Genomic DNA, 960,031 nt, shown 5'->3' on the forward strand with positions numbered 1-960,031 from the left:
GGGTCAGGAACCTTTTTGGCTGAGAGAGCCATAAACGCCACATATTTTAAAATGTAATTCCATGAGAGCCATACAATATGTTTAAAACTAAATACAAGTAAATGTGTGCATTTTATGTAAGATCACACTTTTAAAGTACAATAAGTCTCTGAAAATATTACACCAGGCCTTAAGACACCAATACATCTCCTATTAGGAAAACGGACCAAGTCAGGCTGCTATAGAGTCCTACACAGAAACTACACGCCAGCAGAAAACCTCACCTGAATCACGTGCTGTCCCTCACCTAACATAGAATAAAGAGACCAAAACGCATAACAAGAAGCATGCAGACAAAAACTGAATTGGAAACTGCAACAAGCCAGAGTCTCTGTATGCAGTGTAACAAAGGAAAAAAGAAACATCACACATCCTTATAAAACAAATCAAGAAATATAAAATCATCAGCAGTAAAACTGTACTAACAAAAAGAACATATTTCGAAACAGCTGATGAGTGGAATATCCAATAATTAAAAACTCATATAAAACATTTCCAGATACCAACAAAATATTTCAAAATAGCAGACACAAAGATCCAGTAATGAAAAATAATAAGGATACAAAAATTTTTTTGCTCTGCATACCTGGGAACGTTTGATATCCAGGTGTCCTGAGATTGTTCTGAATTAGCAGGAGGTGGGGTGGTTTGCTTGGAACTTTCTCCTCTCTGTCACATACCAGCGCTCTCTCTCACACTGGCTCTCAATGACACACCTATACACACATGCTCTCAGTCACTCACATATACAAATGTTTTTTCTCTCTCACTTATATAGGCTCTTAATTACACATTTACACACATGCTGTCTATCTTTTCACGCTTACACACACACAGGCTTTCAATCACATAAATACATGCTGTCTTTTTCTCTCACACACAGACTCTCATTCACATGCTTACAAACATGTCCTCTCTTTCTCTCATTTACACACAGGCTCTCAATCACATACTCACATGCTCCCTCACCTAAATCAGCTCTCAATCACACACAGACACACATGGTCTCTCTCTCTCATTTAAACACAGGCTCTCAATCACATACTCACATGCTCCATCACCTAAACCAGCTGTCAATCAGACACAGACACACATGATCTCTCTCTTACTTATACACACAGGCTCTTAATCATACATACACATGATCTCTCTCACACACAAAGGATCTCAATCATACACACATACTCTTTCAAACAAACAGGTTTTCAATTACAAACTTACACATACAGGTTCCCAATGGTAAACTTACATTCATGCTCTCTCTCTCACAGGCAGGATCTCAATCAAAGACATACTCTCTTTCACATATACAGGCTCTCAATCATTCACATACATGCAATCTCTCACTCACACACACAGGATCTCAAACACACATGCTTGCTCGCTCATTCACTCTCTCTCTCTCCCCCCCCCCCCCCCCCCCCCGGGGAACTCGCGGCAGCAGCAGCCACCTCCCAACGCTAACCTCCTTCATTTTCAGCCCTCGCGGAGGCGAAGGCGGAGTCCCATCGGCCGCGGTTGAAGATTTTCATTTTCCTCCGAGCCGCGCTGCAGTCTTCTTCCCGCGCAGGCACCCGATGCTCTCCACTTCCTCTTCCGGGCCGCGGGAAGAAGAGACCACACTAGCGTGGTCTCTTCTTCCGCGCAGGCACCCGATGCTCACCACTTCCTCTTCCGGGCCGCGGGGGGGAGGAGAAGAGAGCACGCCGGTGCCGCTGACTCCAGCTGTCCTGCCGCGTTCCGCCCGGGCTGACAGCATTTTAAGCCCGGGCGGCGGAGGACCGGGGAGCAGCTGGGTCAGCGGGGAACCGCGAAGTATGGCGACACGTGTCTGCGAGCCAGATGCAGCCCTCAAAAGAGCCATATCTGGCTCGCAAGCCATGGGTTCCCGACCCCTGCTTTATAGGCTCAATACTACACACTTGGAAAAATGTGTTATGCAGAATACCTATTTCCTCCATTCCTTTCCCACTGTCCCCTTTGTGGGGAAAACTCTGACCTACCGGCACACTTTACAAGGCAAAACTTCTCTTTTTGGCATGATCATGGGATTTGTATTATGGGGCAATTATTTGAGAAGGGCAAGTTTATGTTTCTTAGAGATTTTAATATAACTTGAAAGACAGCAAATACACCAATATTCCAATATTTGAACTGAAAGGGTTATTTACGAAAGCCACATTTAGGAATCGGGGGGTAGGAGTTGAATAGCCTTTGAAAACCTGACTACAGATACATTTTCTAGCAAGGGTCTAATTTCTAAAATATACCAATTGTTCATAGAAAGATTGGGGGACCCTCTGAAGATAGTTAAGTGCTTATAGGCAAAAGATATTGACCATGAGGCTCCTAATAACGATTAGTCTAAACTTTTTCTGCGAATAAGGGCAATTCCCTATGCATAACCACCCAAGATAATGGATACAATTGTTATTGCAGTGGTACTACACACATGATAGATTATCTAAAATGGGTTACCTTCTTCATGCAGGAGTGGTGCTTCCATTAGGAAAACTAGGCGGTTGCCTAGAGCACCAAAGTTTGGGGGGCAGCAAAATCCTACAGTTCAAGTGCCAGAACTAATACCGCCAAAAAAGGGAGAACTATTTTAGAGCCACTGTTGTCAGTAGGAGGGAATGCTGTGCTAGAGGTAAGTTGGGGGAGGGTGGCGCATGACCAAAGGTTCACCTAGGGCACCACTCTTGCACTGGCCCTCGCCTCATGATAGATATTGGCCAGATTATGGCGAGAAAGGTTAATTTCCTCAGCGTTTGGGCAGGTCAATCCCCAAAGTGGGTTATGGAGACGGAGCAAAAACTGAAGTCACGGCTATATAGTCCCACCCTGAGATGAGCCTGCCAGTATTCTTTGTCTCCAGCAGATGGTGTACATACATTTCCCTTCAGGGGATTGTCTGTAAGAAGAAGAAAAGTTGTAAAGAAGATATCAGAAAGATGAGACGTCTATATAGCACCGCTTGCCTCCTGAAGTGATACCGTGCGGTCCCTCCCTCCCTCATTAGAGTGCCTCAGTCCAAAGGCCTTGAGTGGTGTGGACCTAAATTTCAATAGCAAGTTGCAGGCTGAGAGGAGCTTGGTTATAAAGGCTTTAGCCCTCTCCTCCCTTAGCGAGAACCCATTCATGCTCTCAGCCAGGGAGGGCTGAGCTCAGGTAAAAGATTTTCTTCAAAAAAAAGAACAGAAAAGAAAAACAGCATTGAGATGAAAGTAAGCAGGAGAAAGGGTATGTTACCGTGGTGTTCGGCTGTCTCACTCATGTCTCTGGGGAGTTCTGTGAGTTGAGGAGAAAGTGCAGACATGGCAGGTTGAGCAGCCCTGTGGCTAGACCCCGCTCGCAGGCTTCTCCCTTTTTGGTGCTTGGTAGGGTACAAGATATTTTCATACGTTTTTTGCTTTGGGCCATTGGTGTGTGCCTGCGCAACCATTGGCGTGTCTGTTCTCGCCTGTGCGTCGTTTGGATGTTCTTCCTTCTGAACAGACATCCTGCTTAGGCGTCTTCCTTGATGTTGATATTGGGTGCCCAGTTTGGGCATCTAGTTGGACGAGCGTCCTAGGCACGTGTTCTTGAATGCATATTTTTTGTGCACGGCTTGTATGCACGGTTAATCAAGATGTAGGCCTGTACCAGTCTGCACACTTACAACTATGGCACCCGCAGCAAAGAAGCCTAAACGCTCGTCTATTTGTGCTGCATGCCACATCAAGGCCATTCAGCCAGAGCTTTCTTTAAGCTGTGTCAGAGCTGCCTGTATGCTTGGGGAGATTTTTCTCCTTCTTACATTGCCGGTGATGGTCCATCTCCTCAGTCTGAGGGGAGTGGTACCGAGGGAAACACGATGGGAGTGTCCCCTCTCTTGATTGATCCATAGGCTGAGTCGTCATGGGCCACTAGCTCTCAGGACATCAGGTTCAGGCCTATGGGGCCTGGAATGTACCCATCCTTTTCCTGGGTAGAATTCTTCCAGGGATTGCAGACATTTCCACAGGGCCGGTCTTCTGACTCGGCAGCGCCTACTAAGGTAGGGCTGTGTGCGCCAAGTGCTCCATGGTCAAGCACCATGGCGCAATGTGACCTGACAAAGCTCGAATACAGGTGGATCAGGATGATACCAATGATGATGGTGGTGGCTCTCCTGATGAGGAAGAGGATATTCCTCCACATTTGGAGCCATTTCAAACTCTTTTCCTTTTCTTTCATCGAGATGACTTGCTGAGCTTGATATGACCTTGATATGACCCTCGGAGTGGTTGGGATTGACTCCTTGGAGATGCAGAAGATCGATCCCATTTTGGTCACCTTATGAAATGCTTTTTACTTCTTTTCCCTCTTAGATGCAATCCAGGAGTTAATTGATCTAGAATGGAGTATGCTAAAGGCATCCTTTAAAAGAGGGCGCACCTTGGCGGGTTTATATTCCTTGGATCCGCAGGCCAAAAGATCTGTTGCGTTTCCCTAAGGTGGATGCCTTGGTGTGTTCTGTTACAAAACGTACCACCATCCCAGTAGAGGGAGATGTGGTGCTGAAGGATGTTCAGGATAGAAGGATTGAGGTTATCCTGAAGCAAGCCTTTGAGGAAGTGACAATGAACTTGCAACTGTTGCACCTTAGTAGCTCAGGCTACCATGCATCTTTGTCAAGAATCTGATAGCACTGTATCTGATCTTGGCTCTATGGTAGAACCAGGGGCCGCTTTCTTAGCTAATGCGGGCTGTGACTTTGTTTGCATGGCCGCCAGAGGAGCTGTTTTTTTTTTTATTGCGGCCAGACAGTACCTGTGCCTGCCCAACAGGTCAGCAGATACTATTTCAAAGTCCAATTTTAACAAACAACCCTTCAAGGGCTTGCTTTTGTTTGGCAGTGTATTGTAAAACATGGCAAGTAAATGGGGAGAGACTCAGGCCCCTTTATTGCCAAGAGACAAGAAACCCATTGACTGGGCTTTTTGGACATCGAGTCGCCCTTGAGACTATAAGCATTTTCGGCATTATTGGAGAGGTGCTTCCCAGAGGTACCACTCCTTCCTCAGGTCTCAGTCCTTGCACCCCAAGGGCTTCAAAAGAATGCAGGCTGTGGAGGTGGAGCCCCACGGTCTTCCCAATGAAGGTTTGCGGGCTCATCTGTTGGTGCAGGAGATAGGTGGTCGCTTATCCCATTTTTATCACAGTGGGTCCAGATTACTTCGGATCAATGGATTCTCGAAGTGGTTTGGGATGGGTATGCTCTGGAATTTCTTTGCATTCCTCTGGGTGCTTTCATGATTTCTCCATGCAACTCCCCTCAAAAAAGGATAGAAGTGGAAGTGACATTACAAAAGCTATTGAACCTGAAAGTGGTGATTCCCATTCCCAAATTGCAGTGAAATACAGGCCAATATTCCATTTATTTTGTTGTGTCCAAGAAGGAAGGGTCTTTACAGCCCATACTGGATCTCAAGGGCATCAACCGACATTTACAAGTCATGCATTTCAGGATGGGAATGGTACACTCTGTCATAATGGCAGTTCAAGCAGGGGAGTCCCTCATATTTCTGGATCTGATGGAGGTGTCTCTGCATATTCCCATCCATCGGGAGCATCAGCGGTTCTTCCAGGTTGCTATTTTGGATCGTTAACATTTTCAGGCCTTGCCTTTTGGGCAAGCCATGGAGCGCAGAACAATTTCAAAGGTCATGGTAGTAGTAACGGCAGCCCTCTGCAAGGGGGGCATTCTAGTTCACCCCTATCTGGACGACTGGTTGATTCAAGTCAAGAAGGGGGAAGAGAGTCTTTTGTGCTTCCCGCAAGGTGAAGTGAATCTGGTCAAGAGCAATTTTCAGCCATCTCAGACCCTGGAATATCTCAGGATTTGATTTGATAGAAGGCAGGGCAGAGTTTTGCTGCCGGAGTCTCGGATCCACACTTTGATGGTGTGAGTTAAATCCCTGCAGAACTCTGTTCATTTGACCATGTGGTCTTATCTGCAGGTCCTGGAGTTGATGGTGGCTGTCTTAGAAGTGGCTCCCTGGGCAAGGGTACACATGAGCCCTCTTCAGCACATGTTGCTCTCCCACTGGAGTCCGCATTCGCAGAACTATGCGGTAAGGCTGCTTCTGACATTAGAGGTGAGGTCCCAGTTGAACTGGTGTTTATAGGCGGATCATCTCAGGAAGGGAATTTCCCTTAAGATGCCAGATTGGGAGCGGCAATAGAACATCAACAGACTGGAGACACGAGCGGTTTGGTTAGTGTGCCTGTGGTTTGCTGAGCGGCTAGAGGCTCGGGTGGTCTGGATAATGTCTGACAATGCTACGACGGTAGCTTACATCAATTATCAGGGTGAAACCAAGAGACAGCAGGTGTCAAAGAAGATAGTTGCGTTCATGGTGTGAGCGGAGCAGCATCTCCTAAGCATACCCGCCTCTCACATTGCTGGAAAGGCCAATAGAGCCAATTTCCTCAGCAGGAGAATCTTGGACCCAGGCGAATGAGAGCTGGTGGACGAGGCTTTTCAGCTCCTGGTACACCACTGAGGCCTACTGGATCTAGACCTGTTGGCAACTATCAACGTGAAGGTTCCACGCTTCTTCAGTCGCAGGCGGGATCCAAAAGTGATGGGCATAGACACTCTCATTCAGGAGTGGCCACACAGTGCCCTGCTGTATGCATTTCTGCCCTGGCCTCTGTTAAGCAGGCTGGTCCAGAAGATTGCAGGTCAAACTAACATCATCCATTTAATGGTTCTGGATTGAGCTCAGAGGTCATGATATGCCGATCTCCAGAGACTTCTAGAGGGCAGACCCCTCAAGCTACCGCATGAACAGATGTTACATCAGAGGCCCATTCTGCACAAGGATCTGGGTCAATTCTGTCTTATGGTTTGACCATTGAGAGGGCTCAGTTGTTGCAGCAGGGCTATTCACCTGCTGAGATTTCCACTTTTTCGGGCCCAGAAATGTTCTACTTCTCTAGCCTATATTAGACTTTGGAGGGTCTTTGAAGCCTGGTGCTGCTTTTTCTGTAGCAGCACCTTCTCTCTGGAATACTCTACCAATAAAGCTTAGAATGAGTGACTGCTTAAAGAAGTTCAGAAATTTTCTGAAAAGTTTTCTGCTAAAACAGGCTTTTGGGTAAGGGCACTTGCAGTGTCTCCTCTTGTGCTATAAATCAACAATTCTTCAGCCCCTCATATGGTTTCAATGAACTATGCCTCCAGAAACTGACATGCTAGTGAACTTCCAAATTTTTTGTTGATTATGTTCCTAATTTTTTTGTATTTCTATTAGGGGTAGATTTTCAGAGCCCTGCTCGCCTAAATCCGCCCAAAACCGGGCGGATTTAGGCGAGCAGGGCCCTGCGCGCCGGGAAGCCTATTTTACATAGGCCTCCCGGCGCGCGCAGAGCCCCGGGACTCGCGTAAGTCCCGGGGTTCTCGGAGGGGGGGCGTGTCGGGGGCGTGTCGGGGGGCGGGCCCGGTCGTCGCGGCGTTCCGGGGGCGTGTCGGCAGCGTTTTGGGGGCGGGTACGGGGCGTGGCTACGGCCCGGGGGCGTGGCCGCGCCCTCCGTACCCGCCCCCAGGTCGCGGCCCGGCGCGCAGCAGGCCCGCTGGCGCGCGGGGATTTACGTCTCCCTCCGGGAGGCGTAAATCCCCCGACAAAGGTAAGGGGGGGGTGTAGACAGGGCCGGGCGGGTGGGTTAGGTAGGGGAAGGGAGGGGAAGGTGAGGGGAGGGCAAAGGAAAGTTCCCTCCAAGGCCGCTCCGATTTCGGAGCGGCCTTGGAGGGAACGGGGGGAGGTTAGCGCGGCTCGGCGCGCGCAGGCTATACAAAATCGATAGCCTTGCGCGCGCCGATCCAGGATTTTAGTGGATACGCGCGGCTCCGCGCGTATCTACTAAAATCCAGCGTACTTTTGTTTGCGCCTGGAGCGCAAACAAAAGTAGGCTGTTCGCGCTCGTTTGAAAATCTACCCCTATGTGAATATTTTATTTTGTACATCACTTAGGCCTTAAGTGTTAAGCGATAGATAAATTTGAATAAATGAAATGAAATTGTGCTCTAAGCTAAGTACTTAACCACTCAAGGTGGATATGCCTTTGATTATTGGAATTTATGCAGGATGGCTTGCTTAAGTGTTTGGCCCTTAACACCCTGAAGGTTCAACTTGCAGCCCTGGCTTTTTATAGGGAGAGAGTAAATGGAGGGCCTTTGTCTTCCCATCTGGATGATTCCCGTTTCTTGCAGGGAGGTAAGTATCTTCGTCCCATGTTGCAGTCGCTTACCTTGAAGATTGCTACCAGCATATCGGGTCTGTGAGCTGCAAGCTCTTTCCTGCCATGAGCCTTTTCTCCATATGACTCCAGGTGCAGTTCAACTTTGGACTGTGCTCTCCTTTTTGTCAAAAGTGGTTTCAGAGTTTTATTTGAATCAGTCCATTTACCTGCTGGCCTTGGACAGGAACAGAGATGAAGCTGAGTACCATCTTTTGCATTCCGGGGACATCAAGCATAATTTACTGCAGTACTTGGACATAACTAAAGCTGTTCAGAAGTCTGATTGCCTGTTTGTGTTCCATGGTGGAGGTAAACAGGGAGCATCGGTGACATGGGCAATGATAGTCCACTGGGTTAAGAAAGTCATTGCAGCAGCCTGTGTGGCTGCTGAGGCTGCCTTGCCAAAACATATTAGATCGTATTCCATGAAGGCACAGGCGGTATCGTGGGAGGAACTTCGTTTGTTGTCACCTGCTGAAATTTGCTGAGCGGTGATATGATCATCTTTGCACACCTTCACCAAGCATTACCGCTTGGATGTTAGGGCTAGGGAGGACGCCGCGTTTGGGCGGGTGGTATTGACTGGACTGCTGGCAGCCTCCCGCCGTTTTCGAGATTAACTTTGGTACATCCCACTCGTGGGGATTGACCTGCCAAAATGTTAAGGAAAAATTACTACTTACTAGGGATGTGAATCGTTTTTTGACGATTTAAAATATCGTCCGATATTTTTTAAATCGTCAAAAATAGTTAGAGTGAGATACAATAGAAATTCTCCCGATTTATTGTGAAAAATCGTTAATCGGGTTTGTGTCCACTAACGGGAGTTATTTGGGGGGAGGGCGGGAAAACCGGCACACCAAAACAACCCCTAAACCCACCCCGACCCTTTAAAACTAATCCCTTACCTTCCCCCATCCTCCTAAACCCCCCAAAACGTTTTAAAATCACCTGGTGGTCCAATGGAAGCCCCGGGACCGATCGCCCACTCTCGGGCCGTCGGCTGCCACTAATAAAAATGGTACTAATAAAAATGATTTAAAAAAAAACCCACCCCGACTCTTTAAAACTGACACCTTAGCCTCCCCCCCCCCCCCCCCAAAAAAACATTTTAAAATTACCTGGTGGTCCAGTGGGGGCGCCGGGAGCGATCTCCCGCTCTCGGGCCTTTGGCTGCCACTAATAAAAATGGCACCGATGGCCCTTTGCCCTTACCATGTGACAGGGTATCCATGCCATTGGCCGGCCCCTGTCACATGGTAGGAGCACTAGATGGCCTGTCCCAGCCTGTCCCAGTCTCCATCTCAAACCTGTTTGAAAGTAGAGAAATCATGCTTGCAATTTACACAGTGAGCCACCATAGGTGCTTCAAGTCTGGATCTTCTAAGGCAACTCTTATGTTCTAACATCTGAGTCCTGAGAGTATGTGTAGTTTTTCATATATTTATACACACACACACATGTGGACATGGACATATGATGGCATACACTACATAATCCATCGTGCAATGTTGTGAAATGTTTCAACTGATAATTCTTGCTGTCTTGTGGATTTTCAAATTCTGTGGTTTGAAAGGTATTGGCACAAATCAAGCAATTTCTACATTTGAAATGGCCTCATAAAGGAGAACAGTCAATGTGCCTACCACAGCCACATCAATAGGAGGAAGAAGAGCCAGACTGACATGTTCTTTTAAATTCTTTGATCTTGTGTAAGATCCCCGAATCCTAATATCTCGGAAGCAGTTGTGTAAATTTAAAATAGAGCTGTATTTCTTCATAATCTGGACAATTCTGGGCATCGAAGTAGAGTAGTGTGTGATAAATGTAAGCATGTCTTCATTCAAATATTTTCAATCATTCTTCTGTAACAAGTCTCTATTGCTGAAGAGTGCTCTCTTATATGTGTTTATAAAGATAACCTCTTTCCAAAAATTTCTCTGAAAAAAATACATGCATGGTACTTAAATGCACAATGTTTGTGCAATTACAACATTCTTAAAATTGTGAATATGGGAGACTGTTCTTAAGATGCTCAGGATGGAAACTTGAATACTGCAAAAATGAATTAGAATCAGTCAATTTGGTGAATAAAGTGATTTCTAAATCACAATTCTGGGTTGTTGGTTTTTTCTTATTTATTTTTTAACATCCAGAAAAGAAACTTTCTCAGAATAGTGGGTAAGCAAAAAATTGTACACTATCATCACAACTGTTTAGTCAGACATGAAATGATATTAAATCAGAAACAGACCCTTGCCACAGCATGAACTCATCATCTATAAAAAATTTGCTAATGAAGGTGCCATCATGGTACATAGCGGTGCCCGAGATTTGCTGGTAATTAACACCTTAAAAAATAAAAAATATTTTGGTAAGGCAAGTCTTGATAAAGATGGTAGTTACCTCATGTAGTCATCCTTTCACACAGTTTATTTCTAATGACTGCCAATAATGAATCTTATGGAATGGATGGATAGAGAGATTTTACATCAAGTGTAACTAGGTATACTGTGTTGCAATCTACTTTCAAATCTTGCAAAATATTGATGTATTGTGTTATATCTCTGATGTAAGAGCTGATCTTGTTCGCCGAAGGCTTGAGAAATGTATCAACAAAAATTGATAACATTTCCAAAATAGAATCCTTTGCCGAGATTATCAGTCTGCCTGGTGGATTTGAGAAAGCCTTATGTGTTTTGGGAAGTGAGTAAATCGTAGAACTTTAGGATGCTTCAAGTTCAAAGAAGTGTGTTTTGTACTGGTCAAGAAACCACTGTCTAATGCATGTTTGGTCACAATCCCTATTTCTATTTGCAAATTTTTGGTAGGATCAGATTTTACACGCTTGTATGTGGTACTATCATGAAGCAGACTCATACTTTGATTAACATACAGGTCTATCCAGTAAAGTGCGGCCGCGTTTACCCCGCTCCTAACCCGCGTTCTACTCACTTCCCGGCCGCGTTAGCCTTTCCTGCGATCCACAACCCCCTTTAACCTACTCCTACCGCGTCCTAAAATCCCCGGGCAACCCCTTCCGCACGCGGCATGTATATTGCATGCAAACGAGCGAATTAGCTATTCCCTACCATCCAGTAACGCGCGCCCCGACTATCGCTATTATACCCTGCCGTTTTGCCCCGCGTTTAACCTGCTAACTTACCGCCTACCCCTGCGTTAGAGGCAGGGGTAAGGGTAGGCGGAAAACTTTCCCCCAGCCCCCGCTCTCCTGCCCTGGCCGCGTCCATGGGTGCCGGTCCCCGGGGCAGCCCCAGTCCTCTCCCCTCCTCCCGAAGCCAAAAAAAAAAAAAACGAAAAAAAAAGTTGCAAGAGAGAGAGGGGAGAGGACGGGCAACCCTACCTTCGGGATTGCCAGTCCTCCGTCCCCTCCTCCCGAGGCAGGCGCGAAAAGCAGCCTTGCTCTGGGAGGAGGGGGGAGGGGACTGGCAGTATGAAGCGACTTACTTTTTGCAGCCCCCACTCCGGACATCGACGAGGACGGGATTGCCAGTCCCCCCTCCCCTCCTCCCGAAGCAGGGCGCGAAAAGCAGCCTTGCTCCGGGAGGAGGGGAGAGGGGACTGGCAGTATAAAGCGACTTACTTTTGCAGCCCCCCATCCGGACATCAGCGACCGCGGCTCCCCTCTCCTGCCTCCAGCTGCTCAGGAAGATGGACGTCACGTCTTGAGCGGCCATCAGCAGAAATGGATCGCGGCTCCCCTCCCCTGCCTCCCGGCAAAGATGGACGCCTTCACGGGGGAAAGTGGCCCCTGTGCGTGCAATTGGCCGCTCAAGACGTGACGTCACATGCCGTGACGCCAAACGTCGTGACGTCACGTCTTGAGCGGCCAATTGCACGCACAGGGGCCGCTTTCCCCCGTGCAGGCGTCCATCTTCGCCGGGAGGCAGGGGAGCCGCGATCCGTTTCTGCTGATGGCTGTCTCCTCCGGAGGGCTGCAAAAAAAAGTAAGTAGCTTGGTCGCTTCACACTGCCAATCCTCTCTCCCCTCCTGCTTTTCGCGCCTTGCCTCGGGAGGAGGGGAGAGGGACTGGCCATCCCGAGCTTAGGATTGCCCGTCCTCTCTCCCCTCTCTCTCTTGCAAGTTTTTTTTTTTTTCGATTTTTTCGCTTTTTTCGCTTTTGTTGCTTCGGGAGGAGGGGAGAGAGGGCTGACAATCCTGAGAATCGGAGAACTGTCCACTTCCTGGAAATGACATTTGAAATGACAGATACCAGCGCGTCCGTGAAGCCCGCTATAGTGCTCTATACAGTAAAACGGGTTGCGCGGGCCTAACGCTTCACGGACACTTCTAAGACACAGCTTGCATTAGCAAGCTATTTACATACAGGATCGAGCGGTAGGTGAGCTGCACTGTGCGTGCGGCAACCGCGGGTGCGCTGGGCACTAACGCAGCTCTTCCTACCGCTCGGTACTGGATTGACCTGATAGAGGGGTAGATTTTATACACGTAGCTGTGCATATCCATTAAAATCCGGGGTCGGCGCGCACAAGGCTGCCCAAAATTGGCAGCCTGTGCGCGCCGAGCCGCGCAGCCTGCCTCCATTCCCTCCGAGGCCGCTCCAAAATCGGAGCGGCCTCGGAGGAAACTTTCCTTCCACCCCCCGCACTTTCCCTTCCCTTCCCCTACCTAACCCACCCCCCCAGCCCTATCTAACCCCCCCTACCTTTGTTGCACAAGTTACGCCTGCTCGAGGCAGACGTAACTTACGCGCACCAGGCCGGCTGCCGGTGCACCATGGTCCGGTCCAGGGGCCGTGGCCACGCCCCCGGAATGCCCTTGATGATGCGCCGGCCGCGACACGCCCCCCCCCAGGAAAGCCCCAGGACTTACGTGCGTCCCGGGGCTTGCGCACACCACTGAGCCTACTCAACATAGGCTCGGCGCACGTATCTTACGCACGTACCCCTTTGAAAATCTGGCCCAGAGAGCACAATCTTGAATTACAATGGATGCTCAACTACTATGGTCTTGTCATTCTTGAGATTTTGCAAGGCTCTCCCTTCTTCACTGTTGATATTGCAAATTCCTTTAAAATATGTAATGGTGCTCCTTTCAAAACATTCAACTTCTTTTAATACTGATATTTAAAAAGTTTCCAAAATGGGATCACATGGGCCATAGGCCATGTGTAAATTATTATTGCCTGTATATATTATATGCTAGTTTAAGATTAGCATTTAATTGTAAATTTATAGTTGTGTTATTCTGGGAAAATAGACCTCTGATTAATTCTGTGAACTACTTTAAACTTGGCATCTGATTGCAAGTTTGCAATGGTCACTTACTTGATTTGAGAAGGTGAGAGTACTGGCTCCTGGGCAAATAGTCACTAGTTTGATTTCCACCCTACCAACAAAAGTCACTTTTTTATTATATATAGATTCATCTCCTCCCCCAATTAGGAGGAAAATCTTCAAAATAAGAGTCAGTTAGTGATTTAGACTAACATGCAATTAAATTTTAGTTCTATTGCTGGTCATGCACAAACTAACACTAGATACCTAGGGGTAGATTTTCAGACGAGCGCGAACAGCCTACTTTTGTTTGCGCTCCAGGCGCAAACAAAAGTACGCTGGATTTTAGTAGATACGCGCGTAGTCGCGCGTATCGGCTAAAATCCTGGATCGGCGCGCGCAAGGCTATCGATTTCGTATAGCCTGCGCGCGCCGAGCCGCGCAGCCTACCCCCGTTCCCTCCAAGGCCGCTCCGAAATCGGAGCGGCCTCGGAGGGAACTTTCCTTTGCCCTCCCCTCACCTTACCCTCCCTTCCCCTACCTAACCCACCCCCCCGGCCCTGTCTACACCCCCCCCTTACCTTTGTCGGGGGATTTACGCCTCCCGGAGGGAGACGTAAATCCCCGCGCGCCAGCGGGCCTGCTGCGCGCCGGGCCGCGACCTGGGGGCGGGTACGGAGGGCGCGGCCACGCCCCCGGGCCGTAGCCACGCCCCGTACCCGCCCCCAAAACGCTGCCGACACGCCCCCGCAACGCCGCGCGCTCCGGCCCCGCCCCCCGACACGCCCCCCTCCGAGAACCCCGGGACGTACGCGAGTCCCGGGGCTCTGCGCGCGCCGGGAGGCCTATGTAAAATAGGCTTCCCGGCGCGCAGGGCCCTGCTCGCCTAAATCCGCCCGGTTTTGGGCGGATTTAGGCGAGCAGGGCTCTGAAAATCTACCCCCTAGTGTTCATATTTAAAAGCCTTAAGATTTAAGAAACACTCAAATATAAAACCCCTAATTAAAATTCCGATTTAGAAAAGTACTTAATACCAAACTTAAGGACATAAGAAGTTGCCATACTGGGTGCTGCGACCGTCGCTGCCCGACGTCTCCACCCCCCGCCCTCCTTACCTCTGTGGCGACTCCCTCTTTGCTTGTTGGATGTTTGGCTGCCGCGGCGTCATCTTGCCACCCTCCTCCGGCGTCCCCGGACCGGCAAGACGCTGCACTCTGCCATGTTTTCCAGAAGCCTAAGGGCGCGCGCACAGCGTGGCCCCGACTCAAGTACCAGCAGTGGCGCGAACCTCAAGGGCATCCCCCTGAGATGACGTCATCTGCACGGGATATTTAAGGTCTCTGAATTCGCTAACTAATCAAGCTAGCAAGAAATGGAAAGGAAAGGTTTTCTTACGCTCCTAGCTACTCTGCCTCCTCGGACTTACCAGGGGTACCCACTCCTCGGGGGCCTCGTTTCTCTTTTGCCTTTCAGGTCGCAGTCTGGAACCGGTACTCGCTCCTCGAGGGCCCACGTTCTCAGACCTGCTTCAGAATACCACTTCTGCCAGGAAGTCATCGCTGCCTACAACACCAGTGAGTTACCATCTTTCTCTACAGCTCTCCATCCTGGGATCGTGTTCCAGTATCTGAGGGACTACAGCCCAGCTGGACGCTTCCAGCTCACTACTGCCACCTCTGGTGGTTCAATATACTGTTTAATAAAAAAACTAGTGTGTGTCTGTCTCCAAACTCTGAGCCTGACCGGTGGTCCCTCTCGGGATCTTCCCCCGAGGACGTGGTCATCTGCCACCGGCCCAGGAATCCACCCACAAACAATAACACTGGGTCAGAACGAAGGTCCATCAAGCCCAGCATTCTGTTTCCAACAGTGGCTAATTGAGGTTACAAGTACCTGGCAAGTACCCAAACATTAAATAGATCCCATGCTACTAATGCCAATAATAGCAGTGGCTATAACCTAAGTCAACTTGATTAATAGCAGTTAATGGACTTCTCCTCCAGGAACTTATCCAAACCTTTTTTTAAACCCAGCTACAACAAACCTAACCACTTCCTCTGGCAACAAATTCCAGAGCTTAATAATTTTCTCCAATTTGTTTTAAATGTGTTACCTGCTAACTTCATGGGGGCCCCCTAGTCCTATTATCTGAAAGAGTAAATAACCAATTCACATTAACCCATTCTAGTCCTCTCATCATTTTATAGACCTCTATCATATCCCTCCTCAGCCATCTCTTCTCCAAGCTGAACAACCCTAACCTCTTTGGCCTTTCCTCATAGAATAGCCTTTCCATCCCCTTTATCATTTTGGTCACCCTTCTCTGTACTTTCTCCAGTACAACCCTACACACAGTACTCAAGATGCAGTCTCACCAGAAAGTAAAACAGAGGAATTAAGAACATAAGAACATGCCATACAGGGTCAAACCAAGGGTCCATCAAGCCCAGCATCTTGTTTCCAACAGTGGCCAATCCAGGCCATAAGAACCTGGCAAGTACCCAAAAACTAAGTCTATTCCATGTTACTGTTGCTAGTAATAGCAGTAGCTATTTTCTAAGTCAACTTAATTAATAGCAGGTAATGGACTTCTCCTCAAGAACTTATCCAATCCTTTTTTAAACACAGCTACACCAGTGGCGTAGCCAGAATTGATTTTTTGGGTGGGCACAAGGTTAACATGGGTGGGCTGTAGGCATGCAGGTCTACTAGTTGTTTTTTTACTGATAAATAATGCCAAATTATGCAGCATAGCATTCACATCTACGCCTAAGTATGAGGTTTACTTAATGATACAAACATAATTCACGGTGATTTGTGGTACTTTAGCCTTCTTATTATTACGATTTTATACACGGCTCCTACCTGTCCATAAATTTTGAGAGAGCGGTTGTGTTGCTTATATTTAAATTGCTAACATCTCAAAATATAGATATATATTTTTACCTTTGTTGTCTGATCTTTGTATTTTTCTAATCAGTTGGTCCTGGTCTCTTTTTCCCATTTTTTCCCTTATAGCTCATTTCCTAATTCCTTTCAGTGTCTTTCTTCTATTACTGTCTTCTTCCCTTCCACACACACACACACACATATACACGCTTTCTCTCACAGACTCCCTCTCACACACTCAAGCTCTCACTCTCATATGCTCTCTCCCCCCCCCCCCCCCCCCCCACAAGCTCACATTCAAGTTCTCACTTTCTCACCCCTCCCCAGGCTTATATTCTTATGCACACACAGACGCACATCCAGGCACCCATTCTCACCCACACACATAAACCCAGACTCCCATTCTCACCCACAAACCCATGCTCCCAGTCTCACCCACACATATTCAAGCTCCCATTCTCATCCATACATATACACATTTAAGGTCCTATTCTCACCCACACACACACATTCAAGCACCCATTCTTATCCACATATTCAAGCTTCCATTCTCACCCACCCACACAAACCCAGGCTCTCATTCTCACCCATATATACACACATTCAAGCTCCCATTCTCAACCACACATACACACATTTGAGCTCCCATTCACCCACATATTCAAGCTTCCATTCTCACCCACATACACACCCAGGCTCCAGTTTTCACCCACACACACTCCCATTCTCATCCACACATACACATTCAAGCACGTGCACAGCTTCCGCTTTCTCCCCCAAAGCAGGAAGATCAGCTGCCTCTCCTGCTGCCACCGGACTCCTGCTATCTTCGGGCGTCCGAACTTCCTGTCGGGGGGGGGAGCGGAAGCGCAGCGCACAACGTCCGCTTCCTCCCCCCCCCCCCCCAAGCAGGAAGATCGGCGGGCAGTACGGCCCGACGCCCGAAGATAGCAGGAGTCCGGTGGCAGCAGGAGAGGCAGCTGATCTTCCTGCTTTGGGGGAGAAAGCGGAAGCTGTGCGCGGCGCTTCCGCTCCCCCAAACAGGAAGTTCGGCGGGCCGTTTGGTCCAAAGATAGCAGGAGAACGGGTGGCAGCAGGAGAGGCAGCTGATCTTCCTGCATTGGGGGGAGGAAGCGGAAGCTGCGCGCGGCGCTTCCGCCCCCCACCCCCGAACAGGAAGACCGCTTGGCCATGCGGCCGCAGCAGCACTTCCCCATGTGTGCCGTGATGGCGCGCGAGGCGTGGGTTTTCTTGTTCGCTGTCGCGGGGATGGGATCCCGCGACAGCCTTGCAGTTCCAGTGCCAGTTGGGTGGGCCTGGGTCTAAGTTGGGTGGGCACCTGCCCACCCAGGCCCACCCGTGGCTACGCCACTGAGCTACACTAACTGCACTAACCACGTCCTCTGGCAACAAATTCCAGTTTATCTGTGCGTTGAGTGAAAAAGAACTTTCTCCGATTAGTTTTAAATGTGCCACAGGCTAACTTCATGGAGTGCCCCCTAGTCTTTCTATTATCTGAAAGAGTAAATAACTGATTCACATTAACCTGTTCTACACCTCTCATGATTTTAAACACCTCTATCATATCCCCCCTCAGCCGTCTCTTCTCCAAGCTGAAAAGTCCTAACCTCTTTAGTCTTTCCTCATAAGGGAGCTGTTCCATTCCTTTATCATTTTGGTCACCCTTCTCTGTACCTTCTCCATCACAACTATATCTTTTTTGAGATGTGGCGATCAGATTTGTACACAGTATTCAAGGTGCGGTCTACCATGGCGTGATACAGAGGCATTATGACATTTTCCGTTTTATTAACCATTCCCTTTCTAATATTTCCCAACATTCTGTTTGCTTTTTTGACTGCCGCAGCACACTAAACCGATGATTTCAATGTGTTATCCACTATGATGCCTAGATCTCTTTCTTGGGTGGTAGCTCCTAATATGGAACCTAACATTGTGTAACTATAGCATGGGTTATTTTTCCCTATATGCATCACCTTGCACTTATCCACATTAAATTTCATCTGCCATTTGGATGCCCAATTTTCTAGTCTCAGAAGGTTTTCCTGCAATTATCACAATCTGCTTGTGATTTAACTACTCTGAACAATTTTGTATCATCTACAAATTTGATTAACTCACTTGTCATATTTCTTTCCAGATCATTTATAAATATATTGAAAAGTAAGGATCCCAATACAGATCCCTGAGGTACTCCACTGCCCACTCCCTTCCACTGAGAAAATTGTCCATTTAATCCTACTCTCTGTTTCCTGTCTTTTAGCCAGTTTGTAATCCACAAAAGGACATCGCCTCCTATCCCATGACTTTTTAGTTTTCTTAGAAGCCTCTCATGAGGGACTTTGTCAAATGCCTTCTGAAATCCAAATACACTACATCTACTGGTTCACCTTTATCCACATGTTTATTAACCCCTTCAAAAAAAAATTAAGCAGATTTGTTAGGCAAGACTTCCCATGAGTAAATCCATATTGACTGTGTTCCATTAAACCATGTCTTTCTATATGCTCTACGATTTTGATCTTTAGAATTGTTTCCACTATTTTTCATGACACTGAAGTCAGGCTCACTGGTCTATAGTTTCCAGGATCTCCCCTGGAGCCCTTTTTAAATATTGGGGTTACATTGGCAACTCTCCAGTCTTCAGGTACAATTGATGATTTTAATGATAGGATTCACATTTTTACTAATAGGTCTGAAATTTCATTTTTTAGTTCCTTCAGAACTCTGGGGTGTATACCATCCGGTCCAGGTGATTTACTACTCTTCAGTTTGTCAATCAGTCCTACCACATCTTCTAGGTTCACCGTGATTTGTTTCAGTCCATCTGAATCATTAACCATGAAAACCTTCTCCAGTACTGGTACCTCCCAAACATCCTGTTCAGTAAACAACAAAGCAAATAAATCATTTAATCTTTCCACGATGGCCTTATCTTCTCTAAGTGCCCCTTTAACCCCTCGATCATCTAACGGTCCAATTGACTCCCTCACAGGCTTTCTGCTTTGGATATATTTTTAAAAGTTTTTATTGTGAGTTTTTGCCTCTATGGCCAACTTCTTTTCAAATTCTCTCTTAGTCTGTCTTATCAATGTCTAACATTTAACTTGCCAACACTTATGCATTCTTATTTTCTTGTTGGATCCTTCTTCCAATTTTTGAATGAAGATCTTTTAGCTAAAATAGCTTCTTTCACCTCCCCTTTTAACCATGCCGGTAATCGTTTTGCCTTCTTTCCACCTTTTTTAATGTGTGGAATACATCTTGACTGTGCTTCTAGAATGGCATTTTTTAACAATGTCCATGCCTGTTCAACACTTTTAACCTTTGCAGCTGCACCTTTCAGTTTTTTTCTAAATATTTTCCTCATTTTATCAAAGTTTCCCTTTTGAAAATTTAGTGTTAGAGCTGTAGATTTACTTATTGTCCCCCTTCCAGATTAGTTTAAATTTGATCATGTTATGATCACTATTGCCAAGTGGCCCCACCACCATTACCTCTGTCACCAAATCCTGCGTTCCACTAAGAATTAAATCTAAAGTAGCTCCCTCTCTTGTTGGTTCCTGAACCAATTGCTCCATGAAGCAGTCATTTATTACATCAAGGAACTTTATGTCTCTAGCAAGTCCTGTTACATTTACCCAGTCAATATTTGGGTAATTAAAATCTCCCATTATTACTGCACTGCCAAATTGGTTAGCTTCCCTGATTTTTATTTATTATTTTTATATACTGACATTTGATCTCAATTGAGATCAAATGTCAGTATTTCCCACTCCACGAGTTGGTGGAGTGGGAAAAGTGCAAAGTGGAGATGCTGATAATTCAGCTAGTTTAGGAGTGTCCACCTTCTTAGAGGAATCAATTGATATAATCAATAATAGGACAACTATATTAGTTTCTTTTATGTTAGAGCAAGACAAGGAGCAAGTGTTTAGGTATTTTTTTTTTTTTACGAATAAGGATGCAAAATTTTGCAGCTAGAAAATTAAAATATACCCTGATGTCTCCAGGGCCATACAGGCCCATAAGAAACATTTTCTTTCCCTGAAGGGTAAAATTGTGGCAATTGGAGCCACTTTCTTTCTGAAACTTCCTTGTTTATTGCTATGTTACACTTCAGGCAAAGAAATTTATGTTCACAGATCCTTTACACCTGGAGACATTTTTGAGTGATAAAATTACTTTGAATGAAAATCTAACGTAGTTTTATTTGAGAAATAGACCAATAGGGGTAGATTTTCAGACGAGCGCGAACAGCCTACTTTTGTTTGCGCTCCAGGCGCAAACAAAAGTACGCTGGATTTTAGTAGATACGCGCGGAGCCGCGCGTATCCACTAAAATCCTGGATCGGCGCGCGCAAGGCTATGAATTTTGTATAGCCGGCGCGCGCCGAGCCGCGCAGCCTACCCCGTTCCCTCCGAGGCCGCTCCGAAATCGGAGCGGCCTCGGAGGGAACTTTCCTTTGCCCTCCCCTCACCTTCCCCTACCTAACCCACCCGCCCGGCCCTGTCTAAACCCCCCCCTTACCTTTGTCGGGGGATTTACGCCTCCCGGAGGGAGGCGTAAATCCCCGCGCGCCAGCGGGCCTCCTGTGCGCCGGGCCGCGACCTGGGGGCGGGTACGGAGGGCGCGGCCACGCCCCCGGGCCGTAGCCACGCCCCCATACCCGCCCCCAAAACGCTGCCGACACGCCCCCGAAACGCCACGACGACCGGGCCCGCCCCCAACACGCCCCCCTCGGAGAACCCCCGGGACTTACGCGAGTCCCGGGGCTCTGCGCGCACCGGGAGGCCTATGTAAAATAGGCTTCCCGGCGCGCAGGGCCCTGCTCGCGTAAATCCGCCCGGTTTTGGGCGGATTTACGCGAGCAGGGCTCTGAAAATCCGCCCCATAATAAATTATTCTGCTTCTCTTACATTTATTTTGTATAAGTGATTAGGTGTATATATACATATCTTTATATGTATATTTGCATAGACACTTTTTCCTTTCTAGATTATATGTACAAGTAATGCAGATTTATTGATTTTTCCTTGTATTAGAATGTATGGAATTGTGATTTCTTATGCTGCACTACTTGTTTGCCTTGTTTAAAATGTTTATACATTTAATAATTGAATAAAGAGAAAATTATATTTAAAAAAATGATCTGGAAAGGGATACGACGAGTGAATAATTTTGTCATTTGCAAATTTGATAACCTCAATAGTTAAATTACATGCAGATTGTGATAAATTGCAGGAGGACCTTACAAGGTTGGAAGATTGGGCGTCCAAATGGCAGATGAAATTTAATGTGGACAACTACAAGGTGATGCATATAGGGAAAAATAACCCATGTTATAATCACACAATGTTAGGTTCCATATTAGAAGCTACCACCCAAGAAAAAGATCTAAGTGCCATTGTAGACAATACATTGAAATCGGCTCAGTGTGCTGTGGTAGTCAAAAACAAAAAGCAAACAATGTTAGGAATTATTAGGAAAGGAATGGTGATTCAATTATTAGAAATGTAGATAGCAGGGTGGCTGGTGGACATGAGGACGTGCGAAGGTGGCAGACCTCAGGCGTCACCTAGATAGGATTATAGACAGTGCTGGGGAGGAGCCGGCTGTCATGGTACATGTGGGCACCAATAACATAGGAAAATGTTGTAGAGAGGTTCTGGAAGCCAAATTTAGTATTTTAAGTAGAAAGCTGAAATCCAGAACCTCCAGGGTGGCATTCTCTGAAATGCTTCCTGTTCCAAGTGCAGGTCCCCAGAGGCAGGCAGAGCTCCAGAGTTTCAATGCATGGATGAGATGATGGTGCAGGGAAGAGGGATTCCATTTTGTAAGGAACTGGGGGAAACTTTTGGGGAAGGGGGAGATTGCTCCGAAAGGATGGGCTCCTCCTTAACCAGAGTGGAACCAAGCTGCTGGCATTAACTTTTAAAAAGGAGATAGAGCAGCTTTTAAACTAGAACAAGGGGGAAAGCCGAAAGTCACTCGGCAGTGCATTGTTCGGAGAAATGTATCCTTGAAGGATACTAATGAAACAGGAGAGTTAGGGCATCCCAACAGCGAGGTTCCAATAAAAGCAAACGTAGTCCATGTGCCTATATGTAAAAAAATCACCTGAGCTAAAGATTTCCAAATTATCTCTAAGAACTGAAAAGCAGGTTGTTAATACAAAGAAAACACACACTTTGAAATGTCTATATGCCAATGCCAGAAGTCTAAGAAGTAAGATGGGAGAGTTAGAGTGTATAGCAGTAAATGATGAGATTGACATAATTGGCATCACAGAGACCTGGTGGAAGGAGGATTACCAATGGGACAGTGCTATATCAGGGTACAAATTATATCACAATGATAGGATCAACTCAGAGTCCAACAGGATCATACAAGAGACTAAATGCTCAGTAGAATCTATATGGGTAGAAATCCCATGTGTGTTGGGTAAGAGTAAAGTGATAGGAGTATACTACCGGCCACCTAGACAAAATGGTCAGACAGATGATGAAATGCTAAGAGCAAGAGGGGAGGAGGAATAGCCTAGTGGTTAGAGCAGTGGACTATGAACCAGGAGACCAGGGTTCAAGTCCTGCTGTTGCTCCTTGTGACCTTGGACAAGTCACTTTACTCTCTATTGCCTCAGGTACAAAAACTTAAATTGTAAGCCCTCTGGGGATAGAGAAATACCTACAGTACCTGAATGTAAACCAGTGTGATACTGGTTGCTTGAGAGAAGAGGTAGTTATCTTTGTCTTCCTTTCTTCCCCATACAGATACAGCCAAATAATCAACAACCAACTAGCCAAACAATACAAACAAATCCACGGTGGCAAGGTACCAACCTACTGCTGGTTTAAAGGGCCAGCAGCCACTCCCCTCCAAAGTTCCAGGCCACACCTCTGGGTCTCAATTGGCAGCAAGGCTGGGCTGTTCAGCCAGCCAGCTCAGATGAAAAAACACTCGCTCTGGAAGGGGACAGGGACACAGGGAGCTCCCCCTTTCCAGATCATTTATAAAATATATTAAAATGCAGCAGTCCAAATACAGATCCCTGAGGTACTCCACTACCTTTTTCCACTGAGAAAAATGACCATTTAATCCAGTTTCCTGTCTTTTAACTAGTTTGCAAGCCACAAAAGAATATCACCTCTATCCCATAATCTTTTCATTTTCTTAGAAGCCTCTCACGAGGGACTTTGTGAAAGGCCTTCTGAAAATCCAAATACACTACAGCTACCAGTTCCAAAATATACCTAAAATACCCCTTCAAAAAAATGAGGCAAGACTTCCCTTGGGTAAATCCATGTTGGCTATGCTCCATTAAACCATGTCTTTCTATATGTTCCATGATTTTTTATCGTTAGAATAGTTTCCACTATTTTTCCCGGCACTGAAGTCAGACTCACCAGTCTAGTTTCCCAGATCTCCCCTGGAGCCCTTTTTAAATATTGGGGGTTACACATTGGCCAACCTCCAGACTTCAGTACAATGGACAATTTTAATAATAGGTTACAAATTTTTTAGTTTGTTTAGATTGAACCCAATGAAGGTGATTTGTTACTCTAGGTTTGTCAATCTGACATCTTCCAGGTGCACTGTGATTTGGATCAGTTCATCCAAATAATCACCCTTGAATATATAGTCTCCGGAACTGGTATCTCCCCATCAGCCTCTTTAGTCAATACAGAAGAAAATAATTCATTTAGACTTTCTGCGATGGCCTTATCTTCCCTAAGAGCCTCTCCATCATCTAATGGTCCAATTGCCTCCCACACAGGTTTCTTGCTTCAGATATATTTTTTTAAAGTTTTTATTATGAGCTTTTGCCTCTACAGCCAACCATTTCAAATTCTCTCCAAGCCTGTCTCATCAATGTTTTACACTTAACTTGACAATGCTTATGCGTTTTTCTTCAGATGGATCCTTCTTCCAATTTTCTTTAATTAAAAAATACCCTTTCACCTCACCTGTTAACCATGCCAGTAATCATTTGGCCTTCCTTCACTTTTCTAAAATCCCTTAAACATACCTACTCTTTAAACAGCTTTAAAAACTACCCAAAATTAAGCAGCAGATTGAAGTCCAGAAGCACAATGGAGGCAAGCCAGTCTTTTGCACACAGTGCTGGATGCATGATTATCCAGCTATTGGTAAGAGATTTGTGAGTGCACCCAATGCAAAGAGCTCCTGCCTCTCCGAGAACAAGTTTGCTTTTTGGAGGCCAGAGTGGCAGAGCTGGATTTGCTGAGGCAAAGGCATATAGAGGACACCTTCAATGTCAAAGCAGAGCAGTCCTAACTTCAGTCTAGACACCCTCATGCTGCTTTGGAGAAGCAAGGTTACCTGGCAAGAAGTGTGATAATAAAATTTATTAGGGCCATCTGTTTAGTGTAAATTCACCAAAAGGGTTCCAGGGGGCACTACTGGTCTTGAAACAGTCTCTGAAGCTGTTTCACACTTAGATAACAGAAAAACATATGTATCACTTTGTAGTTTTAGGAAAAACAATGAAGAGTTATAAAATCTAGGTTAGTTTCCCAGGGCTCTATGGAATGTTAGAAGTAAGCAAATGTTTCCTTTTACCTTGTGACCCTAAATCAAAGGAATAGTGTTTTAATTACCAGGCAAAACTGTATTTAAGATTGACCAATTCAGCCACTAATCAAGTCAGTTTCTTAGGCTTACGAAGCTGACTTCCTTATGCGCATAAGAAATAAAGGCTTTTGTTCATGAGAAATACACTGTCTATTTTCCTGTTGTCCTTTGCTAAACATTTTTCATTACAGAAGCCACTACCTTTGGTGTGGCAGAAATGATCCCGTAACTAGGACCTGCCCTCTAGGTTAATGGTTCTTTACCTAGTCCTCAGATCATACCCAGCCAGTCAGTTTTTTAAATATTAAAAATAAAGATTGCCTCTACTGTATGGAAATGTATCTGATATTCATTGTGAATATTCTGAAAAACCTGACTAGCTAGGTATGTCTTGAGGACTGGATGAGAACCCCTGCTCTAAGTGATGTCTTACCCGCTTGCACCAAGATTGTGTCTGAAGAGACCTTTGCCATGGAGGGATGGGTTAGGACAGACATTACACTTCATTTGTTCATAAGGAATGTAGATAAGCTAGATGGCTGATAGGCCTGATGATCACTTGGTAACCTGCCTGCCTGGCATGAAGGTAGTGGACCTCATGCACAACCTAGGTGCAAAAGGGAGGTTCTGGAGGCTAAATTTAGGCTTTTAGGTAGGGAATTGAAATATTAGAACTTCTAAGGTTGTATTCTCGGAAATTCTGCCCCTTCCTTGCACAGGACCCCACAGGCAGGTTGAGCTCCAGTGACTCAAGGCATGGATGAGATAATGGTGCATGGAAGGGAGAGCCTATTCCAACAGGATAGACTCCACCTTAAACAGGGTGGAACCTGGCTGCTGGCATTAACATTTAAAAAGGAGATAGCGCAGCTTTTAAACTAGACCCTGAAGGAAAATAGTCCCACAGAAGGGCACGGCTTGGAGGGAAGCATCTTCCAAGGATAGTTGCAAAACAAGGAAATTGAATGGCACAGTTAAGGTCATGTTTAAGGCTAATAGCCCAGATGGATGTAGATAAAGAGCAGACAGGTAAGAATGACTTTATACTGCCTGCATCCTCTGCTAACAAGCAGGTTGTGAATACAAATAAAAACACTTTAAAATATCTATATACAAATAGCAGAAGTCTGATTAATAAGACTGGAGAGTTAGAATGCATTTATTTTATATTCCACTTTTTGCACTTTTCTCAGCACGTCAAAGTGGATTACATTCAGGTACTGTAGGTATTTCCCTATCCCCACAGGGCTTACAATCTAAGTTTGTACCTGAGGCAATGGAGGGTAAAGTGACTTGCCCAAGGTCACAAGGAGTGACAGCAGGACTCAAACCCTGGTCTCCTGGTTCAAAACATGGCATTATACAAGGATATAAACATTACATATACATGGTGGAAGGATAGCCAATGGGACACTGATAGAAGGGTATAAATTACGCTATGACAGCACAGATCAAATTTCCTGCAAGAAAAAATGCACTGTGGAATCCTTATGGACAGACATTCCATGTGTGATGGGTAAGAGCATAACAATGTGTATATATACATTCACTGGCCAAGATAAAGACAGATTGAGATACTAGCTGAAAATAGAAAAGCAAATAAATTTGGCAACACAATAATAATGGGAGATTTCAATTATCCCAGATTGATTTGGTCAATGTTTCATTGAGACATGCTAGAAAGGTTAAGTGTCTAGATGCCATAAATAACTGCTTCACTGTGCAGCTGGTCCTAGAGTGGAGGCTATTTTAGATGAGTCCTCAGTGGAAGCATGACCTGGTGCAAAGGGTTACTATGGGGTCTGCTAAGGAATAGCGATCATAAGTTTTTAAAAAAATTACTCAGGATATTTTAAGAATCAAAGATCAGCTACAGAGGGCCAAAGAAATTGGCTAAGAAACCTACTGTAGGTAATAGGGCAAACGTTTTTGCGACTCAGTCAATGTTAAATTTTTTAATTCACCAGTGTACACAGAAAAGCCTTTTATATTATAAATTTAAATTATTTCAGTTTGGGAATAAAGCAGACAATGTTGGCTAATTTGACAAAAAAATTGGTCGGGATCGAATTTTGTGAAAACCAAGAAAAAGGCCTCAGGGAGAGTTGTACATTCGAACAGTGTTCTGTTAAATTTTCCCAACAATATTATAACAAACTTAGACACAGAATTTGTTAATTCTAAGATGCCAAATATTTACAATCTATTCCACTCCCAAAGGTTTCAGAGGAACAACTGTCTTGTTAAATGTGCCTCTTAAGCTAGAGGAGGGGACATCCCCAGAGCCAGATCAACTACCAGGAGAATTCTATAAAATTTCGGGACATAAAATATACTTGCAACTGGGAAACATGTTTGAATGTGTAATAAAAAATGGGACGCTGTTAGGGACAACAATCTATCATTGTTCTCCCGAATCATATTGCCCTGTTTTATTGTTAAATCTTAATGTTAACTTACTAGCTAAAACGGCGGCAGATTGGCAAAAATACTTCCCAGTTTCAAATGTGCGCAGGGCAATCAATGGCTTCTCTAGAATATTGTACATGGGAAAAGATCTCCATGACTAGTTCATTTTGATGCAGAAAAGACATTTAATAGCAGATTGGTCATTCATGTGCGAAACAATTTGGTATTGTAGGTAATTTTGCTCAGTCTTTTGATCAAGTGATGTCAATGGCATTTTTTCAGGAAAAACTGAATTACAAAGGGGAACCAGGTACGGATGTCCCCTCATATCACTTTTGTTCATATTGTGTTTAGAGCTCCCTCCTTAAATTTCAGGAACTAAAATGGGCCAGGTCAGTTTACAATTGCAGCTTCTGCTGATATTCTCTCATTCACATTACAGATCCAATTGGTTCTCTAACATCCATTTTACAGGAATTTGAGATTTGGTGTGTTAGTGGGTCTTAGGTAAAATCCCTAAGTACTTAAATGGGTAGATTTAAGTACTTAGAGATTTTTCCCATTTGTTTTCTCTCACCATATCCCTGTTGCAACAGTGGGCGAGATTTCCTATTTCTTTGATTTGGAAGATTCATCTTTTACATATATTTCCTAAATGGTTGTGTCTCAGTTATTACCTATTCATTTGACTAAAAAAAGAACTTAGTATGATAAAGTAACAAGGAAGTTTTTATGGATGCTAGAATAGTCCTTAATATTTTTATGAAGCCCATAGAGCAAAGTGGACTTCGGTTACCAAATTTCAAGATGTACAATATGGCCTGCAACATGAGACATTTAGAGGACACGTCATTTAACACACCCTATTATACACGTATTGAGAGAGAACAGGGTCTAGCTAGTCCCTTGGAGTTGACATACATACTTCATGCGGTACCATCCCAGATTCACTTAAATCTTAGATCCATTATGATCCACCTGTTTTAACACTGTGGAAGGGCTATGTAATAAGTCTCAAGTGAATTACAAGATATCTCCATATCCACTAATAGGCAATAAAGTCTTGGCCACAGAAGGGGATTTTTCAGAAATGGCAAGGTAAAGATTTAATTTTATATTTGATGGATGTAGAAGGATAGATGTTGCCAACACAATAGAGGATGTAACATATCAAAAAAGGTAAACCACAAAAAGAAGAGGATGTGTCCAAACACTCAAGGTCATCTACAGACAAAATGTGTCTTCAATTCATAAAGTAAATTTTATTAATGTGTAATTCAGAATAGTCAGGCAGTCTTATCTATGAAACTTATTATTCACAAATTAAAGTAGCAACACTATCGGTTCCCCGACACGGGCCATGTTTCACAGTGGCTGCATCAGGAGGGACATAAAATGAGACCAAAGAGATCTTCAAGGCAACAATATACTGAATCTGAAATAAAACAAAACAAATGTAGATGAAATGTACATGGAAAAGCCCCAAAAGAAAACAAAATTTAAATATTTAAATAGAAATACACAAGAATATATATATAGTGACTATAAAATGTATACAGAAAATATAAAATGAAACATGTCAACCATCTGGCAGGAAACCCCATGAACACTTGATATTAAAGTAAACATGAAAACAAACACAGCAAAGCAGCAAACATAGGGGAACAGAACATATATACGTCTATATGTGAAACAAACCCTAAAAAACACCAGTGAAAAATACGATGCAGTAGTGAAAATTTAACAGTAAGCACACTAAAATACTATATATATTGAACCCCATAAACAATCTGAATAAGTAGACCAGCAAAAATAGTAGAGACATAGTATATATATATAAATATGGGTGATAACCATAAAATTTTTTAATGTCTAAAATTCTGTAGAATCTTTAAAGAGTTCATTGTGAGTGCAAAAAAATTAGTTTAAGAGTCAAAAGCTGTCGCAAGTCTCTGACTTTTTTCTTTTTATTTATGACGAGTCATACCCACCCTGATTGGCTCTCTTCATAGTGACGTTGCAGGTCCTGACAGTTTGTATGTGGGGCTTCCCTGTTTTTTGGCACGGTTTTTCAATGTATTTAAATAGACTGCTAGCATTACTTGCAGCAGTCTTAAGCGCTTATCGTGCCGTTTTGAAGGTATATTTTCTATGTTACCTCTCTGAATTCTTTTTCGGGTTTCTCCATATTTGTAAACCTAATTTTTTAAAATTTCTTCCAATCTTTTATTTTATAGTTTCAATTTTGTAACCATTTTTCATTCTCAGACGTTCATCCTGACGTAAGTAGAGACTTGCAACAGTGTGACTTTCTTAAACTAATTTTTTTGTACTCACAATGAACTCTTTAAAGATTCTATAGAATTTTAGGCCACTTAAAAATTGTTTTTATTATCACCCATATTTACATATATATACTATTTGTCTACTATTTTTGCCGGTCTTCTTACTCAGTTTGTTTATGGGGTTCAATATATATAGTATCTTAGGGGCGCTTACTGTGTTAAATTTTCACCACTGATTCATATTTTTCATTGATTTTTTTTAGGGTTTGTCACATATAGATGCATATATGTTCTGTTACCTTATGTTTGCTGCTTTGCTGTGTTTTTTCATAACATTTACTTTAATATCAGGCTGTTCATTTTTTCTATGAATCTTCTCCCATTTAATTTATATTCCACCTTTCAGACATGTCAAAGCAGAAACTTAGCAAAATTTGTGGAAAATTCAGGCTTTAAGCACCATACAGATCAGACAGCAGCATTTCCTCTGCAATAGTTAATCTTTAAAACTGCATCTCCTATGATGCACATTTCCAGCTGAAATAACCTCACTTCAAAAACCCATAGAGCAGGCCCTCTTGTGATTCCATGGCCACAAAATTCGACCCTTACTGTGGAATTCCAGGAAATGAGGGAGTGGCAGCTGGCCAGGTGCATGGGGTCGTCTTCCCCCACCAATCCTAGTGTCCTGCACAGTGAATCCACAAGTCTGGCCTGGCCAGAAGTACCATTCACCTCCTCTTGTTGGAGAGCAAGGAGGGAAATGGTATAGATAGAGGATGGGTGGTGAGGCTGCTTAAGGAGGCAAGGGGTGGAACAGAGATGCAGGACCAAAAGAGTCGAGTGAAGAAAACTAGAGGAGGGATCAAATAGAACAGAGGGAAGAAGACTGTCTGGGAAAAGAGAAAAGAATAATAGGTGGAAGCAGGTAAGAGAAAAGGCCTAGCTATAGCAACAGAAGATGTAAAAGAAGAAGATTGAAGAAAGTGGAAAAAAACAATGGAAAGTTAAAAAAAAAGGAAACGCAAATAGAAAAAAGAATGGAAAAACAACAAAATACACAAACAGGAAGACTAGAAAAATTATTTGTATAATGCAAAATAGTTTTAAATGTTAAATAAATTCTATGAAAGTCATACAAATGTGCCATAATTGCTACAGAATTTTTAAATCTTTGTCGCAGAATTAACTCCTGAGCTGGCTCAGGAAACTGGTGGCTCTGCCACAGTGAATAGGCAAAAGTTGTGTCCCTTCAGCATCACAATGTCCTAGACCATTGGGAAGAGACTGGCAACATCAGAAACTGGTCTTAAAAAAAAAAAAAAAAAAAGACCCCACAATACTTATTTCAGCACAGCCCTCAGTCTTAACATTATTAAAGAGAGGCTGTTCTATACTGCTATGTTCTGTTTACCTGAAAATTTCTGGGACATTTCAGGATCCACCGACAGACAGCATGAAAAGACCCATAAAATACAGGACATCTGCAGGAGAAAGGAGGGACACCACAATGCTTAGAGAGGAAAAGAAATACCATCCCTAGATTCATTTTACATATCAGATTAACTGTGTTCATGGTAACACTTTGCTGGCATCTCAGTCTTGGATATTCTCATCCCTGAAAGTGTCAGTTGGGTAAACGGCAAAGATACTCATCATTGCGCCAGCAAAGTGATCCCAGTAGTGCCAATATAGGGTCCTGTTGTCCAAAAGTTTTGTTTTTTTTTCAAATAAGACTGTCACTTTCTAATTTCATCCAAACTTTTCCACTATTTCCTGTTCTTGCACTAAAATATGATTATGGTATAGACAAGTTTACTGTACACATTAAGTGCTGTATTTAGCTTCCTGATGACAAATCTGTACAAACAATCTGAAAATCCAAAAAATATCCACACCTGGATTTGTCAATAGGTACACTAAACCTGTATGCCTAGGGCAGCAAAAATCTAGAGGGCAGCAAGTTGACTGAGTGATTTACTGCCTTCTCACCCCATTCCTGGTCCTCCTCCTCCCTTCCTACCCCTGAGATCTCCTTCCTGTACTGAAACTTGAGATTCCTTTTCCTCACCCAGTACAAAAAACAAATTATACAGATATGCAAGGTTTCTAATGTAATATCAGAGATTGAGAAATTACTACTCCTTGATAATTGCCTTTTCTTTAGTGAAGACAGGTTAATCCATACTAGTGAGTTATGCACCTCTACCAGCAGATGGAGACAGAGCAAAGCTGTTGTCACAGTATACATACCTCTGCACTGACATCAGCCAGCCAGTATTCTCTACAAAAGCCAACTGTGGACAGACTAAAATATTTGATTATAACTATCAACAGACAACCATTCAGATAACAGGGACCACGGAGCTCTGACAAAGAGTGTATCACCACCACTCTACGGACTGAAAACTGACACCATTTATCCCCGGAAACTCACCCACTAAGGACAATAAAACCACGGACCGGCAGCCAAGGGCAGAAAAGATGGATTAACCTGTCTTCACTAAAGAAAAGGAAATTATCAGGTAAGTAGTAATTTCTCATTTCTTAGCTTTCAAACAGGTTAATCCACAGCAGTGGGATGTATCAAAGCTACTCCCGAATAGGGAGGGAAGCTGCCTTTGGTCCAACCACACCTCAAGCCTATGTCCTCCCAGGTCTGCACATCCAGGCAGTAATACCTGAAAGGTATATAGTGGAGGTACATGTCACAGCTCAGCAAAACTCAACAGGAGACAACAATCAAAGCTCCGCCCATGACACTGCTCGAGCCCTAATCCATCTAGCTAACGGCTGCTCAGTATTCACAGTCACAACTGGGATAACTTCCTTAATCTAGCAGACTATGGTAGCCCGCAACACACACTCACCCTGTTTACTGTCATTGTGGAGAACAAACATGCGGTCAGTGTTGTTGAGGCGATCACCTTATGTAAGGCCTGAAGACACTTTCCCAGGTTCTTGGCCCGAATTAAGTAAGCCAGGTATGGGAGAACCAGAATTTCATCCTCTCTCACCCTGACCTTGGCAAAGGTTCTGGGTGCGGTGGCTAGACTGAAAGGCAGTGCTCAAAACTGATAATGCTACCCCAAAACGGTGAACTGCAGAAAACCGCTGATGCTCCAGCCAAATGGGCATATGTAGCTACGCCTCTGACAGATCCAGAAATGTAGAAATTCTTGATTGTATTGCCATTTTCACCAAAGCTAAGGTTTCCATAGGGAATCGAGTCACTCGTCAATGATGACTGACCCCCTTTTTGGGCCAGGTTGAGGCAAGAGGAACTTTCCTTCTCAGGAATTATCAAATAGAATAACCGCCCGTATCTTCTTGTGACTTGGGCCCTGGAATCACAGCCCATCAGTTTAGAAGCCTTGACAAACTCCACTGCCTTCCTCTTCTGCAGATACATGCCACAAACATCCCTGGGGGACACAGAGAAGGCTGCAGAGCATAGGCTTCCCTTATCACTCCAGAACACTTATCTCCTGCTGAGATGGTTCACAAACCTTTGCTGGGGGGGGGGGGGGGGGGGGGGGGGGGGGGGGGGGGGGGGGGGAAGCATCTCTCTATCCGAGCCTATGGTTCCAGGCCTGGAGGAATTTCCCCATCCTCCAGTGGATCCTAGTCGTCATCCGTGGTATCTGGGTCCCTTGTCAGGGATAGTTCTTTTTTGTTTGTAATCTGTTTTTTAATTGTCAAACCAGAAAAACAGTACAGTAAGCAGAGCTAATTCAAATGACAGGCCGCAACCAGTGTGCAGCAGTAATATCAGCAGCATGATAATTTAGCAATGCCAGAATGGTATTACTCAAGAGAAAACAGTTGTATTAATAGTTATAGAGCAGAGTAATAGCACAGTATCGCATAACAGAACTGAGCAAACCCAACCCACCCCCCTCCCCTCTCCCACCCCTACTGGAGTCCTCGTCTAAATACACATATAAAATTTACTTTGTACAAATTAGGGAGCAATGTCATTTAGGTGAGTAATAACTATGATATAGGTACAAGGCAGAGAATCTGCATAGGGAAAAAGATATAGCATCATAGCTTTAGGAGTAAGACCACAGGGAAACAGGTATACACAGGGCAAGCGTAACTGTAAAAGCTGTGACAATCAGGTGGAAGTTTGCGCTTCTAACCATTTCTGAAAGGGTTCCCATATGACCCGGAAGGACGTTAGGTGACTCCAATGTATAGCAGTGAGTCTACCTAACTGGTAATAGGAAAATAGCCGGTGTTGTACATCAGCTAGATTTGGTACTTTCACTTGTTTCCAGTGCAACGCTATCTCTGTCAGGGATAGTTTTGGTGAGGCGTGGTATGTCTTGCGGCCCGCAGGCAGGACCGGGAGACCGAGGCCCCCCAGTTGGGGTATAACCTGGGCAGGGACCAGAGCTGACTAGGCCTGAACAAAGGCTTGGAGGCCTTGAAAAAATTCCAAAAGTAGGCCACCGGATCCATATTTATCCCAGGGGGAACCAGGGTGGAGCCACTGAGCTGCCCTTTCCCAGGGAGGACGCCGCCCCGGAATTGCTCAGGTCCGGGAACCTATAGGATAAGGTCGTGGCTGACCCGTCCTCTGACTGGGATGGGCCAGATTTGGAAATTTTTTGAGAATCCAGCCCTCCCTCGGCCTCGTCACAGTGCTGACAGAGGCAGGATTCCAGGTCAGACAGTGCGGCTCTAATATGGCAGGCCGCGCAGAGAGTGTCGCCTGAGCTTCTTTGCTGCCGGGGCCAAAGGCCTGTGTGGTTTGTGCGTTTAGCCAGTTATTGCCTATCGGGTGTGCACAGACTCGCCTCAGCGCACATATGTCTAAGCGGTCAGTTGTGCGGGCAGCTATGTGCACATTAGGCACATAGAAGGCCGGCCTGCACCGCACGTACTGACAGCCGAAGGGGGAAAATGGCGCCACACCAAACCACTCGCAAGATGGCGCCACCGATCGCCACGTGGAGAGTCGACCGAGCTGAAAACGGGGCCTAGCCCATCGAGGGGGGGGGTCGCTCAACCCACTCAGAACCCCTTTACCTCGCCCGAATGGAGATCGGGAACTAAGTCGCTACGGTGTGCCAAGCAAGGAGACCGGAGGAAAGACTTACCGAAGCCCTTCAACATCTCTGGATCGGAGAGGTTCTTCTCTATTTACCTGGTCTCAGTGCTTACCGGCTGGGTGCAGAGACTGTCTCCGGCTACGGAGGGAGGACTTTGGCCTTCACCGCTGCGCTCAGCTTCTGCACCCGCTGCCTTTCAGCTACTTCAGCAGCTAAGTCCACGCCAGGAACTGGCTACCAGATCAAGGCACACCTCTGATGGAGCTCTGAAATCACCTCAGGAATTCTCAACTGGGGGAGGGACCCTTTGGTATCACCGCAGGAGAGCGGGGCTCAATCTTCCTTTAAAGTGAAGATAAAAATTTCTCTTTGGATTAGTGCTGCAATCCCGTTAACACCGTGCTAGTGTGGAGATAGCGCCCGCAACTGCTAGGACATGGAGAGATACTGAAGAGCTAAGGCCACTGCAGGGGTATATCTAGGGTGAAGTCAGCTTTGAAACCTGACTCCGGCTCCATCTGCTAGCAGAGGAACACAGAACCCACTGGTCCTGAGTCCATCTGGCCACATGGTAGGAAATAAAAGTTATCCTCCTATTCCTAATTGGGGGGGGGGGGTAATTTCTTCTGGTAGGGATGGTGGTGGGGTCATCATGAGTGTTGATTTTAATAATCAGGGGGCTGAAGGTTCACCTAGTATTTCCAATATCCTTGCACTGCCCTGGATGGCTGCTTGACCAGGAAGTCTGCCCAGCTCCAAGGACTTTTACTGAGAAATCATTTGCCCAATGAATCTCCCAGGCAAAACCAATGATGGCAAATATAACGTGTGCAGCTCGACAAAGATCTTCCTGAGTGATACCTAGTAATTATGAAAATATTGTGCTGGTATCTGTTTTGCTAAGAAAGTCAAAATTATATAGGTAGGGCTTCTGATTTTAGGTTTTAACCAACAAACACCCTGATGAAAAAAAGAAAAAGGTCTTTATTGGATAAATACCAGAAATGCACCACTTCCCCTAGTTCTCTCTCAACCCTTCCATTACCTGCCTTGGAGCCTCCACTCTTTTTGTGCCTTTTCCCATGCCGATTCCCTCCTCAGCTGTATAAACGTATATATTTAATTCAACCAGAAAAAGAAACCAGCAATACCTGCGCCGCAAAAATACCAACAATTTTTTTGTACTCACATAGAACCCTTAATTAGCTGGAAAATGAAAAACACAAATTGACAATTTATAAACACCTTTCATAAGCCCTAGTTATATGTGCTTATACCCATTAAGAAGGAAAATCTAATATATAAATACAGATACTTTGCTGGGAAAGGGGCGCTATACCCTAGCCATAGAGATGAGCCCTCTTACTCTAAATATGCAGCTGTGCAAATAGTTTTCTTTCATCCTCATAAAAACAAATTGAACCACCTTTATGATATTAAGCCTTTTAAATTAAGCTAAGGAAAGGCTTCAGGAGTAAGGCTTTGGTGAGTGATAGAAGGGAAGAGTATGTTAGAGGCCAGGGATTAAGCAAGTATGTCTAAGAAACAAAAAGCATTAAGCTGCTAAGATAAAACAGTTTGCAGGATTTTAATTCTGTCAAAATAAAAATTACAAGTTTCTCTTCTTATTCACCATTCCCTTTCTAATAATTCCCAACATTCTGTTTGTTTTTTTGACTGCCGCAGCACACTGAACCGACGATTTCAATGTGTTATCCACTATGACGCCTAGATCTCTTTCTTGGGTTGTAGCACCTAATATGGAACCCAACATTGTGTAATTATAGCATGGGTTATTTTTCCCTATATGCATCACCTTGCACTTATCCACATTAAATTTCATCTGCCATTTTGATGCCCAATTTTCCAGCCTCACAAGGTCTTCCTGCAATTTATCACAATCTGCTTGTGATTTAACTACTCTGAACAATTTTGTGTCATCTGCAAATCTGATTATCTCACTCGTCATATTTCTTTCCAGATTATTTATAAATATATTGAAAAGTAAGGGTCCCAATACAGATCCCTGAGGCACTCCACTGCCCACTCCCTTCCACTGAGAAAATTGTCCATTTAATCCTACTCTGTTTCCTGTCTTTTAGCCAGTTTGCAATCCACGAAAGGACATCGCCACCTATCCCATGACTTTTTACTTTTCCTAGAAGCCTCTCATGAGGAACTTTGTCAAATGCCTTCTGAAAATCCAAGTATACTACATCTACCGGTTCACCTTTATCCACATGTTTATTAACTCCTTCAAAAAAGTGAAGCAGATTTGTGAGGCAAGACTTGCCTTGGGTAAAGCCATTCTGATTTTGTTCCATTAAACCATGTCTTTCTATATGTTCTGTGATTTTGATGTTTAGAACACTTTCCACTATTTTTCCTGGCACTGAAGTCAGGCTAACCGGTCTGTAGTTTCCTGGATCGCCCCTGGAGCCCTTTTTAAATATTGGGGTTACATTAGCTATCCTCCAGTTTTCAGGTACAATGGATGATTTTAATGATAGGCTACAAATTTTTACTAATAGGTCTGAAATTTCATTTTTTAGTTCCTTCAGAACTCTGGGGTGTATACCATCCGGTCCAGGTGATTTACTACTCTTCAGTTTGTCACAGGTCTACCACATCTTCTAGGTTCACCGTGATTTGATTCAGTCCATCTGAATCATTACCCATGAAAACCTTCTCCATTACGGGTACCTCCCCAACATCCTCTTCAGTAAACACCGAAGCAAAGAAATCATTTAATCTTTCCGCAAAAGTGCCCCTTTAACCCCTCGATCAAACGGTCCAACTGACTCCCTCAAAGGCTTTCTGCTTCGGATATATTTAAAAATGTTTTTACTGAGAGTTTTTGCCTCTATGGCAAACTTCTTTTCAAATTCTCTCTTAGCTTGTCTTATATTTAACTTGCCAATGTTTATGCTTTATCCTATTTTCTTCTGTTGGATCCTTCTTCCAATTTTTGAAAGAAGATCTTTTGGCTAAAATAGCTTCTTTCACCTCCCCTTTTAACCATGCCGGTAATCGTTTTGCTCCATAAAGCTACCATTTATTCTATCCAGGAACTTTCTCTCTAGCGTGTCACGATGATACATTTACCCAATCAATATTGGAGTAATTGAAGTCTCCCATTATTACCGCACTACCAATTTGGTTATCTTCCCTAATTTCTCTTAGCATTTCATTGTCCGTCTCACCATCTTGACCAGGTGGACGGTAGTATACTCCTATCACTATAGTCTTCCCCAACACACAAGGGATTTCTACCCATAAAGATTCAATTTTGTATTTAGTCTCATGCAGGATGTTTATCCTGTTGGACTCTATGCCATCCTGGACATAAAGCGCCACATCTCCTCCCGGGTGCTCCTCTGTCTGCAATATAATTTGTACCCCGGTATAGCACTGTCCCATTGGTTATCCTCTTTCCACCATGTCTCTGAGATGCCAATTAAGTCTATGTCATCATTCACTGCTATACATTCTAATTCTCCCATCTTACTTCTTAAGACTTCTGGCATTAGCAGACAAACATTTCAAAGTTTGTTTTTTGTTTGTATTTTCATTCTGCTTTTTAATTGTTAGAGATAAGTTAGAATTTTTTAGCTCAGGTGAGTTTTTAGTTACAGGCACTTGGACTACTTTCTTATTGGAACCTCACTGTCGGGATGCCCTAATTCAAATGCATCATTAGTATCCATTGAAGATACCTCCCTCCAAACATGTGCTGCTGAGCGACTGTCTGGTTTCCCCTTTGTTCTAGTTTAAAAGCTGCTCTCTCTCCTTTTTAAAAGTTAGCGCCAGCAGTCTGGTTCCACCCTGGTTAAGGTGGAGCCCATCCCTTCCCCAAAAGGTTCCCCAGTTCCTAACAAAACTGAATCCCTCTTCCTTACACCATTGTCTCAGCCACGCATTGAGACTCCAGAGCTCTGCCTGCCTCTGGTGACCTGCGCATGGAACAGGGAGCATTTCAGAGAATGCTACCCTGGAGGTTCTGGATTTAAGCTTTCTACCTAGGAGCCTAAATTTGGCTTCCAGAACCTCCCACATTTTCCTATGTCGTTGGTGCCCACATGTACCATGACAGCCGGATCCTCCCCAGCACTGTCTAAAATCCTATCTAGGTGACGCGTGAGGTCCGCCACCTTTGCACCAGGTAGGCATGTTACCAGGCGATCCTCACGCCCACCAGCCACCCAGCTATCTACATTCCTAATAATTGAATCACCAACTATGACGGCCGACCTAACCCTTCCCTCCTGGGCAGTAGGCCTTGGGGAGATATCCTCAGTGTGAAAGGACAATGCATCACCTGGAGAGCAGGTCCTTGCTACAGGATCCTTTCCTGCTGCACCCGGTTGATGCTCTCCCATCATGAGACCTTCTTCCTCCAAGGCAGCACCAGGGCTGCCAGTCTGGGACTTGGCTATGTCCCTGAAGGTCTCATCTATATACCTCTGTCTGCCTCAACTCCTCCAGGTCTGCCACACTAGCCTCCAGAGATCAGACTCGTTCTCTGAGAGCCAGGAGCTCTTTGCAGTGCATGCACATGTACAACTTCTCACCGGTGGGTAAAAAAATCACACATGTGACACTCGATGCAAAAGACTGGGAAGCCCACCGCTTACTGCTGGACTGCTGCCTTCATCTCAATTTTGATCAGTTCCTAGTTAAGTTTTAAGTTGCTATGGGAGTAGGAATGTGTCTAACATCCTTTAAATGTATTAGTGAATTCACTATATGTCTGGTAGTGGCCTACTGGGGTCTTATCAAATTCTCAAAGTTTTTGTTGATTTTTTTTTTTTTTTTTGGTGAAAGTGGCACCTGCCTATAAATTAAGGGATGAGCTAGGGGTGGGTGGGTTGGGAAATCCAAACAGTAACTTCAGTTAGTCAGCCAGAGTGACTCACTGCTCTCTTGATTAACAAATGTTGGTCCCTATTCAAACCCAATCACACTACCTCAACATCTTTCCAAGGTGAGTAACTGAGCTGAACTTTTCAACCTTTTTACTTAGGTATCCACTGCTCCTAGCTTATTTCTAGCTTCTGGCTACTTTTTGGGGGTTTTTTGTGGTGTGGTGTTTTTTTTTTTTAAATACAAACACTCAGTTCTTTAAAAGTCTGTAGAACACTCAGTTCTGCAGACTTTTAAAAATAAACACACTACCTACTGCTTACTAGCTACCTTATTGACCGACTATTTAAAAATACAAACAGTCTAACTTGTTTATTCACTGCCTGACTATTAAAAGCACAAACATACAAACACACTAAATAATATTCCCAAATAGTTAACTTTGCCCCAATACTTTTAAAAAAAAGACAATGTCCCATGCAAAAACTTACAGATTCCTTTCAGCCACCAGCAAGGTGATCCTCTCCTCTCAGTGTTCCCATATTATGGTAGATTCTCATTGTGGGGTGCGGCTGGGGCCTGTGCCGGAGCCGGCTCCCCTCTTGTTGTGTTTGTTCCGAAAGGACTGGCCCCTGCCTGTGGGGTGAGGGGCTTGATATGTACTCTTGTAGGGTCTGAAACGCTGTGATCCTCTGCCCCTAGGTAATCGGGGAGAGGGGCGTGGCTTCATTTGTTCTGTCCTCTGGTAGCAGAGGTACTGGGGATTCGCCCCATTTGTCGGATAACTTCTCCAGTTCGTTTCTAAACAGGACGGCTCGTTTAAAGGGCATTCTCGTGAGTTGCGTCTTGGAAGTCGTGTTAGCTGACCAACCTCGGAGCCAGAGTTGCCTTCTGGCTACCACTACGGATGAGACGCCCCTGGCTGAGATGCCTACCAGGTCAGAGGTCGCATCCGTGAGGAAGGATACTGCTGGTTCTAGTGCTTCGACAGGCGTGGCGGCGTTCCTGGTCATGGATGTGCAGGCGCATGTTACCATGGCACAGCAGGCGGCAATCTGTAGTGACATAGCTGATACGTCGAATGACTGTTTAAGACGTCTGTCCTGGGCATCCTTGAGTACCGCTCCTCCCTCAACTGGGATGGTAGTGTGCTTTGTGACTGTGCAAACCATGGTGTCCACTTTGGGGAATGCCAGGAGATCTTTGGCTGAGGGTTCCAGTGGGTAGAGGGCTTCTAGGGCCCGTCCGCCCTTGAAACCGGCCTCCGGGGTATCCCATTCCAGGTCAATCAGCTGTTGTACGGCTTGCAGCAGAGGGAGATGGCGCAAGGCCTGACAGAGTCCCTCTAGGAGAGGGTTAGTCTTTGGTTCCCCTGTGGCACCAGTGCCCCGGATGGCAAGCTCCTTCAAGCTGTGAGCCACGAGGTCTGATAGCTCATCTTTGGAGAAGTAACGCCTCATGGTTCAGTAAGGTTCCATTCCTGGAGGGATTTCCCCTTCCTCCAGGGATTCTTGATCCTCGTTAGAGGTGTCCGTGTCCCCTATGGAGAGGCTTTTGACCGGTAGAGGAACATCTCTGGGGGAGACTGTGGTTGTGTCATCGGTGGTGCCGGTTGCATGTGGATGAAAGTGTGAAGACCCTGTTTGAGAGAGGTTCGCGCTGGGGGAGGGGGGGGGGGGGTGGAGAGGTCCGGTGTACTATCGGTGGATCCGGATTCCTGTACTGGCTGGGGAGGGCCTTGACTTGGTTCTCCCAGAGCCTCCTTGTACTGTTGGCAAATGGCCATGGCCTCTTTGTGCTGCGCAGCTCTTATGTGGCAGGCTGGGCAGAGGGCTTGTGCTTGGACCTTCTTGGCTGGTGGTGCCATGGTTTGTGCATGTAGGGTAGCAGAAAACCTCATATAATGCGCGCGCCAAGAGGCTTAGTTATGCGCTCCGGGTGCCCCAAAGATGTGCGCGCCGCTGTGCGCACAGGTTTAACTTATGCGCCTGGCACCACTGAGCATGTGGCTGTGCGCACAGCTCGGTTAAGCGGATAGGACAGCGATCGATGGGAAATGGTGCCAGCGACCACGCGAGCAATATGGCGACCACCTCAAAGGGTTCCCACATGGGAGGACCCTTGTATCGGATCGGGGTCTAGCCCGGACGGGGCTGATCAACCCGATAACACAGCCGCTGACTGTCAATCTGTGTGGCTTTACGAGCCTCTGAGACCGTAGATTTTTAGAAAGTTTGCTACCTTACTTTGTCTCAGCATTTCCCAGGTTTTGTTCCGGGCGGTCTCCGCCACGCTCAGTGTTGCACCCACTGCCTCTCAGCCTCTCCTGTTGCCAGGGGCTAAGTCTCGCCGGGAACCGGCTGCCGACCGAGGCCTACCTCTGAGGGATCTCAGAAATCACCTCAGGAATTCTCGACTGGGGGGAGGGACCCGTAGATATCACCGCAGGAGAGCAGGGTTCATCTGTAGAGGTAAGGTTTCTTCTTGTTTGGAATTTTCTTTGGTTTGAATACTCTAACGCTGTGCAAGCGTGTATAGAGTCCCGAACTGCTATGGAGATGGAAAATACTGAGGAGCAGAGCTTCCTGAGGGGTATATGTACTGGTGATGACGTCAGATTGAAATCTGACTGTCTCCAACTGCTATCAGGAGCACACTATACCCATTGGTCCTGAGTCCATCTGCTACACGCTAGGAAACTGAAATTAAATACATCAAAAAATGAAATATTACATCTCTCTATGATCCCATCACCACGTTGTCCTCCAAGTCATCTTCTAGTTGACTGTCCCATCCCAATTTCCACTAAGACCCATTACCTCGGTGTCTTACTTTATTCAGAATTATCAATGACTAGTAAAACATTCTTTTTACAAAATTCACCTTATAAAAAAAAAAAAAAATCTAAAACCTCTTATTTTACAGTAATTTCCAGCTAGTCTTTCAAACTCATTTTTTCTGGTTTCGATTATTGTAATGGACTTTTAGGCCTAACTGATTCCAGCTTTCACCCTTTACAATTAGCTGCAGCCCAAATTCTCTCCAGACAAAAAAATCTGTGATCACATTTCCCCTGTTCTATTTTCCTTACACTGGCTATTACTTTATGTATTCATTACAAAGTTCTGTCTTATTCATAGTTTAATCTACAATCCATCAGCTATTTGGCAACGCACTCTTCTCTGGCTCCATCAATCTTCAAGCCAATTATGATCCTCTAGCAAATGTTTACTCGAGTTACCAACTGTACATCTGGCTAGATTAGACCTTACCTGACGCCAAGCCTTTTCTGTTGCAGGCCCCTCATTGTAGAACTCTCTTCCCGACAATCTCAGACTATTTTCCAACCTTAAGGAATATAAGAAACAGTTAAAAACTCACCTATTTGTTCTTGCATATAAATTTCATCTTTCCTGCTTCCTTTTATATTTTTGTATATTTTTAATGTATTGTACCTATATTTTATAGTTTGTATTATACTATGTTTGATGTGTAAACTGCTTAGGCCTACCTACAAAAAGATTAAGCGGTATATAAAAGATTTAAAATAAAAACACAGTGAGACACCACAATGCTTTTTAGAGAGAAAACAAAGTCCAAACCAGAATCATTTTACACATCAGATTGCAGCTGTTCATAGTAACACTTTGCTGGTGTCTCAGACTTTGACATTCTCATCCCTTAAAGAGTCAGTTGGGTAAACGGCAAAGGTGTTCATCATTGCACCAGCAAAGTGATCATAGTATGCGCCAATATAGTCTTGTTATCCTCATTTCCCCAACCCCTCTGCCCCCCAACTTCTTTGAATAAAAGCAGCTTTGCCACTAATCCTATTTAAAAAGATTAAGGCTTTTTGCTTCTCCATTTATTCTTTAGTCTTGTTCCTGGTTGCTTTCATGTTACCATAGTTACCAATTTTATTGGAGAAATTACATACCTGATAGTTTCATTTCCTTAGTGTAGATATATGGACTCAGGACCAGTGAGTTATGTGCTCTTCTGCTAGCACATGGGAGACTGAGTCAGATTTCAAAGCTGACATCCCCCTAATTATACCCCTGCGGTGAGCTCAGCTCTTCAGTATTCTCTTCGAAAATCCATTGTGGATATATATTTGCTTAAATAACTTTATTAAAACTGATTAAACTAGATCTGATTCAATTGATTAAAAAAAACTGGAGACCGCCAGAGCACTCAACCAATTAACGCCAACACCGGACAAACTGCGGGTGTTTTGAACTAGGGATAGGCAACGGCTTACCCGTATTTGCTTAGTCTCGAGGTTCGCTTCCGAGGTCCTCCTTCTCTGGGCAGCCGTGGGCGGGATGCTGAGTCCATCTGTCTACACTAAGGAAAACAAAATTATCAGGTAAGTAATTTCTCCATTTCCTAGCATGTAGCCAGATGGACTCAGGACCAGTGGGATGTACAAAAGCTACTCCTGGACAGGGCGGGAGGCTGCCTGCGGCCCACTTAGTACTACCCTTTCGAAGGCTGCGTCTTCTCAGGCCTGAACATCCAGGCAGTAGAACCTGGAGAAGGTGTGTAAGGAGGACCACGTCGCCACCCGACAGATCTCGGCAGGCGACAGCAGCTTGGTTTCTGCCCAAGATACTGCCTGAACCCTAGTAGAATGAGCCTTAACCTGCAGTGGTAAGGGCTTTCCTGCCTCTATGTAGGCTGCCTTGATTATTTCCTTCATCCAGCAAGCTATGGTCGCCCGCGAGGCCGCTTCTCCTTGATCTTCCAGTTGTGGAGAACGAACAAACTATCCGTTTTGTGCATTGCTTCTTATCTTTCCAGGTATCGCACCAGGAGTCTGCGATATTTATATGGCGAAAAAGGTGTGAGTCTTCCGAGTCCTTATGTTCATCCGCAGATGGCTTGGTTCAAAGGAAACTCGGAAACCACTTTCGATAGGAAGGAAGGGACGGTGCGCAGCTGTATGGTTCCAGGAATGAACCTAAGGAATGGTTCCTGACAAGATAGAGGCTGTAGTTCGGAGATGCGACAAGCTGAACATATTGCCAGCAGGAATACCATCTTCAATGTTAAGAGGCATAGTGACAGACCGCGCGTTGGTCTGAAGGAAGCCCCTGCTAGGAAGTCTAATATCAGATTGAGATTCCATAGGGGCACTGGCCACTTTACGGGTGGCCGAAGTTGCTTAACCCCTTATAGGAAATGGGTCAAATCTGGATGAGCTGATAGACTGATTCCATTCACTTCGGCTCTGAAGCAGGAGAGGTCTGCTACTTGGACCTTGAGGGAGTTTAGTGACAACCCCTTCTTCATACCGTCCTGTAGGAACTCCAGAATCATGGGGATCTTGACCGTCCACAGGAGTATCCCGCAGTCCTCTCACCAGGCTTCGAATACTCTCCGGATCTGTATGTACGCCAGAGATGTTGAGAACTCACGGCCTTCGAGTAACTAAGCTTATTCAGGCGCGTCCTCTCAAGGGCCAGACCGTAAGAGAGAATAGAGATAGATCTTTTGTGAAGAATCGGGCCCTGCTGGAGAAGGTCCCTGTGTGGAGGTAGGCACAGAGGGCTCCCCGCAAGGAGTCTTTGCATGTCTGCATGGGCGTCTTGGCCAATCTGGGGCCACTAGTAGAACTAGTTCCCTGTGGTGTTCTATCTTATGGATGACCTTGCCCAGTAGTGGCCATAGGGGGAAGGCGTACAGTAAGTCTTCCTCTGGCCAGGTCTGGACGAGAGCGTCGATCCTTTGGGAGAGTGGCTCTTGTCTGTGGCTGAAGAACCTGAGGGGCACAGAGAGGTGGCCAGTAGGTTCATGCCCAGAAGGCCCCAGCAATTTACAATCAGTTGAAAAGCTGTGGTTGACAGCATCCATTCCCCCAGGTCCAGGCTCTCTCTGCTGAGGAAGTCTGAGACGTTGTCTTTCCCTGCGATGTGGGAGGCAGAGATCCCTTGTAGGTTTATCTCCATCCATCCATGAGAGGGTCTTTCTCCAGAGACACCTGCTGGCTCCTGGTTCCTCCCTGGCAGTTGATGTAGGCAACCGTTGTAGCATTGTCAGACATTACTCAAATCGCTTTGCCTCTGAGTCTGTGGCTGAATCGCAGGCACGCTAGTCCGACTGCTCGAGCTTCCAAGTGGTTTATGTTCCATCCCGCCTCTTCCTTGCTCCATTGTCCCTGGGCCAACAGTTCCTGACAATGGGCTCCCCACCCTCATAGGCTCACATCAGTGGTGAGCACGATCCAGTTCGGTGGGGATAGGCTTACTCCTCTGCTTAGCTGGTCTTCCTGTGGCCACCACTGAAGCTGAGAACCAACCTCTGCTGGTGGAGGCAAATTGACTAGTCCTGGGACAGTGGATTCCAGCATGACAGTAAGGAGCATTGGACTGGTCGCATGTGAACCCTTGTCCATGGAACAACCTCCAGGGTTGATGCCATGAGCCAGAGGACATGAAGATAGTCCCATAACTTGGGGCGTGCATTGGTCATCAATCGTCATAACTGTTCCATCAGTTTCCTTTTCCTGGGGGAGGGAAAAAGACTTTGTTCTGTTTGGTGTCGAAACAGGCCCCCAGGTACTCTGGAGACAGAGGGCTACAGACTGCTCTTGACCATTTTCACAACCCAACCGAGCTCCTGCAGTAGGTTCTTGACTCTGCTGGTCACCTGCCGGCTCTTCCAAAGACTTTGCCCTGATCAGCAAGTCATCCAAGTAAGGGTGTACCAAGATCCCTTCCTTCCTCAGTGTTGCTGCCACGACCACCATAATTTTGGAGAATGTTCTGGGGGGCAGTTGCTAGGCTGAAGGGTAGCACTCTGAGCTGGTATTGCAAAGCGTAGAAAAACACTGGTGATCTTGATGGACTGGAATGTGAAGGTAGGCTTCGGAGAGGTCCAGGGAGGTTAGGAACTCTGGTTGTATTGCCATTAGTACAGAGCGAAGAGTCTCCATGCGGACGTGTAGTATCTGCAGATGACGGTTGACGTTCTTGAGATCGAAGATGGGTCGGAATGATCCTTCTTTCTTGGGAACGATAAAATAGATGGAATAACACCCCGTATTTTGTTGGGGCGTAGGAAACGGAGTTATTGCCTTCAAACTGAGTAGTCTTGACAGAGTGGTTTCCACTGCCAGTCTCTTGGTGTGGGAGTGGCAGGGCGACATTGTAAATTTGTCCCGAGGGATGCTGTGGAACTCCAGAGAGTAATCTTCGAGTGATGTTTAGTACCCATTTGTCAGACGTGATCTCGACCCATTGTTGATAGAAGAGGGAAAGTCGACCCCCCTATTTCCTCCTGCTGTGGATGGGTCGTCCCATTCTCATTGGGGAGTACGGCCGGAGCCTGCCCCCAGGCCTGTTCCTCTCTTGGTTTGTTGGTTCCGATAAGGTTGAGACCTTCCTGAGGGACGAGGTGCCTGGAACTGCGAGTTCCTGTAGGGCAAAAGCATTGAGAGGCTCTGCCCCTAGTTCTTCTGGGGGAGGAGCGCTGGGATCTTTTACCCCTGTCCTCCGGTAGCCGAGGCACTGGAGATTCGCCCCACTCGCTGGCTAACTTCTCCAATTCATTTCCAAATAAGACAGATCCTTTAAATGGCATTCTTATGAATTCGCTTTAGAGGTCGCATCAGCAGACTAACACTGCAACCATAACTATCTTCCGGCCGCCACTACAGAGGTGGCTACTCTGGCTGAGGTAAGCACCAGATCTGAGCTTGCGTCCGTCAGAAAGGCTGCTGCCGGTTCAATCGATTCACCGGTATATGTTCCTGAGTTGTTTGCCTCTCTCGAGAGGAGCAAACAGGAACGTGCCACCAGTGCACAGCAGGAAGCAATCTACAGTGTCAAAGGCCTGCTTAAGGATGAATTCTAATAGCCTATCCTGATTATCCTTCAATGCAGCCCCTCCCTCAATGGGAATGGTTGTTCACTTTGAGACTGCACAGACCATGGCATCCACTTTCAGAAAACACAGGCGTTCCTTGGTTGCTGGTTCCAGAGGGTATAAGGCTTCCAAGGCCTCCAGGGCATCCCACTCCAGGTCAATCAGTTCCTGGATGGCTTCCATCATTGGGAAATAGCATGAGGATTTACAAAGGAACACCAAGATGGGGTGGTTCTTTGGTTCCGCCATAGGGTCTCTGTGCCTGGAATACCCAGAGTCTGGGAAACAAGAGCAGGTAATTCATCCCTGTGGAAAAAGTGAAGCATGGTTTGGTATGGTTCCAGGCCTGGAGGGATTTCTCCTTCTTCCAGGGAGCCGCCAGGGTCCCTGTCAGGGAAATTCTTGGTTAGGCGAGGCATATCTTAAGGCAGCCGAGCAGGGCCGTAAGGATCTTGTGCTTCCGACAGGGGCTGAACCCAGGTCGCAGCTGGGGCTGATTGCACCTGAACGCATGTTAAGCCCAGGGAGAGTCGCATGTTAAGCATGTTAAGCCCAGGGGGAGTCTGAGTAGGGGGCCCCTGAGGTGCCCTCTTGTGGTGAAGCCATTTCGGAGTTGCATAAGCCATTTTGGAGCTACTACATGCTATCGTATGTAGTAGCTCCCAACCCATCCTCAGACCCCCCTGGGCTTCTTTGCAATGACGACACAGGCAGGACTTCAGTTCAGGCTGTGCAGCTCTGATGTGGCAGGCTGTGCAAAGAGTGCCTTCTGGGCTTCTTGGACGCCGGTGCCACTGCCTCTATGTCTAGGCACACAGGTAATGTGCGTGTGTAGCTGTAAGCGTGGCTATGCGTGCATCTATACTGGATGCACACAAAATTTGGGCGCATCGGCCGTCCGGCCTGTCCCGTGTGTATCGCCGGTCGAGAAGGGAAGATGGCGCCAACGCCCCCTGCGCTTAAGGTGACGCTTTCGATGGTCTCCATATGTCTGTACCCCTGCACCGGATCGGGGCCTAGCCCAACCAAGGTTACTCAACCCGATCAGTGCTCCCTTTTTACCTTGCCGGAAGAAAAACCATTATCGGTAAGGCAATCCGAGCCCCGGAGACTAGAGACATGAATTTAAAGTTATCTGCTTACCAATCTCATGCCGGGACAGTCTCCAGCTGGGGGGGGGAGAGGGCTTTACCTTCACCATCGCGCTCGGTTGTGCACCCGCTGCCTTTTAGCCACTATGGGTGCTAAGTCCACGCTGGGAACTGGCTACCAAACCAAGGAACACCTCTGAGGAATATCGAAAATCACCTCAGGAATTCTCAACTGGGGGAGGGACCCTTAGGCATCACCACAGGAGAGCGGGGCTTGATCTTCTTTAAGGTAAAGATTTTTCTTTGTTGTAATTCTTAACACTATTCTAGTGTGTGGGATAGTGTCCGCATCTGCTAGGAGACTGAGAGATACTGAAGAGCTGAGCTCACCGCAGGGGTATATCTAGGGTGACGTCAGCTTTGAAATCTGACTCAGTCTCCCATCTGCTAGCAGAAGAGCAAATAACCCACTGGTCCCGAGTCCATCTGGCTACATGCTAGGAAATGTTAAATTTCTCCGAGTATATGCTCGCTTACACTTCCTTAAATATAGGATGGATCTCAGTTCCCCTCATTTCTTGGGCGTAAGGAAGCAGGGGAAGTAGAACCCCTGGTCATAGTGTTAAGGAGGAACGTCGTCAACTGCCCACTGTTCGAGATGACCCTACACTTCTAGCTGGAGTTGCATCAAGTGAGATAGATCCGGACTGAAGGCTGAGCAATGTGAAAGTTTGGTGATATTGCAGCACTTCTCCAGGTAGTGCTGGATTCTTCCCATTACTATCAAGGATGGGTGCTGGGTTTGAAAGTTGGTCAAAAATTTGGTCCAATTTTTGACCAATTATTGCATTGTTTTTGGTTAATGTTCATGCTGTCGAATGCAAGTCAGAAGTTGTTGCTATTACGGAAGGAGATGCCGCATCCGGTAATGTTGAAATTATTGGAAGGGGCATCTCAGCAAGTATGACCTTTCAAAAGCTTAGTAAAGGGCGCCTTTCAGAAGGCTACTGTTCTTGTCCTGTAAAGAGGAACTGGACTGCCACAGTCTGTTCCTTTGAGCAACCATTTCTCTAAGCTTTTCTCCAAAAAGGTAATCAATTAGGTATGAGAAATCTGCAGACTTTTTGTGGACATTGAGTAGGCTATGGGCTTTCAACCAAGTCATATGGCATGACCCGAAAATGGCAGTGTATACACTCTTCATCTAAAAATGGCTAAGGATATGCAATTCCACCTTCACCAAGTGAAAGAAAAAGCTCTCAGTTTTTGTATATGCTCATGTAAGTACTGAACCATATAGAATCATGCAATAAGCATGTAGCTTCAATAAATATTTTTGCCAAAGTTGTCCAACAGCCTGGGATGCTTCCCTGGTGGGGTATATATCCATGTTTTCTTTGCTCTTTAATGAGCAGATTCCACCATAACCAATTGGTGGGGTAACTGTACTATTCTAAACCCCGGAGATTTCTGTACTCTATATTTGAGGTCTAATTACTTCAGCACAGGAAACAGGATTTTCCCATTTTCTGGTTTGTAATTCTTGCAGGATACTATGGATTGAGAATGCTAACCACCAGTATTTCCAGACTTCTTGTCTCTGCACACTAACTCATGTTTTTCCCAGCTTGTCCAGAAATCTGGAGTAAGAAAGGTCTTCTGGTGGAGAAGAGTGTCTGGAGGGGCCAGAAAGGGGTCAGAAGGAATCCCAGTTGACCCCTCTTCAGAGACGAGAAAAGTGGGAACACTGATCCAGGAGCCCAATGATAAACAAGGTGACAGAGGAGAGGTCCTTGGTTGCCTCGGAGTGGTGTACTCCTTATGGACATCCTCTAATTGACTAAACTCCATTGCAAGCAAGTTTCTTGGACTAGAACCCCTGCATTGAAATTCTGATGGGCGTATCTACCCTACATCAGGGATACTGGGAATCCTCCTCGTGGGAGTAAACCTGATATCCTGAAAAGGAAGGTTGATGGTACCCTCCTTATCCTTAGCCACCAGAGAGAAGAATCTTTCACCAGATCCACTCTTTGGTCAAAGGGCTGACAAGTAGACAGTAGAACATCCTTTTCTAATACCAAAAAAAGAATCTTGCATATCACTTGGCTCCGCAAAATCTGATGGGTACCAGAGATTAAATGGGATTTGGAGTCTCCAGGCATAGTCCTTGCTCCATTAATTCTGTTGGTGTAAGGTGTCTGGTAATTGATGGGGGTAGTGGTATATCTCCTTCTACCCATCAAAATTCTATACAGGCCTGCATACAGTTGCATAGGAAGCACGAAGCATCAACAATGGAGCAACCTGCCCTGATGGTAAAGGTGTTGAGGACTGATGGATTTCACTTTCTGGGGTTACCAAGTCAAGTGTGCCGAGGATTTAGGATAGATGGTACCAATGTATTGTGCTTCAATGGCACCAGGACTTTGTACATTGACGGCACCAACACACCCAAGACTCTGTGCTTTCTGTGCAGCTTCTTCTATGCATGTCACTTACCCAACCCTGGGATTTGGCCTGCTCCACTGATCGGTGAGATACCTTTGGGAAATTCCTGCTCAACTCCAGAAGGACAGACTGCAGCTTTTAGGAAACTTGTGTAGCTTCTTCATTTTCCAAGCCCATGTTTTTTGAGTAGACAGAGACATTGGTCCACAATGCTAACAGTTGGCCTGATCATGGTCTGAAGCAGCAGAAGAATTCATGTTCATAAGTAATGGATTCTATCATAAATAGAGTCCTTGAACCCACTTACCATGGATTCTTCTTACTGAATATGAACAAAAAAGTTCTTAATCTTTTTTGGGAGTACTGAAAAGTGCTCTTTGAGGGCTGCTGAAGCAGCGAGGCAGCTTAAATTTTTTTTTCTTTGTGTGAGAAAGTAAAGAGACAGATAAGTTGATGAGGGACAAATAAAAAGACCGAGGGGGGCTCACAAGGCAATGCCAGAGCAAGAATTCCTGCAAAAGCTCTACTAGTTAAGAGGTCTGTTCAATGCCACTGGATGATGTCATCCACAAGTAATGGCTATTTCAGCCTTCTTATCGACAGAAAGATTCAGCAGAATGTTTATCCCGCTGAATATCTGGGACAAGCTATCCAGCTAACTTTAGCTGGATAACGTGTCCACTTGCTCGTTTACTGAATATGCCCCCAATAGTGCTGTAGCCAGTCAAATTGAGCTGAAGTCCAAAGGAGAAAAATCTTTTTACCCCAGCAGTTTTTCTTTAGTGCCCCAATAATACCAACCACACTAATAACAAGCAATAGTTCAATACTGCTATGCCCCACTTACCTAAAAAGCTCTGGGCCATATCAGGGACCACCGATAAAACAGCACGAAAAGACCCATCAAATGAAAGGACATCTGCAGGAGAAAGAGGGGGGGGGGGGGGGGAAGACACCACAATGCTTAAAAATGGGGGGAAAGAAATCTCTAGAACCATTTTACACATCAGACTTAATTTTGCTGGCGTCTCAGACTTGGACATTCTCATCCCTGAAAGAGTCAGTTGGGTAAACGGCAAAGATATTCATCATTGCGCCAGCAAAGCGATCTCAGTCAGTGCTTGATAAAATAGTTACTTCCAACCACCTCAATATATACTGAGGTGGTCGGAAGTAACCAACTCGCTGATACATGTGTGCTGAATGCCATGTACACAGAAGTGATTTCAGAGATCCAGCTCCTACATGTTATCCAGGAGTCAACGTTGATGAGGAAAGAGGAAGGGTGTTGATAGATGACAGTTATTCACAGAGATGATGGGTGAATAGGCAGATGGTGTGGGCCCCAAAGAAAGAAAACACGTGATTAAGGAGGAAGATGGAGTTGAAATCTGCAGGAGGGGGATAGGAAATTTAAACTAAATTTCAACTAATAACTGGAAGGGGGACAATAAGTAAATCTGCAGCCTTAACACTAAACTTTAAAAAGGGAAGCTTTGATAAAATGAGGAAAATAGTTAGAAAAAAACTGAAAGATGCAGCTGCAAAAGGTTAAGTGTTCAACAGGCTTGGACATTGTTTAAAAATACAATCCTAGAGGCGCAGTCCATATGTATTCCACACATTAAGAAAGGTGGAAGGAAGGCAAAACGATTACTGTCATGGTTAAAAGGTGAGGTGAAAGAGGCTATTTTAGCCAAAAAAACATCCTTCAAAAATTGGAAGAAGGATCCATCTGAAGAAAATAGGATAAAACATAAGCATTGTCAAGTGTAAAACACTGATAAGACAGGCGAAGAGAGAACAGAAATTTCATTTTTGAGTTCCTTCAGTACCCTAAGATGCATACCATCCGGTCCAGGTGATTTGCTACTCTTTAGTTTGTCAATCTGGCCTACTACATCTTCCAGGTTCACAGTGATTTCGTTCAGTTCGCCTGACTCATTACCCCTGAAAACCATCTCCGGAACTGGTATCTCCCCAACATCCTCATTAGTAAACACGGAAGCAAAGAATTAATTTAGTCTTTCTGCAATGGCCTTATCGTCCCTAAGAGCCCCTTTAACCCCTCTGTCATCTAATGGTCCAACCGACTCCCTCACAGGTTTCTTGCTTTGGATATATTTAAAAAAGTTTTATTATGAGTTTTTGCCTCTATGGCCAACTTAATTTCAAAATCTATTAGTTAAAATGTGTAACCTATCATTAAAATCATCCATTGTACCTGAAGATTGGAGGGTGGCCAATGTAACCCCAATATTTAAAAAAGGCTCCAGGGGCGATCCAGTTAACTATAGACCAGTGAGCCTTACTTCAGTGCCGGGAAAAATAGTGGAAACTATTCTGAAGATCAAAATCGTAGAGCATATAGAAGACATGATTTAATGGAACACAGTCAACATGGATTTACCCAAGGGAAGTCTTGCCTAACAAATCTGCTTCATTTTTTTGAAGGGGTTAATAAACATGTGGATAAAGGTGAATCGGTGGATGTAGTGTATTTGGATTTTCAAAAGGCGTTTGACAAAGTCCCTCATGAGAGGCTTCTACGAAAACTAAAGAGTCATGGGATAGGAGGTAATTTCCGCCAAGCCTTCCCGGACATTTAATGCTGCCTTGTCACGATGATAAACCCAGATTATGGGATACCTCACTGAGTTTTACTATTACGATTTTTTCAACTGCACTATGATTGAGTTCATACGTTCCTTGTATTTATACTGTATTTACACTATATTATAATATTACTATGTTTAATTGGTATTTTGTTCTATTGTTCTATGTAAAGCCCCTACTCTTTTTGGGCATTTCAATGTTGCATGTAAACCGGAGTGATTTGTAGTTTTTACAAGAACATCGGTATATAAAAATTAAAAATAAATAAATAAAATAAATATCCTTTCGTGGATTACAAACTGGTTAAAAGACAGGAAACAGAGGATTAAATGGTCAATTTTCTCAGTGGAAAAGAGTAAAACAGTGGAGTGACTCAGGGATCTGTACTTGGACCGGTGCTTTTCAATATATATAGATAAATGAACTGGAAAGGAACATGATGAGTGAGGTTATCAAATTTACGGATGATACAAAATTATTCATAGTTAAATCACAAGCAGACTGTGATACATTACAGGAGGATCTTGCAAGACTGGAAGATTGGGCATCCAAATGGCAGAGGAAATTTAATGTGGACAACTGCAAGGTGTTGCATATAGGGAAAAATAACCCTTGCTGTAGTTACACGATGTTAGGTTCCATATTAGGAGCTACTACCCAGGAAAAAGATCTAGGCATCATAGTGGATAATACAAGGGTGGTGGATGCCTGGAATGCCCTTCCAGAGGAAGTGAAGTCTAAAACTGTGAAGGACTTCAAAGGGGCGTGGGATAAACACTGTGGATCCATCAAGTCTAGTGGGCATAAATAGAGAGGAGGCAGCAAACACTGCACGGAGCGGCAGTTACCACGGAGGCATTCACGGAGCGGGATGCCAGTGGCTGGTGTTCCACCTTCACGGAGCGGAAGGATGGAGGGCTGCCATCTCAAAAAACAAAAAAACAAGCAAACAAAACAGGGGTGGGTAAGGGGCAGGGGTGTGCCCTGCTGGTTGCGGCAGTTGCTACCCCTGATTGAGCTGGATGTTCACTAGGATGGCGCTGCTCTCTGCATTGGTGGAGGGGTGGAAGAGAATTGTGGCAGAAGGGTGCTGGAAGCCAATAGAAAACGGGTGGGAGGGAGAAAAAAGGGGGAAAAAAATGGATAAACTGCGTAGCTTGCTGGGCAGACTGGATGGGCCGTTGGTCTTCTTCTGCCTATGTTTCTATGTTACTTTAAAATCGTCGGCTCAGTGTGCTGCAGCAGTCAAAAAAGCAAACAATGTTAGGAATTATTAGGAAGGGAATGGTTAAACAAACGGAAAATGTCATAATGCCTCTAATCGCTCCAGGGTGAGACCACACCTTGAATACTGTGTACAATTCTGGTCGCCGCATCTCAAAAAAGATTAGTTGCGATGGAGAAGGTACAGAGAAGGGCAACCAAAATGATAAAGGGGATGGAACAGCTCCCCTATGAGGAAAGGCTGAAGAGGTTAGGGCTGTTCAGCTTGGAGAAGAGACGGCTGAGGGGGGATATGATAGAAGTCTTTAAGATCATGAGAGGTCTTGAACGAGTAGATGTGACTCGGTTATTTACACTTTCGAATAATAGAAGGACTAGGGGGCATGCCATGAAGTTAGCAAGTAGCACATTTAAGACTAATCGGAGAAAATTCTTTCACTCAATGCACAATTAAGCTCTGGAATTTGTTGCTAGAGGATGTGGTTTTTGCAGTTAGTTTAGTTGGGTTCAAAAAAGGTTTGGATAAGTTCTTGGAGAAGTCCATTAAAGGAAAATTAGGACTTACCTGATAATTTTCATTCCTGTAGTACCAAGGATCAGTCCAGACTGCTGGGTTATGCCTCCCGTCCAGCAGATGGAGTCAGAGAGAAACTGAAAAGGCACCACTGATATACCCTGGTGCGTCCCCTGCGATCCTTCAGTATAATCCATAACAAAGCAGTATGAAAATTAGAAAACTATGGCAAACTCTGTGACTAGATCAAGATAAAGATGAAAAGTATGAACATGTGGAAAACGAGGAAACCATGCAGTCAACCATACAAAAAAGAACAAGTACCCGTAAAAACGGAACCCGAAAAAAAAGAACAGTTGCGGGACTTTATACTCTTCACTGATATGGGCGGGCGTCTGGACTGATCCTTGGTACTACAGGAATGAAAATTATCAGGTAAGTCCTAATTTTCCTTTCCCTGTACGTACCAGGATCAGTCCAGACTGCTGGGAAGTACCCAAGCTGCCCTAAACAGGGTGGGACCCTGACAGTCCCGCACGAAGCACACCACTGCCAAAGGAGTCCACCGTCTGAGCGCGCACGTCCAAACGGTAATGTCTCGCAAATGTGTGCAACGTCTTCCAAGTAGCCGCTCGGCAAATTTCCTGTGAGGAGATAAAACCACTCTCTGCCCAAGACGCCGCCTGGGAGCGCAGAGAATGAGCCTTAAGACCCTCCGGAACGGCGCGACCTTGGGAAATGTAAGTAGAAACAATCGCCTCTTTCAACCAGCGTGCTATCGTAGCTTTCGAAGCTTTATTCCCTTTCTTTGGACCACCCCACAAGACAAACAGATGATCAGACAACCGAAAAGGGTTGGTAACGTCCAAGTACCGCAAGAGCGTCCTTCGAACATCCAACTTGCGAAGTTCCGGTTGCCGCGACACCTCCGCTCCGTCAACCGCAAAAGCCGGTAGGTCCACCGTCTGGTTGACGTGAAAAGCGGAAACTACCTTAGGCAAAAACGAGGGAACGGTACGTAGAGAAACCCCCGAATTAGAAATACGGAGAAAAGGTTCCCTACAAGACAACGCCTGAAGTTCCGAGATTCGGCGAGCCGAACAAATAGCGACGAGAAAAACAGTTTTGAGAGTGAGATCCTTGAGAGTAGCCCTTCGTAGGGGTTCAAACGGAGAAGTACAAAGACCCCGGAGAACCAAATTTAAACTCCAAGAAGGACAGATAGGTCGTACCGGGGGTCGCAAATGCTTAACTCCTTTTAAAAATCGTGCAACGTCCGGATGCATGGCAATGGAAATTCCGTCAAGTTTACCGCGGTAACAGCCTAAGGCTGCCACCTGCACACGCAGAAAATTATAAGATAAACCCTTCTTTAGACCCTCTTGCAAAAAAGTCAGAATATGAGACACCGTAGCCTTCCGCGACGGCACCTCCAGACCCTGACACCAGGAGTCAAAAACTCTCCATACCCTGACATAAGCAACCGAGGTAGAGGGTTTACGAGCCTGCAGAAGAGTAGTAATGACCGACTCCGGATATCCTTTCTTTCTCAATTGCCGCCTCTCATAAGCCAAGCCGCTAGACAAAAGCGATCGGCCTGGTCGAAAAATACTGGACCCTGCCGAAGGAGCCGAGGCAGATGCCCGAGACGCAAGGGGCCGTCCACCGCTAGATTGATGAGGTCGGCGAACCACGGCCTCCTTGGCCACTCCGGGGCTACGAGAACGACGGGTCCCGCGTGGGATTCTATTCGCCGCAATATTTTCCCCACCAACGGCCACGGTAGAAACACATACAGAAGAACGTGCGTGGGCCAGGGAAGAACTAGCGCGTCCACGCCCTCCGACCCGTGTTCCCTTCTGCGACTGAAGAAGCGAGCTGCCTTGGCATTCAAACGAGTTGCCATGAGGTCCAACCGTGGAGTTCCCCACCGGCGGCAGATGAGTCTGAGTGCCTCGGGAGATAGTTCCCACTCTCCCGGATCTAGGCGTTGCCTGCTGAGATAGTCTGCTTGAATGTTGTCGACTCCTGCGATGTGAGACGCCGCAATCCGAGACAGGTGCTGCTCTGCCCCCACCATCAATTGGCTGGCTTCAGTTGCCACCGGTAGACTCCGTGTACCGCCTTGCCGATTTATATACGCTACCGTGGTTGCGTTGTCGGACAAAACCCGAACTGCTCTGTCCCGAATCAAAGGCAGAAAATGTTGTAGCGCTAGGCGAACCGCCCTTGTTTCCAAACGATTGATAGACCACTTGGTTTGAGAAGGCGTCCAACGTCCCTGAGCGGACTGAGACTGACAGACTGCTCCCCAGCCCGTCAGACTGGCATTGGTCGTGACAATAATCCATTGGGGTGGCTCCAAATTGGTACCTTGGAGCAAGTGGACCGGATCCAACCACCACTGCAGACTGGTCCGCGCTGGGGGTAAGAGTGGCAAAGGTATCTGAAACTCTTCCGATTTGGGGTCCCAACGAGACAGAAGGGCCCTCTGTAGCGGCCGCATATGCGCAAAAGACCACGGAACCAAATCCAGAGTGGACGCCATATATCCAAGGACCTGTAAGTAATCCCATACCACTGGCAAGGAAAGGGCGAGGAGACGGCGAACGTGCGCCATCAGCCGCTCCATCCTTGCCCGTGGCAGGAAAACCTTCCCCACTTCGGTATCGAACGAGGCGCCCAGAAATTCCAAATTCTGGGAGGGGATCAGATGGCTCTTGGGGTAATTGACTACCCACCCCAAGGAGTGGAGGCGATGGAGAACTGCCTGAATTGCGTCCTCGCAGAGACGGTGCGATTTCGCCCGAATGAGCCAGTCGTCCAAATAAGGGTGTACCAACACTCCGTCTCTCCGAAGACTCGCCGCCACGACCACCATTACCTTGGTGAACACTCTCGGAGCTGTCGCCAGACCGAACGGAAGAGCGCAGAACTGGAAATGAGATCCCAGGACCATAAAGCGCAGAAATCTTTGATGGAACTCTTGGATTCCTATGTGCAAGTAAGCCTCCATGAGATCTAAGGAAGCCAAATACTCGCCTTTGTGTACTGCGGCGATGACCGAGCGCAGGGTCTCCATCCGAAACCGCGGTATGCGCAAAGCCCTGTTGACCCGCTTGAGATCCAGAATCGGCCGGAACGTGCCCTTCTTTTTGGGAACGATGAAATAGATGGAATAACGGCCTGTGCGCTGTTCGGCGGGCGGCACTGGCACTATCGCTCCCAGCTCCTGTAACCGCTCCAGGGTCTGAGCAATTCGTTGTTGCTTTACTAGAGAACCGCTGGGAGAGATTAGAAACAAATCGCGCAGGGGTTTTGCAAAATCTAAGGCGTATCCGTGAGAGATAATGTCGAGGACCCATTGGTCCGTGGTAATTGTGGCCCATTCCTCCCGAAAGTAAGAGAGTCGTCCTCCGACCTCCGGGACGGAGGAATGGACCGGCGTCCCTTCATTGAGCCGCTTTAGAGGTGGCGAAGGTATGAGACGCCCCTGCGCGGGCCGGCCTTCTACCACGAAAGGAAGGAGTCCATGACTGGGAGCGCGTAGATGGCTGCCTTGTAGCAAAGGAGGAGCCCCTCCCCGATCGAAAACGTCGCTGCCCGCGAAATCGTCCGCGAAAAGTACCCGAAGGGCGAAAAAATCTAGGCCTGTCCTCTGGTAACTTGAACACCTTATTCTCCCCCAAAGACCGGATAAGGTCTTCTAACTCGGTGCCAAATAACAGTTTTCCCCGAAAGGGAAAGGAACCGAGTTGGGCCTTGGAGGAAGAATCTGCTGCCCAGTGACGCAGCCAGAGTAACCTCCGAGCCGACACTGCCGAAGACATAGACCGGGCCGAAGTGCGGAGGAGGTCATAGAAGGCATCTGCGGCGTAAGCCACCGCAGATTCTATGCGGTTTGCCTGCTCTGCTTCATCCGGAGGCAGATCCTGAGATGTCAACATCTGTTGTACCCAGCGAAGGGTAGCCCTTTGTACCATGCAACTGCAAACTGCCGCCCGTACTCCCAAGGCTGACACCTCAAAGATGCGTTTAAGCAACGTCTCCAACTTCCGATCTTGAAGATCCCTAAGGGCCGTACCCCCTGTTACGGGAATGGTGGTATGTTTTGCCATGGCAGTGACCGCCGAATCCACCCTTGGCACCCTAAGGAGCTCCAAGGATTCAGTAGGGAGGGTAAAGCTTATCCATAGCCCGGCTGACTAAGAGTTGCCTCCGGATTATCCCATTCCCGGGACACAAGCTGAAACAGTTTATTGTGAAAAGGAAAAGCATGCGCGGGAGTGCGGAGCCCATCCAATTCAAAATCCCCTGGCTGGGCATTTGAGTCTATCTGGGGTATTGGAATCTTTAGTTCCCTAAGGACATGAGTAATCAACGGATCCAATTCCTCCTTATGAAATAACCGGAGAATCTGAGGATCATCCCCCTCAACCGGGTCAACAGGGTCCATACCCCCCACGTCCGTATCAGGATCCGGAGGGGACGGAGCCTGTGAAAGGGGAACCGGAGCTGCAGGCTGTGGTTTTGGAGGGGGAGCCGGAGAAGCCTGCTGCGGGGGTTTAGGAGGAGCCGGAGCTGGATCTCCCAATCCAAAGAGACCTGTAGAAACTCTTCCCTGTTTAGCTGGGCCAGGATTACCCTGATCCCATTCCGTTTCGGCTTCCATATACGCCTTATGGAGCAAAAGAACAAATTGTGAGGTAAAGGGATGAGGTCTTTTCAAGGAACCTCCTTTTGCTCCCCCAGGTGGCAAATCTGGCCCGCGGGGGCTAAGGTCCGGCGGGGACAGAGGGGGGAGGTCCTCCCCTTCTTCGGAGGAAATCGCGTCGCCCTCGAGCTCATTTAAAATGGCCACCGAATTTTCCAAAATGGCCGCCGCCCCCGGAATCGGCAGCGAGGACTGCCCGACGCTGCCCGTGCACCAGTCCGAGGGGAAGGGGAGCCCCCGGCCGCGGCTGGCCCCCGCGAGGAGCCCTCACCCCCGGGAGCAAAGGCCCTCGCGGGAGAGCCGGCGGCCGTGATCCCCACACGCCGCACAAACAGTTCCTCGGGGCATTTTTTTTTTTTTTTAAGAAAATCCAAAAACGGCGCGAAAAACGGCGCGAACAATGGCTGGGTGACAAGCCACCCCTTCCGAAGACCACAGTGAGTACAGCAGGCTGGGACCAAATTACCTCGTTTTTTTGGTTTTTTTTTTTTTTTAATTGAGAGCGCTGCCACCGGCAGCTAAGTAAATTACCTCACAAACAATTTATTATTGGAGCCGGTAGGGGGTGTAGTGCACCCGGCTAAACTTTTTCTCCGAGGAATTAAACTTCTCAGGAGTCGGAAAGGGAGAGTGACCGGCCCACCGATTAATTCTCCCCTCCTCTCACTGGGTAGGGCTGAAAGAAACCCCGGGAAAAGGCTGTAGGGCAGTGCCCTGCTTTGCCTGCTACGGCTCCTATTAGCAATACCAAATTAGCAGTACCTCATTAGGTACAAAATATTACCTTGATCCAGTCACAGGATTTCTCCTATATACTAATCAAACCTGATAGGGAAACCCCTTCACAATTCAATTTACAGGAGATCAGGACCGCAAGGTTATGCTCTCTCATCTGCTGGAGTCAGAGATATACTGAAGGATCGCAGGGGGCGCACCAGGGTATATCAGTGGTGCCTTTTCAGTTTCTCTCTGACTCCATCTGCTGGACGGGAGGCATAACCCAGCAGTCTGGACTGATCCTGGTACGTACAGGGAACGGCTATTAATCAAGTTGACTTAGGGAATAGCCACTGCTATTAATTGCATCAGTAGCATGGGATCTTCTTAGTGTTTGGATAATTGCCAGGTTCTTGTGGCCTGGTTTGGCCTCTGTTGGAAACAGGATCCTAGGCTTGATGGACCCTTGGTCTGACCCAGCATGGCAATTTCTTATGTTCTTATGAGCAGTCCAACACCACCAGTGCAGCCTATCAAGCAAGAGCAACAACTAAAGCAGGGTCTTTAGGAAAAAGCTAGGTCTCAGTCAAAGCAAAAAGATGGACAGAATGATTAGAAGTCCCCTCTTAGTTAGGCTTTCCAATGTGAGTGAGTGTTAACAGATCTGTTAATGCCTTTCTTGTATTTATCCTCCCTTTTTTCCCTCCCTCAAGTTTTGAGGTTTAATTAGATACACCATATTTATGATGCATTTTCTTTCTTAATATTTCAATTGTGTATATGGTCTATCTACTGCAACAGCATTTAACTTTCAAAAAGGTGATTATGATAAAATGAGGAAAATGGTTAGGAAAAAAACTGAAAGGAATAACTGCAAAGGTTAAAAGTTTAGATCAGGCATGGATGTCGTTTAAAAATGCTAATCTTGGAAGCCCAGACCAGATGAATTCCATGCATTAGAAAAACATGGAAGGAAGTCTAAACGACTAGTTAAAAGGTGAGAGGCTATAATAGCTAAATAGAACATCCTTCAAAAAAATGGAAAAGGGGACTTTCAGTTATGCTGTGAGCTGTTGCGTGTCATGAAGCTGAACTCCCACTGAGATTCAGCTTTGCAGTGTTCATCAATCTCCAGACCAGATATGTCTGTCTATTTAAAGACAACACAAAACATTCTATACCAGAGATGTGAGTGGATTGAAGGGTCTAAGACCAAGAGGATTATCCCAAAAAAAAAAAAAGGTTGACGACCATGAGGAGCAGGCCCCTGATCCCAACCCAGAGGAGGAAGTGGAGACTTCAGAGCCTGAAATGCTGGGAGACACTAAATATCTGAAGTACTGGAAGCCTTTGCAGCAAAAAATTACTAAGAAGTTAGATACTTGTTTAAGAATTATTGTGGAGAAGGTTGCCCAACTCTGGAGGCAGTGAAAGACAATACTTGTAGGCTTGATGATATGGAACCTCTGGTATCAGATCTGGAAGACTTGCCGACAGGCATTCAAGCTAAGCTTGACAAAAATAGGCAGAACTCAAGACTCAGCCCTTGAGATGTCAGTCGATTTACAGAACTGATTATGCGGCAACAATATCTGCAGTTTGGGTCTGCTGGAAAGAACTGACATACATCCATCCATCAGTTGCTCCTTTATATTTAACACGTCTCTTATCTTCATAATCAGCCTTCTAAAAATGTATAATCTGCAGATGATCTTTTCTTGTCTGTCCCTTCGTTATAAAAATCCGACTGGTAAGAACTTTGTCTCGTGCATTCTTTATTACTGGACAAATTATGTGGAATGCACTACTTAAAGAGTTACACAATTGCAGATATGAAAATATATCTGAAGCAATTAAAAGGCTTATTTCAGGAAGCTTTTAAAATGATTTAGGGTTAATTTTTCAGTGATAACTAGTTAACTGCATTTTTCGTTAATTTTATGTCAGTCTCATTTAAATGCTGTATGTTTGAAAACCGCTTTCTACATTATGTTTGCTTAAGTAATATATAAAAAAAATTTAAAATACAGTTTTTGCAAAATAGCTGCAGGATGCCCTGTGTGTGAATACAACATGCATTATTAAAATATAGGGCGCACTGCGCTCTGGCACCAATGCCTGTGGATGGCATTGGCCATGCATTATCTTGAGTGCGCATGATTTATTTAAAAATATTTAAATTCTGCACCCTCCAATGTTCAGGGCAGGTTACAAAGGAACATACATAATTGTTAAAAGTAAATTAAAATATAAACAAATTAAAATACAACAAAAACTCATAATAAAATAGACTAGTCTTCAGCGGTAGACAAATCACAAAGATCTGGGAAAGCTAGTCTGAAGAGATGGTGTTTCAGTGCTTTCTTGAATTCTTTAGTGTTGGAGAGTAATCTAAGGCCAGGAGGTAAGGTGTTCCATAAAATTGGGCCTGCAATTGAGAAGGCACGCTCCGTGTCATGTTCAGTCTGGTTGACTTTGGAGAAAGGTCAAAAAATCAACTTCTACTGCAAATCCTGAGGTTTCTGCAAGGGGTGTAAAGATATAAAGTAGCAGATAGCCATGAATTGTGGTTATTATAAATAAGATTGTGTATTATTGTTAGGGTATGTATTGAATACGCCATCTGATTGGAAGCCAGTGTAGATGAAAAAGAGCTGGAGATATGTGGTTGTGTAGTTTATAATTGGAAAGAAGCCATGCTGCAGCGTTTTGTGCGAGTTGGAGGGGGCATAAAGCAGTTTGGGGTAGCGCTAAGTAGAGAGAGTTACTGTAGTCCAGCCCCATTAGAATCAGGGATTGAAGAACTGTATGGAAGAGATGGATTAAGTAATGGTTTGATGTGTTTGAGTAATCGAAGTTGTAAAACGAATATTTAATGGATTTGATATAGTTGGAGAGATTTAATTTTGGGTCTAAAAAGATGCCGAGATTATGGACTTGGTCAGAGACTTTGCTGATAAACAGCGATTGCTGAAGATGGCAAGAGAGATATATAATATCTTTGCTATAGAATCATGTTTTTCAAGATTTTTCTGCAAAATTGCAGAAGTGTCAGGAGTTCGTAAAAGTTAAAAAAGAATTATATTCCAAGTATATATGGTATGCACAGATGTACCCTGCCAAGCTACGAATGCAAAGCCATCATCTGTCCTGATGTGAAAACCATCAAAAAATTGATCTCAGATATCAAGAAGTCACTGGCTTGTGGGACTTCAGAGCGAGTCTTTCAGTTGATCATCTGAAGAGGACGAGAATACCATGGTAAGTGAGAATGGCTGTTACACTTAAATGTTGCTGGGAGCTGGAAGTCTGAGAGGCAATTTTTTTTGTTTTGTGGTTAGGATTTCTGTTGAACCTTCCTCATGCATCACGTGGGAGTCGTTTTTTCAAGTTTGGGCCAGCATCGCTGAAGCAGGTTACAACAGCCCATCATTTGGTTTGAAACATGCCTTGGAAGTCGCCAATCGTATGTTTGCTTTTGCCCAAATGGGGGAATTACTGCGCTAGAAAACTAGACAGGTGTGGGCCTTTATGAAGAGCTGTGTTCAGATATGCTATGCAATGGCCTTCACTTTTGGAGCAGAACTAACAGTGGAACATGGCAGGCAGGCAGTAATGGTGGGGACCAGGGTATTGCTCCTTCATCGACAAAGAGTAGCTAAGCATCACCAGCTTCTGCAGCTGGGGGGTGAAATGGTAAATATTTTTGGAATCTTAACACTTAATATCTACCAGTTCTTTTTTTGTAGCTACAGTTTTGTACCTCAGCTGTGGGAGAACTTAGTTTTCTTAGAGAGGCCAGAAACTCCCCCTGCCGCACCAACGAGATGACGGACAGCAGAGTTTCCATTCGGAAGCGAGGAATCCAGAGACATCTGTTGACCTGCTTGAGATCGAGAATAGGACGAAACGTTCCTTCCTTCTTGGGTACCAGAAAATAAATGGAGTATCGGCCCTGCCAGACCTCCCCCGGCGGCACCGGCACGATGGCCCCGAGGGCAAAAAGCTGTTGTATTGTTCCTCATATCACTGCGCATTTTGGGTCTTGACCACAGGGAGAAACTAGAAACCGCTGACGGGGCCCTGCGTGCAAAATCTAACGCGTAACCGTGTTTTATCACCGAAAGGACCTACTGGTCTGACCTGATTTTGGCCCACTCCTCGAAGTACAGAGTCAATCTGCCTCCCACCACTGGCCGCCCATCATTGTGAAGGCTTTCCACTTGGTACACTCTGTCCGGAACCAGGTCTTCCGTAACGCCTGCCTCGAAAGGACGAAGTGTAGGACTGCTGCCTGCTGGCATTGTGACGAAATGAAGAACCCGATCCATGAGAAGTCCGGGACCTCCGACCCCCGCGAAACCGATTCCTAGCAGAAAAAAAGTTCCTCTCGACTTCGGCTTATCCTCCGGCAGCCGATGAACCTTATTCTCGCCCCCAAGGACTGAATCAGGTCCTCTAGCTCCTTACCAAACAGCTTACCCTTGAATGGCAGGGACCCCAGGCACGCCTTGGAAGAGACATCCGCTGCCCAGTGGCGCAACCACAACAGCCAGCAGGTGTACACTGCCGAAACCATAGACCCGGCCGATGTGCGCAGCAAATCGTAAAAAGTGTCAGTGCTGTAGGCAATGACCGCTTCCAGGTGACCCGCCTGAAGAGCTTCCTCCTGGGACAACGACTCATTGGCTAGTAGTTGCTGTACCCAGCGTAGACTGGCCCTCAATGAAAAATTGCTACACATCACTGCCATTTCCCTAGGGCAGACACTTCAAAAATCTTTAAGCTGAACTTCCAGCTTACGATCTTGTAGGTCCTTAAGGGCCGTGCCCCCCGTAACCGGGATAGTGGTCTTCTTCGTGACCACCGCCACCGCAGAATCCACCGTAAGAACCCGTAAAAGCTCCAAAGCCACCTCGGGCAAGGGGTACAACTTGTCCATTGCCTTTGTCACCTTAAGACCCAAATCCGGAGTGTCCCACTCCTTAAACAGTAAATCTGTGGCTGAAAAATGAAAGGGAAAAGACGAAGGCGGCCCTCCTAAGCCTAGAACCACTGGGTCTGTAGTTCCTAGACGCAACTCTACCTGAGGCAGCTGAATCCCTAGTTCCCCCAAAATAGCTGGGATGAGAGGTCCCAACTCATCCCTGCGAAACAGGCGGACCACCTTTGGGTCATCCCTGTCCGCCCTGAGGAGTTTCGGTGTCCCCCTCCACCCCCTGTGGAGGTTGAGAAGGCAACTCCTGCTCGTCCGGGTCCTCTGATTCGGAGGCTCAGGGTCAGGTACCGGGGTCCTTAGGGTCTGCGGTCGGGCAGGGCCCCTGCATTAGGAGGGCCCCGAGTCCGCTTTGAAGGAATAGGCTGAGATTCCAGTGGAGGGAGTCTTCTCTTAGGAGGCCTTATGCATGAGCAGAACAAAATCAGACATAAAAGAAGACTCCGAAGAAGTATCGTCTGTCACCCTAGCAGCCGGATCCTGAACATTTAACGCGACCCTCGGTGCCGGTCTGCCCCTCGGGAGCTCCATGTTGAGGTGACAAACTCGGGGGAAGGTCCTCTCCTCCCCTGGGGCTGCCTGTGCTGTCGCGTCCCCCGCAGAGGACAAAATGGCGGCCGCCCCCGGAAGCGCCGACCCCGAGGGGTCCAAAATGGCGCCAGTTCCCGCGCTTGCCGGGAACGGGCTAGAAATCGCGGCAGGCAGCTTCCCAAATGTTCCCATGAGTGTTTGCACCTGCAGGACTACTCGTTTCTGTGGTACGGAGGGCCCATTCGTCTCCAGAAGCACAAAGCCCATCACGCGATAGGCGCGCTTGCGCCGCAGGCCCGACACGCGGCCGGTCTCGGCATGGTCGGGTTGGCCAACAAATGCACTCCCTAACTCCCCAAAAACGTGGCGAAAAAATGCCAAAGTACCCCCCACCCTCCAAACGGAAGGGCAAGGGGAGAAGAAATTTTTTTTTTTTTTTTTTTTTAAAGGTACCTGTCCAGCCGCCATGGGTCCTGAAGCCACTTGGAGGAGTGAGCCGGGCTCCCCACTATCACCTTCAGTGGTAGGGTGGATCAGAAAACGGGTCCTCAACCCCCAACACCCTGTGCCTCTGTAACCGGGAGGGATGGTCCCCTCAGGACCTGGCAACCCCCCGGGAGGCAAGAGACCCTGACCAGCAGGAACACACTGCGGTCAGTCTCCACTAACTTTAAGGTTTTTTGGGGGTTTTTTTTAGTAATTCCGTGAGGAAAATTCCTGTCAGGAATCTCTTCAGAGCTCCTTTACTGCAAGGCTACTGCTGCGCAGAAAAAAAGAAGACTGAAGGGGGACCCCTGCTGGCTGCAGGGTTAGTGCCATGCCCAGTAGGGGCCAGTCAAAGTTCTGGAAACTTTGACAGAAGTTTTCCGTGATTGGGCTCCATCCTGATGTCACCCATATGTGAGGACTACCATCTTGCTTGTCCTGTGAGAATGTGTGTACAGCTGACCAGAATACATTAGTCAGTAAAGTGGATATTTTGCCCTGCTCTCTTCTCTGTTCATATCCCATTTGGCTCTCCAAAGATCTGGCTGGGATTCATTCATGTTTGTATGTGAATTTTGAATACTTTCTTGCTAGGAGGCAAGATATTTAAAGAGCTGATTGCAGGTGTCATTGCTGAGTATGTGGAATTTCATCCTGAAGTGGAGTCCGATCCCATACTGAGATGGGAAGCTCTGAAAGTATGCTTGAGGGGGCAAATAACTGAATATTCTGGCAGTTTGCATAAAATGCATACGGCATTGCAGGAACTTTTGGAGGATAAAATTAAGGAATTGGAAGCCAAACATAAGCAAAATTGTTTGCCAAAAACCCTGAGAGAGCTGGAAAAGGTTTGAGCTGAGCTTGACTCTTGAGATTGGGAAAATTGAGAGGGCCAATAAATTTACATGGTTAAAATATTATGAGTATGGGAATAAGGCTGGAGCCTTTTTGGCGAGGGCAGTTAAGAAGCGGATGGGATGCGCTATTATAGCTTCTATCAGAGATGGCAGAGGCAGGATGAACACTTGAGGAAATTGAGCAGGTATTTGATCAGCATTTTGCTGCGTTATACTCTGCATCTGACCAAATATATTTAACAGCAGTTGGGTCCTTTCTTGATTCTCTCAAACTGCCTAAAATTCAAACTTCAAATTTCTTTAATAAATTCAGATATAAAGATAGTAGCAAAAAGCTTGCAAATACACATGGAAAAGTGCATGCCGATACTGGTACAAAAGGATCAAACTGGATTTAAGGGAAGGTTGTTCACAACAAATACACTAAGCCTTTTTCACATTCTGCAGACAGCAGGCACAATGGGCCTATCCCGGATGGAGATATCCTTGGATGCTGATAGAGCCTTCAATAAGGTACTTTAGCCATACTTATTTGCTACTTTAAAATACTTTGGGCTACCTGAGTGATTCATTGCTTAGATTCCAGTGCTCTACATTAAATCAAGAGCCAAGCTGCTCAGATGATCTTTTGTTGTCTGTCCCTCAAATGGGTCTTCCTTCTAATACTTATGTCCAGTAAGGGAGCCACAATTGCCCAAATGGAGGACATATTAAAAAGGTATCTTAAAAAAAAGAAAACCAAGAGGTAATGCTGTGTACTGCTGTATGGAAGAGACAGGTTCAGCTCCTGGACTGGGGATGCTGTGGAGGCAGCATTCATAGCCTCTGAAGCAGGAAGTGGGAGAGGGGCAGCTCATTCATCGTTCAAAGATAACACCTACTGGCCAGACACAAGGTCCATGCATGCAAAGCTGTCACTGAATGGCTAAATAGTGTGTGTGCTTTAGGGGTGGGGTAGAACACCAGATACTTGCAAATTAAGGCCCATGATACCAGATCCCAGGTCTCAAAAGTACAAAAAGCAGCTGGGTTAAAAAAAAAAAAAAAAAACCACAAAAAAACCCCCTTTAAATCCGTGTAGCCCAATTATTATTTGCTGAACAGGAAACTTGATATAAAGTTTCTGTTATATGGCAATACCCCAGAAGAAAAAGGGATTTCAGGAAATGTCTTTTATAAAGAAGTGTGTGATAACTGAGCAGGTTGGCACAGAAAAGATGCTTGCTATACAATGTCCACAAAATCTCTACCTGTACTTCGCAGGGAGTGGCAATCCTCGCTTGGACTCAGTTTGAACATTCATGATTTTAATATCCAACTTCACCCAATACCAATTTCAGCTTTACGGCACCAATGAGCTACAATTGACAGGAGACAAAAATACTTGGAATCATCTTTCTGCACAGAGTCCATGTATTAAACTTACTATGCTGCAACTCCCTAGAACAGTGGTTCTCAACCGGTGTGTCGCCAACACCACAGGTGTGTCGCCACACTTCCCGTTCCCCCACTGACCCAGCTGCTCCCCTCCTGAGCAAAATAAGTCCTCCGCCCGGGCTTAAAATGCTGATAGCCCAGACGGAAAGCAGCAGGACAGCTGGAGTCAGCAGCACCAGCATGCTCTCTTCTTCCCACCCCACCCCGCGGCCCAGAAGAGGAAATGGTGAGCAGCAGGTGCGTGAGCTGGAAGAAGAGACCATGCTAGTGCAGGCAGTGTCGGCCCAAAGAAAAGAAGAGAGGCGCAGCCTGAGGAATCAGCTGCGCGGCTTGGAGAAAAACAAAGAACGTCGTCAACCCCCGCAGCCGATGGGACTCCTCCACGAGGGCTGAAAATGAAGTAGGTTGCTGCTGCCTTTAGGGTTAGAAGTGGAGGAAGCTGCTGCTGCCACTAGTTCGGGGGAGGGGGCAGAGTGAGTGAATGAGCAAGTGTGTGTGTATGTATGTATGAGAATGAGTGAGAGCCTGTACATGTGAAAGACTAGAGTATGTGTGTGACAGAGCTGGTTTAGGTGAGGGAGCATGCGAGTATGTGACTGAGAGCCCGTGTGTAAATGAGAGAAAGAGAGAGAGAGCGCATGTATGTGAGAAAAAGTCAGCAAGTATGTGTGATTGAAAGCCTGAAAAGATACAGCATGTGTGTAAATGTGTAATTAAGAGCCTACATAAGTGAGAGAGAAAAAGCACGTGTATGTATGAGCGATTGAGCGAAAGAGCTAGAAAGCTGCAAGCAAACCATCCTTCCTCCTGCTAATTCAAAACAATCTCAGGGCACCTGGATATCAAACGTTCCCAAGTATGCAGAGCAAAAAATTGTTTGTATCATTTTTCATTACTGGGTCTTTGTGTCTGCTATTTTGAAATATTTTATTGGTATCTAGAAATTTTTGATGAGTTTTTAATTATTGGATATTCCATTCATCCGCTGTTTTGAAATAATCTGTTTTTTTTGTTAGTACTATTAAGTTCACTTAGAGAATAGCCACTGCCATTAGCAATGGTTACATGGAATAGACTTAGTTTTTGGGTACTTGCCAGGTTCTTATGGCCTGGATTGGCCACTGTTGGAAACAGGATGCTGGGCTTGATGGACCCTTGGTCTGACCCAGTATGGCATTTTCTTATGTTCTGCTGGGAGTTGGAAGCGGATTGAGTAATCCTGGGACAGTGGGTTCCAGTATGATAGTAAGGAGCACCTGAGAGGTCGCATGTGAGCTCTTGACCACGGAACGACCTCCAGGGTTGATGCCATGAGCCCAAGGACTTGAAGATAGTCCCATACCTTGAGACGTGTACTGGTCATCAATCATCTTAATTGTTTCATCAGCTTCCTCCTCCTCAGGGGAGGGAGGAAGACCTTGTTCTTTTGGTGTTGAAACAGGCCCCCAGGTACTCTAGAGACTGAGAGGGCTGTAGACTGCTCTTGGTCGTGTTCACGACCCAACCGAGTTCCTGCAGTAGGTTCATGACTCTGCTGGTCACCTGTCGACTTTCTTCCGAAGACTTCGCCCTGATCAGCCAAGTCCAAGTAAGGGTGTATCAAGATCCCTTCCTTCCTCAGTGTTGCCGCAATGATCACCATAATTTTGAAGAATGTTCTGAGGGCGGTTGCTAGTCCGAAGGGTAGTGCTCGGAACTGGTAATGGTGTCCCAGTACCGCAAAGCATAGAAAACACTGGTGATCTTGATGGACTGGACTGGAATGTGAAGGTAGGCGGGGGATAGGTACTCTTCTGGTTGTACTGCTATTATTACAGAGCGTAGAATCTTCATGCGGAAGTGTAGTATCCGTAGATGACGGTTGACGTTCATGGGATCCAAGATGGGTCAGAATGATAATTCTTTCTTGGGGATGATAAAATAGATGGAATAAAGCCCTGTATTTTGTTGGGGCGTAGGAACCAGTGGTGTTATTGCCTTCAGACTGAGTAGTCTTGTCAGATTGGCTTCCACTGCCAGTCTCTTGGTGAGGGAGTGGCAGGGTGATATCAAATTTGTCCCGAGGGATGCTGCAGAACTCCAGAGAACCTACTCGGATGATGTTTAGAACCCATTTGTCAGACGTGATCTCGACCCATTGTTGGTAGAAGAGGGAGAGTCGACCCCCTATTTCCTCTTCCTGTGGATGGGGGGGGGGGGGTGTGTCGGCCCATTCTTATTAGGGAGCACGGCTAAAGCATGCCCCCGGGCCGGTTCCTCTCTTGGTCTGTTGGTTCCCAAAGGGCTGGGACCTTCCTGAGGGACAAGGTGCCTGGAACTGCGAGTTCCTGTAGGGTCGAAAAGCGTTGAGAGCCTCTGCCCCTGGTTCTTCTGGGAGAGAGGCGCTGTCCTCCAGTAGCTGAGGCACTGGAGATTCGCCCCACTTGCTGGCTAACTTCTCCAATTTGCTTCCGAATAAGAGAGATCCTTTAAAGGGCATTCTTGTGAGATGTGCTTTAGAGGTGGCGTCAGCAGACCAATTCTGCAACCATAACTGTCTTCTGGCTGCCACTACCGAGCCTACTCCTCTGACTAAGGTATACCCCAGATCTGAGCCTGCATCCATCAGGAAAGCTGCTGCTGGTTCAATCGTTTAACCGGTATACGTTCCGGAGTTATTTCCCTCTCTCAAGAGGAGCAAGCAGGAACGTGCCACCAGTACGTAGCAGGAAGCAATCTGTAGTGTCAAAGGCCTGCTTAAGGAAGGATTCTAATAGTCTATGCTGAGTATCCTGCAATGCAGCCCCTCCCTCAACAGGGATGGTTGCTCGTTTTGAGACGGCACAGACCATGGCGTCCACTTTCGGGAAACACAGGCGTTCCTTTGTTCGCTGGTTCCAGAGGGTACAAGGCTTCCAAAGCCAGACCTCCTTTAAAGCTGGCCTCCAGGGCATCCCACTCCAAGTCAATCAGCTCCTTGATGGCTTCCATCATTGGGAAGTAGCATGAGGCCTTACGAAGGGACACCAAGATGGGGTTCTTCTTTTGTTCCGCCATAGGATCTGGGCCTGGGATCCCCAGTCTTCAGAGTCTGGGGAAACAAGTGCTTGTAATTCGTCCCTGTGGAAGAAGCAAAGCATGGTTCTGTACGGTTCAAGGCCTGGAGAGATTTCGCCTTCCAGAGAGCCACCTTCATCATCTGAGGTATCCCGATCCCTGTCAAGGAAATTCTTGGTTAGGCGAGGCATGTCTCGAGGGATCCAAGCAGGGCCAGGAGGATCTTGTGCTTCCGGCAGGGGTTGAACCTGGGTCGCAGCCAGAGCTGATTGTGCCTGAACGAAGGCTTGCAGCCCCTGGAAAAATTCTAACCAGGAAAAGGTCCCTGGGTCCATATTAGTCCCAGGGGGAATCTGAGTAGAGGCCCCTGAGGTGCCCTCTTGTGGAGATGCCATTACAGAGTTGCATAGATCCGGGGTGCTATCGTATGTAGTAGTTCTGGACCCATCCTCAGACAATGAGGGACCAGGCTTTGGTCCCCTCTGGGCTTCTTCGTAATGACTACACAGGCAGGACTCCAGTTCAGGCAGTGCAGCTCCGATGTGGCAGACTGTGCAAAGAGTGCCTTCTGGGCTTCTTGGATGCCGGTGCCATTGCCTCTAAGTCTAGGCGCACACGTATTGTGCTTCAATATGCACGCAGTTATACGTGAGCACAATGCACACGTGTAGTTGTGCGCACGGCTTGTTGAAGGCGCACAAGTTGGGCGCAATGACCGTCTGGCCTGCCCCGCCAGTCAAAAAGGGAAGATGGCGCCGACGCCCCCGCACATAAGATGGCACCCCCCCCGAGAGTCTCCATGTGTCCAGATCCCCTGCACCAGACCAGGGCCTAGCCCAACCAAGGCTGCTCAACCCGATCGGTGCTCCCTTTTTACCTCGGGTGGAATTCGAAATCAATACGGCAGTCCGAGCCCCAAAGACCGGAGACTTTAAAGTTTTCTGCTTACCTGGTCCCGGCCCTTACAGATCTCGCGTCGGAACGGTCTCCAGCTGCGGGGGGTGAGGGCTTTACCTTCACCGCCGTGCTCGGATGTGCACCCGCTGCCTTTCAGCAGCTCTAGAGGCTAAGTACACGCCGGGGTTACCGGCTACTGGACCAAGGCATGTCTGAGAGATCAAAAATCACCTCAGGAATTCTCAACTGGGGAAGGGACCCTTAGGTATCACCGCAGGAGAGCGGGGCTCCATCTTTTAAGGTAAGTTTTGGCTTCTTGCTGTAAATTTCCTAACACTGTGCTAGTGTGTGGGATAGTGTCCGCATCTGATAGGAGATAGAGAGATACTGAGGAGCTGAGGTCACTGCAGGGGTATATCTAGGGTGACATCAGCTTTGAAATCTGACTCAGTCTCCCATCTGCTAGCAGAAGAGCACATAACCCACTGTTCCTGAGTCCATCTGGCTACACGCTAGGAAAACTGAAGATATGGAAACTAGCAAACAAACTCCTAGAAATAAATGTTGAAGCTATACTACCTATTTCATCCTTATCGAAAGATACGGTCAGTGGATATGAAAGTTTGATATGAAAAGGAACTAAGAACTTTGTACCAAACATAGCAGGGAGAAGAATTTAAAATATTTCGAGATCTCCGAGCAGATTTTGGGATCCCCAACTAAATTCATGTCTATTTGCAGTTAAAAGAAGATGTGTTGAAATTTCCAAGAGCAGAAGCGGGGGTTAAGTCCTCGCACAGGATTGAAAACACTTCTCACACAATGTAAATTCCATATGAAGATGATATCCCAAGTTTATTTACACACACATATATAAAACCTGTTATATGGTATTTGTGACCCTGATACAGCATTAGAATCTAGCGCTCTCAAATTTAGATGAGGATTATTGATGAGATATTTGACAGAATACTCAAATTATCAAGGTGTGATAAGGTGAGGGAACTGATGTTTAAACTTTTCATCTTACCTATTGATATCTGATGTTCTTCTCCCAATTTAGTAATTAAGAGTTCATTGTGCTGGAGGGGGGTGGTATTGCAGCATCCTATTTTCACATGTGGTGGGATTGCTGGTTGGTCCAGACCTTTTGAGGAGAAGTTAAGAAAATAACAGAAGAAATAATTAATTAGTGTGACAGTTCCTTTTACAGCTCCTGTTTGTTAGGGAGATGGGGAGATTTGGCATTTACTGTTACATGAAACTGTTGATACAAATCTTACATGTCTCATGCATTATCATTGCCTATTACTGGAAAACCAAACCATTGCTTGTTCACTGGAAATCTATTTTAGCAGATGTTACATAACATAACCACCAAGATAAGAACATAAGAAATTGCCATGCTGGGTCAGACGAAGGGTCCATCAAGCCCAGCATCCTGTTTCCAACAGAGGCCATATATGTGGCAGTTATATCGATGGAGTCATTGTGGTGTAATGTCTGGATCATAGTTTGGGATACTCTTACCCATATTAGACTGGGGGTATTTTGTACACTGATTGGAGAATGTGCATTGTAATATCTCTCACCTTACCAAAGTGTTTTGTTTTTTCTCACTCTTATGTATTCTGGTTGTGACTTTAAATAAACAGTTCTAAAAAGAAATAAATACTTGGACTACAGTCCCAGCCTAGCCAGAGACCTGCATCCTGGTGCCCAGCACAGGCAGAGTGCAATTCTAGTCCGCCGAGTGAGCTATTTCATGAGGCTGCAACTCCAATTTAAAGAATTAGAAGCACATAAGAATATCCGGATTGCACCAGTTTTGACCTATCCAAAGTTTTATTGCCATGTCAGATTTTAAAGTCTCTTAAGTCTCTAAAGTAGTTGGGCAAAGAGCAAGTAAACATCAGCTGGATACAACGCTATACCAGCAAAGCAGCCAGTATTTCAGATATTCATATGTAAAAATGGAAGCTAAAACAAACCCGAGAAAATTAAAACATCTTATGCCACATCAGAGCAAAAATGTTGGGATTACTACCTGATAATCCCCTTTTCCTTAGTGTAGACAGATGGACTCAGCACAAATGGGATACTATCCCATTTGTGCTGAGTCCATCTGGCTACACGCCAGGAAACTATAATTTGTCTTTTGTTACAGCAGTTTTCTCCTACTTCTCTGGGCTTCATTTGCAAGTGTTTGGAACTATTTTTCACTATTTTTAAATCTTGCCCCGTTCCACAGAATCATCACACGGTCCTTGGCCAGAGGTCATAGATCATGCGATTCCTTCCTGAATCTGATTAAGTATGGACCCAAAGTCTCAGCAGTGTCGTCAGCCAGGGAACAGAACCCAGATCTTCCCCTGACAGCAAGCCAGCCTAAAACAAATACCTTAAAATTCAATCAAGAAGATATTGCTACAGCATCACATCATGTTTGTGGCAAGAGTTGTTAGTATGACTACAAAACAGTTTACAAAGCATTCCGAACTACAAAAGGTACTACTAGAATGTGGTAAAATGTGCTTCAAAAGCAGCATGGGAAACCCTTCTTCCTCAAGCAGAAGGGAGATGGGGATAATGTTCTCAAACAGTAATTTACAAATTGCTTAGCTTCCTTCAACCAGAGCTGACCCTCAGAAGTACAGAAGAGCTGAAAAATCCCAGTCTGTGGATCCCAAGCCCTGTCCATGAGCTAGGGATTCACCTACAGGTGGGACTTACTGGATTGCGATTATAGCTCAGAGTCATTCATTCCATGATTTTAAGGTTTCTTAGTGTGATCTGTGATTGTAACCTATTAAACCCTGCTTACATGCAAGTACAGGAATCATAGGCCCAGTACTACTGATCTTTAATGCTACAGCACAGAAATTGCTGGTGATGGGTATAGATGGCTCCTATGGAATGTCAAAGAAAAAAAAACCTTGGAGTATCCTTTCCATCTCTTTGCTGGAAATAAGACCACCTTTAGTTGGAGATATTTTCCTCGGGCCACACACAGCTATGCAATAACTGAGCCCAACTATCACTAAATCGGACAAATGTGCTTGAATGATACTAGCTTCTTTATGATCAAACAGGTCCAATATGTAAGCATCCATCTGAAAAACAAAATAAATAAACTTTAGACTAATTTGTGTCTAAAATGGAGAATAGTGTAAAAGCTTTGCTCACAAAGTGGCAGAAAGTCAATCCTCAACCTATGTTCTCCACTCAAAGGTATTGATTCTTCAGGGATATGATGCTTCTAATGAGTAGCTATTGCTAGTTTTTGTCTCTCTGGCTTTGACAGGAATGAAAGATGAGCTACGGTCAAAGGTTAGATGTACCACAGCTTGGAAGTATGGTCTCCGTATAAGCACAATGGCACATTTCCTGTAGGTTCAATTCAAGGTCACAAATCTCACCAAGATGGTGGCACCTCAGGGACCACTCAACTGAGACAGGAAAAAGTCTGCAAGGGCAGAGATTGCAGACAATTGCCAGCTTTGGTCCCCAGCTACAGAGAACAGTGAGCACAGGTAGGACCACTGGACAAATCTTGGACCATAATCTCCCCAAAGCAAAGGGGCAATTTATCATATGAATTAGGACACCCAGCTGCCGAACATGATTTATGAAGACACATCAAGCAGGAGTTAGATTCTTCAGTTGCTCAATTCATCATCTGGAATCCTCAGAGCACAGTAAATAAGTCCAAAAAATCAATTCTTAAACATGTTTTGGTTTTCAGAGATCTATTCAAAAACTCATGCAAAATAATTTACTTTTATAGTTCTACAAAACCAGTTTGTTTGTGCATGCCTTAGCAATTACTGCTCCAAGGTGTATTTAAATGGTTCATTACAAATAAATATAAACAAGAAAAACAGAAGTGTTTGATAATGGTTTTATTTTAACTAAGAAATGAATTATGAGCCTCCACTTTCTTTCCAATTAAATCTTTACACATTTTCCTCTGTGAGGATTGCAAAATTATTCTCTCTGAATTTTTGTACCATTGAATCATGAAAGAATGTGGCATCTTTTTACACAACCAGCATTTCCTTCTTACATCGATTAATAAATCATAACAAAACCACTAAAACAGTGGAAATAACTGCTTTCAGTTTTTAGATTGCAAGTTCAAGGTACACATCAGGCTTGATATCACTAGAGATCTTCACAATTATGATGATACAATAATTCTGATACACACAATGTATCACAGAAGTAGTGCATTACTACAAAACCCAGAACATTTCAATGCTGCTTCATTTAGCTGTGCTGCAGCTTATAGAAACAGGGGATAACATTTGGGAAGAGAAATGAGCAAAAAGGTGAAATTAAAGTAGATCTCATGATTTTGCATTTTCAAATGTGCTTTTAAATCCCATGTGTTCATGTTTACATTATCTCCCTACTGCAGGTGGCATGCCCAGATACCTTTACCCTTGCTAGCTTCCAAGGCTGGCAGAAAATCCCAGCATTACTGCCATAGTAGCAGCCACCTTCCTTCCTGGGCTCCAATGTGTCACCTCCACAGTACACCTGAGCCCTACCAGCCCCTGTTGTGGGCTTGAAAACAAATTTCCTGTGCCACTGCAACACTATGGCCTGAGGTGGCACCAACTGTTTTGACCTTAAACTATAATTCACAACAGTTTCTGGATTAGGTTAAGAGCAAAGAGGCCAATTTTCAGAAAAAGTGGAGCGTCTCATCTAGGATATCAAATTTGGCTGCTTAGGATTTAAGGGAATTTTCAGTCAAAAATCAGCTGAAAATTTGGCCACCTAGATTTACACACAGCATTGGCTGAAAATGGCCACCTAAAAGTGAAATTCAGCACCACCTCCCCCATCTGGAGCCTAAATTCCTTCTATCCCACTGCAATCACCCCCCCAAAAACCTTACCTAGGAGATCAGACACCGCTTGACCCCCAGAATCTTTACGAGGGCCTTCCTTCTTCACAGCAGAAGGGATGTGATCTCCCTCCTACCTGTGCCACTGAGCACCTCCACCTGTTGCTAGCAAATATCATTCAGCAGAGCTCAGCAGTGCTGGCAAGGGGAGATCACATTCCTCCTGCCATGAAGATGACCTTCTTTAGGATTCTGTAAGGGTGACAGGGATGGAAGGTACACTGCGATTCTTTATTATCAGGTCGATACTGTAAGGCCGCGTTAGAAAGAGTGCGGCAGTGCCGGGTGCGCCCACACCCTCGTTCCCCGCACGCACAGTTCTCTTTACATACCGCTCGATACTCTATGTAAATTGCTTGCAAATGCAAGCCACGTCTGCGAAGCGTTAGGGAAGCGTTAGGCCCGCGCAACCAATTTTACTGTATAGGTGCTTAATACAGTGCCTATACAGTATCCTGGGTGCGCTGGTACCTGTCATTTCAACTGACATTTGAAATGACAGGTACCAGGAAGTGGATGGTTCCCCCCCTCCCGAAGCAAGGCGCAGGGCGAAAATTAAAACAAAAGGGAATAAAGTGTAAAAAAAAAAGTAAACTTACTGGCGGGAACCGGCGGGCGCGCGTTCGATCCAGGCGGCGGCGGGAGCAGGCGGGCGGGTGGGCTCCCGTTCGATCCAGGCAGCGGCGGGAGCCGGCGGGCGCGCGTTCGATCCAGGCAGCGGCGGTATAAATACCTGTCACTTTCCGAATCCCCCATCTCCACACGGGCAGGCGTGCGGACATCGAGGCAGTGGCAGGAGCCGGCGGGCTGGTGCCCGTTCATCCAGGCGGCGGGAGCCGGCGGGCGCCCGTTCATCCAGGCGGCGGGAGCTGGCGGTGAAAGCGGCCTCCGGCAGCCCCCGCCGGCAATGAATGAATGCACGCCAGTGTACGCCTGTGCGATTTCAGCGCTCAAGGCGTGACATCACGACGCTTGAATTCATGGCACGTAACTGCCTTGAGAGCCCTCACTATGTCATGCGGGTCGAAGGTAGCGCTGGCGCCATTTTGAATATTGGCAATACGGCCCGCGTGCAGGAGGTTCCTCCCGGACCCCCGCTGGACTTTTGGCAAGTCTTGTGGGGGTCAGGAGGCCCCCCCAAGCTGGCCAAAAGTCCCTTGGGGTCCAGCGGGGGTCCGGGAGCGATCTCCTGCACGCGACATCAGGAGCCAGGAACCAAAATGGCGCCGGCGCTACCTTTGCCCTGTCATATGATAAGGGCAAAGGGCCACCGGCGCCATTTCTCTTAATGCAGCCGTGGCCAGAGAGCGGGAGATCGTGCTGGGCCCCCCCCCACACTGGACCCCAGGTAATTTAAAACGTTTTGGGGGGGTTCGGGAGGGTGGGGGGATTTGTTTTAAAGGTTCGGGTGGGTTTTAGGGTTTTTTTGGTGTGCCGGTTTTCCCGCCCTCCCCCGATTTACGATTTTTTGACGATAAAATCGGGGGAATTGTTATTGTATCGCGGCTCTAACGATTTTTGACGATTTAAAATATATCTGACGATTGTTTTAAATCGTCAAAAAAAGATTCACATCCCTATTAGCTAATAGCCTCATCTACATGGAATTTACATGTGATCAGCGCTATTAGCTACACAGCGATTTGGATGCAAGTTTTGGGCTAGTAGTTAGAGCAGCAGGCTACAACCTAGGGAAAACCAGGGTTCAAATCCCACTGTCACTCCTTGTGACCTTGGGCAAGTTACTTTACCCTCCGTTGCTTCAGGTACAAAATTAGATTGTAAGCCCTGCTGGGATAGGGAAATACGTATAATTTCTCACAGTAACAAGTCCGCTTTGATGTACAATTTGAAGTGCCAAAAAGCAGAAAATAAACATCTAAATAAGTCAATACCGCATTGGGGGTTATGGCGCGCGTCCAGCCACGTGCCAAGCCATGCACTAGCCGCCGCACAGGGTATTGCATCCGTCCCCATATCGCATCCTTCTGAACAAGCGCTGCCAGGCCGTTTCAGTCTTTTGCTGCCTTCATTTCGGTAACCAGTGACCCCCACCGAGTTTTCATATTGCTGGTTTACAGCTCAAGGACTTAAATCTGGCAAATATCTACTTGGGAACAGAGACCATTTGCCACCCCAAACGTAAAACACACTATTTCAATACCGGATCCTTTTTTCTTTTACAAATAATTCAGTTTGATACAAATAAAAGTTTGATACATTAAGTTAATATCCACCAACCCTAAAACGAAAAATAAAATCATACCTTAAATGAGGCCCAAGTCCTTTCAGCACGTAAGGCCGTCAGGAACAAATAAAATGAGAGGGGAGAAGACATAAGTTTGAGAACGGGAATTTATATCCTTGTCTAGCCGAAGCATAGAAAACCAGAGAGAAGACGAACTGGGTAAGCCGGATAGGAGCGGCTCCCTCTTGTGCCGCCATCTTCTAACAACCTCGCTAATTTACCGCGAGATTGGGCTTCTTTTCCTAGTCATTCGCGGGGTTTTTTTTTCCGATTCGCTGGTTGCTTTTAATTGGGCTATTTTTTCTGCCAGTCGAGGTTTTTTGGGCTTGTGGGGCGGGACTTGTGCTCTGATGTTACAGTGATTGGCTGCTGCTGCGATGAAGCCTGTCCATAGCAGGCACACCCTATCCCTATATTGCAGCAGTAAGCCAATCAGAGCAGGATTCAAATAGTGAGCTGCAAGCTTTATTGATACATACCTCACGAGCACATTTTTGTCGGCAGACCTGGAATGGGAAGGCTAGCAGTACGGCATTGGAGGGCAACAGCAAAGGAATCTTCAGACTGTGCAGCTACAGTCATGTATCAGGAGAGAAGGAATTAGTATGTTGGGAGGGGGGAATGAGAGTGTGGGGGGCCAGAGATGTGCTTGGAGGGGGTGGAGAGAGGGGCATGAGAGTGTGGGGGGCCAGAGATGTGCTTGGAGGGGGGGGGAGAGAGGGGCATGAGAGTGTGGGGGGCCAGAGATGTGCTTGGAGAGGGGCATGAGAGTGTGGGGGGCCAGAGATGTGCTTGGAGGGGGTGGAGAGAGGGGCATGAGAGTGTGGGGGGCCAGAGATGTGCTTGGAGGGGGTGGAGAGGGGGGCATGAGAGTGTGGGGGGCCAGAGATGTGCTTGGAGGGGGTGGAGAGGGGGGCATGAGAGTGTGGGGGGGGCCAGAGATGTGCTTGGAGGGGGGGCGGGAGTGTGTGTGCGTGTGGGGGGGCCAGAGATGTGCTTGGAGGGGGGCGGGAGTGTGTGTGTGTGTGTGCGGGCCAGAGATGTGCTTGGAGGGGGGCGGGAGTGTGTGTGTGCGTGTGGGGGGGGCAGAGATGTGCTTGGAGGGGGGCGGGAGTGTGTGTGTGTGTGTGCGCGCGCGTGTGGGGGGGGCCAGAGATGTGCTTGGAGGGGGGCGGGAGTGTGTGTGTGTGTGTGCGTGTGGGGGGGCCAGAGATGTGCTTGGAGGGGGGCGGGAGTGTGTGTGCGTGTGGGGGGGCCAGAGATGTGCTTGGAGGGGGGGCGGGAGTGTGTGTGTGTGTGCGTGTGGGGGGGCCAGAGATGTGCTTGGAGGGGGGGCGGGAGTGTGTGTGTGTGTGTGTGCGCGTGTGGGGGGGCCAGAGATGTGCTTGGAGGGGGGCGGGAGTGTGTGTGTGTGTGTGTGCGTGTGGGGGGGGCCAGAGATGTGCTTGGAGGGGGGCGGGAGTGTGTGTGTGTGGGGAGGGGGGCCAGAGATGTGCTTGGAGGGGGGCGGGAGTGTGTGTGTGTGTGTGTGTGCGTGTGGGGGGGCCAGAGATGTGCTTGGAGGGGGGTGGGAGTGTATGTGTGGGGGGGCCAGAGATGTGCTTGGAGGGGGGCTGGAGTGTGTGTGCGTGTGGGGGGGGGGCCAGAGATGTGCTTGGAGGGGGGCTGGAGTGTGTGTGCGTGCGGGGGGGCCAGAGATGTGCTTGGAGGGGGGCTGGAGTGTGTGTGTGTGCGGGGGCCAGAGATGTGCTTGGAGGGGGGGCGGGCGTGAGTGAGTGTGTGTGTGCGTGTGGGGGGGCCAGAGATGTGCTTGGAGGGGGGTGGGAGTGTGTGTGTGTGTGGGGGGGCCAGAGATGTGCTTGGAGGGGGGCTGGAGTGTGTGTGCGTGTGGGGGGGGCCAGAGATGTGCTTGGAGGGGGGCGGGAGTGTGTGTGTGCGTGCGGGGGGGGGCCAGAGATGTGCTTGGAGGGGGGCGGGAGTGTGTGTGTGTGTGCGGGGGGCCAGAGATGTGCTTGGAGGGGGGCGGGCGTGAGTGAGTGAGTGCGTGTGGGGGGGCCAGAGATGTGCTTGGAGGGGGGCTGGAGTGTGTGTGCGTGCGGGGGGGCCAGAGATGTGCTTGGAGGGGGGCGGGAGTGTGTGTGTGTGCGGGGGCCAGAGATGTGCTTGGAGGGGGAAGGGAGTGTGTGCGGGGGCCAGAGATGTGCTTGGAGGGGGCGGGTGTGTGTGTGCGCGTGTGGGGGGGCCAGAGATGTGCTTGGAGGGGGGGCGGGCATGAGTGTGTGTGCGTGTGGGGGGGCCAGAGATGTGCTTGGAGGGGGGCGGGAGTGAGTGTGCGTGCGTGTGGGGGGCCAGAGATGTGCTTGGAGGGGGGTGGGAGTGTGTGTGTGTGTGGGGGGGGGCCAGAGATGTGCTTGGAGGGGGGCTGGAGTGTGTGTGCGTGTGGGGGGGCCAGAGATGTGCTTGGAGGGGGGCTGGAGTGTGTGTGCGTGCGGGGGGGCCAGAGATGTGCTTGGAGGGGGGCGGGAGGGTGTGTGTGTGTGCGGGGGCCAGAGATGTGCTTGGAGGGGGAAGGGAGTGTGTGCGGGGGCCAGAGATGTGCTTGGAGGGGGCGGGTGTGTGTGTGCGCGTGTGGGGGGGCCAGAGATGTGCTTGGAGGGGGGCGGGCATGAGTGTGTGTGCGTGTGGGGGGGCCAGAGATGTGCTTGGAGGGGGGGCGGGAGTGAGTGTGCGTGCGTGTGGGGGGCCAGAGATGTGCTTGGAGGGGGGCGGGAGTGAGTGTGTGTGCGTGTGGGGGGGCCAGAGATGTGCTTGGAGGGGGGCGGGAGTGAGTGTGCGTGTGTGTGGGGGGCCAGAGATGTGCTTGGAGGGGGGCGGGCATGAGTGTGTGTGCGTGTGGGGGGGCCAGAGATGTGCTTGGAGGGGGGCGGGAGAGAGGGGCATGAGAGTGTGGGGGGCCAGAGATGTGCTTGGAGGGGGGCGGGAGTGAGTGTGTGTGCTTGTGGGGGGGGCCAGAGATGTGCTTGGAGGGGGGCTGGAGTGTGTGTGCGTGCGGGGGGGGCCAGAGATGTGCTTGGAGGGGGGCGGGAGTGTGTGTGTGTGTGTGTGCGGGGGCCAGAGATGTGCTTGGAGGGGGGCGTGAGTGTGTGTGTGTGCGGGGGCCAGAGATGTGCTTGGAGGGGGCGGGTGTGTGTGTGCGCGTGTGGGGGGGGGCCAGAGATGTGCTTGGAGGGGGGGCGGGCATGAGTGTGTGTGCGTGTGGGGGGGCCAGAGATGTGCTTGGAGGGGGGGGGGAGTGAGTGTGCGTGCGTGTGGGGGGCCAGAGATGTGCTTGGAGGGGGGCGGGAGTGAGTGTGCGTGCGTGTGGGGGGCCAGAGATGTGCTTAGAGGGGGGCATGAGTGTGTGGGGGGCGGGAGTGAGTGTGTGTGCGTGTGGGGGGGCCAGAGATGTGCTTGGAGGGGGGCGGGAGAGAGGGGCATGAGAGTGTGGGGGGCCAGAGATGTGCTTGGAGGGGGGTGGAGTGGGGGGCATGAGTGTGTGGGGGGCTAGAAATGTGCTTGGACAGATCACATATATTATTACTCAAGTACACCCCAAGATATTTAAGTTTGGTGGTCGCCCACCGGAACGCATGAGCTTGTTGTAAGTGGCCTACTATGTCGGGGGGGCAGGTGAGGTTCAAAATCTCGGACTTATCCCAGTTTATCTTGAAACCGGAAAGGGCACTAAAGTGAGCCAGTTCCGACTCCAGCACCGGGAGAGATCCCACTGGGTTACCAACTGTGAAAATGATGTCATCAGCAAAAAGCGACAGTTTGGGCTCACAAGTGTGTGCGGGGAAACCCTGTACCTTTGTATTGTTTCGGATAGAGATGGCCAAGGGTTCGAGAAAAATGGCAAAAAGTAAAGGCGACAAAGGGCATCCCTGCCTGGTACCCCTCTGTACTGGGAAGGGAGTAGTGTATCTGCCATTGATTTTGAGGCACGCTAAAGGGTTGTGATAGAGGGCAGAAATCCAGTTATGAAAAAAGGAACCAAACCCCATCTCCTGCAATGTTTGGAACAGGAAAGGCCAGTGGACCATGTCGAAGGCTTTCTCCGCGTCTATGGCCAAGAGTAGATGGGCATCCCGACTTTGCCTGGCCCCCCAGATGATATTGATAATTTTACGTACATTGTCACTAGCCATACGGCCTGGTATAAATCCAGCCTGATCTGGGTGTATAATATGCATAATGAAGTTATTAATCCTATCGGCCAAAATCTTCGCCAAGATTTTTAGATCCAGATTAATTAGTGAAATCGGCCGATAGGAGGCACACAAAGCTGGATCCCTGCCGGGCTTGGCTATAATAGTGATGCCCGCGGTATTAGAGTCTGGGTTTAGCTGTCCCCTGCCTCTTAGTTAGTTAAAGTGACTCTGTAGGTGTGGAGCCTTGGATAGAGTCTAAGGACTCACGCTTCAGACCTAGCAGGCAACGGCTCAACATCCACCGATAAAATATCACAAGAGGATTATTTTCCCTGATGAAAGGTCCTTGAACGGACCTGAAACGTGGCTACGTCGGTGACCCTTCAAACCATCAGATAAGTCAGGGTGTTGTATGAGCTTATTTTTTAAGCCATTAGAGACTGCCTATTATGCCTATCTAGGTTGTTTTATAAGCGCTTTAACAGTTCCACCTATACCCTTTGTCGGGATCATTTAATAAGGCTGCCGGGAGTGTCAATTTGAAACAAATTCACCGTGGGAGTGCTTTTATTCACCGTGATCAGCAAGACAAATATTTTACATAGACATAAAAAAAGTTTTTTGAAAAAAAATTTTTCACTTGAGTATTTTCACATGTCGATGGTTTACACAGGATGGAGGAGGTCCGTTTATGATTATATTTTACCATCATATCACCCCTGGTGGGGATCTATGATAATTGCATATGAAACGTTCCTCTCCTTCCACAAACATTTTTTTTGTAATATTAATATTTGTGAATTATTGTACTCTTTTTTTGAGTGTTGAAATTCAATAGAGTGAAGGGATAAATTTATTATGAAGGATTCATTTTGTGGTTTTTCATCATTCACTGCTATACATTCTAACTCTCCCATCTTACTTCTTAGACTTCTGGCATTAGCATACAAACATTTCAAAGTTTGTTTTTTGTTTGTATTTTCATTCTGCTTTTTAATTGATAGGGATAAATTGGAATCTTCTAGCTCAGGTGAGTTTCTAATTACAGGTAGAGATGTGAATCGGAAACGGAATCTGTTCCGGTTCCGATTCTCCCCCCCCCCCCAAAAAAACATTTTTAAATTACCTGGTGGTCCTGGGAGCGATCTCCCGCTCTCGAGCCGTTGGCTGCCACTAATAAAAATGGCGCCGATTGCCCTTACCATGTGACAGGGTATCTGTGCCATTGGCCAGCCCCTGTCACATGGTAGGAGCACTGGATGGCCTGCGCCATTTTTAAAGATGGCGCCAGCCATCCATTACGGCCACTGGACCACCAGGTAATTTTAAAACGTTTTGAGGGGGATCAGGAGGGTGGGGGAAGTTAAGGGGGCACTTTTTTAAAGGGTCGGGTGGGTTTAGGGGTTGTTTTAGTGTGCTGTTTTTCCTGCCCTCCTCCCAAAACGATAAAAGAACCCTACCAACAATTCCGTGGGGTTTTCCGATTGGTTGCGGGGAGCCCCCAATTTCTGACAACTTTGAAAATATCGTACGATATTTTCAATCGGCAGAAACACTGTTCACATCCCTAATTACAGGCAGTTGGACTACTTTTCTTATTAGTGAAAAACTGTTTTATTAAAGAGAAACGAGTTGAAAGACAACACGGAACCTGAGATGTGTGTTTTCTTATACATCCCTGGTTCTCAGTTACATCAAAACATACAGCTTGAATTCCCAACCTGCCCAACCCTCTCGTACTTTATGCCACCCAACTTCCTCATCCCACCCCACTCCCCCCACTTGATCCATTAGTAACAATTTCCCACTGTTGTCAAGTCCACCAGAAACAGAGCCCATGACCGATGTTCAGTCATTAAGTATCAAGCTTTGGGAGCGACGTGGCAATGCCAGCAAATAGTCCTCCCAAGTTCGTAAGAAGTTACGGCGATGTTGCAGCGAGGATATCGAGGCCAAATTTTCCATCTGCATCATCCGGTGAAGATGGATTCGCCAAGTCCAGAAAGAGGGTGGGTCCATCTCCCTCCAATATAGTAAAATAACCTTTTTCCCCACCACACAGGCTTTCCTAAGAAACAAGACAATGGCCCACCCCCAGAATAAGTGGCCGAGGAATGCAATCAAATAAAAGCATGTAAGGAGAGACGGGGAGGTGACAGCTAATAAGTCCTGCAAGTAATCCACAATCTTCCCCCAATATTTTTGAAGGAGAGGACAGGCCCAAAAAACATGAGACAAAGTCCTGGCCGATAGGTGACAGTGCAGACACAGCGCAGTGGAAGCCAGCTGAGCATGACAGGCAATTTTGGGGGCGACAAAAGCTCTCTGCAAAAATTTGAATTGCATTTCCCTAAAGTACGTATTACCGGTGACCTTAGTCATGTTCCGCATAAGGCTGAAAAAACCGCTAGAGGCACAGAGAAGTCCCCATCAAGCCCCCAACGCTCCACTGATGTAAGATACGTGGCCTTATAATTACCCTGTAGTAACCCTTTTTAATACACCCATAAGGAGGGGGGTTGCCGACCTTCAAGTTGAAAGAAAGCATCCAGGGCTAGAAAATGAGAAGGTTACTTGGTAGTGGGTGCCAGGGAATGAATATAGTGCCTAATTTGCAAATAGCCAAATAAGTGTACACCGGTCAGCCCATATATTTATTTCAACGTGTCGAAGGATAATATGTTGCCCTCAGCATCCAGCAGATGATCCAGATGCGTAATGCCCTTCTGCCCCCATCCTCGCAGGCCGGTGTAGTGAGAACCAGGCAAAACTCTAGGTTCCCCCTTATGGGCAAAAGATACGAGCAGACTCTGGGTAATCCTAGATGGTTAGTGAGAAAATTCCAAGCTTTCCGGAGGGGCATAATTAAGGGGTCCTGCGCCAGTACAGAGGACAGAGTCACCCGTGAGCCCATGAGAACAAATTTAAGGTCTAGGTGGGCTACCAGAGTGTGCTCTGCCATGATATTGACAAATACTGATTCCCCATTATACCTGAAGAGGTCCAGGGCGCCCATACCCCAAAAACCCCCACTTCAATTTTAACCGAGCAAGTGGGCACGAGCCTTTTTCCACCACCAGAAGAAGACTCGCATCATCCTATCGACCTTCCCCAAATCCCAGCAACTGAGCAAAAGTGGGAGATTTTGCAGCACAAATAGCCATTTAGGCAAGAGAACCAGTTTGAACAAGTTAATACGGCCCTCCAAAGATACAGGTAGGTCCCGCCAAGTGCACAGTTTAATCTGAGTGACTTTCAGCAACCCTGAAATGATAAGATCATACATGGTGGACAAATCAGTAGACACATATATCCCAAGGTATTTAATTGAGTTCCCCACCCAATGAAGGGGGAAAGGACCCCGCCAGCGTTCTTTGAGAGTATTTGGAAAGGCCAGGACCTCTGACTTTCCCCAGTTGATTTGCAAACCGGAGATCGTACCAAAAATGGAAAACAGCTCCAACAGAGCCGGCAGAGATTTCTGAGGATCTGTCAGAAATACTAATACATCATCAGCAAAGGCAGCGTACTTAAAGATCTCCTTCCGCCCCCCCCCCCCCCATGATGAAACTGTAGACCCCGTATGGTAGGAGATTCCTGTATAACTAATAACATAGCCTCTAAAGTGAGAAAGAACAACAAAGGGGACAATAGGCAACCCTGGCATGTGCCTCGCAACACCTGAAATGGTGGGGAATGCATCCCATTGACCAATATAGAGGCCGCTAGACAGTGATAAAGTAACTGAATGGCTTGATAGAAAAAAAACCCCAAACCCCATTAAGTGAAGCAAGTGAAACAGAAAACCCCATTCCACCCAATCAAAGGCCTTTTCGGGGTCTAGAGTGGCAATGAGATATGGAATATCAGTTCTATGACATAGCGCCATGGCCGCTGTCACCCGCTGGATGTTTGTGAGGGCATACCGCTTCTTAACAAAGCTCACCTGGCCTGGTTTAATCAAATATGGCAGTATCTCCCCCAGCCTATCTGCTAAAATTTTTGCCATAAGTTTATGGTACACATTTAACAAAGAAATGGGACGATACGAAGCAGGCTGTAAAGGATCTTTCCCCGGCTTGGGGATCAGAGTCACGTATGCTAGATTGCCATGAGCCAGGAATTTCCCCACAGTGACCAGAGAATTAAACACTAAAGGGAGACGTTTGGCAAGGGGGGTCGACCAGACATTTATAAAACTCCAAACTGTAGCTGTCTGGGCCTAGGGTCTTAAATTTCTGAGCTTTCTGAATAGCTAGGCTCACCTCCTCTTCTGTTATGGGGTAATTCAAACTCCTGTGTTGGGCAATAGTGATGGAAGGGAGATTGAAGCGCGCACAGAAATCATCCCAGTTAACCGAGCTCCAGCCCTCAGATGCATAGAGAGTGGAATAATATTCCTGAAAGGTATCCAAAATGGCTGGCGTTTCATTTACTACCCGACCCCCGGACGTCTGAATGGCTGGAATATGGCGAGACCCCTTGCTGATTTAAGCACGTTGGCCAGCATTTTCCCTGACTTATTCCCATAACAAATAATGGAATTGATAATATAACTGACTCTTCTTCGCCCCCTGGTGAAGGAGGGAATTGATCGCAGTTTGTAGAGACATATAGGATTCCCTATGAAGCTGGGAGTGAGAAGCAATCACGTCTCGCTTAGCTTTTTGGAGCTGCGCGCTCAGTTGCAGCAACCTTTTATCCAAGGTTCTTTTCCCCCCTTAAAACCACCTTGGCCGCATTACAAAATAGCACTGGGTCATCACTGTGCTGGGCATTTAAAGCTGCAAAATCTGCCCACCTCTCCCTGAGAGACTCCTGGAAGTGAATGTCGTCCGCAATAAAATAAGAATATCGCCAATGGCCAACAGACACCCCAGCAGGAACCAACTTCAACTCCAGCCAAATCGGAGCATGATCGGAAATGAGCACATCCCCAATCCCAGCTGCGGAAACCTTGGAAAACTGATGGGAGCCAACCAGAAAATAGTCCAATCTAGAGTGAGTCGCATGCACTCTGGAAATATGGGTAAAGTCTCTCTCAAATGGATGGAGCGTGCGCCAGGAGTCTACTAAATGCAAGGTGGATTCCAAAATACAGATGCCCTTACTGGGAACACCAGCGTTCTGAGCAGATGAGGATCTATCCCACCCCGGGTCGCGCAGCACGTTAAAATCCCCCCACCACCAGCACCACTTGTTCAATGTAAGGGAGAAGCATTTCTGTGCAGAGTCTGAAAAAAAGAAGCCTGGTAAATATTTAGGGCATAGACATTGTACAGCACCAGGGGGATATGATTAAATTCTGTGACTAGAATTAAATAGCGCCCCTGAGGGTCTTTAATTTCTTTTAGAACTGTAAGTGGGAGGGACTTCTAGACCAAAATAGCCACCCCTGCCAATCTCGAATTGGCGGACGCGTAATACACCGACCCAACCCAACCCTGACATAACTTTGTATGTTCCAAATCAGGTGGGTCTCCTGAAGGAAGGCCATATCAGCGGATTTCCTTTTCAGAGCCTGCAGGATCTTCAACCTTTTAATAGGAAAAGTAATACCACAAACATTCCACGAAAGGATACAAGTTTCTTGACTAGCCATCATCTGAAAAAAGCAGGTACCATGTATGTGACATCAGGCATATCTTAGAGAGGAGCGGCCGTCCCAGTATGAACCACCCCTCTGAGCCTTGATCTCCATCAGCTTGCAGGTGTGAAGGAAGCAAAAAATTGAGAAAGCACCTGGACCAAACCCTCCATCCTCCCCACCCACCCTTCCCCCCTTTATGTCCCCCTGCCCGACCTCCCCCCTCCCACCAGACCTTCCACATCTAATCCCCTCCAGTGCGATCACTATGGATACTAATGGCATCCCCGCCTCCCCCCTTCAGAGTAGGACAGAAGACAATTTTCAAACAGATAATTAAATGCAGGGATTAGAGATCAGGAAACAGCAGGTCAACATAATGCTCAATTAACACTAAAACCCCATTACACCAGATAAACAATACTGAAAGGAAGTCATACTGTTCAACTCAGGTGTACCTCCAAGGACACTGATTGAAAGTCCAGCAGGCATAAGCAGTCAAGTGCGGAGAGAATGACCAGGAAAACCAACAGCCCCCAATGTTGCTCGAGAAAGCAGGAAAGAAGAAAAATCAGAGTAAGTCCGTTGGTCTTCGACGGCTTCGCCCCACCTACCTCTCTCTACTTGCGGCTCCTCCCACTCACCTTGGACTGATGGCCGCGGCGGCGTCTGCTTGCCATTCTCTCCAGCGTCCCTGGACCGGCTTTGGTGCTGCCCGCCATTCTCCTTCAAGGTACCTCTAGGGCGCGCGCGCACGCCGCCCTCATCTTTAACTTCACGTTGGCGCGAACCTCAGGGGCGTCCCCCTGTTCTGACGTCACGACTTCAGGGTATATCTGCCTACAGTATTTGCTAGCTCGTTGAGTTAGCAACAGGATTCGTACAGATGGGATTTGCTCTCTGTTCCTAAGCTACTCTGCCACTCCAGCTCTATCTGGAACTCTTGCTACCCTGCGGGTTTGCTAACGGGGTACCCGCTCCTCGGGGGCCTCTCTGCTTCTTTCAGGTGCTATCAGGAAACCAGTACTCACTCCTCGAGGGCCCATGTTCCCTGTGTCGCTGCCTGCAACCTCTACCCTTCTACTTGGAAGAACTAACTTACAGTCACCTTCAGTGAGTACAGAAAACATCTCTCTCCACAGTACTGCTTACCCGGAATCAGGTACTCGCTCCTCGAGGGCCTGCTCTCTGCTCCAGTGCCAGACCTCTCGTCTAGTGAAATCTCTGCTACTGCTAGAGAGTACAACGCCACTGAGTCTCTCTGCTCCTCGAGGGCCTGCTCTCCCTGGCTTGGAGCTCTCCTATTTCTATTTGGGACTCTGAATGCTAATCTTATTGTGTGCTCATAATTCTCAGTCTCTTTCCACTATAGCACTGCTGTACAGAGGATCCGCTGTTCCAGCGTTCTGTGAGAGACGCGCCCAGCCGGGCTCTACAACCACTACTCACTACTGCCACCTCTGGTGGTTCCATAATCTGTTTAATAAAAGATTCAAATCTGTGTTTGTCCAGAGTTTAGCCTGACACTGTGGTCCCTCATGGGACTGCCCCCCCTCCCCCCCCATGGGCGTGGTCAGCTGCCACAGTGTCCAAGGATCCACCCAAACATCATTAACCATAACAATAAGTGAGCCAGCCATCAGGCCACGCGGACAGAGGATCCAAGAAATAAACAATCACTTCCCCTCGCAGTAGCTGCCTGCAACAAGCAGGAGTGAAAACGGAGCTCTTCAGCCTCCGAAAACCAGTGAGGCACACCGGGGGTAGTAACCCGCACCTTGGCTGGGTAGATAATAATGGCTCGTTGACCCAGATTATGCAATTGAGTACAGAGGGGAGAGAGTGCCCGATGCTGGGTGGAGAGCGCCACCGAGAAATCTTGGAAAATTAAAATCCTCGGACCTTCAAACATTAAGGCTTTCCCTCCCCTCACTGCCTGTAAAATGTCCACTTTGTGCGCAAAATTTAGCAGCTTCACAATGATCACTCAGGGCCAATCCTGCTGCGCACGCTTTGGGCCTAACCTGTGAGTTTTCTCGACCCGTAGCAGGCCCCACACCATGAAGATATTCAGCTACCGAGTCAGCCATTCTTCCAGGATTTTGGGGAGATCTCGTTCCTCCAGTGACTCGAGGAGCCCGACAAACCTGAGATTTGAGCGGCGGGACCTATTTTCCAGGTCCTCCAGCCACTCAGTATATTGCGCTAATGCCTTCTGTATAGTTGCCAGCTCAGACCGCGTGGACTGGAGGCCATCTTACGCCTCTGAAACCCGCTGCTCCAGGTCAGTAAAGCGCGTCTCATAGCCGGCAATTGAGGTGGTGAGGTCGACAGTTTGATTAGAGATTTTCTGAAACTCGGGCCCCAGAGCCTCAACTACTGCCACCTTAATATCCGCCCAATTCACCGGTATTGGGGACTCCACAGCTCCCAGGTTATCATCTGACATCACATCAGTAGGCCGCATTCGCTCCCAGTCCTTCTCCCTCTCCTTCTTGGCGGTCTGCGTGGACATTTCTCTATATGGACGATGTCCTGAGGGTTTATGAGCCAAATGCTGACCCCCAAATGCTGTAGAATAGCGAAAGCTGTCAAAGATGAGGCTGGATGTTTGTGCAAGGAGCCAGCAAGGGAGAGCTACATCCGCTCCCCTGCACAGTGTCATGTGATCTCTCTACTTTTCTTATTATTGGAACCTCACTGTTTGGATGCCCTAATTCTAATGTGTCATTAGTATCCTTTGAAGATATCTCCCTCTGAACTATGTGCTGCTGAGCGATTGTTGGCTTTCCCCTTTGTTTTAGTTTAAAAGCTGCTTTATCTCCTTTTTAAAGGTTAGTGCCAGCAGCCTGGTTCCACCCTGGTTAAGGTGAAGCCCATCCCTTTGGAAAAGACTCCCCCTTCCCCAAAAGGTTCCCCAGTTCCTTAAAAAATTGAATCCCTCTTCCTTGCACCATCGTCTCATCCACGCATTGAGACTCCGGGGCTCTGCCTGCCTCTGGGGACCTGCGTGTGGAACAGGGAGCATTTCAGAGAATGCTACCTTGGAGGTTCTGGATTTAAGCTTTCTACCTAAGAGCCTAAATTTGGCTTCCAGAACCTCCATCCCACATTTTCCTATGTTATTGCTGCCCACATGTACCATGACAGCCGGCTCCTTCCCAGCATTGTCTAAAATCCTATCTAGGTGGCGTGTGAGGTCCGTCACCTTCGCACCAGGTAAGCATGTTACCAGGCAATCCTCATGCTCACCAGCCACCCAGCTGTCTACATTCCTAATAATTGAATCACCAACTATGACGGCCGACCTAACCCTTCTCCTGGGAAGTAGCCCTGGGAGACACATCCTCTGTGCAAGAGGACAATGCACCACCTGGAGAGCAGGTCCTTGCTACAGGATACTTTCCTGCTGCACCAGGTTGATGCTCTCCGATCATGAGACCTTCTTCCTCCATGGCAGCACCAGGGCTACCAGTCTGAAGTTGGGACATGTTGTTCTTCCTCATTCAGTTAAGATCCCACTCATGCTGGACTTTTTGCAGGATGGGTTGAATAAAGGATTGGCCCTTAATTCCTTGAAGGTGCAAGTTGTAGCTTTTGCCTGTTCCAGAGGCCTGGTGAATGGCGATTCCTTGTCTCATCCTGATGTGGCCCATTTTTTGAAGGGAGTGAAGCATATTAGGCCTCCCTTGAGGTTACCGGTTCCCTTGGGAGTCTTAACTTGGTGCTGGATTTTTTGGCGGGCCTTAAGTTCTGACAACTGTGTAGCCTTTCCTTGTGGTTATTGATCTTGAAGACAGTGTTCCTGGTGGCTATATGTTCTGCGCGTAGAATTTCCGAGCTGCAGGCCTTGTCTTGCTGGAAGCCGTTCCTTCAGGTGTCTCCAGGGTCTTTGTAGCAGTTCCATCCTTCTTGCCTAAGGTGGGCTTGGCATTTCATTTGAATCAGTCCATTTCCTTGCCATCCCTGGATTAGGTCAGGTACGCGGAGGAGTATCACCTTCTGCATACCTTGGATGTCAAGAGACTTGTTGTGCAGATATCTGGAGGTTTCTGAACCTCTCTGGAAGACTGATCACCTATTTTGTCCTCCATGGTGGAAGGAACATAAGAACATAAGAAAATGCCATACTGGGTCAGACCAAGGGCCCATCAAGCCCAGCATCCTATTTCCAACAGTGGCCAATCCAGGCCATAAGAGCCTGGCAAGTACCCAAAAACTAAGTCTATTCCATGTAACCATTGCTAATGGCAGTGGCTATTCTCTAAGTGAACTTAATAGCAGGTAATGGACTTCTCCTCCAAGAACTTATCCAATCCTTTTTTAAACACAGCTATACTAACTGCACTAACCACATTCTCTGGCAACAAATTCCAGAGTTTAATTGTGCGTTGAGTAAAAAAGAACTTTCTCCGATTAGTTTTAAATGTGCCCCATGCTAACTTCATGGAGTTCCCCCTAGTCTTTCTACTATCCGAAAGAGTAAATAACCGATTCACATCTACCCGTTCTAGACCTCTCATGATTTTAAACACCTCTATCATATCCCCCCTCAGTCGTCTCTTCTCCAAGCTGAAAAGTCCTAACCTCTTTAGTCTTTCCTCATAGGGGAGTTGTTCCATTCCCCTTATCATTTTGGTAGCCCTTCTCTGTACCTTCTCCATCGCAATTATATCTTTTTTGAGATGCGGCGACCAGAATTGTACACAGTATTCAAGGTGCAGTCTCACCATGGAGCGATACAGAGGCATTATGACATTTTCCGTTTTATTCACCATTCCTTTTCTAATAATTCCCAACATTCTGTTTGCTTTTTTGACTGCCGCAGAACACTGCACCGACGATTTCAATGCGTTATCCACTATAACACATAGATCTCTTTCTTGGGTTGTAGCACCTAATATGGAACCCAACATTGTGTAATTATAGCATGGGTTATTTTTCCCTATATGCATCACCTTGCACTTATCCACATTAAATTTCATCTGCCATTTGGATGCCCAATTTTCCAGTCTCACAAGGTCTTCCTGCAATTTATCACAATCTGCTTGTGATTTAACCACTCTGAACAATTTTGTGTCATCTGCAAATTTGATTATCTCACTCGTCGTATTTCTTTCCAGATCATTTATAAATATATTGAACAGTAAGGGTCCCAATACAGATCCCTGAGGCACTCCACTGTCCACTCCCTTCCACTGAGAAAATTGCCCATTTAATCCTACTCTCTGTTTCCTGTCTTTTAGCCAGTTTGCAATCCATGAAAGGACATCGCCACCTATCCCATGACTTTTTACTTTTCATAGAAGCCTCTCATGAGGAACTTTGTCAAACGCCTTCTGAAAATCCAAGTATACTATATCTACCGGTTCACCTTTATCCACATGTTTATTAACTCCTTCAAAAAAGTGAAGCAGATTTGTGAGGCAAGACTTGCCCTGGGTAAAGCCATGCTGACTTTGTTCCATTAAACCATGTCTTTCTATATGTTCTGTGTGTACAAAAATTATGTACAATGTTTAGAACACTTTCCACTATTTTTCCTGGCACTGAAGTCAGGCTAACCGGACTGTAGTTTCCCGGATCGCCCCTGGAGCCCTTTTTAAATATTGGGGTTACATTTGCTATCTTCCAGTCTTCAGGTACAATGGATGATTTTAATGATAAGTTACAAATTTTGACTAATAGGTCTGAAATTTCATTTTTTAGTTCCTTCAGAACTCTGGGGTGTATACCATCCGGTCCAGGTGATTTACTACTCTTCAGTTTGTCATTCAGACCTACCACATCTTCTAGGTTCACCGTGATTTGATTCAGTCCATCTGAATCATTACCCATGAAAACCTTCTCCATTACGGGTACCTCCCCAACATCCTCTTCAGTAAACACCGAAGCAAAGAAATCATTTAATCTTTCCACGATGGCCTTATCTTCTCTAAGTGCCCCTTTAACCCCTCGATCATCTAACGGTCCAACTGACTCCCTCACAGGCTTTCTGCTTCGGATATATTTTAAAACGTTTTTACTGTGAGTTTTTGCCTCTACAGCCAACTTCTTTTCAAATTCTATCTTAGCCTGTCTTATCAATGTCTTACATTTAACTTGCCAATGTTTATGCTTTATCCTATTTTCTTCTGTTGGATCCTTCTTCCAATTTTTGAATGAAGATCTTTTGGCTAAAATAGCTTCTTTCACCTCCCCTTTTAACCATGCCAGTAATCGTTTTGCCTTCTTTCCACCTTTCTTAATGTGTGGAATACATCTGGACTGTGCTTCTAGAATGGTATTTTTTAACAATGACCACGCCTCTTGGACATTTTTTACTTTTGTAGCTGCTCCTTTCAGTTTTTTTCTAACAATTTTTCTCATTTTATCAAAGTTTCCCTTTTGAAAGTTTAGCACGAGAGCCTTGGATTTGCACACTGTTCCTTTTCCAGTCATTAAATCAAATTTGATCATATTATGATCACTATTGCCAAGCAGCCCCACCACCGTTACCTCTCTCACCAAGTCCTGTGCTCCACTGAGAATTAGATCTAAAATTGCTCCCTCTCACGTCGGTTCCTGAACCAATTGCTCCATAAAGCTATCATTTATTCCATCCAGGAACGTTATCTCTCTAGCGTGACCTGATGATACATTTACCCAGTCTATATTGGGGTAATTGAAGTCTCCCATTATTACTGCACTACCAATGCAGTGATCCTTCTCCACCCTGGTCTCTAATTCTCTCCATTCCCTCCATTCTGAAACCCGTTTCCCCCCCCCCCCCCCCCCCTCTGTCTTCTCCCCCTCCTGGATGGTAGAAGGAGAGTGGCTCTCTTCTTGGCTTTTCATCCTATGCTGTCCACACTTGTATTTCAGCCATTTCCCCATGTCCAAATGCTTTGTGCCCTATGCAGCTGCCTCTTTCGTCCACTCATAATTACAGCCCTGGCACTGACATTAAATCTGAAAGAAATTGTCCCTCCAGGGCAGGGCGAACTAGCTTCGTGGGCCACCATAGGTCGCTGGATTAAAGAGGTGGTCACGGCGGTGTATGTGGATGCTGAAAAGTCATTGCCTACTCAGGTTGGGGCTCATTCCACTAGGGCGCAGGCAGTGTCATGGGCGGAGGTTAGATTGTTGTCTCCCATTGATATCTGCTGGGCTACAACATGATCATCCTTACAAACGTTTTCCAGGTTTTATTGTCTGGATGTGCAGGCCCAGGAGGACGCGGCCTTTTCACGTGCGGTGTTGACTGGACCACAGGCAGCCTCCCAACCTGTTTGGGAGTAACTTGGTTACATCCCACTGGTCCTGAGTCCATCTATCTAAATGCTAGGAAATGGAGAAATTACTTACCTGATAATTTAGTTTTCCTTAGTGTAGACAGTCTCAGTTTGCTGCCCTCGGCTGCCAAAGGAGTTTGTCAATAGTCCTCCTATGGGGCTCTGGGTCCCAAGGGAATACTGGTAAGTGTTCATCCAGTCCCTAGATTGGGGTACCTAAGTTCTTACATGAGTTCAATGTTTCTTGTTGGTTGAGTACAGTTATGGTTGCCTGTTTTTAATCAAGTTTTTTGCTAGTCCACAGTTGCTTTTGAAGAGAATACTGGCAGGCTAGGGGGTCTCTGCAGGAGTTTATATATTGTGATGTCAGCATGCTCAGTCTCCAACTGCTAACAGGAGCACACTATACCCACTGGTCCTGAGTCCATCTACCTACACTAAGGGAAACAAAATTATCAGGTAAGTAATTTCTCCATTGGAAGAATGACATTTGAATTACATATATTGCTCACAGCTCCTTTTAATAAATAGGAGGTTTGCAATTCCTTTTATAAACGATTTATTGAACTCTATGGAAGATTAAGCCATCATAGAGAATATAGCACGGATCGATGGAACTGGGAGTTATGGCCCTTGCCAGATTGACAGCTATCAAAAGTCACCTCTGATTCCTGGTAAGAGGGAAACTGGTTCATGATAAAATATTCAGAAAATTGGTTGAAATATCATGTTTGAAAAACTTTGCTAATTAAACCTTTTTTTTTTGTACTGGTTAGAGGAAAAAATTGGGGGAGCAGCTCTTTCATTATTGGCTTTAAGACAAAGCCAAGATAGTCCTGGGAAGAACATGTTTACAATCACTTGTATTTCATGGACAAATTACTAAATTAGCACTCCCCTGAAAACATTTTAATGAACAGCAACTTCTCTTGTATATGAAACCCCTAAAAGAGTTATCCTTTGATTGATTTTGTTTCCTGTCTATAAGCTGTTGAGCTCATTGAGAGGCAGTGACACTTTTAGGCAACAGTAAAAAACAGTGCTACTGAAGCTCAAGCTTCTTATGTCCATCCACTCAAGTCCTATTTTTTCCGCTGGTGAGCACGTTTCAACTCTCATGCGTTAGTCTCAGCAAGACCCTGCAATGTGCAGGAGCCATCAGGGATGGTGGAAGCTCTAGGCTAGAGCATCATTTTGGGAGTGGCAACAGCAGGGCTGGACCAGGTCAGCATCAATTGGGGCTGTCTCTCATGGAGGCGGCTTTCAGATGCGCCACAACCTGGTTCATTTCAGGGTTGGTGGCAGTGCTGAAACAGCCGACTGCACTCCCAGGGCTTCAGCTCTGGCAGCAGATACTGGTGACAATGCTCCCCACCACTTTCTTAGCACATTGGATCCTAGGGCTGGGTGAGAGAGAGGGAGAGGAATGCTGTAGCTGTAAGGAGGAGGGCGAGAAGGAAAGGATTGCTCCTGGGGCTAGACTGGTCAGGAGTGGAAAAAGGAAGAAGAATGCTCTTGAGGCTGGGGGAGGGGACAGAGGGTGCATGGCTGAGGTTTTGCCTCCGACCATCCCTGTGGGTCATCCTTAAGCAATGGGCAGACTAAAGGATGTTACATGGTCTGGGCTTTCGCCAATTGCAGGTCTCAGGTCTGGTGGAATATCCCCATTTTGCTCTGTTAACCTTTGATGCCTTTGGTACTGGGGGTGATTTAAAGCCTTCCAGATGACCTATTACTCCTCTGTCTCTGCTCAGTCGCTCTAATACACATGCTAATCCCAGCAGCAAGATCTCCAAGTCACGACTGCCACATCTCCTCACAAGTAGTCACAGGTGTGATGTTTATTACTTCTCTTGTCATAAGGAAGTTCCTGTGCAACTTCAATATATTTTGTTTTTTTGCCATGATGTGACTATACCGATGGGGCCTGGTGTTATCTGTTTGCCGCTTTGTCAGTTTTGGTTCATCCCACTCTTTGCTGCTCCAGCAAGCATATATAAACTGTTGAGATTGGTTGGTTTAAGGTTCAAGCTAAATTGGATGCTTTATGTTCTTATTTGAGAAGGCTGCATATTTTGCTTCAAGGACCAAGAGCAGATGCCATTGAGCACATTAGCTTGCCGGCCAATTCATACTCTGCTTCCAAAGGAAAGACCTCAGTTTGATTATCAGTTTCTGCTACTGAGAACTCTGCTGCAGTCTCTTCTACAGTCCCTGAGGGAAGTACTGGGTCACAGCCTGCTCTTACCAAAGCAGCAGCTGCTGGTTGGACTACAAGCTAAAGTGAAAAAGCTCCAGAAAGAAGCACATTCGCTCTGCTGGCATCCAGGGATCTCTGCAGCCTAGTAACTTCTGAAACAGGAATGGGCGATTGTAATAGGAGGTGCAAATATGTGTGTGTGTCTTCTGTCCACTAGGCATTAGCAAGCACATCCAGGAAGTGAGGGAGGGGAGAGCCCTGCTCCTACTGCAGTGATCCTTCCCCACCCTGGTCTCTAATTCTCTCCATTCCCTCCTTTCTGAAACCCGTTTTTTCCCCCCTCCCCTTCCTGGATAGTAGAAGGAGAGTGGCTCTCTTCTTGGCTTTTCATCCTATGCTGTCCCACACTTGTATTTCAGTCATTTCCCCATGTCCAAATGCTCTGTGCCCTATGCAGCTGCCTCTCTCGTCCACTCATAATTACAGCCCTGGCACTGACATTAAATCTGAAAGAAATTGTCCCTCCAGTGCTCTCAGGGCAGGCAAGAACAGGAGCGGTTTGGCTTATTGTGAGCTGGGCATCGCACAGTGGGTCGGTCATCCAGGTGGTAATGATGCTGGGCAGTGCAGTGCAGGAGACAAGATACTCTAAGTCCGTTCCCTTAAAGATGCAAGGCTTCTTGGACAGGCAGCATTGTAATTGCTGCCAGCCCATGAGCCCCTGTGTTTTTAAGGGGGCAGACTTGAATGGAAGTCGCTGATGCTCATTCTGCACAATGAGCAAGTCTGGAGTTGCAGTAGCCAGTGTGGGCCACCAGATGAGAAGGCTGAAGCTGCAGGGCCAGCAATAAGGTGAAGGTGACAGGGAGGAAGAGAGAGAAGCTAGGTGTTAGGGGGAGGAGAGAAAGAGACCCTTCCTCCTCCTCTCTTTCCCCTCTGGGTTGATTTTTTTTTTTTTTTTAACTGTAATCTGCATCTGGATGAGGGTGCTTGAGTTCTCTGAGCATTGAAATTACCTCTCTGAACAGTATGGCGTACAAACAAGATATTGATCATGCCAGTCATAAGTCTCCTAAAAGGTTTCTTAACGCTTACTGAGGTTCACCACATTACCAGCTACTGACAGACTGAAACCAAGATCTTCATGAACAACATGATCAGTGCAAACTTGTGTAGAGAAGTCCATCATTAGAGCATTGGCCATGTCCAGCCAGTGAACATATCCAGTGAGCATTAACTGATAGTAGGAACCCGCTGAAGCTTGAGGCTGATGTCCTGGTTGAAAAAAAAAATAAAGCAAACATTAAAGCCAGTATTATTTAAAATCCTTTAAATTTCTTATTTCATGCTATTGTAAGGAGAGTGCCCTTGCTATGGAGAACCAGTAGAAAACTACACTCACCTTGTATTGTATGTGTTTGATATATTCTGCCTTTAATACACTTCAAAGCAGATTACATTCAAGTACTACAGATATTTCCCTGTCCACAGAGGGTTCATAATTTAAGTTTGTACCTGAGGCAATGGAGGGTAAAGTGACTTGCCCAAGGTCACAAGAAATGGTGGCAGGATTTGAACCCTGGCTTGCAGCCTGCTTCTCTCAACCACTAGGCTACTCCCCCACACTGGCAAACTAATTGAAGGGTGTATCATCAAAGGGGTTTGCTGAAATTAAATTGCATTTGAAGTACAAGATATATTGCAGGGGAAAAGCTCAGTAGGCCTCAGTCCTAAGGGAGTATTGAAAGTAGAAGATTTTGCCTTGTCAATAGAATTCTTTGCCTTTGGCTCAGGACTGGAATTTCTCTCCTTGTAGCCCTAGTCTCCCAGATTGGTTTGAAGCCTGACATACTGTCATAAATTTAAGGCTCCTTCCAGAATCTATAATAAATAGACTTCCCTCCAGAGAATAGTGCAGCCTTATCTAAACCAATTAACTGAAATTCCATGCAATGGCTATAGGAGAGTTTGGGGGTTATACTACTTTTCCAGTTTTTGGTCAAAAATAAGGCAAATATTAAGAAAACCCCCTACATTGGTGGTCCTCAGTCCAGCCTTTGGGGATCCTTCAACCAATCTGGTTTTCACAGTATCCATAATGAAAATGCATGAGCTAGATTTGCCTACATATTTGTTAATAGGTCTAAGAAATATATCAGATACCTTCAGTTAGTGCCGCCTGCTGCAGCTCAGTTTGTAACAGGCTTTTCCTATGCTGTCAGTATGTCTCCAGTTCTAGAAAAATTCATTGGTCACTGGTAGAACTCCATCTTCCACTGAAAACACTTTGCTGGGTGGGGAGGGGGAGGGAGTTCATATTCAGTAGAGCAGTTAGTGGACAAGTTATCTGGTTGAACTTAGCTGGATAACTTGTCCTGTATATTCAGCAGAATAAATGCCCTGCTGAATATACTTGCTTACATATAGCCGGATAACTTAAAAACCTAAGTGCTTAACTGGCTATGTTTGAATATAAATTCATATTGGCACTGCCAGGCCAAGCTACTGCAATCCCCACCCTCCAAACCCCCACGAACAAAGATGATGTGGTTTTTTGGGGGGAGGGCCCTGATCGCTCCCACCCCCTCCTTTCCTGTTTTTTCATGGATAAAAAATGCTTTTCTCCTGCCCCCTCCCCCCTGAAATTAAAATACTATAGGACCCCCAGAAACACTGCTGGGCAAGGTAACATCCTACGCGCGTCCAGTGATGATCGGATAAGATAAGTGCTGGAAGCAGAAGCTGCCTACAGCTTATCCGATCAGCCCTGGAAGAGCTGGCAGCAGGTAGGAGATTATCTCACTCTCGGCAGGGTTTCTGGGGGTCTTTGGGGGGTGGGTGGTACATAGTATTTTATCTCACTCTCACTCTCAGCATGGCTTTACCCAGGGCAAGTCTTGCCTCACAAATCTGCTTCACTTTTTTGAAGGAGTTAATAAACATGTGGATAAAGGAGAACCGGTAGATGTAATGTACTTGGACTTTCAGAAGGTGTTTGACAAAGTTCCTCATGAGAGGCTTCTAGGAAAAGTAAAAAGTCATGGGATAGGTGGCGATGTCCTTTCGTGGATTGCAGACTGGCTAAAAGACAGGAATCAGAGAGTAGGATTAAATGGACAATTTTCTCAGTGGAAGGGAGTGGACAGTGGAGTGCCTCAGGGATCTGTATTGGGACCCTTACTTTTCAATATATTTATAAATGATCTGGAAAGAAATACGACGAGTGAGATAATCAGATTTGCAGATGACACAAAATTGTTCAGATTAGTTAAATCACAAGCAGATTGTGATAAATTGCAGGAAGACCTTGTGAGACTGGAGAATTGGGCATCCAAATGGCAGATGAAATTTAATGTGGATAAGTGCAAGGTGATGCATATAGGAAAAAATAACCCATGCTATAATTACACAATGTTGGGTTCCATATTAGGTGCTACAACCCAAGAAAGAGATCTAGGTGTCATAGTGGATAACACATTGAAATCGTCGGTGCAGTGTGCTGCGGCAGTCAAAAAAGCAAGCAGAATGTTGGGAATTATTAGAAAAGGAATGATGAATAAAACGGAAAATGTCATAATGCCTCTGTATCGCTCCATGGTGAGACCGCACCTTGAATACTGTGTACAATTCTGGTCGCCGCATCTCAAAAAAGATATAATTGCGATGGAGAAGGTACAGAGAAGGGCTACCAAAATGATAAGGGGAATGGAACAACTCCCCTATGAGGAAAGACTAAAGAGGTTAGGACTTTTCAGCTTGGAGAAGAGACGACTGAGGGGGGATATGATAGAGGTGTTTAAAATCATGAGAGGTCTAGAACGGGTAGATGTGAATTGGTTATTTACTCTTTCGGATAGTAGAAAGACTAGGGGGCACTCCATGAAGTTAGCATGTGGCACATTTAAAACTAATCGGAGAAAGTTCTTTTTTACTCAACGCACAATTAAACTCTGGAATTTGTTGCCAGAGAATGTGGTTCGTGCAGTTAGTGTAGCTGGGTTTAAAAAAGGATTGGATAAGTTCTTGGGAGGAGAAGTCCATTATCTGCTATTAAGTTCACTTAGAGAATAGCCACTGCCATTAGCAATGGTAACATGGAATAGACTTAGTTTTTGGGTACTTGCCAGGTTCTTATGGACTGGATTGGCCACTGTTGGAAACAGGATGCTGGGCTTGATGGACCCTTGGTCTGACCCAGTATGGCATTTTCTTATGTTCTTATGTTCTTATTTTATCTCACTCTCGGCAGGGTTTCTGGGGGTCTTTGGGGGTGGGGGTACATAGTATTTTATCTCACTCTCGGCAGGGTTTCTGGGGGTGTTTGGGGGGGTGGGTGGTACATACTATTTTATCTCACTCGGCAGGGTTTCTGGGGGTCTTTGGGGGTGGGTGGTACATAGTATTTTATCTCACTCTCGGCAGGGTTTCTGGGGGTCTTTGGGGTGGGGGTACATAGTATTTTATCTCACTCTCGGCAGGGTTTCTGGGGGTCTTTGGGGGGGTGGGTACATAGTATTTTATCTCACTCTCGGCAGGGTTTTTGGGGGGGTGGGTACATAGTATTTTGATTGCAGGTGGGCAGAGACTGGGGAGGAGGGCTGACAGGAAAGCATTTTTTAACCATGCCAAAAAAGGAAAGGAGAGGGTGGGAACAATCAGCATTCCCCCTCTTCCCCCCCCCTCCAAAAAAAATAAAAAGTGCACTACCTTTGCTCATGGTGGCTTGGGGGGGTGGGGGGGCATTGCCGTAGCTTGATCCAGCAGGGCCAGTGTGAACATTTTGGGGTGGGTGCTTGAAACTGGACCACTGGCCCAAATAGGTTGAATTTTTTTTTTCTATTTAACATTGCTACTTAAAGATAACCAGGTAATTAGAAAGTTATCCAGCTAACCTAGCTAGTTATATGCAATATTTGGCTAAGTTAGCCAGATAACTAACCCCTCCCGGAATGCCCCTTTATATCCAACTAAATTATAGCTGCATAACTACTTGTAATTTAGCCAGGTAAGTGAATGAATATGCCAGATTTGCCATTTAGACAGATAACTTTTGTTGTCCATCTAAATGACTTTTGAATATGGACTTCTTGATGTTTAAATCTTTGCATTACTTTGATGCTGAATATCAAAGCAATCGGTTGGTACATTGTTTCCAAATGGTCATTGTGCTGTTTCCAGGCATCATTGCTGGCTGAACCCTTCTTTAACAGCCCACACACAGCTCAGCAGTACTAGAAAGCATGCTTCGTAGGATATCAGGCCTTTTCTGCTTACCTGGAGAGGTTCGTGCAATAATGCAGTACCTGACTTTGCTAAGGCTCCTCTTTTTGCGTAAGCAGGTAACTGATTTCAGTTGTGTTGGGTGGATCAGGGTCTTGCTCAGTATTGTTTTTGATTTGTATTATATTTTAAGTTTTCATGTTTTTTTATTGTGTATTTTCATTTTGATTGTCATGATTGTACTTGAAGAGCTTTTTATGTTTACTTTTTTGCTTCTTTTCCTCATTCTAGGGACGATTGTGCTAAAGGGCGAGTAAAAAAAAATGTGATAAATATATGCAACAGAGGTAGGGCATGCAAAACATATCGCATGCATTTTCAATATGAATCTCCTAAAAAACAGACTGGTTGGGAAACTCCAAGCATTGGGTTGAGGTCCAGTGTCCTACATCATTAAAATGGCTGCTGCCGCTTCACCGACTCTAGGAAAGTGTTACAAATCCATTTGTGTAGACACTTGAGTGCAGCATCAGTTGTGTACACATGACTATTTCAGAAAACTCTGCGAAAGGGGGTGGGATTTTATACCTGCTGGATGAATTGATGCAATGTATAGGTGGTGACTAAAGGTGTTTGCCCTGCAGTTCTTTGTACCTCTCTATCTTTCATCCCTCCATTGCTCACTTTCTTACCTTTCCTCCTTCCACCCTCCACCCTTCCACCATCTTTGTCTCCCTACCCACTGCTCCTTTCCCCACCTGTCATCTCTCTGAGCCCAAATATAGTCCAAGTGTAAGCTTTATTGGATTAGAGATGTGAATTCATACAAATGCCCGACTCAGGCCGAGTTTCGCCCCTATCGGGGCTGCTTCAGGGGCTAGAAACAATAAATACATATCAATAAAAATAAAACCACTATAGGACATATATAAATAGATTAAAAACAAGTCTTAGACTTATTTCATACAGGTATAAACATGGTGTTGACATTATATTTTGATTTTATTTTGACCCATTTTTACATTGTATTTATGTTGCTCATCTGTGTTTTGTAATCTGTGTTTCTGTTTTTATCAGTGGTACCTTGTTTTTTAAGTTTGTACTTCTTTAATTTTTGGTTTTAATCTATTTATACTAGACGTTAAGCCCGTAACAACGGGCTACATGAAAAAAAAATTTCGGTCCATTTCCTCCTCCCCCCCTTCTCCTCCCTCCCACCTCATTCTCCCCTCACCCTTTATTATCCCTCCCACCTCCCTCATTCTCCTCCCCCGCAGTCACTCCCTCCTCCTCTCTCCCCTCCCCTTCCAGATAGCACAAATGGAAGATCTTCGGGGGAGGTCCCTCGCGCGCGCGTGCCGCTACTGCGCCTTGCCGCCGCTACTCCCAGCGCCATTTTTGTTATGGGCAAGCTCTGGCCGACGTGCTCGCCCGCGCATGCGCGGTAGAGTTGCTCTCTACTGCACATTTGCGGCACGTCGGTCTGGGCTCCCTTATCTAGTAGATATGTCCTATAGTGGTTTTATTTTTATTGATATTATGTATTTATTGTTTCTAGCCCCTGAGGCAGCCCTAGTAGGGGCGAAACTCTGCCCGAGTCGGGCATTTGTATGAATTCACATCTCTAATCCAATAAAGCTTACACTTGGACTATATTTGGCGTCTAACCTACTTCGTTGCCCAAACGGCTTTTTTAGATAGCCTTCCCTCCTGCTTTATAAATCTCTCTGAGCCCTCCATGTTGCCCTTTGTCTTCTCGTTGTTTTCTCCATGTCCATTACCCAATCTCCCCGTTCCCATCTTTCCTCTCCCTTCCATCTCCTCCTCTGGTGCTCCCCATCATTTACTCCCTCTTCTTCTCCATAGTCCTGACTAGCTGGAGCTTCTGGACCTTAAGTGGCATGGGTAGCTTCCTCCTTCCTTGTCTGTGGGTCCTAATTCCATTTCTTATCATGTCCTCCTTCTCAGTTGGATATCTTTATTATAAAACTAGGATCAATTCAAATTAAAAACAGCTGGGCAAATAGGGCATAGGATTGTGTTTATTTTCTATGTAGTAGTAAGAAGTTTTTACAGTGCACAAATATAGCAGCGTTCAAAATTAACTTTGAATTGAGGTTTGTTATGTTTTATATTGTGCACTCAGAAGAAACACACATAAGAAAGATGAAAAAGAAGATAAAGATCAGGCAATCATATGGCCTACCCATTGCAGGCTCTGTGTATTTCTATTTTTCATGGTGTCCTTATGGCTTTACAGACTTTTGGTCACTTAGGGAGTTCACTGGCAAGCTTGCTGTAGGAAGGATGGTGGGTGAGCGCCTGGGCACTGTATGTTCAGCACATTTTTCCTCTGGTGCATCTGAACTTAGAAGTGGGCCTCATCTGTTGCCAGGAATGAGCCAGTTTTGGCCCCTAGAAGGACAATGGTTCTCTTTCGTTTCACTGAATGACTCTGATGTTCTCAGACCCACTGGCTCCCTCTGGGAAACAGTAACAAAGCGCCGAGTTGTAAGGGGAAGGAAAGTGAACCTAGAAGGCTGCGCTCCACCAACAGTATCCCCTCAACCCAAACCTCAGCTTGTCAGAATAGAGTTCACGCCTGAGCTGCAGAAATAGCCCCACAGCCTGTGCGGAGATACGCTTACCTAAGGTGGGGTTTAAAATATAGACCTCGAGACAATAATAGCATTTATAGTGCTGTGCAAGGGAAAGGTTAAAGTTACAAATCAGAGGAAAAAAAAATATCTCCTGACTGTATGACAGAGGACGAGGCCATGAACTTGACTACAAGTCAGTCCCCAAGCACTGCAGAGGTTTCCTGACATATTCTTTGGAAAACATGGCCAGATTAAAGTTCGCAATGACCCATGACATGAGTTTAATTACTGACTGAATTAGTGGGGGAGTGGGGCAAATGTGTTTTATAGTTTCCTACAAGAAAAATACATTTGTTTCTGTGCTCAGCCGCTGTGTGTCAACGACCCTTCTTGGGGGATACTCTTTTCCAAGGCCAGGAACCCTTGTGACACTCGGGAGCTAAATCTGTACCTGCTGTCATCCACTGAAAACACATTTAACAACTCCCCAGCACTTTATACAAATGAGCATCAGGCTTTATCCTTGTAAAATCAGAGCTGATATTCTGACTCCAAACCTAACAGGGCTGCAGTGTCCTCAGGAAGCCAACAGCACCTGTAGAAACTCATTTCTTTAATACTGTAATTTATGATGTGACTGTTTAAGAACTAATTAATTTGTTGAGCAGGAAAGTTAGTCAATGGATTATTGTTATGTTTCTTTGCTAAACTTTCATGGCACAGTGAGAATGGGTGTCCTTTTTACATATCTGGCAGGAAAGGGCAGAGCAAGGAGGCCAGACCTGCGGTGGGAACATAAGACGTGGCAGGAAATAGTAATAATATGATAAGAACAGATGTATGTAAAAGGTGGAAGGAATCTGCATACAATGTGCATGAACATACAGGGGAGTTCTCAAACAGCATACGGAGCTGCAAGCTATTGGGGCACTTTTTTGACATGTACTTTATGCAGATTTGCAAAGGGGAAAAAAACCCCCCCATTTTTCCTTTGAGAGTGAGTAGCTGCACAGTACGTCCCCTAAATGTATTCAGGCACTTTGCATCTGCTATTTGCGCCAATAGCACCCCCTACAAGTTGAAAATGATCTGTATACGTTCCATTTAATTCCTCAGGATTGCCTCTTTATGGCCCCATAGTTCCTCCTGTAAAGGTTGGCATGTGCCCTTGGTGCCGCAGTGTAGTTGACGCAACCTCATAGGTGGACCTACAAGGCCTATGCCAGCAGCTGGCAAATGCACCCTGTAGCGGGACAGGCTGGAGCTTCACCTATACCAGCTGCCTCCTCCACAGGTTGAGCCCTTGGATTCTGGTGGCCGGTAGGTCTTAGGCAAGACCCTAGGGCAGAGGCAAGAGCAAGTGTTCAATAGCACACCGAGGTCATGTCCAGGCAGAAAGTCAAGATGCAGAGAGTCAGGCCAAGGGAGGATGAAGACACACTGAAAACACTGGACAAGACGAACAAGAAAAAGCTGGAGAAGACAAGGAAGGTAGGACAAGGCAAGGTTGGATAAGACAAGGCTGAGGAAAACAAGGTAAGGCAAGGTAGGAGAAGACAAGCTGAAGTCACAGTAACTCAGGAATACTGGCAACACACATTGCAAAGCAGGAAACCCATTGCTGAGGCAATGGTGAGCTGTCCATGAAGCCCTTATATAGGAAAGCCTGTCTGAAGTCATCAGAGGGTGCTGCGGGGACTTAGGTTGGGAACTGCGCATGTGCATAAGAGGAAGCCGATTTGCGGTGTCATGTCGAGGGGGGATGTTGGATCCAGCGGCGTTCCTGCCGCACTGAAGTCGGGCCACGTATGGGCAGACAGGAGAGACAAGGTGGTGTGGGAGGCTGACTACGGCGGCTTTCAGTCGCGCCGAGACTGGCATTGAGGGTGAGTGCTGCAGCTTGCGGGGGCTACCTGTACCACAAATCTTAACACCACCTTTCTCCTTCCTCCAGCTCAGCTGGAACTAGTGCCAGGAAGGGGAACATAAGAACATAAAAAAATGCCATACTGGGTCATACCAAGGGTCCATCAAGCCCAGCATCCTGTTTCCAACAGTGGCCAATCCAGGCCATAAGAACCTGGCAAGTACCCAAAAACTAAGTCTATTCCATGTTACCATTGCTAATGGCAGCCTCTGCAGCACTTCCAGCCCTTCTGACCCAGGGGGCAGGGAGCCCTAATTCAAGGATCAAACCAGGGACTTTTCATGTGAGCCATCAAGCCGGCTTGGGAATGCCTCTTCTAAGGTGGCTAAACGTACGTGCACATTGAGAAGAGCAATTGTTTGTTTGGGCTATTTTACTTGGATAAATACCTGTTTACTTGGGTAAATGCCTTTAAATGTTGCCCTCATAATGACTATTGAAAACACTGCTGAAAACACTAATGCAGGGGTGGCCAACTCCAGTCCTCGAGAGCCACAAATAGACCTGGTTTTCAGGATATCCACAATGGACTGATTTGAGTGAACTCAACCAGTTTGTAACTCAGTCAACTTTGCGGGCCCACCCTAGACTGCTCAATTTATTTATGATCCTTCTATATGAAAATATGTTGTAAGCTTTACGAAAATACAAGTATAAGACATCTGATACATAGAAACATAGAAGTGACGGTAGAAGAAGACCAAACGGCCCATCCAGTCTGCCCAGCAAGCTTCACACTTATTTGTTTTCATACTTATCTGTTACTCTGACCGCTGAGGTCAGGGCCCTTATTGGTAACTTTTTGGTTCCAATTCCCTTCCACCCCCACCATCGGTGCAGACAGCAGTGCTGGAGCTGCATCTAAGTGAAGTATCTAGCTAATTGGTTTGGGGTAGTAACCGCCGTAATAAGCAAGCTACTCCCATTTGTTTACCCTGTCTGTGCAATTCAGTCCTTGTTGGTTGTCTGAATATAAATCCTCTTTACTTCATTCCCCCCTGTTGTTGAAGCAGTGAGCTGCGCTGGATATGTATTCCAAGTGAAGTATCATGCTTAATTGATTCGGGGTAGTAACCGCCGTAACAAGCAAGCTACACCCATGCTTATTTGTTTACCTAGACTATGTAATTCATTCCTTGTTGGTTGATGCTGAATATAAATCATCTTTTCTTCATTTTCCCTGCCTGATCTCATTCTTTGGTCACTCAAACAAAGAAATTGCTTATTTAATGTTTATAGTTTCTTTTATTGTAATTATGTTATCACAAAAAGCGGAATATAAATTATTAAATTAAAATAAATCATGTTTACTTGGCATGATCATGCTCTTGAAAGACAATACTGCCTTGGATCCTGCAAGCTGCTAGATTCAAGATACTTCTCTATCCTTCCCTTTAGTTGTAACTCTGTTTGTTTACCCACCACTGAGGTCAGACTGACTCCCTTGGCTACAAAAGCATTCTTCCCAATTTAATTGGGTCTCGTTGCAAATGGCGGAGTGGGGTCCTGCCTGCCACAAGTCCTGTCTTCAAAAAGTAGTACCGCCACCCGTGGTTCCTTTGGCTGTCACCTCCTCTGGTATAACCGCTCCTTACGCCGATTTCGAAGATGTGTTTTCCAAGCAAAAAGCAAACCTTCTTCCGCCTCTTTGGAGGTTCGATTGTCCAATTGATCTTCTTCCAGGGACCACGCTATAGCCTATTTCCAGACCCAGACCTCTGCATTGCCTATGATACAGCCTATCTTCACTTCGTCCGACTACGCTATTGACTATCTCCATGATCGGACATCAGCTTTGCTTGTCTACTCTATTGAGACCTTCTGGATTTCAAAGTCTATGAATATGCTATATATGTGAAAAATATAATTAATTGGTGTTAGAACAATCTGGATAAGCACTGGATTGGCATGGAAAAAAAGTAGCTTTATTGTGTAAAGACTTTCCAGAGATTCTATAGATCTCAAATAAATTCCATATAAATTGAATAGGGGACCACTCGGGGATTATGCCCAATCTGCAGATATTTATTTGGACATCAAGCAATAATAATGTGTAATAACATTAAAATAACAATAAAGCAGCAATATAAACAAAAATATGCAATCAATTATAAAGGCAGCGAAGAATAAAATAATACAGATAGCAGGAAGTTTGAAGCTCACCTCATTTCCTTCTCCATTAACCCTTCTCTTGAATAATCTGATTTCCCATTTTTCACTGCAAACATTTTTCCACGTGGCAGGAATTTTAAAGTAGGGCAATTATTTTGAGGGGAAGTTTATTCAGTTCAATTATTAGGAATATTTTTCCACATCAAACTATTCTCTTATCTGTAAATATTTGCAGTTGACATTTTTTTTTTTTTAAGAATGTAGCAAAAATGTGACAGAGATCTCATACACATTTGAGAAAATGATAATCTCTTGTTCCATTAACAAAGGTCTTGTGCCTAAATGGTACGGCTTATTGACTGAATAGGCCTTACCATTTACATATGCTGAGCCTTCGTGATATGCAAATTATGTCATGCATATCATTGGTGGATATCCTGAAAACCTGACTGGCTGTGGGGTTCCCAGGACAAGGTTTGGGAAACCCTGAGGTACACACATCCCTCATACATGTACGAATTGCCTCTGCAAATGCAGGGAATCCCAGGGCCAGTCGGGTTTTCAGGATATCCAAAATAAATATGCATGAGATAAATTTGCATGCACTTGAGAGTCATAATAAGCAAATGTATCCCATGCATGTTCATGGTGAATAATCCCGAAAACCCGCCTGGCTGGGGGAGCCCTGCCACCATGTGTGTGTCAGTATATAGGAAGCTATCCTATTGTGCTTGTCTCATTGTCATACCCAAGATGTAAGTACTGTAACATTCAAATGTTTTAACCTTTAAAAATCAGGTGGTGCCAAGGGAAAACAAATCGAGAAGACTGCACTGTAGGGAAAGATGCTCCAATCTCTCCACTGCTTTTATATTCCCAACGCAGAATGGCTAACTTCACTGTATAGGAGGTAGAGCCAGATGCCTGAGGCTTACAGAGCAACTGCCTCATGCATTGATTTGTTAAGAATGCTGCCGAAAATGAACACTGTTATCCCTTACAATTGGAAAATTTTGGTTTTGGAGCAGTGGCTGTTTTAAAACATAGTAACATAAGACTATAGAGGTCTATATTCATAGGGGTTTGTCTGGGCACATTGCGGGATTCAAACGTCTTCCTGTGCTGACCGCTGCTGATGTATCCAGTTAAGTTTTTAGCTGGATAAAATGTACCTGGATAAATTGGAGGTGCTCCAGTATGGGGCTGAATTTTCCAAATAAATTAGCTGGACAATGCCAATGTTCAGCGCATTCTGGAAAGTTGGGTTGTGCCAAAGAACAGTCCTAAAGCTATGCAGCTAATTTGGACTCTCTCCGGGTATATTCAGCAGAACATTTAACCAGATGCTTTCCACTGCATATAGGAGCACAACTGCCGCAGGCGGCTGACCTGGCTTATAACCCTTCAGAGGGGCCGGCTCAGGCCCTTAACCAGCATCACCGCAAGCCCCACTCCTGCTGCACGTAACTATAAGGTTTCTGCCTCTCTCTCTCCTCGCCAGTCATTCTTGCTTGCTAGCCACACAAAAACATTTATTTTTTTAGGTTTGTAACCATTCTTACATCTCTGCTTCACCTTTGAAACTTTGAGACAGAAAAAGGGAAATGTGGCACCACCTGAAAGCTTGTCTGGAGGTTTGACAGAACTTAGTCTACAGGTTTAGGGAGTTTGCTTGACACAGTCTCGTCTTAAATTGGACAGTTTGATATTTTATGCATTGGCATTTGATGTTCTGCTTTTTGCCATGAATTTGTGATGCAGCGTCCTCCCTTCAGTCTCACACAATACCCGATAACTGTCAGGCTGAGCTCCGCAGAGGCACAGAGCTGGAATCAGCTCATGCGTACAAATTCACACACACACTATGCATTTTTTTAAAGACCATTTTTGTGTTTCAACTTGCTCCTAGAGTCCCACCCAAGAGGTGCAGGTTTCAGGTCATCCGTATTGAATATACATGAATCTACTCGCACAGCGTAGGTTGCCAATGTATACAGATATAGCTCTTGCATATTCATTCTAAATATCCTGAAAAGCAGATTTGGTAGATGAGGCTTCAAGCTTGAGATGGAAATTGCTGAGCTGACAGTGTTCACACACAGCACCTCTGTCCAGACTTGGCACTATCTCTGCTCTCTTCTGAGCAGAAAGTGGCAAATAACCCACAGCGCATCACATTCTGTGCTACTGTGCTTTTAATAAAGAGACAGCCATCCACTAGAAAGGGAGGAGGTGGTTATGAGGCAGAAACCACAAAACTCATTTTATTAGTGACCAAAGCAATGCTTTTGTGGCAAGATCACATATGCCCTAGAATACTAGTGGGTCCTGTTACATGGATTACACCTGGGAACGGCTGCGCTCTTTTTCTTACAGGCATAGCTGTGTTGAGCAAAATTAACACTGCACGTATCGATATCTCTTTGGGAAGTGTGTTGGTTTGTGTCTAGCAGTCAGGCCTATTGACTGAGCTACAGCTGGCACAGAACTATGAGAAGTCGGCCACTGTGAAATGATAGCCACATGGATAAAGCGGTACTGATGTGCTCACCCATTACGTTAAGGTAAACTGGCATAAAACTCAAATAATGTGTTAGAGGAGAGTTTGAGCCTTTGCAAAGATGCCGTCAGAGGTGCACGCCATCTAGGAATACTCTCTCCCGTGTAACTTTGTCTGTTTACCTTCGACAGCAGTTCTCACCTAGAATGCTGCCTCCACTTCCTGCCCTATCCCTTCCCTCGCCCTGCGACGCCACGCTTTCAGGCTACATGTTCCTCTTTCATCAGCCCACTTCCTGCCATATCCCTTCCCTCGCCCCTTGCTGCCACGCTTTCAGTCTACATGTTCCTCTTTCTTCAGCCCTCTTCCTGCCATATCCCTTCCCTCTCCCCTCGCTGCCACGCTTTCAGTCTACATGTTCCTCTTTCATCAGCCCACTTCCTGCCCTATCCCTTCCCTCGCCCCTCGATGCCACGCTTTCAGTCTACATGTTCCTCTTTCATCGGCCCACTTCCTGCCCTATCCCTTCCCTCGCCCCTCGATGCCACGCTTTCAGTCTACATGTTCCTCTTTCTTCAGCCCTCTTCCTGCCATATCCCTTCCCTCTCCCCTCGCTGCCACGCTTTCAGTCTACATGTTCCTCTTTCATCAGCCCACTTCCTGCCCTATCCCTTCCCTCGCCCCTCGATGCCACGCTTTCAGTCTACATGTTCCTCTTTCATCAGCCCACTTCCTGCCCTATCCCTTCCCTCGCCCCTCACTTTCAGTCTACATGTTCCTCTTTCATCAGCCCACTTCCTGCCCTATCCCTTCCCTCGCCCCTCGGCGCCACGCTTTCAGTCTACATGTTCCTCTTTCATCAGCCCACTTCCTGCCCTATCCCTTCCCTCGCCGCCACGCTTTCAGTCTACATGTTCCTCTTTCATCAGCCCACTTCCTGCCCTATCCCTTCCCTCGCCCCTCACTTTCAGTCTACATGTTCCTCTTTCATCAGCCCACTTCCTGCCCTATCCCTTCCCTCGCCCCTCGCTGCCACGCTTTCAGTCTACATGTTCCTCTTTCTTCAGCCCACTTCCTGCCCTATCCCTTCCCTCTCCCCTCGCTGCCACGCTTTCAGTCTACATGTTCCTCTTTCATCAGCCCACTTCCTGCCCTATCCCTTCCCTCGCCGCCACGCTTTCAGTCTACATGTTCCTCTTTCATCAGCCCACTTCCTGCCCTATCCCTTCCCTCGCCCCTCGCTGCCACGCTTTCAGTCTACATGTTCCTCTTTCATCAGCCCACTTCCTGCCCTATCCCTTCCCTCTCCCCTCGCTGCCACGCTTTCAGTCTACATGTTCCTCTTTCATCGGCCCACTTCCTGCCCTATCCCCTCGCCCCTCGACGCCACGCTTTCAGTCTACATGTTCCTCTTTCATCGGCCCACTTCCTGCCATATCTCTTCCCTCGCCCCTCGACGCCACTCTTTCAGTCTACATGTTCCTCTTTCATCAGCCCACTTCCTGCCATATCTCTTCCCTCGCCCCTCGACGCCACGCTTTCAGTCTACATGTTCCTCTTTCATCAGCCCACTTCCTGCCCTATCCCTTCCCTCGCCGCCACGCTTTCAGTCTACATGTTCCTCTTTCTTCAGCCCACTTCCTGCCCTATCCCTTCTCTCTCCCCTCGCTGCCACGCTTTCAGTCTACATGTTCCTCTTTCATCAGCCCACTTCCTGCCCTATCCCTTCCCTCGCCGCCACGCTTTCAGTCTACATGTTCCTCTTTCATCAACCCACTTCCTGCCCTATCCCTTCCCTCGCCCCTCGCTGCCATGCTTTCAGTCTACATGTTCCTCTTTCATCAGCCCACTTCCTGCCCTATCCCTTCCCTCTCCCCTCGCTGCCACGCTTTCAGTCTACATGTTCCTCTTTCATCGGCCCACTTCCTGCCCTATCCCTTCCCTCGCCCCTCGATGCCACGCTTTCAGTCTACATGTTCCTCTTTCATCGGCCCACTTCCTGCCCTATCCCCTCGCCCCTCGACGCCACGCTTTCAGTCTACATGTTCCTCTTTCATCGGCCCACTTCCTGCCATATCTCTTCCCTCGCCCCTCGACGCCACACTTTCAGTCTACATGTTTCTCTTTCATCGGACCACTTCCTGCCATATCTCTTCCCTCGCCCCTCGCTGCCACGCTTTCAGTCTACATGTTTCTCTTTCATCGGACCACTTCCTGCCATATCTCTTCCCTCTCCCCTCGCTGCCACGCTTTCAGTTTACATATTCCTCTTTCATCAGCCCACTTCCTGCCCTATCCCTTCCCTCGCCCCTCAACCTAACGCTTTCAGTCTACATGTTCCTCTTTCATCAGCCCACTTCCTGCCATCTCTTCCCTCGCCCCTCGACGCCATGCTTTCAGTCTACATGTTTCTCTTTCATCGCACCACTTCCTGCCCTATCCCTTCCCTCGCCCCGCGACGCCACGCTTTCAGTCTACATGTTCCTCTTTCCCAGACTTTTCTTTGCCTTCCCTTCATCCTTCTTATTTCCCCCTTCTCCTCTTCCACATAGTCCCTCTCCCATCAAATCTAGTGCCTTCCCTTCGTTCCTCTCATCCCCTCCATAGGTCTTGCCTTTCCCTCCCCATCTAGTTTAAGGTTCTCATCTTGGTCTGTATATTTATTCATAAATGTGTTCTAGATTACCTTTACTGCCCCAGCACTAGACTACAATATCATATCTGATGATATTCCGTTAACATCCTCGGCTTTATCCTACTGCCTTAATTCTATACAGTTTATACTCAAAGCCTCTTATTTGTATTGTGGGTCTTGTCTGTCCATCTTGACTAGATTAAAACCTGCAGGGGGGGGGATATCTATTATGTGTACAGCTGCTCTGCACTCATTATTAATAATAATAATCTATACATGCATGTGTTTTCTCCCTTTCATGTATCGCTCCTTTCCCTCATAATCAGGGTGATCCAGTACCGAGCGGTAGGAAGAGCTGCGTTAGTGCCTACGGCACCCGCGGTTACCGCCCGCACAGTGCAGCTCACCTACCGCTCGATCCTGAAGCCTAATTATATGTAAATGAAAGCCGCGTCCGAAAAGCCTTAGGCCCGCGCAACCAGGATACTGGATAGAGCGCCTATACAGGATCCTGGGTGCGCGGGCCTAAGGCTTCACGCCACGCTGGTATCTGTCATTTCAATGAAGACGTGATGTCGTGACGTCACGTCTTCAGCGGCCAATTGCACGCTTTCCCCGTGCAGGCGGCCATCTTTGTCTTCATCGGGAGGAGCTACGATCGCATGTGTTGCTGATGATGGCTTCAGAAAAGTAAGTTGCTTCGCCGCTGTCAGTGTCCCCCCTCCTCTCGGAGCAAGGCGGCTTTTCGCGCCCTGCTCCGAGAGGAGGGGAGACACTGAAAAGTCGCTTCGCCGTTTCTCCGCCGCTGTCTTCTGGCTTCGCCGGTGTCCGGGCTGGGGGAAAGCTTCGTCGCTGTCAGTGTCCCCCCCTCCTCCCAGAGCAAGGCGGCTTTTCGCGCCCTGCTCCGAGAGGAGGGGGGACACTGACAAGTCGCTTTGCCGTTGCAGTCTCCGTGGCAGCCCCAGTCCGGACATCGGAGGGGGGCTGCAACGTTTTTTTCGCTTTTTTTTTTTTTTTGGCTTCGGGAGCAGGGGAGAGGCCTGGGGCTGCCATGGAGACCGGCACCCATGATCGCGGCGGGGGCAGGTGAGCGGGGGCTGGGGGAAAGCTTTCCACCTACCCTTACCCATGCCTCTACCGCCTGGGTCAGGGTAGGCGGTAAGTTTGCAGGTTAAACGCGCGACAAAACGGCAGGGAAAGGTAGCGTTAGTCGGGGCACGGGTTACGGGATGCTAGGTGAATAGCTAATTCGCTCGTTTGCATGCAATATCGCGCTAATTCGCTCGTTTGCATGCAATATGCATGCCGCGGGCGGAAGGGGTTGCCCAGGGAATTTAGGCCGCGGTAGGAGTAGGTTAAAGGGGATTCGGGATCGCAGGAAGGGCTAACGCGGCGGAAAACGAAGTTAAAAACGGCTTAGGAGCAGGGTAAACGCGGCCGCACTTTACAGGATAGGCCTGAGTGCTACACGTAGGGTTTGTTCTTTCACTTTCAGCCCGATCCAGTAAAGTCCGTGGGAGAGCGGACTAACGCCCGCTCTCCCGGCACGCGCACCGGCCCCTCGCCGGTGCGAGCGATCCAGTATTTAAATTAGGTGACGCGGTGCAAACGAGGAAAAGGAGGCGCTAGGGACACTAGCGCGTCCCTAGCGCCTCCTTTTGGCCTGGAGCGGCGGCTGTCAGCGGGTTTGACAGCCGACGCTCAATTTTGCCGGCGTCGGTTCTCGAGCCCGCTGACAGCCACGGGCTCGGAAACCGGACGCCGGCAAAATTGAGCGTCCGGTTTTCGGCCCGACAGCCGCGGGCCGAATTCAAAACTTTTTTTTTTTTTTTTTTTACTTTTTTTTACTTTTGGGGACCTCCGACTTAATATCGCTATGATATTAAGTCGGAGGGTGCACAGAAAAGCAGTTTTTACTGCTTTTCTGTGCACTTCCCTGGCACCGGAAGAAATTAGCGCCGACCTTTGGGCGGCGCTAATTTCTTAGAGTAAAATGTGCGGCTTGGCTGCACATTTTACTTACTAGATCGCTCGGGAATACCTAATAGGGCCCTCAACATGCATTTGCATGTTGAGGGCCCTATTAGGTGCCGCGGGTGGGCCGCGTGTTTTCCTCCCCTTACTGAATAAGGGGTAAGGGAAAACACGCGTCCAGAGCAGGGTGACAGTGCGCTCCGACGGAGCACACTTTACTGGATCGATCTGTAAAATAGGTTTGCACCTCTGCACTAAATTTACCTACTTTCATCCTGGCTCCACTTGATCTTAAAACATCACTGCTTTGCTTCAATCCTTGTGATGGCTTTTATTTCACAACAGCAGCAGACTGAATATGCAGGGTACAAACATATTGACTGCAAGTCACTATAAAGATCTCTTTTGCTGTTTGCTTACATTTAGTCTATAAGTAATACAGCCGTGCACATCCTCTATATAAACCAAAGACAAATGACCATGGTGTTAATATGAACAAAAGCAGAGGATGTATAAAGAAAACCTAAGGACTGATTCTACCCTGCTACTAAACTGAAACAAGTACCTATAATGATCTCATTTGCTGTTTGCTTACACATAGTCTAGAAGTAATACATCTGCCCTGTGGTTTCTTAATATGTTTGCAGTGGCATGCCTAGCTCAGTGCTAGGCTAGGAAACGGGATCAACGTCCTGGGTCTGACACTGTCCATGATGGATCGTTTGACTATTCTTTCATGCATTTAGTTTTGCACATGTTATGCACTGGACATGCATAACCAACCCGGCCTCTTAAACCCACCTAAGTCTATGAAGCACTAAGAAAACTCACTTATTCCTGCTGCTGTCTAAACAAGTTGCCATTGAAGTCTCGGACTGACACAAAGCCCAAAAACATGTTTTACTAGCTCTGAATGTCACATAACAATACTTACACGTGTACAAACATATATTATTGCTACACTTAATAGCCTAAAAGTAGATTTTTAAATATATATTTTGATAGACAACTTTTACTTTACAATGAACATACAATCAAAACCTGAAAAGAAAACATTTTGGAATTATTTCAGGAAGATACATTAATGGGTGCTTATGCAAATGGAGTTCTCCCAGTTACTGAAAGGAGCAGTCTCTTTCAGGTACAGCGCAGTATCCCTGCACCATTCATTCCTCCAAATTTTACCATCTTCCTTTGGCAGTTCTATCTCAGCTCGCTGTTTTTGGATTGTAGATGCCAAAGTCTTTTCTGAACATGAGAGCAGATTCAGTCCCCTTTTGCTCTGGCGTCACTAAGAATAGAGAGATATTTTTTTGCTTGTACATAAAATGATTACATCACTTCAGGGCCCACCTCAAACATTTTTTGTACTTTGAAAATGTTTGAATTGAGTGGGACCTTGGAAAAATCGAGTCTTTAGGTGACTCTTCAGCATTAAATAACTGACTTTTTGAGGACTTTTAAGAGATTAAGCCCTCTACTGGGCAATCTGACTGGCCAGTTCTGATCATCACCACCCCGCTATTTGTCGAAGCAGCCGAAGGGTTGTCCCTAGAACTGAAGTTTAATTCAGAATCACATTTCTATATTACAGGGCTATGTTGACTTGGGTAACCACTGCCATTCCCCCCCCCCCCCCCCCACCCACCCAACCATCTCCCACAAACAGCTATTTCAGCAACTTCTAACTTTAATATAATACAGCTAATATAATAAATATAAAAAGTGTTTCCTGCACTTTTTCTTTGAGGGAGACAGACTTCAGGATTGTGACTTTGTAGATGTTTCTCCTTGGTCGGGGTCTTCTGGCTGCTCTGACTGATTTAGGAACTGTCCTGTAGCCCCAATGTACAGCCTGGATCGCATCGGCCACTTCTATAAAGACAATAACCAAACGAGGTGCTGAGAGTTAGTGGTTGTGGGCGGAGCTTTGTAGGTGCTAGCAATTCTCAAATATACATTAATTCAACACTTTAAATATAGCTGGAATATGCTAGGATAGCAGAACAGCTTTGACACACACACACACACACAGAGTTACTAGCAAATTCTATATAGCGAACTTGTGGGTGGAAATTCACTTTGGAAATACTCAGTAAAGTGACTCTGTGCACAAGGTACATGCAGACTCTGCGAGCTGTTGAAAAAAGGATCTGCCCTTGCTTCAGAAGAACAATTCCAATATGTGTAGCAGTATGAAAACTTCATCTCTTAACAAGACATTCCACAATATCCAACATCGATTCCTCGTTCTCTCTCAACATTTTAAATATGATGTGACCCAACGTGACCTTTTGGAACACTGACGTTTTCATGGGCATAAATATTGACTTCCTGTATATAAACCAACAATGTAAACATGGTCACACTTCATAAACTGAAAAATAAACCACAGGATTAATATTGGAAGGTTAATGCACTGTGCTAACAAAATCTATGAAAAAGAAAATATAGGTATAAAAGTATGTTCTTTCTAAAGATAAGTTTCTATAAAATCCATAGCTAAGTCATAAGAACATAAAAAGTTACCATAATGGGTCAGACTGAGGGTCCATCAAGGCCAGCATCCTGTTTCCAACAGTGGCCAATCCAGGATATAAGTAACTGGCAAGTACTCAAACGCTGAATAGATCCCATGCTACTGATGCCAGTAATAGCAGAGGCCATTCCCTAAATCAACTTGATTAAGAGCAGTTTATGGACTTCTCCTCCAGGAGCTTGTCCACACCTTTTTTAATCCCAGCTATGCTAACTGCACTAATCACATCCTCTGGCAATGAATTTGAGAGCTTAACTGTGCATGGAGTGAAAAACAATTTTCTCTGATTTGCTAACTTCATGGAGTGGCCCCTAGTCCTTTTATTATCTGAAAAAGGAAATAAAGATTCAAATGTACTCGTTCTAGTTCTCTCATAATTTTATAGACCTCTATTACATTCCCCCTTCATTTAGTCCAATAAAAAGATGCTCCCATACTCTTAGGATAATTACAATGTAAACTTTACAGTGCAGTTAATATGTAGTATTAATTTCTTCCTTTTTACTGGTCACTGTTTATTGGAGCCAACAGCACTTGGAAAGTCTATTTTTACTGTATATCAGCATTTTAAGAGAAGACCAAGTATGTATTATTATGTAAATCGCCACAATCTCTTGGCGTGGGCGATCAACAAAATAATTTTAAATAAATACATTGCATAACAGACGCTAAGTAGCAGCTTTCCAAGGTTTCAGAAATTCTAAACAAGTTCTTCTTTTATGATATGTGATACAAAATGAATTTGTAATGGTAAACATTTCAAGCAATAAAAACCTGTACCGCCTGTGCACTTTCATGCCCGTGGCATGGCTTCTTTCCCAATTAGGAATTTGAGACAACTGAGATTATGCTGGATTATTTGGATGGCATATGAAAATAATGCATTGTGCTGTTCTAAGAGTTTCCCAGCAGATTCTAGTAATCATGGCAGAGCAGCCTCTGCTTCCCGATTCGTGCCCGAAGAGAGCAATTTAAATAACTGGACTATGCATAAACTTATCACAATCCCTCGCCACAAAGTCCTATGTTGGGAAGGGAGGGAGTGTGATCATTGGCTGTGAAGTGTATGCATCGACAGGGATGATGAATCCACCTTATAAAACAAATCATATGGAAGGGCCAGCACATCATACTGCTCTGATAAAGTGTGGAGCAAGCTAAACACCAAAAAAAAAAACCATGTTTTATTAACCATATCATAGGAGGGGCAGAGCCTCCTCTGCTCAAATTGACATTGCCAGCTCTAACCAACCTCTTTACAAAAGTGAGCAAAGTAGAGACTGTTGGAGCAGCACTACCGATCATGGCGGTTGAGGTATCTGTGTCGGATACGTACACTTGTAAACTTCAAACTGGTATACACACTAATAAAATTGTGCATTTACCCCCCCCCCCCCCCAAAAAACATTCAAGGCAATGTAATATCGGCACGCGTTAAATAGGTGCTCATGACTGAGCCCCCACTCTCTTAACCTGGGAGAGGGAGATTGCTGCAATCCTTCTCTCCCAGGTGCCCGATTTAATATTTAAATTGGCTGGCAGGGTAAAAAGGAGGAGGCATTAGGGAACATTTTATATCCCTAGTGCCTCCTCGGCATTGGGCCATTAGGAGAGGTGGCTGCCAGCGGGTTACGGAAATGGACGCTCAATTTTACAAGCGTCCATTAATTGAGAGTGCCTTTTCCTAGCCTGATATTGAGTCGGAGGAATTGAAAAAGAACTCTTAAAAAAAAGAAAATTTTTTTTTTTTAAAAAGCTGCTGTAAACCTTTTGGGCTCCTGAAGAATTAACGCCCTTTCTGGGGCAGGCATTAATTTTTGAGAGAAAAAATGTGCATATCGTGTGCACTTTTTTTTTTTTTTTTTGCATAGGGGGAAATAGCTAATAACCTCATCAACATGAATTTACATGTGATGAGCACTATCAGTTACGCGCTTGGTTGAATGCACGAACTCCTGTTTTGCGTCGGGGGTTATGGACGCGCTTCCAGGCGTGTGTTGAGCCATGCGCTGTGGCCAGTGCAATGGTTTTGCTCCGGCCTGATTGTGTGCCAGGGCTGGCCTGGCAGCTCGGTGATGGCGCTGCTCTGCAGAAGATCCCAAGCTCAATCCCTGAAGCAGGTCTTCTGCTCCCTGGGTTGGCTGAGGATGGGGCTGCTGTGGAAGCACTGCTTTCAGCCTGGGGGGGGGGGGACGGAGTATGACCACTGCTTCAAGGTGATACCCAGTGGCTAGACGCAGGTCCTGTGACTGCAGGGCTCCAGCAGAGCCCTGGTAATTAGCCCCTAGCCCAAATATCACTGCAATAACCAGACTAGCTATGTTGAGAGGGGATATACAATAGAGGAACAATCCCTGTGTGCTTGTGAAGGAAGATTATTGGTTTTATCTTGCCACAACCCAACCCTCGTTCGGACTGAGTTGAAAGTATAAAGGAGCAAGAGGAGAACTGCCAGGTCAAAAAAAAAAAGAAACGTGCCAATTCTTCCTATGGAAGTGGAGGCAAAAATAATAGAATTCAAGAAAGTAAGTAAGTGAGAAGCACAGAGGGTCCTCAGTGGCGAAGAAGTGAAGAATGATGCCAGAGATCAACTGGGGTCTCTGGCACTGCAGCCGGAACGGAGCTGGGTACAGAACAAGGGCCTTCCCAGTCCTCTGCCATCCTAGACTACCTCTGTCTGGAAGCAGAACCTCATGCACGCGACTGTGCTCTCTCTGTGCCTCCGAAGACAGTTCTCTCAGGATGTTCAGGCTGTGGGGAATAGCAATGGTCATTAACGGGAGAGATCTGGAAGCCATACGGGTTCGCCATTAATGCCCTCTGGGTTATTTAGGCCTCCAGCTTCAATGCAACTACCCGGTGTTACCCTCCCCCCCCCACCCCCTTTATTTTATATGCCCTGCCCCCCCCCAGCTCAGAAGGGTCCTCACAAGGAGACACAAGCTGTGGCTCCTTCTGGAAACCCGTTAATGGGGCCCCAGTGGCTTACCCGGCATTCCCAGCCCTGACTGGGCCAGACAGCAGAGATCCCGGTGTGGAACTGAAACCCGGGCCCTCCAAATGGCACTGCCCAGCACGGAGCCACCGGCCCTCCTGCTGCCTGCTCTGAGTTAAAGGCTCACCCCTTTCACCTCGCCCACCACGACTCCTGAATCCTTTAGCATCCTTCACCTTAGCCTAGGGGCCCCATTTCTCTGGACTTCATTGTAAGTATCTTCACCACTGCTTGTAAGGTGCCTCGGGCAGAGCACCATATAAAAGCTGAAAGGTACAGATGTGTGCGTATTACAGCCAGAGCAACCTCATCTCTACACAAACGTCCTGTACACGAGTCCTGCACATGCAAATCTATTATCTGCTGGCAAGCAGGGAGAGCCTTGGGAGGGAGGAGGCAGGTTTTCTATTTTACTTTGCCCAGCTTTCTCATATGATTATGGTTATTTACTCAAGATGGCGAATAATCTTATGTCAGACATTTTGCTGGTGTGAACTGGCTTTATGCGAACAGCTCACTCGAAAAATGACTAGAAGAACAGAAACATTTCTCCTGTAAGAATTGCACAACAGAATGAGGAAAACAGATATCAGAGGAAATGTTACTCTGTTTTACAAAGAGGTAGGTTTTAAAAGCCAAGCACGTCCATGCGTGCGCGGTTCCCGGTGCACACACACGGACAGGCCGATTTTTTAACATGCGCGCATCGCCAGGCACAGCGCTCGCAAGTGCGGGCAGGTCGCGATCCATGCATGAAAAAGGGGGTGATTTAAAAAAAAATAAAATACCTGTGACAACGCGATCGGGCCATTCCTAGTTCCCTCCCAGTCCGCTCCAATTAACAAACGGACTGGGAGGGAACTTTCCTACCCCCCTACCTACTCTTCCTCCTTTTTCCCCTCTCCTCCTCGACCCCTAAAACCCCTCTTCCTACCTTTATAAATTTTGTTTTAGAACTTACTTCATCTGAAGAGACGAAGAAAGCTCTGCGCGCCGGCCAGCTGCTGGTGCACGCTTCCCCGGGAGTGTGCCTAATGGCGCTGTCCCAGCCATCCCCTGCCCTGCCCCCAGCTCGCCCCTTTCACAGAGCCCGGCACTTCCGCATGTATCAGGAGATACAGGCATGGCCGGGCCATTTTCAAAATGCACTCAGCCCGCCCACGCACAGATCTCCCGGTTTTTGCGCACGCCGGGCTCTGAAAATCTACCTTCAAATGCATAGAAGCACCTCACAGTCTGAAGGATTTGTAATCCAGTGCTTAAACACCAGGAGAAAGTTTGGCCTTTGAGAATTTCCCTGATTTGCCTGCCCCTCCATGTACCAGGCCGTTCTTGACTCCTAATCACAGAACCGTACACCACTCTGAGGCCCTGTCGACGTAGAGCAATTTTTTAAAGGCAACATAATTATTAGTACTGAAAATTCTGCACAAGCAGGCTTTGCTTTCGCTAGAACAAACATGACATTGTGATCATCCAGCAAGTTTATTTATTTTTCCTTAATATTGTGCTTGGAAATGTTTTAGTTGTGAAATTCTTGGGCATTTCTGTAAATCAACACTCCTGAACCCCCCTCCCCCCGGGTGAGGGTAGCTGTCTCAAAGCTGTGAAAAGGTGATCGCTCTCACCGCTGGCTTGTCTCTACCCTTTAGCATTCTTAGAGAAATTAATGTTTTATTGTTTAAATACTGCAGTCTCTGAGCTCCACTGGTAAGTCTCCTACCGTGTGACCGAATTTGTCTACTGCCATGAGTAAGTTCAGGAAAGAGGTGGAATAGGTGGTTATTAATACAACTCCTGTATTCAAATAATCTTTATAGAATATACGTATGGCAAGTAGTTTCCAAACATATCAAGCAAAATGTACTCAGCATTTTCCCACAAACACAGAATGGGGGGAAACCCTTTAGTACATCTGGTCCATGGTTAGAGAGAATATGGACACGATAATAGAGATGAACTTCCGTTTGGAAGAATTTTCATTGGTGGCTGAATTCCAAACATTGTGGTTTTATATTTTGCAATAAGTATATTAGCTTGGATCTGCCAACTAAGGTAAAAGTTGTTCCTGTTGGGTTTAGCCCCAAAAGTCCAGCAGAAACACATAACGGAAACCCAAGTTTGATTCCTGAAACTGTTTTTTGCTCTCCAGGATGGAAGAGAGAGTTTTGCATGCACATTAATAGGAACAAAATAGAGAAAAATGAGATGAATAATTTAAGCCTTGCAAATGGATCTGGTTTTCAGAACTGATCTGAACAAGTAGCACGTATGGTCCAAATTAATAGATTTGTGATGTTAAAATATGTTTATAATAAAAAGTAACATATTCAGATTTTATATTCCTTAATAAAATTATACAAACAGGAAACAGGGGTGTCCCTATTATTCTGTCTTTCAAAAATGTAAGCGTAATCCTCAGCGCATTGGCAGAAATGACCCGTATGGACCAGGAGGAGGAGGAGACAGTGTGCTGCTCACGCCAGTCGGTATCAACACTTTAAGAGGTGGGAAGCCAGTTAGAGGCTGGTGGGGGCGCATTGGGATGATGGGGCAAAGGAGAGAGAGCTGGTATTTGGAGAGGAGGATGGTGCTGTGATCAGGGCTAGGGAGGGGGATGAGAAAGGGTAAAGAGTGAGCGAGTGTGTGTGTGTGTTCCCTACTTATCCATTTCAGTCTGAGTGAGGGGCTGGAAAGAGGAAATTCACCTCCCCCAACAATCTGAACTTTCTACCTTTCATTCTCTCCCCCCCCCCCACCCCGACAAAAAAAAAACAAAAAAAAACAGTCAAACTGCACCTATATCCCAACATTAAATATAAAACTGGAAATTTAATTTGCAATTTCACAACGTTTCATGTAATTCTTCTGTTTCTCCTAGGAACACGCACGAGACAGATTTGCATGCAAATCTTTCTCATGCATATTCATTGCGGATATCCTGGAAACCTGGCCTGTTTGTGGGGCAGGAGGACTGGAGTTCGCCATCCCTGCCCTAGAGGCTGACAAAGTTCATACTTTAAAACTTTTTTTTTTTTTTTTTAGACTTCAAGAGAAATTCTTTTTTGGGGAAAAGACTGAGTACATTTCCTGATGTAACTAAATTGACACAGTCTAGACAAAAACAATTTCCACAGAAAAGGCATAGAATCTGAGCTTTGGGTGCTACCTTTCAAATTAGATTTGCTTGTAAATGCCCTAGAAAATTGGTTGGTTCTGAACTGATTTTTATTAGATTCTGAACAACTTAAACAATTTCTCCAGGATAAGGAAAGCTATTCCATAGATTTGAATTAGGTCTGTATAATTGTTAGGGAACATTTTCTTGTAGCTAATTATGTTTTAAAGAGCTCCCCCAATAGTGGTCTATACAAGAAACATTACTGCTATTTTGCCTGTGATATTAGTTTTCCTACCTTGGTTTGTTGGAATGATTCTGTTTGATGGCAGTCCCAAATTTTGGGCCGGATTTTAAAAGGGTTACGTGCGACGGGCCTATTTTAAAAAGGCCCGGCGACGCGCATAATGCCCCGGGATGCGTGTAAGTCCCGGGGCTTTACAAAAGGGGCGGGGCAGGGGCGGGGCCAGAGGCCTCCAACAGAGCGGCCATTGCTGTGTCGGAGGATCGTGTACCGGCAGCCTGCCAGCGCGCGCAAAAAGTAAGACAAAGGACAGGGGGGGTTAGAGTAAGGGGTGGGAATGTCAGGTTAGGGGGAAGGGAGCGGGGAAGGCAGCGTGGCTCGGCACGCGCAAGGGGCACAATTGTGCACCCCCTTGCGCGCGCCGACCCCTAATTTTATAACCTGCGCATGCAAGTTATAAAATCGGGTGTACATGTGAGCGTGCCAGGTAGCGCGTGCACCTTTTTAAAATCTACCCCTTTATGTATTGTAGTACACTGGAAAAATACAATTTAAAAAATGCAATTAAGCATTTGTGTGGCATGGTCTGCCGCAGTGTTTACCTCTGTACTTTTCACGTGATACTGCAGAGCTAAAATATTTTCACCTTTTCATCATTTTTGTACAAAATAAAGCAAAGGTGCCTTATGCAGAGATCATGTTCGTCCATCTGCTTGTCTGTATCAGGAGACAAACAGCCAAACAGAATGAGCAGATATTTTACAGTTGGAGAGCACAGAAGAATTTAATATTAAGGACTGAAAACTTTCTGGGTAATGTTTGGGGTTTTTTCCCCTCTTTTTAAGGAGTTTCATTTGTCCGCCTTCCGGTAGCATTAGCGCACGCTTACTGGTTGTGACATGCGCGAATCAAGAATATCAATTCCACATGTGCACATCAGTGCGAGTGCACTCTTTAGACTTGTTTTATTCCTGGCTGTATACATGAAAGGTGTTGTGAAATCTTGAAATTTAAAATGCAATTTTAATTGTTACAGGATTAGTGGGTGAGGAAGCCTTGCCTGTCTAATGAGCAGTTTTTCCTCTCTGTATTCCACCATTACCCAGAAAGATCATTGTTTCATTGAGTAGTGTTATTCTGTTATTATCATTATATATCTTGGGCATTTTTGGTCAATTCACCTAAAAGATCTAGAAAACAGCGAGCACTTGAGAACAAACAGAAGTAATCAATGCAGAATTAAGTTTGCAAATAAACCCCAAACAGTCAGGATGGTGGTGCAGAAAGGTGCTTTCAGCCCAAGGCATCTTTCTGCCTGCACGACAACACACATTTTCTGTGCACAAAAAACTTATTGCCAATGAAGTGAGTAGTTTTGCATGCAGAAAATGCGTGTTTCTAAATGCAGATGATACAAAATGTTCAGAGTAGTTAAATCACAAGCAGATTGTGATAAATTGCAGGAAGACCTTGTGAGACTGGAAAATTGGGCATCAAAATGGCAGATGAAAGTTAATGTGGATAGGTGCAAGGTGATGCATACAGGGAAAAATAACCCATGCTGCAGATATTAGGAGCTACCACCCAAGAGAGAGATCTAGGCGTCATAGTGGATAATACATTGAAATCATCAGTTCAGTGTGCTGCGGCAGTCAAAAAAGCAAACAGAATGTTAGGAATTATTAGGAAGGGAATGGTGAATAAAACGGAAAATGTCATAATGTCTCTGTATCGCTCCATGGTGAGACCGCACCTTGAATACTGTGTATAGTTCTGGTCGCCGCATCTCAAAAAAGATATAATTGCGATGGAGAAGGTACAGAGAAGGGCAACCAAAATGATAAAGGGAATGGAACAGCTCCCTTATGAGGAAAGACTAAAGAGGTTAGGACTTTTCAGCTTGGAGAAGAGACGACTGAGGGGGGATATGATAGAGGTGTTTAAAATCATGAGAGGTCTAGAACGGGTAAATGTGAATCGGTTATTTACTCTTTCGGATAGTAGAAAGACTAGGGGGCACTCCATGAAGTTAGCATGGGGCACATTTAAAACTAATTGGAGAAAGTTCTTTTTCACTCAACGCACAATTAAACTCTGGAATTTGTTGCCAGGGGATGTGGTTAGTGCAGTTAGTGTAGCTGGGTTTAAAAAAGGATTGGATAAGTTCTTGGAGGAGAAGTCCATTACATGCTATTAATTAAGTTGACAATAGTCACTGCTATTACTAGCAATAGTAGCATGGGATAGACTTAGTTTTTTGGGTACTTGCCAGGTTCTTATGGCCTGGATTGGCCCTTGCTCTGACCCAGTATGGCATGTTCTTATGTTCTTATAAGCCTCTTAGCACCCTCGCATGGAAATCCCATACAAATGAGGGTATTAAGCTGTACTCCCTGATGAAAACTTTAACTCCAGCTCTGACAAGGGGTTAAGTTTCCAGCACTACATCACTGGCACTTAAAACCATTAAACAAAAAGGTGAAAAAAAAAGTCCAAAATACTGTGGGGGAAGGCATCCCTGACAGAAAAGCCCATGGCTCTGGCTCTCGCATGCAGTTCCATAAGCTTCAGCTCTTTAGGGCTTTATCCAGGTAAATGGTGGCAGATAAGTACAGAGAACCGGAGCTCAGAGCGGAGGGCTGAAAGGGAGTAACGAGGAATTAGCAAGATCCTGCTGCACACGCTTTCTTCGCTTTGCAAGGCATTTCAATACAAATGGCCGCAGTCATTACTGTCAGGATTGCTTCCCCCCACCATCCATACTTTATATTCCTTAAGAAATAAAATGATACAAACAGGAAACAGGGGTGTCCCTATTATTCTGTCTTTCAAAAATGTAAAGTGTAATCCTCAACGCATTGGCAGAGGCGACCCCTGTGGACCAGGAGGAGGAGGAGACAGTGTGTGCTCATGCCAGTCGGTATCAAAACACTTTAAGAGGTGGGAGGCCAGTTAGGGGCTGGTGGGGATCTGGCCTTGGGAAGGAAGAGAACACACATTTTAAAAGTTGCACGCATTTTGTTTTTAACTCCCCGTGCATTTGCATAGTATTAGCATCCTGCAATGGGAGTTAAAAAAAAATAAATAATAATCTGGGCATTAAGATCTGGGCGCACATAGCCAAAGAGGAGAGTGGGAAAGAGCCTGGTGGCCTCGTGGAAGTAAGATGACTGCAGAAAGTGGGAGGAGGAGGGAGATGAAGCACCGCCTTGGATGACTGTTCCAAGAGTCTTCTCAGAATGGTAAGAGAGAGGCCCAAGTGAAATCCCGGAAAGAACAGAATCAGCAAGGCCCACAGACGGAAGAGATGAGCCTACAGCCCATGTCTGCTTCCACCCACTTCTGTTAATGGCAACTCTTAAGGCTGGCACTGTGCATATCAAAATGCAAATACAACAAAAAACAGAGAGGGTCATTAACTGTGATGATAAAAAGTATTCATTTCAATATTTCAAGCAGGAGTCTGTCCCAGGAATTAAATGGATTCCTATAGTTCTAGTTTTATTTTTGGGATTTATATTCCGCTTTCTGGCACTTTAAAGCGGATTGTATTCAGGTACAAAATCAATGAAGCAAAAGAAAGAAAGGTAAAGGGGGGAGAGGGAGAGGAACATGAAGAGGATCAGGAGCCTGGTGAGGTGAGAGAGCGCCGCACCAGCGTTTGTGCAGCAGCCTGGCTCATTCTTGCCTCGCCTCCTCGCCATTTTTGCACTTTTCGCCTTTGCAAAAAAAAAAAAAAAAAATCCCTTCTGCATTCACTTTGCCTTTCTGGGTGCACATTATCTCCTGAGCCATCCTCACATGCAGCAGACACATTTCCAGGATAGGTTCATCTACATAAAAGCGAGAAAGTGTAATAATGACTTCCCAGAAAATTTACAGATCTAGCCCAAATCTGGAAAAAAAAATGTACTGGTGTGCATCGCTCTATTCAAACAGACACAGAGTGAGAAGCAGTGCCTGGCAAAATAGTTTGTTTCATTTTGGTTTAATTTTCATGAAATAATTAAAATAGGTCATTGTTAGTGCGCATGGTTTGAAAGCAGAGGGCAGTATAAATGGTAAAAGAAAAAAAACATTTGTGGAGGTTTTGTGTTTTTATTTTTTTTGTTAAAAATGTCATTTTGACATAGTCTGTGACATTTCAAACCGAAGAAGAACTTCCCTAGATCTAAGCACAGAGCAAAAGGAAAAGAGAGAGGGAGAGGCTCCGCCGTTTTACCTTGACCGGGTGCAGGTACCCGTCTCCCCGCAGGGCCCCCAGCACTTCAGGGCCGGGGCCGGGCTCACTCCTGGGGGCGCCCTCCTCCTGCAGGCTGCGGGTGAGGTGGGCGATGTAGGTGGTGGCCAGGATGAGCACGTCCAGCTTGGAGAGCTTGGTATCGGGCGGCACGGAGGGCAGCGTTTTCTGCAGCTCCAGGAAGGCCTGCCGCAGGGTCTGCACCCGGCTCCTCTCCCGGGCGGCGTTGGCAGCCGCCGGCCTTCCTCCTGGAGGCTCCGGGTGCCCAGGACTGCAGGCGGCTGCGACGGGATCGCTGGTCCTGCGGCCTGGGGAGCACAGAGGGTCCAGCTGGGAGCCACTGGAGTGGGCGCTCGGGCTGCAGGGCGTCTCCTCCAAGGTGGGTAGACGGCCGCCATCCAGCTGAGACTTCGCCTTTTCCACCATGGCGGCTTTACAGGGCCCCGGGCAGCCTAGGAAGAACCAGCAAAGGGCACACAATGAGGAAAAGTCTGCTGCATTCATGAAGGAGTTTTCTGCACTTTACACAGGTCGGACATTCCCCCCCCCCCCCCCCCCCCTTACCCTGTATGTACCCTCCAGTACCTGACACTCCTAAATAGGTGACGTTTAGGTAGGTCAAATGAGCGAGCAAAAAGGCAAGTGGCCTTGGCAGAAGGTGGGCAAGGGCCGTGCTACAAACGGTGAGATTTCTTACATTTTAGACATGGACTGAAACCCTGGGGGAGCAGGGCAGAGGGGCAGTAGTTTAAGCGGCTGAGCCGCCTCCGCTCTCTCCAATGTGCCCATCCTCCTGGGCTCCACTCACCAGCCTGCCCCCTCCCACACTGTGGGCACACTCATCTCCTGCACAGTGCTCCTGAATACCCGACTGGCTGAGGAGTCCCCAGGACAGGTTTGAGAAGCCCTGAAGCAAGGGCCTGGCCAATTCAAGTCGGGGAAGCTGTGCCCTGCATGCAACAGGGCATAAAAGAAAGGCAGACAAGAAAACATCCCCCCCCCCCCCCCCCGAGAAAAGGAAGACCGCCCACAGCTTGGTACACTCGGCTGCCCACCAAAAATGTGTGTGATCAGCATTGCACATGGGGACCGGGGAAAGGCACATGAAACATTTGTTGTTTTTTTTTACCCCGCTTATCACCCTGCGACTTCTCTTTGTGCTCCTATACAGGTCCGAGGACAGCCTTTTCTGGCTGGGTTTACAGAAGAAGTGTTCAGTAGAATCGGATCTGTTTTTGGGGGTCAGGATATGCTGAACCCTCTGTAGCCAGAAGAGTACATTTTCAAAGGCTCGGGCCTCTTTTACCTGCGCCAGGCAGTTGTATGCGGGGAAATGGATTTTCAGCAGCTTGAATATGGCAAGGACTGATTTAAGCGCGTAGCCTTGGTCGCGTCGACAAGAGGCCTGCTGAGGGTGTGCATTTATGTAGGAGCCTACCTTATGTTTTATAAAAGGCGCTGCGCTCACGTCCCAGGTTGTCACTGGGCGCATTTACCTGCGTAACCAGCAGACGTTTAAATGCCATTTTACCTTGTGTATGAAAAAGCTGTTTCCTGGGGCCTCTGACTTTGCAGCCGGGCAGGAGCCTGATCGGGAGGGCAGCCCAGAAAGCCTCGGCGGAGAATCTCGATTTTCAGTCACGTCCAATGTTCCTCATTGCTCCGCACAACCCTGATAAGAAATCCCCCAGGGCTCTCCCCCCCCCTCTCTGGAGCTTGACAAGGCAGAGCCCTGAACCTAGGTCCTCCCATGCTCCAGTGATCCCACCAAGAAGAAAGCAAAAGCAGCCACCACAAGTTACTCTCTCATTAGCGCTCAGTGCGGTTTTAGCCTAGACACTAATTTCAGAAACTCCCATGGCTCCTGCATAAGGGAACTCCGTGGAAACAAATCCAAGGACTAAAATGCAAGCGCAGCCTCCTTGGAAAGGCAGAAAACGCTTTTCTCTTACACGAGAGGGTGTTTGAACCTGGAAAGAGGGGGTGGAGGGGACTGTGTGCGCTCCTCCATCAAAAGGAAGTGGGAGAAATGAAAGTGAGCCTGGCCAGGGGGGGGGGGAGGGGGTGCCCCCGGGTACAGCCAGGTCCTTGGTGAGGGGGGGGGGAGGCCTGCGGAGACGAGCGATGGGTTCCACTGGGCAGAAACAGGCAGGACCGCTGGGGAGGGGCCCCGCGGCCCCTGGCCCCCAGTCGCGCCTTCCTCCAGCCGCAGGCTCCGCAGGAGACTGAGGACGCGCCCTACCCATCCACCCCGTGCTCTCGGCCCAGATTGGTCGAGGGTCAGCGAGCGACTTGTTCGCCGAAAGGAGGTTTATGTAAACAGAAGCAAGATGCGTCCTCCCCCCACCCCCCCTAAAAAGAAACAAAATGTTATCTGCTCCTGACAGGGGCCCCTTACAAACGCTGCTCCCCACCAGGGTAGCGCTGGTGGGAAGCAGGAGACCCCGAAATCAGAAAGCAAACAGGGGAGTCGCAGTGTTTTGGTGCCTTCGGAAGTGGGCGCCGAGGCCTAAATGCGACCCGGGCGCAACCCTGGTGTCATCTTCAGAAAGCGGCGCTGCAGCCTTTCAGTTCAGAAAATGCCTGCGAGTCATGTGCGCCCTCCTTTCCCTATTTCTAACAGTTTGAAAATTTTCCCCACACAATGCAATGCGATTACCTCTCCCACCTCCCAGCTTTCCGGGAGAGGGAGATTACTCTGATTTTACAAACTTCAGTTTGGACGCACATTATTTTTCCAAAGTTTCAGGGTTGCCCTACCAAAGCTGACCACATTCAGATAGTTTTGTCGGCTTCCCAACAACTTCCTTTGCCCCATCTAGCGAACCCCAGCTCCAGATCGACCTCTCTCTCACCCCTGGACTGGAAATGCTCTCCGCTATAGTGCAACACAGGGCAGGATAGCACTAGCACCTGTAGCGCTGCAGGGCAGGTGTAAAAAGCTGAGCGTTAAAACTGGGTATTCGCTAATGCACAAACTAATGGTATGGGGTATTCGCTAATGCACAAACTAATGGTATGCTAATGATGCGGGAGTTAAAAAATGTGCACGCAGAAGACATCCAGCCATAAAATTTTTGCGTTCTAGTTTAGTCCCACAGACACTCATATTCTGATATTTATTTTCATTACACAAAGTTATACATGGATTTGTATTCTTTCAGTTATAATGTTATATTGTAAAGCACTATGCTGAATTAATGTTTGAATGTAAACCGAGGTGATGTTACTTACCTGCCCCGGTATATAAAAAATCCGTAAATAAATAAATAAAATAAAATAATGAGCACAAAAAATGCTTACTGTGCCCGCAAAGGTTTGTCCAGGAGCCCTAGTTAAAGCTGCATTGGCTTGTTACGATTATCAAGACATTTTAACAGAGCAATTATGATATTTTTTTTAATCTAATTTTCGATTACCGTATAAGCATCCGCTGATTTAAACAGTTTAGCTGATTTTCAGGAGGCCTACACGAATTGCTTCTATTAACAAGGGTCTCTCCGATTTTGTTTTTCACTCTGCCCTACGCGTTCTGCATTAAGAGCAAGGTTCTGGATTTGAATCCGGAGTCGGAGCTCCTCTACGGAACAAATGCAGGATCTCTCTCTCTCCACTTCGACGTTAGCGGCAGAAAATAGACTGCCAAGAGCCAGCACAGGCAGGTATTTATTTACCTGTGCTTCTAAACTCCTGAAAAAAAAAGCGTCGTTTTACTAGAGAGGGGGATTTCTGTGTTCTCTCAATCCCACAGCCTAAAAGGTAGGAAGAGAAAGGGGGAAAAAAAAGTGAGAGTGAGCAAAGATACAAGAAGGGGGAACCAGAAGAGTTAGTGAGAAGAGGATTTCAGCTTCATTTTTTATTGCCTAATACTCGGGACACTCACAATTGTCTGGAAGATTTATGAACAAGAAACATCTGAAAAAAAAAAATCAAAAGTCTTTCCATTTCTTTGCACAATTTTTGTATCCTAATCTTAGTTTAGCTTGAAATCTTTTCATCAGGGATAGCGATTTTTTTATATGACCTTTTTACAATTTATAAACCCTGAAAGCCATAGTTTACAGGGACAGGTGAACTAGGATTTAAAAAAAATAATTATTATTATTATGTTGAAATGAGTGAAATGTTTCCGTTTCAAAATCGAAACTTTTACCTCTCGTTTAGTACTAAACCGAGACAGCGCCTTTCGCCGGGCATCCGGGAAGCGGCTTTGCTTTTGCCTCCCTCCTTAGAGAGAACCAGGAGATTTGAGAATTGTTTATTAATAACTCAGATTGGTTTTTTGGTTGTTTTTTTCCAGCGCAGTTGCCTGATTACCTGATTTGCAGTGCGGGTCCCGTTAGAGAGGTTCAGGAACCGAGAGAGGGTGCAAAATGTGTATTTCCCTTCGCGCTCCCTGTCTGACTGCTCACTGCCGGCGTCTCCGGTTAAATTCCACTTTTCATCCTAAGAACGAGAGAGAAATGGTGATGCAGCCGCTTTTCAACCCAATCTGTTTATTTTTTTTTTCTGCCAAGAGCTCAGAAATTTTTCATATAATCACTTTAGTGCATTGCGGTTCTGTATCCACTGTTAAACTTATTTATCTAAATACCGCAACCATGCCCTAAGACAATCCTAGACCTGCTGATTTCAGAGTTAGTAGTGAGTATACAAACATGCCCATTAGTACAAGTTTAGCCCCCTATCACTCAAAGTCGTTCGCAATCAATGTGCAATTTATAGCAGCATCTACACAGTCTTCCTGCTCTGAAAAGTGGCTTTCATCGTGATAGTACATGTCTAGTTAATGAACGGAAACCGCGTTATTCAATTAGGTTTTCCTTTTCTTTCTTTCTTTTTTTTTAAACAAGGATGCAGCCCACTAAAGCAGAGGAGTTCGATTAAAGGGGGTTTCAAACTGTATCTGGCAGTTGGTGTATGTAGAACTGGGGACTCCCAGGGATTTTTACCTGCTCTCTTGCGGTGGTAGCTGCCGGGCTCTTCGGCAGTGCGCAGCTCGGGACCCGGGAGTGTCGCCTCCTCTGCTGCCGCTGCTGTCTGACCGTCCCGAGCGCGCCTTGGAGTTGTGCGCGCTATGGCTGATGCGGTGCAGGGTTGTCTGTACTCTCTGTGCTCTGGCTGTGCTCTCCGCCTGCTGTAGAGGAATATGAGAGCCCCCTGCTCCTGTCTCGGGTGCAGACTCAATGCTCGTCGGCGCTAAGTTGGAGAAGCTGTGATTCTCCCCTTCCACTTTCCAACATCACTAATCACCGGGAGGGGTAACTGCGCATAATCGGTCCCAAGGCTGACAGCAAGAGGAGTGTTTATCTCCTCCCCCCCCCCCCCCCCCCCAATAAACATTGAGGCCAATGCAATAAGGTGCGGTCATGCTGAGTTTGCAGTTGAGCCAGCGTTTCTCCCGCATCAGATGCAATACTGTGTGCTCAGGCTGGCCCACAGGTTAACCTGTGGTTGAACATTTGTCCATAACCCCTGATGCAATAAGGGGATCAGCGCATCCAAAACCTGTGTCTAAACCAGGGCATAGCTAACAGCACTCATCACATGGAAATGCATGATGAGGCTATAAGCTATTGCCCCAGATGTAAAAAATAACCATGCACCCCATGTGCTCATTTTCAACTTCAAAAATTGAGGACAGCCCCAAAGGTGGCTTTAAGTTTTGAGGATCCCCAAAAATTAAACTAAAAAGCATAAAATATTGCTTTTCTGTGGTTCCTCCACCTTACAGGTGCGCGATTCAGAAAAAAAAATTATTCAAATTAGGGCCCGTGTGTGCCTAGCGCCTCTTTTTGGACAGGAGCGGCAGCTGTCAGCGAGTTTGACAGCTGACGCTCAATTTTTCAGGTGTTAGTTCTCAAATCCGCTGACAGCCACGGGTTCGGAAACCGGACACTGGCAAAATTGAGCATCTGGTTTTCAACCCACAAACCGCGGGCCGATTTAAAATTTATTTTTTTTTATTTTTGATTATTTTTTTTTAATTTTTGATTATTTTTAACTTTTGGGGCCTCCGACTTAATATCGCCATGATATTAAGTTGGAGGGTGAACAGAAAAGCAGTTTTTACTGCTTTTCTGTGCACTTTCCCAGTGCTGAGAGAAATTAACACCTACCTTTGGGTAGGCGCTAATTTCTGAAAGTAAAATGTGCGGCTTGGCTGCACATTTTACTTAGTGAATCGCGCGGGAATAACTGATAGGGCCATCAACATGCATTTGCATGTTGCAGGCACTGTTAGTTTCGGGGGGGTGGGGTGGGTGGATGCGCATTTTCGACGCGCTATTACCCCTTACTGAATAAGGGGTAAAGCTAGCGTGTCGAAAACGCGTGTCCAAATGTGGGTTAACAGTGCACTGCGCCGGAGCGCACTGTACTGTATCGGCCTGTTAATATTGTGGCAATATTAAATCAGAGGAGGAACCACTGAAAGCAGCAACGTGAAAACAAATGTCTGTATGGAGGTTAGGAAAACGGATACTCAATTTATGAGCGTCCATTTTCCCAATCTGTGGCTGTGCACGGGAGAGGTGGATGGGCGCGCGATAGGAAAGCGAGCACTCAATCAGGAGCTCCTGTTTTTCCCGCACGGATAATGCATTGGCCTGAAAATTAACCAGTGATGCAGCAAGGAGATTAGCACATCTAAAATGTGCACCCTAAAAAATGCCAACCAGATGGTGCCCAATGCATGCAAATTCAATGGAATTGAAGACATTAAGCTATCACAGCCCGATGCAGGAAAGTGCATCCAAACGTTGGACATCAAGCCCACAATTTTGTACCCATGAAAATTAACTCCAGGTCTGGAGGTGAATTAAAGTTTAGTCTCAGTCAAGGGCTCATGAGAAACATAAAAACTGTGGTCCTCTGTGTTATGATAAATGTGCCCATTGTAGGGTAGGATTATTTAGAGAGATTAGTAGTATAAGATTTAGTTATTTGGGGTTAGAACAAAAAAAAATGTAGTGAGTAGTAGAGCAGAGCATGATGACACCTTAAAAAGTCATGGGTGATTCCTTTCCTTTTGGTAAACAACAGGCTTTGCAGATTTCCACAACTTCATTTGTTAAGAACGCACAATTTAGATGTCCATTCACCTGATGCAATAAACGTTTGAGCGCCAGAAATGCTCATTTCTCCCTTCCCCTGCTGAAAAAGAAAGAAACAAAAAAAAAGTGTTGTACTCTGTGACAAAATGGATTCTGTCCTTGAAAGCTCCTGCCTCAATAAATCACAGGCCCATTCGGTAAAGTCCGCGGGAGAGCCGGCGCTCCGAGGCGAGTGCCCGCTCTCCCGACGCGCACCCAGGCCACTCTCCTGGGCGTGCGATTCTTTATTTAAATTAGGGTCCACGCGTCCCTAGCGCCTCCTTATTGGCGGAAGCAGCGGCTGTCAGTGGGGCCGACAACTGATGTTTAATTTTATCGGCGTCGGTTGTCAAACCCGCTGACAGCCACGGGTTCGGAAAACTGACGCCAGCAAAGTTGAGCGTCTGTTTTTCAACCCGCGGACCCTGGGCACTTTTTTTTTTAATTCTTGGGGCCTCTGACTTAATATTGCCATGATATTAAGTAGGAGGGTGTACAGAAAAGCAGTTTTTTCTGCTTTTCTGTACACTTGCCTGCTGCCGTCTGAAATTAACTCCTGCCTTTGGAGTATAAGGGGCAATAATAGCGCATCAAAAACGTGCGGCCAAACGGAGACTAAACGGTGCGCTTACTGCTCAGCTGAGCACATCGTTCTGTATCAGGCTGTCAGTTAGTCTAGAAGGTGCCGCCCACCTCATGTTATTTTTGCTACACAAGACTAACACAGCTATCCCTCTGAGAAGGAGAAGGTGCTGATAAAATACCAGACGAAAGGCAATCCTTTTAGCTTTAACCATTTCATATGACTAAACTGAGGCCATACTTAAATTATTCTCACTTTATAAAATATTTGGTAAAAGAAAGGACTAGGTTGCCTTCCACTTCCCTCTAATGTGTTTGGGATGGACCTGCCTGTTCCTGATTACCTTCCAGTCTGGATCCAAAGATGAAAGTACTGCTGCCAATAGCAGGTCTGCTCTGCCATCTCTTTCTTCCTTTCTCATCCAGAGTGCTTATTCTTCTTTCCTTACTCCTTTCTCTCTCTCTCTCTCTCTCCACTTCCTCTTGCTCACTGTCCCTCTGTCTCTCCCCATTGCTCACATTTTCAGCCCCTGCCTCCAGCTCCTCACTCTCCCCTTCTTTCCTTACCCCCATTGCTCACGTTCCTCCCCCGATACTCCTGGCCCGGTGAGCTACACGGCGCCCACAATCCTGTGCCTGCTAGTGATCATCGCAAGAACAGTGCCAGAGGGGCTCAGGGGACTATGTGTGACCATGTCGGGACTTGCATGTCACGTAGGTTTAGTTATTGATTAGTAGACAGAGGAGAAGGTTAGCCCTCCTAAACCAGAGTGCATTGAAAGAAAATAAATGAAGTTAGCCAGTAGAAGGAGCATCTTTACTAAGCTAATGCAAGTTTAAAAGTAAGGTTTCTTGGCAATGAAGATCCATCCATCAGGTAATATCAGGCCTTTGGCAAACCTGCATCTTTAAACATAGTAGCAAACTGAACAACTTTTGTTGAAACAAAACCAACAAAGTACTAGAGCATAAATGGGGGATTAATAACAGGACCCCCGATACGTGCAGGTCCTCAGTCACGAACTCCAGCAGAATACGTTTCTCCTGGGGCAGTGTCTCCAAAGGGGTTAATGTTGCACTGGTAAGCCGGGGTATGCGGAGGCTGAGCTCAGCCTCTCAAATTCACTGCTAATGATCTTTTTAATCCTCGCATGGTGCCAAAGCGAGCTTCCTTCTGGAGCTCAAAAGGAGTTCTGTGCACAGGTAGCTTGTCTAAATATTTCCGGAAGACCTTTTCCATCAGGCCAGTGGCAGCCAGTACAATGGGAACATTTTCTGCCACATTTTCTTGGTCTCCGATGGACTCATTTGGTACTTGAGGATCTTCTCGTTCTCCATGGGATCCACAGAATGGCTTTTTGGTACTGACACTTCTGTCAGCAATGCTGGTGGCGATGCTGCCTCTCCCATGCCATTGCGTTGGCTGCTGCTCTCTCCAGACCTGGCCAGTGTTGTGCTCTCTCCACTCCTCCAGCTTGTAGTCAGTATTGCTATTCTGCCTCACCAACCTGCAGCTGCCAGCACCAACCTGCAGCTGCAATCACCAACCTGCAGCTGCCAGCACCAACCTGCAGCTGCAATCACCAGCGTTGTGCTTTTCCCTCACCTCTCCTCCTGCAGCAGCTCATTGACTTGCCCCCAATTCATTTATCAAACGATTCTCGCCAGCTCTGCGTGACTTACTTTACTCTTATATAATAAGGTAACAAGTGGCTCCCAAGTGCACCTGGAAGGGCTCCCCCCACCCAGCCCTGCAGGCCCCCCACCATGCTGAGAACACTCCTGTGTTACAGGCAGGGTCAGATTTAAGATTTAAGGAGCTTAGACAGCTGGGATTTCACCAGTGGAGGTTGCTACAGTGGCGCATAGCCCTAAAGTAAGTGGGAGAAGGCTCCTTTTAGGTCGGGGTATTTGGGGCCTTCAAAATCGGCTGCCCTAGGCAGTTGCCTATGCTTGAAGCCGGTTACAGGGAAGATCTTGTAGTGCGGTGCCTCTCCAAATGATGCTCAAGATGGCTTGCAACATTATTAGAATTCAGATACAATATTCCCTTCCTAGAAGCACTTGCAGTCTAGGTGGGTACTTTGAGCAAGGGGAGATAGTGACTTGTCCACAGTCACAAGGAGTGTCAGCGGGGTTTGAGCCCTACTTCCCCTGGTTCTCAGCCTGTTGCTCTAACCTAAGTGAGAGATTGTGTGTGTCCTTACCCACATCACATTTTTGACAGGGGTGCTTTTTTTTTAATCCATGCATACCTGTTGACTGCAGACATGTGCCTGAACTCTGGAAAGGAGCTGAAACTTCTTGTTAACCAAAGCTGCTTCCAGTAATGGAGGTTCCCCGTAAGCAGCAGGATAAATCAGCCACATTAGGGGAGTGATGTCATCCAACAGCACTGAGACAGACCAGCATGCATGATAATTCTACTCCTGCACAGGTCCCCTCAGTTTAATATAACACCTTCAACCCTACAGGGAGGTAGGAGGGTTTGTGTGGCTGATTTCTCCTGCTCTTTACAGAGAATTCCATTACAGGTAAGCAACTTTTCTTTCTTGGACAACAAGCAGGATGGAAATAAACCATGGCAGAGAACTTCCACTAATGGAGACCCCCAAGCTGAGGCTTGCAAAGTCATATCCAATAATTTCAAGATAACCAAACAGGTAGAGAAGGTGACAGCAAAAGCCAGAAAGATCCTTGGGTACATAGGGAGAAGAATGATCAGCGGAAAAAAAGGACAAGTTATTGCCCCTGTGTAAGTCCTTGCTAAGACCTCATTTGGAGTACTGGATACAATTTTGGAGATTGTGTCTTCAAAAGGATATAAATTGAGTGGAGTCGGTCCAGAGGGCAGCTACTAAAATAGTTCGTGGTCTTCATTGTAAAGCAAATGGGGACAGATTTAAAGATCTGAACATGTATAGCTTAGAGGAAAGGAGGGAAAGGGAAGATACGATAGAGACATTTAAATACCTCCAAGGAAGATGGGCTTCCCTTAATTGAAAGGAGGCTCTGGAATGAGGGTTGATGGGAGAGAGTAAAAATGGGTAGATTCCGGAGTAAGATAAGGAAGTATTTCTTTACAGAAAGATTGGTGGATATTGGATACAGGAAGGCATGGATTATATCCATGCCTTCCTGTGGAGGCATGGATATAATATCAGAATTCAAGAAATCATGGGACAAGCACAGAGGATCTCTAAGGGAGAGGGAGGCCCTACCAGCTGAACAGGAGATATGGAAAATCTTTATCTGTCATCATATTCTATGTACCTATGGCAAGAAGGAAAAGGTGGTATTTTGAGATTTTCTTGCCATGTTTGACTTGTTTGCCATTTTACAATTCATCTGCTGACTTCTTCCATGCAGCCCATATAATTTCAATGAATTGTTGAGAGCTAAGCACTATCCAAATAAACCTTTTAGTATTGCTTGTCCCATATCACTGACTTTTCATGAGGCATTGCCCAAGCAGCAATGGGAAGTAAAAGTATATAGAGAGGACCATGTTGCGGCTCTGCAGATATAGACCAAATAAAGATGGGCTGCTGATGTTGCCATCGCTCTGACTTGATGTCTCTTGATTTTGTATTGTAGAACTAGGCTTGCTTGTGCATAGCAAAATTGAATGCAATCTGCTATCCAGTTAGAACCATTCTTTTCAATACAGATACAGCCAGTGGTTGAGTTCTCTTCATATAGTTTGCCAGTGCTCTGTGAAGAGCTTGCTCTCCCTTTGTGCATGTGGATTTGGGAAGGATATCAGTAAGACAATTGGTAGATTAAGATGAAAAGAGAATATTGCTTCTGGGAGAAACTTGGGATGAGTCCTATGGAGGATAAGTTACTAGTGCTTGCAGCTTGCTTACTCTGTTTACTGACATTAAGAAAATCATTTTCCATGTAAGATGGTTTAAGGATGCTGTCTCAAAGGTTCAAAAGGATCCTTCATAAGCTGTGTTAGAACTACATCTAGATGCCATGGAATCAGAGGATCTCTAATTGGAGTCTTTACATGTATTAGTCTCTTCATAAACTTTGAGACTGATGGTTAGAGATGGGCAATCCTTGTTGCTTGTCTGTTTTTGGCAGGTCTTCTGGAGCAGAAACATGGAACTTTCCTGTTGAGCGATGTTGCAAATAAGACTATTTGAGGAGTGCCCTACACCATGAAAATGCTCTTTTGCTACCTGGTTGTCTAGGGAGGGACCATTCATGGGATTCCACATGGCAATAGAGAGTGTCTAGATGGTTTTGCTCCCAGTGTCTAGATGGTTTTGCTATCAGGAATATTTTTTGTGAGATTGCCCAATCCCAAATCCTTGTTGCTTCCTTACATAATCTTGAGAATCCTGTTAACTCCCTGTTTGTTTATGCAATACATTGCTGCTTGATTGTCTGGATTAAAATTACTTTCTGGAATGTTTGTAAAGTGTTGAAAATCACTCTCAATCCCAGGGGCCTTAATGTGTAACTTTCTTTCTGCTAGTGACCAGATTCCTGGAGCACAGAGGCTCATCAGATGGGCTCCCCACTTTAAGTTTAAGGCATCCATTTAAAACTGAAGGTACTGAAAAGAATGTCCATTAAGTTCAAATTGTCTGCCACCACACGAGAGATGGAACCAGGGGTCTGTTACTTTGATCTGGGAGGATACTGGTTGAAGGTATTGATTCCACCCAGATTTCTCCATCCTTGTGGAGCTGAGCTAATGGATTCCATAAACCACTGTTGCCACATGACCTATCATCTTCATCATGCAATGAACTGTAACAAATTTATTTTTCTTCCCAATGGAAATCAAATTTCTTATCTCTGCCACCATCTGATGTGGTAGAAAAGCTTTTCTCAGGGTAGCATTCAGTGTTAGTCTATGTGGCTGAACCTGGAGTTTATGATTCGGAGTCCTGTTCTTGGGCTTTAGGTGCATAAAACATGTTTTAGGCACACAACTTTTATGTTCTTAATTCATGTTTGGTTTGTACATCTTTTAGGAGCACAGGTTTTATGTGCACATCATGGTTTTTTTGCATATTAACAATATGTTTTGTGCACACAAAACAATATGTACATAACCTTTTCTGTGCAAAAATCAGATTTTATGCACGTTAAGTTTGTATGTATGTACACATTTTTGGCTTGGCCTACTTTTTTAAAATCTCAATGTATTAGCATGTCATTAGCATACTGCATTGCGAGTTAACTCTTCTTTTAGCATGTGAGTGGACAAAATGTGAGCTTAAGTTCAGTGCACAGTTTAGACTCCTGCCTTATTGCATGTGGGCCATAGGTAGCCCCAGGAGTCCTTTTTATATAGCGCCTCTTATTACTGCTGCAACACTTTGACAGTAGGAAAAGCATTTTTTTTCCAGAAGATCTTAAGATCTTGACTCGCTGAGCCTTCCTTCTCTTCACTCCCACCCCATACCCATAGAAAGAGAGAGAGGCTTTGGTGAACCAGGCCTTAAATCAGGTTACTTGCTTTTGCAATTTTCTGAAGGCTCCCATGAGAGTGGTAATTTATTTCAGGATAGAGTTGCAGAACATAGAGGAGGGGGCAGCATGGCAGTAAATGAACCTCCGTCACCCTCCTACTGAAAACTGTGTGGGTGACATCTATTGTACCATATGTAGATGGGAAGAATGATAAAAATGCTTTAGGAATGACACAAAGGGAAGGTACATACTTTATAAATAATTAGTGCATTGAAATAAAGGTTAATAAACAGGTGATTCCTTTTATTGGACTAACAATACATTTCCCGACTAACTTTCAGGAGCGAATCCTCCCTCTCTCTGGTCCAAACAGATGACCAAAAGATGACATTGGCAGACAATACAAATGAATCATAAATACAAATGGACTAATAATCCAGCAACCACAGTACTGTAATATTTAGTGTAAAGACTGCAGTAAACATTTTCTTTCCTCTGCCTCTTAGATTTCCTTCTGGATTGCACCCCTGCTGGATGCAGACCCAAGATTGGCACCCACCTATCAGAAAAACATGGAAGGACGCTAGGAGTGGCTCAGTGCCATAAACTGGGCAGTGCTGTACCTTAATAGAGAAACAGCTTGTTACTTCTTTGTCAAAAAGGGACCACTGTCATTGCTTTTAGCACAAATTGAGGCTGGCACCTTTCAGGTTTCCTGCACCTTTCAGGTTTCCTGCACCTCCACTGTTTCTTGGACTTGGGGGATTTCTCCAGCCCTCCTAACTGTGCCTGAATAGCAAAACCAGAAACTCACTGGTCTATAACAGAAATCAAGATGAAGGTAGAAAGGTGTGATGGAGCTTTTCAATTCACAGCATTTAACATAGTGTACAATACCTTTTAATCTATAAGATTACAAATCATGTGTTCCTAGATGGGCAAGGGGCTTTATGACTCTCACATTCCTAGTAAGAGGTTTTCTCTCTTTCTAATTATGCTCAATTATTTTTATTTGTATTTAAATATAACATATTTAAACATATACATATAATATATGTATTTAAATATAACCTACAATGAGCAGATGATAAATACAACATAGAATATCAGTATTTACTCCTATAAGAATGAAAATGTATAAACGGTATGGAATTTAATTCCAACTATTATACTGTCCCCTTTTCTCTTCAGGTTCTAGCTCAATGAATACTAAAATTAGTTATGAATATATTAAGTTAAATTTAAGTCAATAAACTCCCTACTCAGTTCTCCCCTCCCTTTTCCAATAAAAAAAAATCAGTCCAGCTCTAAATCATTGAGTGAAAAATGTTGATTTTTATCATATCCTTTATATTGATAACGCTCAGTATTATTTGTGCCTTTAGTAAGGATTTTTCCTTATGTAACTACCACAAGCACAGACGGGAATTTATGCTTTTCTATGCATAAACTATTAATGAAAGATGATTTTTACTAGTTGGGTTTTTTTTTTTTAAATGATTATTTAAAATCTGGCATTCTTAATTCTTTTTCCGATTGTGCGAGTGAATGACACATTCGGAAAATGTCGGTCCTCAGCGTTGCTAAGATGATTTGGAAACAAATTCACAATTTCTAAAGCTCTTCAGCGAATTGGATCTTGATTTATCAAAGAATTTGAAAGCGAGGATAGAATAAAAAACCCAGAGAGGTCTAAAATAAATCTAAAATACCGTGAGAATGGATACGCAAAACCATCTGAATATAATCAGATGTGAAAGAGGAAATGGTTACAAGGACTACAAATTAATCACTTTGATATCAAAGTCTGTAAATCTAATGAATGGAATTATTATTCTGTAGGTGCCGAAAACCTTCTTCTAAATTCCCTATCTAAACATTGTTTTTGCTGGGTTACAATTTTGCTGCAGGGTAGTAATTTAAACCTTGAGCTCAGAGGTTGAGTAACCTTTTAGGAAGCAAGAGAGGTTTTTTTTTCCCCCCATGCAAGTCTGGGGTTTTTTCCTCTGATTTAGTAAAATATTTTCCCCAGCCCCCAACCCAAAAATCTTTCGTTCTGAATTGTTTTCCTTCTCCAAAGCGGTGAAATGCTTGAACAATAACAAAAGCACTTAACATTATTTTTAACCTCTTTCTAGAATTTAGAATGAACAAAAAGATTGTGAACTCCCAGTGCAAACGGTGCCTGTCCCATTCAATTACCAAGCAAATACGACCCAGTACAGGAATAACTGAGATCTCTATCAGCCGAGTGAATTCCCCCTTTCAGTCGGTTTGCAAGATTTAGTGAGCCGATCCTGTATTTTCAGTTTTCTCTCTGTTCGGTTTTTGTTTTCTTTATTTTCAAGTTTTGAAATTGTACCAGGAAAAAAACATCCTTACAGAAAATTCAAATTCTTATAAGGAAAAGAAACAAATATTCAGATATCACATTTTCATATCATTTTTATTACAGACATTTAAATTAAAATAAAAGAAAAACGGCAATTAGGGAGTTGAAGGAGCATATTTCATCATCATCATCTCTGTTCGTTTTAAATTATACTCAGATATGGGCCCTGGCTATGGAAGGATTAGAAAAATCTCAGAGATGCAAAGAAAAAAGTTTTTCTCTAACCTTCTCTCTCCCCAACTTCATTTTATTACAAAATTAAACCAAATCTACCAACCATCACATTATTTTTCGGGTTCAAGCTGACAGAGCCCAAGAAAGCATGGACGTGTGCACGCCTAGCAGGGGAGAATGATTAAGAACAGACGTTAAACATTTACACTGGAAGCCAATTAATTTATTTGGGGCTAAGAAAATTCGATTCGTTTGGCCAACGCTTAGATTTCTGGAGAAGGTGCAAACTCTGCTGGAGGGGAGGGGAAACCATTTTATCTTTTGCACAGTTCCGTCCAAACCTTCCTTCCATAAACCTTACCAAGAAAAATGTTTCAATGGACGGCAAAGGCCCTAAACTCCACCAAACCCTGGCTGTATTTTATTTTTTTCTGATCAGGGTGCTAGCAGGCCCTGGCAACAGAAATCAGAAATACCGGGGGGAAAAAAAATCCCTCCCGACCATCTGGAGAGGCTGCTGCTTCTGCTGCAGGACGTCCCTGACCGCACATCCAGCAGCTGAAAACCCTCCCAGAGCTGGGCTGCTTTAACCGAGCAAACAGATTTCAAATCATCTCCCCATGTGTTCGGTTTAATCCCGTCGGAGATTTGGAAAGAACTCCTTTTTCTCTACTAAGGACTGCATTTTATTTCTTGTGTGAGATGCTAAGCGCTATTCTAATGATTTTCTTAATCCACCTTTTCAGTCCTTGAAGATGATTCCGTTTGCATTTCGGCCGGAAGGGGAGCCGGGGGTCCGCACGAGACGATGCTTTCGGGAGAGATTCCACGTGGGGGGGGGGCTGCTGGGTCTGGATTGCGCTGGAAATTGGAACACGAGCTTACATTTTCTCCGGAAACTTATTTATTGCTCAAAAACGAAACGCATTATCTCTGAATTAGGAGGCGCAGGATTCCCCCCATCCTTTTAGCCCTTTTCTGGTTCTTTCGTTGCTTTTCCTGGAGTTGGAAACAGATTTTCCCATCTTTCCGAAACGCTGAACGGGGAAGGGGCAGGACGCATCTCTTCTCACGTTGTTGAGAGAGTTTATTTAATTACGAAAGGGGCACAGGCTTTGGGAAACGCCTTGATGCTTTGAGCAGGAGAAATGAGGCCACACATCCCCGACTCGTCTGAACGAAAGAACTTGCAGCGTCGTTTGGCCACAGGAAAAATGCTTTCGTTCACGATTTTTTTTTTTTGTTTAATTTTACACAAAGGAGATTTACGGATTCACATTTATCTTCAAGCGCTTGTTTTCTGAAAGGCTGTGACGGTAATTTTCCTTGCGTGGGGGAAAAATGTAGTTGAAACCTTTGCCTCCGTGCTTAAAGGCTCACTGAACTCTTTAGGGCAGTGACTCCTAATTTAGAACAAACAAGCTGTGAAACCTTGGAATAAAACGCACAAGGGTGAGGCTCCAACTTTTTATTTAATGACTCTCCTGCTCTGTTCTAAAGGCAATAATCTGTACACGTTAAAACATTTACAAAATAAAACAAAGCCACTGTAATTCGATACTTTACGGGCATTAAAGGTCAGGGAATCGGAGCCAAACCCTTGGCAGTAAGGGCTGAGATGTTTGGCCCTTTCTGCTTGCAAGGACAGAGGTGGGGATGTAACTGGAAGGCCAGCGAGGGTTTAGTGTGGCTCGGGCTAGCAAGCTCAGCTCTGCTACTTTAGGTCTCAGTGCCTCAGCATAGCCACAATCAGACAGCGCCCTCCCTTGGGAGACCACCACGCAGTCCGGGCACCAACACATTTGACTAACTGGCAATGCACCTACAGTCAGAAAAATCGAGGCAGGCAAAGAAAACAAACCCAAAGGGGAGGAAAAAAAAAAAAAAGATCAGTCCAATTCTACCCACCCAAGGAAAGCACTGGCCGAAGAAAGCCAAGGCAAGAACTGGACATATTCCGAACCCCTCCCATCAAATACACAGCTCACTTACAGGTCGATCCAGTAAAGTGTGCTCCGTCGGAGCGCACTGTCACCCTGCTCTGGACGCGTGTTTTCCCTTACCCCTTATTCAGTAAGGGGAGGAAAACACGCGGCCCACCCGCGGCACCTAATAGCGCCCTCAACATGCAAATGCATGTTGATGGCCCTATTAGGTATTCCTGAGCGATCCAGTAAGTAAAATGTGCAGCCAAGCCGCACATTTTACTCTAAGAAATTAGCGCCGCCCAAAGGTCGGCGCTAATTTCTTCCGGCGCCAGGGAAGTGCACAGAAAAGCAGTAAAAACTGCTTTTCTGTGCACCCTCCGACTTAATATCATAGCGATATTAAGTTGGAGGTCCCCAAAAGTAAAAAAAAAGTAAAAAAAAAAATAAAAAAATTTTGAATTCGGCCCGCGGCTGTCGGGCCGAAAACCGGACGCTCAATTTTGCCGGCGTCCGGTTTCCGAGCCCGTGGCTGTCAGCGGGCTCGAGAACCGACGCCGGCAAAATTGAGCGTCGGCTGTCAAACCCGCTGACAGCCGCCGCTCCAGGCCAAAAGGAGGCGCTAGGGACGCGCTAGTGTCCCTAGCGCCTCTTTTTCCTCGTTTGCACCGCGTCGCCTAATTTAAATACTGGATCGCGCGCACCGGCGAGGGGCCGGTGCGCGCGCCGGGAGAGCAGGCGTTAGTCCGCTCTCCCACGGACTTTACTGGATCGAGCTGTAAGGACATTACCTTGATTTCAACCCCTTAAATTGACAAAGGAAGTGTTTCCAAATTACCCAGCGCTGCCCGTTTTTAAACCTTGCTAAAAGAGAATCGGTTACAATAAATATATTCATGACGAGACTCCAACATTAAAAACCACATTTCATGTCAATCAGTCAGTATTGACTTGGTCGATAAATCTGGATGTTCGCCTCAACATTTCAATGCAATGAGTAAAAAGTTATATTTAATCAACTGTTCCCTCAGTTGCCTCTGTTTTAAAACAGAGTTTTGTCGAAAACATGTTTTAGGTTACACAGAATCGGTGAGATTTTTTCCTGCTTTACATTTAATTCCTAAGGAGATATTAGTAATTAAAGTTTTTGAAAGTTCCTTATTTAGCCTCTAGTGGTTCCCCAGGACAGGGTTGGGAATCACTGCTCTAGTGATTTCTGATGTAGATATTATTAACTTTTCATGAAGCTAGTGGAAAACCTTTACATTAAAAGTGGCTTCTCAGTGGCACCTATGGTTGGCCATGGAGAGGCCAATAGACTGTATGCTCTAATTCTCTCTCTTAAATTAGAGTTTCAATACTGGTGACTTCTGACAAGGTGAACAAAAAAAAGTTGATTGTTTTCAATCAATCATTATCCAAGTAAAATCTTAATTTATACAAAGGTGCACATTTACAGCTTCTATTTATATATAAAAAAAAAAATAACCATACTAAGTTCAGTAGGGATTACTTTCAAGCGGTAGTCTCCTTCTAAGCACTGGTTTATGAGCCTTGAAAGTGGAAAGATGACCTGGAAGGGATATATATATATGAAGAGGTCCATATTCAGCCACCCCGCTGTGCTAATTAACACCACCCCACTGAATATAACTAGCTATGAAGTTAGCCAAATAAAGTTAAACTGGCTTTGGACAGTCCTATGACCCAACCAGAGTTGGCTGAGTAATTCAGTCTGCAGACTCTGAATAGTGAGGTAGCTGGTTAACTTATCCGGCCAACTCCATTCCTACCTGATCTGCCCATTCCCCCACCCCTGACTTATCTAAGTGGTGCACATTGATCATACTCAGATATTCAGCAGCACCATTTAGCCAGATAAGTACTACTTATCTGCCTAAGTGCCATTCTGAATATCAGCCTCAAGGTTTAAGGAACAGTGAAAATTGCAGCATCTGGAAAATTGCAATGTGCTACAAGCATTGATGTAGATCATAGTCTCAGCAGGGTTTTCAGATAGTGCTTTTCAGTAGTTCCTTTGATCCCATTTATATTGACTTCTCTACTAATTTTGTACATTGGGAAAATTCAGTAAATTGGACTCTAAATGCATAAAAAGTCCAAACACTGGATTACTGAATAGCAAATAGCATGTATTTTGGAGGGGTAGATGACGTGAGATCATTAATTGTACTTTTTATTCATTACATGATAGTATACAATGACTAAAGACACATTTAAAAAGTTCATAATATTTTAAGCTCACATAATAGTGTCTGAACTCAAGCTTTCAAGTGCACGAAACCCTTGCTAACAGAGGTCAGACACTTTCTTACATGAAAACTGTATCATGAAAGAGGAAGACATTCACTGCAGAAGAAGTGGTAGTTAGGAATGAACAGCAATGAAAACCAGTGGAATCAACAGTCTGCTAGGGTCACTGTACCCAGCGATATGCTGCACCTAACATCTTAACACGTTCTAGGGCTGTTACTATGGTAATGGTTGAAATATAAAGCCATACATAATCATTGGAACATGATGGCATGTGCTTTACCTGGACATTTCAGCATAAGCAGAGTGTACTTCAGGCCACTGCTTCCAACCACTTGAGAAATGTTAAAATGATCACATCCACTAGTTTAGTACTATTAGAAAACCATTTTTAGTGTTTCATCAATACTTTTGGACTTGTGACAGATACATCATAGTGGAAGGATGAGGGACAGCTGCAGTGACCAAATGAAAAGAAACATTTGGTTTCAAATCTGCTGTAAAATAATCATCTCCTTCCTTACAAATCTTGGATGACTGTAGATGATAATGTCCTGCTTATGGTGATGGCGTTCCCACAAAACAGAGAAAATGGTCTGAATCTACTATCTGAAAACTTGAAAAGAGGGGGAAGGAATAAAGGGGCAGAGGTAAATTACAGCTTCTGAAATGTTACACATTCAATACTAGGTAACTTCAGAGTTGGTTCCTGTTTAGTCCTGTTCTTAGGATCCAGTAAACCCTGCAAAGAACAGAAAAATGCTATTGACTCCAATCTGCAGTCATTGAGCAACTTGACTGAGGAGGTGCGGCTCAAGTACCTCTTGTCTTGGCAGAGAATGCTGGGGATCTTTCAAAGTCAGCTGTCTGGGGCAAGAAAAGAAAGACAGGAGCATGTTAAAGAACAGCTTTAACGCGAATATGCAAATACATTAGAGTTCCAAACTTAGTTTCAGGCATTTTTATGGCAATGCACCTGTACGTCACGATGTTCACAAAGTTTATGGTTATGGCGTATAACATTTTACATTTAGTCTTGAAAACATTTTACAGTTCAAAATCAAACATTGTATTACCTTCCAGGCATTCAACTTAGAAGACCTTTTTGATTTCTACATGAATTGGTAGGGCTAGAGGTGCTGAATAACGTTACCCAAGGACCCAATTTGCTCTCTTCCTGGAACGGTGTGTTCTGTCTCTTGCCATGTAATATACTGGTGAATAGTGTCCTCACAGCTAATGACCTCATGGATATGGATAAGGAGGTGGGTTTTTCTCAATAGTGATGGGATTCCCTCTTCACTAACTACCGCTGCCAAGAGGTGCTGAACTAGCAGGGAGATTCACTTAGCACTCTCTTCAAGTGCACCAGGCCAGTGTTTCTCAACCATTTGTTGGCTAGGGACCAGCGCACTATCTTCCTTAAATTATATGCAAAGGTTGGAGGGGTCCCCCAGATAACGATGTTCAGATCATCATCCCTCTACGCGAATCTCTTGCTGCCACTATAAGCTATTGGGAGGACTGCCTCACATCCATCAACTCCCTCCTGACATCCCTGCAACTAGCCCTTAACTCGTCCAAAACTGAACTTATACTTATCCACAGCCACCAGACCCTCAAATCCATTCCCACAAATGACCCCATGGCCCTCTCTCTCACATCACAACCCGCAGTCCGGAACCTCGGTGTCCTAATTGACCCATTACTTAACCTAAAAAAGCACATCAGCTCAGTACTCAAAGGTGGCTTTTATAAGCTCAACATCATAAAAAAGCTCAAGCCGCTGCTCCATACGCATGACCTTAAAACCGTCATCCAAGCCACTATGTCATCCAAGTTAGACTACTGTAACTCGCTGTACCTTGGTCTCCCCTACTCTACCATTAAACCCTTAACAGATCCTTCAAAATGCCACTGCAAGGATAATCAACAACACTAAAAAAACAGACCACATAACACCTATCCTAAAAGACCTGCATTGGCTTCCCATCCCATCACGCATACTCTTCAAATCACTCACCATCATACATAAAGCGATATACAATGATAACTCCACGTGGCTCAGTGAACCCCTCCGTTTCACGCAATCCGCCCGCCCCACCAGAACAAACCATAAATTTACCCTACAAGTCCCACCCCTTAAAAGGGCCCGTCTAACGTCAACCAGGGACCGCGCCCTATCAATTGCAGGCCCAACCCAATGGAACGCACTGCCCTCAAACCTCCGCCAGGAATCATGCCCAAATAAATTCCGCAAAATGCTAAAAACCTGGCTTTTCCACCAAGCCTTTCCGGATTAGCAATCTTCCCCCTCCCTGCCCTGCCCCCCCTAAATTAATTAACTGCCCCCCTCCTTCCCCCTGTAAATAGCCACCCTCTATACCTCCCCCTACACCTTCCTGCACTTTGCAATTCTTCTGTTTCTCCTCCAAGATCTCCCCTGTTTAGCAGCCTTTCCTCCCCCTGCCCTCTCTTTTTTAAACAGCTGCCCCTTTTAAACAGTTGCCCCTCCCCCCCCCTGTAATTAGCAACCCAACCTACCTTCCCGCACCCCTTCTCTTTGTAAATATTTCCTCTTACCCTTCCCCCTTTTTATCTAATTTAACTAGTTTAACTTTTGCTTCTGGCTCCCCGTTAGAGCCACCTCTACTCTTGTTTGCTGGTTATCCACCCCCATATCCCCGTTCTATGTATTTTCTACCTGCTGTTACAATGTAAACCGACATGATGTGTATTTTAATGCCGGTATAGAAAAAACTGTTAAATAAATAAAAAATAAATAAATAACTAAAGCGCTGGGGAAGATTATACTCCCTTCCCCACCCTGCAGCTAGTCTGTGTCATTTTAAGAAGATAACTAGCCAGTTTCAGAACGTTGTTTTCTGGCGATGAGGCAGAATGCAGGGCAGTGTATGCAGCTGCAGGCCATGTCCTACTACTTCCTCTTCCTCCTGCAGTCAGCGTTGCTCTGCGAACAGGCAGAAAAGCTGCCGGGACTGGTGCCAGGCAATAGACTGGTGGTTGAGAAACACTCCACTAGGCTAACCACCACTCCCATGTTGGCAGTACTGTGTGGGATGAAACCAGCATTTCTGCAACTCATGCTTCCAGCTGCTTGGGGAACACCTGCAAGGTGCTACTCTCCTGCACCCCTCGTTGTGCTAGCATTATTTGAGCAATAGCTGTGTAAATGGAGACATGAGTCACTATACTAAGCAACAGTGTATGTACAACCCTTCTGCAGGGTTTTCTGTCAGCACAAAGCTTTGCTACATTGGCAGAGTGATGTTTTTAGAAATAAGAGTTCCCAATTAAAATAGAAACAGGAAATGACATGCATACCCAATGCACTGTACTACACATGTGAAACTAAATTTGATAAAACAGGCAAGACTCTGCATTCCAAATAGCTTGCCCAGAATTTTAAGAAAGGCTCTGGAGAATAAAGCTCCTGAATGTTATTCAAACATCAGTTAGGAGCATCAGCTAGGAATATAGCACCAAGGAAGTATTTGTGACAGGTGCTTTTGGATTCCAATTTTTCCAGTTCTTTCCAATATATTCTCCACCACTTTCACAGTTTACATTGATTCTAACTTTCCATATATAGAGGGCAATTTTCAAAAGCCATTAATCTGGGTAAATAGCAATTTGCTTGCGAGGAAGGGCTTTTTGAAAATTGCACACCCTCCCCATAGTTAAAAGTGCAAAAACTGTGGAACAACACTCAATCTTTTCCCTGCATTGTTTGGAGGCATTCTGGAGGGGAGGGGAGGGGGCAAGGTTAGATTGGGGGTGGCAACGATGGGTGTGATTTTTGCATGTTCTAAACCACCGGTCGAAGTACCTGCAGGAGAATCAGGAGCAAAATCGCTGTGGGTATCTTTTCCCAGGCCAGTTTTCAAAGAGAAAGCATGCTCGTGGAGCAAAACCCATGGGCTCCAGCAGTTGTCTGCCTGATGTATAACTGCACTCTGCATTGCTTCCTCCTGCTTTCACCATCCCTTCCATCCATAAATGGCAATTGCAGCACCGGAATCCTTTCGGAGACAAATTACGTTGCAAGGGGACATGCTGAAAGGGAAATACTTTGTAGCTGCAGGCTGTATTACTTGGCACATAAAGTAGGAACGTCCGGGCACGAAGACCCATTAGCACCGAGACTGAGCCTCGGCAGCACCGGGAAGGAAACTTGCGCAGGTTCAATTTCGGTATCAGGCAGGCCCCGCATCGCACATCCTACAGGAAACCTGATAAAAGCCTGTCTCTTTGAAGCAGCTTTCTGCACCAAGCAGTGACACAGCAGTATGAAATTGCCCACACAAGATGATATATAGACCACTTGCCAACAATGCTATTCAGCTACTCTAATCTCATGAGATGGCTTATTTGGATTTAACATGATGAGATATTATCTCCATAACCCTATTTGTAACATGCTCGCTCCAAACCAGTGGCTCTAAATTCTAAAGATAGTGTGAGGTCCAGATTCAGAGCTGGATAACTCATTCAACTAAATGCTGACTTTTTAATAATGGGAGCACTTACCTGGCTAAGCTTTTAGCTGGATATTTTATTATCCAGCTAAAATGTAGCTGCATACTGTAGCCAGCTAAGGGGGTCATTTTCTCCCATTCTGTGTCTATGGGAAAAATGCTTAATAAATGACCTCCTTAGTTAGCCAACTGAATGGATAACAGAATGATCCGGTAACTTGGATCCGGTAACTTGGATCATTCTGTAGCGCTGTCCTCAAGTTACCCGGATCGGCTTAGCCTGCTATTTTTAAGATAGCCAGCTATATTCAAAAGTGTGGCTGCACTACTGAATATCCCTCTAAGCTTAGCAGATGTTTATCCAGCTAACTTTGCAATCCAGCCAGTGAATGAATATGGACTTCTGTATACATAGCCCTTCAGCAATACTGCCTTACTCACGCCTACTGCACTATTAAATGATGCACTTTTCTTCACCAATGCTATTTAACCATTGTAACTCCCCAGGAATATTCACCTTCTGTTAACGTGTATCTTACACAAAACTGCTATGCTGTATTGCATTAATAATTCTAACTGTAACACGCCTTGAACTCTCTGGCTGGAACAATGATGATGAGGATGAGAATGCCAGTCGGAAGGGCCAAAATGTGACCCTACAAAAACTTGCACATATCTAAAAATGTATTTCTACCCTTAGAAATTTGGTTATAAAATTACAGTAGCAATTATCAGAAAACCATTCAACTAACCACTTGTATTAAGCATACTAGGTAATGAAATCAAGAATATCAAATACACTATTATCTCTTAAACACAAATTTAACATGCTACATACTATGCAACTTACTACATTTGTGACAAAAATCACAAGGGCAATATGTAAGTCACATTTTTCATTTAAAACAATTCAGACTGGATGTTCCAAAGGTGCGCACTGCCTAATATTCACAAGCATGCAATTACTGAACTGCACAGTAACTGTGCCCAGGGTGTATATTTTACATGCATTCATGCATTAGGGCTAGAGGAGTGCTCTGAAGTACCATAGCCATTGTCATGTCAGATCGCAGCCACTGCTCTCTAGCTTGTTAGAGGAGAATCAATAGATTATGACAATCATGGCTGTTGTACAAAGAATATAAGAGAAGTTAAATCTGAACTCCATTCCACACTATCAGCTTCTGTTGACAAGGCAAACCTTTCTAAAGACTGACCAAAACAACATTACAGTTCTAAATCACCATCCTAAACCCCACTCATTATGCAGGTACTTCCCTGGGGTAGGACTTTACCAATCCTGATCCAGAGCCACGAGAAAATAAGCTATGAAAAATCAGAGTAATGAAAGAACTGGAAGAATGGTTGGGGATTTACAACTGTGATCTAGAAAAGCAATTTTTTTTTTTTACTGACATTAACCACAGAATGATAAAAGTAACCTTTCTACCAGTGGATTTATCAGTTATCCCCATGGACAGTATTATGACAGCTCTGACAGACAGGAGACTGAAAGACTTGCTCATTTACAGCACTTTATTGTCAACGTTACAGGCCAGTTGGAGCCACTTCACTGGTCAGCCACCATCTGATTTAACTGAGATATTCTGAATTCATTTTTTCAAACAAATCCAGGAAATGATCAGAGCATGAACCTAATGCCAGTGTTCAGGTCTACAACTGGATTAATGTCCCACTAAATCCGAATGGCTGGCTGATATATATATATATATATATATATATATATATACCAGCAGATGGTTAACATCATCTTACTCATTTGGTCAAGCATTATAATTGCTCCTGTAATACAGTCCACGCTGCTCTGGGAAGCTCTTGAAGGGAAGTCCTTACAAGGAACAAAGTCAGACTGGCTGAATTCATAAGCAAGGAAATACAGGCTGTGAACAGTTAGGTGAAGAATACTAGGCAATTCCAGAATCTAGGAATAAAAAATGAACAGCACGCAGTCCACTGTATGGCATTAGGAATCTTCAAAATATTTTAAAGGCAAAATAAATACTCAGGATTACATTTTTCAGGGTGTGACATTTGTCTGAATACATATCTAAAGATATTGTAGTCTAATTAGAAATAGCAATCATTTCAGATTTACAAAAATATATATCATCTTTATTCATGCTGCTTACTTTTCAAGAAAATTATTTTACCAATAATGTAATAACCTAGCTATTTTATATTGTGCCAGCTATGGTGGATCTTCAGCGGACCTAACAGATGTGTTATCTGAATGACTTGTTACGAGGAAAAAGCTATGTCAACAATATTATACCCTAGAGAATACATCTCTCGGGATAGTTATTTATTTATTTGATTTATATTCTGCTTTTTCAGGCACTTCAAAGTGGTTTATATTCAGGTACTGCAGCAAGGACAGACAAAAATTCTTCCATATTTTAAAAGTATAAATTGAAGGGAGCAGCCTACCAAATGTCTTTATAACTTCAAATGTATTTATAACTTCCTACTCGTATACAAATGTTTCACATGCAAGTTAAGAATGGCAGAAAGACCAGAGAACATAGTTTAGGTGCTCAGCCGCCAAAGAAAAGGGAATATTAATTGTTCTTCAACTGCATGATTAATAATATATGTTAAGACAGGACAGGGAGTGCTTTACTTCCTCACTGCAACATGCAACAAGTTCAAAAAGTGTTACAAATGAGCAGAAATGTACCCCACGCGCGAAGGATTTAAAATCAGCCCCATACTTTTTAATGTCTACCTCAGGGTGGCTAATTCCAATCCTCAAGAGATAGAGATGTGATTTTCAGGATATCCACAATGAATATGCATGAGATATTTGCATGCACTGCCTCCAATGTATGGAAATGCATCTCATGCATATTCATTTTGAATATCCTGAAAACCGGACCTGTTTATGGCTCTTGTTGACTACTCCTGGTCCAGCTGATAGTTCCTGGGGGACAATCCCTTTTTCTGGGGTTATGACTGTTAGGAATAACTGCACAAAGGGATGTACTGTCTGGTTAGTACCAATCTTACAGATCCCCAATTTCTCCAAACCCCAGACCTTCCCACATGCAAAAAGCCAAGACTGTAAAATACATATCCCCAGAGCACTGAGAGATCAACAAGTTAAACAAACAAAATATGCAGCTGTCATTTCAAATCCTGCACCGAGAATACTTACATTGTGCTACACATACATGAAAAACAAAACTAAACTGTCAATGTTTAATGCCAGCATTTTGTCCAAGGGAGCCACACTGGCTACATATCAGCTGACTGGATATTGAATTTCTCCACGACTGTCACAATCAGACAAGTTAGAAAACTCAGCGTTACTAGGGAGATTTTATGCAATATATGGCACACATTAATGAAGAGGCACTGAAGCAGAAAATATATGTAGTCTTAAGAGAGCTAAAACCGTGGCTTTTGAAAGAAGAGATGCAGGGCTATGGAGAGAGATGGAAACAAGTGTACATGGGACAGGATTAACAGACTACTCAGTTGCATTGTGTGCATGTTTTCTTTAACATAACTGGCGTCTGAGAAAATAGTTTTGCTTCTTTTCTTTGGCTCAGCAAATTTCTCCTGCTCCTTTTGGCTTCCAACTTAATCAGAAGCCCATGAGCATTTCAGTCGCAACTAGCCCTGGTCTTTCCATATTTTCAAGCCTCTTCCCCGCTAATCTCGCCCAACCCAGTATACATGCACCCTGACTTAGGCCACTAGATGTTGGTCCTTGTGCACAGCCTGGGACACCACCCCACCTACCCTGGGGGTGTGAGTGCTACTTCTGTAGTGCCTCCATCTTCAAGGCAGATTTAGTACTCTTGGGCTCCAGCATTGCAGTGTGTGGCACACTGTCAACGATCCAGCAGGATAGCACTCAGTTTCTGCTTCTTCACGATAATCTAAACAGTGGGGTCATTTTCAAAACTTTTTGTGCATTTATGCAGGTGTTTACCCACATGAAAAGCTTATTCGAGGGCCAGCCTGGTGGCTCTGTGGCAAGTGCTGTGCACGTGGAAAGGCCCCCGGTCAGCCGCAGCTGGGGATGCTGCTGGTTGGGGGAGGGGGAGTTGTGGTCCTCAATAAGACATCACACGTGTGGAGAGGATTCCGGAAGGAACCCTGGGGCACAGCTTCTGGCCAGAGGACTGTCACTGCAATGACTAGGAACAGTGGGATGGTCTGTCAAAATAGGGGAAAATCTCCAGGCAGTTGTGCTTGAAGGCTCATGGCACCAGGTTCCCAGCACCGGTCCCAATTAACTAGAAGAAAAAGAAGAAAGGAGGAACTATCAAGCCAAAAACAGAAGAGCTTGTCCGAATATAGCAAATGTTGCTTACCTGTAACAGGTGTTCTCACAGGACAGCAGGATGTTAGTCCTCACATATGGGTGACATCATCAGGATGGAGCCCAATCACGGAAAACTTCTGTCAAAAGTTTCCAGAACTTTGACTGGCCCCTACTGGGCATGCCCAGCATGGCACTAACCCTGCAGCCAGCAGGGGTCCCCCTTCAGTCTTATTTGATAGCTACAGGCAGTGCTGAAAAAATAAAACAAGAAAACGTTACGAACCCAACACCGCGGGGCGGCGGGCGGGTTTCGTGAGGACTAACATCCTGCTGTCCTGTGAGAACACCTGTTACAGGTAAGCAACACTTGCTTTCTCATAGGACAAGCAGGATGGTAGTCCTCACATATGGGTGAGTACCGAGCTGAGGATGTCCGAACATGCACCAAATGTACCCAACGGCGTGCAACAGGCACAACAACTGGGATGGAATTTGCTAAAGGGCATCCTGAACCCCACCGGGCAGGCGGAAAGGGTATTGGTACGTCATGTTGCAAAAAGGTTGCGCAAGACAGACTGGCCGAAGATGGAATCTTGTCTTCCGGCTTTGTCCAAGCACTAGTGGGCTGCGAAGGTATGGAGAGAGCTCCAGGTGGCAGCCCTGCAAATGTCAGGAAGCACACCGTCGTAGGCGTGCTACTGAAGTCACCATGGCCCTCACAGAGTGTGCTTTAACACGGTCTTGAAAGGGAATGCCTGCTTGCTGGTAGCAAGAAGATATGCAGTCTGCCAACCAGGAGGAGAGAGTCTGCTTACCCACAGGTTGCCCTAATTTGTTGGGATGGAAAGAGACGAATAACTGAGTGCTCTTCCTGTGGGCAACTGTACAGTCTAGGTAGAACGCTAGAGCTCGTTTACAGTCAAGGGTATGCAGAGCCTGTTCCCCTGGATTGGAATGGGGCCTGGGAAAAAAAATAGGTAGTATAATGGATTGATTAATATGAAACTCCGAAACTACCTTGGGTAAAAACTTAGGGTGAGTGCGGAGTACGCCCAGTCCTGCAGGAGTTTAGTGTAAGGTGGATAGGTAACTCACTAACCCTGCGAGCTGAGGTGATAGCTAAAAGGAAAATCACTTTCCATGTGAGAAATTTTAGGTCACAGGAGTGAAGAGGCTCGAATGGTGGTTTCATGAACTGACCGAGAACCAGGTTAAGGTCCCAAGAAGGGGCCGGAGGACGTAAAGGTGGCTTGATATGGAGCAAGCCCTTTAAAAAACGTGTTACGAGGGGTTGTACTGATATAGGGACATCCCCGACACCTTTATGGAAGGCGGCTACCGCACTGACATGCATTCTGATTGAAGAGGTCTTTAAACCAGACTCCGACAAATGCCAGAGATAGTCCAAAAACCTTGGGATTGGACAGGAAAAGGGATCAAGGGAGTGCGAAGTGCACCATGATGTGTACCTTTTCCATTTATAGGAATAAGATTTTCTTGTGGAAGGCTTTCGGGAAGCAATCAGGACACGAGAAACCAAATCTGAAAGGTTAAGTGGTTGAAGGATTAACCTTTCAACATCCATGCCGTCAGAGATAAGGCCTGAAGATTGGGATGGTGTAGGCATCCGTCTTTTTGAGTGATCAGATGCGGGTCCGTTCCCAAGGGAATGTGCCTGCGGATGGAGAGATCCTGGAGTATAGGAAACCACACTTGGCGTGGCCAGTGAGGTGCTATCAAGATCATGGTACCCTTGTCCTGACGTAGCTTCACAAGAGTCTTTGAAAGAAGAGGTAGTGGAGGAAATGCATAGAGCAGACCGGTTGCCCACGAGAAGGAGAATGCATCTCTGGGCTGAGAATGCTCGCTCCGAATGAGGGAGCAGTAGTTGTCCACTTTGTGGTTCTGAGGGGACACAAAGAGGTCTGTCTGGGGGTATCCCCATTGGCGAAAGATTGATGTCGCTACCGAGGAGTTGAGAGACCACTCGTGTGGTTGGAAGACACGACTCAGTTTGTCTGCCAAGACATTGTCCACTCCCGGCAAGTAGGTGGCCCTGAGGTACATCGAGTGGGAGAGCGCTTCTGCCCAAATCTGTGCAGCTTCCTGACAAAGAAGGAAGGAGCCTGTGCCTCCCTGCTTGTTGATGTACCACATGGGCACCTGGCTGTCCGTCTGAATCAGGATGACGTGATTTGACAGACGTTCCTGAAAAGCCCGGAGAGCATATCGCATTGCTCGAAGTTCTAGGAAGTTTATTTGATGTTTGGCTTCCCCTGGAGACCAAGACCCTTGTGTCTGTAAATTGTCTACATGGGCTCCCCAGCCGAGGTTGAAAGCGTCGGTGGTGAGAATGAGTTGAGGATCTGGCACTTGAAAGGGCAGTCCCTGGAGGAGATTGTTGTGATCTTTCCACCAGGCGAGAGACAGATGGAGTGAGTCGGTGATGTGGACAATGGTCAACAGAGGCTGAACAGCTTGAGTCCATTGTGACCTCAGAGTCCAATGCATGAGCCTCATGGCCAGGCGGGTCATTGGTGTGACATGGACTGAGGACGCCATGTGTCCTAATAGGACGAGGAATTGGCGAGCCGTTGCTGTATGCTGAGACTGCAACTGGTGAGCGAGAGCCACGAGGGTTAGCACTCGTTGTTGAGGTAGAAAGGCTTTTGCTTGCAAGGTGTCCAAGTATGCCCCAATGAACGAAAAGTTTTGAGATGGGACTAAATAGGATTTATCGTAATTGACGAGAAATCCTAGAGAAATTAGAGTGTGTAGGGTCAAATTGAGGGACGACCGAGCGGCTTGCTGGGTTGGAGCCCTGATTAACCGGTCGTCCAGATAGGGGTAGATGTGAACACCTTCTTTCCTGAGAAAAGCTGCGACAACCACGAGTCATTTGGTAAAGACTCGTGGTGCCGATGCTAGGCCAAATGGAAGCACGTGGTATTGATAGTGCTTTGGGCCTACTAAAAACCGGAGGTACTTGCAATGAGCTGGAGCTATCGCAATGTGTGTGTATGCGTCCTGAAGGTCTAGAGAGCAGAGCCAGTCTCCTCTTTGCAGAAGAGGTAGAAGCGAGCCCAAGGTTACCATCTTGAACTTTTCTCGCTGTAGGTACTTGTTGAGAGCACGTAGGTCCAGAATTGGACGAACTTCACCGGATTTTTTGGGGATCAAAAAGTACCGGGAATAGAACCCTAGGCCTTGCTGTGAGAGAGGGACGGGTTCTATTGCTCTTAACTGGAGAAGAAGGGAAACCTCCTGCTCCAGAAGGACAGAATGGTCGGATACTCTCCATGCTTGCAGAGGTGATGAGTCCGGTGGAAGAGCAAGAAAGTTTAGGTGGTAACCCTGAGCAATGATTGTTAGCACCCATTGGTCGGTTATGATTGATTGCCACATGCCGTGAAAGTGGCACAATCAACCTCCCACTGGTATGCTTGGCAGTGGAATCAGGCTGCTGCTCTCCAAGTGAAAGTCAAAAACCTGAAGCAAGCCCCGGCTGGGGAGCTGCTTGCGGCTTTTGTTTCTGGGCCTGGCGAGGCTGAGGTTTTTGGAAAGGCCTCGTAGTTCGGGACCTTGCTGGTGGAGGATAGTACTTCCTTGGATGGAAGAATGACTTCTTACGAGTCCTTCCTAAAGGGCTGTCTTAAGGGGAAGTCGGAAGGTATCGATGAGAGCTGTTTAAGGGTCTCATGATGGTCCTTTAATTCAGCCACTATTTGTTGGATCTGTTCACCGAACAGATTGTCTTCTACACATGGTAGGTCAGATAGCCTGTCTTGCACTTCTGGCCGAAAATCAGAAAATTTGAGCCAGGCCCATCGTCTTGCCAAAATGGCAGCTGCAGACACTCTAGTAGAGGTGTTGAAGATATCGTAAGCTGTTCTTATCTCATGCTTTCCTGCCTCAAACCCTTTGTTGACAAGGATTTGAAGCTGTTGTTGGAATTGGTCAGGCAGGGTTTCAGAGAAGTCCTGTATCTGCTTGAAAATGACTCTATTGTATTGGGTCATATACAGCTGGTAAGCAGCAATTCTGGAGATGAGCATGGCCCCTTGGAGTACTCGTCGGCCAATATTGTCTAGGAACTTGTGTTCCTTAACAGGAGGGGTAGATGAGTGAGGCTTCATCCTTTTTGTTTTCTTTTGAGCCAATTCTACCATAACTGAGTGGTGGTCGAGCTGAGATTTTTGAAAGCCGAGGGCCGACTGTACTAAATAGGTAGTGTCAGCTTTTCTATGGACTGGAGCAATGGATCTTGGGTTTTCCCAGTTCTTTTTGAGGAGGTCAAGAAGAACTTGATGAACGAGAATAGAAGTGATCACTTTAGGGGCATCCAGGAATTGGAGGAGCTCCATCATCTGGTGCCTATCATCCTGCTCCGTTTGAAGCTGAAAAGGGACCAACTCAGACATTTCCTTCACAAAATTAATGAAAGAAAGGTCCTCTGGAGGAGAATGCTTTCTATTTTCAGTAGGAGAGGGAGGTGAAGGTAAGTCATCGGTGTCTGTGGAAGTATCATCACCCCAGGTGTCATAAGGATCAGCAGGCTGACCTGTAGGACGAGAAGGGGGTTGGATACCCGAAGGCCCCGGCTGAGGCTCCGAGAAAATCGAAGGAATCGCCGGGGGCACAGTGGACGGCCTGGAAGGCATCGTGCCGGTATCGAAGGCATCGATGGCGCCAATGTGCGTATCGCTCCCGATGAATGAATCGGTGGCGAGGGACGAATTGGCATCGATGGCTGAGGCAATACTCCCGAAGGAGGAATGCGGAATGGTGTTTCTCCTCCCGATGAAGCTGTCAACGGGAAGAGCACCGGAGCCATCGGAGACCTGGGAATCATCGGTGGAAGGGCGGTCATGAGCGCCTCCATCTGGGATAGCAGCGGTGCCAGCGCTGCTGTCATTGGGTCGGTGGCCGGTTCCACTCTCGGTGCCAGTGCCGGAGGAACCTGGAGCCGTTGCATCGCCTTGTTGATGGCCTCCTGGACCAGCCGATCCAGTTCTTCCCGGAGACCTGGAGCAAGCAGCCCCGGCTCCGTGACGGAAGAGGGAGGCGGAGGCACAGTCGGAGGAACCACCTTTACAGGCGGAATCGTGACTCCCAAACCCCGATCGGGTGAGGGTGGCCTCGATGTCCCGGTCGCAGGAATGGTCAGTGCCATTTCTGGACGGGGCTTCTTCGATGGTGGCTTGGACGGTGGTGAGGTCGATGATTTTGCTCCCTCGACGGTCCGAGACTTACGATGCCGATGTTTCTCCCTACGATCCCCTCGATCTTGAGGGGGAGTAACGGGAGTCGATGGCCGTGAAGACATCGATGGTGGACGGTCACTGGACGGAGGTCGATGCTGGTGCAACTTCGACGGTGCCGGTTCCGATGACGTCGATGCGATGAACGGCATCGGGGTGTGAGCACGGAAGAGGAGTCCCATCTTCTCCATTCTGGCTTTGCGACCTTTCGGTGTCATGAGGGCACATTTGGTGCAAGTCAGTACATCATGCTCACGGCCTAAACACATTACACAGACTCCATGAGGGTCTGTGATAGACATGGTATGGGTACAGTCCGGGCACCGACGAAACCCCGACGCCATGGCCATAGAAAAAAATCGAGCCGTGGTACGGTCGACGGCCAGTAGGCCGTGAGGGCCAAACTTGACGGTAATCGACGAAAGACGGTCAAAAACTTACCAGTACTGCGGCCTGAGAAAAGTTAGAGGAGGGACCTCTGTGGGGCAATTTAAGTTTAATTAACTCCGTGAGGAAAATTCCTGTCAGGAATCTCTTCAGAGCTCCTAAACCGCGAGGCTACTGCTGCGCGGAAAAAAGAAGACTGAAGGGGGACCCCTGCTGGCTGCATCCTGATGATGTCACCCATATGTGAGGACTACCATCCTTCTTGTCCTGTGAGAAAGCAAATGTTGCTTACCTGATGTAACAGGTGTTCTCACAGGACAGCAGGATGTTAGTCCTCACAAATGGGGTGACATCGAGGATGGAGCCCTGTACGGAAAACTTTTCTGTCAAAGTTTCAACAAGCTTTGACTGACACTGGCACACTGGGTGCACTGAGCATGCCCAGCCTGCAATTATCCCTGTGAGCCACAGGTGTCTCCCTCAGTCTCGTCTTATAGCTAAAAAGCGCAAGCGAAACTAAAATAAAAGTATACAGACCCAACTCCGCGGGGTGGCGGGCGGGTTTCGTGAGGACTAACATCCTGCTGTCCTGTGAGAACACCTGTTACATCAGGTAAGCAACATTTGCTTTCTCACAGGACAAGCAGGATGGTAGTCCTCACAAATGGGTGAGTACCGAGCTGAGGATGCCCGGGAATGCACCAGATACACCGCAGATGCGCAAAGGCGTAACGACTGAGGTGGAAATGGGAACGGAGGGCATCCGCAACACCATAATGGGTTCGTGGAAGGATGTTGGGTAGTGAATTGAAAAAAGTAAGAGTAGGCGGACTGGCCAAACATGGAGCATGCCGGCTAGTCAAATGTAAGCAATAATAGGCTGCGAAGGTATGGAGAGGACTCCAGGCTGCAACCTGATAAAAAAGTACAAGCAGCAGTAACCAAAGGGAAGCTGTTAAGGCTAAGACGGACACAACAGTATGTGGATACCCACAGTGTTGTAGTGAAATGTCTGCTTGTTGGTAGGAAAGGAAATATAGACCACTTAATCAGAAGGATTAGGTCTGTGTGGCCACTGGAAGTAGCAGCTTGACCCTTGCATGAAGGAAAGAGTCAAGTGGAATTCACATGGAATGCAGTGCAATGTAGATAGAATGTAAGCGCAGCATTACTGTCCAGGAATGTGGAAAACCCACTCTCTCCCTAGGGCGAGAGAGAGAGGTTAGGAAAAATTAATAGAGTATTTCCTGAGGAAAGGAGATACAACATCTACCTGAAAAGGATAGAAAGTTGAATGCGTAGAACTACTCAGTGGCAGAGGAACGGAGTCAGGTGAGTATGGAAAGAGTGCATAACTCACGGACCCTGCTGGCAGGAATGACATTAAGAGGGAAAGAAGTTCCCTTGCCAAACTGTGGAAGAGAGGAATGGAAAGGCTCAAACGTAGAATGTATGAGACTTATAAGGAGAATATATATGTTCATTCCGTGATTAGAGAAATAGAGGCGGCTTGATCAGTGGATAATCCATGGTAAGCCGACTCAGAGAGGATTACCGAAAACGGGAACCCAACTCCCAAAACGATACACCTCCTAAGAGAAAGGTGTATCTATGTGGAGGATGTCTGGAGAACAGAATCCGAGGGAGTAAGAAAAAATGGTGGAAAAGTAAAAGGGGTAATACCTCTTTTTTTTTTTTTTTTTTTTAGCGTCAGGAGGTAAAGCCTGCCATATTAAACGGCAAGATTTATGTTTAGAAGGGTTTGTGACGCTACCAGAACCTAAGAACATCAGTAAGTCTATGATTTGGGACTGACTGGTGAGAGAATAAAAGGTTACTGATATGATAGATTGAGAAGTATGGGAAAGCATACTGATCTCAGTCAGGGAGTGGGGAAAAGAATACTGAACCCCATCCCAGTTCAACATTAGAAGAATGCTGGCTACGAGAGGCAGCAGAAGAGATATATTGAAGAGGCCTTTGATGGAAGAAAAGGCATCTAAGGGAACGCATAGGAAACATGTGCAGGGAGCAGAACCTGTGCATCGTATGGAATGATGCAGACGCCGAGGAAAGTTTAGTTAAACTCAGCGTTAAAAGATTTGCCCTGTACACATGTAATTGAGACCATTCGAGAGGATAGAACCTACGTGGAGAAGGTCTGATAGAGCGTTCATTAAATCTCTTAGATATGTGGCCCAAGGACGCATGAAGTGAACATGGGCCAAGGGTAGAGCTGCGCAGCTGTCTAGCAGAGCAGCTAAGAGGAAATGCGTGCTTATGAGTTGGAAAGCACATTGTCCCTATGCTGTCTGTCTGTATGCACAAAGAATTGTTGCAAAAGCAGTATTGGAAGGCATAAGGGCATAACTCATGGGTGCAACGTCCAGGAAGTTTATGAGAAACTATGCTGGAGTGCAATAGATGCATAATGGGTTGACAGCTTTCAGGAGAAACTTTATAACCCTAAGGAATTGCGAGCATGAGTCGAAGGAGACTAGGTCCTAGTTCGAACTGGGATAAGAATCAGGGACGAAAGCAATGAAACCACTTAGGTCCATTGAGTATAGAATGTCACTGAATATAACCCATAGCAGTTTTGAATTATGAGAAAAATGCATAGTGGGAAGAAACCCCATAGCCCAACCATGAAAAGTTGAAAGGCTGAGGTTATGGAAAATATGCGCAGGGACATATAACAATGTATCAGAATGTCTGTGCGCATGCTGGACAAGAGGTTCTTAAGACTGTGGTGTCCAGAAGTGTTACAGAAGGGATTTATGGCAGTGACAGTAATCCCAGTTAGTAAATGTATAGTGAGTCCTGAAAAAAGTGAGAGCTCCTTGCATGTACTGAAAGTGGTTAGCAGTAGTCTATGCAAGGAAAGTGAATGATGTTACACTCCGCAGAGAAAACAGCATTCACCAACAGTGATGCAAGAGACAGTTCACTTACCGAAGCCGGTGCCAGCGGCAGAGCTTGGGGTTGTAATGTTGACTCACCATAAAGCACATAGAAACATTAAAATAATGTACTTACTGCAGTATGGAGTGATGGTAACCAAAGATACCATTGTACCTGTGACGTCTAAAGAAAGTTGGATTTTCTTAGGTCCAGGATGTGCGGAGAGTAACTATTTTCTGTTAAAAGAAAGAATAGTGCAATTAAAACTCCCCAACCCCCCTCCCTTCTCCCCTCTGCACTTCGTAGCGCCTGGGGGAGTGTACCGGGACTTTGGTACAAGGTGGGGTGGCCGCTCTGATATCTGACCAGATGGGAGACCAGGAGGTGTCCCAATGGAGGATATCATGTAGGCTCCTGCAGGTGTGTGAGCGGTAAGTGGTACCCGCATTTCTGTATGCTGTACAAGGAGACACTGAGACCTGTGGCCAGGCCTCAAGGTGGACTTGTACATGGGGCAATGGTTGCTGAATCTCATGTTTAGCAGATCAGCCAATGCAGCTGGACCTTGGTTGGGAGGGAACCAAGAGTCAGAGCATTGGTCGGCACAGGGACTTGTTACTGACAAGAGAAGAAGCCCTGCTGCAATCCCAAGAAGATAGAGGGGTTCTCCTGATATTGTGGCTAACATAGCTAACATAGCGATATGTGACACTAATACAGTTCTAAAAGGCACATGACCCAGAACTTTTCGAACCACGGTCCGAATGGGAGAACACAACTTTATGGGAATGCCGCCGAAGCGGGTACTTACCATCCGACGTGGATCGCCGCAAGACGAGCCGGTGAAGATTGTTGACTCCGACGGTCTCCGGAGTCCTCGAGGGTAAGGCCGGGGACGTAAACGTCCATCTCGCTCTGAAACCCGGTATGGTGGCACAGGTACAGAGGAGACAGGCCAGGCGTGAGTGGCGTTTAGACTGCTAAGTGTAACAGATGGCCATAGTCCCATACCACTTGACGGTGGGGCACGCCAGGAACAGAGGAGCCCTAACGGAACTCATGTTCCCTTCCCTCGTCCCAGCGGCTCGATGTGTCGTGACGCCAATGCAGAAGCTGTCGGACCTGGATCCGGAAGTTCTGGATCACCAAGGACTGCCAAAACTGTAGGAACAGTGCTGATGGCAGTGGTGATGTCGCTCTGCCCGAGCGTTGTCCAGCCTGGAGAAGGATGGCACCGATGTGCTGGATGGCGTCAGCGGCGGACGATCACGATGTCGGCGATGATGGGTGCCACGGTGCTCGGCCCGGTCTTTCCCCAGCGCCGAGATGGAAGCCCTCGTCGTCCTGGAAGGCGATCGATGACGAACTGTCAGCACGCCTGCTCTGCTCCTGACACAATGGAGTGTCTTAAGCTAATACGGGGCTTAAAAAAGAACCCAAAGCGTGGAGCAATGTGAGGAGGCGAGGGTATTATGTGGCGGTGCTATGTCGGTATTGACGATATTGAAGGCAACCTAAGGGGCTTCGAGGATATCATCAAAATGGGTATGAAAAATCGTCGATGACTGGCCAGGAGAATGATGACAGTGACGGGCACTGACAGCAGTGGCATAGGTATCTTTGAAACGATGTGGAATCGAATAATCGAAAAACATTGCCGTTATTGAAAAAGATACCGGCATCGACTGAGTCGAAGTCGAATCAATAGGGCGTCAAGGACACCGAAGGAAAACGGAGGTGTCGAGGGCATCGATGCATGGAGGCGGGCATTTATGCCGTTTGTGGCATGGCCACGGGCATCAACTATAGGGCTACAGACGTTGACGGTATCGATTTGGACAGACTCAGATTTCCAAGTGTACATGGCATCGGTGCCCCAGACACGTGTGTCGGTGGCATCGATATGGACACGTATGGAATCGATGGCATGGATCTCCCAGTCGATGAATTCCATCCCGGCATCAACGCCAGTCCTGGAATCGGCATGGGCATCGATGCCAGCCATAAGGCTGGCATTGGCATCAACGCCCATCCACGGAATCGAGCCGGCATGGATACCCACCGATGGGACCCACCTGGGCATCGAATTTCACCGATGGGAGCAGCCTGGCATCGACTGCCCTCGATGGATGCATTCTAACATAGATGCCCATGGATGAAACACCTGGGCATCGGTGTCCATCGATGCAAAAGGACCTGGCACCGATGCCATCGACGGACGGCCATCCGGCACCAATGCCATCGACGGACAAGCCATCCGGCACCGATGTCCATCGATGGGGACCATCCGGCACCGATGTCCACCGATGGGGACCATCCGGCATCGATGCCCACCGACGAATCGATGTGGCACCGATGCCCACCGATGGAAAAGGGCTGGACATCGGTGGGGAGGATGGGGCATCGATGGCATCCCCAAAAGGGGGGGTGGCATCAATGAAGTGACCCTGGGATCGTTAAAAAGTGTCTCGGGCAACGGTGGCGGCGACCCGAGTATGCATGGCAGTGACTAACAGCGTGTGCGTCAATGGCATGCATCCGGGTAGGGACGGCACCGAGGAAGCCCAAGGAAAAAAACAGTGCGTAGGAGGAAAAAGCCTGGTAGCACTGAAAAGCAAAAAACATGGATAAAGGCATCAGGGCACCGTGGGGGGAGGGACGCTGATGACATATAAAAGCCCAGGGCGGTTTAGGAGGGTCCCGGTGTAGCGATAGGGTATCGACTGCGTGAGGGTACCAGGGAACGAAGGACTTGAAGCTACAGAGGTCCTAAAGTTAAGGAAAAAATCCCTACCCCACTAGCATAAGCAAGCAGAGTGTCACAGAGATACTCGCAAGCTGTTTAAAGCTAACTGAAAAATGGGGGAAGGGAAGGCTTCAGTCAGTTAACAGCCTTAAGATAGTGACAGAAACCGACCGAAAAATAAGAATTAGTACTCACCGAGCGTCGTAAAAACGTACGCGGAGGGAGACCTGTGCAGGGAAAGTGTTTTTTGAAGTGAAAAGTTAAGTGTTTCCATGAGGTAATTAGTTAAAAAATCCTCACAGAGCTCCAACCGCTATGCTGACTGCAGAGCGGAAAAAAGAAGACTGAGGGAGACACCTGTGGCTCACAGGGATAATTGCAGGCTGGGCATGCTCAGTGCACCCAGTGTGCCAGTGTCAGTCAAAGCTTGTTGAAACTTTGACAGAAAAGTTTTCCGTACAGGGCTCCATCCTCGATGTCACCCCATTTGTGAGGACTACCATCCTGCTTGTCCTGTGAGAATGCCCCCAACCACTACAGGTAAAATACGTGCATTGTGAAGAGTTTGCATACTTTCACCCACAGGGAAAATGGGGTGGAGTTAGGTCAAGGGAGGGAAAATACGCACATGCATTTCATTTTGAAATCCCCACACTTCCATTAGTGTATGTGCTCTGCATTTGCTTCAAAATAGGTGCAAAGTACCTGCATTCCCCTGTTGACTCACATTTTCAAAAGGAAACTCCATGAGGAGTTTCCCTTTGAAAATGTTCTTGCAGGTCTGCAAGCACTACAATTACTTTCAAAATTGCCCCCAATGAAGTCAATAATCAAAACATTTTATGAAATAAACCTACGTTTCCCACAAAAACATAGATATTGATTGCTACTGCCCCTCCCCCTTAGTGCAGTTAAAAGAATATTTGCTGTTCGTAGTGAATGTATGTTTACCACACAAATAAAGGGGTAATAGGTCAGGGGAAGCAAAATATGTGCAGAGATACCATGATCAAATCTCTGTACATATTTTCTGGTGCATGCTTGCAACTGCTTCAATACAGGGCAAAGTATGCAGGTACCTTTGTACCCGCATTGTGTGCACAGTGGGATTTTCAAAGGGAAACCTCCAGATGCATCCTACAGGCCTGCAAAGTCAGTGGAGAGGTTCAGCATTACCCTTAATGGGGATAATATTCAGTCTCTAGCTGGATTGCAAAGTTAACAAGATACATTTATCTGGCTAAATTTGGAGGGCTATTCAGTAATGCAGCCATACTACTGATTATAGACAGTTATCTTAAAGATAACAGGATACGTTTATCTGGCTAACTTTAGGATAGCTCTGCAGCATGACCAGAGTAAGCTGGATAACTTAGTCAGCTAATAAAACTACTCCCAGAAATGCCCTACACTATCCAGCTAAGATTTAGTTGGATAAATGCCCAAAATATTCAAACACTGACATTCAGTCGGATTAACTTGTGAGTTATCCGGCTAAATGCTGCTGAATATGGATCCCAATATCTACAATCTTTTAATCATGCCATTGATACTATCCAGATTTCTCTTTCTTCATTTGCTACATTCCAGTAACTTTGCTCCCTGATGCATTATGTAATCTTTATTTTCTTTACAAATTACACAAATTCGAACATGCAAGGATTTCAATCTTTTGATTTGCAACTTCTGAAGGTTCCAAAATCAGCAGTCTGGATGATGACTGTGTAGCCACACAAACTCTTCTGAAGTTCCAAAGAGAAATCCTCCAAATACAACACAGACATGATAACATATTCCTAACAGCTCAAAGAAAACATTTTGGGTTTGACTCATCCAAACTTGTGAGAGGTAAATGTACAGCCACAAAGTATATATATCACATTTGGTGACTAAAAATCATTTCATTCTTTAGGAGAGATAACAACTCAAAGTGGGGAAATAGTAAAGATAGAAGGAGTGAATAGAGTTAGTGTGGTGGGACATCTTAAACATGTTCTTTTGTTCAGTTCATACAGAAGAAGGTAATGTGCTTACAGGCAGGGTAGATGGGCGTACATAAATGAAATGATCACAACATGTATGTCAGAATGGGGTGGGCCACAGGGCCATGACTCCACTAACTTTGGGCAGGTTATATCATGTAAAAAGCAGCTCCTGATTTCCACTGAAACTGCCAAGCAGAAGACAAGGCGATTGCTCCCTTGGGCCCCCTCCTGCCTGCCAGTGCTCTTTGAGAGAAGGCAACCTCCTTCCCCATTCCCCTCCTACTTACCAGTGCTCTGGACCTCCTGAGAAACCTCCCCTTTCTGTGCAGCTTGCTCCAGACTGAAGTTGTATGACTCCTAGCAAACTTCACAGAAGGGGAAGGATCACCATGTGCAGGTCTTCTTCAGCTTTGATGCTGCTGCTGCCGCCAAGGGGACCTGCTCAAATGTTTGCTGCTATGGGAACTGACCATCCCTGCTGCTGCTGCACTCTTCCCCTTCTCAGGAGAGGAGACATTGAGGTGAGCTGGATGTTGGCAGAGAATGGGGAACAGGGGGTGGGGACTGGAGGACAACAAATGGGAGAGGGGAGCAAGAAGGAGAGAGAGCAAGAGAAAGAGGGCGTGGAGGCAGGGGGGAGCGATAGCAAGAGGAGGGGAGAGAGAACAAGGGGTGACGGAGGCTGTGGGGCATGGGGAAACAGTAAGAGGAGGGGGAAGGAGGGGTGGAGGAAGGGAGAAATATCAAGAGGAAGAGTAAGGATTAAGGGGCTTCAGGGAGCGAGAGGAAGGGTGAAGGGGCTAAAGGCACAGGAGGGGGGAGAGGGAGAGAAAGGGGGCTTGGCCAGGAGAGGAGAACAAGGGTGGTGTGAGGAGAGATAAGGGAGGCTGAGGGCAAGAGCAAGAATGGGGGTCAGGGAAGACAGGGAGGGCTAATGGGAGAATAGGGAGATGAAGAGAGAGGTTGGGTGCTGAAGGGGCTGGAAGCAGGGCTAGAGCAAGAGGAAGGGGCTGGTGGCAGGGGAAAGTAGGGATCTAGGGGAAGGAAAGAGGAAGGGGCTGAAGGGAGAGAAGAAATGCCTTGCCATTGTTTTTGTAGAGTGTATTATGTTGGGACTACCGAGCTTTGTTTTTCTTGTTGAGGAGGAGGCCTTATGTTGGGGTAGCTGAATCTTCATCTTTTTTTATTTTTTTTTTTTTTGGGGGGGGGGGTGTTAGGTTGGAACTTTTGAACCCTTTGCATTATTCTTGTGAGGGAACATAACAGCCCTCACACCCCAAAAGAACAGATAGTGGAGATTGGAATAGCTTAAGCATGGGAGTAAATGTATTTCTGTTTCAGATTTTCCAGTTTTGTACTGCATATAGAGTCTGGACTTTTCATTTCCATTTTTGTCTGCATATTTGAAATTTGTGGTCAACTATTCTGTTTTTGGCCAAGGTCTGTCTGTGTTCTGTAAGCATGACCAAGTTGAGGTATTCTGCTAGGGTGTAGGGATCTGTAGCAGTCTTGTTTACTGTGTATTGGTGTTGTAGGGCTCACTGCAATATTTGCCTTTTCATAAGTAGGGTTATTAATGTTGGAATCCTATGAGTTAGTGTTGCTATGGTATGGCAGATTAGCTACCTATGTGCTGAGGGTTGGTTTTTTTTCAGGATTTCGTATTAAGTAGTGGAAGGAATCTGGTTTACTCTATCTTAGACTGCACCAGAATTTTTTATATGGTGAAGTGTATGGGAGAAATATCCTTCTGTGCCTCCATTGTTGGAGGTGTCTGTATATGTGTGGGGGGGGGGGAGGGGGTTCTGAGGATACAGAGTATATATTTACAGAACTGGAGGTTCAGGATTGACAAAAATGAACCTCACTCTTAAGGGCTGTAGGCATCCATAGTTGGAGTAAATGGATGAAGAATTTAAATTTTAAAAGGGAAGACCTTGACCCAGCTGGAAAGAACAAGTCATTCAGATAGGGAGTCTTTGAAATTATTGGTAAAGTGGATGAACTCCTACAATCTCTGAGTAGCTTCATTCCACTGGGATTTAAACTCCATTGGGCTTGTTGCATGTGGGGATATGTCCTGGGAAGAGAGATGTAACATTTCTGGAAAAGCAGAGTTGCTTACCCGTAACAGATGTTCTCCCAGGACAGCAGGATGTTAGTCCTCACAGATGGGTGACATCATCAGATGGAGCCCAGCACGGAATACTTTTGTCAAAGTGTCTAGAAATTTTGACTGACACACACTGTCCCCCTTCAGTCTCGTATCAAAGCATAAAAAGACAAGCGAAAAATAAAATAAAACGCAGACGAACCCAACTCCGTATGGTGGCGGGTGGGTCTTGTTGAGGACTAACATCCTGCTGTCCTGGAAGAACACCTGTTACAGGTAAGCAACTCTGCTTTCTCCCAGGACAAGCAGGATGGTAGAACTCACAGATGGTGAATACCAAGCTGCAGGCTGCCCCCAGAACAGACAGGGCCAACAGACACCCAATAACGTGCAACAGGCACAACAATAGGGGTGCTGTTTGCAACAACGGGAGGCAGCCTGAACCACATACTAGGTCCTAGGTAGGGAGAGTTGGGTTCTCCCACTTGGCTCAGTGTGCTGCAGCAGTTAAAAAAGCAAACAGAATGTTAGGAATTATTAGGAAGGGAATGGTTAATAAAACGGAAAATGTCATAATGCCTCTATATCACTCCATGGTGAGACCGCACCTTGAATACTGTGTACAATTCTGGTCGCCGCATCTCAAAAAAGATATAGTTGTGATGGAGAAGGTACAGAGAAGGGCAACCAAAATGATAAAGGGAATGGAACAGCTCCTCTACGAGGAAAGGCTGAAGAGGTTAGGGCTGTTCGGCCTGGAGAAGAGACAGCTGAGGGGGGATATGATAGAGGTCTTTAAGATCATGAGAGGTCTTGAATGAGTAGATGTGAATCGGTTATTTACACTTTCGGATAATAGGAGGACTAGGGGGCATTCCATGAAGTTAGCAAGTAGCACATTTAAGATTAATCGGAGAAAATTCTTTTTTACTCAATGCACAATTAAGGACTGGAATTTATTGCCAGAGGATGTGGTTAGTGCAGTTAGTGTAGCTGGGTTCAAAAGAGGCTTGGATAAATTCTTGGATGAGAAGCCCATTAACTGCTATTAATCAAGTTTACTTAGGTAATAGCCACTGCTATTAATTTCATCAGTAGCATGGAATTTTCTTGGTGTTTGGGTACTGGTTTGGCGTCTATTGGAAACAGGATGCTGGGCTTGATGGATCCTTGGTTTGACCCAGCTTGGCAATTTCTTATGTTCTTAGGACAGACTGGCTGAAGATACTGTCTTGTCGACCATCCTTGTCCAGACAGTAATGGGCTGCGAAGATGTGGAGGGAACTCCACGTTGCGGCTTTACAGATTTCAGCAATATGGACTGCCCAGAAGTGGGCTACTGACGCTGCTATGGTCCTCACTGAGTGCACTTTCACTCGACCTCTGAGCGGAAGGCCCACTTGCTCATAGCAGAAAGCGATGCAATCCTCCAACCAATTGGACAGTGTCTGCTTGCCCACTGCAACACCAAGTCTAGTCTTGTCAAAGGAGATGAAGAGTTGGGTGGACTGCCTGTGGGCTGCAATGCACTCCGGATAAAAAGCAAGAGCACGCTTGCAGTCCAAGGTGTGCAGAGCCCGCTCACCTTGGTGAGAGTGTGGCCTCGGGAAAAAGGTGGGTAATACGATAGGCTGATTCAGGTAGAAGTCAGTCACTACCTTAGGCAGGAACTTAGGGGGAGTGTGTAACACTACCCTGTTGTGGAAGAACCTCGTATAATGTGGTTACGTCATCAGTGCCTGCAGCTCACTGACTCTGCGAGCAGAAGTAATTGCCACCAGGGAGAGGACCTTTCAGGTGAGGTATTTCAATTCGCAGGAGTATAGAAGCTCAAATAGAGACCGTATGAGCGACACTAGCACTACACTGAGGTCCCAGCCCACAACAGGAGGACACAGTTGAGGCTTTAATTGAAGTAAGCCTCTCATGAAGCGCCCCACTAAGGGCTGCACCGAGATCGGAGAGTCGCCCACTAGGCAGTCGTAGGCACTGATGGCACTCAAGTATAACCCGAATAGAGGTAGTCTATAATCCAGACTCCGAGAGACACCAGAGGTAGTCCAAAAGCTTAGGTGTGGGACAAGTAAAAGAGTCAAACCCTGTTGCGCACACCAGAATGAGAACCTCCTCTACTTCGCTTGGTAGGACTTCCGCATGGAAGACTTACGAGAAGCTACCAGGATTTGTGAGACATTGTCCGAAAGGTTGAGGGTCCGCAGCACTAGCCTTTCAACATCTAGGCTGTCAGGGCCAACGACCGGAGGCTCAATTGGTGCAACCTGCCCTGATCCTGTGTGATGAGGTCAGGCGAGGTGCCCAGTTGGATGGACTCCTGGACCGGCAGGTCGCGGAGGATTGGAAACCAGACCTGTCGCAGCCAGTGCGGGGTGTTGCTTCGGAGGTGGACCCTTGGGCTGAGGTGGGGTTGACGCAACCTGTAGGTAAGGACCTACAGGTCCCCACCGTTGGCAGGTGAAGTGGGCTGAAAGACAGAGGCCACTAGAGCTTCACCTATACCAGCCCTCATTCCCCGCGGGTTGAGCCTTTGGGTGCCGGGGCCGGCAGGACTTAGGAGGGCCTCTGTGTATAGTCACAGGAAAAGAGGATTCAGCCCAGAGACAGCAGGTGAGGAAAGGTACAGTTCTACTTTGGAACGGATAATGTCCTAGAAACTCGGGTGCCAATGGAACGAAGGCAGAGGGTGCTCAAGAAAAGGTAGGCCGAAGCCTGATGAATCCACATCCAGGAAGAAGACAGAAGAGGCTTCCAAAGGTAGGCTTGAGTCAGGGTTGACAGCAATCCAGAGGCAATGGCAAGCAAGGCTGAGGTCTGATCACGGAGATGGTCAATAGCGTAGTCAAGCGAAGCTGAGGTCTGATCACGGAGATAGTTAATAGCATAGTCGGATGAAACGAAGGTCTGGGCTGGAGAAAGGCTGTATCGTAGTCAGGTAAAGCAGAGGTCTGGGTCTAGAGTTAGGCTGAAACTGACACAATGTACAAAGTACATGAAGTCCTCGATGTCCGCCAAAGGGGCCACCGGTGGGAATACCTCCTTTCCTGGGAGGGTTATGGACCCGAAGAAAATTCTTGGGAACCAGCTCAGAACATCCTGGACCGTATCATCTGTCTCATCACTTACAACTACATGTCTCACAATATAATACAATTCTAAAAAAACATTGGCCTGTTATGCAGCTTTTACCTGCTTTCAGGACAAAAAATTTAATGATCGCCAATAAACGAGAGAAGAATATAAAAGAATACGTATCTCCTTCTGTCCTCCCACGCAACATCTCTAAGGGGTAGATTTTTAAAGAAACGCGCACGGGGTACATTTGTGTGTGCTACCCGGCGCGCACAAATGTACACCCGATTTTATAACATGCGCGTGCTACCACGTGCATGTTATAAAATCTGGGGTCGGCACGGGCAATCGGAGCAGCCTCAGAGGGAACTTTCCTTCCGCTCCCCGCCACCTTCCCCTCCCTTCCTCTATCTAACCAACCCCCCAGCCTTACCTAAATCCCTGCCCTACCTCTGTTTCAGGAGTTACGCCTGCCAGAGCGTGCCGGCCAGCTGCCGGCGTGTCATCCCCCGGCATGGCCTCTGTACCGGAGGCCTCGGTCCCGCCCCCGGACCGCCCCTGGTCCGATGCCACGCCCCGCCCCTTTTTCAAAGCCCCAGGACATACGTGCGTCCTGGGGCTTGTGCACGCCGCCGAGCCTATGCAAAATAGGCTCGGTGCGCGCAGGAGGGTTTTTAAAGGGTTACGTGTGTATATTACGTGCGTAACCCTTTGAAAATCTACCCCTAAAGATATAAGACCTCCAGGACATCGCCCATGTGGACAATGCTCAGTGTGTAGTGTCAATTTGAGAACTAATACTGTACAAATACCTGGTCAGAACAGACAATTTAAACTTAAATCTTTCACTAATTGCAAGACTGCAGACTTGCAGCGATCTGCCCATGTCAAAAAAATGTACATTGGCAAAACAATAAAGCAATTCAACAAAAGAATAATAGAGCATAAGAGCAATATTAATCGTGGAGTAGAAACAAAACCATTGGTCACACATTCCCTTCAGGCGAAACATAAATTCAATGAATATAAATTCTTGGTACTTCAAAAACCAAAGGTGAATTGGAGAGGTGGAACTTAGATAAATTACTTTTACAATTAGAGCAAAAATTTATTTATGATTTTAATACGTTGTCCCCTCATGGTCTGAATCTTGATATAGAATATTCTGTGATTTTATAATCATCCTTCATTTTACAATGTTCTTATAACCATTGCTGAGTTTTTGTTTTAGATGTTTTTATAGTCACCTTATTGATTTTTCATTTAAGCTTTCAGTCATTTAAGTTTGTCTATTACCAGTTTTTACTGTCCGTCTGCTCAATTCCCATTGCCAGTGGTTTCATTTCATACCACATACCTTCATTCATGCGTTATTTGCAATTTTTTTTATAGGTTTTTAACATTTTAATATTATTCTATACAGCAGCTGATACCCCGATGGTTTTATCAAGGAAATAACTACAGACAATTCATCATTAGCACATAACCGGTTTTATTGTAAAATAGTAGGTACATTTTTATTAAAAATCATTTTTTAAACACTGTTTCCTCATCTGTACTTCACCTTATTAAACAATATTCTCATTCCAGTATCACCTCATATTGTACAGCTCATCCAATACTGTAAAACTGACAGTAAGAACAAAAATGTACACCACTCTCTACTTTTGGTCTTTTTCATACATTCTGCAGTCAGCTCATTCTAAGAATTACCATACACTTGTTGTTCACAATCTCATCCTACTTCATTAAGCTGTACATTAAGATCCATGCTGATTAATGCTCTTATTCTAATATCAGCTGTTCCAAGACATTGCATCCAATGACTCTGCAAATCTGATTGAAGAAAAAGGTATTTCATTTTTTCCATAAATTCTCCCCCTCTGGCTTACATATTTGTAAATATCTATACAGTACGTTCACTTTCAAGAGTGATCATATATTTATTCATTCACAGTGCCATCCTATTCCCTCAAGCTGAACAATATAATCCAGATAAAGTAAATAAAGGTAAAGCATCATTTTATAAGGATTTTTATAAATTTCATAATCAGTAAAGTTATTGCCTACCCTGACATCATTCATAAGATCTTTTAATCTATGCTGCCATCCAATATATTGTTTAATTTATTGCCAAAGTACACTCTGGGGCGGATTTTAAAAGGAGCGCGAATAGCCTACTTTTGTTTGCGCTCCAGGCGCAAACAAAAGTACGCTGGATTTTAGTAGATACGCGCGGAGCCGCGCGTATCTGCTAAAAACCTGGATCGGCGTGCGCAAGGCTATGGATTTTGTATAGCCGGCGCGCGCCGAGCCGCGCAGCCTACCCCCATTCCCTCCAAGGCCACTCCGAAATCGGAGCGGCCTCGGAGGGAACTTTCCTTTGCCCTCCCCTCACCTTCCCCTCCCTAACCCACCCGCCCGGCCCTGTCTAAACCCCCCCCCTTACCTTTGTCGGGGGATTTACGCCTCCCGGAGGGAGGCGTAAATCCCTGCGCGTCAGCGGGCCTCCTGCGCGCCGGGACGCGACCTGGGGGCGGGTCCGGAGGGCGCGGCCACGCCCCCGGGCAGCCCCGGGCCGTAGCCACGCCCCCGGGCCCGCCCCCGGAACGCTCCCGACACGCCCCGAAAACGCTGCGCGGTTCGGGCCCCCCCGACACGCCCCCTCCGAAAACCCCGGGACTTACGCGAGTCCCGGGGCTCTGCGCGCGCCGGTAGGCCTATGTAAAATAGGCTTACCGGCGCGCAGGGCCCTGCTCGCGTAAATCCGCCCGGTTTTGGGCGGATTTACGCGAGCAGGGCTCTGAAAATCCGCCCCTCTTTAGGGGCGGATTTTCAGAGCCCTGCTCGCGTAAATCCGCCCAAAACCGGGCGGATTTACGCGAGCAGGGCCCTGCGCGCCGGTAAGCCTATTTTACATAGGCCTACCGGCGCGCGCAGAGCCCCGGGACTCGCGTAAGTCCCGGGGTTTTCGGAGGGGGCGTGTCGGGGGGCGTGTCGGGGGCGGGCCCGAACCGCGCTGCGTTTTCGGGGCGTGTCGAGGGCGGGCCCGAACCGCGCTGCGTTTTCGGGGCGTGTCGGGAGCGTTCCGGGGGCGGGCCCGGGGGCGTGGCCGTGCCCTCCGGACCCGCCCCCAGGTCGCGTCCCGGCGCGCAGGAGGCCCGCTGACGCGCGGGGATTTACGCCTCCCTCTGGGAGGCGTAAATCCCCCGACAAAGGTAAGGGGGGGGTTTAGACAGGGCCGGGCGGGTGGGTTAGGTAGGGGAAGGGAGGGGAAGGTGAGGGGAGGGCAAAGGAAAGTTCCCTCCGAGGCCGCTCCGATTTCGGAGCGGCCTCGGAGGGAACGGGGGTAGGCTGCGCGGCTCGTCGCGTGCCGGCTATACAAAATCCATAGCCTTGCGCGCGCCGATCCAGGTTTTTAGCAGAATCTACTAAAATCCAGCGTACTTTTGTTTGCGCCTGGAGCGCAAACAAAAGTAGGCTATTCGCGCTCTTTTTAAAATCTGCCCCTATTTTTGGGCTAGAACTGCTAGACCCTTAACCTTAGATTTGTAATTTAAAATTTTATTCTTGTTTGACATTTCTGCATTACTACTTATATTTATTTTGATATTTATTTAACTCTTTACATTGTTATTATTGTTGTATTTTATTTGAATTATGTGTCTTTTTATATTTCTGTACACACACATCAAAATAAACAAAGAATCTGGTGTATCCATTAACATCAATATTGCTGTGGAACCACGCACAATTTTTGTTACGTTTGTAGGACCTCTGTGCTACATGGGTGTGTAACGTGTACAACCCATCTGTAGTTTACAGGTCCAAAATTACTTTATTTTACTTAAACCATACTCTTCCTTAGAGTTTTTAAACGATTTTTAGAGTTATTTTTCTTGTTTTGTATAAAACTATTCAAAGACCCCACTAATCAAGGTATCATAAGCATACCGTGCTATCAATATATGTGAAAGCAACAGCTCTTCACTAATCGTGTCGGGATGGGATGATGTTATGAGTGCGTCAGAAAATCATATTATAGATGAGTATCATGCTCCGACGAGTGGTCTGAATGTGTATTGGTAGTGAAGAGCTGTTGCTTTCACATATATTGATAGCACGGTATGCTTATGATACCTTGATTAGTGGGGTCTTTGAATAGTTTTATACAAAACAAGAAAAATAACTCTAAAAATCGTTTAAAAACTCTAAGGAAGAGTATGGTTTAAGTAAAATAAAGTAATTTTGGACCTGTAAACTACAGATGGGTTGTACACGTTACACACCCATGTAGCACAGAGGTCCTACAAACGTAACAAAAATTGTGCGTGGTTCCACAGCAATATTGATGTTAATGGATACACCAGATTCTTTGTTTATTTTGATGTGTGTGTACATTTGTATGAATCTGGAATAAGAGTGTTTTGGGCACATTTGTTGTGATAATTATCTTTTTATATTTCACCATGATATAAAGGGAAGTGATTATCCCCTTGTACAGGTCCTTGGTGAGGCCTCACCTGGAGTACTGTGTTCAGTTCTGGAGACCGTATCTACAAGGAGACAGAGACAAGATGGAAGCGGTACAGAGAAGGGCGACCAGAAAGGTGGAGGGTCTTCATCGAATGACTTATGAGGAGAGATTGAAGAATCTAAATATGTACACCCTGGAAGAAAGGAGGAGCAGGGGTGATATGATTCAAACTTTCAGATACTTGAAAGGTTTTAACGATCCAAAGACAACGACAAACCTTTTCCGTCAGAAAAAAATCAGCAGAACCAGGGGTCACGAGCTGAAGCTCCAGGGAGGAAGACTCAGAACCAATGTCAGGAAGTATTTCTTCACGGAGAGGGTGGTGGATGCCTGGAATGCCCTTCCGGAGGAAGTGGTGAAGACCAGAACTGTGAAGGACTTCAAAGGGGTGTGGGATAAACACTGTGGATCCATCAAGTCTAGAGGATGTGAATGAAGAGGGAGTGGCTCGCGGGAATGAAGGCTACTAACTGGAGATAATACCCTTATTAATATACATACACACGGTTAATGCGACTCCAACATTGCTCTAAGCTTCAATGGTAAGAGGAAATGTGGAAAAAAAAAAAGGATTTGCATTCACAAAAAAGCGGGGTGTAGCTTGTTTGTTACGGCTGTTACTACCCCCAAACCAAATAAGCCTGATACTTCACTTTCAACGCATATCCAGCATAGCTCTCTGCTTCAACGGCAGGGGAGAAAGTCTGATACTTCACTTCAACGCATAGCTCTCTGCTTCAATGGCAGGGGAGAAAATCTGTTACTTCACTTTCAACGCATAGCCAGCATAGCTCTCTGCTTCAACTGCAGGGGAGAAAGTCTGATACTTCACTTTCAACACATAGCCAGCATAGCTCTCTGCTTCAACGGCAGGGGAGAAAGTCTGTTACTTCACTTTCAACACATAGCTCTCTGCTTCAATGGCAGGGGAGAAAGTCTGTTACTTCACTTTCAATGCATAGCCAGCATAGCTCTCTGCTTCAATGGCAGGGGAGAAAGTCTGTTACTTCACTTTCAACGCATAGCCAGCATAGCTCTCTGCTTCAACGGCAGGGGAGAAAGTCTGTTGCTTCACTTTCAACGCATAGCCAGCATAGCTCTCTGCTTCAACGGCAGGGGAGAAAGTCTGTTACTTCATTTTCAAAGCATATCCAGCATAGCTCTCTGCTTCAACGGCAGGGGCAATGTAGAAAAGAGGATCTATATATAGACAACAACCAACAAGGACTGAATTACATAGTCAAGTAAACAAAAGCATGGGTGTAGCTTGCTACTAAGCTACATATTCAATTAGATGCAGTTCCAACACTGCTCTCTACATTAATGGTGGGGTGGAAGGGAAATAGAACTAAAAGGTACTAAGAGCCAAGCGTAACAAGTAAGAGGGGAAAAAAAGTGCATAGCTTGCTGGGCAGACTGGATGGGCCGTTTGGTCTTCTTCTGCCGTCATTTCTATGTTTCTATATGTTTCTATGATATGTGTTTTATATGATTTAGTCATTTTCTTTTTATATATATGTTCTTTTGTTATATATATGTTCATTTATTTATGTGTTTTATCAGTGCAATAATCATGTTAATTTAAACTATTTGCACGTTTCAGCCCCTGAAGCAGCTCGAAGACAGGAGTGAAACTCGGCCTGAGTCGGGCTTTTTAAATTTTTTTATTGTCTCCTTCGAAATAAATTTTAATTGACGGATGTCAGGCATCTATTTCTTTTTTACTTCCTAATGGATTCCACTAGGAAAGCAATGCCTTCTCTAGAGGACTCATATGAGCAAACACCCAAGGAACCAGCTCCAAAGTGGAAGCCATGGAACTGAGAACCTGCAGGTAATCCCAGACCCTTTGCACCACTCTCTCTCACAAATTGTGAAACTGCCTCTGCAATTTGCAAATGTGTTCCCTGGTGAGAAACACTTTTCCAATCCTGGTATTGAAACATGCCCCCAGGAACTCCAACATCTGAGTAGGAGTAAGATGACTCTTTGACAGATATACTACCCAACCCAGCAATCTCAACCTTTGCAGCACCATCACTACCTGTCTGCAAAGGGACTTTGCTCGAATAAGCCAATCGTCCAGATATGGATGAACTAGAATACCCTCCTTCCTGAGAGCCTCCACCACCATGACCATCACCTTGGTGAAAGTCCTCTGAGCAGTCACCAATCCAATTAGAAGGGCACAAAATTGAAAATGTGTCCCGAGGATCATGAACCGCAGGAACCTCTGATGGTCCAGTTGGATTGCTATGTGCAAGTGTTACACTCCTGCTCGCAGTCCCAGCTGCGATCAGGTTCTTACCTCCGAGGCACAGAGCTGTTGACGTTCTTCGTGGAAGGAGCCACAGCCAGCCCTTCTCCTTCACCGCGGAAGGAGCCGTGGACTTTGGTGTCCCTTTCCTGCATGGTGGGCCCTGTCGCCGTGCTCTAATGCAGCTGGAGCCGCCGCCACCGCCCTCTCCATCTTCGCGGCCCAGAGGCTGCAATCCCCGGTCTTTCCTGGTGGCCAGAGCCGCCCTTGGTGTCTTCTCTGCGGCAGGGAGCTGCCTCCAACGTCGGGGCCTGCTCCACGGCCCAGTTCTTACTTCAGCCCTGTACTCCAGCGACGCAGTGGCAGCATGGCCGCTGTCCATGGTCCTGCCCAGTTCCCCTAAAGGGCAGGACCGCGTCTTCTCTGCAGATTTAAAGGGCCAGCCCTCCTGGCCCCACCGGGACTCCTCCCTGGGCATCTTCTCATCTTCAGCCCTATTTAAGGGCCCTGCAGTCAGTCTAGCCTTGCCTTCGCAAGGGGTTAGTCCTCTCTAGGATTTCTCTTCTTCACTCTTGCTGACATTCCTTGTTCTTCGTCGGATCCCTCGTTGTTTCGTTCCTGGTCTCCATGATGAAGTCCTGATGTCCGTGTTCCAGTCTAGTTGTTCCATGATCCAGTTCCGATGCTCCTGATGTCCCGGATGTTCCATGATCCAGCTTTGATGTCCTGAACCCTTGGTTCCTCGTCCACCTTTCTTGGCGTGCCACCATCGTAGTCCGTGACCAGCCCATGGGGGGCTGTGTAGGGCGCTTCGTGGTACATGGTCTTCTTCTCATCTGCAGCACAAGCCTCCAGAGGGTCATCTTTCCCTATAGCAAGTCCCATCTTGGTCCTGTTCCTTGAGGCTCGTTCCAGCCCTCAGATTCACTTGTGTCTGCTTCCGTCTATGACCAAGACTCTGCCAAAACCTGCTCCGCTCCAGTGTGGTCCGTGACCAGCCATGGGTGGCTGTGTAGGGCGCGCACCGGTGCAGGCCTCTATTGAATCTTCGACATGTTCCAGTCTCAAGTTCCACTTCTACTCCTGGAGTCTGCTTCGCGTTCAAGTGTGGTCCATGACCAGTCCTGTGGGTGGGCTGTGTAGGGCGTGCTGCGTCGCAGCCTCAACCTAGTACTTGATCCTGAATCCTTGTTCAGAATCCTTCCAAGTCCTCGTCTGAGTCTTCCTAGAGCTCTGAGTCCTTCCAAGTTCCTCGTCTGAGTCTCCACATTCCAAGTTCCTCATCTGAGTCTTCATGTTCCAGAGTCTTCATCTGCCCTTGCCTCCTGCCCGGCCTGCCGCCTTTGCCATTCCAAGTGGCAGGTCTGAAAGGGCTTGGAGTGGTCGGAGGACCACTCAGAGACCAACCTTGCATGGTTGGCCTCACTGAGGATGGCTTCCTGGTCTCAGCCCAGGCTCGGACATGTCTCGCCTGCCTCGGTACCGCCCTAGAGTTCTCTGAGGTCGTACCATAGCCTAAGGGCACACAATCCCCTTGGAAATGGGACCGCTCTCCTAGCGCTCTCTAACAGCAAGTACACCTTGGTCAAATCCAGGGAAGCCAAGAACTCTTTGTGCGCCTCTGAATCTGAAACTGAGAAACTTTGAGAGCCATGTTTACTTTCTTTAAGTCCAAAATCGGGTGGAAGGTCCCCTCCTTTTTTTTCGAACCACAAAATAAATGGAATACCTTCCCATCCCTTATTCCTCTAGGGAGACAGGAACAATGATCTCCAGTACCTGTAAGCGGTTGATGGTTTCCTGTGCCACTCGTCTTTTGGTCATGGATGCACAAGGGAAGACCATGAACAAGTCCTTTAGTAGAAGAGCAAATTCTAAAGCATAACCTTGGCTTATCACGCTTAAGACCCACTGGTCTGATGTGATCTTGGCCCGTTCCTTGTAAAAAAAAAAAAAAAAAGAGTCAACTGACTTCCTATAACCAGAACCGAGAAGTAGACCGGCCTCGATTCATTGGGCGGACGTGGCTCCACCAGCAACCTGGCCGGAACCATCTCTGTTGGCTTTCGATCTCGAAAGGACTGGCTCCAGGACTGCTGTCTCCTAGTGTTTTGCCTCTGGGCTCCCCCTGAAGCCCTATTCTGCTGAAAATGCCAGATGTTTCATCAGCTCCTCCAAGTCCTCCCCAAAGAGCAGTTTTCCTTTAAAAGGCAATGCTCCAAATGTCCGCCAACAAGTTCTGCAACCAAAGAAGTCATCTGACCAAGAACGCTAACATCATCTTTCTGGAAGAAGTTCTAATGAGGTCATATAATGCATTGGCTTTATAGACCACCACAGCCTCTAGCCGATCCACTTGCTTTGCCTCTGATGCAGACATCGCTTTTTCCACCTGCAACTGCTGCCCCCAGTGCAGACCAGCCCGAATCATAAAGCTGTTGCACACCGCAGCATGTATGTCTAGGGTAAACATTTCAAAAGTCTTTTGAGATGGACTTCCAGCTTCTTGTCCTGCATATCATTCAGTGCTGCAGAACTGGCCACTGGAATGGTTGTCTTCTTCATGACGCAGACAGTGAGGCATCCACCTTTGGAAGCCTCAACAGCTCAAGTGTGCCCTCTGGCAATGAATATAAATTATCCATTGCTCTACCAACCTTCAAACTGGACTCTGGAGTATCCCACTAACTTCTTAACTGACTTATGGAAGGGAAAAGCCTTTCCTCTTAAGCCATACATCACTGGATCCACCTCTTCCTGATCAGATTCCTCTCACAGAACCTTTATCCTTAGCTCTTTAAGGACATACAGGATCAGGGGCCACAGCTCTTCCCTGTGGAAAAGATGAACCATCTTTGGATTGTCCCCCTCAACAGCCGGGGCTTGTCCCTGACCCTCTTCCGGATCCTGCCCTTCTGGAGAAGGATCCACCTCAGAAGGGTCCTCTTCTGATGGATCTCCGTCTTCTGAATCCTCAGAGACCTTGTTCACAGCGTTTGATTGTGTGAACATACCAAGGACTCGCTGAATTCTTGTCACAGCGCTAGCCCGCGAAACCCTGGACCTCTTCTTGGGCCGCGGGTCTACCGACCGCTCCTGCTTGGAAACTCGCTGCCCCATGGCTTTCCTTGCCAGATACTTTTTGTGCATCAAAAGGACAAAATCCAAGGAGAAGGCTGTAGAATCATCAGAATCCTCCCCCAGGAGGTCCTCATTCTCACCTGTCTGTGTCCCCGGGGCTCCCTGGCCCTCCACTGGGCTCCAAATAGCCGGGGACAGCCACAGAGGGAGATCCTCCTCCCCCCAGCAGTTTCTAAAGCAGCTGCGAGTGAAGACAAAATGACAATCGTTCCTGCACTAATTGGGAAGGGGCCCGCTGCTTCCCAATGCACCCGTGAGCCCCCCCAGGCCCTCGCTGCTTTCCTGACAATGCCGTGGTCATTCCCAAGCAGCCCTCTGCCCCCAGAGAGGCAGTGGGAATAAAAGCTTGCATGGGAAAGCTGTGGGCATCGCCGCACGCAGTGCACTTACTGCCACACGGCATGCTTTTGGCCTGTCCGGATCGCGTGTGCAGTCAGCCACCAGAGGATCCTAAGCAACATCTTGACAGCAGCTGCAGCCAAGCCCTGCCGCTGAGCCCCTGCTGGGCTTTTGCTCCAATCTTTTATCCACAGGCTAATTGGCAGTAAAAAGAAAACAAACTCCTTTTTTTTTAACTTTAAAACTTTAAGGAACAGACAAAGGCTACTTCCCTTGAAGGTGAAGAGTGGCAGCAGGCTCCACAAGTCCCCCTGGGGAAGAGGGAACTGGCCCCACCAGATGTCTACCCCTGGTAGTGAAAGGACCAAGCTATATAAGGGGCCCCAACCCCCTGCTTGTCCATCTCAGAACCAGGAGGGATGCTCCCACCAGGACCTGCCAACTTCCTGGGAGGAAATCTTCAAACAACCTGTTTCCTTATCTATATCTATTTCTATATCTATATACATATATCTATATCTATCTATATCTAGATATAGATGTACATATATAATTTTAAACCTAAACTCCAGACTGCAGGTTTTGCACCTCTACCATCTGCTGGAGACAGAAATACTGAGGGACTGCAGGTAGCACACCAGGTTATGTGGCAGTGTCAGCAAACCTTTCTCTATCTCCACCTGCTGGAAGGGAGGCAAAACCCAGCACACTGGACTGATCTGGGAATGTTCAGGGAATCTTAAGACAAGTTGGATTTTATTTTGAAAAATTAAAAAAAAATGTATTATTGAGCTATAAGGGTATGAAAGAATTATCAAGCTGGTAGAGTCTATTATGAGGTCTTCAAGAATTACATTTGGAGATAATACCAAGAATTCTTAAAGCCTGAAAGTAACTATTCTAATCTGAGATTCTCTTATATTAATAATTTAAGAATTCCATGAAAGAAAAGTAGTACATCAATGCAGACTTTAACATAGGTCTAATTCAAAGCTCACTATTAGATGTGAACAGTACAGACAGAGGTGAACAGTACAGACAGAGGAACACCACATCTGACCACTAAATAGAATTTAAAAAAACACTTCTGCATAGCAGTTGTGTAGAGGATATTCACCCTGCATGCATCCTACAGTGTATGCAGGCCCTTCATTTTCAGTTTTTATTCTATTTTGGGGAAATTTCAATGTTATAACAAAAAAAAAATCAGTGGAAAAACAACATTTATAAAGCAAATGTTGCTTACCTGTAACAGGTGTTCTCACAGGACAGCAGGATGTTAGTCCTCACATATGGGTGACATCATCAGGATGGAGCCCAATCACGGAAAACTTCTGTCAAAGTTTCCAGAACTTTGACTGGCCCCTACTGGGCATGCCCAGCATGGCACTAACCCTGCAGCCAGCAGGGGTCCCTCTTCAGTCTTATTTGAAAGCTACAGGCAGTGCCGAAAAATAAAATAACAAAATGTTATGAACCCAACACCATGGGGTGGCGGGCGGGTTTCGTGAGGACTAACATCCTGCTGTCCTGTGAGAACACCTGTTACAGGTAAGCAACATTTGCTTTCTTACAGGACAAGCAGGATGGTAGTTCTCACATATGGGTGAGTACCGAGCTGAGGATGTCCGAACATGCACCAAATGTACCCAAAGGCGTGCAACAGGCACAACAACTGGGGCGGAATTTGGTAGAGGGCATCCTGAACCCGACCGGGCAGGCGGAAAGGTATTGGTACGTCACGTTGTAAACAGGTTAAGAAGAACAGACTGGCCGAAGATGGAATCTTGTCTTCCGGCTTTGTCCAAGCAATAGTGAGCTGCAAAGGTGTGGAGAGAACTCCAGGTAGCAGCCCTGCAAATGTCAGGAAGCGGCACCGATCGTAGGTGTGCTACTGAAGTCGCCATGGCCCTCACAGAATGTGCTTTAACACGGTCTTGGAATGGAATACCCGCTTGCTGATAGCAGAAGGATATGCAGTCCGCCAACCAGGAGAAGAGAGTCTGCTTACCCACAGGCTTCCCTAACTTGTTAGGGTGGAAAGAGACGAACAATTGAGTGCTTTTCCTGTGGGCAGCTGTACGGTCTAGGTAAAACACTAGAGCCCGTTTACAGTCAAGGGTATGCAGAGCCTGTTTTCCTGGGTTGGCATGGGGCTTGGGAAAAAAGGTAGATAGTATAATGGATTGATTAATGTGAAACTCCAATACTACCTTACGCAAGAACTTAGGGTGAGTGCGGAGTACCGCCCGGTCCTGCAGAAGTTTAGTGTAAGGCGGATAGGTAACTAGAGCCTGCAATTCACTAACTCTGCAAGCTGAAGTGATAGCCAAAAGGAAAATCACTTTCCATGTGAGATATTGAAGGTCACAGGAGTGAAGAGGCTCGAACGGTGGTTTTATGAGCCAACCCAAAACCAGATTAAGGTCCCAAGAAGGGACCGGAGGAAGTAGTGGAGGCTTGATGTGGAGCAAGCCCTTCAAAAAGCGTGTTACCAGGGGTTGTACTGCTATAGAGACGTCTCCCTACACCTTTATGGAAGGCGGCTACCGCACTGACATGCATTCTGATGGAAGAAGTCTTTAGACCTGACTCAGATGCCAGAGATAGTCCAGAAACTTCGGGATTGGACAAGAAAAGGGGTCAAGGGACTGAGAAGAGCACCATGACGTGAACCTTTTCCATTTGTAAGAGTAAGATTTTTTCATGGAAGGCTTCCGTGAAGCAATCAAGACACAGGAAACTGATTCAGAAAGTTTAAGTGGTTGAAGGATTAACCTTTCAACATCCATGCCGTCAGGGATAAGGCTTGAAGATTGGGATGGCATAGGCTCCCGTCATTCTGAGTGATCAGAAGCGGGTCCTTTCCCAAGGGAATGTGCCTGCGGATGGAGAGATCCTGAAGTATTGGAACCCACACTTGGCATGATCAGTGAGGTGCTATCAGGATCATGTTTCCCTTGTCCTGACGTAACTTCACGAGAGTCTTTGAGAGAAGAGGAAGTGGAGGGAATGCATAGAGCAGACCGGTTGCTCACGAGAAGCAGAATGCGTCTCTTGGTCGAGAGTGTTTGCTGCGAATGAGAGAGCAGTAATTTCCACTTTACTGTTTTGTGGGGACGCAAAGAGGTCTAGTCGAGGATACCCCCATTGTTGAAAAATGGAGTTTGCTACCGAGGGGTTGAGAGACCACTCGGGTGGTTGAAATACGTGACTCAGCTTGTCTGCCTGCAATTGTCCACTCCCGGTAAGTAGGTGGCCCTGAGGTACATCGAATGGGAGAGAGCTTCCGCCCAGATCTGTGCAGCTTCCTGACACAGAAGGAAGGAGCCCGTACCTCCCTGCTTGTTGATGTACCACATGGCCACCTGGTTGTCCGTCTGAATCAGGATGACCTGATTTGAGAGGCGATCCTGAAAAGCCCTGAGAGCATATCTGATTGCTCGAAGTTCCAGGAAATTTATTTGGTGTTTGGCTTCCTCTGGAGACCAAGAGCCTTGTGTCTGCAGATCTGCTATGTGGGCTCCCCACCCGAGGTGGGAAGCGTCGGTGGTGAGAATGATTTGAGGATTTGGAACCTGGAAGGGCAATCCCTGGAGGAGATTGGTCTGATTTTTCCACTAAGCGAGAGACAGACGGAGTGAGTCGGTGACGTGGACAATGGTCGACAGAGGCTGAATAGCTTGAGTCCATTGAGACCTCAGAGTCCAGTGCATGAGTCTCATGGCCAAGCGGGCCATTGGTGTGACATGGACTGAGGACGCTATGTGTCCCAGAAGGACGAGAAATTGGCGTGCAGTCGCAGAGTGCTGAGACTGCAGCTGGTGAGCAAGAGATACAAGAGTCAGTGCTCGTTGTTGAGGCAGGAAAGCCTTTGCCTGTAAGGTGTCCAAGTCTGCCCCAATGAACGACAAGGTTTGAGATGGGACTAAGTAGGATTTGTCATAATTGACAAGAAATCCTAACGAAATTAGCATGTGTAAGGTTAGATTGAGGGACGACAGAGCAGCTTGCTGAGTGGGAGCCCTGATTAACCAGTCATCCAGATAGGGGTAGACGTGAACACCTTGTGTCCTGAGGAAGGCTGTGACGACTATGAGGCATTTTGTAAAGACTCGTGGTGCAGACTCTAGGCCAAATGGAAGCACTCGGTATTGATAGTGCTTGGGGCCTACTAGGAACCCCAGGTACTTGCGATGAGCTGGACTTATCGCAATGTGGGTGTATGCATCCTGGAGGTCCAGAGAGCAGAGCCAGTCTCCTCTTTGTAGAAGAGGTAGAAGCGATCCCAAGGTGACCATCTTGAACTTTTCTCGCTGTGAGGGCCCGTAGGTCCAGAATAGGACCGACGCCTCCCAATTTTTGGGGGATTAGGAAGTACCGAGAATAGGCCTTGCTGAGAGTATGGAACGAGTTCTAATGCTCTTGACAGGAGAAGGAGGGAAATCTCTTGATCCAGAAGAATGGAGTGTTCAGATGTTCTCCACGTCTGTAGAGGTGGGGAGTTCGGTGGCAGGGCGAGAAAGTTCAGATGGTAACCCTGAGCAATGATTGCCAATACCCATTGGTCGGATGCGATTGAATGCCACATGTTGTGGAAGTGGCACAATCGACCTCCCACTGGTATGTGCGACAGAGGAATCTGGCTGCTGCTCTCTAAGTGGAAGTCAAAAACCGGAAGCAGGCCTTGGTTGAGGAGCTGCTTGTGGTTTTTGTTTACGGGCTTGACGAGACTGCGGTTTTTGATAAGGTCTCGTGGCACGGGATCTGGTTGGTGGCGGGTAAGACTTCTTCGGGCGGAAGAAAGACTTCTTAGAGTCCTTTCTCAAGGGCTGTTTTGAAGAGAAGTCGGAAGGCATCAAAGAGAGCTGTCTTAGGATCTCATGATGGTCCTTTAATTCTGCCACCGTCCATTGAATCTGTTCGCCAAACAGATTATCTCCCACACAAGGCAGGTTGGATAACCGGTCTTGTACTTCTGGGCGAAGGTCAGAAGACTTGAGCCAGGCCCACCGTCTCGCCGAAATAGCAGCTGCAGACACTCTGGTAGAAGTGTAAAAAATGTCATAAGATGTTCTAATCTCATGCTTGCCTGCCTCAAAACCCTTGTTTACTAGGGTTTGTAATTGTTCTTGAAATTGCTGAGGCAGGGAGTCTGAAAAATCCTGTATCTGCTTAAAACTGACCCTGTTATATTGGATCATATAAAACTGTTAGGTGGCAAGTCGGGAGATGAGCATGGCTCCTTGGAATACTCGGCGACCAATGTTATCTAGGAACTTCTGTTCCTTTCCAGGAGGAACAGACGAGTGAGGCTTTGACCTTTTCGCCCTCTTTTGTGCAGACTCTACCACAACTGAGTGGTGATCAAGCTGTGATTTTTGAAAACCAGGGGCTCACTGTACGAAATAGGTAGTGTCAGCTTTCCTGTGTACTGCAGCAATTGATCCAGGATGTTCCCAGTTCTTCTTGAGGAGATCGAGAAGGACCTGATGGATGGGAATAGAGGTGATTAACTTGGGGGCATCCAGGAATTGGAGCAACTCCAATCATCTGGTGCCTATCATCCTGTTCCGTCTGTAATTGGAAGGGAACCAATTCAGACATTTCCTTCACAAAATTTATAAAGGAAAGGTCCACTGGGGAGAACATTTTCTACTCTCAGTGGGTGAAGGTGGTGAAGGTAAATCATCGGTGTCTGTTGAGGTATCATCACCCCAGGTATCATAAGGATCTGCACCCATCCCTCTAGGAACTAGAGGGGGACAGGGTGGTTGGATACCTGAAAGACCCGGTCTAGGCTCCGAAGGAATCGGAGGAATTATCGGAGGCACCGATGATGGCATCAAAGGCACCGGTGCAGGCATCAAAGGCATCGATGGATGACTCGGTGGCGAGGGACATATTGGCATCGATGGCTGAGGCAGAACTCCCAATGGAGGGATGCGGAACAGTGTTTCTCCTCCCGATGATGCTGTCAGTGGGGAGGGCATTGGAGACCCGGGATCCATCGGTGGAAAAGCAGCCATAAGCGCTTCCATCCTGGATAGCAGCGGTGCCAGGGCAGCCGGAATCGGGTCGATGATTGGTTCCACAGGCAGTGCCGGTGTCGGAGAAACCTGAAGACGTTGCATCACCTTGTCGATGGCCTCCTGAACCATCCGGTCCAGTTCTTCTCGGAGACCGGGAACAAGCAGCCCCGGCTCCAGAACAGAAGAAGGAGGCAGAGGCATAGCCGGAGGGACCACCGTTAAAGGCGGAGTCGCAGCTCCCAATCCACGATCGGGTGAGGGTTGCCTCGGTGACCCGGTCGCAGGAATGGTCGGTGCCTTTCCTGGATGGGGTTTCTTCGGCAGCGGCTCAGACAATGGCGAGGTCTATGATTTCGCTCCCTCGATGGTCCGAGTCTTACGGTGTCGATGGCGATGTTTCTCCCTGCGATCCCCTCGATCTTGAGGGGGAGTAGAGGGTGTCGATGGCCGAGAAGTCGTCGATGCCGGTCGGTCAGCAGTCGGCAGTCGATGTTGGCGCGAATTTGACGGGGCCGGTTCTGACAATGTCGATGTACTGGAGAGAGTCGGGGTTTGAGCATGGAAGAGAAGCTCCATCTTCTCCATTCTGGCCTTGCGACCCTTCAGTGTTATTAGGGCACACTTGGTGCAGGTCAAGACATCGTGCTTGCGTCCTAGACACATTACACAGACTTTATGGGGGTCTGTGATAGACATGTTGCGGGTACAGTCCGGGCACTGACGAAACCCCGACGCCATGGCCATGGAAAAAAATCGAGCCGCGGTATGGTCGACGGCCAGTAGGCTGCGAGGGCCAAACTCGACGGTAATCGACGGAAAACTGAGAAAAGTTAGAGGAGGGACCCCTGTGGGGCAATTTAACTTTTAGTAATTCCGTGAGGAAAATTCCTGTCAGGAATCTCTTCAGAGCTCCTTTACCGCGAGGCTACTGCTGCGCAGAAAAAAGAACACTGAAGAGGGATCCCTGCTGGCTGCAGGGTTTGTGCCATGCTGGGAATGCCCAGTAGGGCCAGTCAAAGTTCTGGAAACTTTGACAGAAGTTTTCCGTTATTGGGTTCCATCCTGATGATGTCACCCATATGTGAGGACTACCATCCTGCTTGTCCTGTGAGAATGAACAGGAGAAAAATCAGTGGAAAAGTTATTTTCCACTGATTTGCTTTTTGTTATAGCATTACATTTCCAAGGAAAAATAAAAAATAAAATAAAAGCTGTAAATGAAGGTCTCTACCTACATGCCTTGGCCAATATGGATTAAAATGGGTGTTGTGAGGGTTGGTGTGTATTATGCAGGGGCTACAATTCTAAAAGACAGCTAAGAAAGGAGTTCCACTTGGAACATTTAACCTTGTAGTATGGGAGTCAAAGGCTCTCAGGCACATACATTAAGCTTACCTGATTTCTTCAACAACATTAATGTTTCTCCTTCCCTGGGTTCTCGGAATACGCTCTCTCTTTGGAAATCCGGAGATCTCAGATTGAATGGCAGACTTTGATTTCTCTCTGCTTAGAATGAGTGGGTGAGGGTACTGCTCAGGTAGGAAAGGAAGACTTGATCCTATGTTACCTGGAGTGTAAAACAAGATCAAAATGTTTAGATTGCAAAGCTACTAAACTGTATCATGAACTCTATTCCTAAACTATGGTAGGCCCTAGCAGTATCTCCAGATGTTACTTGCACTTCTCCAGTTCAGAAGTAATGTTTTAAATGTTTGGTTTTTAATGATCTTAAAACCATTTCAAAGTGAAACATTTGTGTCACTCAATTTAGAGTAAAAAGGAGTTATACTGAGCACGTGTGCTGTTCAGGATTTAGAAGCTGGATGGTTTGTATATTATAGTCAGAGCCCCCAGTTTCCTGCTGAAGATTTTTCAAGATTCTATTGCAATCATTAGCAAATTCTGTGGCACAGAATTTAAGATTCAGGGGGTAATTATGTGACTAATTTGCATAATTTGCATATAGAACGTAGTTTTCTAAAACTCTTTTATAAAATCTTTTTCTGATATTTCTGTGTCCAGTTAATTGATGTGGTTATTTATTAGATGAAAAGGGATCTTATAGGGATTTGGAGACAGAGAGGAGAGAAGGGATCTCAGAATCGGAAAATGAAGAAGGGATCTCGGCAAGGGGGTTAGATAATAAAGGATGGAAGAGGATGGATACACAGAGGGAAGAAAAGATGGGGAAATCAGGAAGCAGAGAGCAAGGGGGAATGAGAATAAGAAAGTGAAAAGGGATCAAGAAGGGATCTAGGAAGGGGGATCTAGGGTCAGGAACGGCAAAAATGATTCACTCACATCACTCCCCCAGACACTGATCCTCTTGCTCATATCCCACACTCTTTTTACTCCCCAAACTCTCTCCCCACACTCCCTGCAGTCCTCATGCCCTGCCAATCTTCTCATTTACATAGCACAGTCCGTCTGATTCCCTCATACACACAGGCCCCTTATGTCCCCTTCAATCCCCTCACTCATTAGTCCTCCTGCATTCTCTCTGATTGCCTCACTCCCTCCCCTCTCATGCTTCTTCTCTGATCCCCTCACACATTCCCTTCCCTTTAATCCCCCCACATCCCTCACTCACACTCCTTGCAACACCTCAAATCCCCTAACTCACTTTTCCTCCACTCCCACCACTCTCCTCCCTATAATCCCTCAGATCCCCTCACTCTTGCCTCCCTGCCCCACTCCCTCTTCAATCACCCTCAGCATTCCTCAGTCAGCCTCCCTCTCCCCACATCCCCTGAGATCCCCTCACTCTTCCTCTCTCCATAATCCTTTTTCTAGTCAAGCTCTATATTCCTCCCTTACTCCCCCTCCCACAGAGCCAGCAGGAGGAGGAAGAGGAGCAAGAGCACCTTTTAGATTTGGGGGCAAGCGAATCAAGCTGTGCCCACCTCCTCGCTTCCTTTGCCCCTTGCCCCACTGATGTTTGTCTTTCTCTCTCTCTCTGTCCCTTGCCTTTCCCATGCAGGTTTCTCTCCCCCTCTGTCCAAACCCCCCCCCCCCCCATACTGGTCTCTCTCTCTCCAATTCCCCACCTCTCTATCTTTCCCTACCTTGAGAAAAACCAGGCACTAAAAGCAGCAGCATCTATCTGCCTTCCACTGCTGTTACAGTCTGAGAGGGGTTCAGCAGAAGCATTGGCTGCCATCTCCTGCTGTGGCCCACACCATTCTGATGCCTATGAAGAGGAGAGCAGCAGCAGCAGGTCAGGTGATGTCTTCTTCCTTCGCTTCTGAACCATGAGGCTGTGTTTCCTCATGATTCAAATCAGCAGTTGGACTCCAGGTAGCAGAGGAAGAAGACCTGACCCAGTGTCTTGCTGCTGCTGCTGCTGCTGCTCTCCTCAATCCGTGGAGCAAGGGGAAAAGCAGTTAAATAGCATGCAATCTGCAGGGCTAGGGGGGAGGGGGAGGAAGGAGTTAAAACAGCCAAGTGATTTCAGGGTAAGGTAGTAAAACAGATGCTAAACTACTTTTTTTTCCCCCTGATGCGCTCAGCCCTGTTCTCCTGCAGCAATTCTGTGGGAACTGGGCAATTCCACGGGAAGCGCTGGATTTTGCGGTCCTTCCCGTGGCTGTGACATCGTGGGAGACCACGGCCCTGATTATAGTGCTTCAAACATTACAACATGGCCTGCAACATGCGTCCTCTCACGTGCATCACTGACAGTATGCATCAGGGTTGCCAACTATCAGTAAATTTATTGACATTGAAAAAAAAATTGTCATGTCCATAAAAATAGTTTCATGTCATCAATGATAGGTCTGTCTCCAATGTGTGGGCTCAGGCTCTGGGAGGCTGAACTACTTGGGAGTTGAGGACTCTGGCTCTATACATAAAGGGGTGAAATTCAGCTTAGGAAGACCAGCTATGCACAAAATGGCAACAGTAAAATATGTATAAAAGTTAGGTTCTCAATACAAATCTGGCAGACTGTCAGTATAAACAATGTGAGTGAAACTATCCACACTCTCAAATATTATTACTCTAAAACATACATATGAATGCGAGAATACAAGCTTTATTATCAAAATTTACATCACAGTTACAATGAGACAAATATAAATGGCATGGGATCACTCACTCTTATACACATACACACTTATCCACATTCATTCCTCAATGTTTAAAATTATATTCTGATGCTTATTAATAATAAGCACTGTTAAACAAAAACGGCAAGCATAACCAAATCTATTCTCCTCTAACATTAGCAATTATGTTACACACCTCTATGGCTTTTGTGCCATTTACAACTTAATGGATCAAATGATTCAAAAAGAACTCTTGATCACTTCAATAGTTATATTATGTACCCTTATGGCTATAATGCCATTTACAACTTCTTAATAAAGAATATAAGCAAGAATTCTCCTAATCAATATTATCTTTGATGTTTACATGACAGTTGATTTCTCTCAAACTTCTATGTGTAAGTTATGTCCTTGTCCTGGGCCCGCTTCCGAACTCTGCTTACCTTTTCCTGTCTTGACCTTGCCCGGTTCCTGTACGCTGTTGTCTGTTGCCTGCCTGCCATGGGCTTGCTTCTGGACTACCTTGCTAACCCCCACTCTCACCTTGGGCCTGCTTCTGGACTATCTTGCTAACCCCCACTCTCACTTTGGGCCTGCTTTGGCCACCACCTCTGCGGCCCTACTCCAGCTTAAGTCCCAAGGGCCCGGATCCCTACGGGCTCCTCCCAAGGGGATTCTGGGTCCCGGGTGAAGCCTGTTGCCAGACCCATTGACTCCGCCTCCCGGTCTGACTTAGGAACCCTCCTGGCAGCCAGGCCCAAGGGTCCACTGTAACACCTCCGCAGTAACAATCAATGCTGTTTATCACATGATATCATGCAATATTTTGGCCTGAAACCTTCCTCTATTACAATAAGCTGCTTTGCATGAGACTTGCATGCATAAATTTTGCAAATCCATGCAAAGCAGCTCTTGCATAGTGAACCTATGCACATAAAAATACGCAGCTGACCACCAGAGCCTATTTTGGAGGGAAAAAAGAGGGAGGCCTCCCTAGGGCATAATTTTAGACAAGGGCGGGGTCTGGGAGTAAGAGGGCCTTGTTACTGGGGTCTCGAGGTAGGCAGAGGGGAATTTTTCAACAAAGGGGAGGAGTTAGGGAAGGGGGGGCAGGCCATTGTCATGCAATTTAAAATCTTTTTTTTTTTTAAACTTTTGAATTTGGCACTACTTCAAAGGGCAACAAGTCTTTAAAAAATAATTAAAAAAAATAAAGCGCCGGCAGTCGGGTGCAGGAGACAGACGCTCAGTTGACAAATATCCATTTCCTGAACCCCTGGCTCTGCACCCTTTAGGAAAACAGGCGCTGATAAATTTGGCGTCTGTTTTCCTAACCGGCGGATGGCTGACGCTTGCGGGCTCCCATTATCAAGGAGGTGCTAGGGGCATGCAAGCGACCCTAGCGCCTCCATGATAACACGACCCCTAATTTAAATATTGCATGGCGCCTCCAGGAGGGGCGCCTGGAGCGCATTAGGAAAGTGAGCGCTGACTGTTCAGCGCCTGCGTTCAGCGCACAAATATTGCATCAGCCCCATTGGAAGGTAAAAGCTAGATAGAGAGTACATTGTACAAATCAACTCCTCTTTTACCTTTCATCATTCCAATGACAGGAAATCTTCACTGATTACAATTTTGCTGTCCCTGCTTCTGACTGTCAGGCCGATACAGTAAAGCGCGTCCGCGCTACCGCGTCTTTTAACCCGCGTTTTAGGTGCAAAAGCCGGGCGCACGATTCAGTATCGTCTTTTACGCGTCCTTACCGCGTGCCAAAAAAGACGCGCTGCCATTAGAGCCCACTGCATGTATATGGTATGTTAATGATCGGATTAGCTATTCCCCTCGAAATAGTAACACACGCCCAAAGTAGAGCGTCTTTAACCAGTATTTTTACCGCGTCTTTAACCTCTATATTTACCGCCTACCCTGACCTTAGCGTTAGTTTGGTGTTGTGCTCTGTGACAGTCAGCATCGGACTGGACAGCATCATGGACAACATTTATATATTGGCTTTGGTGATCTTTTTCATTCGGATGAGAACCAGAATAAGAAATGCTCGGCGAGGGAATTGTAGACGGCCGATTAGAGACAACAGCCAACAGGAGAACCCAGCTGCAAGAACAGAGGAGGTATGTTTGTGTTCTATTTTGTGAGGATCCAACTGTACTCTGGGCGTCTCTGAGGCTCCGCGGGTCGAGTGGAGACATGGACGCCTCTACGGACGCCGGAGAGAAGGAAGCCGTGGAAGGCTTTCCTCCAGCGTCTAGAATTAGGCGTCTGTGCCGCTCCGCGGGTCCATTAGAGACATGGACGCCTGTACGGATGCATCTAGAACTAGGCATCCCTCCCTGAGCTCTGCTTCCAGGGTCCCATACTGAAGTGGCGCTTTTATTGTGGTACATAGCCATATTAATTCTTTTAATGCCTGTACAGTATGTTTAATCTTCTGTTGTTTTTATTTCAGGAGCTGTGATCTAGCCATCTTTTAAAAGCAACCTGATCCATCCATCAGAACCATTCCCAGCAAGCTTATCCCTCCATCAAACCATACCCCAGCAAGATGCAAACTTATAAATAATAGTGAAACAAATGAAAACTTGCTCAAATTTCTCCTTGTCTTCTCTGCGTTTTTCATGTTTTCATTTTTAATTCTTTAAGTATACTATCAATAAACTGTATGTAATCAATACATCGTGTTTATAAACTGTATGTAATCGATAGATAAAATGAATAAAATCAATAAACAGTATATTATCAATAAATAAAATGAAGTATAAAATCGCTAAACTGTGTCTACCGGTTTTATCATTAATTTATTGCTTTCTTTCCTTTTATTATATATGTTTTGTTATTTTGGCGTCCACGATGCTCCGGGAAGAAAGTTGCGGAGACATGGACGCCTGTACGGACGCCAGGGGAAGGAAGCCAGAAGGCCTTCCTCCGGCGTCTAGAATTAGGCATCCCTGCCGCTCCGCGGGTCCTTCGGACGCCGGGAGAAGGACACCGCGGAAGGCCTTCCTCCAGGGTCTAGAATTAGGCGACCCTGCCGCTCCGCGGGTCCATCGGACGCCGGGAGAAGGACACCGCGGAAGGCCTTCCTCCAGGGTCTAGAATTAGGCGTCCCTGCCGCTCCGCGGGTCCATCGGACGCCGGGAGGAGGACTCCGCGGAAGGCCTTCCTCTGGCATCTAGAATTAGGCGTCCCTGCCGCTCCGCAGGACTCTTGCACGCAGGACTCTTGCACGTGTAACGCCATCCCCATGTGGCCACGTTCGGACGGCCATTTTTTCTTTGATTATCAGGTCTCTGAAGATGCAGCGTAGAAGGCTGCCTAATTTCACTGAGGGGGACGTCCGGCTGCTGGCCACTTTAATCGTGGCAGACGAACACCATCTGTACTTTCGCCCTGGGCGTCCGCGGGACCAGGATTGGGCCGACGAGGCCTGGCGGGCGCTCAGAGCGGAATTCAACGCCCAGTCGTCCTTCCCGAGGGAGGTAAGTTCATAGGCCTCTGTTGTGGTTTGCCAAGTTCGGGTTTATGTTGCTTATAAGGAATGACACAGCTTATACTTCTTTGGTAACAGGGAAAAACCAAGTAAAATTTAATTTGGTCGTGTTCTGTATTGCTTGGGGTCAGAAAAGATAAACTGAGACTTGTTTGGTTAGAATAGCTTTTAGCCTGTAAAGCAAAGTCAAGGTTATATATTAACTTATCTTTCCTATTTGTGTTTTATTCTCACCAGGTTGAGGCATTGAAAAAGAGGGCAAGAAGGATTAGGCGGGAGGACGCTGGCTACCTGCGGGACCTGCAGGCCCACCACAGAGCGGAGGAAGGTATGTGCTGTCAGCAATTGAAATGTCATGGTTACTATGCAAGCGGTGAGGTGTTCTGTAATAACGGCTATAAGAAATGTATCATTTCTACCGTTGGATCTTTGCATGGGCAGCAGTGAAACTTTCCCATTTCTGTTTTCAGAGACGACGTCAGAATCTTCACAGAGCACAGAATCCGCTACCCTGACTTCCCCGCCACCAGGACAGCAAGGTGAGCCTATAATAGTTTCATCCTTGTAAAAATATATGGATATTTTATGATGTGTGGCACGCCACTCTCATTTGAATTTAAAATGTAAAGCTTACGATAATGCAAGAGGGGATGTCTTGTTTAAAATGGATATAAGCAAGTTCTTTTTACTACCGTTCTGTATCTTTGCATGTGCCATAGCAGTTAAGCTTTTGCTTTTTCTCATTTCAGATACGTCGGCTGAGCAGGAAGGTGATGAGCCGTCGCCGCTGAGTACACTACCACCCCTCTCTCTGTCCGCACCAGCCATGGGCGACCCAGCAGAAATGATTTTCCCACCCCCTGTCTCTCCTGCCCCCATTTCTCCTGCCCCACCAGCCATGGGGGCAAGGACGACATCATTATTGATGTTGTCAACCCTGTCTCTCCAGATCATCCAGGGGGGGCCAGCGCAGCAGCCAGGGAAGTGCCCCCTGCCCTTGAGGCACGCCTGGATGCTGTGCTGTCTCTCCAGGTCCGGGTGTCCCACACCCTGGATGATCTGGTGGGACTGACCATGCAGGCGGTGACCATCCTGCACGACTTGCGCCATGGCCAGCAGGAGATCATCGAGCTCCTGCACATGATGGCTGGAGCACAATCCTTGCTGGTCATGGTGCAGGCTCCTGCGGGACGGCCACCATCTGAGCAACATCAATGATGATGATCCTCCTCTTCCCCCATGGCATGGCCCCTTCCCTTCACTTTCCCATCCCATATGTAAATATAGCAAATGTTGCTTACCTGGTGTAACAGGTGTTCTCACAGGACAGCAGGATGTTAGTCCTCACAAATGGGTGACATCATCAGGATGGAGCCCTGTACGGAAAACTTTTCTGTCAAAGTTTCAACAAGCTTTGACTGACACTGGCACACTGGGTGCACTGAGCATGCCCAGCCTGCAATTATCCCTGTGAGCCACAGGTGTCTCCCTCAGTCTCGTCTTATAGCTAAAAAGCGCAAGCGAAACTAAAATAAAAGTATACAGACCCAACTCCGCGGGGTGGCGGGCGGGTTTCGTGAGGACTAACATCCTGCTGTCCTGTGAGAACACCTGTTACACCAGGTAAGCAACATTTGCTTTCTCACAGGACAAGCAGGATGGTAGTCCTCACAAATGGGTGAGTACCGAGCTGAGGATGCCCGAGAATGCACCAGATACACCGCAGACACGCGAAAGCGTAATGACGGAGGTGGAAATGGGAACGGAGGGCATCCGCAACACCATAATGGGTTCGTGGAAGGATGTTGGGTAGTGAATTGAAAAGGGTAAGAGTAGTCGGACTGGCCAAACATGGAGCATGCCGGCTAGTCAATGTAAGCAATAATAGGCTGCAAAGGTATGGAGAGGACTCCAGGCTGCAGCCTGATAAAAAATTACAAGCAGCAGTAACCAAAGGGAAGCTGTTAAGGCTAGGACGGAAACAACAGTATGTGGATACCCACAGTGTTGTAGTGAAGTGTCTGCTTGTTGGTAGCAAAGGAAATACAGACCACTTAGTCAGAAGGATTAGATCTGTGTGGCCACTGTAAGTCGCAGCTTGACTCTTGCATGGAGGAAAGAGTCAAGTGGAATTCACATGGAATGCAGTGCAATGTAGATAGAATGTAAGCGCAGCATTACTGTCCAGGAATGTGGAAAACCCACTCTCTCCCTAGGGCGAGAGAGAGAGGCTAGGAAAAATTGGCAGAGTATTTCCTGAGTAAAGAGAGATGCAACATCTACCTGAAAAGGATAGAAAGATGAATGCATAGAACCACTCAGTGACGGAGGAACGAGTCAGGTGAGTATGGAAAGAGTGCATAACTCACGGACCCTGCTGGCAGGAATGACATTAAGAGGGAAAGAAGTTCCCTTGCCAAACTGTGGAAGAGAGGAATGGAAAGGCTCAAACGTAGAATGTATGAGACTTATAAGGAAAATATATATGTTCATTCCGTGATTAGAGAAATAGAGGCGGCTTGATCAGTGGATAATCCATGGTAAGCCGACTGAGAGGTTTACCGTAAACGGGAACCCAACTCCCAAAACGATACACCTACTGAGAGAAAGGTGTAACTATGTGGAGGATGTCTGGAGAACAGAATCCGAGGGAGTAAGAAAAAATGGTGGAAAAGTAAAAGGAGTAATACCTCTCTTTTTTTTTTTTTTTTTTAAAGCGTCAGGAGGTAAAGCCTGCCATATTAAACGGCAAGATTTATGTTTAGAAGGTTTTGTGACGCTACCAGAACCTAAGAACATCAGTAAGTCTATGATTTGGGACTGACTGGTGAGAGAAGAATAGGTTACTGATATGATGGATTGAGAAGTATGGGAAGCATACTGATCTCAGTCAGGGAGTGGGGAAAAGAATACTGAACCCCATCCCAGTTCAACATTAGAAAAAATGCTGGCTACGAGAGGCAGCAGAAGAGATATATTGAAGAGGCCTTTGAGGGAAGAAAAGGCATCTAAGGGAACGCATAGGAAACATGTGTAGGGAGCAGAACCTGTGCATCGTATGGAATGATGCAGACGCAGAGGAAAGTTTAATTAACTCAGCGTGAAAAGATTTTCCCTGTACACATGTAATTGAGACCATTCGAGAGGATAGAACCTACGTGGAGAAGGTCTGATAGAGCGTTCATTAAATCTCTTAGATATGTGGCCCAAGGAGGCATGAAGTGAACAAGGGCCAAGGTAGAGCTGCGCAGCTGTCTAGCAGAGCAGCTAAGAGGTAATGCGTGCTTATGAGTTGGAAAGCACATTGTCCCTATGCTGTCTGTCTGTATGCACAAATAATTGTTGCAAAAGCAGTATTGGAAGGCATAAGGGCATAACTCATGGGTGCAACGTCCAGGACGTTTATGAGAAACTATGCTGGAGTGCAATAGACGCATAATGGGTTGAAAGCTTTCAGGAGAAACTTTATAACCCTAAGGAATTGCGAGCATGAGTCGAAGGAGACTAGGTCCTAGTTCGAACTGGGATAAGAATCAGGGACGAAAGCAATGAAACCCTTAGGTCCATTGAGTATAGAATGTCACTGAATATAACCCATAGCAGTTTTGAATTATGAGAAAAATGCATAGTGGGAAGAAACCCCATAGCCCAACCATGAAAAGTTGAAGGGCTGAGGTTATGGAAAATATGCACAGGGACATATACGAATGTATCAGAATGTCTGTGCGTATGCTGGACAAGAGGGTCTTAAGACTGTGGTGTCCAGAAGTGTTACAGAAGGGATTTATGGCAGTGACAGTAATCCCAGTTAGTAAATGTATAGTGAGTCATGAAAAAAGTGAGAGCTCATTGCATGTACTGAAAGTGGTTAGCAGTAGTCTATGCAAGGAAAGTGAATGATGTTACACTCCGCAGAGAAAACAGCATTCACCATGATGCAAGAGACAGTTCACTTACCGAAGCTGGTGCCAACGGCAGAGCTTGGGGTTGTAATGTTGACTCATCATAAAGCACATAGAAACATTAAAATAATGTACTTACTGCAGTATGGAGTGATGGTAACCAAAGATACCATTGTACCTGTGACGTCTAAAGAAAGTTGGATTTTCTTAGGTCCAGGATGTGCGGAGAGTAACTATTTTCTGTTAAAAGAAAGAATAGTGCAATTAAAACTCCCCAACCCCCCTCCCTTCTCCCCTCTGCACTTCGTAGCGCCTGGGGGAGTGTACCGGGACTTTGGTACAAGGTGGGGTGGCCGCTCTGATATCTGACCAGATGGGAGACCAGGAGGTGTCCCAATGGAGGATATCATGTAGGCTCCTGCAGGTGTGTGAGCAGTAAGTGGTACCCGCATTTCTGTATGCTGTACAAGGAGACACTGAGACCTGTGGCCAGGCCTCAAGGTGGACTTGTACATGGGGCAATGGTTGCTGAATCTCATGTTTAGCAGATCAGCCAATGCAGCTGGACCTTGGTTGGGAGGGAACCAAGAGTCAGAGCATTGGTCGGCACAGGGACTTGTTACTGACAAGAGAAGAAGCCCTGCTGCAATCCCAAGAAGATAGAGGGGTTCTCCTGATATTGTGGCTAACATAGCTAACATAGCAATATGTGACACTAATACAGTTCTAAAAGGCACATGACCCAGAACTTTTCGAACCACGGTCCGAATGGGAGAACACAACTCTATGGGAATGCCGCCGAAGCGGGTACTTACCATCCGACGTGGATCGCCGCAAGACGAGCCGGTGATGATTGTTGACTCCGACGGTCTCCGGAGTCCTCGAGGGTAAGGCCGGGGACGTAAACGTCCATCTCGCTCTGAAACCCGGTATGGTGGCACAGGTACAGAGGAGACAGGCCAGACGTGAGTGGCGTTTAGACTGCTAAGTGTAACAGATGGCCATAGTCCCACACCACTTGACGGTGGGGCACGCCAGGAACAGAGGAGCCCTAACGGAACTCATGTTCCCTTCCCTCGTCACAGCGGCTCGATGTGTCGTGACGCCAATGCAGAAGCTGTCGGACCTGGATCCGGAAGTTCTGGATCACCAAGGACTGCCAAAACTGTAGGAACAGTGCTGATGGCAGTGGTGATGTCGCTCTGCCCGAGCGTTGTCCAGCCTGGAGAAGGATGGCACCGATGTGCTGGATGGCGTCAGCGGCGGACGATCACGATGTCGGCGATGATGGGTGCCACGGTGCTCGGCCCGGTCTTTCCCCAGCGCCGAGATGGAAGCCCTCGTCGTCCTGGAAGGCGATCGATGACGAACTGTCAGCACGCCTGCTCTGCTCCTGACACAATGGAGTGTCTTAAGCTAATACGGGGCTTAAAAAAGAACCCAAAGCGTGGAGCAATGTGAGGAGGCGAGGGTATTATGTGGTGGTGCTATGTCGGTATTGACGATATTGAAGGCAACCTAAGGGGCTTCGAGGATATCATCAAAATGGGTATGAAAAATCGTCGATGACTGGCCAGGAGAATGATGACAGTGACGGGCACTGACAACAGTGGCATAGGTATCTTTGAAACGATGTGGAATCGAATAATCGAAAAACATTGCCGTTATTGAAAAAGATACCGGCATCGACTGAGTCGAAGTCGAATCAATAGGGCGTCAAGGACACCGAAGGAAAACGGAGGTGTCGAGGGCATCGATGCATGGAGGCGGGCATTTATGCCGTTTGTGGCATGGCCACGGGCATCAACTATAGGGCCACAGACGTTGACGGTATCGATTTGGACAGACTCAGATTTCCAAGTGTACATGGCATCGGTGCCCCAGACACGTGTGTCGGTGGCATCGATATGGACACGTATGGAATCGATGGCATGGATCTCCCAGTCGATGAATTCCATCCCGGCATCAACGCCAGTCCTGGAATCGGCATGGGCATCGATGCCAGCCATAAGGCTGGCATTGGCATCAACGCCCATCCACGGAATCGAGCCGGCATGGATACCCACCGATGGGACCCACCTGGGCATCGAATTTCACCGATGGGAGCAGCCTGGCATCGACTGCCCTCGATGGATGCATTCTAACATAGATGCCCATGGATGAAACACCTGGGCATCGGTGTCCATTGATGCAAAAGGACCTGGCACCGATGCCATCGACGGACGGCCATCCGGCACCAATGCCATCGACGGACAAGCCATCCGGCACCGATGTCCATCGATGGGGACCATCCGGCACCGATGTCCACCGATGGGGACCATCCGGCATCGATGCCCACCGACGAATCGATGTGGCACCGATGCCCACCGATGGAAAAGGGCTGGACATCGGTGGGGAGGATGGGGCATCGATGGCATCCCCAAAAGGGGGGGTGGCATCGATGAAGTGACCCTGGGATCGTTAAAAAGTGTCTCGGGCAGCGGTGGCGGCGACCCGAGTATGCATGGCAGTGACTAACAGCGTGTGCGTCAATGGCATGCATCCGGGTAAGGACGGCACCGAGGAAGCCCAAGGAAAAAAACAGTGCGTAGGAGGAAAAAGCCTGGTAGCACTGAAAAGCAAAAAACATGGATAAAGGCATCAGGGCACCGTGGGGGGAGGGGCGCTGATGACATATAAAAGCCCAGGGCGGTTTAGGAGGGTCCCGGTGTAGCGATAGGGTATCGACTGCGTGAGGGTACCAGGGAACGAAGGACTTGAAGCTACAGAGGTCCTAAAGTTAAGGAAAAAATCCCTACCCCACTAGCATAAGCAAGCAGAGTGTCACAGAGATACTCGCAAGCTGTTTAAAGCTAACTGAAAAATGGGGGAAGGGAAGGCTTCAGTCAGTTAACAGCCTTAAGATAGTGACAGAAACCGACCGAAAAATAAGAATTAGTACTCACCGAGCGTCGTAAAAACGTACGCGGAGGGAGACCTGTGCAGGGAAAAGTGTTTTTTGAAGTGAAAAGTTAAGTGTTTCCATGAGGTAATTAGTTAAAAAATCCTCACAGAGCTCCAACCGCTATGCTGACTGCAGAGCGGAAAAAAGAAGACTGAGGGAGACACCTGTGGCTCACAGGGATAATTGCAGGCTGGGCATGCTCAGTGCACCCAGTGTGCCAGTGTCAGTCAAAGCTTGTTGAAACTTTGACAGAAAAGTTTTCCGTACAGGGCTCCATCCTGATGATGTCACCCATTTGTGAGGACTACCATCCTGCTTGTCCTGTGAGAAATATATATATGTATATAAATGTAAAAAAAATTTTTTGCAATAGTTGTGCATAATACAGAAAACTGTTTTTGTAAATAGTTCGAAAATATATTTGTTTTGAATTTGAATATTGACTGAGTTTGCTTAATTTACATTTTTTGGAATAGTTTTTACATGAAATGAGGAGTGGGATGACACATTAAAATGATACATCAGGTAATGGACCAAACAAACTTTTATTTAAACAATTTAAGGCAGGTTAATGGAACAAAAGGCCAAGGCGACATCTCGAACTGCGTTGATCAATTCTGTCATCATTTCTCTAATCAAAATCGTTTGAGAAGCCATCCCAGCATTGATGTCAGCTCGCATCAACCTCATTTCCTGGAACATCTGTTCATTGTGTTTATCCTGTCGAGAGGTGATTCCACTCAAACTGCTCGCTTAGCCCGTCAATTTCCCCATGCCCTCCTATACAAAAATTGTATATAATTTTCAAACCTTTTGTAAATAGTTAAAATAGTTAAAAAATATATATTTATCTTTGAGTTAAAAAATTGGTACGAGTTTCATTTCAACAATTTATTGCATTAAACTTCTGTGGCGATAAACTTCTGTGGCGATAATCAAGAACAGAATGACCGCCAAGGATGAGGAGCACATGCAGAGCATACAGACAGAATACAACGGCAAAATCAACCAAACAGAAGAGGAGCACATAGAATACAAAGGGAAAATCAACCAAACAGAAGAGGAACACATGAAGAGCATACTTATGGAATAAAAAGGGAAAATCAACCAAACAGAAGAGGAGCATATGAAGAGCATAAAGATGGAATACAAAGGGAAAATCAACCAAACAGAAGAGGAGCACATGAAGAGCATACAGATGGAATACAAAGACAAAACCAAACAGAAGAGGAGCACATGGAATACAAAGGGAAAATCACCCAAACAGAAGAGGAGCACATGCAGAACTTACAGACATCCGTAAAGGCAGCGGGGCCTTTCAGTCATGGACGTCCAGAAAGAGGCAGGAACATCCATCAACGTCCATGAACGGAAGCCCCAACCTTGGACATCCGGCTGGGCACTCAAGGCAGCGGCCACAGACGTTGGAAGGCAGCGGGGCCTCCGATCATGGACGCCCGGCCCGGAAAGAGGCGGGAACGTCCATGAACGGAACCCTCAACCTTGGACATCCGCGCGGGAGCTCAAGGCAGCGGCCATGGATGTTGGAAGGCAGCATTCCCATCTCTTTCCGGGCATCCATGCTCGAAGGCCCCGACCTTCACAGACGCCCGGATGTCCTTGCACGTCCTTAAGCGCCCGGACGTGGAAGGTTGGAGGTCGCCTCCGAACAAGGACGTCCGGATGCTCAGGGCAACGGCCCCGGTGTCCATGCGGGGGTTTGTAGAAAAGAACCATCCACTTACCTGCTGGAATGACATTTGAAATGACATTTGAAATGACAGGTATGGCACCAGCGCACCCTGGATACTGTATAGGTGCTGTATACCACTCTATACAGTAAAATGGAATGAGAACGCCTACCGCTTCATAGGCACGCTTTGGACGCTCCATTGCCGCCGCTTGGATTTGCGTCTAATTTGAATACTGAATTGAGCAGCTTGCGAACCAAAATGTGCGCGCATCAAACGCGCAGGCGCCCGGCACTGCCGCACTTTTTTTTATGCGTCGGTACTGTATCGGCCTGTGTGTATGTAAAACTGCTTCCTAAAACCTACCCCACCCTCCAAAATTCACCCTGAGTTATAAGTGCCCCCTCTTACAGTGGTATAAATAGTAATCTTTCATTTGGGCCTCTGTAGAGGCAGTATCTCTCTCTCTTCTGAACCACATGCCCCTTTTTTTTATCGCGGGCACTATTTCCGCTATATTTATATCTTTTCGATGAATGTAGGCCTAAGTTTGAATATAATTGATTAGATTTTTAGTTATCTGGCCTTTTTTTGGCTGGATAACTAGCTATTTAACCAGACATCTTCAAAGATATTTGGTTAAGTAGTGCTGTCATAATTAAAAAAAAAAAAAAAAAAGATGTAAATAGCCCTGCAGCCCAATTCCCTCGCTCCCTCCCCAAATTTCAGATAAGGCCCATCAGGCTATGCACCCCCACCCCCTAATCCCCTTGAACATGGCAAATAATCTCCTGGGATCCGCATATTGGCCCACACATCATCCTTCTTGCTCTTGAAAATAAATATTAAATTTAGGGGCCCCATTGACACTCCAACCCACCCGAAGTGAAAGTCACAGGCTGTCTCCCCCCCCACTACCACCACCGAGAATGACTTATCTGGCTAAAATCTAGCCGAATAAGCAGATCTATATTCAAAATAGATAAGTTGCAAGTTATCTGACATTTAGATAGATAACTTGTGATTTATCCTTCTAAATGGCTTTGAATATTGACCTCAAAATGATTTAACATGGTTCATGATAAATCTCACAATTCATGTTAAGTCTCCAAAAGTTAACTACACCTTTGTAGTTAACTTTCTCCCAAAAGCAGTGAAAGGCTAACACGCCTGCTAATGCACTCAGCCCCTTAAACTTCCCACCATTTCCCTTGCCACTAGCTGGTACCAGGAATGGGGCATCAAATTCCAAAAAACATACATCTCCACTGCTGTATAAACCCCCTTCCATCCCCTCCCCTGCAGAGCCAAACCCTCCGGCACATACCCCTTCCCACATGGAGATCATCAGACCTCCTTCAGCAGAAACCCCCTGCCTTTGTGATAAAACTTACCCCCCACTTGTTTCCTCATGTCTGAAATCCCCCAGGCCCCCAGACTCCCCTTTGTCTCCAGACCCTTCCTTACTCAAGGGCAGCTTAAGGAACCCCAAGCAAAAGTTATGCCAAATCGTTCCTGGCCCGCTGGCACCAAATTTCAAAATGGCTGACCTGAGGCTCCCCTTGGCCCTTCAAGTGCAGGGCAAAGGCCATCCTCAGGTCAGTTTATACCATTTTGTATTTTAGTGCTGGCAGGGTACAAAAGACTAGGCATTACTCCTGCCAGGGGGATCTGAGGCTTCCCTTGGGCAAGGAATCAAGTCTTGGGATCAACTGGGGTTTGGAAAGCCAGGAGAGCATTCACATATTCACCCAGCTCTAGAATTTATATTTCCAGTTTCCCTAAGAAGAGCAGGACTATAAATCCAAAAATGATATAGGGTAAAACCAGGACGGACGCCAGTCTGTCTCTGCTGTGATGGAGCCAGCTTATAACCCCAGTTTAGACCAGAATAATAAGAAAAGAACCCACAAAATACTTTTTCTAATGTAGAAAGTGGTATTCTACAATTAGGCAATTGTGTTTGAACTTTGTTGTCAAACCAGGATACAATTTTCCCTGAACTAGGACTATCATTAAACTCTAAAGCCAATAATAATTCTGTATCTAAGTAGTATACGCACATAGATGTGGGTAGAGAAGCTGCTCATTTATCATACACTCTCCCTTCATTTTCTTCTTGGCATCTTTTGATGCTTTCCAGTTCACTAGGAATGTTCTTGCCATTTCTTTAATTTCTTTTCCATCAAGAATTTCTAGAGAAAACAAACAACCCATATAGTCAGTGGAATCAACCAATGCCTTAAGTTTAACTTTGTGTGGCAGATCAACCCGGTATGGTCACTCAATGCCTCTGTCCCTGTCTTTAACACCTTTTTCTTAGGAGCCATCCATACCCTTTAGTCCCTCCCACTTAGAGGTTCCGATTGGATGACTTAGTGCTATTTAGCCCAACCATTTTCAGACACCGTGGGTTCAGTTTCAGAGAGCAGAGAGTAAAGATGTATTTTTTTCCACTCTCTGGTAGGGCTTCCTGGCCTAGCCAAAAGGAGTTTTCTTTCAGAAGAGATACCTCATAGTGTAATCCCTGCCAGAGTGTCCTTCTTGTTTATAAGTTACAGAGAGAGAGATTTGTAAGTCTGATACCCTTTAGGGGCAAAAGGGCTCTCTCATCCAGGGGACCAAAGACCTGTGAGCCTATTCTAAACCCAAGGTAGGCAAGCACCAGTGATGGATCCAGCTGCTAGAGATAGTGGAGGCAGATAAGACACCCAATTTAAATTTTAAAGTATTTTTGGATTTTGAGTTAATTGGGGAGGTTTTTTGGATCCCCCTTTCCCACTGGGATTTCAGAGCTGTGTGAATGCCTGATCCTGCTGAATTTTCCCTAAACGAAGTCCCCCAGGAAACAATCAAGGTCAAAGTAACAACTGAACTAAAGGAAGGAAGAACATAAATCAGGAGATCCATCTGGATTTTCACACATCAAAGGGACCAGGACAGGCTGGGTGTCTGAGGAAGGAAGATGACTAAAGGTAAGATTTTTGCAATGCAGAGGGGACCCTATCACTATGACTCCAAGGGAACAGCCACTGGGAGAGTATGAACATTTAAAATGTCTGTAATAAGGACACCTACCTAAAATGCAGAAAATCCTGCATCACCAGTCAGATGTATACTCATTTTTTGGAAAATGGACTTTATTTAACTTCATGAATCAGTAATGAGAAATTACTACTTACCTGATAATTTCCTTTTCTTTAGAACAGTCAGATGAATCCAGAACAAGTGGGTTTTGCACCTCTACCAGCAGATGGAGTCAGAGCAAACTGACGTCACAGTACATATACCCCTGCAGTGTCATCAGCCTGCAGTATTCTCTTCAAAAGCAACTGTGGGCAGACTAGTAAAAAACTTGATTAAAAACAGATTACCATTTCAACACTAGGCCAACAGGTAACACTGAGCTCAGATAAGAATGTAATAACATTAGTCTATTACCTAGACCGACACTTATCAGTAATCCCTGTAACACATAGTCAAACAGGAGGACCATATTATAAACCTTCGGCAGCCAAGGGAGGGAAGCAAGATTCATCTGACTGTCCTAAAGAAAAGGAAATTATCAGGTAAGTAGTAATTTCTCATTTCTTAGCGTCCAGTCAGATGAATCTAGAAAAAATGGGATGTACCCAAGCTACTCCTGAATAGGGCAGGAAGCTGCCTGCGGTCCAGTCAAAACCTCATGTGCAAAGGCTATGTACTCCCGGGCCTGCACATCCAGATGATAAAACCTGGAAAAAGTGTGTAAGGAGGACCATGTCGCTGCTCGGCAAATATCAACAGGAGACAGCTAACTTCCGCCCATGACACTGCATGAGCCCTAGTGGACTGAGCCCTAACCTGACTAGGTAATGGCTTGCCAGCATCAATGTATGCTGCTGTGACTATCTCCTTATTCCAACGGGCTATTGTAGCCCGCGAGACCAGTTCTCCTTGTTTAGATCCGCCGTGAAGAACAAACAGGCGATCTGTTTTCCTCAAAGTCTCAGTAACCTCCAGATACTAGATGATATGTCTCTTGACATCCAAGGATTGCAACAGATGATTCACTTCTACATCTCTCTCTCTATCCAGAGATGGCAGGGAGATGGACTGATTCAAATGAAATTCAGTGACTATCTTTGATAGAAAAGAAGGAACGGTACACAGCTGTATCGCCCCTAGAGTCATCCGGAAGAAAGGCTCCCGGCAAGACAAGGCCTGCAGCTTGGAAACTCTCCATACAGAACAAATTGCCACAAGAAACCCCGTTTTCAAGGTCAGTAACCTCAAGGACACGCTACGCATCAATCTAAACGTAGGACCAGTTAAGAAATCCAAGACCAAATTTAGACTCCATAAGTATATTGGAAACCACAAGGGAGGACGAAGATGTTTCACTCCTTTCAGGAAACGGGCCACATCAGGATGAGCCGACAAAGAACCACCATTCACCTGACCCCTGAAAGAGGCAAGAGCCGTTACTTTACCTTCAAGGAATTAAGGGCCAAACCTTTACTCAAGCTATCCTCCAAAAATTCCAAAATGAGCGGAAACTTGGTCAAATGAGGAAGAGAACCTTGATCCTCACACTAGACCTCACTCTACAAGCTCATATATAGGCCAAGGAAGTGGAGAACTTTCTAGCCCTAAGCAAAGTGGAAATCACTGCCACCAAGTATCCATATTTCAGCAATCGAGCTCTATCAAGGGCCACACTATAAGACAAAACAGAGTCGGATCTTCGTGAAGAACTGGATCCTGACTTAGCAGGTTCCTGTCAACTGGAAGCTGAAGGGGAGAGTTCCCCCAGGAGCCACTGCAAATCTGCATTCCACGGTCTCCTGGGCCAATCTGGAGGAACCAAGGTCACCACCCCTCTGTGGCACTTGATCCTTTGGATCAATCTGCCCAACATGGCCCATGGGGGAAAAGGCATACAGCAACTTGTCTTCTGGCCACTCCTGCATTAGGGCATCAATCCCCAATTACTTTGGATCTCTCCTGCGACTGAAGAATTGTGAAACTTACACATTGCGAGAAGTCGCCAGGAGGTCTAGGAACGGGGGACCCCAGCGATTCAGAATCAGCTGAAACACCTCATCTGACAATGCCCATTCTCCTGGCTCCAGACTCTCCCTGCTGAGAAAGCCTTCTCTTACATTGTCTTTTCCTGTTATGTGTGAAGCTGAGATCATCTGGAGATGCACTTCTGCCCATTCCATAAATTGATATATTTTCTGTGACACTTGCTGGCTCTTGGTTCCTCCCTGCCGACTTGATGTAACCCACAGTGGTTGCATTATCCGACATTATTCGGACCGATCAACCCTGCAATCTGTCGCCGAACTGCAAACATGCCAACCGGACCGCCCTGGCTTCCAGACGATTGATGCTCCAGACAGACGCCTCTGTAAACGAGCGTCCTTGCACATCAGCTCCTAACAGTGAGCTCCCCAACTAAGGAGGCTTGCATCTGTTGTCAGTACTAGCCAGTTCGATGGCACTAGGGAACTCCCTTCCTTAGATGATCCACCTGCAGCCACCACTGCAGTTAGGAGGAGACTTCCATCGGCAGGAAGAGCCAAATCAAATAGTCCTGAGATTGTGGGTTCCACCGAGACAGCAGGGAGTGCTGAAGAGGATGCATATGTGCCCTTGCCCACGGGACCACTTCCAGGGTCACCGCCATTAAGCCAAGTACTTGCAGGTAGGACCATACGGTTGGGCGCAGAGTGTTTAATAATAGACGGAGCTGTGTCATCAACTTCTGAATGTGCGCTTCTGGCAGGAAACATTTGCCCTGCCTCATGTTGAACCAAACCCTGAGGTATTCCAACAACTGAGCAGGCTGAAGACTGCTGTTGGTCAGGTTTACCACCAATCAAGCTCCTGCAACAGGGAGATCACCTTGCAGCTCTCCTTCCAGTGACTTGGTTCGAATCAGCCAGTCCAAATACGGTGTACGAGGATCACATCTTTTCTCAATTCTGCCACAGGTCCTTGGGGCAGTGGCCAGACCAAAGGGCAGAACCCGAAACTTATAATGGCTGATGCTCTAGTCGGATGGGAATATGAAGGTACACCTTGGACAGATCCAAGAAGGTAGAAACTCTCCTGACTGCATGGCCATTACCACCGAACGCAATGTTTCCATGCGAAAATGCAGATAATGGTTGACACCTTTGAGATCCAGGATAGGAGGAAAGGAGCCCTCCTTCTTGGGCACAATGAAATAAATGGAATAATGACACCTATTTTCTTTAGAATTTGGCATTGGAACCAGAGCCCTCAGATTGAGGAGCCTTGCCAATGTAGTTTCCACTGCCTGCTTCTTCTGTGGTGAGTGGCAGGGAGACACCATGAACAATTCCAGAGGAACACTGTGAAACTCCAGTACATATCCTTCTCATATCACCTCCAGGACCCACTACCTGAACCTGCACCTCTCTTTAGCTGCTGTGGACGAAAGGACTGAGACTACCAAAAGGTTGAGTTCTTGATACACGTGCCGCCCGCAGCAGCCCCGCGGCGCGGCCCTCTCACCTTTTCAAACGGATTCCAGGGCCTGGCTCCTCTTCTCTGGTGGTGGTGGGCCACCAACTCCGACTTCAGGTTCCCTCCAGTGCCTCTGGTCCTGCCACGCTACCCAGTGTTTCCAGCCAAGATGTCCCTGCTCGTCAGGCCTCTCTGCGTGGCCCGTGGAGAGACGCCGCCATTAGCATCGCTCGCGCATCACTAGTTCTTTTAAAAGGCCCACGGCGGGAACCTGGCCGTAGACCTGGATGCTGGCCTCGCTCCATAGTGTTGCCTTTGTAACAGGTCTCCTTGTATTCCGAGTACTCGTTGCTGATTCCAGAATTTAGTCTTTGTGGTGTTCCTGTTTCCTTTGGTTACCGGTTCCTGTTCGTCTATGTGTTGGACTGACTCTTGGATTTGACCATTGCTACGCCTGACTACTCTTCAGCTTCTCTCCAGCCCCGGACCTCCGCTACACCTGATTACTCTTCAGCTTCTCTCCAGCCCTGGACCTTTTGCTACGCCTGACTACGCCTGCCTTCTCCGTGCCCTGACCTTTGTTTTGATTGACTACCCCTGCTTTCTCCGTGCCCTGACCCTTGCTTTGAATGACTATGCTACAGACTCCTCCGTGTCCAGAGTTCTAAACTGCCTGCCACAATTATCACTTGCCGCCGGCTCCGATCCTCGCCTGTCAGTGACGCCTCTCCTTGCCTATTCTCTGGACGTGGACTTACAAGGCTTAGGCCTTCCTTTGCTTGGGCACCTCCGCTACTTACTGTTCCTTTGGCGCCCGAGTTCCAGTACTGAATCCTGGCCAGGATAGGACTACGCCATCTACCAGCTAAGCTGAACCACCTTCCATCTCTATCTAACTCTGAGGCCCACCTAAGTCTTGCCGGCCCCGGCACCCAAAGGCTCAACTCAAGGGGAACGAGCTGGTATAGGTGAAGCTCCAGCATCCTCTAGCTTCAGCCCACTCCACCTGCTGACGGTGGGGACCCGTAGGTCCTTGCCTATGGGTTGCGTCAACCCTACCTCAGCCCAAGAGTCTACCTCCAATACAACAGTTCTCTGAAGGGTTGTTCTTCTATAGGGATGAAAACACCTGGATTCTCTAGTACGACCTCTCTTGTGAGTGTGGCATCTGCTCTTTATTCTCTAGCAAATGAAGAACCAGGGAGTCACTCGACTTACTATTGAAAAGTGGACCCTTGCATGAGACAAGGTTGGCGCTTCCTGCAGAAGAACCCCTGCAGGTCCTCGTTGTCAGCAGGTGGAACTGAGTGGTGCGGAGACCCAACTGGATCTTCACTAACACCAGCCCTCGTTCCCCGCAGGTTGAGGCCTTGGGAACTGGGCCCACTGGACTTAGGCACGAGTCTCCAGTGACAAGGAATCCCATGACGAGAGGAGAAGACAGAGTCTGATGGTCCACAGTCAAGGCAGGTGGCGGTCAAGCAGAGATCCAAAGATGTTCCAGAGGCTGGGGCAGGCAGAAGGCAAGCAGAGATCCAATACATGTACCGAGGTGAAAAGCCAGAAGTCAATCCAAGGGAGTGGAATCGGGAGCAAGGATGTAGGACCCAGAGTCAGGAACATGGAGTCAAGAGCAGCTCCAAAGGATTTCGACCTGTTGCTGAGGCATCTGAAGGTTGCAAGGGCTGGGGGCTAAATAGGCTCCCAGGTCTGACATCATCGGAGTGGGCTGCGTGCATTTTCCCGCCGCTGGCCCTTTAAATGTAGGAGAGCGGTGCATGTGCACACCTAAGTGGCAGGTTGGAGACTGCCTGCTGGGTGACGGCTCCACCGATGCGTGCAGGGGAATGTGGCGGGGCCAGAGCTGGTTAAAGGCAGCATGGATTGTTGCCGGGGATCCCCCGCCATGATGAGGGAGCCGGTAAGCGGGGTCGGACGGCTTTTCCAACTCACTCCCAAATTAAAGCAAGTCTTTAAAGTGCAATTTGGTAAGGTTATCCTTGGAGGTCGTATTAGCCAACCAATTTCTTAGCTATAATTGGCGTCTGACTGCTACAATGGAAGCCACTCTTCTGGCTGAAGAATGGACCAAATCACAGCCCACATTTGCCAAACAAGCAAAAACTGGCTCCATAACTGCCCTGGAGTTCACCCCAGAGTCATCGACTCCTGGGAGAGAAGTAAATAAGAGTGAGCCACCAGGAAACAACAAGAAGTGATCTGCAAGGTCATTGCCACTGCATCAAATGCTTTCTTAAGGATAGTCTCAATCCTATCATGAGCATCCTTCAAGGCCGCTCCTCCATCTATGGGAATAGTGGTCCATTTGGAGACTGCACACACAAGTGCATCTACCTTTGGAAAACACTCTCTTGCCACTGAATCCAAAGGGTACAGGCCTTCCAAAACCCAACCCCCTTTGAAATTAGCCTCTGGGGCGCCCCACTCAAGATGAATTAATTCTTGAATGGCGTCCATCATGAGGAAAAAACAAGAGGCCTCATACAAGAAAACCAAAATGGAACTTTTCATTGGCTCAGTCACAGTGTCTGCTCCAGAAATCCCAAGCATTTTCAAGGTTTGAGAAATAAGAGCTGGAAGCCCATCTTTATGAAAGAACCATACCATAGTTCTATACAGTTCTAATCCTGGAGAAATTTCACCATCCTCAAGGGAGTCCGGTTCGGCTTCATTATCCATGCTATCCGGACCTCCATTGTGAAGTCCCGCTGCCAAACTAGCAGTACTCCAGCGCTTAACAGTAGGTCTCGGCAAGGTTCCTAGAGATGACTCTGCTCTGGGAGTATTAGATATGTCTGAAGATTACGCCTGGGAGAAAGGATTGCAATTCCTGGAAAAAACTTTACCCACAAAAAGGTAGAAGCATCCAGCTACCATCCCCTGCTGAGGAACCAGTTAGGGGAGTTCCAAAATCAGGTGCCCCATCTGAGCCGTCTGTACCCAGGCCTATATCTGGCTGGGAAGAAGCAGGCTTAATGAAATCAGAAGAAGACTATTCTCCCTGAGCCACCAAACAGCGCTGGCAATAGTTAGCGGGCTCTCCTGGCTTTAGATGCCCGAATATGACAGGCAGTGCACAGAAAAAGGTGCTTAGGTTTCTTAGGCATAGGCACCATTATGGCCAACAGTGCACTTAAGCACCGGCTGAAGACATGTGTCTAGCTGGGGTTTTTTTGTATATCCAAAACACTAGGCATCCAACAATCAGGTGTCTAACACTTAGGCGTTTCACATATAGGCGTCCCAGTGCCTAGTCGTCCAAAAAACTTAGGCATCCAAAACTAAGCGCCATAAAAAACAATTTAAGTGCACAATGCAACTTAGGTGTTCAGGTAAGCGTGCGGCCACTTAAGGCACACTTAAGAAGTACAGAATACAAGGCCCAACAAAGCATCCAAAAACTGGATGCACAACCTGGATGCACAGCTAGACAAACATGCCAAACAGACAATCCTGTAGAGGGCAGCCTAAGAAAAGTGCATGAAATGACGTTGCACCCTACAACGCGGAACACAGCAAAAAAGCCTCAGAGCGGGGCCTAGCCTACAGAGGCTGCTCAACCCGCCAGGCGGCCCACATCCCTCGACCTCTCACCGAGTGGAATGAAAGTCGGAACGGCGCACCGAGCACAGAGACCGGAAAAAAGGAGGAAGCACTACTTTACAAAAGCCTCTCTGTTAATATATATACATTTTTATTTTAAAAATTACCTGAGCTCAGCCCTACCTGGTTGAGTTTAGATGGTCCCTGACTGCAGGGTGAGAGGGGGCATATGCCGTCACTGCTGTGCTTGGCTTCCTGTACCTGCTGCCTTTTAGCCACTTAAGCAGCTAAATCCATGCCAACTGAAAAACCAGCTACCAGACTAATGACCACAGACTAATGACCACAGAAATCACCTCAGGAATTCTCAACTGTGGTAAGGACCTTCTGGTATTACCGCAGGAGAGCAGGGCAATGTAATATCCTTAATTCTCCTTTTAAAAAAATGAAGCAATCCCCAGAAGGGAGATGCATATCCACCATCTGCTAGAGATGGAGAATACTGGCAGGCTGATGTCACTGCAGGGGTATATGTACTGTGACGTCAGTTTGCTCTGTCTCCATCTGCTGGTAGAGGTGAATAACCCACTTGTTCTGGATTCATCTGATTGGACGCTAAGAAAACTATTTTACACCCAGTCCTGGTCCTGTATAATTCTTACTGCATTGCATATCATGGGAAGCACTTACGCTTCAAAGATATACACTAGCAATATTTTTTCATTGTCCGGGCCATAAGCAAGAGCTTCCCCCCACAAAAAGAATTTAAAAATTCCATCCAGGGATTCAGAGTCAGCACGGGATGTGAAATGGTAGCGAGGGCAGCCCCAAATAGTTATGTGCCTTGAAGGGAGTTACTACTCCCTAAAAAAGAGGTTACACTTGATTAATTTTATGCACATCATTTATATTAATTACATTTCACTTGATTAGATTTTAGTTGATTTTATTATCTGGGTAAAAATCCAAGAGACTAACAGTAAAATCATAGGACCCTTATTTTTTTTTATAATACGTGGAGTAAGCAGTAATGTATTTTTACAACATCCAATATGGGACAAATAACACTACTCAATTTACAAAACAAAATATTGATATCTAACAGAAACCACATTATGGAAAGTGAATTGTTTTATAAATAGAAAACATATGGAACTAAGGAACACATGCCCAAATTTTCAAATGCTGGCAGATGTAAAATCGGAGCGGGTACGCACGTGGCTGGGCCTTGCGTGCGCCGAGCACATTTTAAAAGCGGTTTGGCCATGCTCGTATTTTCCAATACGCACAGAAGTGCCAGGCTCGATGAAAGGGCAGGGCCAGGGGGTGGAGCTTAGGCTGACCAGGACAGCGGCCATTAGGCCTGTCCTGGGAAGCCTGCGCCAGCAGCTGGTTGGCATGCACAACTTACGTCTGCAACTTGGGACACGTAAGTATTAAAACAAAACAATTTAGAGGAGTTAGGGTCAGTGTAGGGGTCGGGAAAGAGAGGGGAAAAGGGAGGAAAGTTAGGTAGGGGGATTGGAAAGTTCACTCCCAGTTCGCTGCGAGTTGTTTTTTAAAATTCCCCCCCCCCCCGCGTGCACGAGTTGCAACCCGCTCGCACATGCGCACGCGGGAAACATATTTTATAACATGCTCGTGGTGATGCTTGCATGTTATAAAATAGTTGCATCCATGTGCGTGGGTTTTAAAATCGACCTCATGCTGTACATCAAAATGGCTTACCTTCAATTTTTAGTAATGATCTTATAGTTAAAAATATAGGGCCAGATTTTCAAAGGGGTATGCGCGTAAGATACGCGCGTATCCCTCGAAAACCTGGCCCAAACTCCCCCTACGCGTGCCGAGCCTATGTTGAGTAGGCTCGGTGGCGCGCGCAAGCCCCGGGATGCACGTAAGTCCTGGGGCTTTCCTGGGGGGCGTTCCAGGGGGCGTGTCGGGGGCCATGTCGCAGTCGGTGCATCATCGGGGGCGTGGCCGTGGCCTCCGGACCGGACCCTGACACGCCGGCGGCTGGCCCAACGCGCGCAAGTTACGCTTGCTTCGAGCAGGCGTAACTTGTACAACAAAGGTAGGGGGGGGTTTAGATAGGGCCGGGGGGGGTGGGTTAGATAGGGGAAGGTGGGGGAGACCGAAGGAAAGTTCCCTCCGAGGCTGCTCAGATTTCGGAGCGGCCTCGGAGGAAACGGAGGCAGGCTGTGCGGCTCGGCGCGCACAGGCTGCCAATTTTGGGCAGCCTTGCGCACGCCGACCCCGGATTTTAATGGATACACGCGGCTACGCGCGTATCTATTGAAATCCCGTGTACTCTTGTTCGCACCTGGTACTTTAGGGGAATCTAGAGATAAATTCATTCACACATTTGGAAGCTGAAGTCTTCTTGCAAAGCAAGCTTCTTACTGTAAACAGTGTTTTCTGTAGCTAGCGGGATGAATTAGCTATAACACAAGGGTGATGTCATCTATATACGAAAGACACTCTTGAGCATTTAAAAATCTGTATGTCAACAATTAAAACTGAACTCTTCTCAAGTCATAGTAATCATTCTTCATTCTCACACTCATCAGTTAGCTTTGATAATCGTGTATTTTCCATCCAAAAATGTCTCAAAAATCTAGGGATGATGTTAGATAGCAATCTGTCATTTAATTTACATATTAAAATGGTCAATAGACTTGGCTTCTTTAAACCACGTGTTGTTTCTTTTTTCTCAATTTTTTCTTTATTGAATTTTCATTTAAAACTTTTAAACAAAAATATCAAAGAAGTAGTACAGATATAATCAGCTTACTACATATAATATCATTCCATAATCATACACATCTCTATTACATAACCCATAATGTTGGGAGAGCTAATTTATACAAACATTATACAAATAATCATAAACAGGAAAGAGAGAAAAGGATTTCTATTGGTCTTCTGTATTATTTCCTCCTGTTGTATCTTTATCTAAATAGTCTCTAATTGTAAAGGGTCAACAAAACTATATTTCTTTGTCTGCATATCGCAATATTTCTCTGAAGTATTTTTTTAGCATTTCACTAGGTGAAAGAAGCCTAGTTTGCGGGAAATTGATCAAACATAAGTTTTTATATCTCATCATGTTTTCAAGATTTTCTAACTCTCTATGAATAGAGAGACTATCTTTAATCTGGGCCACCCCAGTATTTTCTAACAATTTAACTTTAGATGTTACTTTTCCCATATCATCTTTCAAATTAACTATTTCCTTTCTTTGTTCTTCTATCTGTAATTTATTCAAATTAACTATACCTGACAATGATTCATTCATTTGTGAAACATTATTAGTAACAGTAGCCAATTTCCATATATTTTTTAGGGTTATGTTATCGGGGGGGGGGGGGGGGGGCAGAGGCCATTACTCTGGCCTCTTTTATTCCCCTTTAACTAACCCTGTCTCCAAAGTCAATAAATGATTACTTATCTGAGTTTCTCCAGAATTTACGCAGTCCCTTCCATTAGGTGGATCACCAAATTCTAGTTGTAGAAAATCTACAGGAATCGATGCTTTCGGTTGTGGAGGAAATGAAGGTCCTTCACCAGGACGAAGAGAAGCAGAAAACTGTTCCCCCAAAGTATCCTCTCTTGGTGATTCGATCCGTCTAACAACGTGGTCATCCATGGGGCCCCTTAGTGTTATTGGAGATATTGGGAAGCTTTTTACTTTCCTTTTCCTCCCCATAAGAACCTTGGGGAGTAATCAGGAAGATTTACCAACTTTTGTCCCAATTAACACTGAAGGAAGGGCGACTTCTCCGGACTAAGCCGCACGCCCCTTCGGAGGCGCGCGGCTTAGGAGGCGCGCCGGATACAGCGGGTGCGCCGTCTGCTGTTTGAATTTATACAGCAGATGCCGGATGATGACGTCAGATGCACCTCTCTCACGGGTCTCGTGAGTCTCAAGGTATTTTTCTCCGGGTCTCAGCGGTCACAGTTAAGTCCTTCCCACAATGGTGACTTTCAGACGGGGGCGTCTCTCTCTCCTTCCTTACGCTCCCCCTAAACCACATGTTGTTTCTAGCATTAAGAAAATGCTTCATAAATCAGATTTTCACACTTTTGTACAGTCTGGAGAAAAATGAGCAGGGGTGAAGAGTATGTGTATCACTGTTCTGACTGAGCATGGCCCCTACGCCGACATCAGAGACGTCGACCTCGACGATGAATGGCCGATGAAGGTCAGGATGGCATAAACAAGGTTTCTTGCCTCCTTAAGGGCTTGAAAAGCAGTGACAGCGTCCAGAGACCACTGTGAAGGGTTGGCTCCTTTTTTAGTCATGGCAGTAAGTGGCGCTGTCAAGGTCGAGTAATTTTTGATGAATGTGCGATAATAATTAGCAAAGCCGAGGAAGCGGCGGAGGGCTTTAATACCAGTAGGCTTAGGCCAGTCTTGTATGCTTCCTGTCTTCTGTGGGTCCATTTGGAAACCTTTGTTGGACACAATGTACCCTAAGAAGGGAACAGACTCCAGGTGGAAAGCACACTTCTCAAGCTTGGCATATAGATCATTCTCCCGCAGCCTCTGCAAGACTTTGATGACATCACTGGAAAAGATGAGGATGTCGTCTAGGTATACGACCACACATTGGTATAACAAATCTCGCAGGTTGTCATTCATCATATTTTGAAATACGGCCGGGGCGTTGCACAGGCCAAATGGCATCACTAAATACTCAAAGTGGCCATCGCGAATATTAAAGGCCGTTTTCCATTCGTCCCCTTGACAAATGCGGACAAGATTGTAAACGCCCTTTAGATCCAACTTTGTGAAGATCTTTGCACCTTGGAGCTGATCAAAACTCCGAAATTAGTGGTAAAGGATACCAATCCTTGATGGTAATTTCGTTCAGACCTCTGTAGTCAATGCAAGGGCGAAGGGATCCATCCTTCTTGCCAACAAAAAAGAATCCGGCTACTGTTGGTGACTTAAAAGGTCTAATGAATCCTTTCTGTAGATTTTCTTGAATATAGGCCGACATGGCCTCAGTCTCTGATAATGAGAGTGGATAAACTCTTCCTCTAGGTGGCTTGTGTCAGGTTTTAGATTGATTGCACAGTCAAATGATCTGTGTGGTGGAAGCACATCAGCTGCTTGTTTGGAAAATACATCTTGAAATGACGTGTACTGCGGCGGTAGACCAGGAGGGGCAGTAGTGGTGACCATACATGGCAATGGGGTTACTTTTTTTTAAGCATCTGTCATGGCAGGTTGTGATAACTCCATTGAAGACCAGTTGAACTGGGGAGAGTGATCTTGTAACCATGGTATGCTAAGCACAATAGGCTGAATAGCTTTCTCGAGGATCAGAAACGTGATAGTCTCAGTTTGCAGGAATCCAGTGCGTAGGCAAATGGGTTGTGTGGTGAGCGAGACTTCTCCTGGCAGTGGCTCTCCATGTATGGAAGAGAGAAGCAGCAGTTTGGGTACTGGTTCGGTAGGAATTCGTAGGTGCTCTACCAATCTTTTAAGAATAAAATTCCCACCTGCACCAGAGAGGCCCAAAGCTGATGGAGACCGGGACAATCAGTGGAGGAGATGGTGCAGTCAGACCTAGGAAGAGTCCTCCGGCGGATCCTAGGTCTGCGTGTTTCCCGGACAGATAGGACAGGTTTGGACTGCATGGCCAGTTTTCCCGCAATACATGCAGAGGCCCATCTTTTTGCGATAGCACCTCTCCTTGGCGGTTAGGTGGCTACGGCTTAATTGCATGGGTTCATCTTCTTCCTCAGGATTGGATAAAGACTGGACTGGAACTGAAGGCAAGGAGCGAGAGCAAGTTCGTCCGGAAGAGTGTTTCTTGAGAGGTTTTACCTCAGCAGATCGCTCTCGTATACGGCGGTCAATCCGTCCAGCGAGGTCAATAAGAGAACTTAACGTGTCAGGCAACTCACGTGCAGCAAGTTCATCTTTTATATGGGAGTTGAGGCCTTCTTAGAAGATAGCTCGTAAGCAACCTGAATCCCATAGGAGTTCAGAAGACAGGGTTTTAAATTCGATCACGTAGTCCGGGAGCGGCTTGGTTCCTTGTTGGAGGTGTAGGAGTACAGAACCGGCTATAGACTGGCAGGCGGGGTCATCAAATACTGACTTGAAGAGATCCAGAAACCCAGGCAAGTCATTCAGGACTGGATCATTGCGTTCCCAAAGAGGTGAAGACCAGGCCAGGGCTTTTCCATCCAACAAGGACAGGATATACATCGTCTTGGTAACAGCAGTAAGGAAGTATGACGGTTGTAAGGAGAAGTGCATATAGCACTGATTTAGAAAGTCCCTACATAACAGGGATTCTCCTGAGAAACGAGTAGGGGCAGGCAAAGGAACTGTAGTATGCCTGGTAACCACTGGGGGTGATGCATTCTGGTCAGTAGTAGAAGAAGTATTCAGTCTGGAGTTCAGCTGATTAAAGGCAGTAGCCAATGTCTCCAAAGTCCTCTGTTGCTCTGAAATCCGTTGGGCCGGGCCAGGCCAGGCCAGGGATGGTCTGTAAGGCTGAGAGCTGAGCCAGGTCCATGGAGTTAGCAATCTGTTATATTTGTGGGCCCTTGGGTCATGGTGAGAGCTGACTCCACCCACAGGGAGGAGCCCTGTGGAGATTCACCATGACAGGTAGGGTCTCAGTGATGGACACAAGAGACAAGAGGTTTTATTATACAGCAGAAGGTAACCCGAGGAGCAGGTTTGTAAACACAGTCCAGAGTAGAAAGACCTATAGATGGATTCTCCGGTAGTGGTCCGCAAAGCGGAGTAACCCAGGGAATACTTCCTCCTGGTAGTTCTTGTGCGTGGTATCTCCGGTAGTGATCCGCAGTGCAGGGTAGGCCGAAGGCTGGTGTTGGAAGTAGGCACAAGGCAGCGTGGATCTGGTAGTGGTCCGCAGAGCGGGGTAACCCGAGGATCCACACAACGTGAAGAAAGGAGGAGAGTAGAGCAGATCTTGTACTCACTCCGAAGTGTAGCAGAGGAGCTACTGTCGTAGTCGCAGTGGAGACCTGAAGCCCGGGAACACTAGAGGGTCGCCCGTAGTAGCAGCGAGAGGTGCTCACTTAGACTGGAGAATGTGAGACTCACAGAGAGGGCTCTCCGAGAAGCGGACAGCCCTGAGTACAGCAAGGCCCCCGAGGAGCGGAGCGGGTACCTGAGTCACTCAGTCTGGCACGCAGGAATAGCGAGGCGAAGTGTCTCTGAGTAGTGGAATTAAGCAAGACGGAATCCTTGCTAACTCGTTGGTTGGAAGGTCCAGTAGGTTTAAATACACGTAGGCAGGTGACGTCATGCAGAGGGGACGCCCCCGAGGTTCCCGCCATGACGTGGATAAGACGGGGCAGGCGCGAGTGTGCGTGCCCTAAGTTACACCAGATTCAAGATGGCGACCAGGATCATCCACGCCGTCCCAGGAATGCCAGGGAGGTCGGCTAGCCAAGGCAGTGGTGGCCATCTTTGCCAGAATCAGAGCTGCAGGGCAAAAAGAGGTGAGCAGCAAAGGTTGCAGCCACCTGCGACCGGGCACAAAACACTGGCTTCCTATACACCAGTGAATCAAATGTAAAATTGGAATGATTACATTTAAATTGATTAATCATGGTCCAACGCTCTTCTCAAATTATATCAACCATCTAGACAGTTAAGATCTTCACAGAGAGGTTTGCTTGACAATTCTTCAGTGAAATCTGCTCATCTCTATGTAACTAGAGACTGTGCCTTTTCTGTGGCGGCTCCAGTTCTGTGGAACTCCTTTCCACTAGACCTACAATTGTGCAATTGTTTGAAAACATTCAGAGAGTTGATAAAAACCTTCTTATTTAGGCAGGCATATATTTAAATCCTATACTTTTCAGCCTATAAATTTCCCCCAAAGGCTATTTATAAAACTTAAGCATAAGAAATATCTAAGAGTTGCAGGGTTCCTTCATGCTTACCTTAATTAGAAGATCAATTAAGCCTCAGGGTCTCCATTGTCCAGTGTTTGTTTTTAATTAATGGTGTATTGGTTAATCCTGAATTTAAATGTTTTTTACTGTACATAGCTTAGGCCATTTAGTGTTGTGATCAATAAATTTTAATAAATGTAAATGAAGCTTCCTTCGGATCCTAGTATGGATTTGCTTATTTTGGTTTCGAGTTTGGTTCCCAAAGGTCTTGAAAATAATTATATTACAGAGAAGGCAGACAAGTTTTTAGTTGAACCATATCCTGTGGAACCCAAGTTTTACATTTTACCAAAGATTTATAAGTCTATGACTGACCCCTTCTAGACATCAAATTGTCACTAGTATTGGCTCCATTTTGGAACCTTTGTCAATCTTTGTTGATAAATATGTTAGTTAGTGGGGGGTTAGGGGTAGGGGAGGAGAGGAGAGGGGAAAAGGGAGGAAAGGTAGGTAAGGGAAAAGGAAAGTTTCCTCCCAGGGAACTGGGCAAAGACCCGATCGCATCGCCACACATACTTTAAAAAAAATCCCCCCTCCTGCACGCATGAGTTGGACCCACCCCTACATGCGCGCACCAATATTAAAATCAGGCGCACATGTGTGTGTGGGTATCGTATTTTATAAAATCTACCCTAAAACGTTTAGGTTCCTAATTTTTGGAGTTAGGCTCCTAAATTGACCCTTTTGAAAATTTACTAGGGATGAGGGCCTAAATTTAGGCCCCTAATTTCAGAAGCCTAAAAGGTGGGTGGCTAAATGGGCTAAGTTAGGGCGGAGAAACAAAATTAGGAGCTTACCACTGATTTTCAGAACGAGGCACAAATTTAGTATCCTAAATCTAGGCAAATAAATAGTAGTCCTAAATTTAGGATCCTAGATCAAACTGGTTATTTTCTTCATGCGCACGTTTAAAATGTGCTCACTTGTATGTGTAAAAGCTGACAAGTCTTAAGGAAAGATAAGCTAATAATGTTCCTCACGTAACTCCTTAAAATTAGAACATATATGCACGCTAAGCTTATTTTAAATAGTACATGTGCACTCGGGTGGACAATTTAAAATTCTAGTGTATGTGTGATCATGCCCACATATGCACTTATGAGAGTGCATGCATGCTTTTTTTAAAGTTACCGTCCTACATATGCGTAATATGTTGTGTTGACGATGCCATTCCCTGGCATCATCATCACCACTTTCACCCTCCACTGCCTGGCATCATCACTTTCTCTTCCCTTCCCTCTCATTCTGCCTTTCTAGCATGAGCAGCACCTTCTTTTCCTCTCCCCTGACATCATCACCTTCTTCCTTTCCCTTTTCTCTCCCACCATCCCTTGGTATCACTAACTTCTACCTCCTCCCTCTGGAATCATCATCACTTTCTTTTCCCCTCCCTCTCCCTCCAACTCTTTGGCACCATCATCATCTTAATTTTCCCTGTACCCTGGAATCATCACTTTCTTCTCTTCCTTCTGCTCCCCCTGGTATTTCATCACCTTCTCTGTCCCTTTACCCAGTCCCTCTAGTCATAAGAACATAAGAAAATGCTATACTGGGTAAGATCAAGGATCCATCAAGCCCAGCATCCTGTTTCCAACAGTGGCCAATCCAGGCCATAAGAACCTGGCAAGTACCCAAAAAATAAGTCTATTCCATGTTACCATTGCTAATGGCAGTGGCTATTCTCTAAGTGAACTTAATAGCAGGTAATGGACTTCTCCTCCAAGAACTTATCCAATCCTTTTTTAAACACAGCTATACTAACTGCACTAACCACATCCTCTGGCAACAAATTCCAGAGTTTAATTGTGCGTTGAGTGAAAAAGAACTTTCTCCAATTAGTTTTAAATGTGCCACACGCTAACTTCATGGAGTGCCCCCTAGTCTTTCTATTATCCGAAAGAGAAAATAACCGATTCACATCTACCCGTTCTAGACCTCTCATGATTTTAAACACCTCTATCATATCCCCTCTCAGCCGTCTCTTCTCCAAGCTGAAAAGACTTAACCTATTTAGTCTTTCCTCATAGGGGAGCTGTTCCATTCTCCTTATCATTTTGGTAGCCCTTCTCTGTACCTTCTCCATCGCAATTATATCTTTTTTGAGATGCGGCAACCAGAATTGTACACAGTATTCAAGGTGCGGTCTCACCATGGAGCGATACAGAGGCATTATATTTTCCGTTTTATTCACCATTCCTTTTCTAATAATTCCCAACATTCTGTTTGCTTTTTTGACTGCCGCTGTTGCGGTCCCGACCGCCCCTCTCCTGATAGGGCCGAGCGGTCGCCGGATTCCGCCCGGTCCAGGTCCCAGTGGGCTCTCTGTCCGCGCGCTTCCCACATGGCGGACGCCATTACGGCCCTGTTCCTCTCCGGCCTCGCGCGCGCGTGAGGACGCCCTTCTTGTGCGCCCAGCTCCCGGAAGCCCGGAACCGCCCTCTCGGTTGACGTCACGCTCGGCTTCCGATATAATCGGCGTTCAGACTTTCCCTAGACGCCTTGCAACAAGGTTCCCAGCTATCTAGTTGCTTCCAGTTGCGTTCCTGTTGTCTTCCTGGTGCCTGCCTTGACTCCGGTTTGCTTCTGACTCCGCTACAGCTCGCTGCCTGCCTTGACTCCGGTTTGCTTCTGACTCCGCTACAGCTCGCTGCCTGCCTTGACTCCGGTTTGCTTCTGACTCTGCTACAGCTCGCTGCCCGCCTCGACTCCGGTTTGCCTCTGACTACAGTCCAGCCCGCAGCCTGCTCATCCCCAGTTTGCTTCTGACGTCGCCGCAGCCTGCGGCCTGCCCGATCTCCACTCTACCTTGCTGCAGCCTGCCGCCAACCCTACCCGAGTTACCACGAACTCATATCCCTGTCTGCCTGCGCTGATTCCAGCGTACCTTCTGGGCCAGTCCCCCTGACCTGGTCTTTCTCTGACTCTCTCTGGCAACACGTGAACCATCTCTGCTGCTGATAGGCCTCCTGCCTTCCTTCCGCCTCAGCCTTTCTGGACTTTCATAGCAGCGCCTGTCCCAAGGGCCCGGGCCCCTATGGGCTCCTCCCGGGGGGGTCCCAGGCTCCGGGTGAAGCCTTGCCAGATTGTGTCTCCGCCTCCCGGCCTGCCCTATCTTCTTCAGTAGGCCGGCTCAAGGGTCCACCATCTACTCTCGCAGCGTCAAGCCGCAACAGCCGCAGCACACTGAACCAACAATTTCAATGTGTTATCTGTTGCTATGCAAACTTTTTCTCTTCTGTTGGCAAACCACAGAGGCTGAAGGGCCTGCATCAGCACTCCTCACTGAAAGGCCTACATTAACACTGTTCGCTGAGTTTGCATAAACATTCTCAGCATTTTGCCTATCTCGTTCTGAACAGACACAAAGTCTGCATGTCTTAAGCTCTTACCCTCTGCCTTAGATACAGTATGATTGTAGCCATAGCTACGTAGGCATGCACGCAGGCAACATGTATCAGCACATAGGATGTATTAGCCAATCATATACTGTATAGTAGTTGCTGTGGAATTCTGTAACTCGATATAATAAAAACAACATCCTGAGTCTGGGATCAAAAAAATCATCAGAGGATGCTTGCTTCCCTAAGACTCCTGTCTGACGTGACTCTTCTTTCCCTGCGCCGCTACATTATCCACTATGATGCCTAGATCTCTTTCTTGGGTTGTAGCACCTGATATGGAACCCAACATTGTGTAATTATAGCATGGGTTATTTTTCCCTATATGCATCACCTTGCACTTATCCACATTAAATTTCATCTGCCATTTGGATGCCCAGTTTTCCAGTCTCACAAGGTCTTCCTGCAATTTATCACAATCTGCTTGTGATTTAACTAATCTGAACAATTTTGTGTCATCTGCAAATCTGATTATCTCACTCGTCGTATTTCTTTCCAGATCATTTATAAATATATTGAAAAGTAAGGGTCCCAATACAGATTCCTGAGGCACTCTACTGTCCACTCCCTTCCACTGAGAAAATTGTCCATTTAATCCTACTCTCTGATTCCTGTCTTTTAGCCAGTCTGCAATCCACGAAAGGACATCGCCACCTATCCCATGACTTTTTACTTTTCCTAGAAGCCTCTCATGAGGAACTTTGTCAAACACCTTCTGAAAGTCCAAGTATACTACATCTACTGGTTCACCTTTATCCACATGTTTATTAACTCCTTCAAAAAAGTGAAGCAAATTTGTGAGGCAAGACTTGCCTTGGGTAAAGCCAAGCTGACTTTGTTCCATTAAACCATGCCTTTCTATATGTTCTGTGATTTTGATGTTTAGAACACTTTCCACTATTTTTCCTGGAACTGAAGTCAGGCTAACTGGTCTGTAGTTTCCCGAATCGCTCCTGGAGCCCTTTTTAAATATTGGGGTTACATTTGCTATCCTCCAGTCTTCAGGTACAATGGATGATTTTAATGATAGGTTACAAATTTTTACTAATAGGTCTGGAATTTCATTTTTTAGTTCCTTCAGAACTCTGGGGTGTATACCATCCGGTCCAGGTGATTTACTACTCTTCAGTTTGTCAATCAGGTCTACCACATCTTCTAGGTTCACCGTGATTTGATTCAGTCCATCTGAATCATTACCCATGAAAACCTTCTCCATTACGGGTACCTCCCCAACATCCTCTTCAGTAAACACCGAAGCAAAGAAATCATTTAATCTTTCTGCGATGGCCTTATCTTCTTTAAGTGCCCCTTTAATCCCTCGATCATCTAACGGTCCAAATGACTCCCTCACAGGCTTTCTGCTTCAGATATATTTTAAAAAGTCCTTGTCATCATGACCTTCCCTCTTTTCCTCCCTCTAGGATCATCACCTTCCCTTCCCTCTCCCTCCGACACAATGTGGCACATTCATATCTCTCCCCCCCCCCCCCCCCCCCGGAACATTCAGCTGTTGCTTCTTCCTGTCCCTTCCCTCCCCAGAGCCAGCAGAAGTCTCAGCAGCACTTATCTACTGCTGCTTCCTCCTCTGCCAGCTTGCCTCTGCAATGATAACAGCACGAGGCCAACATATCCGGCAAGAGAGAGATAACAGAGTTAAGCAGCAGCAGCAGAAGCAGACAGGCGCTGCTCTCTGACCCCCCCTCTACTGGCAGGAGGACATTCTGAGGCAGGAACGAAAGAAACCACAAAGACTGCCAGCGGCTCAACTTTTCATACCTGGCTCTTCTTGCAGCACCCTGGTTGGGAAACACTGGCATAGACTAAGGGTGGGCACCTTTTTATCCTGGGCAATATGTGACCATTATGACTTTTTCTTTTTGCTTCCTATCATACTTCAATAGTAGTAGTCACCTAGCTGATATTTATTTAGATATTATGCAACAGGATCACCATGTGCAGGTACTTAGCAAGACTTGGTGAGAGACACTCCATTTACTCTATCTGATTTTTCTCTGATCACTAGACCCCCCTCCTGTGTGATATTACCTATGTTCTACTTTTGGAAGCTTTCTCAGCAAAATGCAATTATGACATTTAGGTCAATGAACTGCTGCTGATAAGACTAGCAAAAGTACCATCTCACTGAAAATGCATATTTCCTAATATAACTTTTCTAAGGACATTGTCTCAGACAGAGGTCCACGGTTCGTTGCTAGATATTGGCGTGCTCTTTGCCGCTAATTCGGTATTAATATCAGCCTAACAATTGCCTATCATCCCTAACTAATGGACAAGCCGAACAAATGAATCGCTCCTTGAAGGCCTTCCTGTGTGCAGGGGCGGATTGAGGGAAATAGTGGCCCGGGGGATTTTTCTCCATACTGGCCCATGGATACCCAATTACATATACAATATAATTTACATATATAATTTACATATATATGTACACACCCCTATATTTCGGCATGGTCCTCCCGCATCAACACAGTACTATTTGCCAAAACTCAAAGAATAACAACCCCACCTATGAAAAAGAATACCACAAATATTACACCAGAATCTAAAATATCAATACACCTCCTATCAGGAAAACAGAACAGGCCAAGCTACTACAGATCCCTACAGAGAAACCACATGCTAAAAGAATGCTTCATCTCAGTCTTTGCATGCAGAACACAAACTCTCACCAAATACAGAATAAAGCCACATAAAGTATAAATAGAAATGTGCAGACAAAAACTAAACTGTAAAACGTATCACGCCAGACTCTATACAGTGCAACAATGGAAAAACAAAAATGTCACCATTCCTCATGAAACAATCAATAAAATCAAGATATATAAATCATGAATGATAATTATAAAATCATACTAATAAAATAATTTCAAAACAGCTGATGAATAGAATGTCCAATAATTAAAGACTCAAGCAAATTTTGAAACCTTTACCAAACACCAATAAAATATTTCAAACAGCAGACACATCACATACTACCCAATAATTAAAATGGTAGTCAATCAAGAAAAATGAACTTAAAAGCCACCTTTATTTACCCTCTCCAGCAGTTCTCCTATTCCTTTCCCTTGCAGGCCACACCAGAAGCAGCAGTAGCAGCTGAAGCTGTCCTCACAGTCCTCTTCCTTAGGGACCACAACAGTCTCTTCTCTCTCTCTCTCACACACACACACCAGTCATACCCTCAAGACCAGTTTCTATCTCTCACACACCAATCATCTCCCCAACCAGTCTCTCTCTCTCTCTCACACACACACAAACACACACATACCAGTCATCTCCCTGATCAGTCTCACACATACACACGTCACCTCTCTGGCCAGTCTCTCTCAATCACACAATGCTCTCGCTCCCTCTTACACACAGGATTTCAATCACACACATGTTCTCTCTATTTCACTTACACACAAGCTCTCAATCACACACATGTTCCATCTCACTTACAAACAGGCTCAATCACACACATGCCTTCTCTCACAGCCACAAGCAAGTCAAAAACATGTTCCATCTCTCTTGCACACACACAAGCACCCTCCCTGACTCACATATGCACCACACACATACAGAAGCACCCTCCCTGTCTCACATACACATTACACTCTCACAGAATCACCTTGCTTTCAGACTTGCAGCATTTTTCACTTTTACTAAAAGTGAAAGTGATGATCCCAACCATTAAATAAGAAAACCACATTCCTATTAGAAGGCGAAATGACACCCTTCCTTCAGGTTCTGTCCTCCCAAGGGACAGCCACCCACACCGTACAGCTTCTCTTGTTTTACACTTTCAGGCAATAAAGCAAGTGTCTTTCTTCAAACTATCAGTCATATGATTATTCATGTGGGAGATATGGAACCAAAAGACATCCTTAGTCAACTTCCCTTTTAAATGGGAAGATTCCAGTCTTAGTCATTTAAAAATATACATTTTCTAAAGGCTTAAAAAAAAATAGCAAAACTGTTTCAGACTGGAACTATTCTAGTCTTCATGCTTAAATTATGCTTCAAAAAAAAAACCAAACCCCACCTGGCATCAGTATCTTAAATTTGTGATTTTGCTGAGATGAACATTTTAAATATTTTAATTTTTTTTTTCCTTTAGTATTTGTCTCTACCCACTTTGCTAAATTTTATTTTCCAAAAGAGGGATGCTTAAAATTCAGTAATTTCATCTTTCATCCAACTTTTCAAAAGTTGTGCTACCAGCACAAAAGTTGAGGTATATGTACTTAACCAGACTTTCTAGCCAGGGAGGAATTCAGGAGCCGAGCGATGTCGACTGTCAGCAGTTCTCTTGGCCTGGGAACTGGCCTGACATAAGCGTAGATTCGTCTGCTCCCATAAAGTCTTGATTTTAATTTCTTCGGCCCCCCCGACTTGGTCTCTGGCAGCAGCCGAAGATAGGGGAGCCGAAGATAGGGGGGGGCCGAAGAAATTAAAACGATGGCGCCCATCTTCTTTTCTTTGGCCTCCGCCGCCGCTGGCCTTGATTTTAATTTCTTCGGCCCCCGCCGGAGACCAAGCCGGGGGAGCTGAAGAAATTAAAATCGAGGTCGGCGGGGGCCAAAGAAGTGATCATGGCGGAGGCCGAAGAAAAGAAGATGGGCGCCGCCCAGCCAGCCCCCGCTTGAGGCTGGCTGGGAAGTGCCCATCTTCTTTTCTTCGGCCTCCGCTGCCACCGGCCTCAATTTTAATTTATTCGGCCCCCACCTGCTTGGTCTCCCATGGGGGCTGGCTGATCTTCTTTTCTTCGGCCTCCGTTGGCCTCGTTTTTTATTTCTTCGGCCCAGGCTGGCTGATCTTCTTTTCTTCGGCCTCGATTTTTATTTCTTCGGCCCCCGCTGGCTTGGTCTCAGGTGGGGGCTGGCTGGGAGGCACTGACGCTGGGCTGAGGAAGAGCCACGCGGTCGAGACCACGTGACCAGCTAGACCGGCCCACCGGGGAAAGCCCGATCCCCCGATAGGTCAATCCGCCCCTGCCTGCGTGCTTACATCAATGACCACCAAGACAATTGGGCCGAATTCTTATCCTGGGCGGAGTTTTCTCACAACTCCCATATTGCCACTGCTACAAACACATCACCATTCTCTATTGTCTATGGAAAACAATCACGACCACCACTGCCCGTACCTCTATCAGTGCCGCCCCTGTGTCACAGGCTACTGCGGATGCCCTCAAGACTTTATGGGAGCAGACGAATCTACGCTTACGTCAGGCCAGTTCCCGGGCCAAGAGAACTGCTGACAGTCGACATCGCTCGGCTCCTGAATTCCTCCCTGACTAGAAAGTCTGGTTAAGTACTCGGTATATCCAACTTCGAATAGCATCCAAAAGGTTCACTCCAAGGTATATTGGGTCTTTTATGGTCACCTGTGCATTGGACCCATTACATATCAGCTTCGGCTACCTCCTACGCTGGGAATACATAATACATTCCATTATTACGGATCTGAAGAAAATTTGTGAGAACCAGCTCAGAACATCCTGGACAAAAAACTCTCCTCCTGAATTATCATCATGCCCATCCGGGCAAACCCCGACCTCCAAGAGGGGGGCGTAAAGGGGGGGGGGGGGGTACTGTTACGCGTGCCGGCCATGACAGACCCGTGGCACGGCCCTCTCACTTTTTCTAAAAGATTCCAGCCTCTGGTTCCTCCTCGCTGGTGGCGGTGGGCCGCCAGCTCCGTCCTCAGGCCTCCCCTGGTGCCTCCGGTCCTGTTGCAGCTTCCAGCGTTCCCGGTCCTGATGCCACTACTCATCGGGCCTCTCCGCATGGCCCGCAGAGAGACACCACCACTCGCTCCACGCCCCTTATGAACCTCGCCGCGGCCCCGGATGATGACGTCAACCTCCGCATAGTACTTAAGCTCAGGCCCCACTCCATAGCGTTGCCTTTGCAACAGGTCTCCTCGCTACTCGAGTACTCGTTGCTGCTAGAGATTCGTCTCTACTCCTCATCGTTCCTGGTTCCTGTTTTTCTTGTTCCTGTCCTGCTTATGCTTCAGATTAAAGCATAAGCAGGACAGGACTACGCTACAGCCTATCTCCAGACCCAGACCTCTGCTTTGCCTGAACACATAATGCCTATCTCCAGACCCAGGCCTCCGCTTCAACCGACTATGCTATTGATTTCTCCATGATTTGACCTCTGCCTTGATTGACTACGCTACAGACTGTCTCCATGATCAGACATCAGCATTGCTTGCCACAACCCATGGACTGCCACCGGCCCTGACGCAAGCCTACCATTGGACGCCTGCCTACTCCCTGGACGTGGACTTACTAGGCTTCAGCCTGTCTTTGCTCGAGCGCCCCCAGTCTGCCTTTGTCTCATTGGCGCTCGAGTTTCCAGAACCTTACCCAGTCCAGAGTAGGACTACTCCATCCCTCGTCTGCTGTCTCTGGGCTGAACCAGCTTCTCTTACTATCCTACCTCGAGGCCCACCTAAGTCCTACCGACCCCGTACCCAAGAGGGCTGGTATAGGTGAAGCTCCAGTGGCCTCTGACTAACAGCCCACTCCACCTGCTGATGGTGGGGACCCGTAGGTCCTTGCCTATGGGTTGCATCAACCCCACCGGGCCCAAGGGTCCACCTCCGACGCAACAGAGCATGGGTAGGTTAAAGATGAGTTACCCACATTCTCATGCTGCAGGAGCCTTTGATTGTTGTGGAGTCACCAATTGAAGTGTGGATGGAATTCATATTTGAGGAAGAATAGGGCTCTCTGAGTTGCATTATTATAAGTGAACTCTATTGTAAACAGTAGAGTTATTCAGATATTTTGGTTAAAACTACAAAATCATCTTAGATACTGTTCCAGAATCTGGTTAGCATGAACATAAGAACATAAGAAATTGCCATGCCATGCAAGGGTCCATCAAGCCCAGCATCCTGTTTCCAACAGAGGCCAAACCAGGTCACAAGAACCTGGCAATTACCCAAACACTAAGAAGATCCCATGCTACTGATGCAATTAATAGCAGTGGCTATTCCCTAAGTAAACTTGATTAATAGCAGTTAATGGACTTCTCCTCCAAGAACTTATCCAAACCTTCTTTGAACCCAGCTACACTAACTGCACTAACCATATCCTCTGGCAACAAATTCCAGAGCTTTATTGTGCATTGAGTGAAAAAGAATTTTCTCTGATTAGTCTTAAATGTGCTACTTGCTAACTTCATGGAATGCCCCCCAGACCTTCTATTATTTGAAAGTGTAAATAACCGATTCACATCTACTCGTTCAAGACCTCTCATGATCTTAAAGACCTCTATCATATCCCCCTCAGCCATCTCTTCTCCAAGCTGAACAGCCCTAACCTCTTCAGCCTTTCCTCATAGGGGAGCTGTTCCATCCCCTTTATCATTTTGGTTGCCCTTCTCTGTACTTTCTCCATTGCAACTATATCTTTTTTTAGATGCAGCAACCAGAATTGTACACAGAATTCAAGGTGCGGTCTCACCATGGAGCGATACAGAGGTATTATGACATTTTCCGTTTTATTAACCATTCCCTTCCTAATAATTCCTACCATTCTGATTGTTTTTTTGACTGCTGCAGCACCCTGAGCTGACGATTTTAAAGTATTATCCACTATGATGCCTAGATCTTTTTCTTGGGTGATAGCTCCTAATATGGAACCTAACATCATGTAACTACAGCAAGAGTTATTTTTCCCTATATGCAACACCTTGCACTTGTCCACATTAATTTTCATCTGCCATTCGGATGCCCAATCTTCCAGTCTTGCAAGGTCCTCCTGTAATGTATCACAATCCGCTTGTGATTTAACTACTCTGAATAATTTTGTATCATCCACAAATTTGATAACCTCACTCGTCATATTCTGTTCCAGATCATTTATATATATATTGAAAAGCACCGGTCCAAGTACAGATCCCTGAGGCACTCCACTGTTTACCCTTTTCCACTGAGAAAATTGACCATTTAATCCTACTCTCTGTTTCCTGTCTTTTAACCAGTTTGTAATCCACGAAAGGTCGTCTCCTCCTAACCCATGCCTTTTTAGTTTTCTTAGAAGCTTCTCATGAGGGACTTTGTCAAAAGCCTTCTGAAAATCCAAATATACTACATCTACTGGTTCACCTTTATCCACATGTTTATTAATCCCATGCTTTGATGTCTGTTTCTGATTGGGAATTACCCACATTCTCCACCAGAAGTCCATGTAGTCATATCACTTCATGAACAGATTTTAATATTTATGAAAGGGAAATCCCATGGGCAGAACTAAGTGTGAGTAGATCCTTGTAATGGGAGTAATTCCACAGTGAAGTCCATTGAAACTGACTCTCAAGATTGAGAGAGAATTGATAACTGCATCAAACATCATTGGAATTTGGTTAGTGGCAAGCACAGATTTCACATCTGAGTCCAAGATTGGCCACTAGGATGAACGGTTGGTAAAACCTTCAGTTTATGTGTTTCAAAATAGCTAGCTAGTAAAGAATAGTGAGCCAGATACAGATCCTCCAGTCTTAAGGAACCATCAGGACATATAAACAGTCCATGTAGTGCAGGCACTTATCATGGCAAGACAGGTCTCTGTGTTGTTCAGAAATCTATGTCAAATCTTTGTTGAACCACAAAGGGATTTGACATAGATATCACTCCAATTGTATGGTCAACTCTGATGGCACCCATAGCAAATTTCTCAGGTTTGAGTACTAAGCTAAGAAAAGCAATATTCACTAGATCTTCATCCTTCTGAGATATATCCACCTTACTGTTTTGAGGGCCTGGGTACAAGACAAAATGACTGTAAATTAAGAAACGAACAAAGGGATTAAAAAATTCAGTTATTAAATGTTCTAGATATTCTAGTCTGTCAAAAGTTATATTAGACAAATAATCCAAGAAATTGTGCAGGATAAATTAAATGTCCACGCAAGACTCGATGGTGATCATTTATATTTACTTAATACGGCAACTCCACAGTATTTTCATAAAACAATCTTGTATACGAGTGGGTCCCTCAACACGGACCCATGTTTCGCCGCAAGGCTGCATCAGGAGGGACAAAGGAAACTTTATCGATTCTGAGAAAATAAATACCAAAAATTCTGCGTGGACTCAAATACAGATGGGAACAAAATATCTTAAACAACAACATAAAATAACATTAAAGCGTTCCTGTGATGTTTTCAACATGGAAGATAGGAGTGCAATGGTAACATGCATCAGATGTCCATTTAACATGACAAAATTGGCATGAAATTCAACAGCCAATCAAAAGAGGTAAGGACATGATGGACGTGAAAGAGAACTAATACAGAAATTGCAGGTAAGGGAACCTGAAAAAGAACTGTGCAAGGTTATGTGAAATAACGCCATTCAATTTCCTTGTTCAAACCCCCATTACACTCTACCTCTTGGAGGTCGTGGTTTGCCCGGATGGGCACGATGATAATTCAGGAGGAGAGTTTTGTCCAGGATGTTCTGAGCTGGTTCCCACGAATTTTCTTCAGGTCCGTAATCCTCCCAAGAAAGGATGTATTCCCACCAGCAGCCCCTACGGCGGACGTCGAGGACTTCGTGTACCTTGTACGTCATATCGGTTCAGGAGTCTTCCGGGCAGGCCAGGATAGGACCACAGGTTTTAAAAGTGATAATGGAATGTATTATGTATTCCCAGCATAGGAGGCAGCCGAAATGGATATATAATGGGTCCAATGCGTCAGGTGACCACAAAAGGCCCAATATACCTTGGAGTGATCCTTTGGGATGGTATTCAAAGTCGGATATACCGAGTACTTAACCAGACTTTCTGGCCAGGGAGGAATTCAGGAGACGAGCGATGTTGACTGTCAGCAGTTCTCTTGGCCCAGGAAGCGGCCTGACGTAAGCGTAGATTTGTCTGCTCCCATAAAGTCTTGAGGGCATCCGCAGTAGCTTGTGCCACAGGGGACGGCACTGATAGAGGTATGGGCAGCGTGGTCATGGTTGTTTTCCATAGACAATAGAGAACAGTGATGTGCTGATGTAAACAAGACCACTTCTGAAAGGCTTCTTTAAGACGGAGGAAGGCTGTGACGGCCTCCGAGTCCAATTTCGCGTATCTCGCCCTTTGCGAGTTAAGGCCGTCAAAGGTGCAGCCAGAGTCATGTAATGTGGGATGAAGTGACAATAGTAGTTAAGGAATCCCAGGAAATGCTGGAGAGCTTTAAGGCCCACGGGCTGGAACCAGTCCGGATTCCCTTTAAGTTGGCTGGGTCCATGAGGAACCCTCGTTGAGAAATAATATAACCGAGGAAAGGCAGGCTGGTTTTTTCAAACAAGCATTTGTCCAATTTTGCAAACAGCTGGTTCTCGCGAAGGCGTTGGAGGACGGTACGGACATCAGTGCAGTGGGTGTCCAGGTCTTTGGAAAAGACAAGGATATCGTCCAAGTAAGCCACTACTTTGGTATTCAGCAAATCTCTAAAAATTTTGTTCATCATTCGTTGGAATACTGCGGGCACATTACAGAGTCCGAAAGGTATCACCAGATATTCGTAGTGCCCGTCCTGGGTGTTAAAGGCGGTCTTCCAGATGTCATCGGGACAGATTCGTACCAGGTTATACGCTCCGTGTAGATCCAGCTTTGTAAATATGGATGCTCCCTGAAGACGATTGAATAGTTCGGAGATTAGTGGCAAGGGATACTTGTCCTTACGAGTGATGGCATTTAGGCTGCGGTGGTTAATACACGGCCTAAGTGACCCATCTTTCTTGGTCACAAAAAAGAATCCCGCCCAGGCAGGAGAAGTAGAGGGGCAGATGGATGTATTCCGTCATAGCCCTAGTCTCGGGCTGAGACAGAGTGTAGGTGCGTCCTTGAGGAGGCGTGGTCCCTGGAAGGAGATCAATAGGGCAACTGAACCTCCGAAGAGGTGGAAGAAGGTCTGCTTTTTGCTTGGAGAACACGTCCTCGAAGACTGATTAGGGGGCAAGTATGCCAGCCAAAGGAATTACGGATGGAGGTACCACTTTCTGAAGACAAGACTGGTGGCAGGTGGGACCCCACTCCACCAGTTGCAACGAACCCCAATTAAACTGGGGAGAGTGCTTCTGTAGCCAGGGGAGTCCAAGCACTACCGGGTGGATGGATTTCTCCAACACTAATGGTTCGAGTTCCTTGGTGTGTAGAGCGCCGGTGCGCAACTGGACGGGTTCCGTAGTCAGAGAGATTTGGCCAGGTAACGGCTCTCCATAAATTGATGCGATGCATAAGGAGGTCTCGCGTGAACGGGTCTTTATACCCAGGAGCTAGACAAGGTCCTTGAGAATAAAGTTACGTCTTGCTCCAAAATCTACCAGAGCAAGCACAGGAAAGGACCTGGAGTCCCAAATCAAGGTAATTGGTACAGATAGCTGGGGGGCCGGAGAGGTTGCGCACAAGTTCAGGACCCCTATTGAACTCGGGCCGGGAAGATTCCTGGACAGATAGGACAAGTCTGTAGATGGTGGCCAGGTGCTCCGCAATACAGACACAGACCAGTATGTCTCTTCGGGAGGCGTTCTTCCAGTGTCAGCCGCCCTCAACCCAACTGCATGGGTTCTTCCGTCTTAGCCACCAAAGTGTCCCTGCTTGGGGCAGGGTCGGTAGTTGGTGGCGAACGGGACCGAACCCGAGAAGGCTTCTTGGGCATCCAAATCTCCTGGTGACGCTCTTCGAGACGGTGGTCGATTCAGCCTGTCAAGTTTATAAAGTCCTCCAGAGAAAAAGGGAGCTCCCTTGCAGCCAGCTCATCCTTCAGCTGTGAGGAAAGTTCATCCAAGTAAATAGCTCGTAGGCAGTCTTTCTGCCAGGCGAGCTCCGTAGCCAAAGTCCTGAACTCGATGGTATAGTTGAAGAGACTTCTTTGACCTTGGCGGAAGTGTAGTAGGCTGGTGCTTGCCACGGCGTGCCACCTGGGATCATCGAAGGTCCGTCGAAACACAGTCACAAACTGAGACAGTTCCTTCAACAAGGAATCCGAGCGTTCCCACAGGGGGGAAGCCCAGGCCAGCATCTTCCCTTCGAGAAGGGATAGAATGAAGGTGACTTTGGTCAGTTCGTCCTGGAAGACGGAGGGATGCAGAGCGAATTGCATATAGCATTGGTTAATGAACCCTCTGCAGAGTCTGGAGTCACCGTTGAAACGCGGGGGTGCTGGTAGGGCCAACAAAGCTCAAGGCATCGATGGAGATGGCTGTGGATGAGGAGGAGTCGGAGTAGAAGCTGGATTATTAGAAAGGGCATCAAGCCAGGCATGAAGGCGATCCATGGAGGAGGCCAATGCCTCAAGAAACTGCTGCTGTTCTTGTACCTTGGATGCCAGAACTGGGATGGCCTGGAGGGCACGCGGTTTCACAGAGTCCATGGCCTTTGCAACATGTTGCGTCAGAGGTGGACCCTTGGGCCGAGGTGGGATTGATGCAACTATTGCGTCCGTTGATGCTAGACAGCTTCGCCCCGTTTACCTCACCTTATTCACAGCTCCTCCCGCTTACCTTGGAAAGATGGCTACTGCAGCGTCATCAAGCCGACCTCTCCAGCGTCCCCGAAACGGCTATGGTGCAGCCTCCCGCCATTGCTCCTCCCAGGTACTTACTAGGGTGCGCGCGCGCAACCCACGTCTTAGAACCACCCTTGGCACGAACCTAGAGGGCGTTCCCTCAAGCTGACATCATGCCATCTGGGTATATTACCTTCACTAATTTGCTAGCTCGTTGAGTTAGCAAGGACTCAAATTCATTCTTGTCTACGCTACTCATGATAAAATCAATACATACATAGTTAATGTTGTGGGTGTGGACCCTTGGACAAAGGGGGAGTTGACGCAATCTGCAGGGTGAAACCCTGCAGATTGCGTCAAGGGTGAAACCCAGCAGATCCCCATTGTCAGCTGGTGGAATCGGACTAGACAGAGGCCCATGTTCCCCTTAGGTTGAACTCTCGGGTGCCAAGGCTGGCAGGTCTTGGGTGGGGGCCTCTGCTGATAAAGAGGAGATCCATGGGTGATGCCAAGGCAGACTTGGGTCATAGCAGGCAACATGCAAGAGAAGTCAGCAGTCAGGCAGTGATCTGTGGCAGGCAGCATTCAAGAGAAGTCCAGTAAGAAAGCTGAGATCAATACTGGGAATCCGTTCAAGGGAAGGCGGGACGAATAGGCAGGTCAAGAAGATGAGGAACAACACAGGAGGTAAAGCACACTGAAGAACTTAAGACAGACCAAAAAAGCTGATGGATGAGATGAACACCACAAAGACCAGGGACAAGACACTGGAACAGAAAGCAGGACAGAAAACCAAGAACTGAAGACAGGAACGAAAACCAGGCCCTGAAGACAGGAACTCAGGAATGCTGACAGAAATACTATGGCAACTCACACTACAAAGGTTGTGGGAGACCTGTTGCTGAGGCATCGGATGGATGTTTGCCCTGGCCTTATCTAGGCCAGAGGAGATGACGTCATCTGGGGGCACTTGGCGGGATTTCCTACCGCTGCCCTTTAAAACTGGAGAAGCTGGCGCACGCACGCCCTAGGAGTAGCAGGGCTCAGTGGTGATGGCTACATTCTGCCGTGCTGTACTTCAGCAGTGTCCTGCCATGTTTGAAGGAGAGGCAGGCTTGCAGCAACCCGCCAAGGAGGAAGGCCCGACCCGAGGGTAAGTGCAGCAGTCTGAGGGAGGAGCCCCTGGACCACCAAATGCAAAAATTAATTTTTAGGGGTAGGGAGTTCCACAGTGTTGGACCAGAAATTGAAAAGGTCTGTTCTCTAGTGCAGTCAAGATGGGTGTGACGTGATGAAGGGATATCGAGTAAAGCAAACGTTGCTTACCTGTAACAGGTGTTCTCACAGGACAGCAGGATGTTAGTAATCACATATGGGTGACATCATAGGATGGAGCCCAATCACGGAACACTTTTGTCAAAGTTTCTAAAACTTTGACTGGCACCTACTGGGCATGCCCAGGATAGCACTAACCCTGCAACCAGCAGGGGTCCCCCTTCAGTCTTGTTTAAAAGCTATAGTAAGTGCCAAAAAATAAAATAAGAAAACGTAACGAACCCAACACCGCGGGGTGGCGGGCGGGTTTCATGAGGACTAACATCCTGCTGTCCTGTGAGAACACCTGTTACAGGTAAGCAACTTTTGCTTTCTCACAGGATAAGCAGGATGGTAGTCCTCACATATGGGTGAGTACCGAGTTGAGGATGCCTGAGAATGCACCTAATGTACCCAAAGACTTGCAACAGGCACAACAACTGGGGTGGAATTTGGTAGAGGGCATCCTGAACCCTAACGGGTAGGTGGAAGGGTGTTGGTACATCAAGTTGCAAATAGGTTGCGCAAGACAGATTGGCCGAAGATGGAATCTTATCTTCCAGCCTTGTCTAAACAATAGTGGGCTGTAAAGGTATGGAGAGAACTCCAGGTAGCAGCCCTACAAATATCAGGGAGTGGCACCGAGCATAGGTGCGCTACTGAAGTTGCCATGGCCCTGACAGAGTGTGCTTTAACTCGGTCCTGAAGTGGAATGCCTGCTTGCTGATAGCAAAAATATATGCAGTCCGCTAACCAGGAGGAGAGAGTCTGCTTTCCCACAGGTTGACCCAATCTAGTGGAATGGAAAGAAACAAACAGTTGAGTGCTTTTCATGTGGGCAGCTGTATGGTCTAGATAGCATGCTAGAGCCCGTTTACAGTCAAGAGTATGTAGAGCCTGTTCTCCTGGATTAGAATGGGGCCTGGGAAAGAAGGTGGGTAGTATAATGGATTGATTAATGTGAAACTCCGATACTACCTTAGGCAAGAACTTAGGGTGAGTGCGGAGTACTACCAGGTCGTGCAGAAGTTTAATGTAAGATGGATAGGTAACTAGGACCTGTAACTCACCAACTCTGCGAGCAGATGTGATTGCTAAAAGAAAAATCATTTTCCATGTGAGATAGCGAGGATCACAGGATTGGAGAGGCTCGAATGGTGGATTCATGAGCCGACCCAAAACCAAGTTGAGGGCCCAAGAAGGGGCTGGAGGGTGCAGTGGAGGTTTGAGGTGGAGCAAGCCCTTCAGAAAACATGTTACAAGGTGTTGTACTGAAATGGGAACATCTCCGACACCTTTATGGAAGGCAGCTACCGCACTGACATGCATTTTGATGGAAGACGTTTTTAGACCTGATTCTGACAAGTGCCAGAGATAGTCTAGAAACTTCGTGGTGGAACAAGTAAAAGGATCAAGGGACAGTGAGGAACACCAGGACTTAAACCTGTTCCATTTGTAAAAATAAGATTTTCTCGTGGAAGGCTTTTGCGAAGCAATCAGAACATGGGAAACTGGCTCCGAAAGGTTGAGAGGCTGAAGAATTAACCTTTCAACATCCAGGCAGTCTTGGACAAGGCCTGAAGATTGGGGTGGCGTGGGCACCCGTCGTTCTGAGTGATCAGAAGCAGGTCCTTCCGCAGTGGAATGTGCCTGCGAATGGAGAGGTCCTGAAGAATCGGAAACCACACTTGGCGTGGCCAGTGAGGTGCTATCAGGATCATGCTTCCCTTGCCCTGACGTAGCTTCACGAGAGTCTTCGAGAGAAGTGGAAATGGAGGGAATGCATATAGGAGACCGGTTGCCCATGAGAGGGAAAAAGCATCTCTTGGTTGTGGGTGTTGGATGCGAGTGAGGGAGCAAAAGTTCTCTACTTTGAGGTTTTGAGGTGACGCAAAGAGGTCTATGTGGGGATACCCCCAATGTTGGAATATGTTGTCCGCTACTGTGGGGTTGAGAGACCACTCGTGCGGCTGAAAGGTGCGACTCAGCTTGTCTGCCAACACACGTCTCCCGGCAAGTAGTTGGCCTTGAGGCACATCAAGTGGGAAAGGGCCTCCTCCCATATCGGTGCAGCTTCCTGACACAGGAGGCAGGAGCCCGTTCCTCCTTGTTTGTTGAGGTACTACATGGCTACCTGGTTGTCTGTCTGAATCAGGATGACCTGGTTGGAAAGGCGATCCTGAAACATCCTGAGAGCATATCTGATTGCTCGCAGCTCCAGGAAATTGATTTGGTGTTTGGCTTCCTCTGGAGACAAGGACCCTTGAGTTTGTAGATTGGCAACATGTGCTCCACAGCCGATGTTGGAGGCATCTGTTCTAAGGGTTATTTGAGGATCTGGAGCTTGGAAAAGAAGGCCTTGGAGGAGATTGGCTTGATTTTCCCACCAAGCCAGGGATAGACAAAGTGGGTTGGTGATGTGGACAATGGTTGACAGTGGTTGAGATGACTGAATCCACTGTCACCTTAGAGCCCACTGCATGACTCATGACAAGACGAGCCATGGGAGTGATATGTACTGAGGACACCATATGTCCTAGAAGAACTAGGAAGCGATGTGCAGTCGAGCTTTGTCGAGACTGTAGCTGATGGGCGAGAGAAGAGATAGTGAGGGCTCTTTCTTGAGGAAGAAATGCTTTTGCTTTGAGGGTGTCCAAGTCTGCTCCTATGAACCACAGGGTTTGTGATGGGACCAAGCTGGACTTTGGACAATTAATGAGAAACCCTAGGGAGATCTAGGGCAGCTTGCTTGGTAGGAGACCTGATCAACCAGTCGTTGAGGTAGGGGTAGATGTCGACACCTTGAGTCCTGATGAATGCTGCTACAACTACGAGGCACTTGGTGAAGACTCGTGGTGCAGATGCTAGGCCGAAAGGAAGCACTCGATATTGATAGTGCTTTGGGCCTACCAGGAATCGTAGAAATTTGTGATGAGATGGAGTTATTGCATTGTGAGTGTAGGCGTCCTGGAGATCTAGAGAGCAGAGCCAGTCTTCCCTTTGCAGAAGGGGAAGGAGGGAACCCAAGCTTACCATCTTGAACTTTTCTCTTTGTAGGTACTTGTTTAAGGCATGAAGGTCTAGTATCGGGCGAATGCCACCTAACATTTTTGGGATGAGAAAGTACCGGGAATAGAAGCCAGGGCCCTGTTGAGAGTAGGGCACTGGTTCTATTGCTCTGGACTGGAGGAGGAAGGAGACCTCCTGATCCAGGAGTGGTAAATGGTCAGCTGTTCCCCATGTCAGCCGAGGTGGGGAGTCCAGTGGAATGGCAAGAAAGTTCAGATGATAACCTTGAGTGATTATGGCTAGAACCCACTGGTCTGTGGTGACTGTGTGCCAGATGTCACTGAAGTGGCACAATTGACCTCCCACTGGTACATGCATTAGTGGAGGCTGAATGCTGCTCTCCAGAAAAGAGTCAAAAACCAGATGCTGGACCTGGTTGAGGAGTTGTTTGCGTCTTTTGCCTGCGAAGTTGTCTGGATTGGCCTTTCTGGTAAGGCTTAGTAGAGCGACCTTTGGACAGAGGAGGATAAGATTTCCTTTGGCGGTAAAAGGACTTTTTGGGCTCCTTCCTGAATGTTTGCTTAGCAGGATATTCAGAAGGCAAGAAGGAGAGTTGGCAAAGAGTCTCATGGTGATCCTTGAGCTGTGCCACTGCTTTTTGTATTTGCTCACCAAAAAGATTATCTTCAGTACAAGGCAAGTCAGATAGTCTGTCTTGGACCTCAGGCCGTAGGTCCGACGACTTTACCCAGGCCCACCTCCTCGCAGAAATGGCTGTTGCTGATACCCTGGAAGCAGTGTCAAAAATGTCATAGGAAGATCTTATTTCATGTTTGCCTGCTTCTAAACCCTTTTGAGCCAGAGGATGTAACTGTTCTTGAGACTGTTGAGGCAGGGACTCAGCACAGTCCTGTATTTGTTTAAACAGGATCCTGTTGTACTGGGTCATATAAGGTTGGTAAGAGGCAATGCGGGATATAAGCATTGACCCTTGAAAGGTACGCCGACCTATAGCATCCAGGAATTTCTGATCCTTTCCTGGAGGGAATGAAGAATGAGGCTTGGATTGTCGGGCTTTCTTTTGAGCTGACTCAACAACCACTGAATGGTGATCCAATTGGGATTTCTGGAAACCTGGAGTTGACTGGACTAGGTATGTAGTGTCCGCCTTTCGATTTACTGGTGCCACTGAACCAGGATGTTCCCAATTTCTTTTCAGAAGATCCAGGAGGACACCATGGATGGGGATAGATGTGATTTCTTTAGGAGCATCTAAAAATTGAAGAAGCTCCATCATCTGATGTCTATCATTTTGTTCTGACTGAAGTTTAAAGGGAACCACTTCAGACACTTCCTTCACAAAATTAATGAAGGACAAGTCCTCTGGCAGGGAACGCTTCCTGCTTTCAGCTGGAGAGGGTGGTGATGGTAAGTCATCGGTATCCTTGGATGAATCATCGGTCCATGTATCATTGGGATCATCTCCAGCACCCCCAGTATCCTTAGAGGGACGGAAAGTTGGTATCCCTGAAGGTCCCGGGCGAGGCACTGAAGGCGTCGAGGGGGTCTCCGGTGGCACCGATGGCAGCACCGAGGGCATTGATGGATGGATCGGTGGCACAGATGGAAACAAAGACACAATCGGTGAAATCAATGGCCTAGGCATTGGAAGGACTCCCAATGGAGGAAGTAACGGTGATTCTCCTTCTTCTGTTGATGAAAGAGGAATCGGAGAGGAGGGCACCAGGTCCATTGGTGTCGTCGGATGCATCGGAGGAAAAGCAGCGATCAGCGCTTCCATTCTCGTGAGTAGTGGTGCCAGCACTGCAGGAATGGTATCAGTTACCGGATTAGGCATCGGTACCGGCATCAAAGGAGTCTTGAAGCTTTGCATCGCTCTGCCGATGGCCTCCTGAATCATCTAATCCAGTTCCTCCCGGAAACCTGGAGCATGGAGCCCCGATGCCGGAGGAGGAGGAGGCATAGCCGGAGGGACCACCGTTGGAGGTGGAATCGCGGCTCCTATCACCGGTCCTGGTGAAGGTTGCCTCGGTGACCCTGAACCAGATAGGGACGGTGCCTTTTCTGGACGGGCTTTCTTCAACGGCGGCTCAGACGATGGCGACATCGAGGCCTTGCCTGCGTCAACGGTCTGAGATCTGCGGTGTCGATGCTTTTCTCGACGCTCTCCTCGGTCCTTTTCCTGAGGGGGATCAGAGGATGTCGATGGCCGTGGAGTCGTCGATGCTGGTCAGACACTGGCTGGTGCCCGATGCTGGTGCGATATCGGCTCGGACGACATCGATGCTATGGATGGCGTCGGGGTTTTTGACCAAAAGAGAAATTCCATTTTCTCCATTCTAGCCTTGCGACCTTTAGGTGTCATAAGAGCACATTTGGTGCAGGTAAGCACATCATGCTCGCTACCTAGACACATTACACATACCTTGTGAGGGTCGGTAATGGACATTGTGCGAGTACAGTCCGGGCATCGATGGAACCCCGACACCATGGCCTTTGAAAAATTTAGCCACGGTGCGGTCAATGGCCAGTAGGCCGCGAGGGCCGAACTCGACCGGAATCGAGTAAAAAACTTACTGGAGTACTGCGGAAGTAAACTTACTGGAGTACTGCGGAAGTATGAAGTAATTCCATGAGGAAAATTCCTGTCAGGAATCTCTGTAGAGCTCCTTAACCAGCGTGGCTATTGCTGAGGGAAAAAAGAAGACTGAAGGGGGTCCCCTGCTGGTTGCAGGGTTAGTGCCATCCTGGGCATGCCCAGTAGGTGCCAGTCAAAGTTCTAGAAACTTTGACAAAAGTGTTCCGTGATTGGGCTCCATCCTGTGATGTCACCCATATGTGAGGACTACCATCCTGCTTGTCCTGTGAGAACTGTTGTTGTGATGAACGTAGTGTTCTGCTGGGGATATATAACTTGAGTGTTGCTTGAGTTTGAAAACAAATCATAAATGATGGCAGCCTTTTTGGTTATGGATTGGCTTAAGATACTATTGTCAATTTTTCTGCTTGCCTTCCGAACTCTACAGCAGTGTCTGTTACCTTTGCCTCAGCTGTTACATACAGTAACAGATGATCTTCACCTTAGGTGAAGATCATTCTTGCTTTGTATAAGCATTTTTGAATTCTGTGGTATATTAATCTGAAGTACTTATAGATGCAAAAAGCAATTCAACAGCACTACCACTATATTATTTATCAGGGTAGATACAAATCAAAGTACTGGAAAGTGTGCTCTTCAAACAAGGTTCCACAGACATACAACTTCCTTTACCTAAGGATTCTGACATGATTATGAGTTTGTCTCGGTACTTTATTGTCTGGCAAACTGGATTTCCTCTAAGGTCCAACTTCCACAGTTTATTCCATTTGTTCAAGGGGAACTCCAGATCCTGTAATGCAGAGAAAACAAAAAAATTAAACTAACAATGCACTCATTCCAAGAATAAATAAATAAACAATGTGTTTTAAAGTATTTGTGTATGCATGTGTCAGTGCAAACAATGGAAAGGAGAAACTTAAGTCTAATGTTCTGAAACATTTTTCCAAAGAATATGCTAATTTCAATAGATCTTCTGGAGTACTGTCTATATAACATTGAATTTTATTTTGTTTTACTCTGTAAATTGCTTTGGGTGATTTTTAATCGGTAAAGTGATTAAGAAATCACTTTACAGATTAAAAATTTTTCTAACTCCAACTCCTAACTTTTTTTTTTTTTTTTTTATTTTCCTAACTCCAACTCCATCTAACTCCCTTCATTCAACACGCTCCGCTAGTATTAGCGTTAATAGCCACCTCTTACAATGTTATTTATACATATATATAACTATCTGATCTTCATTTCCCTTCTCATTCCAAGTTATTGTTTTCCTTGTTATATGTAACTGCTTTTCTGCACTATTGTTTAAATGGTAAAGTTTATTATAATTGCACCCCTGTTTCTTGTGAACCAGCATGATGGGACCACCGTCTTGAATGTTGGTATATAAAAAAGTTAAATAAAAATAAATAAATAAATAAGAAATGCTGGTAAATAGATTTTTTTTTTTATTAGATTGTAAACTCTACTGATCAGTGGCCTTCTCATATGGTTTTGTACAGCACTGTGTACTTCAAGTTGCACTATAGAAGTGATTATTCGTAGTAGTAGTAAAGCAAATGTTGCTTACCTGTAACAGGTGTTCTCACATGACAGCAGGGTGTTAATCCTCACATATGGGTGACATCACAGGATGGAGCCCAATCACGGAACACTTTTGTCAAAGTTTCTAGAACTTTGACTGGCACCTACTGGGCATGCCCAGGATGGCACTAACCCTGCAACCAGCAGGGGTCCCCCTTCAGTCTTGTTTGAAAGCTATATTAATAAGTGCCAAAAAATAAAATACCTCATTCGACGCTGGAGAATCGAACTGTCTTGTTGCTTGCTTGCCTGCTTGCCTGCATCTATTTGTGCTGCTTCTTGCTAACAGCCCGACTCTCCCCAGAGACTGAGACGCCCCCCCGCGAGCTGTCGACCTTCCCCGGCTGACGTCATCATCGGGCGCGGGGGCTGCTTAAATTGAAACACCTACTCAGTCGGAGGTTTTTAACCAGGGGATCGTAGTCCTACCTCATTCGACGCTGGAGAATCGAACTGTCTTGTTGCTTGCTTGCCTGCTTGCCTGCCTGCATCTATTTGCACTGCTTCTTGCTAACAGCCCGACTCTCCCCAGAGACTGAGACGCCCCCCGCGAGCTGTCGACCTTCCCTGGCTGACGTCATCATCGGGCGCGGGGGCTGCTTAAATTGAAACACCTACTCAGTTGGAGGTTTTTTACCCAGGGGATCGTAGTCCTACCTCATTCGACGCTGGAGAATCGAACTGTCTTGTTGCTTGCTTGCCTGCTTGCCTGCCTGCATCTATTTGCGCTGCTTCTTGCTAACAGCCCGACTCTCCCCAGAGACTGAGACGCCCCCCCGCGAGCTGTCGACCTTCCCCGGCTGACGTCATCATTGGGCGCGGGGGCTGCTTAAATTGAAACACCTACTCAGTCGGAGGTTTTTACCCATGGGATCGTAGTCCTACCTCATTCGACGCTGGAGAATCGAACTGTCTTGTTGCTTGCTTGCCTGCTTGCCTGCCTGCATTTATTTGCGCTGCTTCTTGCTAACAGCCCGACTCTCCCCAGAGACTGAGACGCCCCCCCGCGAGCTGTCGACCTTCCCCGGCTGACGTCATCATCGGGCGCGGGGGCTGCTTAAATTGAAACACCTACTCAGGCGTCGCACGCCTGCGTCGCGCACCAAAGGGGCGCGTCAAAGGGGGTCTCCCCTTTGTGCTTCCCCTTCGTGCCTTCTACGAGGGTTCGGTTGTTTTACCCTAGAGTTTTCTTCGGACTTTATTACATCTTTATCTTAACTGTAAGTTTACTAAGATGGAAGAATCATTAATTCCATGTGGAATTACTACCGTTCGTAAGAAAATCTTTAAGAGAGCAAGATCACCGTATAATCGTTGTCTTATTCCGATACATTGCATTTCTAAGACTAGATTAATGGCACTAACAGTTTTGTCTTTATCTTTATTTAATGCTCAGTCAATTTTAAAAAAAATCCCTATATTAATAGATCATCTTAGGGATGTACAACCTGATATCTGTGGTATTACGGAGACATGGCTTCGAACCACTGATAATGTGATTACTAATCAAATACTTAATTCATTATATGATGTTTTTTCTACACCTAGATCGTCTAATAAAAAAGGTGGAGGAACTATGTTAATAGCTCGGAAACACCTACACATGATACAACAAAATATTAGCATTTCTCCACAATATGAAGTTGCCGTCTTTAAATCTAATGAACTTCAGATCTATTTAGTATACACCCCTCCTGGTCTATTGGAGTTAAATTGCTCGCCGCTTATTGAATTAATTGCTACAACCTTAGATTCAGACAAACCGGCCTTAATTTTGGGTGATTTTAATTTGCACATGGATGTTTTTCCCCTTTCCGACACATGTGAACAGTTTTTAACAAGTTTAGAATCTCTTGGTTTTACTCAAATTGTTAATTCATCAACACATCAAGCAGGCCATTCTTTGGATTTAATATTTATAAATGAGTCTGTTAGCGTAAAATCTCTTATAAATTGTCAACCAGTACCATGGTCAGATCATTATTTGGTGACTACTTCTTTTTCGATTAAGTCACCAATGTTAAAGAACACACCCAATACTGCGTATGTTGAATTTAGGAAGTCTTGTACAATAGACGAGCTTACTAATGTTTTACCAGAAGCCTTGACTAAACTAGATTTGTCTTCTTCAACCACAGCAGTAAATTCCTGGGAAACCATAACGGCGGAAATAGCAAACGAACTTTGCCCTTTGATTAAAAAACAGATTACTTCCCATGATACTCAGGCAGTACCCTGGTTCACTAATCAATTAAAAACCCTAAAGCAAGCATTACGCCGTTCAGAAAGATCGTGGCGTAAATCACGTTGTCCAGATATCCGGACCAAATACAGAGAGTTGCTACAAAAATATAGAGCTGCTATAGATACAGCAAAACGTGATTTTTACGCTGAGAAAATTCATAAATTTCAATTTAATCCAAAAGTACTATTTTCTTATGTCTCTAATCTCATTAAACCAATAAGTATCTCAGCATCATTAGAAGATTTGCAAGATAAAACTAATAAACTTGCGAACTATTTCATTGAAAAAATTTCACTTATTTTAGACAAAGTATCTACAAAAAGCAAACAGGTTATTTCTCTCCCATTGAATCCATCTAATAGTTGGTCCAATTTTGAACTAGTATCTTCTATTGAAATAGTTAATTTGCTTAAGGGCATGAACCCAGCAGCTCACCCTCAAGATTTTTTAACTATTAAAACTTTACAATCAGTACCTGACGTTATAGCTCGGCCATTGGCAGATATTATAAACATCTCTTTAGAAGAAGGATGTTTTCCTGATTCTCTCAAATGTTCCGTGGTCAAGCCTTTAATCAAGAAACCAAATCTTGACCCAGAAAACCTAGCTAATTATCGTCCCATCTCGACTATACCTTTTCTTGCTAAGCTTTTAGAAAAAGTTGTGAATAAACAACTGGTGGAATACATTGAGAATCATCACCTGTTTTTTCCATCCCAATTTGGATTTAGGAAGTCACATAGTACAGAGACCCTACTTACTTCTCTCTCCGATACTATCCTGAGAGGGTTAGATCATGGAAATTCGTATCACTTAATTCTATTGGATATATCCGCGGCTTTCGATACTATAAATCATGAGTCCATGATTTGTAGACTCAAAGAAATTGGTCTCAGAGATACTACTCTTACTTGGTTTACATCTTATTTAACAGAGAGATCATTTAAAGTCAAAATAAATACAGTAGAATCTAAAGTGATGAGATTGACTACGGGAGTGCCGCAGGGGTCATCTCTTTCTCCCACGTTGTTTAATATATACATGGCACCGCTATGTAGATTATTAGCAGGTTTAGGACTGGTTTACTATATTTTTGCTGATGATGTCCAGATAATTCTTCCAATTAAAGATTCATTAAGGACTACTTTGAAATTATGGGACATTTATTACAATTCCATTAATCAGCTTCTTACTCAGATGTCTCTCTCTCTTAATAATACCAAAACAGAAATTTTATATATCTGTAACAAGGTTACAGAGAAAATTGAATTAGAAATCAATTCCATGCCGCCGGCTTTAAACATCAAGTATGACATTAGGAGTTTGGGAGTTATACTAGATAGCGAATTTCACCTAAAGGCATTTGTAAAAACCATAATAAAAGATGGTTTTTACAAACTTCGAATTCTAAGAAAACTAAAGCCTTTGCTACATTATAATGATTTTCGAATAGTGCTTCAGGCACTATTGTTGACAAAATTGGATTACTGCAATGCCCTTTTTTTGGGCCTTCCTTTGGTAACTATTCGCCCACTGCAACATTTGCAAAACGCGGCAGCGAGATTATTATCTAACTCTAACAAATTTGATCACATTACCCGTTTTAATGAACCTACATTGGCTTCCTATCAGCTATCGAATAAAATACAAATGCTTAACGCTGATCCATAAAGCCATATATGGCAATAACAATGAATGGCTGAATGCAGCTCTGCATATCCATACACCTTCTCGTAATCTACGGTCTTTAGGCAAGGCACTTCTTTCAGTTCCTTCAATAAAATCAGCACACCTCAACGCAGTTAGGGAAAGGGCCCTCTCAATAGCTGGCCCTAAACTGTGGAATTCTCTCCCACTTGAGCTACGTTTAGAGGAGAATATTCAGTTTTTCAAGAAGCAACTAAAAACATGGCTGTACACGCAAGCTTTTACTATAACAGCATGATTCTAATAGATTTTCCTGGGAATTAAAATATTAAAATATAACTACTAGATTTTATTTTATTTTATTTTAACCCTATTACTAGTTTGAAGATTGAATGATTGTATGTATTTTATTATTTTTTAACTGATTATTGTATAATTTAATGTTGTTATTTATAGGGTTTCATTTTAATTTTGTTTTATCGTTTATAATATTTTATTTGTTTTAAGACATGTCGTTAAAGACAGTCTGTTGTTTTATTGTAAACCGACTTGAAGTGTACACAATATGTTCGGTATACAAAAATATTTAAATAAATAAATAAATCACCATGTTCAGTCTGTAGTTGGAAGGGAACCATCTCAGACATTTCCTTCACAAAATTCCCTTGCAGGTGTATGATAATTACCAAAATGATAGATATATTTTTACAGATCCAGAACACCTACGTGTCTATTTAGACTCCCACTCCTGATTAATACTGCAAAGGGTGTTGGTTATTGTATTTATCTGTTGAGCAATACAGTGTTTCAGTATATATTGCTAAGATGAGAATAGATTCCTATGAATCCGCTTAAATAATGGTTCTCCCAATATTCTTATAAATTGGAATTTAAATATAATCTGTATAAATTATGTTATATTGATGGATATTTTCTTCCTTTTTTCTGTTTTGCATTGTTTTCAATGTAACTTAGATTGAAACTTCAATAAATAAAAAATTTTAAAAAACAAAAAAAAACCCGATTCACATCTACCCGTTCTAGACCTCTCATGATTTTAAACATCTCTATCATATCCCCCCTCAGCAGTCTCTTCTCCAAGCTGAAAAGTCCTAACTTCTTTAGTCTTTCCTCATAGGGGAGCTGTTCCATTCCCTTTATCATTTTGGTAGCCCTTCTCTGTACCTTCTCCATCGCAATTATATCTTTTTTGAGTTGCGGCGACCAGAATTGTACACAATATTCAAGGTGCGGTCTCACCATGGAGCGATACAGAGGCATTATGACAGTTTCCGTTTTATTCACCATTTCCTTTCTAATAGTTCCCAACATTCTGTTTGCTTTTTTGACTGCCGCAGCACACTGAACCAACGATTTCAATGTGTTATCCACTATGACGCCTAGATCTCTTTCTTGGGAAGTAGCACCTAATATGGAACCTAACATTGTGTAACTATAGCATGGGTTATTTTTCCCTATATGCATCACCTTGCACTTGTCCACATTAAATTTCATCTGCCATTTAGATGCCCAATTTTCCAGCCTCACAAGCTCTTCCTGCAATTTATCACAATCTGCTTGTGATTTAACTACTCTGAACAATTTTGTATCCTCTGCAAATTTGATTACCTCACTCGTCGTATTTCTTTCCAGATCATTTATAAATATATTGAAAAGTAAGGGTCCCAGTACAGATCCCTGAGGCACTCCACTGCCCACTCCCTTCCACTGAGAAAATTGTCCATTTAATCCTACTCTCTGTTTCCTGTCTTTTAGCCAGTTTGTAATCCATGAAAGACATCGCCACCTATCCCATAACTTTTTACTTTTCCTAGAAGCCTCTCATAAGGAACTTTGACAAATGCCTTCTGAAAATCCAAGTACACTACATCTACCGGTTCACCTTTATCCACATGTTTATTAACTCCTTCAAAAAAGTGAAGCAGATTTGTGAGGCAAGACTTGCCTTGGGTAAAGCCATACTGACTTTGTTCTATTAAACCATGTCTTCCTATATGTTCTGTGATTTTGATGTTTAGAACACTTTCCATTATTTTTCCTGGCACTGAAGTCAGGCCTACCGGTCTGTAATTTCCCGGATCTCCCCGGAGCCCTTTTTAAATGGGTGCAGTCAGGGCACCGACGGAAGCCCGACGCCATGGCGTTTGCAAAAATTGAGCCGTGGTGCGGTTGACGGCTAGTAGGCCGCAAGGGCCAAACTCAAAGGAAATCGACCGGAATCGGGTAAAAACGTACCGGAGTACCGTGGGAGTAAAACATTCAAGAGGGGGACCCCTGTGGGATATTAAAGTTTGAAGTAATTCCGTGAGGGAAATTCCTGTCTAAGAGCTCCTTAACCCACGTGGCTACTGCTGCGTGGAAAAAAGAAGACTGAAGGGGGACCCCTGCTGGTTGCAGGGTTAGTGCCATCCTGGGCATGCCCAGTAGGTGCCAGTCAAAATTTTAGAAACTTTGACAAAAGTGTTCCATGATTGGGCTTCATCCTGTTATATCACCCATATGTGAGGACTACCATCCTGCTTGTCCTGTGAGAAAATATATTTCTCAATTTGGTGGAAAATTTGCTATATACTGTTGCTCAGAGTGACAGCTATTCTATTTCATATGTATATTAATTCCAAAAGATAAATCTTAGCCACTAATTTAAAATAGATGAGAAGGCGGAGATGACTGCGGCGGTTGTGGCGGCCCTTACCCCAGAACTGAAAAAAATATCGGCGCAACTTGCTGAGCTTACCGCAGGTATGGCAGGGTTTGAGAACCGGTTTACTGAGGCAGAAGCGCGAATCTCCGCTAACCAAGATGGCCTCCACGTGGCCCAGGGGGAAATCCAGGCCCTTAAAGAGGCAGTGGCGAAACAAGCTGCAAAGCTTGAAGATTTGGAAAACCGCTCCCACCGCTCGAACTTGCGGTTTGTCGGCTTCTCGGAGGAAATTGAAGATAACAACCTAGCCCGGTTTTTAGAAAAGTGGCTGACCGAGAATCTGAAGCTGTCGGAGGTATCCGGCCCACTCCGCATGGAACGAGCCCATCGACTTGGCCCTCGGCGGGAAGGGAGCGCACGACCAAGGGTGATCATAGCAAAGATTTTAAACTTTGCTCATAAGGCGGCGATCCAGCGAGCAGCCAGGAGGGGTGAGCCCCTAACATACTCTGGGCAGAAGATTTTAATTTTCCAGGACTTTTCTGCGTCTTTGTCCGCACAGAGACGTGTTCTGGCCCCCTATTGTTCTCAGCTGATTCAAAAAGGGATGAGAGCAGTACTGATTTACCCGGCGAAACTACGAGTACAGACGTCGAATGGAGTGCACTGGTTCACGGATGGCTCAGCAGTGGAGCAATTCCTGCAAACCCGAGGGAACGCACAAGGTTCAGGTGCAAGCAGCCCCCGAAAGGGAGATCCATGAGGCTGGCGTGGAGCGACGTGGAGCTTGGCGGCCCAGAGTGGCGGGTTTGACTATATTGCAGTAGCAATAAAAATTAGGAATCTAGGAGTAATAATTGACCCTGAGCTAAACATGAAACAACACATCTCACAGAAAATAAAAGAAGGTTACGCAAAACTAATGATCCTGAGAAGACTAAAACCTCTAACGATTAACAATTTTCGCACAGTTCTACAAGCAATGATATTTGCAAGCACAGATTATTGTGTTGAGAAGGGGGGTGTTTAGTGTGCCCTTAGGCCTCAGCCCGACCCCAGACGAATCCAGGGCCGAACCGAGGGTTGACGGCATGTCCAGCATGGCAGAACACGGGCTTATCCTCTGCCGGGCCTGCAAGCTCTCAGAGCCAACAACAGATGATGTTGGTTGGGGAACGGTCCTCCGACTGTTCCGAGCCCTTTTGGACCTGCCGCTTGAATCAGCAAGGAGCAGCAGGCCGGCCTGAGGTTGAGGGCAGATGGGCCTTGACACGTAGACAGGACTATGGTCGATGCGAAGCCATTGCAGACAAGACACTTAGTTGATGCGACGGCATCACAGACGAAAACACTTGGTTGATGCGACGGCATCACTGACAAAGACACTTGGTTGATGCGACAGCATCACTGATGAAGACACTTGGAACTTGACAACAGCTGGGAGGAAGGATATTTGCACTGTCTCTCAGGGCGCCCTACTCAGGCCACCCGCGGGACTGAGTCGTGGACCACCCTGTCCCACTACGCGCCCTACACAGCCCTAAGGCTGGTCACGGACCACGAGGAGAGCAGGACAAGCGCAGGGAAAACCCAGGCAAGGAGGAACTCCAATGACGGAATCGATGTCACCCGAAGCTCCATCTATGGCTGGCGGGAACAGAGGCTCCGGAGCACAGGGACCAATACCACCTGCAGACTGCTCCATTCTCGGGCACACAACACCCTCTACAGGAACAGAAGGCTCAGGAGCACAAGACGAAGACACAGGGAAGAACATCCGGAAAGGCAGGTACATTAGGATGAGGAAGATCATGACGAGACATCAGAACATGGACCAGGACCTCAGGCAAGACATCAAGACACGAAGATGTGGTAGAAGGCAGACGAGACGAGGAGCTCCACGAAGAACAGAAGACCTTACAAGGCTCTGGCAGGCAGGAGCCTCCAGAGGGATGACACTCCAATGCAAGGCAACGACAGACTGAGAAGACAGCCCTTTTATAGGGCTCAAGCAGGAAGTCCACTCCCTAGGTGGGGCCAGAACACTTCCTGTGCCTGGCCCTTTAAATCTAGTGAAGAGGCGCACGCCGGCGCCTAAGGAACACCAGAAGCAGGGCTGTGCAGGACCGTGGACAGCGGCCTGCACAGCATTATCGTGTAGATGCAGGCTGGGCCTGAGGAGCAGGCCCTGACGTCGGCAGCGGCTCCAGCCGCGAAGATGCCGATGACGTCGGGGGCAGTCCCGGCCCCGCGGTGAGAGGCAGGAAGGCCGTGGCTCCAACCGCGGAGATGATGATCCGAGGCGGCCTCCGGGCTGCGTGAGGCAGGCGAGACCGCGGCTCCAGCTGCGCAGGAGGCCCGACGGCGGCGTCCCTGCCGCATCGGGTGAAGAAGGCAGCGTGGTAATTGAGTCTGCTCGCGGGGAAACCCGCGGGCAGCACAGTTCATAGCAGTGCCCCCTCCTCAAAGCCCCCCTCCTCAAACCTCCTATCAACAGTTCGAGGATAAGGGTATCAGTCCATACCAGATGGAGGTATTCGAGGGTCCAAAAAATGGAAGCTGGTAAATCCTGGGACAAAATGAACAAAACAAAGCAACAGGAAACCACAAAAACACAAGAGACACGACGAGAGACCAAGAGCACAAGACCAAGAGCAGACGAGACCGAGGGAACACGAGACCAAGCGAACATGAGACTGCGCGAGCGGCAACCGAGCGAGCGGTGACCGCGCGACCGATAATACAAAAAACACAAAAGAGGGAGCAAGGGAACGGAGAGCGAGGGAGCGGAGAGCAAGGGAGTGGAGAGCAAGAGAGCTCAAGGAGCAAAAGAGCAAGAGTAAGAGAGCGGAAAGAGAAGGAGCGAAGGGCGAAAGAGCGAAGAGCGAGGGAAGGGAAACGAGGGAATGGAACGCAGGAACGAGGACGGGGAACACACAAGCGGAAAACAACAAGCGGGAAACAAAACAAACAATGAACAAACAAAGAACAGGACAAACGAGCAACCAACAAAGAACAAGACACAACAAGCAACAAACAAGACCCAGACAAGAAGCACCACGAAACACCAAGAAGACCTGGGAGCGGGAACCCAGGGCGGGCAAAAAGAAAACCAGCAGCACCAGTAGGGGAGCAGGCGCCTCCTGCAGGTCGTAAAAACCCCAAACTGGTCAACAAGATAAAAAAGTCTGGATGCAGGCGCCTCCTGCAGGCCGTCATAAAAAAAGAAATCCAGACAGCTGGCGCCTCCAGCAGGTCGTAACATTGGCAAAAACTGGCACCTCAGCGGGTCACGAACACAAAGTCCTGAAAAACATTTTCCGGTCCCAAAAGAGTCCAGGAACATAGAAAAGACTTGAACAAGGCGATCCATAACTGAAACCACCGTTGGGCACATGGCCTTGCATTTTGTTGAGAAGGGGGGTGTTTAGTGTGCCCTTAGGCCTCAGCCCGACCCCAGACGAATCCAGGGCCGAACCAAGGGTTGACGGCGTGTCCAGCATGGCAGAACACGGGCTTACCCTTTGCCGGGCCTCAAGCTCCCAGAACCAACAACAGATGATGTTGGTAGGGGAACGGTCCTCCGACTGTTCCGAGCCCTTTCGGACCTGCCGCTTGAATCGGCAAGGAGGAGCAGGCCGGCCTGAGGTTGAGGGCAGACGGGCCTTGACACGTAGACAGGACTATGGTCAATGCAACGGCATTGCAGACAAGACACTTAGTTAATGCGACGGCATCACAGACGAAGACACTTGGTTGATGCGACGGCATCACTGACGAAGACACTTGGTTGATGCGATGGCATCACTGACGAAGACACTTGGTTGATGCGACGGCATCACTGACGAAGACATTTAGAACTTGACAACAGCTGGGAGGAAGGATATTTGCACTGTCTCTCAGGGCGCCCTACTCAGGCCACCCGCGGGACTGAGTCGCGGACCACCCTGTCCCACTACGCACCCTACACAGCCCTAAGGCTGATCATGGACCATGAGGAGAGCAGGACAAGCGCAGGGAAGACCCAGGCAAGGAGGAACTCCAATGACGGAATCGATGTCACCCGAAGCTCCATCTATGGCTGGCGGGAACAGAGGCTCCGGAGCACAGGGACCAATCCCACCTTCAGACTGCTCCATTCTCGGGCACACACCATCCGAGAACCACAGCTCTACAGGAACAGAAGGCTCAGGAGCACCAGACAAAGATGCAGGGAAGAACATCCGGAAAGGCAGGCACATTAGGATGAGGAAGATCATGACGAGACATCAGAACATGGACCGGAACCTCAGGCAAGACAACAAGACACGAAGACGTGGTAGAAGGCAGTCGAGACGAGGAGCTCCACGAAGAACAGAAGACCTTAAAAGGCTCTGGCAGGCAGGAGCCTCCAGAGGGATGACACTCCGATGCAAGGCAACGACAGACTGAGAAGACAGCCCTTTTATAGGGCTCAAGCAGGAAGTCCACTCCCTAGGTGGGGCTAGCGCACTTCCTGTGCCTGGCCCTTTAAATCTAGTGAAGAGGGGTGCGCCGGCGCCTAAGGAACAGCAGAAGCAGGGCTGTGCAGGACTGTGGACAGCGGCCTGCACAGCGTCATCGCGTAGACGCAGGCTGGGCCTGAGGAGCAGGCCCTGACGTCGGCAGTGGCTCCAGCCGCTGCGGGGAGCCCCGGGGGCGGCTCCAGCCGCCAGATGGAACTGGGGCTTGCGGCCTAGCGCCGCGAAGATGCCAGTGACGTCGGGGGCAGTCCCGGCCCCACGGTGAGAGGCAGGAAGGCCGTGGCTCCGACCGCGAAGGAAATGATGATCCGGGGCGGCCTCCAGGCCGCGTGGGGCAGGCGAGACCGCGGCTCCAGCCGCGCAGTAGGCCCGACGGCGGCGTCCCTGCCGCGTTGGGTGAAGAAGGCAGCGTGGTAAGTGAGTCTGCTCTCGGGGAAACCCGCAGGCAGCACAGTTCATAACATATTGTAACTCCCTGCTTTTAGGACTACCTCAATCTACAATTCGGCCTCTGCAAATATTGCAAAATTCCGCTGCCAGAGTTTTGACAGGCAAAAAAAAGAGTGGCCACATTACAGGAACACTTGCTGAACTCCACTGGCTTCCAATTGAACAAAGAATACAATATAAGGCACTTTGTATAATCCATAAACTAATCCACGATGAAAAAGACGACTGGCTTAACACGGCACTGTGCGTGCACATACCACAAAGAAACCTGAGATCTGCAAATAAAGCTCTACAACTGTCCCCTCTGTCAAATCAGCACATCTCACGCAAGTAAGGGAAAGAGCACTGTCACTGTCTGGTCCCGTACTATGGAACACCATGCCACTCGAAATAAGACTACAGAGAAATCTGAAATTATTCAAAACTAATCTGAAAACCTGGCTTTTTAAACAAGCATTTTATAAAGATAAAGAGAAGGGGAAAAATAATTGATAGATAAGGATGCACCAAGCTAGCAGTTATTAGTAACCTACCAAAGCATATTAATGTTAAAATCAAACCGCCTAATTTGTTCCTAATAATCAGGATTAACTTACACACTTAGTTTATTATTTTAAATTGTTACCATACTATGATGGCACATGATTAATTTGTAATCTATACCACCCATATTTCTCTTTATCGTGCCCTTCTGTAAACCATTGTGATGGTTATTTAACTTAACGAAGGTATAGAAAGTTTTTAAATAAATAAATAAATAATTTAGATGTGGATTTAACCCCAATTGTTTTAGGTGATTTTAACGCACAAGTTGATGTTGTTCCACTGATACCCATAGTTGTCACTTTATTGGACTGTATAGAAGCTTTGGGCTGGCACCAGATTATTAGGGTTCAACACATAGAGCAGGTCATACCATAGATCTAGTTTTTATTAGTAATCAGGCAATTAAGTGTAACCAAGGGAATACTGAGATACAAACAGTTCCCTGGTCATATCATAAATTGATAAAAATGAAATGTTTAATTTCAGGAAAGGAGGAATTACATGGAAGTCAAGCATTTTTTATGTAGGGATAAGATGAATATAGAGGAATTGAGGAGTAGGTTAATGGATATTCTTGAGCAGATTGAGTTTTCTCCATCCACTATCATTTTTGAAGAGTAGTTTGAGATGATTTTGTTGTTGGCGGATGAATTAACGCCAATTCGGCAGCACTTGATAAAATAGCAATGTTATGGTTATGAGGTGTTGGAGTGGATTCTTGGATACTGCGGTGATGGCCACTCCCACACGGAGGAGCCTCATGAAGAACCGTAATACTAGGCTAGACTCTATACACGCAGACACAGAGAAGTTGTATTTATTGTACAGCTCGATGGTACTGCCCGGGGAGCAGGCAGCAGTGAAGGTAACCCAGTGAAGTAGTTCAGGGGTCCTCAGCAGAGGACACCAGTCTCACACTCGAGTAAGTGATAGGCAACGCGGCGTAGCAGGGACAGGTCCCGGATGTAGACACAGAGCACTGAAGCAGAAGCTGTATGGTTGAAGGTCCTGGCAGGCAGGAGTTGTTCAGTGGCAGGCACCAGGTTAGGGAGAGCAGGCCCTCGAGGGGCGAGTACCCGGTATCCCAAGATAGGTACCTGAAATAGAGCAGAAGGGCCCCCGAGGCCAGGTTAGTGAAGAAATACCCTGAACTGCAGAGAGAGCTTTCTGCGGCAGCTAGGAAGTGGCAGAGCAGCTTATACCGGAGGCAATCCAATCCTTGCTAACTCAGTTTGTTAGCAAACAAAGGGCAGGATGTGATGACGTCACTCGGAGGGGATGCCCCCAAAGTTCCAGCCATGACGTGGATAAAGACGTGGGTGGCGTGCGTGCACCCTAGGAGTCCCTCAGGAAAATCATGGCGAACACCGTCGCCGATCCGGGGCCACCGGAGAGAGCGGCATGAAGACACAGCAGCAGCCATCTTCCCAAGGCTTGGGGAGAGAGAAGGAAGAAAGGTGAGGCACAGAGGTCGAAGCCGTCTGAGACCAACGGACGCAACAAGCACTCAATTAAGAAGAAACCGAGGTATTCCCAAGTACTCGGCGAGGAGAAACAAAAGCACCGTCGTTTAGAAAGGACAGGGTCGGAGGAACCACTAGGCAAGCTAGGCCTGTGCCTAGGGCGCCGAGACTTAGGGGGCGCTGCGGCAGGCGGCAGAATTTTTCCAGCCCCCAACTCGCCCTGCCTCCGCCCCCCCCCCCCCCAGTGCCACCCTCCTGATGCCCCTCTGGTGATCCAGCGGAGGGCCCAGGAGCGATCTGCGGGAGGGGCCTCGGCTGCCACTAACCAAAATGGTGCCGGTGACCTTTAGCCCCTACCAATGGCACCGGAAGCCCCTGTCACATGGGAGGGCATGAAGGCCACCGGCACCAGGGGCGGATTGGCCTATCAGGGGATCAGGCTTTCCCCGGTGGGCCGGTCTAGCTGATTACGTGGCTGAAGTCTCCGGCTGCGCCGATCTTCTTTCTGTGTGTGTGTGTTTCTGTGTGGGTGTATGTGGTGTATATGTGATGTGAGAAAGGAATGGAGTTCTGTGTGGGTGTATGTAGTGTGTATGTGGGAAAGGAATGGAGCTTCTGTGTGGGTGTATTTAGTGTGTATGTGGGAAAGGAATCTGCCAGTTTAAAAAAATGAAATGTGATAATATATCTGCCTCAACTTTTGTGCTGGTAGCGCAACTTTTGAAAAGTTGGATGAAAGATGAAATTACTGAATTTTAAGCATCCCTCTTCTGGAAATTAAAATTTAACTTAAAGTGGGTAGAGACAAATACTAAAGCAAAAAAAAAATTAAAGTATTTAAAATGTTCATCTCAGCAAAATCACAAATTTAAGATACTGATGCCAGGTGGGTGGGGTTTCGGGTTTTTTTTGTTTTTTTTAAGCATAAAGACTAGAATAGTTCCAATCTGCAATGGTTTTGCTGCTTTTTTTTTTAAGCCTTTAGAAAATGTATATTTTTAAATGACTAAGACTGGAATATTCCCATTTAAATGGGAAGCTGACTAAGGATGTCTTTCTGTTCCATATCTCCCACATGAATAATCATATGACTGATAGTTTGAAGAAAGACACTTGCTTTATTGCCTGAAAGCGTAAAACAAGAGAAGCTGTACGGTGTGAGTGACTGTCCCTTGGGAGGACAGATCCTGAAGGAAGGGGGTCATTTTGCCTTCTAATAGGAACGTGGTTTTCTTATTTAAGGGTTGGGAGCATCACTTTTACTTTTAGTAAAAGTGAAAAATCATGCAAGTCTGAAAGCAAGTTGCTTCTGTGAGAGTGTAATGTGTATGTGAGACACGGAGGGTGCTTCGTATATGTGAGACAGGGAGGGTGCTTCTATATATGTGTGTGGTGTATATGTGACTCAGGGAGGGTGCTTGTGTTAATGTTTGTGTGCGAGAGAGATGGAGCATGTTTTTGGCTGGCTTGTGGCTGTGAGAGAGGGCATGTGTGTGATTGAGCCTGTTTGTAAGTGAGATAGAACATGTGTGTGTGATTGAGAGCTTGTGTGTAAGTGAAATAGAGAGAACATGTTTGTGATTGAAAGCCTGTGTGTAAGTAAGAGAGAGCGAGAGCACTGTGTGATTGAGAGAGACTGGCCAGAGAGGTGACGTGTATATGTGTGAGAAAGAATGATCAGGGAGATGACTGGTATGTGTGTGCTTGTGTGTGTGAGAGAGAGAGACTGGTTGGGGAGATGACTGGTGTGTGAGAGACAGAAACTGGTCCTGAGGGTGTGACTGGTGTGTGTGTGTGTGTGTGTGTGTGAGAGAGAGAGAGAGAGAGAGAGAGAGAGAAGAGACTGGTTGTGGTCTCTAAGGAAGAGGACTGTGAGGACAGCTTCAGCAGCTACTGCTGCTTCTGATATGGCCTGCAAGGGAAAGGAATAGGAGAACTGCTGGAGAGGGTAAGTAAAGGTGGCTTTTTAAGTTCATTTTTCTTGATTGACTACCATTTTAATTATTGGGTAGTATGTGATGTGTCTGCTGTTTGAAATATTTTATTGGTGTTTGGTAAAGCTTTCAAAATTTGCATGAGTCTTTAATTATTGGATATTCTATTCATCAGCTTTGAAATTATTTTATTTGTATGATTTTATAATTATGATTAATGATTTATATAGAGGAGATCATGTGATGTGGTATTTGGGAAGCCGCATTTCTTCCTGGCTCCGGTCCCGCCTCATCTATCGCATACCATCTTAGTGTGCTTCAGCCGACAAACTTCAGCTGAATTACAGGGGAGCCGCGGCTTATGACCCGAGTTCATTTGCAGTACCCGCCAGCGCCCTCAATGACGTCTAAGCTTAGCAAAAATGAAAAAGAAAAACCGAGGGCTTCCGAACCCAAGATGGCGGCCGTCACAGAATGTGAGTCTTCCTCCCCCCCACTGCCGTTAACGCTCACGGACATTAAAGACGCAGTCTGGGAAGACCTGGATGAAAAATGGGCTGTGATCACCGCGTAATTAGGGGAGGTAAGAGACTATAGCAGCATTACCTCCTAGGCTTGATGCTGTTGAAGTGCGGATTTCAGCGCTGGAAGACACGGAGCTTGCTCCCGTTCCTAAAATGACAGCCCGAGACAAAACCTTGCAGGCCCTGCAGACTAAAGTGGATGAATTGGAAAACAAGGCCCGGCGGGACAGTTTAAGGTTTCTGGGCTTCCTGGAACATACTGAGGAGCGGTCACTCTGCTCACTTCTGGAAACCTGGCTCCCGGAGGCACTTGCGCTGCCCCACTTGCAAAGAAAGCAACTGGACCCCCACCGGACTTTTGGCAAGTCTTGTGGGGGTCAGGAGGCCCCCCCAAGCTGGCCAAAAGTCCCTGGGGGTCCAGCGGGGGTCCGGGAGCGATCTCCGGCGCTCGTGACGTTGGGGGACAGGAACCAAAATGGCGCCGGCGCTACCTTTGCCCTGTCATATGACAGGGCAAAGGTAGTGCCGGCGCCATTTCTATTAACGCAGCCGTGGCCCGAGAGTGGAAGATCACACCGGGACCTCCTCCCACTGGACCCCAGGTAATTTAAAACATTTTGGGGGGGTTCGGGAGGGTGGGGGATTTATTTTAAAGGGTCGGGGTGGGTTTTAGGGTTGTTTTAGTGTGCCAGTTTTCCCGCCCTCCCCCGATTTACGATTTTTGACGATAAATCGGGGGAATTCCTATTGTATTGCGCCTCTAACGATTTTTTACGATTTAAAATATATCGGACGATATTTTAAATCGTCAAAAAACGATTCACATCCCTATTGATTATATTGTGATCTCAGATCATGCCCCCATTTGGGTGGATTTTCTTTTCTCAGGCTGTTCGTCCACGGTTCATCATTGGCGATATCCTTACTTTTTGGTTCAGGATACGACATTTCAGGCATATTTGCAGTCCAAATGGGCTGAATATGAAGTGCTTAACCTTGCTCATAAGGATCAACCAAGCCTATTCTGGTACATGACAAAGGCGGTATTAAGGGGCGACATTATCTCCTACGTTTCCTACCGCCGTAAAGTTCTCAATCAGCGTATCCTGAAATTGAACACGCAATTGTCCAGGGCCCAGTTCCGTTTGAATGCCGCTGAAACCGATCAGGCCCATGATACTTATCATTCTCTACAAGTGGCCTTAAATTCCCTCCTACATCAAAGGGCAAAGAAAAGCTTTATGTACTACAAATTCCATCTTTATCAATATAGTAATAAAACGGGGCGGATGATGTCCAACTTGATTCGATCAGCCCGGCCTGCTCGGTTCATTCCAGCGCTGCACACTTCCCCAAATTTGGTGGCTCGCAATACTTCCTCTATCCTGCAGGGATTTCGGGACTTTTATTCGGTGTTGTAAACCTCAGAAGGGGGGAGTGAGGAGGCCTACACATGGTTCTGCTCCAAATTAGCTCTTCCATGTTTATCCAGTGACCAACAGGCTCTGCTGAATCAGCCCATCACGGAAGCAGAGGTCCGTCAGGTTATTCGCCGTGCTCGGAAGTTTAAGGCCCCAGGTCCCAATGATTATACCGCAGAATTTTTCAAACTTCTTGAGGATAACATAGCGGGCCCTTTGGCGTTGGGGTTTTCTGAATTGATAGCACAGGGTTCCTTTCCGAAAGGATGGGCTCCACCTTAACCAGAGTGGAACCAAGCTGCTGGCACTAACTTTCAAAAAGGAGATAGAGCAGCTTTTAAACTAGAACAAGGGGGAAGGCCGACAGTCACTCAGCAGTGCATGGTTCGGATAAATGTATCCTTGAAGGATACTAATGAAACAGGAGAGTTAGGGAATCCCAACAGAGAGGTTCCATTAAATGCAAACATAGTTCATATGCCTATATGTAAAAAATCACCAAAGCTAATGAGTTCCGAATTATCCCAAACAACTGAAAAGCAGGTTGTTAAAACAAGCAAAAACCACACTTTGAAATGTCTGTATACCAATGCCAGAAGTCTAAGAAGTAAGATGGGAGAGTTAGAGTGTATAGCAGCAAATGATGAGATTGACATAATTGGCATCACAGAGACTTGGTGGAAGGAGGATAACCAGTGGGACAGTGCTATATCAGGGTACAAATTATATCGCAATGATAGGGAGGATCAACTTGGTGGAGGTGTGGCACTTTATGCTAAGAGAAATCAGGGAAGCAAACCAATTTGGCAGTGCAATAATAATGGGAGATTTCAATTACCAAAAGTACATGGTGAGCAAACTCTGCACTATAGCAAAATCGCAGGATACATAGGTGCAGGCAGAAATTTAAGTCCTGATACAGTACTCACAATCAAGTGTATAAGTACAACTTTTTATTCTTCAATATGGCAACTCCTCTGATTCATACAGGCAGTAGGTTAATGGCGTCCCCCGACACGGTTCCCGTGTTTCGCCGCGGGCTGCATCGGGAGGGCGCGCCAACAGGGGTTCTAACAATAACTGTAAAACAGAAGTATACATCAGGACAACAGCGTGGGACTTATAGCCGAATAATGAGTATAAGACTTAGGATATAAAGCATTCCAACATACCTGACAGCAAAATGCCTTGAAAGTGACAGGGAGCGCACTGTCCTTGAACGCTGACAGGTATTTAAAGCTGATTAAGCGCGCCAAATCAGGAGGACAAACCACGTGGGAGCTCACGGCCCCGTTCATTGGTTGCCATTCCTGTATTACAGCGCTGCCGGACTCATCCGATCAAAATAAAGAACTCTGCACAACAGGCCACTTTAAGTAAACAAAAACCACTCAATATCGCGATTCAGACCCTTGGGGAATACTGAGTCTAAAGTGAAGATCCAGCGTTGTTCAACCCGACCCAGCTGTTCTGCATAGTTACCTCCTCGGGGGGGCCGTGGAAAAACCTCAAGAACACTGTAGGATAGATCTGAAAGCGTGTGTGATTTTTTTACCCAGTGATCCACGAGGGGTTCCTTTTCTCGCGAATGGCGGATATTTGAGCAGTGCTCTATAATTCGAGTTTTTACCATGCGAGAGGTTTTCCCAACGTAAATCAGCGGGCAGGGACAGGTGATAACATAAATGACTCCTGATGTGGTACAATCAGAGTACGACAATAACTTAAAAATTTTTTTAGAAACAGGGTGACTAAAGCTCGTGGATGGAGAAGTGTGAGAGCATGCAATGCATCGGCCACACGGATAATGGCCAATTGCATTGTCCATATTTCTGGAAATGGGGATATCAGTATGAATCAATTTATCACGTAGGTTTTTACCTCTACGAAAGGTAAATCTCAAGGGACCTGGGAACAAAGTATGTAAAGATAGAGCATCCCAATGTCTACGAATCATTGTTGTAATCTGCCGACTGAGGGTTGAAAAAGGCAGAATACAATTTGTAACTAACTGGTCATCCCGGGATGATGGTAAAAATAAAAGATCCCGATTCGTATGTAAGGCCCGCTTCATTGCTCTCTTGACAATATACCTCGGATACCCACGTGAGATAAATCGAGAGGACATAACTTGGGCTTGTTTGATAAACTCGCTCCTGGTGGTACACAGTCTACGAAGCCTGAAAAATTGCCCTGTAGGAATGTTCCTTCGTAGTGTGCGAGGGTGACAGCTGTTGAAAGCCAAGAGGGTATTCCTGTCAGTTTCCTTACGGTGGATGGTGGTCAAGAAGTGGCCACCGTCCACCGAGACAAGGACATCCAAGAAAGCTATCTGAGTCTGGTGTATACAAAAGTTAAACTGTAAATTGGGATCACAGGTATTGGCTCAATACCTGTAAATTGGGATCACAGGTATTGGCTCATGGTTTGTCCTCCTGATTTGGCGCGCTTAATCAGCTTTAAATACCTGTCAGCGTTCAAGGACAGTGCGCTCCCTGTCACTTTCAAGGCATTTTGCTGTCAGGTATGTTGGAATGCTTTATATCCTAAGTCTTATACTCATTATTCGGCTATAAGTCCCACGCTGTTGTCCTGATGTATACTTCTGTTTTACAGTTATTGTTAGAACCCCTGTTGGCGCGCCCTCCCGATGCAGCCCGCGGCGAAACACGGGAACCGTGTCGGGGGACGCCATTAACCTACTGCCTGTATGAATCAGAGGAGTTGCCATATTGAAGAATAAAAAGTTGTACTTATACACTTGATTGTGAGTACTGTATCAGGACTTAAATTTCTGCCTGCACCTATGTATCCTGAGATTTCAATTACCCCAATATTGACTGGGTAAATGTAACATCAGGACTTGCTAGAGACATAAAGTTCCTGGATGTAATAAATGATTACTTCATGGAGCAATTGGTTCAGGAACCAAAAAGAGAGGGAGCTATTTTAAATTTAATTCTTAGTGGAACGCAAGATTTGGTGAGAGAAGTAACGGCGGTGGGGCCACTTGGCAACAGTGATCATAACATGATCAAATTTAAACTAATAACTGGAAGGGGTACAATAAGTAAATCTGCAGCTCTAACACTACATTTTAAAAAAGGAAACTGATAAAATGAGGAAAATAGAAAAAACTGAAAGGTGCAGCTGCAAAGGTTAAAAGTATTCAACAGGCATGGACATTGTTTAAAATGCAATCCTAGAGGCGCAGTCCATATGTATTCCACGTATTAAGAAAGGTGGAAGGAAGGCAAAACAATTACCGTCATGGTTAAAAGGTGAGGTGAAAGAGGCTATTTTAGCCAAAAAAACATCCTTCAAAAATTGGAAGAAGGATCCACCTGAAGAAAATAGGATAAAACATAAGCATTCTCAAGCTAAGTGTAAAACATTGATAAGACAGGCGAAGAGAGAATTTGAAATGAAATTGGCCATAGAGGCAAAAACTCATAATAAAATTTTTTTTTTCTTGCCTAACAAATCTGCTTCATTTTTTTGAAGGGGTTAATAAACATGTGGATAAAGGTGAACCGGTAGATGTAGTGTATTTGGATTTTCAGAAGGCGTTTGACAAAGTCCCTCATGAGAGACTTCTATGAAAACTAAAAAGTCATGGGATAGGAGGCGATGTCCTTTCGTGGATTACAAGCTGGTTAAAAGACAGGAAACGGAGAGTAGGATTAAATGGTCAATTTTCTCAGTGGAAAAGGGTAAACAGTGGAGTGCCTCAGGGATCTGTACTTGGAACGGTGCTTTTCAACATATATATAAATGATCTGGAAAGGAATACAACAAGTGAGGTTATCAAATTTGCGGATGATACAAAATTATTCAGAGCAGTTAAATCACAAGCAGACTGTGATACATTACAGGAGGACCTTGCAAGACTTGAAGATTGGGCATCCAAATGGCAGATGAAATTTAATGTGGGCAAGTACAAGGTGTTGCATATAGGGAAAAATAACCATTGCTGTAGTTACACGATGTTAGGTTCCATATTAGGAGCTATCACCCAGGAAAAAGATCTAGGCATCATAGTGGATAATACTTTAAAATTGTTGGCTCAGTGTGCTGCAGCAGTCAAAAAAGCAAATAGAATGTTAGGAATTATTAAGAAGGGAATGGTTAATAGAACGGAAAATGTCATAATGCCTCTATATTGCTCCATGGTGAGACCACACCTTGAATACTGTGTACAATTCTGGTCGCCGCATCTAAAAAAAGATATAGTTGCGATGGAGAAGGTACAGAGAAGGGCAACCAAAATGATAAAGGGGATGGAACAGCTTCCCTATGAGAAAAGGCTGAAGAGGTTAGGGCTGTTCAACTTGGAGAAGAGACGGCTGAGGGGGGATATGATAGAGGTCTTTAAGATCATGAGAGGTCTTGAACGAGTAGATGTGACTCGGTTATTTTCACTTTCAAATAATAGAAGGACTGGGGGGCATTCCATGAAGTTAGCAAGTAGCACATTTAAGACTAATTGGAGAAAATTCTTTTTCACTCAATGCACAATAAAGCTCTGGAATTTGTTGCCAGAGGATGTGGTTAGTGCAGTTAGTGTAGCTGGGTTCAAAAAAGGTTTGGATAAGTTCTTGGAGGAGAAGTCCATTAATGGCTATTAATCAATTTTACTTAGGGAATAGCCACTGCTATTAACTGCATCAGTAGCATGGGATCTTCTTAGTGTTTGGGTAATTGCCAGGTTCTTGTGGCCTGGTTTTGGCCTCTGTTGGAAACAGGATGCTGAGCTTGATGGACCCTTGGTCTGACCCAGCATGGCAATTTCTTATGTTCTTATGTTCCTGATCATGATAATTTAGCTCTTATTATTCTTATACCTAAAGTGGGAAAGGTCCCTCTTTTACCCGAGTCCTATCGCCCGATTTCATTGCTAAACCAAGATCATAAGTTACTGGCGAAGATATTGGCGGATAGGTTGGCAGTAGTCCTCTCCTCCCTGGTGGGGGATCATCAGGTTGGGTTTGTTCGCCAGCGCTATGTCCTAGCTAACATTAGACGGGTATTGACTACCATGACCGTTTGTAGGCAAGTGGGAACTTCCTATCTGGCCATTAGTTTTGATGCCGAAAAGGCGTCTGATATGGTGGAGTGGCAGTAGCTCGTCTATATTCTGCAGAGGATGGGAATTACTGGTTTCTTTCTTCAGGCGGTACGGTTGCTTTATACAGATCCCAAGGCAGCTATTATAGCAAATGAGCCCAGTCTGTGCCGTTTGGGGTAACACGAGGAACACGCCAGGGGTGTCCACTATCACCCTACTGTATATTTTGCAGTTGGAACTCCTTATGTTTGCCATTCAATAGCAGATTGCTATTCGGGGAGTTCGTCTTGGGGCATGTATCTTTAAAAGTGTAGCTTTTGCAGATGATCTGCTAGTTTTTATCATGGATCCTCTGACCTCATTGCCGGCATTATGTGAGATCTGGGATTTTGAAGTCTTTTCTGAGTTGAAGCTAAATGAATCTAAATCCTTAGCGTTGCCCTATCCCTCTACTTTGATAGCTAGCTGGCCGGACGATTTCCCATTACAATGGGCGGCGGACCATCTTCGCTATTTGGGGGTAACTATCCCGGCAGATCCGGAGCAAATATATAAGGCCAATGTCCCTCAGCAGTTGAAACTCACCATTGACAGCCTGGCCAACTGGAGACATTTGCCTCTTTCTTTAAGTGGCCGCATTAATCTTTTTAAAATGATCATATTGCCAAGGTGGCTCTATCTTCTCATAAGAACATAAGAACATAAGAAAATGCCATACTGGGTCAGACCAAGGGTCCATCAAGCCCAGCATCCTGTTTCCAACAGTGGCCAATCCAGGCCATAAGAACCTGGCAAGTACCCAAAAACTAAGTCTATTCCATGTTACCATTGCTAATGGCAGTGGCTATTCTCTAAGTGAACTTAATAGCAGGTAATGGACTTCTCCTCCAAGAACTTATCCAATCCTTTTTTAAACACAGCTATACTAACTGCACTAACCACATCCTCTGGCAACATATTATAAGCTTCTACGACAGCGATCGGACATGAATGTATGCTTATATTTGGAAACTCGCTGGAACCGGGATGGGGACTTTGTTGTTACCCACTCAATTTTTAAAAAGTGCTTCTGATGTATAGCCAGGATCTCGAGCAACACATATTATCGAGAGCTACAATTTAAATTTTTGAGTCAGGCATATGTGTTCCCTCAAGTAGCTTTTCACTTGACTATAGCCTCATCGGCGGACTGTGCACATTGTGGTCGGGCCATGGGAACGTTGTCCCATGTTTTTTGGACATGTACTCCAGTGCAATGTTTCTGGCGCCGACTGGCAGAGTACATGGCTGACCTGTTGGACGTGGCTTTCCCAGTCACCCCATTCTGGCTGCTCTTTGGGTGCATTTCCCCGATTAGGATTCGAGATCCTGGCTCCCGTATGCTTCTGCATAAAGCTTGTCTTGTGGAAAAAAAGGTGATTCTTTCCGTTTGGAGATCTCCTGAGGCTCCGTCCTTCTAGGCCTGGCGAAATTGCTTTCATGCTATGATGAATATGGAGTGTTTGGCATCCCGGACTTCCCCACAAAGACGGCAGAGATTTCTTACTGTGTGGCAAGTGTACCTTCAATCTCTCCCACATAGGGCGTGAAGACTTATAGTTAATGATTAACTCATTCCATTGAGAGCAATGTATTGATGGACTTTTTCACATAGTTCAATGCTATTCACCAGTTGTATGTGGCGGGGTTTGTTTGGCAGGGGGAGGGGGTTGGGCATTATGTCAACGTTTCGTTCTGAAGGGGCTCAGGAACCCGCCTCTTCAGATTTGTGTTTTATAGTGATTGTTCAAAATCAATAAAAACGTTTATACATAATGATTTATATATCTTGATTTTATTGATTTGTTTCACGAGGAATGGTGACTTTTTGGTTTTCCATTGTTAAACTGTATAGAGTCTTGCGTGATGCATTTTACAGTTCAGTTCTTGTCTGCACATTTCTATTTATACTTTATGTGGCTTTATTCTGTATTTGGTGAGGGTTTGTGTTCTGCATACAAAGACTGAGATGAAGCATTCTTTTAGCATGTGGTTTCTCTGTAGGGATCTGTAGTAGCTTGGCCTGTTCTGTTTTCCTGATAGGAGGTGTGTCCCTGGTGGTCCAGCGGGGGTCCCGAGAGCGATCTCCCCCTCTCGGGCCGTCAGCTGCCACTAATCAAAATGGTGCCGATGGCCCTTTGCCCTTACCATGTGACAGGGGCTATCGGACGCTGAAGGATTGTGAGCGTCTTTATGATGTTCGGTGTGGTGAGTTTACTTATTTCTTTCAACTTCTTATACATAGTTTCTTAGACATTATTTTTGGATTGTGGTTAATGAAGGGTATGGATTGTGTTTCATTATTGCAGAAAAAGAAATTTTAAAAACCATGTGAGAATTGGAAACTTACTTTCTCTGTGGAGTTGTTTTGATAAACAGAAGTCAGGAATTGAGGTGTGTATTTTTATATGTGCGCCTATGGGATATTTGGCGCACATATAATTATTAAGAATTAAATTTTCTAAAAGAATTTTGAAGAATTATGTTATGTGAATTTGGTTGTCATTTAAATACATTATTATTGTAGAAAGGATATGCATGGGAATACTTGGGAAGATCGCATTGAAGAAAGGGGAGTAGCAGTGAATTGAATTATGCTCTCCTGAAGAAGCCTGTTGGAAGGCGAAACATGTTGGGAGTATTATAAAAACTGTGAAAAAAAGAAAGGAGTTCTTTTTGTAACAACGAAGAAAGAAATTTCACTACGAAAGAGAAGAAAAACAAGTGTGTTTGAAGTATGTGTGTGGATGGATGTATGGATGTTTTTTTAAACAATATATGTTAGTCTTAAACATGTATTCCTTTTGTGTATACAGAGTAAAAATGATTATGTGAAAAGATTTTTATTATAATACATTTTTGTATTTAAATAAAGGTTATTATAATAAATTATATGTCATTTCTAGCTGTACCTGGCCACGCGTTGCTGTGGCTCAGTCTGGTTTAATTTCACAATGCGCATTAGCTCTGCTCCGGCCGTCCCCCTTCCCCGGCGGTGGACGGACTGGCTCGGCGACTCTTCTACCCTTTCCTCCTCCTGTGTGTAACTGTCCGGCAGTCCCTACTCCCTCCCCCCTTCCCCAGCGGCGGAGGAACAGGCTGAGCCGTTTCTCGGAGCGGCGACTCATCTGCCCTTTCCTCCTCCCCTCTGTGACACCCAGCACGTAGCGCAGAGCGCTATGGTCTGCACATGTGCGGCCATCCCAACTCCCTCCCCCCCTTCCCCGGCGGTGGACGGACTGGCTCAGCGACTCTTCTACCCTTTCCTCCTCCTGTGTGTAACTGTCCGGCAGTCCCTACTCCCTCCCCCCTTCCCCAGTGGCGGAGGAACAGGCTGAGCCGTTTCTCGGAGCGGCAACTCGTCTGCCCTTTCCTCCTCCCCTCTGTGACACCCAGCACATAGCGCAGAGCTCTATGGTCTGCATATGCGTGGTAGAGCTGCTCTCTACTGCGCATTTGCGGTCCGTCGGTCAGAGCCCATTTATATTGTAGATAGCGTGTGTTGCTTTAATGTCCAACAGATGGCGCTGTTTTTCCAAAAAAACATGGTTTTACCTGTCACAGGTGTGACATCTATATAATATAGGTATATAAAAACACGTGCATATTCGAATGCAACGTTGTGTCAAAATTTCAAAGCAATCAGTGAAGAACATTCGGAGATTTAAGATTTTGAACAAACGAACATTTACATTTTTATTTATATAGATATGGTATATTTTGATTCACGGCTAATAGGGCAGCTAATTAACAGGACAGTTTTGATTTGATGTAAGTATTTCTTGAAAGACCAATAGCGAGCAAATATTACTAATGCAGTATTGAAACTCTACCAATTACAGTATGCAGGGGGTTTCCTTCTCATTTGACTGTGTGTTCTGTCATTTGGTGAGCAAATAAAGAGTCAAAACATCAAAGAGGCAATTTAAATAGCTCGCCTAGTTGCAAAGTATGTGCACACTTTAGTATGTGTGTACCTCATAGTGAATTTTCAAAGGGAAATTACCCATGCAGTTTCCATTTAAACAATTTAAACAATTCCCACCTTAAGGATACATGTACTTTGTGCCTATTTTGCGGGTGGAGGAACAGGGCAAAACAACACATGTACATTTGAAGGTGCAAGTGCATGGATACTATTTACTCCTTTGACCTAAACTCCTCTCCTCCCCAGGAACGCCTTGTTTCATCCCACTGAAAATATGCATGCATGAAAGCCATTCTGAGGTGGACAGTTTTTGAACCAAATTAACTCTATACTTACCGAGCTAAATCCTTATGTAAATGGTCTACTAAAAATCAACAAACAAAAATACACAAGAGCAGAGAACAGGCAACTAGGTTCTTGTGACCTGGACTGGCCACTGTTAGAAATAGGATACTAGGCTGAATGGCCTTTGGTCTGAACCAGTATGGCAATTCTTATGTTCTTAAGACCTCTACATGGGATAATAGTTAATTCTGGGACAATGGTTTACTCTTAAAGAACTGTGGAACTGGTGAAGGACAGAAGTTAAGTTTAGGAGTTGGTCTTCTACCACAATATAACCAAGCTCCTTTTGACTGGCATGCTGCCCCCACCCCAAGGAAAAGAAGTACTCATGGGAATGACTGCTCCCTTCTCCAGTCTAATCCAATTTATATCTATCTATAAGGAGAATGACTGGTCAGCTGAGATCTACCATTTTCTTAAGTGTTACACAGAGCAAATGGTGTGCTGCAGCAGTTTATAGTATCTGTCTGATATTAATACTCTAACAGACTAAAATGATCACACTTTTTGGCAACAAATATACTGTAACAAAATTAACTTCAGATGACCTTCTGAAACAAACCTGCTGTTTGGTTAGTATTATTTGTACACAAAAAGATCATTTTTAAATAAGAAACTACTTTGAGAGTAGGCTTCTTTTTTAAAAGGAGCTCTGACTAGATTTTACATTGTAAAAAGCAGTTTATTTTTGTGGGCTTGGGAGTTGAAACTAATCATCAAAGAAATAAGAAAACAGTACATTATTTGGTACAGCTAAACTTTGATGAATGTACTTCTTACTCCTGTAGATATTTGTTAACCATTACTCACTTGATAAATGACCCAGAACACGCTTCATCCAGCGTATGTTTATCTAAGAATATACTAATCCCGTGCTGAAATATGATTACCTCTTTGGATACGCTCTAGTTATGCATTGCCTTCCTGTCGCTAATAAAGTGTTCTCACTTTACAACCATTCAATAAGCAGCACTAGAGGGACCAGACACTTTTTAGGGGCAGTCTCGTTTGATAAATGATCATGTCATGCTATCACTTTGAGGCATGCTGCACAGAACAAAAGGGCAAATTATATTCCACATGCAGCACCTCAGTAGGAATCTGTTGCACTGGCAATAGCCTTATTCTCAATTAATGATGACCATTTATGAACCTGTAGTTGACCAATGCTCGCCAATATGTATTGGAAATGTCTAGCACAACTGCACTAACTACATCTACAGACAGCAATTTATCAGCAGCCTGACTGCCTGTCATAATCTATTTGAGAAAATCTATAATGTATCTCTTTGCTCCTGACTAAATGGTGAGAAGAATGAATTCATCTTTTTGGACACTCTCTTGCAGTAATCAATACTGGGCAGAGGTTGAATCAATCAAAATCTCAGAAAAAATGAAAGGCTGAGGACAGCAGCTCAGCTGCATTATCCAAATCAAAACAATGGGATTGCAAGGTTTTGTGTTCAATGCACAGTTAGCTATAACAACATGCTTTTATCACAGTAAAAAGATGAAATTTAAACTTACCTGTTAATTTTCTTTCCTTTATTCCTGCTACACCAGTTCAGAATTACTGGGTATGTTCCCCTTCTAGCAGATGGAAGCAGAGCACATAACTTTTTCTGTAACATTATCACAACTTACATGTGGTGCAGTGACAATTAAAGCCAGTATTCCCATGAAAAAGTAGATTTAGAACTACATAAATGTTATGTCTTAAGGTCTGTAATAAATAACTAACTTTTTTAGATGAAGATCCTCTTTAAAATTGTTACATTATAAGACTTAACAATATATCTATATATTTTTTTTAAATCTTCTCATATGTTATGAACTAGCGCTGCCCGCGGGTCCCCCCGTGAGCAGGCCACTTACCCTCACTGCTTCCCTTCGCCGATGCGGCAGGACGCCGTCGTCGGCCTGCCCACGCGGCCAGGAGGCCGCCCTGCTTCATCTTCGGCTCCGCAGCCGAAGCCAGGACCTTCCACGGGGCTGGGACCGCCCCCGACGTCATCCACTTCTTCGCGGTGCTAAGGCCGCAGCCCCGGGCTCGAGTAGCGGCTGGAGCTGCCTCCGGGGCCTCCTGCAGCGGCTGGAGCCGCTGCCGACGTTGGAGCCTGCTCTCAGGCTCAGCCCTGCCTCTCCTGGCGTCTGATGCACAGACGCTGTGCAGGCCGCTGGCCATCGTCCTGCACAGCCTTTGCTTCCTCTCCCTAGGCGCGCAGCCGCGTCTTTCTACAATATTTAAAGGGCCAGACACAGGAAGTGTCTGGGCCCCACCTTGGGACTATTTCCTGCCTCCAGCCCTATAAAGGGTTGCTCCGTTCTTCGTTCCAGTGCCTTGCATCGTCGTTGTCATGAGTCTTCGCTCTGGAGGCTCCGGCCTACCAAAGCTCATGTAAGGTCTTCTTCTCGTGGAGCTCCTCATCATGATGTCTTCTCGTTCTTCATGTCCATGTCTTCGTGCCTGAGGTCCATGACCAGTTATCTTCGTTTTCTACATCCTGATGTTCCTGCCTTCCCGGATGTGCTTCCCGATGCCACGTCTCGTCTTCGCTCTCGAGCCTTCTGGTACCAGTAGGCCGGGGGTCCCTCAGATGCAGTATTCCTGGGTGGACTGCCTGCCGGTGGACGGTTGTCCTGTGCTCCTGAGCCGTCATGTCCCGGATGTGTCTTCCTGTGCTGTCCCGCTCCCGTCGTGGTCCGTGACCAGCCTTGGGGAGGTGTAGGGCGCATAACGGACAGGGTGGTCCGTGACTCAGTCCCGCGGGTGGCCTGAGTAGAGCGCCCTGAGAGACAGTGCCAATGTCCATGCCTTGTGTTGCCTCCCTTGGATATCTTGCCATGGATGCCGTCGCATCAACCCTTGTCTGCCGTTGATTCAACCCTAGTCTTCGTGCCATGGATGCCGTCGCATCAACCCAAGTCTTCGTGCTATGTGATGCCGTTGCATCAATCTTCATGTCTTCATGTCAAGGCCCGTCTGCCCTCAACCTCAGGCCAGGCCTGCTGCTCCATGCTGCTCACAGCAGGTCCGAAAGGGCCCGGAATGGTTGGAGGACAATTCACCTTCCAACATCCTCGGATGTTTGGCCATGGGAGCTTGCCAGCCTGGCGGAGGGTAGACCGTCAGCCATGCGGGGCCACTGTCAACCCTTGGTTCGGCTCAGAAGGTCTGGGTCAGGCTGAGGCACATGGGCACACTAAAACACCGTTCTCAACAGAATGCAAGGCCTTTCGAGGCCAGACCACAACAGAATGCAAGGCCATGTGCCCGACAGTGTTTCGCTGATGGATCCGCCTTGTTTCCTTGAGTCTTGTTTCCATGTCCTGGACTGTGATGGACCGGAAAATTTTTTTCAGGATATATTTCTATGTGTACGACCTACTGGAGGCACCAGTTTGCCATAGTCACGACCTGCTGGAGGCGCCAGCTGTATGGAATTTTTTTTAACGACCTGTAGGAGGCGCCTGCTACAGACTTTTTTTTCCATCATGTTGCCAGAGTGGGGTTTTACGACCTGCAGGAGGCGCCTGCAACCCTACTGGTTATGCTGGTTTTCTTTTTCCCACCCTGGGTTCCCTCCCCCAGGTCTTCTTGGTGTCTCTTGGTGCTTCTTGTCTGGGTCTTGTTTGTTGCTTGTTGCTCATTTCTCTGTCTTGTATTGTCCGTGTTGTGTGGTTGGTTGCTTGTTTGTTTTTGTTTTCCTCTCGTTTTCTTTCCTGATTGTTGGGTTCCGCTTGTGTGTTCCCCGTCCTCGTTCCCGCATTCCCGTTCCCTCGCTTCCCTTCCTCGCTCTTCGCTCTTTCGCCCTTCGCTCTCGGCTCTTTCGCTCATTGAGCACCTTCGCTCTCTGCTCCCTTGCTCTCTGCTCCTTCGCTCTCCGCTCCCTTGCTCTCTGCTCCTTCGCTCTCTGCTCCTTCGCTCACTGCTCCTTCGTTCTCTGTTCCCTTGCTCACCGCTCCTTCGCTCCTTCGCTCTCTATTCCCTTGCTCCCTGCTCCCTCGCTCTCTGTTCCCTTGCTCTCCGCTCCCTCGCTCTCCGTTCCCTTGCTCCTTCTTTTGTGTTTTGTGTTGTCGGTCGCGCGGTCACCGTTCGCTCGGTCGCTGTTCGCGCGGTCACCGTTCGCTCGGTCGCTGCTCGCGCAGTCTCCGTTCGCTCGGTCGCTGCTCGCGCGGTCCCGTGTTCACTTCGTCCCGTGTTTCCTCGGTCTCGTCTGCCTCTCGGTCTCGTGCTCTTGGTCTCTCGTCGTGTCTCTTGTGTTTGTGTGCTGTGTTTTGTTTTGTCTTGTTCTTGTCTGGTTTTTTGTGGTTTGTCTTCTATGTTTCTGCTGCTTTGCCTTGGTTTGTTCATGCTGTCCCCGAGTTACCAGCTTCCATTTTTTGGGACCCTTGAATACCTCCATCCGGTATGGACTGATACCCTTATCCTTGAGCTGCTGACAGGAGGCTTGAGGAAGGGGGGCTTTGAGGAGGGGGTACTGTTATGAACTAGCACTGCCCGCGGGTCCCCCCGCAAGCAGGCCACTTACCCTCGCTGCTTCCCTTCGCCGACGGGGCAGCATGCCGTCGTCGGCCTGTCCACGCGGCCAGGAGGCCGCCCTGCTTCATCTTCGGCTCCGCAGCCAGAGCCGCGGCCTTCCACGGGGCTGGGACCGCCCCCGTCGTCATCCTCTTCTTCACGGCGCTAAGGCCTCAGCCCTGGGCTCGAGTAGCGGCTGAAGCCACCCCCGGGGCCTCCCGCAGCGACTGGAGCCGCTGCCGACGTTGGAGCCTGCTCTCAGGCTCAGCCCTGCCTCTCCTGGCGTCTGACACACAGACGCTGTGCAGGCCGCTGGCCATCGTCCTGCACAGCCTCTGCTTCCTCTCCCTAGGCGCGCGGCCGTGTCTTTCTACAATATTTAAAGGGCCAGACACAGGAAGTGTCTGGGCCCCACCTTGGGACTATTTCCTGCCTCCAGCCCTATAAAGGGCTGCTCCGTTCTTCGTTCCAGTGCCTTGCATCGTTGTTGTGTCTTCACTCTGGAGGCTCCTGCCTGGCAGAGCCCATGTAAGGTCTTCTTCTCTTCAAGGAGCTCCTTGTCTCGTCCAGTGTTCCATGTCTTCGTGCCTGAGGTCCATGTCCAGGTGTCTTCATTCTCTACGTCCTGGTGTTCCTGCCTTCCCGGATGTGCTTCCCGATGCCACGCCTCGTCTTCACTCTCGAGCCTTCTGGTACCGGTAGGCCGGGGGTCCCTCAGATGCAGTATTCCTGGGTGGACTGCCTGCCGGTGGACGGTTGTCCTGTGCTCCTGAGCTGTCATGTCCCGGATGTGTCTTCCTGTGCTGTCCCGCTCCCGTCGTGGTCCGTGACCAGCCTTGGGGAGGTGTAGGGCGCGTAACGGACAGGGTGGTCCGCGACTCAGTCCCGCGGGTGGCCTGAGTAGGGCGCCCTGAGAGACAGTGCCAATGGTCATGCCTTGTGTTGCCTCCCTTGAATGTCTTGTCAAGGATGCTGTTGCATCAGCCATTTGTCTTCATGCCATGGATGCCGTCGCATCAACCCTAGTCTTCGTGCCATGGATGCCGTCGCATCAACCCAAGTCTTCGTGCTATGTGATGCCGTTGCATCAATCTTCATGTCCTCATGTCAAGGCCCGTCTGCCCTCAACCTCAGGCCAGGCCTGCTGCTCCATGCTGCTCGCAGCAGGTCCAAAAGGGCCCGGAATGGTCGGAGGACCATTCACCTTCCAACATCCTCGGATGTTTGGCCATGGGAGCTTGCCAGCCTGGCGGAGGGTAGACCGTCAGCCATGCGGGGCCACCGTCAACCCTTGGTTCGGATCTGTATAGACGTTTTTTGTTAACCGTCTTGATTTCTTTTTTGAGGAAAGTCGGTATATAAAAACATGTAAATAAATAAATAAATAACATGGTCTGGGTCGGGCTGAGGCCCATGGGCACACTAAAACACCACTCACAACAGAATGCAAGGTCTTTCGAGGCCAGACCACAACATCATATACTGAAATACCTTTATCTTCTTTTATATATTTTAACTTCCTGGGTAGATTTCTAGACTGGTATAGCAGGAATAAAGAAAAAGAAATTAACAGATAAATTTAAATTTCTCCTTCTTTCTCATCCTGTTACACCAGTCCAGAATGATTGGGAAATACCAAAGCCCAATTATTATAGGAGGGTGGATGTTCTCACTAAAGCTGCGTCTTTTGTGAGAACATCCAATCTAAAATGCTTTATAAAAGAATGCAAAGTTGACTATGTGAGTTTTGCAAATATCTATAGGATGTACAGTCCGAGCCTCTGTCCATGAAGATTATACACTTGTGGAATGTGTATTAATAATGGGGCAGATTTTCAAAGGGATACGCGCATACCCCCTGAAAACCTGCCCCAAGTTCCCCTTGCGCGCGCTGAGCCTATGTTGAATAGGCTCGGCGGTGCACGCAAGCCCCGGGACGCAGTTAAGTCCCGGGGCTTTCCTGGGGGGGGCGTGTCGCTGCGGCGTGTCATTCGGGGGCCGGGCCGCGGGCGTGGTTCTGGCCCCAGGACATTTCGGGGCATGGCCGAGGCCTCCGAAACTACTCCCGGGCCGGGGCATCGCGCAGCCGGCGTGCACGAGTTACACCTGCCTCGGGCAGGCGTAACTCTTCAAACAAAGGTGGGGAGGGGTTAGATAGGGCTGGGGAGCTGGGTTAGGTAGGAGAAGGGAGGGGAATGTGCGGGGGGGGGGGGGGGTGGAAGGAAAGTTCCCTCCGAGGCCACTCGGGCATACTTTATTAAAATCTACCCCTATATCTGGAACCTTACTAACCCTCAATACATATGCTTTATTAATAATGTTCTTAATTTATTTTGCTAAAGTAGCTTTAGATGCCGCTTCACCTTTGTGTGGTCCTCCAAATACTACAAATAATGTATCTGCTTTCTAAAAGAATTTGTTACCTCTAAATATCTTAGATGAATATGTTGTAAGTCTAGATAAGATACTTCAAAGGCCTATTCTTTCCTTCACATTATTCTTTTGAGAAAATTGGTAATGTAATTATCTGATTTAAATGAAAACTCGAGTTTACCTTTGGTATAAATGATGGAACTGGACGAATAGTTACCATATTTGAAGCAAAGTTTAAGAAAGGGTCTCTACAAGATAGTGCCTGTATCTCAGAAATATGTCTTACTGATAAAATAGCAACTAAAAAAACCTGTCTTTAATGAAAGATCCTTATTTGTTGCATTTTTTAAAGATTCAAATGGAGGTTTTACTAAAGCCTTTAATACTAAATTTAGGTTCCATTGAGGAACAATCACTCAGGATGGGATGCTACTGTATTCCCTTTGAATCTACCTTTATAACAAGAAATTGCTGCTTTTTGGACTTTTAATGAAATGAATGCTCAACTTTTTTTCTCAAACTTTTTACATAAAATTTAAAATATTTGTCATTTCTGCTCGCAAGGGTGAGATTAATAGATCTTTGTAATACATCTCAAATAGATGCCACACGCATATGCTACAATGTTGCATTCTTTCTTGCTTTCAAAAGAGTAGAAACCAGAAGGAGAGTAGCCTTTTCTGCATAATCTTGACCTTTCAAGAGCCATGCTATAAGACAGAATGGAGACAGGTTCTCCATCAAACTTTGTCCCTGTTTCAGAAGGCCTTGGGATCCTAGAAATTGTAGTGGTTGATCAATTCATAACCTCCATTAGATCTGAATACCATGGCCTTCTTGGCCAATCTGGTGCTACTAGAATCACTCAAGCGTTTTCCTTTTCTAATTTTCTTATTGTACGTCCTATCAATGGCCATGGATGAAAAATATACTTCATCTCTCTTTTCAGCCATGTCTGAACTAATGCATCTATTACTTCACTTCCGTATTCTTTATGCCGGCTGGAAAATCCATGGATTTTGGCATTTTTGCAAGTCACCATTAGATCCATCTGAGGGGTTCCTCATTGTTTCACTACCTTATGAAATGCCTCTTGGCCGAGTTCCCACTCTTCCTGATCCATAGGATTTCTGCTGAGGAAATCGGCTCGAAGGTCTTGACCTGCAATATGTATTACAGAAATCTGCTGCAGATTTCTTTCTGCACAGGGAAACAAGATGTTTGTCTCTTTGGATATTCCCTGATTTTGCGTACTCCTCTGTTTATTCACATATGCTACTGCCATTCTCACAGCTTTTCCCTTTAATAATGAAAGATTTTAAGGGGAAACTATTCACAACAATTGATGAACCAATTGAACTGGAGGTCTATTAGGCAAGCATTAGGGTCCAATCAGCAATATTAATTGCAATTACCTGCTGTGAAGTCTTTTTGTCACATTAGATTGCAAAACAGAGTTTTCTCTTCTACAATCCCAAAATTTTGGAATGGGCTAGCTTTAAAAGTGAAAGAAGAGAGGGACTTGATGAAGTTCTGTAGGAAACTGAAGATATAGCTGATGGTTGGAAATAAATTGTGGGAGGCATGTTTACTGAGGCGCCAAAGGGTGGATATGGCTTGCTTCAGCATTCAGAATCTATTTGATAGGGTCCTTATGGTCCTTGATGGTGAGGTGGGTCAGAGGATGAATGATATATTGTGTTGTGCTGCTGTTTATTTTATGCATTGTATTTTATTTTTATGTACATCACTTTACATAATTTATTGAACTCTGTAAAGCAATTAATAAATATTTTAAATTAAAAAAAAAAAAAATATATATATATATATATATATATATATATATTGCTAATGTAATTGCTTTGGTTTCCAATCTGTTGATTGACCATGTGGCTTCTTTCTGAGACTAAATTCCTTATACTATTTGTTTTTGACAATGTGCTCTCCATCCTGTTAAACTTGTATCTGTGGTTACTAATGTCTACGATGGTGGTTCTAGATTTATACCTTTTTCTAGACTTCTCTTTACTGAATCAGGGAGGGGGAGACAACTCTTGTAATTTTATGTTTGCAATGGCCACCAAGATAGGAGGGATCTTTGTAGAGGTCTCATGTAAGCTCAGGGCCATGAAACTAAATCTATTTTTGCTCTCATTGTTCCTAATATTTGAAGAGAAGTCTTTGGTGATCTTTGTGATAAGAATTTCTTTATTTGTTTGTTAACCTTGATCATGCATTTTAATGTTAGAAATACACCTCCTTGGTATTGAAATGTATACCCAAATAGTCTAGAGACTGGGTTGGATGAAATTTACTTTTTGTAAAATTGATTATTCACACCAAACTTTCTAAAAATTGTACTTTTACTCTGTCAGTATCTCTGATTTCTTTTTGAAACGTTTTGGCCCTGATCAACCAATCATCTAAATATGGATGAACCATGATCCCTTCTTTTCTCAGAAAAGCTGCTACAACCATAATTACTTTGGTGAATGTTCTTGGAAAAGTAGCTAATGTTCCCCCAATATGCTGAATAAAGATATTTCTGATGGTCTTTTTTGATTGGAATTTGAAAATATGTCTCCAATAGGTCTAGTGATGATAGAAATTTGCCCAGATGTACTTATGACATGACTGATTATAGAGCCTCCATATGGAAATGTGGGATATGTAAACACTTGTTCTCTCCTTTTAGATAAAGAATTGGTCTGGATGAACCATCTTTTTATGGAATAGCAAAGTAGATGGAGTAACTTTTTCTCCTTGTTCCTGTCGTGGAACCGTATATATTGAGTGATATTCAAAACAGCACTCAGCCGGCTAAGTGGCGCCGTTTGGTCAGCAGGTACCACACAGCCACTTAAGTGGCTTAGCTGGCTAAGTTTTTAGCGGGACAAATCAAGAGCAGGGAATGGGCAGATAGGTGAGGGGTAGATTTAGCCAGATAAATTAACCAGCTAACTCAATATTCAGAGTTAGCCAGCTGATTTATCTGTACAACTCTGGTTGGGCCAACGGGCTGTCCTAAAGTTAGCTGGTTATACATAAGCTCATTATTTTCAGCAGTAGAAGTTTATTTAGTATAGTTTGTACCGCTGCTTTTATTTGTTAGAGACAAACATGTTGAAATCATAAAGGTCTTTAGTACCGGTCTAGCTAGCTATACTGCCTAACTGTTCTAAATGATATCCAGAACCCAGTGATCTGTATGGGTCCACTTCTGGTAAATAGCTGAAGGCGTATGCCTATTGGCTGTACCGCAAGACCTCGCTGGGTGGAATGAGCAGACCCAGATACTTCCACCAAGATCATCCAGATAAGCTAAGTCACGAGGCCACAGGAGGAGCCAATAGGGGGTGGGGGAAGATACTATCAGGATTGACAGGGCTTGAACCAGTTGCCCTAGAAGGTAGAGGCCGGGAGGCCACAGAAGAGCCACATGAGATACAGAGTCTGGGAAAGGCCAGAGTACCTTCCAGTTGCCAATTAGATATGCCCTCAGAAGGTCCCATTGGTTCAGCACAGGGTGTGTAAATGAGGAAGGAAAGGCAATAGATTCTTTGTATATTTTGATTTTATTATGTTATGTCTGTCATGATCATCCTGGTTATTAACGTTTATGTTTTCCTGTAATCCGCCTTGAATAGCATGTAGTTAAATGAGGCACAATATAAATTCTTACATAAATATATTAGTGACAGTCTGTAAGAAGAGCAACACAGACACATTTGCTGGTACAACAGACTCCAGGGATACATCCTCCAGAACCTTTGCTTGTCTGGCCTTGTTCCTGCTCTGCATCCAGCCTTGCAGTTCTGCTCCAGTGTTCCTGCCCTATGGCTCTCTCCTGAGTTCCTGACCCTAAGCCTACTCCAGTGTTACAGCTGCATGCCTAAATGTGTGCAAAGCTAGGTCTGGTTTTACTGGCCTTGGCTCAATATTCATCTGGCCATCCAGCCCTTTCAGGTATGCATTTCCCTACTGTACCATTTGCCATTGACACAATGGGAAGCACCCCTACCACAGTATTCTCTAAACTAGGATACTGTAGATGAATGAATATTACAGGAATAAATCTGAATTAGTATCAGGCATCAACTCCTAGTTTTAATGCAATTTATTAGATAGGCTTCTTAAGAGCAGAGAGCCAAGATGGCAGTGTGACATGAGCTGAGTGTGCTGATCTAGATTTCCTCTTTGATTTACTGCTATAATGCTGTCTAAGCACAAAGGAAAGTTTTCGGTGTTCCTGATACCCTCCTTCCTGGGCAGCAACTGATGCCATCTTACATACCCAGCGGGACAACTTCTGATGGGACTAAAGGAGCACCAGACTTGCCTGGAGAGGTATCACAAAGTCCCGAAGATCAGTGACACCCCCCCTGCAGACAGACTCTCCACTCCACTGCAACCGGAGGCGCGCTCCGATGACATTTCAATGGCGACTTCTCTGGTAGGGCTGTTAGTGAAGTGGTACTGGAGCAATTAGTATCAACTTCTTTGCTAAGTGAAGAGAGCTTAGTAGTCAGACTGTCTTCTTCCCTGGATTTGCTCAGGGAGAGCCTGTGCCTTCATTCGAGCCAGTGGTGTTGAGAAGTGCTGGGCCGATCTCTCAAGATCCCAGTGGTGAGTTCTCTCCTTTGGCCATCAAATTGGCAGATATGAGTGACTCTGGACACTATTTGGGACCTAATAGAGGGCTTAGGTATATCCCTAAAAGATTCTAATAAAAAGATTAACCTTTTAGCAGCCAAATTTGAAGTTTCCAAGAAGGACACTGACTCCCAAATTTGTTTTATTCAAGAAAGCTGGTTACGACTGAGCACACTATTAAAGATCTGCAGACCTTCAATGTGACTGCTATTAAGGATATCAATAGTTTGTCTCGACTAGTGGAGCTCCTGGAAAACCAAACCAGGCATTTAAACCTGAGATTCCTACATTTTCCCAAAGTATTGGGAGAGACATCAATTACCACTCTCAAAAAATATTTTGAGGAGATATTGCTTTTTGACTCTGCAAAAATTCCCTCAATAAAGCTGTTTTTCTTCCTGTTAATCATAGGGTGAATGCTCAGAATCTTCCACCTGTTTCCTCTTATTCCCAAAAATTTATCAGAATTTTTAGAAAGTTCTGGGGTTGTCGTAATCGAGCATTCGACCCTGTTCGTTTCTTTTATTTTCGAACACGATGTTAGTGAGGTTATTCAGAGATTCTTCAGGAATATATCCTCCCTTTTCTTAGGTCAGATGTCGTGTTTTTCCTGATTTTGCTCAATCTACGCAGGAAAGGAGGAAAAATTTCATTGCTTTAAGGTCTAAGGCTACCTTATTAGACTTTTCCTTTGTTTTATGATATCCCTGCAAGTGCAATGCTAGGGATCGTGAGAATTGTTATGTTTGTTTTCCTTCCAGAACATCTTAAGTCCTTTTTGGAGTCCAGAAGCATTCCATTAACATCTGCTGATATTTAGTGGGAGGAATGTTTTGATCTAGTATAATAAGGCATTGTGTTCACATTATGCTTATTTCTTTTCATTTTTTTTTCTTAGTCTCCCTAAATTATGGCTCTCCTTCCTCATTTCTTGATGGAGAAGAGAATATGGTATTGTTTGCTTTCCTTAAAATATGTTCTCTTTTTTCTTTAATGTATTAAATATATATTCTCTGGGTTTTTTCTGTATGCATTGCTTATGCTATGTATATTTGAAATGTAATAAATATATAGTAAAAAAAAATAGGCTTCTTAATTATTTTACATATCTTAAGGACAGTTTGACAGTAACCACTAAACCTAAGTTTATTGAATTTGATTTCTATTGAAAATAAATACATTTTCCATACTATACCTCTGTATCTTTGATTTGATTATCCACGGCCACAAGCTGTGTTATGTTTTCCAGAACTGCTAACTCTGTCAGTTCATCAATATTGTTATTACTGATTGTCAACACTGAGAGGGACTTCTGTAAAAAGAGAACAAAATAGACAAAACTTTCCAAGGAAGAAAAGAATCTTTCAGGATCCTTGCTTCATAGAGGTGAGGCATTTAGCCAGATAACTCACAACTTCTTAATATTTCTCCCACTTAGCTGGAGCCGGATATCTAATTATCTGGCTAAAATTTAGCCAGATAACTTACAGGCATTATAGGGGCATTCTACAAGAAGTTAGGTTATATGGCTAAGTTATACACATAATTGATATTTAGAGTTAGCTAGATATCATATACAGCTAACGCGAATCGTGCCATAGAGCTGTCCTAAAGTTAGCCAGATAAACTTAACCGGCTATTTTAAAATAGCCATCTATATATATTCAGTGCGGTTGTGCTACTGAATATCTCTCCAAAGTTAGAAAGATAGGTTTAGCTGGCTAACTTTGCAATTCAGCCAGTGACTGAATATATGGACCACATAGAGTTTCTCTGATTACATACTGAAGGCAAACATTGTTTAAAAATGTCTTAATATCTGCACATCTTTCAAACAAACAAGCAAATTGGAAAAAACTGTATCTCAATGAGAAAACAATCCTGTGCTAATGTGAAGTCTACCAATAAGAAGGCATACTGTAAAAAGGACTATCTGTCAATATCTCTTGCTTCTCCTCCATCATTCCTCTTTGATCATTTTTACTTGTAAATTGTGACAATACAATGCAATTATTTAATTTTACTGTATTCGACTTTAACCAGAAAAGCAAATTTGCTTACCGTAAATTGTGTTTTCCATAGATAGGAGGATGAATTAGCCATGCTATCTGGTGATCACCCCCTTGTGGCCTGAGGCGGGAATTTCTCTCAGAATGTTCAAAGTTGTGTTCCTGCCTGCCTGTATGGTACCTTCGTGCGCAACTGCCTGCATCACCTCAGTTTGTTAGAAAGCACAAAGAAGTGGTGTACCGCAAGGAAGAATAAGTGCAGGCAGAAGGATAGAAACTGTCCAGGGAGGAGGGTGGGGAACATGGCTAATTCATCCTGCTATCTAAGAAAAACACCTTTTACAGTAAACAAACTTGTTTTTTTCTGCCCACAGATAAGCAGGCTGAATTAGCCATGCTGTCTGGGAGTTCCCAGCTAGGGAATACAAAGAACAGTCTTAGGTTTCTCTAGAAATGTCATTGCATTTGTGGATATGTTAGCAACAGTCTGTTCGTCAGATCCATGTGAGTGGTGGACAGTCTAAAAAACCAATAGCATATTGCAGTATTTCCTGCCCCATAGATGCATCTGAACTGACATGATGTTGGCGGCAGTAGTGAGATGTTAAGGTATGCAGCAAAAACCAAGTAGCTGCTTTACATATGTCCTAGATTGGCACATTGTGCAGATGGGCAATAGATGTAGCTACAGCTCTCAGTTGATGTGCATTGATTGTTGACTCTAGGCGTTCCGATCTAGAGGAGTAGCAAAAGTGGATACATTGGGTAAGCCAACTGGCCAGCGTTCACTTGGTTACCAGTAACCCTGGAGCATTCGAGCTGAAGGAGAGGAAGAGATGTGAAGACCTGTTAGATGCTTGAGTCCTTTGTTTATAATATGCTGAAGCTCTCTTGCAATCCAGCATGTGTAGCAGATCTTCTCATTTGGAGGTATGCGGTCTGAGAAAGAAGGTTGGCAACGTTATTGTTTGATTCAGATGAAAAGATGAGACCACCTTCGGAAGGATGGATGAATGGGTCCTTAAAGTGATTCTGTCATGGTAGAATTGCAGATAAGGCGGGTAATGGACTAGCATTTGAATTTCACTGACTCACCTTGCTAAGGTGATTGCTACTGGGAACAATATTTTCCATGTGAGGAACTTCAGGGAAGAAAATTGCATTGGTTCGAAAGGCAGAAGCAGGAGCGAGTCTAAGATTAGGTTTATATCCCATGGAATGGCTGGCTGTAAAATCGAAGGGTGGAGCTTCAAGGCACCCCTCATGATATGAGATACTAAGGGGTGCCTGGATATGGAAGTCTCTTGAACTGAAGGATGGTATGCTGCTATGGCGCTGAGGTATATTCTGATTGATGAAACCACCAGGCCAGAGGCGTACAATAAATGCAGGTATTTAAGTAATTGTTCAGGAGAAGATCCGAAGAAGTCGAGTTTTACTGACGTGCACCAATGGAGGTATCTGTGCTATTTGCCCGCATAATTCTTTCTTGTAGACAGATTCCTTGAGGAAATAAGAATGTCCTGAATCTCCTTTGGAATAGGAAGATGATTCAGTACCTCTCTTTTACTCTCTATGCCGTCAAATGAAGCAAGTCCTGCATGGGATGAAGTAGTGTCCCATCTTCTTGAGACAGGAGGTCCCCCCTGTGTTGAAGAAGGACTGGAGATGCATGAGGTAGTTCATGTATGTCCTGGTGTAGTTCATAGAACTACACCAGGACATACAATCATTTAAATCTGAGATAGCTGCCTGGGCCACTCTGGTGCTACAAGGATGAGATCCGACTCCTCTGCAATGCACTTTTGAACTATATGATTTATTAACGGGATTGGGGGGGACGCGTACAGCAGGCTCCCCTTCCAGGTAAGTAGAAAGGAATCCTGAGCTGGAAGAGGAAGTGACGTCATTTCCCATGCTGGTCGCATAGAACGGGGCTCTCCATCCACCGGAGCTATTTTGCGGTTTTCAGAGCGACTACCTGAGCGATTTCGAGCCATAAATAGTGCAACTAGCGGCAGAAATACCCTGGAAGATGACCTCCAAAAAAAGTCGGTAGACTTTAAAAATTTTTCATACAGCAAAGGGAGGGAAGATCCCGAGGACGAAGGGCTCAAGATGGCGGCGGACGCGGAGCCTGAGGAAACGGAGAAGGGAGGCAGGGACCCGCAGGGAGCGGACTCTGGGCCCCCTTCTCGTGCTGAGATGCGCTCCTGGTTCATAGAACTACACCAGGACATACAATCATTTAAATCTGAGATAGCTGCTACCCTTCAGGAGATGCGTGATGATCACGCTGACATGGGCCGTAGAATTGACGAACTGGATACCCGCCTGGATGACCACGAGGAGAGGTGGACAAGTCAGCAAAAAGATATCACTTCCCTCAACACACACCAGGATGAACTTCAGATAAAGCAAAATTGCTTACCTTCTAATAGGTGTTATCCCAGGACAGTAGGATGTAGTCCTCACATATGGGTGACATCAGTAATGGAGCCCTATGTACGGAAAAACTTCTTTCAAAGTTTCTATGAAACTTCTGATTGGCACCAGAGTGCCTACTGAGCATGCCCAGCATGCCATGATATTCCCTGCCACAGGGGTCTCCCTTCAGTCTGTTTTGTAGCAATTAGCGTTAGACAAAAATAAAATAATAAAACGTATCGGACCCAACTCCGCGGCATGGCGGGTGGGTTTCGTGAGGACTACATCCTGCTGTCCTGGGATAACACCTATTACAAGGTAAGCAATTTTGCTTTATCCCAGGACAAGCAGGATGCTAGTCCTCACATATGGGTGATTAGCAAGCTAGAGGCTGAGTCATTTGAAGTGAAGCAACTTGCTGTCTTGTTGATGGAAATGAGTCAGCCAAAGATCACAGCAGGTTGGATGCAGAAGGAGTTGGGATTACACTGGAAACAAGTTCTTTAAGACAGATTGTCCATAGGCTGAATCTTGTCTTCCTTCCTTGTCTAAACAGTAGTGAGCTGCAAAGGTGTGAAGAGAACTCCATGTTGCTGCTTTACAAATGTCCAGAATAGGTACACAGCGAAAGTGTGCTACTGAGGTTGACATTGCTCTGACTGAATGTGCTTTTACTCGCCCTTGAAGATTAAGGCCTGCTTTTTCATAACAAAACTGTATGCAATCTGCTAGCCAGTTTGACAAGGTATGTTTTCCCACTGCTTTACCTGGTTTGTTTGGATCATAAGATACAAACAGTTGATTGGATTTCCTCTGGACTGTAGTGCGGTTTAAGTAGAAAGGCAGTGCACGTTTACAGTCCAAGGTATGTAAGGCTCTTTCTCCTTGGTGAGAGTGAGACCTTGGAAAGAATGTGGGTAAAACTATAGATTGATTGAGGTGGAATTCCGTGACTACCTTAGGAAGGAATTTGGGATGAGTACGGAGGACCACCCTGTCATGTAGGAACTTTGTAAAGGGTTCGTATGTGACAAGTGCTTGTAGTTCACTGACTCTCCTAGCTGATGTAATAGCTATGAGGAAGACAGTTTTCCATGTAAGAAATTTAATGTCACAGGTGTCTATGGGTTCAAATGGGGAACGCATGAGCCTGGTTAATACGACATTCAGGTCCCACTGAATGCTTGGGGAATGAAGTGGAGGTTTAAGGTGAGTTAAGCCTTTCATAAACTTACTGACGAGAGGCTGTGTAGAAATAGGTGTGTCTCCTAGCTTGTCATGATAAGCTGAGATTGCACTCAAGTGTACTCTTACAGATGAAGTCCTAAGACCAGAGTCTGAAAGATGGTATAGGTAATCTAGTAGTGAGGTAGTGGGGCAAGTGAAAGGATCTAAAGACTTCTGAGTGCACCACAAAGTAAACCTTTCTAGTGGAAGGTTTACGTGAAGCTATCAGCACTTGAGATATAGTGGTTGGAAGGTTGAGTGGCTGTAAGATCAAGCTTTCAACATCCATGCTGTCAGGGACAGGGATTGAAGGTTGGGATGGCGCAACTGACCCTGATCCTGAGTTATGAGATTGGGAGCTACTCCCAGGCGAATGGGATCCCTGACTGATAGATCTAAAAGTGTGGGAAACCATACTTGCCGAGGCCAATATGGGGCTATGAGTATCATGGTCCCTTTGTCCTGTTGCAGCTTCACTAGAGTTTTGGTTATGAGCGGTATCGGTGGATACGCATATAACAGGCCTGAGTTCCAATGGCGAGCAAAGGCGTCCTTTGGTAGGCTGTTCTCCTGTTGTAACAGGGAGCAGTAATTGTTCACTTTGTAGGTCAGGTGAGATGCAAAGAGGTCTATTGTTGGTTGACCCCAACGTTGGATCCAAGGACCACTCGTGTGGTTGGAACTGACGACTGAGGCGATCTGCTATTATGTTGCGGATGCCTGCCAGATAAGTGGCTCGTAGAAGAATTGAGTGTGCTATGGCCCAGTCCCAAATCTGAGCTGCTTCTTGGCAAAGGAGGTAGGAACTTGTTCCCCCTTGTTTGTTGATGTACCACATGGCTACTGTGTTGTCTGTCTGAATTAGTACAGTCTTGTGTGAAAGGCAGTCCTTGAAAGCATGCAGCGCATAACGTATAGCTCGAAGCTCCAGGAAGTTTATCTGAAAAGAAGCTTCGAGTTTTGTCCACTTGCCTTGAGTCTTCAGAAGACCAATGTGTGCTCCCCAGCCTAAGGTGGACGCATCTGTAGTTAAAGTCACTTGTGGAACTGGTTGCTGGAAAGGTAAACCTTTTAGCAAGTTGCTCATTGATGTCTACCAAAGAAAGGAGGAGCGCAGTTCCTGCGTTATCTGAATGTGAGTGGATAGTGGTTGAATGGCTTGAATCCATTGAGATTTGAGTGTCCATTGCATTAGGCGCATGGTCAGTCTGGCCATGGGAGTGACATGAACTGTGGAGGCCATGTGTCCGAGTAGGGTGAGGCACTGATGAGCTGTAACTTGAGATTGATTTCGAAAAGAATGTGCCAGAAGAATGAGTGCTTGAGCACGGTCTCTTGGGAGAAAAGCTTTCGCTATGATGGTGTTTAGATCTGCACCTATGAAGTGTAGAAGGTGAGATGGTGTGAATTGGGATTTTTGGTAGTTGATGAGAAATCCCAAGGAGTGAAGTAAGTTGACTGTGAGCTTGAGGGAATTGAGAGCTCCTTCTTGTGTCTGACTCTTGATGAGCCAATCGTCTAGGTACGGGAATACATGCACCTTCGTTTGTGGAGATGTGCCACAGCTACTGCCAGACACTTTGTGAACACTCGAGGTGCTGAGGCTAGGCCGAATGGTAGCACTCGGTATTGAAAATGTTGTCCTTCGACCAGAAATCGCAGGTACTGGCGATGAGGAGGAAAGATGGGAATGTGAGCGTAGGTGTCTTGAAGATCCAGAGAGCAGAGCCAATCTCCTTTTTGAAGAAGAGGTAGCATGGTGCCTAACGATACCTTCCTGAACTTTTCTTTCTTGAGAAATTTGTTGAGATTTCTGAGGTCTAGGATGGGACGAAGGCCTCTGGTTTTCTTTGGAATGAGGAAATACCGGGAGTAGAATCCTCTGCCCTGCTGAGGCCTGGGAACTGGTTCTATGGCCTTTGCTCTCAGAAGGGTGGACAATTCTGCTTTTAGAATTTTGGAGTGTTGATTCACTGTCCAAGATGAGAGAGGAGGATTTTCGTTTGGTACAGTGAGAAACTTCAATTGGTACCCCTGAGCTGTAATTGAGAGTACCCATTGGTCTGTTGTGATGGAGGTCCAGGTGTGATGGTAATAAGTTATGCAACCTCCGACTGGTAATTGTGGAAGATGATTTTGAAAGGGGCTTCTGCTCTCTGGTTGAATTTCAAAAGCCTGATGTAGATGCAGTCTGAGCAGGTGGTTGGGGCCTAGCAGGCCTTTGCCGAACCTGAGAACGCTGAGTGGGACGTGCTTGTCTGGCCCGGCTTGTTGGAGGGTAGTATCATCGTGGACGGTAGTAAGGTCTCCTAACTTCTCTTCTAGGAGGTCTCCTAGAAGGTTGATGTGTCTCCTGAGGAATCAGTGACAGCTGTTTGAGGGTTTCTGTGTGGTCCTTTATGGTCGCCACTGCTTCTTTGACATTGTCTCCAAATAGGTTTTCACCTAAACAGGGAAGGTCGGCTAACCTCTCCTGGACTTCTGGCCTGAGCTCAGAAGATTTTAGCCAAGCCCATCTATGAGCCGTGATACCTGAGGCTGATAGTCTAGAAGCCCTCAAAACTGTCATATGTGGCTCTCACTTCGTGCTTGCCTGCTTCTAGGCCTTTATGCACCAGACGCGAGAAACCCTCCTGAAATTGTTCTGGAAGATCTTGGGTAAGGCCTTCTACCTGTTTCCATAGATTGCGTTGGTATTGGTTCATGAATAATTGGTAAGAATTTATCCTTGAGACCAACATTGAACCCTGAAAAACTTTTCTTCCTAAACTGTCCAGGAACCGACTTCCTTCCCTGGAGGTGTGGAAGCGTGTGTCTTAAGCCTTTTAGCTTTATTCTGGGCTGACTCAACTACCACCAACTGGTGTAGTAGTTGAGATTTTTGAAAGACAGGTATGGGTTGGAGGAGATATGTAGCATCTGCCCATTTGTTAACTGATGCTACTGATCCAGGGTGCTCCCACAATCTGTACATGAGCTCTTGAAGGACTTCATGTACTGGTATAGCCAATATTTCCTTAGGTGGATCTACGAACTGTAGCACCTCTAATGTCTTCTGTCTGATATCTAGTTCCGAGAGAAATAAAAAGGGTATAGTTTCTGACATTTCTTTGATGAAATTGGAGAAAGAAAGATCTTCCGGAGGTGATTTTGTATCCTCTGGAGGTGAAGGTTGAGACAACATATCTTCATCTGAAGAGACATCTGCATCAGACTCAGTTCCAGTATCCACTGGGTGACCTGATGGACTGAATGGAATCTCAGGAATTTGTGGTGATTGTGGCCTCCGAGGAGGGAGAATGCCAGAAGGACCAGGTAGTGGCTCTGGAAGTATATCTTGATCCACATCCTGAGGTGTATGAGAAAAAACCTGGATTAAGGTGTCCAATTTGTCCATGAGGGGCTGGAAAATGGAGACTTCTTGAATCGGCATCGATGGTTTCATCGGTGCTGGCACCGGAATCGGCATCGATGGCATCGGCGTTGGAATGGCCGGAATCGGCATCGACGGCATCGATGGCCCTGGTGCTGGTATGGCCAGAATCGGCATCGAGGGTACCGGTGCCAGAACGGGCGGTGTCATCGTTATCGAGGGCGATATTCCCGTGGGAACCGGAATCGGTGTCGATGGTATCGCTGGCAGAGAAGGTTGAGGCCTCGGTATCGCCTCGAGGAATGCGTCCCGTACCGCTTGACGTATGTAAACATCAAGTTCCGCCTGCATGAATGGTGAGAACAGAGCACCCATGGGGGGAGGCGGTAGTGGCGATGCTGGTACCTCCTCAGAGCCCTGAGAAGGTACGGTTCCCTGCGCCGGAATCGGCGGGGGTCGCCCTGTCGACGGCTCCGAGGCCTGAACGTCGAGCCGAGGTTTCTTAGTTGTCAATTCAATTTCTGTCGATGGCACCCCGGGAATCGGGTCGGTGGTTGCCGTATGCGGCCTACGATGACGATGCCGATGCTTTTCTTTTTCCCGGGCTTTTTCGCTACCCAATGTCGATGCCTTTGACGATGGAGAGGGGGAGGAAAGAGGAGCATCTCCCGACTCACCTGAGACTCGTTTTTTCAACACCACCTTACGAATCGACCCAGCCAGAGACGATTGCGTTGAGGATGATGGTGCCGGTAAGAGCTGTATTTTGAACAGTTGTTCCATCTTCTCCAGCCGGAGACGACGTCCTTTCGATGTCATGGTGGCACACAAGGGGCAAGCCCTAACATCGTGGTTCTCACCAAGGCAGAGAACGCAGTCCTGGTGAGGGTCGGTAATTGACATGTTTCTAGTGCACTTAGGGCACTTTTTGAATCCCGAAGCCATTTTGGGCCGGACAGCCGTCGACGACCAATGACCAGGGACAAAAACTCGGTCAAAAAATGGAACGGAACCGCAAGAGAGTGTGAAAAACTTACCGCGATGGTATACTAAGGGGAGACCCTTGCGGCTGAAGTTTTTCTAAACTTTTTAAGTTTAAAGTTGTGGAGAATTCTCCACAGGACTCCTAGGAACCGGGAGGCTAACTGCTCCGCGGAAAAAAGAAGACTGAAGGGAGAACCCTGTGGCAGGGAATATCATGGCATGCTAGGCATGCTCAGTAGGCACTCTGGTGCCAGTCAAAAGTTTCATAGAAACTTTGAAAGAAGTTTTTCCGTACATAGGGCTCCATTACTGATGTCACCCATATGTGAGGACTAGCATCCTGCTTGTCCTGGGATAAACTGGAGGATATTGAGAACAGGGCCCGCCGCTGTAACTTACGCTTTAAAGGCGTACCAGAAAAAGAGGAATACACAGATTGTAAGCTAGTAATCCAAAAAATATGCTCTATGCTACTGGATGGGGCTGCGGTGGATGATGGTGTCCAGCCCAGTACTCAAATAGAACGGGCTCACAGGGCCCTGGGTCCCAACATGGGGAACAGACCCTGTGATATCGTGGTCTGCTTCCACTCTTATGCTTATAAAGAACAAATCGCCTCTGCAGCGAGTCGCCAACGATCCTGGCGTTGGGAAGAAAACGACATCGCTATCTATGCGGATCTCGCTACCACAACCCTGCGCAAAAGATTGGCCCTCAAACCATTTACCACTGTGCTGGCGGTAGCGAAGGTTCGCTATCGCTGGCTCTTCCCTTTCGGACTGTGGTTCCAGATGGAGGGTAAGTCATATCGGATTCGCACCTTAATTTATCTTATAGCCGATATACTTAAAGTAGACATGACTTATCACAACCACTAAGTAATATTTAATATGAAACTATGTTACAGTATTTGATGGCACCTGTTTAGTTAATATAATTCAACACATTTAAGTTTGAAATTATGTGCCTTATTGTGAACCGTTGTGACGGCAACTAGCTTAACGACGGTATAGAAAAGATTTTAAATAAAATAAAAATAAAATAAATAAGAAGCAGAGAGAGTCGCAAAGGAGGTTGGCTTGAAGGTGGAAATTCCTGCTCCCAACACCACTGCAGCTAAGGGACCTCGATCCGAGACTCCGCGATGGCAGCGCGCCCCAATAGGAGGTCGCCGACTCTGGAGGAACAACACTGAAGGACAAAGGGCTGACACACCTACTTGAACTTTTAAGCAGTAACTATATTCTTTTACTTTGTATAGGGATTTCCTTTACCAACACGAAGCGTTCAAGTAGTGGTCATACTGCGGTTCCTGCAGTTTATGGTATTTCTTTGCTGCATTCTAAGGGTTTCCCTAAGCAGTAAATATGTTTCAGTTGTTCTGGAGTTCAATCTTATGATATTCCGGGGACAGATGGCGCCGACCACCAGCATGGGATCCTCCTTCGTTAAATACTGGGATCGGGTAGATCCTTCCCAGCTGGCTTTTTGGGTAGGGGGGAGGGAGGGAGGTGGGGTATCTAGCCTCTATACATATATGTACGTATTAATCCTGATTTGGGATGGGTGTATCTTTCACAGTCTGAAGTGGTGTCTTCCGTAGCTGGATCCGATACGTCACTTTTATAATGTGAGGCCCGGGAACTTTAATGTGTATTTGGTTACGCAGCAAGTCTTGGCGGTGGCACACATTGAGCGTTCATGGGGAAGCTGTGCAGATTCCAAATGACTTCAGTCAAGTTTGTTTCCCTTAATGTTAAGGGACTAAACTCAGGTCGTAAACGACGGCTTCTTTTCCAAGAAATGGGCTGCATGAACACTGATGTGATCTACCTGCAAGAAACGCATCTTAGAAAACGATATGAAGGTCTTCTGAAATCTAATAAATACCCACACCAATACTGGGCAGCGGCGACGAAGGCTGCGAAATATACTGGGGTAGGAATCTTAATTCACAAAGATCTTCACTTCAAATTGTTAAATTCTCATATAGATACTCAGGGCCGGTATCTATTACTGAATGTGAAAATGGGGGGTGACATACTGACATTGCTTACTATCTACGGGCCAACGTCCCAAAAGGAGGCCTTTTATAGTGCCCTCCTTTCTATTATTGCTGACAAGGCAGAGGGGAGAGTGCTCCTTGGTGGAGATTTTAATGTAACCCTTAATCCCCACCTTGATAACTCGACGAGGCGTAGTGCAGACTCTACCCCCACTAGGAAGGCCCTTAAAAATATACTCACACTTATTTCTGGAATTGATATTTGACACTCTCGTTTTCCAAAGTCCAGAAGCTACTCCTTTTACTCCCACCCCCATAACTGTTACTCTAGAATAGATATGTTTCTGCTAGATAAGACATGTACCAACCAGGTCAGGGCTGTGGAAATTGAACCAATTGTATAGTCAGACCATGCACCCAACTGGTTCAGTATACAATTGCAAAACTACGATCGGGGCCTCCGGTATTGGCGTCTTAATGACTCTTTACTGGATGATAGTGAATTCCAGCGGCAGATAGCTAGGGAAATACAGGACTATCTCCATATTAACGATACGGGGAAAACAGACTCCGTGACCGTCTGGGAATGTTTGAAGAGTGTTCTATAGGGTACTTTGTCAAGAAACAGAGGGAGAGAGAACGACAGGGGTTGATGACTCGTCTTCACTGGCTAGAAACCGCCCACATGCGGGATACTAATCGGTCCCAGTTGCGAGAGGACATTTAAGAAACGCAAAATAAGATAGCAGCACTTGACGCAGCGCTTATTGCTCATCACTTAGACTTAGCGCAACAGAAATTCTTCAAGGGCGGGAATAAAGCCAGGAGATATTTAGCTCAAATGCTTAAACGAAAACAGGCACAAGCTTTTATTTCCAAGATTAAAACCTCGGGGGGTACTATACTAACTGACAACACATCAATTCGACAACGGTTTCTTCAATTTTATGCTCAGCTTTATAGTAGGGACCTGAATATCTCCGATGGTGATATCCTTCAATATCTGTCAAATATTCCCCTACCAGAACTGACTACATCCCAGCGGCAATTTTTAGATAAAGCCATTACCCTGGGGGAAATTCATGATGCTATTAAGTCTTTAAAACCTGGGAAATCGCCAGGCCTGGACGGTTACACACCCAGATTCTATAAACAATACACCACGGTGTTGGCTCCTGTGCCTCTCAATTTCTTTAATTCGCTGAGAACCGGGTCCCACCTTTCTCGATTTGCTAATACTGCAGGGATTACCATCTTAGCAAAGCCTGGTAGGGATCCCAGGCCCATATCTCTCCTGAATATAGATGTTAAAATACTAGCAGAAATTTTAGCAAACCGTTTTAACTGTTTTATCACACAACTGGTGCATTTGGACCAGGCAGGTTTCATCCCCGGGAGGACAACAGCGGATAATGTTCTTAAAATATGCGACAACATATGGTATGCGAAAAAACACTGCATACCCTCCATAGCTTTATCTATAGATGCCGAGAAGGCGTTTGATATGGTGCATTGGCCATATCTATTCGCTACCATGGAGAAAATGGACTTTGGAGTTCCCTTCTTACAATGGTTGCGTCAGTTGTATAGTGCTCCCCAGGCGTGCCTTAAGATTAACAGAGGCTACTCTTCTACATTCCTGGTGGGCAGGGGAACTAGACAAGGTTGTCCGCTATCGCCGTTATTGTTTGCTCTCTTTCTGGAACCTTTTGCAATTAAAATCAGGCGTCAAGACTGTATTACAGGGTTGACAGTGGGGGGTATTACTACTAAATTGTCTCAATATACCCTCCATAGCTTTATCTATAGATGCCGAGAAGGCTTTTGATATGGTGCATTGGCCATATCTATTCGCTACCATGGAGAAAATGGGTTTTGGAGTTCCCTTCTTACAATGGTTGCGTCAGTTGTATAGTGCTCCCCAGGCGTGCCTTAAGATTAACAGAGGCTACTCTTCTACATTCCTGGTGGGCAGGGGAACTAGACAAGGTTGTCCGCTATCGCCGTTATTGTTTGCTCTCTTTCTGGAACCTTTTGCAATTAAAATCAGGCGTCAAGACTCTATTACAGGGCTGACAGTGGGGGGAATTACTACTAAATTGTCTCTATATGCAGATGATATTTTACTTATGCTTACTAACCCCGAATTATCCCTCTCCACTCTCACACAAGAAATGGAGGCCTTCAGTGGGGTTTCGGGCTTTAAAGTCAACTGGGAGAAATCTGAGATACTGAATATTAATCTTCCACAAATAGAGACCCTACACTTGCAAGGGTTGTTTAAATTCCGGTGGGCCCTTTCCCAGATTAAATTCTTAGGGGTATACTTCAGCGCCTCTCAGGATTTATTCTCCATCAATTACACTTCTCTATGGGCTAAACTCTCTAAGGCTATGGAGGAATGGGGCCGATATCATATCTCCTGGTTGGGCCGAATTGCAGTTACCAAAATGACTATCCTACCAAAGCTATTGTATCTATACCAAACTTTGCCTTCCCTGATCCCTGCCTCTCAGTTACAGAAGTGACAGAGGAAACTTATGGTTTTTATATGGGCGGGGCGACGACCGAGGGTGGCCCAGTGGGTTCTTTTTAGGCCAAAAAGTCAGGGAGGATTTAGCGTTCCAGATTTATCTCGATACTACTGGGCAGCTCAGTTTAAGAAATTGGTGGATTGGCATAAAGTACATCAGCATAAACGGTGGGTACAAATCAACCAAGAAATAATTGGATACTCCCCGCTCAGTAGCCTAATTTGGCAACCAAAAGGAACCTGGCTTGTAGAGATAGGGACCACTTCTCCCCCATCAGTCCTCAATCTGCTAACACTGTGGCATAAACATGGCTCCAGACTTCTGGAGCAGAGGGAATATCACCTTAGCACCGGCCTATTCGCAAATAAGGCGTTTCGGCCCGGGTTTGAGAACCCAGCGTTTCAACTTTGGCGGTGCCAGGGTATAAGGATATGGGTACATGTATGGGGACCTCAGAGTCTACGCCCCTTTACTGATTTACAATGACAATTTGTATTACCGGCCTCGGCCGTTTTTCCTTACCTTCGATTAGCTCATTTTGCCCGTGCCATTATGATTGATACCCACCTGACATTGGGAGCCTCTGATTTTGAAAAAATATGTAGGAAACCAGACGTATCTCAGCAGACATTATCTGTGATATATCAATTATTATTGCCAGCTGATGAGCTTTCTTTATCATTTCAGAAAGCATGGGAAACAGACCTTCACTTAGATTGGTCATCCCGGGAATGGAAAAAGGTATTTCAGAAGATAGGAAGAGGTTATATTGCCTCTTCCTTGATAGAAAATTCTTACAAACTATTATATCGTTGGTATATATACCCTCAACGATTACACAAATTCCAACCATACATTTCAGATCTTTGCTGGCGGGCCTGTGCGATGACCAGCTCTTTCTTTCACATGTGGTGGGACTGTCCTGTCATACAGGAGCTATGGCAAGGGATAATCTCAGTGGCTGGGGGACATGATTTCGGTCTAGTTACGGTTACACCGGGCCAAGCCTTACTGGGTTTCAGTATCTCGGGCATCTCTGAGGAACATAATAAACTGGCTCACTATATTTTGACAGCTACTCGTTGTGAAATAGCAAAGGTCTGGAAGTCCTCGGGGGTGCCAACAAAAGCAGCCATACAACTTAAGGTAGACAAAATATATTTATTGTCAAAAATTACAGCTTATCAACATAAATGTGTTCCTAAATTTGAAAAGGTATGGCAAGTTTACATGACATGGAAATCTGCACAAGACTCTACATTTTCATCCTTAACAACTGATTGATTTGATGTTTTCTTTTGTTACCATCCCGGAAGCCTAGGGACACGGACTGACACCTAGTAATATCTTCTCATGAACTCTTACTCAGGCTATTACCCCATTCCATTCCATTGTATATGTATAGGAGGTGAGGGGGGGTTGGGGGAGGGTTGGGGATAGAAAATAACCCTAGGAATGTGGAATTGGTGACGAATCCCTACTTTACCTTATCCTACAGATATGTTGGGGGTAACTGTCACTTTGTCACAGTTCTATGTACTCGCATTATATGTCTGTACTATTTTCATGATGTCTATCTGTATGTCTATCTGTACCCTACGTTGAATGAGATTCAATGTTTATTGCGCTATGGTTAATAAAAATCTAAATATAAAAAAAAAAAGAAAGGAATCCTGAGCTACTCTTCAATTGCTTGGCTACAGAGAGCAAAACTCCAGCAGCAGAGTGCTGCATTTGGTTGTGAATAGATCTATATGGGGTATCCCCCCATCTCTTGAAGAGGGATTGCGCCAAATCCTGGTGAAGTTCCTGTTAGCGGTATGGACCCTTGAACCGGGATGAGGCGTAGAGCCACCACTGAGGGACAGCCCCCAGTGGTCCTTGTCTCAGAGAAGCGGTACTGGCGAAGAATACCCGGCTGGAGCTTCACCTATACCAGCCCATGTTCCACTCAGGTTGAGCCCTTGGGTGCCAGGGCCAGCAGGACTTAGGTGCGGGTCTTCTCTCTACAAGGGTCCAAGAAGCGAAGAGGCGGCGTCAGGAGGTCCGGGTCAAGGCAGGCGGAAGTCAGAGAATGCTGTGGACGGACCGGGAGACAGGGCAGGCAGTGAACCAGCAGTACGAGGAGATAAGCCAAAGGTCAGGATGGGCAGCGGACAAGCGGAGTCAGGAAGCCAAGCCAAGATCAGAACCAGGACAGTCCGAGGAGCAGGGGCTCGGGGTCAGGAACACACAGGAACTCGGGATCAGGAGAAGCAGGTACTCGGGTCAGGAACAAGCAGGAACTCTGGAACACAGCAAGAACACTCTCACGAGTAGGACCTGATGCCAAGGCAAGGTACAGGAAGCTGATGCGACCTTAAATAGCCCCGACCTGTGATGTCATCTTCGGGGGCCAGGCCAAGGTTTCCCACCGCGGCTCATTTAAGTAGGGGCAAGCGCCGCGCACGTGTGCCTAGGGGAGCACACGCTGAGAGGAAGTCGGAGGCGTCTAGGGCCACGTGGGAGAGACGCCGTTGCTGGATTCGGGACCCGGCCGCCCCAGGCCATCAAGGAGGGAGTCCGGGTCGGGTGCCTTCCAGTGTGGTTAAGGGGGACTGGTCGCAGGTTGCCGCAGCCTGGATTCCTAACAGTACCCCCCCTTTACGCCCCCTCACAGAAGGACCAGGCTTGCCAGGATGTGCCCGGTGGAACTGTTGGAGAAGGAATTTGTCCAGGATATTCGAGGCGGGTTCCCAGGTTTTCTCCTCTGGTCCAAATCCCTCCCAGGAAATCAGGTATTCCCAGCATCTGTGGTTGCGTCTCACATCCAATATGTCCTTGACCTGGTAGACCTGGTCTTCTTCTGAGGCAATGTCTGGGGATTCTGATGGCTTGCGGTGGAACGAGGAGAGCACCAGTGGCTTCAACAAGGAGACGTGGAATGCATTGTGTATTTTCAAACTAGAGGGCAGGCATAGACGGCAGGAGTCCGGGCCCAGGTGATCGCTTACTATAAACAGACCAATGTATTTAGGTGCCAACCTCATTGAGGGCACTCGAAGATGGATATGGCGAGTGCTCACCCATACTCGATCTCCCAGCTTAAAGAGGAGAACTGGGCGGCGGTGTTTGTCAGACCCTCTCTTGGCTTCATAAGCAACTCGCCGGAGATCAGCCTGGGTTGTGTCCCACAGTGAGTAGAGTTGCTGGGCAGTGAGCTGGGCCACAGGAGGGCACAGTTATTGCCATGGGTAGCAGTGGCACCGGTTGTCGTCCAATGACCAGTTGGAATGGAGAAGCTCCCATCACGGAAAGGATGTGCAGGTTATGGGAGAATTTTGCCCAGGGCAACAGGGCAGCCCAATCGTCCTGTCTGCTTCCGAGAAAAGAGCAGAGGAAGGCTTTCAGGGTCCGGTTGGTTCGTTCGGCCTGCCCGTTCCCCTGAGGGTGAAATGCCGATGTGAAATCCAGCTGTATCCCAAACTTTTTACACAGGGAGCACCAATACTTCGCCGTAAACTGGGGCCTGTGGTTGGAGGCTATGTGTTGCGGGAGACCATGGAGGCGAAAGATGTGCTGAGTAAATAGCTGGGCAAGCTTGGGCGCTGAGGGTAGCTTGGGAAAATCGACGAAGTGCGCCATTTTAGAAAGTCTATCGATGACCACCCAGATGACTTGGTTTTCACTAGATGAGGGCAGGTCCACCACGAAATCCGTGGAGATGTGGGTCCAAGGTTCTTTGGGCACCGGCAACGGTTGCAAGAGACCTCAGGGGTGTCCGGGCAGAGATTTCTGCTGGGCGCAGGTTGGGCAGGAGTCGACGTAGGCCCGAACGTCACATTCCACCTGTGGCCACCAGTAGTAGCGGGATAGAAGCTCCAGGGTACAAGCCCTGCCGGGATGACCGTGATGAGGGAGTCATGCGCCCACGCCAGGACCTTCCAACAAAGGCAAAGAGGAACTACTGTTTTCCCCAGGGACACCGTGTAGGTGGTAGTTAGAAGAACTTTGGCAGGATCCAAAATGTATTGGGGCACGACGGGTGCATTCTCTGTTTCATAGAGCCTGGAGAGGGCATCAGCTCTGACATTCTTAGTGGTTGGTCGGTACCGCAGAGAGAATTGAAATGGCTGAAGAACGGCAACTAGCGGGCCTGGCGGGGGTTCAGGCATTGAGCTTGGCTGAGGTACTCCAGGTTCTTATGATCGGTATAAACCGTGATGGGGTGCTGGGCTCCCTCGAGCCATCTTGATGGCCAAGAGCTCCTTGTCCTCGATGCCATAGTTCTTTTCCTCTGGCATGAACCTGTGGGAAAAATAGGGACATGGTAACAAGGCCCCGTTGCTGGAATACTGGCTAAGAACGGCCCCTACTGCAATATCAGAGGCTTCTACCTCCACCACGAATGGACGTGAGGGGTCGGGGTGATTGAGGCAGGGCTCGAGGAGAAAGACCTGTTTTAGTTCCTCAAATGCTTGGAGCGCCTCGTGAGGCGAATGTCTGGTGTTGGACCCTTCTTCGTGAGGGCAGTAAAGGGTGCTACTAGGTGCATGTAATGGGGAATAAAATGTCGGTAGAAGTTGGCGAAGGCAAGGAAACACTGGAGGGTGCGGACCCCCACAGGTCGTGGCCAGTCCCGAATACTTGCGACCTTCTCGGGGTCCATGTGGAATCCTGTAAGTGGAGACAATGAAGCCGAGGAAGGGGAGAGGCTCTCATTTGAAAAGGTTTTTTTCCAATTTCGCGAAAAGGCAATGTTCTCGCAAGTGTTGCACAAGACGGGAACCTCCAGGCGATGAGTGTGCAGGTCCTTTAAATAAATCAGTACGTCGTCCAGGTAGACAATGTCGTTGGTGTGGAGCATGTCACGGAAAACCTCATTCATGAGATTCTGGAAGACCGCCGGTACGTTACATATGCCAAATGGCATCACTAAGTATTCGTAGTGGCCATCATGCGTGTTTAAAGGCGGTCTTCCATTCGTCCCCAGGTCCAGAACTGAGTGCAAAGGGAGGGCTGTTGGCTCCACAGGGACGTCAAAGATTTTTAGTGTGCTGTGGACCTCTGCCCTAGGGTCTGGCAACTTTTTGGTTTCCAGTTTCAAGAAGGTTCCTACCATCTCAATCAACCTAGAATATCAGAGGTCCTCCGATGATGTTTCAGGCAGATCCACTGGGGGTTCTGAAGGTATTCCTGTCCAGGAACATGGAGAGGGAGGGGAGGAATACACCTGCTCATGGTCCACAATGGCCTCATCTTCTTCCGATATTTATGGGGGTGGAGAAGAAGGGATGTCCTCCAAGTCCTCCTCCAATGGGCTAGAAGGGGACTGTGGCCACTTACTCGACTCCAATGCATCAAAAAAGAATTGGAGGGTTCCGATGCTTTGCAACATAGCCTGCAAGGCCACACCCTACATGTGATGGGAGGTGGATGAAGATCTTTTCATCTTCTTGGTTGTGGAGAGGCTCCCCGGACTGCCTCTTGAGAGTGTGATTCTTTTGCTCCAGATGTAAGAATTTGTGGACTGATGATAAACTTGTCCAGATGTTTCAAATCCCTACTCTGAGATATAGCATGTTTGCCCAATGGGGCATTGGTCATTTTTGTCTTAAGGCCGTTCAGTACCCCGTATGTATACTGTTCTATATGTATACTGTTCTGTCTGAGACTGATGATGAACATCCTGAAATGTGCAGAATATCCATATCAGAAGATCCCGAGCCCTCTAATTCAGACTCTCGCAGATGCTGGGAGCTTTGGATGGTAGAATCCTGCGACACATGATGCTTTTGCATCAAGTGTGTCGACTCAGCCTTGTAAGTGCTTCACCCGTGACGCATGCTTCGGCGTCAATTGCATTGATTCGGCCGCGGCCAACGCTGGCTTTGGGTGCTTTTCTTGATGCGTCGTGTGGTTTGTGCCGTCCATGCATCGGTTACCCTGCCTTGATGCTGATCCGGTCGACACATTCTGCACAGGGATGCTCTTCTTCTACACAACAGCGCTCTACACACTAGGGCTTTGTCGAGGTTTGTCACCCACGCCCTTATCTCCCAACTCTTTGAGGTGCTTCATGCCCTGAGGCTTTTTGGAAGTCGGCTCAAGGAAGGTCGCATGCCTTTATTCCTCCGGTCTTCTGGCCTTCCTGCCTGGAGAGGAGAGTGCAGAGCATTGAGTGGGGGCAGATGAGCCCAAGAAGGCCCCTTCCAACTGCCGGAGCTTGGCTATTTTGACGTCCCGCTACCACTGGGCCCGCTGAGACATCTTACCACAATTCGGCAGGATGCCTGGTCATGGTCCAGTCCCAGGCACAGGTAGCGGTAATTATGTCACCTGTCACCTGTTACATGAAGGAATCAAAGTAATATTGTATGTCCATCTTCTAAAGTAGATAAACAATCAATGAAAACTTGTAAAAAATATCAAATAAATTTAATGGCACAAGTACAATGAAATCAAACTCATTACTTATATTATCTTCTAATACAACTTACTGTGAAAACAAACCTTCTAACATACCCATTCATACCCATACATTCATACTATGAAAGTATCTCCAACATACATTGTAAGGATTACAAAACACTATGAAGCACTTATATTCAACAAGTAACACACTACACAAAAATAGCAGAGTTGCTTATTTGTAACAGATGTTCTCATAGGACAGCAGGATGTTACTCCTCACATATGGGTGACATCATCAAGATGGAGCCCTTAAGGTACCTGGATAGCGCTGGGATGCTGAGAATAGTAACCTTACCTTTGGTCAGTTATCAGTGGCTACCTCTGTTGACATTCTACTGATCTGAATGCTATTCCTTTTTTGATAATTATTGATAACACGGAGGTTGATATTTCCCTACATAATGTTATGGCTAGGTTTTATATTTGTTATTAACATGACAATTGCACTGATACAGTTCTGTTGTATATATCTTATACTGTCTATTAGATGTTTGTATTACACTGATGAGGTTTGAGCTGAGGGGGGAGGGGGGTTGGAAGGGGACTAATAAACAGGGGATTATGGGGAAAAATGTTGGATGATGGGGTGGTCTTTAATGGACACAGCTGTATGAAGTATGAGGATATAAGGTTAAGATTCATAATAAATAATCCTCTCTTCACCCCGCGTCAGTAGGAGTCCCTCAGGGCTCATCCCTGTCTCCTACCTTGTTCAACATTTATCTGTTACCCTTATGTAAACTTCTCACCGACCTCAATCTCAAACACTTCCTCTATGCAGACGATATCCAGGTCTTGATCCCCATCGAAGAGTCACTCGCAAAAACTCTGTCTCACTGGGAAACCTGCCTCCAAAATATCAAACAGCTTCTCACAAGTCTCAACCTGATACTAAATTCATCAAAAACGGAACTTCTACTCATCACACCAGAAAACAGCTCCCTCACACTCACCCATCCTACCGTACCAAATACTACACAAGTAAGAGACCTAGGAGTTCTAATTGACAATCACCTAAACCTGAAAGCCAACATCAACAAAACCACCAGAGACTGCTTTTATAAGCTCCAAGTGCTGAAAAGAATACGACCTCTCTTCCACACACATGACTTTAGAACGATTCTACAATCAATCATTTTCGCAAAGCTGGACTATTGTAACACCATCATGCTAGGTCTCCCCTCATCACACACCAAACCATTGCAAATGGTCCAAAATGCCTCCGCCCGTATATTCACTAACACCAGGAGAAGAGAACACATAACCCCTATCCTGATGGACCTTCATTGGCTGCCCATACACTTCAGAATAATCTACAAGGCCATTCTCACCATTTTCAAAAACATCCATCAATTAGCTCCAATCGATCTCCATATCCCCCTCCGATTACACCACTCTACAAGACCGACAAGAGATGCTTACAAAGGTTCACTTCAAGTACCTCCAGCCAAAACTACCAGACACATCACGCTTAGAGATCGGGCATTCTCCACAGCCGGTCCAACTTTATGGAACTCCATTCCCCCGGATCTTAGAATGGAACCCAGCATCTCAACATTCAAGAAAAAACTCAAGACGTGGCTGTTCACGCAGGCATTTCCTAACTCCAACATTATTTAATCTCCCATCAATCAACACGCTTCGCTAGTAATAACGTTAATAAATGTTATTTATTCAATGCTATCTATACTTATATATAATTATCTGATCTTCATTTTCCTTCTCACTCCCAAGTTATTGATTTCCTTGTTATATGTAACTGCTTTTTCTGCACTATTGTTCAAATTGTAAAGTTTTATTATTATTACACCCCTGTTTCTTGTGAACCAGCATGATGGGACTATCGTCCTGAATGTTGGTATATAAAAAAACTTAAATAAATAAATAAAATAAATAAAGTAATACATGGCGTGTAAGTTATACATTATCCAATAAAAATGTTTAACACAAAAAAAAAAAAAGATGGAGCCCTATCACAGAACACTTTTGTCAAAGTTTCTAGAACTTTGACTTGGCACACTAAGCGTGCCCAGCATGCCACCAACCCTGCATCCAGCAGGGGTCCCCCTTCAGTCTCGTTTGCAGTAAAAGTACGAGCGAAAAATAAAATAAATCGCAAGCGAACCCAACTCCGCGGGGTGGCGGGCAGGTGTCGTGAGGACTAACATCCTGCTGTCCTGGGAGAACACCTGTTACAGATAAGCAACTCTTTTCTCACAGGACAAGCAGGATGGTAGTCCTCACATATGGGTGAATAGCGAGCTGAGGATGCCCGAGTAATGTAGCAAAAGCACCCAAGGACATGCAACAGGCACAACAACAAGGGTGGGTTTGGTTAACAGGGCAGCCTGAAATTCTCAGCGGGCCATTGGAAGGAAGTTGGGTTATTAAGCTGAGAATAAATTGCGCAGAACAGACTGGCCAAAGATAGAATCTTGTCTGCCAGCCTTCTCCAGACAATAATGAACTGCAAAGGTATGGAGAGAACTCCATGTGGCAGCCCTGCAGATGTCAGCAAGAGGTACAGAACGAAGGTGTGCTACCGACGTTGCCATTGCTCTAACAGAGTGTGCTTTAACGCGTCCCTGGAGTGGAAGGCCTGCTTGCTGGTAGCAGAAAGAAATACAGTCCGAGGGTGGGAGGGGGTATGGGGAGAGGGGGAAAACAAATGTGAACTGATGTTAATGTTACTCATCTGTTTAATGTATGCATTTAAAAATCAATAAAAAACAGTTTAAAAAAAAAAAGAAATACAGTCCGCCAGCCAGAAGGACAGGGTCTGCTTGCCCACCGGGATTCCCAGTTTAGTTTCATCAAAGGAGACAAATAACTGGGTGGACTTCCTATGGGCTGCAGTGCGTTTCAAATAAAAGGCTAGCGCATACTTGCAGTCCAAGAAATGCAGAGCTCGCTCACCTGGATGTGAGTGGGGTCTTGGAAAGAAAGTAGGTAGTATAATGGATTGATTTAAATGAAATTCAGATACCACCTTTGGTAAAAATTTAGGATGAGTGCAAAGCACCACACGATCATGGAGAAATTTTGTGTAAGGTGGGTATGTTACCAGCACCTGTAGCTCATTGACTCTGCGAGCTGACGTTATAGTGAGAAGAAAGAGCATTTTCCAAGTGAGAAGACATAGCTCGCAGGAGTGCAGGGGCTCAAACAGAGGTTTCATGAGCCGTGCTACATCACATTGAGGTCCCAAGCAGGGGTCCTCTCATGAAGCATGCTATGAGGAGTTGTGTTGAGATCAAAACATCCCCTATGGCTCTGTAGTAAGCAGCTATGGCACTGACATGGGCTCGAATGGAAGATGTTTGGAGACCAGACTCCAACAAGTTCCAGAGGTAGTCTAGGAACTTCGTTGTAGGGCAGGTAAAGGGATCTATTTCCTTAGACGTGCACCACGAGGAAAACCTTTTCCATTTGGAACGATAAGATTTTCTGGGAAGGCTTTCGTGAAGCTACGAGGACATGGGAAACATCGTCCGAGAGGTTTAGAGATTGTAAAATTAACCTTTCAACATCCAAGCTGTCAGGGACAAGGAGTGGAGGTTCGAGTGACGCAGTTGTCCGTTACGTGATATCAGAGATGGATCTGCCCCTAGGTGAATTTGTTGAGACTGAGAGGTCTCGAAGGATGGGGAACCACACCTGGCGCAGCCAGTAAGGGGCTATGAGGATCATGAAGCCCTTGTCCTGTCATAACTTCACGAGAATCTTGCTTATGAGTGGAAGTGGAGGATAGACATACAGAAGACTCCTTGACCATGAGAGGGCGAAGGCGTCTCTTGGTGGTCTTCTGTGACTGCAATGTAGTGAGCAGAAGTTCTCCACTTTGCGGTTGTGAATCAACGCAAAGAGGTCTATACTCGGATACCCCCACTGTTGGAATATTTTCTCTGCCACCGTGGGGTTCAGAGACCATTCGTTGGGATGAAACGTGCGACTGAGTTTGTCCGCAAGTACATTGTCCACATCCGCCAGGTAGGTCGCTCTCAGTAGTATGGAATGTGAGAGAGCTCAAGCCCAGATTTGTGCTACTTCCTGACACAGTGTTGCGTCCGGTCTCAGATGGCTTCGACCCTTGTGCCTCACCTTTTTCTCTGCTCTCCCCGCTAGCCTTGGGAAGATGGCTACAGCCGCGTCTGCAAGCCGTGTTCTCCGGCGTCCCCGGAACGGCTATGGCAAAGCCTCACTCCATGTTTCTCCTAAGGGCTTCCTAGGGTACACGCTCGCATGCCACCCGCGTCTTTATCCACGTCATGGCGGGAATCTCGAGGGCGTCCCCCTTGAGTGACATCACGCCATCCGGGTATTTAGCCTACGCTTGTTTGCTAGCTCGTTGAGTTAGCAAGGATTGGATTTGTCCGGTCTAAGCTACTCTGCCGCTTCCATGCTGCCGCTGGAAGCTCTCTCTGCCATTCGGGGTATTCTCTAACCTGCTCTAACCCGCTCCTCGGGGGCCTTTTGCTTTCTTTCAGGTGCCTTACTGGGATCAGGTACTCGCTCCTCGAGGACCTGCTCTCCCTGCATCGGTGTCTGTTACCATCGACTTCTGCCTGGTGGAATCATCAACCTTACAGCTACCATCTAGTGAGTAATCTAATTCTCAGTCTGTCTTATCCACAGCTCTGCCGTGCTGGGAAACCTACACTGGATATCCCTATACCATCTTGGTGAGACAGGTTCCCTCTGCCGAGGGTCCCTGGACTGCTACCTCTGAATCACCTCACTACTGCAACCTCTGGTGGTATACATCAGCTGTACAATAAAAGACAAAACTCTTTGTTTGTGCGTCCTGAGTCTAGCCCAGTACTGTGGCTCCCCATGGGGCTCCTCCCTGTGGACGTGGTCATCTGCCACAGTACCCAAAAATCCACTCAAACACCTCAAAACCATAACACACAGCAGGTAAGAGCTGGTTCCTCCCTGCTTGTTGATGTACCACACCGCTACCTGGTTGTCTGTTTGGAATAGGATTGTCTTGTTGGATAGACAATCTTTGAAGGCTATAAGGGCATACCTTATTGCCCTGAGCTCCAGAAAACGTATCTGATGTTGTGATTCTGCTGCAGACCAGGTTCCCTGAGTTTGTAGGTTGTTGACATGGGCTCCCCAACCTAGAATGGAAGCATCTGTTATCAGCATTATCTGAGGTTCTGGAGATTGGAAAGGTAGTCCTCTGACCAGATTGGACTCCTGAATCCACCAAGCCAGTGAGAGACGAAGCTGCCTGGTGACATGGACAATGTTGGATATTGGATGGTGGGCCTAAGACCATTGGGACTTTAAAGTCCACTGTGTTACTCTCATTGCAAGGCGAGCCATTGGTGTAACATGGACAGAGGACACCATGTGGCCCAACAAGATGAGAAGATGATGAGCCATTGTAGTTCGGCGAGTCTGCATAGTGTTTGCAAGGGCTGCAAGAGTATGTGCACAGTCCCTTGGAAGAAAAGCTTTTGCTTGAATGGTGTTGAGATTCGCTCCAATGAAGGAGAGGATTTGAGATGGAGTCAGATTGGATTTTTGATAATTTACTAGAAATTCCAATGACAGTAGTAGTCGCAAGGTCAGATGGAGGGAGTGAAGAACTGCCTCCACGGACGGGGCCCTCAGTAACCAGTCATCTAGATAAGGATAGATGTGAGTGCCCAGCCGCCTCAAGTATGCTGCTACTACTGCCAGGCATTTCATGAAGACACGAGGTGCTGATGCTAGACTGAATGGAAGCACACGGTACTGGAAGTGCCGGTGTCTGACGAAGAATCAAAGGTATTTTCTGTGAGTCGGGGTTATTGCTATATGCATATACGTGTCTTGGAGATCTAGAGAGCAATGCCAATCTCCCTGTTGGAGAAGAGGGAGTAGGGAGCCTAAGGTTACCATCCTGAACTTTTCCTTTTGTAGATGTTTGTTCAGGGTACGAAGATCTAATATGGGACGAATGCCTCCCAATTTTTTCGGTATTAAGAAATATCGGGAGTAGAAGCCCTTTCCCTTTTGTAGAGCAGGAACTTGTTCTGTGGCATTGGCTTGAAGGAGGGATTTTATTTCCTCCTGTAGAAGTGGAAAGTGGGCGGTTAAATTCCACCCCAGACGAGGTGGAGAGTCCGCCAGTATTGAAAGTTAACCTTGAGCCACCACCGACAGGACCCACTGATCCATGGTGACCATGTGCCATATGTTGGTGAAATGGCAGAGGCGGCCACCTACTGGCAGAGATGGCAAAGGAGGAAGTTGACAATTGCTCTCTAGTGGGGAGTCAAAATCCAGAGGAAGGACCAGGTTGTGGAGCTGGTTGCGCTTTCTGAGATCTGGCCTGGTGTGGAGGAGGGTAGTATCTATGGATTTAAAGGTGGTTCTCTTAGCCTCTCTTCTGAACAGCCGTTTAGAAGTCAAGGGAAAAATCAGAGTGTACCGCAGAGAGCTGTCGCAATGTCTCATGATGATCCTTGAGTTGTGTGACAGTCTCCTGAATCTTCTCGCCAAATAAGTTATCTCCTGTGCAGGGGAGTTCTGCTAACCTCTCCTGAACTTCTGGGCGTAGATCAGAGGACTTCAGCCATGCCCACCTCCTGGCACTTATACCAGCTGCTGGAAGCAGTGTCGAAAATGTCATAAGCTGCCCGGACTTCATGTTTACCAGCATCAAGACCTTTTTTGAGAATGGAGTTGAGCTGGTCTTGGAATTGCTCTGGAAAGGATTCAGAGAAATCCTGTAGCTGTTTAAAGAGGTTCCTTGAATATAGCGTCATATATAGTTGGTAGGCCGCAATACGGGAAATGAGCATGGAACGATGAAAGACCCTACATCCGAAGGCATCAAGGAATTTCTGATCCTTTCCAGGAGGTGTAGAGGAATGAGGTCGAGGCCTTCTTGCTTTCTTCTGGGCAGATTCGACCACTACCGAATGGTGAGATAGCTGAGTCTTCTGGAAGCCAGGTGCTGACTGCACTAAATAAGTTGCATCAGTCTTTCGGTTGACAGGTGGGACCGTACCTGGATGCTCCCAGGTGTGCTGGAGAAGTTCAAGGAGGACTTCATGAACTGGGATGGGCATAACCTCCTTGGGTGCATCGACAAATTAGAGGGCCTTAGCATCTTATGTCTGGAGTCCTCTTCAGTTTGGAGTTTAAAGGGAATGGTTTCTGACATTTCCTTTATAAAACTGATAAAAGAGAGGTCTTCCGGCGAGGACCTTCTTCTTTCTTCTGGAGGAGAAGGTTCAGATGGCATCTCATCAGAGTCTTGAGTGTCTGAGGAAACATCGGTCCAGGGCTGGTATGGTTGATCACCAGCATCTGACAGGCCCCCAGATGGAAAAAGGGGGCCTACTCCAACCAGAGCAGGCTGAGGCACCGATGGTATCGAAGGAGGCACCGGTGGCATCGGAGGCGGCACCAACAAGGGTCGATGAGGCATCGCAGGCAGGAGAGACACCAAAGGGCTCGGTGACCTCTGAGGACGCCTCGGTGGAAAAACTCCCGATGGCCCCGGAATCAGGTCTCGCAACAATGATCCTTCCTCCTCCGATGTTAGATGGATCAATGTCGATGAATGGTGAAGAATTGGTGTTTTCACCAGTGCTAATGGAAGAGTACCGATTAGGACATCCAGTCTGTCCAGCAATGGGGCAAGCATCGTAGGCATCGGATCCGGAGCTGTGCTTGGAGTTGGTGCCAGTGCCGATGGAGTCGGAACTCCTTGGAGGGCTTGCACCACCGCCTCTTGAACCATCCAGTTCAATTCCTCACGGAAAGCTGGTGTTTTTGAAGACCAGATCCGGAGTTGGAGGCTGGAAAGGCATCGCCAGAGGGTCCACAGCTATATGGGGAGTCTCGGCTCCCGGCACCATTGAAGGTGGGGAATGCCTCGGTGTTCCTGGCATGGAGGAGGTTGGGGGCTCCTCTGCACAGGCCTTCTTCTTTGGTGACTCCGTCGATGCTGAAGTGGAGGCCACCGGTGCGCCTGGATCCGATGACGGTGCTTGTCTCGGTGCTTGCCCTTGCCCGTGCCGAGGACGAAGAGGTAGATGTCTTTGATGCCGATCGAGAGTTATCCGTGTCCAATCGGTGCCGAGACGTGGAAGGCGATGGTGCTGAAGATGTGGAAGCTTTAGATGGCGTAAGCTGTTTTGTATGAAAAAGAAGTGCCATCTTTTCTAAGCAGGCCTGGCAGCCCTTAGGGGTCATTTGGGCACAGTTGGTACATGATTCCACATCGTGTGCAGGGCCCAAACAGAGCACACAGACCTGATGTGGGTCTGTGATAGACATTGTCCGAGGTCAGTCGGGGCACTTGTGAAAACCCGTCGCCATCGTAGTCGACAAAAATTTAAGCTGCAATGCAGTCAGTGACCGTCGGGCCTAAAAAGAGAACAGTTGATAACCAACCGAAAATAACGAGGTAAACCTTACCTTACGGTCGCGGGTATTGACGATCTACAGGGGGACACTGGATGGGGTGAAAAGTTTTGAAATTTTTTTTAAAAATTCCCTGAGGAAATATCCTGTCAGGAATCTGTGACAGAGCTCCTCAATCCGCGTGGCTATTGCTGCGCAGAAAAAAAAAAAAGAGACTGAAGGGGGACCCCTGCTGGATGCAGGGTTGGTGGCATGATGGGCATGCTCATTGTGCCAAGTCAAAGTTCTAGAAACTTTGACAAAAATGTTCCGTGATAGGGCTCCATCCTGATGATGTCACCCATATGTGAGGACTACCATCCTGTTTGTCCTGTGAGAAATACATGTTTCAATGAAAAGACATGATATTTTACTTCAATTAAAGCTAACAATGTTTCACTAAATATACAGTGTGACACAGAGTAAAGTGTTCGACAATATAACAAAATGTCAAATATAAAGCTCCAGATTCTGTTACAGTAGCATCTGGAGCTTTAAATTTGACATTTTGTTATATTGTCGAACAGTTTACTCTATGTCACACTGTCTATTCAGTGAAACATTGTTAGCTTTAATTGAAGTAAAATATGTCTTTTCATTGATATATGTATATTGCTGGGTAGTGTGTTATTTGTTGAATATAAGTGCTTCACAGTGTTTTGTAATCCTTATAATATATGTTGGAGATACTTTCATAGTATGAATGAATGGGTATGTTAGTAGGTTTGTTTTCACAGTAAGTTATATTAGAAGATAATATAAGTAATGAGTTTGATTTCATTATACTTGTGCCATTAAATCTTTTTGATACTTTTTACAAGTTTTCATTGATTATTTACTTTAGAAGATGGACATACAATATTACTTTGATTACCTAAGATATTTCATGCCAATCACAAACAAATACATCACATACTAAGTAACAATGATGCAGGAAGTCACCAAGTATCCATGGCACTGGCTACTTTAGGCTTCAAATAAAACTGACATGGACTTGAATTAAGATCCCAAAGTATGCCAGTGTTCCGGCATACGTATTGCCATTTATATACATTGTGTATAGTCTGTTAATCTAACACAGAGACACTGTTAATCGCAATGAATAATTTGGCCTGTCACACTGCCAAAGTTATCAAATTTGTCAGTGTTTTCAGCACCAGTAAACTTGTGCATCCAATTTTTTATTTCTGTTTCTGTGTTTAAAAGTCAGCAAAACTGGCCATTTGGAAAGATCCTTTTTTTTTTATTTTCCTTTGTTAACTAGAGCAGGGTCTTACTGATTTAAAAATACAGACAGACATCACTGGGAATGAGAATACACAATTATTTACTAATGAAAATTAAATAAAAGTGGCTAAAAGCTTTAAATATGTTACATTGAAGGTCACATTGTCACATTTGTATTCTGCAAAAATCAGTCATGTTCAATATATAGGCCCTCCCAGAAATATATCTTGAAATACTCAAAAAAGAGCTAAAATGAAATATTGGCAGAACTTTCTGGCATGTTCTTCCTAGTGATTTTAACAGTACATGAGCACTATTAAATTTCCTGTCAGGCAAACTTAGGGATGTGCTTACTGCTACGGATTGAAGAGTCCTTGGATCAAATAGGAGCTTTTCTCCAGGGTGAAGACGCTGACTATCAATATGTAATTCTCGGAGTTCTTCTAACCCTTCCAGTCCTTCTATGACTGTGATGTAATTACCACTCAGATACCTGAGGAAAATAATGCATACAGGTTGTGAGTGAAACAAGTCTTAAACATCAAATAGCTCCTTTAACTAAACTGTTGCTATATTAACAATCAACCTCAGAGAAGGCACAATATCAAACAAATCTTAGAAAGGCGATCCAAGTGAACACTAGGAGTTAATAGAATCAAGAATTGGGGTGTCAGCAATCTGGGTACAAGTGTAAGACCTCCCTTAAAAAGGGAGATTGCCCTGTCAACTCAATCATCCATCCCCGGCCCACAAAGGTGCCGTGAAACAAGGATAGGCACATTAGTAGTTTTTAAGCATTGTTTTGTTTGATACTGTACCTTCTCTGTGGTTGATTTCAGTTTCAGGACAGTTTTTGAGGTTTTGTATTTTTTTCAGATTATGCTACATTAATAATGACAGAGAAAGAAAAAAATACCATGTGATAAGTGTCAGGGTGCAACAACACTTGTGTTGTAGTGTCAGAGTTCTTTCCCCATAAGCATCCATTTTGTGAGATGGTTTGGGAAGACAGGGAACAATCTTATAATGATCCATTACTTGAAATATATGGAGGGCTTCTGATTTTAGGTTTTAACCAATAAAAACTGATAAAATATCCAATGCAAAAAAAAAGCAGGTGTTTACTGAATAAACCTTGGAAAAACATCACTTCCTCTAGTATTTTCTCATCCCAATCCTTGCCTGTCTTGGATCCTCATCGGTTTTTGTGACTTTTCCATCCTGAATCCTCAGCTGTACAAACGTATGTATTTAATTCAACCAGAAAAGCTTCCAGCATTAGTAGCTGCATTGCAAAAACACAGATTTTTGTACTCTTAAAGAACCCCTAATTAGATGAAAATAAATACCTACATTTTCAATTTATAAACACCTAGGAATAGAAGCTCTAAGTATATTCTGATTCCAGCTGCCCAATGGAAGTTGGTGGTGAGTACATATCTTTACTTCAGCATGAATAGTAGTGTGCAAATAAAGACCAAATGGCCCATCTAGTCTGCCCAGTTGAGATTCATTCTCTTTTGGCAGATGAGCACATAAAATTCCCAAATGCAACCCAAAACAAACTCCCCCTTTGTGGCTTCCACCCAATCTCTCAACGCTTCTATCATATCTATCCCAAGCATGGCCAAGTTCATCACAGTCATCACACTGATTGCTTCCCAAAGTTTTTTTTTTGAGCTTGATGCAGTCATACCACTGCTGATTTTGGGTTGTAACTGCTGCTCCATGCGTGTTACCCACTTGAAAATCATACCACTGCTATTTTTGGGTTGTTTAAATGAATGACAATCCAAACCAAGAAAGGCCATTTTTGGTTCATTCCAAAATGTCTTGCACAAAAACACCAAAACCTTTTCAGGTATTTTCATTTCATTAAAAAAAAAAAAAGGCCTCCCTGAAGTTCTCCAAACCCCCCACCCCCACCCAAGAGAGTTGCAGGGGCTGGGCCTACCCCGCTGGGCTCAGCCAAACCTAGATGGGGACTGCGTGCTATGGTAGTGTACCCAGTTAGAATTTGAGTGTCAGCTCCTGAAGACCCGCGCTGGCTCATGGATGTAGTGGAGATCCAGAACTATACCAATACGCTGGATGGGCCCTCGGCAAGCTATCATGAGGAAGATGGAGACCGCAGCAGATGAAAGTGTGCTGGAGGCCCTTGGTAAACTTGGATACACTGCAGCGGGGAGGAGGCTGCGATCCCTACAGTTTCTTGATTCTTGCCAATTATTTTTTTTTCTGAGCTACTGCACTGTTTATGGGCGCCATCACCAGATTTTGTTGTACTGTTGGGAACATGTACTTAACTGACTGCACCAATTTTGTGATTTTTTTTGTGATTGAGAGGCTAGCTTTGCGCACTGTAAGAGGGGATCGCTTTGTGGGTTGTTGATTAGTCTGGTTACGTATTAATGGGTTGTTGTTTTTTTTTATATACCTGTTCTGTGTTTCGCTGATGGATGGGGTTGGATGGACGGAGTGGGAACTGGTTGCATCTTAGTGTTCTCAGTTATTGGGATTGAGAGGGGATGATGGGGGTGGGGGTAGTTGTTGGGCTTTTTGTGAGTAGGCTGTGTGTGTGCTCCTTATCTGTCATTGTATTGGCTGATGCTGAACAGATTAGATTTGGGAGGCGGTCTTTGCTGAGAGGACCTCGACTCTTTATTATGCTTATGAACCATCAGTTAAAGCACCCCTTGACTTCTTCTGATGTTAGCCGAGGTACCCACGTTTTTTCCTGGAACGTCTGTGGCATTAATTCCCATATCAAACGGTCCAAGATACTTCATGTTACGCCTGTCGGTCACAGATGGCTGCGACCTCTCATGCTCACCTCTTTTTTCCCCGCTCCATCAACTCTGGGAAGAATGGCAGTCTCTGCCAATCCCCGCCAACCTCTCTGGCGTTCTCGGGACAGCGTGGGCGCTGCCGACTGCCATCTTGGACCTAGAATTACCTAGGCGCATGAGCGTAAGGGCCTCCTTTGAAGACATCATAGGAACCTCGGGGGCGTCCCCTCCCGATGACGTCAACCCGCTTGTATATTTAATCCGACCAGCCCTTGCCTTCTTGGAGTTAGCAAGGAGTTCCGTCTTGCTGAATTTTCCTCTTCCAAGGAATTCCTGCTCTTGACTTGGTCTTGGCATCTAAACACTGAGTACCCACTCCTCGGAGGCTCCCCTGTGTTCCCGGCTATCCGCTCCTCGGAGGGCCTACCTGCCTGTCTGCTACTAGACCTGCTTCTCAGGTCTCTCTCTCTCTATCCAGGAACCATCTATTTGTGAGTACCTCTACTGACTTCTACTATACGAACTGCATTGAGGATTCCATTCAGTGTACCCCGAACCCCGGGCCACTTCCGCCTTCCTTCAGTAGAAACCATTCAGCTTTCCTGCACTACAGAATATCTACACACCAACTACGGGAGCCACTTCCGGGTTACGGCATCTCTACCAGTTCTTCAACATCTACTGCACAGACTTTCTCGGCATACCCCACTCCATGGGCCACTACCGGATCTGTATTCCTGAGGTGCCTGCACTCGTCAGAGGGATCCCTGGTGTACCCTGCTCCGGGGTCACTACCGGATTCTCTTATCTGTGGCCTCGCTCTGGGTATTCCCCGTTGCTCAGGGCTGTGCTATTACATCTCCAACTCTGTGGACATTACTTTTTCCTTCCTTCATAATAAAGTCTCTACTTCTAGCTGTGTCCCACGCCACTGAGACTATGCCTGCTGACAGTGAGGCTCACAGGGCTCCTCCCTGTGGGTGGAGACACCTCTCATCTCAGCCCAGGGTTCACATTCTTACAAAAACATAACAGATTGCTAACTCCATGGACCCGGCTCAGGTCTCAGCCATCCAAGCCATCCCTGGCTTGGGCCAGTGTCTGGCTGAACAGCAAAGGACATTAGAGACTCTGGCTAACGCCTTCAATCAGCTAAGTTCTCGACTGAACGCTGCATCTCTGCCTGACAAGGCTACCGCCTCTTCACCTGCTGGACCTGTAAGACTTTCTGTACCCTTGCCTGCACCCATTCGTTCTACAGGTGATCCCCTATTATGCAGAGGCTTCCTGAACCAGTACTGTATGCACTTCTGCTTACAGCCTACCTACTTCCCAGATGTAGTGTCCAAATTACGTACATCCTGTCTCTTTTAGACGGGAAAGCCCTGGCCTGGGCTTCTCCTCTCTGGGAGCGTAATGATCCAATCCTCAGTGATTGACGGGTTTTCTTTTCTCTCTTTTGTCCTGTGTTTGACGACCCTGCTCATAAGACCATCGCTGGATCTGCACTCCTACACCTTCAACAAGGTACCATACCTCTAACTGACTATGTTATTGAGTTTAAAACCTTGGCTTCCAAGTTACTTTGGGACCTGGGTTGTCTGCGGACTATTTTTCTGGAAGGTCTTAACTATCGCATCAAAGACGAATTAGCAGCCCATGAGCTCCCTGATTCCTTGGACTCCCTCATTGATCTTGTGGGATGAATTGATAGTCATCTGCATGAGCGGTCGCAAGAGGTAAAGGGTCCTAAGAAAATGACATCAGGAGTTCCACGCTCTCGTCCCGCACCGGTTACACAGACCACTTCCATACCCAGTATCGAGGAGGAAGAACCCATGCAATTAGGCTGCAGTCACCTAACAGCCAAGGAGAGGCGTTATCGTAGAAGATTAGACCTCTGCATGTACTGTGGGCAAACTGGCCATGTAGTGCCCTCCTGTCCTATCTGTCCGGGAAACTTGCAGACCTAGGATCCGCTGGAGGAATCCTCCTAGGTCTAACTTCTCCATCTCCTCCACTGACTCTTCCAGTCTCCATCATTTCGAATACTCTCGAATTCCACACATTAGCCCTAGTAGACTCCGGTGCTGGGGGAAACTTCATACTCAGACAACTCGCAGGGCACCTATGAATCCCCACTGTCTGCACACCTACACCACTGCTGCTATCTTCCATACATGGTGAGCCAATTCCTGATGAGGTCACTTATTCTACTCAACCTATTCGTCTCCGCACAGGGTCGCTCCACTCGGAGACCATCTCCTTCCTGGTCTTGGATAAAGCTATACACCCGGTAGTACTTAGAATACCATGGTTACAGACGCACTCACCCCAGTTTAATTGGAACACTTGGAACTATCCCAATGGGGAAGAGATTGCCATGGAAAATGCCTACAAATGGTCAGTCCCATGCCATGCCTAACCACTACCACCTTTATTTATTTATTTATTTCGGGTTTTTATATACCGGCATTCGAGAACGCAGTCCCATGCTGGTTCACATAAAACAAGGGTGCATCGTAAACATAAACTAAAACAATGGTGCGGAAAAGGCAGTTACATATAACAGGGTGATTAGAACTTGGCAGAGAAATAAGAGAAAGGACAGGTTATTAATTCAAACATGTAAACAATAGTGGAGATGGTTAATCTCCTATCATCCTATCAAGACGTGTTCTCTTAGAAGGCAGCAGATACTCTGCCCCCTCACCGATCCTTTGACTGCGCCATCAACTTAGTACCTAATTCCGAACCTCCCAGAGGAAGGGTGTGTACCCACTTTCTCTGTCTGAAACCCAGGCTATGTCAGCCTATATTCAAGAAACTTGGCGAAGGGTTTCATTCGGCCGTCTAAATCTCCAGCCGGAGCCATATTCTTTTTTGTGGGTAAGAAGGATGGATCCCTTCGCCCATGTATAGACTACCGTGGCTTAAATGAGATCACCATGAAAGACCACTATCCATTGCCATTGATCTCTTAACTCTTTGATCGGCTCCAAGGGGCCAAAATATTCACAAAGCTGGACCTCAGAGGGGCATATAACTTGGTCCAAATACACCAGGGTGATGAATGGAAAACATCTTGAATATTTAGTCATGCCCGTCGGCCTTTGCTAAGACAGGGAAGATAAGAAGGTGCTATGTGCAATGTGTATACTGCATAAAGCAAGGGCTGGCTATCCATGCCCTGCAAGCCGCCCATTAATTATTATATTCCAGGCTCACACAATAGCTAGGAAGACCAGGTATGCAGAAAGGAGCTCCTACACTTTAAAAAACCACTACTGGTTTCTGTTGTTGCTGTAAGGTGCTACAAACCTGAGCATCTGGAAGTGATGACTTTTCCATAGCACACCTGATTGGATCAAGGCTCACACAGGCTGATGCAATACCATGCACTCAGGCTAGTGCATAGGTTAACCCATGGTTGGATGCGCATCCATAATCCCTGATACAATAAGGAGATCAGCGTATCCAAACCAGCGCGTACCTAATAGTGCTCATCATATGTAAATGCCATGTTGATGAGACTATTAGTTAGAACCCCGATGTAAAAAATAAATGCGCGCCCAACGTGCACATTTTAACCCTCAAAAATTAATGCCAGCCTCGGAGCTGGCGTTAAGTCTTGAAGAGCCCCAAAAGTTTAACAGAAAAGCAGAAAATACTGCTTTTCTATGGTTTCTCCGACTTAATATCGTTGCAATATTAAATCAGAGGAACCACATAAAGCAGCAATATGGAGAAAAAAAAAAGTCCTGTTGGCGGTCAGATTCGGAAAACGGACGCTCAGTTTATAAGCATCTTTTTCCTAACCCGTGGCTATGCATGAGTTAGGAAAACGGACGCTCGTAAAATTTTGCGTCTGTTTCCCTAACCCAAGCACAGTCACTTCTCCTGGGCGCCCGACACCAAGGAGGTGTTAGACACGCACAATTTCCCCTAGTGCTTCCTTTTTAACACAGCATACTGAATCGTGCACCTGGGAGAGGTGAATGGAAACGTGTTAGTACAGTGGGTGCTCAGTCATGAGCACCCATTTTTCGCGCACCTGTATTGCATCAGCCTGATAGCGTCCCATAAAACACTGGTTTGGAAACACTAATCTAATCTAATATAATCTAAACAGCTACCAAAACCAGTGAAGCTGTTGCCCTAACATCTGGTTGCCTCTGTTACTATGGAGCTTGCTGGATGGTACCTAGCCACCATCCACCTATCAGTAACAAAGCAGTTGGTTTCTGGGAGTTGAAGCCTGCTGGGTCCCACCCAGCTACCCTGTGGTCCAGAGGCAGCGGAATTCCTTTTTTGGTTAGGGGAAGGGGCAACCAAGCTCCACCCACATTCCTACTGCCAGATAATGTCATTTTATCTTACATGCATTGTTCGCATAAACCAGCATGTATAATTATTCATTGCCAGACCAATTAAATTAAACCGATGTGATATCTCATTGAATGTCAGTATATAAAAATCATAAATAAAATAAATAAATGCTTGATGCTAGCAAACCAGACACAATGGCAAAAGAGGAAATGACAAAAACAGCATTACTAATAGAAATGTCAGCATTAAGTGACTATTCTATACTATGCATGGAGCGAGAGAAGATCATCAAGTACCAAGAGATGAAATCAAAGACCATTAAAATATGGCTAAAGATAGAGAAACAGGCCTATTTGTTTGGGCACCACTCACCTGATTAAAAAGAACTTCCAAGCTCACCTAAGTATGTTGCCTGTCTATATAACACCTTAACAAGCTTCAGAACGGATGGAGGAATCATGGAGGATAAGGAAAGTGAATAAGGGGAGGGAAGCGGAATCATGAATGGGGAGGAGAGGGAGGAGGCTGGAAGAAATGGGGTATCGTGGATAAGGGTGGAAGAGGGAAGATCAGAATGAAGGAGGAGGAGGACTAAGGATAGGCATGGTGGATAAGGAGGGAATAATGGGAAACGGGTGGAGAAGGAAGGGAGCCTCAGCCCCCCCCCCCCAAATCACACTCCATCCCCTCACTCTCCCCTCATTCGCTCCCCAGTCCCTTTATCTCACCCCCAGCTACCCACATGATCCCCTCACCCTCCAAGCTTGCTTCCCTTCTCCCCTAGTAACCCCACTCATCCTCATTCACTCCCTCCCCCCACAATCCCCTCTTTCATTCCCACTCCCCTCACTCCTTCACTCCCACCCCATTATTCTTTCACTACCTTCACTCCCACCTCCCACGATCCCCTCGCTCTTTCCCTCCCTCCCACTCAGCTTCTCTCTCCCTGGAAGAAAAGCTCATGGTGGCAGATGGGACAGCATATTATTTCCTATGCATGCCCCCCCCTCACTGCCCCTCCAGTGGCTGCCAGCAATGCTGCGATATCATAACCTCACCCTTCGTGTTCTGAAACAGGTATAAGAGAAGATGGTACCATCAGCTAGAGAAGCAACTGGATTAGAGGAGCAGAGCTGCGATCTTTCATTGCCAGAATATGAACTGTTGTAGCCAGAGATAGGAGTATGCACTGGGAAGGGGAGGGGGAGGGGTAGGAACTTGGGGACACCAAAGAATGTAGAATCATTTAAAAGCTCCTGCTAATTTTTCTGGGGCATCTGCTCTCTGACTCCTGTGTCCCCTTCCCAGCCTCCTCTACTCTGCCTCCTTTGTGACCCCTCCCCTATCTTCCTCTTTCCTGTCTCATCCCCCCTATCCCAGTATCTGTCCCCCTGCCTCCTTCCCTCAGCATCTGGTCCCCTGCTTCTTACCCCAATTCCCAGTAGCAGCCACCTCTGCCTCTCTTCAGGAAGCTAGTGGCTCAAGCTATTCATTAAGTTACCTGGCTTGCTGCCCCTTTAAATTGCAGGCCTGTGAGAAGAACACAGAGTGATTGGTCCAGGATGGGTGTCCAGGATGACCTAATGAGCAGTTGGGATGGGAAGGAAAAGAGGGTTGGACAAGGGCTCATAGTCCTGAGCAGAGGGAGATTTTTTTGTAGCTGCAGCCACTGAATTCTGTCTTTGCCGCCCTAGCACCACAAGTATGCTCAAATCTCACGGCCAGCTTGTCCTGAATGCTGATCTTGTGCAGTATGAGATTTATGGTGACGGGTTGGTGTCAGTTTTATGGTGTGAGAGGGGGTGTGAGTCAGGCTGTGAGGCCCTGTGGTTATGTTTTTGTTGTTTTTAAACCAAAGGAGTGCCACTTAACCAAACATTTTGAAGATATCCAGTTAACTGGTAGGTTATCCAGCCACACAAAACCAAGATAATCTTTAGGCTTAACCAGACATATTCAAAAGCTGGCCGGTTAGGTTTAAAGATATCTTGCACACGTTAGCTGAATAACTTTAATCAGTGACATTCGATATTCAGTGGGATGTTTATCCCACTAAATATTCGGAGCAAGTTATCCAACTAACTGTAGCCGGATAACTTGTCTCGCTCACTGGCTTTCTCGAATACTGTGACCCCTGTCTTTATGTATACTGCCTCGTATATTGAATTGCTTAAGCATCACATATCTATCACAGACAGAGCAGGGTCCCCCTAGGACTTTATAGTATTTAATACTTAATCCATCAGATCCTTAGAAGGACTGGTGCAAATGTATTAAGCACCCTAGGCGAACCTTCAGTCTCACACCCTCCCCCTTACACATTTGCCTATGGATGCAGCTCTAGCAGAGCATCCTGTTCTCTAGCCCACTCAGGATTCACCTCTCACTCTCTGCCAAGGCCTGCATCCCCCTCCTTTGCTCCCTGTCCACAGTGCCTTGCACCCTTTTTCTCTATCCCCCTGTCCAGCATCTCTCCTTTCTCCCCTTCACTCCCTGCACAGCAAAGCATCACCTCAATCTCCTTCACCTCTTTTGCAGGGTCCAGTATCTTCTTTCTCCAACCCCTACCTTAACAAAATCCTCTCTCTCTCTCTACCCCATCAACCCAGAATCTTCTCTCTCTCTCTCTTTCTTCACCCACCTAGCACTCTCTTCTCCATCACCCCCCACATCTATCCAACATCCATTGCCATCTATCTTATGGTGCTATGCCTTTAAAAATGAGTATACAGCACCTGGAGGTTTTTGCCATTTGTTTCCTCCCTCCCCCCCCCCCCCCCCCCCGCAAAAAAAATAAAAATAAAAATTGGCACTCTAGGTGACAGCCTAGTTTTCCTAATTGAAGAACTGGCCCTGATCCAGAAGCTTACAAGAAAATTATTCTTTATCTGCTAATTTTCGTTCCTGTAGTACCATGGATCAGTCCAGACGGTGGGTTATGTCCCCCGTCCAGCAGATGGAGTCAGACCAAGAGCTCGAAGGCGTCACCAGGAATACCAGTGCACCCTCTGCTGGAGCTCAGTATAACGAATAGCAAAGCCCAAAAGAGCAAAAAAGATTTTGATCAAGAACCTTAACCAGGAAGGAACAGGCAAATATAAATAGAACCAGCCAACAAGGGCCACGTACAGCCAACTTGTGAGGAGCTGTGAACATCCATAAGTAAAATTGAAAAGACAGAGAAAAAACAGACAGACTGACAGCTACACGTAAGGACCCGAGCAGGAGCCAAATCCCAGAGTGGTGGGCGGTCTGGACTGATCCATGGTACTACAGGAACGAAAATTAGCAGGTAAGGAATAATTTTCTTTTCCCTGTAACGTACCAGGATCAGTCCAGACGGTGGGATGTACCAAAGCTTCCCTAATTCAGGTGGGTCCCTGAGAGACCTGCTCGGAGTACCTGATCACCAAAGTGTCCCGAGGTCTCCGGCGCCAAGTGTAGCCGATAATGTCTGGAGAAGGTGTGCAGCGATTTCCATGTCGCAGCCCGACAATTTCCTGCGAAGAAACAGAACGAGACTCCGCCCCAGGACGCCGCCTGAGAGCGCGTAGAGTGTGCGGAAAAGTCCCGCGGCGGGCTCCGACCCACTCCAATATAAGCCGCTGCTGAAATGTTTAAAAACCCTGTCACCCTGGGGGAGCTACTGGTTCCCCCAACTCTCATCTGCTGGAGTCAGAAAGATACTGAGCTCCAGCAGAGGTGCACTGGTATTCCTGGTGACACCTTCGAGTTCTGGTCTGACTCCATCTGCTGGACGGGGGACATAACCCACCGTCTGGACTGATCCTGTACGTATAGGGAACCACAATTTAAAACCCGTAAAAGCTACCAGTACCTCAAGAACCACTAAAGTAACTTTGTAGCATACAAAGCTGCCTGCTCTACCGTTTGCCGGACCCGGAACCCGGAAGAGAAGCACTCCAGAACATCGAAACTGCCCGATGCTGATGTCATCTCTGCAATCAGGGGCCTACATAAAGAGGCGCTCTGCGGTGAGGGCTGAGCTGCCTGCCCTACCGTTTGCTGGACCCGGGAGATAAGCACTCTGGAACATTGAGGCTGCCCGACGCTGATGTCATCACTGCATCAGGGGGCCTATATAAGGAGGTGCCCTGCGGTGCACACGCCAAAAACCACGCGCCAAAGAGGCACACCCCTTATGCCGATTTTTTCTAAGATTTTTATTTCAGCTAAAGAATGGGAAGAAGAAAAGGAAGGGGAAGATTCTTTGCCCAGCTCAAGCCTCTAGCTCAACTGTTAGTAGTGGTCCTATGGATCGTCATATCATCTCCAACTCAACACTGCACGAGAACTTGAGTACAGATTGGAGAACATCTCCTTGAGTGCTGAAGTTTAGATCTCCACCTCCCATTCCAACTCTAACTGTGCAACAAGAGGTATTTCTGGTCAGACTTGCAGGTTTATTTTCCTCTCAGTTACTAGGCACTGACCGTTACCTGTCTTAAATATGGGTCAGATAACAATGGGAAGAAAGTTCTTCCAATCCCTTCCCCACTGCAAATTTAATTTAGAGGTTGCAACGGAGGAGTCAATTTGTTACTTGCATCTGGGGAGATATCCCTTAAGGACATCTGAAATGTTGTTGTGAGTCTAAACTCCAAGTTGCTAATACTGTTTCTCAGTTGTGTCATTTCTCTAAGGATACTATTAGTAAATTACAGGAAGTGGATGCTAGTTTTTTTCCTTAGAATCAACAATCTCCACTCAATCTACTTCTATTTCTAATTTGTAGTCGGTTCTGTCTAGTGCAGGAATTAAAGACAGAATTTTACTTTATACTAAATGTGAATCTAATGAAAACAAACTTAGGTCTAACAACCTTGGTTGTTGAATTTTCCTTATTCTCATCTGATTTCAGGGAGGAATACTTAAAGAAGAGTTTTTTTATTTAAGCAACACTTTAAATATAAGGAGTTCTTTATTTGTGGGTATAAGTACTGATTTTTCCAAATGTATCTAGGGAGACACAGATCAAGAGGAAGCAATTTCTCTAATTAGGTGCTCTATTCTACTTAAAATTTCCATGCAAGTATATGTACTTACCAAAGAAATTTGTAGATCTAATGCATTTGGAAACTTTTTTGCTAGATAAATCTACCATATTTTCCGGCGTATAAGACGAGTTTTTTAACCCCTGAAAATCTTCTCAAAAGTCGGGGGTCGACTTATACGCGGGTATCGTCTTATTAGGGCGTTATACCGTAGTTGTCGCGGCAATCCAAAGTTTACAGCGTCTGGTGCATTCCCCGCGCTCTCGCTCCTCGAGTCAATCCCCCGGATGCGTAAAAGCAGCCCCTTTTGCCCAGCACCGGCCAATCGGGGAGCGAGGGAGCGCAGAATGAACTTTTTTACTGCATCCGGTGAGGGGAGGGAGTGACTCGAGGAGTGAAGTGCACTGCCTGATTGGTCGGTGCTGGGCAAAAAGGGCTTGCTTCGGCAATCAGGCAGTGCACCTTCGCTCCTCGAGTCACTCCCTTCCCTCACCGGATGCTGTAAAAATGTTTTGGTTTTTTTTAAGTGTGAATAGTCAAGCATTTATTTTCAATCATACCAGCGATTAAAGCTAAAGAAAAGTCTACACTGCAGCAAAGTTCAGGATTTAGCACCTTAGAAGAAAACATTTGCTTCGGTTTCAGAGCTTTAAGACACAGTAACTTGGCAATACCAGTGGTGTGTGACAACTAAGGGACAAGAAGGTGAAATGAACAGTTCATCTGGTTCATGTAATCTGGCTTCACATTTTTAAGATTGGTATGAAAAGGAAAGATGCTTGCTACTTACATGAGTGTATAAGATATGTACCGGTAGTTGAAGATATGAAATTGAAAACAATCAGTAAGATGCAATTTCATTTTCTACAAAAAAAAACAAAAAAAGTTCATTTCTCCGCTCCCTCGCTCCCCGATTGGCCGGTGCTGGGCAAAGGGGCTTGCCGAAGCACCGGCAATCGGCAGCACGCCCTCACTCCTCGAGTCACTCCCTCCTGCTGTAAATGTTGGAATGCGTTGGAAGAGGGGGGTAGTCTTATACGGCGAGTATATCCCAAACTCTATATTTTAACTGGAAAAGTTGGGGGTCGTCTTATACGCCGGAAAATACGGGTACTGCTGATAATGTTAGATGCTGGTTATAGGGAAGGAGACGTATTATTTCCTTATTTGGCAGGCTCCAATTAATGTGTACTATATTAAACAATGTGATTCTTTTTTCCTTTATATTTGTACCAATTGATACATGGTTTGTTTTCTTATTTCTATTTTCATATTTCTTTGTAAATATGACTTAAATTTAATAAACTTTAGGCACCTATATTCATCCACATTTAAGTGCTTTAACTATGGGCTAAACATAGGTCCCTAAATTTGAGGCTCCTAATGTAGACTTGCCATGAAGCGCAGAGAGGCATGGTTGGTAATGCCATTTATTTTGTGATCTTAAAGAAAGTTGATTCTTACGGCCTCCCATACTCCAATTTGAAAGGGGTAAACAGCAGTCTTTGCATTTCCCATTTCAGTTTGGAAACCATCTGGTCCATATTAGTGACTGTAAGGCAAGCTGAGTTTCTCTTTTCCTTGGAATCTTTCTGAACCATATTCCCATCTGGAAAGATCATCAAGGGTTCCTCCACATTTTTTTTTTTTTGCATCCTGAAAAAAGCACTTTCCATTCAGGGCACTCCTATAATGCCTTGCCATGGTCCAAGAACCTTTCCAAGGTAATGGTAGGTGGTGGCAGCTTTCTTTCAAAAGGAATGGATTATGGTTTGTCCATAAACTCGATGATTGCATAATAGTAGGGTTGTGCAAGTTTAAAAGGACCCTGGACTGGTTAATCAACTTTGCCAAGAGCAAGCTGTTTCTTCCTAGTGTCTGGATCTCTCTTTGATGCCAAAGCAAGCCAACCTATCTGACTCAAGAAGAGTGGTTTATTTATTTTATTTAATTTATAGTCTGCTTTTTTCAACACTTTAAAGCGAATTTACATTCAGATACTGTTGGTATTTCCCGGTCCCCAGAGGATTTACAATCCAAGGGCTTGATGTACTGACGGGCCGATACAGAAAAACCCATGGGAGAGCCGGCGAGCACCAGCTCTCCCGGCGCGCACCCAGGCCACTCTCCTGGACGCGCGATTCAGAAACAAAAATATGCGTGTCCCTGGCGCTCCTTTTTGACAGAAGCGGCAGCTGTCAGCAGGTTTGACAGCCGATGCTCTCAATTTACCAGCGTCGGTTTCTCGAACTGGATTGTGTAGGATGTATAAACTTCCCAAACCAATCATGGCACTATAACCTTGTGTTATGCAGCCATAATAAAAATATTAACACATACATGATACAATATTTAAAGAAATCACCCAAAAAGAAGGCTATGTTCAGGCAGACAGGCCTGTGATTAAATAGTCCCTTTGTTATAGTCACAAAATATCTAGCGGGGGGTCTAAGATATAAGTCCACCAAACCAGTCAAGCTCCACAAAGGCAGGAAAAAATAATTTTTCTCCCCTTTTATTAATTTTTTATTGGCTTAATATTTCTAAGTAAGAAACAGTTCCAAAACAAAACTTTCCTTCAATGGAAGTTAGATAAATCACAGAAAAAAAAATTCCCTGTTGCAAACTTTCATCAATTTAATTCTCTTAAGCAAGAAATGTGGGTCATGTAAGTTCCCCCCAAAAAATGTAATGTAGCCTTTAAGGAAGTTGTTCTGAGGGTCAGAAACACCACTGAACCCCAACAGACCATTCCTCTAGCATCCATTAAAAATAGTTCTTGGGTCATGTGATGGAATGAGCAGAAGGCAGACACGAGACTGATCTACTCCGTTCTGTCCCCCAGCTCTTACAATTTTTGTGAGCGGTTTTTTCCACAAAGTTAATGCTGGGGGTGCTGAATCACAATACTTACAGATTTGTTTTGTGTGGAACATGTCAGTTATTTGGCAACAAGGAACACAAAGAAGGAAATAGAGAAATCACGAACAGCTGAAGATAAAATGGCGACCACTTCCAACGCACCGCATGGAGAGCCGGTCGGGAACGCAACCTTGATAGAAGCTGTACTAGCAGCAGCAGTGCAGGCACAGGAGTCAAATTTGACCAGGACTATGATTGAATTGCATGATGTGACAACTTCTTTAAATAACTTTGCCCAGCAAGGATCCAATTTAGAGCAGTAAATGTCTGACATTACTGATGAGGCTCAGGACACTGCTGAATATAGTGGTGGAGCTATGAAAGCAAGTCTTCTGGTGCGAAGATAAGCTCAAGGATCTAAAGAATAGGTCACAATGTAACAATCTGAGGTTCGAGGGGGCAGGGGCAAAGATGTGTGATCCTGCCTGAAAAATGGCCCGGAGAATCACGTGATGTGCTAGCAGGGCGGACCTGTTTCGCTCAGCTCCGGGCCCATCTCGGCGACCGCGCTTCACTAGACCATGTATACATTTTTAAATCGGGCGCCCGACACTTTTGGAGACAAGGATTAGCCCCGCAGTTTGTTTGCTGATAGAAATGGCGGCGTTGATGTCTTCCAAAAACGCAAAAAGGAAAAAGAAAAACCGCGAGTGACTGAGGATAAGATGGCAACCGCAGTGAGTGAACCCCCCTCCCCCCCGCTGCCGTTAATGCTGGAAGGAATAAAGGAGGCGATCCAGGAGGCCCTGGACGAAAGGTGGACCGGGCTTACCGATCAGCTGGGGGAGGTAAGGGACACTCTCACTGCCCTGCCACCGCGTTTAACTGCTGCTGAGGACCGCATATCAGCCCTAGAAGATGCAGGCCACTGTGAGTGTAGACAAGATGGCGGAGCAAGCAACCGCGATCCAGGCACTGACTGTGAAGGTAGAAGATTAGAGAATAGGGCGCGCAGAGACAATCTTCGCTTCCTGGGGTTTCCAGAGAGTCTGGAGGACCAGTCCCTATGCAATTTATTGGAAGCATGGCTCCCAGAGGCACTGGCCTTGCCTCATCTCCAGGGGAAATTGGTGGTGGAGAGGGCTCACCGCCTGGGTATGAAAAGCAGAATGTACCCCAGTCGAGGTTGGTTATTGCAAAAATCCTAAGTCAGCGCATAAAATGGAGATATGGAGGGCATTGCGAAGGAAAACGGATATTAAGCTACCAATCCCACCCCATTCGCATTTTCAAGATTTCTCTGCCTCTGTCTCGGCGAGCAGACGGAGTTTTCACAGGTCTGCTCCACTTGCATAATAAGGGCCAAAAATTTGCTCTGATGTACCCAGCACGCCTGAGGATCTGGCATGCGTCGAGAGTGCATAACTTTGATTCGGCGGAGAAAAGCCAAGGATTTTGTGGATACCCTGGCTACCTGACGGAAGTCTGCATCTCAGCGGGGGTGACTGATGTGAAATGAGTCTGCATCTCAGCGGGGGTGATGTGAAATGAGTCTGTCCTTTGTTCAAGGCTCTGGCTGGAAAGTGTTTGCAGTTTTTTGAGGCTTGTTGCCATGTTCAGATGTTCTGTGTGTTTCTTCTCTGCAATATTCCTGGACTACGCCAGCATTGTCGATCCAGCCAGTTCTAATTCCATCCGTAAGAAGCTAACTGGTTCTGCTACGGACCACAAGAGGACTCTGGAACTTCCTGCGGTGGAGTCGCGCGGGGTGGACACTGGCCTTCGGATGAACTGGTGGAGCTGCTTGCTATAACTCTTGCAATGTGGACTATGGTGGTTTTGATGTTAGATTTTTTTCATTCCAGCGTTGTTACTCACCTTGTTTGGGGTTATGGTATTGGTTCAGTGGGTGGGGGAAATCCCATATTTGGTACATAGAGCGGTTTGGGGTCCTTACTTGCACCAGTGCCTCTGAAACCATGGAACGGAATTTCGGGTGCTATTGCACTTGGTGCCGAGATGGTGCCCGGGACACGTCTGTGTGTGATTCTCATCTCCTTTGGGGGAGGTGGGGAGGGAGTAGCTGACATGGAGTTGGGGGAAGGGGTTGGGAGGGACAGAGGGTTGACGGCTTCGGGGGATATGTGGCAGTGAGTATTTATTTATTTATTTATTTATTTTCTATATTGACCTTCATGGTCATAACCATATCAGATCGGTTTACATAGAACAAGGGGGTATAACTTTAATAAATCATTTAACAACAAGGAGCAAAAAAAAGTTACAATCAACAGGGTGGAATAACTTGGAGGCTAGAATAGCTGGAAAATAGGATTAGGGGGGCAGAGGTTAACAAAGAACAATTGAGAATTAGGAGATTAAACGTATTATATACTTATTAGTAGGTTCCTGGTTGCATGATTAGCGAGGTATGGCTAAAGGCCATTTGTATGTTTCTTAGGGTTACGGGAAGGCTTGACGGAATAGCCAAGTCTTGAGTTTTGTCCTGAATGTTAGATGCAGGGGTTCCAGTCTAAGGTCTGTGGGGATGTTATTCCAGATGGCCGGGCCTGCTGTCGAGAACGCCAGGTCTTTAGTCGTAGTATGACGTGTAGCTTTGGTTGGGGGGGTTTGCAGGGTTCCTTTGTATGTTTCTCTGATGGGTCTGGTAGAGTGTGGAGCCTTACTGGGATTTCGCGGTCAAGCTGTAGTTGTTTGTGGACAGTTTTGTGTATTGTGGTGAGGGATTTGTGTAGGATTCTGTAGTTTACTGGCAGTCAGTGTAGGTTCCGGAGGATTGGTGAGATGTGTTCTCCTCGGTTAGTGTTCGTCAAGATTCTAGCCGCGGCGTTCTGCAGCATCTGTAAAGGTTTGGTGGTAGAGGTGGGGAGTCCAAGGAGGAGAGCGTTACAATAGACTATTTTGGCAAAGAGCATGGTTTGTAGGACTGTCCTGAAGTCGTGGAAATAAAGGAGAGGTTTTTAGCCTTTTTAAAACTTGAAGTTTATAGAAACAATCTTTGGTCGTGTTATTGATAGCTTTCTTTAGGTTTAGGCGGTTGTCAAGGGTTACTCCGAGGTCCACTTACATGAGTGACCTGGGTGTTGGGGTGGGTCTGTGGGGGGAAGTTGTCGAGGTTGGAGGAGATGAGGAGGAGTTCGGTCTTGGCGGCATTAAGGACCAGGTTCAAACTGGTGAGAAGGTGGGTGATGGATTGGAGGCAGTTGTTCCAGATTGTGAGGGTTTTGAGAAGGATCAGTTATAGGAATCAGAATCTGCATGTCATCCGCATAGAGGTAGTGTATTAGGTTTAGATCTGTTAGCAGCTGGCAAAGGGGGAGGAGGGTAAATATTGAAAAGGGTGGGTGATAAGGACGATCCTTGAGGTACACCTAGTGAAGATTTTATGATGGGTGATTCTTTATTGTTAATTTTGACTTTGAAGCTTCTGTTGCTGAGGAAGGAGTTGAACCATCTGTGAACTGATCCTGAAAGGCCAATGTCTGAGAGGCGATTAAGAAGGATAGTGTGGTTGACAGTGTCAAACGCTGCCGAGATGTCTTGCAGGACTAGTAAGAATGAGTGACCTTTGTCTAGGCCCATGAGGATATGGTCTGTTAGTGATATGAGGAGGGTTTCCGTGTTGCGAGATTTGCGAAAGCTGTATTGAGAAGGGTATAGGATTTTATGTTCTTCCAGGTATTCTGAGAGCTGGGTATTGACCAGTTTCTCAGTGAATTTGGCCAAAAACGGGAGATTGGAGATAGGGCGGAAGTTGGATAGTTCTCTAGGATCTAAATTAGGTTTTCTTGAGGAGGGGTTGAGAGAAGCGGTTTTTATTTTAATCTGTCTGGGTAGATTCCTTGAGCTAGAGAGCAGTTTATGATGTTAGCCAACGGTCTGGAGATGGTCTGGGATAAGTAGCAGTAGTTTTTGTTGGAATATTGTCTGCCGGGTGGCTGGATGGTTTCTGTTTCTTGAGTAAGGACTCAATCTCACTGGCTGACGTTAGTTCGAAAGTGTCGAAATTGGCTCCAGAGTGGTTGGTGATATTGGCGATTGCGGATGGTGGAGGTTGTGTTGGAGGGAAGGAGAGCTAGGGTGTTCAATATCTTCTTCTGAAAGAATAGTGCAAGCTCGTAGCCTTGGTTTATGGCCTGTTCATCTGGGATAGTCGGGGGTGCTGTTTTTGTGATTTGGGAAACATAGGAGAATAGCGCCTTGGCATCAAATTGGAGATCGTGGATTCTATTGGCATAGAAATATCTTTTTGTCCGTAGAATGGAAGTCCTGTATAGGTGGAGGGTTCCTTTGTACGCTGATAATGTTGACGTGTTGGGGGCTTTGCGCCATTTGTTTTCTTTGTGTCTGAGGTCTTGCTTCATCAGTTTAAGTTCAGGGGAGAACCAGGGTTGTTTTCCTTTTTGCGCTGGGTTAATTATTTTGACAACTGAGGGGCATTTTATTTGCTGCTGCTTCTGTGATATTGGCCAGGATAGCAGGCCTGAGTTGGGGTTGGATACATCCAGGTTTGTAAGTTCCTTGGAAAGATGATCACTGAGCAAATTGGAAGCGCATGGTTTCCTAAAGTGTATGGTAGAATGGTGCTGTGGGGTGTTTGGGCGTTCTTTGGTGGTGAGGATAGTGGATATCAGTGAGTGGTCAGACCAGTGGACTGGTATGAAGTCCGGTGCAGTAGAGAGAGATAGGTTGGAGTTAATCAAAATAAGGTCTAGAGTTTGTCCTGCTTTGTGGGTGGGTTTGTCGATGATTTGGTTAAGTCCCATGGCCCTGAGAGAGGTGAGGAGGGTTTCACAGTTGGAGGAGCAAGGGAGTGGCATCGATGTTGAAGGTTGAAGTCCCCCAGGATCACGGCTGGAAGATCCATGTTGATGTGTTTCGCTATAGCTTCTATGAGGGGGGAGGCGTCTGCTTTTAGTGCTCCTGGTGGAGGATATACTAGCAGTATTTGAAGCTGTTTTGATTTAAATAGACCCAATTCAATTTTGGAGGCGGACTTGATTGAGTGTGAGGTGAGTCTGAGCTCTTCTTGGAGGCTAACAGAAGGCCGCCTCCTCGTTTTTTTGTGTCTGGGGATTGAAAGAAGTCATACAGGTGTGTGGGGTAATTGATTGATTAGAGCTATGTCTGAGTTTTTAGCCAGGTTTCTGTGATGGCACAGATGTCTGGCTTAGAGTCCAGGAGATAGTCGTTAAGGATATGTGTTTTCTTTGTCAATCTGTGCATTAAAGGGGGTTAAAGAGAATAAGGTGAGACCCAGGAGCTGGGTCAGGGGGGGAGGTCATGATGGGAATGAGAGATCTGGATGTCTGTGTTGGGAATTCTTGAGAAGAATTTATGCAAGAAAGGTGGCGATGATATATGACGGGATCGATGAGTTAGCATCTTACTACTCGAAGTGCGCAATTGCAGAGGTTGAATGTGGAAGCATGATTCGAAAACCTTCCAAACTCGCACATACGCCAAGGAAGTCGACCTCTTACGCAACCTCAGGAGGGTGGACACCACCGCATCCAAATAGCCTTTGCCTCTTAGCCTTTGCCCCTCAAACGCCATGCCACTAGACAAAAGCGATCTACCTGATTGAAACACACGGGTCCCTGATGAAGAAGATTTGGCAGACAAGGGAGATGCAGCGGGTCCTCCACCACGAGATTGACGAGATCCACAAACCACGGCCACCGAGGCCACTCGGGAGCCACCAGAATTACCTCCGAGGGATGGCCCTCTATTCGACGAAGAACCTTGCCGATCAGTGGCCAGGGCGGAAAGACATACAGAAGAATAGTGTTAGCCAGGGGTAACGCCAAGGCGTCCACGCCCTTGGCCCCCGTGTCCCTTTGGCGGGCAAAGAAGCGCGGGGCCTTGGCATTCTTGAAGGTTGCCATCAGATCGATGGCCGGCGCGCCCCATCTGTCACAGATGAATTGAAAAGCCCTGTCCGCTAGCTCCCATTCTCTGGGATTGAGCTGATGCCGACTCAAGAAGTCTGCATGAATGTTGTCGACCCCTGCGATGTGGGGCGCAGCTATGCTGATAAGGTGACGTTCCACTCACTGTATCAGAAGACGAGCTTCTAATGCCACCGGCTGACTCCTGGTCCCCCCCTGACGATTGATGTAGGCCACTGTGGTCGCATTGTTGGACAGAACCCTGACCGACTTTCCCTGGATCAGGGGAAGAAAGGCCTGCAAGGCCAGGCGCACCGTCCTGGTCTCCAGCCGATTGATCAACCAGCGAGACTCGGTCGGGGACCAGCGTCCCTGGACGGACTTCCGTAGACAAACCACTCCCCAACCGAAGAGGCTCGTATCCGTGGTGATCACCGTCCACTCCAGTGTCACGAGCGGAACTCCCCAAAGGAGGTTGTCCGAACACAGCCACCACCCTAGACTGACGTGGGCTGGATTTGTCAACGGCAACTGGAGGTAGAATTGATCGGACACTGGACTCCAGCGGGAAAGCAATGATGATTGTAAGGGCCGCATGTGTGTGAATGACCAAGGGACCAATTCCAGCGTCTAAGCCATGGAGCCTAGCTGCAGATAATCCCAAACTATCAGCAGTTGTTTCAGCAGTAAGGACCTGACCTGTCCCTGCAATTTGCGACTGCGCCCAGAGGAGAGAAAGACCATGCCCTGACGCGTGTCGAATAAAGCTCCCAAAAACTCCAGAGACTGTGAGGGGGTGAGCTAACTCTTGGAGGTGTTGTAGACCCAACCGAGAGACCTCAACCGTTGAAGCACTCTGCTGATCGCCGAACGACATATGGACTTGGATTTCGCTCGAATCAACCAATCGTCCAGATACGGGTACACCAACAATCCCTCCCTTCGTAGCCGTGCCGTCACGACCACCATGATCTTGGTGAAGGTTCAGGGAGCTGTCGCCAGTCCGAACGGCAACGCCTGAAATTGGTAGTGTTTCCCCAACACATAAAACCTGAGATGCTTCTGATGATCCTCCCTGATCCCGATGTGCAAGTATGCCTCCGTGAGATTCAGCGAAGCCATGAATTCTCCCGGACGAACGGAAGCAATGACGGAACGCAACGTTTCCATGCGAAAAAGAGGAATCCGGAGACATCTGTTGACGCACTTTAGGCCTAGGATGGGACAGAAGGACCCTTCCTTCTTTGGAACGATGAAGTATATGGAATAATGTCCTTTTCGTTGCTCCAGGGGTGGTACTGGAACGATTGCTCCCAAGTCCAGCAGACGAACCAAGGTCTGCTGGATTGGTCGACGCTTGTTGGCGTACCCGAATGGGGATGGGAAAAACCGAGGGCTGGGTCGGCATGCAAAATCTAAAGCGTAGCCGTGTCTTATCACCGAGAGCACCCATTGGTCCGTCGTGATTGTGGTCCATTCCTCGTAAAAGAGAGACAATCTGCCCCCTACCCTGGGTACGGAGGAATGGACCGGCCAGACATCATTGTGCGGTCCACAAGCCCTGACTAACTATACAAACCCCTTCTCTCTCTTATTATTATTATTATTATTTTTTTTTTAAATCAGTGAAGACTGTGGGCCAAGAACCCGGGCCATCTGCTGGAGATAGAGTAATACTGACAGGCTGTGGGTGGCTCCCTGGTATTTATGGCAGAGCCTGTCAAATCTTGCTCTGTCTCCATCTGCTGGTGCGGAGGCAAAACCCAGGAGTCTGGACTGATCCGGTACGTACAGGGAACAAGTTGTTTGCTTCACCAGCAGAGGCCCCCGATTTCCTGAAGCAACGTAATACTGTGCCCGAATGAGCCATGAAACAATAGGACTTATACTCTTGATTGGCATCCATCAAGTGACAAGGCCATCTGCTAGTGGAAACTAGCATTTCAGTGATGTGTTGATTGTTTCTAAAAAGGTCAAGAAGCACATCAGGTTCACTGCTATTTTTGGTGTGCATGTAGCCTTCTGTTCTTGTTTTTGATTTTGTGACCTGTCAGATTCCAATGAGTTATAATATGAAGCTGACCAATTCTGCAGATAGGTGAGTGCAGCCAAGGATAATCTGTTAGACTTTATTTTCCCGTGTTTTGGACTTGGTCTGAACTGTTTTGGCCTTTTTTTTTTTTTGCACTCATTGCTTGTGACTCTTGTTGAGGTTATTTTCTATTGTAATGGAAGGTAGTCTGTTTTCTCAGACTAAAGGGGAGTAAAGGAAAAGAGGAAACCAGTGTAGGCAAAGCTAGGGGTGGGGGAGGGGACAAATACAGCTCCCAGAGAGCCACGGGGCTGAGGGAAAGGGATGTTGCGCAAGCTCAGGAACCAATTAAGGAGGAGGTGGTACAGGATACTTTCAGCAGGCCGATGCAATATTAACATGCGTTAAACGGGCACTCATGATTGAGCCTTATCAGAACTATTCCAGCCTCAGATGTAGATTTAAACCCTGCTGCAGCCCATTATCCTTAGGATCCTGCAGAAGGAATTGGCCTGGGGAAGTTCAAGTTGTGGAACTCTGCCAGGTACATCCTTGTACTATCCATGTTCAGATATCTGGACTAGCCTGACTTCTATGTTTGTATGAACAGTTTTACTTCAGACTGATATTCTATTAAGCTCTGAGTTTCAACTGTTTGTTGGCAAATACCTTTTTCTCTTCTTTTTGTAAACTTCTTTTTGACCCTTATTTGCGTTCAGCAAATAAGGGTCTCCTAACTTTACCAACTGTCCAGTTGGCTCATCTCAACCAGGTGAGGGATAGAGCGTTGTCTTTAGCTGGCTCGGGAATTTGGAACGCAGTTCCAGCAGCCCTGAGGTTGGAGCCAAATCTCAAAAAGTTTAAACGGGAGCTTAAGACATGGCTTTTTAGTAAAGCTTATTCGAGTCAGCCTTAAAGACATTTTAGGCTGCTTGTAATTAACTTAAATATATAGGGGTAGATTTTAAGAAAGTGCGCCTTTGCGTACTTTTGTTGGCGCACCAGGCGCAAACAAAAGTACGCTTGATTTTAGTAGATACGCGCATAGCCGCGCATATCAGCTAAAATCCAGGATCCGCGCGCGCAAGGCTGCCGATGTCGTGTAGCCGGCGTGCGCCGAGCCGCGCAGCCTGCTGCCGTTCCCTCCGAAGCCGCTCCGAAATCGGAGCGGCCTCGGAGGGAACGGAGAGACGCGACCTGGGGGCGGTTCCGGAGGGCGCGGCCATGCCCCCGGACCGCCCCGGGCTGAAACCACGCCCCCAGGCCCGCCCCCGAAACGGCGCGTCCCGCCCCCAAAACACCGCGCCGATCCGACACGCCCCCCGACATGCCCCCGACACGCCCCCCTCGAAAAACCCCGGGACTTACGCGAGTCCCGGGGCTCTGCGCGCGCCGGTAGGCCTATGGAACATAGGCGCACCGGCGCGCAAGGCCCTGCTCGCGCAAATCCGGGCGGATTTACGCGAGCAGGGCTTTTAAAATCCGCCCCATAGTCTTATATAGAAAGCTCATTATGTTATTAGATCTGTAGTCACTTTTTTTGTTTAGAATATTATTTGAAAGGCCATTTTAGATTGTAATAACAAGTGTTTTAACCGATTTTAATTATGATTAAGACATTGATGTACAAATTGAAGTTTTTTTAGGATATGAGTTGAGGTTTACCTGTTGCTTGATATTAGGAATGTCTATCTTCAGTCAGGAAATATTTTTACTTTGTTAATATGCATATTTTAGGATTTTATATTGTATATTAGATTTTACGAAAACTGTATTTTTAACCTGTTGTGAACCGTTTCGATGGACCCTGAGCGACGGTATACAAAAAATGTTAAATAAAATAAATAAATAATCTGGGGGGGGGGTGAGACCTCCATGTGTTTTGGAAAGGCCTTCTATGGAGGGGATGTTTAGGGAAAGATAAGTAAGGGTGGGGTAAGGACAGGGGTGACACTCTGCATATAGGCAATGGTGGAGATTAGGGTATAGGAATTCTCAGTGGATGGGGTGGGGGACCTTAGGTTGGGGAGTCCCTTTGGCACTTATAGTTTGAACTTTGCCGTTATTATGTAATACACCATAAACGTGATCCCCATTAATTTATGCTGTATATCCTGGAATGTCGCAGGCCTTAACTCCCTAATCAAAAGACAAAATATTGCATACATTACATTGTCAAGGGACAGGAATAGATTTACTACAAGAAACTCACCTCAACAATTTAGAACACAGCAAGCATAAAAATGGTGGGTAAGGAATGCTTTTGGGGCTTCTGCAGAGGCTAAAAGAACAGGGGTAGCAATCCTATTTAATAAACTTGTTGACTTTGTATTGAATGCTGAAATTAAAGATTTTAAAGAGCAATATCTCATCTTACAAGGATGGTTATTTGGGGAATCGGCAGGGTTTAATTTGTGAGGGAACAGCCTGGAACTCAGTTCCACCACTTCTTTTCAGGCTTAAGATGTACAGCAGTAGAGTATTCTCTGCTCCAGGCTCAACCCTCCCCTCTTCTTCTCTGTAGGCTCTCTGGGGAGGGGGCAGGAGCAGAATAGTCACTCTCCTACATAATCCAGCCCTTCCATTCCTATTCTGCATGGAAGAGGAGAGGAAAGGGTGTGATCTTGAAACAGACAGAGCAAAGAATAGCTACTCTGCTCCCAAATCCAGCCCTGTCCTCCTATTCTGCAGGAAAGGGGGAATTAATCCTGAAGTAGACACTGCAGAGCAAAGAACAGACATACAAAAAGAGCTGAATTAGCGCAAATCTGAAACTTGTGAGCAGCAGTGCCAATAATTAGGGCTTCAGCCCTGGCCTTGATGATTGGAACTACTGCTCCCCAGTTTTGAATTTGTGTTAATTCAACACTTACCTGAGTATGTTACTTGGGGATGAATTTCTGGCTGAATGACTGAGAACTGGTGTTCTGCTAACGTTTTTCCTGGACCCGATGGAGTGGAGCACAGCTGGTGGTATAAAGCAATTTTGGCTCCCCCATAGAAAGGGAGTATACCAAGTATGTTCACATATGGTGCAAGAGAGAGACTGTGTGGGTTTGGGAGAAAGAGCTCACACCCAGCTCTGGCCCCACCTCATCACACTGTTCACACCTATACCTGGCCTCGCTCCCTCCATCCCTTCCTAATCCACCCCCACTCCAGAGTTTCACTTCTTTTTTGTCTACAAATTAAGCCCTGGGAATTGGTTATCCTGTGTAATGGATACGTTCCCAACAGTCACGACATGAGCTTTTTTTCTACAGTAATACACCAGTTAGAATCTCAATATTCTCATTCCCTTATTCTGTGGGGAGATGTGAACTGTGTTCATGATCCATCTCTAGACAAGTCGCAAGGCAAATTGGGGGGGAAGATAGATAAAGGCAAAGGCATGTCATTAATGTGTGAGCATCTAAATTTGTTGGATACATCGAGAATCTTGCACCCCCTTGGAAAGGGATTACACTCATGTGTCTACAGTACATGCAACACAATCAAGAAATATACATAACAACATTGTAATGAGAGCAGAAAAAGACCAAATGGTCCATCCAGTCTGCCCAGTAAGTTTCTTATGGTAGTAACTGCAGCTCCTTACAGGCTACCACCATGTCTCCGCTGAGGGCAGCAACTGCTGCTCTGTGCAGGTTACCCCTAAGCCTTATGTTAAGGGTAGCAATATTTACAATTCAAACCAAGCAATTGTCAAACCATTACAAAATTATAGACATTAATGCTTTTACAGACAATGCTACTTGAATGTGCTTTGCATTTGGACTTGGCCGTAGAAGCAGTCCTCTGCTTTGTCCCTAATGTCTGCATATCAGTACCCCAGACTGTAAAAGTTGTGGCCCAACGTTGGCTATTGTCTGAATCCAGTTCCCCCTTTTCCCCCTGCTGTCAAAGCAGACAGCGATGTAGCAGTTGCATCATAAACAGCAAGTCTAACTGGTTAAGGGTAGTAATCCCTGTACCTTCTGTTAAGGAGTTAATAAATGTGGATAAAGGTGAACCGGTAGATGTAGTGTATTTGTATTTTCAGAAGGTGTTTGACAAAGTCCCTCATGAGAGGCTTCTAAGAAAAATAAAAAGTCATGGGATAAGACGTGATGTCCTTTCGTGGATTACAAACTGGTTAAAAGACAGGAAATAGAGAGGATTAAATGGACAATTTTCTCAGTGGAAAAGGGTAAACAGTGGAGTGCCTCAGGGATCTGTACTTGGACCAGTGCTTTTCAATATATTTATAAATGATCTGGAAAGGAATACGACGAGCGAGGTTATCAAATTTGCAGATGATACGAAATTATTTGGAGTAGTTAAATCACAAGCGGATTGTGATACATTGCAGGAGGACCTTGCGAGACTGGAAGATTGGGAATCCAAATGGCAGATGAAATTTAATGTGGACAAGTGCAAGGGGTTGCATATAGGGAAAAATAACCCTTGCTGTAGTTTCACGATATTAGGTTCCATATTAGGAGCTACCACCCAGGAAAAAGATCTAGACATTATAGTGGATAATACTTTGAAATCATCAGCTCAGTGTGCTGCGGCAGGCAAAAAGGCAAACAGAATGTTAGGAATTATTAAGAAGGGATTGGTTAACAAAACAGAAAATGTCATAATGCCTCTGTATCGCTCCATGGTGAGACCGCACCTTGAATACTGTGTACAGTTCTGGTCACTGCATCTCAAAAAAGATATAGTTGCAATGGAGAAGGTACACAGAAGGGCAACGAAAATGATAAAGGGGATGGAACAGCTCCCCTATGAGGAAAGGCTGAAGAGGTTAGGGCTGTTCATCTTGGAGAAGAGACGGCTGAGGGGGGATATGATAAAGGTCTTTAAAATAATGAGAGGTCTTGAACGAGTAGATGTGAATCAGTTATTTACACTTTCGGATAATAGAAGGACTAGGGGCACTCCATGAAGTCAGCAAGTAGCACATTTAAGCCTAATCGGAGAAAATTCTTTTTCACTCAATGCACAATTAAGCTCTCGAATTTGTTGCCAGAAGATGTATTTAGTGCAGTTAATGTAGCTGGGTTTAAAAAAGGTTTGCATAAGTTCTTGGAGAAGAAGTCCATTAACTGCTATTAATCAAGTTGACTTAGGGAATGGCCTCTGCTATTACTGGCATCAGTAGCATGGGATCTTCTTAGTGTTTGTGTACTTGCCAAGTTCTTGTGGCCTGGTTTGGCTTCTGTTGGAAACAGGATGCTAGGCTTGATGGACCCTTGGTCTGACCCAGCATAGAAATTTCTTATGTTCTTAAGTGCCACTCCATTCAGGTTACCTCATGCACCCTTTTCTTCATTTTTTACCTCTAGTCTTTAGGGATTCACAGTGTTTATCCCATGCCCTTTTGAATTTGTTTACTGTTTTCATCCTCACCACCTCTTCTGAAAGGGCATTCCAAGCATCAACACCCTCTCTATGAAGAAGTATTTCCTGATGTTGGCTCTGAGTCATCCCCCTGGAGTTTCATTTTATGACACCTAGTTCTTCAGTTTCCTGTCCAATGGAAAAGGTTTGAAGATATTGCATCATTAAAACCTTTCAGGTATCTGAAGGTCTGTATCATATCTCCCCTGCACCTTTTCTCTTCTAGGATATTCATATTCAGATCCTTCATCCTCTCCTCATAAGTCTTCCAATACCAACCGCACATTATATTGGTCGCCCTTTTCTACACTGCTCCATCTTGACCTTATTTTTTTTGAGATATAGGCTCCAGAACTGAACAAAGTACTCCAGGTGAAGCCACACCAAGCAACCTGTACAAGGGCATTATTACCTCCTTTTTCCCGCTAGTTATTCCTCTCTCTATGCAGCTCAGTATTCTTCTGGGTTTTAGCTATCGCCTTGTTGTATTGCTTCGCCAGCTTCAGATCACCAGAAACTTATTATCCCAAGGTCTCTCTCCCAGTCTGTGCACATTAACCGTTCACCTCCCATCACATACAGCTCTTTTAGATTACACACCTCAGATGCATGACACTGCACTCCTTTACATTGAATCCCAGCTGCCACTCTTCAAGCTTTCTTAAATCACTCTCAACTCCTTCAGGCGTATCCACTCTGTTGCAGATCTTAGTATGAATCTGCAAATAGACAAACTTTACCTTCTATTTTATTTATTTATTTTACAAAAATGTATAGCCCGCCCTCTTACGAATTTCTATATCCTGGGAAGCTTCCTCACTATCTAGAGGATTCTGAGGGAGCTCAAAGATGTGCTTGGCAGGTCCGTTGAAAGACCTGTTCCCTGGAAACAGGAGTGATTTTACTGGTTTGTAACAATGTTTTTGCTAGAATTCTCTCGGTACAAATTGGGCCACTTGAAATTTCAGATGATGCCCTAATTTGGTTTGATCTTAATTTCTAAATAGAAGCAATACAGCTCTCATAATATAGAATATACATCTAACCCTATGTTGTTTTGGGAAAGTGCTAAAGTAGTGCTTGGGGCATATTATTTCTTATGTTGCATATAGAAAGAAGGAATTAGATAAACACATTTTTAAATTTGGAGAGACAGGTACATAAACCTAGATCCCAATTAATTAGACATCCAACTAAGAGAGCTAGAGCAGATTACTTAGCCTCACAAACCACATTGAACTCTCTATTGCACTAACAAGAAGTGATGTCTGTTATTTTATAAACACCATCTTTTTAATAATGAGAATCATCCAGGGAAGATGTTTGCCAATCTAGTTAAGAATTGGTCAGGGCAACAAAACATAGCAGTGGTTGGTGATGCTGAGGGCAATTTAATGAACAGATGTCAGCAAATTAATAGAGAATTATATGAGTTTTGCCAAAAGCTTTACTCTGCAGAGGCGACTGATGTACAGTTAGGGAAAAATGTCTTGCTGGAATGCAACCTGCCTAAAATTACAGAGGATAAACATACATGTGACACTTAGTGCAAAACACTGAGTAGCTCCCATCCTGCTGCTGAACTGTTGTCTGCATCCATTAAAAAAAAAACCTTATGTATTAAAAATGAATAAAGAATTATAAAAAAATAAAAAACCTATTTACTTCATAAACAGACAGACAAGTTCAATAAACAAAAAAAAAAATTAATGGTGTTCAAGAATCCCACCTAACACGTAACCAGTACACTTATTATAAATCCTTATTGTAATGAGCTGAGTAATAGGACCAGAACCTATCCCATACCAAAACCCTGCTTTTCCTCTTGAGAGTATGCCAGCTCTCAGTGCGAGCTATCTCAAAGAATTGTTTCCTCCAATTCTCCAAAGAAGGAATCCCCTTCTATAAAGAAGCAAAGGTGAACCATCACTGTCAGCATCTTAACTTTTTGCTGTTATTTACAGGACTGAGGATGCTTTCCAATTTCAAGTCCCTTAAGTATTAGGTGTACTTTATGTTAATCTGTTTGCCAAAAGATTGCCTATTTGCCTGCAATAGGACTATAATTAATCAATTCTTACATTCGGGTAAATTATTCACCTGTTGATGTAAATAACTACTTGACTCTTATTATACAATATGTCCCTCCTAACCTCCTAATTGTGGTAACAGTCTATATATACATTCAGAAGTGTCATAATCTTTAAGTAAAAAGAATAATAATTTTCACTTACAGTTTTTGAAGTTTTTTCAGATTTGTGAGATTCTCTATACAGGAAATGCAGTTGTTCTGTAGATACAGATGTGTTAGGTTGGAAGCAAACCCCAGATTGCGAATTTGAGAGCATACAGTTATCATACAAATATAAGACACTCAGATTTTTGCACAAGGAGAGGTCATCCGACAGGAAAAGAAAAGGCACAACATATAGTTTCTGTAATTCAGATGCAGCAACAGCAGTCAAACAGATCAGCAGAAGTGAAACAGTAATACAAAAGAAAAGTTTGGCTGTTACTGCATGAACTAGTCCCCTAATCTGTGAATTTATCTATCATTTTTTATCTATAATCCCCCTTTCTGTTAGATGCTCAAGGCCTTTGGAATATTCAAATATAAATACAAATAGCAAATAAAGTACAATAACTGTTCCCTATTAATTCTTCCACACCACTCAAGTACATGTATTCATTAACAGTCTGCAACATAATTCTCAACTTAGCTGAACACTGATATTAGAAAAAGCCACACACCCTTTGCTTGTAGAATTCACTGCTGAGTAAACAAGCCAATTTGCTTATCATAAAGGTTTTCAGTATCTAGCAGGATGAATTAGCTAAGCTGTCTGGGAAGGCCCTTGGTGGCTCGAGGCAGAAGAAACGTATCTCAAGATATATAGAGCTTTACTCTGTGCACCACTCTGTGCACTGCGCAGTGTTGGTTCCCGTGTGATTACCTGACTGCCTCAGTTGATAAGAAAGTATGGACGAGCAGGGAATAATCCTATGTATTTATACGTTTTTTACATGTGTGTTTGTCCCTTTGAATGTATTTAAGTGTTGTGACTTATGATTTATGAGTAATTATTGTTTTAAACTATCTTTTACAATGTGATAATTTTATTGTTTATATACAGCCCCTGAAGCAGCCCATGTTGATGGGCGAAACTCGGCCCGAGTCGGGCACCATCTGATATTTCCAATAAATATTTGTTTATCCCGACACCAATTCAACTCTCTTTGTTCGCACTCGAGAAGGGAACAGAACAAACAGGCAAAGATAGAACGAATGAGAAGCTGTCCATGGAGAAGGGTGGGATTGTATAGCTAATTCATCCTGCTATCTACGGAAAACACCATTTACAATAAGCAAACTTGCTCCCCCCCCCCCTCCCCCCCCAGATAAGCAGACTGAATTAGCCATGCTGGCTGAGAGTCCCCAGCTGAGGGTAGATTGGCCACACTGTGAATACGCATGCATAAAAGTGCTATTCTTCCTTCTTGTCATACTCTAGGAGGTCCAGTGTGCGAAATCTGTCCTGTTGGTGGACAGCTCTATGTGCCAGTGGCGTGGTGCAGTGTTGCCGCACCCGTTGCTGCATCTGATTCGTTTGTTGTGGAGGCAGTAATGGGATGTGAAGGTATGAAGAGAGGACCAAGTAGCCACTCTACAAATGTCTACAACTGGTGCTTTGCGAAGGTGAGCTACTGAAGCTGCTGTGGCTCTGAGTTGATGTGCCTTAACTTGCACTACAAGGCGCGATGGTTAGATTGAGTAGCAGAAACGAATGCATTGGAAAAACCAGATAGCTAATAGTTTTTTTGGTGACCGTCAATCTTGGTGCGTTTGGACTGAAGGAGACAAAGAGTTGGGATTGTCACTTAGGAGATTGTTATGCTTGGTCGCAGACGGCTGCAGCCGCGTGTACTTTTTTTCCTGCACTACTCTCTGACCTCCCCGGGGCTGCTCACGGCTCAGGCCAGCTTTCACCGCCGCGTTCCCCGAGACTCCTCATGGCAGTTTGGACACCGCCACCATCCTCCTTGACTTTGGGCCTCCTAGGTACGCGCACGCCATCAGGCCCTCCTTTGAAGCCTCATCGGCGGGAACCTTGGGGGTGTCTCCGGTTGATGACATCATCAGACCGGTGTATTTAAACTCCACCTTTGCCCTCAGCTAGCTGACTTGACAACAAGTTCCGTACATCTTCGACTAAGGCTACTCCTGGGGGAATTCTGTGCAAAAAAATTTAAAATTCTGCGCACAAAAACTGAAAATTCTGCAAACTTTATATTGGTCAAAATAACACAATTTACATGACAATCTTTAAGTAATTACATTTTAAATTATTACAGAAAAAAAGTTGCAGAATTTTAAATATTTTGAGCAGAATTTCCCTAGAAATTCACTGTAAGAGTGCCCTTTCCACATACACACACCCTCAAACAGGCTCCCTCCCTCACTCGCGCGCACACACACACATCCCCACATACAGGGCCCTCTCTCTTGCATACACAGCCACACAATCTCCCTTTCTCTCTCACACATACATCCTCATACAGGCTACCTATGTCTCCCTCTCACACAGCCCTTCACACAGACTCTTGCTCACACAAACTCTTGCTCACACATACCCAATCCCTTCACACAGGCTAGCACTCTCACATACACACGACCCTTTTTTCATACACAGGAGCTCCTAATCTCTCACACACATACTCACTCCTTCACAATCTCCTCATATAGGCTCCCTCTCTCTGAAACCCACACTCAAGCATCCCCCCCACCCACCCTCTCTTACCTCCCATGCTCTCTCTCACACCCTCCTGCTGTCACCCTCCCCTCATATACGCTCGCTCTCTGAAACCCACACTCAAGCATCCCCCCACTCCCCTCTTATCAACCAAGCTGTCTCTCACCCTCCCCCACACCCCCTCTCCTCTCTCACACAACCTTCTCTCTCACCGGCATCCCCCTCCCCTCATATAGGCTCCCTCTCTCTGAAACCCACACTCAAGCACCCCCCCCCACCCAACCTCTCTTACCTCCCATGCTCTCTCTCACACCCTCCTGCTCTCTCACACTCCTCACCCCCCTCTTACCAAACATGCTCTCTGTCACCCTCCCCTCTCTCACACACACATTCTCTCTCACCGGCATCCCCCCACCATGCTCTCTCTCACACCCCTCCTGCTCTCGCTCACCCTCCCCTCCCCGACACACATTCTCTGTCACCGGCAATGCCGCAGAACGCGCTCCGTTCACGGTGAAGATGAAGGTCTGGTGTGCTGTTCGTGGTGAAAAGGGAAGGCCCCATGTGCCGCGAACAGCCCGGCACGCTGTTTGCGGCGAAAAGAGAAAGCCCCTGTGTGCCGTGAACGGCGCACCGAGCCTTCATCTTCGCTGCAAACAGAGCGCAGCACACAGAGGCCTTCTCTTTTCGCCGCGAACAGCGCGCCAGGCCTTCATCTTCGCTGCGAATGGAGCATGTTGCCGCAGGACACGCTCCGTTCACGGCATGCCGGGGTCTCCTCTGCTATTTTCTGCGCAGAATTTGGCAATTCTGCGCAGATGGGGAATTCTGCACAAATTCTGCATTCCGCAGTAGCGCAGAATTCCCCCAGGGTTATACTGCCTACGTGTTCCTGAGACCATGCCTTCTCAGGCTGGCTCTGCATCTCCTGGGTTCTAAACTGCAAGGCCTCCCGTTCCTCGGGACTACCTCTGGGACATCTCAGCTATCTGTGAGTTCTACAGAGGGGCTTCCCTGCTCCTCGGAGTTGCACCCCCAACCTGAACAAGTCTGTCCGCACCTCCCGCTCCTCGGGACTGCGCTCACATTTTACAGTAACAGCCATGGCTTCCCCACTCCTCGGGATAGTGCCCTCCGGCTTCTCTGGACTTTGCACGCCTCCCCACACCTCGGGGTTGCGCCTACGTACTGTATCGAGATTGCCAATATTTCCCCACTCCTCGGGGGCGGTGCTACGTCATCACCAGAGGCTCAGCTCAGGATTCCCTGTCCTGGGGGTTGGCCTACGGCTTTACATCATCATCCTATGCTGTGCAGCTCCTCCCCTCGGGGTTGCCCTCCGGAGTACCTCCTGACTGACCAAGCCTCACACCTCCCGCTCTGCAGTCTTTCTGGCACTCCTCTCCTTGGGGTCCCTGCCCAGGTATTGCCTCCAGTCTACTCTCCACGGGAGTCCTCACCTGGTACCACGGGACCTCTCCATTGACTCACCCAGAGCTCTCCGCTGTCTCTGACCTCACCTCCCGATGGTGCAGACCTGTGGGGGTCCTTCCCACAGGTAGTAACAACTTGCATCTCGGGCCAAGGGCCCACATACCCACAAATCATAACAATTGTGTCCTCCGTTTGCAGTATGCCATGGCTCTTTTACAATCCAGAGTGTGCAGTATCCTTTCCCTATCAGTCACATGCGACTTTGGAAAGAAGGTCAGTAAGGAGATTTGTCTAATTCAGGTGAAAAGCTAAGACCATTCTTGGAAGAAAGGATGGATGGATCCGCAAGGTGACTTTTTCGTGGTAGAATTGCAAGTAAGAGGGGTAGTGAACTAACACCTGAAGCTCACTAACCCGTCTTCCTGAAGTTATCACTACCAGGAACAATACCTTCTAAGTAAGAAATGTCATGGATGCAGTTTGCATCGGCTCAAAGGGCAGAAGCATAAGTTTTTCCAATACCAGGCTGATATTCTAAGGAACCAGACGGAGCCTTAGAGCCCACCTCATGAAACGAGACAGCAGTGGGTGTGTCGAGATTGAGTTTCCCTGTGTGGAAGGATGATTTGCTGCTATGGCACTGAGGTGCAGTCTGATAGATGATACTGCTAGGCCAGAGAAGTATATCAGATGCAGATATTGCAGCTATTTATCTGGGGAACAGCTGAATGGGTCTACTGCCACTGTTGCTCACCAGTGAAGGTACCTATGCCACTTGCTGGCATAATTCCTTCTTGTGGATGGTTTTCTGGCAGATATTAGAATATCCTGAATCTCAGTAGGGAGAGGGAGATGACTCAACACATTGATGATGGACAGAACCTTGCCACACTGGCAATACTTGAAACCTGGGGCCTTGGGAGCCATGGGTAGAACTTAAAAGTGCTTTTTGGAGTTCACTGAAGTGAGAAGAAGGAGAAAAATGAGAGGAAAAAACAAAAAAGAGAAGGAGATCCGCTTCTGTGTGCTACACAAGAAAAAACAGAAGTGAGGCAGTCAGGCAATCGCGCAGGAACCACCGAGCAAGTGCACAGAGGAAAGCTCTGTATATCTTGAGAGAAGTTTCCACCTCGAGTCCCCCCGAAGGGACATCCCAAACAGTATGGCTCATTCAGCCTGCTTACTGATGGGAAAATCTTCCTTTCCTCATACCACATTTATGCTTTATGGGGTATATTTTCCCTAAGCCGCCTGACAAAGTATGTGTACTTTTCAGCCTACACACAGCAGCCTAGTCTTCAAACACAAACTGCCTGCAAGATCAAGAGGCTATGCAGATAAAAGGTATGCACATATTTTAAGTTTTCGTCAAAGGGAGATTAAAGTCATGCATTGACCACACTCACACATTTTTGAAAATTAAATGTACACGGGGATGCTCATGAGTAGCGACCAAGATGGCTCCTTGATCCAGCTACTCTTCAAGATCCCGCATAAATCTACCTTTTTGCCCACATTCACTTTTGGTGCGCCACCTGATTTTTGTTCCACGCTATGCTGCGATATGTCTGGAACTAAGTCGAGTAAGATCGACACTGCTTTTGCGGCCGCAGCCGGCTCAAGCGCCTTAAACCGGACCCCACCATCCCCAGAAAAGTTGATTACTGATAAAAACATGGCATCAGCAGAGTTAGTTTTGGCTTAACTTCACCAGCTAAAAATCATGCTTCAGAGCAACACTGATTCCACTGCAGCCATTCGCTCAGACCTTTCCTCTTTGACTGAACAATTCACCTCCCATGCCACCTGTTTGGAGGATATCGAGTCCTAGACAGCATCGCTTTTGATGGCGACTGCTGCGCTCCCGCAGGTAACTACATTGGTAGAACATCTCCAGAATGAGCTAGAAGACATGGCCAACTGAAAATCGCTGCAACAATGTGCAACTCCTTGGATTCCCCGAACTGGAGGGTTTGGATATGTGACGGTTTTTGACCACATTGATTCCTACCTGTCTGCATCTACAATTTGACTTGCCCTTCGAAATTGAATGGGCTCATCACACTACCGTCCAGACCTCTTCAAAATTCGAGGTACCCAAGGCCTATCATTTTCAAGCTACTATGCTACAAGCAGACTCTGGAGATTTTCTTGGCTCACCGGGCTAAATTGCCAGTAAAGTATCAAGGCCATACCTTGCTTTTTTGTGCCTGATCTCACTAAGACAACAGCAGCTAAGAGAAAAGCATTCTTGGCATTTCGTCCTTGTTTTACAGGCCCTGGGAGCCCAGTATGGCCTTATATACCCTGCATGGATGCAAATGAAAAGCCTTTTAATCTCAACTGTACTACATCTGCTAATAAAGAATCCCTGTTGTACTGACCTTATCTTCTTGGTTGCTACAATCAAACAAAAAACTTTGGGAACCCTGCGAACATGGAAGCCTTCCTTTCATCGCTGGAATCTTCCTGTTAGGCGTCCCAGCCGCAGACCCGCGCAGCTGGTTCCCCTCACCTCGGGGGCCAGAAGGCTCGCTCCTGCTCCGTTCGTGGCTGGCCTCTGTCCCCAACGCCGACCGCAGCAGGCTCGGCCTTCTTCCACCTTCCCCACTTCTCCTGATGCCACTGCCTCTGTCCAAGGTCCTCCCAGGCGCACACCATTTCCTCCTATTTAAAGGGCCAGCGGCAGGGAAGTCCCCATGGCCCAGAGTGATGACGTCACCTCAGCAACAGGTCTTGCTCCCTTGTGAGTGCGAGTTGCTACGTTCCTGCTCCGATCCGGTTACTTAGCCTGTGCTCCTGCTCCTCTCTGTACCTTGGTTCCGCCCCTACTTCCTCTCCAGCTCTTTGTCCCCTCGGCTTGCTCTCCCGGTTCCTGACTCGGCTCGTCCCTGGATTTTGCTTCGTCTGCTGCCTGTCCTGAACTCCTGCCTGCCTACCGTCTCCTGGCCTGTCCTTGGATTCTCCTGTCTGCAGCCGGCCCCGACCACTGGTTCGTCTGACTTCACTGCTGTCTTCTGCCTTCATTGTATTGTCTTCACCTGGAGACCCGCTCCTAAGTCCTGCTGGCCCCGGTACCCAAGGGCTCAACCTGTGGGGAACGTGAGTTGGTATAGGTGAAGGTCCAGTTGGGTCTCCACTTCACCTGCATCTGCCTCCCGACGATGAGAGCCTACAGGTGGTGCCAACTTCGTCTCAGCTCAGGGATCCACTCTCCCGCAACACTTCCTTTGCGATGGTGACCTGATCTATTTTTTCTACTCTTTGGTCCAATCATTTTTGTTTCTTCTTTGGGTTTGCTGTTGCAGTTTTTTGCTATGCAGTGATCCATATTATATTTTCAATTCCTTTTTTTCCTCTTTGGACATTAGTACTTGGGTCATTTTTTGATCCTTTCATTCGTCATGCGAAGAGTCATATTTTTCTTTCTTGCCCATAATGGTTCTACTGATTTTCTTTTTATGCAGTATTCCTGATAATCCTCAGGTTTTTTGTGAGGGAGGATGCACTCTAGTTTTGTTTATATGCATCTAATGGGCTTTTTTTAATTTGAATTTTTCCCTTCAATGCGACTGGATCTTGTTTAGCTTCTGGTCCTGCTTGGAGGCTCTTTTTTTTCCTATGCCATGAGTTTGGCTTGGGTTCTTTTTCACACCCTGTTTACGGCTGATTTTTGTACTTGTTCTTTGTTTTTTAAGTTGCCTGTGCTGCCTGTTTTTCTTTTTGCAACTTGACTGTGGTTTTTTTTATTTATCAAAAATGCTGTACTTTTTCTCTCTCTCATTATGTCTCTTCACATTATGGCTTCATTTACTACCCTACAAATTACTTCTAAATGTTAATGATCTTTCACACCCTATTAAACGCAAGAAAAATCTATCTTATTTGCATTCTCTACATGCTAATATTGTCCTGCTTCAGGAAACTCACCTCTCTTCTTTAGAATCTCTCAAATTAAAACAGACCTGGGTTAGGGAAGGTTTTTTTTAGTCCTATGTCCCACAAAAAATGTGTAGTGATTTTTATTTCATAAGAAATTGGGGGTTCATGCTACTCATAATTCTGCTGATCCTGAAGGTCGCTGGGTATCTGTTACAGCAACCTTCGGATCTACCCAACTTTTATTTTTTAACATGTATGCTCCCAATATAGATGATACTGTTTTTTTTCAGGGAATTTCATCACAGCTGATGGGAGCAGGCTCTGCTTGCTTGGTGATAGGGGGTGATTTCAATCAACCTTTAGATCTCCTTATGGATAAACAATCCTCCACTAAACTTTCATATTCTAAATCCTATAAAGTGCTCCATAGTTTGATGGAGACCGCTGAACTGGCGGATCCCTGGCGCCTTCTTCATCCCACTGATAAAGACTACACATTTTTCTCATCCCCAAACTCCACATATTGATAACTTTTTAATATCTAGCTCCCTGGTTCCTGACATCTATTAAACCTATATTAGTATCCGATTATGCATCAGTCACCCTTACTTTAGCCTTGTCTACTTCGGAGAAACATTTATGGAGATTTAATTCGGCCATGTTAGAGGATACCGCTTTTCATGAGTATCTTCAAGCTAAAATTGTGGAATATTTTAACCATAATTAATCTTCAGAGGTCTCCCTCCCACGGGTTGGGCTGCCTTTAAGGCCACCATTCAAGGTGTTATCATCAGTTACAGTATTAGGATGAAGAAGGCACAATGGGCCGAATTCTCTCGGCTCCAACTTGTGGCCCGCCAAAAGCGAGAGCATATCTCCCATCCGTCTTCTCATACTCTCTCTCCTCTTCTACAAGCTCGTTATGCTTACAACAAACTTCTGAGTCTCGATACTAAGAAATCTTTTTTTTTTTCCAAAAAGCCCTCTATTATGATGAGAATAATAAAAGTGGTCATTTACTGGCTATTTACTTGAAAAAAAGCAAGAACGGAAATGTGTTCATGGGATCAAATCACAGCATGGAGATCTGCTTCTGTCTGACCCTGCTATTCTGCAAGCTTTTAGTGAATTTTATTCCAGCTTATATTAATCTGAACCTTCTGTTCCAATTTCTGCTATTAACCAGTTTCTTTCACAGTTAACCCATCCATCCCTCACGCTGGATCGGCCCATGGTTTCAGCTGAAATCTCCACTGCGTTGACTACCTTGAAGGATGGGAAGATACCTGGACCCGATGGTTTTACAGTGGACTTAAGAACATAAGAACATAAGAAATTGCCATGCTGGGTCAGACCAAGGGTCCATCAAGCCCAGCATCCTGTTTCCAACAGAGGCCAAAACCAGGCCACAAGAACCTGGCAATTACCCAAATACTAAGAAGATCCCATGCTACTGATGCAATTAATAGCAGTGGCTATTCCCTAAGTAAAATTGATTAATAGCCATTAATGGACTTCTCCTCCAAGAACTTATCCAAACCTTTTTTGAACCCAGCTACACTAACTGCACTAACCACATCCTCTGGCAACAAATTCCAGAGTTTTATTGTGCGTTGAGTGAAAAAGAATTTTCTCCGATTAGTCTTAAATGTGCTACTTGCTAACTTCATGGAATGCCCCCTAGTCCTTCTATTATTCGAAAGTGAAAATAACCGAGTCACATCTACTCGTTCAAGACCTCTCATGATCTTAAAGATCTCTTTCTCCAAGCTGAACAGCCCTAACCTCTTCAGCCTTTCCTCATAGGGAAGCTGTTCCATCCTCTTTATCATTTTGGTTACCCTTCTCTGTACCTTCTCCATCGCAACTATATCTTTTTTGAGATGCGGCGACCAGAATTGTACACAGACCAGAATCTGTACACAGACTTTTTTCATTCATTTCAAAAGCAGCTTGTTCCTAAACTTCATAATTATTTTACTGTCATGTCCTCTCACCTTGAACATAATTCTTTCTTCTCAAAGGCCTGTATTGTCGTAATCCCCAAAGCCTGGGAGGGATTCTCAACTGGTTTCCAATTACCGTTCTACTTTCCTTCTAAACACAGATTATAAGCTTTTTACCAAATTCTTGCTTCCAGAATGGCGGGGGCAATGTGGGATCTTATTCACCTGACCAAGATGGTTTTATTAAAAATCGTCTCATCTCCAATAATGCTCAGATTTTTTTTCATATCCAAGGCTTGGATAAATCCTTCTCCACTCCAATTATAGCCCTTTCCTTGGATGCTGAGAAAGCATTCGACAGAGTCGAGTGGCCTTACCTATTGGAGACGCTATGATGCTATATCACCACCCTTCAGCATTCTTGTATCTCAATAGTCACAGGTCCCCTCCGTTTTACGCTGCATAAAGGTACTAGACAGGGCTGTCCCCTTTCTCCCTTCCTTTTTAATTTGGCTCTGGAACCTTTGCTATTAGCTATTCATTCTATCCCGGCTATAGAAGGTATTGCTTTGGGCTCTGCGACTTATAAGCTTTCGGTTTATGCAGATAATGTTTTACTATATATTGTTAACCCTGCTACTTCTCTCCCTCCTTTATTTTCTCTTATTTCTACTTATTCTTCGTTTTCTGGATATCGTATCAACTGGCATAAAACTGAGTTTTTGGTGCTAAATATACTTGGTGCACATATAGATCACAGCCTTCCCATTTCATTTTTCTGATAATGGCCTTAGGTATTTGGGTATTATTTACTTTCAGGATCTTTCAGATACCCTGACTCATTGTGAATCCTCTCTCCTAAGCATATTACGAGATGCCATCCTCTGGTGGTCTCCCCTACATTTAACCTGGTGGGGCTCCGTGCCTCAATTTTATTTTCTCCATGGTCCCAATTGGTTTTTCCAAGGATTTTTATATTCAGGTGGATCGCTTTCTTTGGCATCACAAATTCCCTTGGATTGCTCTTTCTAAATTGAAGGCTGATAAAAGCCGTGGGGGAGTTAATTTTCCAGACATCTATAGATACCAGACTTATTTTACAACAAGGATATCATTGGTTTTCTTCTATATTGACTATACTTGATTCTCCTTGTTGGCTTTCTATTGATAGGGACTTAGTTTTTCCCTTCCCCTTAGAGGTTATTATTGGGATGTTCCCCACTCGTACTCTACAAGCTCGTCCCATTCTTTTCTCCACGCATAGGGCTTTCAAGAAATATGATTGCCTTATGTCTTTCTCTTCTCTGCCATGGGGTTTTTCACAACTGGCTCCTATATGGTTTCATCTGCATTTTCTTATTGACGGTACCCCTCTCAACTGGCCAGGTTAGAAGGCTCGAGGGATTTGGTTTCTTTCACAGCTGATTTGGGATGGCTCCCTTGTATCTTTTTCTGAACTTAGGCAACTCTATTCTCTCCACTCAGCTCAGTTGTATATCTGGTTGCAATTGCAGGCCTTTTTATTGACTTCTTTGTTATCTTGCTTTCGTCTAACTGAATTCCCCAATCTATTTTTAATGTACTGTGACTTTGGCTCCTTGGGACACTTAGCCTCTTGGTTTTATAAAGCCTCATGAACTCTCTTTTTTCTTCTCTTCTAGGTTTATAAGCTTTTTGGTGCTCTGAATATAATTGTTCTGATGATGTTATGGACTGGGGATATTTTTGGCGCTCTTCACTGCGTATTTCACTGTCTTCCAGTTTAACTCAATCCTCCTTTTTTTGTATCTCATCGAACTGTTTGGACCCCTTGGAAACTTTTCCATGCAGGTCTTGTGTCAGCTCATGAATGTTGGTCTTGCTCTTTACCTAAAGCTATTTCACATATGTTATTTCTTTGTCCCATTGTTTCTTCCTTTTGGCAGCATACCTGGGGAATTATTTCCTTGATTCTAGATCTGGACTCCCCGATATCCTACCGTATGGTTATACTCTGTGGTGCAGCTTTGCCTTTTTCCCTTTCCTCTTCTCATCATAAACTCCTTGATTTTTTTCTTACCATCACAATTCATCTTATTTTATCTTTCTGGAAGCGCAGTGAATTACTCAATGAGCACTATTGGTGGAACTCAATTTGTTTATACTGCAAGTATGAAAAGGCGGTCGTAATCAAAAGCCATCATTTGGCCTCTTGGACTAGGGTGTGGATGATTATCTTAATTCTTTGGGTGTTCCCTTTTAATGCACAGCTCTGTCGCTATATTCTCATTTGACTGTTTATACATTCCTGATTCGGGCAGTTATTTCTGTATTTTGTCGTAATGTTGTTTTTCTGTAATGTCTTCCTTATTGTCAATGTCTTTTATATTTTGTTGTATGTTCATACAAGATATTTTCCAATAAACAGATTTGAACTTAAAAAAAAAAAAAAGAAAATTAAATGTACACGTTTTCAAAGGCTTATTCGGCATCTCCATGGGTTAAACAGGAGTTAAGTGGGGAGAATGGCTTAATCCACTTATACGGATTTTTAGCCAGCTAAAAGGACACATGTAGTTTCACAATGGAGGTCATTTTCAAAGGAAAATGTAAATGTAATGCACTATCGTAGAAATTTTCAAAAGCCATTTACCCGTGCTAAGCTCACTTAATGCAGATAAAACCTATTGACAATTCAATAGCATATATCGAATTGCCATTGAATTTGTTGCACTCGGGGGTGGACCCCTGGCCTGAGGAAGTACAGGAACTGACCACAGGGGGCAGAGCACTGAAAGAGAAGGGGCAGTGTAGATCTTCACCGCTGGAAGCCCGAGGTTCCCCCGGGAGGAGCCCGTAGGGACCCGGGCTGCTGGGACTTAGGTGGGCCTCGTAGGGTCTCCTGGGAGAGTTTGAGTCCGGCATGCCCACAGAGACTGGAAGAGCGCTATCGGGTTCGAGGCTGGAAACAGGTTGGAGATAAGCGAACCAGAAGAGTGTTGGTGTCGACAAGGCTAGGGACTGAGCCAGAATCAAGCAGGGTCAGGAGAGCAAGGTCAAATCCAAGAATCAGTCCGAGGAGTGGTCAACGAAGCAAGGGTCACGATCCAGAGGACAGGCAGGGTCGAAGAACAGGCAGAGGTCTTTGGCAGGCGGCAGGCAGACAGGCAGGTCAGGAACAAGCTGAGGTCTTTACCAGAAAGGCAGACCGAGGTAAGACCAGGAAGACGAACAACGAAGACAGGAACAAGCAGGGCACGGAAGCAGGAACAAGCAGGAATGGAACTGGAACAGAAGAATCCTGGAACGAGACTAGGAACAGGCTAGCAGGCACACGAGCAAAGGCAATCTCAGGAACAAACCGACCTGATTGCCAAGGCCATGAAGTGAGGCCAGGAACTTCCTTTTAACATCCATTGAATCAGGGTGCACCGTGGAACTAGGCCCCGTCCTAGAACCCATATCAGGGCGGCTGGTCTGCGCGCGTGTAGGGGCGTGGCTAGCTGCTTGGATGCTGAGACCTGGCGTGGGGCCTGGCATGTGACCAAAGGCCCAGCGACCGCCGCCACGGTACGCCGGGGCCTAGCTGGGCTCACGAGGGCCGCGAGGGAGACAGGACCGGGACCCGCTGTGTGACCCCGAAGGTGAGCGGTCCCGAGCGTGGGACGACCTCGGGTGGGGTGCGTAACAGAATTGTCAATAGATTTCACTTGCGTTAAGTGCGCTTAACGTGGGTAAATGGGCTTTTGAAAATTTCTATGACAGTGCGTTACATTTACATTTTCCTTTGAAAATTACCTCCATTGTGAAACTAATTGTGTCCTTTCAGCTGGCTAAAAATCCATATAGGCGGATTAAGCTATTCTCCCCACTTAACTCTTGTTTAACCAATGAAGATGCCGCATAAGCCTTTGAAAATTTACCCTGTATGTATCAGTATCAGGACTGGGGGACTGGCTGGATGCAGGGATTTCCCCCAGAGGGGTAGTACAGGACTTCAAGGGAGGGCAGAGCAGTGTCTTCCGCCTAACCAGCCACCTCCCCCTTGGGTTTAGCCTGCAGGCTCTGGTGGCCAGCAGGACTTTGGCTGGAGCTGGAGACAAGCTAGGTCTAGAGGCAGGACAGGTGCTGGAGACAATGTAGGCACAGGCAGTGAGACAGGAACCAGAGACAAAGCTGGAACCATAGGCAAGTAGGACCTGGAGACAGTCAGGGGCTGGAGATAAGGAACAGGAGAAAAGGCATGAAACTGTAAACAGAATTGGAAATGAGGGCAAGGCCTGGAACTGGAGGCAGAGTTCTGAAACTTAAGGCCCATGATTCAGCAAGGGAAGACTGGGCAGGACAAGACAAGGACTGGACAGAACTACAAGAATAGGGCAAAGAATATATACCACAGGCTAACAGGAACTACTGCAAAGTAAGGACATATAAGACAAGACAAGGGAGAAATAGACAAGGAGGCCTAGGCAGGCCACAAGGCAGAGTGAGACTAGAAGGTGCAAAGGCCACAAGGCAAAGCAGAAAGGCCAAGGAGGCGACAAGGCAAGGGAAAACAAAAAGGCCACAGAGGACACGCAGCAGCAAGGCAAGACGAGCCAATTGAAAGAGCTGAGGTGACTCAATGAAGAGGCACTATATTGTGGGAGAGGCAGGGCTAAATAGGGTTGGCCTTGCTGAATCATGGGATCATCAAGAAGTTGGCTAGAGTGGGAGAAAGGATGGCTCCATTAGGGCCTCTCCTGGCAGGGAGGCTGCCTAGCATCCAGAATCCTTATAATTAGTATGATAATTGTATGGGGTTCCAAGGATATTAAATGAGATATCATCAGGAATAGAACACAATCTGAACAATTTAGGCACTAAATGATTTTTGATTTAGTAAAGGAAACATTTTGCTTCTGCATGGACTTCTAAATGGCAATTTGTGGAGATATTTTGAACTATGGATATGCTCCATTGTTAATAATATGAACCACTGAAAAGAGTGAAAACTCAATAACTATTCAAATAATCACTCACAAATATGTATGGTTCTCCAATCACAAATAGTGTTAAAATAATGTGAAAACACTCAAATGTGATTTGCTGGTTTATGCAAGATCAACCAGCCACAGTACACCTTTCTTGAGTATCAAATCAATCATAGTGATCCACTGGTAGCGCTTAAAGACATATACATTTTTTAAATGTTATATGTAAGTAAAAACTTATCTTTAAAAGAGTCAGAATAGCTTCATATCCAAAGCTAGCAGGTTACAGTGCTGGATCAAAAGTACACCCCTTTTTGGTATCGCATGCTCACTCAAAGATGAGATTTGTGCAATGTTCTCTCCACCTAGAGAACACTGCACAAATCTCATCTTGGAGTGAGTTTCCTCACTCCGTAGGTCATCAAATCTTCACAAGAGACCACTGTTCTGTTCGTACATCTCTCGTTGAATGTGAAAGTGGCCCCTAACCCCCTACACTAATACTTAAACCTCACCTCGAGTTACTAGGTGGGCCTCCTATAGGGATACAAATACCTGTCTAGGGAGGAGGCACTATGGCAAGTCTCTCTCTTTCTTTCTTTCTTTCTCTCTCTCTCACAATGTGAATCTTGCCAGCCTATCTCATATTAACATTACAAGAGGAGCCAGCATACAGGAGTGTGGCAAAGCTTGCTGTGGTATATCAGGCTGAAAAACACTAACATCACGACGCACTAAACTTTGAGGCAAGATTGTGAATATACAGGAAAGCATTCCTCAGTATTACTTAAAGTAGCAGTGCTGGAAAAAATAGTTTTAGTTAATACAAACCAAACCATTAAAAATTCTCAGTTTTCTTTCTAATTCTTATGTTACAAGTGAGGACACAGCAGAATTTAGTTCTTGAAAGCTCCTCCTACTTACCTTAAGTAAAGTCAGCTAGCATCATCAGCTGAAAAGTTTAAGGTCAAAGGATTCTGCTCTGTTAAAAGCTGCACATCTTTCTTTATAACAAATGTGAATGCATAAGAAATAAATAAACATTGAGAAAAAACAGAAAGCAGACTTAAGAATAAGACCAAAAGCGGAATCAGAGTCAAAAGTCTAGCCAGTACTACTGCCCTAACCTCTCTAGCCAATAAAATAAGCTTTGAGATACTGATTTTCAGGAATAAGTAATCTGAAACAATATTTTAAACAGTGAATTCCCAGAGACTATCCTGGAAATTTAGGAACTAGGGCCAGTTCCAGTGAACTAGATGAAGATGCTGGCCATCAACTTGCTTAAAACTTTTATAAACCACATTGAATCTGGAATCACTGTTTATGTTTATTTTGAATTTATGAGTCACCTATACCAAAGCCATAGGCGATGAACTTAATTGTAAAATGTAGCACAAAAATCATCTTTCTAGCACGAACCTGTGAACTCCAGACACCTATGCTGAAAATCCTATACAATAAATAAAACAGGGAGGAGGACACTCTTTTCCCTCCTATGATGCAGGACTTACAATGTCATCGATATTTTTGTTTGAGTAGTTCAGGTGAGTTATTTTCCTCAGGTACTGTATCAGGGACTCTTCTCTACGATTCTTGAAACGATTGCTGTTTTTAGCAATTAGATCCACAGTGAGTCGAACCATGCTTCATTCACAAGCCAGGTATTTTCAGCCAACGTTATTCCAAGATACATCCGAATCCTCTCATTATTGACTCCTTAAAGGCTGTTTCAACAAAGAAAACTGGAAAATGACTAAAGCATTGTTATGCAACATCTAAGAATTTGCAAGCATTTCATTTTAGCCATCTGGTTTCCTACTATGTGAATTGCATGATCTTGTAAGAAGACTTTTGAGCCACACAAGTTAGATCTGTGAATGCAAATGGAAAGAACAAATGAAAATATAGAGACTGCTTCCAAAACAGGATAAAATTTTATTCATTGTTTCAGTAGTTCTTATGGCTAAATTTTTCTGTTTTTAAATATCTTAGTACCAAGTAATTATTAAGTTCTAAAGACATTAACATGAATTTTCAAAGGAGTTACACATGTAAATATAACATACTATTGTAGCAATTTTCGAAAGCCGTTTACCCATTTTAAATGCACTCAATGTAGGTAAACCCTATTGACAATTCAATGGCATATGCTGTAGCAATTTTTAAAAGCCCACTTACACGGGTATAGTGGACTTTTTGAAAATTGTTCAGCTTGTATGCAGGTAAAAGTATGTTCGCTGTGCAACAATGTTTGTAATTTTACCGGCATTGAGTAGAGGCATTTGCAGGAGCAAGATTAGTGTAGGAAATGAAACAAGGCACCTTGTTAATTCAGTCCCTGCCCAAATCCCACCCCCTACTTTTCCAGTTTCCCTTAGATTTTCCAGATATTGTTGCTTCTCTTCCTCTTTCTATGATCTCTTGTAGTTTATGAATGCTGTTTCATGGTTTTCTAAAGAAGTAGCTCAGGGCTTCCCAAACATGTCCTGGGGACCCCAGAGCCAGTCAGGTTTTCAGGAGATCCACAATGAATATGCATGAGACTAATTTGCATATACTGAATCTCCATGATATATAAATTAATCTCATGCATATTTACTGTGGATATCTTGAAAACGTGACTGGCTGTAGGGGCCCCAGAACAGGTTTGGGAAGCCCTGAAGTAGCTGAAAAGGTAAGGGAGAAAAAGTTAGTGGTCATAAACTACAAGAGATCGCAGAAAGAGAAAGACTGGTGACAATGTCTGCAAAAACTAAGAAAAGCTGGGAAAGTAATCAGGAATGTAAAAATTAAATAGAAGAAAAAATAGCAAATACGGTAACTCATGGGGAAAAGACCTTTTTTTAGATATGTTAGTAATAGAAGGAAGTGCATAAGTGGCATTGTGAGGCTCAGAGGTGAAATAAATAAATAAACAAACAAACAAATAAATAAATAAATAGAGGCTGATGAGGAAAAAGCAAAATTGCTTAACAAAAACAAGTTTGCGGGGATCACATGATGATGCAGCGCTGAATGGGCACTGCTCTCCCTCACTCCCGGCCCCAATCTGTTTCATCGGTTCAAAACCTTGGTAATTTTGGCCCTATCTAGCATAGCTATGGTGGATAAGGCGGCGAAAAAGTCCCTGCCCATGCTTTGGGGAGACCAGATGGTTCACGTTAAGCGAACCTGCCGGAAAACAGCGGCAGATCAGGTGGCCTGCAACGAGGAACCAGCCTCTGAAGAAGACATTATGGCGGACAGCCCACTCCCCACTGATATCACTGAGGTGGTCAACGCCGCCATTAGTCAATTAGGCGATAAAATTCATTCTAGTTTGGATAAGCAAGTGATTGAGAAGCAAGATGACTAGAAAATCGAAGCAGACGCAACAATCAGCGTATCATCGGGGTGCCAGAACTGTCTGAAGGTACAGATCATGTGTGTTTTTTCTCCATGTAGCTACCTACTGTGCTAAATACTGGCTTTGCAGGGGGCAAAATGAAGCTAGATCAAGCTCACAGAGCACTGATGCCTGTTCCAAAAGAGCACGATCGACCACGGGCAGTGATCTTCTTGATGCCAGCAGGAAAATGAAGGAAATTAAGTTCCAGGACCATCGCTCTTTCTCTTTCAAGACTACTCTATGGAGGTGCAGCACCATTGCGCCACATTCCTAGATGTCAAGCAGGACCTGTGCAATCTGGGCCTGACCTACGCCATGCTGCACCCAGCAAGGCTGTGGGTACTTCATGATGGCAAGTCGGAGTGTTAGGATTCCGCCCCCTTACCTGCTCTGGCAGGCAGCCAGTCCCGGCTCTCTCCTCCGCTGCACGAGGCGGCCAAACCCCAAATCCCACTGGGGCGATCTACCCACATGGCGCAACATGCCGCCGACTCGGCCTCTGACCCTCTAGGCGTGCGCGCACCATCTTCACTCATTTAAAGGGCCCGCGGTGAGAAACTTTGCAGCGGTCCCAGGAGATGACATCACCCCGGCAGGATATTTAAACCTGGCTCTGACTTCAGCACTTTACCTCAGCAACAGTTACTGCTCTGATCTAGAGTGCGTAGTCTGCATTGTTCCTGATCCTGCGTTCCAGCCCTGACTCCTGATTCTGCGTTCCAGCCTCGGCCCCTGTTCCTGCTCTTGGACTGACTCCCCAGTTTTGACCTCTGCCTGGTATTTCATCTCAGCTTGTTCTCTGCCTGCCCTGACCTCCAGCCTGTTTCCTCGTCTCACCTGGTTTCATCTGTCCGCTGCCTGCCTCGACTTCTCTCTGCTCAATACCGCGTTGCCTTCTCCTTTGGACTCCTAAGTCCTGCCAGGCTCAACCTGTGGAGAATGTGGGCTGCTAAAGGTGAAGCTCCAATTGGGTCTTCTCAGCCTGCACCGCCTCCTGATGACAAGGACCACTAGGGGCCTTCCCCTGGTGGCAGCATCAACCTCGCCTCGGCTCAAGGGTCTACACACACAACACTGAGGTGTTCAATTCTATGCTACTTCAGAAACTCCAGCATGCTGCAGCGGAGACACCGGATGGTGCTTCCTAAACTGACATGCTGCACAATATCCTTTTTTCATTTATAATGTGTGCCTGTAATAGCTGAGAGTTCAGGTCTGTTCTCTGGTCTTAGCTGTTCTATTTTTCAAAGATATTGAGACATTTTACTTTTGAGCACTGTTTGCTATGCATTTTTACTCTGAGAGGGGTGTGTGTGTATGGAATAGTTAGGGATTGGGTGGGTAAGGTTGCTCAAGAGGAAGATGTTCGTTCTGGAGCTTTTTTCTTCTCTCAGCCTGGTCCAGATATGCCATCCATCTTGGTCTTGCACTACCCGAGGGTATTTCCTCGCTGGCAGCCCACTCCAACTTGGTTGCCTATCCTATTCTTGCATCCACACAGTCTGTGTATTCAATGCCTTTTGAGGCAATTTAGCTGCTTTTGGTGGCGGTAGCACATGGGATTTTTTCCCTTCTGGCTACTTTTGGTGTCTCTGGATCCTATGAATGCTGATTGCCTTACTGGGTCTGGATGATGGAACTTCGGTCCCGGAGATGATTGCGTCAATCTTCCTTCATGTGGTGAAGATGGGACGCAGGATGTTTGTTCCCAGAGCCTTAGGAATTTTGCGGCTTTCTGACGATGGGCTCTAGGAGATATTCTTCCATAGTCTCTTCAGGCAGCTTGGTCATGTTCAGGACCAAGGCACAGATAGCAGTAGTTGTGCCCTTTGGTCACCAACATGATTTTGCCACACTGGCAGTATTTAAAGCCAGGGGTTTTAGGCACTGCAGCACTTAAGTGTTTTGAGGGAAAAAAATAAAATGACAAGAATTCCTGAGAAAAAAAAGTAAGACACTCGATTCCATAAGTCAGTGCAGAGCACGGAAAAAAAGAAACTGAGGAGACTCACATGAGGTGTGTGGGAAGAACTGCGCAGCCGCACAGGGGAGAAAACTCTGCAAGCTTAGACAGCCAGCTCCGCCCATGATGCCCGGATGAAGTCAACCAGACAGTATGGCTAAATAAGCCTGCTTATCGATGGAAAAATATTTTTATTTAGTGCTCACTGTGGCAGAGCCAGGAGTAGGACCACATAAAATGAACAGAAATAAGATTGGAAGTGAATTAAACCTCAATCGATTTTCAGAAACGTGTGTTCGTGAGGAGCTAAATAACAAAGCAGATAAGGTGATGGAGCTAGATGGGATACATCCAAGGGTACGAAGAGAACTTAGAGGAGTCCTGGCAGCTCTGCTAGTGGACCTTTTCAATGCTTCTTTAGAGTCAGGAATAGTTTTGGAGAACTGGAGACAGACAGATATGCTTCCTATTCACAAAAGTGGAAGCAAGAAGGAGGCTGGGAACTACAGGCCAATTAGTCTGACCTATGTGGTGAGTAAATTAATGGAATTGCTGCTAAAACAGAGAATAGTGCAGTTTCTGGAAACCAAGAAGAAAAGGCAGAGAGAAGAAGAAATTACAGAAAAACAAATACTTCAATTCGGTGTTCACTAAAGACGACCCTGGAGAAGGACCATTCTGGTAGACAAGACCATAGATGAGGATGTGGTAAACAAAACTCTGTTTACAGAATAGAATGTGTGGAAAGAGCTAGGCAAACTAAAAGTGGGCAAAGCCATAGGGTCGGATGAGATACGCTCCAGGATATTGAGAGCGCTCAGAGATATGCTGGTGGGTCCGCTGAAGGATCTGTTCAATAGATCCTTGGAAACAGGAGTGGTGCCGTGGGATTGGAGAAGAGATGTAGTGGTCCTGCTTTACAAGAGAGTGTTAGCAGAGAGAAGGCTGGAAACTGCAGACCAGCAAGCCTCACCTTAGTGGTGGGAAAATTAATGGAGATGCTGCTGAAGGAAAGGATAGTGAACTATCTATAAATGAGTGGGTTGCTGGGCCCAAGGCAGCATAGATTCACCAGGGGAAGGTCCTGTCAGACAAATCTGCTTGATTTTTTTGACTGGATGCCTAGAGAATTGGATCGAGGAAGTGTGCTCGATGTCATCTACTTAGATTGCAGCAAAGCTTTTGAAATGGTCCCGCATAGGAGGCTTGTGAATAAAATAAGAAGCTTGAGAGTGAACACCAAGGTGGTGGCATGGATTACAAACTGGATGACCAATAGGAGACAGTGTGTTAATAGTAAATAGAACCTACTCTGAAGAGAGAAGTGTGTTAAGTGGTATGCCAGAGAGATTGGTATTGGTACTGGTTCTGTATAAGTGAAAGAGAAAAAGCATGTGTATATGTGCGTGATTGAGAGCCTATGTAAGTAAGAGAGAAAAAGCATGTGTATATGTGTGTGATTGAGAGCCAGTATGCGAGAAAGCGCTTGTGTGTGACAGAGAGAGAGGAGAAAGTTGAAAGCAAACCATCCCTCCTCCTGCAAATTCAAAACAACCTCAGGGCACCTGGATATTAAACATTTCCAGGTATGCAGAGCAAAGCATTTTTTTATCCTTATTTTTCATTAGTGGGTCTTTGTGTCTGCTATTTTGAAATATTTTATTGGTGTCTAGAAATTTTTTATGAGTTTTTAATTATTGGATATTCCATTCATCGGCTATTTTGAAATCTGTTCTTTTTGTTAGTATGGTTTTACTGCTATTGATTTTATATTTCTTTATTTGTTTTGAGGACTGGTGAAGTTTCTCTTTTCTCTTTGTTTCACTGCATACAGTCTCTCTGGCTTGTTGCAGTTTCCAGTTCAGTTTTTGTCTGCATATTTCTGGTTATGCTTTATTTTTATTCTTTGTTAGGTGAGGGTCTGCACATGTGACTGAGGTGAGGTATTCTGCTGCACGTAGTTTCTGTGTAGGGCTCTGTAGCAGCTTGGCTTGGTCCATTTTCCTAATAGTTGGTGTATTGGTGTCTTAAGGCCTGGTGTAATATTTTCAGTGTTGCCTTTTCCTAGGTAAGGTGGAAATTGGTGCTGTTTTGGTATGGGATGTTTATTCATGCAATTTCTGTTCCTACAGAGTACTTATCTTTCCCTTGTGTCATTCTTAACAATAAAAATAATACTGGCCTTTATTTTTTATTTCTGTTGTGAATTGAAATGAGCAGTGTGTCACACATGTAAGCATGATCTGTCAGGTGTGTCACAATGGAAAAAAGGTTGAGAACCACTGGTCTAGAGGGTAGCTACTAAAATGGTCAGTGGCTTTGTTCTAAAGCATATGGTAATAGACTTAAAGATATAAAAATGTATACCCCAGTAGAAAGGCAAGATGGGGAAATAAGATAGAGGCATTTAAATATCTCCAAGGTTTCCATGAACAGGAGGCAAGCCTCTTTCAACAGAAAGGAGGTTCTAGAATGAGGGATCACAGGATGAGAGTGAAAGGAGGTAGACTCATACGTAATCTTAGAAAATATTTTTATTTTTACAGAGAGGGTGGTGAATGCATGGAATGGCCTCCCATTGAAGAGGATGAGACAAAAACGGTATCTGAATTCAAGAAAGCATGGGATAAATAGAGGAGATCTCTGAGGGAGTGATGGGAATTGTAAAGCTAAATTAGTTGGGCAAATGGGCAGGCTAAATAGACCATAGTGTCTTTTTCTGCTTTCAAGTTTCTAAAGTTTGCATTTTCAAAACTAGGCACATAGTTTTTCCTTCAAAAACAATCTGCATAAAAAGGAGATGCAAATCTCTGCAGGTACCTTATCTCTAGGTGCTTTCAGCCCTTTGAAAACCAGTGCAAAGCCCGCAAGTAAAAGTATCCATAGGCTTTACATTAAAATGCAGTTCTGAAAATTGCCCCCTAAATGACAGTCATTTAACCCTGCCTAATTTTGAGCAGATATGAAAGGATGTGGTTAGAGAAGTAGAAAATGAAGCCTCGCACAGGCCAATCAATCACTTACTGCTCCAGCAGGTGCCCTCTGCCAAAAGCCCACAGTGAAAAGAATATTAACAACAATGAGCCCCATTTTCAAATGAGGGCTCAGCATCTGATTTAAGGTGCCTTATTTAGAAACTCAGCACTGAATTCTAATATTTGTTATCCCAGCTTGTTCCCGCCCCCTTCCCCACCTATTTTTTTGGTAACTTAATTTAGGCACTTTGTGCTTTAAAGAACTTAAATTTTATGTAGGCGCAAAGCCCATTAAAATGTTTAAATTCAGAAGCATAGGAGCCTTACTCTTAAGGTTAGGTACCTATGTCTTTTAAATATTAGCCTCTATAAGTTTTGAGTTTTGTTAAATTTCTCTCTAAAAGCACAGAAAAATGCATGCGCATATATTGGGCTCATGGAGGCCAATATTCAAAAAATCTACAACAGATAATGTATCCAGCTAAATTTAGCCAGATAATTCAGTGGGATAAAAGTCCCACAGCATATCCATGATTAAAGTTATCTGGCTGTCTTTAAGCCAGATAACATTTAAACCTAATTGGCTATCTTTTGAATATTGTCAGTTAGGTTTTTAAGTTACTAGGCTTCGTGTGGCTGGATAACTTTAGCCGTAACCAGTTATAGTAAGAAAAAAAAATAGCATGTTTAATGCCACAATAGGAAAAAAAAAGCCTACCTCATGGGCCTAGTAGCCCTAATGAAACACCCCCCGCCAGCTATGGCAACTGGCCCTACCAGTCTGAGCATCCACCCCCAACCCTTCTAAAGCCCAAAACCTTTGCTCTCAGGTCAAAATTCTTCAGCCTTTGGAACAATATCTGAGTGTTGACTCTTATCAATCACTGGAGAGAAATGCAACAGGATAATATCTACTCTGTGGGGCTACCTATCTAGCAAGGCTACCAGGTTGTCCTCTAAGCTCTGCTTAGGCCTGAAACCAAACTGGAAGACATCAACATAACAAATCGCATCTGAGAAATCTGACAACTGGCTATAACAAGGTTGATATTCAAAGACTGTTGGAGTTACCTGGACAAAGACTGAGATTTCAAAAGCTTCCCCCCACTAACTTGCTAAATTTTGTCTAAGTTAAAAGAGGCTGTGATGCAAGTGTTTGGGGGCTTTAGCCAGTAAATGCTGGATAAATCTGGTCAGAAAAATGGCTCTCTTGAAGTTACACAGGTAGCTGAATTCCACTCAACAGCTGGACAAAGTTATTTTATTTTATTTATTAACATTTTTTTGCCATCATAACGGTTTACAATAGGATAAAATAACATTATCCAGGTAACTTTCCCACTCACTTACGGGCCGATTCAGTAAAGTCCGCGGGAGAGCTCCCGGCGCGCGCACAGGCCACTCGCCTGTGCACGCGATTCAGTATTTAAATGAGGCCTGGCGGTAGAAATGGGCAAAAGGAGGCGCTAGGGACACTAGCGCGTCCCTAGCGCCTCCTTTTGGCCTGGAGCAGCGGCTGTCAGCTGGTTTGACAGCCGACGCTCAATTTTGCCGGCGTCGATTCTCGAGCCCGCTGACAGCCACGGGCTTGGAAACCGGACGCCGGCAAAATTGAGCGTCCGGTTTTTGACCCGACAGCCGCCGGCCGACTTCAAAATTTTTTTTTTTTTTACTTTTTTTTACCCTTCGGGACCTCCGACTTAATATCGCCATCATATTAAGTCGGAGGGTGCACAGAAAAGCAGTTTTTACTGCTTTTCTGTGCACTTTCCCGGTGCCCGAAGAAATTAGCGCCTAACTTTGGGTAGGCGCTAATTTCTGAAAGTAAAATGTGCGGCTTGGCTGCACATTTTACTTACTGAATCGCGTGCGAATACCTAATAGGGCCATCAACATGCATTTGCATGTTGAGGGCGCTATTAGGTTTGGCGGGTTGGACGCACGTTTCCCTTACCCCTTAATGAATAAGGGGTACGGGAAAATGCGCATCCAATGGCAGGTTAACAGTGCGCTCCATCGGACTGCACTGTACTGTGTCGGCCCGCATGTAAATACACTGAAGTTTGTACCTAAGGAAATGGAAAGTGAAGTAAACAAAGAGTGGAATATAAAAATTAAATAAATAAAATAATGGGACAAGTCCAACAAGTGTCAGCAATATTTAAATCCTGGTTTGTAGCCTGCTACTTTATCCAGACTATTCTTCACTTAAACAGGAGAGAAGGGATAACCATAAAAAAATGTTGAAAGTGTATATATATAATATTTAAAGAGAGGGAGTGATCTGCATATACAGACAGATAATATAAAACACAAACAAAAATTTTAATAATTACTGAAAAATGAACCCCTGGCATAATGAAGATCTGAAGGAAGCAAAAAAAACACCTAAGAAAACTTGAAAAACATTAGTGAAAAAACCCTTAGGGTGAATCACTCAGAAGATTCAAATCACACCTATCTCAATACCAAACCCTAACAAATAAATCAAGAAAATACCACTAAGCTAAACAGATACATGGAGTAATTTTCAACTCAAAACTTCTGTTCGAGACAGAAGTTTTGATTAGACAGTCAAAAGTCTAATCAAAGACCCCTCTTCACTCCAAACATTGAACAATATATTCACAAAAGCTTCTTGTAATGACTATGCAACAGCGTTAACTGACAAAATCCAAAAGCTGAAACAACAAATCACCTTCACCTAAGCTCCTTACACCTCTGATGACATAACTACAAATAATAAATGGTCATCCTCTGACACAGTCTCAAAACTGGAAATAAGCAAAATCATATCAAAATTAAACCCAGCTGTTCATCTCCTTGATTTGATACCAGCCTCCTCGTTAAATCAACCAAACAATAACCCCCACAATCACAACACTTGTCAACCTTGTCTTCACAAAAGGATATATGCCCCTAAGTTTAAAAGTCAATTATAAAACCAATTTTGAAGAATAATGCAGAACACTATGACACTGGGATAACTACCCACCAATCTCTAACCTAACCTTCCTTGCAAAAATTATCGAAAAAGCTTTTCTTTCCCAATTAGAGCCATATCTTGAAGACAAAAAGACCCTATATGCTAACCAATTTGGATTCCAAAAGAATCGCTCAACAAAAACCCTTCTACAATCCATAATGGACTCTATTCTACGAGGCTTCGACTCTAATGAATCATACTGCCTTGTGCTAATCAATTTAACTGCAGCCTTTGACACAGTTGACCATAGTCTGCTATGCCACTAGCTGAGAATCATAGGGATTGATGGAAATGTACTGTTGGGTCACCTCATTCCTCGCTGATAGATCTTTCCAGGTAAAACTAGACAGTCACATATCCGATACACTCCAATGCACAACAGGTGTTCCGCAGGGTTCAGCGCCTTCTGCTGCCTTTGTGCAAACTACTAACAGACCTTGGATTAAGCTTCTTTCTATATGCTGATGATCTGCAATTCTATATCCCCCTATCTAATTCATTTGAGAAAACAACATCACTCATATCTGAATACATGAACACAATAAAAGAAGAACTTGCACAACTGAAACTCTCATTGAACCAGAAAAAAACAAAATAATTTGGTTGAGCCGAAATCAACCAAAATATATTCCACCAGGTATTGAACTTGGAAATCACCAATTAATCCCAGCAACTCAAGTTAGCAATCTAGGGGTCCAGATCAATGAAACTTTAACTATGAAATCCCACATTCGCAAACTAATCAAATCTGGTTTCTACAAACTGCAAATCCTGAGCCGTATGAAACCTCTACTAAACACTACAGATTTCAGAACAGTCTTGCAATCTCTAATTTTCTCAAACCTGGATTATTGTAATTCCCTACTTCTAGGTCTTCCGTCTAGCTACTTAAAACCACTACAACTACTGAAAAATGCTACAGCCAGACTTCTGACTGGAGTAAGGAAATACGACCAAATCACGCAAACTCTGGCTTCCTGTTCAATCAAGAATATTATACAAAGTCCTAACAATAATATTCGGCAACATTGATACAAGCAACGACCTGATGGGAATAACATTTAATCCACATATTCCCACATGTACGCTTAGAAGTATGAATAAAGGCCTTCTTGAAATCCCAACCATAAGAGATTCTCATCTAACTCAAACTAGAGATAGAGCGTTACCAATTGCTGGCCAAAGCTTTGGAACTCCATGCCAGGGAATCTTCGAACAACAGACATTAACGGCTCGATACAGTAAGGCTGCGGTAAAAACAGTGCGGCAGTGTCAGGCGCACCCTTCCTCCCCGCACGCACAGTTCTCTTCACTAACTCCCCGATACTCTCCTCTAATCGCATGCAAATGCATGCCGCGGCTGTGAAGCGTTAGGGAAGGGTTATGCCCGCGCAACCCATTTTACTGTATAGGCGCTGTAACAGCGCCTATACAGTAACCTGGATGCGCTGGTACCTGTCATTTCAAATGACAGGTACCACACCCCGTGACGCCAAACGTCGTGACGTCACGTCTTCAGCGGCCAATTGCACGATTTTCCCGTGCAGGCGGCCATCTTTATTTTGCCACCTACCTGCCTGCCCGATCGAACACGCTGCCGCTACTCGCTCCCCGGATCTCGCTGCCACCCCTGGATCCTGCTGCCGCTGCCCCCCCGGACCCCGCTGCCGCTGCCCCCCCCTGGACCCCGCTGCTGCCTACCCGCCGCTCCCGGATCCTGCTGCCACCCCCCCCCCCCCCCCCCGCTGCCGACCCGCCCGTGCGATTTTGGCGCTCATCCAGGCAGGGGAGGGAGGGAGGAAGGGACTACCGGATGCCGCTGATGGCTGCCCGCCGCCCACCGGCCGCCTGGACCCACGGCCCTCCGACAGGTATTTAAAATTGTTTTATTTTTTTATATAACACACAGGTTTTTTGTTTTTAACACTTTTTACACTTACCATAGCAGGCCCGAGCCTTGCTACTTTTTCGTTTGTTTTTTTTTTGCTTCGGGAGAAGGGGACCGGACGGGGCTGCAGGAGACCGGACGGGACCAGGGCGGGTAAGCAATGTTTTTACACTACACTACACTACACTAACTCCTACTAGGGGGAGGCGGTAAACTAGCAGGTTAAGGCCGCGGCAGAACAGCGGGTTACGGAGGAGATAATATCAGCGCCCGTTACAGTATCGCAGGGGAATAGCTAATTCCTTCATTATACAGCTTTTTCGTTCATTTACATGCTGGGTGCGGAAAGGGTTTAGGAAGCGCTAAGGACGCGTGAAACTGGAGACTGTATCGCTGGATGGCCTTACTCGTCTGTATTGTGCGCTCCCAGCACGTTACAGACCGGGAATCTTTAACTCAACGTTACTGTATCGACCTGTAAGAAATTTAAAAAAGACCTGAAAACTTGGCTATTCAATTGTGCCTACTGTTTGACTGATACATCTAATCCGCCTTAACTCTAATAACCAATATGTCCTGAACTCTACCAACCCGTTATCCTCAACCTCCCTATAATCTGGTTCGCCCAATTCCCCCAGACTCCGATGTCCAGAATATGTCCCAAACATTACCCCACTACTATCAACCCTTCCTATAATCTGGTTATGTTTGCTCTGTATGTGTTTATCTTTATAGTAATCCCCTAGTTTTAGATTGTTTCCCCAGTTTATCTCCGAAGTGTATGCCTACTTCTCTAGTCAGTTTATTTTCCCTGTTTTAACTCCGCTGGGTATGCTTCCATAACTCAGCGTCTGAGTGTCAAACCGTTGTGAACTAGTGATTCTCACATGGAACGATGATATATAAAACAAATAAATATATACACATAACCACAAACAAGTATTATAATTAACTCATTCACAATTTGGTCAAAGCTCAGCAGGATTAAATTACTTTTTTTTTAAATTTAGATCCTAATTCTAGTTTTCACTACTTATTAAGGGATCTAAGAGCCTCTTAGTCTTCCCCCATGGTTTATCTGCTCAGGAGGAAGTTCCTTATTTCCTTTCAGGCCAGTTCTGTAAGGTGTGCTCCGCCGTGTTCACTGTTTATTTAACATGCGTTTGGCAGCATGTTTTCAATGCGCCTCTATTGCCCCTTATGCTGTAAAGGGTTTAGCGCCTCGAAAACACGAGGCCAAACCCCCTAGAAACTAATAGCGCTCATCACATGTAAATGCATGTTGATGAGGCTATTTATTACTTAGTCACCCGGGATTCTGAAAGTAAAATGTGCAGTCACGCACATTTTACTCTTATAAATTAACACCTGCCAAAAAAGTGTACAGAAAAGCAGAAAATACAGTTTTTTCTGTACACCCTCGACTTAATATGCTAGCGATATTAAGTTGGAGGAACCAAAAGTGTTAAAAAAAAAATTGTGCAGGCCGGTCCGGTTAGGAGAACAGATGCTCAGTTTTATCGGCGTCCATTTACCTAATCGATCGCTGTCAGCGGGTTCGGAAAATCGACGCTCATAAGATTGAACGTGGGTTTCCGGAACTCGCTGACAGAGCCAACTCTTCTGGGCCAAGGAAGCGCTTGGGGCACCTAATCGTCCCTAGCGCCTCCATTAAGCGTGACCCCTCATTTAAATATAGGATGGCGTGCCCAAGAGAGGTGACTGGGCGCGCATTGGGAGAGCGGGCGCTGAACATGGAGCGTCCGTTCTCCCGCGATCCTTACGGAATCAGCCTGTTTCTCCGGTGGAAGGGTGCAGCGGCAGATAGTCTGGATGAAACACATCACATCTCCCGCCCCCCTCCCGAGTTCCTAATGGGTCCCTTCTCTCAGTCTGTGACTCTGTGAGGGGGCTGGGGGCGGGGAGCGAGATCTGGTTCGGTCTGTGTATCAGGAGGTCAATCTGCCTGCGGAGCGGAGGGGGCAGAGAGGAGGCTCTAGTTCTGTCCGCGTATTTCTCAGAGCCTCAGTGTCTACATTTTGGGGGGTGTATGGATCGGGCTCTAGCCGGTCGGTACCTGTTCGGTGGTGGCGGAAGGTCCGTTCGAGGCGCCACGCGCGGGCTCTCCGTCCCGCATGTTACCATGGAGACGCGAAGCTACAAAGACAGCCGGAAGCGTGGTGCGCCACGTGCTGCTGACTCAAGGGCAGGGGGCGGGGCATGTCATAGGAAGAAAGCCCCACCGAGCCGGTTTCTTTGGAATATCCTACTCAATGGAGGTTGCAGAATTAATTGGAGGATGGGCTGTGTCTTTAGAAAGCTGGTGAGGGCAGTTACTTAAAAACAAATTTTAGGAGTCACACAGAAAAGCCGTTAGGAAGGTTTTTCCTCCTGGCCTATGCGACATTGTGCTACCTCGAAGTGGGGGGGGGGGGTGGCGGTGAGACTGCCGCTTCAGGCGGCAGAATTTTGAAGAGGCAAAAAGTTCCCCTTCAAAATACTTCCCAGCCCCCGCGACTCCCGAAAACCCCTGGTGGTCCAGCGGGGCCACGAGAGCAATCTGCCGCTCCCGGGCTGTCGGCTGCCCCTAACCAAAATGGCGCCGGTAGCCTTTAGCGCCTACCATGGGACAGGGGCTTCCGCCGGCGCCATTTTGGTTAGGGGCACCCGACGCCTGGGAGCGGCAGATTGCTGCCGGGGCCCCGCTGGACCACCAGGGGTTTTCGAGTGTCTTGGGGGAGCTGAGCAGAACTTTGAAGAGACACTTTTTACCTCTTCAAAATTCTGACACCTGAAGCGAAGGGTTCGCTATGCCCAGAAAGGCCCTAGAGAGTTGCTATGAGATGCTGAGCTGAATCTGGATATCAAGCAGTGGTGACTTCGTTACACACCTGATAAAAGTCTGAAGGCAGACTGCTTGGGAAACACGGATCTAGGGTAACGTTTTTCAAATGTGGCCAACAACATTTTTAGGGCAGGTGCAAGAGGAATTAGGCATCTTTTACCTTGCGCTGCCCCCCGGTCTCAGCCCCTACTCTAGGGGAAGGGACCACATGCCGCTGCGCCCCCACCCCCTGCATCACCCACCCAAATTTAAATAAATAACTCCTCCACCCTGCCAACCTCTGTTTCATGGTAGGGATTAAAAGCCACCAGTGTCATTTTGGTTAGTGGCAGCCGACGGCTCAGGCGCTGCAGATCCTGGGCCCCCGCTGGACCACAGGGGGTTTTCGTGAGCACGGGTGGATTGCAGGAAATTAGCCCAGGGGATTTTTTTCAAAACCTTCCACACAGTATCTGATTCCCTCGTGCACTTTCTCTGCAGCATGCAGAAGCATAGCGAGCGTCTCCGGCACCCGGGACCAATTTATGTATATTAAAATCTTATATTCCGCAACTTCCTTTCACAAAATGTGTTCAGTGTTGTCTCCCCTGTGGGGCCCCCCTTATCAACCGCCAGCGCATCACCACAGGGCACCACTGCGTGAGGTCTCCACTAGGGAGGGATGGGAACCCCATCAACGCATCACCATATGGCACTGCCATGTAGGGCCAGTGTTTAAACTTTTCTGCAGCCCTGTATAAACCATTACTGTGCTGGCCCCTCCTCATTCTGTTTTCTTTTTTTAACAAATTTATATTCTTTTACTAATCAGGGTTAGTGCAAGGGTATTAGGCTCCCTAAGTGAATTTTTACAGCTTTGGCTCAGTCTTCCCCCTATCACGGCCCTCTCCAAATACAATTTCAAATTATGCGTTTATAATAAATTATTTTACATGGCTGGGAGATCCAAGATGGCGGATTGATAGTCGGTGGCATGGCGTGATGTGACGATTTATCGGGCGATTGCCTTAAAAATATTACTTGCTTACATTTCTTTCTGAATGGGCAGAAAGCGGAAACGGAGGTCAGGGCCATTCCCTGCGACCCCTCCGACAATTCCCCTGTTGGGCCCAATGGATGCAGCCCAGTGTCGAGGATCCAGCCGCTGGAGGGAGTGGGAGGGGAATTGGAACTCCCCTCTCTCCCTGGCTCTCTATCACCTTTGAGCCCCATTGAGGGAACACCGCCCGGTAATCCTGTAGCCGTTAGAGTTGTCCAAGAGTCGGGGGAGATGTTAGGCCTGGGAACAGGCATGCCGAATCCTGCGGGGAACGACGGGGCAATGGCGGCAGTTGTATGTCCAGGTTTCAATTGAGGACAGCCGGGTAAGGGCACTTTCCAAGATGTTAGACCAGGAGGTTCTGAGAGCAGTAGTAATGTTATTGAAATTTCACCGCTAATACCATCTTTAATGCTACCTGCTCTGCAGAGACCTTCAGTTTTCTCGCTGGAGACTATTTGGGAAGGCCTGCTGCTCCATGCCGATCTAAGCGGCAGGTCCGAAAGGGCTCAGAATGGTCTGAGGACCATTCACATTCCAACATCTTCATGTTGTTGGCCTTGGGAGCTTGCAGGCCTGTCAGAGGGTAAGACCGTCAGCCATGCTGGAGCATGCCGTCAACCCTCGGTTCGGCCCTGGATCCGTCTGGGGTTGGGCTGAGGCCCAAGGGCACACAAAAACACCCCGTTATGTAACAGGAAAAAGTAATGACCAAAATAGCAGAAGAACTTTGTCTGATACAGACAAAAACAAATCGATAAAGAAAAACACAATCATAAGAAGTCTAACCCATGGTACAATAAAGAACTTAGAAACGCAAAAGATAAACTTAAGAAAACTTGAAAAATTATGGTGGAAGATATAAAACCTCACTTGCAATATACCGCAAACCAACCAAAAAAAAAAAAAAAGAGTTCTATGCAAATCAAATCCATGGCGTGATGTTCAATTCAAAATTGTCAAATCTCATAAAGGACCCAACTTCAGATACAGCAAGGAACCATTGCGTCACAAAAAAATCTTGCATGAATATGCAGCAGCAGCACTAATTTATCAGTTTGATAAAAAATACAATTCTCTATCAGCAACATACCAATTATTGATGAAAACATAAATAAATGTATGTGGGCAACTTTCGATAGGGTATCCAAAATGGAAATAAAATAATTAACCTAAAGCCTGCTTTACATCCAAATAATCCAATACCAGCTAAAAGTCACTAAAGCTAATACACCTTGAAATAACACCTACAGTCTCAACTCTGGTTAACCTCTCTTTATCTGAAGGATTCATAACACAGACTGAAGCAAGCAGTAATAAAACCAACCATGAAAAACAAATCTGGTAAATTCAATGATTGGGATAACTATAGACCAATATCAAATCTTAGCAAATTCTTAGCAAAATTATCGAAAAAGCAGTGCTCACACAACTTACTAATTACTTAGATGACAAAAACATTCTTTATCCAAATCAATTTGGATTTAGGAAAAACCACTCTACGGAAACTCTTACTTTCACTGACTAACTCAGTACTAAAAGGATTTGAAACTAACGAATCATACTGCCTGGTTCTAATTGATTTAGAAGCTGCTTTTAATACAGTTGATCATACAATCCTTTGCCAGCAGATGAAAAATAGGGATAGATGGAATAGTGCTAAAATGGTTTACACCTTTCCTAGAGAATAGAACTTTCAAAGTAAAATTCAACAACCATTTATCAGATACTTTCCAATGTAATACTGGTGTACCACAAGGATCAGCTCTATCAGCAACACTATTTAATATTTATATGCAAACTACTATCTGATATTGGATTAAAATTCTTTCTATATGCAGACAATTTACAATTCTATATCCCCTATCTAAATCATTGGATAGCACGACATCTATATTAAAAAAAACTATATGATGACAATTCAAGAAAAATTATCACAACTAAAACTTATATTAAATACCAAAAAAACCTGAAATCATCTGAATAAACAGAAACCCTCAAATACTAATACTGCTTGCTTTTGAAATGGAAAACTACAGAATTAATCCATCAAAACAAGTAAGAAACCTAGGAGTACATCTGGATGAAAACTAAAGTATGAAAAATCATAGAAGTAATTTAATCAAATCTGGCTACAACAAACAGGATACTGAGCTGATTGAAACCATTACTAACAACAACAGACTTCTGCACTGTATTACAAACCTTAATATTTTCTAACCTTGATTACTGTAATTAATTACTGCTATGGTTTCCAGCGAGTAACCTAAAACCACTTCAACTACTATAAAACGCTGCTGCAAGACTTTTAACAGGAATTAAGAAATATGACCATATCTCACCAATATTAATGGCACTACTCTGGCTACCTATCCAGTCTCGAATCCACTATAAAATATTAACAATAATATTCACAGCTTTTAAATAATGACAATAGCAAATTACTAGAAGTGACACCCCAACAACACAACCCCATTCGACAGCTGAGATCGCAAAACAAAGGCCTCTTAAAAATCCCTACAATAAGAGACACTCATTTGACTCAAACAAGAGACAGGCTGTTATCTGTAGCTGGCCCTAAACTCTGGAATTCCATGCCAAAAGAACTAAGAACAACATTGGATAGAAAGAACTTCAAACGTGACCTGAAAACTTGGCTCTTTAAAAATGCCTATAACTTAACATAGCCTTAGCATTCAGATAACCCACTTGATAAATAAGAAGCTCTGGAAAATATTCCTCTGGAATTGTTTATATGTTATTAATAATCCTTTATTTTATATGTGAGTTTACATTGTATGTTAATTTATTTATGAATATTTTTATGTAAACCGTTATGATCTTGTGAACTTCCCTTGGAATGACAGTATATAAAACATTTAAATAAATAAATTAATATTTTCAAACTACTGACAAATAGAATAACTTCTATTAATTGAAGTCATATTCATGTAAAGTTTCCCAAGCAACAATAAAATATTTCAAAACAGCACACACATCAAATAACACCCAATAATTAAAACTAATAAGGATTAAAAAAAAAAAAAAAAGCCACTGCTGTCCATACATGGGAGCTCTTGATTTTCAGTGACCCTGAGATTGTCGGGGACTAGGGGGATACACAGACTTTATCCCCTCTCACACACACACATGTTCATTCTCTCTCACACATACACTGTCACAAACACATACATACATGCTCTCATACAAATGCACACACAGGCTCTAAGACCCTCTCCACCCCCCGACAAAAGCTCTTACCCAGATTCCCTCATATACACACACAGGCTGTCACCTACACAGACCCTCAGGCAGACACCCATTCATTCTCATACACAGACCTCCAGGAAAGCACATACACACAGGCCCCCAGGTAGGCATCTCTCTCTCTCACACTCACATACATAGACCCCCCGGTAGGTATCCATTCTCTCTCTCACACACACAGACCCTCAGGCAGGCACCTATTCTCTCCCATACACAAACAGACAGACCCCCAAGCAAGTCTTCTGCCGTAAATGGGATGGGCTCTGCTTGCAGCCGCCAGATATCGCCGCTGCCAGTGGCCACGGGTCAGAGTCTTTCAATGGCAACACACCCCCCCCCCCCCCGGCTGTCATCTGGGTGTACTGCCCCCTTGCCCCCCTCCTCCTTAGTATGTCACTGATCATGCATGCATCTTCTTCCTAGCTCCAGCATGAGTGAGCCCTAGAGTATGGTAATTAATGGACAGCATGTAGGGCATGGATACCCAGATCAGACAGTGTACACTGTACCTCCTCATCTTCCCCTTACTGAGCTTCCTCTTTTGAGTCCTTACAGCCTTTCTCTGATTCCTAGGCTGAGTGATATAGGGAGCACACACTCTGGGGTAGATCTTAAAAACATATGCGCGCGCACGTACTTTTGTTCGCGCACCAAAAGTACAAAAGTACACTGGATTTTATAAGATACGCGCGTAGCCTATAAAATCCGAGGTCGGCGGTCCCTCCGAGGCCGCTCCAATTTCGGAGCGGCCTCGGAGGGAACTTTCCTTCGCCCTCCCCCCCCACCTTTCCCTCCCTTTCCCTACCTACCCCCCCCCCCCCCCGGCCCTATCTAAACCCCCCCCTTAACTTTGTTGGCAGATTTACGCCTGCTGAAAACAGATGTAAATCTGCGCGCGCCAGAAGACTGCTGGCGCGCCATCACCCGACCCAGGGGCTGGTCCGGAGGCCTCGAGCACGCCCCCGGGCCGGCGCCAAGCCCCCAGGCCCGCCCCCCGAAACGCCACGTCACGCCCCCGAAACATCGCGTCATTCCGCAACGCCCCCCAGCGCGTCCCGGGGCTCTGCGCGCGCCGGCGGCCTATGCAAAATAGGTGCGCCGGCGCATGAGGGCCCTGCGCGCGTAAATCCGGCCGGATTTACGCACGCAGGGCATTTAAAATCCGCCCCTCTAGTTGTGACTTTCTCTGGGTGTTGGGAGCAGCAGCAGTGTAGGAGCTCTGGCAGTCTCATGTGGCAACTCAAGGTAACTAACTGAACCAGATGTCCACAGCACACTGTTTATTCCTCTCGCACACTTGTATATAGAGGAAACTGACCCATTGTGATGACTTTGTGTATTTACATAAGAACATAAGATATGCCATATTGGGTCAGATCAAGGGTCCATCAAGCCCAGTATCCTGTTTCCAGTAGTGGCCAATCCAAGTCACAAGTACCTGGCAAATTCCCAAACATTAAATAAATCTCAAGCTACTATTGCTTCTTAATTAATAGCAGTTTATGGATTTTTCCTCTAGGAACTTATCCAAACTTTTTTTAAACCCAGTTACAATAACTGCTGTAACCACATCCTCTGGCAATGAATTCCAGAACTTAACTATGTGCTGAGTGAAAAATAATTTTCTTCTATTCATTTTAAATGAGCTACTTGCTAACTTCATGGCGTGTGCCCTAGTCCTTCTATTATCTGAGAGAGTAAATAACTGATTTACATTAACTTTTTCAAGTCCTTTAATGATTTTGTAGACCTCTATCATGTTCCCCATCAGTCGTCTATTCTCCAAACTAAATAGCCCTAACTTCTTTAGCCTTTCCTGATACGTGGCATGGAATGGCTGCCCTATCATTTTGGTTGCCCTTCTCTGCACTTTCTCCAGTGCAACTATATCTTTTTTGAGATGTGGCGACCAGAATTGCACACAGTCTCAACCATGGAGCGATACAGAGGCATTATGACATCCATCATTTTATTTACCATTCCCTTCATAATTCCTAACATTCTGTTTGCTTTTTTGATCACTTCAGCACACTGAGCTGATGATTTCAATGTATTATTCACTATGACGCCTAGATCTCTTTCCTCAGTGATAACTCCTAAGATAGAACCTAACATTGTGCAACTACAACAAGGGTTATTTTTCCCTATATGCATCACTTTGCACTTGTCCACATTAAATTTCATCTGCCATTTGGAAGCCCAATCTTCCAGTCTCAAAAGGTCCTCCTGCAATTTATCACAATCCACTTGAGATTTAACTACTCTGCATAATTTTGTGTCATCCACAAATTTGATGACCTCACTCATTGTACCTCTTTCCAGATCATATATATATATATATATATATATATATATATATATATATATATATATATATATATATATATATATATATATATATATATTACAAAGCACCGGTCCAAGTACAGAACCCTGAGGCACTCCACTGTTTACCTTTTTCCACTGTGAAAACAGGCCATTTAATCCTACTCTGTTTCCTGTCTTTTAATCAGTTTGAAATCCACAAAAGGTCATCGCCTCCTATCCAATGACTTTTTAGTTTTCTTAGAAGCCTCTCATGTGGGACTTTGTCGAACACCTTGTGAAAATCCAAATATTCCACATCTACCCAATCACCTTTGTCCACATGTTTATTCACCCCTTCAAAAAAATGTAGATTTGTGAGCAAGACTTCCCTTGGGTAAATCCATTCTGGCTGTGTCCCATTACACCGTGACTATCTATATGTTCTGTGATTTTATTCTTTATAATAGTTTCTACTATTTTTCCCCGACCCTGAAGTCAGGCTCACTGGTCTATAGTTACCAAGATCACCCCTGGAGCCCTTTTTAGTTGTTAAGGTTTTTATTGTTTTATAAAGGACAACCAAACGCATGACAGCAGGGTGTGACTCTGAACCACCGCTGCCATAAGTGTAACAAAATGCAATCCATCCTGAAACAATCTTCCCCTTCCCCCTATCCCCTCCCCCCCACACACACACCAATCCCAACAACTCAACCAACATGCACTCGCTGCAAGTTTTCAGTCAATGTATCTGTCCAAGTTATGCACCAAGGTCCATGCTGTGCATTCCGTTTCTCAAAAAAACAAAACAATCAATCATTCAAAATTAAACTCCTGAAGCGATGTGGTAGTGCCTGAAGATAAGCGTCCCAAACCTCAAGGAATCTTCTTTGCTTCTGTGGGGTGGAGTGGGATCCCAGATCCTCCATGCATAACAAGTGATGTAAATGATTGCGCCATGTCCAAAATGAGGGAGACTCGCTACGCCTCCAATGTAACAAAATAACCTTTTTTCCCACCAAGCATGCCTTCAAAATAAACACTCGACATCCTTTCTTTCTCACTGGTAATTTTGGTAAACAGCCAAACAATAGGGCCAGGGGAGTTACTGGTAGACGGATATCCAACAGTGTCATAAGATAGCGAGCAATACGCCCCCAAAACTGTCGTATAGGTGGGCAGGCCCAAAAAGAATGAGATATCGTGCCCACAGCGCTGTTACATTTAGTACAGAGATCAGAGTTTACGAGTTTTATATTACAGGCGACCTGTGCGGACGCATAAGCTTGTCGGAGAAATTTAAATTGCATTTCCCTATAATACATACTTTCTGTGATATGAGAAATACTTCGAAAGCATGCTCGGAGGATAGATATCGTCTTCACAAACAAACCATCCTTATTCCAACGGTCCGTCAAAAGTTGGTAATGATCCAGCACAGAGTATTTAACAAGAGTTTTATGATACCGAGACACTGAGAGGGCTTTATTGCTTTCAAACATAAAGAGGTCCGCCAAGGAATGGAATACTTTGGGATCCAAAGTATCGGCGGGCAGAGAACGTATGTAATGTTGGGCTTGCATGTACGGGAAAACCTGGGTTGAGCTCACCTGATGTATTGTCTGCAGCTCAAAAAAAAATAACATCTTCCCTTCCCCATTTAATAAATGTCCGAATTGTGTTACGCCCTTTTGTCTCCAAAGATGAAATCCTGCTGTCTGGGTACCTGGGGGAAAGTCCAAGTTGCCTTGTAACGGTAGTAAGTATGCACTCTCCCGAGAAATTCCCATAAGCTTCGTTACCGCTATCCAAGTCTTTCTCATAGGTACTATTCACGGGGAGTGCAGAGAAGAAGACTTAGATTGCAATACATATTTTAAATCCAAGGGAGCTACCAGGGCTTGTTCAGCTGGAACTTGAACAAAGTTGAATTGATCTAGCAGCCAATCTCGTATGATTCTGAGGTTGCCAGCCAGATTATACAGTCCTAGATCTGGGACCCCCAAGCCTCCTTCCCCCCAACGAGCCCGGAGAGTGGACGGCGGAACACGAGGTTTACCGCCTCGCCAAAGAAATAGCCGAAGCTCTTTATCCAATTGGGACAAATCCTTACGCTCAAGATAAACTGGCAAATTAGATAGGACATAGAGCCATTTTGGCAACAGGATCATCTTGAACAGATTGATTCGTCCATTTAATGACAGCGGTAAACCTTTCCATGTGCGGAGTTTCTCTGCTGTATAAGATAACAGGGGTGGGATATTAACCCCATATAAATTGGTAGGAGATGGAGAAATATACACCCCTAAATATCGGATCAGTTCCGTAGTCCATTGCAAAGGAAAAGAGCCAGTCCACTGCTCTCTGAGTGTATCTGGAAATGCGAATGCCATTGACTTATCAGTGTTTAAGCGGAACCCCGCAAAACTACCAAAATCTTCAATCAGCTGTAATAACACTGGAAGGGACCTTTCAGGTTCGGTAAGAAACACCGCTATGTCATCAGCAAAAGCTGCGTATTTGAATATCTCCTGTTGCATCCGGACCCCACGTATGGCAGGTGTTTGCTGGATCGCCAAGAGAAGGGGCACTAGTTGTAGTAAGAATAATAGGGGAGATAGTGGACACCCTTGCCGTGTACCTTGCACCACCTGAAATATCTCAGATTGGGATCCATTCCCTAGTATCAAGGCCATGGGTTCATGGTACAATAGCTGAAGTGTGTCAAGAAAAAACCCAGTAAAACCCATAACTTTTAAAACATGGAAAAGGTAGTCCCACTCCACCCTATCAAACGCTTTTTTTGCGTCAAAGCTAATCAGTAAATAGGGGGACTCCATGTGTTGACTCATGGCCATGGCCGCTAATAGCTTCCTAATATTGGTGAGAGCATATCTTCCTTGTACAAAACCCACCTGTCCAGAAGGGATTAAAGAAGGTATTACCTGTGCCAGGCGTTCAGCCATAATCCAGGCCAACAATTTCTGATCTGCATTAAGCAGCGATATTGGTCGATACGCAGTCAGAGATTGTGAATCCTTCCCCGGTTTAGCAATTAAAGTAATATGGGCCACATTGGTATGTGCTGGGTATGTTCCTGAGTGAATGAGTGCAGTAAAGGTGCTGGCTAGCACAGATCCCAGAGAATCCACTAAACATTTGTAAAATTCGGAGGTAAATCCATCAGGTCCGGGAGCCTTGAAACGTTTGGCCTGATGAATGGCTAAGCGGACTTCCTCAGCTGTCAGGGGTCTATTCAACCACTCTTTCTGATCCAATTGCAGGTGTGGCAATGCTATCTTATCACAAAATTGATCACACACCTCTGGGTGCCACCCCTCTGATGTGTAAAGATTCTGATAGAAATGTTTAAATTGGGTCAGGATACTCTCAGTGTCAGTTACTAGTCGCCCTGCATCAGTGCGAACCACGGCAATATGACGAGATCTGCGAAACGCCTTAAGGAGATTGGCCATGAGTTTCCCTGACTTATTACTATATTTGTATAACTGGAATTGATATTTCAAGACGCTCTTTTTCGCTCTTTGGTGTAAAAGAGTGTTCAGTGCCCCCTGTAGAACCCTGTAACTTTCTCTAGCTGGACCATCATTATGACTAGTCAGCCTGCTTTTGGCTGTCCTCAATTGTGAACTTAAAGTGAGAATTCGTTTATCTATGGTTTTTATCTGATGAGCTACATAAGCAATGATGTCTCCCCTGAGCACCGCTTTAGCGGTATACCAAAATAGTACAGGATCTTGGGTATGAGAAGAATTCAAGCGGGAATATGCCCCCCATTTATTTATTTATTTAACATTTTTCTATACCGAACTTCATGACAAGCTTCATATCAGGCCGGTTTACATCAAACTTGGGGGTTAACTTAACAAAAAAACATATAACAAGAAGGCCGAAGCGCAGATACAAATAACAGGGGGAATGAACTTGGAGGCTAGAGTAGCCAGGAAATAAAGGACAGAAAAAACTGGGGAATGAACATGAATGGATATGCAATTACTGGGTTGGACATTTAGTCTATTGAGCTGAATGAAAGCACTGTTGCGATGTTATGTTTGAGGGAAGGCTTGGACAAAAAGCCACGTCTTGAGTTTTTTCCGGAAGGTAGTCAGGCAGGGTTCCAGTCTTAGATCTGTCGGCAGGTTATTCCAGATGATGGGGCCAGCTGTGGAAAGTGCCCGTTCTCTTGTGGAGGTTAGTCGAGTGGATTTAGTTGGGGGAACTTGAAGGGTTCCTTTGTGTGCCTCTCTGATGGGTCTTGCAGATGTGTATGGTTTGAATGGTAACTGAAGGTCTAAAGGAAGTTGGTTGTGTATGGATTTGTGGATGATGGTGAGAGCTTTGTGCCAAATTCTGTATTTAATAGGTAACCAGTGTAGGTTTCTAAGTATCGGGGTGATGTGAGTTCTCCGGTTAGTGTTGGTTAAAATCCTGGCTGCTGAGTTCTGGAGCATCTGTAGTGGTCTGGTGGCAGAGATCGGGAGTCCTAAGAGGAGAGTATTGCAGTAGTCGATTTTGGAGAAAATCGTTGACTGTAGTACTGTTCTGAAGTCCTGGAGGTGGAGGAGGGGTTTGAGTCGTTTCATAATTTGTAGCTTAAAGAAACAGTCCTTTGTAATATTGTTGATTGATTTTTTTAGGTTTAATTGGTTGTCAATGGTGACTCCTAAATCTCTAACTTGAGTAGTCTGAGGAATAGAGGTTGTCTGATCGTGGCTGGTAGAATGGTCGGGGGAGATGAGAAGAATTTCTGTTTTGGCTGCATTGAGGACCAGGTTCAGGCTGGTGAGTAGGTGGTTGATGGACTTGAGGCAGTTTTCCCAGAAGGATAGCGTTTTTGGAAGGGATTCTTTTATAGGGATCAAGATCTGCACGTCGTCAGCATATAAATAGTGAGTTAGGTTGAGGTTTGTGAGTAGCTGGCAGAGGGGTAGTAGGTAGATATTAAAGAGAGTGGGGGATAGAGAGGAGCCTTGGGGAACACCTAGTGTAGATTTGAAGTTAGGAGATTCTTTATTGTTGATGGTGATCTTGGTGATTTGGTGACAAGATAGCTTTTAAAATGGGGGTCTTCCGCTAAATAGTACAGGAATCTCCAAATGTGAGATTGAAGGGGTCTAGCAGAGAGCTGAAGGTCAACCCAGATCAGAGCATGGTCAGAAATCAAAATGTCACCAATACATGCATCATTCACTTTAGGAAACAAATGGCTACTCACTAAGAATTAATCCAAGCGCGACCAAGTGGAATGAGCACGTGACAAATGTGTAAAATCCTTTTCCAAAGGATGTAAGATACGCCAGGCGTCTAGTAGGTGTAGTGAATGTTCCAGCTGATGAAATCCTTTACTCGCTCTCACATCACGAGCATTACACTGGGATTTATCAAGCTGAGGATCATTCACTGCATTGAAATCCCCACCCAAGATCACAAAATCATCTATATAAGGAAGAAGGAGGCATTGCAAAGCTCTATAAAACCCTGGGGTGTAGGTGGTGGGTGCATAGATATTACAAAGTTCTAGGGTACAGTCATAAATCTGCACAACCAAGAGAAGGAATCTGCCCTGTGGGTCCTGTGTCACAGTTTGTACCTTAAAAGGCAATTGCTTATTGAGTAATATAGCCACTCCAGCAGTTTTGGTTGTGGCCGAGGCATAATATACATCTCCCACCCATCCCCGACGAAGCTTACTATGTTCTAGATCAATTAAATGGGTTTCTTGCAAAAAGGCAATATCAACTTGTTTTTTCTTCAGAAAATTGAGAATTCGGGTCCGCTTAATAGGGGAATTGATATCACAGATGTTCCAGGAAACTATACGGGTACCTGGACTAGGAATGGTGCACTAATAAGCCATTGAGAGAAATCAACCAAACTTCTAGCCCATGTGTACCCCCCCAGCTAGGGTACCCAGGGTATCGGGTTGGGAGTAAACGGATGCGAAACATATTGAGCACAGTATCGTCCCCTAACCATATCAAACAGCATGTTCCCCACAGCAAGACAAAAACCCATAACAACATAACCCCCCCCCCTCCGCCCAACCTTCCTCCCCCCGTCCCCTACTTCTCCCTGACTAAACATTACCGCTACAATTTCCCCCTGTCCCCCTGCTGTCAACCTGGAGGCCACCGCCATGCATACAACTACCCACCCTCCCCCCAATCCAGCCCCATCCATTCAATGAACCGGTAACAGAACAAAAAAAAGAACTGTAGTATCCTGAAATCAGCACGTATAGCCAGAGCCCGGAGTCCACATAGCAGGCCAAACTGAAGCCCCTTCAAATGAGCAAGCTAATTCTGAGAGCCGAAATGTCACACTGAACAGGAGTTGCTCTGAAGGTCTCTTGAAGAAGTAAGAAAATAGGCTCACAGAGCGAATGAACACCGGCACTTCAGTAAACTCAAGTCCAGGCGTCCGGAATCTCTGTCCTCTCTAAAGGCAGGTCTTCCCCCAAAATGAGGGATGTAATCAGTCAGCCCATCGACGAGTCATCCCTCTCTGTGTCCCTTGGGCTAGCGGCAAACTGGGTCTGGAGGAATACTCGTGCCTCGGCCACATCAGTGAACCACCGGGCCCCTTCTTGTGTCTGGACCCGCAAACGCACCGGATAGAACAGGGTTGCCCATATTCCTCCCTGTATCAACTTGGTGCAGATCGGCGCCATTTGTCTTCGCCTTGCGGATAAGTCGGCGGATAAGTCTTGAAATACTAAGATTTTTTGATTGTCATAGCTCAGAGTTTTCCCAGTGCTGGCAGTCCTCGCTCCTCCAGGGTCTCCGGCAATCCCAGGAATCTCAAGTTAGAGCGGCGTGATCGATTTTCCAAGTCCTCAATACGTTCAGAGTGCTTCTGCAATTGAGTTTTAAGTGCTGCGATTTCAGTGCTGGCCTCATGGCCTCCATCTTGAAGGTCTGAGACTAGTTGTTCAAGCTCCTTAAAGCGGCCTTCATAGCCTGCAAATGCCTCCGTGAGCTCGGTAAGTTTACTGGAGATGGATTTCAACTCTGGGCTCAGCAATTCAGAAATCGCTATTTTTATATTCGAAATCGCCGCTGTGCTCAATGACGTCTGCGGATCGGGCGCCATGTCCGCTGGCACTTCCGGGTTACAGGGCTTGTCTTTCTCTTTTTCTTTCTTCGCCGTCCTCGATGCCATCTCCGATTGTATAGGATCAATCGTGATGCAGGGACGGAATTAAGAGAGGACTCGATGACAAGAAAAAACTATTTCAGGAAGGTGGATGGGGCTGGATTCCTGAGGCTAGGAGCAGCACGAGGATTTCACGTCTGTCCCCGGCTGTGCATCACGTATCCTCCTCCCTGGAGCCCTTTTTAAATATTGGGGTTACATTGGCCACCTTCTAGTTGTCAAGTACAATGAATGATTTTAATGATAGGTTACAAATTAATTGAAATAGATCTGAAATGTCATTTTTTGGTTCTTTCAGAACCCTGGGGTGTATGCCATCCGGTCCAGGTGATTTACTGCTTTTCAGTTTGTCAATCTGGCCTACCACATCTTCCAGGTGCACCATGGTTTGGTTCAGTTCATCTGAATCATCATCCTTGAAAACCGTCTCCAGAACGGGTATCTCCCCAACATCCTCATCAGTAAACACTGGAGCAAAGATTTCCAGAAAATTGAAGTAGCGTACCCAATTAGTATTAGCTGGAGAAGTGGGATTTGAACACTGGCTGCTGCTCTAACAACTAGGCTATTTTGAACTACATTAATATGGTATTTTCTGGGGAGATTCTCCAAAACTTATCATTACTGACCTTACTCTGGTCTCTGCTGCTAAACAGAAAAAAATCTCACCCAGACCTACTACCAGTCTGCCTCCTACTACCAGTGCAGAAGAAGAAAATGACCCCATGTCAGGATGAAACAATGGTGGTGAGGAACCTGCTGATAACCGAATGGTGATAACCAGGCTGTTGATTTTATTCTCCCTAGAACCTACTCCAGCTGTCTCACCAGTGGTGATTTTCTGAAAAATAAATGAAATGGTGCTGGGTCATGGCCAAGGGTGGCCTCCACTTGCTACTGTGGCTGCAGTTGTAAAAGGTTCCAGGTCAGTGACTCAGCAGAAAGTCAGCACAGCCTCTCTCCTACCCTTCCCAAGTTTCCCCACTGGAATCAATATACAGTCAATAGCCCTGGTCACAGTACAGCAGTGAGCCAAACTTAATTCCATTCCAAGGTAAATAAAATTAAAAACAACTAAAACAATTAAAGTAAATACATTTTAGCTTTCTAAAACATTCCAAAATGTATTATTTTTACAAGAGGAATTCACCAAATCTTTTTAAAAATTGGTGTCTTATTACATGAGCACTAGGTCCCACCATGTTCTGGCTATGCCTCTGCATAAGATAGTGGCTTCCTTCATTTTTAATATTGTACAGTAAACAGAGAATGTTTTCAATACTGTACAGTAAACAGAGAATGTAGTTTTCTTATAAAGTCATAGCATAAGCATTAGTATTTTCAGATCATTAGTTGGAAATAAAGAACCAAGAGAACACAACTGTCAGCAACTGGGAACAAGTTCAGGTGGTTGTAATTATTAGAGGGTAGTGCTCTCCAGTCCAGGCACATAAATTAATTTCCGAGTTAATAAAATAATGCCCTCTCAGCTACAATAGTTATATACAAATCTTGAGGTAACAAGATATAAAATAAATAAATTTGCAGAGGGAATGATAGATGCGTTACAGAAGAGTGGAATGCAGGTCCTGGGACAAAAAATGAAGGCTCTCAAAACAATACATTAAATTCTTTCAAGTGCTTAAGCGTTTCTTCTTTATAATAATGTAAACACAAGAACTGAAGAAAAATGTAATCAGATGTTGCCATAATGTCACTAAAATTACCAAGCACCAGGAAGAAGTTTACATCTTCTTCCTGCAACTTTGTTGCAGATTTTTGGTTTGTGTCCAATTTAAATTGGGGCTTTCCACAGTTTTGGGCCTGGATGGTTTTGGCTTGGTGTGGGCTTTTCTGTCTGTAGAGGTTGGTGGCATAGAAGAAGGGAAAGAAGACAAAATGGAGACCTGCTGCAGGTAATCTGTTTCCTTCAGCCAGAGTCCAGCTGATGCCACAAACCTCTTCAAGGATATAGAAAAGTTAGGCCATGTGAAGGAAAAGCACAACTGCGAGTCATCAAAACGTACTCCTGAGACACACCATACCTTTCCATGCCCTCATTAACAAGCTTATTCAAACAGGCTTTTAAAGCCAAAGCAAATAGAAATTCTGCCTAACTGGAGACTCTCTCACATCAGCTTCTTCCATATCCTTTGCCACAAGAAAACAAAAGCCTACCTGCTGACACAGCAATTAATCATTTGTGCCAGTCATAACTGCAGCTTTCGCATTTCCTCCCCTTTAAACATTTGTCTGTAAGAGCTGGACTATATCTTGCTGTATTTTTCCTCTTTAATTTCTTTCAGGTCTTAGATTGTAAATGGTATAATTATCAGTTTCACTTTATTGTTGTGTAAATTGCTGTTAAGTCACTAAAACGGGGCCAGGTTGCTAACAAATTTCAAGTATAGTTAATTCAATTTGTTTACACCATAACAAGAATTAAAAAATAAAATATTTGGAAATAATGTTTGGTTAAATTAACTAATAAGAAGTGGAGATGATGAGCAATATACAATTAGGAATGGACCATAAGGGAAAGTATAGCGCTATAAGGGGTAGATTTTAAAAAACTGCATGCCGAGCAGCACAGCCTGCCTCCATTCCCTCTGAGGCCGCTCCGAAATCAGAACGGCCTCAGAGGGAACTTTCCTTCCACCCCCCCACCCCCCCTGGCACCTTCCCCGCACCTTCCCCTCCCTAACCCACCCCCCCAGCCCTATCTAACCCCCCTTTCTTGGACAAGTTACGCCTGCCCGAGGCAGGCGTAACTTGCGCATGCCGGGCTGGCCGCCGGCGTACGATTCCCCCGCCTGGGAGCAGTTTCGGAGGCCTCGGTCGTGCCCCCAAAACTCCCCCGGGCCAGAACCATGCCCATGGCCCCGCCCCCGAATGACACGCCGCCGCGACACGCCCCTCCCCAGGAAAGCCCTGGGACTTACGCGCATCCCGGGGCTTGCGCGCACTGCCGAGCCCATTCAACATAGGCTCGGCGCGCGCAGGGGGAACTTGGGGTAGGTTTTCGGGGGGTACGCGCATATCTTACACGCGTACCCCTTTGAAAATCTGCCCCTAAGAGTTCATAGATCCTAATCTTGAAAAATTCAGTAAATGAAACTTGAAGATTAATTAAATCAACATATCCTTTGTTTATTAAATGATTGCCACAAGGGCTGCGTCGGGAGGGAGAAAGCCCAATGGTAAAACTAGGAAGAATCAAAACAGTACTCTAATTTTTATTTTATTTATTTTTTATTTAAACAGTTTTTATATACCGTTGATTAGACAAAATGTCCATCTCTACGGTTCACATTTTATACATTTTATACATCAATCAATTAACATAGGAAAGAAAGAAAAATACAATTTCTCATAAATGTAAAAAATCTTAAAAATAATAATTATTTATAATAGAAATAAGACTTTCTAAAAATTACCATCTAAATATAAATTATAAAATCCCAAGAATATATAAATTAAAGTTAAAAAGATCAAAAGCTAAAACAATTTAAAAGAAGAGATAAAAATATAGGATAAAGCAAAGATTTAATAGCTTACATGGGGACACTACCATTTACTCCACGGCTTACGTGGGGACACTACCATTTACTCTACATCAATAATGCTTACATGAGGACACTATCATTTACTCCATGTCAAATGCTCGATGGAATAGCCATGTTTTAAGATCTTTCCTAAATGTCTTCTTATCTTGCTGTAGTCTCAGGTCTGTGGGCATTTCATTCCAGTATTTAGGGCCCGCAATTGATAGCGCTCACTCTCTGACTTCACATAAATGGGCAGATTTGATATTCGGGATCGCAAGGAGACCTTTATTTGATGATCTCAAATTACGTTGCGGTACATGTAGTCTTATTGCTGCGTTTAACCAGTCTGTCCTTTCTCCATATAGTCTTGTGAATGATATATAAAACTTTAAAAATTATCCTCTGTTCGATCGGGAGCCAATGTAGTTCTTTCAGGATCAGAGTAATATGGACCCTCTTTCTTGTATTTGTTAATATACGCACAGCAGTATTTTGTAAAATCTGTAACGGCCGTAAAGATACCATAAAGATAACAAAGACACCAACAGCACAAATAAATGAATGGCAACAAACAAAAATAATACATGTAATTGTGATTGCATAGAGATTGATTACATAAAAATTGAATGACTGACATAATGAATAATAATAATAATAATAAAAATCAAAATAAACCAATAAAAGACCATATTGAACAGTTGATACTCTTGTAAATGCAAAACATGAAAAAAATTTGAGATGCCATGTATTCAAGGAGTAATTTAAGTATCCAAGGGGAAGGGGGGAGGCGCACTCCAGGCGCACTCCAGCTCCCTGCAGGCGCACTCCAGCTCCCTGCAGCTACCCTCTTCCTCTCCCTGCCGAGGCTCGCGCGGTCGGCGCGGCCCATTCGGGGCGAGAGCCTGCTCACCTACCTCCAGCAAAGGTGAGCCGCGCAGGGGGGGACAAACAGAGCCAAAACAATACTTAAAAAAAAATCCAAACCGCACGAGGCCCTGAGAGCCTCGCGAGAAGGGAACCGCGCCCCTAAAAGGAACAACGGGCCAATCAGAGGGCGGCAACAGCCCTTTAAATCCCCGGAACTCACCGGCGGCGTTCTTTCCCGGCGCACTCCAGCTCCCTGCAGCTACCCTCTTCCTCTCCCTGCCGAGGCTCGCGCGGTCGGCGCGGCCCATTCGGGGCGAGAGCCTGCTCACCTACCTCCAGCAAAGGTGAGCCGCGCAGGGGGGGACAAACAGAGCCAAAACAATACTTAAAAAAAAATCCAAACCGCACGAGGCCCTGAGAGCCTCGCGAGAAGGGAACCGCGCCCCTAAAAGGAACAACGGGCCAATCAGAGGGCGGCAACAGCCCTTTAAATCCCCGGAACTCACCGGCGGCGTTCTTTCCCGGCGCACTCCAGCTCCCTGCAGCTACCCTCTTCCTCTCCCTGCCGAGGCTCGCGCGGCCCATTCGGGGCGAGAGCCTGCTCACCTACCTCCAGCAAAGGTGAGCCGCGCAGGGGGGGACAAACAGAGCCAAAACAATACTTAAAAAAAAATCCAAACCGCACGAGGCCCTGAGAGCCTCGCGAGAAGGGAACCGCGCCCCTAAAAGGAACAACGGGCCAATCAGAGGGCGGCAACAGCCCTTTAAATACCCGGAACTCACCGGCGGCGTCGCGCGCCAGGCGTCGCGCGCACGAAGGAGCGCGACCTAAGGGGCCTGCCCCTTAGTGCGCCCCTTGGTGAGCCCCAGGAAATAGAAATAAGGCCCCCTTCAACAGCCTACCTCACCACAACAGAGACACACTAGAATCACAGCCAACATCCTCGCACCCATCCAGCCTCCTGCAACATCCATCCAGCACCCATTCAGCCTCCTGCAACATCCATCCAGCACCCTCCAGCATCAACAGTCATCCATCCAGCACCCATTCAGCCTCCTGCAACTTCCATCCAGCACCCATTCAGCCTCCTGCAACATCCATCCAGCACCCTCCAGCATCAACAGTCATCCATCCAGCACCCATTCAGCCTCCTGCAACTTCCATCCAGCACCCATTCAGCCTCCTGCAACATCCATCCAGCACCCTCCAGCATCAACAGTCATCCATCCAGCACCCATTCAGCCTCCTGCAACATCCATCCAGCACCCATTCAGCCTCCTGCAACATCCATCCAGCACCCTCCAGCATCAACAGTCATCCATCCAGCACCCATCCAGCCTCCTGCAACTTCCATCCAGCACCCATTCAGCCTCCTGCAACATCCATCCAGCACCCTCCAGCATCAACAGTCATCCATCCAGCACCCATTCAGCCTCCTGCAACATCCATCCAGCATCCATTCAGCCTCCTGCAACATCCATCCAGCACCCTCCAGCATCAACAGTCATCCATCCAGCACCCATCCAGCCTCCTGCAACTTCCATCCAGCACCCTCCAGCATCAACAGTCATCCATCCAGCACCCATTCAGCCTCCTGCAACATCCATCCAGCACCCATTCAGCCTCCTGCAACATCCATCCAGCACCCTCCAGCATCAACAGTCATCCATCCAGCACCCATCCAGCCTCTGCCAATCTACATCCAGCATCCATCCCGTCATTGATAGCACAACTAGACCACCATGCCACCAGAATTCTCAATCCCTATTCTTCACCGCAGCTTCCGCAACACAGATAAAGCAACAATGCAACCGCAGCCACGCTCCTCCAAAACCCTCATTCCGATCTTACTCACCCCTTTCAGCCAACTACTAGGTCTCTCGCTATTCACCCTAACTCTCTTCAACGCACAATCTATCACTAAGAAAACTCTGATACTCAATGACTATCTCTTAGACAACAAACCGGACATCTGTGCCATAACAGAAACTTGGCTTAAACCAACAGATATAACCCTAATAAATCAACTACCCACACAGATGTACGACTTCTTCTCCCTCCCCCGATTAAAGAAAAGGGGAGGAGGCCTACTGCTAGCAACCAAAAAAGAACTGAGAGCCTCCCAACTCCCAATAAAATCAGACTCAAAATTGGAAATAGGCCTATTCAAAACCAACGAACTCCAAATCCTCTTAGTCTATGCCCCTCCTGGACTCCTAGACGCAGATGCCTCCATCATAATAGAAGTAATTGCAAAACACATAAACCTGGACTCCCCCGCCTTGATCCTAGGAGATTTCAACCTTCATGTCAATAACACCACACTCACAACCAACTGTGAAACCCTCCTCTCCACACTCTCAGCCTTGGGCTTCCAACAGATTATCAATAAGCCCACCCACAAGGCAGGCCACACTCTGGACCTCATTTTCACAAACTCCGGCATCAAGCACTCATCCCATCCCATTTGCACTCCAGTCCCATGGTCAGATCACTCATTAATCTCTGCCACCTTCTTAATGACAGAAACCCACAAACCTCAATCCCCTCAATCTCCATTCCCTTACAGAAGATCTTGCTCTTCCGATGACCTTAACTTCCACCTGGCTAAAGAACTTCCAAACTTAAACCTTGCAGACCCCAACGCAGCCATATCATCCTGGAGCAATATCACAGAGGAAATAGCAAATAAATTATGTCCTCTTTCAACAAAAATACTCAACCTGAATTCACATAAGAGACAACCATGGTTCACCAAGGACCTACGGAAACTCAAACAAACCCTCAGAAAAAAGGAAAGCCTATGGCGCAAAACCCCTTGTGCCAGTACCCTGTCTACTTACAAATCTGCCCTCAACCATTACAGGAACAACACTCTAAAGGCAAAAAGAGATTTCCACGCTCTCAAGATCCACGACATTATCTTTGACGCAAGAGCCCTCTTCTCCTACGTATCCGAACTAACTCAACCTAACTCTCATTCCTTCCCTAGTGAACAAGCACAAGCTAAAGCAAATGAACTAGCCCTATTTTTCCAAAATAAAATCTCCAATCTCTTAACCCTCCTCCCACCTAACCCCACCCCTCTGACTAACCCCCTACACATCCCCAACAAGACAATCTCACTGGACACGTTTGAACCTACCACCGCCTTAGAGATCCAATCCCTGCTAAAGAAAATGAAACCTTCATCGCATCCCTTCGATCTAATACCGTCAAAACTTCTTCTGTTAATACCCGAAACCATCTCTAAACCACTTGCGGACATTATAAACTGCTCCTTAACACAGGGAATCTTCCCAGAGGCACTAAAAACAGCTTCTCTTAAACCTCTACTAAAGAAACCAGATCTGGACCCCATGAACCCAAACAACTTCCGCCCAATCTCAAATCTACCCTTTGTAGCAAAGATCCTGGAAAAACTGGTCAATTCGCAACTCTCTACCTACCTCGAAGATCATGAAATACTTCACCCCACACAATACGGGTTCCGCAAGACCTTAAGCACTGAAACTCTTCTCTTATCACTAACTGACCATCTCACCATGGGCTTGGACAAAGGACAATCGTTCCTACTAATCCTACTGGACTTGTCGGCAGCCTTCGATACGGTCAATCATGCCACCCTCCTCAACCGCCTTTCAGACATTGGAATTACAGGCTCTGCTTACACTTGGTTCAAGTCTTTCCTCTGTAACAGAGGCTACAAAGTTAAAATCAATAATAAAGAATCTCCCCGCTACAATTCCTCACAAGGAGTTCCTCAAGGCTCCTCACTATCCCCAACCCTTTTCAACATATACCTTCTTCCTCTATGCCAACTGTTAACCAACCTACAACTAAAACATTTCTTATACGCCGACGACGTACAAATCTTGATACCCATCAAAGAAACCATCTCTAAAACCCTCAAATACTGGGAAAACTGCCTACAAGAGATCAACCAACTCCTCGCTAACCTAAACCTGATTCTAAACTCGGCCAAAACAGAACTCCTCCTCATCTCCCCTGAAAATAGCAACTCCCCACACTCTGCAACAGTTAACACCATTGCTACACATGCAAGAGACCTAGGGGTAGTAATAGACAAACACCTGAACCTAAAAGCATTTATAAACAATACAACCAGGAACTGCTTCTACAAGCTGCAGGTAATCAAGAGAATGAAACCACTACTACACTTTCATGACTTCAGAACAGTCTTGCAATCAGTAATTTTCTCCAAGATGGACTACTGCAATTCAATATTGCTAGGTCTCCCAGCCTCATACATAAAACCACTTCAGATGCTACAGAACGCGGCAGCCAGAATTCTGACAAATTCCAGAAGAAGAGACCACATCTCGCCAATTCTATCTAATCTTCACTGGCTGCCAATACACTACAGAATCCTACACAAGTCCATCACCATCATCCACAAATCCATCCACTCACAGGCCCCTCTCAACCTCCAAATCCCCCTCAGAATGCACTCATCATCCAGACCTATCAGAGACGCCTACAAAGGCTCCCTGACCGTTCCTCCAACTAAATCTACACTCCATAAGGCACTCAGAGACCGGGCCTTTTCTACAGCGGGCCCCTCTCTTTGGAATACCTTACCACCGGACCTTAGACTTGAACCCTGCTTACCAACATTCAAAAAAAAACTTAAGACTTGGCTATTCAGGCAAGCCTTTCCGGAGTCAAATATCCATTGAGAGACCTCACTGCACAATGTTAATATCCATAAAGAGACATCACTGCACAATGTAAATAAGTTACCTCTGTAAATTTTACGCTACTATCCTTATTTCCTTCCTCTCCCAGTTCTACAACCTTGTTTTATTGTAACTTTTGCTTCCGTTGCACTTGTTAAAAGAACAGTTTTTGCACCCCCTGTTATATGTAAACCGGCATGATATGATCTTATCATGAATGCCGGTATAGAAAAACCTTAAATAAATAAAAAATAAATAAATAAAAAGATAAGAACATAGCAAAAAACACACAAAACAAACAGAAACAGTACCGGTGAAGTCTGTAACCTGGAAATGAAGAATATGTTGAATGTATGGAGACGAAGCTTGTCCAAGTGTCCCACCTTCCTCTTCCTCTTCTTCTCTTCCCCCTTCTGCTCCCCCCTCTCTACAGTCCCCCCCCCCCCTTTTTTTAGATCAAGCTTCACACAATATACCTCAACAACCTCCCAGGCAAGACCGTGGATACCGCAACAAGTTCCGTCAGAGTCCCCCTCGCACTTAATTTATGAGGCTTAATCAGTAAACTTTTATTTAGCACCCAGACCTGGTCCTGTCTGAGTTATTATAGCCTCTCACCTCATGGGAAGCACCAAATAGCTGCACACACACTGAGGGTTTGTTCTCATCATCTGGGCCTCAAGCAAGAGCTTACCCCCATAAAAAGAATCCCTCAGCCAGGGATTGAGAGTCAAGCGTGGGATATAATTTGTTAGCTGGAGCAGCCCCTGAAAAAATAAATTAGTTATATGCCCAAAGGAGCCACAATCCTCCAATAAAGAGGTTACATATAAATATGTTTAAAAAAGGATTGGATAAGTTCTTGGAGGAGAAGTCCATTACCTGCTATTAAGTTCACTTAGAGAATAGCCACTGCCATTAGCAATGGTAACATGGAATAGACTTAGTTTTTGGGTACTTGCCAGGTTCTTATGGCCTGAATTGGCCACTGTTGGAAACAGGATGCTGGGCTTGATGGACCCTTGGTCTGACCCAGTATAGCATTTTCTTATGTTCTTATGAGGCATCTAGTCTACCAACCAATAGGCAAACAGATCATTAACATAAAGGAGGTAATTTTAAAAGGAATTACACATGTAAATGTAACATGCTATTATAGCTATTTTAAAAAGCCATTTACACGCATAAAGTGCACTTACACGTGAATATCCTATGGAAAATTCAATGGCATATATTGCAGGAATTTTCAAAAGCCCACTTACACAGGTAAAGTACATTTACACGTGTACAACCCAATTAAATCAGGCCCTAAGTAAGTACAAAAGAAGTGCTCTGATCTCACAGCACTCATGCCCCTCCATTAAAGACACCTTATCTAGATTCCGACAGTGTTTTATTCTAATAGGTAATCAAAACATATAACTTACTAGTTGTGGTCCTGAGGGGGAGGGAAGAGAAGAGATTGATCTCAGTTTCAGAGCACTGACTCCAGAGTTGAAATAGTTATTGTACTGGAGATTGTAAGTGTAAGTGTGTGTGTGTGTGTGTGTGTGTGTGTGTGTGTGTGTTCTGACCCCACAAGAGGGACACCAAACATGTATGTTTCAACAGAAAAACAAGATAAGGAACTTTTGACCAGAATAACAATATGTGCCCAGGATATCTGATCTGCCTGTTTAATTTAAGGGTTATAGCTTCTTTCCACAAACAATAAGCTAAGACTGCCCAGTTCAAGGACAGGTCACAGACACAAAATCTGCACAGACACAAAAAAACAGCCTGTCCAAAGGGCAGTTTATCAGACAGGTCAGCACCACGCAGCAGGAGCAGTGATCTGAAATGAAGAAACACAATCTGTCCCTCTGCATGAACTTTTACATATTCATGCTTTGCCTGTTAAAAGCAGCCAGGAAGAGAGCTTGGGATGGGGGTGGGGCATGAAAGAAGAACTATTAACACTTGAAAACAACGTCCAAACCTGCTTCCCCCACTCCTCCTTGCAATGAAGCAGATGAGCTCTAGCATCCTGTAAGACTGCACATAAAGAAGCCTTGCTGTTACCCGGCTGTTTGTGTCGAACCAGTCTTCTCTTCTCCAGGACTCAGACAAGCCTAATTAGCCTAGCAAGTGGCAGGGGCCAAGAATGCCTGATCCCTTTGGTAGAGACTGCCTCCAAGACCTCCCCACAGAGACTGCTTCAGGGTGAAACAGCAGGTAATCTCCTAAAGTTAAAGAGGTAGTTATCTAGCTATGTTTATTAATATACCCTTAACATGTCAAAGTCTCTAATATGTTTAAGTTCACTAATGATGCAGAGCTTTACTCAGTATAAGCCTATGCTGTGTTGTGGACTGTAGAAGCATGTTTTGCTTATTTTATTCTAACTGCTAAACCTGGAAGGTCTGAAAATAAAGCAGTCTGATTCTGAGACAAACAGGTGACCTTTCATAGACTTTTTGGATCACATATAAGGTAATAAGTGATAAGTTTCCATAGCATGTCTAGTATCCTCCAGAAAGAGAAGCGAAGGGGGAGCAGCTATTTATACCAACTATGTATACCCTTACATTGCTTTCAGACCACACAGATGCTCATGCATGTAAATATAACTGCCCATTGTTTGCTATTTGCACATCCTCCTCTGGTTCATCTTGAGATGACTGACCATGGTCCAAAGATGTCTAAACCCACATAAATGAAAGGTTTCTCAGTGCTAAATCAGTCTACTGGCAAATCTGCCATCCTTTGTCCTAGATGTGTGCCACATAGTTTGAGACACTTAACACATTTGAAGATTACAGAAGCAATGCTCTAATAGCTCCCTCCAGGAAATGTTGGCCTTGATGTTTTGACTTGCTTGTGGTAATGATGCCCAAGTAGAGTAGATATGTGGTGTCAACTTGGAACAAGGAGTGGGCTCTTCTCTTCTTTGCCTAATATGACGTGGATGAGATGGCTACCAAATCTCCATAGGCCATCCTTATCAATTAAAGGATTCAGCTTCTTCAGAAGACTATCCTTAAGAAGGTTCACAGCTTTGCCTATACATTTAAATTCCTCTGCATATACTTCTTGTTGTGTACAGCGTAGGATGGTATTCTCTGCTTAGGGAGTTCATCGACAGAGAAGCTTCCTGCAACAATACCAGTGATAGCAGGTGTCTTGTTTCTTATTAAATGGCTGATGAAATGAAAGCATAATATGGATGAGGTGCACTAACGCTCTCCTTAGTCCTACCCAGGTTGAGAAGCATGAGAAGTGATGAGCTCCCAGATTACTCACATAAAAAATGCTTATGGTAAGAGCAGTCATTCCTGGATGAACGTCCATGTCAGAATCAAGGTTCACAAGCTTGAAGAAACTCCCTGAAAATGTCTGATCAGGCTTTAAAAGGAAATCTGGCCCCGTCAACCATGTGTCTTTGTTAGATGGGATGCTGGCATAATCTGCTGGGTTCTGGTCAGTAGGCACCTAATGCCATTGTTCTGGACATGTTGACTTTCATATGCACTCATCGCTGTTGCTGACATATACATATAATTTCCTGGTTGGTTGTGGATGTTGCCCAGTGCTACTTTACTGTCAATGTAGAAGCTGACTATATCCACTAGAATGTCCATTTCACTTGTTATCAGTTCTGCCACCTCTACTACTAATACTGCTACACACAACTCTAGTCATGGAATGGTGTGATTTGGTTGTGCTACCAACTTGGTCTTGCTGAAGATGAATCCCACTTGAGGTGTTCTTTCTGCATCTGTTACTTTCAAGCAGGCCACTGTGGCTATTGCTTTTACAGATGCGTCTGAGAAGATGCAAAGCTCTTTGCAGCAGGCAGCACTTAGATGTACAGAAATGTATGTACATGGAATGTGGTGCAGCTCAATAATTTTTAGGGAATCCTTCCAATTTTCCCATTCTTGTCTCAGTTCTGTAGGCAGTGAGGCATCTCACTGATCTGTGCCTAATGAAAGTTCACTTAGCAGAGATCTGCCTTATATAGTGACTGGAGTCACAAACTGCAATGGATCACAGAGACCTTTGACAGTGGACAAGATACCTCAACGAGTGTAAGACTTCTCTTGTGTGAGACTCGGAAAGTAAAGACATCTCTCTTTAGATCCCAACTTAAGATGATGCTACTCTGAAGTGGAGGTATGTCTATTCTTATGTCTAAATAAATAATCCACCAATAAAGCAAAGAAAGAATTGTATTCCAACAAAATAAATAATTTTCAATATAACCCAAGAGCCCTGTTTACCTATGTAAAAGATCTGACCAATCCCATCAAAATTCCCACATCAGACAATTCTATTAATTGTAAGACAATTGCCCAATATGCTGGGCAGGCTGGATGGACTTTAACTTAATTTAACTTAATTTAATTTAACTGCAGTCATTACTGTTAACTATATATGTTAGATGGATCTTTTCACCTTTGGGCCTGTTCTATTCGCAGGCTTCCATGTGCATTGATGAGGTCTAATTCTTGAAGTAGCCAGGTTTAAAAAAAATTTGGGACAAATAGTTTTCTGCTAAGGATTCAGGCAAGCCTACAAAGCTCAGATTTTTTTGGCACAATCTATTTTCCAGTTCTTCCAGCCTTTCATTGCTTTCCATGTCGCCAGCCTATCTGCAACCACTTGCAGATTGTCCTGTATATCCAATACTCTTTGCTCCACTTCAGACAAATATCTCTCGTAAGCCAATATTGTATGTAGCTGATACTTCTTCCAGGTTATCAAAAATGTTTTTGAATTTAGAACTAACAGCTGCAGTAGCTGATGCACTAGATTCTGTTATCACTGCTGCATTAAGAGAGAGTTCTGTGGCTCCAATGTTCTCCATCCCCCATCTTGGGATCCATGAGTTTTGCCTTTTCTTCTTCCTTCTCTTGTTTAGCCAATTGAAATGACATTTTGCAGACTTGAATTATTCCTCTCATATCAAGGAGTATTGATATTTAAAGTTGAAAAAGTGCAGATGGGGGCGGATTAGGCATGGTAGTCCCAAGCAAAGTAGTTCACATCCTACCCCACTCACTGCACCACCTCTTAAAATATAGTCTTTGTTTTCAGTTCAGTGTATACCATATAACTGCCATGCGACACACTGCAGATCTTGGCACTACAAACCAGGTCTTGTGTGCACGTGGGATTACTGGTTCTGTACCTTATCATTCTTTTTCCAAAATTCTCTTTTGGGTTATCCAGGGACTGTATAGAATGTAAAGTCCATGCTGCCCAGATTTATTGAACAGTTAATTTATGCTCTTGTGATGCTGTGTTTATTTTTCAGAGGCTGCAGAGTAGATGAGTTTATTATTCTATCATATAATATTGTGGCAGCCTGGTCAAAATCTGAATTTCTGGCTAGACACTGTGCCAGTCTATAAGACTGTGTGGGTCTGAATTGGTTATAAAATATTGGGAGACAGGCAGATAGGTATCTATTATTTAAAACAATATAGAGATGCAAACCCTAAAAGCTTTGAAGAAAATGAACACACCATGTGTATTCTTGCTCATGATTACTATTCATACTTCAGCAGCAAGGCACTTGACTAGAGACTATGTTAATGGATGAGTAAGCAAACAGCATATCCTGCGGTAGACACCCACTTTTCTGTTTTGCATGTGAATGTTTTCAACTTTAAACTGCTTATCGCATTTTATGTTACAGCCTAATGAAATAAACAAACTATTTTCCAAACTGATGTCTGAAGCTTATTACTGTAGCAAGGGCTTTTAAAAAAATGTATTTTTCTACAATGGCCTTGGCTGAAAATCACCCTCCTCCACCCAGCTACAGGTACTCGCGGGCATCCAAAATGTACATGCTTGTAGCTGGGTTAAAAAGAGGTGTCCTAGGGGTGTGTGCACACACACACACCACACACACACACACACACACACACACACACACACACACACACACACACACACACACACACACACACACACACACACACACACACACACACACACACACACACACACACACACTCTTTATTCTTTTTGTGGTTCAGGTTGGAGTCTAAAAAAGCCACAGTGCCCAGGGGTCACGATCCTAATTTTTCTCCATAATGTGAGGTCAGTGAGACAGTCTCCCATTTATTCCTATCAGCCCCAGTATATGCTCCTCTCAGCTGGGCTCCGTAAGCACTTGCTTGAGGAATGTCCAAACTCCTAGTTGATGCTGCAGCACTTAAGACTTTAGTCCATATCTGCTAGTTTAAAAAGTCACAGGAAAAATGCTTTACTGGCATCTGCAGGTAACCAGTGTATCTAGGGGTGGATAAAGTTAGAAAACTTAGGAATTAGTCAAATTTTAGGTACCAAGGAAAATGGTTTTCCTTTCTTCTCAGTTCTTTGCTTGGTGCTATTACTATTTTTGCTTGGCTTTTATTCCTATTTAGAACTTGTTCAATTTTGTAAACATCTTTTCCTTCATTTTTCTCTTTCTCTGCTGAAATACTCAAAATTTTGAGAGCCCTGATTGGATGTATCTATAGTTGTTTTCCTACAAAGTTTGTCTACAGTAAAAATAGATTAACAAAAAATGTGTGCCCTGTTCTATGGTCTGCCTTTCCATCTGTTTCTATTTTTTGTTGGGTTTTTTTTTTACTTTTTCATTGCTTCTGATCTATCTCTTGCTGTTCACTATCCTCTCCCTCCCTTTGCTTAATGGCCCCCCCCCCCCAAGTTTTCCTTTCTACTTCTCTATTCAAGATCTTTCTTATCCAACTTCCTGCTCCCTCCCTACAAGAGTTTTATTTTCTTCTTGGGGCTTGCCCTCCCTTCCTGATAACTATCATATTAGCAGGAATACAATCCTACATACACCACCAATGTTTTCAGTTCCCTCTCCCTTCTGCAGCCCAATCTTCTAGGGAGTGTCAGCTTTCTATTTTAGCTGCTAAGGCATAATCACACCAGTAGCAGAGACAGGAGAGGCTCAGAACTGTCACTACATAGGTGCTGTTAAATTTAAGTATGGTATATGTCAGTAGTGCTGAAACTGGTCCTTGGGATCCCCCCAGACCAGTAAGGTTTTCAGGATATCTGTAATGAATATGCATGAGATTTAATTGCATTCACTAGCTCCTATATATGCAAATATTTTTCATGCATATTCATTTGGGATATCCTGAAAACCTGACTGGCTGGGGGTCCTCAAGGTTTGAGCATCCCTATGTAATAAGGTGCTCTGGGGGTTAAGTCATATGAGATGTAGGTTTCCAAAGACTGATTTTGGTGATGACTAGAAATGAGAATAAAAGTAAATATTTAGTGTGTACCCAACTTCTGTCATGAATTTGAAAAATCCTGGAGACATCTGTCAAGCTTGTGTGTGTCAGAACTGGAAGCTTTTAGGATGGAAGTGGATTGTCAATCCAGGACCAGAAGAGCTGAGGCAAGGGTTGTCAGTGTGCCTTTCTCTGGCTGTTGTCTTGTAGAATGACTTTACATTCATATAACATTCCTGCATTGAATAAATTGCTTCATGGAGCAATTCGTTCAGGAACTAACGAGAGAAAGAGAAAGCTATTTTAGATCTAATTTTTAGTGGAACGCAGGATTTTGAGAGAGAGGTAACAGTGGTGGGGCCACTTGGCAATAATGATCATAACATGATCAAATGTGAACTAATGACGGGAAGAGGGCCAATATGTAAATGTACAGCTCTGATGCTAAACTTTCAAAAGGGAAACTTTGATAAAATGAGGAAAATTGAAAAAAAAGTGAAAGGTGCAGCTGCAAATGTTAAGTATACAACAGTCATGTTTAAAAATACCATCTTAGAAATGCAGTCCAGATGTATTCCATGCATTAGGAAAGTGGAAGGAAAGCCAAACAGTTACCGGCATGGTTAAAAGGTGAGGTGAAAGAGGATATTTTAGCCAATAAAACTTTCTTAAAAAAATGGAAGGATCCATCTGAAGAAAACAGGAAAAAGTATAAACATTATCAATTTAAATGCAAAACATTGATAAGACAGGCTAAGAGAGTGTCATGGACCCTTTCCCCGCGAGCAGGCACTCACTCACCCTCTGCTTTTTCTGTCCTGCCCGACGCAGCTGGTGCCACTGGAGTCGGGCCTTCCGGTGCGGCTGGAGCCGCGGACTTTGCTGCTCCCTGTGGCCCGGAGGCCGCCCATCATGTTCCTTCTTTGTCGCGGTGGTGCCGTGGACTTGTCTGCCCTTTTGCCTCTGTTCGCAGCCGGAAGCTGCCGCCGATGCTGTCTACCTCTTCGCGGCGCGGAGGCAGTATCCCCAGGCTCGAGTGGCGGCTGGTGCCGCCCCCGGGGCTCTCTGCAGCGGCTGGAGCCGCTGCCTTCACCGGGGCCTGTTTCTCAGGCCAGCCCTGTCTTCTGCATGGAAGACGTGGTGCAGGCCGCTGTCCGTGGTCCTGCACTACTTCCTGCTTCCTTCCCTCTAGGCGCCGGCGTGTGCCTCTTCACAGAATTTAAAGGGCCAGCCACAGGAAGTGTGGCTGACCCCACCTATGGACTGATTTCCTTCCTATCCCTATAAAAGGGCTGTCTTCACAGTAGGTGGAATTCGTTCCTGTGCTCCTGTCCTGCCAGCCTTTGCGGAGCTCCGGATGACTTATGCTCCGTCGAAGTTCTGCCTCGGCTGGATTCTTCCCTGCGCTCGTCCCATTCTCAGTGTGGTCCGAGACCAGCCTCCTCGGGCTGTGTAGGGTGCGCAGTGGGACAGGGTGGTCTGCAACCAGTCCCGCGGGTGGACTGTGTAAGGTGCCCTGAGAGACAGTGCCTATGTCCTTCCGCCCAGCTCTTGTCTCATCTGGACTTCGTCAAGGCCCTCGTCTCGTCCTGGATGCCCTTGCATCAGTCTTGGTATCATGTCAACGTCTTGCTCCTGATGTCGTTGCATCGACCCTAGTCCGGGATACCGTCGCATCAACCATTGGTTTGTGATGTCTTCGCATCAGCCTTGGTGTCATGTCTTCAGCTACCTTAGTGTCATGTCTTGTGCCATCCGGATCAGCCTTGGTGTCATGTCTTCGTCTGCGATGCCATAGCATCGATCTTGGTGTCATGTCTTCATGTCAAGACCCATCTACCCTCGACCTCAGGCCAGGCCTGCTGCTCCATGCCGATCCAAGCGGCAGGTCCGAAAGGGCTCGGAATGGTCGGAGGACCATTCACATTCCAACATCATCATGTTGTTGGCCTTGGGAGCTTGCAGGCCTGGCAGAGGGTAAGCCCGTCAGCCAGGCTGGAACATGCCGTCAACCCTCGGTTCGGTCCTGGATCCGTCTGGGGTTGGGCTGAGGCCCAAGGGCACACTAAACACCCCCTTTCGTGACAGAGAGAATTTGAAATAAAGTTGGCCGTAAAGGTAAAAACTCAGAATAAAAACTTTTTTAAAAATTATTTTTATTGATTTTCAAGTGAAACAATTTACATTATGACATGCTACATGTAAAAAACACCAAGTTTCCAGATAGTACCCTAAACCTGAAGTGCCAGCAATATTTCACGGTGAAGGGATTTTGTACTTGGTTCTGCATGCATCAACAGTACAACTAGCAAGAACAACAATTAACCCCCGGAACAGATAAACAAGGTTACATTAGGTCTTAAACCCTGGCTCCCCCCCCCCCCCTCTTACCGACAGCCATCCTCAAGGAAATGAACCAAGCAAACTATGCATAGATGTCCATCATCGTCCACCTCATCCCAGGGAAAGCCTTCAAAATCAGAAATATCCAATAAAGGTCACCAGACTTCGCCTGGAAGGTTGGTCGGTTCGTTATGGTGTGGAATCCTCAGTGCATTCCGTGGGCGATGTCACCAGTTGGGAGCCCAGTACTTCAGGACAGGAATTCTTCTGGTAAAAACAATATTACATATCCTATATCCATAAAACAAGTAGTAACCAATAAATCAGTACCCATGAGATCAGTAATACTGAGTTTGATAAAACTGGATATAAAAGTAGGGCATATGGGTGATGCAATCTTTACCTGTTTGAGGTATCCATATGTTGGATAATGGGCTCTAGGTGGTTAAAAAAACACTTTTCCCATATTTCTTGAGTCAATTTAAATTTCTTTAGAGAAGTAGTCCTGGCTGTTGCATATTCTAGAGTGCTCAAGTTAATCATTTTGGTAAACCATAATTCAGCACTGGGCGCCCTGTCTTCAAGCCAGTGGGTCAAAATGGCTTTTCTCCCTATTAAGCTCGCCCTTTGGAGGTAAAGTAAGATGTGCGGTGTGGGTTCCCAAGACAGTGGGGTTGGGGATCCAAACAACCATAGATTAGGATTTACTGGTAGTGGGTGACTGAGAGCACTTTTGGGCAAACCCCCCACAAAAGGAAAGAACTAGCGGACATTCCCAAAAACAGTGTACATACGTGCCATTGCTTGTTTGGCATTTCACACACTGCGCTGTAGTGGCTAATTTGAATTGGCATGCTTTAGAGGGAGAGATATACATACGCCAGAGGAATTTATAATAGGATTCCCTTAAAAGCACATTGTTGGAAACCTCTTGGAGCGTGATGAAAAAGTTTTTAAATTCCTCAAATGATAATTGGAACAATGGCCACGCCGCCCAGCTCTTATAGATCTTTTGTATGTGGTCCTGTGTACCTGTCGCCAAGAGTGCTGCATAATACCAAGTGATATTAGGCTTCTGGGTTAAGTGTGTCGAAAATAGCCCTCTGAGTCTGGCGGTAGATGGGTGCTCTGAAAAGTACATTTTATTACTAAATAAGTAGTGTTGGAGCTGTAAAAACGCAAAGTGATCCATCATTGGTAAGCCAAATTGAGTTTGCAGGGATGGAAAGTCATAAGGCTTTTGAATGTTCGGGTCATATAATTGATAGATGTATTTGAGACCTTGACGGTTCCAACTTTGAAATACCGAGCTCTGTAGTCCCGGTAAGAAGTCCGGATTAGAGGTGATACTGATTAAGGAGGTTAGCCTATGTGGTGTGTTGAATGTTTATTTATTTATTTTTTATTTAAAATCTTTTCTATACCATCCTTAAGTTTTATACCATCACAATGGTTTTCATGCAGGCACATAAATTAAATTAAAGTAGGTGAATGTGTACAGTAGTACATTCTAACAAGTGCCAAAAAGGTTTGGTTACATCATGTCATAAAAAATCTCATTTGTTGAGTGAGGTAGGTCTTGACCATTTATACATGCAGGTTACTTAATTACAGGTATAATTCTCATGTTCTGTGTATTTCTATTAAGTTAGCTGTGAGATAAACTAATATACTATTACAACATACATTTCTGCTAAGGTGCAGCCACGTCTTGTGACACGTCTACAGCAGGATATGGGATTTGAGATCTATGGGTATCTTGGAGTATGGCACTTGTAAGAGGGGATTTAGCACTGGAATTTTATACTATTCTAATAAGCTCTGGTAGGGGACATAAATGGATGTGGAGAGGAGCCAGTCCCTTACAAATCTTAAATTGTAAGCCATGTTATACCATAATAAATTTGGACATCCCAGCCCTCCCTCGGCTACGGTTTGCAAAGAATGTCCATGGACAGTCTAGCGCGCTTCCTCCTCCATAAGGTGTGTAATATTTTGGTAATATTCTTCGCATCTTGTCTGGACAACCAGAGGGAAATCACTTGGAAGATGTATAGTCATTTTGGAAGTATAATCATCTTGAAGATATGTATTCTTCCCCCTAGAGATAGTGGTAATGCTTGCCAGTGCTCCAAAGTGTTAAACATCTGAGTTATCAAGGGTTTTATATTTACGGCATACAGATCATCACTATGAATGGGGATTTTAATACCTAAATATTTTAATTCTGAGGTGACCCATCTCAACGGGAACCTCCCCCTCCACTTATGCCGTATAGTGCCAGTGACATCAATCGCCTCTGACTTATCTTGATTAATTTTGAGACCGGCGAAAGTGCCGAATAAGTCTTGCAGGCGTAAGACTTCCGGAAGGAGTGTTAAAGGGTTAAGAATGAAAACTAATACGTCATCTGCAAATGCTGCAACTTTAAAGGGATGGTCTGGGCCTCCAAAGCCAGTAATATTGGGGTTCTCAGATATTTTCCTTAAAAGCGGATCTATAGATAGGATATATAGCAGTGGGGACAAGGGGCAACCCTGCCAGACTCCCCTACATATAGGTACGTCCCCAGAAACGTATCGTTTGGCTATTATCAGGGATATAGGATTTCTATACAGGAGGGATAAATAGTCTAAAAATGCACCTCCAAAACCCAGTCTCCGAAAGGCAAAGAACATATAATTCCATGAGACTCTATCAAAAGTCTTTTCGTAAAAATAAAACTTTTTTTTTTAAATAATTTTATTGAAAACTTAAGCATACAATACTTGAATTGAAGAACAATATAAAACTAAGGTTTATACAACAAGTATGAAATAAAGGTTACATTCGTTCTCATCCAGGCGGATGTCGCATTTATCTACCCTGTGGCCCATCTCTGCCATTTCTTCTCTGATCTCTGCCAGTTTTTCTAACATTTATTGTTTGTTGGCCTTTAAATAGTTTCTTAAGTCCATAAACCATTGGCGGAACTCTTCTCTCGTGGGTACAGATGAGGACTGCTGAGGCAGCTCTCCTGATGTTATATCAGCCTCCCTGTCCATGAGATCTGCCGTCTCTGGGCCTTACCTGTCAGGAGGCCCTCTGCATCTGTTCCTCCTTTTAGGTACGAATATTGGCTGAGATCAGCTCCTTTACGCCTGGTAGCCATATGGGTGGGATATAAGGAGTAGCTTTTCTCTAGAAATCCTCTGTAGGGGGGAGGATGGATTGTGATCTCTATATGTAGCTTTGGGTGCTTAGGGGCTCTCTGTTCAAGCAGCCATCTTAGCCCGTGGCAGCTCCGTTCCCCCCCCAGAATAAAAACTTTTAAATATATCCAAAGCAGGAAACCTGCAAGGGAGTCAGCTGGATCGTTAGATGATCGAGGGGTTAAAGGGGCACTTAGGGAAGATAAGGCCATTGCAGAAAGACTAAATGAATTCTTGGCTTCCGTGTTTACTAATAAGGATGCTGGTTCCAGAAACAATTTTCAAGGGTGATGATTCAGATGAACTGAACCAAAATCACAGTGAACCTGGAAGATGTAGGCTAGATTGACAAATCACCTAGTGCAGATGGTATACAGCCCAGGGTTCTGAAAGAACTAAAAAAAATGAAATTTCAGACCTGACAGTAAAAATTTGTAATCTATCATTAAAACTGTCCATTGTACCTGAAGACTGGAGGTGGCCAATGTAACCCCAATATTTAAAAAGGGCTCCAGTTGTAATCCACGAAACTATAGACTAGTGAGCCTCACTTCAGTGCTGGGAAAAATAGTGGAAACTATGCTAAAGAACAAAATCACAGAACATATAGATAGACATGGTATAATGGGACCCAGCCAGCATCAATTTAACCAAGGGAAGTCTTGTCTTGCCTCACAAACCTTCTACATTTTTTTTGAAGGGGTTAACATTTGGATAAAGGTTAGCCTGACTTCAGTGCCAGGAAAAATAGTGGAAAGTATTCTAAACATCAAAATCACAGAACATATAGAAAGACATGGTTTAATGGAACAACGGCAAGCAACCAAGGATAACTCTAAAGAAATATGACTGAGATATTAAAAATTGCACCTGAAAATATACCAGTTTTTAACAAAGTATATTTTCTACCACACGCAAGAGCAAGAGAAGAAGAAGTGGCACCTACGATCGATATGGCAAATCTAACAGTCTTTCTAGAGACTTCTACGTCTGAGATAATAGAGAGGGCTACCCTCCTAGTGTCTTTTATACACTCACAGGACCTCAGTATAATCATGAGAAATTATTTTCAAAATATGAGAGTGGAGTTTATGGGTAAGGTTGTACAAGTGTTTCTCGACCTGGCCAAAGTTACCCAGGATAGGAGGAGAGGGTTCCTTGCCATGAGGCAAGAAGCTCGCTCCATGGGAGCTGTATTTATGCTTAGGTATCCGTGCCGTTGTATACTAAAAATGGATAATGTTACCTATGTGTTTTTTGTTCCTGAGCAATTGAAGGTACTATTGGATAATAAGAAAAAAGTGTTACCTAATCCCATAGTCCAGGATTCTACTACCAGTGAGTCAGAGAAAATAGGAATAGCCAAAATGCTAAGCTTATACTTGTGGATAATCTTTTTGTTTAATCTCCTCATAATTTTGGCATAAGCCCCCAGTTAGTCTATATTTGAGGTCAAGTAAAAAATGTTTTTCTTATTTGTGCTAAACAGTAGTTACTGTATTTTTGCACAACTTTGTTTCTCTGCAAAGAGGATATTCTTTGTATAATTTGAATAAATCAATAAACAGAAAATTAAAAAAAAATAATTTTATGTAAGATGGTCATGGATTTGTGTTCAATTCGCGCTTTAATTGGAAGCCAGTGTAGTGAAATCAATATGGGTGTTAAGTGATCATTTCTCTTTGTTCCTGTCAGAATTCTGGCTGCTGAATTCTGCAGAATCTGGAGAGGTTTGAATATGGTATTCCAATCAGTAGGGAGTTGCAGTAGTCGATGGTAGAGAATATGAGTAGCTGTAAGACAGTTCTGAAGTCATAAGGGTTGAGGAACGGTTTCAAATGTCTTAGGGTTAGTAGTCTGTGATATCCTTCTTTAGTTTTGTTTGATATGTGGTTCTTGAATGAAAGCTCTTTATCAATAATAATTCCTAGGTTCCTGGTGTGGGTGGCAGGGAGTATTGAGTTCGTATGATTGTCAAGTAAAGGTAGGTGTGGAGGAGTTGGATTGGGTTTTTTTTGTCCATGAGGATAATTTCAGTTTTGTCAATGTTGATTATGAGTTTCAGTGAAGTTAGGAGATGTTTAATTGAGATGAGTAGAGCAGAGGTTTCCTTGTAGGTGTCTCGATTGAATTTTCGATGGGAATTAGCAGTTGAATGTCGTCAGCGTAGAGGAAGTGGGTGATTCCATTATCTTTCAGTAGTTGGCAGATGGGAAGAAGGTATATGTTAAATAGAGTGGCCGATAACGCTGATCCTTGGGGAACTCCAGTGTTGAGGTTAATCTTTTTGGATGGGTTGTTAATACTTGGTAGGTTCTGTCAGATAGATAGGAAGAGAACCATTGTAGGGTGGTGTCAGTTAAGCCGATTTCAGTCAGTCGTTCTAAAAGTATTTTGTGGTTTACTGTGTCAAAAGCAGCTGAGAGGTCAAGGAGAATGAGTAGGTATTTTTTTCCTTTGTCGAAGCCTCTTAGTATTGTGTCATTAGAGAGGAGAGATTCTGTGTTTAGACTTTTTTCTGAATCCATATTGGGTTGGTGATAGGATGTTGTTTCTTTTTCAATGGTCTTGGCTATGAACGATAAGTTTGAAATAGGGCGGTAGTTTGTAAGGATTTCAGGATCCAGGTTGTTCTTTTTTAGAATTGGTTTGATTATTGCAGATTTGAGGCATTTGGGGTAATTACCTTCAGTCAGGGATAAATTGACGATCTTGGTGATGGTTTTAGATATGGTGGATTCAATTGTTTTCAGGGTTGTTATAGGGATGTTGTCTATTGGGTGGCTAGTGGGGTTCTTTTTTTTTTTTTTATAATAGATTGAATTTCTATAGTGGAGGCGGTATCAAAGTTTGACTATGATGAGGTTATCTTAGTGTTTAGTTTGATGTTTTGGTTGTTGTTGTTTTTGGTTTGAATTAGTTGAGATATTTTTTTGTTGAAGAAGTCAGCAAAGTCATCGCTTCCATGTTTGGTGCATGAAGCATCTTGGGTGGTTTTAGTAAGTCTTTGAACTATTGAGAATAGCATTCTGGGGTTGTGATGAAATTTGGAGATTTTGTTGGAGAAGAATTCTTTTTTAGTATTGTTGATGTTTTTATATTGTGCTAAGTGGCTCCGATATATATTTAGTGTGGTTGTATTTTTGTTCCTTCTTCATTCTCTTTCTTTTTTCCAGAGTATACGTTTGGCTGCCCTGATGTTATCATTATACCACTGGTTGATGTGTTTGGATTGTTTTTTTGTCTTTTTAACTATGGGATTGATGCTGTCTGCTACTTTTTTTGTGATATTTAGCCATGATGTCATTGCATCTTCGGAGTTTGATAGATTTATGTTGATTAGTTCAGCTTGAAGGGTTTTCTGTAGGAGTTCAGTGTTGAATGGAGGACGGTAAGATATTTTGTTTGGAATGTTTTGAGATGCTTTAAGGTTGAAATTGATAGATAAGTTGGCGTGGATTAGGTGGTGGTCAGACCAAGGTATATCTGTGGTGTGGATTTTATTTGATTGCCAAATTTCAGTGTTGATAAAAATGAGGTCGATGGTATGACCTGCTTTATGAGTTGGAGTTTCAATTATTTGCTTTCGATGTAGTGTTGATAGGGCATCAATAATAGTTTGGCAGGTTTTTGAGTGGGTGAGTGAGAAAGTGTATGTTGAAGTCACCTAGGATGATGATATGTTTGTTGAGTGATATGTTATTCATGATATATTCAATTAGTGGGGAGCAGTTTTTTTTCAAGTGCTCCTGGAGGACAGTAAACGAGGCAAATCTGTAGTTTTGGTGAATCAAATAAAGCAATTTCAAAAGGTGCAGATATGTTTGATGGACGAAGTATCAGTTGAAGGTTTTTTTTTAGCGATTAGCATTAAACCACCTCCTTTTTGTTTTTCTGGGAATTGAGAAGGTATTGTATTCCTGGTTGAACAGTTGGTTAATTAGTACAGAATCCGTGTTTTTGAGCCAGGTTTCCGTTATTGCGATGAAATCTGGTTTGGTGTCAATGAGTAGGTCGTTGAATAGAGGAATCTTCTTTATTATTGATCGAGCATTGACAAGTATGAATGAGAGTAGCATATAGTTTGAGTATTGGATATCTGTGTTGTTTTTGCTGATTGATGGTTGTTTCTGTTTGTTGTGAGGTTTAGTGGATGTGTGTTTCATTTGTGCTGATTGGTTTATTGAGGGTGTGGGTTTTTTGTTTTGAGTTGGGAGTTCGTTTGTCATATTCCAATCTTCTGTTTGAAAGTTCTTTTGTTTGTACGGTAATTGCAAGTGTTGTATGTAAGAAGAGTTGGTAGAGGTTAATGAGTGGTTGTATATAATGAGAGGAAGGAGTGTCAGCGTTGAGAAAGGTAGGGGAGAGGAGTCGGGTAGAGGGAGATGGAGGGTGCGCTGAATGGGCTGCGTGAAGGGGCGCGCTCCTTTGGCACGCAGCGCCTGTGGTGAGTATGGTTTTTAAAACCACTCACCCGGCTCCTCCTCCAACGTCAGGGGGGCTGTCCAATCTTCGGCTCAGGTTGGTCTGAGCTGTTGGGCCTATCCGATGTCAGATTAGGGCCCTGTTGCACTGGATGCTGCAGCGATCGTGGAGGGGGGGGGGGGGGGTGTCACCTCGTTGGGCTCCTCCGATGCTGGGGTGGAGGCCTTTAGCCAGTTCAGGGCGCCCTTGGGGTAGGCCCCTGCGGAGTCGGGCATCGGCGGAGGAGAGGACAGCTCCTGGCAGCGTTAGCGTGCTGACAAGGTCCCTGTGTGGTGGAAGGTAAGGGACTAGAGCTAAGGGTCCTCTGGAGTCAGGGGGGGGGGGGCGCCTGGGTGAGTGTGGTTTTGGAAAACACTCACTCGGCTCCTCCGCCTCCTTGGCTCAGTGTGTTGCAGCAGTCAAAAAAATAAACAGAATATTAGGAAGGGAATGGTGAATAAAACAGAGAACGTCATAATGCCTATGTTTTGCTCTATGTTGAGACCGCACCTTGAATACTATGTGCAAGTCTGGTCGCCACATCTCAAAAAAGATATGGTTCCACTGGAAACGTTAAGAGAAGGGCAACCTAAATGATAAAGGGGATGCAACGGCTCCCTTATGAGGAAACGCTAAAGATGTTAGGGCTGTTCAGCTTGGAGAAGAGATGGCTGAGGGGGGCTATGATAGAGGTATATATAGAATGGTAAATGTGAATTGGTTATTTACTCTTTTAGATAATAGAAGGATTTGGGTACACTTCATGAAGTTAGCAAGCAGCACATTAAGAAAATTCCTTTTCATTTAATGCACAACTAAGTTCTGAAATTTGTTGCTGTAGAATGTGGTTAGGGCAGTTAGTGTAGTTGGGTTTAAAAAAGATTTGGATAAGATCCTGGAGAAGAAGTCCATAAACTGCTATTAATCAAGATGACTTAGGGATTAGCCACTGCTATTATTGGCATTAATAGCATGGGAACTACTTAATGTTTGGGTACTTGCCAAGTACTTCTAACCTGGATTGGCCACTATTGGAAACAGGATACTGAGCTTGATAGACCCTCGGTCTGATCCAGTATGGCAACTTCTTACGTTTTTAGATCGCACTGGCTGACTGAAGGGGCTCTAGCTTCAGCACCATCAAATTCTAATAATATTTGAATAGTTAAAACAAATGAATCTTGACATTTTCTTTTATTCTCCTTCTAGAAATCGAGGGTGGGGGTGGAAGGGAAATAGAACCAAAAAGTTACTTAAAAGGGACAAGAGCAACAGATAAGTATGAAAAATAAGTGTGAAAGCTTACTGGGCAGACTGGATGGACCATTGGTCTTCTTCTGCCATCATTTCTATGTTTCTATATTTCTATGATGTTCCCTGTTGGATGAGAGCTGGAAGGAAAGCCTCCTCTGCAGCTGAATTCTCTGATGCCAAATTTGGTTTGGGCCACATTACTCAAGTGGCCTAGAATACCACAGCTCCCCAAGTGTCCCCAAAATTAGGGCAGTAAAGTGCAGCAAAGCTACATAGCCAGTTTTTTTTGTTTACTTTTAATATAGTAACAAGAGGCTTTGAAGATCTGCCTTGAAACAGCTTTGACATATGAACACAAATACATTAGAAATACCATAGAGAGCCTAGGTTCCCTTGGTAATTCACACACTAGCACACTAACAGCACCTCCATTGTAATGCCACGTGCTGGAACATATTCTGTACAGAAAACTCGCACCATGCTGGCAGATCAGCCCAGTGCTTAGTGTACAAAGCTGTTTACGTTTAAGAAGCAGAAGGGGCTACATTTAAATTACAGGCATAGCAGAACAACAACAAAAAAAAGAAAACAAAAAACGGTCAGTTTGTTTACACCCTTTGCAAGAGCAAATGGTTTGTCCAAGGATTTGATTTCCTGCAACTTAAAAAAAAAAAACAAAACATAAAAAATTGAGAAGCAGAAACTGCTGCAAGAATTTTACTCTGAAAAGAGCTGAACTTTAAGAAAATTGATCAAAACATCTCCAAACCTTGCAGTTTTTTCTGTGGATTTCTTTCCCTTGCAGATGTTACCAATATTAAAATCCCTGGCCAAAAGATGCTCAGTTTAAAAAAAAACAAAAAAACAAACAAAAAACTATAAGCAAACTCACTTGCAAGCTTTTGCACTTTATCCACCGCATAGTTTTTGCCCAACATTAAACCTGGTGAAAAAAATTTATATTGGGAGACAAAAGCACCTTTAACTTTAATTGGACATGAAAGTAAATAGAAAAACACCCCCCCCCCCCCCAGAAATCCAGTCCCCTATCAGGAACAATAAAAGATTACATTAAAAAAAAGTAACAAAATATATCTTTTTGAAATTATATTTATTGCAGTTTGTGAAAAATCCTGAACATTAACAAATGGATATGCTTATATTAGTTGGGACTCACTGCTGTATTTTAAGTTAAAGTCAGAGCTACAACAAATTCCAAAATTGTTTTTAAAAACTGCGAAAAAAAAAAAACCAAAATATAAACCTCATTACATAAACAAATCAAATAAATAAACCCCCAAAACAAAGCTGCTTTTGCGCTAAAGTTCAAACCAATGCAGCTCAGACAAATGAAACATCTGCAGCATCGGCAACAGGGCAGATTTGAAGCTTCAAGAAGAGATGTTAATTTGATTGAAAAGTTTATCCTTAATAACCTGTGACATCAATCCATGGATAGCTTCTATGGTGGTCTTGCAGCTGAAAAAGAAATACTAAATCAAAGTCAACTCAAAAGACAAGACTACACATCCTAAAAACAGCATGTGTTGTTGGAAACACCCCAAATAGATACTGGTGTGTATATAAACGGGATACCCGAGACAGAGGACTGCCCGGCCATGTGTTCCTTAGGAGGAAACTGTGTGCTCAATGGACACTCTAGTACTTCTGTAAAAAAAAAAAAAAAAAAAAAGAAAACCTCACACTATCAATGAAACCACTGACTGGAAGATACTTTGGAAATTCTATTCTTATAGCTCCTCCACAATATCCCTGAACCCTGGAAAGAGCCATGTCAGTGAGGGAATCCAAGTCTCCTCGCTCTCGCTTGATCTCATTCCGCATGAGCTAATGTGTGACACTGCATCCAGTGGCTTGATGGACATGGCAGGGAAACAGCTTAAAAAGGATTTGACAGTGACATTAACTGACAAAGTGCAAGTATTACATCTTACAGTATTAACAAAATAGATATGACTTTCTTTGAAAGTATGACCTATATGAAAAGGTTTAACAAACAAAACTGTACGTTGCATATTCATGTACTTAATTTTAAAGGAATAATCCAATAAATCCTATAACTGACTTCAGAGAGGTAAGATTAACAAGACTGCATTTTCTCAGTGGTATGAAGTATGAGGCATTCAGAACAAACCCAGGACCGGTGCCAATGCCTGTCTTACTACAGACTAAGGAGAGCAGTGTTCAAATGCTCTGGTATCTCAGGCACACAACATAATCCTCAGGCACACAGACGCCTATTAAGATAAATTTGCTTTCTTCCCTCTCTATTATGCTCCAAGATTTTGCTCCCCACTTACTCTGACCCAAACTTCATACCCTGTACTATGTATTTAGCATTAGCATTAACATTCTCTCATGCTTGTTTTCACAGTTCCATGCAACTAGCATTATATGTAATTAGCATTTAGCATTCTATGTTATCAGCATTTTATGTTCTATGTAATTAGCATGCTTGTTTTCAGTTTCAATGTAAACCGAGACGATATGCAATATCTTGCATGAATCCCGGTATATAAAAATGTTAAATAAAATAAATAAATAATCCCTCAAAATCCTCCAAGAAACCTACGCTCTAATAACTCAGGTTACATAAACATTCCCCCTATCAAAGATGCGCATCTGGCAATCACAAGAGAAAGAGACTTTTCAATTGCCTCACCTAAACTTTGGAACACCCTACCTAAATTCCTGAGAACCCAACACGAACTAAAAATATTCAAAAAGGACCTAAAAACACTAATGTTCCGCAAATTCTACACTAACCCTCAGACGTCTGATCATTCCAACTCTCAACTGAACTCTCAGTTATAAACCTCTTAATACATTCTCTTCACCCTGAACTGCATACCCTCCTCATCCAACCTAATAATGCTCTCTGGACTTGATATGCTTATTTCTGATATTGTTCAAATTGTTTTTTACTGTTGCACAACTGCTAAGAAAAATGTATATTTTTGTAAACCGTTATGATGGCTCTACCAAATGACGGTATATAAAACTCAACAAATAAATAAATAAATAAATAAATAAATAAAACAGTGATACAGATTTTTCCCAGCTATGGAATGTGTATTTAAGGTCTAGTTTATATATAGGTTGAAAAACTGTTGTGCATTTATGTTTGGTTTCCAACCCAGGAATATAAATACAATTCCCACAAAAATACAATAAAGGGATGCTACCAGCCACCTTTGACTCATTTTGGCTAATTTACAGTGACATGGAGACCATTCAGTACTAAAGCCAGTTAATGAATGCATACAATGCTGGAAAGTTTTCTAGTAAGTCTGGAGCAACTCAGTGTGAGAAGGTTTTCCAGTTTCGAAAACTTATCAATATACTCCAATGTGGAGCTCATATGCTGCCTTTCATTAAAATTAAGCTAAATACTAAGCTATGTATTTTAAAATCTTAACCAATACCTTCCCTAATTTCTATTTCAGATGTCTGAAATAGCTCCCTTGGACAGAAAAAAAGGAAATTTAAATTACTTCAAGTCTTCAGCCACACAGCAGTGAAGAAAAGCAAACAATACAGTCTACTTCTATACAAGCACAGTTTTTTTTTCATTGTCTTCTTGTGTTTCAATTTAATTGTTGTTCCTTCATGCTGCACTGAGTGAATATGGTGTGGATGTAGCCTAGCTGACTGGGCAGGGCTAGCATGACATCAGAAGGGTCTAAGCTCAAAGGATACAGTATTTGGTGTGGGCAAGGTCCCTGGCTGAGTGGGAGGAGCTAGCACTGTGATATTAGCCTTGGGAACCACTGAGAATTACAAGGACCGGGATGCACAATACTCTAGACATACAAAATATAAACAGGTAAACAATCATTTTAGATATATTTTTCCAAACATAAACAGTTTCATTTTGGTTTTCCACTTCCCCATTAGTTTCTCTTATCAAAACTGGTACAAATCTGTTACAGCACAGTTCGACAAAAAGGTGACTATCAATGGACAAACAGAAAACCAATCAAAACCAACAGGCAATTCCATTCATCGTGAAAATGTGCCTTAAAAAAAAAAAAGAAAAAAAAAAAAGCCCTGAGCACAGTGATGCAGAAAGAAATTTACTTTAAATGTGTTAAGGCCTTGAAGAAACTAGTACCGTACAGCTTCTTTAGGAGGTTGAGTTAGATACTTTTACTGGCCCAACATAAGAACTAAAGATACTTAAGCCTTAAGACACCACACAGGTCCTTTTCTCCAGTCATGACAGCTAGGCCCTAAGAATGAAGTATAAATATTGCAACTAATAAAACCATAATACAGGACAATAAGTCTGTTGGAGCTTTCAGTGGAAGGTGTGCCTGGTAGAGGTGCTAGACACATAGTGGAACTAGAAAAAGTGCAGAGGGCGGCAAAAAAAAATGACAAAGCGGATGGAAAAGCTCCTCTATGATAAGAAGCTATACATAGGCTAGGGATCTTCAGCTTGGAAAAGAGACGGCTGAGCGAGGACATGATAAAAGTTTATAAAATCACATATGGGGTGGAACAAGTAAATAAAGGATGAGTATTTACCCTTTCAAATAATACTATAAGGGGACACTTCATGAAACTAACCAGCAGAGTAAAAAAAAAAAAAAAATTATAGAAAATACTTTTTTACTCAGCATACAATCAAAGTGTGGAATCTGTTGCCAGAGGACGTGGTCAAGGTGACTAGCATAGTGAGGTTTAAAAGAGGTCTGGTCAAGTTCCTGCAGGAAAAGTCCATAAAAACATTAGCAGCCAGGTAGACGAGGGAAAGCCAAGTACTTGTGACTCAGACTGGCTACTACTGTTGAAGACAGGATGCTGGGCCTTGGTCTGACCTAGCATGGCACGTCTTATGTACACTAGGTTTAATTCCTTACCTGTCTCTTGTTGCTTTAGCTAGTTTGTCTTCAGACTTCCTATCATGTGTCTCTAAACCTAACATGAAGCTTCCTCGGCCAAGTTGGGCTTCAGACTGTTCTAGTTTTTCTGACAAATCAAAGACCTGGCCAGTGGTGTAATCTGCATTCTGTAAGGAAAAAAAATATGTAAGAACATAAGAACATAAGAACATGCCATACTGGGTCAGACCAAGGGTCCATCAAGTCCATGTAACAGCCTTAAAAACATGAATTGCTGTACATTTATACAAGCAAGACTAGAAAATGAAAGGTTATGTCTTGACAAAATACTTAATACAAACCAAGTAGATATCAATTTAAAAAACTATGTACTGTTTTCATTTAAAAAGAAAATGAGAGCAAGGTACAGGTAAACACTCTGCAGGGTCCCTCCAGCCCCTCAAAGATACAGAGCAGATCAGCAGGGCAGCGAGGGTTCATTCTTTCGAGAGGAACTGAAACATAATCCCAAGCACTTTTAGGGCTTTACTCAAAAATGGAATCTTTATTGAGGAAGACCCTGAAGAACCTTATGTAATTAAGAATCCTTTCACAGTCAGAATGGGGAAAAAAGTTATTTTTAAAATAAGGTTCCTAGTGTTTGAAATTACTTGCTGCAATCACAGCAGACCCAAGCACACAGCCTGGCCCCTTAAAATGTCCCTGTCTTTGATATGCAGTTTATCTCCAATTTGTCTTGTTTAAAACCACCCATAGGTTACTCTGACTGCTTCTAGTAAGTCAGTCTTTGCAATTCCGAAGACAGCTGGATGCTTTCAAAAGGAAAAAAGGATTTACTTAAGTTGATTGGGCCTTGATAAAATAAGACACAATATTACTGATCCAGAACATCCCTAGATAGTTCCAGGAGTATTCTCAGTGAAGTTTTTGTTACAAAACGCTTTAACTGCTTCCACCCTCATGCATAATCATAGTAACTTGCACAAGGCTGGAACTTCTGAAAGAACTGCTTGCTAATGAAAGACATGGAATGCTATCATGTTCTAACTTACCCTTTCACCACTCCAGTTTTCATTTCTAAAAGTATTTTTAATTAATAAACTATTCAGTTCAAAATCTGCAGGCAGAAATCATTATATAACTAACAGAAGTTATCATCACTAGATCCAATGCCTCTTTCATTCAAAATATCAGCCAATCAAATTTCATTAACAAGCAAAACCTGGCAAAGGGGTGGAAGGAATCCTGGGTCTCAGAGAGGTGCTAGATGGGGAGTCTTTAGGCCGTGCAGGGACGGCTGTTAACTCTGCTGATCTGGTAATCCCCTTTTAAACTCCTCATTCTATCACCAGCAGAGGTCAAAAGTTTTATTTCCAGCCCTTATTCCTGGGGGAATTCTTCACAGAATTTCCCTCCCCTGCAGAATTTGAGCTGCACCATTCCCAGACAGTGGGAACAGAAGGAGAAGCCACTTTGCATGGAGCCAACAAAAGAGTTGTGGCTGAAGAGCTGCAGGAAGTGTTGGCTCTGCAAACCAGCCAGAACAAGAGCTACTGCTGTGCCAGAAAGCTGGCAGAAGCAATGCTCTTTTAGACTGCGATTAGAAGAGAGAAGCTGGAAGGAGGCTGGGGAACAGAAGCATGAAAGAGGCTGAGGAGTGATAGTGAGAGAAGGGAAAGGCTGGTGGAGGGGAAGAGAGAGGCCAGTGGGGGAAGTGGACAGAGAAGAGAGGCCAGTGAGGGAGGAGGAAAGGGAAGAGAGAGCAAGAGGGGCTGATGGAGACAAACTGGGGGAAAAGGGTGGGAAGGAGAGAAAGTAGTGGGGACAATCTCGTAAGAAGTGGAGGGGGAATGGTCCACTGCAGGATGAGGATTACAACACTCCTGGGGGAATTCTGTGCCAACTATTTAAAATTCTGCTATTCTGTATCTTTAAGTAACTTTTTTTCTGCATTGCAGTTTAAATTACTCAAAGAGTTCTATACTGTATTATTTTGACAAAACAAGATGCAGAATTTTAAAATAGACAGAATCTTTAATTTTTGGTTCAAAATCTTACCAAAAGAATTCAGCCCTGAAAGCTATCCTTTGCACTTGTCCAGACTGCAGGAGAATTCCTTGATTGTCATTACTTCAGTTGTATAAATAATTGCAACACACTAGATAAAATCCATTTATAACACAAAAGGAGCTGAAATAAACCAAAACAAAATACTAAATCATGCCCCCCACCCAACAAAAAAATGTGCATATGCTCTATTTATATTTTAGAAAACACAGTGGGGGGTTCCCATGTAAATTGTCCTGGTAGATGTGCACACTTCAACTGTATGCGTCAAATGTTATAACTGTCTAAATTCTTAAAATACACATTCCACAAAAAAATGTATGCTAACCACAAATATGCTGATTAAAGACCAGATGTACTAAAGGAAAATTGGTTTCTACCTGCTATTTTTTGTTCCTCTAATACAATAGATCAGTCCAGACAAGTGGGTTTTGCATCCCTACCAGCAGATGAAGGCAGAGAACAAAAACTTTGAGGCACCGCTATATATCTGAGTGCGCCACCTGCAGTCCCTCAGTGTTAATCTGTACCCAAGCTAAACAGTAGAGACCATCCCCCCTTTTCAGGGCAAACAGGAAACTCAGGGTTGGAAACCCCCTGACCTGGAGCTCCCATGCTTCCAGATTAAAAAAAACAAAACAAAACAAAAATCACTGATAACCACATAACTCAACTCAACAGTCATCAGCTTATTCACAGTTTGTAAAGTTTCTGCAATTAATACTAGGGCATTCAGTCTTTCGGCAGTAAAACCAGGGTGGGTCTCTGGACTAATCTGTGGTATGACAGGAATGAAAATTAGCAGTAAGAACCAATTTTCCTTTCCTGTTCATACCCAGATCAGTCCAGACAAGTGGGATGTACCAAAACACCCCTAGCCTGGGCGGAATCCCGAAAGACCCACGCACAAAACACTCATCAAAAGTTGCATCTTCCTGCTTGGTAAAAGTATGAAGCGTTGACCATGCCACTGCCCTACATATCTCCTGCGGAAACATCAACTAACATTCCAATCAGGAGGTTGCCTGCACCCTTGTAGAATGCGCTCGCAAGCCTGCTAACACCTCCTGACCTTTACAAATATAAGCAGAGGAAGTGGTTTCTTTCAACCAACGAGAGATTGTACCTTAGGAGATAAGGCCTCAATTCTTCACACCCCCAAACAGAAAAGGCGATCAAACTGCCGGAAAGTATCGGTACATCCAAAAGATACAGCTCTCTAGACTAGTCCGGAAAGGCCGGAAGTTCCATTGTCTGATACAAATGAAAGGAGGAAATCATTCACATCGTCACCCTGTCATTATCAATCCGCAGAAAGGGATCCTTGCAAGATAGAGCCTGCAGCTCCAAAATCCACCTGGCCAAACATATAGCTATAAAAAACACAGCCTTCAAGGATCTGGCCTTGAACGACCTTAAGGGCTCAAAGGGAGCCCCCACAGAGCACTCGCAGTACCAGGTTGAGGTTCCAATCCAGACATAACTTCTGTACCGAAGGATGTAAATGCTTGACTCATTTCAGAAAATGCACAACATCTGGATGGGAGGCAAACTACTTTCCCCGCCACCTGCCCCTAAGGTACCCAAGGCTTAAACCTGAACACGGAGAGAGCTATAAGCCAGCCCCTTTGACAGCCCCTGCTGCAAAAAAGCCAAAATGTGAGGAATGCCCATAGCTAGGGGATCCAGGTGCTGCTGTAGACACCAAGACTCAAACATCTTCCTGATCCTTACTTAAGCCATGGAGGTAGAAGGCCTTCTAGTCTGGAGCAAAGTGGAAATGATTGTCTCCGAATATCCCCTTCAAGTGCAACTGCCGCCTCTCAAAAGTCAAACCATGAGACAAAAGCAATCCTCCCGATCAAAAAATATGGGACCTTGCCGAAGTAATCCTGGCAGGTGAGTCAACCTGAGGGGTCCGTCTATCACGAGATGTACCAAATCTGCGAACCACGGCCGACATGGCCACTCCGGCGCCACCAGAACCAACTTCCCTGGATACACCTCTATGCGCCACAACACTTGACCGACGAGCGGCCAAGGAGGAAACATGTATAGGAGAACCCCCGTCGGCCACGGGCAAACTAGAGCATTTAGTTCTTTTGCCCCGACTTCTCTTCTGTGACTGAAGAATCTGGTCACCTTTGCGTTGGCCCTCTTTGTCATTAGGACCAACTGGGAAACTCCCCACTTGGTACTTAAGCAATCCCAGGCCTTGGGGGGATAATTTCCATTCCCCCAGATTTAGATGCTGTCTGCTGAAGAAGTCCGCTTGCACATTGTCCATGCCCTCAACATGAGATGCCACTACTCCCTCAAGATGAAGTTTCACCCAAACAACTGCTCAGCCTCCAGAGCCACCCTTGTGACTATTCGTCCCTCCTTGACAATTGATGTATGCCACACCATTGTTGCATTGTCCAAGAAGATTCTCACAATCTGGCCCTTGACCCAAGGAAGAAAAGCCTTCCGGGCTCTGCGCACTGCCCTTGTCTCCAGGCGATTGATCGACCAAGTCAACTCAGTTGATGACTAAAGACCTTAGGCAGACCACCCCGGATACACTGCCCCCCCCCCCCCAATCCTTGAGGCTGGTGTTTGTGGACACTACCACCCTATCAGGGGCCTCCAGATCCACTCTCTTCTCCAAGTTCTGACAGGAGAGCCACCATGAGAGACTGGATCTGGATTCTCTCCAAAGAGGTAAAGGCAGGTGATACTCCTCTGAAAATGGATTCCATCTGGATCTCAGCACCTTCTGCAAAGGTTGCATGGAACCAAATCCAACATGGAAGCCATGGAGCCCAGGACCTGCAAATAATCACAGACCTTTGGCACCGGCAGACGGAGCAGACGCTTCACATGTGCCTGCAACTTTGACACGCTGTCCACGGTCAGGAACACCTAGTCTTTCTGGGTATCAAATCACACTCCCAGATACTCTAATGATTGGATTAGCACTAGATGACTCTGCCACATTTATCACCCAACCCAGTGAACTCAATCTGTTCATCACTCACTGGACAGAACGACCACATTCCTACTCCATCTTTGTCCAAATGAGCCAATCGTCCAGATATGGATGGATCAAAATCACATCATGCCTCAAGGCTACCGTTACCACCACCATCACTTTTGAAAATGTTTGGGGTGCCGTGGCTAAACCGAAGGGAAGAGCCCAAAACTGAAAATGCTAGTCCAGTACCATGAACTGTAGAAACGTCTGATGGTCCCTTTGAATGGGAATATGGAGGTAGGCCTCTTTCAGGTCCAATGACACCAAGAACTGTATCGCTGCAGACAGTTGCTATAACTGTGCACAACGTCTCCATCTGAAAACGTGGAACTCACACGGTTACATTCACCTTTTGCAAATCCAGAATGGGCCGGAAGGAGCCCTCCTTTTTGGGAACCACAAAATAAATGGAGTAACTCCCTTGTCTCTGTTTGGCCAATGGGACTCAACTATGGTGTCTAACCTTTGTAGAGTCCCCTTTACTGCTTCCTGTTTGCTTCGAGACTTGCAGTCTCGAAAGGCCTCTAGAAAGGCCTCCGTGACAGGGCGTGATAATTCTAACGCATAGCTGTTTCTTACCTCCTCAGAACCCACTGATCTGAGGAAATCTTGGCCAAAAGTGGGACAACCTACCCCCTACTGCCTCCATGGAGGAATGGGCGCACCCAGCTTCACTGTGCTGACTTCACTTCTCCGGTCCCCTGACCGGCAACATCTCTGGAGGATCTGTGGGCACTCCAAAAGGACTTCTGTCTACCCAGAGACTGCTTTGGCCCCAAAGCAGAGGAAGTCTTGCCTGAACAGAACCCTTGGGTATCCCTAACACAGGACTGGGGAGGGAAAACCTTCTTGCCGCTCATCTTATCTTCAGGCAAGTTATTTCCTTTTGACTCCCTCAAAGTCTTCTTCAATTGATCCAAATCCTCCCCAAACAAGAGCTTCCCTTTAAAAGGGGAGAGTGCACAACAGACTTGGATATGTCAGCCGACCAATTGTGCAACCATAAAAGTCTGCGAGCCACCACCACCTAGACCATGCTCCTGGCCAAAGGATGCACCAAGTCATACAGCTCATCCGCCACATAAGCCACATCAGCTTCCAGTGGTGTTAAATGTCCCGGTTGAAGCTTGTTCCTAAGCCTTCTGAACCCAGCACAAACAGGTCCTCTGCATCATACTGCCACAAATTGCCGCCTCAGGCTTAAAGCAGAAACTTCAAACATCCGTTTCAACTGAATCTCCAATTTACGGTCCCAAACATCCTTCAGAGTGGCTGAACCCGCCACTGGAATTGTTGTCTTTTTAGTGATGGTGGATACCGCTGCATCTACCTTAGGAACTCGTAGGAGATCCAGAATATCTTCCTTCATTAGGTACAGCTTCGCCATTGCGCGAATAACCTTCAAGCCTGCTTCTGGGAAGTCCCATTCCAAGTTTATCAGCTTATGGATCTTCTTAGGCAGTGGGAAGGCACTAGGGGGACTACGCAGGCCATCTAGGACTGGGCTCACCCCTTCATTATTAGACTCCGAGAGCTACCTTAACACCCAGTTCCTCCAAAATCTGGGGAATGAAAGGACACAACTTTTCCTTCTTGAACGGTCGGACCACTCTAGGATCATCCCCCTCCGTCACTGGTATTTTATCTGGATCAGGGTCATCCTTATTCACATCAGGATCGGCATTTGGGTTCAAATCTGCACCCACATCCGCGTCCGCTCCATAAGGGTCTGCAGGGTCCTCCTGCAGGTCAAAGTCATCTAAATTCCTGAGATCACTCTCGGCCTCAGTGCGACCAAGACCCAGATGCCTTAAAAGGTCCCCAGAGCCTCCTGAAGACCCCATCTTTGGCCTCTTGACCAAGCGACATGGGGGTCTTCTCTCTGAGACGCTTTCCCCCTGGCTCCCTTTCAAGCTAGAAAGGGCCTTATGCAGGAGCAGGCCAAACTCCGGAGAAAACTCCTCCGGATCCTCAGCACACTGATCAGGTAGACTACCATCAGACTAGCTATCCTCTATCCTAATCCTCCGCAGACACCTGATCCTCAGGCAAGAAAGGGGAGGGGAATCTCCGGCATCCCTGGCAGGCTCGGACCACAGACTGCGATCCTCTGCTTCCCAGTTGACAAATTTGATCCTCCCGGAACCACAGCCACAGCTCCCGATGATCTAGGGGTCCTCCTTTCACCAGCTGCACAAATCGTTGGTTCAGTGTGCTGTGGCAGTCAAAAAATAAAACAATGTTAGGAATTATTAGGAAGGGAATGGTGAATAAAATGGAAAATGTCATAATGCCTCTATATCGCTCCATGGTGAGACTGCACCTTGAATACTGTGTACAATTCTGGTCGCCGCATCTCAAAAAAGATATGGTTGCGATGGAGAAGGTACTGAGAAGGGCAACCAAAATGATAAAGGGGATGGAACAGCTCCCCTTGAGGAAAGACTACAGAGATTAGGACTGTTCAGCTTGGAGAAGAGATGGCTGAGGGGGGATATGACAGAGGTGTTTAAAATCATGAGAGGTTTAGAATGGGTAAATGTAAATTGGTTATTTACTCTTTCAGATAATAGAAGGACTACAGGGCACTCCATGAAGTTAGCATGTGGCACATTTAAAACTAATCGGAGAAGAGCAAGTTTGCTTACAGTAAACAGTGTTTTCCATAGATAGCAGATGAATTAGCCATGCTGTCTTGGATATCCTCTGGTCCTGTAGGTGGCGGAGCTCTTAAAGTAAAGTTCTGAGACTTGCTGTACTGTGTGCCTGCTTGCACTTCCCCCGCTTCCCTCATTCTCCTCAATCCATGATTAAGCAGATGATATGGTAGCAAGACTGTCCGGGGAGGCGGGAGGGTCAGAATGGCTAATTCATCCGCTATCTACGAAAAACACTGTTTACGGTAAGCAAACTTGCTCTTTTCCCGTAGATAAGCAGCATGAATTAGTCATGCTGTCTGGGAGTCCCTAGTTGGTGGCTTGAGTGACACGTTTTGATCATGTTTGTGATGAGTTTCATCATGTGCTCAAGACATTGGAGAAAAACATGCAGACAGTCCTTTGTTTGGTTCTTGAGTTAGGAGGTGGTGAATGTATGCAGCAAGGACCAGGTTGCAGCCTTGCAAATGTCCACAATGGGCACGTCATGCAAGTGTGCTATGGAAGTCGCCATAGTGCGTACCTTGTGTGCTTTAGGTGATGAAGCTAAGGATTCTGAGCGTTTCCCATAGCAATATTGTATGCAGTTTGTGATCCAAGTTGATAGTGTCCTCTTGGAGACAGGTAAGCCTGGAGCATTAGGGTTAAACGAGACGAATAACTGCGATACTCTATTCTCCGAGGCTGTTATTTGTTTATAGTAAGCAAGTGCATGCTTGCAATCCAGTGTGTGTAGCCTATGTTCCGCAGCATTGCTATGAGGTTTAGGACCAGAAGGTTAGAAGAGTGATAAACTGGTTGAGGTGGAAAGATAAAATCACTTTAGGGAGGAAGGTAGGATGCGTGCGTAACGTGACCTTGCTGTGGTAGAATTCTAGATATGGAGAGTAGTGTACCAGGGCTTGAAGCTCACTGACACATCTCACAGAGGTAAGTGCTACTAGAAAGAGTACTTTCCAAGAAAGGAATCTGGGATGGCGCGCGCCCCAGAGTTTGTACCAGCAAGGGCGTGAACCTCGGGGGCGTCCCCCCATAGTGATGTCATCCGCTTCCACCTTAAAAGGTCTTTGCTTGCAACTGCGAATCGAGTTAGCAAGGGGAATTCTTTCTCCGCTGCTCTGCCTCCACCAACTTACCTAGGGGTACCTGCTCCTCGGGGGCTCCACGCTCTCTTCTTGATTTCAGATTGCTAAGACGGGATACGGTACTCGCTCCTCGAGGGTCTACGTCCCTGAATGCTCAGAAGACTCCTTACTACCTGGAAGCGATCTGGGAGGCTCGAAAGGAGGTAACATGAGTTGTTCTAGTACAATGTTTAAGTCCCAAGGTACGGGGGAGCTTCCGGATCGGTGGATGTAGACATAAAACTCGAAATTAGGGGGGGGGTGAGAGGATATCGGTGCGTCATTGTGCAGAGAGTGATACGCTGCTATGGCACTTAGATTGACTCTGACTGAGGCTGTGGTTAGACCTTTTTGGTAGAGCAGATGAAGATAACCTAGTTCCGAAGGACAGGTGAGTGGGTCCAGACTGCTGTCCGAGCACCAAGAGGCATACCGTGTCCGTTTTCTTCTGTAATTTAATCACGTGGAGGGCTTTCTAGAAGCCATCAGAATATCCTGGAGCTGAGGTGACAGGTCTAGGCTTTGGAATAACAGCCTTTCAATCTCCAAGCTGTGAGAATCAGAGAGGAATGGAGTGGATGTAGGAGGGAGCCCCCTTCCTGGGTGAGGAGGCGAGGGTTGCTTCCCAGGGGGATTGGTTGTTCTACCGATAGCCGAATCAGATATGTGTACCATGGTTGCCTGGGCCACACTGGAGCAATGAGAATGAGATCCGTGTTGTCTGAGATGTACCTCTGGACCATGCGAGAAATTAGCGGTATTGGGCGGGGGGGGGGGGGGGAAGGCATACAGCAGGCTCTATGTCCAATCTATGAGAAATTCGCCCTGCACTAGTCTCAGGTCGCTTGGATATATCAAGCAGAAGGTCTGAACCTTGCAGTTGCGCTCCGTAGTGAAGAGATCGATGCGTGGCCAGCCCCAGGTTTGAAAGAGTTTGAGTTTCTGATGAAGTTCCCGTTTGTGGGGGATGAAAATTTCTGCTCAGTTTGTCCGCTTTGGTGTTGTTGATGCCCGGTAGGTCGGTGGCTTGCAGGGTTATGGACCGTTTGTTTGTCCATTCCAGGATTTTTATTGCCTCCTTGCACAGGGTCCAGGAATCTAACCCTCCTTTGTTTATATAGAACATGGCCACTTGATTGTCCGTGTGGATCATGACTGTTTTCCTTTCTAGTGTTTTTTCGCAGGTTTGGAGAGCATTTTGAATTGCCCTCAGTTCCAGTAGATTGATTTGCTGTGTGCGTTCCCAGGTGGACCATAGGCCCTGAGTCTGCAGGCGGATTAGGCAAGCGCCCCATCCTTTGGTTGATGCATCTGTGGTGAGGATATCGGATATGATGGACTGGGGGTTGCAGTGGGACTCCCACTGTGAGAGCTATTGGTGTCAACCACCAGTCCAAGTCCTGCTTCATGCTGGATGTGTTGTGACGGGCATAGAGAGACGGTTGGAGAACTGGTTCCATTGTGTCTTTAGGCCCCATTGTAGACGCTGCATATGGAGATGTGTGTGTGGGACCACATAGCTGCCGCCATATGTCCCAGGAGTGTTAAGATTTGGCGAGCAAGGGCAGTGGCAGACTGCCGGAGGTGGTGTGCAAGCATTGTCAAGTTGATCACTCGTGCTTCGGGAAGAAAGGCCCTGTCCATTGAGGTGTCGATATGGGCTCCAATGAACTGCAATGTTTGAGTGGGTTGCAGATTTGATTTTTCGTAATTTATCATTAGGCCCAAACCATCCAAGCATTTGATGGTAGTAATGAGATTTTCTTGTAGAAGAGACGGGTTGGGTGCTACTAGAAGCCAATCGTCTAGATAGGGAATATCTGGATTCCTTGTCGTCGTAGGTGAACCACTGCTACCCCTAGGCATTTGGTGAAAACTCTGGGAGCAGAGGAGAGGCCAAATGGGAGTACACCTTATATTGAAAGTGGCGGCCAGTGGCCATAAAGCAAAGGTACCGGCAGGAGGCTGGGTGCATCAGTATGTGGGAGTAAGCATCCTGAGATCCATGGAACACATCCAGTCGTTGGGCTGAATGAAAGGAAGAAAGGACTTGAGGGATGTCATCTTGAATTTTTCCATCGTCATGTGCTTGTTGAGCACTCTGAGATCAGGATTGGACTTAGCCCTCCTGATTTCTTTGGAATGAGGAAGCATTGAGAATAGAATCCTGTGTGAAACTGCGGTACAGGCAGTTCGCGGATGCATTGTTGTTGGACTAAGTTGTTGATCTCCAGGTGCATTTGATCGTAGTGAACAGCTAGGTGTCTTGTATGCACTAGATGTGGCATGGGGGGGGGGGGGGGGGGGAATTGGACGTTGAGGGAGTATCCTTTTATTATTTTCAATACCCAGAGGTCAGTCATAATGGCTTCCCATGCTGGTAGGAAATGGGATAATCTGCCTCCAACCAGGAGTGGTAGCGGTGGGTTTGGGTTCCCGAAAAACTGTGTGATGGTTTCAGGGGATTGGGATCCTGTGGTGTCTGAGATTGTTTTGGAGTCCTCTGACGCTGTCTAGCCCCTTGTGTTTGTGAAGACTGAGGGCGAGAGGTCGAGTAATATGGTGGCCACGAGACCAGATAAGGCCTGAAGGGTCGGAGCTGATATGATGGCTTGCAGTAAGATTGATAATACCGCCTAGAGGATGATGGGTCAGATGGAAAGGTTAGAAACAGAACTGCCAGTTTTTGTTCTTTTAACTGGGCTACTGTTTCCCGGAATTGGTCCCCATACAAATTATCGGGTAGGCAGGGCAGGTTTGCTAATTTTTCATGCACATCCTCTCAGATGGCACTGGCTCTCAGCCATGCAAGTCTTCCAGCTGCGATGGCATTGGCTGTGGATCTTGCAGATGTTTCAAACGCCTTGTATACCGAACATATGAGGTGTCGCAGGCCTTCTTCCATATGATGGAACTTTTCAGGGAGTTGCTGGCCAGGAGATCCTTCCTGAAGCTTGGGTTTTAGTGATTGTAAACTCTTGAATAGATACTGGGTGATTACAAACTGGTGGTGTTGAATTTTTGCATTGAGCATACCTGATTGGTATGCTCTTTTCCAGAAGTCAACCATGTATTTCGAGTCTCTCCCGGGGGGTGTATTCGAATGCAGGCAAGACTTTCGAGCCTTTTGCATTGCTGACTCGACAACTACTGAAGCATGAGGTAATTGAACATGCGAGTAGTAGGATGATTGTCGCATTCTATAATTCAATTCGGACTTCCTGGAAGTGGAAGGGCCTGACAGGGGTGTATCCCAGGCCTTTTCATGACTGAATCCAGTACTTCGTGAGATGGAAGAGCAGTAAGTTCTGCTGGGCTCTCAAATATTTTTAGGAGGCCAAGAACATCCGCTCTTGGATCTGGAAGTTTTTTGGTTTCAATGTTTAGTCTTTGTCCCACCTTCTCGAGGAACTTAGAATAAGGCAGAGCCTCTGGAAGAGAGACTGGTTCTGGCTGTTCTTCTGGGGGGTCGGAAGGGTATCCTGGTTGGAAGGGAACCTGGTGATGATGTCTGAGATGTCTGGTCCCTAGGAGGAGGAGAAGGGGAAGGGGAAGGTGGTGTGGGTGTAGGCCCCAGACTGGCAGGCGTCCACCCTGAGTCGCTACTGTTGCCAAGAACTGTGATAAAATCAAGGAAATTTGCGACATCGCCTGCAAGGCTAATGTTTCTTGAGGTGGTATGTCCGGTAAAAGTGACGCACCCCGTGGTGCAGCTTGTGGCGGCAAAGTGGGTCACTCAGTCTCTGAGTCTGGAGTTTTAGGGATTGCTGATGACTTTACCTTCTTGTGTAAAGGCTTGTAAGGGCTCGATGATGGAGCTGCTGAGGATGCTGGAGAGGCTTCTGGGGGAGAAAATGAAATATCTTCGTCCACTATCAAGAGAGGTGACAGTTCTTTCTGCCTCTTGTGGCCAGATATGCTTTTTTGGTGGCTTCGAAGGTTTTTGCGTCGATGGAGTCGATGTCACATGGTGGTGATGGTGCGTCGGAGCTCATGTGCTTCAAAGTTTTGTGGCCATGCTTCGAGCTGAAGCATGGCTTCTGCTACCGGTGCCGGATGCATCGGAGCCTGACGCCGGTCGATGCCGATGACGTCTTTGACGCATTAGGAGCGTCACCTGCGCCGTGCATTGATGGCAACTTCTTCACGGTCGAAGCAGGAGGCCCCACCGAAGCAGCCAGAGGATGCACCGATGCTTTCAAAGGATGGGGAGGTCCCAGGGAGGATTGAGCCGACTCCTCTGAGGGGGCATAAGATCCTGAAGCAGTCCCTGCCGTTAGCCTGGTCATGGTTTGGACCCAGGCAAAGGTAGAAGCGGGTATGTCTGTCTGTAATAGACATTTTCCTGCACTGACAGAATTTGAATCCTGGTGGACGAGGCATTTTCTGTTTTTTTCATGAGAAAAATTTGAAGAATGGAGTTAAGCCTAACTACGAGATAGAAGCAGAGAAAAATCACCTCTTTTTTTCTTCACAGAAAAACAGTATAAGGAGACAGAGCTCCTCGTGCTGTTAGGCTCGCAGAAAAAAATGGACTGAGGAGACTGAGGGAAGCGGGGGAGGTGCCAAGCAGGCACACACTACAGCAAGACTCAGAACTTTACTTTGAGAGCTTCACTACCTACAGGACCGGAGGACGTAGCAGACAGCATGGCTAATTCATGCTGCTTATCTACGGGAAAAAGTTCTTTTCACTCAATGCACAATTAAACTCTGGAATTTGTTACCAGGGGACGTGATTAGTGCAGTTAGTGTAGCTGGGTTTAAAAAAGGTTTGGATAAGTTCTTGAAGGAGAAGTCCATTACCTGCTATTAATCAAGATGACTTAGAAAAATAGCCACTGCTATTACTAGCATCAGTAGCCTGGGATATACTTAGTTTTTGGGTACTTGCCAGATACTTGTAACCTGATTGGCCACTGTTGGAAACAGGATGCAGGGCTTGATGGACCCTTGGTCTGACCCAGTATGGCATGTTCTCATGTTCTTATAGTGCATGCCGATGAAAGAAGCAGGCCACATACGCGGTCACAAAAAGCAGGCCTCACACGCGTTTGGCAAGACGAGCCGTGTTGTTTCGAATGGCGCACAAGAAACCTCCTCCAGCCACTGGGACCCCCCCCGGCGGTAAAAAGGAAAGGCAGGCTTTCAACTCACTCCTTGCAATCAGTGCCAACAGCCCCGCTGTCAAAGGTGCCCTGCCGCCGAGCCGTTGTGACTGAAGTTCCTGTCTTCCCCTAATCATCTTTTTTTTTTTTTTTAAACGCAAACCAACAAGCAGGAATACTTCCCTATTCAAGGAACATGGTTTGAGAGAGGAGACCTTGGAGGCAATGAGGGAGCAAGTCTCCTGGCTATTAGGGCCTCCAGAAACAGTGGGCTACAAACAGACAGGGGTTACCAACCCCCCCATTTGCTCGGCTCCACCTGAGGGATGGTCCTCAAAGGTACCTAACGCCTCAGTCCAATCTCTGATTTTCTGCTATGACTGAATTCTTTCTTTTATTATTATTATTTTTATTTTTTTAATTTTAGTCAGACTACAGGTTTGCACCTCTACCATCTGCTGAAGACAGAGAAATACTGAGGGACTGCAAGTGGCACTCTCAACTATGTAGCAATGCCTTAAAGTTTTTGTTCTCTGCCTCCATCTGCTGGTAGTAATGTAAAACCCACTTGTCTGGACCGATCTGGGTATGAACAGGAAACATTTTTACCATTGACAAAATTGGAAAGGCCTTAACTCAAGAAGACCCCTTTTGCCTTGAGGCTGGAGAAATAATATATTAACAATGCTTTTTTTTTTTTTTTAATCTACTTTTTAATGAATTGAAAAAAACACGCTCTTAGCCCAATATCATCATTTTGGCTTTTTAAAAAGCAAAATAGCCCTTGTTCTTTTTGCAGTTTTTCATAAGAATGCATACCAAACAGCAATAGGTTCTCCATATCAATTTAAAGATTTTAAGTACATGGATTTGAGTAAACTGTTGATGCATCTCCCCACAATTCCCCATGAGCAGTCAGGTTAGCAAGAGTGTCACAAATTAACTGGACCTAACTGGTCCCCACTGCCTATGACCTCATACCCACTGCATGAACCAATCAGATTGTACTCCATTAGAGCCCAGTTGGCTGTTTCCTAAGGCTCAGAAGAATTTCAGAGGAGCAGCTTACAGAACTTAAAAAATGACAACTCTAATTGATCAAAGGCATTATAAGTCCTGAGACATTACACAGCGACTGAGGATCAGTTTTTTTCTTTACATTCTGTGACACTGCATTTTAACTTCATGCATGGGTAAATCGACTCAAAGTTACTGTTAGATGTCAAAAAACAAACAATGGAAGAAAACATAAGAGCCAGAGCAAGAGCCTCCTCAAACTGATGAAAAACAACAGGTTCCTAGATAACAGTTTCTATCACAGATAACAGAACTTTGAGGCTGTGGCACCAAATCAGCTGAGAGATGTGAACTGAGCAAGTTCATGAGTCTGTGCAGACAGAACAGGGCTACCTCAAGGAGCTTGGGCAGAGTGACATCAATGTAGCATCAGAAAAAAAAAAAAAAATCAATAAGATTATATATATGGGTCTAGGCACTCTTTTGTGGGTCGAGCATTTTTAAACATTGCATGCCACCACTAGGGATAAGTAATTAGGTTTCTGAATTTCAGGAGGTTGGGCAAGAAGGAACATATTTAAAGGGCTAACATCCCAAAATTCCAATGCCGGGATAGGAAAGAGAAAAATAGCATTGGTGTAGTACTTACAGTGAGCAGACTGGAAGAGCTTAGCGTGTTCACCCAGTATTTGTTCCACAAAAGCTCGAGCAATTTACGATCCAGAGAAGATTTGAAGTAGGACACCTCCAAGGCGTAATATCTTAAAAGAACGCAAAACAAAAAACAGGCTGAACCAGTGCATTCCTAAAAATAAGTTTGAGAAGCAGAGCATGTGTAGAGGTAGGGTTGAGGACCAGGTGCTCCTGGAGCCCTCCTTTCACTGCCAGAGGTCCCTGTCTGGAATCTGAAGCAGCCTAATAGCAACTTTAAAAGTTGATCCCTGCCACCAGAATTTGCTGGCCTATACAAAACGAGATGTCCTTTCCGTCTGGTCTACAGTGGGCACAGATCGCCAGTATAACTGGCGTCCTGCGTAAGGAACTAGATCTACTCCTGGCCCACAGAAGAAGGCTGTGGTACAGTGGGTTGTGACAGACCGTGCTGGACCTACTGTCCCACCCAGCATCTTTTGCAAACACTGTAAATTTTGTAAACTATTGAAAAACACAGCACCCCATCCTATATACTGTAGAACTGCTGATTCCCGCCCCCCCCCCCCAAAAAATTAATTTCACCATTGTTGCTGGCATCCCTCTCAGTGAACATGCATCCAGAGCAACCAGGAGCAGGAGTATGCTCAAATTAAAAACCAGCATTAAAAATCCCATGAAGCATATTCAAGACTACTGGAGAACTGTGCAGACACTGTTATACAGTTTTGGGAATGTGAACGTATTCAAGACCACTGGAGGGCTGTGCAGAAACTGTTATATGAGGTAACGAGTGTGATGTTAGTATTAAATGTTAAAGTGTTTTTATTTGATAATTTCTGCACCTATACTTTTCCCTCAGGTTATATGAAATTGTGGTGCTGTAAGGCATTCTTATTGGCTTAAAAAATGCATATTACAAAACTGGACGACAGGGTAATCCCTGTTTAAAAAGTCCAACTCAAAGTTAAAATTAAAAGAACAACTCTGATTTTATTTTACGTTATTATTCTTTATTGTAAATCATATACTGTGTATAAACAAACAGATCGATACACAGGAAGCAAAAATATACCCACATAATATACGTAGCACAGCGCTGGCTCTGGAACAAAATTTTTTGCTTAAAGCTCTGCTACATCCCAGCTCTACTTATATAGGTTAAACTAGCAAAGTCAGCAAGCCATCTGGTTTCTGCTTGCATGTTTCACACCACAAACTTTATTGCTTTGTCTGCTTTGTCTCCCCCTTATCTTCTCTCCCTTCGCATTCCTTCCCACAGGCTATTTGCTTCGTACCCTCAGAGTTATCTCCTGCCCATCCTGTGGCTTACTTTGTTGATTCTGCCGGTGTCTGTGAATTCCTGCAAAGACAGTTTATAGCTTTCTTCTTCAGAGTCTGGCATTCAAGGTCTCAGGTTTGTGTTTCTGGTATTTTTCCATCAGCAGACATACCATCAGTATGTTCAGCAATGGTGGAGAAGCCGGGGATTGAACCCGGGTATAATCGGCATCCCCTACTATTGGGTAACTGAAGAACATGCTCTTTCACATTTGTCAACTGGAGAAATACGCAGAGCAATTGGATTTTCAAAAAAAGCACAGATCCTTCCCAAAAACCTGGGACTTATATTTGCAACATTTATCTTCTTGAGCGAGAAGTTTGATCTTGAATGACCTGACTTTGTAATGGTGCATGCCGGATAAACTTCACATAGGACACTGTTTCTTTTTTATTTTGCCTTCTTCCAGACTGAGATATGGAGGGCTGGGGGAAGGGAAGAGGTGGGAGACTTCAGTTGAATGTGTCTATGTGATTTTCTGAGCCTGGGTGCAGCAGAGTATTTGCACCCTGGCTTGCTTTGTTCACTTGTTCAAATAAATATATTTAGCCATAAAAATCCCATGAGGTATATCTGGGCACTACTGGCCAGCCACAGGACTCTCCCCATCAACCAGGCTGATGATCACTTGAGTACTGGCTTAGCCATGCGAGTCTGTTCTGCAAGTACAACACGCTAATGTAACGAGAAATGAGGGATAGAAAACATGAAATGCCTGGCTGATTACTGTTTTAAGTTATAAAACACAGAGAATTCTACCAACCAAACTGCTCACTTGGTTAATATGCCCCCATCTTGTCTGGCACAGTGGAACAAGCAGCTGGGCTGTTATGCTGCTAGTCATGGTGGTGGGGATAGAAGTAACCTTTCTCCGCAGCATTCTTAATAGCTGTTGTGCTGCTCTGTTTAAGGCTGTTGCTGTGCATGGGTTTGGCTCATCAGAGCTGCTCATCTCACACCTCTTGTTTTGGTGTCCTTACAGCCAAACTTGCAAGTGTAAACCACAACGATGCACCTTGAGCAACATTTGTTACTTTCCATTAGACCTTGGGGACCAGGCAGCAAAAGCTAATTTACTGTGTCACTGTTAATGAAGCGGGGGTCTACAGACATTTGTAAGGGAGTTTGGCGCATGGCCTTCGGGGTGCTTCCATAATAAACAATATTAGCAATCCTCGCCTGAACTATTCCACCTCTTCACAGCCAAGTATCATATAATCATCACTTTTCACATTAGCAAAAGCTGTTCTACAATTCTCTAGTACCAAAAGTAAAACTCTGGTTTAGATAAAGAGCAGTTAAACTCGTCTCCGCCCCTCCAAATTATTATTTCCCCCTTTTCTTTCTAACTTTCATTTAATCCCTTGAGAGACATTACAGTTTCCTACTTGCATGCAAAGAACGTAGGCACACGGCTGTGCTGCTATGCTGCTTCTCATCAGAACTTCACCCAGATCCTGCATCAAGGTGTGTTGCGTACAGCTCTAGCACAAACAGCTTGAGAAAGGACTTGTGGAAGCAGAGGAGGAGTTTTTTTCCCACCTGCTCCACTGGACTTTCCAGCTCAATCAGAACCAGCCTCTGTTTGGCTACAGTGCTTAGAGCCTTCATTCATAACTAGCCCACAGATCTGTCCCCAATTTTTATATCCCTCTCCTGAGTTGATCCTATACTGACAGTCCTCCAGAACTTGGCTAACATGGACCTCAAGTCTGGCTGCTAGTTATTGCCTTTAAGATGGCAGAGGCTCGCCTGCCCCAGGAGCTATGAACACTACCCTCTGTGGCACCCCCAGCTAGCCAGGGAGTAAATATCTGGCTCAGGAATTCAACCTGGGCCTTCTTTAGGACAGTGCACAGTATTACTGCCAAGCTGGGTCCAGAAACAGAGTTCTAAGAGCAGGGGACACGGCTGTGAGACAATATGCATGCCTATGCGCACAAATCAAGCATTACAACAAAATAAAGGGACCAGAGAAAAGATTCAAAGCAAAACCAATGCAAGCTGCCTGGCCGGTGCTGCTGAAATACTCACTGCTTGCAATGCACGCCAAAATCTTCTATCTTATTGAGCGGGATGGTCTGGTACTCTGAAGGGCCTTCATCTGGAGGTTTGTAGCCCTGAGAGATTCAAACACCAAGTGGCAAAAGTAGGTAAGAAAAATTGCTTCAAATTCATTAAGTATTAAAAACATACCAAAAAGCTGTACTCCTGTAGCACAGGAACAACTCAAAAGTCATCAGTTCCTCTTACCCCCCCACTCCCCGATAGAAAAATGCCACATACTGTATTGATACATGCAATAAAATGGAGAGACCAACTGCACTGCTGCTATGCTTGAAGAAAAGAACGTCCCCTCATTTCACTGAATAATTCCTTCAAACACTTCCCACCCTTGTTTCCTGCTGCCAAGCCTGCTCACGTGCTAGGATGGTAATCTAGCGGATGGAATCAGCCTAGTTCTTAGAGAGCCAGTGACACACCAAGCTGTGAAATACATTACAGGTACATCTAATCATGGGGCAATTCATCATCACAGTTTATGCATCCAGTGGGGAATAGTCCCGTCCGTTAATTCACATTACAGAACAGCCTAGGAATGCACAGAATGGCTTTGTTAGGGTCCTGCCAGCTTGCTGCTTAATTACAATAGCTCTGGACTATCAAAAGCAAAAAATAAGCATAGGTTGTTCTGTTGCAAGTTTGTACCAGAGATTAAATCTTCACGAACACAATTCTTCTGACATAACAGCACCTCATTTTTCAAAATTAGACCCAGAATTAAACATCTTTGCATAGTTTTATACTTGGGGATCCTTGCAGGTCTCTTTGGTTAACACAAAAGCAGGAAAGGACGTGCGAGATTGCACTGAGCATGCTATGGCAAGCACTTGAACATTCTTTGGCAGCAGCAGATCGCCAGATGGCAGTGATAGCCCCGTTTATAATAGCTCCCCTTCCAGTGAGGCTATCACTACCGTTTGCTTTGCTTGGGGGTATCACTATCACCTGTGTTTCTATAACAGATACTAATCTCTGGCAGTTTCCTACTTGCTGACAGGAACAACTATTAATAGCAATCAAAAATGTTACTCTTTCTTTGTGTACACCCTGAGCAGGGATGTAAATGCCTCTTTTCAAAGAAGTTTGCTAACCAGTGAGACAAACTTGCAGAGGATCAGTTTAACAATTCTGAGACAGGCCCATTGCTAACAGACAATACTGCTATTACTTTGAATTTCTGAAGAGCCATACTGAGGCCAGTATTTAAAGCTAGCCGGCTATGTAAGTTAGGAAGATAAGACTTATTTGGCTAAATTACATGGGATATTCAGTGACATGGCAATGCCGCTGAATATACCTGGTTAACTTTAGATCTGCTATGAGGTATGTCTGAATACTGCTACTTATCTGGCTAAGGTAACTGGATAGGAAGCACTGCCCAGTTACACCCAATACTTGCCCATTGATTATCCGGTTAAGTGGTATAGCCAGATATTCAGCAACAGTCACTGAATTACCGTCTGACTTATCTGGCCCCCACTGAATCTCTCCTAGGTCCATGAAAAGGAGGTGGCAGGGGTGTGTGCGCGTGTTTGGCGTTGGGGAATCTTAGAGGTTTTCCTAGTGGATCTCGGGGAAGCCTTAGATTTTGGTGAATCTGACCAGGATGAAATCTGCCTGGCTCAAGTTTTACTTTGGAAAGTTCAGTGTCCCTCAGACTTCTTTACACTATATTTATACAGAGCTTTGTGTGAGCCTGCAGGGGGCTCTCACAATAACCAGCACAGCAGCACCCTGCTTTACTCAGACTCCCAACAGGAACACCCAAGGAAGAAGAGCTTTTGTAGGATAAACATGTTCTTGTTAAACAGGTTGTGCAGCTCAGCTTTCTGGCTCCCTGTCAGGAATACGGCGGTCTGATCAACCGCCTAATGCCAGGGACAGGATGAGTCCGACTGGGTAGTAGCAACTGTTGATACATAACATGGGGGGATAGTGATCAATCATTTCTCTCTCGCACGCACACTTGCTTACGGCACGGTATAAGAGAGCAGGACTTTCCAGTGTCCGGCGGGAGTAGGAGATATTGCCTCCATAGACGTATAGTGCGCTGAGCACTGAAAACCCCCTTCTCGCCTTTGCTGACCTGACGACTCCTAGATACAAGGCTGATGACATGAAGGGTGCTGAAAGGCATATGCAATCATGTGGTATGTAAATAACTTTCTGTAAATAACGTATATTACCATGATGTCACATTAATAAATGATGTCATAGATATTGTGTCAGAGTGCCTTACTCTCTCATTCCCAACATTTGGCATCACGAACAGGATGTCTCTATTTAAAAGGAAAAATGGAAGAGAGATATCCGAACCACCAAGCCCGGTGGATCTTAAAATTCCCAGATGGGAAAAAACCCCGTATAAAATGTTGGCCCAGGAATGGGCTACGAATACAGGGCTCGTGGAGGCTTGGGATATAGGAGGAGAACCTTTAGATATTGTAAATCAACTCCAACAGGTCCCCGTAATAAAAGGAAAATAATTGGGACAGTGGGACGGAGAGGATGGGTAGTATTAACAGGATATAGGAAATGTCATGAACAAAAAAGCGTGTTGCAAGAGAAATTAGTTGAACTAGTGTGAGAGATAGACAACCTCCTCAAAGATAATGTTATGCTTAGGTGTCACTTAGAGACGTTTAAACAGAAGGCAGAACATTATCAGACAGTGGCCGAACTAGTCGCTGTGCGGGTAGCACAACACAAATATAGAAAACGAGGAGGAAGAGTAAATCATTCTAAAATACGAGCATGTATTATGAAAGATGACTGGGATCCAGAGATATGGGATGGGGACATATGGGACTCTACGGACAGTGAGGAGGCAGTAATACCCCCTCCCCCCGTAGAGCAAGCCTGTCCCATAGTCAGGCGTAAATTAAAGCAGACCAGCGATGGTAGAGCTATAGAACAGGAGGGTACACAAGCTATCAGAACAGTAGTTTGGCAAGGGGACATGACGGACTTGTTTCGAGTAGTTGCCGCCAATAAAACAAGGTATAGCACTGTATTAGATTGGCCCGTCAGTAACAAACCATTATATAATATGCATGATATCATACAGCGTATCAAAGAAATTACCATGCAAACATGGTGTCTGAGCAACTTGCAGGGAGATTTCCTGGACCTACCCTGCCCGGTACGGCTCAGGCAGAGATTATGCGTACCGTAATCCCGGCACACAGGTCCATTATGTTGACCTTGCTATTAAATATGGCTGGGAAGAAAATTGGAGATTTGATTCGGGCAATCAGAGAGGTCCTAGATTTAGGGATACAAGAGCGCAATGATAAGACTTTCACATTTAAAGGCGAAGTATGTGACAGAGGAGAAGGTATTCGAAAGGGATACAGGGATCTCCAAAACCGAGATACGGACGCACGCGTGTCAAGAAGAGATATGTTTGCAGCACTGATAGCTGCCGGAGTGGCTAAAGAGAAAATAGATGGTATTCCAACCAAAGATATGTATAAATTGTGTCTGCAAAAATGCAAGGGTAAACAAAAGAAAGTTTACGCGGAAGGGAGGAAGACTGGGGAAAAGTGTTACTAACAAAGAGGAACCAATTGTTGCAAGAGAAAAAAAGAGCAAGAGGTAAATGCTACAAACCCCTTCATAAACGAGTATGGTTTGATACACTATTGGGAGGATTGGGTACAGGAATGGGGGCATTAAATTCTATGGACATAGAGGTATTAGCGAACAGAATTGCCACGGCCGGAGGGGATACGGGCCTCATCACTAACATTATTGCAAATTGGATTCCCGACCCCGCACAATTGCAACAGTATGTGCAGAAGTATTTGCATTTAAATAATGATTTGGTTATAGAAGGGTGGAATGCCACTTGAGAAATGGGACATAATCTGACTGCATTTGTTAATTGGACACAGTCCCGTATGCAAGCTTTGTATCTACAACAGATAGAGATGATACAAACCAAACTAAGAACATAAGAACATAAGAAATTGCCATGCTGGGTCAGACCAAGGGTCCATCAAGCCCAGCATCCTGTTTCCAACAGAGGACAAAACCAGGCCACAAGAACCTGGCAATTACCCAAACACTAAGAAGATCCCATGCTACTGATGCAATTAATAGCAGTGGCTATTCCCTAAGTAAAATTGATTAATAGCCATTAATGGACTTCTCCTCCAAGAACTTATCCAAACCTTTTTTGAACCCAGCTACACTAACCACATCCTCTGGCAACAAATTCCAGAGCTTTATTGTGCGTTGAGTGAAAAAGAATTTTCTCCGATTAGTCTTAAATGTGCTACTTGCTAACTTCATGGAATGCCCCCTAGTCCTTCTATTATTCGAAAGTGAAAATAACTGAGTTACATCTAGTCGTTCAAGACCTCTCATGATCTTAAAGACCTCTATCATATCCCCCCTCAGCCGTCTCTTCTCCAAGCTGAACAGCCCTAATCTCTTCAGCCTATCCTCATAGGGAAGCTGTTCCATCCCCTTTATCATTTTGGTTGCCCTTCTCTGTACCTTCTCCATCACAACTATATCTTTTTTGAGATGCATGAGTATTTCTCCTAATTGGAAGGAATTATTCCTATCATATGTACCATACCAATATCCTGTAGGCTGGCTGCCACAGCCACAGTATACAATAGGCGACACAAATTGGTGTACAGGCCGAATTACGTTTTATAACGCCTCCAATACATTAACAAATACTGTATGTAAATTTACATCACTTCCTTTCCCAGTCTATCTTCCTGAAAGAGGAAGTGTGCTAATACAAGTTTTGCATAATAACAATTGGATACAGACCACCAATAATCACACTATTGACAATATAATATGTACCCCTACACTAATGGGATTGGCTTGCCCTTTAATGTATTCCACATTACCCGATGATTGCTCGTTGCAGCAACCTTTGGCACACTGTAGTCTTCTAATATTACCTGATAATGCAACTGGTTTCATAATTCCATTCCCTGAAACTGTATGTGTATATAATTTGACTTTTACAGGATGCCTGTATAATGTTACTTGGTTTACTTTTGGTTCTCGACAATATTATTTACCACCAATGGACATCGCTGACGCGCATTTGGGGGTAAAGTTGGACTTATCATTCTTTAAGACACCATTGTTGGATTTGACTAAACTGCAAAAGGTATTGAATACCTCAGATTCGTTGAAACAGACCCTGAGACATGTGGACATTGCTGTAACTGGTGCCCTGCTTCGAGCGGACTTTGCCAAGGAACGCCTACTACATTTACAACAACAACTGATAAAAGACACCTCTCATTCTTGGTGGGATGTGTTTTTCGGACGTTCCTCTACTGCCACAATGACTCTGAATTGGATTTTTCATCCTATCCTTATTGTAATGTGTGTATGCCTCCTGTGCCTAGTGTGTACATGTTATCTTACCTATCGAGTGCATAAAATAGCACGTCAAAGTAAATATAACACTACAGTGGCTTCGTATGCAGTGATGCCTGCACTGGAGAATGATTGATCAAGGGTGGAGTGTAGGATAAACATGTTCTTGTTAAACAGGTTGTGCAGCTCAGCTTTCTGGCTCCCTGCCAGGGACAGGATGAGTCCGACTGGGTAGTAGCAACTGTTGATACATAACATGGGGGGATAGTGATCAATCATTTCTCTCTCGCACACACACTTGTTTACGGCACGGTATAAAAGAGCAGGACTATCCAGTGTCCGGCGGGAGTAGGAGATATTGCTTCTATAGACATATAGAGTGCTGGACACTGAAAACTCCCTTCTCGCCTTTGCTGACCTGACGACTCCTCGATACAAGGCTGATGTAATACAAGGCGCTGTATCAGAAGGGTGCTGGATGGCATATGCAATCATGTGGTATGTAAATAACTTTCTGTAAATAACGTATATTACCATGATGTCACATTAATAAATGTTATCATAGATATTGTGTCAGAATACCTTACTCTCTCATTCCCAACAGCTTTCAAAAACGCCAACACCACATCAGGAATGAAGTCAAAAAAACTAAATTAAAAAAGTGGGGCAGGATCATCATGATCTGGTTTGTTTCAACCGCTGAACAAATTAGCTAAAAGCTAATTTTTGCTGGTCTTGCTGCTCTAAACTGAACCTCAGGAAGTCCTGCAGCAGATAATATACTCAGTGGCAGTTTTCTAGCTGTGTTACCTTAGGATATGTCCTAAAGGCTCCAAGGTTTACTTTTCCAGCGGATATTGTTCTTGTTGGATCAATCTGAAAAGAGAACATTAATGAGTTTTAGTTTTACTACTTCTTCCTCAGGCTTCTCTCTGACACATCTTCACCTTCAAACTCAGACTGCCACCTAATCTGGTCTTGCCCTAGTACTGGGGAGGAAAACAGACACAAAGAGGAGTTGCTCAGGTGTGGGAGAAGGTGGGGCTTGGGGCTGGAAGCTCAGCCCTTCAGTGAGATCTGGTAGTTCCACTGTCCAAATCGTAGGCCATGTACTTTCATCCCCTTTCACCCCCAGCAAAGTCAGCAAAATCTAGGTTGTGCTTCCAGTGCAAATCATATCTGCCAGCAAGTACCTGCCTAAGGGGTTCTGCTCCATCATCTTACAAGCAGCCTGGCAGAAAACATTAACCTTATATGAACCACGGCAACACGCGTCTAAGCACAATGAAAAGATAATTCAAAGCAAAGTTTTGTTGATTGGCTCCTACTGATAGCAACATCATCATAATGTTTTAACTGAGAAACTGGCAAGAGACCTGGTCTTTGCAGTATAAGCATGACTAAGGCTAGACAGCATTGTTCATGAAGATGACAGGTGACTGTTTGTAGTCATACAGCTGGGGGTAGGACAGTCATGAGTTGTTTTTTTAGGTGTTTTATATAAAAAGGAAAACAGAAGTTTGTTGGCAATGATTGAAATACAGTGCTAGGTTTCAGGGGCATTAATGCTGGAAGAATCTACAATATGTCATGTGACTCACTGATTTTTAAAAAAAATTTTTTTATAATAGAATGATTATGCCAATAAAAATTTCAAAACAAATCCAGCCTTATCAAAGAATTTACACTTTAGGACAAGAAATTCACTGCAAATAAACTTACCACCACGGCCACGAAAGGCTCCTGGAACTGTTGATTCAGCATCTGAGTGCTGACATCAATCCCTGAGAGCCAGCAGCCATAGCCAGGGTGACTGTGATACCAGCCAATCGCATTCTCCAGACGCCCGACCTAAGGAAAGAGAGGAAACTGCTTTATCTACTGAAAGACAACACTGCCCTCTCCTGGAGACTTCCTGTAGTGCAACTGATTGCAACTACCCATTAAACAAGTGACTATTTAAGTCACTATTCAAGTCACGTTCAATTGTTCCAGTCCTTGCTTAACAGATATATTTTATGGATATTGTCGGAATATAGCCAATATCCCACATCCATATTTGCCAAAAGTTGACATATTGGGAAGATGAAAATATTAAATAGTGTCGCTGAGAGAGCTGAACTCTTGAGGAACTCCTGTGTTCAGAGGAAATAAGGATGATTTTGACCTGGCAACAACTACCCTTTGGGAATGGCATGTCAAAAATGAAGTAAACCATGTTAATACAGTAGATCAGGGGTGCTCAAACTGGTCCTACGGGCCCCCCCCCCCCCAGCCAGTCAGGTTTTCAGGATATCCCTAATGAATATGCATGAGAAATATTTGCATACACAGTGTATGCAGTCAAGGGAATCAAAGGCAGATTAATTATCCAACAACCTGAAACCCCCCCCCCCAAAAAAAACGACTAGTATCACTATCAAATTTCCAACAATATATATCAAAGCTTGAGAGAAGTAATGTTCCATGCCCTAAAACCAAATTGAAAAACATCAAGTAACATCTGCTCTTCAATAAACGCATGCAGTTGCTTCAATACCACATTTTCTAAAGTTTTAGCAAAGGACAGGAGGGTAGAAATTGGGCCTAGGTTAACCTTTTTTTTTTTTTTAAGCTGGACAAATTGATGCAATTTTTAACTGTTCAGATACATGGACTTCATTATTACCCCTCTATCATTTAAGGGGCAATAAGTGTTATTTTTCTTAGCTAAGGTTTAGTTGTAGGGTTTTTTTTTTGTTTTTTTTTTAATACTGCCTATCCAAAGCATTTTACAATTTCAACAGAAGATATATCAAACTGCTCCCATTCCCTCACACTGTTAAAAGATTGATTTGGGGGCTAATACTGAGTTTATTAAAAACTGTGCTGTAAGTTGATGAACACTGTCATGAAAAAAACCCAAAAACTGAGCAAAAACTTCAGTACTCTTACATAACGTCATCTGAACCTTGTCCTCAGGAAGTGATGCATGTGATCTCCACAATATAAAAACAGTTTGCAAGGACAATTTGGAGCAACTTTATATGTGCAGAAAAATAGTGTTGCTTTAAAAAAATAGTCAACCATCATTCTGAACTCTTTCAAAGTTTCTAAATACAATTGACAGTCACAATTAAACTTTGACTTATGCCAATGGCTGCTAATGCATCATTACTAAGCCAGGGAGCTCTGTCTCTTCTTCTAATAGATATATTCTTAACAGGGACAGTCAGATCTAATGAACTATGTAGTGTTTTATTCTCCAAGGACAAGCAGGCTGGTAGTCCTCACACATGGGTTACAGTCCAGATGTATCCCACACATTAAAAAAGGTGGAAAGAAGGCAAAACGATTACCGGCATGGTTAAAAGGGGAGGTGAAAGAAGCTATTTTAGCCAAATGAAGAAAGTAGGATAATGCATAAGCGTTGGCAAGTTAAATGTAAGACATTGATAAGACAGGCTAAGAGAGAATTTGAAAAGAAGTTGGCCGTAGAGGCAAAAACTCACAGTAAAAACTTTTTAAAATATATCCGAAGCAGAAAGCCTGTGAGGCCATCTAATGGACCATTAGATGATAGAGGGGTTAAAGGGACACAGAGAAGATAAGGCCATCGCGGAAAGATTAAATGATTTCTTTGCTTCGGTGTTTACTAAAGAGTATGTTGGGGAGATACCTGTTCTGGAGAAGGTTTTCATGGGTAATGATTCAGATGGACTGAACCAAATCACAGTGAACCTAGAAGATGTGGTAGGCCTGATTGATAAACTGAAGAGTAGTAAATCACCTGGACCAGATGGTATACACCCCAGGGTTCTGAAGGAACTCAAAAATGAAATTTCAGACCTATTAGTAAAAATTTGTAACCTATCATTAAAATCATTCATTGTACCTGAAGACTGGAGGATAGCTAATGTAACCCCAATATTTAAAAAGGGCTCTGGGGCGATCCGGGAAACTACAGACCAGTTAGCCTGACTTCAGTGCCAGGAAAAATAGTGGAACGTGTTCTAAGCATCAAAATCACAGAACATATTGAAAGACATGGTTTAATGGAACAAAGTCAGCATGGCTTTACCCAAGGCAAGTCTTGCCTCACAAATCTGCTTCACTTTTTTGAAGGAGTTAATAAACATGTGGATAAAGGTGAACTGGTAGATGTAGTGAACTTGGATTTTCAGAAGGCGTTTGATAAAGTTCCTCACGAGAGGCTTCTAGGAAAAGTAAAAGTAAAAAGTCATGGTATAGGTGGAAATGTCCTTTCGTGGATTACAAACTGGCTAAAAGACAGGAAAGAGTAGGATTAAATGGATAATTTTCTCAGTGAAAGGGAGTGGGCAGTGGAGTGCCTCAGGGATCTGTCTTGGGACCCTTACTTTTCAATATTTTTTTTTTTTTTAAAATTGAAAGTTTTTATTGTGATGCAATAAAACAATACATAAAAATCAGAATTTGTGTGGTACAATTATTGCAGAAAACAAAAACACACACATTAGAAGGCCAAACTGTGACCACTGTCAGATAAGAACAACCTACGTCTCTACAACTAGCAAGACATAGCTTTATACATGAAAATCGTCCTACTTTTCAATATATTTATAAATGATCTGGAAAGAAATACGACGAGTGAGGTAATCAAATTTGCAGATGATACAAAATTGTTCATAGTAGTTAAATCACAAGCAGACTGTGATAAATTGCAGGAAGACCTTGTGAGACTGGAAAACTGGGCATCAAAATGGCAGAAGAAATTTAATGTGGATAAGTGCAAGGTGATGCATATAGGAAAAATAACCCATGCTATAGTTACACAATGTTAGATTCCATATTAGGTGCTACCACCCAAGAAAGATCTAGGCGTCATAGTGGATAACACATTGAAATCGTCGGTTCAGTGTGCCGCGGCAGTCAAAAAAGCAAACAGAATGTTGGGAATTATTAGGAAGGGAATGGTGAATAAAACGGAAAATATCATAATGCCGACATCCCAGGGGGAGACAAAATGGCTGCCGAGGAGTGAGCAGCAAAAACAGAGCTCCGCGTTTTCTACAACTTTTCGCTTTACTATTGCTAGTTTCCTGAACTTTTTTGCTTGTGATTAGTGGCAGTTTGCCACATACTAAACAAAGTGAAAGTTAAAGAAATTACCTCAACTCCGTTACAATCTACTCGACAACCGCGGATCGAGGTGGTTTTTGCTGGCCTGATGCAGTGGCAGCCGGAAGGAGGGGTCGTTGGAGGAGTCAGCGGAGAGCAGCCGCTGAGCCCCCTGGCCATAGAAACTTCTTTGAGCCCCGGCGCGCCTATCACCCCAGAAGCGCCGCTTAAGAAATTGGAACCTGATGTGAACATCTTGGCTTTGCTGGAAGGAAAATCTGCTATCCAGGGAGGGGAACCCCAGAGAGGAGGCAAAGAAGCCATAATTACCTCGGTGAGCTCAGTCAACGAGCTCCAGGGGCCCACCTGTAGAAGCGTTGCAGCAAGCCTGAAGGTAACAGTTTTCTTAATGTAGGAGTGAGAAGAGAGAATGAAATACGTGCTGTGTGTGAATCTCCACATTTGAATACTTCAAAAGTCACATTGGAACAAATACTAAAGGCTATTTCAGCAATGGAAAAATCTATTATATCATTAACAAATATGGTTAAAGAGTATTCAGCAAAGCCAAGTCCTAGAAAAGAGACTTGAGAAAAATGAACTGTTATCCTCTGGCTTGGAAAAGAGAGTTACAGAAATAGAAAAAATCCAAATAAATCTGATAAAATCAGAGAATATTCAAATGAATAAGATGGAAAATCTTGTAAGAAGGAATAATATAAGAATTTTAAATTTTCCCACATTACGTTTGCTATCACATCGGGAGTTACTTAGATCTTATTTTATCAACATATTGAAGATAGCAGAACCGGATTTACCAAAAGTAAATAAAATATATTATCTACCCCAGCCAAACAAAGAGGGAGACTCCAGCCAGAAGCAAAAATGGAAGATTCTTTTGATCTGACATCTATTCTGGAAAAATCGTGTGAGCTTATAGTGGAAGAGAGAGCTACCCTGTTTGTCCAATTGGATACATTTGTTGAAAGAGACTTTATCCTTAAAATGTTTTTTCGAAATCAAGCTCAAAAGTTTTATGGATACTTAATTAAAATTTTTCCTGATGTAACTAAGTTAACTCAAATTAAGCGGAAAAAATTCTTGGAAATGCGGGGAGAAGTTTTGGCAAGGGGAGCAAAATTTATACTTTGGTTTCCATGCTATTGTCTTATATTATTCAAAGAAGCAAGATATAAGTTTAGAGAACCAGAACAGCTACGTGTTTACCTCAACTCTCACTCTAGTTAGCTTCGAAGGTAGTAGGATTATAGAATTAATGTGCACAGGTTAACTCTGAAGCAATGATGTACAATAATATTGTGTTTAAAAAATTTTTTCCTTTGAGTCTGCTTGTAATCTAAAAATGTCTCCCCCTATTTCCTATAAATAGAGACAGAGTAGAGAGGAAGAAAAAACTATATGATACATCAGAGTTTAATTTCTTTATTAAAATTTGATCTGTTCTTTCCTCATACTATGATTTCATATTCTGAACAATGTTCTGTAAAAGTTTGAAAAATTCAATAAATAAATAATTAAAAATATATATATATTTATTTATTTATTTAGGATTTTTATATACCGGCATTCTCAATACAAGTATCGAATCAGGTCGGTTTACATAGAACAAAACTGTCGCAATAAAGGCGTTACATTAAACAGCGTTTCTTGACATATGAGTAACATATAACATATAACATATCATATAAAATATAAATAAATAATACAAATTTTAAATATAACATAGACTATAATAATACTAATAACTCGTCAACAGGACGTGGATAAATACAAAGGATGTTTAAGGCCTGAGTATATATCTTGAATAATTAGAGGGGTAGTCTAAATAGTGATATGTGATATCTAAATAATTAGATATGTGATATCTAAATAATTAGAGGGGTAGTCTAAATAGTGATATGTGATATAGAAATAGTGATATATATATCATAATGCCTCTGTATCGCTCTTGGTGAGACCCCACCTTGAAAACTGTGTACAATTCTGGTCGCCGCATCTCAAAAGAGATATAATTGCAATGGAGAAGGTATAGAGAAGGGCGACCAAAATGATAAGGGGAATGGAACAGCTCCCCTATGAGGAAAGACTAAAGAGGTTAAGACTTTTCAGCTTGGAGAAGAGATGGCTGAGGGGGGGGAATATGATAGAGGTGTTTAAAATCATGATAGGTCTAGAACGGGTAGATGTGAATTGGTTATTTAGTCTTTCAGATAATAGAAAGACTAGACGGCACTCCATGAAGTTAGCATGTGGCACATTTAAAACTAATCGGAGAAAGTTCTTCTTCACACAACGCACAATTAAACTCTAGAATTTGTTGCCAGAGGATGTGGTTAGTGCAGTTAGTATAGCTGTGTTTAAAAAAAGATTGGATAAGTTCTTGGAGGAGAAGTCCATTATCTGCTATTAAGTTGACTTAGAAAATAGCCACTATTACTAGCAATGATAACATGAAATAGACTTAGTTTCTGGGTACTTGCTAGGTTCTTATGGCCTGGATTGGACACTGTTGGAAACAGGATGCTGGGCTTGAGGGACCCTTGGTCTGAACCCAGTATGGCATGTTCTTATCAGATGGAGCCCTGCATGGAAAACATCTATCAAAGTTTCCAGAACTTTGACTTGGCATACTGAGCATGCCCTATACTGTGTGTCCATGTGGGGTCCCTCTTCCGTCTGTTTTTTTCCGTGAAGCTTTTGCATCTCGGTTTGAGTGAGCTCTTAGGTTTTGTTCATTAAAACTCGTGGAAAACTTTTTTTTCCTAATTTTTCTTGGGATTTTTCACATTCCATCGATGCAGGGTCATTCTCGTAGCCTCCTCAGCTACGTTATTCGGCATTTTGGATAAATTTTCTTTCGCTTCGACCTCCCCCATAGCGGTGGTGTCTCAGTGCCTGCCAGTCATTGTTGTCTGCCGCCATCGTTGTCTGACGTCCCTCTTTTTGCTTTGATCATGGCCACTACGGGTTTTTGTCGATGCCCCCAGTGCCCGAGGACCAGCATCAACAGAACAGTCTGTTCTGTTGATGCTGCCACTAGATAGGGGTGCCGGAGACTGGCCATGCTCAGTCTCCTCCAGGTTGAGGAGGTTGGGTTTCTCATCTTTGACCTTTGCACCGTGGAAGGACCAGGCCAAGCACAGAGGGAAGCCATGGAAGCATAGACACCGGTCACCTTAGATGCATGGTGCTGGCATGGGGATGCACCAGGTCATACTGTGATGCCCCCAAAGCAACCCCATGGTGAGAAGCGCCAATCCTCTATTAATGTCGGGGGTCCATGACAGTCTTCAACGGGCCTGGTGCCAGTCACTGATCCACTTTGGGGATTCAAGGAAGATCTGGGCACCCCTCCTTCCTCCCAGTCAGAGCTGGCTTCGGCAACTTTCGAATAGGAGCTGCAGTGGCGCAGGAGCCTGCTCCACTGCCAGCTCCTGCTCCACTGCAGTGGCGCAGGAGCTGGCAGTGGAGCAGGCACTGCATGGCATCTGTCCTGTGGCAACGACGGCACCAATGCTGGTCCTGTTCACTTTGAAACTGCTGCTGGAATAGTTCAATGTGCTTATCAGTGTGTTAATGGCCTGGCTGGTGCCAGTTCCAAGGAGAACATCGATGCACCAATGCTTCCCCCGACCAACATGGTGGTCGTTGCTGATTCCTTCGAGGAGGAAGCTCCGCCTAGGATGGCAGAGACACCAAGGCCTGCTGCCCCCCATCCAGCTTTGCTGGTTGCCAGTCACTGGCTTCTGAATGAAGGCCTAGCACGCAGGGCCCCATCCACTGATTACAGTAAGGATAAAGGTCCCTATGATCCCTAGGTGGATGATATTGCGGAGCCCTCCTCCGAGGGTCTCCCCTCAGAACAGTCTCCTCCAGAAGAGCGAAGGAGGTTCCTGCTGGAGGACTCATCCTTCCCAGGTTTGTGCGGGTAATGGCGGAAGCCATTCCATTCAGTTGTTGACGGAGGAGGATGCCAGGCACAAGATGCTGGAGATCCTCCAATTTGAGGAACCTCCTAAGGAAATCGTGACAGTCCCAGTGCACGATATCCTTAAGGAGCTGTTGTTGAGGATATAGGAACACCCCCTCACAGTACCTCCCGTTAAATGGAAGGCGGACGGGGTCTACCTTGTCCAGAAGGCTACCGGATTCAATAAGCGTCAGCTCCCCCACCAAGCAGTGGTTTTCAAATTTGCCCTCAAGAGGGCCAAGCGCTCTCGGACCCATTCCTCGATGCCCCCGGGGAAAGACCACAGGGTGTTAGACGCTCTTGGGAGGAAAGTATTCCAGGTGGCCATGCTTATTGCCCGCATTACCTTCTACCAGCTGTACATGAGCCAATACTTGCAGGACCTCTGGAACCAGGTGCAGGAGATAGCCAAGCAGCTGCCTCAGCAGCAAGACTCCCTCCAATCGCTAGTGCAGAATGGCCTGGACTGCGGAAAACATGAGGTCTGGGCGACCTACGATGTTTTGAAAACAGCAGCGAGGGTCTCTGCAGCGGGAATCAGCGCCCACAGATTGGTATGGCTGCCAGCCTTGGATCTTCATCCACAAGGGACCTTCCAACAGCTCTCCGCTGGCACTCTGGACCCGTCCTCATCCAGAAGGTTGGCGAGGCAGAGCAGAGGAAGTCTGTCTATCGCCAAAGGAGGTACTATCCTCCGCCCCCTCACTCTGGTCAGCAGCATGTGAGCCCCCACGGCCGCCCCAGGCAGCAGAGAGCTCCCAAGCCCCAGCCGGCGCCTCAGTCAACTCCAGATCAGGGTTTTGACTGACTCAGAGGGAGCATAAGCCAGTTGCCTGTACCAGAGACACTGGATCCCCCGGCCTGGGGCAGGCTGCAGCTCTTCACGGATCAGTAACCCAATATAACCTTGGACCAGTAGGCTCTGCTATCGTCCATCAGGGATACCAATTAAACCTACTGGAAGTCCCACCAAATTGCCCTCCATGCCCATTTTGGGGGCTGGGAGCACATCAGGAATTACTGCTTGCAGAGCTCTCTGCCCTCTTAACGGCCAGGACAGAGCTCCAAAGGCTGAGGGGGCAAGGATTCTACTCCATGTATTTCCTGATTCCAAAAAGAACAGGACAACTCTGTCCTATCCTAGACCTAAGGGCCTTGAACAGGTTTCTAAAAAAAAAAAAAAAAAAAAAAAAAAAAAAAGTTCAAGAAGGTTTCCCTGGGCACCTTGATTCCTCTTCTGCAAGGTGGGGACTGGCTATGCTCCCTCAATCTAAAGGATGCATTTAGCCATGTTGAGATCTTCCCAAGTAACAGGCAATGTCTCCAATTAGTGGTGGGGAAACCGCACTTCCAGTATAGAGTGTTGCTGTTTGGGCTAGCGTCAGACCCACGTGTCTTCACAAAATGACTGGCTGAGGCGGTGGAGCAACTCCGCAGGCAGGGAGTTCAGGTCTTCCCCTATCTGGACAATTCAGGCAGGGGCCATTTGAACCATGAGCTTGACCATCCGGGTGTTCGTCATCAACTACTCAAAGTCCCATCTCAGTCTGTCACCTCAAGTGGACTTCACAGGAGCCCTGCTAGACCCAGCTCAGGCAAAAGCCTTCCTGCTTCCCTCATGGGCTGCCACCCTGACGTCCATGGCGGCAGAGATCCAGGGGAGCCAGCAAGTGTCAGTGTGGCACATGTTGAGGTTTTTGGGCCACAAGGCCACAACTGTCCATGTCACTCCCTTGGCACATTTTCACATGTGCAGAGCCCAATGGACTCTGAATTCACAGTGGCGCCAGGCCATGCAGAGCCTGGTGGTGGGTACTCTCCAATCTGGAACAGGGGATCTCTTTCCAGAGTCCTCCTACACAAATTGTCCTAACCACAGATGTATCCACCCTAGGCTGGGAAGCTCATGTAGATGGGCTCCGTACCCAGGGCCTCTGGTCTGCTCAGAAAAGCTGTTGTCAGATCAACTTCCTGGAGCTCTGGGTGATCAGGTACGTGCTATGGGTTTTGAGAGATCGACTGTCCAATAAAGTTACCTGATCCAGACAACCACGTAGCGATGTGGTATATCAACAAGTAGGGAGATACGGAATCATATCTCCTGTGTCAAGCAGCAGTCCAGATTTGGTCATGGGCCTTGTCCCAAGGGATGGTACTCAGGGCAACATATCTGGCAGGTATGGAGAACGTGGTGGCGAATGGTCCCTGAGCCAGGAGGTGGCGAATCAGATCTTCCGCCTCTGGGGGAGCCCATTCAGAGATCTGTTCGTATCCCCCTGGATTGGAAGGTAACTCTGTTCTGCTCCCTGTACAGAAGGATGGCAAACAGCCTGATGCCCTTGCTTGTCATTCGGACAAGGGTCTTCTGTACATGAATCCTCCAATTCCTTTGCTGGCAAAGAATCTCTTGAAACTTTGTGAAAACAGAAGGACGATGATCATCATAGCCTCTCATTGGCCGAGACAGTTCTGGTTTCCAGTCCTATGGGAGTTATCCACCTGGAAAAAACAGTCTGGGGACTTCCCCAGATCTCATCATGCAGGATTGAGGGAGGTTGCAGTATCCCACCTCCAGGCCCTGTTGCTCACAGCCTGGATGTTGAGAGGTTAATTCTGCAACCACTCGATCTCTCAGAGGATATGCCTCGGGTCCTAGTGGCTTCTAGAAAGCCCTACAGACTGGAGGAAGTTTTCTGTGTAGTGTGAGCAGAAGGCCCTAGATCAGTTCTCCTGCCCCCCACAAAAGCTGCTTGATTATCTTCTACACCTATCGGAGGCTAGCTTGAAAACCAACTCCATTAGGATCCATCCGAGTACAACTGGCGCATACCACCATGGTGCAGATGGTACGCTCATCTCTGTACAGTCTATAGTTGTACATTTTATATGGGGCCTGCTTCAGTTGAAGCTTCCCCTAAGGCTTCCCGCTGTGTCTTGGGACCTCAACATGGTGTTAGCTCAGCTGATGTAAGCTTCTTCTGAGCCGCTGTGCACCTGACCTGAAGTACCTGACCTAGGAGGTCATATTTTTGGTGGCTGTCACTTCGTCGCTCAGGGTCAGCGAGCTCCAGGCCTTAGTGACTTAGCTATCTTATACTAAATGTTATCATGACAGGGTGGTCTTGCACATGCACCCTAAGTTCCTGCCTAAGTTGTTGATGGACTTCCATCTTAACTAGTCTATCGTCCTGCCAACATTCTTTCCCAGGCCCAATTCGCACCAAGGCAAACCAGCATTGCACAGTTTGGACTGCAAGAGAGCCTTCTCTCTGGAGCGGACAGAAGCCCATAAACAGTCCACCCGACCTTTTATTTCTTTTGATAGCAAAAGGTTGGGAGTTGCCATTGCCAAACAGAAACTATCCAATCAGCTAGCAGACTATCTCCTTCTGTTATGCCCAGGTGGGACTGCATCTTGAGGATGTCAAGGCTCATTGTTATAGCCATGGCAATGTCGGTGGCCCACTTGTGAGCAGTTCCCATGGAGGAGATCTGCAAGGCTGCGACATGGAGTTCTCTCCACACATTCGCATCTCACTATTGTAGGTTCAGCCAGTCTGTCCTTCAAAATTGCTGAGTTGTAGAATCCAGCTCTCCCTGCCTAGGGCCCATTGTTTGGATTCAGGCTGTCTCTGTCTCCGTTACCAACAGCACTGTAGTTTTTGTACGCATTGGCACATGGTTGGTGTCTATTGGTCCCCCTTTTGTGTTGGGGAGCAGCCTGTAGCTAGGGATTCACCCATGTGTGAGGACCACCATCCTACTTGTCCTTGGTGAAGGCATGGATGAAAAATTACAACTTGCTTTTGAATGTTTCCAAGTCAGAAGACTTACATGTAACCCAAACTGTATCTAGTGTTCCACTGCCACATTTCTCATTTGAAGATGTTACTATATCATTCTCTGAAGTTGTTAAAAATGTAGGCTTTTATTTTGATACTATGTTTTCTTTCCATTCTCAAGTAAAATCAGTGGTAAGAAACTGTTTTGTCAAGTTGAGAAAACTATGAAGACAAATATATTTTGGAGAGTCAAGATTTTAGATCAGTGATTCAAGCATTTATAATGCCCACAATCAACTGTAATGCTTTGTACATTGGTTTGTCAGGTTATCAACTGAAAGTCATGCAATTGCTCTTGAATGCAGTAGCTAGATTGATTACTGATTGTGGTCTACATGATCACATCTCCTCTGTACTGCAGAATTTACAATGGCTCCCCATAGAAAAACATCTAAAGTTTAAAATTCTGATAGTGACCATCCGTTCTTTACATAATGGTCCTGTTTATTTAAGATTATTATTAGCATGGTGCCAGCTTGCCTGTGCTTTACAATCAGCAAATTCCCAATTATTATCTGTCTCTGGAGTAAAAGGTATATAACTGGGAGACTGGGCATGAAATGGAAAATGAAATTTAATGTGGACAAGTGCAAAGTGATGCACTTAGGGAAGAATAACCCAAATTATAGCTACATATTGCAAGGTTCCACATTAGGAGACACCATTCAGGAACAGGATCTAGGCGTCATTGAGCAAATGTTGCTTACCTGTAACAGGTGTTGTCACAGGACAGCAGGATGTTAATCCTCACATATGGGTGACATCACAGGATGGAGCCCAATCACGGAACACTTTTGTCAAAGTTTCCAGAACTTTGACTGGCCCCTACTGGGCATGCCCAGCATGGCACTAACCCTGCAGCCAGCAGGGGTCCCCCTTCAGTCTTGTTAAAAAGCTACAGGTAGTGCCGAAAATAAAATAAGAAAACATTACAAACCCAACACCATGGGGCGGCAGGCAGGTTTCGTGAGGACTAACATCCTGCTGTCCTGTGAGAACACCTGTTACAGGTAAGCAACATTTGCTTTCTCACAGGACAAGCAGGATGGTAGTCCTCACAAATGGGCGAGTACCGAGCTGAGGATGTCCGAGCATGCACCAAATGTACGCAGGCATGCAAGGCACTAGGCCTGGGATGAAATTTGGCCGAGGGCATCCTGAACCCCACCGGACAGGTGGAAGGGTGTTGGTACGTCACGTTGTAAATAGGTTGCGCAAGACAGACTGGCTGAAGATGGAATCTTGTTTTCTGGCTTTGTCTAAGCAATAATGGGCTGTAAAAGTATGGACAGAACTCCAGGTGGCAGCCCTGCAAATGTCAGGAAGTGGCACCGATCGTAGGTGTGCTACTGAAGTCGCCATGGCCCTCATAGAGTGTGCTTTAACACGGTCTTGAAGTGGAATGCCCGCTTGCTGATAGCAAAAGGATATGCAGTCCGCCAACCAGGAGGAGAGAGTCTGCTTACCCACAGGCTGCCCCAATTTGATGGAATGGAAAGAGACAAGCAATTGAGTGCTTTTCCTGTGGGCAGCTGTACGGTCTAGGTAGAACGCTAGAGCCTGTTTGCAGTCAAGGGTATGCAGAGCCTGCTCTCCTGGATTGGAATGGGGCCTGGGAAAAAAGGTAGGTAGTATAATGGATTGATTGAGATGAAACTCCGAAACTACCTTATGCAAGAATTTAGGGTGAGTGCGGAGTACTGCACGGTCCTGCAGAAGTTTAGTGTAAGGTGGATAGGTAACTAGAGCCTTCAATTCACTAACTCTGCGAGCGGAAGTGATTGCCAGAAGGAAAATCACTTTCCAGGTGAGATATTGAAGGTCACAGGATTGAAGACACTCAAATGGTGGTTTCATGGGCCGACCCAAAACTAGGCTGAGGTCCCAAGAAGGGGCCGGAGGACGCAAAGGAGGCTTGAGGTGAAGCAAGCCCTTCAAGAAGCGTGTTACAAGGGGTTGTACTGATATGGGAGCATCCCCGACACCTGTATGGAAGGTGGCTACCGCACTGACATGCATCCTGATGGAGGAAGTTTTTAGACCTGACTCTGACAAGTGCCAGAGATAGTCCAGAAACTTCATGATTGGACAGGTAAAGGGGTCAAGGGACTGAGAAGAGCACCATGACGTAAACCTGGTCCATTTGTAAGAATAAGATTTTCTCGTGGAAGGCTTCCATGAAGCAATCAGGACACGGGAAACTGGTTCAGAAAGGTTAAGTGGCTGAAGGATTAACCTTTCAACATCCATGTCTGCCCTCACACCTGAAAGCAACAGCAGTAGGCAGTGCTGCGGGGCCTGAAGCAAAGCCACTATCAGGACATTTTTGCCCAGTGGTTTAAGGCATTAGAGAATGTTCCCTAGTGGCTGCAGAGGGCAGCTGCCACACAGATCTGCTTTCTCCTCCAATAACTACCATTCTAAGACTGGCAAAAATGCCACTGAGGACTGCTCTCAGTCCACAGGCTAGTGAATGAGCAAACCTGCTAGAACACGTCAGAATTTTGCGAGGACAAACATTTCTATGTGGTCATTCGTTAGTATTAACAGTTCATCTTCTCTTGCCTAGCAACCCTATGTTCTGATGAGATTTTGTAGACTGCTGTCACCTGGTTCAAGGTGTTACTAAGCAGAACTTCTACTTGGCAGAAATACATGTTTGCAATTTGTTAAGTGTCCTATTTTTAACTACATATCATCAATTAAACACCACCTGATCAGCATGCTGCTGTTTAGTCCATTTACTTACATTTTAGTGGCAACAGTGCTTGGAAATCCTAGCTAAACAATGCTGTGGAAGAGTGCTTATATTATGAGAGGAGAAATCAGGTCCAGTTAAACCCATACCTGCTTTGCATTCTCTATGTATGCAGCCATATATTCATAGGCAGCAGCCTGGGCATTCACACGGGTCTCCGTGCCTTCCACTGGCAAGGCAAAGCTGTCCATGATGATCATAGTTTCACCGTCTACTTTGCCAAGCATTAGGCCCATCACTTCTAGATTGCCTCCTGATCTGGCATGCATGACCATCTTCAGCAGGGCCAAGGCAGAGATCTTGCAGTACTTAAAGTAGTGATGGCTAAGCAAAATAAAAAAATAAAAAAAGTTAATCAGCTACTTCCAATAAAATATACTTTCTCTCCTTGCTCAACTGTAAAACAGCCATGAGAAAAAGACAGGACTATCACACTACTGCCATCTCCCTACTTCACTGGAGAAAACATTTCCATTGGAGAAATTACTTAACTGATAATTTCGTTTTCCTTAGTGTAGACAGATGGACTCAGGACCAATGAGTATAGTGTATTCTTGATAGCAGATGGGAGACTGAGTCAGATTTCAAAGCTGACGTCAGCCTACATATACCCGTGAGCATGCTCAGCTCTTCAGTATTCTCTTCGAAAAGCCAGTGTGGATATATATTGCTTAAAACGTGATTACCCTTGATTGGCCTTCAACCGGTTCAACTGATTATATATATGTAAAATTTAAAACTGGAGACCACCAGTGCACTGAAACAATGAACGCAGACACCTGGGCAACTGCGGGTGTCTTGGATTAGAGGTAGGCCGTGGCTTACCCTTGCTTGCTCAATCTCGAGATTTGATATCCGAGGTTCTCTAACTCTGGGGCAGCCGTGGGCGGGATGCTGAGTCCATCTGTCTACACTAAGGAAAACGAAATTATCAGGTAAGTAATTTCTCCACTTCCTAGCGTGGAGGCAGATGGACTCATGACCAATGAGATGTACAAAAGCTTCTACCCTACAGGGTGGGAGGCTGCCCGTGGCCCACTTGGTGCTGCCCTTGCGTAAGCTGTGTCCTCCCTGGCCCCGAACATCCAGGCAGTAGAACCTGGAGAAGGTGTGTAGGGAGGACCATGTCACCACCCAACAGATTTCGGCTGGCAAAAGTGGCTTGGTTTCACCCCAGGAGACTGCCTGGGCCCTTGTAGAATGCCAAAGGAGGTAGATGCAAAGGTCTTTTACAATTCTTTATTGTAGTGGAGACGTATTAAAATATTGCAGCCCGACTCTGGCCAAGTTTCGCCGTTCACATAACGGCTGCCTCAGGGGCTTAGATGTGTATGTTTTGGACTCAGGGTTGCTGAGCAAGCTTATAAGCTTGTGCATCAGCGTGATCTGTGCAGCTGTACTCTGTAATAGCTTTGAATCTTACGCTTTGCTTCCAGATTAGAGTCTCCACTCCAAGTAACAAACATCTAAGCCCCTGAGGCAGCCGTTATGTGAATGGCGAAACTCGACCAGAGTTGGGCTGCAATATTTTAATACGTCTCCACTACAATAAAGAATTGAAAAAGACCTTGGCATCTACCTCCTTTGTTTTCCTAACGGCTTTTCTAGATCGCCTACCTTCTTGCTTTTTGGGACCCTTGTAGAATGCGCCTTGACTTGTAGAGGTAATGGATTTCCTGCCTCTATGTATGTTGCATTAATTACTTAATTGATCCAGAGGGCTATGGTCACCCACGATGCCGCTTCCCCTTGTTCCTTCCCGCTGTGAAGAATGAACAGGCTATCAGTTTTGCACACAGGTCCCGATCTTTTCAGGTATCTGACTAGGAGTCTGCCAACATTTAGATGGCGAAGGGGGTGGAGTCTTCAGACTCCTTATGTTCATCTGAAGATGGTCTCGAGATGGTTTGGTTCACGTGAAACTGGGAAACCACTTTCGGTAAGATGAAGGAGACCGTGCGCAGTTGTACAGTTCTAGGCGTGAGCCTAGGGACGGTTCCCGACAGGATAGTGCCTGAGTTCGGAGATGCAACGAGCTGAAGTAGCAAGGATGCTGCACTCAATGTTATGAGGCGCAGTGGCAGACCATTAGTTGGTCTGCAGAAAATCCTGTCCAGGTAGAGATTCCATAGAGGTGCTGGCCACTTTAGGGGTGGTCGGAGTTGTTTAATCCCTTTCCAGGAGTGGGACACATCTGGATGGGTTGCTAGTCTGATGCTGTCTACTTTGGCAGTGAAGCCGATCAGTGTGGGAAATCGAAGCTTGAGGGAGTTGAGAGCCAACCCCTTCTTCATACCGTCCTGCAGGAACTCCAGGATCATGGATTATTGGCTGTCCGTGAGAGAATCCCGTGGGGTTCTTTACACCAGGCTTCGGATACTCTCCAGATCCATATGCAAGACAGGGATGTGGAAACCTTGCGCGCTGGAAGCAGAGTGTTCATCACGGCCTTGTGTAACTGCGATTCTTCAGGCTGGGCCTCTCACGGGTCAGGCCGGAAGAGGGAATTGAGACGGACCTACATGGAGGATCGGGCCCTGCCGGATGAGATCTCTGTGTGGAGGTAGGCACAGAGGGTTCCCCACAAGTAGTCTTCGCATGTCTGCATACCATGGTCATCTTGGTCAATCCGAGGTGACTAGTAAACTAGTCCCCTGTGGTGCTCTATCTTGCAGGTGACTCTGCCCAGTGTTGGCCATGGGAAAGCGTACAATAGGTCTTCCTGTGACCAGGTTTGGACGAAAGCGTCGAGTCCCCAGGGTTGTGGTTCTCGTCTGTGACTGAGGGAACTGGGAACTCAGGCATTGAGCCGGGATGCCAGTAGATCCAAAGCTGGGAGGCCCTAACTATTTATTATCAGTTGGAGGGCTGTGGTCAACAGTGTCCATTCCGCCGGGTCTAGGCTCTCTCTGCTGGAGTAATCTGCTGAGACATTATCTTTTCCTGCAAATTGGGAGGCCGAGATCCCTCGTAGGTTTATCTCCGGCCCTGTCAAGAGAGGGTCTATCTCCATAGACACCTGCCGGCTCTTGGTTCCTCTCTGGCGGTTAATGTAAGCCATTGTTGTCGCACTGTCCGACATTATTCTGATTGACTCGCCCGGAGTCTGTGGCTGAATCGCAGGCACGCTAGCCTGACTGTTCGAGCTTCCAGGCGGATTATGTTCCATTCCGCCTCTTTCTTGTTCCCTTGTTCCTGGACCGTCAGTTCCTGACAGTGGGTTCCCCACCCTCGCAGGCTTGCATGATCCGGTTCGGTGGGGATAGGCTTACTCCTCTGCTTAGGTGGACTTCCTGTAGTCACCATTGGGGTTGAGCATGAACCTCTGCTGGTAGTTGGAGGTGAATTGGGTAGTCTTAGGACAGTGGATTCCATCGTGACAGTAGGGAGCGCTGGAGCGGTTGTGTGTGTGTGGGCACTTGCTCACGGAATGACCTCCGGGGTTGATCCTTGAGGCCACAGGCTTGAAGGCAGTCCTATACTTTGAAGCATGCATCAATTGTCATGATTGTTACTTCAGTTTTCTCCTCCTTGGGGGAAGGAGGACTGTTCTGTTTGGTGTTCACGACCCAACCGAGCTCCTGCAGTAGGCTCTTGACTCTGCTGGTCGCCTGCCTGCTCTCCTCCGAAGATTTTGCCCTGATCAGCCCGCCGTCCAGGTGAGGATGTACCAGGATCCGCTTCCTTCTTCAGTGCTGCTGCCACGACCACGATGATTTGGTGAAGGTCCTGGGGGCGGTTGCTAGGCCCAAGAGAAGCGCCCGGGACTGGTAGTGGTGACCCAGTATCACACAACGCAGGAAGTACTGGTGATCCTGATGAACTGGGATGTAAAGGTAGGCTTCGGAAAGGGTCCAGGGAGGTTAGGAACTCTCCCGGTTGTATTGCCATTATAACGGAATGCAGGGTTTCCTTGCGGAAATGTGGCATCCGTAGATGACTGTTGACGTTCTTGAGAGCCAAGATGGGTCGGAATGACCCTTCCCTTCTTGGAAATGAAAACCAGATGGAATAGCGCCCAGTAGTTTGCTGGGGCATGGGCACCGGAGTTATTGCCTTCAGACTGAGTAGTCTTGTTAATGTGGTTTCTACTGCCTCTCTTGAGTGAGAGTGGCAGGGTGATCTCATAACTTTGTCTTGATGGATGCAGCGAAATTCCAGAGAGTACCCCTATCGAATGATATTTAGGACCCATTTGTCAGACATTATTATTGACCCATCTTTGGTAGAAGAGAGCAAGTCAACCCCCTATGGCTTCTTCCTGTGGATGGGGTGGTCTATTCTCATGTGGGATATGGCTGAAGCCTGTCCCCCGGTCCTGCTCCCCTCTTGGTGTGTCTGCTCCAGGAGGACTGGTTCCTTCCGGAGGGGCAAGGTACCTGGAACTGCGTTCCTGTAGGATCTAAAGTGCTGCGAACGTCTGCCCTAGGTCCTTCTGGGGGAGGAACGCTGGGGTCTTTTACCTCTATCTTCCATTAGTCGGGGCACTAGAGATTTGCCCCATTTGTTGACTAACTTCTCCAAAATGCTCCCGAACAAGAGAGATTCTTTAAGGGGAATCTCATGAAATTCGCTTTAGATGTCGTGTCCGCAGACCAATTTCGTAGCCATAGTTGTCTTCTGGCTGTTACTACCGAGGCAACGCCTCTGGCTGGGGTGCACACAAGGTCTGAGCTTGCATCAGTGAGGAAGGATGCCGCAGATTCCATCGTATTTCCAGCCGAATTTGCGTCTCTCGAGAGGAGTAATCAGACATGTGCTACCAGTGCGCAGCAGAAAGCAAACTGCAGTGTCATTGCTATTGCATCGAAGGCATGCTTAAAGATGGACTCCAGTCGTCTGTCCTTCAGGGCCGCTCCTCCCTCAGAGGGAATCGTTGTTTGCTTTGAGACTGCACAGGCCATAGCATCCACTTTCAGGAACGCAGGTGCTCCTTGGCGGCAGATTCCAGGGGGTATAGGCCTTCCAAGGATCGCCCCCCCCCCCTCCTTTGAAGTTGGCCTCCGGGGCATTCCATTCCAGGTCAATCAGTTCCTGGATAGCTTCCAACATAGGACAGTAGCATGAGGCCTTACAAGAGAGCACCAAGATGGAATTCCTCTTTGGATCTGCCATAGGATCAGTGCCTGGAATGCCCCGTGTCTTCGGAGTCTGAGAAACAAGGGCTGGTAATTCGTCCTTGTGGAAGAAGTGAAGCATGGTTCAATATGGTTCCATCCCTGGGGAAATTTCTCCTTCCTCCAGGGAGTCACTCTCCTCACTGAGGTGTCTGGGCCCCTAATAGGGAAATTCTTGGATAGTGCCGGGAGGATCTTGTGCTCCCAGCCTGGGTTGAGCCTGGTGTGCAGCAGAGGCTGTTCACAGCCATTTCAAGAATTCCACCCAAGAGGAGGCCCCTGGGTCTATGTTGATCCCAGGGTAGGGGTGGAGTGATGCCCCAGAGGTGTCCTCCTGTGGGGAGGCTGTGCTGAGATACATAGGTCTGGGGATCAATCCTCAGTAGTTTCGGACCCCTCCGACAGCGGGGGTCCATTCCCCCTGGGTTCTTCGCACCGCGGACATAGGCAGGACTTCAATTCAGTCTGCGCGGCTCTTATGTGGCAGGCTGTGCAAAGAGAGGGCCTTCTTAGACACCGGCGCCATTGATCTATGTCTAGGCGCACAAGTTTCACCGCGTGCGAGAATTTATGCGCAGCCATACTTATGTGCTCGGCATTTGTGCGTGGCAGGAGATATGCGTTCTGTATTTGTGCGCGTTCGTAGTAATGCGCCCAGTAATTGTGCACGGCCGTAGATATGCGCATGGCACATGCACAGCCGTAATTAGGCGCACAAAGAGAGTTTGTGCGCAGCCGTAGTTATTCGCCTGGAGGCGCTCCAGTCGGTGTGTGCGCGGCTCGGATGTGCACTCGGATCCGAGTTCTGTTCACCACTGCTCGCACAGCTATGCGCGCGACTCTATGGGGTGCACACAAGTTATGCGTATAGGCCGCCGGAAGATCCTGCGCATACAGCTGAGGGGGAGGGAAGATGGCGCCCCCCTTAAGGGTCTCCGCGTGTGTGGACCCTTGGACCGGATCGGGGTCTAGCCTAACCAAGGCTGCTCAACCCGATCGGAATGCCCTCTAACTCGCTGGAAGCAGAGTCGGTACGGCGATCCAAGTTCTGGAGACCTTAAAGTAAAGTTTCCTTCTTACCTGGTCTTGTCGCTTACCACTTGTGTATCGGGCGGTCTCCAGCTGCGGGGGGGAGGGTTTTACCTTCACCGCCGCACTCGGATGCGCACCCGCTACCTTTCAGCCACTTTGGAGGCTAAGTCCACGCCGGGACCAAGGCACACCTCTGAGGGATATCAGAAATCACCTCAGGCATTCTTGACTGGGGGAGGGACCCTTAGGTTTCACCATAGGAGAGTGGGAATCGATCTTCTTAAAGGTACATTTCTTTCTTTTTTTGCTGTAGATTTCTTTTCTTTTTTTTGCTGTAATTGTTAACACTATTGTGGAACAGTGTCCGGATCTACTATGGGAGACGGAGAAATACTGAAGAGCTGAGCATGCTCACGGGTAAATGTACGCTGACGTCAACTTTGAAATCTGACCCCATCTCCCATCAGGAATGCACTATACCCATTGGTCCTGAGTCCATCTGGCTACTTGCTAGGAAATGTTTATATTATAAAAATAAAGAGGTGCATATTGAGTAAGCCAACAAGCAGAAAAGTTATCCAGGTAAAGGACAGCAAAGGCAGTAACAGGATAGGAAATTAGGGTTTGGATTAGGAAGCAGAGTGGTTTTTCCCTGCTCTGCTTGTTTCCTCAGGTATCCCCACTCCTCTCCTGTTCTTGACACATTGCCTAAGAGGTAACAGGATGGCAGAGAACATATCGGGTTGTTCTGCTGACCTCCCCCCACCCCCAATTTTTGCCACACTAGGCACAGGTCTATTTTGCCTACTGGCAAATCCAGGCTTGTCCCCTAGAGGATTCCAAAAATCTAGGAACAAAAGCAAACATTATAGTGGCTTCAGTTATATAAGGCTGTGATTGAGAGACATGTCCCCCAAAGGATACCATTACTCAACTTCTTCAGGAAAGCAATGTCCTATAGAGGGCCATGCAGTGAAAACAAAGGTGAAGATGAAAGTTGAAGATGCCACCCACCTCGTCAGCTAGCAGTGACGTAAGAGATGGGTGGCATCTGATAGACTAACCACTTTGAGGCATAAGTTTTTGAGGAGGGTCCACTTTATCAGATGCAGTTGACACTGTCCTTGAAAGCTCACGTCTCAATAAAATGGCTAGTATTTATAAGATGCCACTCACCTTGTGTCATTTTTGCTACACCAGACTATCACGGCTATTCCTCTGAAAAGTTGAAGATGGAAGTGGAGTAAAGAGGAGAATTCAAAATTAGGGGCACAGGATTCTGGAATAGGAAACTTCTTTTGATAGGGGACACTATCATCAGAAGAATAGATTTGAGATCAAGACTAGAGAGAGACAAGGTTAACTAACTACCAGGTTCCACGGCTAGCAGTGACATAAAAAACATTCTTAGGATTGCTGGAGTAGAAACAAGGGAAGATGAGGTTCACATCATAGTTCACGAGGGGACAAATGACTTGATAGGAACTAAGCCAGTGTTGTACAGGAAAAGCTCAATGAATCAGGAAAGGGTTTTAGGCCGCTGTCAAGATCCATAGCCTTTTCTAAGGCGTTACCCGAGCGAGCTGTGTGCGGAGGCGATTTGGGGGGGGGGGGGGGGAAAGGAAACGATATGCCACACCAGGAACCTTAATGTATGGCTGAAGAACAGGTACCTGGAGGTACAAAACATTATAAATTAGCAATGGACTGCATCTGTCCGAGGGGACCTACAATCCGAGGTGAACAGTTCAAATTATACACTGACAACAGCTGAAAATAGGATGAGGGATAGGGGGTGGCTGGATTTAGCTGCCACCCACATAAAAAAAATAATAATAATGACGCAAGGAATCCCCACAACTATGTATGCTGTGAACAAAGATGGTAAGGAGGGCTTGTTTAAGTGAAAAGCAAAGGAATGACAATGTGAGCAGCAATCTCAGGAAGCCTATGTGTACAAATGTTCGTAATCCACGTCATAAACTGCCAGATTTAGGGGCCTTAAAAGTAGAGCCAGGTTTCCAGAAAACTCGACAGGCACTAGCACACCCCCGCAGCTCACTCTTTGGTCCAGGGCTTGGCCGCCAGGATCTCCTGCTGCTGTTTCTTGTCGTACTTATAGATCTCGTCCACGCTCTGTGCCTCCTGCATGTTGTTCGCGAGCTCCCAACTCTTCTGCGCCACACCGGCCCCCGCCATCCCGGAGTCACGAAACCCCAACCCTGACGTCCACGTTAACCGGGACCAACAAAACTAGGCCCGGCCAGCGGCAGAGCAACGTCAACCTAGAGCGACGGAGCTAGGACGCGGCGGAGTGACGTCAGGAGGGGGACGACACTACCAGGGATATCTGAGGAGGGGTACGGGCACGACACCGGTAGGCGTTTCTTAGTCAAATGCAGAAGAGAAACGCAGACATGCATCTCAACGTTCTATACTATTTACGCTCTTCTTGGATCGTCGAGGAGGGATTAGAAAGAGTAGAGAGCCAAGAAGATTTTTAAAGTCCACTTGAGTAGAAATGGTACGGTCCATTATGAGTCTCGCCGGTTCTAGCCTGGGGTGCGCGGAGCTGCTGTTACGGAGAGCGACTTCCCGTGGTTAGTGTGGGAGTGACAGCCCCAGGAGGATTGAATTTCTCCCTGCCAAGAAGGGAGTGCATGCAGCTGTAACAGCATCCCAGAAGAAAAAAAAAAGAGGGAGGGGAATATGCAATAAGAAAGCATTGAGAGTCTTTAAATTTAAAGTATGGGGCCATCAAGAGGAGTCCGAGATAAAGTGTGGTCTGCAGTTTTGTAGTAGGGAAGAAATGAACAGGGAGCCGGTGGAGTTGGATCTTTATTATTTTCTATGTAGTCGTATTTCATAGTTTTAGTTTTTTTGGCAAGGTATCATATTCTCAAAACCTCTTGGCCCTAGCCAGCGTGGGGCACAAAAGATCTGAGCCAGGAACTGAGCAGAGATGATTCTGCTGACCATATGCCTCATGTGTATCTGCACAGTGCCGCGAATATCTAGCAGAAATGATAAATAGTAGTAATAGTAACACATCAGATGTTGGGTATTATAAATTTAAGAAGCTGTGACGTGTTGACATCAAACTAATACTATAGCTATGGATGACCAGTGTTGAAGTATCATAGTAAGTTTAGCAAACATGTTAGTTGCTATACATTAAATCATGTAGTGTTGCCTGAAAACTTTGTGTCTGTATTAATATATTTGTTTCATCAGTTAGAAGCACAGAAAATTAGGCACTGAAATGGATTTTTTCAGACTTTTTAGGTATGATTCCTCTCCCTTTTTCCCAGACAGTGCATCTAAGGTAGGTCAATAACTCTTCCAGAAGGAATAATTCTTAATCTGATCTCTCATTTCATGTGGCTTATATATATTAAATCGCATGGACACAAGATAGTGTACACTACCCCAATCGATCGACATGTATAATGTCCTTTAAGAACAAATGGATATTTCACCCGGGAATGGATAAATGTCTGTGTAATTAAAACATTATTACATACCGAATCACCCAGAGCATTTAAATTGTCCCATCTCTATATGAGTCACCTCACCACAATCCATTCACATTAATAAATTCCTCAAATCCTTTCCTTTCTTCATGGCAAATATGGGATTGTCAGAAAATCCGGGGAGGGAATTCAAAATTGGCCAATACTTCAAAACAATGTTTAATATGAAAGGACCTAGATGAATAAGGGTACTACACACTATGGGGTAGATTTTAAAAGGTTGCATGTGCGCATGGATGCCTGATTTTATAAGATGCGCGAGCAAGGGGGGTGCTTTTCTGTGCACCCTCCGACTTAATATCATGGCGATATTAAGTCGGTGGTCCCAAAAGTTAAAAAAAAAAAAAAAAAGTTAAACGGGCCAGCATCTTGCGGGTTGAAAACCAGATGCTCAATTTTGCCGGCGTCCGGTTTCCGAACCCGTGGCTGTCAGCGGGCTCGAGAACCGATGCTGGCAAAATTGAGCGTCGGCTGTCAAACCTGCTGACAGCCGCCACTCCTGTCCAAAAAGGCGCTAGGGATGCGCTAGTGTCCCTTGTGCCTCTTTTTACCGCCAGCCCTAATTTAAATATTTTAGATTACTGAATCGCGCGCACAGAACACTGGCCTGTGCTCGCCCGCTCTCCCGCGAACTTTACTGTATCGGTCTGAAAGGGTGCAGAGCAGAACAAGGTGACTTCCCCTTACCACTTACCATAAAAAAAAAAAAAATCAAATTCTGGTGTCACCTCATTAACAGCAACACAAACTCCCTCCACTATCAAGAACATTGTACTGTATAATACAAAATCCTGCAAAAACTGTACTTGGGACCTATAGGAAGCCTGCCATATCATAACACCCTAACTGCCAGACTCAAAACAGTAACAATCCTACCTATAAAAAGGCAATACTGCAAATATTACAACAGGCCCTAAAACACTAATATACCTCCTGTGAGGAAAACTGAACAAGTCCAGCTGCTGTAGGTCCCTATATAGAAACAACATGCTATCAGAATACCTCACCTAAGTCACAGATGTAAAACACAGACAGACCCTTGCCAAATACAAAATAAAGAGACCATAAAATATAAATACAAATGCGCAGAGAAAAACTGAACTGGAAACCGCAGTGCAACAATGGAAAAACAGAAACATTGCATTCCTAATAAAACATCAAACAATACAATCAAGAAATATATCAATAATAGGAAAATCATACTAAAAAAAAGAATATATTAAAACAACTGATATAGAAACATAGAAATGATGGCAGAAGAAGACCAAACGGCCCATCCAGGCTGCCCAGCAAGTTTCGCACTTTTTTTTTTCTCATACTTATCTGTTACTCTTGGCTCTTAGTAACCTTTGGTTCTATTTCCCTTCCACCCCCACCTTTAATGTAGAGAGCAGTGTTGGAGCTGCATCTAAGTGAAATATCTAGCTTAATTAGGGGTAGTAACCGCCGCAATAAGCAAGCTACACCCATGCTTATTTGTTTACCCAGACTATGTAATTCAGTCCTTGTTGATTGTCTGTATATAGATCCACTTTTCTTCATTCCCCCTGCCGTTGAAGCAGAGAGTTATGCTGGATATGCATTGAAAGTGAAGTATCAGTCTTTCTTCTCTGCCGTTGAAGCAGAGAGCTATGCTGGATATGCGTGAAGTATCAGACTTTCTCCCCTGACGTTGAAGCAGACAGCTATGCTGGATATGCGTGAAGTATCAGTCTTTCTCCCCTGCCGTTGAAGCAGACAGCTATGCTGGATATGCGTGAAGTATCAGTCTTTCTCCCCTGCCGTTGAAGCACAGAGCTATGCTGGATATGCATTGAAAGTGAAGTATCAGGCTTATTTGGTTTGGGGTAGTAACTGCTGTAAAAAGCAAGCTACTCCCGCTTTTTTGTGAATGCAAATCTTTTTTTCCACATTCATTCACATCCTTTAGACTTTATGGATCCACAGTGTTTATCCCACGCCCCTTTGAAGTCTTTCACACTTCTGGTCTTCACCACTTCCTCCGGAAGGGCATTCCAGGCATCCACCACCCTCTCCGTGAAGAAATACTTCCTGACATTGGTTCTGAGTCTTCCTCCCTGGAGCTTCAAATCGTGACCCCTGGTTCTGCTGATTTTTTTCCGACAGAAAAGGTTTGTCGTTGTCTTTGGATCATTAAAACCTTTCAAATATTTCAAGGTCTGTATCATATCACCTCTACTCCTCCTTTCCTCCAGGGTGTACATATTTAGATTCTTCAATCTCTCCTCATAAGTAATTTGAAGAAGACCTTCCACCTTTTTGGTCACCCTTCTCTGGACCGCCTCCATCTTGTCTCTGTCCCTTCGGAGATACGGTCTCCAGAACTGACACAGTATTCCAGGTGAGGCCTCACCAAGGACCTGTACAAGGGGATAATCACTTCCCTTTTCTTACTCGATATTCCTCTCTCTATGCAGCCCAGCATTCTTCTGGCTTTAGCTATCGCCTTGTCACATTGTTTCGCCAACTTCAGATCATTAGACACTATCACCCCAAGGTCTCTCTCCTGCTCCGTGCACACCAGTCCTCCTCCCCTCATCGAATACAGTTCATTCAGATTTCCACTCCCCATATGCATGACTCTGCACTTCTTGGCATTGAATCTCAGCTGCCATATCTTCGACCACTCTATATAGAACATCCAATAATTAAAATCTAATAAATTATTTTTAAATTTCCCAAACACCAATAAAATATTTCAAAACATCAGAAACATCAAATGATAACATTAAAACTAACAAGGTTTAAAAAATTCCCCACTCTCCATACCTTGAAACTTGGTTTCCAGTCATCCTGAGATTGCTGTGGATTAGGAGGCACACAATCTTTCTCCTCTTTATTAAACACACACATATGCATGCTCATTCTCACTCACACACACATGTTCCCTCTCTCTCTCTCACACACACATGCTCACGTTCATTCTCACTCATACACACGTTCTCTCAAACACAAATGCTCTCACAGACACATGCACTCACACACATGCTCTTACATGCTCACACACACATGGTCTCACAAACGTGCTCAAACACACATATGCTCTCACAGACGTGTTCTCCCACATACATGGCCTCACACTTGCGTGCTCTCAGACACACACTATCTCATACACACATGCTCTCACAGACACACAAGTGCTCTCACACATGTGCTCTCTCACAAACAGACATACTCTCACAGACACATATGCTTTCTCTTATACCCACGCTCTCACAGACACACAAGTTCTCTCATACACACAAGCTCTCACACACATTCTCATACATACATGCTATCACTGACACACACATGCTCTCACAAACACACATGCTCTCACAGACATAAGCTTTCACACACATCACACATGCTCACTCATACACATGCTCTCTCATACATGCTCTCACAGACACACATGCTCTCATACACACATGCTCTCACAAACACACTCTTCTATCATTCACATAGGTTCTCACACTCACTCTTGTCTGCACCTCTTTCTCTTTATTTCCTGGAGCCTGTGGGGAGGGTGGGTCATGTGGCTTCCTCCTCTCTCATGCTGCCAGTGGGCTGGGATATGATGGCCCTGCAGCATTTTTCAGTCTTCATCCGCCACCGGGATGGGTGTGCTGGTGGCCTGTCGGGCCTCTTTCGATCTTCAGCCATCAGCAGGATAGGTGCACTGGTGGCTTATGGGCCTCTTTTGATCTTTGGCCGGTGGTGGTCTGTCGGGCCATCTTTGATCTTCAGCTGCCAGCAAAACAGGTGTGCCAATGGCCCTGCTGCCTCCTTCAGTTTCTGGCTGGGGTATGCTGGTGGCCTATTGGGCCGCTTCTTTCATGGTGTGGGCTTTCTTTTTTCTGTACTTGCAGAGAGAAAAGAAAGAAGAGGGATCTGTTATGGTCTGGCAGACCCCTAGGGGTCCGCAGACCACAGGTTGGGAACTACTGTACTAGACCTTTGCCAGGGAAATCTGAGAGTCTTGTCCTGTATGTTTGTTTTAATAGATTGTAAGCTCTGTTGAGAAAGGACTGCCTTTTGTGGATGTTTGTACAGCACTGCTTATGTTGTGTAGTGCCAAAGAAATGTTTTTTAGTAGTAGTAGATGGGGGAGGTGGTGGCTTATGGTGCTGGCTCTGGCAGCTGCAGGTCTTAAGGTCTTGCATTTAATTTACTCTTGGTGGACGACATTGCTGTATCAAACTGAAAATGCAGGATACTATGAGCATTGACTAGATCAGGCAGGCTGGACCTAGCCTGCCAAGTTTGTTTGGTCAGCCCGCCAAGCTTTTTGTTCATGTGGCTGGATTCGGCCTACAGAGGAATTTTTTTTTTTTTTATTAATCCATGGCTGGTGGGCAGAAGAGGTGCTGTGTTCATGCCATTGATCAATGCTGTCAGTGGGGAGGGCAGGCCTCACCAGTGGCAGAAGAGGCACTAGGACCCGTGTCATTGTTGGAGGCTGCTGACATGATGGCCAGGCCCAAATAGCAGGCATTATTGATGGAAGTTGCTGGTGGGGAGACCAGGCCCCGCCAGTGCAGACTCCCTGACTTGCAGCACTGAGCAAAGCCACTGGGAGACAGGCCCTCCAGTGTGAATGGTAGTAGATATGTAAGGGAAAAGAAGGAAGGGAAAGAGGGGGTTGAGAGGGAAAGTGGGGTTAATGAGGGCAGGGGAGTAGGAAGGATGGGTGAAGAAAGGGATGAAAAAGGGAAGGGGAAAAAAGGGAGAGGAATAATGTCAGAGGAGCATGAGATGATGGAAGGGAGCAGGATAAGTGAAGGAAGGGGAAGGAAAGGATAGAAGGGGGAGGGAGAGGGAGGGGAGTACATATATGAAAATAGGAGGGGTAAGAGTGACAGTAGAAAGAGGGTAGGGGGTACACCACACAAACACATCTCAGGGGGGCAGATGCAGAGGAAAGAGAAGCCAGGGAGCAGGGACTCGTGTTGTGACAGGGTTACCAACTTCCAGAAAATCTAGAAATATTATTACTAGCATTTATTTGCCACACATCTGGGAACCCCGTGTTCCCCCCCGTTCTAAGTATTTCAAATCATCCATTGCTCCCCTCCCTTCTTGAGCAAACTCTGATCTGGTCCGCCCCTCTTAGGAAATTCCAAAGGGGGAGCTCCCTTACTTGATGATTTGAAATTTTCTAGGTGGCCCTTGCCTGGAAAAAAAGTTTGACGCTAAGGCTGGGTCTGTCCAGTCAGCTCAGTGTACACCTGCGGGAGGCGCCGTGCTCCTCTCCGGCGGGAGAGATAGGCTCCGGCCCAGGAAGAGGGATTTTTATCCTTATTGCCGATACTAGCTGGGGGTAAAGGCAGCGAGCCTCACGTTGGTTGTGAGGGCAGCGTGCTGAAGTGCATTCGCTCTTCTGTTGGTTTGCTGGTTGCTCGTGACAACGGGCGGCAGAGCGCGCGCGCGATCCGTCCGCTCCGCCCCGCCCCTCCCCTCCCCCCCCCCTCCGGCTCGTCTCACGGCGCTGCAGCCGTTCAGTAATTGACTCCTCTCCTCGGTAGCTCTGAGTTTTTCATGCAGAGACGCTTTTGGGGGGTTTGTTTTCAACCTCTTGGATCGTGGGCTGAAGGAGAAGGCGCTTGGTCTTGCTCGGCGCCCTTTGCCTTATTGAGGAGGGCCTCGGGCCTTCCTGCACACTTCTCTCCCGAGGGTCCCCGTAAGGGAGGCCGAGCTCCGGCTCCCCAGTCCTGTTGCCGCCCGTTATTTATATGGTGATCCCGCAGGTCAGTGACTTGAGCTCACCAGCACTCTTTTACGTTGTTGCATTTTAAACCGCAGAATTTGCTGCCCTCTGCTTACGTTTTTCACAGACGATGTTCTGAGATCTAAAAGCAGACAATTCTGTTTGTGGAATGCCCTAAGCTCTAGCACAAGTAATCAATGTTTGCGCATAGAAAATGAGTGTAATCATTTCTGCCTCTCTGTACTCCGAGGAGTTTTGTAACATTGCATTTTAGCACATGAAGGATTTATTTTCTTGTTGAAAAAAATTGGTGAGAATCTTCAAGTGGTTACACTACAAGCACGATTGCATATAAGTTGGTGTAATGTCTGTATACTTTAGAAAAGATGTTTTATACATTTGAGAAAAATCAACACAGTGTCGCACATGAGCTTGCAAAGTAATCATGTACAGGGTAAAAGCGATGTAAATTCTGGTGTATCTCTCAGGATTGCTGCGTTGGTACCCGTTCTGTGTTTACCTTAATATTGCAGGTCATAGTCTGGCTGCTAGCCAGCCACTATTCTTCCCCAGGTCCTTTCTTTCTCACCCCCTCAATTATGTGTTCCCTCCTATGTTCAAACTCGTAGCCATCTGTCTCTTGTGTGAGGACGTCATGTATTTTTTTTGTGTGTGTCAGAAAGTGATTACAGAACTGTTTAAGAGTAAACTGTATTGGTTAGCTTCATCCTAGTATTTTCTACTTTCGATGGCCAGATTTTGTCACTGTTAAAATGCAGGTGTCTATAATGTTGTACAGGGGTATAAAAAGTTTCACAGAACCCACACACTTCTCTTTAGTTTTTGCATGCCAAAATAAAAGAAGTAATGAGATGCACTCCAGAATCATTCATCATGTATAAACTTTGATCTAAACTGAATCAGGCTGATACAGTAAAGTTCGCGGGCGAGTGCCTGCTCTCCCTGCACGCGCACAGGCCACTCTCCTGTGCGCGCGATTCAGAAAAAAAAAATATTCAAATTGGGGCCCGCGGTAAAAAGAGGCGCTAAGGACACTAGCACGTCCCTAGTGCCTCTTTTTGGACAGGAGCGGCAGCTGTCAGTGGGTTTGACAGCCGGTGCTCAATTTTGCTGGCGTTGGTTCTCAAACGCGCTGACAGCCATGCGTTTGGAAACCGGCCGCTGGCAAAATTGAGCATCCGGTTTTCAAGCCGTGGGCCGATTAAAATTTTTTTTTTTAAATTTTGGATTATTTTTAACTTTTGGGACCTCAGACTTAATATTGCCATGATATTAAGTTGGAGGGTGTACAGAAAAGCAGTTTTTACTGCTTTTCTGTACATTTTCCCGGTGCCGAGAGAAATTAACGCCTACCTTTGGGTAGGCGCTAATTTCTGAAAGTAAAATGTGTGGCTTGGCTGCACATTTTACTTACTGTATGGCGCGGGAATGATTAATAGGGCCATCAACATGCATTTGCATGTTGCGGGCGCTATTAGTTTCGGGGGGAGGGGGTTGGATGCACGTTTTCGATGCGCTATTACCCCTTATTGAATAAGGGGTAAAGCTAGCGCGTAGGAAACGCGCGTCCAAACGCACTGTACTGTATTGGCCTGAATATGTAGGGAGAGCAATTTCCAAAGCAATTTAAAAATTGCCCTCATACTTGAAGGTTGAGGGCATTCCACCTTCCAATCAAACTACAATGGGGAAAAGGAAGCAAGTTTAAAAAAAACAAAAAAAGTCCAGGTTGCTAATTTGGTACCTGATCCACTAAGGGTTTTCCCAATAGACACAAAAATGTATGTATTTATTTATTTAACATTTTTCTATACCGACCTTCATGGTTAAATACCATATCAGATCGGTTTACATCGAACAGGAGTATATAACTGAGATAAAGGAAACAAAAGTTACATTTAACGAGGACCGTGAACTTGGAAGCTTGGAAGCTTCCAAGTTCACGGAAAAAAAAGTGAACGGAAAAAAGAGAGAAAAGCCTTAATGAATCTGGCTCTTGGACTGGTATGGCTTGACAGAAAATCAGCACTGGTGCCTGCAGACCTGCAATCGAATTTTCAAAGGGAAACTGCTCGCAGAGTTTTTCCTTTTGAAAACTTAGACTAGTGAGGGAAAGTTAGTACTTTTGTCCTGTGTACATTTCATCTGCTTTGCAGTAGGTGAAAAGTACAGGCATGAAAGTATGCACAAAGACTTCAAAATTAAATTTCTGCATTTAGTTTCCCTCCCAACCTAGCCCTGCTGCTTTTATCTCCCACCATGCTGTTCACAATGTAGGTATTTTTATCTCCATGGTGGGGAATAATTTTCAAAGGGCATTTTTACTTGGGTAAACAGGTGTTTACCCACATAAATAGTTTTGAAACTTACCCTCCCTGAAAATTAACCCCTTTTTAGCCTGCTTTTCTTTTATACTTTATTTTCTTTTATGATTCTTGCAACACATACAGAAAATGACAATCACAAAATTAATTTAGATTTTGGGCTTCCTGTCTGTCTGTTTGTCCCCCTAAATAACTTTTGTTTAATGTCATCTCCAGACCTGGCTGTTGTCTCGTCCTCTCTCCATTGTCCTTGGAGGTCATTTTTCCCTTCTTCCTTAAGAACATGTCTTACTGGGTCAGACCAAGGGTCCATCAAGCCCAGCATCCTATCTCCAACAGTGGCCAATCCAGGCCATAAGAACCTTGCAAGTACCCAAAAACTAAGTCTATTCCATGTTACTGTTGCTAGTAATAGCAGTGGCTATTCTCTAAGTCAACTTAATTAATAGCAGGTAATGGACTTCTCCAAGAACTTATCCAATCCTTTTTTAAACACAGCTACACTAACTGCACTAACCACATCCTCTGGCAACAAATTTCAGAGTTTAATTAAGAGTTTAATTGAGTGAAAAACAACTTTCTCCTTTCTGGTCCATGGTAGTCCTCTATCTCTATCCAGCTTAATTCCAGGAGGTCCTCTCCTTCTCTCCCCTGACAGACTGCTGTCCACTCTTATTCCACTTAACCCAGGTCAATCATGGATTCCTCTCCCCCTCTTTATCTTCCATTTCTTAATTCCTGTCTCTTTCCTTATTTCTTCTCTTTCCCCTTATACTGTCAACTCCAGCTCCATGGTAATGGTAATTTATTTTTGATAAACCAATTTTTGCAATTGTATCAAAATTAAAAATTAAAAAGGTAGTACAATATGGCAAACTAACATACAAAAAATAAACACACATTAAAACACAAAAAAATTACAATCAATTTGAAAATAAAATAAATCCAAAAAACAATATCAAGTTCCCCATATCTCATAAGTGTTTCAGCAATTCAAGAAGAGCATTTTCTTTTTCTTTGTTTGAACCATTCTATTCACTATTTTGATACAGCTCTCCCCTCCTGTCTCTCTGTCACACCAGTGACAGAGCACGTGGCAGTAGTGGGAAATGTTTCTCATCAATTTGATAATCCATCTTTCCTCTGCTTTCCTCAGTGTGCAGCAGATTGATGGCTGCAATCAGCCCCTTTCACCTCCACCTCCGCTAAACTTGTGGCAGTGTGGTTTGAGGCTTCTAATGAGTGCAAATAAACCCCCTATCTGTCCCTCTTCCTTCTGATCTGCAGCAATGCGAGGTGAAGTTTTCGGGGCCATAATACCAGTGATTAGCTGAGCTGCTGCCATAGGCCAGGAAAGTGAGAGTGCTGCGACTCTGTTTGGGAAATGAACCCAGTGGTCCCCTCTAGAGCTTCCCCTTAGGTCTTCATTTTTTATAGGCCTGGTGCATCAACATTATAAATTCGGAGGAAAATTCCGATTCCTGCCTTACACCTCCTTTCTTCCTCATTACCAGGATCTCCCCCGAACTTGGGTCCGCCACAGGCCAGGAAATTGAAAGTGCCTCACACTCACTTTCCTGGCCTGGCTGATCACAGGTAGCAGCCCTCTCATTTTCTCCCTGGCTAAACTTTCTTACATCCCTTCTGGAGGACTCCCCTAGGGTGATCTCCACGGACCGTAGGTTGGGAACCACTTATGTAATATATTACATAGCACAATAAAAACACAACACATGCCATGCTGGGTCAGACCAAGGTACATTGAGTCCATTATCCTGTCTCCAACCATGGCCTGTTTGGATCACAAGTAGCTGGCAGATCCTAAAAGATAGCTCTATGGCTTGTTACTCACAGGGATACAATGGCTATCTTTAGTCTACTTGGCAATAATATTTTATGGACTTTTCATTCAGGAGCTTGCCCACCTTTATTTTAAACCCTGCTCTGCTAGTTGTCTTGACCATCTCCTGTGGCAACTGATTCCACAGCCTGATTATATGCTGAATGATAAAGTATTTTCTAAAATTTGTTTTAACTTTGATGGTTAGTTTCATGGAATTTCCCCATATTCCACGTTTTGGCACTTTAGAAGTGGATTACATACAGTTACTGTAGGAATTGATATATCCTTTTAAAATTATTAATTCATATGCCTAACATCTTTAATTTGTAAACTGTTTTCTCCAAAATCTGTAGGTAGGAATCGAAAAGGAATTAAGAATAAAACAGATCATATTGCCTCAATATCATCCATGGCGTTACAGCACCTTGAGCATTATGTACAGTTTGGGTCGCCCCTATTTCAAAAAATGATATAGTGGAACAAGAAAAAGTGCAGAGGAGGGCAACAAAAATAAACAGGATGGGATGGCTCTGTTGTGATGACAAGCTACATAGGGTAGGATCTTTCAGTTTATAAAAGAGATAGCTAAGTGAGGACACGATAGAAGTTTAACAAATCATGAGTGGGGTAAAGGACAGTTATTTACCCTTTCAAATAATGCTAAAACAAAAAGCAATTAAATAATGCACAAAGGCAAAATTCCACAACTGATGACATGGGTTGGAGATCTTCGTTTATAAAATCATGGTGAAGCTCCATGTTTGATACCTGTCTTACACCACTATTAGCTGTTGGTTTTGAAAACTATGTATAACTTTACTCTGCATTTGCATTATTAGCTCTTTTGATATATACTTAGTTGTTAAGCTCCTTGATAGATTTTGTAATTTTGGGTCATTAAGAGCACATGATCTGTTCCAAACTTAACTGTAGGATGCTGTATTTTCAGAATATTCTTATTAACTTTAGGATGTTGAAAACAGTAACTGAGTCCCCTCTCTCATGATGGTAAAAGGCCATAATACATAATTACCCAAAGAATCCAGTTGTAGAGTTGGGGGTCTTTTCTTGATGCAGATATAGTTTTGCTTAAGAAAGGCAAAGACAAATTTAGCTGTGGGCTGTGGATCTTACAAATTAATATCATTAATACTAATATAAAAATATTGGCTAAGATATGATGTATAATGACTTGTTGGTTTTGTATAAGGTTTGTTAGCACATGAACTGTTTTTTTTGGTTTTGTTTTTTCTTTTTTGCTATTAGTGTGTTCTAGAACAGCCAAGAGATTTGGTTATTGTTTTTGCCCAGTTGAAGGAGGAGCAGGAATTATTTACCATTTAAAAGAAAGGGGAGTGTGTTGCTCGCTATTGCAGGCTTGAGGTGGGTTGTTAATTCAGTTCAGGTACAGTCCTAAACAGAAGGCATGGGGGGGAGGGGGGGTAACCTGCACCAAGCGGCAGTTATAATCCTAAACATACTGCTGGGTAGTCTTTATCTGCCATAATTTACTATGTTACTAAATCTGTGTGACTGGTGGTGCTGCTGTGAGCTCTAATCAGCAGTGGAGTGTAATAATAAGTGACTAAAAGAATAATTATTGTAGTAAATGACTTCTGAATATGATCCATAGAGAAAATACCCAGGTGTTCTTGAAAATGATCAATAATGGGCTTGTAATGTCATTGTTGCAATGTGCTTCCATATGTCTAAATCTCTGGAAAGCCAAAGAATGTAGCAGAAGCAGCAATCCTAAGAACCCTTCTCTTTTATTTCTGATTCGTGGATAATTTATTTACATATTCATGTATTCTGCAACATCCAAATACACTGTCCAGTGCAGATTCAAATTAATACTCATAAATACATTAAAACATCATATTCCCTTTTCATCATGCAGACTAGCCCACATCTGCGGGGATTCCTCTGTGTACTGGTAGATGGAGGCAGAAAGCTCTTTTTAATGTTTCTTTACAATATTACTACTACATATTTTGGGATAACAGGGTGGTTCTCCAGTAATTCTCTGCCTCCGTCTAAGAGGTGGTAGGCTGGGATAGCTGGTCACGAAGAAAAAAAAAAGAAAAGAAGGGAGAAGTATGGACGGAACCATAGGATAGAGGCTCAGAGATTCCCTTTGCGACCTGGGTAAGTCCCTTGAAAAGAAAAAAAAAGAGAAGCCGTAGTCTCATAAGGCAGTTCTGGGAGGGAGAATCGCACGCTCATAGGGAGCGGATGGTGTTTTTCGTTGTCGGGACACAGCTTGTCCTTTCTCCCCCTCCCGATGGCTCGGGGCATGGCCGAGGGAGGCTGGAAATGCGCCCAATGTGGTGCAAGGAGACAGAGCTCCATTGCGGGCTTTTTCTCCTAGAACAAACAGGATGGTAGTTCTTGCAGATGGGTGACAACATCAGATGGAGCCTGGCATGGAAAACTTTTTTGTCAGTTTCTAGAAGCTTTGACTGGCACACTGAGCATGCCTAGCATGCCACAATCGTTCATGCGAGATCCCCCTTCAGTCTCTTTTTTTTCTGTGGTGCAGTTGCCGCGTGGTTTTGGAGCTCAGGCTCTTATGAGTATTTTTCTTGTCTTTTCCCGATTCTTCTCCATCCGAATGCTGGGTCCCCCTTCTCCGGACGGTGTCCCCTCCTCTGCGGTCGATTCCTGGTGCACTGTTCTTCGGTGGCTGCTGGCTATTGACCGCACGCCGGTTATTTTTCTTCATGACGTCTCCAGTTTTCGCCGGTGCCCCCAGTGCCTGTGGACCATGTCCGTCATGGACCCACATGAGGTCTGTATCCTCTGCCTGGGGTCATCACACGACGTCCAAGGGTGTCAGCTGCGATCAGATGACCCACCCAAGGGCCGTCACGCGCAGCTTGATAAAATGGAGAAACTTTTTAGCTCCAAGAAGTCTGCTCCATCCACTCCTGCATTGGAATTATCAACTCCCGGGGGTCGAGGGAACAGCTCGATATGCTTTCCCTCTCTACACCCCCGGCGGCATCGTCTAAGGACTGTGGAGACACTGACCGCTGTTCCGCGGTCTCTCCACTTTCAAGGACATCAGGATCCTCAGCTTCCTTGGCTCCGGGGAAAGACCGGGCCGAGTATTTTGGGAGATACAGTAGCATGGAATAGACTTAGTTTTTGGGTACTTGCCAGGTACTTATGGCGTGGATTGGCCACTGTTGGAAACAGGATGCTGGGCTTGATGGACCCTTGGTCTGACCCAGTATAGGCATGTTCTTATGAAAACACAAGGTGAGATCCACTTACAATGCCCATGGCTGCCAGGGTGGCTACTGTGGGCATTGATGCCCATAGGATGGCCTGGCTCTGTGCTTCTGACCTAAGGCCAGAGGTCCAGGAGAAATTGGCTGACCACCCAAATTCAGGAGAGAATCTCTTTGGGGACAAGGTCATGGATGCGGTAGCCCAGTTGAAGGATCACCATGAAAACCCTTCAGCAGCTATCTGCCAGTACTTCGGACCCGCCATCCTCTGCATGGAAACCTCCCCCACCCAGTTCTAGGAGGACTTTTTATAGGTAGCGGAAATATTATCCCCCTGCCTCTGTCTCGCACGCCCCGCACTGCTTCCAGGGGCCGCTCCCATCAACAGAGGACTCCTAGGCCCCAGCTGGCCCCCCCCCCAACAGGTTCCAGCGACGGGGTTTTGACTGGAGGCGAGGGAGCATGAGTCAGCACATTGTACCCCTGCCACTTGATCCTCCAGTGGGGGGCAGACTTCTCTGTTTTGCCCATCGTTGGTGATCATCACTATTGTTCGTCAGGGGTTTCGACTAAACTTCAGAGAAATCCCGGAGGTCTCTCCCCCATGTCCATTGTGGGGTTTGCCCCCCCCAACAGGACATACTTCTTGCAGAACTCTCCGCCCTCCTATAGGCGGGAGCAGTTGAACCCGTTCCCTGTCACCACCAGGGTTGAGGGTTCTATTCGAGGTATTTCCTGATACCCAAGAGAACTGGGGGCTTGCGCCCCATTCTCGATCTCAGGGTGTTGAACAAATTCTTCAGAAGGGAAAAGTTCAAAATGGTTTCTCTGGGTACTCTAATCCCCCTGCTCAAAAAGGGGGACTGGCTCTGCTCCCTTGACCTCAAGGATGCCTATGCCCACATTGCCATCTTTCTCAGAGATAGGAAATATCTGTGCTTTGTGGGGGGGAAGACTCACTACAAATTCAGAGTGCTGCCATTTGGTTTGGTCTCAGCCCCTTGCATCTTCACTAAATGCCTGGCAGTGGTGGCAGTGCACCTCAGATGGCAGGCGGTGCACGTCTTCCCTCGCCTAGATGACTGGCTGGTCAAAAGCGACTCCCAAGCAGAAGTGCTTGTCGCTTTGGCCCTTTCCATTCGGGTGCTGCAGTCTCTGGGATTTGTTATCAACTACCTGAAGCCCCACCTCTGCCCGTCTCCCCAGCTGGACTTCATAGGAGCCAGACTGGACACTGCCCAGGAAAAAGCGTTCTAACCCCGTGATCAGGCTCTTGTCCTATCCTTGCTGGCAACCTTGGGGCACAACAGTCAGTACGTGAGTACCCACCTACTGCTTTGCTTGCTGGGCCACGTGGCAGCCTCTGTTCATGTTACCCCGCTAGCCTGTCTCTGCATGCGCAGAGCATAATGGATGTTGCGCTGTCGATTGGCAGCAGGCATCCCAAGACCTCGAGGCCCGTGTCTCTGTCACGCAACCTCTGAGGACCTCTCTATCATGGTGGGAGAACCTCTCCAGTCTGGAGCGGGGAGTGCCCTTCCAGGTTGCTCCACCTCAAATAGTGCTTTCCACCAATGCCTTTCCCCAGGGCTGGAGGGCCCATGTGGACAACCTCCAGACACAGGGTCAATGGACCGCTCAAGAAGCTCTGTGTTAGATAAACTTCTTGGAGCTTCGGGCAATGCGTTACACGCTTTGGGCGTTCCGCGACAGCTTTTCCCACAAGGCTGTCATGATCCTTACAGACAATTAGGTCACGATGTGGTACATCAACAAGCAAGGAGTCATGGGATCATTCCTCCTTTGACAGGAGGCTGTAGAGATCTGGTCCTGGGCTCTGTCGCAAGGGATGTCTCTGTGAGCTACATACCTGCCTGGACCGTGCTGGCGGACCGTCTCTGACACTCCTTTCACCTGCATGAGTGGTTGCTGGACCTGAAAGTGGCAGCCCAGATCTTCCACCTGTGGGCAACTCCGGATATGGACCTGTTTGCCTCCCCATTCAACTGCAAGGTGCGAAATGTTTGCTCCCTATTCAGAACGGATGGCCGTCCACCCGCCGATGCCTTCACCCTTCATTCCCGGAAGTTTAAACTCTTCTTCAGATTACCTCCTCTGATATTTGTTTCCACTGTATCGATGATAGTCCATCGAAGCTGTTCAAACATATGTTGCTGATCCCATGCAATGTTCAACCATCGGGGCTTCCATAGTTTTTGTATTGAGTCTCGATCTGTGCTCGATTAATCTAGTTTTTATTGCCCTGGAAGTCCGTCCGACATAAATCTTTGGGCAAGGACATTGTATAATGTACACAACATTTTTTGAAACACAGTTTGTATCTCTCCTTCTTCTTATGCAATAGCCTGACACTGGGTCAATCCATTCTGTCCCTTCGATTGTTTTCTTGCACATGTCACATCGAGCACATTTACTGTGCCGGCCCCTACTTTGTGTACTATTGGTCCTGCTGACAATGTCCGCATGTACCACTAGATCTCTAATATTCAGTCCTCTTGTGGTGGTAATTAATGGCACCTCTTCAAATACCTTGTGTAAAGACAATATGTGCCAGTGCTTTCGTATCGAAGATATGATTGATGTTGTTGTACTTTGGGGGTAATATGCACGTCAGTCTGCTCTGGTCTTTTTTATTCTGATTATTCAGAAGTTGTTCCCGATCCATGTATTTAGCCCTCTTATAGGCTTTGGTAATTATTTTTTCCTAGCGTGTAGCAGATGGACTCAGGACCAATGGGTATAGTGTACTCGTGCTAGCAGTTGGAGACGGATCAGATTTCAATCTGACGTCAGCACCTAGTACATATACCCCTGCAGGAAGTGCAGAAGCTCAGTATTTTTCCATCTCCAAAGCAGTTAGGAGCTATCTCACACTCGCTGAGCGTTCTACCAAATTTTAAAGAAAATTTCCTACCCGAAGACGAGCCCCGCACTCCTGCGGTGATACCTTCGGGTCCCTCCCCCAGTTGAGTTTCCCAAGGTGATTTCCGTGGTCCCTCGGAGGTAAGAGCCTCGGTCCGGTGGCCGAATCGCGGCAGGGACCTAGCCCCCGAGTGGGAAGGGCTCGGGCGCGGCATAGAGGCAGCCTCAGTCCGGAGCCGTTCACGGTGAGGACTTAGCCCCCGAGCGAGACGAGTTCGGGCGCGGCTTAGAGGCGGCGGGTGCACTTCCTCGAACTCGGTGGTGAAGGTAATCACCCTCTCCCCCCGCAGCCGGAGACCGCCCGTTTCGCAACTGGGAAGCGCCGAAGACAAGGTAAGGCGTACATCCTTTACTTACTGGTCTCCGAAGATCGAGGATTAGCAGGGTCTGCCCTCATGGAGACCCTCCAAGGAGGTCACCATCTTGCCCGCCCGCTCGCCGTCACCATCTTGGCCTTGTTCGCCGCCCTCCGCCCGATCGAGCGCTCAAATAAAGCTAAGTGCACAAGTTAACGGGCGCGTATCTTAGGCGCCCGAAAATATTGGGTGCACATTTAAGCTAGGCGCCCAAGGATTGGGCGCATATTATAGGTGCCGATAATTGTGCGCGTATTATAGGTGCCGATATTGGGCGCGCGTTATAGGCGCACATTGTTCGGCGCACATCAAGAATCCTCCGCGCACAAGCTTCGCGCACACTCTAAAGCGCATATTTACGGCTGAGAGCGCACCGGCGCATATATATATCTGACGCAATGGATCGCATAAGAGCCCATGCGTCCACAGAAGCGGCACCTCCAGAATCAGGCATAATAACTCTAGGCCTCTGCTCAGCATGCCACCTCAGAGCCGCACAGAGCGAAGAAGCAGACGCCCTATGCGCCCAATGCGAGGAAGCCCCTGGGAACTCCAGGTCAGGGCCAGTCTCACCCAAGATTCAGTGCTATCTCCTCAGGGAACACCCCGGACCTAGCAGGCCCCAGTGAGACCATTCCCCGGACGGGGACCCCCAGAGACCTGGCACCCCTCAACTTAGAACCTGCATCGCTCTCCTGGGTGGAATTATTTAAAGGGATTCATGCCTTTGTCAGGATGCAGTCTGAATCCCGAGCAGACCCATACGCACCGGAGGACCCTCATGCCCCAGGACCCTCGAGGCCTAGGCACAGGCTCCCACCACCCAGAAGCCCCACCTACGGGGACACGGATTACTCCGAGGAAGAAGTCGAGCTCCTCGAGGAGGGAGAACTTCCTTCAGGGACAGAGCCGCATCGAACCATGAGACGCTTCTTCATAAAGGAGGATCTTCCGGACCTGGTATCTCAATGCCGCTATCCCGAGTCAAGGCACCCCGGGGGAACCTACAATGAACCCCCTGCTAGAGGGCCTTCGACAGACGGCCCACCATTTTCCCCTCCTTCAGGCGGCACAACAGCTAATCGACCTGGAGTGGAATGCGCCGGAGTCCTCATTCAAAGGGGGTCGAGCCTTATCCACCATGTACCCCCTGGACCCTGCAACCAAGGAGCTGCTAGCGTGCCCCAAAGTGGACGCCATAGTGTGCGCAGTCGCTAAGTTCACCACTATACCAGTGGAGGGAGGGGTGGCCCTCAAGGACGCACATGACCGGCGCCTGGAAGCCATACTGAAACAAGCCTTTGAGGTAGCAGCCATGTCCCTACAAATTGCGACCTTCTGCACAGTGGTGACAAGTTCCTGCTTATCTCAAGCCAGGAACAACACCCCGGGAGAAGAAATGGAATCGGCTCTCTCGTTCCTCACTGACGCTGCCTCCGATCTAGTATGCACAGCAGCCAGGGGAGTGTCATCCTCAGTGGCAGCCAGGAGACAACTCTGGCTGCGAAATTGGTCGGCCGACGCCTCCTCCAAGACACGCCTCACAAGAATGCCCTTCAAGGGATCCCTCCTGTTCGGCAGCGAACTAGAGAAACTGGCTAACAAATGGGGCGACTCCCCATTACCTCGTCTGCCAGAAGACAAGTCAAAGAGAAACCAGCGTCCCTTTCACAGGCCATCCAGAGGCAGAAGCTCGCAACACTTCAACCCTTACAGGAATAGCTACCAAGCACCTCGTCCTCCGGCCAGAAACCAGTCCTTTCGGAACAGACACAGCAAGAGGGGAACCGGCTCGGGTTCAGCCCCTAGCCGCACCCCACAATGAGAATCAGCCGACCCATCCAAGGGAAGAAGCCATAGGGGGCAGACTAACCTTATTCTACCGCAGATGGGTCGAGATAACTTCAGACAAGTGGGTCCTAGCCATCATCCGAGAAGGGTACTACCTGGACTTCCTTCGAACCCCTCCGGACAAGTTCGTGGAGTCTCCCTGCCACGACCCCCTCAAGAGGGCGGCAGTGGAAACTACACTGACCAGACTCCTGACCCTAAAGGCCATAACCCCAGTGCCTGCACGGGAGATAAATTCTGGATATTACTCCATTTACTTCATCATACCCAAGAAAGAGGGCACCTTCAGGCCCATTCTGGACCTCAAGTCAATCAACCGACACCTAAGGGTCCCAAGATTTCGCATGGAAACCCTGCGGTCAGTCCTACGGGCAATACAGCCAGGAGAGTTCCTCACATCCCTGGACCTGTCGGAGGCCTACTTGCACATCCCAATCCATCAGGAACACCAGCGCTACTTACACTTCAAGGTCCTGAATCAACACTACCAATTCCGGGCACTACCTTTCGGGTTAGCCACCGCACCGTGGACCTTTACCAAGGTAATAGTAGTGGTAGCGGTGACACTCAGGAAAGAAGGAATCCTCGTCCATCCCTTCCTGGACGATTGGCTGATCAGGGCAAAATCACCGGAGCAGAGCCACCGAGCAACCAACAGAGTCATAACTCTACTGGAAAGCCTAGGATGGGTAGTCAACACAAACAAGAGTTTCCTACAACCATCGCAGTCGCTGGAATACCTAGGAGTCCGATTCAACACCAAGGAGGACAAGGTCAGCCTGACCCCCACGAGGAGATCAAAGCTGCGGAACCGACTCCAGACCCTGCTGAGCGCCACTCGGCCCACAGCTTGGGATTATCTACAAGTCCTCGGTCTAATGGCATCCACATTGGAAGTGGTACCATGGGCGCGAGCTCACATGAGACCCTTGCAGCGCTCACTCCTATCTCGGTGGAGTCCACGATCGCAGAACTACACCGTTCATCTACCCCTACCGACCACAGTTCGGACCCAACTACGGTGGTGGCTACAGTCCAACCACATGAGCCGGGGATCAAGAATATCCTCCCTAACCTGGACCCTGCTCACCACAGATGCCAGTCTAAGCGGATGGGGAGCACACTGCGAAGAGCTAACCGCCCAAGGGCGGTGGAACAAAGACGAGTCGGGGTGGAACATCAACCGACTAGAGGCACGGGCAGTCAGGTTAGCCTGCCTGTGATTTGCCCACAGACTCCGAAACAAAGCGGTCAGAATGATGTCTGACAACGCCACCACGGTTGCATACATCAACCGGCAGTGCGGAACCAGAAGCCAACAGGTATCCTTAGATATAGCCCCCCTGATGACCTGGGGGGAAGCAAATCTCCAGGACATCTCCGCCGTCCACATCGCCGGGAAGGACAACACCATGGCAGACTTCCTCAGCAGAGAAAGCCTAAACCTGGGAGAATGGAAGCTGTCATCCACAGCCTTCAAGATGATAGTGGATCGGTGGGGGACACCAGACATGGACCTGCTAGCGAACAGATCCAACGCTCAAGTACCCAGATACTTCAGTCGCAGGCGAGACCCTCAGTCACAAGGGATCGACGCCATGGTACAGACCTGGCCTACGGGGACCCTGCTATACGCCTTTCCCCCATGGCCCCTACTGGGCGCAATCATTCACAAGATTCGGCGATACAGAGGCTTAGTTCTTCTAGTGGCCCCGGACTGGCCAAGAAGACCCTGGTACGCAGACATGAGAAGACTACTGGCAGGGGATCCTCTACCCCTGCCCCCACTCAGGGACCTACTTCAACAAGGCCCCATCCTCCACGAGGATCCAGCTCAATTCTCTCTTACGGTCTGGCCATTGAGAGGGCCCGACTGAGGAAGAGGGGATACTCGGGGACAGTAATAGATACCCTCCTCCGAGCATGCAAATTCTCCACATCCCTAACGTACATAAGAATCTGGAGAGTATTTGAAGCCTGGTGCGAAGATCACAGCACCAAACCACACTCTGCTAAAGTCCCCATAATTTTGGAATTCTTACAGAATGGACTTCAGAAGGGCCTGTCCCTCAACTCAATCAAGGTTCAGGTGGCAGCGCTGTCATGCTACGGTTCCAGGAGCGAGGGCAACAGCATTGCCACGCACCCAGATGTTTCTCGATTCCTGAAAGGGGTCAAACACATTCGCCCACGACTGAAATGGCCAGTGCCCCTGTGGAACCTCAACCTAGTTCTGGAATTCCTAGCGGGACCCGCTTTCAGACCCCTCCGAGGCCTGTCTCTCCGTCTACTAACCCTGAAGATGGTGTTCTTGCTGGCCGTATGCTCGGCCTGCCGCATACCAGAGCTACAAGCGCTGTCCTGCCGGGATCCATTCCTCAGAATCACCCCGGGGACCATCCATCTACGCACGGTTCCCTCCTTCCTACCCAAAGTAGTCTCACACTTCCACCTCAACCAAACCATATCATTACCAACCATGGAAGGTTTGAAGAAGTCAGAAGAAGGTCGATCCCTGCGCCATCTCGACATCAGCAGATTGCTATCCAGATACCTGGAAATGTCGGAACCAGTACGAAAGACGGGCCACCTGTTCGTCCTTCACAGCGGGAAGAAGCAAGGCGAAGCGGCCTCACGGGCAACCATTGCGCGTTGGCTTAAAGAAGTCATCAAGGCGGCCTACTTAGAAGCGGGAAAACCACCACCTCTACAGGTCAAGGCCCACTCCACCAGAGCACAGGCGGTATCCTGGGCAGAAACTAGAATGCTGTCGCCTGCCGAGATCTGCAGAGCGGCAACATGGTCCTCCATCCATACCTTCTCCAGATTCTACCGTCTGGATGTTCAGGCCTGGGAGGACACAGCATTTGCAAGAGCTATCCTAAGCGGACCTCGGGCAGCCTCCCACCCAGTTCGGGAGTAGCTTTTATACATCCCATTGGTCCTGAGTCCATCTGCTACACGCTAGGAAATGGAGAAATTACTTACCTGATAATTTAATTTTCCTTAGTGTAGACAGATGGACTCAGCAGCCCACCCTTGGCTGCCGTCATACATGGTTGTTCATCGAATCAAGGTAAGCCATGTTTTTCCTTTACATAGGGCATCCACCCTGCCGGGTGTCGACGCTTTCCGGTTGAGGATACTGGCGGTCTCCGCTATAGTCAATCAACCAGTTCAAGTAATCAAAATTAATCAGCATTTAGCGTTGCACCAAAGTGATCAGAGTTAAACTCATTAAGTTAATCAATCAGTCAGTCACACATATATCCATAATGCTTTGCAAGGAAGAATACTGAGCTTCTGCACTTCCTGGAGGGGTATATGTACTAGGTGCTGACGACAGATTGAAATCTGATCCGTCTCCAACTGCTAGCACGAGTACACTATACCCATTGGTCCTGAGTCCATCTGTCTACACTAAAGAAAATGAAATTATCAGGTAAGTAATTTCTCCATTTTTGGATATCTCCTAGACTTGAATTTCTGCATAAGCCAATGGGCTTGCTTTTCAAATTCCTCTTTAGTGGAACATGTCCTCCGAATTCGGAAGAACTGGCTGACCAGCAGTCCTTGTTTTAATGATAATGCATGGAGGCTGTGGTAACATTAAAGGGTATATCTGTCTGTGGGTTTGTGATACACGGTAGTGCTCAACTGTCCACCTGTCCTTGAAACTTCCACGTCCAGGTAATTAATTTTTTTCTGATCTCTGTTGGAAGTAAATTGTAAATTATTATCCAAGGTGTTTATCCATCTCAGAAATATATTTAATTCATTTTCAGTAGATGTCCATATGAAGAAAATGTCGTTGATGTACCGATGCCAATACGATATCTTCTGCCACCATTCTGACTGATAAATGTGTTGCTGTTCACTCTGCCATGTAGATGTTAGCTACGGAAGGTGCCAAAGATGACTCTATTCGTATTCCATGTACCTGGTGGTAAAATGTCTCTCCAAATCTGAAATAATTGTTAGTCAATACCAACTCTATCAATTGTATCAGGAAAGTTATGGGAATCCGATTTACTCCTCTTTCCTTTTATGTTATGGATAATCATATGGCATTAGATTTAATCCTAGCAGAAAATGGGGTGTTTGCTAAGTACTAAATGATAAACTCTGTGCCCAGTGTTGCACAGAGTACTAAATGGTTAACTGAACATTTCCTGTCGTGTAGCCAGATGAACTCGGAACAAGTGGGTATAGTGTGCTCGTGCTAGCAGTTGGAGACGGATCTGACGTCAGTACGGGTACATATACCCCCACAGGAAGTGAAGCATTTCAGTAATTTCCGTCTCCAAAGCAGTTTGGAGAGCCTGCACGCTCGCTGAGCGTGTTTCCAATCTACTTTTTATTTTCTACTTTCTACTTACTAAATTTCTACAGGAACATTGAGCCCCGCACTCCTGCGGTGATACCCTCGGGTCCCTCCCCCAGTTGAGTTTCCCGGGGTGATTTCCGCGATCCCTCGGAGGTGTAGGCCTCGGTCCGGTGGCCGAATCGCGGCAGGGACCTAGCCCCCGAGCGAGAAGGGCTTAGGTCGGGCTGAGAGGCGCCTCGGTCCCAGCGTGGACCTGGAGGCAGCGGGTGCATTTCCTCAAGCGCGGCGGTGAAGGTATTTCCCCTCTGCCCCCGCAGCCGGAGACCACCCGGGTTCCAGCCGGGAAGCGCCGAGGATCAGGTAAGGCGTATATCTCTTACTTTTGGGTCTCCGAGGTATGAGGATCGGCGGCGTTGCCTGTATGCGGCACGCCACGCAGGTCGCCATTTTTTTTTCGGCCTTGTTTAAGGTATTGAGCGCCCATGATAGGCGCCTGTATCGTATTGAGCTCATATTTGCTGACCGCATGTTATTGAGCGCATATTGTAATGAGCGTATATTACTGACTGCATATTATTGAGCATATATTGTATTGAGCGTATATTGCTGACCGCATATTATTGAGTGCATATTGTAATGAGCGTATATTGCTGACCGCATATTATTGAGCGCATATTGTAATGAGCGTATATAGCTGCCGCTTATTATTGAGCGCATATGGTAATGAGCGTATATTGCTGATCGCATATTATTGAGCGCATATTGTAATGAGCGTATATTGCTGACTGCATATTATTGAGCGCATATTTGTATTGAGCGCTTATTATATTGAGCGCATATTGCTGCCGCATATTATTCAGCGCGCAATGGAACATTCGAATGCCCTGGCGTCTCCGGCGGCGGCACCTCCTGATTCCGGCGTGAAAGCTCTCGGTCTCTGCTCAGCATGCCAGCTCAGAGCCACGCACAGCGAGGAGCCAGACTCCCTTTGTGCCCAATGTGAGGAGGCAGTGGGAGCCTCGGGCCAGGACCAGTCTCAACCGAGGTTTGCTGACAGTTCCCCAGGGGCCACCCCGGATCTAGCGGGCAGTCTCGACCAACCTGGGATCCCGGGGGACCTAGTACCCCGACGACTAGAGACTGCTTCCATTTCCTGGGTGGATCTCTTTAAGGGGAGCCATGCCTTTGTACAGATGCAATCAGCTTCCGGTCCAGGCCCTGCTGCTGCTGCTGTTGCTGCTCCAGCGGATCCTGCCCCTGGACCTTCGCGCCCTTATCATGGGCAAGCACACCCGCCTCCGGGCAGTCCGGTTCAGGCGGACCCTGATGTTTCAGAGGACAAATCCGAACCCCCCGAGGAGGGGGAACTTCCCTCAGGGATTGAGCCATATCGAACATGAGGAGGTTCTTTCCCAAGGAAGATCTCTCCGACCTAGTATCTCAGTGCCTGGCGGAGTTGGCTGTTACAGGCCCCAGCACTACGGTGCCGTCTACACAGAACCCTCTGCTGGAGGGTCTCCGTCCTACAACCCACCATTTTCCCTTCTTGCAAGCCGCACAGCAACTGATAGACCTGGAATGGGCTGCACCAGCGGCCTCATTCAAAGGGGGTCGGGCCCTGATGGGTATGTACCCCCTGGATCCGGCAATCAAGGAGATGCTGGCGTGCCCTCAGGTGGTCAAGCGCACTACCATTCCAGTTGAGGGGGGGGCGGCCCTCAAGGAACCTCATGACCGGCGACTGGACGCCATCCTGAAACAGACTTTTGAGGTGGCAGCTCTATCTTTGCGAATCGCAACCTGCTGCACAGTGGTGACGCGTTCCTGTTTGTCACAGGTCAGGAACAATGCTCCAGCAGCGGACATGGAGTCTGCTCTCTCGTTCCTCACGGATGCCGCATCCGACCTAGTCCGTACGACAGCCAAGGGGATCTCATCTTCTGTAGCTGCCAGGAGGCAGCTTTGGATATGGAATTGGTCAGCCGATGCTCCTTCAAAGACACGCCTCACCAGAATACCCTTTAGGGGTTCTCTCCTGTTCGGCAGCGACCTCGATAAACTGGCCAGCACATGGGGTGCCTCTCCAATACCTCGACTACCGGAAGACAGGTTCAAAAGGAACCAGCGTGCCTTTCCAAGGCCATCCAGAGGCAGAAGCTCCCAACGCTTCATTCCCTATAGGGGTCGCTACCAGGCACCTCGTCCTCAGGCCAGGAACCAGTCCTTTCGGACCAAGCAGCAGAAGAGAGGAGCCGGCTCGGGTTCAGGGCCCGGCCGCGCTTCCCAATGAGAATCAGCCGATCCATCCGGGGGACGGAGCCATAGGGGGCAGGTTAACCCTCTTCTACCCCAGATGGGTCGAGATCACGTCGGACCAGTGGGTCCTCGCCATCATCCGAGAGGGTTATTATCTGGATTTCCATCACACCCCTCCGGACAGGTTTGTGGAATCTTCGTGTCCAATACACAAGAAGGCAGCATTGGAAGCTACCCTGGCGAGGCTCCTGTCCTTGAAAGCCATCATCCCAGTACCTGCATGGGAGATGAATTCTGGGCACTATTTCATTTATTTCATGGTACCCAAGAAAGAGGGTACTTTCCGGCCTGTACTGGACCTCAAGTCAGTCAACCGATACTTAAGGGTCCCGAGGTTTTGCATGGAAACTCTGCGCTCAGTCAAGACCGCAGTACAGCCAGGGGAATTCCTCACGGCCTTAGACTTGTCAGAAGCCTACCTGCATATCCCGATCCATCCGGATCATCAGCGCTATCTATGCTTCAAGGTTCTGGGACGCCATTTCCAATTCCGGGCTTTGCCCTTCGGGCTAGCCACGGCGCCGCGGACCTTCACCAAGGTGGTCGTGGTGGTAGCAGCGGCGCTCAGATGGGAAGGAATCCTGGTCCATCCCTACCTAGACGATTGGCTGATCAGGGCGAAATCACGAGAGGAGAGCCATCGGGCAACCGACAGAGTGATCGCCCTTCTGGAAAGCCTGGGATGGGTAGTCAACCTCAACAAGAGTTGCCTACAGCCTTCCCAATCACTGGAATACCTGGGAGTCCAGTTCGACACCCAGGCAGACAAAGTCAGTCTCACTACCAAGAGAAGGTTAAAACTTCAAACGCGTCTCCGGTCCTTGATGGGAGCCAGCCGGCCCATAGCTTGGGACTATCTGCAGGTTCTCGGCCTATTGGCCTCCACCCTGGAAGTGGTGCCCTGGGCAAGGGCCCACATGAGACCTCTACAACGCTCCCTGCTCTCTTGCTGGAGCCCCCGCTTCCGGAATTATTCCACGCACCTACCTCTGCCAGCCAGAGTGCGGACCCAGTTACGGTGGTGGTTGCAGTCCAACCACTCGAGCAGGAGGTTGAAGATGTCCTCCCCAACGTGGACTCTGCTCACCACAGATGCCAGCCTGAGCGGCTGGGGAGCACACTGCGAAGAACTCACTGCACAAGGGCGGTGGAACAGAGAAGAGTCAGGGTGGAACATCAACTGTCTAGAGGCACGAGCAGTCCGGTTAGCCTGCCTGCAGTTTGCTCACAGACTGCGGAACCGAGCAGTCAGAGTGATGTCCGACAACGCCACCACGGTGGCATACATCAACCAACAGGGCGGAACGAGAAGCCGACAGGTAACTCTAGAGATATCCCCGCTGATGGCTTGGGCAGAGGCGAATCTTCAGGACATCTCCGCCGTCCACATTGCAGGGAAGGACAACACCACGGCAGACTTTCTCAGCAGAGAAAGCCTAAATCCGGGGGAATGGCAGCTGTCACCCACAGCCTTCCAGATGATTGTGGATCACTGGGGGATTCCGGACATGGACTTACTAGCGGACAAGTCCAATGCTCAAGTACCCAGATACTTCAGCCGCAAGCGAGATCCGTTCTCACACGGGATTGACGCCCTGGTTCAGCCATGGCCTCCAGGGACTCTGCTATACGCTTTTCCTCCGTGGCCTCTGCTGGGCGCCATCATCCACAAGATTCAGAAGCACCGGGGCCTAGTTCTTCTAGTGGCACCAGACTGGCCAAGAAGACCCTGGTTCGCGGACATGAGAAGACTACTGGCAGGGGAGCCCCTTCCCCTGCCTCCTCTCAGGGACCTGCTTCGTCAAGGTCTCATCCTCCACGAGGATCCGGCTCAATACTCTCTTACGGTCTGGCCATTGAGAGGGCTAGACTGAAGAAAAGAGGTTACTTGGAGCCCGTGATAGATACACTCCTCCGAGCCCGCAAGTTTTCCACATCCCTCACCAACATAAGGATTTGGAGAGTGTTTGAAGCCTGGTGCGACACTCATGGCACCAATCCACATGCGACCACAATTCCTATTGTTCTGGATTTTCTACAGGATGGGCTTCAGAAGGGTCTCTCCCTAAGCTCCGTCAAGGTTCAGGTGGCTGTGCTGTCTTGCTACGGTCCCAGGAGGGATGGCAAGACCATTTGCCACGCACCCAGATGTTTCTCGCTTCCTGAAAGGAGTCAAGCACATTCGTCCGCCACTGAAGTGGCCAGTGCCCCTGTGGAACCTCAACCTAGTTTTGGATTTCCTCTCGGAATCCACCTTCAGACCCCTTCGGGGCCTGTCTCTCCCTTCTCTAACTTTGAAGATGGTGTTTCTGCTGGTTGTATGTTCAGCACGCCGCATTTCGGAACTACAAGCGCTGTCTTGCCGTGATCCCTTTCTTAGGATCACTCCGGAGGCTATACATCTTCGCACGGTTCCATCCTTCTTGCCTAAGGTAGTCTCACAATTTCACCTCAACCAGACCATATCCTTGTCAACCACGGCAGGTTTGAAGAAATCAGAAGAAGGGCGTTTGCTACGCCATCTCGACATCGGCAGATTGCTGCCCAGATATCTGGACATGACAGAAACAGTACGAAAGACTGACCATCTGTTCGTCCTTCACAGCGGGAAGAAACAAGGAGAAGCGGCCTCTCGGCCCACCATCGCCCGCTGGATTAAAGAAGTCATCAGAGCGGCCTACGTAGAGGCCGGGAAGTCACCGCCTCTACAAATCAAGGCTCATTCTACCAGAGCCCAAGCAGCATCTTGGGCGGAATCTAGGATGCTGTCGCCTGCAGAAATATGTAAAGCGGCGACGTGGTCCTCCCTCCATACCTTCTCCAGGTTTTACCGTCTGGATGTCCAGGCCAGGGAAGACACAGCATTTGTGAGGGCAGTCTTACACGGTCCTCAGGCAGCCTCCCACCCAGTCCGGGAGTAAAGCTTTTGTACATCCCACTTGTTCTGAGTCCATCTGGCTACACGACAGGAAATGTTGAGATTACTTACCTGATAATCTCGTTTTCCTTAGTGTAGACAGATGGACTCAGCATCCCGCCCAGCTGCCTGTATACATTGGTTTCACCGATTTAAGATAAGCCTTATCACTTCTTACATGAGTGCGTCCACTCTGCCAGGTGTCGACGCCTTCCGGTTGGGAATGCTGGCAATCTCCAGCTACTATCAATCGGTCAGGGGAATCCTGTTTCACTATTTCATTGATCGTCAGTACACATATATCCATAACAGCTTTTGCAAGGAAGATTACTGAAGTGCTTCACTTCCTGTGGGGGTATATGTACCCGTGCTGACGTCAGATCCGTCTCCAACTGCTAGCACGAGCACACTATACCCACTTGTTCTGAGTCCATCTGTCTACACTAAGGAAAACGAGATTATCAGGTAAGTAATCTCAACATTATACTCTTCCCCCAAGATAGGCCAAATAACCTGATTGGGCTATTAGCATGTATGTATGGTGGGAACAGATTAAGGCATGGGGAAAGAAAATATCGATTTATGTTTGCATTAGCCTTGCTATTAAAGTTAGAATTGTTATTTTGATATTTATTGTGAAAGCTATATATGACTCATGTGCTTACCCTTCCTCTGCCTAAGATGGAAGTGTATATGAATAACTATTATTAGTGATTACTCTGCTTCAAGTTATGGTGGGTGGAATGTGGGAAATTATTTGAAGGAGGAAGTTAGGTTGTGTGAAGAATATTGTACCACGATAGAAAGGAATGATGCAGAGAAATCATTGATATTATTAATGTAATTATTTGATATAAGGCCTATAAGTTCTAAGAATAAATAATACCATTTTTCTTAGCCTGCCTGTAACAAAAACCAAGTTCTGAGATCAAATATATTAAAGAACAGTTATTCAGAAGGCTTTATTTTATTTTTTATTTTATTTTGTTAAATTAGAAATATTTGTAAACCGTTTTGATCAAATTTTATTTGCTATAACGGTATATAAGAAGTTTTAAATAAATAAAATAAATAAGTGTGCAGATATCTGAGGAAAACGGGACAGTAGCCTCTTGGCCACACCTAGCTGCTTGCTGATGAGATAACAGACAGTTCGGGCCTCAAAGAACACATGGGGAGTAGCCCAGAGAAGAAACTAGGACAAAGGTCAGCAGAATCAACATAAAAAGACCTACTTCAAACTAACTGTTTGAAATCAGAGAAAGAACAGCTCGGAGGAAAAACTTTTGGAACATTACCACTGTTAATGAAGTGACCGATGAAGGAGGGAAAGCTTTTTGAACATTATCAGTGGTTAATGAAGTTTTTGAGCTGTTGCTGATTTCTCAAAGCGTTGTGTTCCCAGCTCTTCAAAAATATATCACATTGGGAACTGTTAGGAGAGATTTTTGTGTATATATTATTTAATGCAGACTCTAATCTTGTATGCTTTTATTGCTTATTCTTAGACTTATAAGTAAAACTGTTATGTTTTGAAGTGTGGGCCCTTGGTCGCTGCAAGAGATGGCACCTTCCACAGGGCAGAGCCCTGTGGGGACTTGCAGTGATAGGCTAGCTCCAAGCAGAGATGGACACAGAGAAAGGTAGTCTTTATTATGCTGCAATGTAGATGGTAGCCTGAGGAACGGGCAGTGATCCCAGCCAGAAGAGGAGATCTCTGATGGCAATGTTCTGTCTGAAAGCTGCAGAGTGGCAAGGCAGTCACACAGTCTCACCAAGTCCCGAGAAGGAAATGGGTTCGGTAGTGGTCCGCGAAGCTGGGTAGGCCGAGAACCCAGGCCTAGATGGAAGGCCAGTGAGAGTAGATCTGGTAGTGGTCCGCGGGGTAGGCCGAGGATCTAGGTAGAGAGAGATGAGACAATGCAGAGACAGAACGAGCGATAGTACTCACTCTGATGCTGGCAGCTGTAGGAGAGAACCCCCGAGGAGTGGAGGTCCGGGACGAAATAAGATCCCCGAGGAACAGGTACCTTAGGTGTCTTGAAGGTGGTAGGCAACCCCAGAGGGTTGACAGGAGCGAGGCAAGGCCCCCGAGGAGCGGGTACCTAAGTCATCCTGGAGCGGGAGTACACAGAGCGGCAGAGTCTGGTAATGTAGAGAGATCATCATGGAGGAATCCTTGCTAACTCGTATTAGGAATCGTGAACGGAGTTTAAATACCAGAGCTCGTGACGTTATGCAATGGGGATGCCCCCAATGTTCCCGCCATGACTCACGTAAAGGATGGGGCTGCGCGCACGCGCATGCCCTAGGAGACTCCGGGAGAAAGATGGCGAATGCAATCGCCCATGCCGGACTGGAGATGCCGGAGGAGTCGGTGTGGAGAAGCGGAGGCAGCCATCTTCCCAAAAGGAACCGAGTCAGGCAGAAAAAATGTAAGCACTAGATAGCGCAGCCGTCTGCAACCGATGGGTGCAACAAAAACGTCTATACTTATAAATAAGTGTGTTGTGTTAATCTATGACAAAATAATCACCAATTTTCCTACCCACTACAATGACTGAAACTGTCCATGTCACTCCCTTGACACGACTGCATATGTGCAAGGCCCAGTGGACCCTGAGGTCACAGTGGTGCCAGGCCACACAGAGCCTCCAGGATTGCATCAGAGTCACCTGGTCAGTCCGGGACTCTTTGTCCTGATGGCGGGTACTTTAATATTTGGTATGAAGGATTTCTTTCCAAGGTCCTCCTACCCAAATTGTCCTACCTATGGATGCATCCAACCTGGGCTGTGGAGCTCATGGACATGGGCTCTGCACCCAGGGTCTCTAGTTTGCCTAGGAAAGCTGTTGCCATATCAATTTCCTGGAGCTCCAGGCGATCATGTATGCTCTGTGGGCTTTCAGAGATCGGCTGCCAACAAAGTTGTCGTGATTTAAACTGACAACCAAGCGGTGATGTGGTATGTCAACAAGCAGGGAGGTACAGGGTTGTACCTCCTGTGTCAGGAAGCTGTTCATATCTGGTCATGGACCCTATCCCATGGGATGGTGCTCAGGGGCATGTACCTGGCTGGAATGGAGAACATGTTAGCGGACAGACTGAATCGTGCCTTCAGGCCCCTCGATTGGTCCCTGGACAGGAGGTTGCGAATTGGATATTCTGCCTCTGGGGGAGCTTGGACCTGTATCTCTTCGTGTCCCCTTGCAACAGGAAGGTGCCTCGCTTCTGCTCCCTTTAGAGGAGAGACGGCTAACCAGCCTCAGACACCCTTGCCTGACATTGGGGCAAAGATCTTCTGTATGCTTATTCCCTTAGTAGTGAAGAATCTTTTGAAGCCTCATAGCTTCTTATTGGCTGAGACAGAACTAGTTTCAACTCCTGCAGGAGTTGTCCATCCAGAGGCCAATCTGTCTGGGGACTTCCCCAGATCTTATCACGCAAGATTGAGGCAGGTTGAGACATCCAACTTCCAGGCCCTGTTGCTCACAGCCTGGATGTTGAGAGGTTAGTTTTAGAACCACTTGATCTTTCAGCAGATGTATGTCAGGTCCTTGTGGCTTCTAGAAAGCTAGAAAGTCCTATGGACTGAAGAAAAGAAAGTTTTCCATGTGGTGTGAGCAGAAAGGTCTAGATCCATTTTCCTGCCCCACACAAAAACTGCTTGCTTACCTTCTACACCTATTGGCTTGAAAGCCAACTCTGAGAGTTCATCTGAGTGCATTTGGTGCCTACCACCATGGTGTAGATGGTACGCCAATCTCTGTACCAGCCTATAGTTGTATGGTTAATGTGGGCCTGTTTCAGTTGAAGCCTCCTGTTGTGTCTTGGTAACTCAATGCAGTATTGGCTCAGCTGATGAAAGCTCCTTTTGAGCCACTGCACTTTTGTGACCTGAAGTACCTGACCTGGAAGGTCATATTTTGGGTGGTGGTCACCTCAGCATGCAGGGTCAGTGAGCTCCAGGCCTTAATGATTTATCCACCTTACACTAAGTTTTATCATGACAGGGTGGTCTTGTGTATGCACCCTAAGTTCCAGCCTAGGGTGGTAATGGAATTTCATCTTAACCAGGCCATAGTCCAGCCAACAATTTTTCCAGACTCTGTTTGCACCAAGGGGAATGAACCTTGCACAGTTTGGATTGCAAGCGAGCCTTAGCTTTCTATCTGGAATGGTCAGAAGCCCATAGACAGTCCACCCAACTTTTTGTTTCTTTTGATAGGAATAGGTTGGGTATTGCCGTTACCAAACATACACTATTGAATTGGCTATCACATTGCATCTCCTTCTGTTATGCCCAGGCGGGACTGCACCTTGGGGGTCATGTCAAGGCTCATTCTTTCCGAGCCATGGCAGCATATGTGGCCCATTTGCAAGTAGTTCCCATGGAAGAGATCTGCATGGCTGTGATGTGGTGTTCTCTCCACACATTCACATCTCACTATTGCTTGGATAGGGATGGCTGATGCGATAGTAGGTTTGGCCAATCCTATCCTTCAGAATCTGAAGTGTGAACCCAACTCTCTCCCACCTACGGCCCGTTGTTTGGGTTTAGGCTGTCTACCCCTGTGTTATCAGCAACACCATTGTTGTGCCCATTGGCATCTGGTTTGGGTGTCTGTTGGTCCTCTTTTATGTTGGGGAGCAGGGATTCACCCATGTGTGAGGACTACCATTCTGCTTGTCCTCAGAGAAAGAGTTGCTTACCTGAACCAGGTGTTCTCTGAGGACAGCAGGATGTTAATCCTCACGAAATCTGCCCGCTACTCTGCAGAGTTGGGTTTCTCCTATTTTTTTTATTTATATGTAATTCTTTGTTAGAAGACTGAGGAAGGACTTCATGTGGATGAGTGGTATAGGGCATGGTGGGCATGCCTAGTGTGACAAGTCAAAATTCAAGAAACTTTGACATGTTTTCTTTATCGGGGTGCCATCTGATGTCACCTATCTGTGAAGATTAACATCCTGCTATCCTCTGAGAACACCTGTTACAGGTAAGCAGCTCTGCTTTAAACAACACTGAGGATAAGGCTGACCCCGGGGCACCTCTGAATCTAACAATTTCCACATTGAGTGCTTATCTCCCACTCCCACTTGCTGCACTCTCTCAAAGGTAGGAAACACTGAAACATTCTAAAACCATAGCACTGATTCCAAGAAAGCATCTAACAAATATACAAGTAATGTCTTGGCACCATGAGCCTTTCTAAAACTAAATTGATAACTGATCTAAAAGATTTGCTCAGCCAAGTAATCTAGAAGTTTACTTAATGTAGGCAAATTTCAAAAGGGATGATACTTCTGAAGTCCAACGTTTTTCTGTATAGGCCGTATTTTTGCCTGTTTTAGCTTTTTCAAAACACAGCCTTCTACAAGAGAATTATTTAGAATAGCTTCTGGGAGTTCATGCACATCAACAACACTTAGCCCTTGAAAGATCGAAAAGGGGCAAGAATCCAACTGAGATTTTGTGGATTTTAAACGAGAGATTAATGCTGGAATATTTAGCCTGAGATAATGATTCAAAACATGAAAAGGTAGGGCATCCATCTCTGTGACATCGTCAGCAGAAAATCAGAAAAATAGACACTTGGCTTACAGCTCTTATAATAGAAAGAATTCCCAGCCTTATGCACAAAACGTGCAAGTATTTTTTTCAAGATGCTTTCTTCATCCTTTTTTGGCTTGCACACATCCATTCTATTAGCCCTTTCACTACCTGTGAATGATCTCAGAGTGGCTTTACTCTGATCAGGCCTGACGGGGTACTATTGTGCACCGTTCTTAAGTTTGTAACTTGTACACTCTACGGTAAAATTACTTTACTGGCCTTTTCTTCTTTCCAGCTTGTTGCAAGCTTCCAAGTTCTCGCCCCCTGTTGATTGTAACTTTGACTTATTCCTGCTTTGGTTATCTTTCGTTTACGTGAATTTGTTACTCTAGTTTTTTTCCCTTTGTTAAACTGTAAACCGATCCGATATGGTAATCTACTATGAAGGTCGGTATATAAAATTGTTAAATAAATAAAATAAATAATAAATTTTTCAGAAAATATTGCAAGATTCCCATTGCATGCCAGTTTGAGTCATTGTTTAGTCGCTTGCACAGATTTAGTGAAGTTTCTTGCCTGTTTGTTTGTAGTTTCATAGTAATGAAAAGAATACAGATGCACTGTAAATCTTAGTAATACTGAAAATCTGGGGTTTATTTTTGCATCTTGTTATAATTTGATCAGCCTCTTTCTCTTTCTTTTTTTTTAATGTAGACTTATCTCGAAGCCAGCTCAGTCTTGCTCATGTGGGGTCTGAGACTACAATGCTATTGGACTGGTCACAGCAGTTCTCTTAGCTCTCTCCAAATTTACCCCCTCTAATTCTGTACAGGTAGAGTCATTTGACAGTGGTTCTCCCGTTTGTGACTTAAAGGCATGACTCAAACGTCTTCAGCTGTTCTGGGCTTAGTTTTTTTTTGTTTTAAGTGGAGAATGATGGCTCTGACCCCTGCCTTCTGGGGCCTGTGATTTCTGCATCTGCAGGCTTGAGTCTTTTGCCCAGAGCATTTGAAATACTTTCTGCTTGAAGGAGAGACTGGGTGCTTTGTGCCCTAGACATTGAATGTCCTAGGATCATGTAGTGATATGTGTGCCTGAGCTTGAGAACCAACATGGAGACGGCAACTGACCCAGAATCCTCTGCTATCTTAGCCTTTCTGGCTATGTGAACTTCAAATGTCTTACTGAGCCTGACCTGGAGGAATTCCAAGGACACTTGGACAGCAGTTGAAGCTGGCGACAATTTGTGATGCCTAATTATAGGGTCACAAAAGCAGAAGGAAACGGTTGGAATTTCAGGCCAGACTGTCACTTCAGGGGCATCTGTAAACACAGCCTAAGATGTGATAATTGTCCTGACCAACAAGATTTTAACAGAACAAAGGACAATCTAAAGAGTGATGGTAAATGGGCCCCACCTTGGAGAAATAATCAGGGTAGTTTAGGGATAATCTTATCATGTTGTTGACATGACGATCAACGTAAATGATTCTCTGGGTAGTCACGCACTTTTAGACTTTCTAACCTAGTACTATATTGTATTTTACCTATAAAAGAAGGATCAGTTCATGTATACAATGAGATGCTGGTGGTCAGTTTGTCAGAGATGTGGCATCAGCATCTTCCAAGAATACTTATATTGATCAATAAAAAATTATACTTTCTACAAAATCAAAGTGTTCTTGTATCCCTGGGGAAGCGTCATAAAGAATGGCTTGGTGCTTAACAGTAGTGAAGTATTAAACACAAACGGAAATGCTTTGTGAATGAATTGTTGACACCCTTTCTTTCCCGGGTGGGTACTGTTCCTCACCCTGCCTCTCTGTTGTGCCGTTTCATTCCAGATACAGAATTTGTTCTTTTCACATGATAGACTTAGGGATTGATGCATGCCTGGCACCATTTGGGGTGGGTGGGGGGGCGCTGTGCTCTGCTCAGCTTCATGGGTTTCCTCCTCTTTATACTCTGCTATAGTACTGTGCAGACCTAGTGGAAAAACACAGTCTTGTAAAATATATGCAGGTCTCTCCTTATAAAGACTTGCAAAACTTCTGTTTATGCTTTTGGCCGGATCGAAAGCCATGGTCTTAGCACATCCGAAGTGCTTTCTTTCCCTTCCTTTCTCCATAAGCTCTGATGAGTTAGAGAAGGAACATTACTCTGTTAACTCGCCACTGGGGTAGCTGGAATGAACTACAATGGTAATAATTAACACTTATTTTTCCCCTTGTTCAGTAGGTGTGAAAAGTCTCTGGGAATAATCAAAAGCTTGTTGTTGTGAGATGGACATTGTGTTCCATTTCTTAAGCTTTATTGCAGAAAACAAGCAATTGACATCACTAGTCACTTCTGTCAACTTCTTGTTTTCCACTTTCTTGCAGTAGGTTTGGCAGCACCTTACATTTAGTTGTTGCTTGGAAACGGAAAGCTTGCAAACTGTTGTGGGGAAAGGGAGTGAGCCTGCCATGGTGTGTTAAGTCGGGGAAGGCTGCAGCCTCTCAGATCCCTTTGGTCAAGACACAGGCAGGGACAGATTTTCAGCTAGGTCCTGCTGCAGCCAGCACCTGTTGCCATCAGGTTTGGAATATGGTTGGATATTATGCAATTAAAGATGCTTGTTTCCCTTCACAGTATGGTAATGTTATACCTGTTATCCTGTAACTCTGCGCTTCGCTGCAGGGGAAGAGCAGATTACTTTCAGACTAGAACAATGAGATTTAAGGACTTAGAGCAATTTATTTCAGTAGTTTGCTTCCCTCATTGTAAAGATGGATCATGTGGGTTTTACTTTAGGAAAGTGTTCAAGTGATGTAATCCCTTGAAAGCAAAAAGTAGGGATTGAGTTGGGTAAAAAAAATGCTGTTAAAACAAGGATCAGTAATATCATTCTGCTGCTGCAAAATGTTCTCTTAACCAGTGCAATCTTGTTTTGTTGGTTGATTTTTATTCAGTTTGCTAATGTTCTTTTGACTTCTCTTATCTCTTAACTGTCTCCTTTCTTCCTTTTGGTTGCTCCTTTTCTTGCTATGTTCAATTTTTCTCACTTTTTCAGTGCTATTTCATTCCTTCCCATGCCACTTACTTTGTGTCATTTCCTCAGGTGTGCCCATTATATTCTGTCATTAAAATCATCCATTGTACCTGAAGACTGGAGGGTGGCTAATGTAACCCGAATATTTAAAAAGGGCTCCAGGGGCGATCCGGGAAACTACAGACCAGTTAGCCTTACTTCAGTGCCAGGAAAAATAGTGGAAAGTGTTATAAAGATCAAAATCACAGAATATATAGAAAGGCAAGGTTTAATGGAACAGTCAGCTTGGCTTTACCCAAGGCAAGTCTGCTTCACTTTTTTGAAGGCGTTAATAAACATGTGGATAAAGGTGAACCAGTAGATGTAGTGTATTTGGATTTTCAGAAGGCATTTGACAAAGTTCCTCATGAGAGGCTTCTAGGAAAAGTGAAAAGTCATGGGATAGGTGGTGATGTCCTTTCGTGGATTACAAACTGGCTAAAAGACAGGAAACAGAAAGTAGGATTACATGGACAATTTTCTCAGTGGAGGGGGGTGGGCAGTGGAGTGCCTCAGGGATCTGTACTGGGATCCGTGTTTTTAAATATATTTATAAATGCTCTGGAAAGGAATACAGTGAGTGAGGTAATCAAATTTGGAGATGGTACAAAATTGTTCAGAGTAGTTAAATCACAAGCGGATTGTGATAAATTGCAGGAGGACCTTGTGAGACTGGAAAATTGGTCATCCAAATGGCAGATGAAATTTAATGTGGATAAGTGCAAGGTGATGCATATAGGGAAAAATAACCCATGCTATAGTTGCACGATGTTAGTTCCATATTAGGAGCTACCACCCAGGAAAGAGATCTAGGTGTCATAGTGGATAATATATTGAAATCGTTGGCTCAGTGTGCTGCGGCAGTCAAAAAAAGCAAACAGAATCTTAGGAGTTATTAGGAAGGGAATGGTGAATGAAACGGAAAATGTCATAATGCCTCTGTATCGCTCCATGGTGAGACTGCACCTGTACAATTCTGGTCGCCGCATCTCAAAAAAGATATAGTTGTGATGGAGAAGGTACAGAGAAGGGTGACCAAAATGATAAAGGGGATGGAACAGCTCCCCTATGAGGAAAGATTAAAGAGGTTAGGACTGTTCAGCTTGGAGAAGAGACGGCTGAGGGGGGATATGAAAGAGGTGTTTAAAATCATGAGATGTTTAGAACAGGTAAATATGAATTGGTTATTTACTCTTTTGGATAATAGAAGGACTAGGGAGCAATCCATGAAGTTAGCATGTAGCACATTTAAAACTAATCGGAGAAAGTTCTTTTTCACTCAATGCACAGTTAAACTCTGGAATTTGTTGGCAGGGGATGTGGTTATTGCAGTTAATGTAACTGGGTTTAAAAAAGATTTGGCTAAATTCTTTGAGGAGAAGCCCATTACCTGCTATTAATGAAGTTGACTTAGAAAATAGCCATTGCTATTACTAGCATCAGTAGCATGGAATAGACTTAGTTTTTGGGTACTTGTCAGGTACTTATAGCCTGGATTGGCCACTGTTGGAAACAGGATGCTGGACTTGATGGACCCTTGGTCTGACCCAGATGGCATGTTCTTATGTTAAATAGATGGGCCATAAGAATCCTGTGATCACACAACCTGAAGTATTTTGGCCCTGGGGCAATCACTAGATTCTTGCTTATACTTCTTACCAATATTAAAATACTATGGTACCTATGCAAATTAGGGCCTGCGGTAAAAGGAGGCGCTAGGGACACTATCACATCCCTAGTGCCTCCTTTTTGACAGGAGCGGCGGCTGTCAGCGGGTTTGACAGCCAACGCTCAATTTTGCTGGCATCGGTTCTCAAACCCGCTGACAGCCACAGGTTCGGAAAACAGACACCGGCATAATTGAGCGTCCTTCTTCCGACCCGCGGGCCAATTTTTTATTTATTTATTTATTTATTACTGGGTTTTTTTTTAAACTTTTGGGGCCTCCGACTTAATATCGCCATGACGAAAACTACTTTTATTGAACAGTTTGTGACCACCAGAGGTGGCAGTAGTGAGTAGTGGTGTAGAGCCCGGCTGGGCGTGTCTCACGCTGGAATGGCGGATCTTCTGCAAAGCAGTGCTGTAGTGGAAAGAGACTGAGAGTTATGAGCACACAATAAGAACAACATTCAGAGTCCCAATGTAGAAATAGGAGAAGCTCCGAGGCAGGGAGAGCAGGCCCTCGAGGAGCGAATACCTGATCCCTTAGAGCAGAGAGACTCTGTAGCGTTGTACTCACTTAGCAGTAACAGAGATTCCACTAGACAAGGGGTCTGCACCGGAGCAGAGAGCAGGCCCTTGAGGAGTGAGTACCTGGTTCCAGTGAAGCAGTACTGTGGAAAGAGATGGTATCTGTACTCATTGATGGTAACTGTAAGTTACTTCTTCCAAGTAGAAGGCTAGAGGTTGCAGGCAGTGACTCAGGGAACATGGGCCCTCGAGGAGCGAGTACCGGTTTCCTGATAGCACCTGAAAGAAGCAAAGAGGTCCCTGAGGAGCGGGTACCCCGTTAGAGACCCCGAAAGGTAGTAAGAGTTCCAGATAGCGCTGGAGTGGCAGAGTAGCTTAGGAACAGAGAGCGAATCCCATTCGTAAGAATCCTGTTGCTAACTCAACGAGCTAGAAAATACTGTAGGCAGATATACCCGGAAGTCGTGACATTAGAACAGGGGGACGCCCCTGAGGTTCGCGCCAATGTAGAGTTAAAGATGAGGGCGGCGTGCGTGCGCGCGCCCTAGAGGTACCTTGAAGGAGAATGGCGGGAGGCAGTACCAAAGCCGCTCCGGGGACGCCGGAGAGAACAGCAAGCACCTTGGATTGATGGCCGCGGCCATCAATCCAAGGTGAGCGGAAAGAGCCGCAAGTAGAGAGAGAAAGGTGGGGCGAAGCCGTCAAAGACCGACGGATGCAACATCCACTTAACATTCATGCCATGGTGTTATCAATGATTAAAGCTTATGCATTTGACGTAGATGATAAACATATTTTTAAAAGTTGTCCAAATTTGAGGATACATAGTGCCATGTCCAACAGAATCCTGAGGTTTCAGGCCTGTAATTTTAAAGGTTGCTCACAGTACTCAAAAGGAATTTTTAGATCAAGGACCTGCCGGCTTGAATTCTGAAAGCAAGTTTGTTTACTGAAAATAGGGTGCTTCATAGACTACAGGATGAATTAGCCATGACATGTGGGTCGCATCATCTAGTGGTGCTTAGTAGGGTAAAAACCCTCCTGAGCATGAATGGAAGTTCTTACACGTATGCTGCCTTATGAGAGACTCTGTTAATTGTAAAGCTTAGCTTTAGCTAGATAGTCTACTTTCTTTGTAGGGGGATGGATATTAAACATGGCTCATTCATCCTGCTATCTACAGAGAACCCCATTTATGGGAAAAAAAGCTTATGTTCTCCATCAACAAGCAGGGCTGAATTAGCCATGGCACATGGGGAGTTCCAAGCTGAAGGCTGCAGTGGAGCACTTAGTGAAAAAAACAACCGGGACACCCATTCAGTGGCAACTTACTTGCCTGGAGTGGCAAACATGTTGGCAGACCGCCTCAGCAGGATCTTCCACCCTCACGAATCGTCCCTCGACCAGTCAATGGCCAACAAAAGTTTTTGTCGATGGGGCACCCTTGGATAGACTCTTTGCATCTGAACACAATTGGAAAGTAGCTCGATTTTGTTCAGTCCGGCCCAGTCATCTCAGAGAGACACAAGATGCCTTCCTCTTATTGTGGGCAATGGTCTGCTGTATGCCTTTCCTCTAATACCACTCATCTTGAGGACAGTCCAGAAGGTGATCCAGGGCAGGGCCTGAATCATACTTGTCACTTCTGCATGGCTGAGGTAACCATGGTATGCATATCTAGTACAGTACTCGGAGACACATCCGATGTATCTGGGTCAGGATCCAAATCTCTTGACTCAGGAAGAGGGTTCCCTCATCACCTTCTCCACTCCTCCCTCCGCCTAACTGCCTGGATGTTGAACGCGAAGTGCTGCAACACTTAGCTCTTCCAAATGCCATTCAAGAAATTATTATAGCAGCAAGGAAATCTTCAACTCGATGGAACTATTCATTCAGATGTAAGCGTTATACTGGTTGGTGTAACAATCTGAACATCAGCCCTATCTCTTCCTCACCTGAACAGATTCTCAATTATTTGCTCCAACTCTCTGAATCTTGCTTAGCGATGTTGTTCATAAGAGTGCATTTAAGCACCATAGCCGCTTATCATGCCAAGGAAAATAATTCCTCGATTTGTTTCCCATCCTTTTAATATCTTGATTCATGAGAGGCCTTTTAAATCTTCTTCCTCCTTTCAAAATACCTCCCGTATTCTGGGATCTGAACGTTGTCCTTACAGCACTAATGAAAGATCCCTTTGAACCATTGCAGTCAGTTTCTCTAAAGTTCCTAATCTGGAAGGCGATCTTCCTCATTGCCATTTCCTCAGCCTGACGAGTAAGTGAACTTCAGGCTTTAGTGCACTTCTCACCTTATTTACAACTTTTTCATGACAATGCTGTATTCAGAACTCATCCTAAGTTTCTTCTGAAAGTAGTGTCAGCTTTTCACATCAATCAAGCCATCACACTTCCTGTATTTTTCCCTAAACCACATAGTAATAAATGAGAGAGACTCTTGAATACTTTGGACTGCAAAAAAGCGTTGGCATACTACAAACAAAGAAAGCAGTCACACAGACGATCAACATAGTTGTTAGTTTCTTTTAATCCTAATGCATTAGGAGTGGCTGTAACCAAGAGAACTCTTTCAAACTGGATTTTAGATTGCATACAGTACTGCCACAAGTCAGTTCATTCATCATTAGCCACGTCAGTCAAAGCACATCAAGTGAGAGCCACGGTAACCTCATTGGTGTTACACTTAATTATAGACTGAGGAGACTGTTGACACGCTTTGCGTGGGAAGTGCTGCGCAGGCACAGCAGAGCAAAAGCTCTAAATGCTTGGAGAGAGAGAGTCTGTAAGAGCGCTGTTGGATGACGTCATCCAGACAGCATGGATAATTCATCCTGCTATCTACAGAAAACACTGTTTATGGTAAGCAAACTCATTCAACACTTCTGTATCATGTACTCCATTAGATTCTCAGGTATTTGGACTCTTCTGTCTAAATAAAGTTAAGACCCTGAAAGGCAAGGAGAGAGTAGGATTTCAGGTTAAACTTTGCAATATCTTTCAATTTAATAAAAATTTAGCTGGGAAACGAACATTGCTACATCCCTTCTACTAGTAGCTGACCCAACCAACTTTAAACCCATATCGAACCTCCCTTTCATATCGAAAATTCTAGAAAAAACAGTAAACACTCAACTCTCCGAACACCTGGAATCCCAAAAAATATTATACCCATCGCAACACGGATTCAGGAAATCACTCAGCACGGAGATTCTCCTACTTACCCTTGCCGACTCAGCACTCAGAGGTTTAGATGCCGGCAGATCTTTCCTTCTTATAATACTAGATATATCCGCCGCATTTGACACCGGCAACCACAACACCCTGCTAACCAGACTAAGCGAGATTGGACGAGACGGCACCACAATAAAATGGTTCAGCTCCTATCTATCAAACAGAATGTATATAGTATCTTTCAACAACAATGAATCAAAGCAATTCCCCCTATCACATGGCGTGCCCCAAGGATCCTCACTCTCCTCTACTCTTTTCAACATTTATATGCTCCCACTATGCAAACTCCTCACCGACCTAAACCTCCAATTCTTCCTCTACGCTGATGACATCCAGATCCTCCTCCCCATGAAAGAAAACTTACAAAACACCCTACAACAATGGAACTCCATCTTAACCCAAATTCAAAAACTTCTATCCCAAATATCGCTCACCCTTAACCACACAAAAACAGAAATCTTATACATTTCTAACAAACTCCCAGCATGGAACATTCAAGACCGCTCCTTCACGCAAATCAAGAGCCAACTCGATACAACTGCAAGAGACCTAGGCGTCACATTAGACTCCAAACTCAATCTGAAAACATACATCAACTCAATAATAAAAGAGGGATACTTCAAACTACAAGTCCTCAAAAAGATCAAACCCCTACTACTCAATCAAGATTATCAGTCAGTACTCCAAGTCCTCATATTCTCCAAACTCAACTATTGTAACTCCATACTCCTTGGGCTCTCAAGCCCCTCCAACTACTACAAAATGCGGCAGCCAGATCCATCACAAACAGCAAACGCTCCACACACATCACTCCCATATTAAAAGACCTCCACTGGTTCCCCATAACTCACAGAATTCAATACAAAGCCCTTACCCTCATGCACAAATCAATCACAACAAAAAGACAGACTGGCTAAAGGACACCCTTCACCCACACACCTCCCAAAGAAATCTGCGATCCAAAAACATCGGACTACTTACCATACCCTCCAATAAGCAGGCCCACCTCACCTCAACACGAGAAGCGCAATCTCAATAGCAGGCCCCGTACTGTGGAACAAACTACCATTAAATCTCAGAACAGAACCCTCAACACAGAATTTCAAGAAATCACTAAAAACCTGGCTGTTCCGAAAAGCCTACCCAACCCACAACTACAGAATAAACCCCAAACAACCAGAACTTCAACCCATTACTACACACAATCCTACAAAAATATAATACCCCAGTCGAATATCCAATTTGTTACAATTACGTTAGCTGTTATAATGTTAAAGATAATACGTCGCTATTGTTTTAAATGTCATGTTATATTGTTAAGATAACTCGTTGCCTAGTTAATCAATGTTACAATGTAAAAGATAATATGACCTGTTGTCAAACTATCCCACAAGTTATGTAAACCGACGTGATACTCATTTTGAATGTTGGTATATAAAACCAAATAAAATAAATAGTAAGACTCTATAACTTTCTCTGTTGCTTTCAGTATACAAAACTGTTTTTCCCTTGTAACTAATTCCAGTAGTTATCTCAACAATAAATATATTACAGGCAGAGAGACAAACAAAGAGGGGCACCAAAACTGTAGGGGGCGCTTGTAAACACTGAATACCACCAACCAGTAAGAGAAAAATAAATCTTCAGTTTTTATTATATCTTATAAAGAACATTGTAGCTTACAAAACAAAGAGTAAACCTCCAGCACAGAGTTCCCAAGCCGTATGAAATGGAAATCCATCAGCCTTATGAAGAAACTGACTGATATCTTCTTCCTATCTCAATGCCTTCTCTTTGTTCTGTGTATATTTTACCCATTTCCTCCTGTACATCACTTCATACATCTGATGAAGTGGACTCTGTCTTCGAAAGCTCATGCTTCAATAAATTGATTAGTCTATAAGGTGCCACCTGACGCCTATCATAAGTCACAAACGCCTATCATAAGTCACAAACATGCAATCTAGGAATCATTATTTAGACAAAATTAATTTTAAAGAACATACAAAAATTCTGGTTCAGAAATGTTATAGCCCTATTTAAATTCCGGTGATTTTTGTACAGTTGTCTAATGAGTCTACCTTGCATAGATTATTTTAATTCTCTATATTTGGGGTTGCCTTCGATACAACTAAGTCCATCCAGGCTATTCAGAATTCCAAGGCCAGAATTATTTCAGGAACTTTAAGCTTTGAACACATCACTCCTGTACTTAAGGCCCTTCAATGGTTGCTGGTTCAGTTCTGTATTCAGTATAAAATTTTGACTTCATAATGCTCTTAATAATGATCTTCTGTTTGTTATCAATCTGCTGTTCAAACTTCATAGAACTACAAGAAGTCTTAGATCAGAACGACAGTGCTTGTCAGACATACAGAGTCATAAAATCATTCGTTTTGCTGAAACTAGAGATCATATGCTTTCAATAGCTGGAGCAGTGCTCTGGAATCTATTACCAGTTTTCCTTAGAAAACAAGCATGTCATAAAACCTTTAATTAAAAAAAAAAGAAAAAAAAAAAAGACTTAGACATGTATTTTCTCAAGCTTATTGCTGAAACTAATTTGGGAGATGTTCTCAATCTGAGAAGATATGGTGCTTTCAAGTTCCATGTGTTGTGCTAGAACATGGTATCTCTCTATTAAGCACTATCTGTGGTTATCGTTATTGTATTTATTTGCTTTGTCTTGTCAGTTTGTCAATGACGTTATTTTAAATATTATTTTATAACTTGTCTGCTAAGCGATGTAAGCTGCCCAGAACAAGGATGGTACAGCATAGAAATTTTTTAAATGAAAATAAATCTTGTGGCCACATACATAGATTTTGAAGCCACTGGAGGTGGCTGCCTTGTAGCCGGACATTCTTACTTCTTTGTTTTATATCTTTATTTGTTTCAGTAGCAATTAAATCTAATTGGGTTGCTGAGGCAGCGAGGCAATTGGAAGTGAATTTGAAAGGAAAAAAGTTAATAAGAATTATAAAGTACCAAAAACAGAGAGTGAGAAGGCACACATCCATGTGGAAGGTCTGACAAAAAAAGGATTGAGGTGCTTGTGAGGCAGCATGTGCATGGGAGTAAAAGTTCTAATGAACTTAGAGATACATGTTATAGCTAATTCAGCCTTGCTTGTCGACAGAAAACTTGCAGAATCTCTGTTTTTATATTGTTTGTTGGATAAAGCCTGCTCTTGAATGGTGGAGAGGCAGGCGATTAGCTTTTCCATAACTGTTAGACGGTTCGGTTCCCAAGGCAGAAGAAGCTGTGCATCATCGGTGTAAATAGATTTTAAAATTGAGATTGAATCAGCTGGGCTAATGGTTTTAAATCTGTCTTATTCAGTAGACCTGCTCATTTGCCTGCTGCCTGGACCTGACCATGTTTGCCTACCCTGACCCTTGGCCTGTCTCTGTCACCAGCTTGCTCTCTGTCCAGACCCAGGCTTCTCCCTGGACTCTTGCTCTCTTTACCTCCCTAGGGACCCACCTAAATCCTGTTGGCTGCCAGAACCCAAGGGCTCAACCTGCGGGGGAGGTGGCCGGTATAGATGAAGCTCCAGACTGTCCCGCTAGGGGGCAAATTTGCCAGCTGCCAGCGTAGGTCTCACAGGTTTGCCTACGAGGCTGCTTCAACTATGCTGCAGCACAAAGGGCTTATCCTCATGCAGCTCATTACACAGCCAAGAGGAGGCTGTAAAACACAGGCCAGTTAGCGTTACCTCACTGGTAGGAGAATTAATGGAGTTTCTGCTGAAGAAAAGGATAGTGAATGAACTAAAATCCAGTGAGTTGCTGGACCCAAGACATTATGGTTTCACCAGAAGAAGGTTCTGTCAAATCTGATTGATTATCTTTTTTGTTTGGGTGACTAGAGAATTAGATCAAGGAAGAACACTTGATGTGATCTACTTGGATTTCAGCAAAGCTTTTGATACAGTCCCACATAGGAGACTCATGAATAAAATGAGAAACCTGAGAGTAGATGCCAGATTGGTGGAATGGATGTTATGGCCGTTGGCTGTGGCGGTCCGTGACCGGGGCCGACTGTCATGGCCACCAGCCGCGGCGGTCCGTGGCCGGGACCAAATACTCACCCGCGACGTTGGGTTGCTTCGGAGGCTCCTGCTGGTGCAGGCAGGCTCCTTCGGCGCTCTCCTCGCGCCCATTGCCGCTGCTGAGGCCGGTTGCAGGGCCCTGCACGGTCGGGATGACTCCGCCCCCTTCTGGCTGAATTAGAGCCATGCGCGCGGCTGAAGACTAGATTTAAAGGGGCCACGACCGGAAGTTGTCGTGGTTCCTTCTCGGGACTCCTCCCTTGCCTCGGGTATTTAAGGCAAGGTCTACTTCTCAGACCTTGCCTTGGTATTGAGGCTTCTGGCTTGGTGGTTCCAGTGTGTTCGTTCCTGATTCTGGCTTCCTGGTTGCGTTCCTGGTCTTCATCCTGCTCCTGCTCTTCTCCCTCGTTGGATAGACTCTTGGCTTCTGATCCTTGGACTGGCTTCTGTACGTCTCTTGGCTTGATCCTGGACCGGCTTCCGACACTTCTCCTGGCTTACTCCTGGACTGGCTTCGGACCATTCTCCTGACTTGCTCCTGGACTGGCTTTCAACCCCCTTCTGGAATCAGCCATCGGACTGGCTGCGGACCATTCTTCAAGCTCAATTCCTGGACTGTCTACGACCTGCTGGAGGCGCCAGCTGTTTGGAATCCACGACCTGCAGGAGGTGCCTGCATCCAGACTATCTTCAGTCTTCAGTGAGTCTCCTAAGTCCCAGCGGCCGGATCTCTACAGGCTCCTCCTGGGGGGATCACAAGCTTCCAGGGCGAAGTCTTCAATCAACTGCTGATTCACCTGGCCTCGCCCTCCGACGGTAGTTACCTCAGAGGGTTGACCCTCTCTTTGGTAGCATTCATTCTACCTCGGAACAGGGGTCCACCTTCCGATTCATAACAATGGATTAAGAATTGGTTGACTGAGCAGAGACAGTGTGCAGTGGTAAGTGGAATGTACTCTGAAGAGAGAATAGTATTAAGTGGAGTGCCTCAAGGATTAGTTTTGGGACTGATTCTGTTCAATATCTTCATGAGCAACATTGCAAAGGAGAAAGAAGGAAAAATGTGGTTTTTTTTTTGTGGATGACACTAAAATCTGCAATAGAGTGGACATGCTTGAAGGCGTAGAGAATGAAAGTGTTATAGAAGGGAATGCTAGGAGAGCAATCCCAACTTGAGGGGATTGTGTGCCCATGGGTTGGCACGACCCCAGAAGACTTCAGAGACAGCACCGAGGGTTGGCGAGACGTGTTCAAGCATGGGCGAAGACAAAGTCTGACCCTCTGCTGGACCTGCATGCTTCTGGAAGCCAACAACATTATGTTGGTATTTGAACAGTCCTCCGACCGTTCCCAGCCCTTTCGGACCTGCTGTTGGGTATCGGCAAGAAGCAGCGTGCCGGACTAAGGATGAGGGCAGACGGAGGCCTTGTGACACAGAAGACTCAAGACATAGACGAGAAGACTCTGGAAGTGGATGAGGATCTTGGAAGACTCTTGGATGAGATGAGAAGCTGGGAAGGTTCGGACATTGGCACTGTCTCTCAGGATGCCCTACACAGCCCACCATCATGGGCGGACCTAATGGGCTGGTCGCGGACCACCCTGTCCCACTGCGTGCCCTACACAACCTGAAGAGGCTGGTCATGGACCACGCGGAGAGCGGTACAAGCGCAGGAAGGGAATCTAGCTGAGACGAGACTCCAATGACGAAGCAAGGTGTCATCTGGAGAACCACAGGAGCTGGAGGGTCCGGAGGACTCGAAATGAGCGAAGGAGGAGCGGAACCTCGGAACATCAGGAAACCTGGACTAAGAACCTCGGAATATGAAGACGTGGAACATCAGAAACCCACAGGAAGCAACGAAGACTCAGGAAGCAAGACGAGACGTGGAGCTCCAACGAAGAACGAAGACCTGACGGAGCATTGGAAGACGAGACTTCCAGGAGCAAGTAACTCCAAGGCAAGGCAGAAGTGTTGGAGAAGCCCTTTTATAGGGCTGAGACAGGAAACAGTCATCAGGTGGGGCCCAGGGCATATTCGGCCGTGGGCCCTTTAAATCTTGTGAAGAGACGCGGCCCGCGCCTTAGGAACAGGAAGTTGTGCAGGACCATGGCCAGCGGCCATGCTGCTGCTAACGCTGAAGAGCAGGGCGGGGTCGAGAAACAGGCCCAGTGTTATCTGCAGCTCTCAAGCCGCAGAGAGCAGACTGAGGAGCGGCTTCAGCCGCAAGGAAGACCGGGGACTGCGGCCTCCAGGCCGCGGGACAGGCAGAGATAAGGTAAGAGGCTGCCCATGGGGCAGAATCACAACAGAAAGTGATTTATGGACGCTTGAAGCGTGGTTGAAGGTTTGGCAGCTGGGATTCAGTGCCAAGATGTGTAGAGCAATGCATTTGGGTGCAGTAATCCAAAAGAACTGTATGAGTTGGGGGTGAAAGACTAATGTGCACAGACTGGGAGAGGGACCTTTGGGGTGATTGGCAATTTGAAGGCAATGAAACAGATACTATGTGACAAGGCAGTGGCAAAAGCCAGAGAGAAGCTAGGTTGCATAGAAAGAAGAATAACCAGCAGGAAAAAGGAGGTGATAATGCCCTTGCACAGGTCTTTGGTGAGGCCTCATCTAGAGTAATGTGTTTAGTTCTGGACAACTTATCTAAAAAAGGAAGCAGTCCAGAGAATGATGACTAAAATAGTGTAACCCTGATATCAAAAGCTATATGAGACTAAAGAACCTGAGGAAGAGAGGAGGTGCAGGGGAGATATGATATACACATTCAAATACCTGAAAAGTATCGATACACAAACATTAAATCTTTTTCACTGGAAAGAAAACTGCAGAACCTAGGAGTCATGATATGAAACTCCAAGGGGGACAACTCAGAACCAACATCAGAAAATGTTTCTTCACAGAGAGGGTGGTAGTTGCATGGAATGCTGTCCTAGAATTGGTAGGGAAGACAAGAATGGAAATGGAGGCTAGAGGGTGGAAATGAAAAATGGGGTAACCTATGTTAACTTTAGATATAATACTTCTGCCTTGTTACTAACAAAAGCAACTTGCTGGGCAGATTGGATGGACTGTGAGGCCTTTAACTGCTGTCATTTACTGTGTTAATATGTACAGTGGCTTTGGTCTACACTGCACTATCCTATATACTGTTGATGATGTCATTGAAAAGAGTTTGTCTTCTATCTCCATCAGTAAGTAGGTGATGTATATCCACATGTCTGGACTGGCCTAGCAAGATTTAAGGAATGGAAATTAATAGGCAAGACTAAATTTCTCCTTATCCTCTGCTTGTCAGGTAGTTAGACATGCCTTTGGAAGTTCCCATTGGTTCAGCAGAGAGTGTGTGCCCTGATTGGTACTAGTGTACAAGGGGGGCAACAGATGCAACTTTGTTATTGCAATAGACTTCTGAGATACATCCTTTGGGACTTCTGCTCCAGTGGTCCTGCTCTATGCCTTTCTTTTGGCTTCCTGAGCCTACTCAATTGTCACATTTCCATGTCTAGATATCTTCTAAGCTATGTCCTGTTTTAACAGTCTTGGCTACTCCACTAGGATCATTAGTGGACCATCTCCTTATCTGGTCAACTCTCCACTTGATGTGCAACCTTCATATGCCCATCTAGCCTCTTCAGGTATGCCTCTTTCTAATGTGTACCATTCACCAGTGACCAAATGTATTCAGACACAGTGATAAAACAGTGTGACCTACTGTGTCAGATGCTGCTGAGAAATCCAGCAGCATAACCAGAGGCAAATTCTCTAGCATGGGCCTTCAGCAAGGCCTTTGAAGCCAGTGAGATTAGCTCTATCAACCATTATCCCACCAAATCTCTGCAACCTCTAAGATGAGACATCCCTTTGGTGGATGAACACAGAAGTTTTAGAGCTGGTCTCTGTCTATGTCCCAGCACATTAAGTGATCCTATCTATTGATGCCTCTGCCAAGGGGTGGGGTGTGGATACTGGAATGAGGTAGACCCAAGGAGTGTGGCCTGTAGGGCAGAATCTTCTGGAGGTGCATGATCTTCACTATGCTTTTTTTTTTTTAATTTAAAATTTTTTATTATCCAGTATATTGTAAAGCTTACAAACAGTAGATTAAATGGAGATGAGAACAGCAGTACAAAACATATAGGCAAATACAGAACTTTTGTTTTGCCTCCTAAGTATAAAATACATAACAGTTCCAGTGTATTATCATTTCCTCAGGTGAACAGATATCCATATGTAGAATTGCCATTTCCCACTCTTCCCTATTAATCCCCCCTACCCCCTCTCCCCCCTCCCCTTGCCATTTCTCAGCCCTTCCTCATACTATCAGTTACGCTATTCCATCTGTGCTATGTACTGAATTAGCGGTGTCCACATCCTATAAAATTTGCGTATAGTGTCTCGTCTGTGGGCCGTTAATTTCTTCAAATAATATATTTGTCTTACTTTGCCGTAGAGCTGCGTGAGTGTGAGTGGGTTTGTACATTTCCACTGAGCGGCGATCACCAATCTGGCAGCAGTAGTAAGATAATAAAACATTTTTTGTTTTTCATCATCTAGATCTGGATAGGGGAGGCCGAGTAGCCAGACCTCCGCTGTAAGGGAACCTGAACTCCCCACACTTCATCCACCAATCTTTGACAAGCACTCCAAAACCCCTGCAACTTAGGACATTACCACCACATATGCCAATAGGTACCCCTCTGGGAATACTGTCGCCAACAATTAGGTGAGCGGCCTGGGCACCATTTGGCCACTCTCTCTGGGGAATAATGCCAGTGATAAAGGAGTTTTTATCTATTCTCCATCATGGATGCACGGACATGGAAAATTGGCCCAGAGCCTGAAAACATTCCTCCCAGTTGTTGTGATCCCAGTGAGGGCCCAGGTCCCGTTCCCAAGCCAACAGATGGGCAGCTCTTCCATCCGTGTTATGTATCAGTAAAGCTTATGGATCGGTAAAGCTTAGAAATCCCTTTTCGAAAGTGTCGTGCCTGGAGGCAATACCCCTCAAACATCGAACGTGGACTGCTTAAATCGGAACAAGGACCCTGAGATCCCAAAAAGTGTCGCAGCTGGCCATATGCTAAAAAATCGGTGGTAGGTATCTGAAACCTGTCCTGTAACTCTCTAAAGGGAACCATCCCTTGGCACCAAACCTGTCCTAAATGTATTAACCTCTGAGATTCCCAACGCTTAAAAGTCAGGTTTTTCTGTCCCTCAATGAATTCCCGGAGGTGTCTGATTGGGGATAGGGCAGAGTAGTTTTTGCTGCCTGTCAATTTGTGTTTCCATTTTTTCCAGACCATCAGAGTTGTCTGGATGCTTAAAGGAAAGGATTTCAATTCCCTGGTGGTGCTAGTCATTGGCCAGAATAAAGCTGGAATGGGCATGCCCCCCCATCAATTGGCTCTCAATCCCGACCCATTGTTTAGAGGTGGGGGTGGGGATACTGGAATGAAGTAGACCCAAGGAGTGTGGTCTGTAGGGTAGAGTCTTCTGTAAACTGATCTTCTGGAGATGCATGATCTTCACTATGTTTTAAGGGCTTTCTCTTCTCTCAGGCAAAAGAATCTTGACCCAGATGGACAACCAGGTAGCCATGATCTGAATAAATAAACAGGGACGCATAGGCTCATGTGCCTTCTGCTGGGAGGCCCTTTGAATTTGGCCATGGGCCAACCATCAGAACTCCTGGTGATCTACCTTTTGGGAATCCAAAATACTTTGACAGACTGTGCTGCAGCCACATGAGAGTTCCTTGGATCAAGAGGTTGTGGACAAAAAGTTCATTCACTGGGGAATGCCAGTAATCAACCTAATTGCATCAGAAGACAATAGGAAGGTCAAACAGATCTGCTCCATGCATCAGAGCAGCTACAGATTAGCTGCTAATGCTTTTGTGCTAAACTGGAATACTGGTTTGCTCTATGCATTCCCACTGAGTCCTTTCATTGCCTGAACTGTTCAGAAGGCCCTTCAAGACAAAGTGAGGTTAGTCCTCATAGCACTGGCCTGGCCACAGCAGGTGTGGCATTCATATCTCGTTAGTCTGCCAATTCGGTCTCCATTTCCTTTGGGGAAGTCACCAACTCTCATTACACAGGAGGATGGCAGACTCTACCATCCAAATCTATTGGCATCGACCCTCACAGCGTAGATTTTGAATGCCCTCTTTGATCCTTCTGAAGGAGGTGTAGGACATGCTTATTTTGGCTAGAATTCAAGTAGAAGAGGTCCCTGATTTTGGTGTGGGACCAGTCAGTTATCCTTAGAGTATTGACCTTTAATTATCCTAATAAATCTGAGACTTGTATTATAAAAAGGATATATACCAATCAGCTAACATGTCCCCCTGCCCCGTAAACCCCACTACAGTTTTAGTGAGTCTGTTTATTAAAATCTTATAAGCTAGTGGTTCCAAGATGATGCCTTAACCTGTGGCTGAACATTGCAGAGATCCCGAATCGAGTTGCAATTTCTAAAATTTGTTTCTTCATATAATCGTTTGGAAGAGGAAAAGGAAATTGGGGGCTTTCCCTGCACTCCTGATCACAGCACCAGCTTCTGGCTTGATTGACTCATTTATGGTGTGAACGGTGGTGGAATTAGGAAGTAGGCTGTTGAGGAGATGATGGGGAAGGAGGGAGGGGAAATGTGTCCTCGTCCCCTCTAGGCCTGTTCATTTCACTCAGCCCTGATCAAGTAGTCCTCTGAGGGAACCAGCAGCTAGTTTAGCTGTTGAAGACTTTGTTGTGTTGTCGCTGGAAGTAGCATACACAGAGATTCTGTGAGTGCAGGGGAAGAAGCAGTGGTGGCAGCAACAGTGAATACAGGCTTTGTCAGTGTTGAGGGATATGATGGGACCAATGGGTGACACAAGACCATTGAGCTTGGTGTTCGAGAAGGCCGAAGTAATGGTCAAGTACCTGCTCTTCCTTTGGTTACATCTTTGGGAGATGGAGGAGAGATTAATTTGGAGAGACCTGCTCTTTTTACCTTAGAAGAGATTTGGAATTCATTTGTGGGACTTGGCAGTGCATAAACAACTCAAGTTGCCTTAGTTATGGAAAGGAAATTTTATTTGGAGCATAGAATATGTGCCCTGGAGATTTCTAAGAAGGATATAAAAGAACAGGTGATTGGTACTTAGCATATTGAGACCAGTAAAAATTCAAGCTGCAGGGATTCAGGAGGGTATTGTAAATGATATTGCAATTTTGTCTGCTAAGTTGGAGATTCTGGAAAATTCTGTTAGGAGGTAGAACGTTGCTTCATCAACTTTCCTCAGCTTCCTTTTGTTTCACCAGTCAGTATATTTAGAAGATACTTAATGGAAGTTTTGAAAGTTCTGGAGCAATCACTTTCTTAGTGGTTAGAATTACTTTTTTTAAATCTCCCTCCATTTAAGAAATGGGAGGAAGTGAATTCTCAGAATGATTTATCTACTATTATTGATGATAGTCTGAATTTAACTACTCGGTTAGTCTTCATATAAAGACTTGGCCAAATCTGTGTCTGTGATAGTGACTTTGGCTCTCAATTTGGACAGAGATGGGCTTTTGAAACTGTTCTTCAAGCATCATAGTGATTCCTTTCTTCAGTGTAAAGTCAAGGTTTTCCCTGATCTTGCTAAAACTACTCAAAGAGAAGACACTTCTTATTGATGAGGCTCAGAGTTCTTCAGATAGGGACCTTATTTTCCCTAAAACTTTGCTGTAAATAATTAATGATGCTTTATAGCACATCATTAATTATTATATATATATTATATATATAATAATATATATAATTATATATATATATTGTAAACGCTCACAGCTGGCGTTGCACTGCTCCGCCGCTCCTCCAGATTCTAGGTCAGTTCTCCTGCAGGTCACTCCTCTCTCTATATGCTGTCCTGCCGCCAGTAACACTTCACAGGCCTTGGTCCAGACCTGACCCCGCCCTAGCTTGGCTTGAGGGTCCGTTTAGTGAGAGTGGGTGGTAAAGCCACTTCACTCCCAAAGTAGTACGAAACACAGTTTTTTTCAAAACAGTTTGTATTGCAATTCCAACAGTTCTGCTCCTTTTTCTCCTCACATTAACATCCAGCAGTTCTCAGGACCAACGGTCACAAGCACTGGGCTCTCTATAGCCAGCCGCTACTGCTCCCTTTTGGGGAAAAGCACAACACTCCCCAACTCCCCTCTGTTGTGCAACAGTTAGAGGCCTTCCCACGCCAAACAGCTTGTGCATAACTGGTTTCACAATTTAAGACAAAGACATTCTTTTAAACTAACAGTCTTTTACCATCGCCCACTCTGGTTACTCACTCTGTCTCCCTAGCAGAACTGGAGGATTCCTCCGTCCTGGAGTCTACCTCCATATCCTCCTCCTCTTCCCCTGAGGAGCTGGGTTTTTCTGTCCACTGCCACCATGCTGGCACGTCTTCCTCCTCTATTTCCATTGATTCAGCTGTGTCGGAATCATAGCCACATAAGAGCATGCCATACTGGGTCAGACCAAGGGTCCATCAAGCCCAGCATCCTGTTTACAACAGTGGCCAATCCAGGCCATAAGAACCTGGCAAGTACCCAAAAACTAAGTCTTTTCCATGTTACCGTTGCTAGTAATAGCGGTGGTTATTATCTAAGTCAAATTAATTAATTTCTCCTCCAAGAACTTATCCAATCCTTTTTTAAACACAGCTATACTAATTGCACTAACCACATCCTCTGGCAACAAATTCCAGAGTTTAATTGTGTGTTCAGTGAAAAAGAACTTTCTCCGATTAGTTTTAAATGTGCCACATGCTAACTTCATGGAGTGCCCCCTAGTCTTTCTATTATCCGAAAGAGTAAAAAAACGATTCTCATCTACCTGTTCTAGATCTCTCATGATTTTAAACACCTCTATCATATCCCCCCTCAGCCATCTCTTCTCCAAGCTGAAAAGTCCTAACCTCTTTAGTCTTTCCTCATAGGGGAGCTGTTCCATTCCCTTTATCATTTTGGTAGCTCTTCTCTGTACCTTCTCCAGCCCTTCTCTGTACCTATTCTAGCTAGTCCACGGGTCAGGTGGTGGCTCTAAAAATCTGGGAGTTGTAGTCCTCCCTATCTCCTTTACTGCCTTCTGCTGTTTACCCGGGGTTCGGCTTGTCTTTCTCCTACAATACCCTGGCTTTTCCTGCCACTGGCTGGGTTGTGCTGCATTACACAATATCTATATCTATATCTCTATATATCTATATCTATCTCTCTATATATCTGTCATATATATATATATATATATATATATATATATTTACAAGCATAGTCAATGAACCTTATATTTGAACAAAATTATATATCAGAGTCAAGTGATAACTAATCAGCCTATACCACCTATTTCTTCTCTGTCTTTGAGGTTTCGGTCCCTAGTTAGACTAGTTTTCCTGCTCTTTCTTATATTTTTTTTTGTTTTAGTTTTATTCTTGAGCTTGTTGTATTGAAACTTCTATTTGTGGACAGGAAAATGGGACTACGAGATATGATTATTTCTTCTTTCTTAGACTGTATTTTCTTTATGGCGCTCTGGACATACCTGTTCAAGGTATTCCTTGAGATATTTGTAAAAAATTCAGTAAATATAAAGTAAAAACAAAATCTCATGAACTATGGTGTCATATACTGATGAGAGAGGAAGTGACTTTCTCCTTATATTATTATATCTATCTGACTCTCTTTCCTTAAATCATCCAGTAATGATAAGAAAAATCACACCATGATTTGTCTAAATCTTGATTGATGTAGATCTAGGAAATTACTTATATCTGGGTATTGTTGTAATTGCTTTCCTACCACTTACTCTATAAGTTTGCCCAGGAAAAGGCAATGAGCTATAAATCTGTAATCTCCTGAACTGGATTGATTGAGAGACATTTTTAAAAGTAAAAGTCTACAATAGCAGATTCTCAAGATATACTTCATCTATTTATGTGGCTCACTGTCTTCCCAAATTGTGGATAAAACATGAAAAGATCTGCTGCAAATTCTTGATAAAGATGCTTTTGATTTTCAGTTAGTGACAAGACAATTATAGTACGTTTTAAGACATCAATTACCTCCTCCCCTTAGTTTCTTTACTTTCCTTGATTATCCTGTTCTGTCCCTTCAGATTATTTTTCTTTTTCCCTTACACGGTTCCAGGCTTCTTTATGTCAGTACAAGGTTCTCATTAGCTTTATAACTAATATCAAGCATACAAGCATGTAGTTACTTTGCTTTAAGAGGATCTTGCAGAATTCTGTCTATACCAGATGGTAATGAGCTTTTTTACTCTTGTTGCCTTTTGAAAGAGTAATTTTAAAGGTGAAAGAATAAACTAGGTATCTTTGATTTAATTTTGTCTCTAATCCCTAAATATACTGCAGTCACATTCATTCACAGTCCAAGTATGTACAAAGTTAAACTGATGGATTTCATGTAGGCAGTGTAAGTTGCACACATGTTCCCCAGCCCAATAACTTATTCTGGGTGTAGAAATTGCAGCTAGATAACCAGAGGTTGAAGCTGCAAAATGTAAATAGAGCAGCCAAGGGGAGTGCAATAGAAACCAAGAAAGGGATAATAAAAGAAAGCTGTACTTTTTTCCTTTTGTAAACAAATTTAGCCTTCCTTTTACAGGGGAGAGACAATACAAAAAAATATGTGCGGTAAGGAAACTATAAATTTTAAATCCTATGTATGTGTTCTAGAATCAAGAAGAAGATGGGTGAGGATTTGGATCAATTTATTGAAGAGCAAAAGGTCAAACTGGCACAAGACCGAGCTGAACTGGAAAGGGATCCTCCATATATGGAAATAAGGGTAAGTCCTTCAAATGATTGTAGAAGTCTTACGTTAAATTTAAATCCAGGATTGTTATAGTAACTCATATTTTGTAATCTGATGACTTGCATTTGAAGAAGGGATCTATGAAGTCTCTAAAATTCAGGTACTATAACTATATATTTTAAAAGACCAACAAAAAAGATCGCAGCCTATAAAACACCAGTTGGAGATTACTGTTTAGACAAGCAGTTAACAACCTTTTGTATGTTAAGATGCATCTGGCAGTGGATTCACTTTTGGGCAGATACAGAAAAACCTGCGGGAGAGCCCGCGAGCGCCCAGGCCACTCTCCTGGGTGCGCGATTCAGTAAGAAAAAATATGCTAATGAGGGCCCGCGGTAAAAAGAGGCACTAGGGACATTAGCGTGTCCCTAGCGCCTCCTTTTTGACAGAAGCGGCGGCTGTCAGTGGGGTTGACAGCTGACGCTCAATTTTACAGGCGTTGGTTCTCGAACCCGCTGACAGCCACAGGTTCGGAAAATGGACACCGGCAAAATTGAGCGTCTTCCAGGCCGTGGGCAGATTTAAAATTTTTTAAATCTTTTTATTTTAAATTTTTTTTTACTTTTGGGGCCTCCAACTTAATATCACTATGATATGGAAGTGGTAAGAGATAGCTACGCCTTAGAATTTTCTTATCCGCTCAGGGATGCCTTTGTAATCTCTCGCTGCATCTCCCAGTACAAGTGAGAGATGGTGCAGGATACTTTGCAATGGCTACAGCTCCTACACACCATTGTTCCAGTACTCCCTCAGGAGAGGGGACAGGGTCGGTACTCCATGTACTTTGTGGTGCCCATTCTCTATCTGCAGAAGGTCAGTGCTGCCCTCCGGGTGCCGTGGTTTTGGATGGAGACGTTGCGCATGGTGATAGCGGAAGTGCGCAAAGGGGAGTTTTTAGTGTTGGACTTGACAAAAGCCTATCTCCATATCCCCATTTGGCCAAACACCAGAGGTTGCTGAGATTCATGGTCCTAGGGGAGCATTTCCAATTTCGAGCTCTTCCCTTTGGATTGGCGGCAGCGCTGCACACGTTCACAAAGATGATGCTGGTCGTGGTGGTGGTGCTTAGGAAGGAAGGTATCCTTGTGCACCCGTACCTGGGCAATTGGCTAGTACAGGCAAAGTCGGAAGTGGAGTGTTGTCACTCAATCTAGCAGGTTCTGCAGCTCTTGGATTCATTGGGTTGGGTGACGAATCTAGCAAAGAGCCATTTGAAACCGTCCTAGTCATTGGAATATATGGGGGCACGCTTCTATACCCGGATGGGGAAGGTGTTTCTGACTATGGAGAGGGTAGTCAAGTTGCAGAGTCAGGTCCTTCGGCTGCTGCGTCTGTTGGTTCCCAGGGTCTGGGATTACTTGCAGGTCCTGGGTTTCATGGCTTCGGTGCTGGAGTTAATTCCATGGGCCTTTGCTCACATGCGCCTGCTGCAGAGAGCGCTGTTATCCTTTGCCGTTGCCGGAGGATGCCAGGTCCAGTCTCTTTTGGTGGCTGTCTCGGCACAATCTCAAGAAAGGGATAGATCTGGAAATGATCGACTGGGTGGTGGTGACCACAGATGCCAGCCTCTCGGGTTAGGGGGCGATGTGTCAAGGAGACTTGGCCCAGGGTCAGTGGTCGTCAGAGGAGGCGACCTGGTTCTTCAATCGGCTGGAAACCAGGGCAGTGCACAAAGATTTACTGGCATTTTCCCCACTTGTTAAAGACAAGGCGGTATGAGTGTTCTCGGACAATGCGATGACAGTGGTGTATATCAGCCGGTAGGGCAGAACAAAGAGTCATCTAGTAGTGCTGGAGGTGCAAGAACTATTTGGGTGGAGAAACTTCTGGCAAGAATAGCTGTTTCCCATGTGGAGTGTACAACGTGTAGGTGGACTTCTTCAGCAGACAGTGCCTAGATCCAGGGGAGTTGGAATCGTCGGCAGAGGCCTTCGCCTTTATTCGGGCCAGGTGGGGCAGACCTGCTGTAGACCTCATGATGACTTCAGGAAATGCGAAGACTGATGGGTTTTTTAGTCACAGAAGGGGAGGTCAGATCAGATAGCATCTATGCTGTTGTTTAACCATGGCCGAGACACATCTGCTGCTGTATACGTTTCCACCGTGGCCTCTCGTAGGTTGAGTGCTGCTGTGCATCAAGCATTATCCGGCAGGGTGACTCTGGTGGTACCCGAGTGGCTGCACCGGCCATGGTTTGTGGACCTTCTTCGTCTAGTGGTGGATAGTCCCGTTCGCTTGGCCCATCTGTTAGGGTTATTGCGGCAGGGACTCGTATTTTCAGACTGGGAGGATCACTTCTGTCTAGTGGCTTGGCTTTTGAGAGGTGGCAGCTCCACTTGAAGGGTTATTCAAAGCCCGTGATTGCGACTTTGCTTCAGGCAAGGAGGCCGTCCATGTCTTTGGCTTATGTCCGAGTGTGGAGAGTGTTTGAATCGTGATGTTTGCAGAATAGGGTGCAGTCTTTGATGATGGGCGTTCTGCAGATTCTGGCCTTTTTTGCAAAGCAACTTGGCTAAGAGTTTAGCCTATAATTCCGTTCAGGTAGCAGGTTTAGGATTCTTTCAAGCTAGGATTCAGGGAAGACTGTTGGCATCTCATCCGGATGTGGTTAGTTTCCTCAAGGGGGCAAAACATCTTTGTCCTCCAGTCTGCAAGATTTGTCCAGTATGGAATCTGAATTTGGTTCTTGGGGTACTGTGTGGTCCTCCCTTTGAACCGGTTAGAAGGGCTTCTTTAAAGGATTTAACTCTGAAGGCTGTTTTCCTGGTGGCTATCTGTTCAGCTAAAGGATTTTTGAGCTGCAAGCATTGTCGTGGAAGGACCCTTTCCTGCGCTTTTCGGAGGAGGGGTTTCTTTGCGTATAGTTCCTTCCTTTTTGTCTAAGGTGGTTCCCTCCTTTCACCTTAACCAGGTGATCAAGCTTCCGGCCTTTCCGAATTTGTTTGCGGATGCTCCTATGATGAGGGAGCTTCATTTGTTGGATGTGCGTTGAATGCTTTTGTGTTATTTTAAGGTGACAAATGCCTTTTGGAGATCTGATTATCTGTTTGTCCTGCTCAGTGGAGCAAAGAAGGGAAATAAGGCTTCCAAGGGCATTATTGCATAATGGTTAAAAGAGACAATAGCTTCGGCTTTCATCTGTAAGGGCCGGTTGGTGCTGGAAGGGTTGAGAGCACATTCCACCAGGATGCAGGCAACCTCGTGGGTGGAGTGTGAACTCTCTCTGCAGGAGATTTGTCATGCGGCAATGTGGTCATACTTTTACCAAACATTACTGCTTGGATGTGCAGGTGCCGGAGGAGGTGTCTTTGGGGAAAGTGTGTTGCGTGCGGGTCTTTCGGGTTCCTGTCCAGAATAGAGGGGCTTGGATACATTCCACTTATCTGGACTGATCTGGGGTATGAACAAGAAGGAAAATTGGTCTTACCTGTTAAATTTCGTTCCTGAAGTACCACAGATCAATCCAGAGACTCATCCCCATTTTTCAGAAGACTTCCTTACTTCTGGATCTTGCTGAGCTGGTATTTGGTATACTCAGATTAATGAAAAATGTACATAGTTTGGTATATGCTTTGTGTTAAGGGGGGCCTAGTTTTCAGGGGGCTCCAACTTACGTTTCTGTTTGCCCAAGGTTTATTGGGGTTTGTTAAGATAGACTTCTTGGCTTGGGTACAAGTCAATACTGAGGGACTGCAGGTGGTACTCTCTGTTATGTAGCAGTGCTTCAAAGTTTTGTTCTCTGCCTCTATCTGCTGGTAAGAACCAGTTTTCCTTTTTATACATTTATCCTCTGATGGAGGTTGTACATTTATCCTCTGATGGAGATTGGAAGCTGTGAGAGGCCTGTCCTCCTGATTGTTTTTATCCTGGAGCAATGTGGAGAAAGGCAGAAGCAGCAGGATTGTGTATGGCCAATGTTTGCTCCTGCTGTTCATGCTCTCCCTAGGGTTACTGCAGTTTTCCATCAATAAACAGGCGGAATTAGTCATGACATGCGGACATCATCTGGTGGCACCGAATGAGCTTGTTTCTCCTAGCTAGTAGAGCTCCAGTCATTTTTTCTCTAAATATCTCAATTTATCACTGATTTTTTTTCAGCTTTTTGCATAAAAGTTTCTTTGCTGCTTCTGTAGTACCCGCAACAGCACTTTAAAACACTTTTACCTTCTCAAGACGTTCGGGGAAAAAGAAACTTACCATGAGGAGATTCAGAAACTGCATTTGTGTCAAGGTAATGTCCCTCACAGATGGGCACGAGTTGTGCTATTGTTGCTTGAGTCTCAACTATGATGTCCCTGCGCTCTCAATGCTCCAGGGCATGTAAAATCAAGGAGCTGCGTTAATATCTTCGGAGTCACAGTACACCTCTTCCTGTAGTGCATCACTGTTTGCTTTGATGGGAAAAGAGTTGAGCCAGGAGCTCCTAAAAAAAAAAAGAAATTCCCCTATCTGTCCAGGCTGAAGCATTGGGGTCGAGCATTGCGTCTAAGAAGAAACAGCTTTACACTCTGGGGCCATAGGAGCAACCAGCATCGAAAAGTCACAACTGAGACGAATTAGCACCGTTGAAACATTTGGCGTGCTGCCGCCGATGCACAGAATCTGAACCTCTTCGATGCATGACTCATCGATTCATAGTGCAAGGAAACACGGCATTTGTGGCCCCTCAATGAGATTAGTATTGACTTTGTCTGATGCACTCAAAACATTCCTATTTGAAATCCTTCAAGCATTTGATGCCATTGAAGTACAAGGACAATGGGGTATCACACTGAATTTTCAACGCAGTTGTATGCCAGCTCAAGTGCACAGAGAGATTTATTGCCCCTACTCCCTTCAATCAGCAGAGCCCTCACTCCTTCACAGCTATTGGCAGAGGGCCTCTGCTTGGAAACTCCAGTCCTAATATGTTCTCTGGTACCGCTTACTTCCAATAGGCCTCCTGTTCAAGAATGGGAACCATTTCTTGTCTCCAAAGAGGGTTTCCATCATCCACACCAGCTCAAAGGATATGTCATTTTTTTGACCATATAGCGGATCTAATGAGAAATTTCTTTACCTATTTGACTAAGGAGACAGAAAGAAATATCCATCCTATTTTCTTAGCATTGCGGCAGCAATTCCTCAAAGTGGAGTACCTGTTTCATCCATGAGGGTGAACTCATCATCAGAACTCTTGCTGCCGAGTTCCTTCTCATCCTAATTGATTGCAGTAAAGTGGTCAGAGGTGGTTGACGAGGCCATCTTTCTGATGAGGCAACTCAGAGAATCCCCAGGTTTGCCGCCTTCAACACTGAGGTCCTGGATTAGTGCTTCTACACCTGTAGGCTCAGAAGAGGGCTCCACGGGTATTTCTTCTGACCCCTTCCGGATCCTCCAGACCATATATCCTCTTCAGAAGATCCTACCTATTCCAAGTTTGTGTAAAAAATGGGAATGACACTTGCTGTGAATGTGTGCATGGATAAAGACCCCTGGATGGAAATCTTTGATCTTCAGGTACTGGACACTTCATTAGAACCAGTAGCTCTTCCAGTCCATTATATGCTGAACCAGTTGCAGATGAGAATGTGAGAAACCTCTATCTCTTGCGTTCCTACGTCTTGGAAACTAGATCTAAAGTACAAAGTTCCAAAATCACCAGGATTTGGAGTTGTCCAATTGCTGCTTCAGTCCACAGTCATTGAATATGCTCTGAAAAAGGTGAAAGAAATGAGGATTATCCAAATTCACCTCCAGGAAAAGACCAGAGGCTACTAGATAATTTTGGGAAGAGTATTTCAGAGCTCCATGATCACCGCTTACATCTCAACTGACCAGTTTTACATGGTGCATCTCCTTCATGATTGCATTCAAAAACGTAAACCCATCCTTCAGCTTACAGAAGGTAGAATTTATTACACCCAAGTGCTGTTGGATGCAGAAGAGAGCAAGTGATACCTTCTCTAGCCTATCTCTAGGTACAGAGAAGGGCAACCAAAATGATAAAGGGGATGGAACAGCTCCCCTATGAGGAAAGGCTGAAGAGGTTAGGGCTGTTCATCTTGGAGAAGAGATGGCTGAGGGGGGATATGATAGAGGTCTTTAAGATCATGAGAGGTCTTGAACGAGTAGATGTGACTCGGTTATTTACACTTTCGAATAATAGAAGGACTAGGGGGCATTCCGTGAAGTTAGCAAGTAACACAGTTAAGACTAATCGGAGAAAATTCTTTTTCACTCAACACGCAATAAAGCTCTGCAATTTGTTGCCAGAGGATGTGGTTAGTGCAGTTAGTTGTAGCTAGGTTCAAAAAAGGTTTGGATAAGTTCTTGGAGAAGAAGTCCATTAACGGCTATTAATCAAGTTTTCTTAGGGAATAGCCACTACTATTAATTGCATCAGTAGCATGGGATCTTCTTAGCATTTGGTTAATTGCCAGGTTCTTGTGGCCTGGTTTGGCCTCTGTTGGAAACAGGATGCTGGGCTTGGTGGACCCTTGGTCTGACCCAGCATGGCAATTTCTTATGATCTTATGATGCTGTGTAATGTACCTCTTCTGCTTGAATTGGAGCTCACTGCCTGGTGTGGCTTAGGGCCAGCAGCATTTGTGACAATGTCCATAAGAAATTGGCAGATATTCCTTGTCTAGGAGATAACTCTTTAGGTGAAAAACTAAAAGAAGCAGAATGTGGTGATCAATCTCTCTCGATGAGACCAGAACAGCCCTTCTCTTACAGACACTCCTTTTATATTTTCAAAGGCTGTAATTTTAGAAACGCCTGTTCCATCCTTTTCAACAATACCACTTCACACCTCTTCTAATCCAGTAACGACAACCACTTCCGGCCTGACTTCAATAGCAGGAGCTTTGTCCGCCCAAAACAACGTAACAGGCACAGCCAAAACTTGGACTGAGTTTTTGATCCTTCCAATTAGCAGTCCTCCCTTCCAGAAGGGGGCAGAATTAAGCCTTTCCTGGAGATGTGATGCCAAATAACCAAGTATCTCTGGGTCCTCAAAATTGTGGATATGGTTTGTGTTTCTTCTGACTACATCTCTTCCTCATGCTCAACTCTCAATCCATATCCATCTCATCTGACACAGCTCTGTCTGGAAGTGCAATCACTTCTTCTTCAGCAGGATATAGAACCAGTCCCTGTGTCCCAGCATGGATAGGAGTTCTAGTCTTGATATTTCCTCATCTCAAAGAAATGGAGTAGATTGAGACTCATTCTGGATTTGAGAAAACTGAACAAACATCTACTCTGAGAGAAATTCAAAATGAATTCCCTCAGCATGATTCTTCCTTCTGTCCTGAAAGGGGAATGGATGTGTGCTCTCGATCTGAAAGTTGCATATGCTCATATTCCCATCCATCCCTCCCACTGGTGCTGCCTCCACTTCAAAGTGGATTTTTCCCATTATTAATACAAAGTACTCCCTTTCAGTTTGTTGTCAGCTCTGAGTCTTTACAGAGTGCTTCACAGTAGTGGCAGAACACCTGTGTCACCAGAGGATTCAAATTGTCCCATACCTGGACAACTGGCTAGTCACAGCAAACTCTCGGGAAGAAGTGTTGCTGCTGTTCCTGCTCAAGATAATTCACCTTCTGCAGGCTTTGAGATTGCTGGTTAACTTCGAGAAGTTGAATCTTGTGCCCACTCAGAAAATCAAATTTATCAGGGCATGGCTAGGCTTCCCAGCAAGAGCAATCTTTTCTTCCATCAGAATACTCGCCTCACCGCACTCTGTCCAAAATGATTCTCGTTGTTTTAGGTCACATGGCAGCAGCCATTCATGTAGTCACTCACTTTCATATCCGTTACCTATAATAAGGTCTGCGCTGTGAATGGGATCAACTAACTTAACCACTATCAGCCATGGTAGAAGTTTCCAGGGACATGAAGTGGGAGTTACATTAGTGGCTAAACCTTTGTGTACTTCAGGAAGGAGCCCTGCTTTACATTGTTTCCTATAAGTAATCCTAGCGACAGACTCTTCCAGAAAAGAATGGGGCACCCACACAGGATCTTTTTGGACCCAGATCACTTGGTCTCTTGAGAATCAGTCTGCTGGAGCTAAGAATGATTAGATATGCTCTGGTAACCTTCACTCATCTTCTTCAGGGGAAGAGCATCTTGATTAAAACAGACAACCAAGTTACCATGTTTTATGTCAACAAACTTCGAGGTACAGGGTCATGAACTTTGCCAGAAAGTGTTGAAGATTTTGCGGTGGGCAGCTATGAATAGAGCTTTTCTACAAGCCATCTATCTTCCAGGGATCTCCAACACGCTAGTGGATTGTCTCAGCAGAATATTCTGTTTGCATGAGTGGTCTCTGCAATAATCAGCAACTGACAAACTATTTGAGTTATAGCGTCTACTGTTGATTGACCTTTTAACATTGGAACAAAAAACTAGAAAAATTTTGCTTAGTTCTACCCAGAAATCTCAGGTTGGTTCAGCACTTTCCTGCTGAACTGTGGCACTGATCTCATATACTCTTTTCGGCCGATTCCTCTGATCACCGGAATAGTGCAAAAGGTATTGCTTGACTGTGCTCGGTTGAACCCTCATAGCTTCAGTGTGTCCCGGACTGATATGGTTTGCATATCTTGTTCAACTCAAGCTGCCACTCCATACATCTGGGGACAGATCCTGCCTTGTTGACTTAAGAAGAAGGAACACTATGTCATCTATACCTTCCACCCCTCAACCCAGTAGCTTGGATTTTGAGCTGTCAGTAATTGCTGGTCTTGCTTTGCTCAAGGGAATTGAGGAATGGGTGATGCTGGTGGTGCTTAGGGCGCCTTCCAGCTCACGGTGCCCTGGGTGATCGCCTAGCTTGCCCAACCCATAATCTAGCCCTGTCCGATACAAAAACCTCCAGGTCCATGGGACTTGAATGTGGTCTTTTCTCAATTGATAAAACCACCTTTTGTGTCATTGGAGATAACTTCTCTCAGATTCTTGACATGAAAAGTTGTTTCTTGTAGCGGTCAGTTCAGTAGTGAACTCCCAAGCTCTAGTTCACTATTCACCGTATGTGCAATTCTTCCAATAGAGTGGCACTCCGCACTCATCCAAAGTTTTTCACGAAAGTGGTCTCGACTTTCCATATCCATCAATCCAGCATGTTATCCACCTTCTTCCTGAGGCTGCATGTTCATATAGGAGAGAAGACCCTTCATATGTTAAATTGCAATACGTTTTTTGCCTACTATAAAAAGAGGACTCAGCTGCATTGCCGAGCGTCACAGCTCTTTGTATTTTACAATCCTAACAGATTTGGAGTAGCATTCGCCAAATGTATTTTGTCAAACTGGATAACAAAAAGATTTCAGCACTGTTACACATCAGCAGGCTTACAATAACAGACTGTCAAAGCTGATCAAGTGAGAGCTATGATCTCTTCTATTGTTCATCTGCGAGAAGTGCCTCCCAAAGACATCTGCAAATCTGCAATTTAGTCGTCAACTCACACTCTTACATCTCATTACTGTTTTGGCAATCTCTCACATACTGACAGTAAATTTGGAGAGGTAGTTTTATGTAATCTATTTTCCCAGTAGTCTATTCTCCACAGTGGAATCTGGGTTGCTTACTCAGTAAGTGCTCCATTGCAACTCTCAGTTTGTGACTCCCCACGTCACGGCTAATTCAGCCTGCTTGTTAACAGAAAAATCAAGCTTGCTTACCGTAAATGGTGTTTTCTGTAGATAGCAGGACGAATTAGCTATGTCTCCATGAAGAATCAACTTCCCAGCTAGATTAAACTCTGTTATCGATTGAAAAGGCTTAGGAGGCAATGCTTGCATGGAAACTTCTACAAGTATTCAGTAGATCTTAGAGCCATTTGGTGCAGTAGGATGACATCACCCACATATCATGGTTAATTTCATTCTGCGATCTACAGAAAACACCATTTACAGTAAGTACACTTGCTTTTCATTCAGTTCTCCATTGCTGCCAGTGACTGGGGGCCCCTGGAGAGTGAGATAGTGGCGGTTCTGGTAGTTCCACTGCAAACCTGGAAGTAAAGCTGACACTGTAGGAGGGAAACTGGAGAGGAGAGAGAGAACAGAAAGCAGCGGAGAACATTTTATACATTTCCTGTCATTGCTGTGAGGTCTGGGGCTGGCGTTTAAGACCTGTGGTAAACCCTGAAATACTGAACACTATGGGAGAAGAATAGTGCAGCATTAAACTGGCCCAGCAGCAGCTGTTGCCAATTTTATGAGGGGAATTAGCTCTAAGGGTGGTAATAAGGACAAAATATACAATTAGAATGCCAAACAAACCAAATAATTCTTGGAGACCACAAAGTCATCTAGATAAACTGTTTTATTTCAATATAAGACTACAAATTACATATTAATCAGATTGCAGTATATTTCTTTATAGCAATTTAATTAGGTGCATTCTCAAGGGATCTCCCAAAGATTATATGCAAACAGACAGATTTCTGATTATTCCTACAGATAATGCTTAGGCCACATCCTAGTCCTGAAGATAAAGATGAAGGCAGGGAGATGTAGACTGTTCTTATGCCAGGAAATCAATATCTTCAAGATGATATGTCTGAAGTTTCTTTGTCTGGACATAATTATATCATTTGTAGTTTGTATACCTGTCAGTCACAGGTGGCATATGGGATGAGGGACATATGCTGTACTTCTATGAAATTTCTCCCTAGTTTCAGGTGACTAGATGGGGAAGGGGGTGGCTTAGGCTGATTACTTCTCGGAAACTTTTCCATTTGGTCTTGTGGTTTGAGATAACATGCCTTTCTTGTGTCTTCAGCAATAGTCTGGCTCTCTCCAGTTGCTGTTGGTGATCACTGAATAATAGACAAAGGTCTTTGAGTCCTTGAAGATCTGCACATTTTGCACAGCCTACATTTTAGACATTGCTGATAATTGCTCTTTCACTGCTGTTGGCAAATTCGGCAGTTTTCCAAATTCCATCTTTGTTGGTTAGGTAGTAGGCATGATTTGTCATTGAAGTCCATTTTCAGCTAACAGATTTGCAGAAAAGCTAATGCAGCATATAATATCACAAGACTGTCTGTCACACTGATCTGCCCCTATCTTCTCTGACAAATGCTTTGAAATCTTTTGCCTAAAATTTACACTTAGAGAAAATGTACAATTAATATATTTAAATATCACATTTATTGAAATATAATATTACAACCCTAACTATACATATTAAAACTATCTTGCACATTCATCACTCCCCACTCACACCATAAAATAACATCATAACAAAGTTATAATGCCAACACATTACCTAAAAGGCAACAATAATCTATGAATGTAATAACTTTTTCAAAATATTTATATCAGCAATGATGTAGAGACGCTTGTTGAATTTACTTCTGGTTTCGGGAGTGGTGAAATAATTTTGAAATGAGAGTTTGGAAAAAAGTGTTACATATGTCTAAGAAGCGGAGATGTTGCGCGATGCAGATGTAAAGAACTAGAAAGGCTACCTATAAAGGAGATAGCAGAGAAATAATGTTTGGAAAAAGCATAAGAAGTTGACATTTCCCTGAGGAAGCCCATAATTGATTGGGTGAAACAGAGAATTCTTTGTCGGAAATACAGGAAGCATGATCAAGTTTGAGAACAGTGATTGTGAATAAAAGTTTATGATCTGATGTTGAAGGAGTGGGAAAAAATATGAGTAAAATTTGAATAAATTAATGGGAAGTCATCATATATATAAAATTGTTTGTATAAATTAAAATATTGCTGATATAAATGTTTTGAAAAAATTATTGCATTCAAGGATTATTGTTGCCTTTTAGGTAATGTGTTGGCATTATAATTTTGTTATGCTGTTATTTTATGGTGTGAGTGGGGAGTGATGAATGTGCAAAATAGCTTTAATATGTATAGTTAGGGTTGTAATATTATATTTTAATAAATGTGATATTTAAATATATTAACTGTAAATTTTCTCTAAGTGTAAATTTTAGATTTAAGATACAAGAGAATAGATATATATATACCTTCACAGTATATTGTACCTTGAAATCGTTTGCAGCACACCTGGGTTCCCCCTATTGCATAGTAGTGCGTCCATTACACTGGTTGGGAACCTCTGAGTTAATTATATTTAGGGCTTCTAATCCTAGTTGAATATAAATGAAATTCACATTGCTGTGGTATGGAGTTGCATGTGTATGGCTGAGGAAGGTGGGGATATGGATATGTGTGTGATTATGAGAGTGGTGGGAGTATGTGTGTATATAGCTTGAGGGGAGTGGCTGAGTGGGTCCCGCCCCAGTTCACTCCTTCCCTGCCCTATTGCACTCTCCGTCTGCTCCCCTTTTTCCCTCTTCCTGTCTGCTTTTCCTGCGGAGTTTCTGTTTTGGGCCTTCAGGACTTGGCATCCTCATTGGCCTGCTTCTTCTGTGGTATTTCTTCTTCCATCAGTGGAGGTTTATGCTTCCTATTGACTCACTCCAGTGATGTCATCAGGCCGCTGCTCTTTCTTGATTCGCTCAAGAGCAACAACTGGTTAGTATCGGAGTTCCAGCAGGTAGGCCAATTTTTAGGGGTTTTGGTTAGAACCAAAAAAATTCATTTTCCCCATTGGGGATGTTTTATTGGGGGTTTCCAGTTTTAACTGAAAATCAGAATCTCTAAATATAGACTTTCCAGTGGGAACACTGAGAGGAGAGGATCACCTTGCTGGTGGCTGAAAGGAATCAGTGAGTTTTGCTTGGGACATTGTCTTTTTTAAAAGTATTGGGGCAAAGTTAACTATCTGGGAATATTATTTAGTGTGTGTGTGTGTTTGTGCCTTTAATAGTCAGAAAGGCAGTGAATAAACAAGTTAGACTGTTTGTATTTTTAAATAGTCAATAAGGTAGCTAGTAAGCAGTAGGTAGTGTGTTTATTTTTAAAAGTCTGCAGAACTGAGTGTTCTGCACACTTTTAAAGAACTGAGTGTTTGTATTTAATACAAATTGAGTGTTTGTATTGAAAAAAAAACCCCACAAAAAAAAAAACCAAACCCAAAAATTAGCCAGAAGCTAGAAATAAGCTAGGAGCAGTGTATACCTAAGTAAAAAAGTTGAATAGTTCAGCTCAGTTACTCACCTTGGAAAGGTGTTGAGGTAGTGTGATTGGGTTTGAATAGGGACCAACATTTGCTAATCAAGAGAGCAGTGAATCACTCAGGAAAACTAACTGAAGTGTAAATCTCTAAAGGAACTGTTTTGTACTAATTTACCTTAGAAGTGCATTATAAATTAGTAGGGAAGAGCTCAGTAACCCACATTCCAGTGGGAACACTGAGAGGAGAGGATCACCTTGCTGGTGGCTGAAAGGAATCAGTAAGTTTTGCTTGGGACATTGTCTTTTTTAAAAGTATTGAGGCAAAGTTAACTCTCTGGGAATATTATGTAGTGTGTTTGTGTGTTTGTGCCTTTAATAGTCAGAAAGGCAGTGAATAAACAAGTTAGACTGTTTATATTTTTAAATAGTCAGTCAATAAGGTAGCTAGTAAGCAGTAGGTAGTGTATACCTAAGTAAAAAAGTTGAATAGTTCAGCTCAGTTACTCACCTTGGAAAGGTGATGAGGTAGTGTGATTGGGTTTGAATAGGGACCAACATTTGTTAATCAAGAGAGCAGTGATTCACTCTGGCTGACTAACTGAAGTTAGACTGACTTCAGTGCCAGGAAAAATAGTGGAAAATGTTCTAAACATCAAAATCACAGAACATATAGAAAGACATGGTTTAATGGAACAAAGTCAGTATGGCTTTACCCAGGGCAAGTCTTGCCTCACAAATCTGCTTCACTTTTTTGAAGGAGTTAATAAACACGTGGATAAAGGTGAACCGGTAGATGTAGAATACTTGGATTTTCAGAAGGCGTTTGACAAAGTTCCTCATGAGAGGCTTCTAGGAAAAGTTAAAAGTCATGGGATAGGTGGCGATGGCTTTTCGGGGATTGCAAACTGCCTAAAAGACAGGAAACAGAGAGTAGGATTAAATGGACAATTTTCTCAGTGGAAGGGAGTGGACAGTGGAGTGCCTCAGGGATCTATATTGGGACCCTTACTTTTCAATATATTTATAAATGATCTGGAAAGAAATACGACGAGTGAGATAATCAAATTTGCAGATGACACAAAATTGTTCAGAGTAGTTAAATCACAAGCAGATTGTGATAAATTGCAGGAAGACCTTGTGAGATTGGAAAATTGGGCATCCAAATGGCAGATGAAATTTAATGTGGATAAGTGCAAGGTGATGCATATAGGGAAAAATAACCCATGCTATAATTACACAATGTTGGGTTCCATATTAGGTGCTACAACCCAAGAAAGAGATCTAGGCGTCATAGTGGATAACACATTGAAATTGTCGGTTCAGTGTGCTGCAGCAGTCAAAAAAGCAAACAGAATGTTGGGAATTATTAGAAAGGGAATGGTGAATAAAACGTAAAAAGTCATAATGCCTCTGTATCGCTCCATGGTGAGACCGCACCTTGAATACTGTGTACAATTTTGGTTGCCGCATCTAAAAAAGATATAATTGTGATGGAGAAGGTACAGAGAAGGGCTACCAAAATGATAAGGGGAATGGAACAGCTCCCCTATGAGGAAAGACTAAAGAGGTTAGGACTTTTCAGCTTGGAGAAGAGACGGCTGAGGGGAGATATGATTGAGATGTTTAAAATTATGAGAGGTCTAGAATGGGTAGATGTGAATCAGTTATTTACTCTTTCGGATAGTAGAAAGACTAGGGGGCACTCCATGAAGTTAGCATGGGGCACATTTAAAACTAATCGGAGAAAGTTCTTTTTTACTCAACGCACAATTAAACTCTGGAATTTGTTGCCAGAGGATGTGGTTAGTGCAGTTAGTATAGCGGTGTTTAAAAAAGGATTGGATAAGTTCTTGGAGGAGAAGTCCATTACCTGCTATTAAGTTCTCTTAGAGAATAGCCACTGCCATTAGCAATGGTAACATGGAATAGACTTAGTTTTTGGGTACTTGCCCGGTTCTTATGGCCTGGATTGGCCACTGTTGGAAACAGGATGCTGGGCTTGATGGACCCTTGGTCTGACCAGTATGGCATGTTCTTATGTTCTTATTTTTCTAAAACTTTTTCCAGAAGCTATTTGACTGATCAGATCCAGGATGATTCAGGGAGCTTAATGTAACAATATTGTTCTGTGTACTCCTTAGGAAGAAATAAAAGGGAGAGGGAAACAAAAAGTTAAAATTAGGGAACAAAAATCATTCTAAATACAGAGCATGTAAACAGAAAACTAATTTTTTGTAAAGGCTTGCAATAACAAAGTTTTCAAAGCTTTCCTAAAAATGAAAAATAGACTTCCAAGGTTCTTTCTAACCTGATATCCTTACGTGAAATTAGTACTAATAATTATTTTTGGGAAGAATGCAATGATCAAGGATAATAAGGGACCAGGAGCTGGATAGATCTTCCCCTCTTCTTTCCACTTTTTGCCATTAGTTACCGCACAAAATACACAGACCTCTAACTAGCTAGAGGCTGGAATGGAAATTGCCTCCAGTATTTCCTCCTTTGAAGACATGAACAGTCAGGTATCTTGTGGGAATCAAACTGTGTGCACCCATTAGGCAATTCTTCATATCCTCCTCGCCTCTACCTCTTTCCAGCCTACAATGCCTCCCTGTACTTAAAACAGAATACAAGCAGCAGACTTGGGTGACATGGACCGAGTATGAGCAGTAAGTAGATGTTTATTTTTTAATAAGATTTTAAAAGTTCAAAGAGAGAGAATGCATTTTAAGTATTGGGCCTGTTTTTATTCCTCAAACTCATCCTCTTATCTTCAGTCTGTCAGAGCGTACTGCCCGTGTTATAACACCTGGGACAGGAGTGGTGCCGGATGCTGGTGGAGCAAGCTGAAACAGAAGTCTTCTTTCTATGTTGGCCACCTTCCCCTTGGGTTGAGCTCGCAGGATTGATGGGCCGGCAGGACTTAGACAGGAAGCAGAGACCCACACCAGGATTCTGAAAGGCGCCCACAGGAGTGGGTTAAACTTGCAGCAGGAATAGGAACAGAAGGATGTCCACAAAGCCAAGATAGACTAAGATACAATAAATAAAACAAGGTAGGACAAACAAGTCAAGACAGGATATGTAGCTCGAGAAAGGGTCCAATGCAAAGCTGCAGAGTAGGGTCAGAACACAAATGCAGAACCCAGGGTCAGGGAAGTACAGAGAACAAGAAAAAAGCAAAACATGATCATGACGGAGACCCCAAACCTCTAGCAGAGACAGAAAAGTCAGACAAGAAATAATACAAAGCAAAACAAATGTGAGGACAAGACAGAACAAGAACAACAAGAGTCCAAGATTAAGACCAAAATCAGGAGCAAACTGTGACAGTGAGCATGGTGTGCGATTCGCTTATCGCAGGCAGCACCAGAACAACATGGCTGTCAGCAGGACCTCCAAGCCATAGAGCCTGGAGGAATACTAGGCAGCTAGTACACAAGGTCCACTGAGGGCCCTTGCTGGCAGGAGGCAAGAACTGCCCACAGATCCTCACATTGCCTCCCTCTAAAAGGATGGATTCCAGACACCCACAGAATCACAAACAAAAATGGGGTCAGAGGCAACTATTACCAGGGCATCTGTATCTGCCTCTGCCTCTAAATTGGCAGAATCTAGAGCCAAACTCCCTGGAGTAGACCCTGGAACTATTGGAAATAGATTCTCTAGAGTCTGGAGCTGCTAGAACTATTAGGGCCAGAGTCATCTGTGCAAGAACGAAACTTGTGGATATAGGAGCCAGTCTCTGTGATATTAGGACCAGATTCTGAGTATGTCAAGCAAAACAGTTTACTGCAGTTTATATAGTTCTTACCGGGCACCTTTTATAGTTCCACATGGGCCAATAAACCCAGAAATCTGAATGGTAGTTCTTATTTAATTATTTACAGCGGGACATGGGTGCTGTCAAGCCACACAAACAGCAGTAAAGTCCACGGGTAGCATTAGTACTAACTGTTAGATAGCCATACCAGTTATGTTGTTATGTATCGTTTCATTGTTTGTCGCAGCTTTGGGGTTGAATGTAAGCAGGGGAGGCGGAATTCCCGGAAGTGCCAACTACAAAACGGTGGTTTACGTCCGATGTAGGATGACTTCCAACAGGTCAGTGGTGCGTGGGTTGCCCCAAGATGTGGTCCCCCTTGCTCAAATGCGACAGACGGTTGATCTTCACCTGGCTGGGGTTTGTCAGCTATCAGTTATGTTTTGATTAATAAAGCTGTGGGCTTTTGTTACCCACTACAGAGTCCCGTGTTTGATTAAGGTGGGGGAAAGGGACGAGTGGGGTATCGGGGAGGGGCAAGAAGGTGGGCAGAGAGTGGGGCGGAACTGAGGGGGGGGGTCGCATCCTGGCTGCCAGAGTTAATACCTGGGCTGCCAAAGTTAATACCTGGGCTCGGTGAGTTCCATCTTGCCATGCTCATGGGGTCTTTCTGGACACAGCTTGATGTCAGGGCATACTTCCTTTGTTATGACTCCTGAGTCAGAAGCAGCAGTAGATGCTAGTGGAGCAGGCTGAAATAGGAATCTTCTGCCTATACTGGCCATTTTCACCTTGAATTGAGTCCTTAGGTACTGGTGACTGGCAGGAGTTAGACAGGAAGCAGAGACATATAAAAGGATTCCGGAAGGCACCCAGAGGAGCAGGATAAACCTGCAGTAGGAATAAGACCAGAATGATACCCATAAACCCAAGACAGACTAGGACACAGTAAACAGAACAAGACAGGACAAATATGACAAGGCATGATACATGGCTCAAGAGTAGTGCCGATTTAAGCCCTTGAGAGTAGGGTTGGAACACAAACATAAAAGCAGGGTCTGGGAGTACAGGGAACAAGATAAAAGCAAAACAGAACCATTACTGGGATCCAAAACCTCTGGCAGCAAAAGAAGACAGATAAGATACTAGAATTCAAGGTAAGAGAAACCATGAGGCCATGACTAAAACCAAAACCAGGATTAAGCTATGGTACTGTTACGCTCTCCTCCTCCAGAGGGGAGGAGTTAGCAATCTGTTATCGCTCACCCCGCCAGGAGGGCGGAGTTAGCAATCTGTTCTGCTTTTCTCCTGAAAGGGGGAGGAGTAGCAATCTGTCATGATCTGCTCCTCCAGAGGGGAGGAGTTAGCTATCTGTAGAGCTTACCCCGCCAGGAGGGCAGAGTTAGTAATCTGTTAGCAAACTGCTGTTAGATGCTCCTGTAAGGAAAGGAGGTAGCAATCTGTTATGGATCAACTCCCCAGGGAAGAGGAGTTGGTAGTCTGTTCAATGATATTCTTCTGAGGAGAGGAGCTAACAATAGGTATATTGTACTTTGCTACTGAGATAGCAATCTATCATGCCTCCGCTACGGAGTAGCAATCTGTTATATATATAGGCTGCTGGCAAGTCCCATAGAAAGAAAAGTTAGCTGTCTATATAATACTTCCGTAAGCGGTGTTAGTGGTCGGTAGTGGTTGGCTCCCACAGAGTGACAGTAGTGTAAGGAATGACTCCTTGGAGGAAATGGTGAATCCTTGGGCCGATGGCAGATGACAGCGCCCCCAGGAGGAGATCCTGAGAGGAACCACCGGCTAGGCTAGAATATGAAATAAACACAAATAGTTCTTTATTAGGCTGGAAGCTGGACCACCAGTGGTGGCAGTAGTGAGTCAGTGTCCGGCAGGGCTGAAGTCCTGATACTGAAATATACTCTCTGGGTTGCTGAGCTGTAGAGAGAGACTAGAAGTAGTGAATAGACAGGGTATACAGGATACAAGATGGTACACTCACAATAGTAGATGTCTGCAATGGTCTCTATGCCACAGAGAGTCTTAGGTACATTCAGGAACAGGAGCCGTAGGCAAGCACTGGTTCCTATAAACAGTCTGTAATAAGAACTCACAATAGCTGTATATGAAATGGCTTCTAGAGTAGAAGAGAGTCTGTAAAGGATTCTAGGAACATGGGCCCTCGTGGAGCAAGTACCGGTTCCTATCTGCAATCTTGCCAGTATAACTCTCGATCTCCGTACCTGCGATAACATCTTGGATGGAAGGGAGTCTTTAGAGCTATAGGAATGTAGGCCCTCGTGGAGCGAGTACCGATTCCTATCTACAATAGAACTCACTGTGTTCATGTCTGCGATTGCTTCCAGGCAATGAGGAGTCTTCTGAGTATTCCCGCAATCAGAAATCAAGAAGAGAGAGCGGAGCCCCCGTGGAGCGGGTACTCCTGGTAAGTTTGAAAAGGCTGAGCAGTGGAGAAGGATTCCCCTCGCTGACTCGGATCTTTGTTGCAAGTATCGTGGACTGCCAAAGCAAGTCCCGTTGGAGTTCCTTGCTAACTCGTTAGAGGTTAGCAAACAAAGACCTTTTAAAGTGAAAATGGATGATGTCACTACAGGGGACGCCCGCGCCCTTGCTGGTACAAAGTCTGGAGCGCGCGCCCTTACGTCATCAGGAACATGGCGGATCCTTAGCGTCAAGCCAGCCCGGGGACACTGGGGACCAAGAGGCAGGGAGAAGCCGCGGTTGCATCTGTCCATCAGAGCCGAAGGGAGTCGCTCCCAAGGTAGAGAGGGTGGAGCGAGGGGCGAGAAGAGGCACGAACGCAACTGGTACTGAGCATGGTGTGAAGCTGGCTTATATCTGAGGCACCACTGAAACATGGCTGCCAGCAGGACCTCTAAGCCATAGATCCTGGAGGACTAGGCAACTAGCACACAAGACCACTGAGGACCCCTGCTGGCAGAAGACAAGAACTGCTCACAGATCCTCACACATTCCAAAGGTGACCTGCTGAGCAGTGGTGGGGTGAGGCAGGAGTTTGGAGAAAGCTGAAGAATGGTTAAGATAAAATGAGTTTGCAGTTTTAAATGATTATGGCTCTGGCAAATTTTGGAACCCTTGGTCTGTTGCAGTTCATTCTCCTCTTTCCCTCCTGCTTCCTTGTCATCCTTTATTCGGTCACATCTACTTTAGTGTGATTTCTCAGGGTTCAGATACTCGCTCCTTGAGGGTCTGCTCTCCCTACCCTGGGGATCTCCATACTGGGGTCTTGTATATTCTCCACTGTACTCATTCTCTAAGCTCTTTCCACTACAGCACTGCTACCGGAGGAGTTGCTGTTCCAGTGCCTGAGGGATACCAGCCCTGCTGGGCTATTCCAGCTGCTCACCACTGCCACCTCTGGTGGCTTCCTTACACAGTCTAATAAAAGATCAAACTCTGTGTTTGTGGGTCCTGAGCTAAGCCTGACCTGTGGCCCCTCACGGGACTGCCCCCTGTGGGCGTGGTCAGCTGCCACAGTGTCCAAGGGTCCACCTAAACCTCACAGTTTACAATATGATACTAATATTCAAATATCTATCAGGTACCAGAAAGTAACATTTTTCACAGATTGATAAGGGCAAGGGGAAGAAGACTCAAAAGGAAAGAGAGAAAATATTTCACTAAGAGGGAGGTGGACATCTGGATCAATGGAGGTTGTAGGAGCCAAAAAAATGGTGAAATTGAAGCATGCATGGGATAGACAGAAAGGGACCTTATTGATGGAGGGAGGGAGAAGATCACAGATCAAGTAAGACCTATGACAGCCAATAGAGAGGCCCAAATGGGCAGACTGGGTAGACCAAGCAGTCCTTTTTCTGCTATCTTCTATATTTCTAAGATACATTTGTATGATATCCAAGGCAGTTTTTTTTAATTTGTTGTACTTAAATCTATGGTGGTAGTATGTAGGTAAAAAATAGGGCAGTATGTATTGGGTCATATAGATTTGGTCTGCCCATAGAACAGACATCCTGTTAGTCATTGAGAGCTGCTGTAAAGTGTATCTGTGTAAATGCTGACCACCATGAAGGTCATCTTTACACTTCAGATCGAAGAATACCTGGTCTTTTGCTGGCTTTTCCCCTTCTGCTGTGTGGCATGTTTCACTTCTGTTGCAGATAGTACTTTAGAATAGAGCATGCATTATTGGACCCTTCTTTAAGTTTCATTTAAAGCATTTTTTACTTGTTATCGCAATACTGACTTGCGACTTAACAGGATGTTCTGCCCTCATGCTTTAGAATTTCTGCTTGGGATACTGTACCTTGAAATATTGTAGTTCAATCAGAAAGTGAATGTTTTTTCTTGATTTATCAAGATCTACTCAGGAACCAAGGAAAAAGTTTTTGCTGCTACCTTTCTTCTTAAAATTTCCCTGTAGATTATCAAGGAAATAGGTATATTTTCTATGAGGTTTTGCATTTGAAACTTTTTAGGGATAAAGAGCTGAGTGGATGAATTTATTCTTCCTAGTCACCTATATATATACAACTGAACATGTAGATAATATAGGTAAATCTGGTGGTTTTTGTTAATGTATAATTATTTAAATATTCTTGATATTTCTTAGTATGCCAAGTGGATTTTCCCTTAGGGGACTTGAGTCAGTAACTTGTTTTCTTAATTTTTAGAAGTTTATTTTGTTTCCTGTTTGGTTAATGTTTTTTCTGAGAGATTCTATCTTTTCCTTCAGTTGCATTATTTATGCTATTGTAAAAAAAGTTTTCATTAATAAAAAAAAATTAAAAAGAAATATTGCAGCTCAAATCAGAATTCCCCGTATTAGAATGTGCTGGCTTGAGCATTTAGAAGGTAATTTTGGGTGACCTTAATTTGCTTAGTGATCTGTACAATTGTGGAAGCCTTAAGATAGTAATCTATAAATCCCAACTTTTTTAAGCCCAAGGAACATCTACATTAACGCAAATGTTGTGTGGCACACTAGCTTCAATGGAGCAGGCCGAGCAGACACAGAGAGGATTAATATGGCTTAAAAAAGAGCTAGGTAAGCACCGAAAGCCCAATTAGTCTCTCTATCAAACTTTAAAACAGAGGGAGAGAAGAGGCAGAGACTCACTTGAACCCATCACAATGGATCAGTGCAGGAGAAGGTAAGAACTAAGAACATACCATACTGGGTCAGACCAAGAGGCCATCAAGCCCAGCATCCTGTTTCCAGCAGTGGCCAATCCAGGCCACAAGAACCTGGCAAGTACCCAAAAACTAAGTCTATTCCATGTTACTGTTGCTAGTAATGTTAGTGTTTGAGGTAGTTGTGGGTGGATCCTTGGGCCGGTAGCAGATGACCATGCCCCCGGGGGAAGATCCCGAGAGGGGCCACCGGTCAGGCTCAGAGTATGGAGACAGACACACACCAGTTCTTTTATTAAACAGTATATTGAACCACCAGAGGTGGCACTAGTGAGCTGGAGTGCCCGGCTGGGCTGTAGTCCCTCAGATACTGGAACAGCAATCCTGGATAACTGAACTGTAGAGAAACTGAATATAGTGAGTAGGCAGGGTATGCAGAGTTCAGGAACAGAACCTTGATGGTAACACTCATACAATAGTTTCTTGGACACAGCCCAGGAGCTGGAAAGAAGTAGGCCCTCGAGCGAGTACCTGGTTCCAGGGAACGAGCTGAGAGAGAGATGTTGTAGGCAGCAATGACTTCCTGGCAGAAGTGGTATTCAGTAGCAAGTCCAGGAACAAGGGCCCTCGAGGAGCGAGTACCAGCTCCAGACTGCAATCTGAAAAGCAAAAGAGAAATGAGGCCCCCAAGGAGCGGGTACCCCTGGTAAGTCCGAGGAGGCAGAGTAGCTTAGGTAGAGTAACCCTTTCCCTTGCTAACTCGATTTCAGAGACCTTAAATATCCGGTGCTGATGACGTCACCTGAGGGGGACGCCCCTGAGGTTCGCATCACTGCTGCGCGCGCACCCTTAGGCTCCAGGGAAACATGGTGTGCAGTGTCTAGCCGATCCGGGGACACCAGAGGAGGACGGCAAGAGGGCGCCGCGGCAGCCAACCTTCCAACAGGCAAAGAGGGAGTCGCCAAAGCGGTAAGGTGGGCGTAGTGGAGACGTCTGGCAGCAACGGTCGCAACAAGTAATAGCAGTGGCTATTTTCTTAGTCAACTTAATAGCAGGTAATGGACTTCTCCTCCAAGAACTTATCCAATCCTTTTTTTAAACACAGCTACACTAACTGCACTAACCACATCCTCTGGCAACAAATTCCAGAGTTTAATTGTGCGTTGAGTAAAAAAGAACTTTCTCCGATTAGTTTTAAATGTGCCCCATGCTAACTTCAAGGAGTGCCCCCTAGTCTTTCTATTATCTGAAAGAGTAAATAACTGATTCACATCTACCCGTTCTAGACCTCTCATGATTTTAAACACCTCTATCATATCCCCCCTCAGCCGTCTCTTCTCCAAGCTGAAAAGTCCTAACCTCTTTAGTCTTTCCTCATAGGGGAGCTGTTCCATTCCCCTTATCATTTTGGTTGCCCTTCTTTGTACCTTCTCCATTGCAATTATATCTTTTTTGAGATGCGGCAACCAGAATTGTACACAGTGTTCAAGGTGCGGTCTCACCATGGAGCGATACAGAGGCATTATGACATTTTCCGTTTTATTCACCATTCCCTTTTTAATAATTCCCAACATTCTGTTTGCTTTTTTGACTGCTGCAGCACACTGAACAGACGATTTCAATGTGTTATCCACTATGACGCCTAGATCTCTTTCCTGGGTGGTAGCACCTAATATGGAAGTAAGTGTGGTGTGGGCAGCCAGCTTGGTTAGTTACTGTGGCTGTGAAAACTCCTTTACTACTGCTGCTGCTTCCAGTACTTCAAGTGAGTCATATCCAATGCTCAATGCATATTCACCCATTTCACTGAACCTGAGGATAAGACACAGGCTGGAAGGATTCAAAGGAGGAGGCTCAGGTAGGGGAAGATGAGGACATGCTGTGTATAATATGTAAGAACATAAGAAATTGCCATGCTGGGTCAGACCAAGGGTCCATCAAGCCCAGCATCCCGCCCCCAACAGAGGCCAAAACCAGGTCACAAGAACCTGGCAACCACCCAAACACCAAGAAGAACCCATGCCACCGATGCAATCAACAGCAGTGGCCACTCCCCAAGTATAATTGATTAATAGCCATCAATGGACTTCTCCTCCAAGAACCTATCCAAACCTTGTCTGAACCCAGCTACAGTAACTGCACTAACCACATCCTCTGGCAACAAACTCCAGAGCTTCACTGTGCGCTGAGTGAAAAAGAATTTTCTCCGATTAGTCCCAAATGTGCTACTTGCCAACCTCATGGAATGCCCCCTAGTCCTTCCACTATTCGAAAGTGTAAATAACCGAGTCACATCTACTCGTTCAAGACCTCTCATGATCTTAAAGACCTCCATCATATCCCCCCCCAGCCGTCCCCTCTCCAAGCTGAACAGCCCCAACCTCTTCAGCCCTTCCTCACAGGGGAACTGTTCCATCCCCCTTATCATTTTGGTTGCCCTTCTCTGTACCCTCTCCACCGCAACTACACCTCTCCTGAGACGCGGCGACCAGAACTGTACACAGTATTCAAGGTGCGGTCTCACCATGGAGCGATACAGAGGCATTATGACATTTTCTGTTCTATTTAACCATTCCCTTCCTAATAATTCCCAACATTCTATTTGCTTTTTTGGCTGCTGCAGCACACTGAGCCAACGATTTTAAAGTATTATCCACTATGATGCCCAGATCCTTCTCCCAGGTGGCAGCTCCCAATATGGAACCCAACATCGTGTAACCACAGCAAGGGTTATTCCTCCCTACATGCAGCACCTTGCACTTGTCCACATTAAATTTCATCTGCCATTTGGATGCCCAATCTTCCAGTCTTGCAAGGTCCTCCTTTAATGTATCACAGTCTGCTTGTGATTTAACTACTCTGAATAATTTTGTATCATCCGCAAATTTGATAACCTCACTCGTCGTATTCTTTTCCAGATCATTTATATATATATATATATTGAAAAGCACCGGTCCAAGTACAGATCCCTGAGGCACTCCACTGTTTACCCTTTTCCACTGAGAAAATTGACCATTTAATCCTACTCTGTTTCCTGTCTTTTAACCAGTTTGTAATCCACGAAAGGACATCGCCTCCTATCCCATGACTTTTTAGTTTTCGTAGAAGCCTCTCATGAGGGACTTTGTCAAAAGCCTTCTGAAAATCCAAATACACTACATCTACCAGTTCACCTTTATCTACATGTTTATTAACCCCTTCAAAAAAAATGAAGCAGATTTGTTAGGCAAGACTTCCCTTGGGTAAATCCATGTTGACTGTGTCCCATTAAATCATGTCTTTCTATATGCTCTACGATTTTGATCTTGAGAATAGTTTCCACTATTTTTCCCGGCACTGAAGTCAGGCTCACTGGTCTATAGTTACCCGGATCATCCCTGGAGCCTTTTTTAAATATTGGGGTTACATTGGCCACCCTCCAGTCTTCAGGTACAATGGATGATTTTAATGATAGGTTACAAATTTTAACTAATAGATCAGAAATTTCATTTTTTAGTTCCTTCAGAACCCTAGGATGCATACCATCCGGTCCAGGTGATTTGCTACTCTTTAGTTTGTCAATCTGGCCTACTACATCTTCCAGGTTCAAGTGATTTCGTTCAGTTCGTCTGACTCATCACCCCTGAAAACCATCTCTGTAACTGGTATCTCCCCAACATCGTCATGTGTACTGCACAAAGCGGGGCCCAGCTATTCATGCCCTGCATGCTGCCAATTAATTACTACTCTTTGGGTCTCATGCTGTATATAGGAAGAAGAGGCAGACAGGATTACACATGTTCTCACACAGTAGCGACTACATGTTTAAGAACCACTGCTGGTGTGTCTTGTTGCTATGAGGTCCCTGAGAGCAGAGTCCATGTGTTGGTCTGGATCCGAGTATCAGGCAGTGAGGACTTTTCTGTGGCACACCTGCTGAGTTTCTTCAAAGTATGTTGGCAATTTGCTGTGCTGTGTGAGCAAGATACAGTTCCCCAAGGATTTGCCTGCAAGGATGTGTACTGGCTGGTGAGCTGGTGTTTGTGTACAAGTTCTTCCTCTCCCTGGGGACCTAGAGTCATTGTATCCATGGCAATCTGGGCTTGTACCTTCCTGAAGAGCAGGCACATGAAGTGAAACCCAGCCTTGAGCCTCGACCAGGTAGTTTTGCCAGTGACACCAGCTGGTGTTTGTTTCTGTTGCCTTGGCTGCTGTAAGGGCTGTCAGTAATCCAGTTTCTTTTTAACTGGTAAGTCAGCTTGCGTTTGCTGAAATAGAACTTAAGGTTTACGATGAAACTAGCAGCTTTCGCACCAGAAGGTTTGTTATCACACTTCCTGTCTTGCCGCTACCACCTCCTCCTCCTGCTTGTCAGGATCAGCAGGTCTCTAACTGGCAGCCTCAGAGATGGCAGTGCAGGACAGAACCAGAATTTAATTCAGCCCTGGCCCAGTAAAGATTAAGACTTCCTGGTGAGCCCTTACTGGCTTTGAGAAGGGACAGTCCTAGATGTGGTACCATAAACATTAAAATATAGAAACTGTTGGTGTAGAGGGGTGGAAGATAAGTCGTATGTTCTTCATGTTTCTCTCTTTTTATATTTAAACCCAGAGCTGGCAGAGATTCAGGAGGGTGAGCAAATTGAAAACTTTATGAACATAAGAATATGCCATACTGGGTCAGACCAAGGGTCCATCAAGCCCAGCATCCTGTCTCCAACAGTGGCCAATCCAAGCCATAAGAACCTGGCAAGTTCCCAAAAACTAAGTCTATCCCATGTTACTTTGCTAGTAATAGCAGTGTCTGTTTTCTAAGTCAACTTAATTAATAGCAGATAATGGACTTCTTCTTAGTATCTCTTTTTCTTTAATATTGTCCAGTGGTAAGAACTATTCCAGGTTTAATTTGTAAGGTTAATTCTTCCTTTCATTTTAATCAAGAAAGTTTCATCTAATTTGCATCCAAAGCCCAAGAATCCTAAAGAGGTGAAACTTAACCTGCTATATAGCAGATTGGTATTAAAATATTACTTGAACAATTATTAGAATTATGTGAGGCATGTAAGGAGGGCTACTAGCTTCAAAGACTTCCATCTTGAGTGGATTAGGTTTTGTACCACTACCTGGTTTAAAAAGGTCTATAAAACTCCAGCTTCCTCTGCACGCTGGCAGGCCAGTCCAACATCAGTGAGTTTTGCACCTCTACCAGCAGATGGAGATGGAGTAAAGCTGACTTGCTGACATCACGGACATATAGCCCGTCAGTATTCTCCGTCTCCAGCAGATGATAGACACACATCTCCCTTTGGGAGATTGCTTGTAATAAAAAAAAAAAGAAAAGAAATAGGAGAAAATAGAAGATTTATGCACTGCTTGAGCTTTTGAGGTGACACCCGTGTTTGTCCCTCTCTGTTGAGCATTTTAAGTCTGGGAACCTGACAGGCATAGACTTTAAAAAAAAAAAAAAAAAAAAAAAAAAAGCAAAGCTGTTTGAGGACGAGGGAGTGCTTGTCAGTGAAGGCTTGTGCCCTTTTCCCCTGTAGCTGGTGACCCATTTGTGCTGTTGGCCAGGGAGGGCTGAGCTCAGGTTTAAAAAAAAAAAAGTAGGGAAGTTTTAGTCCCCTTCTCTTTTTCCTTACTGAGTCTTCTTCTGTCTGAGTGTGTTGCTCTGTGTCTCTTACCTCCTTTCCCTCTCACTTCTCTGGGGAGTTAGTGTAGTGTGGAGGTGGCTCGGGCTCGGCGGGTTGAGCAGCTTTTGGTTAGGCCCCGCTCTGTCAACCTCATGGTAGGCCACTGTTGTGATATTTTTTTTTCCGCACGCAGACATGTATGTGGAATCTCACCATACAGCAGTGTACTGATGTAAGCATGCACTTGTGTGCATACTTATGTGCATAAGGCTGCAGTCTATATTTGTGCACATACTTGCATATGGGGGGTACTTGTGCGCAAACGACTGCAGCCTAGTTTTGGGTGTGTATTTGCACATGTACTCCTGAACATTGTTGGCCACATAGGAGGATGCCTAGAGCCTAGTGCAGAAACACTATGGCACCGGGGACAAAATGGTCTAATCGCTTAGCTATCTGTGAGGCTTGCCATATAAGGGCAATTCAGCCATCACTTTCTCTACGCCTGTGGTAACACTGCTTGGAGGCTTAAGGCGATTTGGCTACTACAGATTTTGCTGATGTTGGGCCATCCCCTCAGGACGGGAGTGGGGTGGAAGGCGACATGGTGGATGTGTCCCCTCCCCCCCATTCCCAATGACAGACACATCTCTGGCAGAAGGGTTGGAGAGTGCCAGGTTTGTACCTATGGGCTCTGGTTTGGATCCATCCTTTTCCTGGGTGGAATTTTTCCAGGGCCTGCAGACTTCTCTGCAGCGATGCCCAGTGGATGTGAAGCAACCTTCTAAGAAAGGTTTGCATACTAGGGGCTCCCACTTGACAGCCACTGTGGCCAAGCGCCACAAAAAAGCTGTCCCTTGTGGTGATCAGGGGGCTTTGGATCATGATACGTCAGATGAATCTGATATGGAATTGGGTTTCTCCCTTTTAGAAGAGGGAATTTGGAACTGCAGTGGAGTCTGCTCTAGTTTTTTCACAAAGATGAGTTGCCGAGTCTGTTGACTCACACCCTGAAGATGCTTGGTGTGGGCGGGGGTGATGCTGTGGGCTTGCAAAAGAAAGATCCCATATTAATCAATTTACAAAAAGCGTCATGTTTCTTTCCCCTCCTAGATCCAATTCAAGAGTTGATTGAGCTTGAATGGAGTGCCCCGGAGGCAAATTTTAAAGGGTTTGTATCCCTTGGATTTGAAGGAAAGGGATCAGTTGTGATTCCCAAAGGTGGCTGCCTTGGTATGCGCTGTTAGCAAGCAAACCACCATTCCAGTGAAAGGAGGGTCAGCTCTAAAAGATGCTCAGGATAGGAGGTTTGAGGCTATCCTTAAGCAGACCTTTGAGACCATGGATTGCTTTTTGCTGTTGCCTGGTGGCTCAGGCTGGTTTGCAAGGAGTGGGGTCTGATGGCGGATCAGTGATGGAACTAGGGGCCGCATTCTTAACTAATATGGGCTGTGACTTGATGTGTACGGCTGCTAGAGGGGTGGCTTGTGTGATAGTGGCTAGATACCAGTTGTGGCTGTGAAATTGATCAGCAGACACTATTTCAAAGTTCAGTCTCATAAGATTACCCTTTAAGGGTTCCCTTTTATTCGCAGTGAGTTGGAGAAAATGGCGAATAGCTGGGGGGGAATCCAAAGTTCCTTGTTTACTGGAGAACAAGAAGGCGGCATCACATCTGTTACGACTGTTGCTGCCCAACGTCTCCACTCCACCCTCCTTACCTCTTTGGCGACTCCTGCCGCAGCGTCTGTCTGCTGTCCTCTCCGGCGTCCCCGGTCCAGCTTGGGCGCTGCATCCCGCCATGTTGTCCAGCTGCCATAGGGCGCGTGTGTCGCGCGGCCCTGCTTCTTATTCCTTCTTTGGCACGAACCTCAGGGGCGTCCCCCTGTGATGACGTCATGCATCCTGGATACAAAAGCCTACTCTGTTTGCTAGCTATTCGAGTTAGCAAGGGACTCCTTACGGATAGGATTCGCTCTCCGTACCTAGCTACTCTGCCTCTACCGGTTCCAGACAGCGACTCAGGTCGCTGTCTGGAACCGGTACTCGCTCCTCGAGGGCCCATGTTCTCGGACTTGCTGCCTGAGCTCCCTTCTGCTTGGAAGAAACCGCTGCCTACACCATCAGTGAGTTACCATCTATATTCTCTCAGAGCTGTTCCCTGGAACCAGGTACTCGCTCCTCGAGGGCCTGCCTCTATTCCAGCTTCTGTGTTACCTTCCGGGAGAAACCGCTGTGTGAGTAATCTACCAACGAGGCTCTATACCAGAACCCTGTGTATGCTCCGCTATACTCACTATCTCAATTTCTCTCCACTACAGCACAGCTATTGAGGGATCGCTGTTCCAGTGTCCTGAGGGACTACAAGCCCAGCCGGGCTTCATCTCTACTCACTACTGCCACCTCTGGTGGTCTCTCAACTCTGTTTAATAAAAGATAATTCTGTGTTGTGTGTCCTAAAAGCTGAGCCTGACCTGTGGCCCCTCATGGGACTTCCCCCCCCGTGGACGTGGTCATCTGCCACAGTGTCCAAGGGTCCACACAAAACCTTACAAACAATAACAACATCCTTTAGGGGCAAAGGGCCGCTCTAGGGATTCCTGTTGTTTTACTTTCACAGAGGGGCATCTTCTCAAAGATCTGTTCCCTACAGAAGATCTCGATCTTTTTGGCCTAGAAAGCCTCGTAAGGATGCAGGCTCCAGGACCGGAGCACCTCAGTCTTCGCAATGAAGGTGTGAGGGCTTACCTACTGGTTCAGTAGTTAGGTGGGTGTCTATCTCTCTTTTATCAGAGGTGGGTCCATATTTTGATGGACCAGTGGGTCCTGAATGTAGTGAGGGAAGGCTGTGCTCTGGAATTTCTTCAAATTCCTCCAGTTGCCTTTATGGTCTTTCCATGCAACTCTCTGCAGAAGAGAGTGGCAATAGAGATTATGTTAAGGAGGCTGTTGGATTTGAAGACTATAATTCCCGTCTCCAGATCGCAAGAAAATACGGACACTATTCCATTTATTTTTTCATTCCCAAGAAAGAGGAGGGGTCTTTTCGGCCCATCCTGGATTTCAAAGGTGTCAGTCGACATTTGCATGTGACTCATTTCTGAATGGAAACTCTACGTTCTATGATAAAAATCTTGCTCTCCTGGGTGTAAAACCTGCCAAACTTCCAGCAAGCCCAGTTCCTGACACAGAAAGGTAACGACACTCAGCTGACTGTCCTTCCTGTGCAACTTTGGCAGGTTTGCAATCAATTGTCTTATCAGCCATGATATTAAACCCTCCCCCCTCCTTCCTCTAAACTGTAATATGAAAGACTTAAGAGTAAACCAACCAGGTGAGTGAAAAATTTGTGGGAGTAAATATTGGGCGCGTAAAAATTACAAAAGGCAACCTATTGTTGGTGAAGTAATCCTGCCACAATAACATATCGGCCCTCCTTATCCTGCAACAAACAGTCAACCTGAAATGGTAGCTACTTGTGTATGAGAATCTCCACACCCCTTCTCCTGGTGGTGAAAGAGGAACAGACACATTGTCCCACCCAGTCCTTTTTCAATTTCGCATGCTCTACATCGGACAAATGAGTCTTGCAGAAACACCAGTTATGATTGTAACCTTTGAAACATAGATAAGTTTTTCAGTTTTATTGGGGAATGAATCCCATCCCCATTCAGCAATATAATTTTAACCTTTGCCACTGCCACCTATACTGCGCAAATGCTTACCCCTCCCAGCCTAAGCTGCTGGGCCACTGAATCCCTCAGTCCTCTCCCATGCCTTGTTCCCATAACAAGAAAGCAGATGGTTTGTCCAGAGCCTCGGAAACACTGCTCAATATCTGTAAGAGTACCTCTGCTGAGAATGCTGCTAATGTTTTTGTGCTCTTGAGCGTAGGCGCCATTTTGGGATCACAGCTTGTCTTCACTCTCCCGCTACAGACACTTCTGTGGCACATAACCGTCTTCTGTATCCCGATAGACAAAGCGATCAGCACTTGCTTATAGATAGGGTAAGGCATGTAAGAAAAAGACAAAAGTGAGTCTTTGAGGAGCCAAATTCAGCAATTTAGGAGAAAGGGAGTCCTGGGGCTCTCATACCTAGCCTCCATTCAGCCCTGTGTCATAACTGGAAGTCCCAAATGCTCTTACCATCCATCTTAACTATTTGAATCCTTTAATCAGTAAAGTAGGAAGAGCAGTTGCCAAAAGAACTCTATTCAGCTAATGAACTGTTACTCTATGGCTGATTTACAGATCACAGACTCTGTCAGGAATCATCAAGTGAGAGTCAGGGTAGCTTCAGTGGTTCATCTGTGAGTCACTCCCATTCAGGACATATGCAAAGCTGCTACTTGTTCATCTGTTCACACCTTTACGTCCCATTACTGTGTGGACAGCATGTCATGGAAAAACAGTAAATTTGGACAAGCAGTTCTGTGCAGCCTGTTTGCCCAGTAGTCCACTTTACTCTGGTGGGATCTGGATTGTCTGTTAGTAGTTGCTCTGCAATACATCTCTTAGCTTGGGACTCCCCGTAATTTATGGCTGATTCATGCCTGCTTGTCAACAGAAAAAAGCAAGTTTGCTTACCTGTAAAGATCAAACAAGAGACTAAATGCACAGTAGAATCCTATAAGGGTAGAAATCCCATGTGTGTTGGATTAAGAGTATTGTAATAGAAGTATACTTCCGTCCACCTGGCCAACATGATGAGACGGACGATGAAATACTAAGAGAAATCAGGGAAGCTAACAAATTTGGCCGTGCAATAATAATGGGAGATTTCAATTACCCAATATTGACTGGATAAATGTAACATCAGGACATGCTAGAGACGTAAAGTTCCTGGATAGAATAAACGACTGCTTCATGGATCAATTGGTTCAGGAACTGATGAGAGAGGGAGCTATTTTAGAACAAATTATTAGTGGAACACAGGATTTGGTGGGCCACTTGGCAGTAGTGATCATAACATGATCAAATTTGATCTAATGACTGGAAGGGGGGACAATATGTAAATCTACAGCTCTAACACTAAATTTTCAAAAGGGAAACTTTGATAAAATGAGGAAAATAGTTAGAAAAAAACTGAAAGATGCAGCTGCAAAGGTTAAAAGTGTACAATAGGCATAGACATTGTTTAAAAATGCCATCTTAGAAGCATAGTCCAGATGTATTCCAAGCATTAAGAAAGATGGAAGGAAGGCAAAACGATTACCGGAATGGTTAAAACGTGAGATGAAAGAGGCTATTTAGCCAAAAAAAAAAATCCTTCAAAATTGGAAGAATCCATCTGAAGAAAATAGAAAAAAAGCATAAGCATGGTCAAGTTAAGTGTAAAACATTGATAAGATAGGTTAAGAGAGAATTTGAAATGAAGTTGGCCGTAGAGGCAAAAACTCATAATAAAAACTTTAAAAAAATATATTTGAAGTAGACAACCTTCGAGGGAGTCGGTTTGACTGTTAGATGACCGCGGGCTAAAGGGGCTCTGGGGGAAGGTAAGGTCATTACAGAAAGACTAAATGAATTCTTTGCTTCCCTGTTTACTGAAGAGGATGTTGTGGAGATACCAGTTCCAGAGATGACTTTCAAGGGTGATGAGAGAGATGAACTGAACCAAATCACCATGAACCTGGAGGATGTAGTAGGCTAGATTGACAAACTAAAGAATAGAAAATCACCTGGACTGGATGGTATGCACCCCAAGGTTCTGAAGGAACTCCAGAATGAAATTTCAGATCTTTTAGTTAAAATTTGTAAACTATCATTAAAATTATCCATTGTGCTTGAAGACTGGAGGGTGGCCAACATAACCCCAATATTTAAAAAGGGCTCCAGGGATGATCTGGGATACTATAGACCAGTGAGCCTAACTTCAGTGCCAGGAAAAATAATGGAATCTATTCTAAAGATCATATAGAAAGGCATGGTTTAATGAAACACAGTCAGCATGGATTTACCCAAGGCAAGTCTTGCCTCACAAATCTGCTTCATTTTTTTGAAGGGGTTAATAAACATGTGGATAAGGGTGAACTGGTAGATGTAGTGTATTTGGATTTTCAGGAGGCATTCAACAAAGACCCTCATGAGAGGCTTCTAAAATAACTAGACAGCAGGAACTAAATTAGGAGGCAAGATGGTGGCATAGACGGCGCACAGAACGCACGAGCTGAAAGATTTTCCTGGAATCTAACTTCTCCGCTATGCCAGCTAAAAGAAAAGGCAAAGTAAGGATTTACCCTACTGAATCCTTACCGCCGTTAACTCAGCTCAATATTGAGCGTTTCTTGTCCACTCTGGACGAACAGGGAACTGGTGAATCCGTTGTGAATCCCCGCGAAGGAGAGCGGGGAGTTCCCCTGGAAGAGGCGTCCCTGAGCCCTGACCAGCGGCAGCCTCCGGCTCAGCGTGACCCCAGTAGAGACGCAGCCCAGGCGCCTCCCGATGACGCGGTGCAGGCGACTGGGCAGGAGGGGGCTGTCTTGTGTTCAGTGCCTGGCGACAGAGGAACAACGGCAAGTTTAACGGAGGACTCTACGAGGATTGTGAGAGATGGAGATCCTCTGGAGGAAAATCAAAGACGGATGACATCGAGCACTGGGTGTGAGTTCACGCTAATACCTTCTAAGCCAGAGGCGATAACCCTGCAGACTATTTGGGAGTTGGTAGTAGGGTTTGGCGCTTCATTAAACAGGTTGGAGAAAAAAATGGACTCTGTTGCCCACAATTTCCAACAGAAAACAGCTGAAATTCAAGAACAAGTACAAGTAATTTCAAATAGAGTTGGCGAGGCAGAGAACAAGATAAAAGCAATACAAGATTTAAATGGGTCTATTCTTAAATACCAGATCTCCTGTTTAAGATGCTTGGAAGCTATGGAAAACAGTACTAAACACCTTAATATAAGGATTTTGAATTACCCTAAAGTTGCTGGGGAAATTCCTTATATTACATTGAAAAAATTTCTCACAGAAGCTATCTCTTTTTCTTCTGATAATATTCCCTCGGTAAACATGTGTTACTTTTTGAATAAGAGAACTTCTTTGAGAGGAACAGTACCAGCAAATATCCCAGTGAATCTAACTAGCTTCCTGGAAAACTCTAATACAGATGTATTAGAGAGAAAATACTCTCTTGGTTTCATTTATTACTAAGCAGGATGTGAATAATGTTATGAAATCTTATTTTAGAAAATTTCCAGTAATGTTCTATGGCCAGCCAGTAAAGTTATTTCCTGATCTGGCACAGGTTACCCAGACCAGGAGAAAGGAGTTTCTTGCTTTGCGACGGTATCCGTGCAAATGTATGATATGGTTTCTAATCATGAATGGCGGTATAGAAAAACGCTAGCTAAATAAATAAATAAATTTTGAAGTGGGGCACAGAGGTATATGTATTTTTTCAGTTTGATCAGTTTCGCCAGTTTGTGGAGGCCCGTCAGCCTACCACTTCTTCCCCAATTACTTCTAATGGGGAGGGGGCTAGAGAATAAAAAGTGCTGGTGAATGTTCTATGTTAGTTACATTTTATTTTTATAAATCTTCTTAAGAATTTTTACTTGTCTCCCAAGGTTCTCATGTTTTTCTTTATAATATTTTTGTTTAAATACAAATTGAATCAAATTTTATTTCATTGAAAATATTCTATTGTGAAAAACTCATGTAAGCAATTTCAAAAGTGTAATTGTTTGATTGTTTAAATATATTTCTAATTTGTAAAAGAAAAAATTTGATAAATAAAGAATTAAAAAAACAACCCCCTCCCCCCCCCCCAAACTAAAAAGTCATGGGATAGGAGGCGATGTCCTTTCATGGATTACAAACTGGTTAAAAGACAGGAAATAGAAAGTAGGATTAAATGGGCAATTTTCTTAGATGATACAAAATTCTTCAGAGTAGTTAAATCACAAGCGGATTGTGATAAAGTGCAGGAGAATCTTGCAAGGCTGGAAGATTAGGCATCCAAATGGCAGAGGAAATTTAATGTGGACAAGTGCAAGGTGATACATATAGGGAAAAATAACCCTTGCTGTAGTTACATGATGTTAGGTTCCATATTAGGAGCTACCACCCAGGAAAAAGATCTAGGCGTCATAGTGGATAATACACTGAAATCATCAGCTCAGTGTGCTGCAGCAGTAAAAAATGCAAACAGAATGTTGGGAATTATTAGGAAGGGAATGGTGAATAAAACAGAAGGGGGCAGATTTTCAAAGGGTTACACGCGTAACCCCTGAAAAGCTGCCCCTTCCACCCCCTGCGTGCGCCGAGCCTATCTTGCATAGGCTCGGCGGCGCACGCAAGCCCCGGGGCTTTCCTGGGGGGGCATGTCGGGAGGGGGCATGTTGCGGCCGGCGCGTCATTGGAGGCATTCCAGGGGCGGGGCCGTGGCCTCCGGACCAGCCCCCCAGACCGGAACATGGCACGCCAGCAGCCGGTCTGGTGCGTGCAAGTTACGCCTGCCTTGGGCAGGCATAACTTTTGAAATAAAGGTGGGTGGGGGGGGGGGGGGGAAATTAGTTAGGGCCGGGGGGCGGGTTAGTTAGTGGAAGGAAAGGGAAGGTGGGGGGGGGGCACCAGAAAGAAAGTTCCCTCCGAGGCCGCTCCAATTTCGGAGCGGCCTCGGAGGGAACTGAGGCAGGCTGCGCAGCTTGGCGTGCGCAGGCTGTCGATTTTGCGCAGCCTTGCATGCGCCGACCCCGGATTTTAAAAGATACGCGCGGCTACGCGCATATCTTTTAAAATCCGGTGTACTTTTGTTTGCGCCGATTGCGCGAACAAAAGTACGCGCGTGCATACTTTTTAAAAATCTGCCCCAAAATGTCTTAAGGCAATTCATCTCCTTCGGAGAAAGTGTGAGCATGAGCCTAGGCTCATGAGAGGTAAATGTGAAACTGACTGGCAAAATTGAGCGTTGGCTGTCAAACCTGCTGAAGCTGCCGTTCCTGTCCAAAAAGAGGCGCTAGGGACGCGCTAGTGTCCCTAGCGCCTCTTTTTTACCGCTGACACTAATTTGAATATTTTTTTTTTCTGAATTGCGCGCACAGGAAGAGAGTGGCCTGTGCGCGCGCCGGGAGAGCAGGCGCTCTCCCGCGATTTTTACTGTATCGGCCTGTTAGTGCAGCTGGGTTTAAAAAAGGTTTGGATAAGTTCTTGGAGAAGAAGTCCATTACTTGCTATTAATTAAGTTGACTTAGGGAATAGCTACTGCTATTACTGGCACCAATAGCATGGGATCTACTTAGTATTTGGATTCTTGCCAGGTACTTTTAGCCTGGATTGGCCACTGTTGAAAACAGGATGCTGGGCTTGATGGACCCTTGGTCTGACCCAGTATGGCAATTTCTTAAGTTCTTATGGGCAATCAGATTTGCCTATGCCCAGAATCGTTTGTCCGCGCACATGCATGCCAGAGCACCAGTGACCCCCAGGAGCGCATTGAGTGGTGGGGGCACCGCAGTTGCCATTGAGTGCCGGGGGCGCTGATGAAGGGTATGATTGCCACGGAGTGCCATGGATGCCCTCAATGCTGTCTAGTGCCTTGGATGCCATTGAGGGCTATGGATGCCATTGTGCGCTGGGGCCACCTTAGGGGCCAGTGAGCGCAACAGGCACTTACGGACACTGGGTGGCACCAATACCCTTGATGCCATTGAGCAATATGACATGGCCGTTGTTGGGTGCCACTGATGCCGTCGAGCAGCATGGGTGCCATTGAGCACTCTGGAATGGTGGCTTTCGAGTGCAGTGGGTGCCTTCAGGCGCAGTGGGTTCCATTGATGCCAGTGAGTACCCTGGGCACTATTGAGTACTGTGGATGCCATTGAAGCCATCAGTGACGTCGAGTAGCATCTATGCTTTTGAGCAATGGATGCCATCATTGCTGTGGGCACAGTCGACGCATTTGGGTTCAGTCCAGAGGCACAGTCGATGTCTTTGGGTGAGTACTGTGGGTGCTGGCGAGCGCTGCAGGTATCGTCCAGCACAGTCAGCGGCACAAACAGTCAGTGAGGATCAGAGGGGCCCCATTGATTGCCAAAGGTGCCATTGAAGGGCATAGTGTCACCACTGCCATCGAGCACCAGGAGCAACATCATTGCCTTTGGTGCCATGGGCCACTATGGATGCACTGAGTGCCATGTACCATGGAGTCCCATGGATACCAGTGAGCACCACGGAGACCCTTGACACCGTTGAGAACCTTGATTGCCGACAGGCACCAAGGTTGCCTTTATTGCCATCGAGCACCAGGGGATCCATCACGTGTCTGGGTTGCCATCAGATGCCTCATCATTGTGCCCAGTGGTCACCATCAGATGCCATGGATGCCATCAAGCAGCACGGGCATCTTTGATACCATCGGCCACTGTGGCTGCCAGTGGTGCTGTCATCTGCCTGTCATGTGCATAGAGTACCATATTAACCACAAGCACCTGAGTGCTAGGTTTACTGCTTTGCACCATGGTCACTATCAAGCACTGCTGTTGCTATCACATGCCGTCGAGCACCATGGTCGCCAATGGGTGCTGGATCTCCTTCCATGTTGTTGAGCGCCACAGGTGTCTTTACTGCTGGTCATATAGGTGTCGCAGGATGCCATCGATGCCAGCAGGTACCAGGGACGCCATGGAGGAGCTTCTGTCGAAGAGTGCCTCCTAGCAATTTAGGGCAATACAGTCAGTGCTGTTGCCCTTCTTTGAGCGCGGTGAGTGCTGCTGTCGCCATAGTTTGTCATCGAGACATTGGAGCACTGACAGTGGGGTTGCCATTAGCGAGGGTCATCTATGCCTCTATTTGCCAGCCGACCTGGCAAATAGAAGCACTGTAGGCACTGTGGTCTGCCAGAGTGCCGTAATTGGCGGCACTAACACATCGCTGCCGGTATGGTCCCCGCCATTTCTGTTGTGGGTGATGCCCATTGCATGAGGTAGGTACCACACAGCATGTCCCTGGTATCGCACATCATAATTGCTTGTACCAAGATATACTTCCATGCCTGACTGCCTGTGCTAGGTGCGTCATAGTAGTGGCTCTTGATCGCTATCAGGAACCATTGGCAGGTGGTGCCAGGGGTGCTTTTTAATGCTTTCATGTGTTTGGAACATGGGGGTGCTATTGGACTCCAATAGTGACCCCTCACACATGGTCCACCGCCGATGTTTATATGCCTGTCCCGGCCATGGCATGGACTGCTAGGCCCACGAGCGATGCATCTCTCTGTGCATGCACGTCCCTGTCGTTTGATGGAGTACTGTACTGCAGGTGCACAGCACTGCTGTTGCTGGACTCAGATTCAGCAAAGGGGCACCACTGTTACTAGGTGCCTGCTGATGCATGTATGCGTGTTCTTTTGGTGCCAACAGACATCCTATACTGGTGTGCTGGGTGATCTTGGCTAAGAATATGATCCTATACACTCCATTTTTCAGTGGATAGTTATTTTGTCGATTAGATTGCAACAAGTGGGTATATCTCCTATTAACCTATGTAAAAAATATATTTAGCTCCTTCTGCTATTTTACTGCACTGTACTGTGTATGGGAGTATCCACTGATTTTATGATTTGGGGGAGATTTATAAGGGCACTAGCTACTATGATGAACAACCCAATATCTGTTAACTGTGCTTCTGATCTTTTAGGTCATGTTTCTGAGGGAGTAGTCTTAGGTTTGGCACATAAACTATTATTAAAGTCTGTCTTACAGCCAAACACTGTATTTTCACAAACTGGCTGGATGAACATTCCCCCCCATCTGTTAGACCTGTTGTCCATGGAGTACTGAATGGCAGACCTGAAGACTCAAAAAGCAAAGCATCCATACAAGACTGTTTGGGAACTTTTTCTCATGACTCTTAAACCGGATATTATATGAAATGACTCCTTTTCATGAGTTCTGTGATAGAGAAATTTTGCCACAGTCTTCATGAATCTTCCTGTTCTTTCTCTCTAGTTCTGCAGCAGCCCAGTGGCTGGAGTGTCATTACTGTATTTTGCTCAGGTTTGCATCCATGGATAAAATGAACAGTACTTAAATGTATGGGAGGGAAGAGAAGGGTTTAAAATGGACGCTCTGTTATTTTTGCATTTTTCATCTGCAGATCATGAATAAAAAGTTATTAAAAAAAAAAAAAGGATTCTTTGCAGACGGGAGATCATTTTTATTAAAGCAGCATGAGAATGTTCCAAGGAGGAGGAGGGTCTGTGGAAGCTTTTAGAAGCACAGCCACCCAACCCTTCATCTGATGTGATTTCTCTCTGTATCATGAAAATATGCTTGGGGAAAACAGAAAATAAAGCTGGTACACTCAGACCATCATTAACAATGACTGTTCTTTTGTCTGGCGACTTTAGGTGCAGAAAGACATATTTTGTGCTCTATGTTCCATTTTCTCTGTGCAGTAAATAAAAATGTTCAAAAAAGTTAAATGTGTGAGTAAACCAAGCAGAGATTAGCTGGAAATAACAAGGATCTCCTTGTGGTTAGAGCTGAGATTTCTGCCCCTTCAGTCACAGTTTGTCACTGTGTTTGCATTTTCAGGTGAGCTCACTTCTTGGTGGGAGATTATAATCCACAGAAAAAACGTGAGTGCAGGTCTGTGGAAATGGCATGGCATAACTCTGCCATGATTAAGGTAGCATTTAACTTTTTGTGCACATAGAAGGATCAAACCAGTAGAGCTGTTGGCATAGTTTGATGTTTTAATATAGTCTGTTTGGAAATGCAGGGATTTTTTTTTTAAACACATCCCTTTTGGCATGGAAAAAATGACTTCTTGGTTACTCCTCTTCCTCTCCAGCAAATTGTCCCTCTTTCCAGCAGTCTGATGGTATTTGAAAAGCACACACTTTGGGCATGATGAGAAGGAGGGCATGTAGAGGGTTTGCTGACTATTTACTTGGTTTCCAGTTCTAAACCATATTTTGTTAAAACTCATCCACCATAAGAAAAGGTTTCCAAGAGCTCTCTCATGTTACTCTTGTTAGGGCTATTTTCCGGCTCTTTGATCATTTTAATTTTGCCTCAGAAAGGGAAGCACTGCTTCTACACTGGTGCATGCCTGTCAGCATAAAGAAAGAGAAATTGTAGTGACTAGGACTGGAGAAAAAGGAAAATGGACAGAGCCAACAAATAGACAAACTGGTATTGTACCTGCTATAATAATAATTATAGTCATTCCCTTAGGATTCCACTTGCATTTTACAATAACAGATGTGCAGATAAATATGTATATTCACTTTCTGGGCAGATAATCTGCCACTCGATAGTGATTGCTTCCTGTATTTCAGGAAGACTTCTGTGGAGCAAGACTGCTGAAACCTGAAGTTATTAAAACCTTCAGAAAATATGCTTCTTAGCAATTTTCCTTTACCAGTTTAGGCCAGGATTCATCAAACTATTGCATGCGATAGGAAGAGGGGCGTGTTTTATGGTAATATCTTATTTATCGCAAAGTGCGCTTTGTTAGCGCTTCGCATAGGTATTACTGCAAAGTGCGATAACTAACATCAAGCTAGGTTGAGAGGACATTGTACAAATCTCATCTTTGGGTGAGTTTCCTCACTCCGAAGGACCTCAAATCTTCATAAAAGTGTACTGTTCTGTTCGTACGTCTCACTCTGAATGTCAAAGTGGCCCCTAACCCCTACACTAATACCTAAACCTCACCTCGAGTAACTAGGTGGGCCTCCGATAGAGGTTTAAATACCTAACTACTAGGAGGGCCTTATAGCTAGGCTCTCTCTCTCTCTCCAAACAGCTTAAAACACTATGTGCAAAAACATTGCAAAGTGCAATAAAGCCATGTCGCACAACTTAATGCTTGGCCAGAAATCCTGCCTCAAACTCCACCCCTTTTCTAAATTTGCATCGCACCATGCGTTATGGACTTTTCGCATGCAAAAATGCCTTAACGCATGCGAAAAGCCCATAATGTGGCTTGGAAAATAACCCCTTTAGTTTGTAGCTTGCATATGCCTGTGTAATGCTTGCAGAATATATGTTTTTACAATTTTGTCTCTTAGTATCTACACTTTTTTTTTTTTTCAGAGCAAAAATGGTAAAGCTCTGTCTGAGACTGACAAAATGTTGATCTCGATGGCTAAGGAAAACATACCACCAAATAGTCAGCCTAAACAAGAAGCCAGCCATGTGAACCATACTCATGGTATGTTGTTATTGCGCTGCCATTTATCTGATATTACAGATGTCCTTTCTCTGCATAAAATATTGCTTTGGATTATAATAGTTTGGGTTTGTATATTATCCCAGGACAAGCAGGATGCTAGTCCTCACATATGGGTGACGTCATTGATAGAGCCCTAGGCGGGAAAACTTCTGTCAAAGTTTCTGTAAAGCCTTGACTGGCACCCTGAGTGCCTACTGAGCATGCCCAGCATGCTATGATATTCTCTGCCACAGGTGGCTCTCTTCAGTCTTCGTTTTTCCGCGCTGCTGTAGCACCGCGGGATAAGAGCCATTGAGATTTTCTCAACACGTTTCTGACTGAAAAGTCAGTGATTTTTGATATTCTCTCTCACACGTTTCTCGAGGTACACTTTGACACCGGCTGGTGAGTACCTCTGTCTCAAATTTTCCATTTTGGGGAATTTTTTATTCATAAAATTCCTATCCTTTTTGACGGATGTCGACGGGAAGTATGGCTACCGGTTTTAAAAAATGCCCGGTTTGCGGCCGCAAAATGTCCATCACTGATCTGCACGTCGAATGTCTACTATGCCTTGGTGAAAAACATGAGGTAAATACTTGTCCGCAGTGCGCCGAGATGACGCCGAAAAGTCGCAAGACTCGACTAGAAAAAATGGAACACTTGTTCCAGTTACAACTTATACCGTCTGCTTCGATGTCGTTGAGATCGTCTCCGCGGGAACGACTCAGCGCCTTTTGCTCAAAAAGCCCCGTCCGGGGATCGCTTCTCACCGTCTGCGTCTTCGACAAAATCCGTCGATTCCCAGAAGTCGAAACATAAACATCGACACCGAAGGTCATCGACGTCAGAAACCGCTGGCCAGGAACCCTCGACAGCGAAGCGCCAAGGGTTCCTGGCCAGCGGCCCGCTGGCCAGCGGAGGAAACATCGGAGTCTGGGCCTACTCCTCCGTCCTCGATACCAGATCCTCTGCAGGGCTCTGCACCGGATCCTACGCCTCAGCCTCCGCCACCGCTTACAACTGTTCCCCCTCAGACAGTTGTAACGCCGGAATTGTCTGAACTTATCAGACAAGCGGTATTACAGGCTTTCAAGGAGCAGGGCGTACCGATGGGATCGATGCCGATGCTTACAGCATCGATGCCGGCAACTCTGCCGATGCCGGTGGGCTCACCGATGCTGGTGTCCACATTGACACCGACGACACGAGACGCGTCGATGTCGACACCAGCCTTCACAGCTACATCGACGTCGATTCCTCGACAACCGCCATAGACTTCCTCGATGCCGACGGCCGGATTACCATCACCGAGGCCGCTTCTTTCAACGTCGAGGTCTATCGATATTCCATTGAGACAACCATCAACAGAACAGCCAGAAACACAGGATCTGGCTTTCTACCAACGTCTCATTCAAAATTACCAAAATGTCATCGACACTTTGCCAAGGAAATCGATAGATCCAACACCTACCTCACGGCCTCCAGATGACCCTTTACCAGGCCCATCAGGACTCCACTCACAACCAAGAACCATCACAAGATCCCCTTATAGGGATGATGAACAGGATTCTTGGGATGACCAAGACTCAGACACGTCTTCTGAAGACTTTGTTCGACCCCTCTCCACCAGAATCCAGGAAAAAGTCCCCTCCAGAAGACCTATGTTTTTCAAATTTTCTTCAGGATATGGCAGACACCATTCCTTTTAAACTGACTGCTGAACAGGACACTAGACAACATACACTAGAAGTCCTTCAATTCGTGGATCCCCCCAAACAAGTTTTAGCCATCCCAATTCATGAGGTACTCTTAGACCTCCAACAAAGAGTATGGGAACATCCCTCTACAGTACCAGCAGTGAACAGACGAGTGGATTCCACCTACCTAGTGCAACCAGCACCTGGGTTCCAGAAGGCACAACTGCCACACCACTCAGTGGTAGTTGAATCTGCCCAAAAGAAATCCAAACGTTCTCTCCCTCATTCTTCAACTCCCCCTGGCAAGGACCATCGCTTCCTCGATTCCTTAGGAAGGAAAATCTATCAGGCTGCAATACTTAACTCCAGAATCTCTGCTTACCAACTGTACATGACGCAGTATCAAAGAGATTTATGGAAACAGATGGAAGAGCTCACAAATTCTTTTCCTGCACAGCTTCAAGAACAAGCACAGGCCATAATTAATAAAGGCCTGGAAGCAGGAAAACATGAGGTGAGGGCGGCTTACAATAGCTTTTGACACTGCCTCCAGGGCTGCAGCTGCAGGAATTACAGCTCGCAGATATGCATGGCTAAAGGCATCGGATCTCAGGCCTGAGGTCCAAGATAATTGGTAGATCTGCCATGTTTGGGAGACAATTTGTTCGGGGATAAAGTCCAAGAGGCAGTTCAGCAACTCAAGGACCATACTGAGACGTTACGACAACTGTCCCAGATGCCCCAAGACACTTCTGTTCAGGCACAACGTCGTCTACCCAGAAGGGAACCTAGGCGTCCTTATTACAGGCCTCGTAGATACTATGCACAAACTTCCAGACCAAGATCTACTAGGCCTCAACAGCAACGCTCCCAAGCAAGACAGCCTAGAGCTCCCCGCACACAACCTCCACCTTCATCAGGCCCAGCAGTGGGATTTTGAGATCTCACCCAGAGAACAAACCCAATCCCACAATACTCTTCAAAACCTACTGGTGGGAGGTCGAATATCCCATTTTCACTCCAATTGGATCAAAATTACCTCAGACCAATGGGTACTCTCCATTGTGTCTCGAGGTTACAAACTAAATTTCCTCTCCATTCCACCAGAATCTTCACCGGGTTTCTTCCCACAACAGAATTCTCATCTAATTCAATTACAAATAGAATTATCCACCCTTCTGAGAGCCAGGGCCGTTCAACCAGTGCCCCGGACTCAGCAGGGCAGAGGATTCTACTCCCGCTATTTCCTCATTCCAAAGAAATCAGGAGGCCTACGTCCCATCTTAGACCTAAGAAATCTCAACAAATTTCTAAGAAAAGAAAAGTTCAGAATGGTTTCTTTAGGCACCATGCTTCCACTACTTCAAAAAGGGGATTGGCTTTGTTCTCTGGATCTACAAGACGCTTACGCTCACATTCCAATATTCCCTCCTCATCGCAAGTACCTGCGCTTCATGGTAGGCCATCAACACTACCAATACAAAGTACTGCCATTCGGACTAGCCTCTGCCCCCAGAGTATTCACCAAATGTCCGGCAGTAATAGCAGCACACTTGCACAAAGAAAGAATCCATGTCTTTCCATACCTAGACGACTGGCTCATCAGAAGTCAATCTCAACAAGGAGCTCTGACTTCCCTCAGCAGAACAATTGCTCTGCTTCACTCCATGGGATTTCTCATCAACTATCAAAAATCCCATCTCACACCGTCTCACCTTCTTCAATTCATAGGAGCAGAATTGAACACCATACTCTCAAAGGCCATTCTACCCAAGGATCGAGCGGACATACTTTCCTTACTGGCAAACTCAATCCACTCAAAAGAACACATAACAGCTCATCAATTTCTAACCATACTAAGCTACATGGCCTCTACAGTTCATGTGACTCCTATGGCAAGACTGGCCATGAGAGTAACTCAATGGACACTGAGATCTCAATGGATCCAAGCCATTCAACCATTACATTCTCCAATTTAAGTAACCCACCAGTTACGTTCATCTCTACTATGGTGGGCGAACAAGGACAACTTGTGCAAGGGCCTGCCCTACCAACAACCAGTCCCACAAATAACATTAACTACAGATGCATCCACCTTGGGTTGGGGAGCTCATATAAATACTCTTCAGACCCAAGGAACTTGGACAAAACTCGAAGCAACATTTCAAATCAATTTCCTGGAGCTTCGAGCTATACGTTATGCTTTAAATGCGTTCAAGGACTGCCTTTCCACAAGACTGTTCTGATCCAAACGGACAACACAGTAGCCATGTGGTATATCAACAAACAAGGAGGTACGGGCTCGTATCTCCTCTGTCAAGAAGCTGCACAAATCTGGGGCTGGGCCCTGAACCACTCAATGCTCCTCCGGGCCACTTATCTGCCAGGCATTCAGAACGTAGTGGCAGATCGCCTCAGTCGTCACTTCCAACCACACGAATGGTCCCTGGATCCCTCAGTAGCGACCAGGATATTCCAATGTTGGGGTCAACCGACAATAGACCTCTTTGCATCACATCTGAATCACAAAGTGGACAACTTCTATTCCCTACACAAACAGAAGAACCAGCCAACCAAGGACGCCTTTGCTCGCCCTTGGAACTTAGGCCTACTATACGCGTATCCTCCAATACCGCTCATAACAAAAACTCTAGTGAAACCATAGCAGGACAAAGGGTCCATGATACTCATAGCCCCATATTGGCCTCGCCAAGTCTGGTTTCCCATAGTTCTAGACCTCTCGATCAGGGATCCAATTCGCCTGGGTGCAGATCCCACTCTCATAACTCAGGATCAGGGAGAGTTGCAACATCCCAACCTTCAATCCCTTTCCCTGACAGCATGGATGTTGAAAGCTTGATCTTACAACCACTCAATCTTTCATCCAACATATCTCAGGTACTTATAGCTTCACGTAAACCGTCCACACGAAGAAATTATGCTTCAGAATGGAAAAGGTTTACTTTGTGGTGTAGACAAAAGAGCATTGACCCCTTTTCTTGCCCCACAATTTCTCTATTAGACTACCTATATCATCTTTCAGATTCTGGTCTTCAGACTTCATCTGTTAGAGTACACTTAAGTGCAATTTCAGCTTACCATAACAAGCTGGGAGATGCACCTATTTCCACGCAACCTCTCATCCATAGATTTATGCGAGGTTTAACTCAACTCAAACCACCAATTAGGGCCCCAGTCACACAATGGGACCTAAACCTGGTGTTAACAAGACTCATGCGTTCTCCCTTTGAACCCATAGATTCCTCTGACCTTAAATTTCTCACATGGAAGACTATCTTCCTCATTGCCATTACCTCAGCTAGAAGGGTTAGTGAGTTACAGGCACTTGTCACGTACGAACCCTACACAAAATTCCTACATGAGAGTGGTTCTCCGTACACATCCAAAATTCCTTCCCAAGGTAGTTACGGAATTCCACTTGAACCAATCCATAGTTTTACCCACATTCTTTCCTAGGCTTCACTCTCACCCAGGAGAAGCAGCCTTACATACCTTGGACGTAAGCGTGCTTTGGCATTTTATATCAATCGCACAGCAGTCCACAGGAAATCCACTCAACTGTTTGTTTCTTATGATCCAAACAAGCCAGGGAAAGCAGTGGGCAAGCAGACACTATCCAATTGGCTAGCAGATTGCATACATTTGTGCTATGAAAAAGCAGGCCTTCCTCTTCAAGGGCGAGTAAAGGCACATGCAATAAGAGCAATGTCAACCTCAGTAGCACACTATCGTTCAGTGCCCATAATTGACATTTGTAAAGCAGCAACTTGGAGTTCTCTTCACACTTTTGCAGTGTTTAGACTGTTTAGACTACTGTTTAGTGTTTAGACTACTGTTTAGTGTTTAGACTACTGTTTAGACTACTTAGTGTTTAGTGTTTAGACTACTGTTTAGACAAAGCAGGAAGACAAGATTCAGCCTACGGACAATCTGTCTTAAAGAACTTGTTTCCAGTTTAAACCCAACTCCTTCTACATCCATCCTGCTGTGATCTTCAGCTGACTCATTTTCAACAACAATACATCCCTGTTGCTTCAATTCAAAATGACTCAGCCTCTAGCTTGCTAATCACCCATATGTGAGGACTAGCATCCTGCTTGTCCTGGGATAAAGCAAAATTGCTTACCTTGTAATAGGTGTTATCCCAGGACAGCAGGATGTAGTGCTCACAGAACCCACCCGCCTTCCCCCACGGAGTTGGGAATTTTTATATTTTTACTATTCTTTTGCTAAAGCTTAAGGCTACATACGAGACTGAAGAGAGCCACCTGTGTGGCAGAGAATATCATAGCATGCTGGGCATGCTCAGTAGGCACTCAAGGTGCCAGTCAAGGCTTTACAGAAACTTTGACAGAAGTTTTCCCGCCTAGGGCTCCATCAATGACGTCACCCATATGTGAGGACTATATCCTGCTGTCCTGGGATAACACCTATTACAAGGTAAGCAATTTTGCTTTACTTTTATCTTTAATTTTAGAGATGGCTTAGTTAATAGATCAAATACAAAAAAGTTTAAAAAAAATGCAAACATGATTCCCCCTCCCAAAAGAATTGTTGTACCAAAATATTTTGCATATACAAATTACAACAGTTTTTAGAGAGAGCACGTGTCTTCCAACACAGTTTTTACTAAGTGTTTTATAATGTACGTGTTTCACATCTATGCATATTATAAAATACATGTGTTTGCTGTACGACATGCACACTTATGTAGGCCTAAGCACAAGTACAAACACACATACATTACCCACTATTTTAAATATATATGCGCAAAAGTAAATGAGGATTTACACATGTAAATCCCGATTTGCATGCGTAACTTGGCCAATTTTATAACATGTGCGTGTTGAGGAAATTACCAATTTTACCAGTTAATCCACCAGTTCGTCCAGTCCTTCTCTGGGCCATCGAGACCCCTCCTGGTTCCTCTGCCTGAACGCTACCTTCAGTTTACCTAGTCTTGCTCCTGTCAGTACTACACAATAAACATGTTTATCACTTATGCCAGATAATTAGCAGGTTGTAAAAAATATGGAAAGGGTACACATGCATTTGTCTTTTAAAATAGTAACTTAATTGCACATGTGTTGGCCCCATCCAGGAATGCCCTTTTTTATACCATATATATGCGCAAATGTGGATATATGCTCATATTTGGGGCTTTTATAAAATATGGAATATGCACTAGCAGCTACTTATGCATGTATATGCTAATATTAGTGCACATAATGCTTTTAAAATTTGCTTTTAAATCACAGGATTTCCATAGTCCTTGTAACATGGCCAGGAAGAGCCGTACCCTTGCATTATTGATTCAGTGAATGTGTCCTCTGTAGACAGGCTGTATAGAGGATTTTTTTCATGTTCTTTGTGGTCTGACATGTTGTTCTGCTGCTGTTGTTTGAAATGTAGGTTAAATCTTGGGAAGTTAGCTTTTTAAGACTATTTTTAATGTAAACTGTCTTTTTTTTTACTATTTCTAAATTTAATGTAGAGCCATAGACCAAAGTAAGTTTAGTAAACAGTGCTGGAAAGATACTTTAATTTGAATACACAGTGATTGGTTATCCTTGTAAAAAGTATGAACTTAAACATTTTTAAGTAGCAGTCCATGATTGCCAAATCTTTTTTTTCAGGGCATAAAGGAATCCGAAGTCTGCTTAAAGGACCACACAGAAAACTGCAGACAATATGATCTGTTTTCTGCTTGGTTTATGAGCAAGAGAATGATTTTAAAAAATATTCCTTGTCATTAATACAGGAACTGCACCTCTAAATCCAGAGGCATGTGTTTTGATTATGTGTTATTTTAATATAATGGCGTGAGAGCTATATTAATCTTTTTCAGAAGAGGATTATGGCTTGAGTTTGCCACTTGGAGAAGACTATGAGAGGAAAAAGCATAAGCTAAAAGAGGAGCTTCGCCAAGATTATAGACGATACCTGAGTCAGGTAAAACTCTCTAGTTTAGTTCCTAATCACCGGTCTTCCACAAGAAAATGGGATCTTTTTTCTTGCCCAGTTTCTACTACTTCCTAATCACAGTTCTGCAATAGGAAGAGAATAATAAAACAAATGTTTTAATTCTAGTGTTTATATGTTTTATGCTCAGCTTTAGTCCTGAAAGGTGAAACATATGAACTGTTCTTTTCTTTTTTTTTTTTTAAGATAGGAAGTCCATCATTTACATATAGCAGTTCTAATTTTAAAAATCGCGGCTTTAAATTAATGTATGTTTTCGGTACTCCGAAAGCAAGACTAGTGCATGGTTCTTGAGGATATGAATGAGCAGGTTTAAAAATGTATGAGCTGATGGGAATAATGTATGAGCTTTCTGTTGTAACTGAGATCAGCACTGGCCACTAAGTTAAACTGAAATGTAATTGGCAATTATAATTTCAGCCCCCATATTTTGGGGTAAATGACATGTTCTTTCATCAGAAAACATCTGTATTGATTTCTTGCTGTAAATTCAGTAAAGAGCACTTGCTGGGGATCTGTTATGGAGAGGTTTTGATGAATAGTGTTCCTGCAGTAGATATTTGTCAGGGCTCCTGCAGATGAGACTGGCCATTTTCTGCCAATTTCAGCAATTGGCTGTACTGAATGTCACAAAGAAGGAAGATTCTGTTAATGAGAATCTTTTTTGAGAATGTTAATGAAGTTTATTAAAAAAGTGTAAGCAGAAGGATCCATCCTCCGACACGGGCCATGTTTTGCTGTGAGGCTTCGTCAGGAGGGCCAATTCAAAACATGTTCATTACAAATCGCACTCTATGGATACTGTGTGGAGTAACTGCATCACTCTGGGTGTTGCTGATTCACTTTTCTGGGCCAATTTTGGTCAGATCCACCAATTGTCTAGGCACATATGCACCAAACTAACTTCTCTGAGCAGGGCCACCACTGAAACCATCACCTTGGAAAAATATCTTGGAGCTGTAGCCAACCCAAAAGGGAGAGCTAAACACTGTAGGTGCCCTGTCATTCCATCACTGAGAAACAAAGATATTTCTTTTTTTTTTTTAATTTAATCTTTATTGAGTTTTAAACAAAATACAAAGCATGTAAAACTTTGTTTGAAACATTGTGTATCGTGTTAGTACAAAGAAATCAATGTAATCTCAATATCATATACACGTAATATGTACTACCCACCACTTTACAACATATTAGACCCCAAACAGCGGGGGTGGTGCTATGCAAATTAAAAGAGAATTTAAAGAAAACATATTTATCCAAAATCTTTGGTAATCTAGAGCAAGCAGCTAATTACTATGTGACATCAACAATTACTACTTTAAGAAAGTAGAGTTCTTTTGGCTTCAACAAAGTTTTTCAATTGCTCAGGATGGTAAAATATATAGCTGTTATTCTCATATTTCACTCAGTAAAATATATGATGCTCCCATAGCTATTACATCTGGTTTCAGAGCAAGAAAATGTTTTCGTTTAGTTTGAGTTACTTTTGTAAAGTCTGGAAAAATTCTTATCCAAGATCCCATAAAAGTTTCCTTGATCTTCTTAAAATATGCCCTCATGATTAGTCCTTGATCAATTTCATTAAAGAACGAAATTAACAGCGTTGATCTTTCAGCTATCTCGTAACCAGAGGATTCAAGGAAATCTGTTAGGTTTTCTAATATATTCTGTGGCATTTGTTGACTTGACTGTACTTTCCGAACTGGCAGGAAGTAAACTTTTTTTAAGGGGGGGATCTTCTCCAGAGCTATTTCCAATATTTCAACTAGGTAACGATTTAAGGTAATTTTAGGGATTTCTCCGATCACCCTTGGAAAGTTTATTATCCTTAGATTTAAATGTCTCAGAGAATTTTCGATGTTCTCAATTCTTCTGTTTACTGCCCCACAATCTTGAATTATATTCACTTGGACTTCCTTTATTTTCTTCACATCATTTTCTAGAGTTGTTATTTTCTCTGATGTCTCCAGTCTGTGTCCCTCAAAGTTTTTATTTAATGCTTCCATCTGTTGGGATACAGAATTTATCTTCACAGAACAATCAGAAACTGACTTTGCTAAAGCTGAAGTTAGACTCCATAACAAGTCCAAAGTTACTACCTCTGGCTTTGGAGTGGCAACACTAAATTAAGTGATTCTGAGCTTACCCCTTCCTTCTCTCCTTGTCTCAGACCCTCTCCAGTTGTCGAATCTTCGTTATTTTCAGGAGGCACAGGGGTTCCCATCGTTGCAGCCCCCTCAGTTCGGATTTCTCGCAGCTCCCCACCAGGGCCCAGATCCGAACGCGGCGTCGATGTTCCCCGTTCTGCCAGCGGCAGCCGGATGTCAAGCGGGCTGAGGGATAACTCTTCCGATGTCGGGTTACATTCTCATCCCTGTAACCCAACAGCCGGACCTCTCAGTTCCTTCTTCACTGCTCCTTCGATACACTGTGTGATGGTTTTCTGTCCCGTGGACTGCAAAGGAGTAGAGGGGGTAAGTCCTTGGCTTTCCTTTTCGTTTTGAAGGCATTATTTTATCGAGGAAAAAAAGATTAAAGATCGAAATCACAGGAATAGCTTCACAGCGTTACCTCTCCGGACGCCATCTTGGCTCCACCCCAGACAAAGATATTTCTGATACTCTTCTTTTTATCAGAGTATGCAGATACACTTCTGTCAGATGTGACATGAAGAATTCTCCTTGTTGCGCTGCCCATTCTCCATCCTGAAGTACACTTTCAGAGCATTGTTGAATTGCTTCAGGCCCAGAATAGGGTGAAAGGTACCCCACCTTTTTTGGTACCATAAAGTAAATTAAGTACTGAGCCTGACACCATTGAGAGTACGAGGCTGGAGCCATCACCCTTATATACAGCAGCCACAAAAACATTGTCCATACAGCTTCCCTTTATGTACAGAGACGTTGGAGAGTATATAAGATCCGTCAGCGATGGAGTTGAATAAACGCTGAGTACTATCTGCAGCCTCGACGAGGAGCTGAAGTCGATGTGAATGTCTGAGAAAGCCGACGTAGATAAAAAGCTGACAGTCATAAAAAATTCTTGTGAATTAAAAGTGGATGCTGGTATTCCAACATTGTGAAGGAGCAAATATCCCCTGATGAAAGATCCTCCGGGATCCGAAACATAGCCACGTAGGGCTACTATTGGAATCAGATAAGTCAGTTCATTTATTTACTCTAAGGAATATTCACAGCTGTTTATTCACAGCGTGATATTTTGGAATGCTAGAATATATCAGCCTTGCAGCATCACCTTTGTGGTAGAATTTCTGAATTGGTGAAAATTGGGACATTTACAGCTGTCTTGTTGAAGTGATTTTTAGAAACACTATTGGCTTTGTCTTGCTGACCTCTATTTAACAAAAAACAAACAATTTTCACGCAATATAAAAATATTAAAAAATGGTTGGAGGTGGATCGTTAATGTTTACATTAGAGTGGATCACCCAGGTTTGGGGATAAAAAACCATAAGTATGAAACTTTCCCATCCTTTCTTAAACATTTTTTTTCTTTGGTGCTGATATTTATTTGAACTATTGTTATAAAGATATTTAATGAATTTGTTAATCCAGTATTGGATATCCCGACACTGAAGTGATACATTCAGAAGAAATAAGATTGGAAACAAGTATTCAAGAGGTGATAATTTTTGGATTCAATGTTGCATAACAATTGATAGATCCCTCGAATTGGTGTGATTGAAGTGGTATAGTGATATAGATTTGGTTCTTCAAAGTTTGACATATAAAGGTTAGCCAGGCTAGGGGCCATAGTGGTGCCCATAGCTGTTCTGTGAATCTGCTGATAAAATTGCTCATTGAAAATAAAATAATTATCACAAAGAGCTATTTCAGCTATGGATGCTAAAAAGGATGTAGGGACACGGTGCGGACGATGTCTAGATTCAAGGGCTTGATTCAAGATTTGCAAAGCTTGATCTTGGGGTATGCTGGAATATAATGCACGAATATCCAGAGTAACCATAATGGTATCCTTTGTGGGATTGATTGAATACAGTTTTTGCAATATAGATTTTGTATCGTTAATATAATGATGTCATACAAGATATCATCGGTTGTAGAAATTTGTCAACAAAAACTGACAATGGTTCTAGAAGAGATCCAATGGTGCTGACTATAGGTCTACTCGAATATAGCCATTCCTGAAGACTCCTAAGATCCACTGAACTGAAGTAATATGGACCCACTTCCAGTAAAAGGCTGACAACTGCCTGCCTAGCCTTTGTACCAGAGAGTGGCCTTCCACACCTTTATTGGAAGGTACGAGAACTTCTGGACCATCCCGACCTTTACCTCCTTTCTTGGAGTTCTGAAAGGTTTGGAATCTACGAAAGGGTCTACACCGCTGGCCATGTACTGATCTCTCTGGCTTTGCACGCTTGGAATCTGTAAAGTGGCTCCAAGCCAGAACTGGCTGTGACATTCTCTTAGGCTTGTCTTTGGGCAGTCCAGGGACTTTTGATTCCCTCTATGCTTTCACTGGCTTTTCTCAGTTTTCTCCAAAAAGAAGATTTCCCTAGAAATCAATTTCCAAAGCAAGGTTTGGTCCACTGTGCCTTGGAAATTGAAGCTGCTGACCAATTTCATAGCCACCTCAAATGAGCTACAATGGAAGCCAAAATCCTAGCTGAAGCCCAGACTAATTCATATGAGGCATTAGCCAAAAAGGTTATCTTTAGTGCCATCTGAGCTGCATCCTCCAAGATTGTCCCTCTGCATTCTAAGGGACTTTTCTGTACGTGTTGAAACAAACACAATCCTGCCCTAGCAACAATACTGCTGCACACAGCAGCCCACAGCACCAAACCAAAAGCTCACTTAATCATAGTCTCTCTCTCTCTACTTATCCTGAGCATCCTTGAAAGCAAGGAATAGTGGTCCTCCTAGTGACAGTACAAATGAGTGCATTCACTTGAGGAAATTCAAATATGAGTGTCTGTAGTAATAAAAAGCCCTGCTCAAGAAAGAATTGGGGATTTTGCACTGGCTCGGAGACTTCATACTGGTTTTCAGTACTAATGCTACTGCTGCTTGCAGATCACTGTTGGGCTTGGGTCCATTCATAAGGGGAGTGGAGGGCTCAGTGTGTGTGGACTAGTGGAGATTGCCACTGCTCATGTCTGCTCACCCACTACTGAACCTACCCAAGGATAAAATGTTGCCTCTGTCTTCAGCCTACCTTTTTTTCCCACCAGTTGTCATCCACATTTGGCCTGGCACGAAAAGGAAAATGTTGTACTGACCCTAGCCTGGTGGTTTTTTTTTTTTTTTTTTTTTGGAGGAGTGACTAAAGAGGAATCGGATGCAGGAGGATGTTTGAGCGTTTGATCAGGTGGAGAAAATTGGCTGTGGATGATGAGAGAGAAGGAATGAAAGAAAATAGACTGGGGGAAGAGCTGGGGATGAGAGGAGATCAACTGGAGGGATGTGAAAGAAGGGTTGGAGAGGCCATGGCCACTCCGTGGAGGTTATCCCAGCCTTCATGGAAGCTTGATGCAACCGTATTGGCACTATCTGCCCATTCATTTGTATTCTTCTTTGTTTAACCCTCTTTCTATATGATTGAGCAAATACTCTAGGCCCTTTTCCTCATTTCTTCTATTTGTTATTCCTCTTTATCCAGTCAGACCAGACCAGACTAATGGGGTTATGCATACCAACCAGCAGATGGAGACAGAGATCAACAGGATAGCTGATGTCACTCCTTATATGCATCTATGCTGACACCAGCTTGCCAGTATTCTCTTTCTCCAGCAGATGATAGGCATACATATCGTGATATGGCTTGTGGCCTAGTAGGCTGAAAAGGAAGTCATGGAAGAGGTTCCTGAGGTGAAAGTTTACATCTCCCTCCCTTAATTGAACGGGGACCTTGTTTATACTGCCTTAAAATAAAAAAGATGACACATTCAGCTACTGAGGAGGAAGCTTCGTAATCTCTCTCTTAATTGAGAAGACCAGGGCCTGAAGCTTTTAAGAGGACTGGTGCGTTCCCCTCCTTCTTTCTCCTCACCTTTCTCTCGCCTCCCTATCTCCGCTTTTCTTTCTCCCTTGCTGGTTTTTAAATATGGCCAACAGCTTTAAAGTTAAAAAACAAAACAACAAAAAAAAACAGCAGGCGCTGCTGAAGAGGAGTGTTGCTGCTCAGCTGCTGGGAACTGCAGCAGCAGGAACTGAGCTGAGGGTTTTTCAGTGATATTTGGCTGAAGGAATGGAGCCTGAATATGTCGCCTCCCTTGGGATTCTATTTGGGGACCATGTGTTCTGGCAGCTGGGAGATAATGGTGCAGGAAAAGTGCATAGAGGAGACCGCACTCTTCACTACTTGTGGTTTCAAGAAAGTGCAAGCAGGGAGAGAGGGTGGATATTACTGTGGCTGACAGGGAGCTCTGGAAGAGTTTTGGAGTGGTGGATGAAACTGCACACACTTAGAACGAGGGGGTGGACTTGGTGTCTGTGGTCTAAATCAGTGGTTCTCTACCTTTTTCCCATCGTGCCACACATGACGGGCAACACTCACATGTGTGATACTGCTCATTTTAATCCACTGCAAAAATAAAAGTAATACTGGGCCTTTTTTATTGTTAAGAATGACACAAGGGAAAGATAAGTATTCTTTTTGAACAGAAATTACATAAATAGTAAACCTCCCATACCAGAACAACACCAACTTTCAGCACTCAAAGGCAACACTGAAAATATTATACCAGGCCTTAAAACACCAATACTCCTCCTATTTGGAAAACTGAACAAGCCAGGCTGCTATAGAGCCCTACACAGAAACTACACACTGGCAGAAATCCTCACCTCAGTCACATATGCAGCCCTCAAATAACAAAGAATAAAGAGACCATAAAGCATAAAAAGAAACATGCAGACCAAAACTGAACTGGAAACCACAATAAGCCAGAGACTTTGTATGCAGTGCAACAAAGGAAAAAGAGAAACATCACCAGTCCTCAAAACAAATCAAGAAATATTAATTCAATAGCAGTAAAACCATACTAACAAAAAAACAGATTATTTCAAAACAGCTGATGAATGTAATATCCAATAATTAAAAACTTATCAAAAATTTCCAGACACCAATAAAATATTTCAAAACAGCAGACACAAAGACCCAATAATTAAAAATAATGATAAAAAAATGCTCTGCTCTCTATACCTGGAAACAGTCGATTTCCAGGTGCCCTGAGATTGTTGTGAATTAGAGGGGGGGGGGAGGGGTTGCTTGCAACTTTCTTCTCTCTCTGTCATACACAAGCTCTCTCACTTACATAGGCTCTCTATCACACAGTTACACATATGCTCTCTCTCTCTTAAACACACAGGCTCTTAATCATATGTACCGTTTAAAATAGACCTGCTTCTTCAGTGGGTGGAAGTGAATTTGAATGTCCTCTCAGTGTTTCACATCTTAAGCGTGGACAGTGTGCAGGTGGACTACCTCAGTCACCATATGTTGGACCCAGGTGAATAGTCTCTCTCTCAAAGAGTATTTGATTTGATTGTCAACAGATGGGGTCTGCTAGATCTAGACCTGCTGATGACCAGCAGGAATGTGAAGATGCACAAGTTTTTCAGCTGAAACGGGGATGCTTTTTCTTCCAGGTCCGATGCCCTAGTACAAGACTGTACAAGACAGAAGCACTATTGTACCTGTTTCCCCCTTGGCTCATGCTTGGCAGGTTTTCTTTAGAGGGTCACATGTCTTTTGGGTCTAGTGTGGTGCTAGTGGCTCTGGATTAGCCACATCAGCCATGGTATGTGGATCTCAGGCACCTTTGTGGTCAACCCCTATGACTACCATTTCACAAAGAGTTGTGGTTCCAGGGTCCGATGTTTCTTGAGGATCTGGATCAAATTTGTCTTACAGTTTAGTCCTTGAGAAGGCCTGGTTGATGAAGAAAGGGTACTCTTAGGCTGTGGTGACCACTCTCTTGAAAACTAGGAGATTTTCCAAGTCCTTAGCTTATGGCTGCTTATGGCTAGTGTTTGAGGATTGGTGCTCTGGATATTAGTGTGCTCCTGGGAGTGGGTAAGTTCCATTAATTTTCAATTTTTCTCAGGAATCCCTTGCTAAGGGCTTGTCTCTTAACACATTGAGGGCTCAAGCTATCTCTCTTGCTATCAGAGCTGTATTCAAGGTAGACCATTGTCTTCTCATCCAGATGCATCTCGATTTTTGAGAGGTGTGCAGCATATTATGCCTATGCTTCGAATTCTGGTCCCAACATGGGATCTGAATTTAGTTTTGTATTTCTTGGCAGGAGCTCAGTTTGCTCCTTTAGTTGGTATCTCTCCAACTGCTTGAAGACTGTTTTCCTGGTCACTATTTGTTCAGCTTGGAGAATATCGGGAGTTACCAGCGCTTTCTCGTAGGGAACCTTTTCTATTGATTACATAGGATAGGGTTCAGATTTGTACAATTCCCTCCTTTCTTCTAAAGGTTGTTTTCGGGATTCCATCTCAATTAGGCGATCTCTTTGCCTGCGGTTTGTAATCAGTCAGATTTTGAAGACTTCTCCTCTCTTTGTCCCTTGTATGTGTGGAGATATCTTTTGTGATATCTCAAGATCACAAGTGCCTTAAGAAAATCGGACCATCTGTTTGTCCTGTGTAGTGGAGCGTGTAAAGGGGAGGTGGCCTCTAGGGCTACAGTCATGCGATGGATTAAGGAGGTAATTACAGCATCTTATATAGAATTATGTTGGTACTTTGCCGAAGCAAGTAAGGGCTCACTCGAAGGCAACTTTGTGGGCACAGTTGTGATTGATTTTGCCTTTGGAGATATGTAAGGTGGTGACCTAGTCGTGTTTGCATATTTTCACTAAGCATTACTGTTTGGATGTCAGGGCTAGAGAAGAGGCTTCTTTCGCCTTGGCAGTTTTGTGAGAGACTTGGGCAAAATCCTACCCTATAAGGGAGTAACTTGGGTATATCCCATTTGTCTGGACTGGTCTGACTGGTTGAAGAAAAAGATGAAATTATTTCTTACCTGATAATTTTCTCTCCTTGAATATAGTCAGATCAGTCCAGGAACCTTCTTATGCTGCTGGTATCTTAAATGTTTTATTCACTTTTTGCATTAAAAATAATGATTTTTGCAGAAAAGTAAGTGGAGTTAGGAAACATGGTGGATGTTTACACTTGGCTGCAGTTGAGTGATTTCATTGTTTGGAAACTCTTCATTTCTGTTTCTTTCCTCTTCTGGAAGTCCTCGGTTTGTTAAAAAAAACCAAAAAAACCCCCCATTATGTTTAGATTCTTGGTTGTGTTAAAGTTGTCCACAGTTAGTTTGTTACAGAAATACTGGCAGGCTGGTGTCAGCACGGATGCATATAAGAAGTATTGATCTCTCTCCAACTGCTGGTTGGCATGCATAAAATGTTTGTCTTGACTGGTCTGACTGTATTCAAGGAAAGGAAATGAACAGGTAAGAAGTAATTTCACCTTTCACACCTGCCATCACCACCGCACTCTGTGTCTTTTCCAAGTATTTTTACATTTTGTCATGGTTTTAGTTGGCACTATCTATAATGGTAAGCTATTTCAGCCATCTATCACCCTCTATAAAGTAGTTTCCTCAGTGTCCCTACCAAACTAGTCAGTGGGTTTTTTCTCTTGCCAGCAGATGGAAACATAAAATCTTCTTTCGCTGATTCTACTCTCTCTTAAAAGCTGGAGAAGCAGAGAACTTAGCCAGTATTTCTCTGTCTCCAGCAGATGGTGTGGATCATGGAGCAGCAAGAGAGAAGATAGACCTTAGGGATTCTATTTTCCCTGCAAGACTTGATCTTGTATCAAAAGGGGCTTCCAGGTGATGGATGTAGTAGCTGCTTCTTTCCCCTTGAAAACCCAGCCCAGTTATGTGGTTAGGGCCTCACAGCAAGTCCCTATCTTTGCTTAAGGCAATAAAAAGGAAAAGGTAGGAGGGACTGGCTTTGGAGAGCACCCATTTTGTGTTAGGTTGCAAATAAAGTTAAAAAAAAAAAAAAAGAAGTGAAGGAAGAAAAAGAGTGATCCACAGCACTTCTCAGACGAGACGTTTCCCGGACCTTGCCCCAGTCACATGGCTGGGGCAAGATCAGGTCAGTGCCATTTTGAATAATTGTGCTGACCAGGCCGTGTGCGAAAATGCGCCCCAACCCATTGCAGGACCCACAACTTTATTTTAAGTTTCTGGGGGCCGGGAAGATGTCCAAAGGGACTTCATTTGACACTTTTTTTGGGGGGGGGGGGGGAAAGGGGTGGGGGGGCTGGAGGACAACTTTAATGTTGGACTTTGGTGAGATGGGGGGGGGGGGGGCCAAGGCCATCACCGTGCAGCTACATTTTCCACATTTCTTTACTTTGGAGGCGTTGGGGCTGTCTCAAGTGGTGGCTCTGGGTTGAGCCCAGGGTCAGAACTGACCCTCCGCCCAACCTTTGATCAAGCTGTGGCATTTTTTTTGGGTTGGCTGGCACTTTAAATGTGAGGAGGTATTCTAACCCACTGGTAATGTGTACCCTGCCACTCAACCAGTTCGTCACCTAATTTACATCCCTGTAGCCTATTCCCATACTGTTCATCTTGCTTACCAGTGTTCTGTGCAGAACCTTACTGAAGTCTGGATAAGGAATGTGTCCACCTAATCCTCCCTGATCCACTGCATTTGTCAACTTATTAAATAACTCAGTCAGGTTAATATAAATAAGTTCATTTTTGGAATAATATTGAAACTTGGCTTGTTGCTAAAGTGCTTCTGACTGAATTTATCATTTTGGTTAGAGCACTTGTCACCACTTTGAAGTATGCCTTTTGTCTATAGCAGGGCTGTCGGATGGGGCGAGTGAGGTAGGCGGCCACCTGGAGCACCAATGAACCTTGTCAGGAGGTGGGATACCAATGCCACAGTAGAAACAGGAGCTGTTCAGTGCTTCTTCACAGCCGCTGGGTTGTGGCCATGTTATCTAAGAGGGACCAACCGACACTGCTCTGCCCAGTGACTGGTCTTGTCCTTAGAGGAGACTGTGCAAATCTTTTTCTTGAGGGCTACAAACCGTTTAATTTAAGACATATATTTATTTGCATATTATATTTCTTCTAAAAACCAGACTGGTCTGCATTCTTCAAAGACGAGTTTGCACACTTTTGCCTTGGAGGAAATGGAAGGGGAAGAGATTTTGCTTTTGAAGTAGTAAATTTTCAGTAAAAGTCTCCAGCCACAGCTGGAATGGTGGGGCTTCTGCAGCAGAGACTGCATGCTGGGGGCCTTGCTTCAGATCTTACTGACAGATGCCCTGGAAAGTCACAACTTCTGCTCCCTTTCACACAATGGGATTCCACTTGTGGACTGGAAACAGATCTGTTGTAAGGCATAGAGGTGGTGCAGTCGATGGTTTTAAAGTGTCTTTGTATTAAAAAATATTAAAATACTAAAGAATCATGATTGGACTTGTCTTCTTCTTTATTGACCCCAGGACTAAATCACCCAAATGTATCCTTTTTTGGGGATTTCTTAACCAATATTACTTTACAGTATAAAAAGTTGATTGTTATTGGTGATTTTAATATTCATAATGATTCAACTCCTAAAGATATAGGGGCGGATTTTAAGAGCCCTGCTCGCGTAAATCCGCCCGGATTTACGCGAGCAGGGCCTTGTGCGCCGGTGCGCCTATGTTCCATAGGCCTACCGGCGCGCGCAGAGCCCCGGGACTCGCGTAAGTCCCGGGGTTTTTCGAGGGGGCGTGTTGGGGGCGGGGCCGATCGGCACGGCGTTTTGGGGGCGGGATGCGGCGTTTCGGGGGCGGGCCCGGGGGCGTGGCCGCGCCCTCCGGAACCGCCCCCAGGTCGTGTCTCGGCATGCTAGCGGCCCGCTGGCGCACGGGGATTTACTTCTCCCTCCGGGAGGCGTAAATCCCCCGACAAAGGTAGGGGGGGGTCTAGATAGGGCCGGGGGGGGTGGGTTAGATAGAGGAAGGGAGGGGAAGGTGAGGGGAGGGCGAAAGCAAGTTCCCTCCGAGGCTGCTCCGATTTTGGAGCGGCCTTGGAGGGAACGGCGGCAGGCTGCGCGGCTCGGCGCGCACCGGCTACACGAAATCGGCAGCTTTGCGCGCGCCGATCCAGGATTTTAGCGGATACGCGCGGCTACGCGCGTATCTGCTAAAATCCAGCATACTTTTGTTTGCGCCTGATGTGCCAACAAAAGTACGCGAAGGCGCGCTTTTTGAAAATCTACCCCATATTCACTGTTTCAGGTATTTTATACAGCCATATTATAGAACAAATATTAAAGAACAAATACTAATACCAAGTACCGGTAACTTTTACTGTAGTAAGTTAACATCAAATGTGACAAATGATGCCATCCCATCCCTAATTTCGTAAGGCTCTCAACATCAAATAATTTTTTGAAGCCTGGTCACGAAAAGCCAATATTTTGATTTATGATTCAGTTAATGCATTTGCAAGCTCTTTCAACCATTCCTTATTGACTATGGAATAGGTTGCTCGTATACAATGGTGAAAGCCTACAAATTCTAATGGTTTGGTCCTTGGTTTGATAAAGAATTAACTGAGAAAAACAGCTTATTCAGCAGGCCAAATGTAAATGGCAAAAAGTTAAAACTTCTGAAAATGTTGAAAAATTTCATGATGCCCAAAAAATATTTATAGAAATTTTATATCACAAAAGAAAGGAATATTCTACCAAATTAAACAAATCTCCTAGCAGGCCTTATGAGTTGTTCCATCTAGTTCAGTCATTGATAAAACCATCAAAATTTAGAGTTCATGCTGTAAAAGTCCCAAAGTGTGAACCTTTTGCCAAACACTGTATAAAGTATCAGGCCTGCATTCTAAAATAGGACATCAGCAGTTTAGTACTGAGGACAGTCCATGGCATGTATCCACTGTTACCTGGTCAGAATTTCAACTGACACCAACTAAAGAAATTGGAAGTATTTTAGGCACAGCTAATTTGGATCCTTACCTGATTGCGTTGATTCTTAATAGTAAAAATGACCAGTTCTTCACCGACCTCTTTAAGAAAGTATTTACCCTAACGTTTTTAAGAAGGCCACAATTTGCCCAATAATAAAAAGAGGTTTACCACCTGATGATGTTTGCGCTAATTACCGCCCAATCTTGAATATTCTAACACTTAGTAAAATACTTGAAAAGGTAGTATTAACTCTGTTCACAGAATTCCTGATAGAACAAGAAGCACTTAGTCCTCATCAATATGATTTCCGAAGTGGCCATAGTATGGAGACACTTCTTGTTTCGGTATCTGATTTTCTTTTATGCGAAATGGATGCAAAACAACCGGTGATAGCCTTATTTTTAGATCTAAGACACAGTCCTACTCCCTTCTCCTTTCCTGAAGTCTACAATCTAGAATTTGAGGCCACGTCTTATCTTGGTTTACTTCTTTTCTTTTAGGTAGATTATTTCAAGTTAGATCAAATGAAGAAACATTGGAGTGGCATGAGTAGAAAGTAGGTGTACCACAGGGATCTGTACTATGCCACATTATTCAATATATATCTTTCCCTGCTATCAAAGATTTTAGAACAGCATGTCCCATTTTTTATAAGCTTTGCATATGATATCCAGCATTTTTTTTTCCTGTCATCATTGATACTCTGACTGCAGTACTACAGATTGATCAATGCCTGACTCATATTGAAACCTATATGCTAATGAATCAACTAATAATGAATACTCATAAGACCGAAGCAATGTGGATATCAACCAGTGCTGACTCCTGTACTGGCCTAACAGTAGATGGTAATTTTATTACTTTTTCAGATATTATACGTAATTTAGTTTTTCAGTTTGACACTTCTTTATCTGTATTGTTCATATTTGTTTTTTATTATGTTCAGGATTTTATAAATTAAAATTATTGAAATTTACCTTTGAATGATTTTAGAATCTTCATACAGGCTTTTCTATTGATTGTTATTGACTACAGGAATTCTTTGCTTATAGGGCTGCCAAAATATCAAATTCAGTCCATTAAGGTACTGCAAAATGCCACAGCTGGACTGATTACAGTCATATTAGAAATCATATTTCACCAGTTTTATTTCAGCTTCACTGGCTGCCAGTAGCTCAACATATTAAATTTAAAATTTTGATACTTTTAAAATTATTAGAGGAGAGAATCCCACTTATTTGTCCTATCTGTTTACATTCAGAAAATGATAATATTTTGACCACCCCTTCATTTAAAGAAATCCGGCTGCTCATGACATGTGCCTGGGCTTTTTCAGCCATTGGGCCTACACTGTGGAACACACTACCTAATTATCTGCGTTCCATAGTTGAAGTTAAGATATTCGTAAAAAATGTAAAGCTTTCTTGTTTATTGAAGCATTCCCTAATATGTGATGTTTTAATGTCTATTTTAATGTAATGTTTGTCTGATATTAAATATTAATATTGATTATATGAATTGCCTAGTACGATTATATTGATTAAGCAGTCTATGAGACATTAAAAAAAAAAAAATATATATATAGGAAATTTCCAGATGTTTTTATGCCAGTAAATCCATGTTTACATATATAAAAATGCCTTTTGAAAATTCTGCCCCCTTCCATGCCCCCTAAGTCTGAGTAAAAGTATGTGCACTGTTTCATAGTGCGTGTACTTCTTCCTTTGTGGAAGGCAAAATATACACAGGAAAATCATTTTAAAGGGCCAGTCTCTAAGTTACATCTGCTTTGAAGCAGGAGTGAAAATAATCAGTCCCCAGATTGTCAAAGGGAAACATTTGGGAGGCGGGGGGGGGGGGGGGGGGAGAGAATTTTCTCTTTGAGTCTTGCAGATCCTTGGGTACAGTTCTTCAAAATTGTCCTCAAGGGTCACCTAAGTTTTCTGTTTGTTTTTTTTTAAGGAAAAGGGGGCATGCTATACATGTCACCTTTTCCTTAAAAATATATAATTAAATATTTTATCAATATGATTTTGTAAGGGATTTTCGTGCTGCATTGCTTTGGTGTCTGAACAGACAAAACAGAGATCACTTGTAATGCCAGTTATCACAGCAAAAACTTCCTCTTTCTTCTGGAAGGTCTTGCCCTCATGCCTGCGTCATGCAGTGATCAGTAGCCTGAGGCTCACTGTCCAGGAGTGGTTCTTTGACTCAATGAAATTTTGTTTAAAGAGCCCATAATAAAAGAGCATCCATATTTAAGATTAAAAGAGGGAGATATTCATTTGGGTTTCTGAGGGAGTGCTAGTGGGGATCATGATGTGTTTGCTGATTGTGCCAGCAAAGTATTGGTGAATGTGTCTGACCTATTTAAAACAAACCATTTTTTTATTTGATGGTACTGGGTACTTCTGACTGAGTACATTTGTCTACTATCTTCCTGACTTTTAGGGACACTCACAGGCTAAAAAAAAGGTAGGAATCCTTGCTGGAAAATGTCTTTCAGCTGATTCTAATGAGCTTTCTGCTACTGTTGAAAATGATTAGAATAAAAGTGTGTTGGGACGTTTGTGTTCCTGTAACTGTGATTAACTCCATTTTTCTGTGCTCACTCACAAGCTTTGAATTCTGCTTTTTGCTGATCATTTGAATTGACACAGCCACCAGCCATATGTTTATCATAGCTCTGTCTCAGGTATTAAAACACTTTTTTAAAAATCCACATGAATTTCTTTACTTTGCTGGGTTTTTTTTTTAATGTAAACTTTTCTTGGGGCTCAATTTGTAAATTGAAAGAATAGCAACATTGTAAGCTTTTAATCAGCACTTTCAGTGTGATTTAAGTATACAAGCATAAAAACTGTTCAGATTTAAGGCTAAAATAATGGAAACTTAATTTATTTAAAAAAAAAAAAATAGAAGTGATAGGAAATTGTTCACTCTAACCTGTCTAGTTTTTAGTTACATTTGCTTTAAACAAGTTATCTGTTTTATTAATTTATAGTTGAACATTTTCTGGATGAAAAATTCTTTATAAATTTTCTATTTTCAGCTAATAATTGGTTTGAAATTCTTTCATAAAAATCAATAAAACCCCCCCCCCTAAATAATGAATATTTATGCTATCATTAAAATGTATATTATTTCTGAGATTGGATATCTAATTTTATGTGTTTGGCTGTACAGATTTGTATTTTATTGCATTTTTAAGATGTTGATGAATAGAAAAAATTAAAGGGCTAGATTAATTCCACATGTTTGTATCCTGATACCTGAAACAGACCATTTGCTGTGTCTGCTGCATCATAGAATCACTACAATTAACATTTTCCAATTTTAGTTAGCAGTTTGTCTCACAATTTGCTGATCTTTGCTTGTTTCATCTGCCATTTAGAAAATTAGCTCTCAGTAAGTTAAGTGAGAATCATAAACAGAAGGAAAGTAAAAAGATAAATGTGGTGTGTGTTTAGCTGTAATTTTGTCTGCATTAAGCTGCGCAGTGATTCTGTGAGGTCAAAGCAGCACATCAAACTGTAGCCAGCATAAAGAACTTGCATTAACTTGCTCCAGCATAAGTGTATAGCGCTATAATGTAATGCCGTACATGAAAATGCAGTCTCTTTTCGGAGAGCATTTTGCGTTATGCGCTCTTGTTCACCACTAGTAGTTTCAACCACTTTCACAGCATTGGTGTCCAGATCCTGAGAGAACATCCAGAGAGCATAGCACTACACCACCTCTCAATTAAGAAAAAGAGACTGCCTTTGTAAAAACAGTGGTAGTGCAGTAAATCTGGACCTAGGTATTTCAGTATAGTTGACATTTTGGCCAGCTATGTTGAAAAGCTGCTTTGAAAATACATTGGCTGCAGTCTGTCTTTAAAATGCTATTTTCAGTGCTTTTCTTTGCTGCATACTTGCTGCTTTGATGATTTTTCTGTTTAGCCTAAATCAGTTTTACATTTTTTTTTTGCTTAAAATACTAATACATGAAAAGTTTTGTAGTTGGTCTATTTTTCAGATATAATACATCTCAGCACCTTCATTCTAATTTGTTGCGTATTCTTGTATACTAATTTAATTACAGCAAAAATTTGTTTCTTCTGGCTTGCAACTGAAGGGAGCATTCCAACATAGCTGACTCAGATAGTTTTCTGTGTTGAAATGCTGTCTTAGTATGGAAAACTGTCCATTCTCAAAAGGAGAAAATAGATTTCTTGAGTCAGCTAAGGTTAAATGCACCTTTAACATTGTTCTTACTATTCATATGTTTGTTACAGACAAGAATAGAGGTAATCCAGAGAAGGGCTACCAAAAATGGTGCAGCATCTGCATAAAAAATCCATTGCGATGACACCTAAGGGTTTCTCTGTGTAAACCCTAGAGGGGAGAAGAGACTAGGGGAAACAATAAGAGGCATTCATATACCTCAAATGTATAAATAATGTAAAAGGAGCAATCCTTTTTCAATGGAAAAGAAATACTAGAGCAAGAGGTCATAGTTTGAGGCTGAAAGGAGGTAGACTTAGGAGAAATTAGATCATATTTCTTCACAGAAGGGGTTAATGGATATTTGGAATAGCTTCCCATTAAGATGGTGAAGGCAAAAGCAGGGTCCGAATTCAAGAAAACCTGGGTTAAGCTCAGCTGATTGGAAGGAAAGTGGCAAGAATGCTGGATATTGAAAAGAGTCTGCTTTTGCAGTCAAGAGGAAAAATGGACAGGCTAGATTGGCCTTGTGGTTGTTATTTGCTGTCATAGTCTATTTTGTGTTTCTTAAAGGACAGTGGTTTTGTCACTTCTCCTGAAGTTACTGTATAGCCTGAATTTTGGAGTATAGCAAGTAGCAAGCAAAACCATGGCCTTGCTATTGTAAAAATCTGAGAACCTGTGGTCTGTATGCATGTATTCCAACAAGTATTTGTAAGTCCTTTTTGCTAGAATGTGTGATTTGCTAATGAGATGTCATCAGATTGTGCAGTCCATTGGCTTGGAGTGGTTTGTGCTTGTGTACATGAATCACATTTGATTTAGTTTGTGCTTCGGGTTGATGTAACCCAAGTTGGGTGCTCATGCCCCAGAGACAGACATATCGATTGCATAAAGTTTGAACATTCCCAGCTTGGCTATGTATTCAGTGTCGGAAACATAAATATAATTTTATATAGTGCCACGACTGTAAGCATTGCTGTAGTATACATTTAGAATGGTTGCTTCTGTAAGCATAATGTATTTAATTGACTTACTCAAGTCACAAAGTGAGTAGACGGATGCTGGAATCAAGTCAGGTTTTTAGTGCTATTATACTGTAGAGCTAGCATAACATTCATTCTTGAATTTTGGGAGGGGAGAAAAAGAGCTATGGAGGAAAATAGGTGAATCAAAACATGGGAAAACATCACAAGATATTAAATAATTTTAATTTCTATTTAGGAAACATTTCTGTTGATTAAAAGTTAAAAACAAACTGTACTGCAAAACCAAACAAGTTATACTCTTAAAATATATAAAAGTGATTGGCCTCATTGCAGCACAGGAAACCAGTGTCCTGGTTTCTCTTGTCTGTTGTGGCTAAAGGAATAGAGCACATGAAGGATGGATGGAAGACAGTTCAGTGCTCTTCATGGTCAGTACACTGGAGCACAGGATCTGAAATTACCTAGGTAATCTTTCTGGAGATGGAGTACCAAGAGATAAACTGGGAGAAAATCTAAACGCCTATAATCAATATAGCCAAAAGAGGTCTTTGAAATGAAAGGAACGTTTGTATAATATCCTACTAAACCATATTAGAATGTCTGATATTTGACTGTTCCTTTTTAACCTTATTGGAGTTATGTTAGGTGACATAGTCTAGTTGGAAAGATGTTTCAGGATGATCTTGTCTTCCTTTGGACTTGTCACAACATTAGATAGCATTCTGAGTGAGAAATATAAATTTGATAGGCAATGATTATTGGATGCTTTTGCTTAACACTAGGCAAATCTTATTTTCTTTATCTAGTACAACTGTTCACTTCTGAAAGAGTGCAGCTGTGCATAGAAAAGCATCAGTTTGAAATAACACAGCATGCTAAGAAACTGTCAGGTGTCCCATAGGTTTGACAGCCAGATGATTTGGAGTCCTGATGGTTTCAGCTTCCGAGGATGCTTCTAATGGACCTCTGGCTTGCCTCTTCATGGCCATAAGCTGGAGGGGCAGGAAGCTGAAAGAACTTTGTACAATAGTATAGATTTTCATTTTGACAGTTGTATGTTTGTAATTGGTCACTGTTGCGTAGGCTGCATGTACTGTGGGAGCAAAGAATGAATAAGGAATATTGAAACAAGAATGATTGCTAAATTGTCTACCTTTTTATTTTGTTTATAGAAAAATTTTAGGAGTACAGGGGAAGTAGATCCATTTACTCAAGGGCTGTCTCTTCCTATTGGAGAGAGGTTGTCTGCTAAGGTAAGGGCATAGGAATAAATGCCAAATACAAATTCTGCTGAACTGTCATACTTGTTCTGCAATTAAATCACTTACTGCTGTTTAATGTGAAAACTACCCACTCATGTAGCAAGAGTTCAAAGGCGCTTTGTTTATGGTTTACACACAACAAACAGATGAGCTCTCTTGAGAACTATGGAGTAGACTAGAAAAAGATAAAGTACAGATAAATTGCTTTAACAATTAGTAAATGCTTTAACAATTATAGCAACTGCACTTCTGGCTCAAAATGAAATGTTATAGAAAATGGAGGTACAGCTATTTAAAGTAGGAAGACAGTGTTGATTGCATAATAGAATATTAATAATTTAATAACAATTTTGATTTTTAACCTACATTTTCAAATAATGCTTCAGGTAACTTTGAGCATTATTAGCAATTCAGGTACAACAATAATCTTTCTAAAAGTTTATAATCTTAATTGGTTACCTAGGGAGATGGAAAATAAAGTGACTTGCCTAAGGTTATAAGGAGTAACCTAGTAACTGACAGCAGAAAAAAAAACCTTATGATCCATCCAGTCTGCACAGTAAGGGTTTTTTTTTTTTTTTTAGATTTTTAGAATCACCTGTCTTTTCTTGCATACCTTCTGTTAAGAGTAGTAACTGTTGTCCATGCAGGTTACCCCAGTTAATACAGTTTACCCCTTTTCTTCATTTCCATCCTTTTACCATCAGGGATCCTCTGTGTTTATTCCATGCTCTTCTGAATTCCATGACCGTTCTTGTCTTCACTATGTCATCCGGTAGAACATTCTATGTATCCACTACACTTTCTGTAAGAAATATTTTCTGAAGTTTCCAGAGTCTCTCCTTGGAGTTTCATATTATATCTGTTAGTTCTTCAGTTTTCTTTCCACTGAAAAAGACGATTCCTATGCATTATTAATACCCTTCAGGTATTTAAAAGTCTGTATCATATCTCCACTGATCCTCCTCTCCTCCAGGGTGTACATATTAACGTTTTTCATTCTCATCTTATAAGTCTTTTGGTGAAGAGCCCACAATATTTTGGTCACTTTCTCTGGACCAATTCCGTTCTGTCTCTAACCTTTTTGAGATACGGTCTCCAGAACTGAACACGGTATTCCATGTCAGGGCTTACAGGGACTTGTGTAGGGAATTACCAGTTCCTCTTTCTTGCTGGCTATACCTCTTTGTGTAGGCCAGATCCCTCTGGCCCTAGCCAATGCCTTGTCACATTGCTTCACTGCCTTGAGATCATCATGCACTATCACCCCGAGGTCTTTTTCTTGGTCTGTGCATATCAGTCTATCACATAGAGCTCCTTTATATTTCTGCAACCCAAATGCATGACACTACACTTCATGGCATTGAATCCTTGCTGCCAAATCTTCTTAGATCCACTTTTCATTCTCTCTCCTCCTTCAGGCTGTTGCAGATCTTAGTGTTGTTTGCAAAAAGACAAACTTTTACTTCTAACCCTTCTGCTGTGTTGCTCACAAAGATATTGAACAGAATCGTTCCCAGAACCGATCCTTGAAACATTCTTCTCTCTCCAGAGTAGGTTCCATTTACAGTTGTGCTCATAAGTTTACATATCTCTGGCAGAATTTGTAAGAAGTATAATATTTTAAGAAAACATTTATTTATTTATTTAAAAACTTTTTTATACCGGCATTAGTGGGTACATCATACCGGTTCACATACGAACCAAAGGTGGAAAATACATAAAACAGGGACAAGGGGTGGGACCAGAAAGAGGAGAGGAGGCCGAAAGAAAGCACATAGAGCAATTAATAATGTATAAATAACAGGATAAATGTCAAAAAGCTATAAGTATAACTAACAGGAGAACACTTTCAAAAGCTATATACATGGGTTCAGGAGAACACTATCAGAAACTATATACATGGGTTCAGGTCAAATGATAACGCAACTTCAGGTTAAGGTGATAGAGAGCTAATCTGGGTAAGCCTGATTAAAGAGCCATGAGTGATCAGACAAAACAAGTCTGTTATTTTTAATGTGTTTCAAATTTATGTTCAAACGATTTTTATTGGTTTCATTCTTACAACAGATAACCAGAATAACTGTGTGTAGGTGAGGCTCTGACCTTATTACAATAAGAACATAAGAAAATGCCATACTGGGTCAGACCAAGGGTCCATCAAGCCCAGCATCCTGTTTCCAACAGTGGCCAATCCAGATCATAACCAGGAATCCTGGCCATCCAAGGTATCCCCCCTCCCCCCCCCTGCCAGTACCAATGTCATCTTCTATCATCTTGAAACGAGAGGAGTCTCATGGAAAAGTAGGCTCAGGAGAAGGTCCCCAGTTCTCAAAGAGGTAACCAATCAGTCATGCAAAACCAAGCTGAGCGCTCGAGGCGGTAGATACTGCAAGTAGGAATTCCAAACGGAGAGGAATAGGCATTGCTGTCGAGGTGATTCCCGCGCCGTCAGACTCTCCATGGTCATCAATGCGTGTAATTGGTTTTTCCATGCCAAAAAAGACGGAGAGTCCGTTGAACGCCACAAGGACAAAATTATCTTTTTCCCCACTAAGCCAGCTTTCTGCAGCAAAAGGCGGGAGCCAGGATCTCGAATCCGAATTGGGGAAATGCAACCAAATAATAGCCACATAGGAGATACAGGGAAAGCCACATCTAATATGTCTGCCAGAAAGTCCGCTACCCACTGCCAAAAACGTCGCACCAGGGGGCAAGACCAAAAGGCATAAGATAGGGTACTGGTGGGAACAGCACAGCGGGTACAGGCGGCGGATTGTGATATGGTTAATTGACATGCCCTTTGAGGGGACACATATGCACGGCATAGAAATTTAAATTGCAGTTCCCTATAGTACATACTGGTAAAGATCCTGGCTACACGCCGAAAACACATTCGCAAAATATGGTGGGTTACCACAAAGTCCCCATCCCGATTCCAACGGGTGTCCAAAATGGAATATGCATCTAAAGGAGCCAAACAGCGAAGATACTTATGATATATAGACAAAGACGGGACTTTGGTGCGTTCAAAGTGAAATACCTTATCCAAGGCGGAAAACACCGAGGATTGCCTAGTGACCCCAGGTAATGTCTGAATATAGTGACGGATTTGTAAATATGGGAAAGTATGAGAGGGCCCCAGGCCATACACCCGGTTCAGTTCTCCAAAATCTATAATCGTCCCCTCTCGGGAGAACAAGTGTCCCAGACTGGTTATACCTTTAGAGACCCACAATCGAAAGTAACTCGATTGAGACCCTGGAATGAAGTCTCCATTTCCCATGATGGGAAGGAAATGGGCACCCACCCTGGGAATCTGTAGTAGTTTGGTCAACCGCAGCCACGTTTGTCGAATTGGGTTGAGCAAGGCAGATTGTGTTAAGAAAGTGGGAAGACAAGAGGGTCGGGATTGCAAAACATAAGTAGGAGCACAGGGGTAAGATACCGCAGTGTCTGCGATCAGGGGGACAAAGTAAGATTGGTCTAATAACCAATTCCGGATTACTCATAGATTGCAAGCCAAATTATAGAGAGCTAAATTCGGGAGCCCCATATCCCCAACAAGCATGCAGCCAGGGGAGAGGTATCCGAGATTTCCCTCCCCGCCAAATAAAGTGTCTGATGACACTGTTCAGCTGAGTTAGATCCTTCCGTGTCAACCATAGGGGCACATTTTGCAGAAGATATAACCATCTTTGCAAGATAGCCATTTTAAATAAGTTTACATGGCCACCTAAGGAAAGAGGCACATTACCCCAGATCTGTAAGGATTCCTGTGTGTCGCGTAACATCCTCGGTATGTTTGCCTGATAGATAAGTTCAGGATCAGAGGGAATGAACACACCTAGATAACAAATATGATTATCATCCCATTGTAGGGGGAAGGAATCCAACCATTGCTCTTTCAGAGTTGCTGGGTATGCCAAAGCAGAGGATTTGGATTCGTTCAATCTCAGCCCCGAGAAAACCCCAAAGCTCCAAATCAGCTGTAACAGGGGGGGGGGGGGGGGCAGGGAGGTTTGTGGAGAGGTGATGAAAACCAACAAATCATCCGCGAAAGCGACACATTTGAAAATGTGTCGTCCCATGCGGACTCCCCGAATTTCAGGTTGGGATTCTATAGCCAGCAAAAGGGGTTCCAGTTGCAGGATAAACAGTAATGGGGACATGGGACAGCCCTGCCTTGTACCCCTGGTCACAGAAAATGGTTCAGCTTGCGCCCCGTTAGCTGGAACCAAAGCCTTGGGATCGTGATACAAAAGTTGAAGTGCCTTAGTGAAAAAACCTTCGAAGCCCATCCTTTGCAATATGTAAAAAAGATAGGGCCACTCCACCCTGTCAAAGGCCTTTTCAGCGTCAAAACTGATCGCCAAATACAGGTGTGACATTTGTTGGCTAATAGTCATGGCCGTCAATACTCTGCGTATGTTAGTCAAAGCATATCGTTGGTGCACAAATCCCACCTGGTGATCTCCAATCAATTCAGGAAGAATAATTGCCAGGTGATCAGCCATTACCTTGACTAGTAATTTCTGATCATAGTTAAGGAGAGAGATGGGCCGATAAGATGCCGGGGAAAGTAAGTCCTTACCTCCTTTTGGGATTAGAGTAATGTGTGCCAGATTTGTGTTAACTGGGAACGAACCTTGATCAATTAAATCCGTAAAAACTGAGGCCAGGGGGCGGGAAATCTGTGCTTCTAAAAGCTTAAAAAACTCCGCTGTATAGCCATCAGGCCCTGGTGTCTTAAAACATTTGGAGCACATTATGGCAAGCTGGACTTCCTCCTCCGCGATAGGCCTATTAAGCCCGTCCCGTTGTACAGTGTTAAATATGGGAGCAAAAGCTTCATAAGAACATAAGAAATTGCCATGCTGGGTCAGACCAAGGGTCCATCAAGCCCAGCTTCCTGTTTCCAACAGAGGCCAAAACCAGGCCACAAGAACCTGGCAATTACCCAAACACTACGAAGAACCCATGCTACTGATGCAATTAATAGCAGTGGCTATTCCCTAAGTATAATTGATTAATAGCCATTAATGGACTTCTCCAAGAACTTATCCAAACCTTTTTTGAATCCAGCTACACTAACTGCACTAACCACCTCCTCTGGCAACAAATTCCAGAGCTTTATTGTGCATTGAGTGAAAAAGAATTTTCTCCGATTAGTCTTAAATGTGTTACTTGCTAACTTCATGGAATGCCCCCTAGTCCTTCTATTATTCGAAAGTGTAAATAACCGAGTCACATCTACTCGTTCAAGACCTCTCATGATCTTAAAGACCTCTATCATATCCCCCCTCAGCCATCTCTTCTCCAAGCTGAACAGCCCTGACCTCTTCAGCCTTTCCTCATAGGGGAGCTGTTCCATCCCCTTTATCATTTTGGTTGCCCTTCTCTGTACCTTCTCCATCGCAACTATATCTTTTTTGAGATGCGGCGACCAGAATTGTACACAGTATTCAAGGTGCGGTCTCACCATGGAGCGATACAGATGCATTATGACATTTTCCGTTCTATTAACCATTCCCTTTCTAATAATTCCTAACATTCTATTTGCTTTTTTGACTGCTGCAGCACACTGAGCCGACGATTTTAAAGTATTATCCACTATGATGCCTAGATCTTTTTCCTGGGTGGTAGCTCCTAATATGGAACCTAACATTGTGTAACTACAGCAAGGGTTATTTTTCCCTATATGCAACACCTTGCACTTGTCCACATTAAATTTCATCTGCCATTTGGATGCCCAATCTTCCAGTCTTGCAAGGTCCTCCTGTAATGTATCACAGTCTGCTTGTGATTTAACTACTCTGAATAATTTTGTATCATCCGCAAATTTGATAACCTCACTCGTCATATTCCTTTCCAGATCATTTATATATATATATTGAAAAGCACCGGTCCAAGTACAGATCCCTGAGGCACTCCACTGTTTACCCTTTTCCACTGAGAAAATTGACCATTTAATCCTACTCTCTGTTTCCTGTCTTTTAACCAGTTTGTAATCCACGAAAGGACATCGCCTCCTATCCCATGACTTTTTAGTTTTCGTAGAAGCCCTCATGAGGGACTTTGTCAAATGCCTTCTGAAAATCCAAATACATTACATCTACCGGTTCAGCTTTATCCACATGTTTATTAACCCCTTCAAAAAAATGAAGCAGATTTGTTAGGCAAGGCTTCCCTTGGGTAAATCCATGTTGACTGTGTCCCATTAAATCATGTCTTTCTATATGCTCTACGATTTTGATCTTGAGAATAGTTTCCACTATTTTTCCCGGCACTGAAGTCAGGCTCACTGGTCTATTGTTACCCGGATTGCTCCTGGAGCCTTTTTTAAATATTGGGGTTACATTGGCCACCCTCCAGTCTTCAGGTACAATGGATGATTTTAATGATAGGTTACAAATTTTAACTAATAGATCAGAAATTTCATTTTTTAGTTCCTTCAGAACCCTAGGATGCATACCCATCCGGTCCAGGTGATTTGCTACTCTTTAGTTTGTCAATCTGGCCTACTACATCTTCCAGGTTCACAGTGATTTCGTTCAGTTCGTCTGAGTCATCACCCCTGAAAACCATCTCTGGAACTGGTATCTCCCCAACATCCTCATTAGTAAAAGCGTGTGCCCACGCAAAACCGGGCACATGCTTCCTCATTCCAGCCCTCAGAGGTATATAAAGAGGAAAAAAAAGTCCGAAAACATTTTAAAATAGTAGGAGTGTCTTTAACTATGTGCTCTGGTGAGCTACGCAGCGCTGGGATAAAACGTGAAGAGCGAGAGGATTTGATTAAATTCGACATCATCTTCCCGGCTTTGTTACTATACTGATGAAACTTATATTTATAATATAACAAACTTTTTTTCGTTCGTTGATGGATTAGTGAATTTAAAGCATATTGCTGGGAGAGGTATAGGGAACGTAAGTCTGTGGTGCCCGAGGAAGCTAACTTAAGTTGGGTCTTGCGCAGTTGCGCACTAAGGGAAAGAATTCATTGGTTAAGGACCTTCCTACGGTGTGCAACATAGGAAATAATTTCACCCCTGAGTACTGCTTTAGCTGTATACCAAAATAAAATAGGTTGCAATTCATGGTCTTTATTGAGATGGACAAAGTCAATCCATTTCGACCGAATATATTCCCGAAATTTTTCATTGGAGGCGAGAAAGTAGGGATAGCACCATATTCGTGTTGTAAATTCCGTGTCAAAAAATCTAAAATCAACCCATACCAGTGCATGGTCTGAAATAACAATGTTATCTATGCCCACATCTCCAACCCTCGAGAAGGCGTGTGAACTAATAAGAAAATAATCTAAACGTGAGAGGGTCGAGTGTGCCCGCGAGACGTGGGTAAAGTCTTTTTCTGCGGGGTTTAGGGTACGCCATATGTCTAACAGATGCAGAGTATTCTCCAGCGTGGCCGGGCCTTTCCCTTGACAGGGTTCGTGGCTACGTCCCTGAGAAGCATCCACTTGGGGATCTCGAATGGTGTTAAAATCCCCCCCTACCACCGGTGTATTCGTTAAGTATGGGATCAAATGTGCATAAAGGCCTCTAAAAAAAAAATGGGAATCATATGTGTTGGGAGCATAGATTACATAATACCACTGTTTGATGAAAAAGTTCAGTAACTAAAATGAGGTAACTGCCCTGCGGGTTCCTTATTTCCTTAGAAATCTGGATGGGGAGCTGCTTGTGAATCAAAATAGCAACCTCTCCCGAACTGGTGGTAGCAGAAGCAAATCGGAAATCATCCACTCAATCTCTGCGAAGTTTTGCATGTTCTGTGTCATTAAGATGAGTTTCCTGCAGGTATGCAATGGCTGCTGATTTCCCATTTAAAAGAGCCAGTACCTTGGAGTGTTTAATGGGAGAGTTGATCCCACAAACATTCCAGGAAACAACATGGGTATTATGAGTCATTCCACCAGACAAATAACAGGAATGTCACGAAGTTTACCCCATGTGGGCTGTTGCGACCCTCCCAGCTGAGGTCCCCACATAGGCCAGCTACCTCCCCAATGAATAAGAGACTGACCAAGGGTAGAAAAAGCATCGGATCTCTCTAGTGAATCCGCAGGGACCTCCTCCATAAGCTCCCTCCTCTTTCCATCTATGGCAGTTCCCCACCCCAAGTTTCCCCCTCCCCCATAATCTAGACCACTGTTCCCCACTCCATAACCCTCCCCCCCTTCCCACTCATATAGAGACCCCATCTCCCCTATCTCAGGTACCCAAGTAAAGGCCTTCATCTAAGAAGGCGCAGAGATCTGGATTTATGTGTCTAGATCCACTCCAATCATAAGGTAGGAACATCAAACAGCTGGGGAAAAAAAAGGGAACATGTCCTGTATTTAGGATAACCAACAATTACATGTTGACACAAGATGGCTGTAGAAGGCTGGGTAACAACCTTGCCACACCGCCCTCCTAGGGACTTGGAGGCCTCCTGTCCCAACCTAAGGGACAGCTAAACCTCCCCCTACACATTAAATAGTTTAGCCGCCTCGGGAAGAAAAAACAAACTGCGATAGCATAACAAGATAAGCATAGCCATTAAACATGTATATTTATCCAGTGTCCCAGGATTGCAAGAGTTCCCCTGCAGAGTTCCAACAGAGTAGAAGGGTGAAACTCCCGGGTATTCATGTATGTGAGGATGGGCAGCAAGCTATCTATGTGCTTAAACACAGAGACTGGTCACCATGAGTCCCTTATATTGAAGGGAAACTGAAGGTTCACATTGGAGTCGCCAGCCGAAACAGAAAAAAAACCCCTCTGCGATGTCAACTCGTGAGCAAAAGGAACCGCCAGAGCATCACAGGATAATGGGCACACTATCCCAAAAAGAACACTGCGGTTCTGGAAGAGAAAGGCATGGAACTACTGCCTGCAGGCAATCGATTCCCTGTTATTTATCCATCTGATCCACAAAAGATTGTGCCTTTGCCGGGGTGTCAAAAAGGTAGGGCTTGTCAGCTGACCAAATGCGAAGGCGTGCAGGAAACAATAGAGAAAATTTGATACCGCGATTGTGTAAGGCGGTACAAAGCGTGGAAAATCCACTGCGGGCCTCCGAGACTGCCGCCGAGAAGTCTTGGAACACCCGAATGGGGTGCCCCTGGTATGTCAGCGCGGATTTATTCCTGGACGCCCACCAGATTTCTGTTTTATGGGCCGAATTTAGAATTTTGGCGATTATAAGTCTTGGCCAGGTCGAGTTAGCATTTTTCGCGCCAAGTCTGTGGGCTCTCTCTACCACCAATTTTCCACGGAGGTGGGGAAGGCTCAATGCGTCCGAGAGCCACTCTTCCAGTAGGGCACAGAAAGAGTTTTTGGTGATTTCTTCAGAAAAGCCCAAAAAGTAGAGGTTATCTCTCTGGGCTCGATTTTCAAGCTCTTCTACTTTTGCTTAATGTGTTTCAAATTTAAACTATTTTATTCATCACAGAAATAGCACAATCATTAAACAAACCATAGTAATAAAGGAAATAATAAAATGGTCCTGTTCAAAAGTTTGCATACCCTTGAATGTTTGGGCTGATAATATACACTCAAGTTGTTTGTTTCAATGTAACGCCATAGCTGCGACTGTTCTGTTTCAATGGAAACTGATTTGATTTGATATTTTTATCAAGAATGTCGGTATATAAAAATTATAAATAAATAAAAATAAATAAGTTGACTCACAAAGGTTGAGATGGCAGTGAAGAGTAGATATCCACACCTGTTCCTTGTTTGATTGTAATTAGTGTTGGTGTATAAATAGTCAATGAGTTTCTTAGCTTTTAAGAAACCCTTGTGTATTTCATCCAGGGCTGCACTGACTTTGGTGGTTACTGAAGCATGGGGAAAGCAAAAGAACTTTCAAAGGATCTGCGAGCAAAAGTAGTTTAACTTTATAAATCAGGGAAAGGATATAAAAAGATATCCAAAGACTTGAAAATGCTAATCTGTACTGCTCAAACTCTGATCAAGAAGTGGAAAATTATGGGCTCTGTTAATACCAAGCTGGACAGAAATTTGAGATTCAACTGCCAGAAAATTTGTCAGGTTGCAAAGAAAAACCCACAAGCAAGTTCTGCTGAAATACAGGCTTCTCTGCAACAATGTGGTGGGTGTTTCAGCATGCACAATAAGGAGTTATTTGAACAAAAATGGGCTGTATGGTAAAGTTGCCAGAAAAAAGCCATTGCTGCACAAAGCCAAAAAACAGCCCACTTACAATATGGCAAATAGCACCTAGAGAAGCCTCAAAATGTCTGGAACAAAATAATTTGGAGTCAGCAGACCAAAATTGAGCTTTATGGTCCCAATCATAAACGCCATGTTTAGAGAGACGTCAACACCATCCCTACCATGAAGCATGGAGGTGGATCGCTGCTGTTTGGGGAATGTGTGAGCCACAGTGGCACAGGAAATTTAGTGAAAATTGATAGCAGAATGAATGCAGCATCTTATCAGAAAATATTGGAGGAGAATTTGCATTGCCTAGCACCTAGACAAATGGAGTCAGGACCAATGGGTTATGCACCTATACCAGCAGATGGAGGCAGAGCAAACTGACATCACAGTATATATACTCTTGCAGTGACATCAGTCTTCCAGTATTCTCTATCTGTAGCAAATGGTGGACGTGCATTTCCTTACTGGAGATTGCTTTAGATTTTGGAAGGAGAAATCAAAGGAAAGTTAATTCGCTCCATTCTCCTGCGGTGATACCAAATGGTGTCGTCCCCCCCCCCAGTTGAGAATTCCTGAGGTGATTTCCAGTGTCCTTCAGATAAGTGCCTTGGTCCGGTAACTGTTTTTTCAGCTGGCATGGACTTAGCTGCTTGAACAGCTGAAAGGCAGCGGGTACAGGAAGCAGAGCGCAGCAGTGACGGCATATGCCCTCTCACCCCACAGCCAGAGGCAGTCTCTGTACTCAGCTGGGAAAGGCAGAACTCGAGTAAGATTTAAAATAAATAAATAAATATATATATATATATATATATATATATATATATATATATATATAATACAAATACAGAGACACATAAGGAGGGGCTTTGTGTAGGGCTTCCTCCTTACCCGGTCTCTTTACTTGGTGCTCCGTTCCAACGTTTGGCGTGATCCGTGGGAGGTTAAGGGACTTGGGCAGCCTGGTGGGTTGAGCAGCCTCTATCAGCAAGGCCCTGCTCTGAGGATTTTTCCAGTGTGCCATGTGGTAGGCTGCGGTGGCGTTTTCGTGTGCTTTGCCTGTGCGTTCGGGATTGTCAGTTCGATCAGTGTGTCTGTATGGCCAGGCTGTGTGTCCAGTTTTTGGACGCTTAGGAGGGCGTCAGTTTGGGCGTCCAGGTTAAGTGGCGTCCAGACTAGACACATGCTTACCTGTGTGCCCAACTTGGGTGCGTTGATTGTGTTCTTATCTTTGGGATGCCAAGTCTTGTGCGCCTACATTTTGGATGGATAAAAAAAAAAAAAAAGAATGGCGCCTATAGCTAAGAAACCTAAGTGCCTTTCCCTGTGCGCTGCCTGTTATATTTGGGCATCTCAGCCTGGTGTGCCTTCTAACCTGTGCCAGTGCTGTTTGGAGGCTCAGGGAGAATTATCTTTCTCTGATTTTATTAAGCTTGGTTTTTCCCAGCCTGGTGAGGGTCTGGGCAGAGATGTGTCAGGAGGGATGTCTGATCTTGGAACCCTCTTAACTGGTTCGTCAGTGGGTAAAGATAGCTCAATGGGCGCAGTTCAGGTGCCTCCTAGTTTGGATCCTTCTGCCTTTTCTTGGGTAGAATTTTTTCAAGGATTGCAGAGACACAGCCTGGTACTGCTGTTAAACGCTGTAGTACACATAGATCAGCAGTAGGACTTCCCAATAAGGATCCGGAGGCTGATCCTGACTCCCTGGAGGATGGGGCAATTCCTCTGGGACTGGAACCGTATAGGACTATGTTGTGGTTCTTTCATAGAGATGAGCTGCCGGCTCTGATTTCCTCAGCCTTCTTAGAGTTCTTGGAGGAGAAGTCCATTACCTGCTATTAATTAAGTTGACTTAGAAAATAGCCACTGCTATTACTAGCAACGGTAACATGGAATAGACTTAGTTTTTGGAAACTTGCCAGGTTTTTATGGCCTGGATTGGCCACTGTTGGAATCAGGATGCTGGGCTTGATGGACCCTTGGGTCTGACTCAGTATGGCATGTTCTTATGTTCTTATGACTTTGAAAATGCTGGGAGTACCTTGGGTGGATTCTAATTCTGAACCAAAGAAAATTCCATTTTGGTTTCGTTGTATAAAACCTCTTGTTTCTTTCCTGTCATGGAGGCCGTTCAAGAATTGATTGATCTTGAGTGGGGCGCCCTGGGGGCTAATTTCAAAGGGGGTTGAGTTTTGGAAGATCTATACCTCTTGGATCCAGTGGTGAGAGAGTGTTTGCGTTTTCTGAAGGTGGATGCACTTGTTTGTGCAGTCTCCAAATGGATGATTATCCCCGTGGAGGGAGGAGTGGCCTTGAAGGATGTTCATGATAGGAGGATCGAGACCATTCTTAAACAAGCATTTGAAGCAGTGGTTGTAGAGTATGGAGGCAAAGAACACACTTGAGGCAGCTTTCATCGCAGGCAGGAAGAGAAGGGAAAAGGGTGAGCCCTCACGAGGCTCTTCCTTTTATTGTACATTCATACAAAGGCAGATGATGTGTCATTACATGATTGGCTACTTTCCCATAGCAACAGACGAGTCCCTACACTATTGGCTTTGGCTCAGGGGGTGTACACGGATCATTTCATTGGCTGCTGAAATCTATACCTCCTGACTTTGTCCTGCCTCTGACTAGGGAACACCCAGCCCTACTTTCAGGCTAACAGGATTAATTATAAGGCAGAGAAATACATGAAGTCAGGTATCCTTTCCTAGGCAGAGACTTAAGCACAAGTGATGCTTTTATTCAGGCAAGTGTCAGGGAGAAGGGAAGTTAGTGTTTAACCCTGATGAAATGGTTTGCTGGCAAGCGCGTATTTCCCACATCGGTAATGACTTTGCAGATAGATTCTTGTTGTTCCCTGGTGGCTTGTTCTTATCTGCTTCTCTCTCAGAAGGTTGATGATTCTGGAGTGAATTCCAGGGCAGTTATGGAGCCAGCAGCTGCCTTTCTGGCAGATGAGGGCTGCAATTTGCTCCACACTTCAGCCAGAGGGCTGGCTTTGATAATAGCAGCCATGTGTCAGTTATGGTTAAGAAATTTGTTGGTTGATGCGACCTCTAAAGCTAACCTTACGAAATTGTTCTTTGAAGGCTCGCTCTTATTTGGAAGCGAGTTGGAGAAACTGGCCAGTAAGTGGGGTGAATCCCTGGTTCCTCGATTGCCGGAGGATAAGAAGCAGACACCGCGCTTCTTTACCATGTCGTGCTGGGGGATCCAAGCATTTTTGACCCTACAGAGGAATAGCCTTTCAGAGGACTTGGCCTGGACTCCATTGCTTGGGTTGTCTGGGACTCCACTGGGACTCCACTGCCTGGGTTGTCTGGGACTCCACTGCCAGGGTTGTCTGGGACGAAAGGACTGTCCCAGACAACCCTGGCGGGGCACGGGCTCAGGCAGTGGAACCTCGAGAGCCTCCCAATGAAGGTTTGCCGACCCACCCCCGGGAACAGGAGATAGGGAGACGCCTCTCTTCTATCAGAGGTGGGTTGAGATCACATTGGATCAGTGGGTCCTGGAGGTGATACGAGAAGGATATGTGCTGGAGTCTCGTAGTGTTCCTTGGGACGTATTTATGGTGTCTCCCAGCCACTCCCCGCAGAAGAAGCAGGCAGTGGAGTCTATACGGACAAGGCTCCTTAGTTTGAGGCTATGGATCCATTACCCACATCTCAAGAAAATATGGGGTGATATTTCATTTATTTTGTTTTGCCCAAGAAGGAGGGCTCCTTTCATCCCATCCTGGATCTCAAGGGAGTCAATCGTCATTTGCAAATGACTGATTTTCGCATGAAAACATTGTGCTCAATGATAATGGCCTAGCAGTCGGGGGAATTTCTGACCTCCTTGGATCTGTCTGAGATGTACCTTCATATTCCCATCCAGTTGGAGCACTGTTTTCTGCATTTTGCGGTGTTGGGGTACCATTATCAGTTTCAGGCACTGCCTTTTGGTTTGGCCACTGCACCCAGAACTTTTTCCAAGGTTATGGTGGCAGCAGAGTTGAGAGAGGATGGGGTCCTAGTAAACCCGTATTTGGATGACTGGATGATTTGGACCAAGTATCTGGAAGAGAGCTGCCTGGTGACCCACTAGGTGATCTCCCTATTGCAAGAACTCAGTTGGATGGTGAACCTAGCCAAGAGCAGTCTTCAGGTATCTCAGTAGTTGGAGTATCTGGGTGTTTGGTTTGACACAAGGCAGGGCAAAGTTTTCAAACTCTTATTAAACCAACTAAAACTTTGCATCAACACCGACAAAACTGAATGTATGTTGATTGAAAAAAGCAACTCCAGCGATCATCTGAACCACCCCATTATCATCGACAACAACTCCATCAAACTAAAAGAACACTTCAAAGACCTGGGAATCTGGATCGACCCCCAACTCAATCTCAAAAAGCACATCACCATGAAAACAAAAGAAGGCTTCCACAAACTATCAATTCTCAAACACCTCAAACCCCTCAAACCCCTACTAAACCAATCAGACTTCAGAACCATCCTTCAATCATTGATCTTCTCAAGCATCGACTACTGCAACTCCCTCATGATAGGTCTTCCAAAATTAACCCTACACCCTCTACAAATTCTACAGAACGCCACCGCACGAATTCTCACTGGTCTCAAAAGAACAGACCATATCTCACCCGTGCTAAAAGATCTACACTGGCTCCCCATAGAAAAAAGAATCGAATACAAAACACTATCAATAATACACAACTCAATTCACCACAACGACTACGATTGACTCAACTCCCTTCTACAAATCAACCATAACGCAACACGAGATCAGCCAATAAAGCACGACTAGAAATCCCACCAGTCACTTCAGCCAAACTAACCACCACTAGAAAAAGATCCTTTTCGATAGCGGGTCTTCACCTCTGGAACACTCTTCCCTCCAATCTCAGACTTCAAAACAACACCAAACTGTTCAAAAAACTGCTCAAAACCTGGCTCTTCAAGCAAGCATATAAAGACGGGATAGGCTAAATCGACTAAAATGACAACCCTCTGCATTCCTACTCCTCCACCCGCCCTCCCTACCATTATCCCCCCTCCTTCCATTAACCCCCTCCCATACCCAACCTCTCTTTCATCCCCCCTAGAATATCCTCCAACCTAGTCCCCCCGCCAATCAACACACTACATGATCATCTTAACGTCCTTTATCACATGCCAATATATCAGTTAATTACTGTTATTATTATTATTATTGTTCCCAAGATCTTTTGCTAATTCATGCTTATGTAGCTCCCCTGAATCTTCTGTATATATTTGTTATATTTTGTAATGCTGTTAAAGTTGTTCCACTAAATTCAATGTATAGCGTTGTTAAAAATGTGAACCGGAGTGAAGGCCTCCGCCAATACTTCGGTATATAAAAGCTTATAAATAAATAAATAAATAAATAAATATTCAGAAGTTGATGGCGCAGGTGTGTGTCTTGGTGAACACTATACGCCTGACAGTGTGATCCTATCTTACAGGTGTTTGGTTTGATGGTGGCAACCCTGGAAATGGTGTGTGGGTGACGAAGCACATGCGTTCTCTTTGGTGCGCCCTGTTGTCTCGTTGGCTCCCGCAGTCTCAGGGCTATTCGATTCAACTCCACCTGCCAATGGAAGTCTGCTCTCACCTCCAGTGGTGGTTGCAAGCAGATCATCTGAGAAAGGGAGTTTCCCTGACACTGCCGGACTGGTTGGTACTCATGACAGATGCAAGCCTCAAGGGTTGTGGAACTCACTGTCAGGAGCTAATGGCGCAAGGATGCTGGAATTCAGAGGAGTCTCTCTGGAACATAAATCGGCTGGAAGCCTGGGCTGTCTGGTTGGCATGCTTGCAGTTCAGCGGCAGGCTGCAGGGTCGAGCAGTCTGAGTAATGTCAGACAAAGCAATGATGGTGTCTTACATCAATTGGCAGAGAGGAATCAAGAGCCAGCAAGAATCACAGGAGATAGGCCAACTTATGGAATAGGCGGAAGTAAATCTTCAGGAGATCTCGGTCTTACGCATTGCAGGAAAAGACAATATAAGAACAGACCTTCTCAGCAGGGAGAGTCTGGATACAGGAGAATGGGTATTGTCAGATGAGGTGTTTCAGCTGATAGTGGACCACTGGGGCCTTTCATTTGGCGACTTTTCGCAGTATGAAGGTTCCTCGTTTCTTCAGTCTCAGAAGAGATCCGAAGTCCTTCGGTATTGAGGCTCTTATGCAGGTCTGGCTGGAGGACAAGCTTCTGTATGCCTTTACCCTGTGGCCCATGTTGTGCAGAATAGTTCACAGGGTTAAAGGCCACAGGGGAATGGTTCTTTTGGTGCACTGAATTGGCCCAGTAGATCATGGTATGCAGATCTGTGAAGACTCCTGGTAGACTCATCCCTTTATCTTCCGGCGCACATCTGTTGCAGTAGGGACTTGTCCTTTACGAAGGTCAAACTCTTTTGTCTTACGGCATGGCCCTTGAAAGGGCTTGCTTGTTGAAGCGTGGATATTCGACTGCAGTGATTGCTACCTTGCTGCAAGCATGAAAATTCTCCACTTCCTTAGCCTATGTGCGGGTTTGGCGAGTGTTTGAGGCTTGGTGTGAGGATCGAGGAGTGTTTCCTCATTCAGTTAGGATCCCGCTCATTTTGGAATTTTTGCAGAATGGGTTGAATAAATGGTTAGCCTTTAATTCCTTGAAGGTACAGATAGCAGCTCTTGCCTGTTTCAGGGGTCAGATGAATGGTGAATCCTTATTGTCTCATTCTGATGTGGCCTGTTTCTTGAGGGGGGTGAAACACCTTCGTCCTCCCTTGTGGTTACCAATACCCTTGTGGAGTCTTAATTTGGTGTTGGATTTCCTGGTGGGCCCTATGCTTTGACCATTGCGTAGTCTTTCATTGTGATTACTGACCTTGAAAATGGTGTTTCTGGTGGCGATATGTTCTGCGTCTCAAATTTCTGAGCTGCTGGCCTTGTCTTGCTGGAAGCTGTTCCTTCAGGTGACTCCAGAAGTGATACAGCTGCGTACTGTTTCTTCATTCTTGCCTAAAGTGGTCTCAGATTTTCACTTGAATCAGATCATTTCCTTGCCGTCTCTGGATAAGGAAAGAGATGTGGAGAAATATCGCCTGTTGCGTCCCTTGGCTGTCAAGAGACATGTCGTGAGATATCTGGAGGTTTCTAAACCTTTCCGAAAGACAGATTATCTGTTTGTCCTTCATGATGGAGGTAAACAGGGCGAGCTAGCTTTGCGGGCTACAATAGCTTGCTGGATTAAGGAGGTAGTCAAGTCCGAGTATGTGGCCACTGAGAAGCCATTGCCTACTCAGGTTAGGGCTCATTCCACTAGGACTCAGGTAGTATCATGGGCAGAGGTTAGATGGTTGTTTCCCATCAACATTTTTCAGGTATTGTTATGTAGATGTCCAGGCCCAGGACGCAGCCTTTGCTCGTACAGTTTTGACTGGACAGCTGGCAGCCTCCCACCCTATTCAGGAGTAGCGTAGGTACATCCTACTCAACCTGAATCCATCTGTTTAGGTACTAGGAAGTGAGAAATTACTACTTACCTGATAATTTCCTTTTCCTTAAACTAGACAGATGGATTCAGCTTCCTGCCCTTGGCTGCCATATGATTGTTATAGTCCTCCTTTGTGGCTATGTATTCCAGGGGTTACTGGTAAGTATTAATCCAGTTCCTAGACAAGTGTTAATACATTCTTTGCCTGAGTTCAGTGTTTCCTGTTAGTTGAGTACTGAAATGGTTATCTGCTATTAATCAAGTTTTTGCTAGTCTGTCCACAGTTTGGCTTTTGGAGAGAATACTGGCAGGCTGATGTCACTGCAGAAGTATATATACTGTGACAACAGTTTGCTCCATCTCCATCTGCTGGTAGAGGTGCATAACCCACTAGTCCTGAAGCCATCTGTCTAGATCAGTGGTTCTCAACCTTTTTTCTGTCTGGACACACCTGACAGATGGTTCTCACATGCATGACACACTGAACACATGATTGTCACGGGGCTAAATGTAAACATATATTCTGTATATACAGGAACCACCTGACCCCCCAACAATGGGTGCAGAACAGAACTAGGACATTCCCTGTACAATTTACCATACAAAAAAGATATTTCTGGTGTCATCTCAGTAACAGCAACATAAACACTCTCTCCTACCAGGCACAATAGCCCTTCTTATGAAAAAAACAGTAATTTACCACCAAAAGACAACAAATAATATTGATACAAATGCCTACATGCTAGTAAAATGCCTCAGCTCAGTCACGCACATAGAAGTGACCTTCACCAAGTACAAAAAGACTGCAAATTACAAATATGGAGACAGAAACTGGAATGGAAACCCAAAAAACTCACTGCATTTAGTGCAAAATTGAAGAAATGGAAACAGAAATATAATACCTAACAGACTCCCAGGAACTGCAATAATGTACACAAACTAATGTGCAAAAAGTTACACCTGCATTATGAAACTCATTCAAACAGTAACAACCCCATCCTGAAAAGGCAACACTACAAATATTTAACCGGGCCCTAAACACCAATATACCTCCTATTAGAAAAATAGAACAAGCCAAGCTACTAAAAATCCCTACATAGAAACTACAAGCTTACCTGGGTTACACATGCAAAATACAGACAGACCCTCACCAAATACAGAATAAAGTGACCATCAAGTTAATGTTTTTGTTTTTCCTTTGTTGCACTGCATATACTTAGTCTGGCTTCTTGCTGTTTTCAGTTCAGTTTTTTGTCTCCATATTTCTAATTATACATTTCTCAAGTAATATCAAATAATTCTAAAACTAGAAAAATAAATATGATGAATGTTTCAAAACAGCTGATAAATAGAATAACATCCAGTCATTAAAAACTTACAAAATGTATTTAAAATTCTCTAAACAAAAATGTAGGCCAATAGCACACACTAGAAGCAGCAATGGCTGCTGAAGCTCTGTCCTCACACTCCTCTTCCTTAGGGCCCATGACTAATCTGTCTCTCACACACCAGTCATCTTCCTCTCTCCCACACATACCAGTCATCTCCCTGACCAGTCTCTTGCACTCACACATGTTTTCTCTCTCTCTTACTTATACACACTCATACACTTACACATATGCTGGCTCACTCAGTCACCCCCACCCCTAGCACACATGGCAGCTACAGCACAAGGCAGCTTGTATGCTCCTATTAAAGCAGTCGTGACAGGCTAGGAACTGCAGCAGGAGTGACTCCCCCTGGCCCTGCAGCGGTAAGAAGGCAGCACTCAGCTGTTTGCCTGTGCTGAGATCATCGCAGCGCAGAACAGGAATCTGTGCATGGGGCGCACTTGGACTTTCCAAAATGACAATGATCTGAAACGTAAGGCCATATTGACCTTTCAGTTTCTGCAGCAGAAGAAAGTGAAGGTTCTGGAGAGGCCATCACATTCCTTTAGTATCCTGGGATGTATCTCATCAAGGCCCCATGGCCTTGTCCACTTTGTTTTGCTGATTCCACCCACTCTCTTCTGTAAATGGGAGAAATCTATCTGACTGCTATCCATACGCTTGCCAACCAGAAACAGCCCTCCTTCAGATTCATTTTGGGTGAACACTGAACTTAAGTATTTGTTCAATATTTCTGCTTTTTCCTCATCTTTCTCTACTCAATGACCCTTGTGTCCTTAAAATCTTACAATACCACCTCTGGCCATCTGATATATCTGAAAAATGTTTTCCAACTCTGTTTACCTCTTTGGTGATCCTTTCTTCCATCTGAGCTTTCACAATCCTGATATCTTTCCTTGTCTCTTTCAGTTTCACCAGAAATTCTTCCCTGTCTTCCTTTTTTTTTTTAAGTTCATTTGTACTATTGAATGCTAACTTTTTTTGCCTTTATTTTTTCAGCCACCTCTTTGGAGAATCATATCTGTTTTCTTTTCCTCTTACTTTAATTTACTTTTCTTACATAAAAGATTTGTTGTCTTAATAACTCCTTTTAATTTGGTTCACTGCTGTTCCATTTAACTCAATTTTACCCAGTCTTCTGGTTCCTCATCAAGGTATCTCTCCATTAAAAAAAAAAAAAAAAGTTTGTATTTTTTGAAATCCAGGGTTTAGGCACTATATCAGACCATACTGTCTGATGATCACTGCTGCTCAGGTGGGCACTGACCCAGACATTAGAGAAATACGATATCCATTCATGAGCACTCCTCGTGTTGGGGGTTTCATCACAATTTGTCTAAGCAGAACATTTTGAAGGGCATTCACAATCTCTCTACTTCTTGCAGATTCTGCAGCAGGGATACTCAAATTCACATCTGGCAGATTAAAATCTCTAATGAGCAATAGTTCCCCGTTCCTTCCCACTTTTTAGATGTTTTTTTTTTACCAGATCCCTGTCCAGTTTTGCTATCTGATTCAGAGACTTATAGACCACACCAGTGTAAATGGAAGTGCCATCATCTGTTTTTAAGAGAGCCCACAGTGCTTCTTCCTTTCTCCACACCCCCTGCATTTCAGTTACTAAGAAATTTTAGACACAAAGAGCTACTCCTCCCACTTGTTGGTCCTCTCTATCCTTCCTCAACAGGTTATAGCCTGGGATGGCTATATCCCATTCATGTGACTTACTGAGCTATGTCTTTATAATAGCAACAATATTCAAGTTCGCCTCCACCATTATGGCCTACAGATCTGGAACTTTAAAAGTGAGACAACAAGCATTTGTGAACATGATTTTCTAGTTTTTTCCCCTTGGCTTGCTGCTATTCCTGGGCATCTTTTCTTCTATTATGCTTACCAGTGGATCAATTTTGTTCTTTTTCAACTCACTTCCGGTATTTATTGGGGGAGACATTTCAATTCCATTTATTTTCTTCTGCCACACCCGTACTCTAAACACATGTTGACATATGTTCTGAGTTTCTCACTTAGGATGTTTCTTCCTGCTCAGACAGATATAGGCCATCTTTGCCATGTAGTCTTTTATTATACTGTACTTGGTCCCAGCTTACAATATATCCAAATCCTCCTCCTTTACACCATATATATTGAAGTTGTCTATATAGCTTAGCCTTTCCCTTCCTTTCCATGAACAAGTAACATTCTGAAAAGTGTTTATCATTTACCCAAGCTGCTTTCCCCAGATTCTCGAAATCTGTCTGTACAGCTTGGATGCTGTTTCTAGCGAGGTCATTGTTTCCCAAATGGATAACACTGATTTTCATAGTCCTTACTTTCTTTCTCAATGGCACTGATCTTTGCATTTCTGCCAGCTGAAGCTCCTGGAAGGCATTTAACTATTGTGTGTTCCTCAAAATGAGTTCCCAGGTTAGTGCCTCTGATGGAGTCTTCCACTACAAGGAGTTTTCTCTTAGGATATTTGGTTTTATTTTTTGGTTTCTATGGGATTCTACTGACATTGTCTCTCAGCAGAAGGGTTTTCTGCTATGATGATTGAAATTAGAAACATAGAAATGACAGCAGAAGAAGACCAAACGGCCCATCCAGTCTGCCCAGCAAGCTTCACACATTTTTTTTCTCTCACATACTTATCTGTTTCTCTTAGCTCTTTGGTTCTATTTCCCTTCCACCCCCACCATTAATGTAGAGAGCAGTGATGGAGCTGCATCCAAGTGAAATATCAAGCTTGATTAGTTAGGGGTAGTAGGGGTAGTAACCGCTGCAATAAGCAAGCTACACCCATGCTTATTTGTTTTACCCAGACTATGTTATTCAGCCCTTATTGGTTGTTTTTCTTCTCCCCTGCCATTGAAGCAGAGAGCTATGCTGGATATGCGTGAAGTATCAGTTTTTCTTCTCCCCTGCCGTTGAAGCAGAGAGCTATGCTGGATATGCGTGAACTATTAGTTTTACTTCTCCCCTGCCGTTGAAGCAGAGAGCTATGCTGGATATGCGTGAACTATTAGTTTTACTTCTCCCCTGCCGTTGAAGCAGAGAGCTATGCTGGATATGCGTGAAGTATCAGTTTTTCTTCTCCCCTGCCGTTGAAGCAGAGAGCTATGCTGGATATGCGTGAAGTATCAGTTTTTCTTCTCCCCTGCCGTTGAAGCAGAGAGCTATGCTGGATATGCGTGAAGTATCAGTTTTTCTTCTCCCCTGCCGTTGAAGCAGAGAGCTATGCTGGATATGCGTGAACTATTAGTTTTACTTCTCCCCTGCCGTTGAAGCAGAGAGCTATGCTGGATATGCGTGAAGTATCAGTTTTTCTTCTCCCCTGCCGTTGAAGCAGAAAGCTATGCTGGATATGCATTGAAAGTGAAGTATCAGGCTTATTTGGTTTGGGGTAGTAACCGCCGTAACAAGCCAGCTACTCCCCGCTTTGTGAGTGCAAATCCTTTTTTCCACATTTCCTCTTGCTGTTGAAGCTTAGAGTGATGTTGGAGTCACAGTAACCATGTGTATGTTTATTGAATAAGGGTATTATCTCCAGGCAGTAGCTGTCATTCTGGCGAGCCACCCATTCTTCATTGACGGCCTCTTGACTTTATGGATTCACAGTGTTTATCCCACTTTATTTTGGGGTTTCTTTGTACATTGTGTGTCTTTCCTTTCAGATAGCACTTCAGTTTCCATTTCTGTGCATCATCATTGTCCAATGTGGAAAAAGCATTTTTATGGGTATCATTTGGAAGAGTGGATGTCTGTCATAGGTCTTACACTCCCAGAGCTCACTGTAATCTATTTGTTCCTAGATTTCCGAATCCTTTGTGGATTGGGGCAGTTATTTGGATGCTGCACAATAACGGAGGATTTTTTAGATCAAGTCTGTTTTATTAAGTTTAAACCATTTCAAGAACAATTAAGAGTACATAAATTGTCCTTTTTACATTCTCTGCACATACTACAAATACAATATTGCTTACATCCCCATAATCCCCCTTTCTCCACTATCCTCTCTATTGCTTCCCTAATTAATAATACATATTGATGAATATAACCAGTAGATCTAGTGTTAAGCCAATACTTAATGAAAGGCAATAAAATATTTAATAGTCATTAATTACTAAACGTCTTGCCTTCTGTGGCAGGGCTTGAATTTAGCAGTACCAAATGTCTAAGGTCAGGTTGTTGAGTTTAAAGGTACCTTCCTTCCCTGCTAACTTTTCCATAAATAGAAGGTTATGTACACCATTCCTCCATTGTACAACAGAAATAATTTTTGTTTATCCCCAGCACCTCCAATAGATCTCTTTGCAAGTAGAAAAAACTTACACATCCACAATTTTTCGAACTTATGTCCTGGAAGAATATATGAAAAAATCTCCAAACAGGGCTGACTGAGCTGTTTGCTTCAACTTAAGTCCAGTAACATGATGAACAAATTGAAAGACTCTTCCAGAAATGCTTTATATTAATGCACATTCTGAAAGAATGTCCCAGAGTACAGGTACTTTGACATTTAATAACTTGGAGTGCTGTAATTTTGCTTAAAAAAAGCTTGTCTCTGTATAAAGTAAAGTGTAACCAAAAATTTGTAACCTGTTTTTCTTAATAAAGCATTGTTGGCAATAGTATGAACTTGTCCGAAACATTTAATAAACTTATCTAAGTTCAAAGCTACTTGAAGTTCTTGTGTCCATTTTTGTTTGGTGATATTATAGTCAAAATCTTTATCCAACGATACTAAAGAAGTATGTAATACTGAAATAGTATGTCTATTCGGGGCATTCCACATCAAATAGGTAAAAAAAAAAAAAAAATTCCCGTTTCACGGTGGTAATAGCTACTAATTCCAGAGAAGAAATGTAGTGTCTAATTTGAAGACAAGTAAAAAAAAGTCCTTAGGCACAACATTAAATAATCTCTGACCTTCTGCAAATTTGATTACCTGAGGAGATTTCTTGAAATCATAGACAATTTCTCTTTCAATTGTGTTTGCTCCTTTTTTTTTTATTGCAAACAGCTGAAGTCAAATAGGACAAGCTTCGAGCTTCCAGATGGTCTATAATTCTTACACTAAATTATAACCATTATGTTAATTTGTTTTAATATAGAAGACCTGTATTGTGTTATTGGGTTTCTAAATACCTGGTTTATCATTCTGGTTTATCATTCTGGTTTAGTTAAGCCTTGTCACATGTGTCTAAGAGCTATCGGCTCGATCCAGTAAGGCCGCGGTAAAAACAGTGCGGTAGTGTCAGGCGCACCCTTCCTCCCCGCACGCACAGTTCTCTTCACTAACTCCCCGATACTCTCCTCTAATCGCATGCAAATGCATGCCGCGGCTTTAAAGCGGTAGGGAAGGGTTATGGCCGCGTAACCCATTTTACTGTATAGACGCTTAATACAGCGCCTATACAGTAACCTGGGTGCGCTGGTACCTGTCATTTCAAATGACATTTGAAATGACAGGCACCAGGAAGTGTAAAAATCAAAATTTGTAAATACCTGTCGGAGGGCCGCGTGGGTCCAGGCGGCCGGCGGGATCCGGGGGGCCGGTGGTCGCGTGTTAAATCTAGGCCGCGGGCGGGTGGGCGCGGCGGCAGCAGCGGCGGGGGGACACGCGTTAGTTCGAGACGGCCGGCGGGTGGTCGTGTGTTAAATCTAGGCCGGGTCCGCACAGGCGCACATTCATTCATTCACTGCCGGTGGGGGCTGCCGGAGAGGCAACCCCCACCGGCAGTGAATGAATTCATTCATCCAGGCGGAGGAGCCGGCTGCTTTCGCCACCGGCTCCTCCGCCTGGATGAATGAATGCGCGCCTGTGCGACCCCTGCGTTTCGGTGCTCAAGGCGTGACGTCACGGCATGTGACTGCCTTGAGCGCCGAAACGCAGGGGTCGCACAGGCGCGCATTCATTCACTGCCGGTGGGGGCTGCCGGAGAGGCAACCCCCACCGGCAGTGAATGAATTCATTCATCCAGGCGGAGGAGCCGGCTGCTTTCGCCACCGGCTCCTCCGCCTGGATGAATGAATGCGCGCCTGTGCGACCCCTGCGTTTCGGCGCTCAAGGCGTGACGTCACGGCATGTGACTGCCTTGAGCGCCGAAACGCAGGGGTCGCACAGGCGCGCATTCATTCATCCAGGCGGAGGAGCCGGCGCCGCCGGCTCCTCCGCCTGGATGAATGCGCGTCTGTGCGACCCGGCCTAGATTTAACACGCGGCCACCCGCCGCCCGCCGGCCGTCTCGAACTAACGCGTGTCCCCCCGCCGCCGCTGCCGCCTGGAACAGGCGCCCACCCGCCCGCGGCCTAGATTTAACACGCGACCACCGGCCCCCCGGATCCCGCCGGCAGCCTGGACCGACGCGGCCCTCAGACAGGTATTTAAAATTTTTTTTTTCTTCTGACAGGTTTTATGTGTCCCACATCATTACATTTTCTCGATCATCTCTGTATCGCTTTTTTTTTTTAATTGTGTTTTATTGTTTTTGAGTGTCTTAAGCGGTGTCGATGGATTTGTTACTATACTCACAGTCCTAACTCCTACTAGGGGGAGGCGGTAAACTAACACGTTACGGCCGCGGCAAAACAGTGCGTTACTAATGAGATAACTTGAGCGCGCGTTACGGTATCGGAGGGGAATAGCTAATTCCTTCATTATACAGCTAATTCGTTCATTTACATGCCGGGTGCGGGAAGGGTTACGCGTCTGTTTTAAGAAGCGCTACGGACGCGCGAAACTGGAAACTGTATCGCTGATTTGCCTTACGCGTCCGAATTGTGCGCAGGGAGCTCGTTACAGACGAGAAAACTTCAACTGAATGTTACTGTATCGAGCTGTATATAAGGAAAGCAAGGGCGGGGGTGGATGGGAGATGGGATAGGGTAGGAAGGATTTTAAGTGTCAGGCACTTTAAAACCAAAACTAACTTGCTTGAGTGCTATTCTAAAAGCTTTTTTTCACAAGAACATGCAAGGAAACCTAAGAAACAAAACATCTTGTTTACTCAGAGCATATTCAATATGAATGTAGCCCTAACTTTCCTAATGCACTTACTTAAATTTAAACAGGAAGAAGAGCAAAAGTGTTTTCTAAAGCACTTAAAAAGCAGATAAAAAAAGGAAAGCAGTCAACAGTTTTAGCAGCAATATTTCCAGAAGCAAACATCAAAAAGAAGGCAGAGATTAAGCAGACAATATTAGTAGCAGTATTTAAACAAGCATGCACAGATTAAGTAATTCTATTTCCTGTTTGAATAAGTCTCCATCAACCTTGCACATCTAGATTTGTCAATATTAGGCCATTCTTTTTATAAAACTGTTCAAGCTCTGGTGTTTTCCTTGAAGCGCATTGATGAACAGCAGTCTCCAAGTCATGCCAAAGATTTTCGATTGGACTCAGGGCTCTGACTGAGCCAATTCAAGGTATTTACTTTTTTGTTCTTCTGCCATTCCAGTGTAGCTTTAGCTGTCCACTTCAGGTCTTAGTCATGCTGAAAGGTTAACTTCTGTCCCAGTTTCAGCTTTCTTGCAGAGGGCAACAGATTTTCCTCAGGGATGTGTCAGTGCTTTTCTCTATTCATTATTCCTTCTATCTTGATAAATGCCCCACTGCTGTTGAGGAACATCTCCATAACATGATGGACCCACCATCATGCTTCGCAGTAGGGATGATGCTTTCTTGATGGTGTGCTGGTTGGGCTCTATTTTAGTTTCATCAGACCACAAAGCTTTTTTTTCACATGGCTAAAGTATTCCATGAGTATTCCTTTGCATACCTCAAATGGTATTTAAGGTGAGCTCTCTTGAGGACTGGCTTCCTTCTTGCCACTCTACCATACAAGCCAGATTTGTGGAATGCTTGGAATATTATCACATGTAAATTTTGGCCAGTCTTGGCATTAAAAGTGTAGCTCTTTCAAAGTTTCCATTGGCCTCCTCATTGCCTTATGGATAAGTCTCCTTGCTTGGTCATTCAGTTTGGAAGGACAGCCTGATCTAGAATAGGGTCTTGGTGATGCCATATACCTTCCACCTGGTGCGCACCTCAGCCAGGGGAGTTGCATTGGTAGTGACAGCCAGAAGACAAATATGGCTACAGAATTTGTCTGCGGACGCTACATCTAAAGAGAGTCTCACAAGAATGCCTTTTAAAGAATCTCTCTTGTTCGGAAGCGAATTGGAGAAGTTAGCCATTAAATGGGGCGAAACCCCAGTGCCTCGGCTACCGGAAGACAGGAGTAAAAGATCTCAGCGTCCCTCCCCTAGAAGAACCAAGGACAGAGGATCACAGCACTTTAGACCCTACAGGAACTCGCAGTTCCAGGCACCTCGTCCCCCTGGAAGGTTCCACCCCTTTGGAATAGACAGACCAAGAGGGAGCATGCCCCGGGGGCACGACCCATCCACAGGAAGAGGATATAGGGGTCAACCTGCCCTCTTCTACCAAAGATGGGTCGAGATAACGTTGGACAAATTGGTTCTAAACATTATTCGTGAAGGTTACTCTTTGGAGTTCCGCAGCATCCCTCGAGACAAATTTATGTCACCCTGCCACTCCCACTCCAAGAGACTGGCAGTAGAAACCACTCTAACAAGACTACTCAGTCTGAAGGCAATAACTCCGGTTCCCATGCCCCAACAAAATTCAGGGTGCTATTCCATTTATTTTATCGTTTCCAAAAAGGAGGGATCATTCCCGCCCATCTTGGATCTCAAGAATGTCAACCGTCATCTGTGGGTTCTACACTTCCGCATGGAAACTCTTCACTCCGTAATAATGGCAGTACAACGGGGAGAGTTTCTAACCTGCCTGGACCTTTACGAAGCCTATCTTCACATCCCAGTCCGTCAGGATCACCAGCACTTCCTGCGCTTTGCGATACTTGGTCACCATTACCAGTTCTGAGCACTACGCTTCGGCCTAGCAACTGCCCCAGAGCTTTCACCAAAATCATGGTGGTTGTGGCGGCAACACTGAGGAAGGAAGGGATCTTGGTACACCCTTACCTGGACGATTGGTTAATCAGGGCAAAGTCTTCGGAAGAGAACCAGCAGGTGACCAGCAGAGTCAGCCTACTGCAGGAACTCGGTTGGGTCGTGAACACAGGCAAGAGCAGTCTGCAGCCCTCTCAATTGCTAGAGTACCTGGGGGCCCGTTTCGACACCAAACAGAACAAAGTCTTCCTCCCTCCTCCGAGGAGAAGGAAACTGATGGAACATTTACGACGATTGATGACCATGCATGCCCCAAGCTATGGGACTATCTTCAAGTCCTCGGCCTCATGGCATCAACCCTGGAGATCGTCCCCTGGACAAGAGTCCATATGTGACCGCTCCAGCACTCATTACTGTCATGATGGAACCCACTGTCCCAGGACTACTCAATTCGCCTCCAACTACCAGCAGAGGTCCGTTCTCAGCTCCAAGACCACCTAAGCAGAGGAGTAAGCCTATCCCCACCGAACTGGATCTTGCTCACCATGGATGTGAGCCTGCGAGGGTGGGGAGCCCACTATCAGGAACTGACAGCCCAGGGACAGTGGAACAAGGAAGAGGCGGAATGGAACATAAAACGCCCGAAAGCTTGAGCAGTCAGACTAGCGTGCCTGCAATTCAGCCACAGACTCCGAGGCTGAGTAATGTCGAACAACGTGAAATGCTTACATCAACTGCCAGGGAGGAACAAAGAGCCAGCAGGTGTCTCTGGCGATAGACCCTCTCATGACATGGGCGGAGATAAACCTACAAGGGATCTCGGCCTCCCATATAGCAGGAAAAGACAATGTCTCAGCAGACTTTGTCACAGAGAGAGTCTGGACCCGGGGGAATGGACGCTGTCGACCACAGCCTTCCAACTGATAGTAAATCGCTGGGGCCTCCCAGCCATGGACCTACTGGCCACCCGTCTCAGTGCCCAAGTCCCCAGTTCTTCAGCCGCAGACGAGAGCCACAATCCCAAGGAATCGATGCTCTCATCCAGACTTGGCCAGAGGAAGACTTACTGTACACCTTCCCCCCATGGCCACTACTGGGCAGGGTCATCCACAAGATAGAACATCACAGGGGACTAGTTCTACTAGTGGCCCCGGATTCTCCAAGACAACCATGGTATGCAGACATGCAAAGACCCTCTGTGCCTATCTCCACCCAGGGACCTTCTCCGGCAGGGCCCGATTCTCCACGAAGATCTGTCTCGATTCTCTCTTACGGTCTGGCCCTTGAGAGGACTCACCTGAAGAAGCGTGGTTACTCAAAGGCCATGATTGACACCCTGCTCCCAGTGCACAAGTTCTCCACATCCCTGTCATCATATGGATCTGGAGAGTATTCGAAGCCTGGTGTGAGGTCCGCGGGATTCTCCTGCGGACAGCCAAGATTCCCATGATTCTGGAGTTCCTACAGGATGGTATGAAGAAGGAGTTGTCACTCAACTTCCTCAAGGTCCAAGTAGCCGCACTGGCCTGCTTCAGAGCAGAAGTGGATGGTATCCGGCTGTCAACCCATCTGGGCTTGTCCCGCTTCCTGAAAAGGGTTAAACAACTCCGACCACCCCTAAAGTGGCCGGTGCCTCTATGGAATCTCAATCTAGTATTAACTTCCTAGCTGGGGCTGCCTTCAGACCAACATGCGGTCTGTTACTACGCCTCTTAACATTGAAGATGGCATTCCTGGTGGCAATATGTTCAGCTTGTCGCATCTCTGAACTACAGGCACTATCCTGTCAGGAACTGTTCCTTAGGTTCACACCTGGAACCATACAACTGCGCACTTTCCCCTCCTTCCTACCGAAAGTGGTTTCCGAGTTTCACTTGAACCAAACCATCTCGCTACTATCTCCGGATGAACATAAGGACTCTGAAGACTCACTCCGCCTTCTCTATCTGAATGTCGGCAGACTCCTGGTGCGATACCTGGAAAGATTGGAACCGGTGTGCAAAACGGATCGCTTGTTCATTCTTCACAGCGGGAAGAAACAAGGAGAAGCGGCCTCGCGGGCGACCATAGGCCACTGGATCAAAGAAGTAATCAAGGCAGCATACATAGAGGCAGGAAATCCCTTACCTCTACAGGTTAAGGCTCATCTACAACGGCCCAGGCAGTCTCTTGGGCATAAACCAAGCTGCTGTCGCCCGCCGAGATCTGTCAGGCGGCGACGTGGTCTTCCATACACACCTTCTCCAGGTTCTACCGCCTGGATGTTCAGGCCCAAGAAGAAGCAGCCTTCACAAGGGCAGTATTTAGTGGGCCACGGGCAGCCTCCCGCCCTGTCCAGGAGTAGCTTTTGTACATCCCATTGGTCCTGAGTCCATCTGGCTACACACTAGGAAATGGAGAAATTACTTACCTGATAATTTCATTTTCCTTAGTGTAGTCAGATGGACTCAGCATCCTGCCCACGGCTGCCCCCGAAAAAGGAGAACCTCAGATAGCAAACCTCGATATGCAGACGATACGCAGGCGACATTCAATTAATCTTACCCATAGACGAAACAATCGAAAAAACACTAAACTTAGCAATGATGTACCTAGATATAATTAAGCAATTACTAAACCAAATGGAGCTAGTAATTAACATCGAAAAAACTGAATTTATACACCTTGAACGAAAAAACATTGAAGTAATTCAAAACCCCATCAAACTAAAAAATGATCAGAAAGTAGAACTAGCCGAGAAAGCGTGAAACCTAGGAGTAATAATTGACACAGAACTTAGCCTTAAACAACACACATCAATGAAAGTTAGAGAAGGATACGCCAAAATTATGTTCCTCAGGAGGCTAAAACCCCTATTAACCCAAACACACTTTCGGACAGTTCTACAAGCACTTATTTTTGCAAGCAATGATTACTGTAACACACCATTTCTGGGTTTAACACATTCAACAACAAGACCACTACAAATCTTACAAAACTCTGCTGCCAGAGTACTTACTGGCAAAAACAAAAGAGATCACATCACTCAAACACTTGCCGAATTACACTGGTTGCCAATAGAACAAAGAGTGCAGTATAAAACACTATGCACAATTCACAAACTAATCAATGAAGAAAAAGCTGATTGGTTAAACACAGCGCTGCGCTTACATGTCCCCCAGAGAAATCTAAGGTCAGCCAGTAAAGCTCTTCTAACCATCCCCTCGGTCAAGATAGCAAGACTGACCCAAATTAGAGAGCGAGCACTAGGGGTGTGAATCGTGTGATCGATCGTCTTAACGATCGATTTTGGCTGGGGGGGGAGGGAAATCTTATTGTCGTGCTTTTGGTTTTTTTAAAATCGTTAAAAATCGTAAATCGGGGGAGGGCGGGAAAACCGGCACACCAAAAAAACCCTAAAACCCACCCCGAACCTTTAAAACAAATCCCCCACCCTCCCGAACCCCCCCCAAAATGTTTTAAATTACCTGGGGTCCAGTGGGGGGGGGGTCCTGAAACGATCTCCAGCTCTCTGGCCATGGCTGCGTTGAGAAATGGCGCCGGTGGCCCTTTGCCCTTATCATGTGACAGGGCAAAGGTAGCGCCGGCGCCATTTTGGTTCCTGGCTCCCAACGTCACGCGTGCAGGAGATCACCCCCGCTGGACCCCCAGGGACTTTTGGCCAGCTTGGGGGGGCCTCCTGACCCCCACAAGACTTGCCAAAAGTCCAGCGGGGGTCCGGGAGCGACCTCCTGCATGCGGGCCGTATTGCCAATCTTCAAAATGGCGCCGGCGCTACCTTTGCCCTCACTATGTCATACGGGCATTCTTGTTTGAGTCAACAAGGGAAAGCCATACTGCCGCCCGTGTTTGCTGTCATAACTACATCAAAGAATACCGGCATATTTGCAACCCTTGTATTGATTAAGAAATGAGAAACTGAAGTACCGCTGCCATTAAGAGTTCAATCAGCTATTCCAATAACCTTTGTTGTATAGTCTTTTTTAAGACTTGGATTTTCATCATAACACGATTCAAGTTGAGCCCCTGACGTAGCCCCAATGTAAGAGGGCAAAACTCGGCCAGAGTTGGGCATTGTTCATTTACTCGTGTTACTACCCAATAAAGGATACTATTTGGACATCTGGCTGCTAATCCTGTTTTGTTGCCTTCGTGCAAGAACAAAGCAGAGATAGTTATATCGGATACATTTACTTGCTAAGTTGGTTGATACAAAGAGTTTGGGTAAGTATTGTGTAAAATATAATGTTTTCTACTTCTCCTTCAGCAATTGTCATTTTTTTTGAGATGGCAAATTAGGATATTTATGTTACGATCCTGCTCGCTGAGCCCATCCCACGAGCAGGCTCTCACTCACCGCTAGGCCGCTTCTGCGGCCAGCCAGACCGCCGACACAATTTCCTCGCGACAGGGTGTGCCGCTGTGTCTTGGCTCCCCCGTGGTTCTAGTACTGCCGTTGGGAGCTCTCCTTTGCGGCTGAAGCCGCCGCTGCTACTCCTGCTCCTTCGCGGTTGGTGCTGCTGCTGGGGTCCTCCGTCTGAGTGGCAGGGGAGCTGCTCTTGCCACCGCCCTTACTGCGGGGAAGACGCTGCCACCCGGAAGTCTTCGCCTTCGCGGCCTAGTGCCGCCGCCAGGTCCTGCTTTTCTTTGCGGCCTGGAGGCCGCCGCTGTCCTAGGTCCTGCTTCACTCTCTGGGCCCTCCTCTAGGCGCCGACTTGTGCCTCTTCACTGGATTTAAAGGGCCAGCAGCGGGAAAAGCCCGCGGCCCCACTGGATGTCAGCTTCTGTCAACTTTCTGCTTCAGCCAAACAAAAGGGCTCAGTTCCTGTTCCTCAAGGCCTTCGGATCCAGAATCCACAGTTGTCTGTGTTCCCTTTTGGGACAAGGTCCTCCATGGTCTTCACTTGTCTAGATGGCTCTTCGTTCATGTTCCTGTCTCCTTATCCTGGTGTTCGTGGTCTTCTCCTTCGTCAGAGCTCCTTTGTTGCCTGTTCCAAGTCCTGATGTTCCAGATGTCCTGATGTTCCGTTCCTGAAAGTCCTGATGTTCCAGATGTCCTGATGTTCCAGATATTCCAGATATTCTGTGTTCCTGATGTCCTGGTCCTGATGTCTTCGCCTCTGCAACCAGTTCCCAGATTCCTTGTGTCCACCTTTCCTGGCGTGCCACTGTTGTGGTCTGTAACCAGCCCATGGCAGTCTGTATAGGGCGCTTTGTGGTACAAGCCCTTCTCGTCTGCAGCGCAAACCTCCAAGAGTCTTCTGTTTTTAATGCCTTGCTTCTGAGAATCCAGAGTCTTGAATCCTATCCCGGTCTTTGGAGTCCCTTGTGCCTGCTTCTGTCATGCCTAAGACTCTGCCAGAACCTGCTCCACTTCAGCATGGTTTGCAACCAGCCACAACGGCTGTTTAGGGAGCGCCCCGGTGCAGGCCTCTACTGAATCTTCATCATGTTCCAGTCTCAAGTTCCACTTCTTCGCCTGGAGTCTGCTTCGCGTTCAGTGTGGTCCGCGACCAGCCATGGGCGGCAGTTCTCAATCAGTACTTTCATCTGAATCCTTGCCTGAGACCTTCTGAATAACTTTATTCCTTTCCGAGTCTTCTGAATAACCTGAATCCTTTCCGAGTCTTCCTGAGTAACCTGAATCCTTGTCTGAGTCTTCTGAGTATCCAAGTCTTCATCTGAGTCTTCCTGAGTAACCTGAGTCTTTGTCTGAGTCTTCCTAGTTCCTGAGTTCTTGTCTTGTCCTATTCCTGCCCTCAGCCTTCTGAGGCTCACGCACTCGTTGTTCCCAAGCGGCGTGTCCGAAAGGGCTACCGAGTGGCCGGAGGACTACTCTTGTGACCAGCATTACATTGCTGGGTCCCACTGGTATGTGTAGGTCCAGTGGAGGGCTGATTCTGCCTTGTTCCTGCTTTGAAGTTCCTTGCCTTGGTTCCAGTTCTGCTTTGTTCTTGCTCCGACCGTGCTTGCATGCTCTCACCTCCCACGGTGTGCCTTGGGGCTCCTCCCTGAGTCATGCCGTGGTCCAGGGGCTCACGCTCTCCCATGAGCTAGTGACCGCACCTCCATGCTCTTAACATCAGCCGAAGGCTGTGGTCGCAACAATTTATGCTGCACTTGCCCTTGATCCACAGCTCAGAAGCCAATAATTGTAATAATGTGGGATGGTCCTTGGCTTCAGGGAGGATTGCCAGAGGACAGGAAGTGGCCTGGGCTCTGGTTTTTCAAACAAAAAGACACTTATTTCCAAAAACAGAAAAGCAGCAAAAATCTGCTTACCTCAGTAGTGTTACAGCAAAAGTCAGGCATTCAAACATACAGGGTTTTCACACTTGTTTCTAAAGCTTTCTCTTCCCATTTTGTGCCTGTCTGCTCCCATGTGGTCTTTTATTCTCCTTCCCGGGGAAAGGCCTCATGGCCTACACTCCACTCCGGTTGTTTAAGGTGCATTGAGCTAGATAGATAGTCTTGATCCTTTAGGGTGTTCTTGGGTTCTGCTCTATATACCCCTTCACTAACCATCCCCCTCAGCTTAACCTTCTTAAGTTGAGTGCCTGACTCTACCGGGGATACCTCTCGGAAAAGGAAACCTGCTTTCTTATTTTCCTTTCCTGCATGATAGAAGGTTGGAGGGCTAAAAACCACTGCATTACTTGGTGGTTGTTCTCCTTATTGTTGTGATTCTGCCCGTGACGAGTGTGGGCAGGCCCCCTACCTTCACGGCCAGTTGGGCCGCTGACACTATCTTCTCAGCTGCTCCTCAGAATGTGGCAGTCTGCCGCCGCTGCCGTCCTCCACGGTCCGGAGGCTGCAGCAGTCTCCTGCCCTGCACGGGACCGCCGCTGCCGCTCCTGCTCTCCCCGATGCGCCTGGAGCCGCTCCTAAGGTCCTCGGGCAGCAAGGGAAGCCGTCCCTGCCGGTGCCTGCAGCCTGCCTTCCATCTTCCACGGCAGGGAGCCGCTCTTCCTGGGCCCTCCACGTGGCAAGGACACCACCATCATATCTGTTCTCCCCCTGCCTTCTCCTAGGCGTGGGCGCACGCCTCTCCTCTTCATTTAAAGGGCCAGAGGTGGGAAAAGGTCCCGTGGCCCTCTTCGGTGATGTCATCGCCCTGCCTTGCTTCAGCCCTATAAAAGATGCCTTGTGGTCAGTCCAGCTTTGCCTTCGCAAGGAGTTAGATGCTCTTGGATGTTCCTGTCCTTCGCTCCAGGAGTCCTCGCTGTTCTATTGCTTCTTCTTCGTTGGAGCTCCTTGTCTTGTCCTGATGTTCATAATCCAGTCCAGATGTTCGTCTTCCGTTCCTGATGTCCACGGTCAGTCTTGATGTCTGTCTTCCAGTTCCTGTAGTCCGTGATCCAGTCCAGATGTCCGTCTTCCATTCCTGATGTCTGTGATCCAGTCTAGATGTCCGTGATCCAGTCCCAATGTCCGTCCTCCGTTCCTGATGTCCGTGATCCGTCCTGGTGTCCTGAACCCCTGGTTCCTCGTTGTCACCTTTCCTGACATGCCATATCATGGTCTGTGACCAGCCCCATGGGCGGACTGTGTAGGGCGCCTCGTGGTACAAGGCCTTCCTCACTGCTGCAGTGTTAGCCCCTGGGAGACTTCCGCTTGAAGCCTTGTCCCTGGTCTACGGAGTTCCTTGCGTCTGCTTCGTCTATGTTTCAGTCTCTGCTTGAACATGTGCCGCTCCAGTGTGGTCCGCGACCAGCCAGGCGGCTGTGTATGGTGCGCCCCGGTGCAGGCCTCTACAGTTCCTGGGACATGTTCCTCTCACTCGCTCCACTATCTTGTCTGGAATCTGCTTTGAGTCCAGCGTGGTCCACGACCAGCCCTGCCGGTGGGCTGTGTAGGGTGCGCTGCATCACAGTCTCAACCCAGCTCTTTGCTCCTGAATCCTCGTCTACAGTACTTTGCTCCTGTATCCTCGTCTTCAGTACCTTGCTCCTGAATCGTCCAAGTGTCTTCGCCTGAATCCTCGTCCAAGTGTTTTCGCCTGAGTCCTTGTCCAAATGTCTTCGCCTGAGTCCTTGTCCAAATGTCTTCGCCTGAGTCATCGTCCAAGTGTCTTCGCCTGAGATTTCGTCCAAGGGTCTTCACCTGAGTCTTCCATGTTCCAAAGTCTTTGTTTGTCCTTGGCCTCCGTCGGCCTGCAGCTTCTTGCTGTTACCCAGTGGCAGGTCCGAAAGAGCTTGGAACAATCGGAGGACCGTTAAAAGACCACCATTGCATTGTTGGTCTTCCCGGAGCGTGCAGGTCCGGTAGAGGGTCAGTGCCTTCAGTCATCCTTGTCTTCAGTCCAGCCCTGCTCCTGTCCAGCCCATGCTTGGGCATGCCTCGCCTGCCTCGGCACCTCTTCGGAGTTCCTCTGGGGTCGAGCTATGGTCCAAGAACACACTATCCCCTGGAAAGTGGAACCGCTCTTCTAGTGCTTCCCAACACTTATTCTGGGATATCCAGATGAGTGGTTGGTGATCAGTCACTAGGGTGAATTTCATCCCAGCAAATAGTGCCAGAATGCCTGTAATCAGTAAATGAAAAAAAACACACAGTTCAGAAACTTCATAAACCAATGTATGAAAAGTGGAAACACCTCATATTTATAGGTGCTATTTTTATGTCGTTTGATAAACAAAAGGATCCACCCTTTAAACCCTTTTTGGAAACGCTGTGGCCAAGTTCAGAGTGCGGGTAAAGTAACCAGCATTAAGACACTTGGTAGTTTGGTTCTTTTTAAATGGTTGGTTAAAATGATTAAAGTTTTTCTAATGTTATACTCTGTTTACTCTTTAGAAGTTGGTTAATATACTTTTGAGGCCCCTGAGGAAGGTTGTAAAACACGAGCCGTGTCGGGCCGCAGCTTTTTGAGATAAGAGCTCTTTTTTGTTTCTTTAATAGAGTGTGGAGAAAAAGCTCGACACTGGATCCATGTTTCGGCTTGTGCCTTCATCGGAGGCCGAAAATAGCTGTCAAAGTAAATAAACGTAATTAATGGCAACATACACAAAAATGAAATAAATACTTGCAGAAGCCGAAACACGGATCCAGTGTTGGGCTTTTTCTCCGTGGATCGGAACAAGCCGAAACACGGATCGGCACAAGCCGAAACACGGATCTCCGTGGATCTCCGTGGCTCGGCACAAGCCGAAACACGGATCCAGTGTCGGGCTTTTTTTCCACACTAGCCTCACACGAAGAACATGGCGTTTCTTCGCGCTGCAACAAGCTAAGTTCAAATATTGAAAGCTTGAAATTTGGAAGACATTTGTTTGTCTCAATAATTTAAGAAATTTGAAAATATTTTGATAATTATTCTTTGGTGTATTGGACTCACTAAGCAAATCAAAATACTCATTGAAGACCGATGATTATACTATCTGACATATCAATTTATATGCTATTTAGCAACACAATTCATGCCTACGTATGAGGTCTGTTATATGAGAGAGAAAAAAATGCTTCCCTCACTGTAGGTGTTATGAACCTTATTTGATGTTAAATATTAATGTCATAGAATGTTTTAAGAAAAAGTGGAACCCAATAATTGTATTCAAAGGTGGCAGAATCCCTTCGGTGACGCATGTGTGTAGTCACCTTAAATAAGTGAATGTGGTTTTGTTTATCAAATGGCATAAAAATGGCACCTATAAATATAAGGTGTTTCCTCTTTTCATACATTGGTTTTATGAAGTTTTCGAACTGTGTGGTTTTTTCATTTACTGATTTACTCTTTCGGATAGTAGAAAGACTAGGGGGCACTCCATGAAGTTAGCATTGGGCACATTTAAAACTAATCGGAGAAAGTTCTTTTTTACTCAACGCACAATTAAACTTTGGAATTTGTTGCCAGAGGATGTGGTTAGTGCAGTTAGTATAGCTGTGTTTAAAAAAGGATTGGATAAGTTCTTGGAGTAGAAGTCCATTACCTGCTATTAAGTTCACTTAGAGAATAGCCACTGCCATTAGCAATGGTAACATGGAATAGACTTAGTTTTTGGGTACTTGCCAGGTTCTTATGGCCTGGATTGGCCACTGTAGGAAACAGGATGCTGGGCTTGATGGACCCTTGGTCTGACCCAGTATGGCATTTTCTTATGTTCTTATGTTCAGATTTACCATACAACTTTTCAGTTTTTGGATTTTGGAATTCCTATAATGCCTACTGTACTGCTGGAGGCTCCTTCTCAATTACTGAGTAGCAGCTTCCTGCTGATATAGGTGACTGAGTATTCTTGTCCTTCCTTTTCTTGGGCCAAGATTGCTCCCAAGCTGACTGCTGAAGAATCTGTTTTTGCCATGAATGGTTTATTGAAGGCAGGGCTCATCCATACTGGTTCCAAACATATGGCATTCTTCAACCCCTGGAAGGCCTTTTCAGTCTCCGTGGATCAACTAACCTTCAGGGCCTTTTTTTTTTTTTTTTAGCAGCAAAATCAGGTCAGGTGCTCAGCTTCTCTGTGAAGGTTGGGATAAACCTCTGATAGTCGTCCACAAGCCCTAAAATGGCTCTCATCTTCTATGTGGTCTGGGAAGTAGGTACTTATGAGATGGCTTCTATGTTCTGTGCCTGAGGGTGACTTGCCTTTTCTCTAGGGAATACTCCAAATATTGTATTTGTTGGCCTCCCAATAGGCACGTCATCTGGTTGGCTGTCAGCCCTACTTTCTGTATGCTTTAAATTGCTTTAGGTGCATTCTCCAGTCTCTATTGTAGATGACAATGTGGTCAAGAGAGGCTGCAGCATAGCCATTGTGTGGATATAGGATTTAGTCAACCAATCGCTGGAATGTTGCCAGAGCTCTGTGGAGTCCAAAGGGCAGGTCTTTAAACTGGAAGAACCCTTCAAGGATAGAGAAGGTTGTTTGATCTTTTGCTGCCAGTGTGAGGGCGCCTGTCAGTATCCCTTTATGTCCAAGGTGTATATAAATTAGGCTGCCCTGGGCTTGTCAATGAGCTTGTCTGCTCATGGCATCGGATATGTTTCTAGTTTTGAGTCTTCATTGATTTTGTGGAAATGTATGCAGAAACAAATGCCATCTGGCTTGGGAAAGAGCACGATGGGTAAGGATGAGTCTTGCTGGACTCTTAAATTATGCCAAGTTGTAGCATTTCCTTCACCTCAGCCTCTACAGCCCACTGCCTGGCTTTTGGGATCCAGTCAGGTCACTGTCAAGCCTCCTATCCTGGGAGTGTGATGATATGTTCACCAAGAGAGGTATGTTCACCAAGGAGTACTGGAGAAGATGTCTTTATTTTTTACCAATTGGTCTGAATCTGTCTTCTGTGATGCTGAAAGCTCATTTCCCTCCCCCTCCATGCCCCCCAAAAAGGGACTTGTAGTAGCCCAGGTATTGGTGGGACTTCTGGGCCAAAGACCTCTTCTTGGAGGCTGCAGATTAGTGCAACCAACTTCTTTAGGAAGTGTACATGGAAGATCTGTACCTTATTCCCTCTGGCTGGAGCACTTTGTAGTCCACTGGAACTGTTTTCTCTATGATCTCATGAGAGCCTCACCTGCAAGGTAGTAATTTGCTTTCTGACAATGGTCACAGTACGAGGATGTGGTCTCCTGGCTGTAAGACCCTCTAGACTGCAGATCAATTATACTCTTGGGCTTGGGTAGCTTGAGTCTTCTCCAGAGAGAGGTGTGCAGCTTCTCCAGCCTTTTTGAGCCTCTCTTGCATCTGGATTACATAATCAACTAGGTTTTATCCTGTGTATTTGGTTCTTATTCCCAGGTTTCCTGGGCTATATCTTGGGTCTTCTCCCATATAACATTTCAAATGGTGAGAAGCTAGTTGAGCTTTGTGGAACTTCTTGCAATGCAAATGGGAAGACCCAGTGTTTGCCATTTTCAACAACAAAATTCCTGTGCATTTGTTTGTGGGTTTTATTGAAGCATTCTGTGGTATGGAGGATTTTCACCTCCAGTAAAGTGTAGAATTGCTGCATTACCTGTGAGACAAATGGGGTTTCCTGGTTTGTCAGCACCTGTATGGGCAGCCCAACTCGTGGGCAGACATCTATCAAGGCAGTTTCTACTATTGAGATCTTCATATTTTGTAGGGTTATATCTTCTTGGTAGCAGATGGTATTAGTAGAGGATGACCTTTCTATCAGCCCTTTCAGGCCCATGGTGATGCTTTCAAATGGGTTCTTGATGATGAGTATCAGCACTAGGGCAGCTTCTCGGACCATGGCAGGTTTGGTTAGCTGGCACAATGGGGTAAGATCGACAATAGTTCTGAACCTATCTATATAAGCCTGGCCAATAGAAGCAGGCCAAGATTTTCTCCCAAGTTGTCTGTTCCCCTAAGTAGCCCCTAGGAGGTGGCCGTAGGCTAACTGAAGTATTTGTAGGCTAGGGCACCATGAGTTGCTCAGACTTCCCCATTAGTTACCCAATTTGTTAGATTTTTTTCCTATTATAAGGAAGGGTGTCATAGAAATGAAATGAAACATAGAAATGACGGCAGAAGAAGACCAAACGGCCCATCCAGTCTGCCCAGCAAGCTACGCACTTTATCCATTTTTATTTCCCTTTTCCTCTCTCCCACCTGTTACTATTGGCTTCCAGTACCCTCCAGCCCTAATTCCCCTCCCCCCCACCACCAATTTAGAGAGCAGCGCCCTATCTGCATCCATGCTGTACATGCTCCCATGCAAATTTAAGGGAATCATATTCCATTTTGGCCCATCAAAATTTTCCCATGTTACCCTTCCTGACCATTCCAAGGGAGCAACTAAGGGTTCCTGATGTGCTCCTCATCTATCTTGGTAATTATCTGTGGCAGCCTCTAGATGCTTGGAATACCTGGCTGCCTTGGGTTCTACTCTTAGTTGGATCTAAGTGAGGAAAACGTTAATAAGGAGTTCCCTTATAGGTTTATCCTTCTCCTTAGATCTCCATATCACATAAGTTTAATATATCATTGCTCCTTAGAGATATAATGTATTGGTTTGAGAACAATACATTATTTATGAGAATAGAGCAGCTTCTTATATCAGATATTCTTAAAAACAATGTTTTTATTTTACATGAGGAAAATTTATCTTATATTAGATCAAGTCTTATCTTTGATACAGAAAAATAAAAGAATTAGAGATGGTTATCTTACCCAATATGAGTAAATTGTCTCTGGTCTCGGATTTCCATGCATTGGAATGGCAGCGCTGAAGTACCGGTTTTGTATTATATTTATACTATTCATTTCTTGATGCTTGATAATCTAACTGCCAAGAAATACATGAACTTAAGGTCTTAATGCATATTAGTATGACAATATAATGAAAGGCTTAGCTACTGAGAATTTATTATCTTTTGCCAAAAGCACATAGTCTTAATATCCTGATACGTGGGTGGGAAATTTCTTAGAGGATTTATATTCTCAAATACATGGAATATAAACACAATGCCTTACATCATTCATGCTTAGTTGATTGGCTGAATGCCTAGCTCTGCTTTGCTATGTAGATATACAACTACAATTATTGAAGAAGCATTTATTCATTTATTTCTATATTGCTTATATATTTATTAGCAGAAAAGCTTATTTCTAACTTTAATATTTATTTAGAAATTAATGTTTAAATGTAGTAAGCATTTGTCTATAATGTTCAGTACATTTTGTTTTTGGTTTTTTAAAGTAAAGCTTTCTTTTTTTTTCTGTAGTCTGTTGCCAGTAATGAACTTAACCTGACCATAGGTTATTTATTTTATTTATTTAAAATATTTCTATACCGGACTTCATGAATGGGATTCGTATCAGGCCGGTTTACATGGAACAAGGGATAAACCAAAGTAACCAAAAATAAGAAGGTCGAAACTAGCAAAGTTACAATATAACAGGGGGATTAAACTTGGGAGCTAGAGTAGCTAGGAATAAGAAAGATAGGAATTAACTACATATTAATCATATAAGATGGTTATGAAATTAGTAAACATTCAGTTCCTTGATCTGAGTCTGACGAGTTAATTTGAGTTAGGGGAAGGCTTGGAGGAAAAGTCACGTCTTAAGTTTCCTTCGAAAGGTGAGGAGGCAGGGTTCCAGTCTTAGGTCAGTCGGTAGTTTGTTCCAAAGGACTGGGCCTGCTGTGGAGAAGGAACGTTCTTTGGTGGTTGTTAGACGGGTGGATTTGGTAGGTGGGACTTGAAGCATTCCTTTATATGCCTCTCTGATGGGCCTTTCTGAGGCATGGTGTTTGAATGGGGTCTGAAGGTCTAGGGTGAGCTGTTTGTGGATGGTTTTGTGGATTATGGTGAGTGCTTTATGTAGAATTCTGTATTTTATTGGCAGCCAGTGTAGGTTACGGAGGATGGGGGTAATGTGAGCACTTCGGTTAGTGTTGGTTAAGATTCTGGCTGCTGCATTCTGGAGCATTTGTAGAGGTTTTGTTGCTGAGATGGGGAGCCCCAGGAGTAAAGCATTGCAGTAATCCGTTTTCGAAAATAGCGTAGATTGAAGGATGGTTCTGAAGTCCTGGAAGTGGAGAAGTGGTTTAATTCTTTTTAAAACTTGAAGCTTATAAAAGCAGTCCTTGGTGATATTATTGATTGATTTCTTTAAATTCAGATGATTGTCTAGTATGACTCCTAAATCTCTTGTTTGAGAAATCTGTGTGTCAGGATCTGTAAAATCGGTGTTGGTCGAGTGTTCAGGGGAGATGAGCAGGATTTCCATCTTGGATGCGTTGAGAACCAAGTTCAGGCTGGAGAGGAGACTTTTTATGGATTTCAGGCAATTTTCCCAGTAGTCAAGTGTTTTTGGCAGGGTTTCTTTTATGGGGATCAATATCTGAACATCATCTGCATAGAGGTAGTGTGTTAATTTTAGGTTAGTGAGCAGTTGGCAGAGGGGTAGTAAGTAGATATTGAAAAGGGTTGGAGATAATGAAGAGCCTTGTGGGACACCTAGCGTTGAGTTATAGCTTGGTGATTCTTTGTTGTTGACTCTAACCTTGTAGCTTCTATTGTTGAGGAAAGAGTTGAACCATCTGAGGGTGAGACCCGTGATTCCAATTTCTGAAAGACGGTTTAGCAGGATGGCATGGTTTACCGTATCGAAGGCCGCTGAGATATCTAGGAGGACCAGTAGGTATGATAGCCCTTTGTCAAGACCAATGAGGATGTGGTCTGTTAGGGAGATGAGAAGGGTTTCTGTGCTGGCGGATTTTCGGAAACCATACTGTGAAGGGTAAAGTATTTTATTTTCCTCAAGGTAGTCAGAGAGTTGTGTGTTAACAACTTTCTCTGTGAGCTTCGCTAGAAACGGAAGGTTAGATATGGGTCTGAAATTGGAGAGTTCTTTTGTGTCCAGATTGGGTTTCTTCAAGAGGGGTTTGAGAGATGCTGTTTTTAGCTCATCAGGGTAGATTCCTTGGGCTAGGGAGCAGTTTATGATGTTGGTGAGTGATCTGGAGATGGTGCTGGGAATGAGAAGCAGAAGTTTAGTAGGGATGTGGTCTGACGGATGGATGGAGGGTTTCATTTTCTTAAGGGTGGATTCTATCTCCGTGGTGGTAGTGGGTTCGAAGGAGTCAAGGGTGTCTCTAGGATGATAGTTGGGATTATTGTCTCTAGGATGATAGTTGGGATTAGAGTTGAAGGCTGAGGTTATTGTGTTAGTGGGGAGAAGTGCCAATGTGTTTGCAATTTTATCCTGAAAGAAGCGTGCAAGATCATTAGCTTTTAATTGAGCCTGTTCATCAGGGATGGTGGGGGGAGAGGGTTTTGTGAGTTGGGATACGAAGGAAAACAGAGCCTTGGCATCATATTGTATATCGTGGATTCTGCTTGCGTAGAATTCCTTTTTTGTCTGTAGCAGAGAGGTCTTGTAGAGATGGAGGGTGAGTTTATAATCTGTTAGAGTTGTGGTGTTGGGGTTTTTACGCCATGTGCCTTCTTTATGTCTGAGGTCTAGCTTCATTCGTTTAAGTTCTGGGGAGAACCAGGGTTGTTTCGTTTTTTGTGACCAATTGATGGTTTTTGTCATTTTCGGGCAGAGTTTATTGGCTATAGTTTCCGTGATACTGCTCCAAGAGAGAAGCGCAGAGTTGTGGTTGGAGATGTCCAAATTAGGAAGATCTTTAGTTAGCTGTTCACTAAGAGTGTCAGAGGGGCATAGTTTCCGGAAGTGAATGGTAGAGTGAGGTTGAGTTTTTGCAGGATTTGCCTTGGTAGCGAGAGTAGTTGATATCAGGGAGTGGTCTGACCAGGGTACAGGGGTGCAGACTGGTGCATTCTTGTGAGACAGGTTTGAGTTAATGAAAATGAGATCAAGCGTGTGTCCTGCTTTGTGGGTAGGTTTATTGATGATTTGTTCAAAACCCATTGCTCTGAGAGTGGAGAGGAAGGTTTCGCAGATAGGAGAGAGTGGCGAGGCGTCAACATGAAGATTGAAATCCCCCAATATCATAGCCGGTAAGTCTGTATTCATGTATTTGGCGATAGTTTCTATGAGTGGGGAGGCTTCAGTGTCCAATATTCCTGGTGGGGCGTAAACCAGGAGAATTTGGATGTGTTTTGACTTGAATAAACCTAGTTCTAGTTTTTTTGAGGAAGACTTGACTGGTTGCTGTGTGAGATGGAGTTCTTTCTTGGTAGCTAGTAGAAGCCCTCCTCTTTTTTTGAGTCTTGGGATTGAGAAGAAGTCGTAGAGGTGTATCGGTAGTTGGTTTATCAGGGGAGTGTCGGAACTTTTTAACTAGGTTTCTGTGATGGCACAGACGTCTGGTTTGGAGTCCAGCAGATAGTCATTGAGGATGTGGGTTTTCTTGGTGAGGGACTGGGCGTTGAAAAGTGTCAGAGAAAATAACGTGAATCCTAATAGTTGGGTGAGAGGTGAAATCATGATAGGGATGAGTGATCTCTTAGTGTGGTTCAAGGGTCGTAGTAGAGGTTTCAAGTTATGAGAGAGGTGACGATGAATAATGGGGATGGGGTAGGTTAGCATATTGACTCCGTAGATTGACTCCGCTGATGATGTAGGAATAGTAAGGTTGTTGTGAGGGTGAGTTGATTGTTGCTTCCGCTGGTTGAGTGCTGGAGGGATGAATGCTGAGAAGGATGATTGTTGCTTCCGCTGGTTGAGTGCTGGAGGGATGAATGCTGAGAAGGATGATTGCTGCTTCCGCTGGTTGAATGCTGGAGGGATGAATGCTGCGAAGGATGATTGCTGTTTCCGCTGAAGGTCCTCAAAAAAGCTAGGGAGTGCACAGAAGTGAGGTCTGGCGAGGCCAGGTGCATGTAGAGTTGAGAGACCTGGGGTCACCAAGGGGAGCCCTAAGGGGCTGGCTCCTTAGGTTGCGCGACGCCGTCGAGCTCTAAAATTTAAAGGGCTTCCCTCTGCCCTCTGTTTGGCCGGGTGCCTTACAGTGTGTGTGTTTGTCACTCACCGTGAGTTTGCTTGTGGATTTGGAGCTGGCACTGGAGTATTTAAAAATGTATATTCCTGGTAGGTAGTCGGCGACGTTTGCGTTAGGCCTTGCTATGATTGCCGTGGTTGTAGTTGCTTCGCGGCGGGTTGGAGTAGATATGATCCGCTACAGGTTGTTTGGGTTTCTTTGGTTGTATCTACGTCTTGCAAGGGGGAAGTAGAGTAGCAGGGTAGTGGAGGTTCTGGGAGCTTTGCCAGAACTGGGCTTTCCACCAGCCCTGGACATTAGATAAGGAAGGAACAGACAAAAACTGAGCCTGAGAGGAGCCTAAAACCTGACCAGGTTTATAAGGACTTAGGCTGACTCTGATCACAAGGCCTTCCCTTTTTCAGGACCTTGAAAACTTTGGAAACTATTTTAAACTGACAATAGTACTGTACTGGAAGCTTGCCTCAGCCAAGCAAGATGTGTTTAGTTAGATGTAGATCCAATAGTACATGAGCTACAGTATTCTGGATCAACTTCAGTCTTTGTATTTCTTTTTGACAATGTCATAAGAAGAGAATTACAGTAATCTAACCTGGAAGAGTTTAAAGCACGGATCACTGTAATCAAATTGGCATCCATTAGGTAATGGCAAAGCCCACAAATAATGTAAAGTTTTGGAAATGAGATATAGACGACCGAAAAATATAAGCAGACATTGATAGCTTAGTCTAAGACAACACCTAAAACTTTAAGCTCAAGTTGAATATTCAAGATAAAATCCTTCAGGATCAGTCAAGGAAAGATGTCCTTAAGAATAACTGATTTCATGCAGAGAACTTGGGCTTTCTCTGTATTTACCATTGTGCTATAACATGAGCAGTCTATTATTGGGTGGAGGACAGATTCCAATCTGGATTCCAGTTGTCTTTTATAAAAACTTTATTATTTACAGCCAGCTGAATATCAGAAGCTGCTTTCCTCAGCACTACTTCTCACATATATAGCAATAGGACAGTTATCCTTGTAGACCTGCCTTCTCCTCTTCTCCAAGGGCCTGTATCTGCTCTCCACTGAACCTAAGCTATATTCCTCCTCTGGAGAGCTACCCTATACTCAGAATGCATTGCTTAAATGGACCCAGGACCAGACAACTGGGATCAGTCCTTTAAGGTGTACTCTATCAAAACCTTCAATTTATTAGCTCTCATCCTGTCTGTTACCATTGGTAAATCATAGTTACATTTTTCTAACATTTCAGATGGTTAAAGCAAAAATCCATAATTATGTGCATTTGAGAGAGACACTTAAATCCAGAGCTCCTAATGAAATTACCTAGTGGGAAAACACATGTTAAAAATGTTGAGAAAATTACAGATTTCTGAGAACCACGCCCCCCTCCCCCCATTTCAGCTACCAAACATTTGGAAAACAAATCACCTATCACTTTTTGGGACAGGCCTTCATGAAATGAGGTGTACCAGTTCAGCACAGTGCCTTTAACAGTGAGACCATGCATCCTTTCAAGCAGGATAGCATGTCCAAAGGTGTCAAAGGCTACTGAGAGCTCCATAAGGGCCACAGCATAAACCTAGCCTCTGTCTGTCATACAGCGAAGAAAATCGGTAAAAGAAAAGTGGATTCCATACCATAGACAGCATTGAAGCCATATTAACCATAATCAAGAAAGTTCCACTTCCTCCAAAAATCAAACTAACTGACTAGTCACCACCTGTTCTACCAACTTGTCCAAAAATGGGATATTCATTACAGGCCTTTAATTTTGCACTAAAGAATTTTTATGAAACTCTCTGTAAGAATACTTGTGTATATTTTTTATGGTTTTTTAAAATCAAACTTCTGGTGTAGTTTCTCTTTATAGAACATGCAGAACCAAGAGAGGAAATTAAAAAAAAAAATGTATAAAGAGACATTTTTAAAAAATCATACAGCAGGTAAACCAGCGATTTGGTTCCAGATAAATTTTAAAAGGGTATTAAAAACCTATTCTACCACATTTCATCAGAATCTTATTTCCCTTTATCAGAATGACACCAGAAATTATTATTTTGGAGAGCCACACTTGTGATCAGAGTGGTTTCATTTGGTTTTAGAGCCTGGCATCTGTCATAGAATGCTCAGTATTATCCTCAGTTGAAATAGGGTATTTTACTTTTAAATATATTTCTTTCATGGAATTTGATGAAATAATAGTGGATATTTCTTATTCGTATAACAGTTTTGTTTTAGATGCTATCCTGTTCTGTTGTGAGTAGTGATAAACCTGATATATATTTGTTTTGAACTGTACTGAAGCTGTTCATTTGAATAGTATTTGTAACTCACTGTTGTATTTTAATACGTTGTCTTGGGATACTTTTATAACAAACATTGAATGTCCCCAGAGGCATAAAGCTACATCTTTCCCCTCTTGGACCTGCTGTGAACTTTTGACATACTGCTTGATGTCTGTTTCAGGAGAGATTGCGCATTGAGAGGAACAAGGAATACAACCAGTTCCTCAAAGAAAAGGAAGAGGAACATGAAAACCTTAGATTAATGAGGAATAGGTATGCTCAGGTGAGTTTTCCTATAATTGTTCTGTGCTTTATAGAAACACCCCAGGAAAGTGGCATTTGTTGTATTAAGAATATTTTTGTAAATATGCAGATCTCCAAAAGTAAGCGTTTGATAGTCATATTGATGTGCCGTATGGCCTGCTAATACATAAATGACTGGGTGGCAATAGCAGCCACTGGAACCAGTTATTGGGTTTTTTTTTTCTGCTGCCTGTCTGAGGAAGAGCATTTCTACTTCAGTTCTTCGTCCTATTCAGTTTATTGAATTCGATTATCTATTTTTTTTCTTTTCTTACAAAGTTTAGGCCTTTCCATAAATTGAAGTGTTTATTTTTTGATAGACTTGGATCTTTTTTGTGTCAACAGTGTGCATTGTTTCAGGTAATTTGTCGTGGCCTCTGACTTCATAGACAGAGTGACTTTCCTGAAGGACCCATAAAACAGAGGTGTCATCTTCAATCACTTATCACATGTAGACATGTTGTAACCTACTCCTAGACAGTGATAGCAGATAATGGGATCATCCCAACCTTTTGTCTGTAGCAGGAGCAGTTCTTAAAAAGTTAGTGGTCTACTTTCAGTTTCAAGCATTCAGGCAATTACTGGAATCTTAATTTTCTTATTGTCCTTGCCAGACCAGTCCAGAGAAGTGGCTTATGGTCCCCCTGCCAGCATTTGGAAACAGAGACAAAAAAGCTCAAAGCTGACTTCACGCTCCCTGTAGGGGCCTGGTGCTGTCTTCAGTTCTTTAGTATTTCTCTGTCTCTAGCAAATGGTGCAGACATGTAGACTAGTGCTGCAGCTAGGACTAGGCTCCTCCTGGGAAGGCTTTAGGCCAGGTTCCTGGTGGACCATAGGCCAAATCTTGGGAATGCTCTGGTGAAAGTCTTGGTGGGACTGATTCTCCCTTCATCCTTGGGAACTGATTCAATTGAGGTCTTGAGTTCCTGCACTGATGGGTCAAGCACCAGATGGTCCCTGGTGACTTTGTTCACTTGGTGGACTGTCTGGAGAGCAACAAGGAGACAGTAAAATATAAAAAAAAAAATATAGGCGTGCAACACAACTATTTCTCTGGACTGCCTCCTGGTCTCCTGTGGTACTGTGCCGGATTTGGACTCAGTCAAGAGGGTCTGAGGGGATCACTTTCCCCTCGCCCTCTCTTCACTTGCTTCCTGGGTGGCTGTAAAAAGAGGGAGGTGCAATGCTACAAGTAAGTCTCAGCATGTCAGCCAGTGCTTTCTCCCTGGCTTCTGAGTAGGCAGATACCAGGAGGTCAGTTGCAATCCGTAGAGGATCAGCATTCTGCCAGAAGAAAAACTCTGTGAGTTGCCTAGATCAGGGTTCCCCCAACCACCGGTCTGCGGACCGGGACCAGGCCGTTGGGGGTTTTTTGCCAGTTTGCGACGCCGCTCTCCCCGGCTACATTCATTGGCTGCCGCTGCTGCGGAGAGGCGAGGCGAGGCTGGAGACCCGCCTCCTCCAACCCCAAAAGGGAGGAGGCACGACCCGAACAGCAAGAAGATCAGCAGGGCCGTGATGGAGCTCACGTCACCACGGCCCGAAGAAAACAGTCGCGTCTAAACGTGCAGGTGCTTCTCCTTTCTGCCCATGCGGTCCCGGAAAAAAAATGTTGCCGGAGCCGCACGGGCAGGAAGGAGGAGGAGCAGGCCCGTGAAGAGGAGGCCCAGAGGTGAGAGAGAGGCTGAGGGTTTGTAGAGTGTGTATGTGTGCGTGTATGAGATGAGTTGATAGACTGTGTGTGGGAGTGAAGACCTGAATGTTTGCAGAGACAGCATGTGAGAGCCTCTGTGTGTGTGAGAGAGACAGCATGTGACAGTGAGAGACTGTGTGTGTGTTAGAGAGATAAATGCATGTGAGAATGAGAACCTGACTGTGTGTTTGAGGGAAGAAGACAGATGGAGAGAAAAGAAATAGAAAAAAAGGCAATATAAAAGGAATTGGCAAAAAAATAAGAAAGGGAAGATGGGAAAAAAAGCCTATGACCAACTGATTAGAAAACTAAGATCAGACAGCAGATGTAAAAAAAAATAAATTACTTTTTACTGATTGGCACATGTAATCTTTGGGAATGTGCAAGAGTAGCACTTTCTCTATGCGGATCTCACAATGTACGAAATCAGCATGGAGGAACTGGAAGCCCATGGGGCCTGCACAGAGGAGGCAGCAGAATGGGCTTCAGTGCCAGTAGTAGCAATCAGCACCTCCCCAATAGCCACGCGGCAACCGTGACAGTGGCAGCAGAGGAATGAGAGAGGCTCTGAGGTTGTGAGGGAGCCAGTGAGAGTGAGAGCATGAGTGTGTATGAGAAAATCCAGGGGAGTAAGAGTGTGTGTGTGGGAGGGGTGTGTGTGGAGGGGGAGAGAGTATCTTACAGCCTGAGAGTGTGTCAGTGTCTGTGAGAGCGAGAGGTTATGGTTGGGTATAAGAGCATGAATTTGTATGTATGTGACAGTGTATGTGTGAGAGAGAATGGAGTATGTGAGTATGAGTGAGAGAGTATGTGAGTATGAGAATGGAGTATGTGAGTATGTGTGAGAGAGAGAGGATAACCTCCTAATCCTCGACAAATCCTCCTAATCCTCGACAATTGGTGAGGAGGAATAGCCTAGTGGTTATAGCAGTGGACTATGAACCAGGAGACCAGGGTTCAAGTCCTGCTGTCACTTTACCCTCCATTGCCTCAGGTACAAAAAACTTAGATTGTAAGCCCTCTGGGGATAGAGAAATACCTACAGTACCTGAATGTAAACCTGTGTGATATCTCGATTGAGATCAAATGTCGGTATATAAAAAATAATAATAAATAATAAATATCAGGGTGACTGGAAATCAAGAGCTCCCATGTATGGACAGCAGGAGCTTTTTAAAATCCTTATTAGTTTTAATTATTGTGTGTTATTTGATATATGTGCTGTTTTGAAATATTTTATTGGTGTTTGGGAAATTGTAAAAAATGTATATGATTTTAATTAATAGAAATTCTGTTTATCAGTAGTTTTAAAATATTCTTTTATTAGTATGGTTTTACTATTATAACTGATACATTATGTTTCTTAATTTTATTTGTTTTATGCGGAATGGTGGTTCTGTTTTTCCATTGTTAATACACAGAGTCTGGCTTCTTGGGGTTTCCATTTCAGTTTTTTCTAATTTGTGCTCCTTTATTTTGTATTCTGTATTTGGTGAGGGTCTGTCTCTGCTCTGTGAGTGTGACCACGATGAGAGATTCTGCTAGCATGTAGTGTCTGTATAGGGATCTATAGCAATCGGATTTGTTTTGTTTCCTCAGTAGGTGGTGTATTGTTATCCTAGGACCCAGTGTAATATTTACACAGGTAGGGTTTTTGTTGTTTGAGTCCTTGATGTTATTACTGTTATTACGATGGGATTGCACTATAGATTTTGAGTGTCTTTTTTTGTGGGGTTTTGTGTTAGTTCACAATGTGCCTGGCAGTGGAAGGTGTTTGTGCTGCTGTTACTGTGAGGTGACACCAGAATTTGAAAATATCTTTTACTATGATGAGCTGTAAGGGAAACATCCAAGCTCCATTGTTTGGGGGAATTTCAATGGATGCACAGAGTTAGAGAACTGGAGGTTCAGGATTTATAAATGTCATAATTAAATAAGTATGCACTAAAATCCAACCCCATCCATAACCCCGCCCTTTTGACCAAAGCCCCGCCCCTGCCCCTGCCCCGCCCCGCCCTGCCAGGCCATGGAAAAATGGTCTTGCTCGAAGCCGGTCCCTGGCGCAAAAAAGGTTGGGGACCACTGGCCTAGATTGATTTCTAGCTCCTAGGATAGAAGGCAGCACTGTAGTGCACATGAAACGAGATTCCTGTTTTGGTGGGATCGGCATACATTTTATTAGTGCTTCATACCAAAATTAAATAAATCATGTGTGCCAGGCTCCTTACCTCCCTCTTCTCTCCGATAGATGAACGGGTAAGGTCCGTGGATGATTCATATTTCCCCTCATGCACTGTTGAACTGTGCAGCTCTAGTTTTCTATACAGTTACTATTTTAGAAGGCGATCTCACAGGCATGTTGGAACTCAACTCTTCCACCGATTTTGCTAGCTGAGTAATGGAGGGAACAGCTTCCAGAATAGTCTCTTTTTCCCTTCTACATAAATGAAGCTTTCCAGAGGGTCTTTTAAGACCAAATTAGGCTTGTGAGGCTGAAGATTGCAGTAGCATGTTTAGGTTGGAGGAGAAAGCAAGTGTTGCTTACCTGTAATAGGTATTCTTACAGGACAGCAGGATGTTAGTCCTCACATATGGATGACATCATCAGGATGGAGCCCAATCACGGAAAACTTCTGTCAAAGTTTCCAGAACGTTGACTGGCCCCTACTGGGCATGCCCAGCATGGCACTAACCCTGCAGCCAGTAGGGGGCCCCCTTCAGTCTTATTTGATAGCTACAGGCAGTGCCGAAAAAATAAAGCAACAAAACGTTACGAACCCAACACCGCAGGGCGGCGGGCGGGTTTCGTGAGGACTAACATCCTGCTGTCCTGTGAGAACACCTGTTACAGGTAAGCAACACTTGCTTTCTCACAGGACAAGCAGGATGGTAGTCCTCACATATGGGTCAGTACCGAGCTGAGGATGTCCGAACATGCATCAAATGTACCAAACGGCGTGCAACAAGATGGAATCTTGTCTTCTGGCTTTGTCTAAGCAATAGTGGGCTGCGAAAGTGTGGAGAGAACTCCAGGTGGCAGCCCTGCAAATGTCAGGAAGCGGCACCGATCGTAGGTGTGCTACTGAAGTCGCCATGGCCCTCACAGAGTGTGCTTTAACACGGTCTTGAAAAGGAATGCCTGCTTGCTGATAGCAAAAAGATATGCAGTTTGCCAACCAGGAGGAGAGAGTCTGCTTACCCACAGGTTGCCCTAATTTGTTGGGATGGAAAGAGACGAATAACTGAGTGCTCTTCCTGTGGGCAACTGTACGGTCTAGGTAGAATGCTAGAGCCCGTTTACAGTCAAGGGTATGCAGAGCCTGTTCCCCTGGATTGGAGTGGGGCCTGGGAAAGAAGATAGTTAGTATGATGGATTGATTAATGTGAAACTCCGAAACTACCTTAGGCAAAAACTTAGGGTGAGTGCGGAGTACCGCCCGGTCCTGCAGGCGTTTAGTGTAAGGCGGATAGGTAACTAGGGCCTGTAACTCACTAACCCTGCGAGCTGAAGTGATAGCCAAAAGGAAAATCACTTTCCATGTGAGATATTTTAGGTCACAGGAGTGAAGAGGTTCGAATGGTGGTTTCATGAGCCACCCGAGAACCAGATTAAGGTCCCAAGAAGGGGCCAGAGGACATAAAGGTGGCTTGATATGGAACAAGCCTTTCAGAAAACGTGTTACGAGGGGTTGTTCCGATATAGGGACATCCCCGACACCTTTATGGAAGGCGGCTACCACACTGACATGCATTCTGATGGAAGAGGTCTTTAGACCTGATTCTGATAAATGCCAGAGATAGTCCAAAAACCTTGGGATTGGACAGGAAAAGGGATCAAGGGATTGCGAAAAACACCATGATGTATACCTTTTCCATTTATAGGAATAAGACTTTCTTGTGGAAGGCTTCTGTGAAGCAATCAGGACATGAGAAACTGAATCTGAAAGGTTAAGTGGTTGAAGGATTAACCTTTCATCATCCATGTCATCAGGGACAAGGCCTGAAGATTGGGATGGCGTAGACATCCGTCGTTCTGAGTGATCAGAAGCGGGTCCGTTCCCAAGGGAATGTGCCTGCGGATGGAGAGATCCTGGAGTACGAGAAACCACACTTGGTGTGGCCAGTGAGGTGCTATGAGGATCATAGTTCCCTTGTCCTGACGGAGCTTCACGAGAGTCTTTGATAGAAGAGGAAGTGGAGGGAATGCATAAAGCAGACCGGTTGCCCACGAGAGGGAGAATGCATCTCTGGGCTGAGAGCGCTCGCTCCGAATGAGGGAGCAGTAATTGTCCTCTCTGTGGTTCTGAGGGGACGCAAAGAGGTCTATTTGGGGATAACCCCATTGCTGGAAGAGAGAGGTCGCTACCGAGGGGTTGAGAGACCACTCGTGCGGTTGGAATACCCGACTCAGTTTGTCTCCCAAAACATTGTGCACTCCCGGCAAATAGGTGGCCCTGAGGTACATCGAGTGGGAGAGCGCTTCCGCCAAAATCTGCGCAGCTTCCTGACACAGAAGGAAGGAGCCTGTGCCTTCCTGCTTGTTGATGTACCACATGGCCACCTGGATGTCCGTCTGAATCAGGATGACGTGATTTGACAGGCGTTGCTGAAAAGCTCTGAGAGCATATCGCATTGCTCGAAGCTCCAGGAAATTTATCTGGTGTTTGGCTTCCTCTCGAGACCAAGACCCTTGTGTCTGTAGATTGTTCACATGAGCTCCCCACCCGAGGTTGGAAGCGTCGATGGTGAGAATGAGTTGAGGATCTGGTAGGTGAAAAGGCAGTCCCTGGAGGAGATTGTTCTGATCTTTCCACCAGGCGAGAGACAGACGGAGTGCGTCGGTGATGTGGACAATGGTTGACAGAGGTTGAGTTGCTTGAATCCATTGTGACCTCAGAGTCCAATGCATGAGCCTCATGGCCAGGTGGGCCATTGGTGTGAGATGGACTGAGGACGCCATGTGTCCGAGAAGGACAAGGAATTGCCGAGCTGTTGCTGTATGCTGAGACTGCAACTGGTGAGCGAGGGACATGAGGGTTTGCACTCGTTGTTGAGATAGAAAGGCTTTTGCCTGCAAGGTGTCCAAGCCTGCCCCCATGAATGACAAGGTTTGAGATGGGACTAAATAGGATTTCTCGTAATTGACGAGAAATCCTAGAGAAATTAGAGTGTGTAGGGTCTAATCCAGGGATGATAGAGTGGCTTGCTGGTTTGGGGCCCTGATTAACCAGTCGTCTAGATAGGGGTAGACGTGAACACCTTCTTTCCTGAGAAAGGCTGCGACAACTACGAGACATTTGGTAAAGACTTGCTAGGCCGAATGGAAGCACTCGGTAGTGCTTTGGGCCTACTAAAAACCTGAGGTACTTGCGATGAGCTGGAGATATCGCAGTGTGGGTGTATGCGTCCTGGAGGTCCAGAGAGCAGAGCCAGTCTCCTCTTTGTAGAAGAGGTAGAAGCGAGCCCAAGGTTACCATCTTGAACTTTTCCCGCTGGAGGTACTTGTTGAGGGCATGTAGGTCCAGAATTGGACGAAGGCCCCCGGATTTTTTGGGGATCAAAAAGTACTGGGAATAGAACCCTAGGCCTTGTTGCGAAAGAGGGACGGGTTCTATTGCTCTTAACTGGAGAAGAAGGGAATCCTCCTGCTCCAGAAGGACAGAGTGGTCAGTTACTCTCCACGCTTGTGGAGGTGGTGATTCCGGTGGAAGAGCGAGAAAGTTTAGGTGGTAACCCTGAGCAATTATTGCTAGCACCCATTGGTCGGTTGTGATTGATTGCCACATGTCGTGAAAGTGGCACAATCGACCTGCCACTGGAATGCTTGGCAGAGGAATCAGGCTGCTGCTCTCCAAGGGAAAGTCAAAAACCTGAAGCAGGCCCTGGCTGGGGAGCTGCTTGTGGCTTTTGTTTCCGGGGCTGGCGAGGCTGAGATTTTTGATAGGGCCTCGTAATTCGGGACCTTGCTGGTGGAGGATAGTACTTCCTTGGGCGGAAGAATGACTTCTTAGAGTCCTTCTTGAAGGGCTGTCTAGAGGGGAAATCAGAAGGTATCGATGAGAGCTGTTTGAGGGTCTCATGATGGTCCTTTAACTCAGCCACTATTTGCTGAATCTGTTGACCGAACAGATTATCTCCTATACAGGGCAGGTCAGAAAGCCTGTCTTGTACTTCTGGGCGAAGGTCAGAAGACTTGAGCCAGGCCCAGCGTCTTGCCGAAATGGCAGTTGCAGACACTCTAGTGGAGGTGTCGAAGATATCGTAAGCTGTTTTTATTCTCTTGCTTTCCTGCCTCAAAGCCCTTGTTGACAAGGATTTGAAGCTGTTCTTGGAATTGGTCAGGCAGGGTTTCAGAGAAGTCCTGTATTTGCTTGAAAATGACCCTGTTGTATTCGGTCATGTACAGCTGGGAAGAAGCAATTCTGGAGATGAGCATGTCTAGGAACTTGTGTTCCTTAACAGGAGGGGTAGAGGAGTGAGGCTTCGTCCTTTTTGCTTTCTTTTGAGCTGATTCTACCACAACTGAGTGGTGGTCGAGCTGAGATTTTTGAAAGCCAGGGGCTGACTGTACTAGATAGGTAGTATCAGCCTTTCTGTGTACTGGGGCAATGGATCCAGGGTTTTCCCAGTTCTTTTTGAGGAGGTTAAGAAGAACTTGATGAATGGGAATAGAAGTGATCACTTTAGGGGCATCCAGGAACTGGAGAAGCTCCATCATCTGGTGCCTATCATCTTGCTCCATCTGAAGCTGGAAAGGGACCAATTCCGACATTTCCTTCACAAAATTAATGAAAAAAAGGTCCTCTGGAGGAGAACGCTTTCTACTTTCAGTAGGAGAGGGAGGTGAAGGTAAGTCATCGGTGTCTGTGGAAGTATCATCACCCAAGGTGTCATAAGGATCAGTAGGCTGACCTGTAGGACGAGAAGGGGGTTGGATACCCGAAGGGCCCGGCTGAGGCTCCGAGAAAATCGAAGGAATCACCGGGGGCACCGTGGACAGCCTGGGGGGTATCGGTGCCGGCATCGATGGCGCCAATGTGCGTATCGCCCCCGATGAATGAATCGGTGGCGAGGGACGACATGGCATCGATGGCTGAGGCAATACCCCCGAAGGAGGAATGCGGAACGGTGTTTCTCCTCCCGATGAAGCTTTCATCGGGGAGCGCATCGGAGACCCGGGAATCACCGGCAGAAGGGCAGTCATGAGCTCCTCCATCCGGGATAGCAGCGGTGCCAGCGCTGCTGGAATCGGGTCGGTGACCGGTTCCACTCTCGGTGCCGGTGTCGCTGCCGGAGGAACCTGGAGTCGTTGCATCGTCTTGTTGATGACCTCCTGGACCAGCCAGTCCAGTTCTTCCCGGAGACCTGGGGCACTCAGCCCCGGCTCCGTGACGGAAGAGAGAGGCTGAGGCACAGTCGGAGGGACCACCTTTACAGGCGGAATCGCGACTCCCAAACCCCGATCGGGTGAGGGTGGCCTTGGTGACCCGGTCGCAGGAATGGTCTGTGCTGTTCCTGGACGGGGCTTCTTCGATGGTGGCTCGGACGGTGGCTCGGTCGATGATTTCGCTCCCTCGACGGTCCGAGACTTACGATGCCGATGGCGATGTTTCTCCCTACGATCCCTTCGATCTTGAGGGGGAGAAACGGGAGTCGATGGCCTTGACGACGTTGATGGCAGGCAGTCACCGGACGGTTTGCGATGCTGGTGCAACTTTGGTGCCAGTTCCGATGACGTCGATGCAATGGACGGCGTCGGGGTGTGAGCACGGAAAAGGAGTCCCATCTTCTCCATTCTGGCTTTGCGACCTTTTGGTGTCATGAGGGCACATTTGGTGCAAGTCAGGACATCATGCTCATGGCCTAAACACATTACACAGACTCCATGAGGGTCTGTGATAGACATGGTGCGAGTACAGTCCAGGCACCGACGAAACCTTGACGCCATGGCCATAGAAAAATCGAGCCGTGGTATGGTCGACGGCCAGTAGGCCGCGAGGGCCAAACTCTACAGTAATCGATGAAAAACGTTGAAAAACTTACCGGAGTACCGCAGCCAGAGAAAAGTTAGAGGGGGACCCCTGTGGGGCATTTTAATTTTAATTAACTCCGTGAGGAAAATTCCTGTCAGGAATCTCTTCAGAGCTCCTAAACCGCGAGGCTACTGCTGCGCGGAAAAAAGAAGACTGAAGGGGGACCCCTGCTGGCTGCAGGGTTAGTGCCATGCTGGGCATGCCCAGTAGGGGCCAGTCAAAGTTCTGGAAACTTTGACAGAAGTTTTCCTTGATTGGGCTCCATCCTGATGATGTCACCCATATGTGAGGACTACCATCCTGCTTGTCCTGTGAGAAAAATAATGCCCATAGATTGCATTTTCAAAACTATTTGTGTGTTCCATGAAAAACGTACCCACAGAAACAGCAGGTGTAAATATCCATTTCATTTCATTTCATTTATTAAAATTTATTAATCGCCTAACACTTAACAAGGCCTAGGCGATATACAAGGGTACATACATAATAAAAACAAAATAAAATACAAACAACAGATTTCAGCTTCACAGAAACCAAGCAGCAAAATACCAAATATTAATGGTACATTTACTATTTTAGACATAAGAGCATATTCCAAAAATTGAATATTCAATTAATAAATCGTCATATATCTTTTAATGAGCAGATTAAGAACATTCATGCAGCCTCATTTATCATTGAACGCACGATGAAGCAGATATTCCTTAAATGCCGTTTTAAATTTTTTAACATCTTCTAAAGATCTGAGGTCAAAAGGAAGAAGGTTCCATTGAATGGGTGCTGCAATGGAGAAAGAAGTCTCCCTAGTACAGGATAAACGGGCATGGTGAATTGAGGGAATCTCTAGCAAATTAAATTGTGAAGATCTCAAACATCTAACTGGATTATAAATCCGTAACAGTACATTAAACCAAAAGGTAGAATCTGACGCACGAAGCTTGTACACTAACATGCCTATTTTGAACACTATACGTTCATTCACTGGTAACCAGTTAAGTCTACATAGGGTTGGCGAGATCTTTTCAAAGTGCTTTGTGTGAGAAACCAGCCTGGCAGCTGAGTTTAGCAAAAGTTGTACGATTGAATTAAACACTTCGGTAAACCAATATATGACCCATTACAGTAGTCAATGTGCGGAAAAATAATGGCACGAACAACCATCAAAAACTCTTTGTCATACAACAAATGACGAAGGCCTCTTAACAGCCGAAGTTTAAAGAAGCCTGTTTTAATCAGCAATTTTATTTGAGGTTTAAAAGATAAGGTAGAGTCAATCATGATACCTAGACTCTTGATAGGTTTATACCATAGGTGCTTTGTACATGCAGCACGTTTCAAAGGGAAGCAAGTTTCCATTTGGAAACTGATGCAAAGTCTGTAGGTTATAAAAGCACCTGCAAACATTGTTTCAATATGGACAATTTGAAAATTATCCCCTTTGTGTCTATGGGGAAGTGCTTAGTATATCTGGCCTTTTTTTTATTTTTATTTAATTTTGTTAGACTTTTTGTCTCTCTTTAAATTCTTCCTCCCCTGCATGAAAAAAAATTATACAACATACAGAATGACATTTTTTTTTGTATTTGTAAAAGTTCCATCTTGCAGTCATTTGATGCTTTTTATAGAGATTCTTATAACATTAGCATGATTCCATTACTCATGCTTAGCTTTGAAGGAAAGGGTAATTACTTGCCTGCAGTAGTTGTTCTCCAAAGATACCATGCCAGTAGTCACAAAACTTACTCTGCTGTCTTTTTGGAAGTTAGTCATTCTCCAGTTGGAGTCTCATATCTGTAATGTCACTTGTATGTACATAAACTTTGAGAAGATTCTAGAAATTGAGCATCTAGTTCATCACATGACAGATCGTGTGAGCAAGTGTGATCATTGGGAATCTATCTTCAGAGAACAATAATTACAGAGAAGTAATTACTTTTTACCAGTGAAAACTAGAAATAATTAAATATTTATAATTATCTGAAACTTCAAAGTTAAGATACTCTAATTTTTTTCAATAAGTAAATACATTTATCTTTCTCCACCTATTTGTTCTTGCTGGTAGAAGATTTATACGCCAGTCAACATTTAAAACACATTTTAGAGGAAAACACAGCCTCCATATTTTTGCTAATATTTGAAACATAGTTCTATTATCAGAAAGCATTAATGACCTCTGTTGTAGTCCTTCTAAGTCTTCACTGGGCCTCCAATCCATGAAAAGATGGAGGTGAAGCCATTCAACCCTTAGTTCCAGGTTCCCTTTTGTTCCTTATCAGATAACATAGATTTAATAACTTCGGGTCAGGTCTTCTTGCTGTGGAGTCTGAGATTAAAGGACCCTGATAGGGAATATACTTCCTCTGCCTACAAGTACTGTAGTAGGCCACATTTGTTTGGTGTTGCCATTTGTGCATGGGAAACAAAAAAAATAGGGGATAACACCGAATATCCTTAAAAATATTTATTAAGAATTTGCCTGACTCAAGGCCTGAGTTTCACCATTTTATAATAGGGCTTCTTAATAAAATACAGATATACTTTATCCCACCTTCGTCTACTTAAAAATATCAAACATCTGGTGTTATTATTCACTTTTGTTCAGTGAATAAACCAAGGGCGTCATTTATCAAAGTGCTATATGGCGTTTTCGCATGCAAAAAACGCCTTTAACGCATGCAAAAACGCCATTAACGTGTATGAAAGCACCATAATGCATGGTGCGATGCAAATGAGAAAAAGGTTGAAGCTCCTGGAGAGCCAGCCTAGCTTTAAGGGCCCTCCTGCCACCACTGTGGGGGGGGGGGGGGGGGGAGGAGAGAGAGAGAGAGAGACTGACTAGCCATAATGCCCTCACACTAGATAGGTATTTATATCTCTATGGGAGGCCCACCTAGTAACGAGGTGAGGTTTAAGTACTAGTGTAGGGTCCACTTTGACATTCAAAGTGAGACCTACGAACAGAACAGTGCTCTTTTCTGAAGATTTGATGACCTTCGGAGTGAGGAAACTCATCCAAAGATGAGATTTGTGCAATGTTCTCTCAACCTAGCTTGATGGACTCTCTACCTGGGTAACATCAGGCTAGGTTGAGAGGTGAGTTTCCTCACTCCGAAGGCCATTAAATCTTCACAAGAGAGCACTGTTGTGTTCGTACGTCTCACTGAATATCAAAGTGGCCCCTACACTAATACCTAAACCTCACCTCGTTACTAGGTGGGCCTCCCATACAGATATAAATACCTATCTAGTGTGAGGGCATTATGGCTAGTCTCTCTCTCTCTCTCTTCCCCCTCCCCATAGGAAGGCCCTGATAACTAGGCTGGCTCTCCAGGAGCTTCAAACCACTAAACACTTAAAGGTCTAGCTCAGAACCACATCCCAGAACTTGAATCATTCTCGCTTTATAATCATATCAAACACTCCTAATTTTATCCTTGGTCTCACAATTCCAAATCATTAAATATTTGAACATGCTACACCAATACCTCTTAATCCAGATGTAACCTTAGTTTTTGAAGTCTTCACTCCTATAGAAATAACCGCCAGTTCTTATTTACTTAACCCTATTCTGTAGACGTAAACTTTTCTTGAAGACTGTAATCTGTAAACACCTGTATTTATTATAAGAACTTGTATTTACTATTTATATTTATTATTTAGCTATTAACATTGTTCTATTACCACTTGGTACTATTTCTCTCCTTCACCTCTAACTCTAAGTTCCTACTAAGTTAGCCATGTTATTTATACCCAATTGTTGGATGTAATTGTATATTTGTTTAATTACTCAATCTGTTTGATGTAATTTTCTGTTCCTTGTTCCGTGTAAACCGAAGTGGTATGCACTAGTGCATGAACTCCGGTATATAAAAGCCTTTAAATAAATAAATAAATAAATAAACATGGTCCCCCCCAGTGGTTGTATGTAGGAAATACAACAATTCTGGCACTTATTGCAAAGTGCAAAAAAGATAGTGCTTTGTGTAGGTATTAGCGCAAAATGCGATAAACTACCTATTACCATAAAACTTTCAATGAATATCCAGCAGAGCTCTTTGCTTCAATGGCAAGGGGAATGAAGAAAAGATGTTTTATATTCAGACATATACCAACAAGGACTGAATTACATGGTCTGTGTAAAACAAATAAGCATGGGTGTAGCTTGCTTGTTACGGCGGTCACTACCCCAAATCAAGCCTGATACTTCACTTAGAATACATATCCAGCACAGCCCACTGCTTCAACGGCAGGGAGAATGAAAGGAGGATTTATATTCAAACAACCAACAAAGACTGAATTCTCAGGCTGGATAAACAAGCGTGGGAGAAGCTGGCTTATTACAGCGGTTACTACCCCAAACCAATTAGCTGGATACTTCACTCAGATGCAGCTCCAGCACTGCTATCTACGATGGTGGGGTGGAAGGGAAATAGAGCCAAAAAAGTTATTTAAAGGGACAAGAGTAACAGAAAAGTATGGGAAAAAAAAAAAGTGTGAAAGCTTGCTGGGCAGACTGGATGGACCATTTGGTCTTCTTCTGCCTTCATTTCTATGTTAAAATACACCCCTTTTCCTATCGCATGAGATATTTAGTGCATTTTGATAAATCCAGGCCCAACTTATTGAATTTCTTCTAACATCGGTGCGGTGTAACCACACTTATGACTTCTTGCAAGATATAATCTTCAGTACTTAAATAAATACTATTCTTTATCCAGGCTTTAGTTAAAAACTTTAGATATCAGCGAAACTGCTTACAAACTGACTTCCAAGAAGTCATACGTGTGGTTACACCGCACCGATGTTATAAGAAATTCAATAAGTTGGTTTGTTCACTGAACAAAAGAGAATAATAACATGGATGACTACATATTACCAGATGTTTGATATTTTTAACTAGACGAAGGTGGGATAAAGTATATCTGTATTTTATTAAGAAGTCCCTGAAGCAGCCCTATTATAAAAGGGCGAAACTCAGGCCTTCAGTCAGGCAAATTGTTAATAAATATTTTAAAGGACATTCGGTGTTATCCCCTTTTTTTGTTTCTTCAACGGCTTCAATAAACCATCTTCCTTGTTGTTTTTTGGGGCCATTTGTGCATGGACAGATTTTTGGCAAAGGGATTGGATATCCCAACAAGGGCCCTGAACTTGGTGGTCGGTGAAACAGTATGGGAAAATAAGTGTGGGAGCTTGCTGGGCAGATTAGATGGGGCGTTTGGTCTTTTTCTGCCATCATTTCTATGTATTAATGTTGCCTGAAAATCCATGAATTCCATTCAAAGATAATCTCAGCTATGGAATACTTACTACTACTGTTCTCTTGTGTACTTGCTGTAAATAGTAACTATCAGTGATCCCATTATTCACATTTTTCATAGTTCCAGTCTCTAATAGTGAGCCCTTTCGACTAATGTTCTAAAACATTTTTTGCTGGGTTGTCTTTGCTGTTCATGTTGCATATTATGTTTGTTTAATGCTCAAGTCCTGTACAAAGTGCAAATATATGGCAGTGTGAACATTGACAATTTATAAGTAGTAGTAAATGTAATACTTGTTAGTGACTATGTATCACATGAGTGAAGACAAGTGTTATCATTTTCAGTGTGGTTTTTTTTTTTATAGAATAAAAGAACTAACAAATCTGTTGCTGTTCCTGGAGCTAAACCTGAATTGTACACACAAACCCAACCATCTTGGAAAGAATCTGATCCTCCGAAAAAAGATGCTTATACGTCCATGGAAGTTTATGAAGAACTACTGAACAGGAGAAGACAAGAGGAGGACAGATATCGCAAACTGGGTGACAGCACTGAAGTATGGGATAGGAAACTGAATAGAAAAGATGGAGAGCTTTCTGATAGACAGCTCGGCAGGTTTGAAAATGAAAAGGACATTAGACCTCGTAGGATTATTGAGGACTATGATCTTGATAGAAGAAATTTTAGATTTGATTTGGATCCTGAACATAGTGAAGAAATACACCATAAACACATGTCCGAAAGTGATGCTAAGGATAGAAGACCATTGCGATTCAACTATTTATCTGAAAGGTACTTTAAGTTCCTATTTTCTCTTTGCATCTTTCCCTCCATTTCAGTTTTCCCTCTTATGCTCGTCCTCTTATGCTACTTAAGGCTTTTGGAGCACTATAATATTTGATGCTAACTAAAGAGCCAGTGTACGTATTTGGAGGCATATGCTCAGCTATCTTTGCAGCTATCATGCAACATAACTTATGACCATTTATCCATTTTCTAAGGGTTGACCAACACTTGTCAACACATTAGCAATTATTTCTCCCTAGGATGCAGTAGTATTGACATGTTACCAGGTCAGTCAACTAGTTTTGAATGTATTTGTATAGAGCCTTGGTTTGACACCTTGATGAGGCTTTACTGCATAAAAGTTTGTCTTGTACTAATTTACCACATATGTGTGTGCTACTGAGTGTCTAATACATGCTGTTTACTTTTCTGTGTATTTAAAGCCTTTATATGATTGTTCTCTAAAGCAAGTTGAGTTTAAAGTTCAAATAAATTCTGACAACTGTTGTAATATAAATTCAATATATAACAAAATTTTCTGTTGATAAGCAGGCTGAATTAGCCATTACATAAGAGTGATGTTATTCAGTGGCACTGAATGGACTTGTCTCTTTAAACTAGTAGAGCTTTGAGCTCTACTGAGCATCTGTGGGAGTTTTCATGTGGAGGTTGTCTTGTGAGTCCCCTCAGTCATTTTTTGCCTAAGCACAACACAGACATGAACTCTCTCTCCTGTGTATTTTTGTTCTGTAAAAATCCTAAAAACCTTTTTCAATTTGATATTTTTTCTTCATTTTCCTCTTAAGTTGCCTCACTGCCTCTGCAGCCCCCAACAACAGCACTTTTCAGTGCTACCAAAAAAATAAAAATTCATACCACCAGAGGTGAGGCCTTCTCTTCCACCATGTCCAGACTGAAGAAGAAATCAATTACTGTGGATGGTTTCAAAAGTTGTATCTGTGGAAAGATTTTCCCTCACTGACAGGAATGAATATTGTTACTGTTGCCTTGTAATACAAGAACTGCTATCCATGTGGATGGATGTCCCTGCCCTCACAGATCCAGGATGCTTTCTCAAGGAACTGCATAAATCCCTCCAGAGTCACAGTAAGTCCGCATCCCACAGTGCAGCCTCATCTGTCTTACTGGAAAAATAATTGAGCAGGAGCTCCTCAAAAATTCCTCCATCCGTTAAGGATGAAGCTGCAGGGTTAAGGTCTACCATCACCCTGCATCGAAGACAAAGCAGCATAAATCATTGCAGCTATTACAGCCTGTGTTGAAGAAGCACAAACCCCCTAAACGGGGTGTATTGGCACCGGCACCATCAACGCGATCATTATCGATGCTGTTGCTGCCAAGAGCATCAGCAAAGCACAGTGTTCTGACTTGCCCAATGCATCTTCCACTGGTGCACTCAATGCACAATTCTTCGACACCATGGAAGCATGCAGCCTCAATGCATACTGACACATAAATCACCTATATCACATGATCCCATGATGCACAGTGCAAGGCCCATGGCACAGCTCCAATGTAGCTGACTCAATATCGTCGACCTGCATAGGATTCGAGGCGCATCTCAAAGGACCCATGAAAGCATCCAAAGTGTTCAAACACTTTACCCATCAAAACCACCAACTCATTCACCTCAGATTTCAATTTATCAGGCTGCTTTGCCAACATAGCCAAGATCTGCGGGAGAAGGGGTCAGGTTGCTCCTGCTGCCACCAATAACCAGGGCACTCTCTTCACCTAGACTAGCTGTAGAATGACTTCACTTGGAGACCGCAGAAACAGTGACATCCATAGTGCTGCTTCTAACAGGCCACCTGTTCTCATGCAAGAGCCTATCCTGGTCCCAGAAGAGGATGTTTCATAATCTACACCAGGCTAGAAGATACATCAATCATGTAACCAAATTGCAGACTTGGTGAGGAGTTTCTTTACCTCTCTTACCAAGGAGATGAAAGGAAAGTTTCAGCCTCTCCTTTCTACTATCGCTATGGCAATACTACAGACTGGAGTTCTGATATAATCTATTGTGGTGAACTCATCATTGGAACCCTTGCTCTGGGTTTCTTCTTCATCCATTGCAGTGGATTCTAGTAGGACAGAGGGGTTAGACAAGGCCACTCTTCCTCTGAGTCATCCAGAAGTCCCTACTGGTTTGCCCTCTTCGTGACTGGAGTCCTGGATAAGCAACCTTTAAGCTTAGATGAAGACTCTACTGGCATACCCTCCAGCCCTCTTCCAGATCCTCCGGACCACAACGTGCCACCAGAGGATCTTACTTATTCTAATTTTGTGGAAAAGATGGGTACCACACTGGGTATCCATGTCCACAAAGACATGGTTCTGAGCTTCTTGGACTTCTTCAAATACTGGAAACTCCAGCCAACCAGTGGCCCATTTAGTTGACAACATCCTCAATATTCTACAGATGAGGATGTGGGAAAACCCCCATTTCGGTCGTTCCCACAGGTAGGAAGTTAGACCTCAAATTCAGAGTCCAGCACTCACCAGGCTTTATCGTCCAGCTGCTTCACCTGTCCTAGTGATTGAATCTGCTATGAATAAAGCGAAGAAAACACAGATTCATGCAAACTTCTAGATAACTTTGGCAAGAAGATATTTCAGTGCGCAATGCTATCTGCACGCATTACCATTCACCAGTTCTACATGGTGCAGTATATTCATAACTGTATTAACATTTTGAAGCTTTTCTTACCTGACATGGAGTAAGGCAATTACTATCCACAACCACTCCTGAATGCGAAAGAGGGCATTTGCTGACTACACTGATCAGTATATGAATCCTTTGATTCCGTTTCACATACCTCCTCCATCTCTGTTGGGGTTCAACATTTTGTGTGGCTTCTTGTATCATCAGGGAGGATGTCCATGAAAACTTCGTAGCCCTCTTCTGCCTAGGGGGCAATCTTTTTGACAAAACCTCCAGGAAACTGTTGCTCAGATAAATGTAAGAATGTGGCAGTACAATCGTTCTCAATGGCTCCTATACAGCCCTCCATGGTGCAACATCATTTCTATCCATACAAACGACCACACTTCTACAGGAAGCTTTACCGGTCTTTTCAGCAGTATCATCTACTGCCATTTCTGGTCAGGTTTAGCAAGGAGAACACTATCAGCAGAAAACTACAAACAGATACTGCCCAAACTGGGACCTAGTTTTTGATCCATCTGAACAATCTGGAGTTTGACTCTCCCATCATTTTGTGGAGGGGTGGCATCGGATCACCAAGATCCCCTTAGTCCTCCAAATCGCACAGTCTGGTTATCAGTTGCGTTTCTCCCAGCCTCCATCCAACCCACATTGTTCAGAACTCTATCCAGATCCATCTCATTTACTGCAGCTTCAGCTGGAAGTCCAGTCACTTCCCCAGCAACAAGAGATATAACTAATCCCAGCATTTTAACATGCTCTGAGTGTCTATTCCCAACACTTCCTTATTCCTAAGAAAATGGGAAGACTGCAGCTCATTCATGACTTGAGGTGCCTGAACAAACATATACTCCAAGAGGAATTAAAAATAAACTCCTTCAGCACAATCCTGCCTTATTTACAAAAGGACGACTGGATGTGTGTCTTGAATCTAAAGGAATCGTATGCTTATGTATCCATCCACCCTTCCCAGTGGTGTTACCTCCGCTTCCAGGTTGATTCTTCCCACTATCAGTACCCCCGTTTGGCCTCTCGTCAACCCCAAGGGTCTTTATGAAATGCCTTGCGGTAGTGACAGCTCATCTTCATTGCCAGGAACTACGTCTTCTCATACCTGGATGATTGGCTTATCACTGAACTCAATGGGTGAAATGCTCTGCTCCCTGAGCTTGAACATAGCTTGTCTATATTGCTTAGGTTTCCTGATTTAACTTCAAGAATCAACCATCAAGTCTACTCAGACACTGAAGTTCATCGGAACTTGGATAAACTTGATACAGGAAAGAGCATTCCTGCCTCCCAGCCAAGAGAACCCTATGACATTGCAACCTCCTCTCTTCTTCACACTCATCTGCCAGGCAGTTCCTGGCATTCCTTGGTCACATGGCAGCAGCCGTCCATGTTGTTCCATTGCCCAATCTTCACATCCATTACTTCCAGTGAGGTCTATGTACCCAGTGGGATCAATTAACTTAACCACTTTTGTCTCAAGTGCAGATCACAGTGATTGTGAAATTGGAGTTATGTTGGCTACACTGATCAGTTCTCAAGCAAAGACCCTCTTTGCTCATTCCCCATCCCATATTCTTGTGACGGTAGCCAAAGGGTAGGGATCAATACTGGAACCTTTTGAACACAAGGTATCTTGTGTTCAAAAGGTTCTTCTAGAGTTGAGAACAATCATATATGCTCTTATCAACCTTTGCGCATCTTCTTCAAGGGAAGATCATCCTGATTCAAACAGACAACCAGATTGCAAAGTTTTACCTCATCAAACAAGGAGGAATGGGATAATGGCCTTTCTGCCAGGAAGTCCTAAAGATCTGGAATTGGGAGAAACAAAATTGAGCTGTTCTACAGGTCACCTATCTGCTGAGCAAAAAGCTGTAGAGGCAAAAACTCACAGTAAAAACTTTTTTAAATATATCCGAAGCAGAAAGCCTGTGAGGGAGTCAGTTGGATCGTTAGATGATCGAGGGGTTAAAGGGGCACTTAGAGAAGATAAGGCCATCGCGGAAAGATTAAATGATTTCTTTGCTTCGGTGTTTACTGAAGAGGATGTTGAGGAGGTACCCGTAATGTAGAAGGTTTTCATGGGTAATGATTCAGATGGACTGAATCAAATCACGGTGAACCTAGAAGATGTGGTAGGCCTGATTGACAAACTGAAGAGTAGTAAATCACCCGGACCGGATGGTATACACCCCAGAGTTCTGAAGGAACTAAAAAATGAAATTTCAGACCTATTAGTAAAAATTTGTAACTTATCATTAAAATCATCCATTGTACCTGAAGACTGGAGGATAGCAAATGTAACCCCAATATTTAAAAAGGGCTCCAGGGGTGATCCGGGAAACTACAGACCGGTTAGCCTGACTTCAGTGCCAGGAAAAATAGTGGAAAGTGTTCTAAACATCAAAATCACAGAACATATAGAAAGACATGGTTTAATGGAACAAAGTCAGCATGGCTTTACCCAGGGCAAGTCTTGCCTCACAAATCTGCTTCACTTTTTTGAAGGAGTTAATAAACATGTGGATAAAGGTGAACCGGTAGATATAGTATACTTGGATTTTCAGAAGGCGTTTGACAAAGTTCCTCATGAGAGGCTTCTAGGAAAAGTAAAAAGTCATGGGATAGGTGGCGATGTCCTTTCGTGGATTGCAAACTGGCTAAAAGACAGGAAACAGAGAGAAGGATTAAATGGGCAATTTTCTCAGTGGAAGGGAGTGGACAGTGGAGTGCCTCAGGGATCTGTATTGGGACCCTTACTGTTCAATATATTTATAAATGATCTGGAAAGAAATACGACGAGTGAGATAATCAAATTTGCAGATGACACAAAATTGTTCAGAGTAGTTAAATCACAAGCAGATTGTGATAAATTGCAGGAAGACCTTGTGAGACTGGAAAATTGGGCATCCAAATGGCAGATGAAATTTAATGTGGATAAGTGCAAGGTGATGCATATAGGGAAAAATAACCCATGCTATAATTACACGATGTTGGGTTCCATATTAGGTGCTACAACCCAAGAAAGAGATTTAGGTGTTATAGTGGATAACACATTGAAATCGTCGGTTCAGTGTGCTGCGGCAGTCAAAAAAGCAAACAGAATGTTGGGAATTATTAGAAAAGGAATGATGAATAAAACAGAAAATGTCATAATGCCTCTGTATCGCTCCATGGTGAGACCGCACCTTGAATACTGTGTACAATTCTGGTCGCCGCATCTCAAAAAAGATATAATTGCGATGGAGAAGGTACAGAGAAGGGCTACCAAAATGATAAGGGGAATGGAACAACTCCCCTATGAGGAAAGACTAAAGAGGTTAGGACTTTTCAGCTTGGAGAAGAGACGACTGAGGGGGGATATGATAGAGGTGTTTAAAATCATGAGAGGTCTAGAACGGGTAGATGTGAATCGGTTATTTACTCTTTCGGATAGTAGAAAGACTAGGGGACACTCCATGAAGTTAGCATGGGGCACATTTAAAACTAATCGGAGAAAGTTCTTTTTTACTCAATGCACAATTAAACTCTGGAATTTGTTGCCAGAGAATGTGGTTCGTGCAGTTAGTATAGCTGTGTTTAAAAAAGGATTGGATAAGTTCTTGGAGGAGAAGTCCATTACCTGCTATTAAGTTCACTTAGAGAATAGCCACTGCCATTAGCAATGGTTACATGGAATAGACTTAGTTTTTGGGTACTTGCCAGGTTCTTATGGCCTGGATTGGCCACTGTTGGAAACAGGATGCTGGGCTTGATGGACCCTTGGTCTGACCCAGTATGGCATTTTCTTATGTTCTTATGGGCATCTCCATCACTCTTGTAGATTAACTCAGCAGAGTTTCAGCCAAACGAGTAGTCTCTACAACAATTGGTGGCCAACAAACTCTTCAGCTTATGGGATCTACTGTCAGTAGACCTGTTTGCGTCACAGCAGAACACAAAACTAAATCATTTTTGCTCTGTTCTGCTAAATGATCACAGACTAGCTCAAGATGCTTTTCTCCTCGATTGGAGAGAAAGCTTCATGTATGCTTTTCCACTGTTGTTGCTTATCTCCAGGACAGTGCAGAAGGTTATTCAGGACTGCACTCATCTGATCCTATAGCCCTGGCGAGGCCCAGATAGATCTGATATGCATATCTTGTACAACTTTCCAGCAGTCCTCCTCTATATTTGGAACAATCCCTGCATTGTTAACTCAGGAAGACGAGACATTGTACCATCCTAACCTTTCAGCCCTCAGTCTCGCAACTTGGATGTTGAGCGCTCAGTGATCTCAGATCTCTAATTACCCACAGAGATGTGGTCATACCAGTCTCACCCAGAAAATCTTCGATTAGAGGAAGCTATGCCTTCAAATGGAATAGATATTCCAAATGATGTCAACAAAATGCTTTGGATCCATTTTCTTGATACTTTATGCAGCTGCTGAAAAACTTGTTCCACCTTTCTGACTCAGGCCTCACCACCTTTGTGGTGCAATTGTTCCTCCGTGCTATAACAGCTTACCATATTCATGTAGATAACAAACTGGTTCTCTACTCATGAAAGACCTATGGCATGTCAAACTCCCAGTACAGAAGCCAGCTGTTCTGTGGGATCTGAATGTGATCCTTTCTCAACTTATGAAGCATCCCTTTGAACCACTGGAGTCTGCTTCTCTAAAATACTTGACATGGAAGGTGGTAGTCCTTGTCGCAGTGACTTCAGCTAGGAGAATCAACAAACTCCAAACACTTGCCCACTATCATCTGTACATACAATTCTTCCACAACAGGGTATTTCTCTGTACTCATCCAAAGTTTCTACCAAAGATAATCTTGGCTTTCCATATCACTCAATCATATTGCCTACCTTTTTTCCTAGGTCTCATGTGTTTGAAGACAAAAAAGCCCTACATACTCTGGATTGCAAAAGGGCCTTAGCGTATTACAAGAAATTTACTCAGCCACATAATAAAACTTCCCAACTAATCGTCTCTTACGATCCAAACAGACTAGGAGTAGCAATCACCAAGCATACCTTATCTAACTGGCTGGCTAAGTGCATGCACCACTGCTACATTTTAGCTGCACTTCAAGTCACAGACTCTGTAAAGGCTTATCAAGTGAGAGCTATGCCTGCTTCTGTTGCTCATTATATCTTTATGTCCCACTACTGTCTTGATAACTTCTCAAAGACTGACAGTAAATTTGGGCAAGCAGTTACAAAATATGGTCTTGCTATAGTCCATTGTCCATGCTGGGAGACGGATTGCTTACTAAATAAATGCTCTGCTACAACCCTAAGCTTGGGACTCCCCACATATAATGGCTAATTCAGTCTGATGGAAAAAAGAAAACTTGCTTACTGCAACGGTGTTTTCCATAGATAGCAGGATGAATTGGCCATGAAATACTAACCTGCCTCCCTGGAGGATCAATTAGCTAGATTAGCTTTGGTATAAACTGAAGGGATTCGCGAGGCAGTGCCCATGTGGGAACTCCCGCACATGCCCAGTAGAACTCAAAGCACTAGTAGCTTGGAGAGATGAGTCTATTAGGTGCTGCCAGATGACGTTGCCCACCTGTAATGGCTAATTCATCTTATCTATGGAAAACATGATTTACGGTAAGCAAACTTCCTTTCCTAAAACTCATTTCAAGAGGTTAAGATGAAAATGAAAGATCAAAGAAGCCCAAATCAACTGAACAATAATAGAAACCAGGAGATGAAAGATAGAAATCTCAGGAGTCTGACAGCAGTTAAAAGGAAGTAATAGAAATGACAGAGGAAAACAGAAAGACAACTTGAAATGTCACATATGCTAATCATAGGCTATCTAACAAATATTACCATAAAGGACATCATGGTTCAATGATATTCAGGACTGTGAGGTGGTCATAATGGGATATGTTTTTTTCAGAATGGACAGGTTTGTTGTTTAAAAAAAAAAAGTGGGGGGAGGCAGGAATAGTTCTATGTTTTAGGCACAAAAGTCCTTGAGTTACAAATAGAGGAAGGTGCAGCAAAACTACTGCACACTGTCTTAAAAACAAAAAAAACCTAAGGGGAATAACTTTACAATTTTACCTCGTCCATATATACCCCTTCCATTGTAAGGGGAAGGGGTATATATGGACGAGGTAAAAGCTATTCAAAGGACAGCATGCAAAAGGAGCTTTTAATAGGAGACTTCAGTCTGCTGGATTTAGATAAGAGTACCAGGTAAAAGTTAAGAAATTGCTTGCAAGCAACTAGTTGAGGTGTTAGTCTGGTCACTGATAAATGAAAGATTGTGCCATTGATGTTATAGTTGGGTAGAGAAAGAACAGTTGTTAACAGTTAAGCAGTTAACTCAGTGAAGTTATCCAAACAAAAAAGGAAAAAGGCACAGAGGCACACTACTACCGCCAAAGGATTAGATTTGGAATTTCAATATAAAATGTAACTGTTTTTAAACACGACCTTGAGAATCTCTTTTCCAAGCTTGCTGTGTGCATGCAATCTAGATGGTTTTGTTAGTGGACAAGATGGGACAATGTACCAAGGCACCCTTGTGCCCCCTCATCCCATTCTGGCTGATATGGCAACCTATGAGGGAAGAGCTTGTCTTGCACAGTCTGCCAGGAAAGAGGGCGCCTGGCTGTCCGAAATCATTTGGAGATCTTGGGTCTCCCTCCCTCCCTGTTCCTTTCCAGGTGGCCTACACACATCTGAATGCATGTTCCTCATCTTGCAACTGCCCTTCCGCCTCTGCCTTGCTGCTTCCCTGCATACGAAATGTGCAAGGGTGGTTCCAAAAGATTGAAGAGGGGCAGATGTAGAATCAGTTCAGAAAGGTTGAGAACACAGGAACTGGGAAATTACAGACCTATTAGTCTGACATTAGAGTTAGACAAAGTAATGAAAATACTACTGAAAGAGAGTATAGCACCATACCTTGAAGTTAGTGGCTTCCAGGATTCTAGGCAACATAATTTCACAAAAGAAGCATATTGATTGAATTGTTTGAGGTGATGATGATAAATGAGTAATGAGGATAATTGATGTTTCAGAATGCATCCTAGGCCAAGAGAGAGAGACGAAAGTTATGAATATGACCCTGAGCATGCTTCCTACTTCCAAGTACAGAGGCGTGAGCACAGGTGTGGACCAAACAGGTTTATGCTCCTCCTTTGGAGTGTTCTAGTTGTGCATTATTTATTCTGCTCTTTGTACAACCACATATCAATTTGCTTTTCCAACAAGTAGGAATATTTCCCAGAGACCATTTTTTTCATTCTTCCTTTATTTTTCTTATTCTCTCTCTTTTTCTCTAATTATTGTTTTTATATTTTCCAAGTGTAATAGAGGCAAATAATTTTATGTCTTAAGTCAGGTAGGCAATTTACATAAAGCAAGAGAGAATGTCAAAAGCTAAACCTCTGATTGGATAAATCTCCAAATTCAGGAGAACACTAGAAAACCAGTATGTGTACAGAAGAAAAACAAATACCAGGGTAATAGGAAAAAGAAAAAAATCCCTGACATTTCACCAATTTTTCTATATGCTGGTACAATCTGTAGAGAATAATGTAGCAAGATTAGACATTAACAGAAGAAGAAAAGGACTGATTTGGAACAATTTTTTGTTTTCTTGTCGCCTGGTCAATAAAAAGTTGTGTAGTTGGTCAGGATCCCTTCCCAAATAAGAATGCCTAATTTAGTTTTGAAGTTTTATCCCCTTTTATCATGTCTTGTTAAATTAAGAGAATAGTACATTAATAGTGCCATATTTTAATAAGCTGAAGTGTCTGCAGTGATATGTTTGTAATGAGGTGAGTATTCTATTTTTTTTCCATTTTCTTTTTATTAATATTTTTCCAAATATAAGGCAATAAACCCCAGCATTGTACTCTTAGCTCTCAACAATAAAACCAAATTCCACAGCCTCCAACCCCTCCATCCCTTGTCCTGCCCCCCTTATTCCAATTTAGTTGCTCCAGTAATTCAATCCAATGAGATCAATATTCAAACAAGTTTATCTGGATAACATTTGTGTTATCTGCATGAACCGTGAGATTTGAGTCCACTTATCTAGATACATTTTATATGACTGAGTCATTAGCTGGATAAAACATATCTGGATAGCTTGGAGAAATTTAGGGGCAGATTTCACTTGGCCCAATAATTTATCTAGCTAACTTTCAGGTCGATACTCTAAGGCCGCGGTAGAAAGAGTGCTGCAGTGCCGGGCGCACCCTCGTTCCCTCACGCACAGTTCTCGTCACATACCGCTCGATACTCTATGTAAATTACTTGCAAATGCAAGCCGCGTCTGCGAAGCGTTAGGCGAAGGTTAGGCCCGCGCACCCCATTTTACTGTATAGGCGCTTAATACAGCGCCTATATAGTATCCTGGGTGCGCTGGTACCTGTCATTTCAAATGTCATTTCAAATGACATTTGAAATGACAGGCACCAGGAAGTGGATGGTTCCCCCCCTCCCGAAGTAAGGCGCAGGGCGAAAATTAAAACAAAAGGGAATAAAGTGTTCTATATATATATATATATATATATATATATATATATATATATATATATATATATATATATACCTTGTCACTTTCCGAATCCCCCATCTCCACATGGGCGGGTGAGCGTGCGGTCATCGAGGCGGCGGCGGGAGTGCGCCCGTTCATCCAGGCGGCGGCAGTGGGAGCCGGCGCGCGGGTGGGCGCTCGTTTGATCCAGGCGGCGGGAGCGGGCGGGTGGGCGCGCGTTTGATCCAGGCGGCGGCGGGAGCCGGTGGGCGGGTGGGCGCGCGTTTGATCCAGGTGGCGGCGGGAGCCGGCGGGCGTGCATTCATCCAGGCGGAGGGAGCAGGCGGCGAAAGCGGCCTCAGGCAGCCCCCGCCAGCAGTGAATGAAGGCACGCCTGTGTACACCCGTGCGATTTCGGTGCTCAAGGTGTGACGTCACGACGCTTGACGTCACGGCATGTGACTGCCTTGAGCGCCAAAATCGCACGAGTGTACACAGGCGTGCATTCATTCACTGCAGGTGGGGGCTGCCGGAGGCCGCTTTCGCCGCCGGCTCCCTCCGCCTGGATGAATGCACGCCCGCCGGCTCCCGCCGCCGCCTGGATCAAACGCGCGCCCGCCCGCTCCCGCCGCCGCCTGGATCAAACACGCGCCCACCCGCCAGCCAGCTCCCGCCGCCGCCTGGATCAAACGCCTGGATGAACGGGCGCCCACCCGCCCGCCGGCTCCCTCCGCCGCCTCGATGACCGCATGCCCGCCCGCCCGTGTGGAGATGGGGGATTCGGAAAGTGACAAGGTGTGTGTATATATATATATATATATATATATAATCACATTACCTCGCTTATATCTTTCTTGTACAATAATTTCCCTTCAGGTTTCCTCCCTCTTACCACCCCCCAGTTCTTTTATCAGTTTCATTGTAAAGCCCTGTTGGCCAGTTTATGTTACATGGAAACCGATGTGATGTTTGCATAACGAATGTCGGTATACAAAAATTTTAAATAAATAAATAAATATATATGTAACAACTTTACGCTGCAAATGTTAGTATATATGGAGGTCGTCCATGGTGCAGTCCGGTACGTAGCTGTTAGAACACCGCACTAACACCAGGTAGAGGGTAGGTGGTAAACTAACAGGTTAAGGACGCGGCAAAATAGCGGGTTACAAAGGAGATAATCGGAGCGCGCGTCACAGTATCGGAGGGGAATAGCTAATGCGTTCATTAAATAGCTAATTCGTTCATTTACATATCATATACATGCTGCGTGCGGAAAAGGTTACGGGTCGGTTTCAAGAAGCGCTAAGGACGCGTGAAACTGGAGACTGTATCGCAGGATCGCCTTACGCGTCCCAATTGTGCGCCCACAGCGAGTTGATCTCCAACCGCACCTTACAGTATCGAGCTGTCAATAAGTTATTTGGCTAAGTCTAGCTGTGCCTCAGCTGGGGTAATGTTAACCGGGAATGTGTTCCTGGATTACTTTACCTTAACCAGCTATATTCAAAAGATATAGTCAGTTAAGCAGCAACCAAAGGGGAAAAACAGCAACTAAATGAGCCTCCTAGCCTCATCCCTTGACCTCAGGGAAACTTCTGTCCAGTATTGGGCTTGATTCTCCCCTGCCCCCCAAAAACCCTTCATAAAAGTATCATAAAGTTTAGGGTCTTTTGGTCTGAAGAATACTCCTACCGCTTTCCCTAAATACAGCATCCTTCACTCCCCCTCCTCAACCTCCTCTTGCTCTGCCCAGTACTTTCGAACCCCCCTCCCCCCAGCTGCCAAGGTTGTGGTACAATTGTACTGTTCCCTACAGCATGGATGCTCAACATTGATGGCAGCAGTGTGTTTGTACCATGATCTTCGCGGTGGGGGAGTATTTTTGGAGATGCCAAGTGGGGTGGGAGGATTCTTGTTTCGTGATGGGGGGAGGAGAACAGGGGGAGCTGAGGAGTGCACTGGAGTTGGCTGTGTTTGGAGAAGGGAGGGTAGGATTGGGCCAGCTCCTTGGGGTAAGAGGCTATAAATTTTATAATGCTGTTTGAGGGCTTGGGGGGAGGGAGGAATTGGGTACAATACCCAACAAGAGTTTCTCTGGGGTTGGGGGATTAGGTCAGGACGCCCGTTTGACTGCCTTTGTGTTTTCCTTTAACCAGCTATGTCATTGGTATATCTCCGGTTAAGGTAAAGTCATCTGGGAATATGTTCTGGGTAACAGTTGAAAATAGCTGGTTAGGTTTCAAAGTTATCCAGCTACATATGCTCAGATAACTTTATTTGAGGATATTCAGCGGGATGTTTATGCCACTGAATATCCCTGATAACTTATTTGACTGTCTTTAGTGGCAAAAGTTATCTGTGTTCAGATTTATTTTTTTTTTTAATATTCTTGCCTCAATAATGTAAAGTATAGTATTTATTTGGAAATGAAAGAATAGAGATGTAAAAACTGAAAAAAGCACCATACTTTAATGATGGAGGTTTAGACTTTGCAGTCTGACATGGTATCATTCTGTGTATGTCTCACTGTAAAATGGTGTCGCCAATGGAGATGATAACTGGTATCCTGAAAATCTGCAATGTAAGATACAATTTTCATTTTATTTCTAGGGAATGGAAAGTTACTCTATTGTAACACCAAATAGTAATAGCCACATGCATAGTTAAAATATTGTGTTGTAGGTGCATTTATTTCATTAATAATTGTACATACAAGTGCAACAGGGCTTCCAGAAATAGATTTTGGAGTTACATTGATCTAGTGAGTTTATATAATTTTCCTTTCTTTCCATTGCAAACCACACAGAGACAGACCAGAAGGAGAACCACCTACACATTACAAAGATGACTTTCGGGAACAGACTAACAAAAGATCCATTTCAGTTACTGCAAAAGCACGGTAAGATGTAAAATTCTGACATCAGATGAGATGTTTGCAAGAGACACAAATGTACTGTGAAGTCATATTTTAGACAACTTCACATTTTATAAAAACAGAGAAACCTGGTTGCAGAAAAGGTCCATCCAGCTTGTCTAATCTTCCTATAATTGCCTGTGCTCATCCTGTGCTTTCTGGAATTCATATACTGTCCTTGTTTCCAACACCTCCACTGACAGATAGTTCCATGCATCCACAATCCTTTCTATAAGAACATAAGAAATTGCCATGCTAAGTCAGACCAAGGATCCATCAAGCCCAGCATCCTGTTTCCAACAGAGGCCATACTAGGCCACAAGAACCTGGCAATTACCCAAACACCAAGAAGATCCCATGCTACTGATGCAATTAATAGCAGAGGCTATTCCCTAAGTAAACTTGATTAATAGCAGTTAATGGACTTCTCCTCCAAGAACTTATCCAAACCTTTTTTGAACCTAGCTACACTAACTGCACTATCCTTATCCTCTGTCATCAAATTCCAGAGCTTAATTGTGCATTGAGTGAAAAAGAATTTTCTCCGATTAGTCTTAAATGTGCTACTTGCTAACTTCATGGAATGCCCCCTAGTCCTTCTAGTATCTGAAAGTGTAAATAACCGCTATACATCTACTCGTTCAAGACCTCTCATGATCTTAAAGACCTCTATTATATCCCCCCTCAGCCGTCTCTTCTCCAAGCTGAACAGCCCAAACCTCTTCAGCCTTTTCTCATAGGGGAGCTGTTCCATCCCCTTTATCATTTTGGTCGCCCTTCTCTGTACCTTCTCCATCGCAACTATAACTTTTTTGAGATGCGGCAATCAGAATTGTACACAGTACTCAAGGTGCGGTCTCACCATGGAGCGATACAGAGGCATTATGACATTTTCCGTTTTATTAACCATTCCCTTCCTAATTATGCTATAATTTATCTTTATCTCATGTTCTTTGTACTCACCCCAAGGCGACAGTTCAGTTCTTATGTAAACCGGTGCGATATGTATTCTATACAGGAACATCGGTATATAAAAGTCAAAAATAAATAAATAAGAGTACACATAGAGCCCCACCCAATCTCTCTTCAATTTCCCATGTTCTATATCTGTCAAATGAGTTTCCTGTAAGAAAACCACATTAGATCTCAAGCATCAGAACATGGATAGTAATTTACTCCTCTTGATAGGGGAATGTATCCCATCAACATTTAGGGAAGTAACCTTGACCTTAACCATTTTTACCTGCAGTATATGGATTGGTGAGAGGAGCCCACAGAGGACTCCCAGTATATGACTAAGATCTCAAGCCCTCTCAGCCTAGGCCCCAAGAGTAAGACCCTCTCCCGTGTCCCTGCCATAGTCCTGGTAAGTGAAAACCCCTGTGCTCGGTCTCCACCTCGTATTTACGAACCCCTGGGTCTGTCACCCCCCACACACATATACACATCCATCCACATTCACACCCATACACCATACATACTGAATCACAAGTAACATTTTTATGCTCCAAGAGGCTCGAGGTCCCCCTCACACAGACTACACATGAACGTCTGTATTCAGGAATACCCCCCCATGTCCCTTCTCCATTACAACAATTCTGTTTAAGGGGATCGCCCCTAACAAAACCATGTAAAACTCTTTTATTCAAGAAGAGCTACTTCTGAAGGGTTAAGCTACCAGGAACGCCCGGAAGAGGGGCAGATAACCATTAATAATAACCCTTGGCATCAAAAACATAGGCCATCGGTCTGCAACCTAGGCCCCAGATGCCAACAGAAGTAATAAAGGCCGGGCATGAATAACCAGGCTGAACCATAACCCTATTCCAGTCCATTAGTACTCACTACATAGTCCTTAATTGAGGTGTAGTTTCCGAAATCAGGTTGCATTTGCCATTGGCAGTGATGCTATAAAAGCTGCCGCTTGATCCTTAGTGTTGAAAAATAGCACTTTATTTTCATGGGAGACCCTCAGTTTAGCAGGATATAGCAGTGCAAAACGGATTCCTCGTTTGTAGAGTTCTGAGCAGGCAGGGGACATCTCTCTGCATTGGGCTGCTGTAGAGGCAGAGAAATCATTAAACAGAAGAATGCGATTTCCTTGATATTCAACTGCCGCTTGTTGGCAGAAAGCCCGCAGCAGCTGGGTCTTGTGAGCCCAATTTAAAATACGGGCCATCACTGGACGCGGCCTGGCGGCATTTTCCCATGGTGGGCCCACTCTATGGATACGTTTACATTGGAGCTGATCGTTAGGCAGGACAAGCTTTAAGTGATCAGTGAGCCAGTGTTCCAAGAATTCATACACTGCCTCTTCCTTTAGGGACTCGGGCAAGCCAATAATTTTTATATTATTTCTACGGCAGCAGTTCTCCTGGTCCTCAATTCTATCCAGAAGTGTGGTTTGTTGAGCCTGTAGCTCACTTATGCACTGTTCAACTGCCCCCAGCCTGTCTCCATGATCGGAGAGACATTGCTCTGCCTGGTCCAGCCATTTGGATTGCCCTTCTATAGAGTGCTGAATTTCTTCCATCGCAGTTTGTATTTTAATAAGCCTGTCGTCCAGGGCCGCGGTGACGCTGCTTGAGATTTGCTGGAGTGCTTCTGCCGACATGGTGGCCAGCGTTTTAATGGTCTCGGGCGCGGCCGCCGTTTTGAAAGTGCTGCCTTTGCGTTCTGCTGCACTTCAGGTGCTGCAATGCTGCATCCCTCGTCATCCCGCCACGGAAATTCGTGCTCATCCCACCATGGTCCTCACCGCTGCCCTATGTCCCCTCCGAAATTGAGAAACAAGGCGTTAAGGGGCCTAAAAAACCAAAGATTACGGAGAGGGGACCGCGGAGCTCTTCCCCCAGGTTTCCGACTCCGCTACGTCATCACCAGAAGTCAAAGTCTGCCATTCTAGCCTTCAGAGATCAGACTCGTTCTCTGAGGGCTTGGAGCTTTTTGCACTTAGCGCACACATATGACTCTCGCCAGCTGGGAAATAATCATACATGTGGCACTCAGTGCAAAAGACTGGAAAGCCTCCCTGTCACTGCTGGACTACTACTTCTTCCTGCATCATAATTTTGTTCATTTGTTATCAATTTAAAATTTCTAAGGGAGCAGGGATGTAAAGCTAACCTAAAGTACTTTTAGTATATGGATTTATTTTAATTGTATGGCAATGACCCTCAATATACTACAATTAATCTACCTATATCTTCCTAGTTACCCAATTTATTGACTCTTGTTTTGTTGTCTAACCACACAAAATAGTTTTTGACTTGATTTGTCCAGATGTATCTCACAGATGGCACAACCAATAAATTTAGTGAGGAAGATCTCAGAGTCCTCACTGGTTGATATATTTTAAATGAAGATTTATTACAGCTAGTTACTAGGCCATGAATAGCCTTGTAAACCAATAAAGTAATCTTAAATTTAATTCACCAGTAGATCAGCAACCAGTGAAGTTTAAGCAACACAGGAATAATGTGATCATGCAACCTACTGGCAGCAATCAAATATGCTGTCGCATTTTGTACAAGGTGAAGCGTTTTCAGTGTTGCCTGGGTAGTCCAAAGTAAAGGGAATTACAATAATCAAATTTTGAAACTACAAGTGCATGTAAAGCTGTCTTTAGGTCAGTTTCAGATAAAAATGTCTTTAACAAACATAGCATTCTTAGCTTGTAAAAGTGGATTTTACAATGTTCTTCAGACAAACAGGTCGATACAGTAAAGTGTGCTCCGTCGGAGCGCACTGTCAGCCTGCTCTGGACGCGTGTTTTCCCTTACCCCTTATTCAGTAAGGGGAGGAAAACACGCGGCCCACCCGCGGCACCTAATAGCGCCCTCAACATGCAAATGCATGTTGATGGCCCTATTAGGTATGCGCGCGGGATCCAGTAAGTAAAATGTGCAGCCAAGCCGCACATTTTACTCTAAGAAATTAGCGCCGACCCAAAGGTCGGCGCTAATTTCTTCCGGCGCCAGGAAAGTGCACAGAAAAGCAGTAAAAACTGCTTTTCTGTGCACCCTCCGACTTAATATCATAGCAATATTAAGTCGGAGGTCCCCAAAAGTAAAAAAAAAGTAAAAAAAAAAAATAAAAAAAATTTGAATTCGGCCCGCGGCTGTCGGGCCGAAAACCGGACGCTCAATTTTGCCGGCGTCCGGTTTCCGAGCCCGTGGCTGTCAGCGGGCTCGAGAACCGACGCCGGCAAAATTGAGCATCGGCTGTCAAACCCGCTGACAGCCGCCGCTCCAGGCCAAAAGGAGGCGCTAGGGACGCGCTAGTGTCCCTAGCGCCTCCTTTCCCTCGTTTGCACCGCGTCGCCTAATTTGCATGCTGGAGCATACTGGATAGCTCGCACCGGCGAAGGGCTGGTGCGTGCGCCGGGAGAGCGGGCGTTCGTCCGCTCTCCCGCGGTTTTACAGTATCGGGCTGAAAGTGTGGTATCAATCAGTTTTTCCAGATTATGAACTTTTGATGCTATCACAATCTCATTATCATCAATGTCAAAACTGCTTGGTATGCTAACGGGGGTGGGGGTGGGGGGGAAATGAGATAAGAAAATCACCTCAGTTTTCTTGGCATCCAGGACCAACCTATTACTCAAAATCCACCCTATTATTGCAGACAGATAATCTTTTAATCTTGAAATGGCATCTTCAATTGATGTTTGAAAGGAATAAAGAATTGAATATTGTCTGCAAATGCTTGATAATGCACCCCCAAATTTGCAGTGAGCTGGCACAGAGAAATAATGTGAATATTAAAAAGGGTGGCAAATAAATAATGCAGAACTTTGCGGTGCCTCAGTCTTAAGTCTAAATGGGGATGATGTAGACCCTCCAAATCTAACACTCTGCGTCTTTCAGATAGAAATTATTTAAACCACTTTGATGTGAGACTGGATGATTTGATTAGTTGAAAACTTTTCTTTTTTTTTTGTTGGTGCCATTCTCTGCAAAGCTCCTTGTTTGGTAAATTGTTTTGTTGATTTTTCTATAATATGAGTATGGTGTTTGAATATGGTGTTACAGGGGATTAACTTCTTGGGGGAGGTTGATGTGGTTTAGAGGGTCTGAGGGAGGTGGGGGGAGGGGGTGGACTCACATGGCTCCATCTCTTGGCTGTGATAGAAACATAAACATAGAAACGACAGCAGAATAGGACCAATGGTCCATCCTGTCTGTAGAGCAGGTGTCCGATGATAGTATCTGCTGCCCCCATGCAGGTTACCCCTATGGAGCAGTCAGTTTTGCTTGATATTTATTTATTTATTTTATTTAACACTTTTCTATACCGACCTTCATGAAAAAAATTTATATCAAATCAGTTTACATGTAACAAGGGGTATAACTTAATCAACCATTTAACAAGAGGCGAAAGTTACATATAACAAGGAGGTATTAACTTGGGAGCTAGGTTAGCCGGAGGTAAAGGACAGCATAACTGAGTAACTAGATAATGCAATGAGACAAAGAAATGGAGGCATAAATATAACGCCTAACTTGTTGGGGCGCTTAGTTAGGTAAGCGGAGTCCTGTCTGGTAGAAGATTGATGGTTTTGAGAGTTAAGGGAAGGCTTGGAGGAAGAGCCAGGTCTTAAGTTTTTTTCAGAAGGTTAGAGGGCAAGGTTCTAGTCTGAGGTCTGTGGGCATATTATTCCAAATGGCTGGACCCGCTGTAGAGAATGCTCGTTCTTTGGTGGTTGATAGGCGTGTGGATTTCGTTGGGGGGAATTGCAGGGTACCTTTGTACGCTTCTCTGATAGGACTTGAGGATAAGTATAATTTGAGTGGAATCTGGAGGTCTAGTTGTTGCTGATTATAATGGTTTTGTGAATTGTGGTAAGGGCCTTGTGTAATATTCTGTATTTTATTGGTAGCCAGTGAAGGTTCCATAGTATGGGAGTGATGTGTGCTCCTCTGTTGTTGTTGGTTAGGATTCTAGCCGCAGCATTTTGGAGCATCTGTAATGGTTTGATGGAGGAGATGGGGAGCCCAAGAAAGAGAGCGTTGCAGTAATCTGTTTTGGAGAAGAGCGTGGTTTGGAGCACAGTCCTGAAATCCTGGAAATGGAGGAGGGGTTTGAGCCTTTTCATAACTTCCAACAGAAGAAAATAGGGTAAAGCATAAAAATTGGCAAGTTAAATGTAAGACATTGATAAGACAGGCTAAGAGAGAATTTGAAAAGAAGTTGGCTGTAGAGGCAAAAACTCACAGTAAAAACTTTTTAAAATATATCCGAAGCAGAAAGCCTGTGAGGGAGTCAGTTGGACCGTTAGATGATCGAGGGGTTAAAGGGGCACTTAGAGAAGATAAGGCCATCGCGGAAAGATTAAATGATTTCTTTGCTTCGGTGTTTACTGAAGAGGATGTTGGGGAGGTACCCGTAATGGAGAAGGCTTTCATGGGTAATGATTCAGATGGACTGAATCAAATCACGGTGAACCTAGAAGATGTGGTAGGCCTGATTGACAAACTGAAGAGTAGTAAATCACCCGGACCGGATGGTATACACCCCAGAGTTCTGAAGGAACTAAAAAATGAAATTTCAGACCTATTAGTAAAAATTTGTAACTTATCATTAAAATCATCCATTGTACCTGAAGACTGGAGGATAGCAAATGTAACCCCAATATTTAAAAAGGTCTCCAGGGGCGATCCGGGAAACTACAGACCGGTTAGCCTGACTTCAGTGCCAGGAAAAATAGTGGAAAGTGTTCTAAACATCAAAATCACAGAACATATAGAAAGACATGGTTTAATGGAACAAAGTCAGCATGGCTTTACCCAGGGCAAGTCTTGCCTCACAAATCTGCTTCATTTTTTTGAAGGAGTTAATAAACATGTGGATAAAGGTGAACTGGTAGATATAGTATACTTGGATTTTCAGAAGGCATTTGACAAAGTTCCTCATGAGAGGCTTCTAGGAAAAGTAAAAAGTCATGGGATAGGTGGCGATGTCCTTTCGTGGATTGCAAACTGGCTAAAAGACAGGAAACAGAAGGATTAAATGGGCAATTTTCTCAGTGGAAGGGAGTGGACAGTGGAGTGCCTCAGGGATCTGTATTGGGACCCTTACTTTTCAATATATTTATAAATGATCTGGAAAGAAATACGACGAGTGAGATAATCAAATTTGCAGATGACACAAAATTGTTCAGAGTAGTTAAATCACAAGCAGATTGTGATAAATTGCAGGAAGACCTTGTGAGACTGGAAAATTGGGCATCCAAATGGCAGATGAAATTTAATGTGGATAAGTGCAAGGTGATGCATATAGGGAAAAATAACCCATGCTATAATTACACGATGTTGGGTTCCATATTAGGTGCTACAACCCAAGAAAGAGATCTAGGTGTCATAGTGTCATAGTGGATAACACATTGAAATCGTCGGTACAGTGTGCTGCGGCAGTCAAAAAAGCAAACAGAATGTTGGGAATTATTAGAAAGGGAATGGTGAATAAAACGGAAAATGTCATAATGCCTCTGTATCGCTCCATGGTGAGACCGCACCTTGAATACTGTGTACAATTCTGGTCGCCGCATCTCAAAAAAGATATAATTGCGATGGAGAAGGTACAGAGAAGGGCTACCAAAATGATAAGGGGAATGGAACAACTCTCGTATGAGGAAAGACTAAAGAGGTTAGGACTTTTCAGCTTGGAGAAGAGCCGACTGAGGGGGGATATGATAGAGGTGTTTAAAATCATGAGAGGTCTAGAACGGGTAGATGTGAATCGGTTATTTACTCTTTTGATAGTAGAAAGACTAGGGGGCACTCCATGAAGTTAGCATGGGGTACATTTAAAACTAATCGGAGAAAGTTCTTTTTTACTCAACGCACAATTAGACTCTGGAATTTGTTGCTGGAGGATGTGGTTAGTGCAGTTAATATAGCTGTGTTTAAAAAAGGATTGGATAAGTTCTTGGAGGAGAAGTCCATTACCTGCTATTAAGTTCACTTAGAGAATAGCCACTGCCATTAGCAATGGTTACATGGAATAGACTTAGTTTTTGGGTACTTGCCAGGTTCTTATGGCCTGGATTGGCCACTGTTGGAAACAGGATGCTGGACTTGATGGACCCTTGGTCTGACCCAGTATGGCATTTTCTTATGTTCTTACTTGTAGTTTATAAAAACAATCCTTGGTAGTGTTGTTGATGGATTTCTTTAGGTTCAGATGGTTATCGAGGATTACTCCTAGGTCCCTTACTTGTGTGATCAGGGTGTTGGGAGCTGTCGGATGGATTAGGGCTGAGTGGTTGGAGGAGATGAGAAGGAGTTCTGTCTTAGTTGCATTGAGAACCAGGTTCAAACTGGTGAGTAGGCGGTTAATAGATTGGAGGCAGTTTTCCCAGTAGGCAAGAGTTTTAGGGAGGGATTCTGTTATGGGGATCAGAATCTGCACTTCGTCTGCATAGAGGTAGTGTATTAATTTTAGGTTTGTAAGCAACTGACAGAGGGGCAGGAGGTATATATTGAAAAGGGTGGGGGACAGGGAAGAGCCTTGTGGTACGCCTAATGTTGATTTGACGTCTGGAGATTCTTTATTATTAATTTTTACTTTGAAGCTTCTGTTGCTGAGGAAAGAATTGAACCATCTGTGGGTAGATCCTGAAAATCCAATTTCTGAAAGGCGATTTAGTAGGATGGTGTGGTTCACGGTGTCAAGGGCTGCCGAGATGTCTAGAAGGACTAGGATGAAAGAGAGCCTTTTGTCAAGGCCCATGAGGATGTGGTCAGAAAGGGAGATAAGGAGGGTTTCCGTACTTAATGATTTACGAAAGCCGTATTGGGATGGGTAGAGGATATTGTGTTCTTCCAGGTAATCTGAGAGTTGTGTATTTACCAATTTCTCCATGATTTTAGCCAGAAAAGGGAGGTTAGATATGGGGCGGAAATTGGAGGGTTCTCTTGTGTCCAGGTTGGGTTTCTTCAGAAGGGGTTTGAGGGAGGCAGTTTTTATCCTGTCAGGGTAGATTCTTTGGGACAGTGAGCAGTTTATGATGTTGGCCAAAGGTCTAGAGATCGCATTCGGGATGAGAAGCAGAAGTTTAGTCGGAATGTAGCCTGATGGGTGGTTAGATGGTTTCAGCCTCCTAAGTATGGATTCGATCTCCAGTGGGGTTGTAGGTTCGAAGGAGTCGAGGATGGCTTCGGTGTGTGGTGTGGAAATGGAGGTAAGGAAGGGGGGGGGGTTGCGTTGGTAGGGAGGTGCGCTATTGTGATCACAGTTTTTTTCTGAAAGAAGAGTGCTAGTTCATTTGCTTTGGATTGAGCTTGGTCATCTGGTATGGCGGGGGTGGAGGATTTTGTGAGTTGGGAAACATATGAGAACAGGGTCCTGGCATCAAATTGAAGATCATGAATTCTGCTGGCATAGAAGTCTCTTTTTGTCCGTAAGATGGAGTTCTTGTAGAGATGGAGGGTGCGTTTGTAGTCTGACATAGTCATGGAGTTGGGGGACTTACGCCACTCGCTTTCTTTGTGTCTGAGGTCTTGTTTCATCTGCTTAAGTTCTGGTGAGAACCAGGGTTGTTTCTTTTTATGCATCGAGTTGATTATTTTCACTGCTTTCGGGCATAATTTATTTGCTATTGACTCAGTGATATTGTGCCAGGAAAGAAGGGCTGTGTTGAGGTTGGAGGTGTCCAGGTTTGGGAAGTTTTTTGAATAGATGATCACTGAGCATGTCAGATGTACAAGTTTTCCTGAAGTGGGTGGTGGAGTGGGGCTGAGGGGGCTTAGGGTTTCCTTGAGTCATGAGGATGGTTGAAATCATTGAGTGGTCTGACCAAGGAACTGGGGTTCAGATCGGAACATTATTGTAAGATATGTTAGAATTGATTAAGATGAGATCGAGAGTGTGTCCAGTTTTATGGGTAGGTTTATCGATGATTTGTTTAAAGCCCATTGCCCCGAGTGTGGTGAGGAGCACTTCACAGTTGGGGGTGGGAGGAGAGGCGTCGACATGGAGGTTGAAGTCCCCCATAATTATGGCTGGTGAGTCCGTGTTGATGTGTTTGGCTATTGTTTCTATGAGGGGGGAGGCATCGGAGTCTAGCAGTCCTGGTGGAGCATATATTAGTAGAATTTATAAATGCTTAGATTTAAAAAGACCTAATTCGAGTTTGGTGGAGGTGGGGGTCTTGACTGGTTGTGGATTGAGTTTGAATTCTTTTTTGGTGGCTAGAAGAAGACCGCCTCCTCGTTTTTTTTGTCTGGGAATCGAGATAATGTCATAAAGGTGTATCGGTAATTGATTTATTAGGGCTATGTCCGAGCTTTTAAGCCAGGTTTCCGTGATGGCACAGATGTCTGGCTTTGAGTCCAAGAGGTAGTCGTTAAGGACGTGAGTTTTCTTCGTCAGTGACTGTGCGTTGAGCAGAGTAAGAGAGAACATAGTGAGTCCTAGCAACTGCGTGAGGGGGGAAGTCATGATTGGGATGAGGGATCTGGTTGTATGTCTTGTTGAAAAGCCTTCGAATGAAGAAGATGGCGATGGTATATGACAGGGATAGGGAAGGTTTGCATGGTGTCTTCTCAATGAATGGAATGGGATGGGGCTTAACTTATGTATGAGCTGGTCTTTGGAGTAGATTAAATGCGAATGGAAGGAGCCGACTAAAGGTAGTCTGTGAGCAGGAGTGAGGGGTGGTTGATGAATAGTGGTGTAATAGTGAATAGTGGTTTCAAGCATTTGCTGAAGGTCTAGAATCAAGAGAGAGGTCGTGGTGAGAGCTGAGTGAGTGCTGAATGTAAGGGAGGCGTCCGTCTGCTGAGGAGCTGGTTGGTTGAGAGAGCTGAGGACTGTTGGAGAGTGTTGAGAGCGTCCGTCTGCTGGAGAGCTGGTTGGTTGAGAGAGCTGAGGACTGTTTGAATGTGTTGCGTGCGTCCGTCTCCTGGAGAGCTGGTTGATTGAGAGAGCTGAGAACTGTGAGCTATAAGAGTGCTGAGTGTGTGACCGTCTACATGGGAACTAGGGAGTAGTTGGAGTCCAAGGGTGCGTTTGATTGCTGGTGAGATGGTGGAGGTGAGACACTTGATAACCGCGCTCCGGGATGCACTAAGGGGCGCACAAAGGGGCAGGCGCCGTCTCCTGCCCTATAAAGGGCTCTAGGCACCCGGGATTACGTCGTGCCCAAGGGGCGGGCTTACCGCCATTTTAAATTTTGGTTTTTGGTCCCTTCCCTTTTCTTTTGGCTTGGGGGAGGGCTCCTGTCGAGTCTGAGGGTGGCTGTCTGCCTCACCTGCTTCTCGGTGGTGACCTCCGGTCCCGGTCCACCTCCCCTGACCCCGACGGGTCTGCGCAGGGAGGGCCCACCAGGTAGCTGAGCGGGAGGGACTTTGCCAAAGAAGCAGTTCTTTGTTTTTTCCTTAATGTCTGTGCATCAGTACCCCAGACTGTAAAGAGTCATGGCTCGTGTTGGTTGTCTCTGAATCCAAATTTCTCTTTCCTTTCACACCTCGCCCCCTTCCTTCGAAGCAGAGAGCAATGTTGCATTTGCATCACAAGCATCAAGGCTTACTGGTTAAGGGTAGTAATCCCATGCCTTATGTTAAGAGTAGTAACTGCTGGTTGGGGACGGTAGTTCACTCATTAGTATGTCCTGATCAGATGGGGTTTGTGCCGGGTAGATATGGTACTAATAATGTTCGGAAAGTACTGGCAATATTGAATGGAAAGGGATCGTTTCATGAGGCAGGAATGATCTTCAGCCTAGATACTAAAAAAAGCATTTTTTAAGGTCAGTTGGCAGTTTGTTTTGGGTGTTGGCTAAGTTTGGTATAGAGGGTTCTTTTTTTAATTGGATCCAACTGCTATATACTAATCCTAGGGTATGTATCCTTGCTAATGGTGTTCTGTCTGAGGAGTTTTCATTGGAGGGAGGAACGAGTCAGGGATGTCCCCTGTCCCTCTCCTTTTTATATTAACTATAGAGCCTCTAGATATTGGAATTCGGTAAGCTGCAGATATTACTGGAATAACAGTTGACAGTAAGGAACTAAAAATGTGTCTATTTGCAGATGACATCTTACTTTTCTTGAATAATGCTACTCAAGCCATGGGGACCTATTACGAGATGTTTTTCTGCCTATAAATTGTTTGAAGGTCTTACTATAAATTTTGATAAGTCAGAAGCTATGCCCTTATCTTCATCCTTAGTAGACAAATGGCAGAGTCCTTTCCTGTTTAGATGGAACATTCACAATTAAATATTTGGGGGTTTGGATACCTCTGGAAATTAGGGTCTCTCTATGAATCCAACTTTAGGGAGCTATTGGATGGTTTTGCCCATCATTTGCAAGTATGGAAGGACTTACCCATTTCTTTATTTGGAAGAAGTGCTCTTTTCAAAATGGTGTTATAGCCCAAATTATTATATCATTTGCAGATGTTGCCATGCTGGTTAACAATGACTGACTTGGCATATCTGAAATCCATGTTCATACGGTTCTTGTGGCATGGCAAACAACCAAAAATAGGCTTTGCCAAATTAGTAAAGTCAAAAGACCAAGGAGACATTGATGCTCCAAATTTTCATTATTACAATCTGATATGTCAAATGTGCTTTATTGGGGAATATATTAGGGATAAATTTAAATTCAATGCTTCCCATATTTTTGAGGAGATGGTTACCCCTCATTCTCCACTGGGGCTCATTTATATTTCAAAAGCCTTTTTGCCTAAGGAGACAAAAGAAAATATATTGCTGAAGTCTGTGGTGATATCATGGAAGTATCTGCGGAAAAAATTGGACCTGCTAGCATGAACATCACTTTTTACCTATTCAGAATATTATACATTTTATGCCTGGGATTGATTGTCAAGTATTCCGGGATTGGAAGAGATGGGGGCTACATAGCATTCACCAGATGATAGAAGAAGATACAAACTGTTTTATGAGCTTTCAACAGCTACAGGGCATTTTTCCTATTCCCAATAAGCATTTCTTTGGTTTCTTGCAAGTAAGATATTATTTTCTCTCTTTGGATATACCCAAGACATCTCTCCAGTTAGATATTCACGTGACTGCTGAGATGGAGCGCATAGTGATGGGAAAGAACTCCATAGTTCACTGGTATAAGTTTTGTAAAAGCCATATTGCCCCTGGGATTATAGGTGGTTCAGTGGACTACTGGAAGCATGAATTTGGAGTGTCCTATACTATTAAGGAGTTTAATATGATGCTCAAGGTATCCATAGGATTCCAATGGCAGTTAATTATAAGGAAATGCAAATAAGATCTTTCTTCATAATTGGGCAGATAGGCTGTGGATGCGCAAAATGGGATTAGTAGATACTGTTCTTTGTCATAAATGCAAGATGAATGTGGGTTCTTTCACACACCTTTTTTTTGCCTGTTGAAAATCTCTATATTTTGGGAACAAATAATTTTATGTTTGCACACATGTATACAGGTTACATTACCTCTTCTAGGACAGATTTTAATATTTGGGGGATGTAGAAAGGAAGAGAACAATGTATCCTCAAATGACTAAGGGGCAGTGCCATTTTGCTATTGTTACTCTATTAATGGCAAGTCAGGATCTCAGAAGATCCTCCTCCTGTTGCAATATGGACAGAGCAAATGTCTAATATTATGCAAATAGAAAGATATAATGCATGTTATTTAGCTCAGTCAATATCAGAACATTATGTGAAAGCTTGGGAATGTTTCTTTTATTCCTTATCTTGTCCTGCGAAATTAAGACTCAAGAGGTTTGGGTATTCTCTGATTTGGAACATACTGGAGAACACCAAACCATGGTCCATATGTCCTGGGGGGGGAGAGGGATAGATAAGAATGTAAGTATGAATGGATGTGATTGTGCTGGTGAGTAGTTATAGGAGGGTTGGATTTCTGGGTGAGATGTGGTAGTAGGGGGGCATTATTAAAATAAAAAGTTCTTAAGATGGGAGTATGTTACACCTTGGGGGTTATACATATTATCTAATTGTGTTTTTTACTGCATTGTATCTCTGAGCAATAATGTACTGTACAGTTTCATGGTTGCTATTGTATGTCTTGTCTTGCATAATAAAACTTTTGAAAAAAAAAGTTTTATCTTGCCTATCAGGTAAGGCTTGACAGAGTCTATCCTGAGCTGGAGTACTTTGGCCAAAATCTTAATATCAGCACTCAGGAGGGAAATTGGATGGTAGGACCCAGGATCCACCCCATCATGGCCCTGTTTATGGATCAGTACAATATTGGCATCTGTCAGAATGTGTTCTGTCTTTGGGAAAAACAGCAGGTAGCCAAACTCTCTTGTAGAAATCTGGGTGGAATCCATTCGGTCTGGGCATTTACCATTTAGGAGCCTTATTGCCTTGCATATCCCAGATGATGTAATTGGTGCTGCCAGTCTCTCCACCTGTCTCTCAGTAAGCCCCGGAAGCGCTATCCCTTTCAAATGTTCAATTAACTCTTCTAGACTGCTCTCTTCTCCAGCTGAATGGAGTTCCTCATAAAATACCTGAAAGATCTTGTTGATAGTTTGGAAATCGTGTGAAATTACACTGGTCATTGTCCAAATGCTATGGATTGTTTGCTCCGTTTTTTCTTATAACTCTTTTGAGCAGGGATCCCACTTTGTCATGTTCATAGATTTTCTGCCATGAATATGGGAAGGATCTCTCTACCCTGTCCACCTGTAATCTTTGAAGTTCTTCTCTGGCTCTTTGTAGAGCCCTATAAATTTTGGTAAAGCATATAGTTTTATGGCTCACCTCCAGCTGTCTAACTTGTTTTTCTAGGGAACTTTTCCTCCACACTCTGCATCCTGTAAAAGCTTTATAGGTAGTAGGAGTAGGCTATGATCTGAGATCTGGCAAGAAAGAATATCCGAGAGTCCTATCTGTCCAAGAAACTTGGTAGAGCATAGGAAAAAATCAATGCGACTATAAGAATTGTGCTGCTATAAAAAACACATATAGTCCTGTCCTGTTGGATACTGAATCTGCAAGATATCTAACACCCCCAGCCTGTCTACTATCCTCTTAAGCTTGTCCCAAACCTGAAGACCTGTCCCGGCTAGGGTCCAGGCATGTGTTCCATTCCCACCCCATGATATATGGGAAGGCTGAAAAATGCTCCAAAATCTCAACTAACTCAGAATAGAATTCTTTTTTACCACATTGGGGCCATAGACATTGACCAGTACCAATTGCTTCCCATAAACAGAACACTCCAGGGCCAAAAAGCAGCCCTCTGGATCCATGAACTGTTTAGTAACCTTTACAGGAAAGGCCTTGTGGATCAGGCTATACACCCCTCTACTTCTAGTATTTTATGATTAAAAGTATGCTTGTCCCACTCACTTGGTAGTTTAGCATGTTCCGCGTCACTCAGGTGAGTTTCCTGAAGGAAAGCAACCGACGCTCTATTCTTTCTTTTTTTTTTAATATTTAAACAATTTTTTATTGGCAGCCAAAAATACATACGTAGTGTGTAACACACATCAATGTAAGTGACAATCAAAGTAATAACAATAGTCTAAGTGGAAACATGTCATACACAGCGGTTAAACCGTAATGAATGGTACCAACATTTTAACAACATAAGGTGAACCTCGCCAGCCCCCCTCCCCCCTTCCGTCCCTCCTCCCCCACGACCAGATCCGATTCACTCTTGAAGTGGGGAAATCAAAAAACATCGTAGCAAAAGTGGGAAAATAAAGAGAATTACACAGTTAAGTGTTAAGAAGGGAATCACAACTACTATAGTGAAGGAGCTACTTTATGAGACCTTGTAATAGAGAACAGGAAAAGCATTAAGGACCTGTAAATGTTAAATACTATTGGTGGTTGAAATTTGGTGATGGGACACATTCCCGAGGTATTGTGATAAGCTTCAGCTAATGACTAAAACAAAGAGAAGCGCATCAGGTAGCCATCAAGTTGGGCAATCCCGAACAACAACTGTCGGTGGAGTCGGAGCCAATTCATCTCCTTGAGTCTGCAAACATGTGCGATATGGTTCCCAAATCTTTTGGAAATCGCCTATTCTGTCCAGGTGGACAGCTGTTAGTTTACCCAAATGATAATAAGAATGTAGACGCTGTTGAATGTTTGCTAAGGAGGGAGCATATTCTCTCTTCCAATGTAGTGGAAGTAGTGCTGCAGGTAGGCTTCGGGATATGCCTGGAGCCGCTCAATTTTAACCTTTTCTTTTGCTGCTAGATCTCAGGTAGAAGACAGTATTCTTGCCAAGGAGCGCTCCAAGTCTGCAGCTATGAAGGAAGACAATACATATGCGTCAGGATTACTTCTAGGTAAGGATCCAAAACTATCTCATGAATTAAGATTAAATTTAGCTGTGAACCATAGCCACTGTTATCTATGCTGGAACATTTTTACAAATGTGTAACTGCCTGGGGTCAGTGCTATATTGTACTTGAGTTTTTCCCTTTATTTCTAACTGACCCATTGCCTTTTTTTTCCCCCATGGGGTACTATAGTTTATTCTTTTGCTATTCAGTTGTGTTGTAGTGTGTTGTAGTGTTGCCTGTGAAGTGTGTTTGTAAAATTACAGTAGACATAGTTTGAGAATTGTGACCAATATTTTGGTGTCAGGCATCACTTTGATATTGAAAACATCTTGTGTATGTTGAAATAGGTATTTCAATTCATTTCTGAGTTTTGAAAATCAGACCACAAATACTTTTACGTTGTTTAGTAAAAGAACTTATGACTTGTAAATTGTGCTATAAAATCAGTGGCAGGATTTTATATTTGCCATGAAGAAGAAAAATACAGGAAAAGAGACAGCAGATTAAGTGAATTTTGAATAAGCATGAATCTCAAATTCCTGTTTCTCACTGATATAGCCAAGAGTAAAAGCTACAGTTTGTGTACTCCATTGTCATCATTTGTTTGGGATTGCCAGGTGTGCATGCTTCTTAGATCTTGCTTGGTGGGGTTTGTTGGGAGTGTGTACATTCATTAAGCAGCATGTTGTATTTTAGGCTGGAGCCCTGTTCAGTGATACAATTCAGTTAAAAAAGTGAACATAAAAATTGCAAAACTGGATCGACGATGGGGCTCCATCTAGCTCTGTCTCCAACAGAAGCAAGCACTACCTGTTCTGAATGTTTCTGGTGACACTGAAATACATATTCTGGTGACACTGAAATACATATTCTGCATTTTACTGGTGTTAACAGAAAACAAATTGGTTAATTGATCGTAATCTGCTGTTATGTTTTCTGTTTTTACAACAGAATCAGCAGTCTTGTACAAAAACAAGATACAATACATAATATGCAATATACAAAATATAAAATTTTTGAATCAAAACTAACATTTTACAATATAGACTCCACAAAAAGAAACTGAGCTCTCCAGAAAGTATAAATGAAACTCAATGGCCCCCAATCCATGAAGCATCAAACTGTTAACAATTCCCCTCACTGCTTATCAAAAACGGGCGCATTATTTTAAAACAATGTTCTCTGCCCATCTGTTAGTTGGGAGAAAAGCCAAGTTTTTCAACACTCACGAAAATATCTCTTCTGTGTCCATAAATTAGTGGCTACACAGGAATACATTTTCAGTTTGGTTTTGGTGCTTTGAACCACTTTTAAAGTCAGAGCTTCTAACCTCTCTTTTTAACCTTGCTAACAAGGTAGAGGGGGAGCTAAGCCATGCAAAACTCTAAAAGTAAGAGTATTCTCTGTCGACATGCAGGCATGACTTATCCATTACATGTGGTGACATAATCTGATGGTGCCAACATGGACCCAGCTTTCAGAGCTCGGCAAAAAATTTATTGAGCAAATGCAAGAGTCCCTGCATGTGCACGCTGCCTGATGAGGCTCTCAGTCCAACTGCCACATGAATGTGTTTCCAGTTTCTCTCTATATTTTGTTTCCTGGTATCTTTTATTGGCCTAGCTTTTTAGTGCCTTGTTTTTGCTCTTTCCAACCCTCTAAAGAACTTTTTATTTCTACCAAAAAAAAAGAAATAGAGAAATCCGAGCACAAGAAGATTGAGGTCAGTGGCTTCAAGGCCTGTAACTGAGGGTGCCAGATATCCATCACAGATTTGCATTTGGTTTGATATCACTGTTTGGGACTGGATCATGACTCTGCCAACGGCTACAGTTGCAGCAGTATGTCTTGCAGACACAGCAATGCCATGCTTACAAAATAGAGGCCCTGTGGGAGGCACTGCACAGCCATTCCTCATTCTAGAAAGAAGCTTCGATGGACTTTTGAATCAGAAAACCAAAGCTGACCTGCTTCTACAAGTTGAACAAGGCTTCCCCTCCCTGACCCATGGCACTGGTTCCCAAATTTGCCTCAGGTCAGGGGTTGAATGTGTAACGTAGGAGAGAGACGCTAGCTGTGATGCACAGAAGAGCACTTGAGAGGCACAAGGAGTCACCTCTGGGGCCTTCTTCCTCAATATTGAAGAAGCCTGTGCCATTGGCATGGACCTCTGCTGGAGTGGAGCTAGTCTTAACTCCAAGGGGGGGACAAGAACTCCCTGACACAGGTGGTATCCTTTATTACGATGTGGAAGAGCCGCATGGCACTGAACAGCTACTTCTTTCTGCACCCAGTGCTGTCTGTCTTGTTGGGGCAGAGCTCCTTCATGGTTCAGCCTGTCTTTGTCCTGATACTGCTCAGTTGGGGGTGTGCCGATCACTGGGAAGTCTCTGTGTATCCAGTATGGCACTCACTGGAGTTGGCTGCTCTTAACAGCTACAACTGCAGTTCCAGGCTCCCACTTGGTACAGCGTACCTTACTGAAGAGCTGATCTGGGTCTCCAAAGAGAATGTCTCTCTGCTTTCTGCAGCACAGAGGGTCTGACAGCTATTGGTAGCCCAGCTATTCGGGCTTGTAAAGAATATTTTGGCATCTTTGAACCCTTAGGATAGGAGTGGGAGGATGGACCCTCTCCTGTTCCAGATGGAAAAAAAAGTCTTCCCTCATGGCTGTGCTGCTCAAAGCCCCCCAGAGGCTTCTCCTCAGGGGCTTCCAGCAGTGAGAATCATAAGTTAACCTCTTCTAGGGGAGTCTCTTCCTGGATCAGATGGGAGAAGTTGCATCAGTGTGCTCAGAGTTCCTCCTGGAAGCTTCCCTTTTGAAACAGCAGAGGTCTTCTCCCTGGTCATTATCTTCATTGTTGGGGTCCTGGCTGATTGGACTGCTATGGTTGGGAGAGGAGGATTCTATGAGGATTCCTTCCAACACATTATTGCACTTTCCTCAGCATATATCTCCCTCAGAAGATCTCTGCTAGATACATTTCCTGGATAAGTTGGCAAAGATGCTTTCCATTGGTATCGGGAAGGAGGTAGACCCGAGAGCAGATATCTTTGTGCTGCTTCTGGGCTGCTTCAATTTCTTCAGCCTCTAGCACACATAGATTCCTCCAAGATCTACAGGTGAGGATGTGACAGGCTGCTGATATCTTGCCTTCTGATAGCCGAAAGCTGGATCTGAAGTATAGGGTGCAGGATGATGGGCGTGAAATACTGGGGTAAACTGCATGGAACAGGGGATACAGCCTATAACATTGCACTTCCAAGACAGCATTGGGGGGTGACTTGCACAGAGCAGCAGTTACATCCCAAAAGCAGCATTGGCACTATCTTTTGCTTCCTAGTTGGCAATTAGTAACCTGCACTAAGCACTAGCAGTGGTTACAAGTCTAAATGGCAGTGATATAAGTGAATCGGGCCTCCAGGTAAAATTGAATTGGGCCTCCAGGAAAGCTAGGGTACCTGCATGTAGGGATCATTAATAAATCTAAACTTTAATGTGTATGGGGAAGTTGGATTTTAACCTAAAAGGGATCTGCTAGCAGAGATGATAGAGACCATCACCATTGGGTGTGTTTGGAAAGATATGAGGTGGTAGGAAAAGGGTAGGAAGGTCAAAAGATGTGAGAAGCAAGAGCTGGCATTGGGTTGCATGTGAGAACTCGTGTACCTAAGTGCACAAAATATCAAATCAGTAGACTTGATGGGACAGTTTTGTCTTTATTTGCTGTCATTCGCTACATTATAATGTAATCTCAGTTTGGGATTTGTGTGGTTAAAAGGAAATGGTTCTGTAAATTAAGGAGAAGAAATGTTGCAGTCTGAAGAGGTGAATAACATGAATAAGCAAATGTGGCATTGTGAGTGAGGTTTGTTGAACTGTATTTTTTCTCTTATGAGGTGTTCAAGATGAGGCTGCTTTACAGAAAAGGAAAGAAACATACAGACAGGAACTGATACAACAGATGGCTGAGCAACAGAGAAGCAAAAGACGGTAATGTGAAGCTGTAGGTTCTCTGAATTAACATTTGATTAAAAATAAAAATGTATCCTGGTACAATGTGGAACAATGAGCTATTAAAGAGAACATTCACTTGTGATAATATCTTTCTGTGTCTCTAAGGGTAGTCTTCTGAATAGAATACAGAACTGTAATACTTGGTGTTTCTGGTTCACATCAAAAAGGTCACAAAGTTTGAGTTATACTGTCTCTTTTGCTTTTTAAAATATTTTTTTACCTTACTTCTGAATCTTCTTTTCTCAGGGGAAAAGCAGGATTAATCAGCCAGACAAGTGGATGGTGTTAACCAATGGGGCTGATGGCAGAGTATTTCCTAGAGAGCTCTGGAAAAGCCTAAAAGGCTTCCCTGGTATGCTCAGGGTTTCCTGTTCAGCCCAGTTCTTTTTTTTTGTCTGCTGATTAATTTTTTTTTAAAATTCAATTGGGCTTTTTCACTTTGTTCCTGTTATTTGTTTGGTCTTCTTAACATTTTAGTAAGATTTTTTGGCACACTCAAGTTTATTTTCCATTTTTTGACACTTGTGCTTGGTCCTGAGATTTTTTTCTCTTCTTGGTGAGGCCTAGTATAGAGACTTCAATCTATTTTCACCACAATCTTGTCTTTTCTTAGTGTCCAGACAGAGGAATCCAGAACCAGTGGCTTATGCACCTCTACCAGCAGATGAAGACAGAGCAAAGCTGACATCACAGTATATACTCCTGCAGTGACATCAACCTGCCAGTATTCTCTGTCTCCAGCAGATGGTGGACGTGCATCTCCCTACTGGGGATTGTTTCAAGTTTTAGAAGAAGAAAGAAAAAGGAAATTTTAATTCATCCTGCTCTTCTGCAGTAATACCAAATGCTCCCTCTCCCGGTTGAGAATTCCTGAGGTGATTTCCGTGGTCCCTCAGATGAGTGCCTTGGTTCGGTAGCTGGTTTTTCAGCTGGCATGCACTTAGCTGTTGAAACAGCTGAAAGGCAGCGGGTGCAGGAATTCGAGTGCGGTGGTGACGGTATATGCCCTCTCCCCCCACAGCCAAAGTCTGATTCTGTACTCAAGTACAGACTGAGCTCAAGTAAAGTTTAAAAAAGAAAAAAAAAAAAAAAGCAGCGACCAGAGGAGGGTTTTTTCCTAGGGTTTCCTCCTTCCTCCAGTCTCCTTGCTTGCATGCCAATCTGACATTCGTTCCTGCCTCCGAGGAAGTTTAAGGGAAGCGGGCAGCCTGGTGGGTTGAGCAACCTTTTTTGGGCTAGGCCCTGCTCTTAGGCTTTTCTCTGTGCACTGCGAGGTGCCTGCAGCGGTGTTTTTGCTTGTTTTCCTGCACGTTAAGCTGCCATCTTCAGGACCCTTGGTTCATGCGCATTTGTCCGGATGTGCATCCAGTTGTACACTCAGTTTTTGGACGCTTAGACAGACGCCTGCTTGCGTGCCCAGTTGGAAGTGGCGTCTAATTTGGGTGCATGGTTTTTCTGTAAGCACAATCAGAATGGCATTGATGACACTCAGTTTTTGGGCGCTCATCAAGGCACAGGGTTTAATTCTTAAGTTTTGGACGCCTATTTTTTACAGCACAAATTCAGCTGGACCCACACCTTTCAGCTTCGTACTGTTTCTTCTTTTTTGCGAAAAGTGGTCTCGGATTTTCACTTGAATTAGCCCATTTCTCTGGATAGGGAGAGAGATGCAGAGGAATATCGCCTGTTGCAACCCTTGGATGTTAAGAAACATATTATGAGGTATCTGGCAGTTTCTAGACCTCTCAGGAAGACAGATCGCCTCCATGGTGGAAGTAAGCAGGGCGAGCCAGCTTCGCGGGCTACAGTAGGTTATTGGCATAAGGAGGTAGTCAGGGTCGCGTATGTGGATATTGAACAGCCATTGGCTAGTCAGGTTAGGGCTCATTCCACTAGGGCTCAGGCAGTGTCATGGGAAGAAGTTACATCGTTGTCTCCTGTCGACATTTGCTCACAATGATGGTCTGAACACAGAAAGTTGTTATGCTAGATGCAATTCGTCACTTAAACAGCTTGTACTTAATTAACAATCGCGCCTGTATGCCAGCATGTGATGTCATATAGACACATTAATATATGTGGGATCCACTGTATCAACAACACTGAGAGTGGACACTTACCATCTGTGAAGACCGTCAACTGAACCTTTCAAAATTCAAAGAGACTGATACATATCGAAATAAAAGTAGCCCCTGAGGCAGCTCTTAAGAGAGTGAAACTCGGCCAGAGTCGGGCAAGCTTCAATAAAGGCACCTTTTTACACCGATCTCCTTTGTCTTTTCGCTTACCTTCATGTGTGGTGGAGCCAGTTCACTTGAACATAAAGAACTGCCGTATTGGATTAGACTAAGGATTCATCAGACTAGAATCTGATTTCTAAACATGGCCAATCCAGATCACTAGTACCTGACATGATCACAAAAAATAGATAGATTCCATGCTACTTACACCCAGGGGGAAACAGTGGCATTTCCCAAACCCTACCTGGTTGTTAATGGTTTGTGGACTTTTTCTCCAGAACTTGTCTAAACCTTTTATAAACCCAGTTATGCTAACTACCTTTACCACATCCTCCAGCAATGAATTCCAGAGCTTAATTGTCCGTTGAGTGAAAAAATGTTTTTTTCTGATTTGATTTACATATCCTACTTAGTAACTTCATAGAATTGTTGTGTGCTGTTGAAGGCAATTGGTTACACATGAGCTTTAAGTATTTAGTACTGCTGCAGAAGTACAAGTTGGGTGGACACTTATCCAACCATTTTTTATTTCTATTTCATTTTCTAAGAAATTCTGAAAAAACACTGGTGTAATGCATTTTTCTTCCAGGCTACAAGCAATAAAGTGAACATTTTGGAAGGGGATGTAAACTTTCTAAAGCCACTGTAGGTTGGGATTTCCATTTTATGGCTGATTACAGCTGATTACTTCTGCTTGACCTTAGAGAAGGCAAAGTTGCACATCTATAACAAACGTTTTCCATGGACAGCAGGGTAATCAGCCACAGTTACCTACCCCTTGCGGAGATGGCTTGCTTTAAGCTGTTATGTAGGATTTAGGGCAGGCCCTGCCCGATGATGACTCGACAGGAAGTCCTGTGTATGCTAGGCATTTTTCAGAGCTCTGTAGGAAATGCTCTTTCTCAGTGCCGTTGGAAGAAGTCACCCACTTGTATGGCTGATGATCTTGCTTTCCATGGAGAACCCTTACCACAGATCAGCAACTTTGTTGCATGCGTTTTGCTTCCATATTAAATTATATGGAGTACTTTTATAATGTTTCTTCATATAAAACTCTGTACTGCTTTCTTTTTTCTTTGTGATCTTTCATACCTGCTGCTGAGGATAAAACACTTCTAGTGGTATTCTGCACCAAAAAATTAACATTGCATACAATATTGTAAAGTTCTGTACATTTTCTTTGTCAAAATAGCACAATATAGTCACTGTCTGAATAACAATTTAAATTCTAATGCATAAAATTTACTACTGAAAAATGGTAAATTTTGACTTAGAATTCCCTCATTAGCACTGTAATAATTATCCCAACTTCTTCATCCTAACCCTATGTCCCTTTTCTCTTTCTCCCCACTATTAACCTCTTTTCTCTCCTCCCTTTCTTTCTCTTTCCTCCTATGAGACTCATTCCACTCTGTTCCCACCCACTAGCTTTTCTCTTTCTTCCCAACACCTCTCACCTGAGCACCTCACCTACGGCCTCCCACTTCCCATCCCATATACCTCCCCCACAGCAGTCCTCTGCTACTCTTTTCTCTCTTTCATCTGTTTTTACCATCCTCTTCCTCCCAAACCTCCCAGCCTCTCTGCCACTCAGCAGAGAACGTCTAAATCCGGGAGAGTAGCAACTGTCACCCACAGCCTTCCAGATGATTGTAGATCACTGGGGGATTCCGGACATGGATTTACTGGCGGACAAGTCCAATGCTCAAGTACCCAGATACTTCAGCCGCAAGCACGATCCGTTCTCCCACGGAATCGATGCCCTGGTTCAGCCATGGCCTCCAGGGACTCTGCTTTACGCCTTTCCTCCGTGGCCTCTGCTGGGCGCCATCATCCACAAGATTCAGAAACACCGGGGCCTAGTTCTTCTAGTGGCACCATACTGGCCAAGCAGACCCTGGTACGCGGACATGAGAAGACTACTGGCAGGGGAGCCCCTTCCCCTGCCTCCTCTCCGGGACCTTCTACGTCAAGGTCCCATCCTCCACGAGGATCCAGCTCAATTCTCTCTTACGGTCTGGCCATTGAGAGGGCTAGACTGAAGAAAAGAGGTTACTCGGAGCCCGTGATAGATACACTCCTCCGAGCTCGCAAGTTTTCTACATCCCTCACCTATGTAAGGATCTGGAGAGTATTTGAAGCATGGTGCGATACTCATGGCACCAATCCACATGCGACCACAATTCCTATTGTTCTGGATTTCCTGCAGGATGGGCTTCAGAAGGGTCTCTCCCTCAGCTCCATCAAAGTGCAGGTGGCTGCACTGTCTTGCTATGGTCCCAGGAGGGATGGCAAGACCATTGCCAAACACCCAGATGTTTCTCGCTTCCTGAAAGGAGTCAAGCACATTCGTCCGCCACTGAAGTGGCCAGTGCCTTTGTGGAACCTCAACCTTGTTTTGGATTTCCTCGTGGGATCCACCTTCAGACCCCTTCGGGGTCTGTCTCTTCGTTCTCTAACCTTGAAGATGGTGTTCCTATTGGCAGTGTGTTCCGCACGCCGCGTCTCAGAGCTACAAGCACTGTCCTGCCGGGATCCCTTTTTGAGAATCACTCCAGAGGCTATCCATCTTCGCACGGTTCCCTCCTTTTTACCTAAAGTGGTCTCACAATTTCACCTTAACCAAACTATATCCTTGCCTACCACGGCGGGTTTGAAGAAATCTGAAGAAGGGCGGTTATTATGCCATCTCGACATTGGCAGATTGCTGCCCAGATATCTGGAAGTGACACAAGACGTACGAAAGACAGACCATCTGTTCATCCTGCACAGCGGGAAGAAGCAAGGTGAAGCGGCCTCTCGGCCCACCATCGCCCGCTGGATTAAAGAAGTTATTAGAGCAGCTTACGTGGAGGCCGGGAAGTCTCCGCCTCTACAGGTCAAGGCTCATTCTACCAGAGCACAAGCGGCGTCTTGGGCAGAATCCAGGATGCTGTCGCCTGCAGAAATCTGTAAAGCGGCGACATGGTCCTCCCTCCATACCTTCTCCAGGTTCTACCTGGATGTCCAGGCCAGGGAGGACTCAGCATTTGTGAGGGCGGTACTACATGGTCCTCAGGCAGCCTCCCACCCAGGCTGGGAGTAAAGCTTTTGTACATCCCATTCGTTCTGAGTCCATCTGGCTACACGCCAGGAAATGTTGAGATTACTTACCTGATAATCTCCTTTTCCTTAGTGTAGACAGATGGACTCAGCATCCCGCCCAGCTGCCTGTGTACATAGGTTTCACCGATTCAAGGTAAGCCATGTCATATGTTCCATAAGAGCGTACACTCTTCCAGGTGTCAAAGCCTTCCGGTTGGGAATGCTGGCGGTCTCCAGCTACTGTCAATTGGTCAGGGGAATCCTGTTTCACTTTTCACTGAGCATCAGTACACACATCCATAACAGCTTTTGCAAGGAAGATTACTAAGTTGCTACGCTTCCTGTGGGGGGTATATATACACCCATGCTGACGTCAGATCCGTCTCCAACTGCTAGCACACGGATACTATACCCATTCGTTCTGAGTCCATCTGTCTACACTAAGGAAAAGGAGATTATCAGGTAAGTAATCTCAACATTTACTATCATACCTCGCCCAGGATTCAAATTCTGCGCTTGTGGTAAAATGTCAGTGACTGATGGCCATCAGTCAGCTATATCTGCCTGGGACCTGACCATGATCAGGAAAGTTGCAGGGACTGTGGCCGTATGTCCCCAAGAGTACAGTGCCAGCGAGTAGCTCGAATCCAGCAACTTAAGGCAGCACCGTCGGGCTCCTATGCCCCTTTAGAGGCCTCTACTAGGTCATCTCTGGGGCCAGAACGTAAAAAGAAGGCAACATCTCACAGAAGGGCTTCTTCTGTTGACCCCCTAGGGCAAAATACCCACAGCCGATGCCCCCTCAAGAACTGGGGCAAGGCACGAGGGATGCGTTGATGGTGTCGCGACCGCACGCCTTACTGATGCTACCGGCTCCCCGAAGCAAGGAACAGGAACCGCATCTGAGGCATCGACGCTCCAACGCGCCTCGGGAGCATCCATGCATCGATGCGCCTAAAGAGCATCGGCGCACCAAAGCATTGACGCGCAGAGCAGAGTGCATCGCAGCAGCGAGTCGACGCACCACCAACGCATCCAGTTCACGTCGACGCAGGACCTCAGAGACCAAAACAACTGACACACCCGAAGCACACAGGGCCCAAGAAACATACTTCTGGCCATAAAAGACCTAGGGAGCCTTCTCCACTATTTGTGGTTGACTCTGACAGAGACATGTCTCCACCATGTCTCTCAGACAGCCAATCATCCTCTCCCGGATGGATATCTGATCCAATCCCAGTACATCCCAAAAGCCCGTTGGCCACGGTACCTCCTACTGCCCCATTACCAGTAGAGCCCCTACCGTCTATACCATCAACCTCTGGGCTAGCTTTGCAAGCTATGACCCAGATGATAAACATTCTATTACAATTTTTGAAGCCAATAGAACATCAACAAAACCCACCCCCACCGCTTCCTCCAGTGGAAGTTCCATCCATTCCAGGGCCATCACCGAAGGTACGGCCACAAAGACCATCAACACCCCTGGAAGAGTTTATTCTTATATCTTCCTCAGATGATTCATCAACAGGATACCCTTCCGATCCAGCTGAGGTCCCACCTGAACCGGCATCTCCACTGGAAGATTTAACCTATTATCAATTTCTGGAAAAAGTAGGTCTACTCCTAAATGTGGAGACCAGAAAGCTTCACGATCCTCGTCAGGAGATGATGGGCATTTAAAAAATATTTGACACTCCTAGCGAACCAGTAGCCCTGCCTCAAAACCAGGTGCTCAATGCCCTCATGGAGAAGTCCTGGGACACCCCTCTAACTACTCCATCTACTTCACGCAAAACTGATATTAAATATCGTATGAGGGACTCCCCCTTTTATTCTACCGTACAACTACCCCATCAATCGGTTGTTGTAGAATCTGCAATGCAAAAAGCAAAAACGTCTAGGTTGCATTCAAATACACCACCTTCATGAGATGCTAAATTACTGGACGACTTTGCAAAGCGCTCATAACAATTGAGCATGCTTAACGCAAAAATTCAAAACCATCAATTTTTTATCGCTTAGTACCTGTTCGAAAACTTGCAGGCTCTAAAACCATAACTGACGCAGGGATCCTCAGACTCTACTCTGCCTGCGGAATTTCACAACATGGAAGAAGGTTTAAGACATCTTCTACGTTCTATATATGAGGAATTCGAGGTGTCTTCAAAAACGTCAGCAAATTCTATAGCTGCAAGACGATTAGCATGGCTCCGGTCAAGCGCAATCATGGACGATGTCCATGATAAGCTGGCTAACCTCCCATGCCGACCGGATAATCTATTTGGTAACACATTCACTGAAACAATCACAAAACTAAAAGAAAAGAAAACAGCTGTATTGTCTTTAACATCCCCATATCAGCCTGGATCGTACAGACGACAATACCCATCATACAAAAAACACACTTACCAGAGGAACTACAGGCCATACTCTTATTATAGGCCCTAACCTTACCAGCTGACTCGACAACAACCTTACCAATCACAAGGTTCGCGTCCTAGGACAAGAGCCCCTCGACAGGCTCGTCCAACAACGGAATCCCAACCATCAAAAACACAATAATCTTTTTGAGGATAATTCTGCCACCGGCTCCGACATTGGCAGTAGGAGGAAGATTAGCCAAATTCCTCCCAGCATGGCCCAACATCACATCCGATCAATGGGTTCTCACAATAATAAAAGAAGGTTATTCTCTCCACTTTACATCCGTTCCAACCATACCACACTTAGTTCCCTAGAAACATTGAGCAGCGAACAAGGATCCTCCCCTATGGGAAGTCAAGATTCTCTTTCAACAAAACTACATTCGGGAATTACCTTCCTCGACACCGCACACCGGTTTCTATTCACAATACTTCCTAAGCCCAAGAAATCAGGAGGCCTACGTCCAATCCTGGACCCACGTGCACTCAACAAATACATCCACAAAGAGAAATTCAAAATGACTTCTCTCAAGACCATTCTTCCCTTCCTTCAGCCCAACGATTGGATGTATTCACTGGACTTGAAGGATGCATATGCCCACATACTAATGCATCCCAATTCCTGGTGTTACATTTGTTTCCAGATGGATAACCGGCATTTCCAATACAAGGTACTACCATTCGGCCTCTCCTCTGCCCCCAGGGTATTCACCAAATGTCTGGCAGTAGCGATGGCACACCTCCGTCATCAAGGGGTGCAAATCATTCCTTACCTGGACAACCGACTTTTAGTAGCTCCCAACCAGTCTCTCCTGCAAAAGAATTTACTTCACACCATTTCTTGCCTCGACAATCTGGGTCTCCTGATCAACTACGAGAAGTCAAACCTTCAACCCTTGCAGTTCATCGGAGCCTATATAGATACCATTCAAGACAAAGCATTCCTACTGCACCCCCGGGCACTCGCTATTCGCATGCTGTCTTCACTTCTTCTGCAAACCATGACTGTTCCAGCCTGCCAAATCATGACCATCCTAGGACACATGGCAGCATCTATCTATCAGGCTGATACAGTACAGTGCGCTCTGATGGAGCGCACTGTTAACCTGTCCTTGGACGCGCGTTTTCCCTTACCCCTTATTCAGTAAGAGGAGGAAAACACGTGTCCAACCCGCGGCACCTAATAGCGCCCTCAACATGCAAATGCATGTTGATGGCCCTATTAGGTATGCCCGTGCGATACAGTAAGTAAAATGTGCAGCCAAGCCGCACATTTTACTTTAAGAAATTAGTGCCTACCCAAAGGTAGGTGTTAATTTCTGCCGGCGGCAGGGAAATGCACAGAAAAGCAGTAAAAAAAGCATCAAATATTGTCCATAGCTGTATTAATTTGTACATAGCCTTTCTTGTTATGACACTCTTATAACTGCTCTTGTTGCCCGTTGCGATTTTGCTCTTGTGCTCCTCACTTGCTTTCAGTTTTGTATCCCTTTCCCCTGTTCATTGTAATTTCATTCTTATGAGTTCGCTGTAAACCGATATGATGTCCCCACTAATATCGGTATAAAAGACTTTCTAAATAAATAAATAAATGTTTTGTGTGCTTAATTATAGTTTTTGTGCAGAAGAGACTATGTACAAAATATTTTCTGTGTAGAAACCATGTTTAATGCTGATTAGTTAGTGTGTTTTTTTTAAACTCTGATGCATTAGTATACTATTAACTTACTGCATTGGAAGTTAATTCAATTTTTACTGTGTACATAAAGAAAATATGAACTAAAATTTAGCTCACATTCTGTTACATTGGCCCTTAAATTGTAAGCTCTCTGAGGATAGGGAAATACCTACTGTACTTGAATGTTTATTTTGAGCTACCAATGAAAAGATGTGAGCCAAATATAAACAAATTATTATATAAGAGATATTAGGATTCATTGCATTCTGACTTGTAAAACTCATAAGCCTATTTGTGGTGTTTTATAGAGAAAAAGAATTTGAGCTTACAGTTGCAGCTACTGGAGCTTCAGATCCTGAAAAATTGGTAAGGAATTTGTTTCATTGAACTAATTAGGTTCTCATTCCTGAAAGTCATCTGCTCAGCAAAGAAAATAATTATATCATTTCTTTATTGCTAAGAAATTCCTTTATAAAATTTGAAACTTTGTCCTTCAAAGAAAACCTTGCATGTTAGGTGTTATATTGGCAAAATCCTTCTTGGATCATTCTCTTTAGCAAGGTAGCTTGTGCTCAGCTGTTTATTAACACACAGGTCGATACAGTTATGCCGCGTTAGAAAGAGTGCGGCAGTGCAGGGCGCACCCTCGTTCCCCGCACGCACAGTTCTCTTCACATATCGCTCGATACTGTATTCAAATTGCTTGCAAATGCAAGCCGCGTCTGCGAAGCGTTAGGCCCGCGCAACCCATTTTATTGTATAGGCGCTTAATACAGCGCCTGTACAGTATCCTGGGTGCGCTGGTACCTGTCATTTCAAATGTCATTTCAACTGACATTTGAAATGACAGGTACCAGGAAGTGGATGGTTTCCCCCCTCCCGAAGCAAGGCGGGAGGGGGGAAACCATCAAAACTAAAACAACCAAAACTAAAACAAAAGTTGTTTTATATATATATATATATATATATATATATAAATACCTAGATGTCACTTTCCGAATCCCCCATCTCCACGCGTGTTTATCCAGGGAGGGGGCGGGTGGGCACCCGTTCATGCGGGAGGCGGCGGGCGGGTGGCGCGCGTTTATCCAGGCGGCGGCAGCGGGAGGCAGCGGGCGGGTGGGCGCCCGTTCATGCGGGAGGCGGCGGGCGGGTGGGCGCGCGTTTATCCAGGCGGCGGCGGGAGGCAGCGGGCGGGTGGGCACCCGTTCATCCAGGCGGCGGGGGGAGGGCACGCGTTTATCCAGGCGGCGGCGGAAGGCGGCGGGCGTGTGGGCGCGCGTTTATCCAGGAGGCGGCGGGCGGGTGGGCGTGCGTTCATCCAGGCGGAGGGAGCTGGCGGTGAAAGCGGCCTCCAGCAGCCCCCGCCGGCAGTGAATGAATGCACACCTGTTTACGACCATGCAATTTTGGTGCTCAAGGCGTGACGTCACGACGCTTGACGTCACGGCATGTGACTGCCTTGAGTGCCGAAATTGCATGGTCGTAAACAGGCGTGCATTCATTCACTGCCGGCGGGGGCTGCTGGAGGCCGCTTTCGCCTCCTACTCCCTCCGCCTGGATGAACGGACGCCCGCCCGCCGCCTCCCGCCGCCGCCTGGATAAACGCGCGCCCACCCGCCTCACGCCGCCGCCTGGATAAACGCGCGCCCACCTGCCCGCTGCCTCCCGCCGCCGCCTGGATGAACGGGCGCTCTCCCGCCCGCCGGCTCCCGCCGCCGCCTGGTTGAACGGGCGTCCACCCGCCCGCCGGCTCCCGCTGCCGCCTCGATGACCGCACGCCCGCCCGCCCGTGTGGAGATGGGGGATTCGGAAAGTGACATCTAGGTATTTATATATATATATAACAACTTTAGCATTTTATGAGAACTGTAATTTTTTTTGTAAGCCGCTGTTAGCTCCCATACGGAACATGCGGGATGAAATAATTTTTTTAAGCAAATAACTAATGCAATCGGAGTTCCGTGCAACATCGTTCATGCAAAAAGAAGGGCTGAATGCAGTTTGAAAGCGGGTTAGTATATATGGAGGTCATCCATGGTGCAGGACTAACACCAGGTAGAGGGTAGGCGGTAAACTAACAGGTTAAGGACGCGGCAAAATAGCGGGTTACAAAGGAGATAATCGGAGCACGTGTCACAGTATCGGAGGGAATAGCTAATTCCTTCATTAAATAGCTAATTCGTTCATTTACATATGATATACATGCTGGGTGCGGAAAGGGTTATGCGTCGGTTTCAAGAAGCGCTAAGGACGCGTGAAACTGGAGACTGTATCGCAGGATCGCTTTACGCGTCCCAATTGTGCGCCCAAAGCGAGTTGCAGACTGGGAATCTCCAACCGCACTTTACAGTATAGACCTGTCAGAGGGGCCAATGTGTTTGGGAGAATGGGTCTTCAAGCAGTAGCTAATATTGCCTTTTAGCTTTATTAAACAATGGGGTTTGAAGTCATCACGCAGCAAGGCATGCCCACTTACTGATAAATATTGTCATTAGTGTCCAGAGCCATGTACAAGATAATTTGAATGATTAGTATCCCTGTTCTATAAGTAGCAGTGAGTAGGGTTGCTAAGTTCACAGCTGTCTCTGCTAAGTACTATGAATATGCTGCAGTCCAATATGAAAAAAAGATCCTTAAAGGTTCTGTAAGCTAGATGACTGAAATCTGCTGAGAGTCTACCAGTCCATGGTACTTCTGTTAGAAGAGACAGTGATGTTCTTGAACTAGTATTCAAGACAGAGATTTAATATTGAGCACTCAGCTTACTAGTTTTTGAGTTTGTGTATCTATCTGGATGGAGGGCTACTTGGGATTGACATAAAAGTAAATCCACAAAGTTGTCTTGTTTTTTCAAATAATAATGAAGAGCAGGGTCTACAGATCCTTTTGGGCAGGTTCCATAACAATTTTTGAATTGTTTGCTGCTGTTCTTAAAAGTTCTCTGAGCTTTCCAATGTATTGTGCCACATGCCCTTAACAGTGTTCCTGAATTGGTGTTTCCTGCCCTTCTCTGGCCATCTTCAAGTCCTGCCTAGCAACCAACTTTTTAGAGGTTGTTTTTAAATCATATTTCTCTGAGGACAAAAAGGATGGCAGTCCCCACAATTAGGCAACATTATCCAATGGAGACCAGCCCGGAACTTTTATTTCTAGAACTTTGACTTTGCCTAGCATGCCATTGTGCTATGCATCTTTGCAAAGGCCTCTTCAGTCTCTCTTCCATGGAGCCCACCGGCCGCGGTTCCTCACTCTCCTGTTTTGGCTGTTTAAGATTTTTCAGCAAAGTTGGCAGATTCATTTATCATGGGGTCCCATATTCTTGTCTTTTCCCTCTTAGTACCTTAATTTAGTTGGTTTTTTTTTTTGGTGGTTTTTTCTAAGCTTCCTTTCCATTCCTTGAGTCTGGCTTATTTACTGGCTAGTGCACCAACTGGCATTGACTGCTAACGGTCATAGAGTTCAACTTCGCGTCCCTTGTTTTTTGGCCAGTTATAGATAGACAAATAAGTAGCTTTAAACTATGCCCCAGGTGTTCCAGGTTATGTCTATCACAGATCCACATGATAGATGTATTGGGCCTGAGGGCATCATATAATATCCAAGGGTGTCACTAGTGTGTGACCATAACCCTGAAAAGACAATGGTCCCATCTAGAGCTGATGGAGAAGCACTTTTGGCACCAAAAGTCTGGTTCATTGGTTGGGGGCATTGACATCAATGGATCCAGGAGCTGTACTGAAATTGGTGATGCATCAACATCAAGGGGTATTGTATTCCCTCAACATCAAGCATCGGTAAGGACCAGGGAGACACACTATCGCCTGCCTTCCTCCCACTTGAAGGCAACGGGTTCTATCTGTTCAGCTCCAACATCATTGCACAGTGCCAGGAATAGGGACATTCTGGTTGAGGCCAAAATGATCCCACGGAGAGGAGAGCTCATTCTCACAGCAGTCCTAGGGACCGTGCCAGTCTCGGACGGTTCAAGTGTCAGCCATCAATACACCTCTGGTTTCAAATAAGGCATGGCGGGTACTCCAGCCTCCAAGTCAGCGCTGGCATTGGCAATTTTTGAGGAGGAATTGGACAGGAAGATCCAGCAGGCCTTGGAGAACACAATGCAAATTCTTGCTTTTGCATCAAGGACATCAGGACACATGCAGACCAAAGTCCAACTGCTGCTGTCCATCCACTGCTCAGCAGTCAAGTGATGGTGCCAGTGCTGAGTCTGATGTTCTTAAAGGGGAATCAGCGTCTGTGGCGACTGTCCTAATGGTGATCTCCAGCCCATGAAGATGCAGGAGTTCCTTGGATTCCTTTCCCCCTACAAACAAGTGCTCCTCTCTCTGAGGTTTTGTCTGCAGGACAAGCACTTTCTGGATTTTCATCACCGGGGTACCAATTTGGGTCTGACTCGGATTACTCTAGGGCATATGGCTGCAAACCTGGCACTGTCTCTGAATAAGAATGATCAACAGATCTCCCTTCCAACTCCTCTCCTCCACCATAGAGAAGGAAGATCCCTCTAGAGCACTTCTCTTTTACTGGTTTTATTAGGAGAATAGTGGAGAATATTCCTTTTCCTTTCTTGATGGAGGGTGAGATCAGGATTAAAATGCTAGACCATTCTTCTATTCTTGGAGACTTCTAAGGAGTTTGTAGCAGTCCCAGTTCATGAAATTCTTCAGAAAGTGCAGATGAGGATATGGGAGAATCTCCTCTATCATTTCCGTAACTAAGAATGTGGATGCAAATTTATCTGATTCAGAAGACTCCTGGATTTGAAAAGAAGCAGCTATCACATCAATCTTTGATTGTTGAATCTGCTTTCAAGAAGGCCAAGAGAAATAGGACCCATTCCTCAGTGCTCCAGGAGAAGGATGCTAGATCCTTGGGACTCTTGAAAAGAAACTGTTTCAGATAGGTATGCTCAATGCTTGCATAGTCTCCTACCTGCTCTTCTTGGGACAGTATATGCAGAACATAATGAAGCAGATGCAGGAGGTGGCTCAGGAGCTTCCTCGGAAGCAGCGTGATGACCTTTAGTGCATAGTGGAAAAGGGAATGAAATGTGGAAAATGCATAATCCATTTGACATTTGTTTTCAAGACTGCATCGAGAGTCTCTACCATGGGGTTTGGCACCCACAGACTCTGTTGGCTGCAGACCTCTGACCTCTGACTTGAGTTCCAAGAAAGACTTGCTGGCGTGCTGTGCACTGGAAATAATCTCTTCAGAGATACTGTCAAGGAAACAGTGGCACAGATCTGTAAACACTGTGGAACACTTCAGCAGCTCTCTATGGCTATTCCAGACCCACCCTCTTCTGCCAGGAGGTACCCAAGCATGGGTCTGAGGAGACACTTCTTCCTCGATCCTGTGCACAATAGGTCCCTTATGCCCACCCAAGGCAGCCTAATCAAAACCTGAGATGGGGTTTTGACTGGATAGCAGAGAGAATAGCCTGCATCCCCATCCCCATGCTACAGTACCTTCCTGTCAGAGGCAGACTGAGGTTTTACATAAACCGTTGGCCCAGTGTAACGTCAGATATGTGGGTCCTAAGCATCATACGAAAAGCGTACAGATTGTATATATTTAGTCTTCCTCCAAATTGGCCTTGGGACACACACTACATCAGGAATTACTTCAAAAGGAACTCACCTTCCTCATAGAGACCAATGTGGTTGAACCTGTTCCACCAAGGAGAGAGAGCAGGGATTCTACTCCAAGTACTTCTTGATTCCAAACAAAACAGTAGGACTCCGTCCCATCTTAGACCTAAAGACCTTGAACAAGTTTCTGAAGAGAGAGAAAAGTTCAAGATGATTTCCCTGGAAATCTCAATTCCTTTTCTACAAAGAAAGGACTAGCTTGCTCTCTAGCTCTGCCCTCTCCAGGATACTTACACCCACATACAGATATTCTTTTTTTTTTTGTCAAATACCACATGTGTTTAACATGTGTTACCACATGTTTAACATGTGTTACCACATGTGTTTAACAACACATACATAGCAGGGTGCTTGGTTTCTGATACACCCTACTCAATATTATAACTAATATAACATGAAACAGGTAAATCCATTCCCTTTCCTCTCCTCCCCCCCCCCCCCCCCCAATATAACATGTTTGGAGATCAGACATGGAATCCCATGTAGATTACATTTATGGGTAATTAATTAATTCACTTCTAGCCCTGGGGGATAGTTTTTGGAGATAAGGGTGCCATACACTTATAAAGGTATGCTTACACTTGAAAGATATTACAGTGGACTGATTTTCCTGTTGCATTACAGCATGAATTTTATTCCTCTATAACCAAAAACTAGGAGGCTCTGATTTACACCAATGCCACAAGATAGCCCATTTTGCTACCAGACAAGCTTTCCGGATCAAAAGGCATCTATCTCTTCCTTGGACTTGGAAGGAAGAAGGTACATTGAAGAGCACCCCTTCCGGTGTGAAAACTACCATTAGGCCGATCAGAGAAGATAAGTACCGAAGAATCTTCTCCCAGAAAACTTGAATAGATTTACAGGCCCAAAAGCAGTGCCCTAATGTACACGTCTGGCATTTACCACAGGTCTCAGAACCCAGAAGCCCTACTTTAAAAAGCCAACAAGGCGGGAGGTATGCCCGATGGAGAATTTTATATTGCATTTCCCTTAGGTTGGCATCCTCTGTTAGTTCAGGTATTCGTTTAAATGACCCCAAAACAGAAATCGGCCAAGGTGGGCAAATCAGCCATCCAGCCCGCACTCAGCGGGGGAGCAAGATGTTCCCGATTTAGCTTGGCCAGGGCCTTCCACAGGCAGGACACACCCACCTTCCCCCTCCTTTCAACCTGTAGAAATTCCTCAAGGATATCTATGAAAGTCTCATTGAGATGAGTTTTTTGTAACGAGGAAATATAATGTCTCACTTGAAGATATGTGAAAAAGGTTTTAGGAGAAAGGTTATATTGCATTTGTAAATCCTGGAAAGGAACAACAGTCCTCTGAGAGTCAAGGAGCTGTGATATGGACATTATGCCCATACACGCCCACTGGCGAAAAATCGGGTTTTGAAGACCTGGGGAAAAGTCTGCATTGCCTAAAAGCGACAGGTAAACAGAGGTCCGTGGATATTGTTGCAGCCTGGCACACATATAGGTCCATGCTTTACGCAAGGCTCCAGTCAAAATATTACTACATAAAGATGGTGAAAGCTGGGATCTATGGGCGTGGAGTACAAAAACAGGATTCAGTGGTTTAAGGAGTTTGGTTTCTACATCCAGGGGAGTAAATTGGGTGGAAGTCAATAGATAGTCTTTGACATGACGCAAGAGACAGCCCATGTTGTATTGCTCAATATTTGGCAGACCGAGGCCCCCTTGCTGCCAGGTGCCCACCAGCTGGTTTATAGAAATCTGTGCTCTTTTCTACTTCCATAAAAAGCGCGAGAGCATGGCATGAATATGTCCCTTTTCTGTAGGGCTACAGGCAACGTCTGCAGGACTTAAAGCCAATGGGGCCAAATAATCATCTTCAGTAGATGAATACGTCCTGTTACTGAGAGCAGCAAATCCATCCAGCCTAACAGCTTGTCTTTAAGAGCTTTTAGCAATGGGAGAACATTAAGATCATAAATCTTTTCCAAGGACATGGTCAGTTGAATACCAAGATAACAAAAAGAGTCTCCCGCCCCACTGTGCTTGAAAATGTGCGGGATGCGCCAGAGCCTCGAACTTCATCACATTAAGCTTAAAGCCAGAAAATGATCCAAATTTATGAAACTCCTCTATCAATACCTCCACAGAAACTTCTGGGTCACTCAAATGAACCAGCAGGTCATCGGCAAAAGCCGCAACTTGAAGTCACAGGAGCCCAGCCGCATGCTCGAGATATTAGCATTTTCTTGAATAGCGCACAGAAGAGGCTCCAAAGTTAATATGAAGAGTATGGGGGAAAGGGGACAGCCCTGCCGAGTCCTGCGTTGCAATAGAAAGTCCTTAGCCAGAGCACCATTTATCAAAAGTTGCGCGCTTGGTGCTGAGTAAAGTAAACGGATAACAGTTACTAAGGCTCCCTTGAAGCCAAACTGTTGGAGGACAAAAAAAAGGTAATCCCAGGCTACACAATCGAAGGCCTTTTCGGCATTGAAACTAATTAACATGGAGAGGTTAAAGCCCTTTGTATGTTGAACACCGGGTGACGCCCTCGCATGAAGCCTACTTGTTCTTCGATAAGCAATGGGAATACTAAGGCCAAACGGTCAGCAAAGATTTTTGCAAGTAGCTTGACATCAAAATTTAGTAATGATATTGGCCGATAAGAGCTCAGATCTAAGGGATCTTTGTCTTTCTTGGGGATCAATGTGATTAAAGCCTTATTAACATGTGCTACAGATATTCTTATGTCGCAGGAAATATTTTAGATTCATAGCTGGGGATCATCACCTTCAGTATCCTGTACTGCCTTTTGGCTTAGCGTCAGTCCTGTGTGTCTTTATCAAATACCTTGTCATAGTGACAGTGCACCTGTGCTAATTGGAGGTGCATATGTTTTCCTCTCTATAAGATTGGCTGGTCAAAAGCACATTGTCTGCAGGTGCCACAGAATCGATGTGCAAAACCATTTAAGTGCTGCAGTTACTAGGGCTCATCATCTCAATTGGAGTTTATTTGAGCTAGAAACGACTCAGGTAGGAACCTTTCTTCCACAGTAGAGGGCTATCACGTTGATGTATGCTTTGGAAAGGATGCAAGTCAGTCAGCAGACATGGGACATTTTGAGGTTGTTGGGCCTTATGGTGTGAATAGTCAACTCCCTGTCCTAGTGGTGGAACAATTCAAATTTGTCCAAAGGCATACCCTTCCTAATTCCTCCAGTCCAATTGTCCTGAACATAGATGCATCTAATCTTGAGTGGAAAGCTCATGTACAGGGACTCTTTATTCAGGGTCTTTGGTCTGCTTAGGAAAGGCTTCACCAGATAAGGTTCCTGGAGCTAAGGGTGGTTTGGTACGCTCTGGAGGCTTTCAGAGATCAGTTGACTAACAAAATCTAGGTTCAGATGGACAATCAAGTTGCGTGTTTTATATCATCAAGCAGGGAGGGAAGCATGGGATCTTTCCTTCTGTGTCAGGAAACTGTCCAGATGTGGGATTGAGCCATCTCTCAGGTGATGGTTCTCAGAACCACATTTCTGTGAGGCATGGAGAATGTCTTGGTATACAGATTGAGTTGGATCCTGGAGCCCCACAAATGATCTCTGAACTTGGGCAATGGGGTAGCAAACCAGATATTTTATATTGCACATACAAAGTAGATCAGTTTGCATCCTCTCAGACCAGGAAGGTTCCACTCTTCTGCTCCAGTAAAAGGGGCACAAGACAAGCTAGCATTGGATGCCTTTGCCCTTTATTTATTTATTATTTTTATATACCAACATTTGATCTCAATTGAGATATCACACCGGTTTACATTCAGGTACTGTAGGTATTTCTCTATCACCAGAGGGCTTACAATCTAAGTTTTTGTACCTGAGGCAATGGAGGTCCAAGGTCACAAGGAGTGACAGCAGGACTTGAACCCTGGTCTCCTGGTTCATAGTCCACTGCTCTAGCCACTAGGCTATTCCTCCTCCCCCCTTGATTTGTGCAAGGACCTGCAGCAGTATCTTAAGATTCTACAAATTGTGAATACTGTTGTTGCTAAGAGAAGACCTGAGGGATTATGATTCTCTTAGCTCCCTTTTGGCCAAGACTTTAGTTCCCTCCTTTTGGTTCCTACTCCTGAGGGAGATGTCCATCAGGAGCTGATCAGATTAGGGACTTCACCAGATCTCATCATTCAGGATCAGGGCAGGTTGCACTATCCCAGTGTCAGGTCCTTGGTTGTTATTGCCTGGATGTTGAGAAGGTGACTGTACTATCTTTAGATTTCTCAAAGGATGTGTCTTGTGTTCTTTTAGGTTTAAGAAAGGATTCCACTAGGAAGTCCTATGGATTGAAATAGAGGAGGTTTGCATTGTGGAGTGAGCAAAAGATCCTAAATCCTTTCTCCTGCCTTCTACAAAACTGCTTGATTACCTTCTACATTTATCTGAGTCACCTCAGTGTAGTTGGTGCTTATCACCAATATGTAAAAGGTGGACTTATGCTGTACAGCCTTTGATTGTCCATTTTCCTCTGCTCCATGAGCAGTCGGTTTTTGTTTTTTCTCTTATGGTGCCATGATTTTTTGAGGTATCTCTTTTTTTTCCTAAATTCATGATTTGCCTCTTAAGTGTGCCTCTTCAGTCATCCTTCCTTAGTTTTTCTCTAAAATTTTTTTAATATTAGTATATGGCAAAAGTTATCAGGGATAGAGAAGTCCCCATTTAAAGCATGTACTGATGTCACCGCAAAATGGCAATGCAGGAACTGTATGATATATGATTGATGTCTCGGATCAGAACATGACGTCAAATTATGAACACTGCGGACAGATGTCCCTGAGGGTCTGAACTCACAGAGAAACGAAGCTCAAATATGAGTTATCTTCACCCGTTGAAAGTAAAAATTTAGAACATTCCTAAATGACGATGCTGCAAAGAAAAGAAAAGTGTCTCCTACAGACTCTGAGCCAAGATTGAAGAAAGGACGCGATGACCGTAAGCTGTTACAAAGCATGGCACCATCGTATGCTATTGGCACAGCTAAATGAATGACATCATCAACATTAATGCAATCTGCATCGTCTTCATACTCTGCGTCGAAGATTCATGGTGCTGACTACTCACAACAGGCCCATCATGCTACTGATACAGATTCTCCACAGCGCAAAATGCATATTGGTGTTGAGCGTTCCCAATGGCACAAGGAGTCAGGAAGGAAGAATTTTCTGGTACTGGAGTCTGACTCGTTGACTAAAATAACATCATCTCTCTTACCATTCATTTGAGCAAAAGCTATGGATCAATTTTGTGGCGAAATATGCAGGCAGTGTTACTCTACTACTGCTGACCCACAAATATCAGAACCTATTTTGGAAAAATTGGCAAAGGAACTGCAATCCAAAATACAGCAGATTAATCAGAGATCAGAATTATCAGTTTATTTTCTCAAAGAAACTATCATTGTCTAAACAGGTACAATCCAACTTTCGGATTCAGATGAATCTTTGGATTCTTTTTCACCGTATTCTTAATGGTTCACTTCATCCATCACCAGAACTGTCCTCTGAACTATTGTCTGAACCCACGGGAAGGTCTATCATAACCAGCTTTTGTACAAAGGATGACAAAAATGATTCATTTCAAGTTAGAAGAGGACATGAGCTAACAAGATTTCCTAAGGAGTTCTGAGGTTTATCCAATCTCTTAAACAAAGAATATGGAAAACTCCTCTCTCTATATCACCAGTGGCAAATAACTTAAATGTGAAATGTTCTGACCTGTTTACAATAAGGTGCAGCTATCACACGACTCACTGATAGTAGAGTCTGCAATGAAAAGAGTAAAAAAATAAAAAATATACTCTACTCTTCCACCTGAAAAGGATTCAAAATTGTTAGACAGCTATGGGAGAAAAGTTTTACAATCTGCAGCTTTAGAATCCAGGATGACGGCACATCAGCTATAGATGGTATGGTATATGTACAGCACCTTGCAAAAACCAGTCAGGATCGCAGAATCAGAAGAAAGATATTCCTTTTATAGCAGAGGCAGAAGAATGCTCTAAGCACTTTGCCAGATAATTTATGATGGATTCTTATACATCTTTCAGGTCATCAGCAGTAGCCAAAGCAGCCAGATTGTTTAGCTTGGCTTAATGTTTCTGGATTAAGAGAAGATGTTCATGCAGGGCTGGTGCTAGCCTTTTTGTTGCCCTGTGCGAACAATTATTGTACTGTGCCCTCCCCCTTCATTTTCATTTAGTCTTTGTCTTGGGCCCACTAAAAACAGCCCATACAGCCCAGCTCCTTCCAACAAGCTAAACTTTAAAAACTGTCACCTACTACCTCCGGATCTTCAACCCCTCCCCCAGAACCCATGACCAGTGCAAGAGTATTAGGTGCCCTAGGTGAACCTTATACCCTTGCGTCCCTCCTCCACCCTCTCCACATACACACTTAAAAATATGCATTTTTAATAACATTTTACATGAAAAGAATATTCAAAGTACAGTCTTCAGAAATAAAAATATCACTATATGTACATTATTTTTACGTGCACTGCTATGGTGCCAACCTACAAAAAAGACACTTAGGTCCCATATGGCATTAGGTCTACTGTGTGTGTAAACAGTAGGTGTACCGATATATATGTTGTGGATCGTTGGTGATCACAAATATAATTCCACTAAACCAACACTAATCCATGCAATATAACATATCAAATATGACGCTCCCAATTTTCTTCATTCAAGATACTATTTTTGAAAGTATGACCATCATAATAGGTTTCATCATTTAGTTTTCACTTCAAGACTCGGCCTTATATTTAATCATTGGTAGCAGATGTAGATATTTTTTTTAAGCCTTTTTTTATGCAAAAATTGATAAAAATGTTCATCCAGTTTATGTACTTAAATAAGTTACTTAGCTTTTTCTGTGCAAAATGATACTTCAGTTGTAACTCTTGTGATGGTCAATTAAACCCAAGCTTTTACTTTTGTATCCATTAGTCACCGACACTCTAGTCACCGACACCCGACACAGGACCGTGTTTCGGACTACTATCCTTTTTCAAGGGCTTTTCACTGCGTCAAACAAAAACACCATGTTCATACACACACATCAATATTTTCAGTAAATTATGATAATAGTATTTTAAACAGCAGCACATCCAGGGTTACTCACTATCAGTTGTTCTCATTGCATAATGGCGGTATGGCGTTTTTTTTTCTTTGATGTATTTCCGGGAACCCCCAGAACCGACTTAAATACACCCCAAGCTGAACGTCCATTGCTACATCACTAGGCTCCTCTCAACCTTTTTTAACAACTCAGATGAGAGAATACCATTCAATAGAGGCATTCAATCTTGCCAGAGACACAGTGTTTAATTTAAAGATCCACTGTTGCTCATTAAAATTTAAAGGGCCATTCGGGTCTCCCCCTCGTGGATTCTCCTGTACTTGTTCTAAGACTCTCCATTGTAGATCATCAAACGAATGTTGGAATTCTTTGCAATGTATAACCATGGGGGGGCGGTGATCTTGCCTGTGGTAATACAACTACGATGTTCTATCAGTCTGGTGCGGATCATCCGCTTTGTTCTTCCTACATAATATAACTTACACGGACTCTCAATTAAATCTATTTATTTATTTATTTATTTAGAATTCTTATTTACCGACATTCCTGTATAGTATACAGATCACACCGGTTTACAGTACAACAGAACCGTCGCATGAAGGCGATACAATAAACATTTGAACAATCTGTGTATTCATAAGTTGTATGTGCACAACCTCATGTGTCCACCCAGTGCGCTTCCGTTAAAGCTTGATTGCACACTGAGCAATGTTGACAAGTCCAATGTCCCCATGGGTGACTGTTATCGGGAACCACTAATGGCTTTAAATATAAATGTACAAGCGCATCGCCAATATTTCTCACTTAACTATAAATGATAATGGGTTTTTCTGCAAAGATTTTTTTTATGAGGTTTCAGAACTGCCCAATGCCGTATGATCAATGACCCAATCATTTTGGCTTTGTCAGAAAAAGGCACAGTGCAAACTAATGGAGAATGACAATCCTCCGATGATTTATCAAGCAATAACCACTGACGTTCAGCATTAGAAGCTCTGTGTGCAATCAAGCTTTAACGGGAGCGCATTGGGTGGACACACAAGGTTGTGCACATACAACTCATGAATACACAGATTGTTCATCATCGGATGTAGTGTATTTAATTGAGAGTCCGTGTAAGTTATATTATGTAGGAAGAACAAAGCGGATGATCCGCACCAGACTGATAGAGCATCGTAGTTGTATTACCACAGGCAAGATCACCGCCCCCATGGTTATACATTGCAAAGAATTCCAACATTCGTTTGATGATCTACGATGGAGAGTCTTAGAACAAGTACAGGAGAATCCGCGAGGGGGAGACCCAAATGGCCCTTTAAATTTTAAAGAGCAACAGTGGATCTTTAAACACAGTGTCTCCGGCAGGATTGAATGCCTCTATTGAGTGGTATTCTCTCATCTCATTTTGCAGCCAGTGCAGCCACAAACGCAGACCTAAGTACCGGGGTGGCTGTGCTCGTTCCCAGCCCCTGCTTCACACCCCACCCCCACCGAGCCAGGAAAATCTGCCGAGGACCCCACCACGGAACTCGCCTTGCGCCCAGAATAACTAAGTGTGCCTCTTGCAGACTCATACTTCCCCCGCCATAGGAAAGCACCTGTGACTTCAGGTGGCAGATTGGGAGTGCTGGGCAGCCCTGCAGCTCCTTCTTCTCAGCCACGCAGCAGGTTGGGTGTACTGGGTGGCCACGCAGCTCCTTCCGCTCAGCTGCACGGTGGGTTGGGAGTGCCAGGTGGCCCTGAAGCTCGTTCCTCTCAGCCATGTGGTGGGATTGGAACCACTGCGTGGCAGTGGCCTCTTCTGGTTCTTGGCCTCCTGATGGGGTCCGCATTGTCTTAATCTTGGGGCTGACTGTGGACCCCAGGTCACTGTCCCCTTCAGGCCGCTGCCTAGTGCAAGTGCACAGCTTGCCCAGTGGGTTGTGCCAGCCCTGCATTCATGAAAAACTAGCTGAAGCACTGTGTTCAGGAAATAACCTCTTTGATGAGAAGGTAAAAGAAGTGGTTAATATTATAAAAGAGCAATCTACTGCCCTTCAAACCTTAGCAAAATTGTTACAGAGTGGGGAATTAGCTGGATGGGGATTTTTCTCCATCAGGAGCAGGGCCAGACTCTAGGGCGAAGCTGGAAGAGGCCTTCTACCTGAACAACCACCTCCCCCTTGGGTTGAGCCTGCAAGTTCTGTTACCGGCCGGACTTTGGCTGGAACTGGAGACAACCTGGGTCTAGAGGCCAGGGCAGGTGCAAGCAGTGAGACAGGAACAAAAGACAAAGTTATCTGGCTGTCTCAGAATTAGTCAGATAACTTATCCAGCTAACTCTGGTCACCATGTGGACCTGTTCTAAAGTTAGCCAGGTAAATGTATCCAGTTAAATTTAGGCTAGCCGGATATATTAAGCAGCATAGTCTCGCCGCTGAACATATATTGGCTACCCCCTCATTTATCAAAATGCGGTAAGGCGTTTTCGCATGTGTTAAGGCTTGTCGCATGCGAAAAGTCCAGTTAACGCATGCGATAGGCCCTTACCGCATGCGAACACGTCTTTAATGCATGCGATAGCACCATATTTTATTTATTTATTTATTTATTTATTTATTTATTTATTTAGATTCTTTTTTATACCGAAGTATAGTGAGAAGCCTTCACTCCGGTGTACATTGAACAACTTCATACATGAAAACATTTATAACAGAGAATATAAACGTAAAAACATTAGTGTTATCAATAACATCTCAGCAAAAGCAGAGTGATAAGAAACATCATTAGATATCATAACTATAGTAAGTATCATATAATTGGGTTTTCTTAAGAAAAGGTGAATATTAGTTTAATAATAAAGAGAAGTCAGAATGGAGGTGAAGAGGGATGAAAATAGAGAATTAAAAGTGTAAGGGTTGAGGAATTAAAGCGATAAGGTTCAAGGTGATAAAGGGGAGAAAAGAGAGAGTGGACAGAATGAGAAGAGTTAAGTGGAAGGAAGTCTAGATAGTATGAGAGGGTAAGGGTTCTTACAAGGCAAAAAATCAAAGACTGAGGGTGGACATCAATTTAGGCTGTGAATGCTTGCTTAAATAGCCAGGTTTTAAGTTCTTTTTTGAAGGATTTGGTATCCTTTATTGAGCTTAGATAAGATGGTAAGGAGTTCCATTCTATAGGGCCAGCTATAGAGAAAGCTCGATTCCTGGTGCTAGATAATCTTGCATCTGATAGAGGGGGAATGATTAGCTGCAATTTATTAGAAATTCTTGTTGACCGTGGTGGTTTGTGTAGTTTAATCATGCAATCAAGTGGAAAGTTGTTATCTTTGTATATTTCATTATGAAGAATAGATAATGATTTGTATTTGATTCTTTGGGTGATAGGTAGCCAATGTAGATTCATCAGGGTTGGTGAGATGTGGTCAAATTTCTTCTTTCCAGAGAGGACACGTGCTGCAGCATTTTGCAGTAATTGTAGGGGTTTAAGAGTGGATTTAGGGAGACCGATGAATAGAGCGTTGCAGTAATCAATACATGAGAAGATGAGGGATTGTAAACAGTTCTGAAATCATTTGGAAATAGTAAAGGTTTTAGGTGTTTGAGTATGTGCAGTTTGTGGAAACCACCTCTGGGTTTTTTTAGCTATGCATGTTTTGAGGTTCATATCGTATGGTGCGATATGAACCTCCTTCTTCATATATATATATATATATATATATATATATATATGAACCTCCTTCTTCATATATGGTTCATATCGTATGGTGCGATGCAAATCCGAAAAAGAGGAGGAGTTAGGGGCGGGGAGTGGGCTGGGTTAGCCAGTCTGCGAAGTGCTATCACACAGACTTAACGTCGATTTTAACTACACCTGTTTCATTAGCGTTAAGCCGTGCGATAGCTTGCGTCACGGGGCGGTAAGGTTTTATCGCATTTCGCGATGTCTCCTGAAAGGCCTGTTTTAGTAGATTTGAAGCTCCCGGAGCACCAGCCTAGCCATTAGGGGAGAGAGAGAAAAAAAAAAAGCCATAATACATTTGATTATTTAAGTACCGTTTCATAGTGATGTACTGCCTCAGTTACTCACATATTTTATTTACTCACTCTGCTACTCTATTACATTAATAGGCTGAAATGTAAATATTGCTCGGTTCTATCTCTCCCCTCTTCCAGCTCCAAGTTAATTTCCCTATTTTATTGTAACTTTCTCACATCCTCTATCTGATCCACTATATCTAAAGTTCAAGGTTCTTATTGAGAACATTGTTTACGTTTATTGAGAACATTGTTTACGTTACGTTATGCTTTACACACTCTGTTAATTGTAAACTGGGTTGATGTGATGCATGTCATGAAACTCGGTATAACAAAAACAATAAATAAATAAATAAATAATGTCTTCTTATTTGGCCAATGTTCTCTAAACCTAGCTTGATGGACTCTCTACTTGGGTAACATCAAGAGAGAACGTTGGCCAAATCTCATCTTTGGGTGAGTTTCCTCACTCCGAAGGCCATGAAAGCTTCACAAGAGACCACTGTTCTGTCCGTACGTCTCACGTTGAATGTCAAAGTGGCCCCTAACCCCGTGCACTAATACCTAAACCTCACTTCGAATTATTAGGTGGGCCTACCATAGAGATACATATACCTATCTAGGGAGAAGACATTATGGCTAGTCTCTCTCTCCCTCTCTCTCAAGTCTGAAAAGGTTATCGCGATTTGTGCTAACTTAGCTCTTCGCATAGGTAATTAGCGCAAATTGCGATAAACTGTATATTAGCATAAACCATGCTCCTTTTGCTATCGCATGCGATACTTATCGCATTTTGATAAATCCAGGCCTAAGTTAGCTGGATTAGTTTACTTAGCTAACTTGCCGAGCTGCTCAGTGGTTGAATATGGACCTCATTCTTTTTACAGGCAGCATGCACAGCCCTCTCAACTGCAAACTCAGCTTCAGAACTCCATCTACTGCAGCAAACGATCTAGGCCAAAGGAGAGGATGTGACACCAACTCAACAGCCTCCACAGAAACCTGTTATGGGTTTTTAATTGCCATTAATCGCAACAGAATTCCCTGACTCAGTCTGCCAGTACTGTCTCCTCTCTGCTCTCCTCTACAACCTTGTCAGAATCTTTTGAGGAGACACTTTCTTATAACACAATACTTTCCTCTGCTTTGGACACTCTTGCCCAACCCATCCTCCCTTCTGTAAAGGTGTGCCAAATCCCAACCTTAACCTACTTCTAGAGTTTGTTTCATATGTTCCTGCATCCACTTTGCAGAGCATCTCTGGCTGAAGTCCCGTTCCCATATTGACTTCATACATTTCAAATTCATGCTCTCCTTCTTTTGGTCTGCTGTTAGACTTGCCATGCAAGATTTATTGTGTCCATCTGACAAACACCTTTGCTTCCAACCCCTACCATCTCTTTATCACACTCGCTTCCCTCCTCAAACTGCATCTGCCTCCCATCCTCCCTTCACTCTCTGTCCCAGACTTTGATTGATTTCTTCCATGAAAAGACTGACAAGATTGATTGTGAATTCCCCATTAGATCGCTGCCTCTGCCACCACTTCAGTAACTTTAATTTCTTTTGGCCCCTGCCATTCTTTATTCCTTTTCTGAAGTCACAAAGGTGGAAACTTCCCATTTTTATTCTCTTCTTCCAAACTGACTGATTTCTCTGACTTCATTCCTACTTCTCCTCAGCCCTAACTTTCCTGCAATCAACACTTCCATCTGGCACATCCTTAATTGATCACCTGTCATTGTGACTGTTCTCTTATCCTTCAAACCTGCTGTGATCACACCACTCCTCAAAAAACCTTCATTGTACTCTATCTGCCCAGCTAACTATTGTCCCATCTCCCTACTCCCTTTTACATCCAAACTGCTTGAATGTGCCATTCACCATCACTGTCTTGACTTTCTTTCATCTTAAGCCATTCTAGATCTGCTCCAGTCGGGCTTTTAACTTCTACATGCCACAGAAACTGCTGTTGTCATTCACCAAGGGCTATTGTTTAATCCTTATCCTCCTTGCCCTATCCACTGTTTTTAACTCCATTGATCATCATGTACTTAATTGGATTTGTTCTGGTTTTCTTCTTAGCTCTTCCATCATACTTTTAGTGTATTTTCTGATTGTTCTTTCTCCACCGCTGTTCCATATCAGTCAGTACTCTGATCTCCCACGATTTTCAGTACCATTTTTCTGCTGATGGCTCCCAGATATAACTGTCTACACCAGAAATTTCATCAAGAAACCAGTCCCAGATCTTAGTCTGCTTCTCTGACATTGCCTGGCTATCCCACTTCCATCTTAAATTTAACTGGCCAAAACAGAACTTCTTGTTTTCCTTCACCAAAACATTTCCCTTCTTCCCTTTTTTTCTATCTCTATGGATGGCATTCTTATTCTCCCACTCTCTTTGACCAGTAATCTCTCTCTTCTCTACACAGTTCCAAACTACTGCTTTAAGTATGTTGTTTCTTCCTGTATAATATTGCTAAAATCTGGCCTTTCCTGTCTAAGCATGCTACCAAAACACTCATCCACTCTTATCACCTCTTTCTTAAGAATATGCAACTTGCTGTTCTCTGGCCTCCCACTGAATTGTCTTTTTTACTGCATGCTCTTGAAAATTTGACTGCATGACTTATCTATTTTCAGCGTTGCTGTGACCACATGTAACCACTCTTCAAGTCATTTCATTGTTTTTTTCATCTGCTTCTGCATACAGTTAAAGCTTCTCTTATTCACCTACAGCTCCTTATTACCTATATTCTTTCTCTCTTCCTATACCCTTCCTCATGAACTCTGTTTATTAGACAGGTCGCTCTTATCTCTGCCCTTCTACTTCACTTCCAACTCCCACCTTGCTGCGTCATATGCCTGAAATAGACTTTGAATCCGCTTGTCATGCTCATTCTCTGGCCATATTCAAATCCAGCCAAAAACAGCTTTTTGAGGCTGCTTTTAAATCTTAACCACTTCTCTATAGTAACTACTTGTCTGTAGATTTTTGTTTGTCATATGTTTGTCTTGAATAGATTGTAAACTCCATAGAGCAGGGATTATCTTGTATGTGTATCTGTATAGTGCAGTGAACATCTAATAGTGTTTTAGAAATGATTGGTGGTAGTAGCACTGTGGAAACTTGTTTAATCTGCAGTGATATGCTAATTGTGTGACCTCTTCCGCAGTAAAGGAAACTGGAAGCTATACCACTAGAACCTCTGCTTCAGGCAACATATCCGTATTTAATTTGATTTCTAAACTGCCTAAACACATAAAGCTTTAGGTGGCATAATTAATAGTAACAATGAAAATGAAGCATTAATAACTGTAATATACTACTATAAGATAGAATATTAAATGTAGACATCTTTATCTTTATTAAAATGTATGAATCGCTTATACATGTATACTAAGTGATGTACATAGAAACATAGAAATGACGACAGAAAAGGACCAAATGATCCACCCGGTCTGCCCAGCAAGCTTATGCCAGTATGTGCTGTACTGTGCAGGTTACCCCCGTGCTTATCAGTTTACCAGACTGTAAAAGTCAGGGTCAGTTGCTGTTTGAATCCAATTTCCCTTAACCATTGCGTGAAAGCAGATAGCAATGTTGGAGTTGCATCAAAAGTATCAGACTTAGTGGTTAAGGGTAACAAGCACCGCATCAGTTAGTTACCCCCACGTTTATTTCTTCCCCAAACCTTAAAAGTCGAGGCCCTTGTTGGTTGCTGTCTGAATACAATTCCCCTTTTCTCACTGTTAAAGCAGAGAGCAATGATGGAGTTGCATCAACAGCATCGAGGTTTAATTGTTAAGGGTAACAACTGCCACACCAGCAAGTTACCCCCATGCACTGTTTTCTTTATTTCCACTTTCTAGACAGTGTTTATCCCATTCACCTTTGAATTCCTTGACTGTTTTCATCTTCACCTTCTCTTCTGGAAGGGCATTCCTGGCATTCACCACCCTCTCCGTGAAGAAATATTTCCTGACATTGGTTCTGAGTCGTCCTCCCTGGACTTTCATTTCATGACCCCTAGTTCTATTAATTTCTTTCCAATGGAAAAGGTTTGCCGATTGTGCATCATTAAAACCTTTCAGATATCTGAAAGTCTGTATTATATCTCCCCTGTACCTCCTTTCTTCCAGGGTGTACATATTCAGATCCTTCAGCCGCACCTCATAAGTCTTCCAGTGCTCTGACCCCTCACCATTTTGGTCACTCTTCTTTGGACCGCCTCTATACTGTCTTTATTCTTTTTCAGATACGGGTATCAGTATTAAACACAGTACTCCAAGTGAGGCCTCACAAAGGACCTGTACCAAGGACATTATCACCTCTTTTTTTCTTACTGGTTATTCCTCTCCCTATGCAGCCCAGCATTCTTCTGGCTTTAGCAATCGCCTTGTTACATTGCTTCGCCATCTTCAGATAATCAGACACTATCAGACCAAGGTCCCTTTCCCAGTCCATGCGCATTAGTCTTTCACTGCCCATCACATAAAGCTCTTTTGGATTACCTGCACTTCCTGGCATTGAATCCCAGCTGCCAAATCTTCGACTACTCTTCAAGTTTTCTTAAATCACTTTTCATTCTCTCTACTCCTTCAGACGTGTCCACTCTGTTGCAGATCTTAGTATCAACTGCAAATAGACAAATGTTACCTTCTATCCCTTCCACCAGGTCGCTCACAAAGATATTGAACAGAGCCGATCCCTGTGGCACTCCACTTAACACCGTTCTTTCTTCAGAGTAGGTTCCATTTACCATTGCCTGCTGTCTCCTGTCAGTCAGCCAGTTTGCAGTCCACATTACTACCTTGGCACCCACTCATAAAAGCATGAAACTCACAAAACAATAAAGACATTGAAATAAATCATATATAATGCTCTTGCTCTTGAGATACCATAGGAAAACAAAATAAATTAATAGTAAGCCTGTTTAAACAAACCCATAAATGCACAGCAGCAAAAAACCATTTATTCATAAGAGCATCCTAGTTATAATTCAGTCATCTTAAAGCAGGAGTCTGAACCTGGGCAAAGTCGTAAGGTAATGGCATAAGTGAGACCTTCAAAGGAGGAAAAGGAAAAATGTACATGTTTTGCAAACTTGATATGCATGTTATAATTAAAAAAATAATTTCGTTTTTATAACGTTCCTAAATTTTGTACTTGTGTTTAATAAATGGTTTTAGTAACTTCATTGTATGTACTGTTTTGCAGCAAAGTGACAAGGAGGTAAACATTTATTGCTCTTCTTCAAATACTATTAAACCCAGTTGTAGTATGTACTGTAGTATTGCTGCTAGTGGTGGTTGATTTTTGAAGACTTGCGCAGTATATCAAGGCTCTGATGCCTTAAGGCCTATATTGTTCTAAACAAAATTAGGCTGCTAATTCACAATATTTAAAGACTCTCTCACAATAACTATTTTAATTTCTAATGTATTCAAACACACAGAAAATACATAGTGCATATTAGCTGGGGAAAATATGTATTTTATTAGAACAAAATAGAAATCTGCCTGTTTGCATGTTTTCTGCAGTGTTTTGCATGGTTTTATAATTTTTTAGCAGAGACTTTTCATTAATAAACATTTTAAGTATTCTAAACTAAATTGGTTTTCTGTTACTAAACTGCAGCAATTTGTTGAGAAAATAAATGTATGCATATAGTCTCAGTATATTTTTCTTTCTTCCATGAAATATATAAATTATAGACCTAGCACTTGTTTAAGTAGTTCTTATTTATATAGTAGTGAAAATTAAAATTGAAAATCAACATTTTCTATTTGATCACTCTAATAACTTCTGGGTTGCCAAGCAATGTGCCAAGATATTGGGTAGAATCAGTGGAATGCCAGGATGCGGGGATAATTAACAACAAAAAAAATCAGGTGGTACTACGGCCATCCAATGTAGGGTTACTAACTTGATGCAGAGTTCACACGAGGGGTTGGCAAGCAAAATAAATTCCAGCCAGCACACCAGCTGCTCACCCTGTTGACTGCACTAAAATGCCTATTATAACTTAGAACTGCCCGGTCAGTGTATCTCATAACATATAACCATAAACACCTCGCCAACTGAATTGGGAATTCATTTATTTATAATATACAACCAGAACTCATATATTATATAGGAGAGTCTTCAAAATCTTTGCACAATTACTCTCGCTAGAAAACTACCACATATATATGTTCATCTGTGGTTTCTCTATTCTTATAATCATCGGTCTTGGTTGTACTTTTTTTTAAATTTATATAGTGAATGCCACTTATCTTTTATGCTGAGTGATCGAAACGCTAGAGGAGTGATCGTGTGCGTTTCGGTCACTCAGCATAAAAGATAAGTGGCATTCACTATATAAATTAAAAAAAAAGTACAACCAAGATCGATGATTATAAGAATAGAGGAACCACAGATGAACATATATATGTGGTAGTTTTCTAGTGAGAGTAATTGTACAAAGATTTTGAAGACTCTCCTATATAATATATGAGGTCTGGTTGTATATTATAAATAAATGAATTCCCAATTCAGTTGGTGAGGTGTTTATGGTTATATGCACTTAAAATGCCAGCACAGTGAGCATTTTTAAAACTCCCATGCTATCTCTGCCGATCTCGCCATGCATGAGATCAGTACAGCCAGGCCACAAGTTGTGAAAATGCTAGTGGTGATGGCTTTGCAGTGCAGTTGGCAGGGGAGCAATGTTTGGACACTGGCAACAGGTGAAATTCACTGGTAGAATTCATCAGGGAACATTGAGTGATGACCCCATTTCCCAAATTAGCATTCCCTGTACGTACCAGGATCAGTCCAGGACACCTTTTTAGCTTCTGGGTTGTGACCCCGCACCAGTAGATGGAGACAGATTAAAACTTGTGGGCGGAGCCATATATGCTCCTGTGCCAGTCACAGCCCCTCAGTCTTACTCTGTCTCCAGTAGGTGGTGCAGGTGTAGTCACAGCCTCTGGGTGCCCTGAGGACTGATACTTAGTTTTAGTCAGGGTTATTTTGCTTATTTTGGTTATTTTAAGCTCAGTTTGTATTTTTTTCTTTTGATTCTACTTCTGGTTAGAGTAGTTTAAAGAAGCTGTCCGTCCTGCCTCCCAGGGGGGTGGGAAAGTTCTGAGAGGACCATCCCCCCCTGGTTGAGGCCGCTGCTGAGGGTCGAGGACCCGAACTACTAAAGCAGCAGCGTCGGGGGTGACACCGGGGAGCCCGGTTCACTCACCCCCAACAGGAGCAGGAACCCCAGGACCCTGGACAGCGGCAGGTTTGCTTTAAAAAAAAAAAAAAAAAAAAAAAAAAAAAAAAAAGTGTGTTTAATTTCTTTTGTTTGTGCCGGCTCTCCGTTTCTTCTTCGCCGGGGGGGGAGAAAAGGTCCTCGGTTTGGCAAGGGGAGGGGAGTTTTTCGGCATTCAAAGCTTTATTTTATTTTTCAATTTTTTCTTCACATTTTCCCGCCGCGGCCGCGAGAATGCCTAGGGGCACAACTTGCCGTGCTTGCGGCTCTGCGCGCGCGCGGCTCTCTCGTGAGGGAATTTGTTCTGCATGCGTCCCGGGCGGGGAAGGACCGTCTATGTCACGTAGGGGGGTCCGTTCCCGGTCGGTACGGTCGCCGTCGTGCACTCCCGCCGCTTCTATCGCGCCAGCTGACTCCTTCCCGCTTAGTGCAGGAGCGGCGGCCATCTTGGCCTCAGTTCACGAAGTTGTACAGGAACCTGCAGGGGTTTCTGCCGCTCCTCCCGAGTTATCTCCTCAACAACGGCCTTCGGGGGGGACTTCCGCTGGGGGGGCTGAGTCCCCGGATGAGGCTGGCGAGGAAACGGACTCCTCAGATTCGGGGTCGTCTTTTTCGGCGGATTTTGCCCTCCTGCTGCGAAAAGTTTTAAAATATAAGGGCCGCAGGCGCAAGGAACTTCATGGACACTCTAAAAAGGATACTCCAAGGAAGAAAAAATCTCGGGATGACCCTGCGACAGGAACTCGGACACCAAGAGGTATCCCGCAGGATAGAGAATCAGAGTCCACCTCACAAGATGAGGTAAATCCGCCCGACGAGCCCCTGATGGGGGCCGATGGCGCGTCAGGGGACAGTTCTGCCCAAACAGGGCTGAGCAAACCTTCGCAAGCCGGTGATGGGGACGACCCAAAGGTGGTACGCCTTTTCCGAAGGGACGAGCTGTCCCCGCTTATCCCGGCAATCCTCAGCGAGTTAGGGGTTGAAGCCCCACCGACAGTCTCGTGCCCCGGAGCAACTATGGACCCGGTCCTCCTAGGACTCACTGGTCCAGCGGTAGCCTTCCCATTCCATTTCTCGGCGTCTGACATTTTGTTTCGGGAGTGGGATACTCCTGAACTAGGTCTGAAGGTATCTAAGGCAATGGATAAGCTCTACCCTTTGCCAGAAGACGCACTGGAACTTCTTCGGCTTCCAAAGGTGGATTCAGCGGTGTCGGCGGTAACTAAACGTTCCACGATTCCGGTCACTGGGGCCACAGCCCTTAGAGACATACAGGACAGGAAGCTTGAGGTGCAGCTCAAAAAGATCTTCGAGGTCTCAGCGTTGGGGGTCCGGGCTGCCATTTGTAGCAACTATGCCATGCCGGCTAGTTTGCGCTGGGCCCAAGTTCTACAGGCGAATGCAGGTCTTTCTCCTGAAGAGGCCACGCAGGCGGATCGCCTAGAAGCTGCCATTGCTTATAGTGCGGATGCTCTTTATGACCTACTACGTACTTCAGCAAGATCCATGGTCTCTGCAGTCTCGGCGCGTCGCTTGCTTTGGCTTCGCAATTGGTCGGCGGATGGATCCTCCAAGGCTCACCTTGGAGCCCTGCCCTTCAAGGGGAAGTTGTTATTTGGCAAAGAGTTGGATGATCTCATGCTTTCTCTTGGAGAGAACAGAGCTTTTAAACTCCCAGAAGACAGGTCCAGAGCCCGATCCTCCTATCCGTCCAGGTCCCGGTTTCGAGGTAACAAGAGATCTCGTCCACAGAGGTCCTCGGCTCCTCCTTATCGCTCAACTTCTTCCCGGGCCTCTTCGTGGCCACAGTCCTTTCGTGGGAAACGTTACGGCAGACAGGGAGGCACCCCGTCCGGCACGGGTCCCAAAGCCTCTCAATGAGATACGGCGGGTCCATTCCTTACGGCAACCAAGGACCTCCGTTCCAAACGTAGGGGCGAGGTTGACTTTATTTTTCGAGGAATGGACCAAAATAACATCCGATCAGTGGGTCCTCAATGTAATAAGGCACGGTTACGCGTTAGATTTTGTACGGACTCCAATGGACAAGTTCCTGATGTCGCCCTGCAAGTGCCCAAAAAAGACCATGGCAGTGCTAAGCACTCTCAGGCGTCTGGAGGACTTAGGAGCAATCGTCCCCGTACCTCCCGATCAGCAAGGCGCAGGTCGTTATTCCATCTACTTCATCGTGCCAAAGAAGGACGGCACGTTCCGGCCAATTTTGGATCTCAAAGGGGTAAACAAATGTCTGCGCATTCCACACTTCAAGATGGAAACAATTCGGTCAGTGATTGCCTCAGTTCGTCCAGGCGAATTCATGGCCTCTTTAGATCTCACGGAGGCGTACCTCCACGTCGGAATTCAGCCGTCTTTCCAGAGGTTCCTCAGATTTTGCATCTTGGGCAGACACTACCAATTTCGGGCTCTTCCCTTCGGCCTCGCCACAGCTCCGCGAACATTTACAAAGGTAATGGTAGTAGTGGCGGCTCATCTTCGACGAGAGGGGTTCCTGGTACACCCCTACTTGGACGATTGGCTGATTCGGGCCAAGTCCGAGACCCGTTGCCGTCAGGCGGTGGCCAGAGTCCTCCAGTTGTTGCAGACCTTAGGTTGGGTTGTCAATCTCAACAAGAGTCAGCTTGTTCCTACCCAGTCCTTGGAATACCTGGGAGCTCTTTTCGACACGAAGCAGGGCAAGGTTTTTCTGTCCGCGGATCGTGCACGCAAGCTTCAGTGTCAAGTGCGTCGATTATTAAGTCTTCAGCTGCCGCTGGTTCGCGATTATCTTACGGTTCTGGGATCTATGGCGTCCACACTGGCGTTGGTTCCTTGGGCTTTTGCTCATCTGCGACCATTACAATTTGCGTTGCTCTCCCGATGGAAGCCGGGTATCAGAAGAGTTCCACCTACCACTTCCACTCACGACTCAGGCGCGGGAGAGTCTTCACTGGTGGCTCGATCCGGGCCATCTCTCTTGCGGAGTGTCTCTGTTGGTCCCCGATTGGACAGTGGTGACGACGGATGCCAGTCTCTCCGGTTGGGGAGCGGTCTGCCTAGACAAGTCGGTACAGGGCCGATGGTCCTCCGTCCAGTCGCAGTGGTCCATCAACCGTCTGGAAACCAGAGCGGTGCGCCTGGCTCTGCAAGCCTTCCTCCCGTTGGTCCAAGGGAAGGCGGTCCGTGTGTTGTCGGACAATGCAACAACAGTATCATACATCAATCGCCAAGGAGGGACAAGAAGTCCACTTGTGGCGGAAGAGGCAAAGCTTCTGATGAGTTGGGCAGAGCGCCATCTCAACTCCATAGCAGCATCTCACATAGCCGGGGTCGACAATGTTCAGGCGGACTTCCTCAGTCGACACCACCTCGACCCCGGAGAATGGGAGCTGACGGAAGATGCTTTTCATCTCATTTGCGATCGGTGGGGGCTACCCCACATGGACCTGATGGCCACGTGGCACAACGCGAAGGCTCCTCGATTTTACAGTCGACGTCGGGAGCGAGGAGCCGAGGGCGTCGATGCGCTGGTTCTTCCTTGGCCAACCAACGTGTTGTTGTACGTATTCCCTCCGTGGCCAATGATAGGCAAGATCTTAAGGTGCATAGAGTTGCACCCGTCCAACGTGATCATGGTAGCGCCGGAGTGGCCACGGCGCCCTTGGTTTGCGGATCTCGTTCAGCTGTCGGTGGATGTTCCCCTTCGGCTACAGGGGTTTCCGGGGCTCCTTCGTCAGGGCCCCGTTTGTTTGGAGGATGCGGATCACTTCTGTCTCGCGGCATGGCTTTTGAGAGGCAACGTCTAAAGAAAAAAGGCTATTCAGATGCGGTGGTAGCCACGTTACTGCGGTCCAGAAAGCAGTCTACGTCCTTGGCTTATGTACGTGTCTGGGTAGTTTTTGAGGAGTGGTGTATCAGCCGAGGGCTAGATCCCATTTCCGCTTCCGTCTCTGATATTCTGGCTTTTCTTCAGGCCGGTCTAGCCAAAGGGCTTTCTTGTAGTACCCTTCGTGTACAGGTGGCGGCGATTGGTTGTCTGCGGGGTAAGGTTCGCGGTTCCTCTCTGGCCCCTGCATCCCGATGTCTCTCGTTTTCTTCGGGGGGCTAAACATCTTCGTCCACCACTACATCATCCATGTTCCTCCTGGAATCTTAATTGGGTCCTTTCTTCTTTGTCTACGGCTCCGTTCGAACCCTTAAAACGGTCTACTCTTAAGGATCTTACTTTAAAGACCGTTTTCCTGGTTGCGATTACCTCGGCTCGGAGAGTCTCGGAATTACAGGCTTTGTCTTGTCGGGAGCCATTCCTGCGGATTTCAGATACGGGAGTTTCCCTGCGGATGGTTCCGTCTTTTTTGCCAAAAGTGGTGTCACCGTTTCATTTGAACCAGTCTATTGAGCTTCCTGCTTTCGCAGGTGCTGAATATTCGGACCCGCAATGGAAAGAATTGCGGAAGTTGGATGTGCGGAGGGTTCTCCTCCGTTATCTAGAAGTCACTAACCCTTTCCGGGTGTCGGATCATCTCTTTGTTCTATTCTCGGGCCCAAAGAAAGGAGGCCCGGCTTCCAGGACGACAATCGCACGGTGGCTTAAAGAGGCCATCGGCTCAGCGTACGTGTTACGAGGGAAGCCTATCCCGAACGGTCTCAGGGCTCATTCGACAAGAGCTCATGCTGCGTCTTGGGCGGAATCTTCTCAGGTTTCGCCTCAAGAGATTTGTAGGGCAGCTACCTGGAAGTCCTTACATACCTTCATTAGACACTATCGGTTGGATGTTCAGGCTGCGGTTTCCGGGGGTTTTGGAGAGAGGGTACTCCGAGCGGGACTCTCTGCTTCCCACCCTCGGTAATTTAGCTCTGGTACATCCCAGGTGTCCTGGACTGATCCTGGTACGTACAGGGAAAGGAAAATTAGTTTCTTACCTGATAATTTTCGTTCCTGTAGTACCAAGGATCAGTCCAGGATCCCGCCCGTGCTGTTGTGAAGAATCGGAGAGTCCGCTCATCTCTTTTGTTAACTATTCCGGTTATTGCTTTGCTCCCTCGTTTTGGGGTTCTGTTCCGGTTGGGGGTCCTTGAATGGCTCCCTGTTAAGGTTAGTTATTTAGTTTGGTTGTTCTGTTTTTTGTCTACTTTGACATTACGTATGACTGAGGGGCTGTGACTGGCACAGGAGCATATATGGCTCCGCCCACAAGTTTTAATCTGTCTCCATCTACTGGTGCGGGGTCACAACCCAGAAGCTAAAAAGGTGTCCTGGACTGATCCTTGGTACTACAGGAACGAAAATTATCAGGTAAGAAACTAATTTTCCTTTTGTCCATTAATGGCGGATCTCATTGCTGATTGCGGTATTGCTGTTTCTTTGAAAATTTTGCCAGAAAAGGTGGCCAATTCCTTGTCTACACCATAATCTTTATGAAGTGAATTTAAGAACATAAGAACATGCCATACTGGGTCAGACCAAGGGTCCATCAAGCCCAGCATCCTGCTTCCAACAGTGGCCAATCCAGGCTATAAGTACCTGGCAAGTACACAAAAATTAAGTCTATCCCATGCTACTGATGCTAGTAATAGCAGTGGCTATTTTGTAAGTCAACTTGATTAATAGCAGGTAATGGATTTCTCCTCCAAAAACATATCCAAACCATTTTAAAATCCAGCTACACTAACTGCACTAATCACATCCCCTGGCAACAAATTCTAGAGTTTAATTGTGCGTTGAGTGAAAAAGAACTTTCTCCGATCAGTTTTAAATGTGCTGCATGCTAACTTCATGGAGTGCCCCCTAGTCCTTCTATTATCCGAAAGAGTAAATAACCGATTCACATTTACCCATTCCAGACCTCTCATGATTTTAAACACCTCTATCATATCCCCCCTCAGCTGTCTCTTCTCCAAGCTGAACAACCCTAACCTCTTTAGTCTTTCCTCATAGAGGAGCTATTCCATCCCCTTTATCATTTTGGTCGCCCTTCTCTGTACCTTCTTCATTGCAACTATATCTTTTTTTAAGATGCGGCGACCAGAATTGTGCACAGTATTCAAGGTGCGGTCTCACCATGGAGTGATATAGAGGCATTATGACATTTTCCGTTTTATTCACCATTCCCTTCCTAATAATTTCTAATATTCTGTTTGCTTTTTTGACTGCCGCAGCACTTTGAGCTGATGATTTCAATATATTATCCACCATGAAGCCTAGATCTCTTTCCTATGTAGTAGCTCCTAATATGGAACCTAACATCGTGTAACTATAGCATGGGTTAATTTTCCCTATTTGCACCTTGCACTTATCCACATTAAATTTCATCTGCCATTTGGATGCCCAATTTTCCAGTCTCACAAGGTCCTCTGCAATTTATCACAATCCGCTTGTGATTTAATCACTCTGAATAATTTTGATTCATCTGCAAATTTGATTACCTTATTAGCAGTCTTATTGACAGACTATTTAAAAATAAACACACTAACTTCTGTTTATTAATTGCCTTACTGACTATTAAAAGCACAAACACACTTCTCCCCAATACTTAAAAAAAAAATTGCGGAAGTTGGATGTGCGGAAGTTGGATGTGCGGATGTACATGAACCAAAACTTACTGATTCCTTTCAGCCACCAGCAAAGTGATCCTTTCTTCTCAGTGCTCCCACTGGATTGTGACTTATACCATCACTGCAACAATTTAAGAAATCCTTAAAAACATATTTGTTCCAAAAAGCTTTCAGTACTTCCTCTTCAAAATGATTATTCACAATACACTCATTCATAATTATCACCACAATTTTTTCCATCAGTTTATACCAATATTCCATGTTTTTTCCCCTTTTTTCTCTTCCTCCCTTCTCCCTGCCCCTACCTCTTTTCCTTTTTTCTTTTTACACTATTACTTAATTTCAACCTTAACAGTTAAGGCACCATATAATATCCCTGAGGCGCTTTTTGTCTCTTTGTTTATGAAATTGATATGTTATAGATTTTTGTCTGATTATCGTTTTATTGATGAATTTTTATTTAAATTATGTATGTTTTAAATCTGTAAACCGTTTTGACTAAATCTCTATTTGTAAAGGCGGTATACAAACATTTTTAAATAAATAAATGTAGTTGCTAATAAAGGAGAATATGATTAAGACATAGATATTTTTCAGTGAAAATGAAATTTTAGAGCCAAGGTTTCTGATAGGATACTAGATGGAGGTATACTCAGGAGTAAAGCAAGAGAATAATTGTTCAATGACAATATTGTGGTTACATGAACCATCCTTTCAGTTGAAGTGGTTGGGCCAGAAGCAGTAGTAGACATCAAGAAGGAATGGGATAAGCACAGAGGATTCTTGTTGGTAAAATGAAGATAAAGCTGGAGATAAGGTTGGGTCCTTAACTGCTGTTGTATTATGTATTTATAATTCTGGAAATGCTTCTAATTTTGATAACTGCAGAAATTGTGTTTTTTCCTTATTGTTAAGGTGACCCACTACAAAGATTTACTGTGTTGGGTGTATTGTTAAAGGAATAAGTACGAAGTATTGAGAGTGAGAGAAGTATTGGGAGATAACTTGTGATATAAATTTGAAATGCCTCTCTGTCGCAAACACTTTGTGTGATTTAGTGCATTGTTCCTTGTCAGTCCTAGAGCACCCCAAAGCCAGTCTGGTGTTTAGAGTATCCACAATGAAGTATGTATGATGCAGATTTGCATTGGATAGAGGCAGTGCATGTAACTTTCTCTTGAATATTCATTGTGGTCATCCTGAGAATCAGACTGGCTAGGGATTCTTGGGAGGCTTGGACCGTGCACCATGGAATTCTGGCAATGGGAGTGAGTCTTCTTCCTGATATGGGTTCTTCTGCCCCAAGGTAGGGGGAAGTGTCAGCCCGTTCTGAAATGGTACTGGTCCTTTCTGTATCAGATCATTAGAGGTCACGACCTTGATCTCCATTATTGTTGATGAGGTCTTGGGTGAGTGTCCCTGAGTGGCCAAGCAAAGAAGATTCTACAGAAATTCCTTCAGATCCCCTACTTGACTTGCATCAACATACATATCCCCTGGAAGATCATCTGTTCTTTCTTCAGAAGTTGGCGAAGAGAATGTCCCATTTACACGAGAAAGGAGCAGGATGTTTTTGGCTTTTTGCAATTTCTACATCCACCAACAGACTTCTTATCCATCCTGATGCACAGCCTCCTCAAAGTTCTGTAAATGAGGATGTGGCAAACTCTGATATCATGCCTCCCAGTAGCTCACAAAATCAACTCGGTACAGAGTCTAGGCCTCTCCGAGGTTTGGCATAATCCAGCTACTGTATCACTAAGAAGCAACAGGTCTTAGGTAGGCAGAATTAACAGTGATGCGGAGGAGTGTGAAAAGCATCTCATCTGCTCTGCCTTTAAGACTTTTGACACCACAGCCAGAACCTCTGCATTCTCTGTAGGAGCCAGGTGGCTTCTAAGGTTATTTTTGAATGGACTCCATGAGGATGTGCACAACTGCCTGATTGATGTGCCCTGTAAGAGGGAGAACTTGCTTGGGAATAAGTTGCAGGAGGCAGTGACTTCTTTTAAGGATTATTAATCCACTTTGCGGTCACTATCAGAACTTGTACAAATATTTTTTTTTTTTTAGAGGTGGTTCTTGTGTTCTTTTCAACAACAACAAGCTCCTCCTCCTCTGCCTCAACAACTATTTGCTAGAGGATGGAGAGGCAACAACCAAAGGCCAGCAGCAATTGCAGCTAAACATGGGGCAAGTTTTTTGATGTCTCTGAGGCCTCTCTCCTTTGGTGGGGGAAGGGTCCAGTCCTTCCTTCTGTAGTGGATCCACTTAACCAAGGACAAGTGGATCCTGAGAGTTATGGAGTATGACTACCGCATATGCTTCTCTCGCCTTCCTCCGACTCAGCGGAGATCAGCCTTCATTTCTATCCCCTCCCAACCTTCTCACTATAGCTGGAAATAACCCCTGTCCTTCAGCAGAAGGCATAGAGCTTGTCCTGCCTTGGGAGTGTGACCTGGGGTTTCATTTCTGGTGATTCTTAATCCACAAGAAGTCAGGGGCTAAGGGCCATTCCGGATCAGCAGAAATTGAACAGATTGTTGGTCTTAGAGAAATACAAGTTGAATTCCCTCCAGACAATTCTGCCTTTCATTCAGCTGATGGATTGGATGTGTTCTCTGGATTTGAAAAATGCTTATGTGCATGTTCCTATTCATTCTGTCTATTGGACGTTTCTCAGATTTGTGGTGGAGGGTATGTACTATCAATTCAAGTGCTCCTATTTGGCTTCTTGATGGCTCCAAGAGTATTCACTTAGGGGTCCATATTCAGCCACTGTGCTAGTTAGCTGGTTATACATTACTAACTAACTAGCAGGATATATTCAGCAGCGTGAATGTGTTGCTAAATATACCCTGCTATCTTAAAGTTAGCCATTTATGTATAACCAGCTAAGTTTAAGACAGCCCTCTGGCCCGACCAGAGTTAACTGCAGAAGATAACTAGCTAACTCCGAATATCTGCTAACTCAGTTCCTTCCCAGAATGCCACCTGCCTTCTCCTGAAACGCCCTGTCTTATTCTGCTAAATTTTAGCCAGGTAACTAGTTACCCAATTTAATCAGATAAGGGCTAAATATAGCTGGGTATACCATTTAGACGGATAACTATTGTGTTATCCGTTTAAATGACTTTTGAATATGGACTTCATAGTATCTTTCAGTAGTGGTTGCTCAACTCCACCGGAGGAAGTCTACATATTTTCTTACCTGGACAATTGGTTGATTAGTCTCCAGGGAGTGTACTCTATTTCCTCCACCAACCATCCAACTTCTCCAGTTCCTGAGCTTCCTTGTCAGTTTCTTGAAGTCCATTTTAATTCCATCTCAAAGGATCCAGTTCATATATTCCTGGATAGACTCGCTTCAGGAGAAGACATTTCTACCAGCAGAAAAAAGTGGAGTTTTAATGGGTCTTACAAAATCCCTGCTACACCTGGATTGGCTGTCAGCAAGGACAATCTTTGTCCTTTTAGGTCACATGCCCGCAGCGAACATGTTCCTCTGCCTCATCTGCACATTCATAGTCTCCTCTGTGTCCTCCATTGCCAGTGGGATCAGCTGTGCTAGCCATTGTCCCATCAAGTCTCTGTAGCTCCCAAGATGCAAAAGTCCCTCCAGTGGTAGATAAACCCAGAGGTTCTGAAGGTGGGTGTTTCATGCATTCCAGGGCATCAAGTGACTCTGTAAACCGATGCTTCCATCAAAGGGTGGGGAGTTGTCACGACATGGAGTAATAAGCCCTTGTGCTGCTGTTAAATATGCACAGCCTATCTTGTGCATGCATGGGAATATGCTGAGCAACTAGCTCTGCAAACCTAGCAGGAGATCTATTGCTAAGGCATCTGGTGATAGTGAGACCGGTGTTTAAATCCCTGCTGGGGTGACATCATCCAAGAGAGCCACGGTGGAATTTCCTGCTGCGGGCCCAGTAAATTACAGCTGTGTGTGGGTGCACACCTAAGAGGGCAGTGGTGGCGTTCCCAGTGTGGCGTCCAGAGGGTAAGGGAGGCTAACCGTGGCCAGCCCCACCATTACAGGATTGCACACCAATGCTAAGTTGACTGGAGGGCTGTGGTCCCAAGTGGATTCTTCCTGCAGCTCAACCTTTTGAAGCTGCAAGCCATTCGATATTCACTAATAGCTCTGTTTTCCTTTTCACCATACCTACATTTTTTAAGAAAATTGTTCTGTGAACTCAGCTTAAGTTCCTTCCAAAAATGGTGCTTGTATTCTACATCAAACTGTTGTATTTATTTATTTATTTATTTATTTATTTATTTAAATGATTTATATACCGGAGGTTCCTGTATAATATACATATCACCCCGGTTCACAAGGAACAATAACTGTCGCTACATTTAGCGGTTTACATAGAACAGAATAAGAATAAAACAGGAGTTTTTACAATTGAACATTGAAAATTAAGTAAACAAGTTTTAACATTGTACAGATTAATCGAAGTAGGTTACATTTTCTTCAACGTGTTCTTAGCTCTAGGGGAAAGCTTGTTTGAACAGCCAAGTCTTAAGTTGCTTTTTAAATGTAGGGTGGCATGGTTCAAGACGAAGGTCTGGAGGTAGCAAGTTCCAAAGTGAAGGGCCTGCTGTGGATAATGCACGTTTCCTCAGAACGGATTTCGCTGGTTGAGTGATTAGTCTGTTCTGATAGGCGCTTCTGGTTGGTTTCACGGATGTGTGTAGTTGAATTTGAAATGTTAGGTTGAGAGGTGCGATGTTGTGTAAGGCCTTATGTATCATCATTAAAGACTTGAACTGGATCCTGAATTTAATCGGAAGCCAGTGGAGATGGTGGAGGATTGGGGTGATATGATCTCTTTTTTTGGCATTTGATAGAATTCTTGCAGAGGCGTTCAGGACCATCTGAAGTGGTTTGATGGTGCATGCTGGTAGGCCTAGGAGGAGAGAATTACAGTAATCCAGCTTAGTGAGAATGATGGCTTGTAGAACCATGCGGAAGTCTCTGTATAGGAGGAGTGGTTTAAGTTTCTTTAATGTTTGAAGTTTAAAGAAACATTCTTTTGTTGTGTTGTTGACGAATTTGTTGAAATTGAGTCTGCTGTCTATGATGACTCCCAGGTCTCTAACTTGTTGCGTGGTGGAGAGCCCTGCAGTGTCCGGATGTTGATTAGTGTTATAATGTGAGGAGGGGGTATAGTTTTCCGGTGCTATAATGAGGATTTCAGTTTTGTTTTTGTTTAGAACCAGGTTGATGCTGGCGAGTAGATTGTTGATAGCTGATAGACATTTATTCCAGTATGATAAAGCTTTGTGTAGGGAATCTTCTATAGGGATGAGGATTTGAATATCATCCGCGTATAGGTAATGTCTTAGCTTAAGGTTGGTGAGAAGTTGACAGAGTGGGAGCAGATAAATGTTGAAAAGAGTCGGGGAGAGGGATGATCCTTGTGGTACCCCCCTCTTGGATTCGATGGTATGAGACTCTTTGTTATTTATCTTGACCTTGTATGATCTGTTCTCCAAAAACGATTTGAACCAGTTAAAAGCTACTCCTGTAATGCCGATGTCTATTAGGCGTTGCAGGAGGCATGAGTGGTTTACGGTATCAAACGCTGATGAGAGATCCAAGAGAGCGAGGAGGCAAGGTTGGCCCTTTTCTAGGTTGAAAATGATAGTGTCGGATAGTGATGTTAATAATGATTCGGTGTTCATAGTTTTACGAAAGCCAAATTGGTTTGAGGCGAGGATATTGTTTTCGTTAAGGTATTCAGTAAGTTGTTTGTTTACAACTTTCTCCATGACTTTGGAAATGAAAGGGAGGTTTGCTATGGGTCTAAAGTTAGCTGGGTCTGTGGTAGGTAAGTTAGGTTTTTTGAGGATCGGCTTGAGCATGGCTAACTTGAGTTGGTTCGGGACATGTCCTTGGGTGAAGGAGCAGTTAATGATGTCTGCTAAAGGTTTGGCTATGGTGTTGGTGATCAGACTCAATTTGTTGGATGGAATATGGTCTGATGGATGGGAGGATGGTTTTATCTTTTTGAGAATATTCTCTATTTCTAAAGATGATGTGAGTTCAAAAGTGTTGAGCACTGGTAGTGAAGTGTTGGGTTGTTTGACATTTGGGTGTGATGGTTGTTGATCTGTTGGGAGTGGTGGTTGTTGAGCAGTTGAGTGTGGTGTTTGTTGGGCGGTTGGTAGCGATGATTGGGGGCTGAGGTTGATTACATGTATTGGATGTGTAGATGGTCCCTTGAGAGGGGCTAGGAGTGAGGTGATTTTGTTGTCGAAGAAGTCTGCCAGTTCGTTCGCTTTATTGAGTGCTTGATCGTCTGGAATGGTAGGTGCCGGGGGTTTTGTGAGGGTTGATACAAAGGAGAAAAGAGCTCTTGAATCAAAAATGAGGTGGTGGATTTTTTTGGAGAAGAATATTCTCTTTGTTGTGTTGATGTTGTTTCTGTATGAGTTAAGGCATGATTTGTAGATGAGGAGGGTGGTTGAAGATGGGTTTTTTCGCCAGTTTTGTTCCTTGCATCTCAACTCGTGTTTATGATTTTTTAGCTCCGGTGTGAACCAGGGTCTCCTGTTGTCTTTGTTTGGATTGATGGATTTAGTTGTCATGGGGCAAATTTGATCTGCAACCTTTTTAGTGATGTTGGTCCATGATGAAGTTGCTGAATTTATGTCGGAAAGGTCTAGGTGTTCAAGTTCCTTGGCCAGGTGTTCACTGAGTTGGTCTCCTGAGCATTGTTTCCTAAACGATATAGTTATTGGTTGTGTGGATTGTGGTGGAAGATCTTTTATTTTTAATACCGATGATATAATTCTATGGTCTGACCAAGGTATTGGAGTGCAAGTTGGAGTGGTGTGGGTTGTGATACCTTCATTTATGAATATAAGGTCCAGCGTATGGCCTGCTTTGTGGGTAGGTTCAGTCACTATTTGTCTGAAACCCATATTGTTGAGAGAGGAGAGAAGAGTTTTACAGTTGGTAGAATGAGGTTGGATATCAACGTGCAGATTAAAATCTCCCATGAGGATGGTAGGTTTTCTGGAATTTAGGTGTTTTGCTGTAAGTTCTATGATGGATGATGGGTCTGCTTCCAGTATTCCGGGGGGAGCATAAATTAGGCCGACAGTCAGATGTTTTGAGTTGAATAGGGCAAATTCAATCTTTGATATGTTGTTGGAAGTCTGTAATGTCAGACCCAGTGTTTTTTTGGCTGCGAGGAGAAGTCCACCTCCTCTTTTTTTAGGTCTGGGAATAGAGAGAACATCGTATTCCTGTATGGGTAGCTGATTTATTAGTGCAGTGTCGGAGGGTTTTAACCAGGTTTCTGTGATAGCACAGATGTCAGGTTTTGTATCGGATAGGTAGTCGTTGAATATATGACTTTTCTTGGCGATTGATTGTGCATTAATCAAAGTGAGTGAGAAAAGAGTTAGTCCAAGGAATTGAGTGACAGGTGTCAGCAAGATGGGCCTGAGCCTCTGTTGACGATTGTGATGAGGGGGGGTAGGGGGCTTTGGTATTCTCCATTTGGGATTGTGGATGATGGGAATTGTGAGGGGGTGCATGTTGGGATGTAATTGGTTGAGTGGCAGACTGTAGGAATTGTTACGGTCAGAAAGGAGTGTTAGGAGAATGTTGACTGGAGAGAGCTGGACGAATGCGGTTTGAAGAGTGCTGGGCGAATAATGTTAGAAGCGTGCTGGATGTATGATGGGCGTGTGTTGGGCGAGTGCAGTCCAGAGAGTGATGGGCGAGTGCAGTCCAGGGAGTGATGGGCGAGTGCAGTCCGGAGAATGATGGGCGAATGTTAAGCGGCAGCAGACCTGGTGGCGTTGGGAGGATGTATAATAAGATGTTTTAAAGTTCCTCAGAGAGGTTTGCTGGCAATTCTGGAAATGCCACGAGCTTTCGTTGTAAAGTTGGCTTGGTAACTGGGGTTTGAATATTAAAGCCGTTCTTTGGTGATGTTTGTGTTTTGAATTATTGGTGCTGATGCTATGTTGTATGAACTGGTAGGTGGGCAGTGAAAGATGGTAAGGAATTTATAGACTCGGGCCAAAGATCAAGATGTAGACTCGGGGCTTCCTCGGGGCTGCGCCGAAGGGGCGAGACAAAGGGGCAGGCCCCTTTGTCGCGCCAACTTTCTTTCAGAGACTGCATGCTCACAACGGAGAATGGATTGTTTACTCCTTGGGAAGGGCAGTTGCCAAGAGAACTCTCTGTAATTAGCTAGAGGCCTGTATAGGCACTGTTATACTCTTGCTGGCTTACAGATTACAAACTCTGTCAAGGCTCTTCAAGTGCGAGCCATGGCAGCTTCAGTGGCTCATCTGTGAGCCACGTCTGTTGAGGACATAATCAAAGCTGCTACTTAGTGATCTGGTCACACCATCATGTCCTATTATTGTCTGGACAGCAAAGCATGAGAGACAGCCTATTTATCCAGTAGTCCATTCTTACCTGGTGGGGTCCAGGTTGTCTGTTTTAATAGTAGTTCTGCAGTGCAGCCCTCAGCTTGGGACTTCCCTATGTGTAATGGCTGATTCATGCCTGCTTGTTGCTGGAGAAAGCAAGTTTGCTTACCTATAAATAGGGTTCTTCGTAGACAACAGAATGAATCATCCAAACTTCATATCTGCTCTTCTCCCTGGAGAGTCATCTATTCCGGAACTCCCATATATTTTCAGAAAGATTTTATCTAAGTTCTGAGAGCTGGTTCTGTGACGTCCTCGGGTGACATCACCCCTGCGTTATGGCTGATTGATCCTGTTAATAATGTTCCCTCTCCCTTTTTGGAAGCTTTCATGCAGTCCAATTGCAAGCAGCATAACAGCTAAGCCATTTACCCAAGAAATGGCTGCATATATGCTTCTGAAGTATTAAAATGGGATTGGGATCCTGCTTTGGATGAAAGATGGCATATAAATCCACTTTATTAATATTACATCCCTTTAAAAAGATGAAATTTGCTTTTGGGTTTTTATACTTTAATAAATCCTTAGAATTGCACATGTCTTATAATGCAGAAGAATTTAATATCCAGTTTTCTTTTGACTCTTTGGAAATCTTGAACGTTTTTTATATTTCAGTTTTATGATTGTAGTTGTGTGATTTTTATTCCCTTGGTCCCTTTTTGCCCCATAATTAGACTGAAAAATAAAAACTACGCAGCCAGAAATTCCTGCAGTTAAAGTTCCTGTTTTTATTATCTGTATGTACAGGAAGAGTGCTCAACCAAGAATGGGGAAAAGTCTTGGCATATGCAGTAAAAATTCATACATTTATACTTTTTCTCACTTCAGCTTTATGCTAAACAAGGATAGGTACAGACAATAGACAAATCAAATGTCAGGTATTATACTCTTTCAGGATTATTCATACCATTTCCCAGATATGCTTGTTATTTCTCAAGAATGCAGAAATGCGTCAAATTGCATGATTGGTTAAAAAATGGGAACTACAACAGAGATATAATTAGTCACAAGCTATGCCTTATCCAATCTAACAGTCTTTTTCAAAGTAAATAACTACTGGTTATGACTGGTTTTATCTAATTTCTGTTTGCAGCTTGTATATGCCTTGCCCTTTAGCCCACTTTATGATGCAGTGCCTTAAGTCATCACTGACATATATAAAAGGGATTTTGGGCTCTTCTGCGTAACCTCAGTATTACCATCCATAATGTAGCATTACACTAGGGAAACTAAACATAAATTCCCATTAAGTTTGACACAATGCTGTAGTAATATTTAACATGTTTTGTTTTTTAAAAGCCTGACAGACTGAAACAATTCAGAACAGTAAATTCCTGGAATGAAGTTCAAAATCAAAACATTGCCTCTCATCCACGGGTACCTGGTTTTAAGCCTAGCAATGAAGAAGAGAGAGTACCACCTGAAAAGCCCCGAGTAGCTTTCCAGACCTCTATACCTGATGGAGTAATGCACAGAAGTAATTATGGAACCAGTGCCGTCCCATCTTTGAATGAAGAACTTCACAGAGGACTAGCCAATACCCTTGGAGAAATTGTGGCTCCCAGGTATTTACCAATTTATGTAAGCAATAATGCTCAGCCAAATGCACGTGGACATTAGGAAAACGCAAAAAACAACAAAGGGACTACCTTGTTAATGATTTATTCCTTTGAGATGGCTTTGATCGTTTGTTGTTTCATTGAAGCTGGTTAGTAGCTTGATTGTGTTTGGGCTTAACATTGATTCGAGGGTGCTTTAATGTCCAGCAGTGCTTGCCGTATTCTCAGTATTGCGTGCAGCTGCACTTCAATAGTGCTTTGCCGTAAAGCTTTTTAATTACCATGAATGTGCCTGATAAGTTGATTATCTGTGTTTTGAGAATACTTTGGTACCTCTAGAATAATTTGACATTTCATGAACATTTCTGTTCATTGAGATAACCTCATCATTACAATATACAGTATAAGTGATTCTTCAATGCTTTAAGCATAGTTGATACTTAAGGCACCCTGGTGTCTTGAGCATACTTTTCTGTCTTTGAAGCATTTGGAAACGTCAATTCTACCGCATTGATGCACTAGTGTTTAATTGGATTTTAGAGTCTCAATGCTGTTTTAGTATCTAAAAGGTCATGTTCTCCTTAAATTCAATACTTCCAAACATGTTTTTAGAAATCTTTAACAAGTTACCCTTATAGGAACTAGGTGATGATTGTATTTTCATTTAAATAATCCATTAACTCATAAATATATTTCTTGTAGATATTTTACAATCTTGGTTTATGAGGGAAGTTACCCTAATAGATTATTAATTATGTTGGGACACCTTTATACAACATCATTCAGGAACATCAGTTGTTGCACATCCCCTGAGGAAGCCTATTATTAGGTGAAACAAAGAGGATCCTGCTTTGCAGGAACGCACTCAAAAATTGGAAGTCTTTTATCCCATTGGGACATTTGAAACACACTTGCTGTGTAAATAGCATACAGTTTTTCACTGTCTGAGAGGAGTGATATCATGTAAAGGAGGGGTTTTAAGGATACGTTGTTTTTGTTAATGTGGATTGTATTGAATCATTGATTGTGGAACACTAGTTAGATATGGTTCAGATGTATAAGTGGATATAAGTAATGTTTGTAATATATATTGTGATAAGATATGTTGTAGATTTGATATTTGATTACTTTAGAATTTTAAATCCTCATTGTATTGTAATTATGCACATTGATAAGATATTTTTAAACTTTAAAATGTAAAACCCCAAACCATAGAATATTAGCTAATAATTAACGAAACTTGCACACATTAAATCTGTCGGGTTCTTCTTAATCATGGACTTCATCCACATAATGTACTCTACAACAAATTAAATTTTACTATTATATTGTACTCTCAAAGATCACAAATGTTAACATATCAAAAAATGTTTTTAATCAACATTTACCTTCCATATAATTTTTCAGAAAGTTGTCCAAGAATTTTTAAATTAATAATAGGAATGCCATGGTCATACATTATTCTCTCCGCTGAGTGTAGAGAGAGATGCGGCAGCAACAGCAATGGTGACTGGCAAGTACTAAATTAACTTATGGAGAGATTGTAGTTTTGCAATTTATATATTAAACAACACATAATATAATTTTATTTAAACTTTTCTTGTAGAGTCATATATTTTGAGGCATTAAAAGGAGTTATGCAACCCAGTAAGGGGATTTATTATCGCAGTGACTGTGTATAGGATAGCGGAGGGTTTATGAGGGAAGTTACACTAATAGATTATTAATGATGTTGGGATACCTTTATACATCATTGAGGAACATCAGTCGTTACACATCCCCTGAGGAAGCCTATATTAGGCGAAACAGAGAGGATCTTGCTTTGTTGGGACGCCCTCAAAAATTGGAAGTCTTTTATCTCATTGAGACATTTGAAATACACTTGCTATGTAAATAGTTGCTATGGAGAAGGTACAGAGAAGGGCAACCAAAATGATAAAGGGGATGGAACAGCTCCCCTATGAGGAAAGGCTGAAGAGGTTAGGCCTGTTCAGCTTGGAGAAGAGATGGCTGAGGGGGGATAAGATAGAGGTCTTTAAGATCATGAGAGGTCTTTAATGAGTAGATGTGAATCGGTTATTTACTCTTTCGGATAATAGAAGGACTAGGGGGCATTCCATGAAGTTAGCAAGTAGCACATTTAAGACTAATTGGAGAAAATTCTTTTTTACTCAACGCACAATTAAGCTCTGGAATTTGTTGCCAGAGGATGTGGTTAGTGCAGTTAGTGTAGCTGGGTTCAAAAAAGGTTTGGATAAGATCTTGGAAGACAAGTCCATTAACTGCTATTAATCAAGTTTACTTAGGGAATAGCCAATGCTATTAATTGCATCAGTAGCATGGGATCTTCTTGGTGTTTGGGTAATTGCCAGGTTCTTGTGGCCTGGTTTGGGCTCTGTTGGAAACAGGATGCTGGGCTTGATGGACCCTTGGTCTGACCCAGCATGGCAATTTCTGTGTTCTTAGTATACATTGTTTCACTGTCTGAGAGGAGTGATACAATGTAAAGGAGGGTTTTTAAGGATACATTGTTTTTATTATTGTGGATTGTATTGAATGGTTGATTATGGAATACTAGTTAGATAGGGTTCAGATGTATGAGTGGATATAAGTAGTGTTTGTAATACTCATTGTGGTATGATATGTTGTAGATTTGGTATTTGATTACTTTAGAATTGTAAATCCTCAGGGCCAGATTTTAAAATGTACGCCCGATTTTATAACATGCGCGCGCAGCCGCACGCATGTTATAAAATCCAGGGTCGCGCGCACAATGGGGTGCATAATTGTGCAACTTGCGCGCGCCGAGCTGCGCAGCTTTTCTCCATTCCCTCCGAGGCCGCTCTGAAATCTGGAGCGGCCTCAGAGGGAACTTTCCTTCCCTGTACGTACCTGGATCATCCAGACTCCTGGGTTTTGCCCCCCCCCCCCCCCTAAGCAGTTGGAGACAGAAGTTTGCCAAACAAAACTCCGCCTTATATAGGCTGGTACCACCTACAGTCTGGCACTATTCTTCTGTTTCCAGCAGGTGGAGGAGGTGCAAAACCTACAGTCTGTGCTAGGGCCTAGCTTCTTGTTGGTGACAGGGTAGTTAGGTGAATTAAAAAAAAAAAAAAAAGATTGTAGGTAGATGGGCACCGCCGCAGTGAAAGGTCCCTGAGGGGAAAAATCTGCAGGGTCTGGCGCTCCTATTAATATGGACACCGATCCGGGGTGAGATGATTTGTCCTCTGATTCCTCTTTTTCTTCAGATTTCGTTTTGTTAATGCATAAGGCCTTTTAAGGCCTGGAGGGCTGGAAAAAAGGCCCCCTTCAGCATTTCCCTTCCATTTTTCTGCTACGGATTTACTATTCAAGGAATGGGATACGCCGGAATTAGATCTTAAGGTGGCAAAGGTGATGGACAAGCTCTGCCCCCTGCCAGAGGACGCCTTGGATTTGTTGAGAGTCCCTAAGGTGGATGCAGCGGTAGCGGCGGTCACGAAAAAGATCACCATCCCGGTTATGGGGGGGGGGGGGGGCGGCCGGCCCTTAAGGATTTGCAGGATCGCAAGCTGGAGATTCAGCTTAAGAAGATTTTTGAAGTTTCTGCACTGGAAGTCCGAGCGGCTATCTACAGTAATTTTTCCTTACGTGCTGGTCTTCGTTCGGTACAGCAACTGCTGACCAATGAGTCACTTTCGCACGAGGAAGCACTTCAGGCTGGAAAACTTGAGGCCGTGATTGCCTATAGTGCAGATGCCTTTCATGATTTGCTTCGTACCTCAGCCAGAGCCATGGTGTCGGCTGTGTCGGCGCAGCGTCTGTTGTGGCTCCGTCACTGGGCGGCCAATGTGTCATCCAAGGCTCAGCTAGGTTCTTTGCCGTTCAAGGGCAAGCTACTTTTTGGTAAAGAGCTGGAGGATCTGATTCAGTCTCTCGGCGAGAATAAGATGCACCGGTTACCGGAAGATAGGCCAAGATCTAGGGGATCTTTTGCTGCTTGTTTTCGTGGAGGTCGGAGGCCTCGCACGTCCAGAGGCTCAGTTTCTTCCTTTCGGCATAACGCCAGTTGGCAGCAGGCGTACTCTCAGTCCTTTCGTGGCCGGCGTTTCGGTCGACCAGGTACCAACCAGAATGCCCAGGGAGGTAAGCCCTCACAATGATGTGCAGCCGGTCCATTCCTCGGTACCAAGGGTGGGAGGCAGACTGTCTCTATTTTATGAGGAATGGGCCAAAATCACGTCAGATCAGTGGGTACTCACAGTGATAAGACATGGCTACGCGTTAGATTTTGCACATCAACCCTGCCAGCAGTTTCTGGTCTCACCATGCGGGTGGGGCACAAAAAACCGGGCGATAGTGGAGACCATGCGGTGTCTGCTCGAACTCGGCACTATCATCTCTGTTCCTCCCGCGGAGCTTCAGAGGGGCCGATATTCCATTTATTTCGTGGTGCCGAAGAAAGAAGGAACCTTCCACCCCATTCTCGATTTAAAAGGGGTCAACAGGTGCCTCTGGATCCCTCAGTTCCGCATGGAAATGTTGCAGTCCGTTATTGCGTCGGTTCGTCAGGGAGAGTTTCTGGCATCTCTGGATCTCACGGAAGCATATCTGCACATCGGGATACGGTCCGACCACCAGTGGTTCCTGAGGTTCACTGTGTTGGGTCGTCACTATCAGTTTCAGGCTGTACCTTTTGGCCTTGCCACCGCCCCCAGGACTTTCACCAAGATTATGGTAGTGGTGGCGGCTCAGTTGCGCAGGGAAGGATTTTTCGTCCATCCGTACCTGGACGATTGGCTGATTCGCGCAAAGTCGGCCTTGCTCTGCCAGGAGGCGATACATCGAGTTCTCCAGTTGTCGAGTTCGCTGGGGTGGATAGTCAACGAATCCAAGAGCCGACTTGTGCCTTCCCAGGAGTTGGAGTTTTTGGGAGCTGTGTTCGACACCCGACAGGGAATGGTGTCCCTCATGGTGGAACGGATGTTCAAGCTGCAAGGTCAGGTTTGAATCTTGTTATCCAAGCTGGTCCCGACGGTTTGGGATTATCTTCAGGTACTGGGTTCCATGACTTCGACGTTGGAATTGGTTCCTTGGGCATTCGCGCATATGCGGCCTTTACAGTCAGCTTTGCTATCCAGATGGAACCCAGTCTCGGAGCAGTTTTTCCTCCCTTTGCCTCTACCGGACTTGACTCGGCACAGTCTGGATTGGTGGTTATCCCTGGACAACCTACTATGAGGAGTTCCGTTGGTGGTACCATCCTGGACAGTAGTCACTATGGATGCCAGCTTATCCGGTTGGGGAGCGGTATGTCTCAGAAAGTCGGTACAGGGACAGTGGTCCCCGGCGGAAGCTCAATGGTATATCAATCGTCTGGATTTAAAGATTTCTAAAAACAAGTTTTGAAATATATGTGGTTCCTTCATGTTATGCATAGTTGAGTTTTGGAATATTTTTGATCTACCTTTTTGTATTTGTGCTCCTTCGATTCAATGCCTCAAAAGTCTTTTACATTTCATAAATGCTTCTGTGCGACATGGCAGTTTCAGTGTTGCATCAGCCTAAGAGTACTTCAATGTCTCTGACATAGGTTCTAATTCAGAAAGACTTTCTTATTCTGTGTCTACAAAGACAAAAGCTTAGTAAATCAGGTCCTTAGCGTGGTTTAGGAAATACTCCAGAGCAGAAGGTTAAATGGGAGGGGACTCAATGAATTCAATCTGCTTCTCAAGATGCTCTGTAGAAGTTAAAACAATCAAATTACCTAAATAAAATTGGAAATGAGGAAAGCAAAATTAAATTTAATTTTTTTCTCAGGCAATTGAGTTTTCAGAGTGGCTGCTGAGTTAAAAAAAACAAAACAACAAAAAAACAACAACCCCCCCCCCCCAAAAAAAAACCCCCCAAAAAAACCAAACAAACTGCAAGGTGAAACACTGGTCATTTTCTTAAGAGCTTTGACAAATTTGATTTTCTGTTTCCTGAATGTATATATTTTTTGGGTAGTGTTAAAACTAGATTTGAACTGTGCTTTCATAAGGAAATGAACGCTAAGAAGCACTGTGAACCAGTCTAATAACTTCTTCTGGCGTACGAGTTTTAAAAATATATTTTTCCTTATCTTCCAGCTACACCGGTCCATACAAATGGATTATGCCCTTCTGCCAACAGATGGAGGCAGAGTACATGGTTTTCTCTGTGACATCATCATTAATATTTAGATGTGATGCAGCTTAGAGAAAAGTCGCAGTCTCTGCCTCCAGCAGATGGTGCAGGTGGTGCAGCAAGATATTTCATTGTGCCTGCCTCCCTTAGTGGGCCTTCCCTCTTCACTCTGAAGTGGAGGCATGTTCCTTTCAGAATAGGAATTCCTAAGAGTGGTCTCAGAGTGGTAAAGACCTTTAATAAACTGTATCTACTTTCTCAGAGGCTGTACAGCATTTTTTCAGATGCCTCATATTAAAGCACTGATTTCAGCAATTACTAGAAAGATCTACTATCCTGCTGGAGAATAGTGCTTCCTTCAAAAATCCTCAGGATAGGAGGATTGGTTGCTATTTGCTATTTGTGACAGTTTGGTGGTGCGGGCTGGATTCAGGTTTTTCTGAAGGTATTGAGGCAGCTTAACTAGAATTGCAGGCTTCCCTCTTAGCAAGTTCCCTGTATAACCTTACAGAATTTTGTCTACATCTGTACCTTCTGCTGTAACTACTTGAAGACTTTTATGGCTTTACCATTGGGCAACAGGTTCATGGCCCAAGACCCTCCTATGCAAGTTTCCTTTTAAGGGGAAATTGTTGATTTGGAACAACTGGTCAAGAACCTAGGGGATCCTATACCTCAGAGGCTCTCTGCCAAAAAGGGACAGTTCTTTTATCAGGCTAATGGGAGCCATGTTCAGTTTCGGGATACCAGACGCAACAGACATGGGAAGGGGTTGTATTCTTTTCCATTCAGGTCCAAGGAGAAGAATCAACCTGTTATGCCTGTCGGTCGCAGACGACTGCGACCTCTGATGCTCATCTCCCTCTTCTCTGCCTTCTCATTTCCTGAAAGAGTGGCGGCCTCTGCCCACCACTGCCGACCATCTTTGGCGTTCCCGGGACGGCGTGAGTTCTGCCGACCGCCATCTTGAATCAGGAGTTACCTAGTCGCATGCACATGGGCCATCTTTGTACATGTCATGGTGGGAACCTCGGGGGCATCCCCTCCAGATGATGTCATCTACCTGCTGTACTTAAGTTGGCTGGCCCTACGCTTCTACGAGTTAGCAAGCAGTTCCCTCGTTGCTGAATTCCACTCCATTCTTGGACTTCCGGTTCCAGACTCTGCACTTGGCGTGAGACACTCCGGGTACCCGCTCCTTGGGGGCCCTTTCTCATCTCCAGCTATCCGCTCCTCGGAGGACCTTCTGCCTTGGATTTCTTTGATCCCGCTCCCTGGGATCTCTTCTGGAACTGTCTACTGTGAGTACTGTTCTGCTACGAACTTCATCTATACCCAGCCTTCTTGTGGGATCTGCTTCGGTATACCCCGTGTCTCGGTCCACTACCGCTTTATCCCCAGTAGGAGTCACTCTGGTACACCCTGTGCTGCAGGTCCTTACTACATCATCATTACAGGATTCCCTCGGGGTCCCTGCACGTCAGACTACCATCTCTTCACTGCTACATAGACATATCTTCGGCGAACCCTGCTCCGCGGGCCACTACCGAGGCTATTTGTCTGAGCTACAACTTCACTACAGAGAGACTTCCTGGCATACCCCGCTTTGTGGGCCACTACCGGATCTTCTCATCGGAGGTATCATCACGGAGGTATCCCTCTCTACTCTGAACTGTACTTCTGTACCTCCCGCTCCGTGGGCTGTGCTTTTCTTCTCTATTAATAAAGACTCTGTTCCACAGCTGTGTCTGATACCACTGAGGCCATGCCTACCAACGGTGAGGCTCACAGGGCTCCTCCCTGTGGGCAGAGACATCTCTCACCTCGGCCCAGGGTTCACATTCTTACAAAATTATAACACATCCCTTTCATAGGACTGAGAGGTCAAGATCTGACTCAGCTCCTCTGGGGCCAGTCGCACCTCCCAATGAAGTATATGGCAGGGTCCACTCCTTGGTGCTTTTAGTAAGTGATCACCTACCATAGTTACCAGATGTGGACCCATATAACTTCAGATCAGTGGATATTGGCTGATAATCATTTCAGTTATGCTCTGGAGCTTGCTGCTCCGGTTCCTGATGCCTTCATGATATCTCCAATTACATTGCCTGCCAAGAAGTTAGCAGTCCAGGGTACTCTTTGAAGGCTCCTGTTGTTGAAGGCTGTGATTCTGGTTCCTTGCAAAGCACAAGGTCATGGTTGGTATTCTATTTATTTTGTAGTTCTCAAGAAGAATGGAACCTTCAGGTCTATTCTTGATCTAAAAAGTGTAAGCTACTGTCTTCTTGTTCCTCATTTCAGAATGGAGATTCTTCAGTCCATCCTGGTAGCAGTATTGGAAGGTGTATTTCTATCATCTCCTTTCAGAAGCATACTTGCATATTCCTGTCAAAGTAGATGATCAAAAATATCTTTGTTTCTATGTCCTGCAGGAGCATTTCAGTTCAGAGTGCTCCCCTTTGGTCTGGCCAAGGCTTCACAAACATTTACCAAGATCATGGTAATAGAGGTGTCCTTTTTGAAAAGAGAGAGAATTATGGTTCACTCTTATCTAGATGATCGGTTGATCAGGGCCAATTCATATTAAGAAGATTTCAGAGCATCCGACAGAGTGGTTCAGATTTTAGAAGGCTTTGGCTGGGTTATCAGTTTTGTAAAGAGCAAGCTGCTTCCCAGATGTATACAGAGGGTCTCTGGTGCCAAGGGACCAATGCTTGCATTTGTGCATCCACCCCTCCACCCTCAAAAAACTGGTCTTTCTCTTGGAAATGCTCAAGGTCTCACTGAAAGTCAAACTAATACAAACTCCAGAAAAGAAATTAGACTTTTGTGAATAACCTAATGGGCAAAAGCTTTCCTACGTTCACAGTGATGAGCTTGGCAATTAGAAAAAGGGATCTTCATGCTGACTTTATGCTAGAGGTTCCTTGATGGTCATCCTGTAGCTGAGTAACAAAATACAGGAAATCATACTCAGTCACTATTGCACCTGGAGGTTGGGAGTAAAGGCTGGAATTTGAAAAGAAAAGATAGGAGACAAAGTAATGGGGATGGATCCCCTTGATATAAATGACAAAGGAAACCTTACCAAGTTCAGCTTCTGTGAAGGGGGTATATAGCAACTATTATTAAGCTGGTCACCCCTAGGCAGAATTAGATAAGCCACAATAACTTTCTTTTTACCAATAAATAACAAAACTGTACTCAAACAAATTGGGCTTTATTTTTTCTAGCATAGATCTCTGCCACTAAAAATAGAAGTAGTGACTTTTTTCCCCCAAAAAATAAGGCATGCTCAGTTTTATGCTAATTATTTTTAATCTAATAAGGATTAATTATATCATGGCCAGCAACAAGGTATAATCAGTGAAAGTCTTTTTTTTTTTTTATTTCTTGTAGCACAACAATACAAAACTTTCAGATGACCACCACAAAATGACATCAACAGAACCCAGATGTGCCATAGTCAAAACTTGCTTATACCAAGTTTCCTGCTCAAACAGCCGCTTCTCTTAAGGATTCAATGCTGCTGTCTAACTCTCTCTAAGTATTTTATTGAAAACTTCTGCAGCAGTAATGTTCTGCTGCCTTTATTGCATGCAGAATCACACTCCAACCCCAAAACTTAAGGACACTGCTGATGTAATGCTTGCAGCCTTGCAGTACTGATTCATAAGAACATAAGAACATGCCATACTGGGTCAGACCAAGGGTCCATCAAGCCCAGCATCCTGTTTCCAACAGTTCCCAATCCAGGCCATAAGAACCTGGAAAGTACCCAAACACTAAGTCTATTCCATGTTACTGTTGCTAGTAATAGCAGTGGCTATTTTCTAAGTCAGCTTAATTAATAGGTAATGGACTTCTCCTCCAGGAACTTATCCAATCCTTTTTTAAAACACAGCTACACTAACTGCACTAACCACATCCTCTGGCAACAAATTCCAGAGTTTAATTGGGTGTTGAGTGAAAAAGAACTTTCTCCAATTAGTTTTAAACGTGCCCCTTGCTAACTTCATGGAGCGCCCCCTAGTCCTTCTATTATCCAAAAGAGTAAATAACTGATTCACATTTACCCGTTCTAGACCTCTCATTTTTCTTTTGTTTTTTTTCACACAGCACCAGTTTCTCTTGCCTCAATAATCCTTTCTCTCTCTTCCTCCTCACCTAGAACCAGTTTCCTCTGCATCAGAACCCCTCTCTTTCATCTCTCCAATACCCAGAACCAGTTTCCTCTGCCTCAATAATCCTGTTTCTCTTCTCCCCCACCCAGCACCAGTTTCCTCTCCCTGTCTTCTTCTCCTCCCACTCCAACCCAACACCTGTTTCCCATGCCTTGGAATCTGGTTTTGGGTTGTGGGAGGGAGGCCCATTCACCAGATCCCATCTCCAGTAGTCCTCAGCATCAGCAGCTGCCCTTCCCTGGGGCCCCACAGAAAAAAAGCCACTGCAGTGTTTTCCCCGAATCCAGGCTCATCCTACCTCCTCTTTTTGGCAGCAGCAGCTTCTCCCCTCTCGCAGCAGCAGTGTTCAAAGAGGACTTGCTGGTTTTGTCTGGGCTGGGCATGTTGTCTGGCAGTTTTTCTCCTCCTTCTTCTCTCTTGCTTCCTGGCCCGTCTGCATTGGGGAACTTGCTGTTTTGTCTGTTGACTTGCCTTCTCCTCCTCTATAGGCTAGCAACAGCGGAGGCACTTGCGTTCAGATAGACTATATTGAAACTTTCCTATGCTCCTCTGCAGACAGCATTCTGAGCCTGCTCTGTTATCATCATTGCACCGTCTCTTGCCCAAGTCATTGGCTACAATAGCAGCTGAAGAAGACAATCAAAAACAGTGTTGCTGCAGGGCAGGCTGGGCCGAAAGTGTTGATGGGCAGGGGCACTCAGAGCCAAGACAGCAGAGCTCTCTGGTCTTCCCAGGTAGTTGTCCTTGATTGGTTGTCAGGTGTGCAGGTGCTTTGGCCCCACCCTCAAAAGCCACCGATGCCTCCTGCCTGGTTGTTGGAATACCTGGAAGCTTTGTTCAATACAAAGGCTGATAGGTTGCATATGATGTTGGAAATAGTGTCCAAGATTGTTAATCAAGTTCAGAAGTTCTCTGTTCAAAGATCTCACGGAGCTTGGATTATTTTCAGCTTCTGGGATCTATGGTGGCTACTTTGGATCTAGTCTCATGGTCCAGAGCTTACATGCTACCCTCTCCAGTCTTTTCTACTGTCTCGTTGGTCACCTCAATCTCAGAATTAGAAGTGCCACCTTCCTTTGACAGTTTCGATGAAAGAGAGACTTTCTTGGTGGTCAGCGCCTCAAAATTTCCATAGTGGCATGCATCTAGAATCTCCCTCATGGATTCTCATTACTACAGATGTGAGTCTGTCAGGCTGGGAAGCACACTATCTGTATCAGATAGCTCAAATGCTATGGTCTCGGGAGGAAACGAATATAAGACTAGCCCTCTTACATTTCCTTCCCTTAGTAAAGGAAGGGGTAGTCAGTGCTCTTCAGCAATGCAACAGCAGTGGCTTATGTGAACAGGCAAGGAAGTACTTGGAGACTAATGGTGTCAGAGGAGACCAGTCTTCTGTTCCTGTGGGTAGAGGGGAATCTTCAGCATTTGTTGGTGCACATATTGCAGGATAGGAGAATATTTGAGCTGATTTTCTGAGCAGGACTGTTTTAGATCCAGATGAATGGGAGCTCGGTCAAGAGGCTTTTCAACAAATAGTGCATTGATGGGGCACTACTCATGTGGATCTTATATCAATGCGCAGGAATGCCATAGTGGTTTTTCAGTCATCATAGGGAATTCTGAGTAGAGGCAATAAATGCCCAGGTCCAACCCTGACCAGAAGATAAGCTAGTGTACATATTTCCTCCTTAGCCTCTAGTAGGGAAAGTATTAAGAGAACTACGGAGACCTTGGTATGCAGATTTTATGAAGTTACAGTTAGTTCTTCCTTTTTGTTTCTCAGAGACTCAGGGGCTCTTTGTTCAAGGCCCAATTGTCATGAAAGATCAGTCTCCATTTTCTTTTAATGCCTGGCTCTTGAGAGGTCATGGTCACAAAGGAAAGGTTACTTCCTGTTGAAGGCCTGTAAGAGCTCATCTTATCTGGCTTATGTTCGGGTCTGTGCCAATTTGAAGCCTGCTCTAGAGAATGGTCAGTTTCTCCTTGGCAATTGGATATCCCTAATATTTTAGTCTTTTTTTTCAGTGTGAGTTGGATAAAGATTTGGCCTTTAACTTTTTGAAGGTTCAAGTGGCTACAATATTTGTAGAATTAATGGTGTCTTAATTGCTGCCCATCTGGACATGTCTTATTTCCTTTGAGAAGTGAAGACTGCATCCCCTATTTAGGCTGGTGGTTCCTCTTTGGGACCTCAATTTGGTTCTGAATCTCTGGTTTCTTAACCTTTCGAGTCTCTGGGGCATGTGTTAGTCAAAGATCTCTCTTTAAAGGTGTTTTTTTTCTAGTAATTTGTTCTGCTCAGTATTTGTCTGATCTTCAGGCCCTTTTCTGTAGGGACCCTTTTTTGGCGTTTACAGCAAATTCAGGCTGTCTTCATCCAGTCCCTTCTTTCTTGCCAAAAGTGATGTCAGTTTTTCATCTGAATCAGACTATCTCTCCACCACCTTTCTCTAAGGAGGAGTGTCAGGGAAGTAACAAGTCTTTGAAATTTCTGGATGTCTGTTGGGTTCTCATTAGTTACTTGTATGTCACTAAATTCCTTTTGCAGATGGCTAGATTGTTCATTTGTTCTAAAGTGATTTCAGCAAGATGGATCAAGGATGCAATTTCTTCAGTATGTTTGCTGAAAGGGTGTCTGATTACTGGGTTTCTTGAAGCCCATTCTATTAAAGCTCAGTCTTCTTCCTAGGTAGAGGCAATGACTATTGCTCTGGAAGACATATACGAAGCGGTTACTTGGATGTCTCTGCACTCTTTCTCTAAGTATTATACATTGGTTGTTGTTATAAAGGAGGATGTAGCCTATGGAACTTGTGTTCACAGAGTGACCCTTCCTCCTTCCCAGGTTAGTTTTGCTTTTGTAATTCCCACTTGTCTGGATTGGTTTAGCAGGATAAGAATCAAGGAAAAATTTTCTTATCTGTTAATTTCCTTTCCTTGAATCCTGCTATACACCGGTCCAGGAAGTTGAGCCTTAAGAGGAGTAAAGAGGGATTTCTTTTCTCAGCTTAATGTTTTATACACATTTTCCTACAAGGGGATATTTTTTCCCTTTGTTTTAAGCTTCATCCTTTGAGTCTGTTCCTCCTTTTTTGTTTTTTCCTATTTCCAGGTAGTAGGCAGGTGGTTTGGTTTAAGAGGATCTTTTCTTTACATTTTGAAAGTTTTTAACAGTTTGAATGTTCTTCAAGTTTATGACACATTTAGTGCTTTGTCATAGGAATACTGGCTTTCTGTGAGCTGCATCACATCTGAGTAGTAGTGATGATGTCACAGAGAAAACTGTGTGCTTTGCCTCCATCTGTTGTGGCTTCCGGCTTCCGGCGGCCGCAGCCAAACCCCCCTACCTTGAGTCGGGGCCGCTGCCGCCACCGCGGTAGCAACAGGGAAGCACACTGGTGCCAGCCTCCTCACTTGTCCCCTCTCCCTGGCATGGGCCCCTGCAGGATTTGCCGGCAGGGGAGGCATCCCCTGAGCCTCCTCTCGCGGCGTCGGGCTGCTCCGCAGGCACTTCCGGGAATGGCCTGGCTGCCCTGCTCTTAGGCGTGAGGCCGCGCCTCCTGAGGAGATTTAAAGGGGCCTCGTCCTCTAAATTGCCTTAACCTGCTCCAGATGGGCTAGGCGCAGGGAAGTATTTAAGGAGACTTCCTCCATTCACTCTTTGACTTGGCAGTGAGTCTGTTGCTTTGGTGAGTCTCCTGGGGCCTTGGATTCCTGGTTCCTGCTTCTATTTCTGGACGTCTCTCTGATGTTTGACTTCGGACTGGCAAGTGACGATTCTTCGGTTTGTGACTTCGGCCTGGCAAGTGGCGATTCTCTGGTACTTGACCTCGGACTGACTTCAATGGACCTTCCACCTTCAAGGGCCCACCTAAGTCCCAGCGGTCCGCGTCCCTATGGGCTCCTCCCTGGAGGGGCCACGGGCTTCCAGTGGCAAAGATCCAGCTGGCCCTTGCACAGACTCCACATCTCTTCGACCTCCCAAAGGTCCACCTAAGTCCCAGCGGTCCAGGTCCCTATGGGCTCCTCCCGGGGGGGCCGCGGGCTTCCAGTGGCGACGATCCGGTTAGTTCCTGCTTTGATTCAGCTTTGCTACCCAACAGGGGAACCCGAGGAGCCATCTCCTCAAGTGGTACCAACTCCTCCTCGGTCCAAGGGTTCACATCTCTTCATTTCATAACAAATGTATAACACATCTGCTGGCAGGAGGGAAATAACCCACTTGTCTGGGCTAGTGTAGAATTATTCAAGGAAAGGAAATTAATAGGCGAAAAAATGTATCCTTAGTGATGAATCTGGGAATAAAATACCTACTCTCAGTACACACCCAATCATATAATAGCATAGAAAATGATGACTATTTTTTGTGTTGTAAGATTTATTCAGTAATTGAATAAGAGGAGCGATTGGTTAGGTTTGATATCTTCCCTGATTCCTTTTAGAGAATCTGAAAGCGAAACATTCTAAAGACTTGCATACATCACAGATTACCATTCAGTAGGATAAAGCAGCTGGGAATGCTAAAAGTATGCTTGGGTTTATAAGGAAAAGTGTTTGATTAGCATATCCTGATCTCCACTACTTGTTCCAGTAAAGAGAGCATATGCATGGTTGTCCTTCTGCTACATGGTTGCATTGTCTCTATATGTTTTCTATTATCTTATAATAAACTGTAAATATTTCCTGGCAGAAAGTGCCTTGGCAGGGAAAGATGAGGATCTGAGGTGAAATGGTAAGATCTCATACCTGTTATAGCAGTATTGCATAGCATATAGTATGTCTTCCCAAAAGGTTTGGTATTGCAATTCTAAGTCATTGGGAGCACTACAGATTTAAAACGAGGAATAAAAAATGGAACTTCTTCTTGTTTCTACTGTTCTGACTCCCTTCCCAGGTGGATTCTATGGAATCTTCTGTGCCAGATAATTGTGTGCTGCTAGCAGATCTCTGGCCGGTTGATGGCTTGGATAGTCCTGGTTTTGCCCAATGAATAGGTTTAGAATTTACGTTTAGTCTGACCTAAACTTGAGTAAAGAATGCCATGTTCCCCCTCTTTTAATGCAGGATTGCACCTCTGCCACCTCCTCCACCTCCAGTTCTGACTGAAAACTACCGAACGCCTTATGATGATGCGTACTACTTCTATGGGGCTAGGAACCCTTTGGACCCTAGCCTTGCATACTGTAAGTAAATTAAGTACCGGTAATATATTGGTCAGATATTGGCCAGTGTGTAAAAATACACCAAGGAAAGCAAACCTTTTGTGAAGAATATGAAAATAATGTGTTATCAGCTCATAGGATGAAAAAACAAAGGGGCATAATAGTCTTTGAGGTTATCCTTGCCTTACATTTTAAACCAAAGATTTAAAAAAATAGCATTGGTACTTGGGGTTCCATGCTTAAACAAATCAGACATGAAGCTAGAATCTTTAATATTTTTGACAGGAGTTTTGACCATTTCTTTTGGTCGCTCATCACCAAGGAGATGCTAGTTTTCTCTAGTAACATAATATCCACTAACATGAAACCTGAACTGGGAATAGAGTATGCAGACATAACATACGATATGCCATACTGGGTAAGACCAAGGGTCCATCAAGCCAAGTATCCTATGTTCAACAGTGGCCAATCCAAGTGGCAAGTACCCAGACATTAAATAGACCCAAACTACTAATGCTGGTAACAAGCAGTGGCTATTCCTTTTTGATTAATAGCAGTTTATAGACTTCTCCTCCAGGAACTTATCCAGACCTTTTTCAAACCCTGCTATACCAACTGCCTTAACCACATCCTCTGGCAATGAATTCCAGAGCTTAATTTTGCATTGAGTGAAAAATAATTTTCTCCAATTTGTTTTAAATGTGCTACTTGCTAATTTCATGGAGTGCCCCCTATTCTTTCTATTCTTGCCAGGTTCTTATGGCCTGGATTGGCCACTGTTGGCAACAGGATGCTGGGCTTGATGGACCCTTGGTCTGACCCAGTATGGCATGTTCTTAAATAACTGATCCACATTTACCCATTTCATGATATTGTAGACCTCTATCATGTTCCCCCTCAGCCGTCTCTTCTCCAAACTGAACAGCCCTAATTTAGCCTTTCCTTATAGGGGAGCCGTTTCATGCCCCCTATTATTTTGGTTTCCCTTCTCTGTACTTTCTCTAGTGTAACTATATCATTTTTTAGATGTGGCAACCAGAACTGGCACACAGTATTCAAGGTGCTGTTTCACCATGGAGCGATACAGAAGCATTATGACATCCACCATTTTATTTGCCATTCTCTTCCTAATAATTCCTAACATTCTGTTTGATTTTTTGACCGCCATAGCACACTGAGCAGATGTTTTCATGTATTATACACTATGATGCCTAGATCTCTTTCCTGGGTGGTAGCTCCTAATTTGGAACCTAACATTTTGATGTAAAATGTATAGGTAGTAGAACTAGAATCTGCATTTGCTGTTATGTCAACTTTGAAAATGTATGAATATGAAGTAGTCTGTATATCTGCTGTGGTGTTGACCTAGATTATGAATGCTGGCACAGAATGTGATTGTTGACCAAGAATATGAATGCTGATTTTGTAAACTGTTGTGATCTTATCTTGGAGTGAAGATATATAAAATGCCCAAATAAATAAATAAATACAGCAAGGTTTATTTCTCCCTGTATGCATCGCCTTTCATTTGTCCACATTAAATTTAATCTGCCATTTGGATACCCAATCTTCCCATCTCACAAGGTCCTCCTGCAATATATCAAAATCCACTTGTGATTTAACTACTTTGAATAATTTTGTGTCCTCTGCAAATTTGATCACCTCACTTATCATACCTCTTTCCAGATCATTTATAAATATATTAAAAAGCACCAGTCCAAGTACAGATCCCGGAGGCACTTAATTATTTACCTTTTTCTACTGTGAAAACAGACCATTTGATCCTGTTCTCTGTTTCCTGTCTTTGAACCAGTTTGCAGTCCATAACAGGACATCTCCTCCTATTCCATAACTTTTTAGCTTTCTAAGAAGTCTCTCATGAGGGACTTTGTCAAGCGCCTTCTGAAAATCCAAATACACTTCATTTACTGCTTCACCTTTATCCACATGCTTATTCATCACTTCAAAAAAATGTAGCACATTTTTGAGGCAGAATTTCCCTTGGGTAAATCCATACTATTTATTTATTTTATTTATTTATTTATTTAACGGTTTTATATACCGACATTCATCAATGATATCACATCGGTTCACAGCGAAACAAGAAACTAGTGCCTGTGGCGGCGCTTTACATCGAACAAGTTTAACATAATACAATTAGAACATATTGAAACATAATAATTAGAGAGTAAGGAAAGGTAGGGGAAATAAAGCATTAATCTAAAATTAAAATAACATGAATACAAGAGGGTAAAAAGAGAAAAAAGGAGGAAAAGTGACAGAAGAATGAAATTAGATTAATAAATTAGTGTAGGCAAAGATTGCAGGTATATACAAAATGTACAATTATAGGGAATAACATGAAATATCAAATGTGAAGGGAAGGGGTGAGGAGAGGGGGGGAGAAGAAGGGGTAGGGAGGGGGTAGGGTAATACAGAAGGGAGTGAGAGGAGGAATGATGTATGCTTAGCTCAAATTAGAAAAGCAGAACAAATATATTCTGTGTTTTCATAAAAAACTATATTAGAGACAGTGTACTTAGGGATAAATGCTTAGGGGGATGATTGTCTGTGCCACTGCCTGCTAGCATAAAAACAGCTGTTAAGAATTCAGTCTCAGAGGGGACGTCAATTGGCAAGCAAAGAAACTAGGATTTCCAGAGTTATATTCCTTAGTGGGAATATAAACAAAATGCTTTTCAATGTTTAAAATGTGTATAAAAAGGCAAGAAGGAGAGAATAGTTAAAGTCTTAAACACACGCAGCTTTAAAAACCTTTGCTTACCACGTAGAAGCTGCGAAAGCAATGTGATGCATTCTTTATAATCGGTGCTTTGTTATACAACTGTTTATTGCTAACTATGCATCTTCAGACTTCTGCTGTTTTATCGAAATATTGAATTTTATTGTTTTTCATCTTTATTTTTCCTTTGTTCTTAGCATCCTATATAGGTATTTTGCTATGTTTCACAGCTTCTTATTTTTTTTTTCACCATCTCTTCATTGACTTCTCAGTTTATCAGCATCTCTGCTTTACCAAACCTAGGCTTACAGCCCAAGCACACTTTTTTTCTCTTGGTGAAGTCCTTTCTTAAAAAGGAATTTTATCCTTTAACCCCGCAACTCTGTTTTCTGTCTGGAGATGACATCAAAGCAGACAAATAGCTACCAGAGTTCTTTCCAATGCATTCACAAAACGTTCCTTGGAGATAATTAGGGGAAATAATATGCTGCTTTTGGAAATGTTACAAAATCTGTATATGCATATACATACATTGGCATTTTACCCCCAAGCAAAATAGAAAGAGGGAAGAGAAAGTAACAAAATCAATCAATTCAAATAAACAGAAAAGGTGACTCGGAAGAGCAGCTAGAAAGCTATGACCACAAATGCTTGTAGTCTGGGCAATAAAATCCCAGACCTGCGGGCCCTAATGGTGGAGGCGCACTTGGACATTGCAGTTGCTACGGAGATGTGGTTAACTGAGTCTCATGATTGGAATACGGCTATCCCAGGCTATAAATTAAGGAAGGACAGAAACGAAGACCCTGGAGAAAGACCGTTGTTGGTTGATAGGACCATAGATGGTGTTGGAGTAGATGAAACACGGTTTACAAAACAAAATGGGGTAGATTTTCAAAAACCGCGAATAGGCGTACTTTTGTTGGCGCTCCAGGCGCAAACAAAAGTACGTTGGATTTCAGTAGATACGCGCGTATCCGCTGAAATCCGGGATCGGCGCGCGCAAGGCTATCGATTTCGTATAGCCGGCGCGCGCCGAGCCGCGCAGCCTACCCCCGATCCCTCCGAGGCAGCTCCGAAATCGGAGCGGCCTCGGAGGGAACTTTCTTCTGCCCTCCCCTCACCTTCCCCTCCCTTCCCCTACCTAACCCACCCGCCCGGCCCTGTCTAAACCCCCCCCCCCCTTACCTTTGTTGGGGGATTTACGCCTCCCGGAGGGAGAAGTAAATCCCCGCGCGCCAGTGGGCCGCTAGCGCGCCGGGACGTGATCTGGGGGCGGGTCCGGAGGGCGCGGCCACGACCCCGGGCCGCCCCGGGCCGTAGCCACGCCCCCGGGCCCGCCCCTGGAACGCTCCCGACACGCTCCGAAAACGCTGCGCGGTTCGGGCCCGCCCCCGACACGCCCCCTGACACGCCCCCTCCGAAAACCCCGGGACTTACGCGAGTCCTGGGGCTCTGCGCGCGCCGGTAGGCCTATGTAAAATAGGCTTACCGGCACGCAGGCCCTGCTCGCCTAAATCCGCCCGGATTTGGGCGGATTTAGGCGAGCAGGGCTCTTAAAATCCGCCCCAAAGTGTGGGAAGAGCTAGGCAAACTGAAAGTAGACAAGGCCATGGGGCCGGAAGAGGTGCATCTCAGGATGCTGAAGTAGCTCAGAGATGTGCTGGTAGTTCCTCTGAAGGACCTGTTCAAGAGATCCCTGGAAACAAGAGTGGTGCTGCGGGATTGGAGAAGAATGGTAGTGGTACAGCTTCACAAGAGTGGTAGAGAGGAGGCTGGAAAATACAGCCCAATTAGCCTCACCTTGGAGGTGCGAAAATTAATGGAGATGTTGCTGAAGGAAAGGATAGTGAACTATCTATAAATGGGTAGGTTGCTGGACCCAAGACAGCATGGATGCACCAGGGGGAAGTTCTTGTCAGACAAATCTGATTGATATTTTTGATTGGGTGACTAGAAAATTGGATTGAGGAAGAGCATTCAATGTGATCTATTTGAATTTCAGCAAAGCTTTTGATACAGTCCCGCATAGGAGGCTTGTAAATAAAATGAGAAGCTTGCGAGTGAGCACCAAGATAGTGGTGTAGATTGCAAACTGGTTGACTGTGGTTAATGGTAAATGGAACCTGCGCTGAAGAGAGAACTTATTAAATGTTGGGACCAGTTCTGTTTAATATCTTTGTGAGCGACATTGCAAAATGGATAGAAGGTAAAGTTTGTCTATGTGGGTGATATTAAGATCAGCAACAAAGTGGACATGCTTGAAGGAGTAGAGAGAATGAAAAAGGATTTAAGAGAACTTGAAGAGTGTTCGAAGATTTGGCAGCTGAGATTCAATGCCAAGAAATGCAGAGTGGATTACTGCATCTGGGATGCAGTAATCCAAAAGAGCTGTATGTGATGAGGGGTGAAAGACTGATGTGCACGGAATAAGAGAGGGATCTTGGGGTAATAGTGTCTGGTGAACTGAAGATGGCAAAGCAATGTGACAAGGTGATAGCTAAAGCCAGAAGAATGCTGTGCTGTATTGAGAAGAGGAATAACTAGTAAGAAAAAGGAGATAATGCCTTTGTACTGGACATTGGTGAGGCCTTACCTGGAGTGTTTAGTTCTGGAGACCATATCTCAAAATGGATAGAGACAGGATGAAGGCGTTCCAGAGAAGGGTGTCCAAAATGATGTGGGACAGTATCAGAAGACTTATGAAGAGAGGCTGAAGGATCTAAATATTGTAATGGGAGATATGTCCCATTACAACAGCTGAACAAGAGGGGAATGCAAGCTAGGGCTGAATGGACCCAAAAGCTCAGTCGGGGGAGGGGAGGACTACAACTCCCAGAGGGCCGAGAAAGAGGAAGTTGAGCACCTGAAGGGGGAGGAAGTTGAGCATGGCTGGGAACCAGGTGTGGAGCAGATTAAAAGAGAGGAGACAGAGACGCGAGACTGGTGGGAGTGGCAGGAGGAAGAGAACAACAAAGGTGGAGCAACTAATAGCCAACGGCAGCAGTAAGCCTAGGTGGATGGTTGCAATGGAGTAGGAAAACATGTGTTTTGTTTAAAAAGTGTTTCTCTAGCTTTTGGGATTTTTCTACAGAAGGGAAGGAGGCAATCTGCCTCAGCTCTGGGGAGACACCTGAGCGGGGGAAGGGAAGAACACTGTGGGGTTTGTGCCTGAATTAGGCCCCTGAAAGTGGGCCAAGCTTCAGGGAACTACATTTAAGGATTTGGCTATTCTGAGCAGTGAAGCTGGGATGGGCACAGCTGGAACTGTGGGGCTAGAACAGAGCCCAGCTTTAGCGCCCGAATTTAAAAGTCTTTGCTGGCAGTTGAGGCTGTATCGCGAAGACAGGCACAGCCAGACGGCTGGAATGTGAAGGAGTGTTGGTTCCAGATAAGGCCAAACTCCTGGGACTGTGTTCAGGGCCAGTGCTACCATAGGCCGGGGTGCAGGAGCGGGCACACCCTGTCTGGACTGTTTTGGGAAAACCCGCGGTTTTTCTGAACAGTTGTGCTTACAACCCGAGTGTGTGGGGACTTACCTTTGCTTAAAGTCACATCCAGACACCAAGAGACGTTGGGATACTGCAGTGAGGAACCAGCAGAACTCCACCCGGTGAGGCATTACAATATGTATACCCTGGACGAGAGGAAGAGCAGGGGAGATATGATACAGACCTTCAGATACTTGAAAGGTTTTCATGATGCACGAACTTTGAACTTCATGAGAGGCTTCTAAGAAAAGTAAAAAGTCATGGGATAGGTGGTGATGTCCTTTTGTGGATTACAAACTGGTTAAAACAGAAACAGAGAGTATGATTAAATGGACAATTTTCTCAGTGGAAAAGGATAAACAGTAAAGTAACTCAAGGATCTGTACTAGGACCCGTGCTTTTCAATATATTTTTAAATAATCTGGAAAGGAATACGACGAGTGAGGTAATCAAATTTGCAGATGATACAAAATTATTCAGCATAGTTAAATCACAAGCAGATTGTGATAAATTGCAGGAGGACCTTGTGAGACTGGAAAATTGGGCATCCAAATGGCAGATGAAATTTAATGTGGATAAGTGCAAGGCGATGCATATAGGGAAAAATAACCCATTCTGTAGTTACATGATGTTAGATTCCATATTAGGAGCTACCACCCAGGAAAGAGATCTAGATGTCATAGTGGATAATACATTGAAATCATCTGCTCAGTGTGCTGTGGCAGTCAAAAAAAAGCAAACAGAATCTTAGGAATTATTAGGAAGGGAATTGTGAATAAAACGGAAAATGTCATAATGCCTCTGTATCGCTCCATGGTGAGACTGAACCTTCAATACTATGTAAAATTCTGGTCGCCGCATCTCAAAAAAGATATAGTTGCGATGGAGAAGGTACAGAGAAGAGCGACCAAAATGATAAAGGGGATGAAACAGCTCCCCTACGAGGAAAGACTAAAGAGGTTAGGGCTGTTCAGCTTGGAGAAGAGACAGCTAAGGGGGGGTGGGGGATATGATAGAGGTCTTTAAAATCATGAGAATGGGTAAATGTGAATCGGTTATTTACTCTTTTGGACTAGGACTAGGGGGCACTCCATGAAGTTAGTATGTAGCACATTTAAAACTAATCAGAGAAAATTCTTTTTCACTCATTGCACAATTAAACTCTGGAATTTGTTGCCAGGGGATGTGGTTAGTGCAGTTAGTGTAGCTGGGTTTAAAAAAGGTTTGGATAAGTTCTTGGAGGAGAAGTCCATTACCTGCTATTAATCAAGTTGACTTAGAAAATAGCCACTGCTATTACTAGCAACAGTAACATGGAATAGACTTAGTTTTTGGGTACTTGCCAGGTTCTTATGGCCTGGATTGGGAACTGTTGGAAACAGGATGCTGGGCTTGATGGACCCTTGGTCTGACCCAGTATGGCAAGTTCTTATGTTCTTATCAGTAGAATTAGTGGTTATGAAACAAAACTCCAGGGATGACAACTCAGAAGTAATGTCAGGAAATATTTCTTCACGAAGAAGGGTGGTGGATGCCTGGAATGCCCTTCCAGAGGAGGTAAACAGTGAAAGATTTCAAAAGGGCATGGGATAAACACTGGATCTCTAAAGGCTAGAGGATGGAAATGAAGAAAAGAGTACATGAGGGTAACTTGCTGGTGTGGCGGTTACTGCCCTTAACCAATGAGCCTTCATACTGTTGATGCAACTCCATCATTGCTCTCTGCTTCAACGTAAGTGGAAAACAGGAATTAGATTCACATAGCAACCAACAAAGACATTGAATTTTACAGTCTGGGAAAAAAAGTAAGCATGGGGCAATTTATTGATGCATTATTACTACCCTTAACCAATAAGCCTGATACTTTTGATGGGACTCCATTGCTCTCTGCTTCAAGGGCAAGGGGTTAACAGGGAATTGGGCTCAAACAGCAACCAACTAGGGCCCTGACTTTGACAGTCTGGGAAACTGATAAGTATGGGGGTGACTTCCAGAGGAGGTCTTTTTTTGAAGGAGTTAATAAACATATGGATAAAGATGAACTGGTAGATGTGGTAGATTTGGATTTTCAGAAGGCGTTTGACAAAGGTCCTCATGAGAGGCTTCTAGGAAAAGTAATGAATCATGGGATAGCTTGCGATGTCCTTTTGTGGATTGCAAACTGGCTAAAAGACAGGAAACAGAGAGTAGGATTAAATGGACAATTTTCTCAGTGGAAGGGAGTGGGCAGTGGAGTGCCTCAGGGATCTGTATTGGGACCCTTACTGTTCAATATATTTATAAATGATCTGGAAAGAAATACAAGTGAGGTAATCAAATTTGCAGATGATACAAAATTGTTCAGAGTAGTTAAATCACAAGCAGATTGTGATGAATTGCAGGAATATCTTCTGAGACTGGAAAATTGGGCATCCAAATGGCAGATGAAATTTAATGAGGATAAGTGCAAGGTGATGCATATAGGGAAAAATAACCCATGCTATAGTTACACAATGTTAGGTTCCATAGTGGATAACACATTGAAATTGTCTGTTCAGTGTGCTGCGGCAGTCAAGAAAGCAAACAGAATGTTGGGAACTATTAGAAAGGGAACGGTGAATAAAACGGAAAATGTCATAATGCCTCTGTATCGCTCCATGGTGAGACCGCACCTCGAATACTGTGTACAATTCTGGTCGCCGCATCTCAAAAAAGTTATAATTGCGATGGAGAAGGTACAGAGAAGGGCGACCAAAATGATAAATGGAATGGAACAGCTCCCCTATGAGGAAAGACTATAGAGGTTAAGACTTTTCAGCTTAGATAAGAGACAGCTGAGGGGGATATGATAGAGGTGTTTAAAATCATTAGAGGTCTTTAACGGGTTAATGTGAATCGGTTATTTACTCTTTCGCATAATAGAAAGACTAGGGGGCACTCTATGAAGTTAGCATGTGGCACATTTAAAACTAATCGGAGAAAGTTCTTTTTCACTCAACGCACAATTAAACTCTGGAATTTGTTGCCAGAGGATGTGGTTAGTGCAGTTAGTGTAGCTGTGTTTAAAAAAGGATTGGATAAGTTCTTAGAGAAGTCCATTACCTGCTATTAATTAAGTTGACTTAGAAAATAACCACTGCTATTTCTAGCAACAGTAGCATGGAATAGACTTAGTTTTTGGGTACTTGCCAGGTTCTTATGGCCTGGATTAGCCACTTTTGGAAACAGGATGCTGGGCTTGATGGACCCCTGGTCTGACCCAGTATGGCATGTTCTTACTTGTATGGCGCGACAGATGCTACCATAAGCTTGCTGGGAAGACTGAATGGACTGTTTGGTCCTTCTCTGCTGTCATTTCTATGTTTCTGTGTTTCTATATTATTTATAGAAATAGTAAGTATATCTGTTTGCATATAACCTTTGCGAGATCTGTTGTGAATACATCTATCTAAATTGTTATAAGGAAATATATTATAATCTGATTGGCTTATCATTTGTATTATACTGTAATACAATATAACATTTTAGTTTATTTGGAATTTCTTGGTTTCTATGGATTATTACTGTTGGCAAAATTACTAAAAAATATAAAAATAAAAAAATAAAGCTAATTCCTTTCCCTTCTGCTCAGTTTCACTTTCACCTAAAAAAAGAAAAGATAGGCAATTCATACAGCTCCAGCTAAGATAGTCTAGTTGAAAAAAATGCTGAAACATAATAGTTACTGTTCACTCTAGGTCCCATCCTCAATCACTCCTCTGTTTGGCTTTGCTTGTTATACAGTTTTTAATGAGACTAAACCAAATGAACCAAAAAAGATTCAGAATTTTTGCAGGACTGCGCCCATTCAGTATGGATGAACTGAACTGAAAATCAACTCATTTACATCGAATTTCACATTTAGAACATCTGAAAGTACCTCCATATTGCTAAACATTACATTGAGTAGTAGGTGATACAATACTGAATTGGTCCCCTGCTGTATGTGTTAAAAGTTTATTTACTGCAAAGCTCTAAATGTGCCTCCAGTGATAAACATGGCTAGATCATATGATCCACCTGACACCACTGAACTGCTGTTATCTGAGAACAAGGATGACAGATAATTCATTTTACTTTACTGTCATTGTTTCCCTAGTATATGAGATGGTGTTGATATCAGGTGAATTATGGATATTTTTCTGTAAAATTTATTTTTCTAATTCTTTTTGATTCCTTATTTCATTTTAAATTATATTTAATGTATTTTACTTCATGTGACACATTTCTAATATGTGGTATGGATGTTATATTTGCTGCTAAATAATAAGGGCCGGATTTTAAATGCCCTGCGCGCGTAAATCCGGCTGGATTTACACGCGCGGGGCCCTCGCGGGCCGGCGCGCGCAAGTCCCGGGGCTTTGTAAAAGGGGCGTGTCGGGGGTGTGTCCTAAAATGACGCGGCGTTTCGGGGGTGTGACGCGGCATTGCAGGGGCGGGCCCAGGGGCGTGGCACCGGCCCGGGGGCGTGGCCGAGGCCTCCGGACCAGCCCCCGGGTCGGGTGATGGCGCTCCAGCAGCCCGCTGGCGCGCGCAGATTTACATCTGATTTTAGCAGGCGTAAATCGTGCAACAAAGGTAAGAGAGGGTTTAGATAGGGCCAGGGGGGTGGGTTAGGTAGGGGAAGGGAGGGGAAGGTGGGGGGAGGGCGGAGGGAACAGGCAACACGCGCTGGGCTCGGCGCACGCAGGTTGCACAAATGTGCACCCCCTTGCGCGCGCCGACCCCGGATTTTATAAGATATGCGCGGTTACGCGAGTATCTTATAAAATCCAGCGTACTTTTGTTCGCGCCTGAGCGCGAACAAAAGTACGCACGCACGTATGTTTTTAAAATCTACCTCTAAATGTTTATTCTTATGAAGCACTATGGATCAAATTCTTGTATTCTTTAGATGGCCCTGGGTCAGTGGGTGTTCATCCTACGGCTTTAGCCAATGTTCCCACTCAGCCAGTTGTACAAGTCCAGCCTGCACTTCTGAATGCGTAAGTATTATTCATAGCTTTTTCTGTGATTATTTAAACTGTAGCTATTACAGATGTTAGTGTGATTGTAATTATGCTGTTTGAACTGACATTAGAAATTATTACTTTTTAAATATGCTTTTCTGAATTATATTCTTGTATTAGGGCCTGTTTTTACTGAAAACAGTGGTAATCATATTATGTTTCTGGATATTTGTTTTTGTTTGTGTGATGCTTATCTTTACCCTCTCTAGAGCAGTGTTACCTCGCTCGATAGCACATAAATGACACATCTTTTTTTTTTATTAGCTATTAGATAGACTGTGAGTATGGGAGAGGAGTTTGACATTGATACTTGATACTTCTCAAGCTGCATCTCCAAATCTTGTCTGTAACAATAGAAGCTTACAAGGAGCTTTACCATGACAGAAGCTTGCTACATAGAACAAACATTTTTTTTTTTTACATTAAATTAACTGTGTGTACATGAGCATGAACAAAGTACATGTTCATTTTTCACTATTTACTTAACTTTGTCCAAAGGCGCGCAGTTCACGGAGTCACATATGTGGGTCATGTGACTGTGCTCATTGTAGAATGGGCAGATATTTCCAGCCCTTTCTGAAAAGGGAAAAAGCCCTTCACTGCCTTTGAGCCACTTTTTCCGTTTTATCTGTAGAGGCTGTTAGTGTATTTTTATTTTTTGTGGCCCTAAAGACGCGAAGAAGTTGATCTATATCTTCAAAATATTTTTGAGTAACTCCCCCCTATATTGCCCTAATTAGGTTTTCTGATACTTTTGAAATATCAGAAGTGTTTTCTAATATTTTGTGAAGTGCTTTTTCAGCATTTCGTGTTTTTGGAGCAGTTTAGGCTTTTTGGCTAGAGGTGGGTGAAACATGCGGTATGTAGTGTTGTGTTAGAAATGTGTTTATTTTATTAAGTAATATTATATTGGAACTGGCAGATGACTGATAATTTAGGTGTTGTAACTGATACTGCTTGTGGCCATTGCATGGTGAGAGGCAGTGGATGTACACCATATAACACCGTTTAATTCTGATGCCGTGTTCTTTAGTTTGTTTTTGATCTTTTTCATTATCTTTTTGAAATAAAAATTTTTTTTGTTGTTTTTCCTTTATATCCTGTGATTGATATTTTTTCTGTATTATAGTGCATTAACATGGTTCTAGCCAAATTGTTGAAAACCCATTTTGAGCCTCTTGTGAGATCATATACGCAGCCTTTAAGTTTGCTTTATTTGTTGACAATCATTTCAGCCAACAAAGTTGGTGAGCTCCAGGGTTTACATTTTTTCTCTAGACCACGCATCCATAAAGGTGGAAAAATGAAAAATATAAGAGGTTTTTCCCCAACAGAAATATTCCCATTCATTTGCTGTTCTTGCCATTGTGTCTTCTCTTTGACATCCTTAGTTTTTATTTAGCATTTTTTATATACCGAGGTATAGCAGAGTTGCCTTCACTCCGGTTTACATACATACTTGTATGATGCTGAACTGCTTGTCTTCAGAGAAGCGAAGTTGCTTCCCTATAATAGGTATTCTCCAAAGATAGCAGTTGTACAATCTCTTCCTTTGTCGTCTTCTTTGAAATTGTCCTCTCATCAGAAAAAGATTTTATATGCATTTAGGGGGAGCTGTGGGCTGCTGCAGAGCAAAAACGGCCCAGCATGAGCAGTGAAGGGCTTTTGAACTTCCTAGAAAGCTCTGTAAGGGATCATCTGTTTGGTTTTGTGTGTAGTCACATGACCACATGTATAACTGTTGAACTGCTGTTTTCAGAGCATACCTGTTTTAGGTAAGCAATTTTGGTTGTCCCGGTAATTTTTTCTCCATCAGCTACCAGGCATGAATCTGCCTTAACGTGTGTTATAATATTTGATGGTACCAACACAGACCCAGCTCTCAGAGCTCAATAAAGGTCTTAATAAACATACACTGGAGTTCCTGTATGTGCACACTGCCTTATGAGCCCCTTGGTCTTTCTTCAACCAAGCTACCACATGGATATGTTCCCAGTCTCTCTCTGATTTTTTTGACCTTTATTCCTTTGGCCTAGTTTTTCTGCCTCATTTCATCTTTCTCTTGCCACTGTCTTAGCAGCCCCTCAACAGAATGCCCTCCAAATTTGGTCATGGACTGATCATCACAATACCTATTTCTAGGCAGCCAAAATATTTTGGTGGACCATCTTAGCTCATTGCTGTGGCTCCATGAATCATCCTAGGATTAAGGGCTGTGGATGACTTGTTTACTTGCTGGAGATCACTGGTGATCAATCTCTTTGCCTCAGAGGACAACAGGAAGTTGAGTTCTGCTCCTTGCAGTTGAGCAACTACATATCAGCTCCTAATGCTTTCATGCTAGATTGGAGTATTGGTCTACTCTATGTGTGTCCATCAAGCCCTCTCATTGCAAAGAGAGTCCAGACGATCCTTCAGGACAAGGCATGGCCAGACTTATAGCACTGGCCTGGCCATGGCCAGTGTGGTGTCCTTATCTCATTTGACTATTAGTTCAGTCTCCGGTTCCATTGGGAATGTCTCTGATTCTTATCACACAGGATGAAGGCATGCTCTACTATCCAAACTTGTAATCACTGGCCTTCATGATGTGGACATTGAATGTGCAGTAATCATCTCCTTGCTCCTCCTTAAGGAGTTGGAGGGGGTACTTATTTTGGCTAGGAAGCATTTGACTGGAAGCTTCTAAGCTTTGACATGGAAGAGATTTTCGATGTGGTGCGGGATCAACCAGCTGGATCTCTTCTCTTCTGTCCTGAGGGACTTGCATCGATGTCTATTATTCCTCTCATTCTCTGGCTTCAGCACTTCTTCAGTTAATGTTCATCTTGGCGCCATTGCTTTGTATCACCAGTAGGTGGAAGGGGCTCTGATCTCTCTCCATCTGTCAATATCAAAGTTCATGAAAGGATTGTGGCATTATTTTTTTTTCTCCAAGGACAAGCAGGATGGTAGTCCTCACACATGGGTGACATCATTGGGTGGAGCATGGAAAACTTTTGTCAAAGTTTCTAGAAACTTTGACAGGCACACTGAGCATGCCCAGCATGCCACTAACCACGCATCAATTCTTTTCCACGGAGCTGTTGCCTCGTGGTTTTGGAGCTCATGCTACTTTTTTGATAATTTGCTACTGCAAAGTGATTTTGTTTGCCTTCCATGCATCGCGTAGGGTCCCTCACCCTTCTCTGTCTCCGGTTGGTAAGTTTTCAGGTCATCGCGGTCGATTGCCGACAGTGTCTCCCCTCGGTACCCACCGACCATTGACGCGCGTCGTGCTCTTTTTCCAATGGCATCAACCAGTTTCCACAGGTGCCCCCAGTGCCCTTGGGCTATGTCCATCATGGACCCCCATGAGGTCTGTGTCCTCTGCTTGGGGGCTTCCCATGATATCCACGTCTGCGACCTTTGTGCCCAGATGACCCCTAAGGGGTTGTCAGGCCTGTTTCAACAAAATGGAAAAACTGTTCGGGTCCAAACAATCGGCGCCGTCCTCTGCCTCAGGAACCTCCACCCCGCTTGGTAAGGAGCCCCCAGCCCCCATTCCGTCAGGTTCTCCTTCTCCTGCCCTGCCAGGTCCCGTACTCGGGGCGGGGGACTGACCGCTGTCACTGTTGTCCCATTCCCGATCAGTTCCTCGACGTTGCCATCAGGCAAGTACCGCGGTGATTTTCGAGAAAGGTCCAAAAAGCACCGGCGTCGATCATCATCTTCCTCCATACCAGACTGTGAGAAGGCATTGACCTCTGTGCCTCCCACGAAGCGGTCGAAGGCAGAGGAGGCCATTCCCTCCAAACTGAGCCTCCACCGGCACCGGTGGAGGGCTCAGTTCCCCTTCAGCTAGGGGATGCACCAATTCCACCAGCTCCTCCTCAGCCGTTTTATTCTTGAAGGCTTTTGAGGAGGAGCTAGAGAGGCATGTGTGGCTGGCGGTTGGCCAGGTCTTGCAGGGCCTCGAAACCTCCGCTTCCCCAGGTACCACCTCCGTCACAAGAGCCTGCCCCACCGGTGTTTGCACCTTTGCTGGAGCAGCTTGACATGCAGCTTGGTATACTACCCATGCAGCCGGCTCTGGTACCCCAAGCCCCTCAACGGCAAATGGCCGCTGCCATTGCCACCGGCCCTCATACCGGTGAGCGACTCCTCTGAGGAGGATGGACCATTGGGCTCGATGGTGGGCCGGAGTCACGCGATGCCACTTCACTGTCCAGCTCTCTCAGGGCCCTTGGGGTCGATTCCACAGATTTCTTCGGTACTCTCGATCCCGCTAACACCATCGGATCCCTTGCCTTCCTCGTGGTCGCGATGCCCCCGGTGCCTCTCTTTGTGCCTTCGAGGACTAGGCCGCACAAACCAATGGGCCTTCGGGCCCTCGCATCCCTGGAGGGTTGCAGCGAGGGTGAGGCCCCCTATGACCCCTGGGAAGGTGAGGCGTCCATATCCTCCTTGGAGGATCTGCCTTCTGAACCCTCTCCCCCAGAGGAACGACGGCGATCTCCCCCGAAGGTCTCTCCTTTGCGGGATTCGTCAAGGCCATGGCCAAGTCTGTGTCCTTCCAATTATTGACAGAACAGGACTCCAAGCACAAGATGCTTGAGATCCTGCAATTCATGGATGCCCAAAAGGAGGGTGGTGGCAGTACCAGTCCATGACATTTTCAAGAAACTGGTAATCCGCCTGTGGGAGCATCCCATCTCGGTGCCTCCAGTTAATAGAAGGACGGATGCATAAGAACATAAGAACATGCCATACTGGGTCAGACCATACTGGGTCAGACCACTGGGTCAGACCACTGTTTCCAACAGTGGCCAATCCAGGCCATAAGAACCTGGCAAGTACCCAAAAACTAAGTTTATTCCATGTTACTGTGGCTAGTAATAGCGGTGGTTATTATCTAAGTCAACTTAATTAATAGCAGGTAATGGACTTCTCCTCCAAGAACATATCCAATCCTTTTTTAAACACAGCTATACTAACTGCACTAACCACATCCTCTGGCAACAAATTCCAGAGTTTAATTGTGCGTTGAGTGAAAAATAACTTTCTCCGATTAGTTTTAAATGTGCCACATGCTAACTTCATGGAGTGCCCCCTAGTCTTTCTATTATCCGAAAGAGTAAAAAACTGATTCACATCTACCTGTTCTAGACCACTCATGATTTTAAACACCTCTATCATATTCCCCTCAGCCGTCTCTTCTCCAAGCTGAAAAGTCCTAACCTCTTTAGTCTTTCCTCATAGGGAAGCTGTTCCATTCCCCTTATCATTTTGGTCACCCTTCTCTGTACCTTCTCCATCACAATTATATCTTTTTTTAGATGCGGCGACTATAATTGTACACAGTATTCAAGGTGTGGTCTCACCATGGAGCGATACAGAGGCATTATGACATTTTCCGTCTTATTCACCATTCCCTTTCTAATAATTTCCAACATTCTGTTTGCTTTTTTGACTGCTGCAGCACACTGAACCGACGATTTCAATGTGTTATCCACTATGACGCCTAGATCTCTTTCTTGGGTAGTAGCACCTAATATGGAACCTAACTGCGTAACTATAGAATGGGTTATTTTTCCCTATATGCATCACCTTGCACTTATCCACATTAAATTTCATCTGTCATTTAGATGCCCAATTTTCCAGTCTCACAAGGTCTTCCTGCAATTTATCACAATCTGCTTGTGATTTAACTACTCTGAACAATTTTGTATCATCTGCAAATTTGATTACCTCACTTGTTGTATTTCTTTCCAGATCATTTATAAATATATTGAAAAGTAAGGGTCCCAATACAGATCCCTGAGGCACTCCACTGCCCACACCCTTCCACTGAGAAAATTGTCCATTTAATCCTGCTCTCTGTTTCCTGTTTTTTAGCCAGTTTGTAATCCACAAAAGGACATCGCCATCTATCCCATGACTTTTTATTTTTCTTTGAAGTCTCTCATGAGGAACTTTGTCAAATGCCTTCTGAAAATCCAAGTACACTACATCTACAGGTTCACCTTTATCCACATGTTTATTAACTCCTTCAAAAAAGTAAAGCAGATTTGTGAGGCAAGACTTGCCTTGGGTAAAGCCATGCTGACTTTGTTCCATTAAACCATGTCTTTCTATATGTTCTGTGATTTTGATGTTTAGAATACTTTCCACTATTTTTCCTGGCACTGAAGTCAGGCTAACCGGTCTGTAGTTTCCTGGATTGCCCCTGGAGCCCTTTTTAAATATGGTGGTTACATTAGCTATCCTCCAGTCTTCAGGTACAATGGATGATTTTAATGACAGGTTACAAATTTTTACTAATAGGTCTGAAATTTCATTTTTTAGTTCCTTCAGAACTCTGGGGTATATACCATCCGGTCCAGGTGATTTACTACTCTTAAGTTTGTCAATCAGGTCTACCACATCTTCTAGGTTCACCGTGATTTGGTTCAGTCCATCTGAATCATTTCCCATGAAAACCTTCTCCAGTACGGGTACCTCCCCAACATCCTCTTCACTAAACACCGAAGAAAAGAAATCATTTAATCTTTCCGTGATGGCCTTATTTTCTCTAAGTGCCCCTTTAACCCCTCGGTGTAGCTAGTCTGGCCATCTACTGGGTTTGACCGCCATCAACTCCCCCACCAATCGGTGATGGTAGAGTCAGCCATGAAAAAGACTAAGAGGGTTCGTACCCATGCCTCAGCTCAGCCAGGGCCGAACATCAAGCTCTTGATGTGTTTGGATGCCGAGTGTTTTGGGGCGCCATGCTCATTGTCCGCATAGCTTGTTGCCAGCTTTACATGGGACAATATTCTTGAAATCTCTGGAAGCAGGCCCTGGAGTTCACTGATCGTCTGACTCAACAATCCCAGGAGGATTTTCAGACTATCGTCCAGCAGGGCCAGTAGTGTGATAAACACGAGGTCTGCTCAGCCTATGATGTCTTCGAGACAGTCATGAGATCTAGTGCAGCAGGCATTGGGGTCCGTCTGACGGCTTGGCTATGAGCCTCAGACTTGCGCCCGGAGATCCAGGACCATTTGGATGACCTGCCATGTACGGGGGAGAACCTATTTAGAGACAGGATTAAAGAGGCTGTGGCCCAGCTGAAGGATTATCAAGAGACCCTTCAGCAATTGTCGGCTAATACTTACGATACCCAGCCTACCAGGAAGCCCACATGGCAATATGGCCTTTCTATCGGCCTTGTAAATATTACCAGCCTGCACCGAGGTCAAGGGCTCAGAGGCCTGTCCCCAAGTCCAGACAGAGGAAGCCTAGGCCACCTCGGATGCCTACAGCTTTGCCACAGAACCCCGCCACGGGATTTTGACTGGCAGTGAAGGGAGTATGAGCCATTCTTTCCTATGGGACCCTGGCACCCCAAACCAGTTGGGGGTTGTCTTCAACTTTTCGCAGATCGATGGATCTCGATCGCTTCTGACCTCTGAGTCCTATCCATCATCCGCCAGGGTTACCGGCTGCACTTCCAGCGACTCCACCCTGCTCCTCTCCATGCCCCAAGTGGAGAACAGCAGGGGACGTTCGAATACTTCTAGTGGAGCTCTCTGCCCTCATTTCCGCTCAAGCGGTCGAACCAGTTCCAACCAGCCAACTGGGCAGAGGGTTCTACTCCAAGTATTTCCTAATTCCCATGAAAACATGTGGCCTCAGGCCCAAATTGGACCTGAGAGCTTTAAACCGCATTTTATAATGGAAAAGTTCAAAATGGTTTCGCTGGGCTCCCTGATCCCCCTTCTCAGGGCAGGGGACTGGCTCTGCTCCCTTGATCTACAAGTTGCATACGCCCATATCCCCATTTGTCAGGCGGATAGGCAGTACCTAAAATTTCTGGTCGACGGACACCACTATCAGTATTGAGTTCTGCCCTTTGGCTTGGCATCTTCGTCTTGGCTTTTCACCAAATGACTGGCAGTTGTTGGTGCCCATCTTTGCAGGCAGGGAATTCATGTTTTTCCCTACCTCGACAATTGGCTCATCAAGGGCAATTCCCATCAAGGAGCTTACAGTGCCATGCGCCTCACAATTGAAACTCTGGAGACCCTGGGATTCTTGATCAACTATCCCAAGTCCTATCTTCAGCCAGCCATGCAGCTGGACTTCATTGGGGCACACCTTGACGCCGTCCAGGCGAGGGCCTTCCTACCTCGGGACAGGGCAGAAATCTTAGCAGCTCTTGTACGACATGTCTCCAGCTGCCCACATCTCTCTGCTCATCAGTTTCTGCAGCTGCTGGGCCATATGGCAGCGACTGTGCATGTTTCTTGTAACTGTCACTTCGGCTCAAACTTAAGAGTAAGCAAATTGCATGCTCTGATTTCTTAATCATACCTGCAATTTTTTCACAGTATGGTGGTTCTGCCTAATTCTTTTTCAAAATTCCTTCCAAGACTGAATATGCACAAAGAAGAAAGGGCTCTTCACTCTTTGGAATGCAAGAAAGCTCTTGTGTGCTACTTAAAGTACTCATTCTCACTGTCAAGTTTTTCAGCTGTCCTTGTCCTTTGATTCCAATAGACTGGAAAGTGCAGTTGCCAAAGGGACTTTAATTGGCTAGTGGACTGTATAGCACACTGCAATGTGCTGGCTGGCTAGCTAACAGTTTACAGACCGTGTCAAGGCTCATGAAGCGAGAGCCATGGCAACTTCAGTGGCTCGTCTCAAAGCCTCATCTATTAAAAACAAATTCAAAGCTAGTAATTGGTCATCATTTTACCCATTTACTCTCCACTTCTGTCTGATAAACATATCTCAGAGAACAGTATCTTTGGGCAAGCAGTTCCTCACAGCCTATTCATCCAGTAGTCCACTCTCTACTGTGGGTTGTCTGTTTCAGTACTTGCTCTACAGTGCAGTCTTCTGCTTGAGACTCTCCATGCATTGTGGCTGATTGATGACTGCTTGTCCACCAAGAAATACGCTTGCTTATCTGTATATAGTGTTCTCCATAGATTGGATGAAACAGCTATATTTATTACCTGCCCACCTCCTTAGCATGTTGACTATCTCACTAAAGCTTAAGATCTGGAAAAGCCTGAGGGGCTCAGAAGGCACATATGTTTGAACTCCCATGAATGCTCAGTAAACACTAAGCTCTGAGAACTGGGTCCATGTTGGTGCTGTCGAATGACATCACTCACACATTATAGTTGATCCATTCTGCTATATATGGAAAACCCTGTTTACAAGTAAGCAAACTTGCTTTACTTGCGGTTGTAGGGTTTCTGTAGGGTAGTGATTTTTAAATATTTACTATTATGTTTTCTTGTTAGTAACTCTACTTTTTATTTTTGTTGTTGATTTATTTATATTTCTCTGTATCTTCTTTTTTTATGTAGACAACCAGCTGTACACAAAACCACTGGCGGAGCACGTCTAGGAATATTTCCAGAGGAAAAACCAAGGCTTTCAAAAGAAGCTATTAAATCTTATCAAGAAGATTTACAACAACAGGTATTAATGAATTTGTGTACATGTTATAACATACATTTTTGCTTTTTTACCTTCCCCCCACTTATTTAGATTTAGCTCATGCCTTTTCATTGCTAGCTCCAGATGAGTTATATTCAGGTATAATAGGTGTTTCCCTGGCCCCAAAAGACATATAATCTAAGGGGTCTATTTAAGAACATAAGAAATTGCCATGCTGGGTCAGACCAAGGGTCCATCAAGCCCAGCATCCTGTTTCCAACAGAGGCCAAAACCAGGCCACAAGAACCTGGCAATTACCCAAACACTAAGAAGATCCCATGCTACTGATGCAATTAATAGCAATGGCTATTCCCTAAGTAAAATTGATTAATAGCCATTAATGGACTTCTCCTCCAAGAACTTATCCAAACCTTTTTTGAACCTAGCTACACTAACTGCACTAACCACATCCTCTGGCAACAAATTCCAGAGCTTTATTGTGCGTTGAGTGAAAAAGAATTTTCTCCGATTAGTCTTAAATGTGCTACTTGCTAACTTCATGGAATGCCCCCTAATCCTTCTATTATTCGAAAATGTAAATAACCGAGTCATATCTACTCGTTCAAGACCTCTCATGATCTTAAAGACCTCTACCATATCCCCCCTCAGCCATCTATTTAATAAGCTGTGGTATTTTTTCCAGCCTTAAAAAAAAAAAAAAAAGAAAGAAAGAAAAATACCACAGTTTAGCTACCCCATCAAAGTATCACTCGATGGCGGTTCCACATCTTGAGGCCACCATCTTTTAAAGGAGCTAATCTGCCCAGTGTCATTCCAATACCCTCCTCCCACCGTTCTTAAGAGACGCCTTTTCCTAGCCTTTCCACCATCTCTTGAGGTGGTCTAAGTGTATAACATTTTTTTCAAGTGTTGACCCTATCTACAGGCCTCAACCCACCCATTTTGCAAAAATATTACCCCCAAACCTAACCCCCTCATGTCAAAATCCCTGGTGCACTATGAAGAGTGACATATCGCTCATATACAGTACAGTGCCTTGCAGAAATTTTCACACTTCTGTATATTTTTCATATCCTATTGTCTAAACAATGTAAATCAAAATGCATTAAAGTAGGAGTTTATTTCACTGATCTACTCAAAATACTCTATACTTTCATCAAGAAAGAAAAATTATGGAAATATTCAAAATGTAATTAAGCATAAAAAACTAAAAAATGTAGATTTGTTTGTCTTAATACCCTTTGTAGCAAACCCAGTTAAGTTCTGTTTCAAAAAATTGCCTTAAGGCCCATAATATGTTAAGTAGAGCCCATCTGTTTCCAGTCCCAGTAGTTGAGCTGATTTGAAATCTACTGGATGAAGAATCAAGCTGTTTCTGCTGTATGAAGTGAATTTAAAGCAAAAGTCAAAATATGTTGAACAAGGAGCTGCTGAAGAACTCCAGGATGACATTATTCAAAAGCACAGATAGGCTATAAGAACATTTTACTATGTTTGAACAAGTGGGTGATGTCATCCAATGGCACCAGCACAGAAATGCTCTTTCAAAGCTCAGAAAGAAAAGTCTTGCTGAGCATGCGTGGGAGTTCCCACATAGTCGCCCCACGTGAATCTTCTCAGTCTTGAACTGATGAAACAGGACACTTGCTCTCTCTTCATGCCTGTGGTTCTTGTCACAGTCAATTTTTCTTCTCATTTTTTCTCATTTTTTAGTTTCTTTCTCTCTTGCTGAATCGATTATTATTCCTTAGAATCATCTCATTAAAATAAAAAGAATTTTACCATTCATTCTTTTGATAGTTGTATCAGGAAAGCAGCAGTTCAAGCTGTGCAAAAAATGTAATTATAAGATGGCTACCCCCAGATCTTCACAAGATCCTTCTTAAGTGCCTGGGACCATTCCGAAACATCTCGAACTGTGAGGCCAATGCAAGGATGTCTCCACAGGCCATCAGGTATAAGTAATTCAAATGGACTTCTGAGGCATCTTCTCCTGAGGGAAAAAGACAAAAAAAAAAGAAGAGGCCTGAATCACCCAAGCTCCAGAGCAAGGACTCCTAATTTTCTTCCCCTTCCCATCAGGAGAAGAAAAGATCCCCTTCTGTACACAAGTCCATTGTCATAAATCGGTGCAGTAGTCGTCGGCATACTCTTAAATAAGCTCTCAAAACAACATCAACGTCAGGCTCCTTGGTAGCAAACTCTCCACATCAGACAAGGTTAGCAGTGCATTTGTACAAAAGATGTGGCATGATTTTGTTAAACAAGTTATGAAATAAATGCCACTGCTTCTGGTGAGCCTGACATCGGTGCCTTGCAAAATGGTAGAAGCTGTTCTTAAAAATAAAATCACTGGCCATGTAGATAGACATGGCTTAAAGGAAAAGAGTCAACATAGTTTTTAGCAAAAGGAAGTCATGCTTTAAGAATCTTTTAGGTTTTTTTGAAGGTATAAACATGTAAAGGTGAGCTGGTTGATATAGTGTATTTGGATTTTCAGAAGGCATTTGACAAAGTCCCCTATGAGAGACTCCTCAGGAAATTAGAAAGTCATAGGATAGGAGGCAGTGTTCTGTTGTGGATTGATTGATGTTTAAAAGGCCAGAAACAGAGGATAGGACTAGATGATCTGTTTTTCAAATGGAGAAAGATCATTAGTGGAGTACCACAGGCATGAATAACAAAGAAGATGCAACGATTCCCATTTGAGGAAAAGCTAAAGAAGTCAGGGCTCTACAACTTGGAGAGGAGACAGCTGAGGGGAGAGATATGATAGAGGTCTATAAAATGAGTGGCGTGGAACAGGTAAACACAAATCAGTTGTTTACTCTTTCAAAAAATACAAAGACTAGGGGACACGCAATGAAGTTACTAGGTAATACATTTAAGACAAATAGAAAATATTTTTTTACCCAGCGCATAATTAAACTCTGGAATTTGTTGTTGGAGGATGTGGTAAAAGATACTAGTGTAGCTGGTTTTTAAAAAGGTTTGGACAAGTTCCTGGAAGACAAGTCCATAAACCATTATTAAAATGGACTTTAGGATATTCACTGCTTATCCCTGGGATAAGTAGCATGGAATCTATCGACCTTTTGGGATCTTGCCAGTTACGTGTGATCTGGATTGGCTATTGTTAAAAACAGGATGCTGGGCTTGATGGTTCTTTCCTCTGATCCAGTATGGCAAATCTTATGTTATCTGGAAAAGGAAATGAGAGAGGTGATCCAATTTACAGATAACAGATTGTGAGGAACCGCATAAGGACCTTGTGAGAATAGGAGACTGGGCAACTGAATGGAAGATGAAATTTAATGTGGAAAAGTACAAAGTGATGCACATAGAGGAAAATAATCCCAATTATAGGTACTCAATATTGGGTTTTTTATTGGGAGTCTCTACTCAGGAAAAGGATCTTAGAGTCCTTATGGACAAATCTTTGAAATCCTCTGCTCAGTACATGGTGGTGGTCAAAAAAGTAAATTGAGTTACCTTTGATCTCCGTTAGGGGTATGTTTAAGCGTTATCTACCTGAGGTATTAGATGTTCTGGAGTCCACCACTTGGAAGGGTTTATTATTCTCCTCCGTTGAAGAGAAGGAGCAAGGGAATATGATGAAGTTTTATTTCCAATTTCAGACCATCCTTTAGACGTAACTTATTTGTTAGAGACATCTGATTCAGTTGCAGATAAGCCAGCTACTCCTTTGGCTTCATTTGTATTAGAACCTGATAAGGACTGGATATTGAAACTTTACTTCAGGCATTGTGGAGTAATGTTTCTGCAATAAAGGGTCATGATTTTCCCTGATATATCTAAACAAACACAGAAAAAGCGTAAACAGATTTTGTTGTTTAGATCTAAAGTCCTTCAGTTGGGAGCATTGTTTTTGTTAAAGTTTCCATACAAATAATGTATTAATGAACCCAGTCAGCTTTCCTTTTTTCTGCATGACAAAGTTGAGCATTCTGACTCCTTGCCATTGCCTTCTGCTATTGCTATTTGAAGGTTGTTCTTTCACATTAGCCTCTGATATGCATTAGATGTGGATCACTTTTGTCTCATGACTTGACTTTTGAGAGCAGGTGCTTGCAACAAAAAGGATACTCTGAGCCTAGTTTACAATTCCTTGTGAGTTCGGGTGGCAGTCTCGGGGTGTCTCAGAGTTATACTCCAGGGAAAAGGTCGTTGGCCTCATATCTGGATGTTGAGGTTTTTGAAGAGGGGTCAAGCATCTGCGGCCACTGGAGCATAGATTGGGTCCGGCGTGGAGTTCAAACATGGTCTTGCAGGTGCTTTGTGGACCTACATTTTGAGCTGTTAAGGAAGGCGTTGTCAAAGGACCTCACGTTAAAGGTGGTATTTTTGGTGGCAATTTGTTCAGAAATATCTTGGATCTGCAAGCTTTGTTCTGTAGGGAACCATTTCTGAAGATTTCGGACGAGGGTGTCTGCACATGGTACCCTCGTTCCTATTTAAGGTGGTAGATTTGTTTCACCTGAATCAGACTGTGGAGCTTCTGCCTTCCCGAATTGGTCTACTGAGTCACTGGAGGCAAAGGTCCCAAACAGTTTTCAGCAGTCTGATCTTTTGTTTGTATTGTTTGGAGGTGCCAAAAATGGATTCAGGCCCTCCAAGAGCACGATAGTGCATTGGCTAAAGAAGGCTATTGTTTCAGCCTACCTTTGTAAGGGAAGAAGAATTCCAGATGGGTTGCGTGCTCACTCTACTAGAGCACAGGCAGCTTTGTGGGCCAAGTGTCAGTGTTGCAGGAAATTTGTACAGCGGTGACGTGGCCTTCTCGTTACACTTTATCTTGCCATTACCGTTTAGATGTTCAGGCTCCAGGAAAGCTGACCTTTGCCAAAGTGTATTGAGAGGGGATCATTCAAGGGCCCACCCAGTGTAGAGGTGCTTTGGTACATCCCACTTGTCTGGACTGATCCAGGGTACGAACAGGAAAGGAAAATTGGTTCTTACCTGCTAATTTTCATTCCTGAAGTACCACAGATCAGTCCAAAGATCCAGCCCCTTAATGTTCTCAAGACTGTTACTGCAAGTCCGTGTTCTGGCATGCTTACTGGGAAGAAATGTCAGATTGTACATATACAGAACCTTAAGAAATTTGTGGTTAGTCCCTTGGATTGATTTGTGGTTTTACTGTTGGGGGGCTCCAACCTTTGGGTTTGGTGTTCGCCTTCATTTAGGGGGTTGTTAGTTGTTCAGGAGTTATTACTCGATAGTTGGCTTGGGTACAGGTCAATACTGAGGGACTGCAGGTGGCACTTTCAGCTATATAGCAGTGCCTCAAAGTTTTTAGTTCTCTACCTCCATCTGCTGGAAGAGATGCAAAACCCACTTGTCTGGACTGATCTGTGGTACTTCAGGAACGAAAATTAGCAGGTAAGAACCAATTTTCCTATTAGCTAGTCCCCATGATGCAAACGTTTTCCCATGCGGCCATTGCGCCCATTGTAATGTGGCAAATTTTACGCCAGCCCAGAGCCAAGTGGTATTGCTGGTGCTGGAGAGGGCGCATAAAAAAAGAAAAATCCTGCTTTCTATGATTCCTCCTAATAGTGTTATCGCGATACTAAATAGGAGGAACCAAAGAATTTAGGTAAAAAAAATAAATAAAAATTTCAGGACACCCAATATACACACTCAATATACACGGTCCAGGCTGAGTATCTTGTGCGTGTATATGCCTGTAGTGGGAGAAAACAGATGCTTGTAAATTGAGTATCTATTTTCCCAACCCGAACTGACAGCCGCCTCTCATGTGTGCCCCGATGCCGAGGAGGTACTAGGGGCACACAGTCTTCCCTAGTGCTTCCTTTTTAGCACAAACCCTAACTTAAATAGTGCATTGCGTACCCAGGAGAGGTGGCTGGGCACAAATATTACATTGGCCCATATATATATATATATATCGATATATAAAGATATACATTTTTCCCTGGGTTCTGTGTATATTGTCATACTTGTCAATCTTTCTTGACCTCAGAAAAATGCTCACACATGAATAACTATAGGATGAAAGGTGTGCTTTCTCCTTTCACTGTCTGATTCCCTGGTAAATTTTCTTTGGTCTTCTTGTTTGGTTTGTAATACACTTCAGAGAAAAGTGCTATATTAGTATGCTAAATATTTATTGCAGATCAGAGAAAGGAATGAAAGACGTCAAAGGGAAAAAGAAGAAAGGGAACGGAATGATGCAAAATTAGAAGCTGACATGAGACAGTACAACCCCTGGGGGAAAAGTGGTGGAGGTGCACCTCTGAAGGATTCAAGAGGAAATCTGATAAGCAAGTTTTTTTTTTTATCATTCTTATTGTTTGTTGGGTTATGTGTTCTCATCTGCTTTATTAGAAAATAGAATCTGTCTAAAACAGTTAAAGCACTTTTATTTTTGCTGTTTGACATCCCTCCTCATGGTTCATATTTTTAGTAGTTCATTTGGTGCACTTAGGGGTAGATTTTCAAAGGGGTACGCGCATAAGATACGCGCATACCCCCCAAAAACCTACCCCAATCCCTCCCTGCGCACGCCGAGCCTATTTTGCATAGGCTCAGTGGTGCGCGCAAGCCCCGGGACGCGCATAAGTCCCGGGGCTTTGCAAAGGGGGCATGTCGGGTGGGCGGCACGAATTTCAGGGTGGGGTGGGAGGCGTGTCGGGGGTGTGACGCCGGCCTGGGGGCGTGGTCGAGGCCTCCGGACCAGCCCCCGGGCCGGGTGATGGCGCGCCCACAGCCTGCTGGCGCGCGCAGATTTACATCTGCTTTCGGCAGGCGTAAATCTGCCAACAAAGGTAGGGGGGAGGGTTTAGATAGGGCCGGGGGGGTGGGTTAGGTAGGGGAAGGGAGGGGAAGGTGAGGGGAGGCGGAAGGAAAGCTCCCTGCGAGGCTGCTCCGATTTCGGAGCGGCCTCGGAGGGAACAGGCAGCGAGCGCCGGTTGCACAAATGTGCACCCCCTTGCGCGCGCCGACCCTGGATTTTATAAGATACGCGCGGCTACTCGCGTATCTTATAAAATCTAGCGTACTTTTGTTCGCGCACGCGTAAATTTATAAAATCTACCCCTTAGTTTTCTTTGAAAACAGAAGGGCTTGAACCTTATTAAGACAGTAGCATACTCTTTACCCTTCTAAAGAATACAGGAGATGAGGTTACAGAGAGAACAAAAAGTCTTTTGTATTCAGTTATCTTTGGTGCTCCTATTAGTAAACTAGGGAAATATGACAATTTTATTTTACAGTTTTGTCACCCAGTGGAAGAATTTCCTCTGTGGCTTCCAAAATGTTACTTCTCTTGATCAAATTATAGCAGTTCATCATACTCTGAAATAATTTTCCCCTCATGTCTTTCTTCCTTTTAATTGCTCATTAGCCTGAACAAAGATGATTTTATTTTATTTTTTTACTTGCTGAAATGAGATCCTGCTTGAAAGTAGGATACATATGTACTCAATTAAAGAAAAGAATGACAAAAAGAATGTATTTCTCATGTGGAAATTTGATATTTGAAAGTAAGAAAATGTCCATAAGAACATAACATGCCATACTGGGTCAGACCAAGGGTCCATCAAGCCCAGCATCCTGTTTCCAACATTGGCCAATCCAGGCCATAAAAACCTGCAAGTACCCAAAAACTTATCCAGTGCTACTAATGCTAGTAATAGCAGTGGCTATTTTCTAAGTCAAATTAATTAATAGCAGGTAATGGACTTCTCCTCCAAGAACATATCCAGTCCTTTTTTAAACCCAGCTACACTAAGTGCACTAACCACATCCCCTGGCAACAATTCCAGAGTTTAATTGTGCGTTGAGTGAAAAAGAACTTTCTCCGATTAGTTTTAAATGTGCTAAATGCTAACTTCATGGAGTGCCCCCTAGTCCTTCTATTATCCAAAAGAGTAAATAACCGATTCACATTTACCTGTTCTAGACCTCTCATGATTTTAAACACCTCTATCATATCCCCCCCTCAGCTGTCTCTTCTCCAAGCTGAACAGTCCTAACCTCTTTAGTCGTTCCTTATAGGTGAGCTTTCCATTCCCTTTATCATTTTGGTAGCCCTTCTCTGTACCTTCTCCATCGCAATTATATCTTTTTTGAGATGCGATGACCAGAATTATACACAGTATTCAAGGTGCAGTCTCACCATGGAATGATACAGAGGCATTATGACATTTTCCATTTTATTCACCATTCCCTTGCTAATAATTCCCAACATTCTGTTTGCTTTTTTGACTGCCGCAGCACACTGAATCGAATATTTCAATTGTTATCCACTATGACGCTTAGATCTCTTTCTTGGGTAGTAGCTCCTAATATGGAACCTAACCTAACATTGTGTAACTATAGCATGGGTTATTTTTCCCTATATGCATCACCTTGCACTTATCCACATTAAATTTCATCTGCCATTTGAATGCCCAATTTTCCAGTCTTACAAGGTCTTCCTGCAATTTATTACAATCCGCTTGTGATTTAACAACTCTGAATAATTTTGTATCATCTGCAAACTTGATTACCTCACTCGTCGTATTCCTTTCCAGATCATTTATAAATATATTGAAAAGCACAGGTCCCAGTACAGATCCCTGAGGTACTCCACTGCCCACTCCCCTCCACTGAGAAAATTGTCCATTTAATCCTACTCTCTGTTTCCTGTCTTTTAGCCAGTTTGTAATCCACGAAAGGACATCGCCACCTACCCCATTACTTTTTACTTTTCCTAGAAACCTCTCATGAGGAACTTTGTCAGATGCCTTCTGAAAATCCAAGTACACTACATCTACCGGTTCACCTTTATCTACATGTTTATTAAACCCTTCAAAAAAGTGAAGCAGATTTGTGAGGCAAGACTTGCCTTGGGTAAAGCCATGCTGATTTTGTTCCATTAAACCATGTCTTTCTATATGTTCTGTGATTTTGATATTTAGAACTCTTTCCACTATTTTTCCTGGCACAGAAGTCAGGCTAACTGGTCTGTAGTTTCCCAGATCGCCAACAGAATAAAATAGGATAAAGCATAAGCATTGGCAAGTTAAATGTAAGCTTTATCCTATTTTCTTCTGTTGGATCCTTCTTCCAATTTTTGAATGAAGATCTTTTGGCTAAAATAGCCTCTTTCACCTCACCTTTTAACCATGCTGGTAATCATTTTGTCTTCCTTACACCTTTCTTAATGTGTGGAATTCATCTGGACTGTGCTTCTAGGATAGTATTTTTTTTAACAATGTCCATGCCTCTTGCACACTTTTTACCTTTGTAGCTGCTCCTTTCATTTTTTTTCTATTTTTCTGATTTTATCAACATTTCCCTTTTGAAAGTTTAGCACTAGAGCCATGGATTTGCTTACTGTCCCCCTTCCAGTCATTAATTCAAATTTAATCATATTATGATCACTATTGCCCCATCACAGTTACCACTCTCACCAAATCCTGTGCTCCACTGAGAATTAAATCTAAAATTGCTCCCTCTCTCGTCATTTCCTAAACCAATTGCTCCATAAAACTGTCATTTATTCCATCCAGGAACTTTATCTCTCTAGCATGTCCCAATGATACATTTACCCAGTCAATATTAGGATAATTGAAATCTCCTATTATTACTGCACTACCAATTTGGTTAGCTTCCCTAATTTCTCTTAGCATTTCACTGTCTGTCATCTTGGCCAGGTGGATGGTAGAATACTCCTATCACTATACTCTTCCCCAACACACAAGGGATTTTTACCCATACATTTTTGATTGTGCATTTAGTCTAATGCAGGATGTTTCTCCTGTTGGACTCTATGCCATCCCAGACATAAAGCACCATACCGCCTCCTGGATGCTCCTCTCTGTCATTGCAATATAATTTATACCCCAGTATAGCACTGTCCCATTGATTATCCTCCTACCACCATGTCTCTGAGATGCCAATTAAGTCTGTCATCATTCACTGCTATACATTCTAATTCTCCCATCTTACTTCTTGGACTTCTGGCATACATACGTTTCAAAGTGTGTTTTTTGTTTGTATTTTCATTCTGCTTTTTAATTGATAGGGATAAATTTAGAATTTTTTTTAGCTCAGGTGAGTTTTTAGTTACAGGCACATGGACTACTTTTCTTATTATTGGAACCCAACTGTTGGGATGCCCTAATTCTAATGCATCATTAGTATCCTTTGAAGATACCTCTCTTCGAACCATGTGCTGCTGAGCGACTGTCTGCTTTCCCCTTTGTTCTACTTTAAAATCTGCTCTATCTCCTTTTTAAAGGTTAGCGCCAGCAGTCTGGTTCCACTCTGGTTAAGGTGGAGCCCATCTCTTCAGAAAAGACTCCCCCTTCCCCAAAAGGTTCCCTAATTCCTTACAAAACTGAATACCTCTTCCTTGCACCATCGTCTCATCCACGCATTGAGACTCCGGAGCTCTGCCTGCCTCTGGGGACCTGCGCGTGGAATAGGGAGCATTTCAGAGAATGCTACCCTGGAGGTTCTGGATTTAAGCTTGCTACCTAAGAGCCTAAATTTGTCTTCCAGAATCTCCCCACATTTTCCTATGTCATTGGTGCCCACATGTATCTCTACAGCCGGCTCCTCCCCAGCACTGTCTAAAATCCTATCTAGGTGGCGTGTGAGGTCTGTCACCTTCGCACCAGGTAAGCATGTTACCAGACGATCCTCACGCCCACCAGCCACCCAGCTGTCTTCATTCCTAATAATCGAATCACCAACTATGACGGCTGACCTAACCCTTCCGTCCTGGGCCGTAGCTCTTGGAGACACATCCTTGGAGCGAAAGGACAATGCACCACCTGGAGAGCAGGTCCTTGCCACAGGATCCTTTCCTTCTGCACCAGGTTGATGCTGTCCGATCATGAGACCTTCTTCCTCCAAGGCAGCACCAGGGCTGCAGGTCTGAAGTTGGGACTTTGCTACTATGTCCCTGAAGGTCTCATCTATATACCTCTCTGTCTGCCTTAGCTCTTCCAGGTCTGCCACTCTAGCCTCCAGAGATTGGACTCGTTCTCTGAGAGACAGGAGCTCTTTGCATTGGATGCACACGTACAACTTCTCATCGGTGGGTAAAAAATCATATATGTGACACTCTGCAAAAGACTGGGAATCTCCCCTCTTGCTGCTGGACTGCTGCCTTCATCTCAAATTTGTTCAATTCTTAGTAAAGTTTTAGGTTGCTATGGGAGCAGGAATGTGTCTAATTAGCTTCCTTTAAATGTATTAGTGAATTCACTATGGGGCAGATTTTAAAAGCCCTGCGCGCATAAATTCGGCTGGATTTACACGCGCAGGAGGGTTACGCGCGCCGAGCCTATTTTGCATAGGCCCCAGGACGCGCGTATGTCCCAGGGCTTTGAAAAAGGGGCAAGAAGGGGGTGGGGTGTGGGCGAGGCGCCAGTCCGGGGGTGGGACCAAGACCTCCGGCACAGCGGCCGTGCCAGGGGATCGCGCGCAAGTTATGCCTGCCAGAGGCAGGCGTAAATAGCAAAATAAAGGTGGGGGGGGGATTTAGGTAGGGCTGGGGGGCGGGTTAGATAGGGGAAGGGAGGGGAAGGTCGGGGGGGAGCGGAAGGAAAGTTCCCTCTGAGGCCGCTCCAATTTCGGAGCGGCCTCGGAGGGAACGGCGAAAGCCATCGGGGCTCCCCAAGGGCTCGGCGCGCGCATGGTGCACAAGTGTGCATCCCCTTGCACGTGCTGACCCCGGATTTTATAACATGCGTGTACATTAGTGCGCGCCAGGTTGCGTGCACAAATCTTCGCCCGTGCGTAGCTTTTAATATCTGACCCTATATGTCTGGTAGTGGCCTACAGGGGAATGATCAAACTCTCAATAAGGTGTGATGAATTTGTGAAGTGAAGTAAAAAGGCTGATGATTTTTTTTTTGTGTGTGTGTGAAAGTGGCACCTGCCTACAAATTAAAGGGTGGGTGAGGGGTGGGAAACAAACACACTAACTTCTGCTTATTGGCTGCCTTACTGACTATTAAAAGCACAAATACACAAACACACTAAATAATATATCCCAATAGTTTACTTCTCCCCAGTACTTTAAAAAAAAAAAATTTCCCAAGCAAAACTTACTTTCAGCCACCAGCAAGGTGATCCTTGATCTTTTGGTTGTTTACCATGTTGGATGAATATATTAAATTGATGAACAAAAATTCCTGAATACAATATTCTACAACTTATCAAAAGCAAATTAAGTCGTGGCATTAGAACATTTTTCTTGTCAGAATCCTCCCATTAACAATGTCCTAATCAGCCCCCTATATCTTCATTATAGACCCTTTAATTTTTATTTCAGCTGGGATAGGGTATGGACCTGAAAATCATATGATTTAACATCATATGATTAATCATCATATGATTTAACACAAATAAAAGTGATGTCTCACTTTTTATTTGTGTTAAATTTATTTATTTTTTATTAAAATGGAAAGATATTCACATAAACAAATACCAAACATTTTCACGTTAACATAGACAGTGATGCACTTTTCAAAGAATAAACACATAGAAAGAGAACTGGTCTCATATGTTCAATTTGTACTTTACATATATCCATTATTGCCCGCCAGAAGGGGTTCTGCATCTGACTGGGCATCTGGCAATTGAGTGTCCATTCAACTGAAGAAATAGTGCGCTGCACTGAACCCCTCCCCCCCTTAACTGGTGATCCTGATACTGCAAATAAGGTGACTGCTTCCTTGTGTTCTTTGCTCCTTCCGACTGCCAGTTGGAATGCTGGGGGGAGGGGAGGGAAAGCTAAGGCATTCATGGTATATCTTAGTGTACACATGCAGGGTAAGATACACCACTTTTCCCCTATGTTTTTGCCAAGCTCTGGCCAATAATTCCTTTAGCTTTTCTCACTTCACCAGGTTGCCCAAAGGGTCTTCCTGCTCAACTGAACTATCCTGTAGATAGGATGGATAGCCCTGCCCCCAACAGGATGCAGTGTGTGTGAGCTTCAGGCTTAATGTATCTCCCTGCTCGGGGGTTTGGGCTAGCGATCCTATTTAAGGATTTCCTTTCATCCCCTGAAACTCTTAATGCTGTCCTGCTGGTCAGCTATGTCTGGTGCTTTGGCACGTAGGGTCTGTCACAGACCATGCCATTGTTTCTGATTATTCTTCCAAGCGTTGCTTGAGTTTTCTACCCATTATGCCTATTAACCAAATATGGGTACGCTTCTGCAAAGACATTCTGTCCTTCGGATATCAGTGGACTGCAGTTTCTTTCTGGGGAGTTCTCTGGACCCAGTTGGTTTTTTGGTTGTGTTGGAACACCAAAGGAAACTGTGCGATCTTCGTCCATGAGCCCTTCTCTTGTTTACATCTCTAGACATTTTCCAGTATCCTGTCATTGTCAGGATTTATTGATCTAAAACCCTGCTTGTAATGTTTTCCGTGATGTGGAGTTTGTTTATTGGTAGCACTCACATTACTCCCCTGCCATAGGCGCCTCTGCTATGCATTGGGGTTTTGTGTCTCAGTCTTTTCTATGGTTTTCTCTTTGTAGAACCCAACTCTTTTCCCACCTAGACCCCTTTGTGGGTCAGCTGCCTCACAGACAAAAGGGGAGCGAGGTGGTGCTTTCAGCATGGTGTGGTTTCTCGCTTGTCCTGCTCAGACAGCCTATAGCTTGGGATTCACCTATGTGTGAGGACTACCATCCTGCTTGTCCTCGGAGAAAGCAAAGTAGCTTACCTGTGATAGGTGTTCTCTGAGGGCAGCAGGATGTTAGTCCTCATGAACCTCACCTGCCTCCCCTGGGAGTTGGTTTCTCCATGTATTAGTTATATTATGGATTGAGGGACTTTGCCCAGGGGGCAGGGTGGACTACAGCTGCACATGCAAAGTTCTGTGCTGGGCTCCATCCATGTGTGAGGACTACCATCCTGCTGGCCTCAGATAAGAACTGTTACAGTTAAGCAACTGTATCTCTCTTAGACATACGAGCCCTGAACTCCACCTGAAGTTATTATTAATGATTATTTATAAACTGCAATTTCATTAAAAATGCTTAGAGATGGGGGATGATTTAACTAGGAACCATTTTTCCTATTCTAAATCAAGAAGCCTATCTGTTTTTTGTCTGGATATCAGAAAGGTGATATCTGTGAAGGCACATGGTGGTGGACCAGCAGCCTTTTATGGGATGGTACTGTATCTGATGGGAAAATAAACCTTGTAGCTTTTACATTTTTGTTTTCTTTTCAGCTGATTTAAATAGAATGCACAAGCAAAATGAAGATGCGTATCATAATCCAGATGCAAGAGCATATGAAGACAAACGGGCTGTAGTATCAGTTGACCTGAGTTTAGCCACGCCAAGAATTGAAAACTTGGAAGCCACTGCAAATAAAATTTCAGGTTTTAAGAATATTATATTTTCTTTGTAACGATCAAAATGCATATGTTCCTTTTCAATTAAATCATGAAGAACTGGTTTCTGTATGACAGTATTTTTAATTTGCTTAAACATAGAAGAATTGTAAATTTTGTTACTTTGCATTTGAATGTAGTTTTTCTACATATGCATTTTTGTATAATTTTCTAAATTGTGTTTTCATATTTTTTAGTTTAAAAGCCAGTGGTAGGAACAAGTCTCAGTATGTTGCATTTCATCCACCAAAGACTGTGTAAAGAGAAGTCTTGATTACCTGAACCAATCTGTAACAAAAAAATATAATTGAGTTATTTGGTAGGAGAAAACAAAACTGGGGGAGAGTCTCTTCGCTTGTGGTATTGCAGATGTAGTATTTCAAGCTTATCCTATGTGGTTTGCCTTGCCAGATGAAAGTGCATTCTACATCATTCAACTGAAGTAAAGTAATTCTTAGGAATTTCTACAGGAATATTATTGAGTAGTTAAAATTAATGATTTTAATTATAATCAACTGATTTTTAAAGTCAGCAGTAGACTATTTCAGAGGCTTGTGGTATACTGAAAAAGTTTTTTCCTAGATTTTAAATTAAATAAACAGTATAATTGATCTAATTCAGCCTGTGCACCCTAGTTTGACCAATTCCTTCTATGCTGAATAACTTCTTAAGCACATGAAGGAATGAATATTCAAAAGCATATGTAAAATGCCGTTTTATATGGATATGTAAGCCTTTTGAAAAATACCTCAGGACTTGTAAGCGTAAAAGTAAATGCAGAAGCAATTTCATGTGTGCTTGAGGCGTTTCCAGGGGCAAAGTTAGGACAGGGAAAGCATTTATGTGCATACTTTCTAAAATCGAAAAAAATGCGCATAAACACATGCATGAATATTTATACCTGCTCCCATACACGTGTAAATGTAAGTGTGTATACTGTGCAAGGATTCGCATATACCCACTCATTTTCAAAGGGGGCTTACACTCATCTGCTTTGATAATTATGGCTGACGTTCTAAGCACTATGTTCTAAAATTGTGTCATAATGTTATATTTTCTCTTGTACTCTCTGTTTTTCCATAATAAACGCTGGTAGTTTCGTTAGTTGCCAACTATGATAAGCAGTACTCTGTTCCCTTTATTAGCTTCGTTAGTTTTCTTAGATATATTTCCGTCTTATCTTTCTGTTGATGCAACCAAAATATATAACAAAGTGGCATAACAAACTTGTAACTAAACCACAAATAGTTATAAAGAAATTTACAAATAAAGTATCCGGTCATAACAATATAATAAAAAATAATTTTTGACCACATATAATATTGTATTTAATAAATTTAACAAAAAAAAAGAAAAATACTTTTTATGTAAAGACCATATAACAATAACCAACATATAAATAAAAACATGGGCATTCTAAATAACAGTAGTCTCAAGAACATTTTTCAATTCAGAATGTTATACCAATCAGTAGATCCTCAGTGGATGCTTAGAAAAAGACTGTGTAGAGATGGGTTGGTTGACATTAGTTTTGATGGGTGGTCTTATGGATGATCTTTTTGTATCAGTTGAACCTTATTGGGGGTTTAATGTTTTGGTTAACTTGGATTTTTATTGGTATATGAGCTTTTTTATAATCCTTCATTGGTTGAGAGTGCAAATGCGACCCCTTTTCAAATTTGAGCAGCTTTTGTTTTTAGCCCTGATGATTTGGCATCTCTGATTTCCATTTGTCCTGAAGCAGTGTATGGCATCTTATAGCTTTTCATTTCAATATAATGGGAATATGGCCACTATAATCTTGCATAATTTTCATTTTAAGGTTTGGCTGGATGTTTCAAAATGGAGTGCTTACTCAGTTATTATTGGGCTAAAAATCTTCAATTCTTTTTGATTTAAGACAATACGTTCTCCTCCAGGGATTTTTTAAAGAGATGTTATCTCTTTGTATATTGTTTTGTTATTTACGCTTTATTTTTTGATAGAACGTTAGATGGCATGATCATCACTGGAGTTTTTATCTTTTATGTTAAGTTTCCTCTGGGACAGCTTTGAGTCTAAGGTGAATTACGGATCCATGTCAGGATCATTTTATGTGGCTGTTCTGAAGTCGAAATCTTCCTTGTGTGTGTGTGTGTGCTAAAGATTTGTTTCTGATTTAAATAAATAAATGAAATAAATATATCATTCCGAACTATAGAAGGGATGACTGTAATTAGTAGTTTTGTAGTTGTGATCTTTTTCTAAGTGTCTGCTGAAGATCCGTTGTTTGGTACATCATTCTGATTTAAAAACTTTTCTTGGGACTAATGTTATTTGGAATGCCAATTCTGTGTTAGTTATTATAGGGTCTTTATGTAAATTATTTTTTGTTTTATTACATTTGACTAAAATCTTTATATGGTTAAAAATTCTGTTATGACTGGATATATTCTTTGTAACTTTCTTTATAATTATTTTTGGTTTAGTTGCAAGTTTGTTATACCATTTTGTTTTACATTTGAGTTTCTATTCTTTTGTGATATGTTTGTATAGCCAAGTTAATTTAAACTTTTACCAATAATGTAACTAAAACATGAGGCCTTTCCAAGGCTTTATACAGAACTAGTTGCATCACATTCTGATTGGAAAGGTGGAAAGGATCCAGATGGGTAAGTGCCCTTATGCCACAGCCAAAGATGACCATTCTTAAACCTGTTGTCATTTCTTTTATGTAAGAACTTGATCCACTCCTCTATTAGAGGCAACAGGATTCAATTTTATTTAGATATCAGAATCATAAAAATGAATTCTGTAGGTCATGTTCTAGGTTTTCAGCAAATTGGTCTGGATTTGGAAAGTGATCAATACATTTTAATAAATAAATATATAGTCAACACAAATTTATGCCAGTAGTGCCCATGTCTTTTCCATCCTACTACTCATGCTTTTCTTTCTTTCTGATATTTTTTAATCTTCTGGAACCAATTTTTTTTGTTTCTTTCCTTGCTTTTTACACTTGTAGTCCTCCTGGGTATTCTGGTCTGGAATTATCTTCTGTTGCTCCCAGGGCAATTATCCTTGTGTCTTATGGTATTTTTCCTTTGTGGCATATATTCAGTGCTATTCTTCTTTTATAGAAACATAGAAATGATGGCAGAAAAGGACCAAATGGGGTAGTATCTGCCGTGCTGTGCAGGATACACCCACGCTTATCAGTTTCCCAAACTGTAAAAGTTTGGGAATATTTGAGAATATTTACCCAACATGCTTCACTCCCTTCCTCTTGCTTAACTGCACATGGTCTGGACATTCTCATTCTAAGATCTTTCCTTTCTTTCTTCCCTTGCACTCTGTCACTCACTTTGATTATAAATTTACCCTCAGAATATTAAGCAACTCCAGAGAAGAGCTGGGATTATCCACTACTGCCAGAGCTTCAATCAGTGGGGTATATGGACTAGACTGAAAAAAAAACTCACTGCACACTCCCAGGTGGCTTACACTGTGAAGTGGGTAACTGATATTGAGTTACACCATACAGCAGAGCTTTCCAAACTTTTCATGTTGGTGACACACTTTTTAGACAAACATAATTTTGGGACACAGTAATTCGACAATTTATGTATGTTACCTTAAATATATACATAAATAAAATGTTTCACGACACAACCTATCTCATGAAAACCTTAAATTTATATTAAAAATATATATTCCAAGATTCATGTTATTGTTGTAATTTATGAGAAACAATAATAAGACAAATTGTCTGTCCCCCCACACACTCATCCCTCTCCTCCCCCCAGCACATGTCTGGCCCCCACACACTCATATCTCTCCCCCTCAAGCACATGTCTGTCCCCCCAGCACGTTTGCCCCTCACTCACTCATATCTCTCCCCCCAGCACATGTCTGGCCCCCACACTCATGTACCTCGTCTTTTTGATTGTTGCCAGTTAAGTGCTTCACTCCCTTCCATGATCACCAGACACTGCTGCTTGCAGTCAGTACTCCTCATGGCCAGGCCTCATCGGCAGCAGCAGCCAATGCAAGGATGGCTGGGCTCGTTCCACCCACCAAGCCCCCCAAAAAAACGCGATTGACAGCAAAAATCACCCAATAATAAGCAACCCATAAACTGAAAAAAAAAAAAGTGAATCTCTAGAAAAAAAAAAGCCCAAACTCGCATCAGAGTTGACCGGGCTTGCGCGACACACCTGCACACTGCAGGCGACACACTATCGTGTCCCGACACACAGTTTGGAAAGCTCTGCCATACAGGGTCCAAGAGATGATCAGAAACAGTAAACATAAACCAAACATGATGGGGGTAATTTTAAGAGGATTTACACATGTAAATGTAACTACTATTGTAGCAATTTTCAAAAGCCATTTACCCGTGTAAAGTGCACTTACGTGGGTAAATCCTATGGACAATTCAATGGCATATATTATAGCAATTTTCAAAAGTCCACTTACATTTATAAAGTATATTTACATATGTAAAACCCATTTTAAGCATGTAAATGCTTTTGAAAATCAGGCCCCCATGTGTTTGTTTGGGTCATATTTCTATTTTGGTAGGGGGTAGTAAAATATAATATCTAAAAAATGTTACCTGTGTTAACAGAACTATGCCCAAACTACAGATGCAGATTGCCTGTTGCAATTTCACTTACATAATGAATAAGCAGTTTATTTATTTTGTTAATATAATCTAACGAGAGACTCTCCCAACAGCCAAATTGCATTACGCACCAGATTGGGCTGTCCAGCTCTGAACATTTTTGGATAAAATGCTATTTGACAACTATCTTCTTTACTATAGGAGAGTCAAGCATTATGGTGCACTTCTCATCTTTACATTTATTTATAGGTTTCTCATTTGCAAACAACTCTCCGTTTGCTAGGGGAAATGTATTTTCTGAACCACCATCTGAACAACAAATACAGCAGCAGGAATTATATAAGGAATTTCTCCGTTTGCAGGTATATGCTTTTATTAAATATCTTGCTGAGCACATTTTTCAAATGATTCTTTCCTACCAAGCACAGAATCTGAGAACCCCTTGTGGAAACAGAACTCTATAATAGTAACTCAGTATTTTCAATGCAAATGTGATAATTGATAGCTGTTATTTAAATTAATAAAATGTTTTAAATACTTATATATGCTAGGATAGCAAATTGATGTAATTGGTTACTACAATCAAAATTCTAGACTTTATGCAATGTTGCAGGGAATCCTAGTGTTTAAACATCATTGTTATAGGTTTGTCAGCAAGGGGAATGAAGACAAGCCATGTCAAAGGTCTCATATATTCTTTCTTCCCCATCCCCTAATTTCTTCCTGCATTCTTTCTATTTTCTTCCCACTTCATTCTTTGTGTCCACCTTACCCTTTTCACTCTTCCTAGTTCTGTGGACACCTCCCCCCCCCCCCCCCCCACAGCATCCACCTTAACCTCTTACTGCTGGCAACAGTGCTCTATCTCTAGCAGCCAGGCCACATATAGGATTGCTCTCAAAGTGGCAGGGTAGGCTGCCCATACTAGCTTTCTGTATCTGCTCCCAAGGAATGGTCTCACATAGAACTACTCATCTTTACTGCAGTTGGCAAGATGGACCATGCTTCTCTCTCTCTGGTTATAGATGCTGAATGTTCTTCTCTTGTGAGAGTTTCTGACCTGTTTGTGGGAGAGTAGGTGATTGGGTCCCAGTACTGGAGAGTCTTTCACAAACTCATAATGGGTATTCCTTATTGTCCCACCAGACCAATCCAGTCCAGATGCATGGGTTTTTCTCACCTACAGTTAGATGGAGACAGAGATCAATTGTTTTGCTGACATCACCCTATATAAGGTACTATGTCACCTGCAGCTTTTCAGTATTTTTCTGTCTCCAGCAGATGGTAGAGGTGCAGACCAGCAGCATAAAAGTTTGGGGACAAATTGCTTGTGGGGAGGGGGCAGAGCCTCCTTTCCTTGAACTGCTTCCTAGTTGAGCTTGGGACAAGTGTGTGTGACTGGGGGTCAGTGCCCCCCTTGCTCGTTTGTGCGTGTATATATGTGTAGGGGGGGCTTTGAAAACCAGAGGAGTCTGGCTCCCTCTTCCCCCTCCCCCAAGAAAAAGCATCCTCTGGTAGTCATTGGCAGGGAAGTTTTTATTATCTTCAGTTTTAGCCATTAGTGTTTATTGCATAAAAATGTATTTCACAAAAGAGTGATCTTTCAAAAGCGGCTTCTCTGTCCTTCAGTGACCAGGAGAGGGTCTAGAATTCAGTCAGAAGCATTTTTTTCCTGTTGGAGAGAAGCTAGTGAGTGGCCATGGAAGTCAGCTGGCATATTTATCTGGGCAATGATGATGGCTCCTGCTGGGCATGAAAAAGGCTGTACCGTGTGGAGGCAGCCAGAGGAGCTTGGCAACAACAGGCCACACTTGTCTTGAGGGTTGAGGAGGGTTGTTCAGCAATGGCCTTAGGGGACCCTCTTCTGGAGAGGTTATGTTTGCAGGGGATGCCACAGAACAGAGCTCGGACACAGAGGCAAGTTCCTCTGGTGGGGGAGAGCTTCCTAAAGTTGGAACAGTGGATATTTTAACTGATGGTACCCATATCCAGGGAGTCATTCCTGGAGTTTCCACTTCTATCTCCTCTGATGGTAGGTGGAGGGGGAGGGATTGGACATTTTAGACCACAGGAGGAAGGGAGTTGGCTCATTTAGCTAGGGATTGACTTGCTCAGCCCTCCTCCTTGCCTTTTTTGCCTGAGTTTGTGGTCCTCCTGCACTAGGCGATTTGTATAAAGAAAGGAACTGCTGCTTCTTTGTCCCCACCAGTGCCCCCTTCCAACCTTGGGAAAGTATACATCTCTGGTTAAATCAAAAAATCCCAAGTGGGAGTCAGACCTGGATCCAAGAGGAAGGTCAGTTTCGGATTCAGAATCATTGAGGGGTATCTCGGGCGATAACGATAAGGAGGACAGTGACCCTGAAAGAGGGAGAGATCCTCTAAGCTGAGGGCAATGAGAGAGAAGAATTGCCTTCTACGATCACCCAGGCCTTGGCAGAATTGGACATAGCAAATGAGCAGGTGAAACCCACCAAGGAGAGAAATGATCCAATTTTGGAAGGTCTCTGGAAGCCAGTTAAAGCATTTCCTTTTCTTCGAGTGGTAAAAAGCATTGGTTATAGTGGAATGGGGCACTCCAGAGGCCAGCTTGAGGGTGGGTAGTGCTATGGTCAGACTCTACCCCCTGTCAACTAAATTTATGGAACAGCTAAAGTTTCCTATGGTAGATGCTTGGTTTCTGCTGTAACTAAGAAGACCATGTGATACCAGTGAAGGGGGGCGTGGACTTAAAATGTGAATGATAAGAGATTAGAGTTCCTTCTTAAGCAGTCTTTTGAGGCCAGAGAAATGGTGGTGTCTGTTCAGTTAGGTGTTTGCCAAGGCTTTGGCCCTGGTCAGCAGATATGGCCTAAAATCAAGGCTGAATAAATTACCTGGAGAGGGCCTTGAGAAGCTGTAAAATCCTAGGTGAGATGAAGTTTCATAAACTGCCAGAAAATAGGACTAAATGGACCCCACAGGGAATTCCTTGCAGGTCCAAGTTTAGGGAAGAAAGGTGTTACTGACTGGATAAAATTGCGTCCTCACAAAGAGGATTTTAGTGGCAAGTCCCAATCCTTTTGAGGAGATAAGATAGGCCTTAGGGTTGGAGGGGCAAGCAGCGCAGGAGATTACAAAGGTTCCCAGTGAGAGTTCCAGTGAGTTTCCCAATTCAGCAAATTGGAGGATGGCTGTCCCACTTTTATGGCAAGTGGATCCAAATCATTACTGACCAGTGGGTCCTCACAGACATAAGAGGCAGCTATGCATTAGAATTTGCTCACCAGGTAGCAGACATATTTATAATATCTCCATCACTTGCCAGAGAAGGAGGGAGTGGTAAGAGTAATCTCAGAGCTTTGGCAACTGACTCTGGTGGTGCCAGTGCCCAGAGAGGAAAGGGGTCAAGGAAGGGTATTCCATTTATTTTGTAGTTCCCAAGAAGAAGTGCACTGTCAAGCCTATTCTGGATCTGAAACAGGTAAACAAGGCCCTTTGGGTACCTCATTTCCACATGCAGACTCTAGGCGTCATAGTGGATAACACATTGAAATCGTAGGTTCAGTGTGCGGCAGCAGTCAAAAAAGCAAACAGAATAATGGAAATTATTAGAAAGGGAATGGTGAATAAAACGGAAAATGTCACAATGCCTCTGTATCGCTCCATGGTGAGACCGCATCTTGAATACTGTGTACATTTCTGGTCGCCGCATCTCAAAAAAGATATAGATGCGATGGAGAAGGTACAGAGAAGGTCGACCAAAATGATGAAGGGGATGGAACAGCTCCCCTATGAGGAAAGACTAAAGAGGTTAGGACTTTTCAGCTTGGAGAAGAGACAGCTGAGGGGGGGGGGATATGATAGAGGTCTTTAAGATCATGAGAGGTCTTGAACGAGTAGATGTGAATCGGTTATTTACACTTTCAGATAATAGAAGGACTAGGGGGCATTCCATGAAGTTAGCAAGTAGCACATTTAAGACTAATCGGAGAAAATTATTTTTCACTCAGTGCACAATTAAACGCAGGAATTTGTTGCCAGAGGATGTGGTTAGTGCAGTTAGGTTCAAAAAAGGTTTGGATAAGTTCTTGGAGGAGAAGTCCATTATTTATTTATTTATTTATTTATATTTATAGATAGGTTTTTATATACTGACAACCGTTTGCACATCGTGTTGGTTTACAGATAACTTAAAACTTTTTGGCAGTGTCATTACATAGAACATTTTGGCAGTGCCATTACATAGAACAGTAAACTATGCATACAAGAGAAAAACATGAACATATGAACATAATGAACACATTAACTGCTCTTAATCAAGTTTACTTAGGGAATAGCCACTGCTATTAATTGCATCAGTAGCATGAGATCTTCTTGGTGTTTGGGTATTTGCCAGATTCTTGTGGCCCGGTTTGGCCTCTGTTGGAAGCAGGATGCCGGGCTTGGTCTGATCCAGCATGGCAATTTCTTATGTTCTTATGATAAGAAACATGCTTTGGGTGTTTTAAAAGTTCTTGCTGCATTGTTTCCACCAGTTTCTAAAATATACTATCTCCCCAAGGGAAAAAAAATATACTGTTGAGGGTCAACAATCTCTATTATCATTTAATAGCTTAGATATTGTTATAATCTGCTATGCTGATGGGAGGAGCAAGCAGATAGGAGTTAGCAATCTTTTATGCTCAGCTCTTGAAGTGGGAGGAGTGAGCAATCTGTTGTAAATCTGCTGCTGGATACTCCTGTAGGGGGAGGAGTCAGCAATCTGTTCTGAGTCACTGTGCGGCGTTAACAATCAGTTAGGGACTGGCCCCCATGGAAGGAGGAGTTCAGCAATCTGATATGCTCCGTAGGCGGAACTAGCAATCTTGTTATGATATAGATTGAATTGGCAATCTGTACCAGCGGAGTGCTAGAGAGGGTACTCAGCTGGAAAGGAATGTAAATAGGTGAATCCTTGGGCCGATGGCAGATGACAGCACCCCCAGTAGGATATCCTGAGAGGGACCACCGGCTAGGCAGGTATGGAGACAGACACAGATAGTTCTTTTATTAGACAGGTTAGTAGAACCACCAGAGGTGGCAGTAGTGAGCTGATATGCCCGGCAGGGCTGAAGTCCCTCAGATACTGGAACTGCGATCCAAGGGTTGCTGAGCTGTAAAGAGACTATAGATAGTGAGTAGACAGGGTATGCTGTATTCATAGCCAGTAGTAGATGACAATCTCACAGATTCTTAAGGAGGCTCAGTAGTTGGAAAGAGTTAGGCCCTCGAGGAGCGAGTACCTGGTTCCAGAGAAAGCTCTGAGAGAGCGGTGGTAACTCACAAATGTCTGTATCTGCGATAGCTTCCAGGCAGTAGAGAATCTTCAGAGTATTCAGGAACATGGGCCCTCGAGGAGCGAGTACCGGTTCCTATCTGCAGTCTGTAATAGAGAAAAGAGAGTGAGGCCCCCGAGGAGCGGGTACCTCTGGTAAGTCCAAGGAGGCAGAGTAGCTTGGACGAATTTGTAGCGAGTCTGTATACTTGTCTGTATTCATGTCCTTACTCATGTCCGAATTCATGTCCTTGTTAACTCAAATCGTAAGCGAAAGTGAAGACCTATTTTGGAAGCAGATGACGTCAATACAGGGGGACGCCCCTGAGGTTCGCGCCCTTGCTGGTACATACTTCGAACATGGCGGATCCACAGCATCGAGCCGGTCCGGGGACGCCGGAGAGAAGTGGCATGGAGACGCCACGGCAGCAAGCCATCCATCAGACCCGGAGGAAATCGCCACAGAGGTAGAGAGGGTGGAGTGAGGGCGTAGAGCAGCCACGAACGCAACAGTACCCCCCTTCAAAGGGCGATCTCCTCTTCGGGTACCAGGCTTCAAAGGATGTGTGAGGTGGAACTGATGAAGCATCTCTTTATCCAAGATATTGGTCTGAGGCTCCCAAGAATATTCTTCGGGGCCAAAACCTTCCCATTTCAGAAGGTATTCAAAATTCTTGTCTCTGTTACGAACATCCAGAATCTCTTTGATCTTGATTTCAACTTCGTCTTCTACAAAGATGACAGATGGATCTTGAGATTTGGAAGAATCTTGCAGAGTGTTATTGATGATAGCAGCAATGGGTGGAGCCGCTGTGGAAGCCACTGAGGGATTCAGTGGAAGTGTTGGTGTAGAAGAATGTCCAAAATCCACTTCTAAAGATGACTCTCCAGTAGATGTAGCTGGATGAGAGTTGATAGTATTTAGCAGCAATGGCTAACTATTATAGATGCCACTGAAACTTCAATGGAAGTGGCGGTGATAGGGTACGTCCAACCCCACGTCTAAAGGTATCTCTTCAGTAATAACGGAATAAGCTGTTGCATACAGCAGCAATAGCTCAGCTGCCATGACATCAGTGTACCATCAGCGAAAGTGGCAATGTTAGTGAACGTCCAACCCCACTACTAAGGGTAATTTCTTCAGTCATGTAACTGGATGAAGTATTGAATTCCGCAGCAATAGCTCAACAGCTATGACGTCACTGAACCTTCAGCAAAAGTGACGATGTTGGGGTACGTCCAACCCCACTTCTCAAGGAATATCTTCAATGCTGGATGAGTAGTGAAATTCAGCAGCAATATCTTAGCTGCTGTGGACGTCAATGAAACTTCAACAGAAGTGGCAAGCTGATGTATGTCCAAAACCCACTTCTGGATAACTCTTCCGTAGAATGCTGGAAGAGAGATGGTGGCAACACCAGCAAATCAAACAGGCTGGTGGCTAGAGATATCTTCTTTGGAATCAACAGTGCAGTAATCCTTCAGGCACGACTTCCGAGTGAACCAATTGTAAAGGCTGGTAGCTAGAGATATCTTCTTCGGAACTGATGGCTGTACCAGCAAACAAACAGGCTGGGAGCTAGAGATATCTTCTTCGGAATCAACAGTGCCATAATCCTTCAAGCACGACTTCCGAGTGTACCAGTCGTAGCAGATATCTCACAATAATGGTTCGTGAAGGCAATAAGGATGTAGAGCGCCATCTAGCCATGGCGAGCATAGCAACCGCTATGAAAATCTGCAGCCCAGTAATAGCACTGCTGTGGACGTCATAAGATCTTCAAGAGAAGTGGCGATGTAAAGGAACGTCCAAGGCCCACTTCAAATTGTAATACAATAATGGATCTTCTAATTTGACGAAGGGACTCATCAGGTTTTCCACAAAACGTCTAGTAATGAAGTTGCCTCCTGCCCCTGAGTCCACCAGGGCAGGAGTCTGAACCGTGACTGGTCCATAGGTCAGAGAGACTGGAAGAGAAAGCGGAGGAGAGGATGTGGTAAGTCCAAGAACAGTCTTTCCGCTGAACTTGAATTCATCCGTTTCCCGGGCAAAATGGGACATGTAGAGACATCATGGCCAGGCTGACCACAGTACATGCACAGGCCGTGTTTCTTCCGGAATCTTCTCTCTTTAGAGGTCAAGTGACCATGACCGAGTTGCATCGGTTCCTCTTTATCAACAGCAGGAATTGCTGGACCCATCCGAGGTGCAGGGGTACTGGCCTGTTTCAACCCAGGTAACACCTTAGACCGGAGTTCCTTCACCTTGTCTCAGAGCCGACAATCAATCTGAGTAGTTAAAGCTATCAATTCTTCCAGCGAGTCAGGTGTCTGACGAGCGGCCAGCTCGTCTTTCACGCGGGTATCCAGGCCTCTGCAGAAGAGAGTCTTGAGACATCTGGGGTCCCAGCGAAGTTCCGCTGCAAGAGTCTTAAATTCTATGGCAAATTCAGCCAGGGATCTGTTGCCTTGCTTCAAGTCCACTAAAGCAAACCTGGCAACAGACATATGAGCAGGATCATCAAAAACCGATTTAAATAAGTCCATAAATCCTTCTATGTCCTGCAAAATAGGGTCCTTGCGTTCCCACAAGGTAGATGCCCACGACAATGCTCTCCCATCCAAGTATGACAGGATGTAGCTGGTCTTAGAGAGGCCCATGGGAAACAATGAAGGTTGTAAGGTGAAATGTAAGCTGCACTGGTTCAAAAAGCCCCGAGTCTTCTGGAGTTCTCCGGAGAATCGAATAGGCGCCGCCAGTGGAACAGCTGTCTTTAAAGTTACCTCCTGTAACTGACCTTCTTGTGTAGAAGCTGTGCCTTGTATCTTCTGTGTGAGAAGCTGATGAAATGCTGCAGTAAGTTTCTCCAAGGTTTCTTGCTGTTCTGAGATGCGTTGAGCCAGGCCCGGTATAGCCTGTAGGGCGGAGAGGTGTGCCGGGTCCATGGGTTACTGACATCTCATACCTTAAGTTGGATTCCCAGTATTGCGTCTCCAATTTTAAAACCAGATTCACTGGAGTTAGCAATCTGTTATAATCTGCTATGCTAATGGGAGGAGCGAGCAGATGGGAGTTAGCAATCTGTTATGCTCAGCTCCTGAAGTGGGAGGAGTGAGCAATCTGTTGTAAATCTGCTGCTGGATACTCCTGTAAGGGGGAGGAGTCAGCAATCTGTTATGAGTCACCGTTCGGCGTTAGCAATCAGTTAGGGATTGGCCCCCGTGGAAGGAGGAGTTTAGCAATCTGATATGCTCCGTAGGCGGAACTAGCAATCTTGTTATGATATAGACAGCTGAGTTGGCAATCTGTACCAGCAGAGTGCTAGAGAGGGTACTCACCTGGAAAGGAATGTAAATAGGTGAATCCTTGGGCCGATGGCAGATGACAGAGCCCCCAGGAGGATATCCTGAGAGGGACCACCGGCTAGGCGGGTATGGAGACAGACACAGAAAGTTCTTTTATTAGACAGGTTAGTAGAACCACCAGAGGTGGCAGTAGTGAGCTGATATGCCTGGCAGGGCTGAAGTCCCTCAGATACTGGAACTGTGATCCCAGGGTTGCTGAGCTGTAGAAAGACTATAGATAGTGAGTAGACAGGGTATGCTGTATTCATAGCCAGTAGTAGATGACAATCTCACATACATTCTTAAGGAGGCTCAGTAGTTGGAAAGAGTTAGGCCCTCGAGGAGCGAGTACCTGGTTCCAGGGAAAGCTCTGAGAGAGCGGTGGTAACTCACGAATGTCTGTATCTGCGATAGCTTCCAGGCAGTAGAGAACCTTCAGAGTGTTCAGGAACATGGGCCCTCGAGGAACGAGTACTGGTTCCTATCTGCAATCTGAAATAGAGAAAAGAGAGCGAGCCCCTCGAGGAGCGGGTACCTCTGGTAAGTCCGAGGACGCAGAGTAGCTTGGACGAATTCGTAGCGAGTCCGTATACTTGACCGTATTCATGTCGTTGCTCATGTCCGAATTCGTGTCCTTGCTAACTCAAATCGTAAGCGAAAGTGAAGACCTTTTATGTTGGAAGCGGATGACGTCAATACAGGGGGACGCCCCTGAGGTTTGCACCCTTGCTGGTACATACTTTGGAGCGTGTGCGCCCTACGTCATCAGGAACATTTATTTTCATTTATTTATTTAACAGCTTTTCTATACCGACATTAAAATACACATCATATCGGTTTACATTTTAACGTAAAAAAGGTGGAAAATTACAATAAACAGGGAAAGGGGGAACAGAGCAACTGATAAATACAAACGGAAGCACAGAGAGGCGAAATTTAGCAAAATGAAAAATGAAAACTAAAGAGAATACAGTATGCAAAATGTAAAACATATCTAGAAATATACAAGCAGTAGTATGTGGCTACATGGAGTCATCAGAGAGCAATTGAGAGGTGTCATGGAGCGAAGGGAGGAGTAAGAGGTGCCAGGGAGGTGTATAGTAGTCAAACGAGGAAAATTAATCAGGGAAAGCCTGGTGAAAGAGCAAGGTTTTTAGCATTTTTCTGAACTTAAGACGGCATGGCTCCAAACGAAGGTTAAGGGGTAGAGTGTTCCAGTGCATGGGGCTAGCAATCGACAGGGCATGGTCCCTGGTGGCTGTCAGACGAGCCTTTTTAAGTGGGGGGACTTGTAAGGTGAATTTGCGGTTCGCTCTGGAGGGGCGGGAAGAATGAGTAAGTTGTAAGGGTTCACTGAGCCACAAGGAGTCATGGTTGTGGATGGCTTTGTGAATGATAGTTAGCGTTAGTAGGGAAGTATAGCGGATCCGCAGCGTCAGACCCGGAGAAAGTCGCCACAGAGGGTAGAGAGGGTGGAGTGAGGGCGTAGAGCAGCCACGAACACAACAGATATAACTGGTATTCTGAAAAAGTCTGAATCTGATGCACGAGAAACTGCAACTTTATTGGTTGAATTAGCATTGGATATGGATAGAGAATTTTTAAAAAACATTTCTTTAAGTATTGAGCTGTTTTGTTTAAAGTCTATAAGATGATAAATGTTTCCTGAGATTTTCCCATATTACGCAGAAAAAAGAAAACAGTGTTTGATATTTAGAACTAAGTTGTTGCACCTGGGTTCTACCTTTGTGTTTTGTCATCCCTGTAAATATGTTGTAAAGTTTCAGAGAATGAGATATTTGTTTTTGATCCTTCATAGTTGTCTACTCTTTTTTTGTGTAATAAAACTGTAGTGGATAGTCCTCTGATTTCAACTTTGCAGGATATGACTCGTACTGCTGAGGAAGCTGTCAAGACCCTTTAGGAATTTAGTCATCTCTGTCAACCAATTGCCTAATTTCAATTTTGAGTTATTCCTATATTGTTTGAAATCTCTCTCTTATACTTCCCTACTAAATATGGTTGTCTAACTTTTCAGGTGTATTCAAAATTTAATTGGCTCTTTTTTAAATTTGTTTATAATGTAAATCCTAAGTAACTTCAATTATTTCTTTATGAGCTTAATACTATGTTCCGTTTTCAAATTGTATAAATAAAAATAATAAAAAGAGAGCATCTGCCAAAATTATGTTGGTTGTAGCAGCTGCATTGTATATGGAGAAGTGCTAGTTCACTCATATCTCAATTAGCTAATTTGGGAAACGTCAGTGGAGGAATGCCAGCATTCAGCATTCAGCTTTGGAACTAGAGCCGTAGGCTGGAGAGTGCACATGGGGCCCTTGCAGAGGTCTCTTCTTTCTCGGTGGAAGGCTCAATCACAAAACTATGAAATGAAGCTATCCCTTCTATCAGATGCCAGGTCTGCCTTCTCTTGATGGCTTTCAGTTCGAAACCTTGTCAGAGGGAGTGTACTTGGAAGCTCCAGATTAGATAATAATTACTGTGGATGCTAGTCTGATAGGGGGAGCACTGTCAGGGTAGGATGGCCCAGGAATGCTAGAACATGGTCCATCAATAGGTTTGAAACAAGAGCTATAAGAAGAGTTTTACAAGAGTTTCTGCTAATGATAGCTATATAAGACCAATGACAGTGTTCTCCGATACTGCCACAATGCGGGCATATTTAAATAGTTAGAGGGACACCCAGAGTCTTAACAGTGTCTTGGAAGTGAGCCTCATACTCAGGTGGGCAGAAAAGCATTTACAGGCACTCTCAGCAGCTCACATTACTGGGGTGAAAAATGTTCAGGTGGACTATTTGAGCCATCATATCTTAGATCTGGAAGAATGTGAACTAGCAAACTCAACTTTTGTAATGATTGTACGCAGGTGGGTGAGCCTTTGATGGGTCACAGGGCTACAAAAAAGAACACCACCCTTGTGTGTTTCTTCATTTAAAGGAAGGAACCAGGATTAGTGGGCTTGGATGCCCTTTCTTAGCAGTGGCTGCCTCTGATCCTTCTGTATGTGTTTCTGTTTTTATTTAATTTATTTAAAAATTTGAATACCACAAACTTCCAACAAATTTTGGGTTCAGTGTGGTTTCTATCATGGCCGATAATTGAAAGAGTGATTCAAAGAATAGATAGACATAGGGGTTGGGTAGTTCTGGTGGCACCAAATCGGCCCAGACGACCCTGATAAGTGGATCTCATAAGACTTGAGGTGGAAGAGCTGCTGAGATTCACTCACATCAAACAGCCTGTTACAGCAGAGCCCAGTTTAGATGCTGTAGCAGGATGTCGATGCGGCTTAGTTATTGAGAGGAGAAGACTGAGGATTAGAGGTTATTAAGAAAAGGTGATGGCCACTTTATTTTAGGCTAGGAAGAAGTCCACGTCCTTAGCATATATCCAGGTCTGGAAGGTTTTTGAAATGTGGCATTTCCCCTTCAAAAAACCTCAGTGCTGTTAATTCTGGCCTTTTTGCTGAAGAGGGATTGGTGCTAAATTCCCTTAAGGTATAGGTGGTGGCTATCTCCTGTTATAGAGGAAGAGTTCAGTGGATGTCCTTATCAGCTCATCCAGATGTTTCACGTTTTCTAAAGGGAGTAAAACATCTTCATTCTCCACTATGAAGGCCCATTCCTTCTTGTGCTCCTAGTTTGGACTTCTGTGCCTTATGTAAGTTTCTGTTTGAACCCATCAGGGGGATGTCTATTAAGGATTTGACACTTAAGTCCATTTCCTGGTAGTAATCTTTTCAGAGAGGCATATCTCAGAATGTCAACCTTATTGTGTAGAGATCGGTTTCTGAAGTTCTAAGATGATAGAGTGTTAATTCATATGATCCTTTCCTTCTTACTGAAAGTGCTGTCACCTTTTCATTTGAGTCAATTGGTGGAATTCTCAATGTTCAAGAAAATAGATTTGTTGGAGAAGTTTAGGGAGCTTCACTTATTTGATATTTGTACAGGGACGGTGCTAGAGTTTTTGCTGCCCTGTGTGAACAATTATTCTGTTGCCCCCCATCCCCGTTGTTTTTTTAATACAGAAGTTTTTATGTTTTTCCCAATAGCCAACACACAATAGAAACTGTCAGTCTCATACTCTGTCTCAAACCCCCTTTCCCCACTGAAAAAGCTCTGTGCCATCTGACAATCCAAATTTACACCCCCCCTCCCCCGAACCTATCTTACCCCATCCACAGGTCCAAAACACCTAAATTGTGCAGAAGTGATTCCCAGGTGCTCCTGACACCACCTACCAGTACCTAAAAATCGGCACTGGCTGGGCCTTCATAGCATGCATTATTTTGGTGCCACTCAGAAAACCCTGGAAAGAAAGACATTTGGAACCCATATGACATTATGTCTACTGCAATTTATGTAGTTGTGGGTTTGGCCCTCAAAGCCTAGAGTAAACTGAAGGACAGTAAGATGTAGTAAACTTCCTGTGCCAAAAATATGCTGTCAGCACTCAAACAAGAACAATACTATCTATGAAAAGCAACACTGCAGATATTACATCCAGCCCTAAAACACCTCCTGTTAAGAATGCAGAACAAACCAGGCTTTATAAATCCTTACATAGAAACTACATGCTAGCAGAATGAGCCACCTCTGTCACAAATGCTGAACACAGATAGACCTTCTCCAAATACAGAATAAAGAGACCATAATGTATAAATAGAAATAGATAGACAGAAACCAAACTGGAAACTGCAATAAACCAGACCATGTATGCAGTGCAGCAATGGAAAAACAGAAACATTCCTCATAAATCATCAAATAGTAAAATCAAGAAATATAACTCAATCATAATAAACCATACTAATAAAAAGAATATTGCCAAAGAGCTGACAAATAGAATAACATCCAATAATTAAGAATGCACATAAAAAGTTTATAATTTTTCTAAACAGCAATAAAATATTTCAAAATAGCAGAGACATCAAATACCCAATAATTAAAACTAAGAATGGAAAAATCCCCTGCTTGCCATACCTAAAAAAAAATAAAAAAATTTGATATCCTGTCACCTTGAGCTTGTCGTGAATTAGCAAGAATACCCACAAACTTTCTTTGCACGCACACACACAACCGTAGCTGACTCTCATTCACACAAACACATGTATACATACCTCAGGCAGGCTCCCATTCACACACACACACACACACCACTCCTTCCGTTTCTCTTTTTACATGGCTCCCCGCCTCACTCAAAACTTCTGCAGCTACTCCTGCTTTTTTTTTTTTTTCCCACTTCCAACCAGTTCCTCTGCAGGACCAGCCCCCCATACCGGCTTAAATAGGGCACAGCGGCACAGACCAGGAACTGGCTAGATTAAAACAAGCTACTCAGAGGTGTTTCATAATTCACTCCGCTTGCCTCTGCTAAATGCAGCAGTCGTGGCTTTGGGGACACTCAGGGAAATCTAATCTTAAAAAGTTTTGCTGGCTTCAATGGTGGAGGGAGGGGGGAGGGGCATGCTTTCCAGTCATTTTTCAACAGTGAATCTGCACTTCTACTAACTGCCTCAAGCCCCATTCTTCAGTGCACAGGCCAAGTGGGACTTGGGAGGATGAGGTTGCCATCTCCTGGTTTCCACTGTTGCTGCCCCCCCCCCCCCCCCCGGTTGTACTGTCCCGTTTAAATGCACAGCATGCACACCCAGTTGCGCCAGCACTGTGGTTGTAGCACACCGCTCAGATAATGTTATGAATGCATTCTCTTCAGCAGTCAAAGAGAAAGGAAGTTTTGAAGGCCAAAATAGTTAGGAAGTTTAACAAGGTGATTGATTGAGCCTACTTTGCTAAAGGCAAGATGGTTCCAGAAGGTCTAAGAGTGCATTCCACTGGAGCACAGGCGGCTTCATGGACAGAACTTTATTTGGTCCCACCAGAGGAGATATGCAGGGCAATAATTTGAAGTTTCTTGCATGCTTTCTCCAAACATTACTGGCTGGAGGTTCAGGTGAGAGATACTGAGTCTTTTGAGGTTCACTTCTTGAAAGAAGGCTTATCTGATTCCCTCCCATAGTAAGGGTGTCTTGGGTCTGATCTGAAAGGACAATAAGGAAGGAAAATGTAGTTTATACCTGTTAATTTTCTTTCCTTGAATCCTACCAACCAGTCCAGGATCCCGCCTGAACTAACCTTATGTCTACTGTGCATTTTTCTGTCAGAGATTTTGAGCTGCAAGTTGGTAAGGTTCTCGGTTTAAGCCCCTCTGGAATTGAGACTGGATCAGGCTCAATTGGAGACCATCTACAGCCCCCTGCTTGTTTTGGGAAAAGTTTTAAAGTGTTCTTTAATACAGGTATACTGAAGAGCTGCAGGTGTCATCCTACCCTATATAGAGTGATGTCAGCAAAACAGTTGTTCTCTGTCGCCAACTGTTGGTAGGAGAGTAAAGTCTGTGTCTGGACTGGTCTGGTACAGCTTAGGGAAATAAAATTAGCAGGTAAAAACTAAATTTTTCCTTAGCAAGGTTCCTAGTTTTCTGCAGCTGCTTGATAGTGAATTCTGCCTCAAGGGTTTGAAACTTCTGCACCACATTTACATAAATTAGCATTGTTTTAGATTAGTTAATATGCACATAAATATTGAAGAAAATAATTTTGTGAACATTTGCATTTAAAGAGCATACATTTTCTACCTTTATTGTGCGTGGATAATTTTCTTTTTACATTATACCTCTCTTCATACTTTTTCATTCCTTTCTTTTCCATCTCTTACCATCCCCTTTCACTGCAGTTTGTTTCTCCGTTCCTTATAGGTTCTTTTCTGCTCCCTTATCCTTCCTTTTGTGTATGATGGTGTAGTCTGCAGGAGATATGACCCCCAAAGCAAAGAGCAGGCGATGCACAGAAAGGGCAAGCCTGGTGGGTTCGAACAAGAGCAGAGATGGGCATCTTCTGTCTGCATCAGTTCCTTTCCCTTGGGCAGCCGGCAGGAAAAACAGAAAACATGAGGCACACACCTAAGGGAATATAGAACCCAAACTTGGAGACATGGTTAACTATAGAAGCAGGGCAGGGCCACTGCAGGAGGACTGGAGAAATGAAGCAGTCTAGGACCAAAAAGGAACATGAAACATAGGACCATGCTCTGGCAAAGTGCAGACTGCAGAGTGCAGAAACAAGATGGCCACCAGTAGGAAGTGTAGGTCATAGAGCTGGGAGGACTGAACAGATAGTCCAAGGGGCCCATTGAGGCCCTCTTCTGGCAGGAGGCAAGAATTACCTATCGGGGCCTCACAATGTCTCTCCTGTCCCTTTGCAAACCCTCTGACCATATGGCCCTTCTTTCACGTGTGTCTCCTATCCTCTTCTTACCCCTATCTCTTGCCTTGCCCAGTGTTCCCACTGCTCCTTTGCTCCTTTTATCTTTCTCTCCCTTCCCATAGCTATCTTTTCTCTTGTTTCCTGTAACCATCATTCCCCTTGCTCCCACAAGTCCATCTGTTCTCCTAGCCACATGAAAAGTACTTCCTGGAATGTACATACAGCTACACTTAGGAATATCATACAGTTAGCATGCAGCTGTTGGTGATGACTTCTAGCAGTTTGAAGAACAGAAGAAGACCCATGATCAGTTTGATAGTTCAGAATAGTGGTGTTCAGAAGTAGGCAAGAGCAGCAGCGGCAGTACAGTGTGGAATCATGATTCTGTTGCATTTTGTGCAGCCATGGATTTGCGCCACATCGAGGCCTTTAGATGTAAGCATATTTTGCATAGTGTGCTGCAGCACAGCAGATAACATTCTTCAGCTCACTCTGCCAGGGAACGTAGAAACAGAGGAGATTTAGAAATCTAAAGATTGCTATTCAAGGAAAGGTGAAACAGGGATGATGATAGATTTTTAAATACCTGAAAGGAATTAATGCACAAGAAGTAAACTTGTTTCAAGGGAATAGATGTTTTAAAACAAGAGGTTATAATATGAAATTTCGAAGGAGTAGACTGGGGAGAAATGCCGGTAAATATTTTTATATGAAGCATGGAAAGCTCTCCTGCTGTGGGTGGTGGCTAAAATGATAGAGTTTAAGAGAGCATGGGGATAAGCACAGAAGATTCTTAACTGCTAAAAGTGGAGAGAGCAAAAAAGCATGACATAGCAACATATATGTGCGTTCATACCACTGTAAGTGCCTAATTCAACAATGGGTTGAAACAGGCAGAATGTATGACAAAGAGGTTAATTTGTAATCTTAGAAGTTCTAATGGTAAAACAGGCATCCATGTGATTGGATTGTGTGACAGGCTGCAATGGTAGAATTGAACAGTAGCTAGGTCTGTCTGGCAGGCTGCATGTTTTCTAATAACTAGAAGTCTTTTTGGAATACAGAGGTTTATTTAGCTGGGTCTGTCTGGCAGGCTATGCAAAGGATCTTGGAAGTTCACCAGTAATGACGGCAATTTAGATCATACTGTGATGATAGAAACAGTTAGTTCTAAGTGGCAAGCTGCATGTTTTGTAATTAACTAGGAGTCCTAGTGGAAATGCAGGTACTCACATAGCAGGTCTGTCTGGCAGACTACGCACGGGACCTAGGAGGCAACAGCCATACTAGTTTAAATTTAGATTATTAAAAAACCTTGTGGTTAGGGATGGAAAATATGTATACTAGCGGGAACTAAATGGGAATCTTGTTTGCTTTTCTAATCAAGAAATTGTACAAAGGAGTAATAAAGACTGTCCTTGGTAAGGAGAAATCTTGCAGGTGGTCATGCTCAGTGACTGGCAGCTGTGATGAATCCTTAGCGTTGTAAACAGAATAACTGAGTAAATTGGATGGGCCAAATGGTCTTTTTCTGCCATCATTTAATATGTTACTATGTTTAGATTGCAGAAAAAAGGCGCAAAGAAGAGGAGGAACGTGAAAAGATTAGACTTGAGGAAGAAAGAGAAGAAAAGCGGCTTGCAGAGCAGAGGGCAAAATTGCAAAGAGAATATGAAGAAGAGCAAGAAAAGAAAAGACGGAATGAGGAGGAGGTGCAGTGCAGCATGGCTTTTTTTTTTTTTACTTTGTTTCTGTCTCTGTTTATTATGCCATTCTTTTCTTGACTAGCATGTTCATGCAGTACTAGTTTAGCCCTTCTTCATTCCCTAGATTTTACCATCCAGTTAATGATTCCTTGAGAAACTCCTCCATTTTAACAAAGCTAGTTTTTCCTGAAGTCTATCTTTGAATTGAACCTTCATCGGGTGTGCTCTAATACCGAATCACACCATCTAGTGATCACTAGAGCCCAGATGAACATCCACCACAGCATCAGAAACTCTGTCTATTGGTAAGCACCAGATCCAGAATCACCCCCTCTCGTATGGGGTCCTTTTCCAGTTGATGGAACAGTTCTCCCTGCAGAGGATCCAGGATCTCTCTGCTTCTAGAAGACACTGCAGCCAGGATGCCCTAGTCAACATCTGGTAGAATGAAATCCTCTAGCAATAGTACCTCCTTTTTTTCATAGCAGTTTTGTTTTGGGTTTTTTTTTTTTTTTTAATATCCTCCATTAAATCTCTATCCATTTCTTCTGCCTGTGATGGAGGACTATATTACACCAGCATAAATAAATGCTCCATTCCCTCTTTCCAGATTAACCCACAGTTGCCTCCTTACCTTGTAAGCCCTGTTTTGTTGCTTTAATATTTTTTTCAGTTTAAATTTTTATTAATGCCAACCACACAAGAATAAAAACTCAAGATATATTTACACCTGAGGTACAATTTTTTTCTTTTTATAACTCCCTTCCAACCCCCACCCTGCCCCTATCCCTCCCTTTTCATTTATGTTGCCAAATTTTCTTGGGAATCTCTCCACGCCTCAAATGATCACCATATTTTATGAAAGATGGTCAACCTCTCTTGCGGAATAGCTGTAGGTCTTTCTAAGCTGTAAACTTCACAAATGCATTGGAAAAGGATTTTAAAGTTCAGGGCCATTGGTGTCTTCCAGTGCACAGTGACAGCACAACTGTCTGCATCTAAAATTTGCAATATAAACTTATTTGTCTATGTGGCAGCCAGTTCCACTGGAAAATTAAATAAAAATATTTTCAGATCCCAGTCTACTGTTGTATAACCCTCTGACTCTCTTTCCAAAAAACTGCATTAACAGCACAACTCCACCAAATATGTCCCATTGAACCAATTTCCCTGTGACCTCTCGATCATTTATCAGAAACTCGAACCATCTATAGTATACCCTAAAAGCATTCTCCGCCAAATGTGTTAAAATTGAGGATTTAGTAACAGAAAGCAAATTCTCATTTGTGCACCTCCATAGAGCAGTTGAGATCCCTTTCCCAAGCTTTCTCAGGCTTAAATTTTCGCAGAGGCTCTGACATAAAAAATATATAGATTTTAAAGATAAGCTCTTTAAAGCCCAAGGGTTTAATACAAAGAATCTCAAATATTGTTTTAACCACCTTCGAGTGATCTTTTCTTACCCCCCATCCCAAAAACTGCCTAACCTGGAAATAAGCTAAAAGATCTGTATATGAAAGGGAAAACCTACCCCTAAGATCTGCAAAACTCAGTACTCCCCCTCTTGTACAGAGCTGCTCAATGGGGAACGGAGGCAGGCTGCGCGGCTCGGCGCGCTCAGGCTGCCGATTTTGCACAGCCTTGCGCGCGCCGACCCCGGATTTTATAAGATACGCGTGGCTACGCGCGTATCTTATAAAATCGGGCGTTCTTTTGTTTGCGTCGGTTGCGCGAACAAAAGTACGCGCGCGCGTACATTTTAAAGATCTACCTCAGCATTTGTAGTACTGTTTTACATATGGACATGGAAGGTCCTGCTTATAAACTGAGCAGTTACTGTACGGGCCCTTCAAGCATCCTAATGTGTACTAATCCTTTTTCATTCATTCATTTATCTAAACCAATTTATATTCAGTGCATCACACAGGGAAAAGACCAGAAAACACACTATGTACTGTATTGCACAGACAGATATTTTTCTATAGTGTACTGACTTTTATTTCCTTCATATTCCTGTTATCTATTCCAATAACCTTGCAGCAAAGACTGAAAAATGAAGAGCTGATGCGATCAGCTGAAGAACGGCGGAAGGAGGCAGAAAGAAAGAAGAGGGAGGAGGAGCAAAAGCAAGAGGAAGATCTTCGTCGATATTATGAACGAGAAAGTAAAAGTGCCCAAGCAGAGCAAGAGGTATACTTTGCAAGAGGGGTGTTTGGTTGCTTTTAACCATTGGTTTTTTTTCCTCCATATTTAATTGCCCATTGTGATGCCAAGCGATCAGGACTAGCCAGAGAATAGATTCCAGGCTGAACTCTGGCAAAAATCTTTATAAGCTTCTTTATTGGTGAACAATCATAAACTAAGCTGGTTTGTAACTTATGGTTTATCTTGAGGCGTGTAACTTATGGTTTATCTTGAGGCTTCCGTCTCTCTCTGGGTCCTCCCTCATCCCTTGAGCCCTGGCCTTTTATCCCTATTAAAGTAATCCACCCTAGCCCAGAATCTCTTGCTGGGTTGAAAGTTAAGGAGGACCAGTACAGATAGTTGTAGCAGGTCTTTTAAGGTATTCTGAGGGATTTCTTATATTCTCCGAGGACAAGCAGGATGGTAGTCCTCACACGTGAGTGACTTCATCAGATGGAGCCCCAGTGCAGAAAACTTATGCCAAAGTTTCTAGAACTTTGACAAGGAACACTGAGCATGCTCTATACCAAGCGTCCACTCGGGGTCCCTCTCCAGTCTCTCTTTTTCTGCGAAGCTGTAAGCCTCGTGGTGTGAGTGAGTTCTATTTTGTCTGTTTTTCTGGTCTTGTGAAAAACATTTCCTTTTTGCATTTTTTCTGTATTATTCCATCACTGGGTCCCTCTAGGTCCCTCTAGGTGCCTTCCCATAGGGCTCCTAGTCAGAGTTTTAGGCGATTCTAATAAGTTTCCTTTCACGGTTGAATCCTGGTGGTGGGGATGCATCGGTGCCCACTGATCATTGTTGCCTGCTGCCATCATTTTTGGTGTGAATCGCTTTTGTTTCATCCAACATGGCCATATCCGGTTTTCGGCGATGCATCCGGTGCCCGAGGATCATGTCCATCACTGATCCACATGAGATATGTGTCCTCTGCCTGGGGGTATTGCATGATGACCGGGGTTGTCGCTTATGCACCCAGATGACCCTGACTCGTCAAGATGGAGTAGCTCTTCAGGTCAAAGAAGTCAGAGCTATTGGTATTGACATCAAAGGACCAAGGAACTGCACTGATGCGCACATTAATGGTCCGTTGGTTTTGTCAGTGCCGTTGGCAGATAGGGGTGCTGGAGGTCTAGGACATCGGGCTCCTCATCATCAGCTTCTGCACTGGAGGACTGGGCCGAGCATCAAGGGAAGCTGAAGAAGTATCGGCACTGGTCTCCATCAATGAATGGTCTGGGCCCAGGGATATACCAGCTCAAACCACGATGCCCCTGAAGCGACCCCGCATCCTCCATCAGTGCTGTGTGTTCATGAAGCTCTCCACCAGTCCTGATGCCAGTCACCGATCCATCTCGAGGGTCCAAGAAGATCTGGCCACCCCTCCTTCCTCCCAGTCACAGTTGGCATCAGTAAAGTTTGAGAAGGAACTGGAGTACTGAGTCCAGCTAGTAGTGGAGTGGGCGCTGTAAGGCTTTGGTCCTGTGGCACCGGCATTGCTGCCTATCCTCGTACTGCTTCTGGAGAACATAAGAACTTGCCATGCTGAGTCAGACCAAGGGTCCATCAAGCCTAGCATCCTGTTTCCAAAGGCCAAAACCAGGCCACAAGAACCTGGCAATTACCCAAACACTAAGAAGAACCCATGCTACTGATGCAATTAATAGCAGTGGCTATTCCCTAAGTATAATTGATTAATAGCCATTAATGGACTTCTCCTCCAAGAACTTATCCAAACCTTTTTTGAACCCAGCTACACTAACTGCACTAACCACATCCTCTAGCAACAAATTCCAGAGCTTTATTGTGCGTTGAGTGAAAAAATGTTTTCTCCGATTAGTCTTAAATGTGCTACTTGCTAACTTCATGGAATGCCCCCTAGTCCTTCTATTATTCGAAAGTGAAAATAACCGAGTCACATCTACTCGTTCAAGACCTCTCATGATCTTAAAGACCTCTATCATATCCCTCCTCAGCCGTCTCTTCTCCAAGCTGAACAGCCCTAACCTCTTCAGCCTTTCCTCATAGGGGAGCTGTTCCATCCCCTTTATCATTTTGGTTGCCCTTCTCTGTACCTTCTCCATCGCAACTATATCTTTTTTGAGATGCGGCGACCAGAATTGTACACAGTATTCAAGGTGCAGTCTCACCATGGAGCGATACAGAGGCATTATGACATTTTCCGTTCTATTAACCATTCCCTTCCTAATAATTCCTAACATTCTATTTGCTTTTTTGACTGCTGCAGCACACTGAGCCGACAATTTTAAAGTATTATCCACTATGATGCCTAGATCTTTTTCCTGGGTGGTAGTTCCTAATATGGAAACTAACATCGTGTAACTACAGCAAGGGTTATTTTTCCCTATATGCAACACCTTGCACTTGTCCACATTAAATTTCATCTACCATTTGGATGCCCAATCTTCCAGTCTTGCAAGGTCCTCCTGTAATGTATCACAGTCTGCTTGTGATTTAACTACCCTGAATAATTTTGTATCATCCGCAAATTTGATAACCTCACTCGTCGTATTCCTTTCCAGATCATTTATATATATATATATTGAAAAGCACCGGTCCAAGTACAGATCCCTGAGGCACTCCACTGTTTACCCTTTTCCACTGAGAAAATTGACCATTTAATCCTCCATGCTTAACAAGAATCTACGGCTACCGAATTACAGGCGCTTCAATCTAAGATCGAGGATCTTGAAAACCGAAATAGGAGGAACAATCTTCGGATTCGAGGGGTCCCTGAATCGCCTGAATTTGCAAACGCCACGGCGGTAGCTACCCAGATTTGCTTATTTCTTCTGGCGCAAGATGGTGACCAAACATCGGCGTCGGGGTTGTCAGCCTCAGAGGTCAGTTTTGAACGGGCCCATCGAGCACTCGGCCCACTCCGGGACCAGCGCCCGCGTGATATTGTTCTCTGCTTCACGAGTTTCCCCTTAAAGGAACGTATCTATGCAATAGCCCGACAGATGAATGAAGTGGTATGGGGCAATACAAAGATAGCTATTTACCAAGATCTCTCTCCGGCTACAATCAAGAAGAGGTTCGAATTGAGGGCAGTGACCGCGGCTCTGCGGGAAAAGGATATTAAATACCGGTGGTCTTTCCCTTTTGGGATCACCTTTCAAGTTCAAGGGGCTACGTATCGCATCACTACTCTCAGGGAGGCTTTTGAGGCCTTCAATAAGGCGTATTTCCCTGTGACCTTCCAGTCTCCTAAAATGGCGCCGACTACGCAGATACCCAATGCAGCACCTAGATGGCAGCGGACGGGAAAGGGAGGCAAACTGCTTCGGAGGCATCTGGACGATAGCCGCTCCCCGACGCCAGATGAAGGCTGAAGGATTGAGTAACAGCAGGAAGCCTTTTTCTGACACATGTGCGGCAGGCACTTAGTTGTATGTAACTTTTTGACTGACTCAGTTCTTTTTTGAATTCCAGATCTTATATTCAGCATGTACCGCGCTTATTTCAGGTTTCAGCGCATGAAGTTATGGGAACACTCAAAAATTTGTATGGTGGTGGGTGAAGAGTTTGTTTGATTATCGTTTGCATGTGGGGATAGGGGAGGGGGGGTTCAACAGGGGCTAGGATGTCTGTTTTGCGAGAGCTGCAGCACACCCTTGGGTGTAGAGTATCCCATAGGAGTACACAGGGATACCATAGGACTAATATGGGTACTACCGGATTTAATATGCAACCTTTTTCTTTTGTTTCTTTCATTTTGCTTCATTGGTCATCAGCGAGGGGCAATCATGGAGGGCAACACATGGGTGGGAGCAAATGGTGTAGGGGGTGCAGGCAGATCTTTGATGGGATATGCAGCGGTAGACACAATGGGGCGGATTTTAAAAAGCATTTACATGCGTAAATCTGGGTTTTACGCATGTAAATGCACTTTACTCGAGTAAGTGGGCTTTTGAAAATTGCTACAATATATGCCATTGAATCGTCCATAGGATTTATTCGCATAAGTGCACTTTACGTGAGTAAATGGCTTTTGAAAATTGCTACAATAGTAGTTACATTTATGCGCGTAACTCCTTTGAAAATTACCCCCAAATTGCTGCTTGGCAGTTTTGATACAGCCTCATGACGTCTAAATTAATTTCCTTAAATGTTAAGTGGTTGAACACCCCCTGAAAAAGAAAAAGATTGTACCTCAAAAGAGAACTCCAAAGACAGAAGGCTGATGTAGTTTTTCTGCAAGAGACGCATGTACGCAAACATCACGAACGTCTCTTAGCGTTCCCCACTTACACATCCACATATTGGTCAGCTAGTTCTAAGCATCATCGGTATGCTGGGGTGGGTATTCTTATTGCATCTGCTTTGGTACATGAGGTGCTCTCACACATTCATGTCCCACAAGGCAGATATATTCTGGTGAAAATGAGGGATGATAAGCAAGTGGTTACCCTGCTAAATGTATATTTCCCGAATGCTCAACAAACCACTTTCATTGATACACTGAATAGCTTGTTACAAACCCATGCTGAGGGGGATATTATTCTGGGAGGAGATTTCAACTTTGTGCAAAACCCTACTGCAGACTCTAGCTCGGGTAAGGTTTCAGCCGTCCAGGCGAGACGTCAATGGAGCGCTTTCATGACAGATTGGGGTCTGGTTGACATCTGGAGGGATTGTCACCCCACACTCGCTCTTATACGTTTTATTCTAGGTCACATAACACCTATACTAGGATTGATTGTTTTTTTATCTCTGCCTTGGCACAAACTAAAGCTCGGAGAACAGATATTGATAATATTACATGGTCTGACCACGCCTTAATATGAGTGGAATGTACCCTCAGAGATTCAGACCAGGGGTTCCAGCCGTGGCGTCTTAATGATAGCTTACTAAAAGACCACCAATTCGCTTCTCAGGTGGAATCACAGCTGAAAGTTTACTTTCAGGAAAATCGGACAGTTGGCATGTCCCCCCTAAAGATCTGGGAATGCTCCAAAGCAGTAATTCGGGGCACCTGTATTGCCAGGGCGGCATACTGTAATAAAGAAAGGGAAAGGCAGCGCAAGCTGTTGCTTACGGAATTAGCTTCACTTACCCAATCTCACAGTGCCACACAATCAGAAGCTACTTATCAAAAAATTATAAAGGTTAAAGATCAACTCTGCTCCATAGAAGACACTGCAGTCAGCCATTATCTCACCCTACTAAAACAGCAATTTTTTGAGGGGGGTAACAAGGCAGGTAGATACCTAGCCAGACAGTTAAGAGCCGCCCATGCACAAACAGTGGTGGCTAAAGTCCACAACTCCCATGGAGACTTAGTAACATCTACGGAGGGTATTCGGGAATCCTTTACTGAATTTTATTCCCAGTTGTATGCTTTTGATACGACAATCTCGGAGGGGGCGATTGACACATACCTACCGACTCTAGTACCAGGCCAGAAGGACTTTCTAGATAAGCCCATTGAGGCAGATGAGGTACTAAGGGCCATCAAGGCACTGAAGCCGGGTAAAGCCCCTGGTCTAGATGGCTTCACAGGTGCTTACTACCGCAAATTTGCCACACAGTTAATCACACCAATGGCTGATGCCTTCAACTCTCTCTTACATGGGGACTCATTTACTCCGGAAACTAATACGGCAGGGATAACGGTCCTAGCTAAGCCAGGGAGAGACCCCCACTAGATGTAGCTCATATCGTTGTTCACTCCCTTGTTCTTTGTAAGACATATGTTGTCATTGTTTTCTACTTGTTATAATGTAAACCGGAGTGATAAGTAATTCTGTTACCTGAACTTCGGTATAAAAAAAGTTATAAATAAATAAATAAATATTGGCCAATTTCTTTAATAAATATTGATCTGAAAATCTTGGCTAGAATACTGGCAGCTAGGCTAAATGGGATTCTACCAGGGCTGGTTCACAGTGATCAGGTAGGCTTTATCCCTGGTCGCCTAGCAGCGGATAACTTACGTAGAATCACAGACATCATAGATTTGGTTCACAGAGATAATTTGCCAGCGGCTCTCCTTGCATTAGATGTGGAAAAAGCCTTTGACTTAGTACACTGGCCATTTTTATTTAAGACCTTAAGAAATATGGGATTTGGGGACATGTTTCTTGAATGGATAGAGAAACTTTATGAACATCCCCTTGCTAAGGTAAAAACTAATGGTAGTTATGGGCCTTCTTTTGCAATTAAAAGGAGGACGAGGCAGGGGGTGCCCCTTATCCCCACTGTTATTCGCATTGTTCCTAGAACCCTTTGCCACCAGAATCCGAGGAGCAGACAATATAACAGGTATACGCTTGGGTGCTACCCACTTTAAAATATCACTGTTCGCGGACGATGTCATGCTCACTCTTACTGACCCAGAATTATCATTGAAAGGAGTTATGAGGGAGTTGGGGGGGTTCATGAAGATATCGGGTATGAAAGTTAATTATGAGAAATCTGAACTCCTTAACCTATCCCTATCACCGATGGCAGTAGGAGCTCTGCGTCAGCTTTTTCCTTTTAAATGGGCCGCCACCTCCCTTAAGTACTTAGGGGTACAGTTGGGGTCTCACACAAACAATTATATGACTTGAATTATCGTCCTCTCTTAACATCCATTCAGAGTAATCTGGACACATGGCAGAGACACACTCATTCCTGGCTGGGTCGTTTAGCGATCCTCAAAATGAATATTTTACCCAGATTTTTATATTTCTTTACCACTATTCCTATTTGTCTTCCCCCCTTCGTTGCTGAAAAAGTGGCAGCAAATTTTATGCCGGTTCATTTGGAGGCGGAGGCCGCCAAGGGTGGCGAGTACTACGCTATTTTGCTCTAAATCTAGAGGGGGACTACAACTGCCCAACTTGTCATGGTATTACTGTGCTGCCCAACTCCGTGCTTTAGTGGCCTTATACCGCATGCACGACTTGCCACAGTAGGTGAGACTTGAACAAGCTGTATTGGGTTCCTTTCCGATATCTGCAACCCCGTGGTAGCCGTGCATCTCCTGGGGCAACTCACTTTACCTCCCCTTTGCTCTGGCTATTACTTTACGGATATGGCAGAAGTGGAAGTCTGTACTAATGGGGCCCAAACCTTATTCAACCATGACATAATTATTCACTAGTTTGACTGATCCGGGAGTAGAGGGCTCTGATTCAGCTAAGAGATGGGTGATGGCGGGCATAACACGAGTGGAACATGTGTTACAACAGGGTACCATTCTCTCATGGGTGCAGCTTAAAATTCTTTACCTAATCGGCGACAGAGATTTTCTACTATTCGCTAAAATATATCATTTCAGCCACCAGTGAATCAGGAAGGGCACACTAAGAACCACAGGGACCCTATTTGAAAATTTCTGTAAACATGCCACTGCCTGTCGTGGCATTATTTCCAAAATATATGTTCTTTTAAATGGGAAAGGGAGTGCATCTCCAAAATATCGTAGTAACTGGGAATTGGATTTTCAAAAAAAGCTAGATGATCAGGAATGGGATGTCATATATACCATGGCTCATAAATGTTCTTTTTCTGCAGGGCTGCAGGAAAACTGCTATAAGTTATTATATAGATGGCACTATACTCCTATCAGATTGAATCAGTTCTCACTTGCATTCTCAGCTTCCTGCTGGAGGGGTTGTGGGGATCTGGGTTCCTATTATCATAATCAATGCCTTTTAGAATGTAACTATTTATGTATTTATCAGTGTTTTAAACTATGTAGAGTTGGTGCCGTTTACATTGGGCAAGTTAATAGCCCCGGTTTCCTTTTCAATTATTTGTTCTCTTTCGGTCTGATTTGTAATTTTTACAAGAAGGTCGGTATATAAAAATCCAAAATAAATAAACAAATAAATAAATAAATATTTGGTGGACATGCCCTAAAATAGCACAGGTATGGAAAGGAGTGTTTGCATGGTTATCCCAGATCCTAAACCGGCCAGTAGATCCGCAACCGTGGCACGCCCTTCTAGGTCTACCTATCCCAGACCGCTCAGCGGATCATCAGAAATTCATATTGCAAGTTTTTATTGCCAAAAGGGCAGAAATTGCTTCATATTGGAAACAATCGGTAACCCCTTCCTTAGCCACTATACTTTGACGCTTACACTGCTATTAACAGTTAGGTAAGAACATAAGAACATAAGAAAATGCCATACTGGGTCAGACCAAGGGTCCATCAAGCCCAGCATCCTGTTTCCAACAGTGGCCAATCCAGGCCATAAGAACCTGGCAAGTAATGGATTGACGGCCGTCCATCATGATCGCTTACCTGCCTTTCAGAAAATATGGGAACTTTTTCACAACAGGCTATGTGCCCAAGCTTAACTTTATCCCTTGTTACAGGAGAATCGCAGGAGGTATCCCTTGTTAACCCCTAGATGTTGTTTCACATAAGTGCTGCATAGTAATTCCCTACTTATATATTGCTGTACATTTGCATTTGACATCTAGATGCTTTGGGGCGGATTTTCAGAGCCCTGCTCGCGTAAATCCGCCCAAAACCGGGCGGATTTACGCGAGCAGGGCCCTGCGCGCCGGGAAGCCTATTTTACATAGGCCTCCCGGCGCGCGCAGAGCCCCGGGACTCGCGTAAGTCCCGGGGTTCTCGGAGGGGGGCGTGTCGGGGGGCGGGCCCGGTCGTCGCGGCGTTCCGGGGGCGTGTCGGCAGCGTTTTGGGGGCGGGTACGGGGCGTGGCTACGGCCCGGGGGCGTGGCCGCGCCCTCCGTACCCGCCCCCAGGTCGCGGCCCGGCGCGCAGCAGGCCCGCTGGCGCGCGGGGATTTACGTCTCCCTCCGGGAGGCGTAAATCCCCCGACAAAGGTAAGGGGGGGGTGTAGACAGGGCCGGGCGGGTGGGTTAGGTAGGGGAAGGGAGGGGAAGGTGAGGGGAGGGCAAAGGAAAGTTCCCTCCAAGGCCGCTCCGATTTCGGAGCGGCCTTGGAGGGAACGGGGGGAGGCAGCGCGGCTCGGCGCGCGCAGGCTATACAAAATCGATAGCCTTGCGCGCGCCGATCCAGGATTTTAGTGGATACGCGCGGCTCCGCGCGTATCTACTAAAATCCAGCGTACTTTTGCTTGAGTCTGATGCGCAAGCAAAAGTAGGCTGATCGCGCTTCTTTTAAAATCTACCCCTTTGTGTTCACTGATCCAACCAGATAGCTGATGACTCTGGAATAACCATGAGCTATGCGCCTTACTGATAACTAATATGCTTATCCTTACTCATTTTATTGCTCTTATTTCGCCTCTTATATGACGTATAGCATTTTGTACTTGTATTTTTTATTTTCTATTTTCTATTTCTATTTTTATTTGGCGTTATTTGTTATACTTATGCCGCTTGTAGGTTTAGAATGCATTTCTCAGTAGAGGGGGGAGGGAGGAGGAACTGGGGCATGGTCTGTTTCTTAAAAATATTGAAACTTTTTTTGTCAATTTTTCACGTCTATGTAATGTGTTTACTTTGTATGGACTAGAGATACACATATTTTTTGTGCTTGTGTTTATGTACTGATGGTTTTTGCAAATTGACAATAAAAAAAATTGTTTAAATACAAAAAAAATAAGTCACAAGACATCACACAGATCCCATTCTTCCATTAAGGTCTTCAGTCCCTGTCTATTGGCCTTAGTAGTTCCCCCTGATCCTCCACTGTTATCGAAAAATGGGTATCTTGTTATATTGAAGTCACCTCCCACTATTATAAAACCTTCTGCCCATTGCCATAGAATATTTGAAAATTTCTTCAAAAGCTTCCCTTGACCCACATTGGGACAATATATATTAGCAATGGTATAGATATCTTTCCCCATCTTAAATTTCAGAATCAGGTATCTCCCTTCCAAATCTCTTAATACCGAAACAACCTCCACCACGACGTTCTGTGAAAAAAGAATGCCTACTCCAGTGTATTTAGAAGAGGAGGAGGAGGCCGAAGCAAAAAATTGGGACGGGAAGTGTTTGGAGATTAACAATCTTTCATATCTTTTCCTTAAATGCGTTTCCTGACACAGAAGAATATCCACCTTTGAACGGACTGCATCTTGTAATAACTTTTTTCGCTTGATAAACGTTTTAAGCCCTTTTACATTCCAAGAGAGTAATTTTATATCCCCCATGATATCAGCTAAGGTAGCTCCCATACCCTCCCAAAGGCTTCTCTACCATGCTTACAATCATCCCTCCTCCCAGATACCTTAAAGTAGGAACAGATTGCTGCCCAGGTTTACCCATTGCTTCCATACCAGAACTTCCTAATTGATAAGCCTCCCCCATGTCCTCCCTGTTTTGCTCTCCCTTCTTTGTCCCGCATCAATCCCCGCCCCCCTCTCCACCAACCCTCCCTTCCCTCCCCAGCTTACGCCAACTCCTCCTCTGAGGAATAGCGTCACGTAGAGTATGTAGCAACCCCTGACCCCGCCGAGCCCCTTATTTAGCATTAGCATATGAAACCTCCCATGAACATAATTTGAAAAACCGTTAGGCAAATTGCAACTTCTAGTGATACTTTAAGGCCAAGGCCCTTTCGTCCAAGGCCCTTTCGGGCATCTATTGGCAGTGAGTTCTAAGCTCCCACCATAATCAAACAGATGAGGTGCACTTTTCAAAACCTGGCTGTATCAGGTTCTCGCATAGGAATAGATCCTCCAGAATGCCTGAGCAGTTTCTTTCCACCGCTCTGGACTCGCTGCCATCTGGTGTTGAGGTCTCTCCTGGATGTAGCTGCTAGTTGGCGTGTTCTCGTACTGGATCCATCTTGCAGATCAGCAGCTTGTAAAATCTTCAAGGCCTCATCTACCAGGCAGACCCTCGAGGAGACCCCGTTTATTGTGAAATGGAGACCAAATGGAAACAGCCACTTGTAGCGATGTCAGCACTTGCACCACCTCTTTAAATTCTCTCCTCTTTTTAATAGTCAGTGGAGATAAATCTTTGAAAATTTCTATTTTGTGCCCATGTGACTGGATATCTCTCATTTGTCTTGCTTGCATCATCACTCTTTCTTTTATAGCAAATTCGTGGAAGCAGACTACTATGTCACGTAGAAGTTTATTGGAAGCTTTAGCCAGTGCCCTATATGCTCTCGCCAACTTAATACGCTCTGGCACTGCCTCCCCTTCACCAGAATGCAGTTTAAGGCTGCAAATACCTGTTATAACGTTTTGGCAGTCCATATAAGCCTGATCTTCCGGGATGCCTCTGAATCTTAGGTTATTTCTTGTGGAGCAATTCTCCAGATCCTCCACCCAGTCTTGTAGCTTTATATTTTCAGCTCGAATCTCTTGAACAGATTGCTCTGCCTCCTCTGCCATTGTTTCCTGATCAGCTTGCCTCTGCTCCACTGTTTCTAGGCGTTGCCCTATCTCTGAACACTCAGTTCTTAATTCAGCGACAGTGGAGTATAACTCCTGCTTCCAAAGCCCCATATCAGCTCTTAACTCGCTGAACCATTTTTGGAAATCGGCTCTGGAGAGGGATAGGTCCGCACTTTGTGTGGCGCTGCTGTTACATTCTCCCCCTAACTCGCTGTTTGCTGCAGCGGCAGCATTTCATTTTAGGCTCCCTGCTTGATTTTGCTGCCATCAGGTCGAAAGAAACTGTTTAAAATGTAGAGCTTTGTTACATACCAACATCGCTAGAATGGTAGGCAGCTGGGGAGATGCAAAAAGGTTTTCACGAGGCACTGATGGCTTTTTATCGGGAGGGATTTTCTAGATCGGGGCCCGGAGGTATCTGTTCAAGCCGCCATCTGTCGGCGTGACGTCACTTCCCCCCATTGATGATTACTTTTGTACAATAGAGCAGCTTTAATCTGAAAAGGTGGACTAGGCACGTTCCAGACGCAAGTTCCAAATAATGAGTTTTCTGTTTAATGAATTTTGTATAATGGAAAATTTTTCAAATAACAGACATATTCAGAAAGTAGTTATCTTCCATTTCCAAGAATGATAAACCTTTAGTGTCTTCTTTGTTGCATGTGGGAAGGATAACAATAGCTTATTTTTGGAAAACTTCCCCTCGGGTGCCCCATTGGAAAAATGTAATTTCAAAAATTGCAGTGCTTGAACGTATTACTTTTGCTTTAAAAGGTAAATCTTCAAAGTATGATGGGGTTTGGGGAAAATATTGGAACTGGCATCAATTATCCTTGTGATCTATGCCTGTTTGGGTATACAGGTCTACTTACTGATGTAATCCCTATTGTTATAGACTGTTGTCTTCTGTGTCTTTTCTTGCTTATAAATAAAGAGTTAAAAAAAAAAAAAAAGAAAGTTAGCTTAATAATAATAGACAATTATGGAACACAGGCCGAAACTCCTGAATTTTTTGGATTTAAGGTGTTGTACTATATTATCCAGTGTTGGTCTTTGAGTTGAAATATAAACTTTGTAACATCTTATGAGAAACATTTTGGAGAAAGAAGAAAGGGCAAACATTTGGGGGAAAAACCGTGTCAAGTTATTAATCTTGAATACTAATATAAAGATGAGTTATGATAGCCCACACTGCTGAGAAGCAGTTAGTATGATCCATAATATATCGGGCTTGGTAGTGTATTCGTCAGTGCTCGCACATGTTCCCCAGCCTGCCGATAGATGGTGCTATAATATATCAGACTTGGTAGTGTGTCCGTCAGTGCTTGCGCATGTTCCCCAGCCTGCCGATAGATGGTGCACGTGGCTCCCTGGCCACCTTGGAGGCTCAAACACGCCGTACAGTGGCCATGTCACAACACCAGCTACAAGAGGTACTCATGGGGGAATTCAGTGCTACTGCGGAATGCAGATTTTGCGCAGAATTCCTCCTTCCCGCAGATTTCCTCCCTCATCTCGCCGATTTCCTTCCTTGCCGGAAGATTATTCAAAACCGGAAGGACAGCAGCAATCGCGGGACAGGCAGAAAATAGCAGAGACCCTGGCATGCCGCAAACGGAGCACGTCTCGCAGCACACACTCTGTCCGCGGCTAAGATGAAGGCCCGGTGCACCATTCGCGGCAAAAAGGGAAGGCCCCCGTGTGCTGCGATCGGTGCGGCTGGGCCTTCATCTTTGCCGCGAACGGAGCGTGTGCCACGGGATGCGCTCCGTTCACAGCATGCCGGGGTCTCCGCTGCTATTTTCTGCTCAAGGCGAAAATGGAAGGCTCCCGTGTGCTGGGAACGGTGTGCCGGGCCTTCATCTTCGCCGCGAACGGCGTGCCGGGCCTTCTTCTTCACCGCAAACGGTGCGGGTCCCGCGGCATGCCGGTGAGAGAGAATGTGTGTTGGGTAGGGGAGGGTGAGAGAGAGCAGGAGGGTGTGAGAGAGAGCATGGGGGGGGGGGTGCCGGTGAGAGAGAATGTGTGTGTGACGGGGGGGGGGGGGGGGTGACAGAGAGCATGGTTGATAAGAGTGGGGTGGGGAGGGTGTGTGAGAGAGCATGGGAGGTAAGAGAGGGTGGGTGGGCGGATGCTTGAGTGTGGGTTTCAGAGAGAGGGAGCCTATATGAGGGGAGGGGGATGCCAGTGAGAGAGAATGTTTGTGCGAGAGAGGAGAGGGGGTGTGGGGGAATGCGAGAGACAGCTTGATAAATAAACTTTGCCAGCCCTGGCTTTAGCAAATGTGCCTCCACGTCCCTTACCCTGGGTGAAAACAATTTAGTTTTTCCTTATCAGCTAACGCTTCCATACAAGAGCATATGTGCCAATAAAAAGGCTCGCCGCCTGGGTGTAGAACGGGTACAGTTGCTAGTTGATATATATTGATTATTAATGGTTGTGCTACATTTTTAAATTGTAGTTTTATATCAAAATATTTGTGGATTGGAATCTGTTATGTCTTTTGTGAAAATAAATATAAATAAAAATAAAACAACAAAAACATTCCAAATTCACATTTATATGTTTTCTTTGCATCTAAAGTAGGGCTTTCCAAACTTGTCCTGCTGAACCCATAGACAATTGGGTTTTCAGAATATCCAACATATATATGCATGAGAGAAATCTGCATGTATTGGAGATCCAGCACATACAAATTTATCTCATGCATATTCATTGGGAATCCCCTGAAAACCCAACAAGCTGTGGGGTCACCAAGACAGGCTTGGAAAGCACTGAACTTATCTTTTAATTAAAAGATCACTAAATATGTGATCATGTAACGCTGCATGTCTTTCAGATTCCTAGGCAGCCATCTCCAGTGATTCCCACTCTCCAAAGCAAGATCGCCTCCAAGATCCAGAGGTCTCCTTCCTCAGACAGCCAGTTAGCTGTTTTTGCACAAGTATGGGATTTTCTTTATTACTTATTTCAGTTTTGCACATACAGTTGTGCCCATAAGTTTACATACCTCTGGCAGAATTTGTAAGATGTATAACATTATAAGAAAACATGAGTGATCAGACAAAATACGTCTGTTATTTTTAATGTGTTTCAAATGAAACAATTTTATGCATCACAGAATACCCAGTCATTAAACAAATCATAGCAATAAAGGAAATAATACAATGATCCTATTCAAAAGTTTACATACCCTTAGTGCTTAATATTGTGTATTGCCCCCTTTTGCATCAATAATGGCTTGCAGTCTTTTGTGATAGTTGTGAATGAGGCCCTTTATTTTCTCATGTGGAAAAGCTGCCCATTCCTCCTGGCAAAAAGCCTTCAGATCCTGTAAATTCTTTGTTGCCTAGCATGAACTGCATGTATTTGAGTTCTCTCCAAAGTGCCATCTCAACCTGTGTGTCTCAACTTGAGTGTATATTATCAGCCCAAACATTCAAATGTCTGCAAACTTTTGACAGGGCTATTCATGATACAACACCCTAGGGTGGTAGACTCAGGAGCAATATCAGAACATTTTTATCATAGAAAGGGTGGTGGTTGTCTGGAATGCACTCCTGGAGGTGCTGAAGACAAAATGTTTCTGGAATTCACAAAAGCAGGAGATAAACTCAGAGCATAGAAACAAAGCACTAGGTTAAACTATGGAAACAAAATACTTGAGTGAACTGCAGGTAGTGGCGGTTCAGCCCAAAACAGCATTGACTGCATTGTGCTTCCAAGAAATCATGGGCGTGACCTGCATGAAGAGGCAGTTACAACCCTAAACACCTTGCTGGACAGACTGGATGGACCATTTTTGTCCAGGAACAAATTCAGCCACATAAGAGGGTGACGTCGTCCGATGGTGCCAACACAAACATGTTCCCTGAGCTTAGAAAGACAAAGTATATCTGGAGCAGAATCCTGTTTAAGTATGCCTTTAGAGAGTTTTATAGTAATCTGTTTAGAGTCTGTTGTTCGCTTTCAAGGAAAAGGAAACATTTCCTCTGCACTGAATATTTTAAAAAAGGATTTGTAAGGATGAATTATTGAGAACTTGCCTAATACTTAAATACTTTGAACCCTTTTTGTCATTTGAGATGCTGGCTTATATATCTTTATGTATTAAATTGTTTCGCTGCACAGGATCAAGTACGTTCCAGGGCACAATCTCCTCCTGTTCCAGCAAGAAGAAACCAGCTGCGTGCAAATGGTAAACGCTTTCCTATTTTCTGTACTCAAAATTACCATTCTCACAAATGTTCCTATTTCTTTCATATTTTCCTTCTGCTTCCATACCCTGAGCCATTTGACACACTCATGCTTCAGGCAATAAACAGCATCCAAAGACACCAAGACATTTTCAGATAATTCTGGAAATACAGACACTACAGCTTTACTTAGCGATCTTTTGAGATAACATGAAATTCACAGCTGTGATACTGAATTCTCAAACATATATTAGTTACATTTTTATAGCAGAATATGGCCACCTTTTAGCATTTAGTCAAACTGGTAACATGTAACATTGTAATTTTAAAGTGTGTGTGTTTGGATTGGAGAGTGGAGGCTGTTGTCTTTTTTTCTGGGCTGGCCCAGTCTACTCATTTGTGGTCAGAATAAGCTATCTGTGTAGGGATCTTATACCTCCAGGAGAAACACTTACTGTAAAGCAGAAATGACTATGCATTCTTCAGTGGCAGCATGCAAGGATTCTTTATTTGGGAAACAGGGATAGAAAAACAATAAACATTATGTATACAGTTACAGGTGATTGTGCTCGTGTGACCAGACACAATAGGCATGTTGGAAGATGGAGACTCGGACTCACTAGTATAGGTTACAATCCTATCAAGGTAATCTTTTCAGTCCCATCTCTTCCCAGCAAGAACAGGAGATGTACCCGAGGAATGATAATCCCTTGTTTTCTGGAGGATGACCTTTTGCTATTGGTCCTCCGAGAGAGACAAGGGAAAGTATGAACAATGTTACCAGTCAACCAAAAAATGACCCATCAGCTTCCAGTCTCAGTAGGTTATAACTGGCTATGTAATGCAGGCCACAATGGGTGGGGATGTCAGAGAAGTCAGAAAAGCTAAATTAATTTTCCTGGGAAATAAAATGGAAATTAGAAAATGTTGAGTTTTGGATCTTTTAAATAATAGCTATTTTTTGTTTAAATTAATGTTAGCTGAAAGTAAAAATTGTAGGTTAAGAACATAAGAACATGCCCATATTGGGTCAGACCAAGGGTCCATCAAGCCCAGCATCCTGTTTCCAACAGTGGCCATTCCAGGCCATAAGAACCTGGCAAGTACCCAAAAACTAAGTCTATTCCATGTTACCGTTGCTAGTAATGGCAGTGGCTATTTTCCAAGTCAACTTAATTAATAGCAGGTAATGGACTTCTCCTCCAAGAACTTATCCAATCCTTTTTTAAACACAGCTATACTAACTGCACTAACCACATCCTCTGGCAACAAATTCCAGAGTTTAATTGTGCGTTGAGTAAAAAAGAACTTTCTCTGATTAGTTTTAAATGTGCCCCATGCTAACTTCATGGAGTGCCCCCTAGTCTTTCTATTATCCAAAAGAGTAAATAACCGATTCACATCTACCCGTTCTAGACCTCTCATGATTTTAAACACCTCTATCATATCCCCCCTCAGCCGTCTCTTCTCCAAGCTGAGTAAACCTAACCTCTTTAGTCTTTCCTCATAGGGGAGCTGTTCCATTCCCCTTATCATTTTGGTAGCCCTTCTCTGTACCTTCTCCATAATTATATCTTTTTTGAGATGCGGCGACCAGAATTGTACACAGTATTCAAGGTGCGGTCTCACCATGGAGCGATACAGAGGCATTATGACATTTTCCGTTTTATTCACCATTCCCTTTCTAATAACTCCCAACATTCTGTTTGCTTTTTTGACTGCCGCAGCACACTGAACAGACGATTTCAATGTGTTATCCACTATGATGCCTAGATCTCTTTCTTGGGTTGTATGGAACCTAACATTGTGTAACTATAGCATGGGTTATATTTCCCTATATGCATCACCTTGCACTTATCCACATTAAATTTCATCTGCCATTTAGATGCCCAATTTTCCAGTCTCATAAGGTCTTCCTGCAATTTATCACAATCTGCTTGTGATTTAATTACTCTGAACAATTTTGTATCATCTGCAAATTTGATTATCTCACTCGGCGTATTTCTTTCCAGATCATTTATAAATATATTGAAAAGTAAGTGTCCCAAAACAGATCCCTGAGGCACTCCACTGCCCACTCCCTTCCACTGAGAAAATTGTCCATTTAATCCTACTCTCTGTTTCCTGTCTTTTAGCCAGTTTGCAATCCACAAAAGGACATCACCACTTATCCCATGACTTTTTACTTTTCATAGAAGCCTCTCATGAGGAACTTTGTCAAACGCCTTCTGAAAATCCAAGTATACTATATCTACCGGTTCACCTTTATCCACATGTTTATTAACTCCTTCAAAAAAGTGAAGCAGATTTGTGAGGCAAGACTTGCCTTGGGTAAAGCCATTCTGACTTTGTTCCATTAAACCATGTCTTTCTATATGTTCTGTGATTTTAATGTTTAGAACACTTTCCACTATTTTTCCTGGCACTGAAGTCAGGCTAACCGGTCTGTAGTTACCCGGATCGCCCCTGGAGCCCTTTTTAAATATTGAGATTACATTAGCTATCCTCCAGTCTTCAGGTACAATGGATGATTTTAATGATAGGTTACAAATTTTACTAATAGGTCTGAAATTTCATTTTTTAGTTCCTTCAGAACTCTGGGGTGTATGCCATCCGGTCCAGGTGATTTACTACTCTTCAGTTTGTCAATCAGGTCTACCACATCTTCTAGGTTCACCGTGATTTGATTCAGTCCATCTGAATCATTACCCATGAAAACCTTCTCCATTACGTGTACCTCCCCAACATCCTCTTCAGTAAACACTGAAGCAAAGAAATCATTTAATCTTTCCGCGATGGCCTTATCTTCTCTAAGTGCCCCTTTAACCCCTCGATCATCTAACGGTCCAACTGACTCCCTCACAGGCTTTCTGCTTCGGATATATTTTAAAAGGTTTTTACATTGAGTTTTTGCCTCTATGGCCAACTTCTTTTCAAATTCTCTCTTAGCCTGTCTTATCAATGTTTTACTTTTAACTTGCCAACGTTTATGCATTATCCTATTTTCTTCTGTTGGATCCTTCTTCCAATTTTTGAATGAAGATCTTTTGGCTAAAATAGCTTCTTTCACCTCCCCTTTTAACCATGCCAGTAATCGTTTTGCCTTCTTTCCACCTTTCTTAATGTGTGGAATACATCTGGACTGTGCTTCTAGAATGGTATTTTTTAACAATGACCACGCCTCTTGCACAATTTTTACTTTTGTAGCTGCTCCTTTCAGTTTTTTTCTAACAATTTTTCTCATTTTATCAAAGTTTCCCTTTTGAAAGTTTAGCACGAGAGCCATGGATTTGCATACTGTTCCTCTTCCAGTCATTAATTCAAATTTGATCATATTATGATCACTATTGCCAAGCGGCCCCACCACCGTTACCTCTCTCACCAAGTCCTGTGCTCCGCTGAGAATTAGATCTAAAATTGCTCCCTCTCTCGTCTGTTCCTGAACCAATTGCTCCATAAAGCTATCATTTATTCCATCCAGGAACGTTATCTCTCTAGCGTGTCCCGATGATACATTTACCCAGTCAGTATTGGTTATATGTTTCAGAATCTTGTTCTTTTAACCTATGGTTGTTTCATACTTACATCTTTGTTAAATTTTAGAGGAAAAGAAGAATGTGATCAGCGAACTGTCAGAATTGAGGAAACAACTCCGAAGTGAGCAGCGTCGATTAGAGGGTCAATTGTTAGATGTGGATAGGGAAATTGAATCCTCTCCAGTTACTCTGGGCAGGTAGGAATTAATTCAATACTCCCAAAGCCTGATAATGTAGACTTATCTTCCATGACATACCTTCCCCTCCAGCAATAGAACATCTTTTTCCAGCAAATCAAACTGCTGGATGATATTTCATCTGCATGAGTAAAGCAGTATTTTGTAGAGTGAAAATCATAGAACTGCCTGAATTAAAAAATAGATGTCTTGAACAAGTTTGTGAAAGAGATGATGGAATGAAACTACAATGTTTACGTAAACTTCTACAAAATATGACTTCTTACATTATAAGAGGCATTGCAGAAATCAGCTGTGAGTTGTACATTTGGAATGGTATCATTGCTATTTGTTGAAAAGGTAACATAAGAAAGCTTTTGTTGTAAACGGTTTTTATTGGTAACAGTGCACCAAGCAAGAAATCACAGCAAATACAGTTATAGAGTACAACATAACTCAGGCAGAACGATGTGATCAAAACAATAAATAACATATGCGAAATTCAACCTGCCCCTGATACCTTTTCAATAATCAAAGAGAGAACAGCCCCATCCCACCCCCACCCCCACCCCCCACCCTTACCTCCCCCCCTCCCCCCCCAGGACCAGACCAATCAAAGACATAGCCAGATTAAGGTTCAAATTTCAGGCAGTAAATAGTCAAGGAAACAAAGAGTGTTCACCCACATAGCAAGGACCCACCCTTTCATAACAAGGTGAAAAGACCTAAGAAAGGACATTGGAGTTGTAGGGGACGGCAGGGGGCCTACTTAATTAAGGAGGTGCAAGAGTCCTGAGCCTGTAACCAGTCAATATATGGGCACCAAACCTTTTGAAAGTCCACCAGCCTATCCTGGTGCAATGCTGTTAGTTGATATAACCGGTAATACGTGTGCAACCGATGCTGAATAGCCGCCAAAGTCGGTGCCCGTTCTTGCTTCCAGTGAAGGGCGATTTCCGCTCTGGTCGCTATGAAGATCTGCAACACCAATTTCTGTTCCACACCAGTAATGCCGGTTATTGGTAATCCCAACAGAGCGTGCCACGGTTCCACTGAGACTGGTATACGTAGAGCTTTAGCAAGCCAATCCAAGACTGTCTTCCAGCAGTGAGAAATTTTAGGGCATTGCCACCACATGTGCAAGTAGGTACCTCTATCCGTACAACCTCTCCAACATAGGTCAGGAACGTCCGGTGCAAATTTGTGAAGAGAAATTGGAGTGTAATGCCATCTGTAAATGAGTTTATAACAATTTTCTTGGAGCCCCGCGGATATGGAGCATTTACGAGCCACCATGTATATTTGCTCCCAATCCTCGTCCTGCAATACCGCAGGAAAGTCAGTCTCCCATTGCCTCTGATGCCGCGGCGCGCCCAGGCGCCGTCCGTTGAAAATGGCATAAATCTTTGAGATAACTCCACGAATAACAGAGGCATGCTTACAGATAGACTCAAACAGTGTTCCAATAGTGCGGAGAGAACCATTACGGATCCCCCTGCTGGAAAAATGGCATAGCTTGGCATAAAGAAAAAAGTCAATCCAATCAAGATTATACACAGTGCTTAATTGCTCTTTAGTTAGTAGTGCCCCTTGTTGAAACACATGACCCAGTTTCCAGACACCAGCTTGGCGCCATGTCTTTTGACCCCCAGAACCTTCCCTCCATGGTGTAACCACATCCGTGAATAAATGAGACATCAAGGAGAACTGCTCCGGCCCCACCAAAGCCCGTCGCCATTGCTTCCATACCCGTAATGTAGTGCCCAGCGCATACGCCACCACTAGTTCCGAAGCTTTAGGGAGGGAAGGTTGCCAAGGGATGGCATCAATAGGAAACCGACCCAAACAAGCCTGTTCTAATTTAACCCATTGTGGCGTATTGGTAGTGCTATGCAGAGCAACCATAGCTCGCAGTTGAGCCGCCCCGTAATACCAAAGAAGGTTGGGAACCTGCAACCCTCCCCTCAGTCTAGACTGAAACAGTGTGGCCCGAGCAATCCGTGGAGGCCGTCTCCGCCAGATAAATTGACCCAGCACTTGTTGCCAATTCTGGAGCAATTTACTAGGAAGATAAATGGGTATAGTAGTGAAAAAATATAAAAAACGCGGCAAGATGTTCATTTTAATAACGGCTAGTCTGCCCAGCCATGAATGGGAGTGCTCCAGCCAGCTGTCCAAATCAGCCTGTATCTTAGCCATAAGCGGTTTATAGTTCAAATCAAACAGAGAATCATTGCGAGGACCCAGACGGACACCTAAATATTTTAGGGATGCAGTCGTCCATTTAAATGGAAAACGCTTTTGCAGGAGCAGAGCGTCCGAGGCCGAGAGCGTTAAGTTTAAAATTTCAGATTTGTCATAATTAATTTTCATACCTGACCTTGCCGTGAATTCACTCAACTCCTTCATGACCATAGGAAGAGAGCTATCCGGATCTTTAATGGTAAACATGACATCATCTGCAAACAGGGAGATTTTGAACTGATCATCCCCTTTCTGGAACCCTCTAATGACCTCATTGTTCCGGACACGTATCGCAAATGGTTCCAGGAATAAGGCAAATAATAGAGGAGATAAAGGGCACCCTTGCCTCGTTCCCCGCTGAATAGAGAATTGCGGCCCGTAGCTCCCGTTAACCTTCACCCTGGCTACTGGGTTGGCATATAATTGACGCAACCAGATAATAAAGCTAGTCCCAAAGCCCATCGCCTGCAAGGTTTGAAACAAGAAATCCCAGTGAACCAGGTCGAACGCCTTTTCGGCGTCTAGTGCTAGGAGGATAGCGGCATGATCTTCCCTGTGGACCAGATCTATAATATCCACGATCCTGCGCACATTATCCGCAGCCAGACGGCCCGGAACAAAGCCTACCTGATCATTATGGATGAGCCCTGGCAAAACCCCGTTTAATCGAGCCGCCAGGACCCGAGCCAGTATCTTCAAATCTATATTAATCAGCGAGATCGGCCTGTAAGACCCGCAAAGGGTTGGGTCCCTCCCCGGCTTAGCAAGCACAGTGATACCGGCAGTATTGGCGTCCACCGTAAAAGCCGAGCCATGCAAAAGGGAATTAAATGCTTGCGCCATGGGCTCCGCTACCACATCAGCCATTTTGCGATAGTAGCTACCAGTAAAGCCATCCAGTCCGGGAGCCTTGCCCGGCTTCAACCTTTTAATGGCCGCCAACACCTCGTGAGTAGTGATAGGTTTATCGAGAAATGTTTGTTGGACAGGCGTAATGTGGGGCAGAGGAACTGTCCCCAAATAGTCTTGTACATCCCCAGCCCGTATGGAATCATCCCGGGTGTATAATTGAGAGTAAAAGTCAGTAAAAGCCTGACGGATGTCCTCGGAAGCAGTCACCGTTGTCCCTCCCCCGTTAGATATCTTAGCAATAACTGTGTGTGCCCGCGCCGCTCTCAACTGCCTGGCCAGAAATTTACCAGCTTTGTTCCCCCCTTCAAAATACTGCTGTTTTAACAGCATAAGGGAATGACTGATAGCAGAATCCTCTAACTGCTGAAGCTGGGACCTCACGGCAAGGATTTTCTGGTATAACCTGGGAGATTGTGACTGACTATGCTGTTTTGTTAATTCGGCTAGTTCCACTAGCAAATGCTGCTGGCGCGCATTGCGCTCCCTATTGCAATGCGCAGACCTCGCAATGCAATGCCCCCGGATCACAGCTTTGGAGCACTCCCACACCGTCAAGGGAGACATGCCCTCAGTTTGATTAACCTGAAAAAAATCTTTAAGATGGGATATCAGAGTAGTGGCGAAAGAGGGATCCGCTAATAAGCTATCATTAAGCCGTCAGGACCGTAGGCCACCCCCCGAATCGCTTAACCGACAGACCAACCAAACTGGAGCATGATCAGACCATGTAATAGGATCTATATCTATGTTACGTACCCGCGGCTGAAGGGTAGCGGAAGTGAAAAAATAGTCGATACGGGTGTAGGTGGAGTGTGGGCAGGAGTAAAATGTATAAGACCTGGAGTGCTCATGTCGGGATCTCCAGCTGTCCACCAAACCCCATTTATTCATTACCTCTCGCCAGACTTTTCGGGCGTCTGCATGCGAGTGAGCGCCCGAACTAGAATCGAGACTAGGGTCCATAACGAAGTTAAAGTCCCCACCGATGATAATCTCCCCTTCTGCATGTTGGAGCAGGAGACTAGAGAGATGTTTAACGAACGCTGTCTGCCGGAGGGTGGGAAAATATACATTAAGAAGTGTGATGACCCGGTTAGCTACTTTAATTTTGTTAAGAATATACCTTCCATTGGGGTCCAATATTACCGCTAGCTGTTCATGAACAAATGAAGCAGCAAACAGAATCCCCACCCCCACATACCTGAACTCCCTCGTGCTGGCAGCCCAGTGGGCTGTGGGGTATTGATGGAATTGCAATAGACGCTCATGTTGGTGGCGAACATGCGTTTCTTGTAGAAAAACTATACCAGCAGCCTGCCTTTGTAGTTCCCTTTTTAACAGCTGCCTTTTTTGGGGCGAGTTAAGACCCTTTATGTTAAAAGAAAGCAATTTAGTATCCATAATTAATCCTGTACCTCATTCTCCCCCCCCCAACCCGGCAATCATCAAGCCACCCTTTGTATATTATACGAAAGCCAAACTGACCCAGAAATGTCCCCCCAATCCACCTGAGAATATTTTGGTAGTGGCCTGTCCTGAGCCCATCGCATCCGTCGGTATCCCGGTTCCAGCCAGAGAATACCGGACTTCCAGGGGCCCGTGGGCCTCCGAATAGAGACAACCGCAGGAACATGGCTCCTTCCCCAACCCTCCCCCCCCCCCCCCCCGGACTCAGGAAACTAAATCCCAATATGCTTAACAGATCATAACTGTGAACTAGAGGAAAACTGTAAACCTCCTAAAAAGGAGAACAAACCCCATGTGTACATAAAATCACTCATCATAATAAAACATAGAAATGTAAACTCCGCACTTAACAGAGACCCTGTCCGGGCATTGCCCGTACTAGGACTACAAGAGCCCCCCCAGCCTCCTGGCCAGGAGAGGTTGAGAACTCGTAGCTAGCCAAGCGCAGGCTTCCTCATCCCAGCTCAGGCTGTGATTGCTGAGAGCCGTGGACGTTGCGGCGCAACCTCTTTCCACCTTTCCCAACTCTTTGCCAACGAGGCGCAATTATTTTATCTGAGCCCGACGTTGCCTCTTGCGGTAACGAAAATGACACCGGCAGTTGGGCCTGTGAAAAAACTGCAGGAGCCTCCTGTAGAGTTGTCAGTTTATAGGATGCGCCTTGGTGCTGGAAGAAGAGGCCAAAAGGATATGTCCATCTATACCTGATATTCTTGTCTCGAAGCGCAGCAGTGACCTCACGGAGCTCATACCTTTTTTTAAGAGTAATAGGAGCCAAGTCCTGATACACTGCAATTTTACAATTTTGCCATGTGAGATTTTTCTGTTGTCTGGCCGCCGCCAGGATTCTTTCCTTCAGGGGAAAACTTGTTAGACACAGCACAATGTCCCGTGGCTGCTGGTCCCGACGAGGTCCCAGGGCTCGGTGCACCCTTTCAAAGCTGACAGCGGGAGGCAGAGCAGCAGTGTCCCCCTGTGCATTCTCATCATGAGACAGAATAAAGAGGCAAATGGCGGACGCTGTTTGCTGTACGTCTGTGAATTCAGGGGTTTCAGGGACCCCTCTGATCCTCAGATTATTACGGCGTCCCCGATTATCTAAATCTTCCAGCTTATCTTGGATCGCCTTAACTGCGGCCTCCGAAGCCTCACGCTGGGACGCTAACCCGCTCAGCATGTCTCCATGTGCCTCCAAGCGCGTTTCAGCTTCTTCCACGCGGCTGCCAAGAGCCGCCATGTCGGCCTTCAGATCCGCCACGGAGGCCACGATATCTGCCTTATAGGTTTTTAGATCCGTTTTTAGCTCCAGGAACCAACGGCGCGCCTCGTCCCGGTCCAAGGGGACAACCGTGGTCCCCGCCCCAGTCTCCCGAGCATGCAGCGTTTCACTCGCCTGGTCCTCTGTGTCAGACTGATCGGGGTCCCGACTCGCGGCGCCATCTTGTTCCAAATCGGGAGGGAGCTTGTCGTAGGAAAATTTGCGGAGATCTGTTGTTTTTCGTTTACTGGTCATCCCGAATGCGTTCGGAGACAATACCCCTCAGCCTCAACCCGACTTAGGGCGTATAAAAGTGTGATTTCTGCGAGTTTCTAGGTGCTTTTGAGTCCGGGGAGAGCGGAGCTGAGCTATCCTGCGTCCTCTCACATCGGCTGCAAGCCACGCCCCCCCATAAGAAAGCTTTTAATTATTAATAAAGGAATGGATCTCCCATTCCATCTTCTGTGTAATGGTTTAAAACTGCTCACTGTTGAGGCATTGCAGTATTCATTCAATTGCAGGATATTTTGCTTGACACTACTGCTCCGGAATATGCAAGTGAAATGATTTTAAATATGTATTTATTTCTCTCCATCCAGCCAGATAAGTCCAGACATATGGTTTATGCCAACTGACTAGTAGATGGAAACAAAGAATATCAGGCTCTCTGACATCACCCTATATAAGGTCTGATGCTGACATCAGCCTGCAGTAACCTCCATCTCCAGCAGATGTTAGGCTAGCATATCCCATTCTGTGAGCTGAGGCCTGTATAGACTGAATGAAAAGGATTTAGATTAAGGGTGGCTTCTGCAGTGAAAGCCTTGTAATTCCTCAGTTGAGCATAACCCAGGGCCAGGGGACTTAAGTTTTTTGGCTGAAGTAGACTTCAGTTTATCTGTTTAGCCTCCCTCTCACGCCATCCATCTTTTTCTTAATACTCCTTTCTCTGGGCTTGGATCCTGTGGGATCCCTCTCCTTTCTTTTACTTAAAAAGAAAATATATTGTTTTCCTCTTCCTTGCTAGCAAAGTCAAAAATCACCCCCGAAGATAAGGGCAGAGCTATCCCAGGGATCATCAACACCCTGCTTGCCCTGCTCTACCCAAGGGTCGCCTCACGAAGGAACCTAACACCTCGGGGAGCCAAACTTTATTCTCTCTAAAAGATATATATATATATATATATATTTTTTTTTTTTTTTTTTTTTTTTTTAAACTCCAGACTGCAGGTTTGCACCTCTACCATCTGCTAGAGACAGAGAAATACTGAGGGACTGCAGGTGGCACTCTCGGTTATGTAGCAGTGCCTCAGAGTTTGTTCTCTGCCTCCATCTGCTGGTAGAGATACTTAAACCCACTCATCTGGACTGATCTGTGGTACTTCAGGAAAGAAAATTAGCAGATAAGAACCAATTTTCCTTCACCCAGATGTATTTTCACATCCACATAAGAAAGGATCATCCGAGATATCTGTGCCTGAGGTGCTGGGAGGTCATTTTCAGTTTTGAGATCTGAGATCGTTCTTTAAGGTGATGGTTATAGTGTCAGCGGCCTTGCGTTGGGAAGGATTTTGGGTTCACCCATATCTGGAAGTTGTGTTAATGCGAGGGAAGTCAGCTCCAGAGAGTGTCAGCTGCCAGGATAGGGATCCAGTTGGGCAAAAGCTGGCTTGGGTGTTGAACCCCTCAAAGAGCAGTCTTCTGTCCTTTTAGTCTGTGGAATGCCTGGGTGCCCTGTTCAGCTCGAAGTTGCTTTGTTTTTGCTTAATGGAACAAAGGGTTCAGAAGCTGCGCAGTCAGGTGCTCTTTTTGCTAGCTGTTCACTGTCCAGTAGTGGGGTGTTACCTTCAGCTATTGGGCTGCATGGTTCTGGTACCGTGGATGAGAAATATAAAGGATCCCAAAGGGAGGAGCACAAAGAAGAATATTTGTATCAACTGAGGGAGACAAAGAAATTAATCAAGTTGGCAAAGAGTCAAGCAGAAGAGAGGATTGCCAAGGAGATAAAAAATGGTGACAAAACATTTTTCAGATACATCAGCGAAAAGAGAAAGGTCCAAAGTGGTATAGTGAAATTGAAAGGTGGTAATGATCAATGTGTGGAGAGAGACGAAGAAATGGCAGAAATATTAAACGAATACTTCAGCTCTGTGTTCACTAAAGAAGACCCTGGAGAAGGACCATCTCTAAACAACAAGAAACTGGAGGGAAGGGGAATAGATGAAATCCTTTTACAGTAGAAAATGTGTGGGAAGAACTAAAGAACCTGAAAGTGGACAAAGCCATGGGGCCTGATGGGATTCATCCAAGGATATTGAGGGAGCTCAGAGATGTTCTGGCGGGTCCGCTGTGTGACCTGTTCAATAGATCCCTAGAAACGGGAGTGGTGCCGAGTGATTGGAGAAGAGCGGTGGTGGTCCCGCTTCACAAGAGTGGGAACAGGGAAGAGGCAGGCAACTACAGACCGGTTAGCCTCACTTCGGTGGTGGGAAAAGTAATGGAGTCACTGCTGAAAGAGAGAATAGTGAACTATCTACAGTCTGGAGAATTGATGGACCAGAGGCAGCATGGATTCACCAGGGGAAGATCCTGTCAGACAAATTTGATTGACTTTTTTGACTGGGTAACCAAGGAATTGGATCAAGGAAGAGCACTAGATATCATCTACTTGGATTGCAGCAAAGCTTTTGATACGGTTCCGCACAGGAGACTGGTGAATAAAACGAGAAGCTTGGGAGTGAGTGCCGAGGTGGTGACCTGGATTGCAAATTGGTTGACGGACAGAAGACAATGTGTGATGGTAAATGGAGCCTTCTCTGAAGAGAGAGCGGTTTTAAGTGGTGTACCGCAAGGATCGGTGTTGGGGACCGGTCCTGTTCAATATCTTTGTGAGCGACATTGCGGACGGGATAGAAGGTAAGGTTTGTCTTTTTGCGGATGACACTAAGATCTGCAACAGAGTGGACACGCCGGAAGGAGTGGAGAGAATGAGACGGGATCTAAGGAAACTGGAAGAGTGGTCGAAGATATGGCAGCTGAGATTCAATGCCAAGAAGTGCAAAGTCATGCATATGGGGAGTGGAAATCCGAATGAACTGTACTCGATGGGGGGGGAAAGGCTGATGTGCACGGAGCAGGAGAGGGACCTTGGGGTGATAGTGTCTAATGATGTGAAGACAGCGAAACAATGCGATAAGGCGATAGCAAAAGCCAGAAGAATGCTGGGCTGCATAGAGAGAGGAATATCGAGTAAGAAAAGGGAAGTGATTATTCCCTCGTACAGGTCCTTGGTGAGGCCTCACCTGGAGTACTGTGTTCAGTTCTGGAGACCGTATCTACAAAAAGACAAAGACAAGATGGAAGCGGTACAGAGAAGGGCGACCAGGAAGGTGGAGGATCTTCATCGGATGACGTACGAGGAGAGATTGAAGAATCTAAATATGTACACCCTGGAGGAAAGGAGGAGCAGAGGTGATATGATACAGACTTTCAGATACTTGAAAGGTTTTAATGATCCAAAAACAACGACAAACCTCTTCCGTAGGAAAATAATCAGCAGAACCAGGGGTCACAATTTGAGGCTCCAGGGAGGAAGATTCAGAACCAATGTCAGGAAGTATTTCTTCACGGAGAGGGTGGTGGATGCCTGGAATGCCCTTCCGGAGGAAGTGGTGAAGACCAGAACTGTGAAAGACTTCAAAGGGGCGTGGGATAAACACTGCGGATCCATAAAGTCAAGAGGCCGCCAATGAAGAGTGGGTGACTCGCCAGAATGATGGCTATTGACACAATACCCTTATTAAATAAACATACACATGCTTACTGTGACTCCTACATCGCTCAAAGCTTCAACAGCAAGAGGTAATGGAAAAAAGGATTTGCACTCACAAAGAGGGGAGTAGCTGGCTTGTTACGGCGGTTACTACCCCAAACCAAATATGCCTGATACTTCACTTTCCATGCATATCCAGCATGGTTCTCTGCTTCAATGACAGGGGAGAAGAATAACTGATACTTCACACATCCAGCAGAGCTCTCTGCTACAACGGCAAGGGAGAAGAAAAAGGGTTCGCACTCAAAAAGAGGGGAGTAGCTGGCTTGTTACGGCGGTTACTACCCCAAACCAAATGTGCCTGATACTTCACTTTCCATGCATATCCAGCATGGTTCTCTGCTTCATCGGCATGGGAGAAAGACTGATACATCACGCATTTCCAGCATAGCTCTCTGCTTCAACGGCAGGGGAAAAAAAAAACAAAAACAAAAAACTGATGCTTCACGCATATCCTGCATAGCTTCAACGACAGGGGTGAAGAAAAAAAGGATTCGCAATCACAAAGCGAGGAGTAGCTGGCTTGTTACGGCGGTTACTACCCCAAACCAAATGTGCCTGATACTTCACTTTCAATGCATATCCAGCATGGCTCTCTGCTTCAACGGCAGGGGAGAAGAAAAAAAAACCAACAAGGGCTGTACAACATAGTCTAGGTAAAACAAATAAGCATGGGTGTAGCTTGCTTATCGCGGCGGTTTCTGCCCCTACTACCCCTAACTAATCAAGCTAGATATTTCACTTGGATGCAGCTCCATCACTGCTCTCTACATTAATGGTGGGGGTGGAAGGGGAATAGAACAAGGAGCTAAGAGAAACAGATAAGAATGAGAGAAAAAATGTGTGAGGCTTGCTGGGCAGACTGGATGGGCCATTCGGTCTTCTTCTGCCGTCATTTCTATGTTTCTATGTTTCTATGTTTCTATATGGGACCCTTTCAGAAAGCATTTCTATCCATCATTTGATTGGAAACTAAAGCAGTTCACCTAGCTCCACTTCAGCTTGTGTCCTTCCTCCAGGGACAGACAGTCAGGATGATGTTGGATAATTTGAATGATTCTGGAGAAATATGTGTTCAGGCAGTTGGAGGAATTCCTCCAAGATAATCAAATATTAGATGATAGGCAATTTGGTTTTATGGCAATCCATGGAACAGAAACTTTATTTTTGTTTCTTTTAGAATTTCTCTATGGCAAGCTTGATCGTGGGCAGACGGGTTTTAGTTCAATTTGATCTTACCATGGTTTTCTGTATTTTAGACTGTAGGATTTTAATCTCGTGTCTAATTTCTATTGGGTTGGGTGGGTCAGTACTATAATGGTTCTGGTCCTTCCTTTCCCATAGACTGCAGTGGGTGCAGTTAGGTAAGAACTGTTCTGTTTGGGCTCCTATTACCCGTAGAGTTCCTCACTTTCCCCAGTCTTATTTAATATTCATCTGCAGGCTTTGTTTACCATTCTGTGAGGCTTGGAGCTTTTTTACTTAATATATGCAGATGACATCCAGTTCTGTATTCCAGCAAATATGGAATTTCATGCTAATTGACAAGTTATTCAGGTCTACTATGGAGGTACTGGATACTTGGTTTAAGGAGAACAGACTAGTTCTTAATATTGCTAAAACGTTTGTATTATGGATAGATCTTTAGCTGGTATTCTGCCCGTGTTAGACTATATAGGATCTAAAATCAATGTCTCTGAGGCACAAAAGCTAGATATAATTCTGGATTCTCAATTAACTTTAAGAGCTCATATCAAGCAGGTAGTTAAGTTTTCATTCTATAATTTTAGGCTAAATAAGCTACTCAAATAAGTTCTAGTGGCTGATCTGTTCAGAGCAGCTGGATTACTGTAATAGTTTATATATGTCTTCCAGTGATGTACCTTAGGATTTTGCAGCTGATTCAGCAGCTCGATTGTTGACGGGGTAGGGTGTAGAAATAATATGATCCCTTATACTGCTTCCAATTGGAATGAGGGTACGATTTAAAATCTTGATTTGGATACACAAGTTATTGTTCAGGAAGTCCCACTGTGTTTTGGCAAAAAGACTGCAGATATATAATTCACAGAGAACTTTTCGTTCATCTGGTTCAAACAAGCTAGCAGTACTTCAGGAAAAGACATTAGATTGCAAAGTATCCATGCATGAGTATTTTCTTATTGTGTGCCAGTTCTCTGGAACTCGCTGTCTTTAGATTTGCATGTAGAAAGGGTCATTAAAGGCTTCAGAAAACAGGAGAAAGCATTATTTTATTTTTAAATATATTGGGCCTTCTCATGATTTTTATGTATGTTATGTTTTAAATCGTAACTCAACTGTTTTACTGTATTTCATTATTTATTTAATTTTTATGTATGTTACAATTTGTAATCCAAGCTGAATATACATTGGAAGTTTACAAACCTTTTAAAATAAAATAGTGTAACAGCTTTATGTGAATCAAGGAGGCACCAGGAGTTCTCTGGCTGCAGAATAAGCAGACCTTCTGTTTCGCTGGGAAGTGAAGAACTTAAGAGCCTTTTTGGCATCACATACAGCTGGAATAAAAAATATTCCGGCGGATTTTTTTTCTCAGATCACGGAGTGTGGTCTCTTTCCCAATCATGTTCAATCTAACTATGCACAGATAGAGGAAGCCTCTCATAGATCTCATTGCGTTCAGCAAGGATGCGAAGATGGTCTAGTTTTCAGTTGACAAAGAGAGCGAGGTTTATCTCTTCTAGATAACTTGAGTCAGGGATGGCAGAGAGGAGCAGACCTTACCATTTCTTTGTGGCCTCTGATAGATAGAGCTTACAGAAGATTGCGAGTTATCGAGGTCTTGTCATTCTGGTAGTGCTAGATTGGTCTTCATATGTGGCTCTAATCAGATTCATTGTTTCTGCTGCAGTGGAGGGATCTAATGTGACTTCTCTTCTGCTCAGGGGTCCTGGTAGAATTTATCTTACGGTTTGGCTCTTGAGAGGGCTTGGTTGGCTAAGAAAGGGTAATCTAGAGGGATGGTGAGTATACTTGCAAGGACTAGGAAGAGTTCTACTTTTAGGCTTATGTTAGAATATGACGAAACTTTGAAGATTGCTGTACTAGCAGGCAAATTATGCAATAGTGCCTCGGTTACTCACATTTTAAATTGCATGCAGGAGGGGTTACGAAAAGGTTGGCTGTGCATTCCTTGTAAATTCGGGTAGCACCTATGGCCTCTTTTAGGGGTCAGGTATCTGGAAGATCTATTGTCTTTCAGGCAATGTTTCCCATTTCCATAAGGGATTAAAGCACAATAGATCTTAATCAGAGATCCAGATTGTTTTACTGTATTTCATCATTTATTTAATTTTTATGTATGTTACAATTTGTAATCCAAGCTGAATATACATTGGAAGTTTACAAATCTTTTTAAATAAATAAAATAGGAGGCACCAGGAGTTCTCTGGCTGCGGAATAAGCAGAGCTTCTGTTACGCTGGGAAGTGAAGAACATAAGAGCCTTTTTGGCATCACATACATCTGGAATAAAAAATATTCCGGCGGATCTATTTTTCTCAGATCGCAGAGTGTGGTCTCTTTCCCAATCATGTTACTATGCACAGATGGAGGAAGCCTCTCAGATCTTCTTAGTGTTTGGGTAATTGCCAGGTTCTTGTGGCCTGGTTTGGCCTCTGTTGGAAACAGGATGCTGGGCTTGATGGACCCTTGGTCTGACCCAGCTTGGCAATTTCTTATGTTCTTATCTTTCTTGGGTTCTAGATTGTCTGTCTGCTGTCTAGCTCTACTTTTGAATCAATTTGAGACACTTCTGTTAAGCTGTTAAACTTAGGGTTCTGTTCTTTTAGTGAAGGTGTTTTCCACTAAGAGAATTTTGGAATGTAGATGACCTTGTGCAGGGAACTATTTTGGTTTTGCAAACCATACGGTTGAGTTTTGGGCAGTATCTTCCTTCTTCCTAATATAGTCTCTCCTTTCCATCTCAATAAGATGGCATGTCTGTCTTCCTTGATAAGGATCCATGTCAAAATGATTTTGGGTTGTTTTGGTGATTGGAGGTGAGAAACGTCCTCATGCAGTATTTGAAGGTTGATGATTTTTTTTTTCCAGAAATATAATAATCTGTCTCTTTTCATCAGCCCAAGGAAAGAGAAACTGCTTCCAAAGCATCCTTAATGTGGATAAAAGAAGCGATTTCTGCCGCTTATGTGGGTAGAGGTCACCTGTTGATGAAGAGAGTCAGGGGTTTCCTGGGCAAAGCTTTGGCTGGTGTCACTGTTGGAGATTTGTAAGGTGGCAGCGTGGTCTTCATTGCATTGTTTGGTGAAGCATTGTCATTTGGTTGTTAGAGTTAGAGAGGAGGTATTCTTTGCATTGAAAATACTGAATGTGGGTTTGGAAGTTTCTTGCGCAATTCAGGATTAACTTGGATACATTCCATATATCTGGACTGGTCTGCATAGATGAAGAGGAAGGTGAAATGTATTCTACCCGATAATTTCCTTTGCTTGAATCCAGCCAGACCAATCAAGGACTCTCCCTGTTTCTGCAAAATGTATTATATCAGACATCTTTGTATGTTTTTCAATACACAGTTTTGTGTTGTGACTCAAAAGTGAAAGGTAAGTTTCTTGTGGTTTTCTTTTCTTTTCTGCTTTTGTTCCTTTCGTTTCCTTTGAAGTCCCCTAATAATGCGGGATAAAATAATCACCGAAAAACATACCTTGAAAAGATGCTCGACAAAGCACAATTGACTAGTGATTGATTTTGAAAAGATTATTAAAGAGAGGAAGAAGGACTTCAGATAATATGTCATGGGCCTGCTGGCTAAAAAGACAATTCTCATTTGTAAAGCCAAAATAAGACTTGAAAATGATGATTTTTCTAATAATCATGAGTCCACAAAAAAACCTCCTTGTGATTGAAAATGTGTGATAATTTGCTTCTCACTTTTAAAATATTGTTCCCTATTTGAAATGTTCAAAAATTATTTTCACAAAAATTCAGACAGATAAGAACACTTAGCAAAAATATGGAAGGAAAACATAACTTAAATGTCCTCCCAGAGTGATTTTTCAGAATCCGACACTGTCAGCGTTTCATCTTCCTGGGTCAGGGAATCCTTTGCGCAAACAATGAGCAATGTGATCTATGAAGAAGATCCCATCAAATCAAACATATGAGAACCACCCACACTTCTTTTTTAGTGAAAAAATAAAAACAGCACATTGGTAAGTTTATTTGTAACAACCAAAAATTCACAGTGGTTTGAACACCTACATTTGCAAGTCAGTAAGCTGAAAACTGGCAGCAATACTTAAAAAGAGTAAATTGTCCAATCAGTTTGGCACACATGTCCACTATTCATTGGTTGAATGAAAATACTGACTCAAAATGTACCAATTAAATTGAACACATTGTATGCTATCCATTATACAGACTCAGATCTTGCTGTATTGCATGATAAAATTACAAAACAAATAGCAGAATTGTGCCCAATATATCATGTTGCAAGAGGTACATAAAACAGAGATTTTCATAGAAAACATCCTCATTCAACACATGTATTCAAACCAACTGCTAAGTGCTGTTCAAGTGGAAGATCCATTGCTGTTCACATTGCAATAAAATTCTGTCACCGACACCCCTTCATGGATGCTTTGCAATAAAATCCATTGGAAAAAAATCTTAATTGTTCCTGCTGTAAACAATGCAATATTAAAGGGGCCTGCTTGCATGTTTGAAACAGCTTGATGCTCTGATATTCTTGTTCTTAGACTTCTGCTCATTTTGCCCACATATAATTTGTTTCATGGACACATCACAATGTAAACTTGATCTGAAGCGCATGTTGTGAAATAACGCAAAATATACATTTTTTTTGCTGCTTGCTTGTTTAAATTCCTTTATGGATACAGTCACATCATACGCATGACAGGATCTGCACTTAAAGTAACCTGTTACCTTTAACTTGCGAGATGGTGTTCTGTCACTCAGATAAGCTGGACTCAGCTTTTCTTTCAAATTCTGTCCTCTAGTAAATGCAAAATGTAATCTTTTGTCTTTAAATGCTGGATTTAAAGAATGCTACATTCATGTTCATACCCCAGATCAGTCCAGACTCCTGGGTTTTGCCTCTCTGCCAGCAGATAGAGACAGTTAAACAAGTTTCACTGATGCTGCCATATAACCTAGTGTGCCACCTGCAGTTCCTCAGTATTTTGCTGTCTCCAGCAGATGGTAGAGGTATAAAACCTGCAGTCTGGAAAAAAAAATAAAAGAAAGTGAGAGAGAGAGAGAGAAAAAGATTCCAGCATTCCTTCCAGGGGGTTGTCAGGTCCTGGTGGTTTGAGGTGGATGAGCAGGGGAGAGGCTCAATCCTAGGCTTTGTGGGGCTTGTACAGCTGGGGGGTCTAGTTCCCTTATCCTGCAGGAGTGACTTTTGGATTCCCTGTAACAGCTCTGCATCTCCTCAACCCAGCTGGTTAAGGGAAGTAACCTTTTTCTTTATTTGCAGTTTTTAAAGTTTAAAAATAAAAATGAAAATTTTTCTTTGTTGCTCGAGCGGTTGTCGAGCATACTAGGAGTCGCGGTGGGCCCAATTGCCGGCGGGGTCTTTACCCGATTGCAGAGCCAGTTATATCCTTTTGGCTTGGGGGTCCCAGGGCAGTGGTAATCAGAATGGCGCATGACTCCAGGTGCCAGGTGGCTGCGAAGGTGTGCAACAAGAACTGCTGCTCCTGTGCTGAGTCGCCGGTGTGCCTATCTCGGGCCAGTTTGGGCATGCGTTGCCTGTCCAAGGGGAAGGCAGCTTGGATGAGCAGAATTTCAGCGCTAAGACCAGGCACATGCTGAGATTGTCGGAAGCTGCCACTGAGGCCTTTTCCGTCAGCGCAGGAATGGTGACCATCTTAGCCTCAATGGCAGCAGCAGCAGTGATGGCTGGGGAAGCAGGGGACTCTCTGCTTCTTTGATCTCCTGCAGTTTCTGGGCCTGAGGAGGGGCAAGGTGCATCTGTAACAGAGGTATGGGCTCTGGATGAAGATTCTGACAGGTCCCCTGCCTTCTCTGCAAATTTTGGGCTCCTAATCTACAAGGCATATCTGGCAAAGAAGGCAGCAGGGGAAATTAACTCTTGGCCTCATAGACGGTCTAAGAATGGGTCACGGGCTGTGAAAGACACCCACACTTTCAAGGAGAAAAAGAGTCTACAAGGGTCCGAAGAAGTCTTGGGCTGCTTGACCAAGTAGCCCCAGTAAGGATATGGGCAAATTGGAGGTTTCAGATACTTCTGCGAATGATTCTCCGGGACAGGGGGCAGGATCTGCTTTGAATACGTCAGAAGCCAGTGGCTGAAGGGGTTGACCTAAGGTGGTGCAGCTTTTTCGCAAGGAGTTGCTATTACCCTTGATTCCACATACCCTTAAGGAGCTGGACAAAAAATGTATGCAAGAAGAATCTGACCAGGAAGGGGTGGACCCCCTCATGGATGGATTGAGAGTCCCGGCGAAAGCGTTTCCTTTTCACAAGTCAGTGAAAAAATTAGTAGTCAGGAAATAGCTAAGCTTTACCTGTTTCCAGAAAAGGCTCTCGAGCTTTTGGTGCTTCCAAAGGTAGATGCTTCTGTATTGGCGGTACCTAAAAAGATCATTCCAGTGGCAGAGTCTGCCACGTTAAAATATATTACTCCTGGGGGAATTCTGTGCAAAAAAATGTAAAATTCTACACACAAAAACTTAAAATTCTGCATATATTTTATCGGTCAAAATAACACAATTTACATGACAGTCTTTAAGTAATTACATTTTAAATTAATACAGAAAAAATGTATTACTTAAAGATGCAGAATTTTAAATATTTTGAGCAGAATTCCCCTAGAAATTCACTGTAAGAATGTCCCTTCCACTCGCACTCCCTACTCCTCTGGCCACTTTGCCCTCTCAGGCCCCAACTCCTCCACTTGCCAGTATCTCTCCCCGCCACCTCTAGGCTCAACCCCTTCCACTCTATCGCCACTCCCAGAGTTTGACCCTGTTCTCATTGCTGCCCCTCACACAGGCTCCCTCTGTCCCTCACTCTCTCACACACATGCCCCATCTCTCTAGTGCACATACACATACTCTCATACAGGCTCCATCACTCTCTCGTGCACACACATCCCCTCATACAGGGTCCCTCTCTCTTGCATATACACCCAGAGAAACTCCCTTTCTGCCAGGACAAGCAGGATGATAGTCCTAACATGTGGGTGATGTCATTAGATGGAGCCCTATCACAGAAAAACTTCTGTCAAAGTTTCTAGAACTTTTGACTGGCACACTGAGCATGCCCAGCATGCCATAATCCACGTAGCCATAGGGGTCTCCCTTTAGCCTCTTTTTTTCCATGCTGCAGTTTGCCTCGCAGTTAGGAGCTCTGTGAGATTTTTCTCACTACATTTCCTCACCGAAATCCTCGAAGTTATCTTCTCAAAAAAAGTTCCCCCATAGGGGTCTCCCATCGCGACACTGTTTCTTATCGCTCGGTGAGTACTTTTCCACCATCTCCGGTCGCTTCCTGCTACCCTGTTATCAGTACCCGCAGGTCACCGACCGTTTCGAGGCCCCTTTTTTCATCATGGCGACGGGCTTCATAAAATGTCCAGAATGCAAGTGCACGATGTCAATTACTGACCCGCATGATGTCTGTGTACTGTGCCTCGGCCCAGCGCACGATGTACATTGGTGCCCTAGCTGCGCTCAATTGTCCCCGAAGGGCAGGCATGCCCATTTAGATAAAATGGAGTCTCTTTTCAAAATAAAACTAACTCCATCGACTTCGACACAGTCATCACTGGCAGGAACTTCTTCATCCATCAACAAACCTTGCCGAGAGCAGCTAGGGAGTGGTGACCACCTGTCACAGACGCCATTCAGGGCATCTGTAGCTTCTTCCTCGGTGCCGGAGAAGGACCGGACCGAGCACCGAGGGAAACATTGGCACTGACACCGCATTGGTCTTGATGGCTATCGAGTCGGTTGCAAAGAGGTCATGAGCAGAGTAGCCTCCATTCTCCTCTGCACCCGAAACCCCGAGGCGATCCTCACCGATATCGGTGCCGGTTTCTGAGCCTCCACAGATTCCTGTGGAGGTGCCAGTACCGCCTAGCCTGCCTCCCCCTATAGCTGCATTACCTATACCAGCTTCCAGGGAGGAATGGGACATCCTTGTCCTCCAGGCGGTCCTCAATGCCTTCCGGAGCCTGCATCTGCCATCAATACCAGTTCCCATACCGGCACCGGAGCCATCGCTGTTTACACCGCTGCTCGACCGCCTTATAAGAATATAAGAATTGCCATACTGGGTCAGACCAAGGGTCCAACAAACCCAGTATCCTGTTTTCAACAGTGGCCAAGCCAAGTCACAAGTACCTGGCAAGTACCCAAATATTAGATAAACCACAAGCTAATATTGCTTATTAATTACCGTAACACTTCTGATAGACTGACATCATCATCTTCTCTGGGTGTGCCATTTGACTTGACACCCTCATTGGTGCCCTTCTGACCCAGCCTGACATCATCATCTCCTCTGGGTGTGCCATTTGACTTGACACCCTCATCGGTGTCCTTCCGACCCAGCCTGCACCATTGGTACCGACTCGACCTTCTGATCCTCTGAAGCACCCAATACCCATTCCAGGATCCTCGGAGGACGAAGATATGGACTCTAGTCCTATTCCAGCTCTGCTTCCACCGATGCCGGAACCGGTTCCGGGTCCGTCGGGGCTCTCGGTATCGAAACACCCACAGTTCCTGTCGATGCCATCGATACTGGCTAAGTCTCCATCGAAGCCATCAGGACGTCCCTCGATGCCTACACGTCTTGGAGTTTCAGACCCTTTTCCTCCCTCGGGATCTCAACCAGAGCCCCCTTATGATCCATGGGAGGATGTTGATATGGAAACTTTCACAGAGGACATACTATCAGAGCCTTCTCCTCCAGAGGAAAGGAGAAGGTCCCCACCAGAAGACCTCTCCTTTGCAAATTTCATGAAAGAGATGTCCGAAACCATCCCTTTTGACCTAGTGACAGAAGAGGACACCCGTCATAAGACATTAGAAGTCCTTCAATTCGTCGATGCCCCCAAGGAAACTATGGCCATTCCAGTCCACGAAGTGCTCTTGGATCTGCAACATCACCTATGGGAGCATCCTTGCACTGTCCAACCAGTCAATCGAAAGACAGATGCAACATATGTGGTCCAACACACTCCAAGTTTTCAGAAACCACAGCTACCTCACCAATCAGTGGTAGTGGAATCTGCGCAGAAGAAAGCCAAAAGATTGCACCCTCATTCTTCAGCTCCCCTTGGGAAGTACCAAAGTTTCTTGGATGGACTAGGTCGGAAAGTCTTTCAGGGCTCGATGTTAGTGTCATGCATAGCTGCTTATCAGTTATACATGACACAGTACCAGAGGAACCTGTGAAAGCAAATTCAGGGGATAGCAGATTCTCTCCCCCAACAGCAACAGGAGAACCTCACAGCTATTCTCCAAAAAGGCCTTGATGCAGGGAAACATGAGGTTACAGCTGCTTATGATTCCTTTGAGACAGCTTCTCGTTTATCAGTGACAGGAATCAGTGCCAGAAGGTGGGCCTGGCTTAAGGCCTCTGACTTAAGGCTGGAAGTTCAGGATAAACTCACTGATCTCCCGTGCACCGGAAATAATCTTGTTGGTGACAAATTACAGGGCGCAGTGGCCCAATTTAAAGATCATCATGAGACCCTGCGTCAGCTGTCCACAGTCACTACAGAACCTCCTTCCTCTGCTTGAAAGACCACCAGAAATGGACACCAGATAACCCTTTTATCACTCACGCAAGTGCTACCTACCGACATCTTGCGTGAGACCAGCCAGACCACCACAGAGGGGACAGCCACGTCGGACCAAGGCATCCAGATTTCAGCCAGCCCCGGAAATGGGTCCAGCCTCTGGATTTTGAAACCTATCCAGAGAACAGCAGCCACTCTGTGAATCCAAGACCAGACTTGCCGGTAGGAGGTTGGCTACACCACTTCATAACCAACTGGCACAGCATTACTACAGACCAATGGGTTATATCCATCATAACCCAGGGATACCATCTAAACTTCCTCATGGTACCCCCAGATTCACCACCCAGTCCACTGTGGATGCAAAAAGATCACACAACCCTTCTAGAGTCAGAACTGTCCACCCTACTGAGCGCCAGGGCTGTGGAAGCTGTTCCCTGGGCACAGCAGAGCAGAGGGTTCTACTCCTGCTATTTTCTCATTCCAAAGAAATCAGGTGGCCTCCGCCCCATCCTAGACCTCCGCAATCTCAACAAATTTCTACAGAAAGAAAAATTCAGGATGATGTCCCTAGGCACCATGCTTCCCTTCTGCAAAAAGGAGATTGGCTCTGTTCTCTGGATCTTCAAGATGCCTATGCTCACATTCCAATATCCCCACATCACTGCAAATACCTGCATTTCCTAGTGTGTAGCAGATGGACTCATTACAAATGGGTATAGTGTGCTCGTGCTAGCAGTTGGAGACGGATCTGACGTCAGCACGTGGTACATATATACCCCTGCAGGAAGTGCAGGCGCTCAGTAATTTCCGTCTCCAAAGCAGTTTGGAGCTACCTCACGCTCGCTGAGCGTTTTTCCAAATTCTAACGACTAAATTTATAGAAGTCCTACCTGAAGACGAGCCCCGCACTCCTGCGGTGATACCATCGGGTCCCTCCCCCAGTTGAGTTTCCCGAGGTGATTTCCGTGGTCCCTCGGAGGTACGAGCCTCGGTCCGGTGGCCGATTTGCGGCAGGGATCTAGCCCCCGAGTGAGAAGGGCTCGGGCGCGGCATAGAGGCAGCCTCGGTCCTGATCCGTTCGCGGTGAGGACTTGGCCCCCGAGCAAGACGAGTTCGGGAGCGGCCTAGAGGCAGCGGGTGCACTTCCTCGAGCGCGGCGGTGACAGTAATCACCCTCTCCCCCCGCAGCCGGAGACCACCCGGGTCGCAGCCGGGAAGCCGCCGAAGATCAGGTAAGGCGTACATCTTTACTGGTCTCCAAGGAAGCGAGGATTAGCGGGGTCTGCCTGCGTGGCAGCCCGCCTAGGAGGTCGCCATTTTGCCTGCCTGCTCTCCGTCTCCATCTGCCCTGGTTCGCCGCCTCGCCCTAGCGCTCAGACTCAGCGCACGGGCGACGGGCGCGTACGTTAGGCGCCCGAAAATAATTGGGCGCACATTGTTGATAGGCGCACGCTCACGCTGTTAAGCACTTGACGATAGGAGCACGCTGCTAAGCGCACGTCGATAGGCGCACGTTGCTAAGCGCATGTTGCTAAGCGCACGTTGATAGGCGCATGTTGCTAAGCGCACGTTGATAGGCGCACGTTGTTAGGCGCACGTTCATAGGCGCACGCTGATAAGCGCACGTTGATAGGCGCACATCTTCACGCATATTACAAAGCGCATAGAGAAAACAGACGCGATGGAGCGTATGAGAGCCCATGCGTCCGCAGAGCTGGCGCCTCCAGAATCAGGCATAAGAGCTCTAGGCCTCTGCTCAGCATGCCACCTCAGAGCCACACAGAGCGAGGAAGCAGACTCCCTATGTGCCCAATGTGAGGAGGCCCTGGGAGTTCCAGGCCAGGGCCGGTCCCGGTCCCAGCCCAGCGTAATTGCTAGTTCTTCAGGGAACATCCCGGACCTAGCAGGCCGCGCCGAGCAGCCAGTGAACCCTAGAGACCTGCTTCGCTCTCATGGGTGGAATTATTCAAGGGGATTCACGCCTTTGTCAAGATGCAGTCTGATCCCCGAATGGACCCATACGTACCAGATGACCCTAGCCCGGACCCTCAAGACCTAGGCACGGCCACCCGCCACCTGGAAGCCCCACTTATGGGGATTCAGATTGCTCTGTGGAAGAAGAAGAGCTCCCCGAGGAGGGAGAACTTCCCTCGGGGATAGAGCCGTATCGAACCATGAGACGCTTCTTTCTTAAGGAGGATCTCCCAGACTTGGTCTCTCAATGCCTGTCGGAGCTGGCTATCCCGGGCCACGGCACCCCAGGGGAACCTAGGATGAACCCCCTCCTGGAAGGCCTTCGGCAAACGGCCCACCACTTCCCCCTCCTGCAAGCAGCACAGCAGCTAATCGATCTCGAGTGGAATGCGCAGGAGGCCTCATTCAAAGGGGGTCGGGCCTTGTCTGGCATGTACCCCCTGGACCCGGCAACCAAGGAGCTGCTGGCGTGCCCTAAGGTAGACGCCATAGTTTGCGCAATTGTGAAACGCACCACCATTCCGGTGGAGGGAGGGGCGGCCCTCAAGGATGCACATGACCGGCGCATGGACGCCATTCTGAAACAAGCTTTTGAGGTGGCAGCCATGTCCCTACGAATTGCGACCTGCTGCACTGTGGTGACGCGTTCCTGTTTATCACAAGCCAGGAACAACACCCCGGGAGAAGAAATGGAATCAGCCCTCTCGTTCCTCACTGACGCTGTCTCCGATCTAGTCCGTACGGCAGCCAAGGGAGTGTCATCCTCAGTGGCAGCCAGGAGACAGCTCTGGCTACGAAATTGGTCAGCCGACTCCTCCTCCAAGACGCGCCTTACCAGAATGCCCTTTAAGGGATCCCTCCTGTTCGGCAGCAACCTCGAGAAACTGGCTAACAAATGGGGCGCCTCTCCATTGCCCCGACAAGTCAAGGAGGAACCAGCACCCCTTTCCTAGGCCATCCAGAGGTAGAAGCTCTCAACGCTTCAACCCTTACAGGACTCGCTACCAAGCACCTCGTTCTCAGACCAGAAATCAGTCCTTTCGGACCAGGCACAGCAAGCGGGGAACCGGCTCGGGTTCGGGTCCCGGCCGCACCCCACAATGAGAATCAGCCGACCCATCTGGGGGACGAAGCCATAGGGGGCAGGCTAACCCTATTCTGCCGCAGGTGGGTCGAGATTACTTCGGACCAGTGGGTCCTCGACATTGTCCGGGAAGGGTATTACCTGGACTTCCTTCACCTCCCTCCAGACAAGTTTGTGGAATCTCCTTGTCCGCCTCTCAAGAGGGCGGCGCTGGAAGCTACCCTGGGAAGGCTCCTGTCCCTAAAAGCCATAATCCCAGTGCCTGCATAGGAGATAAATTCTGGGCATTACTCCATTTATTTCATCATACCCAAGAAGGGGGGCACCTTCAGACCTGTCCTGGACCTCAAGTCGGTCAACCGGCACTTAAGGGTCCCAGGATTTCGCATGGAAACTCTGCGGTCAGTCCGAAGTGCCATACAGCCAGGGGAGTATCTCACATCCCTGGATCTGTCAGAAGCTTACTTGCATACCCCAATCCATCGGGATCATCAGTGCTACTTACGCTTCAAAGTCCTGGGACAACACTTTCAGTTCCAGACTCTACCCTTCGGGTTAGCCACCGCGCCACGGACCTTTACCAAGGTAATAGTAGTGGTGGCGGCATCACTCAGGAAGGAAGGAATTCTCGTCCATCCCTACCTAGACGATTGGCTGATCAGGGCAAAGTCACTGGAGGAGAGCCACCGGGCAACCAACAGAGTTATATCTCTTCTGGAAAGCCTAGGATGGTAGTCAACACAAACAAGAGTTCCCTACAGCCTTCGCAGTCGCTGGAATACCTAGGAGTCCGATTCGACACCCAGGGAGACAAAGTCAGCCTGACCTCCAAGAGGAAACTAAAACTCCGGAATCGTTTGCAGACTTTGCTGAGCGCCACCCGGCCCACAGCTTGGGATTACCTACAGGTCCTTGGCCTAATGGCCTCCACTCTGGAAGTGGTACCATGAGCGCGGGCTCATATGAGACCGTTACAACGCGCCCTTCTATCTCGGTGGAGCCCACAATTACAGAACTACACCGTGCATCTACCTCTACCGGCCGGAGTACGGCATCAGTTACGGTGGTGGCTGCAGCCTGGCCACATGAGCTGGGGGTCTAAAATGTCCTCTCCAACCTGGACCCTGCTCACTACAGATGCCAGCCTGAGCGGCTGGGGAGCACACTGCGAAGAACTAATCGCCCAAGGGCGGTGGAACAGAGAAGAGTCGGGGTGGAACATCAACCGACTAGAGGCACGGGCAGTCAGGATAGCATGCCTGCGATTTGCCCACAGACTTCGCAACAGAGCAATCAGAGTGATGTCGGACAATGCCACCATGGTGGCATATGTCAACCGACAGGGCGGAACCAGAAGCAGACAGGTATCCTTAGAAATAGCCCCCCTGATGGCGTGGGCGGAAGCAAATCTCCAGGACATCTCCGCCGTCCACATCGCCGGGAAGGACAATGCCACGGCAGACTTCCTCAGCAGAGAAAGCCTAAACCCAGGGGAATGGCAGCTGTCGTCCACGGCCTTCCAGATGATTACAGATCAGTGGGGGACGCCGGGCATGGACCTACTAGCGGACAGGTCCAGCGCTCAAGTACCCAGATATTTCAGTCGCAGACGAGATCCTCTATCCCAGGGGATCGACGCCCTGGTACAGCAATGGCCTCCAGAGATCCTGCTATATGCCTTTCCCCCATGGCCCCTGCTGGGTGCCATTATACACAAGATTCAGCAGCACAGAGGACTAGGTCTTCTAGTGGCCTCGGACTGGCCAAGAAGACCCTGGTACGCAGACATGAGAAGGCTACTGGCAGGGGATCCTCTACCCCTGCCTCCTCACAGGGACCTGCTGCGGCAAGGTCCCATCCTCCACGAGGATCCAGCTCAATTCTCTCTTACGGTCTGGCCATTGAGAGGGCTAGACTGAAGAAAAGGGGATACTCTGGGCCGGTAATAGATACACTCCTCCGTGCACGCAAGTTCTCCACATCACTAACTTATATAAGGATCTGGAGAGTATTTGAAGCCTGGTGCGAAACTCGCAGCACCAATCCACATGACGCTAAAATCCCCATCATTTTGGATTTCCTGCAAGATGGGCTCCAGAAGGGTCTGTCTCTCAATTCAATCAAGGTTCAGGTGGCTGCGCTATCCTGCTACGGCCCCAGGAGTGACGGCAACAGCATTGCCACACACCCAGACGTTTCACGTTTCCTGAAAGGAGTCAAACACATTCGCCCGCCACTGAAGTGGCCAGTGCCCCTGTGGAGCCTCAACCTAGTTTTGGAATTCCTAGCAGGACCTGCCTTCAGACCCCTCCGAGGCCTGTCCCTCCGTCTGTTAACCTTGAAGATGGTGTACTTGCTGGCCGTGTGTTCAGCACGCCGCATCTCAGAGCTACAAGCACTGTCCCGCGATCCGTTTCTTAGGATCACCCCAGGGGCTATCCATCTTCGCATGGTTCCTTCCTTCTTACCCAAGGTAGTCTCGCACTTCCACCTCAACCAAACAATATCCTTGCCAACCACGGAAGGTTTGAAGACGTCGGAAGAAGGTCGAATACTGTGCCATCTCGACATCGGCAGGCTATTGTCCAGATACCTGGAAATGTCTGAAGCAGTACGAAAGACGGACCACCTGTTCGTCCTTCACAGCGGGAAAAGGCAAGGAGAAGCGGCCTCACGGGCGACAATTGCTCGCTGGATCAAAGAAGTTATCAAGGCGGCCTACGTAGAAGCGGGAAAACCACCACCTCTACGGGTCAAGGCTCACTCTACCAAGAGCGCAAGCGGCCTCCTGGGCAGAAAATAGGATGCTGTCGCCTGCAGAAATATGCAGAGCGGCGACGTGGTCCTCCCTCCATACCTTCTCCAGATTTTACCGTCTGGACGTCCAGGCCAGGGAGGACACAGCATTTGCAAGGGCAATTCTAAAAGGACCTCGGGCAGCCTCCCACCCAGTTCGGGAATAGCTTTTGTACATCCCATTTGTAATGAGTCCATCTGCTACACGCTAGGAAATGGAGAGATTACTTGCCTGATAATCTCGTTTTCCTTAGTGTAGGCAGATGGACTCAGCATCCCGCCCGGCTGCCGATATACATGGGAATTCATCGTTTCAAGGTAAGCCATGTTTTCTGACATTGGGCATCCACCCTGCCAGGGTCGACACCTTCCTGTTGAGAACACTGGCGGTCTCCAGCTACTGTCAATCGGTCAGGTTAATCATGTTCAGTTCATTGATCGGTCAGTCACACATATATCCATAAAGCTTTTGTAAGGAAGATTACTGAGCGCCTGCGCTTCCTGCAAGGGTATATGTACCACGTGCTGACATCAGATCCGTCTCCACCTGCTAGCACGAGCACACTATACCCATTTGTAATGAGTCCATCTGCCTACACTAAGGAAAACGAGATTATCAGGTAAGTAATCTCTCCATTTTATAGTGGGACATCAACATTTTCAGTACTGGGTTCTGCCTTTCGGACTTGCCTCGGCACCCTGTGTATTTACAAAGTGCCTAGCAGTGGCTACGGTCCATCTACGCAAAAACAGCATTCACGTGTTTCCTTACCTGGACGACTGGCTAATCAAGAGCCAATCCAAACAAGGAGCTCTCAATGATCTCAAGCTCACTATCAATCTGCTACACTCGTTGGGGTTTCTCATCAGTTACCAGAAATCCCACCTAAATCCATCTCACCTCCTTACTTTCATCAGAGCAGATTTGGACACCACAGTCGCAAAGGCCTTCGAGCCCAACGACCGTGCAGACATACTCTCCAAACTAGCTACATCTCTGCGCATAAAGAAAACAGCCTCAGCCCATCAATTCCTCACGTTGCTGGGCCACATGGCTTCCACGGTCCACATCACTCCTATGGCCAGGTTGGCCATGAAAATAACTCAATGGACTTTGAAATCTCAGTGGCTCCAAGCCACTCAACCTCTTTCATCCCAGATTCATGTAACCCACCAGCTGCATCTATTACTTCTCTGGTGGACAAACAAAGCCAACCTGCTGACAATTCTACACTTCCAGCAACCAGTTCCACAAGTAACCTTAACCACTGACACATCCAACTTGGGTTGGGGAGCTCATGTGAACAACCTTCAAACTCAAGGTACTTGGACACAACTCGAAGCACAGTTTCAAATTAACTTCCTAGAGCTTCAAGCCATACGTTATGCTCTATATGCGTTCCAGGACTGCCTTTTACACAAGACTGTTCTCATACAGACAGACAACACAGTTGCATTGTGGTACTTGAACAAACAAGGAGGAACAGGCTCTTATCTCCTCTGCCAAGAAGCTGCACAGATCTGGACCTGGGCCCTGGCACACTCCATGCATCTCCGGGCCACTTATCTGGCAGGCATACAGAACGTAGTAGCAGATCGCCTCAGTTGACAGTTCCATACCCACAAGTGGTCTGTGCATCCTGTGGTTACGACCAGAATCTTCCAACACTGGGGTTAACCAACAATCAACCTCTTTGCATCCGAACTGAATCACAGAGTGGGCAGATTCTGCTCCCTGCACAGTAGCAGACACAATCTTCCAACGTTGGGGTTATCCACAAATAGAGCTCTTTTCCATCCACAACTGCAAAGTGGAGAAATTCTGCTCGCTCTCTCGCAGCTGCCACTCACAGCCGAGGGATGCTTTCGCCCTCTCGTGGTCCAGCGGTCTCCTCTGCGCGTACCCTCCACTTCCACTCATAACTAAGACTCTCGTGAAGTTACGAAGGGACAAGGGCTTAACTATTCTGATAACTCCTCACTGGCCACGCCAAGTCTTGTTCCCAATCCTCCGGGACCTATCAGTTCACCAGCGCATCCCTCTAGGGGAGGATCCGCTTCTGATAACTCAGAACGACGGGTGCCTATGCCACCCCAACCTCCAGGCCCTGACTCTTGACGGCCTGGATGTTGAAAGATTAATACTCCAACCCCTTAACCTTTCGGAGTCGGTATCCCGAGTCCTGGTAGCTTCACGAAAGCCTTCCACGAGACGCTCTTATCGTTCTAAGTGGAAAAGGTTTACGGACTGGTGCACGTCCATGTCCATAGACCCCTTCAGTTGTTCCACTGTGAAGTTTCTGGACTATCTCTAGCATCTGTCAGAATCAGGCCTGAAAACTTCCTCTGTAAGGGTGCATGTCAGTGCGGTAGCCGCTTTCCACAACGGCGTGGGAGATGTCTCTATTTCGACACAGTCCTTAGTCACACGCTTCATGAGAGGTTTGCTCCACCTGAAACCTCCATTGCGCCCTCCAGCCCCAACTTGGGATCTTAACATGGTCTTAGGATGGCTCATGAAACCTCCATTTGAGCCTCTCCACTCCTGCGATCTCCGCTATCTCACCTGGAAAGTAATTTTTCTTCTCGCTATAACATCCGCTCGCAGAGTTAGTGAGTTACAGGCATTAGTCACCTACCCGCCTTATCCTAAAATTCTACATGACAGAGTGGTCCTCTGTACACACCCCAAGTTTTTACCAAAGGTACTGTCAGAATGTCATCTTTATCAATCCATCATCTTACCTAATTTCTTTCCAAGGCCCCATTCAAACCCAGGAGAACAGGCTCTACATTCCCTGGACTGCAAACGTGCCCTAGCCTTTTATCTAGAGCGCACGTTAGCCCACAGGAAGTCCACTCAATTATTTGTTTCTTTCGATAACATCAAAGTGGGAAATCTAGTGGGAAAACAGACCCTTTCCTCCTGGTTGACGGACTGAATCTCCTTTTGCTACCAGCAAGCAGGCATTCCGCTACAAGACCGTGTAAAAGCACACTCTGTTAGGGCCATGGCAACCTCAATGGCACACCTTCATTTGGTGCCACTTATTGATATTTGTAAGGCTGCGACCTGGAGCTCTCTCCATACCTTCGCAGCCCATTATTGCTTGGATAAGGCTGGCAGGCAAGATTCCATTTTTGACCAGTCTGTTCTACGCAACTTATTCTCAGCTTAACTACCCAACATCCTACCAGCGACCCGTTCAGGGTTTTCAGGATGCCCTCCTACCCAATCCACCCCTGTTGTTGTGCCTGTTGCACGTCTTTGGGTGTATTTGATGCATTGCTCAGGCATCCTCAGCTCGCTACTCATCCATATGTGAGGACTACCATCCTGCTTGTCCTATGAGAAAGCAGAGTTGCTTACCTGTAACAGGTGTTCTTACAGGACAGCAGGATGTTAGTCCTCACGAAACCCGCCCGCCACCCCACGGAGTTGGGTTCGCTTGCGATTTGTTATTTTATTTTTCGCACATACTTCTTGCTATACATGAGACTGAAGGGGGACCCCTGCTGAATGCAGGGTTGGTGCCATGCTCAGCATGCCCAGTAGGTGCCAGTCAAAGTTCTAGAAACTTTGACAAAAGTATTCTGTGATTGGGCTCCATCCTGATGATGTCACCCATATTTGAGGACTAACATCCTGCTGTCCTGTGAGAACACCTGTTACAGGTAAGCAACTCTGCTTTCTAGAAGTCTTTTCAGTGGAGGCACAAGCATTGCCAGAAATATATTGTTATGCTTAAATTACATTTTATTAGATAATGGAAGTTAGTAAGGAACTGTATAAAATTCTGTGTTATGTTTTGGGTTTTAGTAGGATGCGAGAGAAAAGTCCAGTGGATGTGTTTGATATGGCCAGACTGCGGATGCAAGCACCAGTCAGGCGACCTTTATCCAAGGACACAGACTCTGTCAACATACAAAACATCCGCGAGTTCAACGATCTCAAATACAGAGGCGAGTAACCATCCTAGCCATCTCTAAAAACCAGGGGGTAGATATTGATAGCCTATATGGCTAAGTAACTTAGCTGGATAACACTTATTCAGTGGCACAACAATGCTGCTGAATATCTGCATAGAAGTTTCTACTTTGCCAAATAAGTTTTATCTGTCTAAGTTTAGACATACTATTAAGCAGGTCTAACTTAGTTGGAAAACCTAACAGGCTAAGTCTTAATATCCTAATAACTGGTTAGGTTTTCCTACTTACTCAAATAAGCTATCTGGCTAAATAGCGTTGCCCTGATCTGCCCACTGCCTGCCCCCAAGTTAGCCGGCTAGCCAGATAGCTGGTTCCCTGTACATACTCAGATCAGTCCAGACACCTGGGTTTTGCCTCCCTTCCAGCAGATGGAGACAGAGAAAAACTTCGAGAGGGCCCCCTCTTAGTCCAGTGTGCCACCTACTTCTCCTCAGTATTTCTCTGTCTCCAGCAGATGGAGGTGGTGCAAAACCTGCAGTTCTTTACTCAGCTTTAAAAAAAAAGATCAGGGAAAATACAATTATAGTGTACTGAAGACTGTTAGGTTTAGCCTTCCAGGGGGTTGTTTAGGTCCTGGTAAGACCATCCCCACCTGGCATACAGCGAGCAGGGATCGGGGACCCCAAAAGTTGCTCCTTTGGTGCTGGGGGTGATAGCTAGGGGACTGGCTCCCTCTCCTTCAGCCTGCAGACGCTGCCAGGGGATCAGGATAGTATTCACTTCTTTGTTTTGTGGTTAAAAAAAAAAAAAAAAGTTCTTTCAACTTGTCGGGGGGGAGGAGGCCCGGTTGGCACGAAGGTTCACATGCTCAGCAGGAGGATCTCTGCAGCAGCTTGCCGTTTCGCTCCTGTTCCCCCCCCCCCCCCCCCCCCCTCATTTCCACCACAGGGCGACCATGCCGCGTATAAGCCACTGCTCTCTGAGCGGCTTCCAAGCCCGATCCCTGCCCTCGGTGCATCTCCGGTGGGGAGGGGGCTTCCGGGAGCGTGGCAGCGGCTTCTGTTGTGCCGTGGTCAGCTGCACAGGCAAAGGGTGCTCCTGCGCCTCAGGCCGATCCGTTCCCCCTCAGTTCGGAAATGGCGGCCATTTTGGAGGCCTTCCATGCGGCTAAGGAGAGTGCAGCAGGGGGAGGGGATCTCCCTCCTCAGTTGTTTCCCGCGGATATGAGGCCCGGGGGGGCCTCGGGGACCCTGATTGAGAACGATTTTTTGCCTTTGGAAGGGGAAGGAAGGTGCCCTTCAGGTTTTCCCCAGAGTTTGTCCTCATGCACCAGGTCTTTTTAGCCAGCAGTGTCTTTAAGCGCAAAGGGGCCCCCGGGAGTGAAGGGGGGTCATGAGCCCCCTCTCAAGGTGCCCAGGCTGGGGGATACGCCTGCCACCCTCAGGCTTCGTACTGTCTAGGCCCCCCGTGGGGCCTAGACAGTACGAAGACTTCCTGCGCTCCCTCCCCGCGGGAGGGAGCGCAGGAAGTCTTATCAGAGGGCTCAGATCTGGATGCGCACTTAGTTGAGGCACTTCCTCCCCCGGTGGATCCGGATGCTGGAGATGATCAGGTGCAATCCCCTGCCATGGAAGAGGATGAACCTCTGCGCTTATTCCAGCGCAGAGGAGTTGGCACCCCTTATTCCACATGTCCTGACGGAGTTGGGCATCCCGTACCCTTTGGTGGTGCCAAGTGCGAATACTGTGGATCCTGTCATGGCGGGCTTGAGGAGTCCGGCAAAATCCTTCCCTTTACACGAGATGATGAGTCAGATGATGGTTCACGAGTGGGATACTCCGGAGACGGGCCTTAAAGTCAGCTGAGCCATGGATAAGTTGTACCCGCTGCCAGAGGATATGCTGGAGCTGCTGAAGCTTCTCAAGGTGGACGAGTCAGTGTCGGTGATCACTAAGCGAACTACTATTCCGGTAGCGGGGGCAGCAGCTTTGAAGGATTTACAGGATTGCAAGCTTGAGGTCCATCCTAAACGGATTTTTGAAGTTTCGGCTCTGGGCATTATAGCGGCAGTATGCAGTAGCTATATGCTACGGGCCAGTTTGCGATGGGTTCAGCAGTTACTGAGCGGCAGGGATCTTCCTCCTCAGGAAGTCAAACAGGCGAAGCGGTTGGAGGCCGCGGTAGCTTATGGTGCAGATGCCCTGTATGGCCTTCTGCATACCTCGCCCAGGACCATGATATCTGCCATTTCAGCAAGGAGGCTTTTGTGGCTGTGTAACTGGGTGGCGGATGTCTCCTCTAAGGCGGAGCTCGGGGTGTTACCCTTCAAGGGAAAGTTCCTTTTTGGTGAGGACCTAGAGCAAATGATCAAGCAACTGGGAAAGAATAAGGTTCATAAACTCCCAGAGGACAGGCTGAGGAGCGCAAGGGGCTTTCCGCCTCGCTCTCGTTTTCAGGGCCAGCAACATTTCATTCAGAGCAGAGCTCAGGGGACAGGACAGCGGCAGACCTCGGGGAGGTCTCAGACTTGGTCCCAATACTTTTGTGGCCGCAGATCCAACTGAGACAGAGCCGCCTGGGAACAAGTGGCACCAAGGCATCACAGTGAAATGCAACCAACCTGCTCCACCGACTCCGCGCATCGGGAGTTGGCTGATTCTTTTACCAGGAGTGGGCCAAAATCATGTCAGACCGGTGGGTTCTAAGCATGATAGAACACGGTTACGCGTTAGAGTTTGCTCGTCTGCTGCGCATCTTGTTTCTCGTGTCTCCCTGCGGCTCCCCAGAAAAGAAGCAGGTCGTCCGACAGACTCTCCTCCAATTGAGGGAACTAGGGGCCATTGTTCCAGTACCCCGCCAAGAACAAGGCCAAGGGAGATACTCTGTCTACTTCGTGGTTCCAAAGAAGGAGGGATCCTTTCGCCCCATCCTAGATCTGAAGAAGGGCAATGGTGGCCCTCAAGGTGCTCCGCTTTCGGATGGAAACTCTCCATTCGGTGATCGCAGCAGTGTGCCAGGGGGAGTTCTTGGCCTCCCTGGATCTGACGGAAATCTTCTTACTCATCGGTATCTGCAGGGGTCATCAGAGATATCTCAGATTTATGATCCTTGGTCAGCATTTCCAGTTTTGCACCATGCCATTTGGCCTGGCCACAGCTCCCTGGACCTTTACAAAGGTCATGGTTGCGGTGGCGGCGGCCTTGCACAAAGAGGGGATTCTAGTCCATCCCCATCTGGACGATTGGCTGATCAGAGCAAAGTCACGGGAGTTGTGCATACAGGCGGTCAACACAGTGCTGCTCCGGTTGCGCTCCTTGGGCTGGGTGTTCAACCTAGCCAAGAGTCATCTTACTCCTTCCTGGATCCTGGAGTTTCTAGGGGCCTGATTGGATACCCACGTGGGAAATGTTTTTCTCTCAGAAGAGAGGATTATCAAGTTGCGAGCTCAAGTCCAGAACTTGATGCTAATGCAAGTGCCCAGGGTCTGGGACTATTTACAGGTTCTTGGTTCCATGGCATCAACCGTGGAGCTTGTCCCACGGTCCTTTGCTCACATGAGACCTCTGCAGTGAGCGTTGCTGTCCCGTTGGAATCCCGAACAATTCCATCTCCAGCTCCCTCTCCCGGAAGTCACCAGGTCCAGTCATCTTTGGTTGCTGACGCCAGATTACTTGGAGCGTGGTGTGGACCTTGAAGTATCTCAGTGGATGGTAGTGACCCACTGATGCCAGTCTCTCCAGCTGGGGAGCTGTATGCCAGCCTCAAGCGGCACAGGGTCAATGGTCAATCAGCCGTCTAGAGATGAGGGCAGTGAGACTGGGTTTGGAGTGCTTCTTTCCCCTTTTGGGCAACAAGGCAATCCAGGTCCTGTCGAACAATGTGACCACGGTGGTTTATATCAACCATCAAGAGGGAACCAAGAGCCATGCGGTAGCTCTGGAGGCGGAGATACTGTTGTCCTGCGCCGAACGTTTTTTGACAATGCTGGTGGCCTCCCATGTAGCGGGAAACTCCAGCGTTCAGGCGGATTTTCTCAGCCGTCAATGGGAGTTAGCAGAGAGTGCCATGGACTTAATCTCCCGCAAGTGAGGTCAGCCGCATGTCGATCTCATGGCACCCCGCGGCAATGCCAAGGCAGAACAGTTCCTCAGCCATAGAAGAGAGCACGTAACGGAGGGAGTCGATGCGCTCGTTGTCCCTTGGCCTCAGGAGGTCCTCCTTTACATGTTTCCTCCTTGGCCATTGATCGGCAAAGTCCTCAGGAGAATAGAACTTCATCCAGGCTGGGTGATCCTGGTGGCTCCAGAGTGGCCGAATCAACCATGGTTTCGGACCTGATCAATCTGGCATTGGATGGACCCCTGCAGTTCAGTCATCTCCCAAATCTCCTGTGTCATGGCCCGATATTTTTGGATCAAGTGGATCGCTTTTGTCTTGCAGCCTGGCTTTTGAGAGAAGGCAGTTGAGAAAGAAAGGTTATCCGGAGGATGTCATTATCATTCTGTTACGAGCTCAGAAGCCCTCCACTTCCATGGCATATATTTGGGTGTGGAGGGTCTTTGAGTCTTGGTGCAAGACACAGAATGTGGATCCTTGTTAAGCCTCAGGTGAACACGAACCTCTCTTTCTTGCAGGCTGGCCTTGCAAAGGGCCTATCATTCAACTCTTTGAGGGTTCAAGTGCTGGTCCTGGGATGCCTGACAGGCAAGGTTCATGGATCTTCCCTGGCGGCTCATCCGGATGTGATACATTTTCTTCGGGGGATGAAGCATTTGCGTCCTCCGGTCCATCGGGTGTGTCCTTCATGGAGTTTGAATCTGGTCCTTAGGGGGCTTGTGTGCAGTGCCATTCAAGCCACTTAAGAGAGCCACCTTGAAGGATCTGATGTTGAAAGTGGTGTTTTTGTGGCAATCTGTTCTGCCAGAAGGATCTCGAAGCTACAGGCTCTGTCCTGTAGACAACCGTTTTTGAGCATCTCTAACTCTGGAATCTCCTTGCATACGGTCCCATCCTTTCTTCCGAAGGTAGTGTCGTCTTTTCATCTCAGTCAGTTTGTGGAGCTTCCAGCCTTTTCCAACGTGGAGTCCAATTCTCCGCATGCCAGGGATTTAAAGAACCTGGACGTGAGAAGAGTTTTATTGCACTATTTGGAGGTTACCAACAATTTCCGACTGTCGGATCACCTTTTTGTATTGTGGCATGGCGCTAACAAGGAGCAGAAAGCTTCTAAAGCTACGATAGTGCGTTGGTTGAAGGAGGCTATTGCCTCTACATATATATCTCATGGTTGCCCTGTCCCTGAGGGTTTGAAGGCCCATTACACATGTTCACAAGTGACCTCCTGGGCAGAGTGTCAATTGGTTTCTCCTCAGGAGATTTGCAGGGCAGCTACTTGGAAATCTCTACACACTTTTGCCAGGCATTACCGCTTAGATGTTCAGGATCCCGAAACCTATCCTTTTGGCGATCGGGTTCTCCGAGCTGAACTCTCGCAGTCCCACCCTGTCTAGGGAAGCTTTGGTAAATCCCAGGTGTCTGGACTGATCTGGGTATGTACAGGGAAAGGAAAATTGGTTCTTACCTGCTAATTTTCATTCTTGTAGTACCACAGATCAGTCCAGATGCCCGCCCACTGCAGAGACTGAGTTACTGGGTTCGGGTGTAACTAAGAGGCCGCTCATCTAATATTTTCTATTGCTTGCCTGATCTCGGGCATGCAGTCTTGCAGTCTTAGCTGCCAAATTCAATTGTTTCTTTGTCCCTCATCCTCTGCTCATTGTGGGGTTGGGGGATATCGTTCTTAAGTTCTTGGTTATTCAGTTGTTGGTTTTTCTGCTTGGATACTGATCAATGCTGAGGAGAAGCAGGTGGCACACCAGACTAAGAGGGGGCCCGCTTGAAGTTTTTCCTCTGTCTCCATCTGCTGAAAGGGAGGCAAAATCCAGGTGTCTGGACTGATCTGTGGTACTACAGGAACGAAAATTAACAGGTAAGAACCAATTTTCCTATAAGTGACTTATCCAGCTATCTAGCAGTCACTGAACATTACCGGATATTCAGCAGCCACTAAATAGCCAGATAAGTCCTACTTATCCGACTATCCGTCTGAATATTGGGCCCTTGGAGTTTAAACATTATAATGAGTACAGTTTTTGTGGAAAATGTTTGAGTATAAATACACAGTGTTCAGGAGTGTAACAGATTTTTACACCTCACTAACAAAGACTGAATCTTGAGCTTAAAAAGATGTTAACTTTAAGTTGGAACATGCTCTGCATTGTCATGAAATTTAGGATGTAGAAACCCAGTGGTGCTGTTCATGATGGGGCACCAAATTGGAGAAGGTTTTGATATAATAAAACAATGGGACAGGGCAGTGTGGAAAGCCAGTGGCATGCTAGGTTCATATGGAGAAGTGTTATCATGATGATGGTACATGATGTGCAGTGTGCAGAATGATTAGACCAATATCTACCACTATCGCTGTGTTAATCTTCATGAGAGGGTTTAAAAATACATACCTTGGATAAAAGGGCAGAAATGATAAATACATTAAAATACCTCAGTAATATACTTAATATATACAAAGCAAGCATTTTTAAAGTGATGATAGCAGCAAAAATAGTGTTGGAATTCTAAAAGGAATTAATAGGAAGACATGATCCGTAATTGTGTCAAGCTAGAGAATATGTAGGATCTGAGATATTGCAATAAGTAGGAAAAATGGACAGTTTGGGGGCCAGCTGCCTTCAGTTTCTGTTTTTCTGTGTTTGTCTTTAAACAGATGTTGATAATATAGCCTTCTCTTTATTCTGCTTTTGAAGTGAGCTGTATTAGTTCATTGCAAGAATGTGTATTTCTTTATAAGAACTCTGCTATAATTTGTGCACTGTACCATTACTACTGATAATCTTATATCCAAGCTATATTTCAGAGTGCTTTCTAATTTAGTAGTGCAAACATTACCTTTGTTATTGTAAATTGAAGTATAGGGCGATAACATGATACCCACTGTCATTCAGAGAGACTCATAGTCTTTATTTAGTGACGTACACATATTTAAAAGGTAACCTAAAATGTGGGAAACTGATTGCTGATTGCCTTATCTACAATACAGACTCAGAAACACGGCAAGATATAAGGCATATGTACCCGGATCCTCCAAAGGATGATCAATCCTTAGAGATACAGCAGCAAGCATTGCTCAGAGAGCAGAGGAAAAAACTGAATCGAATGAAGAGGAGGGTAGATATGATAGAAGGTAAGAAATCCATGAGGGAGACAGGAGTTTGTAAGAGTTTTATTCCAAAGTCCACAACCTGCAGATTGGCTTACAAATGGGACTGCAGTTGATTGGGGAAGTAGTGTGACCGTAGCTGTCTCTGCTATGATGTCAGTATTTCCAGTTTATTAGAAATGAAGTGTCCTAATTTGCTATGGGAATTCCTGTTATATTTTCTTTGACCCAACTCAAATTGTGTCTTTCTTGAGGGACAAAACAGTTAGTGCCCCATTGCCAAAAGTCCAAGAAGATAACAGCTCTGAACTGACATAAATATCTATATTTATTAGCGGAACAATGGCTACTGTTATTGTTATGCTGTTTGTGTGGTGGTAGTATTATTTGTTTTTTGCGTGAGGGGTGCAGGGGGAGGGGAATATCCCCTGATTGAACTTCTTCTCATTTGATGGCTGCTTAGGATATTAATCAGACTTTTTTGTTTTCTTTGTGGGTTTTGTTTTTCTTGCATTTGTGTATCTCCAATGAATTACTTATTTCCATTCAAGATTGTTTTCTTGAAAATTTTGTTTAAAATTGCATAAATAATTTAAAAAGATTTCCTGCAAGTGACCAAGAAAAAGATCTTTAGAAAGCAAACAAAAACCCCTTCTTTACTCAGAGAGGGGCCGATGTAATAAGCTGCGGCAAACCTTCCATGGGTTTTTGCATGTGGGGTAGTATCCGCGGTTTCTGCACTAATCTTATGTGTGTATGTAATAATGCATTTAGAGTAAAAAAAACCGTGCGCACAAACTTGTTCAAAAAGCTGCAGCTGGTTTAGCAGGAGTCCATGCTAATGCCATGCAAAGGAAGTAAATAACTTTTCATGGGCAATGCAGAGAGCCTGCTGGCATTAGTGCAGGTTTTTAAGAAGGTTTTTGTAGCGCTTGGGTCAGGGCAGGATTTAAGTTTAAGCACCTGTCTATAGACGAAGAATAAGTGGCAAAAACCAGAAGAGTGGTCGGAGAGGGAACAGGCAAATGTCAGAAATGCTGAAGGCTCTCTGCTTTGCTAACCCCGCATCACTTTTACCTCTATCACTATATTATGAAATGGGCAGTATCTGCTGTACCCTTGAACAGATAACTCCTGACATGCGGTTGGCAGCAGATCAGCTCTACCCACCTTCAGTTCCACTTCTGGACCACTAACATCTTCCCTGTCTTATGAAAGGGGAAGGCTTTCAACCGAAAATCAGTCATGGGTCACCACATTAATACGGGTTTATTACATAGGGCCTTCAGCGCGTGTTGTAGTGCATGTATCTGCATGCATATTTGTATTGCATGGATTTTCTGCGCATACCTCATATGAATACCATCCCCTTATTACATCCCGCGGAGGTGCCTTCTTTTGCAGTACATTCTTAAAATATACAAGCTGAACAATAGTGCCAATTTCACCATCTATCTTATTACATTGGCCCCTTAGAAAATAAAGTATGTGGATATCTTGAGGTTTCCTGTCAAGTATAATAATGTCAGGTTTAGGATAAGAGAGCTTTTTTCCCTGCTGTCGTGAACTTTTTCGTTCTTTCTTCAGTGTGATTCATCCTTTCACTTTTTGCCATTCCTTGGGAGTTACAGTATTTTCTCTGAGTCTGTTTAAAATTGCCTCTCCAAACCGGACTTGCTCATCTGAGTTACTGTCATAATTTTCATTGAAAAATAATTTTGCAAACTGCTTGTGGTGCATTAAACCATTTCAGAATAAAGTGCAGACTTCTAAAATGTTACTACTTTCTGCAGGCAGTCACTAGGAGCCCACAAGAAACTTCATTGGTTTATATGGAGCTGCCCACAGGTTCCACTGAAATTTTAAAACATTTTAGTATGTTGTGCGGTGTACAAAAACTATTCTTTAACATTGTAATTTCTGCCCCTATACCTGAAGATTAGAGGGAAGGTAATGTAACACCAATTTTTTAAAAAAGCTCAAAAGGGTGATCCTGGAAAGTAAAGATCAATGAACGTGATATTGATGTTGAGCCAAATAGTGGATGCAATTGTCAAGAACAGAATTACCTGGCATAGGAATAAACAAGATTTAAAGGGGTAGAGCTAGTATGGATTTAGTAAAGGGAAGTTGTGCCTTACTAATTTATTAGAAGTTTTTTGAGGGTGTGGATAAGGATAAGCCAGTCAATATAATGTATTTTTAGAAAGCATTTGAAAAAGTCTCGCAAAAATGACTCCTGAGGAAATTAAAAAAATCATGGGATATGAGCCCCTGTATCAATAAGTGTTTAGGATAGGAAACAGAGTAGGACTTAAATGCTTAGTTTTCCTAATAGATAGAGGTGAATAGTAGAGTGGTTCTGTACTCTGTCATTTAACATATTCATTAATCTGAAAAAGAAGCCAGTTAAAGGTGATCAGATTTCCAGATGGCAATAAGTTATTCAGAGCAGTTAAAACATGAGCAGACTGAGGAATTGCAGGAGGCTCTTGTGAGACTGGAGATTTGAGTATCTAAATGACAGATGCAATTTAATGTGGACAAGTGCAAAGTGATATACATAGGGAAAAATAATCCTAGTTGGGTTTCACATTAGGAGTTACTACTTAGGATAATCACCTTGGAGTTCTTGTGGACAATGTGCTGAAATATTCTGCTCGGTGTTCAGAAAAGCAAATACAAATCTAGGAATTATTTGGACAGGAATAGAAAATAAAACTGAGAATACTGCTTCTGGATAGATCTAAGACATGCCTGCACCTTGAGTATTGTGTGCCATCAGGGTCACCCCATCTCAAAAAACATATAGCAGAACTAGAAAAGATATATATAGAAGATCAGCAAAAAATGATAAAATGTATGGAGCCTCATGAAGAAAGGCTAAATAGGTTAGGGCTATTCAACTTGAAGAAAAAATGAATGAAAGGGGATATGATTGAGGTTTATAAAATCATGAATGGTGTAGAGCAGTGGTCCCCAACCCTGTCTTGGGAGCCCACCAGCCAGTCGGGTTTTCAGGATATCCACAATGAATATGCATGAGAGAAAATGTGCATATTATGGAGGCAGTGCATGCAAATTTTCTCTCATGCATATTCATTGTGGATATCCTGAAAACCCGACTGGCTGGTGGACCCCCAGGACAGGGTTGGGGACCACTAGTGTAGAGCAAGTAAATAAGGAATGGTTATTTACCCTTTCAAATAGTACTGGGATTCAGGGACATTTCATGAAACTAATTTGTATCAGAGTTAAAACAAATTTGAGAGCATTTTTTCTGTCAATCCACAATTAAGTTGTAGAATTTTTTGCTGGACAGTGTGATCCAGGCTAGTAATATAGCTGGGTTTAAAAATGTTTTGGACAAGTGTCTGTAGGCAGATGTACTAGGAACTATTAGCTAAGTAAGCTTGAGAAATGTAACCTCTTACTACTGGGAGCTGACAGTGAACAACAGGGAATGGATCTCCCTACTAGGATTTGCCAGGTCCTTTTTAAGGTGATTCAGATTAGCCACTGTCAAAGACAGTGGTGTCTCTAATCAAAAGTATTTTTTTGGGGAGTGGGGCAAGTCTAGGTATGGAAGGAAGCAAGTCAAAGTGCCCTGTCCACACATCATGCCCATCTCCACAGCATAGCCTCACCCCTTTAAATTAACTATAAAAGATGATACAAGAAAAAGTCTTCAGGGCCTTCTATGCATTATAATTACCATTAAAGTAATTATTAGCATTATTCAACCAATTGTTCTATATAGGAATGAAGGTTGGAATCGATACAGGATGGGACAAAATCTCAATATAAACTCTCATCTGTAGTTCTGTAACACAGTTCTGTAACACAGAAATTCCATGAACAGAGCAAAGGCATTTTTCCTTATAATTTTCCAAACAAAAATATATTTCCTCTGCACTCAGGCACGCTAATCCATACCAGTGGGTTATGCATCTTTACCAGCAGATGGAGATGGAACAAAAGCTGACATCATGGACATATAGCCCCATCTCAACATTAGCCCGCCAGTATTCTCCGTTTCCAGCAGATGGTGGACATGCATTTCCCTTCTGGGGCTTGCTTGTGTTAAAAACAAATAAATAAATAATGAAAGGAAAGGAGAAAATAGAAGACATTTTGAACCCTGCTTGACCTGAGGGTGACACCAGTGGATCCCTCACTCGGTTGAGTGTTTTCAGTCCGGGAGCCTGCCCCAGGCATGGACTTAAAAAGATAAGCTGTTGGAGCCAGAGGGAGACTCGGCAGTGACGGTTTGTGTCCTCTCCCCTTGTATATGGAGACACGTTCATGTTCTCAGTCAGGAGGGATGAGCTCAGGTACGCAAAGAAAAAAGGGAAAGACCAGAAAGTTTAGGGAGGGTTTTTCCCTTCCTTCCTCACCAGCTCTCCTTCCCTCAAATTTGGGTTTTCAGAATATTTTCCCCCTTTTCCCGCTCACTTCCCTCAGAGTTTAGTGTAGAGCGGGTGGCACGGGCTTGGCGAGTTGAGCAGCTGTTGGCTAGGCTCCACTCGTAAGGCTTGTTTTTCTTCAGCCGCGTGGAGGCCTGCGGCAATGTGTTTTCCTATGCACCAGCATGTGTGCGCACTGCGTGGTGGTGCTCTGAAGAGAATGCACAAGTGCATGTGTGCTTGTGCATTTAAGACCGTGGCCTATATAGAGCACGGAAGGGTATGCTTTGAGCGTGTTCTATTTGAGCACATACTGAACGCCCACCATTTGAGCAAATGCTATCTGGAGCGTATACTGAGCACACACTATGGGGTAGATTTTTTAAAAAAGCGCGATCGCGTACTTTTGTTTGCACAGCAGGCGCAAACAAAAGTACGCTGGATTTTATAAGATATGCGCATAGCCGCGCGTATCCTCTAAAATCCTGGATCGGCGCGTGCAAGGCTGCCAATTTTGGGCAGCCTGCGCACACTGAGCCGCGCAGCCTGCCTCCGTTCCCTCCGAAATCGGAGCGGCCTCGGAGGGAACTTCCTTTCGCCCTCCCCTCACCTACCCCCCCCCTTACCTTTGTTCCTAGATTTACGCCTGCAAGAAGCAGACGTAAATCTATGCGCGCCAGCGGACTGCTGGCGCGCCCCGAAACGCCACGTCATCCAGTCCCGCCCCCCGACACGCCCCCTTCAAAAAACCCCGGGACCTACGCGCGTCCTGGGGCTCTGCGTGCGCCGGCGGCCTATGCAGGGCTTTTAAAATCCGCCCGTATATGAGCACGTACTGGGCGCCTGTTATAGGAACACCTGTTATCGGAGCACATGCTGGGCACACGTTATAGGAGTGTGTACTGAGCGCATATTGAGTGCACACTGTCTAAGCTCCTCCTATCTGAGCACCTACTGTCTGGGCGCATGATATCTGGGCACATGCTAGCGTATCGCAGACTGGCTGAGCACATACTGTTTGGGTTTTTAACATTGAGCGCATCCTCTCTGAGCGCATCCTGTTTTGGTGCATGCTGTCTGAGTGCATACTGCATGCTACCATGGCCCTTTGCTGACATGCATTTGCGAATGCTCTCCTGGAATGTTTATGGTGCTGGGGGCGTAGAGGTTTCAGTGTCCAACTCAATTGGCCTAGAGATTGTCTCCAGTCCTTAACCTCGCAGCCGATACCAGTTCAGGCCCCTTTGGGGGTCGCTTCCAGACAAGCTTCTTTTTCAGGAGTATGCATTAATGAAGTCATATAAAGACAGTTGGCACTATGTGTATGGTGAAATTATATTTATGTTACTTGCCATCTCAGGGCAATAGAGCCATCGCCTTCTCTGTGTCTGTATCAGCGCTGACTGGACAAGATGATTTGCCTACTATGGTTTTGTTGACATTGGACCATCCCCTCATACTGAGGGGAAAGGGGCAGAAGATGATACAATGAATGTATTCCCTCCTTAATTTTCCATGACCAAGATATCTACAAGAGATGTGGGTGAGTCCGACAGTGTTAGCCTTGGGCTGGTGAGCTCCTAGATGGACCCATCCTCCTTTTTCTGACTGGAATCCCAGGGTCTTCATGTTTTTTTCTGCAGGGTTGCCCAGCAGAGACTCCGGGCTCCCACATTTCTACCACTACGCAAAGGCGATGAATGGAAGACCGCATTTAATACCTGAGATGGTCACTTTGAATACTTTGTGATGCCGTTTGGCCTTTGCAATGCCCCTGCGGTATTCCATTGGTATAACATATCCCCGAAGACCTCATTCATCAAATTCTGGCCCAGTCAAACTGCGGAGTATGCTGCTGTAACCACAGTAGTCCTAGCACCACTGGATGTATGGTTTTGTCCAGGATGTGGAAGGAAATGGACTCCACATGAAGTGACCCCATGTGGAGCCGGATGGGAGCAATGGTATGAGTGACCTCACCAGGTAGTGGTTTTCCATGGATGAACGAGAGAGGTAAAGGCACTGGGGAGCAGATGGTGAGAATTTGGAGATGCTCAGTCAATTGTTTACGGATAAAGTTCCCACCAGCCCCCGATCCACTAAGGCCAGGGTATGGAACTCCTGGTTATCTAATTTGATAGAAACGGGTAGCGTCAATGGAGGAAAAGGCGAAGTCTGGCCTAGGAGCAGACCTCCTGCTGAACCTAGGCCGGGAGTTTCCCGGACAGACTGGACATTGGCTATGGTATGTCTGGGTTGACTGCAGTATAAACAGAGGCCCGATTGCTGGCGGCAGCGTCATTCCTTGGGAGAGAGTCTGCTCCAGCCCATCTGTGTAGGCTCATCTTTCATTTTGCTTGGAGCCACGTTCAGCCTGGGAGAAAAGATGAGCGTTGACTTCGAGATGAGATGAGCTTGGCATAGATGTTTTGGATGCTCTCGACTCTTGCGAGCGCTCCTGCAGCCGGCGGTCAATGCAACCAGCTAGGTCTATTAACAAATCCAGGGATGCAGGCAGTTCCCAAGCCACTAACTCATCTTTGATCTGAGGACCCAGTCCCTCAAGGAAAATGGACCATAAGCAATCCCAATGGAGTTCGGATGACAAGGTCCTGAATTCAGTATCATAGTTTAACAGCCAGGTGCCTTGTTGAAGGTGGAGAAGAGCAGATCCGGAAGCGGATCTTCTGCCGGGATTGTTGAAGATGGAGCAGAATAGGGCCAGAAACCCGGGCAGATCCCGTAGGACTGGGTCGGCACACTCCCAGATGGGTGATGCCCAGGCCAAGGCCTTACCATCCAGGAGGGAAAGGATGTAGGTAGTCTTGGTAATCACATCCGGGAAATAAGCTGGTTGTAGGCAGAAGTGCATATTACACTGATTCAGGAACCCCCTGCACATAAGAGGATTCCCATAAAAATGTGGAGGTGCCGGCAAGGGTACAGTAAACCAGGGAACTGGCATAGAGGTGGAAGTGTTGAGCTTGGGAGATGTCAAAGTAGTAATCACTGCGGCGTCCAAACGAGTGCTCATTTTATCAATAGCTGTTGCAAGTGTTTCCAGGAACTTTTGTTGCTCACTGATTCTTTGTGCCAGGCCAGGAATGGCCTGGATAGCTGAGACCTCCGCCGGGCCCATGGATTTGGCAATCTGTTAGGATACGTGGGTTTAGTGGACCCTTGGCCTGAGGTGAGTTTTGTTACAGCCTGAGGGGAGGAGCTCCACAGGTCCTCTCCGTTGGGAGGCATGGTCAGCAGTAGTAGGAGACACAACTGTAGAATAGCATAGTAACAGAATCTCTAGTATGATGACGTAGGGGCTGCCCCGAGGAGTGAGGAAGCGCAGAGTCAGATTAGCAGTAGAAATGGAGACTGCCCCGAGAAGCGGGGAAGCAGGAGCAAAGTCACTTCGAGTAGAAATGTAGATGTTGGCCCGAGGCGTGGGTAAGCGTGGAGCAAGTTGCTGATGTAGCGACGAGGCCCTACCCCGAGGAGCGAGGAAGAGTGGAGCAAGTCGCTGACGTGGAGACGTAGGCACTGCCCTGAGGTGCGGGAAGTGCAAAGCAAGTTGCTGGTGTAGAGACATAGGTCCTGCCCCGATGAGTGAGGGTGTGTGGAGCAAGTAACTGGTGTAGAGACATAGGTACGGTTGCAGTGTAGAGATGAAGACACGGCCCCGAGGAGCAGGGAAGTGTGGAGCAAGAGTCTCTGTAAGGTAGTTCCATGGCGACCCCGAGGAGCGGGGAGGCCAACAAGCAGGACCTCTGGAGAGGCGCAGGGACAACACCGAGGAGCGGAGAGGTCTGGAGACAAGTCTCTCGTGCAGCTACCCTTATGTCATCTGCTACCCTTATGTCATCTGCTGGCAGGCCTAGGGATAATACATTACATTTACACAGACGACATTCAATTAATTCTACCAATAGACAATACAATTGAAAAACCATTAAGTCTAGCTAACATGTACCTAGACATAATTAAACAACTACTAAACCAAATGGAACTGATTATCAACATTGACAAAACTGAATTCCTTCACCTTGAGAGAAAACATACAGAAATCATTCAAACACCGATAACTCTAAGAAATAACCAGACAAGTAAGGAATCTGGGAGTAATAATGGATCCAGAAATCAACCTGAAGCAACACATATCTATAAAAGTAAGAGAAGGCTATGCAAAACTTATGATCCTCAGAAGATTGAAACCATTACTCACACCTGCACACTTCAGAACAGTATTACAAACACTTATCTTTTCCAGCACTGACTACTGCAATGCACTCTTACTAGGACTCCCAAGCACATCAATAAGACCACTCCAGATACTTCAAAATACTGCAGCCAGAATACTGACGGGAAAAAAGAGGAGAGACCATATAACTGAAACTCTAGCAGACTTACATTGGTTGCCCATCGAATACAGGATAAAATACAAGGCTTTATGTACCATACACAAACTAATATAGAAACATAGAAACATAGAAATGACGGCAGAAGAAGACCAAATGGCCCATCCAGTCTGCCCAGCAAGCTTCCCTCATTTCTTCTCCCATACTTATCTGTTTCTCTTAGCTCTTGGTTCTAATTCCCTTCCACCCCCGCCATTAATGTAGAGAGCGGTGGAGGAGCTGCATCCAAGTGAAATATCTAGCTTGATTAGTTAGAGGTAGTAGGAGTAGTAACCGCCGCAATAAGCAAGCTACACCCATGCTTATTTGTTTTTACCCAGATTATGTTATACAGCCCTTATTGGTTGTTTATCTTCTCCCCTGCTGTTGAAGCAGAGAGCTATGCTGGATATGCATCGAAAGTGAAGTATCAGGCACATTTGGTTTGGGGTAGTAACCGCCGTGACAAGCCAGCTACTCCCCGCTTTGTGAGTGTGAATCCTTTTTTCTTCTCCCCTGCCGTTGAAGTTATGCTGGATATGCGTGAAGTATCAGTTTTTCTTTTCCCCTGCCGTTGAAGCAGAGAGCTATGCTGGAAATTCGTGATGTATCAGTCTTTCTCCGATGCCGTTGAAGTAGAGAGCCATGCTGGATATGCGTCGAGAGTGAAGTATCAGGTACATTTGGTTTGGGGTAGTAACCGCCGTAACAAGCCAGCTACTCCCCGCTTTGTGAGTGCGAACCCTTTTTTCTTCTCCCCTGCCGTTTAAGCAGAGAGCTCTGCTGGATGTGTGAAGTAACAGTTTTTCTTTTCCCCTGCTGTTGAAGCAGAGAACTATGCTGGATATGCATTGAAAGTGAAGTATAAGAATGGAGTGATCAAGCTAGTTGAAAGGCATCAGGAATAGAGGAAGGTGGAGGTAGTAATCTGGATATTTGGTTTGGGGTAGTAACCGCCGTAACAAGCCAGCTACTCCCGTCATTGTGAGTGCAAATCCTTTTTTCCACATTTCCTCATGCTGTTGAATCTTAGAGTGATGTTGGAGTCACAGTAACCATGTGTATGTTTATTGACTAAGGGTATTGTCTCCAGGCAGTAGCCATCATTCTGGCGAGTCACCCACTCTTCATTGGCGGCCTCTTGACTTTATGGATCCACAGTGTTTATCCCACGCCCCTTTGAAGTCCTTCACAGTTCTGGTCTTCACCACTTCCTCCGGAAGGGCATTCCAGGCATCCACCACCCTCTCCGTGAAGAAATACTTCCTGACATTGGTTCTGAATCTTCCTCCCTGGAGCTTCAAATCGTGACCCCTGGTTCTGCTGATTTTTTCTTATGGTAAAGGTTTGTCGTTGCCTTTGGATCATTAAAACCTTTCAAGTATCTGAAAGTCTGTATCATATCACCTCTGCTCCTCCTTTCCTCCAGGGTGTACATATTTAGATTCTTCAATCTCTCCTCGTACGTCATGCGATGAAGATCCTCCACCTTCCTGGTCGCCCTTCTCTGTACCGCTTCCATCTTGTCTTTGTCTTTTTGTAGATACGGTCTCCAGAACTGAACACAGTACTCCAGGTGAGGCCTCACCAAGGACCTGTACAAGGGAATAATCACTTCCCTTTTCTTACTCGATATTCCTCTCTCTATGCAGCCCAGCATTCTTCTGGCTTTTGCTATCGCCTTGTCGCATTGTTTCGCAGACTTCATATCATTAGACACTATCACCCCAAGGTCCCTCTCCTGCTCCGTGCACGTCAGCCTTTCCCCCCCCATCGAATACAGTTCATTCGGATTTCCGCTCCCCATATGCATGACTTTGCACTTCTTGGCATTGAATCTCAGCTGCCATATCTTCGACCACTCTTCCAGTTTCCTTAGATCCCGTCTCATTCTCTCCACTCCTTCCGGCGTGTCCACTCTGTTGCAGATCTTAGTGTCATCCGCAAAAAGACAAACCTTACCTTCTATCCCGTCCGCAATGTCGCTCACAAAGATATTGAACAGGACCGGTCCCAACACCGATCCTTGCGGTACACCGCTTAAAACCGCTCTCTCTTCAGAGAAGGTTCCGTTTACCATCACACATTGTCTTCTGTCCGTCAACCAATTTGCAATCCAGGTCACCACCTTGTCACTCACTCCCAAGCTTCTCGTTTTATTCACCAGTCTCCTGTGCGGAACCGTATCAAAAGCTTTGCTGAAATCCAAGTATATGACATCGAGCGCTCTTCCTTGGTCCAATTCCTTGGTTACCCAGTCAAAAAAGTCAATCAGATTTGTCTGACAGGATCTTCCCCTGGTGAATCCATGTTGCCTCTGGTCCATCAATTCTCCGGACTGTAGATAGTTCACTATTCTCTCTTTCAGCAGAGACTCCATTACTTTTCCCACCACCGAAGTGAGGCTAACCGGCCTGTAGTTGCCAGCCTCCTCCCTGTTCCCACTCTTGTGAAGCGGGACCACCACCGCTCTTCTCCAGTCTCTCGGCACCACTCCCGTTTCTAGGGATCTATTGAACAGGTCACACAGCGGACCCGCCAGAACATCTCTGAGCTCCCTCAATATCCTTGGATGAATTCCATCAGGCCCCATGGCTTTGTCCACTTTCAGGTTCTTTAGCTCTTCCCACATATTTTCTACTGTAAAAGGATTTTCATCTATTCCACTTCCCTCCAGTTTCTTGTTGTGTAGAGATGGTCCTTCTCCAGGGTCTTCTTTAGTGAACACAGAGCTGAAGTATTCGTTTAATATTTCTGCCATTTCTTCGTCTGTCTCCACACATTGATCATTACCACCTTTCAATTTCACTATACCACTTTGGACCTTTCTCTTTTCGCTGATGTATCTGAAAAATGTTTTGTCACCATTTTTTATCTCCTTGGCAATCCTCTCTTCTGCTTGATTTTTTGCCAACTTGATTGTTTTCTTCGTCTCCCTCAGTTGATACAAATATTCTTCTTTGTGCTCCTCCCTTTGGGATCCTTTATATTTCTTGAATGCTGTTCTTTTAGCTTTAATTTTGTCAGCCACCTCCTTTGAGAACCAGATAGGTTTCAATTTTCTTTTGCTTTTCTTTATGTTTCTAACATATAGAGCAGTTGCCTTGGTGATTGCTCCTTTTAGATTGGTCCACTGCTGATCCACATCTCTCTCGTTCTCCCATCCTTTAAGTTCTTCCTCCAGGTACTTTCCCATTTCCTCAAAGTCTGTGTTTTTGAACTGTAAAACTCGGGTCTTTGTGGTTCTTTTCCCTATTCTATTAGTGATATTAAACCATACCGTTCGATGATCACTGCTGCTGAGGTGGGCGCCCACCTGGACATCTGAGACATTATCTGCATTATTGAGCAATAAGTCGAGTATAGCACCTTCTCTCGTGGGTTCCAACACCATTTGTTTGAACAAAGATACTTGCATGGCATCCATTATTGCTCTACTATTTTTAGTTTCTGCAGAGGGGATTTTCCAGTCTACATCTGGCATATTAAAGTCACCCACGATCACCACTTCTCCCTTCTTACCTATCTTATGGATGTCTTCAATCAGATCTCTGTCCAGCTCTTCCTTTTGGTTTGGAGGCCTGTAAACCACTCCAATATAAATGGACACTCCGTCATCTTTTTTTAGGTCGACCCATAGAGCTTCTTCTTTACCCCAACTTCCTTGTAGCTCAGATGCTTGGATGTTGTTTCTGACATAAAGAGCCACACCTCCCCCTTTTCTATCCTCTCTGTCCTTCCTTAACAAGTTATAGCCTGGTATTGTTGTATCCCATTCATGAGATTCTGTGAACCATGTTTCTGTGATAGCAACAATGTCCAATTCTGCCTCAGCCATTAGGGCCTGCAGATCTGGGATTTTATTTCCCAAACTATGAGCATTTGTGGTCATAGCCTTCCAGGTACTCTCTTTAAGGTTATTGCTTTTCCTGGACTCCTTATGAGATATTAGTTGAGATTTGTTATTCACTTTACTCTTTCTGTTTGTAGTTGTGCCACTGTTGACAGAGTTATCCATCTCAATTAGATTTTTCTTTTGGTTATGGATCTTGAAATACTGCATGCATTGTGTTTTTTCTCTCTTTTCTGGTAATACTGCAGTGTTTTTTTCAAGAACTTCCTCAGTTTTTAATATAGAGAGGGCTTGTTCTTTTTGCATTTGGTACATTGTGTGTCTCCTTATCACAGGTCTAATTCTACCAGAGCCCACTGTAATCCTGGATTGTAAAGAATTTCTTAATGACCTGTTTGAGTGGGAGGGTGTACCTGTTGGCTGCTCATCTGTCAAGAATGGATGACTTTGGGTCCTACCTGAGCGTAATGGATCTCCTTTTCTTGACTCCTGGTTTTTCCGTGATATTGGGGAATTATTATCTGTGTAATGCAATGTGGGTGTAATACTTTTAATTGAAGCTAATTGAGCTTTTATCTCAGTCAGCTCCATTTTCAAGGAAGAGAGTTGTGCACAAATTGGGCAAGCTCTAAGTTTCCAGATGCTTTCCCTCAGAATAAAGGCTCTACAGCAGTTACATTGGATAGTCCTCATCTTGGTAGTTTGTGATTTGTATTTCCTTGACTGTTACCAATGTACTAATTTATCTCGCTGCCAATGGGAAGTTAGGCAGTCTTTATTAGAAAACAAGCCCCAGGGGTGGGTGGGTAGAGGGGTAGGGAGGGAGGGAGTCAAACAGTTTAGCCTGGGACAAGCTGGGTAAAGTAGGGCACTTCTGGACTGTTGCCTTTGCTTTTGGTCAATTGTTTTAAAAAACAGTCTTTATGCCCCAATTTATAGTTTGAACCGATTTTTTGTGCCAACTAACTCCAAGGGAGAGTTTAAAAGGTGTTTTAAAAGCTGGAGAGCTGTCTACTTGGAGGTTTCTTTTTTTGGTTTTTTTTTTTTTTTTCCTTCTAGCTTTATTCAAACAGCAAATCAACTTACTATAAAGAAATGAAACACAGACTATAAAGAAAATTAAAAACAGACAGGAATAATCACAGAACCTTTCTACAGTAATAGTAATTACTTTCTACAGTAATAGTAATAACTATAAAGAAATGAAACAGACTAAGAAAACTAAAACCCACAGGAATAATCACAGAACCTTGCAATAATCAAAAACCTTGCAATAATCAAAAATATACTTAGCCACAATGCAGAGTTCACAATGTAATATACACGTCCACCAGGAGAAAAACCCTCCAACTTGTGCTCAGGAACACAATGGCTCCCCTCCTCTACGAATACCTTGCTCAAGGTCTGGGACACACCCAATTCAGTTAGATTACGTCACTTCTGGACTGTTGCCTTTGCTTTTGGTCAATTGTTTTAAAAAACAGTCTTTATGCCCCAATTTATAGTTTGAACCGATTTTTGTGCCAACTAACTCCAAGGGAGAGTTTAAAAGGTGTTTTAAAAGCTGGAGAGCTGTCTACTTGGAGGTTTCTTTTTTTGGTTTTTTTTTTTTTTTTTTTCCTTCTAGCTTTATTCAAACAGCAAATCAACTTACTATAAAGAAATGAAACACAGACTATAAAGAAAATTAAAAACAGACAGGAATAATCACAGAACCTTTCTACAGTAATAGTAATTACTTTCTACAGTAATAGTAATAACTATAAAGAAATGAAACAGACTAAGAAAACTAAAACCCACAGGAATAATCACAGAACCTTGCAATAATCAAAAACCTTGCAATAATCAAAAATATACTTAGCCACAATGCAGAGTTCACAATGTAATATACACGTCCACCAGGAGAAAAACCCTCCAACTTGTGCTCAGGAACACAATGGCTAAACACAGCCTTACAAGTACACGTCCCACAAAGAAACCTCCGCTCAGCAAACAAAGCACTACTAACAATCCCTTCAGTAAAGTCAGCAAAACTAACCCAAGTGAGAGAAAGGGCTTTATCATTGGCTGGGCCCATACTATGGAACACGATGCCCCCTGAACTCAGATTACAGAATAATCTCAAAACGTTTAAGAAAAATTTAAAAACATGGCTCTTTAACAAAGCCTTCACTAAAGAGTCTGGAGGGTAGAGAATGAAAGTACACGGAAACGCAGATGAGAATGATTTTATTCAATCCTACATTTAAGAAGTAATATCTCAAAGAAATAGTAACTCAATAATATACCTGGACTAGACCAACCTTGCTCAAATATTGATTTTATTTATGAAATTGTAACCGAACTTTATTGGCACCTGTTAGAATGTACGATAACCTACATTACATACTTAAGTTTATGTGCCTATTTGTAAACCCGCTGCAATGGTATATAACTTAGCAATGGTATAGAAAAGATTTTAAATAAATAAATAAATAAAGCGCACACAGGCCCCGGAGGAGCGGGTACCCGAGCCAGAGTCCAGGAACTGAGGTAGAGATCCAAGCAGGAACAGACATCCAGGCAGACAGGCACAAGCACCAGTAGCGAAGGAACTCGTTGCCAAGTCGATTAGTGCAGGCCCAGGGCAATGCTTATGAATCCTGGCTGGTGATGTCATCAATAGGAGACGCCCCTGAGGTTCCCGCCATAGCGTCTTTAAAGGTAGACTGTGGCACGCGCACGCACCTAGGAAGGCCCAGAGGAGGCATAGAGATTGGCGGCGTCCCAATTGCCATGAGAAGTCCCGGGAGATAGACGGCATGCGTCGGGAGCGGCTGGCCACAGTCACGAGTTCGCCCGGAGAGGAGAGCAGGGCAGCACATAATGTGAGTTAGGTCGGCCGCGGGCAGCCGCAGCCGACAGTCATAACACACAGTTTAATCAATACATATCTATCACTTCTGGCCCAATGTGTACTCCCAGATACTTAATGGATTTACTTGCCCACTTAAATGGGTATTCAACTTTGAGCTAGGTGACTTGGCTTTCTGTCATACTTATATTCAGGATTTCGGATTTATCAACATTTATTTTAAATTCAGAAGCCTTCCTAAAGGATTGCAGTTCTGAGGTAACACCCCTAAGGGATGTGGTCGGCTCGGACAGGGTCAATAATGTGTCATCTGCAAAAAGTGAAATTTTCATGTGAAGATTCCTCTTATGTATTCCGGAAATACTGGGAGACTCTCTAATTCTTGTGGCTAGTGGCTCCAGGAAGAGAGCAAATAATAGAGGCGATAATGGATACCCTTGCCGGGTTCCTCTCTGTACCTGAAAAGGCTCTCCATATCCCCCATTAATCTTGACTCAGGCTTGTGGATTCTTATATAGTTGTCTGATCCAATTTAAAAAATACCTTCCAAATCGCATTTTCTACATAACAGAGAATAAAAAAGTACAGTGGACCACATCAAATGCCTTTTTAGCATCAATAGTGAGTAATAGTAAGGATATTTTCTCTTTTTTGGCCCACCGGAGGATAACTATGACCTTGTGCACCTTGTCCGTCACCATTCATTGCAGGACAAATCCCACTTGATCCTGATGCACTAAGTGGGAGAGGATGGTATTTAGCCGCCCCGCAAGTACTCTAGCTAGGATCTTCAGGTCAACATTAATCAATGAAATAGGGCAGTAATGTTTCCCCTGCCCTTATGCTATTAAAAAATGCTGTGAGGAGACCTATTAATAATGGACCAAATTTCTTATAATAACTTCCAATAAAACCATCCAAGCTGGGGGACTTTCCCGCTTTAAGGGCTTTTATTGCCTCCTTTACTTCTACTGAGCTAATGAGATTATCTAGGTACTGGATTTGAGCTTCTGACAGAGAAGGTAAGGATATGGTTTTAAGATATGCCATTTTATTATCTGGGCTAATTGTGTCATCCCTTTTATGCAATGCAGAATAAAATTGGGTAAAACACTCTCTTATATCTGAAGAGGAAGTCTTCATATTGCCTGCAGCAACTTTAATTTTGGCAATGTTATTTTGTATATTTAATGTTTTCAGTTTCCATGCTAATATTCTACCTGCTTTGTTACTGCCCTCAAAATATTTTTGTTTCGTGCGCTATAATGCATGGGCTATCTGTGCAGCTTCTAATAGATTTAACTCTCCATAGACTGCATTTAATTGATGCAACACTGTATTGTTTTGAGATGTCATATGGGAACGCGCCAACCTTTCTAATTCTTGTTGTAATTCCTTTTGTCGCCTTTCCCTCTTTTTCCGCAAGTGGGAGGCTTGTGCTATTATCCGCCCCTTCATTACTACTTTGGAGCATTCCCATAGACTTTCCACCGTACCTGCTGTATCCACATTCGGGTGGAAATATTCCTTAAAGTTATCAGCTAAGCTGGTGTATATGCTTTCCTCTTGTAACAGGCTGTCATTCAGGCACCAATATCTCAAACCTTCATCTAAATCCATTAATTGTAGGGTGATCCATGTAGGAGTGTGGTCAGACCACACTATATCCCCTATCTCTACTTTTACTACTTTATTTTGCAGGGGTTTATCAAGTAATATGAAATCAATCCTTGAGTACGTCCCATGGGGTTTTGAGTAAAATGTGTATGTCCTTGAGGTGGGGTTATGCTGTCTCCATATATCTATCACCCCCCATTTGGATGTCAAGGTGGATAATTCTTCCCTAGCTCTCCAGCTAGCTGTAATTCTGTAGTTGGATGTGTCTAGTCTGAGGTTCCTTACCATGTCATGATCCCCTCCCCAAATAATTAACCCCTCTGCAATGTGTTCCAGTGCTCTATCTAATAAATTTAAAAAAGAGCTCTGATCTACGTTAGGTGCATACACATTAACAAAAGTATATACTTCATTCTCAATTTTTATTTTTATAATGTATATTGCCCATATTGATCTGATATGTGTGACACATATCATGTGTGAGGTTTTGGGATAGTAATATTCCGACACCCGCATATTTTGTACCCTTTGTACTAGCTGCCATATATTTAACATGGTAACCCTTTTATTAAGTCCTGGTGCGCCGTCGACTCCATTGCCGCCACCTATACTATCTGACTATATATTGAAGGATAATTTAACATCGAGTTTGAAAGAACAAAGTTTCAAACGAAAATCTGATGCCTTGAGAAGGGACACCATTTTGACATCTCCTTCGGAGAGTCTATGTTTTTTAGACTCCAAGGGCCCTCGGGGAGCGACACAAATGTCTCTAGTCTAGACTGACAATGGAAACCCCACAGAAGGAGGAGAGTGTGAGTCTAAGGTATGACTGACTTTACAACTTTCATTAGCTAGACCTTAGATTTTATTTGGAGTTCTTTGGCATCGATGGAAAAAGCTATTCTTTCATTAACTGAAGTTTTGAAAGAAACTAGTTCTAAGTCTTTAACCATGGAATCTCAAATTGCATCTATTGATTCCCAGCTGAGGGACTTTGATACAAGATTATCTCATTCTGAAGCAGTTCAAAGTAACTTGGTTCTAAATGCCAGTGTTTATTCAAGGAAACTAGAGAATATGGAAAACTCGCTCAGAAAGCTGAATTTACAGGTTTTGAACTTTCCTTACTTAAAATTGATTTCCCCTCAAGATCTATTTAGGAATTACCTTATATATTCTCAAACTCCCTGATGAAGCAATTCCTGTTATAACAAAGATTTACTACCTTCTTCCACCTAAAGATAGAAATTCAGGAAATCAATCACAAGCTGAACCACAAGATGCTTCTTTGAATGTATCTGATATTTGGAACTCTCTCAGGATACAGAAATCCTGACAAGAGGAACATTATTTGTTACTTTTGCATTTATCTTAGAAAGGGACTCTGTATTGAGGTTCTACTTTCGAAATCAGTCACAGTCCTTCCATGGTCAGAAAATTTGGTATTTTCCTGACATTACAAGGATTTCCCAGGAACGAAGAAAGAAATTTCTATCAATGAAATCAGAAGTTGTTTCCCGTGGTGCAAGTTTAGTTTGAGATATCCGTGCAAGGGTTTACTTAGGTTTCAAAATACTAAATATTTGTTCTTTGAACCTTCTCAGTTGCGTATAATTTTAGTCCCACACTCCTTAAAAATTTCTACTGTGGGGGGTCAGGCATTTTGAATTATGTAGGGGATAGCTAGAAAGCAATTCATTTGGTTTGTAATGGTTCTACTTTGTAATCGCTCTACATGCGTCTTGGTCTCCCCCTTGTTCTTTATTACATTGAGATACTTTATTTTTTCTTAAGTCATTTGTTATGATAGATATTATGTACTTCATGTTTGAATATGAAGTATCTCATTTACTGAATAAGTATATGCTTGTGTTAATTTGTAAAATTGATAAAAATAAAATAAAAAAAAAACCATGGTAACCTTTTGTGTTCAATAAGTCTTCGTGTCTTTTCTTTATATGTGTTTCCTGGAGCATTGCAACTGAGACTTGATTTCGCAATAGATTCTGCTGAAGCAACTGTCTCTCTTTGGGTGTGTTTAATCCCTTGACATTAAGAGACCGTATCTTAAGTAATTTCACCATCCCTTCATTCTGTGTAAGCATTCTTCATAATTGAGACCGATTCTCGGCCCTTTCATTATGTTCCTGCTTTCTATTCCCATTGTACCATATCTTTGTAACTCAGATCTTCCGTCCTCCCCTAGCTTCATATCCCTTTACTGTATCCTCCCCTTGGATATCTCCTCCACAAAGGGGTGTTGTACACCAACTGGTTGTTGTCCGCTCCCCTCATGAGCATACCCTCCCCCCCCCTTTTTAAAGCGGAGAGTTACAGTCGTCTTAATGCTTTCCTAAAACCAATATAGTATAGAAAAAGAAAGAAAAAAGGTATTTTTAACTTAAGATTCTGTCCTCTCCACAGTAATACGCATTGTCCACCAACCATTTGTATCAGACCACCATTTCTTACAGTGATTCAGTCCAGGTTCCTCTTTCACGTATTCTCCAAGGCTTCCTGCCCGGTCTCTGTTGTGACCGGTGTACGATTTTGTCGCTGTAGTCGCTTGTGGCTTCATGCTCTTTGCCATCTCGGGGTGGCAGCCATCTTGGGAATGTCGTCCTCTGCCTTTTTAAATGTGAATAAGATGGGTAGATTGGCTTGCTTAAATGCTGCCTCGACATCTGTTGCTGTTTTAACTTTATAAGAAATGCTGATCACCATAAATATTAGCCCAAATGAGAAAGTCCATCGGTATCTTATATTTTTCTCCTGTAAAGTTTTAGTTACACCTCTAAGATCATAATGTTTGTGCAGTGTTGAAGCTGGTAGATCATTATATATCATTATAGTAAGTCCTTCCCATGTCCACTCATGCTTTTTCCTGGCGACTGAGAGTATCTGTTCCTTAGTAGCGAAGCTGTGCAGGCAGATCATGATATCCCTCGGCCTGCTGGCAATTTTGGGTCCCAGAGACTGATGTGCCCTCTCTATCTTTACTTGTTCTGGAACTCTGGTTTCGTCGGGTCCCTCAGGAGAAGTCAATTGCAGCAGGAACTTGCAGAGTGCTTGGGCGACCGCGTGGCAGTCCTTATATTCCAGCGTCTCCAGCACTTTGCAAATATGGAGATTACTCCTCCTTGACCTGTTTTCTAAGTCCTCTATTTTGTCCATTAAAATGTTTTGGTCCTCCTGGATTTGCTTGTGAAGGTGCATCATCTTTCTTAGCATTTCCTCCTGTCCTTCCATTCTCACATTGATTTCATCTACTCTTGTGCCCAAAGATGCAAGGTCATCTTTTATTTCAGATATGGACTGTAAAAGATCTTGCTTGTGTTGTCACATATCCGAGCGCAATTCTACGAAACATTCTCTTAACTCTGCTCTTGAAGGTAGGCCTGCTATAACTGACGGCGATGCTTGATCGGTCTCCATGCTTCAGGCCTCATCTGCGGCCTGAGTGCCGTCGCCATCTGTCAGCTCCCCCGCCGACTTGATGTATGAGAATTGTTTATGATCGAGATTTTTCTTCTTGGTAGTCATCCTCTGCTTTTCAGCTCTATCGTGCTCTGTTTCCAGGCTATTTCTAAATGGATGATGGTGTTTTTATGACTGATTCAGGTGGATACACCAGAAGCTCACAAGCCAAGCAGCCATTCCAGTTGGTGACATCAGCACACCCCCGGCAGATGAAATTTAATGTGGACATGTGCAAGGTATTGCATATAGGGAAAAATAACCCATCCAGAACTTACAAGATGTTAGGTTCCATATTAGGAGCTACCACCCAAGAAAAAGATCCAGGCATCATAGTGGATAATACATTGAAATCATCAGTTCAGTGTGCTGCAGCAGTCAAAAATGCAAACAGAATGTTAGGAATTATTAGGGAGGGAATGGTGAATAAAACGGAAAATATCATAATTCCTCTGTATCGCTCCATGGTGAGACCACACTTTGAGTACTGTGTACAGTTCTGGTCTCCACATCTCAAAAATAAAGATATAGTTGCACTGGAGAAGGTACAGCGAAGGGTGATCAAAATGATAAAGGGAATGGAACAGCTCCCCTATGAGGAAAGGCTAAAGAGGTTAGGGCTGTTTAGCTTGGAGAAGAGACAGCTGAGTGGGGGATATGATAGAGGTCTAGAATGGGTAGAACTAAATTGGTTATTTACACTTTCGGATATAGAAGGACTGGGGGGCACTCCATGAAATTAGCAAGTAGCACGTTTGAAACTAATCGGAGAAAATTCTTTTTCACTCAATGCACAATTAAGCTCTGGAATTTGTTGCCAGAGGATATGGTTAGTGCTGTTAGTATAGCTGGGTTTAAAAAAGGTTTGGATAAGTTCTTAGAGGAAAAGTCCATTAACTGCTATTAAGCAAGTTGACTTAGGGAATGGCCTCTGCTGCTACTGGCATCAGTAGCATGGGATCTTTTTAGTGTTTGGTTACTTGCCAGGTTCCTGTAGCCTGGTTTGGCCACTGTTGGAAACAGAATGCTGGGCTCATGGACCCTTGGTCTGACCCAGTAGGCAATTTCTTATGTTCTTACATCAATTGTATAGGTGGCATAGAAGCCTTTTAGCTTCTGTTAGCACGTTGGAGTTGTCCAATATCACGAAAGTACCATGATTCTTCAGTTGTCAGTCCAAGAATATAAAATAATGGTGCGCTTGTTCAGGTGTGCCCGTGGAGTAGGATATTATAAACATTCCCATAGGTACATAGAAAGGCATCATCTATTTCAAAATTGCTAGCCAGACCGAAACTCTCCTGTTAGGCTTGCCGCCCGCGGGAAGGTCCCATGAATGGCTTCACTCAACCGATGCCAGTCCACAGCAGGAAATTGCCACAGATTTCCGATGCTGCTGCTTCCCGTGGCAGAGAGGTGCCTTCAGTCATCTTGCAGCTGAATGCTGCCACCACTCTTTCTCTTTTTCTCTTTAGTCGCGTGTGCGTGCACTCCTGCTACAGTTAAAGGGCCTGTGGTGGGAAAGCTAGCGGCGCCGTCAGTCAACATAATCACCGGCCACCCTATAAAAGGGCAGTTCACTCTTGCCTTCGGGGCCTTTGCAAGGTTTCATGGTCTCTTGTCCTGGTCTTCTGTGTTTGTAGGTTCCTGGTCTCCTGTGGTCTTTTGTGGTCCTTGATCTTTTCCAGGTCTCTTGTGGTCTTGTCTGTCCTGGGTCCGTCTTTGTTTGATTAAGTCTTCTGAGTCCTCTTGGTTATAGAATCCTGTTCCGAGTTCCTTGTTCTTGAATCCTGTTCCTGGTCTTTGGAGAGCTTGTTCCAGCCGTCGGTCCATCCTGGTCTTCAGTGTCCATCTGGTCCTTGTCTTCAGTCTTCGCCTGGTTCCTCGTCCTTGCCTGGAGCCTTGTCTTCAGCTATTGCCTGATTCCTTGTCATTGTCTGGATCTTGTCTTCAGTCTTCTCCTGGATGTCTGTTTTAAGCCTGCTACGGTCTTCAGCCTTGATCCTGGTCCGGCATCTTCAGTTTGGCTCCACTTCAGTTTCAGCTTGGTGTGGCTGCTGTCTTGGTTCTTCTGTGTCATTTTTTTTTTTTATAGTTTGGCCCTTGAGAGAGTTTGGTTGCTGAAGTATGATATTCTGCTGTGATTTCCACTTTGCTCGAGGCCACAGAGTGTCTTTTAGTGTCAGAAGTTTTCCAGGCCTGGTGTGAGGCGTGAGGTTCTCACCCTCTCAAGAAGAAATTCTTTACTCTTAGAATTTTTGCTGGAAGATTTGCCTACAGGCTAGGTCTTTACCACCCTGAAGGTGTAGGTAGCATCTCTCGCTTGTTATAGCGGGCATGTCTTCGGTGGACCATTGTTTTCTTATCCAAAGATGTCCTGGTTCTTGACGGGAGTTACGTGTTTTCAGCCTCCTGTGCAGCTATTGGTGCCGCTGCGGGACTTTTTGATGAGTTCCACCTTTCGTCCACTGGGTGGGCATTAATTGTGGCTACTTGCCTTGAAGTAGTTTTTTTTCGTGGCAATCTGTTCAGCACTTCGGGTTTCCAGACTGTGAGATCTTTTTTGCCATGAACTATCTTTGTGCCTGCTTCCAGGGACTGTACAGCTTGACACTGTGACTTCCTTCTTGCCGTAAGTAGTTTCGGAATTTTCACTTGACTCTATTCTCCTGCCCATGCTGGAGGGGGTTCGTGATGTGTGGGTCTCATCTTTTGCGTGCATCGGATGTCAAGTGGCATCAGATGAAATACTTGAAGATTTCTGAATCTTTCAGATCATCGGATCAGTAGTTTTTGCTCCATGATGGAGGTAAACAAAGTGATACTGAAACATGGATAGCTTTAGCCTGGATGCTGAGGTTTTTCTCTAGGTAAGTTAGAGTGCATTCGGCGATATTGTGTGTGGAGACTTGGTGGTTCTTTCCTGACAAGATTTCCTGAGCAGCGACATGATCTTCCTTGTGTACATTCCCAAGCATTACTGCTTGGACATTTGGGCTCCGAAGGGTTCAGACTTTGCACATGCGATGTTGACTGCTTTACGGGCAGTCTACCATCCTGTTCGGGCGTAGCTTAGGTACGCCCCCTGTTGTGGATTAGCCTTCCTGAGTGCAGAGGAAGGAGAAATTACTACTTACTAGATAATTTCCTTTCCTCTAAGGAGGGCAGGCTAAACCACAACCTGCCCTCGGCTGCCTATTTGCTTTTAGCTTGTTCCTTCTTGCAGGCAGTGCTGGCCATTTTTCTGTTCATTCATTGAAGGACTGGTAAGTGACATGACCGGCCCCTGAGATTAATGCATGTTAATGCTTTTATCTGAGCTCTGTGTTCCCGATTAAGTGAAAACATGACTGGTTTACTATTAATTTATATTCTTGTAAACCATTTTGTCCACACTTTGGCTTTTCCAGAAAATACTGGTGGGCTGATGGGGCGGGGTTAAATGTTTGTGATGTCAGCTTTTGCTCCATCTCGATCTGCTGGTAGAGGTGCATAACCCACTGGTGTGAATTAACCTGCCCTCCTTAGAGGAAAGGAAATTATCTGGTAAGTAGTAATTTCTTCATTCAATTTGTAATATCACCTCAGAAACAACAATGAATATTCCTTCCACTACTAGATACTTTGTGAAGTAACATAAAATCCTACAAAAAAGACACTCAGAATCTATATACCAAACCTGCCATACCATAACAGCACAAACTCCCAAGACTCAAAACAGCAACAGCACTACCTGTGAAAAGGCAGCATTGTAAATATTACATCAGGCTCTAGAATACCAATGTACCTCCTATTGCGGAAGCAGAACAAACTGGACTGTTGCAGATCCCTACACAGGAACTACATGCGAGCATAATATCTCACCTTGGACACATTTATTTATTTATTTATTTATTTATTTATTTATTTATTTAAGCATTTTTATATACCGACATCCGTTTGCACATCGTATCGGTTTACACATAACTTGAAACTCTGACAGGAAACTGTCAGTTAGGCATAGCCTTTACAAGGAACCAAGTTAAATATGAGATACATAAGTTTTATACAGGAGCAGGATAAATATGAGATGCAAGAGAAGATTAAAGAAATTATCTGGATAACCAGGTTAACTGAAAAAAATTATAACCAAAATTCTGTGTACAATATATACATGTGGGTTAAGGACAACAAAGGTGATAAAGATGGGGGGGGGATTAAAGGGGATGGGGAGGGTAGAGAAGATGCTAGGAGGAGAAGGTGATGTTGAGAGGGGTGGGAGAGGAATCTGTTAAAGTTCAAGGAGTACAGAGGGAGGTACATATGCTTTGTCATCTACAGAGATGAATGCAGTAGGGTATTTTGTCTTCAGTGGGGAGTGTATTGGATGGGAAGGCCTGTCGAAATAGCCATGTTTTCCGTTTTTTTTTTAACTTGGGGGTGGAGGTTTCAACCTACACATATGCAGAACATGGACAGACCCCTCTCCTAATGCAGAGTAATGGATCACAAATTAGAAACAGAAACATGCAAACAAAAACAGAATTGAAAACTTCATGAAGCCAAACTCTATGAGCAGTGCAAGTCAGGAGAAAGAGAAACAAATTAATTTTCTCCTGTATTTTGCAAAATACAAAAATTGGAAAATATGCATGTTTCTCAAAGCTGACACATTCCAATCTCTACCTTTGTTGTCTAGGCATTTTATTTTTGTAATTGGTTTGATTTCAAGTCTTTTTTTTTTTCACTTTCCTGTTGTTGATCTTCTAAATCTTTACCAGGGTCTCCTTTTCATTTTCCATTTCTTTTCTTGTCTTCTTCCCTTCCTTCTCTATATCTGCCTCTAATATTGATCTTTCCCTTTCATCTTTTTTTCTCGATTGCTCTTTTCTCTGTTTCTCTATCCACTCATAGCTATATTTAATTTCTCATTCTCCTCTTCTTTCAACTTCTAGTCATTAGTCTCCCACTCACTCATCTACCAGCCTTACATCCCCTATGCTCCCTCTCCCCAGCCCTCTTACAACCACTCTTGTCTCTCAATCCTTCCCCAAGTCTCCTATTCCTTCTCTGTTTTTCACCCATTCTCTGGTCCTCCATTTCTACCTGTGATTTCACTGCCTCCTCAGCCACCATCTACCTTCCTCTGACTCATTTTCTCATCAGCCCTAATCCTTTCCTGGCATGATCTAGTTCCTACCCAGCTTCCCAGTCCCTAGCCCTTATTTTGACCTCCTTCACAGACCTGGCCCTTTTCTCTATCTCTTACCCCATTCCACACTCCCCTATCTCTATACACTGTCTCTCAACCCCTTCCCTGCCCCTTCAGATCCTTCATAGCATTTCACCATCCTTCCCTTCAAACAGTCTTTTCTTCTCATGCTCTCTTCAAAGGCTCTTCCCCCTTTCTCACCCCCACTTCTTAAAGAGGCCTTACCTCCCCATCACTTCTCTTCTGATACTCTTGCTTCCTCCCTCCCTTCTGAGGTTCTCCCCCTCGGGCTTTTTTCCCTTCTCATGCCCGTCTCTCCAGATGTTTTTTTCCCTTCTCGCTCCCTCCCTCTACATGCTATTGACTCCCCAGGCTTTTTTCCCTTCTCAAACCCCCCCCCCCCCCCCCCAACATGCTCTTACCCTCTCTCAGGCTCATTTTCTTCTCTTGCCCTCTCCATCCTTGGACATGCCTCCTCCACTCAGGTTCATTTCCCTTGTTACCCCTTCCTCCATTTCTTCATACTTCGACACATTGGGGTGTGTCTTCCCCTGTGGCGGAGTATAGTGAAGACCCATGGTTTCCGAGCAACAGCGACATGCCCTCCCTATTCTCTTCTTCCTCACTCCCCCTGGGCTGGCAGCAAGAGCAGCCCGTAATCACATATCATCTTCAGTTTTCCACGGGCGAGTCTTATGGTATGCAGCTCATATTTTGAGACTGGTCTCATAGTAGCTGGAGATAACGTGTGATTAAATGCTGCTTCTGCTGCTGACCCAAGGGAATAAAGAGATCAGGAGAGCAGCTACTGGACAACACACCCATGAGATCGGGCTGGACTTTGAATTGACCCAGCTTGACCTGATGTCTTTGAAACTGGATTGGCAAAAGGGTAGCAAGCCATTTTTTGGGGGGGGGGGGGGTGCCATTTGTCACCCCATAGCAGTGCTTATGCATTGGTCTGATCCAGTATGGCATTCTTTTTTTGTTGTATTTTTTGTTGTTCTTTCAACTGTTCCTTTTGAACATAGTTGGAAGATACCGTTTGACAGCAGCTTGGTTCAGTGGTTGTGCTGCTTAGGACGGAAAGCCTGAACAGTTTGTTCTACCCAGCTTTATAGTAAGCTACTTGCTCCTTTTTAAAATCAAAATCCCAGTACACCTTTATGTAACGATCTCCAGAATCATTTGCCCCATATATAAATGCTGTTTGCCAACCAGATATCTGAGAATCAGAGTATTCTGCTGACATAAATAATTGTTTGTGGTCAGAGAGACTAGAGATATGATTAGTTAGCACTGGTGCCAAATTTTAATTCTTGTCTCTTATGTTAGCTTGTGCCAGCAGTTGGATTAATTTTAGATTTAGATGTTTATGGAACAAATCTTGCTGTAAGCAGTATGTTTATAAATACATGAACACCAGTAATTGTGTGCAATCAGCCTTAGGTTTTTTTGTAATACTGCTGCTGAACTGCTCTCTCAGTGGTTGAAAAATCATAAGCTTGGGTAAGGACTATGAGCACTATAACAATAAGTAGTAGTAAGGACTGCTACCTCCAGAGAATAATGATAGTAAATAAATTAGATCAGGGATGTCCAACTCCTGTCCTCAAGGGCTGCAAACTGGTATGGTTTTCAGGATATCCATAATGAATATGCATAAGGTAAATTTGCATGCACACTACCATTATTGTATGCTGATGCATATTTATTAAGAATATCCTGAAAACCAGACCAGTTTGCAGCCCTTGAGGACTGGAGTCATACACTCCTGAATTAGAGGATCTGCCTATATGCTGCCATGTATTGCTTAATGATAAAGGAGTGGTAAATAGCTTATTGTCATCTTGTTTTCCTTTTTGTGTGCTGGGGCTATTACAGATTTCGATGGACCTGTTCCTGCCAGTCACCTACACAACATAGGAATGGTAAGAAAGTACAGAATTGTTTGAAGAATCATTTTATTATTTGAAAGAAAACTTTTTATTTCAGTAGAAATAGGGAAGATTACAGCTTTGGTGACCTGTATAAATAATACATTTATTGATATATGTTGGGGATAAACATAAAGCATCAGGAAAAGTTTTTAGTGTCAAAGACTTCACTATAACAGTTAAATATTCAGGTTGTACTATGTGTATACATGGATTGGCTGAGAGCTTCTCCTAGCCTGTAAGTTAGTGTTTCCCAACATTTTCAAGCCCAAGGCACACCTACATCAACAAAAATGTTGGGTGGCGCTCCAGCCTCCATGGGCCAGGCAATGCGAACATGGAGAGGGCATATTTAGTCAAAAGAAGAACTAGGTAAGCACTGAAAGTCGACCAGTTTCTCTTCCAGTTTTTAAAATAAAGAGAATAGAGACGCACATGAACTTGTCATGAACTTTCTATATACAAGTGTAGGAGAAGGGAGAAGTTGATATGATGTAGGCAGCTGGCTCAGCTTCTTGACTGCTGTTGCTCATAACACTCGGAATGAGTTGCATCCATTGCATCTTACTCAACCTGGGGATAAGGCAGAAGTCTCAAAGAAGGAAGGTCAGGAAAGGGAAGATGAGGAGTTGCTGGGTGCATTGTATATGCCGCACATAGAGGAGCCTAGCTATCCATGCCCTGCATGCTGCCCATTAGTTACTATACCTCATAGCTATTGCTGTAGCTAGGAGGAAGGTGCAAGCATGATTACACATGTTCTCAGAAAGGAGCTCCTACATGCTTAAGCTACCACTGGTATGCCTTGTTGCTGCAAGGTGCTGAGAGCAGAGCCCAGTTGTTGGACTGGATCAGAGCATTAGGTAGTGGTGACATTTTGTGCCATACTTGATCAGACTTGAAGGCACACTAGTTTGGAAACACTGCCAAAAGTACACATTTTTGCAATCACACAATTTGCATCTAGTTTTTACTTCTCATTGTCCCTCATATCTATACATTCAGGAATGGAAAAATCCAGCAGCTGCAATATTGCCTGAGAGCAGAATAAAAGTACTGCTCCTTATTTTCTTATCTTTTCATATCAGAGGAGTAGCTTTCAAATCCCCTCTAATGCCATTCCCTCGTCAGTCCTACCAGTTCAGGCGCATTGGGTTATACTCCCCTGCTGGCAGATGGCGACACAACTGTTGTAGCCTTTCCATGTAGGAGAATCGTTCCTCATAGGGGATGGAACAATTAATTCCACTGTGAGGAAAAGCTAAAGAAGTTAGGCATCTTTAGCTTGGAGAAGAGACGTCTGAGGGAAGATGTGATAGAGGTTATAAAATAATGAGTGGAATGAAAGGAGTTAAAAGTTTGATCAGTTGTTTACTCTTTCAAAAAGTACAAAGACTAGGGAACTCAATGAAGTTACTAGGTATTACATTTAAAACTAATAAGAGAAAATATTTTTTTACTCAATGCACAATTAAGCTCTGGAATTTGTTGCCAGAGGATGTAATGAAAGCTGTTAGTGTAGCTGCATTTAAAAACGGTTTGAGCAATTTCCTGGAGGAAAAGTCCATAAACCATTATTAAGGTGGAGCTGCAGATTTATTTATTTATTTATTTATTAACTTTTATTTACCGACATTCGTGCAGCACATCATGCCGGTTTACAATGAACTCAGGTGGAAAATACAGTGTAACGATAAAACAATATTTATAATAATGATAGTAAATAAATAACTGGCAATAACAATTAACAATGTGGGGATGGGGAAGAGAGGAGAACAAAGGCAGATAGAGAGAAGAGAAGTAAAGGAATGAAAACTATAGGAATAGAGGGAAACTATGTACAGATGACGGAGTGCACAGGTCTCATTAACTTGAGTATAGGTATCAGTAACTTAAGTACAGGTTTCATTTACTTAAGGAGGGACTCATGAGGACTTGAAAGCCACCAGATATCCACTACTTATTCTTGGGATAATCAGCTTGGAATCTATCCCTTGGGATCCTACCAGGTACTTGTGACCTGGCTTGGCCACTGTTGAAAACAGGATTCTGGGCTTGATGGATTCTTGGACTGACCCAGTATGGCAAGTCTTATGTTCTTATAGGATCTCAATCTGCTTTAGCCTGCCACTATTCTCTGCATTCAGCAGATGGAAAGTTTCCCCTTGTTGCTTCTTGATGTAGGCCAGTTGAGAAGAACTTGGAACATGGAGACTTCTCCTGAGGACTGATCCTTCCCTGGTTAGAGCATAGCTGGTGTCAGGGGGGCTTCCAGGGCCAAGGAGCCTGGATCAGAGGAGGCTGGTTGAATTCTTAAGCTTGCAAAGTCTTGGATTTGGTCCCCCTGTTACCACCTACCTTTCTTCTCCCTTCCCCCACCCCATCAGCTGGGGGCAGGTGTTGGTGCCTCAGAATTGTTTTGGAGAGTTATGCTTTAGTAAGAAAGTTAAAAAGAAAAAAGTAATTTATTAAGGTGCTGAGTACAAAGAACTTCTGGCAGTGGGCAGGGTTGGTCTGTGGTTGACAGAGAGAAATTAGTGCAGGAGGAAGCAGTGGGCATTCTGGTCTTCGGTAGAGTAGGTGTCTGTGTGGGACCTCATAACAATGCCGCAGGACTGCAAATGTGGCAGTTTATGCTCCTCCTGTAGAGCACACCAGTTGGGAGAAAGGAGCTCTTCCTTGTACTGGCAGGGCAAGGAGCATGAGGACTGGAGCCAGAGGCAAGGCTCCAGGAACTTTCAGTAGTAGCTCCTTCTTTGGTTCCAGCTGGTGTGCTACCCATGGCCATGATGGCCATTTTGGAGCTGCATAGGAGTGTTGGGGACATTTTGTGCCTGCTGGTGTTAGACCCTCAGTTCTCCTCAGGGGAGTATCTATCCAGATGGACTCGATTCTGTGGACAGGCTCGTCTCCTGCTGTGGTGTCTTCCATATCTCTGGCTTTTTAAAAGTTGCTCCAGCAGGCCTTTGTATGGGGTCAGAGCTCTGGGGCACGCCCTTCCACTTCTGTGGTTCTGAAGGGGTTCCTCAGGATCCCTTAGAAAGAGATCTAGGGAGGAAGAAAAGGAACTGAAGGAAGGCATTCGGTGGCCTATGAACCTTCCTGTGAGGAGGACCAAGAGACTGCTGTGGAGGATGAGTTGGAGCAGGGTGAATACCCTTCCAGCAAGGAGGATTATTCACCAGTGGTCCATTCAGGAAAGAGAAGTTGTCCTCCTTGATTGTTTTGTCTCTGTGGATTTTGAAGATTAATAGAAGCCAAGCTGGAGGAGGGAAAGTATGAGAAGGATTCCATTATCATGGGGTTAAAGAAGCCTCCCAGAGCTTTTCCTATCCACAAGGCAATATGGGATCTAATCTTCATGGAGTGGAATTATCCAGAAGGAACTTTTAAAAGAAGGAAGCCCTATGGCAAAGTTGTATTCTTTCTGAATGAGGGGAGAGAGAGAATGAGGAATCTAAGGGTGGACACTCTAGTGTACACGATCACGAGAAAGACTAATTATATCAATTGAAGGAGGTGCAGGTCTTAAGGTTGTGCAGGACTAGCAGAATGAATCTATGCTAAGACAGGCTTCTGATGCCTGTGGACTTGTGCTTCAGGCAGCAGCATGCAGTGGAATTGTAGTGAGATTCTGCCGCAGATGGTCTCAACATCTCCAGGAACATTTCTAAGAGAGGGACCCAGAATGGAATTGGAACCAGGCGCATAATTCTTAGTAGTTGCTTCTTATGACTTTGTGTGGGCACTATGGCTTCTGTGGTGGCCGTTCAGTGTTTATTGCAGCTTAGGAATTGATCAGTGAATGTTCCCTCTAAGATGAGCCTGACAAGGCTTCCCTTTGCAGGAAGATTTTATATGAGGAGGATCTAGAGAAAATGGTTAAGCTGCTGAGAGAGTCCAAGGCTCCCAGAAGACAAACAGAGGGGCCTTCCAGGCTGCACCTGCTAGTTCCCTCTTTCAGGATTCTAGAAGGTATAGATTCTTTAGGCCCCCAGGATTTCAAAGGGTATGGCCATTTAATAGATTTCAGTCCTTTTGTGGTGCCAAGAAAGGTGGCAAGGATGGGAGTACAGAGAGATCCTTGGGTTCACGATGGTCCCAATGAAGGTGTGCAAGCCCAGTCTTCAAAGTTGAGAATTGGTAGGTAAATTGCAGCTTTCTATTGGAGGTGGGCCATATCACACAGATCAGTAGGTAATGCAAGTGGTGAAGGAATGTTATGCTCTGAAGATATGAAAGGATATATGGAGCAATAGGTGGAGAAAATATTAAATACTTTAGCGCAGTATTCACTAAAGAAAACCTTGGAAAAGGACTGTTGCTGGTTGGCAAGAGTACCAATAGGGATGGGATAGATATCACCCCATTTACAGAGGAGAGAATTTGGGTGGAACTAACAAAATTGAAAGTGGACGAAGCCATGGGGCCAGATGAGTTGTAGAGGAGCTCAGAGATGTCCTGGTGGGTCTGCTGAAGGATCCTTGGAGACGGGAATGGTGCTGCAAAATTGGAGAAGGATGGTTGTGATTACCACTTTACAAAAGTGGTAGCAGAGAGGAGGCTTAAACTATAGGCTGCTTTCCCTTATTTTGGTGGTAGGAAAATGAATGGCGAGACTGCTGACGAAAAGGATAGTCATCTATCTATAATCTGGTGGGTTGCAGGATCCAAGGCTACAAGGTTTTACCAAAGGAATGTCATGTCAAACAAATCAGATTTTTTTTGATTGGATGACTAAAAAATTAGATCAAGGAAGAGCACTTGGCGTAATTTACCTGGATTTCAGCAAAGCTTTTGATACAATCCCAGATAAGAGGTTCATGAACAAAATGAAAAGTCTGAGACAGACTCTGAGGAGAGAAGAATCATAAGCAGAGTGCGTCAAGGATCGATTCTGGGGCCGGTTCTCTTCGATATCTTTGTGACCGATATTGCAGAAGGAAACATTTGTCTTTCTGAGGATGACAATAAGATCTGAAACACCTAAGTTTCCTGGCGTGTAGAGAGATGGACTCAGAACCAGTGGGTTATACTTCCCTGCCAGCAGATGGAGACAGAGCAAGCTGACATCACAGTATATATACTCCTGCAGTGACCCCAGCCTTGCCAGTATTCTTCGTTTCCAGCAGATGTTGGATGTGCATTTCCCTATACAGGACCATAAAATAAGCTTTGCTGAAATCCAAGCAGATCACATCAAGTGCTCTTTCTTGATCCAATTCTCTAGTCAATCAAAGAAAAAAATCAATCAGATTTGTCTGACAGTACTTTCCCCTGGTGAATCCATGCTGCCTTCTGTCCAGCAAACCTCCAGATTGTAGATAGTTCACTATCCGTTACTTCATCAGAGTTTCCATTAATTTCCCCACCACTGAGGTGAAGCTTCACTCTTTTGAAATGGGACCACCATCACTCTTCTTCAGTCCCGCGGTATCACTCCCATTTCCAGGGATTTATTAAACAATGCCTTCAGCGGACCTGCCCGCACATCTCTGAGCTCCCCTCAATGTCCTGGGATACATCTCATTTGGCGCCATGACCTTGTCCACTTTCAGTTTGCCTATCTCTTCCCATACATTATCTTCTCTAAATGAAATTTTGTCTGTCCCATCCCCATCTATGGTCTTTTCAACCAGCAATAATCCTCCTCCATGGTCATCTTTAGTGAACATGAAATTGAAGAATTTAATATTTCTGCATTTCTTAATTTTTCTCTACACATCGCTCCTCATCACCTTTCAGTTTCACTATACCATTTCTGACCTCCCTTCTTTCTCTGATATATCTGAAAAATGTTTTGTCACCTCACTTTATCTCTTTGTCAATCCTTTCTTCCACTTGACCTTTTGCTTTCCTTATTTCTTTCTTTGTCACCCTCAGTTTTAACATATTCTTCCCTGTGTTCCTTTTTTTGGGATCCTTTATACTCCTTGAACATTGTTCTTTTTGCCTTTATTTTTTCAGCCACATCCTCAGAGAATCAGATTGGTTTCTTTTTCCTCTTATTCTTATTTACTTTTCTAACAAAAAGATTTGTTGCCTTTTTACTTCTTTTAATTTGGCCCACTGTTGATCCACTTCACCCATTTTCTCCGACTTCCAGTTTTTCCTCCAAGAACATCCCCATTTTGACAAAGTTCGTATTTGTGAAATTCAGAACTGAGGTCTTCATGTGACTTCTCTGTATCCTATTTGCAAAATCGAACCTTATCATCCGATAATCAATTAGTGCTCAGATGAGCCCCTACTCGAACATCAGAGACATTATCACTATTAGTGAGCACTAGGTAGAGAATCACACCCTCCCTCCTGGGTTCCATTACCATTTGTTTGAGCAGAGCCTCTTGAAGAGTATCAACTAGTTGTCTACATATTGTAGATTCCATAGAAGGGATACTCCAATCCAGCAGATTAAAATCTCCAACGAGTAATACGTCTCCCTTGTTCCCTGCCTCTTGGATGTCTTTGACTCTTCTATCCAGTTCTTCTGTTTCAGTCAGTTGCCATTAGATCACACCAGTAAAAATGGAAGCACCATCTTCTGTTTTTTTTTAGGACGGTCCATAATGCTGCTTCTCAATCCCACATCCCTTGCAGTTCAGTTGCTTGGATATTGTTTTTGACATAAAGAGCTACTCCGCCCCTTTTATGTCCTTTCTGTCCTTACTTAACAAGTTATAGCCTGGTATGGCTGTATTCCAGTCATGGGAATCAGTGATACATGTCTCCGTAAGAGCAGTAATGTTCAAGTCTGCCTCCACCGTTAAGGCATGCAGGTCTGGAATTTTGTTGCCCAGACTATAAGCATTTATAGTCTTAGCTTTATAGCTGCTTTTTCTAGTCACCTTTTCTGCTTTTTTGAACTCTGATTTTTTTTACTTTTTCTTCCCTCTTCCTGTTTTTCTTGGAGGTGACATGCCAAATTCACTGGCCACCTCCTGCCACTCGCACTCCCTAGTTTAAATGCCTGATAATGTAAGACCATCCTTACCATATAATCTTTTATTGCTCCATACATGGCCTCAGCCTCCAATGTATCCAAAACCACTTTCCTTTCATTAGGTTTTGAGTCAAGCATTGAAATTATACGGCATAACCTTCCTTTCCCTTCCCTTTCTATGAACAAGTAATACTTCTGAAAAGGCAGTAGTCTTTGCCATGTGTCTAATCTTCTCTAGATTTTGGAAGTCTGACTGTACTTTATAAGACACTGTTTCTAGTGAGGTCATTGGTACCCAGATGGGATAATAATGTTGATATCAGAGTTTTTACTTTCTTCTATAATTGCGTTGACCACTTGGTTTGCATTTCTATTAGCTGAGGATCTTGGAAGGCATTTGATTTTGGGAATCAAAATGAGTTCCCAAATTGATTCCTCTGACTGAGTCTCCAAGCACAAGCAGTTTTCTTTTATGACATGTGATCATGATGAAGGGTTTCTGAGTGCATTGGATGACTACTTCCCTTTCAGACATCACTTCATATTCCATTGCTGGGGCTCCTTCATTTTCCAATGCAGGAAATGCATTATGTAAAGATAACAGCGAGGAGAGCAGGTATCTCTTCCTGAAGGATTAGAGAGCATGAGAAACATTTTAAGAATACTTGAGGAGTGATTGAAGGTTTGGCAGCTGGGATTTAATACTCAGAGGGGTAGATTTTAAAAGAAGCGCGATCAGCCTACTTTTGCTTGCGCATCAGACTCAAGCAAAAGTACGCTGGATTTTAGTAGATACGCGCGGAGCCGCGCGTATCCACTAAAATCCTGGATCGGCGCGCGCAAGGCTATCGATTTTGTATAGCCTGCGCGCGCCGAGCCGCGCTGCCTCCCCCCGTTCCCTCCAAGGCCGCTCCGAAATCGGAGCGGCCTCGGAGGGAACTTTCCTTTGCCCTCCCCTCACCTTACCCTCCCTTCCCCTACCTAACCCACCCACCCGGCCCTGTCTACACCCCCCCCTTACCTTTGTCGGGGGATTTACGCCTCCCGGAGGGAGACGTAAATCCCCGCGCGCCAGCGGGCCTGCTGCGCGCCGGGCCGCGACCTGGGGACGGGTACGGAGGGCGCGGCCACGCCCCCGGACCGCCCCGGGCCGTAGCCACGCCCCCATACCCGCCCCCAAAACGCTGCCGACACGCCCCCGAAACGCTGCGACGACCGGGCCCGCCCCCCGACACGCCCCCGACACGCCCCCCTCCGAAAACCCCGGGACGTACGCGAGTCCCGGGGTCTGCGCGCGCCGGTAGGCCTATGTAAAATAGGCTTACCGGCGCGCAGGGCCCTGCTCGCGTAAATCCGGGCGGATTTACGCGAGCAGGGCTCTTAAAATCCGCCCCAATAAGTGCAGTCATGCATTTGGGGTGCAGCAATTCAAAAGAGCTGTATATGATAAAGGGCGAAAGACTGATGTGCACGGACCAGGAGAGAGATCTCAGGGTAATAGTGTCTGATGCTCTGAATGTAGTGAAGTAATGTGACAAGACATTGGCAAACTCCGAGGTATGCTGTGCTGCGCAGAGGGAAGCATAACAAGAAGGAAAAGGAAATAATGGCCTTGCACAGGATATTGGTGAGACCTCACATGTGTTACTGTGTTCTATTCTGGAAAACATATTTCAAAGAGAGAGGATGGAAGTGGTTCAGAAAAGGCAACCAAAATGGTGTGGGGTCTATATCAAAAGCCACATGAGATGATGATAAGAAGTGATCTAAGAAAACTTGAGGAGTGGTTGAAGGTTTGGGAGCTGGGTTTCAATGTTGAGAAGTACAGAGTCATGCTGCATGGGGTGCAGAAATACAAAGGATCTACATGTGACTGGGGGGAGGATGCAGTGGCGAAAGACTGATGTGCACAGATCAGGAAAGAGACCTTGGGGTGATAGTGCCTAATGATCTGAATGCAGCAAAGCAATGTGACAAGGTGGTGGCTAACCACAGAGGGATACTTAGCTGCACAGAGATATAACCAACAGGAAAAAAGAGGTGATAATGCCCTTGTTAGAGGTCTTTAATGAGGTCTAACCTAGAGTATTGTGTTTGGTTCTGGAAACCATATCTCAAAAAGGGTAGGGACAGGATGGAAGTGGTCCAGAGGAAGGCAACCAAAATAATGTGGGGTTTGTATCAAAAGCCATATGAGATGAGACTGAAGGACCTGAATATGTATACCTTGGAAGGAGAGGAGAGACAGGGAAATGTTGATACAGACTTTTAAATACCTGAAAGATATTGAGGCACAGATGTCAAACCTTTTTAGTGGAAAGAGAGCTGTAGAATTAGATGTCAGATATGAAACTACAAGGGGTAGACTCAGAAGCAACAAAAGGAAATATTTATTCATGGTGTATGCATGAAATACCCTCCTAGAAGAGGTGGAGAAAACAAAAACAGCAATAGAATTCAAAAGGGTGTGACGCACACAGAAGATGCCTAATGGCCAAAAGATGGAAATGAAGAAAAGGGTTAACTTGGGTTATCCCTGGAGCAGCAGTTTCTACCCTTAACAGAAGGCATTGGTGTAACCTGCATGGAGCAGCAGTTGCTACCTTAAAAATATAAAAACTTGCTGGACAGACTTGATGGGCCATTTGAGCCTTTTTCTGATGACATTTAATATATTACTGTGGAGCTTTTCCATCCTATTTCAGATGCTTTTATGGTGTTCTCCTGGCTTATGTCCATAAAATGAAAAGCAGTACAAGGAAGTTTGATCGCTTTTGCAGAATTGGGGTGGTGGTGCCAGTTCCAGAAGATCAGTGGGGCCAGGGGAAGATATTACATTTACTTTGTAGTTCCCAAAAAGGAGGCCACTTTTCATCCCAACCTAGACTTGAAACACAGCAATAAGTCTCTGAAGGTTTCTTGTTTCAGGATGGAAGTTTTAAAATCCATCGTGGTGGTGGTGTTGCGACCGTCGCTGCCCGACGTCTCCACTCCGCCCACCTTACCTCATTTGCGACTCCCTCTTTGGGTGATGGAAGTTTGGCTGCCGCGGGTCATCTTGCCGTTCTCCTCCGGCGTCCCCGGACCGGCTAGATGCGTCCTTGGACCGGCTAGACCAGCTAGACGCTGCCTTCCGCTATGTTCTCCTGAAGCCTAAGGGCACGGCCCCGACTCAAGTACCAGCTGTGACGTGAACCTCAGGGGCGTCCCCCTGAGATGACATCATCAAGCCCGGATATTTAAGGTCTTTGTTTTTGCTAGCTATTCGAGTTAGCAAAGGTTTTCCTAGCTTCCTCCAAGTATTGCTGCGGATGGGATTCGCTCTCCGCTACCTTGCTACTCTGCCTCCTCGGACTTTACCAGGGGTACCTGCTCCTCGGGGGCCTCGCTCTCTCTCTTGCTTTTCAGGTCGCAGTCTGGAACCGGTACTCGCTCCTCGAGGGCCCATGTTCCCGGACCTGCTACCGAATACAACTTCTGCCAGGAAGTCACCGCTGCCTACAACACCAGTGAATTACCATCTCTCTCTCAGAGCTTTCCCTGGAACCAGGTACTCGCTCCTCAAGGGCCTACTTCATTCCAGCCCCTGGGCTGCTTCAAGAGACTATTGTGTGAGTTTTACCATCAAGGTTCTGTTCCTGAACTCTGCATACTCTGCCTACTCACTATATTCAGTTTCTCTACAGCTCAGCCATCCTGGGATCGCTGTTCCAGTACCTGAGGGACTTTAGCCCAGCTGGGCTCTTCCAGCTCACTACTGCCACCTCTGGTGGTTCACTATACAGTTTAATAAACAATTTAATGTGTGTCTCCCAACTTTGAGCCTGACCGGTGGCCCCTCTCGGGATCTTCCCCCGTGGGCATGATCATCTGCCACCGGCCCAAGGATCCACCCACAATTATCACAAATAATAACAGGTGGTGAGGAACAGGGAGTTCCTGATTTCCCTAGATCTGACAGAGGCTTATCTTCATATCCTCATATGTAAGGATCATTGCTAACCTGCAATTTGCTGCGGTTTATGGGGAGGGCAGTCTTTATTATTTCAAGCGGTCCCATTCAGTTTGGCAATAGTGTCATGAAACTTTTCAAAGATAATGGTTGTTGTAGCAGTGGCTTTGTGTCAAGAACATATTTTGGTACATCCTTATCTGGACAATTGGTTAATTTGGGCAAAGTCGACAGAGGAGAATGAGAAGTCCACTGCTGGGGTGATTCAGTTTTTGTAGAAGCTAGGTTGGGTAGTCAATTTTGGCGAAAACAAATTACCTCTGACTCATAGCTTAGAATACCTGGGTATCTGCTTCAGCATGAAAAAGGGTTGTATGCATGTAATGGAGAGGATCCATAAGCTTCAAAATCAAGTGAGAGATTTGTTTGTAAACAGGAATCCCAGGGTTTAGGGTTACCTCCAGGTTTTTGACTCATTGGCAGCAGTGTTAGATCTTGTGCTATGGGCAAAAGTACACCTCTCCAAAGAGCCTTACTTGTTGAGGTGGTCTCCTCAGTTCTAGAAGTACTCAGTGAAGCTTCCCCAGCTAGAGGAGAAAAGGGCTCAGCCTAATTTAGTGGCTGAGGTCCAGCAATCTTGCAGTCGAGATCTCAACAGCCCCAGGTGGATGACTATAATGACAGATGCAGTCTTTTTGGTTGGGGAGTGGATTGCCAAACTCATGTGGCTCAAGGGACTTTGTCTCTGGAGGAAGCCAGGTGATCCATCAGTTGACTGGAAACAAGAGTGATCAGCAAAGCACTCCAGGCCTTTGCCTTCTTGTTAAGAGGTCCAGCGGTTTGCGTTCTATCAGGCAGTGCAACAGTGGTGGCCTATGTGAATCATCAAGAGAGAACTAAAAGTCTTCAGGTAGTTGGGAAAGTGGAGTGTTAAGGAGGGCAGAGCAGTATCTAACCATGCTGTCAATGGCTCACACAGCAGGAGTGGAGAATGTTCAAGCAGACTTCTTGAGCTGGAATACTCTGGATCCAGAGTGGGCATTATCCAAAGAGGTGTCCTTCCTGATGGTGGATGGTTGGGGGGAGCTGGTAATGGACTTGATGGCAACTTGCAGAAACTCCCAGATGAAAGACGTTTTCATTCACATGAAGGACAAAGGGTCTAGGGATCTGGATGCTTTCATTCAAATTGGCCAAGATAGTATGTGTTTCCTCTTTGGCCTTTGTTGGGCAGAGACATTCAGAGGATAGAAAGACATTGCAGTTGTGCGATTTTGGTGGTTCCCAAAAGAGCCCAGGCGCTCTTAGTTTGGAGATATGGTAAGATTACTGGACAGGGAACCCCTGTAATCCCAGTCCAGAGGTCTGTTATGCCAGGGTCCATTGATTCATGAGGAGCTGGTGTGATTTTATCCTATGACATCGACCTTGAAAAGGAGGGGCTCAATAAGATGGGATATCCAGAAAGATTAATCTCTACTTTGTTGCAAGCTAGAAAAATGTCCAAGTATGTGAGAGTATAGAGAGTGTTCAAGGAATTAGAGGGTATTTGAGAGGTTTGACAGCCAGAGGGACTTCCCTGGTGAATATTTTGACCCTGTGCAACAGGGTTTGGAAAAAGGTCTAGCCTTGAACTCTCTGAAGTTAAAGGTAGCTGCTAATGGTTGTTATAGAGGTTTTCTTGAGGGTAGAATATTAGCCTCTCATCCGGATGTGTCTTGGTTTCTTAAGGGGCAGTCAAGCATATTCAATCTCCTAGGAGAGAGTCTATTCCTTCATGGATCTTGAATTTGATTTTGAACTGCTTGAATGGACTGCCCTTTTGAGCCCCTTTGGAAAGCTTTGTTTAAGGATATAACTTTGAAGACAGTATTTTGGTCACCATCTGTTCATCTAGGATATATGAGTTTTTGAACAATGGAGTTTTAATTCACACTGTCCCTTTATTTCTCCCTAAGGTGGTTGTCATTAGTTCTGCCTTCCTTTCAGAAGGACTCCTGTCTGGTTGGTTATGAGCAGTTGCATCATTTGGAAGTCCACAGGAGTCTTCTTAGGTATCTTAAGGCAGTGAATGAATTTCAGATATCTGATCAATTGTACTGTTTAGTGGACCAAGAAGAAAGGAGGCAGCATCGAATGCAACCATAGCAAGATGGATTAAGGAGACGATAGTTTCCACTTACATTGCTAAAGGTCAACTGATGCCTAAAGACCTTAGAGCTCATTCCACAAAGGCTCAAACCCCATTCTGGTTAGAAGTGCAACCAGTGTCTCCAGAGGAGTTTGCAATGTGGGCTTCCTTGCATTCTTTTGCGAAGCACTGTAGATTGGTTTTCTGAACCAGGGAGAAAGCAGTATTTGGCTCAGGAGTCCTGAGAGCTGATATGGCAGTACCCCATCCACAGAAGTAGAATTGATTGATTAATTTATCAAAAGTTTGTATTTATTTATTTATTGTTTTTCAAAATATAATAAAGCATAAACACTCTGCTGTTGGTAACAAAGGGATAATTACAAACATGAAAATATAAATAATAAGAATTTATCTGAAAAGCAATTTTGAACAAATGCAATCTCCCTATTCTAATTTCCAGCATGAGGAGAGAGACAGAAACTACAGGGAGTAATTTTAGGAAATTCAGTGTAATAAAATTAACAAGCTTAACATAGTTTGAATAGCTAATTAATTATATCCTATAGAGTAGATATTCGAGAAGATGTCAAGGATTTCCTAGATTCCAAGAATTACTGCTTAGTTCGATGTAAACCGAGTTGATTTGATTTGTATCAAGAAAGTCGGTATATAAAAGCCTTAAATAAATAAATAAATAAATAAACTAAGTTGTTCAGGCAAAATAATATGAAACACTCATTTTTAAAGTTAACACATTTACATGGGTAACACAGTCTAAAAGAACAACCAACTGCTATAGCTTCTTGGCCTAGAACAGGAAATTACCTACAACGGGCTTGGGTTACCCGGGCTAAATCCGGGAAAATTCTGATCGACTGAGCAAAAAATAGGGAATTTATATTCCTAAAGTACCTCTGCATTAACTTAAATCTTGAGAAGGCTGAAAAGAATCTAATAATGTTCTACGTTCAATAATTTCAACATCAGAATTTTCCAAGAAATTAGTTAAATCATGAGTGGTAATATTAGGATTAGCTGAAGTATTATTAGGAAGAAACAGCAATCGAGAGATAGTTGGTAATTGATCAGAGGAAAAACCCTGAACTTCCAAAAAATATCTCCTCAAAGTTAGATTCAGAATTTTCCCCATAAGCTTCGGGAAATTATGTAGCTTCATATTCAAATTCCATCCTTTTAGAAAAGGAACTGCGGTCTTTAACTGTGGCCACATTGAAAGCTTGAATCTGTTTCAAATTTTCCTCAATATCTGAAACTTTGGAATTAATGGCCAGAAGTTGACTTTCATGAGAGGAAATTGAATGTTCAAATTTAGCAGAGAGAGGGTATCCATCTTTTGAATACAACAGTTCAAGGATTTCTCAAATCCTATCATTAGTTCCCAAAGGGAAATCTAATTTCACTTCAGCCGGTCAAGGTGGAATCGAGCAGGTAACAATAGGAGGGATATTTTGGCTCACCAACGATGCTGGTGTTAAAGCACTGTCCAGATCTTCCTCCAGTGCACCCGCTTTCAACAGAGCCGAAGGAGAGGGGGAGAGCAGTGCCATATCCTCCATATGAAACTCCTCCGTAGGGCGAAATGAGTCAAGCCGCTCAAGTGCAGTCAAACCATTGGCCCCTTCCATAGCGATTACCCCTGTCACGTCACAGGTCAACACTGAGAAGCTGGGTGATGACTCTCATCTCTGCGCCGGCAGCAGATGATCATCCAAAGGATTCAGGTAGGCTTCCTCCGTCGGCAACTGCCACGCTCCCTCATGGCAGGGCACATCGGGATCCTCAGTTCCCTGTGAAGCTATTGATTGAGAGGTGAAGCTGGTAATGAGCTGCTGTCCGAGAGATTGGGCGGGTTTGGAAGGAAAAACCCTAACCCGACCTTTGTGTTTAGGAGGCATAGGTCCCCAAGAAGAAAAGTTACAAGAAAAGGTAAGGAACAGCGGTGTGCAGCTCCACCACTATGCTGCCATCTTGTCTCTCTGACTCTCTAATGTTTTTATATTCTGCTTATAATAGAAAAATCATGCAGTGCCTGGGTATTTCCCATGCATCTGACGGATCTGGCTGAATGAAGAGGGAAGTGAAATTGTTCTTAACTGATGATTTCTTTTCCTTGAATACTGCCAGACCAATCTATGACTTTCCCAAACTGCCAAAAAAGTATCTCTCTCTAAGTTCAGAGATTGAGGTGGACTGTTTCCAAGATACAAAGTCTGTATGGCATTGAGAGCCCTTACTGGACCTATTATAGGTTATTTTTGCTTGGAAGCCCCTTGAGGTTTGAATGTTTGTACATTTAAATTCTATTGAGTAGTATGACTGGTCACAGAAAATACTAGCAGGCTGAGGCAGCATGGGACCCTATAAGAGGTGACATCAAAAACCCTGTTGTTCTCTATCTTCATTTCCTGGCAGGAAATGGTCTGGCTGGATTCATGGAAAGGAAATTGTCAAGTAAGAACAAATTTCACCTTTGGGTCTTTTCAAGTTATACTTATTCTCTTTTAGGGAAATGAGCACACTGTCTTTTCAGTGATAGGATTAGATAGCACAGATATTACAATAAGCCACAAAGGTTTTACCAGTGTGCTCCAGCTCCTTGCATTACTGTAGCTGCTTCACTGTCCCTTGTAAAAGGGCTGGAAGCCTCACTTTCTTGTTGACATACACGTTTTGAAACCACTAATGGCAGTAGATTAGATATAAAATTGAGTTCATTTTGAATGCATGCTAATGCAGCATTTTTACTAATTTCCTGGAGCTGTTTCCATCTAGTGTTGATTCTTCTCATAAATTATCTGGGTTATATTGTTTTGCCAGAACAAAAGGTTGCATTTAACTCTCATCGCTTTGTGCTTACATACACCTGTGGGAAGTTGTGCAGAGGCATCTGATTGACTAGTGCCTTCGTTTTACTTTATTATATTTTACTTTATTATATTTTTTAAAAATGTTTGTTTAACTATGTGCATAGGGTTAGCAAATGTTTTCTGTGTGACAGACAATTGGGCCTGAAAGTTACTCTGACAAAAAAAATCTCATTTGTCGGGCTACTTTTACAATTTGGATGTCTTAGATCCTAAGCCTAAATTGATAGGAATTATGGTTTCCTTCATGATTAAGTCTAGTCATTCATTTCTGCAGCTCTACATGTTAGCACATTTTTGGAACAGTGCACAAACTGAATTCCTTCACATTTTTTTTCACCAATTCAGTTTCAAGTCAAGACTCTGCACTGTAATGTAATCTTTCCTTTTCTTTTTGCAGTTCAGTGATCGATCAAGTAATCTCTTAAAAACCTCACTTCTAGAGTCAGACAGTGCTTTTATTGGTGAGTATACCCTGTTTCAGTAGAAACAGTGCTTGTATGAAAACGCAGATTTTTATATGTTGTGACAGCATAATACAAGAAATGACTGAGAATTTTCTTACAAAGCATATTTATTTTTTAAAAACAAAAACAGTGATCTGCTTGAGGAGCACTCAAAAAAAGATATAGTGCCAGGCATCATATGTGTTAATGCCTGCACACATTTTTAAAATTAATATTACATTTCTATCCTGTCAGTTCCAAAAAATAAGGTTCATGGTGACTTAACAAAAATTTTAAAAAATTAGCATCAAGGATAGGCTTAACTATTGTAACATATTGAATTACCAAATACAGTAATTTACAGTATACAGTACATAAGCAAAATTGGTCGGCAGATACCATTTCTTAATCTGATCTCACAAGATTACACTTTAAAGGTTCGCTTTTATTTGGCAGTGAGGTGGCAAGGATGGCAAATACTTGGGGGAAACTCATGTCCCTTGTTTGCCAGAGGATAATAAGCCTGCTTCGCGTCCCATTCGGGCAAGCAGCCGCTCTTGAGATTACATGCGATTTTGTCCTTCTCGGGGGCATCTTTTCACAGATCACCTTCCTTCGAGTGGTTTCCATCCTTTCCCCCCAGGGAAGCACTGGAAGGATGCAGGCTCCAGGAGTGGAGACTCTTGATTTTCTCAGTGAAGGTTTGCAGACTCCCTTGCTGAGGCTGGAGATGGGTGGTCACCTATGTCGCTTTTCTGAGGGGTAGGTCCAGATCACGTCAGGCCCATGGGTCCTGAAAGTAATTCAGAATGGCTACACTGTACAATTTCTTCGCATTCCTCCGGATGTCTTTATAATTTCTCCGTGCAACACTCCTAAGAGGAGGATGGCAGTGGAGACTACCTTACGGAGTCAGTCAGACTTGAAGGCCCTAAATCCAGTTTCCGAATTGCAAGCCACTGCAGGCCATTATAAAATGAAGGATCTTTTCGACCCATCCTGGAGTTCTAAGGAGTCCATCATCCCTGGTGGGCAGCTTATTTCCGAATGGAGACTGTACGCTCCGTAAATAATGACAGAACAATCAAATGACCCTGGCTCTGGAGGAGGCACATCTGTATCCTAGTTCGTCCATATCTGAATGATTGGTTGCTTCATGCCCAGAGTGTGGAAGAGGATCACCTGATTTCTTGCAAGAACTAAGTTAGGTGGTGAACCTGGTTGAGAACAGCTACAGCCAACTCCACCACTGGTGTATCTCAGCATTCATTTCGTTATGAAACAAGGCAGAGTGTTTCTGCTAGAAAGTCATATTCTGAAGTTGATTGGTCATGTTCTCTCTCAGAGAAGGGACTATTCGCCAGACGGTGTGGTTTTAGCTTCAGGTCCTGGGTTTGATGGCAGCCACATTGGAGGTTGTTCCCTGGATGGAGGCACTTATGTACCCTTTCCTGCGCATGTTGCTGCTTTCCTGCTGGGGTCCACGATCAAAGGATTATGTGGTGAGACCTCACTTCCTTTGAAGGTGCTAGTTGTGGGTGAATCATCCTAGGAAGAGAAGTTCCTTGGAGATGCCAACTTGGTTAGTGCTCATTGTCAGGAGTTGATGGTGCAAGATCTCTGGAATGCCAAGGGACAACAGTGAAGCATCCGTCATTTGGAAGCACGGGCAGTACAGCTAGCATGCTTGTGGTTTCTAGAGGCTTGGGCAATCCAGCTAATGTTAACAATTTGACGATTCCCTACATCAATCGGCAAGGCAGACTCAGAAGCCAACAGGTGTAGGAGGAGATGGATGAACGATACGCTCATGGTATGAGCAGACCAACATCTACTACATGTATTCACCTCCTAAATTGCCGGAAAGAACAATATAGGGGCCAACCTCCTCAGTAGGATTAGCTTGGCCCCTGGAGAGTGGGAGATAGTAGACGAAGTCTTTCAACTCATAGTGGAGCACTGCGGCCATCTTTATCTAGACTTCCTGGCGATTTTTGATGACACAAACGTTTTGTGGCTATTTAGCCGCAGATGGGATCTGAAAGTGCTGGGCAGCGATGCTCAGGTGTGGCCGAGTGCCAGTCTGTTGTATGCCTTTCCACCCTGGCCTCTGATAGGCAGGATTATTCAAAGTTTGCAAGTCAGGCCAATACCGTCATTTTGGTGGTTTTGGAGTAGCCGTTGTACAGAGCTGCTGGTGAGCAGTCCCCTCACACTGCTGCTTCGGGAGGTGCTGTTGTGGCAAGGCTCTATCCTACACATTGATTTGAATCTGTTTTGTCTTACGGTTGTCACGTGAGTGAGCTCATTTACTGAAGCGTGTTTATTCTAATAGCAGTGGTTTCCTCCTTGTTTCGAGCCAGGAAAAGTTTTCTACATCGCTGCTTACATTAGCATTTGGAGAATGTGAGGCCTAGTGTGAGAAGCGAGGTTCTCACCCTCTTGGTGGAGATTCCATAAATTTTTATAAGATTGCATAATGCTTTGACCCTGAATACCTTGAAGTGGCAGTTCTGCCCTGTTATGGCACTGAGTCTTTGGTGGGCCCTTGACTGTCCATCTGTTAGTGGCCCCTTGGTGGGATCTTAATCTGGGCTTCCGTTTCTTGGTGGGTCCGACATTTTGGCCACTGAGCAATTACTTGCTTTGCAAACAGTCTTTCTCCTAGTGGCAATCTGTTCTGCACATCAGGTTTTCTAAGCTGCAGGTTTCTTCTAGCTGTGAGCATTTCCTAAGCAGACTCCCAGGGTGGTACAGCTTTGGACTGTATTGTCTTTGGTCAAAAATGGTTTTGGAGTCAAGATTGTTTGTGATACTTAGAGGTTACTAAGTCTGGCTGGAAATATGCTCGCCTGTTTATGCTTCATGGTGGCGGTAACCAAGTTGAGCCAGTGTCACTGACAATTTTAGCCCGTTGGATTGAGGCAGTCATCTCGGCTGTTTATGTGGAGGCTGAAATTCCCTTGCCAAATCATTCTAGACTGTGTTCCGCGAGGGCTCAGGCAATAGCATGGGCAGCGATTGATTGTTGTCTCCTGTGAAGACTTGCCAAGTGGCAGCGTGGTCATCTGTCCTCACCTTGTCCTCGCATCACCGCTTAGTTGTTCGGGATCAGGAGGATGCCACGTTCATGTGGGTAGTGTTTGGACCGCGGGCAGCCTCCCACCCTGTTCGGGAGTAGCTTTGGTACATCCTACTGGTGAGGATTGCCTGCCTAAATGCTGAGGAAGGAGAAATTACTACTTACGTGATAATTTCCTTTCCTCTAATGAGGGCAAGCCAATCTCCGACCCACCTTTGGCTGCTGCTTTTTACCTTTGGTTCACCTTTTTGTTGTGAACACTGCAGAATGTTGTTCCTGCTATTCATTCAAAGACTGGTAAGTGCCTTAACCAGACCCTCCATTTAGTGAATGGGTTAATTATTTTGTTTGCACTGTCTTCTCTATTGATTGAAAGCATGAGTGATTGATTGATTATACTTGACAATAATTATTAACAGTTTGTTCACAGTTTTGCTTTTTCAGAGAATACTGGCGAGCTGATGTCTGGGCAGGGCTATATATCTGTGACGTCAGCTTTTACTCCAGCTCCATCTGTTGGTAGATGTGCAAAACTCATTGGTGGGGATTGGCCTGCCCTCATTAGAGGAAAGGAAATTATAAACTAAGTAGTAATTTCTTCTTATTACATCCCGTCTTGAATGATGCTATGCCGGATTTGGACTCTATCAGGGGCTCAAAGATGATCAGCCTACCCATTTCCTCCCTCCGCTAGCTTCTGTTTTTTCCATGTCTGCAGGCAAGTGTCAGGCAGGAGGGTATGCATCCTGCCACGAGCAAAACTGATTGGTTTCCCCAGTTCAAGCCCTGGCCCCTGTGGGGGAAGGCAGTGTATATGGACCAGGGCCTGGTCATTGTGTCCATTTTGGGAGAATTAGCAGCCATTTTACTGCCACTTTGAGCCCCTCAAAATTTATATAAATAAGTCAAGATTGCCAGGCTCTTTATCTCTCTCTCTAGATTTACCTTCAGCAAGGCAGAGTCTGCACAGTTCCAGCTTGTTATGGTGGTGTTACTGCAGCAGGTGACCTCCAACCTTGTTGGAGTGTCTCTCCCACCCTCTCTGCTAGTGGAGCAATTGAGGGAAAAGCTAGCTGTTCTGCCCTCTATACAAAGCCAGCTTCCTGTTGGACTTGTTAGGACCAAATGAAGATTGTGCTGCTGAAAACGACTGTAGCCTGTTAAATAAATAAATAAATAAATAAATAATCCCGGGGTGGTTCTGCTTGAGCAGCACCTTTGGATTCCATCTTGAGTGCCTCCCAGGAAATGTGTTTATACAGTGGAGCCATGTCAAATAATCATGCACAGTAAATGACAGCAGATGAAGACCCAAATGATCCATCCAATCCCTTCAAATTGTGCACCAAATGCAGCAACCAGTTGACTTTGGTTGATTTTTATAAATTTTGCTAGCAGTGCCTAGGTCCCTCACACAATACCACCAGCTGTGATGCCTGTGGAAAAATGTTGACATGTGTCATAAGCTATCACCAGTACAAGTTGACTTATGAAACTTCCCACTGGAAAAAACTAAGGCAACTTAGGCAAATCAGTATTGTAGAAAAAGTTGAGTTACCAAAAATCCACAAGAAAGAATTCTCCTTTTCATTTCTGTCTCCTACCAGAAAAGATGGTCATCCAGTTAAAATCCAAACATTGGGACCATAAGCAGATATCACAAGCATTTGGCCCTTCAGTATCAATTTCTTTGGTGCTGACACACTCAGCCCTGAGCAGTATGGCACCAACGCAGACAGCTTCAAAACACTTGGCGCCATCTACATCGGTTCTTTAGATGGATTCATCTCTGATCCTAGTACTGGAATCGGATACCTCTTCAATACTTCTTCCACCAAATACAGATAATGCATTTATGAAAAGACTATGGCTGGATTTCATAGCTAAATACAGGACAGATATTAAAGACCGCCCTGAAGAAATAGCTCTAAAACTAGAAACATTTTCCCACTGATTGGAATCCTCATTAACTATCTTGCCTTTTTAGCTCTCCAGTTCATGTCATGAAATCAGAGGAAAATTCTTCTTATAATTCTCTTGCTGATCTGCCAAACTTGCCAGGTATACCTCCAGATTCATATCCTAAACCCCCCAAAAATAATAGCCACCTGACAGTTTGTCATATCTAGCTTTTATTCAAAGGATGGCACAATCCTTTCTCTTCACTTTACAAGAAGACTCAGATCCTACTGAAGAATTTCCAGAGGTTTAAAAATACATAACAAAGTCCTATGCTGCTCCTTTTGCTACACGGTCTATGGCCAGAAGGATAGATTTAAAATATAAAGTAAAAGAATACCCAGATCATGATAAGACACAGCATATGATTTAATCATTTTTGAATCAACATTGAAAAGAGCTAAGAAATCAAAGATCTGTGTGAAAAATCCATTTGAAACAAAATGTAGTCTTCTTGATAACATAGGAAAAAATTATACAGTCTGTCACCAATTTCAAATGACCCAAAACTTATAAAACATTTTACAAAAAATAAAATAAGTATTGGCGTCACTGCCAGCAAAGATCCAATCTAATCTGCAAACCCAAGTTGCAAAAGCAGATGAGTGTTCTCAATACCTAATTAAAATCCATTTATGACAATTTTAACACTTCAAAAACTTCAGCAATTGCTATAGCAACAAGAAGATTAGCTTAGTTTAAAGACATCAGGCCTCAGCTGTCCAAAACAAATGGATGCTCCCTGCTCTAGGTACAGTTTGGGGATAAGTTTAACAAAACAGTCAACATCATTAAGGAACAGTATTCAAAACTACAAACTTTAACATCAGCTACATCAGACACTATATCCACTCAAATGAGGTTCCATTTTTCAACCATTGAGGAAGCAAAACTATGTGCTTGTATTTTATGTCATATCCATACTAAATGCAGTGTTTCTAATATCTCCCGCAGCAACAGACAACCCAAACTAGGTGAACAAGAGAGTGGCCTCAAGCTTAGTCTTCCCAACAGCCACCCCAAAAGCAAACAGCTTTTGACTATGAACAACTTTGTGGGGGGAAGGCTTCAATTTTTCACCAATACAGGTCCCTAATCTTAACAGATCATTGGATTCTCAACACTATTCTCAGGGGGCTACAAATTCAATTTTGAAAATCTTCCTCCACCTTTTTCCCATATACCATATCTTATTCCCTTGGAGCAGATGCTAGTATTACAACAGAAAATAAAATCCCTATTATTCTCAAGAGCAAGAGAACCAGTACCAATTTCAGCATGTCCTTTAATCGTATTTTATATTTGGAGAACTCAACAAATATCTCAAATGCAAACAATTGAAGATGAACTCACTATTAACTGTCCTTCTAGAAGTCAATGATTGGCTGATAACCTTAGATCTCAAGCATGCATAAAGTTTGTAGTACAGGGAGAACAATGAAATAGCAGAAAAACTGAATGTATTCTTTCTCTTTATCTTTATGGAGGAAGATGGGAATATACCCAGACCTGAAACATTCTTTTATGGTGGAAATTCTGAATAACTAAAACAAATATCTAGAACAATAGAAGATGTAATAGATTAGATTGACAAACTAAAAAGTAACAAATCACCAGGATCAGATGGCACACAAAAAAACTAAAACATGAAATTGCCTATCTGTTACTACTAATCTGTAACCTAACATTTAAAACAGCTGCATTTACTGAAAACTGTAAGGTGCCCAGCGTGACACCGATTTTTAAAAAGAGCTCTAGAGGTGATCCAGGAAACTACAGACTGGTAATCCTGAGGGCTGTTCTGGACAAAATGGTAGAAGCCATTTTTAAAAACAAAATCACTGGCCATATAGTAGTCATGGCTTAATGGAGTTTTAGCAAAAGGAAGTTTTGTCTTACCAATATTTTAGAATTTTTAAAATGTTTAAACAAACATGTAGATAAATGTGAGCCAGTTGATATCGTGTATGTGAATTTTGAGAAGGCATTTGACAGAGACCCCCATGAGAGAATCCTCAGAAAATTTTAAAGCCATAGGATGGAAGGCAGTGTTCTAGTATGGCTTGGTAACTGGTTAAAAAGCCTAAAAGAGAGGGTAGGACTAAATGGTCAGTTTTCCAAATGGAAAAAGATTAATAGAGTACCACGGGAATCAGTATTGGGATGTGTACTGTTTAACACATTCATAAATGATCTGGAAAAGGGAATAAGTGAGGTGATCAGTTTTGCAGATGACACAGAATTATTCAAATTTGTTAAAACATCAGGGGTAGATTTTCTAAATCCACGCGCGTGCGTACTTTTGTTCGCGCACCAGATTTTATAAGATATGCGCGGCTACGTTCGCACCAGATTTTATAAGATACGCACGGCTACGAGCAAGGGGGTGCACATTTGTGCAACTTGCGCGCGCTGAGCCTTGCGCGTGCTGCCCGTTCCCTCCGCCTCCCCCTACCTTCCCCTATCTAACCCACCCCCCCGGCCCTATCTAAACCCCCCCCCCCACCTCTGTTTCACAAATTACGCCTGCTCGAAGCAGGCGTAACTTGCGCGCGCCGGGCCGGCTGCCGCACACCATGTTCCGGCCCGGGGGCTGGTCCGAAGGCCGCGGCCACGCCCTTGGGCCGAAACCACACCCGCGGCACCGCCCCCGGATGACGCACCGACCGCGCCATGCCCCCGAGACTCCCCCCCGATGACGTGCCGTCTGCGTCATGCCCCCCGACACGCCCACCCCAAGAAAGCTCCGGGACTTACGCGCGTCCTGGGTCTTTGCGCACGCCGGAAGCCTATGCAATATAGGCTCGCCACGCGCAGGGGCGTTTTAAAAGGGTTACACACGTAACCCTTTTAAAATCTGGCCCTCAGTGAATTATGAAGAACTGCCGAAAGACCTTGTGAGATTAGGAGACTGAGCAACTGAATAACTTTAAATTTAATGTGGAAAAGTGCAGTGACGCACATAGGGAAAAATAATCCCAACTTCAAGTACATAATGCTGGATTCCGTATTAGGGGTCACTACCCAGGAAAAGGACTTTGTAGTCCTGGTGGACATAAGAACATAAGAAAATGCCATACTGGGTCAGACCAAGGGTCCATCAAGCCCAGCATCCTGTTTCCAACAGTGGCCAATCCAGGCCATAAGAACCTGGCAAGTACCCAAAAAAAGTCTATTCCATGTTACCATTGCTAATGGCAGTGGCTATTCTCTAAGTGAACTTAATAGCAGGTAATGGACTTCTCCTCCAAGAACTTATCCAATCCTTTTTTAAACACAGCTATACTAACTGCACTAACCACATCCTCTGGCAACAAATTCCAGAGTTTAATTGTGCTTTGAGTAAAAAAGAACTTTCTCCGATTAGTTTTAAATGTGCCCCATGCTAACTTCATGGAGTGCCCCCTAGTCTTTCTACTATCCGAAAGAGTAAATAACCGATTCACATCTACCCGTTCTAGACCTCTCATGATTTTAAATACCTCTATCATATCCCCCCTCAGTCGTCTCTTCTCCAAGCTGAAAAGTCCTAACCTCTTTAGTCTTTCCTCATAGGGGAGTTGTTCCATTCCCCTTATCATTTTGATAGCCCTTCTCTGTACCTTCTCCATTGCAATTATATCTTTTTTGAGATGCGGCGACCAGAATTGTACACAGTATTCAAGGTGCGGTTTCACCATGGAGCGATACAGAGGCATTATGACATTTCCGTTTTATTCACCATTTCCTTTCTAATAATTCCCAACATTCTGTTTGCTTTTTTGACTGCTGCAGCACACTGTACCGACGATTTCAATGTGTTATCCACTATGACACCTAGATCTCTTTCTTGGGTTGTAGCACCTAATATGGAACCCAACATTGTGTAATTATAGCATGGGTTATTTTTTCCTATATGCATCACCTTGCACTTATCCACATTAAATTTCATCTGCCATTTGGATGCCCAATTTTCCAGTCTCACAAGGTCTTCCTGCAATTTATCACAATCTGCTTGTGATTTAACTACTCTGAACAATTTTGTGTCATCTGCAAATTTGATTATCTCACTCGTCGTATTTCTTTCCAGATCATTTATAAATATATTGAAAAGTAAGGGTCCCAATACAGATCCTTGAGGCACTCCACTGTCCACTCCCTTCCACTGAGAAAATTGCCCATTTAATCCTACTCTCTGTTTCCTGTCTTTTAGCCAGTTTGCAATCCACGAAAGGACATCACCACCTATCCCATGACTTTTTACTTTTCATAGAAGCCTCTCATGAGGAACTTTGTCAAACGCCTTCTGAAAATCCAAGTATACTATATCTACCGGTTCACCTTTATCCACATGTTTATTAACTCCTTCAAAAAAGTGAAGCAGATTTGTGAGGCAAGACTTGCCCTGGGTAAAGCCATGCTGACTTTGTTCCATTAAACCATGTCTTTCTATATGTTCTGTGATTTTAATGTTTAGAACACTTTCCACTATTTTTCCTGGCACTGAAGTCAGGCTAACCGGTCTGTAGTTTCCCGGATCGCCCCTGGAGCCCTTTTTAAATATTGGGGTTACATTTGCTATCCTCCAGTCTTCAGGTACAATGGATGATTTTAATGATAAGTTACAAATTTTTACTAATAGGTCTGAAATTTCATTTTTTAGTTCCTTCAGAACTCTGGGGTGTATACCATCCGGTCCAGGTGATTTACTACTCTTCAGTTTGTCAATCAGGCCTACCACATCTTCTAGGTTCACCGTGATTTGATTCAGTCCATCTGAATCATTACCCATGAAAATCTTCTCCATTTCGGGTACCTCCCGAACATCCTCTTCAGTAAACACCGAAGCAAAGAAATCATTTAATCTTTCCACAATGGCCTTATCTTCTCTAACTGCCCCTTTAACCCCTCGATCATCTAACGGTCCAACTGACTCCCTCACAGGCTTTCTGCTTCGGATATATTTTAAAAAGTTTTTACTGTGAGTTTTTGCCTCTACAGCCAACTTCTTTTCAAATTCTCTCTTAGCCTGTCTTATCAATGTCTTACATTTAACTTGCCAATGTTTATGCTTTATCCTATTTTCTTCTGTTGGATCCTTCTTCCAATTTTTGAATGAAGATCTTTTGGCTAAAATAGCTTCTTTCACCTCTCCTTTTAACCATGCCGGTAATCGTTTTGCCTTCTTTCCACCTTTCTTAATGTGTGGAATACATCTGGACTGTGCTTCTAGAATGGTATTTTTTAACAATGACCACGCCTCTTGCACATTTTTTACATTTGTAGCTGCTCCTTTCAGTTTTTTTCTAACAGTTTTTCTCATTTTATCAAAGTTTCCCTTTTGAAAGTTTAGCTCAAGAGCCTTGGATTTGCACACTGTTCCTTTTCCAGTCATTAAATCAAATTTGATGATATTATGATCACTATTGCCAAGCGGCCCCACCACCGTTGGGGCCGCTTGGCAATAGTGATCATAATATGATCACTATTGCCAAGTCCTGTGCTCTCTCACCAAGTCCTGTGCTCCACTGAGAATTAGATCTAAAATTGCTCCCTCTCTCGTCGGTTCCTGAACCAATTGCTCCATAAAGCTATCATTTATTCCATCCAGGAAGGTTATCTCTCTAGCGTGACCCGATGATACATTTACCCAGTCTATATTGGGGTAATTGAAGTCTCCCATTATTATTGCACTACCAATTTGGTTAGCTTCCCTAATTTCTCTTAGCATTTCACTGTCCTTCTCACCATCTTGACCAGGTGGACGGTAGTATACTCCTATCACTATAGTCTTCCCCGACATACAAGGGATTTCTACCCATAAAGATTCAATTTTGTATTTAGTCTCATGCAGGATGTTTATCCTGTTGGACTCTATGCCATCCCGGACATAAAGCGCCACACCTCCTCCCGAGTGCTCCTCTCTGTCATTGCGATATAATTTGTACCCCGGTATAGCACTGTCCCATTGGTTATCCTCTTTCCACCATGTCTCTGAGATGCCAATTAAGTCTATGTCATCATTCACTGCTATACATTCTAATTCTCCCATCTAACTTCTTAGACTTCTGGACAATGTATGGAAATCTTCAGCTGTGGTTGGCAGGACCAAAAAGACAAACAGAATGTTAGGAATGATCTGAAAAGTAGTGGAGAATAAAATGAAAAATCATATTGCTGCTGTATTGGCAGCGCCAAAAAGACAAATAGAATGTTAGGAATGATCTGAAAAGTAATGGAGAATAAGATTAAAAATCATATTGCTGCTGTACAGAGCCATGGTGCAATTGCACTTTGAATATTGTGTGCAGTTGTGGTCGCCCTACCGCAAGAAATACATAGTGGAATTAGAAAAGGTGTGGAAGAGGGCATTAAAAACGATAAAGGGGATGGAACATCTCCCCTATGATGAGAGGCTTTGCAGGCTAGGGCTTGCTCTTCAGCTTGGAAAGAGATGGCTGAGAGGGGACATGATTGAAGTTTATAAAATCATGAGTAGAGTGGAATGGATAAATAAAGGATGGTTATTTAACGTTTCAAATAATACTAAAGCAAGGGGACACACCATGAAACTATCAAATAGTTGAAAGTACTTTTTCATTCCAAGCTGTGGAATCTGTTACCAGTGGATGTGATCAAGGTGACTCACATAGCCTGGTTTAAAAGAGGATTGGACAAGTTTCTGGAAGAAAAGTCCATAAAACATTATTAGCCAGGTAGACTAAAGAAAGCTCTTGCTAACCTTGGAATGAGTAACAGGAATTAGATCTACATCATGGGATCTGCCAGGTACTTGCAACCTCTTTGCAGCTCCATTCAACTACAGACTTCCCAGTTACCTTTCCAGAAGGTTAGATCCAAACACCATAGCACTGGATGACTTCGTAATCTCTTGGTCTCAAGATCTCCTTTATGCATTTCTGCCAATTCTATTCATTGGCAAGACATTTCTACATCAGGACAGGGTGAAAATGATACTAATAGCTCCTTTCTGGCCATGCCAAGCTTGGTTTATGTGACTTTGAAGATTATCAGTAGCTTGTCCTAGTGCTCTTGGAATCTTCCAATATTTTCTAACTCAGTACAACGATTGCTCTTTCATCCTATCCTTTGTTGTCTAGTACTGACAGCAGGGATATTGAGCACCAAATTTTAGACAAAATCTTTCTCCCTTTGGACATAAAGTATTGTTAGCAGCAAGAAAATCAGCCATTAGACTAGGACTTCCCAAACATTTGGCCATTGTGACCCCATTTTAGTACCTGAAAATTCACATGACCCAAAAGGACCACTAAAACAAATTACCAGGGGTGCAGTCCCCTTTCAACAATCATTCTTTCTCACTTTTCTTGCACTCCAGCTGATCCACCCTCTCCAGAGAAAATTCCTTTTTAACCTCCTCCTCTCCAACTTCACTAGCTTTCCAGTGTTCAGCTTCAATACAGGATATCTGTAAAGCAGCCACTCATTCCTTTATTCATATGTAGGGATCCTGTTAGTCCTCTACTAATATTGGATAAGGAATATCAAGTTGACAGATTTTTTTAAATGCCTGAGAAGGAACACAAATAAGGTAAATTGATCAATGATTATAATTCAGAAAAAACCTCCTAGATGAAGATATCTGGCAAGGCCACTGAGTTTAACTGATAATCTGGCCAACAAATGTCTCTGAAGAGAGGGCGAGGAGAAAGTCAACACCAATCTGTTTATTAGATATATGTTTATTTTATTTGCTGTTTTATTTTAAATTATTTTGTTTTTTATTTTTAATTTTTGATTATGTACATCACTTTGAAAGATTTTATTGTAAAAACTGGAAAGCAATTAATAAATCTAATAAATAACTAAATAAATATACCTGTTAGATTTGGCAGTAGACAGATTTGGTGTTTGTTGGGTTTGCAGCCTCCCCATGTGGCAGCTGGCAATGATAGTGTCCTCAGTGTTTTGTAAAGAGAGAACCTTTTTACCTTTGTGGATCTTTTTTGCTTTCAAGGAGACAGCATGTCCTAAGCTGTGCCCTCATTTCTCTAAGACATTAAGCTCCATGGAGATTTTTGTATTGGTTATGGGTTTTTTTTCCACCCTTTCATGCCATTTTTTACTTATTTAGTTTTGAAGTGCCAAACACTTTTGGACTCAATTAAGCTTAGAATCTTATGCATGATGACAATGTCCATCTAAAATATAAATGTGGGATTTGGTCTCTGGAACTGTTATCTCAATTCAGCCATCATAGTAATCACACATACTTTTATTAAATACTATTGCCTAGAACAATGTTCTTTCACAGACATTTTGTTCCAATAGCATCTTCAACTCTCCTGCCTTCTCTTCACTGAGTTGCTCAAAAAATACATGTAGTATTTTAAGTTATTGCAACCCTTAGTATGGGAGTCCCCACTTGTGAGACTGATTTTCATCCTGCTTGTCCAGTTGATTACTTGTAATAGGTATTCTTTGTAGACAGCAGGACAAAACAGCCACACAATCCCACCCTCTTCCCATTAGGGTTGAAACTCAGCTAGAGAAATGACTGAGGAGACTTGTGTGGAGCTGGTGCATGGGAACGCCTGCGCATGCTCAGAAAGGTTTTACTTTGAGTTTGGAAAGAGGAGTTCCATGCTGGCACTGTCGAATGATGTCACCCACTTGTGTGGCTATTTTGTCCTGCTGTCTACAGAGATCACTTGTTACAGGCAAGCCACTTTGCAATATTAACATATATCAGTGAGTTGACACCAGTGGCCCAAATGACCTGAGTTAGAGGGATCAGTTGGGCTTCATAGGTGCTTCATTAGATACCATAAGAGGAAAGGCTTTCTTACCTTGTCAAAGGATGAATGTCCTAGTTTGCATAATTCTTCCTCTCTACAACCAGAGAATAACTTCGGCATGTTGTTTCACAAGCATGTTAAGTCACATAGCAGGAACAATACACGTCACTCCTTTTGCTCGCATTCATATTGAGATGGACTCAATGGCCCTTGAAATCTCTATGGAACCACTGTCTCTCAAGATCCATCTCTCGAAAGTTCTCATTAACTCTCTATTGTAGTAAACCCAGCCTTCACACCTCCTTCAAGGGCAGCCTTTTCATCCCCCTCACATTCAACAAACAATAACTAAAGATGCCTCTATTCGAGTTTGAGGAACTCTTTTCAACAATCTTTGTTCTCGAGGAACTTTGAACATGCAAGAGCAAAGATTCTATATAAACCTACTAGAACTCGGGACAGTCTTCAATGTTTTGAAAATTTTCATATCATGGTGGGGAGGGAAATTAGTGCAGGTTAAAATAAACTACTAAGTAGCAATGTACTCCATCAACAAACAGAGAGGAACAGGATCTTCCAGTCTTTGCCAAGAAGCATGCAATATTTGGAATTGGGTGGTTATGCAAAACATATTCCTGTCTGCTATTCATCTACCAGGCAAATAAAATCAGATAGTGGACTTGTCATCAACTTCAACTGCATGTGTGATCATTAGATGAGAACATAATACAACAATCCTTTCACCTCTGGGAAAGCCTGCGGATAGACATTCACAGCACCATTTAACCACAAGGTACCTTTGTACTACTCAAGAAGATTGGCAAGTGATTGTCTAGAGATGGATGTGTTCTCCATCTGATGAATTGGGGACTGCTCTATGTGTTTCCTCCACCACCATTCATAGTCAAGGTGTTTCATAATCTGAGAAGATATTCAAGGGTCTAATGATTTTGATAGTACTCTTTTGGCCTTGCCTGATATGGTTTCCTTGGCTTCAGTGCATCTCTGTTCATCAACCCATCCAGCTAGATTTGTCATTGGCATTAATCGCAGAGTTCAATGGGGCCCTTCTCTATCCCAACCTTCCATGTCTGGGTTTATGTTGAAAACACATTAATTCATGTTTTGCATTTACTTTCAGGTGTTACTGAAATCATTCTGGCAGGAAGAAAACAGTCCACAAGTAAACCCTACAATTTTAAATGGAAGAGATTTTCCATTTGGCATGAAAAACAAATGGAGAATCCATTCCTTTGTTCAGCTTCAACTGTACTTTATTATTCTACTTGGAGAAGAATAGAGGAAGTCTAAATGTTTCAGGAAGATCATCCCAATTGTTTTTCTTTTAATCCAATCAAACAAGGTTTCTCATTTATGAATCAGAATATCTTCATTTGGATTTCTGACTGCATTTCTTACTGTTATTCTAAATCAGGCCAATAGGTTAGAGACTAGGTGAAGCAACATCAGGTTTGAGCTATTAGCTTCCTTAACACATCTTCACTCTGCGTCCATAGAAGAAATCTGCAAAGCATCTACTTGTCTTTTATTCACAATTTTACTAAGCATTATTGCCTTGAAGAAGCTTCTCAACAAGATAGTTTTGGCTAAGCAGTACTAAAAGGCTTATTTGATTAATTGCTTCAGCTCTTTCACCAGCCTCTTAGCCTCACAGGTTGCAATTTCTATCCTAATATAACCACATAATAAATTTTTGCTTGCAGCCCTCAGCTTAAGAGGTCCCCTGCTTATGGGGCTAATGTCGTCCTGCTTGTCCATGGAGAGAGCAGTGCTGCTTATTTGTAACAGGTGTACGCCATAGACAGCAGGACAAATCAGCCATGCCATCCCACCCTCTTCCTCTAAGAGTCGAAGTTTAGCTTGTAAACAAACTGAGGAGATTCATGTTGGGACAGCTCCGTGGGAACAACCATGCACACTCTGAAAAGACTTCTAGGTCATTCTGAGCTCTGAGAGAGCAAGATCTTGAGTCAGCGCTATCAGATCACATCACCCACTTGTGCGGCTAATTTGTTCTGCTGGCTGAAGAGGGCATACCTTTACTTTATGTAAGAATTGAGACACTATGACATACTGTGTCAGGGGCAGTTCTCAGTTGTGCTTTCTGAGAGAGAGGCAAGCAGAGTAATAGCTGGGAGTCCTGTGGAAAGACTGTTATTCCTTCTTTTCATTATGTCCTGGTCAAAGGCAGCGCTCTATCACTGTAATCCAACTGAAAAATAATTACCAGAATGAATGTGTATATGAGCCTCTTAGTGGGCTCTCTCTACTGGTATCTGTCTTTTAAGGATGATTCCTTTATTTATATTGCCTAAGCTTTGTTGGAGGAAAATGAAATATCTGACTAAATGACTGCAATTAAGCATGCTGTATTAATTATTTTTTCTATCTGCTACTTCTTGCACTGTTTCACTTTATATAGATTATTTCTCTAGCAAGTTTTAATTTCTTATTGGTTTGCCAATTAAGTAAAGTAATTTCCTACAGCTTTACTCAATGTTGCCCCTCCAATTAATCCCACCTACCTTCTCAGTCATAGTCTTGCTGCCATCGTTGTTATTTCAAAGTCCTTATTTGTGTTTCTGTCTATGCGTCTTGTTTGTCTGTCTTGACAAGATTGTAAGCCCCAAGGAGTAGGGAATGTCTATTATGTGTGTCTATAAAGCACTGCATACACTTGATAGCACTATACAAATAATTATAAAATCACTGATGTTACCCCAAAAGCAAAATTTCAAAACTGAAGTTAAATTTGATAATAAGAAAAAACTGAAAAGAAATAGCTTTAAATGAAACTAAGCTAAAATGTCAAGGAATAATTCATGCTTTGTCTCATGCAGCACAGAAGAACATTTCTCTGAGACTCAGTCTCTGATTTAACCCAAAGTTTGCATTTTGCAAATATTTAAAAGTCAAACAAAGCTGAATTCCTGTGTACTTGAAGGAGATTTTAGCTGATTTTATGGATCTGAATTTGAAAATTTAGTTGACCTTTATATCAGCATATTCTTGTTAAAATCTGCAAATCCAAATAGTTTTTGTAATGCTTATCAGTCAAATGCCTAGAAATTTCTTTTTTAAATTTTGTTTTTCTAGGTACAAATGGTGAACCTTTCTCAGATGCAGCAATGATTCATAAAGCTTCCCACCCATCTTCTGCAAGGGAAAAGAGGAGATATAAGAAGAAGGGGTTGGACTTTGAGGTATGCAGGAAGTTTAATTTGCTCTATTTAGTGATTTCTTTTACCTCTGTTCCTTCATATAGATGTTTGTTTGTTCTACCTGTGGTCTAACCCATTTCTCTGCGGAAAAGAAAGATGAATCAGCCATAAATGTAGATGACATTATCTGGCATTACCAAAAGCTGTGGAAAGGTCTAGAAGGCTTTTACAGCTGCTGCCACCATGTGGAGTCCTTTTAGTCTTTTGTCTGAGGATAATCACTGGATACATGTCCTCATCCTGAGAAGAACATTTCTACTTATCCTCTTTTCACAAGCAGACTTCCTCAGAAGTATCTACTGTCTTAACATGGTCATAATGTTTTCATTAGATTACATTTTTTGGTACCTTATTACGTTTTTGTACTTCGTGACAGGGTTGTTTGGCCCTGAGATTTTTTTTAGTATCTTGGTGTGACCTAGTTCAGCAACCTTGATTATCTTATTTTTCTTCATTTTGTTGTTTGATTTTGCTGTGTCTGTACATAAAAACATAAGAAGTTGCCATACTAAGTCAGACCAAGGGTCCATTAAGCCAAGCATCCTGTTTCCAACAGTGGCCAATCCAGGTTACAAGTATCTCGCAAGTACCCAAACATTAAATAGATCCCATGTTACCAATGTCAGTAATAGCAGTTGCTATTCCCTAAGTCAGCTTGATTAATAGCAATTAATGGACTTCTCTTCCAAGAACTTATTTAACCTTTTTTAAATTCAGCTACACCACATCCTCTGGCAACAAATTCCAGAGATTAATTGTGCATAGAGATAAAGAATTTTCCCCGATTTGTTCTAAATGTGATACTTGCTAACTTCATGGAGTGCGCCCCCTAGTCCTTGCATTATCCGAAAGAGTAAATAACCAATTCATATTTAGATGTTCTAATCTAGATTTCTATTGATTTTATATACCTCTGTCATATCCCCCTCAGCCGTCTCTTCTCCAAGCTGAATAGCCCTAACCTCTTTAGCCTTTCCTCATAGGAGAGCCATTCCATCCCATTTATCATTTTGGTCACCCTTCTCTGTACCTTCTCCAGTGCAACTATATTATTTTTTAAGATGTGGTGACTGGAATTGTCACAGTACTCAAGGTGCGGTCTCACCATGGAGTAATACAGAGGCATTATGGCATTTTCTGTTTTCTTCACCATTCCCTTCCTAATAATTCCTAACATTCTGTTTGCTTTTTTGACTGCCTAGATAGATTTGCATACAGTGGAGGCAGTGCATGCAAATCTACCTTATGCATATTCATTGGGGATATCCTGAAAACCTGAATGTCAAAAAATGGCCAGTTTAAATGTGAACGCCAGTGTTTGCATAACCGATGGCTAGGTTGAGAACCCTTGTTCTGGCAGACAGTCTCGGTCAAGTTCTAGGTCCCCATGAGTGGTCCCTGAATCAAGATGCAGCGAACAAGTTATTTCTCAAGTGGAATTTACAAACTTGCCATACTTAATACTTGCTCACTTCCCTGGAGAGTTGACTATTTTGCTAAAGCTTAAGCCCTGAAAGAGACTGAAGGGCTTATGAGAGAGTGTGCATGCACGGGAACTCCTATGCATGTTCAGTAAAGTCTTTACTGAGCTCTGAGAGCTAGGTACATGTTGGCGCCATTGGATGACATACCCACATGTTATGGCTAATTTATCTTGCTGTCTACAGAGAACCATGTTTACAGGTAAGCAAACTTGCAGTTTCTTTAAGGAGTAGATTCCAATGCCTTTCTCCTTAGGGTCTTCTATTTTATTTCAGATTGTCTTTCTTAAAACAAACAAAGAAAAAAAGAACCTAGATAATATATGAAATGTAGTTGGTTAATATTACAGCTGGATTTCCTATTAGTCAGAGTAGGCACCTGCCTAGGAACAACTTGTGTCTGGAAGGCACTATGTGCCTTTAAGAGGGTGTCTTCAAGATGAAAGAGGGTTGCCCAGAGGAAGTACTTATTGATCATGGCACCTGCTCCCCCAATTCATGTATTTACAGGCACACTAGAGCAAAATCCAGCCCTGAATATTATGCTTATACAATTCCTTTTGGTAGTATTTTTATCTTTTATTTCTCACAGGACAAGCAGGATGGTAGTCCTCACATATATGGGTGACATCACAGGATGGAGCTCTGTACGGAAAACTTTTCTGTCAAAGTTTCTATAAAGCTTTGACTGACACTGGCACACTGAGTGTACTGAGCATGCTCAGCCTGCAATTATCCCTGTGACCACAGGTGTCTCCCTCAGTCTTCTTTTTTCTGCTCTGCAGTAAGCATAGTGGTTAGGGGCTCTGTGAGAAATTCTGACTTCTTTTTCCTCATGGAAACACTTAAACGTATACTTCACAAACACTTTTTCCCTGCACGGGTCTCCCTTCGCGTACATTTATTCGACGCTCGGTGAGTACTATGCCCTGTTTTCTCAGTCGGTTCCTGTTACCTCCCTGGCCTGCCAACCGACTGCGGCCTTCCCTCTCCCTATGTTTTCATAGTTAGCCACACCTAGCCTGCGAGTGTCCCTCTGTGACACTCTGCCTGGTTATTAGCGTTAATGGGACAGGGACTTCCACGGTTTCCGTTGCCGCCAGGGCCTCTGTCGAATCCAGGTCCTTCGATTTCCTCGGTACCCTCGCGCAGTCGATGCCCCCATCGCTACTGTCGGTACCCCCTTCCAGACCGTCCTGCATTCTTTGATGCCATCGGTACCCCTTCCCCATGGTACATTGATGCCATCGATCCCTGCATTGATTCTATCAGTGCCATCCATGTTTTTCATCCATGGCACTGATTTTTCCCTGGGTTTCATCGATGCCATCACTACCCGGATGGATGCCATCAATGCACACCCTTGTGTCGTCTATGCCATTGATGCCCGGGTCGATGCCATCGTCACCCAGGGCACTTCCATCGATACCATCGTTTATTTTATCAATGTCATCGATGCACAAGACACTTCCATCAATGCCATCGTCTATTCCATCGGTGCCATCGATGCCCAGGTCAATTCCATCTGTGCCATCATCAATTCCATCAATGCCCAGGTCAATTCCGTCGATGCCCGTGTCGATGCCTGGATCGATGCCGTTGATGTCCATGTCGATTCCATCGACGCCTGGGTTGATTCCATCGATGTCCATGTCGATTCTATCGATGGCATTGATGCCCATGTCAGAGCCATCGATGCCCATGCTGGCACCATCGATGCCATTGGTGCCCAAGTAAATCCCATTGATGCTGTCGATGCCAGTGGCCATGCCACCGATGCTGTTGGCGCCCGCCTCCATACATCGATGCCGTCGACACCCACGTCGTTTCCATCGATGTCTTCGATGTTCCTATCGATGCGGTCATCATCTCCGTCGATGCCGGCATCATTTTTTCTGATGCCAACGATGTTTTTCGATTTCTCGATGCCCCATCGTTTCCATAGATACGCCGATGCCTTCAGTGCTTTCGTCACTGTTATCCTTGCTCTGCCTGGGTCATCGATGTTTTTCATATATATATATTTTTGACGAAGCCCTCGAGGCCAATTCGGCCGCCATCGACACTGTCAATACCGACATAGCACCTCCACGTAATGCCCTCGCCTAAACACAGTGCTACATGCATTGGGTTCTTATTAAATCCGCGTATTATGCTACAACACTACATAGTGCCAGGAGCAGTGCAGGCATGCTGACACTCCATCAACATTCGCCATCCAAGACAGCGAGGGCATCCTTCTCGGCGATGGGAAAGACCGGGCCGAGCACCGTGGCACTCATTGTCACCGGCACGGTGACCGTTCGCCACCGACACCATCCAGCACATCGGTGCTATCTTTCTCGGTGCTGCAGAATTCCCAGGCCGAGCAACATCACCACTGCCATCGCCACTGTTCCACCACACAGTGCTGGCAGTCCTTGGTGCTCCAGAAACACCAGAACGAGTTCCAAAGAATCTGGACTGGCATCACGAGACATCGAGCCGCTGCAACAAGGGCCGGGTTCACGAGTCAAAAATGGCTCCCCTGTACCCGAGGTGTTCCCCACCAACACCGGTGCGGGGTTCTGTACCTCCACAAATTAATGTGGTAGCGACAGACACACTCAGCCTGGACTCCTCTGTACCTGCGCCCCCATACCAGGTTACAGTCGGATGTCTGCGTCCACCAGGCTATCCCTCGATGACTCCTGAAATCCACGGAGCCATCCATCTTTGCTGGCTCGTCCTTTTGCAATCCATGATGGATGGTAAGTGCTCTACTTTAATCCCGCTTCAGCGACAGTCCCATTGAGACCTGTTCTCTAAACCGGGCCATATGGTTTGATAGGTTCTAGGTCGTCTGGCCTTCCAAGAGCTGATTTAGTGTCACATATCACTATTGCCAGTTATGTTGGACACAATACCAAGAGAACCTCTCTACTAATCATTTGGGATTACATCAGGACATCCTCCCATTGTTAGCAAAGGGACTCTGTACTGATTAATACTCTGGTTTCTGGTTCCTAATTAAGGACTGAAATTCTAGATGCATTCGCTGATTTGCTAAACACGAGATTCAGCAAACACTGTCTCAATTGCAAGTCCACCTCGATACCTGGCAACAGGTCTTGACCTTTTCTTGTATAGCACACACAAATGAGGGTACGACTTTTACCGATCACACTCCCGTGGGAGATTACATGATATCCTGATTACGTCAGCCCTGCCAGTTGGACACCTCCTGGTCTCTCAACTTTCCGGATTTCAGAGCGGCCACCCCACTTTGTACCAAGGTTCAGGGTACAATCCCCCGGACACTTCAAAGCGCGGGGGGTGGGTGGGTGGGGGAGTTTTAATCTCACTATTCTTTCAACAGAAAATAGTTACTCTCCGCCCATCCTGGACTCAGAAATATCAACTTTCTTCAGAAGGGACAGGTAAAATAGTGTCTCTCGTCACCATGCTTCCATATCACAGTAAGTAGATTGCCTCTAATCTTTCTATGTGCTTCATGGTGAGTCAACCATATTACAATCCCAAGCTCTGCCGGTTGCACCATCTTCGGCAACTGGGGTATTTCATTAAATCACTATTGATGACTGCTGTTTCTCTACGGAGTACAACATCATTCACTCTTTTCCTTGCATGGACAGCTGCATAACCACAGTCAATCCAAGCAAGGAGCTCTAAATTCTTCATGACTCACTATAAATCTACTACCTGGGATTGCTGTCACTGCCATAAATCCCTTATAGAACATTTCTGGACACCACAGTCACAACGACCTTCCTGTCCAGCAACGCGCAGACATTCTAACAAATTCCTATATGTCCCTGTGTGCATATTCTATAACTTCAGCCCCTCAATTCTTTCATTGTCGGGCCATGGGGTTTTTTCACTATGCACTTTCCTCATAGATCCAAATTTGCTATGAGTTAGGTCCAGTGAAATTTCATTATCAGTGGGTCTAAGCTGCTCAACCGCTTTCGTCCCTCATCCATATTGCAGATCTAGAACCAAAACCTAGTCTGGTCCTGCTAATGCTCGCATTTACTCAGGGTTGTAAAGTTTGACCTAACATCTTCTCAACCCAGTATGCGTTTATTCCGCTCCAGGCACAGTTTCACATGAACTTCCTGGAGCTTGTAGCCATGAGTTATGCCCTTATGCCTTCCAATACTGCCTCTGCAACAACTCTTTGTGCATACAGACAGACAGCATAGGGACAATGTGCTTTTCCAACACATAAGCACGCATAACCTCTTAGCTGCTCTGCTAGGAAGCTCCGCTGCTGTATCCTTGGCCCTACTCCTCCTAATTGACGGTCTGTATCTCTTTTTCCTACCAACAAGCAGGCATTTCACTACAACACTGGATGTAACCACACTCTGTTGCGTCCGCCCCAGCCTCCATAGCTTGCCTTCGGCCGCTGCTGCTTGTACATATTTATCTGGCTGCGACCTTGGAGCTCTCTCCATACCCTCGCAGCCCATTATTGCTTAGATACGACTAGCCGGCGTGCTCCATGTTTGGCCAGTCCATCTACTCCTATTCTTTTCGGGTTAACTACCCAACATCCTTCCACTAACCTGTTACAGGTTTCAGGATGCCCTCCGTTCCAAATTCCACCCCAGTCATTGCGCCTTTTGCGCATCTTGCGTGCATTTGGTGCACTCTCGGGCATCCTCAGCTCGGTACTCACCCATATGTGAGGACTGCCATCCTGCTTGTCCTGTGAGAAAGCAAATGTTGCTTAACTGTAACAGGTGTTCTCACAGGACAGCAGGATGTTAGTCCTCATGAAACCCACCCGCCACCCCGCGGAGTTGAGTCTGTATATGTTTTCACTTTTATTTTATTTTCGCTTGCGCTTTTAGCTATAAGGCGAGACTGAGGGAGACACCTGTGGTCACAGGGATAATTGCAGGCTGAGCATGCTCAGTGCACTCAGTGTGCCAGTGTCAGTCAAAGCTTTACAGAAACTTTGACAGAAAAGTTTTCCGTACAGGGCTCCATCCTGTGATGTCACCCATATGTGAGGACTAACATCCTGCTGTCCTGTGAGAACACCTGTTACAGGTAAGCAACATTTGCTATATCTGGTGCTAACTTGTTTTTTTATGTCATTTTTCAATGTAATTTTTTACCTAATTAATTTTGAATTTATAGTTTTTCTAATATTCTGTATTCTTACAGCTTACTTTTACGATCCTTAAATGTATACTTTATTTCCCTTGTGGCTTCCAGTAAGCCGCATAAGGAAAAATCTTATTGACTGCCTTATATCTGAATAAGTAATAGTGTTAATGCTGTAATTCCTGTTTTGTTTAAATTGCAGGATGATATTCTCCCCACTGCACCTCCACTCCAGCAAACAGACAACTTCTCTTTACACTCTGTCTCCAGCTTAAATATTGATCAGCTGCGAACCAAGAACGAAGAGAGAATAAGAAGATTAAATGAACTCCAGAATTCAATTAGTATAGGTATGACTGTGTTTGCCATTAGGAATAAAGAAGGGTTATGGACAACCAAGGAAAGCTTAGTTTAGAGAGAAGCTCTAAACTAAGTTGAGAGAGAAGCTGGTAAAACTCTTGCATTTATTTGGTTGCATGAATAAATGGTATAAGAATATTTGCTTTGTAGCTGAGCAGTAAAGAAGCTTTGTTTTAAAGTACTGCAGATCTCACTTAAAGCAAAGGTGTGCCTATTGTGCACCCTAACAAAACTAACAAAGAGACACAGTTACCTGATGGACACAAGGCCTTAGCCATTTATGCTTTTCAGCTCTGAAAATAAGGACATGCTTCTCAGCGTAGAGCACAACCTGTGTGAAATGAATGTGGCTGATTTGACCTGGTTTTGGAGTGCCTTTGTTCACAACATCCCGCTGTAGTGGTATTTTCTGTTCAGTAGAATCCTAGCCTGGCAGGATAATGCAGGGTAAAGTTAAAGAGCACTGCCAGTTGTGTGTGTGGAGTGGGTACAAACTCTGTGCCTGTCTGTGATCAGTTAATCATTAATTCCTCCTAAAATCTCTGCCTCAGGCCCCTTGCTCAATCCCCACCTCCAAAAAAAACCAAAAAACCAGGTATGGTTTTAATAACAGTATTGATCCTAGAGAAAAGAGTTGTCTTTACACATTATGATTCCTTTTATCCAAACATATGAGCTTTTGAGACCACATCGATGTAAAAAAAAAATCTCTATAATCAAAATAATTAGTAAATTAATGTAGTTTTTCCATCTTGATTTCCACTAATTCAGAAACTCCCCCCAAGCATTACAAATGAAATTCAACATCCCCCCAATTACAAAATAACAAAATAAAAGATAAATGTATACATTTACAAAATTAAAAAATAAACAAAAGCCCACCTTACACATAATCCAACCCAACACCAGCCCATAACCCTACACTGATACCTTAACTGACCACTCATCCTTAAGTAAACATAAGATAGTCAACGAAACTAATCTCCTAGAACTGTGAAAGTCCCTTTATTGGATACTTAGTAACAGAAGCAGTTTTTGTTTGCAAGGCCCTAAAAGCAAAGTATCCCATTTCAGTGAGCTATAAGGTTCTTTCATTCCCAGATTTTTCAGTCAAAAAGACATTCAGCATTTGAGTGGCCAATTTAAATGTGAGCGCCAGTATCATAAAAATAATCTTTATAGTTTAGTACTAGGTATCATTGATGTTCTCAGCAGAGAGGACAGAAAATGTGAAGAAGCTGTTCTGTGGATAGATATTATTTTTAATTCTTTAGCACACATCTTTTCAGTCATAGCTCAGGATGAGAGAGAGAGAGCACTTAGCTATAAGGCCCTCATACTAGGTAGGTATTTATACCTCTATAGGAGGCCCACCTAGTTCCTCGAGGTGAGGTTTAGGTATTAGTGTATTGACATTCAATGTGTGACATACGAACAGTGCACTCTTGTGAAGATTTGATGACCTTTGGAGTGAGGAAACTCACCCAAAGATGAGATTTATGCAACATTAAGCATCAAAAGGATTTGAAAATTGACTGTCTTGGTTCTCAGCCTGTTGCTCTAACCACTAGGCAGCTGCTCTTCCTCTTCCACTGGTTTCAGCTTGACATCTTTCAGGATGACTTAGTTCACTGAAAAAAAAGATTTAGTTTATATTTAATCCTTATTTTGAAGAATGTATACTGGCCAGTAAATAGTAATGCAAATTACAGAAGATGAATAATCAGTGAATATTGATGAATATCTCCAAGAACATTAATTGAGCTGGAGATGAGGCAGACAATTAATTCTGTTTTCTTCCATCTACTGCTTAACAGACACACATCACACTAGTTTGCTTTTACAAAGTGATGAGGGGCGCTGAAAAGCTGTTCAGTCAGCAGTGCAAAAGATTATAATAGTATATAAAGTCTCACTCTAGAGGACCATGTAGACTTTTATTTGTTTGTTTTCTAATTTAGTCTGCTGTTTTTCTGTGAATTTTCAGGCAGAAAATTCTCTATAGTCTAATGACAACAGTGTTAAATAACATTGCCTAGTGGGAGCCTTTAGATTACAAAGATGTAGCAGCACCAATAGATTAAAAGAAATAGTGAAACATGTTTATTGCAAATCTGGCTTTAACAGTGTGAACAGTCAGTGCCTAATCACAAGGGTCTTATGCATTCAATTATTAGGATTTTAGCTGTGTAAACTGTTTGAATATAATGAGTGCTCCTCTTTTTTTTTTTTTTAAGGTGATGTGTCTTCGCTGGAAGATGCGGATGACATTTTAAAACAAGCCGAGCTTAGAGATGTGCGTCGACCTTCCTCTATTGACACTATAGCTACAGAACCCTGGCTGCGACCTGGAACATCCGACACTTTGAAGAGGTTTATGGCTGGCCAGTCAAGCCAAGATCTGCTTTCTGCTGAAAATGGGTTAGCTTTTAACTGGCAGGGCCTATCAACCGCACATGGTTAAAATATTTCCCTTCTGAAATCACATGTGCCTTCCACTGGGGCAGAGAATACTATTCACTATAGCAGAGTTTACACTTTCCTTGTTTGATCTCTTGTAGGGATAAAATGCTTTGTGCTATATGTATATATTTTTGCTTTTAAAGATAGGTTTGTTATGACCTAGCTTAAAAGATGTATATTCATCTAAAACAAAAACCTAAAATTCCTAAAGTATGCTGTGTGAAAAAGCTGTATATAAATTATTTTTGTGTCTTGGATCTTTGTTATCCTAAAAGGGAAGCATGTTATCCATCATAATAACCGTTCAGTACTAGATTCAGGGATGCCTGGAAGTCAGGCAGCACACTATTCCAATTGCTTTTCCTCTTATGCTTAAGAAAGGAGCCCTAGTTCACATGGACATACATTCTGATCAGTCATGGCAATTGTCATCACCAAGGAGGTGCCTGTTGTTTTCCAAGTGATGGGACTGCTAGCCGTACTTCACCTTCCATAGATATGATGCATTTTCTTTCAAGTGACAGTAGCTTGCTCAGGAGAATATTTGAGTCTTTATTGTATATAACTGATTTCTATAAGGTATGACAGATATATATATATATATATATACTCTTGCAGCTTTATTTGTATAAAAAGAAAATGAAATAATGATCAATTCTTGTTAGAATGTGTTAAAAGAATAATTTTTTCCTTCCATTGATCTTGTGTACTGAAATACTAATTACTTTTTTCTCTGTTATTTATGTTGGCAATGCAGGTATTGTCATTTGTGGGTAGTATTAATGCATAACTTATTGTCATGATCTGGATAACCTGTTGATTTAAATAAATTATATTTTATTATCAGTATGTTTTTAAACACATTCTAATTGCAAGCTTTACACAGTATGTTACCATCATTTTACACTGTGCTTTTAGTACTGAATATACTTTTTGTGTGGGGAGAACTCTAGTATAGTGCTTCTCAAGCAGTGTGTCATGGTACCAACAGGCCTGGTATCTTCAATTCAGCATTGCCATGGCAGGGTTATTTAAAAAAAAATAAAAACTCACAATGTGAAAAAAAACTGAATAATCAAAAAATATTGTGAAACTGAACAAATATATTAAACATGAGAAATCTTCATAAACTGGACACAAACTATACTTAGTATAAAGTCCAACAGTGAGAAAGTCCTCCAATCTAATCAGGTGGACAGTGAGCCCCCCTTTGTGAAAAAAGCCACACCCATCATTCAAATAAGTCCAACTCAAAAATAAACCTCAATTAAACGTTTAAATTGCTGTACCAAAACAATATAGTTCAGTCACTTATATCTCAAAGCTGTAATTATCTGATGATCTCAAACATCCTGACATGGCACCATATTTCAAAAGGACTCTGCATCATATGGTGCCATGTCTTGGGCTGCAAATGTTGTAGATCTTTCTGCAGAAGCAGCAATAGCTATAGATACTTGAAATAAAATCAGCCCAGGGCCTGTGAGCCATCATACAACTTTAGGCCCTGAGGCAGCCCCAACACTTCTCCTACACAAGCTTACTCATTGCAGTATCCTGACTGGCTGTGGGTCCTCCAGAGCAGGCTTGGGAACCACTTTTCTAGCTCCTATAGCCTGTCTCTTGCTCCCCCTCCCCCCCCCCCAACAAGTTAATTTTTTCAAAAACAAAGACCTCTCCCTGAGATGTTTTATAATTAAACCCCATCTCGCCAGCGGTTGAGAAGAGGAGCAGGACCAAGAGGCCACCAGCGGACCCCCATCCCACTGCCAGCCAAGAAGAGGAGCAGGCCCAGGATGACGCCAGCGACCAAGAAGAGGAAGAAACTTATTTTCCTGCTCCTGAAAGTGTGCTTGCCCTCTGGCATTCAAACCACTAATGGCCAGTAGGTGCTCTATGCTGATCTCGTGCATCACAAGAGGAAGTACTTGCCCCACGAGTTTTGAATACCACAGGGCAGACACACGAGTAGCAGAACAGGCTCCCCCTTCTGCTCCTGATGGGTAGCCTTACTATGTTTTGTCTTTGTGTTGTGGTTGAATGTTAGCCTGTCTTTGGGTGGAGGGGGTGTGTGACAATGGTAACCTTCCTGTGTATGAATAGTAAGCTACCTGAGGGTGTGTGCGTGAATGAGAGCCTGCCTGGTTGTGGGTGTGTGAGAACATGTGGGTGTGAGAGTGTGAGCGCATGTGGAGAGTGGGAGCATGCATGTGTGTGATAGTGGCAGCCTCCATGTGAGAGTGAGAGCCTATGTCTGTACATATGTATGGGAATGGGAACCTGCATGTGACAGCCTGTGTGTTTGTGTGTGAGAGAGCATGTAAGAGTGAGAGCCTGAGATTGTGAGAATGGAAGTCTGAGTGTAAGATCATGTGAAAGTGAGCATATGGGAGTGAGAGCCTGTGTGTATGTGAGAGAAAGCATGCAAGATTGGGAACCTGTATGAGAGAGAGCTTGTGTGTGAGACCACATGTGAGAGAGAGCATGTGTTTGTGTATGAAGGAGGAAGGCAAGAAAGCAGGAGAAAGAAGAAACAGAATTAAAGAGACCCTGAAAAAGGAATAAGGAAAAGACAAGGGGAAAAAAACAAGTCTGGGACCAACTGATTAGAAAAATAAGATCAGACAACAGAGGTTAAAAAAATTATTTTGCCTTTCAGTGATTGGAATATGCCATCTTTGGGAATGTGCTTTTGTTATATATTTTGCTTTTGCTTCAGTATTCCAGAGTCTGATTTCTTTGGCTTTCCATTTCAGTTTTGCTTTCATGTTTCTGTTTCTAATTTGTAGTCCCTTATTCTGTATTAGTTAAGGGTCTGTCTGATGTGCATGTGTGACAGAGGTGAAGTATATTGACTAGCGTTTAGTTTCTCTGTAGGGATTTGTAGCAGTCTGGCTTGTTCTGTTTGCCCAGTAGGTGGTTTATTAGTGTTCTAGGGCTTGGTGTGTCACATATAGGCTCTCACAGGCATGTGCATGGACGTGCACACACACACACATAATGTGTATGTGAGGGAGAGAGAGCCTGTGTGTGTGTGTATGTGTGTGAGAGAGCACTGGCATGTATATGAGAGTGGGGGGGTGTGTAAGAATGAATGTGTTAGTATGTGAATGAGAGAGAGAGGAGAGAGTTTGTGTGGTTCTACCTCTCCCAATCTATGATAATCTCAAGGTAAGAGGAAATCAAAATATCCCTGGTATGGAGAGCAGGAAATTTTTAAATCCTTATTAGTTTTAATTATTGGGTGTATTTTGATGTTTCTGTATTGAAATATTTTTTTGGGGGGGAGGATATTAGAATATTTTGTAATTATTGGATGTTTTATTCATCAGATGTTTTGAAATATTTTATTGGTGTTTGGCAAATGTTAGAATATTTAATGCAGGCTTTTGAAAATGTGATGCTTGCCAGCTGTTTTGACATTTATTCTTTTTATTAGTATGGTTTTAATATTATTAATGGTGTTTTATATCTCTTGATTTTATGGCTTGATGTTTTGCGAGGAATGATGATGTTTCTGTTGTTCCATTGTTGCATTGCATAATACAGTTGGGTTTATGATTTCCAGTACAGTTTTTGTTGGCATGTTTCTATTTTGTATTTGGTGAGGGTTTCTCTGTATTTTAAAGGTCCAGTTCTTGCGTAACTTGAATTTGTGCTGTGAAAATGATGGTACGTATCATCACTGCCTTTTTTATGGTCCTCTTCCTCATTTCTGTTTATACAGAAGTTTGCTCTTTATTGATTTTTATTGCATGCAGAAAGTGGTTTTGAATGTTCTTGCAG

At 44.8% G+C, this 960,031-nt stretch overlaps 4 protein-coding genes, 1 long non-coding RNA gene and 3 other non-coding genes across 18 annotated transcripts; 1 reads left to right on the plus strand and 7 right to left on the minus strand.

The window, feature by feature from the left end:
- Positions 1-28,719: 28,719 nt before the first annotated feature.
- LOC115085418 lies at positions 28,720-80,547 on the minus strand. The gene is made up of 7 exons (XR_003854839.1): positions 80,307-80,547; positions 74,156-74,272; positions 69,006-69,113; positions 51,948-52,019; positions 42,962-43,037; positions 31,181-31,250; positions 28,720-28,916 (listed from the first exon to the last, which is right to left on the minus strand). It is a non-coding gene; the product is annotated as an uncharacterized LOC115085418 (long non-coding RNA).
- Positions 31,354-31,434, minus strand: LOC115086382. The gene has a single exon (XR_003855261.1). It is a non-coding gene; the product is annotated as a small nucleolar RNA SNORD87 (small nucleolar RNA).
- LOC115086384 lies at positions 43,339-43,419 on the minus strand. The gene has a single exon (XR_003855263.1). It is a non-coding gene; the product is annotated as a small nucleolar RNA SNORD87 (small nucleolar RNA).
- On the minus strand, positions 52,121-52,201 carry LOC115086383. The gene has a single exon (XR_003855262.1). It is a non-coding gene; the product is annotated as a small nucleolar RNA SNORD87 (small nucleolar RNA).
- Positions 80,548-118,874: 38,327 nt separating the features above from the next.
- Positions 118,875-136,875, minus strand: TCF24 (transcription factor 24). Its single transcript, XM_029592705.1, has 5 exons — positions 136,596-136,875; positions 135,961-136,089; positions 131,626-132,095; positions 120,246-120,382; positions 118,875-119,798 (listed from the first exon to the last, which is right to left on the minus strand). The coding sequence occupies exons 3-4, from the start codon at positions 132,067-132,069 to the stop codon at positions 120,269-120,271; spliced, it is 558 nt and encodes a 185-aa protein (XP_029448565.1). The 5' UTR covers positions 132,070-132,095; positions 135,961-136,089; positions 136,596-136,875; the 3' UTR covers positions 118,875-119,798; positions 120,246-120,268.
- Positions 136,876-151,378: 14,503 nt separating this feature from the next.
- On the minus strand, positions 151,379-383,280 carry PPP1R42 (protein phosphatase 1 regulatory subunit 42). The gene is given in 11 exon segments (XM_029591417.1): positions 151,379-152,262; positions 152,342-152,387; positions 196,498-196,669; positions 213,254-213,385; positions 252,722-252,839; positions 293,154-293,270; positions 322,964-323,102; positions 353,171-353,280; positions 353,282-353,338; positions 369,416-369,775; positions 383,182-383,280. Coding segments are annotated over 10 exon segments (1,110 nt in total). The 5' UTR covers positions 369,548-369,775; positions 383,182-383,280; the 3' UTR covers positions 151,379-152,175.
- Positions 383,281-426,450: 43,170 nt separating this feature from the next.
- Positions 426,451-478,763, minus strand: COPS5 (COP9 signalosome subunit 5). The gene is made up of 8 exons (XM_029591418.1): positions 478,510-478,763; positions 470,388-470,622; positions 456,351-456,479; positions 455,439-455,504; positions 449,241-449,326; positions 445,863-445,974; positions 430,243-430,391; positions 426,451-426,835 (listed from the first exon to the last, which is right to left on the minus strand). The coding sequence occupies exons 1-8, from the start codon at positions 478,644-478,646 to the stop codon at positions 426,748-426,750; spliced, it is 1,002 nt and encodes a 333-aa protein (XP_029447278.1). The 5' UTR covers positions 478,647-478,763; the 3' UTR covers positions 426,451-426,747.
- Positions 478,764-485,415: 6,652 nt separating this feature from the next.
- CSPP1 (centrosome and spindle pole associated protein 1) lies at positions 485,416-957,091 on the plus strand. Of its 11 annotated transcripts, none has more exons than XM_029591423.1 (33): positions 485,416-485,730; positions 536,674-536,785; positions 578,430-578,547; positions 586,117-586,220; positions 601,654-601,677; positions 605,572-605,652; positions 653,541-653,642; positions 669,014-669,441; positions 679,174-679,263; positions 683,449-683,541; positions 699,748-699,839; positions 703,737-703,830; positions 713,591-713,648; positions 735,310-735,324; positions 753,656-753,921; positions 769,317-769,435; positions 780,561-780,651; positions 790,020-790,134; positions 796,274-796,421; positions 804,351-804,503; positions 809,371-809,483; positions 826,611-826,760; positions 828,795-828,944; positions 843,087-843,191; positions 844,379-844,445; positions 848,047-848,176; positions 878,349-878,488; positions 885,573-885,716; positions 913,369-913,415; positions 929,736-929,799; positions 946,699-946,805; positions 953,625-953,772; positions 956,020-957,091. In XM_029591423.1, the coding sequence occupies exons 2-33, from the start codon at positions 536,687-536,689 to the stop codon at positions 956,244-956,246; spliced, it is 3,882 nt and encodes a 1,293-aa protein (XP_029447283.1). In that variant the 5' UTR covers positions 485,416-485,730; positions 536,674-536,686; the 3' UTR covers positions 956,247-957,091. The 11 variants fall into 11 exon arrangements, with proteins under 11 accessions (XP_029447283.1, XP_029447279.1, XP_029447286.1 ...); XM_029591419.1 differs by having other exon boundaries at positions 485,417-485,730; positions 878,346-878,488; XM_029591420.1 differs by lacking the exon at positions 485,416-485,730 and adding an exon at positions 515,831-515,958 and having other exon boundaries at positions 878,346-878,488.
- The last annotated feature ends 2,940 nt before the right edge of the window (positions 957,092-960,031 follow it).

The sequence above is a fragment of the Rhinatrema bivittatum genome, chromosome 2, assembly GCF_901001135.1.
Source record: "Rhinatrema bivittatum chromosome 2, aRhiBiv1.1, whole genome shotgun sequence".
Lineage (NCBI taxonomy): Eukaryota > Metazoa > Chordata > Amphibia > Gymnophiona > Rhinatrematidae > Rhinatrema > Rhinatrema bivittatum.

Coding starts and splice junctions, on each gene's coding strand:
- COPS5 (XM_029591418.1), bottom strand. CDS start 478,646: ATGGCGGGGGCCGGTGTGGCGCAGAAGAGTTGGGAGCTCGCGAACAAC. Junction 456,480..470,387: donor ACATAGAGAATGCAAAGCAG/GTATGGGTTTAA, acceptor CTCTTTCCTTAG/GTCGGGCGTCTGGAGAATGC. Junction 426,836..430,242: donor GCTAAAGCAACAAGAGACAG/GTAAGGAATTAA, acceptor TTTCTTTTTCAG/CTGCAAGACCACCATAGAAG.
- TCF24 (XM_029592705.1), bottom strand. CDS start 132,069: ATGGTGGAAAAGGCGAAGTCTCAGCTGGATGGCGGCCGTCTACCCACC. Junction 120,383..131,625: donor GGTACCTGCACCCGGTCAAG/GTAAAACGGCGG, acceptor TTGTCTTTATAG/AAGTGGCCGATGCGATCCAG.
- CSPP1 (XM_029591419.1), top strand. CDS start 536,687: ATGGGTGAGGATTTGGATCAATTTATTGAAGAGCAAAAGGTCAAACTG. Junction 929,800..946,698: donor GTCAGACAGTGCTTTTATTG/GTGAGTATACCC, acceptor TTGTTTTTCTAG/GTACAAATGGTGAACCTTTC. Junction 946,806..953,624: donor AGAAGGGGTTGGACTTTGAG/GTATGCAGGAAG, acceptor TTTAAATTGCAG/GATGATATTCTCCCCACTGC.